A 1,153,433-nucleotide genomic window follows, 5' to 3' on the forward strand; every position below is an offset into this window, starting at 1 on the left:
GCAAGTTTATTCCTTGTGCAAGAAAGCATTTACAGAGCAATGACTGAGTGTTGTTATAGTGAGCAGCTTGGCCTGTGAGTCTCTGCTAGTACTCAGCCTCGACAGCAATATCGCTTGCCAGAACATCAAATAAGAAATTTCACAAAGCTTCAGATTCATGTATCTTATCTGTGATGGTTGAATTGGCTAATAAATTTGCTGAAAATTAGGAATACTGCCGTTGGTAGAAATCTGAAAAAGAATACTGGAAACACTCATCAGACCGGGTGACATTTGTGGAAAGAGAAACAGAATAACTAGGAAAGAGAGTAAACAAGTTACTTTTAAATTGCAGAATGTTGGGTGTGATGGAAGAGACAAAGAGATTATCGCTGATAGGGTGAGACCACATTGTGATAAAATGCTGATTAAATTACCTGGTTGATAGATTTATGAGGATTACTGGGATAAAAATAACACAAACAAAGGAGCATAATAGCCATGAAATGCAAAGCAGAAGGAAATGCCCAGAAGGTTCAGGCCGTGATATTAAAGGGAGAAAACTCGAGCCAACATTAGAAATGGATGACTTACAGCAGAACTGGTGAGTACTGATCCAAACAGGAAAACCAAGAAATTGTTTAGTTTGTCAGTGAATCTGGAAAGCTGCAACATGCCCAGGCAGAAGATGAGGTGCATTCTTCGAGCCTCATCATAACAGTGCAAAAGGCCGCAGCAGACTGGTCAGATTGGGAATAAGGTAGAGGATGAAAGTGAGAGACAATTGGAAGCTAAGTTTGTCCCTGCAAACTTAGTACATGTTACTCTGAATGCTGAGGACCACATCAAGAGGAACAACTTGGGTAAGACTGGAGAGGGAGTCTATACACTTTACCTCTGAAAGAATGTTTACCTACAGCAGAAAGTGAAGCTAACAATATTGAAGAATTTTGCATCCGATGCATCACCTGATTATCAGATAGATTTTTGGACCAAAAACTCACCCACTGACTTCACTGCACAGGATCTTTGAACTGATTTTGCTCATACATTGAAACTTTGGGAGTAGAAAGCTCAGGCTTTCTTCAGTCTGGTTTTTACAGCTCTTTAGAGAAATGGCCTTGGGTTGTGTCCCAAGACCGTGTGATTGCTTCTTAGTTAGTCTTCAGAGAGCCCTGTATCTTAATCATCAGAAACCAACAAAATGTTTTGGTGGACAGTCTAAGATTATTTGTATCATTTGAGCTTTGGTATCATTGTGCAAATATTAATGATTATATAGATGTTAACAGAACATTTCTGTCCTTGTGTTTTTGTAGACCTTCCCCTTGAAAATGTGAGCTTTGCTCTTTTATCTTGTTTGGATTGGTTGCTTTGTAGGCCCTGATCCTGAGTTTGATCTTTGTGCTCAAGTGGAAATGTTTTTAATCTTTGTTGCCAGACAATTTCAGTTAATATGAGTAGTGAATCTGCTGAATCAGTAACTGTCTTGATTAAGGCAATTTTGCAGAGAAATAAATATGTTTACGGAAAACCTAAAGTTGGAATATTGTGCAAGTATTCTGCATTTACCTTTGCATCTACAAAGAAAACAATTAAGTAAGTGAAATATTGACTCTCGCTCATTCAAGAAATTTGAAGAACTCTGATGGCCCTAAACTGTTCTTCTCCTTGTTAAAATTGAGATGCATCAAAAAACACAAGATAGAATCCATGGTCTAATCCAGCATTTTATCACATTTCCTCCATAGACAGATAAGGGGCTGTCCCACTTGGGCGACCTAATCTGCGAGTTTAGAAGAGTGTCTTCGACCTTCAAACTCGCAGCATGGTCGACACGTAGTCCTAGGAGGTCCTATGAGGTCACTGGAATTCTCCTTCATGCCCGTGGGAAGTTCCCGAATACACGTGACCTCAGCTAGGTCGCGGAAAAATGTTCAGCCTGTTGAAATATTTCCGCAAGTCAAATTTGGTCGACATGGTTCTTTTGTAGTGCAGTGGAGAGGGGTCGCTAATTAGTTACAGGCAGTCGAGGGCAGCCGTAGGCAATCTCCTTCGCTGACCGGGCATTTTGATTGGCTCATTGGAGTTTTCAGGACCAAGGAAAACCTACCGGTAGATAAAATGCCCGCTAAACTTTATTATACTTCTTAAAAGTGTCTCCACTCCTTCTCCATGGCAACACAGGTGGACAGAGGAGTGAAGATGGCATTTGGTATGCTTGACTTCATAGGCATTGAGTATACAAATTGGGATGTCATGTTGCAGTTGCATAAAACATTGGTTAGACCACATTTTGTGTATTGTGTACAGTTCTGGTTGTCAAACCAGGTCATAGTAGTGGAGATTCCCATGGATGTTGTCTGGAATAGAGAGATGTTGATATAAAGTGAGACAGGGTTAGGCAGGGTTTATTCTCACTGTTATGTAAAGGACTGAGGGGTGACCTTATAGAGATTTACAAAGCTAAGAATTAGTGATATTGATAGGATAGATAGAATCTCTTTCTCATGGCAGGAGAGTCTAGAAATGGAAGTTTAAGCCAAGAGGGGTGACATTTAAAGGTCATGTTCACAATGAGGGTGATGGTTATCTAGAGTGAACTGTCAGTGGAGGAAGTAGAGGCAGATACAATTGTAACAAAGGCAATACGGCAAGCAGTTACATAAGAAATGGATAGAGGGAAATAGCCTAATGCAGGCAATTGGGATCGGCGTAAATATGTACTGCGGTCAGCATGGAAGGGGTGGGCTGAAAGGGTTTGTTTCTGTGGCATACAATTCTATGATTCTATGTGTGAGTGGGAAATGAGGAGCAGTGGAATCTTCCACTGATGTGTACACATTCAGTACTACCCTCAGTTAAACTAAGGACATTAAGTTGAACTTGGAAGCAGGCGCTCAGTTGACTTTATATCCTCTTTGAGAATTATAATGAAAGCCACAGAACTGCCCCTGGTTGTGGGAGGTGATCTGTCAGCCTGCATAATTTAATGCTTTACTGGTCGTGAAATAGCTGATTAGCTCAGAAAGGGAAGCAAAGGGTTAATTTCTCATCCATTTGATGCTGTTACATTCACCATTTTGCCTGGGCCATCGGCTGCTTTGTTGATTTCACCTCCTTCACTGTCATGTTCAGTTTGCAATTCATCATTGTGTTTTCTGTTATATGATGCTTTCGTTTAATGTCAGGTTAGGGATCTCAATATCTCATTTGTAGAAAAAATAAAATGTTAATGCCCTTCAAATTTCATCGCTCTAGGGTTGAATTCCCATTGCAACTTAGCAACAATCCAAATATCTGCAATATCCTCTTTCTCACACCCCCCACCCCCTAACTGCCAGGCTATTCCAAGCTCCCAGATATGTCTTAAATTAATATTTCACGTATGTAAATGCATTTCCTCTGATCTTTTCTCCCCATTTTATTTATTGTGGTGTTCTGTATTTCATTTTCCACCCTCGTGGGGTTAGCAGGATTTTTCTCAGGCAATGCTGGGTTACCAGCTCACTGCACTGGAACAGTACTGAACAGCAGGCAAATAAGAATTAGTCATAAGAGGATTTAAATAAAAACATTATCATTTCCATTAATCTAACAATTCCAATGCAAGAAAATTATGGAGAGAAATCAGTTTGCTCAGAACACTAGCACAACAATCTACAGCTCTGGTCTCTTAATTTAGGGGCTGTCCTACTGTGGAAACCTAATCTGTGAATTTAGAAGAGTTTGCCCTTGACGCAAACTCACAGCATGGCCGATACGTGGTCTTAGGAGGTCCTATGAGGTCACTGGAACTCTCCTTCATGCTCGAGGGAAGTTCCCGCTTACTTTTCAGGAATATTTTTCAGCATGTTGAAAAATTTTCCGCGAGTAAAAATTGGTCGGCATGGTTCTTTTTAACTCGTAGTGGAGTGGGGTCGCTATGTAGTTACAGGCAGTCGAGGACAGCCGTCGGCAATCTCCTTCGCTGACCAGGCATTTTAATTGGCTCATTGGAGTTTTCAGGACCAATGAAAACCGATCGGTAAAGTAAAATGCCCGCTAAACTTTATTATAAGTTGTCTGGCTTCTTAAAAGTGTCTCCACCCCTTCTCTCTCCCACCCCCCCCCTCCCCCCCCTTCTCCCCACCTTCCCCCCCTTCCCCACCCTTTTCCCCCCTTCTCCTTCCCCCCCTTCTCCTTCCCCCCTTCTTTCCCCCCTCCACTTCTCCGCCTCCTCCCCCCCCCCGCGCTCTTTACAGGACTTACTGTACACTGCGTAGCATTTTATCTTTCTGTTCATCGTAGGTGTGAATTTCAGACAGTGCTCCCCCCGCTTTACCTGGCCCCTGCCTTTGCGATGTGTGTGGTCGGTCGATCCAGCTCGCGGTTTCATTGCAGACGGTCGATCCAGCTCGAGGTTTACCAGGCGAGTGCCCTCGAGCTTGAAGGTCGAAGACAGTCGCTGAAAGGTCATGTCAGTGGGACGGGCCCTTTACATTATATTGCAACATCCTGCTGAACAATTTGAGCTGTAAGATCTATTGTCTATTGTCTAACTGAGAGGATTTCATTGATCCAGCTCAGGAAAAACATTTGTTACCGTGCTTCTCATTAGATAAACTGAATTTTCGACAAGAGTGGTGGTGGTGGTGGCAAGGGAGGTTGTGGGAGGTAATAATCTTGTTTGAGTAAAAGCATATTTATATAATTTGGGGGGGTAAATGTGTTGAGGGAGTGGTTGGAGTGTGTAGACGTACATGAGCTGCTGTTTTGAGGCATGGTGGTTGAAAATGTCCTTTATATGAGAAGGGGAGTGTGGAAAGGATTGAGCATGTGGAGGTTTTAAGGCTCCTGTATAATATAGGGCAGCGTTAGTGTGGGGTGGGGGTAAAGAGATGGAGATAATAGGAAGAACTAAGTGCATGGAGATGGAGAGGTGTGGGTGCATGTTTGGAGATTAGTTAGGGTTGTGTGGTTTGCTGATTGCGATGAATGTCTTGAGATATGACGATTGGGAGTGCACGTTTACAGATAAGGTGTGCAAGTCTACATGGAGATTGGAGTCGTTTGCCTGCGGATTTGGTGCTGCCTTCAAAGGGATCAACCGGTTTGGAATGCATGAGAATTGGGAGAATTTAAGGAGATTTATGTTTTTGAATTGAAGGGGGTCTGTGGAGATTGTGGATTGGGAGCTTGAGAACGGAATAGGGATTGGGAGTTTGTGTGCTGATTGGGGATTGAGAGCCTGTGTGGGTATATGGAACCTCCATGTAGATTGGGGGACTTTATGAAGACTAGACGCCGTGGAGGGATGCACATAAGTCCTCCCTTCACCACCTCCAGTTTAAATTCCATTTTGAATATTTTGGAGGACCAAGAAACCAAGAACCAAGAATTGGGGATTGGAGGTCTTTGTGGCGATTGGGTGCCTGAGTGGAAATAGGAAATCTGTATGAGGATTGGGTATGGGAAACCTGCACAAGGATTGGGGATTGAGAATTGGGAATTTGTGTGGGGAAAGGAGATGGAGAAGAGGGCTGGAGAACCTGTGTGGGGGATGGGGGAGGGAGAACCAGTGTGGGGATTGGGAACCTGTACAGGGAGTGGGAATTGGGAGCGTGCACAGGATTTGGGAATCTGGAAGCTCTGTTGGGATTGCGAGGCTATGTGGGAATTGAGGCAGCTAGCTCGGCAGTGAGGTTGTTCGGAAGCATGTTTGGAGGTGGGGTTTTGACCTGTGTATTTTGAGATGGGGGACTTGTGCTCCTTTGCACTTGGGAGAACTGGGGGATGTTGTGTTTTAAGATAGTGAGATGGTGCACTCTAGTAGATGGCAGTGTTGGGAAACACATGTTTGCAGGCGGGAAGATTAGGCATATGTTTCGCTGTCATGGGTGCATATTTGGAGGTAGATGCATATTTGGGACTGCAATTGGAGGGAGTGTGTTTGGTTGAATGTTGGGAGGTGAGTGCACTTGGATGCACGTTTGGATTTAGTGGCCTGTTGGGGGTTCATTTGGAAACGGTGATGTATTTGAGTGTAAGTTTTGAAGTAGGGGTAGTGTTAGGTGTGCTTTTGAAGGTCAGGGGTGCTGTATTCATTGGTGGGGGTGGGAGTTGGTGTCTTCTATGGGAGCCTGATGGGTACCAGTGGGAATGAGGGAATGGAGGTGCAATAGTAGTTAGGAAGGTATTTCAAAGGATTGACAATGTGTGAGCGTTGGTTGGCTACGTGCGTGCATTTTCTGATTGTAGGCTAGGATGTGATTGTAGACCGGGTTTGATTTGGGTTTGCGGGTGATTTGAGCTGGGTTAGTGACTGGGGGCTGGACGTTATGTGAGATGGTGGGTGTATTTGAGTAGATGTGATTGGAGAGGTAGGTTAATACCACCGCATTGGTGGTCACACAAGTGGCATTTCTGACTCGGTTGACTGGGAACTGATGTACCTCTGCTTGTTATACCGTGCTGAGCTCCCACGCTTTCCACAGGCACTTGTTAATAAGCAATAAGACAGATTCAACCTAATTACACACAGTGCTTGAGCTGAGTGTTGGTGGGATCTCTCCGTGGACTGAGCAGAACAGCTGGCAGACCTGAATGTTGATTAAAAGATTGGGCTGACTACCCACTCACTGCAGCAGGAAGGATGTTCAGTGGCTACACTGCCCAGGGAGATTCAGGGCCAGGGGCAGATGTCTGTATCAGAAGATGTTTGGGATTTATACGCTATGGGTTAGATAAGTGCTAAAGATTTCTGCATCGTAAGCAGCTGCACAAATCATCGTCTGCTGCCCACTCATTTACTCTCTCACCTTTGTCAAACAGCCATTTGCATTTATGTGGTGATTTGACACAGTAAAGAAATCTTACAGCGCTGAGAAACACATTATCAAAACAAAAAATTAACTGAGCTCTTGGATAAGGAGATGATAGAATAATTTGGTCATAAGAAGGGGTTTAACAGAGCTTATTAAAGGAGGGGATTCCTGAACTTGGAGCGAGGCAGTTGAAGGCCTTTTGCAGGGTAAAGGAATTGGGGTGCTTAATGTCAAATATGAAGAGGGAGCTCATTGGCTATAGGACCGCAGATGTTTATAAAGATACGTTCAGCAGTTTCTCCCCAGGTGTTATCAGGCAATTTAACCATCCTATCACCATCCACCTCATTGGAGACACTCAAACTATCTTTAATTGGAATTTCCCCGACTTTATCTTGCACTAAATGTTATCCCCTTTATCCTGTATCTGTAGACTGTGGATGGCTCAATTATAATCATGTATAATCTTTCCGCTGGCTGGATAACACACCACAAAGAGCTTTTCACTGTACCTCGGTATACGTGGCAATAAACTAAACTAAACTCCGATCCTCCCGTCACCCTGCTCTCACATTTATCTCCCAATCTCGAGTTCCCAACTGCCCTTTTATCCTTGCTATTTTCCCTCCACACCCTCCTCCCCACCACCCCTCCCCCCCACCACACCTTCCCCAGGGTCTTTCCACACACATCCATCCCATCAACTTTACATTTCACTGCCTTTCTCTTGGATTTTACACTCTTTCACCTCCAGCCCATATCACTTACTACAACATTTATCAATCCCACTTCACCTGTGTCCACCTAACACTTGCCAGGCTTTGTCCTGCCCCAAATCCTCTTTTACCCCCTCTACTACAGTCAGTCTGAAGAAGAATCCCGACCAGAAATGTTGTCTGTCCATTCCCTCCACAGATGCTGTCTGGCTTGCTGAGTCCTTCCAGCAACTTTGCATTTTGTTCAAGATTCTAACATCTCCAGTCCCTTGTGTTCTCAAGATTAAATGCTTGTTATCTTTGGAGCAAGTGCAGAAGTCTGAGCAGTTCAGTTATATGCTTTTCATTTCTTTATCTTTCACAGTCAGTTTGTCCTGTTTAATTAGAAAATTTCCCTGTGGCTACGTGTCAGTAATTCTTTGTCATTCACTGGAGGTTTACCGAAACTATGCCTCTGTGATGATTATTAATCATTACATTTTACCTTTTCAGTTTTTAAGCAACACCAAGATGAACCTTGAAAGATTTCTCATTGAAGAATAATATCCACCTGCATTTATATAGTTGCTTTACTTCAGTAAAATGACCCAAGGTGTTGCTTCAGAGCTTAGTCTTGCACAATTTGACACCAAGCCATGGATTTCATGATGACTTAAAGGGTTCAGGAAATAGGTCTTTAGGAGCTTTTAGTAAAATAGATGTAACGAGTTATTGGAAAAAATGCCAGAGCAAGAGTTCCTCCGTTGCCAGAGTGAGGTCACATGCAAACTGGAGGAAAAGCACCTTATGTGTAGGAAGGAACTGCAGATGCTGGTTTACACCAAAGATAGACAAAACATTCTGGAGTAACTCAGCGGAATAGGCAGCATCTCTGGAGAGAAGGAATTTGTGACGATTTGCATCGAGAACCTTCTTCAGACTGAGACTCCAGGGAGAGGGAGCCTAGGGATATAGAAGGGAAAGGGATGAAATTGACAGATCAAAGCAGACGATGCTAAGGCAGTGTAGAATGGTTCATTGTTTGCTGAGGGGAAGGTGACAAGGTAGACAATCAGTAAAATTAATCAGATGGACTGTGAAACTAGTCGGAGAACTAGGGTGGGGGAGGGACAGAGTGAGAGGGAAAGCAAGGGTTGTAAGCTGCGCAAGCGAATTATGAGGTGCCATTCCTCCAATTCGCATTGGGCCTCACTGATTCTGGAGGAGGCCCAGAACAGAAAGATCAGTATGGTAATGGGAGGAGGAGTTACAGTGTAAAGCAACCAGGAGATCGCATAGGTCTAGGCAGACTGAACGGAGGTGTACAGCGAAACGATCTCAAGCTTGCTCTTGGTCTCGCTGATATATAGGAGTCCGCAACTGGCACTGTGGATGCAGTAGATGCGTTTGGAGGAGCTGGACCTGAAAGGACTGTTGGGATCCTTGGACGGAGTAGATAGAGGAAGTATAGGGACAGGTGTTGCATATCCTGCAGTTGCAATAGGCTTGATGGGCCGAATGGTCCAATTCTGCTCCTGGAACATCTACTTATGAAAAGAAACCCAGTTCAATCTGGTTTGCTTTCTATCATAATAATCAATTGAATAATCACAACATTGGGTCCCTAGTCTACAAATAAACTAACATGAAGAAAATGACCAGCAAAGATGAATTTTGGAAAGCATATATTCAAAGTCCAATTATTCCCCCAAATCGAATTACACTGCTTTGTCAAACACAATATCAAAATGTTATTTATTGAATTAAATATATCAACTCCAGCGTTGTCCTCTATTTCCCCAAGTTCCATGGATTAGTCACTCACTTAATTTACACACTACATTTAGATTTGCAGCCCACCCCCGTTTCCATCAATCTTCCCTTCCCCACCGCCCGATTTCGCCTTCAAGATCAGGCTACAAGTCCAGGCTATGGATAAAAAGAAATATCTTATCATGTGTAGGTAAGAACTGCAGATGCTGGTTTAATTAAGATAAGGTAGTGGGGGCCTGGAAAACAGAAGTGATTGAAGAGACGATTAAGATGAGGAAGGGACTCGACCCGAAAACGTTACCCATTCCTCCACTCCAGAGATGCTGCCTGTCCCACTGAGTTATTCCAGCATTTTGTGAATATCTTATCATGGGCAGCATCTTCTAGTCCTTTCAGGATCATAAAACCAACAATCGCATCACCTTTCTGTTCGCTTTCAGCGTTTTCTTCCTTTTTCACATTTTGTTTTGCGTTAATTATGACGGTGTGCCTCTGATTTATTAAAAACCTAATTTGAGTGCACTATTGTCTCTTCATGTGAGAATCCTACTCTTCAGATGCAGAAATCTTCATGCTGTTTGGTGTACATGTGAATTTCACCAAATCTTCAATAAATCGTGCAACATTCAGAATAGATTTATTTTTCAAACTTGGCTCTATTTACCTTCTAGTAGATACACACATGTTTAGCGTTTTTATATTGCAAAAATATAAACATTATTTGTGATGTAAAATGGTGTCAGTATCTCTCGCACCATGGTTATCAAGTAGGAAATGTATGTAACAATGAATGTTTAAGAGGGAACTGCAGATGCTGGAAATTCGACGGTAGACAAAAGTGCTGCCTTATGTAACAATGAATATTATTTTGTTTGCCTCATTAGATTTTGAATAGAAGCATTGCAACCTAAAGTCTGAATTCTGTGAACTTACTATTATTATGTGTATGTAATCATGCATCTCCAAGTCAGGTAGTACACTATATCTTCCTCTGTACTTTCCAATCAAACATTACCAGGGCAGGTATGAATGAAACCTTTGCTTTTACTTTGACAGAAGAGCTGCATAACCATAATCTATGAAGTGAAGGTACTTCCAGAGAACTAATTGGTGAGGATGAAATGTTCATGTAGCATTGATGAATGAACAGCCAAAATATTCTAGGATGGTGTTTTGCCTGGAAGGGGAGGGAGAACTGCCAGCAAACCACCCGATAGCAATGTACTATTGTTATTGTCTCAAGAGAGACATCGAGAGGCACAGCGTCCATGCCAACACCTTTGTCAATGCCCACCATGTCCTTGCCAATAATGTTGCAAATAATAATTGACCCACGGGCATATAATTACATGGTTTATCCCCTGCTGCCCTTCTTGAATAGAAGCACCATTTTAATTGTGACCAGAGAAGATTTGAACATTTCTGTCAGAGGCCCCACACTCCTCTCTTGCCTCACAAAGTACCTGGATTATATCTCATCCGGCATAAGGAATACACCACCTTTAAATCCACAATGGTATCTAATACCACTTCCTATCTGCTCCCTTCCAAAGGTAACTTGTTCTATGATTCTATAATCCCCCTCCCTGAATTTTTCAGTTGTAATGTCCTTCCCCATGATGAGAATGGATGATAGTTATTCATATGAGATCTCACCTGTATGCATCAGCTCGTAGTACCTATTGCCATGTTGATCTCTTTTAGGATTTTCTTCAATTTTGTTTGCCATTTCCATTCTATGCCACTCTATGTCTCCCTAATTACTATTCCAGATATCCACCCTTCCTTTCCCTATTGTTTCTATACACCTGTCAGGTTTCACCATTTAATTATTTTTAAACTTGCCATAAGCTACCCTTTCTTTACCCAACCTTCAATGTTGCTCTCAATATATATGGCCAATCAAGCAATGATATGCTTCCAACATCACTGTGAACTTAGCTTCAAGCTATTGGGATTCTTCAATAAATATACAAATCACCCTCAGCTGTAACATTAACCCTAAAAACTTTCCAGTAAAGACTACTTCTAATTCTGGCCTCCATTGCCCTCTCCCTCTGTCATTCTCCATTATATTTGCCTCCCCAACCTGCACCTCTGCTCTTCGTCGCAATCCCATTCTCCTCCTTATTACTCGTACCTGGTGTCAGGCTGGCACTGGTCGTTGTTCTGGGGAAGTGGCACGTGGGATTGTGACAGGCCTTGACAGATGCCCTGGAGATTTTGTTAATGATCATGGTGTAACTCCTCCTGATCTCCCCTCATTCCAATTACTGCTTGAAAAACAGGTTGAAGCAGTTTCCAGGCCACTCGCTGTCTGATGAGCAACTGAAGGCAGGCTGTCTCCTGGCAACCGTTGTGTTCTTTATCAGATTTATGGATTTAATTTGCTTCAATTTACTGACACTCGCAATCCTTGCCTGAATGCGCCTTCTCAAATAATTTAGACGGTATCCGTCTGCTTTGTGCCTCTGAAGCAGGCTGGCCTGTACTTTGCTAATTGTGATGAGTGTTACTGCAGAGGCTTCAGGTGGTGAAGATAATGTGATTATGCTTAAAGCCACTGCAGTGATAGTCAGTGTCAAACTGGAATGGCCATCGGAATTTGATCTCAATGCCTCTTCCGATTGTTGGCCTTTAAATTATAGTTTTTGTTATAATGTAGGTAAAACAGCAGCCAATCTATGCAATGCAATCTCCCACTAATAGCAGTGTTTATACATAGTCCCCCCATTTCAGGGCACCATAATGTTTGGGACACAGCAATGTCATGTAAATGAAAGTAGTCATGCTTAGTATTTTGTTGTATATCCTTTGCATTCAATGACTGCTTGAAGTCTGCGATTCATGGACATCACCACTTGCTAGGTGTCTTCTCTGGTGATGCTCTGCCAGGCCTGTATTGCTGCCATCTTTAGCTTATGCTTGTTTAGCCCTCTTCAGTTTTCTCTTCAACATAGAAAAGGCATGCTCAATTGGGTTCAGATCGAGTGATTGACTTGGCCACTCAAGAATTGGCCATTTTTTAGCTTTGAAAGACTCCTTTGTTGCTTTAGCAGTATGTTTGAGATCATTATCTTGCGGTAGAGTGAACCGCCAGCCAATGAGTTTTGAGGCATTTGCTTGAACCTGGGCAGATAGGATGTGTCTATATACTTCAGAATTCATTATGACTACCATCAGCAGATGTATCATCAAGTGAGCCAGTACCTTCAGCAGCCATACATGCCAAGGCCATAACACCTCCACCACTATGTTTCACAGATGAGATGGTATGCTTTGGATCTTGGGCAGTTCCTTCTCTCCTCTATACTTTGCACAACATCAATCTGATATAAGTTAATTTTTGTCTCATCTGTCCACAAGACCTTTTTCTAGAACTGTAGTTGCTTTTTTAAGTACTTCTTGGCAAACTGTAACATGGCCATCCTATTTTTGCGGCTAACCAGTGATTTGCATCTTGCCGTGGAGCCTCTGTATTTCTGTTCATGAAGTCTTCTGCCGACAGTGACAAATCCACGCCCGACTACTGAAGAGTGTTTCTGCTCTTGTCGGGAAGGTGTTTGGGGATTTTTATTTATTATAGAGAGAATTCTTCTGTTATCAGCTGTGTAGGTCTTCCTTGGCCTGCAGTCCCTTTGCGATTAGTAAGCTCACCAGTGCTCTCTTTCTTTATAATGATATTGATAATAGTTGATTTTGGTAAGCCAAACGTTTGGCTGATGTCTCGAACAGTTTTATTCTTGTTTCTCAGTCTCATAATGGCTTCTTTGACTTTCATTGGCACAAATTTGGTCCTCGTGTTAATAAACAGCAATAAAGGTTTCCAACGGTGATGGAAAGACTCGAGGAAAGACTAGATGCTGAGAGCTCTCTTATACCTGCATGAAGGAGGCATTCAAACACACCTGAGCAATTACAAACACCTGTGAAGCCATCTGTCCCCAACATTATGGTGCCCTGAAATGGGGGTACCATGTAGAAACACAGGTGTAATTTCTACATGGTGAAACCAAAGTGTATAAAAATTGCCTTTATTAAAATCTGACAATGTGCACTTTAACATGTGATTTTTTTCCATTACAAATCTCAAATTGTAGAGTACAGAGGCAAATAAATAAATGATGGGTCTTTGTCCTAAACATTATGGAGGGCACTGTAAGAGCATTCCAGCTAGTTTCATTGTCCTGACAATACATATTAGCCCAGTGTTGTTCTAGGTAGCATATCTTCTTCCAAGACCTTCTTGTGATTTCAGAAGGAAATAGGTGCATGGATAGAAAAGGGTTAGAGGAATATTGGCAGATGGGTCTAGTGTAGATGGGGCATCTTGGTTAGCATGGGCAAGTTGGACCAAAGGGCCTCTGCTGTTACGTGACTCAATTAATTTATTAAGGAAACTCTTCCCAAAATTCTTCCTCTATGGGTATTTTCTCTCTTATAAAGGATAAAATTGTCTGAAATATTCCCATGTTCAGTGATACTGAAGTTGGAAAAGATGTAATTCTTACATTTACATCGCATTCTTCATGACCACAGTTTACCTTCAATCCCTTTAAAACTGAGTGAAGTGAGTCAACAGTTTAAAGTTCTTGGTGTAAACAATAGATATGTAAACTATGGATTTATATGTAGAATAACTGACAATAGTCGTGCATCCAGGTAATTTGGGAGGTGACCACATGAAGTAGATTCCCATAAATATGTTAAAGGCTGGAATGCAAAGAAGGAGTTTGGGGGGTATAAATGTAGAATAACAGAGGATGGTGAATATATGGAACATGCTGCCAAATGTTCCTGTCTTCATGAAGGGACAGTGGAATTCCCCAATCTTCCACTCCCCAATCTTCATGGCGGCACAGTAGTGCATTTGGTAGAGTTACTGCCTCACAGAGCCAGAAACCTGTGTTCGATCCTGACCTCTGGTAATGTCTGTGTGGAGTTTGCATGTTCTCTCTGCGACTGCCTGTGTTTCCTCAGGGTACTCCGGTTTCCCTTTCCCCTGCTGATCCAACTATAACAGGCCATGGATGTGAAATGCAAGGGAAGTGCTGGTAAAATTGATCACAGTGATGCTGCTGCCTGTCTCTTTCTCTTTTTCTTCGGCATCATGGATGGCTTGCTTCCATTCCAGTTTTGTGGGTTTTGAGGTGACTCGGGAGAACAATGTGGGAACTCCACATTCCTCCACAAATGGGGTGAGTGGGTGGCTGGATCGTCTGTGAGGTGGTTCACCCCTTCCATATCCTTTGTCAGCCTTTGTGTGCTCCTCAACATGGTCTGGTGATTGTGAACACCACATGCGTAGCATTTATCTGAGTAATGTATCTGACACTATTAGAAAAAGCAAAGAATCTTCCCCTTACATAAAATGTTATATTTCTTTGAATATTGAAATAACTGCAGTCTCAAGAAGGATAAGTGAACAGATTTTGTTCCTGTGCCAAGTTGTTGCTGACCTAAATGGGGATTTGACATGCATCAGGTTTGTGACTCAATATCACTGTTTTATTCTATCTGCAAAGTTAAAGTGATTCCTCTGTGGTCAGTCAGAATAGATACTTCGCAGCTGACAAGCATTCGCCCAGATAATATTTAAATGAAGAATTGTCAATCCAGGCTTCAGGATGTGTCCTCAGAGGATTAGGTCAGGCGTGAGAGGGTGAAAGTTGTGGAACTGTGACAGCTGCTGTCAAAGTCGATTGTACAAAGAGAGAACAAGGGCCGACAGCAATAAAAATATACTCAGACCATTGAATGTGGGGCAGGCTGAGCTATTGATGACTAACCACAGTAAGAGAACTGAGATGGATGTGATGGGTAAAGGGAGAATGTGTGCAAGGTGATGGATTTGAGGGAAGGGTTAAGGTGCAGAGCGATAGCAGTGAGAGATGAGTGGGGAGCGGTTAATACTGGTCAAGAAGAGTGGGAGTGCAAAGGGAGACACATGAAGGAAGCAAGAGCGGAATTCGCTATCAAAACATGGAGGGGACTCGAGGACACAATTTTTTGGCGGCCACGCGTGCATGCGTACACACACACACACATACACACACACACACACACACACGCACACACACACACGCACGCACACACACACACACACACACACACACACACACACACACACACACACACAGCGCGTGGCTTTGGAGGCTCAATCCAACGCTAAATTCAGCTCAACTCTGCCTGTCTCACCGGGTTAACTACAGCCCTGTCTGGATTGACGGGACACCAGTGCTGCTTCTCCACGCTGGCCATATTTCCTGCAAGTCCAGGAAGGGCTGTAGGTTCACCTGGCGGGACAGGCAGAGTTGAGCTGGGTTTAGCGCTGCTTCTCTGCGCTGGCTGTGGGACTGGGGGCACCTCGCCCATCTGACTCCCGACCTCTCTGGACACCCGTGGGGGGTGGCACTCGGGACAGCGCCGGAGAGCCGGCCGGGATCGATCCTGGCTGCGGATGAGGCGCAGGTCTGTGCCACGTCTCCGTCCTCCAATCATCGCATTCTATCCTCAGTCCCTCCCCCGCCCCCCCCCCCATTCCTCCCTCCTCCAATCATCATGTCCCGCCCCCATTGCCTGGTGACCAACGTCTCTCTCGTCCAATCGGCGCCCTTGATCAGCAGTCCCACCCCCACTGTCTCGCGGAAAACGGAGATTTCCCCCACCTCTCAAAACATGGGGGGGACGTGTCCCCTCTGGCCCCCCTGGGTTTTTCGCCCCTGGAAGGAAGGACCAAGTGTAAGGGTTGTGTTTGAGGGCTTTTTGTAAGAGGAGGAAAGAATAGAGGTTGAAGAATGCTGCCGCTGGTTGAGATGGCAGAGGTCAAAGCACTGATCACACAGGGGTTAGTGAGCTTTAATAAAATAGTCTGAAACACCTCCGTTTTAAAATTCTTGTTATTATAGAATCATAGATTTCACAGTGCACGAGGCCAATCAGCCCATCATGATTATGGGAGGAAATAAAGAGCTATTCAGGCAATTCCCACTTCACAATTCTCAGACTGAAGTTTTGTTGGTTGTACCATTCAGTTGCTTGTTTTTTGGATGTTTTTTTTAATCTGGTGTAAACACCTACACCACTTCAGCAATGAGTTCCAGTCCCCAGGAGAGAAAATATATATCCAATTTCTCTTATAATCATCTTACAGTTACAGTTTACAGTTTAGTTTATTGTCACGTGTACCGAGGGACAGCGAAAAGCTTTTGCTGCGTGCTACCCAGTCAGCAGTGAGACAATACATGATTACAATCGAGCCATTTACAGTGATAAGGGAATAACGTTTAATGCAAGGTAAAGCCAGCAAAGTCCGATCAAGGGTTGCAGGGTGACCTAGATAGGTTGAGTGAGTGGGCAGATGCGTGGCGGATGCAGTATAATATAGATAAATGTGAGGTTAGCCACTTTGGTGGCAAAAACAAGGGGGCGGTTTATTATCTCAATGGGGTTAGGTTAGGTAAGGGGGAGGTACAGAGAGACATAGGTGTCCTTGTACACAAGTCACTGAAGGTTGGCGTGCAGGTACAGCAGGTAGTGAAGAAAGCTAATGGAATGTTGGCCTTCATAACAAGAGGATTTCAGTATAGGAGTAAAGAGGTTCTTCTGCAGTTGTATAGGGCTCTGGTAAGACCACATCTGGAGTATTGTGTACAGTTTTGGTCTCCTAATTTGAGGAAGGATATCCTTGTGATTGAGGTAGGTTCACAAGATTGATCCCTGGGATGGCGGGACTGTCATATGAGGAAAGATTGAAAAGACTAGGCTTGTATTCACTGGAGTTTAGAAGGATGAGGGGGGTCTAATAGAAACATATCAAATTATAAAAGGACTGGACAAGCTAGATGCAGGAAATATGTTCCCATTGGTGGGCAAGTCCAGAACCATGGGCCACAGTCTTAGAATAAAGGGGAGGCCATTTAAGACTGAGGTGAGAAAAAATGTTTTCTCCCGGAATGTTGTGAATTTGTGGAATTCCCTGCCACAGAGGGCAGTGGAAGCCAAATCACTGGATGGATTTAAGAGAGAGTTAGATGGAGCTCTAGGGGCTAGTGGAATCAAGGGATATGGGGAGAAGGTAGGCATGGGTTATTGATTGGGGACGATCAGCCATGATCACAATGAATGGCGGTGCTGGCTCGAAGGGCTGAATGGCCTCCTCCTGCACCTATTTTCTATGTAAGGCTAGTTCGAGGGTCACCAGTGAGGTAGATAGTAGTTCAGGATTACTCTCTGGTTGTAATAGAATTATTCAGTTGCCTGAACAGCTGATAAGAAACTGTTGCTGAATCTAGAGGTGTGTGCACCTACAGTACACCTTTTACCTGATGCGATCTGCAAACTACAAATGTCCTACAGTTAAGTCCAAATACAGCACGAGGCCTTACACTGGGACAGTGGAACAAAATTCAGTTTAACCACCAAGTAACTAAGATTTTACTAACAAATAAATGTTGATTTCTGCCACAAACATAATTCGGGATCTGACCTGTTACTTCCATTGTACCTGTGGGTTTTTACTTTTCTGAACACCACCCAGGTGGAATTTTGTCAAAAGCTTCCCATACTCCATGTAGACGGCATCAAATGGGCTCCTTTCATTGTCCCAACCACCATTCATGCCATTCCTCAAAAATCTAATTAGTGAGATATGAATTCCCTGTAACAAATCAATGCATCTGTCCTTCTAAAAAATGATTTATGGAATCCTTCAGAACATTTTCCACAAATTTGCCTTCTATTGATGTTACGCTGACTGTCCTCAATTAATTGGTGTCCTCTTTTAAACAGCAATCTCACATCCTCAGTCTTCCAGTACTGAGGCATCGTGGCTGCAGCTGAAGAAAATTAAAAAATAATTCATAATTTACTTCCTTGCTTATTTTATGAGCTTGGGATACATTCTAACTGGTCCTGGCAATTATCCCCATTTAAAGAAATTGCATCCCTTAATATTTTCTCTCTTATTATTTTCAATATATCTTATTGTTCTTACTGTTCCTTCTTAATATCATTGTCTATGTACCACCCTTTCTATGATGATGGCACAAAGTATTAAGTACCTTAATATCTTAAGAGAGTTGAATATGCAGATAATAAAATGGGATCATATACTTGGGTGCTTAATGGTTGGCATGGATTGAATGGACAAGGCATCTTTCTATGGCTCTATGTCTAGCAAAATAGCTAATATTTTGATAAAGGATAATATATCTCCAATAAGTGCTACTTTTAGCTATTTAACTATTTATTACCTTTTATATATTTATAAAACATCGAGGATTTATTATATTTTTGTCACACTTTTTGTCACAGATTTTCTTTTTAAATTCATTACTGCAGTGTTCACACTCCTCTAGTCTCCCTGTAAATTGGAACTCTGTCACAATTTTCCCTTATTGTTTCATCCTACTCTGTATGGTCTTCAACATCCAGGCTGGGGGTGGACAGGAGGAGGTAATGGCATGTTTGAGAGTTTCCTCTTATTTCACACTGAGAAGTTATTTGCTTTGAGCCTTTACTACTCTGACAGATTTACCTTAAAGTGACAGTTTCCAGTTCACATTTGATAAATCTCAAGTTTGTCATTTCACAATCTTCTATCTTCATAACATCGTTTAGCCTTACAATCCTCTGAGATCTCAGAGTTCTTGTAATGCTGGTCTCATGGGCATCCTCAAATTTAATTGCTCCATTGTTGACAGCCATGACTTTGGCTGCTTAGACCCTAAAGCTTTGGAATATTCTTACTAAACCTATCTTCAGCATTTGGTCATTTTTCCTGCTATCTTTTCCTGCATCAAGTTTTGTTTGATTTAAATAAAGGTTTAATAGTGCCTTCCAATGTTTTACTCTATTAAATGTGCTGCAAAAATGCAATTCATGGTTTGTCAGGGAGAAGGCATCCAAGCGAGGAACTAAGAGAGAAGATTAGCTGCAGGAATTTAATGAACCCCCTCAGAGTAAAGCAAGTTGTGCATGGCTGCAGTTACCAGTAAGTAACAAGTTTCTGATGGACTCAATGGAATTAATTAAAGATTTCTCACTGAAGGTACAGACAGTCATTTGCCTGCTGTTTTGTTCATTCCAGTTCTGTGCTTTTTCTAACTCTTTGACGTGTTGGTGTTTAATTTCACAGCTGGTTGAGTTCAAATGCTTGTGTTATGCTGTACAGAGCATTAATGTCAATGACTCTTAGCATTGTGATCCAGTGTGTGATCGGAATGCAGAATTACCCCATTTCATCTACTTGGGGTGGGTCTTAAGTGCATTCTGTTGGTTTGAGATGGATATTCTACTGCTCTAGATAGCCTGTTGTCTACTACACCTTGGCGCACACAGTTTCTTCTTGCTGGGTCCCGAGGGTGGACTTCCATTGGGAGGCCTGTTCTCAGCCCATTGAAGCAGGCGCTGTGCTGACAGAATTATGTTGATGGCTGCTGAGGCCCCATCCTCGTTCTGGCTGTCAAAGTTCCCACTGTTGCTAATGCAAAAAATGTGTAAACTTTCTTTAAAATCTTGAAACGTTAGGATGAAAACAGTAACATGTGTGCAAACACCCTACAATCAATTAAAAAAACAATAAAACTAACTTAATTAAAAAAAAATATCCAGGCAGTCAATTGCTCGTATTCATTTAATGAGCCCAATGTAGCAGGTTAAGTTGGCATGGAATCAATGGACAGACTGCCCAGATGAGGGTCTATGATATCTGTAGACATTCTTGTAGTTGTAACTCCACGTTGACATAAGCAGCACAGGTGTCTAAAATGGTACTGATGCAATTTGTAGTTGATGAGTTTTGCATTTGGGAAATGAGTCTTTCACTGCAAAATGCCCAACCTTTGACCTAGTTCTCTGGCCAAAGTAGTTATGGAACTGGTTCAGTTCAATTTTCAGGTTAATAGCGAGGTAATGATGTTGATGGTGATGGATTTTGCCCCAGTAATACTTTTGAATCTTAAACAAGATGGTTATGCCATCTTTAAATCATAAGCCATTTGATCTTTCAGAATCGGTTCAGAAGTTCATGGCCAATCTGATCTTTACCTTCAACTCCGCTTTCCTGCTCAATCCCTATAACTCCTGATTCTCCTGAGGTCTAAAAACCCCTCTCAACCATAAAGAATTGCTATTTATAGAGATGGTCCGTATTTGTAAGACTTCAATATTATTTGGCTTTTGTCACTCCAAACCTGGATGTCTTCAGGCCTTATTGTAAGCAGGAATGGACTACCTCAGTTTCTGCAGAATTGTGAATAAAGCTGAACACTATCCAATCTCAGTGAAGATCTTTACTCCTGACCTGAAGGTGGGGGGCAGGCCATCAATGAAGCAGTTGAAGATTATTTGGCCTTGAATGTTAACCACATAGTCTTATTTAGTCTGAATCCTAGTTGACAAGATTGAAACAAATATTAGTATTGAATGTTAACCCAAGATAAACACTGAAGTCTTGAAGACACCTGGCTCAAATTGGATAATTTAACTTTTGACTCATGTGTTAATATGGAGCACTAAAGATACCATACCTAAGAGAAATATTTAGTTATGAGAATGATTACAAAAGTGATGAAACGAGTGAAATGCACTGAAAATAAAACACGTCTACAGATCAGTAAACCAAACATCTGTGGTAGGAAAGTTACTGGAGATGGTTAATCTGAGGTATAAGATATTCATGCATAGGGAAAGACAAGGGTTGATTTTGGATAGTCAGCATGGTTTTGTGTATAGGTGATCGTATACAACAAATTTGATTGAGCTTTTAGAAGAAGCAACCAAGAAGGTTGATGAGGGCAGGATTTCATGGACTTCAGCAAAGCCTTTGATGAGGTTCCACAGGGGAATTTTCTCTGGAAGGTTGGATCGCATGGGATTCAAGGAGAGCTAGCTAACTGGATGCAGAATTGGCATAATTGTAGAAATCAGAGTATGATGGTGGAAAATTATTTTTTGGACTGGATGCCTGTGACTAGTGGTGTGCCTCAGAGATTGGTGCTGGGCTCAATGATGCTTGTGATTTATATGAACGATTTGGATGAGAATGTGCAAGGTATGATTAATAACTTTGCAGATGATACTATTTTGGTATCATCTGCAAAGTTATTAATCATGCCACACTTTTTCAGAGAAGAAGCTGATGAGAAGATGAGAGTTCATGGTATCAGGAAAGATATAGCAGGTTGGCTAGATGGCAGAAGGCAAAGAGTAGTAATAAAGGGGGCTTTTCCTGGTTGGCTGCCAGTGACTAGCGGTGTTCCGCGGGGGTCGGTGCTAGGGTCATTATCTTCATGTTGTACATCAATGATTTGGATGAGGAAATTGAAGGATTTGTGGCCAAGTTTGCAGATTACATGATAATAGGTGGACTGTCAGGTCGTGTAGAGAAAAGAGGAACTCTGCTGAAGGACTTGGACTGGTTGGGAGAGTTGCCAAAGAAGTGGCAGATGGAATACAGCATAACAAAGTGTGGAGTCATGCATTTTGGTAGGAATAAAGGTGTAGACTACTTCCTAAATGGGGAGAGAATTCAGAAATCAGGGACTTGAAAGCGAATTCAGGGACTTGAAAGTGTTGGTGCAGTATTCCCAAAAAGTTAACTTGCAAGTTGAATCATAGTAAGGAAAACAAATGCAAAGCTAGCATTTGTTTTGAAAGTACTAGAATACAAAAAACAGGGATATAATGCTGAACTTTATAAGGCACTGGTCAGACCACATTTGGAGTATTGTGAGCAGTTTTGGGTCCCATATTTGAGGAATGATGTGCTGGCGTTGGAGAGGGTCCAGAGGAGATTTATGAGAATGATCCCAGGGATGATTGGGTTAACATATGATGAGCATTTGATAGCATTGGGCCTGTACTCACTGGAGTTTAGAAGGATGAAGGAGGACCTCATTGAAACTTACCGATAGTGAGAGGCCTGGATAGAGTGGATGTGGAGAGGATGGTTCCACTAGTGGGAGAGTCTAGGACCAGAGGTCATAGCCTCAGAATAAAAGTACATACCTGTAGAAAGGAGATGAGGAAGAATGTATTTGGTCAGAGGGTGGTGAATGTGTGGAATTCGTGCCATAGAAGGTTGTGGAGGCCAAATCAATTGATATTTTTAAGGTGGAGATTGATAGATTCTTGATTAGTACGGGTGCCAGAGGTTATGGGGTGAAGGCAGGAGAATTGGGTTGGGAGACAATAGACAATAGGTGCAGGAGTAGGCCATTCGGCCCTTCAAGCCAGCATGCCATTCAATGTGATCATGGCTGATCATCCCCAATCAGTACCCCATTCCTGCCTTCTCCCCATATACCCAGACTGTGCTATCTTTAAGAGCCCTATCTAGCTCTCTCTTGATAGTATCCAGAGAACCGGCCTCCACTGCCCTCTGAGGCCATGATTGAATAGCAGAGTAGACTTGATGGGCCAAATGGCGTAATTCTGCTCCTACAACTTATGAACTTATGAAGATGGTTATGAAGAATTACAGCGAGATCTTGATCAGCTTGACAAGTCAGTCGATGAATGCCAAATGGAGTTTAATTCAGGTAAATATGAGGTGTTAAATTTTGGGAAATCAAAGCAGGCCAGGACCTCAGTGAACAGTAGGGCCATGGGAAATGGTGTAGAACAAAGGGATCTCATGAGCACACAATCACAAATGCACTGTCACCCATAGCAACTGATTCCATGCTCCTTTCACATAGAACTATAACATCTTCATCTAACAACAACTTTATTCTGTACATGGGTATGCAACAGAACACACTTTGGCAAGCTGCAACTGGTTTTATGTTCATTGTATGTGCAAAGGGTGAGTGAGATTGACAGGCACTCTGGTGGTCTAACGCCAGTTACAGCATGAATATGACACTTGTTCTAATAATAATAATAATAATATATTTTATTGTCATTGCGCATAAGTGCAATGAGATTTGGATATGCAGCTTCCATCCGATGTCATAACTTAAATAACTAATAAAATTTAGATTTAGATACCCCGAGAACATGGTTTGTAAAAAGAACATTAAAACAGTAAAACAGTCAAAACAGACTAAAGTGCAGATGTGTCTGTGCAACATGACCATCCGAGGGAGACAGTCCATGGGGGTGGGGGGTACTTAGCAGGGCCGGTTCAGAGCCGCTATAGCTCTGGGAATGAAGCTGTACCAGAGTCTGGAGGTGCGGGCGTAGATGGCCTTGTAACGTCTGCCGGAAGGTAGGGGTTCGAACAGTCCATTACAAGGGTGTGAGGAGTCTTTATGGATGCTGACGGCCTTCCTGAGGCACCGTGTGTGGTAGATGCCCTCCAAGGCTGGTAGCTGTTTCCCAATAATCTTCTGCGCTCTGTGGACGACGAGCTGAAGAGCTCTCCTCTCCGCCTCCGTGCAGCTGAGATACCACACAGAGATGCCATATGTTAGTAAGCTCTCTGTCATGCAGCGGTAGAAGGTTGTCAGCAGCTGTTGGGGCAGACCAGTCTTTTTCAATGTTCTCATGAAGAACAGTCGTTGCTGTGCCTTCTTGACCAGCGCAGTGGTGTTGGTGGACCATGTGAGGTCCTCTGAGATGTGAGTGCCCAGAAACGTAAAGCTGGACACTCTCTCCACACTGTCCCCGTTGATGGAGATTGGGGCGTATTCCCCATTATGTGTCCTCTTGAAGTCGATAATCAGCTCCATGGTCTTGGAGGTGTTTAGGGACAAGTTGTTATGTGAACACCAGTCTGCCAGGTTCTGCACCTCCGCTCCACAAACTACAGTTTGTTTCATCACCGTTGGTGAGCCCGATCACCGTTTGTGGCTGTCTGCAAACTTGAAGGGTGTTGAATGCAACACAGTCGGTGTGAAGAGGAGTAGAGCATGGGGCTTAGTGGAGCATGGGGCCCACGAAGTGCTTCGAGAGATGGTCCTCCAGACATCCAAGACTATCTACCACCAGACTTTCGACCCCCACCAATTCGTGTCTTGAAGTCGATAATCAGCTCCATGGTCTTGGAGGTGTTTAGGGACAAGTTGTTATGTGAACACCAGTCTGCCAGGTTCTGCACCTCCGCTCCACAAACTACAGTTTGTTTCATCACCGTTGGTGATCAGCCCGATCACCGTTGTGTCGTCTGCAAACTTGACGTTAGTGTTGAATGCAGGAACACAGTCGTGTGTGAAGAGGGAGTAGAGCATGGGGCTTAGTACACAGCCCTGTGGTGTGCCGGTGCTCAGGGTGATAGTGGAGGACAGGTGCGGGCCCAGTCTCACTGCCTGCGGTCGCTCCGTCAGAAAATTGAGGTCTAGCTGGTGGAGTTTGGTGGTGAGCTTGGTGGGGATGACCGTATTGAAGGCAGAGCTATAGTCTATGAAGAGCATCCTCACGTACGTGCCCTGTCTTTCCAGGTGAGTCAGGACAGTGTGAAGAGCCAGAGAGATGGCATCCTCTGTGGATCTATTTGCCCTGTATGCAAATTGATGAGAGTCCAGTGAGTCCTTCTAACTAGGTTTTCTGGCCTGCAATAACTGTTTGTTATACAGTGTTGGAAACAACTGCTGCAACTCAAGCTACTCCTTGCAAAATCTCAATATCGATTTTCTTTCACTAAAGGAATGTTTTGACACATCACATTCTCTGAATTCTCCAACCCATGGCCCCAGGCCATGCTGAGTATAGTTTCACAGACTACTAGTGGTCCTCCTGAATATTGCAATGATGGTTATTCCTCTGTGTATGTGCAGACAGAAAGACAGGAGGCAGGGTGCCAGGATTGAATGTAATGCAGAAAGCCACGTGTCCCTTGTCAGTTCTTGGTCTGGGAGATTATACCTGGTATGAAAAGATCCTGATCTCCTTGTTACCTGTTGTGATGTCCCCTTGATAGCCTGCATGCTTATCTACTAATCCTGATCTATGGCTCTTGCCCCTTGTGGATAAAGACAAGCATATTGCTTTTCATTGCTAAACAAGTTTTTGTGTTTTAGCTTGAGGGTATGTGCTGAGATAAAACAGAGAATGCTGGGAATACTCAACAGGCCAGGAAGCATATCGTCAGAGAGAAACAGAGTTGATGTTTCAGGTTGATGATCTTTCATTAGAAGGATGTACTGAGACTTCTGTGGCTCCTCTGCAGCTTTGTCAGGTTGTAGATCAGTGTTAATTGCGGAGCTGCTGGATCTCATGTTGATCAGACTCCAATCTAATGTATTTTTCCTGCAATAATAACTTACTCTTTAGAAACACTAAAAGGTGATGATTTGAATCATGCCATGTTTCTGCACTGCTGGTGGTTATATATTTGGAAGAAGAAGAATCTGTCCTCTGGCTCTTGCATTGTCAGAGATATTATCACTGGAAGAAGAAGCCCCCGTTCACCTGTTCCAACGTTGCCAGAGCTGTTGTGGCGAAATTTATAAAAAAGGGTCTGTCTACTTGTTTCTGTGCCGTCCGAGGTGTTGTGCTTGATTACATGAGGCCAGTTAGCCAGATCCTTTACTGCTTTATTTAACAAATGAGACCAACTGTTTCTATTCTGTTTCTACTCTGGAGAAGGCCCTGCCCAATTAGTATAATTATCCTTCGATGAAGAAGGACCTGTGTGATCATGTCTATTTGTTCCTGATTTGTTGATATTCACCACCAATTCATGTGTAGGCAGAATATTTGCACCTTGATGGCTAATGCCTCGTCTTCCTGTTGCTGTACTGTTGAAAAAGTGTAATTACATGGAGGCCCTGCCCACCTGTTCCTACACTCAGAGTTCTTGCACTTTAATGAAGGAGATACTAATCACCTACACTTGCAGCGCCACAGCTGTGTTCATCTATACTTGGATGAACAAGACCCTGACCACATGTTTTTCATTTGTTCCTGCACTGTTACATGTGCTGTGTGCTGAATGCTTTGTCTACCTGTTCCTGTCTTGTTGGATTTGTCATTTCCGGATGAGGAACAAAACAGTACAGCACAGGAACAGGCCCTTTGGCCCACAATGTCTGTGCTGAACATGATGCCAAGACCAAATCTTACCTGCATTTGCATATGGCACTGTATAAATGTGTTTTACATAAATCTTACATTTATGCATATTATACATATCCCTTAATTCCCCATATTTCCATTTGTGTATCCAAAAATCTCATAAATGCGACTCGTATCTTCCTCCACCACCACCACCCCCAGCAGCTTGTTCCAGGCACTCGTCACACTATGTAAAAAACTAGCCCAGTGTATCTCCTTTAAACTTTACCCCTTTCATCTTAAATTGCCTGTCTCACCGCCCAGGGAATTTGGCAGTGCACTGCCAGACGTGTTGCCACTGGGTGAAGGAGACTCTGCCTATCTGTGGCTGCACAACTGAAGTTGTTGAACTTTGAATGAAGGAGGACGTATCCACCTGCTCTTGCTCTGTCGCGATCATTTTACCCGAGTGAAGCAGGCCAATCTTGCTCCTTGCACTGTAGCCAGATAAAGAGGGACCTGTCCGTCAGTTTGTGTGCAGGTGGAACTGTTGTATCTCATGATGTCCTCCACCTGTTCCTGGAATTCTGGTCACGCTATCCCTGGATGTGGGAGGTCCTGTCCACCTGTCGCTGCTCTGTCAGAATGATTGCATCATAATGCAAGAAGCCGTTGGCCTACTCTTGCTCTTTTCGAGTTGCTGTGCTGTGCTGAGCTGAGGAAAGTCCTGTCAAGTTGTTCTTTTGCTGCAATAGTTACTGTGCCAATTTGGAAGAAGCCGCCCAGTGTCAAATGCAGAATTGGTCCATCTGTCAATGTGATCATCTGTCTGCTCTCTAATTGCACAGTTCAGTTCCTGGACTAATAATTCTGCCATAGGAGTTCAGATCCCACTATGACTATTTTAGAAATCAGGTAATTAAGATTTGGTCTCTGTACAAATGACCATGAAGCTGTTGGATTTTCAATGGAAACCTAATTGTGATTGTGCGTTTTTGTGAAGAAAAGCTGTCTTTCACCAATTCTGGCATATATTTAAGTCGATTGTTACAATGTTCAATGTGACTAACCTGGTGAACTAGCAATGCGCTTTTGCCAATGATTCAAAGAAGACTTAAGCAATTCATTGTGTGAGACGCCATGAAATGTTTTTAAAATACATTAGGTTATTTTCCCAGTGCAACAGTGCAACAGTGCCTGGCTTTCACTGATAAATCTTGCCTGGGCTATTTTTAGCTCGGTGTTCCTAGGACCTGGATCTGCAGCCTGCCTTTTAAGAGAGTACTGTGGCTATATTAATCAGCAGGTGATTAGGGATAATTAGGGAAACAGCGAGCCACAGCTTGCCACTGAGCACAACCATGATGATGTCTGAAATAAAAAGTAAATGTGCTGGATACACTCAGCAGCTCAGATGCCATTTGAGGGGATGGATATTGAGTTATTGTTTTTGTACAATGACCTTTCATCAAAATAAATTAAGGCATCATTGACTTGATACATTAACTCCCCCTCTCTCCCCCTATCTTCCCCCCTCTCCCTATCCCCCCCCCCTCCCCCCCCCCCCCCCCCTATCTTCCTGCCTCTCCCCCTCTCTCTCTCCCCTTCCCTAACTGCTCCAAAAGTGAACAGTCAACTATGTTGATAGATGTAGAATCATAATTAAGGCAGACTAGATGGTTAAGGAAGGGAAATAGGTTTTAGTGGAGATAAAAAAAGTAAACCAGAGCATCTTGTTGGGAATAGACCCTTTAGAATGCTGAAAAGAGAACGAAATGTATCTAATGGTCGCATTGAATTGTGTATATAATTGGGATTATGGCTATTTCATATCCTCAGATGGAAATGTAAAGATCAAAGAAGAGAAAGGTCAAAGATGGTGAAGGTGGAAGAAATGTGGAAATTGGCAACTAAATTGTGTGGTGGACACAGCTGGTGCAAATTCCTGCTCTGAAGAAGAGAGCAAGAGTTATGTTGAGTGCACAGTAGGATGGATTGAAGGGGATGAGAAGAAATGGTTGATATTTTCAAGTAAGTTCTTTTGTAGATGAGTGCAGAGGTTATGTAAGTTAGGAGCAGATCAACACACTTAATAGCGCGAGGATCCAAATTGCACAGTCTTTGGAGTTAGGTGGCACCAGTGCTAAGTATAAGCACATTGAGATCATACTGTCTATTAAAATAGAGCTGCATGGGGAGTCACGAGGGGTCCACTGCAATTTTCTGTAATGCATGGCAATGAAATTCTATAGCACACGATGTCTAACACCCTGTACAAAGGTATTTGCCTTCACACATACAACATTAATAGATGAAGTCAATTGGCTTGAACATTGTGGCAGATGGTGGAATTAAGCGGATTGAGGTTTGTTCAATGGAGAGATTTCGAGAAGTGAGAGTTGACGGTTAGTGGGCTTCTAGGAGAAGCAGTGAAAGATTAAGCATCGGGAGAGAGGTGATATTGTGTAGGACCATAGTCAGGCACCTGAGGTCATTGATAGGTAGGGTTGGGAAAGAGACGTCAGAGGGAAAAGTAGATGGAGAGAAAGACTGCAGGAGGAATAAGGAGGAGGTAGCACCTAATATTTAGAAAACGTTGGCACTGGACAAGGTGTAGAGCCGTTTTTTATGGTTCAAAGTGTGCAATTCTTTAGTTAAGCCTTGCTTCCTGTATGTTTGTAGGTCTCTTAGAAACACCTAACATTTAAGTGTGGACAGCAAAATATTTCTCCCACCTTCACCCTCTCCATTCATTTATTCCTTGGCTCTTCCTTTGCCTAGCTTCTCTCCGTCAGACATCCATCCACTTCTATTTGCCCTCTCCCTCGGTCTCTTCTGGACTCTCTCTCCATGCATTCCTCTTTCTTTTATCTCCCGCAATATTTGTTTTCAGGTCCTCGCGTGACTTTCTTCCATTCCTTGATAACTCTTCTTTCACATCTTGATTTCTCAGTCTTGCGCTTCTTCAGCCCTTCTCCCTCTTGCATTTGTTTTCACTTTCCCTTACTCAGACTACCCCTCCTATTACTCTGTCTCATGCTCTGCCTGCTCTTGAACCTCCTATCTGTTATTTATTTCATTACTCCCTCAGCCTCCCTTCATCTCCTTCTCCCTCCCACCCCTCTTCCGCAGCCTCCTCCTCAACATATCATTGGTACTATCTCCCTCCTCAACATATCCTTGGCCCCTCTTAGCTTGTCTCTCTTCCTGGCTTTTTTCTTGCTACATACTGTAACCTCCCTCAACCTTTTTCCCTTCCTGGATCCCTCCCGCAGCCTGTTCCCGGCCCCACCAACCCTTGGATCCCCTTCATGCTCCCTGTGACATGCAAAATGAAACCTCAATTAACCTCAGCCAATAATCTGAGTCTTTATTTGCTGACAATAACCATTCTGCTGGTTTCACCTCTTTTCACTGCCGGATCTCAGCATGTCTATAATTGGCCCTGTGCAGAACTGGTCAATAAACTGTGTCAAAATAAATAAAGGCTGGTCTGAATCGGTCGAACTGCAGTTCTCAAGGGCATGTTGCAATGCCTCACCTAACAGAACAGATTAATCAGAGTCAGTGTAAATATTGCCATCACTGCATTTCCTCTCAGCTAAAGGAGCCATTACTTTATATAACTTTTTTTAACTTGCCTTTGAATTAAAAGATATTGTTATGCTTGAAGCAATTGGTTAGTTCCATTCTGGATCGACTTTGAATCATGCTGGGGTAATTAATTAACTCGTCGTAAAGTTGCTGAATTGCACGATAGTTGAGCACTGACATTCGGTCTTTGCCTGGGTGGTTTCCTGGCATGTGGTCGCTAGCCATCTGCCATGTACTGCTGCAAAAGACCCAAAATAACAGTGTGAAATATAACAACAAACACACTAAAAGATCCACAAAATTCCTCTCAGAGCTGGTGACCTAAATGGTGACATTATCATGACAGGGCATCACCAGCTGAGGGCAGTCCCGGCCAGATGGGCAAAAGGGCAGAGACATTGGAATGAGATGGAGTGGAAAACCATGCTAAAGACTGTTAATGGAGACGCAAGAGAGCAGGATGTTTATACGGTCACATTCACAGAGAATGTCATCTCTGAGCTTGACAAAAGCTATTTCTTTGTTCTGATTGGTGCAGACACCTGATTACAGAGATGTTACATAGATATGAGCATGTGTACAGCCTAGGGATGAGTTCCTTGGTGTATAATATCTAAGTTAAACATGATGCCAAAACTAATCCCTTCTGTCTGCACATGCTCAATATCCATCAATTTCCTGCATATCCAATTGCTACTCAAAAGTCCCACACGTTTCCATCAAAATTTCCTACTCAAACATTAAAGATATGCCCTGTAATATTCATTTCTACCTTGGGAAAAGGCTTCTGACTACCTACCCTATTATGCCTCTCATAATTGTATAAACTTCTATCAGGTCTTTCCTCAGCCTCCGGCACTCCAGAGAAAATAATCCAAGTTTGTACAATATCTCTTTAAGCCAATACTCCCTAATCCAAGCAGCATTTTGGTAAGCTTCTGTACCCTCTCCAAGGCCTCCACATCCTTCCTGTAATAGTGATCAAAACTGCACACAATACTCTAAAAGGGATCTGACCCAAGTTTTATAAAGCTGAAACATAACTTCCTGACTCTCAATGCTCAGACCAATGAAGGCAAGTATATAACACACTGTCTTTAATATTCTATCTACTTGTGTTGCTACTTCAGTGAACAATGGTCTGGACATCAAAATCCATCAGTACATCAATGTGTACTTTCCCTCACTTTTGACCTCTCAAAGCGCAATGCCTCCCATTTACCTTGATTAAACCCCATCTGTCATTCCTCCATCCATATCTGCAACTTATCTATATCCTTGTGTAAACTTTGACAGCCTTATTCAGTGACTGCAACTGCACCAATTTTCCTCCAGCCAAATTGACACCCTCTGTCTTCTCTGGGTAAGCCATCTTTGCATCAAAATTACTAAGTCATCCCTGATTCCGTCCACCTTTATCTTCTGGGTCATTAGCTGTGATGAATGATTTTGTCAAATGCGTTTCTAAAGTTCACGTTGACACCATTTGCTGTCCTGCCATCATCAATCACTTGCATCAACTCCTCAAAAAACTTAATCAAGGTTGTAGGATGTGACTTGTCTGATTCAAAGTAATACTAATTTGTCCATTCTTTCCCAAATACAAGTATATCCTATCCCTAAGAATTATCTTCAATATCCTCCCTACTACTGAAATGAGGTTTACTGACATATAATTTCATGTATTACCCCTATTTCCCTTCTTAAAGGCATAACATTAGCTACTCTCCAGTCCTCCTGGGCTTCCCCTGTGGCTGTGGAAGTCCCTCACCCTCAGCACAGGATCGCCCCAGGGTTGCGTCCTCAGCCCCCTATTGTATTCCCTGAACACACATGACTGTGTGGCTAGGTTCAGCTCCAACTCAATAATCAAGTTTGCTGATGACACTGTAGTGGTGGGCCTGATCTCAGACAACGATGAGAAGGCCTACCGGGAGGAGGTGGCTGATCTAGCACTCTGGTGACAGGATAACAGCCTCCTCTTGAACATCAAAAAAACGAAGGAGCTGATCGTGGACTTTAGAAGGGAACATCATCCGTGGACGTACACTCCATTGAGGATAAATGGGGATCCTGTGGATAGGGTGAGCTGTTTTAAATATCTGGGAGTCCACATCTCTGAGGATATGACATCACACACCGCAGCACTCGTGAGTAAGGCAAGGCAGTGCCTTTACCACCTCAGGCAATTGAGGAAATTCAGAGTGTCTCCGAGGATCCTCCAGTGCTTCTACGCAGCGGCTGTGGAAAGCATCTTGTCCGGAAATATTACCATCTGGTTTGGGAATTGCTCTGCCCAGGACAAGAAGGCTCTGCAGAGAGTAGTAGCCGAACGCACTATGGGAACTACACTCGCCCCCCTGCAGGAACTATACATGAGGAGGTGCAACTCCAGAGCCAATAAAATCATGGGAGACCCCTTCCACCCCTGCAATGGACTGTTCCAGCTGCTACGGTCAGGCAAACGCCTCTGTTGCCATGCTGTGAGAACAGAGAGGTTGAGAAGGAGTTTCTTCCCAGAGGCCATTCGGACTGTAAACTCCTATCTCACCAGGGACTAACTTTACTGAACGTTTTTCCTTTGTTGTTTGTTTGTCTTTTTGCACAAAGTCCACGAGCATTGCCACTTTTCATTTCACTGCACATCTCGTAGGTGTATGTAACGAATAAACTTGACTTGACTTGACTTGACTTGACTTGACTTGACTTGGCTAGAGGGGATCCAAAGATCTTCATTGAGGCCCCTACAATCTCCTATTCTTTTTTTTCTCTCATTTGCTCATTCAATTCCCCTTAAATACTTTTCACTAGTACTATTCACATCAGCTTCTCTCCATGGTAGTGATTACTCAAATCTCGCTAGGTAATGATTTTTTTTTCAAAATCCTCTACAGGCTTTCTTGTGGCTAATCTGATATTCATGGCTGTGGCCAATAAATTCACTTGGGTTATGCAAGGTTTTTTTTTTGGGGCACTAAGCAGGTGAATTTTGATGTTTTTATCTGTAGTATCTGATGTTTGGCGGGCTGGGCTGCATTGACTGACATTATTCTCTGATCCATGCCTACTGAAACATTCATTCTCCTGTCCTCTTTAATTCCACAGAAACAAAGAACTGCAGATGCTGGTTTACCAATAAAGACACCAAGCGCTGGAGGAAATCAGCAGGTCAGACAGCATATCTGAGAGAACATGGATAAGTGACCTTTCGGGCTGGGACCCTTCGAGACACTAAGAAAAGTCCCAAACCAAAACGTCATCTATCCAGTTCTCCAGAGATGCTGCCTGACCTGCTGAGCTAGTCCCCTACTTTGTGTCTTCAATTCTGTGTTTTGGGCAGAGATATTCATTTCTTTCCTGGCTGTTTAGGTTGATTATTGCACGGTGACACCTTCTGACTTTATCTCTCTAATTTTCTTTTGCTGGTTTTTGTGTGGGTAGCCATTTGCTTTCTAAACTTTCCATTTGTCATTCCTAAGCTTTCCCAGGGAGGACATTTTCCTCATCCTCCTCAGGTTTACAAACCACTTTATTTGTTTCCTCTTGACACAAAGTAAAGATTGATTAGATCACTATTGCTTGTTTGATGATTATTTTAAATGCAATCTCTCCTTGTCACTCTCAGCACTCACCACAGGTACTTTATTTCAGTTGTCATGTCTTCTCTTTTGTGCTGTGATGTTGTGGTCTGTGATGTTGTGGTCTGTGATGTTAGGATCTGTGATGTTAGGGTCTGTGATGTTAGGGTCTGACACTGATTCCCTGCAGAACACGAAGGGAAATGTCTTGTATAACTTCCAATGTAGCACTCCTAGGTATTGATCATTACAGAGTCAGCAGCTGAAAGTGGATCATGCTTTTCTACTTTGCTGCACTCACAGGGAACCAAGTTTCTATAGTATTCCTTTCAATAGCGAAATTAATGGGATTTCCTTATTATTGGACAAAGACTACATTAGATCCTCGGGTCTTTGCAAGTTCCCAACAGTGTGTGACTTCTGCCTCCTAATTCCCATGCAGCCCTGCATCTCATTCTTTCTCACAAGCTCAGGATGAATGCCCAACCAATACAGAATTAGGAAAACCCAGGAGACCTGCATTAGGATGAATATCCACCAGGACTGAACTTGAAGACTAGCTAGCAGTACTGTAACAAGAATATACAGCAGAACTGAACGAAATTGGCTTGTACTCGCTAGAATTTAGAAGATTGAGGGGAACTTACAAAATTCTTAAGGGGTTGGACAGGCTAGATGCAGGAAGATTGTTCCCGATGTTGGGGAAGTCCAGATCAAGGGGTCACAGTTTAAGGATAAGGGGGAAATCTTTTAGTGCCGAGATGAGGAAAACATTTTTCACACAGAGAATGGTGAATCTCTGGAATTCTCTGCTACAGAAGGTAGTTGAGGCCTGTTTATTGGCTATATTTAAGAGGGCGTTAGATGTGGCCTTTGTGGCTAAAGGGATCAGGGGGTATGGAGAGAAGGCAGGTACAGTATATTGAGTTGGATGAGCAGTCATGATCATATTGAATGGCGGTGCAGGCTCGAAGGGCCGAATGGCCTACTCCTGCACCTATTTTCTATGTTTCTATGTTGGAAACATATGCTTGAAGTGTAAAAGGGTACCAAAACTATAATACGATGAATAGACTCCAGTGATGGGAAGTGGGATTGTGGAACATGCAAGCGATGAGGGTGAGTTGTGTTGAGGAGTAGAAGGAGGTGGGGAGTAGTTAGCATTGGGGGCAATTGGAAGGAGATGTGAAGTTGGGGTCAAGTTTTATCACAGCTTCCTTTCCTTTTCATATTGATGTTCATCTGAGGCTTAGTGGTGTTTACATGCTTTGCCCTCGTCCCTTCAACACATTGCTGCTCTGAGTATCCAGGTGAGACTTATGGGCCTGTCCCACATAGACTACTTTTTATGCGACTGAAGGAGACTATGCGGTCGCCATATAGTGCCACATGTTAGTGGGTGGTTGCCAGATAGTCGCCTTCATGGTCGTGAGGAGTTCCCACATTCTGGGAACTAGTCGCGGCCTCATTATGGTCACCGCGTATTTTTCAACATGTTGAAATATAGCGGCGACTAGAATGAAGCCGCCATGGAGAGTAGCGAGAATTCTCGTGCCTTAGGTGGGTCGGCAGGAGGAGGTCGAAGGTTCTCGTAGGTTCATGTAGGTTGTAGTCGGTACTGACCGGTGAATTTCATTGGAGAAAAAAAAACGTAAGCAGTAGTTTTCAGAACCAAGGATAACCGACTGGTAATGTTAAATGTCCGCCGAATCTTCACAGCCGAGCTTCAACCCCTTTTTCCCCCCTCCTTCTCCCCCCCTCTCTCCCCCCCTCTCTCCCCCTCCCTCTCCCCCTCTCCCCCCCCCCCTCTCCCCCCCCCCCCCCCCCCCCATCTCACCCCCCACCTCCCCCTCTCCCCCCATCTGAGCGGAGGTGTTAAGTGAAATAATCGCCGAGCCTGCGCTTGGTCTCACTAATGTACAGGAGTTGACACCTGGAACAGCGGATACAGTAGTTCAGGTTGGAGGAGGTGCAAGTGAACCTCTGCCTCACCTGAAAAGACTGTTGGGGTCGTTGGATGGATTCAAGGGGCGAGGTAAACGGATAAGGGAAAGTACCTGGGGAGGGGGTGGTTTTGGTGGGAAACCAGATCCTCAATCACCAGTCGGTACTTTTATATAAAATACAGCATAGGGTAATTTATCCCATTCAGTCCATGCCAGCTCTCAGGGCAGCAATCCCCCTCTCCTTATTTCCCTCACACATGACCTTCAATGGTTCTTTCCGATGTAGGCCTGTACCAATAGTAACTTACCAGAGCCAATTAACCCAGGACACCAGAGGAAACTGGGGTAGGGATGGAAACTACCCATCACAGGGAGATTGTGCAAACTCTATCAGGCAGCACTCAAGTCAGGATTGAAAATGGATCCTTGGAATTGAGACGTAACAATACTAAATGTTGGACCACTATGCCATTGAAATCGGGTAGAATTTCACAAAAAGATTCCATGGGTAAATGTACTCGTCATAAGGGGGATTCAACCATTGTCTGAAGCTCTCCAGCAGGAATAGAGGGAGCAGTGGAACATGGAGTTGGCGCCTATAGGTGGCTTTGATCGGTAGTAGGAAAGGCTAATTCAATGCTAGCATTTATATCAAGAGATCTGGAATACAAAAACAGAGATGTAATGCTGAGGCTCTATAAGGTGCTGATCAGGCCGTAACTGTAGTACTGTGAGCAAATTTAGGCCCCATATCTGAGGATGTGCTGGCTCTGAAGAGGGCCCAGAGGAAATTAACAAAAATGATTCTAGGAATGAGTGGGTTAGCATATGATGTACAGCACTGGGCCTCTACTCGCTGGAGTTTAGAAGATTGAGGGGGGACTTCATTGAAAGTTACAGAATAATGAAAGGCATAGATAAAGTGGATGTGTAAAGGATATTTCCACTATTAAAGGGTGTTTTTTTAGAAAGGTAAGGAGGAACCTCTTTAGTGAGAGGGTAGTTAATCTGTGGAACTCATTGCCACAGAGGGTTGTGGGGGCCGTCAGTGGATATTTTTAAGGCAGAGATAGATAAATTCTTGATTAGAACGGGTGTCAAGGGTTATGGGGAGAAGGCAGGAAAATGGGATTAGGAGGCAGAGATTGAATGGCATGATTGAATGGCAGAGTAGACTCGATGTGCCAAATAGCCTAATTCTAATTTATAACGTGAACTTGGGATAATGGGAACTGATAATGGAAAGCTCTCTCGGAATGTGTTGCCTGGCTTTCCATCACTCTCCAGAGATTATCTAATGAACCAATTTAACTTATTCTATCTTAAGGCAGGGTGGTAATAATTGGGCGAATGATAGTCCTTCTTTGGAGATCTATAGCACACTCCTAAAATGGTGATTGCCTTTTTCTTACTCGTATCCAAGGCAAATCATGTGTGATAAATCTGTTAATGTTTTTTGAGGTGTGACAAGGAGAATAGCTAAGAAATAGAAACTTGATGTGGTACATTTGGAGTCTGAGAAGGCCTGGTGTAATTCTGCAACACAAGGTTATCAATCAAAAACTAGAGTGCGATGGATTGTGGTAATATATTTGTTCAGCTTGAGGATTGGTTAATGGACATAATAAAGATAATAGAAATCAACCAGTCATTTATTTTGCATTGGGAAGTTGTGCCCAGCAGGTTGCTGCAGAGATCTGTGCTGGGACAATAATGTTTACAACCTGTATTAATGTAGGGGTTGAAGTGCAATATACCCCGGTCCGCTGATGATACAAGGTTAGCAGAATTGTGCGCTGAGAGGCTTCAGTGGGGTTATGTAAGCAGGTAGTCAAAAACATCACAGATGGAAAATAACATTGTAAAAGTGGGAATAAGAGATGGTGCTGGAGAGTGAGTTTATACTTCAAAGTCTATTGTTCCATATCATTTATGGTTGTCTCCTACGTATGATATAACATGTTGGAAAGACTTGCCCGCAGCAAGAGAAAGAATTATTATTTTAAGTCAACGAACTGACAATATTTTGAAGGGCCATTGGCCAGAAGTGTTAATTGCTCATGCTGCTGAGTGTTTATATCAGTTCTATTTTACTGCAGATTTCCAACATTTGTAGTTAAAAAAAAAAAAATTCCTTCTATTTATCTCTGGGCAGATGTGCCTAGATTAATAGAGGCTTCATCATCTCCTTTCAACCAGCACCACCATCATTTGTGTCAGCCAGTCTCTCTTGTTCTCCATCCTTTCACAGGCATTCTCTGATGCCACCACCATTTTCTCTCTGTAACTTAAAACTATTTGATATCAAACTCTCCCTATTTATCATGCAAGGTCATCAGCTCAAAACATGAATTGTTTTCTCTCTTGACAGATGTTGCCTCACCTGTTGATCACATCCAGCACTTTCTGCTTTTATTTAAGATTTCTCACACAAGTAGTGTTTACTTTTTAATTACTTAGACAGAGTGAAGCATCTGAAAGTACTGTTTAGAACCTTATATGTTTGTGTCACAGATGTATCCTTAGCTCTAAATGGAGTGACAACTTATGTCGCTGCAACATCCACTAGGAAGATGTTCTCCAACAATTTGGCAATTATTTGGGATTGAAGGGATCCACTTGCTGCCTCCCATTTCCTTCTGTTTTTGTTAAACATGGGACGGCACAGTGGAGCAGTGGCAGAGTTGTTGCCTTACAGCGCCAGAGACCTGGGTTCAATCCTGACTTCGGGTGCTTGTCTGTACGGAATTTGTACGTTCTCCCCATGACCCGCGTGGGTTTTCTCCGGAATATCCGGTTTCCTCCCACACTTCAAAGATGTACAGGTTTGTAGATTGCTTGGTATCATTGTAAATTGTCCCTAGTGCCCCAGTGTGTGTAGGATAGTGTTAATGTACAGTGGTCGCTGGTCGGCGCGGACTCGGTGGACCGGAGGGCCTGTTTCCATGCTGTATCTCTAAATTAAATTTGTTGTGGTAAACTGTGACCTCTCACAATGGTATTCTGCATAACCAAGAGGTACGTTACTTTGCCATTATCACACATGACTGCTACAGTTAATTTGGGGTGATTGTCTATGTACATGAAAGTGTGTTTGTGTTTATGTGTGTGTACATGCCTGTGTGTGTTAAGATGGTGTGTATCTATGTGTGCCAACTTAGTGTATTTGTATGAATACGTTGTGCAAGTGAGTCTATGAAAAGAGTGTGAGTTGGTGTTGAGTGTGTGTGTCTTTCCGTGTGTCTGTCTTAGTATGTGTGTCTGTGTGTGCATGAAGAGAGTATGTGTACAGTGTATGGGTGTGCATATGTGCCTGTTTTGTGTATGTGAAAAGGGTTTTGGTGGCTTTTGGCTCACTTCTTGCTTTTATTTACTTTAATCAATGGCCCAAACAACAAAACCTCCAAACCCCACTCCCCGCACCCCCTCATGCCCCACATCCCTTATGCAGAGCACATTGGTCAACCTGAATCCCACTGAACACTCCTGTTGAACACAATCAGAAAGTGATCGCACTTGTAATTCAGATGTTCACTGGGAATCCTCACTAAGATCAGCACATACCTCGTGGAATGACCCAGAGGGTTCAAAGTGATCATGTACTCTGCAGGTACATGGATCGGAAATCTTTTGAGGGATATTGCCTTAAGCGTGCAAATGGGACAAGCTTTGATGTCTCATTTTCGCGCCTTACACTTCCTTATCTCTGTCTCCCTCTCCGCTAACTCTCAGTCTGAAGAAAGGTCTCGACGTGCAAAAAATCCCATTCCTTCAATCCAGAGATGCTGCCTGTCCCACTGAGTTACTCCAGCATTTTGTGCCCAGCTGGGATGGGATCTTCGTCAGCATGGATGAGTTGGTCTGAAGAACCTGTTTCCATGCTGTATCACTCTATGACTGGTGTGTCGGTGTCCTCCTCAAGAGAGATCCAAGATCTCCGTAACACCAACTTATAAAACCTTAGCCCCTGGATACATTTCTCCTCAGGGAATTGGAGATGGAGGTGTGACTCCTTTTGCATACTTGGACAAGAAGCTCCATGAAGATGAGACCTCTACACTCTTCCTCTATGGTCCCTAGGCACATCTGCCCTTCCTCTGAATCTTGCCTTTTAGATGCAGTTTGGGCAGTTCACCCGGTCAGACCATTACAGAAACACTTATGGCAAAGAGAGAATTACTAGGAAATTGCCTGTTGAGTCTCACCAGAGACTCCCGAGTGATAGTTAGCCTCCAAAGTTCACTGTATCACTCGATACAGTGCTGAGTGCTGCAAGTAGCTGAGGTGTCCTTTAAATAGCTGGAGTGAGTGGAGAGCTATGAGAGCTTGGTTCTCCAAGAGTGCTCAACAGTGTTTCTGAGGCAGAAATACACGAGCCAATTTCAGCTGCAAATTATGCAAATGATTGTTGCACAATAACTGATGGTGTTTCTAACATGTCCCCATTTGCCACACAAGTGTATACCATGTCCGGAAGGGTCTAGGTGTTGTTTACAAACTGCATGATATGCTTATCATGTATCCTTTTCAAAAGTGTATACATAAAACACACTAATACAAAAGCATTACCAGAATATGTTGTACTATGTCTGAATTGAATATGATGCCAAGTTAAACCAATCTCCTCTGCCTGCCCATGTCCGTGATCCATGTCCCTCCATTCCCTGCATATTGAAGTTTCTATCTAACACTCGCTTAAACTGTTTCTGCTTCCACACCACCTCTGACAATGTGATCCAGGCACCCACCACTCTGTGAAAAACACTCTGTGTCCCACACATTCCCTTTAAACAATGTCCCTCTCACCTTAAAGCTATGCCCTTTAGTACTTGATATTTCCATCCTGGGAAAAAGTTCCTGACTATCCTCTCTATGCCTCTCATAATTTTATATACTTTTAGCAGTTCTCCCCTCAGCCTCTGACACACCAGAGAAAACAATCCATGTTTGTTCAACCTCTGCTTATAACTCATACCCTTTGATCCTGGCAGCATCCAGGTAAACCTCTTCTGCACCCTCTCCAACACCTTCACATCCTTTCTGTAATGGGGCAACCAGAATTGCAGATAATACTCTAAATGCGATCTAACCAAAGTATAATGCTGCATCATGACTTCTTATCACTTATGTGTGTTATGATTGTGTTTATAATTTGTTTGGTTGTTTTGTTGTTTGTCTTTTGCACAAAAGTCCGCGAGCATTGCCACTTTCATTTCACTGCACATCTCGTATGTGTATGTGACAAATAAACTTGACTTGACTTGACTTATACTCAATTCACCGATTCATGATGACAAGCATACCATATGCCTCCTTTACTACTATCTACGCGTTACCAATTTGTAGGGGCTATTGACTTATGCCCTAAGATCCCTTTGTACATCAATGTTGTTAACGGGCCTGTCCCACTTGGCGATTTTTTCAATGACTGCCGGCATCATTGACTGACGCATCAGGTCACCGAAAAAGTGGGGGGGGGGGGGGGGGGGGGGGGGGGGGGGGGGGTGATGCGGCGTGATGACGTATTGACGCGCGGTGTCCCAAGTGTCGCAACATTTTTTTTGTCGTGCTGGATTTTGAAATGTTCAAAATCTTTTGACGACCCTGATATGTCTGTCAATAATGCCGACAGTCACAGTAAACATCGCCAAATGGGACAGACCCTGAAGAGTCTTACCATTAACTGTATACTTTCCCCTTTCATTTGTCCTCCCAAATGCAACTCCTCACACTAGCTTAGATTAAACGCCATCTGCCATTTCTTTGCCCATCTCTGTAAATGTTCTATATCCTGCTGTATTCTTTGATTGCCTTCTTCACCATCTGCAACACCACTGATTTTTGTGTCATGTGCAAACTAACTAATAAACCCATTTACATTTTTGTCTAAGCCATTTGTTTGCATATTACAAACAACAGAGTTTCCAGCTCAGGTCTATGCAGAACACTGCTGGTCACAGACCTCCAGCCAGAATCACACCCTTTCACCACTACCCACTATCCTTTATGGGTAAGCCTGTTCTGAATCCAAACTACCAAGTCACTGTGGATACCATGCATCTTAACCTTCTGGATCAGCCTACCATAAGGGTCTTTATTAAATGGCTTACTAAAATTCATGTAGTCATATTTGGATTTATAGGCTCTTATTGAAGTGTAACTACTACAAAGACACAGGACGGGTTAAATACAGAATAAACCATCTTTCCCATCAAAACTTGCCTGAAACAGAACTGCTGCATCACAGCTCCAGTGTCCTTGGTTCAAACTTGATTGGTGGAGTTTGCATGTTCTCCATGTGATTTCATGGGTTTCCCTCGTGTGGTCTGTTTCCTCCCATATCCCAAAGACATGCAGGTAGCAAGGTTAATTGGCTGTTGCAATTTACCTCCGGCATGAGGGCGAATTAATGGGAATGTGGTGGACAGTAGGCTAAATAGGAAAATGGCAAGAAATTCAATTCCTCTGAGAACCGTCATGGACTGATGAAATAAAATGGTCTCCTCAGGCAGAAGTAAATATGGAGCATGGAAATGTGGACTGGCACAGCATTGATTTGATACTGCATAAAGCTTGCTCTATATTCTCCTGGCAAACATTGGGCAGATAAAAGTTGGTTAGAACATTTCTAATCAAATAATCTTAGCCCAGTAAGGCATGATACAGAGAAAAGGCCATTCTGTATTTGCCCATGAAATGTTACATATTGCAATAAAATCAGACTGCTATTTATACAGTATTTTAATGGAAGGAAGCATTCGGAGGTGAAGTACAAACTAGCCCAAATCTTGTGATATAAGCATTGAGTTTGGATTTCAGGTCACATGAAGTGTCATTCAGAGTGAATTAAAACCGGGTGAGAGAGATTGGTTTCAGGAAGCACCTTAAAGTTGGAGAGGCAAGGAGGTTCCATGCTCATAAACATGAAACATCACCTACTGCAAAGGAATTATCTCACAGCCCGAGGATATACACTAGAGTTAAATTAAACAAGGTTTGTCTCGCTGGCATTGCTGTTGTCACTGAAGCTATAATTGGATTCTCATTGTAAATGATTGCAAAATCTAAATCCTGCATTTGGTCTGAAGGACAAACCTGGAAGCTATCAATTATTTACTGCCCTTTCACTGTTTGTGACCTGTGTACAAACATGCCATCTCAACGGACTGGCTCATTTCTGGCTTTTCTATGTCAAATTGTTGTAAGGAGTTTTTGAATGGCTGTGACACAGCAAGTAGAATGTGCAGAGCAATGGGGTAGCATTAAAATCACCTTCTTGATTCCTATATGAAAAGTATATCCCTTTCTTTAATCCTTTAACATGATAGTCTGCAGCCTCTTAAAGACTAGCATTGGGAATCGTGAACACTATGAGCTGTGCCTCACCTCCTCAGCAACTCACATCATTGAGGCTCAGATATGCCCCCTTATGGGGTTGGCCTTCCTTATGATCAAATATACTTCAGACCTCAAATTTTCTGCCCAAGTTTCAAATTTCAGGAAAAAAAAAAATCAGAAGAAATCCAGCAAATAATAACAATCTGACGAGTGAGGTAATGTTCTGAAACCTTCAAGCCTTTGCCGTGTTTATAATTTTTTTAAATTTGGAGGAAATGTAGATAATTATATATATAGATAACTTGGTGACATGTGTGGTTTGTTGAACCTGTGAGATACTCGAGTGCAAAATCCATAAGTAAAAGTGGCATCAAAAAGCAAAACACCAAATATACTGGAGGCTGGAAATCCAAAATAAAAGAGAATTCAAGATATCTCAGCAGCTAAGGTAGCATCTGTGGAAAACTAGCTTTCACAACCATATCTCTTTCCTAAACAAAGATCTCCAGCTAAAACATTCCGTGGATTTCAATTGAAATGCTACCCATCATAATTCGTACCCTGATATGTTTTTTTATGTGTATGTATGTGTGCTTGTATGTATATGTATGTATATATAGAAACATACATACATATACACACAAGCAGAATTTACATCATGCAAGGCTCCATCATCAATATATATATATTCTTCTTCTTTGCTGACGTTAATTTCATGCCCATTTCCTTTGTCCTCATTCCAGACTTTTTCTATCAGAGTTCTTAATACTAGGAGGAAGGATCATAGTGTCTCTTACTCTCTCTTGGTCTATTAATCATTTACTGCCTTTACTCTCTAAACTACCACCTTTGAACTTGCTTCCTAACTTTAATGTAGACATTGTCATCAAACCTGTGACAAGGATCTTGCAAATGTGATTTGGTGAACTGATCTCTCCTCTCAAAGGCTAAACATCAGCTCCCAGACACGTCCTTACACCTCCCTCAAATTATGACACCAATTCATTCTCAGAGATGATGGAAATAGGAACTTGCAAGCGTTGATGGTTAGAATTTGTTAGCAGGTAATGGGAAGTCTGGCAAGTGGGAAGGCTTTAAAAGTGTGATAGGGAAGGGCCAGGTTCAACATGTTACTGTGAAAGTGAATTGTAAGACTGGAAGGACTATTGAAGCTCTGGTCAGGACAAAGAACCTAGCACATGTTAAGAAATGGCAGCTGGAATCGAGCTGGGAATCCAAAGGAGTATAAGGGATGCAGGTGAACTCTGGGGGGAAAAAATCAAGAGCAGTTTTGGGCCCCGTATCTGAGGAAGGATGTGCTGGCATTGGAGAGGGTCCAGTGGAGGGTTACAAGAATGATCCCAGGAATGATTGGGTTAACATATGATGAGTGTTTACAATACTGGGTCTGTACTCGCTGGAGTTTAGAAGGATGAAGGGAAGACCGCATTGAAACATACAAAATAATGAAAGGCCTATATATTTTGGATATGGGGAGGATGTACTTTTAGGAAGGAGATGAGGAGAAATTTGTTTTGTCAGAGGATGGTGAGTCAGTGGAATCCATTGCCACAGAAGACTGTGGAAAGGCAGAGATTAATATATTCTTGAGTAGCCTGGGTCTCAGAGGTTATGGAGAGAAGGCAGGAGAATGGGGTTGAGTGGGAAAGATAGATCAGGCAAGCTTGGTGAAGACTTGATGGGCCGAAAGGCCTAATTCTGCTCCTATCACTTATGAACCTATGAACAATACCATGGGGAGTGCTGTAGAACAGAGAGACCTTGGGGTACAATACATAGTTACCTGAAATTAGCAACTGAGGTAGATGAAGTTGTGAAGAAGGCATGTAGCATGCTTGCCTTCCATGGATGGTGCACTGAGTATAACAGTTGGAACGTAATGTTATAGCTGTATAGGCCATTGGTGAGACTCCTCCTGGGAAATTGTGTGATGTTGTGGTCACCATACTATAGGGTATATCCCTCTGAATCAGTCCGAAGAAGGGTCCTGTCCCAAAACGTCATCTGTCTATTCTCTCCATAAATGCTGCCCGACCCACTGAATTCTTCCAGCACTTCTTCTGCTCAATATTACAGCATTGCTCACTCCCTCCCTCCTTCCCTCCTTCCCTCCCTCCTTCAGCATCTTCAAGACACGTTCTGGCCATTTATCTCCTCGTCGTTTGTACGATCTTGTGTCAGCTGCAATGTTTGCCTTTGGTACAACAACGCCTACACTTAATAAGTTGTAAAACACTCTGGGAAGTTTTAATGTCATGCAAGGTGAACCGACACCCTGTAGTACTTTAAAAATGCAGCTAACTGCCAAAAACTAAAGAAACCAAAAAGCCACTTTGAACCATTACATTCCTGCAATATGAAGTCAAGGGCAAAAATCTATCTCAGCCGGCAACATCTCAACCATGCACCAGTATTGCTTGGGGTGCTGAATGCGTACACAAGGTCAGAGGTGTCAGAAGGTATAATTGAGACAATCCTGAATTCCCAAAGTCTATTACAGACTCAAACATATTGCTTGCAGTTTGCTCTCAAATCTGTACTGCTGGATGCATTTGCATTTAACTTTCATTCTCTTGTGAACAGTGTGTCCTTGTACATTGCCAAAAATGCCTTTGCTTCATTCCATGCTGGGTATGGAATAAAATAAGTAATGCATTCACACTTATTACATATTTAAAGCCCCTGAACACAGTATTTATGTCGCATCTTTAATGTATTATAATACAAAAGTTACCTATCATTGGAACATTATCATTGCTGGATCCACCTATCATTTGTCAACCTATGCCCTACCACTATCTCCCTTTTCCAGCATTCTTCCCCCCATTCCATCAGCCTGAAGAAGGGTCCCAATCCAAAACATCATCTGTCAATTCCCTCCATGGATGCTGCCTGACCCGTTAGGTTACTCCAGCACATTGTTTTTGCTCATGGTTTGACCATCTGCATTCTCTTCTGTCTCCATTGTAATTGTCCAGGTTTTTCAGCAATTGTCATTGCACTCTCACCTCAGAGGCAGATGGATGGTCCTGTCAAGACTAAATGATGGTTCTTAAGTTTTAATTTCAACTAGAAAATCTTTTTCAGAGTGAAGTAAGAGTCAGACGAAGGCCATTTATTGTAATGTTTTGTGCTAGTTATTATTTGCTGCTATTTTATTTATCTAACCTTTAAGTTACTCTCCTAACTTTCAGGGGTTTTATCAATAATTGAAATAATAAAGGACATTCTCTCTGATTACCTGCTGATTTGGGAGTCTGATTCTTGTCACTTTTTTTTTCCTCTTTACAGAATCGAAAGAAAATCTGAAGAAAGAGACATTTTAAAAATTGGTAAAAGTTATTAATATTAATGGAAATATCCTGATGCACTGAGGGAAATGATATATGTTGTTTAACAATTCAAATATGAAGCAGAAAATGGGCAAGAGAGGGAAAAATAAGAAAATAGTAGCACGGAGATAAATGGAAGCAAGGTGTTTAAAATATTTAAATATTTTACCTTAATTGAATATTCTATTAAATGTAATTGTGTGATGTAGTTCATCACCTGGAACTAATTCCCAGCCCGATACTTGGGTAAATACGTTAATGTAACATTAGCATTGGTATCATAAATTGTAAGAAAGAAATTCAAAAAACGTCTAACCAGAGAGAATAGGTTCCAGGAATTACTAAAATTAACATATTCATAAGGAAGAAATTATAATCACATGCATTTTTATTACTTCCATAATATTTCTGCCAATTCATCCAAAATTGTTAAATCTGGCATATGATATTTTTCAGCTTAAATCAGAGGGAATGCATAAATGAAATAAATTTAGTATAGATTTGCTGTTTTCGAGAAATATTTTATTGTATGTCAAAATTCCTTTAAAAACAATTTTTATCTCCACTTAAAGGCTTGGAAGTTTTGTTTGGCATGAGGGTTTGACAGTTAGAGAGTATGGTCAAAGAATATGAAAGATAAAGAATATTGTAGGATTCGGAGTATTAGGGAATAGGATGGATTCAGGATGTAAAAGGTAGAGAATGAGGCGAAGATCAAATGTGTAAGAAATAGAGGACGTAGGATTGAGTGTTAGAGAAAGAGAATCGAACTCAAGTGAAAATGTGAGCACAGAAAGGGATTGAGAGAAGAGTGTGACAATGCCCTTCCCGGATGCATCTCTGATCCCCATCACTGTCTGACTGGCCAGGAGATGCCAATCCCCAGCATCATTGGTAACAACTAGGTCCAATTAGCTGATATCGGTCTCTGCCTCTCTCTCTCTCTCTCTCTCTATCTCTCCCCATTCTCTCTCTGCCCTCACTCTCCACCCCATCTCTACCCCACCCCCCACCCCCCCCCCTCTCTAGACATGCCTGTGAGTTGGGGGCTATGCGTCAGTGGATAGGGTTATGGGGTAAAAGGAGCAATTTAATAATATTAATCTAATATCACCGGGGGTAGTTAGTGGGGGTGATTAGTGTGTGTGTGACGCCACATGCCGCCCCCCCCCCCCCCCCCAAAACACGCATTTGGGGAACAGACCCAACAGGTCTGCACTTGGTCTAGTATACTATAAATGCTAGTATCTCCCCTTTGATACCATGGGCTCTCACCTTCTTTAGTAGCCTCACGTGTGGCACCTTATCAATTGCTTTCTGAAAATCTAGGTAAATGACACTCACTGATTTTCCTTTGTCTGTCCTGCTATTTACTTCCTCAAGTAATTCCAACCGAAGAATTCCGTCAGTACTGAAGTGTCCAGCTAGGTTATTGTGTCCAGCTTTGGAGGAGAATTTCAGACTCAAAATAGAGAGTACCACTAATTGAGTCATGACTATACAGACACCACCCTTACTGGCGTGTATTCACATGCTTATAGTATTTTTGTATTTTCTGATATAATTTACAATATGGGCCATGGACAACTTTATGTGAGATTTAATATCTCTGAAGAATGGATTAGACAGTCTGTTATTAGCAATAGCCTGATTAAAATGAAAGCTTGATGTCCTGCACTATTGTGTTATTGGGCCGTCAGCCCAGTGAGGATGTGTCCAGCAGAGGAACCTATTCTAATCCAGTGAACATTCTTATGTGCTATTTTTCTATGGATAGTTAAAGCTCCAATGAAGTAATGGGATGAACTTCAAACAATTATAGCTGAGTTGCAAACAGAAATAATATTTACTTTTATTAATTATGCTCATTTACGAAAGCCATGAGGAGTGACCATTACTGGGAGAAAATAATTTAAACAACATAAACAGCATTGCAACACAAGTAGATAGAATTATATAGGTGGCATTCGGTATGCTTGCCTTCAGAGTATGGGTCAGAAACTTATGTTGCAGCTTTATAAAACTTTGATTATACTGCATTTGGTGGATTATGTGCAGTTCTGGTCATCCCATTACAGGAAGGATGTGAAAGCTCTGGAGGCAGTGCAGAACTGGTTTCCCAGGATACTGCCTAGCATAGAAGGTATTAGTTATAAAATGAGGTTGGACAAACTTGGATTGTTTTCTCTGAATCATTGAAGACTGCGGGGCAATCTACTCGAAGTATATACAATTATGAAAGGCTTGAATAGGTAAGACAGAACCTTTTTCCCCAAAGTGGAAATGTCAAGGACTAGAGGGCATAACTATTAGGTCAGGCCAAGAAAGTTTAAAGGACATGTGCAGAGCAATTTTTTTCACACAGTGGTAGATGTCTGGAGTGAACTGCCAGGGGCAGTGGTGGAAAAGATAAGATAAATATTTAAGACACTTGGATAGGCACATAAATATGCAGGTAATGGAGGGATATGGTTCATATGCAGGCAGAATGGATTAGTTTAAGTTGGCATCATGTTTGCACAGATATCATGGTCCAAAGACTTGTCCTGGTGCGGTACTGTTCTATATTCTATATAGTTCATAGATTTTTAAAAATGGTTAATTCTCATTACTAAATTATGACTGTACTACCTTGATAACTACCATTATCAGTTTCAAGACGTATCCCTTGGTGCACTGCAGTAAATTTCTCCCGTACTTGCATGTGAATTATTTAATTGATAGAGTTTTCTGCAGCTCGATGTGGTAGAAATCTGATATTTCAGAATGTAAACTTTCTACAATATTGCAATTTAGATAATACCTTATTGATATGTATGCATCGGTATCTGCTCTTCAGGCTGTGAACTATCACCTATTTTCAGTTCTGATTACTGTGCAGTCTGGGTTTGCTGCTTTATACCAATTCATCTGTGAGCTTTTGTCATAGTCTCTTAACACATATTACTAGTGTATATTACTCACATATTGCTTACTCAGCCAGACCACGTTCAAGTTGATAAATGAGCCATCACATACTCTCCAAAATAGCATGTATACACAAAGCCTTAATTTGCATGTACACAGCATCAAAATATATGATCACTAATATATTAAATATATGGTGAATTAACTTGATTTTTGTCCGTCTATACACAAAAATATTATTATACATGTTTTCTTGAAATTGACAGATTTCTCTGCAAATCAGATTATTCAATGTACATACAGATTTACTAAAATATGGACATTCATTCATTTACATGGGATATTTACTAACATATGAACAAAAGTCCACTTAAGTATATATAAATATTCTGTCACATACCTAGTGGTTCATTAATGGACACATGGAGCCTCAGAAATATAATCACTTTAATGCATATCTTATCCTATTTATAACTCTTATGGAAGTGATCCCGGGGAAAGGAACGAGTTTTATTTTTACAGATATTTGTAAGATGATTTTGTCATAAAATTCACTTGATATAGTAACTGTCTCGTGGTATTGTAATGAATGGCATCAAAAGCATATAAGATGGATAAGAACAATTACCAAAAGTGGCAAAAGAGAAAACCAATTCTATCATTCATAAGAAAAAAATGTATGTATGCGTGTCAGACTTTCAAAATTAACAATATTATTAGAGCTGGCATGTATCTAGGGGTGTCCATAGGTGGGTCATTCGTAACCAGAGGCAGGCAGTGCATGGATTCATCTTATACATGTGATAGTTCACCACATCATTGTTTGAGATCCCACCCAATGCAGTGGTGTCATCTGCAAAATTAGAGAAGCACTCATATGCACTGGAACATGCTAATTTAAGCATTTACTTTGAATGGGAAGATCACAAATATCGGTAAGAGACTTGCCAATATAGAGATTTGCTTATCAACATATGGTTAAAGGACTGGTGTGAGAAGTAGTGTTCTTTTTCATGGGAGCAGCAGCCAATCTGGGATTGGAAGAAGCTGTAACAGTGTAATCTGTTCCACCCAAACTTGGAAGGGACCTGTGCCCCAGTAGAAAAGTAAATGGGGAACTGGCAAATGCTTTAAACTGATCGTAATGGAAGAGGGATCTACAAGGAAAACAAAAAACTTATGTAAACAGAGCAGAAAAAAGAGGATAAGAAGGAATAAAATGTGATGGCAAGGGATTAAATTGCATTATTGAACAAGAGTACAAAAAGATGGATAACCATAAAATGAAAGGAAAATCTATTAACAATGAATTGAGGGGGTGGGAGATTGCAACCTTCACGTGGTTCGCTCTGTTGCAACGAATGCAATCAACCTGGCGTGCACAATCAAATAAGATCAAATAGAACAAGTTGTCCTACAACTTTAGGCTGTGCATGACATACGCAAGAAGAAGAAGAATGAATTGAGCTGTCCATACAGCAATGCACAATGCCTGGAGGGATGGAAACAACCATTGATTGGGAGGAAATAGGCTAATTAATAATTACTAATACTTACCAGGAATAATAATGACAGTTGAAACAAATGTGCATTTACAGAGAAGAAGAAAATGGAATTCTCAAAGATAGAGATAAAAATATAATAAACAATTTCCCTAATAAATTTCACCAACAGTGGAAGACAGGTGAAACAACAAATGCAAATTAGAGAAAGGAGTGTCTAGAACTGTGTATTAATCATATGAAATTTCAAGTACCCTAAAAATACTTGTACAGAATAAGCAGTGGATAGGAGAATGAAGGTCTATTAGGAAGGACATGCTATATGAGTTAGCACGGGAGCAATTTCATGTAGAGAAAACAATAAAATGTAGCAGAACCTCCAAACAATCGCTGGACAATCCCTAAGATAATATAATTTAAGGTGATTACAGTGAAGGACAAAAGTATTACAAAAAGGTTGATTTTGACCGGTTGAAAGTAGAACATAGGAAGATAAAATGTGAAACTATTTTGGCAAACAATGATCCATAAAAATAACATGAAACATTTAACAAGATGTTCAATTTGGTGAAAGAAAACATATTATATTAAAAGAAAAAAGAAAACTATACATTGCCGACACTCCATTTGTGCTGTCCTCAAAATACAACTGAGGATATCTTGACAGTCAGCTTAAATACCTCCCTTTATCAAGACTCTGAAGACGCAAACTCTTTTGTCCACAGGTTTATTGAATCGGGAAAGTGTGAAACTACAAGTACAAAAAGGTGTACAAATCAGATATACACTTATTGCAAACATACTACAATAACACTGTAAATAAATATTCTACCTAAAATAACGAATTCCAACCATAAGTAAACATTGAACATTACAACACATACCGATGATACTGTCAAAAGGCATAGGATGATTGCAGATGTTCACAAAATATATCATGACCAAAAAATATGCTGTGAAATGCCTCCATTGTTTTGCATTCCAACCCGCCAAAGGTTACATGACAAGGTCACAAGGTCAACCAGTTACAAATTAGCTGTACTACCCAACATGCCCAATAGGAGGCACTACATCGTCTCTGCATCTATCTATCTATCCATCCAGCTATCATTAAAACTCTCATCTTGTTTGTTTGTTTGTTTGTTAGTTAGTATGTGCGTGAGTTCCAGAAACTCCACCAAAATGTTACACGATAGCGCTATGTGTATTAGCCAAGTTTCGTTCAGATTGATGTTATATTTTACAAGTTATTGAAATTTTAAAATTTACAAAAACCTCTTTTCCACTTTCCCTGCCCGTCAGCTGCGTTCGACATCACAATGACGTCACAATGAGATCCCGAATCTCACTTTTTGTTTTAATCGTGATTTTCATTGACATTGATTTTATTCTAAAAAAAACCCTTTTAATCAAATTCTTCCATTTTCATTAACAGCTAACATTGTGTTTAGGTTATTTTAAAGAAAAAATGCAATTTTCTTTGAGAATTTCATTTTTAAAAGAACATCGTGATTGTCATTGTGGGGAGTGTGATCGGGGAGGGTGAGGAGTGGGGGAGCAGCGGGATAGAGGGAGAGGCGGGGGTGGGGAAAGTGGGAGAGGTGAGGTGGCGGAGTGGTGGATAGAGGGGAGGAGGCCAGTGGGGGAGGTGAGGACAGAAAGTGGGGGGGATGAGATAGGGGGGAGATGAGTAGTGGGGAGCAGGGGGATAGAGGGAGAGGAGGGGGGTAGGGAGGGCAGAGGGGTTATGGAGAGAGGGAGGGAGTAACTGAGGGTAGGGGAAAGGAGAGGGAGGGAGAGGTGAGGGAGGGAGTCGGGGAAGGAATGAGGAGAGGGGAAAGAAAAGGAGGGGGAGGGAGTGTTAGGCGATGAGGGGGAATAGAGGAGGATAGGGGTAGGAAGAGGGATGGCGAGGTAATGGAGGAGGGGACGTGCAAGAGGGAGGAGGGGAGGGAGGGGGTGAGGGGAGGAAGCAGAGGAGGGTTGGTGGAGGGTGGGGAGAAGGAGGATAATGGAGGAGGGGAATAGGGGACTGGAGAGTGAGATGCATTCACATTTATCTTATATTTTACATGTTATTGCCATTTTGAACTTTAAAAACATCAAAGTCACGCTCTCACTAGCCGGCCACGCCTGCACAATTGGGGTAAGGTTGCCGTGACCAACATCACAATGGGGATCTCTGACATCACAACGGGAACCCATCGGCCACGCCTGTGCAGTTGGGGGCTATTGGTCAGTGGTGGAATATTGCGTTGGGGAACGGGGCCCAATGGGTCCACACTTGGTCTAGTTTAATACTGAAACTGTTCCAGAACACCATGAATGAGGACTGAGCAATGGGGGTTAAGGAAATAGGCATGAATTAAATGTCTACATAGAAGATAGCACGATTTAAGAAATCACAAAGGGATTAGGAGGAGAATCAAGTAAGCAATGAGCACGGTATGCAGAAACTGTGGAATTAACTTATCGAAACAAAATATATATTTCACAGAAATATTCAATGAAAATAAATATTGGGATGGGAGTAGATCCATTAAGAAACAGATAGTATTTATGATAGGGAGATAGCAGAAACATTGGATAATTATTTCACTTTGATAAATTATCAGGGAGATAGAACATATGAACATGCCTTCGGATGATGAAATGAATAATGAGATAAATGCAGTTAAAATTTTAAAAAGGATAAATTAAATAAATGAATCAGACTAGTCTGGATGGATAACTTCCATGCAATGTAAAGGCAGTCAGGGAAGAGATCACAGAGATATTACTTCAGATACATAATAATTCTTTAGAAAAAGATATGGTGCCTGAGAATCGATAGGATATATTTAACAGGGGAATAAAAAATATTCGGTGAATTATAGATATCTTAACAATGGTGGTAAGATCAATAATGCAATCCAAACTAAGTGAGAGAACAGAAGAATATCTAGAACCAAAAGTATAATAATGAATTGTCAACATGGATTTCAAATGGAATATCTTGCTTGAACAATCTTATTGAATCCTTTAAAGGTGAATGGGAAGTAGACAACAGAAATGTAATTTAAGTGGATTTTTAAAATACTTTTGATAAGGTATTCCAGATTCGATTATCAAATAAGATCAGAGAGTGTTGTCCCTGGGAACATTGCCTTCTGCCTTGAAGTTAGTTTGCAATCCATTCTGCTGAGTCTGGATATAAACGGGATCTATCATCAGTGAAATAAGATGAATGGTATTGAACCATAACAATCCATGCAGGGACCACTACTGTTCATGTTGCATTAATGAAAGCATAGTTTCTACATTTGTCGATGATTCAAAGTTACAGGGAAATAGTTGTTAATAATGTTAAGGAGGACTGCAACAAATTATGTGGTAATAAATTATAGGGCAAAAAGATGATCAACACAAATACACACAAGGTGATATGTATTGTAGGTAAAATAGGAATATCAATTACTGTACCAAAAGTGCAAGTACATGTAGGTTGGTAGATCAAAGGGGTTCACAAGGTAGCACCATCAGTAAAAGAAAGAAACTATGCAGGAACAGTAGAAGGATAGGATTGAAAAGTAGCTTTGTTGTGGAAAAATAAATACAAATTCAATGTTCATATCATTGGGCTGCAGACTGCCCAGGTAGAATATGTCATGCTAGTTTGTGCTTAGCCTCACCCTGGCAGTGAAGAAGGCTGAGACAGATCAGTCAGTGTGGTAATAGGATGGACAGTTAAAATAGTATGCAACCATAGGCTCAAAGTAGCTACTATGAACAGACTGCAGGTGCTTGGCAAAGCAATCCTACCAATGTGGAAGAGACCCCATCATGAGGATCAAATGCAATAGACAAGGTTTGGGGAGATGCATGTGAATCTCTGCCTTACACGGAAGAGCTGTTTAGGTCCTTAAATGGTAGTGAGGGAGGAGGTGTCGCACCCAGTGGCGTAGCGTGGGGGGGAGCCAGTGGGGCGGTTGCCCCGGGCGCTAAATTTTTAGGTGCGCAAAAAAATTGTTGAATAAATATATTAAATAAAATTAAGAGGCCCGGGGAGCCGTTGGAGCGAGGAGGGGTTACCTGGAGCTGCGAGTATAAAAACAGCGTGGGCCAGGCCGTGGCTGCCGCCGCCCCAGCTCTGAGCTCTGGTCGCCGCTGCCGCTGTCCCAGCCACCGCTGCCTCTGCCTCCCCCCCCCGCCCCCGCCTCTCCGGCAACCAGGAGATCCAACACACGATGCAAACAAACCAGCAAGGGACGGACGAAAGGAAAGTCGAAGCCAGGCAGGAAGTCGAGGAGCCGTTGCAGGGATACACCAAACAGTCCAGGAGAGAGGCAGACAGAAACCAGGAGGTCGGGGACAGAAGGCTGAGGTGATATCCGGGAAGACGACAGGACGGAATGGTCAGGGGCAGGCAGGTTCGAATCCGTGTAGGCAGTCGGGAAATCGCTGGAGAGTCTTGCATGAATGCTGAGAACAATCTGGCACTGTGTGAACGGTGAGGAGAGTCTATATACCGGGTTAATAGGTGATCAGAGGCAACTGAGTGCAACAGGTAAGGAGAGTTGGGTTGATGAGAGGGGAGTGGCAGGCAGGCAGGTGAGGAGAAGGAGGGACCGGTGGAAAAGCACTGGGAGGTGAAGTGGATGAGATTGAGGAGAAGGCAGACTGTGACAGTTTGTTTTTGCTCCAGTTTCCAGCACGCGCAAGCCTCTTGTGTCTCCGCACATACCTTTGGGATGTGGAATGTAAACAGAGAACCAGAACACCCTGGAGGAAACCCACATAGTCACAGAGGGAACATGGAAACCACACACAGACAGCATCAGATATAGGGATTGAACACCAGCTCCTGGCATCGAGAGGCTGCAGCTCTCGTAGATGCAAAGCAATAGTGAACAGAGAAAGAGCTGGGAATGGGGACAGGATTGAAGTTGACGGTGAATGGGATAGGATTGGATAAATGTGAATTTTGGCAAGATTAGGGGATGGGGATTATGGTAAAATATGGGGGGAAAGGTCATTTCCAGGACTAGAGTAATTACATTTTTTAGGATTTAGAGGAATCTATGTTTTTTAGAAACCAAAACGTAATCAAATCTAAAAGTACTTCTGGAGAATAATCTCAGATAACATTTTTAACAGACATCAGTATTTTAACAGAAGATAGACACAAATTGCTGGAGTAACTCGGGGTGAGGCAACATCTGGAGAACTGCCTCTGGCCTGACCTGCTGAGTTACTCCAGCACTTTGTGTCTATTGGTATAAATCAGCATCTGCAGTACCTCCCCACACAGTATTTTAACACATATTGATATCATCAATGGACAATTTTCCATCACCCAAAAATGTAGAAATTTATTTCTACGAGGACTATTTGCCAAACCATCGATGAGAAGATATTGCCTAGCAATTGATTGTGGCATAATCACAATTTGTGCACATAGTCCAGTGAAAATTAATGTTGTGGATCTAATGGGCCCACAAGTTTAACATCAGTACTGGAGACAGAGGTTTTGTGGGTTTCAAGGGAGTACAGGAGGCAGAGTTCCCAGTGATTGTCCCCAATTAACAAGTGGCTTTCACAATTTAATTTATATTGTTCATGAGAATACATTCCAAAAATTAACCCAGCTCTGAAGTTACATAGCCCGTAATAATTCCCTTTATAAGCAATAGTAAATTAACACATGAAACCCTTACCCGTGAGTGAGTGCTTGTGGTCGGTACCTCAGTTACTCAGTAACCCTGGAATCCTTGGCCCAAAGTGTGAGACTATACATGTGGTATTGCTTCCACGTGATAGTGTCTGTGGAACCATATTCCAGTGAGTCAAAGACCTTGGTGTCCGTACACTGGCGAGCGAATAACAGTGGATGACAGACTCCAGTTTAATTCCTTTGATGCCTTGTATCAATTTAAATGGATACAATGTTTTAGGACTGACAAAAAAGTAAAAACTATGATGAATCGGAAGACAATGTCAGACCTCGGGCAATAGTTCTACAATAGTGACCCCAAAACTACCAAACAAGCCTGGTTGCCTGAGGTGGGATGTATTTGGTGATGCATTTTGGGGACACATATCTATGGCTAATGTCACAATCTACAAGAGACAAAGCTTAGAATGGACCAGAAGCATGATAAACAAGCCAGAAGAAAACTCTGCCATGTTGCCCTTTCAGGTTAAGTAATCTCTATGATTAATTTTCATTGTTAATCAAGATGAGACATTTCTCATGATATGTTAAGTATACGATCATGAGTGGAGGAAGTGAGAACATTTCAGTCCAGGCCCTTCAATAAGATTTGCATGGGATGCAAAAATTCCAGTTGATTCATGTGAGTGAGAGAGTAAGTAAGAGAGAGACATACAAACAATAGTCGCAGAATGTGGTTTTGGACTGATTGGCATAGAAATGTTGGAGCTGGAGTAAGATATCCAGCTTTCCAAGCATGCTTTGCATTCAATAAATTAATGGTTAAGCTCCTGCCTTAAGTTCATGTTTCTTTCCTTTTCCCATATTGTTTAATTCCACAACATATTGTCTGGGACATAGTACCACAGACAAGCAGTCTGGAATCACAGTATCTGTCTGGATAGTGTGGGGTCATACCACACATGGAACAAAGCCCTAGGGGCAAGAGTTTATACACTGGGAGGCGTAGATGTATAAAGATTTGCCATAAAAGTTCTGCAAATGCCTTGAACAAAATCTGGACATTCCTTGGTTTGAATTACATTATGGACTTATTGAAACCAAGGACTGCACAGGAGGCTGCTGGGTGGAACCAACAATCACAGCCCCTCTCCCATTCTATTGAAGATGTTTCCAGATTTAGGGTTTAGTATTTTTCCTTTCAGCCAAAGTTTATTTAACCAGGTGTGGGGTAAGGATATTGTCCTTCTGGCTGTGAAGGAAGGTTAGGGGTCTTTCAAGTTGTGCAAGAAGGGATATGGGCATTACAGTTGTGAATCAGACGTTTTATAGTCATGCAGTGTTTAAATATGTACAGAAATGGAAGATCCCTGCCAGCTGTGCATAACAGAAAAGCCTTGTTCCAGATATGCAATGCAGTACGTGTTCTTCCAGGATTCTGAGCGAGGGAATGGTTGCTTTCAACATTCCCTTTCTTGGGGAAGCTCGTGTGACTCAGAGCTTGCTGGTGGCTCTGGGCAAGGAAACCAGAGAATGACAATCTACTTGAACTTGCCTTGCTGAATCCTTAGCACATCAAGCTTCAACTAAAAAAACAGCTGTTTAATTTAGACAGAATCCAGCATGCGCGCCAGCTGGGAAATCTGAATGCCTGGCCGTGTGCTTATTTTGATGTAATATTTTGCAAACATCATTTCCTCCTATCATGAAGACATGGGGGGATTGTTGGTACACTTGGCTATGGCATACTTCTTGTCATATTAGATTTCCCAGTTTGACTATAAGGCAGCAAAGAAATTTGAGTTGAAACTCATTCAGCTAAAAGAGATAATTACCCTCAGCAGAATCTTGCTCTTCCAAGATCTCCAATTTGATTATATTTTTCTCTAATCTAACAAATCTTTGTCAGTCACACTGTTTTGTTGATACCAAATATTGAAAACAGCAGGCAGCAAAACATTCAATGTCCAAACAGCTTGTCTTACACATGTGATACTTTATGTGTTGCTATCAAGGCACACTTAATCTATCCGAAAGCCATGTAATTTCCTGGGAGAGGGGAATCATAGATTAAAATCCAGGCCAGTTGTGGATAAAAAGGAAAATATATTTCTGACCCTCCAAGGCAATTTGTCTCTGCCAGATATGGGCTCAGTTCTTATTTGTAACAATTCTGAAAATGGGCATGTACTACACAACCCTCCAGACTATTCTACAGGTCCAATATTCTCCGGGAAAAGAATTGGCTCCAAAACATCCAACTCTTAGATAATGTGATATTATCATCGCTGTACTTGCCAACCTACTGTTTCAATTTTTTTCAATTAAATACAATTTTGTGTTTGCTTTATTTTAAAACTCTCAATAAAATTAACACCATCTACCTTTCATTGGCACATGGAGTTCTCTATCCTCTCAAGCGATCAGGATATTTTAAAGCAGAATTTAGTTTGTTGGTCCTACTTTCTCAAAGCATTAATCACCACACCAATAGACTAGGACATAGAAACCTAATGCAAAAATAATGTAAAGCAAAAATAAATGAGACCACTATTTAAGGAATTTCCTGTTAGTCACTGTGCTGGTCTCTGGGCACCTCTTATGGCCATAGCTGCCTAATTAGATGTAGACCATTGACAACTGAATTTTGTTTTATTTATTGAGTCAATTCATTATCCAATAGACAACATCCTCCTTTATCTCCTTTATCTCAAAAATAGTCACTTGTTGGGAGTTGAATGGCAATGAAAACCTATCAGACACAGGCTTCAACATTGATTTACAAATGAGGAAGATGCCCAGAATAAGGAGAAACACCATCCTGTAACCACTAAGCTAAACAGAATCGAAAACAGCTCTGAAAACTGGGAAACAGAAATAAAAGAAACCCCAAACATGCAGTTTGCAATCCTGGGTGATACAAGCTTCAGGATACTTCAGGCCAAGAGTGCGGAAACAGGCCCTTCGGCTCACCAAACCACGCTGACCAGTGATCACTCTGTACACGAGCATTATTCTACACTCTCGGGATAATTTACTATTTTTACCGAAGCCAATTAACTTGCAAATCGGTACATCTTTGGAGTGTGGGAGGAAACCGGAGCACTCGGACAAAACCCATGTGTACAAACGCTGCGCAGACAGCACCCGTAGTTAGGATCAAACTCGGGTCTCCGGTGCTGTAAGGCAGCAGTTCTACTGCTGTGCCATTGTGCCGTCCAAGGCTGTGCCAATACGATCACTCACTGACATGCAATGCATGTGTGAGGTTGTTCGTAGGAAATTTGGGCTGTGGAATTGAGTCCATAGTGGGTGTTCATTTGGCATGAGTATTTTTGGCAAACTAAGCATGATATTAGTTTATTCATAACAAATCAACATGTACTGGCTTATTGAGTAGGCCAGTAATGCAGAAGTTATTTACATGTACTGTTTTTGGTGCTAGTCCCTGAGACTAATTTGACACCAATATTGCTTTCAATGTAATCATCCTGACGTTGTTTGTGGAAATCATATATGAAGTGGAGACATTAGTTGTGTGAATCACAGAAATTTATTTTTGCATTTCCATTTGTAAGATTGCCCTGAGGCTGCATTTCCCTTTAATGTGGGTTCTCAACAGATTCGACCTGAAACCACAGCTCTTAAAAGGATCTAGGGCATTGCATGCACCACAATTCCATTTACAGGGAGTGTCACCTACTAACTATGAACGGATGCAGCAATGCGGGAGAATACTGAATGAGGGATCTGAGCAGAATGAAGATGAATAGTACTCTCAGGATACATGTTCTTTGTTCATGGGGAACAGTGAAGACTATTCAGGGCCTCAGCCCAGCAAGAGGTTGCTAGGGAGATATCTGTCAGCCGTCTGAGTTCTTGCACTTAAGGAAAACCTGCAATGACTGTGCTCACTCTGCCTGCTCCTTCAGATAAAGGAAAATAATGTGGTCTGATCTCAAGTAAGCAGCTTGAGTGACAAACTGAAAACATCCTTCAATCAGACCTACAAACCAGTCCACACACATGTAACTATTTGGGGGTTTTCGGAGGTCGGAGATCTCAATGAGGACAAATAATGCAATTTGATTATTGGTCATTGATACAGCATGCATTGTTCGGTAAATACAATGGCTTGCAAAAGTTTTCATACCCCTTGAACATTTCCACATTTTGTCACGTTACAACCACAAACGTAAATGTATTTTATTGGGATTTTATTTGATAGACCAACACAAAGTGGTGCATAATTGTGAAGTGGAAGGAAAATGATACATGGTCTTCAATTTTTTTTACAAATAAAAAAACTGAAAAGTGTGGCGTGCAAAAGTATTCAGCCCCCCTGTGTCAATACTTTGTAGAACCACCTTTCGCTGCAATTACAGCTGCAAGTCTTTTTGGTATGTCTCTACCAGCTTTGCACATCTAGAGACTGAAATTTTTGCCCATTCTTCTTTGCAAAATAGCTCAAGCTCAGTCAGATTGGATGGAGAGCGTCTGTGAACAGCAATTTTCAAGTCTTGCCAGAGATTCTCAATTGGATTTAGGTCTGGACTTTGACCGGGCCATTCTAACACATGAACATGCTTTGATCTAAACCATTCCATTATAGCTCTGGCTGTATGTTTAGGGTCGTTGTCCTGCTGGAAGGTGAACCTCCGCCCCAGTCTCAAGTCTTTTGCAGACTCTAACAGGTTTTCTTCCAAGATTGCCCTGTATTTGGCTCCATCCATCTTCCCATCAACTCTGACCAGCTTCCCTGTCCCTGTTGAAGAAAAGCATCCCCACAGCATGATGCTGCCACCACCATGTTTCACAGTGGGGATGGTGTGTTCAGGGTGATGTGCAGTGTTAATTTTCCGCCACATATAGCGTTTTGCATTTAGGCCAAAAACTTCAATTTTGGTCTCATCTGACCAGAGCACCTTTCTCTACATGTTTGCTGTGTCCCCCACATGGCTTGTGGCAAACTACAAACGGGACCTCTTAAGGCTTTTTTTCAACAATGGCTTTCTTCTTGCCACTCTTCCATAAAGGCCCGATTTGTGGAGTGCACGACTAATAGTTGTCCTGTGGACAGCTTTCCCACCTGAGCTGTGGATCTCTGCAGCTCCTCCAGAGTTACCATGGACCTCTTGGCTGCTTCTCTGATCAATGCTCTCCTTGCCCATCCTGTCAGTTTAGGTGGACGGCCATGTCTTGGTAGGTTTGCAGTTGTGCCATACTCTTTCCATTTCCGGATGATGGATTGAACAGTGCTCCGTGAGATGTTCAAAGCTTGGGACATTTTTTTATAACCTAACCCTGCTTTAAACTTCTCCACAACTTTATCCCTGAGCTGTCTGGTGTGTTCCTTGGGCTTCATGATGCTGTTTGTTCACTAATGTTCTCTAACAAACCTCTGAGTCCTTCACAGAGCAGCTGTATCTATACTGAGATTAGATTACACACAAGTGGACTCTATTTACTAATTAGGTGACTTCTGAAGGCAATTGGTTGCACTGGATTTTATTTAGGGGTATCAGAGTAAAGGGGGCTGAATACTTTTGCACGCCACACTTTTCAGTTTTTTATTTGTAAAAAAATTTGAAAACCATGTATCATTTTCCTTCCACTTCACAATTATGCACCACTTTGTGTTGGTCTATCACATAAAATCCCAATAAAATACATTTACGTTTGTGGTTGTAACGTGACAAAATGTGGAAAGGTTCAAGGGGTATGAATACTTTTGCAAGCCACTGTATATAGAATGTAGAAAAGAGGAACTGCAAATGCTGGTTTAAAAAATACACTGTATTTGTTAAAATGCACACATGTGTTGAGTTAGCGGAGCGGGTCAGACAGCATCTCAGGAGAACATGGATTGGTGATGTTTTGGATCGGGATCCTATTTCAGTTTGATTGTGGTGGGGGAGGGAGGGGGGTCCCGGAAGGGATGAGGGGCAGGACAAATCCTGGTGAGTTATAGGTAGATACAGGTGAAGGGGGTTTTGATAGGCAGGTGATTGGACAAAGGCCAGAAATGAAAAGCCAAAAGGTATGAGATAAGGATAGAAGCCAGAGGAAGGAATACATGAGTGAAGGAGAGAGTGATGGCCTGGTGCTTAGGTTGTACAGCGAACAGAACGGGTTCCCATACCTCACACACACATACACGTGTCCAGTAAAGAGGAAGGCACCCTGGAACACAGCAGAAAGCACGACGGTTACATTGAGACCCAGGGTAAAACCTGAATTTTGATACTTTGATGCCTGGTGTTTAAGTTTTCTTCCAACTGGAAACATTTTGAGCTGCAAGTGAGGCAAAGGATAACTTCACGTGAAGTTAGCCCCAAATTCATTACTTCGGCACCTAGAAAGCTTTCCTGATGTTGACTGTAATCATGGTTACGTATCATCCACATACTGTTGCTGCTGCATGAAGCAGACTGGCGTCACACTGAATCAGGCTGACTCCTTCATCGATGCCGTGCCACCTGGATGCCGAGCGTTAAAGTGAGAACACAAGAAATTGCATATCTCCAAGGGGCAAGATCAGACTTTTCAGAGAATTGGAAGTTGCAATTACCAGAATATGGTGACTCTCAGCACGCTGTCCCAGAAGCAGATATACTGTACTCGTGCATTGTATGATTGGACTGGGTAGGATGAAGAGCACTATCTCTGTACACATGATGATAAATAAATCAAAATAAGATAACAACAATTGACTGCAGACTATACAGCCAAGCAATAGATAAAGTTGAATACAAAGAAATGTGAAACAACAGCCTTTGGCAGAAGGAATGGAGAGAGGCAATGTACATCTAATGCTACAAACCAACCAATGTACAGCAACAGAGGGAGCTGTGGGGTGGGGATCATATGCATAATCGTTTAAGATGGGCAGTGATATTAATAAAGTAGGTAACTAAGGATGAAGGATCTTGGGCTTTGTAATTAGCAGTATTAAGTGCAAAAGCAAAGAGATTATGTTGTACCTTCCTAATGCTCTGGTCCATTCCACAACAAAAGCAGATTGCGCGTTTCCTGTCACAGGGAACAGGTATGGGTAGAGAGGAGATTTTATAGAATGGTACCAAGGATGAGGAATTTTAGCTACAAGGTGGCACAGTGGCAGAGTTGCTGCCTTACAGCGCTTGTAGTGCCGGAGATCCAAGTTCAATCCCGACTACGGGTGCTGTGTGGATGGAGTTCATACGTTCTCCCCGTGACCTCGTTGGTTTTCTCCGAGTTCTTCGGTTTATTCCCACATACTCCAAAGACGTACAGGTTTGTAAGATAATTTGCTTGGTATAAATGTAAATTATCCCGAGTGTAGGATAACGTCAATGTGCATGGATCGCTGATTGGCGCAGGCTCGGTGGGCTGAAGGGCCTTTTTCTGTGCTGTATCTCTAAAAAAAATTTAAATTGGAGACTCACGTTATTTTCAGAGCAAAGAGCATTGCAGAGAGATTGGACAGAAGCAAACAGGATTATGGAGGATTCGGTATACTGGATAAAGAAAAGCTGTTCATATTGGCTGATGGTATAAGGACTAGAGTACACAAATATAAAGTTTTGCAGCATGGAGTTGAGATTTGTGAAGAAGAACTTTATTATGAAGCAAGTGGACATGATCTGGTATTTGCTGCTGACAAAGGTGGTGAAGATGAAAAAATCCATGATTTCAAAAAGTAATTCCTCGGGTACTTGAGGCAAATACCTTTGTAGGGTAATAGATGTGGACCAGAGAGATAAGTCTGAGCAAAATGTTTCACAGAGAGATGACAGTGTCAATGTTCTGAAAGGGCTACTTCTGTGCCATCAGGGCTAGATGAGTGCATGCCACTTGCAGACTGCAATTCTGTGGGAGGATTTGAGGATGGAGGATTTGAGGATGTTACTACTGTTTGTGACCACATGAATTGTTATCTTTAATATAAATGTTAATACTTGCTGTGGACAAGCTTTTAGAAGGTTAACAACATTCATGGATTATGTAATGGTACAGCACACGAGGTGCCTATGTGTAACGAGGTGCCTATGTGTAACATCCTGCTGGTCTTCTCTGCTATCCTGCATTCTATCACTCAGTTGATCATTGCATTGGTGAGGCTGCCTGTTCCGCTGAGTTACTCCAGCTTTTTGTGTCATTACAGCGAGACATGGGTTGGCTGAAGAAGGGCCTCAATCCGGAGCTTCACCTATTCTTTCGCCCCATAGATGCTGCCTCACCCGCTGAGTTTCTCCAGCATTTTTGTCTACATTCGATTTTTCCAGCATCTGCAGTTCTTTCTTAAACATGTTGTCGAACAAAGTGATTTTATTAAGTTAACACAAAACAGCTCTCAGAACCACAATAAGGGGCATTACAGTCACATAAATAGGCTACAGATAAATATGCACCATGTGCCAGCAGATGAGATGAGTTTAAGTTGGCATTATAATTGTCACAAGCATCACTGGCTGAAGGACCTGCTCCTGTGCCATACTCGTCTATGCTCCATGTTCTACGGAAGAACAGAAAGAAAGAAACAAGGAATGAAGAAAGGCAGGAAGAAATCATAAAAGGATTTGCATCTTTCTTTTGCCTCTCACAATCTCTTAAGTGCGGTAAAAGTCACAACTGGAGGGCAAAATGTGACACGAACAAGAATATCCATCCATTTGAACAAAAAGGCAAGAATTGTGACAATCAGAGTATTGGTCAGTGCCAGATTTTATGAGACATGAGAGAGGCAGCATCTGTCTTGTTAACCATGCCACCAGAGACTACTGTATGAAATGCCACTTCTGCAAAATCTTCCATTCATTTCCCAGCGCAGGTGTCCTATTTGCCACTGGATATAAATAACTACAAAGTGCCATCAAATTAAATAGTAAGTCAGTTTAATTACTATTCAAAGGATAATAAATCACAACCTGTCTCTCATTCAGCAGTTGATTAATTGTGATATATTACTTGAAATTCTGGCAGTATGCAAATAATTTTTTCACTTGCGGGGAGGGCAGATCCAAACTCAGAAGCCAGCAATTGGGCCTGAAGGCCTTATTAAAATATTGTTCTGAGTGAATAGTGTTTGTCTCTTGAACCTGTCATGTTCCCTCAGGTGGCTGTTAAAGATTCAATGGTCAACTAATCAAAGGAAGGCTTTAACAGGGGAATTGTCCTACAAGGGAAGAACAGGCAGTGAAGAAAGCGAATGGTATGTTAGCATTCATAGCAAAAGGATTTGAGTATAGGAGCAGGGAGGTTCTACTGCAGTTGTACAGGGTCTTGGTGAGACCACACCTGGAGTATTGCGTACAGTTTTGGTCTCCTAATCTGAGGAAAATCATTCTTGCCGTAGAGGGAGTACAGAGAAGGTTCACCAGACTGATTCCTCGGATGTCAGGACTTTTATATGAAGAAAGACTGGATAGACTCTGCTTGTACTCGCTAGAATTTAGAAGTTTGAGGGGGGATCTTATAGAAACTTACAAAATTCTTAAGGGGTTGGACAGGCTAGATGCAGGAAGATTGTTCCAGATGTTGGGGAAGTCCAGAACAAGGGGTCACAGTTTAAGGATAAGGGGGAAATCTTTTAGGACCGAGATGAGAAAAAAAACATTTTTCACACAGAGAGTGGTGAATCTCTGGAATTCTCTGCCACAGAAGGTAGTTGCGGCCAGTTCATTGGCTAGATTTAAGAGGGAGTTAGATGTGGCCTTTGTGGCTAAATGTATCAGGGGGTATGGAGAGAAGGCAGGCACAGGATACTGATTTGGATGATCAGCCATGATCATATTGAATGGTGGTGCAGGCTCGAAGGGCCGAATGGCCTACTCCTGCACCTATTTTCTATGTTTCTATGTTTCTAAGTGTAGAACAGACCAGTTTGCTCTATTTTCAACAAGCACAAACTCAGTGGGTGAAATGGCCTCCTTCTGTGCAGTAATAGTTCACAGGAATGCAAGGAAGTAGGTGTAAGAGTATACCAAAGATCATAGAGCTGAGCATGATGGTCCACTCCTGCAAAATCCAATGGACTAATATGTAGTATGGAACGGGGTGGGAGGTCCACCATTTTAGCAAACCCAACCCGACTTCTGTGGAATGTGTAATCAGCAAAGATCATAGAGCGGAGTCGGGTCGGGTTGGTTTCTTTATTTGAAAATAGAAATGAGACAAACTATCAAGGGAATGATTTGGTATGGTAATTGAAAGGTTTCCCATGACATTCTGTCTGAAGAAGGGTCTCGACCTGAAACGTCACCCATTCCTTCTCTCCAGAGATGCTGCCTGGCCCGCTGAGTTACTCCAGCATTTTGTGTCTATCTCCGGTTTAAACCAGCATCTGCAGTTCCTTCCTATACACACATCAGTCTGTCCAGTCGAGGGTGCAATTGGTGATCGAAATAGAACAGCAAGTGTTCAAGGGTGATTAATGCACCAGTTTATGTACTTAACTTCATCCCGCGTTGAAACTGATCCAGAGGTGTATTAATCATCAGTAAATACACGCTTCTTTCCCCTCTTTTCATTACTTGTATGACAGTTTCTAATTGGCGCACACAATGCTTTGGGGCCTGTTTGTATGGGTGAAAAATACAGCGATTCCGAATCTCACTGCACTTAGCCCAGTAGAGTTATTTTCTTTACTCGTTTCAATGCGCGTAAAAGCAAATGACAACACAAAATGAAGATTCTTGTCACAAACAACCAAAAAAGCTTGTAATGATTAGAATTTTATTAACATTTCGCCTTTTCATTTTGGATCGAATAAATAAAAGTGATAAACATTTACACGGAATTCGAAATATTATTTTTATTATGGGTAGCATTTTGGAGATTTGTAGATAAATGGAACACGTAATGTTGAGGCACCGTTACTGTAATCTGACTCTTAACATGCCTGTGTTTTAAAATCTAAATATTTCTTTGCTATAAAATAAATAGTTACACATGGTCATAGCTGGTTACCCTATATTCTGCTAATTGGTATTCATATATATATTTTTTTTTTTTAAACGCATAAATGATAAATTGCAGGAACAACGTGTTTTTAAAAGAGTTTACTTCAGTTGTGATTAGTTTTTATTTCAAAATAGACTTTATTCAAATAATAAATATATACAATACGTGAACCGTGCGAAAAAAATTAATCCGACATTTTTCAAAGGTCAAAGGTATTAAAGGTATTTTATTGGTCACATTCACATACACCTAGGTGTAGTGAAGTGAAATGCTTCTTGCCATTTTGCAGCACATAAAGAAGAAATACAGACATAACATTAATAAGAGTTTTAAACATAAAGAACATCCCCCCACAATGGTTCCCATTATGAGGGAAGGCACAAAGTCCAGTCCCCAACCCCAGTTCGCCCAAAGTCGGGCCTATTGAGGCCTCCACAGTTGCCTCTACGGAGGCCCGATGTTCCAGGCCGTTCTTGCCAGGTGATGTTGCTCCGGCATCGGGAGAGTCCTCTCAGCGGCTTGGGAACCCTGGGATCCAAAATGCTTTAAAAAACACTTTTTGTACGGTCCTTCCTTCAAATATGTGTTCAGACAACCTCAGATTACCCTGCTTTTATATCCACTTTAAACCCGTGCCATGTCGTTTGAATTATCCCTCCTCATTGTCTGATCCAGTTTCTGAATTACTTTGAAATTGAACTTCCTTTTACTACTGTGAAACCCAGTAGCAGGAACACCGTGAAGAGTAAATGAATAGAAAGAAAGAGGGAATACATCAAGAAGCAAATTATCATGTAATGTCAAGTTTAGATTTCTAAAATTGGTTGTTTATTTCTGTGGGATCCTCTGTCTTTTATTAGTGTGGGATCTTCTTGACCGGCTGATGTATTGGTCAAGTACCTATGGAATACCTTGGACTCACTGGTCATTCATCTCATTGTTATTTATAGTATTGTCACATGCACAAAATAGCTGCTGTATTTGTTCTTAACGACGATTAAAGCTTTGCAAAGTCATTTATTGAAGCACTTTATGTGCACTGAGGTGTGGCAAGGTGCAATAAAACTGCATCGCTAACCTTTAAATGTTATATTTTTCATTTCTGCTGAATATTTCAGATAAAAGAAAATTGGATTCAGACATTTTCATAGAGTGATTCTTGCCAAATGTTAGGGAGTGATAAGTTTCGAGTAAAGAGAGCTCATTATTCAGAGTCTTTACTTATCACCCACTGTGTTAATCTAAGATTCAGAGACAAGGAGTTGATGTAAGTAGGTTAATGCCAAGTAGTTACATTGGGAATTAATTCTCTGAGAATATGAACAGTGAATTCTCAATTTTTGGATAACTAACCTACAAACAACCCTTTCTTCCCCCACCCCACTCCATTGTGGCCCACCTGGACTAGCATCCATTTCTTCCTTTCCCCCTTCTCTTTCACCAACATTCCTTTTTCTGGCTCCACAATTCGCACCTCTAATATCCTTATCTCACCTTTTATCTTTCCATCTCTGGCCTTTGTCCAACCATCTGCCGATCAATAACCCCCCTCCCTAGCAGTATCCACCGATCACTCACCAGGCTTTGTCCTGTCCATCATGGCTTCCAGCATTATTTCCCCTTCCATCATCTCTGGAGAGAAGGAATGGGTGATGTTTCAGGTCGAGACCCTTCTTCAGACTGAAAGGCATGGGGAACTTTTCAATTACCATACCAAATCATTCCCTTGATAGTTGTTTCTGAATGGGGTCATAGCCCCATTGTGTCGAGCCAAATGGTAGCTCATATCCTACCATCAGTTTACTTTGCAACTGTCTTCAGACTGACCCAAGTACAGATGCCTTTTGTAGAAAGACTTGATGCGTTGTACATTCTTAAAGTGTGCATCGATTTTTTGAATTTCAATTTAGCCTTCGCTAATTACAATTTGTGAGGAAAAAGTAAGAATGGAGTTTTTTGATTATTTGATTACTTTTGGAATCTGTGGCATCTGAGAGGATTTTAACATCTGGTTCTCAATTGTATGATGCTTATTGGATTTATGATCCTGTTCCAAATGCTCTTGACAGGTTTTGATGCCTTTGTATGGCAGGCATGTAGGTTGCTAGAGATCATCTGTCACGGTGAATAGAGCCTTGTTAAAATTTCATTCTCCTACAGTAATTCTCCCCCTCAACCTTCAAACCTTTGCTGCAAGTGAAATGGTAAATATCTCTCTTAATCTTGCACACATACACAATCACACACAAAATCCTCTCATTGGCATCGCATGGAATCTGAGTAATGAGAGAAGACTGGATAGGCCTGGGAAAGATAAGGTCTTCTATGTGCAAAGTGGAAAAAAATAACATAGAATGGCATTTAAACCAAACAGGTTTAGACACAGGTTCAAACTATTCTCAAAATTCTTTTTCGACCATAGTTCAGTTGTCCAGGCCTTTGTCTATTCAAACCTCTCAGATTGCTACCTGTTTCTTAAATATTGGTGACCTTTCAATAATTAAGCCTTGAGGTGGCTGGCAGCCTTTCAACAGCAACTGGCACCATGTAACTTGATCTTTTCCTTTCCATAGTGTACTGAGAGGGCTCCAATATTTTGGGATGGCCTTAAGTACCAATGTTACCTGACATGATTGTGTTGTTGCTTTCCACTAATCCCAGTGCATTACCCTTGGCACTGCTCTTGGCCAAGAACAATATTTTATTGTTTATTATCTGGGTCATTGAATAAATCAGGTAATAATTTTTTTTTTAAACTCCAAGAATGTTTTCCTATTGTTTCCATAACGATTAAAATATTATGTGGTTACAGCATTGAATCATCCCAATTGTTCCACTGTGGCAGTGTTTTCACTCCAAATGTGCTTGCTTCATCTTTACCTGTGGCATTAAATATTTGAGGAGGATATAATCTTGCATTGTTGGTATTATTCTTGCAGTTGATTTTGCATCTCCTCATGTCCATTTTCTCATGTGAAGGTCAGTTGAACGATTGTCTAACCACAGTTCATAGAATCATAAAAATGTACAGCACAGGGACAAGTCATCTTAGCCGACCTCATCCACGCTGACCACGATATCTATCTATACTGATCTAATTTGCCTGATTACCATCACCCGGCAGGGTCACAACATCCGAAGCCTGGATTGCCTCAGCACAGAGGGAGAATAAGGAGGGAAGAGACAAAGACTTTAAGACTTTAAGATTTTTGCCTTCCATCACAGTGAGGAGGTGCCTGGTGAACTCACTGTGGTGGATGTTAATTTGTGTTTATTGTGTGTTTTTGTCATTTTTATTAAATGTATGACAGCAAGGGAACGGAATTTCGTTCGGACCGAAAGGTCTGAATGACAATAAAGGCTACTTTGACTTTGGCTTTGATTAGGCCTATAACCATCTTCTTCTTTCCTGCCAAAGTACCTATTCAAAAGCCTTTTCAATGTTGTAATTGTACCTATCTTACCACCTGCACTGGCAGTTCTGTCCAGATATCCACCACCCAGTGTGTGTAAAATCTCTCCCTCAGGTCTCTTAAATGTCTTTCCTTCCACATTATGTGTGTCTTTGAGTCCGAGACTACCCACTCTAGAAAAATGTGTGATATGGAAATGATTAGGGAGTTGGTTAATTTGAATGATCTGCAAAAGTCAACATGGATACATTGAGCTAAATAAATACTTTCTATCAATTGTTTGATGGAACAAATTTTGGTATCTCTCTCTTACATTAGATGTAGGAATCACATTTGTTGTTGAATCGGTGTCTATTCCTCTTTCTTTTTATATTTTGATATGAATAGAATGTGAATATAGAAATCTCCCTGCTATCTCTTCCCTATTGTAATGTTGATACATGTAATGCACCCAGGCTGGGGATCATTTTATCATTTAGTTCGCCAAATCATCACTTTTTTATTTTTAACTGCCATTTCATCATTTATTTCATGTTCATCACATTAGTTTCCTGGTAGATACCAAGGTAGTGTCATTGTTCAATATTTCTGTCAGTTTGTGATCGTTGACTATGTGTCTATTGTCTATTGTCTATTCCTTTCTGATCCTGATATGCCTGTAGAATACATCAATAATTTATTTTTATATTCAATTTTGCTCTGTTCACTGTTTACCTTTTGTGACTTTCCTTTCATTGATAATAATAGCTTATTAGTTTATGTAATTATGAAATCTGAACAACAAGACTGATGGACACAACGGCAGACAGTCAGTGAAAATGTAGCAAACCAACTATAAAAAAATTTAGATCGTAGTTGGACCAAGGCCATGTTCTCCAGAGATACTGCCAGACCTGCTGTATTATTTCAGCACTCTGTCTTTTCTTCTAAAACAGCATATGGAGTACCTTGTGTCTACACTGTCCTCAAATTTGCTGAGTTGTGTTGTGAGTAAGTTGTGAGGACACAGAGTCTTCAAATAAATGTGGATACATTTCATGAATAGGCAACCATTTGGCAGCTGAAATATAATGTGGGGAAATGTGATGTTATCCACTTTGGTAGTTAGAATTATGTTTAAATGGAGAAAGACTACTGAGTGTTGCTGTACAGAGCAATCCAGTCATCCCTGTATATGAAACTTAAAATTACCATATAGGCAGAGAGGTTAATTGGGAAGATAAATAGATAATGAATTTATTGCAAGAGGGGTGCAGTACAAAAATAGTGAAATCAGTCCAGCCATTGGTTTGTCCTGGAATTACATATTTAGGTTTTGTTTCATTATTGGAAGAAGAATTTATTTGCAATAGAGAAAGCTCAGAGAATGTTTAGTAGATTGAATGCTGTGATAGGAGGTAATATTATGACGTAATCGAGCAGATCGTGCCTATAGAATCAGAGAGCTATATAGTCATAGAGTCATGCAGCATAGAAACGGATCATTTTGCCTACTAGGCTAATGCCAAGCATTAAGCATCTCTCTATACTAATCCTCTTTCCCATCAATCCGTCTGTAGCCTTCTATGCCATGACATTTCGTTCATCTAAAAAGTTAGTAAATATCATGAGAGTATCTGCTTCCACAACACCCTCAGGAAGTTCTAGGTTTCAAACATCCCCTCGGAAGGAAACCATTCTTCTTCAATTCCCCTCTAAACATCCATTCCTTAGATGCTTCCGGTAAGGAGGAACATTACGCATTATCTACCATATAATTACCCCCTTTAATTGTGTATACTTCAATTCAATCACCCCTCATTCTTCCCTTTAGTTTTCAGTTTTAGTTCCGGTTTTTCAGCGTCGAAACAGGCCTTTTGGCCCACCGAGTCCGCGCTGACCAATGATTATCCGTACAGTCCTGCACACGAGGGACAAGTTCCCTTACTTTGCCATCATTATCCCTCCCCCTGACTGGAACATGCTGGTTATGGACTATGATCAACTGGTCTTTAAGTGACTCATATACCTTATTAGTTATCCCACAATTTATCACCTCTCATTTTTCATCTGCCATTTCTTTCTCCATCTTACGAATGGATCAATATTACGTAGTTGAAAACTGTCCACCTCACTACCAACTATAACATCAATCTTTTTTTAGTTGAGGAGATACATGATTGCTGGAATCTGGAGAAAAAACAAATAGCTGGAGGAACTCAGTGGGTCAGAGACAGCATCTGTGTGTGTGTGGGGGGGGGGGGGGGGGGGGGGGGGGGGGGGGGGGGGGGGAATTTTCCATGGTTTGTGTTGTGACCCTGCATCAGGACTAAGAGTGGAGAGGGAAGATAGCTGTTATGAAGAGGAAAGATAAAGAGGTCAGATAGTGATAACTAATCTGTTTGATAAAGGGATGAAAATCAATGGGTGCATGAAGCAAGATGGGTGGGGAGCAGTGAGGTCGCACTAATCTATGACTACATAAAGGAGGAATGAAAAATGTTCTTTTTTTTTCAACTGAAACAATTTGGAGAATTTTATTTGTTCTAAGTCAACAGTGTTTATCAAACATTTTGTCTGACTCCTTTGGAGCCCTGAGAACAGTTCCACCCTCTTTTTTTTTGTATGAGCATGTTGAAAATTTGATTTCATTGTGAAAGCTGATCTTTCCTTTGATTATATTCAATGTTTTTTTTCTAAAAATGTTAGATTTATTTTTCATTTTGTTTGTTCAGTATTGTATTTGGTTAATTAAATATTGGCCCATCTTAAATCAGAATTATTGAGCCCATGTTTCATTGAAACTGGAAACAATTCTTAATTAAGGTCGCAGTGTTATTCCAGATTGTTTATTCCATTCTTTATTTTCAGATATTTGACATTTGAGCAATGGCAAGGATTTTCTTCTTGGATTTGAAGACTCCTTGCAGGTGAATTATATTATGGAGCTGTTCCACACTTAGCGAGTAGTGATGTTGCCAATGCGCATTTTGATAAACAACCAAAGCTTTCTTTAATCCATCAACCTTTCATTCATGGTGTGTAACTTTAACAGTTGGGCTACATTTGATTACAGTATTGCAATTAATAAGATACATTATGGTGGATTCAAGCACTCAAGAAAGGAAAATATATTAAGCTGAAGAGTATTGTTGATAATTACTTTTGGACCACCTGGGTTCACTTGATAATTTTCAATTTGATGGGTGTTTGATTTGGGCTCTATACCTTAGGATTTTTGATTGTTAATCAGAGTTATTTGAAAGTTGAGAGCCACAGAGGTTCTGCTTTATGCTCTACATATTGTGGACATATGGTCTGATTTAGAAATTGATTGGAGATTTTGCAGTAAGTTAGATTAGTATTTGTTTTAACATCCATCAGGGTAATTGTAATTTAGCATCCTGTGTGGAACAATCTAGTTCACGTATTGTTGAAATTACATGGTTCAATTAACCTGTGATTGCAGATGTGTGCTTTGGATTCCTGTGTAAATATAATGAAGCAGTCCAGCCTCTGTCACCCTGTTCATATTGGCAAGTGAATGCCCTCTTCTGATTGTTGCATTCTATCTCCACACAGATAGCAATCCTTTCAAAAAATGAAGACAGTGCAAAGGCCTATGACACAAAGGCCACTTACGCTTGAGCTGAACTCCCCCTATCTCTTTGCAACCATGTACTGTGCAGCATGGACACTTGCCAGTAAATAATACATCTGTCTGCTATACTAGGATCATGATCATTGACAGTCTGAAGATGCAGCATTTATAAAATACCGTAAAAAGCAGCAGTAAACCATGCATCCCATGCCTGTTTTTGCATTCTTTAAAAATAATGGTTGAGTTTTTTTTCCACCTTAGAACCATTTTCCTGCATGAATCCTATATCCATCAATACATTTAATAATTAAAAAATGATTGACCTATTCCTTAAATGAAAATATCTGAACTTTCAAAGCACCCTTGGGTAGAGAATTTCCAAGATTCTGTACTCGCTGGAAGACATTTCTTCTTATAATCTATCCTGATTGGCAGACGCTTCATTTTGAAATTTTAAATATCTCAACTGCAAAAAACATAATTTCTGCACATGCATATGCTGTCATGTCCTGGAACCAAGTTCAGGTCGCCAATAGATACATTCCACTGCAGTCTCTCTTTCTACCACCAGCTGAAAACCTGTCTTACTGGACCTGCTGAAGTACAAACTTGGCAATGCAAATGTTAAGCTTGAGTACCATGATATCACGACATCAGATAAGTTTTGGTTTATCATCGTTTTACACACAGTCCTCTCACAATCAACCACCACTCCAGTCACCCTGCTCCATATGCTCACCTCCCATCCTTGAATCCCACAGTTCCCTTTTATCCCCCCTCTTTTGCCACCTCCCTGTGCACTTCCACCCACATCTTTCCTCTGGCTTGACATTTCACTCCTTTCCATATCTGATTCGCTTTTGTCTCTTTCCACTTGTAGCTTTCGTCACTATCTCCATCCATCTGCCAATCAAACACCCCTCACCAGTGTCTATCACTTGCCGGGCTTTGTCCCACCTCCAACTTTCTTTTTTGTTTTTTTGAATGTTTATGGTAAGGGTACGATAGAACTTTATTTATCCTATGAAGGAAATTGATCTGCCAACAGTCACAAAACAAAAGATACACGAAACATGAAACTAGAGTGACCAGTGGAATAGATAGATAGATAGATAGCCTTTTATTGTGAATGGATTGGTGATGTGCAAAGATTGGGGGGGGGGGGGGGGGGGGGGGGTCAGCCCCCCCCACGACGGAAGGGGGATGAATTGTAAAGTTTGATAGCCACAGGGAGAAAGGGTCTCCTGTTGGGATCTGTGCTGCATCTTGGTGGAGCCAGTCTGTTGCTGAAGGCACGCCTCAGGGCTGATTTGCCCTCGATGTTGCTGGGCGTCTTTAGTGTTGTTGAGGCTGTTCTCCAAGCAAATGGAGAGCAGTCCAAGATACACCTGACTGCAGGTAGGAGAAATACTTTGACGTGTTTGGGATGTCAGGATGCCCGAGTCGAATCCCGACAACCTCAGCCTGGTAAAGTTTGCATTTCATTATTCAGCATCAGACTGATTAGAATACCCACTGAACACATTGTTTCTCTTGCACGCATACATTCTCTCTCTCTCTCTCTCTCTCTCTCGCAGACTAAGATATGGATTTGACCAAAATATCCCCTTGAATGGATATAGTTGAAATCCATAAACCCCGGGACAAACACGTCACCAGTTGGGTGATGAATTTGATCATTCCGTTTCACAGCCAGCCTCCAGGTGACATTGATATGTGACGGCACCGCCATTGGAGGAGGCTGTTGTTAGCTCCGGGACAGTGGCTGGACGTTGTGAGACAGACATTTAGCCCTTGTTGCCGATCTGAACCCCGTGCTCTCGTTCCGGCATGATAACTCGTTGAGACCTCTGCTCCTACTCTCCACCTCTTTCCCCTTGCGGAAAGTGGATGGTCCAGGAAGTTTGCTGGGGTGACAGCGTTGGTGAGCAGTGATGTCCAGCTCTCAGCTGTGGGGACTCATTGTCACAGCGCCCGAGACTGTTTCCAGGACTCCGCCGTGTTGAACAGGCTCAGCCTGGCAAAGTTTGGATCTACCGTCTGACTGACCGAGTGAGGGAGGGGAGCGCTGCTCACCCCAGTCCCGCGGCCGCAGAGTCTCGCTGGGTCTCGGTTGTCCGCAAGGTGGGCTTGGAAAAGAAACATTGGCCAGCACGCAACGGGGGAAACACCGATGCTGTCTGATCCAATCCTTTTCGGGGAGCAGCTGAGGTTTCGCAGGAAGTGTTCCTGAAGATCTTCAGTCAAACAGGACAGTCCGAAAGATGCGTGGAGAAATGGACTGAGGAGAGAGCCGGGTTTGGTAAGTAAGTGTATAGCGGGGGGGAGGGGGTCTGCTGTGAGTGTTCCCGGACAGGAATTTGTCGCTTGCATGTTCTCAATTATTTACTTTCCCGAACACGTCCGGCGAGGGCTGGCTCTAGTGTTCGGAGGTCTTTGGAAACTCTACACCCAGTGGGTTGCCGAAAGCATTCTTGCCTCGGTTAAAACGCATTTCTGGCCCATTCGTTTAAATGTTGTGTCGTCTTACTTTAATGAGTACGGCGCCGATAGTAAACCCAATAAAAAGGGAGCATCTCCCTCGGGGAACTTCTTGAAGAGAGAGCCACCCTCCATCCGGGATCGCATTTAAAGAGGGAGTTCCCGCAAGCGTCACGTTAGAGAAGCCCCACTGTCAAGGACCTGTCTAAAGGGAGTCTCTCATCATCACGATGCACTTAAGTGGGCCGATCATTATCTCAGTTGCAATTTTACCGGGAGGGTTGAATCGATAGCACGAAAAAGAAATCGTCGTTAGTGAGCGAGTTGTCGTTTTAGAGTGAGGTTTTTTTTTAAATGTATTCATTTATGTGTCACTTGGGAAGACATCCATTCAGTTGGGCCACTACCTTGAACTGTGCATTCGCTCTTCAGAAGGAGTTCCGCAGTGCTATTGGGTAGTGAGTTACAGGATTTTAACCGAATTATGAGGAATTGGCAATATGCTGTGGATCTTGGAGGGGAACCCGTGGGTACTAGTGTCCCCACGCGCCTACTGCTCTTTGCTTCGTGGTGGTGGGGGGTCACATGTTTGGCGGTCCATTTTGTACATGGCATAAAGCACACCATTCTTACCAGTGAGGGGAAATCATATTTATGGTGATTCCGTGCCAGTGGAATGTACAATTTTGTCCAGGCAATGTTAAGATTCTCGAAAGTTACTGGCACTGCATTCATCCAGTCATGTAGAGAATATTTCATTAGATCCCCGACTTGCACATTCCAGACTGTGGCGTTGAGATGAAGGAGGCTAGTTAGTTATTGGAGAATGTTCATACTCTGACTGCACAGTATCTATTTGACTAGTTCAGTTGTTTTAGCTAAATGGTGCCTCTATAAGTTATTACAGGTTACACACTCGTAAAGGAAATTGATAAAGTGAATGTTCAGTCTTCTTCTAAGAGTAGATAATTCTAAAATTAGAGGACATGAGCTTAAGATGAGAGGGCAGAGATACAAGGAACCCCAGGGACAACCTTTCACTCAGATAGTGGTCAGTATCTGGAACAAGCTGGCAAAGGATTTGGAAAAATAGTCAAATGCAGGCATATGGGAACACCCCAGAATACCAACTTGGTTAACTTGGTCAAGCTGAGCTGAAGGGCTTGTTTCTGTTTTATATATCTCTATGACTCTAAACGTCAGGAGTAGAGGGTTAGACACAGAAACATAGAAAATTGGTGCAGGAGTAGGCCTTTCGGCCCTTTGAGCCAGCACCGCCATTCAATATGATCATGGCTGATCATCCAAAATCAGTACCCCATTCCCGCTTTTCCCCCATATCCATTGATTCCATTAGCCCAAAGAGCTATATCTAACTCTCTCTTGAAAACATCCAGTGAATTGGCCGCCACTGCCTTCTGTGGCAGAGAATTTCACAGATGCACAACTCTGGGTGAAAAAGATTTTCCTCATCTCAGTCTTAAATGGCCTACCTCCTTTTCTTAAACTGTGACCCCTGGTTCGGGACTCCCCCAACATCGGGAACAGTTTCCCTGCATCTAGCCTGTCTAATCCCTTAAGAATTTTATATGTTTCTATATGATACCCTCTCATCCTTCTAAATTCCAATGAATATAAACCTAGTCGATCCATTCTTTCATCATATGTTAGTCCAGCCATTCCTGGAATTAACCTGGTGATATAGCTCTTGGGGCTAATGGAATCAATGGATATGGGGGGAACTCAGGAATGGGATACTGATTTTGGATGATCAGCCATGATCATATTGAATGGCGGTGCTGGCTCGAAGGGCCGAATTAACCTGGTGAACCTATGTTGCACTCCCTCAATAGCAAGAATGTCCTTCTTCAAATTAGGAGACCAAAACTGAGCACAATACTCCAGGTGTGGTCTCACCAGAACCCTGTACAACTGCAGTAGGACCACCTTGCTCCTATATTCAAATCCTCTTGCTATGGCCAACATGCTATTAGCTTTCTTCACTGCCTACAGTACCTGCATGCTTACTTTCAGTGACGTATATACAAGGACACCCAGTTCTCGTTGCACCTCCCTTTCTCCTAATCTGACACTATAGATAATAATCTGCCTTCTTGTTCTTGACACCAAAATAGATAACCTCACATTTATCTACATTATACTGCATCTGGCATTATAAGTTGCCATGCATCTGCCCACTCACCAAACCTATCTAAGACACCCAGCATCCTATTCGCAAATCACACTGCCACCCAGCTAGCTTTGTGTCATCTGCAAACTTAGAGATGTTATGTTTAATTTCTTCGTCTAAATTGTTAATATATATTGTAAATAACTGTAGTCCCAGCACTGAGCCTTGCGGCACCCCACTAGTCACTGCCTGCCATTCTGAAAAGATTCCTACTCTTTGCTTCCTGTCTGCCAACCAGTCCTCTATCCATGTTAATACCCTAGACAGTCTACTATGGAGATGTTTGTGACCTGACACATTTGTGGTGTAAATGCTACTTGCTATCTATCAACACATGCCTGAATATTGGACAGATCTTGCTGCATTGTAACCATGGCCTGCCTTATTTTACAAGGAATTGCAAGTGGAATTGATCGTTCTGCTGTAAATTTAGATGTTCCTTTACTGTCCACTATGCTCTGAACTTTAGTGTCATCCACAAACTTACTATTTGTGTCTCCTACATTAACATCCAGATTGATGATATAAATAATGCCCAACGCTGAACTCAGCACTGTTCCCCATGGCGCACCATTTGGTACAGACCTCCAATGTGAGAAACAAACCTCAACCATCACCCTCTGTCTCCTGCCTTCAAGCCAATTTTGTATCTAATTGGCTAGTTCACCATGGATACCATGTGTTCAAATCTTCCAGAGCAGCCTGCTATATGATACTTTATTAAAGGTCTTGCTAAAATCCATGTGGACAATATCTGCTGTGGTACCTTCATCAACTTTCTTTGTCACCTCTGTCTCATTTGTCACCACAAATTAGACTGAATCAAATTTGTGAGACACAATATCCCCACACACAAAACCATGCTGACTATTCTTAATCCGTTGGTACACAAAAATGCTGGAGAAACTCAGCGTGTGCAGCAGCATCTATCAGATCAGTCTGAAGAAGGGTTTCGCCCGAAACATTGCCTATTTCCTTCGCTCCATAGATGCTGCTGCACCCGCTGAGTTTATCCAGCATTTCTGTGTACCTTCTGATTTTCCAGCATCTGCAGTTCTTTCTTAAATTCTGAATCGGTTCTTGCCTTTCCAAATGCTGGTAGATCTTTAGCCCCCTCCAGTTTTCTAGCATTTCAAATGTGGCTATGGATGATGCAAATATCTCAGCCAAGTCGCCTGAAATTGGTTCCCTGCCTTCCCACAATGTTCTTAATGTCACACTTAATCAGGTTCCTGAAATGTATATATCCTTATGGGTTTAAAGACCTCTAGCACTCCGCTCCACAACATCACCATTAACCTCCCCTCATTCCCCAACATCCATGGCTTTCTCCACGATAAATACAGACAAAAAAATATTCATTTCACAACTCGCCCATCTCCTGTGGTTCTGCACATAGACAAAGTCACGATGAAGCAACTGTTCTGCATCATAATTGTGAAAGCCTTTATGGTTTTTTTTACCACTCACATGCTGGGCCCTTCCGCTGCAGAAGGTCAATCCTGGGAAAGGAAATATCATTGTAATGAAGAAGTTTGGTACATCGACCCCTGGGTGTGACTATATCAGATTGTTGTCCTAATAACCTAAAGATGAGGATATTCCTAATGACTGCTCCATCTATTATCTATCTAATTGTCCATTACCATTTATAATTGGATGTGGTTGTGGATATTGGACATTGTCGGGGGAATGATGAGTACATTTATATATTACATTAAAATTGATGGTGCTTTGGACAATGAAGAAAGTTGCAGCAGGATATAGATTTTATAGAATGTTATGTGGAGCACTGGCAGATGGAATATACTCCCAACTAGTTCAAGTTATTGCATTTTGGTAAATCAAATAGGGATAAAACATGTATTGTAAATTTTAACGCACCAAGAAATATTGAACAGTGGCATAAATATTGGCAACACAGATAAGTAGGCCAATTGGCATGCTTGCCTTCACAGGTTGGGGCATAGAATATAAAAATTGGTACATTATGTTGCAATTTTACAAAACATGGACTGGATTTGGAATATTGTGTGCAGTTCTGATCGCCACACTGTAGGAAGGATGTAATTGTGCTGGAGAGTGCAGAGGAAATGCACAAGGATGTTTTTATTTAATTGGAGGTCTTTAGTTCTGAGGAGGAATTGGACAGGCTAGGTTTGTTTTTCTTAGTGAAGGAGCCTGAGGGATGACCTCATAAAGAGGTATAAATTATAAGAGGCATACAACAGGCAGAACTTGGTAGGATATCAAAAAATAGAAGCCGGAGGGTTAACATGAGACAAAAGAATTTTAAAGGGGATGTGAATGATTAAAAAAAATATATAGGTTGCTATCTGGATTGTGCTGCCAAAGTACATGGTGGAATCCGATACAATCATGACATTTAACAAGCATTTATATAAGGCATAAAAGGATATAGAGCTATTGTCGGGAAATTGAATTTCTGTAGGCCCATAGCAAGGCTGGCAACGAGGGTGTTCCCAAGTGCCTGTTTCTACGCTGTCCTACTCTGTTGCTATATGGTGCTGGATACTGGGGGCAAGGTTGGATTGTTGCTTCGATAAGGACGTGTACCTGGATATTGGGGCCAAGATGGATGTGAGTCTGGATACTAGATGAACAAGTGGATGTGACCCTGATTACTAGGACCCACTTGGATCAGTGTCTAGATGCTAGGGCCCAGATGGATGTGTGCCTGGGTGCACTGGGTGAGCTGGATCAGTGCCTGGATATTGGGAGCGCCGGAGGATGTATACCTGGATACATGGAGTCCAGGTGGATTTGCACATCTATACTGGGGCCCAGATGGATGTGTACCTAGATGCTGGGGGGCCCTAGGTGGTTTGGTGTCTGTGTACACGGTTAAAGTTGATCAGCACCTTGATTAAGATGGAGGGGCATCAATTGAGAGGGAGAGATGCAATGTGCAAGAGAGAGAGAGTTTGATGTGGAGTTGACATTGCGCCAAGCTCTGCTTAGCCAGGATGTTAGACAAAGTAACAATTCCACGCAAGAGGAGCAATTTGAAAATAACTGCAATGATGTCTGGATTCAAAGTGGCAATGAAACAACAACAGTTTCAGAGAAGCAATGTTTCCAGGGCAGAGGATGGCAAGGAGGGAGCAGGGAAACAATAAATAATTTGACAGGAACAATTTTGACAAAGTAACTTAAGTGACACTTTCCTCTAATAGCTGCAGGTCACTTTCTTAATTACATTTAATGTAAGTGGCAAAAGAAGCAGGGTTGATGAAAGGAGAAACTGTTGTGATTTAGAGTGCACTTTCTGAAATTGTTGGTAGCAGTTTCTATGATAACTTTCGATAGGGAATTGAAAGATCGTAGCAAAGAGCAAAGCGGTCAAACTTGGTGTTTCAATCCTACAAAGAGATTCCCAAGTATCGTGAGGAAAGTGGGCTCCTCCTGTTCACTACCATTTTGGGATTCCAACCAATAATGGAGAGTTTAAAGTTTAGGAGAGCGAACTAGTGAACGGCATGCTTCCACTGTACTGTTGGTGAGAAATGAGAATAATATTTTTTATAAAGATGTTAAAAATATTTAAAATCTATAATTTCAAATGTGGACCTAAATGTTCTTAATGGAAGAAAGTTAACAAGTATGGGCAGTGATCAGAGGAGTAGGATTATATGAGATTAACTAATAAAAGCTGATGGATCTTGAGGTGAAGAGTGGGATTCAGTTGGATGAGATATTAAAGGATAATTGGGAGACTAGGGAATGAGTAGAAAAGTCAGTGTGGGTAGTAGAATATTAAAGGATAATAAGGATTGAGTCAGCAAATTAGATTAGACAGTGGGTATTAAAATGTAATGAAGAGTAAGTAGGAACGTGTGATTAGACTTTGTCGGATGCTGAACTAAAATTGCAGCTGAGTAGGAGAGTGAGATTACATGATGGGTTAGTAAGGGATTACTGGGAGAATGGAAGGTTAGATTAGATATATGAATGGGTAGTAAAGCTGGCGCAAACCTTGATTTTGCTGATGTGGGCCTGAGGGATTGTGACGAGGTAGACTGCATCATGAAGGACTTTAGATTGCACATAGAATGCTGCTCCCTATTTGTTCGTGGTTCTATAGTCAGCACAGTTTCTCTGTTGCTGCTGGCTCTCTTTCATGATTATTGAGATAGATACACAAGCAAATAACTCATTATTCCATAGGGGAAAGCTTCCCAAGGAATATATTAGAGTTGCTATAAATAATGTATAACTTGGACCAGGAACTAATGAGGAAAAGAGATCAATAGTCCTTAATTACAGCCAAACACTGCTCCCATGTGTGTCAAGGAGCTGAATTGTTGAAAATTGGCAACTGGTCAACATGCTGAAAATAGGCACAAGACTGACTAAACAGAAAAAAGCTGGAACACTCATCAGGTCAGGCAGCAACTGTTGAGAAAGAAATCAAAGTATTTTCCAGCCGGTTCACGTTCTGTCAGAGATACTGCCGCTTGAGCTTACTTTTTTATTATTTTGGATTTATAGCTTTGGGCAAAATCTAATTAATCCAACATATTGAACTTTATTAGGATCTAGAGTCCATTGCGGGCCCCAATAATGCCACCAAGTTGTAGATGAGCCATAGTCATATATCACAGAAACAGACCCTTCAGCCCACGGGGTCTCTGCCAACAATGAATCACTCCATCCAAAAACGTACGGAAAAGCGAATGGCAATTATCAAGGAGAGAAAATCATTGCATAAAAATTGGGATGAGGTATGAAGACATTGGTAAACTGGAGAACAGAGTATGGCACGGGAATTGCTGAGATATTGTTCTGCATTTTTACTTTGGTATTAAACCAATCTTGTGAGGTGTTCCTATACTGTTTGTGAAAGTTGCATTGACTGAGAACTTCAATTGCATGGGTACCCTGTGGAGCACGGTGCTGAATAGCCATTATCTGCATCAGTGTGATGTTCCCTCATGATACAATGCTATTTTTTCAAAGTTCTCAGCACAAAGCATGACTGGTGCAATCTCTGTAGGCAGCTTTTAAAAGAGAGTATTTGAGTTGAGTTAATGTCACATGTACTGAGATACAGTGAAAAGCTTTTTCAGTCAGCAGAAAGACAATACATGATTACAACCAACAGTGTACAGACACAGATGTTTGCTGCTGGTTGTTGGAATGATGGGTGGGAGATTTCTCCCAAGGAATCGGAAGGGGCCTGGACAGACTAGAGAAGAATAATGTCTTGGCAGGACAAATCAAAATAGGACGTACATGGTAAATGGTAGGGAATTGAAGAATGCAGTTGAACAGAGGGATCTGGGAATAACTGTGCACAGTTCCCTGAAGGTGAAATCTCATGTAGATAGGGTGGTAAAGAAAGCTTTTGGTGCGCTGGCCTTTATAAATCAGAGCATTGAGTATAGAAGCTGGGATGTAATGTTAAAATTGTACAAGGCATTGGTGAGGCCAATTCTGGAGTATGGTGTACAATTTTGGTCGCCTAATTACAGGAGGGATGTCAACAAAATAGAGAGAGTACAGAGGAGATTTACTAGAATGTTGCCTGGGTTTCAGCAACTAAGTTACAGAGAAAGGTTGAACAAGTTAGGTCTTTATTCTTTGGAGCACAGAAGGTTAAGGGGGGACTTGATAGAGGTCTTTAAAATGATGAGAGGGATAGACAGAGTTGACGTAGATAAGCTTTTCCCACTGAGAGTAGGGAAGATTCAAACATGAGGACATGACTTGAGAATTAAGGGATAGAAGTTTAGGGGTAACATGAGGGGGAACTTCTTTACTCAGAGAGTGGTAGCTGTGTGGAATGAGCTTCCAGTGAAGGTGGTGGAGGCAGGTTCGATTTTATCATTTAACAATAAATTGGATAGTTATATGGACGGGAAAGGAATGGAGGGTTATGGTCTGAGTGCAGGTAGATGGGACTAGGGGAGAATACGTGTTCGGTACGGACTAGAAGGGCCAAGATGGCCTGTTTCCGTGCTGTAATTGTTATATGCTTATATGGTTAATGTCTGCAGGAATCATATTCTTTGTGCATGGGAACCACCGAGTTCCATCATCTATGATGCGTACTGTCTATGAATGGCAATGTTTGGGCAATGCAGGCAAATGCCTAAGATCACGTGATAGCAGCAGCATTAGGCCATTCGACCCATCAAGTCTACTTCGCCATTCAATCATGGCTGATCTGTCTCTGCCTCCTAACCTCATTCTCCTGCCTTCTCCCCATAACCCCCATTGCATATGCTGACTATGCCTGCTCTTGAGGTTTTAGGAAAAGTAGATAACATCTTTTCTTCCCAAGGTTGAGGTTTGGGTGACCTCTCTTCCAGCAGGAGCACAAAGGCTTGTGGTTGGTCTGCAAATTATTTTCCAAACGTGAGGTTAAACACAAATAGAGAATGAAGATCCTTCCAAAATGTGAGGAGAGACATTTTTTGACAGGTATCAAGGGGTCCAAAAATGAGCACAATATTGCTCTACTCTGGGTTAACCCAATCTTCAAATCTATGATAATGGTATGATTAGTTTTTGGAAAGAATGTTGATAGTATTTTCCTGCCCTTCTCTCGGGCCTCCATTGAACATTCCACCTGAATTTCTTTTATTCACCCTCGCAATACAACCACGTTTCACTAAACCTGCTTCCCATATACCATGCTATTTATAGGAGTGGAGACTAAAAGCAATTTTTGTTTGTCATTATTGAGATTTCTGATGTCAAATGCCCTCAAATACATTTCTATCAGTACAGCCAATCATTACTGCACTAGAGTGGTCACCTGGACCTTAATGCCCATATCTCTGGAGTGGGATGGTTTCTAAATTCCATACCACCTATGTCACAGCTGAGGAAACTGGAGCAGAAAATGATAATCCATGAAAAGAAGTGTGGCACAGCGAGAGTCTGGCCAAGGGGAATCTGACGAGAAATAATTTAAAGCATTGAATTGTTATGACTTGGAAAGCACCATCTAAAAAGGCAATAGAAATTGATTTAATAGTTACTTCTGAAGGGGTCTTGAACATGCACCATACAGTAAACCCTCGTAATTATGGACCTCCTTATAATGGATTTTGGTTATAATTGATACCAACACAGACTGCCAACGCCACCCCTGGCCCGTTCTACCTTCCTGGCACTTCCAGTCTGGTAACCAACATCACCACAGGTCCGCACCACCTCCCTGGCTGCTTCCAGTCTAGGCTGCCCTGCCACCACCAACCCTTGCCTGTACTCCCACCACTTGTGGGCCACAACCAATGACTCCGCTGTGGGGGGAGGGGAGTTGTGGGGGAGGGGGGTTATGGGGGTGGGGGTGCGTGTGGGAGTGGGGGGGGGAGGTGGGGTGTCAGGGAGGGGGGGTTGTGGAGGGATGTGGGATGTGGGGGAGGTGGGTGTAGGGGAGGGGGATGTGGGAGAAGGGGGGGTGGGGTGTGGGGGGGGGTGTGTGGTGGTGGGGGAGTGGGGTGTACATCAGTGTCACTCCTGTCATGAGTCATACTTTGCAGCTACGCCCACTAGTTTAACAGAAAGCTTCTCTGCCCTTTCTTCCTCGTTATGTGCTAATATGGTTACCTATGCTGTAACGTTAATAAAGCCCTTGGATCTTAATCACTGTGTGTGACTTAAGTTATTCCAACTGCAGAAGCTCAACATGGTGTCAGAAGTGACGGACACACTCCTTGCTTAACTATATTGCTTTTATGTTAGTTAGTTGGTTTCTCCAGTATATATTACTTAGGCTTCTGCTCTCAGAAAACCAGAGATCCTGGTGTTTGACGAGGACCTTGCAGAACGGTGGCACGTATTTGAAGAGGATTTCCCAATTTACATTGTAGCGGCTCACCCTACAGCTGCTCCCAGTGTTCGAGCATCAATTCTTCTTAATCTAGCAGGCACAGAAGCTGCTCGACATGCCAGAAGATTTCATTATGGACTTGACCCTAGATTTGAACTGGCTGGTGTCCAGATTGCTCCAGCTGAGTCTATCTGAGACCCTGACTACCTACACCGCAAATTCTGACAGTTATGTGAGTTATGTACTAACTTGGTCATGGAGAGGCATTTGTTCTTTTCCGAAAGCCAAAGACAGGGAGAACCTGTGGAGATGTATATCAGTGTGTTGAAGCACATTGCTAATCGATGCGATTTCAGGGATATTGATGATAGCTTAGTCCGTGACTGTTTGGTCAATGGTGTCCGCAATGATAAATTATGCGACGAGTTACTGCGGGATGCTGAGCTTACTCTAGAAATTGCTGAAAACCTCTGTCGGATTGCTGAAATGGCTGACGCTCATACAAACGTTTTAGGGCACTCAGCTGATCGTGAAATTAATGTTTCCGGCATGTCTTATCAAATCTCTTGCCCTTCTCCTCAAGTGCCCAACAACTCTATCGTGAGACTAATAGACAATTGTTTTAATTTTGGAAGTTCAGATGCTGCTGCTCGTGACCATTGCCCTGCGTGTGGAAAATTATGTCAATTTTGTAACAACGGAATCACTTCTTCAGATGCTGTAAGTCGCGTAGCAACAGATTTCAAACAAGGCGATCTGTTAATGCACTTGGCCATGAGAACTTGCGCTCAGAATGCTCTCAACCAGCTCCCAAGGATTTGCAGGCTGCTAGCAAAGGTTTTGACTTTGATGTGCATTCCTTGTCTGATTCAATGCCCAAACAACTAGACCCCAGGTCGCCTTGCTCGTTAATGGCAAGAAGTTTTAACTGAAAATTGACACAGGAGCCAAGTGTAATGTAATCTGTCTCACTGTTGAAAAAGTTACAAAAATCAGAGACTGTCACTCCTACGGCTGCCTCCCTTCTCCCATTTACAGGAGATCCAGTGTACCCTATCGGTCAAGTTGAGCTACGCTGCTGTCGTAATTCACATGTCCACAACCTGAGTTTCTATGTCGTTCGTGAGGATGTACCGTCTCTGCTGGGTGCCGATGCATGTCAAGACATGTGACTTGTCTCTTTCAGCCCTTCTGTTTGTCATCTGACTACAACTTGTGACTTTAGCCAACAAATTCTGACACAATACAAAACTTTGTTTGACAACAAGCTGGGCAGGTTGCCTGTTAAGTATACAATTACCATTAACCCTGAGGTTATTCCAGTTGTCCGTCCAGCTCACAAGATTCCCCATGCTATGTGGGATTGTGTTCAAAGTGAACTCAACAGAATGGTGTCTCTAGGTGTGATTGCTACCGTTGCTGACCCCTCGGATTGGGTTTCCACCATGGTTGTGGCAACGAAGAAAAGTAAGGATGAAATATGGAATTGTATAAATCCTAATACAGCCATTAAATGACCTCACTATACCATGCGCACTGTGGACGAGATTGCAGCGCAGATGGCTGAGGCAACTGTATTCACTGTTTTGGATACCAAGAGTTCATTCTGGCAGATTTTGCTGGAACACAACTCCTCCAAGTTAACCACCTTCAGTACACCGTTCGGGCGTTACAGATTTTTTCGCATGCCTTTTGGCATAAGCTCTGCTAGTGAAGTATTTCGAAAAGCTAAGGAGCAGTTGTTTGCTGGTTACCCGTGCTCCATTGTAGTGGATGACATCCTCGCTGCTGGACGAACTGTAGAAGAACATGATGCTAATCTGACAAAGGTCCTGGATCGCGCCAAGGCCATTAACCTCAAGCTAAACCCTCAAAAATGCAAATTCAGGGTAAGCGAGGTGAAATACATAGGCCATGTGTTCACTAATGACAGTCTAAAAACTGATCTGGCGAAAACCAGTGCCATCAACGAGCTCCCAGCACCCACAGACGTGCTTGGTCTGCAGAGATTCCTTGGCATGGTTAACTACTTGAGCAAATTTATTCCGGATTTCAGTGCAATATCAGCCTCGTTGCGCCAGCTTACATACAAAGACACTGCTTGGACCTGGCACGAGGAACAGCAGAGGACATTCGTTACTATTAAGCAGCAGATGCCTCGAGCTCCTACTCTCGCTTATTTCGATCCTAAACGACCGGTCACACTGACTTGTGACGCTTCACAACACGGGCTGGGTGCAGCATGTCTTCAAAATGACGGTAGCGGCAATAAGCCTGTTGCCTATGCCTCGTGCATTATGACCGGCACAGAACAACGATATGCCCAAATTGAGAAAGAGCTGCGGGCGGTTGTTTTCTCCTGCAAGAAATTTAACGACCTTATCTTCGGACATACGGTAATGATTGAAACTGACCACCAATCTCTGATCAGCATCTTTAACAAACCGATTCATGCCTCTCCAAGGGCCTACAGTGGATGTTGCTGCAACTTCAAAAATATGACATTGTTCTGACCTACAATGGATATGCACCTGGCTGACACTCTCTCTCAAGTGCACCCCGGAAGACCTGTGAGGGTCCGTCCTCACCGGATGATGACTTTATCGTGATGACTGTGTCTTTTATTCCCTTGTCCTGTGTGGAGGTCTTGGTTGCCCACACTGCTGCTGATAGTACTTTACGTTCGCTCGCCACTGTCATTAAGCGCGGCTGGCCGGACAAACATTACAACGTTCCGCTGCCAGTCCGGCCTTTCTTTGCCGTCCGCAATGAGCTAGTGCTGCAGGATGGCATTATTGTAAAAGAACACAAGGTTGTGGTCCCTGCTTCACTGCACAGCAAGTATTTTAACGATGTCCATGCAGGGCACCCAGGCGCTGAAGCCACCATCCTACAAGAAACATATTTTACTGGCCTGGCATGGCATGGCCGAATACATCACCGATGTATGGAGAGGTGAAAAGTGGAAATGTAAAACGTGCTTTCAGATTAGTTTGCTTTCATATACACCAAAATGCAAAGAAACTTCTTGTTCACATGAAGCTAGGAGGTATATAGTTTACAAACAGTTATGATACATATAACTGATAAATACAGCAACAAATGCAATACTGCAGAACAGTGCAAGATTGTAGTATAAAATCAATGTGCAAAAGAATAATGAAGTCAATAGACAATAGACAATAGACAATAGGTGCAGGAGTAGGCCATTCAGCCCTTGGAGCCAGCACCGCCATTCAGTGTGATCATGGCTGATCATCCCCAATCAGTACCCCGTTCCTGCCTTCTCCGCTATTTTTAAGAGCCCTATCTGGCTCTCTCTTGAAAGCATCCAGAGAACCTGCCTCCACCGCCCTCTGAAGCAGAGAATTCCACAGACTCACCACTCTCTGTGAGAAAATGTGTTTCCTCGTCTCCGTTCTAAATGGCTCAGTCCTTATTCTTAAACTGTGGCACCTGGTTCTGGATTCTCCCAACATCGGGAACATGTTTCCTGCTTCTAGTGTGTCCAAGTCCTTAACAATCTTATATGTTTCAATGAGATATCCTCTCGTCCTTCTAAATTCCAGAGTGTACAAGCCCAGCTGCTCCATTCTCTCAGCATATGACAGTCCTGCCATCCCGGGAATTAACCTTGTAAACCTACGCTGCACTCCCTAAATAGCAAGAATGTCCTTCCTCAAATTATGGAACCAAAATTGCACACAATACTCCAGGTGTGGTCTCACTAGGGCTCTGCACAACTGCAGAAGGACCTCTTTGCTCCTATATTTGATTCCTCTTGTTATAAAGGCCAACATGCCATTCGCTTTCTTCACTGCCTGCTGTACCTGCATGCTTACTTTCATAGACTGATGTACAAGTACCCCCAGATCCCGTTGTACTTCCCCTTTTCCCAACTTGACGCCATTTAGATAGTAATCTGCCTTCCCGTTTTTGCTACCAAAGTGGATAACCTCACATTTATCCGCATTAAACTTCATCTGCCATGCATCTGTCCACTCCCCCAACCTGTCCAAGTCACCCTGCATTCTCATAGCATCCACCTCACAGTTCACACTGCCACCCAGCTTTGAGACATCCGCAAATTTGCTAATGTTACTTTTAATCACTTCATCCAAATCATTGATGTATATTGTAAATAGCTGCGGTCCCAGCACCGAGCCTTGCGGTACCCCACTAGTCACTGCTTGCATTCTGAAAGGGACCCCTTAATCCCTACTCTTTGCTTCCTGTCTGCCAACCACTTCTCTATCCATGTCAGCACTCTACCCCCAATACCATGTGCCCTAAATTTGCCCACTAATCTCCTATGTGGGACCTTATCAAATGCTTTCTGAAAGTCCAGCTACACTACATCCACTGGCTCTCCCTTGTCCATTTTCCTAGTTACATCTTCAAAAAATTCCAGTCAAGCATGATTTCCCCTTCGTAAATCCATGCTGACATCCTGTTACTGCTACCCACATGTTCGGCTATCACATCTTTTACAATTGACTCCAGCATCTTGCATTTATAGACAATAGCATTTTGTTGTCTCTGTACTGTACGCTGACAATGACAATTAAAATTGAATCTGAATCTGAATCTGAATCTGAATCTTCCCCACCACTGATGTCAGTCTATAATTCCCTGTTTTCTCTCTCCCGCCTTTCTTAAAAAGTGGGATAACATTAGCTACCCTCCAATCCACAGGAACTGATCCTGAGTCTATAGAATATTGGAAAATTATCACCAATGTATCCACGATTTCTAGAGCCACTTCCTTAAGTACCCTGGGATGCAGACCATCAGGCCCTGGGGATTTATCAGCCTTCAGTCCGATCAGTCTATCCAACACCATTTCCTGCCTAATGTGGATTTCCTTCAGTTCCTCTGTCACCCCAGATCCTCTGGCCACTACTATATCAGGAAGATTGTTTGTGTCCTCCTTAGTGAAGACAGATCCAAAGTACCTGTTCAACTCATCTGCCATTTCCTTGTTCTCCATAATAAATTCACCTTTTTCAGTGTTCAAGGGTCCAACTTTGGCCTTAACTAATTTTTTCCTCTTCACATACCTAAAGAAGCTTTTCCTATCCTGCTTTATATTCTTGGCTAGCTTATCTTCGTACCACATCTTTTCTCCCCATATTGTCTTTTCAGTTATCTTCTGTGTTCTTTAAACATTACCCAATCCTCTTGCTTCCCACTCATCTTTGCTACGTTGTACTTCTTTGCTTTAATTTTTATACTGTCCCTGACGTCCCTTGTCAGCCATGGTCGTCCCTTTCTCCCCTTGTAATCTTTCTTACTACGAGGAATGAACTGATCCTGCACCTTCTGTATTATTCCTAGAAACACCTGCCATTGTTGTTTCACTGTCATCCCTGCTAGTGTATCTTTCCAGTCAACTTTGGCCAGCTCCTCCCTCATGGTCCCGTAGTCCCCTTTATTCAACTGCAACACTGACACCTCCGATCTACCCTTTTCCCTCTCCAATTGTAGATTAAACCTGACCATGTTATGGTCACTGCCTCCTAATGGCTCATTAACCTCGAGATCCTTTATCAAATCCGGTTCATTACATAACACTAAATCCAGAATTGCCTTCTCCCTGGTAGGCTCCAATACAAGCTGCTCTAAGAATCCATCATGAAGGCACTCTACAAAGTTCCTTTCTTGTGGTCCAGTACCAACCTGATTTTCCCAGTTTACCTGCATGTTGAAATCTCCCATAACAACTACAGCATTACCTTTGCTACATGCCAATTTTAACTCCTGATTCAACTTGCGCCCTGTGTCCAGGCTACTGTTTGGGGGCCTGTAGATGAATCCCATTAGGGTCTTTTTACCCTTACAATTCCTTAGTTCTATCCATACTGACTTCACATCTCCTGTTTCAATGTCACCCCTTGCAAGGGACTGAATTTCATTCCTCACCAACAGGCCAACCCCATGCCCTCTGCCCACCCGTCTGTCTTTTCGATAGGAGGTATAACTTTGAACATTCAGTTCCCAGCCCTGGCCCTCTTGCAGTCATGTCTCAGTAATTCCCACAACATCATACTTGCCAGTTTCTAACTGAGCCTCAAGCTCGTCCACTTTATTCCTTATACTTTGCGCATTCATATACAGCACTTTGACCTCCGTATTCACTCCCCCCCTCGCACCGATCTCAATTGGCCCCTGACCTTCCTCTGTTGTCCATTCTTTAGCTTTCCTTCCCTTTAATTCGGGAATCTTTTGAAATTATTCCTGTAGCCACTCCATCTTCAACTCCATCTTTATACTCCCAATTTGTCAATCCCTCCCCCCCCCCACTATTTAGTTTTAACCCAAATGTGTAGACCTAGCAAACCTGCCTGCCAGAATGTCGGTCCCCCTCCAGTTAAGGTATAACCCGTCCCTTTTGTACAGGTCACCCCTACCCCAGAAGAGATCCCAGTGGTCTAGAAATCTAATTCCATGCTCCCTGCTCCCGCCCCTCAGCCACATATTCAGATCCCCTATCTCCCTGTTCCTGTCCTCACTAGCATGAGGTACTGGGAGCAATCCAGAGATAACCACCCTAGAAGTCCAATAATGGAATAACTGAATGAGGCAGTTGATTAGGAGTACATGGCAGCACGTAGGATTTACCCCTATTTGGAAGAGAATGGATTAATTAGGAACAGTCAGTGTGGCTTAAAATATGTCAGGTCATAACTTGATAAAGGATATTGAGAAGATGACGAAGGTGATCAATGAGGGTAGGATGGTGTCTACTTGGACCTGGCAAGGCCTTTGAAATCTCCATGGTAGATTGATCCAGAAGGTTACAATGCACCAGATTAACAGTGTCTTGGTTGTATGGCTTCATAATTGGATGAAGACAGAAGACTGTCGTGGAAGGAAGATATTTAGGCTGGAGGTTTGTGACCAGTGGAGTTCTACAGGGATCTGTTCTGTGATCTCTGTTGTTTGTGATATGTTGGTTTGCTGCAGTCATGGGTTGTGAGGAAGGCTGTCAAAGTATACAGCGGGATGCAGATCAGCTACAGAAATGGGCAGGGAAATGGTAGATGGGGTTTAATCTGAGCAAGTGTGAGTTCCTGTCTTTGAGAGGTTAAACGTAAGGGGAAAATATACAACTAAAGGCAAGATTCCTAATAGCATTAATTTACAGGGAGATCTTGGGGACCAAATCCATAACTCCCTGAAAGTGGCAACACAAGTCGAGAGAGTGGAGTAAAGGATTTGGTATGCTTGCCTTTATTGGTCGGGGCATTGAGTATTAAGAATCACTAGCTTTGGTATTGGTTTTAGTTTTATTTTATTTTATATCATTTTAGTCCATTAGGAACTGACCCCCGGGCCAGAAAATGCATGACTCTGGCTGGTAGCATCCACTGCCGCCACCTTGACTATCAATAACATGAACAATGTCTAGACTTCAGTGTGTTAGCAATCGGAAGGAACGTTATGACCAAGTAATGACATGGACAGATACCGTTGTCTAGTTTTCACAATCAGAGTTGGAATTTTGCCAAGTTAACACTGATAACACCACATTTGGAACTTGTTAAGTATCACTCTATCAAAGAGATACATGGTTGCAATGTAATTCAAAGGTATTGGCAACAATCAAGGAAGAAGGTTGAGGTTATGACTACTGCTCCCACCATAAAAAACTAGCAATACGGCATCCTTTGGCACATTTCTTAGTGCGCTTCAGTGAAATGGATAAAAATCTCAATCTGCTGTTGTCATCTCATTGCAATCCATCGTCAACCCTATTGAGCCTCTGCATTCTAGAAAGAGCCAAGGCCTTGTGGAAGATTACTTTTGCAATAAGGCCTTCTAATTGGTGAGGCTTTAACCAGATATCCATACATCACCTGTGTTCATGGGATAGTAGAAGATATCCGAGTCATGTATCTATCACAGTGGCATATGTTTAAGACCTATGTCCCTGTGCAAATGCCAAAGTATGTGTCATCGGTCATGAGCTTTCATTTTGTTCAACCATGGAGGAATGGAAGAAAATTTATCATCACTATCATTCATAAGTTCGGATATGCACAGAATTAGGCCATTCGGCCCATCAAGTCTACTCCACCATTCAATCTATTTGCTGATCTATCTTTCCCTCTTAACCCCATTCTCCTGCCTTCTTCTCCTCATAACCCCTGACACCCATACCAACCAAGAATCTATCTTTCTCTGCCTTAAAAATATCCATTGACTTGGCCTCCACAGCAATGAATTCCATAGATTCACCACCCTGACTAAATAAATTCCACCTCGTCTCTTTCTTAAAGAACATCCTTTAATTCTATGACTTCTGGTCCTAGACTAACCCACTTGTGGAAACATTCTATCTGCATCCACTCCATCCAGGCTTTATATTCATTTTAACTATAATCACAGCAATGTAATTATTGTCACTGACATGGTGAAACAAAACACTTGATAAAGAAAAAAACATCTCAACTTATGCTATCCTCTTTGTTGTGGTGTTAATTGCTCTGAAAATCGTAGAACAGTTCATTGAAACCATTTGTCAGGTTTTGATTCTCAGCTATAGTTGTAATTTAATTCTTAAATCTCAAAGCCATAGGTCATATTCTCAAATCTCCTATCTTCCTTTCTTTAGTAATTGCTTTCCAAGTTAGTTGCTAGGCCTACCACGACTACATTTCTTCCCTCAGCCAAGCTGGTGCAATGCTGCAATCTTAAAGAGATATGAAAGTCTGCTGTGAGCATTGCTTGGGCTGGTGAACCAGCTGGAAACAGCACCGTATAGCAGGAATGGCTGTTGTCAGGGCTAACTGAATCCGAGGTGAATGCATGGACTGCTAAATTATCAATGCTTCAGCTAATAAACCTGCTGGGAACTTTTGCAATTTTGATTGTAAAAAATATTGAAAGATAGGGCATGGAAATAGATCATTTGGCCCAATATACAACCACACTACTATATTATTCCACTTTCTCATCCACCCCCTACACACTCTGGGCAATTTACAGAGACCACTTCTTTGGGATATGGGAGAGCACCTGGAGGAAGCCCGTGCGCGTGGTGATGGGGAAAATGTGAAAACTCCACATAGACAGCACCTGAGGTCAGGATCAAACCCATGTCTTTGGCGTGAGACAGCAACTCAACCAGCTGCTCCACTGTACTGGCCTTTCGTTGCCATCCTGATATAATACATCAAAAGGATATGGTCATGGTAAAGTAGGGAAGGAGGTGTAGGTACGCGATGCACTCATGTACAGAGACTGAGGCCAAAAATACTGTGCAGTTAGTGGAAATGGGATTTGAAAGGCCAGTTCTGCCGCATGTTAATTATCACCTACAATGAACTTGGACTCTGTGTAGGTTACTGGCTGTGAAACAACAGGTTCACATTTGCTGGCAACAAAGCACCTCCGACTGAGTACATCATTGGGCTCTTCGGTGTGTTATTTTCTTTAGAGATGTTTTTGCAAGGTGAAGAAAGTGACTGTGTTGACAACCATGATGGAGTCTGTGACTGGGTGGTGGACTGGAATGAGGAAACTTCTTTAACCAGATTATTGACATTATTGCAGTGAAATTTGGGGTACCCTCCTTGCTTGGCTGAGGATCCACAGTGACAATGGATTTATGCTTGTGATCGTAGACCTGGTTCTGCTCATAAACCTGGAAGTCAATTAATCCAAGATTTGGTTTTCTGGCTGCACGATGTTCAATGCATTGCATGCAGAGAAGGGGAAATGAAAGTAGAAACATAGAAAATAGGTGCAGGAGTAGCCATTCAGCCCTTCAAGCCAGCACCCCCATTCAATATGTTCATGGCTGATCATCAAAAATCAGTACCCCATTCCTGCCTTTCCCCCATATCCCTTGATTCTGTTAGCCCCAAGAACGATATTGAACTTGCGAAAACATCCAATGAATTGGCCTCCACTGCCATCTGTGGTAGAGAATTTCATAGATTCACAACTCTTGGCTGAAAATGTTTTTCCTCATCTCATTCCTAAATGGCCTACCCCTTATTCTTAAACTGTGACCGCTAGTTCTCGACTCCCCCAACATCAGGAACATTTTTCCTGCATTTAGCCTGTCCAATCCCTTAAAATTTTTATATGTTTCTACAAGATTCCCTCTCATCCTTCTAAATTCCAGTGAATATAAGTACAGTCGATTCATTCTTTCATCATATGTCTGTCCCGCCATCCCACGAATTAGCCTGGTTAACCTACGCTGCACTCCCTCAATAGAAAGAATGTCCTTCCTCAACTTAGGAGGCCAAAACTGCACACAATACTCCAGGTGTGTCTCACTAGGGCCCTTCCCACTGCAGTAGAACCACCTTGCTCTTATACTCAAATCCTCTCGCTATGAACACCAATATGCCATTAGCTTTCTTCACTGCCTTCTGTACCTTCATACTTACTTTCAGTGACTGATGTACAAGGACACCCCGGTCCGATTGCACCTCCCCGTTTCCTAATCTGACATCATTCAGATAAGTACATTAGTCAATGTTCCACGCTGCATCTTTGGTCACTAAAACAGCACTGTGCGTTTGCTGCTTGTGGAAGTCGCAGAAACAGCGAGTAGTTTATTTACAAGGTTCCCTGAACAGGTTTGTCGGGTTTCCCTGTGTAACACCACAGTTGGTTTCAGTGTAGCATTCCCTATTGTGTTGTCTCAGTTACTACAATGTAACACAGCTGGTGCAATCATTACACTGGGCTTTTAAATTGGCTTGCTACAGTACAAGCACGCTCTGCTACTGAAGTGTATGAATGGATGCGACAATAATGGGGGCTGGGGTGGTTGTAGATGATTGAATCTGAGAGATCTCCTTGAATATGAATTGTTAATGACTTCCCTGATGCAACAGTGAGCAGCAGTCTCTAACATATGGCAATAGTAGCCGCTTGCAATTGTCCTGTGGAAAGGAAGCAGAAAGTGACCGTGATCCTGACATTGACGGCCAAGCCACATCAGGTATCTGATGTATATTTGAGGCCATGACAGGTTCTACATTTGGTAAGGAATTACAAATGCCGGAATCTTGATCAAAATGCAGTGCTTGAGTAACCCTTCTTCAGTCTGATTGTAATTGGGATGAAAAAGTTGGGAAAAAGTTGAGGGAAGAAAAAGCCTGGCATGTGATGGCAACAAGGGGGGTTGACAAACAGATCGGTAGAGTAAGCGACAAAGGATGAAGATGAAATGGAGACAAGGGGTGGTCAGATAAGGGGAAGAAGAGGAGTGAAATGTAAAGCCAGAGGGAGGTATATAGGTGGAAAGATACAGTGAGGTTGGGGTTGGAGTTGGGAAGAGGGTCAGGACAAAAAGTGAGGTTGTAAGCTACCCAACTGAAATATGAGGTGCTGTACCTCCAGTTGGCCTCACCCTGGCAATGGAGGAGGCCAAGGCCAAAAGGTTGTTGTGGGGATGGGTAGGGATGTTAAAATGGGAGATCCAACAGGCCTTGGCAGGCAGAATGCAAGTGTTCGGCAAAACAGTCGCCTAGTCTACGCTTGGTCTCAATGCAAAGAAGGCCACGTTGGGAGCACCAAGTGCAATAGATGTGCATGTCAATCCATGATTCACCTGGATGTACTGCTGGGACCCCTGGATGGAGTTGAGCGTGGTGGTGCAGGAACAGGTGTTGCACTTCCTGTGGTTGCAGGGGAACGTGCTTAGGGATGAGGAGATGGCTAGGGTGGGGAGGGATGTGAGAACAAAGGAGTTGTGGGGATCACTGTGGAATGTGCAAAGGAGTGATAATGGGAAGCTGTGACGTGGTGAGATCACGTTGACGGTGGCAGAAATATCAGAGAATGATGTGTTGGGTGCAAGGTTTTGTGGAGTCAAAGGTGGCTATCAGGTGAATTCTGTCCTCTGTCTGGGGGAAGGGAGTAAGAGCAGTACTGGGGGCGCAGAAGAGAGAGGGGTGATGGATCCATGCAGAACAGCAGGAGGTGTACAATGATTATTGAAACTTGAGGACATATCAGATGTCCTGCAATGGAAAGCCTCATCTTGGGAGTAGATGTGGTGGGCGGAAACAAAGGCTCTGGATTTTGGTGAGGACAACGAGTTCAGTTTTCGAATGCATGTCAGTGCACCTGTTATGGAGTGAATGAGATCAGTGAAAGCTGAGAGTTATGTGAGTTTGTTAAACAGAAATGAGTGCATAAACTGCATGTTACACGACTGTTGATGTGTGTTGGGAGAATTATTACGCTGAAAATGACAAGGGTAATCACAAAAATCCTGGTGATTAATGAGACAAGTTACCTAAAAGGCACTCAAGCAACCAGGTGGATTACCACAGGGTTACTGTATGCCCAATTAACAAGATTTTCATTAGCTTTGGAGTTGTGTGAATAGATTTCTATCTCAGCCCATTTTCAACATACACATCTGATTGCACAAGAAGGGCATTAGAAATTCAAGCCACAACTCGACTGCCTGTTCCCCTTCCAGGTCTATGTCCATGCCCGCGTGTCCTTGGCGAGTGAACACATGAGGTCCACGAAGACTCTGGAGACCTTCCATGTATGCTGGTCATTGCCGGTGCTCGAGTTGTTGTTACGTCTGACAATGTTGTAACCTGATGGCCCGTCCTTTCAAACTGCATGAATAGCAGTTTTGATTAATGCAGTATTTTGTAAACTGTGTATGTGTTAAGGAAAAAATAAAATCCAAGGTCCAGCAAAGTAAATGAGCAAAGGTTCCTCACACTATGTACAAAGGTCTATCGTGTCATATATAAGGGAAGGAGCATTTCTTGCCTAATATGTTCTCTTCCATTTTCTTTGAATGGATTTCTCTGATAATGTTTATGAAAACATTTTTTTTCCAAAAGCAGGAAAAAGCTATTTGATTAAACAGACGGTGAAGATGAGAGGTTATGTGACCAAAGCACCACTGATGTGTTTTCAACCAAAGCTAGTAACCATACCCATCAAACACTACTTATTAAAACCAGTAAGCAATCTTGCCCGTTTATTTTGTGGTTTCCATGGCAACACCAGAACACAGAGAGACCAGCCTTTGAGATTTATTTTGCTCTTATTTTGCATTTTATCTTTGTAGATTTTGAACACCCAACTAATAGCATCCCAAATCCTTTAGTGTTCTCACTGATAAAACCACACCCACACAGCTAATTGTGCAGAATGCAAGGCCCAACGAGTCTAATACTAACCGAGAATGTCAGCAACCTTTCAAATAACTGCTTTTTTAATGTGTGCTGGCTACATGCAATTCGCAGAGTATGTTTATTTATGAGGTGTGATCTCGCTGTTAGAAGGATTGGTGTACAGGCCCACTTGTGTGCATTAAAGTGCAGCATGTGATAGTTGGATTTCACAGCATAACCCACATTTCTACATCCAGACCCTTATACCTGCCCCTTTGGGACAGGTTTGAGCCCCGTGCTGGAGCCATGGGCCTGTCCTGGGTTGTGGCGCCATGATTGGAACCATATCCACAACGTGCGTATATACGATGCAACATCAGGGTTTGTGGAGTAAACCTGTAATGCATAGTAAATAGTGAGGAAGATTATAACAGGTTTCAAGAAAGAATATGTATGAGATGTATGAGACACATATGAGATGTAATTTAAATCAGAAATTGTGAAATAATAACTTGAATATTGATGTGCCCCCCAGTAAAGTTACACTTTGAGGTAATTGCACCAGTGATCTGTTTGGATTTGGATCTCACAGAGCACTTCTCTGGCTCTGATCCATTTCCTCTTATGTTGAGCATAAAGCACGATGTTAAGGATGTGGCTGATGCTACATATTGCAGAAAGCAAAATCTTGGATTTCAGCTGTCAGATAACTCGGGCACAAATACTTTTCCAACAGGGGTAAGATGGAGACCTTGTGGATGGGGAGGGAAAATAATATGGGGGGAAATAAGTAATCAGCATATTGGCACAGCTGGGCTGAGCAGCACTAAGAAATATGCCAAGGGACACTGTGTTACGCTTGTATCACAGCTCAACTGACTGGTTCAAATCTGACTTCTGGTGCTGTTTATGTGGAGTTTGTACATTCTCCTTGTGATGACATGGATTTCTTTTGGGTGGACTGTTTTCTTTCCACTTTAGTTTAGAGATAACGCACGGAATTTATTTAATGGTATATGGACACACTGATCTGTTTTGTAGTCAATGCCTACTATGTTCTGTTGTGCTGAAGCAAATCAAGAATTTCATTGTCCTTTGTCCTTTGGGGACACATGACAATAAACTCACTTGAACTTGAACTTGAAACCGACCACTCAGCCCTTGAGTCCGTGCCAACCAGCGATCCCCGAACACTTACACTAACCTACACACGCTCGGGACAATTTACAATTACACCAAGCCATTAACCCACAAATCTGTATGTTTTTGGAGTGTGGGAGAAAACCGGAGATCATGGAGAAAATCCACTCATGTCACAGGGAGAACATACAAACTCCATACAGACAGAACCTGTAGTCAGGATTGATCCTGATCTCTGGCGCTGTAAGGCAGCTACTCTACCACTGCACCAGCTTGCCAAGCACATCCAAATCCCACGCAAGTTAGTACATGTTCCCCGATTTACGATGGTTCGACTTGCGATATTTCGACTTCACGATCGGCAAACTCTCGACAACGGCAGAGAGCCGCACGTCACTTCCGGGCACGTGATTGCAATGTGTTTTCGACTTGGTATTTTCAGTTTACGATGGGTTTTTCGGAACGTAACCCCCATCTAGGTCGAGGAAAGCAGCTGTAGAGTATTTGTCACATGTAATTGCCCCAAGAGTATAAATGAGTGGCAGAATGCGAAGGAGAAAATTATGGGTAAATGGATTAGTGTAAATTGATGCTTGATGGCTGGCACAAACATGATGGGTCGGAGAGCCTTTTTTATGTGTATGGTTTTGACTATGATTTTGCAGTCTCATACGGAGCAGTCAGTTTGCTGCTTTATAATAAGGTATTTGGGGAAAAGTGCTGACCATTTCACTTGCAGCAGATCTAGCGTAAACATGCCACACTCCAGTTGTCATTGTCGATGTGCAGTTCTGATTAAGCTGAGTTTAAATTGGATCTGTTCCAGTGACTGGAATGAGCCTCGCAACAAGCTTTGCATGGCCGTTTTGGCAACATTTCAGATCAGCCTCTCCACGCTTTTTATCATTGGGTAGTCAGCTGGTGTCACTGATAAATATTCATATCATTTCTTTCTGAACTCTGCCTCTTACACAACAAAGAGCAGCTTGTTCTTAGTTGAATTCTTTCCCAGAGATTGCTGTCACCCTCTGTACAGCAGGAGAATTGTCAGATCTGAAGAACAGCTTGTCATCTAGTACCTCAAACAGCCGTTCCTAATGTGCCAATTTTTGCAGAGTGTTTCAGCAGGATATTTAACCATTAACCCTCACAGGGGAGCTGGATCCTTTACAAAATATCCCAAAACATTAGTGAGGAGAATATATGCCCTTGCGGTTTCCACACCACTGGTACATACAACACTGGCTGAATTGAGGTCAGCATGTTTGTACCAGTTAAACAGTTGAATTACTCATTCATCGACCATTTCTTGAAACATAACTTAAATTTTTCAAGCCAGCAGTAAATTCTAAGGACAGATGAAAAAGTGAGTGTGTGGGTAATGAAGAATTAGGGAGTGTGATGGAGCTACATAGAGTTCTACATGAGGCTGAAGAAGGGTTTTGGCCCGAAACGTTGCCTATTTCCTTCGCTCCATAGTGCTACTGCACCCGCTGAGTTTCTCCAGCATTTTTGTCGACCTTCTACATGAGACTAGATGAAAACATGTAAATCTTTGTCTCACCTAAAGGGTTGCTGGGATCCCTGGATGGATGTGAAGGAGGAGGTGTAGGGACAGGTGTTATATTTCTTGCAATTGCAGGGAAAGTACCTGGGTGGGGGATGGTTTGGGTGGGAAGGAATGAGTGAACCAAGACGTTTTGGAGGGATTGCCTTCCAGGTACCCCAGCAGCCTTTCCAGGTGAGACGGAGGCTCATATGCATTTTTTTTTAACCTCATCTACTGCATTCAGTGCACTGGATGTGTCTTCCTTAACATAAGCGAGACCAAGCATAGACTGGGTGACTGTTTCACTGAACACATGCTCGGTCCACCAACGCCTGCTGAATCCTGGCGCTAATCTTTTTCATACCATTTCCCATTCCCATACTGATCTTTCTATTCTCTGCTGCCTTCATTGCCAGAAGCAAGGCCACAAGCAAACTGGACGAACAGCACTTCATATTCAGTTTGGGTAGATTAAACCCAACGGTGCGAACATTGAATTCTGTAATTTTAGGTGACCTACCAACAAACGACCCCTCCACCTGCCCCCCCCCCCCCCCCTGTCTTCCCTATGCTTCACCTGCATGCATACCCATTTCTCCCACAAACCTGCTCCCCTTTCCTCTCCTCCCATCCCTTTCAACTATATTCCTTTCTCTGGCTTCACATTTTGCACCACTTCTCTCCATATTTTCATATCTCACGGCCTTTTCATCTCTAGCCTTTGTCCAACCATCTGTCAATCAAACCTCTTCATCTGTATCCATTTATCACTTGCCTGGCTTTGTTCCATCCACACCCGTCTTCCTGCTGTATGCATTCCATTACAATCAGTGAAGAAGGGTCCCCAACCCGATCGTTGCCTATTCATGTCCTCCAGAGGTGCTAGCCTCACTGCAGACTGCACAATCTTGGATTGCAACTGTCGGGCGACTCTGGCATAAATGCTTTTCCAATGGGGACAAGATGCAGACTCGATGTTTGGGGAGGAAAAATAATATGGGGGGGAAACATAGAAACATAGAAAATAGGTGCAGGAGTAGGCCATTTGGCCCTTCGAGCCTGCACTGCCATTCAATATGATCATGGCTGATCATCCAACTCAGTGTCCTATCCTGTACCTACCTTCTCTCCATACCCCCTGATCCCTTTAGCCACAAGGGCCACATCTAACTCCCTCTTAAATATAGCCAATGAACTGGCTTCAACTACCTTCTGTGGCAGAGAATTCCAGAGATTCACCACTCTCTGTGTGAAAATTGAAAAGATTTCCCCCTTATCCTTAAACTGTGACCCCTTGCAATAGCACAGTGGCACAGGGCAGCCTATCATGGGGAACCTTATCAAATGCCTTGCTGACATTGAGTGTAGAAGTTGTGTTATTGTATTACAGTTGTACATGGCATTGGTTGGGCAATATTTGGAGTATTGTGTTCAGTTTTCGAACCCTTGCTGCAGGAAGGATATTGTAAAGCTGCAAAGAGTGCAGAGAAAAATTTATGAGGAACCTCAGACTTTGCGAAAAGGGAGAGGCTGGGCAGAATAGGCCTTTATTCCTTGGAGAGTAGGAGGCTGAGGGGTGATCATAGAGAGGTGCATAAGATCATGTAGGGAATAGACAGGGTGAATGCATGGAGTCTTTTACACAGAGTAGAGGAATCAAGAATCAGAGAACAGAGCTTTAAGGTGAGTGAATAAAGATTTAAGAGGAACCTGAGGGGCAACCTTTTTCACATAGTCTTACGACGTAGAAATAGGCCCTCCAGCCCCACTTCTACGCCAATCAACATGCCCCATTTACACTATTCCCACCAGCCTGCTTTTGGCTTGTATCTCTCTAAATCTATCCTATCCCTGTACCTATTTAAATGTTTCTTCACGTTGCGCTGTGATTGTGGTAGATATATGGAACAAGGTGCCAGATGAGGTAGTTGATTAACATTTGCAAGCTATTTGGAGAGGTGGATAGGAAAGGTTTAGTCAGATATGAGCCAAATGCAGGCTAGTATTGATGGGGCATCTTGGTCGGCCTGGGCAAGTTGGGATGATGGGCCTGTTTCCGTGCAGTATGACTCTATGATTCTATGACTCTATGACATGTACTATGAAGAAGTAAGAGAGAACAGTCCTCAGAGGAGAATTGAAGGAAGTTACAGAATCGGGCAGGGCAAGGGATTAGTAAGATCTGAATGCAAGAACAAGAATTTTAAACAGAGCAATTGTTGAGAAGGGAGCCCAGTAGAATAAGTGCCTGAGTGCTAGGTGAACTCAACTTCTCTGTCCGAATCCTTACTGGCACTGAGATTCCATTGAGTTGAGAGTAAAGTCTGCCAAGGGCAAATAGGAGGCTGTCATAGTGTAAGATCTGCTCAGGTCTAGACGAGGGTGAGGGTCCCGCTGCTGGCAGTTGTCAATTTGTACCATTGCAATTCATCACCATTCTATCCATACAAAATTTGAACAACCAAGTGGTAGTACGATGACAGAAGTTGTATACTGAAATGCGCAATGCCAGAGAATGTGTGTGTGATGGACCATGTTCTTCACGTTCGTGTGTGCATGTATATGTGTGTGTGCCTGTGCATGTGTGTAGAGGGGTCATCTCATTTATCTAGTTAATTCAGGTTGCTTTGAATGAGGAGAGCAATGAGCTGAAAGGGACAGCATCATATTACATGGAATGCACCGTGGATTTACAGCTTGTGATATTTTACCGTGTCCTATTGTTCCTGCTATTGCAAGTGCTGCTGTGATGATGCAACCACGCAATTGTCATTTTACATGAAAAACATTTTGAATGAAACTGGCTGTGTGCTTCTGATAAAGATGGGCACTCAGTGAGAGAATATAACCGTATCAATGAAGCTCCAGTTTTTGCTCCGTTAGTGTTGATACAGGATTCATTCTTTTTCTCGTATAATCTTTACCTGTCCTATTTACAATTAGAAAGCATTTGTCACTGCCATGCTTGTGCTCCCATTAATGCGATTTCAATTTATATTCGTCCTTGCTCTAAAGAAGAGCAAAAAGTTAAAATTATCTTTTTGTGCAGTAACTAAGTCCTTTAATTACCAGAGAAAGAAATAAGTTCTTAGTTTGGATGTTACAGCTAGCCTCATAGATAGGAAAATTTGACTGGGGCTCAATCAGGAGTAATTTTTGATGGGGCGGCTGGCAGTCAGCTATTGGACAGTAGTCAGCAGGGTAAGGGTTCATGAAACTCACAACAGAACCTTGAAACAGCTAAAATGGAAGAATTTGGAGAAATGTTAAGGACTAAAATGAAGAGCATCTCTGTGAATAGTATTAAAATTCCTGGAACTCCCTTCCTAACAGCATCACAATGTCCACAACAGTTCATTGAAAACATTTCCAAACAGGAGCATGGAAATTTGGAATTCTCATCCAAAGTTTTGTGGATATTTGGTCTTTTTGTTAGTTTTGCCAAGACTGATAAATTTGTCTTGGATAAAGGTATCACGGAATAAGGAGCAAAGGCAGATAAACAGGATAAAGATGAAAATCAGCACTAAAGAGGTCCAATAAAGAGGTCTGGAAAAATGGGTTGCAGTTCAATAGACTCATTCTGCTGTGGAGTTGCATTAAAACCCCTGTCCCACGATGTGAGTTTACCCAAGAGCTCTCCTGAGTTAAACAAAAATCAAACTCGTGGTCCTTCATCACAAGAATTTTTTTGCTCTTGGAAATTTTTCACACGGTTGAAAAAACTTCACGAGTTACCGCGGTTTTTCCCGAGTACCTGGGGTTAGCATTACGAGCCGCTAGGAGACATCCACCAGCTCCGACATACCCACTACGTACATTCTATGTACTTACCACGAGTTTGATTTTATTTTTAAATTCGGGAGAGCTCTTGGGTAAACTCGCATTGTGGGACAGGGCCTTAACTCTGTGACTTCTGAAGCCTAGTTGTTTACTATCTAGTCGTACATCAGTGTTCAGTTTTTAGCGTTGAGCTGTTGGCTCTAGTCCAGGCTTTGTTTGTGTTCATCTGTGAATTAACATGTAACTCGGGGATTGGAAGAAACAGCAAAATGTCCCAGATAATGTCCCACTGGGAATGGCAATGTAGCCTTAATTTTTTGTAACATATAAATTACCTGGCTAAATTTGGTGATAACACAAAGATGGGCAGGAAAGTAAATTGTAAAGAGGCTATAAATGTATATAGATAGGGGAGTGAGCAAAGGTCTGACAAATTACATTACAGGAAAATGGGGAATTATCCATCTTGGTTTGAAAAAATAAAAGGGAACCATTTATCTAAATAGTGAGAGAATGCCAACATCTAGTCAATGATAACAATAGCAATGTTAATTCTGGCCAGGGGAAATTCTATATAAAAGTAGGGAGTTTATGGTTCCATTATATAGGACATTGTTAAGTGCCTTTCCGCAGTGCTGCATATAGTATGGGTTACCCCATTTAACAAGGAATAAAAGGAGCTCCCAGATTTGTTATGGAAATGAGTGGGTTGTTTTGAGGAAATGTTGGACTTTAAACTATCCATTGTAGCTTACGAGAGTGTGAAGGGACTTATAAGGCCTTTGAAGGTTGGATGTGGAGATGATTCTTCTTATGAAAGAATCTCGAACCAGGAGTCACTGTTATCACTAAGAGATAAGGTGATTTCCTTTCTCTCAGTCATTTTTCTTTGGAACTCTGGTGAAGTGATGGTGCAAGCAGTGTCTTCGAATATTTTTAAAGCAGAAGTAGTTGATAAGCAAATGCAAAAGGTTCCCACAGGTAAATGAAAATGGGGGGTCGAGGTTATAATCAAATCAACAAAGATATTATTAAGTGACAGAATGGGCTTGACATGATAAGTGGCCTTACCCTGCTCCTAATTTGGCTCCAAGTAAATTATTCAGCTGTTTTCCAGCTACAAGTTGGTCCGGCAGTGACCTAGTTCATTGCAGTTTACATTTCGGTTTGAGGAGAGTGGGGTGCCTCTAAAAGCTTAATTATTGACCAATGCTGAATTACTGGGAAAACTCTCTTAAAATATCCTTCTCTCATATTAGATCTAACCTCTCTCGTGTTTTGACATTTCCACCCTTGGAAAAGACTCTGACTATCTGTTTTTTATCTGTGCCTCTCATCATTTTATATACTTCCTTCAAGTCACCCTCCCGCCTTTGAGGCTCCAAAGAAAACTATCCAATTTTGTCCAACCTCTCATTATGGCTAGAACTCTCTAATCAAGGCTACAATCTGGCGAAGCTCTTCTGCACCCTCTCCAAAGTGATACCCTTCTTGTAATGTGTCAACCAGAACTGCAAACAATACTGCAAATGTGTCCAATCTAATGTTTTTACATCTGCAACATGACTTTCTACATTCAGTACCTTTGTTGCCATTTTGAGGCAGCTATGGACTTGCACTCCAAGATCCTTCTGTGCCAAAGGGTCCTGCCATTTATTTCATCTCACATTTGCATACCTGACACTTGTACAGGTTAAACTCCTCCCATATCTCAGCCCACATTTCCAACTGGTCTATGTTCCATTGCATCATTTTACAACCTTCCTTACATTCTACAACACAAATAATTTGTGAGTCTGAGACAAATAATTATGTGTTTAAGAAAGAACTGGAGATGCTGGATAATCGAAGGTACACAAAAATGCTGGAGAAACTCAGCGGGTGCAGCAGCATCTATGGAGCGAAGGAAATAGGCAACGTTTCGGGCCGAAACCCTTCTTCAGACAAATAATTATGTGTTGTCTGCAAACTTGCCAATTAACCTATCTATCTGTACATCCTAATCTAAATGTTTTAAATATGTCATTATGTATGTGTGTGTATATACGTACACATACACACACGCACATGCCAAATGGAGTATAGTACAGAAAAATGGGAGATTACCCATCTTGGTTTGGGAAAAAAAGGGGAACACATTATCTAAATAGTGAGAGAATGTCATAATCTCATCAATGGACTGGATAACAATGGTAACAATAGCAACATTCATTTTTAAATTGAATACAAAAGTAGATAGTTTATGATTCTATTATATAGGACATAGGACAGAGAGGAGTGCTCCGATCGCTGGCCTGGTGACTTTGACATCGTGGGGCTCTGGTCTGCAGAGCTTTTAGCCGCGGGGGTGGTGTGGACTTGCCTGGGATCCCTTGCTGGGGATCACCGGAAAAGAGCTCCGACCGCCGGTCTGGGGCCTACAACATCCTGAGGCCGCAGTCCCAAGGAGTGTGTTTGACTGTCCCGATGTCGGAGATTTGATCATCCCGACGAGAGGGCCTGTACATCAGGCCATCCGTAGCAGCGACTACGGAGGGTTTATGCCCCCGACCATGGGTGAACAAAGGAGGAGGACTGACTGAACTTTGTTGCTTTCCACCACAGTGAAGAATGCTCTGGTGGATGTTTGTGTTAAATTCTATTGTGTATTGTGTGTTTCTTTTAAGTGTTTCGCTGCTGGCAAATTCATTTCACTGCACCTTCGGGTGCATGTGACGAATAAGATTGACTTTGACTTTGACATTGCCTGCCTGCAATGCTGCGTATAGTAACCCGTTCAGTCGGAAGAGGGGTTTCGGCCCGAAACGTCGCCTATTTCCTTCGCTCCATAGATGCTGCTGCACCCGCTGAGTTTCTCCAGCAATTTTGCGTACCTGCATATAGTAACCCTATTTAAGGAAGAATAAAAGTAGCTCCCAGATTTGCTATGAGAATGAGTGGGTTCTTTTGAGGAAAGGTTGGACATTAAAAGTATTCACCGTAGCTTAGGAGAGTGTGAAGGGAAGGGAGTGCATAGATCCCTGCCAAGGACCCAACAATCTCCCCTCTTGCCTCTCTTAATAACTTGGGATAGATCCTTTCAAGACCTGGGGACTGATGAACTTTAACATTCATTAAAGGACCCAACACTTCTTCCTCCTGATATATCAACTTGCCGGGCAACATCAGCAAAACCCTCCATGATCCCACAAGCCTTTGTGTTCTTTCCTTTGATGCCCACTGATACAAAGTACTTATTTAAGCCTTCTTCCTCTGGCTTCTGGCATAAATTCCCTTCTTTGTCCATGAATGGACCTAAACCCTCCCGAGTCAACATCTTGCTTTTAAGGTAAGTACAAAGTGCGTTGGGATTCTACTCTTAATCCTAATCACCAAGGACATTTCATGGTGTTAATGCAGGAGTTTGAGAAATGCTGTAGGGGGTATTCCCGCAGTCAGAACAGATCTGCAGTGACTTGGGGATCTTGCAGACTGATTCCACTGTTGGGGTCTGATGATCCTACAATCTGAGCAGTGTTGAAGGCATTCAGCATCTTACATTCTGAACAAGACTCTGAGGTTAAGTATACCACGTCCTGTGCAGAATTTTATTGTCTGTTGAGAATAGCATGGGACAGAAAAGTGCAAGAGTCCAAATGGAGGAAGGAAAATAAAACAAGTTTAAAGAGAGTGTCTGTTCTTTTGCGTCCTGAGATCCTGCTCTTCCTGAGCTGCTTCCTATTGCCACTCTCCATCTGTTTTTTCCTGTCCCAAAAATTCTGTCAGTGTTTGTAGACAAAGAGAGGGTTAATTTCCATCACTGATGTTGTCAACTGCACCCAGTTCACTGGGGATCAGGCCCCTTATGCATGGGAGCCCGTTTCTCCCTGTTTAAGGCAAGGTCCTGATAGATGAGTGAAACCGATGGAGTCAGTACACAATGTGTTGTTATCTCAGAGCCTGCAGCTGGCAGGTATTCTTCCCTGAGACCCTACTGGTTTCCTGACTGTTCACATGTCTCCATCCTGTGATTCTGAGTTTGGGAATTAGTGCACGCCTCGCAAGGTGTTTCCTCCCCCACTGATTGGTTTCATATCCTGATTGTTTTCCCTCCTGATTTGAGCAGTTGTTACAAGCAAGAGACAGAGAGCAGGCACAATCGGAGCTGGAAACCTCTCCTACTCATTTTCTTCGTGTGTGAGTTGTATCCGGAGTTAGCATCAACATTTTATACAGAGAGCAGCAAGGATGTCCTGTTGATCTGAAGCAAGTTTGGTCTCATTGCTGTTGGATGTGATTTTTACAAGGCTGCCAGTGAATTTCGCTGTGAGTTTCTGCGGTCTGATCTGTGAGTTTGGATCTTGTCAACAGTTCCTTTGGTCCCTGCTGATCCCCAGGGGGAGCTCCCCTCTGTGGCCAAGAAGGCACGGTAAGCAAGAACTCCGGGTTACTTCTAGTGCTAAAAAAATTGGCCTGTGATTCTTTAAGCATTCCCTAAAGAGAGCACTATCCACCTGCTGCATCATATTCACTCTATCCCCTTGTTGCTCTTGAATTCTGAAAGATCTTTGTGTAAGAATAAATCAGATGTTTCTCTTTTTCTAGATTTTTTTTCTGCAGGTTTTGTTCTTTTCCCCACAAGGTGCATGTTCAGCATTCTTGCACCTCATAAGAGTGAAATCTGAACCCCTATCCCCAATACATCAAGATACATCTGTTGTAGGCAAATGCTACTGACAGCGTCAACTCTTGTACGTTATCTTAGTGCTGTCTGCAAACTTGCCCATCAGCTAGCTGCCCAGTTAGCCTCAAACAGGTTCCAGCTTCTAATCTTGAGGTGGTTTTCACCTTCCTGGCCCACGGGAGCAATCAGTCAAAATGACTGCTTATCGACCACTAACGAGTATTTAAGTCAGATAGAAAAGCATCAGACATGTGGACCTCAAGATCTATGTATGGCTATACTTTCTTCGGATATGAACTAAAGGCATGAAACTGCTCCATTAGTTCAAGTGTGCATTAAAGACTCCAGGGGACTATTTATAGAAGGTGAAGGGAGTTCTCCCAGTATCATTGTTAACCTTGCATTTTTGGTTTGCATTGATAAATTACCCAATTATTTTCCTGATTTTGGGATAAAGCTGTACATAAAATGGCTGCTGCATTTTTTGTATAACAATGGTGTCCAAGTAGGAAAGTAATTTTGTGTATCTTGAGCACATTGCAATGTTTATGGACATGGCGTAATACTTGGAAGGATTTCTTGAATTGTTTTGTTATGTGGAATAGGGTTCTGGGTGCGGAAAGAATATGGAAGATTGGGAAGAAAAGATCAAAACGTATGGTGTACCTCTATTTGTGCTGACAAAACCAACCTTCTGACACTGATTGTATTGGAGATTTGAGGAAAATATATAACATTTGCCATTAGCTGACAATTGCAAGTAGAAATGTTTCTGTGTGGCTTGGATTAGATGCTGAACTATCACAGCAGGTGGGGCTGGTACTCGTTGGGTTTTGCTGTGAATTAGGATATTTAATGGCACAGAGTGAAAAGAGCTTCTCTCTGTATTGAAACTTCCGTTCCTGCCCTAGAAACATTTGAAAGCTAATGGAGAGATATATTTTGTCTGCTTCTGACCTATGCTGTATGTACATGGTCTAACAAGTGTTGATTGGTTAGTCATAGTTGGACAGCACAGACAAGGATCCTTCAGCCCGCTATGCCCATGCAAATCTTTTTACCATTTACATTCAACCCATTTGCACTCATTTGTGTAAATGTTTTACCTTGCTTATCTAAGTTCCTGTCTAAATGTCTCTTAATTGTTGTCTGGCAGTGAGTTCCAGATATCGACCATATGTAAGATAAAACATTTTCCTCAAATACATAAGGTTATAGAAACATAGAAACATATGTACAGGAGTAGGCCATTCGGCCCTTCGAGCCTGCACCGCCATTCAATATGATCATGGCTGATCATCCAACTCAGTATCCCGTACCTGCCTTCTCTCCATACCCCCTGATCCCCTTAGCCACAAGGGCTACATCTAACTCCCTCTTAAATATAGCCAATGAACTGGCCTCAATTACCCTCTGTGGCAGAGAGTTCCAGATATTTATCACTCTCTGTGTGAAAAATGTTTTTCTCATCTCGGTCCTAAAAGACTTCCCCCTTTTCCTTAAACTGTGACCCCTTGTTCTGGACTTCCCCAACATCGGAAACAATCTTCCTGCATCTAGCCTGTCCAACCCCTTAAGAATTTTGTAAGTTTCTATAAGATCCCCCCTCAATCTTCTAAATTCTAGCAAGTACAAACCTAGTCTTTCCAGTCTTTCTTCATAAGTAATAAGTAATAGGAGCAGAATTAGGCCATTCAGCCTCAAGTCTGCTCCGCCATTCAATCATGATTGATCTATCTCTCGCTCCTAAACCCATTCTCCTTCTCCCCATAACCCTGACACCCCTGACAAATACATTAAAAAAAATACTTTCCTCTCACCCTAGTCCACTGGCCTCTTGTTTTTGATATTCTTCCCATGGGTAAAAGATTCTATCTATGTACTCTATTTATGCTTCTTGCATAGACCAGTAAAACAAAGGAACCGGCCATTCGGTCCACCACATACTGTATGCCCCAACCATGATGCCAACCTAACTAATCCCATCTTGCTGCACATGATCTGTATCACTCTATTTCCTGCTGCTCACGTGTTTATAACTTAATGTATCCCTGTTAGGTTACCCCTCAGCTTCCTTCACTCCAGAATAAACAAGCCGAGACTATCCAAACTTTCCCCATAACTAAATCTCCTCCACACCCTGTCCAGTGCAGTCAGATCCACCCAATTGTGTGGTGACGAGTACTGCAGACAAAATACCCCAGTTGTGGACTGACCAGTACTTTATTAAGTTGCAACATAATGCCCCATCTTTTATATTCTATATCCTGACCTCTGAATGCAAGCATGTCACATGCTTCCTTCATCACCCTGTCTTTTTTAATGTCCAAAATGAATCACCCGGATTTGACTGACAACCAATTGGAGATTGATTTGGAACCAATTTTGCTTTTAAGATAGAGGGAGACCAAACGTTTTGAACTGGACGTTGATCTTTCAACGCGGGTTATGGGTTTAAATGAAGCCCAGAATTGCTAGAAAGAAGAACACATTTTTTGCCAGTCCAAACCTCATGAAATCAAACCAAGGAACTATCCATAAGTTTACCAATGGTTCTACCAGTAATGTCAGATTGGCATTTGTTCACGACAGAAGGCATGGATGGCTGCCACAAAAGACATCTCCAGAAAGCTTGTTTGTAATGCTGTCTTAATAGAGAAAGGATAATTTGGTGATGTCCTTCAGATTGATGTTTAAGCCAAGGCCAAGGAAGCAGAACAGGGAATTGCCCAACCAATTTACCTTTTCTGGTTTATTGTTTGTTGAAAATGACAGCTACATTTTTTGATCAACATAATTTTCATTATCACAGTTTGAAGTAATTGACTTTGCTTTTAAAAGGAAAAACATCAAAACAAAGTAGAAAGCATCTTTGGACAATTGATGCTTCAGCATATTGTGAGGGCAGAATAGAGAGAGTTCCGTGTTTCCAAGGTGGCGCCATGGAAACCGAGAAAAAAAAGAAAGTGGTAGCACGACATCCTGATGCTTCAATTTGCTTTAAAATCTCTCATTGCCATAACTCTGACTGGTGTTCAGCACAACTCCTTAACATTTCCATGGTAACTATGCGATGACTAGTAACAGCAAACATTCCGAAGACGGTTGAGGGTTCCACTGGTATTCATCTCCGAACCCCATACCCAGAGTGTCATTGTGCCTGGCAGCCCACTGTCCAAGACAGGTAAGGAAGGAGTTAAAGTGGAAATTAATGAGTCCAACTTGTTACTGATCATTGTCTGATTAGGGTGGGATGAGAAGGCTTCTCTGATTCTGAAATGGAGCTCAAATGGTAAGCATTTCACATTTAAAGATTTTTGAAATGTTGAAACTGTATGTGTCAAATCGGAGGAGATGAAAGAGACGGGCCAAGGGAGGGTGGGATCAATGGTGGGAAAGATCAGTGAGGGCAATGAATGAATGGGATTCAAGGTCAATTGGGATTGGTCATTTGTGGAGGACATAGTGAAAGGTGGCAGTGAGAGGTTTGAGAGGAAGGAGAGGCCAAGAGCTGAAGTCAGTAACTGCGATGTGTGGAGGTGTGTGAGGTATTAGTATTCTACATGTAGATTTCAATGTATTGTGATGTGATCTGGAACACTGTTATACCTTGCCTTCTCCCCAGTTTGGAGGTCAATTGAAAGTTACTTCATGCTTCAGTTGATCTTGTGAACTTAATTAAGATTTCCATGGGAATGCCGCTTCCAGTGGTCTCCTGTTGAGTAATGGCTTTGTTATGTAAGCTTTTGTGTATCAGCATCCATCTTTCCTCCTGCTTCTGTGGGAGAAAGATGGTCCACATACAAATGAATTAGTATTACGTTCAATTGAAACCGAATGCAGTCGGAGCTGCTGTACAGAGATCCAGTTCACTAATGTCATTTTGTCCAAAGCAGGAAAAGGAAGTGTCTGATGTAAAAGGACTGGGTGTTCACTCGACAGGAATTGGCAGAGTATCCATGTCTGGATCCTGTCATTGAGGGAAAATTGAGCAGGAACTAGAAGACACTCTCAAGCTATGTTTTGGGAAAGAACAGGTTTGGGTTGGAAACAGTCAACAATAGGTTATGGGTTGTTTATTAATTCATTCCATCATGGGACACGGATACCCCAGGCAATGCCAGCTTTTGATGTCCATCCCAAATTATTCCTGCGTTGAGAGGTATTTAAAAGTCTTGGATCAAGAATCACAAAAGGGCCCAGCAAGGTGGCAGATTTCATTCCTTGAAGGAAATTAGTGAAGAAAATGGATTTCCAGTTTACAATCAAGATTGCTATTTTCTAAATATTCTTGATTTAGTAAGTAAGTTTATTGGCCAAGTATTCACATACAAGGAATTTGCCTTGGTGCTCCACCCACAAGTAACAACATGACATACAGTGACAGTTACGAATGACTCAGAAAACACTAAACATTAATAATAATAAAACATTAATGATAAAACACCATTGATCAAGCATGTGAACCAACTAAATACCAGATCGAAGGGAGACTACAGATTTTTGGCTGTTGAGTAGAGCAACTACTCGTGGATAAAAACTGTTTGTTTGTCTGGCTGTGGCAGCTATGACAGTCCGGAGTCGCGTTCCAGAGGGAAGTGATTCAAAGAGTTTGTGGCCAGGGTGAGAGGGGTCAGAGATGATCTTGCCTGCTCGCTTCCTGGCCCTTGTAGTGTACAGTTCATCAATGGAGGGAATGTTGCGGCCAATAATCTTCTCTGCTGATCGGACGATTCGCTGCAGTCTCCAGGTGCCCAACATGGTGAGACTTAACCCACGACTCTGGATCATTGGCCAGATCTCCTGCTGCTAGTTCCCTGAAGGGATCAGGTTCAGGCTTGCAGAGGATGACCAATACATCCTGGCTGAGGTGGAGAGGAGAATAGAATAATATGGAAGAATCGAGCAGAGGTCCCTTGCTCTGGTAATAAGGCCAGAGAAATGCTTACACATACCTTGGTTACGGCTGTTTCAACAGTGTTTATTGGAATTGATTAGTTTGGTCACTGTAAACTAAAAATGTTACGCAGACTTTTTTATAAAGGTCCTGGTTTTTACCAGTTTAGGAAATAATCCTGGGCAACAAATGTGTGTGGCAATTCAGCTGCAGAAGGAAGGATTCCTAATTTGCATTTTATGCCCAGAAAATATCCTGTTGCTATCTCTGGGGATAGAAATAGTTGGGTCAGGTACATAACATTCTTTGTGAGATGGATAAAGATGATTAAATTAACTGCAGCTTTAGCTTACTGTGTTCAATAATTCCCCCTCCCTTGCATTCAAAATGCTCAGGAAACTCTCCAAACTGCCTTCACCAAATGATGTCATCACCATTTAAACGGAAATAGTCAAAATAACAAAGGGCAGCCAAAGAAAGGAAAAAGAACAAATAATTGAAAGAATGATTCTCTTTGATATTTGCGTATTTGTGATGAGGGTTGAGGTGAGCTTGGGTCTGGGGGGTGGGGGTGGATATTGTTCTCAGTGTGCCTTTCAAATGTATTTTAATCACAGCTTTTCTGAGTCAGGGAGAATGAATAGTTAGTCATCCACTCCTGTCGTATCCTGTTGTGTGGGATTTGATGTACATGCTGACGGGCCGGCAGAGACCACACAAAACACATTCTGAAAAGGGGGAGGGGGTGAGAGAGAAGTGTGGGTGGGGTAGAGATTCTTACAAGTAAATGTGGACCATGGCCAGCACCATCAATGCTCTCAATAAACCTTCTGTGAATATATGCAACTTAACTTTCTTTCATTTGATGACTGACCAATTATGTCTGAGCAATATGACTATGATGGTATCTCTGCAGATGGTGTGTGTGTGTGTGTGTGTAGATGGTGTCCAGCAACCCCCATTTCATTATTCCTCTTCTGACCATGTTGACTTGCAGAGGAGTAAACTTCACCAGAATTTGCCAACCCTCAGTGGATCATATGCTCCCTCGGGATGCAGGTCCCCTTAAGTGTCTCGCTCTCACTGGGGGAGAAGCAACTTCCATGGATTTCTGACTTTCATTGGGATTCATACATCATCTTTAGAAGATGATGACTCTTTTCTCCTGAAGGCAGTGATTCTCACTGAAGTGCTGCCCCCTCCTCTTCAGAAGGTATCAATTCTTGGTGGGTAAGATTCACTCCTCTCCTGAAAATATTTATTTTCTGTATGTTATGTGTTTCATAGTAGCTGTCTGATGATTTGATGCATGTTTACACAATGATTCTCAACATATAGTAATCTATGAAATAATTCTACCCTCAACTCTTGGAGACAAGCTTGGGTACAATTAATATGGACCAGGTATCTCACCTGTGACCTGCCTGGTGTTTATTGGTCAGCATCCTGAGTGTGGGTGAATAAATATGCAACATTTGATTAATATAGATTGCTAGGTGAAGTTGGAGAAGCAGATGTCATTGTGCAATTGTTTAGGGCAATGTGCCCATTATCCTTTCTCTTCTGGTACTGGTATGATATTCTTGATAATTTCCTCAAATTGTTACTTTACGCTGGACAGTTTCCTGGTTCTCTGAACCTGCAGGGTATTTTTTTCCCAGTATCTGTCTCCAAGTATTACCAGTTTGAGAAGCAGGATACTGGCTCAAGCTTCTGGCTTAATATGATTGCTCTGAGTATGCCCCAAGGTGCAAAATTACTTCTGGCAGTGGTTGTAGTTCATGATTACTTGCCCTTTAGGAAGTTCAGGCATTGTTAACTTGTTCCTAATACACGGAATTCACAGGCCAAACGTTTCTGCTCATTTTTGTTTGCCAATGCTGCTAATGAAATGGGCAAATAATTGCATGAGAAGCACGCACACATTTGTGAGTGGCACCAGGAAACACAGGCAGGGGTTCCCTCTACATCACCATTTTGTTTCAGGTGTAAACAAATTTCTGGCCCATTAATATTCCTCATGCCCAGATGCTCTTGGGTTGCTTATTGGAAAAGCAGCAGAGCTGTGGGAGGAAATAACTGGCTCAGTTTTTGGGATTGAATCCTGGAGGAGGGGGAGGAATCCATACACGCGCCCGGCTGACTGCCACCAGAATAGCTACACAAGTATCAAGCATATTGTACAGCAGAAGATGCACTCCCCCACAGGCCTGAGTCATTCCCCTCCTGCTTTCATTGTTGTTGCAGTCAGGGAGTCTTTGGTATTTATATTGGGATCAAAATCATTAAGACAGAAATGAAGAAAGTATTTTGCATCTACATTGACCTACGTAGGCCTGTCCAATCTAGGGGTAGTTGCATCCCAGACAAGGGAAGTGTCTTAAACTTGCCACGTGGCATAGAATGCAAATTCCACATCTTGACTTTTAACTCGTTTAACTCTCAACAGATTAAAAACTAGTTGAAGCAGTAATTAATTTATAAATAAGAATACATTTCTTACCCCAGTATACTTTTAAAATTTTCCAGATCATCGTTTGAACCAAATATTTGTTTAAATCATGTCCTGTTTCCCGTCTCTTTTTAAATTCATCAGGCCAGTTTCCCCCACTCCCATTACATTATCTGGGCCTGTTTCCTGTGCCTTTTCGAAATGCCATATTGGCTTTCTTTGGGTGCCATTCTGCACACACCAATGGTTACAATAGGAACTTCATTTTTCGAAGCATGGCAAGGAAGCTGGAGAGTTATGAGGAGATTTGATAGTTTAAAAATAATGAAAAGTTTCAATAAGTTAAGTGAAACTGAAATCTGTGTTCTCTGGTTGCTGTTTACTGCTCCTTGTTCAAGTGGCAAGAAATAGTAACTAACGGATTCCGATTTTATGGTAATTGAGAACTTGTCAAAAAAATAAGTTATTTTTATGTCGTAGGTAACGTTTGAGAGGAGTGGGAAAGAACAGAGAGTTATCTGGGTCAGATTGTCATTCTCTATGCTGTAGAAAATAAATAATTATTTGTAATGCCCAGATCAAGATAGTGCCAGCATTGCCCTAAATATGATTATCCAACATGGAGACATAAGCATTTCAAAACTGCATGATTGAACACCATGGTTGTTATTATCACTTCTCCCATCAGACTGACGGAGAGAAGCATTGACCAGTTATTAGCAGCCCTGTTCCACTGTAAGTGACAGATTCAATAGCAAATTTAATGTCACCAGTGGAATTATTTTCAGATTTTTTTCATTCAACAGGCTTCATAAATTGGCATTGCATAAGAATTTAAAGACTTGGAGAGAGTATTCAATAGCCAGTAAAGCTGACTTTATAGCATTCCCTATTCACCTTCAAGCTCCTGCAATGATAAAGTATTCAATACATTTATAGCTTCTTAATGTAAATGGGTGGCTGTGTTATATACGAATGTGTGATAAAATATAGGCGTGATTTAAAGATTTTGGAATTGGTATTTTATGGAAATATTATGAAGCTTGTGTTCGACTGCACTTTTGGGAAACGTAGCAAATATCATGTCAGTGCGAGTTAAGGATAATATTAACATAGGACTGTACAAGTAGGAAAATAATTTCCAATGCCCCATTGAGCAAATGATTCAAAACTCTTGTTGGAAGAGTGAATTATCTGGATTGTATCTCCAGACAGGAATTGGGACAGAGTGTGAAGCCTGAGATAAAATTAACCAAAAATATAATACATCATAATTCGGCCCACCAAGTCTAGTCCGCTAATCCAATTCTCCCTCCTAACCCCATTCTCCTGCCTTCTCCCCATAACCCCTGACACCCTTTATCGGAAGGTATTCTGAAGGAAGGGCTTATTGCATTTGAAAAGGCAAAGACTGATTAGATGGGTTGGATTATTTCATTGGGAAGTCATGTAGCAAAGTTACAAAATTTTGAGTTTTAAAAAAATCGTCTGCAATTTATCCCATCAAATAAAGTATAAAAAGAAGTTTAATTTGACACCTAATTCACTTTCATATCTTCAGTATTAAAAAAGTTATGGCCATTTTCATACTCGGAAATTAGCATCTTGTTCCCTATTGATTTTCCATTGACTTAACACAAAAGCTGTGATCGAGGACAGTCTAAAGCCCATAACTTTATTAAAAATTAAGAGAACTGAAAGAAATTTTCAGTTATTATAGATTGAAGCATTCTGAAACAAATATTAACCAATCTTACTTGGATGACCTGAAATTAAAGCATATAATTCGTTAGTTACCCAATTGTAGCTAATTCCAAAATTCAATTACTAGATCTAAACATCTATCCATTTCTTAAGGAAAGATCAACATTTTTAAATAGCCTAAGTGTCCAAAGAACATTCAGACAAGAATTCACAATAAAACATGATTTTTAAATCTCATTGACATTAATTTATAGGCCAAATGGAAGGAATTTAGTGTTCAATTGCTGTAAATTAATGGCCATTTAAATCAGCTTGCTAGTGGGATCCTGTGGAACTCTGTGGAACGCGCTGGTTTGGAACTGGTTTGCAGTGAATTTGTACCCCATACGCCCAGTAAAATACTGTGGGATTTAATGGGCCCCCAAGTCAGCTACTCGCAACATAAAATTTTGTATAAATGGATCTTAAGAAGCGCTTGTTAATGTAAAAATAAACAACCTACCTTGTGTTGTCCCCTACATGAGATCCGTCCCATTGGCGGCGGTCGCGGGTTTAGAGGATGATTTTTAACCTACTATAACAATTAAATTAACCAATTTAGATTAAAAATTGCTGCTGCTAACGGACCTCGCAGCAATTTTTCGTCAGCAACTAAGTAGGCTGAACAACCTCGATTTGAATAGCCGAGAGAAAATTGCGTTTTAAACACGCCCCCCTCTCAAGGGCAGCGACAGATCTGCAACGCCGCTGAAGGTAGGTTTTGCAACATACCTAAGTTATATGTCATAAATTTGAGTCGTGTACAGTTAACCAAGAGGATCACAACGATCTGGTCAATCAAATAAAAAATTGGCTCATTGGTTTGATTCGGAGTGTCGTCGTGGAGGATTGCTTTTCATTTGGAAGTCTGTGGCCAGTGGTGTGCTGCAACAACAGTAAGTTTGTACATGGCACCAAAATTGGTGGTGTAATGAACAGTGAACAAAGTTACAATATATTGATCAACTGGGTAAGTGGGGAAAGGAATGGCAAATGAAATTTAAGTCGGACAAGTGACAAGTGGTGAATTTTGGAAAATCAAACCAGGGCAGGTCATACTGGAGGCAGGAACAGTAATAACATTTAAGAAGTATCTAGACGGCTATTTGAACGTACAAGTAATGGAGGAATACAGAATTCATGCAAGCAAGTGGGATTGGTACCGATAGGTATATGGTAAGTATATATGGGTTGGTCTACGCTGTACAACTTTATGACACAATGACATTGATACTATTTGCAAAATGCTCTTCCATTGGTTTATTAAACAATGACCATTACCACCATGACTAGATGGACACTGCTAAAATGTATGCCTTTTTAGTTTAGTTGACAGTCCATTTGTCCCTGAGGCAGAAAGTATTTAGGTTCAACACAGCATTAGGCCCAGTGTGTATTATTTTGGTTAACAAAACAATAGCGAGACATGTTGTCTGAGTGCCATCCATTGATAACCATGGGCAAGTGTACTATGAATATTTAAAATCCAATGACGCAGAAAGCCAGTTCGGTATTCTGAAAAACACAAGGGATTTATCAAAGGTCATGGGATTTATCAAAGGTCATTCACCATAAAGAAAAAGCGAATGAAGCGCTGGCTGAAGAAGCTGTGTATAAATTCTTATCTTTATTCATAATTTATTTTTTTTAAATATGTTTAATCTGAGGAACGGGGGTGCCGTGTGGTCACATTATCGGGAAAGTAATGTATTCCAGACTGGGACACAATGATGATTGTTTCCGAGTTGAATTTCACTATTCTGCTCATTTCGCCCTCATCTATGAATACGAATGAGCAATGAAATTCTTGATTCCAGAGAGACTCCCATAAATGGCCAACACCTCATCCCCCCCAAAGGAACAGGTACCAGGAGAGTAGGGTGTAACAGCGAGAGAGAGGGGGCAGATGCGAGTGGGAGACGGGAGAGCGCTAACACAGACCCGCACCTCATCCGCAGCCAGGAACGAACCCGGGTCCCGTGTGCCGCAAGTGCTGCCGAACCGCCACTGGAACGCCCCCCCCCCCCCCCCCCCCCCCCCCCCGAGTGTCCCTCCCAGCCCACGGGGCGTCCAGAGATGTCCGGGGCGGCCACGGACCCGCCGAGCCACCCCAGCTCCCTTTATGTATCTCCACCGATGACCGGCACCAAGGGGGCCAACTGAGCCAGCGCCTCTTCCCTGCACCAGCTGCAAGCCCAGCCCAACACCTCCGGCCCACCCCCAGACAGGGACGGGACACCCGGGAGGGGATGGGGGTGGCCCAGCAGAAACTCAACAGCGTCCGCAGTGCCAGAGACCCGGGCCTGACCCCGAACACGGACGAGCACGATCTCGCTTACTCACCAAAGCTTAAAGAAATAAAAACGACAAAATAATCTTAGCTTTTAACAAAGGAACAATAAATACAACTCATTCATAGTTTGAAAGCAGTATTTTCTTACCTCGAAGAATCAGAAAAAAAAGGAAGAAATGATGGTCTCATTGTCCACAGCTCCACCGCTTTCAAGCAATGTTTATGCATAGTGACCTTTGACCTGGGCATGCACAGTCGGAATACGGAACTTGCTTATTTGACGAACAGAGTTTTCCTGAAACTGTAGTTGTCATTTGATCTCAAAACCACTGCTGAAAAAAATCTGATTCAATTGTCTGACTTCTGTTTGTGAAACCTTACAGTGTCTAAGTTTCTGTGTCTATGTTTATCTGTACTGTAATTGAATATAAAATCAGTGTGCATGGATTCATTCAGTTACTGAATAAGAGGTAGGTTCAGTACTTAAAATTGATGTTTATCCATTTGTGTACAAATCACATCTGCTTGAGGTCTCAACCCTTGGATAATTTGGTCTGCAAGTATCATGGGCCCATTGGTGGTATGTATATGTCAATAGCATGTGTTGCTAGGGGTTAGCCCATGATTACATACATTTAAACCAATTTTACATGGGTACAGACTTCCAGTAGGGTGTTATTTAACATTTGAACCTTGTATGGGATTGCTGATCAGCATGGACTCGGTGGGCCGAAGGGCCTGTTTCCATGCTGTATCTCTAAACAATAAACAAAACCTCCAGCTCACCAGCATCAAACAATTGAGATGGATGGACCAAACAATAATGTTCCTCAGGTATTTGTGGATGTGCCACACACAGCTCACGATCAAATCCCACATAATTTGATGCAAAGGTTAGGTTGCAAAGATTTAAAATAATTCATTGTAATTCTATTTTAAAAGTTTAGTTCCTTTCATCAAAGGGATATTTTTTAAGTCTGTGGCTCCGCTGGCTTGTCTCAGCACTGCTTTAGGATTCCTGCACTTGAGGGATTGTATTTACTCATCTCTCTCTTGGTCACAAAATGATGGTGTCCCCAGTCTAACAAGACATCCGTATAAAAAGCCCAAACCTGCGACTTGGATTCCTCTGGGGCCTCATCTTATGCTCTGTATTTGTAATTTCCTCCACCCTCACTACTCCTCGTGATCTCTGTGCTGCTTCAATTCTGTGCATCTCTCATCTTCTTGGCTCAGCCATCAGCTGCCAATGTTGGGTTTTGGAACTTCTTCTCAAACCTTCTCCAACAAATTACCTTTTTCTCATCCTTTAAAACTCCCCTTGAACTTATTCAGGCAGATATCTCATAGATAAAGAGTCTCACAGCACGGAACAGGCCCATCGGATCAACGTCCATATTGACCAAGATGCCCCTTCTAAACTAGCCTCACCAGCCTCCGGATTTCCTCTCATCTATTTGTATCCATCAGTATGTCACACTTCATCCATCATTCATTCATCATCGTTGAAAACATTAGCAACGCAGTGGTGCTGGTTTCCGATGGGAACGGTGACGGACGCACCACATATCTCTGTCCTCCAGTTCCTGCGGACTTCCGCCGCTGGAAGTATAGTATTTTGGTGTGTGTGCTTTATCATCTTACAATGCTATATACGACAGTGATCGCAACTTCTACTGAAATTTGGATGGCCGTTGGCTCGCTAGAAGCTCATCCGCCCTTTACCAGGTCTTGTTTTTGGTCCTGCTGGGGTCCACAGCCCCCTCCTCACCTGGCAAACTAAGTGGGGGAGACGGTTTAGTCGCCGACTATTTGCCCATGGAGCAGGTAGCATGGGATTACACGGTACCCGTGGTGGGGGAAACTCCCCCCCGACCTGACCTGGATGTCACACTTGATAACTCATTTTAAAATTGCTTTTCATTGCTCGTCAATCTGAGCCTCAAGATAATAATCTGATTCCAGTTGAAAGTTAACCAACCAAACCAAAACTAACCTCTAATTGACTGGGGACTATATTTACTTCACAACATTAGGGTTGTGAGGCTGAACATAGATATGGCTTCAGATTAACAAAAGAATTCCCTTGCTTCTTTCAGACACACTCCAGTTCTGAAAGTAGATTGAACTTGATATGAGTCATAGATGATCAAATCTTGCTAATTACTGTTTCTGTCCCACTACTAAAGTAGATGTCCATTTATGGATGGCACTGTTTTAAAATGCTTCGATATTGGATGGGTATGAGGATCTTTAAAAGAAAATAGTATGGTAATATTACTCAATGTGTTATGGATGTGTACAGCAATACGCATGGACTGTTTTCTTCTACAAAATCTCCATCGGGATTAATCCTCTCTCTCTAAATTATCTGGTTCAAGATTGTACCTGCCAATATTTTGTTCTTTGAACAAAAGGCGTGATGGATTACAGGAAAAGGATTGATGCAAATCGAAGGATAAGAACAGCAGAAACACATTCTACTCCAGGCAAATACTCTGGATGTGGACTCGCCAATGCTTCACATAACTCTAGAATGGACTCCTTCCTCTTGTATTCATTTCTCCAACAATAAATAATAATCTGTTAATTCTCCAAATTACTTGGTCTTTTGCAACTCATTAGGACACCCATGTACCACTGCACGTCAGAGCTTTGCAGTCTCTCAGCATTTAGATATTGCGCATTCCAGTTTTGCAGCCAAAATTGTTAATATCCTATTTTCACACAATTTATTCAGTTTATCACATCTTGCCCATTCACATAATTCATCTATATCTCTCTTCAGATCAAATTTAAACCTCAGCCCTTTTTTTAGAATTGACGAATAAAACAACAGCAAGTCAAAAAAAGGACATATGAGGGTGAGGCACCTGAACGAACATTGAAATTGTAGATATTGAGCATCTTAAATAAGGGAAAAGGGGTGGAAGGTTTTTGAAATAATTCCAATCATAGGAATAGCTGAAGGCAAGGCTGCTGAAGAGACAGGAATTGGAGGAGTGTAGTGAGATTTCAAAGGGAGGTAGGAAAACATTACTTCTCATTAACAGATAATAAAATAATCCATTTAACTGCACTTTTATTTAATTGAGGTGAAGAGTTAAGATCCAAAATATAGTACACCAAGTAAAAATTATCACGAAAATTGGGGAGAAGCGAAATCAAGCATTGGTTTTGAAATATAACAGATTGTAAAAAGATGCTGGAAATAGTCAGTCATGCTTGATGATCAGCTGACGCTTTGACCTCCTGCACTATGCGAAGGCAGATTGGGATTTTGTGGGGTGTATATTGCGAGCATTTATTATTTTTATATTTCTTGTTACTCAGATACTCAGGAAGGGCTGTAAACTGACGCTTTTGGACATCTTGTGATTCCCAAATCACTTTTTGTATTCAAAGCAATTTGGCAAAATAGTGGCTCGGATATTTCAGAGGGCTGATGAAAGTTAAATGTTTCAGGGCATAAGGAAAGAGCTGGAGATTGGTAATGACTGGATTGCATTAACAGATTCAATAGCTGAATGTGTGTATATATATATATGGATGGCGCAATTCTATTCCAGGCATCAGTTTTTATCGTGCAAGTAGTGTTAAAACAAAGTGAGGGGACAGTAACCAGCTGGTAGAGGTGTTGCCTCACATTTTCAGAGCTCTGGATTAAATCTGACCTTGGGTGTTGTCTATGTGGAGTTTCTGTGTACTCCTCATAATTGAGTGTGTTTTTTCTGACTAATGAATCTGTCCAGGCAGCAGGACAATGAAACTGGCGATGAATGGCAGAAGCATGAAAATGCAGGAACTAAAAACTATCCACACAGAATGAGGTGTTTTGGATGAGAAACAAAGAGAAGCTACCATTTTCTTTTGGCATAAACAAAACATGGAAATTCAGGCTTATCCAAATTCACTGTTGTTGAGTATCGTACTCTAGTTTCCATAAATTAAATATGGTGCATGTCACCTGGCCTTCAGCATTATATATATATAATTGCTGGCTCTTTTATATTGCTATTTGCATAAACAAATTAGTTCTCAACTAAACAATGATGCAGCTGCAGGAAAGCCTTACATTCCAGGGGGTAGTGTTGGCAAAGTTGTCATCTACACATGCATCAAGATATGTCAGTTGAAGAAAAAAAATGGTTATTTCCTTTATTTCCACATATAAACAGTGAGAGGATTTTTTTTCAGCCTCTCAAATATTTGGGTAGCGATTTGACAATTTTGAAAGGGCAAATTTCTGTCAGCCAAACGGTCAGAACATCCATGTCACCTGTATGCAGCATCTGACTTGTCACATGGTGCACTCAGTTCCACCAATTTCACAATGTAGTTCATTATTATTAACAGTATACAATTGTGAATTCTACCAATTAGATATTCAAATGGTCTTTTCATTCACAGAGTTCTTCACTGTGTGCTTTAGTTGATATCGCTGAAAAATCCACTCCAGGCTTGTTTCAGGTTTTCAACTTTTTGTGTACCTTGTATGTTGTGACTGTTGGCCGACCGATTTTCCTCCCAGGATGAATGATGTTTTATCGTACCGTAATTCCAGTGCAACATTTTTTCCACCTAAAATCTCCTTTTTCAACCTGTTCTGTAATTCTTGCTTCAGCATAATTGTCTTCATGACTTTGAGTCGCCTATACTCACCCCTTATGACATAAAACTTAACATTTAATGACCCATTTTTCAAGTGCAATCCTACATTGCATGTATTACATTATGACTGTATCTGGGGCCCAGTCACAATATTTACAAGTTGCTTCTTAAGATTCTCTGCATTCTTGTTCACCTATTATCACGCCATCTCCTTCATCCTTCATCTAACATCTTGGTTGCATCAGACCTTTCCTCTTTCATCTGTCCTGAAAATCAAAGGCTTCTGCTCCATCTCTCACTTTCATATTCTCTTGGAGGCTTTCAATTCTGTCATGGTTGTATGCAGTCTGTCTTATCAAATGCCGGCTGCACGATATTGGGCCCACATTTGGAACCCCATTCTTATAACAACATTAACACATGGGATCTTCAGACCCTCAGAACTGCCTCTACATTACAAAGTAATCCTCTAATAAAACACCCAAATCAGTCACACTTCATTCAAGCCATTAGTTATTTTTATAAACAAGAGGCTTGTGGGACTCTAAGCTCTTCCTTATAACTTGCAATAGAATTGACTGTGGAATGTGCATTAGAATTTCCTTACCATTTGTAGGATCTACTGAATCCCACAACAAAAAAGCAAAGGACAAGCGACGTTTAGCTGAGCCAGACACCTTGTGCTACGTTTACTCCAGAAGCCCCATTTACCTACATTCTCACCAATCATAACCAATGTGCAGATAAGGCCAATTAATGCATCTGACCTTGGAGTTGTTATTGAGCTCTTGGATGGACCTTCTCATGTGGCTGCTGGCAAGTTGCAAGCGGTGACAGGCTGGATGCAAAATCAACGTGGGCATGAAGCTACCACAGCTCCCCCCTCAGCCTCCGAGTCATACAAGGTAGCGACTGCTTGGCTTTGTCCTGCCCCGTACCGGTTTGGCGGGTTGATTTTACGGTCTGATCTTGTTTGGTTCTGCAGTGTGGGAGGTCTTTGACAGGAAGTGTTGGGGTCTTGCGATTTGAGGGAGTGAAATCGAGCTTCCAGTATTGAAAAACCACGCTCTCACATTGGTTGTAAAAAGAGTTGTGACGTCGTACAAAGCCTTTTGTTTAAGGTTTTGTGTCATGGCAAAGCTCTCTTCTGCTATTTCAATAGATTCCAGACGTCCTCTCAACTGTTTTCCATGGGTTTTGAGAACAATTCAGCTTCTAAGATGGCTAAAAAGCAGTCTAAGTGATACCCTTGACTAAGTTTTTTCTTAATGGACTGTCTTTCATTTGCTGCAGACTCGGAAGGTATTTCCCTCTAGACTTGCTCATTTGGGTCTATTTCCCTGTCAGATTGCTACGTTATTTTTCAGGCATATTTCTAAACTGTACTGACCTCTGCAGGAACGCCTCAATTGACACCTCTGCCCTATTGTGATGCGATATCTGTGTCATTTGCAGCAACATATTCCCATCCCTTACTGGCAGATGTCTGAACAATCAGGATTGCAAGTCGATGATGTTCGAATTCTCAAATTTTCACTATTCTTTGTTAATATTACCCATTTTCATTGTAATCCCACTGTTGGGGATGTCACATTGCCACCCACAGCAATGTTGTTGCACATGGCCTTTTATGCACCATTTTCATGGTCCTACCATCAAAAATAATCTTATGCAACTAATTATTGGAGCTGTAACCTGAAGTCTGTCCTGCCATTTTACCTACTAGCTGGAGACCTCTTGTCCTCCCAAGCCCACTTGACCAGTGGTCTGCTCCATGAAGAGCCAAGTGCCCCCAAAACATGAATAATCAAGATCCCTGCCCAATGCTATAATTCTTTCAAAAATACAGTCCCTCAATGAGTATCTCAAATCAGTACAGAATCAAATCGGTCTCAAAACTCCCACTTCCAACCTTATTGCTGTGGACCTCTGAATTACTATGAAGGCACATTGCTCTAAAACTGAACTTTAGTAATGAGGCTCTGCCCAATACTGGGTAAGCATACGTTAATAGTTTTCACTTTTATGAATCAGAGAATCACGATGGCACAGAAAGCCGAAAGACTTATTGATGACTATATCTTCCTGTGATGCCACTTTCAAGGAACTATGTACCTGCACTGCTAGATCCCTCTGCTCCCCAACACTGTGATGGTCCTGCCCAGAGGACTCCATTAACCATTCCTCTGCCCACTTTCCCATATAGGTCAAGATCCTGCCTTAACCTTTAACTATCTGCACAATCTAGAATACCACCCATTTTAGTTTTACCTACAAACTTACTAATCAAGCCTTGTATGTTCTCACCCAAATCGCTGGTGTAAACCACAAAAAGCAAGATGCCCAGCTCCACACTGAGATGATACACTTTGATTCCTGAGGGACTCTATTCTCTCTCTGGTTACCCTTTTTCCCTTAATTCAGATTCAGATTCAAACTTTATTGTCATTGTGCAGTGTACAGTACAGAGACAACGGAAAGCAGTTCCCTTGATTATGCTTAATATTATCTGCCAGAGGTATCTCCTGATTAAAATTGTTTAATCAACTCACTAAATTTGTATTTCTTTACTGCAAAAATTCACTTTGCTTTTGAAATTTCTGATTGATCAAGTTCCAATAACCCTGCAGGCAGCAAGTTCTAAATCAGGACTCCTCTCTGTAGGAATACATGTTTTCTTCACATCCAATATCTTTTGCCATCAATTTAAATCTGTGTCTTCTCTCAACCTTCTGTGCACCAGGATGAACAAACCTAGCTTCACTGACCTTGTAACTGAAATCCCTCATCCTTGAAGCCGTTCGAGTAAATCTTTTCTGCAGCCTCTTGTGCCATAACACACTTCATGAAGTGAGGTGGCCAGAAATGGATCAACATCCCAGTTAACTGGTGTTAGATAGTGTCTTAAAGTTCAACATGGCTTTCCTGGTTTTGCATTATATGCCTCTATTTATGAACCCCTGGAATCCATATGCTACATATACCACTCTCTCTATATTCCATTCATTTTGCCAAAATGCATCAGTTCATGTTTCTTTGAATTATAATTCACTGGTCTGCTCTTTTAGCTAATTTCACTAGTGCTTTTTACTCAGCATTAATTCCACCATTTAATCACCTCCAATATGTGGTAATCCATAACAGCTGTTATTCATATATGTATCACATTAGGGTGGCACAGTGGCGCAGTGGTGGATTTGTCACTTCATAACGGCAGGGACCTGGGTTTGATCCTGACCACGGGTGCTGTACGTATGGAATTTGTACGTGCTCCCTGTGGATGCATGGGTTTTCTATGGGTGTTTTGATTTCCTTTCACACTCCAAAGATGTACAAGTTGTAGGTTAATTGACTTCTGTAATAAAAATCGTAAATTGTTCCTAGTGTGTAGGAGACTGCTAGTGTCGCAGGTCATCACAGTCTCAGTGGGACAAATGACCTGTTTCCGTGCTATATCTCTAAAGAAAAGTAAAGTATTGTCAGCATGAAAACAAACTGGACGAGTGCTTGACATTGGCTGAATGTAACTGTAGTTGAGATCTTAGACTGTTTCAGCTATACGATTTCAGGAAGGGAATAGCACTGTCTAGGTCAGTCTACAACTGCAGACCTTGTACAGGAAAGAAATACATACTTTGAGTGGATTAAACAACAATTTTCTGTGTCTTAGGGTTTAGGTTGTGTGCAAAGTATAATGAAAATGGGTTTACAACCATGTGAACATAAGGCTTTGAGGACAAAAGATAGAATAATTGATTGATACAGAATAGAAACAAGCCCCTCAGCAAAACTCATCCATGCCAACCAAGATGGTGGGGTTAATTTACAGGTCTCATCAGGGCAAGCTAAATTTCCTCATGAACTTTCGTGAACTCTCCAATTCTCTGCCACGGAGGACAGTGGAGGCCAAGTCACTGAATGGATTTAAGAGAGAGTTAGATAGAGCTCTAGGAGCTATTGGAGTCAAGGGATATGGGGAGAAGGCAGGCATGGGTTTCATGGAGGTCTTGGAGGACAGCAAGCGGGAGAGTCTGGCCCAACCACTGACCCTAGAGGCACTGACTGGCTCCATCCGTTCCTTTGACTCGAGTAAAACTCCCGGAAGCGATGGCTTACTGGCCGAGTTATATTCGGCTATATGTGGGCCCGGACCTGCTGGAAGTGTACAACGACAAGATTCTAGCCGGCAGCATGTCAGACTCCATGAGGAAGGGCAGCATCACCCTAATCTCCAAGCAGAAGGGGGAGATGAAGGATATAAGGAATTGGAGACCCATCACATTGCTGCTGCTGCTGCTGCTGCTGCTGCGGCCCGACCGGAGAGTCGGAGGCTCCAACGACAGGTCTGTGGACGGCAGCACCGGGAGCCCGCGGCTCCCTGGAGGGAGACCGCTTTTCAGGGCTCTCGCAACGGCGACTTCCCCCGCCCGAGTTGCGGGGTTGAAGAGCTCCTGGAGCGGGGCCTACATCACTGCCCCGCGCGGCTTGGAATGGCCGCAGGACTCTGCGAGCGCACACCGGGGGCTCTAACACCAAGACCCGGTGTGCGACCTCGCACCACCCGGCATGGCTTTAATGGCCGCGGGACAATTGCCATCGCCAGCCGGGGGCTTTGACTTTGACTCTGACATCGGGGGGGGGGGGGGGGGGGGAGTGCAGTGGAGAAATAAGTTTATTTGGCCTTCCATCACAGCAATGTGATGGATGTTTATGTAAATTATGTTGTGTCTTGGTTCTATGTGTTTGTATGTATGGCTGCAGAAACGGCATTTCGTTTGGACCTCAAGGGGTCCAAATGACAATAAATGTATCTTATCTTATCTTATCTACATTGTTGAATGTTGATTATAAGAGCTTGGGAATGGGAAAGTGAAAATGAAAAAAAGGCAGATAAGCAAATAGAGTTGTGAATAATTGTGTAGGGAGAGACTGTTTGGCTCAAGTGGTGCATTTCCATTTGTAATTTTCTGTTTCTTTTTGTGGCCTGCATTCTACCTACATAAATTTGATAATTAATCTGCATCTGTTTGAACCTGAATGGTCAGATGTAAATGCGTGAGACCTGTTACTGGCATGATTCCAGGATTGCGAATAAACTTGTCATGTCTGGTTTCTGTATGTGTATTGGCCCTTTGTTATATAATTTTAACAAAAGACAACAAAATAGCAGAAATGCACGGCCTCATTTGGAACTGAAACAAAGGAAATAATTGCGTTTATGTAACATCTTCCATTTTGAGCATTTCAAAGTCCCTAACGTCAATGAATTTGTGAAAGAAATAAATGAACTTCCATTCATATAAAACCTTTGGCAATATTACAAGCTGTGTAATATCTTCTGAAGGGCAGCAAATATGCTTATGTAGCCAAAAGGTGACATTAAAAATCTTTATAAATGATGAGTTGTTATGGGGCTGTCCCACTGTACGAGCTAATTCAAGAGTTCTCCCGAGTTTCCCCTAATTCGAACCCGGAGAATTACGGAAATAGCCGCTTATAGGTACTCGGGGCTCTCGTGGACATTTTTCAAAGTTGAAAAATCTGCACGAGTCTTCCCGAGCTTACCGAGTTTCCCAAGTATCTGCCGTTAGCGTTACGAGCCGCTAAGAGACGTCCTGAGATCCGACGTACCCGCTACGTACATTCTACGTGCTTACCACGCGTTTGATTTTTTTTAAACTCGGGAGAGCTCTTGGGTGAACTCGTACAGTGGGACAGGCCCATGAGACTCTTGAATGCCCTCCCAGTGGTAAATGAGGAGACAGATTCAATTAAAGCATTCACCAGGAAACTGGATTACTGTCTGAAATGTAAAGAGTGCAAGAGAGAGGGGGTAATGGGACTAAATAGGTTGCTCTTAAGTACTGCAAGTATGGATGTTTGGGATGAATAGCCTCCTCCCATGGTGTAACCGTCCTGCGGGCTATAATTTGTTGTGTAATGTAGGCAAGAGCAAATATAGTGGGGGAAATGTATTTACAAAGCAGTATACTTGTATCTACATGTGGTATCTAAATAGTTCCTGCAAGCTGTTAGATTGTTTTAAAGGTAGGCATGCCAATTAACTGTGCTCTCCAAAAGGAACATAATATGGGCAATATTTACATACAGAATGCCTAACAATATATAGCAGCATTCACATTCAAATCTTCCAGGAGACAAATGATTTATAATTGTGTTGTTGGGTTAAGGGAGCAGTATTGTTCTGGAACTGGGGAAACTTGCTCATATACTTCCAGTAGTGCAGTTCACTGTAACATGACGGGAGTGTATCAGTGCAGTTTTGTACTGAGTAGAATAGCATTTGTAATCCACAGTCTTCTGAGTCAGAGTTGAGAGCACAACACGCTGAGCCAGATAAGTTGGAGAACACGATTAGACAGTTTAAGGCTTTGACTGCTGAGCCGATGTGAGTTGACGTCTCAGCTGATGGTCAATGGCCATAAACTGTATTTTCCTATTTTTTAACTTAAACAAGTAAAGCTGAACAGACTAATTATCTTTTTCTCGATTTAAGAAACTTGGACCACCCTTTCTACTGGTGATGTTCATATTTGGAATTGTTACAGCCATTTATATTTTACAGGCTAGGATGCAGATCAATGATCTCACTGAATACAAATGGCAGTCAACAACAAGAGTAAAGGGGCTGACCCACTGCGGCAACCTAATCTGCGAGTTTAGACGAGTTTGCCCTCAACACAAACTCGCAGCATGGTCAACACGTGGTCCTAGGAGGTCCTATGAGGTCACTGGAACTCTCCTTCATGCTCGAAGGAAGTTCCCGAATAGTCACGGCCTCAGCTAGGTCACGGAAAACTTTTCAGCATGTTGAAAAATTTTCCGAGAATAAAATTTGGTCGGCATGGTTCTTTTTAACTCGTGGTGCAGTGGAGTGGGGTCGCTATTTAGTTACAGGCAGCCGCAGGCAATCCCTTCACTGACCGGGCATTTTGATTGACTCATTGGAGTTTTCAGGACCGAGGAAAACCGACGGGTAAGTAAAATGCCCGCTAAACTTTATGATACTTCTTAAAAGTGGCCCCACTCCTTCTCTCCCCCCCCGTTCTCTCCCCTTCTCCCCCCCCCCCCCCCCCACCCCCGTGCTCTCTAAAGGACTTACCGTACACTGTGCAGCCGTCTTTAACCTTCCTCTTCATCGCGGGTGTGGATTTCAGACAGCACTCCACCACTTTCCCTGGTCCCCGCCTTAGCGTTGTGTTTGTGTGTGTGTGGTCGCTCGCGGTTTCAACACGGGCGGTCGATCCAGCTCGAGGTTTTACAGGCAAGTGCCATCGAACTAGTGCCCTAGTCAATGTTCTGGTTGAAAGATGCGGCAGGGAATCGAGCCCATACCTACCGAGTCCAGTTTTTTTGGGAACCCATCATCTGCAGTTTATTGTATCCAAGAAAATGTGTTCCTTTAGTTTCCTTCTCTGCTCCCCCTCCCATCTGGTTTTTAGATTGAAAGATACAGCATGGAAATAGACCCTTCGGCCCACTGACTCCATGCCGACCATCGATCACCCGTTCATACATACTACTATCTACCTCTTTGGTGACCCTCTGACTATCCTTGACCAGACTTTGCTGGCTTTACCTTGCACTAAACGTTATTCCGTTATCATGTATCTGTGCACTGTAAACGGCTTGATTGTAATCGTGTATTGTCTTTCCGCTGACTGGTTATAGCACGCAACAAAAGCTTTTCACTGTACCTCGGTACACGTGACAATAAACTGAACTGAAACACTAGTTCTATGTAAATTGCACTGGGAGCGATGTACAGACCAATTAACCTACAAACCCACAAGTCTATGAGATGTGGGGGGGGAAACCGGAGCAGCCGGAGAAAACCCACGCAGTCACAGGGAGAACGTGCAAACTCCACACACGCATGCATACACACACGCATGCACACACGCACGCACACACACCTCCCCCCCCCAAACAAAGGTGGGGCCCAGGGAAAGCAGGGGAGCACTGTCTGAAATTCACACTGTGCAAAGCCAAGGTGATACCTGCGATGAACAGGAAGGTTAAAGACGGCTGGCACAGTGTACGGTAAGTCCTTTAAAAGAGAGGGGGGCAAGAAGGGGGTGGGGAAGAAGGGGGTGGGGAGGGGGGGGGGGGGGAGAAGGAGGGGAGACACTTTTAAGAAGCCAGACAACTTTTAATAAGCCAGAGATACACAGCTGTGAAGTTTAGTGAGCTCTACCTTCAGTTACCATTTAACATTACCAGTTGGTTTTCCTTGGTTCTGAAAACTCGTGTTTACGTTTTTTTTCCCCCAATGAGCCAATTAAAATGCCCGGTCAGCAAAGGAAATTACCTACGTCTACCTCGACTACCTACAACGACATGGCAACCCCACTACCACTGCACTATCAGTTCAAAAGTATTGATTTCCTCCATGCCAACCAATTTTTGCTTCCTGAAAATATTTCAGCTTGTCGCAAAATTTTCCTCGACCAAACTGAGGATGCAAGCAGAAACCACTATGTGGGAACTCCTCTCGACCATGAAGGAGACTTACCAGTGACCACCTACGACCACGTGTCGACCATGCTGAGAGCTTGTGGCGAGCGCAAACTCTCCTAAACTCGCAAATAAGGTTGCCATAGTGGGACAGGCCCTTGACTACAATGCTAACTTTTTCCTTTTACTGCTCTATGCTAGACCGTAGTTTTCTGAACTACGGACCATAGAAACAGATTAAATGGGTGTAGATGGTGTATATGAGCTGTTGAAGGTGATGTAAATGGATGGGACAACCATGTTTGGATAGAATGTGAAGATTTAAATAATTGGGCTCATGTCCTGAATATGAAAAACTAAGCAAGTAACTTCTGTGTTATTTGGATTAGAAAGTTCTCTGGGCTACTTCCCCTCTAATTTTATTGAAAGTATCGTGGAAACCTTGTTTACATGTTACAGTGGGATATACTTTTCAGGCAGTTATGATGATTAAGTGGGAGCAGCATCTGTTTGGTTGCTAATATCTCCACCAAGTTTTTCGAGAAAGCAGAGTTGTACAAAATGAACCAATACCACAAAATAATTTAAAGGATTATATATTGAGTATTTAACCATCCAGATTTTAAGCTGAATCTCTTGCACTGCGTTCTTTCAGTTGGAATGTTTTCCATGTTCAGCCCTTACCAATTACAGTATTCTGTTCAAAGGTGCCGCAGGGATTCAGACAGTTCGACTATTTTTAAATCTTTTTGATGCTTAATTTAAACAAACATGAAACAAATACTGAATAAATGATTTGTTATAGCCACTACATATCCACAGTAACAGAACTGGGTGGCACAACACTGAATAATTTGCATCTTTACACAAAGGTAACCTTTACAGCATAGTTAGCATGATCAGCCCATTTTTTGCCCATTCCTAAGTGCTCTTGAGAAAGCATAAGCTGTGAACTGCTGTTGTCACCCTGGTAAAGGTATTCCCACTATGCAATTGGGGAGGGAGCTCTAGGATGTAGACCTAGCAATGAAGGACCAATTATATATTTCCTATGAGGAATGGTGTGCATCTTGAAGCGGGTGGAGATCCCTTGCACCTGCTTCCCTTATCCAGATGATGGTAGAGAGCATGAGTTTGGCAGCTGCTATCAGTGTAGCTTGGGCGAGTAACTGAAAATTAACAAGACCCCATGACCAGGTGGCAGCCCTGCCGAAATTTCAACGCCTAGCTGAAAGTAACTTAAGTTACAAATTCGTAACCTTATCTCCTATGTCTGGGCGAGGAGTATTTGTGAAGGAACGTTGGATAATCCCTAGGTGACCATCCTCAAGTGAGGAGACTAATAGGTCTGTCCCACTTAGACGACTCTTTAGGCAACTGCCAGGGACTAGTTTTAATGGAATTCACCTACGACACCTGGCGACAACCTACGACAGCAAAAATTGTCGTCACTTTCACCGAAAAATTCTCCACATGTTGAAAATTTTGCGGTAGTCACCTGTAGTCGCCCAAAAAGTTGCCTAAGTGGGACAGGCCCATAATCTGATTGCAGTAATTATTGAGTGGTTTCCTGTTACCCGTCATAAGAAAAGTAATCACTGGTGCCATCCTGAACGAGCGGTGCCAACAAGCTGCTCCCCAAACTACGGTGTGAATTCTAGTCACCTCGCGGCACATTGAAAGCAATCATCACTGCATGCCAACTTCGTGAAAATAAAGGGAGCAGCATTAACATTTATCCACAACCTTATTTGACCTCTAATAAGCTTTCAACAATATAAAACCCACAGAAATCTAACATTGCAGAAGGCCATCTCCATCTTATGTCTGTGTCAGAATAGAATACAATACATGATCGTCATCCATTGGGTACAGAATATACTATATGTATAGTGTAAAGAAAAACTTTGTTAATGCTCTAACACTTTTCTCAATCCTTTTCGAAAAAACTGCTTCTCATAAGGAGCCTTCAAGATCATAGTATCCTGTGCAAAACAAGCTTCCACACTTCAGTCTTCACCATTAATATTGTGCACCAGCAAAAAGGCAGGGACATAGATTTGATGACACAATCAGTCCCTCACATCTGTTGTGCAGATCCATCTGTGCTGATTATAACACATCAATTAATGAACTGCTGATCTAATTACTTAAATGGCTAATTGCAATATGTCAGTATTTTCTGTACACTTTTTCCCCCTGAATAGTTCTACTCTGCAGGTGTAAATAGTGATGAACAAGTTGGTCTGTCATTCAAAATCGATGGTGGTTTTTCAGAATTTTAGCCAATCCAGTCAAAAATAATGCACGGTCAGGTGATAGCACAGCAATTAGGTTATCTGGCAGGTAACCCCGAGTCCCGAAATAATGCTGCAGGTATTTCATCATGGCAGTGAGGAATTTAAATTCAGACTATAATGTGGAAGCTTCGGCAGCTTCGACCACCCCGGGCTGCGGAGTTTGAACCGGCCCGTTCGCGGCGCTTGGATTCAGCCGCAGGACTGACATTACTTACCATCGCCCGGCGGGGTCACAACATCCGAAGCCTGAATCGCCTTGGCGCAGAGGGAGAACAAGGAGGGAAGAGACAAAGACTTAAGACTTTTGCCTTCCATCACAGTGAGAAGGTGCCTGGTGAACTCACTGTGGTGGATGTTACATTTGTGTTTATTGTGTGTTTTTGTCATTTTTATTATATGTATGACTGCAAGACAAATACATTCAATTCAATTCAAATTAAAAAGTGCTACTCTTAGTTATGATTTATCTGTATCAATTGAAGGATGTCATGTGCCTTAGGTGATAATGCAGCTGAGAACATGATTATGAGCAGCAGCAATGTTATTTGAATGTTTCCAGAGTCTTGAGATTTCTTTAACACAATGCAGAATCAAAAATTACATCAATGAAAAAATATTACAATTGACTCTAAAATGTAAAATATTGCTTGTGACTTTCCCATTTCACAGTGTGGCAGATAACCATGTTGCAGTAACCTTGTGTGACATGTTTGACTGCTCTCGTGAACCCAGCATTTCCACAGGGTGGTTTCACTGCACAGTAGGATGCCATTCAGGGGGAGATGGCTGGTCTCAATGGATGCAACATAGTGCTGACCAGATTGCAGTTCTCCAGGATCAAAGGGATGTTGTCTGAGAGCAGCTGGCAGTTTTATAAAAATGGAGTCATCAGAGTGCTGCCCTCCATCAGCAGAGAGATCCCACTCATAAGCAAAACAAGCAGAAGACATCCAGCTGCCCCAGATGGCATACAATGCTTTGTATGGGCTTTAATTGATTCCAACATGGCAGAACCAAAAAGTACCCATGACCCCGAGAGGGAAAGTCATGTGGCAAGTTGCTAAATTACCATCTGATCAGAGACACTTAATGCTTCTCTGTGCTTCTCATTTCTTGCATTTGTTCTTGAAGGCCTGACAATGTGCTAGCCATCTCCATCAAGAAAGGTTCCTGATCATGAAGATGTATGTTTGGTCTTCTCCCCTCTATGGTAAGCTACCACAACAGATTCCCTAACCTCATTCTGGACCGTGCACCTCTAATTTATTTTGCTCATTCCAAATTATGCTTGTCTTTAAGATTATACCAAGGGGTGCAATAATACACTTATATTGTCACTGTAGTCCTCATCATCATCTCTCTCCATTCTCCCCCCCCTGTACCATGATCTCTCCAAGTTGCTTCTGTGCCTTCTACACTGATTTATGCTGCACTGATTTGGAGAAAAGAGAAGATATCTTCTCATATCTTTTGAGGAGACAAAATGGAAGACTCTGAAGCTGCTCCTAAAAAGCATTATAGCAATACAACAGCATACATTGTGATGAAAATATCCACGATTGATCATTTCAAAGAAGATATAACCATCACAATGAACCAATGTTAATAGATATTTGTGACCTATTTCATTTAACCACTCTTCATGATACTTCCTTTGCACCTCTGTGGCCTCCTGCCAAGGAGAAAGCAGATTGCCTCTTCCAGCCTGATGAAATTCTGGGTTCATGAAAGGCTTGTCCCTCATCCTCCCATGTCAGGGGTTTCTTCGTATTCTGCACTGTTTTAGTTTAAATGACGATGAAGGACTAAAATCAATACAGCATACTGATTTTGCAAAGGAATATCAGATCTATAGAAACGGGAATAGTCCCCGAGGATTGGCGTACTGCGCATGTTGTTCCATTGTTTAAAAAGGGTTCTAAGAGTAAACCTAGCAATTATAGACCTGTTAGTTTGACTTCAGTGGTGGGCAAATTAATGGAAAAGATACTTAGAGACAATATATATAAGCATCTAGATAAACACGGTCTGATTAGGAACAGTCAACATGGATTTGTGCCTGGAAGGTCATGTTTGACTAATCTTCTTGAATTTTTTGAAGAGGTTACTAGGGAAATTGACGAGGGTAAAGCAGTGGATGTTGTCTATATGGACTTTAGTAAGGCCTTTGACAAGGTTCCTCATGGAAGGTTGGTTAAGAAGGTTCAACTGTTGGGTATAAATGCAGGAATAGCAAGATGGATTCAACAGTGGCTGAATGGGAGAAGCCAGAGGGTAATGGTGGATGGCTGTTTATCGGGTTGGAGGCAGGTGACTAGTGGGGTGCCTCAGGGATCTGTGTTGGGTCCTTTGTTGTTTGTCATGTACATCAATGATCTGGATGAAGGTGTGGTAAATTGGATTAGTAAGTATGCAGATGATACCAAGATAGGGGGTGTTGTGGATAATGAAGAGGATTTCCAAAGTCTACAGAGTGATTTAGGCCATTTGGAAAAATGGGCTGAAAGATGGCAGATGGAGTTTAATGCTGATAAATGTGAGGTGCTACACCTTGGCAGGACAAATCAAAATAGGACGTACATGGTAAATGGTAGGGAATTGAAGAATACAGTTGAACAGAGGGATCTGGGTATAACCGTGCATAGTTCCTTGAAGGTGGAATCTCATATAGATAGGGTGGTAAAGAAAGCTTTTGGTATGCTAGCCTTTATAAATCAGAGCATTGAGTATAGAAGCTGGGATGTAATGTTAAAATTGTACAAGGCATTGGTGAGACCAAATCTGGAGTATGGTGTACAATTTTGGTCGCCAAATTATAGGAAGGATGTCAACAAAATAGAGAGAGTGCAGAGGAGATTTAGTAGAATGTTGCCTGGGTTTCAACAACTAAGTTACAGAGATAGGTTGAATAAGTTAGGTCTTTATTCTCTGGAGCGCAGAAGGTTAAGGGGGGACCTGATAGAGGTCTTTAAAATGATGAGAGGGATAGACAGAGTTGATGTGGACAAGCTTTTCCCTTTGAGAATAGGGAAGATTCAAACAAGAGGGCATGACTTCAGAATTAAGGGACAGAAGTTTAGGGGTAATATGAGGGGGAACTTCTTTACGCAGAGAGTGGTAGTGGTGTGGAATGAGCTCCCAGTGGAAGTGGTGGAGGCAGGTTCATTGGTATCATTTAAAAATAAATTGGATAGGCATATGGATGAGAAGGGAATGGAGGGTTATGGTACGAGTGCAGGCAGGTGGGACTAAGGGGAAAAAAATTTGTTCGGCATGGACTTGTAGGGCCGAGATGGCCTGTTTCCGTGCTGTAATTGTTATATGGTTATATGGTTATTTGTAGGGTTGATTGGGGATGGTGATGGTGCAGGAGAATGTGGAGTGTGGATGGAGTTAATGTCTGTATGTCAGCTTAAGTATCCATGAGACATCGGTTTTATTGGTCATTTGCAACTCATTGTTGACATTTTTTGCATTGCTCCAATGTCCAGGGAGGTTCAGTCCCAGAGAAGATCATTACAAGACTTCACAAGTCAGGTTCTTCTAAAGTATTAAAAAAAAATAAGTTTATAATCCCATGATATTGATTTGATGCATGATCCCATTTCTAAATTATCTCTTAATTTCTAGGCTAAGGGACAACAGACCAAAAACACCAGTTTAACTTGTCGCTTGCTGCTCTGAGGTAAGAACAAAATAAATGAATTTGTTAGTGTTGTTGAACCTGAGCCCAAAGTTGCTGGTAATGCAAATCAAAGAATGAAATTACCTGGGTGACGGAGTTTGGCCTGCTTCCCACCTGGTCAGTTTGATTACATCTAGGAAATGCTTAGAGGGATATGTTCCTAAGGTGGGCAAGTGGTACATCTTGGTGGTACATCTAGATGGGGCATCTTGGTCAGCATGGGCCAGTTGGGCTGAGGGGCCTGTATCCATGCTGCATGACTCTATGATTCTATCCCAGATGTTGTTTGAAGATACAAGGGCCCCAGAACAATGACAAATCTGCAAAGTGGACAAAAACAGTACTATTAAATAAAGGAGAGGAAATAAATCGATATTAACACTAGCAAATCAGGGCAACAAATGCTTTGATGAGAAAAATTTGAGGATTGTCAGAAAGTGTATTTTTCATCTGTGCCAGTTTATGACTTGGTTGCAGATCAGCTGATGAGTTCCAATTAACCTTTGACTTAGCGGTACTATGCTGAGACCTTTGTTTTGTGAATGTTTAGAAAAGGCAAAATAGGATTTTGTCCTTTATCGTAAGAGTAAGAGCATACAGAGTGCAAGAAGCTTTTCTGCAGAGCCTTGGTCAAAATCCATCTCGGATATGGCTTTCAGTTTGGGTACCACACACCATGAAAAATATATTGTCCTTGGAGAGCATCCAGCATTGATTCACAAGAACAACATTGGAGTTTTAAATGTTAAATTATGAATATGTTATTTAAATTGTGAAGGTAAGGTGCATTAATCTGCTGTGTGTTCCTTTGAATACTTGAGAGTTAAGGGTGAAAATAGTGATATGTTTAAAATGTTAAATTCATTTACGATAAAATTGTGGTCGAATTGAGAGCACAGAAACATAATGCAACAGATGTATTGTTGCTCAAAATAGCTGAGCAGCTGCCCCTGTGCAACACTGGTTGTTTCATGTTGTCTTTAACTGGGTGTCTGGTTGCCAGCAGTTCAGTGTGACCAAGTGCATTCTAGGAACTCTCCCACATGAAGCCCAATGCAATCATAGCACTGCAGTGTAGTTAAAAAATCTATACCTTGAAAGTCAATTTAATAATTAATTAACAAATAGATAAAATGGGTAATAACTAATTACTTTCTCCTGGGAGACAATCTCATTTATTTGAACGTGGCTTATCATGCTCATGGAGTGAATTCCCAGCCCAATAACTGGGAAGGTTGTACATTTGATTCCATAAGGAGTCCATCAGAACATCTCAAGCAGAAGGACAGAAAATCCCACCACTTGGGCTGATCTCACAGTGGGAATCAAGGATATGTCCTAAAGTTAATGCTGGCATCTCAATGGACTAATTTGCTCCATTCATTAAAATTAGGATATGCGTTTTCAGCAGCAACATCAGGTCTTAAAGAACGTAGAAATTCGGGGGAGAAGAAAAAAGACACAATATGCGGGAGTAGTTCAGTGGGTCAGGCAGCATCTCCGGAGAACATGCATACGTAACGTTTCAGATTGGGGCCTTTCTTAGAGGTGGAAGAGGACATGGGGAAGAGGAAAGAGAGAAATGGGCGTGCATCAAGGTGGGGCATGGAGAAAAGAGTGGGGGGTGGGCGGGGGGAGGTATTTGAAGGTTAGTCACGTAAAATTGGAGAATTCCATGTTCATACCATGATGTTGTAAGTCACCCAAGCGGAATATGAGGTACTGTTTTACCAGTTTGTGTGCGGCCTCATTCAGGCACTGGAGGAGGCCTAGGACAGAAACGTCAGTATGGGGATGGGAAGGTTAAAATAAGGAGAAACTGGTAGATCCAGCGGGCTTTGGCAGACCTAATGCATGTGTTCGGCAAAACAGTGTACTAGTTTATACTTGGGATAGACACAAAATGCTGGAGTAACTCAGCGGGCCAGGCAGCATCTCTGGAGAGAAGGAATGGGTGACGTTTTGGGTCGAGACGCTTCTACACTTTGGTCTTGCTGATGTAAAGGATGCCATGTTGGGGACATCAAATGCACTAGATAAGGTTAGAGAAGGTGCACAAGAACCTCTTTCTTATCTGAAAGGTTTGCTGGGGTCCCTGGATTGATGTAAGAGAAGAGATAAGAGGCCAAGTGTTCCATATCCTGTAGTTGTTGGGATCAGTACCTGGGATGGGGTGCATTGGTTGGAAGTGATTGGTGAACCAAGGAGTTGATGAAGGAGGAAAGGGGTGAGGATGGAAAGATGTGACTGAACTGGTGGTGGGATCACGTTGAAGGTGACGGAACTGTGGGAGAAATATGTTTGGTGTGGTGAAAACTAAGGGCCAGAAGAACTTTATTCTTGTTCCGTCTACAGAGGTGGTGGAGTGCATTCAAGAGAGAGTTAGACTTAGCTCTTAGGGCTAAAGGAATTAAGGGATATGGAGGAAAAAGCAGGAACTGGGTACTGATTTTAGATGATCAGCCATGATCATATTGAATGGTGGTGCTGGCTCGAAGGGCCGAATGGCCTACTCCTGCACATATTTTTCTATGTTTCCATAGTCCATTGTTAATGATGAGATTTCCAAGTACTTCGAAGTACGTGATAAAACAGGTCAAAGTCAACATGGTTTTATGAAGGGGAGATCTTGCCCGCCAAATCTGTTGGAACTCTTTGTCGAAGTAAATAGCAGTAAAGACGAAGGAGAGTCAATGGATGTTGTCTACCTGGATTTTCAGAAGGCCTTTGATAATGTGCCGCACCTGAGGCTGTTAAAGAAGATGAAAGCCCTGATATTAGTGGGAAGATACTAACATGGATAGAAGGTTGGCTGAATGGCAGAAGGCAAAGAGTGGAAATAAAGGAGGCTTTTAATAGTTGACTTCCAGTAACTAGCGGTATTCTGCAGAGGTCAGTGTTGGGGTCGCTACTCTTCCATGAATTACTGTATTTTGTCATTACCAGAAGAAACATTCACTTGCATGTGAACTATCTCAAGTGATTATCAGTTGTGAAATATTCACAAGTGGGAGGTAGATTTATTTTGTGCTCTGTTAAAAATTGCTCTGCTGTATTTTCTAACATGATTGTGAGAAGGATATTTTCTCCTACTACCAAGGTTTAAAATACGGTGAGTCTTAACAAAAATACAGTGAATCTTAATCTCATAAAATAACACATCTGGAGAGAATTTTCAATCAAAAGGTTCTGAACTTTCCCAAGCAAGAGGTTTATCTTTTGTCCATCATTACGTGTATTAAAGATTGATATTAGTAATTTTATTTACACAAAACATATTAGGGGACATGGGAATCTCTGTGAAATGTGCGGTACATGATTTGTTTTGAGTTTATTGAAGGGCAGATGACCATGTGACATAGAGCTTAAATGTTATGCATCCTTACATTCATCACTATGATTGTACAGCTTGGTGCCATTGGACTTGCAATTGTCAGTCCACACCACAGAAATATTTGAGAGACAATCAATTAATTTTAAATGGAATAATTACCATGTGTGTAATCACATTTGGCAACTTTTACATTGTAAGTTCCCCAAAACAGGAGAAAAGCCTTTGTATCAAGTCATTTGATGTCTTTACCTTGTTTTTTCCCCCCATTTTTGGCAGTTTGCTACACATCTATATATCATTGGGTAAAACTTCCCATTGATATATTCACTTCCTGTGGAGGCCTTTTTGTGAGATTTATTTACTGCATAGCAAAATGACCATTTTGAGTTACTGTAGGTGGACACAAAATGCTGGATTACTCAGCGGGACATTTTGAGTTACATTTTGAGTTACTGGATATTTGTTTAGTAACTAAAGATGAGTCATTGGAAAAATGGAGTTAGGACCAATCACAATACAAAATGTGCAAGCACAGATAAACGACAAGGAGGTTAAGACTGGCAAATGCTTCAAGCTTTTAGTCTTATTGCAGTTAACCATTGTAATTCTGGGGGTTTCAAGTCGTAGACACCTGGGCGCCTTTTCCTGGGAAAGGTTATAAATATCAACAGAAATGATCAAACAAAGGGCCAAATAATGGGAAGACTAGTTCAAGGATTTCCTTCTCTGGCTTATGAATGCAATAAGGAAAATACAGAGTGGAAGATACTCTTCTTCAGAATTATAAAGGTGAAATGCTGTTGTCTTGCAAAGTCTCCTGGTTGTGCTGGGCATTATTGCCTGTTAATTGAACCAGTCATAGAAGCAGAAGTGTTGCGACACCGATATATCATTCTTCACTGACATATTTCAGTTGCCACATTTCATGACAGGAGCCAGCATCTAAATATCTTTTGGAAAATGCTTTGTCACGTCATTTGGACCCTTATGGCCTTAAAAGGATAGGTGGATATGTACAAATACATTTTTCTGACAGAATTTTGCATCCAAGGTAACAATGTATGCCAGTAAAACAGCAAATCAAATTTATCATGATAAAGACTGTTGGAGATTGGTGGTCACAAGTTCAAGCAGTAGAGGATTTATCCACCATAGACCTTTGTTTCGTAGGATGTCAATTGAAGTAGAATTACTTAAGAACACAAATGACAGCAGGAATTATTTGCACTGTGATTACAACTTTCAAAAAGAGCATTTGGACTCCTTAATATTAAATATTTAATAATCTGCAGAAAAGATAAGAAGCAGCACATCTGGAAGGTGGCATTTCTGTCAGTGCAGCTCACCCTCAGCATTAATTTAAATTGTCAATCTAGATTATTGTTTTCCAGAATGGAACTTGAATCTTCCACCTTCTGATTTAGAGGTCAAATTGAATTGAAAACGTCAGGAGCTAGAATCTGAAACAAAAATAAAAATGTTGTCAGACCTCAGCAAGTCAAACAGCATCTGTGGAAAGATCACCAGTCATTCTTTAAGGTCAATCAGTAAGGATCATTGACCCAAAATTGTTTTCTCTGTCCACAGCATAACTGGCTGAGTTCTTTCACCATTACCATTTAATCAAAGTTGACATTGATTCTGGGATTGAGGATGGGTTTCATTGTGATCAGTCTTATATGATAAATTTGCACAAAACTCAGGTACCCTTGCTTTGGCTGGCACTGTTGTTGTGATGATGTTGAAATCTCAAAGGTTCCCTTTGGAGCATCAATTACCAACAGTTTTTGGCATAACAGCTCACAGCTTCAACAAGTATCGTCATTACCATCAGAACTATTGATACTTAGCTAGCCTATGCCAAGTACTCACTGACTGTAACAGTTCTCAACATAAATCAGGGCTGCCAACATTGGATGAGAGTTGAGAGTGAGAAATTGTGAGTCTTTTAACTTACACTTGAATGCAACATTTATGCTTTAAATTGGATTAGATATGAATAAGGTTAATTACATTCCAAATTACATTCCACAATAGAGCCAGGCTCTGATCAACAGGTTAAGCACATGAATGACCTTAGTATGTTCATGTATGGAAATCAGATTATAATTCATGCTGTTATGCATATATATAGAGAAAAACACAGAGAAACGAGGCAAGAGTCAGACTTCCATCACTGTTCTGCACAAGTAAAACATGATGTTAGGCCGCAGAGCAACCGGAGATACGATCTGGAAACAATCGCATCTCTGGCAATGCAGGAGATTGAAAAATGTTTCCCCCGACTCCCTCCCCCACCCCCCACATGAAGCAAACCAGAGAACACTAACACATACTTTTAAAACACAGTAAAAATAACAAAAAGATGAAAAGACGGTTGGAGCGTTTGCTATCGCTGATGGCGCCTCCCTTCGGGATAATACGGGTAACTACAACCCAGAGAGCCTTGCGTCAGTGATGGGGAATTTTTTAGTTTTTGGAAATATAGCTTGGAAAGAGACGCTTTAGCCCATCAAGTCCATGCCGACCATCAATCACCCGTACATTAGTTCTATGTTATCCGACTTTATTAGATACATGGATACATAGAAGATAGGTGCAGGAGTAGGCCATTCGGCCCTTCGAGTCAGCACAGCCATTCAATGTGATCATGGCTGATCATCCACAATCAGTACCCGTTCCTGCCTTCTCCCCATATCCCTTATTTCCACTAGCCCTAAGAGCTCTATCGAACACTCTTTTGAATGCATCCAGTGAATCGGCCTCCACTGCCTTCTGAGGCAGATACTTCCACAAATTCACAACTTTCTGGGTGAAAAAGTGTTCCTCATCTCTACATTTTGCATCCGACACACTTGAGACAATTAATAGAAGTCAATTAACCTACAAAAACCTGCACATCTTTGGAATGTGGGGGGAAACCGGAAGACCCGGAGAAAACACACATGGTCACAGGCACTTGTAGTCAGGATTGAGCCCTGGACTATGGCACTGTGAAACAACAACTCTACTGCTGCGCCACTATGCCATCCATCTTAATTTTAATTACTGGGGAGAGAGGATTTATGTATATTTGTAAACGCTGGGACAGATCAGAGATAGCTTGGAAGTTAATCTCCACAAGTGCAAAGTGTTGCCTTGTGCAAATGGGGGTATGATATGTACAGGAAAAGATTAGTCACAAATGAATGTTGATGAATAAAGGGACCTTGTTATTCAAGTCTCTAATTCCTTGAATGTGACAACACGGGTAGATAGGGTGGTGAAGAAGGAATATGGCTTGCCTTCATGGGTATAAAAAATGGTAGTTGAGACATTAGCGGGGTGAAGGGGCGGTGTGTGGAGGGGAGAAATACATAGGTCAGATGGGGCACAGGAGAGGGAAGGGGGTGGGGGGGGAGGGGGGAGTTCAAAAATTCCAGGAGCAGAATTAGGCCATTCGGCCAAACACTACTATACCATTCAATCATGGTTGATCTATCATTCCATCTCAACCACATTCTTCTGCCTTCTCCCTATAACCCATGACACCATTGCTAATCAAGAATCTGTCAATCACTGCCTTAAAAATATCACCTGCACCTCCTCCAACCTCATCTACTGCATCCGCTCACTGTTCCAGGTATTAACCTCTCGACATCGTCGAGACAAAGCGCAGGCTCTGCGATCGCTTCGCTGAACTTCTCTGCTTAGTCCATCTTAACCAACCTGACTGCCCGGTGGCTCAGCACTTCAACTCCCCCTCTCATTCCCAATCTGACCTTACTGCAAATTGGAGGAACAGTACCTCGCTTGGGTAATTTACACCCCAGCGGTATGAACATTGACTTCTCTAATTTTAGACAGCCCTTGCTTTCTCCCTCCTTCCCCTCCACCGTCCCAGTTCTCCCTCAAGTCCTACTGTCTCTGCCTACTTCCTTTCTTTTTCCCGCCCCTCCCCGACATCAGTCTGAAGAAAGGTCTCGACCCGAAACATCGCCAATTCCTTCTCTCCATAGATGCTGCCTCACCCGCTGAATTTCTCCAGCATTTTTTGTCTACCTTCGATTTTTCCAGCATCTGCAGTTCTTTCTTAAATATTTTGTCCACAGAAGTGGGAATGAGTTGGGGTATAAAGTATATAAAGGGTATATTGTCCTGATCCTAGCACATGATGAATCTTATAAGTTGTGATCTTCATCCACGAATGCATGAAAACATCTGTTTGTATGAAGAAAGTTCTGCGCTGTTCCTGAGTTTGTATATGCATCGCCTGTTTCTTAAGTGCATGTGCTGTGTATGTGTGTGTGTGTAATCCATTGCCCAATCTCTCTCACTCATTTTACAGTTAATTGAGATTTATAATGCTGCAACTGACATTGCCCCATTCACGTGAAACAAGCAGTAAAGACGGACTGAGCAGTGCTGAAGCTTTAACAAGGCGGCATTTGAAATGAATGCCTAATTAACAAGGGATGGTAATGTCCGCACTCTTTTTAGATGCTAATTGGGCATTATTAAGTCAAATTTCTGATGAAATAAACCCAGGAACCAACTGCTATTAATTGAGTGCTATTAAGTTTGCTATCAGCACCGCTGATCCAACAAGATCAACACACTTCAGCATATGGGAAACAATTTCAGACTGAGTGAATTAGATTGTTAAGGGAACTGCAACTGAGCTATTAGATTAGACTTTGCACAACGGCCAATCTCAAGAAGCAGATTCTTGTCGTCTGTCAAATTTAATTGTTGCCTTCACAATGATCGCCAATGTATCTCAAATGAATGAATGAATACGTTTATTGCTTCCCCAATGGTGGAATTAAGCTCTTTTATCGCACATGGGTAGAAACTATTTTTTAACCTACCGGTACGAGCCTTCAGAGACCTGAATCACCTCCCAGAGGGTAGCAGAGTGAAAAGGTGGTTGGCAGGGTGGGATGTGTCCTGCTTGATATTTGTGGCCTGGCGCAAGCATCGGGCCCTGTATATGTCATCCAAGGAGGGCAGTTGAACGTTTGTAATGCTCTGTGCAGTTTTTATAATTCCCTGCAGCGCCCTCCTCTCAGCCACAGTACAGCTAGCAAACCACACCAGGATTCCATAGGAGAGGATACTTTCCACGGCGCATCGGTAGAAGGACAGCAGCAGCGGCTGTGAGCGGTTTGCTCTCTGCAGAGACTTCAGGAAATACAGCCGCTGATGTGACTTCTTCACGAGAGTGATAGTGTTCATTTGCCATTTGAGGTCCTGGGAGGTGTTTATTCCCAGGAACTTAAAGCCAGTGACTCTCTCCACCATGTCTCCTTTGATGTATAAGGGAGCAGGTTCCTCTCTCCTCTTCCTCCTGAAGTCAACGACCAGTTCTTTTGTCCTTGATGGGTTGAGTACCAGGTTGTTTTTGGTACACCAGACAGTCAGTTTTTGGACTTCATCCCTGTAGGCAGACTCGTCGTTGTTGTTTATCAGTCCCACCACAGTCGTGTCGTCCGCAAACTTGATGATCCTGTTTGTACTGTGTGCTGGTATACAGTCATAAGTGTATATTGTATACAAGATGGGACTCAGCACACAACCTTGTGGTGCTCCTGTGCTGAGCGTCAGGACTGGGGAGTAATTGGACCCCATCCTGACAGTCTGTGGGCGGTCTGTTAAAAAGTCCTTAATCCATCTGCATATGTTTGCATTAACACCCAGATCAGACAGTTTGTCCACCATTCGGCTGGGGATGATGGTATTAAATGCAGAACTAAAATTTACAAATAACATCCTCACATTTGAGCCAGGACGCTCCAAATGTGTCAGTGCAGAATGTAGAGCTATGTTGATGGCATCCTCCATTGACCTATTAGCTCTATATGCAAACTGATGCTGATCCAGGGTGGATGGGAGTGAGGACTTAATGTGGGCCAGGACCAGCCGTTCAAAACACTTCATCACCGTTGAAGTGAGAGCAACAGGTCTATAGTCATTCAAGCTGGTAATGGATGTTTTTTTGGGTACAGGCACGATGGTAGCAGTCTTAAAGCATTTAGGGACAGTGCACGTTGACAGAGAGAGGTTGAAGATGTCGCTAAAAACCTCCGCTAACTGGTCTGCACAGTCCCACAATACTCTCCCTGGGATGCCATCTGGGCCAGCCGCCTTCCTGGGGTTGACCCTGCGGAGTGTTCTTCTGATGTCCTCCGTACTCACAGTGAGTGCCAGGTCGTCAGTGCTGGGTGCGGCTGCAGGTGCAAGCTCCGCCTCATTCAGCTCAAAACGGGCGAAAAAGTGGTTGAGCTCCTCAGCTAGCGAGTTGTTACTGCTGCTGATGATCGGCCCTCCCTTGCCCTTGTAGTTTGTGAGTTGCTGAATGCCCTGTCAGACACGCCGAGGGTCCCTCTCGTTAAAATACCCCTCTAACCTTCTTCCATAGGCTGTCTTTGCCTCGTACTACATTTTTATCATTTGCCTTTGATTTTATCATTGGCCTGTGAAGGCACAAACAATCTGCCAGATGTACTAGCGGCCAGAGGATCTAGGGTGACGGAGGAACTGAAGGAAATTCACATTAGGCAGGAAATGGTGTTGGGCAGACTGATGGGACTGAAAGCTGATAAATCCCTAGGGCCTGATAGTCTGCATCCCAGGGTATTTAAGGAAGTGGCTCTAGAAATCGTGGACGCATTGGTGATCATTTTCCAATGTTCTATAGATTCAGGATCAGTTCCTGTGGATTGGAGGGTAGCAAATGTTATCCCACTTTTTAAGATAGGCGGGAGAGAGAAAATAGGGAATTATAGATTAGGTTAGTATGACATCGGTGGTGGGGAAGATGCTGGAGTCAATTATAAAAGATGAAATAGCGGCACCTTTGGATAGCAGTAGCAGGATCGGTCCGAGTCAGCATGGATTTATGAAGGGGAAATCATGCTTGACTAATCTTCTGGAATTTTTTGAGGATGTAACCAGGATAATGGACAAGGGAGAGCCAGTGGATGTGGAGCACCTGAACTTTCAGAAAGCATTTGATAACGTCCCAGATAGGAGATTAGTGGGCAAAATTAGAGCAGATGGTATTGGGGGTAGGGTGCTGACATGGATAGACAATTGGTTGGCAGACAGGAAAAAATGGTAGGGATTAACTAGTCCCTTTCAGAATGGCAGGCAGTGACTTGTGGGGTACCGCAAGGCTCGGTGCTGGGACCGCAGCTATTTACAATTGACATTAATGATTTAGATGAAGGGATTAAAAGTAACATTAGCAAATTTGCAGATGACACAAAGCTGGGTGGCAGGGTGAACTGTGAGGACGATGCTATGAGGATGCAGGTTGGACATGTTGGTGAGTGGGCAGATGCATGGCAGATACAGTTTAATGTGGATAAATGTGAAGTTATCCACTTTGATGGCAAAAAGACAGGAAGGCAGATTATTCAGTATTTAGTATTTCTTTAATATCATTTTCACTGAGTATTCGCATACACAGAGGAAACGAAAAAACATTGCTCGATCAGTTTCCATTCAGTGTAGTTAATAAAAAAAAAGGATAAACACATAGAACTTTAAAAACAAATTAAAATTACCATGTCTAAAAACAGAAAGTAGGCCTAAAATTTACAATAGAATAAAAACAGACATTCCGACCGGCAGAGGCTTTTCAGTGGCTTTACTTTGACAGGTGCCTAACTGTCAAAGTATGGAGGAGGTTGAATGTGTTGCTGAGCGATATTTGGGGAAGGGACAAAGTCCGTTAATCAGTCTTATTGCCTGTGGGAAGAAGTAGTGGAGCATCCTGCTGTTTTTGCAGCTGATGCTCCTGTACCTCTTCCCAGATGGCAGAATAGAGAAGATGTGGTGTGATGGGTGGTAGGGGTCCTGGATGATGGAGATGGCTCTACTGATGCTCCGCTTCTTGTAGATCTCCAACAGGAAGGGAGTGGGGCACCAATGGTCCTGCTGGCGGTCTTCACTATCCTGTTGAGTTGATATTGTTCGTAAACCTTGCAGCTCCCGAACCAGGAAGTGATGCCGTAGGTCATTATGCTTTTGATTGTGCCCCTGTAGAAGGTTCTTATCTGAATTGTGTCAAGTTGGGAAAAGGGGAACTACAGCAAGATCTGGGGGGTCCTTGTTCATCAGTCACTGAAAGCAAGCATGCAGGTACAGCAGGCAGTGAAGAAAGCAAATGGCACTTTGGCCTTCATAACAAGAGGAGTTGAGTATAGGAACAAAGAGGTCCTTCTGCAGTTGTACAGGGCCCTAGTGAGACCTAGTGAGTATTGTGTGCAGTTTTTGTCCCCTAATTTGAGGAAGGACTTTCTTGCTATTGAGGGAGTGCAGGGTAGGTTCACGTGGTTAATTCCCGGGATGGCGGAACTGTCATATGTTGATAGAATGGAGCGGCTGGGCTTGTATACTCTGGAATTTAGAAGGATGAGAGGGTATCTTATTGAAACATAAGACTATTAGGGGTTTGGACACGTTAGAGGCAGGAAACATGTTCCCGATGTTGGGAGAGTCCAGAACCAGGGTCCACAGTTTTAGAATAAAGGGTAAGCCATTTAGAATGGAGATGAGGAAAAACTTTTTCACACAGAGAGTTGTGAAACTGTGGAATTGTCTGCCTCAGAAGGCAGTGGAGGACTATTCTCTGGAGGCTTTCAAGAGAGAGTTAGGTAGATCTCTTAAAGAGAGAGGAGTGAAGGGTTATGGGGAGAAGGCAGGTACGGGGTACTGATTGTGGATGATCAGCCATGATCATAGTGAGTGGGGTGCTGGCTCGAAGGGCCGAATGGCCTACTCTCCTACACCTATTGTCTATTGTCTAATGTGAGATGCACTGGCTGAGCTTAGCAGTTGTAGCATTGTACTGTCATAATGTCAAAGGCACATATAGCATGGAAACAGGCTCCTTAGTCCACTAAATCTGACCATCAAGTAGTCATTTACACTAATCCCATTTTATTCTCTCCATATCCCACAAACTCTTTCCTCTCCCAGACTCTGCCACTCACTTATGCACGTGCATAATTAACCTACTGCATATTTTTGAGATGTGAGAAGAAACCAAAATACTGAAAGGAAACTCATGGGGAACATGGAAACTCCACTGGAGGTCAGGAATGAACATGCATTGCTGAAGTTGTGAGGCTGTAGCTGTACCAGTAATACCATAGTCAGCTTCAGTGGATTAGGGTGAGTGGGAGGAGATGGTAAACAAATGAGTAATGGTTCTTGATATCTACCCAAGGACTTTTCTGCCAATAATAGATTCAGGAATCGGATTTGGTCTTTTCAGTGCATCCCTTCCAGTAAATAAATCTTCTTTATTAGAGTTAGGGCTTTCAGAAGTGAAATGAGGAAATAGTTTATCACATCAAGGGAAATGGGGGAAGGAATTTGTATTCCCAAAAGGCTATGGGTGCTGAGGGACTTGAGAGGTATGAGATGAGTGGTGGTCCAAAATTGATGTGGAACAAAGTAAGACTCACCTGCCCTTCAGAAAGTAATCAGTTCCTTTCAGAATCTACAAAGCTTCCATCAAGCCAGCCCATGTTCTTTTTCAATAAGACGCCAAATCCAAACTCCATTTTGTTTCCTCATTTACCTGAAGCCGAGTGTTATCTGGATTTCTTTGGAGTACCGGAACAGAAATCAGAAAATGATTCATAGAGTACTGGAATAATTGCAGGGTAGCAAATAACTGGAACAAAATATCCACTGCATCATCGTCCACATCAATGCTAAATCACAGAATATGTTTCTTCTTCGATTTTGCAGGATTATTAACTTAGGAAGATGTGATTAGTACTGGCATTGAAATTGAATGTGAAAGGGGGGGGGGAATTGTTAATTTATAGGCAGAGGGATTGTGGTAGACAGTGGATTGAGAACATAAGAACATTTACATTCAGAGCTGTCATGGAGTCTGGACCCAATGTCCTGCTTTTGTGTCACCGTGAGGAAGTAAGTAAAAAAAACAGACGTATTTAACATATTGTAAGCATGAAATTATTTCTGAAAACATTGGAAAATATTACTTTTAGATTAAATTGATTGGCGAGATGACAAAGATATTAGTGAAGTATTGTGTGCAATTGAAACATTTGTGGGATAAAAATCAGTGAAATTAACACCCAGAATGGTGGGATGCCATGGAGTAGTCTGAGGGTGGAATGCAGTAAATTATAAAAATGTAAAAGTAGGTAACGAAGACCATCTTTGTCTCCCAATATTTACCAAGAAGGACATTAATATGAAAGCAAGGAAATTATATTTATATTTCCCAGAATTTTGGTTCTTGGTAGTTGTAAAACTGCAAGTAGTTCTGAGCAAAACGTTACATTCAGTCCATGATCCTACTTCAAGTTCAAGTGAGTTTATTGTCATGTGTCCCTGATAGGACAATGAAATTATTGCTTTGCTTCAGCACACAGAACATAGTAGGCATTTACTACAAAACAGATCAGTGTGTCCATATACCATAATATAAATATATACACACATGCAAATAACAGATAATGGGTTATTAATAATCAGAGTTTTGTCCGAGCCAGGTTTAATAGCCTGATGGCTATGGGGAAGTAGCTATTCCTGAACCTGGTTGTTGCAGTCTTCAGAGCTCCTGTACCTTCTACCTGAAGGTAGCAGGGAGATGAGGTGTGGCCAGGATGGTGTGGGTCTTTGATGATACTGCCAGCCTTTTTGAGGCAGCGACTGCGATAGATCCCCTCGATGAAAGGGAGGTCAGAGCCGATGATGGACTGGGCTGTGTTTACTACTTTTTGTAGTCTTTTCCTTTCCAGGGCACTCAAGTTGCCGAACCAAGCCACAATGCAACCGGTCAGCATTCCGTAGTCAGGATCAAATCTGGGTCTGTGGTGCTGTAAGGCAGCAACTCTACCGCTGTGCCAACATGCAACCCCAATGAATTATTTTTTGTATAATATATTTATTATGGTGTCACGTCAATAAAGATGAACACATGATTCTGATTTCTGCCCTTAGTTGGACAACAGACATCTCCAGTCATTGTGTTTTATGGCTGGTTTTCAACCTCTTTAGTCTGAAGGTCTTGACCCGAAACATCATCTATTCTTTCTCTCCAGAGATGCTGCCCATCCTGCTGAGTTTTTCTAGTTTTTATTGTATATCTTCAGTTGAAACCACCATCTGCAGTTCCTTCTTACACTGTTAAGTGTAGATCCTATTCTCATAATATTATTCACCTCAACTAAGTATTTTCTTCACCTCCATTGCTGCAGAGAATACAATCCCAGTTATCAAATCTTTCTTCAAAGTGAAAAAAACTTCTAGCCCTGCCAACATCTTCATAAATCGTCCCTGAATCCTCTCCAGAGCAATTGCACCCTTTTTACAACGTGTCATAGTCTTACAGCATGGAAACAGGCCCTTCATCCCAACTTGTCCATGCAGGTCAAGATGCCCCATCTAAACTAGTCCCATTTATCCGCATTTGGTCCATACCCCTTTAAACCCTGTGTGTGTGCCAGTGTGTGTGTGTCAGTGTGTGTGTCAGTGTGTGTGTTAGGTTGTGTGTGAGTGTGTGTGTCAGTGAAGCGGTGACAACACCCAGAGTGAGTGGAAATTCGGAGCACCTGCAGATTTTGGTTTCATGAATGTCAAATGGAATCATTAGTACTGCAGTTACATTGTCATTTAGTGTGCGATGCTTAAAACAATCAAATTGGTCATTCTTTACGGGAAACCCTCCGACGGAAAACTATTTTCATTGGTGAGTGTGGTGGAGATCTGGAAGCCTTGGGGAAATCGAATTGTTCGTGACTTTATGTATGTGCTTATTTATTTATTTTTATTTTTTTTGAGCGTGAGAAATTTGTGATCAGCGTGAGAGCGTGAGAAATTTGTGACAGGCGTGAGGGCATGAGAATTTTGTGAAATGCGTGAGTCTCACGCTCAATGTGTGAGAGTTGGCAGCCTTGCTGGTGGCTTCTTGGTAAAATTGTGTGAATGGATGACAATGTGACCATTGACTTTGTGGAAATGACCAATCACTGGTAGGTGCAGCCCAATATGCTCCCAATTTCTTGAATGTATCCTGTGTGTATTCTGTTAATTTACAACCTCTGAGGAATGTTTATAACTCTCTTTTTTGCATCATTATAGAAATGTTTACTATTTAGTTATAATTCTTGCTTGACAAGTAATGTATTTTCTTCTTCAGTGTTTGGTTAGCAGTTGTTTATTTCAACGGTTCTCTCAAATTGCACTTTGGCTTTGAATCTCTGAAATGTGTCACTTTGTTTATCTTATCTCATACTCTTTAAATCTAATTTTCCAAAACTTTAACACACGAATACTTCATTTATATTTGGTGGGTGTGTATCAGTATTTTTAGTGTCTCTGCTTTTGTGCCAGTATTTCAAAGGTCATAAGGAATATGTTAGCATTTGCAGGGGGCCAGGAATATTTCTAAATTCTCTCTGAAAAAGTGTCATTTTTGTAGCATTTAACTGGGAACGTTAGTATCTCCTTAATGTGCCTATAATGTAGCAGGAGATATCTAGACTGACGTGAGTAATGCAGAGACTTCCTTGGCAATGTCAGTATTTGCAAATTATTCCTGAAACCATGCCACCATTCATAATGGAGGTCCCGGAGTGCACTATTGTCTAAATGTGGCTATCGAGAGCCAAAGCTATAGGGAGATGTTGGGCAGGCTGGGACCTTAATCTTTAGAACATAGGAGGCTAATGGGTGATCTTACAGAGGTGTATAAAATCATGAGTATGAATGCACAGAATCATTTTCCCAGAGTAGGGGAAACTAGGACTAGAGGGCATAGGTTTAAAATGCGAGTGGAAAGATGTAATAGAAACATTAGGTGCAACTTTTTCATATAGAGTATGGTGGGTATATGTAATGAGCTGCCAGAAGAAGTAGTTGATGCAGGTACAATAACAACATTTAAAAGCCACTTGGACAGGTGCATGGATGAGAAAGGTTTAGAGGGATATGGCCAGAAGCAAGCTTATGGGACTAGCGCTTATGGGGTATCTTGGTCAACATTATTGGGTTGGGCCATGTGGCCTGTTTCAGTGCTCTGACTCTATGCTTCTATGACAAATTACATGAGGAGCTATCCTTCTGCGATTGATATATATTTATTCTGATCTTCCTGTGTTTGTGAACAGTGATTGAATGCAATGATGATGCTCATGAAAGCTCTAGGGAATTGAAAATCATATACTTAATCTTGGAGATGGGCATCTTAATTATTTTTCTTTCATTGTTGGGAATCATGGTTGATTTCCAAATCAACCAGCTTGCTTTAGAAAGTAAGAAATTCAATAGCTATCACTCAATAATTTGAGTATAGGAGCAGGGAGGTTCTACTGCAGATGTACAGGGTCTTGGTGAGACCACACCTGGAGTATTGCGTACAGTTTTGGTCTCCTAATCTGAGGAAGGACATTCTTGTCATAGAGGGAGTACAGAAAAGGTTCACCAGACTGATTCCTGGGATGTCAGGACTTTCATATGAAGAAAGACTGGATAGACTCGGCTTGTACTCGCTAGAATTTAGAAGATTGAGGGGGGATCTTATAGAAACGTACAAAATTCTTTAGGGGTTGGACAGGCTAGATGCAGGAAGATTGTTCCCGATGTTGGGAAAGTCCAGAACAAGGGGTCACAGTTTAAGGATAAGGGGGAAATCTTTTAGGACCGAGATGAGGAAAACATTTTTCACACAGAGAGTGGTGAATCTCTGGAATTCTCTGCCACAGAAGGTAGTTGAGGCCAGTTCATTGGCTATATTTAAGAGGGTTAGATGTGGCCCTTTTGGCTAAAGGGATCAGGGGGTATGGAGAGAAGGCAGGTACGGGATACTGAGTTGGATGATCAGCCATGATCATATTGAATGGCGGTGCAGGCACGAAGGGCCGAATGGCCTACTCCTGCACCTATTTTCTATGTTTCTAATAACACTTGTCCCATTGTCCTATATTACTCCAAACTGTTGTTAATGAAAATACCTCAGAATGTCACTTAGAAATCTTTCTTCCAATGCCCTCTATTACAGACTGTTTTTCTCCACTGATAATCTAAAATACTATGTTATATCTCACAAAGCCCAATGTCGAAATTCCTGTGTGCACTGTTCATGTACCAATATTAACCAAATACTTCACAATGGCATTCGGTAAATTTCATCTGAACCCTTTGTTTCCGGCCTTATCTTTCCTGTTGTCAATCCAACTTTTTCACACTGGCAATCAGTAACTCCACTCCCAGCACTGTGGCATAGAAAATGCTCAATGCCACATGTTTTATCAACCGATTAAGTAAATCAGTGTTGTGGTCCACCTTGATGCTCTTTGTGAAAGTCATATAAAATGGTCTTAATACTCCTTGAGCTAAAGAGTTTTCTATTGAATGAACACATGTTGCAAAGGTACTGGTGCTGGAGAGTGCTGCCGCAGCATCAGACGGATCATGATAAGCTGGAGAAGAACAAATACCTGCAGGATACATGTCTTTTTAGCAAGGAGGTCATAGAAACCCTCCCAAGGCTACAAGCAAGGCAAGGTCTCTGTAAGGACATAAGTGCAGTTTAGAAATGCTTGCATTTTGGAGAAGCTTATGGAGCAGCCAAATACTCAAGCCCACTCTGCCTGTCACTGTGATCGAAGTGGCCTTGAGCATTCTGAATATTAAAATGGGCAAGCACCATGGTGCAGCAGTGAACAGCGTACTGTGAGTAGTGGCAGAGATCAACAGCCTGGAATATACCTGGGACTAAGAAACCGAGACTGCGGAGGACCCCGACCATAACAGAAAATGGTGGAACGATTATTTACTCAACATGCAACAAAAGGTGGATCAATTTGTGTGCATTTTGTTTGCATTGTTGGCGCTGATTAGATTATGCTATAAATAATTTAGAAATTGGCTTTGGTGTAAGTCACCTCAGTGCAGCTGATATTTGTCCAGCTTCAGTTGCATAACTCAGGATATCATAAGTTCACACAGTGCATGTTTGCTCAACTGCTGGTAGAAATTATAGGAAAACACTCTTAATTAACTTGCTACAGAATAACAGGAGCACTGCAGGGAAATTTAAAGAAAACAACAGCAATTAAAGCAAGGTCACGTCAAAATAATACATACAGCACCTTCAAGATTAATTTTCAATGGCCAACACCAGTGAGCTGTGTGCAGTGATCACTGATCCTTGATGTACGACTTAGCATGAGAGTCCATTGAGCCAATCCATTACATCGGAGGTACCCAGAACATCAGAGATATCTGTGTTTCCAATTCAATCAATCCACCCCCGGCTGCAGCTGTCATTAGAATTCTTGCAGGCAATGTTTCTTCAGATTATTCAGACTGAAAACTACCAAGTGATTTTATTTTTAACTTTTTCCATTGATTTTGTAAATATATTTATGTGTTAATCAATTAAGTGCCAGCACTAAACTTAGTATCTGTTTAACACACAAATTCTATTCCAATTTCTAATTTGCAAGGCCTGTGTATTTAAAAATCAATTTTACCTGGAGCATATCGCACTAACATCATGTCATGGTGAATTTGCATCAAATTGATCATTCCAGGATAAAAATAATTAATTTGAGATGAGCACGTTTCAGTGCCAAAATTGAGTTATTTCAGCTGAGCCTAGGTATAATTGGCCAGCAGCAAATTTCAGAAGTTTTAAAGATTCCATTGGGTTGTGATGTATTGTAATAGGAAAAGTGAGGGCACCAAAAGGAAATCTCTCGAAAGTGAAAGGCATGGGTGTGGCACTCAATGAGTACCTTACAAGGCAGAAGTTGTTGTTTAAACCTTGGCTGGATTGGGAACCTTGTAACTGAAATTCTGAGTGGGATAAACATTGATTACAAAGAACAATTGGAAAGACTTGCTGCACTTCTAGTGGATGTTACCTGGTACAGATTGGAAGTATCCTTGCTTGTTGAAGGCAATTAGCAAGACAATTTCAGGGGCTGCCATAATCTTCTAAACATCTGCAAATTCAGAAGCAAAGTTTCACACTGGTAAATTGTGAATGGTATATTATTGTTCAAAGAAAGGAACTAGAACAAATTTGGTAAGTAGCGATTAGTCAGTTTTACCTCAGTGATAAGGAGGTTCAACAATGACTATCAGGGATGGAGATGGCCCATCACTTGGGCAAGTGTGGATTCATTAGAGAATAGTAGCAAAGATTGGCAAAAAGTAATTTATGTTGACTTAACTTGATAGTTTCTTTGGTGAAGAATGTCAACCCACCAAGTTCCTCCAGCAGATTGTTTGTTTCCAGAGAAATGCAGTAGATGTGTCATATACAGCCATCCAAAAGGTGGTTCCCAGATGCCACGTAACCCATGGATCAGGATCTCTCTCTCTGAATCATGAGGTTTTGTCCCTCTTGTCACAACCTCTCTCTGTGGCAACCAAACTGTGCGTTATGCTTGTGTGGCTGCTGTGGGGAATGTGATTTTAAGGCAGAACCCTCCTTTTCTAAGCACTGCACAACCAATTATTGGCATTTGTGCTTAATTGAGTGATGTTAAGTGCAAGTTTTTGGATGTAAGCCATTCTATTGCCATTTCAAATGTCTGTTAGACCAATTTTGTGTTAGTGTGAGGGTGATTCTATTTGGTGATAATGTTAAATGCACCAAAGATGGATGGAATGCAATGTATAGGGAAAAGCCCTACTCCTGTACTGTATGATATCTGTATTGATGTTAATCCAAGTATTTTGCAATATCACTCAGTAACCCCTATATTCCAGTGTTCTATGCTTTTGATTATATCTTTACTAGCTTTAATCCAGCATCATCACACCATCACTCAGTAACAATTCTTCCACCAACCTTTGTAATGCCCCTGTCCCTCTTAGGAAACCTGAAAGGAAACCTCTGGAGACTTTGCGCCCCACCCAAGGTTTCCGTGCGGTTCCCGGAGGTTGCAGGTGGTTGCCGGTGGTTGCAGGTAGTGGAAGTAGGTAGGGAGACTGACAAAAACCTCCGGGTTTCCGTTCAGGTTTCCTAAGTGGGACGGGGGCATTACTCCTACCTCTACTGTTCATATCACTCTCTCAAAAATTTCACTGGAATCCCTCTTCCAACATATTATGCTATTGATTGCATTTTTGTTCATGCCAAACTATCTCCCTCACACTCTCACTTGGTAACCCCTCTGCCAGTGTTTCCATTGATGTTAATCCAGTACACACACACACACACACTGTTGAGTACAGACATTCTTTATTCCGTTCAGTTACTTCAGAGTTCCTGATTCATTTTCCGAGCGGCAAAGATCTGCTGACCAAGATAAAGAATGTTAACGAGGGGAATGTAGGTTATTTGATATTTTTGTCAGAGCACACAGCATTGAACTCTCTCCAGCTAAAGGACTTCAAGCTTTTAACAAGCGGGGCGTCAGGGGCAGCATGCTGCTTTTGTTCGCTGCACTTGTGCCCTGATGAGCTTTTAGTAGCCATGGTAACAGAGAACCACACCTTAAAAGGAGTCATGAGGCAAATGCGTTGGTGTTATTACCTCAGGAGCCTGTTTAGAATGTTTAACTCGTCATTAGTCCATGCAGTGTAACCTGTAAATCATAGATCGTATTTGGTACTCTTACTTTGAGGCTGGATGGTATAGCTGTCAAGAAAGAGAGATTTGTCTTACAAAGAATAACAGGCGATTAGGAAGTAGATCAAGATTCAAGATTCAATTTAATTGTCACATGTACCAATTAAGGCACAGTGAAATTTGAGTTACCATACTAAGTAAACAGCAACAAGACGCACAGCCACATGAATTTAACATTCCTCTACATTCTTCACTGTGATGGAACGTAATAAAGTTCAATTATCTTCCTCCTTTGTTCACCCGTGGTCGGGACTTTTGAACCCTCCCCAGTTTGCTGCTGCCGACGGTCCAATGTCTGAAGCCCTCTCGTTGGGATGATGGAAACTCCAGCGTCGGGAGGTAATGGGACACTCTGCATCATGGAGCTCCTGAGTCGGCCTCTTCTTACCGGAGATCACGGTCTTCACGGTGTTAAAGTCCACAGGCCCCGCGGTTTAAGCTCTCCACAATCCTCGGCAAAGGATCGCAGCTCCCGATGTTAAAGTCCGCGCCCGCCTGCAGCTTGAAGCGCCGGACCGGTTTCCCGGAAAGACCGCCAACTCCACGTTGTTAGGCCGCAGTGGAGACAGAGATGCGAGACGGAGAAAAATTGCATCTCCGTCCCCCCCCCCATTGCATTCCCCCACCCCCCACATATAACATACCAAGAAACATTGAAACATACATTTAAGACATACTTAAAATAATAAAAACAGAGAAAGGACGAGACAGACTGTTGGTGAGGCGGGCATAAATACTCAGTAATCCTGCATAGAGGAAGCTCCCTTACAAAGAAATGCACAATTTTTCGTCCCTGTCATCATCAAACACTTAAAAAATCTACATACGGGGTCCTCTGACTTTGCCAATCATTACCTTGGGAATCAAGAACTACAACCTTTGCAAACAGAGCATGGTATGTCTATGAAACAAGATACCAGAGAAAGTTGAGGCAGGTATAATAACAACATTTAAAGGACGTGTGCACGTACATAGATAGGAAAGGCATAGAGGGATATGAGTCAAACTTGGGCAAATGGAACTTGTGTAGATGGGCATGTCTTGTACATTCTCACTCAAACCATTTATATAAATGACTAACAAAAATTGGCCCAGCATGATCCATATGACACACTACAAGTCACAAGCCCCTAGTCCAAAAAATAACCTTTCACCATAGATAGACAGATAGATAGATAGATATAATTTAATTGCCACACAACCAAGGTCGGTGGAATTTGGGTTGTCAGCAGCGGTACAATAATAAAGACCACACAACCACAATAAAAATTTTACACAAACATCCACCACAGCATTCATCACTGTGGTGGAAGGCACAAACTTGGCCAGTCCTCCTCCATTTTCCCCCGTGGTCGGGACCTCCATGTCCCTCTGCTTCCCTCAATCACACTAATTATATACCCAATTAGGCATTCCTGGCTCCCATGTGATCTAACCTTCCAGACTAGCCTGCCATGTTGAATTTTGTCCAAGGTCTTGCTGAAGTCCACACATACAATATCCACTGTGCTGCCAGCATGAAACCTCTTGGTTACTTCTTCAAAAAACACTAACAGATTTGTTGACTACCCTGATTAGTTATTTTCTATCCAAAAACTCTTATACCCTTATACCCTGTTTCTCAGATGCCCCCGTCTTGCTCTTGTACAGTTCTTATACTCATTGAGGGATTTGTTTGATCCTGACTGTCTTAGCATCCTTTTTCCTAATCTGAGATCTTTGAATAATCAGGGTTCTCTAAACTTGCCAGCTTTGCCCGTCACCCTAATAAGATCATCCTGTCTTAATCTATTGTTATTACATGTTTAAAAGCCTCCTACATGCCAAAAGTGCCATTACGTGTATGTAGTCTCACCCAATGGAGCTCTGCAAGATCCCCCCTAATGCCACTGAAATTGGCCTTGACCCAGTTTAGGATCATAAGTTGTGGACCATTCTATCTTTCTTCAAAACTGTTTTAAATAAAATTAGGGTAACTAAACTTGGTTCCAAAGTTTTCCCAACCTGACAATGGAGATACTTGACCTGTGTGTTCTCTCAGAGGAGATCCAGGTTGGTTTGTGTGTACTAGGTTGTGTGTTCACAACACACTGCAATTTCTTAAATTCTTGGGTAGAGCAGATATCAAACCAATCTGTGATGAACCCAGACAGAACACTTCCCACAGTGCATTATTGAAGACATTTGGCAAATCTTTAGCCTTCTGATGATGCAGAGCCATTGACGTGCTTTCTTGGTTGTAGCATCAGTTTGGTTGGAGCAGAACAAATTATTAGTTATATTCACACTTTGTTACTTGAAGCTCTCATCACTGTTAATTCAGACTGAGACATGTACTCTTCGTGAAGTCAATGATCAGGTCCATGATTTGCTGACATTGAAGAAGAGGTTGTCGACTTAACACCATGGTATAAAGCTCCTTATTTCCTCCCTGTTCTCAATTTCATCATTGTTGGAGAGCCAGCACAATATGCGAGGAACATCTGCAAACTTATAAATGGACTTAGTAGAAATTGGCTGCAGAGACATAACTGTATTGGGAGTATAGTAACAGGTCTACCATTGACCTGTTATGGCAACAACCAAATTGCAGTGGATCGTAGCTGTCGTGGAAGCTGGAGTTGATGTACATCATGAACAGTCTCTCAAAGCACTTTAATACTTTATGATGATGGATGTCAGAGCCACAGGGCATTACTCAGGCATTAGACAGTGGTCTTCTCAAAGCAGTCGGTTCAATGACTATTTATTGTCACCTATGCACAGCAGAATGAAATTATTTTACACAGCCTGTAAATGCCTGATAACAGAAGGGAAGAAGCTGTTACTGAGCCTGGTGGTGCTCCTTTTCAAGCTTCTGTAATTTCTGCCGGACCGTAGCAGGGAGTCAAAGGAATGAACGGTTGGGACAAGTCTTTGATTATGTTAGCTGTTTTTCCGAGGCATCTTAAATTGTAGATGAAGTGAATGGTGGGAAGTCAGGTCATTGTGAAGGGCTGGGCTGCATCTATAACTCTCTGCAATTTCTTGCGGTCTTGGGCAAAGCATTGCTTGCATTACTCCCAAACAATGCTGTGAGACAACATGACGGTGTGCTTTCTATAGTGCATCTGTAGAGGTTCGTAAGAGTTATTGGAGACATGCCGAATCTCCCCTGTCTCTTCAGGCTACTAAGCTTACCAAGGGTTCACTCTCACGAAGGCCATTCCAATGTCTGCAACAGTGCTCAGAGAAAAGACGGGGGAAGAGCCATGAGGAGAGTGGGGTATCACGGGGGAAGGGGACAGGAGCCAGCGAGGGGGACCAGAGGGGAAGGGGCTGGAGCTGTGGGGCGTTGCAATGGAGGTTCGTTTGGAACTCACAGCGGGTGGGCATAGAGGAGAGGGTTGTGGGGGGGGGGGGGGGGGGGGGGGGGGGAAAGGGGGGTTTGGGGGAGGGGCTTGCACTCAGCTCACCCGCACCTTCAGCTTTCGGCCTCACACAGTAGATCCCGGTCCCACTCCGGCTTCACTCAGAGGTTTCCGGTTCAACTCGGCAGCTTCTGGCTGGTCGTGCTGACGCCGCAGAAGCAGCCCGCAAGCCGCTGACTACCCACAAGCTGCTCAACACACTGCGGCCCTTCTTATTAAGTTTTTTATTCTCTTCGCTGCGTTATTGACAGCGGGTTCCGGAAGGGGCTGTTTTTACGATTTTTAAACCTTCATAACTTTTGTACTGTTTCACTGATCACAAAACATATTTGACTTGCAGCAGAGGAGAATGGTTAGTAAGGTGGTGAAAAATGGGGGATCGTTTTTGCGCAAATTTATATACAACGCAGTGATCAAGATGAGTGTTTTAGTAATAGGTTAGATGGATAGATGGATAGATACTATACTTATCCAATGTCCTTTTACACTTTTCCAGACAGGATATAAAATGAGTGTTACATGGAATTTTGTCCTTTTTGCAACAAAAATTAAGTTAATATTGCTTCTGATGTGGTTCTCACTTTATGGAGCGTTTACTATAGTTCTGAAGAAGGACTGATAATTAAACTATTTTAATATAGCCTTTGCTACAAATTGGCATTGATTCTTGTAGTGTCAGCGGTTAGTATGCTAGAGCTGCAACACAGCAGATTTGTAGTCTATTTGGCACTGAGCCAGAGAGCACACATGCACACCAAAAGCAATTGTTTCTTAGACCCATTTTAACTGATACATTGATATCCATTAATATAGATTAAATCACCAGGATATAAGAAGAACTTCACTTATTTGGTATTTTGCAGAAAAGGTAGTGGTTATCGGGAAAGCTATCCCAAAGGCAGTGGATATATTGACAATAGTAGTGTTCAGGACTAAGATCAATAGATTTCTGTTAGGTAAATGTGTGAGCCTTTGGGAGCTGAGAAGATACAAATCTTTCATGATGAAAATCCAGTTGGAATAGTTGGGACTGAAATTGTACTGTTTCAAAAGGAAAGGGATTCCGAAAGAGGATAAAAATACTTACATTTAAACAATATTTGAATTCCCTTGCTGCAATTGAACTGCATTGAATTCAGCAGAAAAATCCAAAGATAATTTAATCAGGAAAGGCTATAATCAGGAAAATACAGACTTCTCAAGCTGACTGGAGAGGTTGTGGCTTAATTCTGCTCTAATTTGTATGTTCATATGTTATACTGGACTAAGTGCAGACCCGTTGGGTCTGCTCCCCCAACGCAATATTCCACCACTCACACGTTCCCCCAACGAAACCCGTTCCCCCAACACAATATTCCACCACTCACATATAGCCCCCAACTGCGCAGGCACAGCTCATTTTCCCTAATCCCCAGTACTCTCTGCCCCTCCTCTTCACCCTCCCTCTTCTTTCCCCTCTCCTTCTACCCTCCCCCAATCCCTCCCTCTTCTTTCCCTGCCCTCAGTCATTCCCCCCTGCCCTCAGTCCATAACCCTCCCTCCCTCCCTAACTCCTATCTCTCCTACCCCCCCTCCCACTCATCACCCCCACGATCCCCCCCACTATCCCTCCTCCCTCCCCCACTGCCCCTCCCCCCTCTATTCCCACTCCCCCCTCCTCTTCCTCTATTCCCCCCCTCCCCCCCTCTCCTCTCCCTCCCCCCCCCCCCCCCCTCTCCCTCCCTACCACCTCCTCTCCCTCAATTCCCCCACGCTCCCTCCTCACCTCCCCGGGATCTTTCCCTTTCCTTCCTCGCCTCCTCCAATCCCTCCGTCTCCCTCTCCTTTCCCCTACCCACGTCACGCCCTTCTCTCCCTACATAACTCCTCTCCCCTCCCTACCCCCCTCCTGTCCCTCTATGCCCCACCTCCCCCACTTCTGATCTCCCCCTATCTCCCCCACTATCCCTCCTTGCCTCTCCCACTGCCATCCTCTTTACATTTTTGCTGAAAAATCTATCTATCTATCTATACATAACTAAAACTCTGATCTTGTGCTCTTCCGGTTTGCGTCGTTTTTCTATTTGCGTGAAAACGGTACGGTACAGCTTACTCACCGATCTCCTATGCTGCGAGTGCAACAAGTGTCGTTCCGATCGGTGGTATATTGTAAAAGTTATTAAGGTTTAAAAATCGTAAAAAAACGCGCATGCACAGATTACTGTCAGTCGCTGCCACGCAGATTGGTCTCCTCTCCATTGCAACATCCTCGCTACCTCCTGGGAACTTCTTCACCCACGATCACCATGAAAGAAAAAGGAGCATTTTGTTATGTATTGATAAATTCATGGCTTTGTAGCAGGAATAGAGAAGCCCATGTAAATAATGCAAGGAAATACTGACATATTTACATCTACAGCCATTTCAGAATTCACAAAAACAAAATGTGTAAGCTTGGCATCCTTGCTCCCAAGGGGAAGAAGAATTGTGAAATTCCACTGCGACCCGCTTTACAGAGTGTCTAGATCAGTGGTTCCCAACGTGGGGCATACGCCCCACAGGGGGGCAATTTGATTTTTAAGGGTGGCGCGACTGAGGAGGTCTAGGTCCAATTTTTTGGGTTTTTTTGGATTTTCCATCAGGTAAACATATGTAGTTTATGTTTCAGATGTTATTTTGAGTAAATAATTTTTTGGGGGTAAAAAGGGTCTTTATTTTGTAGTTATTACATAATCACCGTGCCATCGCTCTTCATGCACGTCGCACGAAGCGCACGAGGTCATGGGAGAGCCTTATTTATTGAATTGGATTTAGAAATGCGATTCAAAGAGCTTTTGCTAAGTTACCCTTATAATTTCCTCTGTTTTTTCTCAATGGAAAGCAAAGGGGGGGGGGGCATCAGGATTTTAGAGGTGATTAGGTGGGGCATGGCCAAAAAAAGGTTGGGAACCACTGGTCTAAATGATGAGAAATCAGAGGGAAACATCACCTCCAGAAAACTATGCTAGGCCACTTTCATTTATATTATGTAGATTACTTCCCCTCTATACATTCAGTCTGGATGAAGGACCTTGATGCGAAACATGGACTATTCATTTACCTCCACAGATGCAGCCTTTCTCCAGCAATTTTCCCTTTTTTGGTGTACTCTTGTGTCCTTATTAACGGTGGGGTTAAAAAGTTTCTCAGTTAGATCTGAGGTCAGATATGGCTGCCCTCTCTTTCAAGATTTATTTGATGCTGTGTTGATCCCTAATAGGGAATTATCTGGAAGGACGCATTATCAGGGTGGTAGTTCTCTCAGGCACAAGGGTATTATTTCCTTTCATATGGATGATATTCCCATGTTATGGGAGCAGAATTAAGCCATTCAGCCCATCAAGTCTACTGCACCATTCAGTCATGATTGATCTATCTTTCCTTTCTAACCCCATTCTCCTGCCTTCTCCCCATAACTCTTGACACCAGTACTAATCGAGAATCTATCTATTTCTGCCTTAAAAATATCCATTGACTTGGCTTTCACAGCCTTCTGTTGCAAAGAATTCCATAGATTCACCACCCTTGGAACATCCTTTAATTCTGAGGCTATTGCCTCTGGTCCTATACTCTCCCACTAGTGGAAATGTTCTCTTCACATCCACTCCATCCGAGCCTTTCACTATTCGGTAAGTTTCAATGAGGACCCCCTCATCCTTCTGTACTCCGAGTACAGGCCCAGTGCTGTCAAACACTCATCATATGTTAACCCACTTATTCCAGGGATTATTATTGTAAGTCTGGGATCATTCCTGGGATCATTCTTGTTTACCCTGATTAACAATTTCTGTCCACAGGCTCAAAGACCTAGGTGAATGGTTTGCACTAGTCTCAGAAGCTGGGGTAGAATAGAGCTAGAGTGATACCATCTTTTTTTGAAGGCTGATGACTGTACTCAGTACTCCATTGAGTCTGACTAGTTGAAGTTTCTGGTGATCTGGATTAGAGGGTCCATGTCTGAACATCTGCAATGCAGGAATCATTAAGGTTAAATGAGAAGTTTAGGCAAGTTGGATGCACCATGTTTTAACCAGTGGAACTGACAAAGTGCATTACACTTACTGTATTGCTCCATGTGATCTAAGTCTAATCTGTTTCCCATAACACTGAAGTATCTTCCACTTTAGAGGTCTATGGTAGAAACGAGGGACAGGAAAGCAGCCACACAGAGAGATCATTGAAGACTTGGTGTGACTGCACTGGTTCTGTGAGCTGCATTGGGGCCCCAGTGAATTTCATGAGAGTGAGGGAATTACAACCTCAGTCAGTCTAAAGGATTTGGAGGAGCTAGGACCTATTGAGTTTCAGTAAGGTGTGGGAACCCCCATCAGTGTAGCATGGAAACCAGAGGCCCCATGGAGTTTCAAGGAACTTGGAGCTAAGGCCCCATGGAGTTTAAAGGATTTGTAGGATATGTGGGAACTCACGCCCTGATGAGCTTCAAGAGAGAGCAAGAAAGGTCATCTGTCAGCCAGATGCCAAAATATTGCGATTTCCAAATAGTCACAATTCAAGTGTTGTTTTCAATGAAATTCTCTTGAAATGGAACTATTTATTGGGGACAGAAGTCATACATTGTGGACAGTGATTATCACGCAGATAAGAGGTTGGAAACAGATATCAGTCATTGGGGACAGAACCACTCATAGCAATTGCTGGATGGTTGATGTTTTACCCATTTTCCAGTCATAAATTTACAGTGACTCCTTTATTACCCAGGAAATGCTAGTTTTATTGATGTTCAGATTTTCTACCAGTCAGATGAAGGAGTTGGCTGATAGCCAAAAGAGATTTGAAACTAAGCAGTAGGATTATACAGATCAATTAATGCTTTCATCTGGGCAGGGTTTCCCTGCTGAGTATCCCAGTGGTAAAAGGACTGGTCCCTTTTGATTAGCTTGCATTAGTAAGCCATAAATCAACAATATAAATTTGCATTAATGCAGAACCTTTAACATTACAAAACACTACAAGACAATTCTCAGAAGTTTTATCTTACTATATCTGACACCAAGCGAGGAGTCAGAATTCTTTCAAATCTTCAACATCTTTCCCCTGCTAATGCACCACCACTTTTCCGTTCTGATCTCCACCAATGACGAGAAGACATGATGGTGCTGACAGCAGAATTCTGAAACTCTTTTTGAAGGAATTAACTCAGAGTTAATATTGAGGAGATCTTTAGGTGACATATATCAACAGCACCATGATTCTTTGAGCTGGAAGGTTTCATGGAGAAACCCGTTAATGCTTCTATTGTGGGTTCTTCGTAAATGGTCTACCAATTAAAGACATTTAGAAAAATACTATGAAAAGTTAATTTGGCAGTTTATGTAAATGAGATCCCGTTGTGACGTTATAGCTGCTAACTGCCACTGGAACTTCAAGTGATTTTTTCATACTGGATTTTGTAAAGTTGAAAATGTGAATAACTTGTAAAATATATAATCAATCTGAATGAAACTTGATACAACACACCACATGACAATGGTGAGTAAGGTGGTCCAAAAAAATAGCATTATCTTGTACCATTTTGGCATAATTCAGTGCATTACTCACAGACAGGTAAACAGACACACAGACTCACAAAAAAACAAGATGAGAGTTTTAGTTTCTAGTTTCTACCATATACTGGACCAAGTGGGACCCGTTGGGACCCTGTCACATGGGAGGGCTGGTCCCCAAATGCAATATTCCACCACTCACCCATAGCCCCCAACTGTGCAGGCGTGTCTGATGGATTCCCGTTGTGACGCCAGATATCTCCGTTGTGACGCCAGATATCTCCGTTGTGACGCTAATCACGGTAACCCTCCCCAACTGCGCCTTGCCATCCCTCTTCTTTCCCCTCTCCTCCTCCCCTTCCCCACTCTATCCCTCAGCTCTCCCTCCCTCTCCTTTCCCCTACCCTCAGTCACTCCCTCCCTCCCTCTCTCCATAACCTTTCTCCCATCCTTACCCACTCCTATCCCTCTATTTGTTTAATAACGTTAACAACAATCCTCTCCTCTTCGCCTCCCCCACTGCTAACAACAATGTAACAAATCTCTCGTTGCACTGGGAGTCCTGTCTTTGTTAACATTGTAATGGATTTTTTTTTTAAAGAAAAATCTTTTATGTAAATGAGATTCGGGATCCCATTGAGAAGCCATGCTGAGAACTGTCAGTGCATGCAAGTGATTTGTGTCAAAGTGGGGTTTTGTAAAGTTTAAAATGTGCCCCCAATGCAACCTGTTCCCCCAATGCAACCCATTCCCCTAACGCAATATTCTACCACTCACCCATTCCCCCAACGCAATCCGTTCCCCCAACGTAATATTCCGCCATTCACCCATAGCCCTCAACTGCACAGACATGGCTCATTTCCCCTAATCCCCTAGCACTCCCTCCTCTTCACCCTCCCTCTTCTTTCCCCTCTTCTCCTCCCCTCCCCCACTCCTTCCCTCACCTCTTCCTCCCTCTACTTTCCCCTACGCCCAGTCACACCCTTCCTCCCTCCATAACCCCTCTCCCCTCCCAACCCCCCTTGATGTCATTGTGAGGTGGAAGCTGCCATTTTTTAAAAATGTAAATGAGATCCCATTGTGGTTTGATTGTGGGGTGGAACACTGCTGATGGGCAATTTATGTAAATGCGATCCCAAAGTGTAAAATGTCAATAACTTATATAAAGTAAAAAATCAATCTGAACGAAACTTGATACACCGCACCACAGGACAATTGTGATTAAGGTGAGCCAATAATAGTAGCGCTATCGTGTACCGTTTTTACATAGTTCTGGGAGCACATGGGCATGCACACACGCAGACAGAATCACGAACAAGATGAGAGTTTTAGTAATATACTAGACCAGGTGGGACCCGTTGGGTCCCTGTCACATGGGTCCCCTAACACTACCCATTCCCCCAAAGCAATATTCTGCTACTCACCCGTAGCCCCCACAGGAGGCCTGGTCCCCCTCACCTATAGCCCCTACTTGCTTTAAAATACTTGAAAGCTGGTCATTGGGTTTGGCAATTTGGCTACCTTTAGCCCCATGAGTTACTCTTATACTTTATCCTTTGTGATTGGGATTTTTACAAGTTCCTTCTTGTTATTTGCAATTATCCCACTTTAGGGAAATTAACAGTGGCCTCGATGATGAAGACAGAAAGAAAAATACCCATATCTGCCATTTCTTTCCTTCCTGTTATTAACTTACCAGCCTTGCTCTCTTGAGGCCCCATACCCAGCTTAGCCATCTACCTCCCATTTATATCTCCATATGAACTCTTACTGTTTGTTTTCAAGAGTCAAGAGTCAAGAGTCAAGAGTCAATTTAATTGTCATTTGGACCCCTGGAGGTCCAAACGAAATGCCGTTTCTGCAGCCATACATTACACACAAATAGACCCCAGACACAACATAATTACATTTTTACATAAACATCCATCACATAGCTGTGATGGAAGGCCAAAAAAACTTATCTCTCCACTGCACTCTCCCCCCCCCCGATGTCAGAGTCAAAGTCAAAGCCCCCGGCAGGCGATGGCGATTGTCCCGCGGCCATTGAAGCCACGCCGGGTGGTGCGAGGTCGCACACCGGGTCTTGGTGTTGGAGCCCCCGGTGTGCGCTCGCAAAGTCCCGCGGCCATTCCAGCCGCGCGGGGCAGTGGTGTCAGGCCCCGCTCCAGGAGCTCTTCGACCCCGCAACTCGGGCGGGAGAATTCGCCGTTGCAGGAGCCCCGAAAAGCGGTCTCCCTCCAGGGATCCGCGGGCTCCCGGTGCCGCCGTCCGCAGACCCGCAGTAGCAGCCTCCGCATCGGCAGCAGCAGCAGCAGCAGCAGCAGCAGCAGCGCAGCGGCAACGCTCCTCCACCGCTCCACCCGCTCCGGTCTCGGCCAGCTCCGCGACGGCAACGGTGAGTCGGCACCAGAGTCCCCGGCTTCTTCCCGTTGGAGGCCGCTCCTCGTTGCGGCCTCAACGACACCTGAGACCCGACGAGAAAAGGTCGGGTCTCCAGTGCAGGGAGAGATTCAAAAGTTTCCCCCCCCCCCCCACCCCACCCCCCATCCCCCCACACACACACCCCAACATAAAATAACAAAAACTACATATAAACACAGACAAAAAATAATAAAAACGCGGACAGGCTGCAGAGGCCGCTGCTGGCCAGAGCCGCGCCGCCTACCGGATTTTGATACCACATGCATGTTTTCTCTCAAAATCAACTTTCTCCCATAATATGAGTTTTCTGGATCCCGAAAGCCTGCCAATTCCCATGACCTAATACTAGTCCTTACTCATTTGTACGGTCTACTTTTCCATTTAACATTATTCCTGATTTGCTTTGTTAATCACAGATACCACTTTCAAATTGGGATAAATTTCTATTGAGTGTTATGGACCTGTTATTTGAATATCTGCCACTGTTCATCTACTGTATCTCTTAGCTTAATTCCCAAGTCCACCATAGACAGTTCCTCCTGCACACCATTATAATTGCTCATAATTGAATACATGGATTTTGGTCCTGTAGTGTTTACCTTCAAACTGCACCAGGAATTCTATCACATTGTGGTCACAATTACATCTCTTCCTCATTTCACGACCAAATCTAACGTAACCTGCGTTGGCCAGATTCTATCATGTACTGTTCCACATAGTAATCTTTGATGCAATCCAAGATTTAGAAGGTTTGACAGAATTTGTTTCCACACGCTGAGTGACAGAGTGGGTGACAGAGTTGACCATGTTGCGATTCTGGAGTCACATATAGTCACAAGGATGATGAGTTTTCCTGAAGTATTTTAGTGAACTTGAAGAGTTTTAAAACCAATCAACAACATAGTCACCGTTCTTGGCATTAACTTTGGATTTTAAGATGAATTTGACACTTTTTAAAATTCAAATATAGTTAATTTAATTTAATCTCATCTGAAAAAATGGGATTTAAATAATCTCTCAAGATCACTAAATTTAAATAATCCTTCGCCAGCTCACTAAATTACAGGTGCAATAACACTTCCTTAAATCCACTGTGCCATTTAGTTGATGTTCTTTGTCTTTCAAAATACCAGACCAAATGGCTGAGCTGCTGAACTGCACTATCTCATGTCTCAATGGGGTCTAATAATCATGATGTGTTTATCTTTGAGGAGGAGGTTACATATTTGCCTATGTGTCTTGTTTTTTTACAATGTCCGAGAAGAAGCGATGGTGAGAAAATCCAGTAAGAAATAAGCGAGTATTGGTTTGATGGCCCTGGTTGTTCTAAGAATATTCCTATCCTCAATTAAATATCCACCATGCTGCTTCATAAAGGTCATTTCAGCCACTGATGCTTCTGCCTGCATTCAGATATTTTTGTGCAGACCAATCTTAGAACAGCAGTTAATGTGTAATTTTTACCTCTCTCCATTTTCACCTTTGCCCTTCAAATAAGCAAAACAGTCTCTGATACTTTTACAATGTGAGTACGTGGTAACCATGATTAGTTAATTGGAGCAGGAGATTTAGCATGAAACGCGTTGAGCATTCTGAACAATATCTTCTCATTCTGTGGGAACGAGTCTGGAATTGATAGAATTGTGGAAATTGACAGGCAGTGTTGACAGGCAACTTTTTTTCAAAAGCTTTCGATGTTGATCATCCGATCCTGAGGATTTACCAACTTTGATGGAGTTATACAACAAGGAACAAACACTCAGCTCACGATGGAAACTTCAAAAGCTAGAGGGCATAGGTTTAAGGTGAGAAGGGCAAAGTTTAAAGGAAATGTGTGGGGCAAGTTTTTTTACAGTGATGGGTGCCTGGAATGCACCATGGGCGTTGGTGGTGGAGACATATTAATGGTGTCTAGTGGCATTTAGCAGATTATTGGACAGGCAGGGAATAGAGGGATATGGATCATGTGCAGGCAGAGGAGATTAGTTTAATTTGGCATCATGTCCGGCATAGTATTGTCAGCCAAAAGGCCTGTTCCTGTACTGTTCCATTGTCTATGATCCACGTCAAAAATCAAAAGTAGTGCTCATGATGGGGTCCATACTGTTGAAACAATGCCCTGTATGGAAAATAAGTAGCATGGTTGCCAGAGTGCCATCAATGAGCTGCTTTCTCCTAGATTGTGCTGAGTTTCTTGGGAGCTGCTGGTGCTGCTCTCGGCTGGGCAAGTGGGCAGTACTCCATCGTGCTTCTGATTTGTGCTCTATGTTCTGCTTTGAGGTGTCATAGGGGAGTCACGTTGCAGGGACCTAGCCTCTAATTTGGTCTTGTAGCCAAGTGTCTGGTCCAGTTGAACTACTGGTCAATGGTGGGGTCTTGGCAAAGGTAATGTGATTGAGTGTCACGGGTGGTTAGATAATTTTGAAGATGGTAATTAACTGGTACTTTTGAGGTATAAATATTGTGCGGAATTGGAGATGATGCTGGGTTTGGCAGTGACCACACCAACACTAGCAGTAACGTGAACTCGCGTGCTTTCTTTTATTTATATTGGTAAGAAAGTCCAAGGACATTAAACCGTGCCATCAGGGCGCATGTGCGGGAGTGCTGGCAATCTCAGGGTTGTCCCGGACCCTCAATCCTGGTTTTCGAATGTGGTGATCACGGGCTTCTCCCTGCAGTTCGTTCTAGCCTTAAGAAGAGATGCTGGCGGTGTCAGATTCATCCTGGTGATCTCCTATTTATCATGGCGGCTCAATTTTGGACTTGAGGCGACACTGGCGATCTCTGGATTATCCTGACGGCTCAGTTTTTGCCTTTGTGGATGGGCGCAGTCCCTCATTGTCCGTGGGCAGGAAGGGTCTCTGGCATCTCAGGCTTTCCTTGGCCACTTGGTATTAGCTTTAGAAGAGGTGCTGGCTGGCTTGGGCATCTTCCTGGCAGACCACTCTTGAGCACATGGTGGGGCTGGCTTTGCTTGGGTTTGTCCCAGTGGCTCAGTCTTCGTCAAAAACCTGTGACAGGGGAAGACAACTAGCAGGGAGGCGTCCCACATTGACCTTTGCCCTCTGCCCTCCTCCTGGCGAGAATGCCTAGATTTTATAGAACTGACAAGGTTCAAGTGGCCAATCAATTGGACCAAGCTCTTACCAATAATGCTAGGGATTTCCCTTTCCTGGCCAGTCAGCCAATGATGGGGATCAGAGTGACATCAAAAGGATGGGGCACCGTCACAGTTATTTATATTACTAAAAGTCTGATCTTGACCACTTCCTGTTGTTCTGTATATTGATTATTGACTTACGGCTGTGATTTTTGGCCATCTTACTCAGTGCCCCTCCGCTGCGCAGGACAAGAGGATTTTTTCCCATCGATGAAAAATAAAAGAGTTATTAGTGTTTTAAAAAAATGTTGATATTCTCTCTCCTGAAGGCCACACCCCTTCCGGAGGGACTATAAAACCTGGAAGTTTTGAGTGCCTCAGTCAGTCGCTGCAAGATGGGGGAGCGAGAGGGTCACGTCTCTCAGTCTGAGTAATACTCTGCTGTACAATACTCCACAGAGACTTATCATTCACTGTGTAAGTCCTGCCCATGTTAGACTTTCTAACAGAATGCAACACCTCACATTTCGCTGTATTAAATTCCATCAACCATTCCTCAGGCAGCCCACCTGGCCAATCGATCAAGATCCTGCTGCAATTTTTCACAATCATCTTCACTATCTGCAAAACCGCCTACTTTTGTATCATCAGCAAACTTGATAATCTTGCCATGCATATCCTCATCCAAATCATTAATGTAGATGACAAACAGTATGAATGAATTAATTAATAGGTTTATTGGCAAAGTATGTGCACATACAGGGAATTTGCCTTGGTGCACCGCTCGCAAGTGACAACATGACATACCGTGAAAATTAAGAATTACATAAAACATTAAACATTAATAATAAAACATTATCGATTAAATATGTGAATTAAATAAAATACAAAAGCAAAATGAGGCTACAGGTTTTTAGTTATTGAGTGGAGCTACTACTCATGGGGAAAAAAGCTGTTTTTATGTCTGGCTGTGGCATCTTCGACAGTCCAGAGTCGCCTTCCAGAGGGAAGTGATTCAAAGAGTTTGTGGCCAGGGTGAGACGTGATCTTACCCACTCGCTTCCTGGCCCTTGCAGTGTACAGTTCGTCAATGGAGGGAAGGTTGCAGCCAACAACCTTCTCAGCTGATCGGACGATTCGCTGCAGCCTCCGTGCTTGGTGGCTGAGCCAAACCAGATCATGATGGAGAAGGTGAGGACAGACTCTACGATGGCCGTATAGAATTGGACCATCATTGCCTGTGGCAGATTGTGTTTCCTCAGCTGCCGCAGGAAGTACATCCTCTGTTGTGTCTTTTTGACTGTGGAGTCGATGGTGGCCCCCATTTAAGGTCCTTGGAGATGATGGTTCCCAGGAACTTAAAAGTCTCCACAGATGTGACTCCACAGTGTGCCCTTTGGCACACCACTAGCACATGTCTCCAGTCCAGGCAGAAACCTTCCACCATCACCCTCTGCTTCCTTCCATGAAGCCAATTTTCTATCCATTCAGCTATCTTTCCTTGGATCCTGTGTGATCTAACCTTCCAGAGCATCCTACCATCAGAACCTTTTTCGAATGCCTTACTGAAATCCATGTATACAACATCTACAGCCCTGCCCTCATCGATCTTTTTGATCACGTCCTCAAAAAACTCAATCAGATTTGGGAGACAAGACCGCCCACGTACAAAACCATGCTGACTATCCCTAATCAGCCCTTATCCATCCAAATGCCTGTATATCTTATTCCTCAGAATACCCTCTAGTTACTTTCCAACTACAGATGTTAAGCTAGCTGGCCTATAGTTCCCAACATTTTCCCTGCAGCATTTCTTGAATAGAGGCACAACATTCTCCACCCTCCAGTCTTCTATGAAAATTCACCATTCCCTTAGTATTGTAGATAATCCTGGTAGGGAGTGTTTGAAGTTCTATCAAGGTGTGGTGTGCTTTTGGATGCTAACTGGTCCAAGAGGGGAAAGATTTATTACCTTGAGATAGTTTCCAGAGGTTAACTGGACCAAAGTTCTCCTGGTGCAAGCCGGGCAGAACTTTATAAGAGATATGGATGTTTAATTATTGCCATTTATTGCTACGACGGTTGTGACAATGTGGCATTGATAGATGTTCATCCATTTGAACCACTGCCATGAATATGGTGAACACATTCTCTCAAACTTCACTTTGTGGCAGTTTGACACAACTGCCTGTTTAGATCGGCAATTTCAGGCAGCATCTGAGAGACAATTGTAATGATGTAGACCTGGGGTCATCGGTACAGACTGGGTAAAGATGACGGGTTTCCTGCCCTAAAGGAGAGAAATTGCTAACCCTTTACAATAATACAACAGGTTTTTTGATCATCTTTATTCCTATCAGCTCTTCATTTACAAATTTATTTTAGCAATTTCAAATTTTTGAGCTATTATGGTTGTATTTGTCCATGCATGGGGATTATTATTCCTGTATGATTTATTACACAACCAATAATAATAATAAGGATGTGTATTAAGATTGCCTGTGATAAATTTTTAATGCTGAGTATCGTCCCAGATAATAAAATTCAAAGCATCCGATCTGTGTCTGGTAGTTCCCCATGCAGGTAAAAGCCATTGGATCAATTGTGCACAGTTCAAAGGCAGCATTGTTTACTGTGTGCAAGTGTGTCTGTGTGTATGTGTTATGCCTCCAAATATGAACAGATGTGTGCACATGTATGTGTGTGCATGACTTTGTGTGATATATCAGCACCTCCTTTTCACAGATGGTCTGTGTGTGAACATTCAAATGTTAGTTGAAACCTTTTTACCTTGAATATCAGTTATAATTCCCTGGCTGTCTTCATCAAATGGCCAACTCATCCACATAAATTTGACATCCTAATAATCTTTCACACAGATTTTGTCATTGTACTGAAACACTGATGCAAACAGAAAACTCTCAGAAATTCCCCTCTGGAAACATTGTCTTTTCTGTTGCCACAATTGCCCCCCCCAGTTCAGAACTTAATCTATGGCTGCCATCACCCTTGTTTGCCTCTTTGGTCCCAGTGCGGCAATATACGAACACCAAAAAAATAAGAACAGGAAGAAGACACTCAGCATCTGAAACCTACGCCACCATTCAATGTGACCATGGCTAATCTGTGCTGGCCTCAACTATTCAGTCTGAAGAACGGTCTCGACCCAAAACATCATCCATTCCTTCTCTCCAGAGATGCTGCCTGTCCTGCTGTGTTACTCCAGTATTTTGTATCTACCTTTGATTTAAACCAGCAATCTGCAGTTCTTTCCTACACATGATGTATAGATGGGGTTGGGCAAGGGACTATTATCATTACCTAACATAAATCAGATATTTGGAATAGCAGAGAATTTGAATAAAAATGTAATGACGATTGAGAATCTTGCTGAAGTCTGTTGCCTTTAATAAAGCTTTCTTCCAGCGGGTTTCTTCCCCTCCCCCTTCTCTGCGCAGAATCCACCAGAGACACTTCAAGCAGACTTCACAGACTTAATATACTTCAATAGAAAAAAATGCCTGAGCTTCCCTATCTGCTCATCTGCCTTTTTAATGAGTATGTTGAAAAAACATTTCTCTCCCGCTTTTTCTCTCTTTCTGCATTGATAAAAGCATTCACACTGAATTCTCTGCTTTTAATCTTTTCCAATTGGGTTATTAGAGGCTTTGGAATAGAAATCTGTGCAAAAAAATCAAAGTTTGACAAAGTGCGTTTGTGATAATTACTGAGAATTTTTTTTTCTGCATTGCTCCCAGGGGTACTGCAGTATGTAATGGGAATGAATTCACAAATATATCACAAGCTCTGAGATAGAAACCTCACTGTGCCAGTTTACATGAATTGTGCTATGTAGCAGAGATTTGTTCTATCCTATATCTCATGCATTGCAAATGCTGGTAGCTGTCCAAGGTGCATTCCAGTGGAAAGGTTGGCATGGGGAGAAAAATGGGATTGGAGCACACAGCAGGATACAAATAAAATAGAAACAGGAGTTATCCCCTTTCTCTTACTGCATTATAATGTATTATTTGATTATTTAAATGATCAAAAACCCAACTCTCCTAAATAGGGCATGCCTATTGTCTCCATTCATGTCCAGTTAATTTTACTGGGGTATTCAATAGCTTTCAGACCTCAGGTTAACATGTACAAAGCAAATCCGAAATGGTCTCAGAGAATGCTTCTAAAGCCACGTAAACCAATATGGCAGCATTCATTACACAAGGGTTCCACATGGTGTCAATGTACATTGCTACCTGTTGTTGACAAATGGTGCACCTGATGACTTGGATGAAAGGACTAAGTGCCTTATGACCACATACTAATAATATAATGAAAAGTGAGAAAACAAATGACGAGGAGAGCACAAAGAGATTGCAGATGAAGAAAGAGTGTAAAAATTAGGGACATGGAGTGTAACGTGGGAAAATATGAGGCAAGAAAAGAAAAGCTGAACATTATTTAAATGTAGATTAAGGTGGATGTTGGCAGAGAAAGTGATTACACAACCAGCATTTAAAAGATATTTGGACGTACATGGATAGAAAAGGTTTAGATGGATATTGACCAAATACAGAAAAATAGGACCAGTTTAGATGGGGCATCTTGGTCAGCATGGGCAAGTTGGGCCGAATGGCCTATTTCCCTGTGGTATGACTGACTGAAGTAGTACATTTTAAAAAATATTCTCTCTGAGGGATGTAGATCATTGGAATTCTCTTTTCTCATGGAGCTGTGAACACTGAATCAGTGAATATACTTAATTCCCAAAAAAGACTAAATTGGGGATTTTTGGACTACAGTAGACACAAGGGTTGTAGAGGGCAGTCAGGCAATTGGAGCTAAGGCTAAGGTTAAATGAGGCTTAATCCTATTGAATAGCAGGCCATGTGATGTACTCCTGCTAGCTACTAATCATATGTTCTTATGTAGACAAAATTGCTGGAGAAACTCAGCGGGTGCAGCAGCATCTATGGAGCGAAGGAAATAGGCAACGTTTCGGGCCGAAACCCTTCTTCAGACTGATGGAGGATGGGGGGCGGGTAGAAGAAAGTAAGAGGAGGAGCCATAGGACTGAGGGAGAGCTGAGAAGGGGAGGAGACAGCAAGGACTCCACCCCCTCCCCGGGCACTTTCCCTTGCAACCGCAAGAGATGCTACACGTGTCGCTTTACCTCCCCCCTCGACTCCATTCAAGGACCTAAGCAGTCGTTCCAGGTGCGACAGAGGTTTACCTGCATCTCCTCCAACCTCATCTATTGCATCCGCTGCTCTAGACGATGCGTAGGCTTGGCGATCGTTTTGCCGAACATCTCCGCTCGGTCCGCATTAACCAACCTGATATCCCTGTGGCTCAGCACTTCAACTCCCCCTCCCATTCCGCATCCGACCTCTCTGTCCTGGGCCTCCTCCATTGCCAGAGTGAACACCACCGGAAACTGGAGGAGCAGCACCTCATATTCCGCTGGGGCAGTCTGCATCCTGAACATTGACCTCCAATTTTCGGTGGCCCTTGCTGTCTCCTCCCCTTCTCAGCTTCCCTCAGCCCTCTGGCTCCCCCCCTCCCCCCCCCCCCACCCCCCCCCCCCCCCCCCCCCCCCCCCCCCCCCCCCCCATCCTGCATCAGTCTTAAGAAGGGTTTCAGCCCGAAACGTTGCCTATTTCCTTCGCTCCATAGATGCTGCTGCACCCGCTGAGTTTCTCCAGCAATTTTGTCTACCTTCGATTTTCCAGCATCTGCCGTTGCTTCTTGAACAAATGTTCTTATGTTTCCACCTCATTTCAATAGTGCCATTTAGTGTCAAAACACTATGCCTTCAAGTGGCAAAGTTGTCAATGTAGGGTTTGAGAGAGCAATTGAAAATTTAAAAAAGTTAAAGCAGATAGCCACGTGGAGAAAGATGGACAAAAACAAATGGTGGAGCGGGCTTAAAGGAGTATTTGGCCTACCCCAACGTACACTCAGATGAATACTGAATGCCATTTTATATGATTGTTTGTGTCCAGTTGCCACTGTGCATTCACATGTCTCTGGACACGTATCAGCAATAATACCTAAATTTCACTTGAAAATGGCATTCCAAGCTCAAATGTTTGAGCACTCGTTTTTCACCACAGCATCATGCATTCACAGAGCAGATAAAGCATGCATTAGGCACACTGTAAAGCTCCTTTTTCTTGTGACATCAAAACCTCATTTTCATTCTCTCCAATTACTCATTGTCTATGTGAATTGACAGTTGAATAATGAAAATCTCCAGTACAATAATTTCATTATTTATGCAATCTGACTTTTTTTCTTTTCCATCTTACTAATTAAAGGTGTATAACGAATTGTTAAAACAGTAAAAGAAAAGGTTATTTACATCTTTGAGTTCTACTCTGCTTGTATCTATTTCAGGTTTTTACCAGCTTTGCTACAAATCTTTTCTCTCTATAACTGCTCAACTTCTTTTCTCATCTTTCTTGTCCTACCCAAATATATTATTTGCTTCAATCATGGCTCCTGACTTGCAGAAGTATTCTGTGCTGTAACTAGATTTAGTGACAAATTTTATGAAGTGTAATTCTCAACCAAGCAGATCCTAATGGCTGTGACTAACTTCTCAGCATTGCTTCCACTTTATGTATAGATGTCACGATAAGCATGAGTAACCTGTATCTTGAGATCCTTTCTCAACACATATAGAGACTGATGTGAACCTGCATTCGCCACAATCTGGGATTTTGCACTCACGACTCCCTGTTGTTTGAAATGTCTACCACATCAAATACCATCAGATTCTTGTGCTGTGCAATTAGCAAAGTAAATTGTAAGTTCTAAATTTCTGAACTTGGTGCACATCCTGTTAGCTCATAAGGACATAAGTGATAGTAGTAGAATTGGGCCATTCGGCCCATGAAGTCTACCCCTCCATTCAATCATGGCTGATCTATCTCTCCCTCCTAAGCCTATTTTCCTGCCTTCTCCCCATAACCTCTGATACCTGTGCTAATCAAGAATCTACCTATCTCTGCCTTAAAAATATCCAATCACGGCCTCCACAGCCTTCTGTGGCAAAGAATTCCACAGATTCACCACCCTCTGACTAAAGAAATCTTTCTTCATCTCTTTCCTAAAAGAACGTTCTTTAATTCAGAAGCTATGACCTCTAGTCCTAGACTCTCCCACTAGTGGAAACATCCTCTCCACATCCACTCTATCCAAGCCTTTCATTATTCTGTATATTTCAATGAGGTCCCCCCTCATTCTTGTAAACTCCAGCGAGTACAGGCCAGTGCCGACAAGTGCTCATCATAGGTTAACCCACTCATTCCTGGGATCATGCTTGTAAACCTCCTCTGCACCCTCTCCAGAGCCAGCACATCATTCTTGATCTTGTTGACCCATCATTTCTCTTCTTTTTGACCTTTCATTTTCAAATAATCATCTACATCTTCAAAACGTTCCACAGCCTCATCTTCAGATGACTTGGTACACATGACAAGAATAAACGTATATCTAACATCAGCATTCAGAAGACAAGAGGAATGCCTCTTTGTGCAAAACATAGAAGACCACAAATAGCAATGGGGCCCAGCACTGATCCCTGAAGCACACCACCGGTCACACATTTCCAATCTGAAAAGTGACCTTGCACCACCACTTCCTTCCATGAAGCCAATTCTGTATCCAGACAGCTTGCTCTACCTGGATTGAATTAAACCTTCTCGAGCCTGTCTTGAAGTCCATATACACAACAAGTAAGATAGACACAAAATGTTGGAGTAACTCAGCGAGACAGGCAGCATCTTTGAATAGAAGGAATGGGTGACGTTTTGGGTCGAGACCCTTCTTCAGACTGTCCGGGGAGAGGGCAGCGAGAGATATGGAAGGGTAAAGTGTGAAACCAGGAGATCAATAGGGACGAAGTTCAAGGTAAATGTAGAATAGATCATTGTTAGCTTGGGGAAGGTGACAATGAGGCCAATAAGTTACATTTAATCAAGAGGACAGTCAAACTAGTCAGAGAACTAGGATGGGGGAGGGATGGAGAGAGAGGGAAAGCAAAGGTGACCTGAAGTTCGAGAAATCAATATTCATACCACTGGGTTATGCTGCCCAATGCAGTGCCGGAGACCCGGGTTCGATCCCGATTATGGGTGCTGTCTGTACGGAGTTTTACGTTCTCCCCGTGACCTGCATGGGTTTTCTCCAAGATCTTTGGTTTCCTCCCACATTCCAAAGACATACAGGTTTGTACGTTAATTGGCTTGATAAATGTAAAAATTGTTCCTAGTGGGTGTAGGATAGTGTTAATGTGCGGGGATCGCTTGTCGGTGCAGACCCGATGGGCCGAAGGGCCTGTTTCAGCGCTTTATCTCTAAACTAAACAAATATGAGATGCTGTTCCTCCAATCTGCATTGAGCCTCACTCTGACAGTGGAAGAGACCCAGGATAGAAAGGTCAATATGGAAATGGGAGGGGAAGTTAAAGTGTTTAGCAACCAGGAGATCAGGTAGGTCTAGGCGGACTGAGCGGATGTATTCAGCGAAATGATCACTGAGTGTGTACTTGGTCATGCCGATATATAGGTGTCCATACCTGGAACGGTACAGCAGATGAGATTGGAGGAGGTGCAAGTGAACCTCTACAACACCTGATTGGACAGTTGGGCTCTTTGGACGGAATCAATGGAGAGGTATAGGGACAGGTGTTGCAGGGGAAAGTACCTGTGGAGGAGGTGGTTTGGGTGACAAGGGATGAGTTAACCGGGGAGATGTGGAGGGAACGGTCTCTGGGGCCAGGGGTGGCGATGAGAAGAAATGACCTGTGGTGGGATCCCGTTGGAGGTGGTGAAAATGGTGGAGGATTAGGTGCTGTATGCGACGTCTGATTGGGTGAAAGGTGAGGGCTAGGGAGACCCTTCGCTTTTGCGGCTGGGGGGAGGGAAAGAAAGAGCGGAGTTGCGGGATACCAAGGAGACCCGTGCGAGGGCTACATCTATGACGGAAGGGGGATCCCCATTCCTTAAAGAATGAGGACATCTAGTTGGATGAATTGGGAGTAGGGGATAGAATCTTCCACATGTACGGTTTTGCCCTCATCGTTACTTAAATAAACTCGACCAAATTCATGAAACATACAAAACCATGTTGACTCTCCCTAATCGGCCTTTGTCTATCCAAATGCATTTATTGCTTATTCCTCAGAATTCTCCAGTAACTTATCTAATTTATTTTCTCGCTTCCTATAATAAAAAGTGATCAAATGAAATGAAACAAACACACACTTGTTTGGATGCTTCATTTTTTTTTACAACAATTGGTGTTGATATTGTTTTATTATTGTCACATGCACCAAAATACAGTGAAAATCCTTTTTTTTGTGTGTGTGCTGTCCAGGCAGCTCATACAATACACAGGTGCAATCATCCTGCACGAGCGCAATATGTAGTACAAAAATGAGAAAGGAACTAGAGAGGAAGATATAATGTTCCAGCTACAGAGAAAGTACAGATTAAAAAGCGTCAGGGCCAAAATGTGGTAGACTGGAAGATTGGGAAGATATTCTTGTAGATTGGCTGCTTTCCATCCCATATCACAATGGTGGCTGTATTTTTAAAAGTGTTCACTTACGCATAGTGCTTTTAGAATCCCGAGACTGAAATATCAAATGTAAAGACGTGGCTTTTTGATTTCATTTCTTTGTTGTGTATCAGATATAAGAGTGACTATAAGCTGCAAGCACAGTTTACCTAACAATACTTGACTTCTGTTCTCCATGGAATAATTAGGTTCTGAGGATTAGATCGGTGGCATAACTTGGTTCTTAATATGATACAAAGCATTATTCTGAGAACTGCAACATTCTTTGCAATCCAGTCGAGACTTGCCACCACCTGATAAAAAGCCAACGGAAAAATACCAAAGCCCTATTGAAGTTCAATAACTTGGCAGGGAAGTGCTACATTGTCAAATTCACAACCACACATTGGGAACAGGATAAGGTACTCAGACATTGTCATAATCATGACTATATTCAGGAAAGCAGATAAATCTAATTGCACCATCCACAGAGAGTCTCCCTCCTGTCTGCAATAGGAAAAATCTCTGCATATGTCATCAACTACCTTCTGCCACTGCATAATGAGATGCTTCCTGAATTCCACTCTTGTCGAGGCACAATGGGGCATAACCTTCAACTCATGCTTACTGCAAGAAAATGCAGGGACCAGCAAAAATGATGATATATGGCCTTTGTTTGAACATCCACAAACCTTTGTCTATTTCAAATAAGAAGGATTGTGCAACATCTTTCTCAAATTTGGCTGCCTGCACAAATTGGAAATGAATTATCAACTATATGGGCAACTTTAGCAAATGTTAAAAGAGAGGTAGAATAAAAAGGAACTGCAGATGCTGGTTTATACCAAAGATAGGCATAAAATGCTGTAGTGACTCAGCGGGTCAGGCAGCATCTCTGGAGAAAATGGATAGGTGAGATTTTGCGTTGTGACTCTTCTTTGAACCAGAAAGACCAGGAAGACCTTTGGTCTATCAAAAGAGAGATTGTTAGTTCGACTCACTTTTGCCAACAAAAATATTTGCTGTCACTTATCAACACAAGGTGGAATATTGCCCAGGTCTTGCACAAACAAACTGCGATGTTACCTGTTGAGTTCTAAATGAAACTCAATGTCATGCAAACTTAAGCAAGTATGTTCATTTCTGATTCTATGTCAGACAAGGTCAGGGTTGCAGAATCATGCAGCATGGCCCACTGAAACTGACCATGAAGTATTCATTTACATAAAGTAACATAGAAACATAGAAAATAGGTGCAGGAGTAGGCCATTCAGCCCTTCGAGTCTGCACCGCCATTCAATATGATCATGGCTGATCATCCAACTCAGTTTCCCGTACCTGCCTTCTCTCCACACCCCTTGATCCCTTTAGCCACAAGTTCCACATCTAACATCCAAGATGGCGGACAGCGGGGGTGATGCGCCGTTGTGTATGGCCGCTCCTCCTGCTGTCCGTCCTTTCACCCTTATTTATTTTTATTTTTAGTCCTGTTCATATCAGGTGTTTATTGGAGGTCTTATTTTATGTGGTGGGTGGGGGAGGGGAAGGGGGAAATTATTTTTAACCCCAGTCCTACCTGGTCGGAGATGCGGTTTTTCTCCGAACCGCATCTTCATCCTCTCTGTGCGGCCTAGTCGAACTGGAGCAGCGCTGAGCGGCGTTTCCTGCGGGGACTGCAGCTTCGACGGCGGTGTAGATGCTGGGACATCTACAAGGAGCGGGCGATGCCTTACCGGGTCGCCTTGCGGTAATCTCCGGGGCACTGTGACCGTTGACGGCACCGCGGAGCCTGGGATCCGAGATCCGAGATCGCCAGTGTCGGGGGTTCGGCCGGCGCGGCCTGTGAACTTTGGTCGTTGCAGTCTTCGGGGGGGAAGCGGCCGCTTCAGTCCTGGCCGCTGATGGATGTTCACCGACGCCGATGATCCAGCTTCGCGGCAAGAGGGCCTGAAGACACCGGGCTGGCTGAGGAGGCCAGATATAGGCCCCGACCTCGGGTGGACTATGAGGGGGAGAACTGGATATTTTTGGTGCCTTCCCTCACAGTGAATTCTGCTGTGGGGGGACGTTTCATGTTGATTTCTATAGTGTACTGTTTCTGTGTCTTTTTTCTTTTTCTCTTTTTTCTCTTTTTTTGATTTGTATGGATTTATTGCATTGATCTGTTCAATTAATTTAATCAATCTCTGTAAAGCACTTTGGTTCAAATACTGGTTTTGTTGAAAAGTGCTATATAAATAAATATTATTATTATTATTATAACTCCCTCTTAAATATAGCCAATGAACTGGCATCAACTACCTTCTGTGGCAGAGAGTTCCAGAGATTCACCACTGTCTGTGTGAAAAAAGTTTTTCTCATCTCGGTCCTAAAGGATTTCCCCTCTATCCTTAAGCTGTGACCCCTTGCCCTGGACTTCCCCAACATCGGGAACAATCTTCCTGTATCTAGCCTGTCCAACCCCTTAAAGATTTTGTAAGTTTCTATAAGATCCCCCCTCAATCTCCTAAATTCTAGCGAGTACAAGCCGAAGTAGGGTAGGAAGGAACTGCAGATGCTGGTTTAAACCGAAGATCGACACAAAAAGCTGAAGTAACTCAGAGGTCAGACAACAGCATCTCTGGAGTAATACAGAAATCCTACGATAATTCTCCCCACATTCCCATTAACCTGGGATTTGCTGTAGTTTTAAGGAGAGATCGGATTGGTTGGGTTTGTTTTCAGTGGAATGAAGGAGACGGAGAGGTCCCTCCAGTGCCTTTCCACCATTTCTGGTTGTGTGGACTACACTGAGATGATTCTATTCTTATCTGTCCAGTTATGTCAAATCACACACAACAACTTCTCTTCGAATATAGCAACTTTTACTTCTGGTATTCTAAAGAGATTCATCTTTTGGCACTCCTACTTCTTATCTGTCAATGGCCCTGCAGAAACATCATCCTCGAACATGACAGGTTCTGTGCATATACTGATAACAAGCAATGTACCTTATAACTCCCTTTATTGTCCTCACCATTATGCCAACATTGTCCCGCATCCAGTTATGAATAAGCTGAAAATGTCTGGGAAAACCAAATCCATTGCCGTTCACTTGAAACAATAATTATCTCCCTCTCTGCTGATGCTGCTTGACCCACTGAGCATTCCCAGTAATATCTGCTTTTATTTCGGATTTTAGCATCTACCAGCACATTTTGCCAAGTAGCAGATTGTGTATTACTGCAATTGATCAGTACACTATTGATTGGTTCAGTGTGAGTTTCAGTGTGATGAATTCGATTAGACTGATTTTCACTGTAATTGGCACAAGGTTCACTATAGTTGATGGTCACCATCCCTAAAGTGATTGATCAATGGGTTTTACCATGACTGATGTGGCACAGCTCACCAAAAGTGATAGGCATGCATTTCACCAGGATTTATTGGCACAATTTGTTGCAACTGATGGATATGAATTTCACTGCAATTGGTGGTCATGTTTTCCATCTTAATGGATTGATTGGCATATATATTCTATGTGATTGAGTGTGACTTTGTTACATGCAATTGATCAGAGCAGCATATGTTTCAGCAATTGATCACATGCAATTGATTAGCATGTGTTCACTGTAATTGATCAGAGGAGGATTGTACATTTTGCTGTGACCTGCTGAGATTTGCTGGAGATAGAAATTGCAGCCACCTAAATTGATCAATGAACAGTCCAGATATGCTGTAAGTTATTGATTGAAGTTGAGCTGCTGGATATTATAGACATGCACTGAGATTGATAAACATAACATGAGCAAACAGTGAGGATTACTTTCGACACAGCTGAGATTGTTTGTGATATGGTCAATAATTAGTTTGTTTAGAAAATTTTCAGCAAGGTTTTGTGTTCTAAATATAGTTACAACTTGAGCTAGGTTTTATCATTTTTGTTACATTCTAACAATTAATCACCGGTGTCACATCGATGCCATTACACCATCAATACAATAATACCTTTGGGCTTCTACTTCTACTAGTCCATTAACATAATTTTGGCTTTCTTCTTGTATGTAGTCTTTTTCCACTTGGGACTCTTTCTCATTTCTTATTTTATTCTTCCACGGCATACTGCATGCCTTCTCACTGTTTACTTTGGCACAGATGGCTGACCTTCTTCTGTTAGTCACGAGATTCTGAGCCCCATCGTAGCTATCATTGCAAACATTGCGTGCCGATACTTAAAATTCAGCATTTCTATCTCAACTTGAAATGTCATCTATTCCTTTTCTCCAGCGATGCTGCCTGAGTTGCTGAGTTAAGGCCTGTCCCACTTGGGCGTCATTTGTGCGTCACGCAGATGGCGCGCAAAGATTTTGTACAACCCAAAATTCTGGGGCGCCGCTCGCGTCACTGCTTAGGTCACCACGCACCATGCTCGCGTAATGCGCACCATGCGGGCATCACGTGCGCGTCACAACACGCGCGTCATGCGTCGTGACGCATAAATGATGTCGCGTAAATAATAATAATAATAATAATAATAAATTTTATTTGTTGGGCGCCTTTCAAACATTTCAAGGACACCTTACATAGATTAACAGGAATATAAACATATAATCAGAGTAAAATAAATAATAAAGACATCACAGAGACACAAACTAAAAACAGAATTCAGTCCAAAAACAGAAAATCAAAAACACAATGTGAAGAGAGAGCAGCGGCAGCCAAAGCGCGCCAGCGTCCACTCTCCCTTCACGGCAGCCATCTTGGACAAAGACTAACAGGATTACGTAGAGACAGAAAATCATCCCCCCACAATGGATACCACTGTGGGGGAAGGCACAATGTCAAGTCCCCAGCCCCAAGTTCACCCAAAGTCAGGCCTAGTGAGGCCACCGCAGTTGCCTCTACGGAGGCCCGATGTTCCTGGCCGTTCTCACCGGGTGGTCTTGCCCCGGCGTCGGGAGAGTCCTCTCAGCGGCTGGGCCACCTGGAACGGCCGCTTCCAAGCTGTAGACCGCGGCCGACAAGGCCGCACCGGTTTGGAGCTCCCAGGCTCCCGATGTTGAAATCGGCGCCGCCCGCTCCGCTACGCAGACCCGCAGCCCGGAGGTGTTGCTCTCGGCGGTCCAGCTCACCGGAGCTCCAGCGCGTCGATTCAGCGCGGCGACCCAGGCAAGGCATCGCCCGCTCCGCTCCACGATAGCGCTCCAGCGCTGTGCCGCCACCGAGGCCGAGGTGCTGGGCGGTCCCCGCCAGGAAACGGCACTCCAAGCCCACTGGTAGGCCACGAGGACGGGTCGACGGGCAGCCCGGAGAAAAAGCTGCCTCACCGACCAGGTAGGGACCTAGAAATAAAATGACGCCCAAGTGGGGACAGGCCCTTAACTCCAGCATTTTCTGTCTATCTTCGGTGTAAACCAGCATCTGCAGTTCCTTTTAAATGTTATCATATCTGTCTCAACTGTGTTCTGTACCCCCCACCCCACCCTCTGTGTGAAAATGTTGCCTCTATAATATTCAGGGCAACCGGGAGATCGGGTAGGTTCAGACGGACTGAGTGAAGGTGATGAAGTTATACCGCCCCCCCCACATGTCACTGTCCACAGAACAAAGTCAGTTGAGAATTGTCAATCTATAGGTGATAAGGGGCATGGAATTGGAAAGGGAGATCAACTGTGGTATTCATTAATTTTCTGTGCCCAACTGCATAATAATCAACATTGTGTAAATTTCAGCAGTTTGGATCTAAAGAAATCTTCTAATATCCATCGAGAATCTGAATTACAGTGAATTGTTATCCGTTGGCGAAAACCATATTTGTGTAAATGTCTGTGTACTGCACATCTGGCACAATGTAAGCTTTTCTCTTTCATATAAAAAGTTTAATCTTCACTCATTTGAATTTATTTTCTCATTAAATGTTTGCCTTGAAGATTCCACCTCACTGTTCTGGCAGAACATTGAATTCAAAGTAGATATAGTTGAATGCATTGTGCCTGAAATGGTGCAAATTCCAACAGTGAATGTTCAATTAGACTGAAGAAGGAGAAAAGAACAGAATCAGGCAAAGTCATTTGGCCCAGTGAGTGCTCAGTCACGCTACAGTTCAGAACTGTATACTCCACTCATTTGTTTAATAACATTCCAATGACTATACAGATAGTACACTTGCCCATAGCGAGTATGATGAAAGGTTTACTCTGAATGTAACATGTCCTGTACTTATGTAGTTTTGAACAGTCTTTAAAAGTTATGCTGACTGGACGACAATTCCAACGCCTGAATGATTTTTACACAATGTATAGAAGATCAAGAAATATGCCATTTTGGGCTACAAAAAAGTCACTCCATCCTACATTCCTGAAGTAGGATTAGGAAGCTTGTTGGTCATGCATATGATTTGTTATGGCTGTAATGAAGGTTTGATGGTGGGGTGGTGTTACAACAATTTCAAGCATATGGTTGAACCTGTTTTTCTTTACATTGGTAAATCACAGATTTTTCAATGCCAGCTTCTTCTACACTTGTTTTTTTTTATTTTTGGATTAATAGTTAAAGTATCACTCGAAATGATGTGCGATATAATGTATTAACCAGGTATTGGATAGTGATTGGGAACAATGAGATAAGAATAAGGAACTATTGAATGGTGATCAAGAGTCATTGGCTAACAATTAAGAGATATCAGAAAGTGTACAAGGGTCATTGGATAGTGAGCAGGGACTACTTTATTAATGATAATGTGCTTTTGAATGGTGATTGGCTGTCAAATAGTTTTATAAGCCAATAGATAGTGATCAGGAGCCATTGGATAGTGAACATCAATCATCAGATTGCCAATATCAACCATCAGATTGCGATCAGGATTTATCGAAGAGTATTGAATGAGGTCATATAACACCAGATAGAGAACAAAAACAATCTGATAGTGACAGGGGCCACTGAACAGTGAACTGGTACGATCATACAGCAATCAGTTGTCATCAATAATCAGCTTTGACTTGTAAATTATTTCAAGGATTATTTCATACTGTGCACCTCTGCTGCTGTTCAGTTGTCACTGATACACAGATCATGTTCTGATACCACTGCTGGTCATTATGGACTGTTAATTAGTACCATAGGACTGACATCCACGGTTTTCATCAGTTTCGTGTCTTTAAATAATGAAACATGCCTAAGCATAGAAACACAATGTTGCGGAGCTGCATACTAAAGCAAGTGACAACGCTTGGTCAAAATATTTGGTTGAAAGGCGGAGATTAAATCCCAAATCTTAGGTTTTCAGCAACTAAAGACAGTGGTGAAGCATTTAAACACAGGGATAAGGAACAGGCAAGAATTAGAACCACTCAAAAAACTTGGTTCAAGAATTGTAGGGTTGGAACAGATTACAGAAAAAGCAAGTGACAATTCTTCTATTAATGGATTAGAAAGCAAGGATGATAATTCTAAAATCAATTTTTTTTAATCATCAATCTACACACAATACAAAAGCAAGAACAGGTGTTTCGAAAATCTGCAAAGTAATTAAAATGAAATAACTGAAATATCACATTTACATAACTATTCAGACCCTTTACTCAGTACTTTGTCGAGGCACCTTTGGCAGTGATTAAAGCCTCAAGTCTTCTTGGGTATAATGCTACAAGCTTGGCACACTTGTATTTGGGTAATTTCTCCCATTCTTCTCTGCAGATCCTCTCAAACTCTGTCAGGTTGGACGGGGAGCTTCGATGCACAGCTATTTTCAGGTCCCTCCAGAGATGTTCAATCAGGTTCAAGTCCGGGCTCTGGCTGGGCCACTCAAGGACATTCCCTGTCCTGCTTCTGCCAATCTTGTCTACTGAACTTGCTTTCATCATTTCCATAACAACTGGTCTTCCAGCTCCTCACCTACTTCAGTCCTGCATTGGATCTCGTTCCTCTACCAATTCAGCCTAAACTCCACTAAGTAGCACTAGCAAACCAGCCCGCTGGGATATTGGTTCTCATCTGTTTTGTCCTTGATTCATGAAGAGCAGCAGAGAATTACAGTAATGCAAAAGTAGTTCCAAGTGAGAAAGAATATTGCTAGATCTAGTCTCCTGTCTGTTTCCATAACTTCTCCTTCACAGAGAACACATACATATCAACTCACATAGAAAACTTGTTATCATCTCATGAGTTTCTCCCTTCCCGATATCACACAGACAATTTGCACCTCATCCTAAAATTGAGTCCACGTCATCCTCAAGGATTTCTTGACTCAATTTTATGATGAGGTGCAGATTGTTTGTGTGATATAGGGAAGGGAGAAACTCCCTTCTGGTTTTTTTTGATAGAGTTTTTTTGATAGAATTTATTAAAAGAATGATTCACAATAAAAGGATTTGTGCACAGAAAATAGTCAATTGACTCATTAGTTTGTTTATACAGCAGAGGTAACAGAAACCTTATTAACTTCTCCCAATAATAACAGAGATTCATCAATAGAACTATAGTAAGTGAAAATAGTTTAATATAAATCATGTACATAAAAATGATCACTTAGCACTGTGGACGCCAAGGATAATTGAGGGGAAGAAAAACACAATCATATTCATCCTGTCTCGATACGATGTCACTATATGCAGGTTTTACTGTCTTCCAAATACAAAAGAAGTGATTGTAAGAAACGCTATTAAATAGTGATTAGATAATAAATTTATATTTCAGGTGAATAAACTTTGTCAGAATGGTTCCAATTTACAATGAGGTTTGTTTAATCTTTGAAAAAACTGGTCCAATTAAGCTGATCTCTCCCTTATTCAAACTTTACAACTAAAACCATCAACTTAATGACCAAGGTTTTTCATCAAAATCCATTATTCTTAGAGAATAATCTCCCAATCAAACCTAATCCCTCTTGGAACTCATTTTTCAATTCTTATTCTTCAAGTACGCCAGTCGCTTGACAAGGTCCATTCTTTTGGTAAGGATGTTTTTTTCTTATCATTGCTTTTGTTCTCTGTATTAAAACGAGTCACACCATGCCAGTACCTATTATGCTTATATCAAAGCCACTGCCTGTGGTCTCTCAAACATGCCTAGAATTTTAGGACATCCATTGTCCTATCAAAGCAGTCATTGAACAGGAATTGTAAGTAAATTATATAATAATGCAGAAATTAGTTGATATCAATAATACATATTATGTTCTATCGTTGTGATATAAAAATAGAAATAATGCTCATAACTGCATTCCCATTCACTGAATTTCAAAGTAACGTCATAACGTTATACGGTGCAGAAACAGGCCATTTGGCCCAATGTGTTCCTGCTGACCAAAAAGCCCCAATTATGCCAGTCCCCTTGGCCTACATCCTTCTGAACATTTCCTATCTATGTGCCTAATCAAATGTCTTTTACATGTTGTTATTGTACCTGCCTCAACTACTTCCTCTGTCAGCTTGTTCCATTATCCCATCACACTCTGTATGACAAAGTTTCCCCTCAGGTTCCTATTAAATATTTTCATATTGCCTTAAACATAGGCCTCCTGTGAAAAACACTGAGCATTACTGTGCAAGGATTGAGATCCTAGCCTGCCCAACCTTGCCTGATAGCCCAGGTCCTTGAGTGCTGAAACCATCCATGTAAATCCTCTCAGCTTAATGGCATCTTTCCTATGTTGAGGAAGGAACAGCAGACGCTGGTTTAAACCGAAGATAGACACAAAGTGCTGGAGTAACTCAGCAGGACAGGCAGCATCTCTGGAGAGAAGGATTGGGTGATGTTACGGGTCAAACCCCTTCTTCGTCTGAAGAAGTGGAAGATGGAATACAATGTAGCAAAGTGTGGAGTTGTGTATTTTGCTTGTAAGAATAAAGGCAGAGACTGGGGAGAGAATTCAAAAATCAGAGGTGCAATGGGACTTGTGAGTGGCAATAGATGCAGGAGTAGGCCTTTCGGCCCTTCGAGCCAACACAGCCACTCAATGTGACCATGGCTGATCATCCCCGATCAGTATCCCGTTCCTGCCTTCTCCCCATATCCCCCGACTCTGCTATTTTTAAGAGCCCTATCTAGCTCTCTCTTGAAAGCATCCAGAGAACCTGCCTTCACCACCCTCTGAGGCAGAGAATTCCACAGACTCCCCACTCTCTGTGAGAAAAAGTGTTTCCTTGTTTCTGTTCTAAATTGGCTTACTCCTTATTCTTAAACGGTGGTACCTGGTTCTGGACTCCCAACATCGGGAATTTGTTCCTGCCTCTAGCGTGTCAAGCCCTTAACAATCTTATATGTTTCAATGAGATCACCTCTCATCCTTCTAAACTCCAGAGCGTGCAAGCCCAGCTGCTCCATTCTCTCAGCAGATGACAGTCCCGCCATCCCGGGAATTAACCTTGTAAATCTATGCTGCACTCCCTCAATAGCAAGAATGTCCTTCCTCAAATTAGGGGACCAAAACTGCACACAATACTCAAGGTGTGGTCTCACTAGGGCTCTGTACAACTGCAGAAGGATCTCTTTGCTCCTATAGTCGATTCCTCTTGTTATAAAGGCCAACATGCCATTCACTTTCTTCACTGCCTGCTGTACCTCCATTGATTGCAGCTCCGCCTTTAACACTGTCATCCCCGCTAGCTTGATCACCAAACTCAGCGGACTTGGCATCTCCACCTCCCTCTGCAACTGGACACTGGATTTCCTCACCAAGAGACTACAGTCTGTTAGGGTCAACAACCTCACCTCCTCCACTATAACACTGAACACCGGCGTGCCACAGGGCTGTATGCTCAGCCCTCTCCTCTACTCCCTCTTCACCCATGTCTTAATCTCTAAGTATGGCTCCAACACCATCATTAAATTTTCTGACGACACCACGGTGGTAGGGCTGATCAGTGACAACGACGAGTCAGCCTACAGGGATGAGGTCCAGCACCTGGCAGCCTGGTGTGCCAACAATAACCTCGTCCTCAACTCCAAGAAGACGAAGGAAATTATTGTTGACTTCAGGAAGAACAGAGGGGGCAGACATACCCCCATCCATATAAACGGGACTGAGGTGGAGCGCGTCTCCAACTACAAATTCCTCGGGGTACACATCTCGGAGGATCTGTCCTGGTCCCTCAATACCACCAAACTGATCAAAAAGGCGCAGCAGCGCCTTTACTTCCTGAGGAGGCTCAAGAAAGCTCACCTGTCCCCCCAGATCCAGTCAAACTTCTACCGCTGTACCATCGAAAGCATCCTGACCACCTGCTTCACGGTATGGTACAGCAGTTGCACCGCAGCGGATAGGAAGGCACTACAACGGGTGGTGAAAACCGCTCAGCACATCATCGGTGCCCCGCTCCCTGCCATGGATGCCCTCCACCGAAAACGGTGTCTGAGACGGGCCAGGAAGATCATCAAGGACCCCTCTCACCCTAACCATGGACTGTTTGCCCTCCTCCCACCAGGGAGGCGGTACAGGATCCTCAGGTCTCGAACTAGCAGGATGATGAACAGCTTTTTCAACAACACACTTACATTGCTGAACTCGGAGTCCCGTCGCTAGATATCTTTGGTCTCTCCATCCACATTGTTAACCAGTACTCTTCTTACTCTAATGTATGCATGGTCTGTATTTTGTTTTTAATTCCTATCTTGCACTATGACTATGACCAGACGCTAAACTGCATTTCGTTGTACCTATACTTGTATCTGTGCAAAGACAATAAAGTTGCATTGAATTGAATTGAACCTGCATGCTTACTTTCATAGACTGATGTACAAGGACCCACAGATCCCATTGTACTTCCCCTTGTCCCAATTTGATGCCATTTCGATAGTAATCTGCCTTCCTGTTTTCGCTACCAAAGTGGATAATCTCACAGAGTGCTGGTACAGGATTCCCCAAAAAGTTGATTTACAAGTCAAATTGATAGCAAGGAAGAAAAATGCAATGCTAGCATTTATTTTGAGAGGACTAGAGTATAAAAACAGAGATGTAATGCTGAAGGCACTGGTCAGACCACAGATGGAGTATTGTGAACAGTTTTGGCCCCATACCTGAGGAAGGATGTGCTGGTTTAGTGGAATGATCCTGGGAATGATTGGGTTCATATATAATGAGTGTTTGATGGCAGTGAGTCTGTACTTGCTGGAGTTTAGAAGGATGAGGGGAACCTCATTGAAACTTACCGAATAGTGAAAGGCCTGGATAGAGTGGATGTGGAGAGGATGTTTCCATGAGTGGGAGAGTCTAGCACCAGAGGCCATTGGCTCAGAATAAAAGGATGTACCTTTAGAAAAGAGATGAGAAGGAATTTCTTTAGTCAGGCGGTGGTGAATCTGTTAAATTCAATGCTACAGAAGGCTGTGGGGGCCAAGTCCATGGATATTTCTAAGGCAGAGATTGACAAATTCTTGATTAGTATGATGGTCAGGGGTTATGGGGAGAAGGCAGGAGAATGGGGTTGAGAGGGAAAGATAGATCAGCCATGATTGAATGGTGGAGTAGACGATGGGCAGAATGGCCTAATTCTGATCCTATAACATGAATTTATGACTGTTAAAGGCCAACATGCCAATAACCACCTTCACCCCCCAATCTACCAATGACATCACTTTCAGGGAACTATGTACTTGTTCTCCAAGACCCCTTTGCATTTGCAGTGAAGGTCCTGATGTGGTTTGACTTCCAAAAATATCACACTTATCTGAATTAAACACGTAGCCATTCCTGGGCCCACTTATCAAAGTGATCAAAATCCCGCTGTAATTCTTGATAACTATTTTCATTGCCTATGATACCATTTACATTGTCATCTGCAAACTTATTAATCAATCCTCGCAGATTCTCCTCCAAGTTGTTGACATAGATGACAAACTGCAATGGGCCCAACATTGATCCCTGAGGAACATCATTAGTCACAGGACTCCAGACCAAAAAACAACCTTCCAGCAATTTCAGGAATGGGGTACTGATTAGGGATGATCAGCCATGATCACATTGAATGGCGGTGCTGGCTCGAAGGGCCTAATGACCTACTCCTGTACCTATTGTCTATTGTCAGAGCACAAAACACAATAGAATTTAACATCCACATCCACAGTGGCATCAACATTCTTCACTGAGATGGAAGGCAGTAATGTTCAGTCAATCTTCCTCCTTTGTTCACCATGATCGGGGCCTTGAACCTTCTGTAGTCGCGACTACAGATGGCCCGATGTGCACGCCCTCTCATTGGGAGGGTCGAAACTCTGACGTCGGGACGGATTGGCACACACACTTTCGGACGGATTGGCACACACAATCGGCCCCTTTCTCACCGGAGACCTCGACTTCACAATGTTATAGGCCGCAGGCCGGCGGTCGGAGCACTTATTCTGGGGATCCCTGGCAAGGGATCACTCCACTCTGTGATGCTAAGTCCGCTGCACCTGCTACTGAAGCTCTGGGCTAGTCTCCGAGAAAGGTTGCACCAAACCAGTTGTTAGGCTGGGAGGGGGGCGAAGATGCGACAAAGAGAAATGTTGCATCTCAATCAAGGTAAGTGACTGAGAAACGGTTTCCCCCTATCCCCCCCCCCCCCCCCCCCCACCACCCCACACACTAAAACATACACTTAGACATACTACAAAACAAAAAAGGTCAAAATGACGAACACGTTGCTGGTGATGCTTGCCCGCTCGCGGCGCCACCCGGTGCCGCCGATAAAAGGTTACGCCTGTAAATATATAATTTGGGTATGCATGTATATTTATTTATACATCTATGCATAAGTATCTATGTAGTATATTTGCATAGGTGTATGCATGATTGTGAATATATTTGTGTACTTGGATATTTTTTGCTTCAGTATACCAGTGAAATATGTATATGTCATGCAGGATATGTCTATGTGAGCCTACATAAGGAAAAAGTTAGTTTTAGTATGCATTTGATATGCTTATGGACTTTGAAACAGTGTTTGATGAAATATCCTGTAATAGACTTTAGTAAAATTTATGTGCATAGAATCAAAGAGAACGTGGCAATATAGATTAAAAAGTAAGTATACACATCTGTGTTCCAAGGGTCTGTGTTTGGGCCATTGTTCCTTTTGAGAACAAAACATTGCTTGCATTTGGAACGATACAGCATTATTTTAAAGGTGGTACAAGAAATTGCAGGAGCTGACTTACAAAAAAGACACACAGTGCTGGATTAATTCAGTGGGTCATAGCATCTCTGGAGAACAGGGATAGGTGATGTTTTGGTTTGGGACACATCCTCAGATTTTCATTTTTATGCCAAAACATAAAGTCTAAAGAAGAGTCCTGACCTGAAACATCATCTATCCATGTTCTCCAGATTAGCTACCTGACCCGCTGAGTTACTCAAGCACGTGTGTCTTTTCTAGCAACATTTAAAAGTTTGCAGATAGCTTAAAAAATAGGAAAGTAGTAAACAGAAGAGGTTAACAGCAACATTAATCTTGTTGGTCATATGCTAAAGGAGGTGGGAATAAAGGTAACCCTGATGACATCAGTTGTTTTAATGGGGGAGGTTGGGGGAATCTTTGCTGAAAGGTCGTTTCTTTGGCTAAAGAAGCAAGAACAAGAGGATATAATGAGTTTGACAATTAGGAATGAGGCCAGTAATAATTTTGCACTCATGTATTTTTGGAAATCTGAGCTCCAGATGGATTTGGATATTCAGTCATTGAATATGTTCACGCCGGAATGTTTTTTTTTTGAATCCAGGATAATCAAAAATTTGGTGATAGGATAAGAAAGTGAAGGTGATATCATAGAAGTCACAAAGTCATAGAGTAATACAGTGTGGACACAGGCCCTTCGGCCCAACTCGCCCACACTGGCCAACAATGTCCCAGCTACCCTAGTCCCACTTGTCTGCGCTTGGTCCATAACCCTCCAAACCTGTCCGATCCATGTACCTGTACAACTGTTTCTGAAAAATGGGATTGTCCCAGCCTCAACTACCTCCTCTGACAGCTTGTTCCATACACCCACCACCCTCTGTGTGAAAAAGTTACCCCTCTGTTTCCTATTAAATCTTTTCTCCTTCACCTTGAACCTATGTCCTCTGGTCCTCGATTCCCATACTCTGGCTAAAAGACTGTGCATCTACCCAATCTATTGTCTCATGATTTTGTATATTTCTATAAGATCTCCCATCATCCTCCTATGCTCCATGGAATAGAGACCCAGCCTACTCAACTTCTCCCTATAGCTCACACCATCTAGTCCTGGCAACATCCTCGTAAATCTTTTCTTAACCCTTTCAAGCTTGACAATATCTTTCCTGTAACATGGTGCCCAGAACTGAACACAATATTCTAAATGCGATCTCACCAATGTCTCATACAATTGCAACATGACCTCCCAACTTCTATACTCAATACTCTGACTGATGAAGGCCAAAGTGCCAAAAGTCTTTTTGACCATCTTATCTACCTGCGACAACTTCATGGAACCATGCACCATACTCTGCTCTACAGAGGCCTACCATTTACTGTGTAGATCCTGCCCTTCGACGTCCCAAAATGCAACACCTCACACTTCCCTGTATTAAATTCCATCAACCATTTCTCTGCCCACCTGGCCAATCGATCCAGATCCTGCTCCAATTGGTCACAACCATCTTCACTGTCTGCAAAAGCACTAACTTTTGTATCATCAGCAAACTTGCTAATCTTGCCCTGTATGTTGTCATCCAAATCATTGATGTAGATGACAAACAGTAACGGGCCGCCACACCGAACCCTGTGGCACACCACTAGTCACAGGCCTCCAGTCCAAGAAGCAATCTTCCACCATCACCCTCTGCTTCCTTCCATGGAGCCAATTTGCTATCCATTCAGCTTTCTCTCCTTGGATCCTTGGATCCATGAAATCTAACCTTCCAGAGCAGCTTACCACATCGCGCCTTGTAGAACGCCTTACTAAAGCCCATGCACACAACATCTACAGCTCTGCTTTCATCAACCTTTTAGCTCATGTCTTCAAAAAAATCATCACGGCCTCCCATGTACAAAACCATGCTGACTGTCCCTAATCAGCCCTTGCCCATCCAAATGCCTGTAATTCCTATCCCACAGAATACTCTCCAGCAACTTACCAACTACAGATGTTAAGCTCACCGACCTATAGTCCCTGGCATTTTCCCTGCAACCCTTCTTGAAATGAGGCACAACATTTGCCACCCTCCAATACTCTGGCACCTCTCCATTATTTAACAACGACTCATAAATTTCAACCAGGGCTCCCGCAATTTCCTCTCTAGTTTCCCGCAATGTCCTCGGATATATCTGATCAGGCCCCGGAGATTTGTCTACCTTCAAACACGACAGTATCTTCAGTACTTCCTCGACGGTAACGCTGACTGCTCTCATGACACTTCCAATGATTGCTCCAATTTCCTCCATCCTGCTGTCTTTCTCCTTGGTAAATACAGAGGAGAAATACTCAAGGAGGACCCTGCCCATCTCCTGTGGCTCAATTCTTTGCTTTCATTCCTGAGGGGTCCCACTCTCTCTCTAGTTACCCTTTTCCCCCTATTGTATTTATAAAATCTTTTGGGATTGTCTTTTTTGCTACCCGCCAGAGCTATCTCCTGGACTCTTTTGTCCGTAATGTCACCTCTGAACACAGCTGTGACATCCTCCATAACCAACAATGCAACTCTCCCTCTTTTTTCCTCACCCCTGTCTCTCCTGAAGCTCCTGTACCCTGGAACATTGAGCTGCCAGTACTGCCCCTCCCTTAACCAGGTTTCAGTCATGGCTACAACGTCCCAGTCGCTCGTACCTAACCACGCTCTAAGCTCATCTGCCTTACCCGTCAAGCCCCTTGCATTAAAATACGCGCAGTTTAAACCAACCCTCCTTCCTTGCTCACCGGCTTTTTGCCTATTCTGTCCAATAACATTTCCCACAACACCCTCCATACCAACTAGCCCCTCCTGAGCCTCTGTCCTGCACAAGATGTGCAAAGTAACATTATTTTGTTGAATGTTGGAGACAGCTCAAGGGCCCACATCGACTACTCACTTTTCTAATGTTGGTTAATAATGGGCAGAAACGTAGCAATGTTTTTGCCCAAACATAAAGATATACTTAAGTAGGAGGAATGAAGAGGCAATAAACAATAAAATATCCAAATTGTGAATCATGACCAGAGCAAAAAATGTTGCATTGGAACTTTATAATCACTGATTGACATTTATTTGGTGTACTTTGTCATCTCTTGGCTACTTGTTTGAGGAGGCCTTGAAGATGCTGAGATTATTCACAAAATTGGTATCACGTGGAATGATTGTAGATGTATGGAGAGACTGGAGTAACTGGAGCAGGGAAGATTTGATAGTGCTATTTGCTATCATGGAAATGTTTTGGCATAGTGTGACAATGGATCAATATCTGGAAAACATAATTTATGAGGGTTTTCTAAAAGACCAAAGGCAGCATCAGGGAACGTTTTCATTACTTAATGAGATGTTTAAACGTATAATGTACCACCTGAAGATAGAAGCAGGTTCAAAAAAGGAAAGGAATAAACACTTCAAAGGTAAGACACTTCAGACAAGGAACTAATTGGCTATGTCTTTCAAAGAGCTGGCTTCTGGGGCACAGTCAAATGATTTCCTTTTGTCCTGTAATATACAGTTGTTATATGTTTGTAAATATTGTGTTATGTAAATGTCTTATACACATAGGTATTCAGTGTGTATATGTATATGTGCGCATACAAACAAATCTGTAAATGTGCGTATTATATAATTCTTAATCTTGTTTTCAAATTTCTTCATGTATTCAGTTCTTTCAGTTACTTTAAACTTTCAAACTTTCCGATCTTTAAACATCTTTGCATTTTTGCAATAATCACTGTCCCTTGCACATCTCTTGTTTTAATTACTCAACCATTGGTAGCTTTACCTTGAGCTTCCTGGGCTGGAGACATTAGAATTCTCTTTGTATCTCTGCTTTAGCTTTACTTCCACCTCCACCTCCAGGAGGCTTTGTTAATAGGCATTGCTTCTTTGAATAAGCATTTGGCCACCTACCTGATATGACTTCATAAAGCTTGGAAGCATGGAAAAATCAAGCAAACCCCTCCCCATGATCATCAAAAGAATATATGTACAAGGTTATATGCACGTGCACAAAATATTCGCCCCCATAATTTATGGATATACGTGAAAAGCCCTACAATAACGGGTAAATGTTAAATTACTGGGCAACCACCTATGTACTACCGATTCTTGTTTGATAATCGCTCATATGAAGCCCTTTGGGTAACTACGTTTTAGGAACTACAGTATATAAATGCTAGTTGCTGTCACGATTGTGATTTTGCCTATACTTGCACACAAGCGTGTGTTTGAACTTGTATCATATATATATATATGTATCTATAAATTAATGCGTGTATATTATGTGCACGGGGATGCGTGTGGATGTGTGTGTGCGCGGGTTTCCAAAAGGTTTTAGTTTTTTTCTCTATGTCTCCCCCCAGTGATGTGATGTCGATGGTTAGTGCACGGAGCATGCCTCTCAGTCCGACATCCAGGAAACATGAGGAGGAGCAGCAGCAGAACCCTTGCAACTGCAGCGAGGGTGAAGAGGAGGAGAGTTTCAGCAGAGAGGACACGATCTACCATACCATTAGACCAAGTACAGCAGCTAAAACCGGCCACCAAATGGACAATCCTGCGCCGAGCACTATAATCATTCGCATTGGGGTACCGGACTTGGAGCAAACGGTCAGTATTGTGATTTCGATGTACAAATTCCCCTGAAATTGATGCAGTTACCTTCGCTGAAAGGGTGGGTCTTACATTTCACTTGCTATATAAAGTAGCGTTCAGGTTGCTCGGTGTTCATTGAACTAGAAGCCGGAGTTTAACCCATAGCTTGCTGGATTGCCTTGTAATTGAATTCGGCATGTGTATACGTGTGTGTAATAACCCATGTTGGGCCCAGTGAGGGCAAAGTCCAATAGGGTGTCGTGATGATGGGAGTGGGGAGAAGGAGGATGGCGAAGAAAATGTAATGTATCGATTGGGAAATCATGTTTAATTAATATTTACTGCAGTCAGAGTTTCTGACAGTTAATTGCTGCTATAACCTGGTTTGAGGGGATTGCCTCCTTGCCTTATGAAACTGTCTGCCCGGGCATGGGGACCACTTCAAGTTTGAAATCCCTTGGTTGGATAGCTAGCTCGCACGTGATGTGACATCAGTGGGAGAAGGTTATTACCCCCGATGTCAGCAAGCCCAGTACAATACTCGAATAGGATTGTGAGGAGAATAAATGCTAAATCTGAAATATAAATGCATTATATACCATATTGATGGGGTATTCATGCTGCAGTGCATTGTTTCATGTTATCCCAATTGTTTCAATCATTGATCAGATTATTGTTGGGATTGAATTATAGAGACTAAGATGCCACTCTCCACATGTTATCTGTTTGTAATGTATTTATTCTCTTACTCCATTTTATCAATGGTTCTGGTGGGTGAGAGTGTCAGTGGGGTCTTTCACACACTGCAGTTGTGACCCAGAAAGGCAAGTATTTAAGACTGGCATATTGGATGTTGTTGGTGAGGACTCTTCCAATTCTTTGGATGTAATTTGGTGTAACTTTGGTCTATTTCTTCTATATGTGATTTATTTGCTGCATTTCTGGATAGTCTCCCATCTTCAGAATATAGGCTTAATCCATAGAAACACTTGTTCAATAACAGGCCAAACATAAATTCTTCTTTATTGTATTGTTCACTGGCCTGCATTAGTTCTAATCTGATAAAGCTCCAACTAAAAACAAATCCTTTTCATAAAGGCTTTTTTATGGTATTACCCTCCCTATCTCCGTAACCTTCACTGGCTTTCGAACTTGCTTAATGTTTCTAATTCTGACCTAATTTATACACCCTCTCCTTTTTTCTATACATTGGTAGATGTGGCTTAAGCAGCTATGACCCTTTCTTTTCTATTTTCCCCTCCACATCTCACTTGTCTTCACCGTGCTCTTTAACACTTACCTCTGACCCGATCATATTCCTGTAAAATGCATTGAGATGTTTTACTATGTCAAGGCTGTGTAGATATTGAGTAGCTCCAGCACAATAGAGGCTAATCTTACAGGTGTTTGGATGAAGGATAAAGGAATTGAAAGGATAGAGAAATGGGAAGTCTAATCTGAAGAATTCTTTCTGGTCTGGAAACTACAAACAGTTACCATCCATCCTTCCCACCTATATTATTTCCCATATCTATTAAACAGTAAATTAAAAAATGAAGATGCTGGAATCTAGATAAAAGACAAAATGTTGGAAATACTATGTAGGTCAGTCCACATCTGTGGGAAGAGAAATTGAGTCAACTTTTCAGGGCAGCAACCTACATCATTGGTTTGGTCATTTGCTTTACCTGACCTCCCTGAAAATTCAGATCATTGGTATTTAAAGATCAAGAGATTGATCCCTATCCAATGCAACTTGCATCCTTTCTTCATGGAGAGAGGATGCAAGAGTTTAATGGCAAAATTCTATTCAAAGTTCACAGGAAATGGATGCAGCAGACAGAAAGTATCACAATGAAGCAGGATTACACAGTTGAAGTTGGATTTGAGGTATTTGGCAGGTGGTGCCGAGGAAGCTTCACTATATATATCATCTGCAATGTACTGCTTCTGGGTAATTTTCAAAAAAGGTACGAATCAAGGTCCCTTATTGTGGGACAAAGAGGGGCAAAGAGAACAATGTCGATAAAATATCACTCTCTGCCTAACCTGTAAATATTTGTTACCTCTAGACTTGACTGATGAAATATTTAACCCGACCATTCTTTGAGATCAAGAAGGAAGTGGTGTTGGGGCTCTTGAAGAACATTAAGGTGGATATCTTCCCAGAGATTCATGAGATCTATCCCAGGTTATTTATAGAGGCAAGGAAGGAGATTGCAGGGGCCTTGAGCAAGATCTTTGCATAGAAGTGAGAAAGAAATAATCCAGGAAATTATAGGCAGGTGAGCTTCATATTAGTGGCAGTGAAGCTACTGGAGATGATTTTTCAAGATAGCATTTACTCACATTGGGAAGAGAATGGACCAATTACGGACATACTTAAATATCATGTCCACAGCGGGTCTTACAAACTTGATTGAGGTTTTTTGAGGAGGTGACGATGGTAATCGATGAGGGTAGTGGATATTGCTGATGTCAATTTTATTAAGGTATTTTATAAAGTCTATCATCGCTATTTCAATAGATTAAGATGCTTGGGTTCCACTCTGATTTTGTTATTTGGGATTTTGAGCTGGCTTACCAGAAAAGATAGATGGTTATGGTGGGAGAATGTTATTCTGGCTGGAGGTCTGTGACATTATGAGTTCAGTAGGGATCTGTGCTGGGATCTCGGAATAAAAATGATAAATGACTTGGGTGTAAACGTAGATGGGTCGGTTAGTAAATTTGCAGATTACTCCAAAATTGATGGAATTGCGATTATTAAGGAAGGCTGGATAGAGATCAACTACAGAAATGGGTGGAGAAATGGCAGATGGAGTTTAATCCGTGTTGCACTTTGGGAGGTGAAATGTAAAGGGAAATTATACAGTTAATGGCAAGGTCATTAACAGCATTAATGTACAGGGGGATCTTGGGAACCAAATTCATTGCTCTCTGAAGATGGCAACACAAGTGGATAGTGGTAAAATAAAGTGTATGGTATGTTTGCCTTTATCAGTTGGGATGTTGAGTACAAGAGTCAGGAATTCAGGTTGCTGCTTTGTAGGACTTTCGTTAAGCTGCATTTGGAGAATAGTGTGTAGTTGTTCCATTGCAGGAAGGATGTGGAACCTTTGTAGAGGGTGCAGGTGAATGTTACCAGAATACTGCCAGGATTAGAGGACTTTAGCTTTAAGGCAAGACTAGGCAAACTTGGATTGTTTTCAATGGAGCTTCAGAGGTTGAGGAGAGGTGGTCTAAATATTACAACAGATATAGATAAGGTAGATAGTCCTTTTTTCCAGGTTGGAAATGTCAAAGACTCAAGGGCATAGCTTCATTGTGAGTGGGAAAAAGTTTAAAGGAGATCGCGGGGCAAGTTTTTGCACAGCTGGGTGCCTGGTTATGGGTGCCTGGATATGACCTTTGTTTATAATCACGTTTGTGGAGAGTGAAATATAGAATGTAAAACAATACAGCACAGTAACAGGTCCTTTAGCCTACATTGTCCATGCTAAACATGATACTGATATCTGAAAGCATCTTAAATGCTACTTTTGTATCTGTCTCTTGTATCTGTGGGACCAGCATTCTGGCAGGCAGGTTTGCCACTGCTACACGGGTGGTTTTAAACTGAATAAGGGGGGTGGGATGTCGAATGGGATAGTGGAGGATGGAGTTAAAGGGAAAGGGTTTCTTAACTGTGTGAGCGTAGAGACAGAGGGGTGTAAAATGAGGGTAGAAGCAATAGGTAGCAAGGTGAAAAGTAAAAGTGGCAGGCAGACAAAACCAGGGCAAAAAATCAAAAAGGGCCACTTTTCAACATAATTGTATAAGGGGTAAGAGTGTTGTAAATACAAGCCTGAAGGCTTTGTGTCTCAATGCAAGGAGCATTCATAATAAGGTGGATGAGTTGAATGTGCAGATAGCTATTAATGACTATGATATAGTTGGGATCACGGAGACATGGCTCCAGGGTGACCAAGGCTGGGAGCTGAACATCCAGGGATATTCAATATTCAGGAGGGATAGAGAGAAAGGAAAAGGAGGTGGGGTAGCGTTGCCGATTAGAGAGGAGATTAACGCAATGGAAAGGAAGGACATTAGTTTGGAGGATGTGGAATCGGTATGGGTAGAGCTGCAAAACACTAAGGGGCAGAAAATGCTGGTGGGTGTTGCGTACAGGCCACCTAACAGTAGTAGTGAAGTTGGAGATGGTATCAAACAGGAAATTAGAAATGCGTGCGACAAAGGCAAAACAGTTATAATGGGTGACTTCAATCTACATATAGATTGGGTGAATCAAATTGGCAGGGGTGCTGAGGAAGAGGATTTCTTGGAATGTATGCGGGATAGTTATCTAAATCAACATGTAGAGGAACCAACAAGAGAGCAGGCTATTCAAGACTGGGTATTGAGTAATGAGGACGGGTTAGTTAGCAGTCTTGTTGTACGTGCCCCCTTGGGCAAGAGTGACCATAATATGGTTGAGTTCTTCATTAGGATGGAGAGTGACATTGTTAATTCAGAAACAATGGTTCTGAACTTAAAGAAAGGTAACTTTGAGGGTATGAGACGTGAATTGGCCAAGATTGACTGGCAATTAATTCTAAAAGGGTTGACGGTGGATATGCAATGGAAGACATTTAAAGACTGCATGGATGAACTACAAAAATTGTTCATCCCAGTTTGGAAAAAGAATAAATCAGGGAAGGTAGTACATCCGTGGATAACAAGGGAAATCAGGGATAGTATCAAAGCGAAGGATGATGCGTACAAATTAGCCAGAAAAAGCAGCATACCGGAGGACTGGGAGAAATTCAGAGATCAGCAGAGGAGGACAAAGGGCTTAATTAGGAAAGGAAAAATAGGTTATGAAAGAAAACTGGCAGGGAACATAAAAACTGACTGCAAAAGGTTTTATAGATATGTGAAAAGAAAGAGATTAGTTAAAACAAATGTAGGTCCCTTACAGTCAGAAACAGGCGAGTTGATCATGGGGAACAAGGATATGGCGGACCAATTGAATAACTACTTTGGTTCCGTCTTCACTAAGGAAGACATAAATAATCTGCCGGAAATAGCAGGGGACTGCGGGTCAAAGGAGTTGGAGGAATTGAGTGAAATCCAGGTTAGCCGGGAAGTGGTGTTGGGTAAATTGAATGGATTAAAGGCCGATAAATCCCCAGGGTCAGATAGGCTGCATCCCAGAGTACCTAAGGAAGTATCTCCAGAAATAGTGGATGCATTAGTAATAATCTTTCAAAACTCTTTAGATTCTGGAGTAGTTCCTGAGGATTGGCGGGTAGCAAACGTAACCCCACTTTTTTAAGAAGGGAGGGAGAGAAAAAATGGGGAATTACAGACCAGTTAGTCTAACATCGGTAGTGGGGAAACTGCTAGAGTCAGTTATTAAAGATGGGATAGCAGCACATTTGGAAAGTGGTGAAATCATTGGACAAAGTCAGCATGGATTTACAAAAGGTAAATCATGTCTGACGAATCTTATAGAATTTTTTGAGGATGTAACTAGTAGCGTGGATAGGGCAGAACCAGTGGATGTGGTGTATCTGGACTTCCAGAAGGCTTTCGACAAGGTCCCACATAAGAGATTAGTATACAAACTTAAAGCACACGGCATTGGGGGTTCAGTATTGATGTGGATAGAGAACTGGCTGGCAAACTGGATGCAAAGAGTAGGAGTAAACGGGTCCTTTTCACAATGGCAGGCAGTGACTAGTGGGGTACCGCAAGGCTCAGTGCTGGGACCCCAGCTATTTACAATATATATTAATGATCTGGATGAGGGAATTGAAGGCAATATCTCCAAGTTTGCGGATGACACTAAGCTGGGGGGCAGTGTTAGCTGTGAGGAGGATGCAAGGAGTCTGCAAGGTGACTTGGATAGGCTGGGTGAGTGGGCAAATGTTTGGCAGATGCAGTATAATGTGGATAAATGTGAGGTTATCCATTTTGGTGGCAAAAAACAGGAAAGCAGACTATTATTAATTAAAGCTTTATTTCAGACACATGTCCATATACACATCAAACAGTACAAAGAATTACAAAGATACATTAAGAAATTGCATATTAGCGTAAAATATATATAAACTATTGCACCAATGCCATCTTAGCCTAGAAGTGAATCTATAGCAGCTTTTCAGAGGGCTGACTAAGGCTTCAATTATGTGGTTCTCTGACTTGTCCAGGCGACACATAAAACTAAACATCAGCTGTCTTAAGAGTGCCTCACAGGTTGGCACCCTAGTGGACACAAACAATTGACTGGCACTATGCCACCTAGGGACACGAAGTAGCAACCTCATTGCATCATTGTATGCTACCTTAAGCCTCTGCATACTATTTTTCTTATACTTAGACCACAATTGAGCAGTATATAACGGTGTGATGTAGGTTCTGAACAGGGAACAATTCACATGGTCAGAGTACATATAAAACTTCCTTATAAGCATGTTGGCTTGAAGATAAATTTTACAGCGCTGTCGGTAGAGGTGTTTGTCATCCTTCCAGTCATCAGATATGACATGACCTAAGTATTTAATTTCCTCACACACTGCAAGAGGACTGTCTGACAAATAAAAGGTCGGAAAAGTTGATTCCCTGTCCTCAGCGCTTCTAACCACCATTATGCGGCTTTTCTTAGCGTTATACTTTCTGTCATAATCAAGGCCATACTGAGAGCACACCTTCAGCATCTGCTGCAGCCCAGCACTATATTATCTAAATGGTGGCCGACTAGGAAAAGGGGAGATGCAGCGAGACCTGGGTGTCATGGTACACCAGTCATTGAAAGTAGGCATGCAGGTGCAGCAGGCAGTGAAGAAAGCGAATGGTATGTTAGCTTTCATAGCAAAAGGATTTGAGTATAGGAGCAGGGAGGTTCTACTGCAGTTGTACAGGGTCTTGGTGAGACCACACCTGGAGTATTGTGTACAGTTTTGGTCTCCAAATCTGAGGAAGGACATTATTGCCATAGAGGGAGTGCAGAGAAGGTTCACCAGACTGATTCCTGGGATGTCAGGACTGTCTTATGAACAAAGGCTGGATAGACTTGGTTTATAGTCTCTAGAATTTAGGAGATTGAGAGGGGATCTTATAGAAACTTACAAAATTCTTAAGGGGTTGGACAGGCTAGATGCAGGAAGATTGCTCCCGATGTTGGGGAAGTCCAGGACAAGGGGTCACAGCTTAAGGATAAGGGGGAAATCCTTTAAAACCGAGATGAGAAGAACTTTTTTTCACACAGAGAGCGGTGAATCTCTGGAACTCTCTGCCACAGAGGGTAGTCGAGGCCAGTTCATTGGCTATATTTAAGAGGGAGTTAGATGTGGCCCTTGTGACAAAGGGGATCAGAGGGTATGGAGAGAAGGCAGGTACGGGATACTGAGTTGAATGATCAGCCATGATCATATTGAATGGCGGTGCAGGCTCGAAGGGCCGAATGGCCTACTCCTGCACCTAATTTCTATGTTTCTATGTCTCCTCCACTACCCCCTGATAGGGTGTTTCTGGCACCCAACATTTTCTGTTTGCACATGTATTCATTTCACGAATCCTTTTGTTTCAATTTTCAACGTTGTTGGTAGATACTTACATGGCCCTGCCCTTTTCTATTTCTTTTAGGAACTACAATTTCACAGCTGAGTGCTCCTTTAATCCATGCCTCATGTGGTTCCCACTATATCCTCTGTGCTTTCTCACCCTTACTGCCTCTCAAGCAAACATTACAACACACTTTAAAACCTACCCCTTCAATCAGTCTTCCAGTCATGATTCAAGAGAGTTATTGTCATGTGTCCGAGATAGGATAATGAAATTCTTGCTTTGCTTCAGCACAACAGAATATAGTACAGAATACAGAACGTATCAGTGTGTCCATATACCATTATATAAATATTTACACACATGAATAAATGAACAGAGAAAGTGGAAATAAACAGATAATGGGCTATTAATGTTCAGAGTTTTGTTTGAGTTGAGTTTAATAGCCTGATGGCTGTGGGGAAGTAGCTATTCCTGAACCTGGACATTGCAGTCTTCAGGCTCCTGTACCTTCTACCTGAAGGTAGCGGGGAGATGAGTGTGTGGCCAGGATGGTGTGGGTCCGTGATGATGCTGCCAGCCTTTTTGAGGCAGCAACTGCGATAGACCCCCTTGATGGTAGGGAGATCAGAGCCGATGATGGACTTGGCAGTGTTTACTACCTTTTCTAGTCTTTTCCGCTCCTGGGCGCTCAAGTTGCCGAACCAAGCCACTATGCAACTGGTCAGCATGCTCTCTACTGTGCACCTATAGAGGTTAGAGAGAGTCTTCCTTGACAAACCGACTCTCTGTAATCTTCTCAGGAAGTAGAGGCTTTCTTTATAATTGCATCAGTGTTCTCGGACCAGGAGAGATCTTCAGAGATGTGCTCGCCCAGGAATTTGAAGCTCTTGACCCTTTCCACCATCGACCCGTTGATATAAACGGGACTGTGGGTCGCCATCCTACCTCTTCCAAAGTCCGCAATCAGTTCCTTGGTTTTGCTGGTGTTGAGGGCCAGGTTATTGTGCTGGCACCATTTGATCAGTCGGTCGATCTCTCTTTTTTAAAAAATATTTTTATTAGAAGCAATTGTACAATCGGCATATAATAATAATGCTGTTAATGTACAGCTTCAATTTTAACTTTTGAACTTGAAAATAGGGGAAAAGAAACGAGAAAACAAGAGAGAGAAAGAGTGAGAGGTGCAAAGATAGGACCCCTAGACTGCCAAAGTAGTGGAGCCACAGAGTGGATAAAGATGTAAGAGAGGAGAAGAAGAAAAAAAAAGTTAAAAAATAAATAAAGTGGAGATATACCTGCCTCTCGTCCCCACCCCACCCACCTCACCCACCTCACCCAACCCAACCCATAGTTGGATTTAAATCCAAAGTTGTGTTGCGCCATACTATCCTTGTAAGAATTCGTGAAGGGTGTCCATGTCTTGAAAAATTGATCTGGTTTTTCTGCCAAGACAAGTCTAATATTTTCCAAATGTAGCGTCTTGGACATGTTTGTAATCCACATCTTAACAGTAGGAACTGATGTGTGTTTCCAAAATTTAAGTATTCGTTTTTTCGCCGTTATCAGGCCATAATTAAGGAAACATATTTGAAATGATGTTAGCTCAGAACAGGTTTCTGACGTACCTAGAGTGATCAGTTCAGTGTCGGGGTCCAATTTTATTTTAAGTATTTTGGAAAAAATTTCAAAAATTCCCACCAGAAATTATGTAACTTTATACAAGAGGCAAAATAATGGGTTATAGTTGCTTCAGAGATGTGCGCGCCCAGGAATTTGAAGCTCTTGACCCTTTCTACCATCGACCTGTTGATATAAACGGGACTGTGGGTCCCCATCCTACCTCTTCCAAAATCAGTTCCTTGGTTTTGCTGGTGTTGAGGGCCAGGTTATTGTGCTGGCACCATTTGGTCAGTCAGTCGATCTCTCTTCTATACTCTGACTCATCCCCATCAGTGATACGTCCCACAACAGTGGTGTCAGCGAACTTGATGATGGAGTATGACCGGCTACGCTGTCTTGAGTATAGAGTGAGTACAACAGGGGGCTGAGCACGCAGCCTTGAGGTGTTCCCGTGCTGATTGTTATCGAGTCTGACACATTTCCACCAATTCGAACAGACTGTGGTCTGTGAATGAGGAAGTCGAGGATCCAATTGCAGAAGGATGCGCAGAGACCCAGCTCGGCGAGTTTGGTAACCAGCTTGGAGGGGATGATTGTATTAAATGCCGAGCTGTAATCAATGAATACAGCCTGATATATGAGTTTTTGTTGTCTAAGTGGTCCAGAGCAGAGTGGAGAGCCAGCGAGATTGCATCCGCCATTGATCTGTTGTGACAGTAGACGAAGTGCAGTGGGTCCAGGGTTTTGCCGAGGTAGGAGTTGATTTGCACCATGATCAACCTCTCAAAGCACTTCATCACCGACGTTAGTGCCACCAGTCAATAGTCATTGAGGCATGTCACCTTGCTCTTCTTGGGCACCGGTATAATTGATGCCCTTTTAAAGCAGGTGGGAACCTCAGACCTTACAAGTGAGAGGTTGCAAATGTCCATAAAAAGTCCAGCCAGTTGGTCCACACAGCTTTTGAGAACACGACCGGGTATACCATCAGGTCCAGATGTTTTTCGGGGGTTCACCACTCTGAAGGATTTTCTGACGTCAGCCTCTGTGACTGTGACTGAAATACCATCACAGCGAATGGGGGCTCCCTATCAAAGCGTGCGTAAAATGCATTGAGCTCGTCAGGGAGTGATTCTACACCAACATATGAGCTACCTACTGATTTCACCTTGTAGGAGTTGATTGCATTCAGACCCTGCCACAGCTGCCGAACATCTGTCTCATCCTCCAGCTTGGGGCAGAAGTCCCTTTTGGCCTTTTTGATGGCCTTACCAAGGTCGTATCTGGACTTCTTGTAGACCACTCTATCATCAGACATGAATGCCCGGTGTCTGGTCTTCAGATGAGTGCGGATCTTAGTTCATCCAAGGCTTCCGATTTGGAAACACTAGGAAGGTTTTTGTAGGGAGGCTACAGACTCCAAACAGTCCTGGAGTTTCCCCCCCCCCCCCCCCCCCCCCCCCCCCACCCCCCCCCCTCCCCTGCCCCTGAAGTCCTGCCCGTCGGCCACACAATGGAGGCCTCACCGTAGTTTCCAGGTACTGTACATACTGTACCTGCTGTTTTTGTGAACCTGCGCTGGACCTGGGATTCCCTTGCAGATGGCAGCTTCAGCTCCGTTCCGATTGGGGATTCCCTCACAGACGTCAGCTCCAGCTCCGTTGCTCCCGGGAAGTCCTGCTTGTCGGCTCAGGAGGTGTTTCCAGGTACAGTCTCTTTGATTCCCAGTCAGGTCGGGTCCAGGGAACGCTTGCAGTCGGAGGCTCCCGCAGCTTTCAGATGCACTAGCAGCTTGTCCGTTACGGCGCCAATTTCTGCCGTTTTTCCGATCCAGGTAAGTTGCTTGTTGCTGTAAGTAATCTTCTTCTGTTTGGCTGTTAGCACAAAATTGCCACTGGCAGGCGCTATCTTAGATTCACAGGGTTCTGTCATTGACAGGGTTAAGTCATCTGTCTTAGTGTGTAGCATGGTACCAACCATTTGTTGGAATGCTTCTTTACATTGCCATGTAAATGCATTGCATTATTGCAAATTGTTGTTAACATATCTGAAGTTCAGTTGCTCTGGTAGAAGATAATGGGAAATGTCAAGAGAACTTATTCTTCATCTATGCCAAGTTGTAACTGACCTGGGATGATATGCTTCCTCCAACTCAATGTCTCCTTGCCACGGTCCCATCTTGTGCTGATAACAGGAGCTTTGCCAGGATCTGAATAACCAATAATCAAACTTGATGGCAGTCACTGATTTCCCATATATCTTCATATTGGAAGATTCTTTGTCAGAAATGGAAAGGAGAGAAAAATAATTTGATGTTGTAGAGAAGGCGAAGGTGGGATGGAAATGAAAAAGAGAGTATATTTGATAGGGTGAGACCGATAGAATCATAGGGTGTTACATTGTGGAAACAGAGCAGTCTGCCTAACTTGCCCACACCGGCAACATATCCCTCTACACTAGTCCTACCTGCCTGCATTTGCTCCATATCCCTCCAAACCTGTGCTATCCATGTACCTGTCTGACTGTTTCTTAAATGTTGGGACAATCCCTGCCTCAACTACCTCCTCTGGCAGCTTGTTCCATACACCCGCCACACTTTGTGTGAAAAATTTACCCCTCAGATTCCTGTTGACATATCTGAAGTTCAGTTGCTCTGGAAGAAGATAATGGACAATGTCAAGATAACTTATTCTTCATCTATGCCAAGTTCTAACTTACCTGCAGTGATGTGCTTCATCCAACTCAAGTCTCCTTTTCACAGTCCCATCTTTACAAGCTGGTCCCATTTGCCTGCAATTTGTCTGGCCGATATCTAAACCTTACCTATCCATGTACCTGTTCAAGTGTCTTTTAAATGCTGTTATAGTAACTACTTCATCTACCTCCTCTAGCAGCTAAATCCACACTCACACCACCTTCTGAGGTGAAAATGTTTCCCCACTGGTTCCTATAACATTTTGCCCCTTACCTTAATCCCGTCTCCTGGTGCTTGATTCCCCCATCCTGTGTACAAGGCTCTGTGGATTCACCCTATCTATTTCCCTCATAATTTAATTCATCTCTATCAGATACCCCCTCACCCTTCTGCACTCCAAGGAATAAAGTTGTAGCCATCTTCATTGTCTATGATACCACCTTCTTTAGTATTATCTCCAAATTTACTAATTACACCTTGTATATTCTCATCCAAGTTGAAAAGATAAGTCACAACCAGCACCAAACCCGGAGTTACACCACTAGTCACAGGTCTCCAGTCCAAAAAACAACCTTACACCACCATCCTCTGCTTCCTTCCACAAAGCCAATTCTGAAAAAATAGGAAATTAAGGAAGTTAAGTGAGTGGACAAAAATCAGGAAACTGTGAATTTGATTATTTTGGCAGGAAAAATAAAACAAAATAAGCAGATTTCTAAATGGCTAGAGATAGAAGAACTCTCCCCCCCCCCCCCCCCCCCCCCCCCCCCCCCCCCCCCCCAGTGATTCGAATACCGTGGTCCAAACCCTTTTATTCACACGAGGTCGATTTCGGATCCACTCACTCGAGCCCACAGCAGCCTCACGCAAACAGAACAGAAAGAAAGACGACACACCTCAAGGAACCATCTCCTATTTATACAGATACAGAGAGAGGCAATCACAGAAAGCAGCGGGAAAATACAATCAGAGTCAACCTCTTTGCCCAATCACGGAAACATAACAGTTGTCTATATTGAAACAAAACAGAAACTTCTTCAGGGGTCCAGACTTGGTGGCGACAGGTGGCTCAAATGATTTCCAGTAATTGGGTCTCTGCTCGGTGATGTCACCACCAGTGAAGCCAAGTCTCAACAGATACCTTCCATTCCCAAAGCACCCCAATCCCTGCATATTCGCAGATAGATGAGAATGGTCAAGTTGAGGTTACATTCGGATAAACCATGATGTTATTGAATAGCAATCCTACTTCTTTCTGCTTTGCATGTTTGATTACAATGCCAGAAGATTTGTTTTAGGCTTGAAATTCAACTTTGGCAACTTTGCCACTTACAGAGGTTTTGAGTCGGATCTCCATTGTTGTGCTCCTTAACAGTCCTTTTTCAGCTTTCCTATATTGGCCATGGGAGAAGGTTTTGAAAATCGTGTGTGTAGACCAGGCCACTTCTTCGGTGTTGCTTTGCCAGAGTTTCTGGGCGACTATTGAAAATAAAATCTAGCCTCTAGGTTTGTTCAGGTGAGTGGAAATGGTCCTGTGTCAATTCAACGAGCTAGGGGGCACTCTGAAAAATCAGTTTTCCTTGCTCGGACTACACCAGCTATGATATTACCAGAGTGTGTATTGCAGGCAGAGTGTACAGGAAACAAAGCTATGGATACATCCATAATATTTTAAAGACAACATGTTAGGAGATGCCCATATGTGTTCTATACATCTGAACAGGGTGTGGAGGAGATATAGTTATGATTTATTTTAGAGCCTACTGCAGGGAGGATGTGGAGGGGAGGTGAACATGATTTACCAAGCAAAGTTCATCATGACGGACCATGATTTTCGGTCCAACCACCATTTGGAGCACTATAATAGAAATATAGAAACATAGAAAACAGGTGCAGGAGTAGGGCCATTCGGCCCTTCGAGCCAGCACCGCCATTCAATATTATCATGGCTGATCATCCAAAATCAGTACCCTGTTCTGGCTTATTCCCCATATCCATTGATTCCCTTAGCCCTAAGAGCTAAATCTAACTCTCTCTTGAAAACATCCAGTGAATTGCCCTCCACTGCCTTCTGTGGCAGAGAATTCCACTGTGGCCCCTGGTTCTGGACTCCCCCAACATTGGGAATATTTTGCCTGCATCTACCCTGTCCAATGCTTTAAGAATTTTATATGTTTCTATAATACACTAAACTGCTTCAGGAGTATTAAGAATCAACCAGGAATGTTTGTTCTGATAAAAAGAGAATATTGCTGTGAAGCTAATGTCATGTGAGGACAAACTAGTTCTTTCAATTTCTCCTTACTCATACAGCTGTTGACTTGATGGCTTAAATACAGAAAAAACAGTGGGGATGGGAGGGGGCTGCAGAGTATGATATAAATGTAGATAAAAAAGTGTTGATCTGAAGGCACATTTACAATTTCCATGTCACTCCTGACATGGGACAGATACAAGATCTGACTTGAGCTTTCACATTTCCTCCTATTTGTCAACAATTGTTCTGTGGATTCAAATAGGTCCAGGTTTATCACTGGACAAGCGCTGAAAAAATTAAAATAACCCAAGAATTATTTACTATGAAATTTGATGGATAATATTGGAGTACATTAATATCTAATTGAAGATCTAAGTAATTTATATTTAGAATAATAGATGACATGGAAATGATTTTTAAAATGTATTCATTTTTCAGAATGATAGTTTTGCTGTTATGGCCAACAATGTTGCTCATTCTTAGGTGCTCTAAAATAATTGCCATCTACTTGAATCAATGCAGATTTTCTCCTTGAGATTCTCTAACAATGTTGTCAGGTCGTCAATGCTATGATTTAAACCAAGTAATGTAAAAGGAGTGGTGATATATTCCAAGTCAGTATGTTGTGTGACTTGGAGGGAAACCTGTAGATAGTTGCATACAATACTGTAAAGATCCAATGGTTTATTTGCAGAATAACAGATAGGTAATTGTGGCTAGAATCTGATGGAAGAACTTGGCTAATTTATATAGTCATTGAGTCATAGAGTGATACACAGTGGAAACAGGCCCTTCAGTCCAGCTTGCCCACACCGGCCAATATGTCCCAGCTACATTAGTTCCACCTGCCTGCATTTGGACAATATCCCTCAAAACCTGTCCTATCAATCAATGTACCTGTCTAACTGTTTCTTAAACGTTGGGATAGTCCCAGCCTCAACTACTTCCTCTGGCAGCTTACTCCATATACCCAACACCCTTTGTGTGAAAAAGTTACCCCTCAGGTTCCGAATAAATCTTTTCCCCTTCACCTGAAACCCATGTTCTTTGGTCATCGATTCACCTACTCTGGGCAAGAGACTCTATGCATCTAGCTGATGTATTCCGAGCATGATTTTGTATGTTAAATTCCAGAGTATACAAGCCCAGTCGCTCCATTCTTTCAACATATGACAGTCCCGCCATCCCAGGAATTAACCTCGTGAACCCACGCTGCACTCCCTCAATAGCAAGAATGTCCTTCCTCAAATTTGGAGACCAAAACTGCACACAATACTCCAGGAGTGGTCTCACGAGGGCCCTGTACAACTGCAGAAGGACCTCCTTGCTCCTATACTCAACTCCTCTTGTTATGAAGGCCAATTTGCCATTCGCTTTCTTCACTGCCTGCTGTACCTGCATGCTTACTTTCAGTGACTGATGAACAAGGACCCCCAGATAATAATCTGCTTTCCTGTTTTTGCCACCAAAATGGATAACCTCACATTTATCCACGTTAAACTGCATATGTCATGCATCTGCCCACTCACCCAATCCCATCCTCATAGCATCCTCCTCACAGTTCATCCTACCACCCAGCTTTGTGTCATCTAAAATTTGCTAATGTTACTTTTAATCCCTTCATCTAAATCATGAATGTATATTGTAAATAGCTGCAGTCCCAGCACCAAGCCTTGCGGTACCCCACTAGTCACTGCCTGCCATTCTGAAAGAAACCATTTTATCCCTACTCTTTGTTTCCTGTCTGCCAACCAATTTTCTATCCATGTCTGTACCCTACCCCCAATACCATGTGCTCTAGTTTTGCCCACTGATCTCCTATGTGGGACCTTATCAAATGCTTTCTGAAAGTCCAGGTACACTACATCCACTGGCCCTCCCTTGTCCATTTTCCTAGTTACATCCTCAAAGAATTCCAGAAGGCTAGTCAAGCATGGTTTCCCCTTCGTAAATCATGCTGACTCGGACTGATCCTGCTACTGCTATCCAAATGTGCCACCATTTCGTCTTTTATAATTGACTCCAGCATCTTCCCCACCACTGATGTCAGGCTAACTGGTCTATAATTCCCTGATTGCACTCTCCCGCCTTTCATAAAATGTGGGATAACATTTGCTACACTCCAATCCACAGAAACTGATCCTGAATTTATAGAACGTTGGAAAATGATCATAAATGCATCCACTATTTCTAGAGCCACTTCCTTAAGTACCCTGGGATGCAGATCATAAGGCCCTGGGGATTTATCAGTCTTCAGTCCCATCAGTCTGCCCAACACCATTTCCTGCCTAATGTGAATTTCTTTGTTCCTCTGTCACCCTAGGTCCTCTGGCCACTAGTACGTCAGGGAGATTGTTTGTGTTTTCCTCAGTGAAGGCAGATCCAAAGTACCTGTTCAACTCATCTGCCATTTCCTTGTTCCCCATAATAAATTCACCTTTTTCAGTCTTCAAGGGACCAACTTTGGTCTTAACTATTTTTTTTCTTTTCTCATACCTAAAGTTACTATCTTCTTTTATATTCTTGGCTAGCTTACCTTCGTACCTCATCATTTCTCCCCATATTGACTTTTTAGTTATCTTCTGTTGCTCTTTAAAAGTTACCCAATCCTCTGGCTCCCCGCTCATCTTTGCTATGTTATAGTTTCTCTTTTATTTTTATACGGTCCCTGACTTCCCTTGTCAGCCACGGTCGCCCCTTACTCTCCTTGGAATCTTTCTTCCTCTTTGGAATGAACTGATCCTGCTCCTTCTGTATTATTCCTGGAAATACCTGCCATTGTTGTTCCACTGTCATCCCTGCAAAGGTATATTTCCAGTCAACTTTGGCCAGGTCCTCCCGCATGGCGCCATAGTCCCCTTTGTTGAACTGTAATACTGACACTTCCGATTTCCCCTTCTCCCTGTCAAATTGTAGATTAAAACTTATCATATTATGGTCACTACCTCCTAGTGGCTCCTTTACATCGAGTCCCCTTATCGAATCCAGTTCCTTACACAACACTTAATCCAGAATTGCCTTCTCCCTGGTAGGCTCCAGTACAAGCTGCTCTAAGAATCCATCATGGAGGCACTACTCAAACCTCCTTTCTTGGGGTCCAGTACCAACCTGAATTCCTCAGTCTATCTGCGTGTTGAAATCTCCTATAACATCCGTAGCATTACCTTTACAACATGCCAATTTTTAACTCTTGATTCAACTTGCACCCTATATCCAGGCTACTGTTTGGGGGCCTGTAGATAACCATTAGGGTCTTTGTACCCTTACAATTCCTCCATTCTATCCATACTGACTCCACATCTCCTGATTCTATGTCACCCCTCGCAATGGACTGAATTTCATTCCTCACCAACAGAGCTATTCCACCCCCTCTGCCCACCTGTCGGTCTTTGAATATCCAGTACCGAGCCCTGGTTCTCTTGCAGCCATGTCTCTGTAATTGCCACAACATCATACTTGCCAATTTCAAACTGAGCATCATGCTCATCCACGTTATTTCTTATAATTTGCGCATTCACATACAACATTTTAACTTCGATATTCACCTCCCCTCTCACACCTGTGACTATTGGCCCTGACCTTACTCTCTCATCCCTTCTCGAACTTCCCTTTCCCTTGGAGCGAAAGAGACTGCAGGAGTGATATTCTGGAGGGGTATAAGTCGCGTGGAGCATGGTTAGGATGAATGCACAGTCCAATTTCCAGAGTTGGAGAAATCAAGAATTAGAGGGCCACTGATTTAACGTGGGAGGGGAAAGATTTCACAGGAATCGGAGGAACAATTATTTCATAGAGGCTAGTATATATGGAACAAGCATGCCATAAGAAATAGTTGAGGCAGGGGTACCATGATATTGAAATTACATTTAGACACGTATGTGGATCAGAAATGGAGGGATATGGGAATGAACAACTTGAACTGAAGGGGCTGTTTCCATGCTTCGAGTCTTACAATGTGGAGACTCTAACAGCGTCTTATAATCATGCTATATAACTAATCTCCTTGCTCATTTCTGCATAATCCCACTGTTCTGAAAACTATTTTATCACCTATGTTCACAACAAAACCACAATAAAAGATAACACTTCCACAAGTATTGCTGAAGTCTATTACTAATTATTTGCTCAAAGAAAATCAATGGGAAGGAAGCTTATCTTCCAGATTAACCATATAACCATATAACAATTACAGCACGGAAACAGGCCATCTCATCCCTTCTAGTCCGTGCCGAATACTTATTCTCCCCTAGTCCCATCTACCTGCACTCAGATCATAACCCACCATTCCTTTCCCGTCCATATACCTATCCAATTTATTTTTAAATGATAAAATCGAACCTGCCTCCACCACTTCCACTGGAAGCTCATTCCACAGCTACCACTCTCTGAGTAAAGAAGTTCCCCTCGTGTTACCCCTAAACTTCTGTCCCTTAATTCTCAAATCGTCCTTTTGTTTGAATCTTCCCTACCCTCAATGGAAAAAGCTTATCCACGTCCACGTCTATCCCTTTCATCATTTTTAAGACCTCTATCAAGTCCCCCCTTAACCTTCTGCGCACCAAAGAATAAAGACCTAACTGGTTCAACCTTTCTCTGTAGCTTAGTTGCTGAAACCCAGGCAACATTCTAGTAAATCTCCTATGTACTCTCTCTATTTTGTTGACATCTTTCCTATAATTTGGCGATCAAAATTGTACACCATACTCCAGAATTGGCCTCACAAATGCCTTGTACAATTTTAACATTACATCACATTCATCACATCTTCGTAAATGTAAAAGCTCACGTAAATGTGTTTCAGTAACAAACGTGACTGAATCAGCCATATGAATATTGACCCATCAGAGTAGTTTAGCATTTGAATAAGTCATAACTATTTTTTCAATTTACTGGGAGTTTGGAGAGTGTGCAGAGGTGGTTTGCCATAATGCTGCCTGGATTAGAGGGTTTCAGCTACAGGGGGAGGTTGGATAGAATTGGATTGTTTTTTCCGGAACATCAGATGTTGAGGGGAGACTTGATAGAAAATATATAATTATGTGAGCACAGATAGGGGAGCCAATAAAACATTGTTTTATTGTAATTAGCGTATCACTTTGAATTGGTCAACAATGACCAACTATGTGTGCTTCTAACACATCTTTGTGCACAACTTTTTTGTGCAACATCTTCTGCTTTGGCTTTGTGGGGAATGAACACTGCCTTGTTTTGTCCCTTACTCCAACATGAGGACACTAAGTAAGTGAGACTAATAAAGCATGAGGAATATTAGGGGATGGAGGAGTAGGAAATAAAAGTGAAGAGGGGAGGAAGAGAGTAGTGATGATGAACATTGTTTGACATCCTTGGCATCACCTCAAAGACTGGAGAAGGATAAGCAATGAAGAATAGCAGCATTAACTACCATCATGGGGGAGATGGTTGGCATCAGCAAGATGCAATCTGACATTAAGGGAATCGGGGCTAGGCTGAAAAAATGGCAAACATGTTCGTATTACCATGGAGGATTCTGATCAGGAATGTGATTGACATGATTTTGTGATAAGATGGGTGCAGATACTCAAGATAATGTGCCTGTTGCGAGTCAACCTGGCCATATGCAAATGACACAGAGCCTGTAGGAGTACATCAGCTGAGCTCTCACAGCTGTTTATTGGTATACACTCAGAAGTAACAAACTTACACTGTTCCTGCTATAATACATAGGTGCTGTCTGCTACTATATCTTTAAAAACGACCATTTGCTATTGCTGTGACTGACTTCATCAGCAAGTGCATAGAAAACTGCATGCAGACGATGGCAATCCCAATGTTCCCAACCTGAAACCATGGATGAACCATGAGGTACATTCACAGGTGAAGGCCAGGTCCGCTGCGTACAAGTCAACGATCACGAGCGGTACAAAAAGGCCCACCATGATCTCCGCAAAACTATCAAGGATGCCGAGAGGCAATAGAGACCCAAACTTGAGTGCCGGTATAATCTCTCGGACACACGCAGAGTGGCAAGGTCTGAATACGATAACTGGTTGCAAAGCGAGGTCAGGCGACATTACTGATCATAGTGTGGTCCTACCGGATGAACTGAATGCTTTCTATGCTCGCTTTGAGTAGAAGGCCATCTTGAGCAGAATGACACTTGTCCCTTCTGACTCAAGTGTGCCTCTTCCCAGGGTCACTATTGCAGAGGTTAGATCAGCCTTCCTGAGGGTGAACCCATTGAAAGCAACTGGCCCAGATGGAGTTCCTGGCCACGTCCTTAGTAGCGGCATGGACCGGCTCGCAGGAGTATTCACGGACACCTTTAATCTCTCCTTAGTCTGTTCTGTAGTACCCACCTGTTTCAAGAAGACCACCATCATCCCAGTGCAGAAGAAAAGTAAGATCTCATGCCTTAATGACTACCGTCCAGTGGCTTTGACATCCACTATCACAAAATGCTGCAAGAGGCTAGTTATGGACTACCAACTGGCCAAGACTCACCAATAGATCTATGGATGATGCCATTTCCCTTGCCCTTTACTCATACCTAGAACATCTGGATAAGTGAGACACCTACATCAGACTCCTATTCACAGTCTACAGCTCAGCCTTTAACACTATTATCCCATCCAAGCTCATCACCAAACGGGACTTAGAGTCAGCACTCACCTATGCATCTGGATCCTTGACTTCCTGACCAACAGACCCCAATCAGTGAAGATTGGGGACAAAACATCCTCTACGATCATCCTCAATACTGGTGCTCTGCAAGGTTGGGTTCTCAGTCCCTTTCTTTACTCCTTGTACAATCATGTACCATTAAGCCATAGACACATATAACTTAATTTACAAATTTGCAGATGACACCACCATTGTGGGCCGGATATCAAATAATGATAATACGCCCTACAGGAAGAAGATTGAGAACCCCGTGACCTGGTGTTGAGACAGCAACCTTTCTCTCAATGTCAGCAAGAGAAAGGAGATAGTGATCGACTTCAGGAAGGGAAGCGGTGCACATACCCTGGCTTGCATTGACAGTGCCAAAGTAGAGATGGTTGAAAGCTTCAAATTCCAAGGAGTAACTATCACCAACAACTCCTGGACCACCCATATTGAAGCAATGGCCAAGAAAGTACACCAACATCTCTACTTCCTTCGAAGGCTTAGGAAGTTTAGCATGCCCTCAACAACTCCCACCAACTTCTACAGATGCGTCGTCGAAAGAATTTATTGGGATGCATCTCAGCATTGTTTGGGAGCAGCTCCATTCAAGACCACAAAAAATTCCAAAGAATTGTGGACACAGCCCAGACCATCACACAAATCGACCTCTTTTCCATGGACTCAGTTTAAACCTCACCTTCCCAGCTGTTATCAGGCAACTGGACCATCCTACCAATAACTAGAGAGCAGTCCTGAACTACTATCTACCCCATGGGCGACATTCAAACTATGATTGGACTTTACTGGCTTTATCTTGCACTAAATGGTATTCACATTATTCCCTTTATCACATATCTGTACACTGTGGAATGCATGATTATAGTCATGTATTATCTTTCCACTGACTGGTTAACATGCAACAAAATCTATTCACTGTACCTCAGTTCATGTGACAATAAACTAATCTCATTTGCTTCTACTTCTTTCTCCGGGTGTAGTATGTTATTTTGTAATTTATGAAGGAGGAGATGCAATTTCAACAATGCATGCAGAAAATTATTAATTATTGAAGGAAGAAAAGCTTGGACTTACATACAGCCTTGGCATCCTTATTGACTCACAGCTATTTAAATATATTTGAAGATAATGTGATCATGTAGGAAATGCATTGGTAAACCTTGTACAGCAAATTTCCACAAACATTAATGTAATAATATGGCAATCTGTACGTGTAATGTTGATTGGTGGATAAATATTGGCAGTAAAATAGGATACCTTATCCTTTCTTCTTTGAAGTAATACCACAGGATATTTTACATCCACTTGAGAGGGCAGAGAAAACCCTTAGTTTATATCTTGTCGGAAAGTAAACTCTGATAATGTAGCATGCCTCTGTTACATGTTGAAGTATTAGTCATAGGCTACAAGTAATATTTGAACACCAAACCTTCTGACTCAAAGGTAAAAATGTCCCCAGATGTGCTTTGGCAGGTGCTCAATTAGCCATTTGTAATTAACTAATAATCATTAATTAATGGATATTTCACATGCCAAGCAATTCTACAAAGGTAGATTCTTGAAATTAAGGATTTCATTATTGGCTCTGAACATGGTCTCACTTTTTGCAACCTTGGCTTTAAGATAGTAATCTTTGTTTAAGATTCCGACTCCATATCATTTCTGTCAGAAGCTTGCCAACTACTAACTCCATCTACCTTTAACTTCCTCGACACCAACAACTCTCCAAATTTTAATGCTCCAAATACTGGCCTCTTGTGCATCTCCAAGCTTCATACACAACATTGAAGCTTTACATTGGTGAAACCTTGCGTAGAGTAGGTGAATGTTGCGCAAAAAACTTGTGCTCTGTCCACCAAGGCCTGCTTAAGGCACGATTGCTAACCATTTTAACTCCTCTGTGCGTTCCCATACTGACCTTCCTGTCTTTTACCTCCTTCATTGTCAGAGGCCACACGCAAACTCCACATCATATTCTGCTTTGGTATCTCACAAACCAATGGTATGAATATTGAATTATCCAATTTATGGTCATACCTGCACTCTCTCTCTCTCTCTCTCTCTCCTGCACCACCCCTAGTATACATTTCTTCCACAATTCCCCCAACACCCAATTCCAGAGTCCCATATTTTATTTTTATCCCCCCTTTTCCATTCCTCCATGTCCTCTTCCACCCACATCACTGCTGTCTCACTGAGTTCATTCAGCACTTTGATTTTTTTGCTCCAGATTCCAGCATGTGCAGTTTCTTGTGTCATTTGAATCAATTTGACCAAGCTTTTAGTTATTTGGCCTTTAACCTCTCATGTGGTGCTGATACAATTATCCAATTTTGTTTGATATTGTTCCTATAAAGAGCCTTACAATCTTTTATAATATAAAAACATAACTCTTAATGTTTCTGAAATGTGATTGTGATACAATGCCTTTTTATTGCTTTTAATCCCCGTTTCGATAATGTCAAAAAACTACTATTGTTGCCTTCCTGATTCAGCAGATCAATATATTGTCAAGTATAATAAAGTTTCTAGTTGTCTGTCCTAAATTAGATGATCGGCAGTGCAGTTATCCTCAAGACTCACTTCTCCGAGGGAAGCGAGAGGGTAACAGTAGAAATCTTGCACCCAATTACGACGTGCCAACTTCCATTTTTAGTTGATATCAGTTAATACCAGAATTGGCTGCGATGGTCTCCATGAACAAATAGTGGACTGTAATTCACCATCTGGCCTCAAATATGAAAAACAAGCACACTGAGTGAGGTGATTCAGGTACTTGTATTTTTACGGAATCCTAAATATGTGAGAAAATTTGCTATCAGAAGTCAGGGATAAATGGCAGTTGGCAGCAGTAACGTGCTTGCAGAAAGGAGGGGTGGCATGTTCAGGATTAAGTGGATTTTCCTGACCAGGAAAGACTCTCCCAATGCATTTTCAATGTGTCCTTGAGCCAGTTGCATTTCATTATCCCATGATTAAATTCAAAAAACATGAACTGCCAGTTGTCAGGAAGCAGAGTGAAATTGATTGAAGGCATATTAGAAATAGCAAGGAATCTGAATGAGGCTCGCAACTGTTGCACCATGGCAGCATTTTCTTCGAGTATAAAAATAGCTTCAAAGCCTATATATTTGTCTGATGGATTGCAAAGTGAATGAAATCTGTTGCACTGCCTGAATACTGATGAGAGAATGTAGTGAAAAAAAGTCAATGATCACATATACAGCCAGCTGTTTTCAGGGAATACTTTACTTGGCTATGAAATTATAGGCATCCATTACTCAATACTGTGAGGGTTTCACCTGAATAATGTACCATATTATCTATTAAAGAAATGTGGATTTAGTATAAAGTTTCATCTCTTAGCCTTTATCTTTATCATGGAGCAATGGAAATCTTGTTTAGAGAATACACAGCATTGGGATATTCAAGGGTTTTTGAAGGGATCTGAGCAGATACTTAAGCTTACACATAATTTCTATATGTAATTAATTGATGATTTTGAACCAATTGTACAGTTTTGTCAGGTGATTATGTGACTAAAGGAATGGCATGGGAAGGAGGGGTTTATACTTTTGGATTATTGGTACTTTTCTGGTGGAGTTGGAACAAAGACAATCAGGATGGGTAGCACCAGAATTGGCCCAATATCCTTGCTTGGAGTTTTACTTGTGCTTTTGATGAGGTTTTAAACTAATTTGGCTGGGGCATGAGACATAGAGTGAATGAACAGTTTAGGGTGAGTTTCAAATGGGGATGAAAAACATGGTCAAGCTAGCAATTGGAGCAGAGATGGGCCTGATAAGATATACATGAGGATTGGAAGGTTAAATGTCACCTATTTTTATGCATGGAGTCTGGCTAGTAAGGCAGTTGAACAGAGCATTGATGAGCCTATGAGAATATGATTATGTTTCAATCACCGTGATGGATGAAAAAAGAGCAGGAAAGCTTGATTTGGCATGGGGGGGGGGGGGGGGGGGGGAGGGGGGAGAGGGGGGGGGGGGGGGGGGGGGGAAGAAAGGAGGAGGCATTGCATAATTAATCAAGTCTACCATCACAACAATAAAGAAGATGTCATTAGAGGCTCTTCAAATAAGGTCATATGGGAAGAGCGTCAAATTTCAAAAAAGGTGTTACTACTTTATTGAGATTAAACCACAGGCATGGATTGAACCACAGGCATGGATTGAACCACAGGCATGAGGAGGCAGAACAATAAGCACATCACAGAGAGATGTAAGAGAAATAGGATTATAACAATCAAGAATTTCCAACATCCCCAATATTAATTAGGGTCAGCCTTAAGAAAGGATTTGGCTGGGTGGATTTTTAAAGTATGTTCAGAGATCTTCGAGTCAGAACATAGACAGCTCCACTGGGTATGGGAGTGCTTGACCTAAATTTAACGGTTGAAGTTGGCAAGTAGATGAACTGTCAGTGGGATGAGCACTTTGGGACTAGTAACTATAATTCTGTAAGTTTGAAAGTAGTTTTGGAAAAGGATGAAGATAGTCCAGAAGTGAAGACAGAATCATGGAAACGGGCCCTTTGGTCCAACTCATCCATGCCAACGTAGCTGCCGTGCTGGCCCAGTCCAATTTGCTTACATTTGGTCCATATCCTTTTAAACATTTCTGTTCCATGTACCTGTCTAAATTTATTTCAAACATTGTAATTGTTCCTGCCTCTACCACTAGTAGTTTGCTCAATTTAGCCACAGACCTCTGTGTGGAAAAAATTCCCACTCTTTAACTTGCTCCTGTTTCACCTTAATCCTATGTCCTCTAGTTTTAGACACCGCTAACTGGGGGAAAAAACTGCAACTATCTACCCTGCTTGTGTCCCTCATGATTTCACAAATGTCTAGAAGGTCCCCTCCTCTGTTTCGTATGCTCCAGGAAAATAAAATTCTAGAGCAAGCTAAGAGGAGGTATTAAATGTCTTAGTGGGTGTAATAGTTGATAAATCCCTTGGGCCAACCTAGATATTTCCCAGGCTGCTATGGGATACACAGAAGATGATTACTGGGATCTTGATGGATATATACAATATGTTGCTGTCTGCAGATGTGATGCCAAAGACAGCCAATCTGTACCTTTATTCAAGAAGGACAGCTGTGATAAACAAGATAATTACAGACCTGTGACTCTAATGTCAGTGGTATGAAAGTTATTGGAAAAAGCTCTATATTTGGAAAGGCTTTGGATAGTCAAATATAATTAGCAAAGACGTGGGCTGGCAGATCCTGTCTGACTAGTTTAGTTGAAGATTTTGCAGTGGTAACCAAATATTTCAATGAGGGAAGAGTGGTTGATCTATTTAACATGGAAGTGAGGCCTATCACAATGTTCCACATGGTTCCACGTGGTTTAAAGATTAGAGCTTTTTCAAATTGCTGTCGGACTGTGGGAAAGATACTCCCTACATGGTGCCAGGCAAGGAGTTCCATTATTTAGAAATATCACCAGTGAAGGAACATTGATATATTTCTGTCAGAATTATGTGCAATTTAGATGGGAATATGTAGATTGTACTGTCCCCGTGAGTTTGAGAAGGGTGTTGAAGAACTCATGGTGAGCTCCTGAGTAGAACTGTGGCACAGCGGGAGACCAGGTGTCTTTCAAAACCATGCTAGCTTTCTGCAAGTGTAATTTATGTAGTCCTATGCCTCTGCCCTTTTCACTTCATCTAGCAATTCTTTGTGCACAAGCTGATCCAGTTCTCCTTTAAAAATACAATTGAATCTATGTTAATCTACGCATGAAAAGGTTGTCTCTGGAAACATTTTTAATTATTTTACCATTTATCTTAAATCAGCATCTTTTTTTTTCACCCTTCCACCAAAGGGAAAAGTTTGTTTTTAGCTATTTGATCGAACCTCTCAATACTTTGAACACCTCTAACATTTCCTCACAATCTGGTCTAAAGGAGAAATATTCCAGTTCTCACCTTTTCTTCTACCCCAAAGAGCATGGTCACAAGAATTGGACTCAATCTGTCAGTTATGATGGAACCAGTATTTACACTGGATTCATCATAACTTTCCCATCCTGCCCAATCATATTCAAATATTTAGTCCTGCAGTGCCCTTAATAATAAGCAGTTTATCTACTTTCTGCCTCTGAAAATGTTTCACTTTGCACCCTTCTGCGTTCAATTTTAACCATCAGATGGGACGACAGATGGCACAATGGGCTAAGTGTTCGGCTGGCGACCGGAAGGTAGCCGGTTCGAATCCCGCTTGGAGTGCATACTGTCGTTGTGTCCTTGGGGCAAGACACTTCATCCACCTTTGCCTGTGTGTAAATGTAATGTAATTATGTGAAGCACTTTGGGGTCAATGCAAGTTGACTGAAAATGTGCTATATAAATAAGATTATTATTATTATTATTATCTGATTAAATGGGTTGGTATTGTCCCTGAGAATGCATGGGATTTGTGGAATGTGTGGGTAAAACCCATGAAACAGTATTTACCACGTGGAATATGGGAGGAGAATAAAATGGCTGGAGTATAAGGGAAGTATACTCCAAGCTGGAGTATATGGGAAGTAGAGGAGATTTATGCATGAAGTTTATAATTCTGTTCTTTCCTCCTCATTCTCTGCATTCTCTGCTTCTGGGCTTCTTTTTCTCGTTCTTTATCATTTACTTGACAGTTACTTGAGGCGCCTGAAAAATCTCCAAAGTGGGACAGACCCATAAGCCTTCTATTTGTTGAATCACATCTTCAATGTGAGAGCACCACATTCTCATGCAGTATAGATAGCGGGTACTTTCAGGGTTTCCTTTTCTCTCAGGTGAAAACAATTACAAGGAGGTTTGTTTCGTGTTCCATTTGGACATTGAACTTGCAACATAATGCCCCTGTCCCACTTAGGAAACCTGAACGGAAACCTCTGGAGACATTGCGCCCCACCCAACGTTTCCGTGCGGTTCCCGGAGGTTGCAGGTAGTGGAAGCAGGTAGGGTGACAGACAAAAAGCTCCGGGAACCGCACGGAAACCTTGGGTGGGGCGCAAAGTCTCCAGAGGTTTCTGTTCAGGTTTCCAAAGTGGGACAGGGGCATTAGTAAGCACCTGCTGTCATTTCAAAGGTTGTAGGAACAAGGTTGTAGGAACTTTATCTTAAGGATAAAGGGGAAATCCTTTAAAACCGAGATGAGAAGAACTTTTTTTCACGCAGAGAGTGGTGAATCTCTGGAACTCTCTGCCACAGAGGGTAGTTGAGGCCAGTTCATTGGCTATATTTAAGAGGGAGTTAGATGTGGCCCTTGTGGCTAAGGGGATCAGGGGGTATGGAGAGAAGGCAGGTACGGGATACTGAGTTGGATGATCAGCCATGATCATATTGAATGGCGGTGCAGGCTCGAAGGGCCGAATGGCCTACTCCTGCACCTAATTTCTATGTTTCTAAGCCACCAAAAAACAAATGCCCTAATCAGAGAGTACATGTAAACTTGTGTGAAAAGGAATGAAAGGTTCCTAGTTCTGATCATTAGTCAATCAAAATTGACCAAAATGAAATAAATTAGTCCATACCTTCCACTGAACATACTTTAAATAATTTCAAAAGTACATATGTACTGTACATTGTGGCTTTCCTGATGAGTTTGCTTTTAATAGTAGCCAGCTTTGATCTTAATTGTCCGGCATAAATGAAATGTAAGTACTAAATATGCTTGTATTCCTTCATTTTGTCTATTTTCAATTGAAACCACGGAAGTATGATTCAAAATAGTTGCAGCAAGCTTTCAAGTTGTAACTATTGAAGAAATATTCAAACCCAGCATAAAATATTGTTTGGCAAATTCCATGAAGTGCAGAATATCTCTGCACAATATCATGGGGTAAATATCTGCAGGATACTTGAAGAGATGAGTGAAAATATGCATGAGACTTATGCAACCAAATTTAGCTGTGTGGCATCAGGGAACGACACCAGGTTCGTTAGTGACCACACCAACACCTGCAGTTGAGTGAACTCACGTGATACATTTTATTTAATGGTAAGAACGTCTAGGACCACTTGGGGGCACTGTCCCTCACCAACAGAGCACATGTGCAATTACACTGGTCAGGTGCCGCGAAGCGTTTTTGAAAGTGGGGGGGCTGAGTGATCATTGACCCCCTCCACGGTAGGCACTTTTTGAAATTTGATGTATTAAAATCATGTTTTAGTGCATTGTAGAAGTATGATTTCAATGTTTTTTGTTTTAAGTATTTTTAAGATAATGTAGGGCCTCCATGAGAGATAGGAGCAGGTGATTATTATTTTTGTTATTGCTTGACCTCCAAAAACTGGAGGATAATAATACAGGCTATCCCCACTTCAAAATTGGGGGGGGGGGGGGGGGGGGATTCATCCCCCATCCCCAAAGAAGGAAATATAGATTAGAATGAGTGAAGGACTTACTTGAAGTGTGATAAGGTGCAATTAAGTTTTGATGAAACTACATGTTTTTTCCCGAAGTCTTGTTGGGTGAATACACCAAGGTTCCTCTTCCTACTGTCATTTTTCAAAACAAACTTTAATTTGCTACGGTGACTAAGTCTAACAAAGACGTGCGTTCTTTGTGGACATGAAGAACAGCCAAGTTGTTGAGACAGCCATGTCTTTAACCGTCTCACTGTCGAGAAAGACCTCTCTCCTACAGCATTGGTCGAAGGTTTGACGAGAATTTCACCGCTAGTGGCGCTATTATTTTTGTGGCTGTGTTAACCTCTTGATCCCGTGCACTACGTCCCATCTCTACCTCAAGCTATCTCTCTGTCGGTGTGAATTATGGATTCCAAAATGATAAAAAGTGGAGCTTGGGCAGCCCACGCCAGCAGTGTGGCCATGATTCTGTATGTGCGTACGTGCATGCAGAACGCGATGTATGTGGTACTTGTACACTGCATGCGTTAACTATAGGCTGCGTATTATGAAACACGTCAAGCCAAAAAAGTGGGGGGCTGAAACACCCCAACCCAGCCCCCCTGGTTCCGTGGCCCATGCTTGTGATCTCGGGTGTTCCAGCAGCTCAGTCCTGGTCTTCGAAGGAAACATGGCGATTTCAGTCTTCTTCCTGCATTTCACCCTCGCTTCAAGAGGGAATGCTGACAACAGGTTTCTTTTCTGAAAAAGGATCTGGACCCGAATCGTCACCCATTCCTTCTCTCCAGAGATGCTGCCTGTCCCGCTGAGTTACTCCTGCTTTTTGTGTCTTTTTTTCCTGACAATACAGCTTTGGCCTTGAAGAGGCAATGCAGGCAGTGTCTGGATTATCCTGGCTGCCAGTCTTTGCCCATTTATGTGGGTGGGCATAGTCCTGGTCTGTGGGCAGGAAGAGGTTCTGGCATCTCAGGTTTGCTCCGACCAGTTAATCTTAGCCTCTGAGCCAATGGCTGCCTAAGTTTTCTTTGGTCTGTTTAAAGTAAACCCTCATTATATCGGACCATAGAAAGGGAGCGATGTCTGTTATTGTGGAGGACTGCAGATGAAGGTTAATAGACAAAAGGACACAAAGTGCTGGAGTAATTCAGCGGCTCAGGATCTCTGGAGAACATGGATAGGTATCATCTGGACCCTTCCTCAGACTGATTCGGTTGGCTGAGGTACTCCAGCACTTTGTGTTGTTTCACTTTAAAACTAGGCCTGGTTACCATGAGTGTGACATGGAATATATTGGTGCCGTCGGGGGAGAAGGAAGGTGGTGGAGGGGGAGGGGGGTTTCGAGTGGAAGAGAGCTCCTAGACAAAGCAACGGAGAAGCAGGTGGTGGTGTTCGAGCAGGTAGCGGATAATGCCAGCGCCGACAACAAGAAACAGCAGCAGGTGAGAGAGGCTCGCTGGTGCACCTTGTGAATCAGGGGTGGAGTCAGAAGCCAGGGCTCTAAATGGTCATGGAGATGGTGCGAGCCGGGGATGAGTAGGAAGGTCACTACATTCACATGCAGATTACAATGCCATATGTGGCTACTCAGGAATGTCAACTGAGCGCTCTTTAATTTTTTAATATTAGAAAAGTTCCCAAATGGTCCATGAGAGATCAATTACTGTTCTGTGCGCACTGACCTCTGACAGAAAAAATTGTGCACATGCAGAAGTAACATGTCCTTGAGACGAATAATACAATAATGGGTGATTTTAATGCTGTTGAGTATAGATATAGCAGCAGAATCCGTTTATGGAAGTTATGGTAACTTCCCCACAGAGTTGGTTTTCAGTTATGGAACAGACAATAGTCCGTTAAGTAAACAGCAGTGAATAGGAGAAAATGAGTGACCTGTCCTTTATGGAAGCTTTTAACGGTACCCAGACGTGGCGTTACGGGCGAGAAGCCGAAGCAAAGTGGAAGCCAAATAACCGAATGGAAACAAAGCCGAAACGCCAACTAACCGAAAGAGCGGGACGCCTAAAAGCCAACTAACCAAAAGGCTGCGTCGCCTAAAAGGAAACTCACCGAATAGCCGCTCTCCCCCCTCTCTCACACTTTTAACACTTGTTACTGGAATATAATTAGGTTGACTACAACCTCCAACTATATTGTTCCTTTCCAGTACGAAAGCATCCTGAAGCATTTTATGGGACAAAACACTGACAAAATCCAAGTTCAGTGTGTAAATTCTATATATCTAATTGCAGTGCCTTCATTGTTGGATTGGTTGGAATGAGGATTGCACGAGAGTCTTGATTGGAAAAATATAAGTTATTAATGAGTTTAAAAACATATAAAATAGGTGCAGGAGTAGGCTATTCGGCCCTTCGAGCCTGCACCGCCATTCAATATGATCATGGCTGATCATCCAACTCAGTATCCCGTACCTGCCTTCTCTCCCTACCCCCTGATCCCCTTAGCCACAAGGGCCACATCTAACTCCCTCTTAAATATAGCCAATGAACTGGCCTCAACTACCTTCTGTGCAGAGAATTCCAGAGACTCACCACTCTCTGTGTAGTTCATGGCTCGGAAAGAAAACCGCGACTATGTAGAGCAAAGCTTTTGATCGATTTGAATATACGGATAGTCTCCATTCGGAGTGAGTAAATTAGGTCTGAATTAATCTTCCAAATATAATTACAGAGTTCATGAATTTGTGAGTAATATAGCAGAAATGGTTGGTAGAAAACATTGCTCATTTATTTAAAAATAATGTGTAAGGTTCAAATCAGCGAGTTTGCTGATGGTCTATGTCAATTTTATTCTCAGGATGTGGGCGTTTTGGCAAGGCGAACATGCATTGCTCATCTGTAATTATCCTTGAGACAATGGTAATGGGCTACCTTTTTGAACTGCTGCAGTTTGTGAAAATTCTTCATTGTGCAAATTGCCATTTTTGAATTTCAATCTGGTTGCATTAAAGAAACGGTTGACATGCCAAAGTTAGGACAATATATGACTTTAGGGAAATAAGGAAGTGAAGGTGTTCCCATTGTCTATTTTGGTCCTACTTTCTTGATCTTCCCAGCTGCAATCGTTTAGTAAATGAACAACAGGAAAATTATGAGATGAATGCTGGGTCAGAAATAATGAAGATTAATAAATGTCAAAATGTGGGTTTTCATATGATCAAGTCCAAAGCAAAAGATTGCTAACTAAATGTGTGAAATTGGAGATAATATGTTAGTTGAAGATGAGAAAACAATAGAAACAAAGGTGTTTTACTAATCCAAGCATATCATTCTTGGATTAGTAATATCTCTACATTCAGTTCTGAATTCGTGACTAATAATGCAAGGCCTTGACCAAGGTTAGTTCATGATTTTTAATGGAAAAGGTGTAACCTGATTTCATGAAATCATGTTTCCCACAGCTAGAAAATGTTGTGGATGCAGTGTATATGGTATTTTATAGAAAACCTTTGATAACATGGTGTAGAGATTATTGAAAAAGAATATGAATCTGGAACTAGTTTCAATGTATTAAAAAATTGAAGGGAGAGAAGACAGAATGGCAATAAAATATTGTTTTCTGTAGTTGGCAGTAGGATGCATATCCCAGAGGCTCCTGACTTGGGTGCATCAATTCACAATGAGCAATACTGATTGAGATTTGAAATAAGAATGGCTGGCATCCCAAGTTGAAGAACAATGTTAATATTGATGTGGTAACTAGAACTGATCAAAGGAATCTACAAAGCAATATTACTATGATAGTGGAATAGTAAGAAATTATAGATTTTAGTGCAAATCTGAAGTGTCAAAGTGAATTAGTAGCTAGGATGGTGAATGGGTAGAGGAATTTAGGGATGACAATTTACAGGACATTTGAAGTAACACCTGAAGTAGATTAGGTCATGAAAACAATGCAATTGTGTATTTTATGGTGTGAGAAATAGAACATAAAAGTAAAAGAGAATGTTTAATCTATATAAAATGTCAGTAAGTCTACAATTGCAGTTTTGGGTTACATATTATTACAAGGGCGTTGAAGCAAATGAAGACATGGCATTTATTCATGAGCATTATGTTTATTATAATGAAATACAAATATTTTAATAATAAACTAAACATTTTGAGGTTTTTTTTTAAACACCGATGTAGGTTTTCAAAATTATGATGACAATTGAAATAGGATGATTTCCAATGATTACAAATTTAAGATTAAATGTGGAAATCTAGCAGAGGAGATGGCACATTTCATCCAGAGAAACAGTAATTGAAGAGGTTGTATTTTCTATAAATTAATCCCAGGTAAGAAGTGCAAGATGTACTATGTCACAGCAGTTGTATATTCTTTCTATTTTATTTTTGAAATTCAGTTCTATCAATGTTAACCCAGCACGGTGGGGCAGCAGTAGAGTTGCAGCCTTACAGCGCTTGCAGCGCTGGAGGCCCGGGTTCAATCCCGACTACGGGTGCTGTCTGTACGGAGTTTGTCCACTCTCCCCCGTGACCTGCGTGGGTTTTCTCCAATCTCTTCAGTTTCCTCTCACACTCCAAAGACTTACAGATTTGTAGGTTAATTGGCTTGGGTTTGTATACTTGGTATAAGTGTAAATTGTCCCTACGCTTGTGTAAAGTAAAGTAAAGTATCCTATAAATATACGGGGATTACTGGTCGGTGAAGAATCGGTGGGTCAAAGGGCCTGTTTCCGCACTGTAACTCTAAACTAAACTAAGCTAAAACTAAGAATTCTGAAGGAAAGGAAAACAATAGGATATATGAATAAGCAGGCCACATGAGATGTTGAATACAGCTCCAAAGATGAATAACCTCAACACACAAAAAACGATCTGCGTCTTTACTTTGTGATAGTCAGTTAGCAAGGTAGCATTTAATAGAAATTGTTAACTCAATTTAAATTGAATAAATAATTATTGAGACGAGTAAAAGGAAAGTAAAATTTGTGCACAATAGCCCTGCGCTCTTCAAGAATTATCCAACGTCTATCCTCTTCAAACTGGCATCTACATTCTGTGACAAACCTTTCCTTTGAAAATGCTAATATCCATTAGTAAAAAATGCTAATTTTACAGACCTCTCCAAGAAATGTCTCCAAGAAATTCAGCCTTACTTCAGCACAAATTTGTGTCCTGTAACCTATTCCACTTTTTAATCATGAATAATCGCATGAAAGCAAGGAATTAATTATTTAGGAAAGCCTGCCCTTTTCTAATAATCAATTTGTTCTTCTTATCGAGTCCTCATCACAAGATTAGAAATTTTTAAGCCAGAGCAGAATACACTTTTCGGCATCTGCATTTTTTGTGCGTCATGGCGTCATGCTCTTCTTGTGCTTCTTGTGCGTGGTGGTGGAAAGATCGGTGGAAATAGGGCCACGACGTGAACGCTCTTTCCTTGACCCCATCAATTTGTTGAACAATGATAATTGCCATTTACAACTGTATATAAGAATACTAGATGATCACAAGAAGTTCCTCAAACCATCGGTTTTTGAGATCGAGGTTCACAGCTCAGAGGTTAGGATGATTAGGACCAATTTGAGATGATGGATCATCACATGGAATTATATTGATGTAATCGTAGATAAATATTTGAAGGAAAGAAACGTAGTAAACACTAGGCAGTGTTTACTACTTTTTGTAGTCTTTTCCTCTCCAGGGCGCTCAAGTTGCCGAACCAAGCCACGATGCAATGGGTCATCATGCTCTCTACTGTGCACCTGTAGAAGTTAGAGAGAGTCCTCCTTGACAAACCGACTCTCCGTAATCTTCCCAGGAAGTAGAGGCACTGATGTGCTTTCTTGATAATTGCATCAGTGTTCTCGGACCAGGAAAGATCTTCGGAAATGTGCACGCCCAAGGAAAGATCTTCAGAGATGTGCACATTTGCAGGTGACATGAAAATTGGTGATGTTCTGGATAATGAGACAGATTATCTAAGTTTACAGAAAAATTACCATCAGGGTTTAAAAAAAATAGGTCAAAATTAGTAGGGTGTTTAAAGTAAACAGTAGTGTACTAAGGAATGCTGATGAACATTGTCATTGGGGTTCAAGTCCATAGTCCCATGAAAGTGGCAATGCAGGTAGATCAGATGTGAAGAAGGCATTTGACAGGCTAGGCTTTTTACGTCAGTGAAAATAAATTAAGAGTTGGGAAATTCTGTGGCAATTGAAATAAAACACTGGTTGGACTGCATTTGGAATATCGTGTGTAGGTTTGGTTGTCACATTGCAGGAAGATTGCCTTGAACTGGAGAGAGTACATGGGCGATTTGCCAGGGTGTAGCCTTAATTGGTGGAGTTTGAAGAGAGATTGCGTAGCCTGGGCTTGTTTTTCCTGGAGCAAAGAAGGTTAAAGGAGTGACCTGAGAGAGGTATAGAAAATAACGAGAAGCTAGTCCAAATCGTTTTTTCTCACATTGGAGGTAACAAAAACAAAAAGACAAAGGGTTGAGAGGAAGGATTTTTAAAGGAGATTTGAGGGGAAAGTTTTTTTTTCCACACAGAACACGTTTGCTATCGGGAACCTACTGCCGGATTTAATATCAGAGTTATGACAATAATGGTAGTCACAAAATGCTGGAGTAAATCAGCGGGTGAGGCAGCATCTCTGGAGAGAAGGAATGGGCGACGTTTCGGGTCGAGATACACCAGCATTTCGTGTCTACATTCGATTTAAACCAGCATCTGCAGTTCTTTCTAACACACTATGACAGTAATGTTTTGGCGTGAAGCCCTTTGAATGTTGATATTCAACATCCCGAACATCATATTGCAGTGGAAGTCGCCTTTTCCTGGTTTCTCTTAACAAGGGTAAACCGTTGCACATCAGATCTCAGCAAGTTTTTGAGCAAGGTTTTGTTCGAATGGTAGGAATCTCAATTCGACAGGGTCTATTGCCTGGGCTTTAATGCCCACATGTCAGTCCTATACAGGACAGATACGCGAGTCGTCATCCGTTGTCTTCGTCATTTATGCTAATTTCTACCTAGCTTGTGTGATATTAAAAAAATTTGGATCAGAGGAACTCATCTACTTACGTACTCCACTCCAGCGATAATGCTGGACATCAAATGTCGCGATTGATAAAGTCCGTGCTGGAGAAGCACAGAGGGGGTTCGGACGTTGAAGTAAAATGGTGAGAATGACTGTTCAAAACCCGAGTGAAATGGACTGGGGTGGGGTGGTGATGCAGTCACCCTCACCTCTGAGACCAAAATGCAATAAACCCGACCATTTAGATGATCGATTGGGAATCAGTCCCACACAAATGGCCATAATGCTGAAACCAACGTTAGTGAAACGTGGGTAATGGATAAAGGCGTGCGGGTGCAAGCGGATAGCGATGATAGTCATTACCTATACGTGGGAGCAAGACTTTGCAGGCTGATGCGTGCCAACTTGTGCAAACTCTGTATCCACCTAAGTTTCTTCCAATATCTGTAACGAATGCCTTGATATATTTTCTCTGAGAACTGAAGACGAATGAGAGGGCATTTGAGATGGGTTTCAAAAGAGGTTCTTTAAATAATAATAGAATCATTTTACTTTAATGTTTCTTGAAAGCTAAACATTGTTTCTACGGCCTGTGGTATTTTCAATGATTTCCTTCGGATCGGGGGGAACCCATTTCCTTCGCAGATCCCTGTTAGAGGTGAGGATGCAGAGGCGCTTACCTGAGCCTCGTGCGGACGGCGCTAGGTGAGGGTGTTGGTCGCGAGCTCGCTCTCGCCTCGAGTCGTCAAATCCTTCACTCACCTGCAGCCGCTCGAGGCCGTGGATCACCTGGTGCTCGCCGATTCTATCCAATCAAATCCGAGGCTTTTATCCGCTCACCGGCTCGCTCGCTCGCGCTTTGGCGGTTGGCGGTTGGCGCAGGCGGCGCGTGCCCTTCATTGCAACGGTAACGCTCGATATCAAATGTCGTTATCGTCTGTTTGTGCGACAGCATGACAGAGAAGTAGAGAGAGTGCCCGGCCCAGGTTTACTAAGGTATTAGTAGAGGCAAAATGGGTGAGAATGGAAAAAGTTCAGAAACGCAGTGAAATGGACTGGGGTGGGGGAGGCGTTGCGGTCACTTTCGCCTCTAAGACCAAAATGCAAGAACCACGACCGGTTAGATGACTGGCTGGGAATCAGTGCCACATAAATGGTCACAACGTTAATGAACATCAATGCTGTTAAAGTTCTTGCCATTAACCATATATTTTCCTTTTTTCATTCGATCTCCCAAATTGCAACACCTCATACTAGATAAATGAACTCTATCTGCCATTTATCCACAACTTATGTACCTGTTCCTTAGCCTGCTGTAGCCTTTGAGAGCCTTCCTCATTGTTCAAAATCCATAAACTTTTGTGTCATCTACAAACTTACTGACCACCACATCTACAATTGTTTATCCATTGTATACATCACAAACAAGAGAAGTCCCAGGACAGATCCCTGCAGAACACCATTGGTCATAGACCTCCAGCCAGAATAACACATTTCCACCATTACCGTTTGTCGTCAATGAGTAAGCTATTTCTAATTCAAAACTACCAACACCCATGCATCTTCAATCTTCACGATCAGCCTAACATGAGAGATCTTGTCAAGTACCTTACTAAAGTGACACAGTGGTCAGCTGGTAGAACTCATTCCCCCTTCAGTACCAGAGGCACAGGCTCAATCCCAACCTTGGGTGCTGCTTGTGGGGAGTTTGCACATTTTCCCTGTGATTATGTGGGTTTCCTCTGACAGTAGCAATGTTACAACATTTTGAGATTTTAAAAATCAAGTCTGCAATTTATCCCATCAGATAAAGCATAAAAAGAAGTTTAATTTGACACCTAATTCACTTTCATATCTTCAGTATTGAAAAAGTTATGGCCATTTTCATACTCGGAAATTAGCATCTTGATTTTCCATTGACTTAATACAAAAGCTGTGATCGAGGACAGTCTAAAGCCTCGATCAATTAAAAATTAAGAGAACTGAAATAAATTTTCAGTTATTATAGATGGAAGCATTCTGAAACAAATATTAAACAATCTTACTTGGATGCCCTGAAATTAAAGCATATAATTAGTTAGTTACCCAATTGTAGCTAATTCCAAAATTCAATTTCTAGATCTAAACATTTATCCATTTCTTAAGGAAAGATTAACATTTTTAAATAGCCTAAGTGTCCAAAGAACATTCAGACAAGAATTCACAATAAAACATGATTTTTAAATCACATTGACATTAATTTATAGGCCAAATGGAAGGAATTTAGTGTTCAATTGCTGTAAATTAATGGCCATTTAAATCAGCTTTCGAGTGGGATCCTGCAGAATGCGCTGGTTTGGAACGTTCCCATTGCGTTCCCAATTAGCTACTCGCAACATAAAATTTTGTATAAAGGGATCTTAAGAAGCGCTTTTTAATGTAAAAATAAACAGCCTACCTTCCGTTGTCCCTTACATGAGATCCGTCCCGTTGGCGGCGGTCGCGGGTTTAGAGGATGATTTTTAACCCATTATAACAATTAAATCAACCAATATAGTTAAAAAATACCTGCAGCGAACGAACCTCGCAGTGATTTTTAGGCTGAAGTAGGCTGAACAACCTCGATTTGAATAGCCTAGAGAAAATCGCGTTTTAAACCCGCCCCCCTCTCAAAGGCGCCAAAATCGCTCACACAGGCAGCGACAGATCTGCAGCGCCGCTTAAGGTAGGTTTTGCAACATGCCTACTGACAGCTCCCATTTCCTCCCACATCCCAACGACATGCCAGCTTGTAGGTTAATTGGCCTTTGTAAATAGCCTGCACTGTGTAGGAAGTAAATAAGAAAGTGGGATAACATGGAACTAGTGTGAACTCAGTGGGCTGAAAGACCTGTTTCCATGCTGTATCTTCCAATCAATCAATTTCAATCAAGTCTATGATAACTATATCCACTCCCCTCACATCATCAATCATCTTTGTCATCTACTAAAAAAATAAATTGTTTGTAAGACATGACATGTAAAGTCATGCCAATTGGCCCTTGTGTCATGCGATCAAAGGGAAAAAGGAGCAAACTCCATACAGACAGCACCCATATTCAGGATCAATTCCAGGTCTCTGGCACTTTTAGACAGCAACTTTATGGCCAATGTACTGCCCCACAGTCTTGAACTGGATTAAAACATACAGTATCTGTAAAGGGGGACATTGCGTGACTTAGAGATTTAATACTGAAAATGGATAGTTTCTTTTTTTTTAGTAACTAAAGTTATCAATGTATAATTTTTTGTGTGTTGGAAAACAAAAAATAGTGGCACTGCTGGTGGACTTGCTACCTCACACGCCACAGATTTGTGTTCAATCCTGTCCTCGGGCACTGTCTGTGTTGAATTTGCACATTCTCCCTGCAAGCGTGTGGGGAGAATCCCAAAGACGCGTTGGCTTTGTAGGTTAACTTGTCTGTAAAATTGCTCCTAATTTGTAGGGAGTGGGTGAGGAAAGTGGGATAACAGAATGTGTGAATGGGTAGACAAAAATGCTGGAGAAACTCAGTGGGTGAGGCAGCATCTATGGAACAAAGGAAATAGGCGATGTTTTCACAGTCAAAGTAGTCAAAGTAGCCTTTATTGTCACTCAGGCCTTGCGGTCTGAACGAAATTTTGTTGCCTTGCAGTCCTACATATAGAAAAAATGACAAAAACACACAATAAACACAAATTAACATCCACCACAGTGAGTTCACCAGGCACCTCCTCACTGTGATGGAAGGCAAAAGTCTTAGTCTCATCCCTTCTTATTCTCCCTCTGCGCCGAGGCGATCCAGGCTTCAGATGTTGTGCCCCGCCGGGCGATGGTAAGTAAGGTCAGTCCCGCGGCTGAATCCGAGCACCACGAACGGGCCGGTTCAACTCCGCGGCCCGTGAGTGGTCGAAGCTGCCGAAGCTGCGGCCCTCCAGTCCAGCGGACGCAGCTGTTGTTGCGGGAGCTCCGGAGAACAGGTCGCCAACCTTTGACTGAGCACCCGACGATGTCGTCCACTGGGCCTGCGGACGAGTCGGGTGGCCGCTGCCGCCGGAACACTGCCCCAGCTCCGAGGCCGGGTCGCCGCTGCCTCAGCTCCGAGGACTGGTCGCCGCTGCCACTGCCCCAGCTCCGAGGATTGGTCGCCACTGCCCCAGCTCCGAGGCCGGGTCGCCGCTGCCGCTGCTCCAGCTCCGAGGCCGTGTCGCCGCTGCTGATACCGCTACCCCAGCTCCGAAGCCGGGTCGCCGCTGCTGCCGGAACACCACAACTCCGGAGTCGGACCGCTGCCGCTGGACCGCTGCCTCAGCTACGAGGCCGCCAGCTCCACTATTAGGCCTAGGCGGAGACGGAGACGGGGGATACGATAAGAGAAGTCGCATCACCCCCGAAGGAAGAGACCAAAAACATGTTTCTACCCCCCCCCCCCCCCCCCCCCCCCCCCCCACACACATACACAACCTAATAAACCAAAAATTAACTAAAACAGGACAAAAGAACAACAACCCTTCTTTAGACTGATGTGAGGGTGGGGAGGGGATGGGAAGAAGAAAGGAAGCGGCAGAGACAGTGGGCTGAGGGAGAGCTGGGAAGGGGAGGAGAAAGCAGGGACTACCAGAAATTGGAGAAGTCAATGTTCATACTGCAGGGGTGTAAATTACCCAAGCGAAATATGAGGTGCTGCTCCTCCAATTTACGGTGGGCCGCACTCTGGCCATGGAGGAGGTCCAGGACATAAAGGTTGGATTCGGAATGGGAGGGGGAGTTGGGAGGGGGAGTTGAAGTGCTGAGCCACCGGGAGATCAGGTTGGTTATTGCGAACCGAGCGGAGGTGTTGGGCGAAGCGATCGTCAAACACCTACACTTGGTCTCACCGATGTAGAGCAGCTGACACCTAGAGCAGCGGATGCAATAGATGAGGTTGGAGGAGGTGCAGGTGAACCTCTGCCGCACCTGGAAAGACTGCTTGGGTCCTTGTATGGAGTCAAGGGGGGAGGTTGCAAGGGAAGTGCCAGGAGAGGTGGTGGTTTGGGTGGGAATGGACGAATTGACCAGGGAGTTACGGAGGGAGTGGTCTCTGCGGAAAGCCGACAAGGGAGGAGATGGGACTATGTGGCCAGTGGTGGGATCCCATTGGTAGACAAAAAAGCTGGAGTAAATCAGTGGGTGAGGCAGCATCTATGGAGCGAAGGAATAGGCGATGTTTCGGGTTGAGACCCTTCTTTAGACTGATGTCGGGGGGGGGGGGGGGGGGGGTGAGGAGGGGGTGGGAAAAAAAGAACGGAAGAGGCGGAGGCAGTAGGCTGTGGGAGAGCTGGGAATGGGAGGGGAAGGAGGGAAAAAGCAATTAGAGAAGTCAATGTTCACACCGCTGGGGTGTAAACTACTCAAGCGAAATATGAGGTTCTGTTCCTCCGATTTGCGGTAGGCCTCACTCTGGCCATGGAGGAGGCCCAGGCCAGAAAGGTTGGACTCGGAATGGGAGGGAGAGTTGAAGTGCTGAGCCACCAGGAGATCAGGTTGGTTTTTGCGAACTGAGTGGAGGTGTTGTGCAAAGAGATCGCGCTTGGTCTCGCCGAGGTTAATCATATGCTGAATAATCCAACCACATTTTTGTTTGGAAGTGGAAAGAAATAATATAAATTGCATTAATTGCAACATTGCTTCCAGTTCCTCGTGCTGGCGAGAGCAGGAACAGGGAGATACAGGACCTGAATGTGTGGCTGAGAAACAGGTGCAGGGGGCAGGCTATTTGGATTCTTAGACCACTGGGAACTGTTTTGGAGTAAGGGGGAACTGTACAAAAGGGACGGATTGCACTTTAACAGGTGGGGGCCAGCATTCTGGCAGGCAGGTTTGCCACTGCTACACGGGTGGTTTTAAACTGAATAAGGGGGGGGGCGGGGTGTCAAATGGGATAGTCAAGGACGGAGTTAACGGGAAAGAGAGTAAAGGGATAGTTAATGACCCCAGAATTAACGGGAAAGAAAGCTCACAAAGGGATAGGAGAGTATGACCAAGTGTAATAGGGATCGATGTGAGAGGTGTAAGGAATTAAAAGTATTGTATATGAATGCGCGAAGTATAAGAAGTAAAGTAGATGAGCTTGAGGCTCAGTTAGAGGCTGGTAGATATGACATTGTGGGGATTACTGAGACGTTGCTGCAGGAGGATCGGGCCTGGGAATTTAATATTCAGGGTTATACATCCTATAGAAAGGACAAGCAGGTGGCAGAGGTGGACAGAGGGGGGGGGGGGGGGGGCTGGGGGGGTAGCTCTGCTGGTGAGGGATGGAATTCAGACCCTTGCGAGGGAAGCCTGATTTCAATAGAGTCACTATGGATGGGAGTTCAGGATTTTTAAAGGCAAGAAGAAATAGAGGCGTTATCTACAGACCCCCAAATGGATTCCGGATGTAGGCTTGTAAGTTGCAGCAGACCAGAGAAAACTGGCATGTACAAAGGTGTTGCCACTGTGTTGATTTGATTTCAATATGCAGGTAGACTCGAGAAAAAACAGATTGGTTAGTGGACCCCAAGAAATAGAGTTTGTAGAGTGACTCCGAGATGGATTCTCAAAGCAGCTTGTAATGGAGCCGACCAGAGAAAAGGCAATTCTGGATTTAGTGTTGTCCAATGAACCAGATTTGATAAGAGAACTCGAGATAAAGGAACCGCTTGGAGGTAGTGATCATAATATGATTAGTTTTAATCTGCAATTTGAGAAAGAGAAGATTAAATCGGAAAGAAAGATTCTAAGGGGTGTAGGAGGCAACCGTGGCTGACAAGAGAAGTTAGGGATAGAATAAAACTAAAAGAAAAGATGTATAACACAGCAAAAAGTAGCCGGAAGCCAGAGGATTGCGAAACTTTCATAGGACAACAGAAGGAAACAATATGGTCAATGAAATGATGAAGTACGAGGGGCTGGCCAGGAATATAAAGAAGGACAGTAAAAGCTTCTTTAGATATGTTAAGGGAAAAAGAGTAGCAAAGTCATGTGTGGGTCCCTTGAAGGCAGACACGGGTGAAATTATTATGGGTATCAAGGAAATGGCTTTGGATCTGTCTTCACTAAGGAAGATACAAACAATCTCCCAGATGTACTGGAGGACTGGAACTGTAAGAAATTATCATTACGGGAGAAATAGTATTGGGTAGGCTAATGGGACTGAAGGATGATAAATCCCCTGGGCCTGATGGTTTGCATCCTGGGGTCCTCAGGGAGGTGGCTCTAGAAATAGTGGACGCATTGGTGATCATTTTCCAATGTTCAATAGATTCAGGATAAGTTTCTGGAGGATGGCTAATGTTTTCCCACTTTTCATGAAAGGAGCGCGCGAGAAAACGGGGAATTACAGACCAGTTAGCATGACCTAGGTGGTGGGAAAGATGCTGGAGTCAATTATTAAAGAGGTAATAATGGAGCATTTGGATAGCAGTAAAAGGATTAGTCAAAGTCAACATGGATTTCAACATGGAAAGGGAAATCATGCTTGACTAATCTTCTGGAATTTTTTGAGGATGTGACAAGTAAAATGGATGAGGGGAGCCAGTGGATGTGGTGTATCTAGACTTTCAGAAAGCCTTTGATAAGGTCCCGCACGGGAGACTGGCAACTAAAATTAGAGCACATGGTATTGGGGGTAGGATGTTGACATGGATAGAAAATTGGTTGGCAAACAGGAAGCAAAGAGTAAGAGTGAATGGGTCCTTTTCAGAATGGCAGGCAGTGGCGAGTGGAGTGCCGCAAGGCTTGGTGTTGGGGCCGCAACTGCCTACCATATATAGGAATGATTTGGAAGAGGGAATTAGGAGCAACACTAGCAAGTTTGCAGATGACACAAAGCTGGGTGGCAGTGTGAACTGTGAAAAGGATGTTAGGAGGTTGCAGGGTGACCTGGACAGGTTGAGTGAGTGGGTCGATGCGTGGCAGTTGCAGTATAATATAGATAAATGTGAGGTTATCCACTTTGGCGGCAAAAACAAGGGGGCAGATTATTATCTCAATGGGGTTAGGTTAGGTAAGGGGGAGGTACAACGAGACCTGGGCATCCTTGTACACCAGTCACTGAAAGTTGGCGTGCAGGTGCAGCAGGCAGTGAAGAACGCTAATGGAATGTTAGCCTTCATAACAAGAGGATTTCAGTATAGGAGTAAAGAGGTTCTTCTGCAGTTGTATAGGGCCCTGGTGAGACCACATCTGGAGTATTGTGTACAGTTCTGGTCTCCTAATTTGAGGAAGGACATCCTTGTGATTGAGGCAGTGAAGCGTAGGTTCACGAGATTGATCCCTGGGATGGCGGGACTGTCATATGAGGAAAGATTGAAAAGACTAGGCTTGCATTCACTGGAGTTTAGATTGATGAGCGTGTATCTTATAGAAACATATAAAATTATAAAAGGACTGGACAAGCTAGATGCAGGAAAAATGTTCCCAATGTTGGGCGAGTCCAGAACCAAGTGCCACAGTCTTAGAATAAAGAGGAAGCCATTTAAGACTGAGGTGTGAAAACACTTTTTCACCCAGAGAGTTGTGAATTTGTGGAATTCCCTGCCACAGAAGGCAGTGGAGGCCAAGTCACTGGATTGATTTAAGAGAGAGTTAGATAGAGCTTTGGGGGCTAGTGGAACCAAGGGATATGGGGAGAAGGCAGGCACGGGTTATTGATTGGGGACGATCAGCCATGATCACAATGAATGGCGGTGCTGGCTCAAAGGGCCGAATGACCTCCTGCTATTTTCTATGTTTCTATGTGTAAAAAGAGTTGAGATACTGTATATACTGTATTATAATTTTGCTGCATGTCATTGTGGTATATACCATGTCTTGATTGGTGAATATGTTTAGTTTGTGACTTTATTTGAAGCAAAGATAATTTGTGAATGCTTCATTGAGCATAATTCCGACTGGTAACTACGTACTTCGTCCGAGCACATTTTCGCACGCGTCATGCAAGCCATCTTAAATGACCACTTAAACTGTCATTTGGCACCCTGAAAAGCTGCCCAGGTTGCCCAGCTGGAAACAGAGAAAAAAAGTTAAGTGAGAGCCGTGAATGGTTCTACTTCCTCAGAAGTCAAAGAGTATGTTGCAGTCCTTGCATTATTTTTTAATCTGCACTTTGCCTGTAGATATGACATCAGGGCTTCCAACTCTCACGCTTTGAGCGTGAGAATCACGCATTTGAACAAATTCTCACGCTGATCACAAATTTCTCACGCTCTGTCGTGAGAAATTCTGTGATCAACGAAAATTTCAAAACTCAGATAAACTGCATGGGATGCAGGTGTTGGAGAGTCAGGGCTGAGGGAGGGATGGAAACAGAACCAGCGGCGGACAGATGCGGGGAGCCGAGGCTGGCGAGTGTTTGCGGGGCGGGCGAGTGTTTGCGGAGCTGGCGAGTCGCTCGCTGCAGCTCCAGCCACAGAGCAGCCTCAGTGCAAGAAGTCCCGGGCCGTCGGAAGCGTTGTGCCGTGAGAGTCTCTGTGCCAAATTTGCCCAGGTGACTGGCATGGATCAGGCAGCGGCTCGGTGCATCCTGGAGTACAACCAGTGGCTGCTGGAAGTAAGTACCAAGCACTGGGTAGAAATGGTGGAAGATAGTGGACTTCAAATGGGAGTGATTGGAGAAAGCATCCTGCTTGCCTGCCAGAATTTTACTTACTGTAACTGCAGGAAAAATGTTCCCGATGTTGGGCGATTTCAGAACCAGGGGTCACAGTTTCAGAATAAAGGGTAGGCCAGTTAGGACTGAGATGAGGACAAACTTTCTTCACACAGAGAGTTGTGAATCTGTGGAATTCTCTGCCACAGAAGGCAGTCCAGGCCAATTCACTGGATGTTTTCAAGAGAGAGTTACATTTAGTTCTTGCGGCTAACAAAATCAAGGGATATGGGAAAAATACAGGAAAGAGGTACTGATTTCAGATGAATAGCCATGATCATATTGAATGGTAGTTCTGGCTCGAAGGGCCGATGGCCTATTCCTGCACCTATTTTCTATGTTTCTATGCTTGAGTATATGGCAATAAAACTCGATCACTTGATTTTGAAGCATTTGTGCATGGTCATAGAGTGATACAGTGTGAAAACAGGCCCTTCGGCGTAACTTGCCCACACCTGCCAACATGTCCCAGCTACGCTACCTGCTTTTGGTCCATACCTCCAAACCTGTCCTATCCATGTATCAGTCTAACTGTCTCTTAAATGTTGGGATGGTCCCTGCCTCAACTACCTCCTCTGGCAGCTTGTTCCATACACCCACCACCCTTTGTGTAGAAAAAGTTACCGCTTAAAAAGTTACCTCTTAAAAGTACTTAATACAAAAAACATTGAAATCATACTTCTACAATGCACTAAAACATGATTTGAATACATCAAATTTCAAAAAGTCCCTATCCTTGGAGGGGGGGGGGACACCCTGCTTCCACATCCTCTCCCCACTCGGTTGCTCCACTCCCTCACCGGGTACCCCCAAGGCCAGTGATCAGTGATCGCTCAGCCTCCCCACTTTCAAAAATGCTCTGCGGCCCATGGTTCAGACAGAGAACACTGCCAGATGTGAGCTGGGAACTGAGGCCAGTTGTCCGTGATGTTTGATAGCCTGATTAGTAATTAGTTAACAAAACCTTAATTTATTAATCTGGAATATCCAAGGGGATGGGATAAGTGTAATATTAAAATGACTTGCAAGGTTTCAGGCTGTCTGTCACAACATACATCCCCCGATAACCCATTATTTCCTTCAGTTAAATATTGGGAAGGTAGCACTATTGTCATTTGCCACTCAATTATTATGTTTGTTTACCTCACTGACTATTTCTAACCCCCCCCCAATTCCTTTGACAGTTTGAATAGAAATGTCCACAATCTTGTTGTTTTATTAATTGAACACGTAGATGAACATCCTCACGGAGTGTAATCAGATGGAAACTGATTCAGATGCGATATTTAAGAGCATGTTCAAAGAAGGGGCATATTTTAAAGGAGTGACAGAGATACTTGCAGGGGAATGTGTGAGAAGATTACTATTTGTCTTTAGTTTTAGCTTGAACCAGGACATCTGAAGATTCAAAGTTTAATATAGTAATTGTACTGATGCTGACCCCAACTAACCACGTAATGAATATCATCCATTCCGGAGGTTTTACTTTTATGGTGCCATTTAAACTTCACTTGGATTTCAGTCACTGAATTGTAAAAGTAATTGGGAATGGGGAGCATTGGAACAAAAATTTGTTCTCGGTGCTTATTAACTGTAGTGTAATAATGTATGCATGTTGGTAGGTGCAATCAAAACAAAGATTGTTTTATCATTGTTGTGTTATGAATACCACAGAAAATATTATGTACTCTCAAGTTCATATTTAATAGAATAATATTGTTTAAATATATAGTTATTGGACTTTGCATTTCGGAAAAGTCCCAGCTGAGAGGAAGCAAAATACTGAAAATATTGGGGGTGAAAATGAACTTCAGGACAGTTTGTTCGGAAAATGAAAGAAATGGTAACAGAATACTTATACAGCTGAGTGAGTATAATTTTATGGATGAGAAATTGTGTTCAACCAATTGATGACTTCTTTGACAAAGTAACTAGCATGTTAGATAACAAGGAAGCAAATGAATGTAGCAAATTTTGTTATCCATAGTTTGGTCTGTGAAGTACCCCATAAAGGATTACTGCATTAGATAAGCACCTGTGGACTTGAACGTAATAGGTTAAGTCCAGGGGGTCAGATATGGGGCTTTTTGTGTGGGCCAGATATATTGTCAGCACAAAGGGGCTAGGAGCAAGGCCAAGTGTGCATCCAGAGTCAAGGTCTGGAATAGTACTAGGTTCTTGGTTTCTTGATCCTCCAAAATATTCCAAATGGAATAGGTGCGCAGTCACAGGGGAGTGTTCAGTACTGGGAACCTAAGCAGGTAAGCAGCTATGATCAGGGTAGAATAGGGGGCCAGGTGTAAGGCTGGACTCAGGGACAGGAATGAGAGAAGGTATATAACTGAAGTCAGGGTCAGGAGTAGTACCAGGTGTGCAGTGAGGCCCAGGTTGGTCAACATGGGCCCAGTGTTTGATTATAACCTGATTTCCATTCATGAATACTCTAAGAACAGTCATGTGCTGCATGTATTGATCAGAGCCTGGGCTCTACTGTGGTATGCAATTAGGAATGTAATTTAGCCTAACCTTATTCATAGCTAATCCATTTTAAAGCATATATATTGCATTCAAATGTAAGTTTAAAAACTCGCTACAGTATGCATCATATTGCACAATTTAAAGCTGAAAAATGAAAACGTTCCGTACCAATGGGAGGGGACACACACTCCATCATCCCCTCACCCCCACCCCCCCCCCCCCCCCCCCCCCCCCCCACCCCCGGGTCACTACGCTCCCTCTCGCAATTTCTCACTCCCAACTCTCACCCAATGTTGGCAGCTCTGTAACATTTAATTTTGCACTTTGTTTATTTTTTTCTTTAGCACCACCACATATGGTACTCATGTGGTGTGCTATGCCTTGGTACTGTGCAAAACAAAGTTTTTCACAGCACCTCTGTAGGTGTGACAACAATAAACATATACCATTGCAATACCAAATGTAACTGAAATTGCATTTATCACTTTTCATAATCACCTTATATTTGAATACTTCTTGCTAAATATGGCGCATGTCAAGTCCTAGGATAGCTTAAGATGCCTTATCGTGCTTCTAAGCGAGTTTCTAAGCTATTGATTTAGATTAAAGTATATTCCCTATGAGACATAAGGAACTACCGATGCTGGTTTACAAAACAAAAACACTATGCGCTGGAGTAACTCAGCGGATCAGGCTGCATCTCTAGAAGACATGGAGGAAGTCTGAAGAAATGTCCCAACACAAATTGCCACCTGTCCTCCAGAGATGCTGCCTGACTCACTGAATTACTTCAGCACTTTGTGTTTTATTCCCCCTATAAGAGCTGGATGTTTATGGCACATATCTGAAATGCTCAATGACACAGATTTGAGCCGCTGCAATAGTACTATTAAGTATTCCATTTGCACCAATTCCCTACAATATCATTTGAAGTGATGCACAACAGCAAATTTTACATTGGTTAGAGTGAAGTATCAATATTGTATTCTAAACTTCATATCTGGATCAAAAATCCCCTGTTTTAGTTCAAGAAATTCTTTCTCAGCTCCTGGATATCTGACCCGAGATGATGTCAGTAGCCGTTTTGATCCAATCCATATCAATTGAATGCATATTTGATTTACTGAGTGTGCTCTAGATGGTGGTCAGCAGAATAAAACGTGGATCATTTTGTGCACACGCTAACCTAGAGGCACTAAGATTAATGACAGTATCTCTGTGAAAATTGCTAACTCAGCAAAGACCAAGCAAGGCCCCTGTGATCTTTCTGTTCTAGTTCTCTTTGTACTGTGACAGATTGTGCAAATGTGCTCTCACCTCATAAGTGCAACATGTTTATTATTAATTATTCATACCAGTAATTATTTCATGAATTCCTTGGTTAAACACTTACATTTGGTGCTGCAGTAACAGCTCATTAAGCCTGAACTCCATCAGCCAGATTTAGTATTCTCTTTGGATGGAATTGGGTAAAGAAATTGTGAGTTTCAAGGTATCCTTACATGAAAACAAAGTGGATCAAGTTTCATGCATTCAGAAAACCGAAGAACATTTGTATAAGGAGGGAATTCATTTTATCAGTCAAGTTTCTGTTCAAGTTGAGGACCATTCTATTGTTTAGTTAAGAGATACAACGCAAAAACAGGCCTTTTCGGTCCACCAGTGATTGCCATACGCTAGCACTATCCTACACTCTAGGAACAATTTACATACTTTACCAAAGTCAATTAACCTACAAACCTGTACGTCTTTGGAGTGTGAGAGGTAACTGGAGCACCTGGGGAAAACCCAGTCAGTCATGGGAGAACATACAAACTCTGTACAGACAGCACCCGTAGTCAGGATTCAATCCAGGTCTCTGCACTGTAAGGCATCTTTCACTGCGCCACCATGCTGCCACTGTCGAATTGCTCTTCCTAACAAAAGCATTTGCCTGCACTTCCACTTCAATGTTTAAACAATTTGTAAAATGAGATAGTAACTATGGGAGGAGATGTAAGAGAGGAGAATCCAAGATAAAGTAATATTTATATGGAGTTGCAGTAGGAAACAATAAATATAGAAAGAAGAATATGTCTCTGGTAGGGTAAAGTATACATGTACTACTGCAGGATATGAAATGTATTGGCAAAATATTAAATAGGAAGAGGTACATGGGGCTGGAGGAGAAACATAATTGAGTATACCTTTATTATTTTACTCTCATATAGTTTTGGGAATCATCTACCCCCCATATACTTTTGGGAATCATGTATAAAAATAAACTGATAATTTCACTCACGTAATTTGCTGGATGAAAAAGGAGAAATTGTTGATTGGCTCTGGCGAAATTAATTCTGGCTCAAGTAGAGGAAGTTTTGCTCTGAAGTTAGCATGTTTTGTATACCCTCTGGGATGTTTGATGCGATAAAATGAATGGAATTTATTCCGTGTATAAACCAATTTGAACTTCACTGGGGTCTGCCTGAAGTGTTTTCAGCAGCCAGTTAATCAGTTAGTTGCAAGATGGAGTTTGTTATAAGATAGATAGATAGATAGATAGATAGATAGATAGATAGATAGACAGACAGACAGACAGACAGACAGACAGACAGACAGACAGACAGACAGACAGACAGATAGATAGATAGATAGATAGCCTTTTATTGTCATTCAGACCGAAGTCTGAATGAAATGTGACCTCAATGAATGTTCCTCATTATGATAGTATTTTTTGATTGATCGTAAACCTGAACACAAATAATGTATAATGGAAACATTCATAGCAAAAGGATTTGAGTATAAGAGCAGGGAGGTTCTACTGCAGTTGTTCAGGGTCTTGGTGAGACCACACCTGGAGTATTGCGTACAGTTTTGGTCTCCTAATCTGAGGAAACACATTCTTGCCATAGAGGGAGTACAGAGAAGGTTCACCAGACTGATTCCTGGGATGGCAGGACTTTCATATGAAGAAAGACTGGATAGACTCGGCTTGTACTCGCTGGAATTCAGAAGATTGAGGGGGGATCTTACAGAAACTTACAAAATTCTTAAGGGGTTGGACAGGCTAGATGCAGGAAGATTATTCCCGATGTTGGGGAAGTCCAGAACTAGGGGTCACAGTTTAAGGATAAGAGGGGAAGTCTTTTAGGACCAAGATGAGAAAATCATTTTTTACACAGAGAGTGGTGAATCTGTGGAATTCTCTGCCAGAGAAGGTAGTTGAGGCCAGTTCATTGGCTATATTTAAGGGGGAGTTAGATGTGGCCCTTGTGGCTAAAGGGATCAGGGGGTATGGAGAGAAGGCAGGGATTGGGTAATGAGTTGGATGATCAGCCATGATCATATTGAATGGCGGTGCAGGCTCGAAGGGCCGAATGGCCTACTCCTGCACCTATTTTCTATGTTTCTATGAAACAGGTGCACTATTGTTCTGAGTCAAGATAGACAACCTTCACTATAACCCGTTGCAAACTTGTCTAGTTGATGTAATACATCGTGCTGAATCGATTGGAAACGTTTATTTGGTTGTATAGGTGCAGTAGTGTTCTGAGTCACCAAGCATTCAAAGCCCTGAGAGCTGCTCAGACTGATATAGTCATTGAAAAAGGCATGTTCTTTGATTTTCTCCTCTATCTTCCAAAAGAACGCACCCTTTAAGTTTCCAAATGAGGAATGGAGGGCAGATGATTTAGCGTCTATAGGAACCATACCTAGTGAAAATGCCTTGAGATTGGACTGGCATTAAAAGAAACTGCAAACTACAACTAATTATATTTTTAACTATAATGTTGTGCTGTAACAGCTGTGTGTTGTGACTGTTACAATCAGACGTGGGGAAATGGAACAAGGCTGAGCTAACGCGAACAGTCTTTAACAGAAAATTACTGCTAATGGCAGCCAGCAATTGTGTCCCCAAAGGAATTTTTGCAACTTACCAATTAAAGCTCATGAATATGACTGGTATTATTTCCCTTGGCAATTACAATTAGGAGGCTGACAATTAAAGCTGCAGGTATAGTCTTTATTAAACATTCACGCTCCAAACCACAAACATGTTAACCCTGTGCTTACTCCAACCTTGCTTTCTCCTTAACACAAGCATAACTGTATGGCGGGCGAATAAGCAAGCCACGCGTGGTGAGTCAAAGAGATCTTTATTGTTACACATACGCGAATGGGGGAAGGCTCACCTGGGGCTCAATACTTATACTAGGGCACACCCCCAAACCTCGTGACAACTCCTTCCCGCCATTACCCAGTCACGTGACCCTACCCCCGACTGCCGAGGGTCTGCATAGTAAGTGACCTAACCACCGGGTGGCGCCACAGGACCCCCCTCAGAACCGGAGGCACGAAAACGAAAGGGTAGGCGAACAAGGCGGCCGGTCCTCGTACACACAGCTCCCCCCCACAGGGAACACCCCTGAGGCAGGCGAAGGCAGGAGCGGACAGAAGCGTGGATGCCCCGAAGACGAGGCTGGGCCACCGACACAGGTTGACTCAGGTCGACATGGGCAAGCTTCAAACGAGCCACCCCGACTCCTCGTGTCCAAAACAAAAGTTGTAAGTCCCCACTGCAACACCCGGAAGGGCCCCTCATAAGGCCGCTGTAGCGGCATGCAATGCGTGTCATGGCGCAGGAACACAAAAGAACAGTCCTGGAGAACAACTGGAATGTGGGAAGGCACCACACCATGGCGAGACGTCGGAACAGGAGCAAGCGTGCCCACCTTCTCCCGCAGATGAACCAACACCGAAGAAAGCGGCTCCAGTGACCCACGCGCCACCGGAACAAAATCCCCCAGAACCGTAAGCGTAGCTCCATCCACCAACTCCGCCAATGAGGAAGACAAGTCCTCCTTAGGGGCAGTCCGAATCCCCAGCAAAAACCAAGGTAACTCGTCTATCCACTCTGGTCCGGTGAGCCGTGCCTTGAGGGCGGCCTTCAGATGACGGTGAAACTGCTCCACTAAACCGTTGGACTGATGATGGTAGGCAGTGGTATGGTGGAGCTTAACCCCCAACAGGCGGGCCATAGCCGACCACAACTCAGAGGTGAACTGAGCCCCCAGGTCCAAAGAAATCCCCACAGGTACACCGAAACGAGCAAACCAATGGGCAGCAAGGGCGCGGGCACAGGACAAAGCAGAGGTATCAGTCAGCGGGACAGCTTCCAGCCACCATGTAAAATGATCCACCACCATGATGAGATGCGTGACACCCCAGGACGTAGGCAACGGACCCACGATATCCACAGGCACATGGTCGAATCGCCGATGCAGCATGCCAAACTCTTGAACAGGCGCCCGGATGTAACGTTGGACCTTGGAAGTCTGGCACTGAACACACGCCCGGGCCCAGTTACCGACCTGCTTGCGCAAGCCATACCACATGCAATCGTCGCCCAGATAGACGGGTGCGCCAATCGTCGAACATCTGCCGACGCCAGGCAGCTGGAACGATGGCCAGTGGAAACATCGCAAAGGACAGGGCACCCGCTGGGCCAAACGGCACGTCCTCCAAAACCCATCTAGAAACAGCAGTGCGGTAGGAGGGCATCTCGGCATCCTCCATTTGAGCAGCCGCCAAGGATGTCACTCCAGTTAATCCCTGGAGTGACATCCAGGACCGCATTGATGGCAGGCCAAGATAACGTGTCGGCATCTCGGTTGTTTTTTGCCTTTGATGTGTGGACACTAGTGGTAAACTCAGACCAGGGATCCGACACCTTTGCAAACGCGAAGGTGAGAGGCTTGTGATTTGACAAGGCTGTATACACCCGGTCCTCCAGGAAATATCGAAAGTGCGGCACCGCGAGGTACGACGCAAGGAGCTCCCGTCGAAAGCGCTGTATTTCTGCTCCGCAGACTTGAACTGTCGACTGATAAAGGCCAGAGGCCGCCAGCACCCATCATGGAACTGCTCCAATACACTCCACGGCCTTGGTATTCCACGTTATGTCCCGCTGCTTGCCAGCCAGAAGCTGGAACAACGGCCGCATAATCCGATCCGCCGCGGCACAAACCGGTGGTAAAAGTTGACTATGCTCACGAATTCCTGGAGCCCCCGGACCATGGAAGGTTGCGGGAATCGGCGGATGGCATCCACCTTTTCCGGAAGTGGAATCGCACCATGCTGTGTAACACGATGGCCCAGGAAGTCGATGGAACTGAGGCTGAACCGACATTTATCCAGGTTGCTGGCCGGGCCGTGCTCGCTGAGCCACTGGCACAGCAGACGGAGGTGCGCACAATGTTCCTGGTGAGTGCGACTGGCAACTAGAATGTCGTGCAGGTAAATAAAGAGAAAGTCCAGGCCGTGACTCACGGTGCAAGCCTGCGCGGCATTCTTCAGGCCGAATGGCATCTGCAGGAATTTGGAATGCCTGAAAGGAGTAATAATAGCCATCTTGGGCACGTCTTCAGGCCGCTCTGGGATCTGATGGTAGCCCCGCATCAGGTCGACCTTAGAGAAGAAACGGGTGCTGGCTGGATGGGCAGAAAAGTCCTGAATATGCGATCGTGTCGTTATTGAGGTGGTGATAATCCCCGTAAGGCCGCCATCCACTGGACGCCTTAGGCACCATGTGAACGGGAGACGCCCATGGACTGTCAGAGCGCTTTACAATCTCCCAGGCCTCCTTTTGTCGGAACTCCGCCTTGGTGAACCAGAGCGTATCGGGAGAAAAGGTGGCGCAGCCGTGCATGGAATGGGTCGCCCGAGGTGAGAATGTGATGCCCCACACCGTGCTTGGGGCTGGCCGAATAGAATTGAGGGGTCAGAATGTCTGTGAAATTCGCCCATATTTGAGCGTAAATATTGTCCATAGAACACAATGGGTCGCTGCATGGCATAGCGAATGCTGCGGGGCATAAGGAGATCGGCTCCATCGTGGCAGCATGAACGAGGCGTTGCCTCCGCACATCTACTAACAGGGATTGGGCCCAGAGGACCAATCAGGACCAACGGGACACCGTTGTCTGGGCTGGGCTGGAGTTGCTGATCTGGGATCTCCGTGCTTGCTGTGTAAAAAATGTTTTTCTCATCTCAGTCCTAAAAGATTTCCCCTTTATCCTTAAACTGTGACCCCTTGTTCTGGACTTCCCCAACATTGGGAACAATCTTCCTGCATCTAGCCTGTCCAACCCTTAAGAATTTTCTTTTAGTCCAGAATAATGGACTAACAGATAATGGGCTATTAATGTTCAGAGTTTTGTCCGAGCCAAGTTTAAAAGCCTGATGCCTGTGGGGAAGTAGCTATTCCTGAACCTGGTCGTTGCAGTCTTCAGGCTCCTATACCTTCTACCTGCGATAGATCCCCTCGATGGAAGGGAGGTCAGAGCCGATGATGGACTGGGCAGTGTTTACTACTTTTTGTAGTCTTTTCCTCTCCAGGGCGCTCAAGTTGCCGAACCAAGTCGCGATGTATCCAGTCAGCATGCTCTCTACTGTGCACCTGTAGAAGTTAGAGAGAGTCCTTCTTGACAAACCGACTCTCCATAATCTTCTCAGGAAGTAGAGGCGCTAATGTGCATTCTTAATAATTGCATCAGTGTTCTCGGACCAGGAAAGATCTTCAGATATGTGCACGCCCCAGAATTTGAAGCTCTTGACCCTTTCAACCATCGACCCGTTGATATAAACGGGACTGTGGGTCCCCATCCTACTCCTTCCAAAGTCCACAATCAGTTCCTTGGTTTTGCTGGTGTTGAGGGCCAGGTTATTGTGCTGGCACCATATGGACAGTTGCTCGATCTCTCTTCTATACTCTGACTCATCTCCATCAGTGATACGTCCCACAACAGTGGTGTCGTCAGCGAACATGATGATGGAGTTCGCACTATGAACGGCTACGCAGTCATGAGTATAGAGTGAGTACAGCATGCGGCTGAGCACGCAGCCTTGAGGTGCTCCCCTGCTGATTGTTATCGAGTCTGACACATTTCCACCAATACAAACCGACTGTGGTCTGTGAATGAGGAAGTCGAGGATCCAATTGCAGAGGGATGCGCAGAGACCCAGTTCTGCGAGTTTGGTAACCAGCTTGGAAGGGATGATTGTATTAAATGCCGAGCTGTAATCAATGAATAACAGCCTGACATATGAGTTTTTGTTGTCCAAGTGGTCCAGAGCAAAGTGGAGGGCCAGCGAGATCGCATTCACCGTTGATCTGTTGTGGCGGTAAGCGAACTGCAGTGGATCCAGGTTTTTGTCGAGGCAGGAGTTGATTTGCGCCATGATCAACCTCTCAAAGCACTTGATCACCACAGGCGTTAGTGCCACAGGTCGATAGTCATTGAGGCACGTCACCTTACTCTTCTTGGGCACTGGTATAATTGATGCCCTTTTGAAGCAGGTGGGAACCTCAGACATCAGAAGTGAGAGGTTGAAAATGTCTGTAAAAACTCCAGCCAGTTGGTCCGCACAGGTTTTTAGAACACGACCAGGTATACCATCAGGTCCAGGCGCAACTCCACTGACAATAACCCCCTGTCAGAGTATAATAGTTTTACATTTTATTTACATATGATTGGTTTGCTTCAATAAATTAATAAAAGACAATTACATCACAACAAGCACTTAAAATGTGCTTACGTTGAGTTGAAAAATAAATTCATGAATAAATACAATGGCATTGCATTTCAAAAGTGTTCAATCACCATGGCAATAATTATTTTCCATTTTTGTTTAACTATGACCTGTGGATGCTTTCTTAAATCTAGCAATGGAATGACTTGTGGAACTTGATTAAGGGCAAAGCAGATTTTATTAATTTGTGTCTAATGTTTTTTTTCATTTTACGTGATGCATGATTACAGATACTGCAAGTCAGCTTTTATACAGTGATAGCTTTGGGGTTGATGAATAATGTATTTGTATTTCACTGCTGGAATTTCATCAGAAGAACATAAATTCAAAAAAGATGAAAAGCTCTAAAATATTAAGTTCACCAGTCATGAGTCTAAGCATCTTTATTAGGTATGCCCTTACCTTTATTCTGCTCCTTAGTGGGGTAACATAAATACATGGTTGATACTAGAATGTAACATGTAGTCATATACAATGTAAACATGTACAGTACATTGCTATATATAACACACACACACACACACACACACACACACACACACACACACACACACACACACACACACACACACACACACACACACACAGTAACCGTAGATTACTCCTACAACTTACTCAGGCAGGAGGTTGTGAAGATCTCCTGCAATAGCCGTTTGGTGGTTCCATCTACTGGCTGAGAATAGATTGCAATTTTACACCACCGAATAGCAACTACTTACATCTTTTGAGTGCAAAACAGAGGGCAAAAGCTCTGCTAGCTCTGCCCATTACAATTGCATGTTTTCATTGTCTCTTGCCTGCTTGATTTCACCAACCATTTTCAGTCACCATTATCAATAAACTAATGCCCCTGTCCAACTTAGGAACCCTGAACGGAAACCTCTGGAGACCTTGTGCCCCACCCAAGGTTTCCGTGAGGTTCCCGGAGGTTCCGGTCACTCTCCATGAGTCACCAGAGGTTTTGGTCACTTGTCTGGAAAACCAAAGCGTGAACTGCAGCTACTGATCAAAGATCCTATAGGATCTCTGCTACCGACCGTACACACACACACACATACACACACACACAAACACATCGCAAAGGTGGGGGCCAGGGACAGCGGAGGAGCACTCTCTGCGAGATGAAGAGGAAGGTAAATGGCTGCCACAGAGCACGGTAAGTCCTTTAGAGAGGGGGGAGAGAGGGAGGGAGAGAAGGGGCAAGAAGGACAGAGAAGGGGATAGAAAAGGGGAGGGAGAAGTGGAGGGAACGGGGGGGGGGGGGGGGGGAGAAGGAGTGGAGACAGTTTTAAGAAGTTTAATAAAGTTAGCGGGCATTTTACCTTCCGGCGGATCTTCTAGGTCCTGAAAACCAAAGATCCGATGGGATCTTTGCTGAAAACTCCAATGAGCCAATCAAAATGGCCGGTCAGCGAAGGAGATTGCCTTCGACTGCCTGTAAGTAAATAGTAACCCCACTCCACTGGCTTCGACCAAACGGCAACCTATTTTTAATCAAGGTCGGTTTTGTTTTTTTTGACATAATCACAGGAACATAGAAGAAGCCTCGACTACGCGGAAACCACTTTCCACCATTAAGGAGAGTGACCGGAACCTCTGGGAACCTCACAGAAATCTTGGGTGGGGCGCAAGGTCTTCAGAGGTTTCCGTTCAGGTTTCCTAAGTGGGACAGGGGCATTAGTCATCGAATCACAAAGTCATACAATACAGAAACAGGCCCCTCAGCCCACTCATGCATGGTGACTCAGGTGCCCCATCTAAGCCAGTCCCATTTGTTCGCATTTAGTCCATATCCCTCAACACCTTTCTTATCCATGTACTTGTCAGAAACTGCAAGTAACCTTTCTTTTGCATTCCCTTTTTTTTTTTTAGCTCTGTGAGCATTATCTGCAAATTATTGCTGCTTCACACTTGTCCTTTTACTTATTTTTCTGTGCATGCCCTGCAAACAGACCAGTTCCAGTATCAAAATTAAATTAACTAAACTCACTGATGACATTCATATTTTTTGCCTTCTTTGCTAATTATGACTCTAGGCTCCCTAAACAACTCTCCACCATGTATTATTCTGTCAAGCTTCCGTTCTAACTGCTGTAAATTAATAATTAATATTAACACCAGTAATTTATCCTGCTTTGCCCTCAGCATCAACTCTAGTATTCAAACCCATGGCCTTTGTTCATTATTTTATTACTTTTGATTTACAGATGGTATTCAGAAACAATGTTTAAACTGACCAATTGCTCAGATGAGCCAATACAGATCAGTAGTGGCAAAATGGCATAATTTTCTTCAATTGTACAGGACCCATAAAACTGAATGCTGTGGCCACACCTTTTTTTCTCTCCAACTGGAAGTTGAAATTTGGCAAGTTGAGACTATGCAGGAGACTATGCAGTCGCCACATGGTCGTCACATGTTCGCCGGTGGTTGCTGGGGAGTCAGCTTCATAGTCGTGAGGAATTCCCGCATTCTGGAACGAGTGTCGTCGCCGTGAAATTTTCAACAAGTTGAAAAATTAGCGGCGACTCGAATGATGCCGCAACGGAGAGTAGCGAGAATTCTCAAACGGGTCAGGCAGTATCTCTAGAGAAAAGGGATAGGTGACGTTTTTGGTCGGGACCCTTCTTCAGACTCAAGAGGAATTTGACAGGTACTTGAGCAAGGTGCAAAGGGATATGGAATTAATGCCTACAAGCATAGTAATGTTGATGGGAAAGTGAGGTGGGTTGAAAAACTCCTGTACAACTATGACTGATTTCATATGAAATAAAAATTGGCGTTATGCTGAATGAAAGTTTATCTTGTAAGTAAGAAGAATGATATCTTAGTCTCATGAAAATTATATTTATAGTTGACAATAAAGTCCTAAATATCTTTTGAAGGAATACAATGCATTTGCACAGGAGTCAATAATGAATTCTACAACTTTAAGGTAACTTGATTTCTCTATCTGCCTCATGTGGCCATCTGTGATTCATATTAGTTTTGTTAGTAATTTTTAAAATATACAATAGTTGTACAACAGTTAACACGATTACGTACAAAGATTATCAAGAATTGAGAATGGAGCTGTCAACTATCTTTATGCAGAGTTTATTAAAAACATGAAGAGTAATATTTCATACATTTCAGTCTGTTAGCATTGACTCTTATACAAATTCCCCATTGAATTGCTTCATGTCATTTATCCATGACGGTGGGACCTACAGATTAGTTTTTAGCTTCTTTAAGAGATTAACATCCATAAATTCAAATGTTACACATTACAATGAACTAGAAGCATTAAGTGTCTGATTGTAATTTGTTTTGAATCTGTCCTTTAGCTCGTAATGGGTTATGGCACAAACCCAACATCCTAATTACATAAAGAAGCTTGTTTGCCATACAGCAGCTAGTTCACTGCTTAACAATTCTATCATTGGAGCCTCACCGTTACAGTGCGTAAGCAGGCTGGCATGATGTTCCACCACTGCTGGCAAAGCCACGGAACAATAGGCTATCGGTCTTTTTGCAGGGATATGGAGAAAAAGGCTGAACATAGGCCAATTACTGTAAAGGTGTTGGCTTCTGCCGTTATAGATGACAGAATAATATTGGTATCAGGTACTAAAGGACTATTTTAAATAGCTCTCAGGTCTTAGACAAAAACACCATTCATTATGTCTTTCAACTTTTGGGGTCTATTACACAGACTTTGCATTTCTGAGATAAAGGGATTTCTAATTCGCATCCAACCTCAATCTGAATTTCACATGGCCAGTGCGCAATTCAGATCTCTCTTGAATTCAATTCAAAAGGTAATAAATAGGAAACATAGAAACATAGAAAATAGGTGCAGGAGTAGGCCATTCGGCCTTTCAATATGATCATGGCTGATCATCCAACTCAGTATCCCTTCTCTCCATTACCCCTGATCCCCTTAGCCCCAAGGGCTACATCTAACTCCCTCTTAAATATAGCCAATGAACTGGCCATACCAAATACCGACGAATGCCAGGTTATGCAGTGAAGAAAATGAACTGTCTCTTTGCTGAGCCACATCTGCTATTTAATAAAAGTTGAGAAGACAGAATAAACAGTTAATTTCTACATAGCCAATAAAATTAATTTCCACGTAGATAGCCAATCAAAGAGCAAAGGAAAAGAAAATAACTTTGTCCGGCTCAATGCCCATACAGCTGCAACTTCTTAAAGAGACGCTACCTTTTAAAACACATGAGAGTCTACAAAGATTTATCGCGCAAATGAGCAAGCTCATTCAATAACATCCTATTTCATCTTAATTATATGATTAATTCAACATTCACCCAGAACTGGTTCGACAAACAAGTAACAGTCTTTAAACCCCCTCACACTACACCCTGTTTTCTGTGCCATTCACTCACAAATTTCCACACCTCATGCAATATGCTAAATCTCAGGTATTCACACAAGTTAAAGCAATAAAATTCTCATTCAAGAGTAAAACACAATTATACAAGGAAATCATGTAAAACTCTTAGAACTTTGATACACCCAAAAATGAGACATTTACATTTTGATATTTATGATATTATCAGGCAAAGACACTATGTTTTGTGCTGTCGTGTTGCTAACCTTGACCAAGCTAGCTTTGGAGAATTATAAAATGTCAGCCATATACTTCTTAAATATAATTTAAGAAAAACAATAAGATAGCTGTCCTGCAGACAAGATCCATATATGTCTGAAGAAGGGTTTCGGCCCGAAACATTACCTATTTCCTTTGCTCCATAGATGCTGCTGCACCCGCTGAGTTTCTCCTGCATTTTTGTATAGCTAAGATCCATATATAAGCTGTATCAGAGGAACATTTTATTTGTCAGCCAGCCGTTTTACACCACTGGAGATACAAGATTTTATTTCCTCATGTAATTACAAAATGTATTCAAACGCTAGAAAGTTACTTTGCTAGCCAAGGTCAGTGCTCCACTAACTTTACCGACCAAGACATTTAAACAAATCATTCAACAAAAATGTTCATACTTTGTTCATAAATACAACAGTTACTGAAGAACGGTCTCAACCCAAAACACACTTTGGACTCTCTCTCTCTCTTAGACACAGGTAATTTCATTAAAAGCTTCAAATTGTAAGCTGCTTTCCACATTCTCTTCCCTCCTTATCAGCATGCGGAAGGAAGTGTATATAGTGTAAAAGAAAAAACATCAGGTACAAAGTTAATATGAAAGTTGGAGGAAGGCATAATTATGTAATAACATTTCTCAGCTCCCCCTGCACCCCCCTTTATTATCCCTGCTAAATGCATTTCAATTGTCACAAATGCATTTGTCTTGATTTATATTTTACACAGAAACCAAATTATAGCACATTGTTGCCATTTCTTTACAATTCTCAGCAATCCTCACAACATAATTAACTTTACAGTCCCTTGTCTGAAAGAGCCGTTCTGTCTACTAGAATCTTTGGTTCTGTGGAGACCAATGTGCAGAATTCGTAATCTGCTGTGTGGGCAATAATGGCATTCCCCCGGGAGACTTTGTTGTGGCTACTTGTATGGGCATTGCACTTAATAATGGCCAGTTGGACTGGGAAGGTTAAGGCATGCAGTAGCTGGTGCAATAGCAAGCGCTGTTTTTAATTTGCGAAATCTTTTTCTTGTTGGAGTGAGAGAGAGCTGCTGTGATGCTCTGGCGGAGACACCAGCAATGTATCCACTGCCGATAGAAATTAACCAAGATGTTAACTAATAATATATTATCTACGAAATTCCAATTAACAAGGGGTAATAGACAAGGGTGTTCATTATCACCGCTATTATTCGCTCTGGTAATTGAACCTTTAGCTGAAAAAATTGGAACACATCCTGACATCTATGGGTATAATACAAAATATTCAAATACAGGTGCACAACCTTTTATCCGAAAGCCTTGGGACCAGACACTTTTCGTAATTCAGAATTTTTCGGCTTTCGGAATGGAAGATTTTTAGCGTAGATTTTAACGGCTGGCTCAGTGGTAGAGTGCTCGGCTCATATCCGCAAGGTCGCGAGTTTGCGCCTCGATCCCGGCAGTTACTCGATCGCGAGTTTGAGTCTTCAATGTAGTTTTTTCTTGCAGAATAGGAGAGAATAGGGAGGGTTAGGCTGGGATCATTCTCTGCGAGATAATCTTAGTGCGGGAGACAAGTGTAGGAGAGGTGTACTGACTGTGTGGGCAGAACTTTGGAAGTGATTGCCCACCATTCTCAAAAGCCGCTGTGTCTCCCTGTCCCTCCAACTCCAGAGGAATCCGCTGCCCGATGGGCCGCTACGGCGACAAGTGGCAGTTCGCCCACAGCCCGAGCTGCGCCCCCTCATCCGCAACCCGGGTTCCTCTGGAGTTGGAGCGGGGCTGGGCTAGAGTTGTTGCTGGCTGTGAGTCTCTGGGATCTCCGTGCTTGCAGTGGGCCTGGGGGTCGGTGTCCCGATGAGGGGGCGCAGCTGGGGCTGTGGGCGAACTGCCACTTGTCGCTGTAGCGGCCCATCGGGGAGTGGCTTCTGGTGGTCCTGACGTCTCTCAGCTCCTGTCCAGGGGGATGGCCGGAGACGTCAGGACCAACAGGAACCCGCTCCCCGATGCGCCGCTACAGCGACAAGTGGCAGTTCGCCCACAGCCCGAGCTGCGCCCCCTCATGCGCAACCCGGGTTCCTCTGGAGTTGGAGCGGGGCTGGGCTAGAGTTGCTGCTGGCTGTGAGTCTCTGGGATCTCCGTGCTTGCAGTCGGTGTCCCGTTGGTCCTGACGTCTCCGGCCACCCCTCTGGACTGGAGCTGAGACTGGGAACTGTACCGATCTAGCCACCTCCCTCTGCAACTGCAAACAACCCCACAGTTCCCAGTCTCAGCTCCTGTACAGGGGGGTGGCCGGAGACGTCACAGCCCGAGCTGCGCCCCCTCATCCGCAACCCCAAGACCAAGACGCACCTTGCACACCATCAGCTTCGGTCACTACGGGTAGCGTGTTCCTCTGGAATTGGAACGGGGCTGGGCTGCTGCTGGCTGTGGGTCTCTGGGTTCTCCGTGCTTGCAGTGGGCCTGGGGGTCGGTGTTCCGTTGGTCCTGACGTCTCCGGTGACTGGCACTAGGTCCGACGTGAAGACAGTGCAAAACCCCCGCGCCGGTGCAATGGGCAGGGACCTGGAGAGGGGAGGGAAGGGGTCACACACATGGCCGGGAAGCAGAGGGGTGTAGGTGGGGTGAAACTTAAGGGAGCGACAATTTGCTGCTGCCTGCCCGCTGAGTTAAAAAAGTTCTCATGCAAGACTCACGATACACTGTGTATCGTGAGTCTACCGTGGGAACGTTTTAACTCAGCGGGCAGGCAGCAGCAGATTGTCAATTATTAACCCTCCCGCGCAATATACCCTCACCTTCTCTTTTATGAATAGGGATTTAGTTCCCCTTTCTTCGAGGACCGACCGGAGGTTCCGCTGTCACCTCTGCGGGCCGCCCTCGGTGAACGTTTTCAAGGACCTTTCTTCAAGGACTGAAAAAATGTCGCTATTCGGAGGTTTTCGTTATTTGGAACTTCGGATAAAAGGTTGTGCACCTGTAACAAAATATCCTTATACGCAGACGATGTATTACTATATATCACAAAACCCCAAATCAGTATACCAAACATATTAAACCTAATCGAGGATTTCGGATCTTTCTCAGGATACAGAATAAACTGGAACAAAAGTGAAATTATGTCAATAAAACCGAAAGACTCAACACATCTTTTGAAATTCCCCTTTAAAATAGCTACAGAAAAATTTAAATACTTAGGAATTGAAATCACTAGAAATTATCACGGTATGTTTAATGCTACAGGTGCACAACCTTTTATCCGAAAGCCTTGGGACCGGACACTTTTCGTAATTCAGAATTTTTCGGCTTTCGGAATGGAAGATTTTTAGCGTAGATTTTAACGGCTGGCGCAGTGGCAGAGTGCTCGGCTCATATCCGCAAGGTCGCGAGTTTGCGCCTCGATCCCGGCAGTTACTCGATCGCGAGTTTGAGTTCAATGGAGTTTTTTCTTGCAGAATAGGAGAGAATAGGGAGGGTTAAGCTGGGATCATTCTCTGCGAGATGATCTTAGTGCGGGAGACAAGTGTAGGAGAGGTGTACTGACTGTGTGGGTAGAACTTTGGAAGTGATTGCCCACCATTCTCAAAAGCCGCTGTGTCTCCCTGTCCCTCCAACTCCAGAGGAAGCCGCTCCCCGATGCGCCGCTACGGCGACAAGTGGCAGTTCGCCCACAGCCCGAGCTGCGCCCCCTCATCCGCAACCCGGGTTCCTCCGGAGTTGGAGCGGGGCTGGGCTAGAGTTGTTGCTGGCTGTGAGTCTCTGGGATCTCCATGCTTGCAGTGGGCCTGGGGGTCGGTGTCCCGATGAGGGGGCGCAGCTCGGGCTGTGGGCGAACTGCCACGTCGCCGTAGCGGCGCATCGGGGAGCGGCTTCTGGTGGTCCTGACGTCTCTCAGCTGTCCAGGGGGATGGCCGGAGACGTCAGGACCAACAAGAAGCCGCTCCCCGATGCGCCGCTACAGCGACAAGTCGCAGTTCGCCCACAGCCTGAGCTGCACCCCCTCATCCGCAACCCGGGTTCCTCTGGCGTTGGAACGGGGCTGGGCTAGAGTTGCTGCTGGCTGTGAGTCTCTGGGATCTCCGTGCTTGCAGTCGGTGTCCCGTTGGTCCTGACGTCTCCGGCCACTCCCCTGGACAGGAGCTGAGACTGGGAACTTTACCGCCCTTGCCCCCTCCCTCTGCAACTGCAAACAACCCCACAGTTCCCAGTCTCAGCTCCTGTACAGGGGGGTGGCCGGAGACGTCACAGCCCGAGCTGCGCCCCCTCATCCGCAACCTCAAGACCAAGACGCACCTTGCACACCATCACCTTCTGTCCCTACGGGGAGCATGTTCCTCTGGAATTGGAACGGGGCTGGGCTGCTGCTGGCTGTGGGTCTCTGGGATCTCCGTGCTTGCAGTGGGCCTGGGGGCCGGTGTCCCGTTGGTCCTGACGTCTCCGGTGACTGGCACTGGCTCCGACGTGAAGACAATGCAAAGCCCCCGCGCCGGTGCAATGGGCGGGGAGCTGGAGAGGGGAGGGAAGGGCCGGGAAGCAGAGGGGTGTAGGTGGGGTGAAACTGAAGGGAGTGACAATCTGCTGCTGCCTGCCCGCCGAGTTAAAAAGTTCCCACGCAAGACTCACAATACACTGTGTATCGTGAGTCTACCGTGGGAACTTTTTAACTCAGTGGGCAGGCAGCAGCAGATTGTAAATTATTAACCCTCCCGCGCAATATACCCTCACCTTCTCTTTTATGAATGGGGATTTAGTTCCTCTTTCTTCGAGGACCGACCGGAGGTTCCGCTGTCACCTCTGCGGGCCGCCCTCGGTGAACGTCTTCAAGGACCTTTCTTCAAGGACCGAAAAAATGTCCGCTATTCGGAGCTTTTCGTTATTTGGATCGTCGGATAAAAGGTTGTGGACCTGTAATTATAGCCCCTTACTTAAGAAATTAAACAATCTAATTAAATTCTGGAAAACGCTGCCGATGTCTTTAATAGGTCGAATAAATGCTATAAAAATTATCTTTTTACCACAAATCCTTTATTTATTTCAATCAATTCCAATATATCTTCCAAAAAATTTTTTCAAAAAATTAGACTCAGACATCACAAACTTTACATGGGATTATAAATCCCACAGAATACAAAGAGCACACCTCAGTAAACCAAAAGAGATGGGTGGTCTAGCGCTCCCTAACTTTATGTACTATAATTGGGCGGTAAATATTAAAAATATGATTCACCTGCTGGACAACTCTGCCCAGCAGGTGGACTGGATTATAATGGAGAGAGAGGACTGCGCTCCTGGAGCGACTCTCCTCTCATCAACGAATTTGAATAACAAACATTATAATAAAAATCCAATGATATATAGTACAATTAGAACTTGGAAACAAATAAAACAGAACTTAAAATTAAGAAATCTATCTCTGCTAATGCCAATAGCCAATAACCCTTCGTTTAAACCCTCAGTTATAGATAAATCATTTACACAATGGGAAAGAACGGGAATCAAAACGCTCGGAGACTTGTATGAATTAGGGAAATTATTACCATTTCACCAATTACAACTGGAATATAACTTGAAAAATAATCAATATTTTAAATATCTTCAAATCCGTGATTATCTGAAAAAATATACAAAGGACTATTACAATATGCCCCCAGACTTATTAGATGAAGCCATGAAGATAAAGGCTGAATCAGTAAATCTAATATCATATTTATATAATATTATATTGAATATAGAAATACCTACAACAGATAATATTAGAAGAGACTGGGAACAAGAATTAGCTATAAAAATTTCAAAAGAGAGCTGGGATAAACACTTATTACATGTGCATAAATGCTCGATCAACGTACGACATACTCTAATCCAATATAAAACATTACATAGACTATATTATTCAAAAACTAAAATAAATAAACTTTTCCCCAATGTCTCACCCATTTGTGATAAATGTCAGTTACAAGAAGCTAACATAGCGCACTATTTTGCTTTCTGTATAAAAATCCAAAAATTCTGGAACAAAATATTTGAAATCTTCACAAAATTATTTAAAACAAAACTACTACCCAAAGTGGAATGGATCATTTTTGTAATATCAGAAGGTAACCCAGAATTAAATATGTTTCAAAAGAATTTACTTAATTATGGGCTAATAATCGGAAAAAAAGCTTATACTTAAATTTTGGAAAAATGCTCCAATACCTACAACAAAAATGTGGATTTCAAACATGTTTGAAACATTACACTTGGAAGAGATGAGACTCCTCCTAGCAGGCAAAGCAGATCACTTCCAAAAGACGTGGTCTGCATTTATGGAACTATTACAAGCATAAGGTGCAATAATAAGTTATAACATAAAGGCTACCAAGACCTGGAAACGGGGTATAAAATAAATTTTTAGTAAAAAACACGGTTGGTATATCCTTTTTTGCGGAGTTTTGTGTTACAATAGAGCGATTGATTTTTCTTTCTCCTTTTTTTTTTTTTCCTTTTCTTTCTAGGGTCTTATTTCTTTTCTTTACTTCCTTCTCTAATTCTTTCCCTAAGGGGTTCTCTTTTCCCAACACTTTCCTGCACCTTCACGATTCTTGCTTACTTTCCTTACTTCTTTTATTTCTATCTTTTTTAAAGCTCAAAAAATGAAAGTGGTACAACATAATGTAATAAGATATATGCGATGTATTAATGTGATTTACTGTACTGCTAATAAAAAAAATAAATAAAAAAATAAAAAAGAAATTAACCAAGACCAGAAATGGGATTTGTCCGATTCCCTGTTATTCAGGGTCGTTCCACACCTCACACTTGCCCGATTACTGACAGACTTTCCCCTCTCTCTCCACCAGGGAGATGAGTGTTTTTTGTTTTAAACTGTACCGATTGTTGGCTGTAAAATGTTAAAGTTCTTGGGGCAAAAGTGAGCAGCCTCGATTTTTGCGGGGTAGTTAAGGTACAGTGCCTCGAAAGCCACCAGTGCAACATCCTGCTTTATCTGTTGTTTCTCTTTCTCTGGTGCTCTGTGTTGTTTAACTCTGTCACTGCTGGATTCATTACTACTCTTCCTCTTCTGCCTTAAGCCCTCTCCCTTCTTTTTCCTCAGATTAGATTAGATTAGATTTGTTTATTGTCATTCAGACCTTTCGGTCTGAACAAAATTTTGTTTCCCTGCAGACATACATATAATTAAAAAATGACAAACACACAATCAACACAAATTTAACATCCACCACAGTGAGTTCATCTCAGTCCTAAAAGATTTCCCCATTATCCTTAAACAGTGACCCCTTTTAGGACTGAGATGAGGAAAACATTTTTCACACAGAGAGCAGTGAATCTCTGGAATTCTCTGCCACAGATGGTAGTTGAGGCCAGTTCATTGGCTATATTTAAGAGGGAGTTAGATGTGGCCGTTGTGGCTAAAGGGATCAGGGGGTATGGAGAGAAGGCAGGTACAGGATACTGAGTTGGATGATCAGCCATGATCATATTGAATGGCGGTGCAGGCTCGAAGGGCCGAATGGCCTACTCCTGCACCTATTTCCTATGTTTCTATATGTCTATATTGTCCAACCATATTCTATTTAAAAATATATATTCATTATATAATCTTTACATTTTCCTGGATCCAAATAACACATATGCTAGATCCAAATAACACATATGCTGTACCGAAGCTGCCACATTACTCTTATCCAGAGCCTATCCCATTATTTGGCTCAATATCGGCAATATCCGGAAGTGGCGGCGCTGTGAAACGGCTGCGGCTCGCCTGTCTGTCTGTTTTTACTTTTTTGTGTTTTTTTTGTCTTGTTCAGTTAAACCTTTGGTTATTGGGTGGTATGTGTGGGGGGGTGAACCAGGGCTTTCTGTCTCTCCCTTCGGGGGAATGCGACTTTCTTGTCGTATCCCCCTTCTCTTCCCCCGTCTGAGCTGAGGCCTAATGGCGGAGCTGGCGGCCTACAACCTGCGACCGACCTCGAGGATCCGGAGGTAGAGCCAGCCAGGACTTACCAGCGCGAGGCTGGCCGTCTTTGAGCTGCGGCAGCGTTCGGCCAGCGGCACGACTCGGCGCTCCAGTGAGGGTGGACGGCGCGGGGCTGAGACACTCCTGTGAGGGTGGCCCGGCTCCCGGCTGGAAGGCGCTCCCGTGTGGGCGGCCCAGTGCGGGGCTGGAAGGCGCTCCCGTGTGGGCGGCTCTACTCCCGGCTGGAAGGCGCTCCCGTGGGGGCGGCCCAGTGCGGGACTGAGACGCTCCCGTGGGGGCGGCCCGGTGCAGCGCTGAGACGCTCCCGTGAGGGCGGCCCGGTGCGGGGCGGAGACGGTGCTCCGGTGGCTGAGGCGGAGGCGACCTGAATACGGGGCTCGGCCGCGGGCCAGTGGATGATATTGTCGGGAGCTCGCGGGTCACAGGTTGATGCCTGTTTTCTGGAGCTCCCGTGGCAACAACTGCGTCCGCTGGACTGGAGGGCGGCAGCTTCGACCACCCCCGGGCCGCGGAGCTTGAACCACAGGACTGACTTACCATCGCCCGGTGTGGTATCACCTCAGCGCAGAGGGAGAAGAGGAGGGAAGAGACAGCAACCCTAAGACTTTTGCCTCCATCACAGTGAGGAGGTGCTTGGTGAACTCACTGTGGTGGATGTTAATTTGTGTTTATTGTGTGTTGTTTATTATTACATGTATGGCTGCAGGCAATGACATTTCGTTCAGACCGAAAGGTCTGAATGACAAATAAAGGATTCAATTAAATTCAAGCCGGGCAAAATGGCTCGCCGTTTAGGTTGCCGGCGGCACTTTGGGTGGTCAATGGCACCCGAGCAACCGCTAATTTCGAGCCCTCTATTAGACGCAAGGTACCGGCATGGATAGAAGATTTAACAGTGACCCAATCCATTTCCCTCTATTAACATTCTCCTCCAGCTGCATAGCCATTCACCTTCTCCTTTGACCATATGTGGTTGTTCCAGTTGAGTTTCAGGTCAATGAATAAATGTTGATATTATAACAATGGTAATGCCATTGAATGTTGAGTGGATAGTTAGATTCACTCATTTTAGAGATGGTCAGCTTATTAATATGATCAGCTTAGTTAATGGTCTCTATAATATTGGGAAAGTTAATGTTCCTTCAATATGTTTGTTGTGTGAATGCTTCTGTGCCTGTTTACATGGAGGTCGGCGGGAAGAGGGAGAGCGGAGAGAGCGGACACTGCCCGCCCGGAAACTCCACACCCCACCCGGAGACTCTGCCCGAGCCACTGGACCAATGGCGACATGTTGGCCCACGCCATCATCGCCTCAGGTTTTTTTCTGAAGACATCCGCCCCCATCATCACATGTTTGGTGCCGATAAGCAGGCGTTTCCATGCCAACAGTCAGACCCAGGCACCGGTGCCCCCCCCCCCCTTCATGAGGAAGGTGTGCTTTGGTCACATTCCAGAGGAATTCTTCCACTTCCTTTATCCAAAAACTGGAGTTACAGGCCTGTATATGTTCGGCACTGGGCTGCTGACTTACCTCCTGTCAAAGGAGATTTACGTAATTAACCAGGAGACATTTTCTTCCATCTCCATCTGCATTCTTATCCTCTACATCTACGGTATTAAGAAATTTGGGAAGGATGTGGGAAAATTTGCGGACAAAGTACAAACTGCCCAAGAAGTGAAGAAGCTTTGCTCTAACCGCCTGGTAGACACTATTGAGCAGGAGAACAATGAGCAGTGGAGAATAGACGGTCGCCATCACCTCTTCGATGCCAAGCAGAATAACGATGCGATGATGTTGGAAACCAACTACCACGACGCCTGCACATGGTGCACGATGCAGTGAAGAAGCAGCTGGACTGCCAGGTGAGCCTGCAGCTACTAGAGCATAGGCTTGCACAGGAACACATGGTCAACTGGGTGGAGAAGAATGTGATCCACAGTATCACTCCACAGCAGAAGAAGAAGTGCATTGCCAAGTGCATCGCTGATCTCAAAGTGCTGTCAAAGAGTGCTCCGGCAATCGCCTAAGCCCATTCACAATTATTATCCATGTAGTAAACCTATTACATACCTGTAACCTTGAAAACAATCTAATGTCCCAATGAACCACATTGACTGAAATGTTCTCGTAACCCACAGATGAAATATTAACTGCAGCGCTGATAAATCTGTAAAAATAATATTTTAAAAAAATAATAATTACATGTGTATGTATTTTTGCATATGTGCACATACTTTTGTAATGAGAATGAGATCAAGTTCAACTAACCTATCCAATGTGGACAGACCACATTCACTTTCTGGACTTGTGAGATGTAATGTGTTCGAAATCTTCTGGTTCTCAGGACACAGAAATGGATGGTTAAATCACATGGGGCGCTTTTCATATTTCTGGAGTGGGGAGGGAGTGAGGATAATATTGTGGGGATGATGTCTGGTAGCGAAACTTAACAGGACTAAATTGTTTCATTAATTCTTTATTTTACAGAAATGTATGCGGTTCAATCTTGACGCCCCCGTATGGGTGTCTAAGCAACGGATTCTGTGCACTCTCAACCAGACTCTAAAGGATGTGCTAAATTATGGGCTCTTTCAACCCGCAAACAACGGGAGGGTGGGGAAGTTTCTGGATGAGGAACGTCAACTCCGAGAATACCCAACGTTGCCTGACACCCCGATACCATATCTGGAGGTATTTGGTTTAGTCTGTATCTATGTACTTAGAGACCTTTTTATTTGTTTCCGAGCATTAATTTGGATTTGTTCCATTTACTTATCATCTTTCTTAAGGTTGGGATGTTCCTAAGCAATTCAGAACCAATAAAATGCCTTTGAAATGTTGTCACCATGGTAATATTATAAATGTATGCAATATTCCATAAACACCAATGAGATACGTAAGGAATTAACCCATTTATGTTTTGTTGATATAGAGATAAATGTTGATAAAGACATCAGGATGAGCTCTCCTATTTTTATTTTGTGTGGATCTTTTATGTGCACCTGAAAGAAAATGATTGGGTTTATTTTAAGATAAACACATTGCTAGAGTAACTCAACGGATCAGGCAGCATCTCTGGAAAAAAGGAATAGGAGAGGTTTTGGGTCGAGACCCTTCTTCAGTGAGAGTCAGGAGAGAGGGAAGCGATATATATGAAAAGGTACAGAGATGCAACACCTGTCCCTATAACTATAACTGGGAGTTAGATGTGGCCCTTGTAGCTAAAGGGATAAGGGGGTATGGAGAGAAGGCAGGTACAGGATACTGAGTTGGATGATCAGCCATGATCATATTGAATGGCGGTGCAGGCTTGATGGGCCGAATGGCCTACTCCTGCACCTAATTTCTATGTTTCTATGTTTCTAACTCCTCCCTCGACTCTCTCCAGGGACCATGGCAGTTTTTCAGGCGAAGCAGAGTTTCACTTGCAGTTTCCTCAAACCTCATCTGCTGTATCCGCTGTTCCAGGTGTGGACTCTGTAGATCTGCTCTACCAAATACTAACACACATATGTTATACACATTCAAGGTGGCGGCACTGGCTTAACAGCTGCGGCCCACCTGCAGTCCGTCTGTTTTTTTTTTCTTTCTTTTTGTTCCTTTGTCATGTTTTAGTTAATTTTGTTTTATTAAGTTGTGTATGTGTGTGGGTGGGGTGGGAGAAACATGTTTTGGTCTCTTCTTTCGGGGGATGCCGCTTTGTTTCTGTCATATTCCCCGTCCCCGTCTCCGTCTGCGCCGAAGACTAATGGCGGAGCTGGCGGCCTCGGAGCTGTGGCAGCAGCAGCAGCAGCAGCAGCAGCGGAGACCCGACTCGGCCCCGGAGCTGTGGCGGCGGCAGCAGCAGCAGCGGAGACCCGACTCGGCCCCGGAGCTCTGGCGGCAGCGGCAACGGCAGCGGAGACCCGACTTGGCCTCAGAGCTCTGGCAGCGGCGGCAGCGGCAACGGAGACCTGACTCGGCCCCGGAACCGTAGTGGCGGCAGCGGAGACCCGACTCGGCCTCGGAGCTGTGGCAGCGGCAGCGACCACCCGCGGATTTTGAACCGGCCCGTTCGCGGCGCACGGTTGAGCCACGGGATTTACCATCACACGGTGGGGTCACAACATCTGGAGCCTGGATCGCCTCGGTGCAGAGGGAGAACAAAGAAGGAAGAGACAGAGACTTTAAGAATTTGCCTTCCACCACAGTGAGGAGGTGTTTGGTGAACTCACTGTGGTGGATGTTAAATTTGTGTTGATTGTGTGTTTTTGTCATTTTTTATTATATGTATGACTGTATGGAAACGCGATTTCGTTCAGACCGAAAGGTCTGAATGACAATAAACAAATCTAATCTAACCACTTGGATCTATAAACCAATCTGGGTCTTACCTTACGGTCACCATATATTACTAACGTTTTCACCCACTAGTCCGTTAAGGGACTGTCCCACTTGGCGATTTTTTCGGCGACTGCCGGCATCGTTGACTGACGTATCAGGACACTGAAAAATATGCGGCGTGAAGCGGGGTGATGACGTATGACGCGCAGTGTTTTTTCAATGTGAACCCACCACCAGTCACCAGTCATCTCCACCCCCTTTCACCTTCTGTCAAAACCATTCCCTCTGCAATTCCTTGCTTCACTTACCCCCTTCCCAAGTACATCCCCGTGCAACCGCAGGAGATGTAACACCTGGCTCTATGCCTCTTCCATTTCCACCAATCAGGGACCCCAGCAGTCCTTCCAGGTGAGACAGTGACTGTATCTGCTGTTCCCGATGTCGCCGCCTGTACATTGGTGAGAACATTTACGCTTGGTACGCCAAGGTCTGCATAATCTTCCGGTTACTATCCATTTTACCTCCTCTTTCCAATCCCCTACCGACCTTTGTGTCCTGGGCCTCCTCCTCCACTGACAATTGGAATATTTTGGAGGACCAAGAAACCAAGAACCAAGGCCACAGGCAAACTGGACAAACAACGCATTGTATTCTGTTTGGGTAACTTACAACCCAATGGTATGAACATTGAATTCTCCAATTTTAGGTAACTACTTAACCCTTTCCCCCTACCTTCTTCCGCCATAAAACCCACCATCTCTCCTGCACCCCACCTGGACTTGCTCCTGTTCCTCCCCTCACCCGTCCCTTCCCCCTACATCCCTTCCTGTAGCTTCACAATTTGCAGCTCTTCAATCCCTTTGTCACGCCTTTCCATCTCTGGCCTTTGTCTGACCATCTGCCTACCAAATAACATTCCTCACCTGCGTTGGTCTATTACCTGCCATGAATTGTCTTGCTCGTCCTCTTTTCCAGCTTTCTCCCCATACCCCCTCCCCATAATTAGTCTGAAGAAGGGTCCTTACCCAAAATGTCACCTCCTGAGATGATCTCCTGAGATGCTGCATGACTCAATGAGTTACTCCAGTACACTATGTACAGTATTTGTAAATCATCAAGTCTTGCATCTGCACCTGGAGTTTTTCATTGTCTGAAATAGATCCCCACATGTCAATCCTTTAACATAGAAACATAGAAATTAGGTGCAGGAGTAGGCCATTCGGCCCTTCGAGCCTGCACCGCCAATCAATATGATCATGGCTGATCACCCAACTCAGTATCCTGTACCTGCCTTCTCTCCATACCCCCTGGTCCCTTTAGCCACAAGGGCCACATCTAACTCCCTCTTAAATATAGCCAATGAACTGGCCTCAACTACATTCTGTGGCAGAGAATTCCAGATACTTAGACAATTTGTATACAAGCTTATAAAGCCTTAAGAATCACTTCAAATCTATAAGAAATAAAAATGTGTATTGGAAATAAATTAGCAATAAAACCGAAATTAAATATGAACCAGATGATTGAATGAAATATTCGAAATAATGTTATGTCATTCAGGGTTCATTAACATATCACATATTACGTGATTGTAACATAATTTATGGAGACTGCCCTTCACCTCCTAAGCTTCAGATGCCTCCAATTCTGCCTCTTAAAGGCAGGTTGAGTGAAAGTGTAATTATTGAATACATTTTTGCCCCACTTATGGAACATATCATCATCAATAGATATTATAATGAATAGAGAGGTCACTTATCTGTTTGAAATCTGACAATTGCTAGATCTTTTGGTCTGTACCCACTTTAAGAAGAGAACATACAATTAGACACAAGTAGGCATATCAGTCTAAAAGTTTGGTCATGGGGAGTTTAACCAAAAAATACACGAGCCAATGTGAAAAGAATGAATAGGAAACCTAATCCCTACTAAAATATATTTCTGCAGTTTACTGAAAAAAATATAAGACAATTTGTTTAGGGCTGACAAGCAATTGAAAACATCAGTTTTATCAGTTTTAATCAGTTACTCAGTTACTGGACTAAGTGGGACCCGTTGGGTCCCAGTCACCATGGAGGCCTTGCCTAATTAAAGTTGCTTTGCCTAAATAAAGTTGCCTTGCCTTCTATATATAATTAAAAGTCTAATCTTGACCACTTCCTGTTTGCGCTTTATATTGATTTTTTTTTTAAACGCTACCTCGTACGGCTGTGATTTTATAGCCATCTTACTCAGAGTCCACCTCTGCTCAACAGGTGCCGAGGATTTTTCACATCAATGAAAAATAAAAGAACTATTAGTGTTTAAAAATGTTGATATTCTCTCTCCTGTCAATCACGCCATGAAGGTCACGCCCCTTCAGGTGGGAGGGGGGAGGGACTATAAAACCCAGAAGTTTGGGCATGGCTCAGTCTCTGCATGATGGAGGAGGGAGACTCACTGTCTTTAGTGGCCTTGCACCCTGCTTGAAATGGTATGAAACAGCACTTGAATTTGGTGGCCTTGCACCCTGCTTGAAGTGGTAAGAAATTGCACTTGAATTTGGTAGCCTTGCACCCTGCTTGAAATGGAATTTCAAGGAATAGCCGTGAGTCAACTGCCAGCCCACCAGCCATGAGCGAGTGAGCTGCCAGCACAACAGGCTTGAGTGACTGAGCCGCTAGCCCAATAATCCATTCGGCCCACAAATAAAGTGCAATAGGCTGTTATTTTTCCACAGTGTAGTCCTATTGGCTAAGACAGTTGGATAATGCCAATATCCAAGCTGTCAATTGAACACAAATCTGCTCCAATTTGGTTGCATTGATTCAGTGGGTAGTTTCTATTCAGAACTGTCTCTTTCATACCATTTGCGGGATTGTTAATTCTCATGTGTTCAATCCTTTGCATATAGTGTGCATGAGAATTTGCTTCTGACTCCTCACACCAATCTTCAATCTTTGTTTTCATTCTTAGGAGGATATCTCGAATTATGCGTTTTAGTCAGGGATTTCATGAATGTTGATTTTAATTAACCATGTCATCAGAGTACACATTCAAAATGTTTGTTGAACTGAATATTTCCCCAAGGAGTGCTTAATTTCCAGTTTTGCATCAGGTTGAAAGGTTGAAAGGTCTTGATTTAATTCCCCCACAACTCCCATAATGGTGTAAATTCCTCCATTCTTCTCTTTGCAGTTCCGATATAAGAAGCGAGTGTACACGCAGAGTCACATAGAAGAGAAGCAACTGGCCAAACTCCACACAAAGGTAGGTGCTGTCCATGTCCATGACTGAGGATATTTTGAACATCAAATAGATTGATGGCTGTCACTATATTTGCCAAATCTCCTAAACTGCACTACCAAATCCATAACAAAGTAAGTGGAACTTGAACTTTTTTTTCACTATACATGCAACTATTCTATCTTTGCAGCCAGTTCATTATTATCAATAAAGAATCCCATGTCACATTCTGTGGGTTCTTAGCAAGTCATAGAATCATACAGTGTGGAAACAGGCACTTCAGCCCAGCTTGGTCAATCTCCCTCCAAACCTGACCTTACCATGTACCTGTCTAACTGTCTCTTAAATGTGATGTTTGGTGGACTGTGTGGGGTGGGGGGACCCGCTGCTCCTCCCGTGCAGCAGGTGGCGCTGCACATGACAAAGTCTTGTATATAGTTTATCCTGTCTGTGTGTGTGTGTGAGTGTGCAGTCAGATTCTGTGTCCTGCTGCCAGCATTGAGTAATGTAAAAAAGACTTCACACACTGCTGCACACACAGAATCTGACTGCACACTTACACAAGCCACTGCTGACTATTATCAGTCCGGAGAAAGGTTTGCCTGTCTTGACGTTGCAGCGTCTACAACGTTGGGCCCAGATCATGACGGGATATGATTACCACATCATTTACCGACAGTCTGCCGAGCATGCCAATGCCGATGCACTGTCTCGTCTACCGATTGAACCCGACCTGACATTCAATAAAGCGGAGGCAATTATGGAAATTGAGATGGACGTGAACGTGCTAAACACGCTGATCATCGCCGATTTCCCCATCTGCGCAAGGACGGTCGCCAACTATACGAGCAAAGACTCCATTTTGTCAAAGATACGACATTTTGTCACTCAGGGGTGGCCGAACAGTCCTAAGCTGGACAAGGAATTCAGCTCATTCCGGAATTCGCAAATGGAAATCTTCGTAAAGGATGGCATTCTGCTCTACAATGGTCGAGTGATCATTCTGGCGGAACTGCAATCGCTAATTCTGAAAATGTTGCACGACACACATTGGAATTGTGCGAATCAAGGCGCTCGCCCGCATGCATGTGTGGTGGATGAATATCGAGACCGATATAGCCGACCACTGCAAGGACTGCACACCATGTGCCGAAACAGCGCCCAATCCGCCGGAAGCGACCTCTGCACGGCATGTCCGCAACCAACCATGGAAGCGATTCCACATAGATTTTGCCGGACCGTTCCTGGAGGACATGTGGCTGGTCGTCATGGACGCCCATTCAAAATGGCCACATGTTATCCAAATGAATCGTTTAATCCAACCACTGAAACAACTACTTCTGCGCTCAACGATTTGTTCGCCATTTGGGGATTGCCCTTAACAATCGTAAGCAACAATGGACCCCACTTTGCCTCGCAAAAGTTCAGTGATTGGTGCAAACAACACTCAATCGTGCATCTGACATCAGCACCTTTTCATCCACCCTCAAATGGTGAGGCAGAGCGGCTCGTCGGTGTTTTCAAGCAGGCCATGAAACGTGTTGTAGGAATCGAAAAGAAATCGAAACGATTAGCCTTGCGCGATTTCTTACAGCAATATCGAACTGTTCCAAACTGCACTACCAGTCAAACTCCAGCGGAGATGATGCTCGGACATTAAGTGCGCTCTTCCCTATCAGATTTAAATCCGACCTGTAGCTCATTTATGGCGCGCATTCAGCCAACGAAGTCGAACAAGTCCAAATTCGACATTGCCGACTACGTATATTACCGCAATTATACGGCCAAGGAAATCAAATATTGCGCTGGCAGGATCATGGCTCACATTGGAACCAAAGTGTACACCGTCCAAGGACAAGACGGACAATGCAAATGGCATGATGACCAATAAAGAAGCCGCGTTCCAACTCCAGCCCAAAAAGCGCCAACTCCAGCCCATCCCCACTCCAACTCCCGAGGAACCCACTCCACGACGGGCCGTGGAATACCAGCCGCACCCCCCCGCCCCACCCAGTGGCCGCCGACCAACCCCACTGCTGCCGGCTGCACGTCCAGGGCCACTACCGCTGCAGGCCTGCGCCCCGGCTGCCAGTCAACCCGGCTGGACAGGCAGGGCCGAGCTGGAGCCAGCGCCTCCCACTCCGCACCGGCTGCAAGCCCAGGGGCCACCCCGGACATCCCAGGACAGGGACGGGACACCCGGGAGGGGACGGGGACGACCCAGCAGCAACTCAACGGTGACCGCATCTCCAGAGACCCAGGCCTGACCCCAACCATGCACGAAACGCAGACCTGCACACAGCGCAGCACCACAGCTGCTGAGAATGTTTATAGCGAGTGACCTATGATCTAGGCATGCGCAGTCGGAATACCAAACTCGCTTATTGTGTTCAGCTCCCCCGTAAGAGCTGGAACCCTGATATTAAATATCAGCGGTTCTGTTTCACTTTGATCACTTTGTATAGCTTTGATCAAAGAAGAAATGCTTAATAAATGGTAATCAAGAAAAGTAGGTGCTAGTTGTTTTAAATCGTCAAGTCAAGTCACTTTTATTTCTATATCACATTTAAAAAACAACTCTCGTTGACCAAAGTGCTTTGCATTGATGGAGGTACTAACGTTATACAACATCGGTTCATAGATTAACTACATACATAAATACATACATATAGCCCTCCCTCAGAGGACGTCAAGAAAGGCTTGAGAGTTAAGATGAGATTTTAGTCTCGACTTAAAAGAGTCGATGGAGGGGGCAGTTCCACATGCTGTTCCACAGTCTAGGAGCTGCAACCGCAAAGGCGCGGTCGCCCCTGAACTTATGCCTAGACCATGGGATGTTCAGCAACCCCAAGTCAGCCGATCTCAGGGACCTGGAGATGGTGTGGTGGGCAAGCAGACTTTTGATGTAGGTGGGGGCAAGCCCGTTAAGGGCTTTGTAAATATAAAGAAGGATCTTGAAATTTATTCGGAACTGCACAGGGAGCCACTGGAGAGAGGCCAATATCGGGGTGATGTGGTCCCTTTTTCGGGTGCCCGTCAGGAGACTCACTGCGGCGTTTTGGACCAGTTGCAGGCGGGACAGGGAAGATTGGCTGATGCCAGTGTAAAGGGAGTTGCAGTAGTCGAGAGGAGATAAATGTGTGGATGATCTTTTCGAGGTCATCAATGTTGAGGAATTGTTTTATTTTATCTATCATCCGAAGCTGGAAGAGGCTAGCTTTTACCACGGCATTGACTTGTTTATCAAATTTCAATGCTGAGTCAAATATTACGCCAAGGTTTTTGACGTGAGGTTTGAGTAATGGGGTCAGGCTTCCAAGGCTGCCTGCTATCGTTTTGATTGAGTCCGAGGGGCCGAGAAGGATGACCTCAGACTTACTCTCGTTTAGTTGGAGGAAGTTCTGGGCCATCCAACACTTTATATCCTCGAGGCAGTGGATAAGGTTAATAGATTTGATCGGATTTTGGGCTTCAGGAGGAGATAGAGTTGTGTATCGCCTGCATAGCAATGGAAGGAAATGCCGTGCCTTTGAATGACTTGGCCTAAGGGGAGCATATACAGGGAGAAGAGAATGGGGCCAAGGATGGAACCTCGTGGAACCCCATGGCAGAGATTAGCCGGGGAGGAGAAATAATTGCCTATGTTAGTAGAGAAACTCCTACCTTTGAGGTAGGAGATGAACCAGCTCAGGGCAGTGCCATCAATACCAACCCCGTACCGGAGACGGTCAATTGGGATGACATGGTCGACAGTATCAAATGCTGCGCTGAGAAGGAGTAGGATTGCCAAGTCGCCGGAGTCAACGGCGAGAAGTAGGTCATTACGTACCTTCAACAAGGCAGGCTCTATGGTGTGTTGGCCCTGAAACCTGATTGGAAAGTTTCCAAGATAGTATTTTGGTGAAGGTAAGGCATAAGTTGACTTAAAATTACCTTTTCAAGGGCTTTTGAAAGGAAAGGCAATTTTGAAATAGGTCTGTAGTTGCTTGGCAAGGAGGGGTCGAGGTTAGGTTTTTTCAGGTGGGGCTGAACTACCGCATGCTTAAAGCAGGTAGGAACAGTGCCAGTGGCCAGAGAAGAGTTGAAGATGGCGAGGATGCTGGGACCAGCTATTGTAATGACATCCTTCAGAAGGGCAGAAGGGACAATGTCGAGGGGGCAGGTAGTAGGTTTTATGGTGGTGACCAGTTTTACAAGGGAGGGTAGAGTAACGGGTTGGAAACAGTCTAATTTTGAAGAACAGTTTTAAACCCATTTGCCGTTAAAAAATAGAGCAGACAGGCTGTGGAATTTCATAAAACAACTGGAAGGTTTAAATGAAGATTTCAGTAATTACACTTCAGCAGAAAGGTCAAGAACATTGTTTTGGCAATCCAGTTGTATTAGCAGATTCTAAATCTAATTGAGGAAGCTGAGGAAAATTGGATGAATAGTTTAAATTCTAGCCCACACAAATAAAAAATCAGTATGTGAAGGAAAGAATAGAAATTAGAATCATAAAGCACAATAACTGACCCTTTCTTTCCATCTTGCCATTGCTAACTGCGATGCCTATTTAAACTAATCCCAGTTGCTTGGATTATTCCCATATCCCCGTAAGCCTTTCCTACCTAAACTTTAAAAAGTTAAATAGATAAATAATTAGCGTGAAAAAAAAAAGCCTTTAAAATTTTGTAATTGCCTCTGCCTCTACCATCTCATTTGGCAGCCTGTTCCAGAGAACCACCCGTGTGAAAAACCTACCCCTCCGATCTCCTTTTAATTTCTCGTCTCTCGTCTTAAGCCTGTGCCCTCTAATTCTAGATTCCCCTGGCCTGGGGTAAAGACTCAGGCTTTCTATCTTATCTCTACCTCACATAATTTTATAAACCTGTTTCAGACTATCATTTAGCTTCCTGCATTCCAGTGTGAATAAACCCAGCCTAATATTTCTCTCCTTAAGATTCCAGCCTTTCATTCCAGTCAACATCCTGGTGAATGCTTTCTGCACTCCCTCTTTTACTCCAATGTCATTCTTGTAACCTGAACTGCGCAATACTCCAAATGCAGTCTTACCAATATTGTGTATATCACTGGTTAGTGAAGTCCCAACATTTATACTCAATGCCCTGGCTTATGAAGGTAAACATACCAAAAGTCTTGAGAAACAACTGCAGATGCTGCATTACAATAACAAAAACACAAAGCACTGGAGTAACTCAGCGAACTCATCTCTAGAGAACATGGATAGGTGATGTTTCAGCTTGGGTCTCTTCTTCAGACTCATTATGGTGAGCGAGGGGGGGGGGGGGGGAGAGGGGACTGGAAAGGAGGAGGGCCAGGACAAAGCATGGCAAGTTAGAAGTGGATACAGGTGAGGGGAGTTATTGATAGGCTGATGAACAAAAGCCAGATATAAAAAGACAAAAGGTATGAGATAACAATAGAAAAAGTGTGAATTGTGAAGGTAGGTGAGGGGCATGGAGAGAAATTGATGCATGTCAACATGGGGCACAGGGCAGAAAGGGGGACAGCTTTGTGGTTAGTTACCTAAAATCAAAGAATTCAGTGTTTATACTATTAAGTTGTAAGCTACAAAGTGGAACATGAGGTGCTGTTTCTCCAGTTTACGTGTAGCCTTACTGTGGCAATGTAAGCCCAGGACGGTAAGCTTAGTATGTGAATGGAAAGGGGAGTTAAAAGGGCTGGGGACTAGAAGATCCAGAAGGCCTTGGAGGAGCGAGCGCAAATGTTCGGCAAACACTAACACTAATGGTAACAGTAACATGTGATTATGATTTCCAGCAAGATTGGAATGAAATATGTAGATTTTCTGGAGACTCATGTAGCAGGTCAACAAAGTTTTACAGCTCTCTGCCAGGCAATGATTAGATTGGAATATTAGGTTAACGCACCCAATGCTTGTGTATAATTAATCTGTAATCCCACGTGCTGCAAAAATGCTGCAAAAAATCAATTACTGTTATTCTGATTGATGACTGATTAGTGTGCAGACACACTAATAATTCAAGCTGGAAAACAGACAACCAATATCCAAGAGCATCTGTGAGTAGAATGGTGTTTACCATGTACCACATGAAAGCTTTAGTGTTCTGTTTTGTCCAACAGGAGCAGAGAGAGAAGAAAACAGTTGCATGTTTTTATCTAAGCAGATTTTATGCTGAATAGCTGAGGGGTCACGTTATCTAGCAGGCATCTGATCATATGGATGAAATGTTCTTTGTTCTGTCAGGACAATGCTTCAATTTGTGTATTGACAGTATCTGCACACTGTGCCCTTTGTAGCCAACATCTCTGAACTGCTAATACAAACTCAGTGCTTAGCACTTTCTTTGGGGATGTGGCTGAGACTGAGGGGCGCACAAGTCAAGAAGGTCAGAATTCACAATTCATGTTACTGGTCTCTGAAACTTCATACAGAGCTCCTGCATGTCGAAAATTGCACTGTTCAATTTCAAAATTGTGCTGCTATTCTGACACCAAATATGTATTCCAAGCTGATTTAGTTCACAATATTTGCTCAACGCAACTCCCCTTGTACCCTTTTTCCTTCCTTTTATTACAGCTTTTTTCAGCTCGGGTAGCCAACGGTCCAGTATCTCAAGTGAATTCACTCACATAAATAAAAATCTGTACCTAGAGTTGCCAATATTTTGAGTGTAAATTGTGACTAGCATCAAAGTGTGTTTCATACTGCTGGCTTCGTTGAATCACTTGTTTGACGGAAATATGCAGAACAAGAAGCAGTTTCTTCAGTAGTTGTTCTGCAATTTGCCACCCGTCTCACAGCATTGGGCTTTATGTATGCACCCAACAAACATTGGTAGGTATTTTTGGAAATCTGGTCTGAATTTTCAAAACGGTATTGTGAAGAGGGATCCTGATTTATTTATTTGCACATTTGCTTTGAGTTGGATTCAGTTGGTTTAAAATAGAACTAAGAAAGCTAACAGGTAAATATAATGAATTAAATGTTTGCTGAGCTGAAGGTTTGTGAATATATCAAAAACTGTGTGTAAAGCACTCTGTCACATTGACCTTAGGAAGGAAGCACTTTGTTCAAGGAAAAGTTCATCCTTGATTAGAGAGCAAAAGGCAAAAGCAGGCATACCAGTTTGCCTAGATAATACACTTCCAAGTATTGGTACTGGTATTGCTATATTATTGCCAGGAAAACATGATTTCCATGTTACCCAGTCAAATTATAGTACATGAATACATTCAACTATATACAAGTATACCAGATATAATTGATCCATGATTATGTTGGCTGCTTTTCTGAGGCTGTGTGAAGTGTATGTGGAGTTGATAGGGAGGGGGAGTGGGGGGGGGGGGGGGCACTGGTAAAAGAGAGTTGATTAAAATGAGACAATAAAACAAAGCCCTACTCTGCCAGTCATACAGAAAAGGTCATGCTCTTTATTTTAAGAAAAATGCATTATTTTAAGGACTCTATTTCAAGGGTTTTTCGTTTTTCACAGTGATGTATGGATGTGAATGGATGGATGTGAGATGTCGAACCCACATTAATTAATTACCCACATTAATTAACTTCTCTAATTTCAGGTAGTCCCTACTTTCTCCTCCCCTTCTCAGCTCTCCATCAGCCCACTGTCTCTGCCTCTTCCTTCCTTCTCCCCCCCCCCCCCCCCCCACCCCCACCCTCACATCAGACTGAAGAAGGGTCTCAACCCAAAATCTTGTCTATTTCCTTCACTCCATGAATGCTGCCTTACCCGCTAAGTTTCACCAGCATTTTTGTCTACCTTTAATTATCAGCTCTCATTTTCTTTGATATGTATCGGGCTTTGATTATTCCAGAACTGCTGAACATTTCAACTGCAGTGGACTTCTAACAAATATTCTGGAGGATGGGTACCACATGCTCACATAAACTTGACCATGTATTTTGATTTTTTTTAGGCTTCTAATGCATTTTCTATCTCTCAGGCATCTTATCACACAAGAGTCAATAATCGAGTGTTTAATTGTCATATGCACCGGGAATGAAACAATGAAATTCTTACTTGCTGCAGCTTTACAGACAATTTAACACAACAGTAAAATAAATAAATATACAATAAGCAATAACGGTAAATTATTAGTGATACAAGGTAATCTAACTATAATAGTGCAAACCAAAGTACACCGTGCAACCTATATATCTTCAACAATAGTTTGCTGCTGAGGCAAGGTTGTGGTTAGGTATGTGAGTATTGTTAAAGATCTTGATAGTTGATGGGAAGAAGCTGTTCTTGAAACTGAAGGTAATGGTTCCCAGGAATCTGCACCTTCTTCCTGATGGTAGTAGCGAGGTGAGAGCGTGACCATGGTGGTGTGGGTCTTTCATGATATTAGTTACCTTTTTGGGTCAGCGCTTTCTGTAGACCTCTTTGATGGTGGTGAGGTCAATACCTGTAATGGACTGGGCAATGTCAACCACTTATTGCAGCCTCCTTCGTTCTTGGGTGTTCCAGTTACCGAACCTTACTATGATGCACCCCACCACACACATGAAGAAGTTAGAGAGAGTACTCAATAATATGCTGAATCTCTTCAAACATCTGAGGAAATAGAGGAGGTGATGAACTTTTTGTTTGCATCAGTGCTAGGCTTACTAAAAATCATCAGATATGTACGCCAAGGAACTTGAAGTTGTTGACTCTCTCCACTGCAGGCACAGGAAGTACAGTACCTGGATGCGTTGTGTTTTCTTTGGTTCTAATCTCAAACATTAACTAATGTCTCCCTCCATAGATGCTATTATTAGGAATACATAATATAGGCAAAGAAATATAGTCTGATCTTTAATGCCGATGAATCACCACCACATTAAGTCATTGGATCTCACATTAGATATTCTTTGTTCTACCCACCCCACTCTTTATGCTACTCAGAGCTAAGTTGTTTACTCCCTTCTCTGATTGAATGGTGGAGTAGACTTGATGGGCTGTATGGCCTAATTCTGCTCCTATCACTTATGACCTTATGATCACCCTATTTACCTGTGTTGCCACTTTCAACAAACTATGTTCTGGTACTCCTAGATCTCTCTGCTCCACAGCACACCCCAGAACCCTACCATTCACTGTGTTGGTTCTGCCCATGTTAGTGCTCCCAAAATGCAATGCCTCACTTTTCTCTGTATTAATCAACCATTTCTCAGCCCAACCGATCAAGATCCTGCTGCAATTTTTATCAACCATCTTCACTATCTCCAATACCACCCACTTTTGTGTCATCTGCAAACTTGCTATCCATGCCATATACGTTCTTATCCAACTCATTGATGACAACCAGCAATGACCCAGCACCAAATCCTGAGGCGCACCACTAGTCGCAGGTCTCCAGTCCGAAAAGCAACCTTCCACCATCAACCCTCTGCTTCCTTCCTTGAATGGAGGCACAACATTTGCCTCCCTCCAATCTTCCGGCAGCTCGCTTGTATTTAATGGCCCTGTAAAAATTCCAACCCCCTTACCAATCTAGTTAAAACCTACCCGTGTAACACTAGTGAACCTGCCTGCCAGGATATTGGATCCCTCCGATTAAGGTGTAATACATCCCACTTGTATAGGTCACCTCTACCCCAGAAGAGATCCCAATGGTCTCAAACTCTGAACCTCTGGTCCCTGCACCAGCTTCTCAGCCACACCTTCATTCCCCCTATCTTTCAGTTCTTACCCTCTAGCACATGGCATGGAAAGAAATCCAGAGATCAATACCCTGGAGGTCCTGCTTTTCAGCCTTTTACCTAATTCCGTATACTCATGTTGCTGCCAAGTGTAGACTGGGCGATCACTTCGCTGAACTCCTTCGCTCAGTCTGCCTTGGCCAACGTGAGCTTCCGGTTGTCAAACATTTTAACTCCCCTTCCCATTCCCATACTGACCTTTCTGTCCTGGGCCTCCTCCATTGTCAAAGAAAGGCCAAACACAAGGAACAGCACCTCATATTTCTCTTGAGCAGCGTATAACCCAGCGATATGAATATTGATTTATCTAACTTCAAGTAATTCTTGCATCCCCTTTCTCTCCATCCCTCCCACACCATAGTCGTACTAGTTTCACTGTTGTCCTGGTGAGTTTCATGGCCTGTATACCTCGTTACCACCTAACGCACAGCCAACAATGGACCGTTTCCTTAATCATCTGTATTTTTTTGCATATCCTTTCTTTTTCTCCAGAGATGCTGCCTGTCCCACTGTGTTACTCCAGCTCTTTGTGGAAACTGGGGCTCCTGGAGAAAACTCACGCAGGTCGGAAGGAGAACATATAACTCTGTACTGACAGCACCAGTAGTCAGGATCGGACCTGGGTCTCTAGCACTGTTCGGCTGCAAATCTACTGATGCACCTCCGTGCTGACCATGTGTCCAAGTTTATGTCCAAGCCATGTATACATACTGTATCACAAAGAGCAGTGGTTCCAGCTCAGATCGCTATGGAACTCCACTGATCACAGACCTCCAATCTGATATTGGGAAGGGAAGGGAAGGATGGTGGGACATATCTCCGTTTTTTTTTTTTTTTTCCTTTTCTTTTTTTTTCTTCTCGCACTTCTTTGGCAGTTCAGAGATCTTTTCTTCTCTCTTTTTTGTATCTTTCTTCTTTTTCTTCATTCTTTCCTTTTTACTTTTTTTCATGATTCATGTATCTTTTTATAAAACGTTAAAAATGAAGCTGTACGAAAACTGTATAATTGTTATGCCGATTGCTTTATTCTTGTACAATTGCTTCTGATAAAATAAAATTAAAAAAAACCCCCAAAAAACAATGGATACAGTAGTTATTCAGGATGTGGGCTCTTGTAATCTACTGTTAGGCAGAGGTTCACTTGCACCTCCTACAACCTCATCTACTGCATCCGTTGTTCCAGATGTGGACTCTCATTCATCGGCGAGACTAAACGTAGTGGCCGATTGTTTCGCTGAACACCTTCGCTCACCTGGACCTACCTAATCCCCCGGATGCTAAACTTTTGAATTCTCCTTCCATTTCCCACACTGACCTTTCTGTCCTAGATCATAGTCATAGAATGATACAGTGTGAAAACAGACACTTCGGCCCAACTTGCCCACACCGGCCAACAATGTCCAAGCTTCACTAGTCCTACTTGCCTGTGCTTGGTCCATATCTCTCCAAACCTGTCCCATCCATGTACCTGTCCATAACTGTTTCTTAAATGAAGTGATCGTCCCAGTCTCAACTACCTCCTCTGGCAACTTGCTCCATTCATCCACCACCCTTTGTGTGAAAAAGTTACCGCTCGGATTCCTATTAAATCTTTTCCCCTTCACCTTGAACCTATGTCCTCTGGTCGGCGATTCCTCTACTCTGGGCAATAGAGTCTGTGTATCTACCCAATCTATTCCTCTCATAGATCTCCTCCATTGTCTAAGCGAGGCTAAATGTAAATTGGAGGAACAACATCTCATATATTGCTTGGGCAGCTCACAGCCCAGTTGTGTGAATATTCATTTCTCCAACTTCATGACACCATTCCCTCTCTCTCCATCCATCCCCCCTCCCCCACCCAAGTCACACCAGCTTCTCATTTTCATCCAACAAAGATGAAGAAGTTCTTTGTCAAGGCTCCTGTAATCTCCTCTCTCGCCTCACTCAATAACCTGGGATAGATCCCAGCAGGTCCTGGGGATCTATCCACTTTAATGCTCTTCAAGAGCCCCAACTCCTCCTCCTCCTTCATTTGAACTGTCCTTGCATATTCTCCACACTGATCTCACTGTCCCCCATGTCCTTCTCCTTGGTGAAAACAGATGAACAGTCCTACTTTCTCAATGATTACCCTAATATTTTTAATGTAGGTCTAAAAAGCTTTGGGAATTTCTTTAATCTGACTAACCAAAGCTCCTTTTGGCTTTTTTGATTACCGGTTTCCTGCACCACACTGTAAGTGGAAAAGGCTCCAGGCAGAGGGCAGTGGAGGCAGGTCCTCTGGATGCTTTCAAGAGAGAGCTAGATAGGGCTCTTAAAAATAGTGGAGTCAGGGGATATGGGGAGAAGGCAGGAATGGGGTACTGATTGGGGATGATCAGCCATGATCACATTGAATGGCGGTGCTGGCTCGAAGGGCCGAATGGCCTACTCCTGCACCTATTGTCTATTGTCTATAAATGCAGGCTAGATTGATACTTTAACAGGGCACGTGATGAAGAGAGAACTTGAAGTTCATGGGATGTTGAAGCCTGCGATAAACTCACTTCCCAAAGTCTATGAAACTTTGTTTTAACAGGATCCACTGCCTGGTTGAAGAGTAGGCATGAGAGCCGTCAACAGGAGCAGATCGCACAATAAAACTCAGGGAAATACAGTACAAATGGGAGGAGGAAACACAGGTGTTTTCTTACGTTTTCTTAAAGTGTCAGAAGGAGCAGCAGAAACCAGAAGCTGGAAAGAGAATAATGTAATATCATCTATATCCCAGAATTTTGAAAGAGGTGGCCTAAAGTAATAGTGGAAACTCTGGTTATCTATTGATTATGGAATTGTTCCCATAGAGGGTAGAAAATGTTATTCTATTATTGAGGAAAGTAGGGAAGAAAAGTAGAAGGGATTATAGTTTTGTTTAGATTTGGTTAGTAGGGAAAATATTGGAATGTATAATGAAGATAATACATTGAAAAGGAACGATAATGCTGAGTGTATGATGTATGGATGTATGAAATAATAATTTTGTTAGACTAAATTACTGGAGTTCTTTGAAGATGTGATTAGCAGGAAGATAAGGGTCAGTAAATATGGGGTATTTGGATTTTCAGAAGGCTTTTATTAAGATCTCACACAGATTGGTGCTCCACAATGTTAAAGTTGAGGTCAATACATTGACTTGACAATTGGTTAATGGACAGGAAAGAAGAATGGGAATAAATAGATCTTTCTCAGGCTGTGACAACTGGAACATTTCAGGGATTGTTGTTTGCACCCTAGCTATTCGTGATCTATATTAACAAATTGACTAAGAGAAACAATTTCATTCTTCCAAAGCCATCTTGACCAAGATGGCGACGCGACCGGTGTTTGCAGCGGCCTCTCTCAGTGAAAATTCAGTGCTTTCATGTGTTATTGGAGCGAGTGGTGTGACTGTAGAATGTGTGAAAGGGGAGCGTATGTACGTGCGAAAGTATGAGCGACAGTTTCTGTCGGACACTCACAACCAAGTTTCTTGTTACGACAAACACTTACGGAGCGTACTGGACGAGCTGGGACTTCTGTGCCGTATAGGCCCAAGGAAAGCCGCGGCTGTACCTGGAGCAACACGGGTGAGGAATCATCGTAAGCGGTGTAGCAGGATGCGGAAGCGGGGGAAGCGCGGAGGAGTCTATGCTAGGCTAATCACTAATCCACACAAACCAGCAGTGCCTACATTCATTTTGAAAATGTCTGCTCCCTTGACAACAAGATGGATTACATCAGAGTGTGGAGAGATTCTCAACGTAGCGTGAGGAACTGCTGTGTCTACGCCCTTACGGAGACCAGGCTGAACCAGAACATCACGGACGCTGCGATCCAGCTGGAGGGGCTAATGCTATACAGAGCTGCCAGAGTAGCTTCGCTAGCCGGTAGGGGAGGCGGCCTGGCTGTGTATGTCAACAGATCGTGGTGTCGGGATGTCGTGGTGGTTTCTACTTACTGCTCACCCCACATAGAGCTAATGACTGTGAAATGCCGACCCTTCTACTTACCGAGGGAGCTGACGGCAGTCTTCATAACGGTCGTCTATGTACCACCGAGCGCGGACGTGAAGGACGCTATGACAGAGCTCTGCAACAACATCAGTGAGCAGCAGAGGGAACATCCCGATGCTTTCTTCATGGCAGCTGGGGATTTCAACCAGGCAAGTCTTACATCTGTTCTGCCTAAATTCTACCAGCGTGTGAATATTTCAACCAGGGCAAATAACATGGGTTGCTAGGGCTGTGAACCGACAGCTCTGTGAACTTCAGCACTGTTAACCAGCAAAGAGTATGATTGAATAGTTAGCACTGAGTTGCACAGCTTTTCTGAATTATTCTGGTAAGACAATGATGAATTTACTTTTGTTTTTAAGCTCTCCATCATGGGCAACCGTTGATTTATTGATTAATTTATCGAGGATGTCTTAAGCATTACCCTGTTATAAGAAACACATTGCACCTAAGATTCTGTATGCCAGTAAGATATGATCGGGTAAGAAGGGGAATGATGTTTCCTCGTGATGCTGAGACTATTACCATTCAATGATTTGATAAAAGGTAAAAGTGTGCTGTGATAATAAAGGAAGACACAGGAAAAAAATGCACAATTTCAATAGTGAGGCCACAGCATCCCTTGCACTGTGATTCAAGTTCTCCTCATGGACATCATTTAGCTTATATAGTAGTATTTGTATTCTATATACTATGTTCCAAATTGTGCTCAGACTTATAATTTCCAAATGTGTTTCATGGATATATAGCCATTCAAAACTTTTACACCTCAGTGGTCTCACATGATCTCTCTATATGGCAGTATTACTAAATGCATCCTTTAGAATCTGAGACGGGAGCTTCTCTCTTTTGATTGCTTAGACTCTAATTCAGCAGTACCAAGACTCACAGGGATCTCCATGTGATGCTTGGGTAAACAAGTAAGTTAGTAGAACAAAGCTTGTTTTGATAATTATGGGTGTTTGTTTTAGTTAGAGAATGATTGTGTTGAATTCAAATTGTGAAAAGAAGTAGGGGAGCCTGTCAATGTGATAGGCAAATGTGGTAAAGGCTGTCACTGACTGCAGAGAGAGTAAAGAGAGAGAGCCATGTGACAGAAATCTCACTTAGTCCGGAATATTTTAATCTAAAAGCTGTTCGAATAAAAGCAGCATGTGTATGCCCAGATCTCTGTGAGAGTGGATAAGTCTGCTGAGAGGATGGGATCAGTACTGGGCAGGAAGATAACTCCAGAAGAATTAGAGCAACAAACACTGAAGCACTATATCACCAACATCAATAGTAAGGTATCCTGCATTCTATGCCAGTGAATATCTGATAATTCTAAGTGTATTACAGACTGGCACGGATTCGTAAAGACTGGAATTGGGCCATGTCTAATCTTGCAGGCAGATTATTTATGGGTAATTCAGTAGATATCTTTCTCAGTTTTATTCTATTTATTTGTGATGGGATATCAAACGGTTTATTTCCTGCGCTAGTTGGTCAATGGTACATCGCTTTCCAGTATCAGTGATTTTCTGGAATTTCAGTAAAAGTGGTTGCCAATGAAATTCCTCATTGTAGAGTACGCTCACCAATGACGTACTTCGCTGTACCTATGTAGGAGCAGAATATGAAATAGAAAACAATTCCAATTTTGTTAGGAAACATTTTCCGAAGAATAGCTAAATACTGGCAGGGTTTCCAGACCTATTGAACAGTGGGTTTGTGGAAATGTCAGTCCAAAATGTGTTATTGTGGGACTAAGTAGTTATGCAACTGTGCAATTGATGCTGGAGATTTTTTTAAAGTACAGAATATCTTTGTAATACAGTAGTAGAGGTAACATTTCTAACATAATTTGGGAATAGCCAAACAGCTGGTAGCATATCTTAAATAGATTAAAGAAGGCAAACATTTCCGATTCACAGAGTGGGAGCATTTTCATCAATGTGCAACTTCAACGGAAATTTGGGAAAATTGAGAACATGAGAATTATGAAAGAATCTTTCTAAACTTCATCTTCGGGGCAGCATTTAGAATTTATCTGTTATTTAACTTTACCTTGTTTAATTTACAGACCTAATCAATGGTAAATAATCATTACAAACGACAGGTCACAATAATTAGGTAGTCAGCAGCTACTATTTATTAGAATAAGCTTCAAGTATAATCAGCTGAAACTTTATCTGGAGAAATTAGAAACACTTTCTGTCAGATGGTGGTTGCACCTTGTTCTGAGTGCAACTTCAACAGATTGCAAAGATGGGAATGCAAGTGTGGAATTTGGTGGAATGGTGGTTGAAGTTGATTAATGAGTCAATGGGTAGCATTTTAGAATGAAACTTGGTGGAGAAATTAATTTCTGTCAGATGGTTTGCACCTTGTTCTGAGTGCAACTTCAACAGATTGCAAAGATTGGGAATGCATTAAGTGTGGAAGTTGGTGGAATGGAGGAACCAAGGGCAATGGGTAATTTTTAGAGATGATTATTTAATTCGTTAGAAACCAATGTTAAGATGTGACCTAAGAGAATTTTTGGATTTTGATTATTCAGGTAAATAGAAACATAGAAAAATAGGTGCAGGAGTAGGTCATTTGGCCCTTCGAGCCAGCACCGCCATTCAATATGATCATGGCTGATCATCTAAAATCAGTATCCCGTTCCTGTTTTTCCCCCATCTTCTATACTATTACTAAAACTCTTCGTCTTGTTTGTGGCTGTCTGTGTGTATGCGTGTGTGCCAATTTCTATTTTCCTATTTTCTTCCAATCGCTAGACCACAGCCTTCCCATTTTCACCCATTCTACTAACATTTCCCCCGCCGAGGCAATAAACATCTTCCAGTCACATTCCCACCTATACTTCCGCACTTTTTAACCCTTTAGTTTTTTTAAAAGCCAGAAAACTCGCCCATTTCGGCAAAAAAAAACCTGTGAGGTCACAATCAACTTGCAAGGCAGGACGGGACACTCCGGGAGCTGGGGTACTCCAGCGCACCCGAATGACGTCACAAGACACTCGCAAAGCAGGACGGGACACTCCGGGAGGGAGGGGCACCCCAGTGACGTCACAATGCACTCGCAACACTGGACGGGACATTCCGGAAAGGAGGGCCACTCCAGCGCAGAAAATTCCACAGATTCACAACTCTCTGGGTGAAAAAGTTTTTCCTCGCCTAATTCTTAAACTGTGACCCTCTGGTTCAGGACTCCCCCAACATGGGATAATTTTTCTTGCATCTAGCCTGTCCAATCCTTTGAGAATTTTATATGTTCCATACGATTCACTCTCATCTTTCTTAATTCCAGTGAATACAAGCCCAGTCAACCCATTATTTCATCATATGTCAGTCCGGCCATCCCGGGAATTAACCTGGTGAACTTACGCTACACTCTCTCAATAGCAATAATGTCCTTCCTCAAATTGGGAGACCAAAATTGCACACAATTCTCCATGTGCGGTCTCACCAGGGCCATGTACAACTGTAATAGGACCCCCTTGTTCTTAAACTCAAATCCTCCTGCATGCTTACTTTCAGTGACTGATGTACAAGAACACCCAGGTCTCATTGCACCTCCCCTTTTCCTAATCTGACACCATTCAGATAATAATCTGCCTTCCTGTTCTTGGCACCAAAATGGATGACCTCACCATTATCCACATTATTCTGCATCTGCCTTGCATCTGCCCACTCACCCACCTATCCGTCACCGTGCAGCCTCATAGCATCCTCCTCGCAGCTCACACTGCCACCCAGCTTTGTGTCATCCGCAAACTTGGAGATGTCACACTTAATTCCCTAAATCTAAATCGTTAATATTTATTGTAAATAACTGCGGCACTCAGCTAGTCACTGCTTGCCATTCTGAAAAGGACCCGTTAATTCCTACAGCCAACCAGTTCTCTATCCATGTCAATACCCTACCCCCAATACCATGTGCTAGTATATAGCACACTAATGTCTTGTGTGGGTCCTTGTTAAAGGCTTTTTGAAAGTTCAGATACACCACATCCACTGGCTCTCCCTTATCCATTTTACTTGTTCTCAAAAAATCCCCATAAAATTCCAGAAGATAAGTCAAGCATGATTTCCCTTTCATAAATCCATGCTGACTGACTGATCCTGTCAATGCTTTCCAAATGTGCTGCTATAACATCTTAATAATCAACTCCGGTTTCTTTCCCACTACCGATGTAAGGCTAACTGGTCTATAATTCCCCATTTTCTCGCTCCCTCCTTTCTTAAAAAGAGTTACATCAGTTACCCTCCAGTCTGACGCAGATGCCACGCAATGTGCCAGTCAGCAGGACATTGCCGCCCCATCTGTAGTTCGTGGGAAGGTTCTTCCGGACCAACACCTTTGACCACAAGTCCATCGGGCAGTGGTCAGCATGGAACGTCCTGCAGGCTCTGCAGGGAAAGGACTCCATAGATCCAGTGGCGTGGTTCCCAGAGCAGACTGCCCAGCTTGTCTGGCAAAATTGTCATCACCAGAACTCACCAACAAAAGCACCATGACCTGGCTTGGCTGGCGGAGAGGGGAGCCCACCCAGTCAGATCCTTCCTGCAACGTCGGAACCTCACTACCAGCGCACGCTGCCCTTGGGATGGCTACTATGGAGAGGAGATGGTTGCCCACCTCTTTGCAGAGTGTGGATTCGCAAAGAGAGTCTGGAGAGGTCTGCAAGGGTCCCTGTCACAGTTTATTCCAAACAGCTCCGTTCACAGAGGACTCTGTGATTTACGGACTGTTCCCAGGGACGCATTCAGAGACTGACATCGAGTGCTGCTGGAAGGTCATCAACTCGGTGAAAGACGCTCTTTGGTCTGCCCGAGCGTTGTTCACAACCCATTGGAGCGAGATGTCCATCGGGGAACGTTGCCGACTGGCCCGCTGCAGACTGCATTGGTACGTACTGAGGGACGCACTGAAGCTCAGTGCAGCCAATGCCAAGGCTCAGTGGGGGAGAACCACAGGCTAGGTTCCTTCTGCTGCTGAACATTGGGGGCAGGGTGTGGTGGAAACACCCCTCAAAATAAGGGAAGGGTTTCCACGCCAGTGGGCCACATGAGTGGAAGGGATGGGGGATAAATTTGTGAAATTTGAGCAATGGATGTAGACTGTATTGAATAATTGGTATAGTCTCCGAAAAGGTTGGATTAATTTTTTTTTGCACGGTTCATGTATTGTACAATGTTAATTCCCAGGGTGGCGGGACTGTCATATGCTGAGAGAATGGAGCAGCTGGGCTTGTACACTCTGGAGTTTAGAAGGATGACAGGGGATCTCATTGAAGCATATAAGATTGTTAAGGGCTTGGACACGCTAGAGGCAGGAAACATGTTCCCAATGTTGGGGGAGTCCAGAACCAGGGGCCACAGTTTAAGAATAAGGGGTAAGCTGTGTAGGAATGCGATGGAGAACTAAAGTGTTTAGCAACCAGGAGATCAGGTAGGTTCAGGCGACTGAGTGAAGGTGTTCAGCGAAACGATCGCCCGGTCTATGTTTGGTCTTGCCAATGTATAAGAGTCTACATCTTGAATAAAGGATACTGCAGATAAGGTTGGAGGTGGTGCAAGTAAATCTCTGCCGAACCTAAAAGGATTTGTGTGCTTTCTAAAGTACATTTCACATTCTGTTGCAGTTGTTTGCACAATTGTGGCAAAGAATACAGTGTTAAGGGCCTGTCCCACCAGCATGCGATTGCATGCGTCTAACGCGACCAAACGTGGTTGCTTGAGGCGTACGGCCGCGCGGGGCCGGTCCCACTCGAACTGCGGAGGCATATGGAGTTGTGCGGTGCTGATCCCGACATCGCACGGGGCTCCGAAAATCATGCACTGTGCAAATATTCCGCGCGGCAACAGCCTGTCGGCCCGCAGGCCCATTGAAGGCGTACGCAGCGTCTTGACGTCGTACGTAGCATCTTGACGTCGTACAAAGCATCTTGACGAATGCAGCGTCTTGATGTCGTACGCTGCGTCTTGACGGCGTACGCGTAGCGCATGCCGTTGCGCGATGACGTCACTGCCCGGCATGCCGTTGCGTGATGACGTCCAAATTCAGTAGGCCCACCTCCTGCCAGGCTGATTGGTAAGTATGACGCAAACTTAGCGCAAACTTACCGGGTACTTAGCGTGTACTTACCGCGTACTTACAGGGCTCTCGCTTACCTTTTTTTCCCTGCTGCCAGCTGGGCAACCTTGGCAGCTTTTTAGGTTGCCAAATGACAGTTTAGGAGGTCATTTAAGATGGCTTGCATGACGTGTGCGATAATGTGCTCAGACGAAGTGCGTAGTTACCAGTCAGAATTGTACTCAATGAAGCACGCACATATTATTTCTGCTTCAAATAATGTCACAAACTAAACATATTCACCAATCAAGACATGATATATCCCACAATGACATACAGCAAAATTATAAGACTATCTCAACTCTTTCTACACATTGCAATGAATGCAATTTCTATTAGTTCTTTCCACTTCCAAACTAAAATGTGGTTGCATTATTCAGCGTATGCTCAGCTCAACCTGTGTCAATAAATCCTGGACCATGGTAACATATATGCGTCTGTATAGTTGTGACTGTTGCTCATTAAATAACTACAGTACTGATACTCCATATTAAGAGCATTGATTTGCCGTTAAAATGAATTCTGTAATAATGGGTCAATGGCAGCAGTGACAATCGAACACTGCGGTTTTAATGTTTCACGTGTTCACAATTTAATTAATCAATCTTTATGGATTAAAACAAATAATAACATTGGGAATCAAACACGTTCACGTGTTCACAATTTGTTGAATTAATCAATCTTTAACTTTATTTGGCACCTTAAAAACAATCAAAGCTGACCAAAGTGCTGTACAAAAAAAGAAAACAAGCAAATAATAAACATTGGGAATCAAAACACGAGGCGCATTTGATTGCATTCCAAAATAATATCAAACAGTCAATGTTCGCAAAACTGAAGACATTAATAAACAATCAACACAGGTCACAATTGGGTCAGGAGTGAGGAGAGGGGGCCTGTTTAACGTGCAGAGGCAATTCATTCCACAATCTCGGAGCCGACAAAGGCACGGTCCCCTCTGAGCTTCCGGGGCTCAATCAGGAGCAGCTGAGACCTGGAGAGGGGGGGGGGGGGGGGGGGGGGGGGGCAAGACCACTTAGGGGTTTAAATAAAAGAATTTAGTCGGTGCTATACTGAATGGCATGGAGAGAGGCCAGGTGAGAAACAGTCACGTTCGTGTGCCTGTCAAGAGACGAACAGTGTACCATAAAATGGAGGACCGACTGTGAGGGTGCATTGCAGTAATCCAGCCGTGGTACAAAGGCGTGGATTACCGTCTCAGCGCTGCCTTGACAAAATTGAATTTATTTTTGGGGGGAAAAAAACCAGATTTAACAACAGCCCTTCCTGAGTCAAATCGGGGGGGGTTCAGTACGGATGGATGGGGGTAGACAAAAGTGCTGGAGAAACTCAGCGGGTGAGGCAGCATCTATGGAGCGAAGGAAATAGGCAACGTTTCGGGTCGAGACCCTTCTTCAGACTGTTCCCCCCCATTCTTATTGAATGGGAGGATCAGTACAGGATGGATGGGGGGGGAGCATAGCGCAGGAGGGAGGGGGGGTGTCAGTACAGTGTGAATCGGAGAGTCTGTACAGTGTGGATCGGTGGGTCTGTGCAGGAAGAATGGGGGGAAGGTGCAGGGTAAATGGAGGGTGGGTCAGTACAGGATGAATGCATGGATTAGTACAGGATGGATGGTGGGATCAGTACAGGATGGATGGGGGGGGGGGGGGGGGTGGCAGGAGAATCAATGCGAGGTGGATAGGGTGATCAGCGCAGGATGAATAGATTGGGGGGGGGGGGGGGATGTGGGATGGGGGAGCACAGGGGATGTCAGTGAGGACCGAATAGAGGCAGTAATGGGGATCAGTGCAGGATGGAGAAGAGGGGTCCTTTGATAAGGGGGGGCGGAGGGGGCATACAAGAGAGAGAGAGAGGGAGAAGGGGGGTGAGGTATGGAGGAAGGATGGTCAGCGCTCCTCGGACAACATCGCCCCGCTGCCTTGGCCGTTGGGAACTCCTCGCCACCGCCTCCCTCCTCCGCCAGCCAACAGCAAGGTGTGGGGCCAAGCGGTGCAACTCAAAGATCCCTTAGCTATAGTATCTTTGGTGCAGCTGCTTCAGAAGGGTCGGAGCGAATGACGGGTCCCGCACAGTGGCAGCTGCGGCCGCAACAGCGGCTCCATCAGCAATGGCTCCATCAGGGCTCCATCCGCTAACACCGCTTTCAAAACAAACCCTCCCGCACGCCGAGGCCTCCCCCTCCCTCCCTCCTCCCGGCCTCGGCGTGCGGGAGGGTTTGTTTTGAAAGCACCGTTAACGGGTTTGCAAGCAGCAGCCGCTACCATGGCGGGCAGGGTGCGGGAGGAGGAGGAGATGGAGCCGCTGTTGTGGCCGCTGCTGCCGCTGTTCGGGGCTCGTCATTCGCTCCGACCCTTCCTCACCCCGTACCTAGTATCTTTCCCACGTAATACAGCCGTCACCGCCGAGACAAATCGTTGCGTTCCTTTTCTCCAGAGATGCTGCCTGACCCGCGGAGTTACTCCAGTTTTTTGTGTCTATGTTCGGTACAAACCAGTATCTGGTTGCCAAGCCGGGCAAAATGACTCGGTGTTTAGGTTGCCCGGCGGCGCTTTGAGTGGTCAGTGGCACCCGGGCAATCGCTAATTTCGAGCCCTGACTTAGCGCAAACTCAGCATCCGTTTGGTCGCGCTGGTGGGACAGCGCGACCAAACGCTGCAAATCTGAATAAGCTCAAGTTTTGCCAATTGCAACTGTTCTTGTCCTGAAGGGAATAGATCACACTGAGCAGCATTGGCTAACAGACTATTGGCTTCCCTAGTTTGAATTAATAACTGCTACTCACATAATTAAATGCCTTGGTGGCATTGGTTAAAGCAATATATTATGCTCCTCTTTATTCAGAGCATTTCTCTCACAACTCCTAAGCTGAGAAACCCATTATGAACCTCACGGTTCCAAACCTGCACTGGGATTTTGGCAAACCACGTTCAACTAATGCTTTCTCCAATCCACTCTCAAGTGTAACACAGTCAACTACTATTTCTGCCATATTTAAAAGCGAAATGTCTCAGTATTTGTTACAATCGCCCTTGTTCCTGCTCAATTTTCACCTTTTTGTTTACAGTTTCATTGAAGGGCATTTGTTGTTTTTCTTGTCTCCTTTTTTAGGCGAATCTTAAGAAGTTTATGGAGTACATCCAGTATCATCACGTAGAGAAAGTTGGTAAACTGTTAGAGAAAGGATTGGATCCGAATTTCCATGATCCTGACAGTGGAGGTGAGGCAATTCTATTATTCTTATATTGAGACAAGTGCCAAACATTTCTGCATTTACTTATCAAAAAAGAGCAATTGTAATTCCAGTCTGAACAGTTTGAGTGACATTTCATATCCACGCTCAAACAATAGACTTCCAAGAATTAAAGATTTATACAACATTAAACAAAAGGTTTGTTATTTCCTTTATTTTACTTCAGTCTCCAATCATTTTCTCCTTTCTCCTTTCTCCTCCTGCGTCTCTGTCAATATTCTTTCTTTCAAAATTTTGTTACTTTCTTTCTATTATTTCCTGTCTCTTCTTTTAGAAGCAGCTCACCTGGCTCCTTGGTATTGATTTATTATTGTCTTGTGTAGTGAAATACAACAGAAAGACTTTGGTTAGTGTGCCTTGGAGGCTAATCATGCCCTGCAGCAGTACATCAGGTAGTTCAAAAGAGTAAATTAATACATAATATAGTGTTGTAGTTATAGACAAAGTGCAGGTGAAAATAATGCTTGGTCCACAACGAGGTCAATTGGAAGATTGGGAATTCATCCCAAGCATATGAGAGGTCAGTTCAAGAGTCTGATAACAGCAAGGAAGAAGCTGTTCTTGAATCTGGTGGTATGTGCTTCTAAGATTATTTACCTTCTGACCACAGGGAAAGGGGAGCAGAGTGTATGGCCGGATGCAGTACTTGAATATATTGGTTGCCATCCTGAAGCAATGTGAATTATAGATGGAGTTAATGGGGGAAGTTGGGCAGAGGCAGGCTGATTTGTATGATGGAATGGGCTGTGTTCACAACTCTCTGCAATTTCTTACGGTCTTGGACAGACCAGTTGGCATATCAAGCTGTGATGGGTGCTTTACGTGATGCATCCGTAGAAATTGGTAACAGTCGTTGAAAAAATGTTGAATGTCCGTAGCCTTCTGAGGAAGTAGAGGCAGTGGTGTGTTTTCTTGGCCAGAACATCAATGTGGTTGGACCAGGACACATTGTTGGTGATATTTACATGTAGGAACTTATATATCATACTAGACTAAGTGGGACCTGTTGGATCACAGCATCACACAGGAGGGCTGGTACCCCAACACAATATTCCACCTCTCCACCAATTCCAATATTGGTGGCCAGTGGGGGGGGAACACTAGTATGGGTGTTGTGGGCTAAAGGGACTGGTTTCCAGAAGGCTAGTATGGACATTGTGGGCCGAATGGATTTTTGGGCTGGCGGCTCAGTCACTCAAGCCTGTTGTGCTGGCAGCTCACTCACTCACGGCTGGTGGGCTGGCAGTTGACTCACGGCTATTCCTTGAAATTCCATTTCAACAGGGTGCAAGGCCACCAAATTCAAGTGCAGTTTCTTACCACATCAAGCATGGTGCAAGGCCACCAAATTCAAGTGCAGTTTCATACCATTTCAAGCAGGGTGCAAGGCCACTAAAGACAGTGAGTCGTGACCTCTCCCTCCTCCATCTTGCAGAGACTGAGCCACACCCACATTTCTGGGTATTATAGTTCTTCCCGCCTCCCACCTGAAGGGGAGTGGCCTTCATGGAGTGATTGACAGGAGAGAGAATCTCAACATTTTTTAAACACTAATACCTCTTTTATTTTTCTCCGTTGGGAAAATTCCTTGGCACCTAGTGAGCGGAGGGGGACTCTGAGTAAGATTGCCAAAAATCACAGCCGTATGTGGCAGCATTTTTTCTAAAATCAATATAAAGGGCAAACAGGAAGTGGTCAAGATTAGACTTTTAATTATATAGAAGGCAAGGCAACTTGAATTAGGCAAGGCAACTTTAATTAGGCAACAATGCTTTAGCATTTCCAAACCATAGGTAACACAGATTTAACATTTCCAAAGTATAGTTTCAAACCACATTAAGGGCATTGACAGGTCAGTAAAACCACTCACAGTTTAGTAGACATGTGTTCAGTATTATTCACAGCTCAGGCCGAGAGACGTGATCCTCCCGCTCCCCCATCTTGCAGAGATTGACTGAGGCACTTCAGGGTGTTATAGTCCCTCTGGAAGGGAGCTTTTAGTAATATAGATAACTGCCATTTTGGAGTAGAATCTCAATTATTTTGTAATGGTTATGTTGTAACAAAAGCACATCAGTTTTATATTCCGCATGTGACATATTTAGGATTGTCATGTATGCTTGAAATATTGTGCAAAGCCTCAAAAGAAAAAATGAAACAAAAAAGGCAAACAGGCCATGAATGACCACCATGTACACTGTACCCACCCAACATACTCATTTCATAGCTTTCCATAATCCATGTATACTCTGCACTAAATATATTGTGACCCGTTTAGTTTCTAAAAGTAAACTTGTAGCACAGTACCAAATTATGGAAATTGTGAGCAGTTTTGGACCCCATATCTGGATGTGTAGGCAATGAGAGGGTCCAGAGGAGGTGAAGAGAATGATCCCGGGGATACTTGTGTCAATTTGTAAGGAGTGTTTATTGTCTCTAGACCTGTACTCATTGCAGTTTAGGAGGATGAGTGGGAGATCTCACTGTAACCTAGATAGTTGAAAATGAAAAGCCTAGATGGAGTGGATTTGGAAGATTGTAGCGGAAGAGTCTAGGACCAGAAGATACAGCCTCAGAATAAACGGATGTACCTTTAGAATGGAAAGGAGGAGGAATTTCTCAATTATTCAATGATTATTGTCACATGTAGCTAAATTATGCTCTTGACACGCCACTTCGCTCTTGACGCTCCACCTCGCTCTCGATGGCCCTTCCTCGCCCTCGGCGGTGTGGGAACTACTGTATCGGTCGGTTAGGGGGGGGGGGGGGTGGCAGAGAGGGAGGGGGTGGCAGAGAGGGAGGGGGGGGGGCAGAGAGGGAAGGGGGGCAGAGAAGAGGGGGGGCAGAAAGGGAGGAGCAGGCAGGAGAGGGAGGGAGGGCAGAGAGGCGTGGGTGGCAGAGAGGAAGGGCCCCCTCCACCTCCTCTTCTCCCTCTCCACCCCCCACCTCTGCACCCCCCCTCCCCCCTCCACCCCTCCCTCTCCACCTCCTCCCCCCCTCCCTCCACCCCTTCTCTCTCCCCCCTCCCCTCTCACCCCCCTCCCTCTCTTTCTTTCTCGGCCCGGGGAGGAGGTAGAGAGGGAGGGGGAGAGGGAGGGGTAGAGGCAGCACCAAGTCGTAGAGCAGAATCCGCGTGGTTGTGGTGGGTGGGGGAGACCAGATGTCATAGCCTCAGAATTAAAGGACGTTCTTTTAGGAAAGAGAAGAAGAGACGTTTCTTCAGTGGTGCACCTGTGGACTTCTTTGCCACAGAGGCTGTAGAGCTAAGTCAGTGGATATTTTTAAGGCAGAGATGGATAGATATTTGATTAGTGCATGTGTCAGAGGTTATGGGGAGAAGGCAGGAGAATGAGGTTAGGAGGGAGGGATACAGTGCACTCCATAATGTTTGGGACAAAGACCCATCATATATTTATTTGCCTCTGTACTCCACCATTTGAGATTTGTAATAGAAAAAAAATCACATGTGGTTAAAGTGCACATTGTCAGATTTTATTAAAGGCCATTTTTTTCATTTTGGTTTCACCATGTAGAAACTACAACTCATTTACCCATTTCAGGGCACCATAATGTTCGGGACACAAGTGTTTGTAATTGCTCAGGTGTGTTTAATTGCCCCCTTAATGCAGGTATAAGAGAGCTCTCAGCACCTAGTCTTTCTTCCAGTCTTTCCATCACCTTTGGAAACTTTTATTGCTGTTTATCAACACGAGGACCAAAGTTGTGCCAATGAAAGTCAAAGAAGTCATTATGAGACTGAGAAACAAGAATAAAACTGTTAGAGACATCAGCCAAAGCTTAGTTTTACCAGGCGTGAGTTGAGGTGGAGAGAGGTTGGGGGGGGGGCGTCATTAATCTGTCTGGGGTGACATGGCTCTTGGGTTAGGCTGAGATCATTCTCTGCGGGATGATCTTAGTGCGGGAGACAAGTGTAGGAGAGGTGTGCTGACTGTGTGGGCAGACACTTTGGAAGTGATTGCCCACCAGCCTCAAAAGCCGCTGTGTCTCCCTGTCCCTGGGATAGCAGGAGGCGATCAAACAGCACAATACCCCCCTCCCCCTCCACGTCAACACGAAGGGCAAAGATCCCAAGGCTTTAGCGTCAGAAACAGCGGGCAGGCGACAATCACCTGCCATAACGCGAGAGAGATCATGCACTGTTGCACGTCAGTGTTTCTGTCTTTCTCCACTCATTGTTGGCCCTATCTGTCACCACCCCCACCTACACCCCTCTGCTTCCAGGCCATGTGTGTGACCCCTTCCCTCCCCTCTCCAGCTCCCCGCCCATTGCACCGGCGCGGGGGTTTTGCACTGTCTTCACGTCGGTGATGCCAGCAGGTCAGGGCCAGTCGCCCCGGGGCAGTCGCTCCCTTCAGTTTCCCAGGGTGTCGGGACGGGACTGGAGTTGGGAGGGAAAGGTGGGGGGGGATGGGTGGGTTAGGTGAGCAGGTGAGTGGGGTTGTTTGCAGTTGCAGAGGGTGGCGGCAAGGGCGGTACAGTTCCCAGTCTCAGCTCCTGTCCGGGGGGGGGTGGCCAGAGATGTCAGGACCAACGGGACACCGACCTCCAGGCCCACCAGGCCCACTGCAAGCACAGAGAACCCAGAGACCCACAGCCAGCAGCAACTCCAGCCCAGCCCCGCTCCAACTCCAGAGGAACCCGCTCCCCGATGGGCCGCTATGGCGACAAGTGGCAGTTCGCCCACAGCCCGAGCTGCGCCCCCTCATCCGCCACCCCAAGAACAAGACGGTGTGCCCGTTGACTCCCATCCCCCAGAGTGGCCCCGGACCGTAAAGAGTGGCTGTAAAATCTGACAATGTGCAGTTCATTTCAGGGCACCATAATGTTTGCGACACAGCAATGTCATGTAAATGAAAGTAGTAGTTTTTAGTATTTTGTTGCATATCCTTTGCATGCAATGACTGTTTGAAGTCTGCGATTCATGGACATCACTGGTTGCAGGGTGTGTACTCTGGTGATGCTCTGCCAGGCCTGTGTTACAGCTGTAGCGGCCTGGACGAGGTCAGGAAAAGGCCAGACGTCAGGCAGGTTCAAACAGTAGTCTTTAATCACACAGCGAGAGCACACACAACTGAGGGTCCTCTGGAAGCCCCGTGGCAGACCAACGCCTCTGTCCCTCAATCGACGAGAGGGATGATCCAAGGAGTGGCCTACCCCCCAGGGACCGCCACACAGCCATCATTAGCTTATGCTTATTTTGGGGTTAGTCCCCTTCAGTTTTCTCTTCAGCATATACAAGTCATGCTCAATTGGGTTCAGATCGGGTGAATGACGGCCACTCAAGAATTTACCATTTTTTAAGCTTTGAAAAACTCCTTTGCCGTTTTAGCAGTATGTTTGGGATCATTGTCTTGCTGTAGAATGAACCGCCGGCCAATGAGTTTTGAGATTTGTTTGAACTTGAGCAGATAGGTTATGTCTATACACTTCAGAATTCATTATGCTACTACCATCAGCAGTTGTATCGCAACAATCTAATGTGCACATCCGTCCACATTCAAAGATTTCATCTCCCATCTCCCCGCAGTGTGTAGACATGGCAGTAAATTCAATTAAAACATATCAAACCTGTGTGTTTCAAACAAATCATAAGTATAACTGCTCTGGCACTGGATGGTGTGCATTTTCCCTTTGTAGGTCACATCAGAAGATGCGGCCGCGCTGAATTCTATCTTTAAAACAAAGCCGCAGGATGCAGAGGTCTTCTTTAACACTGTTGCTTATTAAAACATAACACTGTTGCTTATTAAAACAAACCTTCAATCAGGATTGGCTCAAGAGTAACTGGGAGACGAACTTGGAACATCGCAGAAATGACAAGTAAACGGCAAACTTGTCATACCCGTGGGAACTCGGTTAAACTCTTGATCATACACTTGCAATCTTGTACACAACCACGAGTCTTTCACTTGGGGTACTTGTGTCAACTCGCAACGTGAGACTTGGCTTTTACATAAAGGACTTGCATTGTTCTTTGTGATGTTAATTTCTAGAGGGTTAGTAGAGCTGGAGTCATCCAACCTAGTGAAGAATAATCCATCACACTTTTGATATGTGCCTTATAGGTGGTGGAAATGTTTGTGCTGTTAAGAAGGTAGACGCAAAAAGCTGGAATAACTCTGCGGGAATAGGAGACCCTTCATCAGGGAATATCATTCTTTGGAGAAAAGGTTGGCTTCAACCTGGTCTGGTCACCACAACATTTATGTTACCAGTCTAGTTCAGTGTCTGTTAATGTTATTGCCTGGGATGTTAATGCAGATGCCAACTATTTCAGTATCTTGAGATTTACAAATGTAATTTTATTTAGATATCAACAAACAGCCTAATTTCTCAGTTTATTTGTGTGCCACAATGCTGAGAACTATATTCTGCATTCTGCATCAGAGTGCTCTACCTGTTGCATCTGAGTTTGACTTTATTATATTTATGTATAGTAGTATCTGATTTGATTTGACTCCCATGATTTTGTTAGGTGACGTGGTTCCAGGACTCCTACACAATCATGTTGAAACAATGGCAGTTTTTTTCCGAGTCAGGATGGTGTGTGACCTGGAGGAGAATCTGCATGTACATGACCTTCTAATCCTTTTTGGTGGTAAAGGTTATTGGTTTGGGACGTGCTCCATTCAAGAAGGGTTACAGGGAAAATGCTGGGAACTGTAGGCCAATGAGCTTAACATTTGCAGTCGGAAAGTTACTAAAGACTATTCTGAGGGATAAGATATACAGGCTTTTAGATGGACAAGGGCTGATTAGGGATAGTCAGCACGGTTTTGTATGTGGGTGTCTCACAAATCTGAGTTTTTTGAAAACATGACAAAAAACATTGCTGAGGGCAGAGCTGTGGATGTATATATATGGTCTTCAGCAAAGAATTCAACAACGTTCAGCATGGTAGACTCCTCTGGAAGGTTAAATCACATGGGATCCACGGAGAGATAGCTGAATGTATAGAAAATTGGCTTCATAGAAGGAAGCAGCGGGTGATGGTGGAAGGTAGCTTCTCGGACTGGAGGCCTGTGACAAGTGGTGTGCCTCAGGGTTCAGTGCTGGGCCCATTACTGTTTGTCATCTATATCAATGATTTGGATGAGAACATACATGGCAAGATTAGCAAGTTTCCTGATGATACAAAAGTGGATGGTTTTGCAAATAGTAAAGATGGTTGTGAAAAATTGCAGCAAGATTGTTATTGATCGGCCAGGTTGGCTGAGGAATGGTTGACGGAATTTTATACAGAGAAATGTGAGATGTTAATTTTGATGTCAAACATATGCAGGACCTACACAGTGAATGGAACTCTGGGGAGTGTAGTAGAGCAGAGGGATCTAGAAGTGCAGGTGCATGGTCAGAATATTGAATATGGAAGTTGGCAGATCATGTTGCAGTTGTATAAGACGTTGGTAAATACTCGTAAATCTTCATTGTGTCCTTTCCAGCTTGACAACATCACTCCTATAACATGGTGCATTTAGTGTATTGTGTTCGGTTCTGGGCACCATGTTATAGGAGTGATGTTGTCAAGCTGGAAAGGACACAATGAAGATTTACGAGTATGTTGCCAGGACTATAGGGTCTATGCTATAGGGAGAGGTTGAGTCTGCTGGGACCCTATTCCTTGGAGTGCAGGAGGATGAGGGGTGATCTTGTAGAGGTGTATAAAATCATGAGAGGAATTGATGCACAGTCTCTTGCCTAAAGTAGATGAATCGAGGACCATAGGACTTTGGTTTAAGGTGGAGGGAAAAGATTTAATAGGAATCTGAGGGATAACTTTTTCGCACAACGTGTGGTTGGTGTATGTAACAAGCTGCCAGAGGAGGTAGTTGAGGCTGCAAGTATCCCAACATTTAAGAAACAGTTAGACAGGTACATGAATATGTCAGGTTTGGAGGGATATGGACCAAACGCGGGAACGTGGGCCTAGTGTAGCTGAGACATGTTGGCCGGTGTTGGCAAGATGGGCCGAAGGGCTTGTTTCCACTATGACTCTCTGATTCTATGTTATCAGAATGGCCAAGGTAAATAGGTGACATGCCCAACAATTCTTACTTGCTGTGGTTTTGCAGGCCCATTACTACAATAACACAACAAACAAGGGTGGCACAGCTTGTAGTGCTGCTGTCTTACAGAATTAGAGACCCAGGTGTTACCTGACCTTGGGTGCCCCCCTGTGTGGAATTATTGTGACTGGGTTTCCACTGGGTTTTCTGGTTTCTTGCCACATCTCAAAGACGTGTGGATTGATAGGTTGATTGGCCTCGGTAAATTGCGTCTAGTGTGCAGGGAGTAGATGTGAAAATGGAGTAACATTGAACAAGTGAATGCAGAATCGATGATCGGCATGGACTCGATGGGATGAAGGGTTTGCTCCCATGATATTTCAGCCAATCAATCAATAACATATTCTTAGTTGTGAGAGGGACACGACCCGCAGTTCAACGTTCCAGGGTTTAGATGGTTCAATCGTGAAAGAGGAGGGAGGTAAAATAGGCAACGGAAATGTAGACAGCTTACAGAAAGATGCAAAATGAACAGGGTTGTTGTGGTAGACAACGTTAACTTCCCCAATATTGTGCAACAGGCTTTGACAGGGCAGAGTTTGTTAAGAATATTCAAGAAGGCTTCTGAAAACATTATGTGGACAGTCCTATTCAAGGATGGATCATACTAGACGTGGTATTGAGGAATGAGCCAGGCCAAGTGACTGGTGCTTCAGTGAAAGAGGATTTTGGGGATAGTGATTAGAACTCCACAGGTGTTAAGACTATTTCAAATAGAGATAAATCTGGACCTGGGGGGGGGGGGGGGGGGGTACTAAATTGTAGTATGGCAGATTACAATATTATAATGCAGGAGCTAGGGAGAGTAAATTGGGAGCAGTTGTTGCTGGGAAGAATGCATCAGACATGTGGGAGTCGGTGAAAGGGCAATTGACCATAGTTCAGCGCTGGCATGTTCCAGTAAGGAGGAAAGTTAGGGCTGGCATGGTCTGGTGGGTTTATATGTCCAAAGACGTAATAATCTTGGTCAAAAAGTAAGAAAGTGTGTGGCTTAAGAAAATGAAATCATACAGAGCCTTTGAGGAACATTAAAAAAATGAAAGAACCAAAGGCAGGAGATTAGAAGAGCCAAAATAAGTTTTGAAACTATTTGATGTTGGATTAAAGAAAATGCCAAGGCTTATTCTACCTATAATAAAAGCAAGACCGCATCCATTGAGAAGGCAGGATCATTCAAGGATAAAGGGAGGAATTGTATTTGCAATCAAGAACACAAAGAAGGATCTTGATCCAAAATGTTACCAAAACATGTTCTCCAGGGATGCTGCATGACCCAGCACTTAGTGTCCACAGGAAACTGTATTTAGTCAGATTCCTGGTTTCTGTGGATCGGGCATTCCTGGATCTGGGAGCACGCGGTGTAGCAATTGTATTGGATTGCTTAATTCCTTCTGATCTATTATGTACATCCTATCTACCTCCATATCTGCACATTTAAATAATGTACTTCTCATGGACGTGTGCATCCCCACCCTTGCATGGACGTTAGCCATATCTTCCTGCACTCATTGTACACTGCCCTTTTAATCTTCTGGAGAAAAATGCTGGATCATTTATAGCTGTATCAGCAATACATTTATGAGAACTTCTGATCATTGACTTAATATTAAACTCTGCATAAATTACATGAATACATTTATTTTTGGTTTTGATTTAGAGAGAATAATTTACTAATCTAATCCTCATATTACCTGTTACTATCAGAATGTCCATTAACGTTGGCTGCACAATTGGAGAGCACATCTGAAATCATCAAGTTGCTGAAAAGTGGGGGAGCTCATTTGGATTTTAGGACCCGGGATGGATTAACAGCTTTACACAAGGCTGTACGATGTCAGAATCATGCAGCACTAATAGTAAGTAGATCATTCTACACTACACCAATAATGGTTACCTGATTTCATGATATAAGGATTCTTAGATTATGATTCGAGCTGCATTAACTGTGCACACAATTTCACACTTTTTATAGTGTAATACTAAAAAGTGCATGGCAATCGGGAGCAATTAATCACACTTTGAAGTGAATGTAGAAAAATCACATGCTAATGGTAATAATGAGCAAAGAGTCCCGATCTTGCTTTCCATCTCAATCTGAAACGCGTTTGATGCATCAGCATCAGCTTCAGCCTAACCCATTCATGCTGACCAAGTTGCCATTCTGAGCTAATTCCATTTGATGCATTTGACCCATAGCCCTCTAAACCTTTCCTATCCATTTATTTGTTCAAATGTCATACACTTGTCAGATTAAAATTTCAGTTGCCATTCTTTGTTCCACCTTCTGAACTGATCTAAATCTTTTTGTGAACATAGATATCTTTTCTCATTGTCTACTATATCAATTTTGGTGTCATCTCCAAATTTACCAACAATTTGTGCCTTTCATCTGTTCATTCCCCAAATATTTTGCAACCCAGCGAAATTGTTCCTTAATCCTCAAAATTGCATGCAATGGAATCTTAATTTTAGTTGTCTGACTTCCATTGGAGTCCAGCAATCATTGTAGTAAATGTCTGCGTGTATCCTATCCATAATGTGGAGAACTGAAAGCAAACAAGTGGTTACTTTCTCTTCCTGCCCTTGACATTTAATGGACTGAATAATGCTCACTTGAACCAGTTTATCCTTTTAGGTATATGATGTCCAGTAGGTCTCCTGCTGTTCTGCCAGTGAGCTAGCCATTAAACTGTGTTACTCACAAAAGAAAGTCGCTCCTTGGCATAAGCGTTGCTGGAAATGTGAAACTATGCACAGTGTTAGCTAAAACATGCAAGGACTGAAGGAGCTGGATTGATGCACTATACTTCTTGTAGTCGTGACTCAGAAATGATGCATGTGTGAAGGGTGTGTCTGTATGTGGACATGAGGCATTTTGATGAGCCTAAAGGTAACAGATTTGATCACTACTCCAGATCTTGTGCCCATTTTTGAGACTGACTCCTTGGTGCAGTATTGAAGAATGGCTGCACTCTCAGAACTGTCATCATTCAAATTAGATAATAAACAAGCCTTTCAACCTTGAAGCCTTTCCCAAATTTTCTTTTGGATACGAAAAAATATGTGTAATTTTCAAAGCTGAAACTTACTTTTGGCCTAAAAGATAAGAGAGTTCCAGAATACCTCTATCTGTTCGGTGAAAGAATGCTTATTAGTGTTACTCTTAAACAGCATACTTCAAATGTTAAGATTGTGGTCCTTCTTTATAGAATACTTTAATGGAAGAAATTGTTTTTCTGAATCTTCTCTGTTTAATTCCTGGCTGTCATTTTTTTTTACGTTATAATATAATCACCCTGTATTGTTTGCAATTCTCTCACCATTAATGGAATTTTGCCTATTGTAATAACTGCATTATGATTGTACAACCTGAAATAATCATTCTCTATGACTGTATATTGTATGTGGGTACATCTTTTAGCAACCTTCTTTCTGTCTCTTTTATACAGACCCTATTAGATCTGGGTGCTTCTCCAGATTACAAGGACAGCCGGGGGTTAACACCTTTGTACCATAGTTCAATGGTGGGAGGAGACCCTTATTGTTGTGAACTGATTCTGCATGACCGTGCCAATGTGGGTTGTATGGATGAAAATGGCTGGCAGGAAATCCATCAGGTAAAAATATCTTTTGGCAAATGGCTGGCAGTGGACAGAGTGTACTGACTTGAACAAGGTCACTATTACATGAATGAGTGATGTAATAATAGCTGGGAATTATAGAATGTAACCTGTTCATTCCCCTTGATTTCTCATAGCAGGAGCTCATCAATTTTGCTGGGGCTGTGGAACGGGGAGGGAGCTATACGTTTTTACCAAATGCTAATTGTCCTATTTAGGTGGAGCATTCTAGAAGCAACTGAACCACCCTATGCAAATTTCAGCCATTATCAATGTTCTGATATACATCCAACATGCCTTGCACAGAATTGCAATAAAAAATAGTGAGACTTCATTGTTCACTGTCTTCAAGATCTTATGGCAACATAAAGCAGCTGGATGCATCATGCCTTTATGACACACTGAAAAAAGTCGTTAGGAAGTTGGCAACTTATTTTTATGCAATCCAAACTAAGATTCTGGAATTAATCTTGAGAGCTTTATCAGAGTCATCTATCAGAGGTTATCTAAATATTCTGCATAGCTCTATGCCCAACCCAAAACAAAGCTCAGAAATGAAAAGCCATCAAACTGAGTATGGGAGCTGATGGAGAGGATTCTTTGGGATAGATTTACTCCCATTTGGGAATGGACTAATTATTGACAGTCAGCATAGTTTGTTATGCAGCAGGTAAGGTCTAGCTAACTTGATCGAGTTTTTAAAGGATGTGTCAAAGGTGATTGATGAGGATAGGGTGATTGTCTATATGCATTTCAGTAAGGCATTTGATAAAGTCCCACATGATAGGCTGATCCGCAAGATTAAGATACAAGGGATTCATGGTGACTTGTATGGATTCAGAATTGATTAACATAGAAGCCAAACGGTTGTGGTGAAAGAGTTTTATTCTGGCTGGAGGGCTGAGATCAATGGAGTTCCGCAGGGATCTGTGCTGGGTCCTCTGTTATTTGTGATGTGTATAAATGTCTTGGATGTAAATATAGATGTGTTGGTGAGTAAGTTTGGAGACAACACCAAAAAGGCTGGAGTCGCGAAGTGACGAAGGCTGTTCGAAGTATACAGGATATGGATCAACTGCAGAAATAAGCAGCAGGTGGAATTTAATCTGAAGAAGTATGAGTTTTGCACTTTCAAAGGTTATTGTAATGTGGATGTATACGGTTGATGGCAGAACCTGTTGTGCAGAGGGATCTTGGATTCTAGGTCCATAGCTCCTTGCCAGTGGCAACACAAGTAGATAGAGTAATAAAGAAGGTGTATAGTATGCTCGCCTTCATTGGTCGGACATTGATATCATGGCAGGAAGTCATGATGCAGCCTCTAAGACTTTAGTTAGGTTGCCTTTGGAGTATTGCATAATGTTCTGGTTCCCCCATTACAGGAAGGATGTGGACACTTTGGAGAGGTTGCAGAAAAGGTTTACCAGAATGCTGAAGATGGACACAAAGCACAGTAGTAACTCAGCGGGTCAGGCAGCATCACTGGAGAAAAAGGATGGCTGACATTTTGGTCGGAACCCTTCTTCAGACTTTACCAGAATGCTGTCCGAATTAGCTGGTATTAACTACAAGGACAGGCTGGATAAACTTAGAAACATAGAAACATGGAAAATAGGCACAGGAGTAGGCCATTCAGCCCTTCGAGCCAGCACCGTCATTCAATATGATCATGGCTGATCATCCAAAATCAGTACCCCATTCCTGCTTTTTCCTTATACCCCTTGATTCCGTTCGCCCTGAAAGCTATATCTAACTCTCTTGAATTCATCCAGTGAATTGGCCTCCACTGCCTTCTGTGGTAGAGAATTCCACAGATTCACAACTTTGGGTGGAAAAAGATCTTCTTCATCTCAGTCCTAAATGGCCTACACCTAATTCTTAAACTGTGAACCCTGGTTCTGGACTCCCCCAACAGCGGGACCATTTTTCCAGCATCTAACCTGTCCAATCCCTTAAGAATTTTATATGTTTCTATAAGATATCCTCTCATCCCGGGAATTAACTTGGTGATTACTATGCTGCACTCCCTCAATAGCAAAAATTTCCTTCCTCAAATATCGATACCAAAACTGAACACAATACTCCAGGTATGGTCTCATCAGGACCCTGTACAACTGCAGTAGGACCTCTTCTTCTTCTTCTTGCGTATGGTGTGCACAGCCTAAAGTTGTAGGACAACTTGTTCTAATTGATCTTATTTGATTGTGCATGCCAGGTTGATTGCATTGGTTGACACAAGGCGGACCACGTGAAGGTTGCAATCTCCCACCCCCAGTAGGACCTCCTTGCTCCTATACTCAAATTATTTCGCAATGAAGGCCAACATGCCATTAGCTTTCTTCACTGCCTGCTGTACCTGCATGCTTACTTTCAGTGACTGATGTACAAGCACACCCAGGTCTCATTGCACCTCGCTTTTTCCTAATCTGACACCATTCATATAATAATCTGCCTTCCTGTGCATGGCATCAAAATGGATGACCTCACAATGCCAGCACTGAGCATTGCAGCTCCCCACTAGTCTCTGCCTGCCACTTTGGAAAGGACCCATTAATTCCTACTCTTTGCTTCCTGTCTGCCAACCGAGTTCTCTATCCATGTCAATAGCATCCCCTCAATACCTTTTCAAAGTCCAGATACACCACATCCAATAGACAATAGGAGCAGGAGTAGGCCATTCGGCCCTTCGAGCCAGCACCGCCATTCAATGTGATTATGGCTGATCATCCCCAATCAGTACCCCATTCCTGCCTTCTCCCCATATCCCCTGACTCCGTTATCTTTAAGAGCCCTATCTAGCTCTCTCTTGAGAACCAGCCTCCACCACCCTCTGAGGCAGAGAATTCCACAGACTCACAACTCTCCGTGAGAAAAAGTGTCTCCTCGTCCCTGTTCTAAATGGCTCTCCCTTATCCATTCTACTTGTTACATCCTCATAAAATTTTGAAGATTAGTCAAGCATGATTTCCCCATCATAAATCCATGCAGACATTGACCGATCCTGTCACTGCTTTCCAAATGTGCTGCTATTACATCTTTAATAATCAAATCAAGCTTCTTTCCCACTACCAATGTCAGGCTAACTGGGCTATAATTCCTGTTTTCTCTCTACCTCCTTTCATAAAAAGTGGGGTTACTTTGGCTACTCTCCAGTCCACAGGAACTGATCCAGAGTCTATAGAACATTGGAAAATAATCACCAATGCATCCACGATTTCTAGGGCCACGTCCTTGAGTACTCTGAGATGCAGACCATCGGGCCCTGGAGATTTATCTGCCTTCAGTCTCAACAGTTCACCTAACACCATTTCCTGACTAATGGGGATTCCCTTCAGTTCCTCCCTCCCGCTAGATCCTCGATCCCCTAGCATTTCTGAGAGATTGTTTGTGTCTTCCCTAGTGAAGACAGAATCAAAGTACTTGTTTAACTGGTCCACCATTCCCTTATTTCTTATCTTAAATTCACCCGTTTCTGACTGTAAGGGACCTATATTTGCCTTCACTAATCATTTCCTCTTCACATGTCTATAGAAGCTTTGACAGTCAGTTTTTACATTCCCCGCAAGCTTTCTTTCATGCTCTATTCCCCCCCCCCCCCCCCTCTTAATTAACCCCTTTGTTGAATTCTAAATTTCTCCCTGTCCTTCAGTTTGCTGCTTTTTCTGGCCAATTTATATGCCCCTTCCTTGCATTTAATACTATCCATAATTTCCTTCGTTACCTGCTATTGAGCCACTTTCCCTGGTTTATTTTTACGCCAGACAGGAATGAACAACAAGGGTTTTGGCCCGAAACATTGCCTATTTCCTTCGCTCCATAGATGCTGCTGCACCCGCTGAGTTTCTCCAGCATTTTTGTGCACCTTTGTTGTAATTCATCCATGTGTTCTTTAAATCTTTGCCATTGCATATCCACCGTCAACCCTTTAAGTATCATTTGCCAGTCTATCCTAACCAATTCCCATCTCGTACTATCAAAACCACCTTTCTTTAAGTCCAGGAGCTTTGTCTCTGAATTAACTGTATCACACTCCATCTTAATGCAGAATTCTACCATAATATGGTCACTGTTGCCCAAGGGGCTTTGTAGAACAAAATTGCTAACTAATCCTTCCCCATTACACAATACCCAGTGTAGGATGTCCTGCCCTCTATATTGGCTTAGAAAACTATCCTGTATACACTCCAGGAAACCTCCTCAGTGTTGTTACCGACCTTCACAACCTGGAATGACCATCTTTCTGTTTGTCAGATATGACACTATCCAATGGAGACATTCTCCATTTATTTTCATCGACCATTTTTATCAAGCTTCTTGGTTCTCTGTTTGTTCAAATGTTGCCTTCAGAGCAAGGGCAGTCAAATTAACTGCTGGCCTTCAAACACCTAGATTTTAAAAATCACTCCATTGCCAGTTTTCTTCCTGCTTCCTGTACCTTAGCAGAACATAGCAGTCCTACGAGAACTCACTTTCTCTAGCATTGGTCCAACTACCTTACTCACAGTTTAGACAATTTGTTACAGTTTTTTAAACTGACAGTTTTTTTTCACCTAGCTTTAAACTGTAGTGTTCTTTTCCACATACTAACCTATTTCTATACCACAATCTCTTTTGATAAGTTCCTTAAAAACCTTAATTAACTAGACGTTTGGTTATCTTGCTTATTACCACTAGCTTTGCTGGAATATCAGCTTTTATGTGGGAACTTTAACTGTTGAAGATGCTATGAAAATTCAAGTTGAATTTGCACTCTGAAGTCACCGAGCAAAGTATTTGTTGTGTGAGGACATGTAGAGAAGAAAAATAAATGCTATACTTTTCTGTGCTACTCACAGGCTGATGGATTGATTGTACCAGTGATGACCTATCGCAGTTCTAATCATTGATTGTTTTAATTCAGGCTTGCCGGTATGGGCATGTGCAACATCTAGAACACCTACTGTTTTATGGAGCGGACATGAGCACACAGAATGCCTCGGGGAACACTGCTCTGCATATTTGTGCACTCTACAATCAGGTCAGTAGTTGGTGGGAGGTTGCATGGGATAGGGCAGTGAATGGGTAAAGAAGTAAACTGCAGAATGCAGGAATGGTGAGGGCTATAGAAATGCGACTTATTTGTGGTTATGCCAGAATGGGAGAGTGGAGGCAGGAGGATGAGAGTGCTGTGGATTGAATGTTTGGAAGACCATGGGATGATATCATGGAATGTAAGTGGGAATGTTGAGAGGATAGGTGAAGAACAAAATGGGAAAAGGAAAGGTTCAGGTGTCAAAGCAAATACAAAGGTTATGAGGGTTAGGTAAGAATGGAGGTAGGAAAAATGAAGAGTTTAGGGGAAGAATGCAAGTTGAAAGCAGAGTGCAAGTAGGAAGAAAGAGAGATTTGTGATTATGGAAATTTAAAGATGGAATTAATAGAGCCTGTAGTTGAAATTATGGGAATGCGGATGTAGGAAGAGAGATTTAGAGGCGTACGGCCTGAAGTAACTGCTCCTGTGCAGGGAGCATATAACATATATATCTGAGATTGAGGGAGGAGTATGCAAATACATCCATTCAATGTCATGTTGGTTTGAATGAACTTTGGAGAATGTATGGTGCTACATTAAAGAATATGATATTAAGGAGTACAATCTCTGGATTATTTCCCTGTCCTTATGCATATTAAAATAAGGTAAACAAAGGTGAATATTTGGATTAAGAAGTGATGAACAGAAGAGGGTTCAATTGCATTGTCCAGGAAAGAACCATACGCCTGCTTTCTATTTAAAAATGGTCGAGACTAGAGCTCCACTGGTAACCATATGTGGTGTGGTGCCAATGACCTTAAGATATTAAATGGGATTGAGGAAAATTATGGTTCTAAAGAAAAAGAGAATTTGAATAAAAATTGCAACAAGAAAAAAATTTGGGAATATTAAATCAATAGTCAGAAATTATGTTTAAGGTACCACACGGGCTGAGAAATTTAAAAATAATTGAAGTAGAAGAAGGAATTAAGAAATGTTTGAGTTGGCGTTGAAGAAGAACCAATGTGTGTGTGTTTCCCGAATAAACATAATTTACACAAATATATAAAGTATAAGCGTGTAAAGTATAAAGAATAATTTGAATGAATTACAAACACAAATTCAGCTTGCATGATACAATCGTGTTAATCATTATTGCAACGGTTATAAGATGGCAAGGACTTGCAATTAAATATACCTGGTGATCAGGTAAAATACAAAACGTTTTGAAGGGTTGGGAGTGGCAAGTTGGTGTTTAGTAGCCTTAATGAATAAGAATGATATCATTTCATGTTGAGAGATGGTATAACAAGAGATGAGCTGGCATGGAGTTAATTTGTGAAATTAGTTAAGCTGTTGGTTGAGCATTTTCCCACAATGACATCACCTTCCACCTCACAATTACGTCAAGGGGATAGGAAGAGGAGAGGGGTTATGGAGGGAGGGAGGGAGTTACTGAGCGTAGGGGAAAGGAGATGGAGGGAGACGGGGAGGGGAGGAGAAGATTAGGGCATATGGAGGAGGATAGGGGTAGGAAGAGGAATGGCGTGATGCACTTGCCATGACTCTCATCACAACGGGGATCTCTGGCATCACAATGGGAACCCGTCAGCCGCGCCTGTACAGTTGGGGGCTATAGGTGATTGGTGGAATATTGCGTCTGGGGACCAGCGCTCCCATGTGACAGGGACCTAACTGGTCCCACTTGGTCTAGTATATATTACTAAAACTCTCATCTTGTTTGTTATTATGTCTGTGAACTGTCCGAATGTCTGTCTGTGAGTGTGATCCTGAAATTATGCCAAAACGGTACACGATAGCGCTACAATTTTTGGCCCACCTTACTCCTTCGAGCCAGCACCACCATTCAATATGATCATGGCTGATCATCTAAAATCAGTACCCCATTCCTGCTTTTTACCCATATCCCTTGATTCCTTTAGCCCTGAGAGCTAAATCTAACTCTCTCATAATCCCCCTGCTTACCTCACTTGCAGTCACACCCTCCTCACGACCACGGGCCTATTTGGAAGCAATTGCTCTAACTGGCGAGACTGCCTCCAGAAACACTACATCCAGTTAATTCACCCTGTCCCGGATGTGTCGCAGTGTTTGAAGTTCAGGTTGTCAACTTTGAGCTCGAGTTCTTCAATCAGCCAACATTTGCTGCAGATGTGGTCTCCAGGAATCACCAAGGGGGCCACCAGCTCCCACATCGTGCAGCTACAGCACATCATATGATCCAGCCTGCCTCCCTTGTGTGTTCCCAACTGCTTTTTACGCTTCCCGCTTCCCGCTGCTCTGCTATGGGTTTGACAAGTCAGCTCCTCAGTCCTTCTCTCCAAAGCATCTCAAGTCAAAGCTTCAAGTTGCACTTTTCCTTAAAACAGCCGCTCCGCCAGATCTTGTCTTCCTTTTATTCACCCCTCTACCTCTTGCTCAGCCAATCGGACGCCTGCTTCAATCCACGTCCCGCCTCCTCAATTCGCAACACACTAAACTCAGTAAAAAAACAACACTCGTCCTCGTTTTCACGCTGGTTTTTTAAAGTAGATTTTTTTTCTCTAGCAAGATGGCTGCTCTCCCACTCAGGCTTCAGCTTCTCAAGGTAGAATGAAACCTGTGGTTCTATGCATGGATTAAAAAAATAATTAAGTTTCACAGAAGAATGAAGAAATAACTGGAAAAGATATCTTCGCCTTTCTTAAATTCCACACAGATTGACCACTAAAGCGATAGTTCAGGAACTTAATGTGGTAGTTATGTCCAGAATTAAGATCAAGTATCACAAGAAAGAACTGCACTGTGGTTATAAGGCAGGTATTTTCACACCCAATCTGTTTTACTGCAGTGACACTGTGTTCTGCCAACCATTATCTACCATCAATCCAATCATTTTCTTTCTCCAATATAATGATAGACTTTTAAAATCTTTAATTGTGTTGTAAATTTACAATGTATTTAGAAGCATAGAGAAGCTAAAGTTACAAGGGCATCTCCAGTGCATTTGCAGTGCGGTTCTTCCCACAGACATCATATCTTGTGACAACCCTTGTGCCCTGAAATTTATGCCAAGTGTGGGTTGATTTTATGAAAAAAAAATGATTATTTCAGGTTGCTATGGTTTCTTCTTCAGCAATGCTTATGTGAGTATAAACAGTCTGTGTTAGCAATGTAGTGTGACCGTATTTCATTTGGAGAAAGAGACCGACTGATTTAGAAGGCTTAGTGTCAGGTATGACTTTCCTCCATTCTATTCTCCTCTGTGTATGTGCTTTCTATGAGTCGAAGGACAGTGGTACTATTATCTTTTGATATATATCCCAAGTTTCATGGCATTAGTCCATATCATCCCATTAGGAGTAAAATATCATTAAGCATTTAATTCTTATGAAAACTTGACATTTTAAGTAAATTATTGCACCTTAAATTTAAAAAATGATTTAAACCACATTCTGAAGCCTAGGTTATCTGTTGTGAAGCAATGATGTCCATGTCTTAAAATGTAACATAATAAATGGCGACTGTAGTTTTTGGGAAATTGGCAAAGAATTAATGATCTAGTAGGTGAGGAGGAGAAATAAATTCACTGTTATTAAATCATCTCAATGCTCATTTTTCATACAAATCCCTACACTTATCTTAATCCCTACACTTCGAATCCCTTAATCCCAGAAATGTTTATTTTACACTTGCGAAGGATTAATTTTCGGTAGGAAAACAAGTAAAATGAAGATGCCTCACCATTTAAAACAGAGATCGTTTAATGCAAAGTGCCCAGTATAAATTGACTCGTATGATGTCAAGTCTGTTTTCCACTGAAATAAAAGGTATTTAGAATATTAAAATTATAACTGAATCATTAGTAAAAATGAATGCACAGAGTATATATTTGAATCATTGCAAGCTTTACTAAAAGAGTTAGCCAAGTCTGACACCATTGGCATTTTTCAAGGGATAATAGTTGGGTATGTGACTTTGGGGAGAAGCTCAAGAGTTGCCAAATCTATGCTTGAAAAATGTGCAGTTGCTACATTCCAAGAGTTAGGCAGTCGAGAACATGATGGATAGCCAACCCTCCTACTCATTTGGCTGCTTAAATCAGTAAATTGAGATTCTGGTTGTAGGACCTAGGCTTGAGCCTTACATAATTTACATAACTATGGGTGCACACAGCGGGCATGAGTGTGTCAGTAGTGAAATTAGTTAAAATTAAGGATGACAAATGGGGTGCCAGGCAGGTTTATAGACACTCACAGGCTTCTTGGGTCTTGGAGCTGCATTAATCCAGGTAAATGGGAAGTATTACATTTCTGACAAGTGTCATGTAAGGTTTAAAAAGGCTTTTGGGAGATGAGTGACTTACTTCAAGATACAGTGCCCTTCATAATGTTTGGTCCAAAGACGCATCATTTATTTATTTGCCTTCTGTATTCCACAATTTGAGATCTGTAATAGAAAAAAATCACATATGGTTAAAGTGCACATTGTCAGATTTTAATAAGGGTATTTTTATACATTTTGGTTTCACCATATAGAAATTACAGCAATGTTTACACATAGTCCTCCCCATTTCAGGGCACCATAATGTTTGGAACACAGCAATGTCATGTAAATGAAAGTAGTAATGTTTAGTATTTTGTTGCATCTCCTTTGCATGCAATGACTGCTTGAAGTCTGCGATTCATGGACATCACCAGTTGCTGGGTGGCTTCTCTGATGATGCTCTGCCAGGCCTGTATTGCAGCCATCTTTAACCTATGCTTGTTCTGAGGGTTAGTCCCCTTCAGTTTTCTCTTCAGCCTATAAAAGGCATGCTCAATTGAGTTCAGATCGGGTGATTGACTTGGTCACTCAAGAATTGACAATTTTTTAGCTTTGAAAAACTCCTTTGTTGCTTTCGCAGTATGTTTGGGATCATTGTCTTACTGTAGAATGAATTGAATTGAATTTCCTTTATTGTCATTCAGACCTTTCAGTCTGAACGAAATTTCGTGCCTGCAGTCATACATACAATAATACAATAATAGACAACAAAACAGACAGTAAACACAAATTAACATCCACCACAGTGAGTCCACCAAGCACCTCCTCACTGTGATGGAGGCAAAAATCTTAGGGCTGCAGTCTCTTCCCTCCTCTTCTCCCTCTGCGCTGAGGCGATACCCCACCGGGCGATGGTAAATCAGTCCCGCGGCTCACCGAGCTCCGCGAACGGGCCGGTTCAAACACTGCGGCCTGGGGTGGTCAAAGCTCCCGCCCTCCAGTCCAGCTGACGCAGCTGTTGACGACGTCGTCCACTGGCCTGCGGCCGAACCCCGGACTCAGGCCGCCGCCGCCAGAACACCGTCTCAGCCACCGGAGCACCGTTCCAGCCCCAAGCCGGGTCGCCCTCACGTGAGCATCTCAACCCCGCGCCAGGCCGCCCTCACAGGAGCGCCGTTACCCTCGAGCTGGGCCACCCCGACGGGAGCGCCGTTACCCTCGAGCTGGGCCGCCCCCACGGGAGCGCCGTTCCACCCTCGAGCTGGGCTGCCCCCACGGGAGCGCATTTCCCTCGGGCTGGGCCGCCCCGACGGGAGCGCCGTTTCCCTCAGGCTGGGCCCAGCCAATGAGTTTTGAGGCTTTTGTTTGAACTTGAGCAGGTAAGATATGTCTATACACTTCAGAATTCATTATGCTACTACCATCAGCAGTTGTGTCATCAATGAAAATAAGTGAGCCAGTACCTTCAGCAGCCATACATGCTCAGGCCATAACATCCCCATCACTGTGTTTCACAGATGAGGTGGTATGCTTTAGATCTTGGGAATTCTCTCCTCCATACTTTGCTCTTGCCATAACTCTGATATAACTTAATCTTCGTCTCATCTGTCCACAAGACCTTTTTCCAGAACCGTGTTTGCTCTATTAAGTACTTCTTGGCAATCTGTAACCTGGCCATTCTATTTTTACGGCAAACCAGTGGTTTGGATCTTGCAATGTAGTATCTGTATTTCTGTTCATGAAGTCTTCTGCGGACAGTGGTCATTGACAAATCCGCAACTGACTCCTGAAGAGTGTTTCTGATCTGTCGGACAGGTGTTTCGGGGTGTTTGTTTATTACAGAGAGAATTTGTCTGTCATCAGTGGTGGAGGTCTTCCTTGGCTTGCCAGTCCCTTTGCAATTAGTAAGCTCACCAGTGCTCTCTTTGTTCTTAATGATGTTCCAGACAGTTGATTTTGACTGTGGAGGAAAGATGAGGTGCTGAGAGCTCTCAGACCTGCATTAAGGAGGCAATTAAACACACCTGAGCAATTACAAACGCCTGTGAAGCCATGGGTCCCAAACATTATGGTGCCCTGAAATGGGGGGACTATGTATAAACACAGTTGTAATTTCTACATGGTGAAACCAAAATGTATAAAAATACCCTTCAATAAAATCTGACAATGTGCACTTTAACCACATGTGATTTTTTTTTTTTCTATTGCAAATCTCATATTGTGGAATACAGAGGCAAATAAATAAATGTTGGGTATTTGTCCCGAACATTATTGAGGGCACTGTACATTACACTGACCTGTTTTTATAAGCACTGTATTAATATAGTTGATCTTGTTATATCTGTTACCTTTTGTTATACCTATTTGTTCTCGCACATGCAGCTGGTACAGTACTTTGCAATAACAATGTTATTGAATGTCCAGGGGAGATGGTTGCCTGTTGTTTACCTGTTGTTGTGCATGGTCATTGCCTGATACGTGTCACACAGATGCAACCTCTCAGTTGATACCTGAATGTTGCCTGCCACAGTATATGCAGCCACTAGGTACTTCATTTTTTGATGAGTTATGAGTGGCATTGAATCTTCTGCAATTGTCACCCAGCCAACCATTTGACCTTGTCCTGGAGAATAATTCACTGATGAAGCAATGTTTTTTGCAAAGCGGGTTAAGACACTGCCATTAGGAACTTGTGTGGCAAAAAACTAGGCTGAGATTTTATAGCTCTAACAATCATCTTTCTTTATTCTTGAAATGACTTCAGCTAGTAAGAACATGCAACAGTTATTGAAATAGGAAAATTGTATCTTTAAGGATTTAATATATATTAAGCCATTTCTAATGGTTTCTTGTATTGTGCAGTTAATGCTGTATTTTTGATATAGTTCAATCAATTAACATTTATATCATACACGGTGTTGTAACTGTATTAATAAAATTAATAATAACTATTAATAATATAAGGCACTCCTGCACCTATTGTATACTGTCTATCAGTTTGCAATTTATTTCTGTGCTTATAGTATCCCAAATATGTATGCTGTTTCCCAATATGTTTGTCATCCAGGCCAATGCATTAATATGTGTAGTGATGTATGTCTGAATTTACAATATACTCATGTACTGTTTATCTTGATGCATAATGTACTTCCTTCTATGTCTCCTATGGTTATAAAGAACCTAAAGGATAACAAATAGGTAATAAGTATAACATAAGGTAACAAATATAATAAGATCAACTATATTAATACAGTGCATATTATAGAGGCGTTGTTTCTGTACTTATAAACATGGTGCTACATTTCCACAGGATAACCATTTGCAATGTTGCATTCCACTTCTTACAGTCAGCAGGTGGTATTTATAATGGTTTTAGTATATACTTGACCAAATGAGACCCTTTGGGTCCCGTCCCCTCAACCCACGTTTGCGGGGGCGGCCTGCAGCGTCACACACACACACACACACACACACACACACACACACACACACACACACACACACACACACACACACACACACACACACACACACGCACGCACACACACACACACACACACACACACACACACACACACACACACACACACACACACACACACACACACACACACACACACACACACACACACACACACACACACACACACACACACACACACACACACAGGCCCCGACTTCATCTACAGGCTCATTCCTGAGCCCGGCTCATCCTTTGTTCTACCGGCGGCTTCTTTTTTGGCGCCGGTCACGGCCCCATCCCAAGTCCCGGGCTCAGCCTTCACTCTAGCTTCAGGCTCTGCTCCAGCCCAGGCCCAGTCACCGGGCTTGGCCCGCGGCAGCAGCCTCCCCACCAGGCACCCGGCCGGCGAGGACCCCGAGCGAGGTGGCGGGCGAGCGTCGAGCCGAGGACCCAAGTGAGTGCGGTTGGGCGTGGACTTGAGGACCCGAGTGAGGCGGCATTGTGACACCAGAATGAGCATGAAAGAGTGCATCAAGCAGTGAGAATGAAGCAGTTCGACCTTTCGGTAGGTGGTGAAGCGTTTGACGAATGTTCTGGAAATACGGCCCTCCCCCTGACGTCACCCAAAGCTCGGAACCTGAATATTCTGTGTGTGAAATGGGCTTGAGCTGACCTATCGTGCCCCCCCCCCCCCCCCCATCATTGTGATGTCATCAGTGGAAGCGGGTCATTTTAAAAGGGAGTTTTAACTTTTTTTTAAGCTTTAATCAGCAATAAGTTGTGAAATAAAGCATAAAACTTAAGTGAAGCTTATCACTGCTTAGACAGGAAAAATGTGAGTCAGAATATGTAAAAATCTTATTGTTACCGCGTAGTGTTTTTGCGAAAATATAAATACACACACATAAACACACATACAAATGAGAGTTTCAAAGTTATACTAAACCAAGTGCAGACCCCAACGCTCCCCCAACACACACATTCCCTACCCGTAGCCCCCACGGGAGGCATGGTCCTCCAACTCAAGCCGATCGTAAGATTCCAGCACTCCCCTGCCTCCCTCAGCAGTGGGCTTAAAAAAAATCAAATTACACTTCCCCTGCATGTTGCAATAGCAATTCGCCCTCCCCCACCTGTGAGGTGAAAAGTTCAGAGTGTTCATGTGTCGCAACATTGTTTTGAAGCGTGTTGGAAGCTGGCAGGAATGATTTTAATGAAAAATGTGAATCGGAATATTGTCTGCTCCCCCAACTGTGTGGACTCCCAATGCAATATTCCATCACTCAGCTGTTCCCCAAACGCAACTTAGCCCGTTCCCAAACGTAAGATTTCAGCACTCCCCTGCTTCCCTCAGCAGTGGACTTAAAGAAAATTTCTAATTGCATTTACCCTGCCTGCCGCATCAGTTCCAACTGCAATACCAATTGGCCCTTCCCCTCCAATTGAAAAATCCCATTGAAGTGAAAGGTTCAGAGTGTTTCTGTCTTGCAATTTGGTATCAAAGTGTGGTGAAAGCTGGGAGGAAGGATTTTAACAGTAAAAATCTTGTTAAAGTTGGCATTTTTAAAACCTTAATCGCGAATAATGTGAAATATAGGATGAAATCGTCAGTGAAGCTGATCACTGCTGCCGAGCCATTATGACATCATCATTTGAAGCTGGTCATTTTAAATTCAAAGTCTTTTGATTTTTTTAAACTTTCATCAATAATGTCGAGAATAAGTCAAGAAATAAAGCATAAAATGTACAGTGAGGGTGATCTCTGCCTATAGGGGGGAAAATGTGAATCAGAATATGTAAAAATGTAATCGTTACCGTGTGGTGTTTTTGCGAAGATGTAAAGACAACCACATATACAAGATCAGACCTGGTACTGGTTTATTATTACCATGTGCACTGAGACACAATAAAAAAACTTGATTTTGCATGCTATCCAGGCAAATCATAACATACATCAGTACAATCAAACCATACATGAGTATAACAATTTGTGCTAAAAGGAAACAATTATCTACATCCTTCGGGGACGGGACAGGCTATTAAAATGCATGGAGATATGTGCTTTCAAGCTTTTGTATCTTCTGTCTGATAGGAGTGGGGTGGTGTAAATAGTCCTTGATCATATTGGCTATTTAACGAGGAAGCATGTGTTGTAGATGGAGTTAATAGGGCAGGGCGGGTCAGGTTGCGGCTGGTTTGCAGGATGGACTGGGCTGCACTCATAATTCTCTGGAATTAATTATGGTTTGTGGAGAGTGCAACTGTAGAAATTGGTAAGAATTGTTGGAGACATGCCAAATTTATTTTGTATTCTAAATAAGTAAAGGTATTGGTTTGCTTTCTTGGCCATAGCGTCAATGATACAATTTTGGTAGGGATTTAACTTATGATTTCATAAATGCACTCCCCTCTAAATTCGGTCAATTATTTCCCCAGATACCGCTATTGGATCTTTGCTATCTACCCGTCACAGGGGATGATCGTCCGTCTCCCCCCCCCCCCCCCCCCCCCCCCCCCCCCCCCCAGCCGGCTCTGTCACGCTGGCGGAAGCCACGATCGGCTTACCCTTTTGTCTTTCCCCATTCTAGCTCTGCCCTCACTCTCTACCACCCCGCCCTGCCCCTTCCTCTCTGGACGCGCCTGCGAGTTGGGGGCTATGCGTCAGTGGTTATGATGTAAAAGGAGCAAATTAATAATATTAAAATAATATCAAGGGGGGTAGTTAGTGTGTGTGGGGGTGGTTAGTGTGTGTGACGCCGCATGCCTGGTGCTGGTGAGGTCGGGAGCTGGTGTGGCTGAGGCTGGGACCGGGCGCTGGTAGGCCGGGGCTGGGCTTGGGCCCGGGCGCTGTTGGGGTCGGGGCCAGGCGCTGTTGGCGCTGGGTCCAGGTGCTGGTGGGGTCGGGGCAGGGTGTTGGTGGAGCCAGGGCCGGGCACTGGTGCCCCCCCCCCAGCTCCAGATCATTCCCTTCTGATCCCCCTCGCTGGCTCCTGCCCCCCTCCTCCGTGATACTCCGCTATCCCCATGGCTCTACCCCATCCTTCCTCCGAGCTCTCTGCCCCCCACATCCCCTTCCCTTACCCACACTCCCATCCCTCCTTACCCCACACCCCCCCTCCTTCCCCCACACCACCTCCCTCCCCCACACACACCTTCTCCACCTCCCTCCCCCACACCCACTTAGTCTAGTATGACAATAAAACACTCTTGTCTCTAATACTACATTACTCTCTTAAAATATACACTATGTCAAACTGTAACCCATTTTGTTTATTATACACATATAGAGTATACACCAGTATATCTTCAAGAGTTTGTAATATATAAAAGAGTGTATGTAATATATAATTTATGCAGTTATAATCTATATGCTATGATATGACAGAACTTTACCCCCGGAGGGAAATTTTGACATTAAGACATGTTTATTCATGGCTTTAAGATATTTAATTGTTAATTTATTTATTAAATTTATTTACTTTATTTGTTAAATAACAAAAATTTACAGTAATGTTTATGGCTTTAAAACATGTTCTTGAAGTGTGTTAAACTGTCCTGGTCATTCACTTGCAGGAAAGTTGTGCAAGGGTCCTTTTATTTAGAGGAGCAAACAAAGAAGTTAAGAATTACAACAGCCAATCAGCATTCCAGGTAGGGATGTATCAACTGTTCGTATTTATTCCATCCTTCTGTAGTCCAAGAAGTTGATTTTCAGATGCTTTTTTAAGAAGTTTTTTTTCAAACTTTATATAAAACCATAGAATTTTCTGTACAATGCAGTACACGGTGGTAGTTTTTGCAACATGTAATTCTGTGAGCGGATGTTTATGGTTTGTCATTTTTGTTACATCAAAATAAACTGGTACCAAGTATAATATTCCCTACATTTAATATTTTCTGTTTAACAAAGAGTATTAAGAGTAATAATTAGAGCAGCTTTCGGCCGGCACAGTGGTGCTGCGGTAAGGTTGCTGGCTTACAATGCCAGAAACCCAGGTTCGATCCTGACTACTGGTGCTGTGTGTGTGGAGTGTGTGCGTTCTCCCTGCAACCGTGTGGGGTTTTTTTAAGTTTCTAAGTCGAAAGTTGTATTTTATTTCAAAGTGGGAATTTGAAGACAGGACCAGAGATGCTACACAGAGATTTTAAACTCTGGAGAGCTCTTGGGTGAACTCGCACAGTGAGACAGGGCTTGAGGCAGTATCTATGGAGCGAAGGAAATATCCGGGTCTGAAGAAGGGTTTCGGCCCGAAACGTTGCATATTTCCTTCAGTCCACAGATACTGCCTCACCCGCTGAGTTTCTCCAGCATTTTTGTCCACCGCAAAACGTCAATGATTCCGGGAATGCCGAGAGAGACGAGATGGGGAGTGGGAGAGAGAGAGAGCACGCGAGAGAGAGAGAGGGAGGGAGTGAAGAATGACGGAGAGACACTACATGGGTCGGTAGGTAAATTGAATGACTAACCTGCTGCACACCAAGAAGCTCACCAAGAATCATGATGGTGAGTTTTAAGAAATTCTCAATGTATCATCAATGCATTGATCTACATTCCACAGTAAATGTAATTGTGTTTTGAACAAGTATTAATGACGCCGCGTGAATTGTATTCAAAGGAACGTGGCGTCATAAATACTTGTTCAAAACTCAATTACATTTACTGAGGAATATGGATGGATGCATTGATGACCCATTGTGCAACTACTTGTTAACTACTGGCTGTTAACAAGTGCTATAGAGTAGTTAACAAGTCGTTTGTGTCTGATGGTCATGCAGTGGTTGTTATCCATGTTTGTTTTATAAAAAAATCTGTATGGCAAATGTTTTTTTTAAATATTTGTTTAACAAGCGAATTTGTATTTCCTTACGAAATACGGAAAATTAACACGCCGCCCCCCACTGTAATAACCCCCCCCTCTTCATTGCTGTTCACAGCACATACATCTAATCTGAATGTCCGGTAATGTGGCGTTTTGACATCTTTAAACATATTACCAAAATAACATTTGCTGCAGTTATGTCCTTTGGCCATCTCTTGTCAGTTAATGTAATGTCAGATGGGTATAGTCGGGTTTTAACAGCTATTATCATAAAATGCCTTTAGAAATGTCCTTGTAAGCTGTATATTTTGTTATGGATAAATTATGTGAGAAGCGAGAGTGTTTCTGTACCAATAGCAATAACGACCCATGCTATGGCCATGTCATGGTAATTTTCAGTCCTTCACAGAAAACATGCTTGCATCGCATCAATGTGTAGTGTGCATGGTTAAGCATATATGTTACCATGGTCCAGGATTTATTGACACGGGTTGATCATACGCTGAATAATCCAACCACATTTTTGTTTGGAAGTGGAAAGAATTAATAGAAATTGCATTAATTGCAATGTGTAAAAAGAGTTGAGATATTGTATTATAATTTTGCTGCATATCATTGTGGTACATATGTCTTGATTGGTGAATATGTTTAGTTTGTGACATTATTTGAAGCAGAATAATATGTGAATGCTTTATTGAGCATAATTCCGATTAGTAACTACGCACTTCGTCCGAGCAGATTATTGCACGCGTCATGCAAACCATCTTAAATGATCACCTAAACTGTCATTGGGCAACCTAAAATGCTGCCAAGGTTGCCCGGCTGGCAACAGGGAAAAAAAGTTAAGTGAGAGCCCTGATGTGGCGATAGATTAGTCGCCTGTAGTTGCCGAAAAAATCACTTAAGTGGGATAGGGGCTTAAGGTGTGACCTTACAGAGGTATATAAAATCATGAGGGGAACAGACAGGGAGAATGCAGTGTCTTTCAAGTTCCACATGGCAGAAGTGACATCAGATGGGACTCTTTCAAGCATGGAGAGTATTTCATCATACTTCTAATTTTTATATTGTGTATGGTAGAAAGACATTTGAGGTTCACTCATGACAGAATACCTGGTCTCTGATCTGATCTTGAATAAAGGGGAGGTCATTTAAGACTGAGGTGAGAAAAAACTTTTTCACCCAGAGAGTTGTGAATTCCCTGCCACAGAGGGCAGTGGAGTCCAAATCAAGAGAGTTAGATAGAGCTCTAGGGGCTGGTGGAATCAAGGGATATGGTGAGAAGGCAGGCACGGGGTTATTGATTGGGGACGATCAGCCATGATCACAATGAATGGCGATGCTGGCTCGAAGGGCCAAATTTTTAAACGTGCTTGATGCAGCTCCTAACATGCTGGTCTGAACTCTTCATTGAACCATGATTATTTCCCTTAAATTGATAGTAAATTGATAGAGTAAAGAATATGCAAAACCATGATGTTACATGTGTTCGTTGACAAATCATTTGGTTTTGTCTATTATGTGCTCTCAAGTGTGGTCCTATTTTGCAGTTTTGCCAGATTAATACCTCACTTTTGGGTATGTTATGAATTCATACCAAATCTAATATGCATCATCAAATTGGTCAATGGATTGAAATCAAGATACATATTAGTTTCAAAAGGTTAAGTCTATTTCAGGATATAAGATACAGAAAATAAAGATTTAGTCCAATCGTGATCCATCTTGGGGATTTGCCTGATGACAGATGTGGAGATATTGGACAGAGATAACTTGCGTCTGAAAAAGCTTACTCACAACATTTGTGCAATTAAGCTCATTTATGTCATTAATCAATTATTCTAATATCTGTTCAAGTCTTGCATTGTTCAATTTGAAATAAGGCAGTAAAATCAGACCTTATTGTGAATATAGGCATTTTCAAAAGAACAAGGATGAAATGAGCAGCCCAACTTTGTTGTGCCCTGAGGATACTGTACAGACATCCATCTAGTACTTGTCAGATAAGTGGCGGCGCGGCTCTGGCTGCAGCGGCTCATCGGCAGTCCTGTTTGTTTTGTGTTGTTTATTTTGTTTGGTTAGTCTAGTTTTTGTTTTTTTAGTGGTGTTTTGTGGGGGGGTGGAACGGGGTGTGCAGTCTCTCCCTGCGGGGGAATGCGACTTTTCTGTCGTATTCCCCTTCTCTGCCTCCGTCGGCGCTGAGGCCTAAATGGAGCTGGCGACCTCGAGGCTCCGGAGGCAGAGACCGTCAAGAGTCGCCCTGAGTTCGCTCCCGTGAGGGCGGTCCGGCACAGGAGAGGAGCGGCCAGCCCGAGATGGAACGAGGCTCCCGTCGGAGCGGCCGAGCTCGGGGAGGTGCGGCGCTCGCAGCCCGAGGGAGGTTCGGCGCAACGCCCGAGTCGTCGGGGGGCGGCCCGGCCGAAGGGAGGAGCAACGCCCATGTCGGGGCGGCCCGGCCCGGGGGAGGTTCGGCGCCCGTGTCGGGGCGGCCCGATCCGAGGCTGAAGTCGACAGATACTCACGTGAGGGTGGCTGGGACGGTGTTCTGGCGGCGGTGGCCTGACTCCGGGGTTCGGCCACGGGCCAACGGCTGCGTCTGCAGGTCTGTGTGGGCGGCAGATACGACGACCGCGGGCCGCAGTGTTGAGCCGCGGGACTGTTATAACATCGCCCGGGGGGGTATCGCCTCAGCGCAGAGGGAGAAGAGGAGGGAAGAGACTGCAGACCTAAGACTTTTGCCTCCATCACAGTGAGGAGATGTTGGGTGGTCTCACTGTGGTGGATGTTAATATGTGTTTATTGTTGTTTTTTATTGTATGTATGACTGCTTAAATTTCATTCAGACTTCGGTCTGAATGACAAATAAAAGGCTATTCTATTCTATTCTATTCAGGATTTTTTTGTTGGCATCCTTGGCACTGCTGAAAATCTGAAAATAGTCATGGAGCACCCAACATGTGTAAATGAGGGGCTTAATGTGATTTACTGTGATGGAGGTTTCAGAGCACTGGAGCAATGAAACCCATACCACTGAGGATGCAAAAGTTTGAATAGCTAAGTGGCCTGAGGTGGGTTGATCAGGAGTATATCTAAATCGGATAAATGTGCCCCATGACCTGAATTTGCCTCATTTTGTGCCTCTGCAGACTTGAAAATAGGTCTTAACCCTCTTTCTAGGCTAGAATCTGAGGAACACTCATTCTATTCCACTCAGTCTGTCATCTTTTCCTTCTCAAAGCCTGATATATTTTTGTTCTGTTATTGGATGCGAGAAATGAATTGGTGACTATCCCTCGTACAGCCTTCAGATGTCCTATGTCTCACGAGGAGCTGCCAAGTCAGCAGTTGTTTGTCTCAAGATGATGAAACAATGTCATTTGCAACTTTATTGATTCAGCTTGAGGCAATTGTTAATCCTCTCCTTGTTGGTTGTTGCGACTAGTAATCATTTTCATTGTGGTCTATGTGAGAAAAAAAACATATGTTATGCTGACAATGTTTGTTTGGGGTCAGAGGTCAAATATGACTGGTCATGTGTGTGTGACCTCACACGGAAGCATTTTTTTATAACTCCGTTTTATCTTACAAACTCTTGTGAATTTTATAAAGTTAGAATGTTCATATCCTTAGCAGACTTGCATTATAGTTCTGTAGCTAGGAAAATAGCAATGAATAAGATTATTCTCTTACAATAGTTTTTTAAGGTATTACTTTAAGTGACGTATGTGATATTTGGTTCACTTTCCAAAGAATGGCCCAATACATGACTTGTGAAAGTTGGAATAGCATAACAGAACACTTAAGGTTCTGGTTTATTATTGTCATGTGTATCGAGGAACGTGAAAAGCTTTTTCTTGCATGCTATCCAGTCAATGAAAAGGCAATGCATGATTACAATCAAGCCACCCACAGTGGACAGATACAGAATAAAGGGTATAACATTTAGGCAAAATAAAGTTGGATTAAAGATGGTTAAAAGGTCTCCAATGAGGTAGATGGGAGGTCAGGACTGCACTCTTGCTGGTGAGAGGACGGTTAATTTGTCTAGTAACAGCAGAGGATGGTTCAGTTGCCTGAAAACAGCTCTCAGCATCATATCACGCCAGTTTCATAGATAAAGTCCAATGTTTGCAATGGGATAGAGGCGAACCAGACCGTATCCAAGCTTATGGAAGGACCATTCAAAAAACTGATAACAGAATGAAAGTTACTGTCCCTGAGTTTAGTGGAGTGCACTGTCAAGCTTCTCTATCATTTCCTGATGCTCGCATTGCGTACCCTTGTTGTGAGGGCCATTTTGACTTGGAAGCAAAACAGTCTTGAAATTCTTAAATGGGAGCCAAGAGTTAACAAAGCCTGGCCTTGCATTAAGTTACATAGAAACACAGAAAGTAGGTGCAGGAGTAGGCCATTCGGCACTTTGAGCCAGCACCGTCATTTAATATGATCATGACTGATCTTTCAAAATCAGTAGCCCTTTCCTGCTTTTTCTCCATATCCCTTGGATCCTTTAGCCCTAAGAGCTAACTCGCTCTTGAAAATATCCAGTGAACTGGCCTCCATTGCCTTCTGTGACAGAGAATTCCACAGATTCACAACTCTCTGGGTAAAAACAATTTTCCTCATCTCGGCCCTAAATGACCTGTCCCTTATTCTTAAACTGTGATCCCTGGATCTGGACTCCCCCAACATCGGGAACATTTTGCCTGAATCTAGCCTGTCAGATCCCTTAAGAATTTTATATGTTTCAATAAGATCCCCTCTCTTCTAAATTCCAGTGAAGCCCAGTCGACCCATTCTTTCATCATATGTCAGTCCTGCCATTCTGGGAATTAACCTGGTGAACCTACACTGCAATCCCTCAATAGCAAGAATACCCTTCAAATGATGAGACCAAAACTGCACACAATACTCCAGGTGTGGCCCTGTACAACTACAGTAGGACCTCCTTGCTCCTATACTCAAATCCTGTCGCTTTGAAGGCCGACATGCCATTATCTTCACTGCCTGCTGTACCTGCATGCTTACTGTCAGTGATTGATGTACAAGGACACCCAGGTCTCGTTGCACCACCCCCTTTTTCTAATCTGACACCATTCAGATAATAATCTGCCTTGTTTTTGCCACCAAAGTGAATAACCTCACATTTATCCACATAATACTGCTTCTGCCCACTCACCCAACCTATCAAAGTCACCCTGCCGCCTCATAGCATCCTCCTCGCAGCTCACACTGCCATCCAGCCATGTGTCATCCGCAAACTTGGAGATGTTACGTTTAATTCCCTTGTCTAAATCATTAATATATATTGTAAATAACTGGGGTCCCAGCACTGAGGCTTGCGGCACCCCACTAGTCACTTACTATTCTGGTAAGGACCCTTTAATTCCTACTCTTTGCTTCCTGTCTGCCAACCAGTTCTCTATCCATGTCAAAATCCTACCTCCAATACCATGAGCTCTAATTTTGCAAACTAATCTCTTGTGTAGGACTTTGTCAAAGGCTTTTTGAACGTCCAGATACACCACATCTACTGGCTGTCCCTTATCCATTCTACTTGTTACATCCTCAAAAATTTCCAGAAGATTAGTCATGCATGATTTCCCCTTCATAAATACATGCTGACTTTGACCGACCCTGTCACTGCTTTCCAAATGCGCCGCTATTACATCTTTAATAATCGATTCGAGCATCTTCCCCACGACCGATGTAAGGCTAACTGGTCTATATTTCCCTGTTTTCTCTCTCCCTCCTTCCTTAAAAAGATGGGTTACATTATTTACCCTCCGGTCCACAGGAACTGATCCCGAGTCTATAGAACATCCTAAGAGTTCCAGTTAGGATGTCTTTCAGAGAGTGTCCAGGATCATATCAAATCTCCGTCCCTGCCTGGCCTGACATGTGACAAATGAGTGATGTAGCCAATGGTAATGTACATAGCATGAGTTAGCTCACTTGGGATAGTGCATGGAAAAGTAGATTACATTTTTTATTTTGTCAGATTTGAAAATCCTGGTGTGAATATGTTGGAACTGTTTCCAATATATTTTGAAATATAAATATAAATTGAAACCTAGAATAACAAAAGGGCATTTGTGTAAAATATTTGGCATTGTTGGCCATTTATGCTAGATTTATGCTAATATTTGTGCTCCATGCATGTTTCCTCTCTCCCTTCTTCATTAGACTTCATCATCATCATCCAATTTCCCATATTGATCCAGCTTCTTCTTAAATATATATACGTTGATTACTTCACCAGTCTTACTTATCTGACTGTTTTACATACTTCTGGTCGCATAATGCAATGGTCTGCATGTCCAGCCAATGCAACCAACTATGGAATAATCTCTACCTAACTGTAACCAACTGTTTTTAATCACTTAGAAATTAAAAAAACTTTAAAGACCAAAATTAATAATGATGGATTCTTGACTCATTGCCAAGTGAATATATTGAACCAATGCGGCTCAATATATATATTTTTTAAATGGACTGAGGGTCATTGTAAAATGATTGCTGTATTCTTTTTTTGCTTTAGGTTGCCATTATAGCTGGGAACTTTGAATTGGCCGAGATTATTAAGAACCACAAGGAAGCAGATGTTGGTGAGTTTATAACTTGTTTCCATGAACCTAAGTACTTACACTTGACATTGTGCTTTCCACAATCCAAGTGCGATCCAGCTTACATGAGCTTCATCCTTTCCAAACATAGAAGAACAAGAATAGAAATTCTGCTTTGATAGCACAAAATTTGCTGACGAACCAATAGTTACATTTTGTATTATAAGTTTTTTTTTGCCCCATTTATTTTCAGTCATAAGTATTGTTGACGGGATTGCCATGTATTTCCCAGTTCAATGTTGTCAGCAAGACAATCCTATCCCATTGTCCTGCTGACATTGAGGAGGAGGTTGCTGTCATGGCAGCAGGCTATCTGGTTCCTGTACTCCATCTTGTCATTATTTGATATCCGGCCTACTTCTGTGGTGCCATCTGCAAACTAGTAAATTTAGTTGGATTGATATTTGGCTGTATAGTCATGAGTGTATAGAAGTATAGTAGAGAGCTAAGAATGCGCCATTGTGGGGGCACCATTGTTGAGAGTTATCATAGAGGATGATCTGTCACCTATCCTTGCTGATTATGGTCAGGAAGTTGAGAATCCAGTCATAGAGGGAAGTGTTGACTCCAAGTTCCACAAATTTTGGAGATGAGCTCGGTTGAGATAATGATATTGAAAGAAGAGCTATAGTCTATTAATAGGAGTCTGACGTAGTAGTCCTTCCATGTGTTCCAGGGATAAGTGTAGGGCCAAGGAGATCAATCATGGTCCTGTTGTTGTGGTAGGTGGGAGACCAGCCGATTGTGGCTTCCACCAGCGTGACAGAGCTGGGCCGGGGGGGGGGGGGGGGGGGGGGAAGAGGGACAGACGATCGTATATGGGATCTATGGTAGAGAGGGGAGGGAGGAAGGAGAGGGGAGGAGGTGAGAAGAGGAGTGGAGAGGGAAGCTGGGCTGTCAAATGAAGAGAGAGAGAGAAGTGGCTTTTGACTCTGGAAACCCACAGCTGGAATGAGCGCGCAGGGCTTCACGAGCTGCGCCAACAGTGATGAGAAGGTACAGAAACTTTGTTCTGCAGAACTTTCTCGATCTTTCGGCACCTTTAATCCACAGAGGCGGGGCCTGGAGGCAGTTGGACCTGGATTGCTGGGCATGTGGGCATTGTGACGTCAGCAGCTGGCAAGCGGCATTGATATTTAAAAAATTGAGTTTTGTGATCAATTTTATTCAAAATCTGGGGAAATAATTGACCAAGGAGTGGATTTCTGAATTCATAAGTTAAATCCCTACCGAAATTGTAAAAATCTCTGTGTTTTTGAGTCTGGTTTTCGAGGAGATACGATTCACATGCAAAAAACACACACACACACACACACACACACACACACACACACACACACCCACACACCCACACACCCACACACACACACACACACACACACACACACACACACACACACACACACACACACAGTTTTATGAAGATATGATATGATAAAACCCCTCAAACGTCATTGTCTCGGTGAGTTGTTTAATCTGGGGGAAAGTAGTACAATCTGTGGGAGTTTGTGGAAGTGTGGAGAAAATAAAGTCCTTCAAGGTGGAATGAATGTAAAAATGGGTGTCTAATGGCCAGTGACTATTTACATGATGCAGTTCTTTATGACTTTACCAGACCAACCGTGGATCTATTGGGTCCCCCTCCGCCAATGTATTATTCCATCACTCACCGACATACGAGGCAATGTTCAGTCAAAATGGTGATCCCAGCCCAGCAGGTGCAGCTGACGGCCCGCACTGTGCAGGCGCGACTGCCACGTTCAACTGCGCACGTGTGGATAGCGGGCCCGGCAACCCTCCCCCAACTGAGCATATGTGGCTGACAGGGCCAGCAAGTGGGAGCGCAGTTAAGGGAATAAAGAAAATAAAAGTTTATTAAGGGAATAACTTGGGAATTACTTTGTCAAATGGAACAAAACTTGCTACTGCACCCCAGGGAAATGGCGAGTAAGGTACCCCTAAAATTGACGCGCTATCGTGTAAGGTTTTGGCTGTATTTCAGGAACATACAAACAAATATATATACATATAAGATGAGAGTTTTAGTTATTTACTAGACTAAGTAGGACCCATTGGGTCCTGTCCCCTCAATGGTTGTGGTTGCGGGGGGGCTGAGATGGGGAAGCCTGATGGTCATACACACACACTAACCACCCCTTACACACCCTAACCACCCCCCACACCCACACACTGACCACCCCCCCTTGATATTATATTAATATTATTATTTTGCTCCTTTTACCTCATCTCCACCATATCCACTCATGCATAGCCCCCAACTCACAGGCGCGTCTAGAAAGAGGGGGGTGGGAAGAGGGGGGATAAAAAGAGAGGAGGGTAGAATGACGGGGGTTAGAATGACGGGGGTAGAATGATGGGGGATAGAAAGAGGGGAGGAACGGAGGGGAGAGGAGGAGGGGGGTAAGGAGGAAGGGTGTGTGTGCAGTAGGGAGCGGGCAGCAGTGCATGCGTCAACCAAATTACTGCCTGTTCAGCGGCTTCAATCCAGAGCCCGGGGGGAAGCCAGCTGGGCTGCGGGCAAGGCGGGGCGGATGGCCGGCCGAGTGCGAGTCGACTGCAAGTGGGCGGGGCCACAGAAGTGATGAAATGGCTGTGAGTCGGGGGGGAGGGGGTGATGTAACTCTCAGCACATGGAAAACAGTGCACAGCAGGTGGAGCGTGGAAAACAGTGTGGTGCGGGCGGCGCGACAGACCCATTGAGACATCATGTGTACTAGACCAAGTGGGACCTGTTGGGCATCATCCCCCAATGCAATATTCCACCACTCACCCATAGCCCCCATGGGAGGTCTGGTCTCCCATTGCAACCCATCGGCACTCCCTGGAGCCAATCAATCCTTCCCACGTGGGGGCAGTTGCCATTTCCCGGAGGCAGTTAATGGACTCTGGGTCAGCTTTGGCGCTCTCTTGAGCCAATCAATCCTTCCCATGTGGGAGGGGGAGGCAAAAATCTCACTCTTTCCATACTCCCCTTGAAGCTGCTGATCCCATTGTCTCCCTCCCTTTCCTTTCTCCTACCTTCGGTCACACCCTCCCTCATCTCTCCCCTTTTGCACTCCCCCATTAAAGACAATGTTTAAATGGCATTTATTTTCCTCCCATCCCACACTCCGTCAACTCTCATAGCTTCTGTATTGGCAGCAGAGATCACATTGTGATGTCATATTTTTGTTTTCGGAAACTTCATGGCAACTTGTGTAAATGAGATCCCATTGTGATTGGACAACTGAGATGTCGTTGTGACATCATAACTGGAAGCTGCTAGAAAAGTCTCCCATTCACAGGCAGTTATTATTTTCAAAGTTGGCTTTTTAAAATCTTTAAATATCAATAACTTGTGGAATATAACATCAAATGTGAAGAAACTTGATACTAACGACCATGGAAAAAAGCTGTGAGATTCTGTAAATTTTCCCTATTGTGTACCGTTTTGGTGTAGTTCCTTGATCTCACAGACAGCCACACACACTGACTGACAGACAAACAAGACGAGACTTCTAATAGTATATGTAGATATAGAAAGAATGGATGGATGCATTGATAGATGGATATATAGATGACCAAATCTCCTCTTAATCTTCTGTCCTTGATAACCTTCCTAAAACGTGCTTTTCAGAACTACCCGCAATATTCTCTGATTTATCCTCAGCTTTGCACAGGTTCAACATAATTTCCTTTTAATTTTCTCTGCTATTTTTTTAATAAAACAAAAATATCATGTGCTTTCTCTCTTATTTAAAACCTCTTTCAAAAATGAGCTTTTCTAATTTGAATCTGCAAATCATGATTTATTATCATTATATTTTATCTAATTTCTTTGGGTTTTCCCTTTTGTTACACATTAATTGTTTCTGTACTTTCTCTTTATATTATCTACTTTTAAAACTCTAGAAGCTTGCACTAATGCAATTTTGTGGCTGCAAATATTTTCTAATCTTCCTTTATTGACTATCATAATATAATTAGTATTCTGCCTGGAACCCTGCTGCAGTTGAAAACTGCCTTGTTGTTGCAGAACTCTCCATTAGAGGACCTCAGTGAGGACCCAGCTATAAACACAATCTCTTCCCTACCACACCCTCAGCTGCCCTCTGGTGGCAAGGCAGTTGTTCACCCATATTGTATATTGGTAATAAGGAAATCATTTCAGTTTTTGGATCCAGTCGGAAAATTGGTTTAAAATGCATTTAAAATTGAACTCAATTAAACTTCACTTTTCAGCTAAACATAAATTCCCAATCTGAATAGACAAATCTGTTGTGAACTACACAGTCGCATCACATAATAAATGGAACAATTCCATACTGTTTCTATTCTATCAAACTGCATTCATTGATATACTTAACAGCAGAACTCTGGTGCAATTCTATTTGTTCAGCTGAAAATAAGTTTTATAAATTCCCCAATATTTTTCACTAATTTGAATAACTGCAATCAGATATAAGTATGATGATTAATTTTTATAAACATTTATTATCCTTGTCAGAATATTTTGGCTAAGGAGAAAAATTCTTAATCTATTTTTTAGAGAACTAATGTCAAACAATTATCCGTCAAACTATGTGAAATGGACTTTAAATTAGTTAACAGTGTGAAGAAAATGTTCAGTGGCTTTGACTTATTTGGTGATGAATTTGAATAGGTTAATTGGCCAATCTTGTCATGATCAATTAAATACAAATACATTTCACCCTTAATCACCTCCAGACCAAACAAAGCCTTAGTGTAATTCTCAGCAGTCTGCAACACTTTCCCTGTGTAAGTTCTTTGCAATTTGAGAGTGTTGATCTCCTTGTCTATATGCTTTCATTAAAAATATCCCAATTTCCTGTAATTGCAGATCTATCACTCTTGACCAATGTACTACTTTGATTACTGAAATAGTCCCTCGGGTGATATGCTATATTACAGAGAAATGTCATACTATTTTAGATACATTTTAATTATAAACATAGGTCTAGAAATCATATTATGTTAGTAACAGCATACCATTCAACATGTTGGTACTGTGCTATATTATTGCTGGTTAAATGGGGGGTCTAGCATGAAATTGAAGGGGTTGAAGGCATGATTTCAGATTCTGGATCACTTATTGTACAAAGCGCTTTTGCTGTAACATGTGTTTCCATGGTTTGAATGGGATATAGAATTGAGAAATTAGGGAACACATTTTGAATCACATGGGCTCAATGGGTTATAACACAATTTCAGTTAGCAACTAGAGAACCACTTAAGGTGAATTAGAAATTGACAAGCAGAATAAAACTGTCATGGGAAAAAGAAACACTCCAGGAAACAAATCTGTTCTCATACAACTAAACTTTCTGCAGCACTCGGGGACTATTGTCTCAACAACAGTCTGTCAGTTTCACTGTGATCATGGCTGACCGTCCCCAATCAATAACCCGTGCCTGTCTTCTCCCCATATCCCTTGGTTCCACTAGCCCATAGAGCTCTATCTAACTCTCTCTTAAATCCATCCAGTGACTTGGCCTCCACTGCCCTCTGTGGCAGGGAATTCCACAAATTCACAACTCTCTGGGTGAAAATGTTTTTTCTCACCTCAGTCTTAAATAGCTTCTCCTTTATTCTAAGACTGTAGCCCCTGGTTCTGGACTCGCCCAACATTGGGAACATTTTTCCTGCATCTAGCTTGTCCAGTCCTTTTATAATTTTATATGTTTCTATAAGATCCCCCTCATCATTCTAAACTCCAGTGAATACAAGCCTATTTTCAATCTTTCCTCATATGACAGACCCGCCATCCCAGGGATCAATCTCGTGAATTTACGCTGCACTGCCTCAATCACAAGGATGTCCTTCCTCAAATTAGGAGACCAAAACTGTACACAATACTCCAGATGTGATCTTACCAGTGCCCTATACAACTGCAGAAGAACCTCTTTACTCCTATACTGAAATCCTCTTGTTATGAAGGCCAACATTCCATTAGCTTTCTTCACTGCCTGCTGTACCTGCACGCCAACTTTCAGTGACTGGTGTACAGGTACACCCAGGTCTTGCTGCACCTCCCCCTTACTTAACGTAACCTCATTGAGATAATAATCTGCCCTCTTGTTTTCCACCAAAATGGATAACATCAAATATATCTATATTATACTGCATCTGCTACGCATCTGCCCACTCACTGAACCTGTCCTGGTCACCCTGCAAGCTCCTAACATCCTCTTCACAGTTCACACTGCCACCCAGCTTTGTGTCATCCACAAACTTGCTAGTGTTGCTCCTAATTCCCTCTTCCAAATCATTAATATATATGGTAAACAGTTGCGGCCCCAACACCGAGCCTTGCGGCACTCCACTCGCCACCGCCTGCCATTCTGAAAAGGACCTGTTCACTCCTACTCTTTGCTTCCTGTCTGCCAACCAATTTTCTATCCACGTCAACACCCTACCCCCAATATCATGTGCTCTAATTTTAGTCATCAGTCTCTAAAATTAGAGCACGTGGTATTGGGGGAGGGTGTTGACATGGATAGAAAATTGGTTATAGTTGTACAAGACATCAGAGAAGCCATATTTAGAGATTGAGTTCACCTTGTTGCTTTCGTAGAACCAACACTTCTGTCTTGGTAACAGTAATGGCAAGGTTGGTGTCCTGACAGCATGGCACAAAGTTCTTGATCCTTTTCCTGTACTTTATATTATTTTCGTTGTTGATTTCGTTGACAACAGTGGTATCATCTGCAAACCTAAAGATTAATTTGACTTTGTACTTGGCCACAAACCCCTGGGTGTACAGGGAGTAGAGCGCAAGGTACTGAGAACACAACTGTGAGGGACACCATGTGTGGAGGAAATGTTGTGACCAATTTTCACCTGCTAGTCAGAAGCCAATTGCAGATGGAAACCCCGAAGCCAAGGTCCAGAAGTTTGAGGATGAGTTTATTCTGTATTATGCTGTTGAAGCGTGAGCTGTCGTCAATGAATAACATTATAATATGTAAGTTCTTATTGTCAAATTGAATGTAGATGGCTTCCTCCATTGATCTATATTTCCTCCGTAAATTGCAAGGAGTGTAAATTGTATAGAAGACTGGTGCAGATGTCGGGCATTACCAAGCTCCAATTAATTTATTGATACGTGGGGGTGTCTAGGATATACAATGATCAGAGTTGACGTGCTCATAAATGAAGGGTTGGGGACAGGACTGAGATCCTGGTATGCTGAAAAGGTCTGGAGTGGGAGATGAAAGCTAACTATGAACCTCAGTGGAGACCCATTTTACAGGAAGGACATTAAAAGCTCAGCAACATGATGTCAAGCCAACAACCCCTTCCTCCATGTCATCAAGAGAAAAATATGTTTTGTTGACTTTAGAAAGTGATGTGATGTACAAGTGCTGCTTAGCATCAATGGTGCCGAAGTGGAGTTCATTGAGAGCTCCGGGTCTTAGAGGTATATATAACCACCAATTTGTCCTGGATCAGGCACAGCGAAGTTACAGCCAAAAAAGCACACCAATGCTTCTACTTCCTCAGAAGATAAAGAAGAAATTTAGCATATCTCCCAGGAATCTTACCAACTTTGACAGATAGAGTGCAGAAAGCATTCTATCAGGATGATTCATAGCTTAGATTGACAATAGCTCTGCCCAAGACCATGAGAAATTGCACACTTGTGGACATAGCCCAGTCCATCACACAAACCAGCCTACCCCCCCCCCCCCCCCCCATAGACTCCAACCACATTTCATGTTGCCTCGGGAAAGAAGCCAACATATGTAAGGAACATTTTCACCCAGGCATTACCTCTTTTTCCCTCTCCCACAATTCTAAAGCTTGAAAACATCTACTACCAGATTTTGGATCTGCTTCTTCCCCACTGTTATTAGACTACTGAAAGGTCTTGCAATAAACTAAGATGTAGTCCAGATCTTCCAACCTACCTCATTGTGAACCTTGCACTTTTTTTTAATCTGCCTTTTCTCTGCAACTCTAAGATGCTGTAACACCATATTCTGCACTTTGCTATTTTTCTCTTTATACTGTCTGCTGTAAATGTGTGTGGCTTGATTGTACTCGTGTATAGTATGATTTGACTGGATAGCACACAACTAAAGCTTTTCACTGTTTCTCGGTGTATGTGACAATAATAACCCAATACCAGTACAAATCTTTGATAAGCCACTTTGAAGCCTCAAAGAGGCAGCCATCATCAGAGATCCACATCACCTTGGCAACGCTTTCATTTCACTCCTGCCATTGGGAAGAAGGTATGGGATCCAGAAATTCGTACCATCCAGGTACAGGAGCAGCTTCTTCACAACGACCATCACAATATTAATCACAATTATGAGGCTATGACACTACAACCTCCAAATAAACATCAAACTACATAGACCTGAGGAGCATTATTTTTATCTTTGCATTATTATTGTTTGTTTGTTTTATATTTATATATCTATCTATATTTTACGAAAAGTCTCATCTTGTTTGGACGTCTGCGTATCTGTCTGTGTACGAGCGAGCGATCTCAAGGAACTATGCCAAAACGGTACAAAATAGCGCGAGTATGTTTGCAGAACCTTGCTCAGCTTTTTCCCTTCGTCGTTCTTACAAGTTTCCTTCAGATTTGTTGTTTTAAGTATCACAAGTTATTGATATTTGAAGTTTTAAAAAGGCCAACTTTGAAAATAATAGGTGCCGTGGCAGTCTGGCATGCTGATCTCTACTGGCCTGAGGCAAGGCGCCAACTCTCAGACACCACCTCCAACTTATCCTTGGATCACTGGCTTCATCACTTCCAGCTCCCTGCCCTCCCAAGCCTCCAACCTCATCGTTCCCCAGCCCCGCACGACCCAATTTTACCTTCTCCCCAAAATCCACAAATTTGACTGTCCTGGCAGACCCATTGTTTCTGCATGTTCTTATCACACCGAACTTAATTCCACATACTTCGACTCCAACTTATCCCCCCCTGGTCAAATCCCTCCCTATCTATGTCACATGCACTTCGTCTCCTCCATGGCTTCCGTTTTCCAGGCCCCCATTCCCTCATCTTCACCATGGATGTCCAGTCACTCTACACCTCCATCCCCCACCAAGAGGGTCTTAAAGCCCTCCATTTCTTCCTCAACCATAGAACCAACCAATTCCCGTCTACTGATAATCTCCTCCACCTAGCGGAGCTGGTCCTTACCCTCAACAGCTTTTCCCTTCCCTTGCAACCGCAGGAAATGCTACACTTGTCGCTTTACCTCCCCCCTCGACTCCATCCAAGGGCCCAAGCAGTCTTTCCAGGTGAGGCTCAGCACTTTGACTCCCCCTCCCATTCTGTATCCGACCTTTCTGTCCTGGGCCTTCTCCATGGCCAGAGTGAGTCCCACCGCAAATTGGAGGAGCATCACCTCGTATTTCGCTTGGGTAGTTTATACCCTGGCAGTATGAAAATTTTCTCCAATTTCAGGTAGTCCTTGCTTTCTCCCTCCTCCCCCTCCCATTCCCAGCTCCCCCACAGCCACTGTCTACACCTCTTCCTTACTTCTTTCCTTCTTTCCCCCCCATCAGTCTGAAGAACGGTCTCAACCCGAAACACCACCTTTTCCTTTGCTCCATAGATGCTGCTGCACCCGTTGAGTTTCTCCAGCATTTTTGTCTACCTTCTACTGCCTTTGAGAGGGAGACTCTTCCAGCTGCTTTCAGTGATGATATCACAATGGCATCTCAGTCATCCAATCACAATGGGATCTCATTTACACACGCTGCAGTGAACATTCCAAAAACCGAAAATGACATCACAATGTGATTTCTGTTGCCAATACACAAGCTATGAGAGTGCTTTTACATTGTTGTAAGGAGATGGACATAATGGTGGGGGGGGGGGGATTTAAGTTTTAAAGTGACATTTAAAAGTTGGATTTCTTCAAATCTACTCTGGCAGTTAGGCAGTTATGACGTCACAATGCCCTACTGGCTGCAATGTTTCTATCCCAGAACACTGAATCTTTCACAGCAAATGTCCTTCAGGGAAAGAATCTGCCAGCCTAACCGAGCGCAGCAAAGTTTAATGATTAGATTTGGATAACAAAAGATGGTACCTACATCACACCTACATCTTAGTGCAATTGCATTTATTTAAAGTTTAAAGTAACCTGCACAGTTGGGAGCTACGGGTAAGTGGTGGAATTTTGCATTGGGGAAATGGGTTGCGTTGGGGGAACGGGTGAGCGGTGGAATCTTACATTGGGGTAGGGGTTGCGTTGGGGGACCAAGTCTTCCATGGGGGCAATGGGTGAGTTGTGGATTATTGCGTTGGGGGAACAAGTTACGTTGGGGGAACAGGTGAGTAGTGGAAACAGTTTGCGTTGGGGGAACGGGTGAGTGGTGGATTATTGCTTTGGGGGACGGGGTCCAATTGGTCTAGTATATACTGGGGGGGGGCGGTTAGCGTGACTCGACATGTGGGGGACGTGTGGGTTTCTATGTTTCTATGAAGGGTTGCGGGCAGTGTCAGAGGAACGTTCTGGAATTTTTTGGGGTAAAACATCAATCAATCTTTGAGTCAATGAATAGACTCGACTTTTGACTCTTGATGTGCATTTGGTGAGCTAAAGGGCATGTTTCTATGCTGTATCGTTCAATCAAAAAGCAATACCATTGTGGAGAACTAGATTGTCTTGGCCATTCCAATTTAATGGTTGCTCCAGGTATATCAAATCTGATTTCCTCTACAAGGCTTCAGAATGTATTTCCACAGAATGTTGCATAGTTTGATGGGCATCCATCCACAGAAATTGCACCATACGTGAGAAAATCATTATGTGTACTGAGGAACAGTGAAAACTGTTTGTTTGCATACTATCCAGTCAAAGAAAAGAAAATACATCAATACACTCAAGCTGTCCACTGATAAAGGATAAAGGCTGCAACATTTAATGCAAGATATCTCTGTGAAGTCTGATGAAGTCCATTTAGAGATGGTTAAAAGATTTCCAATGGGGTAGATGTGCGATGTGGTAACTGTAGAGCAATTGTCTGAAAGATTTTCCTCTGTATTCTACTATTCACGATGTTAAAGGCACTGATAATTTAACAACAACTACATAATTAGCCACAGTAATTAATGTTATCTTGGAAATATAAATCGGAAGGAAACAGCATGAATTGAAAGAAGACAATGCACAAGCGAAGGACTGGGATAAGGCTGAGTTGCTTGGTGTAGAAGAGTTCACTGGCTTGGTACAGTATATGAACCCTGGTGCAAGCTGTGCACACATGGATGTTGGTGAAGACAGATTCAGGCCTGGGAATGATCTCTACCTTAGTCAAATGACTTGAGCCACTCTATTGCACATAAGAATGTTCACTTGGTCAAGTAAGTTGCGGAATAGTGCTTGAGCACCATTCAATAAACTGTTTGTCAATAGGGTGGGTGAAAGTGGGAGGTGGTGGTCATGACCGATGTAAAAGAAGTCCGTCATAGTGATCAGTTCACAACAACCAAGTTGGCAAGCATTAACATATTTGTAAATTTCAGTGCCTTTCAGAGAAACCCCAAGCTACACTAATAGGCGACGAGGTGGAGGAAGTGCCCTCTCATCCCCACGTACGCTGCTACGATCCACCAGTGACAACAACATCAACAATTTTGCAGGCCGTTCCACCCATTCACCTGTGCCATCTGTCAGAAGCCTGCCACCTCAGTTACTGGCACAGATGCAGGAGGGTACCGAGGGAGGCCAGCAGAGTACAGCAAGCTCACGAAGTTCACACAGCCGATCGCCCTCGTTGCAGTGTGTCCAGGAGGAAAGTGAGGCCAACACCCCCATTTTCAGGAGGCAGACTAAAGCCAGGCTCAGGTAAGATGGTTCCATTGCTTTTATTTCCAAGGGAAAATAAGACACTCCTAAACATTGCCATTTATTTCCAAATTATAAATTTGATCAAAATTCCTATGTAATACTTTCATAATGTCAAATGCTTGGAGGAATGAATTTCAGACAAATTTAAAATCAATGGATACAAATTGCAGTTTCAATTTACTCTGAAGTGGGAATTTAAACAAGGCCATAAAGATTAGTTTATCAGATCATTGCTGTCCCTCGCCTAATATCGGTCAGCAACGAGTTAGTCATCCAAGTACAACATGTGTTAGTCTAATTCCTTCAACAGCTTCCTCCCCATGTTGACCATGTGCCACAGAATTCTCTCCCAGTAATCTTTGCACTGGGCCAAGGCTCAAGCTGATTGTCTTTGGTGCAACCAGCTGTCTGACTAATATTTGACAGCCTTGGGAGGTGTGCAATGAAGGGATAAAGGTAAATTGGCATTATTATTGTAGCAGCTTGTACCTACAAGTATCTCTCATGTCAGAGGAAAGATCAAGGCAGATTGTTTGGGCAGATTAGCTGCTTGAGGCCCTTTCTATTTGTGTTTGCATTGACATGAGATGTCGGATTTTTAAAAAATCTGGTTAGAGATCTCGGGTAACAATATAAAGGTAGGTGCTTGAAAGCCAATCAATCATCTCTTCCATACTGCCAATCCTTACTGGAATCCATAGTTTTTTCTGAATAGTACACAGTACAGTCAAGACAATTATAATGTCAGTACGTGTAAATTACAGCAGAATATTCAACTGTGAACTGTCTCACATCTGCTGTTAAGTGAATAGGTGATAAGTAGGGACACAGAATAACAAACAGCACCAGCAGCAGACTGGGTTGATTTCATTCCTGACTACCCAGAAAAGCCAGGATTATTAGGTATATTAGTGCATTTGCCAAATGCATGTTTCAGAAAATGTTAATTCTATGTGATTACCACGAGTTTGATTTGTTTTAAAACTCGGGATCACTCGTGGGTGGACTCGCACTGTGAGACAGGGGTTTAAGGGTATAGTTATCATTTAATACACTACAGTCACCCTTTTTTGAGTGTGGAAACAAAGACAAAGTGAAAACCAGAAGTAGTTTGTTTCAATAATAGAGTTCTATATCAAAGGACAAGCAATAGTGACAAGTAGTTCACAGCCCTTCTGATGCTAACAAAATGACGTTGAAAAGTCATATTTGGAAATGGTTGAAATATTCTTGAAGATATCTATTTTCAACTGCACAACACTTCTTTCAGCAATATCTACAATAGATATGTCTTTAAGGAGTGAAGCACTCACATCCACGAGTATAGAATTAGGCCCATAAGTGCATGATTTTAGACGATTAGTTAAACAAGTGAGTTTCCAGCCAGGAAGCGAAGCAGAGCAGTGCTACAATGGAACGTTTTGAAAGAACGCTATGAGAACAGCTGAGCTTGTGAGTAACCAGCCCGGAGGCAGCGCAGTGCAGCACAACGGGAAGGTTTTAAATAGCGGCATTTGATTGGCAGAGCAGCTAATAAGAAATAAAATTTTAGCAGGGTAACATGTTTGGAGTGGCCAATTTGGGAGAGGCTATGTGTTGAGGTGAAGTATGGTGTGTGAGGGTAGGTTTTGAGACTTAGACTTGAAATGCTATGGCCAGGAGGTTGAGCAGAACGAAACCGAAAGATAAGGTACAATCTTTTTTTGTAACATCCAGTGTAGGTGCAGTTAGGGCAGTGATTTGCTTTTCCTACTGGATGTGGGGAGTCAGGGAAAATTCCAATTACCTGAGGACTACACCTGTGGGAGGTGCAGCCAGATGACCTCGGGATCATTCCGGAGACAAAGAGCATGACAGGAGTTATAATGAGAAAGGACACAAAGTGCTAGATAACTCAGCGGGTCTGGAAACATCTCTGAAGAATAACAATGGATAACAATGTTTCAGGTCAGGAACCTTCTTCAGACTCTGATAGGTGACCACCAGGAAGGATAAAGGAAGTAATCAGAGGGTGCAGAAATCTCCTGTGGTTATTCCCTTTGATACACGTATAACAATTTGGTTACTGTTGGCGAGATGACCATGCAGTGGAAAGCAGCAGCAGCCAGGTCTGTGTCATCGGGTCTGGCTCAAAGCACATCGGGAGAGGGTGAAGTCAGACAGGGTTACGAAGTAGACAATTAGGAGGACAGACAGGAGATTCTGTAGCCGGAAACGGGACTCTTGAAGAGATATTTGCATCATCTTTAGCAGCAGGTGCGGTTTTGGAAGGGTGGTTACTGTTGTATGATTATTTAAGAAGGACAACAAGGACCAGCTTGGGTCTGTAGACTAGTGAACTGATGTCAGTGGTGGGATGGTTGTTAGAGGGGATTCTAAGGGAGAAAATAGACCAAAGTTTTGGTAGACATGGCCTGATTAGAGGTAGTAAGCATGGTTTTGTGCATAGAAATTGTGCCTCAGAAATCTGAGTTTTTCATGGAGAACACCGAGGATTGATGAAGCCAGGATTTACGGTGAAAGTGAGGAGGAATTTCTCCTCTCAAATGCTGTATTAGTCTTTGGAATTCTGTATGCTGGAGGGACAGGAAGATTGAATAATTAAACACATTGAGAGCAAGGTAGACAGATCATTAGCCCGTAGACAATTCAAAGTTCAGGGGGATAGTGAAGAAAGCGGATCTGCGGTTAAGATCAGGTTAGTCATTATTCTGTGGAAGGGCAAATTAGACTCTAAAGGTGGAGTAACCCAATTCTACTTCTATTTTGCATGTTCTTAATCATTTTCAATCCTGAGACCAGATTATTGGCATTTTACGCTATTCGTCTGATGAAGCCGAATTTTAGTTAAAAATATAAGAAGATATTAAATTGGCTTCCGGGCTAGCTTACAGCTTATATTTAGTCTCAAATTAGGCTTGCCTCGGGTTGCGGTGTGTGAGATAATAAATACTATAACATTGTCTCCCAAGTGACAAACAGAGAAGGAGCTAGAGTCATCTCTTTGAAGTAAGATGTCGTAAACCAAGTGTCCTATGTTTATGAGGGACGAGGTGACAAGAGAGAAGCTAGACTGATCTAAGGGATTGTGACAAAATGCCTTTGATGTGATGCCTTTTCCTGTACCTCTGACCATGACTAATGTCTGTGGAATGTGCTAAGGTGACAAAAAAAAACACTATAATGCAATGTAATTCTGTTGTTCAGGGAAGTGGATGAGGACGGTGAAGTGTCTGTAATTGCTCACTTGACTTAGAGTTCTCCCTCCCTTCCATCGGCCGATAATAAGTAAAGTTTTGAACTGGTCTACCAAACAGTTTGTGTGGTGTCTGTTTATTAAGAAGCGAACCTGTTTAGTTGTTATAAAAGTAACTTTTTTACGTCTAGCAAACTCCCTCCTATGCCACTTCATTTCATCCCTTGGTGACATATTGGACCCCCAGGTCTAGTGGTAAGCATCTCTCTCTGGTTGTTCAACTCTTCCACCAGGAATACACAATTGGCCTTGGATAAAATTGAGTGCTTGCTCAATTCTGAGCTGCCACTGATACTGTTAATGCTCCCCATCAAAACATGCAATCATTTCTAGCAGTGACTGGTTTTAGGGGTCACCTACTCTTTGAGGACCATTTAAATCCTAGTCATTCCCCCTTTCCCTTCTCCTATCAGGCAGAAGATACAAAAGCTTGAAAGCACATACCGCCAGATTCAGGAACAGCTCCTTCCCCACTGTTATTATTCTACTGAATGAACCTGTCATAAACTAGGGTGTAGTTCATGTTCATAAGACATAGAAGCAGGTTTAGGCCATTCGACCCATCAAGTCTGCTCCACCATTCAATCTTGGCTGATCTATCTATCCTTCTCAACCCCATTCTCCTGCCTTCTCCCATAACCTTAGACACCCTTACCAATTAAGAACATATCAATCTCCGCTTTAATAATATGCCCCCACAGCTGTCTTCGACAATGAATTCCACAGATTCACACCCATCTGGCCAAATAAATTCCTCGTCATCTCCTTGCTAAAAGTATGTCCTTTTATTCTGAGGCTGTGCTCTCTGGTCATAGATTCTCCCACTAGCAGAAAACATCCTTTCCACATCCATTCTATCTGGGCATTTCATTATTCGGTAAGTTTCAATGAAATCACCCTAATCCTCCTAAACTCCAGTCAGTACAGACCCAGAGCCGTCAAACTTTCATTGTCATAAATCTCCTCCAATGCCAGCATAATCTTCTTCAAATATAGGGGCAAAAACTGTTCACAATACTCCAACTGCCCAGTGCCCTATAAAACCTCAGAATTCCATCTCTACCTTTATATTCTAGTCCTCTCGAAATGAATGCTAACATTGCATTTGCCTTTCTTACTACCGATACAACCTGCAAATTAACCCACCTCATGCGGCCCTTGCACTTTTATTGATTTACACTTCCTATGAAATTGTAACATTAACAAATAAGACTATATTCTGGTATTTTTCTCTTTGCATTATCTGTTTTACTCATGAATGGATTGTATATAGTGTGTATATATCATATATGCAGTATATAAAGATTTAACCATATCTAGATTTTAATTAATGCAGGTTAGTTTCAACTAGTGCACGAAATTCCTGAAAATACTTAACCTTAATATGCTCATGAGGAGCATTGTGATTAGCATCAACTTTGTGCTCAAACTACACAAAATGTGCCCATGCACTAATATTTTAGTGTATGTTTTCAAGTGCAGTTGAATTTCTAGGATAGGATTTCTGATGGTAAGGCCTTATCTGTGAATAGAGTCTGTAGTGTTAATGCATTGATATGGAATCCCTATTACATAGTTCCAAGTTACACCGATTCACGTATATGGGTCGAACAGTATATAATGTGACTAATATTTCATCATAAATGATACCCTGCTTAATGGGCAGGTGGGCATAAATCTGCTGTCAGAAAATTAGATGTTGAGAGCCGAGTGCGAATTTTTGCACTTCCTATTATTACTTCATGCAATTGTGCTAGGTATAAACCTGGTATAAACCATTTCTTTCTGAGCTGCTGTGAGTATGGGGAGTCAAGTGCTAATCTCTTCCCTCCCTGTGGCTGTGTTTTGGTGAGGGCCTCAGGAGTCAAGAGTGTTTAATTGTCAAATCAGCTACACAATAATGGAGTCTTAACTTGTCTTATAAACGAAAACACGTAGATAATAAATAATAAAAAATATATTTATTCAGTGAATAACGATAAAACCAGTGCAATATAAATCCAAAGTAATTTGTGTAACCAAAAGCAGCCCTTAGAGATTCATAGAAATTCAAGATTGTTTGGAGCCTGTTGCTAAAGTGAGCTTGTGACAGTGGCAAGACTGTTCAGTGCTGCGCTGTGGGGCTGAGGGCAGAACCCTAGCTCCTTTGTGGTATGGATCTCAACAGCCAGCAAACACCATTGTGAATACATATTTTTCTAAAACAAAGGAATTAATAGGCTTGTATTTAAACAATCTTTTATTATGGAATAGGGTTATCCAATCATACCTGGGCCATATTTTCCTATTTATCAATAGATTTAATGCCTTCAGTGCATGCTTTCAACTTACACATTAATTTTCATGAAAGTATTCCCTGCATAATTCAGGATTTCACTATTAAAGCCTCATTTGTAAATAGTTTTCATGATGTTAAGGGATTTATTTTAAAACATCTCCCATTAATGCAACCCCCCATTTGATATTGATATTGCACTGACTTATGTAGATTTCCCTACTCTGAATGCACATGGCCCCTGAGGCTCTCTAGTAAATCCTTTCAATCTTATGGCTACATTTCTGTTCTGTGCAAGAAAGCTCAATTACCCAATTGGGCAGCCCTTCAGCCAAATGGACGCTATTTATAGTTCACTGCATCGATCAGTTAATGCTGATTTACAACCACTATGCAAGTTGTTGGTACCTTCCTGCAGGGATGGAAATCACTGCTTTTGTTTCCCTCAGCTCTATCGACTCTTGGCCAGTTGCTGCAAGTTAGAAGGTGCTTCCAGAATGACTAAGCAGGAACTGGAACAAATGATTAGGATTTCTTTCTCCACCCAATAATACCCCCTCCCCTCCATCCTACCAATTACTTACATTTATCTCATCTTTTGAAAATACTAGGTGATTCTTTAGATTTTGTGCCAAGGGCAGATTCCTGACAGTTTTAAAAATTGTCATTTCTTATATAATGACTCTGACTTTGACCAATTGAGGTAATATGGGAACAGCTGCTCGAGTGGCACAGTTATTTTGTTAGCTATCCTTTATCTCAGCTCCATTTACCATACTGGAACTAAGACAGCACACTATCCTACTTCAATAAGCCAGTTCGGTATTCCAAAAAACGCAAGGAATCATGGGATTTGGCAAAGGTCATTCGAGAATAAAAAAAGCAAACGGTGTGCCTGTTAGTGGGGGAGAGCAGGGTGTAACAGCGAGAGAGAGAGAGGGTAGGTGCGAGTGGGAGACGGGGAGAGATGGTGAGAGGTGGGGGAAGAGAGGTTTCAGTTAGACAGACAACTACTTATAAAGTCATGGCTCATTGCTTTTAGGAGAATCGAGAAAATGTCCTCAATCGAGAGAACTTCAGAACCGCCTCGTCTCAACCGCGCTGGAGATTTCCACGAGCGCAAGAAACAAATGACCTAAAGTTTGCATTGAGTGAACTGAGTGTTTTTACCGTCCTCGTCGTACACCGGCATTTTGTGAGAGTGGTGGATCCCGGGATTGAGAAGTCAGCATACGACAGGTGAGCGGCCCGCGGTGGCTGGTGCCTCTCCGCTCACCGCTGGAAGAACTGACACCTCTACTCCCTGAGTCAGGCGCTGCTTCCTTGAACGGCGGCCAACTAGGATTCCAGAGCATCACCGATGCCTCACATCAGCTCCTGATCCCCCGCCGCCTGTCCGGATAATGTGACCAACGTTGGTTGAATTGAAGCTGGGATCCAACCACTCTCACAAAACGGCGGTGTACGCGAGGACATTAAGAGCACTCAGTTCACTCAACGCAAACTTTAGGTCATTTGTTCCTTGCGCCCGTGGAAATCCCCGCTCCCATCCATCCCAACCGCGGCGCAAAAGTCTAATGTACAGGAAGTCTGAAGGAGGGTCTTCTATCCAGAGGTCCGCGGATGTCCATCGGGATCGGGACTCTTCCTTCGAGAGCAGGAGGATGACGGGTGGATCTTATAGAGGTGTATAAAATCATGAGAGGAATAGATCGGGTAGACGCACAGTCTCTTGCCCAGACTGGGGACGGGGCTGGCCTTAGGAGGTGCAGGGCCCAATTGGGAACAATTTTAATAGAAATATAAATATATAATTATAAATGAGTCATATTCAGGCACGTGCCGTAAGTAATTACTCAGCGTAGGCAGTCAGTCAGCTTAAAAAAAATCTTAAACCGTGCATGGACATAGAAACATCGAAACATAGAAAATAGGTGCAGGAGTAGGCCACTCAGCCCTTCAAGCCTGCACCGCCATTCAATATGATCATGGCTGATCATCCAACTCGGTTTGCGCGGATTGTTCTTTCCGTAAAAATAAAAAGTAAAAATAAAGATAGTAACAATTCAATTTGCCCAAGGATTCCAAATCTTCTTTCTGAATTACTGAATGGGTGGGGGGTGGAGGGTGACGGCAGGTGGAGAGATGGTGGGGAAAAACGCGAGCACACCGGGACAAGTTGAATCAGTTGTGATTTTATTGAATGACAATATTAGTTCAAAGGACCAATTGAAGGGAGAGTTCCTTTCGCAGCATGTGGGGAGTCTAACTAGGGGTAAAGTTGTGGGGAGGGCAATAGCGTTGAGAAGGAGGGGGTCGGGGATCATGTCAGTAACCCACTCGAACCACCGCTGTGGCGGCGCTCCGGGTGCGGAGCCACCGCATTGTGGCCGGGGACAGAAGCAGCTTGCGTGGCTACGAGTGGCCGCCGGGACCTCAGCGCCTTCTGCCGGCCCGCTCACCTCTGGCAGTGCTCTCCATCTGAACAGTGAGGGGGGCAAATGATCTTAGAGCAGAGGGGGTCAGCGGGTGATGGAAAACAGGACAGCGGGCAGTGGAGCTTACTCCTGTGTCAGCATGAACAAGGGACCAATTGAGGTTACTCTCACTGACATATGGAGTAAGCTCCACCGCCCGCTGTCCTATTATCCATCGCCTGCTGACCCGCTCTTGAGCTGGATGCTGGCATGATCCCCGACCCCCTCCTTCTCAATACTCCTGCCCTCCCTGCAACTTTACCCCTGGCCAGACTACTCACACGCTGTGAAAGTAACTCTTCTTCCCCCCCCCCCACAGCGGTGCTGTCCTTTTACAGCCGCTTCCCATCAGCTGCTAGCAATGAGGGATAGACTTGGCTATCCCTCAGTACAGCAACATCATTCTTAATCTATCTTTCTTGGCAACTACATGTTAACTACTGGCTGTTAACAAGTGCTAGATTAGATTAGATTAGATTAGATTCGTTTATTGTCATTCAGACCTTTCGGTCTGAAAGAAATTCTGTTTCCCTGCAGTCATACATATAATTTACAAAAAAATTACAAAACACATAGTCAACACAAATTTAACAACCACCACAGTGAGTTCACCAAACACCTCCTCACTGTGGTGGAAGGCAAAATCTTAAAGTCTCTGGCTCTTCCCTCTTTGTTCTCCCTCTGCGCCGAGGCGACGGTTCAAACTCCGCGGGTGGTCGCTGCCTCGCCACAGCTCAGAGGCCGAGTCAGGTCTCCGCTGACGCCGCCTCTGCCACAGCCTCGGGGCCGAGTCAGGTCTCCGCTGCTGCTGCTGCCGCCGCCACCGCCACAGCCTCGGTGCCGGGTCAGGTCTCCGCTGCTGCTGCCGCTGCCGCCGCCGCCGCCACCGAGCAGGTCGCCGCCGCCGCCGCCACAGCCTCGGTGCCGAGTCCGGTCTCCACTGCCGCTGCCGCCGCTGCAGCTCCAGGGCCGAGTCAGGTCTCCGCCGCTGCTGCCGCCGCTACAGCTCCGTTGCCGCCAGCTCCGCCATTAGGCCTCGGCGCAGACGGAGACGGGGGATACGGCCGAAGAAAAAGTCGCATCCCCCGAAGGAAGAGGCCAAAGCAGCCGAAGGAAGAGGCCAAAGCATCGAAGGAAGAGGCCAAAGCACCGAAGGAAGAGGCCAAAGCAGTGGTAGTTAACAAATCGTTTCTGTCTGATGGCCTAGGCAGCAGTTTTTATCCATGTTCGTTTGTTTTTTTCAATCCCTATCTAACAAGGCAAATGTTTTTTTTTAAATCTGTATTTAACAACGCAAATTCGTATTTCCGTACGAAATACGGAAAATTAGCGCTGGGCCCCCTTAGGCGCGGGGCCCAATTGGGAGCAATCGGTCCAATAGGCTTAAGGCCAGCCCTGACTGGGGAAATCAAGAACCAGAGGATATTGTATTGTATTATATTGTATTTTAATGACCACACAGCCAGGCTGGTGGAATTTTGGGTTGTCAGCAGCGATACAATAATAAAGAACACACAACCACAATTTAAAAAAAAAAAAATTTAATTAAAAAATGTAACACAAACATCCACCTATAGCATATAGGTTTAAGACGAGAGGGGAAAGATTTAATAGGAACCCGAGAGGTTTTTTCACACAGTGGGTGTATGGAACGAGCTATCGGAGGAGGTGGTTGAGGCAGGTAGTATTGCATCTTTTAAGAAACTTTTTGATAGGTACATAGATAGGACAGGTTCAGAGGGATATGGGCCAAATGCAGACAGATGCGACTCATGTAGATGGGACATGTTGGTCAGTGTGAGCAAGTTAGGCTGAAGGGCCTGTTTCCACACTGAACGACTATGACTCTTAACTCTGCAGGACAGGCAGTATCTTTGGAGAAAATGGATGTGACATTTCGGATCAGGACCCTTTCTCAGACTGATTGTAGTAGGGAGATCAGGAAACATACTGGAAGCAAAAAAAAGTCATATCAGGGCTGGCAACAGATAGCCTCAGGTGAGGAGGTTCCCTGATAACCTCCTCCTCCCCTGAGGTCATCTGTTGCCGGCCTTGATTTGTCCTGTTTTCTTTCGCTTCCAGTTTTTCTCCTGCTCTCCCTACTATAATCAGTTTGAAGAAGGGTCCTGATCCGAAACATCATATTCATTTTCTTCAGAGATGCTGCCTGACCCGCTGAATTATCTAGCATTTTGTGTCAAACCCTCTATTCCTTTCTCCCTCGTGTACTTGGGTACCTTCCTTTTTAATATTTCCTTTAATAGTATTTCCGCATTTTAATCATTCTTTGGATAAAAATGTCACCCCTTAGTTCTTTGTCCAATTTATTGGTACCTGTTTTATAATCATAGCACCCAGGTCTGGTCTCTCTAACAAATAGAAATATAATTGTGATTATCCAATCAAGGTGCACTTCAAGGGTTATACTCCACAGTTATTCACAAAAGGAGACACATAAAATTAAATTATCTATTAACTATATGTCTGGAATTTACCCCTGTTTGTTCTGTGACGCTATATATGCAGTAATATGGAATAAATCATAGGCTGAGTACTTGGCATGATGTGGGAAACAAAACCAGAAAGACCCAATTATGCAACTGTGCCTTGACCCCTTCAACGGCTTTAGACATGACTAATAATGATTGCAAGACATATAAAGTTTGCTGCAATTTCGGGAAAATAGTAGAGTCTACTGCTTGGTTGAATTGTGTCAAAAAAGGTCTTGGAGGCTGACTGAAATAAAAGATGAAAAGCAGTGAGAATTCCACATCTGATGCAACCTGTCAATCCTTTTGGTCTCTCTTCTGTTTGCTTGTCCATTACCTCCATTGAAATGACTGACAGTTGAAAGAGCCCTCTTGAGCAGTCATCCTTTTTGGAATCAAAAATATTGGGTCAATCCCCCACTGACACATGTCCTATTCATTCTCATTAATGTGTTTTATCTGGGTCACATTTTGGAAGTAAAATCAGGAGAAATGCTTAATTCCTGAAGGAATTTAATGACAAATTTAAATGATATATTTAAAGTATAAAATGGAGAATTTTGATTAAGTGGCGTTTTTCACATTAATTCTCGCTAAATAAAGGCATTTGAGAACTTTTATCCTGTGTGATTCAAAGGCTTCAACCACACAAAAAGGATTATCAAGGTGTCCATCATATGTGTTAGCATTGTGCATGAAAAACCCGTCTATGTTTTCAAATTGCCGAAATAGATTGAGCAAAATAAGCAAAACTATAGAACAAAATCACTCTTATAGATCACAGTTATGAAATATGTGCAGGTCACATTCCAACATGGAGGGAAATGTAGGGACACAGAAGAATAATAGGGAGCAATAGAACATGGTATGTATGAGGAATACACTGGGTATCAGAGGATTATAAAATTACACATTGACAACTTTGAACGTTGAAGAATACAGAAAATATTAAATGTGCATGCTGCCACACAAATTGGACAAACTGGACATACCAAAGATGCAGATGGATCATGTGGAGAATATTGAGAAGTAGGAAAGACTATGGAACAGTGAGATATTGGGACACACTAGGAAACAGCGAAAGGTAGAAGGGATATAATATGGAACAGTGAGATGGAAAGGAGATACTCATAAACAATATGATACAGAGAAGACACCATGCTGAAGAGTAGGAGGTTAAGGAACTCATGGGAAAAAGTGAGATGTAGAGCAAATATTCTAGGGAATAAATTACTAATCTAGAGGACTAGATTAATAGATCAGAGATGTGAATTCATAAGGCTACCATGGCAGAAAATTAATTTAATTAAATAAACTGGAATTGCAGAAAATAACTAACAACAGCAATTGCTGTGAAAACCAGACTTTCACAAAATATGAAACTTATGAATAATGTAGGAAGGTGTAGAGAACATTGACTTTAGAACAATGGTAAACATTGACATAGAAGGGTTACTCTAGGGAGTAGTGGGACATTGAATATACTTGTTTGTCAGGACAGATTCTTACCAACTAAGATGGTAACTTAGATAGGCGATGAGAAACCTGAATGAATACGGCACAGTCGTTAGAGACTTCATAAAGAAATGTGTAGAAAACTGCATCCCGACAAAAACCTTCTGAGTGTTTCCCAATCAGAAGTCTTGGATGATCCGCACTCTCCTGAAAACCAGACAGCGGGCATTCATGTCTGATGATACAGTGGTCTGCAAGAAGTCCAGATACGACCTTGGTAAGGCCATCAAAAAGGCCAAAAGGGAGTTCTGCACCAAGCTGGAGGATGAGACAGATGTTTGGCAGCTGTGGCGGGGTCTGAATGCAATCACCTCCTACAAGGCGAAATCAGGAGGTAGCTCGTGTGTCGGCATAGCATCATTCCCAGACAAGCTCAATGTGTTTTACGCACGCTTTGATAGGGAGAACATTGATGCGCCTTCTCGAGCTCCCATTCGCTGTGATGGTATTTCAGTCACAGTCACAGAGGCCGGCGATTGGATTGCAATTGGATCCTCGACTTCCTCATTCACAGACCACAGACTGTTCCATTCACAGACCACAGACTGTTCCAATTGGTGGAAAGGTGTCAGCCTCGATAACTATCAGCACGGGAGCACCATCATGACTGTGCTCAGCCCCCTGCTGTACTCACTCTATACTCATGACTGCATAGCTGGTCATAGTGCGAACCCCATCATCAAGTTCGCTGACGACACCACTGTTGTCGGATGTATCACTGATGGGGACGAGTCGGAATATAGAAGAGAGATCGACCGACTGACCAAATAGTGCCAGCACAATAACCTGGCCCTCAACACCAGCAAAACCAAGGAACTGATTGTGGGCTTTGGAAGAGGTAGGATGGGGACCCACAGTCCCATTTATATCAATGGGTCGATAGTGGAAAGGGTCAAGAGCTTCAAATTCCTGGGCTTGCACATCTCTGAAGATCTCTCCTGGTCCGAGAACACTGATGGAATCATAAAGAAAGCACATCAGCGCCTCTACTTCCTGAGAAGATTACGGAGAGTCGGTATGTCAAGGAGGACTCAGACAGTTGCACAGTAGAGAGAATGCTGACCGGTTGCATCGTGGCTTGGTTCAGCAACCTGAGCGCCCAGGAGTGGAAAAGACTACAAAAAGTAGTAAACACTGCCCAGTCCATCATCGGCTCTAACCTCCCTACCATCAAGGGGATCTATCGCAGTCGCTGCCTCAAAAAGGCTGGCAGGATCATCAAGGACCCACACCATCCTGGCCACACACTCATCTCCCCGTTACCTTCAGGTAGAAGGTACAGGAGCCTGAAGACTGCAACGTCCAGGTTGAGAAACAGCTTCTTCCCCACAGCCATTAGGCTATTGAACTGAACTCAAACAAAGCTCTGAACATTATTAGCCCATTATCTGTTTATTTGCACTTTATCTGTTTTATTTATTCATGTGTGTTTATATTTATACAATGGTATATGGACACACTGATCTGTCCCGTATTCATGCCTTCTATAATTCTGTTGTGCTGAAGCAAAGCAAGAATTTCATTGCCCTATCTCGGACACATGACAATAAACTCTCTTGAATCCTTTAAACAAATAACCAAATAACTATTTAGGTTGAATATTATGGTTGTAGCCTCTACAAATACAATCAATGTTTTACCACTACTCTAGATCACAATTACCATTTCGAGATTACCATTATCATTCTCAGATCCTCAACTTAGCTTAAATTATTGTGTACAAATATTTCTCAGATGGATTGGCTTATACTCACTTTCTCGAGTCACTTGACCAGATGCACAACACCTTTGAATTTAGTATGCTTGCCTCTGATTGTATCAGTGATGTTCATACCTCTCATCCCGTATCTTCATTTTTCACTGGCGTGGACACATTAATTAGTCACATGACCTGTTTTGCCACTGAAGCTGTGCTCTCCTTATTGATTGGCCACCTGCACCATGTTTTTTTTAATTGTTTTCTTATCATGTAGGCCTTGGCTACCAGCTTCCAATGTGAACAATTTGTCTTAGATACTCGTGTTTATTCATCTGATGTTTCGTTTCCAAATTGCTCCTCAAGAAGATGTCATCATCTTTTTAAACTGTAATTTTAATTATTTGAGGGTTCGGAGGAGACTGCAAAGTAGAGCAGATGGAGCCGTAGACCTTGCTATTGAATGAGCCACCTTGGGAAATGGGAAAGTGGAGGCATCCCACTTTCAGGATAGAGAGATTAAGTAAGGGGACACGAAGCAACCATGTGATATATAGAAAGGATACTCTTGGGAATATTGAGAAATAGTTCTCAACATATTTCTCAAACCTGACTTGTAACTATATTCTTAAACCTTAGCTTTCCATGTGATTCTTCAAGTCCAGATCACTCAATCACATCTACCTCATACATCATCAATCCCAACAAACCACCTTTTCATCATATATTAATTTTTTTTTATCTGTGTGTATTCCTTGGGCATTCTCTACAGCTCTCTTCAATTACTTTCTTTACTAGGTAACTTATTTCCCAACTTTCGAGTCACTTTCAGATGCCAAAGTTTCCGTTGATTTATCACTTGGTCACTTGTTATTGCTAGAGAATATTTTGACATAGATTAATAGTTTGTCCAGTTCAGTTCAGTTAATTTCTTTCTGAAGGTAGAAATGCTACTCAACATATTGCAGTTTGTTTCCGTATTCAGGTCATTTAATATAGATCAGTAAAACCAGAAGGACCACAGGTTGATCCTTTTACTGCCCACTGAGATATGCCCCTTGGTATCATAATCCACTCATCAATATAAAGAACATTGTGATGTCAGATTTTTAGAATGTATTGACCCCTGCAGGGAATAGTTGATTGGATCCCTGTTGCTTTTAAACCACATCAGGTGCCCTAAATCCCCAAATTAACAGTAAAATTAACAAACTGAGAAAGGAATGAGCTAATACCATAGAGATGGTAAATTGATTATAACACTGGAAAATGGAAAATATTGCCCATAACTTGAGGATCAAAAGCAGACAGTAGGATTCTAATGGGATCGTAGACATTCTAAATGGATGTATAGTTATTATCTGGACATATGGAGGCAATGAAAATAAAATCTATTGAAAATATCTATACCAAAAAAATCCAATTTTTTTTGGTATAGATATTTTCAATAGATTTTATTTTCATTACACATTAACACATTTATTTGGGTGGAAATTATTATAACACTATTTCTTGTTTGTTTATAGTCTGTTTTACAGTTTTGTTGAGGGAGCAAAATTTAGCATACCACAAAAATACAATTTCTGTATAACCATATAACAATTACAGCACGAAAACAGGCCATCTCGGCCCTTCTAGTCCGTGCCGAACACGTATTCTCCCCTAGTCCCATCTACCTGCACTCAGACCATAACCCTCCATTCCTTTCCCGTCCATATAACTATCCAATTTATTTTTAAATGATAAAATCGAACCTGCCTCCACCACCTTCACTGGAAGCTCATTCCACACAGCTACCACTCTCTGAGTAAAGAAGTTCCCCCTCATGTTACACCTAAACTTCTGTCCCTTAATTCTCAAGTCATGTCCTCTTGTTTGAATCTTCCCTGCTCTCAGTGGGAAAAGCTTATCCACGTCAACTCTGTCTATCCCTCTCATCATTTTAAAGACCTCTATCAAGTCCCCCCTTAACCTTCTGCGCTCCAAAGAATAAAGACCTAACTTGTTCAACCTTTCTCTGTAACGTAGTTGCTGAAACCCAAGCAACATTCTAGTAAATCTCCTCTGTACTCTCTCTATTTTGTTGACATCCTTCCTATAATTAGGCGACCAAAATTGTACACCATACTCCAGAATTGGCCTCACCGATGCCTTGTACAATTTTAACATTACATCCCAACTTCTATACTCAATGCTCTTATTTATAAAGGCCAGCACACCAAAAGCTTTCTTTATCACCCTATCTACATGAGATTCCACCTTCAGGGAACTGTGCACAGTTATTCCCAGATCCCTCTGTTCAACTGCATTCTTCAATTCCCTACCATTTACCATGTACGTCCTATTTTGATTTGTCCTGCCAAGATGTAGCACCTCACACTTATCAGCATTAAACTCCATCTGCCATCTTTCAGCCCACTCTTCCGAATGGCATAAATCTCTCTGTAGACTTTGAAAATCTACTTCATTATCCACAACACCACTTATCTTAGTATCATCTGCATACTTACTAATCCAATATACCACACCATCATCCAGATCATTGATGTACATGACAAACACAGTGGACCCAACACAGATCCCTGTGGCACCCCACTAGTCACTGGCTTCCAACCTGACAAACAGCCATCCACCATTACTCTCTGGCATCTCCCATTCAGCCACTGTTGAATCCATCTTGCTACTCCACCATTAATACCCAACAATTGAACCTTCTTAACCAACCTTCCATGAGGAACCTTGTCAAAGGCCTTACTGAAGTCCATATATACAACATCCACTGCTTTACCCTCATCAATTTCCTGAATAACCTCTTCAAAAAATTCAAGAATTCAAAAATATGATAAAATACATCTTTTACTACATTGGCTTCACATTTTTCTTCTGTAAATGGTTTGATGGTTAAACCAAAAAGCAGATAACTACAAGTAGAACCCAATGCAGTTTTTTTCATTGGTGCAATTTCACCCTGGCTACATTGGATACATTTTATCTTTAACCACTCTAGCTATCACATTGTGCTGTTTAGAACTGTAAATGGTCTAGTTAAGTTTTGCTTATTATCACGTGTACCGAAGTATAGTGAAAAGCACTAGTTGCGTGCTAACCGGTCAGCAGAAAGACGAAACATGATTACAACCGAGCCATTTACAGTGTATCGATACATGATAAGGGAATAACGTTTAGTGCAAGGTAAAGCCAGCAAAGTACGATCCACGATAGTCCAAGGGTCACCAATGAGGTAAATAGTAGTTCAGCACTGCTCTCTGGTTGTCGATTCAGTTGCCTGATCACAGCTGGGAAGAAACTGTCCCTGAATTTGGAGGCATGCGTTTTCACGCTTCTATACCTTTGGCCTGTTGGGAGAGGGGTGTGGCCAGGGTGCAACTCGTACTTGATTATGCTGCTGGCCTTGCCGAGGCAGCATAATGACCTCTACCTATGGTCTCCTCTACCTATAGTCTGTCTAGTTTTCTTACGTAGTTTTAGCATGTTCTATTTTCCTACACCTCAGCTAATAAAGGTAAGTGTCCTGCATGCCATTGGCCTATTTGACCTACTCTGACCTTCTGATCCTTCTGTTACTCTAAACATCCTCGTATTCTGCTATCATGTCTTCCTTTCCTTTGTTTACCCCAGAGCTTTGCCTTTCACTTCACGACAAAATTTAATATTCCACTCATGCTGAACTAGCCAATTAATTATTCTCTTTCTGTTGCCTGGAATTTTGATGTTTACGACCAAACACATTGCAAGTTGTGATATTTTTCACAGGTCTGAGGCAGGGTATTCTGATTGCTTAGTGTATTCCTTCATCTACAAGGCATAAGGTAGGAGTGTGATAGGAGAGTGTTGTAGAGCAGAGGAATCTAGGAGTGCAGGTACCTACGTGTAGTTTCTTGAAAGTAGTATCACAGATAGATAATGGTCAAAAAAGCTTTTGGCACATTGGCCTTCATTAGTCAGAGTATTTAGTATAGAAGTTGGGAGGTCATATTGCAGTTATATAAGCTGCTGGTGAGGCCGCATTTAGAGTATTGTGTACAGTTCTCAAAGTCAAAGTCAATTTTATTTGTCACATGCACCCGAAGGTACAGTGAAAGTTCTGGGCAGCATGTTATAAGAAAGATGTTGTTAAGTAGGAAAGGGTGCAGAGCAGATTAACGAAGATTTCGCCAGGACGTGAGGGACTGAGCTATAGGGCCAGGTTGAGCAGACTGGGACTCTATTCCTTGGAGGATGAGGGTGATGTTGTCCAGAGTGGAGGAATTTAGAACCAGCGGACATAGGTTTAATGTGAAGGAGGAAAGATTTAATAGGAATCTGAGAGGTAACTGTTTCACACAAAGGGTAGTGGAACGAGCTGCCAGAGGAGATAGTTGAGGCAGGAACTATCGCAATGTTTAAGAAGTAATTAGACAGGTACATGGATAGGACAGGTTTAGAGGGATTTAGGCAAAATGCAGGCAGGTCGGCCTAGTGTAGATGGGACATGTTGGTCAATGTGGACAAGTTGGGCTAAAGGGCTGGTTTCCACACTGTATGACTCTATAACACTATTTCTTCAGTGAAGTAACTTCATTGTAGGTTTATAACAGTACCAGAAAGCCTTCTCAAGGGCAGGTAGGAATGAACAACAAATGTTAACAATACCCATTTACCATAAAAATGAATATTAAAAAAAATCACGTCCAAGAAGCACCATTTCCTATGAGCAACTGTATCTTGAAACTTCCCTTTATGCACAGCTTGTCCTATCTAAAGTAGATACAAGGAGTCTACATATCCTGCCCCATGAAAATTGCTTTGTATTAATGTTGGAATGCTCAATTTTAAGGTGTCAGTTTCAGATCCTCCAGGCAAGCTCAAATCATGGCAATCAGCAATTAACACTAAAATTGTATGCTATAACCACATTTTAAAACAGATGTATTGTTTCATCACAGCATCCACCTGATGCTTATATTCATCCTTTCATTCAACTACTTACATTATTTCCATGAACATATGAGGACCCCAAATACTTTTTTCCACCCAAAATATACTTTCTTCACAAGACATTAAATAGGAACCTGGCATTATCTTCATTCATTATTCCATGCATATCATTCTATTCATAAATATTGCCAAATTTAGTATAATCCACATTCTTTGAAATTATGCCTAGCCACAATTGTAATGTAAGATATGCAACAATGAATTTGTGTACAGCAAACTCCTATTAACTAATGCCATATCACCAGATAATTTGTTTTAGTGATGTTGATAGAAGAATAATTACTGGCCAGGTCTTCAGAGACAAATGGCATGCACTTCTGCAAAACAATAACTGGAGCTCTGTTGCATTCATCTTTGAGATCTTTAAAATCACTGAATTATATTAAATAGGAAGGTCAGGTTTAATCATTGGTCTGTAGTGATAGCTAAGGAAGCAGGAACTATCAATGTTACCACTAAATATCTAAATCAAGTCACAGTTCCATCCAGACTAATTTATCAATACTAATTAAATTGATCGAATTAGGAGTCGGCAGGTAAATCAATAGGTGCATTTTCATTCAAAGGAGAATCGGGCTGTGGAATAATATCTCCAGCATAGGCATTCAAATGGATAATACATCATCAAGGGGAGAATTAGATGTGTTTTTCTGGACTGAGGGGTATTGAATGATTTTGTCAGAAAATGCATAAAAAGGTTTGAAGAATATCAAAGGAGAATGAAAAGTTGGGGATGAGCAATGAAGAGAAGGTGGATAAATGGAGTTAGAGAATGTGATGAAAGTTGAGCAAATAGAGCTGAGGGAGAAATGGATTTCAGATTATCTATAAACGGTTCACTTCCCCCTTTCAAGGGTGCAAAAAAGTTCAAAAGTATTATCAAGTAATCTGCCAAAAATTGATTTCTCAACCAATCTTATCTTATTCAAAAATATTGCTGCATATACTGTAGAACCTTGCCGGCATAAATTTGCCAGTGCATTTTCTACGTTAGAAGTAAACCACTTTGGGGTTTCCGAAGGTTTTGAGAAGAGTCCTGCATATGAAATTTACCTTTTTATACAAACTGTTGATCAGAGATAAACTATTTCCATGTAAGAGGTATTTTTTTTTAGTGGATAGATCAATTTAATATAGATCCACGAGCTTCCCTGGCTCATTGACCAATTAAATTAAATAGTTTAAATGATCCAGATGTCACCCTTATCCCTTACCCTGGCATCAAGACATTATAAAACTCTTTATCTCTTCCATAGACTACAAAGACCCTTTAATTAACATTTCCTTCTTTCCATCTTCCTGCTCGCATCATTTGTTTCACAGTAATATGTTTTTGCCCATTATTGCTCGTTCTTTAGTGGCAATATCTTCTGAATTTGGGAACAATGACAGGAAAAGATCCAATTGTCCATCCGACCTGTTTCACAAAGTTATGTTGCTTTGACTATCAAAATATTCACACTTGAAGAAAGTCATGTAATTTTCTGGGGGAATGCCTCTGAGAATACAGAATCCATCAGACTGCTCAATGTGATAGAATGTCCTGATCAAAATTTTCAATTAATATATTGGTGTTCTCTGAAGATGTATCTCATTGAGGAAAAGAGGGAAATGCATTGAATAAAGATGTTCAAAACACTTTAACTAATGCCCTGCACAAGAGACTGGTAAACACCTTCAGAGCACATGGAAGTGTGTATCGTATATCAGTATGGAATAAAAGTCAGTTCACCCAGAGAAAACAATGAAAGGAATCAAAGATCTTTTTCAAATTGACAGGCAGGGGCTTACAGGTACTATAATTGGTGTTCAGGGCCTACTATTCTCATTCCATTTTGACTATTTGCAGAGGGGACTAAATGTAACATTTTCAAGTTAACAGATTACATCTACACCCTACACCCTACACTGCTACACCCGCTGAGTTTCTCCAGCTTTTTTGTGTACCTACAACAGATTACATCTACTCTGTGAATGGCCATAAGAATTTTGTAAGTTTCAGTGAGATCCAGAGAATGAGGATGCAAAGGTTTAAATGGGTATAAATGAGTCAAGTGGGCGAGCAACAACATGACAGGTGGAGTGGAATGTGGAAAATGTGAGGTTATCCACTGGTGAAATAAGTTGAAATATGTGATAGTGGATTTTGATGTTCAAAGGGAACATTTGTGTGTCAGACGTAAGTATATGAAAGTTAACATGCAGGTACAGAAGGCAGTTTGAAAGACAAATAATATGTGAGCACTCCTTGAAAGAAAATTAAAACATTTTCACTGCAGAAATATAGAACTATATGTGATGGATCACATATAGAGTACAAATTGTCGCTGAGTAATGCCAGGATTTTCATTTTACGGGCATCTACAAGATAATTTTGTCTGTAAATCAGAAAATACACAAACATCACAATATAATAGCCATATTTCTACATTATTGTAATGATGGCAATAAAAGCATAAACCACTGATAAGAACAATTAAAAAAAGGGGTGAAAGTGGGAGAGGAAAGTAGTTTGTCAGAACAACCATATGTTCATATGTTGGACTTTTGGAATTTAATAGTAAGATTAAACGAGAACTTACCAGTTTGAAGTTTGATCTTTATTTTATGAGGAGTTACGATGAAGGAATACGTGAAGAAGGCTCGTTCAGCCGCACGTGCGTCATTCTTCAAAGCAGCGGTGTGAAATCATAGATAATAATAACAGTGACTGAAGTATGATAGTAAGACGAAAGAAGACTAGAACTATCAGATGAGCTTAACGAGGGCTGGGAGCGGAGGGCACATATTCCCTCATAGTAACGCCTCATAAAATAAAGATCCAACTTAAAACTGGTAAGCTCGTTTAATCTTACTATTTTACTTCGGAGTCACGTGAGTGACTACGTGAAGATTTCAAAGCTCTGTGATTTCATACCGTGAGAAAACAAGTCTACACAACCACAACTGCCTCATTGACAAAATGAGGGAAAACATTCATAATGGATACAGTCATGACATAGATTTAAGCATGCTTATGCTGTTAAATAAACAATAACAATAGTCACATCTCTCATTCGGATGGAACCTATAACAGAACATAAAATAAATTGAGAGTACTTCTGGTCTAGCAACGGTTTATTATAACATGTTTGAAATATTGTTCATTTGACCACACTACAGCCATTATGATGTGGTCCAGCGGAACGTAATTAACCCTTGCTGCTAACCCTTGCCTTGGTGGAGCGAGATCCAGATCAGTATCTACTCCTGTATACCTCAATTCCATTTTAACACCTGACAAGATCTGAGCAGATAGGTTCTTATAACGTCTTTTGTAATTAACAATCATAGTTAGCTCAGAGTCTCAAAGACTCTTGATGACCTTGACGTATTGTTGTACATGTGTATCCCCACATAACGAGAAATCCCTGGGTATGTCTTGAGTTATTTTGAAACCCGACACCCCTACTGCTCTGCTTAAATTAATTATAGCATAAAATACTGTACATATATTTGCAGATGTAATCATCCTCTCCTGTCACAATAATGTAGCGAGTGACCTGTTGCGCTAACCAGCGCCAGGAGGATAACTACCTAATGAGGTCCGATCAAAGCTAAGAATGTAGCTGGAACCCCCTGGTTCAAATAGTGTTACACAATGTCAATCTCCCATACTGCATTGTACTTGTCCTGAGAAACCTGTGTAACAGATATCCTTTACTAACTCGATATCCAAGGTGAACCCAACAACTTGGCCCTCGTTAGCTGCAGTAAGTCTGATGGAAAGCCCCTTGGCACAGCTAATGAGCCTATAATTCAATATTGTCAAAGACCATTTAAATGAACTGCAAAAACTCAGAATCTGTACCATTTTAAATATAACATGAGCGCTTCCCATCTCCTGAAGCCGCAAAGTACAGCTTTTTTTGGTTCCAGCACTGCACTGTGAATACATACAAAAATAGGCATGACAAACCCAAGCCGTAAGCAGTCTATTGAGAATCTGTAGAACATATATTGATTTTATCATGCAACAGCTGATCATAACAATGCCTTCAAACATCTCTGATGATCATTGTACATGGAAAACCCCCTAGGAAATCAATTTGATCACCCTTCTTTCTTAATGAACAGGCCACACCTGCCATCATTTCGAGTCTGCCCTGACAACAACTCTGGCCCGGTTCTGATAATTCTCACATGTCCCAAGACAACTCTTGCCATAATTCTGACCTTGCCTTGAAAGACAATTCCCATATCTGTTTCGAAGGCAACCTGGCTAAAAATACTGGACCTGGCTCAACACTCTTATGGCCAAATTCCAACCTTCTTGGAATACTAGTATTGTCCAGTTACCTGGTTAAAATGCCTCTGAGTAGATGACAATGTCTCAGTTATTTGTGTGTTGCCCAACCAATTGTAAATCTTACCAACTTGTTCGTGGTCACTTAGTTGTAGAGTAACTCTGATCAGCTTAATGCTGCTACCAGCTTCAGTGAACCGTTTCCTGCCGATGAAGCCGTGGGGTGCGTTTTCCCCCTAAACTATGTGCTTTGCCCTTCAGGTTTTGCCTGTGGAATATGTCTCACCTGAATAGAATATTCGGCGGGTGGCTCTAACTCCCCTGCATCTTGGACAATACAGCTCACCCCCTCCATGACACACTGGTCAACCTGAGGAGTACTGATTCCACCAAGATGCAGTACAGATCGCCACAGGATATCCTTCTTCCCTGCGGTTATCAAACTATACAACCCCTCCCCTCCAGTCGTGTGGTAGACTGACTCCCCCCCACCCCCCAATCATTGCACATCCCCTTTTCTTTCCACTCGTCATGTTAATTTCATGTTTCATGTATTTTGTGTTTTATGACAGATCAATTTCCCTCCTAGGATAAATAAAGTTCTATCGTATTACTTTTGGATCCACATGTGTTGACTGCCTCTCCATTCTCATATTCTGTCATGGCCTGTCTTCCTTTATTTCCTCTTCCACTTTCAGTTTGCTATATTCATTCTGGTTTTTACTTGAATTATTCACCGGGCATGCATCATTTTTAATCTCATCATATTATCTATCTCCTTTATCATCCAGGGAGTTCTGGCTTTGGTTTCCCATCCTTACATTATTGTGGTAATTTACATTGTCCATACCTCTTAATGCTCAACCATTGTTCTATTAGTTGCATCCGTCAATGTTTGGTTCATGACCTAAGGCACCTTTATTGCCACTGACTGATTTCCAAATCAGGGATGTATAAGATAATGTCAGTGCTGCCAACTCTCATGCATTGACCGTGAGACTCACACATTTCACACAATTCTCACGCTCTCACGCTGATCACAGAATTTCACACGCTTCCAGATCTCCTCCACACTCACCAATGAGAATAGTTTTCCAACTTCTAAGCTAAGTTAAAAGCAATAAGCCACGCACCACCGCTACAGTACAGTGCAATTAGTGCCATGACGTCACTATGAAGTGACATCTTCAGTTATTACCGATAAGGTCGTAGCTTGTCGTATCTTGTCGCGGGTGGACATAAGTTGACCGGTTGTCGTAAGTTGTCGCCTGTGTGGTCGTAGGTGTGGCCATAGGTGGACGTCCCAATTCGCGAGGAATTGTGTCGTCGGTCGACGTAGATTGTTGTAGTTTGACTTCGACTAGGTGGTAGCTTGTCGTAGATATTATCGTAGGGTGGGTCCAGATTTCTCACTCTCAACTCTCACCCAATGTTGGCAGGTCTGTAATGTAACTGATTCTGCAACCATTAAAACCAGCTAAAGTTGGGTCACATTATCACAGAACTATCCAGCATGGAGAATTTGACAATCAGGACAGGATCATGAACAGGAAGCACAGCTTGCAATCCATTTCATTTCTTCAGTGAATGTCCTTCAGCTGGCAAAGTAACTGAATGTTCAGGCTTTAATATTTCTTTTGCGTTCATTTGAATTTGCTATTTTTCATTTTAATCGGTTCTGTGTGTGTTCCAATATTTGAACGTGACTTATTGCAGTGGCTTATAGAAGGAGGCTATTGGCAGCAGAGATGGGGAATAGGTTTCAATTATCTCCGTGAGTGTGTCTCATTCGTACATAGTGATTTGGCAACTGAAGTAATGGCAGGCAAGTTGTTACAGGATGTGGGAAGTCAGGGACAGTGCTGGTGCATCTGACAACTACACCTGCACAAATTGTGTCCAGGTGCAGCTCCTGAAGGACCGCGATAGGGAACTGGATGATCTCGGGACCATCCGGGAAAACAAGTTTCATGAACAGGACCTACAGTGTGGTTGTCACACTGACGATACAGGAAGAGCGAAGGTGGGTGACGACGAGGAAGAGAAGTAAGCATGAAGTGCATGAGACTGGTGGATGTACCTATTGAAAATAGGTACATCCTGTTGGGAGGTGTCGGGGCGGACGACACGTCAAATTTGAGTGGCAGCAAGGGCTGTGACTCCAACCATGGTACACAAAAATGCTGGAGAAACTCAGTGGGTGCAGCAGCATCTATGGAGCTAAGGAAATAGGCAACGTTTCAGGCCGAAACGTTGCCTATTTCTTTCGCTCCATAGATGCTGCTGCACCCGCTGAGTTTCTCCAGCATTTTTGTGTACATTCAATTTTCTAGCATTTTTATGTACCTTTGATTTTCCAGCATCTGAAGTTCCTTCTTAAACACTACAATCATGGTGCTGAGGCTCAACGGGGAGGAATGACATCAGGCAGAGCCATAGTGGTGGGCGACTCAATAGTCAGAGGTGCGGACAGGAGATTCTGCAGCAACAAGCGAGACTCCAGGATGGTGTGCTTCCTCCCTGGTGGAGGTTTTGGAGCAGCTGCACGGCATCCTCAAGAGGGAGGGAGAGCAGCCGGAGGTTGTTGTGCATGTTGGCACAAACAATATAGGTAGGAAGAGGAAAGAGTTTAGGGTATTAGGTATAAGACTGAAAGCAGGACCTCCAGGGTAGTGATCTCAGGATTGCTTCCAGTACCTCGTGCTAGAGAAGGTAAGAACAGGAAGATTGGGGAAATGGTAGGGGCAGGAAGAAGAAAGGAAGAGGCAGAGGCAGTGGGCTGTGGGAGAGCTGGGAAGGGGAGGGGAATGAGGGAGAAAGCAAGGACTACTTGCTAATCTTGCCCTGTTTTTTCTCATCCAAATCATTGATGTCGATGACAAACTGTAATGGGCCCAGCACCGAACCCTGAGGCGCATGACTAGTCACAGGCCTCCAGTCTGTTCCTTGGCCTGTGGTGGGGTCCCATTGGAGGTGGCGAAAATGTCGGAGGATTATCTGTTGTATGTGATGGCTGGTAGGGTGGAAGGTGAGGACAAGGGGGGGCTCTGCCCTTGTTACGAGTGGGGGGATGGGGAGTGAGAGCAGTATTACGGGGTATAGAAGAAACCCTGGTGAGAGCCTCATCTATAGTCGAAGAGGGGAACCTAATGAATGAGGACATCTCCAATGCCCGGGTTTGGAACACCTCATCCTCGGTGCAGATGTGACGTAGACAGAGGAATTGGGAGTAGGGAATAGAGTCCTTACAGGAAGCAGGGTGGGAAGAAGTGTACCTAATAGGAATTGTGTCGGTTAAGTCACTTTGGTTTCATCTGAAGGATTTTACAAGGAACTACAAAATAACCCAAAAAATGTGGAGTTTAAACCAATGGGAAATTAGCATGAGATACAAGGTTTCTAAAATTATATTTGAAAGGTTAATTTATGTTTCCTTTTCTCAATGATTTTATGTTTGCCACACATTGTTCTTGTTTTGAGGGAGAAGCCAAGTGATGCCTATAACAAACTACACTTGTGTAATAGGGGAAATCCCCATATTCTCTGTAATCCTGATATGATTACATGTTCAACTTAACTACTCAACTTAACTTCTTAAGTACTTACATTTGAGCATATATTTTCTGAGATTGAAGAGCAGATCATGACTATCATATAAAAAGAGGCCGAATTATTCTGTATTCTTTGAATTAATTCTAAGATATTACATGGTTTTCATTGGGGTGTAAATATTTTGAGACTCACGGCAACATTTGGGACATCCTGAGGAATAAATTCCAAATTATTCAGTAACTTCAAATGCATCAATATTCATATATCACAAAAAAAGGTGTCCATATTGTTCTTTTTTTCTTTTAACCCTTACTGTAGTTTAGCCAGGAAAAAACTCCTCCAAAGCAATAATTATCTTCCATAAGACAAGAGGCCACACACACATTGTCCTCTACATAGGATCTAAGTAGAACTGTTGATACACACATACAGAGAAAAAAACATAGAAACATAGAAAATAAATGCTGGAGGAGGCCAATTGCCCCTTCGAGCCACCATCACCATTCATTGTGAACATGGCTGATCATCCACAATCAGTAACCACTGCCTTCTCCACATATCCCTTGATTCCGCTAGCCCCGAGAGCTCTATCCAACTCTTTTTTAAATTCATCCAGTGAATTGGCCTCTGCTGCCTTCTGTGGCAGAGAATTCCACAATTTCACTACTCTCTGGGAGAAAAAGTGCCTCAGTTTTAAATGGCCACCCCTTTATTCTTAGACTGTGGCCACTGGTTCTGGACTCCCCCAACATTGGGAACATTTTTTCTGCATCAAGCTTGTCCAGTCCTTTATAATTTTATACGTTTCTATAAGACACCCTCTCATCCGCCTAAATTCCAGTGAATACAAGCCCAGTGTTTCCAATCTTTCCTCATATGACAATCCACCATCCCAGGGATTAACTCCGTGAACCTACGCTGCACTGCCTCAATAGCAAGGATGTCCTTCCTCAAATTAGGAGACCAAAACTGCACATAATACTCCAAATGTGGTCTCACCAGGGCCCTGTACAACTGCAGAAGGGCCTCTTTACTCCTATACTCAAATCTTCTTGTTATGAAGGCCAACATGCCTTTAGCTTTCTTCACTGCCTACTATATCTGCATGTTTACTTTCAGTGACTGGTGTAAAAGGACACCCAGGTCTCATTGCACTTCCCTTTTCCCTAATCTGGCACCATTGAGATAATAATCTGCCTCCTTGTTCATGCCACCAAAGTGGATAACCTCACATTTATGATTAATGATTTGGACGAGGGATTGAATGCAACGTCTCAAAATTTGCGGATGACACGAAGCTGGGGGGCAGTGTTAGCTGTGAGGAGGATGCTAGGAGGCTGCAAGGTGACTTGGATAGGCTGGGTGAGTGGGCAAATGCATGGCAGATGCAGTACAATGTGGATAAATGTGAGGTTATCCACTTTGGTGGCAAAAACAGGAAAGTAGACTATTATCTGAATGGTGGCCGATTAGGAAAAGGGGAGATGCAACGAGACCTGGGTGTCATGGTACACCAGTCATTAAAAGTAGGCATGCGGGTGCAGCAGGCAGTGAAGAAAGCAAATGGTATGTTAGCCTTCATAGCAAAATCCATCTGCAGTTTAAATTCCATTTGGAATATTTTGGAGGACCAAGAAACCAAGAACCAAGATTTGAGTATAGGAGCAGGGAGGTTCTACTGCAGTTGTACAGGGTCTTGGTGAGACCACACCTGGAGTATTGCGTACAGTTTTGGTCTCCTAATCTGAGGAAGGACATTCTTGCCATAGAGGGAGTACAGAGAAGGTTCACCAGACTGATTCCTGGGATGTCAGGACTCATATGAAGAAAGACTGGATAGACTTGGCTTGTACTCGTTAGAATTTAGAAGATTGAGGGGGGATCTTATAGAAACTTACAAAATTCTTAAGGGGTTGGACAGGCTAGATGCAGGAAGATTGTTCCCGATGTTGGGGAAGTCCAGAACAAGGGGTCACAGTTTAAGGATAAGGGGGAAATCTTTTAGGACTGAGATGAGAAAAACATTTTTCACACAGCAAAATCTCTGGAATTCTTTGGAATTCTCTGCCACAGAAGGTAGTTGAGGCCAGTTCATTGGCTATATTTAAGAGGGAGTTAGATGTGGCCCTTGTGGCTAAAGGGATCAGGGGGTAAGGAGAGAAGGCAGATACGGGATACTGAGTTGGATGATCAGCCATGATCATATTGAATGGCGGTGCAGGCTCGAAGGGCCGAATGGCCTTCTCCTGCACCTATTTTCTATGTTTCTATGCATCTGCCATGCATCTGCCCACTCACTCAACCTGTCCAAGTCACCCTGCAACCTCCTGGCATCCCCTTTGCAGTTCACACTGCCACCCAGCTTTGTGTCATCTGCAAATTTGCTGGTGTTACTTTGAAATCCATCAATAATATCTCTATACTTATAAAACTCTGATCTTGGATGTATTTATTTGTGTGATGTTCGTGTGCGATTCACATCTCCGCAAAAACACGACGCGCTAACGGTGAGATTTTTACATATTCCGAATGAGATTTATGCCTTGATGTCAAAAATCACAATATCTGAAAATTTCATGCATTATTTCTCGAGTTATTTATGAAAATATTCACAAATTTCAAATAACTTGGACAATAAATGAGACGGTCTCGTTGATGACATCACAATGGCTCTGCTCCTCGCGGCCTGCTGCCCTATGTTCCCTCTCTGCCCCCCTTCCTTTCTGCCCTGCTTCCTCTCTGCCCCCCTCCCTCTCTGCCTCCCCCTTCCTCTCTGCTACCTCCCTCTCTGCCCCCCTCCTTTCTGCCCCCCCCCCTCTCTGCCCCCCACCTTCTATGCCCCCCCCCCTCTCTCTGGCCACCCCCCCCCTCTCTGCACCTCCCTCCCTCTCTGTACTCCCTCCCTCTCTGCCCCTCCCATTCTCTCTGTGTCCCCCCACCCCCACCCCCCCTCTCTAGAGAATGGTGAATATTGGGACCTATGGGTGAGTGGGGGAGTTTTGCATTTGGGAACCAGTCATCCCCTGTGACGCCACATGCCCCCCCACCCCTAAATCTCTACCACTCTCCCTCTCCCTCTCTACCCCCCCTCACCCTCTCTACCCCCCCCCCCCCCCCCCCCCCCCCCCTGCACAGTTGGGGATTATGCGTGTGGATAGGGTGGGGGATGGAGTAAAAGGAGCAAATTAATAATATTAATATTATATCGGGGGGGGGGGGGGTTAGTGTGTGGAGATGGTGGTTAGTGTGTGCGTGATGCTGAAGCCCCCCCCTGCAACCACGCGTTGAGGGGATGGGACCCAACGGTTTCCACTTGGTCTACTATATTATAAATAATATTTTATGTAAGAAAAATCATGTTTCACGAATTTGCTCAACCTCTTTGATGATTATTGGGGAAAAGGGGAGTCTGTAGATATAGTCGATTTAGATTTCCAAAAGGCATTTGACAAGGTGTCATAGAGAAGCCTGGTGCATAAATTAAAATAGGTGAGTTCTTTTCAGACTGGAAGGAGGTAATTTGTGGAGTATCACAGGATTAGCTCTTGGCCTACAATTATTTACTGTATTCATGGTGTGGAAAAACAGTAGTCAAGTCTAGTCAAGAGAGTTTATTGTCATGTGTCCCTGATAGGACAATGAAATTCTTGCTTTTCTTGAGCACAACAGAACATAGTAGGCATTGACTACAAAACAGATCAGTGTGTCCATATACCATTATATACGTAAATACACACATGAATAAATAAACTGATAAAATGCAAATAACAGATAATGGGCTATTAATGTTCAGAGTTTTGTCCGAGCCAAGTTTAATAGCCTGATGGCTGTGGGGAAGTAGCTATTCCTGAACCTGGTCATTGCAGTCTTCAGGCCTGAAGGTAGCAGGGAGATGAGTGTGTGGCCAGGATGGTGTGGGCCCTTGATGATACTGCCAGCCATTTTGAGGCAGCGACTGCGATAGATCCCATCGATGGAAGGGAGGTCAGAGCCGATGATGGACTGGGCAGTGTTTACTACTTTTTGTAGTCTTTTCCTCTCCAGGGCGCTCAAGTTGCCGAACCAAGCCATGATGCAAACGGTCAGCATGCTCTCTCCTGTGCACATGTAGATGTTAGAGAGAGTCCTCCTTGACAAACCGACTCTCAGTAATCTTCTCAGGAAGTAGAGGCGCTGATGTGCTTTCTTAATAATTGCATCAGTGTTCTCGGACCAGGAAAGATCTTCAGAGATGTGCACACCCAGGAATTTGAAGCTCTTGACCCTTTCAACCATCAACTCGTTGATATGAACGGGACTGTGGGTCCACATCCTACTCCTTCCAAAGTCCACAATCAGTTCCTTGGTTTAGCTGGTGTTGAGGGCCAGGTTATTGTGCTGGCACCATATGGACAGTCGCTCGATCTCTCAGATTTCAGATTTCCAAGTTTTCTAATGGGACAAAAATATTTGGAAGGGCATGGTGTGATAATGATACCGTGATTGTGCAATGGAATATAGGTAGATTAAGTGAGTTGGCAAAAAACGGACAAATGGAGTTTAATATCGGGAAGCGTACTGAAAAAGCTACTTATCTTCACTACTAAACCAGGTTCGCTTCTTAATAAACAGACACCACACAAACTGTTTGGTAGACCAGTTCAAAACTTTACTTAACATCGGCCGATGGAAGGGAGGGAGAATTCCAGTCAAGTGACCAACACAGACACTTGACTGTGCTCAGCCACCTTCCCTTAACAACAGAATTACATTGCCTTAAATAGGGTCTTTTTTGTCCCCTTTGCACATTCCACAGACATTAGTCATGGTCAGAGGTACAGGAAAAGGTTTCCACAGAATGCATCACATCAAACCTTTTGTTTACATGGTACAAGATATACTAAAAACATTGGCCATTTGCTTTATCTCCAAATAGACCACCCTAGCTCTTTTCGCTGCTTCCTCTGTCATTTGGTCCCTCATAAACATAGGTCATTTGTTTACAAAGATGTGACTGGCTATTTCTCTCTTCCTTTATTGCCTCCTCCCCATAAACATTGGTCATTTGGTTTATGGCATCTTACTTCAAAGATATCTCTAGCTCCTTCTCTCTGCCTGTCACTTGGGAGACAATGTTATAGGATTTATTATCTCACGCACCCCCAACCTAAGGCAAGCCTAATTTGAGACTAAATATAAGCTGTAAGCTAGCCCAGAAGCCAATTTAATATCTTCTTATATTTTTAACTAAAATTCGACTTCATCAGTACTTCGGTAAGAGAAATGAAAAGGCAGATTATTATCTAAATGGGGAGAGGCTGCAAGTGAATGAAGTACAAAGTGATCTGGATGTTCCAGTGTATGAATCACAAAAAGCTAGCTGGCAGGTACAACAAGTAATTGATAATGCAAACAGCTTTTTGCAAATGTGCTAGAGTTTAAAAATAGGGGAATTTTGTCTCAATTGGAAAAGATGTTTGTGAAGCCTAACCTGGATTACTGCTTATAGTTTTGAACACTTAACCAAACAAATGATATAGTCACATTGGAGGCTGTGCAAAGGAGATTCATCAGGCTACTTCTAGGGATGAGAAGGTTGCTCTACCAAGGGACACTAAATAGTTTGGCTTGTATGCCTTAAGAGTTTAGAAGAATGAGCGGTGACCTTATTTAAACATATAAGATTCGAAGGGAACTTGGCAGGGTAGAGGTTCGGATATATTCACTTGTGGAAATGTCTCAAACAAGAGGACATTATTACAAGATAAATGGCCGATCATTTAAATCTGAGGTGTGTAGAAATGTATTCTCGTGGAGGGTGGTAAATCTCTGGAATTCTTGCATTTTTCTGTTCTCTGTGAGCTTCTGTATTTTGGGACCCAACCCAAAATGTCATCTGTTATTCCCTCCATAGATGTTGCCTGACACACTGAGTTCCTCCAGCACTTTATTTTCTTTCTCGAGCTTCTGTATTGGCTTTGTCTGAGATGATATGCTTTGTAAATTTGTGTCGTGTTCCAGTGAAGGAGTAAGTCCAGATGTTGCTTGTTTGCTCATTTGCAAGCAACCAAACAGGCAATGTTGTATAGATCAAATTTTACATTAGTCCATTGTGTTCTTTTGTGTGTGTGTGTATATATATATATTACATTCAGAAGGTATTCCCACCCCTTCATTTGTTCCACATTGTGTTACGTTACAGCCTTATTCTGAAATGCATTAATTTCATATTTTTTTCATCAATCTGCACACAATACCCCATAATAAAAAAGCGAAACTAGGTGTTTAGAAATCTTTGCAAAGTAACTAAAAATAAATAACTGAAGCATTACATTTACACAAGTATTCAGACCCTTTAGTCGGTACTTTGTTGAGGCACCTTTAGTGGCGATTACAGCCTCAAGTCTTCTTGGGTATGACGCTACAAGCTTGGCACACCTGTATTTGGGTAATTTCCTTGAAGGTGAACCTCCACCCCAGTCTGAGACCAAGAAAGTTCTGGTGCAGGTTTTCATCAAGGATCTCACTGTACTTTGCTCCGTTCATCTTTCCCTCGATCCTGACTAGTCTCCCAGTTCCTGCCGCTGAAAAACATCCCCACAGCATGATGCTGCCACCACCATGCAGCACCGTAGGTATTGTACTGGCCAGGTGATGAGCGGTGCCTAGTTTCCTCCAGACGTGGTTCTTCCCTTTACCTCGGCGTGACTACCACACTGTAGGTCATGTCCAGGAAACTCTCATTTTCCCAGATGGCCCTGAGGTCATCCAGCTGCTTCTCCAGTGCCCCAACACGGTCCTTTAGGAGCTGAAGCTGGACGCACTTGTCACAGTTGTAGCAGCCAGAGGCTCCATCTGTGTCCCTGGGCTTCCACATTCTGCAATCCTCACACTGTCTCATCTACCCCGACGTGTTCAACACGCTCCATCCTCTCGAGCTTTATGCATAGCCTCCTCCCCTCAGCCTCCTCGCCGAAGACTCTCGAGCCAAAGAAACGGTTTAGCATTTTTTCCTTCATTCCTCATGGTAAATTACCAATCCTGCCTTTATTTTTGTTTTCATTTCTCGGTCATGGGCAAGCTCTATTTGTTACCAATTGAAAGTTGCTCTTGAGAAAGTTAATTATGCAATTTGTAAGTTTATGATGTGCAAAATCATGAGAGGAAACGATCGGGTAGACACACAGAGTTTCTTGCCCAGAGTAGGGGAATCGATAACCAGAGGACATAGGTTTAAGGTGAGGGTGGAAAGATTTAATAGGAAAAAGGGTAGCTTGGTCACACAAAGGGTGGTCGATGTATGAAATGAGCTGCCAGAGGAGGGAGTTGAGGCAAGTTTATCACATCTATCACAATGTTTCAAAAGCATTTAGACAGGTACATGGAAAGCACAGGTTTGGAGGGATATGGGCCAATTGCAGGCGGTTGGGACTAATGTAGATGGAACATGTTGGCCGGCGTGAGAAAGTTGGGCCGAAGGGCCTGTTTCCATGCTGTAAGACTCTATGACTCTGACTTCGTGGATGTTTTTACTCATTGTGGTGTGCGTGATGTAGGTGCTTCTACTATGGACATTAGGAAGAACTAAGAATCCAACTTCCAAGATTTTCTCTGAACAACAGTGAAGGAACTGTCTGAATCAGAAATGTGTAAAATTTAGAATGTTGCGATGCAGTTGTTCCTTTTGTTCTTTTAAGTATTGGAGACAAGACTTTGGAATGAAGCAATGCAGTCCAAACATAAAGCCATGGTGGATTTACATGCAGAGGGAATGCATGATTAAACTGTATTTTCCTCATTGCTTTTATTGGCCAGAAGCCCTAAGCTGCATCAAGGCTGCTTTTTGATGTTATTGTACTTCCAATTTGGGCATAGCTGACTGTCAAGATTTCCTGTCCATTCCTGAATGAAAAGGCGGTTAGGTTATCCACAGCGGGCCATATTGAGTAAAGATGGTGATTTCATTTCCCCAAGATGATTGGTGAACCATATACAGTAGGTTTTTATAACAAACCAATAGTTTCATGGTTAACCAGCTAGAAATCAAGCTCCCAATGTGGCTTCCTCTACAATATGGTGAACTCTATATGGCCTCCTCTGTATCAATGAGATAAAGTGAATATTGCATTTTCCAGTTTCAAGGTAAACGTCCCCTTGCCGAGATTGCTCCCCCCCCCCCCCCCCCCCCCCCCCCCCCACCCCAACTTCCAGTCCTCATATTTTGTCCCTTTTTTCCATACTCACACTTCTAGATCCGATAATTGTTATTAGTTACCCTTCCCCTCCTGGTTCCATTGATCGACTACCCACATATTTCACCTATCCGTTGCCCTGCCTCACATGCCCCCCCCCCCCCCCCCCCCCCCCCCCCCCCCCCCCCCCCCCCCCCCCCCCATCCCCCCCCCCCCCCCCCAGATGCTGTTTGATCTACTGAGGAATTCAGCAGATTGTTTGTTGTTTCTTGTGCCTCATGGAACATACAGCACAAGAACCGGCCATTCGGCACCTAATGAACATGATGATGATGATGATGATAATTTATTGTTCACGGCGGACCCCACCCCACCCCACGCCGGGTCTCCCTTTGTTCTCAGCAGCCCCCCACAGCGGGTTCTCCCCCCTTTGTTCTCAGCAGCTCCTCCATGTCGCCGGGTCCCCCTTGGTTCTCGGTGCTTCCCACGTTGGGTTTCCCTTTGTTCTCGGCAACACGATCCGCCCACCACGATCCGCCCACCACGGTCCGCCCACCATGGCCCGACCTCGTCCTCGAAACTCTGTTCTCGGCCCGACTACGTTCGAGGCTCCGACTCGACATTGAGGCTCCGACTCATCCTCGGCCTGACCTGATGTCGCCCTCAGCCCGAATCGACCTCGGGGCTCCAACCTGACTGCTGAGACTTTGACTACTCACTCTGCACTGGTTTTTGTGTAGGCCATGGCGCCCTGTGGAGTAAGTTCTCCTCCATTGTCTGACCACGGCCCATGAGTCGGGCCTGCACGCCGGGAGTGCCATGGCGCACTGCTCGCTGGGTGGGTGTGCCCGAGAGCCATCACTTATCTACCTGCAAATAACCCATATCCCTCCATATCCATATGCCTATCCAAAAGTCTTTTAAATGCCACTAACTTATTTGCTTCAACCACCACTCCCAGCAGCGCATTTTGTGGACAAACCACCCTCGGGGGAAAAAAACTTGCCCTGCACATATTCTTTAAACTTTGCCTTTCTCACCTTAAAGCTATACTTTCCAGTATTTGATTTTTTTTTTCATCCTGGGATAAATATTCTGACTGTTTATCTTATCTGTGCCTATCATCATTTTATATGCTTCTATCTGGTCTCCCAAAAACCTCTGACTTTCCAGAGAAAACAAATCCGTCTCTCCAACCTCTTCCTGTATTAATACCCCCTAATCCAGGCATCATTCTGGAGCCATTTTGCACCCTTACCAAAGCCTCCACATCCTTCCTGGAATGGACCGACCAGAACTGCACACAATGTTCCAAATACGGTCAAACAAAGTCTTATAAAGCTGCATTATGAGTTCCTGACTCTTATATTCAACACCCTGACCTATGAAAGCAAGCGTTCCATATGCCCTCTTTACCACTCTATCTACTGGTGTTTCTACTTCGGGGAGTTATGGACCTGAACCCTAAGATCCCTCTTTACACCAATGCTATTAATTGCGAATGGTATGTTAGCATTCATAGCAAAAGGATTTGAGTATAGGAGCAGGGAGGTTCTACTGCAGTTGTACAGGGTCTTGGTGAGACCATACCTGGAGTATTGCGTACAGTTTTGGTCACGTAATCTGAGGAAAGACATTCTTGCCATAGAGGAAGTACAGAGAAGGTTCACCAGACTGATTCCTGGGATGTCAGGACTTTCATATGAAGAAAGACTGGATAGACTCGGCTTGTACTCGCTAGAATTTAGAAGATTGAAGGGGGGACCTTATAGAAACTTACAAAATTCTTAAGAGGATGGACAGGCTAGATGTAGGAAGATTGTTCCCGATGTTAGGGAAGTCCAGAACAAGGGGTCACAGTTTTAAGGGTAAAGGGGAAATCTTTTAGGACCGAGATGAGAAAAAACATTTTTCACACAGAGTGGTGAATCTCTGGAATTTTCTGCCACAGAAGGTAGTTGAGGCCAGTTCATTTGTCTATATTTAAGAGGGAGTTAGATGTGGCCCTTGTGGCTAAAGAAATCAGGGGGTATGGAGAGAAGGCAGGTACAGGTTACTGAGTTGGATGATCAGCCATGATCATATTGGATGGCGGTGCAAGCTCGAAGGGCCAAATGGCCTACCCCTATTTTCTATGTTTCTATGTATTTTCACATTTGACCCGCCCCCCCCTCCCCCCCAAATTGTTTCCCCGTTGGAGATTCGTTCCTAAAATGATTTGCAACATAAATGATTTTCATTGCATCTTTAAAGTTAGAATTGCTTTGTTAGGACCGTTAGTAGGTTTCAACATAAAAGTTGCCCTCCGAGGGGTTTATTGCATCTTTTTAATTTTGTTAACCACTTTATCTCTCGGTCCGAATCTGAATATGATTTGGTTGAAATTGTGGAAGGGAGGCATCGGATGGGAGGGCAGGAGCGTCAGGAGAAGAAAGAGCAAGGAGGAGAAAAGCACATCCCTGAGCAAAATCAGTATATTGATTGGGGAGACCCCGTGAGCCAAATGCCGATTCGGCACGATGAAAGACCTATTGGACGAGATGATGGTTGAATGGAAAGAGATCAAAGTTTTGATGCGCGGTTTCTGTCAGTCAACATGGGATGTGTTAGAGCAAGATTAAGGATTCAAGATTTAGCTGGACAGCCATTGAGAGCAGGCTCAAAATATTTACAGGCTGAATATAAACAACGGGAAATTCTAGACGTCTGCACTGAAAACAGAAAATGCTGAAAATACTCAACATATCAGGCAGTAACTGTCAAAAGAAACAATTAACGTTACTGAGCTATGGCATTAATTCGGTATGAATGGAGGGCGGGCCGTTAGATTTCTGCCAGTCCGTGAAGCCGGAGTTCCCATTAGAAATTAGAAACTAAGCTTCACAATTTAGTAGACGTGACTTGGGAAGGTATCAAAAAAAAAATCGATGGGCTATGTTCGACTTCTTGAGGCAGGACCAATGATTCAGCGGGCGGAGCCAAGTAGCTACTGGGCGTAGCTTTGAAGCGAGTCTTGCATCTCCCAAGGACCGTGGTGTGAATGGAGGGCGGGGCGTCGGATAGCTGTGGGTCCGGTAGTGAGTGGAGAACCGGAGTTCGGACTCAGCACTGGCACGTGAGGAGCTCCAACCGGGACAGGATGGAGCACCCTTGGCCACGGCTGCGGTCAGCAAAATCATAGCACTCTTCAGAATTCAGATTAACGATGAGCGCGGAGCCGGCGCTCGGCTCCCGTTCGGTGTCCGAGCGCCTCGGCCTGGAGCAGCCGAGCTGAGTGAGACGCTTTTCCCCCGGGCAGACCGTGGAGGATGGTGGAAGGGGTTGTCCCCGGTCCCGGTCCCGGCTCTGGGTCCGGAAGAACCATTGTCACCTATGTTTTTGTTTACAGTCCAAGCACCGAACCCAACCCAACTCCATCGGCCGCCCCCGCTCACAGAGGACCCAAGCGCAAACTGTACAGTGCGGTCCCGGGACGGACCTTCATCGTGGTGAAGCCTTACCAGCCCCAGGGGGAGGGCGAGATCCAACTGCACCGAGGGGAACGCGTCAAAGGTAAGTAGATTTCCAACTAATGCTGGTAATTGTTCTAGCTTCTTGGCCTTTCTTCTTCACCCCATCACCAGTGCCAATCTCTCCTAGGTTCAGAGCACCTACGAGGATCTGACCTCCCTCTCATTTTCTCTGTGGGTCATTCTCTGCTTCATTTCTTCCGTCTCTCCGTCATACCCCAGCCTCGACCGTGTTGTTACTCTTGGCTCTCTGTGTTCTCGGCCCTGTCCCAAGTCTTACCCTGCGATCTCGCCTCCTCTTAAAGCCCCCCCCCCCCCGTTCTCAGCTGCTTGCCATGTGTTTCCGCCGCGACCCCACTCTGTGTTCTCGAACACGCCTGCCCTATTTCACCACTCTCCCTGCACTACTATCACCCTCCAGTCATGCCCACATCCACTCTCGCTCATTTCACCCTCATTGCTCTTGCGTGGTATCATACCTTTCCACTTGTGCTGACATCCCTTCTGGCAGACCTGAAATTCCCCCCCATTATAGTCGCGCCCATTCCCACAACTGACTTCCAGTGTCCTTGGGTCATCTTTGTGTTTGACCCACCACCTTTGCCCGATTCACAACTCATTCCTCCTGCCTTTTTGTTTTCTGCCCTACTTTTCCTGCCCCTCCCCAGCTCCCTTCCCTCCTGCATCCCTTCTGCCCCTATCCATTGCATTCTCGCTCTCCCCTCCATCACTCTCTCCCTCATCCCAACCCTCCTCTTTGGTCCCTCATTCTCAACCAACCCACCCACCTCCCTGCATTCCTGCCGCCTGTACTACTGCTCCCATCCTTTTCCTTCTGCCCCCACCCCACCTTCTCTCTCGCCACCATATATATCCTCACTTCTCTCTCTCTCCCCCACCCCACCACCTCCCATCTCAGATTGCCACAACAGCCACTCCTTCGTACTTCATTCTCTCTCAGCAGAACCATCCACCTGTCTGTGTTCTTCTGTGTCTCTTGTTCTTTCTGTTTCTGCACCTTTTTAAATCACTTGATAATTTGGCAACTCCATTCTTTGGCCATATTATATTTATCAGGTTTCCAATTCTACATCCGTCTTGTATTCCATATGTAGATGTTCACTTTTGTTGAAATGGCAAACTTGCTGAAATGTTTCCTGCCCCTTTGACCCTTAGAGTCTTTGAGATTTAATTTCAAGATTCCAGTTGCTCTATTCCTCCCTCTTTCTGCATGCATATTTGACATTAAGAGCAGCGGAGCCCATCCATGTGTGAGCTGTTCTAAGAGCCTGGTTTCCAGCAACAAGAATAATCCTGTTCACAGAAGTGTGTGGCAAGGGTAGCCTTCCCTTGGAGTTCAGGCCCCTCTTTCTGTAATGGCTTTTCAGCAACGTGTAGAGTTGACTATTTGCTCATTCTGAAAGTTGGACTGTTTCTTCATTTTTGTCAGTTAGTGACATGAAGTAAGTGAGTCCTGTGGTTGTTAGTTTTTGGCATCATTAATGTCTGCTTCCAGTTAAAACATAAGAAATAGGTACAAAAGTAGGCCATTGGGCATCTCAAAACTGCTCTTCCATTTAATAAGATCATGACGGACCTATCTTAACATAATCTTCCTATCCCATATATCTTGATGCCTGCACTATCCAGAAATTGGCACCCCTTACAATATTCAGTGGAGAAGAGTGTCCTTGAAGTTCACGTTTAGTCCTTTATGCAAATACCAGTCTGAGAAGATATTAATTAATTTGTATTTCCTAATTGGAATTAATTATGTATACTTCATTCTGTAGATAAATCCATGGCAAGGGTCTTGCTCTATATACATTAAAAGATGGTTGAGGCTGAAGTTCCAGATATATTCACCTCACGTGAATGCAAAGGGCGAACAAGGGATTCTTGAACAAAAATTATATGGGTGAACATATGATATATGATAAAAACATATGAGGAGAAAAGAACAAAGTCCTTTATCTTTTCCTCCACCTCAGTCTTTCCAGAAATGTTAGCCTTGTGTTCAGGGCTAATAGTTATCTCTTGCTCTTTTTTTTTTAATTGATTGTTTGGCATTATCATACTGTAATTTATGGGATGTGGTGAACGTATCAGCTGCTGTTTCTTGCATTATGAAAATGAATATGCCTAAAAATTACTTAATTGGCTGTAAAGTACTATTATCTTTAAATGTGATATGAACGGTGCTTTTGTTTTCCCTTCCCATAATTTGTTCCTTCTCTCAGATCCACATTTCCTTCCACTTTGCCTCGCAAACTATTTCTTGCGCACTGTTTAGACTTTAGAGATACAGCATGGAAACAGGTCCTTCGGCCAACTGAGTCCATGCCGATTACCGATCAGCCCGTATACTAGCACTATCCTATACACTGGGGACAATTTACAGAAGCCAATTAACCTACAAACCTGTATGCCTTTGGAATATGGGAGGAAACCAAAGCACCCTTAGAAAGTCCACGTGGTCACAGGGAAGATGTACAAACTCCGTACAGACAGCACCCGTAGTCATACTGAGTTTCTGGTGCTATAAGGCAGCAACTCTACTGCTGCGCGACAATGCCGCCTGTCCTGTATCTGTCCATTCATCTTCATCTCAGTCTGTGATGTTTAGGTTTATTATTGTCACATGTACTGAGGTACAGTGAAAAGCTTTGTTTTGCATGCTATCTAATTGGATCAGATAATACTACGTACAATTAAAACAAACTCAAGTACAATAGATATTGCAAAATACAAGATGCAGAGTGAAGAATATTGTTCTATATTTACAGGTGGAAAAGAGATATAAAAGGGTAGACTGATTGTATTGGATGATGATAGATCCTTCTCTGGGAAGAGCACGCAAAGATGCCACGATATGGCGCCATCTTTTCATTATCTCTCATTGTATCAGTCTTGCATGTGCATTGTGTCTCTGCCTATAATTCCGTTTTTTCATTTGTCTCTCCCTGTGAGACTGTCATCCCCGCATTCTCCCATCTGGCCTCCGTTTTCACATCACACCCTTTTCTAATTCCCTGGCCAACAATGTTGGGGAAGACAGGTAGGTAGTACCACAACAGGCAAAAAGACATAAGAATGGGGAGTTTGAAGGAGGTTACAGGTTAGAAGAAATTTTCAGAATTATAGAGTAATGAGGCTTTTCAACGATTTAAATATTAGACATGCAAATGAATGGAATTTGGCACAGGAATTTCAAATGCATCTCATTTGTGATTCTGTGGGTTGCTCTTTCCTTGGCCAAATATATTAAACTTTAAAAATATAGTTTTGAGGAGAAGTTTGGGGAAATGTATTTGGGTCAGCATAGATGGAATTGTTGCAGGACTAGCAAGGAGTAGGGTGTTTTAGGTATGCTCATGTGTACTGAAACAGGCTTAATTAATGATTTTCTAGTGAAAGATGCCTGTTACTGGGTGATCATAACATGACAGAATATTGTGAATGAATGAAAACTTTGGTCAGATGTGACAAGTCGCAGTGAAATTCTTTGCTTGCATATCTGCCGTTTACAAAGTTACGAAACCCAGCCCTCCCCTCCCACAGCAGTTCCCCCTTTATTCTTCTCCCCCCCTTCACGGCCGCCCTCCCCCCAAGCCGGGTTTTTCATTGCTCCTCCCCCTCCCTCACAGAGTTCCTCCCACACCGGGTCCCCATTATCCATTGTTCTACCCCCCCACAGGCAGTCGGCGCCATCATCGGCCGCTGCACTGACCTCTCCACAACGTTGCCAGGCCCGGCCCCAGCCAGGGGATCCGTTGACCCACGGCGTGTGGGGTCTGACCTCGGCCACTGGCTCTGATCCCCGCGGATGCTCCAACCTCTGCTACTCCGCGGCCAGCCTGGAGATGTCTGTCACAGCGGCCGGCCGATAGGCGTCACGCCAATTTCATTGATGTAGAGTTAGAGGGTGTGTTTGTTGTAATGAATAAGGAGGATGAATGTGAGAATATTTTGATTTTCAGAAGGCATTTGTATTACCTGCCACATTTTGTTCTGTATCTTCCAAGTTTGTTTTCCACAATCCTCACCACTCTATTCTACAATCAGTCTAAAGAAGGGTCCCAATCTGAAACATTACCTACCCATGTTTTCCAGGGATGCTGCCTGACCAGCTGAGTTACCCCAGCACTTGTGTTTTTTTGTAAACCTTCATCTACAGTTTCTTGTTTCGGTAGGGTTTTTTGATAGTCAGATGGTTGGACAAAGGCTAAAGATGAAAAGGCAAAAGGATTGAAGAGTTGCAAATTGAGAAGCTAGAGGAAGGTATGGAGGGGGATGGGAGAAATATGTTCAAATTCTGGAGGGGAATGGGGGGGGTGGGAGAAGGAGGGGGGTTATATAGTGGAAGAGGGGGGAGATGGAAGGGGCGATAGTAGTTACCTAAATTTTGGAGAATTCAGTTTTCAATCTGTTAGATTGTAAACTGCCCAAGTCGGATATGGGTTGTTCCTCTGGTTTGCATGTGATCTCATTCTGGCAATGGAGGAGGTCCAGGACAGAAATATCAGTACGGGAATTGGACGAGGGGTTAAAATGGTTAGCGACTGAAAGATCCAGCGTGCTGGGACAAGTGTTCAGTAAATCAGACGCAGAGTCTGTGCTTGGTCTCACCGACATACAGGCCACATTAGGAACACCGGATGCAGTAGATGGGGTTGGACTAGGTGTACTATAAACCTCCATCTCACCTCGAAGGATTCTTGAGTCCCTGGACGGAGGTGAGGGTAGTGGAATAGGGACATGTGTTACTCCTTGCGACATCGACATAGGCTCCGAATTTCTTGCAGTGAACAAAATCTTCGCGCGCCAACGGCCAAATTGGGACAGGCCCAAGACCCTGGCACGACGCAATGTCTCACCTTCAACAGCAGCAGAAGCAGGCAAACAATCGCTGAACTCGGCCTGGGGCTCACAGCCGTTGCGGTCTGGATCCGCCCCCACTTTTAGTCCCAGAGTGGGGCCAAGAAAATTGAAGATAGACACAAAATGCTGGAGTAGCTCAGCAGGACCGGCAGCATCTCTGGAGAGAAGCAATGGGTGACGTTTCGGGTCAAGACCCTTCTTTTCAGACTGAAGAATAGTCTCGACACGGAATGTCACACATTCCTTCTCTTCAGAGATGCTGCCAGTCACGCTGAGTTACTCCAGCTATGTGTCCATCTTCAAATGACGTCACGCGCTCCAGACAGCTGTGCGTACGCATGTAATCGCGCTCGACCTTCGCTCGACCGTCTCGGCTCAATGCGACCACGAGGTCAAGTAATTTGCGTGCCAAGGACACGTAAGTGGGACAGGCCCTTTACTTCTATCAGTGCAGTTCTTGCTCAGCCTAAATTTTATGGTTGTGTCTCTTTACACATGAAATGCCATATATGACACTTGGTTATGGTGGATAATTAGCAATAATGGACACCATTTCCACCCTCCATGGTCCGTTATAATGTTTTCCACTTGCTGTATTTCAGTCTGGTTCAGTGTTGGTGAAAGAACGGGAGAATTCGAAAGCTAGTCCTTAGATATGTGGAATTGGTCTATTTCATTGTCAGAGCAACAATGGGTGAATTCAAAGGCCAGTACTTGGAATTGTGTATTCAGTTCATTTCAGCATTGGAGCAGCAGCAGGAAAACGTGAGAGTTAGCAGTCAGATTGATTGAAGGGTCAAAACTGACGAATGGAACAGGCAATGAAAACAAGGCATGATGTAGTGGAGCAGTGGCTGTGTTTGGAGCTGTGTTGTGGAGGGCATTACTGATGATTCGTCCAGTAGGTAATATAGGTGGAGCTGAGAATTTAAAAAGTGATGGAGTGTACTGTAGTCATGGGGAATTAAAAGAATAAATAAGTCAGGTGACTGCAGGCAGCTGCAAGATTAATAGGGTGGTCATGGTAGGGGAGTTTAACTTTCCCGATATAATCTGGGGCGGTCATCGTGTTCAGTTTAGTTTATTGTTATGTGTACCAAGGTACAGTGAAAAGCTTTTGTTGCGTGCTAACCAGTCAGCAGAAAGACAATACGTGATTACAAATGAACCATTTAGAGTGTACAGATACATGATAACATTTAGTGCAAGGTAAGGCCAGCAGAGCCCGATCAAGGATTGGCCAAGAATCACCAACAAGGTAGATAGTTGTTCAGCACTGCTCTGGTTGTGGTAGGATGATTCAGGTGCCTGATAACAGCTGTGAAGAAACTGTCCCTGAAACTTGAGGTGTGAGTTTTCACACTTCTATACTTTTTGCCTGATGGGAGAGGGGAGAAGAGGGAGTGGCCGGGGTACAACTCATCCTTGATTATGCTACTGGCGCTGCCGAGGCAGCATTATGACCTCTACCAACGGTCTCCTCTCCACTACATTCTAACTCTGTCCTGCCCACTCCCCTGACATCAGTCTGAAGAAGGGTCTCGACCAGAAACGTCACCCATTCCTTCTCTCCAGAGATGTTGCCTGCCCAGCTGAGTTACTCCAGCATTTTGTGTCTACCTTAGATTACTGATTGTCAGTCTGGTTTGATTTTCTTTTAAATCCCAAGGCTAAAAGTTCATTATTTCTAATTTGTGAAGTACCAGAGTAAAATTTGTTTTTAAGATTTCTGATAATTTAATGACTACACAGTAATGATTAAATCCCTGGGTGGAAAAAAAATCTTTATTTGCAGTCGGAATCACTGAACTCTTGATTATTTTAAATTTGCTAATACTTTGATTTGTGTTTGTTGCATTCACACTTTAATATGGCAGCTTTTCTTACATAGTTCAGTTATTGTATACACTACTTTCAAACTTCTGAATGGAAACAATTTAAATTTAATTATATGATGAGGAAAATAAATGAATCCTGATGGTAGGAGCAAAATAAGAACATGGCTAGGGTGGTGTAGGTCTTTGATATTGGCTTCCTTTTTGAGTCATCACCTCCAAAGGATCACTTCAATGATGAGAGTTTTCAGATGACTGCAATTGGGGGCTGCATCAGTGATGGGAGGGAAGCTGAATACAGGTGTCGTCAACGACTTTGTGGAGTGGTGTGGACTGAATCACCTGCTGCCCAACACTGACAAGACTAAGGAGTTGGTGGTGGACTTTAGGAGGAGAGGAACACCCCTGTCCCCCGTCTCCATCAATGGTGTGGATGTGCATTTTACCAGGGACAGTAAACTGGAATGGTGCAGGAACACTGAGGCCCTGTACAAGAAGGAACAGAGCTGGCTTTACTTTTGGAGAAGGCTCCGCTCCTTCAATGTCTGCCGTAAGATGTTGCAGATGTTCTACCGATCAATGGTAGCCAGTGCCATATTCTTCACTGCCAGCTGCTGGGGCAGCAGGGCAAATGCTGAGGATGCCAATAGGATTAATAAACTCATCAAGAATCTGGTTCCCTCCAGGTGATGGAGTTGGATTCATTGGAGGGCAGGATGCTCCTCAAACCGCAGAGCAGCCTGGACAATACAGCTCACCCCCTCCATGACACACTGATCAACCTGAGGAGTACCTTCAGCAACAGACTGGTTCCACCAAGATGCAGGACAGAACGCCACAGGAGATCCTTCTTCCCTGTGGCTATCAAACTTTACAACTCCTGCCCCTTCTGCTGTGGGGTAGACTGAGACTGACTCCCCTCCTACTTCACCCCCCCCAATCTTTGCGCATCCCCCAAGCCTTTCCACTCGTCACTTTAATTTCATATTTCATCTTTTTTGTGTTTTTTATGACTGTTGGCAGATCAATTTCCCTCCTGGGATAAATAAAGTTCTACAGTATCGTAGGTACGTCTGATGAGCAGTATGCACCACTCTCAGTAAGCCTCTTTGTTCCTTGCCATTCTAGTTGCCAAACCAAGCTATGATGCAACAAGTCAGAGCTTTCTACCATGCACATGTTGATGTTTAGTGGAATATTGCCAGCATTTTAAATCTCCTCAATCTTCTGAAGGAAGTAGAGGCATTGATGATTTTTGTTTGTGATTGCATCAATGTGCTGAGCCCCAGTTAGATCTTCAGAGATATGCACACCCAGCAACTTGAAGCCGTTGACTTTCACTGCCATCCCATCAATGAAAAAACATTTGTCGATCCTCTGCTTTCCTCTTCTGGTCAACAATCGGCCGCTTGATCTTGATACAGCGTCATTGGTATTGAGAACACCAGGAGACTGAGCATGCAGCCAAGATGTTTAAGAAAGAACTGCAGATGCTAGAAAAATCGAAGGTAGACAAAAATGCTGGAGGAACTCAGCGGGTGAGGCAGCATCTATGGAGCGAAGGAATAGGTGACATTTTGGGACGAGACCCTTCTACAGACTGATGTGGGGGGCGGAAAGAAGAAAGGAAGAGGCTGAGACAGTAGGCTGTGGGAGAGCTGGGAAGGGGAGGGGAAGGAGGGAGAAAGCAAGGACTACCTGAAATTGGAGAAGTTAATCTTCATACCACTGGGGTGTAAACTACCCAAGTAAAATATGAGGTGCTGCTCCAATTTGTGGTTGGACTCACTCTGGCCATGGTGAAGGCCCAAGGACAGAAAGGTCGGATTCGGAATGGGAGGGGGAGTTGAAGTGCTGAGGGAGATCAGGTTGGTTAATGCAAACCGGGAGATCAGGTTGGTTAATGCAAACTGTATGGAGGTGTTGGGCGAAGCTATCGCCAAGCCTACGCTTGGTGTCACCAATGTAGAGCAGTTGACACCTAGAGCAGCGGATGCAATAGATGAGGTTGGAGGAGGTGCAGGTGTACCTCTGCCTCACCTGGAAAGACTGCTTAGGTGTTTGGATGGAATCAAGGGGGGAGGTAAAGTGTAGCATTTCCCAGCATGTAGCATGCAGCCAAGATGTGCTGTTATGTTGATTGCTATAGAGGAAGAAATGTTCCCAATTTTTACTGATTGTCATTTGCTGATGAGGAAGTTGAGGATCCAGTTACATCGGGATGAGCAGAGCACCAGTTCTCTAAGTTTGATTAACATTTAGAGGGAATAATGATGTTGGATGCTGAGCTGTGGTCATTGAACAGCAGCCTAGCATATGCTGTTGGCCAGAGCAGAGTCGAGAGCCAGATACATTGCAGCCTCTGTTGATCTATTGTGGCAATAGGCAAATTGTAGTGGGTCCATGTCCAACCTCTCAAAACTCTTAATTATCACAGACATTACTGCCAACAGTTGGTAGCCATTGAAGTTGTTGTTAACCATCAACACAGCAGCATGTCAAGGCTGTGTGCTCAGTCTCTTGGTCTACAGTATGTTCTCTATACCCATTACAGTGTAGCCAGACATAGTTTAAATGCCCTCTTTAAAGTCTAACAATACCCACCCCCCCCCCCCCCCCCCCCCCCCCCAGACCCCCCCCCCCCCACCACCCCACCACCAGACCCTCCTCTTCTTGGCCTCTGTCCACCCCCACCCCCTCCTCTGTCCCCACCCCCCCCCCCCCGTGTCTTCACCCCCCCCCCCCGACCTCCCCCTTTCCAGAATGGTCCTCAGCAGATGCATCACCTTTGTTCCCCACCACCTCGACAAGTTCCCGTTCTGCTACGACGTAGAGCTTTTCTACTGTCTCCTCCACCTCTCTGCCTTTTTCTATTGGAAACCGTCCTTACCACCTAATGATGACCCCTTTTCCCATCTCCACCAGTCCCCCTCCTCTTGGTCTCCCCAGAACGGGCTTCTACCCTCTCTAGACCTTTTTATTTCTGACTGCTGGCGTGACATCAATCGTCTCAACTTTTTCACTCCCCTTTCCTATTCTAACCTCAACGACTCTGAATGTATAGCCCTCTGCTCACTCTGCAGCAACACTGAACCCGCTGACTCCCACAACTATCTCGACTACACTTCTTCCCACCCTGCTTCCTGCAAAGACTATATCCCTACTCCCAATTCTTCTGTCTAAGCCGCATCAGCACCCAAGATGAGTTCCATACCAGGACATCCAAGATATCCTCATTTGTTTAGGGAATGGCGGTTCCCCTCTCCATCCATAGATGTGGCCTGAAGTGAGAGAACTCAATATTCATACCACTGGGCTGTAAGCTGCCCAAGCAAAAATACTGTAGGAGATGCTGTTCCTCCAATATTGACCTCTAACTTCAGGTAGTCCCGGCATTTCCTCTCTCTCTATTCCTCCCACACCCAAATCGCACTAGCTTCTTGTTTTCACCTAACAAGCAGCTAACAATGGCCTGTTTCCTTTATCATCGTTACTTTTTTGCATATCTTTCATTCATTGTTCTTTATCTCTCTACATCTCTCGTTTTCCTTATCCCTAACCAGTCTCAAGAAGGGTCTCGACTTTGTTCCAGAGATGCCTGCCCCCCTGAGATACGCCAGCTTTTTGTGTTTATCTTCGGTTTAAATCAGCATCTGCAGTTCTTTCATAAATTATGCCACTTATAGGACAAATAACAGTAACTAGACTAAGTGGGACTTATGAGTCCCTGTCACACTGGAGGCTTGGCCCCCCAACAAAATATTCCACCACACCCATAGCCCCCAAATGCACAGGTGCAGCTCATTTCCCCTCATCCCTAGCACTCTCCCTCCATCCTCTTCACTGTCCCTCTTCTTTCCCCTCTTCTCTTCCCCTCCCCAATTCCCCCTAGCCTCTCTCCCTCTCCTTTCTCCTACCCTCAGTCACTCCCTCCCTCCCTGCATAACTCCTCTCCCCTCCCTACCCCCTTCCTATCCCTTTATCCCCCACTGCCCTCCTCTCCCTCTATTCCCCGCTCCCTACCACCCCCACTGCCCTTCTCCTCTACTCCCCTTTCTCTACTTCCCCCTCCTCTCCCTATTCCCACTCTTCCCACACACTTCCTCCCTCCCCACTTTCTCCATCTTCTTTTCCCTCTCTTCCTACCCTCCCCAATCCTTCCCTCACCTCTCCTTTACCCTACCCTCAGTCACTCCCTCCATAACTCCTCTCCACTCCTCTCCCTCTATCCCCTTTCCTCCCTCACACTCCCTCCTAGCCTCTCCAGATTCTCAAGGCTGCTGCTCCTCTCCCTTCATGCGTACCCCGGAGGAGCATCAGCCGTCAGCATACTTAGAGCCAGGCCTCGGATCCTCGGCTAGGCCCGGAAGCATCAGCAGCCTGTGGGCGGGCTGGAGGGAGAGCTCGGAGTCATGGGGGAGAGGGGGGGGGGGGGGGTATCACGGGGGAGGGGGGCAGGAGCCAATGAGGGGGACCAGAGGAGAAGGGGCTGGAGCTGCGAGGGGTTCCGATGGTGGTACGTTTGGTACTCACAACGGGTGCTGGAATCTCTCTGCCGGGATCAGACTTTCCGTTTGGCGACATCTCCGACTCCCTACTGGGCGCTTCCATTTCCTCCGAAAATTGAGTCCGGTTGGAGACCACCACCGGCCACCCACAGCTTCCCTCAGCTCTAGTAAAGACGCGGTGGAGCAGGAAGGGGTGGACCGTCCCGGGGAGTGACAGGAGAAGAGACCAATCTGCGCAGTGCTGACTGGCAGGAGAGGAGATCGATCTGCACATGTGCGTTATTTACGATTTTTACTCCCCATTAACTTTTACGATATACTGCCGATCGGAATGAAACTTGTTGCACTCGCAGTGCAGGAGAATGGCGAGTGAGCAGACAAAAAATCCTAATGCTATCGCGTACCATTTTACGCAAATAGAAAAACCGTGCAAACCAGAAGAGTACAAGATCAGACTTTTAGTTATGTACGAGACCAAGTGGGATCCGTAGGGTCCCGCCCCCTCAACACACAGTTGCGGGGCAGGGGGGACCTGCTGCGTCACACGCGCACACACACACACACACACACACACACACACACACACACACACACACACACACACACACACACACACACACACACACACACACACACACACTAACCAACACCCCACATACACACCCACACCCACACACACTAACCACCCCCCGCGCACACACACACTAACCGCCCCCCTTGATAATATATTTATATTATGAATTCGCTCCTTTTACCCCATCCACTGCCCTATCCACTCGCGCATGGCCCCCAACTCACAGGCGCGGCTAGAGAGGGCAGAGGCAGAGAGAGAGAGAGGGAGAAAGAGAGGGCAGAGGCAGCGAGAGAGAGAGGGCAGAGGCACAGAGAGAGAGGGTAGAGGGCTGAGGCAGGGGCGACCAAATCAAATGTGGTAAATAGTATTGAAGGCAGACCTAATAAAATGTATTCTGACAAGGGAAATCTTGCTTTTCAGATACTGCGTGTAGGGGCAGGGAGATGCGTTGGCCATGGAACTGTTGTGGCATTAGGCCAATTTAAATGGATACCTCGGAGGTTGAAGTTAATGTGTGCCATGACCAGCCTAGCAAAGCGTTTCATGATGTCAGAGGATGCCAGAGCCACTGGGTGTTCGTCATTAAGGCACATTATCTTGCTGTTCTTTGGCACCCATATAATAGTAGTCGTCTTAAAATAGGTGTAATCTCTCATTGGAGTTAGGAGTCTGTGAGTCTGCTAGCTGGACAATTCAAGGACTTTATTTGGACCAGCTGAAAAAATGTCACATCATGACACAGCCTTGTTTGACACTTCCCCTCTAACAATTCTTCATTGAGACTGTCTCTGTTGGAGACCTATTTTAGTATTACGATTTGCATTTCACTATTGAACACTCGTACACCAGCAAAACATTTCTTATGACAACTGAATTTGAGGAGTCGGTGGCAATAGTGAGTTTAAAAAAAAGTTAACATTATTGCTGGTGCTGTTCCTTACACATGTGTATAGCTGGAACAGGTGTGCAAAAAATGTGGCTTGGTGCGTGAAAAATACAAGGAATGTGGATGGGTGTGTAACTGCAATTGGTGGATGAGAATGTGAATCATTTTGTAGCTGGAGCAAGGGACTTGGAACAAGGCCAGATGTGTAACCGATTTGGGAGCTAGAGTATAGAATATGAATGGGAGACTGGATGAGGGGATCACAAATTATGAGGAAGGTTGTGGGCCAGTGTTCCATGGCACAAGAACATTAATCTTTGCGTGTGTGTGTGCACAACTGAGCAAATGTGTGGTACCTATGCCATAGATTCTGTTTTCCCCAGCTGTCTGGGTCTGTCTCACCACTGGATCAAGATCTTACCTCCTTGATAACATTATATGAATATCAGGGCCTGGAATATCAGGATTCTTGAGGACACTATCAACAAAGACGGACCAGATCGCTGCGCTATCAACCTAGCTTTGGAACTCAGCTGCTTTATCTATCTATACATAACTAAACCCTTGATCTTGTTATCTTCCAGTTTGCACGGTCATTCTACTTGCGTTCCGTTCAGTGTTCTAATGTAAAAGTTAGCAGGGTTTAAAAAAAAAATCTTAAAAAACGTGCGTGGGCGCAGATCGATTTCCTCTCCTGCCAGTTGACGCCGCGTGGATTGGTCTTTTCTCCTGTCACTCCGCGGAACAGTCCGCCCCTTCCAGCACCATCGTGTCTTTACTGGAACTGAGGGTGGCCAGCGGAGGTTTCCATCACGTCTTCACTGGAGGTGAGGATGGCCGGCGGAGGTTTCCAACTGGACACTATTTTCGGAGGGACCGGAAGCCCGGCCTGGCGTGCGAGATGTCGCCAAACGGAAAGTGGAGAATCTGATCCCGGCAGAGGAGAACGTCCGGCAACCAGCGCCTGCTGTGATTCTCCATCGCACCGTCAGCTCCAGCCCCTTCCCCTCTGGTCCCCCTCACTGGCCAGTGATTTGCATCTTGCAGTGTACCCTCTGTATTTCTGTTCATGAAGTCTTCTGTGGACAGTGGTCATTGACAAATCCACACCTCACTCCTGAAGAGTGCTTCTGATCTGTCGGACAGGTGTTTGGGATTTTTCTTTATTATTGAAAGAATTCTTCTGTCATCAGCTGTGAAGGTCTTCCGTGGCCTGCCAGTCCCTTTGCGATTAGTAAGCTCACCAGTGCTCTCTTTCTTCATAATAATGATCCGAACAGTTGATTTTAATAAGCCTAAGGTTTGGCCGATGTCTCAACAGTTTTATTCTTGTTTCTCAATCTCATAATGGCTTCTTTGACTTTCATTGGGCCAACTTTGGTCATCCTGTTGATAAACAGCCACAAAAGTTTCCAAAGGTGATGGAAAGACTGGAGGAAAGACTAGGTGCTGAGAGGTCTCTTTTACCTGCATTAAGAAGGCATTTAAACATACCTGAGCTATTACAAACACTCGCGAAGCCATGAGTCCCCAACATTGGCATAGGCTATTAGCTGCAACCTTCCCTCCATTGATGAACTCTCCACTGCAAGGGCCAGGAAGCGAGCGGGCAAGATCATCTCTGACCCCTCTCACCCTGGCCACAAACTCTTTGAATCACTTCCTTCTGGAAGGGAACTCCGGATTGTCAAAGCTGCCACAACCAGACATAAAAACAGTTTTTATCCACGAGTAGTTGCTCTACTCAACAGCCAAAAATCTGTAGCCTCCCTTTGATCTGGAATTTTGTTGGTTCACATGCTTGATCAATGGTGTTTTATCATGAATGTTTTATTATTATTAATGTTTAGTGTTTTCTGAGTCATTCGTAACTGTCACTGTATGTCTTGTTGTCACTTGTGGGTGGAGCAACAAGGCAAATTCCTTGTATGTGAATACCTGGCCAATAAACCTACTTACTTACTTAAAATGTAGCTTAGATCTATTTGGTCTATTAACTCGCAGGCAGTTTTTAAGCGCACATTTTGATTACTTTCCATTCTACCATTCTATGATTCTACAGTCCTTGGCTGGGAACCTGGGCTCACCAAAATTGTTCCCAATTGGACCCCGCACCTCCTAAGGCCGGCCCTGGGGGGCGGGGGGAGACAGAAGCCAATAAACTTACTTACTTACATTATGGTGCCTTGAAATGGGGGGACTATGCATAAACACAGCTGTAATTTCTACATGAAGAAACTAAAATGTATAGGAACACCCTTTAATAAAATCTGACAATGTGCACTTTAACCACATGTGATTTTTTTTCTATTGCAAATCTCAAATTGTGGAGTTCACAGGCAAATAAATAAATAATGGGTCCCAAACATTATGGAGGGCACTGCAACATGCATAATTCAGAAAATCAACTACTGATATTTTATGTTAATTATTTGTCTATGTATGTGTACAAATGGGTGGGTGACAATTTTAAACAGTTCTATGTGTGTCTACGCCTCAGTTATATGGTGCAATCTGCATTTGCAAACCTTGCTGTCTGTGACTGGCAGTCTCACATAATAATTTTATGATCCCACTTTAGACTATCTGGTTCAAGATTTGCCTAATCTTTATCATATTACCTCTCTTTTGCAGTACTGAGCATTGGTGAAGGAGGTTTCTGGGAAGGGACAGTAAAAGGTCGTACTGGGTGGTTTGCAGCAGAATGCGTGGAAGAGGTACAAATGAGACAGTACAACACACGGCAAGGTAAGGATGGCTGTTTCATTTCAGGGCAATTGATGTGATGAAAATAATACATTGATTTGCTATGAAGGAAATTATATTAGCTGCTTGTCGCTGTGTCAAGCACATTTCTTTCATCTTCCCATGGATTTTCTCTGCTGACAGGAGATTTGATTCTTAACCTTGCAACTCTGGCACAGGGCATGAGGGTTCCATAGGACAGGGTAGTTAATTTGCAGGTCCAGTCAAGTTTCCACTAAACGTAATAGAGTCATAAAGAGTGAATACAATTTCTTCAAGCCAACTTTTCCACGCTGACCAACATGCCCCATCTACACGTCCCACCTGCCTGCCTTTGACTTGTATTCTTTTAAACCGTTCCTATCCATGTAGCTTTCCAAATATGTTTTAAATGTGGTGTTGGTACCTTCCTCACTACCTCGCTGGTAACTTGTTCCATATATCTACTACCCTTTGTGTAAATAAAAATATGAAATTGCCCCTTAGGTTCCTATTCAATCTTTCCCCCTTCACCATAAACCAATGTGCTCTGGCTCTTGATTCCCTTACTCTGGGTAAAAGACCGTGCACTTACCCTATTTATTCCTCTCATGATCTTGTATACCTCTAAGATTACCGCTCATTCTCCTGCACTCCAAAAAATAAAGTCCTAGTCTGCTCAACCTCTCACTGTAGCTCAGCTTATCGATTCCTGGTAACATCCCCGTCAATCTCCTCTGCACTCTTTCAGCTTAACATTTTTCCTATACAGGATAACCAAAACTAAACACAATACTCTAAATGTGGCTTCACCAATTTCATGGGCAATCACCAATATCTTCTACAAATGGCTTGTAATGAGAAACTGCAGGAACGGGGCACTGATTGTGGATGATCAGCCATGATCACATTTAATGGCAGTGCTGGCTCGAAGGGCCGAATGGCCTACTCTTGCACCTATTGTCTATATATGATCTATGTATCTAACTCCCTTGGCTGCTGTCGCTACTGCCAATCCCTGCTTGCATTCTGGCCACACGTGGGCTGTGTCCAAGACTCCACCAACCCTCTCCTCTCTCCCAGCCTCCAGCAGGCTGGGGTCGTTAGAGCACCTGGATTCCAGTTTCAGACAGAGAGTCTGAAGAAGGATTTCGACCCAAATTGGCATCTATCCATGTTCTCCAAAGATGCTGCCTGACCTGCTGAGTTACTCCAGCACTTTGTGTACTTTTGTGTGTAAACCTGCATCTGCCATTCTATTACTCACTGAGTTTAGTTTAGAGATACAGCATGGATACGGGACCCACTGAGCACACCAACTAGTGATCCCCGCACACTAACACTATCCTACACACACTATGGATAATTTACAATTATACCAAGCCAATTAACGTACAAACCTGTACTCCTTTGGAGTATGGGAGGGAAAACGCAGATCCCAGAGAAAGCCCACACAGTTCACGGGGTGAATGCAAAATTCCATACAGACAGCACCCGTAGTTTGGATTGAACCCAGGTCCCTGGCAATGTAAGGCAGCAACTCTACCGCTGCGCCACTGTACCACCACACGGTTATAGCAGACAATCGTCAATAACCAAGATAATTTCTTCCCCCCTCCCCATGGTCCATTAAAACAAGGGTCTACTGTACTATGTTATAGAGAAAATAACCAAAATTAGCTATGATTCAAAAGATAAAACCGGATAGTGATCTAGATATTTTACATTATGCAATTATTTTTACTTTTCTCTTGTAAAGAAACCGACTTAATTTCTATCCCAAATATCAAAATAAACCTATGTACATAAACCAGCAGATCATTTCTCAAATGTAAACTCAAACTGTGAATGAACTATTCAACCACCTTCTGTTACACTACTTGTATAATCTTTTAGGATTCTTCTTTATCTTTCTGCCAGGGATATCTCGCATCCCTTTTTCCTGCCTAACATTTTTCTTAAGTGTACAATAATTAAGCCCATTATCAAACTTAATCAATTATTGAAGAAATTATTCTTCAACTCAATTATTAAGGGAGTTACAAAACCAGAGTTAGAGTTTAGAAAACCAGGATTACCTGTATAATGAATTGTCAAATAGTTAAACGGAATCATTTCTTTAAATAAAATAATAATTAAACTGGGTCAGTTACTGAATTAATCTAAAACTGGGTTAATTCTTGAGAGGCCCCATTTAGTGTATTGGTGGAGTGTTTCAACTAGAAATGCATCATTAGTTGAATTACTTTGATTAAATGAGATAAACGAATTGGCAAGTTTAGACATAAAAATAAATATTCATTGAGTCCAATAGTTGAACTGGATAAATAGGACCAATTAATAATTGATTAATTAAATGGAACCTGATAAACAATACCAATTTTTAATCTTGGTAATAATTATTATTAAACAGGATTAAGGTATTAATTTGAGCCGTCATCAAGCTAGGTGAGAATTTTATAATTTAATGTAAATTATTGTAAATTATGTTTGATCATGTAACCAAATAAGATTAAATTGTGTAAATTATGAACGTTTTCAATTAAAGATCACCAATAATGTGAGGCAATCCAATCATTAAACTGAATCCGTTTATTGCACAGTTCAACAGTCAATTAACATTTTCAACCATTACAAATTGAACTGTTGAAGAAATCCAGTTACATATTTTGGCTAATGAATAAGACAAATGTTTAAATTGCATCAATTAATTTCATGCCTAATCATTAAACTTTGATGAATTCACAAGCAAATCAAATGAAATTGGATGAACATTTAGAAGCCCAATTGTCAAGTAGCGTCAGTCAGGTAGCGTCAGCCTCTTAAACACCATTTTCGTATCTGTCGCCACCACCACCCCTTGCAATGCATTCCAGGAGCCCACTACTATCCGTGTAAAAAAAATTGCCCTGCACATCGTCATTAAACTTTCCTCCTCTCACTTTATAGTTATGCCCTCTAGTGTTGGAAATCTCAATTCCGAGAAAAAGATTCTGACTATCTATCTATCTATCTAGCACGTGCCGTGAGTAATTACTCAAGGTAGGCAGTCAGTCGGCTTTTTAAAAAAATTAAACTGCGCATGCACAGATTGTTCACTCCATAAAAATAAAATATAAAAATAAAAACAGTAACAATTCAATTTTCGCAAGGCTTCCTAGTCTCCTTTATTCTTAATTACTGAATGGGTGGGGGGTGAAGGGTGATGGCACGTGGAGAGATGGTGAGTAAAACGGGAGTACAGGGAAAAGTTGAATCAGTTGTCATCTTATTGAATGACAACACTTGTTCAAGGGACCAATTGGGGGGAGACTTTCACAGCATGTGGGGAGTCTGTGCCAGGGGTAAAGTTGCGGGGAGGGCAGGGGCGTTGAGAAGGAGGGATCGGGGATAATGCCAGTAACTCACTCACCGCTGCCGCAGCTCTCCGGGCGTGGAGCCACCGCATTGTAGCCAGGGATAGAAGCAGCTCGGGTAGCTGCGAGCGGGAGCCGACAGCAGAACTGGCCGCCACTTCAGCACCTTCTGTCGGCCCGCTCACCTCTGGCTCTCCATCTGAACACCTCTCACCTGCCACTCGCCGGCTTCGCTCATGTCAGCCGCTTCCCGCAAAACCTTAAATTCCCACAGCCGAGTAACCTCAATCGCGCTGTTGGAATTTAAGGATTTGCGGGCATGAGTGAGGCCAGCGAGCGGCAGGAGAGAGGTTTTTAGGCGGAGAGCTGCCAGAGGTGAGCGAGGGCTGGCAGAAGACGCCGAGGTGGCGGCTGGTTCCGCTGTACGGCCCGGTGACCGCTCGCAGCCACCCGAGCTGCTTCTCTCCCCGGCCTCAATGCGGTGGCTCCGTGCAAGGAGCGTCACAAGTGGCATGATCCCGACCCCCTCCTTCAAAACATTCATGCCCTGCCCGCAACTTTATCCCGGGCCAGACTCCCCAAACGCTGTGAAAGGAGCTCTCCCCCCCCCCACCCCCACACCCCAGGAAATGCGGTATTTTATTTTAAAAAGCACCAAGAAATGTACTTGCCACATCATTGCCACATGAGGTCCATTCTTCTCTCTCTCTTTTCTAAGATACACTTAAAATAATGCCAATCCATATTTGAAAACCCCGCCAAGAAACTAGGGATGCGCATGCGCAATAGGCTGCTGCGCCTGCGCAGTGCTGCAAAGGCAGAATTTCTGCTGCCTTCAGCCCCGCTTGAAATTGTCGGCGTCCAGCACCGCTGACGGCACGTGGGCTGCACAGACCTTCAAGGGTTACAGGTGCTGCGGTTGAAAGACACGGAGAATTATGCCTACCTAAGAGATCGATCTCTTAGATAGGTATAATTCTCCCATGCCTTTAATATTTATATTTAGTTATTATCATTTAATATTTTTAGTCAGGGTAGGCAGTGCCTACCTTGTCTACCCTGACGGCACGTGCCATCTATCCATCTGTCTGTCTGTCTGTCTGTCTTCCTGAAATTACGCCAAAATGGTGCACGATAGCGCTACAATTTCTATATCGCCATTATTAATAAACTTTGACATATTTATATATTTAAGAAATATTATGTCTACTGAACATACGAGTTAGTTTGAGACACTGGTATTGAAACAACCTCAAGAATCTTAAGATCAACTTCGCGTTTATTGTGCAAAAACAACAATTTAATTTAACCATTTAATACAATTGAACATAAGCATCGACTACAGTGGAATCAACATTGCAAAAACAACAATTTAACAATAACCAACACAATTTAACATTAACATCCACTACAGTGAAATCAACATTCCTCACTGTGACGACGGCCCGATATTCAGACCCTCTCGACGGGATGAGCGAAACTCCGGCGTCGGGCCGGATTGCAACACAACAAGAAAAGTTTCGCTCTTTTCCCCGCCTTCTCCCCCACATAAAACATACGAAGAAACACCAGAACGTGCCCTTAACACACACTCAAAACAACAAAAACATAGAAGGGTTACGAGAGGCTGCTTGCGAAATGGCCATTACAGACTCACCCCTCACTGTCTGTCTGTTTGTTTAATAAAATATGACTACGGGACGTTTGCTTCCGGAAAAAAAAATGCCTGTGGGCCTGATGATTTCGAGTTAAGGGCTGCATTCGGCCATGGGCCCAGGGTTGCCGACCCCTGCTCTAGAATGTATACATCACTTCCTTTAAATTTGCTGACTGCATCGTACTGTATTATTTCTCAGACATCAGGCATAATGCCGTTCTCTATTGTATCAGGGAAAGATGGACTTAATCAAATGGATGAAAGGTATTGGCTTTAACAGATATAAATATGTTAGCAAGAACACAAAGAAAACAAAAACAGCATAAGTGTGGTAGAAAGGGAAATGAATTAAATCGTAAGGCAATAGAATTAGATAAATTTGCATGATAAATTCCCAAACAGTTCTGTTGTAATTTTTTTACTGCAAGTGGACAGCCTACATTCGAGAAATGATTTATCTGTCATGCTGAATTTTGGATCTGTTCAATTTATCATGTTCCTGAGTACTTTCTTGACAGAGTAGATACAAAGTTGATGTTACCACTTAGGGTTGCCAACTTTCTCACTCCCAAATAAGGGACAAAAGGTTAAAATAAGAGACAAATTCTTGACGGCAGAAAGTACAGAAGGCCTTCTTTGAATCACTGTTGACGGGCTTACCCCACGTCTTTTTTGTTTCCCATTGCTTGTTATAGCTGCACAGTCTTTTCTTGGGCTCACCATGGGCTGCACTACATCGGAACTGGTGAGGCGGGGCCAGACGTGGCGCTCCGACCTGACAGTCCCCTCGACCCGAGTAGTAGCAGTCAAATACGGGACAAGGGTGATCCCGTATGGGACAAACCAATTTAACCCAATATACGGATGTCCCGGTTAACATGGGACAGTTGGCAACCCTATTTCCACTAGCTGGGCTGTTTAGAACTAAGCATGACACTCTCAAGAGAAGATATATTTATTCACCTAGAGGGGAAAGAATTGTTTGAAACTCAAAATAGATGTGGAAATCTCAAATTTCATACTGAAGATAGAGATCAATAGATATTAAGGAAATCATGAGATGCAGTTATTGCAGACAAGTAACACTGAAATATCTTATTGGATGTTGAAGGAGGCATGAGTGTATGATTGTCTACCACTGCTTAGTTTAGTTCAGAGATACAGCACAAAACAGGTCCTTCAGCGCACCCGAGTCCGTGCCAACCAGCGATCCCCGCATATTAACACTGGGAATAATTTACACATACACCAAGCCAATTAACCGACATACCTGTACGTCTTTAGAGTGTGGGAGGAAACCGAAGATCTCGGAGAAAACCCACGCGGTCACGGAGAGAACGTAAAAACTCCGTACAGGCAGCACCCGCAGTCAGGATGGAACCTGGGTCTCCGGCGCTGCAAGCGCTATAAGGCAGCAACTCTACCGCTGCACCACCGTGCGGACCTCTATTTCTATTCTTCATTGCTTCTATTTCTTTTTTTTATTGAATCAGATTGAGAGAATCAGGTTGAGAGAATACAATGAGGTTGAACTGACTTTGAACTGAATGTTTCTAGCATTCAGCTGATCCCTCATGAATCAGAGCTTTGATAAAAATTAATCTCTTTATGCATACTTACTTCAGGCAGAATATATAGGATTTACTCCATTTACGGAATTTCTACGACAATTTAAGCACGTGCAATATTTACAATTCACTAAAAATACTGACAAAAGATCTCAAATGCATTTGGCCAAATCAGTACACACAATACGCACAGTGAATTTCCTCAGCAAATTTCAGACTACGAAATTCCTGATGAATGTTCCTGATGGTATGAAAGGCTAATATCCTGATTTAGCAAATATCCAGATTCAACAGATATATTCAAAGGAATAATTTGTAATTGGTTAACTCCTTCAAGCAGTCAAATTCTGACAACTTTCTTTCAAAATAGTGCTGTGGGAATTTGAATGATTGAGAAAGAAAATAAATTGTACATTATATTTAATGTTACAAGAATAATTTTTAGATTTATTCCTGTTTATTCAGCCACTACCTGACTTTCCATTCCTTTCTGTCTTTCTGTTCCTATATGACATTGTGCAGTCTCTCTTCAACTACTGTCACTGAATTCTAGTAATTCAACACGGAACATACACTTTTGCCACGCAAACCACCAAGTACTCATCTTTTCTGTTTTCCTATGTTACTGTGTTCTTCAGCTTCATTTTCTGTGTTCGGTTTATTTAGTTTCCCTTTCCCTTTTTTTATATTTTCTTGTCTCTTTTTTTGCATTTTACTGTTTACACTATTTTCATTATGGTTCATGTATTTTCCTCTTTACCTCCAATTTACATGGTCTATTGGCCTTTGGTTTAACCCTCTTTTTAATTGATTTTTTCTGCTGTTTCATTGGTCTATTTTCCTCTTGTTTCACTGTATTGTATTTTCTCATTATTGCTACATGTGTATGTAGATCCTTCACTCTAGGTATTATTGTGGGGTCTGCTTTCTCCCTTTTTCATATGTTAATTAAGCTCGAACTGCAACATTACTAATTCTTTCTGTGTTGATATTCTCAATACATCACTCTACTGTTCCTTTGCTTCCCACTATCCCATTCCCAATTTAAGTCTTCAACATTTTTTCAGAAACTCGTGAAGACCGGACAAAGCGACTCTTCAGGCATTACACAGTTGGATCCTATGATAACTTTTCATCTCACAGGTAGACATTTTCATTGACATTTTAGCCTTGGCAATGTGAAAAAAATGATACTGTGGAGTTTTACCTGGTCAATGATGCATTGTTTGTGCTATAGAAACATCTCTCCTAATCCAGTATTTACATAATTCTGGTGATGCCGAACTAGCTGATTTTCTGGACAATTGGATATTACTCCCATTAATACCCTCACACACTTCATTATTATTTTCACATTTGGCAGTGTAGTATAATAATATTTCAGGAGAACCCAGAAATATTCCCTAAAGGAAACATGGGAAACAGAGACCTCAAGTGTTCAAAACAGGTGTGGGATACAAGGCCCTATTGAGCCAGATGCCGAACCATCAAGAATTCTAAACAATCAGATACTAGATTGTCAGAATGTATTGGATGCAATAATACAACCCATCAACTATAAAATAGGGCTGGTAAATTGCCATAAACAAATACTGGACATGTTAAATTGCCAGTTTTTACAGCACATAGTGTATATCTTCTCATGGTTTGAGATATATTAACATATCATGACGCTGACTTTATCTGTGTTTATCAAGTTTCCATCAAAGCAGTGATGGAAATGGATTTTAGGAACTAGGGGTACTCTAAGGTCTGTGAGGCCGAGGTTGGGAAGAAAGGTGGGTGGGGGGGGGGGATTTTTTTATGTGCGGTCATACCCATGTAAGAGTACAAGAATGCATAACTTGTATATTGTGTATTTATAATATAGTTTATTGTGTATTATATTTCATAGCTGCTTTCTTGCCTCTCTCTCTCTCTCTCTCTCTCTCTCTCTCTCTCTCTCTCTCCCCTCTCTCTCTGTGTTGGCTGCAGCCATCGTCTGCTTCTGTGAGGGAAGCAGGTTGATGATTGATCAAAAGGTCCCTAGGAGACTGTGTCTGATTGACCGCCAAGTGACCAGTGCACTATGTGATTGGACACAATGCCCTTGGAGACGGCAGCTGATTGGACGGGAGGAGACCGATTTGTTGATGGGAAAGGGAATTTAAGGGAATCTGGTCGGTGATTGGATGCAAACCCCTTAGAGACAGAGGTTGATTGACCGCCAAATAATCGGGCACAAAAAATTGAAAATAGGAAAACAATAAAATCGTAATTATGATTTAAATTGGAAGAATATCATGCCTGATCTGCAGCAAAGATACTAGTATCTGCTCTAGTATCTTTGATCTGCAGTTCCTTCATATTGAAGAAGAACCCTTGCCCGAAACAATTCCTAATCCGTTCCCTCCACAGATGCCGCCTAGCCCGCTGAGTTCCTCCAGCACTCTGTATTATTTATTTAACTCTTGAAATTGAAGTTAGAAGTTGAGAGTAGACCCTTCTTCAGACTGAACTGAACTCTCGTCGGTGAGAGTACTTGTGATTGTCTGCAGAAGGGTCTTGACCCAAAACACCACCCACTCCCTAGAGCTGCCGCCCGTCCCGCTGAGCCACCCCAGCCCCCCCGTGTCCACCTTCAACTCCAGAGCCAAACAAAAAACAAAGAGTGCTGGAGGAACTCAGCGGGCCACGCAGCACCCGCAGAGGGAACGGACCAGGAGCCTCCACGGGCCAGAGTGCCCCCCCCACCCCAAACAGGAAGGAACCGCAGATTCAGCCATCCCTGCAAAACGGCAAATGATTCCAGGAATGCCGAGGCGAGAGGGTGAGAGACAGGGATTGAGAGAGATCCAAAGGACGGATTCAGATCCCAACTACGCCTCGTTGAGACATTGACAGAAGTTTCAAACCTACGGCCCCCTCCAGTTCGAGCCACGTGGACCAAGATACCACATTATAAACAACCACATTCACTACTTTGACTGGGAGTTTGCGTTCCGCCACAGTTCCGTCAGCGGTTTACAGCTGTTTGATATCCGCTTCAGGAAGGAGCGGGTGGTCTACGAGTTGAATGTCCAGGAGATGAACTTCGTTTACGGCGGAGAGAAGCCAGGTCTGATGAGGGCCAAGTTCTTAGACAGTCATTATGGAATTGGGAAAAGTTCCAATGAGCTGGTGAAAGACGTGGACTGCCCTTACAGTGCCACTTTCCACCACACTCTCCATCTCATGGAGACTTGAAACCAAAGATCCTATAGCGAAGCAAGATAGTCCACTCGACGAAAATAGTAGGGTCATGGGTAATCTTCAGCACCATTTCCGTAACCGGCTTCCCCCCCCCCCCCCCCCCCCAGGGCCGGCCTTAGGAGGTGCGAGGCTAAATTGGGAACAATTATGGTGAGCCCCAAGTTCCCAGCCAAGGTCTGTGGAATCATAGAAATATAAATACAGTCTATTATAGACTTTATATCTCTATGGTAGAATGGAAAGTAATCAAAATGTGCGCTTAATGAGTGCCTGCCAGTTAATGGACCAAACAGATCTAAGCTACATTTTAATATAAAATTGCATACATGGAAGCCTACAAGTAACAAACAAAATTGTAGATCACCTCTGAAAAGAACATAGTTACAATACCACTTGTTTTAGTGACTGTGAAATGAGAAAAAAAGTAATTTAATTAAATAGATCCCAGAAAACCAATAACCATTGGCGAAAAACCAGTCCAGGCATTACATTTTGGGCTTCAGCCCCATCCTACCCTTTGGGCTTCTACCCCATCATAACTTAGTTGTGTGTGTGTGTGTCTGTGTGTTATGTGTGTGTGTGTTTGTGTGTGTGTTAGTTGTCTCTGCGTTATGTGTGTGTGTGGAGAGAAGGGAGGAAGGAGAGAAGGGAGAGAAGTAGAGAAAGAAGGGAGGGAAGGAGGGAAAGAAGGGAGGGCGGGAAGGAGAGAAGGGAAAAGAGAGAGAGAGAAGGAGGGAGAGGAGGGAGGGAAGAAGGGCAGGGTGGGAGGGAAGGGAAGGAGAGAAGGTAGGGAGGGAAGAAGGGAAGGAAGGGATTGAAGGGAACGAGAGAAGGGAGGGAGAGGGCCGGCGGCGGGAGCGGATGCCAGGGTCCGGCCGGCGGGTGTGAGCTGAGGCCGAGGTTTGTAAACGTTGCTTCAACCCTCCCTGTATTGTTCACCGCATCACCGAGAGAGGGGTGGAGCCAGGGCTGTGTACGCGAAGCACTGCGACTGGAGGGGCGAGAGCGCTGCCCCGAGACCGTGAGGGAATGACCCACCTCCCCCTTCTCCATTCCCCCTCACACCCCCCTCCCTGTCTACCCCTTTCTCCCCCCCCCCCCCCCCCCACCCCTCTACTCTCTCTCCACCCATCTCTCCACCCTCCACCCGAGAGTAGACTACTCTAGCGCGGTTCCCCTTAGGAGCGGGGCCCAATTGGGAGCTTGGTCCAATTGGCTTAAGGCCGGCCCTGCCTAGTGGGTTGCCAGGAGGTCGAAAGCTCTCGGAGGTTCTCGTAGGTTGTAGCCGGTGCTGACCGATGAATTTAATTGGCTCATTGGGGGGAAAAAAACATAAGCAGTAGTTTTCAGAACCATGGATAACCGACCGGTAATGTTAATGTCCGCCGAACTTCACAGCCGTGTATCTCTGGCTTCTTAAAAATTGTCTCCACTCGTTCTCCCCCCTTCTTTTAAAGCACTTACCGTATACTGGGGGGGAAAAACGTAAGCAGTAGTTACTTACCGGTAATGTTAAATGTCCACCCAGCTTCACAGCCGTGTATCTCTGGCTTCTTAAAAGTTGTCTGGCTTCTTAAAAGTTGGCTCCACCCCTTCACCCTCCTTCTCCCTCCTTCTCCCCCTCCCTCCCCTCCTCTTTTAAAGGACTTTCCGTACCTGTGTGGCTGTATCACCTTGGCTTTGCATTTGTGAATTTCACTCAGACAGCCCTCCCCCCGCTTGCCCTGTCCCCTGCCTGCATAACAGGCTGGTGAAGGAAGCGATGTGTGTGTTTGTTCCATTCTGACAGTCGCCGTTCAAGTTGCAGGTTTTTCAGGCGAGTGCCGGCAACTTGACAGTCGCCTGAAAAATTGTCTAAGTGGGACAGGCCCATTAGTCTCCCAATTGAGGAAGGAAGATAGCTGCTGGTGTTTGTCTGCATCTAAGTGTTTGTGCTCCACCTTTGGAGTACTCCACCTCTGCCGAGATACAGTAGCTGCACATTGAGCATCAAATGGCAGCATAATTCTTCTGCCAAGGCCACAGCCTTCAGGATAATTTTAGACCTCCCAATGGCAACCCTGTCTGCTGGAGTTTTCTGTCTTATACCAGGACTTTTGCAGTCTCGGACGAGTGAGCCACTTAGCACTATTGCTCGTGACCAAAGTCTCAGGTCATCTCATTACAATGGGTGTAGAGTGGGCTTATGAGTGTAGGGAAATTAACTAGGTTGACCCCTGCTTGACTACAAGTGCCCATCAGATTTAGACCTTAGCAGGAGCCAGTCCCTGACAACATGCGCCATCTTCTGAAAAGTCGTCCAAGCTGTTCCATGCCACACAAGGACACATCTTTTCAGCTACTCTTGCAACACTCTCCCCTTTTTTACTGTTGTCTTCTGTCCGGATACACTGTGACAATCTGTTTTGCCATCTGTTGGTGAGCGGGGTTCCCAATGGTGTTCTCTGCACAACAGATTTTTAAGCTTGTTTAAAGATTCAATAAATTCCCAGGACGCTGGTCAATTTTGTGGCCTGTAAGAGTCTGTATTTCATGTGTACGTGGACAGTGAGAGGTTGCACCTCTATTTGAGAACTTAAAGGGGCTCTCTTGTTGCACTTCAGACTTGTGTTCCTGATCTTTGGGCACCCGATGCAGAGGTATAGGGTGTGCAAGTCTGTGAGGGGGCTATGCCAAGGTAGCTATTCATAATTCCATGCAGCTGACCTTCAGGGCTCTGCCCAAATCAACTGTCTGCTCCTCTTTGGAGGATACATCCATGTTCTGGCATATGTGAAGAGGGAACATGCTCTGTCCAGGTGCTCCTGGAAGGCCTTCTGACATCAGTGGACATACCAGTGGCTGGAGTGCATCGTGGACAGGGATGACAATATTGTAATTAGTGAATCATGTAAATATTCTGATGGAGTCATAGAGCCATTGAGCCTTACAGCGTGGAAACAGTCCGATCATCCTAACCTGCCCATACCGGCCAACTAGTCCCACCTGTCTGCATTTGGCCCATATCTCTCTAAACCTGTCCTATCCATCTGTCTGTCAAAATGCTTATTTTACATTGCGATAGTATCTGCCTCAACTACCTCTGCCAGCAGCTCGTTCCATACACCCACCACTTTTTGTGTGTAAATAGTTATCCCACAGGTTCCTATTGAATCTTTCCCCCTCACCTTAACACTCATTTTTTCGCCTCCTGCTGGCTAGCCACCATAACGGCTGCTGCCGCCCGGCTCTCCTCCAAAAATGGCGACATTTTTCACATTTCGCCAGCGATTTTCGCTGCTGCCGCCCGGCTCTCCTCCACTCCCCCCCCCACCCCTGGCTCTGTCACGCTGGCAGAAGGCACAGATCGGCTGGCCCCCGCTGCTTTTCGTCATCCCCGCCAGCTTGCACTGTCCGAAAATCCCGCGCTTCAATAGCCTGTCGGCCCGCAGGTGCATTGAGGGCGTACGCAACGGTGCGACGGCCATACGCAGCATATCAACGGGCGTAGGCAGCGTCTTGACGTCGTACGCCTAGCCCGTGGCGTTGCGCGATGACGCCAGGCCGCCCCCCCCCCCCCCCCCCCTTGCAACTGCATGTTGCGGGAACAGACCCAACTGTGTGTGTGTGTGTGTGTGACATTTTGCATGTGAAACGTATCTCCTCAAAAACCAGACGCAAAGACGCGGAGATTTTTGCACTTTCGGTCGTGATTTTACTTATGACTTCAGAAATCCACTCCTTGGTCAATTATTTTCCCAGAGTTTTAATAAAATTGATCACAAAACTCAATTTTTTAAATATAAACGGCGCTCACCAGCTGCTGACATCACAATGCCCACATGCCGACCAATCCAGGCCCACAAATTTTTAAACTTTTGCCTTCTCACCTTAAACCTAATTAGGCAGCATGGTGGCGCAGTGGTAGAGTTGCTACTTTACTGCCAGGGACCTGCATTCAATCCTGACCACTGCCGTTTCTGTATGGAGTTTGTACATTCTCCCCATGACCTGCGTAGGTTTTCTACAGGTGCTCCGGTTTCTTCCCACACTCCAAAGACATACAGGTTTGTTGGGTAATTGGCTTCATAAAACCTTGTATATTATCGCGAATGTGTGTCGGATAGCGTTAGTGTCCGCGGATCACTGATCGGCGAGGACTCGATGGGCTGAAGGGTCTGTTTCTGTGCTGTCTCTAAACCAAACTAGACTAAACTCCCACCCCCCATCAGTCTGAAGAAGGGTTTTGGCCCGAAACGTTGCCTATTTCCTTCGCTCCATAGATGCTGCTGCACCCGCTGAGTTTCTCCAGCATTTCTGTGTACCTTAGATTAAACTCTGCCAGATATTTGACATTTTCATCTGGGAAAAAGACTGAATCTCTACATAAATTTCATAATTTTGTAAACTTCTTCCAGGTCTCCTCGCATGCTACTGATACTCCAGAGAAAACTATCCAAATTTGTCCAATCTGCGTTTGTACACTCTAAAACAGGCAACATCTTTGTGAACATCTCTTGCTCCCTCTCCAAACCATCTACATCTTTCCTGCAATGGGGCAACCAAAATTGCACATAGAAAGTAAAACTTAGAATTGTTCAGCCCACAGAGCCTGTGTTGAACATGATGATGCCAAGTTAAACAAATCTCCATTGCCTACTCGTGATCCATTTCCCTCTATTCTCTTCTTCCTCTTCTTCTTGCGTATGGTGTGCACAGCCTAGTTGTAGGTCAACTTATTCTATTTGATCTATTTGGTTGTGCACGTCGGGTTGATTGCATTAGTCGAAATAAGGTGGACCATGTGAAGGTTGCAATCTCCTACCCCCCTCTATTCCCTGCATTCCATCTAAAAACCTCTTAAAATGCCCCTGCCTCCCCCTAGCAGCACATTCCAGGTGCCAACTACTCTCTCTGAAAATAAACTTGCCCCCACATCTCTCATAAAGCTATGCCTCTAGTCTATGACATGGAAAAATGTTCAGCCTCTCTATATATTCTATTAGGTCTCTCCTCAACCTCTAACATTCCAGAAAGAAATTCCAAGTTTGTTAAACCTAATGCTCTCTAATCCAGAGAGCATTCTGTTAAACCTCTTCTGAACCTTCTCTAAAGCCTTTACATCCATCATGTCATGGGGATTTTAGAACTGCACACAATCTTACAAATGTGACCTAACCAAAGTCCTATAAAGTTGCAACATGACTACCTGACTCTTAAACTAAGTGGCAACCACTGAAAGCAAGCATGCCATTTGCATTATTTACCACTTTTTATTTGCGTTTCATCGACTTTTAGGGAACTCAGGGTTTGGGTTCCAAGTTCCATCTGTACGCCTATGCTGCGAAAGGTCTTGCCATTAACTGTGTACTTTCCCCTTACATTCGACCTCCCAAATTGTAACATCTCATACTTGTTCCGATTAGACTCCTGCTGCTGTTTTTCTGCCCATTTTTGTAGCTGTTCTAATATCATGCTGTATACTTTTAACAGTCACCACCATGTCCTCAACACCACTCATTTTGGTATTGATGCAAACCTATTAATTTATCCATTTACATTTATGTTTTTGTTGATGTATCAGAAACAACAGAAGATCAATTACTGATAATGGCAGATTGAGCTATGGAACCTCAAAATCCCTCTGTACATCGATGCTCCTCATGTATTGTTTATACTTTCCCCATAGGTCTGACCTCCCAACGTGCATTATTTTATGCCTGTCTGTATTAAATGACATCAGCAATTTCTCATCCCATATTCTCAACTTTTCTATATTCTGCCGTGTTTGACAACCTTCCTCACGATCTACAACTCTGTAATTGTTTGTGTCATCTGCAAACTTACTTATCAGTCCCCCTAGATTTTCAAACAAACAAGTGTTATTCCCACAGCAACTGCTCCCGATCTACCTCTCCCAGGACCTATCGTTATTAAAAAGTAATCTTCCGAACTGAAAGGCATTTATCGTGTCTGCATTACTGAATTAAGGTCACTATTTCCAAAGGGTTCCATAACAATCATGTCAATCACTTACCCATGCTTATTCTTTTGGTACTGCCTCCACACTAATATAATCCTCGACATACTGCTTCAGAAAACTTTCCCAAATGCAATTACAAATTATTCTCCATGTAAACCTACTAATCCCAGTAAATATTTGAAAAGTTAAAACCCCTTTCCATTGCATCCAGTGACTAATGGGAGGACTACAGGATAACCTCATCAAAGTGACCACTCCTTCTTATTCATAAATTCTTCCCTTACAACCTCTTTGGCTGATTCCTCTAGGATATTCTCCCTCAGTACAGCTACAATGTTTTTCATAATCAGCCATGCAATACTTCTTCCTATTTTGCACTCCTGAAAGTTCTCTTCCCCAGAACATTGAGTTGCCAGTCTTGTCCTTCCTTCAACAATGTTTCTGTGATTGCAATAATTTCAATAGCCCATGCAATGATCCACACTCTCAGCTCATCAGTTTTACCTGTGAAGCTCCTTGTGTTAAAGTAAATGCAGTTAAGCCGACTGATCTCTCATACCTCCACTCTAGACTCTGCCTTTTCTTTTCACTGGACTTGCCTGTTCTATTGTTTATATATGAATCAGCCTCTATCTGCTGTACTGGGTCCCAGTGCTCTGACATGCTAATTCCAACCCTCTTGAGTGTTACCAGCAAACCACCCTGCAAGAATATTGATTCCCCTTAAGTTCAGGTGCAACCTGTTCTTCTTGCACAGGCCACCCATGCCACAAAAGAGATCCTAATGATATTTAGGATACTTGAAGTCCTCCTTCCTGCTTCACCTCTTTAGCCACTCATTCATCGGTCCTATTTTCCTATTTCTATACTCATTATCACATGGCAGTGGAAATAATCCTGAGATTATAACATTTGAGTTCCAGCTTCTCAACTTTCCACCTAACTCCCAAAATTTTCCTCTCATGAACTCGTCTTTCATTACCTATGTCATTACTACCAATATAGACTGCGACCACTGGTTGCTCACCAATCCCAACCCACGGCCCATCTTCAGAATGCCCCTTACCTACTCCAAGACATTCTTAACCCTGGCACAAGGAAGGCCACAAACCATCCTGGAGTTTCGGTTGTTTACAAAACACCAGCCCGTCCCACTCACTGTTAAGTTACTTACCACATTTGCCTGTCTTGGCTTATCACCTACTGGTAGAAGTCTGATATAGAACTCTTCTACAGTCCCAATGAGAGGCTTGGCAGAACTTGGCAGTTCTTGCATTTTATCTGGTAAACTGGCTAATGCACTAAGCATTTAAAATCTACACTCATAACTCACAAAGTTCACCACACCAATGCAATTTAGCACGCCGTTTAATGCTTAAAATAATTTCTAACCTCAAGAGAAATAATCAAAGAGATTTAAACCTGAAATAAGATGACTCATTTAAATATTGAAAAAAAATTAATGCAATGGAATGTTTTCAATATGCATAGGGTATCTCTCTTACTTATTACAAAAATAAATTAAAAATAGAGGAATAACTGTTGGATTTATCAACAGGAAATGAAGCAGGATACAAAAGAAAATGTAGAAGTAAGCCTAGAGGAATATCTATGCAGTTGTGGTCACAGTGCAATAAACCAAGAACATTATTGAGAACTTTATATAAATTGGGGAAATTTACAAAGTTTGAGAGTGTCAAAATTGAACCAGGATAGTTAACTAGAACAGTTTTACTAGATATTCTCAGATTTGACTAAGAATGCGGTTCTGCCGAAAGAATATGCAAAAGAGCTTGGATTGAAATTAAAATTAATTCTCTCATGAGAAAGAATCTCTGGTCTTTTATCTGAGCCATGTGCAAATTGACAGATAACCAAATCAAAGAGCTGCTTGTGCATGCAAGAGTGGAGAAAAGGGAGAGGGAAGGAAATGTTTCATGGGGTCAGATTCCAGCTAAGTCAGCTAAGCATCAATTTCCCAGTAGAACAGATAACTGGCCTGCAGATGATTTTTTAAAGTAGAGTAAAAAAGAGTGCAAAAGGAAAGTTCAGGTTAAGTGAAAGTTAAAAATAGGAAAATCAAGGGAATACTACAAAATAGCAAGTTGAATAATGATAAGCAGCATGTAACAGGAATTGAGAGTCAATTAAAGATAGTGAAAGACAGAAAAAAAGCCTGCATTTTGAAAGAACCCAAAGCACTTTAAAACTGATGACCTACTTTTCAAGGGGATATAGACAGACCTAGTGAGTGGGCAAGAACATAGTAAATGGAATATATCACATGAATTCACATTGATGCACAAAATTGGAAAGCAGAGTGTTGTTTAATATATTTTGCAATGTTTTTTAATTTATCTTGATGCCCTACTGCAAGTTGCTCAAAACGGTTTGAGTCCAATAATAAAGATATCTTACTGCAATTATATAGACCCTTAGTGAGACCACACCTGAAGTATTGTATAAAGTTTTGTTTTATTTAAAATCATATGTTTGCTTGCCTGCCTGAGGTATCAGTCTCAGAATAACGGGTTAGCCATTTTGGACTAAGATGAAGAGTGTATATTAGAGGTTTTCACAGACCCAGAAATCCATTTTCATCTTCAACCGTTCATTACTAAGGTCCAAGGTTCCCATCTGCTTTAAAAGGGTATCAATAAATACAGGTGCACAAGATGAGTTAGCTGACATGCCTCAATTTCCTGGAACAACATGTGACAGGATCAACAAGGGAATAGATTATTTCAGACCTCATCTTTTGCAATGAGGCAAGGTTAATTAGTAATCTTATAATGAGATCCTTAGGGGGAAAGTGATCCCAATATGATAATATTTTGAGTGCAATTTAAGAGAGGGATATCAGTGAGTAACTAGAGTCTTAAAAACCAGGTCAGTTAAGGTATATGGGTTGAATTAGTGAGCTAGACCAGGGAATAGAATATATAACATTAAACAGTAGAGCACAGGAACATGCCCTTTTGCTGGCCAAATTAAACTAACTCTACCTGCATGTGATCCATATCCCTCCATTCCTTGCATGTTCATGTGACTATCTCAATGCCTCTCCGATAAAAATAGAATGTTCTCTAGTGAATAACTAATAACAAACATTTAAATAAACATTTTAAGAATTCTCATTCCACTGAGAAATTAAATAAAAACCTTTAATAAAAGTAGAGAAAACTGTGCTAAAAACAAACTAGATGAAGACGGTGCATCAGGTAGCATCTCTGGAGCGAACTGTATGGATGATATTTCATGTCAGAACTCTTTTTCAAAGCCAATCCATTGTATGTTGACAAAGAGTTGTATTAAAAAGAGTATTATAACGTTTCCAAAAAGAATAAAATGAAAAAATAAATATTATTTTGGAAGATGACCAAACGAATAAAAAGGTGATATGAAATTTGATGGTAAATTAGCAAGAACAATTAAAGCAAGTTTTAGGAGGTTCTACACTTTATGAAATGGAGGAGGGCAACAAATTCATATGAGTCCAGAAGAGGCACAAAGAAGGTAGATTATAATGGAAAATAAAGAACTTGGAAGATTATGTAACACATTTTTTTTATTTGCTGTCACTTTGAAAAAAGATAATGTAGCACAAATAGTAAAAGCAAAGTAAAGAGTAAGAAATGATTAGCAGTGCACACCAATTTATTGTGAGAAATGTAGTCAGATTGTTAAATTATTATGACATTTCCATAACAAACAGTTAAGCAAAACAGACAAATAAGCCATGGCAACTATGACTTTGCGTGGTAGCCAAAGCTATATAATCTGTGATAGATTTGACATTCCATGTTAGAGCAATCAACTGGTGACATATATTCATTATATCTTTCTTATTTTTTTCTTAATGAATGATGCCATGATTTGGAGGACTGTTGCATTTTGCTTTTCATATCTGAGTGGGGGAGGGGTGTGTGGGGGGGAGGGGGGTGTAGGGGAGAGAGGGTTTTGATGGGGGGGTGGTGTGGGCTCACCGGTTCCCAGCCCCGGCTCTGAATGCACTCCTTGCTCCAGCTCCAGGCTCACTCAGCTGCTCCCATCCCCAGCGCCTGTCGCGCTCGCAGCCCCCACCCGTGAACCTAGCCCGCGGAACACAGCCAACACTCCGCTGCTTCAGCTTTATTCTCGGCGGCTTGTGGACAGGCACCTCCGCGGTTTATTCTCCAACGGGTGCCGGAACGGGTGTTGGAGACTGACAGGCGAGAAGACCAATCTGCTGATCTCACGATTTTATAAACCTTCATAACTTTTGTAATTTTCCACCGCTCGGAACAAAACTTGATGCGCTTGGAGCAGAGGAGAACGGGGAGTAAGGTGGCGAGTAATCCTAGCTGTATAGAGTACCTTTTTTGTTCAAATGTAAAAACAACGCATATGAGAGTTTTAGTAATAGTATAGATAGATGTTGACATTTAAGACAGCAGGAGACTAAGTTATTAAATTATCAATCCTGGACAGAAGCAAGCTCATTCTGTTGCTCAATTGGATTGCATATGGTGGGCAAGAGATTGCAATGAAAAGTAAATAGCTCAAGAAGAATGGGCAGTTACTATTTTTCCATCATCTATGAAAGGAAATATACCAATCAATTTAGCTTTGGTGGTAGGAAGTATAATGGAATCTTTATTCAGGTATATTACAAAGAATTTAAAATTGAAATTATAATAAATGTTTAGTATGGATGTGAAAAGCAATAGGCATGTTTGACTAAACTTATTAAATGAACTTTTTAAAGAAAGAAAAGAATAGTAATAATAACAGATGTAATAAGTTCACAGTTTTCATGCTCCTGTACATTATTTCCAATGGTAGAAACAAGATGAGATGGTGTGGGTCTTTTGAGGTAACACCTCCTACTGATCCCTTAAATGGTGCAGAGGTCAATACTTGTAATGTCTATTATTTTCAGCAGCCTCCTTTGTTCCTGGGCATTCAAACTATCTAACCAGGCTGTGATGTGACCAGTCAGTATGCTCTCTAATGTGCACATACTGAATCATCGCAATTTTCTAAAGAAGTAAAGGCATTTATGAGCTTTGTTTGTAATTGCATCGATTTGCTGTGTCCAAGACAGATCTTCAGATTCCCAAGAACTTGAAACCATTGACACTCTCCACTGCATCCCATCGATATGGACAGCTTTCTGCTTTAATAATCAGTCTTGCTGACATTTTGAGCATGATTGTTGTTCTGCCAGGATTAAATTAGATGATCAATTTCCCTCCTATATTCTGACTCATTGTTACCCATTATTTGTCCATCAACGGTGGTATCGTCTGCAAATCTAAAGATAGTATTGGAATTGTGTCTCGCTGCACTGCCATGTATTTAGAGGGAGCAGAGGCAGAGACTGGGCATACAACCTTGAAGGTGTTCCTGTTTTGTTGGTTATCAAAGAGGAAGTGTCATTGCTAGTTCATACTGATAGTGGCCTACTGATGAGGAAGTGTAGGATCCAGCTTATTTGGGAATGCGGTGTTCTCTGTTTCACAGAGATATGCCTTATCCTCAGATCTCCATACTCAGCTCTTCACCCTGATGGGTGACTTTTCGACTCATCACATGGCCTGGACAGAGGCATCTGCCTCCTGGTGAACTCTTCAAAGTGCTCAGAAGTAGTGGTCCTGTTCAACACCTGCTCCACAGATCTGCAACATCTTGCAATGAAGTGCTACCTATGGGAATTCACCTCCATTGACCTGACTGAGGTCTACATCCTGCTCCAGGGAGACATTCAGCTAACACTAGAAGAGTTGCGATTGGGCTGAAGGGCTGAGTATGGAGATCTGAGGAAAAGGCATGTCTCTGTGAAACACAGAACACTGCATTCCCGAAGATTAGAATAACACAATGGTCAACAAACACTAGGTGGCATAGCCCAATGCCTTCATCATTGCCGGGGACTTCAACAAGGCAGGTTTTAGAAAGTCAATTCCAAACTACCTGCAGCACCAAAGGGTCTTGACCACTGCTACTCTACCATCAAATATTCCTATGGCTCTATCCCTCGCCCTCACTTTGGAAAGTCAGACCACCTGGCTGTGCTCCTTCCTGCGTATAGGCAGCAACTGAAGAACACAGCTCCAGTGGTGCGAATTACACAGAGCTGTGCAGGAGGTAGGGGAGTTACTTTGCAACAGCTTGGATTTGGTAATCTGAGCATCGATTTAGCAAAGAACCTGAACAAATACGCCACAGTCCGAAGAAGGCTCCCGACCTGAAACATTACCCATCTATGTTCTCCAGGCATGCTGCCTGGCACGCTGAGTTACTCCACCACTTTGTGTCCTTCTTTGTAAACCAGCAGCTGCAGGACCTTGTTTCTACCATTATTACCTGCTTCAAAAGGAAATGTGCAGAGAATCATGTCCCCATCAAGACCATCTGAGTGTTCCTCATATAAAGCTTTGGATGAACCAAGATGTCTGGCAATATAGGGCCATAAAAGAAGTCCAGGTACGACCTTGACCTGGCCACCGGGAAAGCGAAGAGGCACTTTTGGTCTAACCTGGAGGAGTAGATGGACATTTGGCAGCTGCACTCCAGTACTTTTTTTAGAAGGTGAAACCAAGTATTTGCTCAAGTGACAGTGATGCATCCCTCACAGATGAGCTCGATGCTTTATCTGCTGGCTTTGAAAAGGAGAACATCGATGAATTATGTATGCCATGACACTTTCAATAATTGTGCACAAATATTCCCGTCATTCTGCTTTTTGACCACTTTGAAAACAGTATCCTTTGAACTACATTGCCTCTCCCTACCAACATTAATTAGCTCATATTTCTCAATTTTAAGCTTCATCTGCTATGTGCTTCTGTCCATTCAAACAGACTATCTACAATCCTGCTGCAATCAGTCTCTATCCCCTTAGCAGTTCAGAATACTAACAAGCTTTGTGTCATCTGTAAATTTAGAACTTGTAGTTTGCCCTTTCCCAGAGTCTAAATCATTGATATAGATTAGAAAAGCCCCTACACTTATCCCTGGTTTACAGCCACTGTTTAGCTTCCTGCAGTCTGAAATATAACCAAACATCATTATGCTCTACTGTCCGTTACTTAGCTCACGATTTAAAAGAGTTAATTTGTCGCATGCACTGGGACTGGAACAATGAAATTCTTACTTGCTGCAGCCTTGCAGTGCATTAAATGCAACAACACGACAAATACATATAAAATAAATTATCACTTATTCTAGGTAAACCAGACCATGATAGTGCAAGCCAAAGTACTTACAGCATCTTTAATTGTGCAAGTCCATAATAGTTTGGTGATGAAATAGGTTTGTGGTTAGGGTTACAAGAGCCTGATAGTTGATGCGAAGAAGCTGTTTTTGAACCTGGAGGTAACGATTCTCAGACTCCTGTATCTTCTTCCTGATGTTAGCAGCAAGAGAGAATATGGTCAGGATTGTGTGGGTTATTGATGATATTATTTGTCTGCTTAATGCAGCACTCACATTTGAGTACCATGCGGAGTTAATTAGAAAGAAAACATCATTAACTTCACCCGAGGACGCCATGCAGTTCAAAGATAATCTTTCTGCTTGAATGACACAGTGAGGTAAGGCGAGGGTGAACAATGTTTCTGTAAAACAGAACACATAGCAGTTCCTGAATTCTCTAAGCTAGGTAAGTCTCACTTTAAATTCATCCAGTCTGTTCTCAATAACTTTTACAGTGCCCTCCATAATGTTTGGGACAAAGCCCCATCATTTATTTATTTGCTTCTATACTCCACAATTTGGGATTTGTAATAGAAAAAAAATCACATGTGGTTAAAGTGCACATGGTCAGATTTTAATAAAAGCCATTTTTATACATTTTGGTTTCACCATCTAGAAATTACAGCCATGTTTATACATAGTCCCCCCTTTTCAGAGCACCAATGTTTGGGACACGTACATGTAAATGAATTGCATGCAATGACTGCTTGGAGTTTGCGATTCATGGACATCACCAGTTGCTGGGTGTCTTCTCTGGTGATGCTCTGCCAGGCCTGTATTGCAGCCGTCTTTAGTTTATGCTTCGTTTGGGGGCTAGTCCCCTTCAGTTTTCTCTGAGTGCAAAGCAAATGTGATACAGACACACGATAAACAGGAAGGTTGGTGCTGTAATTAAGACGGTGAAAGCACACTGTACGGGGTCACATAAGTCCTTTAAAAGGGGGAGGGAGAAGGAGTGGAGACAACTTTTAAGAAGCCAGAGATACACGACTGTGAAGCTCGGCGGACATTAACATTACCGGTCGGTTATCCTCAGTTCTGAAAACTACTGTGTTCGTTTGTTTTTCCCAATGAGCCAATGAAATTCACCGGTTAGCACCGGTGACAACCTACGACCTTCTGGCAAACCACTACCACTGCACCTATGTAACGAGAATTTTCGCTACTCTCCATGGCGTCAAAATTCTGGTCGCCACTAACTTTTCAACATGTCCATAAGACCTTTTTGAACCTGGAGGTAACGATTCTTTTTCCAGAACTGTGGTTGCTCTTTTAAGTACTTCTTGCCAAACTGTAAATTGCAGTGTAACCTCTGTATTTATGTTCATGAAGTTTTCTGCAGACAGTCGGCACCTGACTCCTGAAGAGTGTTTCTGATCTGTCGGCCAGGTGTTTAGGGATTTTTTTTTATTATAAAGGGAATTTTTCTGTCATCAGCTGTGGAGGTCTTCCTTGGCCTGCCAGTTCCTTTGCTCACCAGTGCTCACTTTCTTCTTAATGATGTTCCAAACAGTTGATTTTGGTAAGCCTAAGGTTTGGCTGATGTCTCTATTACAGTTTTATTCTTGTTTCTCAGTCTCATAATGGCTTCTTTGACTTTCATTGGCACAACTTTGGTCCTCATGTTGATAAACAGCAATAAACGTTTCCAAAGGTGATGAACAGACTGGAGAAAAAACTGAGAGCTGAGAGCTCTCTTATAGTTGCATTAAAGAGGCAATTAAACACACCTGAGCAATTACAAACACCTGTGAAGCTGTGTGTCCCAAACATTATGGTGTCCTGAAATGGGGATAGTAGTCAATAGTCAGATTGACTATTAGGGGAACTGTTAGGAAACTGAAGGGCACTACCCCCCAAAACAAGCATAAGTTAAAGATGGCTGCAATACAGGTCTTGCAAAGCATCACCAGAGAAGACACCCAGCAACTGGTGATGTCCATGAATCGCAGAATTCAATCAGTCATTGCACGCAAAGGATATGCAACAAAATACTAAATATGATTACTATCATTTATGTGTCCAAACCATTATGGTGCCCTGAAATGGGGAGACTATGTATAAACACAGCTGTCATTTCTACACGGTGAAACCAAAAAGTATAAAAATGGCCTAAGTAAAATCTTACAATGTGCACTTTAACCACATGTGATGTTTTTTCTAATATAAATCTCAAATTGTGGAGTACAGAGGCAAATAAATAAATGATGGGTCTTTGTCCTTAACACCATGGAGGGCACTGTATATTTACCAACAGTAAGGCTCACTGGCTTAAACTTTTCTGGCTTACGGCCCTTCCAAAACAACATGGTCCTAAGTCCTCTGGGACTTCAAATGTTGCTAGAGAGAATCCAGCGATCTCCGACAAGGCTCCAGCAAACTCTTCTCTCATATCTCAATAGCCTGGGATTGTTCCCAGGAGATGCTGAAAATGTATTTAACTTAATGTTCTTCAATATACCCAATAACTCCTCCTTGATATCAGCATGCCCTACAATCTAATGCCATCTTATGCTGATCTCATTATTCTCCTTCTCCTTGGGGAATACCAATATAAAGTAGAAGGTAGACAAAAATGCTGAAGAAACTCAGCGGGTGAGGCAGCATCTATGGAGCAAAGGAAATAGGCGCCATTTCGGGTCGAGACCCTTATTCAGACTGATGTGGTGGTGGGGGGGGAGAAGAAAGTAAGAGGGGGGGGGGGGGGAAAAAGGAGACAGTGGGTTGTGGGAGAGCTGGGAAGGGGAGGGGAAAGAATGAGAAAGCAGGGACTATGTTCATGCCGCTGGGGTGTAAACTATTCAAGCAAAATATGACGTGCTGCCCCTACAATTTACAGTGGGCCTCACTCTGGCCATGGATAGAAAGGTCGGATTCGGAATGGGTGGGGGAGTTGAAGTGCTGAGCCACCGGGAGATCAGGTTGGTTATTGCGGACCGAGCGGAGGTGTTGGGCGAAGCGATCGCCAAGCCTATGCTTGGTCTCACCGATGTAGAGCAGCGGATGCAATAGATGAGGTTGGATGAGGTGCAGGTGAACTTCTGCCACACCTGGAAAGACTGCTTGGGTCCTTGGATGGAGTCAAGGGGGGAGGTAAAGCAACAAGTTTAGCATTTCCTGTGTTTGCAAGGGAAAGTGCCAGGAGAGGGGGTGGTTCGGGTGGGAAGGGACAAATTGACCAGGAAGTTACGGAGGGAAGCCGAAAGGGGAGGAGATGGGAATATGTGGCTAGTGGTGGGATCACGTTGGAGGTGGCGAAAATGTCGGAGGATTATTTGTTGTAAGTGACAGCTGGTAGGGTGGAAGGTGAGGACAAGGGGGGCTCTGCCCTTGTTACGAGTGGGGGGATGGGGAGTGAGAGCAGAGTTACGGGGTATAGAAGAGACCTTGGTGAGAGCCTCATCTACAGTAGAGGGAAACCCCCGTTCCCTAAAGAATGAGGACATCTCTGATACCCTGGTTAGGAACAGCACATCCTGGGTGCAGATGTGGCATAGACGGAGGAATTGGGAGTAAGGATGGAGTCCTTACAGGAAGCAGGGTGGGCAGAAGTGTAGTCCATATAGCCATGGGAGTCAGTGGGTTTATAGTGGATGTCATTCAGTAGTCTGACATCGGCGATGGAGATAGTGAGGTCTAGAAACGGTAGGGAGATGTCGGAAATGGTCCAGGTTATTTGAGTGCCGGATGGAAGTTAGTGGTGAAATGGATGAAGTCAGTGAGTTCTGTATCGGTACAGGAGGTAGCACCAATGCAGTCGTCGATGTAGCGGAGGTAGAGGTCGGGGATAGGGCCATGGTACACCTCGAACAAGGAATGTTCGACATACCCAACAAAGAGGCAGGCATAGCTTGGGCCCATGTGCGTGCCCATAGCTATGCCTTGGATTTGGAGGAAATGGGAGGAGACAAAGGAAAAGTTGTTAAGGGTAAGGACCAGCTCTGCTAGGCGGAGGAGAGTGTCAGTAGAGGGGGTTTGATTGGTTCTGTGGTCGAGGAAGAAACATAGGGCTTTAAGACACTCCTGGTGGGGGATGGAGGTGTAGAGTGACTGGGCATCCATGGTGAAGATGAGGGAATGGGGGCTTAGAAAACAGAAGTCATGGAGGAGACGAAGAGTGTGTGAGGTGTCATGAGCACAGATAGGGAGGGATTTAACCTGGGGGGACAAGATGGAGTCGAGGTATGTGGAAATAAGTTTGGTGGGGCACGAACAGGCAGAAACAATGGGTCTACCAGGACAGTCAGGTTTGTGGATTTTGGGGAGAAGGTAAAATCGGGCAGTGCGGGGCTGGGAACGATGAGGTTGGAGGCTTGGGAGGGCAGGGTGCCGGAAGTGATGAAGCCAGTGATAGTGTTAGAGATAGTGGCCTGGTGCTCATCTGTGGGGTCATGGTCCAAGGATAAGTTGGAGGTGGTGTCTGAGAGTTGGCGCATGGCCTCAGACTTGTAGAGATCAGCGAGCCAGACTACCACGGCACCTCCCTTGTCGGCAGGTTTGATCACCCAGTCTGGGTTGTTGCAGAGTGAGTGGAGGGCTGTAAGTTCAGGGGAGAGGTTAGAGTGAGAAAGGGGAATGGAGAAGTTGAGGCGGTTGATGTCCCGCCGGCAGTTGAAAATAAAAATGTCTAAAGCCAGTAGATGGCCATGAGGGGGAGTCCAAGAGGAGGGGGTCCATTGGAGATGGGAGAAGTGGTCATCACTGGGGGGGCGAGGACACCTTCCCATGGGAAAACGCTTTGATGTGGAGGCGAAGGAGAGCTCCACATCGTGGCGGACACGGAACTCATTGAGGAGGGGAACAAAGGTGAGGCCTCTGCTATAAAGTAGAACCTCATTTAGAACCTCTGCCACTTTCTCCAGCCTCCAACACAAATTCCATCATTTGTCCTCGAGTAGTCGTGCCCACTCCCTAGCTACACTGTTGATTTTAGTGTTAATCTTCTCAAGTTCAGGATTTGCAGCTTTTTCCAACAACTACAAACCAAAAATGAATGGAAAGAACACCAAGTTTACATCATGGTGTAAAGGTTTGGAACAGCCGTCACCCATCACCCTACCACACTTTCAAATCAATCTCTAGTATCCTACATCTCTGCCATCGACAATCTAATATATCCTGATATACTGTGGCATTCACTACAGGACACTGCCACTTTCATTACTATAAAACATTCATGTATACATAACTAAAACTCTCATCTTGTTATTTTCCGGTTTGCATTGTTTTCACATTTGCGCAAAAATTGGTACGCAATAGCGCTACGATTATTCGCTACCTTACTCACCGTTGTCCTGTGCTACAAATGCACCAAGTTTTGTTCCGATCGGTGGTATATTTTAAAAGTTATTGAGGTTTAAAAACCTCCGCTGTCAGTCACCGGCCGCGACCCACCTCTCTGCGGTGCCAACCTTCCTACCAGCGCGGCCCGCCTGCCTGCCAGCGCTGCTCACCTTCTTGCCAACGCGGCCCGACTGCCTGCCTGCCAGCGCAGCCTGCCTGCCCGCCGACGCGGAGTTCCTACCGGGGATCCCGAGGCCTGTGCGCTGAGCCTGGCTCTGAGGGCGTCGACCGCTGATGCTCCTCCGGGGCACACGAAGGTAGAGGAGTGGCAACCTCGAGATCCTGGGGCGGTGAGTAGGTAGAGTGGGGGAGGAGGGGGTTAGAGGGAGAGGAGGGGGTAGGGAGTGGAGAGGAGTTATGGAGGGCTGGAGGGAGGGTGTGACTGAGGGTGGGGGAAAGGAGAGATGAGGGAGGAATTGGGGGAGGGTAGGTGAGGGGAAAGCAGAGGGAGGAGGGAGAGTGGGGGGGAGGGGGAATAGAGGGGGAGTGGGGGAAGTAGGTAGTGGGGAATAGAGGGAGAGGAGGGCAGTGGGGGAGGTGAGAGATAGTGGCGGGGATAGTGGGTGAGGAGTGGGGGAACTGGGGGATAGAGGGGTAGGAGGGGAGAGGAGTTATGGAGGGAGGGAGTGACTGAGGGTAGGGGAAAGGAGAGGGAGGGGAGGAGGAGAGGGGAAAGAAGAGGGAGGGTGAAGAGGAGAGGGATGAAGTGCTGGGGGATGAGGGGAAATGAGCCGCGCCTGCGCAGTTGGGGACTATGGGTGAGTGGTGGAATATTGTGTTGAGGGAACAGATTGCGTTGGGGGACCAGGCCTCCTGTGTGACAAGGACCCAACGGGTTCCACTTAGTCTAGTATTCTATATAATGTTAATTATCTCTCCCATTATATACCGATACACCACACAACCTCACTAACTCTTTAATATATACTTCACCTTGTGTTTATCCTAGATCACCTTATAATTTATACATTTCAGTCCAACACCGAATACCCAACCACTCATAATAATGTTCTCTGACTTAGCCGTCTCTTGTAATGTGATAGGCACAGATAGACACTTTACTGACACTCTGATATTTAGCATACCACTTAATATAGTCTAACATATCCACACCCCGTTCGTTCATACCCACTGTAATACTGCAATCATCTCACTGTAATAGTAAGATTAAACGAGAACTTACCAGTTTGAAGTTTGAACGTTATTTTATGAGGAGTAACGTTGAGGGAACACGTGAAAAACCCCGCCAGGACGCATGCGTGCCATTCTTCAAAGCAGCGGAGTGAAATCACAGATAACTGTAATGACTAAACATAGTAAGATTAGAGAAGAGATACCAGTTGAGTATATGATCAAGGGTGGGAGCGGAGGGCACGTATTCCCTCAACGTTACTCCTCATAAAATAACGATCAATCTTCAAACTGGTAAGTTCTCGTTTAATCTTACTATTTTACTTCGGAGTCATGTGAGTGACTACGTGAAGATTTTAAAGCTCTGTGATTTCATGCCGTGGAAACGAGTCCATGCATTACATCTGCCTTGATTATGGGGAGAATAGAGTTAACATCATTAGACATCAATACGATGTTGAAACCCAACGATAAATATATTAACACCAATTATTGCCCCTATTTATGGGGTAAATTATATTACAGAACTTAAATTTGTTTCTGCAAATGTTCCAGGTTCAATGACTGGTTTGTTATAAAGTCGTTGGAAAGTTTCCTCCGTTGACCATCCTGCTGTCTTGAGGATTTGGTCCATAGGAACGTCCAACTTCATAGCTGCCGATGTAGCTGCAGCCCTGGTGGAGTGAGATTTAATATGCTAGTGTCTACTCCAGCCTTTATTAGGACCTGTTTTAGCCATCTAGAGATGGTCTGGACTGTCACTGTTTTGAGTGGCTGTTTGTAGCTGATTAAAGTGATATTTCTTTCCCTCTGATGATCTTAGTATACTCCATACATAATAGTAAGTGTGTTACAATACAGAGACGACCATTTGTCGGGTAGGCCCTGAATTCTGTTTTTAGGCCTGCTGACCCCTGTCTGTTCTGTTTGACTATTTCATTGATGTGAAAAGTTAAATTTCCAGATGAAATAATCATGTTGTCCAGCCTTAGTGACTGGACCCTTTGTGCCATGACCAAGGCCATCAGCATGACTGTTTTCATAGTCAGTTTCTGTAGGGACAGAGCTGTAGCTGAAGACCAGTTTCTTAACATGGTCAGTACAATGCTCACATCCCATATTTGGGAGTACCTGGTTCTTGGGCATTAACATTAAAATGCCCATCATGAGTTTGGTTACCAGGGTGTGTCCCAACAGAATGCCGCTCTGTTCCTTGCCACAGGTATGTTGACAGAGCACTTCTGGCGCAGTTGATGGCACTATGACTGAGCCTCTCATCGTAATGGAGGCTTGCCAGGAATTCCAGAACTGACGGGATGTTCATAGATCTGTGGGTGATGTTTATTGTTGTGACAGTACTTCCCATTTCTTGAAGACACCAAGTTTTTTTTGGTGGACTGTCTGTGGGCCGCTGAAATAATATCCACTGTTCGGTCCGTCAGTCCCAGGTGTAGTAGAGGTGCTTTATAAATTAATAGGTTTGTATAATTATGACATGGGTAACTACCCCTTGTTGCGGGAAGAACCAGTAAATTAGGTCTATGATGGATGGTGATGCATGGTTCTAAAACCATGTCGTGTATCACCGGGACTCATGGTTGAGTAGGCCAATCGGGTACTATCAAAATATCAGGCGCGGAGTCTACTGTATATTCCTAAATACCCGACTGATGAGGCAGAAGGAGGGAATGCATAAATAAATAATCCCCCAATGCAGCGAAAATGCATCTGTAGCCACTGCTCCAGGTTCTGGTTCCCATGAACATAATTCGATAACTGGTAAGAGCATGGATGCGAATAGGTTGATATCTGGTGTTCCATACCATGCTGTAATTTCAACAATACATTTTTTATCCAACATCCGTTCAGTGTTTTTCATAGAATTAGCGTGACCTGTTGTCTGCCACTAAATTCAGTTTACCTGGTAAGTAGGTAGCTGATATCCAAATATCTCTCTGGATACACTATTGCCAAATTGTGTTGGCCAGATTGTCACATGATGTCGATATGTTTCCACCCATATGGTTGATATATGCTACCACGGTGGTGTTGTCAATATGTAGTCTAACATGCTGGTGATATAACCCAGAACAATATGACTTAAAGCCATGGAATGCACTCAACACTCCCAGGTAGTTTATGCCCAATGTTTGTAATAATGATGCCTCCTGTGCATTCCATCTCCGCCACAGCTGGAGATGGAATTGGTAGCATCCCATCTAAGTGCACTGGCATCAGTATGTAGTTCCATAGACGGGTAGCTGATAATGTTTGGATCGGTACAATGCCTAATGTTATGTTTCCACCATTTTTAGTTCCATTGTGGTCTCTGTTGGTACAGGTAGCTTCATTGGTCTGTCAGAATGACCCCCATAATTTTTGAGTGCACGAATGTTTGCCCTCTGTAATTTTTGATAATGTAAAGGTCCGATTTGTGTGGCTGGAAACGCAGCCACTATAATGCCAATTATTCTTGCTACCAGTCTGATGGATGGTTTTGTTTTGCTGCAAGCCTCCATTAAGGCTGTAACCTTTTCTTTCGGCAAAGTCACCGACATGTGAACTGGGTTAAGGGTGAACCGCAGATGATCCATTGTGTTAAATAACATCTGTGGTCACCTCTAATGGGTACTGTATAGTAAGCATTTTTTAATACGATGCTTGCCATGTAGTAACCTAGGAATCAATTGTTTAGCAGTAACAAAAGTTCCCATCTAGTAATGAATATAAAGGATGAAAGTATTCAAATTAGTCAAATCTGATGTGGCAACCACCATCTATTTTATGATAAAGATTTTGGACACGAATTCCTGTGATTCGTGTTGGATATCCTCCATTACTCCTTTTTTATATGGGCACTGTAGTTCAGTATGCGCTTTTGATTTTTTCTTTGCCTGTAAGCACGAACATTCGGTTCGGTACATGCTGAACTGGAGGATTATGTTTTGTATAAATTCTATGGTATAACCCTATACTTCTGAAAATATAAGTGTCGGTAGTTAATTTATTCCATGCATCCAGATAAAATTGTAATCTCCCACCAACCTCGTAAGGAACCAGACCCACCTTCCTCCATGGTTACTATTAGTAGGTTTGTTACTTTTTCGGCATCCTCCGTGGACGTTGAGGTGCCGGTGTCTGGATCTGTAGTTGGGTCGGTGTTGAGGGTTAGCGCATTCCCCAGGAAGTAGTTTTTAGACGTTGCTTTAATGAGCCCCAGGGTTTTACCCTCTTTGTCAAGTTCTTTTACCTGTTTTGATAAGTTGCCTCCAAATAGTAATATTGGTGGTTTGGAGGTTCCAGGTTTGCATAGGCCTGCAAATTAGGGTCTAAAGCCGGTTGGATGGCACTTCTTCCTAATGCTGTTTACTCGTATTGGTAGTTGCAAAATAAAGCCAGTGCATCCTGGTGATCTTGTGTCATGTCTTTTTTGTTTATTGTGCGGGCGAAACCCGTAATTCCCGCTGTTAGGACTTTCAGAACTTTCTGTTGTTTCAAGTCCCTGGCCCTGCCATGTTTTCAAATACACTGGTTAATACTGGGAACATTCAGTGTTTTGCAGTTCCCTGATGGTAAGTGTCTTCCAATAGGTTTTCTTGCACCCCATGTGCACTAGGGGTATGTTCTGCACCCCTCTTCAGGTTCAGCCCAGAATTGACCCCCTATACTCCCCTCTGATGAGGGAGAAACACTGTGCAGCCCTACAAGAGGTACTGCTGTAGGACTTACTAGCTGCCCCCTGTGACTAGTCTCCATCTCCCGGAGCCTGCCACTTACCTGCTCCAACAGCCGCTCCAGCTGGCTCCGATGCTCTCGGGCACTGGCCACCTCATGGTCACTGGCCGTCGCAGCTGCTCCTGAAGCCGCTACTCCTGAAGCCGCTCCTGCTCCAGTTCCTGCAGCCGCTCCAACCGGCTCCAATGCTCACAGGCACTGGCCGTCGCGGCTGCTCCTGAAGCCGCTCCTGCTCCAGCTCCTGCAGTCAGCCCAGGATGGACCCTCCGTGCTCCCCTCTGATGAGGGAGAACACTGTGCAGCCCCACAAGAGGTACTGCTGTGGGGCTTACTAACTGCCCACTGTGGCTAGCCTCCATCTCCCGGAGCCTGCCACTTTGGAGTATTTCCTCCAGCAGCCGCTCCAACCGGCTCCAATGCTCACGGGCACTGGCTGTCACGGCTGCTTGAAGCTGTTCCTCCTGCAGCCGCTCCAACCGGCTCTAATGCTCACGGGCACTGGCTGTCGCAGCTGCTTTGTTCCCCGCTCCCAGCCGCTCCAACCGGCTCCAATGCGCACGGGCACTGGCCGCTCGCGGCTGCTCCTAAAGCCGCTCCAACCGGCCCCAATGCGCACGGGCACTGGCCGTTCGCGGCTATTCAGAGTCGGACTCATCAGAGTCAACGACTGTTGGTTTTTTGCTTCGCTCTACCGCCCGGCCGTGGCCGGTGCGGGAGCGAAGTCGGGCACAGCTGTTCCCATTACGGGAGATTGGCATGCCGTTGGCTGCAACTCCGTGGTTCTCCCCCGCTAGCTTTTCCGCAGCCTTCGTGGATCTGGTCCATGTCTCCACCTGTAAGGTAAGTGGAAGGAACACAGAGTCTCCTTACCTGCTGTTCCCGACTTTCAAATTCTGGAACACAGAGTCTCCTTACCTGCTGTTCCCGGCTTCCAATTTTTGCTGCTAAGGGGAACGTCGTTCCCCCTGCTGTGACTCGTTGCAATGCGTGTAGCGATATATGACACGCATGCTCACGTGACTCCGAAGTAAAATACCGCAATCTTCTCGCTTTGACCAGAAGGCCAACAGGACAATGACATCTGACTCGTCAGACTCAAGTGTGCTTTTCCCAGGGTCACTGTCGCACATGCAAGAATGGAGGGATATGCCATCTCGAACCTAAGAAAGCACACCAACACCTCTACTTCCTTGGAAGGATTAGGAAGTTTGGCATGTCCACAATAACTCTCAACAACTTCTACAGATGCACCATGGAATGCATTTTATCAGGATACATCATAGTATGGTTTGGGAACAGATCCATCCAAGACCGCAAGAAATTGCAGAGAGTTGTGGATATAGCCCAAACCATCACGCAAACCAACCTCCCTTCCATTGACACTGCCTCGACAAGGCCACCGTCATAATCAAAAACTAGCCTCACCTGGTCGCTCCCATTTCTCCCCTCTCCCATCAGGCAAGAGGTACAGAGTTTGAAAATGTATATTTCAGATTCAGGGACAGTTTCTTCCCAGCAATTGAACCATCCTCTCTCCAGCTACAGCTGACCTCCCCTCTTCTCAGTTTTAGTTTATTGTCACGTGTACGGCAGTACAGTGAAAAGTTTTTTGTTGCTAACAAGTCAGCAGAAAGACAATACATGATTACAATCAAACCATTCATGGTATACAGATACATGATAGGGGAATAACGTTTAATGCAAGATAAAGCCAGTAAAGTCCAAACAAAGATAGTCCGAGGGTCACCAATGAGGTAGATGGGTCAGGACTGCTCTCTAGTTACGGTAGAATGGTGCAGTTGCCTGATAACAGTTGGGAAGAAACTGTTCTCATCGCAACCTACAAACGATCTTTTATCAGACTTCGGCGTACCCTTTAAGCTTTGTCAATGTGGACGGCATCTTTGACTGGATAGCACACGACAAAAAGCTTTTTCACTGCACCTTGGTATACATGATTGATAAACTAAACTAAACTGTAGCACCTTTCATTGTGGTGGGTATGTTACTGGACTAATATTCAGAGAACTGAGCAATTAATCTGGGAACAATAGTGGAATTTAATTTATGATGGATAAATCAGGATTTGAAAGGTTGTATTGGTAATGCTAACCAGAAACCCATGAGTATTAGATTGGCACAAAGTCCATCTGGTTCACTTATGCCCTACCATGACTGAAATCTACCATTATTGCTACAATAAATGTTGGCTTATGTGATACCTACATAATGCCAATAAATGATTGAAAAATGTACTGATATACTGCACTAATGTAAACTATATATCTCAATACTTCAATTTCTTTCACGTCCCTCATTGGAAACCTCTAATATTAAACATGGTTGCTTATTGTATCGCAAGGATAAACAAATGCATTCATGTAATTGCTTTCTGAATATTTACAAATGTTAAAATCTTTGACCCCTGTTGCATTCCAAATTGTATTTGTATTGGTGTATTTTTGTTATGTGTACCAAGATACAATGAAAACCTTTTTATTTCCATATTGTCCAGAAATATCATACCATACATGAATGCAATTATACCATGCATGCGTGCTACAGAGAAGAGTGCAGATTTTTTAAAAGGGCAAGGGCTACAATGAGATTTATAGGAAGATCATGAATATATCTTGTCTAGTGAAGATTGTAGCATTTAAAGAAGTAAGATCCCACAAAAAACAATGAAATAATGACTGTAATATATTTTAAGTATTGGTTGAGGGATACATATTGACTAGTATGTCAATGTGCACACTTTAGAAATAATGATATTTGATCTTTTACATCAATATGAAATATTAGACAATCCACAGTTAGCTCAAAGTAATTAGCTCCAAGTAAAGATTCTGACGATGCATACTTCCTCAGTACTCAAGAAAGTAAGTCTGAACTTTCAAACAGATAATTTCTTGAAAGTGTTACAAATAGAACCAAGGTGATATTTGTCAATAATTTTTAGGATAAACTTATGCTTATAAAAAGGACAATTATATGTTGCTTAGTAATTTATATGTTAACATTTTTATTTATTTATATTATTGTTTATGAAGGAAGCTATGTGATTTACTCTATGAAGCTATGTTGGAAAAATCTATCCAGATTTCTGCTGCTAACTTGCTAATTGTTCACACTCACTTATGCTTACAGCAGACAAGAACCACATTATATTTTCCCTCCAGCAGCAAGTGTGTATCAGTGTCCCCTAGATCCCATGGAAGTTCCTTTGCGTATAATTAATACCCAGCTGCTGGCTTATGTGAGAAACGTCAACGGGAATGTTAGATCAGCACTAGCTTGATTTCTTCCCAGCAACCCCTGATCTCCCTCCCAATCATGTTTAATGCAAGAGCCGATGTAGATGGGAGAGAAAAGAGGCTAGAGGTGGGGTTTGTGTGGAGGAGGGAGAATAAGATACATGCTGCGTGAGTGACTGAGGGGTGTGTGCGTGTGTATGTGTTTGTGTGTGTGGTGTGCATTTCAGCAGCTAACACCAGTTTTAATTTATCAGCTGGAATATCTGCAGAAAAGGAAAAAAGGCCGCGCCACACACACACACACACACACACACACACACACACACACACACACACACACACACACACACACACACACACACACACACACACACTCTATCTCTGCTGGAGAAAATACACACATACCCACACACACACACACACACACACACACACACACACACACACACACACACACGCACACACACACACACACACACACACACACACACACAGAGTCAAGATTTTGCTGCTGCTGAATGCTGGAAATCACCTTTTGAAGATGGTTGTGAAAAGTAATCCAGCACCCCTCTTCTCTTTCTCTCACAGTGATTATGTCATCGAAGAGAAGACAGCACTGCTTCAGAAAAAAGAGAACGAGGGATATGGCTTTGTCCTCCGAGGAGCTAAAGGTGGGATTTGCTGCATTACTGATTCCTTTTTTTCCCCTTTGTTAAGTACCCAGCCACATACTGAGCTGAAATCTTAATAGTACACATCTGAATGGGAATTTGTTCTTTGTCTTGAGAATTTTCCACACTGCTTCTGTAATCTTTTGCAAATTCATTTCAGTTTAATAGCTAGTGTCAGTGTTGTTAGCTTGGTTTCTGCATCTTCAAGATTGTCATTCTTGCAACATGATCAGGAACCATTGTTATAGCCGTATGTTAAAGAGATGGGCAGGATAAATGCATGCTTTACTATGGACAACGTTCTATTCACCTCATTCTTCATCATTGCAGGCAGCCGTACACTGCAGCTGGGTACAGACAACAGAATATTTTAATGAATCATTGTTAAATATTTGCTATTGTAGTGAAAAAATATGTTTGCCACTTCCCTCTATATTGAAAATATTTCAATGCAAACCTTTGAACTAAATAAATGAAGGTCTATTTGAAAAAGCGTCCCTCACTGGAATAGACTGTACTTCCTATGGACTGGTACTATAACATATCTGAAAAATATACTTACGCCATGTCTATATAATCATGGCAGTCATCACCACTTAACTTTGAAAGTGTGTGTGTGTTTGTGTGTCCCTGCGTGTGTGCTTGTGTGCATCTGACGCTGCAAATGTGCGTGTTTGTGACTGTAAGTGCATACTTATGTATAAATATGTGCATGTATATATACACAATATGTTCAGCTGGCATTTAACAAGAAAACAAAATGTTTCTGTCACAATATCCATAACACTATCCAGGTACAACATGAATCCCTTTATAAAGTACAGTATCTCTGTTCATTATCATATTTCATGTAACCAAATTAACCTGTACTTTAATATTGTATCTGTGCATCCATAGTATGTAAATTATTCACTATCCATCCCTATATCGAACACAAGATTAACAACCACCCTCCTTGTGAAACATTGCCGCTTCAGGTTCCTGTAAAATCGTTCCCCTCTCACCTTAAATCTATGTCTTGACTTTCAATTTTTTGGACAAATAGGAATTTAATACTTGTGCCTCAGTTATATCTTCCTGGACATCCCTTTATATTTTTATATACACACTACCCAGTCCTCTTTGTATACATCAAGTTTAAATGCTATTTATTGTCATCGATGGGAGTTATTGCCCTTTATTTTGATTTTCTTAATGAAATTTATTGTATCTTTCTGTTGTTCAAAACGCAGTTAACCAGTCATCATATTTCTTTTAGACAATGGACAATAGGTGCAGGAGTAGGCCATTCGGCCCTTCGAGCCAGCACCGACAGATTTACAGAATCTGTCCTTTTTCAGATAATTAAATTAATTGTTTGTAACTCTAATGTATGTAATGAGATTCACTGTCCATTGTTAAATCATAGTTTATACCCTCTGACGTGAGTTCCTCCATTGGTCATTCACTATCCGTGCTCTATTGCATATACAGGTGCACAACCTTTTTCCGAAAACCTTGGGACCAGACACTTTTCGTAATTCAGAATTTTTCGGCTTTCGGAATGGAAGATTTTTAGCGTAGATTTTAACGGCTAGCTCAGTGGTAGAGTGCTCGGCTCATATCCGCAAGATCGCGAGTTTGCGCCTAGATCCCGGCAGTTACTCGATCGCGAGTTTGAGTCTTCAATGTAGTTTTTTCTTGCAGAATAGGAGAGAATAGGGAGGGTTAGTCTGGGATCATTCTCTGCGAGATGATCTTAGTGCGGGAGACAAGTGTAGGAGAGGTGTACTGACTGTGTGGGCAGAACTTTGGAAGTGATTGCCCACCATTCTCAAAAGCCGCTGTGTCTCCCTGTCCCTCCAACTCCAGAGGAATCCGCTCCCCGATGGGCCGCTTTGGCGACAAGTGGCAGTTCGCCCACAGCCCGAGCTGCGCCACCCCAAGAACAAGATGTACCTTGCACACCATCAGCTTCTGCGTGTTCCTCTGGAGTTGGAGCGGGGCTGGAGTTGCTGATCTGGGATCTCCGTGCTTGCAGTGGGCCTGGGGGTTGGTGTCCTGATGAGGGGGCGCAGCTCGGGCTGTGGGCGAACTGCCAAGTCGCCATAGCGGCCCATCGGGGAGCGGCTTCTGGTGGTCCTGACGTCTCTCAGCTCCTGTCCAGTGGGGTGGCCGGAGACGTCAGGACCAACAGGAACCCGCTCCCCGATGCACCGCTACAGCGACAAGTGGCAGTTCGCCCACAGCCCGAGCTGCGCCCCCTCATCCGCAACCCGGGTTCCTCTGGAGTTGGAGCGGGGCTGGGCTAGAGTTGCTGCTGGCTGTGAATCTCTGGGATCTCCATGCTTGCAGTCGGTCCCGTTGGTCCTGACGTCTCCGGCCACCCCCCTGGACTGGAGCTGAGACTGGGAACTGTACCACCCTTGCCCCCTCCCTCTGCAACTGCAAACAACCCCACAGTTCCCAGTCTCAGCTCCTGTACAGGGGGGTGGCTGGAGACGTCACAGCCCGAGCTGCGCCGCCTCATCCGCAACCCCAAGACCAAGACGTACCTTGCACACCATCAGCTTCATGTTCCTCTGGAGTTGGAACGGGGCTGGGCTGCTGCTGGCTGTGGGTCTCTGGGATCTCCGTGCTTGCAGTGGGCCTGGGGGTCGGTGTCCCGTTGGTCCTGACGTCTCCGGTGACTGGCACTGGCTCCAACGTGAAGACAGTGCAAAGCCCCCATGCCGGTGCAATGGGCGGGGAGCTGGAGAGGGGAGGGAAGGGGTCACACACATGGCTGGGAAGCAGAGGGGTGTAGGTGGGGTGAAACTGAAGGGAGCGACAATCTGCTGCTGCCTGCCCGCTGAGTTTATAAAAGTTCCCACGCAAGACTCACGATACACTGTGTATAGTGAGTCTACCGTGGGAACTTTTTAACTCAGCGGGCAGGCAGCAGCAGATTGTCAATTATTAACCCTCCCGCGCAATATACCCTCACCCTCTCTTTTATGAATGGGGATTTAGTTCCCCTTCGAGGACCGACCGGAGGTTCCGCTGTCACCTCTGCGGGCCGCCCTCGGTGAACGTCTTCAAGGACCTTTCTTCAAGGACCGAAAAAATGTCCGCTATTCAGAGCTTTTCGTTATTTGGAACTTCGGATCAAAGGTTGTGGACCTGTAGTGGGATTCGCCATCTGTCTACTGTACAAATAGCACTTTTTTCACTTGTCTTCTTAATGTTGTAAACAGGGCTCTCGCTTAACTGTTTTTCCCTGTTGCCAGCCGGGCAACCTTGGCAGCTTTTTAGGTTGCCAAATGACAGTTTAGGTGGTCATTTAAGATGGCTTGCATGACGCGTGCGATAATGTGCTCGGACGAAGTGCGTATTAACAGTCGGAATTATACTCAATGAAGCATTCACATATTATTTCTGCTTCAAATAAAGTCACAAACTAAACATTCACCAATCAAAACATGACATATCCCACAATGACATGCAGCAAAATTATAAGACAGTATCTCAACTCTTTTTACACATTGCAATTAATGCAGTTTCTATTAGTTCTTTCCACTTCCAAACAAAAATCTGGTTGAATTATTCAGCGTATGATCAACCTGTGTCAATAAATCCTGGACTGGATTGTAATGGAGAGAGAGGACTGCTCTCCGTGTAATATAGGAGCGACTCTCCTTTCACCAATGAATCTGAATAACAAAAATTACAATAGAAATCCAATTATACATAGCGCAATTAGAACTTTATGGATTAAAACAAATAATAACATTGGGAATTAAAACACATTTGATTGCATTCCGTTATCAAACATACTCAATGTTCGCTCTGAAGACATGTCCAGGACAATGGGGTCACGGAGAAGAGTGTGTGTGTGAATCAGTGCGGGGTTGATAGATGGCGGGAGAGGGGGAGTGGGGTTAGAAGGCAGTCGGTGCAGAATGGATGGATTGAGGCTGGTGAATTAGTACGTGTTGGTTGGAGTAGGTAAAATTGTGAGGGGAGAGCACGGGGGGTGTCAGTGATGTTGAATGGGGGGGTTCAGTACGGGATGGAAGAGGTAGACAAAATTGCTGGAGAAACTTAGCGGGTGAGGCAGCATCTATGGAGCGAAGGAAATAGGCAACGTTTCGGGTCAAGACCCTTCTTCTGACTGTTCCCCCCATTCTTCTTGGATCAATACAGGATGGATCGGGGGGGAGATCAGCACAGGATGAATGGGGAGGGGGGGGTTCAGTACAGTATGGATCGGAGGGTCTGTGCAGGATGTATGGGTCATCACTACAGGATGAATGAGGGGAAGGTGCAGGGTGATTGGTGGGGTGGGTCAGTACGGGATGAATGCGTGGATTTGTACAGGATGGATGGGGGATTAGTACAGGATGGATGGAGGAGAAGTGCAGGATGGATGGGAAAGGGGTAAGTACAGGATGAATTGGGGGATCAGTGTAGGATGGATGGGGGGGGGTGTGGCAGGAGAATCAATGCGAGGTGAATAGGGTGATCAGCGCAGGATGAATGGATTGGGGGGGGGGAGATGGGGAGGGGAGCACAGGGGATGTCAGTGAGGACTGAATAGCGGCGGGAATGGGGATCAGTGCTGGATGTAGAGGAGGGGTCCCAGGATAAGGGGGGGAGGGGGGAGGGGGCGTACAAGAGAGAGAGAGAGAAGGGGGGCGAGGTGGGGAGGAAGGAAGGTCAGCGCTCCTTGGACAACATCGCCCCGCTGCCTAGGCCGTTAGGAATTCCTCGCCACCGCCTCCCTCCTCTGCCAGCCAACAGGGCCAAGCGTTGCAGCTCAAAGATCCTATAGCTATAGGATCTATGGGGCAGCTGCTTAAGAAGTGTCGGAGCGAATGACGGGTCCCGCTCAACGGCAGCAGCGGATCCATCTCCTCCTCTTCCCTGATAGCGGCCGCTGCTTGCAAACCCGCTAACTGTGCACTTTCAAAACAAACCCTCCCGCACGCCGAGGCCTCCCCCTCCCTCCCTCCTCCTGGCCTCGGCGTGCAGGAGGGTTTTTTTTTAAAGCGCCGTTAGCCGGTTTGCAAGCAGCGGCCACTATCAGGGCGGGCGGGGTGTGGGAGGAGGAGGAGATGGAGCCGCTGCTCGTGGGCCGTCATTTGCTGCGACCCTTCGTCACCCCGCATCTAGTATCTTTCCCACGCAATACAGCCGTCGCCGCAGACACAAAATGTCGCGTTCCTTTTCTCCAGAGATGCTGTCTGACCCGCGGAGTTACTCCAGTTTTTTGTGCCTGTCTTCGGTACAAACCAGTATCTGGTTGCCAAGCCGGGCAAAATGACTCGGTGTTTAGATTGCCCAGCAGCGCTTTGAGTGGTCAATGGCACCCGGGCAACCGTTAAATTCGAGCCCTGTGTAAATGACTGGATTCATTAATGAACTCTCTATTTGAATGACAGTGTACGCCATCCATTCCTTTATTGCACCAATAGAATTCACTGCCAATATCACTGAAGCGTAATGCTCAATGATTACCTCTCTGGTGTATTCATCAAAATTCACTATTCATCCCAAATAATAATAGTGAATTTAATCCATCCATTGTCTTGAATAGGATGGCCAATCTATTCCATATAATATATAAATGGATGTGCTATCTGTTCCTGTTCCTCTATTGCAAACAACAAGACTAGATTTTTATCCATTGATTGAGTTCACAGTTCATCCATCCATTGCATGAGGTACAGTTCATTCTCTGTCCCTCTGTTGCATCCAACTAGGTCAGTAGTTTCTATACTGTACAAAATAGAATTCACATTGAATCTTTCTATTGTATCTAGCACCATTCGCTACTTTTTATCATTTATAACCAACACCCTTTCTTTTCATTATATATAAAATGTAATATCTGTCATAGTAGCATTTACCATAGACTTTCCGCCGATCATCTTGTGCATGACAACGTTAAATGCTTATTCCTCTGACTTATGTTGAATTATTTACAATCCATATCTTTGTTACATATAGTTAGCCTCAATGTGCATCCATTATATATAACAAGATTCATTATCATGTTTTATCATGTTTTATTATTATTAATGTTTAGTGTTTTCTGAGTCATTCATAACTGTCACCGTATGTCATGTTGTTACTTGTGCGCGGAGCACCAAGACAAATTCCTTGTTTGTGAATACTTGGCCAATAACTTACTTGCTTACTTGCTTGCTTACTTACTTACTTACTTACTTACTTACTTACTTACTTACTTACTTACTTACTTACTTACTTACTTACTTACTTACTCACTCACTCACTCACTCACTCACTCACTCACTCACTCACTCACTCACTCACTCACTCACTCACTCACTCACTCACTTACTTACCTCCTTACTTACTTACTTATCCATTCCTCATTTTCAGATAAATGGGGTTTACTGCAAGTCCACTGTTTGGTTAGAACCAGATTCATCATCATTCGCTTTCTCTAGGTATCATCATCCATTCCTTTATGGTAAAAAAATAGATTCAGTGTTTGTTCCTCTATATTATACTAGACGAGAACAGGCCTCCTGTCACACGGGAGGCCTGTTCCCCCAACTCAACCAATTCCCCAACGCAATATTCCACCAGTCAGCCATTCCCCCAACGCAACCCGTTCCCCCAATGCAATATTCCACCACTCACCCATAGCCCCCAACTGCGTAGGCGCGGCTCATTTCCCTTCATCCCCCCGCACTCCCTCGACCACCTCTTCACCTTCCCTCTTCTTTCCCCTCTCCTCCTCCCCTCCCTCAATTCATCCCTCACCTTGCCCTCCCTCTCCTTTCCCCTACCCTGAGTCACTCCCTCCCTCCCTCCATCTCCTCTCCCCATCCCTACCCCCCCTCCTATCTCTCTATCCCCCACCTCGCCACTCATCACCTCCCCAGATCCCCCCCCCACTATCCCTCCTCACCTCCCAAACTGCCCTCCTCTCTCCCTCTATTCCCCATTCCCTACCTCCCCCTCCTCTCCCTCTATTCCCCCTCCTCCCCCACTCTATCTCCTCACCTCCGCCACATTCCCCCCCCCTCTCCCTACCTACCCTCTCCTCTCCCTCAATCCCCCCGCTACTCACCTCCCCAGCATCTTGAGGGTGCCGCTCCTTTCCCTCCTTGCGTGACCGGCGCAGCAGCGCTACCACCCTCAGAACCAGGCTCGGCATCCTGGCCTCGGATCCTCTGCATGGCCTCTCCCCGCCCCCGTAGCCCGTCACATGGGCCCGGAACAGCAGCAGCAGCCGTCAGCCTCAGATCCAGCCTCAGCGCCCAAGCCCCAGATCATCAGCGCAGCCTCTCTCCATCCCCTGAGTCAGCCGCCAACACCCGCAGACGCAGACGTAGTCCCAGCCTCAGCGCCAACCAGAGCAACAGTAAAATGGAAGTAACCTTACCCATGTCGCCGTTGTGAAAAAAAGATGGCAATCTGAATTCTGGAAATGCCCTAACTGTGCAGGCATGGCAGAAGACCCATTGGGTGCCCTTTGTGACTCCAGTAAAGACGCGCACAGGAACCCTCCCCCAACCACGTATGCGCGGGTGGGGGCGCTGTTTTGTTAATTTAAGCTTTAAACATTTAATAACCTTTAAACTATACCATCAATCTAAATAAAACTTGTTTCATTTACACCACAGGACAACAGTGAGTAAGGTGGGTCAAAAATTCTAGCACTATCGTGTACCGTTTTTGCACAAATAAAAGTACAACACAGACCAGCAAGCAAACAAACAAGATGAGAGTTATAGTAATATATAATTATAATAATAATAATATAGATATCATGATTCACTATCTATGCCTCTGTTGCATTAAAGTATCTCACTTTTCTTATCTGTATCATGTGAAGATTCACTTTATATATTTCTATTTTAATCTTTAATCCATCTATTGTATGAAAAATGATTACTCAACCATCACCTCTTTACAGTAGGATTCACCATACTGCTACTCCATATAGAGTCATAGAGTGATACAGTGTGGAAACAAGCCCTACGGCCCAACTCGCCCACACCGGCCAACAATGTCCCAGCTATACTAATCCCACTTGCCCACGCTTGGTCCATATCCCTCCAAACCTGTCCTATCCATAAAAAAATTAAAATAAAATGTCTGTTTCTTAATTATATTTAGTAGCATTGACTATGTATTCCTTCACTGTATATAATAGGATATCTGTCCCTCTGTTGTGCTAACTAGATACACTGTCAGTACCTCAGTTGTGAGTAATGAGAATTATCATCCATCCGACCACATTACATGATCCACATGATGTGATTCATTGGTGATTGCTCTTACCAGGATTCACAGTCCATCATTAGTTTTTAGTTCAGTTTAGCGATACAGCATGAAAACAGGCCCTTCGGCCCACTCTCCGCGCTGACCAATGATCTCCCATACACTAGTTCTATCCTACACACTGGGAACAATTTACAGAGGTTAATCAACCTACAAACCTGCATATCTTTGAAATGTGGGAGGAAACCAGAGCACCCAGAGAAAACTCACGTGGTCACAGGGAGAGTATACAAACTGTACAGACAGCACTCATAATCAGGATCAAATCCGGGTCTCAAATGCTGTAAGTCAGTAACTCTACCATTACACTATTATGCAGCATACTATTACTACAGGGTTAACTAATAATGTATAATAATAAAATTTTCTTTGACTGCACGCAAGCAGAATCTTTTCACTGTACTTCGGTACACATGACAATAATAAACTAAACTAAACTCAGTTATGTATAACAGAATTCACCTTTGGTCATATCAATGTTAATACCTTTCTGTCAATCCCCAATATTGTTTTCTTTCCTTTATTTGATGAGATTCTATCCATATCATATCAATATACTTTTAAAACTCTGTGTGTGTGGATGTGTGTGTGTTATTTTGCATGTGAAATGTATCTCCTCGAAAACCAGACGCAAAAACGCGGATATTTTTACCATTTCGGTAGGGATTTTACTTATGAGTTCAGAAATCCATTATTTCCCCAGATTTTGAATAAAATTGATCACAAAACTCAATTTTAAAAATCTAAACGGCGCTCACCAGCTGCTGACGTCACAATGCTCACATGCTGACCAATCCGGGCCCACCTGCCTGCAGGCGCCGGCCCCCCCCCCCCCCCCCCCGCCCGCCGCTGGATTAAAGCCCTGCGCCCAGCACCAATACGCTCGCGCCACACCTCCCGCAGCTGGACTGCCACGCCCGCCTGCCCACTCCAACCCCCCTCCCCCCCCCCCCCATTCTAAAAATGCTCTGCAGATTGGGAGGTCACTGGAGTTCACAGTCGGTCACCACCGGCTTGAACATGGCGGCGGCAGTTATTGTCACGCGGGGCATTACACCCCCTCCAGTGTGTGTGTGGGGGTGATTAATGTGTGTGACGCAGCATGCTTCTGTCCTTATTATTTATTTTACTCTGACTATACGTTTTTCTCTCTTGTTAATTTCTGTAAGGTGTCCTTGAGACTTTGAAAGGCGCCCACAAATAAAATTTATTATTATTATTATTATTATTCATGTGTGTGTGACGCCACAGGCTCCCTCCCCCCGCAACCGTGGGGGGAGAGGGTGTGGTGAGGGGGGGTGGAAGGGGGGGGGGCGATGGAGAGGGGGGAGGAGAAGGAGGAGAATGGACAGGCAGGGAGAGGGCCCTTCCTCTTTGTCTCCAGACTCTCTGCCTCCCCTCTCTGCCATCCTCCCTCTCTGCCCCCCCCCCCCCTCTGCTGCCCCCACCCTCCCTCCCTGCCTCTATGCCCCCCTCCTTCCCTGCCCCCTCCCTCTCTAGGGAATCCCCCACTTCCCCCCTCCCCCTTCTACCCCCCCCCTCTCTCTCTCCCCCTACCCCCCTCTCTCCCCCCCACCCCTCTGCCCTCCACCTCACCCTTCTCCCCCCCCCTCCCCCCCACCACCTCCCACCCATCTCACCCTCCACCCACTCCCTCCCTCTCCCCCCTCTCTCCCCCGTCTCCCTCCCTTCACCCCCCCCCCCCTTCACCCCCCCTTCCCCTCCTCTCATCCCCCTTCCCCCCTCCCACCCTGTGTGTTTCGGGGGTGGTTAGTGTGTGTGAGACGCCGCAGCCGCCCCCCCCCCCCCCCCCCCCCCCCCCCCCCCGCAACCTTGTGTCTGTTGGACCAGATTCAATGTTGTGATATTTTCTTAGTTGACCAAAGGCTTGGCTGTTGCGCTGAAGGCTTAAATGCCGATCTTAGGCCAATATTCTCAGCATTGTCTTAACTACACTCAGTTGGTTCCAATGGGCTGTTCACATGAATCACTCCAACAATGAATTTCTGAAATGGATATCCTTTTTGGTCGTGCTGTGTTTAGAGAGTTACCAATTGCCAGAGAAAAATATTGATGGTTTTCTCAAAGCCACCTTGAAAATACCCCCAAGAGTACTTGGTCCATGACCACACACAGTGGAGATGGAGCATTCAGAATGGCATTGAGTGTTGCAGAAGATTAGTAGAAGTGCCAGAAGGAGCATACCACCCCATCTTTCCCACTAGGGACTTCCGCCACATCAATGAAGCACCTGTGATTTGCCACTTTGGTGTCATCAGTCATGTCGGAACCCAAACAATAGAGCTGAAGAAAGCTATTCTTGATCGCGAGGGACCAGCTAATAAGAAGAAGATTTCTGAAAAACAAAGTTCACATTAGTTCATCTTTTTTTAGATTTAGCAGTCTTTCGGTTCTGCAACAGACATTGGTTCGGGAATGATTAACTGGGTGAATGGGAAAATTCTCTATCTGCTTACAGTTAAGAAATACAAATGTAAATACGCCACTGAGAATGCTCCATAAATGCAGGCCAGGTTGTCATGTTTATTGTCCAATTTAAATTGTCCATAGTCAAGATGGGAAGCAAAATCTGTGAAAAGTTGATGGGAATGTAGATAGAATAGGTTCCAGGGGAAATTAAAGGGCTGATGGAATTGCACTGTGAGCTGGTTTAGATTCAATGGACTGAATGGCCTCCTGTGTTGAAGAGAAATATGAAATGGGAAGTTCAAAGTAAAGTATTTAATTAGACTTCCAGAAAGTACAGAATTAACTCCCCACAATAGCTTAAATCCACCTTGTTGAACTGAAGCCAAGTTACTGACTTGGCTAGGTAATTGACTGAGAAGTAAGAAGCAGAGAGTGTGGATGTTAAAAAAGAAACAGTGCTGGAGCAACTTAGCGAGTCAGGCAGCATCCCTGAAGAACATGGATAGGTAACGTTTTGGGTTTAGACGCTTCTTCAGACATATCATCTACAGTGTAGATATTCATAAATAGTCAGATATTCATAAATAGTCGAGATGATTAAATACAGATATTCAAAAATAGTCAAGATGATTAAATACAAAACCCAAAGATTAAAGTATTACTGACAAATAGATATTGACAGATTGGGAGAATGGGTATCCCTACCAAACAAGATTTAAATGTTGGCAAATCTAAGATCATCAAATTTGAAGCTAAAAATCGCAGGACATGACTATTTAAATGACATGATAGAAGCAGTGGGGTACCAAAAAAGACCCAATGATGTAATTGTACATGGATCATGAAAATTTAGTGACAATTTCAGAAAATAAAAACCAATTGGAATACAGGCATACCGTAAAAAGACAGAAGATATACTATAACAATATAAACCATTGGTTAGATCACAGAGTTTTATGTGCAGTTCCAGGCACATGTTGTGACTTTGGGGGGGGGGAGTACTATGCACGTTTGCCAATATGATACTTTTTGATAGGAATTATTTGATAGAGGTTTAAAATGTTAAAGAGAGTTGATATGGTACAGGTAGACAAAAATGCTGGAGAAACTCAACTGGTGAGGCAGCATCTATGGAGCGAAGGAATAGGCGACGTTTCGGGTTGAGACCCTTCTTCAGACTGATATGGGGGCAGGGTGGGAAAAAGAAAGGAAGAAGCGAAGACAAGCTGTTGAAGAGCTAGGAAGGGGAGGGTAAGAAGGGAGAAAGCAAGGACTGTCTGAAATTGGAGAACTCAATGTTCATACTGCAGGGGTGTAAACTACCCAAGCAAAATATGAGGTGCTGCTCCTCCAATTAGTGGTGGGACTCACTCTGGCCATGGAGGAGGCCCAGCACAGAAAGGTCGGATTCGGAATAGGAGGGAGAGTTGAAGTGCTGAGCCACCGGGAGATCAGATTGGTTATTGCAAACTGAGTGGAGGTGTTGGGCGAAGCCTCCGCTTGGTCTCACCAATGTAGAGCAGTTGATACCTGGAACAGTGGATGCTATAGTAGAGGTTGGAGGAGGTGCTGCAGGTGAACCTCTGCCTCACCTGCCTCTGCTCCCACCTCAAATTGGAAGAGCAGCACCTCATATTTTGCTTGGGTAGTCGCCCGATGGCTCAGCACTTCAAATCCCCCTCCCATTCCGAATCCGACCTTTCTGTCCTGGGCCTCCTCCATGGCCAGAGTGAGGACCACCACAACTTGGAGGAGAAGCACCTCATATTTTGCTTGGGTAGTTTTAGAAATGTGTATATGGAGTGAGTTATAGATCATCTGTAATCTTACTAATGGTGGAATAGGATTGAAGGGCTGAGGACGGTGCTTCTTTTCCTGAGTTCCATAAAAGGATTCACTCAACATGTCTGAATCAAGTTTACACAGTTAGGTTATTGCCCTCTTTCTACCATGAGATCCAGCTTACATTCCTCAGTGTTTCCCCTTTAGTCCTTAAAGCTAACTTAAATGTAATTCTCTCAAGTATATATAAGAAGAATCAGTAATTATGCACTGTGTATATTAAATGTTAGTCCCTCAGTTCTATATCATGGAATTCAGTGACTTTTCATATTGTATATATTAACACCTCTCCTTATGTTTTATCTCAGTTTCACCTTTTGTGGCTTTCAGTGAAAATTCATCATCCATATCTCAATTGGATCTAATGAAATGTTACTAAATTGATTAACTGTCCATCTCCTCACTGTATATAAAAGGATTTCATGTCTGATCTATTGAATACCACTAAATTCATTATTCAACCCACTTTTTATAATACTGTTCACCACTGTCCTTTCTATTGAATATAATGAAACTTATCTTTATTTGCTCATATATAACTGGATTCAATGCATTATTTTGATGAGTGTAACAATTGTCTGCACAATAACAATTGTCTGCATTATATGAAATAGAATATAATACCCTACCCATCACATATAAATCGATTCAATGTCCATCCATCCTTGCAGGATTTGCGTGTTATACATCATGAAATTTATTATGTTTCTTAGTTTTGTATATTGAGATAAAATGTCACCCCCTCAATTATATAATGATATTTGCCATATAAAACTATCCACTCATTGTAGAAAATAAGGTTTGCCATCTTTCCTCTACAGTACATTAAACTTTATTTTCTCTGCTGTACGTAACAGAATTCACTGTGTTACTCATTTGCATATCACATGAATTCACTATCTGTCTCATGATTTTCACTATTCACTAAACCCTAATAATTTTCACCATTTGCCCCTGTGTCGTACAAAGCTAGGGTCTCTTTCTGGTCCTCTATTACACATAATGGAATTTACCACTCCTACACTATGTAGTGTGAAATTTACTGTCAATCCTTCTAGTGTACATAATGAGATTAACCATTATTGCTAATAAATGGGATTTTCTGTTCAGATCTCTACGGATGTATGATGAGATTACTTATCCCTTCCTCCATTATAAGTAACAGGATTCATTTTCCTCTCTGGTACCGAGAAGAAAAACTGTTAAACCTTTCTATGACATATATCAGAGAGCAATGGGGACCAGGACCCATGTTTGTATGGGGACCAGGACCCATGTTTGTGAGTGGATGGCGGGCCACATCTATCGCCATATATTGGCTGCAGCGCCCAGATCGCCTGCGAGCCCCGGGACTAGCTGCAACCCCAGGTTGTTGCGAGCCCCGAGACTAGCTGCAGTTCCCAAGTTGCCTGCAAGCCCCGCTACTGGCTGGAGTGCCCAGGTCGCCTGTGAGCCCCGGGACTAGCTGCAGCGTCCAGATCGCCTGCGAGCCCCGGGACTAGCTGCAGTCCCAAGTCGCCTGCGAGCCCCGGGACTAGCTGCAGTTCCCAGGTCGCCTGCGAACCCCGGATCTAGCTGCAGTTCCCTGGTGGCCTCCGAGCCCGGAGTACTGGCTGTAGCGCCCAGGTCGTAAAAACGAATTGAAAAAAAATACGCCTGCGGGCCGGATGATTTTGGGTTACGGGCCGGAACCGGCTCATGGGCAGTAGGTTGCCGACCCCTGATATTTATACTAAATTAAACATTGCACTCTCAAAGGAATCTGAAGATATCCGATATCCACTTCCTTTTACTTACATTATGCTAAATGTTCAAGAAAAAACAGATCTATGGATTAAATAAGAGGAATTGATCCATCAACAGACTGGCATGCCCCTTTAAAATAACAAAATAAAGCAGACCTCACGGGACCTATAATCCTGTTGTAGTATGAATTGCACATGGGTGACAAAGTAACCCTCTATGAGTATGAACTATGGAAGTGTTTTACAGGCATGCTTATATATAGGCTTCCCCATGCAGCAGCACATCAGACATATGGAGAAAGTATCTGCAAAAGTCCATACTGTTGTCTGCCTAGATTATGTCAGCAGCATTTCCAAGTAATAGGAATAGGAACCGGCGTGAGAGGGAAGGTGAATACCGAATTATAAGTGTTATATATGAATGTGCGAAATATAAGAAATAAAGTGGATGAGCTTTGGGCTCAGTTAGAGATTGGTAGGTATGATGTGAGAATTACAGAGACATGGCTGCAAGGGGATCAGAGCTGGGAACTAAATATTCAGGGTTTTACATCCTATCGAAAAGACAGAGGGGGCGGGGGTAGCTCTGTTGGGGAATGAAATTTACTCCTTTGCGAGGGGTGACATAGAATCAGAAGATGTAGAGTCAGTGCGGATAGAACTGAGAAATAGTAAGGGCAAAAAGACCTGAATGGGAGTTATCTACAGGCCCCCAAACACTCGCCAGGATATAGGGTGCAAGTTGCATCAAGAGTTAAAATTGGCATGTAACAAAGGTAATGCTACGGTTGTTATGGGAGATTTCAATATGTAGGTAGACTGGGAAAATCAGGTTGGTACTGGACCCCAAGAAAGGGAGTTTGTAGAGTGCCTCCAAGATGGATTCTTAGAGAAGCTTGTACTGGAGCCTACCAGGGAAAAGGCAATTCTGGATTTAGTGTTGTCTAATGAACCAGATTTGATAAGAGAACTCAAGGTAAAGGAATCATTAGGAGGAAGTGACCATAATATGATGTTTTAATCTGCAATTTGAGAGGGAGAAGGCAAAAATAGAAGTGTCAGTGTTGCAGTTGAACAAAGAGGACTATGGAGGCATGAGGGACGAACCAGCCAAAGTTGACTGGAAAGGGACCCTAGCAGGGATGATAATGGAACAGCAATGGCAGGAATTTCTGGGAATAATCCAGAAGATGCAAGGGAATTCAAGGACAGTATAAAACAAAAAGATAAGATGTGTAACATAGCAAAGATGAGCGGGAAACCAGAAGATTTGGAAAACCTTTAAAGAACAACAGAAGGTAACTCAAAAGGCAATACCGGGAGAAAAGATGAAGTACAAAGGTAAGCTGGCCAAGAATATAAAGGAGGATAGTAAAATCTTCTTTGAGTATGTCAAAAGGAAAAGATTAGTTAAGACAAAGGTGGGTCCCTTGAAGACAGAAACAGGTGAATTTATTATGGGGAACAAGGAAATGGCAGACGAGTTCAACAGGTACTTTGGTTCTGTCTTCACTAACACACAAGCAATCTCCCAGATGTACTAGGGGACAGGGGATCCAGGGTGACAGAGGAACTGAAGGAAATTCACATTAGGCAGGAGATGGTGTTGGGTGAATTAATGGGACTGAAGGCTGATAAATCCCCAGGGCCTGATGGTCTGCATCCCAGGGTACTCAAGGAGGTGGCTCTAGAAATTGTGGACGCATTGGTGATCATTTTCCAATGTTCTATATATACAGGATCAGTTCCTGTGGATTGGAGGGTAGCTAATGTTATCCCACTTTTTAAGAAAGGAGGGAGAGAGAAAGCAGGGAATTATAGACCAGTTAGCCTGACATCGGTGGTGGGGAAGATGCTGGAGTCATTTATTGAAGGTGTAATAGCGACACATATGGATAGCAGCAACAGGATCGGTCCAAGTCAGCATGGATTTACGAAGGGGAAATCTTGCTTGACTAATCTTCTGGAATGTAACAAGTAAAATGGATAAGGGATAAGGGAGGTAGTATATCTGGACTTTCAGAAAGCTTTTCATAAGGTCTCACACAGGAGATTAGTGGGCAAAATTAGAGCACATGGTATTGGGGGTAGGGTATTGACATGGATAGAAAATTGGTTGGCAGACTGGAAACAAAGAGTAGGAATTAACTGGTTCCTTTCAGAATGGTAGCTATTTACAATATATATTAGTGATTTACATGAAGGAATTAAAAGTAACATTAGAAAATTTGTAAATTACACAAAGCTGGGTGGCAGTGTGTGCTGTGAAGAGGATGCTATGAGGATGCAGGATGACTTGGATAAGTTGGATGAATGGGCAGATGCATGGCAGATGCAGTATAATGTGGATACATGTGAGGTTATCCACTTTGGTGGCAAGAACAAGAAGGCAGATTATTATCTGAATGGTGTTAGATGAGGAAAAGAGGAAGTGCAACGAGACCTGGTGTCCTTGTGCATCAATCACTAAAGGTAAGTAGGTACAGCAGGCAGTGAAGAAAGCTAATGGCATGTTGGCCTTCATAACAAGAGGATTTGAGATAGCAGCAAAGAGGTCCTTCTGCAGTTGTTCAGGGCCCCAGTGAGACCACACCTGGAGTATTGTGTACAGTTTTGGTCTCCTAATTTGAGGGAGTGCAGCGTAGGTTCACGAGGTTAATTCCCGGGATGGCGGGACTGTCATATGATGAAAGAATGGAATTACTGGGCTTGTATTCACTGGAATTTAGAAGGATGGGTGGGGGATCTTATAGAAACATAAACAAATTATTAAGGGATTGGACACGCTAGATGCAGTAAACATGTTTCCAATGTTGTGGGAGTCCAGAACCAGGGGCCACAGTTTAAGAATAAGGAGTAGGCCATTTAAAACTGAGATGAGGAAAATCTTTTTCACCCAGAGAGTTGTGAATTTGTGGAATTCTCTGCCTCAGAAGGCAATGGACGCCGATTCACTGGATGCATTCAAAAGACAGTTAGATAGAGCTCCTAGGGCTAGTGGAATCAAGGGATATGGGGAGAATGCAGGAATGGGGTACTGATAGTGGATGATCAGCCATGACCACATTGAATGGTGGTGCTGGCTCGAAGGGCCGAATGGCCTACTCCTTCACCTATTTGTTACGTATATATGTAATCTAGATTCTTGTCATTAAGACAGTTCCAGTTTAGGTCTACAACAGTCAACGTTTTCTCATTTGTATCAGGCACACCTGATGCTCATTACAAAGTGAAAGCCTTATCACAAAGAATCCTCCCATCATATTCCTTAAGGAGTCATTGGAAAAATAGGTATTTTTAAATAACTACGGCCAGCCACAAGAACATCCAGCAGCTGATGGTTGCAAAATTCCCTTATATTCTATCAAGCGCATACAGCACCAAATATAAGAAATAGGATATCAAATATATTCACTTAAACAATAAATTACCTGGGGGAAGTATTCCAGCAGTGACTAATCAGTGTACTAATAGTGTGGGATTCAAAAATGAGACAAATAATGTGCAAATGAGGGAAAAGTCAAACGTTTGGGAACATTTTGGAATTCAACAAGGACAACAACAAAATGAATACAAATATGAGTAAATGGATAAGATACTGCTAAGATACATGGACAACGTGTTTGGGCCAGATTGATTGATATATATTGAAACATTTTAATGTAAAAGGAATGATTAGTAAGTTTGCTGATGACACAAAAATTGCTAGTAAGAATAGCAAGGAAGGTTGTTTAGGGCTATAGCAGGCTATAGATCAGATGGACAGTTGGACAGAGCATCGGCAAATACAATGTAACCCTAACAAGTGCATTTTGTGAAGTCAAATCTGGGTAAGACATTACAATAGTGGTAAGATAAAACTGAAGCGGGAGGATCCGGTACAGAAAGGTTTTCAGTGCTAGTCTGTGGAAATGGATGACATCTGAAACGACTGCTTTGAGTCAATGTCCTGGTCTATTCCAGGGAACCAATTAACTTGAATGAGTACGCCATTACTGTGACTGACTTGCTAGTTGAAGCCGGTTGCGATGCTAGTTGAAGGTGGTTGCCGGAGGTTGCAGGTAGTGGACGGTCTTACCTTCCACTACCACTAGCATCGCAACTGGCTTCGACTAAAAAATTACCGATTTTTAAAACGGCAACCTATTTTTAGTCGCGGCTGGTTTTGAATTTTTTGAAATAATCGCCAGAACATAGAAGAAGCGGAAACCACTTTCGACCATTAAGGAGACTGACAAAAACTTCCGGGAACCGCACAAAAATCTTGGGTGGGGCGCAAAGCCTCCAGAGGTTTCCGTTCAGGTTTCCTAAGTGGGGCAGGGGCATTAGGGTGGTCGGGATTCCCGAAACGTTGGAAGGTTCGGACCCTGGTAAATTTATGACTGAGTTTTTTGAAGAAGTGCTGGGGGCTGATTTCTTCCCTAGCCCTCTTATCCTTTCGCATTCCCACCGAATTGGACCTACACCAATGAACGTCCCGAATATCAAGCCATCTAAGCCAAGAGTGTTCTTGGTTCTCTTTCATTACTTCCAGGATAAACATCGAATCATCACCAAACGGAGGCAGGAGCTGTCCTTCTGAGGGCACCGGGTGTTTTTTCATGAGGATTTCTGCGTGGAGCTGGGGAGAAAACGTGCAACTTTTAGGGAAGTAAAATCCCTGCTCTACGAGAAAGGGGTTCGGTTTGGCCTCCTGCCCGGCTCCAGGTCACTCATGAAGGTAAAAAGCACTAATTCGATACACCAGAGACTGCCAAAAAGTTTTACTACTCGCGCAGGGGAGGTGACGGCCGTGAAGAACAATTACCTTTTAGGATATCCGCGCGGCATTGGCACGGCCTCCTGCGGCGGTAAACTGGTAATCTTTATAAGATTTGTTCATTCTTCAGTTTAATTTGTGGAACTCGACCGAGCTGAACTGCAATGCTACAGAATTTGAGGAGTGAGTCGAGGACTTTTAGCCAGCGAAAATGTAAATGTCTATGATTACTCTCTGGGATACAATTCTTTACTTCCTTCTTTCTCGTAATGCTTTGCTTGTCCGTGGTTATCTTTAGCCTATCTATCTATCTATCTATCTATCTATCTATCTATCTATCTATCTATCTATCTATCTATCTATTTATCTATCTATCTATCTATCTATTATATAAAAGTCAAATCCGTCCGTCCGCCTGCAGTACGGATCCCTTCCTGCCTTTCGATTCGTTCCCGCCGTGCGATGTCACAATGCCCGATGCTCGCGGACGTCCAATCGGAATGGATCCATTTGCATGTACGGCTTTCCGGCCGCGTTTCTTCCTTTGATGCTCCGCAACTCCGAAACCGGACGCAGAATCGCCGACGTCTTTTCCATTTCGGTAGAGATTTCGCTTTTCTTTCTAAGTATCCGCTCCTCATTACATTTCGTCGTGTTTAGGTACACTTTTTTAATCAAATCCTTCACCCCCCCCCCCCCCCCCCCACCACCTCAATATTTCAAAAAGAAACTGGATTCTCACCCACACAAGCAGAACCAGCCCATGGTGAATGTTCCATCGTGTGATGTCACAATGCCCAATGTTCACATATGTCCAATCGGAATGAATTCATTTACATATGCCTTTGCAGGAGCCCAGCCCATGGTGAACGTTCCATCGTGTGATGTCACAATGCCCAATGCTCAAATACATTGTTGCCATAGAGAACGCTCAGTGATTATTCAAATTCTTCACTAACTGTCATTCTGGTTTTGCTTGTGAAGTGAAAAGCCCTGAATTGCATTTGTCTGATGCAGGAAGATTGTTCCAGATGTTGGGGAAGTCCAGGACACGCGGGACACAGTTTAAGGATAAAGGGGAAATCCTTTAGTACTGAGATGAGGGAAACATTTTTCACACAGATAGTGGTGAGTCTCTGGAACTCTCTGCCACAGAAGGTAGTGGAGGCCAGTTCATTGGCTATATTTAAGAGGGAGTTAGATGTGGCCCTTGTGGCTAAAGGGATCAGGGGGTATGGAGAGGGGGGGAGCTGTGAGGAGGATGCTAGGAGACTGCAAGGTGACTTGGATAGGCTGGGTGAGTGGGCAAATGTTTGGCAGATGCAGTATAATGTGGATAAATGTGAGGTTATCCATTTTGGTGACAAAAACGGGAAAGCAGACTATTGTCTAAATGGTGGCCGATTGGGAAAGGGGGAGATGCAGCGAGACCTGGGTGTCATGGTACACCAGTCATTGAATCTGAGGAAGGACATTATTGCCATAGAGAGAGTGCAGAGACGGTTCACCAGACTGATTCCTGGGATGTCAGGACTGTCTTATGAAGAAAGACTGGATAGACTTGGTTTATACTCTCTAGAATTTAGAAGATTGAGAGGGGATCTTATAGAAACTTACAAATTCTTAAGGGGTTGGACAGGCTAGATGCAGGAAGATTGTTCCCGATGTTAGGGAAGTCCAGGACAAGGGGTCACAGCTTAAGGATAAAGGGGAAATCCTTAAAAAACCGAGATGAGAAGAACTTTTTTCACACAGAGAGTGGTGAATCTCTGGAACTCTCTGCCACAGAGGGTAGTTGAGGCCACTTCATTGGCTATATTTAAGAGGGAGTTAGATGTGGCCCTTGTGGCTAAGGGGATCAGGGGGTATGGAGAGAAGGCAGGTACGGGATACTGAGTTGGATGATCAGCCATGATCATATTGAATGGCGGTGCAGGCTCGAAGGGCCGAATGGCCTACTCCTGCACCTAATTTCTATGTTTCTATGTTTCTATGAAGGTAGGCATGCAGGTGCAGCAGGCAGTAAAGAAAGCCAATGGTATGTTAGCTTTCATTGCAAAAGGATTTGAGTATAGGAGCAGGGAGGTTCTACTGCAGTTGTACAGGGTCTTGGTGAGACCACACCTGGAGTATTGCGTACAGTTTTGGTCTCCAAATCTGAGGAAGGACATTATTGCCATAGAGGGAGTGCAGAGACGGTTCACCAGACTGATTCCTGGGATGTCAGGACTGTCTTATGAAGAAAGACTGGATAGACTTGGTTTATACTCTCTAGAATTTAAGAGACTGAGAGGGGATCTTATAGAAACTTACAAAATTCTTAAGGGGTTGGACAGGCTAGATGCAGGAAGATTGTTCCCGATGTTAGGGAAGTCCAGGACAAGGGGTCACAGCTTAAGGATAAGGGGGAAATCCTTTAAAACCGAGATGAGAAGAACTTTTTTCAAACAGAGAGTGGTGAATCTCTGGAACTCTCTGCCACAGAGAGTAATTGAGGCCAGTTCATTGGCTATATTTAAGAGTGAGTTAGATGTGGCCCTTGTGGCTAAGGGGATCAGGGGGTATGGAGAGAAGGCAGGTACGGGATACTGAGTTGGATGATCAGCCATGATCATATTGAATGGCGGTGCAGGCTCGAAGGGCCGAATGGCCTACTACTGCACTTAATTTCTATGTTTCCCTCTCCTCACCCCTCTCCCTCTCCTCACCCCTCCCTCTCCCCTCTCCCCTCTCCCTCTCTCTCCTCACCCCCCCCCCCTCTCTACCCCCTTCCCTCTCTCCACCCGCCCCCTTCCGCCTACCCCTCTCCTCCTCCCTCTCACTCCCCACTCTTTCCCGTCTCTCCCTCCACCCCTCCCCCCCTCCTGCCCCTCCCTCCCCATCCCCCCCCTCCCCCGCATCTCTCTCCCCATCCCCCTCTCTCACCCCCTACCCCACTCTCCTTTCCCTCCCAAATCTGTCATGTTTCCTCCTCCTCCTCTCCCCTCCCCTCTTCTCACCCCCCCCCCCCCCCCCCCCCCCCCCTCCCCACCCCCCCCCCCCCTCCCCCACCTGTGAGTTTGGGGGGTGGTTAATTTGAGTGTGATGCCGCAGCCCCTACTCCCCCTCCCCACCCCGCCCCAAACGCTGTTGGGGAAACAGACCCAACGGGTCTGCACTTGGTCTAGTTATTATATAAAACTCTGTGGCTGCCGCCTGCCGTCCATCCGGCTGCCTTTCTGCCTTTTGATTCGTTCCATCGTGTGATGTTACAATGCCCAATGCTCGCAGATGTCCAATTGGAATGGATTCATTTACATATGTCTTTGCACCAGCCCCAGCCCCTGGTGAATGTTCCATCGTGTGATGTCACAATGCTCAATGCCCAAAGACATTCTTGCCATAGAGTGGACAGAGAAGGTTCACCAGACTGATTCCTGGGATGTCAGGACTCGGTTGGTACTCGCTAGAATTTAGAAGATTGAGGGGTGATCTTATAGAATCTTATGTTTCTATGTTTCCCTCTCCTCATCCCTCTCCCACCCCCTTCCCTCTCCCCCCCCCCGCCCCCTTCCCCTACCCCTCTGTCCCTCTTCCACCACTCCCCCTACCCCTCGCCCCCCCTCCACCCCCACAAACGCTGTTGGGGAAACAGACCCAACGGGTCTGCACTTGGTCTAGTTATTATATAAAAGTCTGTGGCTGCTGCCTGCTGTCCGTCCGTCCGGCTGCCGGCTGCCTTTCTTCCTTTTGATTCGCTGCTCCTTCCTATCAGCTTCCAACACACTTCAAAACAAAGTTGCAAGACAGGAACACTCTGAACTTTTCACCTCAATGGGATATCACAGCAAGTGCTTCAACAGGAGGGGGAGGGCCAATTGGTATTGCAATTGGAACTGCTGCAGCAGGCAGGGGAGATGAAATTGGATTTTTTTTTTAAATCCACTGCTGAGGGAGGCAGGGGAGTGCTGGAATCTTACATTTAGGAACGGGTTCGGTTCCGTTGGAGGAGACGGGTGCATGGTGGAATATTGGGTTGGGGGATCACACCATTGGGGGAGCAAACCCAACGGGTCTGCACTTGATCTAGTTATTATATAAAAGTCTGTGGCTGCCGCCTGCCGTCCATCCGTCCGGCTGCCTTTCTGCCTTTTGATTCGCTGCTCCTTCCTATCAGCTTCCAACACACTTCAAAACAAAGTTGCAAGACCGGAACACTCTGAACTTTTCACCTCTATGGGATATGACAGCATGTGCTTCAACAGGAGGGGAGGGCCAATTGGTATTGCAATTGGAACTGCTGCAGCAGGCAGGGTTGGTGAAATTGGAATTTTTTTTAAAATCCACTGCTGAGGGAGGCAGGGGAGTGCTGGAATCTTACATTTAGGAACGGGTTCAGTTCCGTTGGAGGAGACGGGTGCATGGTGGAATATTGGGTTGGGGGATCACACCATTGGGGAGCAGATCCAACGGGTCTGCACTTCGTCTAGTATATCTTAAAAGTAGAACAAACGACTGTACAACTTTCAAAGAAGGGAGCCACCGTCAACTGGATCTAAAATTTTAGTTAGGGAACACTTTGGAATTTTTTTGTTTTGTAATGCCTGCGACCGTCCTCAGTCGGGGAAGAAGATCTAGGTTTTGGGGGGTTAAATGGTTTTTTTTGTTATTGTTAGGGGATGAGGGAAAGGTTTTATCGCAACATCGCAAATGGATGACCTATGGTAAAATGGTCAGTTGTCATGCTGATAGAGAAAGCAAGTTGCCTGAAGGTTTAGCGAATGAGTTCAGACAGGCAAATGTGTGTGTTGATGAAAGGGAACTATTTGAGTCTATTCAAGGAAGAAGCAGATTACTCTAGCATAATCCTGTTGTGTGGTGGAACTGAGAATGATTGGACATCTATGGTAAACATGAGCCAGTCCAGATAAGGAAACTGGCAAATATCAATGTTTACACTACTTTCAGTCTTTCTTTCAATTTTCTGGCACCTGAGGTTTTTGATTTGAGCAACTAGACTAAGTGGGACACATTGAGTCCCTATTACACTGGAGGCCTGGTCCCGCAACGCACCCTGTTCCCCAGCGCTATATTCCACCACTCACCCGTTCCCCAAACGCAACCCGTTCCCCCAACGCAATATTCCACCACTCACCCATAGCCCCCAACTGCGCAGGCGTGGCTCATTTCCCCTCATCCCCCAACACTCCCTCCCCTCCTCTTCATCCTCCCATTTCTTTCCCCTCTCCTCCTCCCCTCCCCTATCCCTCCCCCCCCTCTCGTTTCCGCTACCCTCAGTCACTCCCTTCCTCCCTCCCTCCATGACTCCTCTCTACCCCCCTCCTATCCCTCTATCCCCACCTCCCCCACTCCTCACCTCCCCCTATCCCCCCCACCCACTATCCCTACTGACCTCCCCCACTGCCCTCCTCTCCCTCTATTCCCCAGTTCCTACCACCCCCACTCTCCCCCCCTCTCCCTCCCTACCCCCTCCTCTCCCTCAATCCCCCCACACTCCCTCCTCACCTCCCCAAGATCTTGATGTTGCCACTCCTCTCCCTCTTTGCATGCCCGGAGCTGCAGCAGCCGTTGGCCTCAGAGCCAGGCTCAGCGCCCAGGCCTTGGATCCGCGGCGCAGATTCAGCCCGCTACCGGGGCCGGCCGCTGCCGCCGCCAGCCTCAGTGCCCAGGCCGCGGATCGTCGGCGTGGCCTCTAGCCTCTCGCCACCATGATCTAAATTCTGGAAAGGCCCCAACTGCACAGGCGTGGCTGAGGACCCATTGGGCGCCCTTTGCAACGCCAGTAAAGACGCGCATGGGTGGTTTTTAAGGTTTTTAAACCTTAATAGCTTTTAAAATATGCCATTGATCTGAACAAAACTTGTTGCATTTACAGCATAGGACAATGGTGAGTAAGGTGGGGAATAATTTAGCGCTATTGTGTAACATTTTTGCGCAAATAGAAAAACAACGCAAACCTGCAGATAACAAGATAAGAGTTTATATATATATTAAAACTCTCATCTTGTTATCTGCAGGTTTATATATATATATAGATAGAGTAGACTGGAGTTTGAACAATGCATGATAACATTGAATTCCTTAATGTCATCCATACAATTTCTCACCATATACGTACACCCAACTAACAGCTGCTGCATTGCTTCCGATGTCTCCAGATGACTATAAATTTGCTGAAAGAGCATGCCTGTTTCCATGAGGGGTGTCGTGTGTTCATCTGGACCTTTCTAGTTCAAAAACATGTCTCTTCCTTATTCTATCTGATTAAACACGGAATGTAGCCAAACATGAGAGTTTCAGCCCTGTTTCACCATTCACATTATTGTTCCAATAAGAAGGCCCAGGGTTCAAGGAATTTCAGCACATTTTCTCATCTATTTTTTTGAGCAGTGTTGCACCAAATTGAAAATACCATTTTGGTAATGCAAGCATTTTCTCTTTGTGCCATGGCCAGTATTTATCTTTCATGAACATTATTGAAACTGATGTTCATTTTGCACTCTGAGATTCTTCTGAATACAAATTGGCTTCTATGTTCCGTAAGTTCCATCAGTGACTAAACTTTAAAAATACTTAATTGTTTTGGAACATCACAGGTCATGAAAGACAACCTTATAAGTCCCTTTTCCTGATCATCATAAGAGTTTAGTATTTTTGCCTTGATTATCTAACTACTGAACAATGGGAAGAGCTTGTGTAGTGTTTTGTGACTTCTCTGGGCCACCAGCCACAGATCAGTCACATGAGCTGAATAATTAGTACCAAAAAAGGTAAAAGACTGCAGAACCTCAAGTAGAGGCTGAGCTTAAACACAAAATCCAACCATTAGAATCTGGGATAATCATCTTGATGCTCAGCCAACTTGGATTGGCGCTGACTTAGGTTCACCTAGTTTGAATTCAGCTGAGAAAATTACTCTGGAGAACAAGTACACAGCGTACCAAATACTGCTCATTCAGTTACACAAACTCTCTGAGAAAGCTGGTGAAAGGCAAGAAAATCCTTTATTCTTCCTGAATGGCTGAAATTGGATAGAAGATCATGCAACTGAAGTCTATATTCACAATCTACATTTTGGTGAGAATTGAAGGGATTTTCTGTGGGTTTTTTTACATGGAATAATGGAAGAGAAGAAGGGTCTACATAGTGCACATTCAGACAATCTATAGATACAATCCAAAAGCATGTTGGGGTTCATAACAAAAACAAAAGAGCACAATTGATATCAGTTATTCTGAAGCTACTCATAATGCATTTATTTTTATATAATATCTTATAGGTAGTAAAATAATCAAGACAATTCAGATGAGCTGAGCCATGTAAAGGTATTTTAGGAGCATTTTAAGGATAACAGAGAGGAAGAGAAGCAATTTTTGGATGGAACATTAAGAGCAGTTTTGTCCCAGCAGCCGTGTCACGATGAAGTAATTAAAAACAGGGATGTGCAAAAAAGAAAATTTGGAAGAGTTCAGATTTTGAAGCATTGTAAAATGTAAAGAATCGCAGAAGGAAATGTTTTGTTTTCCCCACCACAAGTATGACTTTCATATGTATTTATTTATTTATTTATTTTTTAAATAATATTTTTATTAGAAGCAAACACATATTATGGTAAAAACATTTCATGTATATCAGTCGTACATTATTAATATTATCAATTGTGGATTGATTCTGCTTCTAGTTTTTTTTTATAGATAGGGAGTAAGAGAGAAAGGGAAAAAACAAAACAAATGTCAAGATAAAAAAAGAATGGATTGATTTACTAATAATACATCATTGGAGATAGGTTCGTAAATTATAAAGTATAACTTTTCATCTAATCCTGAGTTCAAGCTTCAGTTAGGTTCCCGTGCTGAACCAATCTACCCCTTCAAATAGTCAATGAATGGAGACCATATTCTGACAAAAAGTTCTTGTTTGTCCATTAAGACAAATCTGATTCTTTCCAAGTGTAGGGTCTCTGACATTTCCATAATCCACATTTTAATTGTGGGGCTATAGAGCCTTTCCAAAATATTAATATTAATTTTTTCCCCAGTTATTATACTATAGTCGAGAAAGTTTATTTGGCTTGTTGTGACTTTCATATTTAATAATGGGACAATATTTTGTATATTTTTACGTTTCTGAAGCTACAGAGATAAGGAGTTAAGGAAGGCTATGATCTATAACTCAGACTGAATTTTTTTTAAACCGAGGCATTATTATATTAGGCTACAATGTCGGCCTGCAAGTGTAGGATGAAGGTAAATAAGGACTTATTCTGTTAGGATTTGGGCACTGGAGTTTTGGGTGAGGTCAAGTTTATGCTGGATGAAAGGATATCAGCTGGATTGTCAATGGGATTATCAGGTCGTCGTAATCAAGCAACAGAAGCAGAAAGAATGTGAGTGACGTTTCAGAGATATAATAGCTGGTCTTCTTGATTGAGGGGGTATGTGCATAAAACCTATCTCAAAGTCAAATATAAAGTCAAGTTTAAAATATATTGTGAACAAGGCACATCTAACATGTGAAAGGATTAGCTAACGTTCGAGAAGCTTAAACTCACAGCAGCACAATGGTGCAGTGACATTTTTTTCCAGGTCATAGCTCTATAGCGCCATTGATCCAAGCCTTGGATGCAGAGTTTGTTTGCTCTCCCTGACATTACGGGTTTTCTCCAGGTGCGGCAGTCTCTTTGTGTGATTAAGTTACTTCAGGGTGCCATTTTGCATAGTGTTCAAAGGACAACCTTAATTGATGAGTGATATTTAAGAATCTAGTCGAGAAAATAAGGAGGTGTATATCAGATATAGGCAGCTAGAATCAAACAAGTCCCCTGAGGAGGAGAGGAGATGCAGGAGTACAAAAGAAGGACATTAGGTGGGAGGAAAGGGGATATGAGATAAGGAAAGAAGGAAGGAACCTAAACAATTTTATAGATTAAAGCGCAAAAGGCTATTTGGGGCGAATATAAGTCGCCTTGATGTTCAGTGTGTTAATCTTTGTGTGGAGCCAAGAAAAATGGGTGTGGTCTTGAATGAATATGTTGTCTAGGAAAGGACGAGAAGCTAGTGAGTTCAAGAGTTAAGAGTCAAATTAATATTGTTTAATTGTCATATATACTAACAACGGAATAATGAAATTCTTCCTTGCAGCAGCATAACAAGACTGTAAATACATTACTGATAGAAAATATATAATAAGGAAAGATTCAATAAGTTATTATCCCCAATACCGTATTGCAAAAAAAAAACAAAGTCCTTAATGTAACCAACAACTGTCCATAGTCCATAGTTGAAGTTAGTGATGTATAGAATTCAAGAGCCTAATAGTTGTTGAGAAAAAGCTATTCTTGAATCTGGTGGTCATGGTTTTCAGATTCCTGGGCTCTGATGATAGGAGTGAAATGAGTGTGGCTAGGGTGGTGAGGGTCTTTTGAAATTGGCTGCTGTTTGGAGGCTTCAATGATGGGGAGGTCAGTACTTGTGATTGACTGGGTAGTGTTAATCATTCTCTGCAATCTCCATTCCCGGGCGAGTTGCCGAATAAGGACACTATGTAACGAGTCAATATGCTCTCTATCATGGCCGTGTAGAAGTTCAAGAGAATATTCATCAACATACCGAATCTCCTCAATCTTCTAAGGAAGTAGAGGCATTGATGGGTTTTCTTTATGATTGCATCAATGTGCTGGGTACAGGACAGATCTTCACAGATACCCATGCCCAGGAACTTTAAGTTGTTGACTCTCTCCACTGCCAACTCATTGATGAAGACAGGTTTGTGGATCCTCAGCTTTCCACTTCCAAATTCACCAATCAGCTCTTTGGCCTTGCTGATGTTAAGGACAAGATTGTTGATCTGCCACCATTCAACCCGATTTTTAATCTTTCTCCTATACTCCAACTCATCTACTCGTTCTTTGCCAAATAGTAGTGGTATCGTCGGTGAAATTAAAAATGACATTCGAACTGTATTTGGCTATACAGTCATGTGTGTAGAGTGCATAGAGCAGGGGAATGATAACAGAGCCCTAAGGTGCTCCTATACTGATGGTTATCGAGAAGGAAGAGTTGCTACCAATTTCATACAGATTGTCATCTGCCAATAGGTAGATCAAGAATCCAGTTGCACAGCTAACACTGCCCCCCAGCTTCGTGTCATCCGCAAACTTAGAGATGTTGCATACAATTCCCTCGTCCAAATCATTAATATATATTGTAAATAGCTGGGGACCCAGAACCGAGCCTTGCGGTACCCCACTAGTCACTGTCTGCCATTCTGAAAAGGACCCGTTTACTCCTACTCTTTGCTTCCTGTCTGCCAACCAGTTCTCTATCCACATCAACACTGAGCCTCCAATACCGTGTGCTTTAAGTTTGCATACTAATCTCTTATGTGGGACCTTGTCTAAAGCCTTCTGTAAGTCCAGATATAACACATCCACTGGTTCTCCCTTATCCACTCTACTAGTTACATCCTCGAAAAATTCTATAAGATTCGTCAGACATGATTTACCTTTCATAAATCCATGCTGACTTTGTCCAATGATTTCACCACTTTCCAAATGTGCTGCTATCCCATCTTTAATAACTGACTAGTAGTTTCCCCACTACCGATGTTAGACTAACTGGTGTGTAATTCCCCATTTTCTCTCTCCCTCCCTTTTTAAAAAGTGGGGTTACATTAGCTACCCTCCAATCCTCAGGAACTACTCCAGAATCTAAAGAGTTTCAAAAAAATAATCACTAATGCATCCACTATTTCTGGGGCTACTTCCTTAAGTACTCTAGGATGCAACCTATCTGGCCCTGGGGATTTATCGGCCTTTAATCCATTCAATTTACCAAACACCACTTCCCAGCTAACCAAGATTTCACTCAGTTGCTTCATCTCATTTGACCCCCGGTGAAGACAGAACCAACGTAGTTATTCAATTGGTCTGCCACGTCCTTGTTCCCCATGATCAATTCAGCTGTTTCAGACTGCAAGGGACCTACATTTGTTTTAACTAATTTTTTTCTCTTCACATATCTATAATAACTTTTGCAGTCAGTTTTTATGTTCCCTGCCAATTTTCTTTCATAATCTATTTTCCCTTTCCTAATTAAGCCATTTGTCCTCCTCTGTTGGACTCTGAATGTCTCCCAGTCCTCTGGTAGGCTGCTTTTTCTGGCTAATTTATATGCTTCATCTTTTGATTTGATACTATCTCTGATTTCCCTTGTTATCCATGGATGCACTACCTTCCCTGATTTATTATTTTGCCAAACTGGGATGAACAATTGGTGTAGTTCATCCATGTAGTCTTTAAATGCCTTCCATTGCCTATCCACCGTCAACCCTTTAAGAATCAATTGCCAGTCTGTCTTGGCCAATTCACGTCTCATACCTTCAAAGTTACCTTTCTTTAAGTTCTGAACCCTTGTTTCTGAATTAATTATGTCACTCTCCATCCTAATGAAGAACGCAACCATATTATGGTCACTCTTGCCCAAGGGGCCACCCACAACAAGACTGCTAACTAACCCTTCCTCATTACTCAATACCCAGTCTAGAATAGCCTGCTCTCTCGTTGGTTCATCTACATGTTGGTTTAGAAAACTATCCCGCATACATTCCAAGAAATCCTCTTCCTCAGCACCCCTGCCAATTTGATTCACCCAATCTATATGTAGATTGAAGTCACCCATTACAACTGTTTTACCTTTGTTGCACGCATTTCTAATTTCCTGTTTGATGCCATCCCCAACTCCACTACTACTGTTAGATGGCCTGTACACAACTCCTATTAGCGTTTTCTGCCCCTTAGTGTTTCGCAGCTCCACCCATATCGATTCCACATCCTCCAAGCTAATGTCCTTCCTTTCTATTGCATTAATCTCCTCTCTAACCAGCAACGCTACCCCACCTCCTTTTCCTTTCTGTCTATCCCTCCTGAATATTGAATATCCCTGGATGTTCAGCTCCCAGCCTTGGTCACCCTGGAGCCATGTCTCCGTGATCCCAACTATATCATATTCATTAATAACTATCTGCACATTCAACTCATCCACCTTATTACAAATGCTCCTTGCATTGAGACATAAAGCCTTCAGGCTTGTTTTTACAACACTCATCCCTTATACAATTATGTTGAAAAGTGGCCCTTTTTGATTTTTGCCATGGATTTGTCTGCCTGCCACTTTTACTTTTCACCTTGCTACCTATTGCTCCTACCCTCCTTTTACACCCCTCTGTCTCTCTGCTCACGCATTTAAGAAACCCACCACCTCTTATTCGCTGTTTATTATCTTTTTCTTCTTTCTCCCCTACATGTTGGGTCTGAGTGCTTCCCTTCTCTGCCTCCTGCCTCACACACTTTCTACTAGCTTTCTCTATTTGAGTCCCTCCCCCCAACCAATCATCTGCAAACTTACTAATCATGCCTTGTACATTCTTATCCAAATCGTTGAAATAAATAATAAACAGCAATGAGTAGCACTAATCCCTGAGGCACACCACTATGTGTATATTTTAATGTATATGTATTTGTTATGATGTTGCATTAAATGTGCCTGTGAAGCTGCAGCAATTAGGAATGTCAGTGTTCCAGTTGCTATGACTATTAAATGTTTTTAACTTTTGAAATAGGTTTGCACATGTGAAATAGAGTTAGGGATGGCTGATTTGGAATGAGCCAAATGTTTGAAATGGTCATGTATTTGTATTATTGCACTCCTCCTTGGAGAAGAGCATGAAGTATTTAAAGAGCTTGCAGGATAATTAAAAATCTCCAAGGTTATGATGGGATCATAATCATATTTGTTCCACTTCATAGGAGAGTTAGTATGGGGTTTTCCACACTCCGTACAACAGTCAAGGGTCTGTGCGTAGACAGATAGGAGTTTCATTTCCATCATAACTGCTGAGGAATCTATGTTTAATTAATGAATACGCATGATATTAGCCATGTAACTAACCAATGTAATAGTAATTCATTTGCTTCACGAGTGTCCTTCAGAGAAGGAAATCTGACAGTCTAAATTCTGGGTCTACAACAAAGTTCTGCTGCGTGTCCATCCCATCTGTAATATTGACTCAGTTGTTCTCTCTCCATTGGCATGGCCTGTCCTAGCTTTCACATTTCTTGTTCATATTTTTTCTAATCTTCTTTGTTAACGAATCACATAACTTCATCAACAATTGGTCTCACCCTATCACACACATTCCCTTTGGTCTACCCATTCCCCCAATTCCCGCTACGATCTTGGCAACTGAAAACTATATTTTCTCTTTCCAATTTCTGACAAAGAATCTTTCCACTGACACATTAACTGGTTACTTTCCACAGGTGCTGCCTGACCTGCTGAGCATTTCAGCATTTTCTGTTATTATTTAAAAAATGTAACTCATGAGAAGTATGATGATGGCTCTATCTGATGGAGAGGGAGGAGGAAGTGGATTGGGATGGAACGCAAAAATAATCTGATAAGGGTGGCCATGCTGCAAATGAAATGTAGAAAATTACATAATAAGGAGAAAAATCTGGCGCACAAGTTAAGAATTCGATTCGAAGTTAAGCCTCCTTTGCAATTGTTCTGATCTATTTTGTAACACCAACCAGTATATATTATCCTTTCCAAGGTACCCAAAAAGCATTTGTATCCTTGGTGTTAAGTTATCTTATTTTATTATTTCTACCAAAAAATGTCAGATTTCCCTATTTAATTTGATTTGACACATGAAACTTTTCTATTTTCTCTCACAATCTTTGTCATTGTTTTTGCACTGCAAGTTTTGAATCATGCCTAGTAAATACAGGTCCAAGTTATTACTATGTAGTACCAGGAAGATCAATTAAGCCAGTGCTGACCTTTGGGTAGCACCACTGCATACCTGGAGACAGAAGAGACTGCTGATGCTGGAATCTGGGAATCTTGACCCAAAACATTGACCATACCTCTGCCTCCACAGGTATTACCTGACCTGCAGAGTTCCTCCACTATAGATTTTTGCACGCATACCTTCCTCCTGGTAGGCAGCTGTTGACCACAACTATATTTCCTGTCCAAAAGTGAGTTTTGTATCAGTTCTTTAATTTGATGAATGACTTTTGCTGGCAACCTTATAAGCAGCATTTTATCAAATGCCATATCAAAGCCCATATCAGTTCAAATGAGTTACCTTTATCAATAAAGTGTTTCTTTATCAGAAAACCCATTCCATAAACAAATAAATGTTCTCCTTAATTATCCAAATGTTTGCAGCATCTTTTCCTTAACTGACATTAAACCATCTAAGCCAGAGTTTTAAGATGCTTCAAATTTACAGCCACAAGGGATACCTTGCTCATTTGCAGGACTCAGCGAGAATGAGTGTGAGAATGGGGTGAGCGTGAGTGATTCACAGAGACTGTTTTCTTTTTCTGTAGCTGAGACTCCAATTGAAGAGTTCACACCCACGCCAGCATTCCCAGCTTTGCAATACCTGGAATCAGTGGACGTGGAGGGAGTGGCATGGAAAGCTGGGCTCAGGACAGGAGACTTCCTGATTGAGGTAATAATGCATTATTTATTGAACGGGTAATAGTCATTGAAAATAATTCCTAAGCAAAATTATTTATGTCTGGAGAAGAGTAGATACTAAAGTCCTGGAGATTGTAAAGTGAGTTAGAAAGCTGAAGTGGACAGATTATAATCCTCAGCCTGGATTGTAGTTTTAGTCCTCTGTTAGCCTGGATATTGGCCTCCTCAGTTTTCTGGGGTATTCGGAATGGGAGGGGGAGTTGAAGTGCTGACCCACCGGAAGATCAAGTTGGTTAGTGCGAACTGAGCGGAGGTGTTGGGCGAAGCGATCGCCAAGCCTGCCCTTGGTCTCACCGATGCAGAGAAGTTGACAGATGGAACAGCGGATGCAGTAGATGAGGTTGGAGGAGTTGCAGGTGAACCTCTGCCACACCTGGAAAGACTGCTTGCGTCCCTGGATGGAGTCGAGGGGGGAGGTAGAGCGACAAGTGTAGCATTTCCTGCGGATGCAAGGGAAAGTGCCCCGGGAGGGGGTGGTTTGGGTGGGAAGGGACGAATTGACCAAGGAGTTACAGAGGGAACGGTCTCTGCGGAAAGCAGGAAGGGGAGGAGATGGGAAGATGTGGCCAGTGGTGGGAACCCGTTGGAGGTGACATCAGTCTGAAGGGTCTCGAACCGAAACATCGCCTATTCCTTAGATGCTGTCTCACCTGCTGAGTTTCTCCAGCATTTTTGTCTACCTTCGATTTTCCAGCATCTGCAGTTCTTTCTTAAACAAGGTTATTCATATGGTATTTTTCCTCTAACATAAAAGCATAAAATGCTGCAAATACGCTAAAGGTCAGGCCATATCTGCAGGCAGAGAAAGTCATCATTTCAGATGAAAGATCCTTCATCATACATGGGAAGGAGAGAAAACAAAGTTGTAAAGCTGCAAGAAAGTAGCCCCCAACTTTCTTGCAAGTTTACAAGCATCTTTTCTCTCCTTCCCAGTTTGACGAATGGTCTTTGACTTGAAACTTTAACTCAATCTCTTCCCACTGACACAGCCTTGGTGAATATTTCCAGCAATTTCAGTTTTTATTTTTGATTTCCTACATTTCGAGTGTTTTTGTTCTCATGTTTTCTTTTGTATTTTCCACTGAAGTCTTTCAGTTTTGGAGAGCTGATGCTGTCTACTTTCTGTATTGGCGTATACACCTCGAATCGTCTACTCGGAAGTGTGAGGCTGATGTGTTTCTGTGCTGCAACATGAGAATGGTGTCTCTCGGCGGAATAGTACCATTTGGCGCCGCTGTTTTGGGGGCGCCGATTTTTTGCCATTTTAATATATTTACTCCAAAAAGAACAGTATCTTGCACGAAACATGAAGCAAGGTAAACAGGTATTGCTTTTATACACAGCATGTGTGTATAAAAGCGATGGGAAGCTCTCACTCCCATGCTACAAACAAGCCTCCCTGCTCCAGCACTGGGAAAACAGCAGAGACCGACAACATTTACCAAACTGCAGGCTTCCCTCAAAACTCTTCGAAACTGACTGACCTTGCTCACCGCACCAAGCAAATGTCAGAAATGCAACAGTCGCTTCGGCACCGCTGTTTCAGTGATAAGCATTAACTGTGTGCGGCGCCAAAACGGAGGCGCCGGAACGGCAGCGCAGAAAAGTACCCGACCCGTCTCTCGGCATTACATTGTGGGATATGGGTTTGGCGTCTTGCTCTCCTGGGCAGTGTGTTTGGTGCACATCTGTGTGGAGTATGATAACTTGCAGACAACATTCACTGTCCTATCATCAATCATCTTTGTCACTTCTGCTAACAATTCAATCAAATTTGCAAGATAGGAACCCGCACAAAGCCATGCTGACTCTTCTTAAAAAGTCCATCCTTTTCCAAAGCATCTAATTCGACATTTACATCCAAGTCATTTATATATATATCACAAAAAACAGCCGTCCCAGCACAGATCCATGCAGACCTCCAACCTGAATATTGTCCTTCCACCACAACCCTCGGTCTTCTATCATTGTCATATCAGAATCCAAAAGACCACTATTAATCCCATGCATCTCAATCTTCTGAATCAGCCTACCAAGGGGTACTTTATCAAATGCCATACTAAAATCTATGTATACACCATCCACCGCCCTAACCTCATCGATCACCTTTGTCACATTCTCAAAAAATTTGATCGAGTTAACAAGAGACAATCTGCGTTGCAAAAAAACAGGCTGACTGTCCCTAATTAACCAACTCTCTTCCAAATGTGAGTAAATCTTATCCCGAAAAATCCTCTCCAATAGTTTCCCTACCACTGATGTGAGGCTCACTGGCCAAAAATTCCCTGATACTCTCTACTTCCCTTCAGAAATAAAGGCAAAACATTAGCTACTCTCTAGTCTTCCGGGACATCGGCTATGGCTCGAAAGACGCAAGGATCTTGGTCAAGGCTCCCACAATCTCCTCTCTTGTCCCTCTCAATAACCTGAGATAAATCCCATCAGGTCCGAGGGATTTATCCACAATCCACAATGTCCTTCAAGAGCCCAAAAATCACCTTCTTCTTAATCTCAAAATGCCCTTGGATATCAGTACTCTCCACATTAATCTCACTCTCCTCCATGTTCTTTTCTGTGGTGAAAGCAGATGCAAAGTACTCGTTTAGTACCTTGCCTACATCTCCATCACAGGAGACAGACTATTTACATACATCTACTACAGACCTACTGACTCCCACTGTTATCTTGACTACACTTCCTTCCACCCGGCCTCTTACAAAGACGCCATCACCTATTCTCAATTCTTTTGTCTCGGCTGCATCTACTCCCAAAATGAGGCTTTCCATTTGAGGACATCCGAGATGATCTCATTCTTTTGTGAACATGGTTTTCCCCCAGCTGTCACAGATGGATCCCACACTGTTATATGGTCCCAGAGTTCTGATCTCTCTCCCTCTTCCCCCAACGCAACAAGGACAGAGTTCCCTTGGTCACCTTTCATCCCTTCTATGGAGAGAAGGCAGGTATGAGATACTGAGTTGGATGATCAGCCATGATCATATTGAATGGCGCTGCAGGCTCGAAGGGCCGAATTGCCTACTCCTGCACCTATTTTCTATGTTTCTATGTATCTAGAAGGTCATGCAGTCCTAAGCGCTCTTCGCGAAGATCGACACAGGACCTCGTGGTAGCGGACTTTTATGGGTCCCTGACCTCGAGGGGCCGAACCACATGGGGTTGGTCCCTTTACAATCCAATTACAAATATCGATTAACCCCATACATAACAGACATTTCCCTAACACAATAATACAGTGGCTAATACATTGTATTCAAACAGTGTTTCTCAGAGGAAACGAACATCGCAGCATTTGCCCTGATATGCAAGAAAACCAGACAAGGCTCAATACTCAAACCCCTGTCTAACGGTGCGAGTCCACCCACGAGTGATCCCGAATTTAAAACAAATCAAACTCGTGGTAATCACGTAGAATTAACGTAGCGGGAACGTCGGAACTCGTAACGCTAATAGCCCTGTCTCACGGTGCGAGCTGGCCCACGAGGTACCCCGAGTGAAAGACTCATGGTTGTGTACGAGATTCCAAGTATGATCAAGAGTTTAACCGAGTTCCCACGGGTATGACAAGTTTGCCGTTTACTTGTCATTTCTGCGATGTTCCAAGTTCGTCTCCCGAGTTTCTCTTCAGCCAACCCCGAATAAGCAACTCTTTGTGGACAGATGAAATGACAGCAGCATTTAAGAGGCTTTTTAGGTAGGACATGAATATGCAGGGAGTGGAGGGATATGGATGACATGTAGGCAAAGGAGATTAATTTAACAGTCAGTACGCTTGTCTCCGTACTAAATCACCCCAACCCCCCCCCCTCCCTCCTCCATCCCCCTATCAACCAGCATCTGCCCTTTCTCGTGTATGACACTATTTGTATCCGTGGCAGTTGATTGTCGCTCCCTTCAGTTTCCCAGGGGGTCGGGACGGGACTGGAGTTGAGAGGGAAAGGTGGGGGGGGGGGGGGGGGGGGTGGAGTGGGGGGGGGGGGGGTTGGGGTGACTTAGTACAGGAGACAAGTGTAGGAGAGGTGTACTGACTGTGTGGGCAGGCACTTTGGTAGTGATTGCCCATGGGGTTCACTGTCGAGGACTTCATAATGCAGAGAGCATTATAAACAGTGGAGTGATTAACCCTGGAAAGGGGGGAGACTTCTCTCTGAGTTGGACCCAGGAAACTGAAGCAGGCTCACAGACTTAATATTTTCTTGAGGTTATTAACGACAGATAAGTGGATGGGAAGGGTTTAGGGGGCTATGGGCCACATGCAGGCAAATAGGACTACCCCAAGACGCCAACTTGGACGGCACGGCCAAGCTGGGCCGAAGGACCTGTTTCCGTGTTGTACAGCACCATGATTAAGGCCTATCTAGTGGGATTGACATGTTTTGTATTTTTCCTCTCTATAGATGCAGTGTATTTTGGTGACTATTGCACACTGCAGACCAGAAGCGCCTTCAATACCCAGATATACCAGATCCACAAAAAATATATATTTTTTGTGGCAACCTTTCCCTCCCAACTCCAGTCCCGTCCCAACCCCCTGGGAAACTGCAGGGAGCAACAATCAACTGCCACGGATACAAATAATGTCATACACAAGAAAGGGCAGATGCTGGTTGACGAAATGTGATGACACAAAGCTGGGTGGCAGTGTGAACTGTGAAGAGGATGTTATGAGGTTGCAGGGTGACCTGGACAGGTTGTGTGAGTGGGCAGATGCGTGGCAGATGCAGTATAATATAGATAAATGTGAGGTTATCCACTTTGGCGGCAAAAACAAGGGGGCAGATTATTATCTCAATGGGGTTAGGTTAGGTAAGGGGGAGGTACAGCGAGACCTGGGCGTCCTTGTACACCGGTCACTGAAAGTTGGCTTACAGGTACAGCAGGCAGTGAAGAAAGCTAATGGAATGTTGGCCTTCATAACAAGAGGATTTCAGTATTGGAGTAAAGAGGTTCTTCTGCAGTTGTATAGGGCTCTGGTGAGACCACATCTGGAGTATTGTGTACAGTTTTGATTCTGTACATCTACCTGACCTATTTGTCTCATGATATTAAGATCACCCTTCTTCCTCCTGCTCCACAAGGAATAGAGTCCCAGCCTACACAATACTATAAATGCGGCCTCGCCAACGTCTTATGCAACTGCAACATGACCTCCTAACTTCTATTCTCAATACTCTGGCTGATGAAGGCCAATGTGCCAAAAGTCTTTTTGACCACCTTATCTACCTGCGACTCCACCTTCAAGCCATGCACTCCTAGATCCCTCTGCTCTACAACCCTCCCCGGAGCCCTACGATTCACTGTGTAGGTCCTGCCCATGTTAGACTTCCCAAATACATTTCTCTGTATTAAATTCCATCAACCATTCCTCAGCCCGCCTGGCCAATCGATCAAGATCCTACTGCAATTTTTCACAACTATCTTCACTATCTGCAAAACCACTCATCAGCAGCAACCTTGCTAATCTTGCCATGTAAGTTCTCATCCAAATCATTGATGTTGATAACAAACAGTAACAGGCCCAGCAATGAACCCTGATGCACACGACTAGTCACTGGCCTCCAGTCCGAGAAGCAACCTTCCACCATCACCCTCTGCTTCCTTCCATGAAGCCAATTTACTATCCATTCAGCTATCTCTCCTTGGATCCCATGCGATCTCACCTTCTAGAGCAGCCTACCATGCGAAACCTTGTTGAATGTTTCCTTTCCCGTTTTAAACTAAATATACAATATCACATGTCATCTAAGTTCCTGAACCTTGCCCTTCTTATCATTCATCCTCACAGTTACACACTGGTCCTAAACTATAACAAACTTGTCATTAATAGATTTCCACATGTCGAATGTGCACCTTCCCTTTCAACTACTTTCTCCATTTCCTGTTCAATATTGTAGTAATTAAACTTTCCCTCAATCTAGCACTTTCACCTGAGAAACAGTCTTACCGAATCCTTACTTATCTGAACACTCTTAGTTCTGAAATGTACACTGCTGAATATATGCCAATGCCATGAGGTAAGTGCCTTTCTTTCACAGCAAATGACTTTGCTGCTTGTCGGCCTTCAGTATGAAGATGATGCTCCACTGCATAATGATGCTGATGATGTTCTGTCCCATAGTGAAGCTTGTTATCTGTTCCAGAGTGTGAGGTTGGTGCACCTCTCAACTGGACAAGTGCTGGGGAGATTTTCTATCTCAGCACCATTTTCCTGCATGAAATCCATATCCCTTGATTCCCTTAATATCCATAAATGTATTATAACCATATAACCATATAACAATTACAGCACGGAAACAGGCCATCTTGTCAATAAAATAGAGAGAGTACAGAGGAGATTTACTAGAATGTTGCCTGGGTTTCAACAACTAAGTTACAGAGATAGGTTGAATAAGTTAGGTCTTTATTCTCTGGAGCGCAGAAGGTTAAGGGGGGATCTGATAGAGGTCTTTAAAATGATGAGAGGGATAGACAGAGTTGATGTGGACAAGCTTTTCCCTTTGAGAATAGGGAAGATTCAAACAAGAGGACGACTTCAGAATTAAGGGACAGAAGTTTAGGGGTAATATGAGGGGGAACTTCTTTACTCAGAGAGTGGTAGCGGTGTGGAATGAGCTTCCAGTGGAAGTGGTGGAGGCAGGTTCATTGGTATCATTTAAAAATAAATTGGATAGGTATATGGATGAGAAGGGAATGGAGGGTTATGGTTTGAGTGCAGGCAGGTGGGACTAAGGGGAAAAAAAATTTGTTCGGCACGGACTTGTAGGGCCGAGATGGCCTGTTTCCGTGCTGTAATTGTTATATGGTTATATGGCCCTACAAGTCCGTGCCGAACAACTTTTTTCCCTTAGTCCCACCTGCCTGCACTCATACCATAACCCTCCATTCCCTTCTCATCCATATGCCTATCCAATTTATTTTTAAATGATACCAACGAACCTGCCTCCACCACTTCCACTGGAAGCTCATTCCACACTGCTACCATTCTCTGAGTAAAGAAGTTCCCCCTCATGTTACCCCTAAACTTCTGTCCCTCAATTCTGAAGTCATGTTTGAATCTTCCCTATTCTCAAAGGGAAAAGCTGATCCACATCAACTATGTCTATCCCTCTCATCATTTTAAAGACCTCTATCAAGTCCCCCCTTAACCTTCTGCGCTCCAGAGAATAAAGACCTAACATTCAACCTTTCTCTGTAACTTAGTTGTTGAAACCCAAGCAACATTCTAGTAAATCTCCTCTGTATTCTCTCTATTTTTGTTGACATCCTTCCTATAATTGGGCGACCAAAATTGTACACCATACTCCAGATTTGGTCTCACCAATGCCTTGTACAATTTTAACATTACATCCCAGCTTCTATACTCAATGCTCTGATTTATAAAGGCTAGCATACCAAAAGCTTTCTTTACCACCCTATCTATATGAGATTCCACCTTCAAGGAACTATGCACGGTTATTCCCAGATCCCTCTGTTCAACTGTATTCTTCAATTCCCTACCATTTACCATGTACGTCCTATTTTGATTTGTCCTGCCAAGGTGTAGCACCTCACATTTATCAGCATTAAACTCCATCTGCCATCTTTCAGCCCATTCTTCCAAATGGCATAAAGCACTCTGTAGACTTTGGAAATCCTCTTCATGATCCACAACACTTGGTATCTTGGTATCATCTGCATACTTACTAATCCAATTTACCATACCTTCATCCAGATCATTGATGTACATGACAAACAACAAAGGACCCAACACCGATCCCTGACGCACCCCACTTGTCACCTGCCTCCAACCCGACAAACAACCATCCACCATTACCCTCTGGCTTCTCCCATTCAGCCACTGTTGAATCCATCTTGCTACTCCTGCATTTATACCCAACAGTTGAACCTTCTTAACCAACCTTCCATGAGGAACCTTGTCAAAGGCCTTACTAAAGTCCATATAGACAACATCCACTGCTTTACCCTCATCAATTTCCCTAGTAACCTCTTCAAAAAATTCAAGAAGATTAGTCAAACATGACCTTCCAGGCACAAATCCATGCTGACTGTTCCTAATCAGACCCTGTTTATCCAGATGCTTATATATATTATCTCTAAGTATCTTTTCCATTAATTTGCCCACCACTGAAGTCAAACTAACAGGCCTATAATTGCTAGGTTTACTCTTAGAACCCTTTTTAAACAATGGAACAACATGCGCAGTACGCCAATCCTTGGGGACTATTCCCGTTTCTAATGACATTTGAAATATTTCTGTCATAGCCCCGGCTATTTCTACATTAACTTCCCTCAATGTCCTAGGGAATATCCTGTCAGGACCTGGAGACTTATCCACTTTTATATTTTTCAAAAGTGCCAGTACTTCTTTTACTTTGAAACTCATAGTATCCATAGCTACTCTACTAGTTTCCATTACCTCACATAATTCAATATTCTTCTTCTTGATGAATACCGACGAAAATAAATTGTTCAATATCTCCGCCATCTCTTTTGGCTCTGCAGATAGCTGTCCATCTGTCTCTCCAATGGACCAATTTTATCCCTCGTTATCCTTTTGCTATTAATATAGCTGTAGAAACCCTTTGGATTTACTTTCCCCTTACTTGCCAAAGCAACCTGATGTCTTCTTTTTGCTTTTCTAATTTCTTCCTTAAGATTCTTTTTACATTCCTTATACTCCTCAAGCACCACATTTACTTCATGCTGCCTATAATTATTGTAGATCTCCCTCTTTTTCCGAACAAGATGTCCAATTTCCTTTGAAAACCAGGGCTCTTTCCACTTTTTACTGTTTCCTTTCAACCGAACAGGAACATAAAGATTCTGTACTCTTAAAATTTCCCCTTTAAATGTCCTCCATTTCTCTTCTACATCCTTCCCATAAAACAAAATGTCCCAGTTCACTCCTTTTAAATCATTTCGCATCTCATCAAAGTTAGCCTTTCTCCAATCAAAAATCTCAACCCTAGGTCCAGTTCTGACCCTCTCCATAATTATATTGAAACTAATGGTATTGTGATCACTGGACCCGAAGTGCTCCCCAACGCGTATTGATCTCTGTATCGAATGTACTCCAAAGTAATCGAATGTAATTCCAAAGAGGCACTATCACCTCACTGAAGAATTCCGCTTAATTTCAGCAGGGAAAACATGCTCTATATTTCCTCCCTGTCAAGTGCTATAAGAATTTAATGTCCATTCTTATTCTTCTAAACTGTTGAAAACAAAATAGTAAGATTAAACGAGAACTTACCAGTTTGAAGTTTGATCTGTATTTTATGAGAAGTTACGATGAGGGATTACGTGAAGAACCCCGCTTCCAGCGCATGCGTGTCATTCTTCAAAGCAGCGGTGTGAGGTCACAGAAAACTATAATGACCTAAGATAGTAAGATTATCAAAGATATACCAGTTTGTGATATGATCATAAGAGGGTGGGAGCGGAGGGCAAGTAATCCCTCATCGTAACTCCTCATAAAATACAGATCAAACTTCAAACAGGTAAGTTCTCGTTTAATCTTACTATTTTACTTCGGAGTCACGTGAGTGACTTCGTGAAGATTTCAAAGCTCTGTGACCTCATGCCGTGGAACGAGTCCATGCTTCACAACTGCCTTGGGTATTGGGAGAGAGCATCATTAGTAAGTTTAAAACACACTTATACAAAGACTTGTGTGGTAAAAGACAAAATTAAATTTATTAATTGAAATCATAGCCCTGTATTCTTTAGGGCAAATTATATGGTTGAACGTAAAATGGTTTCTGAAAATGATGATGATGGCTCCAAAACTGGTTTATTATAAAACCTTTGGAATGTCCTCTCGGATGACCATCCTGCCAGTCTGAGTATCTGGTCCGTGGGCACCTCCAGCATTTTCGCTGCGGATGTTGCTGCAGCCCTGGTGGAATGAGATTTAAACACATCAGTATCTATCCCTGCCATCTTTAGGACAATTTTGAGCCACCTTGAAATAGTTTGGGTCGTGACCCTTTTGTGCGGTTTCTTGTAGCAATGTTACAAAATTTTGAGATTTAAAAAATCAAGTCTGCAATTTATCCCATCAGATAAAGCATAACAATAAGTTTAATTTGACACCAAATTAACTTTCATATCTCAAGTATTAAAAAAGTTATGACCATTTTCATACTCGGAAATTAGCATCTTGTTCCCTATTGATTTTCAATGGACATTACAAAAAAGCTGTGATCTTGGATAATCAAAAGCCCATTTCTTAAGGAAAGATTAACATTTTTAAATAGCCTAAGTGTCCAAAGATTATTCACAAATAATTCACAATATAACATGATTTTTATATCTAATTTACATTAATTTATAGGCCAAATGGAAGGAATTTAGTGTTCAATTGCTGTAAATAAATGCCCATTTAAATCGGCTTTCTAGTGGGTTCATGTGGAACGCGCTGGTTTAGAACGTTGACATAGCGCTGGATTAGTGCCCTCAAATGCCGAGAAAAATACTGCGGGATATAAAAAGCCCAAAATGAGCTACTCGCTATAGATAACTTGATATATAGGGTTATATATATGCCCCATTTAATGTAAAAATAAGGTACATACCTTTAATTGTTTGCTCTATAAAACCCTGGGGCTGCGAGAGGTTGCGAAATGAAACAGTAATTTTAAAACTATTAGAACTATATTATCGAGGCCTATAAAACTAATAATACCTTTTGCGACCGGGTCTTGCAGCGATTTTTCGTTAATGATTTACTAGGCTGAACATGTGCGATTAGTACAGCCTAGTAAAAATCGCGTTTAAAACCCGCCCCCTCCAAACAGCGCCAAAATCGCCGACATGGCTGAGGGCAGATTCCCAATGACGATTCAGGTAGGTTTTGTAACATACCTATTTCTTGTAACTGATTAACAAGGCCATTTCCTGACCTCGTATACTGTTAGTATTTTTGATGTATAATCGGATGTGCCTTACTATACACAGTTGTTCATCATATGGATATGACATGAATACGATCACTTGACCCGATGAACCTGGTCTGTTTTGTTTGATTAGTTCCTGGATGATAAACACCAGTTTCTCGGGTGAGGTGATCATGGAGTCCAGTCTCAGTTTACTTAATGACTGGACTCTTTGAGCGGTAACGAGTGCCATAAGCATAACCATCTTCATGGTAAGTTTCTGGAGTGACAATGCTGTCATGGGCGACCAGCTCCTCAGCATATTGAGAACGACACCCACATCCCAGATTTCGGAGTACCTGGTTTTAGGAGGATTTGCATTAAATATGCCCCTCATAATTTTTATTACCAGGGGGTGCGTTCCCACCGTGTTCCGCTCCAATCCTTGTGCCAGATAATTGGAAAGTGCACTTCTTGCACTATTGATGGCACTGTAGCCCAAACGGTTATCATGATGGAGGCTCGTTAAGAATTCCAATACAGCCGGAATGTTGTTGGCCCTCTGGTCCAGGTTGTTGTGGAAGCAGAATAAGCCCCATTTCTTTATGTGTCCAAGGTACTGCTTCCTTGTTGACAGTCTTTGAGCCGATGAGATGAGATTCATCGTCCTGTCTGAGAGCCCCATGCCGTGTAGTGGGTCTTTTAGACTCTACAAATCAACAGATACATAGTCTTATGACATGGATGGCTAACCCCAGTTACTGGATGAATTAATAAATTTGGGCTATTTCCAATAAGGGAACATGGTTCTAATACCATCCCGTGTATGACTGAATACCACGGTTGAGTAGGCCAATCGGGTACTATGAGAATCCCAGATGCCGAGTCTTGTTGAATTTTCCTTAGTACCCGATTGATGAGGCAGAACGGGGGAAATGCATAAAAGAGACAATTCCCCCAATGCAAAGAGAAAGCATCTGTAGCTTCTGCCCCAGGGTCTGGTTCCCAAGAAACATACCTTGGTAATTGGTGATTCAACCTAGATGCAAACAAATCAATATCTGGTCTGCCATATTTTGCTGTAATTTCAGCAAATATATCTTTATTTAACATCCATTCCGTGTTCTCGTTAAATTTGCGTGATCTGGTGTCTGCCACTAAATTTAGCTTACCTGGAAGGTAAGTAGCCGATATCCATATATTTCTTTGGATACACCATTGCCAAATTAAATTTGCCAATTGATCACAAGATGTCGAAATGTTTCCACCCATGTGATTGATATATGCCACTGTGGTGGTATTATCAATTTGTAATCGTACATGCTGGTGGTTAATAGCTGAGCAATATGACTTAAGGCCATAAAAAGCCCCTAACATTTCTAGGTAATTAATGCCACGTGAGTTAAGTAATACTGCCTCTTCTTCCTTCCATCTCCCTCCACAACTGGAAACAGAGTTAGTGGCTCCCCAACCAATGGCGCTGGCATCTGTTTGTAATACCATAGACGGGTTGTCAATAATGATGGGGTTGGAGCAATACCTAATATTATGAACCCACCACTGTAGTTCAATGATAGCTTCCGTAGGCAGCTCCATAGGTCTATCAAAATGACCTTTATTAAATTTGAGTGCTCTAATTTTGGCTCTTTGCAAATTTTGATAATGTAATGGCCCAAATTGTGTGGCCGGAAAAGTGGCCACAATTTTCCCAATTATTCGGGCTACCCGTCTAATGGAGGGTCTGACGGTGTTAAGAAGCACGCTGCAATCCTCCTGAAGGGCTGCGGCTTTATCTATTGGTAAAGTTATTAACATATTGACCGTGTTAATGGTGAATCCTAAATAATCCATATTAGTTGCTGGTATCAATTTACATTTAAGTGGATGGATGACAAACCCTAGTTGTTCAAACAATAGTTTTGTGGCGAGCACTGTTTGATATGCCAATTCATAAGTTGTGCCAACAATAAAGATGTCATCTAAATATGCCATCACCCTATGGCTTTGTTTACGTAACAACGCCAAAGCGGGTTTCAGAATTTTAGTAAATAATCTCGGGGCTGATGTTAGCCCATTTGGTAAGGCTCTATATTGCCAAAGTTCCCCCATCCAGTTAAACTTCAAATACCGTCTGTGATCCCTGCTGATGGGTACTGTATAATATGCATCTTTTAAATCAATGCTTGCCATATAGAACCCAGTTGACACTAATTCTTTAGCAGTAATAAAAGTATCCATTTTAAAGTGAACATATTGAACAAATGTGTTCAACGTAGAAAGGTCAATAATAATCCTGCAACCCCCATCTTTTTTATTTCTAATAAAGATGTTAGATACAAATTCTAATTTTTCATGAACAGTATGCTCAATCACACCTTTTGAGGACAATCTTTGTAGCTCCATGTGGGCCTTAGATTGTTCAGCTTTTGCAAGGACAAAAGTCCTTTCTGGTATATGTTGTACTGGGGGTTTTTGGGGATAAGTAAATTCGATCAGATAACCTTGAATACTGCTAAGAATATATGAGTCTGTAGTGATTTTACACCATTCATAGCTATAGTATTGCAACCTCCCCCCCACCATAGTGGGTCCCTTTTTTACAGCAGAACCACACCCACCTACCTCCATGGTTACTGGTGGTTGACTTATTTCTTTGGTTTCCTGAAAAAGGGGGGTTCCGGTTTGATGTCCTTTCGGGTTTGTGTGTGAGGTTGAGGCTTCCGTATCTTCCAGGGTGGCCGGCCCTGGCCATACCCTAAAAAAGGCTGCTGTTGGTAATGTTGAGGTTTGGAAGTGCGACTGGTGTGAGCCACATTCTTAGGTCTTGCGTGTGGCTGATATCTAGCTCCAAAATATGCCTTTGCACTGGCTTTAATGAGCCCTAGTGTTTTTGCTTCATCATCAAGTTTTCTGACTTGTGCGGTCAAGTCCTTCCCAAATAAAAGGGTTGATGTGTTAGTAGTTTTCTATTTGCAGATAGGCGCATATCTGGGGTCTAGCGTTGGCTGAATGGCAGTCTTCCGCATATTGTTCAATTCGTATTGCACATTGCAAAACAGAGCTAGTGCATCCTGGTGATTCTTGGTGAGCTCTGTTTTGTCCAATTTGCGGGTGTAGGCCGTGATACCTGCTGTCAGCCCCTTAAGTATTCTCTGGATTTTGAGGTCTTGATTTCTTATGGTCCTCCCCATATGCTGCCAAATAGATTGGTTCACGGTGGGCACCTGTAAAGCCTCACAGTTTCCCGGTGGCAGATGTCTGGCCAGAGTTTCGGTGAATACGTCCTGTTGTAGCTTGTGGCCAGACATATAGTTGATACTTGCTGCCATCCTGGGATCCAAGTCTCCCCCTGTTTGACTTGGCATGAAATACGTGGCGACCATGTCCAGCAGAGTCCCTGCTGTATTTGGATCATGGGCCTCTGTATTGTCAGGCTCTGGCCCCTCAGGGTCCTGCCCACTCTCCTCTGAGGAGTCTGAGATTGGTGGGGGTCCCTCACGGGGTACCCCTATGGGACTTGCCTGCCCACTCTGGCAAGTCTCCTTCTTGGGACTGCCACTATGAATGAGCTCCTCGAGCAGCTCCTTTAAGCGCTCTCTGTGCTGGGCTGCACTAGGCATTTTAGGCTGCCCCACATCTTGCAGGCTTTCAGCAAATTGCTGTTTCCTGGTATATACCAGCTGCTCCCGTCCCTGGTACTCACGAGTGCTGGCTTGCGGGCTACCTTCATCGGGCCGCTGACCATACCGTTCCTGAGTGTGTTCTCGGTCCGCGGTGTCTTTTGGCTGCTCTGTGTGCACCCACTCATAGCGGGTTAGTTGCGTCCCCCGCTCCTCAGCCGTAGTGTGTTGATATGGGCTGGTCTCCCGTTGCGGTACAAAGTCGGGTTTCTCTAGATGGTGCGTCTTTCTCCAAACCTTTCCACCCGCCCGGCCATAAGTTTTGGTGGTGCCAGAACGGTTTCTGGCACAGCTGGTACCTCTGCCGAGGTGTCCATAGTCGGCGGCTGCTGTTCCTGCCGTTCACCCGTGTTCTCCACGCGTTTGTCGGGCAGCTTCTTTGCAGGCCGCTTCCTTGTAACTCTATCCATTTTCCTATAAATGTAAAATGTAGAGTCCTTACCTGCCATTTGCTGGTCCTTTTGTACTCTCCCGTTACTGGGGACATCCTCCCCCTCCTGTTGACTCGTACAATGCGTGTAGCGATATGACACGCATGCGCTGGAAGCGGGGTTCTTCACGAAGTCACTCACGTGACTCCGAAGTAAAACCCTAGTTTACTCTGACTGTTCTGACAAAGGGCCACAGACCTAAAACATTGACAGTTTCTCTTTTCACAAATGCTGTGTAATGTGCTGCGTTTTTTCCAAATTATTATTTTGTTTGAATTTCTAGCATGCAGGATTACTTTGATTTTACAGGTTCACTCAATCTCCCCAAATATGCAAACATGCCAGCCCATCAATCTCATAATCGCCATTGGACTCCTGCTATGTTCAATACATTTATTTGTGAGGGAGGTGATCAAAACTGTGTGTAATATTCAAAATTGGCTTGTGAACAAGCGGTCCACAAGTATTGTTTGTGATAAATATATAGGTGACATGGATAAAAAGGTGATTAGTATGTTTGTAGGCCACATAAAAATGGTTGTAGTTGTGGATAGTGGGCAAATCATGAAAGTATTCAGCACAACAAATATGCGAAAATAGTACTCAGTAAACACTATAATAAACAACAAAAATGTTCAATAGATTAAAAAAACAAACAAACAAACATTAATAGTGCAAATACACAAACAATAGCCCTCAAGTCTGTAGTTCATAGCTTAGTTGAAAGTTGTAATGTTTAATAGCCTGATGGTTGCAGGGAAGAGCTGCACCTGAACCTGGACTTTTTCAGGCTCCTCGATCTTCTTTCCGATGGCAGGAGTGAAATGAGACAGTGGACAGGTTGGTATGGGTTCCTACTGATGCTGGTTGTCTTTTTTAGGCAGCGCCTCCAGTAATTCCCGTCGATGGTAGGGAGGTCAGCATCTGTGATGGACTGAACAGTGTTCACCACTTTTAGCAATCTTCTTGATTTTGGGGATTCGAGTTGCCAAACCAGGTCATAATGCAATCCGTCTATATGCTCTCTACTGTACACCTATAGTTCCAAAGCGTATTCATCGATATACAAAATGTTCTCTATCTTCTAAAGAAGCAGAGGTGTTGATGGGCTTTCTTTATTATTGCATCAATGCGCTGTGTCCAGGACAAATCTTCAGAGCTATGTACACCCAGGAATTTGATGTTTTTGACTCTCTCCACTACCGTCCAGTCGATGAAGACTGGTTTGTGGATTCTCGGCCTTCCTCTTCCTTGGTCAACAATCAATTCCTGGGTTTTACTGACATTAAGAGCAAGGTGATTGTTCTAGGACCATTAAATCAGCCAATTGATTTCCCCCCTATACTCCGACTCGTCATCATCCGTAATTCATCCAACAACCGTAGTGTCTTCGGCAAATTTGAAGATGGAATTGGAATTGGAACCAGCAACAAATCATAGTCTATCCAGAGTAGAGCAAGGGGCACCCAGCTTTGAGGTACTCCTGAGCTGATGTTTATCGAAAAGTAGTTGTTACTGCCAATTCATACTGTTTATGTCTGCTGATGAAGGAGTTGAGGTACTTGTTGCAGAGAGTTATGCAGAGACCCAGTTCCCTGAGCTTGGTAACCAGTCTGGAGGGGATGATGGTGTTAAATGTTGAATTGCAGTCAAAGAAAAACAGCCTGAAGTATGTGCTTTTATTATCCAAGTTGTCCAGTGCAGAGTGGAGAGCCAGCCAGATCGCATCCTCCATTAACCTGTTGTGGCGGTAGGCAAATTGTAGTGACTCCAGGTTCTTGTTGACGTAGGAGTTGATATGCGCCGTAACCAACCTCTCAAAGCACTTCAACACGGACGTTAGTATCACTGGTCGGTAGTTATTGAGGGATGACACCGTATTCTTCTTGGGTGTCCTTTTAAACCAAACAGAACCTCAGACCTCATTAATGAGAGGATAAAGATGTCCGTAAAACTCCAGCCAGTTGATCCGCACAGATATTGAGACCAGGTGTACCATTAGGTCAAAACATCTTCCGGGAGTTCGCCCTCCTGAAGGTTCTTCTGACGTCACCTTCTGTGACTGAGATTGTTATACCATCGGGGTTTTGGGGGCCTGGAAAGGCACCTTCGTGTTATTCTTATCAGAATGTGTGTAGAATGCATTAAATTTGTTTGGGAGTAGTGCTTCACAGTCGCTTGAGCTGCCCCTTGGCCTGCCTTGTAGGAAGTGATGGTGTGCAAGCCCTGCCACAGCTGCATAATATCCATCTCATCTTCCAGTTTAGAAGATAAAATCCCTTTTAGCCTTTTTGATAGCCTTGTCAAGATAATATCTGGATTTCTTGTATGAATCTGCGTCGCCAGACTTGAATGACGGAGACCTGGTTCTCAGAAAATTGCAGACCTCCCAGTTTATCCAAGGCTTCTGGTTGATGAACATTTGGATGGTATTCTTGGGAACACACTCCTCCACCTATTTCCTTATGAAGTCGATAACAACTGTGGTGTATTCATTAAAGTTCTTTACCGAGTCCTTGAATATTGCCCAGTCTACTCATTCCAAGCAATCCAAGAGTTGTTCCTCTACCTCCTCTGATCATCGCTGTGCAGTCTTCACTGCTAGGGGTGCACTCTTTAGTGGCTGCCTGGATGCAGCAAGACGGACCACAGTCAAGTGGTCTGATTTCCCAAAGTGAGCGCGAATGATGGAATGATTGGTTTCTCTGATGGTGGTATTGCAGTGGTCGAGGGTGTTTAATCCTCTAGTGCTGCAGTACTGCTGGCGATAGGGAATGATTTCTTCACGCTTGTGGATTAGGGACCATGCCTTCTTGCTATTCTTTCACATGTCTGTACTCAACCACCAGGTCTTTTGACGCTCTTTGAAGATACCCTCATTGGCGTAGTTTCCTCTGAGAAGGGATCAGTTTCAAACATGGTGACATAGTCATCGTTGAGGGCAGCTGTCTCCTTAGAGACCCCGGGTATATACTTTACACTGCAGCTTCGGGGAATGTGCCTTTGTGCTGTTTTCATAAAAAGTTTCTTTGTGCTGTTTTCATAACAAATTTTGGTCGGTGGGGGCCCTGCAAGCCGGCAGCCCTGCCAGCAGCGCGTTAGTTTTATCAAATTTTTATTTTTTTTGTGTGTTTTAATGTCTGTTTCTTTGTGTGTCTTGTGTGGGGGTTGGTGTTCGGGGGGGTAAGGGGGAAACCGCTTCAGTCCTGTCCTCCACGGAGAGGTGACTTTTTCCATGTCGCCTCCTCCGTGGCCTAACATCGAGGATTGGGCGGGCTTTCCCGGAGACACGCCCGGGTCTCCAGCGGCGGGCGCAGCGTGGACTCTCGCCGCGGAGCGGGCTAGCCCACGCCGGGGGTCGCCAGAGGGAAGCGCTCTGTTCACTGACCCACGGCAGCCTGAAGTCACGGTCTGCGGAGCTCCTACTGGCGCAGCGTCCGCAGCCTGGGATCCCTTGTTGGGGACCCGGGAGGAGAAGAGCTCTGACCGCCGGCCCGAGGCCTACATCTACCGCGGGCGCGACGGGTACTTACCATCAGGAGCGGGGTCCCTCGCTGGGGACCCCTGGAGAGGAGCTCTGACCGCCGGCCCTGCGGTCTGCGGTGCTTCTGGCTGCTGCACGCCGGGACTTTTAAATCTTCGACCGCCGGCCTGCGGCCTACACCAACCTGAAGCCACGGTCTCCAGTGGGGAAGCAACGATTCGGGACTTACCTAGATTTTATCTGGACTTTACCTTGTCTGTATATCTGGACGCCCGCAGCGGCAGCTGCGGAGGGTTAAGGCCCCGACGACGGGGGAAAATGGAGGAGGACTGGCCAAATTTTGTGCCTTCCACCACAGTGATGAATGCCGTGGTGGATGTTTGTGTTAAATCTTTATTGTGTTTGTGTGTGTTCTTTTTTCATTGTACCGCTGCTGGCAAATTCATTTCATCTAGTGACGAATAAAACTGATCTTGATATTGAAGTTCGCTGAACTTTTCGTAGTATCCTGGTGTTGGTTTGATGTTTTTGATCTTCTGTTCCAGTTCAAGTCTGAACCCATTCTAGTCAGCTTTCTTGAAGTTAAAACGCCTTTTAAAAGGCACAATAGTAGTTATTACTGCTGCATTGACTTGGATACCAATAGGACAATGTTGAGTCTGTGGTACAGGATCCATCACAATCTTCTTACACAGAACTGCAATATCATTGATGACAGCAGCAAAGTCTGGATTGTATCCACGTCTCCAACGGTCACTATGGAATGAAGGAGGTAGTTTGGCCTCACGAATGAGACAAAGTTGGTTGGTGTCCATCCATTCTTCTACCCAAATAGGGTGATATCAGAATTTTATAGTGGTTCTAACTGGGGATGCCCCCCCCCCCCCCCCCCCCCCCCCCCCCCCCCCCCCCCCCCCCCCCCCCCCCCCGTTCTCTACTTCAGGACAGACATGGGGTTTTCATGTTCCGAGGATTCCTTTGAATGGGTTTTCCCGTCGCACTATTACCACAGTTCTATCTTTGGGGATGAGCACTGTCTTCCAGCATGCCCGCCGCAGACTTGATCGCAGCTTGCTGCTATTCAGCATCTCCACAATCGTGTGCCATGTGTGCAAAATTATGTCGCCAGTCATGACCGTGGGTTCACAAATCTTAACGGCCCATGCGGCACAGTCCAAGGCTGTCACACATCGGGATAACACGGCGGCGATGGGTGATTGCTTAGTGGAGTAATAGGCGAATGGCCTCTGCCTGTCTCCGTGAGTTTGAGTAACTACTGTGGCGTAAAATCCTCCTTCGCTTTCACAATGTATGTAGAATGGTTTCCTTAGGTCATGGAGATCTATACCAGGTGCTGAGATTAATGCTTGTTTTAATTTGCCAAAGGCTTCCTCTTGTTCAGGTCCCCAATTAATAGGTAGATTCCCTGGGTTTTCCCCCTTTCACTAATCTCTGGATGGGCTCTGCTATAGCTGCAAAGTTGGTTATAAAACTCCAACTAAAGTTGAATAGTCCCAGGACCTTTCTTACGCCTCGGAGGGATACCGGAAGAGGCATCTCTTGGATTGCCTTTCGTCGGTCAGGGGGCATTGTCCGGGTCCTTGCGATATTTCCTGTCCCAAATAGAATACTGTCTTCTGCCCAATTTGTGCCTTTTTGGGGCTAACCTTTAACCCTCCCTCCTTTAGGGCCTGCGACGTGTCTACCAGAGCTGCAGCGCGTCCTGCCTCATCTTCTGAGACAATCAGAAGGTCGACTACATATTGCTGTATGATACTTCGGTAAGGGCTTAGATCTACCCTTTCTAGCAAGGAGTTCATTGCCCGGACTATTGTGAAATCCCTGTGGAAGTCTGCTCCCAGTATATTGCGTACCACCTCTGGTGAAGACAAACTTATTATGGGACTCAGGATCAAGGGGTAAAGACCAAAATCCTATATCATGAACTGTGAATACCATATGTCCGGGCTTAATGCATTTAGGATCTATTGGGTGGAGCTTAGGGGTTACCTTATTCAGTTCCGTATAATCAATGGTCAGCCTATACGTACGGCCGTACTTGATTACTGACCATATCGGGGAATTTGTCGTACTCTCAGTCTTACTAAACCTTTACTCATGAAGTCAGTTATTATGATATTAACTGCACGTTGTTAATCGGGTACTGGCGGTATGGTTTGTGTTCTAGTCCGGGTATGACTATGGGCTCCATAGAAATTCGCTCGGTATCTTGTTTCGTATTGGCCCTTCTTCGGGCATGAATTGTCAAATAGCTCAGAACGGGCTTGCTTCCTGAGTCCAATCCCTTGTTAGACAACTAGCGTTGGCTCCTTGGGCCATATAAGGGCTTATTTATCTTATTCTGATCTCCATTCATTCAGTCTGAAGAAGGGTTTCGGCCCGAAACGTTGCCTATTTCCTTCGCTCCATAGATGCTGCCGCACCTGCTGAGTTTCTCCAGCAATTTTGTCTACCATGCCTATGTAAGAAATGCATCCATAGTTGCCTTTGTTTCATTTTCTAAAAATGTTCCAATCATAGATGGAACATTAACCAATGATCCTGTGTCAATTGCTGTTTGTGGAAAAGAGTTCCATATTTTTGCCACATACGTGTTTTCCATCTGTACTCAAACTACTGTTTTTAAATTATTCATCCATGCCAGAGATTTAGAAACCATTGAAAGTAATTTTTTTCTATCTAATCGTCTCATTAGCATCTTGAAAACCTTGAACAAATCAAGTATTATCTTAAATACCAGGGAATTCACAATGCGAAATGCAGTAAAACACTCATGATTTGCCATCCAATGAGTCAGAAATCCTAATGGTTCAGCATCTGGCTCATTCATTAGTACATAATGCACAGCTAGAGCCAGGAGTCTGTGGGCTGGAGGTGTGACTGAAAGCAGTTGTGAGATCCAGAACAGTCAGGAACATGGTTATGTTTGCAAAAGGAGCCAGGAACCGGAGTACATGTATATTGTTCCCATTCTTTTTACCAGGTTCAAGAAGAAAATGTATTTTATTACTATGTGACATGTAGAATTAGCAAAATAAAAGTGTGTTTAGGTATCAATAGAAGTAATATTCACAAACACAGGTGCACAACCTTTAATCCGAAAGCCTTGGGACCAGACACTTTTCGTAATTCAGAATTTTTCGGCTTTCGGAATGGAAGATTTTTAGCGTAGATTTTAACGGCTGGCGCAGTGGCAGAGTGCTCGGCTCATATCCGCAAGGTCGCAAGTTTGCGCCTCGATCCCGGCAGTTACTCGATCGCGAGTTTGAGTTCAATGTAGTTTTTTCCTGCAGAACAGGAGAGAATAGGGAGGGTTAGGCTGGGATCATTCTCTGCGAGATGATCTTAGTGCGGGAGACAAGTGTAGGAGAGGTGTACTGACTGTGTGGGCAGAACTTTGGAAGTGATTGCCCACCATTCTCAAAAGCCGCTGTGTCTCCCTGTCCCTCCAACTCCAGAGGAAGCCGCACCCGGATGGGCCGCTACGGCGACAAGTGGCAGTTCGCCCACAGCCCGAGCTGCGGCCCCTCATCCGCAACCCGGGTTGGAGCGGGGCTGGGCTAGAGTTGTTGCTGGCTGTGAGTCTCTGGGATCTCCGTGCTTGCAGTGGGCCTGGGGGTTGGTGTCCCGATGAGGGGGCGCAGCTCGGGCTGTGGGCGAACTGCCACGTCGCCGTAGCGGCCCATCGGGGAGCGGCTTCTGGTGGTCCTGACGTCTCCGGCCACCCCCCTGGACAGGAGCTGACAGGACCAACAAGAACCCGCTCCCCGATGCGCCGCTACAGCGACAAGTGGCAGTTCTCCCACAGCCCGAGCTGCGCCCCCTCATCCGCAACCCGGGTTCCTCTGGAGTTGGAGCGGGGCTGGGCTAGAGTTGCTGCTGGCTGTGAGTCTCTGGGATCTAGGTGCTTGCAGTCGGTGTCCCGTTGGTCCTGACGTCTCCGGCCACCCCCCTGGAATGGAGCTGAGACTGGGAACTGTACCGCCCTTGCCCCCTCCCTCTGCAACTGCAAACAACCCCACAGTTCCCAGTCTCAGCTCCTGTACAGGGGGTGGCCGGAGACGTCACAGCCCGAGCTGCGCCCCCTCATCCGCAACCTCAAGACCAAGACGCACCTTGCACACCATCAGCTTCGGTCCCTACGGGGAGCGTGTTCCTCTGGAATTGGAACGTGGCTGGGCTGCTGCTGGCTGTGGGTCTCTGGGATCTCCGTGCTTGCAGTGGGCCTGGGGGCCGGTGTCCCGTTGGTCCTGATGTCTCCGGTGACTGGCACTGGCTCCGACGTGAAGGCAGTGCAAAGCCCCCGCGCCGGTGCAATGAGCGGGGAGCTGGAGAGGGGAGGGAAGGGGTCACACATATGGCCGGGAAGCAGAGGGGTGTAGGTGGGGTGAAACTGAAGGGAGCGACAATTTGCTGCTGCCTGCCCGCTGAGTTAAAAGGTTCCCACGCAAGACTCACGATACACTGTGTATCATGAGTCTACCGTGGGAACGTTTTAACTCAGCAGGCAGGCAGCAGCAGATTGTAAATTATTAACCCTCCCGCGCAATATACCCTCACCTTCTCTTTTATGAATGGGGATTTAGTTCCCCTTTCTTCGAGGACCGACCGGAGGTTCCGCTGTCACCTCTGCGGGCCGCCCTCGGTGAACGTCTTCAAGGACCTTTCTTCAAGGACCGAAAAAATGTCCACTATTCGGAGCTTTTCGTTATTTGGATCGTCGGATAAAAGGTTGTGCACCTGTAGTAAGATTAAACGAGAACTTACCAGTTTGAAGTTTGATCTGTATTTTATGAGGAGTTACGATGAAGGATTACATGGAGCCCGTTCAGCATGCATGCGCGACATACTTCAAAGCAGCAGTGTGGAATCACAGACAGACACAGTTATTGAAATAAACAAAGTAAAGAAAAACCTTAGTTATCAGTTTGATCCATATTATTGAGGGTGGGAGCGGAGGGCACGTAATCCCTCATCGTATCTCCTCATAAAATACAGATCAAACTTCAAACTGGTAAGTTCTCGTTTAATCTTACTATTCTACTTCGGAGTCACATGAGTGACTACGTGAAGACTTCAAAGCTCTGTGATTTCAAACCGTGTAACAGTTCATACTTCACTCGCTGCTGAAGTCATTCGAGGGAGGAAGTATGTTATCATAATCAACCATTAATCTGTTTGTAAAAACAATAATGGTGTTATTAACAACAACAAGACCAAATGTTCCCCCGGGCTTAAATTATATATTTTTTGCAGATTCTTTTTCTGCAAATGATACAGGTTCTGCCAGTGGTTTGTTATAAAAGTTTGGAACGTATACTCCCTAGACCACCCCGCTGTAGCCAGGATGTGGTCCATTGGCACGTCCATCCTCTTAGTCACTGATGTGGATGCTGCCCTGGTGGAGTAAGATTTATACACGTTAATATGTACTCCAGCAACTCCCAGTACCTGCTTGAGCCACTTGAGATAGTTTGGCTCGTCACCCGACCATAAGGTTTCTTGTGGCTGACACACAAGGCTTTTTCTCTCCCTCGAGGATTACTTATTGTGTCGATGTAGTTCAATAAGTGGGTCATGATACATAACCGTGGTTCAGGTGGGTATGCCCGGAATTCCATGACTAGACCTGATGTTCCTGGTCTGCTCTGTTTGCCCAGTCCTTAATGGTAATGTAACATGGTGTAGTGGACCATATTGTCCAATCGTACTGGATGGAGGAAACTGGACTCTTTGTGCTGAGACAACGCCATCAGCATGTCCCTTCAGGGTGGGCTGTTCCAGGGTGAGGGACCTGGCTGGTGAGCATCCCCTAAGGTACGTCAGGTCCACACTGACATCCCAGATTTGGGTGTACCTGGGTCTGGGGGATTAACCTCTCCTGAATTTGATCACCAGCGGGAGGTACCCTATGGCCTGTGGTCCTGGTGCCCGAGTTAAGTAGGCTGACAGAGCACTTCTGGCTGAATCCTTCATAGTGGTGAAGACCTGCCAGAACTCCAGTACAGGTTTGTTGTAGTTGAATATGTAGTTCCTGTATTTGAATGGTATCTTCCCACTTCTTGATGTTCGCCAAGTATGTTCCCTAGTGGATATGCGATGGGATGCTATCCTCGTGTCGATAGCGCTATTGACAATCCAGGCCCAGCAGAGGTCTTTTCAAATCTGCAACCCAGTAGTTTGATTATCGTGGCATGTGCGCAGTACAGTACCCAACTGATGAGGCCGTAGTACCTGATGAGGTAGAAAAAAATGGGGGAAACATAGATTAGATTCCTCCCCCACGCTCCCTAATTCAGTGGGAATGAATTCATTGTCACTGCCTCAAGTTTGGTTTCTTGCGACATACATCGGTACGTGGAGAATTCAATTGAAATACAGGGAAATCAATATCTGATGTTCCATATTGCTTTGTAATATCAGCAAAATACTTTGGTTTAATATGTCTGTTTACAGTATTTAGCTCACCTAGTAGGTAAGTTTGCTGATGGTCGCATATTTTTGACGACCTACAGTTACCCATTGTTAAATAAATGTCACATGATATCGATTTATTCTGCCCAAGTGGTTTGTGTATGTCACTACTGTGATGTTGTTAATTTATAAACGAACATGCAAAATGGTGCACTGCAGAATAATATGCTTTACCAATAGAGCGTACTCAATATTTCCAACTAGGTTTTACGCCCAGTGTCTATAGTGATGACGACTCCAGATTAGTCCATTTGCCACCATGTTCTGGGTGTGGGTTAGTTTAAACATTAGCACCTTGCCTTAATGGAAAGGTTCAAGTTAAGTAGCTGGAAAAGCTGCTACTAACTCCCAATATTCTTGCCACTGTTGAATGATAGGTAACTACCATTAATCGTTACAGGTTGTGTCATGCTGACTCTCCTATGCCAAGTTAAAGATGAGTGGGTAGAGTATTGTATACCAGATAGTCAACAGTAGAGGATTTATATTTCAAGGTACTGCAATACTGGTTGATGCGTGGAGTGGACGGAGCAAGCCTCTATTCCATCTCCCTGTTCCAAATCAATTAAAATATGGTCCCTTGATAAGGGACGAGTCAAAATAGAACTGATAACAACAGATTATCCACTTGATCTTAACCAAGGCTGAGAGCGATGGTTTCAACGTAGATCTATCTGGATAGCATGACAAGCTCGGCTAAAAGAATAATAGCTAAGGCTGTGATAGCTATACCCATGGATTTGTCGTCGTTAATATCATTGGAACATGCCACGACGATTGTTCCTTAATATTGTCAGGTCTGGTTAGAATATCTGGGAACAGTTTGGCTTTATTGCCATAGTCGATAATACTGCCAAGTTATCTCCAAGTTTTGTTTTTTTTGTTTTTGTTTTTTTGAATGGGTACTGAATAGTATGCATCTTTTAAGCTGATGTCTACCATTAAGTATCCTTGGGATAAAAGGTTAGCAGTTTCAATATTCCAAGCGTGACCTGGCGAGATACTCAAGTGGTAAGTCAATGACGGTGCGACATACACCAGTTAGGGAATTTTGGTGCCAAAGGTTCATACTAGGTTTTTTATGACCCCCTTGTATATCATTGATGGTGAGACATCACCACCTTGGTTTGTTGGACCAAAGGTTCATATAGGCTTCTATATGACCCCTAGTATAATTTTACCCCCAGTTGCTAGACCCTCATGTTCTTTTTAGTGGGAGGGTAAACCCCTTGGGGTGCATGCTGAACTGGTATTGTATGGTCCCTAGGTAAGGGACGTATCAGATATTAACTGATAAAACAGATACTACTAATCTTAGTCAAAAGGCCGAGCAGGATGGGATCTACCGAACCCCCCGGCCCACCATTGCACCCAAAGATGATAGAGCGGAGTTGTATAATATTTGATTGCACCCTTCTTCACGGCGGGCTTGTGATCTTTGCTTGTGATGTCTTGACAATTCGAGGGATATAATGGGTAACAGCCGCCCATTCTCGGACTTGAATCTGAGCTCGAAAAATCTCCTGGTCACTGGACCTAATGTGTCCCGCGGGCCATATTGTGGAGACTAATCCCTTACAAGAACAAAACCAAAAACGTACAGAAGTGTTAAAATTGTCTTTATTATTATGGTAAGTAAAGATCTATTAAAAATAAGTCTAATAACTTTCTAATGTACCGACAAACCTAGTTTCCCAATAGCCGTTGATGGGAGAACAGAAAATAACATTTTCACGACAGAATATCGACTGAAAATAATAAAAATATTTTTTCACCTTTCTTTTTTATTGGGGAACCTAAAGAATGACAGGTCGGGTCGTTTAGATTTACGATTAGAATAATTGATAGCAGAGCAGTGATGTGAAGATTTAGATAAGGTCGCCATGACAGTGTGGGGGAAGCCCAATAAAATGCCTCAAAAAATGGCGTCGACGATCACACACGTGATACTGTGCATTTTTCGAGGAGTGGTCTATCTTGCTCCTCTAGGATCTTTGTGCAGGAGTGCCGGCCAGTTTTTGAATTTCCCTCCATCCGCTGCTGTTGGTCAGACAGCTGTTTAGCGGACTGGGCATCAGCGCAGCACCTGTGTCTGTGAACCGCAGCATGTGCGGTCCCGTTGCCGCCTCTCCCCCCTCCACTGACGGCTCCTTCCCTGGAGTCGGACGGGGGCCGCTTCCCTCTGCTGCTTTGCTCCCCCTGGAGCAACAAACAAAAAGCAAAGTCCCGATTTTAAACTGAAGGTAAGTACTTACCTAATGGTCCTTTCCTGCAGGCTTGTAGCGGGAGCGCCTACTCCCGCTGCGTCGCTGTTGCACTGCGTGAACGCAATGTCGCGCATGCGTGCTGAACGGGTTCTTCACGTAGTCACTCACGTGACTCCGAAGTAAAATCATAGTTATTCATGTTCATCAGTCTATGAAAGTAACCATGCAGGTACAGCAGGCAATGAAGAAAGCGAATGGCATGTTGGCCTTTATAACAAAAGGAGTCAAGTATAGGAGCAAAGAGGCCCTTCTGCAGTTGTACAGCACCATAGTGAGACCACACCTGGAGTATTGTTTGCAGTTTTGGTCCCCTAATTTGAGGAAGGACATTCTTGCTATTGAGGGAGTGCCGCGTAGGTTTACAAGGTTAATTCCCAGGGTGGTGGGACAGTCATATGCTGAGAGAATGGAGCAGCTGGGCTTGTACACTCTGGAGTTTAGAAGGATGAGAGGGATTCTTATTGAACTATATAAGATTGTTAAGGCTTTGGACACGCTAGAGGCAGGAAACATGTTCCCGATGTTGGGGGAGTCCAGAACCAGGGGCCACAGTTTAAGAATAAGAGGTAAGCCATTTAGAACAGAGACAAGGAAACACTTTTTCTCACATAGGGTTGTGAGTCTGTGGAATTCTCTGCTTCAGAGGGCAGTGGAGGCCAGTTCTCTTTCAAGAGAGAGCTAAATAGGGCTCTTAAAGATAGCGGAATCATGGGATATGGGGAGAAGGCAGGAACGGGGTACTGTTTGGGGATGATCAGCCATGATCACATTGAATGGTGGTGCTGGCTCGAAGGGCCGAATGACCTACTCCTGCACCTATTGTCTATTGTCATCATGGAAACAGGCCCTTTGATTCAACTTGTCCATGTCCACCAAGATATCTATCTATCTGAGCTAGTCCCATTTGCATGCGTTTGGCCCATTTTACTCTGAACTTTTATATTCATGTACTTGTCAAAATGTAACTTAAACAATGACATTCTACTCCCTCCACAGCTTCCTTGCAGTTCATTCCATATACCCTCATACATCTGTGTAGGAAAAGGGTTGCCCCTCAAGTCCTTTTTAAATCTTTCCCCTCTCAACTTGAGAAGTCCATTTCCTTTACTTTTAGACTTCCTGATCCTGGGAAAAAATACTATGATCATCCACCTTATCTGTGGCACTCATGATTTTGTATACCTCTATAAGGTCACCCCTCAACTTCTCACACTCCAGGGAAGCCTTGCAGTCCATGTAACATGCTCATAAATATTTTCTGCACACTTTCCACCTTAGACATATTTTCTGTAGCAAGGTAATGATCATTTCACACAATCCTCCGAGTGTGGTGTCACCAATTACTTGTACAGTGTACATGTGACATCTAAATCCTATACTCAGTGAAAAAAAGTGCTGGAATAACTGAGTGGGTCAGGCATCGGCTGCGGAGAACAAGGGTAGGTAATGTTTCAGGCCTGGACCCTTCTTCAGTCCAAATGTGGTGGGTGGGTGGGGATAAGGAAACTGGAAAAGAAGTGGGGCCAGGACAAAGCTTAGCAAGTGATTGGTAGGTACAGATGAGGATGAGAATTGCGCTTAGACAAAGGCCAAAGATGAAATGACAAAAGGCATGAGATAAGGATTGATGAGTTGCGAATTGTGAAGCAAAAGGAAGGAATGGAGGTGGAAGGGGAGAAATAGGTACGAGTTCAGGTTGGGACCAAAGAGACGGGTTTGCTTAGTTATTTAAATATGGAGAATTCAAAGTTCATACAATATGTTGCCCAAGTGGAATATGAAGTGCTGTTACTTCAGTTTGCATGTGGCCTCACTCTGGCAATGGGGAAACCCCAGGACAGAAAGACCATAAAGTCCTGTCCCTCTCTTCATCAGGTTTCTGTAATGGCTACAATGTCCCAGTCAACCATATCTTTCCACGCCCCAAGTTCATCTGCCTCACCCGTTAGGCCTCTCACAATAAAATACAGTAAACTCTCGCTATAATGGACCACATGGAGGTAGACGGTGTCCGCTATTACCCATTGTCCGCTACAACTTAATAAGGGCGTTAATATGTACAGTACTATTGGAAAAATAGCCAAATAACATTCACTACACAATAAACAGTAAAGGACACAAAATACACAATACCTTGGACAACACAGTGGCACCACGGTAGAGTTGCTACCTCAGTGCACCAGACACCCGAGTTCTATCCTGACCTCAGGTGCCCTCTGTGGCAGCGTTCATTTCCTCCGGGTGACAAGGATTCCTCACACCTTGTGGAGACATGCAGGCTTGTGGTTTGGTTAGCTTCTGTATTTCATATCTTCAATATTAAAAATGCTTAGGCCATTTTCATACTCGGAAATTAGCATCTTGTTCCCTATTGCTTTTCCATTGACTTAACACAAAAGCTGTGATCGAGGACAGTCAAAAGCCCATAACTTTCTTAAAAATCAAGAGAACTGAATGAAATTTTCCGTTATTATAGATTGAAGCATTCTGAAACAAATATAAACATCTTACTTGGTAGACCCGAAATTAAAGCATATAATTAGTTAATCACCTAATTGTAGTTAATTACAAAATTGACCGTTATGACGGAAATAGTAATATTTTCCTCAACTTTTCAATTTTTGCATTGTAAACTACAAGTTGTTGCTCTTCAAACCACACATGACATGCCTTTCTGCCCACTACTTTCCCATTAAGAATGTCCTGTAGATTCAATTTCTTAAGAAAAGGATATATTTTTTAAATAACCTAAGTATCCAAACAACAAACTAATCCCATTCACACAAGAATTCACAATATAACATAATTTTTAAATCTCACTGTCATTAATTTATATGCCAGATGGAAGGAATTTAATGTTTAATTCCCATAAATTAATCTAGAAACATCCACTCAATAAAATTAAAATTATTATTTTTTTGCACAATACATGGGACTAAAACTGATATTTAGTATAAAAATATTGACTATGGGTAGGCAATAAAAATATAGACGATTCAGATGCTCTTATGACATGATTGTACGAAAAAAAGAGCACTAACATCATCTTGCGAGTGGGTTTTTCTGAAACGCGATCGATTGGAACGTTGCATTTGCAGTGAATTTGAACCCCATATCGGCAGGAAAACACTGCCTGTTCGTATGGGGCCCAAATCACATTTTCGCAAAGGAAAATTAGCTTAAAGCCATCCAAGAAACAAGTTTATATGTAAAATAAATGACTTGCATTATGTTTTGTCCCCTTCATGCGACCCATCACATCCGTAGGCATTGAGGGCATTAGAAGTCGCTTTTTATTTTAATGTAATTATTAAATTGTCTCCCGATTAAATAAATTTAAAAATCGGGAACAAAAGTCCGATCGATTGTTCTTCAGCAGCTTAGCAGCCCGAGGAAAGCCGCCTCTGATAATCAGGAGAAAACGGGATTTTAACCCCCCCCCCCCCCCCCCTCAAAGGTGCCAAAGTCGAGCACACGGCCAGTGGCAGAACTGCAGCGCTGCTAAAGGTACGTTTTGTAACATCGCTAAATATAGATCTAGTATAATCCATTCCCTTGTTGGACTATCTATGTACTATTTCAAGAAGACCTCTTAATAATAATAATAATATTAATAATAATAATATATTTTATTGTCATTGCACATAAGTGCAACGAGATTTGGGTATGCAGCTTCCATCCGATGTCATAACTTAAATAACTAATAAAATTTAGATTTAGATACCACGAGAACATGGTTTGTAATAAGAACATTAAAACAGTAAACAGTCAAAACTGACTAAAATGCAGATATATACTGTGCGACGTAAGATGTGCCCTAGATGCACATAGCAAATCCTGCCCCATCTAAGGGAGTTTCAGTCAATATTGAGGAAATTAAAATCTTCCACCAGAACAACCCTTTTGTTTTTCCATCTTTACATGATCTGCCTATATGTTTATTTCTCTATCTCTCACTGGTGATTGGGAGGCATAAAATATAATTCAATAACAGCCCTATTCCCCTTGCTGGATGAGCCCTCCAAACACATTCTCTCTAAGTGTATTTGGGATATTCTTCCTGGTTAATAGAGCAATTCCATTTCTCTTTTACATCCCTCTAATTTGCATTGAAAAACTGAAAAGTTGTGCTGCCTGTCCATCCATTGTGTTAACTAAGTGGCTGCACCACTAATCCAGGCTCTATGTTTATGTGCTTTACTCCCGAATACTCCTTGTATTGAAATAAATGTACTTCAGACCGTCAATCCCTCCATGTTCATTAACATTATGCTGCCTGTTCTTCCTAATAGACTTTGATCTAATCATTATTATCTCCAAAGTCCCTCCATTTAATGGCCTACTGGCCTGGTTCCCACTCTTCTGCCATGCAAGTTTAAACTGGTCAGTGTAACTGGATGAACACTCAATTTTCATGATAGATAAAGCATAAAGTAAATATAAACCATGGCAGGTTTAGCATGAATTAGTCTAATTAAACGCATAAGTATTTCGCACGCATTGAAAGTTGCGATTAAAAGTTATCTAAGGGTTGCCGCAGCTGTTTGATTTAAGACCTGTACAAATCCTTTATTGTCTGTTTTGTTACACATAACTAATTTCTGTTGCCATGTCATAGCCTTAAGATATTGTGATCTCATTTTTAAGAGGTTTTGCTGAAGGGTGGAGGAGGAAATTTCGTAAACTGAAAATGTCAAGGCCTTAGAATAGTCATAGAGTAGTCATAGAATAGAATAGTCATACAGCACAGAAACAGGTTCTTTGGTCAAAGATATTCATGGCAACAGGCTACCTTTCAAAGCCAGCCCCATTTCGCCCATATCCTTCAAACCTTTTTGTCCATGAATCTGTTCAAATTCTTTTGAGGAAATATTATATAATAGTACCGCTCAGATAGTGACTTTTATATAAGCTAGGTAATTTGCAAAAGAAAAGCTTAAGGTTTTCAGAAACATAAGTCTCCTAACGAAATAAAGTACAATGAAACATACACACAGGGAAAGATGAATCAAAGCATAGAGGCGCTGATCTGAACCTGCATAGCTTGGTTTATTGCTTTGAAGCAATTATATCGCTGGAGGAAATTGTATTTGATATGATTTTGTGTTGAAGAATGGATAGCTGAATGGGGTCTCTTTTTGGGCCAGAGGTCATCTGCTCTTTCTCTATGGCACATTCTTGAGCTGTGAGGTTTATGCTGAGCTTGAGACAGAATTCAAGGCTGAGAAATAATAGACTCTAATTTAGCTTTGGCTAAGTTAAATTATAACGAGATTGGGATAAGGGATAAGATGTGTGTGAAGGGGAGTAGTTGCTTGGAGAGGAAGAAAATTAGATTGATGGATTTGTTTATAGAAAGTCGAAGAAGCAGATGTAATTCTGATGTAATGGTCTGAGTTGTAAATCTCCCTTGTGTTCCGCCTTGAACTTGAGATTGGAAATCCAGCTTCCAGATCGCAGGAAAGGGGCTACAAATTAGAATGAATTTGTATCCTTGCACCAGGCACTTATTAATTAAGTTGACAGATTTACGACCCATGTATGCTTGGGTTGGGAGGTGTGTGTGGGGTTTGAACTTAGAAACTGTAAATTCGACAAACTTATATAATTAATGTTTTAAATACATATTGTATTGTAAACTGTGTAAAATTATAATGAAACAATTTATGAAATGTATTGTCTTAGTGGGACTGTAAACATTAGACTTTGTTTAGATTTATAGAAATATCCCTCTTCTTGGTATGGAAAGTGTGTATGACTTGTGTGATCATTGTATTACATATGTATCTTATATTTTGAGGAGTGGTCTTTGATAATTGAGCCTACTGGGGTTTTGCTGTGTTGAAATAAAATAATTCTAAGCAAAGTTTTACCACAGGCAAACAAAGGTTGTGAGGCCAGGGAAAGGGGGATCATGTGACTGATGTTGTAAATCACCAGAAGGACTCAGATGATTGGTTACTAGCTTGTCACACCCTGTATCTGAAATGTCTAATACCTATATAAATGCCATGAGTTCTATCAAAGTTACTCTTCTCTGGACCCGCCCCAGAGCATCAGCTCTGTGTTGGAAGGTTCAGAGACTAGTCACAGCTGAATAAAGAATTGATTTCAACAGCTACAAACATATGAGTCAACTTTCCCCCTCTCATCTTATAGCTATCCCTCTAGTGTTGGACAATTCCAGCCTGGGATAAAGTTTCTGTCCGTCTACCTTATCTATGCATCTCATAATTTTATATACTTCAATCTAGTCTCCCCTCAACCTTTGACTTTCCAGAAAAAACAATCCATATTTATCCAACCTCTGCTTGTAGCTGAAACCCTCTGATCTAGGCAGCATTCTGAGAAACATCCTCTACACCCTCTCTAAAGCCACATTTCCTGTAACGAGGCAACCAGAACTACATGAAATACTCCAAATGCGGCCTAATCAAAGTCTTACAGAGCTGCATCTTGTTACTTTGCGGTCTTCCAAATGATATATGATAAATTCCCATATGATTTAATGTTCATGGTTAATTATTGACCTGATTTAAAATACTACCTGAGGTCAAAGACAACATTTAGGGATAATGAATAAGTATTTACAATTAACAGGATATATCTTGTGATATTCAACAAGATTTCTGTTAGATTCTTATATCCTCTGTATTTTCAAGTGATTGCTATGTTGGGAAGCCAGATATCTTTGTTTTCTGGTGATAAGAAGTAATGTTGTATACAATATAGAGAAAGCATGAAATTATAAAAAGTTTAGTAGATTAAGTAAATAGAGTAAAAGCAAATATATTCACTGTGAACAAGGGAAAGGTCAAATACTTTGGACTCATGACGAAGAGCCCAAGGCAGTGGAGCCAAAAAAAAAGATTTACATTTCCCTTCTTTGAAGTAATTTGATCAGATGCAGAACTTGATATTTTGGAACTATACATTTAATACTTATAAATTTGCCTGGTCTCTTTTCAGGTAGCAACAGAAATGGGGTGATATTCCTGTATTTGTTGAGACATTTTCCTTCAAGTTTTTTCTGTTTCCCCCTCTAATATACATTACCCAGCCTTCACAGAATTCTTGAACTGAACCGTATTTGTATTTTGCAGGTCAACAACATCAATGTGGTGAAGGTTGGACACAAGCAAGTGGTCTCCATGATCCGACAGGGAGGAAATAACCTGCTGATGAAGGTGGTGACAGTCAGTCGAAAGCCAGAACTCGAAGATGGGATGAGGAAAAAAGGTCAGGCGCTAGTTAATGGTAATTACAGAACTCTGTTGGAGTTAACCTTCTTATCAATTGAATGTTTTTTTATTACTGTTCACGGAGAATGTGTCAGAATTATTGCTATTTGTATGAGGTGTGCAGCATTTTTTCCTCTTAAAGAGGGTATTGAATTATGTTATCTTGAGATACCAGGGACTCAAGCCAAGTAGGTGGTGCTCAGTTACCACATGAGAAGGAGGGATCCATTATGAGTTTTAGATTGCCAATATTTAGTTGCAGAGATTGTCCGTCTTTCCCACAGTTACTTGGGGACAGACTCTATGAGTTCCTAACCTCAATAATTTAAGGATCTCCCCTCATTTTACGTAGCTATGGTGCAGAGTCTTCACCCGTATGGATAAACAAACTGTTTCAATGTCTCCTCTCCCAAGTAAATTAGAAAAATATTCAATCCCTTTCCACACCGTTAAAGAGCGAACTGAAACATTTGTTTTTCTCAAATTATTTAAAAGACCTCTCAGAAATGCCAACAATTCTAAGTTGGGAAACAGATCAATTTCCACTCTCCTATATAGACTGGGAATTAAGCAATACTCTGAATTGAAGCGATCTCCTCTCTGACATTGATGCTCCCACCGTACTATCACCCTTGATTTTTCACTCAACTTTTAATGTTTTGAAGCAACATCTTTTCATTTGCTTAACAAATAAAATAATCTTTCCCACCTATCCACCATGCAGTGAATTGACTGATGCCAGCTGGGATGCCCCCTCACTCTCATCTGCTGGAGGAGAAAACGCAGGCATAAACAAATGTCCTAACAGGAAGTGTAAATATGTAGACATCAATGAAGACAAAATTAGGCTCACCTATGAAAGGAGTCAATACTTTCAAGCAAGATGGGAAAGGGGTGGAAATTGAGGGGATACACAGAGAGAAAAAGATGCCAGGCAAAATGCAGTTGATTTATCTATGGGATGTCTTGATATTTGTATGGGTGCAACCTGCCGTGGATGCACATTCAAGTGTATTATCATTGCATGTGTTATTAATTTATTTAGCAAAGTGTTTAAGTTGAATTACTGTATGCTGATAAAATAAGGTAATGTACAAGAGTGAAATGATTATCAGTGGTTCTGTTGATGTAATAGACCATTTATAATGAATTTTAGTTTGGATTTGAAGGCTACTTTTTTTTGTTGGGACCTGGTTGACATCTCACTGTCTGATGACATTAAGATTCCTTGTTGGACAACCAGTTGAGCATCATGTCAAGATACAATTATTTTAGGGGATTTGTATGATGTCAATTCTGCTTAGTAGCTTGATGACCAGTTTGCAGTAAAAGTTAGTTAAAAAGTAATTGCTTCTTTCAAGTTGACTGATGGTAGATACAAAAATTGGTTTATGTTGTGGATCTTACAGAAGAACCGTGCATACAGACTGAGGTAGCTGTTCTACTGAGTAGAATAAATTATAAAAATCAAAACATTGACCTTTAAAAATCTGTTAACTGCTGAAAAAAAGGGATGCATTCGTTAATCAAAGGGTTTGGCAGTTTCGAGAAAGATTTAGTTCGATATTAAATATATGTAAAGATCTATCAAGTGTTTAGATGATATGTTGGCTGCAGAGTAAAGGTTCTTTCACTCGTCCCCATCACCATAAATGTTTCTTTATTTACCATTAATTTTATATAAAATCAATCTTTCATTATGCTCATGCCAGTTCAGTGTTAATTTGTGCTATTTCTGTGAACTTACATGCAATGACTGCAGTGCTCTAAACTTAGTTCATATTGGCACCTTATTGCATAATACAGTTGCTGAGGTTGAAATGGAAATCTGCAGGAATATTTCCACAGCATGCAAGACAAACACTGACAATCTGCAAAGAATTCAAAATACTATACTTGAAAGATCGAGGGTAAATTCATTCAGATAAAAGTAAGGTGGGAGAATTACAGCCTGACTACTTGGTTATTTTTTTATCAAGATTACTAAAAGTAGTGACGTAAGTGAATGTTTCATTTTTTTAAACAAAGCAGTGGAGATTGAATGTTAGAACTGAAGAGCAGAGAAGTTATGATAAACTTGCATAAAACGGTTAGGTCACACTTGGAAAATTCTGAATTGTTCAGTATCAACATCATCATAAGGACGTTGAAGCGCGGAAATGATTCAAAACATTTATGAGAATGCAACCAATACTATGTGTTATACCTATGCGCTAGGAACATTTGAATAGTGTGCAGATTTTATTTTTCTCTTGAAAAAAGGGGTGAATGTATAATTCTTTACGATTCTGAATATATTTTAGAGTAAATATAAAAATAAAATATTTCAACAAGGTAAAGACCAAAGTTAAAGTTCAGAAATATCATGTAATGTTAATATTAGACAAATCCAGTTGGGAATTCCGAAGAAGACTGGTAACAGTGTGAACTGTTTCATTGAGTCAAAACAAAATGGGTCAAACAATACAAATGATGCAAGAATAAACGTGCAAGGGAAAATGGATTTGGAGAAAATCTTGATGAAGGTTAGTTGAAAAAGGATGAGAGGAGACTTGGAAGGTAAAAGTACAGCTGGGGACCAGTTGGAAACTCCATGGCCTATCTTTTCCACCACATAGTCTATGTAAATCATCTCATGTTCAGTTTTGGTTGGCAATCATGAAATGAACCATTGAAAGTAATTGGTTTTAGGAGGAAAATAATTATATACTCTTTAATCACCAACTGAGTTTCAGAAGTTTAATTCCTTTCATTAGCTAAAATTAACCGTATTGTATTGATACATGAAGTGCTCAAGGAAATTGATGGGTTTATTTCAATTCATACTTCAGATGTGGGCATCACATTAAAATCCAGAATACTTCCATTGCAAATTGTCTCATTGGTAAATCGCACCTTGAACTGCGATATGTTTTATGTGGTGCAATCCAAGATATAGAAAACATGAAAAATCAATGTACAGATGTGTATGATGTACAGGGGGCTATGAGGGGGAACTGCAGTTCTCTTCTGTCAATTTGGAAGTACTCATTATTTTGGGAGATGCTGCTGAAGAAACTTTGGTGTGCTGATGCAGAACACCATGCAGATTGTATCATTTGATGTTGTAAATGTATCTGTGTGAATGGGAACGGAACTAAGCAACTTGAGTACATGGTGAAGTCAGAGCAAATAGCATATGGAGTCATTAAGCTGATGGAATAATTAGCTGTAGCCTAGTGAGTGTTGAAACAATGAGCAAAGTGTGGATAAATGTATGGTGCAATAGAGCTAAGGAAGGCGATGAATGACATTAGAAAGAAGATGGAATTATTCATATGCAGCAGGTGGGATTGGGATTTTTCAGAAATCAAATATGAGAGATTCTGGAACGTTTGGCTTCAATTTATGGCTTAAAGGAACATCTCATCTATGGTAAATTATTATCATCATTATTTTCAAAAGAGGTAATTTATTATAATGGTTAAAGTTAAAAAACAGCATAAAGCAAAGTATGGTAAAGCACGCGGTTTTGATAAAATGTAACTTTCAAATAATGGTTTACATTGTACATAAGAATGAAGCATGCATTTCCTTGGCACCAAGACTTTGTTAACGACAACAGAGGACCATCAAGAGGCCACTGGGCCATCACTGTCAGGAGAGTTAATAAATTTGTGCAAAAAAAGTGCCCCAAACTGCAAACGGCTGTCGCAAACGAGATAATGAACTAATAAAAAAACAAAAAAAAGGGTTGCGAGAGTAAGCAGCACCACACTAGAAAACGCAAACCAACTGCACAGAACAGCAGGGCACCTAGCGAAATATCTCCCTTGAACCGAGAAACTGCTAGTTCAACAGTTCAACAAGGCACCGATGAGACCACCTCCACGCCAGAGCCTATCACCGAATCTGGTAAGTCATGTGAATAATGTCTGCTGTCTGTTTTAGTTAGAAATAAATAAATACTAACAACATAGCCCTGTCCATTAGCCTTCTCTAATATGCATGCTAGCAATGCTCCCACAGGGACCAGTAGCTCCATAGACATAATGCTCCATAGACATAATGCACCAAGTCCATAATCGTTTGCAGTGCCTGCAGTAAGTTTTATTGAGAAGTGGCACTTGATGCTGTCCTGATGGCTCAGTGGGTGAATACACCTCTCAATGTGGTATCAAACCACACAGACCAGGAAAGCCCCAGGTTCAATCCTTGGTCTGTGCTGTTAGCTGATTTCAGCCAAGTGTAGCAAGTGGGAGTTGGGTGTGATGATGTGGGTGGTAAGGTGGGAGTGAGTTTATTATAATTGGCCTTAGGATCCCTGGTTTAGGGACAGATAAAAAATTAAAAGTCAGCCAGAATTCCCACTCCTGATTGATATCTAGTGACTCCTGCTGAGATGCGTGCCTGTATGTGGAATGTGGAATTTGGGGTGAGGATGAATTGGGCTTGGTTGTGATGTCTCCTCGGTCAAATTACCTTCCAATGCAGGCTGACTGGTCTCATGTGGAAAATAGGCCGGTGGGCATGGTACTAGAGGGATGCCTGTGTTTGTTGGACGGTTACTTGGCAGGAGTCACTGCTTTCAGGAGAGGAGAGGAAAGGGAAAAACAATTGGAGATACTTCAGTGGTACTCTGTCGTCTGCAACAGTCTGATTGTAAACAAAATCTCAAGTTGTTACAAAACCCCAGACCCAACATTAAAGATTACTTCTTGTGTCCCCACAGATGATTCTCTCTCTTCAAACAGCACTGAGTCGCTCGAAGGACTCATCAATATTTTCAAAGATGACGATGTTTCTGAGGAAATTGATGTCAAGTCCGATCGGGAGGATACTGCCACAACCCCACAAGACCTGGGATCTGCGCTCCATGCCTGTGACAGTGCTCTGGATTTGCAGGAGGACCTAGTGCAGGACCTGCTCCCTGCTGCTGGAGCTTCCAAAGAGCCTCCCTTGGATGGTGGCGTAAAAGCCAGAGGGTCCACCATAGAAGACCAAGGGTCACATCAGCCACAGCTGACAGGTGCTGTCCCTGAAGCATCCGCAACCCACACCCAGCAGATGCTGGAGCAGACCATTCACCTCCTTCATGAGGCAGTACAGAACTTCCATGTCACTGTGCAGTCTGGATACACCCAGATGCATAGCGACATGACAAGATCGCATACTATAATGCAGTTTGGTTGGACACAGTTCACTGAGCAGGTTGGATGTCTGGTCAGTCTGCTAAGGACCCTGGTACAAGATCACCAGGCCCCTACCCCACAGCTGCGAGACGTTGCTGTTCAGAGCTCTGTCAAGTCCCCTGAAGGCCAGTCTACTGGGGTGGTGCTGCCAGCAGCCAACTCTCCTGTGGCTGATGTAGTTTCAAATGTACAGTGCAACCCAGTGGAGGCTCACTTGAATGATGAGTCATCCCAAAGCTCAGCCACTTGTCCTTCTGTAAATAGAACACATGTACATAGTTTTAATATATAATCATGTAAATAATTCAACTGCATTGACACAATTTGGGTTTCACCATTGTTAAGTTTGCACATCTTCTACATGAGTCAACAAGACTACCTCAACACTATCAATTGAAAAGAAGTGCTCTGTAATTTTGTTTTACTTTGTATGTTCATCAGTACAGCTACTTTGTGTAGACATCTACACTATTACAATGGAACAAAACATGAATGTTCATTATCTGTACTGTTCATCAAAGCATTTGACTAAACAATTTCTATTTCATCACTTCTTTGTCTGGTGTCTTCTTTCTTCTTTCATTACAGTTTTCGTTTAAAAACATGCTGGCTCTGATTATCCCTGTGTATTTCTTAACTACAGTTTCACATCCATAGAAACATTCTGATAAACTCTATTGTCTGTCCTCAAGGACACAAATGTCTTTACTATGATGTGATGCTCAACATTCGCACAGCTGTATGTATAACTGTTATAAAAGAGACACAAAATGCTGGAGTAACTCAGCAGACCAGGCAACATCTTTAAAGAACATAGGTGATGTTTTGAGTAGGGACCTTTCTTCAACTGATTTGGTGGGGGGAGGAGCAAATTTGGAAGAAACAAGGGGCAGGATAAAGCCTGGTAAGTACTAAGTAGATACAGTCGAGGAGGGGTTTTGATAGGCAGATGGTTGGACAAAGGCCAGAGATGAAAAGACAAGTGTGAACAAAAGGTTTGAAGAGAGGCAAATTGTGAAATGAGTGGAAGGAATATAGGTGGATGGGGAGGGGGAGAAAAGAAACAGGTACGCGTCCAGGTGGGACACAGGGGACAGAGGGGCTGAAAAAGAAAACAGGTGGGAAAAGATGTTGAGGGGGATTTGAAATGACCTAACACTGGAGAATTCAATGCTCATACCGTTGTATCGTTGCAAGCTAAACAGGCGGAATATGAGGTGCTGGTCATCCAGTTTGCATGTGGCCTCACTCTGGCAACGTTGGAGGCAAATGACAGAAATGTCAGTATGGGAATGGGAAGAGGAATTCAAATAGTTAGCAACCAGGAGATCCAGTAGGTCTTGGGGGACCGTGGTCTCGCCGATGTACAGCAGGCCACGTCGGGAACATTAGATGCAGTAGATGAAGTTGGAGGAGGTACATGGGAACCTCTGTCCCAACTGGATGAACTATTGGATGAAAGTGAGGGATGAGGAATAGGTGTTACTTCTCCTGCAGTTGTGTGGGAAAGTATCTCGGGAGGGGTTGTTTGGGTGGGAAGGGATGAGTGAATATGCGAAAAGTAGAAAGGAAAGGGAATGGAAAGATGTGACTGGTGGTGGGATCACGTTGGAGGAGGCCAAAATGTCAGAGAATGACGTATTAGATATGGAGTCTGGTGGGGTCAAAGGTGAAGACTTAGGGAACTCTATCCCTTTTCCATCAGTGGTGGGTGGTGGGGGGGGGGGGGGGGGGGGGGGGGGGGGGGGGGAGCGAGAACAGAACTATGGAACAGAGGAGACACAGGTTTCTAAAGGTACTAACATAGGTATCTGGACTACACTTCTTTCCACCCGACCTCATACAATAACGCTATCCCCTACTCTCAGTATCTCCATCTCTGTCGCACGTGCTCCCAAGATGAGGCTTTTCTTTCTCTAACATCTCTTTCTTTAGTACACATGGCCCCCCCCCCCCCCCCCCCCCCCCCCCCCCCCCTACCAGAGATGGATTCCTCACCCACATTTCCTCTGTGTTCTGTAGTTCTGTTCATTCACCCCTTCCCCAACTTCTTTGTTTACTCATCCCTTCCCACCCAAACCACTCACTCCCCAGATACTTACCCCTGCAACCACAGAAGATGTAACACCTGTTCCTATACCTCCTTCCTTACCTCCATCACGGAACCCCAGCAGACCTTCCCAGTGAGACAGAGTGTCCACCTCTTTCAACCTTATCTACTGCATCCGGTTTTCCCGATGTGGCCTCCAGCATATCTGCAAAACCGAGCATAAAGTCGGAGACCATTTTGCCAAACACTTGCGTCGGTCCAGCAAGGCCGATGGGACCTCCCGATTGCTAACCATTTTAACTCCTCTTCCCATTCCCATACTGACCTCTCTGTCCGTAGACACAGTGAGGTCATGTGCTAACTGAAGAAACAGCATGTCATATTCCGCTTCACTAGTTTACAATCTAATGATATGAACATTGAATTCTCCAATTTTAGGTTACTTCAAAACCCACCGCCTCTCCCTCTTCTTCCCCCACCCCGCACAATCACCTGTGCCCAACTGGACTTGCACCTATTTCTCTCCCCCTCCCCTCCTCTTCCACCGACATTCTTTCCTCGAGCTTCACAATTCACAACTCTTCAATCCTTTTATCACACACCTTCTGTCTTTTTATCTCTGGCTTTTGTCAAATCATCTGCCTATCAAATCGCCCCTCAACTGTATCCACCTGTCATTTGCCAGGCTTGGTCCTGCCGCTCCTCTTTTCCAGATTTCTTTCCCTCACCCCCACACAATCAGCCTGAGAAAGGGCCCTGACCTGAAAGGTCACCCATCTCTGTTCTCCAGAGATGTGGCTTGACCTGCTGAGTTACTCTAGTACGTTGTGTCCCTTTTTTTGTAACGCAACATCTGCGGTTCCTTGTTTCTACTCTATAACTGTAGCTTAGCCATTGATTTGTGCAACTTTATACGTATCTATTTCATTGTTTAATAAGCTATTTATCACTGTAGGCAATATTGCCAATACTGCACTAACTTACCAATCTAGATTGTGTGCTTGGGGCCTGGAATGGTATTGAACCCACATATTTTTATTTGTATTTTTCTTTTCAATTGTATTCCAAGATGTACATACCACAGTTTCTGAAGTAATTTATTTCTATCGATATTTCAGAAAGTGACTTGACATCAAGAATATATAGCTTCTCTTTGTTGTGAAGCAACAAAAACGGTAATATCTACAGCCAGTTCCTATTCGAAATACTGTACAATGACTTACAGTAATTTTGTTTCAGAAATGTTCTATTTATGTTAATGGATGAATATGGGATGCTGGATGGGGAGGAACATTGGCCACACTAACAGAACATTGTTTATGCTCAGTGAGTTCAGTCACAAATCTTTAATTAAAATATCATAAAACCATATTATTTTTTAGCACAAAAGAAAGTAATTTGTCACAATGAGCCTGTTAGCTAGTTGTTAGAGTAATGCTACAGTACATTCAGGAAGTATTCAGACCATGTTTTCCACATTGTGTTAGGTTACATCCTTATTTAACAATAGATTCAATTCATTTGTTTAATCATCAATCTGCACAAATGCCCCAGAATGAAGAAGTGAAAATAGGTGTTTAGTATTTAAAAAGAATTAACTGAAATATCACATTAAGTATTCAGACCATTTACTATGACACTCAAAATTGAGCTTAGGTTCATCCTGTTTCCATTGATTATCCTTGAGATGTTTCTTGATTGGAGTCCACCAGTGGTAAATTAAATTGATTGGACATGATTTGGAAAGGCACACACCTATTTATATAAGGACCCGCAGTTGACAATGCATATCAGAGCAAAAACCAAGCCATGAAGACGAAGAAATTGTCCGTAGACCTCCGAGAAAGGATTGTGTCGAGACGCAGATCTGGGGAAGGGTGTAAAACAATTTCTGTAGCATTGCAGGTCCCAAAGAGCACAGTGACCTCCGTCATTCTTAAATGGAAGAACTTTGGAACAAGCAGGACTCTTCATAGAGCTGGCCGCCCAGCCAAACTGAGCAATCGGGGGAGAAGTAATTCAGGGAGATGACCAAGAACCCGATGGTCACTCTGACAGAGCTCCAGAGTTCCTCTGTGTAGATGGGAGAACCTTCCAGAAGGACATCTATATCTGCAGCACTCCACCAATCAGGTATTTAAGGTAGAGTGACCAGATGGAAGCCACTACTCAGTAAAAGGCACATGACAGCCCGCTTGGAGTTTGCCAGAAGGCATGAGAAACATGATTCTCTGGTCTGATTAAACCAAGATTGAACTGTTTGGCCTGAATCCCAAGCATCATGTCTGGGGGAAACAAGGCACTGCTCATCACCTAGCCAATACCATCCCTACAGTGAAACATGGTGGTGGTAGCATCATGCTGTGGGGATGTTTTTCAGCGGCAGGAACTGGGAGACTAGTCAGAATCTAGGGAAAGATGAATAGAGCAAACTTAAGAGAGATCCTTGATGAAAACCTGCTCCAGAGCATTCTGGACCTCTGACTGGGGCGGAGGTTCACCTTCCAACAGGACAACGACCCTAAGCACACAGCCAAGACAACGTAGGTGTGGCTTTGTGACAAGTATGTGAAAGTCCTTGAATAGCCCAGCCAGAGCCTGGACTTGTACCCGATCGAACATCTTTGGAGGGACCTGAAAATAGCTGTGCTTCGACGCTCCCCATCCAACCTGACAGAGCTTGAGAGGATCTGCAGAGAAGAATGGGAGAAATTACCTAAATACAGGTGTGCCAAGCTTGTAGCATCATATCCAAGAAGACTTAAGGCTGTAATCGCTGCCAAAGATGCCTCAACAAAGTACTGAGTAAAGGGTCTGAATACTTATGTAAATGTGATATTTCAGTTATTTCTTTTTAATTACTTTGCAAAAATTTCTAAACACCTTTTTTCATTTTTTATTATGGGATATTGTGTGCAGATTGATCATACATTAATTAATTTACTCCATTTTAGAATAAGGCTGTAACGTAACAAAATGTGGAAAAAGTGAAGGGGTCTAAATACTTCCCAAATGCACTGTATGCTAACTGTTCTTTTGCCCATTTTCCACTGTCCTGTTTTTGAACAACTTCTAACAATTGGCTATTTTTTGCGTAAAATGTGACTGTCTTCTGTTTCAATTGCTCATTTCCAAGTTCTGCATGAAGATATTTCTTGTCAGTTTAGCCTCGGGCTGATTTATATGATGATACTTTCTCACTGACTACTAAGCAGTGGAAATAAAATTCTGCATACATAGCAGCAAGCCTCTTCATAGCATTAAAATCACTCCATAATTTTGAGACAAAGAGTACACTCTATAGAACAATGATGAAAACAAATATCTTCACAGAGAGAGTAGTAAGCATTTGAAATTCTCTACCCCTGTGGTCTGTGGTGGTCCAATCATTGAATTTCCTCAAAACCAGATCAATAGATTGTTGAATATTAAGGGAATCAAAGGAGCTTGTGATGGTGCTCAAAAATAGTGGTGAGGTTGAAGATCAGTCATGATCTTGATGATTGATGAAGGAGGCTTGAACGGCCATATGGCCTAATGCTGTTATCATTTCTTATATTTTTATGATTTGGACCTGACAAATGTAGATTCGGAGCCATTTTCAAGACCACCTCCTAAACGTCTGTGGATTAGTTTATATACGGGGTGACCTGACCAGCAGTCTAGACAAAGAGCGCCTTGACAAACTCTTACACAGAAAATTATAACTTTCTGTCAAAGTTCTAGAACACCATCCCCAAGTATATTCTATTCCCTGACAGGACAGATCAACCTGAGGAGACTGTACTGTGCAGACAATGGGGAAGAATTAGTTTTGGGAGAAAAAAAACATTCTTCAGGCAAGATCACATGAAATCTCATGTCCTTAAGTCAACACGGCTTAGGAAATGTTCTACTGGTTACCACCTTCCTCAGCTAATGAATCATTCTCCATGCAGACCATTAGACAAAGCACTGACAGCAACACAGATATAGAATTTATTCTGGACGAAGCAATTAAATGTCCTTAAACAAGAATACTTCATTAACAAAGTTGATTGAGTTCTGAATAGCATAGCTATTTGACTGTGTCTGAAGTAGGAGGTGAGCGAACCAAAATAAAGATTTTGTGGTTGTTGGAACGTTGGTGCAGATGATTCTCAAGGAAGCCAACTGCTTTATCGCTGATAGTGCATCCAACTTTCAAAGTTTAGCAAGATCTTTTTGATGAAAGATCAAAATTAATTATGCTTCTCTATCTTGACCTGTTAAGTATTCCCACGATTTTTTGGTTTTATTTCAGATTTCCTGTTTTTTCATTACTGATGTAATTTGGGTGCTGATGATTGCAAAGTATAATTTAAGTACTAGGAAATGGCGAAAGGCAATAACAGCAATTCTAACGCCTTCCTCTTGACATGCAATGGATTAATCTGTGTCAAATCTCCCAAAATCTAAATCCTGGGGTCACCATTGAGGTTAGGGCTAAATTGTAAATCAGATCCAGTAATTAATGTATCACCTCCTGAATTCCCAAATCCTCTGGCATCTACAGGGAAAAGATTGAGCACATGATGGAATGTTTTCCATTTGCTTGGATGAGTATTGAAGAAGCACTAAAGGTAACAAAGACGCAGATTGTACCTGGGTGAGAGATTTCAATGCCCAACACCAATTGGGAATCCGTATGATTATCACTTACCAATTTGACTGAATCCTGAAATCCATAGCTCTCAAACTGGTTCTACAGCTTCTATCATAACCTGTAAGATGTGGTCTGGCATATTCCTCAATTTACCATTACTGTAAAGTTAGGAAATCAAACCTGGTTCAAAGCAGAATACTGACCTGTACCAGATGTATCTAAAATTGCAATTCCAAACTGGAAAAGCTGAAACATTAGACTGCATGTGTGCTAAACAGCATAAAAAAGAAAACCGTGATCCTAGCACTAAGGGATCAGATCAGAGCCACAGCAGTTGTGCCACATGCAATTGTGAATGCTGGTGGACAAATAAGCAGCTATTGAAAAGAAGGAGCTCCAAGTATGTCTCCATCAGAAAAGACAGCAGGGTTTGCCTGCGAGTGCCAAAGACAAAGCTGAAGCACGACAAGTTGCATACCATTCTGACTTGGAAATACATTGTGGTTCCTTCATCATTACTTCGTCCAAGTGTTCACATCCTGAAAAAAAAAAGAATATATGAAAAGAAAACAAACACCTGTGGGGTAAGGCACCATCTATTATAAATCAACTCTCTTTATTGGCACCTCATCAACCATTTGCTCCCTCAGCTACTGGTGCATCACATCCACATTGTATCACTTTGCAAGAAGCATTATAGCTGCCTGCCACAGTTTCTACAATGCAAAATATGAATCTCTAACACTTAGAAGCAATTCAGCTCATATGACCAAGTCCGCCATCGAGCTGCTGATCATTTATCAGTGGCACTTTATCGCACTAGATCTAAATGTCTTAATGCATTATATATCCAAATATCTACTGATATATGGAGAAACTCAGCGGGTGCGGCACCCGCTGAGTTTCTCCAGCACTTTTGTCTACCTTCGATTTTCCAGCATCTGCAGTTCCTTCTTGAACATCTACTGATATCTGTCTTTTAGGCACGCAGCAATTGAGCCTCCACAGCCTTAAATAAATTCTAAAGATTCACCACCTTCTGGTTAAGAAATTTCTTCTCACTTCAATCTTAAATGGCTGACCCTAGAGACTAGTTCCGGATTCTCTATCCATTTTCCCTGCATTTGCTCTGTCAAGCAGCATAATAATTTTGTATGAATTAATAAGATCACCAGTAGGTGATCCAACCCACACAACATAGTAATTTGGAATAATGTTGCTTGTCATGGTTGTTGTATCAAAATGATAGATCACTTTATCAGTTCAGAGCTTTGGAATATCTTGACCAAAAACACTGGCTTTATCTTGCATTAACGTAAGCCCCTTGTTTCAACATAATTGTATAAGGGGTAAGAGCGTTGTAAAAACAAGCCTGAAGGCTTTGTGTCTCAATGCAAGGAGTATTCGTAATAAGGTGGATGAGTTGAACGTGCAGATAGCCATTAATGATTATGATATAGTTGGGATCACGGAGACATGGCTCCAGGGTGACCAAGGCTGGGAGCTGAACATCCCGGGATATTCAATATTCAGGAGGGATAGAGAGAAAGGAAAAGGAGGTGGGGTAGTGTTGCTGGTTAGAGAGGAGATTAACGCAATGGAAAGGAAGGACATTAGTTTGGAGGATGTGGAATCGGTATGGGTAGAGCTGCGAAACAATAAGGGGCAGAAAACGCTGGTGGGTGTTGTGTACAGGCCACCTAACAGTAGTAGTGAAGTTGGGGATGGCATCAAACAGGAAATTAGAAATGCTTGCGACAAAGGCAAAGCAGTTATAATGGGTGACTTCAATCTACATATAGATTGGGTGAATCAAACTGGCAGGGGTGCTGAGGAAGAGGATTTCTTGGAATGTATACGGGATAGTTATCTAAACCAACATGTAGAGGAACCAACGAGAGAGCTGGCTATTTTAGACTGGGTATTGAGTAATGAGGAAGGGTTAGTTAGTAGTCTTGTTGTGCGTGGCCCCTTGGGCAAGAGTGACCATAATATGGTTGAGTTCTTCATTAGGATGGAGAGTGACATTGTTAATTCAGAAACAATGGTTTTGAACTTAAAGAAAGGTAACTTTGAGGGTATGAGACGTGAATTGGCCAAGATTGACTGGCAAGTAATTCTAAAAGGGTTGACGGTGGATATGCAATGGAAGGCATTTAAAGACTGCATGGATGAACTACAAAAATTGTTCATTCCAGTTTGGCAAAAGAATAAATCAGGGAAGGTAGTGCATCCATGGATAACAAGGGAAATCAGGGATAGTATCAAAGCAAAGGATGATGCGTACAAACTAGCCAGAAAAAGCAGCATACCGGAGGACTGGGAGAAATTCAGAGACCAGCAGAGGAGGACGAAGGGCTTAATTAGAAAAGGAAAAATGGATTATGAATGAAAACTGGCAGTGAACATAAAATCTGACTGCAAAAGTTTTTATAGATATGTGAAAAGAAAGAGATTAGTTAAAACAAATGTAGGTCCCTTGCAGTCAGAAACAGGTGAGTTGATCATGGGGAACCAGGATATGGCGGACCAATTGAATAACTACTTTGGTTCCGTCTTCACTAAGGAAGACATAAATGATCTACCGGAAATAGCAGGGGCCCGCGGGTCAAAGGAGGTGGAGGAATTGAGTGAAATCCAGGTTAGTCGGGAAGTGGTGTTGGGTAAATTGAATGGATTAAAGGCCGATAAATCCCCAGGGCCAGATAGGCTGCATCCCAGAGTACTTAAGGAAGTAGCTCCAGAAATAGTGGATGCATTAGTAATAATCTTTCAAAACTCCTTAGATTCTGGAGTAGTTCCAGAGGATTGGCGGGTAGCAAACGTAACCCCACTTTTTAAGAAGGGAGGGAGAGAGAAAACGGGGAATTACAGACCAGTTAGCCTAACATCGGTAGTGGGGAAACTGCTAGAGTCAGTTATTAAAGATGGGATAGCAGCACATTTAGAAAGTGGTGAAATCATTGGACAAAGTCAGCATGGATTTACGAAAGGTAAATCATGTCTGACGAATCTTATATAATTTTTCGAGGATGTAACTAGTAGCGTGGATAGGGGAGAACCAGTGGATGTGGTGTATCTGGACTTCCAGAAGGCTTTCGACAAGGTCCCACATAAGAGATTAGTATACAAACTTAAAGCACATGGCATTGGGGGTTCAGTATTGATGTGGATAGAGAACTGGCTGGCAAACAGGAAGCAAAGAGTAGGAGTAAACGGGTCCTTTTCACAATGGCAGGCAGTGACTAGTGGGGTACCGCAAGGCTCAGTACTGGGACCCCAGCTATTTACAATATATATTAATGATCTGGATGAGGGAATTGAAGGCAATATCTCCAAGTTTGCGGATGACACTAAGCTGGGGGGCAGTGTTAGGTGTGAGGAGGATGCTAGGAGACTGCAAGGTGACTTGGATAGGCTGGGTGAGTGGGCAAATGTTTGGCAGATGCAGTTTAATGTGGATAAATGTGAGGTTATCCATTTTGGTGGCAAAAACGGGAAAGCAGATTATTATCTAAACGGTGGCCGATTGGGAAAGGGGGAGATGCAGCGAGACCTGGGTGTCATGGTACACCAGTCATTGAAGGTAGGCATGCAGGTGCAGCAGGCAGTAAAGAAAGCGAATGGCATGTTGGCTTTCATAGCAAGAGGATTTGAGTATAGGAGCAGGGAGGTTCTACTGCAGTTGTATAGGGTCTTGGTGAGACCACACCTGGAGTATTGCGTGCAGTTTTGGTCTCCAAATCTGAGGAAGGACATTATTGCCATAGAGGGAGTGCAGAGAAGGTTCACCAGACTGATTCCTGGGATGTCAGGACTGTCTTATGAAGAAAGACTGGATAGACTTGGTTTATACTCTCTAGAGTTTAGGAGATTGAGAGGGGATCTTATAGAAACGTACAAAATTCTTAAGGGGTTGGACAGGCTAGATGCAGGAAGATTGTTTCCGATGTTGGGGAAGTCCAGGACAAGGGGTCACAGCTTAAGGATAAGGGGGAAATCCTTTAAAACCGAGATGAGGAGAACTTTTTTCACACAGAGAGTGGTGAATCTCTGGAACTCTCTGCCACAGAGGGTAGTTGAGGCCAGTTCATTGGCTATATTTAAGAGGGAGTTAGATGTGGCCCTTGTGGCCAAGGGGATCAGAGGGTATGGAGAAAAGGCAGGTACGGGATACTGAGTTGGATGATCAGCCATGATCATATTAAATGGCGGTGCAGGCTCGAAGGGCCGAATGGCCTACTCCTGCACCTAATTTCTATGTTTCTATGTCTTGTATATGCACACTGTAATTGGTTCGATTGTATTGTCTTTCGTCGGGCCGGTTATCACTCAACTTCCTTCTAATTGTATCCACTGCAAACACTTCTGATACGTCTCTCTTGCCATATCCAGGAATTGTGGTGGAAATTTTTGTGACATTGACAGATTCACACCATCATATATTTCAGCCAATGTCAGGTTGTGGCTTGATTTACTATTGGAACAGTTCCCTTGGTTTAAATGCCAATTCCAGGCTTCGTAAGGAGCACTCTGCAAGGTCAACTAAGCTGGAATTGACAATGCCATGATCAAATCTGGTACTTGAGTTAAAATATAGTTATTATTTTATCCTTATTGCACTTCAATTTAATGCTTTTGATGTAACCAAGTGACTTTCTTAGCTAATTCATAGGCTAATGGAGGTACACCAAAATAGCTGGGGATATGGAGATGCACATGAGCCAGACAAGGTAAAAAAATCAATTTCTTTCCCTGATGGAAATTGATGGGCCAGATAATGTTTTACAATGTTCAGGTAGCTTTATGGCCACTGCCACTGTGAATACTTTTAATTTTCATGTTTGTAACTCAATTTCAGATTTAAATATGCAATAGTGGGAATTGTACTCAGTTCTTTAGGTTGTTAGTCCAAGTCATTGTAAAATATATGATGTAAGAAGGGTCCAAAGAAGAGTCCCAAGTTACAACCTTTTTCTCCAGTGATGCTGCCTGACCCGCTGAGTTACTCCAGCACTTTGTGTCCGTCTTTTGAAGATGGATGTCGACCCGAAATATCACCTATCCATGTTCCATGCATCTCTGAAATTCTCTGCCACAGATGGTAGTTGAGGCCAGTTCATTGGCTATATTTAAGAGGGAGTTAGATGTGGCCCTTGTGGCTAAAGGGATCAGAGGGTATGGAGAGAAGGCAGGTACAGGATACTGAGTTGGATGATCAGCCATGATCATATTGAATGCCGGTGCAGGCTCGAAGGGCCGAATGGCCTACTCCTGCACCTATTTTCTATGTTTCCCCGAAGGAACTCTAGCACCTTGTGTCTTTTTTGTAAACCAACAACTGCAGTTCCTTGTTTCTACTCTGGATCAGTAATTTATCACTGCTATTCCTTGGCATGAAGTGAAAGATGTGAATTGATGCAACATGCTGTAATTATATAGTTCGGCATAAATGTGATTGAGTTTCCTTCAAATGTCACGTCTTCCCTCTTGTATGTAATCTCAGTGACTCTATTAATGAAAAACCTAATTTTAATGAACCAGTAATGTTCATCCCTGCTGGATGGCTCTATGCTACTATGTTGCAATACTCCCTTAATGCTAGGCATTCGTGCAAAGCTGAACTCCAATAAAATCTATGTGATTGAATAAAATGCTTATGGTATCATGAGTCACTGTCCTCAGCAGTGAAATAGCATAGGAAACAACAAAACACAAATGTAAATCACCAACACGATTCACTCACCACCCATACATAAATTGGCAGACACATCCAAATCCCCACTGTCTGACACATGCATGCACATTTAAAACCCATTAATCAAAGACATGCATAGTTCATCACTTATGCATACCGATTGCTCCGATTCAAAATCCATGCTTTATTATCACATTCATACATTCTGATGTATAGTACACTATCTACCATATTTTCAATCACATTTCTTCAAGAGACAATGTCAGAATATTGTACATCCGTTCTCGCACACACTCCCACATGTTCTGCCACCTTTGCTATAATGCACTCTTGGTGGACTTTCGTATATTTACATTCCTGACAGACTCTCATACTTTTATATACTTCCAAATATGTTGTACATATTCTCTCATTATCATATACATATTCCCGAGCAATCACAAATACTTATTTTCACGAGCATACTCATGTACACTCACAGACATCTATCACACATATCCTTCATTCACACATACTCTGTCTCAATTGTACTCTTTCAATGTAAATTTCCTTGCACAACTCATGTATTCTTCCCTCATACACATGCACACATTGCCTATGAAATAACATCTATCCTATATTATTCTCACACTTTATTTCTCACTCAGTCTTTGCTGCCCACACACTCTCCCCACAATCTTAAAGAAACAAGCTGACCCATATTAACTACGTTTGTTATGTTGATGAGAATCTGGGTGTTCATGCACCCTGTCATCAGTTCCTGTGGACTGAAGGGTAACTAATGTAACCCCACATTTTAAGAAAGGAGGAAGATAGAATACAGGGAATTATAGACCAGTTAGCTTGATATCGGTAGTGGGGAAAATGCTTGAGTCGATTATTAAAGATGTAATAGCTGCACCTTTGAAAGATCGGTCAAAGTCAGCATGGATTTATGAAGGGGAAATAATGCTCGACTAATCCGGAATTTTTTGAAGATGTAACAAGTAGAATGGATGAAGGAGAGCCAGTGGATGTGGTGTATCTGGACTTTCAAAAAACCTTTGACAAGGCCCCCACAAGAGATTTCTGTGCAGAATTAGAGCACATGTGGGTAGGGTATTGAGATGAATAGAGAACTGGTTAGCAGACAGGAAGCAAAGGGTAGGAATTAAGTGGTCCTTTTCAGAATGGCAGGCAGTGACTAGTAGGGTGCCGCAAGGTTCAGTGCTGGGACCCCAGTTATTTACAATATATATTGATTTAGACGAAGGAATTAAATGTAACATCTCCACGTTTGCGGGTGACACAAAGCTGGGTGGCAGAGGACAGAATAGAGAATGCTATGAGGCTGCAGGATGACTTGGATAGGTTGAGTGAGTGGGCAGATGCTTGACAGATGCAGTATAACGTGGATAAATTTGAGGTTATCCACTTTGGTAGCAAGAACAAGAAGGCAGGTTATTGTCTGAATGGTGTCAGATTAAGAAAAGGGGAGGTGCAACGAGACCTGAGTGTCCCTGTACATCAGTCACTGAAAGTAAGCATGTAGGTGGAGCAGGCAGTGAAGAAAGCAAATGGCATGTTGGCCTTCATAATGAGAGGATTTGAGTATATTAGCAAGGAGGTCCTACTGCAGTTATACAGGGCCCAGGTGAGACCGCACCTAGAGTATTGTGTGCAGTTTTGGTCTCCTAATTTGAGGAAGGACATTTATGCTATTGAGGGAGTGCAGCGTAGGTTCACCAGGTTAATTTCCGGGATGGTGGGACTGACAAAAGATGAAAGAATGCATCGACTGGCCTTCTTACATTCATTGGAATTTAGATGGATGAGAGGGGATCTTATAGAAATATAATAAAATTATTAAGGGATTGGACAGGCTAGATGCAGGAAAAATGTTCCCGATGTTGGGGGAGTCCAGAACCATTGGTCATAAAATAAGAATAAGGGGTAGGCCATTTAGGAAGAACTGGATGAGGAAGAACTGTTTCACCCAGAGAGTTGTGAACTCTGTGGAATTGTCTGCCACATAAGGCAGTGGAGGCCTATTTGCTGGATGTATTCTAGAGAGAGTTGGATATAGCTCTTAGGGCTAATGGAATCGAGGGATATGGGGAGAAAGCAGGAACGGGGTACTGATTCTGGATGATCAGCCATGATCATATTGAATGGCAGTTGTTGGAGCCATTAAGCTTAAGTAAGTTTATTATAGTCATGTCTAGTTACATTTAATTATTCTGCCTGTGTTAATGTTGGTGGGATTTAACACGTAGTCTGGTGTGTGTGTTTGGCTAGAGGATTCTGGCGCAGACTCTCAGATGATTAGTTATTAGTTTTCTACCATGACCATGAGCATGATTGGGACATATATATGTTGTCAGACGATGTACTTTTACAAAAAGAAGTTTTTATGATTTATATGACATGAATGGAATGATGATTAAGAATGGAAAGTTATGAGTTATTTCATTGTTTTGTATTACTACAATAAAGAAGCTATTAATCAAGCAACTACTTCTAGTAGATTCATCTTTGCTGTTTCAAATGTGTCGTGGAGTGTGCGAGACTACTTTTCTAATCATCCCCGATAAATTAGTGGCTATCGAAGGTTGAACTTTGCGAAGTTGTAAAAACCGCCACTACATTTAAGTAGAAAATTCATTACTAGGGAAGAGTAATAGCAAAAGACTGATTCAACAATGAATCGAAGCTGCTGGATCTCTGCCAGAGATTACAACCTGAATTCTGGAAGAAGAAAAGACACCTGGGTCATCGGAAGAAAGAAGACTTCATTGACCGAGGGAGGGCTGTAAGAATTGATATATATGTGAGGTATATCAGAAGTTTAAGTCTAAAAACCTGTAAGGGATTCTGCAAAAGTTTGGAAAGTAGCCAAGAAGTTTGTTTATAGTAGCCAGAACAAGTGTTGTGACCTTGAAGAGCTCAGAATTGAGCAAATGTTTTGGAACTGAGATGATGTATTTGAATTCTTTGAAGGTAAGTCAGCTCGCTTAGAGTGAACTGCCTTGGAAATTAATTGGATGTTATAGACTTCTATAGATAAGGCAAGCTCAGCTAGTGATGTTCACAAAACACTGAAGAAAGAACACGTCGGAGTCTTGGAAAATAATTAGATGTTTTCAAGTATTTGCCATTTTATTTCGAGAAGAGCTTCAAAATAATTGGATTGTTTTGGAGCTACGAATAACATGTGCTGGTTGCCAGCTCTGCACTTGGACAATGATCTGGCAGTCAGTCAAGGGGATTAACCCATGAAGCGACAGACAGGTGAATATGAAGAGGAGCCACAAGGGGGAGCTGTGGAGTCAGAAAATATGGAAGAAGAGAGACCAAGCGAAATGAGAAGGGAGAAGCAGCCTACCTGGAAAGATGCCAGATGAATAGAGACAAGTTATGGAAGCAGATGATCAAGAAATTTGAAATCTAGAAAAAACTAATGGAATACAAAGAAAATGGGATGATAGTGCAATCTAATCAGGAGCAATTACTCAGTCTTGGTCTCGAAGTTGGAGAAAAGCAAGACGCATTGCTGAAAGCGCAAATGTCTGAGGAAGAACTCAAAAGACACACGCAGTGGCGCCAAGAAAAAGTGGAATTTTTCGATGGTTTTGTAGAGTAAGTGAGGAAGCGGTTATTTGAGATCAAACAACTTACGCACTCTACAGTCAGAAGTGCGATGCAACAAGGTGTTGAAGTGGGAGAAAAAATTGGACCACAAGATAGTACCTCAAGCGTCTCAACACAAAGATTTGGACGAAAATCTGGTTCTGTAGCCAGTTCAATTACAAGGGTCTCTGCTCAAATGGAAGCCGAAGCTGAATTAGCTGCATTCTCACTAGAAGCTACCGCCTTGGAGAAAAAATCTGAGATTGAGGAACGAAGAAAATAGCTGAAGAGAGAAGCTGAACAGTTGGATAGAGAGGCTGAGGAACAAGGAGAACAGCCGAGGAGAGAAAAGGAATAGCTGGGAATAGTCACGAAGGTGGCAATTGCCAAGACGAAGAAGGAGGTTCTGGAAGGTCAGGGTTCAAGATGCGGCTCAAGAATATCTCAGAAGAAGAGTTCCTTAGTCCAAGAAGGAGAGGCTATGCTGAAAACAACAGCTAAATCAAATCTACAGCCAGAGAATATCATGAACTAGCGCTGCGTAAGTGGATGGGCGACAAAACTTCATTTCAGCAACAAGGAGCTAGACCAAAGCAAATTACTTTTGGGCTGTCCGTTGAGACTCATAATAAGCCGGCGACCCAGCACTTCTCAGAGGCCCGTTTGTGATCCATTTGTGTCCAGTCAGGGACAAACAACTGGTCATGGGACTCGTGACAAAACTTACATAGACCAGTACTCTTCTGAGAAGCCTGTTTACCATTCTTCTGAGTCCAATGAGGGATTTCAAAAAGAAATTTGTGAATTGGTGAGGAATCAAATGAGAATTAGCGAACTGCGCAACATAATATCTCTTCCACTTTACCTCCAATGGAAATTCCTAAGTACGTTGGTGATCCTTTGCAATATGAAACTTTCATAGACCAGTTCGTGGAAAACTACTAATGAAAGAGATCGCTTATGATTTCTGGAGCATTACACAATTGGATATCCAAAGCAGCTTGTTGGAGGTGTTCGGCATTTGCTTGCAGGTGAAGACTATCGAACGGCAAGAGAATTGCTTAGAGATTGCTTTTGGTAACGAACACCAGATTGCTACTGCATACATGAAGAAGGCCTATGCTTGGACAGCTATCAAGGCAGAAGGCGCAAAAGCATTGTGTGAGTTTGCGATATTTCTTAAAAGTTGTTGTAGCTCAATGAAACATCTCAACCACATGCAAGAAATGAATGTTGTTAGCAATATGAAAACTTATCACTCTAAAACTGCCCTATAGACTTAGAAAAAAGTGGAGGGATAGAGCAGGTCTGTTACAGGATGGTGAGGATCGAGAGGCGATGCTTCCTGGTGAATTTCATGGAAAGGGAAGCACGGTTAATGTCAAATTTACGCTATGGGAGTATTCAAGATCCTAAACCAATTGTCAAAGGTTCTTCCTTTACTAAAACAAAAGGAAGATCAGGACCTAAGGAAAGCAGTTTTGCTACCGCTACAATACCTGTAGAAACGAAAGGAGGAATGAAAGGAGACGCATCTACCATAAAGCAAAAAGAGTTCTGTTTGTCATGTGATGAGGTTGGTCACACCATAAGGTGATGTTGAAAATTCAAGAAGAATGAATATAAAGAAAAGATGGACTTCTTAAAAGAGAAGGGAATCTGCTTTGGATGTTTGAAGAAAGGACACATGGTTAAAGACTGCAAGAGTCGTATAACTTGTAATAAGTGCAGAGAAGATCATCCTGAATTACTTCATACTGAACAGAAGAATACGGAAAAGACGCCGGATCAAATAGAATAGAAGGAGAAGCCAGCTACTAGTGATGTTGTTACCTCACCTCAAATAAATGAGCATATTGGGGCCGGGGTAGAAACATGTATTTTCTCCATCTTAAACCCATGTCTCACGGTGTGAGTCGATCCACGAGTGACCCCGAGTTTAAAACAAATTAAACGCGTGGTAATCACGTACAATTAACGTAGCGGGAACGTCGGAACTCGTTGACGCAACTTAGCGACTCATGGTGCTAATGGCAGTTACCCGAGAAACTTGTTAACTCTTGAAAATTTTTAAACATGTTTAAAGATTTCCACGAGTCAAATTCACTCTTGAAGTTAAAATTTGAAACATTTAAACTCGTTGTAAGAACGTAGTAGCCCGTGAGTTTACCGTAGTGATTCATGAGTCTACCGTGGGCACTCTTTAAATCAGCGGGACAGGCAGCATCTCTGGAGTGAAGGAATGGGTGACGGGATGACATTTCGAAATTTCTGCTGCGTCTTTGTGTTACTCCAGCACCGTGTGTTCACTTTTTGTCAACCAGCATCTGCCCTTTCCTGTGTATGACATTATTTGTATCCGTGGCAGTTGATTGTCGCTCCCTTCAGTTTCCCAGGGGGTCGGGACGGGACTGGGGTTGGGAGGGGAGGGGGGGGGTTGGGGGCGTTGGGGTGACTTAGTACGGGAGACTAGTGTACTGACCAAAGATCGTAGAGGGACAAGATAGACCACTCCTCGAAAAACGCGTAGTATGACGTGTGTGACCGTCGACGCCATATTGTTAAGCATTTATTGGGCTGTAATGGCGTCCTCAGCTAAATCTTCATCTCACTGCTCCGCTATCAAGTATTCTAATCGTAAATCTAAACGACCCAACCTGTCATTCTTTAGGTTCCCCAATAAAAAAGAAAGGTGAGAAAATATTTTTATTATTTTCAGTCGATATTCTGTCGTGAAAATGGTATTTTCTGTTCTCCCATCAACGGCCATTGGGAAACATTAGTCGGTACATTAGAAAGTTCTTAGACTTATTTTTAATAGTTCTTTACTCACCACAATAATAAAGACAATTTTAACACTTCTGTACGTTTTTGGTTTTGTTTTGTAAGGGATTAGTCTGCACAATATGGCCCGCGGACACATTAGGTCCAGTGACCAGGAGATTTTTCGAGTCCGAGAATGGGCGGCTGTTACCCATTATATTCCTCGAACACAGGGACATAGCAAACAACACTCACATACATACAAGACATCACAAGCCCGCCGTGAAGAAGGGTGCAATCAAATATTATATAACTCTGCTCTATCATCTTTGGGTGCAGTGGTGGGTCGGGGGGTTCGGTGGCGGCGGCCGCAATCAAAGATACTAGTGGAGCTCTGCTCTATAATCTTTGGTCGGAATGGGACGGCTGCGCGTTATAATGTGCTATCGTTCTACTCTCCCTCTCCCCCTTATCCCTCTCCCCCTTGTCCCTGTCCCCCTTCGCCCTGTCCCCCCCTTTCCCCTTCTCCCTCTCCCCCTTCTCCCTCTCCCCCCCTTCTCCCTCTCTTCTCTCGATCTCTCTCTCTCTCTCTCTCTCTCTCTCTCTCCCCCTCTCTTCGCGATCTCCTTCCCTTCCCTCTCTCCCACCCTTCCATCTCTCCCTCCCTTACCTCTTCGTGAGAGTTGGCAGCTCTGCTATGCCTTGGGTTCAAAAGAGGATAGATAGAAAATACTTAATTGTCTTTGTAAGAAGATTTTAATAAGCTCTTCTACATTTAAGGTAAATTGACATATTAGAGGCAAAACACATTTTCAATATACAGGTCTCTCCACACAACTGAAAACAATTGCATTTAAGTGATATATCATCCATTGTTCAGGCAAGTAGCACTAGGTTACAATAAACTTGCATATTCCAGGAATTCATCTCATAAAAATGGGAGAGGCTTAAATGCATTGTAAAATCATAAATCCATGTTGACTTGGACTAATGCTTTTACTGCTATCCAAATGCCCCCTTATTACATCTTTAATAATTGACTCCAGCATCTTTCACACCACCAACGTCAGGCTAACTGGTCTGTAATTCCCCATTTTCTCTCTCGCTCCTTTCTTGAAAAGTGGGATAGCATTAGCTATCCTCCAATCCACAGGAACTGATTGTAAATCTATTGATCGTTGGAAAATAATAGAAACATAGAAATTAGGTGCAGGAGTAGGCCATTCGTCCCTTCGAGCCTGCACCGCCATTCAATATGATCATGGCTGATCATCCAACTCAGTATCCCGTACCTGCCTTCTCTCCATACCCTCTGATCCCCTTAGCCACAAGGGCCACATCTAACTCCCTCTTAAATATAGCCAATGAACTGGCCTCGACTACCCTCTGCGGCAGAGAGTTCCAGAGATTCACCACTCTCTGTGTGAAAAAGGTTCTTCTCATCTCGGTTTTAAAGGATTTCCCCCTTATCCTTAAGCTGTGACCCCTTGTCCTGGACTTCCCCAACATCGGGAGCAATCTTCCTGCATCTAGTCTGTCCAAACCCTTAAGAATTTTGTAAGTTTCTATAAGATCCCCTCTCAATCTCCTAAATTCTAGAGAGTATAAACCAAGTGTATCCAGTCTTTCTTCATAAGACAGTCCTGACATCCCAGGAATCAGTCTGGTGAACCTTCTCTGCACTCCCTCTATGGCAATAATGTCCTTCCTCAGATTTGGAGACCAAAACTGTACGCAATACTCCAGGTGTGGTCTCACCAAGACCCTGTACAACTGCAGTAGAAACTCCCTGCTCCTATACTCAAATCCTTTCGCTATGAAAGCTAACATACCATTCGCTTTCTTCACTGCCTGCTGCACCTGCATGCCTACTTTCAATGACTGGTGTACCATGACACCCAGGTCTCGCTGCATCTCCCCTTTTCCTAGTCGGCCGCCATTTAGATAATAGTCTGCTTTCCTGTTTTTGCCACCAAAATGGATAACCTCACATTTATCCACATTATACTGCATCTGCCAAACATTTGCCCACTCACCCAGCCTATCCAAGTCACCTTGCAGTCTCCTAGCATCCTCCTCACAGCTAACACTGTCCCCCAGCTTAGTGTCATCCGCAAACTTGGAGATATTGCCTTCAATTCCCTCATCCAGATCATTAATATATATTGTAAATAGGTGGGGTCCCAGCACTGAGCCTTGCGGTACCCCACTAGTCACTGCCTGCCTAATGAAGAACTCAACCATATTATGGTCACTCTTGCCCAAGGGGGCAGTACAACAAGATTGCTAACTAACCCTTCCTCATTACTCAATACCCAGTCTAAAATAGCCTGCTCTCTCGTTGGTTCCTCTACATGTTAATCATATGTATAAATATATATGTATGTGTATATATATGCATGTATATGTATATGTGTGTATATATGTATGTATATATATGTTTATATGTGTGTATGTATGCATATAAATGTATCCATATGTATGTGTGTATTTGTATGTGTGGATATGTATGTGTATATGTATGTATGTATGTGTATATATGTGTGTGTATATATGTATGTGTATATATATGTGTGTGTAAATATATATATGCATATATATATTATTACTATATAATTATATATATAATTGCCTTTATGGTTTATGTATATCATCTTACAAGACAAATAAATTAATAGCGATTATTTAAATCAAAGTAGCTTCTGATACATGAGAATAAACTATTATCTCTAACTTGCCTCTCACACACAGACACACATTCATATAAATATATTAAATATATATACGTTAAATTTAATTTTTTGCAGTGTGTGTTAAAGCAATACAATGCAAGGGAAACTACACAAAGGAGGGGTCTGTTCCCGCTACAAGATACTTGAGGATCTTTGCTTTGGATCAAAGATTATAGCGGAGCTCTATAATCTTTGCTTTGGATCACAGCGGGTGGAATACCGGAAGTCGAGTGTCGCTGTAACAAATGGCGGCCGTGACGTTCCGTTGCGTACTACACGTCAGCCCATTGAATTTCGAAGGAGTGGTCTATCTTGTCCCTCTACGATCTTTGGTACTGACTGTGTGGGCAGGCACTTTTTGTAGTGATTGCCCATGGGGTTCACTGTCGAGGACTTCATAATGCAGAGATCATTATAAACAATGGAGCGATTAACCCTGGAAAGGGGGGGGAGACTTTTCTCTGAGTTGGGCCCAGGAAACTGAAACAGGAATTTTCTTGAGGTTATTAACAACAGATAAATGGATGGGAAGGGTTTAAAGGGCTATGGGCCACATGTAGGCAAATAGGACTACCCCAAGACGCCAATTTGGACGGCACGGCCAAGCTGGGCCGAAGGACCTGTTTCCGTGTTCTACAGCACCATGACTAAGGCCTATCTCATGGGATTGACATGTTTTGTACTTTTCCTTTCTAAAGATGTTGTATATTTTGGTGACTATTGCACACTGCAGACCAGAAGCGCCTTCAATACCCAGAGAGAAGGGATGGGCGGGTTAGGTGAGCAGGAGAGTGGGGTTGTTTGCAGTTGCACAGGGAGGGGGCAAGGGCTGGTACAGTTCCTAGCCTCAGCTCCTGTTCTACCGAGCGTGTGGACGTGGACGGGTGGTTTGGTTGGCGGCGGCACATGGTGTGGCAGAGCCGGCGTGCCCACTGACTCCCGTCCCCCCTCCTTCCCCCCCCCCCCCCGGTCCGGAGCCTCGCTGGGAGAGAGCCCCCGAGCACCTGCCCCGGGGCGACTGGCGCTGACTGATCTGCTGGCATCGCCTACGTGAAGACGGTGCGAAGCACCCGTGCCTGGTGCAATGGGCGGGGAGCTGGAGAGGGGAGGGAAGAGGTCACACACATGGCCGGGAAGCAGAGGGGTGGGGGTGGCGACAGACAGGGCCAACAATGAGATGGAGAAAGACAGAAACACCAATGTGCAAAGGAGACCTACTTAAAAGAGAAGGGAATCTGCATTGGATGTTTGAAGAAAGGACACATGGTTAAAGACTGCAAGAGTCGTATAACTTGTAATAAGTTGATCTCTCTCGCGCTATGGCGGGTGATTGTCGCCTGCCCGCTGTTTCTGACGCTAAAGCCTTGGGATCGTTGCCCTTCGTGTTGGCGTGGAGGGGGAGGGGGGTATTGTGCTGTTTGATCGCCCCCTGCTATCCCAGGGACAGGGAGACACGCCGACTTTTGAGACTGGTGGGCAATCATTACCAAAGTGTCTGCCCACACAGTCAGTACACCTCTCCTACACTTGTCTCCCATACTAAGTCAACCCCCCCCCCCTTGTCCTCAGTCCATTTACCTGCCTTCCTCCAGGCCCAACCCCCATCCCTGCCGGGTGTTCGCCATCCCCCCCTGACCTCCCCCTCTCTGATACCGAACGGTCGGTCCTCAGCAGTTCCACGCCCGCCACGGCTTGGAGCTCTTCTACCATCGCCTTCGCCTCACAGCGATTTTCCATGGGAATGTGTCCCTGCCCCGCACTGTTGATCCCTTGTCCCGTCTCCAACGGATCCCTTCTTCGTGCACGCCCCCTCACAGTCTTCCGGCTTTCGAACTTTTTATTCAAAACTGCCGGCGGGACATCAACCGCCTCAACTTCTCCACTCCCCTGTCTCACTCTAACCTCTCCCCCCCTGAACGCACTGCCATCGACTCACTCCGCAACAACCCAGACAGGGTTATCAAACTCGCCGACAAGGGAGGGGCCGTGGTAGTCTGGCGCGTTGATCTCTACAAAGCTGAGGCCACGCGCCAACTCTCGGATACCTCCTCCTACTTACCCCTGGACCATGACCCCACTGACGAGCACCAGGCCACTATCTCTAGCACCATCATTGACTTCATCAACTCCGGCTCCCTGCCCGCCCAAGCCTCCAACCTCATCGTTCCCCAGCCCTGCATGGCCCGATTTTACCTTCTCCCCAAAATCCATAAACCTGACTGCCCTGATAGACCAATTGTCTCTGCCTGTTCATGCCCTACAGAACTTATTTCCACATATCTCGACTCCATCATATCCCCCCTGGTGAAATCCTTCCCGACCTATGTTCAAGACACCTCAGACACTCTCCGTTGTCTCCAGGCATTCCATTCTCTAGGCCCCCATCTTCGCCATGGAGTCACTCTACACTTCCATCCCCCACCTGGATAGTCTCAAAGCCCTCCGGTTCTTCCTCGACCGGAGAACCAACCAATACCCGTCCACTGATACTCTCCTCCGCCTAGCGAAGTTGGTCCTTATCCTCAATAACTTTTCGGTTGACTCCTCCCGTTTCCTCCAAACACAAGGCATAGCTATGGACACACGCATGGGCCCCAGCTATGCCTGCCTCTTTGTAGGGTATGTCGAACAATCCTTGTTCGTGGCTTACCAGGGCCCCATCCCCGACCTCTACCTCCGCTACATCGACGATTGCATTGGTGCTACCTCCTGCACCCACACGCAACTCACTAACTTCATCACCTTCGCTACTAACTTCCATCCGGCACTGAAATACACCTGGAAAAATTTCCGACACTTCCCTACCATTTCTTGACCTCACTATTTCCATCGCAGATGATAGACTTTTGACTGACATCCACTATAAACCCACTGACTCCCATGGCTATCTAGATTACACTTCTTCCCACTCTGCTTCCTGTAAGGACTCCATCCCCTACTCCCAATTCCTCCGTCTACGCCGCATCTGCTCCCAGGATGAGGTGTTCCACACCATCGGAAATGTCCTAATTCTTCAGGGAACGGGGGTTCCCCTCCCCTACCAAAGATGAGGCTCTCACCAGGGTCTGTTCAATACCCCGCAACACTGCTCTCTCTCCCCATACCCCCACTCGTAACAAGGGCAGAATCCCCCTAGTCCTAACCTTCCACCCCACTAGATTAGATTAGATTAGATTAGATAGCCTTTATTGTCATTCAGACCGAAGTCTGAACGAAATTGCAGCAGTCATACATATAATACAATAAAAAACAACAATAAACACATATTAACGTCTACCACAGTGAGTCCACCACTAGCCGTCACGTACAACAAATAGTCCTCCGTCATTTTCGCCACCTCCAACGTGACCCCACCACTCACCACATCTTCCCATCTCCCCCCCCGTCTGCTTTCCGCAAAGACCGTTCTCTCCGTAACTCCCTGTTCAATTCTTCCCTTCCCACCCGCACCACCCCGTCCCCGGGCAATTTCCCTTGCAACAGCAAGAGATGCTACATGTGTCGCTTTACCTCCCCCCTCGACTCCATTCAAGGACCCAAGCAGTCATTCCAGGTGCGACAGAGGTTTACCTGCACCTTCTCCAACCTCATCTATTGCATCCGCTGCTCTAGATGTCAGCTGATCTAAATCGATGAGACCAAGCGTAGGCTTGGCGATTGTTTCGCCGAACACCTCCACTCGGTCCGCATTAACCAACCTGATCTCCCTGTGGCTCAGCACTTCAACTCCCCCTCCCATTCCGAATCCGACCTTTCTGTCCTGGGCCTCCTCCATTGCCAGAGTGAGCACCACCAGAAACTGGAGGAACAGCACCTCATATTCCGCTTGGTCAGTCTGCATCCCCTTCTCAGCTCTCCCTCAGCCCTCTGGCTCCTCCTCCTCCTTTCTTCTCCCCCCCCCCCCCCCCCCACCCTGCATCAGTCTGAAGAAGGGTTTCAGCCCGAAACGTTGCCTATTTCCTTCGTTCCATAGATGCTACCGCACCAGCTGAGTTTCTCCAGCAATTTTGTCTATCTTCAATTCCTTCTTGAACATTGTTTCATTTACATCACAGGAGGTGTGTAGGGGTTGCAAAAATTGTAGCGCTATCGTGTACAGTTTTTGCGCAAATACAAACCGGTCAAACAAACCAGCAAACAAACAAGATGAGAGTTTTAGTAATGTATGGATACAATGGACTCAAAGGACTAAATGGCCATCAGAATATTGCCGGAACCATCTCTAATATGGTGCATTGACTCGCAGCTGGGCCTTTCAAGGTTGATATCAATAAGGACCTTTTAACAAAAAGGATTGCATAAATCTCAAACTCTCTCCACAAAAGGGTGTGGATAATTGGGGCAAAATGAATGATGTGTTAGATCATTAATTTTAGAGATTTTAACTAATAAAAGATGAATGCAAGAAATCTGAAGATCAACCATAAAAATATAAGAATTTGTAGGAGATTATCACAAAGCACATGAAGCTATCTCTATACTAAGAAGTATGCCCCAGATACATCACAGGGCAGGTATTTGTGATTTTATAACCCAAGATATTTTTAACAACTGCGTTAACATTTTCCCAGTATGCCCTTATCTTTACACAGTTCCAGAAAATATGCAAGTGGTCTGCCTCCATACTCCCGCACAGCCTCCAACAGTGTTGTTGGACAGCAAGTTGCCTGCTTTTTATTTTGGGTGTTATAAAAAAGAGTTAGGTTCTTCCAACAAAATTCCATACTAATGAGCTTGTGGATGTACATTGTGTTTCACACATTTGATACCATACTTCTTCTGTTATTTGTATTTTTAATTCTACTTCCCATTTTGTTTTTATGTAGAGCGTTGATTCTCCCCCGCTGACCTCTTATTCTAAGACATGATTCTTTATTCAATACTCTTCAGCCAGGATAAACAGCTTCCTAGCATCTATCCTGTCAGGCTCGCACACATTCCTCTAAATAGCAATGCATTGACATACATGCATTGACATACCGGTTAATCTGCATTTGGAGTGGTAACCTCATTTCTATCGTTGTGTTCCTGTCACACCGGAGGGCTGGTTCCCGACAGAGATCCCCGTTGTGACGAGAGTCATGGCAACTCTCCCCAAGTGCACCTCGCCATCCCTCTTCCTACACCTATCCTCCTCCATTCCCCGTCATCCCCCAGTACCAACTCCCCCTCCTGTTCACTCTCCCTATTCTTTCCCCTCTCCTCCTCCCCTCCCCCACTCCCTCCCTGATCTCATCCTCCCTCTCCTTTCGCCTATCCTCAGTCACTCCCTTCCTCCCTCCATAACCACTCTCCCCTCCTTACCCCCCTTGACGTCATTGTGAACTGGAAGCAGCTATGTTTTTTAAAGTGGAGGGTTATTTTATGTAAATAAGATCCCATTGTGATGTTATTGTGGGGTGGAAAACTGCTGACGGGCAGTTCTTTTTCAAAATAGTTTTTTAAATTATAAATTAGGTCCTATTGTGATGTCATTGTTGGGAGCGGAACACTGCTGATGGGCAGTTTATATAAATGCGATCCCATTGTGACATCATACGTTGCTAAATGCCAGTGCAGATGGAAGAGATTTTTGTCAAAGTGGGGTTTTGTAAAGTTTAAAATGTGAAAAACTTGTAAAATATACTATCAATCTGAACAAAATAGAACAAACCACAGGACAATGGTGAGTGAGGTGGACCAAAAATTGTAGCGCTATCTTTTATCGTTTTGGCATAATTACAGAACATCACAGACATGCATAAACAGGCAGAAACAAACAAGATTAGTTTTAGTAATATATACTAGACCAAGTGGGACTCTTTGGGCCCCATTCCACCACTCAACCGTTCCCCCAATGCAAGCCGTTTCCACCACTCACCCGATCCCCCAACGCAACCCGTTCCTCCAACGCAATATTTCATTACTCACCATAGCCGCCAACTGCGCTGGTGTGTCTCATACACTCCCTCACCCTCCTCTTCACCGTCCCTCTTCTCTCCCCTCTCCTTCTCCTCTCCTCCACTCCCTCCCTCACTCCCTCCCTCTCTTTTTCCCTTCCCTCAGTCACTCCCTCCCTCACCTTTCCCCTATCGCACTCCCCCACTAAACACAATGTTTAAATAATATTTCTCCTCCTCCCCACCCACTCCCTCCCTCCCCTTACAACAAATGTATCATTGCACTGAGTGGAACACTGTTGATGGGAAGTTTATGTAAATGAGATCCCATTATGATGTCATTGTCAGGTGGAGCACTGTTCAAAGGCAGATTATGTAAATGAGATCCCATTGTGACGTCATAGATGTAACTGCCAGCAAATGCCACTGTTCAAGGCATTCTTTCTCGAACTGGATTTTGCAAGGTTGAAAATGTGAATAATTTGTAACATATAACATCAAGCCGGACGAAACTTGATAAAAAACACACAAGATAATTGTGAGTAAGTTGTTGCAAAAATTATAGCGCTATCGTGTACCGTTTTGGCGTAATATCAGGATCACATACACACACACACATAGAAACAAACAAGATGGGTTTTAGTAATATATACTAGACTAAGTGGAACCCATTGGGTCCCTGTCACACGGGAGGCCTGGTCCCCCAACGCAACCCGTTCCCCCAACGCAACCCGTTCCCGCACCGCAAAATTCCACCACTCATCCGTAGCCCCCAATTGCGCAGGCGCGGCTCATTTCCCCTCATCCCCAGCACTCTACTCCCCTCCTCTTCACCCTCCCTCTTATTTTTCCTCTCCTCCTCCAATCCATCCCTCACCTCTCCCTCCCTCTCCTTTCCACTACCCTCAATCACTCCTCCCTCCCTCCATAACTCCTCTCCCCTCCCTACCTCCCTCCTACCCCTCCATTCCCCACTCCTCACCTCCCCCTATCCCCTCCACACTCTCCATCCTCAACTCCCCCACTTTCCCCCCCTCCCTCCTTACCCTCTCCTTTCCCTCAATCCCCCCACTCTCACTCCTCACTTCCCCACGATATTTCCCCTCTCCTCCACCCCTTCCCCAATCCCTCCCACAACTCTCCCTCCCTCTCCTTTCCCCTACCTTCAGTCACCCCCTCCCTTCCTCCATATCTCCTCTCCCCTCCCTACCCCCTCCTATCCCGCCACCTCCCCCACTCTTCACCTCGCCCTATCCCTCCTCACCTCCCCCACTGCCCTCCTCTCCCTCTATTCCCCGCTCACTACATCCCCCACTCGTCTCCCTTTATTTCCCGTCCTCCCCCACTCTCCCTCCTCACTTCCCCCCTCTCTCCCTACGCCTTCCTCTCCCTCAATCCCCCCAATCTCCCTCCTCACCTCCCCAGGTATTCCCCACTCCCTACCTCCCTGCCCTCCTATCCCTCTATTCCCCCTTCTCCCCCACACTTCCTCCTCACCACCCACACTTTCCCCTTCTCCCTCTCTACCCCCTCCTCTCTCTCAATCCCTCCATTCTCCCCCCACACCTCCGCAGGATCTCGAGGTTGCCGCTCCTTTCCCTCTTTGTGTGCCGGAGCAGCAGCTGCCTCGGGCTTCGGTGGCTGCGGACTTTGGGCCGAGGCGGCTGCGGGTTTCGGGCCATGGCGGCTGCGGGCACGCAGGAGCGCCAGCAGGAAGGTGGGCGCCGGCAGGAAGGTGGGCGTGGCAGGTGACTGACGGCGGGGGCCGGCCAATCAGTGCACCAATGGTGCAGGAAGGGGCGGCGCTGTCCTGGCCGTTACTGACAGGAGAGGAAAGATTTTTAAACCTTAATAACCTTTAAAATATACCACCAATCTGAACAAAACTTGGGCATTTGCAGCACAGGACAACGGTGAGTAAGGTGGCGAAAAATCGTAGCACTATCGCGTACCATTTTTGTGCAAATTTAAAAACAACGCAAACCGGAAGATGAGAGTTTTAGTTATGTGTCAATAGATAGATTCTTGGGCTTCTCATCTTCCTAGACCGTTTTTGGGGATTTAGGATAAATTACTTCTACTTAGGTCTTGTGATTCCTGTGGTGGCTAATGTAGAACTGCAGAAAGAAACCTGTACTATCAGCCACTCTTGGCAAGGGCAAACTGCAGTTAGAAGCCTGAGATTGCAACACCTCCTCTTTTGATGATCAGGACTAAGATGCTGGGATAAGTCCAAGATCAGTAATGTCATCGCACTTGCACTCTGATGATGAGGATCAGTGCTCCCATGTGGTCCTGGACTTTTTCACCACTGTAAATAGAATAAACTATGTGAGTTCATCCTATTGTGTCGGTGTGGTCATTGCCGAACCTGGCGTCATCCTCTGATGCCATACTGGTGAAGAATGCGGGCAAGACCATGCTAGCTAATCGCATGATGGGAGTGGCTATTTGTTGGCCACTTGAACTTTGTCAGCCTACTTTATAAAACCCAGGCATCCAAGCCAGAGATGTGACTGGGAGAAGGGAGACAACAAGAGTAGGTGGAAAAAACAAGTGAGCGAGGAAGGGAGACAAAGAGCGCTGCTTCCCTCCTAGTTGTGTTCCCCTGTTCCAGGTACGAGGAAGAATGAGCCACTGGGATAGCCCCAAGACCACCAGCGCCAACGTGTGGTCAAGGCTGACTGTTGGGAAAAGAAGCCCAAGAAAGCCAGTGACTCGGCCTGAGGCTAAGACTGAGTGGCCGTGGCAAGCCTGAGATGCCAGAACCTCTTCTGCCCCAGACAATGAGGGACTGCTCCCACACACACACATAGAGGCAAATACTAACTGCAATGATAACCCAGAGATTGCCTGCGTCGCTTCTCCAACCCAAAGCTCGGCAGCCAGGAAGAAACCTCTACCGTCAGCCACTCCTTTCAAGGCAAAGGCGAACTGCAGGAAGAAGCCTAAGATCACCACACCTCATTCGAAGACTAAGCTGCTGGGACAAGCCCAGGATCCCCAACATTATCACACATGTGCTGTGATGGCGAGGGACAGTGCCCCCATGTGGACCTGAACTTTCTTACCACTGTATATAGCATATACCATGAGAGTTCACCTGATTGAGAGTGTCGGTGTAGTCACTGCCAAACTGTGGCATCCGTCCGCGACACCACACTCCCTTTGCCAGGAGATAGCACCTGAGAGATGGGTAGCAGTCCACACTTTCCATTGTTTAGCTATTTTCAGGGGATATTGTGGTTCTGTGGGGTAGGTTGGTAGTGACTTTTTGCCTTGCAGATTACAAGAAGAAAATGTTGGAAACACTCAACTAATCAGGCAGCATCTATGGAAAGAAGAGTAGTGATGAATTTTTCACATTTAAGATCTCTTATCAAAAACTGTTGTTTTTTTGCCACTAAATGGGTGGGGGAGAAATGAATGGGTCAAAGGGAATGGAATAGGGCAATGTTTTCCTTGATAATAAACTCTACATTAAGTCATCTAGTTGACAGGTTGATGAGGATAGTTAGAGAGGGGGAGAAAGAGCATGAACAAAAAACATATAGAAACTATTAAATGGGGACATTTAGAACGGGAGATCATGCACAAAGTGACGTAAAAGCTTCATAATGCAGAGTGAGTTGAAGGAAATGCCCAATAGGTCAGGCTAAGCTCCTGGAGAGAGAAAACCTGAGCCAATATTGTAGGTAAATGACATAGCGAATTATATGCCGTTGTAGAATTCAATGTTGAGTCTGACAGACTGCAAACATGACTAGAAGAAAATTGAGCTGGTGATCCTCACATTTACAAATGCTAGATGTTTACAACATTTTTATTTTTAATTCCAAATTTCCAGTATCTGCATAATTTTGAGTTATCGTATAGATAATGTATGTAATGCCCATTCTTGTATATTTCAGTGAAAGTGTCCACCATGGCTTGGAGCTCAGCTCTGAGCGTGTACAAACAGAAACGTCAATTGCATACTGCAGGTTGCACACTGAGTTTTGGGTAACCTTGATTCTGGAATTTAGTTACCGTCGGTTGAACGACTTTTCATTAGTTCTGATGACTGGCTTAATTTCCAGGAGATTAGTAATTGAAGCACAGTAAACTTGAACTTTACCAAGCCATAGCTCCAAATAAAGTTAAGGGAACACCACCAGTCAATATACTTGCCTTTTTCAAACTCACCAATTCTTTTGACTCCATAGTTGGAAGGGACTGTGGAATATTTAAACTGTCAATTTAACAATCAGTCTGCAACCAATTTTAGTGATAAATGGAGTGTTAGATCACTATCGTTCACCTGAACAGATGTTGACTGGTTTAATGGTCTCATGCTGACAGCATCAATTCTTTCATTCCAGACCTGCAGTGTAGTTGATAGACATTCATTCCAAAGTCTTCCAATTGCCAAATGGGGCAAAACAATATATTGTGCTTGTGAATCACCTGTATTATTCTACATATGGAGCTTGGCTTCAAATGTAGTCAGACATGGGAATATGGACCTACGTTTACGGAAGCAATATGGTTCCTAATTTAAAGTCATAAAATCTCTTCATATTGAAAGATCAATTAACGATTGATTGAAATTGCAGTTTAGAAAGAGGCCTTTCAGACCACTGAGTCCATACCGACCACCGATCATCCACTCACGTTATGTTTTCCCACCTTTGCATCCATTCCCTACATACTAGGGGCAATTTACAGAGGCTAATTAACCTACAACATGCACATCTTTGGGATGTGGAAGGAAATTAGAGCACCCAGAAGAATCTCATGTAGTCCCAGTGAGAACATGCAAACTCCAGAGACAGTACCCGAGGTTAGGATTGAACTCAGGTCTCTGGCGTTGTGAGGCAGCAGCTCCTCCAGCTACACAATTGTGTTGTCCAATATTATATAATTACTTTATTTATATAATGAAAGTTGTCTGTATAAATTTGTCATACTGTAATTACTACCTGTCATTTATAATGGTAATACAGCACCTCCATTGGGGTAGTATGAAATCACAATATGTAATCTATATGCCATGGTGTGGTTCTAGCTATAAATAATGTGACAGAAACCTCTAACAGAAACAGTCAATAGGAGTTACATACAGGCATATGGATTTTCATATATTTATAACACTTCATTAGTTTAAAATTTATTCCATTTATTGTGCTGAATTCCATAAAAAATTTCAGAATATAATTCCTTTAAGGATTTCAAGATTTTTACCGTATAAATTAGCAATATTTTTGCTAATGCTCCTACATAATTTATACTTACCACATTTAACATGTTTTTAGTACCGTAATATTGAATAAACTGCTCTTGTAGTGATGACATCAGTCACCAGTTCCATTTCTTTGATCTGAGTAGTGACAGCCATGAAGCAAATAATGGAAAGAGGAGTGTGGAATGAGACAATGCAGTGTTTAACCGCATGGAGGCAATGAAAGTGTTTGGCAACCGAGAGATCAGGTGGGCCCAAGTGGACTGAGCAAAGTTGTTCAGCGAAACGATCGCCCAGTCTACGTTTGGTCTCGCTGATATATAAGAGTCTACACCTTGAACAATGGATACAGTAGATGGGGTTGGAGGAGGTGCAAGTGAACCTCTGCCTCACCTGAAAAGGTTAATACCCATTAATTCCCCTTCCCATTCCCACACTGACCTTCCTGGCCTGGGTCTCCTCCATTGCCTGAGTGAGGCCAAATGCAAATAGATGAACAGCACCTCATATTTTGCTTGGGCAGCTTACAACCTAGCGGTATGAATATTGATTTCTCTAACCTCATGTAACCATTGCTATCCCTCGCTCTCCATTTCCCCCCTCCCCATCCTAGTCGTTGTACTAGTTTCAATGTCGTCCCACTGGGTTACTCCAGCTTTTTGTGTCTATCTTCGGTTTAAACCAGCATCTGCAGTTCCTTCCTTCACATTTTGTGTACTTACAATAGTTTGTTATCTTTACAATCAACTCTAAATTCCCAGTTCTGTAACACCAAGGCGACAACATGTTTGCTCATAGTCAAGTTAATTTTTAGCAAGGTTGAACTTTGTGCCTACTTTCTGCCTCCCACCGGAGCAGTAAGGCTATACTTTAAAAAGCAAAAATAACGTCACCAGTATTGAAGGGTAGATGAAGGTGATCTAGATAATGAAGAGGAAGTAAAGAAAAAGAGAAATAATAGTTTGGAGAAAACGCATGACTGAAGATGGAATAAAAGAACAGCCAGAGAGAGTGAGCAAGGAGGGTAGAAGAACAAGGGAGCAAACATCGAGGCCAGTTGGTGCTGTGTGCAACCTATATTGCTGTCGAGATTAAACCAAATATGTGGTACTACTGGAGCTCTGTCAGCCTGTCTACTTACCCCAGAGAAGGAACATCGACAAGCTGTCTGATGAAGCGGAAAACTGGCCTGTTATCTGTTTAGAAGAAACCAGTTTACCCACCATCTGAAATATTTTTTTCATGTATGCTGATGCCGTTATTCTTCGATCCAGCTCTCAGTGACATTCTGCGTCCCTCTCACCAATAATAACCCGAGTCTGGATGTGAATCTTCTATTCCTGCAATTTTAATCTTTGCTAGCTCATTGGAAGCTTGTTTTGTTTTCATACATAGTAGCTATTTACAAATGGATACATCCGAAAAACGTACATTCACACCGTACTTATCACAGGGCTTCTGAAGCACGACTAAAGTGCGAGGGAGGATGGGAAGAGGAGGAGGAAGAGGAGGAAGGGGGTTGCCTGCTGGCCTTGTTTCCATGGTATTCCCTGTTGAACATTTGAATACCGTATTGTTCATATGCAAGCCATAGCCTGGAAAAATCTCGACACACCTGAGACTGAGAACAGACTGAATTCCTTTACGCTCTTGAGTTGGATGTTTTATGGGGAGAAACATAAAAATATATATATATTTTCTCAATATCTATGTTTTTGTGTGGTGAAAAGTAACTTAAAATAATTTTACTGCTGCAGGCTGACACTGCTACATTCTGGGATGAATAGCACTGTTTAGGAAAGATGCAGGCAACACTCAGCAAAGGATATATGTGGTGCACTTCTCTCCAAACCCACTAGGCCCAAGCTTCTTCCACGAGGGATAGCATGAAGAAGTTTGCTTCCACGCGCAGTTTGAACAAGATCCTTCAGCAATGTGATGACTCCTGTCAGGATTACGACGAGATTCAGGCAGTGGAGAAAAAATGGCATCTGCATATCGGAGGCGCTAGAAAGGTCCTGGGCAGAAAGTCAAATCTCTCATCTCTTTTTATTTCAGCCCCACCACCCCCGAAGAGGGCACCAAGTACTACGTTGACTCTCCGCTCCAAATCCATGACTGCTGAACTCGAGGAGCTAGGTAAGATATTGTTTATTTATTCATTTTCTAATTGAAAAATTAATCAACTGATTAATCATTTCATGAGGCACTGTACAACACGTGTATGTCTTTATTTCAATGGCTATACATGTATAATGCATGCAGGACAAAAGTAAATCATTCGCTTCTGTTTAGTACTGTATAGCCCATGTGTCTCTCAGTGTCAGAAACTATATATATGTGCAGTATACATTGGGTTAAGAAATTAAATAGTTTCTTTCTGGTATTATAAGGTCCAAAACTGCAGTGATAGCTCCTGTATCCATGGTACTCGAGATATAAAATTACTTGATTTAGTACTTTACTAGTCAAATGTAGCTAAGTATTGGGTACATTTGTGCATTTTAAGATGGGATGTGGGTTTTGCTATTCTGAAAAATGGCACTTTGTATCTTTCCTTGAATTGCCACAGCTCTTGTGGCTATAATACCATCATAAAGTGTGTTGAGTGTTTACAGAATTGACTAGTGTGAGCAAGGATTAAATCTCATCCAGTATGTCTGAAGTCTGCTTGAGGCCAGACTGGTTAATAGTGAAAGTGTAAATTGATTGAAAAAGAAAGATTCTTCCCATTGTCAAGACATTGCTTTTTGCACTGTAATTCATTTTCTGCTGATTGCATGTGCCTGACGTATTTCTCTATTAGCTCCAGTACAAAATTATGTGCGACAAGTTATAGAAGAGTATAGGTCAGAGAGCCAACATGGCCTCATTCCTTTAGTACTTTCCCAGGTATCCCAATCCAGAGCCATATCTTATCAAATTATCTTCTAATATCTTAGGAGTTTCTTTAAATAACTTCCCTCTAGTGCTTTAATACTTCCATCAGAGCCCATCCTTCCAGTTACATACTCTCTAAATGAATCCCTTCCTTCCAATAACCTAATACTCCCATGGAAACCCTTTTCAGTAGACCCTAGGTCTTTCATCAGAGCCGTAGAGAAAATAGCATGGAAAACAGCTATTTTGCCCCTTCGGCACTGACCTTCAACCACCCATTTATACCAATCCTACATTAATTCCTTTATTAATCTCACCATCTCCCTCCAGATTCTACTTCTCACCTACACACTTAAGTCAATTTACAGTGGTCAATTAACCAACCAACCTTCACATCTTTGAGATGTGGGAGAAAATGATCATAGGGAAAATATGCAAGCACAGCATGGACAGTATCCATGATTAGGACCAACTCCAGATCTTTGGCTCTTTAGGCTCCAGTGTGCTGTCCATCAAAGTATTTTGAACCTCGTTCAGTTATTAAGTAAAGACGTTCTTCTCCATATTAATTTTATGTTTTTGCTTTATTAATTTACAATTTCTTCTTATAATTATTGGATATAGCCTCTTGATGTCATACATGGCCTTATAGAGGCTATACATAGCAGTAACCTCCTTCACCAAAAAATGCACATTCCAGCCTTCTTTAATTTTATTCTTTCAATAGCCGTGGCTAATTTATTGCCTGTCCCAAATTTTGCTTGTGAAAATATCAGTGAGCTGCTTCCAGTATTCACTGCAGTCTTTACTAAAGTACATTCAAAAAGTTATTGGGTGGTGAGGACCTGGATTTTGAGTTAGCAGTGACGAAAAAATTGCCAATATATTTTCAAGTCAATTGGATGAATGAGATGGAGCGGAATGAGATTGATAGAGTTCAGTTGTGCTGATGGACTTTTACTACCTGGGAAGAGAATTTATAGGTTTGAGAGGATTTGTCAAGGAGCCCAGTTGAGTTCCATGGTACATCATAATCCCATTTAAAAGATGGTGCAAACTGTACACATGCTTCATCTCTGAAATTCAGCTGTGTATTTGGATCAAAACTCAAACGAGTTTTGAAACCTAGGGAGATTATTGATGAGTGTCTTTGACATCGTCGTTCCTATCATTTTCTATCACATTGCTAATGTATAGAATATGAATTGTCCAAACTGTATTTTGCCATCTTTTTAAACCGGATATACATTTCAATATATAATTCTCTAGAAGGTCATAACCATTGTTCTTTGTTCCTGTACTATCCAAATAAAATATCTCCTACATTAGAACTCTGAACTGACATGTAGGAGAGCAAGATGCCCCCTTGAGCAATCTGCCTGCACTTCTATCTGGCATTCATCCATTTCCTCTCACCTAGATTCAATTGGGAAATGGACTGATAAAATCCTGAAATGATGGCAATGTTGGAACAAGGTTATAGGAACAATTAGATTTTGGTCAAGCAATCTGCCTCACAGCTAGGACTTTGTCAGATTTCAGAGCTTTGTGAGCAGTGTATCACATAAACTGAATCAAATTCATTCAAATTATTTTGTTTAGTTCAGATTGAATTTACTACTCGTGTATTAATATTAATTAGAAGGATATTTTATGTATATTTTTCACCTATTAATTGAATTACAATTGAATTATAAATTGGGGCATGTCAGAAGAGTGAGATGTACATCCTGCACCACTTTGGAACCTCTGGATCGTTCCTTTGTTCCAGATAATCACAGTATAGGAAGTGTTGTCAACTGGAGAACCTCAACCTCAACATAGAAAAATAGGTGCAGGAGTAGGTCATTCAGCCCTTCAAGCCAGCAAGCCATTCAATATGATCTTGTGTGATCATCTAAAATCAGTACCCCGTTCCTATTTTTTCCCCATATCCCTTGATTCCTTTAGCCCTAAGAGCTAATCCTAACTCTCTCTTGAAAACATCCAGTGATTTGGTCTCCTCTGCCTTCTGTGGCCAAGAATTCCACAGATTCACAACTCTCTGGGTAAAAAAGTTGTTCCTTGCCATTAATGCCTTGTGCCATTAATATGAAGGTATTCGCAGAGTACACTGTTTAGTGGTCACCCCTATTGTTACAGTCACAGACTGCTGCCTCTTTAATAGAGAGCAGCTAATTGGTGATAGGGCTAATGCTGGGTGGTTCTCTAAGTGTTTCCGCATCTCAGTCCTAAATGGCCTACCCCTTATTCTTAAACTGTGACCCCCCCTTGTTCTGGACTCCCTCAACATGGAGAACATTTATCCCACATCCAGCCTGTCCATTTGTTTAAGATTTTTATATGTTTCTATAAGATTCCCTCTCATCCTTCTAAATTCCAGTGAATATAAATTGAGGCATAGTACCCATGTCAGACATGTGAGATGTACATCCTGCACCACTTTGGAACCTCTGGATCGTTCCTTTGTTGTAGAGAATCACAGTACAGTACAGAATCTAAAGAAAGTAAAGGCAAAAATGAATGGATTACTTCCAGAAAGATTAAAAAAGTACAGGCAGGTAATATAGAGTATATAGTATGGACAACCATCTTATTTGACATACTCAGTTCAGAATATTGATTAGGTAGCACTTTTCCCAGTTGAGGACAGCCAAAGCCAAGACTATATGAGACCAATAAGTTACAAGGGATTCTATTATTAGGGCTGTGGAAAGAAAATGCACACAATTCTAGAATAGTATGTGCCTCCCCATTACTAGGATTTGTGCTTCCCTAGTGCCAGGATTAAAGATACCACTAAACATCCACAGAAAATTCTGGAAGAGGAGGATGGAAATCCATATGGATTTTGATTCATGTGGATCTTGATCCATATCAGTACCAAAGATGCAAGCAGAAAATGAGGACCTACTAGCAAATTTTACGAGTTAGGATAAAGATAAGAAGAGCCTCAAAAGTCATAATCTCCAAATTTAAATCTGTGCTACCTTTCAGAGATTGTAACAATAAGAGGATCACACAGAAAAAGCCTGAAGATTTTGTGCAGCATTGGGAGCTTTAATTTCCTGAGACATCCACACCAGTGCTGAGCGAGATTAATCTGGAAAGGCCAGATGTATTACATCTCAATAGAACTGGCACAAATGTCTTCCTGGGGAGGTTTGCTGTGCTATGGAATGTTCTGAGCAAATTTGAGAGGAATCAGACTAAAGCCAATGTTCAAAAACTCTTTAACCAATCTTTAGGATCAGGAATACATGGCTTCCACTCCCGTATTGTGGATTCTGATGTGACTTACAAAACCAGTTTAGGAAAAATAGAGTCTTGCACACGTGTGAGAGAATGGGCCGATAGAATATATGGGTGGAAGTCTGTAAAATAGTGCAATCCTGCCACCACTCACAGAGTATCTGTGTGCTCCCAGTGCATGGCCATGTGGGTCTCAATACCATACCACATGCCACCTAGTCCAGAACTATTTAGAAGGGCAGGGATCACTGCTAATTTTAGGCCATTTTATGTCACGTCATACTCTTCAATCACCCTTTTTCCAAGTTGACCAAATGTTGAGCTGGCACATTTAAGGTTCTGGTTTGTTCTGAACGTTTGCATACCATCGGTGGCAGCTCTGATTTGCTCTGAACCTGTTTATACCTCTAGTTTCTCTCCCCCTGACTCTCAATCTGAAGAAGGGTCTCAACCCGAAACATCACCTATTCCTTTTCGCCAGAAATGCTGCCTGACCTGCTGAATTGCTGCATCATTTTGTGTCTGTCTTTGGTGTAAACCAACATCTATGCTGTGCCTACACATTGAAGGCCATGTTGATTTTCATCACTGACATCTGCTTCATCAAGAGGTAGCTTCCAAAATATGGGAAGTGGTCCATGTTTCTCAGGCTGTTGTTGTGAACCTTTGTTATCAGAGGACAGTGTGATGCAGCTGGAACAGATTAGTTGAGAACCTTGGTTTTGCAGATGATCGGGCAACTGTTTCTGATGATTGGGAACTCAAGAGGAAGGAACATCCACCCTGTGAAAGTAGAGCCAGGCTGTAAGGAAGTGAAGTTAGGAAATCTTACTACTTGCTGATGGTGCTGAAATATTGGAACAAAGTTCTGCAAAAAGAAATGTTATGCCATTTGCCAAGCTGGAATATGAGAAATGAGTCTTTGATAACGAGTGTTTATAAAAGGTTTGGCTGGAAGAAGTCAAGTCACATATCAACCATAATTGTATTGAAAGGTGGAACAAGAGAGCAGCTAGTAGAGATGCTGCTTTATGGCTCCAACAATCTGGGTTCAATCCTGACTCGTGGTGCTGTCTGTGTGGAGTTTGCATGTTGTTCCTGTGACCTTGTTCTTTCGTCCAGATAGCCAAGAAGTTATAAGATGAATTTTCTAGACTGCTTGACCTTTTAAACAGTTACATACTGAACTGTGAAAAAAATCAGTAAAGATCCACTGATCTGGGTTTGGTGGGATATGGACCAAACATAGGTAAATGGAACTAGCTTAGATAGAACATCTTGGTCGGTATGGATGAGTTGGGCTGAAGGTTCTGTTTCCCTGCTCCATGTTTCTTTGATCTATGGTTGAATGTTGCCTAGGTATTGCTCGGCATTATTTACTGAGGAGATAGAAGTAAGATTAAAAATGTTGCAATCATCAGCAAACATGCCTTTGAACCTACCTCTTTACAGCCCTTGCACTTTTTTAATATATCTGCACTGTATAATGCTACGACACTCTTCTGCACTCAGATAATTTTCACTTAGTTCAAGATTCCACTTATGTTTGTGTACAGCTTGATTGTATTCATTTATGGTGTGATTAGGCTGGATTGCACATAAAGTGTTTCATTGTATCTCAGTACACATGACAATAATAAACCAATACCAATAACAATAATGAAAGGAAGGTTATTAATGAAGCAGTAGAAAGTAGTTGGGCCTCAGACTCTGTCCTGGGGCTGGATTGATTAATCTCCAACAACCACAACAATACCCCTTTGTGTGACGTTTGGCTTCAATCATGAGAATGCTTTCCCCTTGATACTGATTTACTTTAATGAGAGTTCATTGAAGTTTTATAACATTTGATAAAATATTGTTAGGCCACAGTTTAAGTATTGCATCCATTTCTGGTCAGGAAGGATGTGAGGGTCATAGAATAGTTTTGGGGATCAGGCATTTTAGCTGCAAGATATACTGGAGAGGTTTGAGTAGGAGCAAAGAAGGTTGGAGGCAATTTGATAGAGATATACAAGATAATAGACTTTAGATTAGGGTAAATAGCTATTCCCATCAGAGAATTGTTCAAGAATCAGAGATACAGATACAAAGTGAAGGGCTAAAAGCACAAGTGTGGTGTAGCAAACCCTTTCTCACACAGAGAGTGGTTATAATCTGGAAATGTCATTTGTAGAAGTGATGGAAAGAATCAAATAGGTCAAAGTAAAGACAATTGATGATGATGATGATATTTTATTATCACATGTGATATGTCACAGTGAGAGTCTTTGTTTTGCAAGCATAAGTAAAAGTATGCAAAGAATCGCCACAGCACGGTGGCACAGCGGTAAAGTTGCTGCCTTACAGCGCCAGAGTGCCGGGTTAGTTGCTGAAGACGGGTGCTGGCTGTACAGAGTTTATATGCTCTCCCCGTGACCTGCGTGGGTTTCCTCTCACTCTCCAAAGTCACACAGGTTTGTTGGTTAATTGGCTTTGTAAAATTGTAAATTGTGTAGGATAGTGTTAGTGTGTGGTGTGGTGATAGCTGGTCAGTGTGGGCTCGGTGGGCCAAAGGGCTTGTTTCCACATAATATCTCTAAATTAAACTAAACTAAAATGTAGGGCGCTGACAAAGTTACAAAGTATTCCATTTAGTCCCCGATGGCCTCTCTTTGTTCTCAGTGGCCATCCCACACCAAGTCTCCCTTTGGTCTCTCAGCAGCCCCACCACCCATTGTTCTCTTGGAGGCCCCCCACGCCAGGTCCTCCTTTCTACTCCCCTTTCTTCTCTCTTAGGTCCCCCCATGCTGGGTCTCCCTTTGTTCTCAGCGGCGTGCCTAGGCACCCACCTCTGGCACTCGCGCTGGCCCATCCCCGTCCTATCTCCGGCACCTTCCACCGGCCCCAGTCCTCGTCTGCCGGCCCCTGTCCTCGCCCACCAGCTCCTGTCCTCGACCGCTAGCCCCTTCCTTTTTTTAATCAAAACTAATTTATTCATCTATGCATAACTAAAACTCTGATCTTGTGCTCCTCTGGTTTAACGTTATTTTCTATTTACGATAGCGCTGCGATTTTTCGCCACCTTACTCACCATTCTCCTGTGCTACAAGGGCACCAAGTTTTTTTCCGATCGATTGTATATTTTAAAAGTTAGTAAGGTTTAAAAATCTTTAAAAAACACGAAGGCGCAGATTAGTCTCCTCTCCTGTCAGTTGCCGCCACGCAGATTGGTCTCCTCTCCTGTCAGTCGCCGGAACGATGATGCCCCTTCCTGCGCCATTGCCGCACTAATTGGCTGGGCCGCTGTCAGTCACGTGTGGGTGCCCGCCTTGCCTGGCGAGGATAATATAAAGCTGAAGGATTGGAGCGAGAATCACTAACGCTCTGCCGGCTGGAGCTGCATCTGCGGGCGCCTCCGCGGTGCCGAGCGGGCGAGCGGCCGAGTCAACTTCACGGCCTCCGTGGTGCCCAGCCGCGGACGCCGTCGGCCACACCATCTGACCCGGCCGGGGTTCTACGCGACGATCCAGGAGACCTCGGCGGTGAGGCCTTGGGACGATGGGGCCGCGGCGGCAGGGGGCCTCTTGGCAATGGAGCCGCGGCAGCGGTGGGCCCTCGCGGCGGCCATGGTGGCCTTGCCGAATTTCCAAATCTGCGGAGAAATCTATCTCTTCCTCTTTTTTCAGTTTTGTCCTGTCTCATGTCTGGTGGGGGAGGAGGGGGAATAGAAGGAGAGGAGGGGAGAGTGGGGGAGGTAGTGAGTGGGGAATAGAGGGAGAGGAGGGAGAGGAGGGCAGTGAGAAGGGATAGTGGGGGGGAGTGGGGGAGGTGGGGGATAGAGGGATAGGAGGGTGGTAGGGAAGGGAGAGGAGTTATAGAGGGAGGGAGTGACTGAGGGTAGGGGAAAGGAGAGGGAGGGAGGGATTGGGGGAGGAAGAGAGGGGAAAAAACCCTGGGGAGTTGAGGAGGGAGAGTGGGGGATTGAGGGAGTAAGGGAGGGGAAGAGGTAGGGCGGGGGAGGTGAGGAGGGAGAGTGGGAATAGAGGGAGAGGAGGGAGAGTGGGGGAGGTGAGGAGGGATAGTGGAGGGGGCGGGGGAGGGGCGGCGTGGGGAAGAAAGGGATATAAGGGGAATTAGGGAGGGGAGAGGAGTTATGGAGGGAGGGAGTGAGTGAATGAGGGTAGGGGAAATGAGAGGGAGGAAGAGGTGAGGGAGAGATTGGGGAGGGGAGGAGAAGAGCGGAAAGAAGAGGGAGGGTGGAGGAGGGCAGGCACGGAAATTGCTATTAAAATATGGAGGAAACCGGCGGACAGGGAGGACACAATGTTTTGGCGGCCGCGCGCGCATGCGCACACTCACACACACACACACACACACTCACACACACACACACACACACACACACACACACACACTCACACACACACACACTCACTCACACGCGAGGCTTCGGAGGCTCAATCCAGCGTTAAATGCAGCTCAACTCTGCCTGTCTCGCCGGGTTAACCTACAGCCCTGCCTGGACTGACGGGACAGCCTGCGCTGCTTCTCCGCGTTGACCATATTTCCCGCAAGCCCAGGCAGGTTAACCTGGCGGGCCAGGCTGAGTTGAGCTGGGTTTAGCGCTGCTTCTCTGCGCTGGCTGTGGGCCTGGGGGCACCGCTCCCGTCTGACCCCCGACGTCTCTGGCCACCTGTGGGGGGGGGCACTTGGGTGGGGACGGGACAGCGCCGGAGACCCAGCCGGGACTGATCCTAGCTGCGGATGAGGGTGTTGTTTGTGGTCTGTGCCGAGAGTGTTTTGGCACGTCTCCCTCCTCCAATGATCGTGCTGAATCAACATGTCCCGTCCCCATAGCCTGCTGACTGACCTCTCTCTCGTCCAATCGGCGCCCTCGATTAGCACCCCCACTGTCTCGCGGAAAGCGGAGATTTCACCGGGTTTATATCCGGAATGCAAAAAATTGGGGGGGATGTCCCCCACCTCTCAAAACAGAGGGGGGAAGTGTCCCCCCTGCCCCACCCCCCGGGTTTTCCGCACCTGGAGGAGGGGGAGGGAGTGCTGGGGGATGTGGGGAAATGAGTTGCGTCTGTGCAGTTGATGGCTATGCGCGAGAGGTGAAATATTGCGTTGGGGGAACGGGTGAGTGGTGGAATATTGCATTGGGGGAGCAGACCCAACAGGTCTGCACTTGGTCTATTTTATTATAATAATAATATTTACAAACCAAATAGTGATTACACATCCACCACCATAATACAAAATCACCACATTATCTAATCACTTTATTTTCAAATATATATATCACCATCCTTTTAACGATACATTCCACCCACTACCATACTGAGCGGTCCCAGAAATCCCTCAGGGTGTCCATGGACAGCACATATTCTCTCTCAAGTACCACCCGGGTGCGGATGTAATCCCAGATAAAGGGGCAGGCAGCCGGTTTGGGCAGAGCCCTCTTCTGCCTGGCACCGTGACTCACGGATGGCCAGCTTGGCCAGGCCCAGGAGCAACCCAACCAGGATGTCCTCGGTTTACCTACTCCCCTACGCACAGGGTGTCCAAATATGAGGATGGTGGGTGTGAAGTGCAGTCAGAAGGCAAGGAGCAGCCCCTTTAGATATTCGAACAGAGGCTGCAACCTCACACACTCCATATATACATGGCACACAGACTCATCCAGCTCGCAAAAGTAGCAGACAGCTGATGAGTCTGTGAACCAGGAGCGAAAAAGGTAGCATGGGACTCCTCGGTGTAGTACCCTTCACCCCAGGTCGCCGATGTAAAGGGAGAGAATCCCTGCATAGAGGGACCTCCACTGGGGGGCCCTCTCGGGACCAGATGGCAACACTGTCTGCCACTTTGTGTCCAGAAGGTGGACAAGGGCAAGGAAGTGTAGGGTATGGAGGGTGCATCCATACAGGAAATGCTTCCCTGTGCCGGATGGGGATGAAAGGTGTTGAGGGAAGGGGGCTCATGTCGTGTGTGACAGGCTCTCGAGAAGGATTCCAGGGCCTTGGCCCACGAGTACCTCTGGCTGAGCGTGGATTAGCTCAGACGGAACCGGCGCCTCGACCGTTGGCCCATACTTGACCGCCAGCGCCCTCCATGACTGCTGACCCATTGTCGACCGCCAACCAATCCTCGATCGCCGGCCCATCCTCGACTGCTGGCCAATCCTCGACCGCAAGCTCCCTCCTTGACCGCCAGCGCCCTTCTCGACCATTGGCCTCTCCTTGACCACCGGAGCCCTCCATCCGTCCTCAACCGTCCTCACCCGCAGCATTTAAGCGTACAATACAAGGAAAGAGTAAGAGAATAGATCAACGTACACAAACTAGCATAAATTTAATAGACTGAGTTGTTTTCTACTGAACTATAATGATCATGTGACCGATGGCCCTGTTTGTCATTACTCTGTTCAGAGACACAAAGATCATAGTTCTTTGACTGTCTAACTGCACTGACATTGTTGTTTGCTTTCCCTTGAATTAAAGAACTAGGGAATCTGACTAGCATTCCCATTCCTCTTTGAACCCAAAGGACTGTTGTGATGAAAAATGTTGATGTATGGATTCATTTGCAAACCTCTCAATGGTCAAGTATCCATTTGGTTCAATTTGCCATGCAGAACATTAGTTGCCACAGATTGATTCCTTTCCTTGAAGAATCCACTGTTTAATTGAAGAGAACTAAGCAGGAAAGGAAGGATCGTATTCTGGAGGCTCAGCGTCAACTAGAACCCATTTAGTGACTCACCCACTCCATCAAATTCACAGATTCAAATTCTGTTGATTTAAAGATATTATCAAAGTAATTGTGACTCATGAAGGCAGGGATTTTGGCTGGCATTGAAACAAATGATTAAGTTATGCTATTTCAGGATATAGTGTCAGGCATTGAGTCGTGTGAGATATTAGTCAGCACCCTAGTCCTGAATAAATCATGCAAATATTCATTATTGAATAGAAGCATGTTTAAAGGTTTCATACCCCCACATGAAGCACACACTGTTCATGTATAGGATGTTAGATTACCGTGGAGGTGGCACAAGTTATGAATCTGCAGCACAATCGGGTGTTTAATAGGGATTCAATCAGAGCTGGATCTCAAGAGAAGGTACAAGTTTCCTAGTTCCTTACATCCACAACTGATTGGAAACACATAATGCCACAGTCTTTATTACACCTTGTTCTTTGTTGTCTACTCTTGGTGTTAGAAATCGCTTGATTCTTCAAAAAAATTAGATGAAAAGAAACTTTGCCCATCCATCACTTGTGCTGCAATTTGTCTCATCAACTTCCAGCAGTTGTTTGTAACCAGCCTGACTGTGAATGCAGGCAAACTGCACTCCCACGCTTTGTACACATGGCTGTAAGCACTCCCCACATCTCTGCTTCAGGAACAGTCATGCTGAAGATAGGCACTGCTGAAGGAGATTAATTTATTGTTGATAAAGTACATAACATAATGTAATTTGGCGGAGCCAGATTACTTTGTGAAACTGAATACGCCATGACATCAAGGATAGAATATAATGTGAAAAACATGTGAGGTCATCCACATTTGTAAAAATAATAGAAAACAGCATATATTTTAAATGATAAGAGATAGAACAGTATTCAGAAGGGCTTGGATGTCCTTGTACATTGAAGGATAGTAAGCAGGTCCACAAAAAAAAAGAGCAAGGCACATATTGCCAGAGGATTTAAGTCAAAAGTAGAGATGTTGCTCCTAATATAGAGAAAAAAACCCTCCAGATTCTGGGTGTTTTCCTCTCTCCATAACCACAACCTGATCTACATAGATACATAGAAAAATGGTGCAGGAGTAGGCTATTTGGCCCTTCGAGCCAGCACAGCCATTCAATATGATCATGGCTGATCATCCACAATCAGCACCCCGTTCCTGTTTTCTCCCCATATCACTTAACTCCGCTAGCCCTAAGAGCTCTATCTAACTCTCTTGAATGCATCCAGTGAGTCGGCCTCCACTCCCTTCTAAGGCAGGGAATTCCACAAATTCACAACTCTGGGTAAAAAAGTTTTTCCTCATCTCAGTTCTAAATGGCCTATACCTTATTCTTAAACTGTGGACTGGACTCCCCCAACATCTAGCATATCGAATCCCTTAATAATTTTAAGAAGGAACTGCAGATGCTGGAACAATCGACGGTAGACAAAAGTGCTGGAGAAACTCAGCGGGTGAGGCAGCATCTATGGAGTGAAGGAATGGGTGACGTCTCGGGTCGAGACCCTTCTTCAAACTGAGCGAAGGAATGGGTGATGTTTCGGGTCGAGATTCTTCTTCGGACCCTTAATAATTTTATTTGTTTCTATAAGATATCCTCTCATCCTTCTAAATTCCAGTGCATACAAGCCCAGTCGTTCCATTCTTTCATCATATGACAGTCCTGACATCCCGGGAATTAACTTTGTGAACCTCCGCTACACACCCTCAAAGGCAAGATTGTCCTTCCTCAAATTGGAAGACCAAAACTGCAAACAATACTCCAGGTGTGGTCTCACCAGGGACCTGTACAACTGCAGATGGACCTCATAATCATAATCATATTTCATTAGCCAAGTATGTTTTGCAGCATACAAGGAATTTCATTTGCCATACAGTCATACCAATAAAAAGCAACAGACCACATAAAATAAATTTTAACATAAACATCCACCACAGTGACTCCTCAGCATTCTTAACTGGGATGGAAGGCGAAAAAAAGTTCAATCTCTTCCCGTCTTTGTTCTCCCGCGGTCGGGGGCCTCAAGCTTTCCATTGACCGGAAATCTTGGCTCCCGGGGGAGTAGCCGGCGGCTTTTGAGCCCTCACATCGGGGAGATCAAGCTCTTGCATCGGGAGGAATCTCAGCTCCCCCGCACTAACGGATTTGACCCCGGGTCAGGGCTGGTCGAAACCTTGTGCGTCGTTTGGAGCTTCCCAACATCGATCTCTGCGAGCTCCTCGATGGTGAAATCATTCAGGTAATAATCTGCCTTCTTGTTCTTGCCACCAAAGTGGATAATCTCATATTTATCCATGATCTGCTGTACATTACCAGCATTCTTGTGTAGGAAGGAACTGCAGATGCTGGTTTAATCCGAAGATAGACACAAAAAGCTGGAGTAACTCAGCAGGACAGGCAGCATCTCTGGAGAGAAGGAATGGGTGATGTTTCAGGTCGAGATCCTTCTTCAGCCTGGTTAGGGATAAGGGAAATGGGAGATATAGGCGATGATGTGGAGAGATAAAGAACAATAAATAAAATATATCAAAAAAAAGTAATGATGATAAAGGAAACACGCCATTGTTAGCTGTTTGTAGGGTGAAAACAAGAAGTTAGAGCGAGAGTGGTTCTATTCTTTGGAATTAACTACCCGACAGGGCTGTAGACACTCAGTTGCTATCCTTAGAGCTTGACTTCTGATGCTGACCTTCCCTGGAACCTCCTCTACCAACCTTTCACTATATGTTTCAGGAACACTTGGGTGTTCAAATCATCATAGGGATATGCAAATTAGGACAAATTATATAGTCAAGAGGAACTAAAAAATGCTGGAATCTTGAGTAAAACAGGAACCAATGGAGGAAATCATACCGCATCTGTGGAGGGAATGGACAGGTTGGCTTTTGGGTCGGGATCCTTCTTAATTATGTATCTTGTTTTAAATTTAGTGTATAGCCATGGATTTTAATATTTGATTGCTAGCTGGCATCCAGGCACAGTAGCACCTAATACTCCTGGACTTAACTATTGAACTAGGACTTGGGAACAAGGAGACGGGTTGAAGCTGGCCACGAGTCGTTCTTAACTTGAGTTTGAGCTTAGTTTATTGTCACCTGTACCGAAGCACAGTGAAAAGCTTTTGTTGCGTGCCATCCATTCTGAAGTCTTCTGAAGTTCTGAAGTCTACATAGGCTGTGCAGAAGAGATGAGAATGACTAAGGTTTAATGGGCTCACCTAATCGCTTCTTATCCAAGAGACCTATATCCCTCTCAGCCAACCCACACTTGATCCATAGTCTAATGCACAGGTAGTGATCGGGAGAGTCCAGAATACTGTTCTTATTATAAATAGTCGCTGTCATTGGCTGTGTGTTTAGTACTTGTATATATAGTGGGGCCAAGGGAGTCATCTTTTGAGGCAATTAGCCTTTCTGCCATTATGTTCTGCAGCCAGTCCAACTGCAGCTGCCGTAGAGTATGGCCCATGTACTGCCTGAAGGCTTTGTTTGATTTCCTTCTGTTTCTCTCGCCCTACAAGTTTTGACTTTTCAACTGTTATTCTTGAGCTAATGAGGCTGACATTCTGCTACAGCTTCTGTTGTTCCATGCCAATGTATGCAGTTAGAAGAAGATAAGCAATAAGACACATTTGGATACCTCTTCATGACAAATGACAGTCCTTACAAGTGTAATGGAAATAAGCCCCCGGTGTTTGTTCGAAGAAATTGTAGGTCTTTTGTATGGTACAGGGTATGCATGATTTGTGGAGAATAGCAAAAGTTTAGTTTATTAAGAAAATTCTAGCCCTTTGTATGTTATAGGAATAAGAAGACCCGATGTTGACAACATGGATTGCAATTATTGCAAAATAAAGTAATCTTTGTTGGATTAACCCAGAGCTGAGCAATTTTGCATATATTTTTGTGTCCTCAGAAACCAGAAAATTGAGAAATCATTGCCTCATTTTAAGGTGGAATTTTGACTTCCCAGCACTTTTATTCTGCCACACCAGTATGAAAATGACATTTTTACTTCACTCACAGAGAATACGGATTATAATAATTTACATGAGGTAAAAGAAACATGCTGAAAACGCTCTCCAGATTAATGAAACAGTTAACATTTCAGATCCAAATCCTTTTGTCAGAACTGGAAAGGAGAGAAAACAAGTTAATATCAAGCTTCAGGGACAGTGAGGAAGGAATGACTAGGCCAAAGAAATTATGTCTAATAGAATGAGGTCAGAGTTGCCCTGAGTGGTAAGCTCTAAATGGAGGCAGTTAGGGAGGGAAAACATAACCCTTTATTCATAAAAGCTATGAAATGGGGGAAATTAATGAGTGAAAGCTCACACAAAGGAATGACAGAATTGCAAAATGAAAAGATGCAGGATCTACTGAGCAGATCTGGCTGGGCTAATGGACCTTCATTTTGCATGGTAGGTGTCCGTCTTAACCTCTCTCTATTGGGTTTAGTATCAACATTTCAGGTCAGTGATCCTTCGTCAGAGTGGATTGTTCACTGTTTTCAAAGGAGAGCAGGAAACAATGTGAGGTGTAAGACATAAAACAATATGGAGATAAATTAGGACAAATCAGGTGATAAGAAGAATGAGTTGGCTGCTTTTTCTTTCCAGAGATGCTGTTGCCTGAGTTTGTTTAACATTTCTGTTATGATTCAGATTCCAGCATTTGCAGCTTTATTTGTTTTCCAACCTGCCTAGCATGTCAGGCTCTGTAACTGGAGCCCTGCACTTTGCAACCCACATGTTTCCTCTACTCCTCCCATTCCAGAGACTAATCACATGTGTGTAAACAAAACATTTTCATTATGTCAAATTTTGACTCTTACCACAATTATCTGCATGGTATGTAGCTTAGTTTATGATCTGCCCTCCAAAAGAGGAACAATTTCTCTATCTCCTCGATCTGTACCTTTGATGACTTTTAGTATCTTTATCTGATCCCTTCACAACTTCCTTTGTTCCAAGAGGCCAACCCACAGCAGATCCCGAATACATAAGGGAATTGAAATCTCTCTATATGTTGAGAAAATAGCAGTTTCTGAGCATGTTGGAAGGAATGATAATCCCTCTGTATATTATGTATTAATCTCTTTGAATGAATAGCAGTTTCTGAGCATAGTATAGAAAACAACGGCCTCTTTGCACAATATAGATAATAGCAGACCCTTTGTATGTTATAGAAAACAGCTGATCCTAAATATATTTCAGGAAGAGCAACATCTTTTTATATTAAGGTGAACAGCAGTCACATCATTTATAATAAAGCATAACAGAATGTGCAGTTAAACGGAAAATGTTGTCACATTTATACCATGAAACAGGATATGAAAATGGTAGGTAGACACAAAATGCTGGAGTAACTCAATGGGCCAGGCAGCATCTCTGGAGAGAAGGAATGGGTGATGTTTCGGGTTAAGACCCTTCTTCCGATTGATGTCAGGGGTGTGGTTGGTAGAGAGATAAAATGTAGTCGGAGACAGGAAGACTGGTGGGAGAACTGGGAAGGGCGAGGGGATGAAGAGAGAGAGAAAACAAGGGCTACTTGAAGTTAGAGAAATCAATATTCATACCGCTGGGGTGTAAGCTACCCAAGCAAAATATGAGGTGCTGTTCCTCCAATTTGTGCTGGGCTTCACTCTGACAATGGACAGGGTAAGGCCCAGGACAGAAAGGTCAGAATGGGAGGGGGAGTTAAAGTGCTGAGCAACCGGAAGATCAGGTAGATTTCGGCGGACTGAGCGGAGGTGTTCAGCGAAACGATCGCCGAGCCTGCGCTTGGTCTCGCCGATATGCAGGAATCGACACCTGGAACAGCGGATACAGTAGATGAGGTTGGAGGAGGTGCAATTAAACCTCAGCCTCGCCCGAAAGGACTGTCGGGGTCCTTGAACGGAGTCGAGGGGGGAGGTAAAGGGACTGGTGTTGCATCTCCTGCTGTTGCAGGGGAAAGTACCTGGAGAGGTTTGGGTGGGAAGGGTCAAGTTGATCAAGGAGTTGCGGGGGAAACGGTCTCTGCGGAAAGGGGTGGAGATGTTGATTCCTTGTTATGAATAGGGGTAGGGGGAGCAAGAGCGGAGCTGTGGGATATCGAGGAGTTCCTAGTGAGAGCCTCATCTATAATGGAAGAGGGGAACCGCCGTTCTTTAAAGAATGAGGACATCTCCGATGGCCTGGTATGGAAAACCTCATCCTGGACGTAGATGTGGCATAGACGGAGGAATGGCTAGTAGTGGGATCCCTTTGTGGGTGGCTGACTAGTAATGGGATCCTGTTGGAGGTGGTACAGGTGCACAACCTTTTATCCGGTGTTCCAGAAACCGAAAAGCTCCGAAAACCGGCCATTTTTTCCAGATGTCGTCTGCGCACCAAAGCTCGCGTTTGGCGCCAAACCTGACCCAAAACGACCCACGGTCAACCCAGGTCTGTACTACTGTAGCGGCTGCCTCCTCCCTGGAGACCGGGAGACGCTTAAACATCTGTAAATCATTGCTTAAATGTTAGTCAGTTAGTTTGGAGGGCTTTTATGTGAAGGGGGGTGAAGGGGTAAACTTTAATTCTTAGTCCCCTACCTGGTCGGAGAGGCAGGGAGCGGTCAATGCCTTACCGGGTCGCTGTGCAGTAAGCTCCGCAGCGCTGTGGCCGGTGGGGCAGCGGGCGGCGCTGGTTGTAGCTCCGACCCCGGCAACTCTACCCCTGGCTGCGAGCCGCTCCAAATCCAGCGCGGCCCGCGGCCGGACGCCCCAGCTCCGCGAATGTCGGGAGTCGGCAGCGTCGCAGCGCTGGGATACCAGCGGGGAGCGGGCAATGCCTTACCGGGTCGCCGTCCGGCAAGCTCCGGAGCGCTGTGGCCGCCGACTCCCAACATCGCGGAGCGTCGCTGGATTTGGAGCCGCGCAGCCAGGGGTAGAGTTGCCGGGGTCGGAGCTACAACCGGCGCCGCCCGCGGCCGGACGGAGCCCCCAGCTCCGCGAGGTTGGGAGTCGCCGACCAGGTAGGGGACTAAGAATTAAAGTTTCCCCCTTCACCCCTACACCACCACCACCACATAAAATCCCTCCAAACTAACTGACTAACATTTATGCAATGATTCTCCCGGTCTCCGGGGAGGAGGCAGCTGCTCGAGACTTTTCAAGCCGCCCGCGCTACCTACCTAATCTACGCTAAAAATCTTCCATTCTGAAATCCGAAAATGTCCGAAATCCGACAAGTATCTGGTCCCAAGGCTTTCGGATAAAAGGTTGTGCACCTGTAGTAGAATCCCGTTGGCGGTAGTACCTAATAGTGGGATCCCGTTGGAGGTGGAAAATGGTAGCCCCAGTGTATAGTATAGGAATTAGTGAACTGCAGACCTTCAGATATGGTTGCCTTTGAAATGGCCACTCCATTGAAGCATAATTAGGGATAGGCAATAAATCACACCCTTGCCCACTGGTTTTACAACAAATACCTGCCTATTTATAATATTATTATAACAACTGCTTTTATACATATGAAACTTAAGCCAGATTTGAAAGAATGGTAATATTGGAGATGGCTTTTGCCCGTTACAAAGATTAGCAGCCATTTTCATTGGGAATATAAAACAATAGTTCAATAGTGCAATGGTCCTTTACTGTCATGCGTACCATTTAAGGTACAGTGAAATTTGATTTACCATGCAGTCATACCAGAACAAATCAACAAGACACACAACTACATAAAAGTTAACATAAGCACCCACCCATCGCGGCTCCCCCACATTCCTCACTGTGATGGAAGGCAATAAAGTCTTTATCTTCTTTCCTCCTTGTATGGAAATACTTGTATCGTATAAAATAACACTCATGTATGGTGTAGAGAATAGCAGTTCCTGTTATATAATGGGAAATAACAATCCTTAAATATCTCAATTTATATATCATAGAGAACAGTTTCAATGATTATTTGGGCCACATTTAGTCCATTTTAGCCCATTTAGTAATACATCCAAAGATGTGCAAATATATTGAGGTTCAGCACCATGATAAGTAATCCACAAAAATTATTTGATTGAAATGCTGAAACTTGTCCCATTTCCAAATCTCCTTCTTCCAGATAGCTACATGATTAAGATTGAGGTGGGATTGCTGAAGGAAAGATTTAAAGGGAACCTGAGGGGCAACTTTTTGACGCAAAGGTTGGTGGGTGTTCGGAACAAGCTGCCAGAGTAGATAATTGAGGCAGGTACCATCACAACTTTTAAAAGGACATTTGGACAGGTACATGGATAGGTTAGGTTTAGAAGGATATGGGCCAAATGCAGGCAGGTGGGACGAGCATAGATGGGGGCATGTTGGCCGGTGTTGGGCAGGTTGCACTGAAGGGCCTGTTTTCACACTGCATGACTCTATGACTTGGATACCACTACGAAGTTTGCTGGTCAATGACTGCTTTTTGTCAATATAGTTGCAAATTTAAACCTGCAGTAGCTAAAAGATGTTGATTAAAGTAATAAAATCTAACTTACCAACATATATCTTTGTAACAAAAACATTGTAAGGACAAAATATTTCCATTGGCAATTGCTTACAATTGAAAATAACTTGCTTCAGTTCTGAGGCACCCGATGAGACCAATGTGGGGCTTACAAATGTTGTCATAGATGGGACAGGTGTTGCTATATGGGCTAGGCGAGTGGTTGGCAGTGTGTCCTTTCTGCTATTTATTTATGCCGACTTTAGGTTTGGTTATCCTACCTTTGATTGGCTGCAACAGGGTTGGTGTATCTCCCTAGCACTTGAGATCCTACTGTGGGTCTTCCTTGTCTCAAATGCAAACAGGAGAACAGCAACGCTTTTGGTAGACCATGAGCTTTGTGCCAGGTTTGATGTCTTAATCTTTAATTTTCTTTTTCCTCATATTTCCGAAGGTAATGAAGGCGATGATCACTTTCATTACTGATGTCTATCTTTGTTGTCACATGGCTTTCAAGGTGTGGAAAATTATACATGTATAATCTATACATAACTAAAACTCTGATCTAGTGCTCTTCTGGTTTGCGTGGTTTTTCTATTTGCACAAAAATGGTACGCGATAGCGTTATGATTTTTCGCCAGATTACTCACCTGTGCTGCGATTGCAACAAGTTTCATTCATCGGTGCTAAATTGTAAACGTTATCGAGGTATAAAAACCACGCGTGCTCAGTGCCACGCAGATAGGCCTCTTCTGTCAGTCAATGCCACGGCCGGGTGGCAACGCCCCTTCCTGCCCCACCAGCAGCAGCCTGTCCTGCCTCACTCACAAACTCCTCTCTTCCCTCCTCACAGTAACTTGTCTATCGTCACCCCCACTACCGGTGGCAGCCACGGGGTGAGGGGTTCAGTGGAGGCCCTGGTCCCATCTCTCTCTCTCTCCCTCATCATTCACCCCTCTCCCCCGCCCGCCCTCTGTGGCAATAGCGGTCCCGTCTATCCATCCCCCAGGGTCTGTCTCCTCCACCGCCACCGTTGCGGTAAATCACTCTCACGCCTTCTCGAAGGGGATCTCCACCTGCTCATCGAAACTCCTGGTGCCCACCATGATGAACTCCGACTCCATCCCCCCCCCCCCCCCCCCCCCCCCCCGCGGTGACAGCGAGCAGGCAGCAGCAGGCAGGTACGGGGGGAGAGGGGGATAGAAGGGGAGAGGTGTTTTGGAGGGAGGGAGGTAGTGACTGAAGGTAGGGGAAAGAAGATGGAGGGAGAGGTGATGGAAAGATTGGGGAGGGCAGGAGGAGAGGGGAAAGAAGGAGGAGGAGGGAGTGCTGGGGGATGAGGGGAAATGAGCCCTGCCTGCGCAGTTGGGGGGCTATGCGTGAGTGGTGCAATATTGCATTGGGGGGGACGGGTTGCATTGGGGAAACGGGTGAGTGGTGGAATATTGTGTTGGGGAACGGGTTGCGTTGGGGAACCAGTCCTCCCGTGTAACAAGGACCCAACGGGTCCCACTTAGTCTAGTGGACTTTTATTATCAGAGGCTAGTGTTGTACAATGCTGCTAGAGGATGTTTGTTTTGTGAAGAATAAAGGTGATGTACGTTCCCTTATATATTTCCGTGAACAAGTTTCAGTGAACAACAGAGACTTGGAGCATGGCATGTGAATGTACACTTACACAATGTTGTCTGCATACTGCAACACCGTGACTGCAATTGGAATTAATCTGTTTCTGAAATGAGGACGACCTAGTTCCCCATTTGTCCTGTGTATTAGCTCAATTCCAGCAGAAAGCTTGTTAAAGTTGGAGACGTTGATGCAGTCAAAAACATTGAAGAAAATGTTGGGGTGGTGACACAGCATTGTTTAACACTAATCTATAGTAAAAATAGGTCTGCAGTGAACTACCTGTTAGTTAAGATTACTGCTAGTATGCAATCATTTAGCAGACTTATGGCCCTGTCTCACAGTGCGAGTCCACCCACGAGTGATCCCGAGTTTAAAACATATCAAACTCGTGGTAATCACGTAGAATTAACGTAGCGGGAACGTCGGAACTCGTAACGCTAACGGCAGGTACTCGGGAAACTTGTTAACATGATGAAAGATTCCCACGAGTCAATTTTACTCTTGAAGTAAAATTTTTAAACTTTTCAACTCGTTGTAAGAACGTAGTAGCCTGTGAGTTTACCGTAGTGACTCGTGCGTCTACCGTGGACACTCTTTAACTCAGCGGGACAGGCAGCATCTCTGGAAAGAATTAATGGGTGACGGGATGACGCTTCCAAAATTCTGCTGCGTCTTTGTGTTACTCCAGCACTCTGTGTTCATTTTTTGTCAACCAGCATCTGCCCTTTCTTGTGTATGACATTATTTGTATCTGTGGCAGTTGATTGTCGCTCCCTTCAGTTTCCCAGGGGGTCCGGACGGGACTGGAGTTGGGAGGGAAAGGTGGGAGGGAGGGGGGGGGGGGAAGAACATATATATGAAGCACCAAAAACGGACTGCAGAGATGTCTTTGCTATACCACTACAATAATCGGACTATTGGTACACTGCTGGTTCCTTGACTACGGTCATGTGAAACGACTCTTGTACATTTAATATACCGACGATGTCTGGCAGTGAATCTCACACTCAAATCCGTAGAGAGACACGAAAAGCTGGAGTAACTGAGCGGGTCAGACAGCATCTCTGGAAAAATGGACTAGGCAACTGCAGACTGCAGTCTGAAGAAGGGTCTTGACCCAAAATCTCGCCCATTCTTTTTCTCCAGAGGTGCTGCCTGTCCCGCTGAGTTACCCCAGCTTTTTGAGCCTATCTTCAGTTTAAACCAGCATATGCAGTTCCTTCCTGCACCTCTCAAATCTGTGCCATTATTTAGTACTCCAATTTTTGTTTTATTTTACTAATTCGGAATAATATCACCCCGTTCGTTGGTCGTACGCCTCTACCCCACCCCTGGCGCTTTAAGTGCATATGATTTTTCTTTTACCCCCAGGAGGAAAAAAAAATCAAATCCAGGAGTTCATCTGGAGCAGTTCTCGGACATAACAGCGAATGAAGAGAAATTGGCGGGTTATTTAGAAATTAATCCTTAAAGAGAGCATAACTGGTTGGATAAATGAGATCGTCACGAGGCAGCGTCTCCCTAGTCCCCCCCCCCCGTCCCGTCCCGTCCCGTCCCGTCCCGTCCCGACCCCCTGGGAAACTGAAGGGAGCGACAATCAACTGCCTCGGATACAAATAATTTCATACCCAAGAAAGGCCAATGCTAGTTGACAAAAAGTGAACACACAGTGCTGGAGTAACACAAAGACGCAGCAGAATTTTGGAAACGTCATCCCGTCACCCATTCCTTCTCTCATAATTTAAAGAACAGATGGCAGACTGTTCTTTAGATTATGCTGCCTGTCCCGCTGAGTTATAGAGTGCCCACGGTAGACTCACGAGTCACTACGGTAAACTCACGGGCTGCTACGTTCTTACAACAAGTTTAAAAGTTTAAAATTTTTACTTCAAGGGTAAATTTGACTCGTGGAAATCTTTCATCATGTTGAAAGATTTTCACGAGTTGACAAGTTTCCCGAGTACCTTCCCTTAACGTTACGAGTTCCGACGTTCCAGCTACGTTAATTCTACGTGATTACCCCGAGTTTGATTTGACCGTGAGACAGAGGTTTTAAGATGGAGACAGTTTTCTGAAGACACCAAAATTTGAGAAGTGTACAAAGTTCCGCTCGATTGACATAGTCAAGGTACTTTTACCATTCAAAAAAGGCCAAGTATAGTGTTTGTTGATTTATGAAGTGAAGCTTGATGAAAATCACGACCATTGTGCCTTCAGGTAGACGGAATCCATTCCATGATTCTCATCACTGGAGGAGGAGGTTCAGAAGGACCATTATGATGCCGTCAGACATCAAAGAACCCTTTATGGTTACCACAATCAAATTTGTCTTCGACCTTGAAGATGGCTGTGGCATCTCTGAGTTCCCCTTTTAAATCTTTCTCTTCCCAGAACTAGAAGGTGAGGTTGCGAATTTGTAACCAATGTTTCTCTCTGCTGAGTTTTAGAACTCCTGCAGGAATACTGTCTGCTCCTAAGGCCACGTTATTTTCCATTATCAAATGGCCTTTTCAACATTTAGCCAATCCCAGTGTCCCAGTGCATCTGAAATTCATTGTTTGGTATGGGAAGGAACCGCACCATTCATATCGAGCACAGAATTTGTTCAAGTATTCCTACCTCCTTCCTTCGAGGTGCTTTACAGGTGGGCCATGAAGTGTTTGTGTCATATATGGCCTTGATAGCACTGTAGAATCCACAGATATTGTTATCATTTTGTTGCTGGATCTCATGTCTTACATGTGTTCTTTAAATTATGAGTTGTTTGTTGAACTTCAACCTTCAGGCACCTACAATTCATAAATTTACATTTGGCAAAATAAATATATGAATATAACAGATGTCAGCAGTAAGGGTTAACTTCTTAATAAATTAAAATAATTCAGGTAGCACAGTGCACAGCTGGTAGAACGGCCGCCTCAAAGCACCAGAGACCTGGATTTAATCTTGCCTTCGGGTGCTGTCTGGGTGGAGCTTGCATGTTCTCCCTGTGACTGCATGGATTTCTTTCAGGTGCTCTGGTTTCCTTCCACATCACAAATACATGTGAGTTTTCAGGTTAATTGGTCCATGTAAATTTCCCCCAGTATGTTTGGAGCGGATGTGAAAGTGGGATAACATAGAACTAGTGTTTGCTGGTGATCGATGGTCAGTGTGGATTCAGTGGGCCGATGGGCCTGTTTTCCAGGGTCTCCCTTTTTGTCATGAAAGACTGTCAAATGATCCGAACCACTTCACATCACCAAATCATTGGAACCAGTTTAAAATCTACACAAAAAAATGTTTCACACCATCAGAAAAGTTAGGCTTACACAATTTTGAGGCTAGTTAATCTCAGTTATTTGAATTTAATTGGGACATATTGATTAACTAAGCACAAAATACAACACATAAAGTAATCCAAATAACATACGATTGCAAATTAAAGTATACTTAACTTAGGAATTGGGAATTACCAGCTTATCTTTGTGGAAGTCCTAGAGTGCATCACTGGTGCTTCCATTCTGTTGTTGGTGCTGCCAGTCCCATGTTACAGGTCAGAACCTTCACGGTCCTATACTGAAATGAAGGCATCCGGGTTGTGTACCCTGCTTTGTTAACTCATGTGGAAACACAAGAAACTACAGATGCTGGAGTGCTGATGCAGGATCTCAACCTAAAATGTGGACCATCCCTTTACCTCCAAGCATGCTGCTTGACCAACTGAGTTCCTTCAGCAACTTGTTTTTGCCAACTCATGAGCTATTCTTCCAAGGCTATCCAGAGTTGGCAGAACCAGGCTTCTTTTTCCATACATTCATGATTTCCAGGCTCTGGGTAGTGGTAGTGGTAGTGGGTTCACGGCACAGAGCTGAGGTGAGTGGGCTATTGGGAGCTGGGCCAGGTTGACACATCTGTCAAGAAAGCAGCAGGGGAGACAGCTGGTCCCAGAACTGAAGCTCTATTGTTGCAGAGACCCTTAAATCAACCTTAGCAGTCCAACGTTTGGAGAGGCATATGGCTCGTTGGGAGAGAAATCATGGGAGCAATAGAGAGGTCTGACAGGGGCAGTACCTGCACAGTAAGGGAGGGGAGACATCGGTAGTGGGGAAGTTGCTGGAGTCAATAATAAAAGATGAAATAGCGGCACATTTGGATAGTGGCAGGATCGGTCCAAGTCAGCATGGATTTACAAATGGGAAATCATGTTCGACTAGTCTTCTGGAATTTTTTGAGGATGTAACCAGGATAATGGACAAGGGAGAGAGCCAGTGGATGTAGTGCACCTGGATTTTCAGAAAGCATTTGATAAGGACCCACAAAGGAGATTAGTGGGCAAAATTAGAGTACATGGTATTGAGGGTAGGGTACTGACATGGATAGAAAATTGGTAGGCGACAGGAAACTAAGGGTAGGAATTAAGGGGTCCCTTTCAGAATGGCAGGCAGTGACTAGTGGGGTACCGCAAGGCTCGGTGCTGGGACTGCAGCTAGTTACAATATATATTAACGATTTGGATGAATAGATTAAAAGGAACATTGGAAAATTTGCAAATTTGCAGACAAAGCAGGGTGGCAGTATGAACTGTGAGGAGGATGCTGGGTGACTTGGACGGGTTTGGTGAGTGGACAGATGTATGGCAGAGGCAGTTTAATGTGGCAAAAACAGGAAGGCAGATTATTATCTAAATGGTGTGAAGTTGGGAAAAGGGGAAGTACAACAGGATCTGGGTCCTTGTTCTTGAGTCACTGAAAGTAAGCATGCAGGTACAGCAGGCAGTGAAGAAAGCAAATGGCATGTTGGCCTTCATAACAAGAGGAGTTGAGTATAGGAGCAAAGTGGGCCTCCTGCATTTGTACAGGGCCATAGTGAGACCACACCTGGAATATTGTGTGCAGTTTTGGTCTCTAAACTTGAGGAAGGACATTCTTGCTATTGAGGGAGTGCAGCGTAGGTTCACGAGGTTAATTCCCAAGATGGCGGGACTGTCATATGTTGATCGATTGGAGCGTCTGAGTTTGGATACTCTGGAATTTAGAAGGATGAGAGGAGATCTTATTGAAACATATAGGATTATTAAGGGTTTGGACACGCTAGAGTCAGGAAACATGTTCCCAATGGTGGGGGAGTCCAGAACCAGGGGCCATAGTTTAAGAATAAGTGGTAAGCCATTTAGAACAGAGATGAGGAAAAACTATTTCACACAGAGAGTTGTGAGTGTGTGGAATTCTCTGCCTCTGAGGGACGTGGAGGCTGGTTCTCCGGATGCTTTCAAGAGAGAGTTAGATAGAGCTCTTAGGGATACCGGAGTTAAGAGATATGGAGAAAAGGCAGGAATGGGGTACTGATTGTGGATGATCAGCCATGATCACACTGAATGGCGATGCTGTTTCGATTGGCCGAACGGCCTACTCCTGCACCTATTGTCCATTGTCTTTTGTAACTGGTAGGGCTCTCGGGATTGTTGTAGAGCAGAGGGATCTAGAAGTGCAGGTACGCAGTTCCTTGAATGTGGCTTCACAGGTAGATATGGTCGTCTAAAAGGCTTTTGTCACATTGGCCTTCATTAGTCAGTGTATTATAGAAGATACTCAGTGAGTAACTCAGTGGGTCAGGCAGCATCTCTGGAGAAAAAGGATGGGTGACGTTTTGGGTCGGGTCCCTTCTTCAGGCTCTTTGTACACACTTTGTCTAACCAGGATCTGCATTTACTTTCTATACACAATGGAGTAAAGAAGTTGGTTGCTCATATTGCAGTTGTATAAGACATTGGTGAGGCCACATTTAGGGTATTGTTTTCAGTTTTGATCACCATGTTATAGGAAAGATGTCAAGCTGGAAAGAGTGCCAAGAAGATTTACAATGATGTTGTCAGGACTCGAGGATCTGAGCTATCGGGAGAGGTTGAGCAGACTAGGACTATATTCTTTGGAGTGCAGGAGGATGAGGGATGATGGTATAGATGTGTTCCAAATTATGAATTGAATTGAATTGAATTGAATTGAATACTTTCTTCTCACATGTGACAAGTCACAACTAAATTGTTTGCTTGTATACCCAAGGTGAGAGGAATGGATTGGGTAAATGCACAGAGTATTTTTGCCCAGAGTATGGAAACCAAGAACCAGAGGACTTAAGTTTAAAGGTGAGGGGGGGGACCCTTCTTCATTGGTTCACGGATGTTGTTGCGGCTCACCTTGTAGCCCCTGGGGACAGCTCTTTCTTCTTGCCGCTGCCAACAACCAGATGCATTAGGTCATCGTAAAACTTACTCCCCTGTCACCTGCTGCTGCTGCTGCCGAAGGTGGTGTATGTCGGCTACAGGGGGAGAAGGAGGAGGAGATAGGGAGTTGGGGGAATAGGCCCAGTGGACAGTGACAGAAGAAAGAGGAGGCGGCAGTTGTGGGGGGGGGGGGGGGGGGGGGGGGCAGAGTAATGGGAGGAGGAGGCAGCCAGTTGTGTGGGGAGCAGACAAAGTCACCGCCGACAGCTAGCAGCAGCAGCAGATGAGAGGAAGGGAACCTTACGGTGACCGAACAGGTCCTATCGGTTGCAGCCTAAAGAAAACACTATCCCCATGGGCTACAACGTGAGCCACAACAGTAGCTGCATCACCAGTCCGTGGTGGGTGAAGAAGGGCTTGCTGGTGCACCTTGTGAGTTGCGGCTGGGGTCAGTAGCCGGGGTTCTAAACAGCCAGGAGGACGGTGCAAGCCAGGGGTGGCATCGGCAAATCCATCTGCAATATCCAAAATCCTTTAGAAAGGGTTCCATTAAAATTAGGGTTTACTGGATGTATGTTAATATAGAGATAAAGCATAATCCACGCAGCTTTATCTATTTAATAATAAATAATAATAATTTTATTTATAGAGCACTTTAAAAACAAACATAGTTGCAACAAAGTGCTGTACATCACTAATCATTGACAAAAAAGTTAATACACACCAAAAATAACAATCAAAAGAAATAGTAGGAAAAGACAAGTAAAATAAAGAAACATCAAAAACACCAAAAACAGAAGCAAAGTCTCAGGCATGGTCAAAAGCCAGGGACTACAAATGTGTTTTAACACTGGATTTGAAGATGGACAGTGAGGGGGCCTGTCTGATGTGCAATGGCAGGGTGTTCCAGAGTGCCGGAGCGGCAACAGAGAAGGCTGAGCCTCCGACTAGACCTCGGTAATTATTTGGTAATTAATATAGCGCAGGTCAAAAAAATTACCATTTGCAATGGATTTTTTTCTCTTTTTCTAAACCTTCTCTTGCATCTAAAGTGTCGAAGCCAGTGAACTATGAAACTTTTAAGGAACTCATTACAATATTAATATATTATGAAATATCTGATTGTAATGCCTTTGATATTAATTTCACAACATTCAGCACAATCTCATTTTTTTTCAGTCATGAAATGTAACCTTAACATTTTTTTTATTATAGAAATCTTAATAAGTTACTGAAACAATGGCTTTTTGGGGGAGTGGCACATTTAATGGGATGTTTTCTCTCTAACATGCTTCTCCCACTGCCCCCATTAAATTGTGATTCCTCTACTTCTCTTCTGGTTACCGCTAAAATCTGAATAGAGACATGAGTCTAGAGTCCAACAACAGAACAATGAAATTATTACATGCTGCAGCACAACTGTAATGGTGACGCAGTGGTCATTGTGGCGCAGCAGTTGATCTACTGCCTTGCAGCGATGGAGACCCGGGTTCGATCCCGACTACGGGTACTGTCTGTACGGAGTTTGTACGTTTTCCCCTTGACCTGCATGGGTTTTCTCCGAGATCTTTGGTTTTCTCCCACACTCCAAAGACGTACAGGTTTGTAGGTTAATTGGCTTGGAGGGTGGTAAATGTAAAAAATGGTCCTAGCGTGTGGAGATAGTGTTAGTATGCGGGGATCGCTGGTCGGCGTGGACCCATTGGGCCGAATGGCCTGTTTCCGCGCTCTATCTCTAAATTAAAAACACTAAAACTGATATGTAAACGTAATCGAATTTGCTTTGAGCACCTGTATTGTTTGGATTTCTATCACTATTCCAGTTTCTATTAGCTATAAATTCAGAAACTTTTTTTCTGGTCATCCTCTTCAAATTTTTTGACTGCCCTATGTGATGTCAATGACAAGTTTCCCATCAATTTTGAACGCGTTGAACTTTTTATTGTTTCCAAATTTTTTCCCCAAAATATACCTTTTTCTTAAAATAGTTTAATCAACAATGCCAAATAGATCATTATATTTGTTTACAATATTTATATTATGTCAATTTTTCATTCTCAAGTGTTGCATCGGCAATAGCTTTGAGGGGTTATTAGTGATTAGTGGCAGGAGGACCCTCAACTATGGCTTATCCCCATAGAAATGTCCCCATAGTACACCAGGTTTCAGTATGTTCCACAACATGTAGCACTTCTTCTTGGAATGTGCTGGTCTGCAGCATTCAGTTTCATCTTCAACCAAGATGATTCATCTCTTTCTAGGTAAAGACATCGATGGCAGTCTCATCAGCAGCACGGCCATTTTGAGGGGAAAAGTGCAGTGGGATTGAGATTCCGTGCTTTTAGATTTCCCAAAATTTATAAAAAAGCTACTAGAAATATACAGATCTTTGCTTCGTGTTTTTAGTTGGTAGAAACTGGATATACTATAGGGAACAGTAGTCCCTGATTGTAAGCTGCGATAAATTGTACTCTCTCTGTCTTTTATAGAAAACTAGACCAAGTGGGACGTGTTGGGTCCCTGTCACATGGGAGGCCTGGTCCCCCAACACAACCCGTTCCCCAATGTAATATTCCACCACTCACCCAAAGCCCCCATGGGAGGCCTGGTCCCCCAATGCAACCTGTTCCCCAACGCAATATTTCACCACTCACCCATGGCCAACAACTGTGCAGGGGCTGCTCATTTTGCCTTATGCACCCTTCCTCATTTTTAAACTTAAAAATAAAATGCAATTGCACTTACTAGCTAGCAGAACTCAGTGTACTGTGACTTTTAAAAAATGGATTTGCACCTGCTAGCTAGCAGAACTCAGTGTACAGTGACTTAAAAAAAAATGCATTTGCACTTGCTTGGGCTGGCAGAACTCAGTGCACTTGGATAACAATAATGTTGCGAGCAGGGCTACAATCCCATTGTGACGTCACAGCTGTAAGCACAGGGAATTAGCAGTTATATTTTTCCAAGTTTCTTCAGATATTTGAACATTTTGATTAATAACAAGAAATAATGCATTAATTTTTCAAATAAGGCAATTTTTGACATCACGGGATAAAACTCTACAGGAATATGTAAATATTTTACAGTTAGAGCGTCATTTTTTCGAGTAGTATGATTACACTCACACACGATCAGACTTTTAATAGTTACTAGACCAAGTGCAGACCCGTTGGGTCTGTTCCCCCAAAGTGCGGTTGTGGGGGGGGAGGCGGCATGCAACGTCACACACACTAACTATCCTCCCCCCCCGCACTCACGCTAATTACTCCCCTTGATATTATATTAATATTATTAATTTGCTCCTTTTACCCCATAACCACCCTACCTACTGGCGCAAAGCCCCCAACTTGCAGTCACATCTAGAGGGGGGGGGGGGGGTGGCAGGGGTAGAGAGTGAGGGCAGAGAGAGAAGGGGCAGAGACAGAGAGAGACACACACACACAGAGGGGCAAGAGGGATAGGGGTGGAGAGGAGGAGAAGAGGGAGGGTGAGTGAGGGGGGAAAGGTAGGGGAGGAGGGGAGGAGAGAGAGAGGGTGAGAGTGAGGGGGAGAGAGAGGGGGTGCTGAAAGGGGGGTAAGGGGGAGAGGTGGGGAGCAGGGAGGGGGGGAGGGAGGGGGGGGGAAGAGGAGAGGGGGGGGGAAGTGGAGAGAGGGGGGAGAGGAGAAGGGGAGAGGAGGGGAGAGTGAGAGAGAAAGGGAGAGAGACAGCGGGGAGAGAGAGAGAAAGATAGAGGGATAGAGAGAGAGAGAGGTGGGGAGAGAGTGGAGGAGGAGAGGGAGAGAGAGAGAGTGCTTTTTTACTTCAAACTAACCATATATTCATTTTCTAACCACATTAAGGGTACTTACAGTGATGTAGACATTTGTTCAGTGTCATTCAGAGTTCAGAGTGACAGAGACTAATTGACAGAGCTCCATCTTGCAGAGACTAATTGAGGCACACCACTTCCTGGTTTTATAGTCCCTACCCCTCCCTCCAGCAGGGGCAGCAGAGAGAATGGTGAATTTTGTAAAAACATTAATATATCTGTCATTTTTCATCAACGGGAAAAATCCTCGGCACACATGCGGCGGAGGGGGGCTCTGAGCGAGGTGGCCAAAAATGATGGCCGTAGGTGGCGGCGTTCTCTCGGAAATCGCAGCACAGACAGCCAAAAGCGGTTAAGAACAGATTTTTATAATATAGACAAGACCAAGTGCAGACCCGTTGGGTCTGTTCCCCCAATGTGTGGTTGCGGGGGAGGGGGGTGCTGGGAAGGGGTGGCATGCGGCGTCACACACACTAACTACCCCCCCGCACACACACTAACCACCCCCCTTGATATTATATTATTATTAATTTGTTCTTTTTACCCCATACCGCCCTATCCACTGACTCATAGCCCCCAACTCACAGGCGCGTCTAGAGAGGGAGGGGGGTAGAGAGTGAGGGCAGAGAGTGAATGGGGAGAGACAGAGCGAAAGTGGCTGACAGAAGGGCAAGAGACAGAGGGAGAGGGGGGGTGGAGGGGTGGGGGAGGGGGGGGGGGTGGGGGAGGAGGTGTGAGAGAGAGAAGGAGAGAGAGAGAGAGAGAGAGAGAGAGAGAGAGAGAGAGAGAGAGAGAGAGAGAGAGAGAGAGAGAGAGAGAGAGAGAGAGAGGGGGAGAGGGGGGGGGGAAGGAGGGGGGGGGGGGGTGAGAGAGGGGGGGGGGAGGGTGGGGGGGGGAGAGGGGGAGGGGATGGGGAAGGGGGGGGAGGGGAGGGGTGGGGGGAAGGGGGTTTTAGGGGAGGGAGGGGTGGGAAAGGGTAGGGGGGGGTGGGGAGAGAAGATGGGGAGGGAGAGGAGAGGTGGGGGGGGGGGGGGGGTGGGGGTGGAGGGGAGCCGGGCAGTGAGTGGGCTGCCAAATGAGGAGAGAGACAGACGCGTCTTCTGACTCTCTGGAAACCCACAGCTGGAATGAGTGCGCAGGCAGGCGGGAAATGGGAGGGGCGGGGCTTCACGAGCTGTGCTGGCAGTGAGGAGAAGGTTCAGCGCATGAGGTGCCGCTGACCCCGAGATCTACAGAACAAAGATCCTATAGCAGAGCTGTAGAATCTTTGTTCTGCAGAACTTTCTCGATCTTTCTGCGCCTTTTGAAGAACGGGGGGATGGGTGGGCGAACGTACCTCGTGAAAAACTGGGCATGTGCGTTGACAGCAGCTGCATTAATCCACAGCGGCTGGAGATGGAGCCAGGAGGCAGGTGGGCCTGGATTGGTGTGCATGTGGGCATTGTGACGTCAGCAGCTGACAAGCGGCGATTATTTTTGAAAAAGTGAGTTTTGTGAACAACTTTATTCAAAATCTGGGGAAATAGTCGTCCGAATTTAGAGCGGAATGGATTTCTGAAATCATAAGTTAAATTGCTACCGAAATTGTAAAAATCTCTGCGTTTTTGCGTCTGGTTTTCGAGGAGATATGTTTCAAAGGCAAAATGACACACACACACACACACACACACACACACACACACACACACACACACACACACACACACACACACACACACACACACACACAGTTTTAAAAGTATAGAGATATGATAAGATAGCAATGCTTAGTTTTGAAATTCCTTTGTTTATTTATGCATTTCTTTGGTCTTAACTTCACAAGCAAGGACAGCATTTATTATCCTTGTAAAGTTGAGATCTTTTTGAACCACTGCAGTCCTTCTGATGAAGGGACAACCATTGTGCTGTTGAAGGCAAATTTCAAAATTTAGATCCCGTGACAATGGAGGAATGTTTCATGACAGGCTTACTGTGCAACTTGGAGGGGAACATACTTGTGGTTGTGTTCCCCTGTGCTTGCTTCCCTGTCCGATTTGGTAGTAGATGCTCTGGTTTGAGAGGTGCTGACAGAGTAGCTAGGTGAGTATCTCCATTTTGTGGATGGAACACATATTATAGACCACAGTGGGTTAAAAATTTAATCTTTAAATTGGTGGTTAAATTAAGCAAGCTACTTTGTTTTGAATGATATTGAACTTTCTCAGTTTTTGACTAGGCAAGCAGTTACCTGTGCTTCATATATATTGGAATGGATCTGAGATGTCAGAGAGTGAGTTGCATGATATCCATGTTACACACTCTTGAGTTTCTGGTCATTGGTGACCCACTCAGCCGATTATGTGGTAATGAGGGATGGTAATGCCACTGAATATCAATGATAGTTGCTCTGTCTCTCTTTATTGGTGGAGGTGCTCATTTGCCTGACATGAATATGCATTACATCACTAAATTTGATTAAATTGTAGAGGAAACACACTCCAAATAGCTGTTCTGGATCCTCCAAGAGTATGATACGATTTATGCATGCAAGTTACTGATAATCTGCAGTGATTAAGTCAGATCCTGAAAATAATCGTGAGATGAGGTGTCCCATGAAGAAACGTTTCTTCATGGGACACCTACAATGGGTGCAGGAGTAGCCGAAAGGCTTCTGATACTGTATTGTACATTGTATTTTATGATGATCAATTGTGGCCTTACACTCAGAAGGAGATCTCAACCATTGTACTAAACACAGCTTTCTGCAATTCCTCATATGTTACAAAACATACTTGGCTAATAAAGTATGATTATGGTTATTATGATTTGGCATTATTTAAAGGGTGGCTGTCAGGGTGTCAGGGACATTAATTATTTCAAATTTTTTTAATGTTCCTTCATGGGAAACCCCACCTCACGATTATCTTCAGGAACGCTAAACTGCCCTGCCCAAATCTGACTTAATCACCTATTTAACATTTTACCCTTCTTCTTTCGTGTGACGTGCACAGCCTAAAGTTGTTGGACAACTTGTTCTATTTGATCTTCCATTTGTGCACGTCGAGTTGATTGCATTAGTCGAAACAGGGCGGACCACGTGAAGGTTGCAATCTTCCACCCCAACATTTTACCCTGCCCTTGCATCAGACCTGATTGCCTGTTGACCTAATTTGTCCTATCTCTCTCCACCCCAAGAGAGCCCAGTGTCAGTCTGTTGACTGAATAGCCACATCCGATCAACTAATAGCCTTTCCCCTATTCACTGTCAGATTCGCCCCAGACCAGGCCTGTGTCTGAAGCTTTGAAATCAATAGAGGCCACCTCCCAGTTCCTTATACAACCTGGTGCAGGTTATTTGAGTGTTCACTCCAGTGTAAATGTTAAAGAGTCACAGCAGCTTTATATTCTGTTTCTGAACTTCATGCTAGTCTATCATTACAGTGCAGTTGAAGGAAGAACGGAGAGCAATTGTCTACGTTCAAGACATCAGTGTTTAATTTATGTTATGAGAGCTGCATTAGGCCATTCAGCCCATCATCTACTCCGCCATTCAATCATGGCTGATCTAATTTTTCCCTCTCAACCCCATTCTTCTGCCTTCTCTCCATCAGCCCTGACACCTGTACTAATCAAGAATCTGTCAATCTCCACCTTAAAAAATATCCATTGATTTGGCCTCCACGGTCTTCTGTGGCAATTAATTCTACAGATTCATCACCCTCTGACTAAATAAATGTCTCCTCATCTCCTTCCTAAAGGTCCATCCTTTTATTCTGAGGCTATGACCACTGGCCCTTGACTCTCCACCTAGTGGAAACATCCTCCACATCCACTCTATCCAGGCCTTTCACTATTCGGTAAGTTTCAATGAAGTCCCCCCTCATCCCTCTAAACTCCAGCGAATACAGGCCCAGTGTCGTTAAACGCTCATCATATGTTAACCCAAACATTCCTGGGATCATTCTCGTAAACTCCTTTGGACCCTCTCCTATGCCAGCACATCCTTCTCCCATATGGGGCCCAAAACTCCTCACAAAACTCCAAATTGGGTCTAACCACTGAAGCCTTACAAAGCCTCAGGATTACATCCTTGTAATGAATCCACGTGCATAAAAAGCTTGCTACCCCCTTACTGCCAGCAAGTTAAGTGCCATTATCAGAGGAGGAAAGAAAGTGGAGAATGAGGCCACCATGACTACAATGGTAGTCAAAGATAGCATAAAAGCAAAAAAGAAGGCATATAACATGGCAAATATTAGTGGGAAGTGGGAAGGCAACAAAAAAAGGCAATAAAGCGAGAAAAGATGAAATACGAAGTTAGGCCAGCCAATAATATAATCGAGGATGCCAAAAGTATTTCGGATACATAAAAAGTAAAAGAGAGGCAAGAGTGGACTTTGGACTGCTGGAAAATGATGCTGGAGAAGTAGTAATGGGGAAGAAAGAAATGGCAGATAAACTGTACAAGTTTTTTGCATCAATCTTCACAGTGGAAGATACCAGCAATGTGCCAAAAAATCACAAGAGTCAGGGGGCAGAAGTGAGTGCAGTCATTATTAATGAGGAGAAAGTGCTTGGGAAGCTGAAAGGTCCGAAGATGGAAAAGTCACTTGGACCAGATGAACTATACACCAGGGTTCGGAAATAAGTAGCTGAAGAGAAGATGGAGGTATTAGTAACAATAGTTCAAGAATCACTAGAGTCAGGAAAGGTTCTTGAGGACAGGAAAATTCCAAATGTAACCCCACTGTTTAAGAAGGAAGCGAGGCAAGATAAATAAATTATAAACCAGTTAGTCTGATTTCTGTGGTTGGTGAAATTTCAGAGTACATTATTAAAAATTAGATTTTGGGATACTTGTAAGTATCTGATTAAAAAAAATAGGCCGAAGTCAGCATGGTTTTGTTCAGGGGAAATCTTGCCCCACAAATCTATTGGAATTTTTTGCGGATGGGCTGAATGGCCTAATTCTGCTCCTATGTCTTCTGTTGTTATGGACCACAAGAAAGTTGTGGTGAGATGATTGCAAGTTTAACTCAACCAAGTCGAAGCAAATGTTGCAGCAAACTAATTAAGAGAGTTAGATGAAAGAAAGTTTTGCTTTGTTTATATTATTCTCCAATGTATTTGGCCAGCACCTTATGGGTTGAAGTGCAGATATGATTACATGTCTTTTTTTTAAACTAAGATCAAACACATGTATATTATGCAGTCTGTTTGTCACTGACTTTGTCCTAAAGAGGATCATTTTTTTTAAATTTTCATCTCCTGTCATTTCCTATTCCATGAAACATGACACACATCAGATTCAAATTCTGTGAAGTTAATAGTTTTGAACCAGATTTTGTCTCTGAGGTACATCAATAAATTCTTTGGTGTTTTACTTCACCAATATGACATGATGCACCATGAGGCAGTTGGCACCACATTCCAAGATCTCCTGTTGTTTCTAGCCCTATTAACACTGTTTTCTGTCCAGCCTCTGTTTGTCTCTTTAACCCAAAGTTCTGTGTTCTGGAATGGAATACTAACCCTTTCCTCAGAATTCAGACTTGTATTTGTTGTCATTCATTTCTCCATTCCAGCCTAACACGTCAATTCTTTTCTTTCCAAGCCTCTGTACGCAGAAGGAAAACAGGTAAGTCGTTCTCTTAAAACCTGACAATGCCATTTTATTTCTCATGGATTGTTTGTGTCGATACTGTCTTTAAGCCACCATGCTTCAATGAATGGTAAATTTGCAGTTTTAAGAGAACAATAATCACCTCGCCACAACCATATGAATGTGGAGAGGGAAGAAAAAATTACCAGTGAAGTATTTTTAATTAAAATTATAAACATGTTTTACAGTGATGTTCAAGATGTAATCAGCTATTCTTAAGAAGTTTAAATACATGGCTAGAATCCAGGACAGGGTAGAATGTACGTGGGCAGATGGGGGAGAGGGGAGGTGAGTTAGAAGGAGATTAAATTGTTAAGTAGACCCTTAAGTAGACTCATGTGATAACTCCAAAAAAGCAGCACCAGGACACCATGCATCACCATGATCAATGTTACCAAAACCTTTTACTCCATCAATTGAGAAAGTCTGTGGAAACCTCTTCTCAGATTAAATGGCCCACAAAAAATTGTCTCCATCTTATGCTTGCTCCGCATCAGTGTGATATTAACCAATAGGTCTACAACAAAACACTTCTCAAAGAAGAGTGGTGGCACCCAAGGCTGCATCATTTCCCCAACACTTTCGCAAAATTTCATGCTTCAATGTTCCATCTCACCTGCAACAAATTTCCCACAGAAGTTAGGCTAATCTTATTCAGCTAATAGTAACACACTCCTGAACTAAGCTTACCCAAACAATGCCCTGAGGACACTTCTATGTCTGCATGCTCAGAAGCCAAGCTCTAAGCCATTATCTACCCTTTCACTAGGGCACATGAGAGGATAGTTCTTAAACTCATAGTGAGAGGATAGTTCTTGCAACATTTGCAAGATATTGTATAACACTGCCCTCTGATAATAAAGGTTCATGACAAGAACCTGACAAAGGTCAGAAGCCATCTTCTGGTGAAAAGCTGCTGTACATAACAACATTGACTACTAAATTGTTAACATAGATAATAAATAACATGGACCCAGCACTGTCCCATGCGGCACTCCATTGGTCACAGGCCTCCAATCAAAAAAAAAAACAACCCTCCACAACTTTGAAAGAAGGAACTGCAGATGTTAGTTTACACCGAAGATAGACATAGAATGTTGGAGTAACTCAGCGGATCAGGCAGCATCTCTGGAGAAAGGGAATAGATGACGCTTCGGGTCGAGACCCTTCAGCAGAATCAGGTCTGATGAAAGGTCTCAACCCGAAACGTCACTATTCCTTTTCTCCAGAGATGTTGCCTGACCCGCTATGTTACTCCAGCATTTTGTGTCAACCTTCCACAACCACCCTTAAACTTCTTCCTTCAAGCCAATTTTGAATCCATATGGCTGGCTCACCTTGGATTCTATATGATCTAACTTTCCAAAGCAGCCTACCATGCGGGAAATTGACAAAAGCCTTATTAAAATCCATGTAAAAAGCATCCACGGCCGTGCCTTCATCAATCCTCTTGGTGACCTCTTCAAAATACTGTGTCAATTTTGTGAGACATGATTTTTCATGCAGAAACCTATGCTGATTATCCCAAAGCAGTCCTTATCTATCCAAATTAGAGTGGCATGGTGGTGTAGTGGTAGAGCTACTGCCTTAAAACACCAGAGACCCGGGTTCGATCCTGACTATGGAAGCTTGTCTGTATGGAGTTTGTACGTTCTCCCCATGATCTTCTGTTTTCTCACACACTCCAAAGAAGTACAGGTTTGTAGGCTAATTGGCTCAGTATAAATGTAAAATAGTCCCTAGTGCATGTAGGATGGTGTTAATGTTCAGGGATCGCTGGTCGGTTTGGACCCGGTGGGCCGAAGGGCATGTTTCCACGCAGTATCTTTAAACTAAACTAATGCTGATGGATCTGTCCCTCAGAATCATCTTCAACAACTATCCCCCCAGTTACTCGGCTTTTTCTTGCTGCCCTACTTAAATAATGGTAAACAATTCCCCACCCTCCAGTCTTGCCGAGCTTCATCTGTGGCTAAAAATGATGGATATACCTCTATAAGGACCTCTACAATTTCTTCCTTGGCTCACTGGTGCACTTGGGGACTCATCCCTGGGGATGTATCCACCTTAATGCATTTAAAACTACCAATATCGTACCTGGTAATTTATATATGATCTAAGATATCACAACTCAATGACAGACTTCATAACTCACATGTCTGCAGTATGGGAATATGTACGTAGAGGTACAGCCTGTGAACTAGCAAATCCCTTGCCCTAAAATCAAGTCTTCTCTCCATGAATAAGGAGCTTGGGTGACGTCCCAAATATGGAACAGCAAACGACAGACTATTGTAAAGATTAGTGGCAACAGCCTGAGACATGATGGTAACCATAGTCTTCATGGGCAATGCAATCAGGCACGTGTGGGAGCCTGTATTTGGGAGGTAAGTTCAGGCTGTGCAGAAGTTGCTCCCAGAGGCTGCTGGCTATGAACATGTAACTTTGAGTGTCTATGATCTTGTATGATGAACCATTCTCTGCATTCTCTGACATGGTCACCTGTGATGTCTGTTGCCTGTGGTCAATCACCATAATATCCAGTAAGGAGGAGTAAGGTGTATGGGAATCCTTTTTGGAAGTCAGCCTGAAGTCCAAGAAAGTAATTGAAAAGGGGTCAGGAAGGGGTCAGACTTCAGCAATGTGCAGAGTAAGTACTGCAGTGCAATGTTATAGAGCAGCCTAGCTAAGTATACAGGTTGCTTGCTGGTATTAAGAGCATAGTTCAGGGATGACAGGGTTAACAAAACTTGTTCTTGTGTGAATAAGGAATGTCATTTATCAGATTCAATATCATACTGGATACAAATTTTGCACTGAATTTTGAATTTTTCAATATATTACATCGATTGTGCCTGATGAGGCTGATAAAAGCATTTTATTTCAAATAAATATAATACTACTCCATCAAATAACTTTATGCTGCAAGTCTCGACCCTCAAGTACGTACCATCTACATCGTAAACTGCTCCCTGAGAAAATCAGTTAAACTAAACATTATAATCTCCCCCATATTAACCTTTTAATTTATTTAAATTGCCCTAACGAAACTAAACCTGATGATATGTTGTAATGTAGTCTGTCATTTTTTTAGTTTTTCAGTGTTGTCTATTGAAACGCTGTAATTTAACAAGCCATTCAGTTCCACGTTACAATACCAGGGGTAATATGAGGGGGAACTTCTTTACTCAGAGAGTGGTTGCGGTGTGGAATGAGCTTCCAGTGGAAGTGGTGGAGGCAGGTTCGTTGGTATCATTTAAAAATAAATTGGATAGGCATATGGATGAGAAGGGAATGGAGGGTTATGGTATGAATGCAGGCAGATGGGACTAAGGGAAAAAAGTTGTTCGGCACGGACTTGTAGGGCCGAGATGGCCTGTTTCCGTGCTGTAATTGTTATATGGTTAATACTCCCCCCTCTTTCCTCTGGCCCCATCTGTACCCCAGTGCTCACAGATTTTTCTCTCAATCACCCTGATCACTCTGCTCCTTACTCCTTCTCCAAATGCTCATCTTCCATCCCCATATTTACTTGTTATCTCCCCTCTATTGCCTCACCTCTGTCCCCCCCCCCCCCTTTATCTCTCCCGCTGGCTTTACATTACACTAGTCTGCTTTCCTTATCTCACATTGCATAGAAACACAGAACATAGAAATTAGGTGCAGGAGTTGGCCATTCGGCCCTTCGAGCCTGCACCGCCATTCAATATGATCATGGCTGATCATCCAACTCAGTATCCCGTACCTGCCTACTCTCCATACCCTCTGATCCCCTTAGCCACAAGGGCCACATCTAACTCCCTCTTAAATATAGCCAATGAATTGGCCTCGACTACCCTCTGTGGCAGAGAGTTCCAGAGTCTCCTTTTCATCTCTAGCCTTAGTCACTTTCACCATCCATTTGTCCGCTCACTTGTATCCACCTATCACCCACCAGATTCTGCCTTATCCCCACCTCTCTTTTTCAGTTCTCCCTCTCCTACTCTATCAGTTTGATGAAGGATCCCAACCCCAAACATCATCTATCCCTTCTCTTTATAGAACTCCATTGAATTCTTCTAGCATGCAATTTTTGCTCAAGATTCCGGCATCTGTGGTTTCTTGTGCCTCCAATTTATTTTATAATTAGACATTCAGTCACCAAAGGAAATCAGGGATATGTAAAAGGCCAGAATTGAAGCTGGAGATAGCATAGCTAGGGAGGACAAGTCCACAGAGCAATTGGAACAATATGCGTTTTAAATTGAATTTCAAATGTTAACAGCTAAGTAGTTGGTACATTATATTGGAAGATTGCCATTTTATTCAATATGATGAATAACATTTTAAATAACTTACCATTAATTTTTAATTGCACAATTATGGTGTTTTTAATCACTCAGCCTGAACAATATCCTATATTTCATATATAATAATTAAGATATAACATTTTGCCCTTTCGGATGAAATATTTAAATTTTGTTGCAGAAAAATTGGACGAGATCCTCGCAGCAGCTGATCGTTCAGTTAGGCCAGAGAACGTGGCGGCAGACTCTCGAGCTGCAACAGTCAAGCAACGACCCACAAGCAGGCGCATCACATCAGCAGAAATCAGTGTGAGAAAATTATGCATGTTTCAAACTATTTTGAGTTATGAGCACTGCAAAGAATGGCAGTGCATTGTTTAAATTCCTTGTCCCAATGATTGGAGTCATTTACCATCACGCACCTTTGTTGAGCAATCCTACATAGCTATAACTAGAATGAATGAATGAATGAATAAGGTTATTGGCCAAATATTCACATACAAGGAATTTGCCTTGGTGCTCCGCCCACAAGTGACATGACAACCGTGACAGTTAAGAATGGTACATAAAACAGTAAACATTAATAATAAAACATTATTGATTAAACATGTGAATTAAATAAAACACCAGAGCAAAATGAGGCTACAGGTTTTTGGTTATTGAGTAGAGCTACTACTCGTGGAAAAAAGCTGTTTTAAGTCTGGCTATGGTAGCTTTGAATATAGGGAGTCGCCTTCCAGAGGGAAGTGCTTCAAAGAGTTTGTGGCCAGGGTTAGAGGGGTCAGAGATGATCTTGCCCGCTCGCTTCCTGGCCCTTGCAGTGTACAGTTCGTCATTGGAGAGAAAGTTGCAGCCAATAACCTTCTCAGCTGATCGGACGATTCGCTGCAGCCTCTGGGTGTCGTGCTTGGTGGCTGAGCCAAATCAGACCATGATGGAGAAGGTGAGGACAGACTCTACGATGGCCGTATCGAATTGGACCATCATTGCCTGTGGCAGATTGTGCTTCCTCAGCTGCCGCAGGAAGTACATCCTCTGTTGTGCCTTTTCGAATGTGGAGTTGATGGTAGCCCCCCACTTAAGGTCCTTGGAGATGATGGTTCCCAGGAACTTAAAAGACTCCACAGATGTGACTGTGGTGTTGTTGATGGTGAGTGGGGTGAGGGGAGGGGGAGCTCTCCTAAAGTCTACAATCAATTCCACTGTCTTAAGAGCATTGAGCTAAGGTTGTAGCGATGGCACCAGGACGCCAGCTGTGACACTTCCTGTCTGTAGGCAGATTCCTCCCCATCCTGGATCAGTCCACTCAGGGTTGTGTCGTCCGCAAACTTGAGAAGCTTGTCAGAGGAGTCAGTGGAGGTGCAGTCATTGGTGTAGAGAGAGTAGAGGAGAGGGGAGAGTACACAGCCTTGCGGTGCTCCTATGCTGAGGGTTTGCGGGTCCGAGATGTGCTTTCCCAGCCTCACATGCTGCTTCCTGTCTGTCAGGAAGCTGGTGATCCACCGACAGAGGGGTTCAGGCACAGTCAACTCGGAAAGTGTAGTAGCTCTGGCACAATGGTGTTGAATGCAGAGCTAAAATCAACAAAAAAAATCCTCGCATAGGTCCCCTGGCGGCCTAGGTGCTGGAGGATGAAGTGCAGGCCCAGGTTGACTGCGTCATCCACAGATTTATTGGCCCGAAATGCAAACTGCAGAGGGTATAGCAGGGGGTTTGTGATATTTTTCAGCTTGGCTAGCACAAGCCTTTCAAGGGTCTTCATGACTACAGAGGTCAGTGCGACAGGCCTGTAGTCATTAAGACCAGTAATCCTTGCCTTTTTGAGTACAGGGACAATAGTGGAGCAGGCAGGGGCAGTACAGGTTTGCAGGGACTGGTTGAAAATGTCTGTGTAGGCCAGTGCCAGTTTGTCGGCACAGAGCTTGAGAGTAGAGGGGGAAACATTGACCAGTCCTGGAGATTTCCGGCTTTTCTGTCTTCTGAAAAGCCTCTCCACCACCTCTTTTTATTGTTGATGATGGAGAAGTGATGTTGTGCAGCACGGAGTGTGTGGGTAATTCATTCATAAATAGAATAGACACACGAACATACGACCTCAAAAGATCACGGACTTCGATCGTTACCTACCTTGTGAGTTTTTCCTGATTCTCGGCACAAGAAGCGTGTGAAAACTGCTTTTGTTGCATAGCAAGGTAAGTAGCTTTAATCACCGCCATGTCCAAACGGCATTGAAGTCGTAGGAAAAAAAAATCTTTCTTTTTTGATTTGAACTTGGAGATGCGTTCCTGCCATGTGCCATCCGTCCAAACTATATGGCCAGGCATGGCCTTCTGGCAAGGCCATGCTGGGCTAAAGGCTTGGGCCACCATTCCCCTCACGCCACTTCCGTAACGTTACCCCCAATCTCCATCTAGCTCCATCTCCAGCTTATCTTTCTTTTCTTCACTAATGCTAACCCTAATGCTAACGCCAATGCTAGCCCCAACGCTAGCCCCAGCCCCCAGCTCCCGGCTCCCAGTTCCCCAGCCCCGGCTCCCAGATCCCCAGCCCCAGATCCAGATCCCCAGCCCCAGGTCCCCAGCCCCAGATCCAGAACCCCAGCCCCAGATCCAGAACCCCAGCCCCAGATCCAGAACCCAGCCCCAGATCCAGAACCCCAGCCCCAGCCCCAGGTCCCCAGCCCCAGGTCCCCAGCCCCAGGTCCCCAGCCCCAGGTCCCCAGGTTAGCCCCAGATCCCCAGCCCTAGATCCAGAGCCCCAGCCCCAGATCCAGACCCCCAGCCCCAGGTCCCCAGCCCCAGATCCCCAGCCCCAGATCCCAGCCCCAGATCCCCCCCAGCCCCAGATCCAGAACCCCAGCCCCAGATCCAGACCCCCCAGATCCAGACCCCCAGCCCCAGGTCCCCAGCCCCAGGTCCCCAGCCCCAGATCCCCAGCCCCAGATCCAGACCCCCAACCCCAGGTCCCCAGCCCCAGAGCCCCAGGTCCCCAGCCCCAGATCCAGACCCCCAGCCCCAGGTCCCCAGCCCCAGATCCCCAGCCCTAGATCCCCAGAGCCCCAGCCCCAGATCCAGAACCCCAGCCCCAGATCCAGAACCCCAGCCCCAGATCCAGACCCCCCCCCAGACCCCCAGCCCCAGGTCCCCAGCCCCAGGTCCCCAGCCCCAGATCCCCAGCCCCAGATCCAGACCCCCAGACCCCAGGTCCCCAGCCCCAGGTCCCCAGCCCCAGGTCCCCAGCCCCAGATCCCCAGCCCCAGATCCCCCCCAGCCCCAGATCCCCAGCCCCAGATCCCCAGCCCCCCAGAGCCCCAGCCCCAGATCCAGACCCCCAGCCCCAGGTCCCCAGCCCCAGGTCCCCAGCCCCAGATCCCCAGCCCCAGATCCAGACCCCCAGCCCCAGGTCCCCAGCCCTAGATCCAGAGCCCCAGCCCCAGATCCAGAACCCCAACCCCATAGCTGCCTTGTATTGTGACATGAAAAAATGGATACAAATGAATGAAACACCAGTATTAAGGAAACACTAATCCCTGTTCATTATGTTGCTTCCTGTTCTCAACCTTAAGAACTGTTGGAGCCTTAAGATAGTTATAGTCATCTCCATGACGTGTGAGATATGACTCGGTGTGAGGGAGATGACTTGATTGATCATCGCCATCATGCTGCGTCATATCCATCATGTGAGCATTTTATGCTCATAATGTGTAAAATAATACAACTATGACCATAATTATAAATTGTAATTGATAAATGAACATTATGCTTCAGCATATTCATCTGAAGTTAATGTTTCGGCCCGAAACATTGCCTATTTCCTTCACTCCATAGATGCTGCCGCACCCGCTGAGTTCCTCCAGCACTTTTGTCTACCTTATAGTTTTAGTGGAAGTTGGTGAAAAGTTATGTGACGGTTACCATTCTTGCTGAAAATCACCACTTTTTCCAGCAGTAAACTGTTACGAAGGTTTAAAATCAATGCGTTAGATATTTCCGATTTTTTTTGGGTGGTTTATTTGAGGAAGATACTCTATAATTTGAAAGACTGCGACAAAAATTTGATTTTATATTCTTAAATCAGTTATATTTTACAGTGTTGTTCATCATAAAGATGTGACGGATATGAATGAATGCAATGGGCAACCTGGAAAAAGAAAAGGAAAAAAATAATTAAACTCTCTAAAAGATTGCGCCAAACATATTTTTCCCATAGTAGAGATGTTCATCCATGTGAAACAACATTCAAAGTTGTAAAAATCTAAGTTTCATAATCGGGTTTCCAGAAACTTCAAAGTAGACACTTACTGAAGAATCACCCGGTGACGCAAGGAGGCCCGAGCAGGGCTGAGCTCTGTCTGTACCACATCCTGCGCAAAGCTGCCGGCACGGCCACGCACCTTCTGTGTCTGGGCTTCACTGTCGGGATCGGGGTTGTCAATAGGCCGGAGACAAGTGAGTGTGAGTATTTGAGCCACTGCCTTCAGGACTGACCCAAGGCAATGGACTGTAGTTACGCCATGTTCATGATGCCCGTAACTAGGGGCCACATAGGTGGCGTCCTCGAAGGGGCGGGATCAACGTGAACATGTGATTTGATGCCTGCCATCCAGGCGGGATGGGGGTGGGATCTATGTGAACACGTGGTAGATGTGGCCCGCCATCCGCTCACAGACATGCCACCCGGCCCCTGTGCAGAACAATGTTGCCGACCCCTGGCCTACAGTATCTAACTCTCTTTTAAAATGGCCTCTACTGCCTTCTGTGGCTGAGAATTCCACAAATTCGCAACTGTCTGGGTGAAAACGTTTTTTTCTCATTTCAGTTTTAAATGGCCTTCACTTTATTCTTAGACTGTGGCCCCTGGTTCTGGACTCCCCCATCATTGGGAACATTTTTCCTGCATCTAGCTTGTCCAGTCCAATCTTTCCTCATATGTCAGTTCTGCCATCCCAGAAATTAACCTCGTGAACCTAGGCTGCATTGCCTCAATAGCAAGGATGTCCTTCCCCAAATTTGGATGTCCTTCCTCAAATTCGGAAGGAGAGAGAGAGAATGCCGGGGCTACCTAAAGTGAGAGAAATCAATATTCATACCATTGGGCTGTAAGCTGCCCAAGCGAAATATGAGATGCTGTTCCTCCAATTTGCGTTTAGTCTCACTCTGACAATGGAGAAGACTGAGGACAGAAAGGTCTGTGTAGGAATGAGAAGGAGAATTAAAGTGTCCAGTAACCAGGAGATCAGGTTGGTTCACGCGGGCTGAGCGAAGGTGTTCCGTGAAACGATCGTCCAGTCTGCATTTGGTCTCGCCGATGGATAAGAGTCCACAGGCACAAAAAGCTGGAGTAACTCAGCGGGAGAGGCAGCATCTCTGGAGAGAAGGAATGGGTGACACACAAAAAGCTGGAGTAACTCAGCCGTAACAGGCAGCATCTCGGGAGAGAAGGTATAGGTGAAGGGTATTTGATCCTTAGCTGTTGTGCTTCTGGCAAAATGTCACCACAGTATGGCGCTGTTCCTGCCCTGTTCATGTGTTCAATGTTCAATTAATTTCAACACTCATTGCCCATCTGTAAATATTTTTGTATTTTCTTTCAGTCATTATTTGAGCGTCAAGGAATGCCCTCAAAGTCAACCCCACCATCTGTTCCAGAAAAGCCACACCTCCCAATGCCTAGAAGAATGTCACGGACAAAGTCTATAGGTAAAATAACTATTCTTACACAGAATTTGTGGATCTTTTGATCTTTAATCTCCATTGGTTCAATTTTCCATCATGTGTTGGATCGGTGCAGGATAATTAAGTTCTCAAGAATCAATATCCAGAGTATGATGCATTAACTCATCCACACCAGAGGGGTTGTTACAGCAAAGAGAGAGGGAACAGGGATCTTGTTGCTGCCAAGGTAATACGAGGGATCCTTTAGCTACTCAGCTAGATGGAAGGATCCTAATGTAGTCTTACCATGGCAAAGGAGGCAGAACTGCCAATCCATTGCCATCTATCTTTCCTAACAATGTATACATTTCTAACAATGTACACATTGTTAAACCCATTGCCTAGTCTTGTATATGTCAGGAAAAAAGAGAGAAAAGTAAAACTAATATTCTAACCGTTTAAAGCCGTTCTGAATCAAGGTTTAATTTGACCTCTTCTTGTGTTGTTTATTCTGTCCTATTCGCATGTTCATCCTCACATTGATATTTGGAATTTATTTATTTTTAATCAATTTTTTTCATCTTTTTGGTGGAAGAATTTTTTGCAATTCAGATTTTTTGCAATTCTCCAATAAATATAATGCCAGCCTTGATATGAGCATGGACAGCAAAGTCAACCACCTGTTCAGCTATGAAAGTCATCACCTCCTGAACTCAGTCTTGTTCTCATTCAGAGTCCAGACATGGATTTTCAAGGAGCAATCCTTCGTATACAAAAGGATGGGAATAGGCCCTTTGAACCTTGGGTTATTCTGTCCACTGGATATCAATCCATGATTTAAAGACCAGAACCCAGTATCCATGACCATTTACTTGAATTAATTTTTAAGTCATTCATAGCTTGCAAATTACAACGTTTTTTCACTGTGTATTACAGGAGCCTCTGAGGATGATAAACTTTCAGTTACAGCAATGGAAGGAAGGTTTTTACGCAGCACATCGATGCAAGATACTCTCCGGGAAGGACTAGGCATACCCCCACCTCCGCAGATTGCCCCACCACCCCCACCCTCTCCTTACCTTTTAGACACAGGTCCTCCACCTCCTTTCTCACCACCCCCACCCCCTGGAAGAAGTTACGATAATGTGCGTTCCAGCTTTAAACCCAACACAGAAGCGAAAGTTCATGGAGGCCAGCAGGTAACAACAACAGCAGAGGTCTATGAACCAAATCGGTCTCCTGTGCCTCCGGTAGAGAGGCAGAAAAGGGCCAGGTCAATGATAATCCTGCAGGATTCTTCCTACTATCCTGTGGAGGCAACTGACATCTCATGGCCAAGCCCCTCACCAACTCCTCAAGATAAAAGCAAACGAAAGGCAAAGGTAGTTGATAACCCATATGCAAATGTGGGCCAGTTCAACGTGGGACTTTTTGCACCAACAAAACCGCTTCGTAAAAAAAGCCCTCTGGTCAAGCAATTCCAGGTTGAAGATGCTATAGAGAGAGCATCAGCAGTTGGCTCGTCTGGGGCTGGTAAAGAGTTATTAGCCAGAAGGATAGCCCAGCAGTCTGGCAAAGAATATGAGCAGCTGCAGAGAGAAGGAATCAGTAAAGCACAGGACGATGGACAAGATCTGGCCAGTCCCTTTGCTGTTGCTATTGCAGGAGCAGTACGGGACCGAGAAAAAAGGTTGGAAGAAAAGAGGAAATCAACAGTCTTCCTTTCTGTGGGTGCCATTGAAAGCGAAACAGCACCCAACATCCCAGCCCTGCAACAGTCCAGGTCAGTCGATGAGAGACTGCTGAGTAGCAGCGATAGGTCTCTCCGATCACCAATCCCTTCCCCTATTCCTTCCTCAAGGCCACCAGCAAACACGCCTGTGACTTTTATACATCCTCTCACAGGGAAACCGCTGGATCCTAACTCACCACTGGCACTTGCGCTGGCCGCAAGGCAGCGGGCACTAGTCGCTGAAACACAGCATCAGCGAGCAACTGGAAGCAATGAAACTGTAAAAGCCCAAGAAAGAAAAACTCCAGTCTACATGGAGAGTCACATCAAGGAGGCAAAGAAAACAGAAGTTGAAACACTCATATCACCACCTTTCTCACCAGAGGACAAAGCGAGCTATAGTCCCACATCCGGAGTGACTGCAAAGCACCAGTGGGGAACCTCTGCTACACTGAGGAAAGAAGCAGAATCAAGGCAGGGACAAATGGAGAAAGCTGAGAGAGAAGAAAAGAAAGTGGAAGAGAAGAAAAGTATGCTAATCAACATTGTAGATACATCACAACAGAAAACGGCAGGCCTACTGATGGTCCATGCAACAAGTAATGGCCAAGAGTCAGAACTTCAAGATACTTCAACAACTGCCTTGAAGCCATTGTCACCACAGCCTCAACCATTCCTTTCAGAGCCACAAGCTTCCCAGCCACTTTGTGCTGTTTCTGAGCCTCCAGCTACTGAAGCACCTGGGAAACCACAAACTCAAGGAAGCTCTGATGAAGATATGGAATCATTTGCTGTTTCCCTCCCTCCAATTCTCTCCTCAAGTGATGAGGAAACGAGAGAGGAACTTGCAAAGATTGGACTTGTACCACCTCCTGATGAATTTGCAAATGGCATCTTCATCCAAGCCAAGGCTGAGAAAACTGCCATCCATCCCAGTGGACCCCCAACTACAGCACCTTCAGCTCCTGGCGTTTCACCCTCAGGGAAGCCAACAGATGCCCCACCTTCAGAAGCAAGTGTGGATTCGGGTGTAGAAGAAATAGATACAAGAAGCAGTAGTGACCATCACCTGGAAACCACAAGCACGATTTCAACTGTCTCCAGTATGTCAACATTGTCATCTGAGAGCGGGGAGCCCTTGGATACCTACACATCATTTGCTGATGGACAGACCTTCATACTCGAGAAGCCTCCAGTGCCTCCAAAGCCAAAGCTAAAGTCCCAACTCAACAAAGGGCCAGTTACATTCAGGGACCCTCTCTTGAAGCAGACCTCAGACAGTGAGCTTGTTGCCCAACACCAGCCGTCTGCGTTACCCCCCGGCGTCGGACGGTCTCGCTACCTCATACAGAGAAAATCCAAGTTGTGGGGGGATCCAATTGAGCCCAGGCCTATTCAGATGGTGGAGGGCAGCAAACCCACTGTAATAAGTGAGCTGAGCTCCAGGCTGCAACAATTGTCTAAGGATACTCATTCACTCGGGGATGAGCCTACAGCGGCCTCTCTAGAAGTAGGAAAGAGATCTCCTGTTGTCACTGCAAGGTAAGGCTTTATTAGTAACACCTATTTATAGTACTAGTGTTTTCTCACTGACAAAAAACATCATCAGTTTTCTCAGTTTCACCTCCAGAGCATATTTTTAAAAGTGAACTGCTTTCCAGTATGTCTACAGTTAATAAAGAATGTTGTTTTCTGATGTGAAGCCAATTTTTGATGCATTCAGATCATCAACATTTGGTTAATAAAAATAGACAATAATTGCAATCATTTTTCCCTCCATATTATCCCAACTGGCAATTTCAGAAGATTTCAGGCTAATATTTTGAAAATTCATTCATTGCATTTCTCTTACTCGTGTCAAAGAATCTTGCCATAGACAGTGGAAGAAAAGCTAATTGAGATGCTGGATGTGGTAAAATTGCAAAAATGTAGGTTCTTGCTGGGCTTGCTTTCAAAATTGATTTTTTTTCAGATCTGAATGGAATGTATGCTAGGTTACTGGGAGAAGTAAGGGTAAACCATTGTGGCAATACAAACCATGATCTTACGATTCTCCAGAGAAACAGGAACGATGCCAGAAGACTCGAGAATAGCAAATTATACACTCTTGTTCAAATATGGAAGTAAGGATAACCTAGCAACTACAGACTAGTCAATTTAAGTTTGATGGTAGGGAAGCTTTCACAAACAATTATCGAGAGTAAAATTAATCAAATAAAATATGGATGAATCTGTTAATAAAAGCCGAATCATTTTTAAATAATTCAATACTTGATGAATAGTTGGGAAGGTTGATGCAGATGGTGCGGTCGCTGTGCACATAAACTTAGAGTCATAACAGCACAGAATAGGTCTTTTGGCACGTCACGTCCACACCATCCTTTTTGCCCATCTACTTTACTCCCAGTGGCTCAAATTCAGTCCATATATTTTTATATCTGAAACATATGCCAAAACAAGAAACTGCAGATGCTGGTTAATACACAAACGGATGCAGTGCCAGATTAACTCAGCAGGCAGTACCTCTGTAGAAGGTGAATAGGTGATATTTCGGGTTGAGATCCAGCCGTCACCTTCTCGACCCAAAACATCACCTGCCCATGTTCTCCAGAGGTGCTGCTTGACTATTTAGATGCTTGTCCAAATGTCTCTTAAGCATACTGATTATATTTGATTCCACCATCCCCTCTTGGAGTAAATCTGACTCTCTCTTGAAAACATCCAGTGAATTGGCCTCCACTGCCTTCTGTGGCAGAGAATTCCACAGATTCACAACTCCTCATCTCAGTCCTAAATGGCCTACCCCTTATTCTTAAACTGTGACCCCTGGTTCTGGACTTCCCCAACATTGTGAAAATATTTCCTGCATCTACCCTATCCAATCCTTTAAGAATTTTACATGTTTCTTTTAGATCCCATTTCATCCTTCTGAATTCCAATGAATACAAGCCCAGTCAACCCATTCTTTCATCCAGGTGTCAACTTCTCTACATCAGCGAGACCAACAAATCAGTCTTTCCAGGTGAGGAAGAGGTTCACCTGCACCTCCTCCAACCTCATCTGCTGCATCCGCTGTTCCAGGTGTCAACTTCTCTACATCAGCGAGACCAAGCGCAGGCTCGGCAATCGCTTCGCTGAACACTTCCGCTCAGTCTGTCTTAACCAACCTGATCGCCCGGTTGCTCAGCACTTCAACTCCCCTTCCCATTCCCACTCTGACCTTTCTGTCTTGGGCCTCCTCCATTGCCAGAGTGAGGCCCAGCGCAAATTGGAAGAACAGCACCTCATATTTCACTTGGGTAGTTTACACCCCAGCGTGATTGACTTCTTTAATTTTAGATAGCCCTTGCTTTCTCCCTCCTTCCCCTCTCCCTTCCCTGTTTTCGCACAAGTCCTTCTGTTTCTGCCTACTTCCTTTTTTCCGCCCCCCCCCCGCGACATCAGTCTGAAGAAAGGTCTCGACCCGAAACGTCGCCAATTCCTTCTCTCCATAGATGTTGCCTCACCCGCTGAGTTTCTCCAGCATTTTTTGTCTACCTACCATTCTTTCATTATATGTCAGTCCCGCCATCCCGGGAATTAACCTGTTGAACCTACGCTGCACTCACTCAATAACAATAATGTCCTTCCTCAAATTGCGAGACCAAAATTGCACATAATACTCCAGGTGCGATCTCACTAGGGCCCTGCACAACTGCAGTAGGACCTCTATGCTTCTAAACTCAAATCCTCTCGCAATGAAGGCCAACATGCCATTAGCTTTCTTCACTGTCTGCTGTACCTGCATGCTTACTTTCAGTTACATCACGCTCTTTGTAAAATGAGTTGCCCTGCAAATCTCCTTTGATGTTTGTCCCTCTCACCTTAAAACTATATGTAGTATGTTATTTTTCCATCCTAGGAAAAAAGATTCCGACCATCTACCACAACTATGCCACTGATATTTTTATATACATTTTATTAGGTCTCCCCACTACATCCGGTGTTCCAGAGAAAATAATCCAAGTCTATCCCTGTACCTAATATCCCCTAATCAAAGCAGCATTCAGGAAGGCCTCTTCTGCAACCTCTCCAAAGTCTGCAGAATTGCACACAAAATCCAAATACGGCTTGACAGAAGTCCTATGAAGCTGTATCATGACTTCCTAAATCTTATACTCAATGTCCCAACCAATGAAGGAAATAATACTATTGCTTTCTTTACAACTCTATCTACTTGTGTTGCCACTTTCAAGTAGTTACGGACTTGGACATCAAGATTCCTCTGTATATCAATGCTGTTATAGACCATGCCATTAATTGTATATTTTGCCCTTGTATTCAATCTTCAACGTGCAACATCTCACACTTGCTTGGATTAAACTCCATCTGTCATTTCTCCACCCTGTAGATTTCTGTAGATGATCTATATCCCGCTGTATATTTTGACAGCCTTCTTCATGGTCCACGACCCCAGCAATCTTGGTGTCATCTGCAAATGCACATTTCTAAATATAGACAAATACCATCCCGTAAGATTTTCTCTTGGAATTTTCTTACCGCTGACTTAATGCTCATCCGGCTTATCCCTGCTGGTCTTATTAAATAAAGGAACATCGTAAGCTATCCTCCAGTTTTCTGGCATCTCACATGATGATGCAAAAATCTTTATCAGGCCCTTAGTTATCAGCTCCTTTGCTTCCCATAGCAGCCTGAGATAAACCTGCGTCTACCCTAAGAAGCCATCCATTGTTCTTCCAATTATGTAATTTAAGGTAGAGATGATAGGGCAATGAGATCTTCTTTAAAGGTGGTCCATCATTATTGTACTGGAGAGCCAGTTCAGATTGATTGATAGATCTATTTGCCCACCGAGTCTATGCTAACTAGCGATCACCCGTTCACACTAGATCTATACCATCTCACTTTCACATCCACTCCCTACATACTCGGGGCAATTTATAATGGCCAATTAACTAACAACCCCGCATATGCGGCACAGCTGTCTTTGTGGAAGCTGCATGTTATTTGTGGGTTGCTGTGACCACGTGGGTTTCTTCCAGGTACATCGGTTTCTTCCCACATCACAGATTCTGACAGAATTAACACATTCCTAATTGGAAACCTAAAAGCACCAGTGTAAATAAGCTCAGTAGATTTGAAGTCAATTGCATGGTATGTCTACATACAGTCATGAATGTGTGATGTCCAATTGTACATTGCAAGGAAGACAGAATGCTCTGTGAATTTTTGGCTGGCAATTAATCTCTAGATTTACTTTTTCTAGTAATGTGAAGCAAGTTAATCCAACATACTGGCAATCTTCAGGATGTACTTAAAATTTAGATTTCCAATTTTGTATTTTCTTTCAAACTCGTTGATGTTTACTGAGGGATCCTTTCTGTCCATCAGTAAACATACAACATTAAATCATAAAATTGTCACTGCCATTGAATCTATGCCAACTCTTACTAGAGCAATTGTGCAGGCCGATCTTGTTACTGCATAAAAAAATCCAACCATGTCAACCAAATACTGTTTACCTTTAATAAATCTGTGCGGATTTCCTTTTTCAATCCAAACTTCTCTATGTGTCTATTAAATATTTTCTCTGATTATTACTTCTGAACCAAGCTTACTTGTTTACTTAAAGTACATTCAACCTTTCTAGTACATCCTAGATATTATTTTTTACCACACTCGCTTTCTCTACAACCTCTCGTATTGAGATTATAACAGAATCTTTTTCTGTCCATTTCTTAGTTCTTTTTCTTTCTTCTCAACTGAGGAGTGCAAAAGGGCATGTCAGAAGCAGCACCAGGTATAACTAAATATGATGAGAAGCCAAATATGAAATACTTGAGGAACTCAGCTAAAGGAATAGCTTACGATGTTCCTTTATTTAACAGATGATAATTTGGGCCAGGATCTTTCCTCTGTGGAAGAAATGGACAGATGCCATTTCAGGTCAAGACGCATCCTCAGACTGATTGATCTGAAGAACGGTCCCAACCTGAAATGTCTATCCATTCTCTCCAAAAACACTGCCTGACCCACTGAGTTCCTCCAGAACTTTGTGTTTAACTAAGGATCCGGCATCTGCAGTTTCTTTTGTCTCCATAACGAGATGCCGGACTGGTGATGCTGCAAAATAGAACTACGTGCATGCCAAACATCAAAAACGGCACATAATGGGCAGAGCTGTGTGATTTAATAGCCAACCCATCAGATCAAAGCTCTAGCTGTAGTGATGCATTCATCCGGGCAAGTGGAATGTTTTCAATTATGCATCTGACGTGCCTTTTAAATTCTCAAAAGGATTTTTGTGTGTCATGTTCCACTTGCCACTGGAGATCCAACCTCCAACCATATCTGTGCCCATCAGGTACAAGCATAAAATGCAGAAGCAGGAGAAGGTCAATTCACCCTGTATGCCTGCTCTGCCATTCAATAAGATCATGATTACCTCAGCGCTATTTTCCTGCACTTATCCAGTAAATCTCTCTTTCCTTAATATCAAAAAATCTAACAATCTTTGTCTTGACTTTACTAGAAACTGATCCTTGCAGCACCTTAAATAGAGAATTACAAAGTACAGATGTATCTTCTCCTTTCAGCCCTGAATGACAAACCACTTATTTTATTTTGTGACTCCTCGTTCTTAATACCCCAAATAGAGGAGACATCATCTCTGTATCTACCTAATAAGCTCTATTAGAATTTTGTTCGTTCCAATAAGTTATTATATTTCTAAATTTAGAGAGCATTGGCTTGTCTGTATAATTTCTCCTCAAAGGGTAATTTTACCAATTTAGGTACAGGTGCACAACCTTTTATCCGAAAGCCTTGGGACCAGACACTTGTCGGATTTCGGACATTTTCGGATTTCAGAATGGAAGATTTTTAGCGTAGATTAGGTAGGTAGCGCGGGCGGCTTGAAAAGTCTGGAGCAGCTGCCTCCTCCCCGGAGAATCATTGCGTAAATGTTAGTCAGTTAGTTTGGAGGGATTTTATGTGGTGGTGGTGGTGGTGTAGGGGTGAAGGGGGAAACTTTAATTCTTAGTCCCCTACCTGGTCGGCGACTCCCAACCTCGCGGAGCTGGGGGCTCCGTCCGGCCGCGGGCGGCGCCGGTTGTAGCTCCGACCCCGGCAACTCTACCCCTGGCTGCGAGGCGCTCCAAATCCAGCGCGGCCCGCGGCCGGACGCCCCAGCTCCGGGAATGTCGGGAGTCGGCGGCGTCGCAGCGCTGGGATAAGAGCGGGGAGCGAGCAATGCCTTACCGGGTCGCCGTGCGGCAAGCTCCGGAACGCTGTGGCCGCCTTCTTCCAACATTCGCGGAGCGTCGCTGGATTTGGAGCCGCGGAGCTGGGGGCTCCGTCCGGCCGCGGGCGGCGCCGGTTGGAGCTTCGACCCCGGCAACTCTACCCCTGGCTGCGCGGCTCCAAATCCAGCGACGCTCCGCGATGTTGTGTGTCGGCGGCCACAGCGCTCCGGAGCTTGCCGCACGGCGACCCGGTAAGGCATTGCCCGCTCCCCGCTGGTATCCCAGTGCTGCGATGCCGCCGACTCCCGACATTCGCGGAGCTGGGGCGTCCGGCCGCGGGCCGCGCTGGATTTGGAGCGCCTCGCAGCCAGGGGTAGAGTTGCCGGGGTCGGAGCTACAACTGGCGCCGCCCGCGGCCCCACCGGCCACAGCGCTGCAGAGCTTACTGCACAGCGACCCGGTAAGGCATTGACCGCTCCCCGCCTCTCCGACCAGGTAGGGGACTAAGAATTAAAGTTTACCCCTTTACCCCCCTTCACGTAAAAGCCCTCCAAACTAACTGACTAACATTTAAGCAATGATTTACAGATGTTTAAGCGTCTCCCGGTCTCCAGGGAGGAGGCAGCCGCTACAGTAGTACAGACCTGGGTTGACCGTGGGTCGTTTTGGGTCAAGTTTGGCGCCAAACGCGAGCTTTGGTGCGCAGACGACATCTGGAAAAAATGGCCGGTTTCCGGAGCTTTTCGGTTTCTGGAACACCGGATAAAAGGTTGTGCACCTGTACCATCCAGTGAACCTTTATGCCACTCCCACAAGTATCTTTCCATAATAAAAACAGAATATGCAGGAAATACTCAGCTGACTGAAAAATATCTGTGGACAGCAAAACAGATTTAACATTTCAGGTGAAATTCATCTTCAGGATTTTTCATCAGAACCAAGAACCGTCAGAAAACCAAATGTTTTAAGTTGCAGGTAAGGGGGGAATGGAGAGTGTTGGGGAAAACAAAAGGGAATGACTTGGGTAGGATTGAGACCAAGTGAAAATGAATAGTACATATTGGTCTCAGCTGAGAAAAGATGAATAAAGCTCGTTAATAGCAGCTAACCTGTCTAGAGGATTAATTGGTGAATCCAAATGTCTGTAATGTGCATTGACAGCAAATAAAATGGTGCAATTAAGCTTAGGTTGAACTTCATTGAAACAATATAAAAGACCAATGATGAAGAGTGCAGAGTGGGAATGGGATGAAGAATTAAATTAAGAGAAGGGGAAGCCCCCCCACTTACACATTGAATGAGGAATTCTGCAAAGCAGCATTTCATATGTATTTGGTTTCTCCATTGTAGAGGAGAGCACATTGTGAGCACTGCATGCAATACACTTAATTGGAAGATGTACAAGTGAATTGCTGTTTCACATGGAAGAAAAGTTTTTGTCCCTGGATGGTGTGAAGAAAATAGATTATACCACAGAGTCTATAGTTAGTGACAAGACTCTTAACAGCATTGATGTGCAGTGAGATTATGTAGTCCAAGTTCATAGCCTTAATGAAGGTGGCAGCACAGTTAGATAGGGTGGTGAAGAAGGCATAAACTATATTTGCCTTCATTATTAGGGGCATTGAATATTAGAGTCAAGAAGTGATGATGCAATTCTATAGGACTTTGGTTAGGCCACATTTGGAGTATTGTGCACAGTTCTGGTCACCCCATTGTAGAAAGGACATGGAGGCTTTGGAGAGGATGCAGAAGGGGTTTACCAGAATGCTGCCTGAATTAGAGTATTTCAGCTACAGGGAGAGGTTGGATAGACTCGGATTGTTTTCTCTTGAATGTCAGAGGTTGAGGGGAGATTTGCTAGAAGCAGATGGAATTATGGGAGGCATGGATAGGAAAGACAGTCAGAATCTTTTGCCTGGGATGGAAATGTCCAATACTAGAGAGCATAGTTATAAGGTGAGATGGGGAAAGTTTGAGGAGATGTGCAGGGAATGATGGGGGCCTGGAACGCATTGCCAGGGTGGTGATGGAGGCAGATACAATAGTGGCATTTAGGAGGCTTTTAGATAGGCACATTGCAGTGCAGTGAACAGAGTTGTATACATCATATACAGGCAGATGAGATGAATTTAACGTGCCATGGCAGCATGTTTGGCACCAAGGCCTACTCCTATGCTGTACTATTCTATGTTCCATGTACTGGGAACATGCTCTCCACATAAACTCTGTCTCAGCATTTCATTATTCGGTAGGCTTCACTGAGATATCCCCCCCTTATCCTTCTAAATTCGTGAGTACAGGCCCAGAGCCATCAAACGCTTCTTATATGTTAACCCAAACATCTCTGGGATCATTCTCGTAAACCTCCTCTAGACTCTCTCCAATGCCAGCACATCCCTCCTCAGATATGTGGCTCAAAACTGCTCACAATATTCCAAATGTGATCCGACCAGTGCCTTATAAAGCCTCAACATTACAACCTTGCTTTTATATTCTAATCCTTTTGAAATGAATGCTAACATTGCATTTGCCTTTCTTACACCCGACTCAACCTACAAATTAACTTTTTGCGAATCCTGCACCAGCATTCCCAAGTCCCTTTGCATCTCTGATTTTTGAATCCTCACCCAATTAAGAAAATAGTTTATGCTTTTATTCCTTCTACCAAAGTGCATCACCGTACACTTTGCTTTGATGCATTCCATTTGCCTCTTCTGTGCCCATTCTTCACACCTGTCCAAATCCCACTGCAGGAGGTCTGCTTCCACAAAACTACCTGCCCCTCCATCTCTCTTCATATCATCCTAAAAACTGGCCACAATTCCATCAATTCCATCATCCAAATCATTAACTTATAATATGAAAATTAGCAAACCCAACCCTAACCAATGTGAAACACCACTAGTCACTGCCAGCCTACCAGAAAAGGCCCACACATAAACAACATCCACTGACTCTCCTTTGTTTCATGCTCAAAGAATTCCAACAGATTTGCCAGGCAAGTATTCCCCTGAACAAAACCGTGCTGACTTTGGCCTGTTTTATCATGTGCTCCCAAGTACACCAACATCCTTAATAATGGACTCTAAAATCTTACCAACCACTGTAATTTCCTTTCTTTTGCCTCGCCCCCTTCTGAAACAGTGGAGTTACATTTGCAATTTTCCAGTCCTCTGGTAGCATTACTGGTGCAAATGATTCTTGAAAGATTACTACTAATGACTGCATTCTCCACAGCCACCGCTTTCAGAACCCTGGGGTGTAGTCCATTTGGTCCAGGTGACTTATCCAACTTCAGGCCTTTCAGCTTCCCAAGCACTTTCTCCTTAATAATCACAACTGCACTAACTTATGCCCCCTGACCCTCTTGAATTTCTGGCACCTTGCTGGTGTCTTTCACTGTGAAGACTGACGCAAAAAATCGATTCAGTTCATCCGCCATTTTTTTGTTCGCCCTTCACTGTCCAATATATATATCTTTGTATATATTATTATATGTAAAGATAATACAATGCTGAAGTGGAATGGAAAGATAGATGAATGGGTAACAACGTAAGAACTAAGACCAGGTGTAACCCTTTTGGATCTTTATGCACATTCCTCCTTTAAGATCATGACTGATTTTCCATCTCAACACCATTTTCCTGCACCGTCCCCAGTGATTCCTTTGATTGCTGTAATATTCAAATGTTCTCTGTCTTGAATGAACACAGCAAATTATCCTCCACAGACTTATGCCCCTGTACCACTTAGGAAACCGGAACGGAAACCTCTGGAGACTTTGCGCCCCACCCAAGGTTTCCGTGCGGTTCCCGGAGGTTGCAGGCGGTTGCCGGAGGTTGCAGGTAGTGGAAGCAGGTAGGGAGATTGACAAAAACCTCCGGAAACAGCACGGAAACCTTGGGCGGGGCACAAAGTCTCCAGAGGTTTCCGTTCAGGTTTCCTAAGTGGGACAGGGGCATTAGGGGCAAATCATTTCTCTTTATCTTTAGAGGGATGAGGAGGGAACCTCATTGAAACTTACCAAATAGTGAGTGGCCTGGATGGAGTGAATGTGGAGAGGATGTTGCCATTAGTGGTAGATTCTAGGACCAGAGGCCATAGCCTCAAAATATGACGTACCTTCAGAAAAAAGATGAAAAGGAATTTATTTCGTCAATGGGTGGTGAATTTGTGGGATTCATTGCCTCAGACAGCTGTGGAGGCCCAGTCAATTGATATTTTTAAGGCGGAGATTGACAGTTTCTTGATGAGTACAGGTGTCACGGGTTATGGGAAGAAGGCAGGAGAATGGAGTTGAGAGGGAAAGATAGATCAGCCATGATTAAATGGCAGAATAGATTTGATGGGTTGAATAGCTTCATCCTTAATTTATTTTTCTATGACCTCTATGCTTCCAGATGGACATGGACAGGCATTTATGGAAACTGAGAAAGGTATTAAATTAAAAAAATTCATGTGGTTTTGGGTAAAGTATTGGCCTTGATAGGATGACATTAAATTCTCCAATTTTAGGTCACTACAAAACACTCACCCTCTCTCCTCTTCCCTTCTAACCTTGTCTACCTTCTACCGATTGAAAGCCCCCTCATCTATGCAAAACTATTATCTGCCAGGCTTTGTCCTGCCCCTCCATTCTTTCAGCTTTCTTTCCTCCCCCTATGAACAGTCTAAAAGAGTCCTGACCTGAAATGTCGCCGATCCATGTTCTCCAGAGATGCTGCCTGACTGGTTGAGTTACTCCAGACCTTTGTAACATTTTTTTTATAAACCATCATCTGCAGTTCCTTGTATTGGCATTGATATAGGGTACTGGCTAACTGACACAAAACACAGTTATGCTAACTGAATCATTTTCAATTTGACAATCATTAAATGCTACGGAAAGATAATCCTGGGACCTAGATTATTTATGATCTATGTCAATGTCATGGATGAACGGTACTGTTAGCTAATTTTATGATGAAACATAGATTGATAGCTTACCAAGCGCCTGCAAAAAATAAATGGAGTTTGGAGATAGAATTTAATCGGGGAAAAGATGAGGATATCTATTTGCAGAATCATTTAATATATTCAAGGTGGAATTTATCAGATATTTGGAAGCCAAATAGCATGAGTATGAAATGTATGTGGTGTTAAAGCTAAGATTGGATTAGTTATGATTTTATTCAATGGCAGAGCTGGCTTGAAAGGTCAATTGGCCTCTTCCTGCTCCTCTTTCTTATGTTTATGTGATTTCCTCTTATCAGATTCACAATGTAAGAACATTTTTCTGGTTCTTTCTCATTCCCAGCAGCTTAAGAGACCCTTCCATCCTCAATCTCACATCCTGTCATTCTTGCTGCCGTACGCCCTGACCATTTTAAACTGTCTCCATAAAATTTATTTTTTCCAAAGATCCTTTCTCATAAAATGTTATAAATCTTGTCGGTTGGAATTTTGTTATCTCTCTCTCTCTTAATCAATGCTCCATCTCCAGGTGTTTCATTCAATTTCTGTTTCTCTCCACCTCTGTTCCCCATCTCTCCCTATTTCCCACTTTGAATTCAATGTCAAAGTCAAAGTAGCCTTTATTTCTTTCAGACATATTTGCATCTCAATTTATCCATCTCTCTCCCTCATTTGTATTCATCTTTCACATATTTATTGTTCACTCTCTATCTTTCTCCATTTTGCAATTTGCCAATCTCTTTGTTTCCCCCCTCTGTTTCTCTGTCTTCACCTTATATTGCTTCTCTCCATAATTTGTATTGATTTATTGTCATTATACAGTGCATTTCCTCTGTGGACAAAGTAGCATGGATTATTAGTATATTTCCTGATAACTCACATGTTCCTGCATTGGCCTTGCTTCTCAAGCCCAGCTCAGCTGGCTCCACTCAGCTTCCTCCCTTCATTATTCATACGTATGGTCTCCACTACCAATCAAACTACTAATAAACCTGTTTTGTGGTGCTGTTTAATGCTGGGCTTCACAATGAATCTAGAAATTCCATTATATACTCTGAATCTTTGGAGAAGTTATTCCTGTTTCAGCCTGAGAGGATGAACAGAGAGAAAACCGCATCAACCTTCTCAATTCCACTTCACAGTCATTGGCCTCCCCTAACATTGCGATGATTTGGGAATTGGCACGACACTTTCTTACTGTATGATGTTTCTTTTCATAGCTCCGCCAAAGAAAGACTAATCGAACTGGCCTACATTAAATATAATTGAAATTATTTTTAGTAGTCGTGTTAACATTCCTTCTCTGTTAACACTTAAATAGGTATGCCGTCTGTAACAGCGCTCTCTCCCTTAGATATCATTCCGATCCCTATTACTGGCTGACTGACTAGGATAGGCCAATTCCCCCAGCATATGTGGGAACAGCTGGGTCCAATTAGCTGATAACGATTGGCCACTTGAACCTTGTCAGCCGACTCCCTATAAAACCTAGGCTTTTTTCCCCCCCCCTCAGCAGAAGGAGGGAGATGTCTCCGTGTCCAAGGAAGACTGAGTCACTGGGACAAACCTGAGACCACGAGAGCCACTGTGTGGTTAAGATTGGGTTGCCACGAAGAAGCTCTCGACATCGAGTGCCTCTACTAAGACTGAGTGGCTAGGACAATCCTGAGTTGTCAGTCCCTCTTCCTGCCCATGGACAATAAGGGACAGTGCCCACATATAGAGGCAAAAACTAAGCCGTCAGGATAATCCAGAGACAGCCAGCGACTCCTCAGAAAGCCCCAAAGCTGAGCCACCAGGATAACCCCGAGTCTGCCAGTGCCTCCGCTCGAGGCAAGGGTGACTGTAGGCAGTATCCTGAGATTGCCACGCCTCCTCCTTTGAAGACCAGGACTGAGCTTCTTGGACATGCCCAATCACTAGGCAACCACACGTGTGGCCTGATGATGATGATGATGGACAGTGCTCTATGCGTTCCTGGACTTTCTTACCACAGTAAATCAAATATATCGTGTGAGTTCACGCTACTGCGAGTGTCAGTGTGGTCACTGCTGAACCTGTCGTCAACCCCGACACCACAAGACATGCTATTGTAGTCTGCTTATCTTTATTTTCTTTCAGCAAAGTAGCACAATTATGAAAAAAAATTGAACAGAAAAATGCCTTCATCAATGATCAGGCAGGAGCCTATTTCTGCCACTTACTCTGCCTACTAGGGACTAAACAAAATACTACTAGAATCAATTTGGTTAGATTCAGAGTCCACTGTTAACCTTCTCCACAATCTCTCAGTGTCCTAGACTTTCATTTAAAAAAAGTTGTTAGTTTCCTCTTGAATGTGCTGAACCACCTGTCTTCACAGGCACCTGCTCTCCCATAAGTTCCCTCACCATTACATCAAAGAAACCAAATGCATATTGGGTGCCCATGTTGCAAAGTATTCAGTCAGTAGCGGTAATTCAGAGCTCCTGTGCCTGTCAAGAAACTTATAAAAGGACTAAACAAGCTAGATGCAGGACAAATGTTCCCAATGTGGGGCGAGTCCAGAACCAGGGTCCAAAGTCTTATAATAAAGGGGAGGTAATTTAAGACTGAGGTGAGAAAAAACGTTTTCACCCAGTGAGTTGTGAATTTATGGAATTCCCTGCCACAGTGGGCAGTGGAAGCCAAGTCACTGGGTGGATTTAAGAGAGAGTTAGATAGAGCTCTAGGGGCTAGTGGAGTCAAGGGATATGGGGAGAAGGCAGGCACGGGTTATTGATAGGGGACGATCAGCCATGATCACAATGAATGGTGGTGCTGGCTCGAAGGGCCGAATGGCCTCCTCCTGCACCTATTTTCTATGTTTCTATGTTAAGTGCCTGTCACTTTAATTCCTCAACTCAATCATGCACCTGTGGCTTCCTGCACTGTTATCACAACATAAACTGAGAAACAGTACTTTACCTTCCACCTTGACCAAGTTGCAAGCCCCCAGATTCAATACTGAATTCTACAAAGGCAAGTTCTTTGCTTTCTTTGGCTGGTTCGGAACCTTTCATTCTCTGTGACAATAGCTCAGTAGTTCTCAGTAGTCCTCTTGAGCACAGCCTGAACTGTTGGGTGTGTGTGGGACAGACTGCAGTTTGGAGCTTTTGTGTTCCTTTGTTAATGCACCTGGTCTCTAACTGCCTGTTTCATCGCCTTTTTTCTCTCTGTAACTACCACCATTAACCCATTCTCTACAGCATTTTTCTATAGCAACTCTGGCCTCACCCTATCAGAGATCTTTCTTTTGACCTATTTATCATTCCCTCATTTTCGCTGCAACTTAAAACTAACCCGCTGAGTTTTTGCAGCATTTTCTGTTTTTGTTTCAGATTTCCTGAATCTGCAGTATTTCCAGTTTTCATTCCATGTAACCTGATAAACAGCATGGACATGGTGAGCCGAAGCATCTATTTCTGTGTTACTTGCCTCTGTGACTTTATTTTACATTGACACTGCTGGTATATTTAATTAAATCTTTCCCTAAATCGTTCTCTTTTAGGTTTTAAACATTCTCAGTTCCCTCTGACCCTCCTCATTCCTGTGATTTAACAAAAATAGATTGCTGGAGGAACCTCAGTGGCCAGGCAGCATCTGTGGAGGCAAATAGACAGGTGATGGTGGAAGGTTGCTTCTCGGACTGGAGCCCTGTGACTAGTGGTGTTCCTCAGGGTTCGGTGCTTGGCCCGTTACTGTTTGTCATCTATATTAATAGTTTGGATGAGAACATACACGGCAAGATTAGTAAGTTTGCAGTTGATAAAAAAAAGTGGGTGGTTTTGCAAAAGTGAAGATGGTTGTGAAAAGTCGCAGCAGGATCTTGATCGATTAGCCCCGTGGGCTGAGGAATGTGAAGTGTTGCATTTGGGAAGTCTAACATGGGCAGAACCTGCACGCTGAATGATAGGGCTCTGGGGAGTGTTGTAGAGCAGAGGGATCTAGGAGTGCAAGTACATGGTTCTTTGAAGCTGGAGTCGCAGATAAATAGGGTGGTCAAAAAGGTGTTTGGCACATTGGCCTTTATGGGTCAGAGTATTTAGTATAGAAGTTGTGAGATCATTTTGCAGTTGCATAAGATGGTGGTGAGGTCGCATTTAGAATATTGTGTTCAGTTCTGGGCACAATATTGTGTTCAGTTCAGTAATAGGAACGATGACAAGCTGGAAAGGGTACAGAGAAGGATGGTGCCAGGGCTAGAGGGAGAGTTTGGGTAGGCTGGGACTCTATTCCTTGGAACACAGGAGGATGAGGGTGTGATCTTATTGAGGTGTATAAAACCACGAGAGGAATAGATCAGGTAGATGCACAGAGTCCCTTGCCCAGAGTAGGTGAATTGTGGACCATGCGACTTGGGTTTAAGGTGAAGAGAAAAAGATTTAATAGGAACCTGAGGGATAACCTGTTCACACAAAGGGTGGTGGGTGTATGGACCAAGTTGCCAGAGGTGGTAGTTGAGGCAGGGACCACCCCAACATTTAAGAAACAGTTAGACAGGTACATGGATAGGGACAGGTTTGAAGTGATATGTACCACACGCGGGCAGGTGGGACTAGTGTAGCTGGGACATGTTGCCAGTGTGGGCAAGTACGGCCAAAGGCCCTGTTTCCACACTGTTTGATTATATGACATTTTTGGTTAGTACCTTTCCTTTGATTGACCTCTACCAATGCTGAGGCCAGGCATCATCTGTCAGATATTTCCCCCTACCTAAACTTTCAGCAAGATCCCACAATAAATGACAGGCTTCCATCCCCCAAACCTTCACATATTTTTCAGGAATCTCCTCTTCTCAGCCTCCTATATTCCCCATCTCCACGCTGATGGTTTCTATTTCCTACCCAAAATTTTGGGTAGGGAATAGAGCAGCTTGTTTTTTTTTGCCAAGGATTCCAACATCTGCAGTCTCTTGAGTCTTCATTCTTAATACTATATACCACTTTTAATTGCCTTTCTTTGCAAGAGTGGACAACCGTACGTTTAATCCCAAATTTTAAAAGCTTAATTTTAAAATTCTTATCAGTTTGTCTGAATCTTTCCATGGACTCACAGCGCATATATCTGTAACTTCTGGGCATTAGTAACTCTGCACTATCCCCGTTCTTCTGACTTGGGCATGATTTTTTTTTAATGGTATTTTTAGTTATTCAAGAAAATGTTATTAATATTCATAAAATTACATATATTTAGCTATTAAAAGTGAAATTCATAATTAATGGTTAATATCTATAACATACATCAAAATCAGCATCATGATAATAATAATTAGTGCCTGAACGGGTATTATCTCAATTAATCTGAAAAAAAATCATTTTCTTTAATGTAATTCTGAACACCTTTTTTTGTCCCACTTTCAGCAATTGAAAATATTAAATTCCTATGTACCTTCCAAGTCCCTGGATTTTTAAATATTATCTTTTTTTAAATCTTTGCATAGTCTCACCACTTTCCATCCTTACCATCATCTTCCTTCCTTTGTAACTTCCTCTATTCTACTAACCCATCCCTTCCCTGTGATTTTTCGGTACTAGTCATGATAGTACCTTTGGTTGCCTGAACTAAGAAGTACTTGTGATAGCAATTCTTACACGTCTTTCTTTTATTTTAAAAGGGGTCTCAGAACATTTATGCAGACAAGCTTCTGATTATCTCTATTATTAAAAGTCTCATCTTGACCACTTCCTGTTGCTCTGTATATTGATTTTAGAAAAAATGCTGCCTCTTACGGCTCTGATTTTTTGCCATCTTACTCAGAGTCCCCCTCCACTGCGCAGGACAAGAAGATTTTTCCCCGATGAAAAATTATTAGTTTTAAAACCTGTCACTATCCATGTACCTGTTTAATGAAAGAGTTATTAGTGTTTAAAAAATGTTGATATTCTCTCTCCTGAAGGCCACGCCCCTGCCGGAGGGACTATGAAACCGGGAAGTGTGGAGGTGCCTCAGTTCTCTGCAAGATGGAGTGCAAGAGGTCACAATTCTCAGTCTAAGCTGTGTTGCCTTTGGTTTGAAAGTGTTGAAGCTGTGTAGCCTTTGGTTTGAAAGTGTTGAAGCTGTGTAGCCTTTGGTTTGAAAGTGTGAGAGCTGCCTTGCCCAATTAAAGCTGCCTTGCCCAATTAAAGCTGCCTTGCCCAATTAAAGCTGCCTTGCCCAATTAAAGCTGCCTTGCCCAATTAAAGCTGCCTTGCCCAATTAAAGCTGCCTTGCCCAATTAAAGCTGCCTTGCCCAATTAAAGCTGCCTTGCCCAATTGAAGCTGCCTTGCCTAATTTAGGGTGCCTTGCCTAATTGAAGCTGCCTTATCTTCTATATATAATTAAAAGTTTAATCTTGACCACTTCCTGTTAGTGCTTTATATTGATTTTAGAAAAAGCGCTACCATGTACTGCTGTGATTTTTGGTCATCTTACTCAGCCCCCTTCCACTCATTAGGTGCCGAGGATTTTTTCCATCGATGAAAAATAAGAGTTATTAGTGTTTTAAAAATGTTGAGATTCTCTCCCCTGTCAATCACGCCATGAAGGCCATGCCTTTTCTGGTGGGAGGGGGAGGTACTATAAAACCCAGAAGTGTGGGCGTGGCGCAGTCTCTGTAAGATGGGGGAGGGTGTGGTCACAACTTGCTGTCTTTAGTGGCCTTGCACCCTGCTTGAAATGGTGTGAAACTGCACTTGAATTTGGTGGCCTTGCACCCTGCTTCAAGGAATAGCCGTGAGTCAACTGCCAGCACAACAGCACGACTGAGCTGCAAGCCCAAGAATCCATTCGGCCCACAATGTCCATACTAGCCCTCTGGAAACCAGTCCCTTCAGCGCACAACACCCATACTAGTGCCCCAGAAAGCCCCCCCACTGGCCACCAATATTGGAATTGGTGGAGAGGTGGAATATTGCGTTAGGGGATGGCAGATGGCAAGTGTAAGGTGTTGCACTTTGTGAGGTTAAATGTAAAAGCAAAATATACAATTAATGGAAAGATGTTTCAACCTGAAACGTCAAACAGCATTGATGTACAAAGGACATTTCAGGTCCAAGTTATGAATGTATAATAAATGCATTAATGACTGTAAACTGCTTTAGAATATCCCTACACATATATAAGTTTCCTTATTACATGACATCTACCCTCTCATGTTGAGTTACTTTGATTCCCAAACCTTCTCCTTATTTTTATATCTCCATATTTTCTTAGCATATCTTTCAATCTCACTTGTTTAGCATTTCATTTATGTTCATAAGTCATAGGAGTATAATTAGGCCATTCACCCATCAAATCTGCTCTGCTATTCATTCATGGCTGATCTATCTTTCCCTTGCAACCTCACTCTCCTGCTGTTTTACCCATATCCCCTTTACTAATCAAGAACCTGTCAATCTCCGCCTTAAAAACACCCTATGATGGTCTCCACAGCTGTCTGTGGCAGATTTAACTCTTTCTTTTCATTATCTACCATTATTCTATATTTTCTCCTTACCTCTGAATTAAAGATGATTGAAATAGCTGTTAAGACCATCTTCTCATTGTTCCCCTCATATAGTTTTTACATAAATGGGTGGGAAAGCAAGAGGATGAAGGGGGGACTCTATGCTTGGAATCAGTGGATGGAGGCAAAGTATTAAACAAAATCAAACAGAAGGACGTTCATGACAGTGGGAATGGTGTGGGGAATACTAATATGTCTGGGCAGTTTGAGATCAAGAAGGAGGTGGTCACAAAATGCTGGAGTAACTCAGTGGGACAGACAGCACCTCTGATGAGAAGGAATGGGTGACATTTCGGGTCGAGCCCCTTCTTCAGTCTCAACCTGAAACGTCAAAATTCCTTCTCTCCAGAGATGTTGCCTGTCCCGCTGAGTTACTGCATCTGCAGTTCTTTCCAATACAAGGAGGTGGTGTTGGGGCTCATGAGGAGCACTAAGGTGGATACATCCACAGGGCCAGGTGGTATCTATCAGAGTGTAAAGAGAGGAGATAGCAGGGGCATTGACAAAAATCTTTGATTCTTCTCCAGCTGAATGGAGGAATGGAGAGTAATCAATGGTTTTCTTTTGTTTAAGCAGGGATATAGATTGGATTTAAATGTACATGGATTGGTTAGTATGTTTGCAGACAACACCAAAATCGGTGGAGTTGGGGATAAATTCCACAATTTTTTGTGTAATTTGCAAACTAGCTAATCAATCTATCTACATTTTTGTCTAATAATAATAATAATAATAAATATTATTTATGGGCGCATTTCAAGAGTCTCAAGGACACCTTACAAAAATTTAGCAGGTAGAGGAAAAACATGTAAGGGGAATGAAATAAATAGTAGAGACATGACTAGTACACAAAGTAAAGACAGAATTCAATACAAAACGCAATATGAGGCAATTAATGCACAGATGAAAAGTGAAAGGGACGTGGGGCTAAGGATAGACAGAGGTGAAGAGATGGGCCTTGAGGCGGGACTGGAAGATGGTGAGGGACACGGAATTGCAGATCAGTTGGGGGAGGGAGTTCCAGAGCCTGGGAGCTGCCCTGGAGAAGGCTCTGTCCCCAAAACTGCAGAGGTTGGACTTGTGGATGGAGAGGAGGCCGGCTGATGTGGATCTGAGGGACCGTGAGTGTTGGTAGGGGGAGAGGAGGTCAGTGAGATATGGGGGGGCCAGATGGTGGAGGGCTTTGTAGGTGAGGATCAGGATTTTGTAGTTGATCCGGTGGGAGATGGGAAGCCAGTGAAGTTGTTTGAGGACTGGAGTGATGTGATGCCAGGATTTGGTGTGGGTGATGAGTCGGGCAGCTGCGTTCTGGACCAGTTGGAGTCGGTTGATGTAGGTGGAGCTGATGCTAAGGAGAAGTGAGTTGCAGTAGTCCAGTCGGGAGGAGATGAAGGCATGGATGAGTCTTTCAGCAGCGGGAGGTGTGAGAGAGGGTCTGAGTTTGGCGATGTTGCGGAGATGAAAGAAGGAGGTTTTAAAGACATGACGGATGTGAGGCTCAAGGGAGAGGGTGGAATCAAAGATCACGCCAAGGTTGCGGGCCCGGGGAGATGGGGAGACAATGGTGCCGTCGATGGTGAGAGTGGGGTTATTGATTTTGCTGAGTGTGGCTTTGGAGCCTATGTCTGAATCTCATATATATATATATCACAAGCAAAATAATCTCCCATACGGAAAACAACTGATCGCAGAACTCCATTCAGAATAACACCCGTCCACCATTACCATCTGTCTACTTCATCTTTTCATCTCCGTCATTTAATTCTGCATATCAAGGTTACTGGGTTTAGTACCTCATAAAATCATTGAGAGTCACGGTCATACTGCAAGGAAACAAGCCCTCTGGCCCAACCTTTCCATGCCAAGTAAGATGCCCCGTCTAAGCTAGTCCCATTTAACTGCCTATGGCCCATTTCCCTCTAAATCATTCTTATCTGTGTACTGTAAAATGTCTTATACAACTGTTCTTATTGTACTTCCTTCAATGACTTACTCGGGCAGCTCTGTCAATATACCCACCTCTGAAAAAGTTGCCCCTCAATTTCCTTTGAAATCTTTCTCCTCTCACCTTAAACCTATGCCATCTTGTTCTAGAATCCTCTATCCTGCTAAAAATACTGTTCATTCACCCTCACTATTCTCATAATTTTATACAGCACTATGAGATTACCCTTCAGCTTCCTGCACTCCAATGAATTAAATCCTGTCTTAAGTCTTTGTTTCTTCCTTCACAAATGCAGCTGTAAACTGCAGAGCATTTCCTGTTTGCATTGATATAGCATCTTTGTTTGTAGATCAGCCTAAAGCATCTCACAAACTTACAGAAAAAGGACTGTAGCCAGGGAAAATAAGTTTTTAGGAAGTACTAGACTAAGTGGGACCAGCATCACACGGGATGGCTGATCCCCCAACACTGGTGCCCCAACGCAATATTCCACCTCTCCACCAATTCCAATATTGGTGGCCAGTGTGGGGTGGGGTGGGGGGTGGGAGGGACTTTCTGGAGCGCTGGTATGGGTGTTGTGCGCAGAAGGGACTGCTTTTTAGAGGACTAGTATGGACATTGTGGGCCAAATGGATTCTTGGGCTGGCGTCTCAGTCACTCAAGCCTGTTGTGCTGGCAACTCACTCACTCACGGCTGGTGGGCTGGTAGTTGACTCACTGCTATTCCTTGAAATTCCATTCCAAGCAGGGTGCAAGGCCTCCAAATTCAAGTGCAGTTTCTTACCACTTCTAGCAGGGTGCAAGGCTACCAAATTCAAGTGCAGTTTCATACCATTTCAAGCAGGGTGCAAGGCCACTAAAGACAGAGAGTCGTCACCTCTCCCTCCCCCATCTTGCAGAGATTGAGCCATGCCCACACTTCTGGGTTTTATAGTCCCTCCCCCCCTCCCACCAGAAGGGGCATGGCCTTCATGGTGTGATTGACAGGAGAGAATCTCAACATTTTTAAAACACTAATAACTCTTTTATTTTTCATCGATGGGAAAATTCCTCGGCACCTGATGAGCGGAGGGGGACTCTGAGTAAGATGGCCAAAAAGCACAGCCATACGTGGTACCGTTTTTTCTAAAATCAATATAATGCGCAGACAGGAAGTGTTCAAGATTAAGCTTTTAATTATATATAGAAGACAAGGCAGCTTTAATTACGCGATGCAGCTTTAATTTGGCGAGGCAGCTTTAATTAGGCAAGGCAACTTTAATTAGGCAAAGCAGCTTTAAACTTAGGCAAAACAGCTTTAGCACTTTCAAACCAAAGGCAAAACAGCTTTAGCACTTTCAAACCAAAGGCAACACAGCTTTAGCACTTTCAAACCAAAGGCAACACAGCTTTAGCACTTTCAAACTACATTTTCAAACCACATTAAGGGCACTAACAGGTCAGTAAAACCACTCACAGTTTAGTAGACATGTGTTCAGTGTTATTCACAGCTCAGACTGAGAATTGCGACCTCTCGCTTCCCCCATCTTGCAGAGGATTGAGGCACCTCCACACTTCCGGATTTTATAGTCCCTCCGGAAGGGGCGTGGCCTTCAGGAGAGAGAATCTCAACATTTTATAAACACTAATAACTCTTTTATTTTTAATCGATGGGAAAAATCCTCTTGTCCTGCGCAGCAGAGGGGAACTCTGAGTAAGATGGCCAAAAATCACAGCCGTAAGTGGCAGCGTTTTTTCTAAAATCAATATACAGAGCAACAGGAAGTGGTCAAGATGAGACTTTTAGTAATATAGATATCAAATCAGCAGAGGTCCCAACACAGATCCCTATGGAACTCCACTAGTCACAGATCTCCTGTCTGAATATTCTTCTCCCACCACAACCTAATGTTTTCTATCAGCAAGCCAGTTCCGAATCCATATGACCAAAGTATTGTTAATCTCTTGCATCTTAATCTTCTAGACCAGCCTACCATGGGGGACTTTATCAAAGGGCTTACTAAAATCCATGTAGACAATCTCCCTGCCCTTACTGATTACCTTTGTCGCATCTTCAAAAAACTTGATCAAGTTAGTGAGACAGAAACTGCCATGTACAAAGACATGCTGACTGTCCCTAATTAATCCATCCTTTTCCAAATGGGAGTAAATCCAATCCTGAAGAATCCTTTCCAACAGCTTTCGTACCACTGACATGAAAATCACCGGCCTATAATTCCCTGGATTCTCTCTACTTCCCTTCTTAAATAAAGAAACAACATTAACTACTCTCCAGTCCTCCAGCACACCACCTATGTCTAGCGAGGACACAAAGAACTTTGTCCCACATACTCCTCTATTCCTTCTCTCAATAACCTGGGATTGACCCCATCAGGTCCTGTGGATTGATCCACCTTAATGTTTTTCAAGAGGCCTAATACCTCCTCCTCCTAAATCTCAGGGTGCCCTTACATATTACTATTCTCCACACTGATCCTACTGTCCACCATGTCCATCTCCTTGGTGACTAAAGATGCACAGTACTTGTTTATTATTTCACCTACATCCCCACACCCCAAGCAAAAAATCATTTCTTGATCCCAGAGCAGTCCTACCTCCTTCCTTGGTTACCCTTTTGGTTTTACTATAGGTATAAAATACTTTGAGATTTTCTTTAACCTGACCCATCCAAAGCCGTGGCTCCTTTAGGCCCTTTTAATCACCCATTTGTGTTCTTTCCTCCTTTCTATATATTTCTCAACAGCCCTGCCTCTGTGGATTTGCATGTGCTTGCTTTTTCTATTTGAACAAATGAACAACCTCCTTGGTCTTCCAAGGTTCCCTTACTTTCCCATCCTCATCCTTCCTCCTTACTGAACATGCTGGTTCTGAATGTTAATCAATTTGTCTTCAAACAACTCTCACATGTCATACTTCCTTGCAGACAGTCTCACATGTCATATGTGGACTTACCCAATAACAATTGCTGCCACTGTACCTTTCCAAACTCCTGCCTAATAAAGTTGTAGTTTGCCTTACTCCAGGGAGGGAGGTCTTGAAGGTAGAGTTGAGGATAAGAGTGAGAAGATATGTTTGAAAGACCTTGTGAGAAAGTGGAATTTAGAGGCATGATGAGCCCAATGGACTAGAAATTATGTGAGTCACAAATAGGGTGGTGAGTAAGTTTAATTACATTGTGAAAAAAAACTGCAAGGTACATGGTGTAAATGTGGGTTAAAATGTGACAGTGAGAAAATCGGATTGAATCATGGGAAAAAATCCACAGTTTGAGGAAGGCTGAGAGACATTGGGTGTTCTAGTCTGAGGGAGAAGAGGAGTTCCAGTGTGAGAAATGACAAAGTGGCATGAGGAGTTCCATAATTTAAGGAGACTGAAGGAGACTACTCAGCTCATCAAACCTATGCCAGTACCCTGAGGAGCAGTGTCATGAGTCCCATTCCATTCTCTGTATTTCCTTTTAATCTACAACTTACTATTTTATTTCTCCCTTTAACATTGCTGATCAATTTCTCTTTACATTACCAAATATGATAATTTATAATGGCCAATTAACCTCCTGACACAGTTTGGCATGTTGGAGAAAGCTGGAAGAAACCAATACGGTCTCAGAAAGAACACACAAATTCAGTTAGAGCTTTCAGTTTGATTGATAAATAAACCTTTCATTCTCCTGTCTTTAATACAGTAAAGCAGTTCAATGTGCTCAATTGAGCTTTATCCAACAAAATATGACAGATTTAGGCCGTGGAGTTCATAGAGTTCAGTTTTAAGGAATAACTGAAAGGTGTAAAAGAAGAAGAAAAACACCTTCTATCCAAAGACCATAATCATTAATGATATTGTGATTCGAGTTACAGATAAGCAAAGCCAGAAATAGGGGAGTATAGAGATCTTGAAGAATGACAGCTTTGGAGAATTTTACCGAAAGCAGAAGAATAATTTGGGGAATTCTAAACCTGATTTCGTAGAAGACAGAGCAAAATTCATAGTGGGCCAGAGGGCAAGCTGAGTCAATGGAGTCATAGTGGGCAAGCTGAGTCAATGGATTGGGCAAGCTGAGTCAATGGAGTCATAGTGGACAAGCTGAGTCAATGGATCAGTGATATGCTTTTCATTTATTGAGTTCTATTTGTGGTTGGTGTTAGTGTTTTTTGTTTTGAGATTCACTGTCGCTCCCAATCCCATGTTCTCAGCAATCCCAAGAGCCCTGCAATACTACAGCCGGCATTTACAATTTTCCCAGAAGAGGAAAGGACTGATAACCCCATCATTGTTTTCAGGATTCTTAATTTACTGGATCTTCACTTAAACAAAGAACAGCAATGAGTCATGTGATAGTTAAATAATTCACAACTGAGAATGATCTTGAATGGCATTGATCTTTGCACAGTGCCGTCAGTAACCCAGATCAGGCAAGGCCCTGAATGACATTCTCCAAATTCAGTCATGTGCAGCAAAAATCTACCAACTACAAAGGGAGGGGAAGGTGCAACTGATCCCAAGTTGTAAAACAGGTATTAATGATATTGCTGCATATTAAGCCAAAGATACTGAATTCAGTTAATAAATAAATAAATAAATAAATAAATAAATAAAGATACAGATTGAATGATAAGGTCACATATCTCATCACAATCATGGCATCATCTTGATAATGTTTCATCTGAAAGAAATTAAACTTCAACATAAGTGGTGGAAAAGGAACAACTGGTAATATATTTGAGATTTGTTTATTGAGTTGTACATCTTTACATGAATCTTCCATTATAATGTGTAACTATTTGCATCTGTGTGTGAAATGTTTAGCATGACCTCGTTATGGGATGCGCCATTCACTGAGAACATACCATGGCTTTGGCTGCTTAAGAGTTTTGGCTGCTAACATTGTCTCATTTGTCACCACAGAATTTTAGGATCAAATTAGACTTGTTTCAAGATTTCTTCAGATCTCAACTACTTTTTTTTAACATCAACACATTGGATAACAGTACTTGGTATTCAGCTGCTGTAACCAACATACTTGGATTCCCTGTGTTACATGGGCTACATGGTCCAACCTAGTGCCAGGCACAATGCTAAAACAGTTTTGACAGTGTGCCGGATGAATGGATGGAAAATTAATTCCTTAATTTGTAAAGAGTTTTCTTAGTGTTAGTCTTTCTTACAAAGAAAAATAAACTGTTCAATCTTTTCTTCTATAGAGCATTTTACTTGAAAAAAACAAAGACAGACAATATCAATTAAATAGCACAATTCCAAAGGGATTGGGTACATTTTTGAAAGTAGCATGATATATTGAACAAATGTTTAATAAAGCAAATGGGATCAGGATTTCAGAGAAGCTTAGAGTACTTACATCTGATGCTTATATTGAACCTTAATAAAACACTTAATAAGCCATAATGGCAATTCTGCATTTACTTCCAGTCACTATTTTAGGAAAGACATGAACGTTTTTAGACAGCACAGAAAAGTTCCAGCCTGGGGGATTTAAGGTTCAAGATTACACTGGAAATGCTCGATTTGTCCTTGAAACATTGGTTAAGAGAGGATTATGCCGACCTATACAAGAATCATGATCGTTTTGAATAAACCTTTCCAATTAGTAGATTGTTCAAGAGCCAGAGGCATTTGTTTAAAAATAATGGGAAAAGATATGGTGGTTATGATCTGGAACTCACTGCAATAAATTCACTGAGAGCTTTCAAAATAGAATTCAATTGGCAATTGAAGAAACATCTCTAGAAATGGAACTGACAGGCTAAAAAGAGCCTGAACTGATTTAAGAATTTTAGGCCACATTACCTTCTGTGATGTGGAAATTCTGTGAGAATCTCCATTGTTTCAATGACATTATGTTTCCATACTGTTCCCATTCCAAGAACTACTTGCATATTAGTCGATGAAGCGGGATGCCAATTAATGACTTTAATTGCAGTTCCCAATAGTTGCAGCTACACAACATTTAGATTGGCACAGTATTGAAATGCCCTGCTTGTTTGCGAAAGTTTAGGCACTGTTCGACTAGAGACATACAGCATGGAAACAGGCACTTAGGTCCAACTTATCCATGCCAACCAAGATGCTCCATCTTAGCGAGTCCATTTACCTGCATTTAACCCATATCACTCTAAACCTTTCTTATCCATGTACCTGTCCAAATGTATTTTAAATGTTTCTGTTGTACCTGCCTCAACTACATCCTCTGGTAGCACATACCTCTGTATGAAAAAGCCAGCCCTTGGGTTCCTTTAAATCTTTCCCCTCTCACCTTAAGCCTATGTCCTCTGGTTCTTGATTCCACCATCCTGGGTAAAAGACTACACATTCACCCTATCTATTCCCTTCATGATTTTATTAATGTCTATAAAATTGCCACTCCAAGGAATAAAGTCCTAGCCTGCAAAATCTCTCTCCAAAGCTCAGGCCCTTGAGTTCTGGCAACATCCATATAAAACTTATCTGTGCCCTTTCCAGTTGAATGGCATCTTTCCTGTAGCAGGGTGACTAAAACTGAACAAGATACTCTAAGTGCGGACTCGCCAACCTCTTATACAATAATAACATAACTTCTCAACTTTTATACTCAATTCGCTGACAGATGGCCGGCGTGCCAAAAACCTCTTCACCACCCTATCGACCTGAAACACCACTTTCAAAGAACTATGTACTTCTACTTCCTGAACCCTGTGCTTTACAATTCTCCACAGGTGCTACTGTACAATGTGAAGGCCTGCCTAGTTCAACTAACCAAATACATCACCTATACAAAAACCTATGTGAATTAATCACCATTAGCCAGTATTGTCCACTTGACCAGCTGCTCAAGATCCTGCTGTAATTCTCGATAACCATCTTCACCATCCACAGTACCACCTATTTTAGGTATTATACAAAAGCATCTATTTTAGGTACAATAGAGTATGATGTATAAGTACCACAGAATATGAGGTTTCCGCAAATGAAGGAACTAAATATTCTTGGGTGTGACTTATTGTCCCGATTCTTCACTCTGAGCCCAGAAATATGTCCCAGGTAAATTATGTTTTAATTCTTTGCATATATTTCCAAGCTTTCATATGATTAAAAAGTATAAAATAAAATAATTTGGCCATGATATCAAATAAACTCTTCAGTTAATATCAATTCCTTCCTCTTTATTTTTAGCTCTGCAATGTTTTTCCTTTGCAATTATGGAACCAGTTCCCCTTTGAAAAACATCTATGGAAACCTCTTCCAACACTTTTACAAACATTGCATTTCAGATTGTAATAATTTGCTGCTTGGAAAAACTCTCTCTCATCCTCTCTCTGATTCACTCGTGAATTCTCCTAAATCTGCTCCTTCTCATGATCAACTGTACTGCCATGAAAATGTTGCTGAGAGATTCAACTGCATGTTACTTTTTTTCTTGCACTTCAACAGACAGTTCTGATAGCCAGTTACTCTTGTGCCACTGACATAATATTTGCTTTTGAATAAATGGCATAATGTCACTCAGAAGGCATTGATCTTTCAGAGCATTGTAGGGAAGTTTGGCCTATCTCCCCCCCTGAGGATCCATTTCCAGGGACATCCAAAACAAGTAATCAGGTTAGATCTTCCCATAATCATTTCGGCGCTCAGCTTCACACTGCCCAACCTTCATCCTTCTAATATTGGTCAAAATACTACAATCCACCAATATAGTCCAGTTACCCTTTCCCACAATTCTTTGAGGCCCTTAACTGAACTTCTTGCTCTCCAATCCCCTCCTATCTTATTGATTAGTCATTGTCAACAGAATCCTTGTTATGATCCTCTCCTTCCCTCATTTATGCATTCAATTCAGGCACTGGGCTATGAATCTTATCTCTACCTGCCCACAACTCAAGGCACAGGAAAATAGGCCTCCTGTTAGGCTTTGGGTGCAACTTATGCTGGAAACAGGTAGTCAAAAACTAAAATATTCATAATGTAACATTAATTTGTTAAATCAATTAAGTCTCAAAAGTCAACAACACTAATCCAGTCCTTCAATATAATCGGTCACACATCCCTTGTTCTATTGTATAAATATCCTCTGCACCCTCTCGAGGCCTTGACCATATGGTGTCCATAGATGGGCACAAAACACTATCTTGGTGGTTAACTAATGAATTATGAAGGTACAGCATAATATACTGCTTGTGTATTCTGCTTCTATTATAAAGTTCAGAATGCCATCTCTTTTTTTGACATCATTTGTTAATGTGCTGTGCCACTTTCATATGATTCGCTAGGTCTTTGCATTCCGTATCCTCTTTACAATTGATTCGAAGCTGTTCCGTTTGTTTTCAATACAAATGCCCTTCAATCTCTAAAGTCAATTCCAGAACCTGGCAAACTCAGTGATGGAATATACTGTTTTCAAATTCAAAATTTTGAGTGACAACTGGGTGAATACAGTTCAAAACCACTGTAATCAAGTTTCCTTGGCAGGAGAATTCAAAAAGCTGGCACATAAAATGAACACAATGCATACGTCTAGGACGTGGCCTCTGTAGCAATAATGCTGACATGTGACTTACTGAGAAATTACTGCAAATTCTAAAAACCTTGATTTTTTTTTTGGTTGAATAGAATTCAACAGAGAATTCTTCACACAGCAATTAGTTCAATTTTAAAGTCCATCATAATCTTTCAGTCTGTGAACAGAGTATTGCACTGGAAGGTAACACATCAGATTGAGTTAAAGTTCATAAATCCCTGCAGTCGCTCAGTCATTTAAATTGCTCTTACATCACATTCTGAGTTAGGACTAAACCCACCATTATTTCAAGTCTTTGTGGGGCATTGCAATCAAGGGATTGGCAGGAAGGAGTCAAGTCTCAAAATCTGAAGTGATGTGAAGCAAGTCTATTATGGAAAATGTTTACTGTTAGTGGTTGTAGTGGAAATGTCCAGTCATATTCATGGATTGATGCTAACATTTCTCTCTCATTGCCTCTTTTTTTCCGCTCACTGTGCATGCGTTGTGGTGCTCTGTCTAGAATCACCTCGAGCCTCAGGAGGGTGAGCAAATTGTGTAAGTGCTCACAACCATTCACCACATCCAAATTCCCTATTTAGATTTTATTTTGTCTAGATTCATTTAATTTTGCTCTACCGTGAACTGTGAATGCTCCCCTTGGTGAAGTTGAAATATTGAGCGTGTGTAGATGTATGTGTGTATGTGCATGGCGTGTATGTGTATTTTGTGTGTTATTTTTTTCTTTGTAAGCCATGGGCTGCCCTCCACCAAGTCAGTCAGTCTCTGGTTCCACTTCATGGTTGGATCAAGAGAAGGATAGTTAATATATACTTAAGGTGAAACCATTACTTTCATTACCTGGAATCTCCCTTCCATTTCTCTGTTCCTGACATATTTTGCAAAATAGCTTTACTCTGTACCTATTCTTTCTGTACTCACCCTCTGAGTGGTTTATAAGACATTGTAGAGTGGATTTTACTCTCCAAGTATTGCTACATCTGGCCTGGAAAGGTTTAATAATACTTTTGACCACAAGCATGTTAATCATTTTCATAACTTCAACAAGTCAGAAACAAAGCTTACAATGTGAAATCCTCACTTCAGACCTGTTAATGCTGGAAAATAAGACAAATTAAATCAACATCTGTTAAACAGAACTGTACATTAGTTGAGACTTGGAGGAGGTCAAACCCTTGTTTTTTTTTTTTATTTGTATGGTGGAAGCATCACTGGCATTCTGACTCATTAATTCATTCCTTCCATCAGTTCATCTTTTAGTAACCTAGAAGTAATTAGATCACTGGCAAAATCTTTTTCTCCCAGATTCAAACATCCAAGTCGTATTAATATGACTGTCTCTTTTTCTTTGATTTGGGGATCACTTTCTGAATGCAAACTGGCATTGATTTTAAGTCAATAGGGTAAAATTGGAAAAGCAACCCGTTACCATCCACAGAAAGTCAGACAATTTCCCCATATTTGTCAAAGGTTAGCTCTCAATATCTCAAGCATGAAGCAGCATTACTATACGTTAACACTAATGAGCATCTTGTTTTTAACATAAATGTGATTCTAATCAGGGTCTCAACCAAGAGTAAATATTTGAGGAGAGAAATTTTATCTCAAACATTTTGAGGGTTTTATGCAATATTGTCAAATAGTGAAATAAAATAACTAATAATCAGCAAGAAGATATAAATAAGTAGGTGGATAGTTGTGCAGTGCCCCGTATATGAATTTGAAATTTTATATATTTTAGCTGTATTCATGAGTACTGAGTACAAAGCTTGAATTATTGAAAATGTGTGTGTTGAGTGCATTATTCCAGCATGAATTCTAGCCGGATATACTAAGTATTAGTGTTTGGTCTCTTTAAAATAACATGAAGGCATGAAGTGGAAGTGAATGGATAAAATGGACTCAGAATGTTTGGCACAATATCCTGAAGTTTTGATGACAATCTTCCCAATCTTGAAATATGACCATTGGGGAAAGCGAACTGATTTGGACATAATCCTTTTCCAGTCATCAGCCTCACTAAATACTCTCCTGTATTCTTTAAGGAGTTCAGAAGTCAATCATCTCATTTGACTGTTCTCTTGGATGGATATGCAGTGAGGTGAGGATTAAATGGTGTGTGAAAAAGGTGACTATACACTAAATTAAGTTTTAACATGTCAGATGTTTGGATCTTCCTTGATCACATTTTAAATGGTAAGAATCCACACTTATCTTCCACAAACTAATCCACTAAAATTAGGTCTAACATCAGATCCCTTAAACCTAGTATCTATATCTCCCCACTAACACAGTCTTTCACACAAATCAAACTAACACAATCGCTCACAAACCTCATCAACTTTCAAAACCCCGCACTCAAACTTTCCACACTCAAACATTTCCATTGCCGATCTGTCCCCATTTCACTCAACTTACATAACTGGTTTAACCCTTACATGTGACATACCTTGCCCAATTTTCAACTTCTCAGACTGCCTTCACATTCAACAGCCCTACATTTTTACTCAGCATCATCATGGTTAAGATATTGTATTTGTATTTGCAAGTATGAACTATTGAGTTAGGACCATGATTACATACCACAGTGTGGCAATGGGGGAACTTAAATTTAAATAAATATGCTGTAAGTGATCATCTGCCAAACATTGTGACTATTAAATGACTTGATTGATGTTTAAAAACCCATCAGATTCACCCTATCAGGGAAAGATATCTACGTATATATGACTCCAGTCCGTCCCCCACCCCTCCCAATGAGAATAACTCTTGATTGCTTTCTGAAATGGCCTAGCAAATCATCCAGTTCCAAGAGGTGTATAAAGACGGACAATAAATGCTGTCCTTGCCAGTAGTATCAATGTCCTATTAACAAAAACATGGCCATTTCCAAACCCAGTCATTCAACTATTGTCACTTTGTTCCACACTTAGATACTCCCAGCTCAGACATCCTGTACCTTATCCCTTAATACACTTGTACAGCAAAGATCTATTGACATCAACATGTTTTTTGGTGAAAGAAGTTCTGTATTTCCAAGGTAGGACTTCAAATTCAAGCTCTCTTAAGCAGGTGTTTTCTGACAAATGTGAAAATCCTGTGAAAGTTCCTCATACGGGATAGTGAAACAGTGAAGCCAACTTCATGGTGTAGCCTGATGGATGTTCAAACTTGAGCATGTTGCCTTGGGTAAGTCACTAAGGTGAACCCCAGGATACCAACTCCTAATTCTCTATTTTCTCTTTTTGTTTACAGACTATTCAGTAGTTTAGGAGAGCTGAACACGATATCCCAGCGGAGCTTCGGGGCGACATTCACCATCCGTCCTGGCTCCAGGCACCCAGTTACCCGAAGGGCTCCTAGTCCTGGGAAACCTGGCATCGATTCAAGGACAGAAGCCGGCATCAGCTCACCAAGGCCCTCACCTCTCTCCACCCCGACACAGACCCCTCCCACCATCCTGAAATCTTCTAGCCTCAACATTCCTCATGAGCCAAAGGAGGTGCGGTTTGTGGTGCGGAGTTCCAGTGCTCGTAGCCGCTCCCCATCTCCATCTGGTATCCCCATGCATTCTTTACTCCCCCCCAAACCCTTCTGCCAAAAGCCTATGGTGATGTGGAACAAGTATGACGTAGCAGACTGGCTCGACAGTCTTAACCTATCAGAACACAGAGAGAGCTTCTTACATAATGAGATTGAAGGCTCTCATCTACCTGCCTTGACAAAAGAAGACTATGTAGAACTTGGAGTTACAAGAGTGGGACATCGAATGAACATAGAACGTGCTTTAAAACATTTTATTGATAGCTAGCTTGGCCGGTGGGGGAGATGGGAAATTGGGAGGGTAGGGTGGGTCTCAACTGGTCTGGGTCTTCAAGGAGAGGAGATGGGGTTATTTTTTAAAAAAGAAAAACATTACACTGCACTGAATGGTGGAAAAGGGCAGAGCTAAATCTGAGTGGCGTTGCTATGGTTAATGTTGCATGAATATTATGGGATGTTGCTTGGTGTTGTTCCCACTGAAGCTCGACCAAGGTTCAAATGAGAATCACAATTTTTTGTTTTCGTAGATAAAGATAAACGAGAGAAAAAAATCAGCGAATATTTCATTCCGTTGCCTTTGAATAACAGTTGCTTGGAAAGGGGATCTCTGGCTTTCTTCTTTTAGACTGCAATTTTTTTGCATAAACCAGAAGCAAGCAGAAATTCCCTTCGGACTTTGGATGAGTTGTGTTATCTTCAGGAGAATGTTTAAAAGAGTAAATCAAACCCAGTGTTTTCTGAATTGTACAAGTTTATTTGAAAGTCCCCTATATTCTGAGGCAGGAGGAAGGGTTCAATGTTCAATCACAGATAAGAAAACAAATCAGAGAAGCTTCCCCTCCAAGTGCTAGTTTGAGATATAGGGAAACATCCTGGATCTAGTCCAACCACAAAGAATACTCATCTTTTTACCAATTATATATTTGAACAAAAATAATATAAAAATGTTTTTATGTTACAATTTTGCTAGAACTATATACATATACTATTATAAGAAAATGTTACATTGATTCTTCCAAATAATTTGATTATTAAGATTTGTCGCTTTTGCGATATGGTAGAAGCAAGGAAACTTGGACATTTTAGCGCTTTTAACATTATTCATCCATAAACCTATTCAATATGAATTTTTTATTTTTGTTGTCATATAAACAGATTTAAGCAGAAATCTATGGATTAGACTCACATGCCTGACATGTATCCATATGACTGCTTTATACCCACCACCGGCAATCAGGTTTTGAAGTTGCCTTTACCTAACCATACCGTTTGAAAGCAGCGCTACTCAGCTGCGGGTCAGTCCCAAACCATGCTAATGTTGGACATATTTTTTCATTTTATGAACAGTGGTGGGACAAACTAAAAAATCAATACGACCCTTTCACTGTGTATATACCCTTTATTGAAATGTACTGTACCTTTAAGAGTTACTAGAATTTTAAGAAGTTGCTATTCCAACAGTGCTATTCCAAAAGGGCACCAAGAAACCACAGCATATACATGTTCATAGTTAAACACACATGCACACATAATATTTTTCATATGCTTCAGTATACACAAATTTGCTGAGGCATTGTCTCATCATCCTCCCACATTCACATTCTCACTCATGAATACTGCCGCAGACTATCACTCATGAAATAGGTTCAGTATTACTGTTGCACATATACATATTTGTTTTCAGATACCCTGGAACTGTTTGTAACACTGCAATTCATTACATCACAGAACAGTGTTATAAATGAGACATTACTGAAGGAAGTTTATCTATTCTCCAAGGCAGCAGATTAGGAAAGAATTGTGAAAGGAAGATTGCCAATCTTATCGATCAGTAAATATTACAAAGATATGTTAACATCTTCCTTTGTTCAGCCATGGCGGTGTCGGGGATTTTGTTGATTGCGCAAGATCAAATAGGCTCGTCTGAGGATCCAAAGCAAATGGAAAACATTGTTCTCCTTTTTCATCTATTCTTGGGCAACAAACTGAGAAAGAGAAAGCCAGTTATTTCCTGATCCAGAACCAATGATTAGTATTTTTTTTAATTAAAGGAATCTTTATTAAAAAGGAAACTCAAGGAAGAAAATGATTAAAAGGTATGGGCAAGCAAGTAGGGAGAGGCGAAAGCAACATTGTGACAGTCTTAACTTATGGATGATGTTGTGGTTTCTACTTTGAAAAAATCTTTCTAATCCTATTAGTAAAATTAATTTATTTCCGTGGCTGTAATCAGGTACCTGAAATGAAAAATAGAGAATGAAATCAGATTGAGGAAATTGAGACAGGAATTGGGTAGTAAAGCCAGTTTGTGGTAATTGACTCTAATAGATGAATTCACTCAAACAGATCAACAAAACTAATATTTCTTCTTTTGCAGTCATTATCATTATTTTAACCCAGTTAAATTTGGTCATTACAAAATTACACTTAATTCTTTATTACTTAAAACTAAATGAGCAGTTTTATTCTTAACTTCACCTCAACAAAAGGAACAAAAATACCAGAAATACTCAGCAGGCCAGACAGATTCAACTGAAAAACAGAGTTAACATTTCAGGTCAAGATTAGAAAGGGATTTCCTAAATGTTTTTTTTTAAATGTACTCTGCAATACAGAAACTATTCTGAGGTTGAGACCTGAATACATTGTTAGGACAGTGTAAATAAAGTTTACTCTATCCCTAATTTGTAAGAGTGTTTGATGGGATAGTATAATGTTATTTTCCTACTTTTCCTGTGCTTTAACAGGATACTGGATGAGTTACCCAAAATCTTGAGGATCAGAAATGTTATAACAAGAAACCTTTCCAATAGAAAGGAAATGGAATTAAAATGAGATTATGTATAGAATAAAGACTGAAACTCAAACAAGAAAATGAGACAAAAATAAATTACAGTATGTGAATAATGGAAAATGGGAGTAAATTGAAATTGGAAATGAGAGTTGAGACTTTAAGACGAGACAGATATCTGTACAAGAGACGTAGTGACAATTGAAGTGAGACTTTACATATCAGGAAGACTTAACAAAACCAACCATGTGTCCCATTCTTTGTAGAATTGTGGCACTTTATGAATTCCCAATGGCCCACTCCTTATATGTGCCTCTCCTGCTTGGAGATTCAGAGACAAGGAGTGGAAGTTAAAGTTTACAAGCCAGCGTTGCACTCAGGATCCACAGTTTGCTTCTGGATCCATGGGTTAAGAAGCAGGAAAAATATTATCCAGGTTCCTCAGCCTGATCAATATCTGTTTACATCCTTTCCCTGACTTGTTTCGGCCATTTCAGGATGCTGAGGAGGGCAGGATCAGGCTTACCTGAGATGTTGCCTAGAATGGCAAATAGCCTGCCGGCATTCATGCCAATGCTCACACTTGAAACATGGCCACTTGAGTAAAGCTCTCTTAGGGCTACCAGTGACCATTGATGTTGAGCTGAAACCCAAAACAAAGCAATGCTATCATAATGGGATATTAAGAAGTAGGTGAAAAGTTGGAAGCGAGTGAAGGTTCAATACTGAAGTTGGAAACTGAGAATTGACCAAAAATGAAGTGGGAAATGAGTACACTAGGAATGGACATGAGGCATGTCCAGTGAAATCCACACCAGAACCAGTTTTCTGGGACATGAGGAAAGAGCAGGTTTGACACAATGGTAAGAACAGACCTTATCAATATTCAGGGTCTAACCTAAAATTTAAAAAGCTGTTATTTACAAAAATGTCAGTAGACCAAGAGACAGCTTTATACATCACGCTTACCATCTCAGCATATGCATAACTCCCTATCCCCTCCTCAATATGTACCCTATCTTAATTTGACAACCTTCCCTTCTCTGTCATCACTCTAATTCCTCACTCTGTATTACAAACTGACCTATTCACTTCACATATTACTCATCCCAACCCATCCTTCTTGCTATTCCTGTTCACTTTCTCCCCATATTCCTCAAAACCAAACCACACATCTTCACTCATACCACTGAAGCAACCCAGATTCCCCACATTCTTCAATCATCCCATTAATTTTCTCCCCAAATTACTCAATGCCACTTCATCAACCTTTGACCATTATTTGAATGCACTTACCCATTGCTCCCACAATTCAAGAGTTTTTATTTGTCATTTGGACCTCATATTAACCAGAATAATGAGAGCTCTATTTTGATGCACCAACAGAATAAATATACAATGAATTATCAATTATTCCAAGTAAACCAGCACTTAAAAGGACAAAAACAAAATATTTAGAGCACCCATAGTGTAAAGTTTGTATTGGTTTGGTGTTGCACTAGGCTTGTGGTTGTGATTGTGCAGGTGGTTCCAGAATATGATGGGAAGAAGCTGTTCTTGAACCTGAAGATAACAGCTCACATGTTCATGTACCTGTTTGCTGATAGCAACAGCAAAAAGAGAGGATGGCCAGTGTGGTATGGGTTTTTGATGATTTTAGATGCTCTTTTGAGGCAGCGCTTCTTGTGGATTTCTTTGATGATGCAGTGGTCAGAACTTGTTGTGGGTAATGTCCATCAGCCTCTTTTATATGTGAGCATATGAATTTCCAAACCAGCCCAGTATGCTCTCCTCTATACACCTGTAGAAGTTTGATAAGATTATTCGGTGACATGCCGAATCTTCTCAAACCTCTGAGGAAGTTGAGGCATTGGTTAACTTTCTTTGTGAAGACATCATTGTGCTGGCCCAAGGACAAATCATCAGAGATGCATGCACCCAGGCATTTCTCTACTGCCATTCTGATAGGTGAAGATACAGATGAGTGAATGCTCCCTCTGCTTTCCATTCCTGAAGTCAACAAACAGCTTCTTGGTCCTGCTAACATTGAGAGAAAGATTATTAATTTGGCACCAATCAATCTCCCTCCCGTACTCTGACTCATCTTTGCCCATTATGTTGGCGAATTTAAAGTTGGCATTGGAGCTATATCTGACTACATGGTCATGAGTATAGAGGAAGTAGAACAGGGAACTGAGCGCACAGTGCTAGGATTCTCCTGTGCTGACTGTCAGTGAAGAGGAGGTGTTGTACAGATTGTGGTCTGCTGATGAGGAAGTCAAGGATCCAGTTGCATAAAGAGGAACAGAGACCCATTTTCCTGAGTTTGATGAAGGGATGATGGTGCTGAATGGCAAGCTGGAGTCAATAAACAACAGCCTGACGTGCGTTTTCCTGTTGTCCAAGTGGCCCTGAGCATAGTGTAGAGTCAGCAAGGTTGAATCTGCTATCAATCTTTTGTGGTAGTAGGCAAACTGAAGTGGTTCCAGGTATTACTAAGACAGGAGATGGTTTGCGACATAACCATTCTCTCAACGCAACTCATCACAATGGACGTGAGAGCCACTGGCCGGTAGTTGTTGAGGCATGTCAGCTTGCTCTTCTTGGGCACTGGTATTATAGATGTTTTAAAACAGGTGGTAACCTCGGACCAGAATAGTAGGAGGTCAAAGATATCTGAAGAATTCAGCCACTCCGTTCATGCAGATTTTGAGAATTTAGTCAGGTACAGCAAAAGGGCCAAATGCTTTCCACCAATTTTTAACCCACTTTCCACCCATAGCAGTCAACCCCACATATCCACTTTCATTTCATGTTCCTCAATCCCACTTTGTATCTCCCCATATTACTCAACCATACTCACCTTGCCCCCACCTTTCTCCATTCCATGTAGACGTACATATATCCATTTGTTCTGTTCCCGCAGTTTTAATATACACATCAATTTCCCAAGGAAGATATTTTGGCCAATTTTGCAGACAAAATTGTGCCATACTCACCTTTTCCTTCAAAGTTCAAAACCTTCGGCGTCACGAAATTTGCACAATCATTTTTGACAGTTTCCCTCTATAGTCATCTGATTATCAAAACATTACATCCTTCAATACAAGGTGAGAGCTACTAACCATGACGGTCACTTTTGCTCATTCCCTGACTCAATCAGCATTTATGCACTTGATAATATGTTGAAAGACTAACATTTTTTGGAGTGTGGTTATTGCACCAGAAACTAAGCTGTGCGATTTTGAATCAAGATACTGCTGTGTAACCGAAACGTCTGGTACACAGTTTTCCCAGTGCTCTCTCACTGGTACAGTACATTTCTTAAAGGGTATTTAACATTTCTTAGGTACACAAAAATGCTGGAGAAACTCAGCGGGTGCAGCAGCATCTATGGAGCGAAGGAAATATTTCCTTCGCTCCATAGATGCTGCTGCACCCACTGAGTTTCTCCAGCATTTTTGTGTACCTTCGATTTTCCAGCATCTGCAGTTCTTTCTTGAACACTTTAACATTTCTTACATGTTCTACCTTGTACAGATAGACCAAACCATTAACTCCTGTTGGTGATTGTTATGACAGTCACTCGTGGTTCAAAAAGCAAGCAGTGCCACCATCTTTCAGGATGAGCAGATAAGTATGAGAGCTGAATGGAAAGGCACATAACGGAGGTAACTGTAACTTTAAAATCAACAGGAAAATTAACTGTGCTTACAGAATGTTGATTAAATATTTCCTCATTATACCATCAGCCAAAGTTTAAATTTTCCCAAAGTACAATCCCACAACCCGCCAGATTTTTAATACAACTGTACACAATAAATATTTTATGGTTAGAAAAGCAGTTGAGGCATGGTTTCTCCACTCCAACCCTTTACAATCTAACATGAAGGCAGCCTGTAGACTCCTACTTGAAGCTGTTATAACTGTGCCCAATGTAAGTGTTGCATCCTGGTGATTTTGATGAAAGCATGGTGAGTTGGTTTAAAATCAGGGTCTCCTTTGCTTTCTGGGAAACCTTTTTTTCCCCACAGAAAACACATATCCATTTTGGGGATTTTATGTTGTTGGGATCTAAGATTTTTGCACTTCATTTACAAAATAACTATTAATGTCTTCTGTATATTTCTATCAGTGAAATGGAAACCGATCTGAGCTGCTTCATCACGACTGAATTTTGTAGCTTTCCCATGATTCCCAGAATAACTTCATTCTATGATAATATGAATCTGACAATATCTCAGTGGGGATACACATTTAGCAGCAAACAGCACGAGAGCTGCTGTGACTCTGCAGTGAGATAGGGAGACTATTGTAAAGAGAGAGCGGCAGGGACTTTTGCAAGGCACTCTCCCCATTGCTTGTTGTGGCTTTGGTTTAGGAACCAAAGAAAAACATGAACAATTGTTCTGACCGTTCTCTGTCTCTTCCACCAAAACTACAGCAAAAGCGAGTGAAGTGATATCCTCTTTTCAGCACACAACAAAATTAATTCTGGAGGTCTAGTTTAATTTAGAGATACAGCATGGAAACAGGCCCTTCGTCCCACCAAATCACATTGATTACTAATCATCCTTTCACAATTGTATGTTATCCCACTTTCTCATCCACTCCCTACACACCAAGGACAATTTGCAGATACTAATTCATCTACAAAACCATATGTATTTGGAATGTGGGAAGAAACCAGAGGAAATCCATGCAATCACAGGGAGAACGTGCAACTACACACAGACATCACCCAAGGTCAGAATCGAAATCGGGTCTCTGGAGCTGTGAGGCATCAGCTCTTCCAGCTGTGCCACTGTGCTACCCTCATGTCAATTAGATTTTCCAGGATTGAGATGAATGGAGTTTTTAATAATTGATCTTTGGAAAAGGAGCAGAGGTAAAATTTGACCAATATCTGACACAATGGTAAAAACAGGTTTTGGGGCTGAGTGGCCTACTCTTGTTCATATGTTCCGTAGATTAGTCCATGTCTTTCGGTCTCAGTTACTCACCATTTGATTGTTTCCCATGCGATTCATAACATTATATGTTTTCGTTGAGTCAAAAAAATCTAAAGAAATCACTATTGTTATTTAGTATTGGGAGTCCTCCTGATGTGTCGAGATCAGAGAAAAAGAATATGTCTTGGATCTCACTGATAACCAATATTTAACAATAGTCTATTTTATTCTGTTCACCAACACAATTTGAAATCCACACTTTATCAAACATCACACTTTAATTTTCACCAGCCCAAGACAAGTCCCATTCCAAAACAATCAAAAGAATTTGAAACCATGTTCTGTTTTTTACCTCCTCTTTTGAAGGAGGGAACCAAATCCATTAGAATTCAATGTGAATGCCAACACCTGCAGGTACCCTTCCAAATCATACACTATACTGTCTTAGAAATATAGTTTCATTACTTTATTGGACAAAATCCTGCAATTCCCTTCCCATGAACATTGCTTAAGATTCTGGATTATATGGCTATAACAGTTCAAGAATGCAGTTTATCAAGATCATCTTTACAGCAATTAGGGTGAGAAATAAACACTGACCCTTTTCATTTCCTGCATATGAATAAAAAATACAGACAAGGTTTACTCCTATGGCAGGATGAAGGCAGGATAATTTCACTAAGACTCATGGCTGAAACTTCCTCTTGCTAGATCAAATGCTCTAAATACCAGAATGGGAAGTATCAGCAACCTCAGCACAAACCCTGGAATAGACCTGGAACTTCGCTAGTGCCTATGTCAGGGTTACTTGGAGTGCTGCATTGGGCAATCAACAAAAAAAATAAGACATTTCAAAACTCTGATATGTTGAGTAGCTGAAGAATAAACCTGGAAACTGCCTTGACTATTAAACAATGATGAGGACTCATCAGAAACTAATAACAGCAATAATCCTGAAAGTTTGATCTTGGTGAGAGCTGTTAGCGGTTCACATTCAGGCAGTAATTAGTCTAAAAACCAGAAGGCTTTCTCAAAGCAAAATTATAGATCAACAATGCCATTCAGCCTTATAAAAATGCACCCTTCATTTCATCATGTTCCCTGTCGACTTTCTCATCTCTTTGGTACCTTTGAAACTTGTCTAATTAGAACCCCCACTAACGTTTTATATCTTCCATTAGTACATTCACTGAATGTCAATTTAATGGGCTTGCAATCTCCTCAGAAGTAATTGCTTCAGTATCTTCATTTACCATTATAACACATCACTTTAGCATCCTCACTTTTACATCATAATTTGGTGCTTTAGCATGCTTTCCATCCCATTAAAACACATCCCTTTGTTTTGCTCACTGTCCCATTGTAACTTGGCTCTTCAGTATCTAACCAACTGCATCAAAATTGTTCATTTTGTTCTCATGCAATCCCACCTGCCACCTCTTTATTTATCTGCATCAAAGAACATCCCTTTGTCACTCTTGATACCATTGTTGCCTGTCCGTTTTATATGTTTGTTAGCCCATCACAACTATTTATGAACCCTCATTGTCCCATCTTAAGTAATTCTTGGGTGTCTTTTCTGGTTAATTTTTCTCATCCTATCCTGCTCATTGCATCATTGTAACTGCTATTTGATGCTATTATATGATAAGTTACCATTACCTCCTTTCAACTTATTATTTTAGTATCTTCATTGTTTCATTAAAACTTGTGCCTTCGGTATTATTTATCAATCATAACTCCTCTCTTTAGTTTTCTCATGGCGTCTTGATAGGTCTTTAAGAACGTGCTCGTTTGAGTGTTGTCATACTTTTCCCACCATTCTCCCACTGACTAATTCAAACTTTATTCTTTAATACCTTAATTGTTTCATTTTTAACTTCTTCATTAAGTATTCAGAGAAATCCAAATAATAGAAGTGGAAGTAGATCTGGCTGAGGAAGTGGTTAAGAAAGCATATGGGATCCTCGGCTTTTAAGATGACAGGGAATGCAAGTACAAAACAAATGAATTTTTATCAAATTATAGTTTCACCGAATCTGTAGTATTGTGTCCATTTCAAGGTGTTACAGTTTCGGACAGGTATAAAGGCCTCAGAGAGCATGCAGGGTAGATTTACTAAAATGATTCAAGTTAAGTGGATTGATCATTGAAATTGTTCTCCTTAGAATAAGAGAATATTAGTTGATTGGATGATGATCTAGTCTAGTATCTGAATCCTTTCATGCACATGCATGTTATTCCTACTTTCTGGTATCCAGCACCATATTTAGTAGTCAGATCATCCCTATACATTGTGGAGGTCAGTGTCCATTGCAGAATTACACTTCATTTTTCTGTGCATCTGTCCCAGGACTGTATTTGACGTTCTTTCTATTCATGACACCTCCAGTCAAATAACTTTCTGACACATATGGTTAAGGCTAAGATATGAAAGATGGTCATTCAGGGAATTAAAACTGAAGGACATTTCCGGATGTATGTTCCAACAAGGGACGTGTCTAGAAAATACCAACAGGGTGAGAAATTATGAAACCATAAAACAAATGGTCACTCAGCCCACGTAGATTCGGCTAGGTTTGATGAAACCAGGTTGGAGTATTTCGGATTGTGTGAGGTAAGATCAGATGACGCCAAGTCATAGGGATCTGGCCAGATAGGAACTGGCCAAATCCACTGTGCCTTTCTGTACAGTTAATGCTGTATAATCCTCAGAATTAAATTCTACAAAAAAAGAAACATGAGGGTCTTTAACAAGTTCACATTAATAGAAGTTATTCTGAAAATATAATTACGTGAATAAGAAAATTGATTATTCATTCATTAATCACACCAAAACAATTAACAGACAGTTTATATGCAATTCTCTCTGAAACTGAGGAAATTCAGTTTTAATAGCTGTTACAGAGTATAGGACTACTGTGCTACGTTGGGTATTACTGGGATATCTTCAATCTAGTTAGGGGGTTTGCATGATTTATTTATATAGCAATGAGACCTGGCTGTGAGAAATAGTCTGGGATCTAATCCAAGGTTTGGGGGTTTTATACATAGAATTCATACCCAGGAATGTTACAGGCTGGACCTAAGTGAGTGGTTCTAGAGTTTATATATAGAATAATAGATATCTGATAATGAGGTGCACAGAGGAATTTAATTGATGAATTTGTGGCACATTTTGAACCCTAATTTCAGTTACTTCTACAATATTATCCTGTTATTTTATATTCATGTCAACAATATTTTGCTCACTGGTTGCCTCGGGGGCAACACGAACCAATCGTAACCCTTCACCTCAGCCATAAGGTGGTAACTGTCACAATAGAGAGTTATTGGCTATGGTTACATCGGCATTTATTTCCAAAACATGTGATCCTTACGTCCATTTATTTCTACATTCTATGTAACAATATTTTTTGATTGTCAGTAATCATGCTACTCAGAGGTTTCTGGATCGAAATGCCTGGGCTCATTAGTAATGGCAGTGCGTGGATAAAATCACTGAGGAATGTAGAATAGTAGTGGAGGATAGTGTTCCATGAGCGAATCGCCAATACTATCAAATTTATTTGAATCAGTTACACATTGTAAAATCTAGGGAGAAGTGCCCTGACCATTAATACCCAAACTGCTGACACACTATTTCTAAGCAAAGCTATGTTAAAGGTGCCAGTGTGCTGATTATGACCAGCTATTTCAGTAATCATTATTATCTTTAGATGGACATTTTTAAGAGGCTGAACTGATTAAAGCTAAAAAGGCAAGTGAGAGAAGAGACTGAGTAGTGACTTTGTGCCATCAGGAGCCACAACAGGTTGCTTGCCCAGACCACTTCACATCTCTTTGTACTAAGGTGATGCTCCACATTCTTTTCTAAGAATTATCATTTGAGAGATTCACAAAATAGAAGTATAAAGGGTTACTTAAATCTTCTTGTTGTGATACTGCACCACAGAGAATCTATGTTTGTTATATAATGTAATAAATTTCTAAGTAAAAGTTTATCATCTTTTATCAGACTGACTGTTTGTTTGAATTTGAAAAGAAAATGTTTTGTTTGCTCTGAAGATCCAGCTGAAAAGTCATTTCCTAGTTTAGCATCAATCACATCATACCAGGTTTGTTTTCCATTGCGATTTTTCGCCTCAAAGAAAACGATTTTAATCTTCAATCTTAATAACTCAATGAAGGCCTGCATATCATTTTATCCTTGACCTCTACTAATAATTATCCTCAGACAACAACAGGACTACATTTATGTTGGCACTTTTTATGTTTGGCACATTTGTGTAGATGCAGTAGCCATTGGACAACAACTGTGATGTTTGCAGAGAACACACACCAGGCTCACCTTTACAGGTATCAGATGTATGGCTATGATGTATGGTTATACCCAGGTAAATCATACCAAAATGAAATCAGATACGGTCAGTTGATTATGGATTGTGCTTACTTATTAATGGTGTAACCGGTTATAAGCAATATTCTGTCTATTTTACACCAAAACATGCTAACAGAGAAGAAATTCAGTTTATGTATGACCCACCAGGGTTGTAAAATGGACGGGTTTAGATAAGGTGAACCAAAAATGTGAATGTACAGGGGATAAAACAGGCAAACATATGTAAGCCAATTTAATTTGAATAAAGAAAGTAAATAGGTGGGTCAAATCAGACACCAAATTTGCTTTCATCCTAGTTAAATTTCACTACATTTTGGTTGCCGATCTGTAGATTGCCAGTTGCCATGACTACACAGTGATAAACTTGCAGATACGCCTGTTGTATGATCTATTCACCAATTAAAAGTTATGAACTATAATTATGCGTAAGTCATATTGGTGTCCCTATGAACAGTTAACAAGTGCCCCAGACTGGCTAAAATATTGCCCCCCCCCCCCCCCCCCCCCACCATGTACTTCAAGGAGATGGTAGGTGATGGAGATGAGAGGTGCTGGGTTGGACAGAAGTGTTGTGAGGCTGGTGGATGCAGGGTGTGGAGAAATAACAGAATGAAGGATGTGGGTGTTTTTAGTGTACTAGAAGGGATGACTAAGGTTTCATAGGAGAGACGCTGTTACAAGTTGTGTCACAGAACAAATAGTGCTCCGAATTCTTAATGCTTTTCCAAAAAAACCCAACCTCCATTTTTTCTCAAATTTATCTGTTTGGTAAATGTTGGTTTCATAAAGTTCTGCATCTTTAATCTATTTTCCCCATTACCCCCACCCCAGGCATCTTTCCTCACCCATGCTGCTTTATGCTTTATTTTGTTCTGCTCTTTATTTTTTTAGTGCTTCACACTTCCATATTCTCTTTTTCTGCCATATTCCCTCTTCCCAAGTCCCCAATCCCTTCAACATTAACTTCACCATTTCTAGTGCCCTGTTTCTAACCCCTGATTCCTTTCTCTTATCCTGTCAACATCTGGAAATTAGACTAGATTCAGTCAACCTATAATCTGATATGTGAGATAATGTGCTGCAGGTACATGTTTCTGCATCCAATTCATTCTGAAGAGTAAAGTAAAGCTATTTACTTTCCAAAGTAAAGCAAATGTCTGGAATTCTCTATCAGTTTCTGTGTGTATTCAAAACAAGAATTGATAGAATTTGGATATTACACAAATAAAGGGATATGTAGTTAGTGCAGGGTTATTGGTTACAAATCAGCCACAGTCTTATTAAATGACAGAGCTGGCCCAGGAGGTTGAGCGGCTTACTCCTGCATCCATTTCTTATGTTTCATGTGTGCACCAAGGGTGTTGAAATAGGTGTATTGCAGCCAGCTCCCAAAATAAAATATCGCAGCTGCTGGAAATCTAGTTAAAACAACATTTGAAAATAATCAGAAGCAAGAGTTGACATTTTGGATCATTGTAGAACTGGGAAACATTAGAAATTGAACAACCTTTACATATCAGAGAGAGTCAAATGAAACATCAGTGACAGGATGAAGACAAGGAGAGGTGAACGATACAAGTGATAGTGGTGGCAGCTAAAAGAGGGTGGTAAATAGAATGGAGGTAAAATGGTTGTGAGAGTCTAGGATCTTGCAGTGGATATCCGTTACTAACTTATCCCTTGAAATAGAGATATGGATGGTGTGAAAAGGAAGGGAAGAGTCTTTTATTTTTATATAATATTTTTATTAGAAGCAAACACATATGGTAAAAACATTTCATGTATATCAGTCGTACATTATTAATATTATCAATTGTGGAATGATTCTGCTTCTAGTTTTTATTTATAGATAGGGAGTAAGAAAAAAAGGGGAAAAAAAACACAAGTGTCAAGATAAAAAAGAATAGAATGATTTACTAATAATAGATCATTGGAGATTGGTTCGTAAATTATAAAGTATAACTTTTCATCTAATCCTGAGTTCAAGCTTCAGTTAGGTTCCCGTGCTGAACCGAAGGGAAGAGTCTAAGATGAACCAACCGGAAATGATAGCAGGATGGAAAATGGCTATTGGTGCAGGGAAGCGTTTGAATTGTTAATGTACTGGAAAAAAAGATGATGGAGTTGTCCTAATTATCAGGAATGTTCAAGGAATGAAATGGGAATGGTCCAAATATCCCACATAGACAGTTGTGTGAGAATCTTAGCAGAAACCTCATGGGTTTTCACAGTTATGCCTTTTATTTGAAGTGTGGAGTTCAATTGGTGAACAAATTCAGCTCGGTGAAAGATGGTGGTGGTTGAAGGAAACTGAATAGCCTTTATAAAAAAAAACAAGCAAAGAGCCCTGAGGATTTCCTGGCATAACTTAGAGATGTGGAGGTATAGAATACTCCTGGTGAAAATTACCCACTGAGGGCCACGTGACTGAGTGGTAGAGAGTACTAATGGTGGTAGGAAGAGACTGGTCAAGGGGGGAATACATTTGTGGGGCAGAACCAGGCTGAAGTAATGGGTCTCCCAGGACAATCCTGCTTGTGATCCAAAGGGGAGGTAAACTTTGTGGTATACAGTACACCTTTGAGGAAAGATCTCCAGAGGAGATGAGGTTAGTGACTGTCCAGGAAACTATGTACTCTGGAATATGGATTTGAATTTCAAATCCACCTCTGACCACAGATATCATAAAAGTTATTCCCTGCTCCTTTAGTGTTCTCACACCCAATGCAACGTGATGGTCATGCATGCGCATGAGTCCAAAGTTGGTCGACCATTCCATTTCATCCCAAAGGAGTGCACAAAGAAGTGCTTGTGTTCAAAGACCATGATGGTCTATAGAGACCATTTAGAGACCATTTTTATAGTCTATAGAGATCATTTTTCCAATATCATTGCCACCTCAAGCTCAGGTTTAACATGCCAGTGTGACAAGATAAATGAAATTTTGCAGGGACTCTTTAATTACAAATGAGAACCCCTTTCCTGGAAGAGAATTGTCCTCACACAAGGCTTTTCAAGAAAGACCTGTCAAGAGTTTTTAAAAAAGCTCCAGTTAATGACAGCTGACAGAATAATGGGCACCCATTGATTTAGGTCAAAGACTATTCTTTATAATAGTCTCCCCTCACCAGTCCACCAGAATGTCCAGGTTGTTTCGGAATATTGGGAAATGGAACCTCTTTAGACAATGCGCGTCTGATTACTGAGTTCACCACCAGCCATCATTCAAAACTGCAGTGGTCCATTTATTCCAGTGCAAGGAAAAACATATAGCAATGCTCACCAAGTCTCAGGCAATGCATATAACCTCCCTGGAAATGCATTACTAATCTTCACAGTATTTTTCACGATTATATATTTTTTTGCGGTAATCTAGCTGGTTAACATGACTATAGTAAATTGAAATCATAACTAAAGGATTATAACACTTTGCAAAAATCCATTGTAGCTATATTTAGTTAATATAGTCCCAGTGTGTTAGCGTATAGACCAATGGTCAGATTAACCATTTGCTGAATGTACTGCAGATCTATGTTCCTATTATGGTAACATAAACACAAATTAAATCTACACATGCTTTTTCTACAAAAATATAAAAAATAAATAAATTATGAGTAAACTACCACTGGCATCTACTTTAATTTGTATATAATGGTGTGAATGCTAATCGGGTATAATATTATGAGATAATGACCAGCTGCACAGCCACCTACTGCAGGAGGGTAAAAATATGATACGCACATGACCTCTACACTGCGTGGTCTAATTATATTTGGAAAGCACTAAATTCTGTTTCCTGGTTTTCCAAGATGATCTCCAAAGTTGCAAACATTTATTTAAATAAAGCATTAAAATTATAGAGAATGGGATGTGGAGGTGCCATACCCATCTAGTCTGGCTGATATTTTCTTTATTCTGGACAATGCCTTCCTAATCCCACCATATTGGAATAAATGTGTTACAACATAAATGTGCTACAACATACTTTATTGAACCCTTATCACCTGAGTGCCAGTCCCTCATGTTCTCCAGCTCAACTTTGTGGGACGTTTTATTTTTTTAGTGCCCAGTAAACCCACAATTCCTAAGCAACTACAATGCATGATGGGCACAACCCATCATCTGTCCATTTCCCTCCACAGCTGCTGTATGACCTGCTGAGTTCCTCCTGCAGTTTGTTTTTTGTTCAAGACTCCAGTAATTATGTTGGCACAAAAATCAGTTGCTCTTGATGAGTATGTTTCAGACTGTTGCATTTCATAGTCACAGTCATCTGGGGAAGTTGGCTGTGGGGCAATGGTGAACCTTTTGACTGAGAGCCTATGGCAGAAGGAGAAAGGCTGATCTCTTGAGGAGGAACTACAACCTGATGGTCCAAAATGGCAATGGATTCTCAATGCTTTGCAATACCCAGATTGCAGTTTCATTGTTACAATGTTTGTACCTACCCCACACTCTGCTAGTTACATCCCACATCCTAGCTCTCTGGTGCTTGTATTCTTAGAATTCCTAGGAATCAATTATTTGCTCTAACTAGACAACAATCTCTTCTTTCTGCAGACTGCTCATACTCTGGAGGACCATCTGTCAGTTACTGGATAAGTTTACATAGGGTGAGGCCAGAGACACCATAGTAATAAGATATAAATAAAGTAATTTGGTCAAATAGATTAATGGTGTCAAAGCGAGAGAAGATGGACATGAATGCTAATGAAATAAGGGCAGTCATGGAGTGGGAACACAAATGAATGAATGTGAAAGTTATGAAAAACTGGAACAGTTTCACAGCTAGAATGGGCATTTCTGATAGACAGTGAAAGCCATTATCTGAAGCTGGAGAATTAATTATTTAGTAGATAAGGCAGCAGTATACCCTGATGGAAGGTGAGGTGCATTCCTCAAACTTGCATTAGGCCTTGTTATAGAGGTATCAAACAGATAGATTGGAGTGGGAATGGGATGGAGAAGCAAACTGAGGTGGGACTGGAACTCAGAATCGCTCACCCACACAGACTGACCATTAAGGTTTCTGCAAACTGGTCACATTGTTTCTCCATGTGGGGAAGATCACCTTGTGAACACTCAGTACAATACACTGGATTGAACGAAGTGCAAGTGAATCATTGCTTCACATGAAAGAATTGTGAGGGACCTAATATGGTGTGAAGGGAAGAGGTGAAATGAGAGGAGTGGCATTTCCTGCAATTGTATGGAAAAGTGTGGCAAAAAGAGGAGTGGTTAGTGGAGACAGAGAATGATCCAAGGATTCATGAGTACCTTCAAAATGCCAAAAGGGGAAGGAAAGATTGTCTGGTGGTGGAATCTTATTCACCATGCCTTCTCACTTCCCTGAAAACAGGCACTTATTCATTGGTAACAAATAGTTGATCTCTAATAGAGGCCGCTTCTGTCCTGACAGAGGTACTAAAGTTCAAGTATCCAGCAGGTACCTTTGCATGCTAGATGCCACCTGACCCAGCAATTGTTATAAAAATACAATCAGCAGACCATTGCACAGAAATGTGTATCACCTTCAATGGAAATGTGATGCTCTTCTGGCTTCTCCCAGCTACATGTGAGAGAAAGAAGATGAATTGCCTGTGCTCTTTGGTATGCTCCAGTCAAATAGGGATCTCAGTGTGCCAACATATGCATCAGCCCTCCTGATTTGCAATTTTTAGCTTGCTCCTCTGTTCCCAAAACTCCTCCAGGAATACACTTGTTCCCACTGCCTATTCCTGCCCAATGCCTCCCCCTTATGCTTGACCGGAGCCTCGATTTCACTCGTCATCCAAGCTTCCTTACATCTACCTGCTTCGTCCTTCACTCTAATAGGAACATGCATCCTGGACTCTTGTCAGCATACTTTGAAAAAGATCCCACTTTCCGGTCATTCCTTTTCCTTCAAACAACCTGGTCCAATCAATTTGAGCAAGTTCTTGTCTAATACCTTCAAAGTTGGCCTTGTCTCAATTTAGAATGTTAACATGTGGGCCAACCCTGGCTCTTATGCATAACTATTTTAAACGTAATAGCGGTCACTGCTCCCAAAAGTCTCATCCACGAACACTTAATCCACCTGCCCCTCCCAATTTCGTAAGACTAGATCAAGTGTTGCCCTCAACTGTGTTGGGCCTTCTACATATTGCCAGAGAAAACTCTGATCCACTTTGACATAGCCTTTTGACACACGATGTCACAAATCCACACAACTCCCATTAACTGCATTAGGTCTGTAGCCTTCCAAGAGTTTGCAATTGAAATGCTTCTCTAGATGTTTCTTAAATGTCGTGAGAGTGTCTGCCTCCATCACTTTCTCAGGCTACACATTCCAGATTCCAACCATCCTGTGTGAAAAAAATCCCCTTTCACATCCACTACAAACCTCCCGCCTCTCAAATTAAACGTAATCCCTCCAGTCTTAGATATTCCCACCGTGGGAAAAGAGACTTTTACTATATACCTTCAGTACTATATACTGAAACCCTCATAATTTACACACCTCTATCATCTCTCAATCTCCTCCACTCCTTGGAAAAACAACCCAGTTTTTCCATTCTCTCTTTGAAATGGTTCAATCCTGGCAATATCATGGTGAATTTCCTCTGCACAGATTCCAGCACAATCACAACCTTCCTATGGTGCAGTAACCAGAACTGCTCAAAATATTCCTTGTGTGGCCTGGCCAGAGTTTGGTACAGTTGCAATATGACCCCCCCCCCCCCCCCCCCCCCCCCCAGGTCTTAATTTCTATGCCATGGCCAATGGAAGCAAACAACCCACATGCCTTCTTCACCACCTTATCCATCAGTGATGCCACTTTCAGGGATCCGTGTACTTGCATCCAAGGTGCATCGGGACTGGAGGGGGACCAATATCCTTGCAGGGAGGTTCACTAGTGCTACTTATGAGGGTTTAAACTAGAGAGGCAGGGGAGTGGGAACAAGAGTAGTAGATCAGAAATTAGAAGGAGTGATAAGGTAGAGGTTAGGACCAGTAAGTCTCAATGGACGGACAAGCAGTGAGAGGTGAAGGAATATGGAGACGCTGATGGGCTGAAGTGTATTCGTTTTAATGCAAGAAATATTGCAGGGAAAGCAAACAAAGTTAGTGCCTGGATAAGTGCTATAGACTATGGTGTTATGGCCATTGTGGAAATGGGTTTGGCGAAGGACACGACCAACAGCTCAATGTTTTGGAGTTTTGATGTTTCAGACATGATTGAGAGAGGAAAAAGAGGTAGAGGAGTCTTGCTACTAATTAGGAAGACTATCACGGTGGAACTCAGAGAGGACATACTGGAGGGTTTGTCCACTGAGGCGATAAATGGGTAGAGCTAAGAAATAGAAAAGGTGCATGTACTCTAATGGGATTATACTATAGGCCTCCCAATAGTAAGCAGGAGCGAGAGGATCAGATATGTCGACAGATTATCAAAAGATGTCAAAGCAACAGGGCTATCTTAATGGGTGACTTTAACTTCCCCAATATTGAATGGAACTTGCTCAGTGCCAAAGGCTTAGGCGGGCCAGAATTTGTGAGGTGTATCCAAGTGGGTTTCTTGACACATTGTGTGGATAGTCCAACCCAAAAATGGAATATACTGGACCTTGTGTTGGAAAATTAGTCTGGCCAGGTGACTGGTGTTTCAGTGGAACAGCATTTTGGAGATAGAGATCACCTAGGTTATAAGTAGGAAGACTGGACCTTGCATGAAGATATTAAATTGGAGTAAGGCAAACTACAACGTTATTAAGCAGGGCCTCTGGAGGTTACACTGGGATCAATTGTTATTCGGTAAGTCCAAATGTGGATTTTTCTCTCACCCTTTTCTTGACTATCTCTGACACCACTCTCCCATTTCTTGATCCCTCTGTCTCCATCACAGAGGACAGACTATTAATTGACATCTGTTACAATCCTACTAATTCCCACAATTATCTTCACAATTATCTCCAGGACCTGATGCAGTCTATCCCAGCTTATTCAGAGAGGAAAGTGCGTAGATTGCAGAAGCCTAGACACAGTTCTTTGTGTCTTCTCTAGCCACAGGCGAGGTTCTGGAGGACTGGAAAGTAGCTAATAATTGTAGTGTCATGCAGCGTGGAAACAGGCCCTTTGGCCTAACTTGCCCACAATATCTACAACATCTACACTAGTCCCGCCTGCCCGCTCATGGCCCATAAATTTCTAAACCTATCCGATCCATGTACATGTCCAAAGGTCTCTTAAATGTTATGGTAGTACCTGCCTCAACTACCTTCACCAACAGCTGTTTCCATATACCCACCACCGTTTGTGTAAAAATGTTACCGTTCAGGTTCCTATTAAATCTTTCTCCCATAACCTTAAAGCTTAATTCTCTGTTTCTCGACTCCCCTACTCCGAGGTAAACGAGTCTGTGCATTTACCCGATCTATTCCTCTCTGAATTTTGTACACTGTGACTCGAAACCTGCCGCTAAAACGAGACCAGTGAGACCGACGTCAGGCAGAGCCATAGTGGTGGGTGACTCCAATGTCAGAGGTGTGGAGAGGAGATCCTGTGGTGACAGGCGAGACTCGAGGAAGATGTGTTACCTCCCTGGTGCCAGGGTCCAAGATGTCTCAGACCGACTTAAGAACATCCTCGTGAGGGAAGGTGAAGCGCCGGAAGTAGTTGCGCATGTAAACACAAATGACGTGGGTAAGACGAGGAAGGAGGTTCTACAACGTGAGTGTAGAGAATTAGGTAGGAGGCTGAAAAGCAGGACTTCTAGGGTGGTTATCTCAGGATTACTTCCAGTACCTCGTGCTAGTGAGGATAGGAACAGGGAGATAGGGGATCTCAAATGTGTGGCCAAGGAGTTGGTGCAAGGGGCAGGGATATAGATTTCTAGATCACTGGGATCTCTTCTGGGGCAGGGGTGGCCTGCACAAAAGCACCCTAATTGGAGGGGGACCGACAATCTGGCAGGCAGGTTTGCTAGTGCTACACGGGTGGGTTTAACCTAAACAGGGAGGTGGGGCGGGGGGGAGTCAATAGTGGAATATGTTTATAGGCCAAGTATGTACACATACAAGGAATTTGTCTTGGTGCTCCGCTCGCAAGTAACAACACGACATACCGTAACAATTAAGAAAGACACATAAAACATTAAACATTAATAATAAAACACTAGACCAAGTGCATGTGGATGGGGAGGTGTAGGAGCGGGGGAGAGGGGGTGGGGAGGGGGGTGTGTGGGGAGGGGGGGTGTGTGGCGGGGGGGGGGGTGTGTGTGTGGGGGGAGGAGGTGTGTGTGTGGACGGGGAGGAGAAAACACAGGGGAAGAGCCATGGGGGAGAGGGAGGCATCACGGGGGAGGAGCCAGCGAGTGGGACCAGAGGAGTAGTGGCTGGAATTGGCAGTGCGATGGGGAATCACAGTGGGCGCAGGTCGCTGGTCGTTCTCCTCCACCGGGATCAGAGTCTCCGCTTTCCTTTTGGCGACATCTCCGCTTGGGGCGACTCCGGGCTGGTCTGGGTCGGGTCTCCGATGCTGGTCTGCTGCTTGGGGCGGGGCTGCTTGGGGGCGAGGCTGCTGCTTGGGGGTGGGGCTGCTGCTTGGGCGGGTCTGCTTGGGGTCCCTCCAAAAGTCCAGTGGGAAACCTCCGCCGGCCATCCTCAGCTCCAATAAAGACGTGATGGCGCAGGAAGGGGCGGACCGTCCCGGGGAGTGACAGGGGAAGAGATTCATCTGCGCGGCGCTGACTGGCAGGAGAAGAGATCGATCTGCGCACGCACGGTTTTTAAGATTTTTAAACCTTGCTAACTTTTATGACAACCGATTGGAACAAAACTTGATGCATTCGCAGCATAGGAGAATGGTGAGTGAAGTGGTGAAAAATTGTAGCACTATCGAGAATGTTTTTTGCGCAAATAGAAAGACTGCCAAACCAGAAGATAACAAGATCAGATAGATAGGTTATAGTTTAAACATGTGAATGAAATAAAATACCAGAGTAAAAGGAGGCTACAGACTTTTAGTTATTGAGTAGAGCTACAGCTCATGAAAAAAAGCTGTTTTTATGTCTGGCTGTGGCGGCTTTGACAGTCCGGAGTCGCCTTCCAGAGGGAAGTACTTCAAAGAGTTTGTGGCCAGGGTGAGAGGGGTCTGAGATGATCTTACCCGTTCGCTTCCTAGCACCTGCAGTGTACAGTTCGTCAATGGGGGGAAGGTTGCAGCCATCATGCTTCTCAGCTGATCGGACGATTCGCTGCAGCCTCCGGATGTCGTGCTTGGTGGCTGAGCCAAACCATACCATGATGGAGAAGGTGAGGACAGACTCTACGATGGCCGTGTAGAATTGGACTATCATTGCCTGTGGCAGATTGTGTTTCGTCAGCTGCAGCAGGAAGTACATCCTCTGTTGGGGCTTTTTGACTGTGGAGTCGATGGTGGCCCCCCATTTCAGGTCCTTGGAGAAGATGGTTCCAAGGAACTTAAAAGACTTCACAGATGTGACTGTGCTGTTGTTGATGGCGAGTGGGAGGAGGGGAGGTGGACCTCTCCTAAAGTCTTCTATCAATTCCGTTGTCTTAAGAATTAAGGAATATGATATAGTTGGAATTACGGAAACATGGCTCCAGGGTGACCAAGGCTGGGACCTAAACATGCAGGGGTATTTGATATTCAGGAAGGATAGACATAAAGGAAGAGAGGGTGGGGTGGCATTGCTGGTTATAGAGGAGATTAATGCAATAGCCAGGAGAGACATTAGCTTTGATGCTGTAGAATCGGTATGGGTAGAACTGCAAAATAGCCAAGGGCAGAAAATGCTTGTTGGAGTTGTATACAGACCGCCAAACAGCAGTAGGGAGGTTGGGTGTAACATCAAGCAGGAAATTAGGGATCCGTGTAGCAAAGGTCCAGTAGTTATCATGGGTGACTTTAATCTACATATAGGATTTCCTGGAATGTATACGGGATGGTTTTTTAAACGAATACATAGAAGAGCCGACTAGAGGACAGACCATCCTAGACGGGGTATTGTGTAATGAGGAAGGATTAGTTAGCGTTCTTGTTGTGGAAAGCCCCTTGTGCAACAGTGACCATAATCTGGTGGAATTCAGCATTAAGATGGAAAGTGACACGGTTAATTCTGAACCTTCAACCTCAAGTCTAAAACTTAAAGAAAGGAGACGTTGAAGGTATGAGGTGGGCATTGGCTCGGATAGGCTGGCAAATTATACATAAAGGGTTGACGGTGGAGATGCAACGCCAAAGATTTAAAGACCGCATGGATTAACTCTAAAAATTGTTCTTCCCTGTCTGGCGTAAAAATAAAACGGGGAAGGCGGCTCAACCGTAGCTAACGAGGGTAATCAAGGATGGTGTTAAATCCAAGGAAGAGGCATATCAATTGGCCAGAGGATGCAGCAAACTGGAGGACTGGAAGAAATTTAGAACTCAACAGAGGAGGATAAAGGGGTAATTTAAGAGGGGGGGAGGGGGGAGGGCATGAAAGAAAGCTTGCAGGGAATATAAAATCTGACTCTAAAAGCTTCTTTGGAAATGTAAAAAGGAAAAAATTAGTGAAGACAAATGTAGGTCCCTTACAATCAGACAGGTGAATTTATAATGGGAAACGAGGAAATGGCAGAACAGTTAAATGAGTACTTTGGTTTTGGCTTCACTAAGGAAGACACAATCTCCCAGAAATACTCGGGGACTGAGGATCTAGTGGGAGGAAGGAACTGAAGGGAATCTACATTAGTCAGGAAATGGTGTTAGGTAAACTGTTGGGACTGAAGGCAGATAAATCCCCAGGGCCTGATGGTCTGCATCCCAGGGTACTCAAGAAGGTGGCCCAAGAAATCGTAGATACATTGGTGATCATTTCCCAATTTTCTCTCGGCTCTGGATCAGTTCTTGTGGACTGGAGGGTAGCCAGTGTAACCCCACTTTTTAAAAAAGGAGGGAGAGAGAAGTGGGGAAGTCGATTGTTAAGGATGTTATAGCAGTGCATTTGGAAAGCAGTGACAGGACACGCAAAGTTAGCGTGGATTTATGAAGGGGAAATCATGCTTGACTAATCTACTGGAATTTTTTGTGGATGTAACAAGTAGACTGACGGCCGCACAGTTAGAAGACTTCCGAATGCGCCGTGTGGCCAGAAGGCTTCCCGACGGGCCGCAGTTGTGGACTAGGAGTCAACAGCTTCAAGTTCCTACATCTCTGATGACCTTCAGCCCAGCACAAAGGTACATTTGCAAAAATAAGCACACCAACACCTTTACTTCCTCAGAAGATTGAAAAGATTCAATGTGTCACAAATACTTTATTGAGCCGCTACAAGTTTTATAGTGAAGAGCATATTGACTGGTTTCAGAGCCTGGTTTGGAAATTCGAATGTTCAATTCTGAAGGAGACTTCAAAAAGGGATAGACATTGTCCTCCATCATGGGTATTGATTTCCCCACCATCAAAGGTATGTACAGGAAGCACTTCCATAAGAAGGCAGCTAATACTATTAAAGACTGGCACCGGCCCACCCATGCTCTCCTTTTGCTGCTGCCATAGGAAGAAGATGCAGGAAACTGTTACATCCACATTCAAGTTCATATTCCACCCATCAATCATCAGGTTCTTGAACACTACGGACTTTTAACTTCCATGACTGCTCTACTGACATTTGCTTTACACTACCGTGGTGTAGTTTACTTGAAATAAATGATAATTTATGAAATATTTATATTTTTGTTGTAGTTGTGTCTCATGATGCATATGACAAATAAACACTGTTGATTGTTGAGTTACAGTATGAGGGGAGAAAGGAGGTAAGGAGTTTCACTGCTTCAGAAGGACAGAGGGGGTGAAAAGTTTCACACACTAAGTGAAACTGAGGGAAGTAAAGATGCAATATCGAAAGAAAGTGAAACTTTAATGTTTGAGGAAAACTGAGGGAGGTGATCACTTGTAGTTTGAATAGAGTCTGAGCTACATTAAGACTTCTACATGTTCCTTCAACATGTGGAGATTGGGGAGTAGGTGAGGAATTGTTTGATAATACTTTAGAGTGAGCTGTGTTGCTTCACAGGAAGGCAATTGAGGATTCCAAAAACTGAGGGGAGACTGAGGGAAGTGATGTATATCATGGCTCGAAAGAGGCAACATGTTATGCAGTTGAGGTGTGATTGAGGGCGGTAAAGACTTCCAATGCGACAGGAGTGTGAGGTTCCCTATTTTGCTCTGTCAGGCCAACACATTTTCCCCACCCAAAAGTTTACTTGTTTGATTTCTGGTGTTTCTTGATTTGACGAAAGATTGATCCGAAATATTAATTTATTTTTCTCCCACAAATAATGCATGACCTGCTGAATATTTCGAACATTCTCTGCTTCATCTCGGATTTCCAGCTTAATTGTTGGTTGGAAACACGAGAGACTGCAAGAAGCTGGAATTATGAACAAAAATGCAAACTGGTGAAGGACCAGAGTTGAGTTCCTACAGCTGTCTAATTGTCACTTTCCTCAATTGCCAGTAATATTATTCCTTTACTGTTCCACCCTCTGTTGTTGCTAGTTAGTCACGAGTTTTATCCCAGTGACACTCCCCCAGCATTGCTTTCTTCGTTCCTCTGTGTGCTCCTTGTACAGCTCCCCGCACGCCTCTCTCTCTCTCGCTAACTCCAGTGCAATTTCATTTCCGCAGTCTGTTGTTTGCGGTTGGTCCTATGGCGTCGCTCCGCTCGCTGCTGCTGGCTCTGGGCCTCAGCCTGCCCGTCACCAGCAGCCCCGGAGTGGTGCTCGTCCTGGCCGATGACCTTGGATACGGAGATCTGGGTTGCTTCGGCCATCCAAGCTCCCGAACTCCCAATCTAGACCGGCTAGCAGCTTCGGGCAGGAGGTTCAGCGACTTTTACAGCGCGTCCAGCCTCTGCAGCCCATCCCGGTGAGAGAGGGAGAGAGACCCGCGGTCTGACAGTGGGGTTAGGTTGGGACTTGGAAGCGAGTTGGGCCGGGACTTGGAAGCGAGATCGGGCGACACCTGTCGCGGTTTAAATAATTGCAGCACTACCTATTCCAACAGTATAGAATTAGCTTTGCTGCATTGCAATGTGACAGACTATAACTATGAATCAGTGAAACTGCGAACTTTTATAAGTCCATTGATCTGCTCTTAACTTCTGAAACCCAAGGGGATGATTCTATCCAAATGGGAGCTTCCCACTGAACCTCATCGCAGAATTAAGGACCGGAGCTCATTAGGAATGTTAAAAAGGGGGGATTTGAACCTAGTCGCATTCTGAGGTTGTAAAGTTCCCACTGGACTAAAAACTTACTTCAAGAGATGGGAAAACAGAATCATACTCCGCCACTTGCTCAGAAATGCAACTTGGAAGTCTTAACCCAGTCTTTAAATGACGAATGTATGACTTAAGATAGACACAAAATTCTGGAGTAACTCAGCGGAACAGGCAGCATCTCTTGGATCGAAGGAATGGATGACATTTTGGGTCAAGACCCTTCCTCAGACTCCAGTCTTGGGTCGAGACCTTTCTTTAGACTACTGCCTGAAGAAGGGTCTCGATCCGAAACATCACCCTGAGATGCTGCCTGTCCCATTGAGTTTCTCCAGTATCATATCTTCGGTGTAAACGAGCATGTTCAGTTCCTTCCTACACAAGTATATGGATTATGCTTTCCACCATTGTTGATGACTTTGCCATGGATCCAAATAAAGATTTCTCAACATTTTAAATTAAAAATCTTAGTTTTTACACTGTGCTAATTGTCATGTTTTGTTTCTTCCTTTTAGCGCAGCCTTGCTCACGGGCCGTTACCCAACACGGTCTGGAATTTTCCCAGGAGTTTTCTTTCCAGGGTCAAGGGGGGGACTTCCTCTGAATGAAACTACGATTGCGGAATTGTTGAAGCAGCGGGGATATGTCACCGCAATGGTGGGGAAGTGGCATTTGGGCTACGGACTAAATGGGAGCTACCTACCCATCCACCAGGGTTTCGATGAATTCTTGGGCGTTCCATACTCCCATGACCAGGGTCCCTGCCAGAACCTGACATGTTTCCCACCGGATATCAAGTGTTATGGAAAGTGTGACCAAGGTGTGGTCCTCTTGCCCTTGGTCAAGAATGACAAGGTGATCCAGCAGCCAATCAGCTTTACCAAGCTCACTCCAGCGTACAATCGATTTGCAAGAGACTTCATTCTAAGAGCAACAAAACAGAGGAAACCATTCTTCCTTTATTATGCATCACATGTGAGTAGTTTGGCAACATTTCAGCCAGGGCTGACTGTCCACCAACATCTGCAGTTTATAATGCTTACCATTCCTGTTCCTCTCAACCAGCTTTGCAACCTTCTGAGATCTTTGGAATGCACTAGGTCGGTTATCTTATGCATTTCCACATCACTGGTTTCTCTGCTTTCAATTGCTAAGGCCCAAAACTTTGGAATTCTTTCCCACCCACTTCGCCCGACCATCACATTTTTAAAATAATCCTGTAGAATGCTGATTAAACCTACTTTGACCACATGTTTAATTCCTCTCCAATATCTCCCGGCATGATTTGATGTCAACCTGCTGATGATGTTTTTGCAATTTTATATATATATTAAAAATGTGCAATAGAGAATGAATAGTGTTTTGATTTAAATGCAAATGTATACCTGTGGTACACTACTATCCTAATTCATTTGTATGGACAGTGTGGAACAAATATCATGTGGTGAAACCTTCAGTTGATTCACCACTTGATCTGAACAACATCTGTAATGGCAATCCTAATTTTCCACTCCTCTGTTTCAGCACACCCATTATCCACAGTTCGCAAGTGCAGACTTTACAAGACAATCTAAGAGGGGTCCTCTGGGGGATGCACTGATGGAATTTGATGGTTCGGTGGGGCATATAATGAAGACTTTACATGATGCCGGAGTGGCGAATAACACATTAATCTTCATCACCAGTGATAATGGGTATGTAGATTTAGAAATACAGTGTTATGTGTCTGAAATATTCAGGTCAGTGTAGTTCTATGTATTTATTCTAGGGATTGCTGGCAAAATCAGAATTTATTCCCATTGATTAGTTGCGCATGAAGCTGGTATTGAGTTTGTAAAAGCTGTTGCAGTCAAGCAGTTTGATACACTTGACAATCCTGCTACTGGTGTCAAAGTTTGTTTCTTAAAAAGCAGATAGCAACAAAAACTGTTCAAGGTAAACCATGGCAATCTTTAATTGATTCGTCAGACGGGAGTGGCAAAAGATCTACAAAGAGCACAAACGTTGCTCAGTGCTTCTCATTCCACTCACAGAACAAAGGAAAGTTAGCACAATTAGTAAAACACTCCTACCATGTCTGAATATGGCATGACTGAAAGATTTTATAGCCTTTCAGAATATAGGAAAAGTTGGGTCCAAATCAAGCTCATCCAATAACAAGTTTTTACTTATCTCTGGAGCGTCAGCTATTTTTTTTTCAATCTTGGCTTCTTTATGGCCTTGAAAAGAAGCACATGTTATTACGCAGGCTGCCATATAACCATATAACCATATAACAATTACAGCACGGAAACAGGCCATCTCGGCCCTACAAGTCCATGCCGAACAAATTTTGTTCCCCTTAGTCCCACCTGCCTGCACTCGTACCATAACCCTCCATTCCCTTCTCATCCATATGCCTATCCAATTTATTTTTAAATGATACCAACAAACCTGCCTCCACCACTTCCACTGGGAGCTCATTCCACACCGCCACCACTCTCTGCGTAAAGAAGTTCCCCCTCATATTACCCCTAAACTTCTGTCCCTTAATTCTGAAGTCATGCCATCTTATTGTCTTTATTGAAAAGACAACCTGTCCTCCATATTGTGTTCCATATAATTTACAAAGTTATTCAGACTTGGCACTGAGCCATTCTTTTGTTCTACTAGTCCATGCTTTTGTAGAAGAACAACTCCATTTTAGATTTGACTATTAACTCTTTCACTGGGACAGTCAGTGGTTAAGCACATTGTTGTGAGAACAGAATTAATGCTGCCTGACCAATGTCATTGCCTTCTTCCAGGAGAACATCCTCAGCATTGAATTCTTCATAGTCAGTGGTGGGTAGGCCAATCACTCATGTCCCTAACACCAAATGCTGGAAACAGACATTCTGTCCCAAGCTTTGTCACAGGGGAAAAATAGCAAGTGGACAGAGAGAAAGATTTAAGGATGTGGTTAAAGTCTCCTTGAAAGAATGCAAAATTGCCACTAACTACATGGAATCTCTGGCCCATGACCATTCAAAGTGGAGAAGGAGCATTGGGAATGGCACTGAGAATTTCAAGTCTTTGCATTAGGAGCACATGGAAGTTCAATGGACCAGCAACTAATTCCCCATCTGCAGCAGGTCTATGAGTCCCACCTTGGTCCCGTCCAGCACCTACAAATCTGCAAAACGGGAGTGGGACCTCCTTCACCCTCAATCCCAAGAGATTGCCAATAATGTTAAGAGGGTGCAGGAAGACAGGTTGCCTTCTCTAACAGATGATCAAACAGTTTCAATCCATTCACTTGGAAGATACCTGGACTGGAGTGCTTGAGTTATAAGGAGAGGTTAGAAAGGCTAGGGCTTTTTTTCCCTCAACATAGAAGGCTGAGGGGTGACCTAATAGAGATATGTAAAATCATGAGGGGCATAGATATCATGAATGATCATGGCCTTTTCCCAGGATGCAGTAGCTAAAACTAGAAGGCACATGGAACGAGCTGCCAGATAAAGCTGCAGTTAGAAGCAGATTGTAATTAGTAGTAGCAGCAGTATATATATTTAATTTCGAACATGTAAAGAAAAAGTTAAAAACAAAGCAAAATAACAATAAAATGAAATGAACAATAAACCTATACACTTTCAATAACTTCTCATAAACATCGTAAATTAAATCTTACATGTTCGAAAGGAGCAGAAGTATACACTTATTTATTCCTACCCCTTCTCCGCTACTCATCAATTAATTCACAAACTTTATCTCCATAACTTTATCACATACACAAATATATATATTTTTTGCAGTTCTTCTTAAACTGAGTAATGTTTGTGCTTTGCTTGAGTTCCACATCCAAATCATTCCACAATCTCACCCCACAGATTGAAATACACATAGGTACACAAAAATGCTGGAGAAACTCAGCGGGTGCAGCAGCATCTATGGAGCGAAGGAAATAGACCAACGTTTCGGGCTGAAAACCCTGCCCTACACATACTTCATAGTTGTACGAACACAAAGTATCTTTAAATTAAACTTGCCTCGCAAATTATAACATCCCTCCCTGTTAAAAGAACATTTTTTGTGTATTACCTGATAGTAAATAATTTCTTGTTTTAGATACTATTTGTGCTGTATTCTACTAGATCCATAAACTTTAAGGCATTTGACTTTAAAAACAGAGAGTTGGTGTGCTCACAAAATCCTACATTATCAACTATCCCTATGGCCCTTTTTTACAGTATACATAATGGATGTAGGGTGCTTTTGTAAGTGTTACCCCATACCTCCACACAGTAATTTAGATATGGTAGTACAAGTGAACAATATACAATGTACAGCGCTTTGTGATTCAGAATGTGCCTTGCTCTTCCCTGGACTGCAATGCTCCTTGCCAGCTTTGCCCGCACATGTTTTATATGAGGTTTCCAGCAGATTTTGTAGTTTAATATCACACCTAGAAATTTATTTTCACATACTCTCGATATCAACACCATCTATCCTCACTTGTACCTGAGTGTTTATTTTAGAATTGTCAATTGTATAAAAGACATTTGGACAGGCAAATGGATGTGAGCTAAATATAGGCAAATGGAATTAGCTCAGGCCGGCAACTTGGCCAGCATGGACGAGTTGGGCTGAAGGACCTGTTTTCAGGCTGCATAACTATAATTCTCAAGTTTAATTGAGACTTTACAAAAATCCTACAATATCCTAGTTACATGTGCTGATAATAGCCCTTCATTTGCTGGTTTCTTAAACAAACTTCATGTTCTTCAATTGGCTTGATGGAATCTGAACAGGTGTTCTCTGCATTATTGGCTCCATGACAAACCCAGCACTTTTATATCCCAGTACAACCATGGGTTTATTGTGTTTATTGAGAATTATAGGCTGATCTAACCTACATTGAACCTGCCTTGAAAGCGTTGGCAGCTGTGAAAACCATGAAAAGCACCAGTTGCTTCAGGAGAGTTGATATTGTGGGATAAAACTATTTATAACTGACTTGCTCTATTTGCAGCCCTGAGCTGATGCGAAGATCACGTGGTGGAAACGCAGGGCTGCTAAAGTGTGGCAAAGGCACCACATATGAAGGAGGAATGAGGGAACCGGCAATTGCCTACTGGCCTGGCCAGATTACTCCAGGTCTGCAATTCTTGGCATCCAGCTGCTTACATATTGGTTACGTTCCAAGCTTGAGATTGCTCAAGATATGAGATTGCTCAAGAATTCCATTCAATTAGACACAGATCCCTTGGGCACATCATTGACCACAGCACCATCAGTTCAGCGGTTGATCTACACCTTGACTCCACTTCCATAAAATGTAAACATTGATTCAACTTCCGTTGACTTCCAGATGGAAGTGATTTCAAAATTTTAATTAACTGTCAGCATCTAGATTTCACTTGACTTGACTCTAATTCTAAAATTTGATTTTCTTGGATCCCCCACCTAAACATATATATTTTCAGAACTGTAGCTTACTATTTTCTCAATAGATTTTCCCTTCACTTATTTCTTGGAAGCACGTTTTATTTTTTGTATTCCTTAATGAAATGTTCCTCCACTAATTATGAACAGAAATGTCATCATAATTTAACTGGGGAGTTTGGAATTGTATTAAATATTTTGCAGAAATACTTGCTGGTCTTTATTGGTACATCACAGAAATGATATTCCTTTCAGAAAGTGTTGACTTTCTTTGCTCTGCAGGTGTGACCCACGAGGTGGCCAGTACCCTTGACATCCTGCCAACAATTGCCAGCCTCACAGGCGCAAAGCTTCCACAAGTCAAAATAGATGGATACGACATGAGTAATATCCTCTTCAATAATGGGAAGGTACTGGTTGTTGTGTCTCAATCTGTAAACTTATCCCAGCTCTCAATATTTAAACTATAGTTAATTTCTCCCTTTTTTATCTTTGTTGCAAATTGTGTTTACTTTCCTATTTACTGCCATTTGTAAACTCAGAAATACTGCTTGTGGTTTACTCAGCCAAATTGATGATATTGAGTTTGAACAGTTGGTGCCCAGGCACTGACCACCACAGCTCATCAATTGCCACATTATGGTCCACTGAGAAGAACCCATTTACTCCTAGTCATTATTTTCTATCTATTAATCATCTTTAATCCATACTAGCGTATAATAGAAAGATTAAACAAGAACTTACAGTTTGAAGTTTGATCTTTATTTTATGACAAGTTGAATTGAGGGAATACGTGAAGAGCCCGCATGCGCATCAATCTTCAGAGCAACTGTATGAAACCACAGACCAGTTGCAGAACTTAAACTATAGAAAGATTAACGAGCCTAGAGTTACCGGATGATCTTTTATGAGAATCAGGGTTGGGAGTGGAGGGCACGTATTCCCTCACTTCAACTTCTCATAAAATAAAGATCAAACTTCAAACGGTAAGTTCTCGTTTAATCTTTCTATTTTACTTTGAAGTCACGTGAGTGACTACGTGAAGCCTTCAAAGCTATGTGGTTTCATGCAGTAACCTAATCTGTGTGTGAAACACTTAAACAGATAAAACCATAAATGGTAGAAAGACATGGGTTATTAACAACATGATGCTAACTTGCATACATGACCATTGCTCTTAATCCGACCATAGTCCCAATTGGCTTTGAGTTAGACAATAACTCATGCCACACTGTACAGAATTCTTTCTGCAATCATTCAGACATATTCAACCAAAATATTATAACTTCTGAAAGTGCACTATGTGAACTTCCTGCGGTTGCAAGAAGATGGACAAATGGGAATATCAATTCTATTGTAGGGTCCATTCTATTCTATATCCATTCTATTGTAGGGTCTCACTGCATCCAGATCAGCTGCTGTAGTTCCCCAAATCACAATTGCTTCAATAGCTGAAAAAACATTGGATGTCTGGGGTGATGCAAGGTTGCCCGGGAGATGAGCTGCCACTTACAACTGACCACTGGGGCTGGTGCTAACAGGCTCTGCCTTGCAGGCTGCAGTCAAGTTTATTTTAATGCTGTGCCTCACTGCACTCAGACTACAAAAGAGAATCCGTACTGGTGATGGCATTGAAAAGGACCTTCAACAATAGTTCCAGTTAAATTTTTGTTTGTGTCCATTAATGTTTTGCAGAGCAAACGGAACACCATGTTTTACTATCCATTTGCCCCCAGCAAGAAGCTGGGAGTTTTTGCTGTACGCTATAGGAAGTACAAGGCCCATTATTTCACTCAAGGTAAGGCAACTCGAAGAGGGCAAGCACAAAATGGGCATCAGTGATGCAAACTTGGGCAGCTGAATGTTTCATTGCCTTGTGAGTCAAAGGCTGACACTGAGTGTGGGTGACTGACCTGTGAGAAAGAAAGTGGCATTGTGTGAGAAGAGACATTGTGTGTGAGAAGAGAATGCCAGTGTAATTGAAAGTGTCAGCATGTGACATGTAGGAGGCCAAATGGCTGTGAAGAAGGATGGAATATTAGAGGTATGTGCGTGAGAGTGATTGTGAGTGTGAGGGTGTGCAGTGCACTGTGATGGAGCAAAAGTGGTGCTAAAGGTTTGAGTGAATGGGAGAAAGTTGGCCTGTGCAAGCAAGGAGGACTGTGAATAAGTGAGTGAGATTGACCACAAGAGATTAAGACGAAATAATGGCACTTTAGATGAAGCTCCAAGTCACAGGCATTTGTGTTGTGACCAGTTGGACCAGTTTACTTATTTTTGAGGGTATTAAATGAAAACCTTGACAAATATTATTATTCATTCTTCCACTAGGTTCCTCCCACAGTGACAGCACTCCGGACCGTGCCTGTCACTGGGACTCTTTACTCACCCATCATGACCCTCCACTGCTTTTTGACTTGGAAGCTGATCCGTCTGAGAACTATCCACTACACAGCTCTGACATTCCCAATTATAACTGGATCATCGATCAGATACATAAGGAAAAGTTGGTGTTTGAAATGGGAATGGAGTTTGGGGAAAGCCAAATAGATATGGGATTTGACCCAAATCTTGAACCTTGCATTAAACCCGGCTGCAGCCCCAGGCCTGCCTGTTGTGCAATGAATTAATACGGAAGAAGGAAAGGAGACAAAACGCAATCTAACACCACTTTCAAAAAACTAATAACTATTCTCAACAAGGGCTTCTGGGACAGTGCTGACTTGGAGAAGAGAGAAGGGTCGGATTATGTAACATTAGCATTCTCTTGGTAGTTGGAATCCAAGGTCAGAACCTTTTTACCTGGGTGGAAATGTCAAAGATTATATGGCATAGCTTTGAGGTGAGCAGGGCAAAGTTCAAATTAGATGTGCAGGGCACTTTTTTATACAGATGATGGCGTGTGCCTAGAATGCGCTGCCGGGGATGGTGGTAGCCTAATTATCAACCAGATACACAAGGAAAAGTTGTTGTTGAGCTGGGAATGCATTTTCAGGAAAGATAAATTGAGATGGTAGTTGACCCAAATCTTGAACCTTGCACTAAGCCTGGCTGCAGCCCCTAGCCTGCCTGCAGTGTAATGAATTAGAAGGAAAGGAGAGCAGATATGATGGTGAAATTTGAGATGTTTTTAGATGGGCACATGGATTTACTGGGAATGGAGGGATATTATTGAGGAGAAATCAACACACGTGGCTGTGGTAGTGAATCTGGGTTAAAATGTGGCAGCAGAGCCGGTGCACGGGAGAAATCACAGAGGGGACGCAGCGAGAAATGATGTTGCAGAACTGTCAGAGAGAGGAGGAGAACTTCTTCAAAGTGAGCATACCTTGAGCAGAAATCTAATCATATATTTATCCCGTGCAGGCCAGGCACGTGCCGTGAGTAATTACTCAGGGTAGGCAGTCAGTCGGCTTTTTAAAAAAAATTAAACCTCGCGTGCGCAGATTGTTCTCTCCGTAAAAATAAAATCAGTAACAATTCAATTTTCCCAAGGCTTCCTAGTCTCCTTTATTCTGAATTACGGAATGGGTGGGAGGGGTGAAGGGTGATGGCAGGTGGAGAGATGGTGGGAAAAACAGGAGCACAGGGAAAAGTTGATATAATTGTCATCTAATTGAATGACAACACTTGTCCAAGGGACCAATTGGGGGGAGAGTTCCTTTCACAGCGTGTGGAGATTCTGTGCCAGGGGTAAAGTTGCGGGGAGGGCAGGAGTGTTGAGGACGGGGGCGGGGATAATGCTGGGAACTCACTCACCGCTGCCGCAGCTCTCCTGGCACAAAGCCACCGCATTGTAGCTGGGGATAGAAGCAGCTCGGGGAGCTGCGAGCGGTCACCAGGACCCAACAGCAGAACTGGCCGCCACTTCAGCGCCTTCTGCCGGCCCGCGCACCTCCGGCAGTGCTCTCCGTCTGAACACCTCTCACCTACCGCTCGCTCATGTCAGCCGCTTCCTGCAAATCCTTAAATTCCCACAGCCGAGTAACCTCAATCCGCTGTCCGGCCCGGCAGCCGCTCGCTGCCACCCGAGCTACTTCTCCCCCCCCCCCCACCCCCCCCGGCCACAATGCGGTGGCTCCTTGCAAGGAGCGTCGCAAGTGGGTTACTGGTATGATCCAGATCCCCTCCTTCACAATGCTCCTACCCTCCCCACAACTTTACCCCAGGCCAGACTCCCCAAACACTGTGAAAAGAGCTCTCCCCCCACCCCTACCCCTCGGGAAATATGGTATTTAAAAACATCACCAAGAAATGTACTTGCCACATCATTGGTACACGAGCTCCATTCTTCTCTCTCTGTTTCCTAAGATACACTTAAAATAATGACAATCCATATTTGAAAACCCTGCCAAGAAACTAGCGCTGCGCATGCGCAGTGCTGCAGAATTTCAGCTGCCTTCAGCCCCGCTTGAAATTGACGGCTTCCAGCAGCGCTGACGGCACGCGAGTTGCACGGACCTTCGAGGGTTACAAGCGCTGCGGATGAAAGGCACAGAGAATTATGCCCACCTAAGAGATCGATCTCTTCGATGGGTATAAGTCTCCCATGCCTTTACTATTTATATTTAGTAATTACCATGTTATAATTTTAGACAGGGTAGACAGTGCCTACCTTGTCTACCCTGACGGCACGTGCCTGGTGCAGGCAGATTAGTTTTTCTTGGCATCATCTTTGGCACAAACATTATGGGACAACGGGCCTGTTCCAATGTAGAACTATGTACAGTTCTGTGATCTAAAATGCAATCTTAAATATTCCAGAACAATTTTGATGATGAAATCATGTTTTGAAAAATCAACTGGACCCATGGAATTCTGATTAATTACAGTATTCCTTTATCCATTCTGACTATATTTTTGATGTTCATTTTATTTAACCAGTCAGTATTGTGATGGGTCTCACCTTAACTAATATAACGTGTGTGTCTAATTGATCTTGGCCACTTTCAGCTCTGAGCTGTAATGAAACCTCCTCCTCACTCACTATCACCACAGTGGCACCAAAGCACTGCTTATCAATCACCTGCTCTACTCTCTCTATACCCAGGGCTATGCAGCCAGACATACTTCCAATGCCATCTTTAAATTTGCCAGTGATACTACCATCATTGAACAAGTAATTGGTAAGAACAAATCAAAGTACAAGAGGGAGAATAATAATTTGGTTGGTTTGTGCCAGAATAACTATCTTGCTCTCAACATTAGCAAGGAATGATTGTTGACTTCAGGAAGTAAAAGACAAAGACCCATGTTTGTGACTTCATTAGTGGGTACGGTGGAGGAGAGTCAACAGCTTCAAGTTTCTACATCTCTGATGATCTGTCTTCAGCCCAGCACAAAGGTACAATTGCAAAATAAAGTACACCGACACCTTTACTTCCTCAGGAGATTGAGAAGATTCAATGTGTCACAAATACTTTATTGAGCCATTACATGTTTATAATGAAGAGCATATTCACGGGTTGCATCAGAGCCTGGTTTGGTAATTTGAATGTTCAAGTCTGAAGGAGGCTTCAAAAAGGGATAGACATTGTCCTGCCATCATGGGTATTGACTTCCCCACCATCAAAGGTATGCACAGGAAGCACTGCCTTAAGAAGGCAGCTAATACTATTAAAGACTGGCACCACCCCACCCATGCTCTCCTTTTGCTGCTGCCATAGGAAGAAGATACAGGATCCTGGAAACTGTTACTTCCACATTCAAGTTCATATTCCACCCATCAATCATCAGGTTCTGGAACCACCCTGCACAACACTACGGACTTTTAACTTCCATGACTGCTCTACTGACACTATCGTGGTGTAGTTTACTTGAAAGAAATGATAATTTATGAAATATTTATATTTTTTGTTGTAATTGTGTCTCATGATGCATATGACAAATAAACACTGTTGGTTGTTGAGTGACAGTATGAGGGGAGAAAGAAGTCAAGGAGTTTCACTGCTTTCGAAGGACAGAGGGAGGTGAAAAATTTAACACACTAATTGAAACTGAGGGAAGTAAAGAGATGCAATATTGAAAGAAAGTGAAACTTTACTGTTTGAGGCAGACCGAGGGAGGTGATCAGTTGTACAGTTTGTAACGAGTCTTAGCTACATTAAGACTTCTACATGTTGAAGGGGGATTGTGGAGTAGGTGAGGAGTTCCTCGGTTTATGACAGGTGAATAGTTTGATAATACTTTAGAAGGCTGAGGGAGCTGTGTTACTTCACAGGAAGGCAATTGAGGATTCCAACAACTGAGGGCAGACTGAGGGAAGTGATGTATATCATGGCTCGAGGGAGGCAACATGTTATGCAGTTGAGGTGAAGAGATCCAGTGTGGCAGGAGTGAGAGGCTCCCTATTTTGTGGCTGTGGAGAAGTTCCTCTGTGCATCATATATATTAATTGGATGGCACGGTGGCACAGCGGTAGAGTTGCTGCCTTACAGCACCACAGACCTGGGTTCGATCCTGACTACTGGTGCTATTTGCATGGATTTTGTACGTTCTCCCCATGACCTCTGTGGGGTTTGGCCGGGTGCTCCAGTTTCCTCCCACACTCCAAAGACATATAGCTTTGTAGATTAATTGGCTTGGTAAAATTTTAAAAATTGTCCCTAGTGTGTGCAGGATAGTTGTGTGTGGGGTGGATTCGGTGGGAAGAGAATGTTTCTCTGAACTAAACTAAACTAAATTAAACTAATGAGTTGAAAGAGAATGCAGGTGGCATGATTAGTAAATGTGCAGATTACACCAAAATTGGTGCTTAAGTGGACAGTGAAGTCTAAGGTTACAACAGGATATTTATTATCTCAGATAAGTGTGAAGTGAAACATTTTAGGAAGTTAAACCAGTCTGGGCCATACACGGTCAATGGCAAGATCCTGGAGAGTGGTGTAGAACAGAAAGAACTAGTGGTACAAGTACATAGTTCCCTGAAAATTGGAACACAGGTAGAAATAGGTGATGGCCCAATGTTTGCCTTGATGGGTCGTGGCATTGATTACAAAAGTTGGGACGTAATCTTGTACACAATTTTAGTGAGACTGCACTTGAAGTATAATGTATAATTCTGATTGTCACACTATAGGAAAACGTGATTAAGTTAGAGAGGTTGCAGAAAAGATTCACATGGATGTTGCTTGGACAGAGGGGTTTGAGATATAAGGGAAGATTGAATAGGTTGGTAGACAAAAATGCTGGAGTACTTTTCCAGCATCTGCAATTCTTTCTAAAACACGTTGAATAAGTTGGGATTGTTTTCCCTGGAATCCAATAATGTTTCCAGTATTTTCCGTTTTTATTCATTGTGCACCAATACCCAGGATTACGATGAGAACCTCAAGGCTCTGTGTCAGGCCACCACCTCCCCCCACACACACACAAAAGTTTACTTGTTTGATTTCTGGTGTTTCTTGATCTGACGAAAGATCATTGATCTGAACTATTAATTTTTGTTTTTCTCCCACAAATAATGCCTGACCTGCTGAATATTTCGAACATTCTCTGCTTCATCTCAGATGTCCGGCTTAATTGTAGGTTGGAAACACGAGAGACTGCAAGAAGCCGGATTCTTGAACAAAAATGCAAATTGTTAAAGGACCAGAGTTGAGTTCCTACAGCTGTATAAATGTCACGTTCCTCAATTGCCAGTAATATTATTCCTTAACTATTCCACCCTCTATTGTTGCTAGTTAGTCACGAGTTTTATCCCAGTGACACTCCCCCAGCATTGCTTTCTTCGTTCCTCTGTGTGCTCCTTGTACAGCTCCCCGCACGCCTCTCTTGCAAACTCCAGTGCAATTTCATTTCCGCAGTCTGTTGTTTGCGGTTGGTCCTATGGCGTCGTTCCGCTCGCTGCTGCTGGCTCTGGGCCTCAGCCTGCCCGTCACCAGCAGCCCCGGAGTGGTGCTCGTCCTGGCCGATGACCTTGGATACGGAGATCTGGGTTGCTTCGGCCATCCAAGCTCCCGAACTCCCAATCTAGACCGGCTAGCAGCTTCGGGCAGGAGGTTCAGCGACTTTTACAGCGCGTCCAGTGGCTGCAGCCCATCCCGGTGAGAGAGGGAGAGAGACCCGCGGTCTGACAGTGGGGTTAGGTTGGGACTTGGAAGCGAGTTGGGCCGGGACTTGGAAGCGAGATCGGACGACACCTGTCGCGGTTTAAATAATTGCAGCACTACCTATTCCAACAATATAGTATTAGCTTTGCTGCATTGCAATGTGACAGACTATAACTATGAATCAGTGAAACTGCGAACTTTTATAAGTCCATTGATCTGCTCTCAACTTCTGAAACCCAAGGGGATGATTCTATCCAAATGGGAGCTTCCCACTGAACCTCATCGCAGAATTAAGGATCGGAGCTCATTAGGAATGTTAAAAAGGGATTTGAACCTAGTCGCATTCTGAGGTTGTAAAGTTCCCACTGGACTAAAAACTTACTTCAAGAGATGGGAAAACAGAATCATACTCTGCCACTTGCTCAGAAATGCAACATGGAAGTCTTAACCCAGTCTTTAAATGACAAATGGTTGACTGATGGGCCTGTCCCACTTAGGCGACTTTTTAGGCGAGTGCAGGAGATTCTGCGCTCACCACATGGTCACCACATTTTCACTGATGGTTTCCGGTGAGTCTCCTTCATGGTCGCGAGGAGTTCCCACATTCTGGGAACTAGTCGTGGCCTCAGTATGGTCGCCGTAAATGTTTCAATATGTTGAAAATTGGTCGCCATGGAGAAAATCGACAATCCTGCAGTCGTAGTTGCAGTTTTAGTGTGGTCGCCGTGTAGTTATGGGTGGGCGAGGTAATCGTAGGTAGTTTTAGTTAATCGCCTTTGCTGACCGGTCATTTTCTTTGGCTCATCGGGGAAAAAAAGTAAGCAGGACTTTTCAGAACCCAAGGACAACCGACTGTTAAATTTCACAGCTGTGTATCTCTAGCTTATTAAAAGTTGTCTGGCCTCTTCAAAGTTGTCTCCACTCCTTCTATCCCCTTCTTCCCTGTTTTAAAGGACTTACTGTGCTAGCTGTCTTAATTACAGCGCCAACCTGTTCATCGCGGTGTGTGTCTGTATCACCTTGGCTTTGTACCGTGTGAATTTCAGACAGCGCTCCCCCCCCCTTGCCCTGGCTTCCGCCTTTGCAATGTGTTTATGTATGTGTATGTGTGTGTGTGTGTTCCACTCCAACAGTCGCCGTTCCAGTTCCCAGTTTTTCAGGCGACTGTTGGCAACTTGTCAGTCGCCGGCAGTCTGCTGAAAAATCGCCTAAGTGGGACAGGCCCATTAAGCTAGACACAAAATGCTGGAGTAACTCAGAGGAACGGGCAGCATCTCTTGGATAGAAGGAATAGATGACATTTCGGGTCGAGATCCTTCTTCAGACTCCAGTCTCGGGTCGAGACCCTTCTTTAGACTCCTGCTTGAAGAAGGGTCTCGATCTCGCTTTCCACCATTGTTGATGACTTTGCCATGGACCCAAATAAAGGTTTCTCAACATTTTAAATGAAAAATCTTAATTTTTACACTGTGCTAATTGTCATGTTTTGTTTCTTCCTTTTAGCGCAGCCTTGCTCACGGGCCGTTACCCAACACGGTCTGGAATTTTCCCAGGAGTTTTCTTTCCAGGGTCAAGGGGGGGACTTCCTCTGAATGAAACTACGATTGCGGAATTGTTGAAGCAGCGGGGATATGTCACCGCAATGGTGGGGAAGTGGCATTTGGGCTACGGACTAAATGGGAAATACCTACCCATCCACCAGGGTTTCGATGAATTCTTGGGCGTTCCATACTCCCATGACCAGGGTCCCTGCCAGAACCTGACATGTTTCCCACCGGATATCAAGTGTTATGGAAAGTGTGACCAAGGTGTGGTCCTCTTGCCCTTGGTCAAGAATGACAAGGTGATCCAGCAGCCAATCAGCTTTACCAAGCTCACTCCAGCGTACAATCGATTTGCAAGAGACTTCATTCTAAGAGCAACAAAACAGAGGAAACCATTCTTCCTTTATTATGCATCACATGTGAGTAGTTTGGCAACATTGCAGCCAGGGCTGACTGTCCACCATCATCTGCAGTTTATAATGCTTACCATTCCTGTTCCTCTCATCCAGCTTTGCAACCTTCTGAGATCTTTGGAATGCACTAGGTCGGTTATCTTATGCATTTCCACATCACTGGTTTCTCTGCTTTCAATTGCTAAGGCCCAAACATTTGGAATTCTTTCCCACCCACTTCGTCCGACCATCACCCTTTTTTTAATACTCCTGTAGAATGCTGATTAAACCTACTTTGACCACATGTTTAATTCCTCTCCAATATCTCCTGGCATGATTTGGTGGCAATCTGCTGATGAATCTTTTGCAATTATATATATATTAAAATTGTGCAATAGAGAATGAATAGTGTTTTGATTTAAATGCAAATGTATACCTGTGATACACTACTATCCTAATTCATTCGCATGGACAGTGTGGAACAAATATCATGTGGTGAAACCTTCAGTTCTTTATATCAGGCTGTGGGGTAAAGGTGGATCAGCCTACAGGGTTTTTACAAACGGGCATTTTGTAATTAGAAAATAAATTCTAAAATCATGACTGCTCAGCCTTACGTTGATCATTATACATTTCCGATATACCTTTGTGCTTCTCTGGAGGTATTCACCACTTGATCTGAACAGCATCTGTAATGGTAATCCTAATTTTCCACTCCTCTGTTTCAGCACACTCATTACCCACAGTTCGCAAGCGCAGACTTTACAAGACAATCTAAGAGGGGTCCTCTGGGGGATGCACTGATGGAATTTGATGGTTCGGTGGGGCATATAATGAAGACTTTACATGATGCCGGAGTGGAGAATAACACATTAATCTTCATCACCAGTGATAATGGGTATGAAAACTATGAAAAGCACCAGTTGCTTCAGGAGAGTTGATATTGTGGGATAAAACGATTTATAACTGACTTGCTCTATTTGCAGCCCTGAGCTGATGCGAAGATCACGTGGTGGAAACGCAGGGCTGCTAAAGTGTGGCAAAGCCACCACATATGAAGGAGGAATGAGGGAACCGGCAATTGCCTACTGGCCTGGCCAGATTACTCCAGGTCTGCAATTCTTGGCATCCAGCGGCTTAAATATACATAGATGGATGATGACTGAATGTTGGAGCCTTCCCTCACAGTGGGAAACGTTGATCCCGCTGTGTGGGGAAGATGTCTGTGTTGAAAACTATCGTGTCCTGTGCTCTTTATTATTTGTATGGCTGTATGGCGACCACACATTTCTCTGTACCAATTGATACATGTGACAAATAAATGTGTCTTATATTGCTTATGTTCCAAGCTTGAACAGAACCCAGAACCCATATGAGATTGGCTCAGTGAGAATTCCATTCAATCATACACAGATCCCTTGGGCACATCATTGACCACAGCACCATTATCAGTTCAGCGGTTGATCCACACCTTGACTCCGCTTCCAGAAAAAGTAATCATTGATTCAACTTCAGTTGACTTCTGGCATATTCTTCTTCTGGATGGAAGTGATTTCAAAATTTTAATTCACTGTCAGTATCTTAATTTCACTTGACTTGACTCCAATTCTAAAATTTGATTTTCTTGGATCCTCCACCTAAACATTTATTTTTTCAGAACTGTAGCTTACCATTTACTCCTTTTATCAATTTGAAAACCTTGATTCAATTAGCACCCATCCATTTTCTCAATAGATTTGCCCTTCACTTATTTCTTGGAAACGCACATTTTATTTTTTTGTCTTCCTTAATATACATATGAAATGCTCCTCTATAAATTATGAACAGAAATGTCATCATAAATTAACTGGGGAGTTTGGAATTGTATTAAATATTTTGCAGAAATAGTTGCTGGTCTTCATTGGTACATCACAGAAATGATATTCCTTTCAGAAAGTGTTGACTTTCTTTGCTCTGCAGGTGTGACCCACGAGGTGGCCAGTACCCTTGACATCCTGCCAACAATTGCCAGCCTCACAGGCGCAAAGCTTCCACAAGTCAAAATAGATGGATACGACATGAGTGATATCCTCTTCAATAATGGGAAGGTACTGGTTGTTGTGTCTCAATCTGTAAACTTATCCCAGCTCTCAATATTTAAACTATAGTTAATTTCTCCCTTTTTTATCTTTGTTGCAAATTGTGTTTACTTTCCTAAATTCCCCATGTGAGTACTTTAAATTGAGATTCCATCTGCCCTCTTATAGAATAGAATAGTTTCTTTATTGTCATTGTAACATGAACCATGTACAACGAAATTTAAAAATGTCAGCCAGTCAGTGCACCATTCAAACATTTCTAAAAGCTAACGATACATACAAGGTAAAATCAAGGTATATCAACATAAAGGAACCTACTACCCTCTTTTATAGAAGATATGAAGATATCTGTTTTAATATTGTTAGTAGGGTCTCACTGCATCCAGATCAGCTGCTGTAGTTCCCCAAATCACAATTGCTTCATTAGCTGAATAAACATTGGATGTCTGAGGTGATGCAAGGTTGCCTGGGAGATGAGCTGCCATTTACACCTGACCACTGGGGCTGGTGCTAACAGGTTCTGCCTTGCAGGCTGCAGTCAAGTTTATTTTAATGCTGTGCCTCACTGCACTCAGACTACAAAAGAGAATCAGTACTGGTGATGGCATTGAAAAGGACCTTCAACATGAGTTCCAGTTAAATTTTTGTTTGTGTCCATTAATGTTTTGCAGAGCAAACGGGACACCATGTTTTACTATCCACTTGCCCCCAGCAAGAAGCTGGGAGTTTTTGCTGTACGCTATAGGCAGTACAAGGCCAATTATTTCACTCAAGGTAAGGCAACTCGAAGAGGGCAAGCACAAAATGGGCATCAGTGATGCAAACTTAGGCAGCTGAATGTTTCATTGCCTTGTGAGTCAAAGGCTGACACTGAGTGTGGGTGACTGACCTGTGAGAAAGAAAGTGGCATTGTGTGAGAAGAGACATTGTGTGTGAGAAGAGAATGCCAGTGTAATTGAAAGTGTCAGCATGTGACATGTAGGAGGCCAAATGGCTGTGAAGGAGGATGGAATATTAGAGGTATGTGCGTGAGAGTGATTGTGAGTGTGAGGGTGTGCAGTGCACTGTGATAGAGTAAAGGTTTGAGTGAATGGGAGAAAGTTGGCCTGAGCAAGCAAGGAGGACTGTGAATAAGTGAGTGAGATTGACCACAAGAGATAAAGATGAAATAGTGGCACTTTTGATGAAGCTCCAAGTCACAGGCATTTGTGTTGTGACCAGTTGGACCAGTTTACTTATTTTTGAGGGTGATAAATGAAAACCTTGACAAATGTTTCTATTCATTCTTCCACTAGGTTCCTCCCGCAGTGACAGCACTCCGGACCGTGCCTGTCACTGGGACTCTTTACTCACCCATCATGACCCTCCACTGCTTTTTGACTTGGAAGCTGATCCGTCTGAGAACTATCCACTACACAGCTCTGACATTCCCAATTATAACTGGATCATCGATCAGATACATAAAGAAAAGATGATGTTTGAAATGGGAATGGAGTTTGGGGAAAGCCAAATGGAGAAGGGACTTGACCCAAATCTTGAACCTTGCATTAAACCCGGCTGCAGCCCCAGGCCTGCCTGTTGTGCAATGAATTAGAATGGAAGAAGGAGACAAAACACAGTCTGTCACCACATTTAAAAAACTAATAACTATTCTCAACAAGGGTTTCTGGGACAGTGCTGACTTGGAGAAGAGAGAAGGGTCGGATTATGTAACATTAGCATTCTCTTGGTAGTTGGAATCCAAGGTCAGAACCTTTTTACCTGGGTGGAAATGTCAAAGATTATATGGCATAGCTTTGAGGTGAGCAGTTCTACATTGGAATAAGCCCGTCATCTCATAATGTTTGTGCCAAACATGATGCCAAGAAAAACTAATCTGCCTGCACGTGATAAATATATGATTAGATTTCTGGGCAAATTAGATGTGCAGAGCACTTTTTTACACAGATGATGGTAGGTGCCTAGCATGCGCTGTCAGGGATGGTGATAGCCTAATTATCGACCAGATACACAAGGAAAAGTTGTTGTTTGAACTGGGAATGGATTTTCAGGAAGTCCAAATTGAGATGGCCAGAGCCGCGCCGGTAGGCGGCGCGGCTCTGGCCAGCAGCAGCGGCCCTCTGCAGCCTGTCCGCGTTTTTTATTATTTTTGTCTGTGTTTTTTTGTAGTTTTTGTTATTTTTTGTTGGGGGGATGTGTGTGGAGGGGGGGGGGGGGTAGTGGGGGTGGGAGGGGGGGGGGAAACTTTTTAAATCTCTCCCTGCACTGGAGACCCGACCTTTTCAAGTCGGGTCTCAGGTGAAATCGTTGAGGCCGCAACGAACTGGCGGCCTCCAACAGGATGAAGCCGGGGACTCAGGTGCTATACTCACCGTTTTGCCGCGCGGAGCTGGCCCAGGTCTTCGGAGCGGGTGGATGAAGGTGAAGGATTTCTGCTGCTGATGCTGTGTGAAATGCTGCTGCTGCTGAATGTGCTGCTGCTGGTGCTGCTGTTGCTGCTGCTGCTGCTACCGGAGAGTCGGAGGCTGCTGCTGCAGGTCTGTGGACGATGGCGCCGGGAGCCCGCGGCTCCCTGGAGAGAGACCGCTTTTCAGGGCTCCTGCAACGGCGACTTAATTGGCTCCCGCCCGAGTTGCGGGGTCGAAGAGCTCCTGGAGCGGGGCCTGACACCATTGCCCCGCGCAGCTGGAACGGCCGCGGGACTCTGCGAGCACACACCGGGGGCTCCAACACCAAGACCCGGTGTGCGACCTCGCACCACCCGGCGTGGCTTTAATGGCCGGGGGACAATCGCCATCGCCAGCCGGGGGCTTTGACTTTGACTCTGACATCGGGGGGGGGGAGAGTGCAGTGGAGAGATAAGTTTATTTGGCCTTCCATCACAGCTATGTGATGGATGTTTATGTTAAATGTAATTATGTTGTGTCTGGGGTCTATTTGTGTGTAATGTATGGCTGCAGAAACGGCATTTCGTTTGGACCTCCAGGGGTCCAAATGACAATTAAATTGACTCTTGACTCTTGACTCTCTCTCTTGACTCTTGAGATGGTAGTTGATCCAAATCTTGTACCTTGCACTAAGCCTGGCTGCAGCCCCTCGCCTGCCTGCAGTGTAATGAATTAGTATGGAAGAAGGAAAGGAGAGCAGATATGATGGTGGAATTTGAGATGTTTTTAGGTGGGCACGTGGATTTACAGGGAATGGAGGGATATTAATGAGGAGAAATCAACACACGTGGCAGTGGTAGTGAATCTGGGTTGAAATGTGGCAGCAGAGCCGGTGCTGACGGGCTTGATGACGGGCTTCTTCCAATGTAGAACTATGTACAGTTCTGTGGCCTAAGATGCAATCTTAAGTATTCAAGAACAATTTTGACGATGAAATCATGAGGTTTTGAAAAATCAACTGGTCCCCTAGAATTCTGATTAATTACAGCATTCCTTTACCCATCCTGGCTATATTTTTGATTTGTTTTGAAAGCCCCATTTCCATCGCCAGTGTCTTCCAACCATTAATGAAGAGAGTACAGATTTCTACTTACGTTGGTGCGAATGTGAAATTTTGAGTTCCACTCTTGAATGGGCTTCATTCTGGTGCCTTCTCGTGCCATTCTTGTTTTCTTCACCTACTGTTACCTAAACTATTGAATGAAGTAACCACTGTAAATAGTAACCACTGTATGTTCTCCGTGTAACAGTGTGGGTTGTCTCTGGGTGCTCTGGTTTCCTCCTACGTTCCAAAGATGTACGGGTTTGTAAGTTAATTGGCGTCTACACCCTGGTGTGTAGGATGCAAGAGTGGCATTACATAAAACTAGTGTACAGGTGATCGCTAGTCAGCGTGGATTATGTGGGCTGAAGGACCTGTTTCCACACTGTATCTCTAAACTAAACTCAGCTCAACCATTCAAATGCAAAGGGATCCAAATTAGAGGATGTTATTTTTAGCAGGCAGGTTTTTAACATGGACAAATATGAAGGTTATGTATCTGATCGTTATTTTTGCTTCCTCAAAGGAAGCAGCTTGTAAATCTATAATTTAAAGATTACATTGCTGTATTCAGCAAAGCTTTATGAGTGGAAAATTAATGTCACTAATCATTTACTGTATGATTATTTTGTATGTTCAGGGTGTTTATTTTCTCCATTGGAGAAGTGCTTTTTGTAAACACTGATTAAAGGAATCAGAATACACTAATTGGCATGATTACCAATTGTCACTGAGGCTTGTGAAGCAGTATGATTGAGGTATGGTTCAGATGTGCTGGGTTTGTCATTCTCACCTGCTGATGATGCGAGGCTGGTTATTGGTATCTGGGTTATGGACGAGCCCTGATTTTCTGTTGCAATCCACTGCTAGAAAATGTATGTTTGATTTACCATCCCATCAACCTTCAAATATCCTGGAGCTGGCAGTCACCAAAGAAATGGTCTCCCATGTGACGCACCAGCATATCCCAGGATCTGTGGAGCGAGACCCTATGAGTCAATTACAGTAAAAGAGGAAAGTGAATGTTGATATGAGACACAGCCGTCAGGATGGGAGAAACGGAGCCTTTACAGTGCATTCAGAAAGTATTCAGACCCCTTCACTTTTTCCACATTTTTTACATTACAGCCTTATTCTAAAATTGATTAAATTCATTTTTTTATCATCTTCTTCATTCTGGGGTATTGTGTGTAGATTGATGATAAAAAAAATGAATATAATCCATTTTAAAATAAGGCTGCAACGTTACAAAATGTGGAAAAGGTGAAAGGGTATGAATACTTTCTGAATGCACTGTACATGAAATAAAATGAAATATTTCTGTCTTCATGCCTCAGTAGTCCATCGCATTTTGATTTTTCTCCAAATAAAAATGTTGGGAAACTAACTGATGCCTTCATGATAACAGCTCCATCCAGTGACTTCTGTTCATATTCAGCCACTGAAGCTGACGATGTTTTGGGATGTAGACTAACACTTACAACAATCTCCATGTGCAATGTGAAACTGATTGGCAAGTTTGGACCACTGCAGTCTTTATAGAAATGGTACACCAGCAATGATTTGGGGTAAGAAATTGCAAAAGGCAAACCTTTTTAACTCTCAGAATTATTTTAAAGACTATTTAGAATAAACTATTCTTGGGCAAATACCATCTAGAATAAATAATTTCTGGCCTTTATTTACCTAAGTAAATTAATTAACATCCCTTTGTCTTTTATACTTAAGCCCTGATAAGTAATCTGGACTCATGGTTTAATCATAACTCACTTTGGTGAATCTGTGCTGCCCACTAGGACCACTATATCCATCATGAACTGTTCAAGAACTGAACACAGTACTCTACAATCGAACTAGATTCTCCACAGCTATGAAATTACTTAATATTTCAAACCCCTTGAGGTAAATTAAATTTTGCATTTTCCAGAGACTTGTGCCTAGACTATTAGATCAACTATCAGACCAACCACTGAATCTCTTTCACACACACTTCCTAACTTTATTTTGCCATTTTGAACATACTCCAGTATATAGTTTTTGGCCAACATTAATACCCTTACAACCTATTTTATTTCTCCACTCTGATGTGCCTACTTACTTTATCAATGGCCATATATAATTTTGTGGCCATCTGCACTGCTGATACAAGCATGATGAGTAAAATGGTCTCTTGTGCCAACTATGTTTTTGAAGCTTTAGGTACAGTGATTGGAGCTAATGGAGAGTTCCTCAAATAAGTTAACATCCTTTTGTCCTTGGATTATGATTTCTCAGTCTAAGCAAAGACTATTAGACCAACTATTAAACAAATATAATGAACAGCTTCATAGCTTTAAAATTTTATTGACATAGAGACTATCATCAAGGGAATCAAACAGGAAAAATATCAGTGTAAATCTGTGGGTGCAGATCAGATGTGTGTCATTAGATAAAGAGAATCACCAGTCCAACCACTGTGAGAACGCCAAAGGTTTGTGAATGGATTCCATCGTTTATGTTGAGCGGTGATGATGCCATGCGTGCACGCTCGCTTCCTACTTGCATTTCGCTTAACTTTGATGTCTTCCACTGAATCCACTCGATATATTTCCGGACAGAAGTGTAGATGCCGGGGTGAACTCTCTGGCCACAGCCCAAGCCCCAGTTTGTGATACCCAATTGGTAGAATTTTCCTGCACCGAGCACCTTGCAAACCAAAGGGCCTCCGCTATCTGTCTGCAATAGAAGAAAATATTGATAATAATGCCCAATATCCCAGCTTGACATTAGTAAATAGAGGGTAGATACAAAATGCTGGCATCACTCAGCGGGTGAGGCAGCATCTCTGGAGAGAAGGAATGGGTGACGTTTCGGGTCGAGACCCTTCTTCAGACAGTACCAGCATCTGCAGTTCTTTCTTACACATTAGTAAAGAGGATATCCTTTATGCCTGGCCTGGTTTGAACTCAAACCCCAGAGGTATGATGGAGAGCAGGAAAGAGGTTAAGAACATCTTTATCTGGATTGGTTTTGATCCCAAGTCCCATTGGCACAAGGTTGGCATAATTGTACTTCCTCATTCAATTCACCTCAACATTGATGAGTTTTAATTCTAATTACAGTAAGTGTTTACCTGACATCTGTCCGGTCCTGCCCATTTAAATCCAGCACACAAGACTTGATCCGAGAGTGAGCCATTGTACCAGTCGCCTTGGTTACAAATTGCAGTTGGGATGATACTAATCTCTTGTTCCTGTAAAATATCTGTCCGTTTACCTAAATTAAACAAAAAACAAGTTATTAATTAGATAAGAGTCTCTGAATAAGTCACGTGGTGCCCACTTGACCCCCTCAACCTCGCACCATTATGATCACAGCAGTTTCCAATTGTTACATCAGGAATTCTGCATTCCCACTTTGCTTAAGGAGCATCCAGATTCCTTGGGTTACTTGCACAACTAAGGTAAAGATTTTCAAAGTTTCATTACCCTTTAAAAGAAAAATAAATGCCTCATCTCTATTTTAAATGTGCAATCCTATAATTACGAGTTTGCCCATTTCATAATGTCTGGACTGGGGTTTCATCCAGTGTCGTTATTCATCCACTATTGGTCGTGGCTTTGATCAGGTGCACTTTGAGTCCAATAATGTTTTAACGTTTTATGTTTTATTCTTAATGGTTTACAGTATGTCGTGTTGTTGCTTGCGTTTGGAGCAAACTCCTGTATGTGTACATACTTGGCCAATAAACTAGTTCATTCATAATAAAACAGAAGTGTAGCACAAGAACAGACCCTTCGACCCATAATGTTGTGCTAAACATGATGCCAAAACCATCACTTAACCACCAGCCCATAACCCATATTCCTCCATTCCCTGCATATGCCTATCCAACAGCTGTTTCTATGCAACTAACGTATCTGCTTCAACCACCACCCCTGGCAGTGCATTCCAGTTATTCGCCACCATCCATATAAAAAAACTTGCCCACCACATCTCTTTTAAATGTTGCTCCTCTTACTATAAAGCTATATGCTCAAGTATTTGAGGATTTATTCAATTTAAAAAATCCATTTTACAGATTGAAATCAAGTCAATTGTTATTTTTCTGACACCTAGCGCATTGCAAGGGGGTGTTTCCATTTAAAATCCATTCATTGCAATTTCGTGTTCAATGACATAATTGCGTGTTCAATGGCATAACTATTTTCTGACTGTTGAGAAGGGAATTGAAGATTACCGTCTCCTTAAAAATGATCTGTCTCCTTATCAATTAATTAATTATTTGAGAATCTTGAGGAATTAAAAACATTTTCAATAAAAACAATAGCATTAAGGGTTCAGACATGTCGCAAAGGTATATGGGGATCTGAATCTAATCTCGGCCTGGGAATGTTTGATGGGACAAGACAGAGAGAGCTTTATTTCAGTGTTATTCAGTTAAAAAAGCTTGAAAAGACAGTACTAACATCCACTGCCCGCACCAGGATCAAGACAGCTCAATGATAATGTTGACCACAGCAATCAAGTGTCATATTCTATAATTCATAGCAGGCATTGGGCCTAATTCATAATGGAACACTCAATGTTATGCTACTCTATTCTGATATCAGGATTATCTCAACTTGAATTGTAATTTCAAATAGAGTTCTTAATAATTTAATGACACTACCTTGGTTTTTACGAGTTGTTTGATTCCTTGGAAAATTATTTAATACTTACAAGGCCTCTTTGCTTCATTTGGTTGAACAGCTGTTACCTGTGGCTAGGAATGATGTATCCAAGGCTCAGCCTCCAGCTTCCAATGTGCTGGGAATGGCAATCATTTATTTTTTTGGGCACGATATTTTGAGGGGCTGACTAGGACATTCCAGATTAAACAGGAGATTGGAGTGGCTTATAAGGGAGGATGGAGAAGCTCCCATCCTGAGGGATATGGGGAACCAAGTGACTTCAGCCTGGTTGACACTGGCAGGATTGGGTGCCCTTGACCTCTAGTTACCATAACTAATAATGCAACATGTCAATGTGAACCTTTTAGAAACCTGAATGTTATCTTGAACAGTTAGCAAGAAAATGTATGTGGGAGAAATTTACCTTTCCCTTCCACCATGCCCCATCCAGCAGTGACACATGGCTTGAGTTCAGCAATATCAAGTCTCTGGTTTTGAAGACACACTGGTTGCACATAGTCGGTGAACAAAATAGAGTCTGTAACCTTGATGAGAGCAATGTCATTAGATTCTGTATCTGGATTGTAATTTTCGTGTTTGATGACTTCTGCCACTGGTCTGGCGTAGGTGTTTTTACTGAACCTCGAGATCTGTTCTAATCCAAACACCAGCATAATTTTCTCCACGTTGCTTAAGGAGGATGAACATAAGGAGATTGATATACATTAGAAGGACGTTTAGCAGCTGTTTGGCCAAACCACAGATTATTTTATACACCTTGTCACACAACAATATCTGAGATTTAGAAGTTCCATCATTACACCCTCAGTCTCTAATTTAACTAATCCCAATTTGACTCGAGAATTAAAACCAGAACATGCTGGGAACACTCAGCAGGGCAGACAGCATCACTGAAGAGAGAAACAGAGTCAGTGTTTCAGGTCCAAGCACTTCCGCTGATGCTGTGTCACCTGTGTGTTTCTAGCATGCTCTGTTCAGATTTCCAGCATCTGGAGTTTTATTTCACGTTTTGGTTGGAAAATTCTTGAGCCTGCTGGAGCAGGAAGAATTAACTTGGCTTCCTACTCATGACCCGTTCTGTGACCTCTGGGGAAGTTGGGATGCAGAAGATAAACAGATTGATATAGGTAAGAGAGTGCCTAGATGATTGATGACTGAGTCTTTCATGTTTCTGATGTAGTTACGGATGCACAACTACAACAGGACTGCCAAGGTTTTTCAAATTCAAAATTAACACCCTAATCAATCGCATGTGAGGATTAAATATGAACACCCCATTATTTGCACGTCTTAACTTGAAGAAACTAACGAATGGGGTTGTTCTGATGTAGGACCAGTATTTGGACAGCAGTCCTTCCAAACACAAAGTCCAAAATATACATCTTTTTAATCATGACCTTTCCATACAATGACACAAACCATACAAATCATTTCCACGTCACTTAATGCAGCTGCGGTTTTTAGTCAGTTAATTAATTAATTCAGACTCATTTGAATGGAACACAAGGTTCCTGCACACTATAGCTATCTCTCATCAGCACAATTTCCCTAGAGCTCTTCCCAATGTTTTGGGCAATATGAGTAACTTGGTAAATTAAATCACATAAAAGGAGATATTATCCTTCATCTCTTGCCATCTGGTGTGTATGTGAGTCTGCGGTCTGCAAATTAACTTGTGATGAATGTCTAATATTAAAGAGCATTGTTTAAGGTGATTGAGGGAATGTTTAAAGATTTACAAGGCAAGTTTTTACACAGAGAGTGCTCGGTGCCTGGAATATGCTGCCAGGGTAAATAGTGATAGCAGATATGTTGGCAATGTTTAAGAGGCATTGTGATAGACACATTAGCATGCAGGGAATGGGGGAATATAGATAGGCAGATGTACAATGTAAATTGGCATCATGGTTGGCACAGAGCTGTGCTGTTCTATGTTCTCCAGGTTGCAAGAGTGCAGAAAGTTGGAACATCCACTAGGGTGTCCTGGAAATGTGAAAGATGCTGTATTAATTCAAATTGATCCAAATAAATGGAAGAAGATGCACTGTGGTGTGTCAATCTGCTCAAATCATTGTGTGCTTTCACTTCTGATTGAGGACAACATTAATGACGCTGACAAACCCCTAAACGAACCAGCTACTGACACTTGTTGCCTGGGCTCATACGAACTGACCTGCAAGTCACCTAGAGCATAGCTAGGCTTATGGAAGCTTAATTCTGCAACAAAAGGCAGAATGTCATGGAAAGTTGAAAACTGGAAAGAAATAAGGGATGAAAACTTGCTACAGGGATCAGTCTTGGTGCAGCCAAGGATACAGATAACACCTCTAAAGGTATGACCTCTGGGATGATACTGGTACAGCTAGAAATCCCTTGGCTCATGGAGGCTCTAACTAAGTACTAATGTTGCTTTTTCCATTCTGAATTTTCAATCTGATACACAAATTACTGACTTAGTAACAGATGAATCTGGTCATGTCCTTACTTGGCCACCTTGGCTTTGAAGCAGTGAGCTGCAGTCAGCACCCAGTAGTTATCGATGATGGATCCACTACAGGTGTGGCCATAAGTCCCATCCTTCGAAGCTATCTGTACACTGACCAACCAAGGCCATGCACCTGCATCAGCATCGTGATTCCCCAGAATCTCCGAACTCAGGTCTTCCTCTTCCTCATTCACTGCTGGACGGTGGCTACATACTACAAAATAAAATGAAACATTACTTTTGAAGGGACCATTGTATATTTACTGCACTCCCCCACCGTGAGTAGAGACCCTCCAACTAAGACATTCATAGAGTCAGCCATGGTTTTGTGGGTGGTCGCTTCTGCCTTGAGTCAAAGGGCAAAGGGTTCAAGCCCATTCTAGAAACTTCAGACAACACTATTGTGCATTTAATGGACTACAGCTCGACTTCAATACCATTATTCCATCCAAGCTCATTTCCAAACTCATGGAACTTGGAGTCAGGACTCATAGAAACATAGAAAATAGGTGCAGGAGTAGGCCATTCGGCCCTTCGAGCATGCACCGCCATTCAATATGATCATGGCTGATCATCCAACTCAGTATCCTGTACCTGCCTTCTCTCCATACCCCCTGATCCCTTTAGTCACAAAGGCCACATCTAACTCCCTCTTAAATATAGCCAATGAACTGGCCTCAAATACCTTCTGTGGCAGAGAATTCCAGAGATTCACCACTTTCTGTGTAAAAAATGATTTTCTCATCTCGGTCCTAAAAGATTTCCCCCTTATCCTTAAACTATGACCCCTTATTCTGGACTTCCCCAACATCGGGAATAATCTTCCTGCATCTAGCCTGTCCAACCCCTTAAGAATTTTGTACGTTTCTATAAGATCCCCCTTCAATCTTCTAAATTCTAGCGAGTACACGCCGAGTCTATCCAGTCTTTCTTCATCCTGCCATCTCCTCTCTGCAACTAGAACCTTGACTTCATGACCAACAGAACACAATCAGTGAGGATAGATGGCAAAACACCCTCCACAATTATCCTCAACACTGTTGCTTTTCAAGGATGTGTTCTCAACCCTCTTCTTTATTTCTTATACACCCACAACTATGCAGCCAAGTCAAATTCAATTTACAAACACCATCATATTGGGCCGGATATCTAATACAAATACAGGAAGAAATTGAGAAACTCGTTGCCTGGTGTCAAGACAACAACCTCTCTGCATCAACAAGACAAACCAGGTAGTGACCAACTTCAGGAAACAAAGCAGCACACATACCCTGGTATACATAGAAGGCACTGAAGTACAGGTGGTTGAAAGATTCAAATTCCTAGAAGTTAATATCACCAGCAACTTATCCTGGACTAACCATATCGAAGCAATGGCCAAGAAAGCACACCAACGCCTCTACTTCCTTAGAAGGCTTAGGAAGTTCAGCATGTCCCCAACAACTCACACCAACTTGTGCAGATGTGCCGTCGAAAGTATTTTATCAGGATGTTTCACAGCATGGTTTGTGGGCAGCTTCATCCAAGACCACAAGAAATTGCAGAGGATTGTGGACACAGCCCAGACCATCACACAAAAAAACCTCCCTTCCATTGACTCCATCTACACTTCACACTGCCTGCATAATCAGGGATGAGTCTCTCTCCGCACACTCCCTCTTCTGCCCTCAGGCAAGAGGTATAGAAGTGTGAAAATGCATATATCCAGATTCAGGGACAGTTCCTTCCCAGCTGTTATCAGACAACTGAACCATCCTATCACCAACAAGAGATCGGTCCTGAGTTCTTGGAGACCCTCAGACTATCCTTAATCTGTCTTTATTAGACTTTATCTTGCACTAAACCTTATTCCCTTTATCCTGTATCTGTACACTGTGCACGGCTTGATTGCAATCACGTACAATCTTTCTGCGTACTTGCTTGCACGCAACAAAAGCTTTTCATGGTACGTGACAATAAACTAAACTGAATCTGCAGTTTTCAGTGGAGCTCTAAGGAAATGCAGTATTGTCTGAAATGTAGATTTTCAAATAGGATGTTGAAACTGAAAGCCCTGCCTGCTTCCTCTGATGTAATAGTTCAAGAAATGCTGGGAAGAATTGTCATGTGTCGCAGGTGCCATTTAATCTTTATCTGATGTTACCATGTAAGCCTTTTGAGAAAGCTTACTTTGCAAAAAATTGACTGATTTGGCATGTCCGTTACAATAGTGCAGACTTTATGTATATTAATGGCTGCAAAACACTTTGGAAGATCCCAAGGGGTGGAAAGCAATTTATAAATGTATGTATCTTCCTTCACTTGTCAGCTCGAACTTTCAAAACTGGTAACACAATTGAGAACAGCCTAGCTGCCGAGCTTCACTCGGGGACATCTACATTGCTGGGTTTCACAGAGAATCAATGTTCCATTCCGGCTGATGGGATGTTCCTCACCCTTGCCTCCCGTCTTCCTGGCTGTGAAAGTCGGACAGCTGGCCAAAGATACATTACCCAGAGAATCATTGTGAGCAAAGCATGACATTCAAAGGTTTGTCTTTGGCAAACATGGGTGCAAAACATCAGAGCTGAAGATGTTTCCATGCAATAAATTATAAGGCTTTTACTTCTCAGTTACTCTCCCAGGTGTACCTTATGCCCTTCTGAATGCCCATATCAATATAGATACATTTCTCTCGATGTGTGGTATGAAACCTTAAACTCACAAGTGAAATTGCTCAGTCCATTATTAATATACTGTTCTAAATATTTCATCATTCATGTCAATAACAGCCCATTTGAAACCCAATGCATGTCTATCCTTTCGGGTCTTTTGAAGCTATTTGAACCCCACCATTCTGGACCCTAATGCCCCTGTCCCACTTAGGAAACCTGAACGGAAACCTCACCCAAGGTTTCCGTGCGGTTGCTGGAGGTTGCAGCTGGTTGCTGGAGGTTGCAGGTAGGGAGACTGACAAAAACCTTTGGGAACCTCCATTCAGGTTTCCTAAGTGGGACAGAGGCATAACACTCAGTGAAGCCCACCTCTCTGGACCCAAGCAATCAGTGAAGCCCAGCTCTTCAATATCTCTGGACTATGAGGTTCAAGGAAAATTAGTTTCATGGCAGAGAAGTGTTGATGTCGGCTCACTCATTTTGAGAGAACATTTGAGATAAGGGTGAACCAATGATGGATGGATGAAAAATCAGATCCAATTTAGTGCAAGGAAATCTCACAGTGAAGTTCAGAGTGAGTTATGTTCCTTCTCAGATATAGCACGTCCCACAACAGTTACCATTTTTAAATAGTTATTAAAATTTTCAAAATCCTTCCATTAAAGTTAATTCTTAAAGTATAAAATACACCCTATGTCAAGGCTACAATCATATGCCTGCAGCTTTAGAGAAATAAAATGTGATCCAGCTGATATTAGATATTCTTTAGTGCCACTGAGACTCTAATGTGCTTTCTGAATAAAACCCTGGGGAAAATTGATTGGATGTCACTGAACTTCAAACTTGATCATTAGTGAATAAACAATTCTGCCCCTATTAGTCGAAAACAGATACCGCATGTAGATTGGCTATTGCATGTTAGCCAATCAGAATGCTTAGTAATTATAATTCTGCCTAAATGTATGATTAATAATGTAAGAAATTGTCTACTGTTTCCCACTTACCAACGTTTTTATGCTGAGCAGCTTTAGCAGCACAACTCAAGGTCAGAAGGAAAAGATGAAAGAAGGCAGATTTCAATAATTGCATGCTTTCGATCTCTTGCAGAAACTGCAAAGCCCACCCTACAGGGCTTATCGTGTGACTCATAGGCACATATTGTTCACCTGAGGGAAATGGCTTTCGGCCCATGCTTATTATTACACTAAGTGATGTAAGAGCCACCATTGTTACACTGAGTGACATCAAGGTTGTCTGTACTCCTTGACTGATGTCATAGCACAATAATAACCAATTCAGGGATTATTCCATTGCTATAAAGTCTAAGGGTTATTGGCAGCATGGCTTCAACATAAGCCTGAACTAATGAACTGAAGGTCTCCTCACTGGGATTCCATTACCAGATCATCACAGCAGCACCTCTCTCAACTTTACCACCTCCAATATCGTTAAAGATACAGGAATGGGAGTATTGTCACCTCTAAAGTGACATGACACAATGACCTAAAGATTTCTCACCATTTTCCTCTCACTGGATCAAATTCTGAAACTGCTTACCCAATGGGTCAGAGGATTTTCACCAAAAAGACTACAATTTAAGAAGATAAATCATCATCTTCTCATACCAAGTAGTAATGAAGCAATACATTGCAGCATAAGACCATGCCAGCATTCACAGAATCATATTTGTTTGCAAACCCAGATGGAATATGCAAAGCTACAATGAAAGTGCCGAGTGTTTTTCAGTATGAATCTCTCCTTAGTAAGCAGAACATTTCATAAAAGAGTGTTTTACTGGGAAATGAATTGGAGAGGCAGCTTGAGACCATTTAGTAAAATTATTGTCTCTTCCAGGATTCGATTTACTTGGAAATAAGCTTCCCACTGGTTACCAATATCGTGCTATGTGGGTCATCTGGTCTTTGGTCAACCATGGTTCAATTGGTATCACTTTCTCCCCTGATGCAAACGTTTAAACCCACATCAGGAATCGGGGCATAAAATTGCACTAGGAAACTGAGAGATTGCTAAGTGCAATCTTCCAGAGATGTTAAACTGAATGCCTATCCTCCCACATAGATATAAAGGATCCCACTATACTGTTCCAAGAAGAGCAAGTAAGCTTCCCCTGAGATGGAGACTTACAGTATATTCATCCATCAAAGAATCAAACAGGGTCAACTGGTCCAAATGCTAATCTACTTGCTATTTTAAAAGCTTGCTATGGCTCAGTTGAACGTCCATTTTTGTAGAATTATCTCTTACCCGACTCTTTATGACTCTTCTGGTCAGAACCAGGTAAATGGCTATCCAATTCAAAGCCGGAATTTGTCTCTTATACAAGTGCCTGCCATGATAATAACTTGGGATGTTCCTGGTGTGAACTGATCCAATAACATCGGAGAGGAATATGGATAGGGAATAGTAAGACTGAACTATTTACAGATCAGGAATAGTCCAAGTTCCATTCATAGAAACTTTGGGATTCACAGTTGGATGTTCAGTTCTTTCAGATATATTATTATTTGTAACTTTGATTAATTTAATCACTTTGATTCCATGTCGCTGAATATTATGACCAACAATAAACTCATTCTGTTTTAGACTTGAAAGCCTCACTTTCACTCCCATACATTTTGGGAGAGAGAATTTCATGGTTTCCTTCTTAAAATGTGTGAAGAATCCATCTCTGATTTTAAAGCCCCTCCTTCTCAACACATGGAGCCATAGAGTAATAGAACCATGCAGCACGGGATTAACGCATCCATGCGAACTAAGTTGCCTACTGACCTAGGCCTGCTTGCCTGCACCCGGTCCATATCCAAGTCTTTCTTAACAAGTACCTGTATAATTGTACTAACCTCTACACTTCCACTAGCAGCTCATTCCATGTACACACCTCTCAATCTGCAAAAACTGCCCGCACAGCCCTTTTAAATCTTATCCTTCTCACCTTTAACTTATGCCCTTAAGTTTTAGACTCCCCTATCCTGGAGAGATGACCATGGCTTTTCATTTTATTTCAGCTCCTTATGATTTTATATAAATCTAAGGTCACCCCTCAACCTTCTGTGTTCCAAGGAAAAAAGATCCAGTCTATCCAGTCTCTCCTCATAAATGAAACCCCCCAGACTTAGTAATATCCTTGGAAATCTTTCTTGCACCATAGTATCTATTTCACTGAGATCTAGAATGTTAAAATCATCCCTTTATTCACTCCTCAATTCATAAGGATTAGCCTATTTAATGCAAGTTATCCTTTTTATTTAAAGTTTTAATTCCTAGTGAACTTACGTTAATCTCCATCGATGCCGAATACCTAGTTCAAACCTAGGGATAACTGAAGATAATGACTCATATGTACACTACTCCCACTGGTAGAATCAGTAAACTTGGATCAGACTGTATTCAACCCAGAGGTTTATAGCCCAGATGTGTGGGGATCATACTGAGCCATCAGGAAAATCTCACAGGTGCAAGCATGTCATAATATCAACCCCAATACAGCCTCCTTCAATAATAAATCAATTCATTTTTGCACTTGCACCAGGGACAGCTTTCCTTTCACAACACAAGGTTTTAAGCACATCAGTAACATGGAAATAATATTCATCACAACATACGTCTCCTTTAAACATTTCTCCTCTACCTCAACGGCATGGCTATGGCCAATACCAATTTGATTCTTTATTTTCTTAAGTTTTACTGATCCCTCCATCATACAACTTTCAGAACTCAGCCATGTGGCATTGGTAGAATCACGACTCCTCCCTTCTAATCCTCATGCTCCCTTATTATATCTCCCAATGTATCTACATTTCTCATCCTCACTTCACAGTTCACATAGAAATGTTTTGCTGGAGAGCAATAGGCAACAAAGGAACTGTTGATAGCCCAGCATCAGTGGCAGTCGTGAAAATTCTCCATTGAAAATCATAACCATTACTTAATCTACTTCATTGGAGTCACCCCATTACAAGAAGGATGTGGAGGGTATGGGGAGGGGGGCAGGGGGTGCAGAAGAGGTTTACCAGAATGTTATTTGTTATTCTATGTTCAAAACTTCAAAATGACATTACTAACAGCAATTTACTGTTAGGTTGTTGGGTTTATTTTGAGTTATTCATTTACTATTGATTTTATTAGCTATTTATCTTGGGTTTATCCTGAGGTTAAATTCTCCCAAACTTCTTAACTTTCATTCCCTGATGCATTTTTCCACACAACATCTCACCCCTACTATACCATCACATCCTCCTCTCCAACTCCACCCTCTACCCCAACACAATACAAATCCACTCCACTATCATCTAGCTTAAATTTGATTTACAGGTCCTGTTATTTCATATTTAATCTAAACTGTGCCCCCCCCCCCTCCCCCCGAGCCACATCAAGCCTTCCCACTAACACCCCTGCCCATAGTTCACTCCCTGCTGTAATTGTGTATAGAAAATATCTAAACCCATTGATTAACATTGCTTAATTTAAGATTGAAAACTCTGTTTTATTTGTTCTAAAGAAACAGCCGGAAATTATTGCGGCTGTATTGTACTGTTTATTTTATGAATTGTGTTTAATCATAATTAAGTTCTTCGTGGATCATTGATCTGTTATTCAAAATCCTTCTGACTGGCCAGAAGCAGGAAAGGCCAGCACACAGTAATGCGCTGATCAAATTTATAGCCCACATGTTCTCCACCAGAGGGAAGAGTGCCTTGATTATTTTACCAATGGAATTCTCAATCAGCACAAACTCAGTTTCATTGACAGAGTCCTCAGCATCAAGTTCTTCGCTTAATCTTGTACATCCTGTGCTGCTATCCAGGTCGTTTTCTTTTAGCCTTTTGCTTCCAATGTTGAGTCTATCCTTCTGGTTAGTCCCTCCCATCTTTTCACTGAAGTCTTCTTCATACTCATCACCTGCTTTAATATTCCGAGTGTTGTTCTCCAGCTCAATACTTATTTCCATGCTGTCCCCAACACTCACTTCCAGTTCTACATCACTCTTCATTTTTTTCGGTTACTTCATGCTATCTTCTTCATTTCACTTCCTAATTAGTAATGGCCATAGTGGGCATTGAGGCCCAACTCTGGATCTATCTTCAGGTACCAACAATACTATAACTGTCTTCAAGCTGTTGCTGTAAAACTTCAGTGGGTTCCACCTGAAACAAAGAATTTTCAGTTTTGAACTTACAGTTGTAATACCGTCTACCTCCACACCGAACTCGACTTCAGTCAAGTCTAAGGCAGTCTCAACCCAGTTGATATTTTTGCACTGTTACAGTAGGTATGTTGTAAAACTTACCTTCAGCGGCGCTGCAGTTCTGCCGCTGCCCGTGTGTGCGACTTTGGCGCCTTTGAGAGGGGGGCGGGTTTAAAACGCGATTTTCTCTCGACTGTTGAAATCGATGTTGTTCAGCCTACTTAGTTGCTGATGAAAATTCGCTGCGAAATTCGTTTGCTGCAGGTAACGCGATTTTAGATTCTATTTTTACATTAAAAAGGGCTTCTTAAGATCCCTTTATACAAACCTTTATGTTGCGACTGTTTGGGAAATCGATGTTGTTCAGCCTACTTAGTTGCTGATGAAAATTCGCTGCGAAATTCGTTCGCTGCAGGTATTTTTTTAACTAAATTGGGTTATTTAATTGTTAGAGTCGATTAAAAATCATCCTCTAAAGCCGTGAACCCCGACAACGGGACGGATCTCATGTAGGGGACAAGGCAAGGTAGATTGTTTATTTTTACATTAAAAAGGGCTTCATAAGATCCCTTTATACAAAATTTTATGTTGCGAGTAGCTGACTTGGGGGCCCATTCAATCCCGCGGTGTTTTTATTGCCATATGGGCTTCAAATTCACCGCAATGGCAGCGTTCCAAACCAGCGCAATCCACAGAATCCCACTTGCAAGCTGATTTAAATGGCCATTAATTTACAGCAATTGAACACTAAATCCCTCTCCATTTGGCCTATAAATTAATGTCCCCCCCTTGGCCAGCCTCCCTTTTCTCCAAAACACCCTATCAGGGAGCTTTCCTTGAAGCTATGTGGAGGATATGTCTATTTTTTGCTAAAACGCTGAGAAGGGAGATCTGTCATCCCTTATCTGAGCTTACAGTGAAAGGATTAAGGATGATGTACAGCCCTCAATTGTTGTGTTAAACATTAAGTTAATGCAATAAATTCTTACCTGTGACTGTCATTCATAAGAGCTGAGAATAACACTAATCCTTGCACTTAGCAGTGGTTTATTCTTGGCTCTTCATCCAATCTCTGGGTGGAATATAGAAACAGAACACATGAGACCAGTAACCTTTGTGATATCATCAGACCACCAACCATCATAATGAGATTGCATAGGTCATTCATTATCTGTTACTTGATTACAATACTCGTGCATAAATATAACTTTTTTACAGAATGTTACCCTCTGGCACATATTTGTATATAGCATGCATTGTGTTACACAGTGTAACACTCTTAGAGTCATAGAGTGATAGAGTCATAGAGTCACTACAGCACAGGAATGGGCCATCCGGCACACAATGTTAGTACCAAACATGATGCATAACTGAATCAATTATAACATCATAAGATCATAAGTGATAGGGGCATAATTAGGCCATTCAGCCCATCAAATCTACTCCGCCATTCAATCATGGCTGATCTATCTCTCCCTCCTAACCCCATTCTCCTGCCTTCTCCTCTCCCCGCTACCTTCAGGTAGAAGGTACAGGAGCCTGAAGACTGCAACGTCCGGGTTCAGAAACAGCTTCTTCCCCACAGCCATCAGGCTATTGAACTCAACTCAAACAAAACTGAACATTAATAGCCCATTTTCTGTTTATTTGCACCTTATCTGTTTTATTTATTGATGTGTGTATATATTTATACAATGGTATATGGACACACTGATCTGTTCTGTATTATGCCTTCTATATTCTGTTGTGCTGAGTTGTGGAGGGATGGAGAGAGAGGGGATGCAAGGGTTACTTGAAGTTAGAGAAATTGTAAGCTGCCCAATCAAAATATGAGATGCTGTTCCTCCAATTTTGGTGTTCCTCCAAGTTTGGCCTCACTCTGACAGTGGAGGAGGCCTAGGACAGAAAGGTCACTGTGGGAATGGGAAGTGTGGCCAAATGCAAATTGGAGGAACAGCAGCAGGAGTTACTCCAGCTTTTTGTGTCTATCTATGTATCACGTGATGGCATTTGTATTTCCAGGTGAAACTGGCCCATCGGAAAATCAAACACACTTAATGAAGTCACAACTTTTACACACCTAATGAAGTCACAAGTTGCACACAAGTCAGGGGCAAAATCTTCCTTCCCTTGAAACTTTGAGTGCTATGTATGCTTGTTCTTATACAAAAATGATGGAGACTGAGCTTCATGATTTAGGAAGCTTATTTATTTTATTTCAGCCTGTGAAAAGCACGTCTACAAACACAAATCTGGCCGAATCCGCGAAAATGTAATTTGCTAAAGAGCTTGACAGATGCAACCTTGAATGCACAAAGACCCCTGCTGGCTTGGAGCTGCACAACCATCAGACATTCGATGATTACGTATATTTTACTGCGTAAATTATACTCGGGATTACAGTCCTCACTTGCCAATAGCTTTGTTGTACCTGTGCCCCTTGATGCCACACTTGGTCAAATGCTGCCATGACATCAAGGGCACTCACTCACCTCACCTCTGGAATTCAGCTATTCATCCACATTTGGAGGAAGCTGTGATGTGATTTGAAATGTTGCGGTCACAAAGAAACCTAAAATTAGTGTCAGTGATTAACATTCATAATTGGTAAATAGATACTAACTCACCAATGCATTCCGTAATTTTTCTGCTGCTGAATGGTAGGCTAATTAACAACAGTATTAATTTTGTAGATTTGTTTGCAGTATTTGCCAAGCAGCATGTACTGTCCATCACTAACTGCTCTGGAGAAGCTGGGAGTGAATCGTTTTGAATGATGGTTCAAAGTGGCTTGAAGATCAAATACTGAGAAATAAAAGTGTTAGAAGCTGAAGGAATAAAGTTGTATCAGTGCTGCTGAGTGCGTTGCAGTATTATCTCTCATTTTCACATACATCCTTCAATCTGGGCTTCTTAAACTTTTCCTTGATTAACCAATCTGCCTATTGATCTTTTTTTTTTAAATTTTACCTCTCCTATTCTACAAACATTGATTTGCAATTTCTGTCCCAGCAGGGATTCCTTATTTCTTTTCTAACTGTTACTTGGAATTACAAAACATTTACAATGCAGAAAAACTATTTAATCTAGTTGGTATAAGCGGGTGTGTTTGCTCATCTGAGTCAATGCCAACTCTTCTCCTTCTAACCCTATCTTCCATATCTTTCCATTGCTTTCTCCCTAATCTACTCTCCTCCCTCTTCACTGCTCCAGGTGGCGATGTGTTCTCCATTACTCTCTGGATAAATATGTTTCTCCTGAATTCCTTATGAAATTCTATTAGTTGCCATTATATTTATAACTGCTTGTTTTGGTATTCACACAAGGCTAAATATCTCTACATTTCCTGTTTCTAAATCCAACATAACCTTAAAAACCTCTGTAATCAAAAAGTGCCTCCTGTTCATACATTCTAATAATTCATCATAGTATTTATGAAAGTGTCTCATTAAAATAGGTTAAAATAAATTTAAAAATAATTAGTCAAATTTGTCGCTACCTCGTCCACAATGGCCAAGATCAGTTAATTTAGGGCATACTCAGAGTAAACAATCGCTCTCTAGCATTATACAACAATCCTTTGCCTGCTGGAACATATCACACAAAAACAGATAAGACAGGATAAAATCCGTACCATTTATTTCTGGCGAAAAACAAAATTAGGTCCTTTGAATAAGTATTTGTACTCATGATACATTCTTAGTATTCTTGGAAGTAAAAATAAACTTTTCAAGAAGAGAGTTTCTCCTGAAAACATTTCTCATTAAGTAATTTTCTCAAATTTACTAAGAGTTACAGAGCCACAGAAGAACCTTGGTTTTGTTCCATCTATTTCTTATATAAAAATTGTGACCTACAATGATACTACGCAAGGAAATAAGAAGCCACTATTTTGTAAAATCAGACCCATCGCTCAAAGGTGTTGCCATTTTAATAAAAGGTTAAAATAGAGATGATCTCATTACTACCCGTCTTCTTACTCCAACAATTGCTGAACTGAATGTAATTCACAAAATACACCCCATGTTGTGGACTGTGGAACTGAATGGATTCAGCAATCAATGACTCATGTAATACTTAAATTTGACCCCTATCACAGCACAGCAGGACCAGATTCATGTGAGTACGAGAGATCTTTTGTGATACAAGCAACGTTTGCACTAACACTAACAGCAACTTTGACAATTTAGGAACGTTGGCTTCAACATTTTGTCTCTATTGCTAATTGCACATATTAAAAATGGGTGTCATGCCTGTTAAATTAAAGATTGTACATTTCAGAATGTTCAATCCATTCCCTCTCTTACCCTCACCATCCTCCATCTCTCCTTGTCTTAGAAAATGCTTCATTTGTGTTTTGAACTTTCATAGTATTCCTGAAATGCTGAATATGTAAATTAGGTGTTTACTTAAAAATCACACAAGAGACCATTTGACACGGTAGAGTTGCTGCCTTACAGCGCTTCCAGCACCAGAGACCCGGGTTTGATCCCGACTACGGGTGCTGTCTGTACGGAGTTTGTACGTTCTCCCCGTGACCTGCGTCGGTTTTTTCCGAGATCTTCAGTTTCCTCCCATCCTCCAAAGACGTACAGGTGTGTAGGTAAATTGGCTTGGTATAAATGTCCACCTCTACCTGGCGTTGCCCCGTACAGCTTCCGCTCGGCATAGCCTCCGGTCAAGGCAACCTCCAGTCAGAGAATCGGCAACCTCGAGATCCTGGAGAGTTGAGGAGGGAGAGTGGGGGAATTGAGGGAGAGGAGGGGGTGATGTGGAAGAGGGAGCGGAAATTGGGGAGGTGAGGAGGGAGATTGGGAAAAGGGGGATAGAGGGAGAGGACGCGGTAGGGAGGGGAGAGGTGTTATGGAGAGAGGGAGTTACAGAGGGTAGGGGAAAGGAGAGGTGAGGGAGGGATTGGGCAGGGTAGGAGGAGAGAGGAAAGAAGAGCGAGGTGAGGAGGGAGAGTGGGGCAGGGGAGGAAATATAGGGAGAGGAGAGGGAAGTGGGGGAGGTAGGGAATGGGGAATAGAGGGAGAGGAGGGCAGTGGGGGAGGTGAGGAGGTTGGGGAGATTGACGGAGAGAAGGGGGTAGGGAGCGAGAGGGAGGGATAAGTGGGGGAGGGGAGGAAGAGTGGAGTAGAGGGATAGGAGGGGGTTTGAGAGGGGAGAGGAGTTATGGAGGGTGGGAGGGAGTGACTGAGGGAATGGGGAGGGGAGGAAGAGAGGGGAAAGGAGGAGGTGAGGAGGGAGAGTGGGGAAGGATGGGGAATAGAGAGAGAGGAGGGCAGTGAGGGAGGTGAAGAGGGATAGTGGGGGGGATAGGGGAGGTGAGGATTGGGGGATGTGGGGAATAGAGGGATAGGAGGGGGTAGGGAGGCGAGGGGAGTTATGGAGGAAGGGAGGGAGTGACTAAGGGTAGGGGAAAGGAGAGGGAGAGGTGTGGCAGGGATTGGGGGAGGGGAGGAGTAGAGGGGAAAGAAGAGGGAGGGTGAAGATGAGGGGGAGAGAGTGCTGGGGATATGGGGAAATGAGTCGTGCCTGCGCAGTTGGGGGCTCTGGGCTAGTGGTGGAATATTGCATTGGTGAATGGGTTGCGTTGGGGGACCAGGCCTCCTGTGTGGCAGGAATCCAATGGGTCTCACTAGTAGTTGTTTAAGAGTGTAAATGTAGGAACATTTGTTTAGATAATTGGCTAATTTTGTATTATGTTGGTGGGTTTGTTTGGTATTGTATATATTATTACAATAATTGATTACATTTATTTTTGTTCAGGAAAATAAACAAAGTGAAGTCGGGCAAGATTGCTGCAACAACCTGTTTCTCCCTGATGAGCTCAATGTATTCTACGCTCATTTCGAACAGAAGGTTGGTGGAAAAATATCTGTCCCACAGCCTCGGGAGCACCTGTACTCACAGTCACGGTCGCAGATGTCAGAACAGCCTTTATGAGCGTGAGCCCATGGAGTGCCCGGAGTCACGGCAATTTGTCTACTGTTGCAACAGATCTACGACAGATGCCATCTTCCTGGCTCTGGACTCGTCATTGAAATATTTGAATATCAAGGCATCTATGTCAGACTCCCATTTATTGACTATAATTTCAACTTCAGCTCCATAGTACCAAGCAAGCTTATCTCCAAATCTCTGAACCCAGGACTCGGCACACTATCTGCGACTGGATCCTTGACTTCCCAAAGCAGCCACATAATTAAAGACCAGTTATACCCCGGTCATTCCCTCTTCTCCACTATCCCATGGGGCAGAAGCTAAAGCTTGAAAGGATGCATCATCATATGCAGGAACAGCTTCTTCTGTACTCCTAAACGGACTGCTCCTAAATGAAAGGTATAGTTCACATCTCCCGATCTATATATAGCAGCCTCTGCACTTTTTTTTCTCTGTTGCTGTAACACAGTAATCCTGGAACACTATATTCTGAGCTCTGGATATTTTTCTCTTTGCATGATCTGTAGTACTTATGTATGGCTGGATTGTACTCATGTACAGCATGATTTGACCGGATAACACACAAAGGTTTTTACTGTATCTTGGTACACATGACAATAATAAGCCAATATCAATCCAGTCATAGAGCAGCAGAGAATTTATTTAATCGTACACAAAGGCAAGGTTTATTGATTGAACATAATAAATCTAAACATAATCCAAGCAATACTTGTGTGCAGTATGAATATCTGATACAGATGGTGAATAGATACTTTTGTTACAACTTGAGCTATCCTATTCTACAAATAGATATTTATCTTAAACAGAAGTAGGTCAGTCACCCGATGGGATTAACTGATGCGATTAAAGCAATACAGGAACCCAGTCTCATTTATTCAGGAAGGCAAAGATTACTCAGAGTGTAACTTTACAGATTCATCGATTATTCAGGATAATAATTAACTCTGAAGAAGTGAGGCGGTGACATTTGGTTTGACAGATTTAATTAACAGTCAACTTTAGCATAATTTAATAAATTACTACAAAGTAAGAATATAAAATGCATCAATGAAGGCAAATTCTTTCATACATTAATACACAAAAATAACCAGGTGTGTATATATTAAACTTGTTACTGTTGTATCCCTCAACATTACCTCAGTAACAAGAGCAGGAAAATGAACAGAAATCCACGTTTGTCACTGATACTCTCCTTGCAATGCAAGATGAATAAAAAACTGTAGGATTGGTATCAATGGGTGATTCATGGTTGGTGTACATCTGATGAGCCAAAGGGCCTATGTCTGTGCCATATCTCTGGCCCTACAACTCTATTCCAGGTGAAGCAAGGGTTAAATGTAGAATAAACTGCCCTCAAATTCTCCAAGGGCAAGTTTAGGTCGAGTTAAATACAGAGTAAAGTGCCAAGTGAGACGAGTAAGGAATTCCCATGTAATATTCATCCCTTTTCGAACTAACCATTGAATCTGCAATCATGCTTCATCTACTATCTTTATCCCAACAGTCCTTGCACTGCAGTGGTGAGGAGCAGGAGTAGTGTTTTATAGACTTCTGCAACTTACAAGATGTTGGGTGAAATATGGACATCAAGCACATGATATAGTTATAGCCTGAAATCCCAGCCCTCAGAGTTGGAGATACAATCCCAGCCCATGTGAACCACTGGGAAACGGTTTGTACCGTATACATTCTGATCCAGAGGTTCAAATCCTCCCACTATGCCAAAGGGTCACACATCGGAAGCATGACCAGGTGGGTAGTTTAGGGAAATTAAAACAACTCTGCCAATGTCTTTGCTTATCGGCATCCCACTTGAGTATGCCTTCTACTTCGAGAAATTATCTGCCACATTTCAGTAAACCTTTATTTGTAACTGCCAACTTCCCCTCTGCCTCCACCGTGTGCTCTTAAATACCTGCAAAATTCCCATTTTATTTGGCAGCAATGAAGGTTTGTAGGAACCAGGAAACCAGGACATGTTGTTTTCACTTGTTCTTTCCATGTGAGGCTAGCTTCACAACAGTTGTTGTCTTTACCATGCCCCGAGTGAAAAGAAAATGTGAGCGCTTTTCCCTGATGACTGTTTTCAGTTTCTGCGACAATGCAGCAAAATGCTTCACGTTCTCTTCCCCACTCTGCAACAAGAAAGCCAGTTAATGACATTTGCCTCCTTATTTTGTAAGGAGGAAGACCTGTGGCTCACATTGAAGGGCTTTGATAATGGGGCATGACTTATGACACAACAAGCAAAAGGTCAAAGAGTAAAATAAAATACCTCAGGTAAAAGGTCAAAGACCATTGAGAAGGGCAGTAAGTGAAGAGTCAAGGGTCAGATTGAAGAATTCCAGGTGAGTTACAGAGAAAGAGTGGTAAATCAGGTGGTAGTTTGATTTTGCTAGATTTTGATTTTAAAAGACTGCAGATTGAAGGAGTAAGGCAAACATGGAAAATATCAATACTTCCAAGAGCTGTGGGACAATGAATTAGAGGACAAAATGCAATGTCTATCTTGACTCTAGGAGTCAAATGAGGATGCTGTGTTGTCAGAATATTCACCATTGCTAGAGAGAAAGATCAAACAAATGCGAGGGGATATTATACAGGTTGACTATTCAAATTCTTTGGTGGAACAAGTCTCCTTCATTGTAAGAAATAGCTTGATCACTGCTACTTCTGCTCACAGGAAAACATAACAATCAGTTTTTGGACAGCAACAGGACAAATCACTCGATGGTCTGTTTTAGGCAGGTTGGTTGAGGGAAACATGTTCATCCGGACACCAGACAGGATTCTAAGGCTCTTCACCAAAATATAATGTTTAACTATTCATTGGAGATGGTAAGTACCTAAAACACTGCAATATTCCTTCAGAATAATACTGGAGTGGGTCAACTGTGTTTATTGGCTTACGTCACTGAAGCTGCATTTGAAACCATAACTGACAGAGCAATCACGAAGCTAAAGGTTATACCATAAGTGGAATCAAAAGTTCAAGCCTTGACAGTCTTGGGCATCAGAGGAGCAGGCAAGTGCATACATAGCCATGTATATGCACATGGACACATGTAACTCCCCAGTACATGGATGTGAATGAATGTGAAGAAAGATCACAGTTGAAATATCAAGGCTCATCCCACTGGGCTCCTGCTCCACATCAGACCTGTGAAGGCACCTACCTGAGTTAGTGCTTGGATCAACCGGTGAATTATGGCATCTTCCATTAAAGAGGGCAAACCAGTGAGTTTGCTGATGTAGTCCAAGATGCCGTTTATTGTCCCATCCTGGCACTGAGAGACAAAAGAGAATGTGTTGGAAAAACATTGTTTGATTTTTGATGCAGAAATTATTTAAACCCATATTTCCAGAACTAGGTATAAAAACTCAGAGGCCCAAAAATGCATGATAAATTTCTCACAATTCCGATCTGTAACTATTGTTCCCAAATATTTGCACATGGCCTCTATATGGTGCAACCTCAACTCTCCCAGGCCTGCACATGGTGAAATAGTGAGATTGAGGGTGAAGTCTCACACAATTAGACACCACACTCTGGACCAGAATCCTGCCAGGGTCAGCCTAGAAGACAACAAGTTAAAGCGTACCAGCCTGAACCAGGCTAAAGGCATATCTGGAACTAAAGAACAAGTCTTCAGCACTACAGTTGGGACATTGCCTTGCCCCACTACCTTTGTTGTAATTAGTGTATACAGCCTCAATATCCTATTGAGTAAAATTTGCTGAAGACTGTTCCCTATGATGGTGCAGACACCAGGAGGAGGTTGTGATGGATCATTCACTCTGCTGAAGCAGGTTGCAAATGCTTCCATCTCAGCTTCGTCACACATGTGTGCTTCCATCATCAAAGGCCTGAGCATCTTCATGGACAGTCCTGCTCATTACTACACCATCAGGATGTGGCCTAGTTGACGAGGCTTCATCTGATCCGAAGGTTGTAAGATTTCTTTGTTCCACCTACGGTGAACCGCTTCTATAATTTGGTATGCATTGAGTCATGTGTTGTTTCTTCACCGTCGACCTCCAGCTACTTAGAAAATACATTGTGGGGGAAATACAATGGAGTTATAGGGTGATGCAGCATGGAAACAGGCCCTTCAGTCCAATTCTTCCATTTTCCACGTCACCCTAGTTGCCTAAACAAGCTAATCCCACTTGCCTTCACTTGGCCCATATCCCTCCAAAGGTTTCCTATCCATGAACCTGTTGAAGTATCTTTTCAATGCCACTATTGTACCCATCTCTACCACTTCCTCTGGAAGCTCATTCCATACCAGCACCACCCTCTGTGTGGAAAAAGGTTACCCTCAGACAGACAATAGACAATAGGTGCAGGAGTAGATCATTCGGCCCTTCGAGCCAGCACCACCATTCAATGTGATCATGGCTGATCATCCACAATCAGTAACCCTGCCTTCTCCCCATATCCCCTGACTCCACTATCTTTAAAAGCCCAATCTAGCTCTCTCTTGAAAGTATCCAGAGAACCGGTCTCCACCACCCTCTGAGGCAGAGAATTCCACAGACTCACAACTCTCTGTGTGAAAAAGTTTCCACATCTCCGTTCTAAAGGCTTACCCCTTATTCTTAAAATGTGGCCCCTGGTTCTGGACTCCCCCAACATCGGGAACATGTTTCCTGCCTCTAGCGTGTCCAAACCATTAATAATCTTATATATTTCAATAAGATACCCTCTCATCCTTCTAAATTCCAAAGTATACAAGCCCAGTCACTCCATTCTCTCAGCATGACAGTCCCACCATCCCAGGAATTAACCTTGTGAACCTACGCTGCACTCCCTCAATTGCAAGAATGTCCTTCCACAAATTTTGAGACCAAAACAGCACACAATACTACAGGTGTGGTATCACTAGGGCCCTGTACTGCAGGAGGACCTCTTTGCTCCCATCACCTCAAGCATATGCCCTCTAGCTTTAGACTCCCCTAAACTGGAAAAATGACTGCGGTTATCCATGCCCCTCGTGATATTATAAATCCCTGTAAGTTCTCCCTCAGCCTCCTACACTCCAAGGATGCAGTCTACACAGACTCTCTTTTTAATTCAGATGGTGACATCCTCATGTCTTTTTTGCACTCTTTCCAATTTAATAACATCAGGGTAGCATTGTTACAAAATTTTAAAAATCAAGTCTGCAATTTATCCCATCAGATAAAGCATAACAATAAGTTTAATTTGACACCAAATTCACTTTCATATCTCAAGTATTAAAAAAGTTATGGCCATTTTCATACTCGGAAATTAGCATCTTGTTCCCTATGGACATTACAAAAAAGCTGTGATCTTGGATAGTCAAAAGCCCATTTCTTAAGGAAAGATTAACATTTTTAAATAGCCTAAGTGTCCAAAGATTATTCACAAATAATTCACAATATAACATGATTTTTATATCTAATTTACATTAATTTATAGGCCAAATGGAAGGAATTTAGTGTTCAATTGCTGTAAATAAATGCCCATTTAAATCGGCTTTCTAGTGGGTTCCTGTGAACGCGCTGGTTTAGAACGTTCACATCGCGCTGGATTAGTGCCCTCAAATGCCGAGAAAAATACTGCGGGATATAAAAAGCCCAAAATGAACTACTCGCTATAGATAACTTAATATACAGGGTTATAGACATGCCCCATTTAATGTAAAAATAAGGTACATACCTTTAATTGTTTGCTTTATAAAACCCTGGGGCTGCGAGAGGTTGCGGAGTGAGAGAGTAATTTTAAAACTATTATAACTATTATTCGAGGCCTATAAAACTAATAATACCTTTTGCGACCGGGTCTTGCAGCGATTTTTCGTTAATGATTTGGGGGGGGGGGGGGGGAACTGTTTAAAATCTCTTCCCTGTCCGGGAGACCCGACCTTTTCCCTGTCGGGTCTCCGTTGTCGTTGGGGCCTAGCACCGTGGAGCGGCCTCCAACCTGAACGACCCGGGGGCTCGGGAGACTGCGGAGCTGCGGACTACTCACCATCGTGGGGCTGGCCGGCCTCGGAGCGTGGGGAGCGGTGGTGACTCGCTGCTGCGACTCGACTCCTGGGGCTCGGAGGCTCCAGCAACGCAGCCGCAGGTCCGGTGGACTGGGGCACATCGGGAGCTCGCGGGTCCGGGGGGAGAGACCGCTTCCTGGACTTCTCCAGCCCGTGTCGCGGGGTTGGAACGACCCGGAGCGGGGCCGTACATCGCCCGGCGCTGCTTCATGGCCGTGGGACATTACAGCGCCCGCCGGGGGCTCCAACATTGTGACTTTTAGACCGGGAGCGGGGCCGTAAATCGCCCGGCACAGCCTAAAATGGCCGTGGGACTTATCATCGCCCGCCTGGGGCTTGGACATCGGGAGAGAAATGGAGAACAGGGGAGAGAAAAGACTTTGCCTTCCATCACAGTGGGTTCACTGTGATGGATGTTTGTGTGAATTAAATTGTGTGTATGTCTGTAATTGAATAAGGAATTTTGTTTGAGCCTCACTGAGGCTCAAATGACAATAAATATTGTATTGTATTGTATTGTATATGCACAAAGTCAGCATCATGAGGTGCATTAACCCAATTTTAAGAAGTACCCACCTTCTCCAAGCCAACAAGATTATGCTTGTCTGTTGGTTTTGACAACAGTATTACTACATCCTCTGATTTCAACACTGGCTCCTGCAGTGGGAATAAAGAGGATTTAATCACCAGCAAACTCATAGCCTGAACCAAACACATACTTCCCTTTAATCCTCCTTCCCCTTGACCCCAATTTTCTTCCCTCCTGCACACACGGTTGGTTCAAAGCTCTGTACGGGTCCACCAGTCTATGTGTGTGATTAAATCTTCACATAACCAAGCGGAAATTTCAAGAAGTGATGATGCCTGCAAAACAATGTAGCTTCCACCGAGCATAGGCAGCCTGGGCATATGGTACAAGACCAGAAACATGGAGGCCTGCACTAATGACCCAGAAAACAAGAACTCACATTCCACTATTTGTTCTTTGAGAACTTAAGTTCAATTTCAAACATCAGGAAATAAAAAATCTGTAAACATTTGCAGACTGCTGTCAAATCAAAAGGCACATTCATGTTTGCTCAAGAAAGGAAACTGCTGCTATTGCTGGATCTGGACCTTCATGTGACTCCACACCCCACTCCCATAGCTGCCCCTTAACCATATTTGGAGGCAGGCCAAGAACAGCACCACTTCTTAAACCAGGTACAAATGGTCAATAAATGCCAGTTTTGCCAGCAGTGTTCATCAAGGGAAAGATTAAAATTAAATATGGGATTTTGTTCTCGACCATCGAGTGTAAAATATAGGGAAAATGTACACATGTTGCTGCTGCTTGTGGAAGCTACAAGTAAAATCCAGAGCAACATTGACATGGTGTTCTGAGTAATCTTGTACTTAAATCAATGAATGACCTTGAGATGTTCAAGCCAGCACCACATCAGCGCACTAAGAATCCGGGGGTCTTCCTCTGCACCTAGTCGGCCCCAAGCCCCTTCATTCTCATTTAGCTCCACCTTTAAGAGAAAGAGAAAGATCAGACACATTAAATCGCTGACTGGATGGCTGGAGAGAATACAGAGAGAGACAGAAGGAAAGTCTGAAATTGAAATAATGATACAATGAGAGGTGTTCAGACGAGCAGAGAACTAATGGAAAGTGAGACAGAAAGATTGGCAGAATGAGTTTCCCAGTTCTGATGCATAGTTTTTGACCTGAAACATTAATTCCGTTTTTCATTGCAAATATGCTGCTTGACCTGCTGAGTGTTTCCAACACTTTCTATTTTCATTAGCAGAATGTGAGGGACAGAATTCAACACAGAAAGAAAGAATGACTGAGAAATGCCCATCTGGAGGGAGGGAGGGATGGAGAAGGGGCATGGGGGGGGGGACTATGGGGAGAGCAAAATACGAAAGACAGAAAGAGAAAAAAAAGTAGTTTTGAAGTGTAATTAAAACTGTAAAGTGAAAAATAGAGTGGCAAATCTGTGGTCAAAACAACAAAGTAAATGAGCAAACATTGTCTTTTAAGGTGCAGGTTGGGGATGGATATTGGGTGATATTAGGGTTGGGGATCAGGGTAGGGGTGGGGTTAGGATAAACTGTTCTACTCTCTTCAATTACTGACATTGGATCTTTTATACCCATGAGATAGCAAATAGGACAGTTTAATATTGCATATAAAATATGACACTCTCACAACCATTGGATGAGATGAATGTCCTGCAGTTCTGCGTATTAAAGCACAAATGGTGGTGGACAATTAAACAGCCAACAAGTGGGGTAACTTCAAGGTCATCTTCATGGTTAATGATGACCAGCACATGAGTCCTATTGATTAAGATAAAGCAGTCTCCACATTGTCGGTACAAAGCATTTGGTTGATGATTCATCCTGAGATCACTGCCAATACAGAAATCATTCTTCGGATGGTATATCTCACCTCATATGTTATCAAAGAAATGGCTGACAACTCTACCTACAGTAACTGCCACAGGACCGGAAAATATCCCTGCTGCAGTATTAAAGACATGCCCCAGAACCGGCCACACCTCTAACCAAGCTGTTCAACGTACTTACAAAACTGGCACAAGAAGGCTGACAAATCCAATCTCGCTACATGTTGTCCAAACAGTTTACTCTCGATCATCGGCAATATAATGGAAGCTATGCTCAACACCATTAGCAGTCATAATTTACTCACCAACAATCTGTTCACTGATGTTAGTTACAGGTTTCACCAGAACCACAAGTTTCAAATTACATCACAGTCTTGGTCCAAAGAATAACCAAAAAGGTGAATTGAGGTGAGAGTGATTGACCTGCACTTTGAGGAAGCATTTGGGCAAGTGTGGGAACAAGGAGCCCTGAAATTTAATTGATGTGATTGAGCATCAAGGGAGAAATAATTTGGAGCCACACAATGCACAATAGAAGATGTTATGCTCGTCAGAGGCCTTGCCGTTGTGGCCGAGCCATCTTTAACTCCTATTAGGGTTTAGAGAGCAATGGGCCAAATACATGCAACTTGGTTGGCATGGACAAGGTGGGTCAAAGGGCCTGTTCAATCTACTATCTCAACTACTCCCACCATTATTTTCAGGCAATTTAAAATGTCTTTATTGGCTTATTGTGAACATTGGAGTGGCCAGTAGAGGGCACTCTGCCCAAGGAGAGGCCCTAGTTTTGAGGGGAAGAAATAGAAAATGTCCATGATCCTGGCCTGGTCTACAGCCTTAAAAATGTGATCCTTATTTGAAAAAGAAAGATTTATTTGTGTGGTACCTTTCACAAATCTTTCAAGGCATCCAAAATGATTTTACATCCAATAAAGTGCTTTCGAAGTGATGTTATTGTTGAAATGACCTCCATTCTGTCGTCACCAGTTATTCATCAAATGTACTGAGCAATGGGTCAGCATCCACTGCATTCGTCGATGGTCTGCACCAGTTAATATTAATACTGAGCTTCCTGAGGCCCCTTCATCTGTAGCCCTAATCTCCATGAGTACAAATACAACCACGTTTCCTTTCCCGTATGCTTTACATATCTGTTACAATGAACAATACTGGAGTTGTATATTAATCACACCAATCAAGCAATCTTTATCAGTCCAATACAGAGCAGGTGGGAAGGAAAGCTCTGCTGACCAAGAGTCCTGGAGCCAAAGTCACTTAATACTCCTGAGCTGCTAAAGTAAGAAACCTGATGTCTCAAATTACTAATTCACTAGATTCTACAATATTATTTTCTAAAGAAAAATGGTTTTCCTTTAAATGAATGAACAATTCCAGAGCGGAGATCATCCAAACGTTCATTACCTGCCAAAGGCGGACTTTGGACAATAAATCATTGTCTATCTCTGGTCCCTCTGACATTGCCTTGGCAACCATTTCCAGAAGAGACCAATACCCATCTGTTTTTCTGACACGTTCTTTAACCGAGACGTTTCCATAGAATTTACCCTAAAGAATAAAACTAAAAGTTAAAAGACAGGTACTAAATGTTGCATTTTATTTTCAACAAATTTGTAAGCAGTATTTGGGATTCAACATTAGAACTAAAATGGACCAGATAATATTGGATAGTGTTCCCCTTGCCCCTTCCCTTGGGACCTCCCAATCTATCACTCTGCCACCTCTTTATAAGTTATCTGGAGCATAAATTGAAACAGACATGGGCTTGATCTTTAATCAATGGAAATATCCCAAAGGTGTGTTTTCCCCACTCCCCTAGATAAAATCTATCTCGTATCTATCATTCCTAAAACATTTATCTGGTCATTTATTTTACTGTTGTCTGTGAACAAATAGGTGATGGATTTTGCAGTATTATTATTGCAATTATTAAAGAAACACTAACGGGGCACTTGGATAAACATGACTTCATCGGACAGAACCAACATGGTTTTGTGAAGGGGAAGTCCTGTTTAACGAATCTGCTCGAATTCTTTGAGGAAGTAACAACCCGGGTGGATAAAGGGGAACCGGTGGATGTGGTATACTTGGACTTCCAAAAGGCTTTTGACAAGGTGCCACATAAGAGACTATTGCTAAAAATAAAAAATTATGGGATTGTGGGTAATATATTAGCATGGGTAGAGGATTGGCTAACAAATAGGAAGCAGAGAGTGGGGATAAATGGTTCATACTCGGGATGGCAACCGGTAACTAGCGGGGTTCCGCAAGGGTCGGTGCTGGGACCCCAGTTGTTCACAATTTATATAAATGATTTGGAGGAGGGAACCAAGTGTAATATATCAAAATTTGCGGACGATACAAAAATGGGAGGAAAAGTAGGGGATGAGGAGGATAGGAAGAGTCTGCAAAAGGATATAGATAAGCTAGGTGAGTGGGCAACAACTTGGCAGATGAAATTTAATACTAATAAATGTGAAGTCATTCACTTTGGGAAAAAAAATGATAGGGCAAGTTATTTTCTAAATGAGGAGGAGCTGCGTTGTAATGCAACGCAAAGGGATCTAGGGGTATTAGTACATGAATCACTGAAAGTTAGTATGCAGGTGCAGCAAGCAATCAGGAAGGCCAATGGAGTTCTGGCCTTTATTGCTAGGGGGATTGAGTATAAAAACACGGAGGTCTTGCTGCAGCTGTACACAGTATTAGTGAGACCACATTTGGAATACTGTGTACAGTTCTGGGGTCCATATTTAAGAAAGGATGTACTAGCCCTGGAGGCAGTGCAGCGAAGGTTTACAAGATTAATTCCTGCAATGAGGGGATTGACATATGAGGAAAGGTTAAGTAGGCTGGAACTCTACTCTTTGGAGTTTAGAAGAATGAGAGGCGATCTCATTGAAACATATAAGATCGTGAGGGGCCTTGATCGGGTGGATGCACCGAGGATGTTCCCAATGATCGGGGAAACTAGAACTAGGGGACATAGTTGCAGAATAAGGGGGGCTCTTTTAAAACTGAGATGAGGAAGAACTTCTTCACCCAGAGGGTGGTTAATTTATGGAATTCACTGCCCCAGGGAGCAGTGGAAGCAGAAACTTTAAATATATTTAAGACTAAAATAGATGGTTTTTTAGCTGCCAAGGGGATAAGGGGCTACGGGGAGAGGGCAGGGATATGGACCTAGGTATGGTTAGTATAGTAAGACCTGAGTGATCTCCTGGACAAGTGTCGATCGCCTAGATTGGGGTCGGAGAGGAATTTCCCGGATTTTTTTCCCGAATTGGACCTGGGTTTTTATCCGGTTTTTTGCCTCCCCCAGGAGATCACGAGGTTCTTGGGGTGGAGAGGGGTGATAGCGGTATAAAGGGGAGGGTAGTGTCTTGTGTTCTGTGTTTTGTGTCTACTGTTTGTGGGTAAGTGTGTCTGTTTAGTGTTCAGCCATGAGCGAATGGCGGTGCGGGCTCGATGGACCTGGTGGTCTGCTCTCGCACCTACTTTCTATGTTTCTATGTTTCTATGTTTAAGATGTGAGAGATTGGCTGGTTGAGGGGCATTCCACATTTCTATTTAAAGGCAAATACCTATATTATATTTTGATCAAAGATGAATCGGGAATCTACAAAATTTACCAGTGTAGATTAAACATATTCATCCATTGACTGCATAGAATCTAGGATTGATCTCTGGTCTATGCTGTGTTTATTAGAAACATAGAAACATAGAAATTAGGTGCAGGAGTAGGCCATTCGGCCCTTCGAGCCTGCACCGCCATTCAATATGATCATGGCTGATCATCCAACTCAGTATCCCGTACCTGCCTTCTCTCCATACCCCCTGATCCCCTTAGCCACAAGGGCCACATCTAACTCCCTGTTGAATATAAATGGCCAACAAAAGGGATTACAAAGAGGATTGGAATTCCTCATGAGGTGGAGAGACATTGTCCAATGACCACAGCTGCAAAGGATGCAACTTGCGGGACCATCACGCATTTTTTTATGTCTTTTATTACCTCAGGTTGTCCATATATCCATTTCAGCCAATTACATACTTTAGAATGGCAACACCGCACAAACAGCAAAGGACGAATAATTAAAAAAATAATTATATTGGTTTGGGCAAAAAAATATTGAAGTGGACACCACGAAAAACCTATTTGAAACAATTCTATGAGTCTTTTACATCCACCCCAGATGGGTTAACAACTTATCAGATATGCTGCTCGTACTGAGTAACCTCAGCTAGAGATAACTAGCCTCAATGAAGGAGGTATGGAAATTATTGGAAAGTGTTTTGTCTTGTGGAAAGGCATTTGAAGTGGGTGCAGGAGGGGAGTCGCAGGCTGCCATGTTACACGGCATGGGAATTAGTCTGACCACTACACCTTGATTCAGTCCATACCTTCTTGTCAGCTGTGAGCGCCAGGCTACCGGGGTTCAGTAGAGAGTTTGTTCGTCGAGGGAGGATGAACTGTGCTGCCTGGTCAGTCTGTGTCTGGCTCCTGTCCCCTGCAAAGTTGCTCCTCCCTTCACAGCTGATGGAGTATCTCAATGGATTGTTTGGCCCACTGAAGAACTGTTCCGAAGTGTCCATTTGATGTTGACCCACCGATATAGTCCATTGACCATGGAGATCCTTAAAGAAGAATTTATGCCACTTTAGTCATTCATTGTGGTAGGACAGGTGGTGCTGGGAAAATTAATCCATCCACACCGTTCATATCTCTGCACCAATGTTAAACTAAATCACCACAGAAGCTGCACCACAAAATCTGCACACTTCCAGCTATTGGAACTGGCCACTGCTGACCTCAACAAAAATGACTCAGAAAATCTTTGTACGATGCTTGTCACCACACTGGAGAAAAATGGAATGGCTCCAGAGAGTGCAGTGGAGAATTATGGCTACAACAAGAGACTGACAAGATTAGCATCAAGACAACAGCTCTTATCAAAAAGCAGAATGTAAAAGATCCTGGGAACCTTAAATTATCTTTTGAGAGACTTTTCTAGTGCTCTCACAACAGTTCCTGTCTGACCTACTGAGTATTTCCAGCATTTTATGAAAATTCTGGAAATATTCAGGGTTAGGCAGACCGGTTGTGAGAGAAGTAGAAAAGTCTCTCAAACGATCGTTGACCTGAAACGTTAACTGTGTTTCTCTCTCCACATTACCTTGTCTGTTGAGTATTTTCACCATTTTCTGTTGTTGTTTTTCATCATTATCACCGCAACTCCTGTGTACTTTATCCGGAGAGGGACTCTGCCCTCCTATTTATCCCTTTGCAGCCATGTGTACTTAACTCGATCACAGACTCAACCGAAACATTTAATTTTCTTCCACAGCCCCAACCAAAAATATTATGAGCGGCTATCACAATTAAATTTTCTTCCACAGCCTATATTCATCTACATTTTCTCTCCAACACTCATTCAATTAGTCTCCTGCTTTAGCCTATGTACCTTAACATGTCTGAGGAAGGGTCTCGACCCAAAATGTCACCCATTCCTTCGCTCCAGAGTTGCTACCTGTCCCGCTGTGTTACTCCAGCATTTTGTGTCTATGTTCGGTTTAAACCATCATCTGCAGTTCCTTCCTACACTTAACATGTACTTAACTATATTCAGTGTTCCCCTCAGTCAGATCCTAGTCTGCACTTACTCTGAGGTATGACCCACTTTTAACTCTCCATCGATTGTTAGCACATTTTGCTGTCCTACAATTGGCATCTGAACCCATGGATCAGGTCCCAGCTTGTAACTCACTCTTTAACTTAGTCGCAGACCCATTCCTTGTAGCTCAGTACAGAAGGTACACAAAAATGCTGGAGAAACTCAGCGGGTGCAGCAGCATCTATGGAGCGAAGGAAATAGGCAACTTTTCGGGCCAAAACCCAGAGTCTGAAGAAGGGTTTCGGCCCAAAACGTTGCCTATTTCCTTCGCTCCATAAATGCTGCTGCACCCACTGAGTTTCTCCAGCATTTTTGTGTACCTTCGATTTTCCAGCATCTGCAGTTCCTTCTTAAACAGCTCAGTACAGACCCTGCTTCCTCATGCTGACCAAGCTCTGCCATATCTCAGTTTACCTGTGCATGATGCCTCCAAGACGTTGTGGAGAGATTGGAGTCACTGAGGGATCGTGATAATCTGGTAAATTTGCTGGATTGAAACTGGGGATGGAATCCATCTGAGAAAGTGCCCGGTCTAAGTAAATTAGTTGTGCCCACGGGAGGTCTCAGCACATTGTCGGGATCCACATGTTCCTGGTTTGCCAGGTGAGACGCTGGCAAGGAAATGAAGGAAGTGATTGTCTCTCTGATGAATAGAGTCATGATGTGGATATTCGTCTCCTTTTGTTTCTCCACCTGCACCGCTGCATCATCCTGCTTATCAAATGCTATCTGCAGAAGCCTCTTGCAGGCATAGTCCACCATTTTGGGCACATGCTTGAGGCGCCGTGCTTCGTAACCATGCAGGAGGTGCTGCTGGCGGTAAAGATGCTGCTGCAGGGTGATGGGCTGAGCATGCAAGCTCACATTTGTAATGATTGTTCTTTGAGAGTCTAGAAACTGGGCAAAATCAAATACCAAGTCAATCTGTGTGCGGGTCTGGATGGAGAAGGGACGCTTGATCCGGACAAACTGGACAGCTTCACTGGGGCTGACCCTTGTGGCATAGATCAGGTAACAAGCAATCAGGACCCCTGTCGGAAAGCAACGGAACAAACATTGAACTTTGTTTGATTCAGGTGGGAAAATACAAATTAATACTTTTTATTACTTATAATGCTCAGTGCTGCTAGGATTGAAACAAGAAAACAATGCATTTATCTAGTGCCTTTAATCTTACATCGGTGGGTCCAACCCTAGAGATGGGACTCGACCGGAGAGACCAACGTCGATGACAGTCAACGTAAGGTTATGAATGGAGTCACCGAGTGGTCGGTGACTCCATTATGCGAGGAGCAGACAGGAGATTCTGTGGCGGCAGATGAGATGCGAGGATGATCTGTTGCCTCCCTGGTGCCAGGGTTCAGGATGTCACGAGCCGAATTCAGAACATCCTCGAGACAGAGAGAGAGAAGGTGAACAGCCGGCAGTAATTGTGCACGTTGGCACAAACGACATCAGGAAGAAGAAGAAGGAGGTTCACCAACATGAGTTCAGAGAGTTGGGAAGAAGACTGAAAGGCAGGACTTCAACGGTGGTTATCTCCGGACTGCTTCCAGTACCTCGTGCTAGTGAGAACAGGAACAGGGAGATAGGGGATCTGAATGTGTGGCTGAGGGGTTGGTGCAGGGAGCAAGGATTTAGATTTATAGACCACTGGGATCTCTTCTTGGGTAGGGGTGACCTGTACAAAAGGGTCGGGTTACACCGTAACTGGAGGGGGACTGACGGTCTGGCAGGCAGGTTTGCTAGGGCTACACGTGTGGGTTTAAACTAAATAGTGCGGGGGAGGGATTGACAAATTGGGAGTATAAAGATGGAGTTGAAGGGGAAGTGGCTACAGAAAAAATTACAAAAGGTTCTCGAATTAATGGGAAGGAAAGTTTGAGAATGGACAACAGAGTAAGGTCAGGGCCAATTCCGAGCGGTGCGAGGGGGAACGTGAATACGGAGGTCAAAGTGTTGTATATGAATGCGCGAAGTATAAGAAATCAAGTGGACGAGCTTGAGGCTCAGTTAGAAATTGGCAAGTATGATGTTGTGGGAAATACTGAGCCATGGCTGCAAGAGGGTCAGGGCTGGGAACTGAAAAGACCGACAGGTGGGCAGAGGTGGTGGGTAGACCTCTGTTGGTGAGGAATTAAATTCAGTCCCTTGCAAGGGGAGACATTGAAACAGATGTGGAGGCAGTATGGATAGAACTAAAGAATTGTAAGGGTAAAAAGACCCTAATGGGATTAATCTACAGGCCCCCAAACAGTAGCCTGGACATAGGGTGCAAGTTGAATCAGGAGTTAAAATTGGCATGTAGCAAAAGTAATGCTGTAGTTGTTATGGGAGATTTCAACATGCAGGTAGACTGGGAAAATCAGGTTGGTACTGGACCCGAAGAAAGGAATTTTGTAGAGTGCCTTCATGATGGATTCTTAGAGCAGCTTGTATTGGAGCCTACCAGGGAGAAGGCAATTCTGGATTTAGTGTTATGTAATGAGCCAGATTTGATAAAGGAACGAGGTTAATGAGCCATTAGGAGGTAGTGACCATAATATGGTCAGGTTTAATCTACAATTGGAGAGGGAGAAAGGTAGATCGGAGGTGTCAGTGTTGCAGTTGAATAAAGGGGACTATGGGGCTATGAGTGAGGAGCTGGCCAAAGTTGACTGGAAAGATACACTAGCAGGGATGACAGTGGAACAACAATGGCAGGTATTTCTAGGAATAATACAGAAGGTGCAGGATCAGTTCATTCCTAGGAGGAAGAAAGATTCCGAGGGGAGCAAGGGGCAACCATGGCTGACAAGGGACGTCAGGGACAGCATAAAAATTAAAGCAAAGAAGATCAACGTAGCAAAGATGAGCAGGAAACATGAGGATTGGGTAATGTTTAAAGAGCAACAGAAGATAACTAAAAAGATAATACGGGGAGAAAAGATGTGGTACGAAGGTAAGCTAGCCAAGAATATAAAAGAGGATAGTAAAAGTTTCTTTAGGTATTTGAAGAGGAAAAGATTAGTTAAGACCAAAGTTGGACACTTGAAGACCGAAAAAGGTGAATTTATTATGGGGAACAAGGAAATGGCAGATGAGTTGAACAGGTACTTTGGATCCGTTTTCACTAAGGAGGACACAAACAATCTTCATGATATAGTAGTGGCCAGAGGATCTGGGGGTGACGGAGGAACTGAAGGAAATCCACATTAGGCAGGAAATGGTGTTGGGTAGACTGATGGGACTGAAGGCTGATAAATCCCCAGGGCCTGATGGTCTGCATCCCAAGGTACTTAAGGAAGTGGCTCTAGAAATTGTGGATGCATTGGTGATAATTTTCCAATGTTCTATAGACTCAGGATCAGTTTCTGTGGATTGGAGGGTAGCTAATGTTATCCCACTTTTTAAGAAAGGCGGGAGAGAGAAAACAGGGAATTACAGTCCAGTTAACCTGACATCGGTGGTGGGGAAGATGCTGCAGTCAATTATAAAAGATGAAATTGTGGCACATTTGGATAGCAGTAATATGATCGGTCCGAGTCAGCATGGATTTACGAAGGGAAAATCATGCTTGACTAATCTTCTGGAATTTTTTGAGGATGTAACTAGGAAAATGGACAAGGGAGAGCCAGTGGATGTAGTGTACCTGGACTTTTAGAAAGCATTTGATAAGGTCCCACATAGGAGATTAGTGGGCAAAATTAGGGCACATGGTATTGGTGGTAGAGTGCTGACATGGATAGAGAAGTGGTTGGCAGACTGGAAAAAAATAGTAGGGATTAACGGGTCCCTTTCAGAATGGCAGGTGGTGACTAGTGGGGTACCGCAAGGCTGGGTGCTGGGACTGCAGCTATTTACAATATACATCAATGATTTGGATGAAGGGATTCAAAGTAACATTAGCAAATTTGCAGATGACACAAAGCTGGGTGGCAGTGTGAACTGTGAGGAGGTACTATGAGAATGCAGGGTGACTTGAACAGGTTAGGTGAGTGGGCAGATGCATGGCAGATGAAGTTTAATGTGGATAAATGTGAGGTTATCCACTTTGGTATCAAAAACAGGAAGGCAGATTACTATCTAAATGGCTTCAAGTTGGGAAAAGGGGAAGTACAATGGGATCTGGGGGTCCTTATTCATCAGTCTATGAAAGTAAGCATGCAGGTACAGCAGGCAGTGAAGAAAGTGAATGGCATGTTGGCCTTTATAACTTGAGGAGTCGAGTATAGGAGCAAAGAGGTCCTTCTGCAGTTGTACAGTTGCAGAGTATTTTGTACAGTTTTGGTCCCCTAATTTGAGGAAGGCCATTTTTGCTATTGAGGGAGTGCAGCGTAGGTTTACAAGGTTAATTCCTGGGATGGCGGGACTGTCATATGCTGAGAGAATGGAGCGGCTGGGCTTGTACACTCTGGAGTTTAGAAGGATGAGAGGGGATCTTATTGAAACATATAAGATTGTTAAGCATTTTGACACGCTAGAGGCTGGAAACATGTTCCCGATGTTGGGGGAGTCCAGAACCAGGGGCCACAGTTTAAGAATAAGGGGTAAGCCATTTAGAACAGAGACGAGGAAACACTTTTTCAGTGGAATTCTCTGCCTCAGAGGGCAGTGGAGGCCAGTGCTCTGGATACTTTCAAGAGAGAGAGCTAGATAGGGCTCTTAAAAATAGCAGAGTCAGGGGCTATGGGGGAGAAGGCAGGGTCGGGGTACTGATTGGGGATGATCAGCCATGATCACATTGAATGGCGGTGCCGGCTCGAAGGGCCGAATGGCCTACCTGCACCTATTGTCTGTTGTTTATTGTCTTACATGATGAGCTTACCATTGCATGGGAGCTTTATCAAAGAAATATTGACACTAAGCCACGTAAAAGGTGAGACAAAGAAATGATGTGCCTGATAGTTATGGGGAAGGATTTGTCTAAAAGCCATGCCTTTAATTACTGGATCTTGGCAACCTATAGTGGTGTAATGGGAATCAGGAATGAGGAGTGGAACTTCAGAAAATGATTTTCTGGTGAAAGGCCACAAAACATTTCTCTATATTTATTCCATTTACTTTTATCTAGTGCTGAGTTAAATGCTGCCTTTGTGAACAATATTAGTGTCAGTTCTTATTTGGGTGGAAATTGTCCTGAATTTAATCATATAAATTTATCTAATTGCTCACATCCTCAAAAGACAGAGATTTGTTAGATACTAACTTCCATTTTACTGTGCTGAATGTCCTTCTGAGTAATGTTACTTTGAATTGAAATGTCATGTGAATCATATAAAATCTCAGTAACACAACAGTGTTGGAGTCTAGACTATAGGAGGGATGTTGAGGCTCTTGTGCACACAGGAGGAGTAAGAAGAAATTAAAGTTTATGAAAGGATTCGATAGGTTAGATGCAGGACAAATGTTCCCGATGTTGGGGAAGTCCAAAAACAGGGGTTACAGTGGGAGGGACAAAGTGGTAGGCCATTCAGGACTGAGATAAGGAAATACATCTTCACCCAGAGAGTTGTGAATCTGTGGAATTCTCTGCCACAGAAGGCAGTGTAGGCCAATTCACTGGATGTTTTCAAGAGAGTTAGATTTAGCTCTTAGGGCTAAAGGAATCAAGGGATATGGGAGAAAAGGCAGGAACGGAATACAGATTTTAGATGATCAGCAATGATCATATTGAAAGGCACTGCTGTCTCGAAGGGCCGAAGTGCCTTATCCTGCAACTATTTATCTACGTTTCTATATTTCTATGCTTCTAATTGCTCAAAGAATCAGAGATATTTCTGTGGGACTGAGAGGAATTTGAAGTAAAATGATAGACTTGTATAAAATTATAAAACATGCATCAGGGTTATGGTCATTTCCTGTGGTTGAATGCTGTGGAAAAGGAAACTAATGTATGAGATTAAATGCAGAATGCAGAAGATTCTGTATGAAAATCAGGCAAATTATAATTTAATTCCGGACTGAGACTTGTGAGATTGTGAATTCACCAGTGAAGTCAGAGACAGCAGGCCCCAGACAGAGTAATCCAGGTGTTGACTACCTTTGAGCAGGTTTATGGGTGAGATGTGTGGGGGAATCAAGAGTCTGATGCCTCAATAAACAAAAGGGAGGCTCAGGGCAACCCAGGTTGCCTATGTGTACGTATGATGCGTGTATTCAGTCTGACCAAATTGAAAAGATTACGCAGACTCATCATCAGCAATTAACATTTCTCCTGCTCTCTACAGATTTGCTACCAACAATTTTAATCCATGGCATCTGGTTACAAATTTATTAGCTACAGAGAATAGATTTTCTCTATTTACCAACTATTGCACTGAATGGCTTGATTACATATTAATTGTAATGTAATGTATGAACCACAGATTATTTTCCTTCATCTAACATTAGGCTAACAAATCTATAATCATCCAATTCACCCTTATGCCTCAGTGCCTTTCCGTCTAACAACTTGAGGTTGAGGTTGAGGGGAGGCCAGATAGAAGTATATATAAAGTTATGGGGGCATCAATAGGATAGACCAGGGATAGGGAACCTGCACCGCATGCGGCCTTCCAGGCCATTAAGTGCGGCCTTTTGAATGAATCCAATATTTGTAGAACAAATCTTTTTATTTTTATTATAAGTTTTTGTTCGTCTTTTATTATTTTAATTTTTATCTTAAAATGAACGTATTTAAAATACCAAAGAGTAAATGAAGATTCAATTAAATAATCCTCCCCGACTGACGGTCACAATTAAAACATTAGTAAGTCATGAGGGCTATTTTAACAAAATAATGTACATTTTGGAGTATATCTAGTTGAAGTTTCTTGGATGCGGCCTTATTAGATTACAGCTAACTTGATGCGACATTCCAACATGAAAAGGTTCCCCGCCCCTGGGATAGACAGTCAGAACTTTTTCCCAGGGAGGAAATGTCAAAGAAGGCATAGCTTTAAGATAGAGAGACAAAGTTTAAAGGTAATGAACAGGCAAGTTATTTTTACACAAAGGGTGGTGGGTGCTTGGAATGTGCTGCCTGGGGTAGTGGTGGAGGCAGATAAGATAGTGGCATTTAAGAGGCTTTTACACAGGCACATGGATAAACTGACAATGGAAGGATATGTGCAGTCAATTGAGATTAGTTAATTTTAGCAACATGTTCAGCACAGACATTGTGGGCCGAAGGGCCTGTTCTCATGCTGTATTTCTCTACGTTCTAAAGTTTGTTCATGAGCCGAGTCACCAGAGCCCAGTGACTGATTTGCCGTCTTTGCTCGGTGTTTCAGAACACATTAAAGCAGCAGGTAGAAGCAGGGTATTCAGCGTTTGCATCACACGGAGCTGACAGGACCTGCACTGTGAAATTTGATCAACTGTAGAATTAAAATCACCAAATCTGTTGATTCTATTATGCAGAGCAAGTGAACCTGTAACACTTTATTGGTATAAATCAAAGGGTACGGACTGGTCAATGCGATTAGTTGCTAACATTTTTATTTGGCTGTTGTATCCCAAAGGTGCCCTATAGCAAAGGTTCCTTCTGCAGTAAAATTGCCAGTTTGGATACAACAAGGTTGTACAGACAGATGATGGCCATACAAGCCACTTTTATAACGTTAAAGAATAACCAATGACTATGACACTGGGATAATGCATGGACAGATTAATATCTCTTCAATTGCTGGCACTTCCAGCAGTTTAGCACTCCCTGCACACTGTAGCAGTGTAGTCGAGTGTCAGCCCAGATTCTTGTGCTCAGGTGGCTGGGACTTGAATTCACAGATGAGAATGATACCAACTGAGTTAGAATTGATGCAAGGAGAATAGAATAGGTTTTCCATATCTGTGTGCAGACAAACAGAAGCAAACCATTCAGCCCTCGAATCAATTCCTCATCTGCATCGGAGCTGATCTGTATCTCAGCTCTTTCCAACCACCATTGCTGCACATCTCTCCATAGCCTTGCTCAATAAGAGTCCCCAGACACAGTCCTAATCCCGTATCCACAGCCTTTTGTTATGAAAGGTTTCAGGAGCTGATGAATCAGCTGTGTGTCTCCCATGACCTTAGTTCTGCCGACCGACCTGTCCTCCCGAGTCCTGCGTGACAGTGTATAGCCACCCTGCCCTCCTCCACTGCGAACGATATCACTTTCACCACATCCAGCAAACGCACCAGCGAAGAGACTCCAAAATCTGCCATTCCAAAGTTAAAAAAGTAAACTGCAAATGGGAAAAGAGAGGAAAAATTAAAGGCCTGCTAATTGGGAATTGCTAATTCCTTCCACAAACCAGCAGCTGGATGTTTAGGCTCCTAACATAGTGATTATTCTTGCAGCACTCAGTTAATGAAGTGGGGTTTGGCTCCACCATAGTGCCACAATACCCACTTGAACTACAGCAGATCCAGCTCGCTGTCTCTTAGCCGCCATCATATGGGGCCTCACACTCTGATGCTCAGATCCTCACGGTAACTCATCTCATCAGCAGTCAAAATCACTCATGCACCTGTCTAATATACGCCAGCCTAACAATGAACACATTAACAGACACAGTGGGTGGCACGGAGGCGCAGCGGTAGAGTTGCAGTCTTATAGCGCCAGAGACCCGGGTTTGATCCTGACTACGTGTGCCCTCTATAAGGAGTTTGTACGTTCACACCCCCCCCCCCGATTTCATGAGTTTTCTCTGGATACTCTGGGTTCCTCCAACACTCCAAAGATGTAGGACACGTCAGCATGGACTTTGTGGGCTGAAGGGCCTGTTTGCATGCTGTACCTCTAACGTGACAACATATACTTAGTCACAGTTCATTGACATCACATTCAAAAACTCCCAGTCACAAGGGGCGGCACGGTGGCACAACTGTAGAGTTGTTCCTTTACAGAGACCCAGGTTCAATCCTGACATCGGGTGCTGCCTGTACGGAGTTTGTACGTTCTCCCCGTGGCCTGCCTGGTCTTTCTCCGGCTGCTCTCATTTCCTCCCACACTCTAAAGACATACAGGTTTGTAGGTTAATTGGTTTGGCAAAATGGTAAATTGTCCCTGGTGTGTGTCGGGTGGTGATCGGTGGTCGACGTGGACTCGGTGGGCAGAAAGGCCTGTTTCCACACTGTATCTCTAAACTAAACTAAACCACAACCAATATCACCAAAAATAAATGAGCCGATCATGTAGAATTGATGTACGTGATGCATGATGATTGGTACAGATTCAAGGGGCTGAAAGGCCTGTTTCCATGCTGCAACACTTATCTAATTATTGCTCGTGATATTTTGATGCACATTACATGTTTAATTTCTGTACATTAAATACTTTAAGATATCTCTTGCAGATTTGATGAGATTCTGTCTGGGGCCTGTATCATTTTTTCTCTCTCTCTTTCTCTCACCTTTTTTCTCTTTATCTTTTTGCTTCTCTATTTTACTTTCTCCCCTTTTCATTTTTTCCCAGAACTGAACTGAACAGCCCGGAAACCTGATAAGATTCAGATGCTGCGGCAATAAAGCAGCAAATTCAGAGTAATTTCTGGGAGGTCTCTTCCAATAAAACCACTGAATTATCTTGATATTCTATACACAGTGCAAAATTAAAATCATCATTTATAAAACATGAGTTTTACAGTCCTTGTAATTAGTGTCAACCAGAGTCCCCAGGCACCAGCCTGACCTCAGTCCCCAACTCCCATACATGGGGAAAAGTGATAGCTAGCTTTGTGCATTCAATCCCTCAGACGTGGTACCATTCTGCTGAGCCAGGTGTAAATAGAAACGGAGATTCTTAATTACAGGCAGAAATGTCACACGTGATCCTTCACTGCAGATGGCACAACCTGTTTGCTGTGTGAACACAAGTGAAGTAGAGAATTGGAACTTTATTTTAAGATTAGCAAGTTGAACACTTCCCAATCCAACTATCCAGCATCACTAGTAATTACAGCCCAGGTTATATGCAATGGCCTGGAAATTAATCAACACTCCCTGTTTTACTGTGACTCCAGTATGATTTTAATCAGGCAATGCAATGTTGCCCATTTGGTACAGTCATCCAATGGGGTGCCCATGGCCCATTTCTGAAGCAGGTAGTAGGTGCCTGTCATTTGTGAGGAATGGGCTAGCCTGTGGCCTAATCCATCACGAGACAGGAGTTGAAGGGACCCCACCTCATTGGAAATCTCAGGCTTACTTATTTCCTCAAGAAATTTGCTTCACAAGCAATGAATGAATTACTGGTGAACCACAGTCACAGTTGTAATGCAGGCAAATAATCCACCAATTGGTGTGGAAGCATAAGATAAATTGCCAATAAATTTGTTGCAGAGATATCTGCTGAGGGTGAACACGGGCCGACTCTCAGGAATGGTTTGCTTTTCTCCCAAATAACGCCTGGGATCTGCTGCCTTCACCTAAATGTGCAGGTAGGGCTTCGAAAATACACTATTTCCAACATCTCTTGGTACCACACTAATGGTTTGGGCCCAGGTTGAGAATGCTTTCAACATAATCAAGCCTACATTAAAGATGCTTCTGAACCCGAGTTGAAGCCCGAGTTCAAGAAATGGGCTGTGGCTAAATGCATTTCCCATCCAGTACTCAGAGGTGAATTAAAGTGAATCTGACATTAATTCCCTGCATTAAATCCAAACTATAATTAAATGAAGTGAAAGTTTTCTACCAGATTTATTTTTGTTTTGTAGAATCAAGCAGGCAATGCAGGATAAACCCCTTGTTGCTGGGTGGAGCTGCAGTTAGCAAGATCTATCAAGGTTACTGGCTTGGTTACCAAAAACATTCTGGTCTCACCAGAAAGGAGGTTGAGTTGGAGTCTAGGCCCAGGATCTGTGGGTTCTCAGCAAACCAGGTCTGGCTTCAAGATCCATGTAAGCAGTTTCAGGGCTAATATTATAGGTGCTAATCAATGTGCATTTATATTTGTCCCCATCTGAAAGTTAGTAACAATAATTTCCAGATTCAGAGGGCTGAGAGGGTGTGTAGTAAAACTTACTATCATTCTCCATGAAGATTTCAGGTAAATATGAAAATCCACTCTTTAACTCCAAGGGGTCTCCACAATGATTATGTTCTCCAGGTACCTGCAGATTTATCACAGACTTGATATTTAACCTGTGGGATGAAAGGAAACAATTTTGGTTCCTATAGTTTGTAGCTAACTGGAATCACATCTTTGTGACAGGGAGGCCACAATTTACCTTAGGCCCTTAAAATAAGAAAATGTTCCAACGATATTGTCACTAGGCACACGAGACTAGAATTGTCATTCACAGTCCAAAGACTGTGACGCCACATTAGGTCACCGGGAGCAATTAAAGGGAAAGCAATGGGATTTTGGGAAGAGTAACTAGAGGATGGGGCTAGGTTCTCGAGGGGCCAGAAACTGGGTATGAGGTAAATGGCAGAGAGTAAGGAGATGTAACGGACTCTGGTGACAAAATGCACAGCCCTCCACTTGTTAACACCTACCCTTTGAACTGGTTGATGATGCTGAACGTCTTAATGAGTTGTGTGGATGGTCTTGCCATAGCTAGGATCTTATCAGTGACCCTGTGGGGGGAGGGAGAGAGAGAAAGAAAAAGAGGGAGAGAGAGAGAGATTAACATTTTTTATTTTATTATCATCTACTCTTAGGATGTGACTCTCTTCTGACTCTCGGTCTGAGGAAGGGTCTTGACCCGAAATGTCATCCATTCCTTCTATCCAGAGATTATCTGTCCCGCTGAATTACTCCGGCATTTTGTGTCTATCTTAGGATGTGACTGTGAAGTTCACCACTGGATGGGGAGCCACCTACTTGGACCACTGCAGTCGACATGATAAAGGTGCTCCCCACATTTATAAACCACGCTGGGGTTATTGTCCTTCGTGCAGAGAAGGCAAAGTGGGGATTTAATAGATTTGCTTAAAATAATAAATGGTTTTGATAAAGGAGGAGCACCTGTTTCCACAGGGTGCAGGGCCAGTCATGAGGACAGACTTAGTAAACCGCCACAAGAAGCAGAACTGATTTGAGCAAACACAATGTAGCAGTTTGGTGGAATATATACTTTAACAGAAACATATTCAAAGCAACTTTCAAAATAGAATTGGATGTTTGAATGAAACTATTCGTAGGGCTACAGGGAAAGAGCAAATGGATTGCTCTCAAAGAGCTGTCATGGGCATATCTGGCAAATAGCTGCTTTCTCTCATTCCATGAGCATATTGACAAAGGACCCACCCCTTTAATGTTTCTCCTGTTTTACACCCATATTTTGATTATTCCCAGCACATACAAAGCACATTTATGCGACTGTATTTCTTTTGCCAAATAAAACAATCACTCTCAATGAACATTGACACTTAGAACCTTTCTCTGGGAAGCTAATGCCAAACTGGGATCCCTCTGGCCACTTTCTACTTTCAGCTCACTTGCTTTCTGACCAATGCTTGTGGGGATATATACTGTGATTGACCTACCATGCTGAGAACACACCCCGGATTGCTTGTTGTTGCAATGTCCAGTCACCAGGTCCCTCATATCGACATTCCTTCCCTCCACACACCAGAGAGCAGATCAAATGGGGCGGCACTGCCTTGATAAGATTCTCTCGAGCTGGGGAGTAAGTGGGACGTGGGATGGGGATTTGCAGGGTCATGCCAGGATGAAAGTGGAAAGTTCCAAACAGTTCTAAGCTAGAATGAGCAAGCGAAGAAGGATGTTCAGAATTAGAGATGCACAGATGGAAGATAGGACACTGGTGATGCTTAGCAATAGCTTGACATCAGAAGTGTAAATAGATAAGTTTTCAATCAACTATCAGCCAAGGGAACAGAGAAGAGACGAGGAGCCATGAGGACGAGGAGAGTTGAGGAGAGAGGATGGAATTAGGGAAGACAGAGGGAAGCAAAAAAAAAGTTTAAATTCACATGTTACATTATTATATTTGAATTTCTACATAATATCGGCTGGATTAATTTAACGTAACGTAGAAGCTAATCAGCAAAATAGTTGCCCAGTCCATGTTAAATCTCACCAATGTAGATGAGGCCACAATGCAAAAGACAAGTTTAGAGGAGGTTCCAAAACTACAGCATCCTGAAGGTGTGAGAGTTGCCAAAATATAACCAAGTGTCTCTTTGGTGCAACACTGTGACAGACTGAAGAAGGGTCTCGACCCGAAACGTCACCTATTCCTTCGCTCCATAGATGCTGCCTCACCTGCTGAGTTTCTCCAGCATTTTTTGTCTACCTTCGATTTTTTTCTGCATCTGCAGTTCTTTCCTAAATACTGTGACAGTGCAGTGTATTGCTTTAGACTTTCTCAGACACTAGTGTATCTAGTCACAGTGACGAGTAATTCATCACTGAAATACATTGTTTAACTGAAGGAGGGCAAACATCACTTTTGTAAATGTCCTAGAGATTGTTGGGGTGCCTGATGTAAGCCCAAAAAGAGAATCCATAGTCTGCATTCTCTGCCAGCTGCAAGGGATCCAATCAGCATTGGCCCTTGCAGGCAACACACAATGGTGCAGAGTGATTGGATTCCAGGATATCTGATATTCAATTGATTGCATGAGTGTCTTCTTGTATTTGGTCTGTAGTGAGAAAAGAATCCAGACGGATTTCTCGGACAAGCTAAGTAGGGATTTTAGTACAGTCAGGATGCAGATGAACGCTGAGATATTGAACCTTCACATGATACTTTAAACTGCAACTCACCTATTCACCGCCCACCTTGAGTGGTTGCAAGATACACAACTGCATTATTCGAACAAGGCTAGAGGATTTGCTTAGTATTTTGGCCAATATTTAGCCTTCAATGAACGCGATAAAACAACCTAATGGTCATTTATGTTGTTGCAGTTTATGGGACCTCAATGGGCTGCAGTGTTTCCCATATTGCCGCAGGAAGAGCACATCAAAAGCAAGGTTGTGAAAGCTGTAACTTAAACACAACCATTTCTATTTTGCCTTCTTGAGTAAAGGACACTGTAAACACTGATCTATTGATCTGGATAGGCGAAGGGCCTGTGCCGTACTGTTCTATATTTGAGATCCAGCATCGTGGAGCTGTACTCCATCAAGAATCAACACCTCTCAGATGATATGCAGATAGGAACAAGGGTCTACATTTATGCCTGTTAATGAAATGGCAATCTGCGGACTGGAAGCTGGGCAGCTGGAAGACTTCAAGAAGAACATTTCAGCTCCAGGCAGCAGAATAATCCACCCTGCACCTGCTGACCATGTAATGAATTGCACATTTTTTGGTTTGACAGCAAATGGCAGAAGGAACACGAAAGGTATAAGACCCTTCCTCAGCAGAATGATTTTGGTCAAGATGGTAATGTCAATCAAGATGCAATAATTTGGGAATCCTGTTGTAAGAAGTAAGGGATCCAGATGTTCCAACTGGCAAATCAAATGGAAAATCTAATTTCATGAGACAAAATGGATCTGTATCTGTAAATCTGTAAATGAAAGTGAGCATTCGACATTGCCATTAAGATTCTGGTGACATTATTGTGTGGGAACCAGGTAAGATCCTGAACCACTTGTTGCCCCTCTGTAGAATTTCATTTCTCCCTGTTCTAGGTAGTCTTTTGGGAAGTAATTCCCAAGTCCCCCCGAATCCAGAACATTAAATATTTAATCATTCTTAATCCTGGCACAAACTGTGGACATACTCAGTTCTAATCAAGGAATGCATGGGCTTAGCATTATTTGGAGCAAATGGTCAGTGAGTTCAGGATAGGGTACATATTGCTGAGACTCCAGCCAGAGTAGGTGAGTGGGGGTTAATGGGGCTGAGTTTAGTTCAGTATAACTACTTTTGTTTAACTAATTTGTTTAGTTCAGTTTATTGTTTATTGTTATACACACTAAGGTGCAATGAGTTGGACTGCCAATCACGAGCTAGAATAGGTAAATTGAAGTGCCTGGATAGTTGGAAGATGGATCACCAGTTTAGTGCGTATGTGGTTGGAACTCACTGGTCACTGAACATTGTTCAAAGTGTTAATTATTAGCCACCTGAGACAAGTTGCATTTCTGATTAGCGATTTAAAAAGATAGGAATAGGCTGCGATCTCAATACTCTTAATCGCACACAGATATGGGCAATCTATAATCTTTTAAAATGTTTATCAGCAAAATGATTAGATCAAACACTTTTTTTAATCGTGGGTTTTATTTCCTCAGTTACTGCATTTTGATTGATGTTTATTCAGTGAATTTACAGATGGACTGGAAGAAAAGGTTAGCGGCTAATGTGGCCATTGAGCATGGAAAAGTCAGAATACAGAGTAAACACATTCACGTGAAACAAACGGAGAGGTAAGAGTCACCGTTGGACAAAAGAATTGTAAATAAAACAAAAGCAAAATACATATTACATGAACAGCTCATAATACAGTGGTGAATCATGCAGGATAAAGCACAGAAGGGAAGTGAATCTGAAATAAGAGGCAAGGAGAGAGTGATTAGATAAGAAAACTAAATAAAATATAAATGATAATATGGTCTACAAGAAGGAAGGATGTGTGGCTGATGGACCAACGAGAGCCAAATGCCATGGCGAAGCTGAGTGCTTTAGATCTGTCTTAGTTATAGAAGATATTGCCAAAATAGCCACAAAAATGGAGATAATACAATTATTGGATAGAATAAAGAGAAAATGAGCTACCTAGAAGATCAGCAATTTTTAAAGACAACTAATGTGAAAATGAATTGAACAAGTGAATCCAACAAGTAAAGTCAACAGATGTCAAAGATCATTGCTTCCAAAGCTGCATCAGATGCTAATAACTGTAAACTCCAAATGGTTTTGATTAAAGACAATTAGCATGAATCACATACATTTCAAATGTTGGACTCGGAGAATGGCGAGAATCTAGAACATACCGAGAGAGTGGTGAAGACAGGTACTCTTACACCATTTTAGACATATCTGGAAAAGTACACCAATCCCTGAGGCATGGAACATTATGCACCCAGTACTAGTAAATAGGCTTAGTATGAATATATGCTAATTATTCAGCATAGGCAATTGTCTGAAACTCCCATGTCTGTGCTGTGTGACTATGGCTGTATGTTGCTGAAGTAAGTAAGCATGGAAATGTTGGTGGCGCTGGTGAAACTATTTTACTCTCCCCTGAGGAAGGGGAAGATGCCAGAGAATAGGTTAGTTATAAATATCATGGCCATGTTCATAAATGGGAGCGAGTCTTTTGTAACATTTAACCTAATATTGGTGGTACAGACAATAATTGGGGACTAAATTAATGCCAATTTTAAAGAACACAGGCTAATAAATAAAAGCCTACAGAGATTTGTCAAAGGCAAACCTGGCCTGACTTAACTTAAATGGGTCCTTTGATGAAATGAAGAAAGATAGAGGTAATAAAGTTGTATAACACATATGATCTTTCAAAAAGGGCTTGACAAAATATCACATAATAGACTCAGCAACAGGTGTGACTGCCAAATTTGCTGACCACCAAATAATAGATAGGAAATAATGCGAGTCATTTTAAAAGTAAGAGATGAGGTGAATTATTTTAGAAGGTTGAAGGTCTGGGCAACTCTCTTCCTCAAAGTATAATGAAAACAAAGTCTGTGAATAGTTTTAAGGCAGAGGTATATAGATTCCTGGGGAGATGAGATAGAGAATTGCGGTTACAAATAAATCAGCCATGATCTTACTAAATGATGGAACAGGTTCAGGGGACTGATGGCATAATCCTATTCCTAATTCATATGTAAAATTGAAATGCATGGGACTAAAGGGAGAGTAAAATTGCGCATATGACATTAATTAAGAAAACGGAGACTAGTAGAGAATAATTGTTTTTTCAAAATAGAATGTATATAGAACTAGACTAAGTGGGACCCAGTGGGTCCCAGCTTCACACGGGAGGGCTGGTCCCCCAACGCAATATTCCACCTCTCCACCAAATCCAATATTGCTGGCCAATGGGGAGGGGGTTCTGGAGTGCTAGCATGGTGTGGTGTGCCAAAGGGACTGGTTTCCAGAGGGCTAGTATTGACATTGTGGGTCGAATGGATTATTGGGGTGGCAGCTCAATCACTGAGACCACTCACACACACACTCTAACTCTCACACACACACACACACTCTCACACCCACACATTCACAAACACAGATAATCACACTCACACACTTACAAACACATACACACACACTCACTGACTCACATACCATATATATGGCAGTAAACCTTCTTGAATACTCACATGGCTCAGCGCAGCCTCTCCACTTTGGGTCTTCCGTAATCAGCGACACTTCCGAAACCAGCGTGACTTCTGCACTTACTGGAAATTATGCAATCAGCGCAACCTCTGCACTCACCGTAAATTATGCAATCAGCGCGACCTGTCCACTAAGCGGAAGTCACGAAATGAGTGGGAATTTTGAACCAAACACAGTCGGACCTAATAAAGCATTTATTCCTTCCAAACACAGTCGGACCAAATAAAGCATTGCAGTTTCAAGCACAGGCAGGACAGCAGGCCATACAACTCATGACATTGTCATTAAGGGCTAACAAACCATTTATTGCAAGTACATTGCAGACTCATAGTTCAGTTGATTCACAGCTTAGAATGAGAGTCGTGGCCTCTCCCTTGCGATCTTGCAAAGTGACTGAGTCATGTCCAGGCATCCGGGGTTTGACAAGGTTTTTTAGAGTATCTCAAGGTTTTTTAACACTATTTTTCATCGCTAGGAAATATCCTCAGGGCCTGCTCAGGGGAGGAGGACTGTGAGTAAGATGGCCTGAAATCATAGCAATATATGGTAGCGATTTTTCTAAAATCAATATACAGCGTAGACAGGAAGTGGTCAAGATGAGACTTTTAATTATATAGATGGTCTTCCTGGGCCTAGTGTAACGAAGGTATTGTTTTTGATATTTATTAATTATCTGCATTTGAGGACCCAGGTTTTTTTTTTTTAATGTAGATAGTGCATAATTATAAATGTATTAGATATTAGACTTCAGTGAGAATAATCAGATTGATTAAATGGACACATATCAGGTGGAGAGTTTTAAGTTGAGAGTTGTAAGTCAGAGCTGAGGCAGACTCTGGAGCAAGAAAAGAACAGGGGAACCGTGTCAAGAACATGCCTTGTCAAGAATAGAGGAACACATAGTTATGATGCAGGTCTCCACACATCTGAGCTAAATCAGCGGCAAAGTCAGTATACTTGAAAATACTTAAAAGTAAATGTTATGGGGAAATATAAGCGAAGTTGGACTAATTAGATATCTCTCCCAAAGCATTAATACAATGTCTATGGTCTACCATTGTACGACTCCATGAAATGTACCTTATTTTACTGTGCTCAAGATATTTTCTGCGGTATTCATGTGTGTGGCTGGCAGTTAATACCATATTTACCATGTTTAGTCAGTGATTTCTATTCAACAACACAATGTTAGATTTCGCATGGTTAACGTTACTAAAGGAAATAAGTTTGGAGTCACTAATTAGAGTACATGAGGACTGATCCAGGTTTCTTTAGAGGATGGAGAGTCATCAGCTTGAGTCGATGGTAATGACAGTGACTTACATGAGTTGGTGGTATTGGGAGTTACTAGTTACAATCTGTTGTGTTGAGAGTTACTAGCTGAAGCTTGCTTTTGAGGCCACTCATTAAGATTTGGTAGGATGAGCATCTACGGAGTTGGAATTCCTTATAAAAACGTCAGTGCGAGGTGAGGAATTTATTCTTCAGGTCTATAGGACTGTGTGTTACTAGTTATAGATCGTGGGTTAGCGGTTCCGAATTAGACTTGTCAAGTTAGGAATTACTGGTGCATGGAGCTGGGGTTACTAGTTAGAGTACACAGAGGAGGTTGTCCTGATGAGATGATTTGGCAGAGCTGGGAAGGTTTTTTTTAATTTAAAAAATAATAATAATTTCAGGTTAAATCAATTGCAGTTTTCCAATAGTTTGAATAAAATAATATATTTTTAATAAAATCACGTGGATTGGTAAAAATGTTTTTAAGATCCAGTTAAAATCAGACTGCGTTAAATAAAATCCGACAACAAGTACTTGCTTAGGTAGTTCCTGATAGTTGATGGAGAAAGGCAGACTCACCTGATGTAAAAATAATCTCCTTTGGCACAGAGCTCCCAGCTTCCTGATGATTCAAAACATTCCCATCTGTATTACTGAATTTCTGATCTGGTGCATCCATACCATCTTTCTGGTGAAGGTCCAACAATGAGTATGTGCCCTCCACAACTCACACAGGAACTACTCTATCAACACAGTAGCATCAGGTAACTAAGGTGTATTTGCTTTACCAGGTTCAACCGATTCAGTCGGAAGGTTATGGTGTCTGCAGGGTCCTAGTGTACAGCCTGTATAAGATTCTAGAGATGCTGCCTGTACCGCTGAGTGTTGTTACTCCAGCATCTAGCGTCTATCTTTGGTATAAACCAGCATCTGCAGTTGCTTCCTGCACAAGATTCCATTTCATGTTCCATTTCAAGAAGTTTTCTGTTTATGCTTTTAAGGCATGTTGTTATTTTTTTTTTTTTGCAGGGGTGCTTCAAATATCCAGTTTAGCGGGGACCATCTTGAACCCGCTTCTCTCTCTACCCTTCCCAAATCCTGCATAAGATTTTTGAGAGTTCGTATTGTTGAGAGTTTACGTTATGAGATGCAAATAAAAATAAATGGTTAACAGAGTGAGGATCTCAGCAATGAGAATAAGAGCAGAATGGCTGTAAAGATAGAATAAAGGGAATGGAGATAATGAGAGTGAAAATAAAGTGGGAGATGGGGAAATAAGAACACGGGAGGTCATCATTCACGGTGTGTGATAAGAGGAAAGACATAAAAGGAAATTAGGTGAGAATAATCAAATTCAATTTTCAAAGGCTCAGAATTATTCAGCACAGGAGGCTGTTCATCCTATAAATTTTGAGCAGATGATTTCACAAATAGTTCCACCTCTGCTTTATTTTCCCGTGAACCTGTTTTTTTTTAATTTTATAAGGAAATATACAATACACCAATGAAAGCTGCTGCTGAATCTCTTTCCACCAGCTGCCCAGGCAATGTATGACCAGTGATAACTTGCACAGTAAAGCACGTCCCCTCCTCACCAGTTATCTTAAATCTATGACCCCTGGTTACTGATAGGCTTGTTTTGGAAATAATTTTACCTTATTTTACTCCATCAATGCCTTTCCTAATGCCTCTACTAGATTACTAGGGGTTACTAGATAGAGTACATGGAGTTTTCAGCACAAGCTAGTTTATGGCAGTTTTTGGGTGGGAAATTGGCAGGATTTGTTTCATTTTTCTAGTTTAAATTTGGCAGGTTTCCGACATTTGAACGAAAACAAAACATTTAAAAAGCATGTGAATTGAAGAATAATTTGTTTTAAAATGGAAGAATGGAATCAGACTGCACTGGTATAGAAGCAGTTACACACGCAGTCAATCACACAATCCGATAGAGAACCCTTCTTCAGACCCAGTCTGGCCCGAAACGTCACCTATTTCCTTCGCTCCATAGATGCTGCTGCACCCGCTGAGTTTCTCCAGCATTTTTGTGTACCTTCGATCTTCCAGCATCTGCAGTTCCTTCTTGAACACAACAATCCGATAGAGAAAATCAGATTCTAATTGCATAAGACTCTCTTAAAGGGGAAAAACCATGGCAACAATAATTCAGTAGAGTTCTGTAACTTTGATGAGGGTTTACTATTACAGGCTGGAACTGTAACATGTCTCTACATCAATTCCGAATATAATCTGTTGCAACTGGTATGTGGATGTTTTACAATTGAGGCGGAGTTCTAATGTCGATATGACTAAATGTTGGCAACTCACTGTAACTGTAATGGTTCACTGTAACTAGGTGTGGCACCAGAATGCATATGTTATTGGTGAGCAGCTAATGTTCTGGCACACTGACCACATGAGAAAATATTAGGGCAAATGAACAAAGCTACGAATAAATTAATAGGTTCTCAGGAGTATGTAAAAAGGAGAAACAGAGGGGTTCAAAGGTCCAAGACAGAGAACACTGATTTTATGATTTCACTGCCTTAGTAGATTAAGATATTGCATGACCAGGAGCTGGTATGGGTTAACAAGTGGGTGAGCAAGAATTGGCTTTGAATTAGGACATTGGCAGAGAGATCTTTGGTAGTCTCAAGTTTATGGAGGCAGAAGAAAATAGACCATAGATTGCAGATAGAATAAGTTGCAATGGTAAAGACCAGAGCTAGCAAAAGTGTTGATGACAATTTCAGCAGGAGTGGAGAAAATGGTTGTTACAGATCTGGATGTTACTGATGTAGAAATGAGTGGTCTTAATGATGCAGCTCAGAAATATTAGGAGCAGCATGACCTGATGAAGTAAGTCATGGAGAAGTGCACTCAGAAACAGACCCTTTGAATCTGCACTGGCAATCAGCCACCCTTTTACATTAATCCTACATTAATCCCATTTCTTTTATTGCCATCAACACCCTCCAAATTAATGAACCTACCACCTATATATCTTTTGGAATGTGGAGAAATCGGAGTACCCAGGGTAAACCCGCACAGTCACAGGGCGAATGTGCAAACTCCTCAAAGGCAGCACCCAAGATCAGGATTGAACCTGGCGATGTGACGCAGCAGTTCTACCAGCTGCACCACTGTGTTGCCGCCGTCTGGAAACAGTTCACTCTCAGTGTTCACTCTTTTCTTTTTGCCTCTGTGCACAAATCAGGGAAGATGTTGGATTATGTGCAGAAGGTCAGGCCAGTGTCTCTTTGATGGATGTTGGGAGCAACTATCTGCAATAAAGAGGTAATTCTCCAAGGGATTGCCTTTCCTCCTGTCCTTTGTTCCCCATCTCCTTGTACAAAGGAGGGTTCAAGATTTGGCTTGAAGGGGGCTGCATGTCACTGCTTTGTGACATTGCTGACTGTTTTGCAAGAAGAAGAATAAGACCAGTTCATGTTTGGGTGGACGTACTTATAAGACAGAGAAGGGTGAAGATAGGTCAAAGAGTAGTATTGGGGGATCCAAATATCAACGGCTCACGTTACAACTCAAGTAATAAACAAACATTATTGTACACACTTTAGGTTTCAAATGTCATCAGCAAGCTGTTAGGAAAATAAATCCTGGGAAGAAAATGAAGTGGTGGGGCCCCTGCAGGGTTAACTAGAGTTCTCCTTTAAGAAACAATGACCTGACCTAATTTTTAAATAATGTGACAAGGGATTAGCTTCAGCCAAAACACACTGAATCAGCAGAGGCACTGATCCAATAGATTGTGCGTTTGATAGTGGTGGAGCAATTGAACAAGCGACAGCATCATCAAGATTTAAACATGGATAAACAACATCCTGCCCTAAACATGCAGGTTCGAACACAAAGGCTCTTTAAACACAGATACACACAGACATACACACTGGTCATTTACAAGAAGTTTTGGTCATTCTGCCAATATCAAAATTCTTTTTGATAATTATAGCACCATGGAACCTTTTACTACATCAAATGAACTACATATGGTATTAATAATTGCTTAGTCTCATCTTGAAGAGACTATTGAAGAGGAATTGAAGGCAATATCTCCAAGTTTGCGGATGACACTAAGCTGGGGGGCAGTGTTAGCTGTGAGGAGGATGCTAGGAGACTGCAAGGTGACTTGGATAGGCTGGGTGAGTGGGCAAATGTTTGGCAGATGCAGTATAATGTGGATAAATGTGAGGTTATCCATTTTGGTGGCAAAAACGGGAAAGCAGACTATTATCTAAATGGTGGCCGATTGGGAAAGGGGGAGAAGCAGCCAGACATGGGTGTCATGGTACACCAGTCATTGAAGGTAGGCATGCAGATGCAGCAGGCAGTAAAGAAAGCGAATGGTATGTTAGCTTTCATTGCAAAAGGATTTGAGTATAGGAGCAGGGAGGTTCTACTGCAGTTGTACAGGGTCTTGGTGAGACCACACCTGGAGTATTGCGTACAGTTTTGGTCTCCAAATCTGAGGAAGGACATTATTGCCATAGAGGGAGTGCAGAGACGGTTCACCAGACTGATTCCTGGGATGTCAGGACTGTCTTATGAAGAAAGACTGGATAGACTTGGTTTATACTCTCTAGAATTTAGGAGATTGAGAGGGGATCTTATAGAAACTTACAAAATTCTTAAGGGGTTGGACAGGCTAGATGCAGGAAGATTGTTCCCGATGTTAGGGAAGTCCAGGACAAGGGGTCACAGCTTAAGGATAAGGGGGAAATCCTTTAAAACCGAGATGAGAAGAACTTTTTTCACACAGAGAGTGGTGAATCTCTGGAACTCTCTGCCACAGAGAGTAGTTGAGGCCAGTTCATTGGCTATATTTAAGAGGGAGTTAGATGTGGCCCTTGTGGCTAAGGGGATCAGGGGGTATGGAGAGAAGGCAGGTACGGGATACTGAGTTGGATGATCAGCCATGATCATATTGAATGGCGGTGCAGGCTCGAAGGGCCGAATGGCCTACTCCTGCACCTAATTTCTATGTTTCTATGTATGATGGAGTTTAATGTACTCCATTGTCTATGCCTCTCCACATTAACAAGATATAATTGGATTTGTAAGCGGCTTTTGTGAAATCTCAGGAAAAATCAGTAGTCTAATTTAGAGATACAGAGAGGAAACAGGCCCTTCGGCCTACCGAGTCCGCGTCAACCAGCGATCCCCGTACACTATCATTATCCTACACATTAGGGACAATTTACAATCTTTACTAAAGCCAGTTAACCTACAGATCTGGACGTCTTTGGAATGAGAGGAAACCGAAGCATCCAGCCAAAAACTTATAAGCTCCGTACAGACCTAAGCTATAGGGAAAGGTTGGGCAGGTTAGGTCTTTATTCCTTGGAGTGCAGAAGGTTGAGGGGTGATTTTATAGAGGTGTATAAAATCATGTGGGGAATAGATAGGTTGAATGCACAGAATCATTTGTCTCAGAACAATGGCATGTGTTTATGTTGAGAAGGGAAAGTTTTAATAGGAACCTGAGGGACATTTCTTTCCAGAGGGTGGTGAATATATGGAAAGAGCTGGCAAATGTAGTTGATCCAGGTACAATAACAACAACTAAAATACATTTTGGCAGGTACGTGGATAGGAAAAGGTTAGAGGGATCTGGGCCATGCACGAGCAAACTGGCTTAGTTGGGATGGTGAACTTTGGGTGTTGAGTCAAAGGCCTGTTTCCGTGCTATATGACTGAGTAGAAATTAAGTGATAGTACTTGCCACTTGATTGTTTCTTCTCGACCTGCACATTCAACCTCTCCATTAGACGCTAGATATTGTGGGAATGTTAAGATATGTTTAATCATAATGACTTTATTAGCCAAGAATGTTTTGCAACATACGAGGAATTTGATTTTCTGTACAGTCTTACCAATAAAAAGCAACAAAACACCTAAAATACATTTTAACATAAACATCCACCACAGTGACTCCTCCACATTCCTCACTGTGATGGAAGGCGAAAAAAAGTTCAATCTCTTCCCTTCTTTGTTCTCCCGCGGTCAGGGGCCTCGAGCCTTCTGTTGACAGGACGATCTTGACTGTCATAGCTGGCCCTCCGATTCGGGGGTGAATCTCAGCCCCCCCGCGCCGAGCGATCTACCCCGGGTCGGGGCTGGTCGAAACCTTCTGGGACTGGAACTTCCCGACATCAGCCTCTACCCGAGACTGCGAGCTCCTCGATGGTGAAAGCCCAGGCAAGGGATCGCAGGCTCCGATGGTAAGTCTGCTGTTTTACTGCAGGATTACTATGCTATTGTCCACTCAGTTCACCAGGCCTCTGTTGCCTTCTCTATCGAGGTCTAATCTCTGCAGTCCCATCTTCAATCCAATTAAAAAAGAAAATGCTGGAGAAACTGAAAGGGTTAGGCAGCATACTGGGAATTGGATGGTCCATGTTTTGGGTCACGACTATGCATTGGGATCAATATGAGCCCAATATTTACATTGGGGAAATGACCTGTAGTTCTGACACATTAAGCAGGACCTAGTTATCTCCTGATAATTTTACTTTTGTTTGGTTTATTCTCACATGAACCGAGACACAGCGATAAGCTTTTGTTCTGTGCTAACCAGACAGCAGAAAGACAATACATGATCCCAATCAAGGCATCCCCAGTGTAGATACATGATAAATGGAAAAATGTATAGTGCAAGATAGAGTCCAGTAAAGTCCAATTAAAGATAGTCCAAGTGTCTCCAATGAGGTAGATAGCAGTTTAGGACTGTCCTCTAGTTGTTGGTAGGATGGTTCAGTTGCCTGATAACAGCTGGGAAGAAACTGCCCCTGAATTTGGAAGATGTTTGTGTTTCCACACTTCTATACTTCTTGCCTGATGGGAGAGGAGGAGTGGCCAAGTTGAGACTCGTCCTTGAGAATGTTGGTGGCCTTGCTGAGGCAGCGTATGGTGTAAATGGAGTCAATGCAAGGGAGGTTGGTTTGTGTGATGCTCTGGGCTGTGTCCACAATTCAATGCCATTTCTTGCAGTCTTGGAGGGAGCTGACCAAACCATGCTGTGATGCATCCCGATAAAATGCTTTCTACAGCACATCTGTAGAAGTTGGTGAAAGTTGTTGGGGACATGCCAAACTTCCTAAACCTTCTAAGGAAGTTGAGGTGTAGCGGACTTTTTATAGGGGGACTGTCGAGAGCACATTGACCTACGGCATCACTCCCTGGTTCGGGAGCTGCAAGGCGTACGAACGGCACCAACTAGACAGGATTGTGAAGACCGCCAGCAGGATTATTGGTGCTCCACTCCCTTTCCTGCTGGACATATACAGGAAGAGATGTATCAGCAGAGCCATCTCCATCATCAAAGACCCCTACCACCCATCGCATGACATTTTCTCCATCCTGCCATCTGGGAAGAGGTACAGGAGCATTAGCTGCAAAACCAGCAGGATGCTCCTCAGCTTCTTCCCACAGGCTATAAGACTGCTAAATGGACTTTGCCCCCTGCCAAGTATCGCGCACCAACCACCAACCTGGACACACTGCAGCAGAGCCACTGTTGTGCCGCTGCCGATCGGAACGCCTGTTGAATGTTTAGTAGAGTGTTAAATTTGTTCATGATACATGTATTTTCATTTCTATTTATTTTTAATGCACACTGAATGGACACTGATTGAGCAACGTTTTTTTGTTTCCTCTGGGTATGTGAATACTCAGGAAATGACAATAAAGATATACAATACAATAAGGTAGCTGAGATAGTTCACCCAGATTATTATTCCATTTTAACATTGAATATGCAGCTGCAAAAACACAACAGCCCCCTATCGCAGTCATGCAGCTGTCATGATCAAACTGGCTGATTTTGGTCCAAAGATTCCTGGTGGTTTTTAATCCATGCCTAGAGTTAAATGTGTGCCAGCATGAAAGTTATTAAAGGTAGTATCTTCAGAAGTGATGGTCAAAGTATATTTTTCAATAAATACCTCACAAGCAAAGCGGTCATCAATATTTAAATGTCATCTCCACAGAAAAACAACTCTGCATATACTTCAAAGGTCAGGGCCCCCATATCAAACTTATCAGTATTCCATCAAAAACAAGCAGCTTAGTGGTGCAGCTGGTAGAGTTGCTGCCTTGCAACGGCAGAGACCAGTGTTCCATCCTGACCTCTGGTGCTGTCTGCACTTTCTTCCTGTGACCACATGAGTTTCCTCCAGGTGCTGTCACATCCCAAAGATGTACGGGCTTGTAGGTTAATTGGCCTCTGTAAAATGCCCCTAGTGTGTAAGGAGTGGGTGAAGTATTGGGATTACATAGAACTAATGTGAATGTGTGATCGACGGTGAGCATGGGCTCGGTGAGTTTAATGTCCTGTTTCCATGTTGTATCTCCAAACTGCTTTACAAATCAACGCATAACACCTGCTTTGAAAAGGGTCTCAAAGTTGCACCTCTTTGCCAGTGCCCTTTGCAGGACAAGGTATCAACCTGGCCACGTATATAGCTTGTGTCTATCTTCGGTTTATAAACCTCAAAATCTTTACAAGTATTAAATTATGGTGTCTCCTTGACATTCTCAGAATGGGAGGCCTCTTCTATGTTTCACTCTGCCAACAAATTTTAAAAGTCTTATATGTTGCCGAATCTACTCTCAGCAACAGTACAACCTTGTAGACACAAGAAAATACAGATGCTGGTAAACAAAAAAGGGTCCCAACCCAAAACATTGCATTTCCATGTTCATTGGAGATGCTGCCTGAACCAGCTTCTCCAGCACTTTGTCTATTTAATAAAAACAGTATTACCTTCCCTTTTTGTGCACAACTGCATTTCTTGATTCTGTCCTCTCTCTGTGGATCTCAATGATATTGTTCATGTTCAGAAACATCTTCCATTTACAGAACAAATGGCTGAGACTTCAAGGACACAAATCTATCCACCTCTGCTGCCTGCAATCATTATCAATTAATCTAGTGAATTCCCTGTGCTATTGCCTCACACTTGATTAATACCCTGATACTCTCAAGTAGCAATTAATCATGTATTGTCTTTCCGCTGACTGGTTAGCACGCAACAAAAGCTTTTCACTGCACCTTGGTACACATGACAATAAACTAAACTCAAACTTCAATAACAAACTAATCATTTGTGTTGCTCTTCACCGAGGCAAGTAGCAAGGACAGAGCTACCAACAAAGTATATCCTTTATTGAAGGTTGTCAACTACTGGCAGTGGCTGATAACAACATATCAACATTCATATCACATGCACAATATATAACGGTATACTCACATTCATATACACTACAAAAACATTGGAGGAAGATTTAATGCAAGGGTTGATGAAAAGGGGGAAATATTTCCAGTGGCACGAAGCACACCTTCAAGTTACATATTTGGCAAAAAAATAAGGAGATGCTTTTTTAAAAAAAACTGTCAGTTGTTACAACCTGGAATGTACTGACCTAAAGGGTAGTAGAAGCAAATTAAATAACTTGCACCAAATTATTGAAAGGGTATATTTTGGTGAGCTATGGGAAAACATAGGGATTGACTCCAAATGGTTCCTTCTGGGTTGAAGGGCTTCATTCTGGATTAATCTATAATTTAATCTACTTCCCAGTTCTGTTTAGATGCCAACTTGATTTGATGGGGCCAGTTATGCCCGTGGGTTACAAAACATGACTTCAAATCCCATAAGAAACTTGAACTCGCACTTTGGACTGACCTTCCCCATGCAACTTTCTTCCCATTAACCCAAGGATTTTAAGTATGTCACTCCAAACTCTAGATTAGTTGTACGGACTCTACTACTAATATTCTTGATTATCCTATCCTGAATGAATGAAGATATCTGAATAAGGAGTCACTGGGGAAGAGATATAAACACACCTTAAGCATCTTTGTCAGGACAATTCATCATATTTTAGTAATAAAAGGGTGAAAAAATGATAATAGGAATTTACAAAATGCATCTCAGACCCAGAACATCCTAGGTACAGCTCTGTATTGAAAGTACATGTGCGCTTAGCAAGCAACCAGCTCATCTATTTGTTTGGTGATGTTACTTGTATGATAAATACTGGCCAGGATACCAGAAACCCATTTTATTTCAAATGTTGCTAAACCCTACGTCTTGCTGGCAGAACAGGTGGGTACTGCTCATCTGAAACATCACCTGATGGGCACATTTATCTCATCTCCAGACTCCAACGCCTGGTGATAATTATCCAGCACACAAAAATATCCATAATAAATAGCGCATAAAGACTGAGAGACCAGTGGTATCACCGGTGCTTGTGCATAAAGACAGTGGGAGCTTGCCATTTGATTCTTTGGTTCTTCTGATTGCAAAATTTCTTACGATTGCATAATTCATTTGTAGTTTTGTACTGACATTTTAACATTGGACTAAACTCCTTGTCCACTATTCTTGGAATCAGTATCCACATTATTACCTTAAAACTCCAATGGCAACAATTTCAGACATTTAATAAAAAATAATCAGATTTCTATATTGCAATCCTTCCCAATACCCTCACTTCCATTGCATTCTTTTTCAATCCTACAGCCCGCCGACCCATGCACCTCACCTGTTTGGCCTGCAGTGCATCTCTACATGTAACATCTGCATTAGCAGCCTGCCCTTTCGATTGTTTAGGCCCCCAGCTCTAAATGTGCACACTAAATCTTCACCTCTTAAGATTCATCTTTTGGTCAGTCACAACATTTCGTTAACATTCCCTTAATGTTATTTAAATGTCAAATGTCATCTGGTTGCACTCCTTTTAGAGTACCTTTGGTTTATTTTGCTGCATTAGAAGGCATTACCCAAAAGGGAGTAGAGCTTCCCATCTCAAGGGCTATAGGAAAACTACACCAACTGCCCCATGTTAAGGAGGTGACTGGATTAATGTTCTGAGAATTAAGACGTAAGGAGCTCCAAACAATGGCCTTTCCTCTAGCTACAAGCTGTAGGTGACAGGTCAGTGTGGAAGAAAACACCACATTTTGTTCCACTTACACCTGTTATAGGTTAAGCACCTTCTACGTTTGCCCACAGTTTCCCTATTGCAATATACTTGTCCTACACAAGCTGCCTCTGGCTCCTCCAAACAAGACTGGTGATTTAAATGGAATTCAGCTGCAAGACAAAGGTGCTGGATCCAACAGAATCTGGAAACACAAGTACCTCAACATTTCTCTACAGTAACTGCTTATATTTCTTAAATTTCCAGAACTCTGTTTCTATTTATAGTGCTGAATTAGATGTGCAAAGCTGTGAACTAAAATTTCCAGAATATGGGCTCAGCATCCAAAGGGATTTTCAGCATTAAGATTTTTCTAGATTTACTGAAAGGCTAATGACAAGTAAAAATATCTCAAAACCAAAAGCATTTATTCCATTTTGCTCCACCTCAGATTTTGTTTTATACAGGCATTGATTTGCAAAATATTTTTTATGAAGCTTTGTCCAACAGTAAGCATCATGAATGGAGTTCTTCCTCCTAGCCTCAGCCTAGATTGCCGTACCCAGACTTGTGGATAATACACTGAAGCATCCTGACTTTTGGTCTGAGCATTTGTAACTGAGTGGAAGATTGCTAGTTGGTGAATAAAGGATGGGGAAGAGAGAAGTTGAATGAGCAAAAGAAGGCAAGTCACAACGCGTTCATTTATTCTGATGGATTTTCCTACAGTTCAAGTAAACAAAGCTGGGACATGCCCCATGAGGTCCAGTCCGGGGCATCATAGGAAATAGCCACACAAGTGTAGCCGAGCCGAACGATGGCATGCTTTGTGAGGAGTAGAGACCGATCACAACTCCCCTTTTCTGCACTTGGTCTGTGTGATGCGACCTCAAATACTTAATGGAATCCTACTTTGGAAGCTCACCAAGTGTCCAGAAAGCAGAAATAGTTTCCAACTCCCACCCAAGGCCCACAATCCTCTCCTATCCCACCACCCATGTCATGTTCTGCTGTGCAGCAGGGAGGTGGTTAAACATAAATAATTTCTAGCAGTTGCAGTAATGCATTAACCATTGAGTATTAAATGACAAAGAGTGTAAAACACAAAACTGCAGATGCTTGAAACAAAATCAGATGTTCTGGTAGAACTCTGCCATCATGTGCTGCTTGATTAGCTAAGTTCATGCAGCATTGGTGTTTCTGACAAGGTCAAAATATTAACCACACTCTCTGTATCCACCTCTTGACAACACTGGTCATTTGGACGGGACACAAATGTTGTTTTTCGCCATCAAAATTATTATTTTTTAATTAAAGCAGAAATTAACAATTTTGACGACAAAAACAAAATTATAGTCCGATTGTTGAGTGAAACGATGGAAGTGAAATCTTGCTGTAAAAGCTAGGTGCCAGAATTGTATCCAGACCATGGATAAATAACAAGCACATAGGAGCCCATCACGCCAGTAACTTAGTCTTGTTGGTGAGGCAGCTGTTGTGTTGCTCTTTTCCTCTCTGACTATATTCTTCACAGCTTAAGATACAAAAGTCCAAACACAAAAGTAAAAAAAAGTGTGCGTCACAAGCCAGAAGGCGCAAAACAGGGCAGCTGCTTCAGTTCAACAGGCAGAGGAAGATGTTCAAGGGTGCCTTTGCTGTTTGACGGCCAATAGGGATGGAACGTTGGGAGCCATGGTCTGGTGAGTAACACTCCCTTCTTCAGTAAAGCCGCTTCTCGTAACTGAAAGAAAAAAAAGAATGTAATCATGGGATCCCTGGAAAATCAGCACATCACTATTCCAGTCAGGAGGAAAGGCCATTTATCCTCTGACCTTTCATCTATTGACCATTCAGTAGTCTTCAGATGGATATATTTTTATATGTTTATATATATTGGAAGTGGAGGAAGGACGAGAGGACGCGGCAGCATCAACCATCAATTGCAACACTTTGTCAACCAACTAGTTGTTCATTGCACTGCCATCTGCAGGACTTCATTGTATCTGCCTTTACCACAGTGACTGCAATTGATAATGATCTGAAACCTTTGAAGCACAGTGAGATGATCCTTTGAAGCATAGTGAGCATAATTTACATAAGTTCTTTCATTCTTTCTCTTTTGTTCCAGCAGTCAGCACAAGTATGATACTGGGCGGACAAAGTAAAAATGGCAAATTCTAGCACGCTTACATGTATACCAATGTATGAGACTGACTTTGTGGTAAGTGTTACTGTTTGTTTTGGTGAAAAGGTATCCCACTGCAAGCTTTAGTTGCCCTGGAAGTAACTCATGGGCTTTGCAGTTTTGCTAAATGTCTAGAAACGGAGAACAAGGATGAGTTCAGAATAGATGGTGACCATAGACCTAAACAGGTTTGTAGTGTGTTCAGTGGAAGTGATGGAGAGACCTGGGCGAAGCAGGATTATGGCTGAGGTTTAGGGCCCAAGATCACGGTCAAGAATCTTGGCAGAACATTGGGTTAATGGCAGTTGGGGGAAGGACACCAGTGGGTGGAGCTTAAGTGCTCACGGAGTGTCTCAGAGAATTGAACCGTTGGGACAGAATGGAAGTAGAATTGGGGCTTGAACTGTGAGTAAGATAGGAGGGCCTTGGTCAAGGATTGGTGGGGGAGGGCTCTCTGTATCACACTTCAGGAATTGTTAGGCATTGGATGAAATGTGAGATGGGGTGAAAGGGATCACGGCCACCATCAATAGCTTTGACGGATTAGTGAGAAATCAGAAGGTCAGCAATGAAAGAGGGCTGATAGGAGATATGTGATGGAGGAAGACTAGATTGACATCAGAGAGTTGCAGAGGAACAGAAAGACTTACCCGTTTTTATTCCAGCTTTGCAATGGGCAGACCTAATTACCCTGAGAATAACCAACTGCCACTACTGCAAAGGAAGCAGGATTATCCCAAATGTTCAAGAAACAGAAGTCACTTCAAAGACACGAGGATACTCTGTTCTTCAGGGTTATACAAAGGCATAATGTTTGCCAGAACACCACCTTGAAAAGGTGCCACTGAATTTTTCCAGGGGTCACATGGGTACAATTTGAAGATTTCACAAAACACAATGCTGAATTCTCAATGGGTACTCACTGATATACCAGATCTTAAAACCTCTCATTATATGAAAAAACACAGTAGAGGACAGTTTAAAAAAGAGACAACATGCTGAAGTAACCCAGCTAGTCAGGTAGCATCACTGGATAACATGGAGACATTTTCATGTCAAGACTCTTCTTCAGGCTCACATTTCTTCAAACATTTAAAGTAATGGGCCTGTCCCACTTAGGCGACTTTTTAGGCGAGGGCAGGAGCCTGCGCTCACCACATGTTCGCTGGTGGTTTCTGGTGAGTCTCCTTCACGGTTACGAGGAGTTCCCGCATTCTGGGAACTAGCCTCAGCATGGTCGTCGCAAATTTTTCAACACGTGTCAAAATTGGTTGCCACGGAGATAATCGATAATCCTGTAGTCGTAGGTGCAGTTGTAGTGCGGTCGCCAGGTAGTTGTAGGTAGTCGAGGTATTCGTAGGTAGTTTTAGTTAATCGCCTTTGCTGACCGGTCATTTTCATTGACTTATTGGGGGAAAAAAACCATAAGCAGGAGTTTTCAGAACCGACCGGCAACGTTAAATCTCCGCTGAACTTCACAGCTGTGTTATCTCTGGCTTATTAAAGGTTATCTGACTTCTTAAAAGTTGTATCCATTCCTTCTGCCCCCCCCATCTCTTTTAAAGGACTTACCGTACACTGTGCTAATCGTCTTAATTACAGCGCCAACCTTCTTGTTAATCGCGGTGTGTGTCTGCTTCACCTTGGCTTTGCACCGTGTGAATTTCAGACAGCGCTCCCCGCCGTGCGCATGCGCGTGTGTTTTTGTCCACTATGACAGTCGCCGTTCCAGTTCCTGGTTTTTCAGTCTGCTGAAATATTGGCTAAGTGGGACAGGCCCATTAAGCTCCATTGTCTTGTAGGCACTGAGACCATTTGACAAACTCCCCATTGACAAAGCGACCCAGACCAAGGGCTGAGCCCAGAGTGTTGCAAGTCCAAAGGCACAACCCCATATTCCATGCAGCCAAACTTCAAGCTGGGGACTTGTTGCGTCACCAAACATTCAAATACAGGGTAGAAAAATTGTTCAGTAACGTTCTGTGGCAGAAACTATTTAGGATGCTAGTAATCTATTAATCAATGTTTGGTTATGATGGTTTACTTACATGGTAAAAATGTGTATCTGATACGTGATTGCATGAGCAAAAGAGAGAAAGAAAAAGAAAAATGCGTGGATAAAATTGCCATCATGGCAAAATACAGCTCTAGCTTAACATGTAACTGCCAGGTACAGTATATCAGGTGAAAACAGCTCATGCCCCATAGCTCCTTTCGTATTATAATCAAGGCCACTGGTTTGTAAGGTTTCATAGAAGAGAGGAGATTGCAGCACCTGATGCACTCATAGCAAGAATAAATTTACCAATTCACGAAGCTGGAGAATGTAAAACTATTGACACCCTACATAGCAGTGACCCTGATTTACTATGCGTATGAGCAGAAGATGGTTGCCAAGCAATTTACATGCACTTTAGGTGATCCTAGAGATAGCATCATTTGCTGTTAAAGGAAAGGGAGTTTGGTGTGCAGGTGATCCTGAATAATTTCCACTCCTTCCTTGCAGTGCACCTTCCTGGAATCAAAAAGACACTACACCCGTCAAGACAGGTGTCTCCACCATACACCAGGACTGTCCACCTATTCATATAATCCATCCACCTTCCCAAAATTAAGTATACCAAGGGAACAGTCAAATGACCATCATCCGCCGCAGCTGAATGAACCAGCTCCAATACGCAAAGTGTTTCCTTTATAAATACTGATTCAGATAAATAAAGTACCCAGAAGATTGTTCGGAAGTAGCCACTGAATCAGGTCAGAACAATTGTTTGTATAATCATATTTTGTTCATTGCTCTGCTAGATGCATTCTGACAAGAACCAGATTAAGGTTGAAAGCCCATTTCAGAGGGATGCACATTATTTAAGCCTATACATCGGTGCAGAAAAGATGTTATGCTGAGACTCATTCTGCTCTGGTAAATGGATCCAACCAACGCCAAAGAAACTATTCCATGACACTATCTGAAGAGGACCAGGAGCATTCCTTCAAAGTTCTGATCAATATCTTTTTCAGTCAGCATTACAACATTATATTTTGCCAATGACAGTGGTATACACAGGGCTCAAGTGGTATACCCCAAGTGCTCAGACTGACTGCCACATTTGTGGTTATTGCATTGAAAAATATTTTAAAACATGGAAGGTGGGTTGAATGTGGGCATGCACACTTCGAGAGGACACATCGAGAGGACAGTTGTGCCAGGGAGTAAAGGTGAGGTTGGCCTGCCTGGGTGGGCAGCCGGCAGCTACAAGTAGAGAAAAGGAATGCAGGGGTACTAAGAAGGGAAAATGAGAAACAAGTGAAATGACATCACACTGAGGGAGGAGTACTGCTGAAGTTTACTTCGTCTCTATCAATGACAAGGAGAACAAGGTCAAACTGGTGCCTAACAATGAGTTCAATGTTTGTACTGCCCCTCAAGTTAGTCAGAGAACATATTCCTCCCCTCTCTCAATTGTTGCTGGAACAAAGGGATCAATTCGGCAAGTCTGCCATTCTGGCTAAGGTTACATGATCATGAGGATGGGCTGCCACTAATCCACCACTAAAAGCAGAAATGAAAGCAGATAGAAAGAATGGAGACATGTTGGAAGACTTACGAATGCAGACCATGTACACCTCCTTCTACCTGAGCGGAGATGGTTCTCTTCTCAAATTTCAGCTCCCCTGAGTACATCATTGACCTGAAAAACAGGCAATAGGGCAAATAGATTATGAAGAGTTGGTGGGTGATATGAGATCAGGAGGTATTGACGGTGTTTTGTCCAAATTTTCAGAACAGAATCATCTGAAGCAGGAGTGTTGTGAAAACCTCCTTTTCTTCTCCACAGTCCCAGTCAACTGCCCCACTATATTAAACTGAATCACCATTAAATGGAAGATGTCTGTTTGGAAGACCAACTTGCCCATCAAGCCAGCCCACACTCATGCTGGTTTGTAATATCATAAGAAAACCTTTCCATCATCTTCTGCAGTCAAGCAAGCTTGCAAAATATTCAAATTATCAGAGAAAATCTAGGAAAACTGGGGGGCTTTACCTAGGGCCTTAAAATGACTACCTCATTAGTTTTTTTCCCCCAATTTGAATCAATTGTTTCTTTCTATTTTAACGGAGAAACAATAATGAATATGCTAAAGGTAAGGAGAAAACACAGGTAAGGAGAACTCACCGAAGGATGGAGAGGCTCTTGGCTCCAATATCCTGGCATCCATGTTGTATTCCTGCAATCAAGTACGGTGCAAACTTGTGGATTGATCCTTTGTCCTGAATTGATCCCGAAACTCCTTGGGCCACCTTCACCTTATCACCTTCACTACACACAAGAAGACAGAATCAGTATTAAGGACAAGTATGGGATTGAAAGGAGGCAACATTTCTCCAGCCTTCTATGACCAGTCTCTGCTGAATAAGGGCTCTGCAAGGATGTAACACTATTTTCCGCAGTAACTCAGGGGTAAAAAAAACGAACGTGACATCAGATTTAACTTAATGTTTCTTTAACGATCACAAGGCAGGTCATTCTTTCAAAACATCATACACTCTAAGGGTGAGGGGACCTGGCAGATATGGGGTGATCTAACTTACCTAGGTACATATCTGTCAGATGTGAGGGTTTTCTCGCCAAAGATTACGGTGTTTTTTAAATTGAATCACACTTAACAATTAAGTTAAAATAAATCAGTACAGATACAGACTGCAGCTACTTTCAGAGAGGATGGGACTTGGGAATCAACCTGACCTCAGCAGACAAAGATATCACCCTGCCACAGCCTCCTGGTCCATGACAGTTGGTCCCAAACTTACCTGAAGTATCGTTTCTGACTGTTTGTGCTTTTCTCCATTGCGTCCAGTGACCCCATGCCACGATATTTCTTCAACCTCACTCCATCAGAGAAAAAATACTCGCCTGGGGCCTCCGTGGTAGCTGCCAGCAATGAACCCATCATCACTGAGAGGGAAGGGTGAGAGAGAAGGGTTGGAGAATGTGAAAGAAAGGAGGAGTGGAAATAAAGAAAAGTAAAGAAAGAGCTGACATTAACTTATTGAGGCATTGAGCTTTCCCTGGTGAGTTAAGTTCTACCTATATCCCACCTTATCTGCAATGCATGCGAAAAGCAATGATACAGGACGTTAAATACAGAAAATGGGAAAAGAAAAAGCCATTTTACTCCTCGAATCAAATTTACTTAAGACTTATCTCCACATTGCTATCAGTTCTGCACATCCCTTTTACATCTTTGGGTAAAATTATCAAACACAAATTTGACATTACCATTTGACCTATCAACTGCAAATCAGGATTTCAAAATTAAAGATTCAAGCATCCCAGAGCAGAAATGAGTTAGCAAGTGAATCATTTACACAATCGGCCAAATCCGGAAGATAGATCTTGTATGTGATAAATGATGTAAATTTGTATCAACACTGCAGGGTCACCTGGTGTATAAACCACTGACCTTTCACCTCTAGTTTTCTTAGACCTATCCCTGAAGCTCCTTCCTCCCTCTTCAACAGATGGCCAAAATGATTGACACCATCCATTTGTGCACTCTTGGTTCTTATCTCTCTACTTTCAGCCCGTCAAGCTGAGCGTGCCCCAATGCTTCCCCATCGCTGTGGTACTGAACTTGCATCATAACTAGTTTCTTTCAAAGCTCATTGTATCCTAGAGGTGACTCCTCGTCCCTAGATACCATTTCTTAAACAGCGTACCGTCTTCCTAGCTCAAACTTAACTGATACGGTTAACTATTTCCTTTATTCAAATATCATGCCTCCTTTAAATACACCAATTTCTGCCCCTGAAAACTCAGACCATAGCCCTTATTAGCTCATTTCCAAACATATTTTCCTCTTGGAAGGCCTTGGATGCATTCCTACAAATATCTAGGGAATGGTGTTTAGATTTAGAGAATTGAATCACAGGCTAGCCAAACAATTATTTGACAATATCTTTAAGGTATAATCCAGTATAACTATGTGCCAGAAATATCCATCATACTCCCTGTCCGAGCAGCAGAATATATCCACCAGAGGAGATGGCAGATAAAGACGAAGGAGTGACTAGCTCTAAACCCCATGCAGTCTCATGGCATCAGGTCAAACCAGGAAAGGGAAACCTTCCTGATTATCACATCTCTCAGATGATGAGACAGTGCTTCTCCATGTTGAACAATACTTGAAAGAAGGACAGAAAATGGCAATGGCACGGTTGGTACTTTGGGTGGGGACTTCAATGTTCATCACCTAGCATGGGCTATTTGCGCCATTACCTACTGATTAGGTCAAATGCTGCTGACATATCATCCAGACTGGGTCTGTGGCAAGTGGACAGTGAACCAACACAAGGTATAAGTCAACTTAATCGAGGTTTCATCCATCCACCTCTGGCAGATGTTTAGTTTGGATACAAGTACTTGATAAAGTAACCACTGCACAGTCGTTGTGGTCCCATCTTAACGTTAAGAAAACCCTCCATTTTATCGAGTGGTGCACCATTGACCAACTACACATTTGGCTGCTCAAAACTGGGCATCCACGATGAGCAATGCCATCCAGGAAAGGCAATTTGGTTGATGCTTTGCAAATTTTTCCAAAACATAATTTCTACCGTCATTGGTATACACTGTATACCATCTACAAAATGTGCTGAATTGCTCACTTACACAACTCCAACAACACCTACATCACCTAGACAAGGACTTCACGGATTTGAAAACCATCAGTTGCATGCTACCCCCATCGTCTCCATTTGGAAGTACATCACTTTACTACCATTGTTGGATGCAAACCTTGAAACTCCCTCCCAATAATGTGAGAGCCGTTTCAGAGCAACCACTTTTTCAAGGGCATTAAGGGAAAGGCAATAAATAGCAACCTTGTAAGCAACACCTCCTTGGTGAAAATAGTGCAAAGTACTTGTTTAGTACACAAGTACTGGAGTTTCTAACTCGTTTAGTACCTCACCTACACCCCGACTCAAACCAAAAAGCCCTCCTTTATCCTTGAGCAGTACTACCTTCTCCCTGTTTACCCTCGTTTTTAATATAGGCATACAAAGCCTTGTGAAATTTAAACATTGAAAAATGTCCTTTTTTAAAAAAAAATTGCATGCCTTGACAAAGCATGGGCAAATTGAATAATGAGCAGATACCTGTTGAAGCTCCTAAGGCCAGAGCCTTCACCACATGCCCGACTGTCTGGATTCCACCATCTGCAATGACCGGGACACCAAACCGACGAGCATATTCAGCCACTTTGTACACTGCAGTACCCTGAGGTCTTCCACAAGCCATAACTGCAATGGAAACAAATCATGCTTATTAGATCAGACTCTAGCCCTATTGGATCACACATGACCTGAACAGAAACCCGAGCTGAATCATTGCTGGCCTCCTAGATCAACTGCAACTCAAGTAATGCCTAGTGCACTAGGACAAGCGGAGAGGGAAAACTCCTGCCTCTACTGCCTGACCCCACCTAAAAGAATCACCATTTCATCAGCAGGATAATGGAAGAGAGTTAACCAAGCTGAACTGCCACCCAGGGATTGGTGTGGCCCTGGGATTGGTGATATTTTACATAAATGCAAGATGATGTTAAACAATCACAAGCTTGACACTATCTGGAGCAAAGAGCAACAGTCCCTTGTTGTACACTCCTGACATGGGGCTCAATTCCCAACATCATCTCCGGCTACATTGTGTATAATTTATATATGTAACAGAAGCTAAAAATAGAGGAATCGGCCTTTCAAGCCAGTCTCCCAATTCAATCTGATCATGGCTGACCCTATATCACAAAATCTTATCCCTGCCCCTTCCCCATATTTTTTGCCTGGATATTTTTAAGGAGGTTAATAAAGATCTATTATTTATCTCCTTAAATATATGTACTTTGAGATCACTTCAGAAGTTCTCCCTTCTCATGTGATCATTATCTCAAAGAAGGATATAGGCAGGTTGGACTCTTGTAAGGTTGGACTCGTGTAAATAGGACATCTTGGTCGGCATTACTGTGCTTGGTGGAGATCAATAATTCCAGCCATAAGACATCACTGCAGGAGCTCCTTTGGACATGACTAGGCCCAAACAATTGTTTCATCAAAGTTGTTCTTCCATAATAAGATCTATGGGGATGTTCTCAGTTGATTGTGCAGTGGCCAATTCGATTTGAAATCCTTAACAAATGAGGCAGCTAATGCCTGTAGGCAATATTTCAACAATTCCACAAAGAGTCATTTCAACATTCCTACGCAGACGATGCATTATTGTACATCACAAAACCCCAAATTAGTAAACCAAATATATTAAACCTAATAGATGATTTTGGATCTTTCTCAGGCTACAGAATAAATTGGAATAAAAGTGAAATTATGTCAATAAAACCGAAAGACTCAACACACCTCTTAAAATTCCCTTTTAAAATAGCTACAGAAAAATTTAAATATTTGGGAATTGAAATCACTAGAAAATATCAAGCTATGTTTAATGCAAATTATAGTCCCCTGCTTAAGAAATTAAATACTTTAATCAAATTCTGGAAAACGCTTCCGATGTCTTTAATAGGTCGAATAAATGTTATAAAGATGACCTTTTTACCACAAATTCTATACCTATTCCAATCAATTCCTATATACCTACCAAAAAGGTTTTTAAAAAAACTGGACTCAGACATTACAAATTTTATATGGGACTATAAATCCCACAGAATACAAATAACACACTTGAGCAAACCCAAAGTATTGGGCGGTTTAGCGCTCCCTAACTTTAGGTACTATTATTGGGCAGTAAATATCAAAAATATGATTCACCTGCTGGACAATTCTGCCCAACAGGTGGATTGGATTGTATTGGAGAGAGAGGACTGCTCCCCTTGCAATATTGGAGCGATCCTCCCCTCACCAATGAACCTGAATAACACAAAATACAATAAAATTACAATTATACATAGTACAATTAGAACTTGGCAACAAATAAAATATAATCTAAAATTAAGAAATGTATCTCTTTTATCTCCAATAGTTAATAACCCGTTGTTTAAACCCTCTATTATAGACAAATCATTCACACAATGGGAAAGAATAGGAATTAAAATACCCGGAGACTTGTATGAAACTGGAAAATTATTATCATTCCAACATTTACAATTAAAATATAATTTGAGAAATAATCACTATTTTAAATATTTTCAAATATGTGATTATCTGAAAAAATATACACAAGATTATTATAATATGTCACCAGATTTGCTGGACGAAGCAATGAAGACAAAAGCCGAATCAGCAAATTTAATATCATACTTGTATAACATCATTCTAAATATAGAAATTCCATCAACTGACGGTATTAGAAGAGACACGAACTAGCTATAAAAATTTCAAAAGAGAGGTGGGATAAACATTTACTATATGTGCATAAATGCTCGATTAACGTAAAACACATTCTGATTCAATTTAAAATCTCACATAGATTATACTATTCAAAAACCAAAATAAATAAACTTTTTCCTAACGTCTCACCTATTTGTGATAAATGCCGATCTCAAGAAGCTACTATAGCACACTCATTTGTTTTTTGTATAAAAATTCTAGACTGAAATTTTTGAAATCTTCACAAAATTATTTAAAATAAAACTGATACCAAAAGCAGAATGGATTATCTTTGGAACAATGGAAGGTAGCTCTGAACTAAATGTATTTCAAAGGAATTTATATAATTATGGGTTAATAACGGGAAAAAAGCTTATACTTAAATTCTGGATAAAACGCTCCTATTCCAACAATAAATATGTGGATCTCAAATATGTTTGAAACATTACACCTGGAAGATACGAGACTGCTCCTTGCCGGCAAATCAGACCACTTCCAAAAGACGTGGTCTGCATTTATCGACTTACTACAAGTATAAGGTGCAACAATACTTTAAAAAATAAATGGTGTCAGGTTCTGGTAAGGGGGGGTGAAAATATGAAGTTGGTATATCCCTTTTTGCACGGTATTTATAATAGAGCTTGTGTTTCATTTTCTTTTTTTCTTTTCTATGGCCTATTTCTTAACTTTCTTCTAATTCTTTGTTTAATGGGTTTTTCTTTTTGATCACTCTTTTACACTAACACGACTATCTCTCTTTCTTTCTTTACTTTCTTTATTTCTATCTTTCCTTAAAGCTTAAAAAATGAAGGGGTACAATAAATGTAATAAGATATATGTGGCTTGTACTACTGTAACTTACTGTACTTCTAATAAATAAATATATGTAAAAAAATAAAAATAATGGTAATTGTTGCAGAATAGCCACAATTTCACATGATCGTGGAGCAGGCTGAATTTCCACCTCCTCCCCATTAATCAACTATCACCAGTTTTTTCTTCCACATTATGAATTTTAAATGATGCCTGGCTGTTTGCTGTGGTATAAACCAGTGGGAACGGAACCTTCAAGCACAGGACAACCCTTGTATCCAGTACGTGCACATTAATTTATTTAATCCTGGATTGTGTTTGGATTCCTATTTAAGATGAAGGCGGATTCGTTCTGTTATCCCAGCCAATGTACCTGTACAGAACTTCCCCAGACGTACCTTCCTGAGTGATGCAGATTGAACCGCACCCCATGCCCACCCGTAGAGCATCCACACCTGCGTCAATCAGGTTTTTGGCTTGTGCTGCAGTTACCACTGTAAAGACAGAAAGAAGCAATGCGGTCAACAGCAAAGGAAACATCGGTTCTCCCAAAGGCCTGCGATCCTAATCAGTAATCCTTATCAGTGGCATCATAATAGAGGGGAGAGCAGGGAAAAGGAGAGTGAAAATCTGGGGTGGGGAGAAACTAAAAGAGAAAGCATCTTAGATAGCAAAGATTAGTGGGAAGCCAGAGATTTTAAAGAACAGAGGGTAACTAAAAAGACGATACAGGGAGAAAAGATGAAATACGAAGGTAAGCTGGCCAATAATACAAAAGGATAGCAAGAGTTTCTTCAGTTATATAAAGAGCAAGAGAGAGGCAAGAGTGGATGTTGGACCACTAGAGAATAATGCAGGAGAAGTGATAACGGGGGAATAAAAAAAATGGCAGAGGAGTTGAATAACTTTTTTGCATTAGTCTTCACAGTGAAAGACACCAGCAACGTACCTGAAATTCAAGAGAGTCAGGGGGTGGAAGTTAGTGGAGTGGCTATTACCACGAAGGTGCTTGGGAAGCTGAAACGGCTGAAGGTGGATAAGTCACCTGGGCCGGATGGTATGCACCAATAGGGTTCTGAAAGAGGAAGCTTTAGAGATTGTGGAGGTATTGGTAGTGATATTTCAGGAATCACTAGTCAGGAGTTGTCCCAGATAATTGGGAAATTGCCAACATTACCCCGCTGCACAAAAAGTGAGCAAGGCAGAATAGTGGGAACTATAGGCCAATTAGTCTGACTTCAGCGGTTGATAAGATTTTAGTCATAGAAACATAGAAAATAGGTGGAGGAGCAGGCCATTTGGCCCTTCAAATCAGCACCACCATTCATTGTGATAATGGCTGATCATCCACAACCCGTGCCTGCCTTCTCCTCATATCCCTTGATTCCGCTAGCCACTAAAGCTCTATCTAACTCTTTTAAATTCATCCAGTGAATTGGCCTCTGCTGCCTTCCGTGGCAGAGAATTCCACAAATTCACAACTCTCTGGGTGAAAACGCTTTTTCTCATCGCAGTTGGTTTTTCTCATCTCAATGGCCTCCCCTTTATTCTTAGACTGTGGCCCCTGGTTCTGGACTCGCCCAACATTGGAAACATTTTTCCTGCATCTAGCTTGTCCAGTCATTTTATATGTTTCTATAAGATCCCCTCTCATCCATCCAAATTCTAGTGAATACAAGCCCAGTCTTTGCAATCTTTCCTCATCTGACAGTCCCGCCATCCCAGGGATTAACCTTGTGAACCTACGCTGCACTGCCTCAATAGCAAGGATGTCCTTCCTCAAATTAGGAGACCAAAACTGCACACAATACTCCAGATGTGGTCTCACCAGGGCCCTGTACAACTGCAGAAGGACCTATTTATTCCTATACTCAAATCCTGTTGTTATGAAGGCCAACATGTCTTCCATTATAAAGGATGAGGTTAAGTTTGCTAAAATAGGCCAATATCAGCATGGCTTAGTGAAGCGGAGGTTTTGCCTGACAAATTTGCTGGAATTCTTTGAAGAAGTAAATAGCAGGACAGACAAAGGAGATCAGTAGATGTGGTTTACTTAGATTTTCAGAAAGCCTTTGATAAGGTACCACACATTAGGCTGCTTAGGAAGATGTGAGCTCACGGTATCAAAGGGCAGATACTAGCATGGATAGCAGGCTGGCTGGATGGCAGAAGACAAAGAGTGGCAATAAAAGGTTTTTTTTCTGGTTGGCTGCCAGTGACTAGTGGAATTCCACAACGGTCGGTGGTGGGGCCGCTATTTTTCACGTTATATATTAATGATTTGGACGAGGGGATTGAAGGCTTTGTGGCAAATTTTGTGGATGATATAAAAATAGGTGGATGAGCAGCTAGATAAAGCAAGGACTCTACAAAATGACTTGGACAGGGTTGAAAGAGTGGGCAGAGAAGTGGCAGATGGAATATTGTGTAGCACAGTGGAGTCATGCATTTTGGTAGTAGGAATAAAGTTCGTAGACTATTTTCTAAATGGGATGAGAATCCAGAAATTGGTGCAAAGGGACTTGGGAGTGCTGATGCAGTTCATCTGCAAGTTGAATCGGTAGTAAAGAAAGCAAACTCAATGCTAGCATTTATTTTAAGAGGGCTTGTGTACAAAAACAGGGATGTAATGTTGAGGCAGTACGAGGTGCTAGGAAGGCCACATTTGAAATATTGTGAGCAATTTTGGGCACCATTCAGATTCAATTTTAATTGTCATTGTCAGTGTACAGTACCATATCTGTAGAAGGTTGTGTTGGCTCTGGAGAGGGTCCGGAGGAGGTTTACAAGAATGGTGCCAGAAATGAGGTTAACCAATGATGAGCGTTTGTCGGCACTGGGCCTGTACTCGCTGGAGTTTAGAAGAATGAGGGGGGACCTCATTGAAACATACAGAATAGTGAAAGGCTTGGAAAGAGTGGATGTGGAGAGGATGTTTCCACTAGTGGGAGAGTATCAAACTAGAGGTCATAGCCTCAGAATTAAAGGTCGCTCTTTTAGGAAGGGGATGAGGGGAAATTACTTTAGTCAGGGGTTGGTGAATCTGTGGAATTCTTTGCCACAGAAGGTTGTGGAGGCCAAGACAATGGATATTTAAGAGATAGATGGATTCTTGATTTGTACAGAAGTTATGGGGAGGGCAGGAGAATGGGGTTAGGAGGGAGAGATAGATCAGCCATGATTGAATGGCAAAGTAGACTTGAAGGGTCAAATGGCCCAATTCTACTCCTATTACCACCGGGTGGCGCTTCGATGGCAGCCTTGCCTACAGTCTGTCCTTTTCATCTTTTTTGTTATTTTTAGTGTGTTTTAAAAGTTTGTGTTAATGTTCTCTGGTTTGTTTTATGTGGGGGGTTGGGGTAAACGTTTTTTTCAATCTCTTAACTTGCCGAAGTTACGATTGTTTCTGGATCGTATCTCCGGTCGCTCTGCGGACGAACATCATGGAGCTGGAGGCCTTGTTCAGGACCGACTTTGATGCCCATCGCGGGGCGGAGACTTACCATCGAAGCCGATTCCTTGCCTGGGATCGACACTCCAATCACGGCCTGCGGACTTTAACATCAAAGAGCTTGCAGCCTCGGGTAAGAGACAGACGTCGGGAAGCTCCAAAAGATGCACGACGTTTGACCAGCCCTGCAGGGGAGCTGAGATGGGGGAATGCTTGATCGCCCCGACGGCTGGAGAAGGTTGCATTGGCTCTGGAGAGGCCCCGACGGCTATGGGAGTAAGATAGCCCGTCAACGGAGGGTTAGAGGACCCCGACCGCTGGAGGACGAAGATGGGAGAGATTGAAAATTTTTTCGCCTTCCATCACAGTGAGGAATGTGGAGGAGTCACTGTGGTGGCTGTTTATGTTAAAATATATTTTGTATGTTCTGGTGCTTTTTATTGGTATGACTATATGGCAAATCAAATTCCTCATATGTCGCAAAACGTACTTGGCTAATAATGAAGATTATGATTAGTTCAAGTTCAAGTCAATTATGATATGATTCCTTATTAATTTATGAAATTGGAGGAGAGAAGGTATCAACTAATTTTGCTGTTGTGAAACAGAGATGAGCAAAGAAATGATATTTAGTCCAAAGAAACAATCTGGCCATATCCGTGCACAATCCCTGCGACAAAATGTTATTCTGAATAAAGGATTAAATTGGAGTTTGACCCAATGACTTTCAAAGGTCAAAAGGGAGAAAGTGTTGATTTTCACTTACCATTCCCACCAACCACTTGTAACTCTGGATATTTCTGTTTAATGTATCGAATCATGTTTATCTGGAAAACTGAGTTTCCTTGTGAGGAATCCTGAAAGCAATAGCAAATAAAGATTACAAAACTCAGTGTGTTTAACATTGCTTCCTTCAATCTCCTTCAACAAGATAATTTTTTTAGTCACGAGAAAATAAAAAGGGGCTGTGGTTTTAACAGTTCATCTGAAGGAGAACATGTGCAAGAGTGCAGCACTCCGGGTGGAATGACAACAGTGGAGCTTCACCTATGACCTTTGAATTCAGAAGGCAGAGTGCACCTCAAAGAGTCAATGTGTAATTGTCAAGGAGTGGACATGAAAGGAGTTTGCTGACCACTTAGCTGCAGCTGACATCTCTCCACAACAAATCCCTGCTTTGTTCTTACCAACACAACAACATCCACCCCTGCCTGCATCAACAGGTCCAGTCGATATTTGTCATCTTCCCGTGTTCCGATTGCTGCGCCGCAGAGCAGCTGCTTCCTCGAGTCTTTCGACGCCAATGGGTAATCTCGGTTCTTCTTCAAGTCTGTCCGTGCAATGATTGAGATCAGCTCATCCATGTCATTAACAATTGGCAACTTTCCTGAAAGAAAGGAATAAAAACTTTAAGCCACCACAGGGGCTGGTGTTCACAGCCATGGCATCAACAGCAAAAACCACGGCAGGACCCTGTCTCCCACTGCCTTCAAGAACAGGCCAGCAGCACTTCGCCTCTCTCCCTACAGCATTCACCATGGACATGCATCAATCACACTACATCCATGGACTTTCTCCCCTCCCCATGCACATAGAAGATATAAAAGATATGATAGTACAGCACAGCATCAGGCCCTTCCACCTATGTGTGTGCCGATCATGATACAAATTAAACTAATCGCATCTGTCTGTGCTTGTCCATACCCTGTTGTTTATGTTTTATCTAAATGGTTCTTAAATGCTACTATCATATCTGCTTCAACCACCACCCCTGCCAGAATGTTCCAGGTACCCACCACTCTGTGCAGAAAAAAACTTGCACATCTCCTTTAAACTTTATCCACACATCACCCTTAAACATTCCTCCCTCTAAAGCTATGCCCTCTAGAGGGGTGATATTTGCACCCCGGGAAAGATAATCTATCCTATTTATGCTATGTTTCCCTGGAATTTTTCTCTCCCACAAAAGCACCCACCCCACTCCCCAAGCCCAGAGCACTCCCACAGCCCCATCCACACCCAATAAGAAAATCATTACAGCATTGTGACCTTTCTTGCTACGTTGTAGAATTTCATTAGCCTCCTTGAGAGTTACACCAGCTGGAGCAACAACCAGGTCTTCCCGCTTTGTCATCACCTGGATACAGAAAAGGTGGCACGAATGAGCACATAACCCTTATCGCACCTCATGCACATCCCACTCACTTTGTGTGCAATGGCACAGCTTCATGCCAGCATCAAAAAGCCTGCACTTGACTGCTTTCGCATTCACTGCACATCCTATAATACCCTCCAGCTAATTAAGTCCTGTCCAAACAGTTACTCCTGAAATGTGTGAGGAACGGCACCTAATTTGCACACAACAAGCTTCTACAATGAGCAGTATGAAAATAACCAGATAATTGGTTTACATATTTTTAAATGAAGGTAGAATTCATGCAGTCCCGAAATAGACCCGATGGAACCGAGTCCATGGTAACCATCCAGTTTCCGCTTACATTGATCCAATTTTATTCTCTTCACATTCCTATCAACTCCCCACTCAGGTTCCACCACTCACCAAGATACCCAGAATAAGTTACTATGTTAAAAATTAACCAAGTAACCATGTGCCATTGAGACGCAGGAGAAAACAAATATGGTCACAGGGAGATCTCCACATAGACAGCACCAGAGGTCAGGATTGAACTCAGGTTACTGGAGCTGTACGGAAGCAGCTCCACTAGCTGATGAACAAGTATAGACTTCAACCACCAGGGATAATGCATTGCTTGTCTTTTATGTCCAACTGAGTGAGTAATCCGGGTCTTCATTTAACCTTACTGGAGCAGGAGACTATAATTCCGCAGTGGAAATTGAACCCACAACCATCTGACTTAAAAGACAATTGAAGCCCAGTTAATACTTTACTTTCAACATTACTGGATTGCATAATAATCCAAACTTTTCAGTCATTGCACATTTTATACCTCATTCAAAGCTGTGTCATAATCCTTCTCTGAAAGAAAGTCAATATCTCGCGAGGTGACAATTCCCATTAGCTTGCTTCCCATTTTGCCCGTTTCTGTGATTGGAATTCCAGAGAAGCCGTGCCGTGATTTGGCTTCAAAAACATCCCCGACTGTGTGGTGGAGGCTCATGACAACAGGGTCAGTGATGAAGCCCTGCTCAAACTTCTATAAGAGACGAGACAAAGATGTCATCATTTAGAGATATTTTGCCATTATTTTCAAATCTTCTAAATCGCAAGCCAGTCACAATAAAGAGAACCAAACAAACATGCAAGTGGAACCCACCTTAACCTTGCGGACTTCATTAGCTTGAAATTCTGGAGTGCAGTTGTGATGGATGAATCCAATTCCGCCCATTAACTAGAGAGACAGAATATAAAACATAATATCAAATGTATCTTGCATCAAGCAGCCCTACGATGCAGTCTGCAACCCTGTATCTCCACCTGGAAAGGAGTCGTGAACAGATTTATAAAGAAAAAACACTCTACACTTCTCTGTGAAGCACTCCATCAAACACACAAATGACAGAAAGAGCAGATGTTAGATGCACACTAAAACATCCCCCAGAATATCTCAAATATTCCTGATCCCAGCATCATGCCCTGTGCAGCATTTCCATCTCTTCCTGCGCCAGCCGAGCACACGAGCCCAGGGCAGATCACAGCCTACTGGTGTGAAAGAGGAATTATTCAACCATTGGATTTATTCCAAAGCCCAAAGCCAAGAGGTACGTACTTTCTCCCAATTTTCAGAGGAAGAGCTATACAGCACATGAATAGTTCCTTCCGCCCATTGAATTCACTCTGTTCATCATGGTCCCACAATGTTAATGCTACACTAACACTATTTTATGCTCTCCACATTCCCAATAACTACCTTCAGATTTTACCACTCACCTATGTGCCAGGGGAAATTTGCAGTGGTCATTAATTTGCGGTAAATTCCTCTAACACCTAACTTTACAAAACTGGCATTACAAGAAACAATCGTAGAATTAATGTGAACTATCAGTGCAAGGCAGACAATTATTGAAAGGTCTCAAGCATTGGTTAGAATATACTTGGTGTGCTGTGTACAGTTTTGGTCATCATAATATATGAACAACTTCATGGCACTAGAGAGATGTAAGAAAGATACAAGAATGATATTCAAACAGGTTAAAATGTCTTAAGACTGAACAAACTGGGAAACTTTTCTCTGGATTGAGAACGATTTCAATAGACTACACGTTTTCAATTGTGCAAGACACCAAAAGTATGAGTCACGATTGATGCACATTCATAAATCCAAAAGGGAACTCAGGAGAAACATTTCTAGCCAAAGGGTCGTTTAACCAACATGGGAAGCTGGCTGAGCATATAACATAATGTGCGACTGAAATACTAATAAGAATGAGATATAAAAGAGTATAAGGGGCTTGTCCGAAGCTGAAAGACCAGTATGTTCCAGCAGATCTGTTTCTATGCAAATTCTGAGTAATTGACAGATTTGAAAGGTAATAAGGACATTTTCAGTTGGAACAGTCGCAAAGCATTCCTCGTTGTTTCTAGATCTAAAGCAGAACACACCTCTTTGTTGCTAGCTGAAAGTCCAGCAAATTTATATGTTTGAGTCAAAGTGAAGTGACTGGATCCTCAAAGAATTGTTGTCACACAGCATCATAGGATGACCGGGTTTTTTAAAAGATTATTTGGCACATCATACCCAAAATATCTTTGTGGTAGAGCTTCCCAATTAAGATCAGTCCCCTACTGTTTCACTGTAGCGATGGAATTTCTTTCCTTTATCCAATTTTCTTGTGAATGGGATTGACTCTGATTCCACCCGCCATTCAAGAAATGCGTTCCACATCTCAATTTCTTGCATTAAAATGTTGCCTCTGGCTACCTCTGGTTCTAAAGGCTAATGTAACATTCATGTAGAAAGTACTGCAATCTTGCTTTCTCGATACTCACCCCCATAGCAATTGCCATGCTGGATTCCGTCACAGTATCCATGGGAGAGGAGACAAGGGGAGTCTTCAGGGTAATTTTCTTAGTGAGAGCCGAGGTCAGGTCCTATTGGTGGGGAAAATGCTTCTGGTGAGATACAACCCATCTGAGTCAAATTAAATCAGCTTTATTTGTTTTGGAATGCATTCTAAATCCCATACACCATTGAACTAAACACCTGAGATGACCCAGTTATGGGCCAAAATTTAAATTTAGCGATTTAGGTTTTTATGCAGAGGATAACATATATTCAGACGTGAATCTAATCAAGGGGTTGGGAGTCAGGAAATGGCTTATACATAGAAAAATGACCACCCAGGAAACAAGGTACAAGTTATTGCAGAGAATTGTCTTGTGTTATATTTGGAAATGTCAATTTCTCCACGATATAGAAATGACTTTCACCCTACAGGAAAAGGGTGCTCAGCTAAAGACTAAATATATCAAATCTCATACTGCAGAGGTTGAATGTGAAAATCTCCTCAACCGTATTCTCACTGCAAGATCCATGACAAACTAAACAGACTCCCTCAGTTGGTTGAATGCTGTATGTTGTAAGGTGTAAAATTAGTAACTGGATTGCCCAATAAAAGACTTCCAGACATTTTAGGAAACCATCTCCAACCAGGCAGAGATGGGGGGAGTTGTGATGGAAGGCAAATGAGATAGATTAAAAGAACTAAGAGAAGAGGAGACAGGAGGGAGCTAATACAGTGAGTGGGTACAGTGGGCCACAGAGATACCCTTTGATCTGGCACTTTAATGGTGTCCTGCAGATCTGGCGTTGGCTGGCTTAATTTATACCTCAATTCTGCTCTCTGCACCTGATTGAAAACGAAGGATTTTCTTAACTCACCACTTCATCAGCAGCGAAGTCAATGAAACCGGGAAGAATCAGGAAGTCACTGTATAGAGAATTTGGGGGGGAAAAAAACCAAGAATGAATTAAACCAGTCAGAAACCATCAGCAGTGAACATTCCTGAGGGCCTGTGTAAGGAATTTGCCCCAGTATCAACCGCCCAGTACAAACAAAGCAAGGTTTTAGGTTTTAAGAAGAGCCTTAAATGGAGCAGAGAAAAGTAACAGAAAGAGAAGTTGGGAAGAAAATCTAATTAGATAGCATGGCAGCAAATAATGAAGGAGCTGGCGGAGATAATAGCAGTAGGGAGATTGGGAGGGGTGGGGGGAAATAGGCTGTGGGTAGATTTGAAAACAAGTTTGCACATATGAAACCAAGGACCATCCTATTCTAAACCCAAGATAGGTCAGCTTCATGTAACAGAGAAGAGTGCAGAATGTGAAGGAGCACATTCATTCCGCAAAGACACTGCAGTACCCCGTCCTGTATAAAATTATACCAAGCACATGATACAATTGCCTCGAATTCAGACTATAAATTTGATCCTTCCTCTAGAACTGTCTACAATCCAAGCTAATATTGTAGTTTAATAGCACGGAAGCACTGAATTCTTCCAACTGTCATCTGTTCTCTGAAATGGATGCTAAAAATTCCATGATTCTATGCAAAAGAGCAGCAAAATTATGATGGGTTCCACATTTATCCTTCAATCAGATGAATCGGTACCTCATCTAATTGCATCTTCTGGGTTACTGCTGTAGGAAGACCAGATGCACGGTTTGCTTGTACAGTCACTGGCTACAGGTTTTGTGAGGTACAAACCAAAATTACAGATTTGAAGTATATGGTTGCTAGAAATTCTGATGCACTCAAATGGTGTGCCTGCTGGTCATTGCATCAGGTTGCTACAGTTGGTTGGATCATGGGCCAGTCACTGCAACTTTAGCAGTGCCTGAACACCAGATCTTTGAGTGATAACAGAAGAGTGATGCATTCTTTTATAGAATAATATCTATTGTTAGGGATAAATTGATTGGGTGTAGAAGAGGTCTGGAAACACTCCCTCAGATCTGCCATTCAAAGAGTGCATCGCTCGCTCAAGACTGGTGTTGAAACAGTGCAGCATTCCCACAGTTCTGTGTTCAAACAGTGGAATGTCCTCTCAATTCTTCATCGAATTCCAGCTGGATTTGGTGCTGAACTCTGAAGCAGGACAAGATCCTTCTGTGCCTATAACAGGTTGGAATTCACCGTCATATGATTCAGCACACAGCCTAGACACAAACAGCCCAAGGCCAAGTCCAGAGCCTAAATAAAACCTACATTTTGTTTGTAGGGTTTGTGTTTTATAAAGTCTAAAAATAACATGCTGTTCCACTTCCCGATACACTGTGAGAATTTCTTGTGGCCAAAGACAACAATCTCACAGCAGATAACACCCCATTAATAAGATCAAATCATAGCTGCCCGCTTCTGAAAAGGGTTTTCCACAAGCTTCTCAAACATTTGTGAACATTTGTGCTTACTGCTGACTGAAGCCATGCATCAGTATTCTCAACATTCATTACACAATAAATTCCAAATTGAGAGGATGACAGGACAAATAATTGTTAATGTCAAGCCTGACATACTGGCATCTACAGGAGACAGCCCTCTCTTAAGTGACCAAACTGAGCCTTTCAGCCCAAATGGTTAATTGTGGTATTCATGTTTCACACGTGGTTCTCATTATCTCTTTCCACCCAGTCCATGTTGTACCCGCCCTGGGAGTATTTGGAAAGACAGTTAAGAGTGAAAAGATCAAGAAGAATGAGGATGATTATGTTCATTTGTCATTCATGATCCAAGCAAGGGCAGTATATTTTGACGTAGGTAGAAACACAACTGGATGTACTCAAAGAGATTGCTCCTGCTCTATGGAAACTGTAGGAGGAATTGATGTCAGTTAGGATAGGACTCAAAGAAATTGCTTATTTTCTGCCTGATTACAGTTGAGTGCTGAGGGCAAAGGATCATGATGTGTGATACTACTCAGGGTCTGACAACTCAAGGAGAAAAGATGTCGTCATAATTTGTTAGGGTTTTTTTTAAACCTGTTAATTGTAATTAATAAGGAAGGCTCGAGGGAGAAATTTCCAACACTGTCCAGAAAAATGAATCAGCATTGCACTCAAGAGTTCAGTTCAACAGTAAAGAAGCAGAAATAATGTTTTATAAAGTACCATGTTACATTGCTAAAACTTCAAGAAACCTGGGGACAAAAGGCAAAAACTCTTAACTTATAGCATGTGTTTGACACTTCTTGCCATGAAACTAAGGGGAACATTCAATTACTAAAATCAAATTAACTGAAGAATCTTCCCATACTATAAATTTCTGTTCAGAGAGCAGTTGTGGGGAGGCGAGGAGGAATTAGCTTTACTCATGAAGTTCTGATGATATGGAATGATTTGTCTGAAGGATCATGGTAAAAGATTTAAATGCAACTTTCGAGAGTAAAATGGATCTTTAAATAAGACTGGAAGATACAAAGGAAACAACAGAGCAGCTGGATTAATTGGGGAACTCATTCCTGCCTTCATTTATTGCTGCATCATTCAGCTTTTAAAAGCCTAGGCTTAATGTAGCCACATCACTATTTAGGACAGGGTTGGCAAAGTGAGGGGCCTTTCTTACCCTTACTCTTTTGGAGCCCTGTAAATAAAACAGAGATTTGTTTCCACTTAAGCAGTCTTCACTGTGAAGGTTGTGGGACATACATAATTCACAACTGAGACTCATAATAAAATACTTCCAGCAGTAAAGCTCAGCAATAAAATCTTAAAAGGATACCAGATAAATACTTTGTCTCAACACCTTGCTGATGAGGCAATTTAGGTCAGACATACCGTATTTCCCAGCAATGAAGACGCACCCCCCTTTTGTGTTGCTAAATGTTTTTAAAAAGGCTGGCGGGAGAGGATCAAGAGTTGCATCTTCACCTGTCCCATAATGCGCTGTGCGGTTCAGGCCTGAGGGACGGGGACTTCCTGGCTAAGGGAGATCTGAGGTGGCGGCCGGTTCCACTGTCCGGTCCCAGCGGCTGCTCGCAGCCACCCGAGATACTGAGTTGCTGGCATGATCCCTGACCCCCTCCTTCTCAATGCTCCTGTCCTCCCCGCAACTTTACCCCTGGCTGCCCAGCCAGGTTTACTACTTTGTGCAACCCAGGCCGTGCTGACCCGGGCCAGACTCCCCACACTGTGAAAGGAACTCTTCCCTTCCCCCCCCCCCCCCCCCCCCCCAGCTGTACTGAAGCATAGCCAAGTGACGTGGTGGCGGCGGGAAACAGCCTGCCCCCCCACCCCCCCCCCATGTTTCGAGAGGTGGGGGCAATCCCCCTCATGTTTTGTGACCTGGGCGCTACAGCCAGACTTGGTGCAAGTGAGCCGGTCTGGGACTGGCTGTAGCGCCCAGGTCAGCTCGCCTGCCCCACATTCCAAAGACGTGCAGGTTTGTAGGTTAAGTGCTTTGGTAAATTGTAAACTATCCCTAGTGTGTTGGATGGTGCTAGTGTACGGGATGATTGTTGGTCGGCGCGGTCAAGATGGGCCAAAGGACCTGCATTTCCCACATCGCCTGCGTGCCCAGGTGGGATTGCCTGCCCCGGGACTGGCTGTAACACCCAGGTCGGCTGACAGGTCTGGCTGTAGCGCCCAGCTCAGCTCGCTTGCCCCAGGTCTGGCTGCAGTTCCCAGGTCGGCTCACTTGCCTGCCCACGGGACTGGCTGTAGCGTCCAGGTCGGCTCGCTTGCCCCAAGTCTGGCTGTAGTTCCCAGGTCGCCTGCATGCCACGGGACTGGCTGTAGCGTCCAGGTCGGCTCATTTGCCTTAGGTCTGGCAGTTACACCCAGGACGGCTGCGTGCCCCGGGAACGGCTGCAGTTCCCAGGTCGGCTCGCTTGCCCCAGGTCTGGCAGTTGCGCCCAGATCGGCTCGCTTGCCCCTGGTCTGGCTGTTGTGCCCACGTCGCCTGCGTGCCTGGGACTGGCTGCAGTTCCCAGGTTGTGAAAACTAATTGAAATAAAATACGCCTGCGGGCTGGATGAGTTCAGGTTACGGGCCACATCCGGCCCTTGGGCCGTAGGTTGCCGACCCCTGTCCTAGATGATAGGCCTCATTGTGTCCCCCCCATGTTTTAAAAGCAATTTGGTCCAAGTCTATCTTTCTTGGCTAACAATCTAACCTTCGGCCTCCAAGACGCAGGTAAATTTTCGGGCCTTATTTTAGGGTAGAAAATAGCATCTTCATTGCCAGGAAATACGGTAAATAAGTGATAAAACCCATACACGTGGATAGAATCTGCTTTAACATGATGCAATTACTACCACCTAAAAGGATGAGGGGAATAGGTGCACAGTACCACGTTTCACACTATGTTGGACATGCATAGGCTACTTCCTTTAAGTCAAACTTATTTTTCTAACAGCATTGTGTGAGCATCTTCACCTCAATGAATTGCAATTTACAGTCAGAGACATGCAGGACAGCCACACAAAGACACAAAGTGCTGGAGTAACTCAGCGGGTCAGGCAGCATCTCTGGAGAACATGGATAAGTAAACGTTTCGGGATGGGATCCTTCTTCCAACAGATTATGCGTTATACAGAACACCAATAGGCTCTTCGGTCTGCCGACTGCACCAACTATCGAGTACCCAGTTACATTAATCCTACACTAATCTCACTTTGTTCTCTACAATTCCAACAACTCCCTTCAGATTCAACTTCTCAGTATGGGCAATTTACAATAGTCAATTTCTCTACCAACCAACACATCAGAGTCAAACAGTTTGGAACCAAGCCATTCAGCATACTACATTCACACTAACTGATTGGCATTTATATGCATTAATCCCCTCTTCCAGAATATTGTCCACCACCTTCTTTGCCGAGGCAATTTAAATATTCCTCTAGACATTTAAATGCTGTCAGCAACACTGGTTTCACCACTATTCTATGTGTATTCCATGTACTCACTACTGTCTATGTGAAATGAACCCCCTTCTGATTCCCTCATTCAGTGAAAAAGTTGCTCTTCAGAACTTAGTTTAGTTTACAGATTCAGCATGGAAATAGGCCCAGTGGCCCACTGACCATCAACAACCGCTCACATTAGTTCTGTTTTTTACACTTTCTCAACCACTCTCTGAACACCAGGGGTAATTTACAGAGGCCAGCCAGAGCAGAGAGGAAACGCATGCGGTCCAAGGGAGAACATGCAAACTCCACATATACAGCACCCGGGTCTCTGGCGCTGAGACAGCAGCTCTCCCAGCTGTGTCCCAGTGACTTGAAATCCTTGTGGCCAAAAGGAGAACTTGCAAACTGTACTTGCATCAGGTCAGGATTTATCCCCAACCACTAGAGCTGAAAGCAGGAGCATAACTAGCAGCGCTAAGTGTGTCACCAGTCTTTGCACTGGCAATTTATTCTTGGACAGTACACATTGGTGTGGCCACACCATGAGAATTACTGAAGTAATGGGTTGTAGGGGTTTTGGTTCAAATTCTCTCTCCATTCTGTATGACAAATACATCCACTTGTCATCATCACCAAGACTGCTTAACAAATAAAACATGATGGTTTTGCACTGGCAGGGTTTGTGTGTGAAACAACATAGCTCTGAAACAAGACTTAAGGGCTACATGTTGAGATGTACAAGACTTAAGGGCTACATTTTTAATGCACAATGTTCTTGCTTCAATATTTTCATAGACAACAAGGAAGTTTTAATGTCGATGCTGCTGATGGAGCCCCGGCTTACTATAACTTTAATTCCCCATTCAAGGAAGAACAGCACCTCATAATCCACTCGTGTGCCCACAACCCAATGGCATAAACATTGCATTTTCCAATTTCAAGTAACCCCCCCTTCCCATCTACTCCCCATAGTTATTCCTCCTCTCCACATCTTTCTTTTCAGTTCACCCGTCTTCCTGTCACTCAGTTCCCCACTTCTACACGCTCATCTCCAACACCTCCCTACTCCCAGTGCCAATTTTCTTTCTGACTAACCACCCTATTCCTTATCAGATACCATAATTCGCACACTTTTGTCTTCTCCTCTTATCGCCTCCAGCTTTGGTTGCAATCTCCACCCATCTCTCCCCCACCTGACTCATTGTCAGTCATCCTTTCCTAGCGTGAATCCACTTGTCACTTCGTGGCTCGTACCCCAGCAAGTTCCTCCAGCAGTCTAATTTTTACTCCAAATTTCAACATCTGCAGTCTCGTCTCTGTTAACATGTATTATTAACTTCAAAATGCAAAACAGTCGTAATCCAGACATTCATGTGATCCAGAGACCAGCCTGGGAGAGAATGGGATGACAAAGATTGAAGCTCCCAATGGGAAGTAACTTGCTCAAATTTTAATCAAATTCCTTAACACTTTCTAGGTAACAAAGTATTCCAGTATTTGTCTTAAAGACAAAACTTTGTTGGTTAATGTCCCATACAAGGAAGGAATGCAAACATTTGATTCAACAGTGCAGGTTTTAGAAAGCACTACACTGCTGGCAAGCTATCTGGCAGCATAATGTTATTTTTGAATGCTTGCTGTGCTTAAATAGGTTACTAAAATTTCCCCCTTATAACCAAGTTCAAAAGTTTAAAACATTTTAAAGATGTGAAAGATGGCATACTAATGCTGGTCTTTCTTTCACAATGGTTACATTGGAAAGAACAAGATTAGAGAAGGGATGACCAATTAGCAGAGCAGGGGACTCAGGAGACTTATTGGAAGCTCAAGGGAATAATTGAAAGTGCAGTGAAAGAGAGCTCTGGCTTTAACTTGTGGGAGATTGAGAATGTGCTATTTGCAACTATGAATTTCATGAAATGCTCTAACCAGATCACTAAAAGTTCATTCATTTTTTTTCTAAATCTATCTTCAAACCTTTTGTCATGTGAACTGTGCCTTGATAATAAACTAAACTCAAAGTAATGTTTGACATTCTTTCCAACCTCGTCCGTTGGCCACATTTAAGTCATATTAAAGTGCCCTGCCCTTCACCACTCCACCCACTATTTCTGATCAGTAGAATTTCATGCCAGTCTAATTTATCTACTTACAGCTAATACTTAAAGACAATTATTTAATTAATTAAATTGACCATCATTTTAATGAAATGAAAAAGGAACCTTTCAACATTTAACATGTGATGAACATTTCACAATAAAGAATGTTCACAACATACTCAATTAGTAGCACGCGCATCCGAGTCACAATGTTGAAAGTTCAAATCCAATCCCAGAACTTGAATCGTGGATGACACTTCATGTAAGCACAAAGGGAACAAGAAATGTCAGATCTACCACAGTCGCTGCCTCAAAAAGGCTGGCAGCATCGTCAAGGACCCACACCATCCTGGCCACACACTCATCTCTCCGCTGCCTTCAGGTAGAAGATGCAGGAGCCTGAAATCTGCAACATCCAGGTTCAGGAACAGCTTCTTCCCAACAGCCATCAGACTATTAATCTCAACTCAAACAAAAATCTGAATTTATAAAAGCCTGACACACTGATCTGTTCTGTATTTATTTATGCCTACAATATTCTGTTGTGCTGAAGCAAAGCAAGAATTTAATTGTCCTATCTGGGACACATGACAATAAACTTGAACTTTTTAATGGATAAAATAGTTGGGATATGTAGGGCTATAATGGGTCATTTGTGAAAACCAACAACACAAGGTGAAAGAGCCAGAGGAAGGTGTGTGGGAAGAAGAAGTGTCAGATGGAGGAGGGGGGGCTCGAGGCGGCTGGGGAGGGGGGGGGGGTCAAGGCGGCTGGGGGGGGGGGGGGGGAGGCGGCTGGGGGGGGGGGGGGGGCGAGGCGGCTGGGGGGGGGGTCAGGCGGCTGGGGGGGGGGTCAGGCGGCGGCTGGGGGGGTGCAGGGCGGCTGGGGAGGGGGGGGCGGGGCGGCGGGGGGGGGGGGGGGGCGGGGCGGCTGGGGGGGGGGGGCGGCTGGGGGGTGTGAGGGGGGGCGGGGGCGGAGGGGAGGGGAGGGGGGCGATGGAGGGGGGGGGGGCGTGGAGGGGGGGGGGGCGGAGGGTGGAGTTGAGGGGGTTGGGGGGGGCGAGGTGGAGTTGAGGGGGGGGGCGAGGTGGAGTTGATGGGGGGCGAGAGGGGGAGGGGCGAGGTGGAGTTGAGGGGGGGCGGAGTTGAGTTGGGGGGGGCGAGGTGGAGTTGAGGGGGGGCGAGGTGGAGTTGAGGGGGGGGGCGAGGTGGAGTTGAGGGGGGGGCGAGGTGGAGTTGAGGGGGGGGCGAGGTGGAGTTGGGGGGGGTTGAGGGGGGGGCGAGGGGGCGAGTTTGAGGGGGGGCGAGGTGGAGTTGAGGGGGGGGCGAGGTGGAGTTGAGGGGGGGTCGGGAGGTGGAGTTGAGGGGGGGCGAGGTGGAGTTGAGGGGGGGGGGCGAGGTGGAGTTGAGGGGGGGCGAGGTGGAGTTGAGGGGGGGGGCGAGGTGGAGTTGAGGGGGGGGGGAGAGGTGGGGCGAGGTGGAGTGAGGGGGGGGAGGTGGAGGAGGGGGCGAGGTGGCGTTGAGGGGGGGGCGAGGTGGAGTTGAGGGGGAGGGGGGGGGGGGGGGCGAGGTGGGGTTGAGGGGGGGCGAGAGAGTGGAGGGAGGGGGGAGAGGGGAGTTGGGGGGGGGCGAGGTGGAGTTGAGGGGGGGCGAGTTGGGGGGGTTGAGGAGGGGGGGGGAGGTGGAGTTGAGGGGGGGGCGAGGTGGAGTTGAGGGGGGGCGAGGTGGAGTTGAGGGGGGGGAGGTGGAGTTGAGGGGGGGGCGAGGTGGAGTGAGGGGGGGCGAGGTGGAGTTGAGGGGGGGGGAGGTGGAGTTGAGGGGGGGGCGAGGTGGAGTTGGGGGGGGGCGAGGTGGAGTTGAGGGGGGGCGAGGTGGAGTTGAGGGGGGGGCGAGGTGGAGTTGAGGGGGGGCGAGGTGGAGTTGAGGGGGGGGGAGGGGCGGGTGGAGTTGAGGGGGGGGAGGGGAGGTGAGGGGGGGGGCGAGGTGGAGTTGAGGGGGGGCGAGGTGGAGTGGAGTTGAGGGGGGGGGCGAGGTGGAGTTGTTGGGGGGGGGGCGAGGTGGGTTGAGGGGGGGCGGGTGGAGTTGAGGGGGGGGGGAGGGGAGTTGAGGGGGGGGCGAGGTGGAGTTGAGGGGGTGAGGGGGGGCGAGGTGGAGTTGAGGTGGGGCGAGGTGGAGTTGAGGGGGGGCGAGGTGGAGTTGAGGGGGGGGGGGAGGGTGGAGTTGAGGGGGGGGGGGTGGAGTTGAGGGGGGGCGAGGTGGGGGGGGGGGGGGCGAGGTGGAGTTGAGGGGGGGGGGGCGAGGGGGAGTTGAGGGGGGGGAGGCGAGGTGGGTTGGGGGGGGGAGGGTGGAGTTGAGGGGGGGGGGCGAGGTGGAGTTGGGGGGGGGCGAGGTGGAGTTGAGGGGGGGCGAGGTGGAGTTGAGGGGGGGGCGAGGTAGGGTTGAGGGGGGGCGAGGGGGGTTGAGGGGGGGGGGAGGGTGGGGTTGAGGGGGGGGCGAGGGGGTTGAAGGGGGGGGCGGGGTTGGAGTTGAGGGGGGGGCGAGGTGGGAGTTGAGGGGGGGGCGAGGTGGAGTTGGGGGGGGGCGAGGTGGAGTTGAGGGGGGGGGTGAGGGGAGTTGAGGGGGGGGAGGGAGTTGAGTTGAGGGGGGGGGTTGGAGGGAGGGGGGGGCGAGGTGGAGTTGAGGGGGGGGGGCGAGGTGGAGTTGAGGGGGGGGGGAGGGGGAGTTGAGGGGGGGTTGAGTAGAGGAGGGGGGGCGAGGTGGAGTTGAGGGGGGGTGGGTGGAGTTGAGGGGGGGCGAGGGGGAGTTGAGGGGGGGGCGAGGTGGGGGGTGGTGGAGTGGAGTTTGAGGGGGGGGGCGAGGTGGAGTTGGGGGGGGGGGGGGGAGGTGAGGAGGGGGGGGCGAGGTGGAGTTGAGGGGGGGCGATGGGAGGGGGGGGGGGGGGGAGGTGGAGTTGAGGGGGGGGGAGGTGGAGGGAGGGGGGGAGGTGGAGTTGGGGGGGGGTGAGGGGGGGGGGGGGTGAGGGGGGGGGGGGCGAGGTGGAGAGTTGAGGGGGGGGGGCGAGGTGGAGTTGAGGGGGGGCGAGGGAGTGGAGGGGTGGGGGGGGGGAGGGGGGTGAGGGGATGGGGGGGGGGGGTGAGGTGGTGGGGGTTGGGGAGGAGGGGGGGAGGGTGAGGGGGGGGGGTGGGGGGGGGAGGGGGGGAGGGGGGGGGGGGGGGGGGGGGGGGGGGGGGGGGGGGGGGGGGGGGGGGGGGGGGGGGGGGGGGGGGGAGGGAGGGGGGGGGGGGGGAGGTGGGGGGGGGGGGGGGGGGGGAGGGGGGGGGAGGGGGGGGGAGGTGGAGGGAGGGGGGGTGGAGCGGGAGGGGGGGGAGGGGGGGGAGGGGGGTGAGGTGGAGTTGAGGGGGTGAGGTGGAGTTGAGGGGGGGTGAGGGGGAGGGGAGGGGTGGGGTGGAGTTGAGGGGGGTGAGGTGGGGTTGAGGGGGGTGGGGGGGAGGAGTGAGGGGGGGGGGGAGGTTGAGGGGGGCGAGGTGGAGTTGAGGGGGGGAGGTGGAGTTGAGGGGGGGGAGGTGGAGTTGAGGGGGGGTGAGGTGGAGTTGAGGGGGGGGAGGTGGAGTTGAGGGGGGTGAGGGGAGGTGAGGGGGAGTGGGGGGGGAGGTGGAGTTGAGGGGGGGGGAGGTTGAGGGGGGTGAGGTGGAGTTGAGGGGGGCGAGGTGGAGTTGAGGGGGGTGGAGGTGGAGTTGAGGGAGGGGGGGTGGTTGAGGGGAGGGGGGAAGTTGAGGGGGGGGGTGGAGTGAGGGGGGGGGGGAGGTGGAGTTGAGGGGTGTGAGGGAGTGGAGGGTAAGGGAGTGAGGATGAGTTATGGAGGGGTTGAGAGCTGGTTGAAGGAGCTCGGAGGGGATCTGCCCGTCGCCTCAGCCCCTGCTCCCTCCTCTGCCATGTCCCGAGTCAGGGGAAGGTCGGTGTAGCCGGCTGTGCGCCACGGGGCTGGGACTGACGGAGCATCGTGGAGCCAGGCTGAGAGCAACGTGTCTCAGCGGGAGGCGCTCAAGGGCGCCACGACTCTTACTTGTAGGTGAGGCCGTCGGCGGAGGCGAAGAGGATCTGCGCGGTGAGGCCGTCCTCGGGCACGTAGCCGGTGCAGCCGCTGATCAGGTAGTCGGCCATGCTGCGGAAAGAGGAGACGAGCTGTGAGTGGGAGAGAGAGCGAGTGAATGAACACAGCCCAGGGGCCGAGGGCGGGCGGGCGGACGCCGGGCCGCGGGCTCGGGCACGGGCACGCGCATAACAGCCGACCACGCTCGTCCTCGTGCACGCGCCAAACGGCCGGTTTCCGGGCGCGTTCTCGGCGTGCTCGCGCCCCGAACTGCTGGACCAAAGAGCTCTATGATGTTCAAGAAGGATCTGCAGATGCTCGAAAATCGAAGGTAGAAAAAAAAATGCTGGAGAAACTCAGCGGGTGAGGCAGCATCTATGGAGGGAAGGAATTAGGTAGACAAAAATGCTGTAGAAACTCAGCATTTATTCGCTTTACCTCCACCCTTGACAACATTCAAGGACCCAAGCAATCGTTCCAGGTGTGGCAGTGGTTCACCTGCATCTCCTCCAACCTCATCTATTGCATCCGCTGCTCTAGATGTCAGCTGCTCTACATCGGTGAGACCAAGCGTAGGCTTGGCGATCGCTTCGCCCAACACCTCCGCTCGGTTCACAATAACCAACCTGATCTCCCGGTGGCTCAGCACTTCAACTGCCCCTCCCATTCCGAATCCGACCTTTCTGTCCTGGACCTCCTCCATGGCCAGAGTGAGGACCACTGTAAATTGGAGGAGCAGCACCTCATATTTCACATGGGCAGTTTGCACCCCAGCGGTATGAACATTGACTTCTCTAATTTCAGGTAGTCCCTACTTTCTCATCTATGATCTTTGTGCTGGACACGGTGCTAGCGCGGGGCCGCGGTGCCGGCAGTTAGTTCACGTCCCCGCTCGTGGTTATTGAACAAAATCCAGTCGGGTTAGTGTAACCCGGTTTATGACTCTTTTAGTTCATTTAGGCTGTGGGCCGAGCATCAAAAATGTGTCTAGAAATAGGATTTTGTGACCCAAGGCACCAAACTACATGAAATGTTCACATATTGTGTAAAAACATTTATATAAATCACCCCTGAAACTCGATATGAAGAAGACTTGCACATTTTTGCGCAGCCTTGCACAGTTACAGAGAAAGGTTGAACAAGGTAGGGCTTTATTCTTTGGAGCGCAGAAGGTTAAGACTTGATAGAGGTCTTTAAAATGATGAGAGGGATAGACATAGTTGACGTGGATAAGCTTTTCCCACTGAGAGTAGGGAAGATTCAAACAAGGGGACATGACTTGAGAATTAAGGGACAGAAGTTTAGGGGTAACATGAGGGGGAACATGAGGGGGAACAGTATGGTATGGCAACTGCTCGGTTTCCGACCGGAAGGCATTGCAGAGAGTGGTGAAAATTGCCCAACGCATCACCGGTTCCAAGCTCCCCTCCATTGAGTCTGTCCAAAGCAAGCGCTGCCTGCGGAGGGCGCTCAGCATCGCCAAGGACTGCTCTCACCCCAACCATGGACTGTTTACCCTCCTACCATCCGGGAGGCGCTACAGGTCTCTCCGTTGCCGAACCAGCAGGTCGAGGAACAGCTTCTTTCCGGCGGCTGTCACTCTACTAAACAACGTACCCCGGTGACTGGCCTGTTTCCGTGCTGTAATTGTTAAATGGTTATTTTTATTAAATTAGAGAAAAACCGGAAAAAAGTCGGGAATTTTTTAGCCCAATCAAAGCACGTTTAACATTGATTTGTCTGCCAGTTGGCCAATCACGCACTTTGTTTCAGGCTAGCACACAAAATGGCTGAGGGGGCTTCATAGATGCCTGTTTTTTACTGGAGATTCCGATTTGTTGTTCTGTGGAATAAATGTTGTGGAAACTTGCAGCAGGTTAATTGTATTTAGTGGGAAAAGCATTAAAAAGGCTGAAGAAAGTCCCTGCTGATGTGCTGGAACACAAAGAAGGCCCCCATGAATCAACTCTAACTGAAAGGTAAGACTAAAGTCTGAATTTATGAAAATCTATCTGTATGCACTTTAATTAATTTAATTGCACCCTTTTATAATGTGAAAACAGGCATCTGTGAAGTCCCCTCAGCCATTTTGTGTGCTAGCCTGAAACAAAGCGCGTGATTAGCCAACTGGCAGACAACTCAATGTTAAACGTGCTTTGATTGGACTAAAAAATTCCCCACATTTTTCCGTTTTTTCTCTAATTTAATAAAAAATGTGCAAGTCTTCTTCATATCGACTTTCAGGGGTGATTTATATAAATATTTTTACACAATATGTGAAAATTTCATGTAGTTTGGTGACTTGGGTCACGAAACTGCAGAATAAAGCTCCTCGGCCCACAGCCTAATTAAACTAACTAGAGAAGACACAGTGCCAGGGTCTGGCAGCATCGCTGGAGAACACGGTTAGGTGACGTGTAGGTAGGTACACAGATGCTGGTTTAAACCGTAGATAGACACTTAAGTACTGGAGTAAATCAGCGGGGTCAGGCAGCATCTGTGGAGAATCAGGATAGGTGATGTTTCGACTTATTCAGGCTCAAAGTCTAAAGACTTCTTCACAGTCTGAAGAAGTCTAAACCAAAGATCATAGACCGGAGCTCTATGGTCGAAACGTCACTCATCCTTTTCCTCCGCTGATGCTGCCCGACCCACTGAGTTATCCAGCACTTGTGTCTATCTACGGCTAGGTAACAATTTCATGTCAGGCCCTTCTTAAGGTTCATTTTGTGTCTTTTTTTTGTAAACCAGCATCCGCAGTTCTTTGTGTCTTCATCAAAGTACTTGTTAGTGTTTTGAGGCATCGGTCAATGGCTAGAAATTGGGCACTGTCGTCAAATTCGCTGCGCCTGTTCAAATCCAGTCCACCAGGGAAAGCAGACAGAGCCCGGGTTTCTTGAATACGATTCCTCCTCGGAGTACAGCAGCGTATCGTTTTATATGATCTGCTCAAGTGTCTGAGGTGAGACTTGAACTCTTCATATTTTAACTCCAGGAGAAGGAACCACATATGTTTTCAAGAGAGGGTTAGATATTGCTCTTTGGGCTAACGGAATCAAGGGATATGGGGAGAAAGCAGGATCGGGGTACTGATTTTGGATGATCAGCCATGATCATATTGAATGGCGGTGCTGGCTTGAAGGGCCAAATGGCCTACTCCTGCACCTGTTTTTTGTGTTTCTATGTAAGATTGAAAAAAATGTATGGAAGATTTGAATCTTCTTTTTTGAAAAAATGGAATAGGTTTTTGTCAGAGATAGAAGAAATGTGAGAGGGATAGAGCATGGAATGTGGCTACATCTAGCAATTTACATTGGGAAGATGATTCATGGAGAAATGCCGTATGGCCCAGTCCTGCACCTATTTTCTATGTTTCTATATGACACCAGATCAGGTCTCTGTTTTTTATATGACACCAGATCAGAACTCTCATGTATATGCAACTGTTGACCAATCTCATCACAAATTAATCTCAACCAACCCATCAAAATTCTACAAAGCTTTAACAAGAGGATGTTTTTAAAAATAACATGGGTGGTGGGGAAAGAGCGAAATAGTAAGAACCAAAAAAGATCCTTGATGAATCTTCATTGATTTCAAAAGAACAAGTTTTGTTTGAATGTCGTGGCCTTCCTTGACTTCTGTGAACAACTAAAAACAGTAGAAAAAATTATGGATGTCAGACATTTAAACTTCCAAAGGGCCTTCCGTAAAGTGTACCGTAATTGGCTAATGGAAGTCACAATGTAGTCAGGCTGAAAAATAGAAACCAGAAAGTTTAGATAAAGACAGAGTAACAGTCGGTTCGTGGGGCAAATTCTGCAAATTTGTATCCGTGATTTGCACTTTGATTGAAAACTGCAGCTTCTAAATTTACAAATTATGACAAATTGGGAGGGGTAAGATATTGGGGTCTTCAACATATTAAAATAATGCATTGATAAGCTTGCAGTATGACACTTTAATAGGTGATTAAATACCTGCACAAGGATTTCTTGGTTATTATGAAACATGAGCTTTTAACAGGCAGATGGTTGGAAGAAAAGGCCAAAGATACAAACAGAAAGTGGGAGGTTACACAAAAAAGCTGGAGAAACTCAGCGGGTGCAGCAGCATCTATGGAGCGAAGGAAATAGGCAACGTTTCGGGCCAAAACCCTTCTTCAGACTGATCGGGGGCGGGGGTGGGCGGGGACAAGAAAGGGAAAAGGAGGAGGAGCCCGAAGGCTGGGGGATGGGAGGAGACAGCAGGGGGGCTGAGGAAGGGGAGGAGACAGCAAGGACTAACAAAATTGGGAGAATTCGATGTTCATGCCCCCGGGATGCAGACTCCCCAAACGGAATATGAGGTGCTGTTCCTCCAATTTCCGGTGCTGCTCGCTGTGGCCATGGAGGAGACCCAGGACAGAGAGGTCGGAGACGGAGTGGGAGGGGGAGTTGAAGTGCTGAGCCACCGGGAGGTCAGCTTGGTTATTGCGGACCGAGCGGAGGTGTTCGGCGAAACGATCGCCCAACCTCCGCTTGGTCTCACCGATATAGATCTGCTGGCATCTAGAGCAGCGGACGCAATAGATGAGGTTGGAAGAGATGCAGGTAAACCTGCCAGGTGCGACAGAGGTTTACCTGCATCTCTTCCAACCTCATCTATTGCGTCCGCTGCTCTAGATGTCAGCAGATCTATATCGGTGAGACCAAGCGGAGGTTGGGCGATCGTTTCGCCGAACACCTCCGCTCGGTCCGCAATAACCAAGCTGACCTCCTGGTGGCTCAGCACTTCAACTCCCCCTCCCACTCCGTCTCCGACCTCTCTGTCCTGGGTCTCCTCCATGGCCACAGCGAGCAGCACCAGAAATTGGAGGAACAGCACCTCATATTCCGTTTGGGGAGTCTGCATCCCGGGGGCATGAACATCGAATTCTCCCAATTTTGTTAGTCCTTGCTGTCTCCTCCCCTTCCTCAGTCCCCCTGCTGTCTCCTCCCATCCCCCAGCCTTCGGGCTCCTCCTCCTTTTCCCTTTCTTGTCCCCGCCCACCCCCGCCCCCGATCAGTCTGAAGAAGGGTTTTGGCCCGAAACGTTGCCTATTTCCTTCGCTCCATAGATGCTGCTGCACCCGCTGAGTTTCTCCAGCTTTTTTGTGTAACCTTCGATTCTCCAGCATCTGCAGTTCCCTCTTAAACAGAAAGTGGGAGGTTTGAAGTTGTGGATTGTGAAGTCAGAAGGAGGTACGTAGCAGGAAGGGGGAGGGGAAGAAAGGTAGAGGTGGGTTACCTGGACAAGGACAAGATGCAAATTCCACACAAGCTCCACCTGAATTAAGAGTCATAGCTGATCCAGCCTCTGCTTATAACTTAAGATCGCTAGTCTCAATACATCATTGTGCTTATCTATTCACTGTTCACTGTATATATGGTTGTACGATTATTTATACACATAGCAGCTAAACCAGTTCTTGGCAAAGTGACAGATAATTAGGCTGCACCTGAGAAAGCAAGTTAAAGTTACCATTTTAAGCAAGGCCACAAAGCATAGAAGAAACTTGGTGGGTCAGGCAGCATTTTTGGAGGGAATGGGCAGACGATATTTTGGCTTGGGACCCTTCTTCAGACTGATAGGAATAGAGGGGAGAATGCTGGAAACGAGATGGGGATGGGACAAAGCCTGGCGAGTAATAAGTGGATACATGTGAGGGAGGGTTTGATTGGCAGATGGATGGATTAAGTGACAAAGTCTAGAGATGAAAAGGAGACAATAGGGTGTCAGATAAGGAGAGAAGAGGAGTAAAATGTAAAGCCAGAGGAAGGTGAATGAGTGGAAGAGGACAAGGAGAGAGAAAGAGGGAGGGAATAAAAGGTACAAAGGAAGGGGAAGGAACAGGGAACAGCTGAAATGGGAAAGAGAGAAGGGTATTACTTGAAATTGGGGAAGTCAATCTTCATACCGTTGGGTTTTAAGCTACTCAAGCAGAATAAGAGATGTTGTTCCTCTAGTTTGCATGTGGCCTCACTCTGGCAATGGAGGAGGCCAAGGACAGAAAGGTCAGTATGGGTAGTAACTGTGAGATCCTGCAGATCTTGGCGGACAAAGCGCAAGTGTTCGGCAAGACGGCCGCGCAGTCATACCATTAAGTAAATCTATGACTATTGGTATCTTTTAATATCAGAAAGGCTTGTTTTCAGGTGAGAAGTTAATCAGAGGGCCTATCCTCTCGGTCGCCATAAACTATCCCAAAGAAGAGGAGCAAAATTCCTTTTTAATGATTAGCCCTTTGCTCATTGTGGAATTTGGTTGTGCACAAACAGGTTCTATATTTTTTGCAGTGAGGGCTTCATTTCAAAAGTAGTTCATTAGCAGTGAATATGTTAGAGGTTGAGAAATGTGCTTTATATTTTCTGTTTGTGTTGATTACAGGGTTACTGCAAAATAATTTGAAGTGATTACTGCTAAGCATAGCTGGATTGGAAAAGGTCACAAATAGTGACTTACCATCTGTTGCTCAGCAGTTTGGAACTGCTCAAGAGTATGCTGGTAGAAACACAGCATGGTCTGGCTTTAACCACGTTACAGGCATCACCCAAAGCCAGGCTACTCGGTGAGGAAGAACAGTCGCTGCGGCATCAACTCCAAACCAAACCAAAATAATTGGTCATCGTAAAGAAAAATGCTGGCAGCATCAGATAAAGCACGAGAGCGGAAAAGGTAGATTCAAGGAAAGGGAGTGAGTTGGCTGGATAAGAGGGAGAGATGGAGAACAATATCTTATAACTATAACAACACTGAGAAACAGATGGAGAACACAGAAAAGATAAGAGAAAAGAGTAGGAAGAAAGACAAATAGATCAATGTTAAAAGAGAATCTGAGAGCAGTATAAATAGTCAAAAACATTTTGTATGCCTGTGTGTGAGAGCGAGAGAGAGCAGTAGTCAGAGAACTAAAGAAAACCAGATAGAGAAATTGTTGAGCTAAGGGGGAAATAATGAAAGGTAGAGGGAGTGGCTGATGTTCGCAAACAGAAACAGAGATATACCCTAAAGTAATTATAAATACATGTATGCAGAAGTTGACCAGGATTTTTTAAAAAGAGTGAGAATCCTGACAGATGGACAGAGAGGTTGTTGGAACCAAACTAAAACAAACATCTGCACCTCTGTTAGTTGCACTGTAAAATCAAAGATTATATTGCTCTTCTTATGTTAACAGTGTAGTAAGGAGCTGAAAATAAATCTGAGACAATGGAAACTCCCAGACCTTTGGACAGAATATCAATGAGATACCTACCAATCAGTACAAATTAGTACAAATATATTTTTCACAAGGAAAACTTCCAAAGAGCAAGACACAAAATCTATATAATTAAAAGTCTCATCTTGACCACTTCCTGTCTGCACTGTATAATGATTTTAGAAAAAAACGCTAACATATATCGCTATGATTTTTGGCCATCTTACTCACAGTCCAATCCTGAGCAGGCCCCGAGGATTTTTCCCATTGATGAAAAATAAAAAAGTTATGAATGTTTAAAAAAAACTTTGATTCCTCTCGCCTGTCAATCACCGTGATGAAGATAACGCCCTTTCCGGGGGGTGGGGGGGCAAGACTATAAAACCCCGGATGCCTGAAAATGATTCTATCTGCAAGACCGCGAGGGAGAGGCCACGACCCTCATTCTAGGCTGTGAATCAACTGAACTGCGAGTCTGCAATGTACTTGCAATAAATTATTTGTTAGCCCTTAATGAAAATGAAATGTTGTTTGGCCTGCCCTGTGCTTGAAACTACAATGGAAATGAAATGAAAATGCAATGAGCTGTTTGGCTTGGACTGCTCTGTGCTTGAAACTGCAATGGCAATGGAAATGAAATGAAAATGCAATTAGCTGTTTGGCTTGACCTACCCTGCGCTTGATACGGCAATGGAAATGAAATGAAAATGCAATGAGCTGTTTGGCTTGGCCTGCCCTGTGCTTGAAACTGCAATGGAAATAAAATGAAAATGCAATGAGCAGTTTGGCTTGGTCTGCCCTGTGCTTGAAACTGCAATGGCAATGGAAGTGAAATGAAAATGCAATGAGCTGTTCGGCCTGCCCTGTGTTTGAAACTGCAATGGCAATGGAAATGAAATGAAAATGCAATGAGCTGTTTGGCCTGCCCTATGCTTGAAACTGCAATGGCAATGTAAATGAAATGAAAATGCAATGAGCTGTTTGGCTTGCCCTGTGCTTGAAACTGCAATGGAAATGAAATGAAATTAGTTGTTTGGCATGCCTGAAACCACTAATTTTCGCCCACAAGGACCCTATTAGCCGAGAAACCAGTCCCTTTTGCCCCAAATGCCCGTATTAGCCCAGGAGGAGCATTTTGGCCCAAAAGACCTGTGCCAGGCCAGGAAAAGACCAGAAAAAGTACCTTTCAGTGAGATTTCACTCTTTTTTTTTTTAAGCGCCCCTTCGGCCCATCAAGCCTGTACTAGCCCAGGAGAAGTCCCTTTGGCCCATCAGTAAGTATTCCTCCTGCAAGTATTAAACCTCACCCCAGTATTTTTCTCCCTCCCTTCATTGGCTCCCTGTGAGATCTAGGCCAGGATAGACTTTCTGCCTTCATTACTGTGATCTGCAGAAAAAAGATGAAAAATGTCTAAAATTGATTCTCCACCCTCTCCCCCTTCTCTCTCACGCAGTCTCTCACCTGTTTTGGGCAGAATTCCTGGCAGCTTCTGAGCTGCCAGCCCACCAGGCCTGAGTGACTGACCTGCCAGCCCACCACGCCTGAGTGACTGAGCTGCCAGCCCACCAGGCCTGAGTGACTGAGCTGCCAGCCCACCAGGCCTGAGTGACTGAGCTGCCAGCCCAAGAATCCATTTGGCCCACAATGTCCATACTAGCCCTCTGAAAACCAGTCCCTTTGGCCCACAACACCCATACTAGCGCTCCAGAAAGACCCCCCCCCACTGGCCACCAATATTGGAATTGGTGGAGAGGTGGAAATTGCGTTGGGGGAATGTACGTAGCTGGGTACGTCGGAGCTCGGGACATCTCTTAGCGGCTCGTAATGCTAACGAGGAAATGCGGTAAGCTCATGAAGATTGTTCAACATGTTGAAAAATGTCCACGAGAGCCCCTAGTACCTACGAGCGGCTATTACTGTAATTCTCCGAGTTCGAATTGGGAAACTCGGGAGAACTCTTGAATTAGCTCGTACAGTGGGACAGCCCCATTACGCAGACAAGCATGAATGGCTCCTACAACTTGGTTAAAATATTGGAAAACATAGCAATGATGAGAGACACAATGTCTCTAGAACAAGCTTGTTGGTGTGATTTTATAATGGGTCTGCACTTGAGTCCATTATTTTTCTAGGTTTGAGTAAGATTTGGAATCCAAATATTCCTCTGTTAAATTTCGCTTTTAACATTTGACATTGATGGGCTTCAAAAGATTAATGAATCCATCAAACCTTAAAATAGTGGGATTCTTGGAGTGAAACTAGTTTCCTCGTCATCTCCAGCACAGAACGCCCACCCAAAATATTCAATGCCATGTAATTTGTGGGGAGAGGGGAAAAGTGGAGAAAATACAATGGATGAATAAAATCAGATTAGTGTATAAGAATACAGAATGACATCTGGCAGTGTGAAACTGGCACCTGGGAACACAACATATTCAATTGTCAGATGAGTAGTAAATACTTGTTCAGAGCCCACACTGTGGAAGACAAGCATGCATATACAAGATGTACTTTAAAAACTTCCTCACATTAAAAAATGATTTTAATCCCTGCAAAGTTTTGTGACAATCACAGGAGGGATATTGAGTTCTAGTAATGATTCCCCTACGACAATATTTTTTTAATTCTACCATCCCGCCAACATTAAGTTTAAAATCAAACTACCTTCTTGGTCCACAAATTACTTATTTCTCACTTTGGTTTGGTTTAACCTGCATTTTGGCAAGATCTTCTACAAAAAGTAAATAACAACTAAATAAATGTACCATAACTATCACTACCTTTAGACACAGTTGACATAAAATATATCAAAACCAACTTAGCTGGGTGAGACACAGCCGAAGCATCAGTGCTTCGACAACTTAGCTGGGAAAGCCACATCAAAATCAACTCGCCCTGATTCCTCTATGAGAGCCAGCATCATAACTATTAGCTTTGCTAGACTCAGCTCAAATAGCCCAGTATAACAGTATATAGACTCCACTGGGAGAGCTAAACCAGAACGGTTTGTCCTAGACTCAGACCCTCCGGCTGTCTTGTACTCGGATGGAAGGATCACTTCAAAACCATCAGCCCTCTTGGCATCAGCTGTGATAGCCAAACCAATCCTGGGCCTATTTTAGATTCAGTTGGAAGTAGGTAACTTGACAGTCAGCTATGTTCATCCTCACAGTTAATACTGTTAATGATGGAATATTTCTTCCAGATTGTCTCCCTGGAACTGCTGTCGGGGTTGGTTTATCCTCAGTACCTGTAGTACAATTTCCAATTTTTGCCGATCAAGTAGAACTTGATCACATGAGATAGAAACAAGCCATAGTTTCCAAGGCAGAGGCAACTCCACATTTTCTATTTCTGTCCAAGTAGCTGATGTTGTTGTTTGTGTAGGAAGGAACTGCAGATGCTGTTTACACCGAAAATAGACACAAAATGGTGGCGTAACTCAGCGAGTTAGACAGCATCTCTGGAGAAAAAGAATAGGTAAGGTTTTGGGTCTGAAGAAGGGTCTGAACCTGAAATGTCACCTATTCCTTTTCTCTAGAGATGCTGCCTGACCTGCAGAGTTACACCAGCATTTTGTGTCTATATTTAACATTTGTTGTTTGGTGCTTTCCATAAAGTATATCTTAGCAACTTAGCATGGCAACAAGAGTAATTACTATAATCCATAGATCCTCACTGGGGTTACTATTTACTATCAACTAGCCAGCTGTTGCCTGCAATTTTAGCTTGTTGTTCTGAAGGGGAATCCAGTGAGGGGGAACAACACTTGATGGAGGAAGGCAAGTCAATGGCTTTCAACTAATTAGATGGGGGAAAGGTTCCATTTATGAGAAGTTTGACGTGAGGGGAGAATGAAAACCAAACTGTGACATGAAAGAACAGACAGTTTAGTGGAAATAGGAATAACAGGTGAATAACAGAATAATCTTAGGCCCCCAAAGTGTTGAATTTCAATGAGATATTAGTAAAATAGCAAAGACATATAAGAAGAGAACTGCATTTAGCTTTGGCAATAATAATTTGATCCGACTAATTAAACTGGCATGGGTACAGAAGAAGACGAACACATGAATGTATTAGGGATTGTTTGTTAGAGAGGTTTATTACGTAACCTACCTTGGAACAGGCTATCTGTTCATGTGTAATGAAGTAGGTATAATAAGAGAGGGTGGCACAGTGGCACGGCAGAGTAGGTAGAATTGCTGCCATACAGCACCAGAGACTCGGGTTCAATCGTGACCTCGGGTGTTGTCTGTATGGAGTTTGAACGTTCTTCCTGTGACTGCATGGGTTTCCTCCAGTGCTCGTTTCCTCCTACATTTCAAAGACGTGCAGGTTTGTACGTTAATTGGCTTCTGTTAATTGCCCCTAGTGCATAGGATAAAACTAGTGTACAAATGATCATAAGTCAGCGTGGACTCGGTGGGCCAAAGAGCCTGTTGCCACATTGAATCTCTAAACTAAACTAAACTAAACTAAAGATCCTGTGGTTAAGGAACCTTTATGAAGTAGTGACCTCAAAATGATAGATTTTCAGATACAATTTTAAAGCAAACACCAGAGTCCTCAAATTAAATATGGCATTGAAAAGATATGACGATAGGATTGCCTTGAAAGGACATGGTAAATAGAGTAAAAAAATACTGGATGTGCAGTGGAGGGATTTTAAACTAGTTCATAATGCTCAGCGGAAATTTATCCCGTTTAGAAAGAGGGATTTCATGAGAAAGATGAACTCCATGGTTAACAAAGGAGCTTAAAAAAATATTAATTAGTAATCATTTAGAAAAGTTTATTGTAGTCAAATAAAGTCAAAATGGTTTTATGAAAGGTAAACCGGGTTTGACAAATTGTTAGTTTCTCAAAGTTGATAGAGAAGAACCTAGAGACGTAACATATTTGGTTTTCCAGAAGGCACTTGATAAGGTACGGCATAAATGGCAAGTGCACAACGTAAGAGCTCACAGCTCATAAGCACCCAATTCTTTCTCCAATATATTGGTTCGTCCGTACCATAGCATTTCTATCTGTCTCCATACTTGCTACATCCCAGAATAACTGTTCCATGTCTTCTACACCTTTCCACACACACCGGTTCCATCTCGCACACTTGATCTATCTCTGTAACTTGCATGTTCCAACATGACCACACACATGCCCAATTTTCCTCATACAGCTCTTACAATTCTCTTGCAAACCTATTCCATATTTCTAATATACAGTACCGATCCTATCTTTCCCACTCAGCTATTCCCTTTTCACCACAACACTGGCAATTCACCCACTACTGTTTTACCTTTCTCAAACCTGTTCTACCTTTCACATGCCTGACCTATCTCAAATAATTCTCATTCTACACATCTATCCTACATCTCCTGTGGACATGCTCCAACTGTCAACTGCCCTATATGCCTCTTCTATTTACCCTGCAACTCACACAACTCATCTCTCATTAACTCCTTCCATCCTTCCCATATACTGCCATATCTCCATCTCTCGCACATTTGTTACATCTTTAGCAAACACCACCTCCACCAGATGTCCCATCACAACACCAATCCATTCCATCTCACCTCAAACACTGTCCCCTCTCTCCCACAACTGCTCCAGCTCTTATGGGTTAAGTCTATTTTTCCCCAAACACTTGTTCCACCTCATCCCATAGAAACATAGAAATTAGGTGCAGGAGTAGGCCATTCGGCCCTTCGAGCCTGCACCGCCATTCAATATGATCATGGCTGATCATCCAACTCAGTATCCCGTACCTGCCTTCTCTCCATACCCCCTGATCCCTTTAGCCACAAGGGTCACATCTAACTCCCTCTTAAATATAGCCAATGAACTGGCCTCAACTACCCTCTGTGGCAGAGAGTTCCAGAAATTCACCACTCTGTGTGAAAAAAAGTTTTTCTCATCTTGGTTTTAAAGGATTTCCCCCCTTATCCTTAAGCTGTGACCCCTGTCCTGGACTTCCCCAACATCAGGAACAATCTTCCTGCATCTAGCCTGTCCAACCCCTTAAGAATTTTGTAAGTTTCTATAAGATCCCCTCTCAATCTCCTAAATTCTAGAGAGTATAAACCAAGTCTATCCAGTCTTTCTTCATAAGACAGTCCTGACATCCCAGGAATCAGTCTGGTGAACCTTCTCTGCACTCCCTCTATGGCAATAATGTCCTTCCTCAGATTTGGAGACCAAAACTGTACGCAATACTCCAGGTGTGGTCTCACCAAGACCCTGTACAACTGCAGTAGAACCTCCCTGCTCCTATACTCAAATCCTTTTGCAATGAAAGCTAACATACCATTCGCTTTCTTTACTGCCTGCTGCACCTGCATGCCTACCTTCAATGACTGGTGTACCATGACACCCAGGTCTCGCTGCATCTCCCCCTTTCCCAATCGGCCACCATTTAGATAATAGTCTGCTTTCCCGTTTTTGCCACCAAAATGGATAACCTCACATTTATCCACATTATACTGCATCTGCCAAACATTTGCCCACTCACCCAGCCTATCCAAGTCACCTTGCAGTCTCCTAGCATCCTCCTCACAGCTAACACTGCCCCCCAGCTTAGTGTCATCCGCAAACTTGGAGATATTGCCTTCAATTCCCTCATCCAGATCATTAATATATATTGTAAATAGCTGGGGTCCCAGCACTGAGCCTTGCGGTACCCCACTAGTCATTGCCTGCCATTGTGAAAAGGACCCGTTTACTCCTACTCTTTGCTTCCTGTTTGCCAGCCAGTTCTCTATCCACATCAATACTGAACCCCCAATGCCGTGTGCTTTAATGCCTATGCCTATCCCATGCCTATTCCATTTCCTACAGAGCTGTAACAAGCCTCATTGGCATGTACATGTTCTTTCTCAGGTGACAGAAAGTGCAGAAAAGATTTACCAAAATGCTTCCTGGTTTAGAGGGTATTGGCTATAAGGAGAGGTTGGACAAACTTAGATTGTTTTCGCTGAAGCATTGGTGATAGCGGGGAGACCTGATAGATGTATGTAAAAATATAAGAGAAATAAATAGGCAGTCAGGACCTTTTTCCCCAGAGTGGAAATGTCAAAGACCAGAGGGCATAGCTTTAAGATGAGATGAGCAAAGTTTGAAGGAGATATACGGGACATGTTTTTTACACAGAGAGTGGTGGGTGCCCAGAAAAGGTCAGGTTTGGTGGTGGTGGCAGATACAATAGTGGCATTTATGAAGCGTTTTGGTAGGAACATGAATATGCAAGAATGGATCAGGTGCAGCCAGAGGGGATTAATCAACTTGGCATCTTGTTCGGCACAGACAATTTGGGCCAAGGGCCTGTTTCTGTGTTGTACTGTTCTACGCTCCTCACCACATTTGTTCTATCTCAACTGTGCTTCTGTTCCAGGACTCCCCATCTGTTCCAAACCCAGTTGGCAATTCCTCTGCACCACATCAGTTTTATCCCTCCTCTCCATTTGTTACATTTATTCCACCTAGCATTTGAACTTCCTGCATGCTCATTCACACACAGTTGATTCCTTTTCCAATACACCCTTTTTATGTTTTACCTACCTGTTGCTGCTCTCCTCCATAGTTATTCCATCTCTCACACAATTCATTTATCACCAAACACATATGGGATCCCCTCATGCACTTGCTCCTCATCACCTCATCTGATGCAATTTCCACCTCACTTAATGCCCGTTCCATCTCTCCCGCATCTGTTTCTTCTTTCTCCTACACCTTGTCCATCTATTGCACTCCTATTCCAATGTACCTCACATGTATTGCAAAAAAACAAAGTGCTGGAGCAACTGAGCGGGTCAGGCAGCATCTGTGATGCAAATGGATGTTTAAAGAAGGGTCCCGATTTGAAATGGTCCATTTCTGACCAAAGATGCTACCTAACCAATTTAGTTCCTCCAGCATTTTGTTTTTTTTTGCTAATAATTCCAGCATCTGCAGTCACTTGAGTCTCTAGCTCAAACCTATTTCCTTGCATGTTGGAGGACATGGCGTGAGGGGACCGCCGTGAGGGAGGTGGGGGGAGAACAATGGACAATTGGGGAAGGGGGTAAGAACAAAGGACAATGCGGACCCAACATGGGGGAACCGCAGTTGGGAGGGGGGGGGGGGGGGGGGGGGGGGGGGAGAGAAGAAAAGGAGGAGCTGTCATGCTTTATAAATTTGTCAGCACCGTAGGTGGCTGCTATTTGTATACATTGGGTATGCAGCAAAGAATTTCACTACCTCGTCACATATGACAATAAAGGATTCCATTCCATTCTATTCTTCATTAGTCATCTTCACAATGTAAATTTCTGGATGCAGCCACATTCCATGCTCTATCCCTGTCACATTTCTTCTATCTCTGACAAAAACCTGGTTCATTTCTTCTGAAGACATGATTCAAATCTTTTCAATCTTCCTCACTAAGTCGTCCATTTTTTGGATTTTTCCTGCATAACTGTTACATCACTTCAGCATCACTGTTTAAATTCTATACATCCCACCCTTCTAGTATGCTCCAGCTCTATCTTGCCAATATTCCATATGTACTTTCCTATTCCATTCCTCCTTTATGCTTGTTTTCCTTTTCTGTCTTGATCCTGATCCTTATCATTTGTTTGTGATATACTGTATATAAGTGACTTGGGCATAAATGTAGATGGATTGGTTAGTAAGCTTACAGACAACATCAAGATTGCTAGAGTTGTGGACATTGAGACTGTCAAAGTATTCAGTGGCGTATAGATCAGCTGCAGAAATGGGCAGCGAAATGGCAGAGGGCGTTTAATCAGTTTGCAAGAAAGTTAATGGCAAAACCCTTAAAAGCATTAATATACGGAGGGATATTGGAGTCCATGTACATTGCATCTGGCAATGGCAAGAAGTTAATAAGGTAGTAAAGAACACATATCGGATGCTTGTCTTCATTGGTCAGGGCATTGAGTATAAGGGCCAGGAAGTCATGATGTAACTTTATAGCACTTTGGCTAGGTTGCATATAGAGTATTGCATGCAATTCTGGTGGTTCCATTACAGAAAAGATGTGGAGGCTGTGGTGACAAAGTTTACCACAATGCTGCCTGGATTAGAGAGTATTCGCCATAAGGAGAGTTTGGACAGACTTGGATTGTTTTCTCTGGAATACGGAGGTTGAGGGAAGCTTGCAGAAGTATATACAATTATGAGAGGCATAGATAGGGTAGACAGTCCCAGGATGGAAATGACAAGTGCTAGAGAGCATAGCTTTAAGGTGAAAGGGGGAACTTTAAAGGAGATGCATGGGGGCAAGTTTTTTAACACAGAAGATGGTGGGTGCCTGCAACACTCTGCCAGGCAACATGCTGCCAGGGCCAGCAGGGGCGGTGGAGGTAGCTACGATAATGTCATTCAAGAGGTTTTTAGAAAGGCACATGGATATACAGGGAATTGAGCGATACGGATTATGTTCAGCATGTTCAGCATCGACATTGGGGACAGAAGGGATGGTTCTTGTGCTGTACCACTCTATGTTCTACATTCATCCTCTCATCCAATTAGCTCTTCCATACACTTGTTTCAACTCTCCAATATATCCATTGTTTCCATGCACATCTGTTCCATATCCTCACACCTCTGATCCATTCTTCCCACATTTTTATACCATACCCAAAACACAACTTTCATCTTTTTTGTATGTGCTCCACCTCACTTTTGTCAACAACTTGTCTAACCAAGCTAATCCCACTTATCTGCGCCTGGCCCAGATTCCTCCAAACCCGACCAAGTGTCTTTTAAATATCGTAATTCTACCTATCATCGCACCTTACTCTGGCAGCTCATTATATATGCACCCCCTTCTGTGTGAAAAAGTTACTTTTAAATCTTTCCCTTCTCACCTTAAACCTAAAGGAAGAGACTGTGGCTATTCCTTTATCTACAGTATGTCCCTCAGAGTTGTATAAATCACTATAAGGTCACCCTTCAGCCTCCTGTGCTCCAAGGATAAAAGACTCAACCAATCCATTGTTTCCCTATAACTCAAATCCTCTAGACTTGATAACATTTAATGACATCCTTCCTCTAGCAGGGCGACTAGAATCGTATGCAGTATTCCAAAGATGGAATAGCTATAGGATAACATCTCAATTCCTTACTCAATAGTATTCTCTGTTCTACAACACTCCCCAGATACCTATCATTTCTTATTAAAAGGAAGACCTCACATTTATCCAAATAAACTCAACCTGCATCCGTCAGCCCATTGGCCCAGTCGATCACGATGCCATTGTAATTTTGGATAATCTTCTTCACTGACAACTATATCACCAGTGTTAGTGTCATTCACAAACGTATGAATCATGCCACCTACATTCACATCCAAATCATTAATATAAATAATTAACAATTGTGGAGCCATCATTTGTTACATGTCTCCAGTCTGAAAAAAACCCTCTACAACCGTTCTCTGTCAAACCAATTTTGTATCCAATTGGCTAGCCTCTTGTGAATCCCATGTAATTTAACCTTCGAGATTGGCCTACCTTGTGATCCTTCTCAAAGACTTTGATGTCCATGTAGATAATGTCTTCCGCATTCTCCTTATCAGTCTTCTTGGTCACTTCTTCAAAAAACTTAATCAAGGTTGTGAAAATGATTTTCCACATACAAAACCATACTGATAATCTCTAATCAGCCCTTGCCTTTGCAAGCGCTTGTATATCTGGTCATTCTGAACCTCCCTCCAATAACTTACCCACCGATGATGTTAGGCTCACTGGTCTGCAGTTCCCAGATTTTTCCTTGCAGCCATTCTTAAATAAAGATGCAACAATAGCTACCCACCATTTCTCTGGCACAGCCCCCATGGCTATTGATGATAGTAAACCCCCTTTATAACAGACCATAAGGGGAGAATGGTGACCGTTATTGCCGATTGTCTACTATAACCAAATAATCCAAGGGGTGGATTTGAAAGGTGTGTGAAGATCCTCAAAACCCGTGCTCAAGGCAGAAACGAGAGAGAAAGTCATGTTCTTAGATTTAGCTTAGAGATACAGTATGGTAACAGGCCCTTCCGTCCATTGAGTCCATGCCGACCATTAATCACCCATTCACATAGTTCTATGTTATCCCACATCAGCATGCACTCCGACGCACTAGATAACTAGGCTCCCGACACACAGAGGCCAATTAACTTACAAACCCGCGTCTCTTCGGGATGTGCGAGGAAACCACAGCAGTCACAGCAGCACACAGACAGCACCCGAGGTCAGGATCAAACCTATATCTCTGGTGCTGGGAGGCAGCAGCTCTACCCGCTGCACCGCTGTGTCGTCCCACAGATCTCCTGAATCATCAAGCCCCAGACAAAAGAATTAATGCAGAATCAATGCCTTTATTCTGTCACTCCCTGTATCAGAGAAGAGAGGCCACGTGAAACTTTAACATTAAAAGTTGATCAGTCAACATGAGTTCATCAAACTGCAAGCAAGCCTGAAATATTGATTGTTTCCAAACGTTCAGGCTGAGTGATCAGTTGTGAGGAGGGAATCCTTTTAGTCCATCCTCCCCATCCACCCAGCCCATCCCCGAGTACCAACTGGTCCCGACTCTTGGTCCCCATCTCCATTCCTCCTGACTGGATTTCTGATTTTCTGTTGGCACAGGTTACCATCACAGAAAATCTTCATTTCATGTTTCAGGCTATGTTCAATTCTGGAGTCCTCGTAACCTTATAAAATGCCAATGTTTTCAGAAAGAGATTGTAAAAATGGCACAGCCCAAGGCCCAGGGCCAGGCCTGACCTGTCCAATACCAACAGGTACAGAACAGTCTGCTATAACCGAAATCCGTTGTAAAAAGGTCTGTAAAAACAAGGGTTTTCTGTACAAATATCTCTGCCAGGGGCACCTGCGTTTTCTTGAGCTTTCCACAATGTCTAAAGAAGTATTTGATCCTGTCCCAGGGATTTATCTACTTTTATGTATTCTAAGACATCTCCTCTTCCATTGTGTAAATTCTCTTCGAGAAGTACTTGAAACATAGAATCATAAATTATTCCATTATCACAGTGACACTGTAGCATTTAAGACGGAAAACTGGAAGACCTCTGGTGGCCAGTTACTGTTAATGCTTAAACAGAAATTGAATAGTTTTGACCACCCCAGGGGGGAAACAAAGCCACAAAAACAAATTGAAGCAAAATGTCCAAAACAGTGCTCTGTGGCATGTGTACTGCTATACTTAAATGTACAACTTCTCCAGTTACAATGAGTGATAACGAGAGGATTTGAGTATAGGAGTAAAGAGGTCCTTCTGCAGTTGTACAGGGCCCTGGTGAGACCACATCTGGAGTATTGTGTGCAGTTTTGGTCTCCTAATTTGAGGAAGGACATCCTTGCTATTGAGGCAGTGTAGCATAGGTTCACGAGTTTAATCCCCGGGATGGTGGGACTGTCACATGAGGAAAGATTGGAAAGAATGGGCTTCTATTCACTGGAATTTAGAAGAATGAGAGGATATCTTATAGACAAGCTAGATGCAGGAAAAATGGTCCCAATGTTGGGGGAGCAGAACTAGGGGGCCACAGTCTAAGAATAAAGGGGAGGTCATTTAAAACTGAGATGAGAAAAAACGTTTTCATCCAGAGAGTTGTGAATTTGTGGAAATCTCTGCCACAGAAGGCAGTGGAGAATAATTAACTAGATGCATTTAAAAGAGAGTTAGATAGAGCTCTTGGGGCTAGTGGAATCAAGGGATATGGAGAGAAGCCAGGCACAGGTTACTGATTGTGGATGATCACAATGAATGACAGTGCTGGCTCGAAGGGCTTAATGGCCTCCTCCTGCACCTATTTTCTGTGTTTCTATGATTGTCAAAGTGTAGAATTACTGATTCTACAATCACAATATCTTATTTTCTGATATATACTGGGCACCTGCAATGCACATTCTCATAAAAGGTACATTACTATCTAGTAACTGCAAATGGTACTGTTTAATACAACAATATTTATTATTAATGGAAATGATTGTCTCAAAACTGTAATGATACAAGTAGAATTTAATGATAAAGGTGATAAATGTATCTTGAAACTTCTCAGTTAGTATCCAAGTTGATCAAGTGATTGAACAGTAAGAAACTTAGTACAAGACCAGAAATGTCCCAGGTTTGACTGAATTATTAGATCTTGACCAGTGCACAGGAGTGCTCTGACCGACATCAAAAGCCTGGGATTAGAAAGGGAAGAATTGCCAGGGCACCTACTCTTGCAAACCTCCTCCTGACGGTCCTTCAAAGCTAATTCTCTATGGTTCAGCACCTCGTTCTCCAAACTCTTAATCAAATTCTGCTGACTTTGTAAAGCATTTTCAGTCATCTGCTCATATGTGGTCTATTTTCTGCGGTGTGATTACTTCCACTAAAGATGCAAAATCCAATCTTCCTTACCTCTCAGGCTCAAAGCCAGCCTGAATTCTGGTGGCAGTGTAGCGTTGTGCTGCAGTCTCATGTCCATGCCCATGATGATACCCACTCAGCGATCCCATTCCAGGAGGCAACGGATCTCTAGTGGGCCGAGTCAGCTCCATTTCTCCCACAATTGTCCGATAGTCGATCTGGTAAAGGTCTCGCTCCGAACTGTTAAATCCACTGTAATTCTGCCCATCCATTCCCTTTCCGAAAAGCGTCTTCCTAAATTGTCCAAGTGTCTCTTCTCAAGCACAGGTCACCAGGAATGCGTGGGTGGAGATGGGAGGGTTCGTTCTCAGATCGTGTACTGGCTGCCAGGGTGAATACACATCCTAGCAGGGTGAACATGCATAAAAAAAAGCACCAAGAGTTACTAGTCAAACTGTTCAGGGAACAAAACCTTCTTCACGCTGGCCTGAAGTCTGCAGAGGACAGCATCAATCTCTAAACATATATAAGGGATTTAAAAATAAATTCTTAGTAATATTTGTTTTCCAAATGTAACATAAATACAAAATATTTAAAAATAGGTTATGTTCAATTGTAAATCTAAGTCCATATATACTTCTGCTCGTTTCTCCCTCCCTCTCTCTCTCCCCCACTTGCTCTCTCTCTCACTATATCACTGACACTTAGCTGATGTACATTGGAGAATATTTTTGTTCCATAGCCCAGCCGTGCAGCTCCAGATTAGCCTTATTCTGACAATGTCAGACGTCACTTTGTAAAAGAGGATTGGAGACTCTATACTGGTAGTTCCCGCCCCTTGCCAAACACACACTTATGTCAAGTGTTCCCCTCGGTGCTCTAGCTATTTCCCCTAGGTGCAATATAGCAACAAGCGTGAGCATTCAATAAACACCGGCATAACAACTGAACGGGGAAACATTCATTGAATTGTTACAGAGTTGCTTAATGTTATCCCCACATCTTCTCTTCCCACTTACTACCTATGGTCCAGTCCTATATCTAGAATTCCAAACATTCAGCCAATACATTTAATCATTGGGACTTAGTCTATGTTATTTCTCTCATTTCATGTTACTCCTACAATACACATTACAGTAAACCCTTGTTATTATGAACCTCTTCATAATGGATTTGAGTTATGGCAGACAGACCTACCGACCTTCCCTGCCAGGCCGGGCTGCCGACGTCATCGGCATCCCAGCTGATTCCAGGCCAGACCTACTGCTGCCACTGCAGACTCACACAGGTTCCTTGGCCACTTCCAGGGCATGCCAGCCGCCGCCACTGCCGACCCTTGCCTGCACTCCGTTCGCCCAGAGGTCGTGATGAATGATTCTGCCGATCCTCGCCTCTCCCCTGGCCGCCAGCAGGTCGGGGCCATCAACTCGCACAGATTCCAGGCCCTGATTCCACGCCCAGTTCCAGACCGAGAGTCTGAAGAAGGGTCTTGACCCAAAACGTCACCTATCCATGTTCTCCGGAGATGATGCCTGACCCACAGAATTATTCCAGCACTTGTGTCCTTTTGTGTATTAACCAGCATTTGCAGTTTTTGTTTTTACTACTTGCAATACTACTTCTGTTATAACGGACATTCAGCAATAGCAGACAGCATTTCCACCCCGCACCTTTCCCCCCCAACCTCCCATGGTCCATTATAATGAGGGTTTTTCTGTATTGTTCTTTCTCCAGTAGAAGGGAAACTTTAGTTGTTGGAATCTATTATTAAGGACATGATATCTAGACACTTAGAAAAATATTATAGGATGGGGTAAAGTCAACATAGATATATGAAAGAGAAATCATGTTTGACATAATGATGTTTCGTAACCTTTTGAAATATTAAATAGCAATGTAGGTGAACCAGTGGATGTAGTAATTTGGACACATAAGGCTTTCAATAAGGTATCACACAATAGATTATTACCCAGAAAATGACGGCAACATATGCTGGTTGTATATTGGCATGGATTAAAGATTGGTTAACTGGCAAAAAAACAGGGAGGTGGAATTAAAAAGTAATTCTCGGGTTGGGAGGATGCATCCAGTAGGGTGCCTTAGGAATCGGTGCTGGGGCTACAACTGTTCACAATCTACATCAATGAATTAGAAGAGGGCCTCAGGTGTAATATATCCAAGTTTGCTGATGATCAATTCTGGGTGGTATGGCGAGTTGTAAAGAGGATGCGGAGAAGCTTTGGACAATCACAGGCAGGCTAAGTGGATGGGTGAGGGCATACCAGAAGGATTAAGAGGTGGAAAAAAATCTGTCATCATTCACTTTGGTAGAAAAAAAAGGAAGATTCTTATTCACTTGTGTGACCAAAAATATGAAAAATTGTGGAATAGAAACATAGAAAATAGGTGCAGGAGTAGGCCATTCGGCCCTTCGAGCCTGCACCGCCATTCAATATGATCATGGCTGATCATCCAACTCGGTATCCCGTACCTGCCTTCTCTCCATACCCCTGATCCCCTTAGCCACAAGGGCCACATTTAATTCCCTCTTAAATATAGCCAATGAACTGGCCTCAACTACCTTCTGTGGCAGAGAGTTCCAGAGATTCACCACTCTCTGTGTGAAAAAAGTTCTTCTCATCTCGGTTTTAAAGGATTCCCCCCTTATCCTTAAGCTGTGACCCCCTGTCCTGGACTTCCCCAACATCGGGAACAATCTTCCTGCATCTAGCCTGTCCAACCCCTTAAGAATTTTGTAAGTTTCTATAAGATCCCCTCTCAATCTTCTAAATTCTAGAGAGTATAAACCAAGTCTATCCAGTCTTTCTGACAGTCCTGACATACCAGGAATACATTTCTAATTCTGAAAGAATTACAGGTATATTGTTTTGTGCCAAATATATGATTCATTTTTTTCCATTTATCAAAAACATTATAATATGTTTAATGTTATGCTGACAATGTTTGTTTAGAGTCAGAGATCAAATATGACTGGTCATGTGTCTGACCTCACAAGGAAGCATTTCTTTCATGACTCAGTTTTATCTTACAAACTGATTTTTTTTGTTTTTAATTATAGATCTTTAGGTAGGGAAATAGCAATGAATAAGATTAATCTCTTGCAATAATTCTTTAAGGTATTACTTTTTGTGATGATTAAGTAGGTCCTGCAGATGCTGGAAAATCGAAGGTAGACAAAAATGCTGGAGAAACTGAGCGGGTGAGGCAGCATCTATGGAGCAAAGGAAATCGGCAACGTTTCGGTTCGAGACCCTTCTTCAGTCTGGAGTTTCTCCAGCATTTTTGTCTAGTTTATGTGATGATATCTGGTCACGTGTATAACATTTTGATTCGCTTTCCAAAGAATGGCCCTGAAGCATTTTTTAAATGGTGAGTTTGAAAGATGTTATTGTTCAGAAAGACCTAGGCATTGCCGTACATTAATTATTTAAAGTTATTATTCAGGTACAACAAACTATTTGGAAGGTAAATGGTTTGTTGCCCTTTATTGAAAAAGGGGGGCTGTGGACAATCAATAGATTTAAAAAATAGTGAGGGAAATGTAAGAGGACTGGCCAAATGTTGTGCCTTCCACCACAGCGATGAATGCTGTGGTGGATGTTTATGTTAAATTTTTATTGTGTTTTTGTGTGTTCTTTTTCATTGTACCGCTGCTGGCAAATTCATTTCACTTGCACTTTATGTGCAATGTGACGAATAAACCTGATTGATTGATTGATTGATTGGAATCATGGAATGTGAGGTTAGCATGGGAATATGGCACTGAGGTGAAAGATCAGCCATGATCGCATTTCAAATGGCAGAGTTGAACAACTTCTTCCTGCTTGTATTACAAATGCTTTGCGTCACTCAATATTACAATACTTCAGCAACACTAATATCTTCTATAAATTTCACTTTTCATTGCTATAACACAAATTGAAGGTGGGGTACGTGGGATATTTAGATTATAGCAAGTCCTTGTTCCTGAGAACATAAAGCGTAGCTCAGTTTTGCATTTGTTTTCCTGGATTGGTGAATATACCATTTGATACTTTCTGGAGAAACACTGATGCACAGTGGTGCATCAGTCTGCTTCTTCTCAGAAGTAGAAGATGATATAGTGTCAGACCAAATCTGCTGATTAGTTGCAAGTCAAAGCTCAGTGAGATATGTAAACAGCATGACTCTTAAAGGCATTATTAGGCCATAAACGATCAATGTTTACTGAACTTCCAGGCATTTATAGTTCAGAAGGAAGCCATTTGGGTCATCAAGTTCTTCCTCCCTGCTCTCTCCCCATAATCCTGCAAACTCTTTATTTTAAGATAGTTACATAGGTCTATAGGTGCTAGTTGAATCTGCCTCCAGGATTGCACCAGACAGTAAATTCCAGATCCAAATCACGTGTAAATATTTTCCCATGTTATTTATTTTACTAATCGCCTTCCCCATTTCTTGACCTGTCCAGCTGATAGGCAGAAGAGATTCTCTCTCTCCCATCCTAAAATTCTTCATAATTTTAAATCAGATTTTCTCTCAACATTTTCTGTTGCAGGGAAAACAATCCCAGCTTCTCCATCCACATATCTAAAGCCCTTTCGTGCGAAATACCTGTTTCTGTGCTGTACTGGAGTATGTTTTAGTTGCAGCCTACCCATATTTTTCAAAGATTGGCCATGAATCCCTTGCTCATGTTTTGTATTCTGTTTATAAAATCAAGCATGAAATATCCTTTTGTAACCACTTAGTCCCCTGTCACTTTCCCATGTCTGTCTGTTCCCAGATCCCATTAAAAACATGACCTTAGGCTTACATTGCATCTTCTCAGTATGACTATAAAAATGTAAAACTTCACAAAGACCAGAATTAGACTACACCCATTCCATCATGTCTCCTTGAAATCCAACAGTATCTTCCCTGTTCATTTCACCTCTGAGTTTTGTATCCTGTGGAAATTGAGTCGTACTCCCAAGTCAAAGTCATTAATACATATCAAGATATGTTATTGGCCCTGGGGAATACCACTGTGCACATGCCCCCAGCCTGATAAACAACCATTCATTGCCACTGTCTGTTTCCGTTTACTTAGTCAATTTTCAATCCATGTTGCTTTAGGCCCTTTTATTACGTGGGTTTTAATCTGTTATATGGCTTTTTCGTGGTGCATGAAAACCCGTGCACTTCTTTATTTCCCTCCTTGATCCCCTAAGCTCCTTCATCAAAATATTTTCCCAAGTTAGTTAATCATGATTTGCCTTTAACAAATCCATTCTATCTTTATCTAATCAATCCATACCAGTCTGAAGAAGGGTCTCAACCCGATACGTCACCCATTCCTTCTCTCCAGAGATGCTACCTGTCCCACTGAGTTACTCCAGCTTTTCGTGTCTATCTTCGGTTTAAACCAGCATCTGCAGTTCCTTCCTACACCACACCTGTACCACCAGCAGACAGAATGCTAGCCATTAATAAGGGGTAGACCCAGAATAAGGGGTAAGCCATTTAGAATGGAGATGAGGAAAAACATTTTCACACAGAGAGTTGTGAGTCTGTGGAATTCTCTGCCTCAGAAGGCGGTGGAGGCCAGTTCTCTGGATGCTTTCAAAAGAGAGTTAGATAGAGCTCTTAAAGATAGCGGAGTCAGGGGATATGGGGAGAAGGCAAGAACGGGGTACTGATTGTGGATGATCAGCCATGTTCACATTAAATGGTGGTGCTGGCTCGAAGGGCCGAATGGCCTACTCCTACACCTATTGTTTATTGTCTATTATTGCAGTAGCCTCATAGAGTTTGTGTCCAACACCTGTCAGGGGGCATTGAAAGTGACAGTGTGTTTACATCTTATCCTCCCGCTCACTTCCTACATCCAACAACAGTTCTAATTTAGAAACTGCGGGTGATGGAGGTTTGGACTTCACTGTGCCTCTGTTTTCCTCCATTTCTTCTTCAGAACGTTGGGAACTTCCAGCTGGCTAGGCAGCAACAGAATGATTAAGAAGGCACCCTGTCACTCGCTGACATAAACACTTTTCATGCTGTAGATTTCAGCTTCGAGCCAGGATCTGCTGTAGGGCATCGCAAGTTGACAGGACTTACTAGCAAAAGAGTGGAGCATGTACTTATTGTCTTCTCTCAGGATAATGACATCTAATATTACACCACTGTGTTCCTGATGTCTTTGCTGTTACATGCTAATTGCCATGATCAGCTCAGGCTGAAATATTGTAAAAAATCTCTTTTTTTTTTAAATCATTGGCAGGCATGCTGCTTATTCCAAGAGGAAATTGAAATTAGATTCATTTTATTTAAATATCAATGTGATCAATCACTCCCAAATCCCCAACCTGAAAGGGCTCCTGACTTTGCAATCTCTTCCTCCTTGTTTTGTTCCTCTTTGCTTTCCTTCTTCTCACAACTTCTTCCTTCTTGTTGTTGATAAGCGATGAGCTGACAAGATCTGTTTCCTCAAGAAAAATAAAATCATTGCAAGCAGTGGCTCCTTGGCTTCGAGAACTTGGCTCTGCGAGAGTAATTCCACTCAAACATGCTGATTGTCTATAGTGTTGTGTTTCTAGTTGGCAGCATGACAGAATTCACGAAGAAGACAAAGACGGAATAATTCAGAAATTGGCAATCTACTGCATAATATAGTTGACAAAATTCTATGTAAGGTCAGGACCAAGTCTGCTCTGGAACTGCTGGTTCACCCGGATCAACCTGTAGCATACTTGGCCAGGAGACTTTTGACAGCTTTGTGCTCTTCAAGGATACAATCAGTTTCACACAGGCAGATGGATGGTGCTTCTCTAATCAACTTGATGAGTAGACGGTCTTTGGCAGAATATCATCACACATGCACATGCGCACACACATGATTAATTTGCTCTCCATAGTGGGAGAGAAACTGCAATTTTATTACTTCTCTTCAATGAGGCAGTGCTAATTAATTGAAAATTTCCTGATCAAATCTATTGCATGACTGCTCTCTGTCTTGTTCCATGATGTATCAAGTCTTTTGCCTTCAACGATGATCTGGGTATAAATTGGGAGACGTTCCCAGGTGGCAGAGGGGTCCAGTTCAAAGCCTCCATGAACATGGATAATGTTGCTGTTTTCCGCTCACTGTTGAAACACAGATTGATGAGCACTTGCAGCCAGTTTGATTATTTTCTCTCTTCATCATCAGGTCCAATTACCTGAAAGAGCTGGGCGGATGGTTGGAGGGGGAAGGGCAGCCATCCGTAACCAGGTGAAGCACAGCCAAGTTGAAGTGGAAAATGGGTCACTACCACTCAGCAATGTAAATATCCTAGGTATCAAATGCTCTCAGTAATACTGAACATGGTGCACTTACACTGGTGCTGTATTCAGCTGTTTCCCACTTAATCTAAAGATCAAAATCTACAAAGTTCCAATGTAGAGATCCTTCGTGTATTGTTAAAATCTCAACACCATTGTTTGCTTCCTGCTAGCCAGCTGAAGCGGGGGTGAGGTTAGCATCTTTCTCCTTTGGCAATCTGCATTTCCCAAGAGAGTGTGGAAACTAAAGCAATGGTCTCTGTCGTGGTCCATCCTGTTCAGTTGAGACTCTGTGCTCAATGGGCTGTTCCCAGCAACACACACTGACACAAACATCAGTTGTTGCTGTAAGAATATAATTTGGCCTCCCTGAAACTTGTTGAACTTCCAAAGCTGTCCACAAGCAAATGTTGCAGACCTGCATATTCCAAGGTCCAGGACTACACGGGGCAGCTACCCACATGTTCTATGGAGAAAGGCCATGGAGTAAGGTCATCTTTCCATTGCTGCTTGAGGGACTAGAACCTGAAAGCCCTTTGCATTGTTTAGTCATAGATGCCATGGGAATATTAATATGTTGTATTAATTTTGTAAGTGAAATTATTTGTCTTCAGTCAAAATATATAAACTATTCAAATGCTTTCTCTTTAAAGCAAAATGGCAATAGCATCATAGAACCAAATTTCATATTTCTTGTTTTGGATTCTTCCACAAATTTTCATTCTGTCAACGTACTACATTAGATCCCAGCATGTCAGCTGCCAATACATCAGCCCCGCACAAATGCTGGGCTCAAATGTGTAATGTATCAAACTCCCAAAAGTCAATCTTGTCAGTTCATGACACGATAAATATCAAACCCAAAATTCATAAAATCAATTAATTATTTAATGAAAATAACATTTAACCAGTCTACTATAGTTCTTTGAGAATAGAAATGGTGAAATACTGTAAATAACCATGAAGTAGGGGATGTGGTGTATTTGGATTTTCTCAGAGTTCTGTGAAGATTCACCAGACTGATTCTTGGGATGTCAAGCTTGTTATATGAAGAGGGTTTTATTTTCAGATATTTAGAAGAATGAAAGGAGATATCATCGAAATCATTAAGAGGCCTTGACAGGATGGATACAGAAAGGATTTTTTCCTTGGCTGAGGAGTTTAGATTCAAGGGTCGCAATCTCAGTAGCAGTGGTAGATCAGTTAGAAGAATGAGGAGAAATGTCATCATGCAATATGTAGAGAAATTTTGCATTTTTGTAGGGTGGCACGGTGGCGCAGTGGTAAAATTGCTGCCCTACAGCCCTTGCAGCACCGGAAACCCGGGTTCGATCCCGACTACATGTGATGTCTGCACAGAATTTGTATGTTCTCCCCATGACCGCGTGGGTTTTCTCCAAGATCTTCGGTTCCCTCGAACACTCCAAAGACGTACAGGTTTGTAGGTTAATTGGCTTGGTATAAATGTAAATTGTCCCTGGTGTGTGTAGGATGGTGTTAATGTGCGGGGATCGTTGGTTGGTTTGGACTGTCAGGGGACATGGGGAGAATGCAGGAATGGGGTACTGATTGTGGATGATCAGCCATGATCACATTGAATGGTGCTGGCTCGAAGGGCCGAATGGCCTACTCCTGCACCTATTGTCTATTGTCTTTAAATAAATCTCGAACAAAAAGCTAGTATCAGTGGTGAACATCAAACCACTGGATTGTGGTAAAACTGTTTCCAGTTCACTATTGTTCTTTAAGAAAGTAAATCTGCCATCGTTAGTCGATACTCAGTGCAATGCTAGATCCACAACACATTTGACCTTTAACTGCCCCTTCAAAGCAAAGCTCAATAATGACCTCCCCTGTCCATTTCCCTCCACAGATGCTGCTTGACCACTCAGTTCCTCCAGCACTTTATTTTTTGCTCAATATTCCAACATTTGCAGTCTCTTGTGTCGCTTTTTATTCTGAACAGGATGTGATCAGACAATTTTGAAGTCTGCAAATTGCTAGATACTTAATAAAATCAGAAAGAGGGAGACAGATGAGCCTGGGAACATTGCCTAATTGATAGAATTTTCTGAATTAAGTATAAATAAATGATTAAAATCTTCAAATCTTATTATAGTGTGTCTTATTTTGTGTGAGTGATGTTCCACTGACATATGAACAGCTGCTGCACTCCTCCACCTCTCACCTGGTGTTATTCCGTCTCTCTCAACTCCCTAGCTTGTTGTTAGGGGAACACTCTAGCATAACCTGCTGCTAGCTTGTTAAACATCTCCTTGATAGTTTCACCTGCAGCTGACTGACTGCTGCTGGGTGTGGTAGGGGATTAACAATAGCAAACTTCTTAAACATTGCAATGCCCTGTCAAATGACAACGATGGACTTTCTCCAATCTCTCTCCCTCTCTCTCTCTGTGCATGTGTGTGTGAGTTAATTTTTGTGCAGTATGGATGTGATCCTCTCATGTTATTACATTCAATATATGAATTTAAGTGTACAGGGGGTCTGTAAAATACCAACTTACTTTTGGATATGAGAAAATGTATATCTTCAGATGTGTCAATTTAATGTGTTTAATCATGATCAGATCAGTGTGTGCATGTTCAGTTTGGTGTATTTTTATTCATGTTTCGGGATCTTGGGAAGACAAATGTAGGTTCCCTACAATCATGTGGCAGAGCAATTAAACAAATACTTTCAATCTGTCTTCTTGGAAGAAGACATAAATGACTTCCTAGAAATGGGAGCCAACCAAGAGTATATTCAAATGGAAGAATGAAAGAAAATTAGTAGTAGTTAAAACATAGTGCTGAAGGGGTTAATGGGATAGAAAACCGTAGAATCCCATGGGTCTGATAGTGAGCACCTTCAAAAAATAAAATAGTCAGCTATGGATACAGTGGGTGCATTGATGGTCACCTTCTAAAATTCTGTAGATTATGGAATGCTTCCTGCAGATTGGAGGTTGGCAAATAGAATGGCAATGGAGAATAAATGTGTTATCGAAGGGTTGTTTAGCTTGATATCGATTGTAAGAAAATTGCCAGCATATTATAAATAAAGTGATAACAGGATACTTAGAAATTATCAACAAGATTAGACCGAGTCATTGTGGATTTATAAAAGGGAAATTGCATTTGAAAACCAATTGGTTTGCTTTGGGGTGTAACTGGTAGATTAGAAAAGGAAAAATCTGTGAAAATGGCACATTGGATTTTCAGATGGCCTTCAGTGATGTGGTACATAGAAGGCTATAAAATCATGAGAGGAATAGATTGTGTAGATGCACAGAGTATCTTGCCCTGAGTGGAGGAATCGAGAATCAGAGGACATAGGCTTAAGGTAAGGGGGGGGGGGGGGGGGGGGGGGGGGGGATTTAGATTTAATAGGAGGGATAACTTTTTCACACAAAGGGTGGTAGGCCTCAACCAACTACAGAGGAGTTAGTTGAGGCAGCTACTGTCACAACGTTTAAGGAATATTTAGACAGGTACATGGATATGACACGTTTAGAGGGATATGTGCCAAACGCAGGCTGGTGAAACTAGTGTAGATGGGACATGTTGGCTGGTTTGGGCAAGTTGGGCCGAAGGACCGAAGGACTATGGCTGCCATGCAAAGTTAAAAGTTGGTAGGAATGGAGGTAATCTAGATTGAAGATGGATTGATACAGAGTTAACCGTGAGAAGGAATAAATACAGTAGGTCTTTTTTGGGGTAGTTGGCAGTGATTCTGGAGTGCCACAGTATCAGTGTTTGAGGCTTCACCAATTCACAATATTTAGCAATAATTTAGATGAGGGAACCAATTGTAATATTTCTAAATTTGCTGATAACACAAAATTGTGTCGGATTGTGAGTTGTAATCTGACACCATTGAGAGGAACAGCACCTCATATTTCGCTTTGATAGTTTACACCCCAGCGATACGACCGCGGGATAGACAGAGTTGATGTGGACAAGCTTTTCCGTTTGAGAATAGGGAAGATTCAAACAAGAGGACATGACTTCAGAATTAAGGGACAGAAGTTTAGGGGTAACATGAGGGGGAACTTCTTTACTCAGAGAGTGGTAGCGGTGTGGAATGAGCTTCCAGTGGAAGTGGTGGCGGCAGGTTCGTTGGTATCATTTAAAAATAAATTGGATAGGCATATGGATGAGAAGAGAATGGAGGGTTATGGTATGAGTGCAGGCAGGTGGGACTAAGGGAAAAAAGTTGTTCGGCACGGACTTGTAGGGCCGAGATGGCCTGTTTCCGTGCTGTAATTGTTATATGGTTATATGGTATGAACATTGACCTCCAATTTCAGGTAGTTCTTGCTATCTCCCTCTTTCTCCTCCCCTTCCCACCTCTCCCACAGTCCACTGTCTCCGCCTCTTCCTTTCTTCTTCCCGCCCCCACCACCCCCACATCAGTCTGAAGAAGGATCTTGACCCGAAACGCCACCTATTCCTTCGCTCCCTAGATGTTGCCTCACCCACTGAGTTTCTCCAGCATTTTTGTCTACCTTCGATTTTTCCAGAATCTGCAGTTCTTTCTTAAACATTAGGTAAATTGAATCAGTGGGCAAATGCAGTATAATAAAGATAAATGTGAAGTTGTTCACTTTGAAAATAATACACAGAAAAGGGATCTGGGTGTCCTGTATACCAGTTTCTGGGAGCATACATGCAGGTGAATCCCTTGTTGCAAGAGGTTTGGAGTACAACAGCAAGGGTTAGAGTCAATCATAGTCTGTAAAAACATAGACATAGAGTTAACACAAAAACAAGCAGTTTGGCTCAATTTGCTCATGCCGACCAAGATGTCCCAACACTAGTTCCACCTGCCTGTGTTTGCCCCATATCCTTCTAAACCTTTCCGACCCATGTACCTGTCCATATGTATTTTAGATGTTGTTATAGTACCTGCCTCAACTACCTCCCCTGGCAGCTGATTCGGTAGACCCACCACTCCTACCTAAAACTGTGTCATCAAGAAATTTAGCAGCAAACTTTCAGTACCATCATGCAAGTCATGGATACCAATTACTAAACACGGAGGCACTAAGTGTTGGATGCTGCAAAGTGCTGGAGACCAAAACAAGTAAACCACATGCCAATTAGCTTAACATCTTTCACGGAAAAACTTACAAGCTGGGCAAGATAATTAAACACGGTCAACATGATTTCGTGAAAGGAAAATCATGTTCAACCAAATTATTAGAAACATAGACACATAGAAAATAAGTGCAGGAGTAGGCCATTCGGCCCTTCAAGCCAGCACCACCATTCAATATGATCATGGTTGATCATCCAAAATCAGTACCCCGTTCCGGCTTTTTCCCCATATCCCTTGATTTCCTTTGCCCTACGAGCTGAATCTAACTCTATTGGTTCTTTGTAGAAGAAAATATTCAGTGGATAAAGGGGAACCGGTGAGTAAACTGCTCTATTTTGTGATGACACTTCCTGGTACTTAATGCATGTTTATAATGTGAAATGCATGTTTATAATCATGCTTAATTAATGCTTAACACAGATGAATGAATTAGATTTATTTTTTTCAATTTAGAGATCAGTTACTTCGTTACAAGTTAAAGTGTCCTAAATGTTGGGTATACGACAGAAAAATAATTGATGAATATAGCTTAATTTTCAATTGATATGTATACCGACACATTTTTCTCTACAAAATAGCACCAGGTAAATGTATTTTTAAGTTGGAGTACACTGAATGTGCAAGATACAGGGAGCTGAGAATACATGCTGGGCAGGCAAAAGCGCATTAAAAAATACTTAAGTGCTGGAGTAATCAGGCAAATCAGGCAGCATCCCTGGAGAACATGGATAGGCAATATTTCAGGTTGGATTCCCTCTTCAGACTATAGAGCACTTTGTGGCTTTTTTTTAAAGCCAGTATGTGCAGTTCCTTGTTTCTACGGGTGTTACTGCAAAACAAATCAGAACACATACCTTCCCTCCAGCAAAATCATGTTTACCCTCAGGGAATTCTAGTAGGGTACCTAAGGCTGGGAGAGGTATACTGTGCTGGGAACGGTAGTGTACATGAGGCTAGGAGTGTACACTGGGCTTAGGAGGACGTACCGGGCTGGAAGGGCAAAAACGTGGCTGGGGATGTTACATGACATAGTAATGAGAACACAGCTGGGAGGGGTACATTAGACTGGGAGGGATAAACAGGAGTTCGAGGGCTACATATTGGATGGGAATACCTAACTCAGAGGGGTACGTGGGGCTTGGAGGGGTAAATATAGTTGGGGGGGGGGGGGGTACACCAGCAGGGTGAGGAACCTTGCAGGAGGATATACTGGACTTAGATTTGTACACTGAGGGGTGGGGGAGGTGAAATCACAGGCTTTGGGAGGGTGCATGGTGATGAGATAGGCACACAGGCATAGCAGATACACGAGACTGGAAGTGGAACACAATAAACAGGAAAGTAAATAAGTCGTGGCAGGTGATCATGCAAATAAGATGGCAAGGCAAGTCTGGACACACACCTCCCTCCAGTAAAATCATTTGTTTACCCTGAGGGACTGCTGTTGTTTTGATCTGGTTTTTCTTTACAGGATCCGACTCCCATCTCTCCTGATTAGGATGGAACATTAAGAAATAGCAGGTCAGCAAGTCAGAGAAAGGACACTTCTGGCAATGGGAATAGACAGAGATGACAAAGATTTTTTCAGGAATCAGGGACATGTGTTTTGGGAAAACAGATTAGCAGAGTTAGGGAAAAATAATTGGGCATTTGCTTTCATCGATTAATGCAAAGCAACAAGTTAATCCAATGAAGATTTTTTATAAAAGGAAGTGACAAAATTGATTTTAACAATTTTTTTCCCTGTGTGGAATGGACCAAATCCTAAGTAGACGGGAGAAGGTAGGGAAATAGAATTGAGGCCTATCAAATACCCAGATCATCTGAAAATAAGATTTCAGGCAACATCTCACCTGTATAGCACTTATTTTACTTATACATTACTTATTAGTTCCATCCTGTTAATCTAGAATTACCAATATCAGAAATTAACCAAAGCATGCCATCTGCTAGATTTGATTCCAGTGAGTAAGTCACTCCACATGACAGGAATGTGCATGTGGTGAAAGTTGCAAATAATAAATTTTCAGAAACTGTAAGCTTCATCCTCATTGTTCACCCCAACGAGAAAACTGTAGTCTGGATAAACAATTTCAGTGGAGTCGTACACAACTTAGTACACAAAAAGAGGCCCTTTGGCTCAGTGATTCGGCACTCACCATCAACCACCTATTGCTGCTTTCCTTTCTAACTCAAATCAGTAATTCTAATTACCGATTAATTTATAATACAAATACAGCTTTGGGGGCAAATAAATGTGGATGTCAACAATTGCATGAAATAAAATGTGTTGTCCTTCGGAGGGCAAAAAATCCAGTAACTTTTCAGATTTTGGAGGACTCTTGTTTTTGTTGACTTGGGCAGATTTACATGAGTAAATTCTTGAAATTATGTGCAACTGTTAGAGATTAAAAAATTGAAACCTCCTGACTGAAGAACTTAGAAAAATAAGGAAATTAGAACAAAAACTATTGATAAATTTATTTAAGGTGGTTTTGTAATATATTGTCTAGAAGCTTATTTCTACACCCTCATTATGAAACACAAAATGTTTATGTTTTTATTTGATTTTTTTTGTTAATTTGATTATCCCATAATAAAATATTACAGTGAAATGTTTCCCTTTATAAACTGTTTACAGTGCGATTGTACATTTTGCCATCTAGCTTTATTCTTTTCATGATAAAAGCATAAGAATGTGAGTGGCAAAAAGTGTTATATTTAATAATATAAAAATATTAAAAAATGGTAATCCAAAATATAAACAGAGAATGCTGGAAACATGCAGCAGTCCAGACAGCATCTGTGGAAAGACCTACCTGACCCGCTGAAGTCTTTTTGGTTTTTATTTTTATCATTGAGTTTTTGGACTGAATAAAATGAGACTCTTCTTAAGACCAATATTAACCTTGAGTCAGAAATAGCGCGGCTAAAATATGAACAAAAACCCATTTACATTTCCCAAAATAGGCTTTTTATTCAACATTTGAAGTACACGCCTGAGTACAAAATTATTCAAACTAGCTCCACAGATACAGGAAGTATGGTTCAATTTCACTTTGCCTATTCTCTGTCAATATATAAAGGTACCTTTTGTCCCATGAATCACATATACACATACACAAATATGCACCAATACAAATATAGCCCATCCAACTAGTCTTATGGTACCTAGGCTGGTTTTGAGGGCCCTTTCTCCCAAAAGTGAATGACAATATCCGTCTTCTTTGAACCAGCTAAATTCTACCATGAGTCCATTTCTCACTATTGTGTGGGAGGAAACTGAAGATCTTGGAGAAAACCCACGCATGTCACAGGGAGAACACACAAACTCCGTACAGACAGCACCTGTAGTCGGGATCGAACCCAGGTCTCCGCCACTGCATTCGCTATAAGGCAGCAACTCTACCACTGCGCCACTTGGACCACCCTAAATCTAGATCAAACATCTTTGACAAAACTTCATCAAAAGCTATTCTTGTTAGTTAGGAGATGAAGGAAGGTCTGATTGATGTAATTAGAAAAGTACAGCACAGGAACAAGCCCTTTGGCCCACAGTGTCTATGACGAACATTATGACATGATAAACTAATCTCATCACTGCACATAATGGATATTCCTCCATTCTTTGTATATCCAAGTGCACATCTAAAAGCCACAATCACGTCTGCTACCTATACCACCAGTGTAAAAAACTTGCTCCGTGCATCTCGATTAAACTTTGCCCTTCTTTCCTTAAAGCTATGCCCTCAACTCTTTGACATTTCCACCCTGGGGAAAAAGGTTCTGATTGTCTCCCCTATCTAAGATACTTCTGTCAGGTCTCTCTCTACCTCCAGCATTCCAGAGAAACTAATCCACCTTCTCCTTGTAATTAATGGCCCCTAAACTAGGCAGCATCCTGCACTCTTTCCAGAGCTTCAACATCATTCCTGTAACGGCACGAGCAGATCTACATGCACTACTCCAATTAAAATATGAAATACAGATAAACCTTTTCCCCTCAAGGTGAAATAAAGGTGACATCATGTGAAATTAGGGAAAGGGTTCAGGAACAGGAAAGTAGTTTTGCACATAAAGCAGGTTCTCTTTCCTTGTTCCCCCTTGGGGTAGCAGTAAAGAATAAATTATACATTTAATAGAATGGCTTGATGGGCTGAAAGGCCACGTCACATATCTATGCCAAGGACGTATAGTATCTGAGAACAATTCCTTTGGCACCTCACAAAGTCACAGTGTATTTGGAAAATGTCACTCATAATCCTCAAAGGGTTTGTTTCACAGATGTGCCAGTAGCTGGAAGCTTCAGGCTGTGATACATAACACATTGCTTGTGTATGCTCAGCTCTGCTGAGTTCCTATGTGATTATAATTCTAATCATTTCACAGTGATTGTCCCAGTTATTAATGGAACACTGGTTAATATTATCCTCTTAGAACAAGGCTCGTAATCTGTCAGGGCAGATGGCCTCACACGGCAGATTGCTCCAACACTCATTTGCAAAGTGATTATTAGCTGCTTGTTTGTGTTCCTTGAAATTCCCCCTTCATTCACCTGCTTAATATGCTTCAGGTGTAAACACATCCTTGGCACTCTGCTGACCCCAAGTGGTGACAAATATATATGGCAACTGTTTAAATCTGGCGTGGATTCATTTAAGTATCTATGCATGTAAGTGTGTCTATGTGTAAATATAGGTCCATTTGTGAATGCTCTATGTATGTGTGCATATATGTGTTTGTATATGCCTGTTTGCATACTTTAACTGACAGCATTGTTGAACTATTGCATTTTATGTGCCTGTAAAGCTGCAGCAAGTACAAATTTAATTGTCCCAGTCCTGGTTCATATAATGATTAAACACTCTTGTCTCTTGACATCTAATTAAACATGGTACAGTTCTTACAGTTCAGCCCCTTCAGCCTATACCAGCTCTCAGTAAAGCATGTCCATTTCTTCAGTTCTCCTTACTTTCCTGTACTCCTCAACTTACTTTCTCTTGCATGCTCAAACGTTTTTTTATTCTTTTTGCCCACTATAGGGTAATTTACAGTAGACAATTAACCTACCGCATGTCTTTGGATAGTGGGAGGAAATTAGAGCACTGTGGGGAATATTCATATGGTTACAGCAAGAATATTCAACTCCATACAGAACACACTGGAGGTCATGGTTTAACCCAGCTGTGCGGCAGCAGCAGCAAATATTGCAATACTCCACCCCTTGCCACTCCAATGTTAATAGATTTGAAAGGAAAAGGAAAACATTAATTTTTAATTCATTAGTGACTCTGACTTCATTTTTGTTTCTTAATTAGAACTCGAAATTGGAAGCCTTGACTCATAGGATCATTTACCTGTTGTGCAGCATAAACACACAAGAGGTTCAACAGCATCCGGGCCAGAACAGTTCACTCTAAATCACTGTACACACTCCCATCCGCTATACTCTGTGGCTGCTGCATTTACAAACTGCAGAATACAGTGCAGGATCTCAGCAAGGTCATTTCAGCTCCCGTCCAGTCACTTGCACCTATGACAAGCATGGAACTGGCGTCAGTTCCAGGTTTGCTTGAATTCACGTACCATTCTGATTTTGGCATATACTGACATTCCTTTATTGTCACCGCATTGTTGCAATTGTGGGCGCTTCTGAAGCAGATTTGAAATAGAGGCACATCCCCAAACCAAGAGAGTTTGGGCTTGCCAGCTTTGTTCACATCCTATTAGCAAATTAAAAATCCTGTCTTCACAAGTACTGATATATACACATGTAAAGTAAGTCGGCAAACTCACCTCTCCACACTCAGATGCAAGAGTTCAATCTCAGCTGAAATTCTCCAAGTTTCTCTCATTGCTTTTGTAAAAACTCCATGAACCCATAAAAATACAATGATTCTTGGTCCTTCAATAATATCCTTTCAGTGAATCTTTACTCAGTCCAGTGGAAGTTTACATTGCTGTGAGAAACTTTACACTTTACTGTAGGGGCTCTTCCATTTAAGGAGTGGACAATTTAATTTAGATTGTGACCTTACTGTGTGGATCCAGATCCTACCCAATGTACTCAAGGGATAATCCCTCAATCCTCCACTCCACCATGCATACCAATCCCACCTCCCCACACATCCTAAAAGCACCTCCCATGCTAACTAAAGATCTTCCTGCCTTATTCCTCAGCTCACTTCAAACCTCACTTATTTCTCAATCAAGGGTAGGATATTTGAAGCAAGGAATGGACTTGCTCCAAAATAAACACTTCTAACCCTTGTTCTTAAGGGAACTTGAATACAGACAGCATAGTTGCAACCCAAATATAGAAGAAGAGATGAGACAGATGGTTGCAAATAATGAAACACACAGCAGGTTATGCAGATCTGTGGAAAGGAAAGCAGACTTAATGTTTCGGGTCAAAACTGGGAATTTGAGAAAACAAGTTGGTCTTTAGTGGATGAATGCATGGAGGGAATATTTATGATAAGGTAAAGCCAAGGTTGCAGTGGCAAAAAGTGATGGATGTTGCCAACTAGTTGATAGATTAATGAGGGAAATTAAGATAAAATATACAAATAAAAGAATGTTAAAGATCTGTTAAATGCAGATCAAAGCTGTAGGAAATGCCCAGCAGATCAGGCAATGCAAATGGAGAGACAAGTTTGAATTAATATTATAAATGCTTCAAGTTGTAGTCTGAGAACAGTTGCCAATAGAGTATTTGGTTTTGAAGACACAAGAGATTACAGATGGTGGAATCGACAGCAAAAAACAAATCACTGGAGGAACTCACCGGGTCAGGCAGCATCTGTGGAAGGAAATGACAGATGATGTTTCAGGTCGGTATCCTTTTTGAATAATCATTGTTTATTTGGTTTTGATGCCTCTCACTCAATTTAAACTTGGAGCAAGTTTTCCCTTGCTCAAACCTGATTACAATTTATCAAAAAGGTCAATGTGAGCTGGAAACGATGTTGCTGGTTTTGAAACCATCTGGAATGACGTCAAAGATTAACATCCTCCACCACATCAAATCCTCTTATAGCACATCAGCTGAGGTTAAATCAAGTAATGTTGTCAAATCACCTGTGTGATCCCATAACATAACTGGCTCACAAATGAAAATTCATTGTACATATTTTTTCAGTACTAAGGACTTTATTTTAGTCCAAAATCAATTGTAAATTGTGATCTGTTGAAATCACCTTACCTTTATAATAACAGAGGACAGTATGGAATGTGGGGTACGTGGGAGGAGGGTTAAACATAAAGACACTGTGATGTGACTGGTGATCATAAACTGAACATGTCATCACCAGCACCTTGACAATGGTCATCTGCTGACCATCTCCACAGGTACCAGAGCATTTGTGTGTGTGTACACGTGCGCACGCACAAGTGTACACACACAAAGGTTCGTTCAGGCCGAAAGGTCTGAATGACAATAAAGGATACTTTGACTTTTTGACTTTGAAATGTGCATGTGTGAGTGTGCATGTACGTGCATGTACATGTGTGCATACGTGAGTGTGCGTGTATGTGTGCGTGCATGCGCATGCGTGAATGTGCTTGTACATTGTGCGTGTGCATGTGCATGTAGGTGAATCATGGGGTTAGGTATACTGTGGCACTCGATCGGGTTTTTCATGTCCCTTGACATGTCCTCCTCTTCCCAAGAGAAGGAGATGAGATTGTGAATTTGTAACGGAGTTTTGGAACTTCAGCAGGGATGCTGTTTGGCCCAAATGCCTGTTTATTTTTGAATTGTCACCTGGCTTTTTTGACTTCTTAATTGTGGCAGTGAAGTTGAACCATGAAGTTTGCTGTGGAATGGAGGCACGGGTGCTCACACCAATCACCATTGAGGAATTATTCCACATGTTCTTTGGACACTATCTAGTCCTTTGTCCTTGATAACTAGTTTTGTTCTTGCGTCACAATGTGCCCGTCACCTGCTCTTTAGATCAGAGGTTTTCCGGAGTCTGTACAGCTGCATGTTTCACCTGAAGTTGCGGTAATCAGCTCAAGGTTCCCCTGATCACTTTCACTATTTCTCAATCAGCTCCTATGGGCAAGCTACGCCATTTGAATTCTGAAATGTTCTATTTCGAGTTCCATCTACGAAAGAAATTACCAAGTTGGCAGTGAACATGGTTCAAAGATGTTTCCAAAGCTTGCATGACAGATTCCACAACAACTCGGTGAAATCCTGGGCCCATGATCTCTCAAAATGGAACATTAGGAGTGGTACTGTGAAACGTGAGTTCATTTGTTAAGAAGTCCAGTCTAAATGGCAGAAAGATCGCACCACCTCCCAAACCACCCACCTGGCAACCCCATCAATCACGCCTTGTCCCACGTGCCAGAGCCTGTGGGTTTCCTCAACCACCTCAGAGCCCAAAGAACAAGAATGAAAACTTTGTCATCCTCAACAGTTGGTAACTGCTGAATCTGAATCTCTAATGCAGTGCTGAATCTCTTGTAGATGGTCGTTTTGTTCATTGACCTTAATTGTGCAAGTAGATTCATTGATGTTCTTGATGCACCAATACTATATTCCTATGGGCATTTCTTTCCCTTCCCACCTCCTCTTGCTAACAACTTGTGTGGTACTTCAAACTTCAAGCTTTTGTAGGTCTATGTACATACATTCATAATGCAAACAGACAATCATATACATGTGCATCCATAACCTCTCGAGATTATTGGAGGGTTCATAATCCTGTCTCCCCAACCCTACCTCAAGTTCATTTTTCCACATTTTCATACATTCGAGGCGGCCATTTATCTATCCAATTTCCCAGCTTCTACCACTGGCTCCACACCAGGGCAATTTACAGCAGACAATTAATCAGCTAACCAGCACGTCTTTGGAGTGTGGGAGGAAATCAGTGCATCCAAGGGAGTTCAAGATAATTCAGGGAGAACGTGCAGACTCCACACAAACAGCACAGAGTTATACTGGGGCAACAAGCCTATGTTAGAACCAGCCCTTGTTAGAACCCTCCCTTTGAGTTCCCCCTCTTTAACCAGGATGTTTAGCACAATGTCAGTGAAATGGAGCAACCGCTCGAGCTGTGCCCAAACATTAACTGCGCATTGACCTTCAGCAATGTTCTGTTCTTCTTTAAGTGGCGGTGATTAGTTGCAGCTACAGCTGATATTACACAAGCTTAGTGTGTGCAAATTCAGATACCTCTGTGTTACATGCTTACCCAATACCTGCTTCTTTGCACAAGGTGCACATATAAATCTTGTGTGAACAGGTTTGTGAAATTTAGAGCTAGTTTATGTGTACAGTTAAATTTCCACTCCCATTGATTTAAAATGAAATCTTGCTGCAAAATGTAAGGCCAAATATAAATTCAAAGATAAATTGCTGCAAAATGCAAGACCAATGATAAAATCCGAGGTCAAATCTGCTGCAGGTATTTTCACCTGCACAGCTCATATCTGTTCATTGAGCAGAGAAAAAGACATCCTTTGTGTTAGCAACATAACTAAGTCGCATTATTGCTCTGACAATAAGTTTGAAGTGGCCAACATTTTCTCCTCAGACGTTAACAAATAAAAGCTTATGATTCATCGCACTGCAATTTAAAAGAAGTTCAAGCTCCGTTTACTTAAGCAAAATAAGTAATTGGCCTCGAAATCCATTCTCCCCTCAATAAGTTGCAAAAGTAAATCCTTTTCTACTGGCTTAGTTAGACACTATTCCTGAAATCTTATCCCTCATTAAATGCCCTCTAAGCCCTTTCTAGGGTAGAGATTTCTCTTCCAAGCACCAGACACGTGACAATCTTACTGCAGTTGGCCCAAAAAAGCAACTTAATCTTTAAATGCTCAGCAAATGGAATCTGTGAATGAAAAATGTCTTCCTTTTAAACATTCAAAATATTTGCTAATAATTGTTAAGAGCCAGGGTTATTTATCCATATGAATTTCTGGTGAAAAGCAACTCAACAGTGTCTCTCCAGGAGTGATAGTGAGGGGTAAGTGAACATTTGTTTGATTGCAGCAGATTGGATTTTAAAACTGGAACTGATTTAACCCATTGATTATTTCTGATTGTTGTTAATGTGAGAGCTACATGAATTATTCATTTAGCTGGCATTGTGAATTAATTTTGATGAGAACGTATTATAAACATGTAGAAAGGTATTGATGGAATTCTCAGCAGCTAAAAATGGAAATTCTGAACCAGATTCTTCTCAGTCACATTTGTCCCGCAAAACAGTTACGAGCATTGGAGACTTGCACCAGTATTCAACAGGAGGGTGGGGGGGGGGGGGCTGTTGTGCAAGGAAGGTCCCTGGAATGTGCTGGTAATAACAATTTTCCTGGCTTTGTTTCTGTGATCACAAAGAGATCCAGAAATGATTTGGTATTTAAACAGGTTCACAGGAGTGTGTCACATTAGAGGAGGGTCCCAGAATCTGACTATTTATGAAAAGGTCCATTACACTATCATCAGTACAGGGGTTCACATGAATGTATCTATGCATGCAGGGGGTCCCAGAATGGAATTAATATTCACACAGGGTCCTGGGTTGTATCAGTTTATACAGAGGGTCCACAAGTGTGTATCAACATTCACAGGGAGCCCCAGAAGTATATTTGTATTCCCAGAGGGCCCCAAGTGTGTATTCAAATATCTTAATAAGAAGATTCCACATGTGTGTCAGTATTCACCAAGGATCCTGGAAATGTATTAGTATTCATGGATTTTCAAAAAAAAGTATCACTATTCACAAAACGTCCTCGGAGAGAATCAGTATTTGCAGTGTGTTTCAGGTGTAAATCAGTAATCACAGTTTCCAAAGTCAATTTTCACAGGCGATTGTGTGAATTTTTCAGAGAACCCTGAGCATGTATCAACATTCACAGATTGCCCCAAGAGTCTTTCAACATCTACGGAAGGTCTGAGAGGTATTCATGATGGATTCTGGCCTTGTGTGAGTATATTACTACTCACAGAAGGTCATGGAAACATTTCCATATTCTCAGGGAGTCTCAGGTGTACAACAATATTCATAGAAAGTCCCTGGAGTATATAAGTCAATTAGATTTTCAGGTTACCTCTATTTACTCTGAGTCTAAGAAGAATCGTTGGGTGGGTGGCGCGGCTCACGTCGCAGCGGCCTCTGCAGTCCGTCTGTCTTTTTTTTTTTGTCTCATTTGAGTGTAGTGTATAATGTTTTATTTTTAACTGGGTATGTGTGGGGGGGAGGGGGGATATGGGGGGTGATGAAACTTTTAAAATCTTTTCCCTGTACGGAGGACCTGACCTTTTCCCTGTCGAGTCTCCGTTGTCGTTGGGGCCTAGCACCGTGGAGCGGCCTCCAACCGGAACGACCTGGGAGCTCCAGTCGCGGAGCCTGCGGACTTGCCATCGTGGAGCTGGCCGTGTTCGGAGCGTGGAGAGCTGTGGCGGCGCGTGGCTGCGACCCGACCCCGGAGATTCGGAGGCTCCAGCCGCCGGCCCTGTGGACGGTAACACCGGGAGCTCGCGGGTCCCTGGTGGGAGACGGCTTTTCGGGGCTTCCGCAACGGCGACTTCTCCCGCCCGAGTTGCGGGGTTGAGGATGACCCGGAGCGTGGCATAGCATCGCCCGGCACGGTTTTAATGGCCGCGGGACTTACTTACCATCGCCCGCTGGGGGCTTTGACTTTGACAACGGGAGGAGAATGGGGAGTGCAGGGGAGAGATAAGACTTTGCCTTCCATCACAGTGAGGAGGAGATTCTCTGTAATGGATGCTTGTGTAAATTGTGTTGTGTCTTGGTTCTTCTACTTGTTTGTATGACTGCAGAAACTAAATTTCGTTTGAACCTCAATGAGGTTCAAATGACAACAAATAAATTGTATTGTATTGAATGGGGGGGGGGGGGTGCCTCAATATGCTCAAGGTGTCCCAAGTGAATCAGTTCTCAGAGGCTCACAGTATTAGTTGCGGGCTCCAGATGTGAATCGGTATTCTCAGAAGGTGCCATGTGTGTATCCATGTTCAGAGGGGGTCCCTGGGAACATGTTGGTAAGCAGAGGGTTCCGGTAGTACTCACATCAGTACAGGTGATTCACAGGGATTCAGAGCAGTATCAGTTTCCACATCAGGTTCGAGAAGAATCCCAGAACAATATCAGCTTTCACAGAGCATTACTGGAGTCTACCAGCATTCACAGAGGATACTGGGAGCACTTTGATATTCAAAGGGGGTCCTGGAATGAATCAGCATCCACCTTGCGTCCTGGGAGAATAATCAATATTCACAGAGGATTTTGGTATGCAGCAGTTTTCACAGAAGTGTGATCTGTATCAGTATCAGTATTCACACATGGCCCTGGGTAAGTTTGTTTCCCAACGGGACCTTCTTGTATCGACATTCTTAAAGGGTCTCAACAGCGTATCTGTATTCACAGAAGTTCTGGAGTGTATCTGTGTCTGTTATTAATGGTAAATCACTAATCACCACCAAAAACTTCAGATGCAGATTAAAAATTCGCTCTTTCTCGTATGTGGGGAAAAAAATAAGCAATTAAGAGGAACAACAAATGTCAATTTTTGGCAAGAGTCCGTTTTGCAGAAATTTGCAATATGGACGGTTGGATTGGGAAGCAAGCCCTCCGTAAAGCAGGGGTGGTCTGTACTCACAGAGATTGTAACATCGGTTTTGCAGGCATCTTGACCGCGTGTTCAGAGTGCCCAGGCGTGCAGAGGTACCACAGAGGAGGGAGACATGAGAGTATTCCCAGGAGGGTGTCAGTATTCACACGGGTTCCTGGGAGGGTGTTGGTATTCAAAGGGAGTTCTGGGAGTGTGTCAGTATTCGCAGGAGATTGAGGAGGGTGTCAGTATTCATAGTGGGTCCTGGGAGGATGTTAGCAGGAGATGCGGGGTTGCTGGGAAGTAATTCTCATTCACAGGAGTCCAGGTACATTTCAGTACATAGACCATCGTGGATGTATGTCACCATTCAGAAAGAGCCCCAGGGGTATAACAATAGTCATAGAGAGTTCTATCATTTTTACAGAGGATCCTGGGAATTAATCGGTTTTCCCAGGCACCAGGCGATCTCAGTATTCTCAGATGTACACGAGTCTTTCACAAGGTATCCTAGGAGTGTATCTGTATCACGGTAGATCAGTACAGGAGGTTACCGGCATTGACACACGTTTGCAATATTCATAGAGGTCCCGATGTTTCCATCAGTATTCGCGCTGGGTCCCACGGACTGCACCCAGATTCACAGTGTCCTGGCTGCTTATCTGTGCTCGGCAAGAGTCCTGGAAGAATATTGGTATTTACAGAGTTACCCCTCCCACAGTGAGTATTAATACCTGTGAAACCCGGCCAGAGTAGCTGTAAATGCAATATACCTACAAAAATCACCATGAATACTGATGAAGATGTGGGTCACTTTGTGAAAGTAGATACTCTCGGGGAACCACTGTGAATGTGAGGAATGAAGAGAAGTGGTGCTTATTCCATACGATACGATAGAACTTTATCTATCCCAAGAGGGAAATTGACAACAGTTATAAAATCACAAAATACATGTAACATGAAATTAAAGTGTCCAGATCAGTGTTGCATATTCAATTGACAGATGAATGGGATTTCTGCAGAGGACATCCAAGGAAATGTAAAATGCATGAAGATGGATAAATGCAAACTAAGTGTACATATTCTAAATAATGTTGTGAGACAGTTACCCTGTTAATTGTTGATTGGTTGAAATGTTAAGCTCTGTCTGGTCTGTTTGAATCCCAGGGTAAATGTTGCATTATTCAAGTTATGTTAGCTTCTTCTGGAAGCTTCTCCTGCAACAATGTAAGGGGAATTCTGCTATTGGTTTGTGTAACTGTCAATAATGTATTGTTGTAATTTGTTATGTTTGATTGGATTGTAAATAGACCACCCTTCTGTAGTTCGACCCCTCAAGGTTCAGGGACCTATAAAAGAGGTCCTTTGTCGATCTTCTGGATGAGCGCTTGGGACTGCATGACCTTTTGGAGTGTTTCTGCTTGCACAAGGCTGGAGGGCTTGGCCAGATAGATACAAGGATTGTACCTGCAGTGGTTTAGGTATCGTCTAGGGGAATTTGTTGTGCTATCCAAAAGTAAAGATGAGTTGTTCCAGTGCTTGAATCAGTGGTTTATTGACTGAACTAGACAGGGGGAAGCTTAGAAGAGCTTATTTATACCATCACTGTCACCTTCTAAACCCATCCCTCACTGCCTACCCTTACTGCCCATTCTGACTATTCATCATTGTCCACTCTGACTATCCATCACTGTTCGACCTCAGTGCCCTCCCTGACTGGCAGTCTTTACTGTCTGCCCAAATGCCCTCCGAAGCTAGACAGGAAATGTCTAGACAGTGTCATTCGTAGTAGGATTAAGAAGTGAAACCATTGTGCCTAAGAAAATGGAAATACCCTTGCAAAACTGTTCTCTGCTTAGAACACTGGGTGGGGCTGTAAAAACAGCTCACCAAGAGACTCCACAACAAAAATAAACCAAGAAAGTGAGCTGATGCACGTACAGGTGAACTGGAGGACGCTAACACATTTTGCAGTGTCATTGAAGGCCACATAGCAACCAGGAAATCATCTGTGATGCATTTGCATCCGTATAAGTCATGCAATGAATGATGTCATCACACATGTGACATAAACATCCTACCTTCCAAATTGTAGTCATTGTTGTTGGCCTGTAAGAAAATACATACTGTTGTTCTGAAAGTGTCTCCTTGAGATAATTAAGGATAAACCTACCACCTCTGGGCATCCCCAAACATGCTTCACCTTCTTCATCCCACAGAAATATTTAAATAAACTGTTCTTTTTGTTCTCTCTTTCCAGATTGAGGTGTGTGTGGCCAGGTTTGACAGTGATTCTGAGAAGAGAGCAACAAAGGATCTCTATACTCTGCCACATTTCCAACCCCAGCCCATGGATTGGGTCACTATGCTGAAGCTATGGATGTTTATTATGGGCATATTGTTTTCTAGGTTTGCATCGATCCTCATGGAAGGTAAAACAGACTCTCTGCTTCACTTAGAATGTTTTAGAAAAGAACATAAATGAAGAAATCACCTGCATTTATACAAAGACACGAGGAACTGTTGATGCTGGAATCCTGAGCAAAACACAAAGTGCTGGAGGAACTCAACGGGTCAGGAAGCATCTGTGGAGGGAATGGACAGGTGATGTTTTGGGTCGCACCTTTGCAATATGTCATCAGTCCATTCCCTCCATAGATGCTGCCTGATTTAGTACGCTCCTCCAGCACTTGTGTTTTGATCTGCATTAATATAGGGCTTGGCTTGGTTTATACAGATGTGGCTTTTGTAACTCCTGAGCCATTGAATTGTATTTTCTACTGCTGAAAATACAGCAATCAATTTGTGTAGAATAATGTACATGAACAATGAAAGCATGACCACATCTCCTGTTCAATGAAGATGTTTGAAGGATAAACATTATCCAGGATTGTGGGGAAAATCCCCTCCTTTTTTCCCCCAAACCTGCAACAATCTTTTTCACCTGAAGTAGAAGAAAGAGACAACTTTTAATATCTATTTTGAAACATTTGAATTCTGGAGGAATAGTTAATATTACAAATGCAACAAAGATTGAAGTTATGGAGGTGTTTGAGAATAAGGATGAGCATTTGAAGTTGATGCTAGCTCATAAAATGTACGACTTTTATTTGATAACCTACCTTCAAATCTTACCCTGACCAATGGGATGAAACTAAAACCCAGAACTATGAGAAACCCCATTAACCCATTGAATCCATTCCATCACCCATTGAGATTGTGGCCCTTTGTTACATTTCCTTAAATAGATATGTCTTGCTAACAGCTGTCCATTCATATTTGGAAAAGTTAATGTTGCTTAGCAGCCATTGAGTTTCATTCTTCTACCAATCTCTTCATTAAGGAATGTTTCATGACCTCTCTCTTGAATGACCTGGATCTTATTTAAGGGTTATGTCCCCTTATCCAACTCTCCTCCACCAGCAGAAATGTTTATTTCTCTCTACCCTTCAAATTCTTTCAAAATATTGGAATTTCAAATCGACTATCAATGAACTGTCTATCTTCTGGGGTTACCAAGCCTGCTTTATGAAATAATATAAACTTTGCAGTTATGACATTGCATCAATATATTCTTAAGGTGTTGTGCAATGTAGATATGAAATTCTCCCCCCCCCCCCCCCCCCCCCCCCATGCTGCCTGTTTAGATCTTTAATGAAATTACTTTTGACCAGTCTGCATCAGCCAGCAATTTCCCCAGGATCATTGGTCAAATTATGAGTTCACTTATTAGCCATTAATTTCCAGTGTCTGCCCAAATCAGCAAACTATTCATTGATTTCCTGGTAAAGATGGGACACGTTTTTAACTCATCTCCACATTATGTAATTCTCACAAATGTTACAATAGTTTATCAAGGATTGCTAGACTGATGGTAATCTCCTCCAGTTACTGCCCACTATTCATTGCCAATCACTCAAATCATCGACCACAACACATCACCCATCACTGGCCACTAATCTCTCCCAGTGGGTAGGGAACAAATGGCTGAATGCTGTAATGTGAATTGTGAATCTATTGTCCTTTACACCAGGTGATCTGTGCTCTGGTGGGCATGATCTTTCTGTGGATATTCAAGAGAATAGTCCGGATGGAACATTCATCGCAAGACTCGCCGTGAATGGCAACCTATCCGCTGGAGAAATACACTTGAATTTAACTGGAACAGATTTGGAGTGGTTTCAATTGGAAGAGAAAATCATCAAGTTAAATGTGCTGCCAACCAAACCTTTGGATCGAGAGGTACAGGCGGGGGATGGTTGGGGGAACTGGGAATCCCCGCACGGGAGATTGGAAGTTTTAAGAGTAACTAATCCAGTCAAATTATGCAGGCAAATCATTGGTGAAAGTAGAAAATCTGGGAATTATGCAATAGTAACTAATACATGGATCAGTTAAAGAAAGGTGTCATTGTTGGTGTTGTTGTTTTATTTTTTTCCCCTTCGATGTGTCAGGGCGACAGATAGCACAATGGGCTAAGAGTTCGGCTGGCGACCGGAAGGTAGCCGGTTCAAATCCCGCTTGGAGTGCATACTGTCGTTGTGTCCTTGGGCAAGACACTTCACCCACCTTTGCCTGTAATGGAATGTAATTACGGCGGCAGGCGCGGGCACACCGCGACGCCCTGTGTCTCCCTTTCAAGGGAGATGCTAAAAATGCATTTCGTTGTCTCTGTACTGTACACTGACAATGACAATAAATTGAATCATTTCATTTCATTTCATTTCATGTGATCGGATTGAAATCTATGAATTCCTTGACCACAGTAAAGTGTTGAGTGTAGTTCAGACGGATTGCACCAGTTTAAGTAGGCAGACTGCCACCTTCTCAACAATATTTAATAATGGGGAATAAATGGTGGCCTTGCCCGTAGTGCCCACTTCTCATGAATAAATAAACTTAAAAGATATTGTGTGAGCACTGTAACTGAGATTACACGAGGCCTGACCTTCAGTGGCATCATAACTCCTGATAGGGACCACTGGTCGTGATTTTGAGAAAGGGACACAAGCAATTTGTACTCACGGCCTCTGGAACAGTGAATATGTTGGTTTCTGAATGTGAATACTCTCTTACCCTAATATTCAGCATGTTGTGTTCCTTTTAACAGCTACTGACCACACCTCTTCTCTTTGCCACGATAACCTGCACTGATGTTATTTCTTCAGCTCAGGTACATGGATGTCTGCTACCTTATATTAAACTTGTCTATTCTTCTGAATTTATGCCTGTTGCTTTGAATAAAACAATTGGTATGAGATTTGGTGTGATTAAGTTATAAAATACGATTGTCATTTTCTAATTTGACCTAGATGAGAAGAACAATTTATGTCCATTTATTCCAAACCAATGATGTTCTGTATCAATAATACTAGTTAAGACCTGTAACTATTGGCTGCGAAATAGACATTTTTGCAGCTACCACTGCTAAATAGATTGGTTGAAAATAGTGAAGTTCGGGAAACTGGTTACGGATTTCTAAATACATTAACCTAATTGGAACTTAGTGGAAATGTTTAACATGTTCCACATTAATTTGAATTCTGCTACACCTGATGTATGAAACTCAAGTGCTGGGAATCTGCTTGCCCTTCATCAAGTAATCTACATCAACTTTTCTGCTCTGTGTACATCTCTTTTAAGCAACATCTGTTATTTTCCCTTTTCTCTTGTGTCATAAATACACCTATGTTGAGCACTTTATCTACTCCTGACAGTGGTGAGTTTCACTTTTTGACTACACGTCGGATAAAGGATTGTCTGTCTCCTGACTTTCACTTCGATTGATCGTTCATTTCAGTGACCCCAGCATATGGTCTTTTTTTCCTCACTTCTCAGAAGTTGCTTTCCCTTGTGACAGTAATGCACTCCTTTCACTCTGAATTGATAGTAGCTCCTTCAGAACAAATTGATGGCAAGAGTCTCAAGGACACCTTACAAAAATTCAGCAGGTAGAGGAAAAACATGTAAGGGGAATGAAATAAATAGTAGAGACATAACTAGTACACAAAGTAAAGACAGAATTCAATTCAAAACACAATATGAGGTAATTAATGCACAGATGAAAAGGGAGGGGGACGTGGGGCTAAGGATAGGCAGAGGTGAAGAGATGGGTCTTGAGGCGGGACTGGAAGATGGTGAGGGACACGGAATTGCGAATCAGTTGGGGGAGGGAGTTCCAGAGCCTGGGAGCTGCCCTGGAGAAGGCTCTGTCCCCAAAACTGCGGAGGTTGGACTTGTGGATGGAGAGGAGACCGGCTGATGTGGATCTGAGGGACCGTGAGGGTTGGTAGGGGGAAAGGAGGTCAGTGAGATATGGGGGGGACAGATGGTGGAGGGCTTTGTAGATGAGGACCAGGATTTTGTAGGTGATCCGGTGGGAGATGGGAAGCCAGTGAAGTTGTTTGAGGACTGGAGTGATGTGATGCCAGGATTTGGTGTGGGTGATGAGTCGGGCGGCTGCGTTCTGGACCAGTTGGAGTCGGTTGATGTAGGTGGAGCTGATGCCAAGGAGAAGTGAGTTGCAGTAGTCCAGTCGGGAGGAGATGAAGGCATGGATGAGTCTTTCAGCAGCGGGAGGTGTGAGAGAGGGTCTGAGTTTGGCGATGTTGCGGAGATGAAAGAAGGAGGTTTTAATGACATGGCGGATGTGAGGCTCAAGCGAGAGGGTGGAATCAAAGATCACGCCGAGGTTGCAGGCCTGGGGAGATGGGGAGAGTGGTGCCGTCGATGGTGAGAGTGGGGTTATTGATTTTGTTGAGTGTGGCTTTGGAGCCTATGAGGAGGAATTCTGTCTTATCGCTGTTGAGTTTGAGGAAGTTATGTTGCATCCAGGTTTTTATAGCTGACAAACAGGAGTTGATATGGGAGAGGGGGGGTTGTGGGGGATTTGGTGCCGAGGTAGATCAGGGTGTCATCGGTGTAACAGTGGAAGTCCAGGTTGAAGTGGCGGAGTATCTGACCAAGGGGGAGGATGTAGATGTTGAAGAGGAGGGGGCCGAGTACGGAGACTTGGGGAACGCCTTGAGTGACTGTGGCTGTAGCAGAGGTGTGGTTGTGGAGAGAGATGAAGTGGGATCTGTTGGAAAGGTAGGAACGGAGCCAGCTGAGTGCAGAGCCTTCAATGCCGAGGTCTTTGAGTCTGGTGAGCAGGATGTTATGGTTCACTGTATCGAAGGCTGCGCTCAAGTCGAGGAGGATGAGGATGTTGAGGGAACCAGTGCCAGCAGAGGTGAGGAGGTCGTTGAGGACTTTGAGGAGAGCAGTTTCTGTGCTATGGAGGGGGTGAAAGCCAGATTGGAGGGGTTCAAGTAGGTTATACGCAAGGAGGTGGGAATGAAGTTGCGACGCAACGATACGCTCCAGGGTTTTTGAAAGAAAGGGGAGGTTTGAGATTGGGCGGTAGTTAATGAGAGAGGAGGGAGGAGGGAATTACAAACCTCCCTCGCTCCATTAGTCAGTCTTTCTCACATTTTTAATGCCCAAACTTTTAAAACATGAGGTAGATATTAAAAAAAAATTCCTAATCTTCTCTTGTTTTATTTAAATCAACCTTGACTTTTGTGTCTTGGAGTTGTGAAAACCTACAGATCAGAAGTAGGGAATGGTGCCTACATTGGTTCTTAGCCAGGCGATATTGTTTGGTGTCACATGTCTGTATTTTGTCCACCAACCTGCTACTTCTTTCATCATCACCTGTCCAACTTTCTTTTATAATTAATTACATTTGTTTATATTATGGGATTGGAAACATAAGCAGTTTCTACCACCGATAAGTATTAGAAACTACTTATGTTTCCAATCCCATCAACTCCCAACTCGAACAAAGAAAAAGAGGAAGATGGATAGAATAGCAGTGAAAGCAGTAGAAGTGAAGCTGGTATTTTATTTAATGAATCAATAAATGTTTCTATATTTTTGAAGATTCATCACAGGTTAATGGTGCAAGTCCTTAACGAAAATGATAACTCACCGGTTTTCCTGAAAGAAAGTGTTCAACCACTCAACATTAGTGAGGTGAGGAACTGACCTTCTGTCTTATAAAACCTGTTTTATTGTTCGTTAAAAATGAAAGCACTTGCATTTATCGCATGCCTTTACAATTTCATAACATCCCAAAGTGCTTTCTAGCTAATGTGCTACGTATTGAAATGTAGCCATTGCACTGCATAATTTCAACAGACAATTCATGTGTATCAAAATCCAATATGTTTTTTGAAGAAGAACCTTTATTTTAATTTGTCAACCTGCGATGACTGTAGGGCACGGAGAACACAGTTTGATCTAACTCTCCAGTGTAGGATTGAGGGAGTGCTAACTTTCCGGTAAAAGTAAAATCAAAGATTTATTCACCTACTCAGCTGGATATAAAAGATGCTGCAGCAATATTAGAAGTGGGGTGAGAGAGCCAATACTGACCTCTCAATGAAAGTACATGAAATAATCTGGTCATTATCACATTGCACACTATATTTGCAACATTACAAATGAATATGTTTCAAAAAGTATTTTTTGGCTCCAATGCACTTAGAAATCGCTGGGGTTGTGAAAGACAGTACATAAATGCATATTTATCTTTGAAATCACAAGAAAATTACAAACGCTGGAAATCTAAAATAAAACCATAAGTTGCTGGAAATATTCAGCAGGCCAAATATTTGGGAAGAGAAATAGAAATACTTCAAGTCTGCTGAATATTTCTAGTATTTTCTATTTTTATTTATGTTTTTATTTTTCAAGCCTATGGCATCAAGTTTCACTTCAGAATAACTACTCCTTAAAAATTGTCATTTCAATTTCCCAAAGCTTTGAACTCATCTTTAAACTGTTTTTTGCTCCTTCTTCTCCTTCCCCCTCTGACAGCTGACACCTATTGGCGAGATTCTCTTCAGGTTGCAGGCTCATGATGAGGATGGTGATGGCCTCATCTACATGGTTGACAGAGCATCGGTAGGTAAACGTTTACTCCTGTTGAGACTGACGGATGAGACTGACGGATGAGACTGACAGATGAGACTGACACAACTACGCTGCAAAGTAGCAAAATAGGTCCCTATATGGGAATAGTAGTTGGTTAGCATTAATAGGCACAGAATGCTATTTGGCCCATCGCATATGCTGGCTCTTTGAAGTAGTCGCCAATTAGTACCATTCCCCTGGCCTTTCTTGTGTTCCCTTTTAAACTATTTATTTTATTTTAGTTTGGAAGTTCTGGTCTACTTGCTTTGACTATAGTCAGATTTTAACAATTTTCTTTGCTCTTGATCTCTCTGAATGCTTTGGAAATCGGCCCAAATTTGTATCATCTGTTACTAATGAAGGTTTGAAAGCAAGGATGTGAGGTTGGATGAATACAGTTTTGCTTCAGATCACAGGTGCAGGGTATGCAATAGAATAGAAAGAGTTCGATTGTCAGCAGCTTCACTATTGTTTGAAACACTTCAAACAGTTCAAAGCTTGTTTTAGAAACTCAGCGGATGAGGCAGCATCAATGGAGCTGAGACCCTTCCTCACCCAACACAAAACGTCCCTCATTCCATTGCTCCATATTTGCTGTCTCACCCGCTGAGTTTTTCCAGCATTCCTGTCTACCTTCGATTGTTCCAGCATCTGCAGTTCCTTCTTAAAGCTCGTTTTAGAATAAGTGCAGACAATAACAGGTTGGATCTTGTCACTTTGAGACATAATGCAAGTGCAGAAAGGGCTAATTCCAAGGCCCAGCACACAATGTTGAAAGTACTGCTGAAAGATATCTAGCCTACTGTTGGATAAGCCCATTTTACGTGTCCCCGCAAACATTTTACTTAAATTGCAGAGTGTATAGGAGAATCCACATTTCTCCTGTCTATTTGATGGCCTGTTGTTACTGAAAGGATCGTTCCAACAAGATAATAATTTCAATAAATTGCTGTTGAGGAGTAGGAATGCTTCCTTCAATTCTACAGATTCACCAGCATACGATCACCATCCCTTCAGACTGGAAGGGGAAAAAAGGCCACAATAATCTCAAAGCAGAAGAGACTAAGGTTGCAATGGAAAAGTCCAGGTCCAGTTCAGAGGCCAGCAGGTTGGGAATCTAATGGGTAGGTTTTCTCTGTCTCCCTGCATGCAGGCGGACAACTGACGCCTTTCATTTTATCAATGTCAAACTTTGTGTTGTAGAAAGATGCAGAATTCTTCAAGATTGACCTACCAAACAGTGGGAACATCCTTCTAGCCCAACGCCTCGATTATGAGAGCAAGAAAGAGTTGGATCTAATGGTTTATGCTATGGTATGAAAACTCATTTACCCCATGTTATCTTTGTTCCAATGCGATTTTGCCTAGAGTTTGCTAATGTTATCCACAACTAGTGGATTGAGCTCTGTAGTTTCTTCCCGAAAACCTCCTGTAATTCCTAAAAATGTACCTCCTGACTTAGTTGTACTAACTGTCTTAGCACTGAAAATGTTTCTTTACCCTCCTAATATTATCTTTCACACAGGAAATGAATACTGAGGAGAAATACAACACAACAGCAAAAGTGACCATTAGTGTGTTGGATGGGGATGACCAGTATCCAAGATTTCTTCCATGCAAGTTTGTGTTACATGGGAAGACCAGAGTCTGCGTCAATCCAACCTACACAGGAAATGTCACAGAAGCAAAGCTACCGGTAAGAGGGGATTCATGCAAATGGGGAAAGGGTCACAATGAATGTTGAAATTTTGAAATCTCGCCACAGGACTTCCAGTTTAAACAAGCATCATCTTAGCACAGTTTCCTTTATCGTTTAGAGATACAGCGTGAAAATAGATCCTTCAGCCCACCGAGTCCGTGCCGACCAGCAATCCCCAATATATTAGTGCACCACAAACTAGGGACAATTTACAATTTTTACTGAAGCCAAGTAACCTACAAACCTCTATGTCTTTGGAGTGTGGAAGGAATCCGGGGCACCCGGAGAAAACCCACGCGGTCATGGGGGGAAAGTACAAACTCTGTGCATAAAGCACCTGTAATCAGAATCGAACCTGGATCTCTGGTGCAGTAAGGCAGTAACTCTACTGCTGCGTCACCGTGCCAACCCTCAATATTCCTCCTCAACACTCGTGTGAGGTTTACAGAATTTCATGTTCATAATCTCCCAGTTAGTGCTATCAGCAGAACAGTCACAAGAATAAAAATTATGCACTTCTTAACTTTCTTTGAATGCTCATTTATTAACTAACGTCTTTTTGAGTAAATCATTTTCGAATAATAGTCTTTCCAACTCCTGTGAGAAGGCAGGAGAGGGAATGTTTCATGACCACATTTCAAGTGACCAACTGCAGTTCTGCAGTGCAGTGGAGTGGTTCATGGCATGTCTTGTACTGAGATCTCCAGGAATATGTCTTACTGGAGTAAAGACCTCAAGTAGAAATGTCTATATGAAGTTTCTATCACCAATATAGTTGCAGATAGTTGGGTTGCTGTGGTCTGATATAAGGTGGTGCTACAGAAGCCCGTCAACAACAACAAATCTCATTTAAAAAAAAAAACCCCATTAAGAAAGCATCAATTCAAAAAGGTATCTAATTAAGAGAAAGGAAGTATTGTTAGTTGTATTGTATTATTGAAGTATTTCCAGCTATATTTCTATGGTCCATTAAAATCCATTACAACTATAAATAATTTGTAAATGTATACTCCCAGATCCCCATTGCTCCTCAAATTAACTTTTTTTTTACATTTTCCAAATAATATGATCTATTTTTCTGATCTAAACACACAATGTATGATGACTTTCTAAAACATTAATGGATGGGGGCCGGAGGGGGGGGGGGGGGGGGTGTTTGCACAGTTAGCAGTGCCATCTTTCAAAACAAATATTAAACCAAAGTACTGTGTACTCCCTTGGTGAACTCAATAGTTCTATGGCATTATTTCAAAGAGGAGCAGGGGATTTATCACTATTTTGATTAATATATCCCTCTCAATATTGACATGCAACATGTGGGAGGTTACTGCGCAAAACTATGCTATTTTGCGTAATGGAAATTATGACCGTCAAATATTATTTAGTAAGCAGATTTTGGAACATTGAAGTTATAAAAAGAGTTCTGTAAATAAAATCGAATGTTTATTCTTATTTTGCATAAGACATACAATCTCATTCAGAGTCAGGGGCAGGATGGGTATGTGAACTGGGCAATGCACCTCGGATGCAATACAAGCTGCTGTTGCAAGGATGGATTTAAGATAAGGTGTTGGAAGCCAGCAGAGGCAAGTTACCTCTCGCATACATGCTGGAGTTCACCGAACAAAAAGGTCATAAAATGGAAAGTGTCCAATTCCGAATATTGATTGGTTGCATGTTGACTAAAGTCTTATCAGCAAGACAAGTGTTTCCTATCTTTGCTGACTTCAATCTTTTTGTCTGTTCCAGTATCATGCTCTCCAGCTCTCCCCAGGACCCTTATTAGCAGAAGATGGAGACAAGGGACTTCAGACACAAGTTGCATATTCAATTCTCACAGGTCTGAACTCTAAAAGACAGTCAAATCAGTCTAAGTGACTATTCTTTTGCTTGAAATACATCTGAAAATCATGTCATAGTTTGGAAGGCAGGAAGTATAACAGGGAATGCTATAAATGCACGCGTTTGGGTGATGAGGGCACGAGGTACAACAGAAGTGTGCAGGGGTGAAGTCGGGAGGAGAGCTCAAGTGGTTACAGCTGAATGTAAAGCTGTGATAGCATTGGGTCGGTGAAAGAGCTTGGATCTGGGAATGCGGACACTTGGATCTGACATCAGTGGTCCAATCTCAGCGGGTGTGCTCAGGTCTAATCTCAGCGAGCGTTTAATGAGTTCTGGCATTAGGAGAATTTGGGTAAGATCGCAATGAGTCAGCTGGGTCTAGCAAAAAGAGAAAGAGCTGGAGTCTGGCCTCTGTTCAGCAAAGAGAGTTTAGGTCCAGTCTGAAGGGTAACTGAGATTCAACAATGGGAGAAATGGGGTCCAGTCTTGGTGGTTGAAATTGGGACTAGCAATGAGGGAGATAGGAAACTTCAGCAGGAAAGACTGGCCACACACAGTACACCTAGTGGAACAGGACCAGTTAGAGACTGGGCTAGTTCTCACTGTTCCTTCTATTCTTCAGGTGATGATAATGGAAGATTTGAAGTCAACAATGTTACCGGAGCAATGATGATGAGGTGGCCAGTTCGGAGCTTGATGAAGACCCCCTTGTTCTCTTTGACAGTCATGGTAAAGAAAATATAATTAATGATTATTTCTGGCTTTAAACAAAATCAATGTGACAATGAACAATGAGCTTTAATTGCAGTTGTTTGGCTTGAACACTGGCACAACAACAGTTGAACACTGGCACAGTGCTGTAGTAACTCAACAGGTCGGGTAGCATCCCTGGCGAAAATGGATAGTGATTTTTTTTGGGTTGTGACGTTTCTTTAGGTGATGATAATTTTTAGTCGGTTCTTTAGGTGATAATAATTTTTGGTCGGTTGAGGGCGCTGTGAGTCAGCTGCCCTGCCAGCAGCGTGTTCGTTATTTCGACTTTTTTTGTTTTTTTTAGTGTGTTCAAATGTTTTAGTGGTATCTCTTGTGTGGGAGGTGGTGGGGGGGGGATAAAGGGGGAAACCGTTCTTCAGTCACTTCCTCGACAGAGAGGCGATTTTTTCGTGTCGCTTCTCCACCTCCCTCGCGGGCCTAACCGCTTGGATTGGAGTGGCCTTTCCCGGAGTTGGGCCCAGAGCTTCAGCAGCGGGCGCAGCGTGGACTTTTCCATCACGGAGCGGGGAGGGCCCTTGCCGGGGGTCATCAGAAAGGAGTGCTCCAATCGCTGATCTGGTGAGTTTGGCATCACGGGGCTGTGCTCTGCAGAGCTTCTAGCCACGGGCTTGCCATGGACTTACCGTCCGGAGTCTGGGATCCCTTGCCAGAGAAGAGCTCCGACCGACGGCCTGCGGCCTATAACATCCTGAAGCCGAGGTCTCCGGTAGGAAAGTGGCCGTTCCGGGCGCTCCAAGCTGCGGAGTGTGTTCGACCGTCCCGACGTCGGAGTTTTGATCATCCTGATGAGAGGGCCTGTACATCTGGCCGTCCGTAGCGGAGACTATGGAGGGTTTATAGCCCCGACCACGGATGAACGGGGAAGGAGGACTGACTGAACTTTGTTGCCTTCCTCCACAGTGTGGATGTTTGTGTTGAATTCTATTGTGTATTGTGTGTGTGTTTTTTTAAGTGTATCGCTGCCTGGCAAATTCTTTGTGTCTTCGTTGGTGCATGTGATGAATAAATTTGACATTGACTTTGACTTAGTCTGACCCACTGAGTTATTCCAGCGCTTTGTGTAATATTGAGGCACTAAATCGTCACTGACTATTCCAGCACAAAAGAAGACAGTTGTGGTTCTGGAAGCTAATCATCTCAGGTCCAGGACATCTCTGCAGGGCAAGACAGGATCCTGACACAATGGATCTTTAGATGCTTTATCAATGCTCTTCCATCCATCATAAGATTAGAAGTGAGAATGCCTGTTGATTTCTGCATAAATTAAATTCTACATGCAACTCCCCAGATAATGCAGCAGACTATTCCAGCACCTTCCAACTGCATCCTGAGTGGGGCACCATTGACCAGAGTCTTAATCAAACCAAACACACAAATATTGAGGTTTCAATGGCCAGGCATGATCAAGGACAAAGCCATGTTACCCATTCACCACCTTAAACATTCATTCCCTCTACTGACGTAATGTGGCTGAAATCTGTGCAATCCATAAATTGCATTGGAATTTCTTGCCAAAGTTTCTTAAACAGCATCTTTTGTGATCTGTACAACTAAAATAAAGGAAGTGTGCACATAGGAATGCCACAACTAGAAGGTTTCTCCCCAAGCCACACATTATCCTGACTTACAAATATATTGCCCTTCCTTCATCATGACTGGACCAAAATCCTGGAACTCCACAAGCACTGCAGCAGTGCCCACGGGCAATTAGAGATGGGCAATAAATCCTGGCCTCACCAAACATTCCCACATCAAAGAAACACACAAGACAATTCCTTCTGTTGTACCAACAGGAAATCTGAACAGAGGACAATGATTCTCAGGAGTCTAAAGAAACCAATTGTCCTCTTACTTTTTCATGGTGATCTTCCTTAATCCCTGACATCTTCAGCACAACAGTTGCTCTGCTAGGCCACACGTCTCAAGATGGTGCTTGCACACAAAAGCATCTCCAAATGCATTGTGAAATACTGTCCACTATATCCTCTTTGCACATTTTCTTTGTATGATCAATAAATTGATTACTAACCATTGTTCCTTTCTCGTACACCCACAGTTTGGTTTCACATCCAGGAAAACACTTGTTTCAGCAGCTCTCGTTTTAGTTGCAAGTTTAAACAATGATCAGTGGTTGATATCTCACCACAGGAACAATTCATTCAAGAATGACTGTCAGAAAACACCGAGTAGTAATTAATGCAGGAACAATGATTCCTATTTACTTTGCCTAAGATTTCTTGCTTTGAAGAGAGGTTATGTTAAATGTATCCAATGTTGTTAGGCCACACATTGGACATTACTTTGACCATTGATCTTTCTGAAAAAAATTATAAAGAATTTCTGCAGAAAGTGCAAATTAGAATTATATGGATGGTACCAGATATAAAGATTAAAATTAACAGAATGAATAATAAAGCTTATCTATATATGGTGTTCTAACTATAAGATGGCTATTCAAGTCAGGAATTCAGGAGAAACTCCTTTACTTAGTGAATGAGGATATTGCTACCATCCGTAGGTGAGCGGGACAAGATTTATTTAAAGGGAAGTTTGATATGTAAATGAGAAAAAGGGTTGGATTTATAGGCTGATGAGGTGAATTAGGATGGGAGGATATGTAGCATAAACAGAGGCTTGGACAATTTGTTCAAAATGATATATTTCTGAGCTACACATTCTATGTAAAGGTCAACAGACCCAAGGATCAAGTCTGCAAGTTCCCCATTGAGTATTACAGCATGGAAACAGGCCCTTCGGCCCAACTTGAACATGCCAACCAAGATGCCTAATACACACCAGTCCAACCAGCCCATATTTGGCTCATATCCTTGTAAACCTTTTCTATCCATGTAGCTGTCCAAATGTATTTTGAATGTTGTTATAGTAGCTGCCTCAACTACCTCCTTTGGCAACTCATTCCATATACCCAACATCCTCTGCATGAAAAAGCTGCCCCTTGGGTTCCTTTTAAATCTTCCCCCTTTCATGTTAAACCTTTCATGTGGTTCTTGATTCCTCTGTTCTGGGTAAAAGATTCTGTGCGTTCATCCTATGTATTCCCCATGGGATTTGATGTACTATATCCTTTCACTATATACATCCATAATAAAAAGAGAAAATGCTAGATACACTCAGCAGGCCAGGCAGCATCTGTGAGTCTGGCCAAAATGATTGAATGTGAACTAAGAAACATAGGTAATATAGTTAAGAGTAAGTGGGGGCTGTAAGTAACAAGAGAGACAGAACCTCCACAACTTTACATTAATATTTTTTTCCTTTCCAGGCCTCCCAAGTAGATGATCCTACAAAGTACACAGTGACAACCGTGCTAATTCGTGTTTTGGCCCAGAATCACTATCAGCCACGGTTTAATACCACCAAGTATGAGGGATTTGTTCAGGAGCAAACAAACCCATTTGCTGTAGTAGTTACTTACGGCAATAAGCTCTTACTGCTAGAAGCAATAGACCAGGATTTTAAAAATGTGAGTTAAATTATATTTTTGTTGTATATACTTCTTCACTCATGATGAAGTGTCAGTATTTAAACAAAACATTAAATTGAGGTATTTACCTGCTGTCAGGGTGCATGTTTAAGACCGCAAGGCAGTTTTCAAAGACTGTAAGGATAGTCTCCAAGTCTTTTATCCAAGTCTCCAAGTCTTATATGGAGGAGGAGGAGCCATCGTGGGGAATGGCTGCTAACCAGCAGCTGTCCGTTCAATTCACTTTTTTTTATTAGTTTTTAGTGAATTTTGTCCTATGTTTGTTGGGGAATTTGACTTTTTTATGTGGGGGGGAAGGGGGAAACTATTTTCTAGGTCCCTACCTGGTCGGTGAGGCAGCTTTTTCCCCGGGTTGCACTGTCGACCTATCGACCCGTCCTTGCGGCCTACCAGCGGGAGTGGAGCGGCGTTTTCCTGGCGGGGACCGCCCAGCACCTTCAGCTTCGGTGGCGGCACAGCGCTGGAGCGCTATCGCGGAGCGGAGCGGGCGATGCCTTGCCTGGGTCGCCGCGCTGGAGCTCCGGTATGCTGAGACCGCCGTGATCAACACCGTCGAGCTGCGGGACTGTGGAGCGACCAGCCGCGGGCGGCAGCGCCGACTTTAACATCGGGAGCCTCGGAGCACCAACCGACGCGGCCCTGTCGGCTTCGGAATGCCACGGACTCCGGTAGGGAATCGGCCGTTCCAGCCGTCCCAGCTGCTGTGAGGACTCTCCCGACGCCGGAGCAACACCACCCGGCGAGAACGGCCAGGAACATCGGGCCCCCGTAGAGGCAACTGTGGAGGCCTCAATAGGCCTGACTATGGGAGAACTGGGGATGGGGGCTGGACATTGTGCCTTCCCCCACAGTGGTAACCATTGTGGGTGGATATTTTTTTGTGTGTAAATGATTATTTTATGCTGTGTCCAAGATGGTTGCCGGAAGGGAGAGTGTACGCTGGTGCGCTTTAGCTGCCGCTGCTCTCTCTTCATATTGTGTTTTTGATTTTTGTCTTTGGATTGAATTTTGTCTTTAATTTGTGTACTGGTGATGCCGTTACTATTTATTTCATTCCGCTTACATGTTTTTACTCTATTTGCTAAATTTTGTAAGGTGTCCTTGAGACTCTTGAAAGGCGTCCATAAATAAAATGTATTATTATTATTATATCCAATATTCACCTGATGGAGACTGGGATACTAGAGGGGAGGAAGCAATTATTCATTGGCTATAACCTATATCATGTTCAACCTCGCAGGAAGATAGCTAATGTGAACAGATCTTTGAAAAAGTCATCCATTAGGAAATTCACCTGCCTTTCCCAGAACTTTAGAACATTTCTCAAGTACTATGCTCAGTTTTGCATTCCATGGGTAAATTGGGCTGGAGAGCCCATTTCCATGAGTCTAGTGGAGAAATGATTTAAAAATAAATGGATTTAACATGCTGTCACCTCAACACACTGTGTAGACTGTGTGTTAACTACAACTTCACCCTTTCTCACATTCTCATATTGAGATACCTCACTATGAATATTTTATCCTGACCCAATGCCAAGGCACTTCCAAAAATTCAATCATCTCATTACCATCTATTGCAGTAACAAAATAGTTTATTGTCCACCTATCATCTTAACAGATTCCAACACTGAGATACTTCATCAAGGATTTATAATCTTAATTTCTTTGACTCTTTGCAATGCTGAGTTACATGATCATGAACCTTTCACCACTTCAACGGAACTGTTGCAGTGTTGAGATACGTAATCATGGACTTATCACCATGACCGATTTCAATTATAAGATAGTTCTCCAAAACACATTGTCCCATTGAGGTAATGACCAAAGATGTTCACAGCCCAGAATTTACTGTCCCGGGCTCAGTGAGTGGATCATGGAATGGCAGCAGTGGGGAAATTCAACTATTCACTCTATATCAGCGTGAATGCTTATTGTTTGAATTTGTGCCCATGTATTACCCCAGGGGAGAAATCCAAATATTGTCTACACCCTGGCAAATCGCTCCAATCACACACAGCTGTTCCAAGTCACACAGGAAGGACTCTTAATAGCTCGAACTGATCGTCTGTATGCACGTGAGAAATACATGCTGCAGGTAAGGGTACACTCCAGCCTCAGCTCTGAGGTTAAGACATAGAACATCTTTCTCTACCCCTTTTTAATGCCATTCTTTAGTGTCCTCATTTTGTATTCATTTATTACTTGTATGCAATTCAGTGGGGAGAGTGGCAATTTGCTCTCTCTGTGACTCTATTCATAAAGTGGTACAAAGACAATCTTGAACTTTGGTTTAACTTGTTTGTGCAGCTTGTTGGATCTGACAAAGAATCGGGGGACGTGGTCAGCACAAGAGTCAACGTTGAGATTCTTCATTCAAGTCAGCCAGGTAGGCCTGTCAAACAAATTATAAATCAAACCTGCTCTATCAATTATAGATTCAACAGAAATTTGAACCATGTAATTATCCCAAAGCAGACCTGTCTGGGAATTATAGGTGATATTAAACTTAAGGTTCCCAAAGCCCTTCACCATCGGAGGTTTTAAGAACAATGAACAGGAAAACACATTAACAGACCATTCGACCCACAGTGTGCCGAACATGATGCCAAGATAAACTAATCTCATGAGAAGATGAAATGCAAAGTGGGCCAGAAATGTATAGGTGGCAGCAAGATGTGGAGGAGAGTTCTCAGAAATGATTCAATGCACAACACAGTTTCTTTCCTCATCAGTCATTGCGTAACAGGGTGAGTGACCCAGAACTTCCAAGCCAAACTGTACAATCTTATTATCTGCAATAACAGGAGCACAGAGGATTGGGAGCTGGATGTCAAAATATCCCACATCACCCACCAAGGCAACTATGATAAAAACTATAAAATAAATTATGAACAGATAACGGTTGGTTCTTGTGCTTGTATTGGTGCCCAACCCAGCTCTACACTCATACACTTTGGTGAAAACTCAGTGAAAATGGTATGATCCTTTTCACAGCGACTGCTTACACACAACCAACAAATGTGTATACCTCAGAGAAAGGCCATATAGAAACATAGAAAATAGGTGCAGGACGAGGCCATTTGGCCCTTCGAGCCTGCACCGCCATTCATTGTGATCATGGCTGATCATCCACAATCAATGACCCATGCCTGCCTTCTCCCCATATCCCTTCATTCCGCTAGCTCCTAGAGCTCTATCTGACGTTTAAATTAATCCAGTGAATTGGCCTCTAATGCCTTCAGTGGCAGAGAATTCCACAAATTCACAACTCTCTGGGTGAAAAAGTTTTTTCTCATCTCAGTTTTAAATGGCCTCCCCTTTATGCTTAGACTGTGGCCCCTGGTTCTGGACTCGCCCAACATTGGGAACATTTTTCCTGCATCCAGCTTGTCCAGTCCTTTTATAATTTTATATGTTTCTATAAGATCTCCTCTCATCCTTCTAAATTCCAGTGAATACAAGCTCAGATTTACCAATCTTTCCTCATATGACAGTCCCGCCATCCCGGGTATTAACCTCATGGACCTACACTATACTGCCTCAATAGCAAAGATGTCGTTCCTCAAATTAGGAGACCAAAACTGCATACAATACTCTAGATGTGGACTCACCAGGGCCGTGTACAACTGCAGAAGGACATCTTCACTCCTATATTAATTCTCTTGTTATGAAGGCCAACATGCCATTAGGTTTCTTCACTGCCTGCTGTACCTGCATGTTTACTTTCAGTGACTGGTGTACAAGGACACCCAGGTCTCGTTGCACTTCCCTTTTTCCTAATCTGACACCATTGAGAGGAGCAGCACCTCATATTTCGCTTAGGTAGTTTACACACCAGCGGTATGAACATTGACCTCCAATTTCACGTAGTCCTTGCTTTCTCCCTCTTCCCCCTCCCCTTCCCACCTCTCCCACAGCCCACTGTTTCCACCTCTTCCTTTCTTCTTCCCGCCCCCACCACCCCCACATCAGTCTGAAGAGGGTCTCGACCCGAAACGTCACCTATTCCTTCGCTCCATAGATGCTGCCTCACCCGCTGAGTTTCTCCAGCATTTTTATCTACCTTCGATTTTTCCTGCATCTGCAGTTCCTTCTTAACCATGAAGATAATAATCTGCCTCCTTTTTCTTGTCGCGAAACTGGATAACCTCACATCTATCTACTTTATACTGTATCTGCCATGCATCTGCCTACTCACTCAACATGTCCAAGTCACCCTGCAACCTCCTAGCATCCTCTTCGCAGTTCACACTGCCACCCAGCTTTGTGTCATCTGCAAATTTGCTAGTGTTACTTTTAAGGACTATATGATTTATAGTCCTTCCTTAATCTTCTAGATATCCGATTTTCAAATAGGATACAACTGTACTGCAGATGACTCTTCATATGTTACAGAAAATAAAAGCTCCTTTGCATATTTTCAGAAATAGAAATTCCCAATTGTTGCAGGCTAATGAGAGCCACACAGGTTAAAAGATTTATTTTGCAAACATTCCTTTAAAACCTAACTTAGCCTTGTGCTTTCTGTTTGGAACATTGCTCAGTCACAATAGCAAGTTCCATAAGTAGATTACAAATGCTGGGTTTGTGCCAAATTTCCTTCTCTTCTATGTGCTGCTCCAACATACACGAGCAATGTATAACCAATACTGGATGAATAGCCCGAGGATAAAATGGATTTCAGGTGCTTAACGTTAGATTGTTGGCCTCTGTAGTACAGAGGTACTAGAGTAACAACACACCCTGTGGGTACTACATTCTTCACTTCTTGGAATAATAAACTATTTGTTCTTTGAAGGATTTTGGAAGATTGTTTGTGAAAGAAAGCACACAGGTTTTATTCATTAAATACGTTTAACAATTTCAGTGTTGCCCTCACCCGCACTGGGGGCATTAGCAGCAATTTTACACAGACTTCATGGACATTTGACTCCCGATTGCAGCTCCCTATACGCAGACGATACCCAACTCTATCTCCTCCTGAAGCCCAAAAACCAATCAAATCTGTTTAACCTTACCCACTGCCTCGAGGATATAAAGTGTTGGATGGCCCAGAACTTCCTCCAACTAAACGAGAGTAAGTCTGAGGTCATCCTTCTCGACCCCTCGGACTCAATCAAAATGATAGCAAGCAGCCTTGGAAGCCTTACACTACTACTCAAACCTCACGTCAAAAACCTTGGCGTGATATTTGACTCGGCATTGAAATTTGACAAACAAGTCAATGCCGTGGTAAAAGCTAGCTTCTTTCAGCTTCGGACGATAGCTAAAATAAAAAAAATCCTTCAGTTTGATGACCAGGAAAAGATCATCCACACATTCATCTCCTCCCGCCTAGATTACTGCAACTCCCATTACATTGGCATCAGCCAATCTTCCCTGTCCCGCCTGCAACTGGTCCAAAACGCCGCAGCGAGACTCCCGACGGGCACCCGAAAAAGGGACCACATCACCTCGATCCTGGCCTCTCTCCACTGGCTCCCTGTGCGGCTCTGTATAAACTTCAAGATTCTCCTCCATGGCTACAAAGCCCTCAATGGGCTTGCCCCCACCTACATAAAAAGTCTTCTCACCCACCACTCCACCTCCAGGCCCCTCAGATCGGCCGACTTGGGGTTGCTGAATATCCCACGGTCTAGGCATAAGCTCAGGGGCGACCGCGCCTTTGCGGTTGCAACCCCTAGACTGGAACAGCATCCCCGTTCCCATCAAAACTGCCCCCTCCATCGACTCTTTAAAGTCAAGACTAAAGACTTATCTATACTCCCAAGCCTTTCCTGACGTCCTCTGAGTGAGGGCTACATGTATATATGTATGTAGTTTGTTTTGTTGTGCTATTCTTATAACAAATGTAAAGCACTTTGGCCAACGAGAGTTGTTTTTTAGATGTGCTATATAAATAAATGTGACTTGACTTGACTATTTAAAGTTGTTAAATCTATAAACTGCCAGCCTAACCTGTCAATTGCTGCACTCAAATCCATGTGAATCTACAGGATAATACTGGCCATATGTTTCTAGGACCTCATAACTGGGTTGTTAAACTGGCAAATGTTTAAATTGTGCTGGTGTTTAAATCAATTTGAATTAACATTTGTTGGAAATAATTCATTGTATTCAATACCAAGGAGCATAGATAATAAGAACCACTCTGCAGGTGAGAAACGTACAGAAGGAACTTGTTGCATGTCCTTGCACTAAAAAAATTATAGTCAATCTGAGCAGGTTTTTTATGATGGAATAACAGGATAGCATAAAAACTATAGCTACGAGAGAGAGATACCAGAGAGGGTAGAACAGAGGGAAGGCAAGCAAGATGGTTAATACAGGAATACAGAGAGAGATCAAGTGTAGAAATATTTTAAATTGTAATTATGCACTGTACTAAATAAGCACTTAGCATGCCTACTTTGGACAAGCGCGTATGGAATGTCTCCCTCCTCCTCTTACATTGTTTAGACCAATTGTACAACTCACCGTCAATAATAAAAGAGATCATCCCAGAGTATTTCAAATAAGCTGTCCAAGATTTCATGGTATAGGTGGTCACTGAAATATGTCAAGATAAATTCATGACCTTGGCTGATCGACGCAATCAGGACAAAGGAGGTGCTTCAATATTGTGAATGCAAACAATGTAGATTTGAGATTTTTTGGCTAATTCAGATGAAAATAAAAGATTCCAATGTAATACTTGATAAAAAGCAGAATGATTATCTACAGTCATCATTACGCAAAAAATGTTCAACTGCTTCACATGGAATATATTTGCTTGCATAAGGGAATCTTACTTTTGCAGTACCCAAAGCTTTGAAATGTGGTGATTGTTATAAGAAAACCTACAAGACTTTCAAATCTAGTCTCTAACAATCTTAACCAAGAAAACTTAATGGAAAATTTAAATATTGGTGATATTCATCACTTTAAAAAAAATACAATAATAAGTTTGTTTCTAAAGCCATAGCAAGATATTGCTTTGCTTGCAAGTATTAGAAAATGCACAACCTTCACAAAATAAATTCTAGCATTTCTCCCAGAACATTAGGCACATCTTTTATTTTTTATTATGTAATGGATGGTTTTTCCGTTGATATGCAGTTCCATCTGGACTTGCCAAGGAAAGCAGGAAGTACAGTTCGAAGGAAATAGGGCTTATGGGAGGAATCATGTTAGTCGTACTTCTTTTCCTTATTTCTACACTTGCTCTACTCATACATAATGGAAGAGAACGGCACAGGCTTCGCAGACATAGGGGCACAATCGCCATTGAACAAAACACCAATGTGGTAAGATATCTAGATTAAGTGTGTCTGCGAGTATTCTATTAAATGGTGTCGACACATGAATGTCTGAACAATATAGGATGGAGGGACAATTCAGGGAGATCAATAACTCCTCAGTTTAAGCAAAGATTGCACTTGGGTTGGAGATGACATGATGAGCCTTGGTTTCAACACAATGAGGCTGAATGTAATGGACTTTTTGGAGAAATAAGAGAATGTTCAAAAGAGAACTAGCCATTGCAGTATCAAAATTAACAGAGCGTAATTATTTTTAATTTTTTAACAGAACTATTATTTTAATTTTATTTTTAACAGGACTATAACAGCACCCTGAGTTTTAATAAGGTCATAACTGAACTTCCACAGTCATCTCAACTTTTTAATTAATTATTTTTTTGGATATGAGCATCATTATCAAGGTTTTGCTTTGAGTTACTCTAGTAGCGAGGATCCTAAAAAATTGCTACATTCCTTCTGGTGAAGATATTTGTGGACTAGATACCCCATTATTTCCTAATTCACTTAAGCCCCACAAAAACAATCAATCTATAACTTGAATATCGTTTAATGACTGCATTTCTGCAGCATTTAGAATTCCTGTGAATGAGAAAAATATCTTTATCCAAGTGGCTGACTCGTTATCCAGAGAATGCAAGCTGCAGTTCTAGATTCTCCAAATAGGGAAACAACCTCAAAGATATATTCTGTCAAGCTCACTAAAACAAATAATGTGACATAGAGATCCCATTTCATCCTTCTAAACTCCAAAGCATATAGATAGGCCTACATTGCTTTCTGTGAATCACATAGAAAACCTTCAGAATATTATTTAACTTGTTTTTCAACTTTAAACAGTTTTTCCTTAGTTCCTAATAGAGTGGATAATTTCATACTTCTTTACATTAATTGTCTGCCGTTTCAACTGATCTGTGTCCTTTGTGGTCTCATAACATTTCCTTGAAGCTTAACATATTAACTATGTCAGCAATAGTGGAAAATGTACCCTTATTTCTAGTATCATGAAAGGCTGTCAGAATGGCAGATTAAAGACTAAAAGAAAGAGAAAACTTGTCAATCAGATTCCCATCCAATGTTGTGGCTTTTTGCTCTGAAAAAGATTGCGAGGTGATCTGATTAAGGGCTTTAAAATAATGAAATGTTTTGAATATTTCTAAGTGGTGTAACAATGATAATCACTAATGAATTCAGTAAGGGAATTTCTTTGCCTGGATAATGGTCAGAATATTGAATGTGGCACTACAAAAATAGTGAAGGCCAATAGTATGCATGCATTTCAGGGAAACATGCATAAGCTGATAAGTAACAAAGTAAAGAGGAATTGGGAAAATTTAAGTTGAACATAGAGACTCAAACAAAACTGTAGAGCTAAATGATCTGCTTCTGTGCAGTACACTAGATGTTTCCTGAATGATTGCCCTTTGATTTGTGGAATCTGACTCCAATCTAGCCCATATTAATTGGATGCATCATTTCTTTACAACAATTCATTACCTCTAATGACATCAAATCATTTGGATCTAGTTTGCCCTTGGCATCATCTTGTCCACATTATATACAAGATACAAGATACATTTATTTGTCACATGTACCAATTGGTACAGTGAAATGTGTGGTCACCATACACCCATAGTATGCGTGTGGTACACCAGCTGCACAGCGGCTCAGAGGAAAGCGCTCCAGAGGGCCATTGACAATGCCCAGAGGATTGTCGGCTGCCCTCTCCTTACCTTGGAGGACTTACACAGTTCCCGCTGCACCAAAAAAACCCAGAATATCATAAAGGACATTTCCCACCCCGGACACTCCCTGTTTGAACTGTTGCCGTCAGGCAGACGGTACAGATCTACAAGGACAAGGACGAACAGACTAAAAAACAGTTTTTACCCCACTGCTATAAAAGCACTAAATGTAGCCGCCAAGGAACGCAGGGGCGATACAGACTAAGGGACTGTGGTAACTGTGAAATCGACAGAAGGATGGAGGGTTGGGTGTGTATGCGTGCTGTGTTCGTGATATTTATTTAGTTGTTTATCTTTATTATTTTACCGTGTATGTATCGTTAGCTTTTAGAAATGTTTGAATGCTGCACTGACTGGCTGACATTTTAAATTCCGTTGTACATGGTCCATGTTACAATGACAATAAAGAAACTATTTTATTCTATTCTATTCTATAGGAATAAAAAAAGAACACAACACACGATAGACTCGGTCTATCCGTCTACCTTGAGTTTACCCATTCACATAATCTGATTAACTCCACTAAAGCACCTTTGCAACCTTTTCAGTCAACAATGCCACCGCGTTCGTATCATTGCCAAGCATGAATATATCATTCCGTGAACATTACTGTAGTTTTATTTATTTAAAATTCTCACTTGCCAGAGAATGAATCTGTAATTTGTAATTTAGTAGGAAATTAGGTATTAAAAAAGTAACCAGTCCAGGGAGAATGGTCTACAGCCATGGATCTCATTCCACATATATCAAAGAGTAAGCAGATATCAATTATCATATTTCACAAGACATTAATTTCATAGCTACATAGTTGCAATTTGTTAACTAGGAAAAATGGTTACCACTGAGTCCAGAAAATAACTAGAAGTTCTTGAGTATCAATGATTAAGTTAACTAAGGTTTAGGTGAAACAATAATTCAGGATAGTTGAGGTTCTTCAAACCATGGTAGGAAATTGAAATTGTTTTTTATGCAATCATCCCAGACTGGAAAATAGCTAGTTTGTGATTTACGCTACCTCTGTCATTAACTATCAATTGCCAATGTACAGTGTGCTATTTGGAGACGCAACGCTTCGTGAGAACCAAATTCCATATTTGTGCATGATCAAACAATCCTTTGTTCAAGAATTACTTAAAGTGCAACAATTCCTCTGAGTGGAAAGTATGACTAACTTTCTCTCTCTCTCTCTGTTTTGGCTCATTTTCTTTTTTGTTCACAACTCGGTGACCTCAGAGCTTAAAGTGGTTCCAGATGGTGAGTGTGTATTTATTCTCTATTCTTCCAGAGTGGGACAATTATTTGTGACTGATTATTTAGGGGATGTAGTAAATCAGATATCTATGTATAATTCACCAAATCTCGTGGGGGTCTGTGTGGGCTTGGAGGTTGTCCATTATCATGGTTGCTGTCTCGAATGGACTGCAAAGGTTCTAATCCTCAATTAATCAAAGGATTCAACAGAACACATCAGAATCAAATTAATTTATGGTGTATTGGTTTTGAAATTATCATCTGCAACAAAATTGTGAACCAAAGTGAATCAAAAATAGGAGAAGGCCTCCCCCTCATCAATAGAATGAATGCTTTAGGGGAAATAATTGAGGATAAGAATCACCAATGAGATGGAATTGCAGAGGCGCTTGCAGAGAAAAAATATCTGAGCACTATGTATTGTTTATTTTATTAGGTTTGAGCAGCTGCAGCAAAATGCTCTTCTATGGTTAAAAAAATACCAAGTGGGAAATCTCTATTTGATACACCAATCCTGCTCTCTACAGCGTCTTTTGTATATATGTATAACGATTGCTTTTCCCATAAGGATTCTACCATTTTTCAAATATCCAGATGATTAATTTTTCATTCGATTTCTTGATCTATTCCCTCTGTTTGTGAGATTCCATTACTTTATTTCACTTCATGCTTTCATATTCATGGAGCTCTATACAGAAAGCGTTAATCTGCAACTAACTCATTCCATAATGGTTGAATGTTGAGGAAGCATTCATAGAATGCTGAGCCTGTGCTGTGTATGATCAAGGTAATTTTTACATAATGGAACTCAAGGACATTGTGAATCTAACTTGGACATAACAGTGATTCATATACCTGTCAATTTCCAAGATAAGAATATTTAAAAAATTGCAATTAGCAGGAAAAAGAGATAAAATATTCTCACTTAACTTACTTTACCAGCATTTCTCCTTTGTTTTCTTTCTGCAATTCAGAATAACACCAACAAGACAGTATCATCTTACAGTAATCTGGCCTACACAGATGAAATATACAGCATTGGCAAAGAGGAATCAAATAATGAATGCGCCACAAATAATCTGTGGAGAATCCCAAACCCACTACTTGATGCTGCACAAGAACCAGACAGAGTGATCAAATCTGTATTCACTAATGGAAAACTAGTGCAAACTGCTGACTACAAGTCTATGTGTATCAAAAGTAATTTATTGGCAAAAGAAAGTCATACCAATATAAAACATCAATGTTCGGAATGTAAGAATGAACCGCACAGAGTAATCGGGGATTTCTCATTAGGAATTGATCTGCAATCATCCACCAGAGTAGAGAAGGAGTCAGGAAAGGATAACATGGAGAAGGGGACACAACATGAAAATAAAGAAGATGTTTCTGAATTCATAAAGGAAACTGCTTTTGAAGAAGCAAGACATTTGCAGACTATGCTAGGAGAAATTGAATGTTCAATACAAGACGAAGGCTGGTCAGCAAATTCAGCTGGAGAATCAGACCATGCAACCTGTACAGCAGAAGGACAAGAGAACCAAATAACTGCAAAGCAGAAAAAAGTAATGGCCCCACCAGAACAAGAAAACCTAGTGACCACACCAGAAGGACAAGCACACGTAATATGTTCAGAAACAGCAGGTTCAGTGGATCAAAAGGTAGTGGATCTAAAGGTGCAAAATGTAATCACAGGCACAGATTATCCACCATCCATAGCGCAGCCATTAATTGCAAGGCAACCAGCAGTCAATGTGCAACTGGGGAATCCATTGGTGGTTCAGCATCCAATATCAGAGAACCCAGTGGAACATTATGTCGTGTCAGCAGAGCATCCATCAACAATACAGCACCCAGAGGAAGTCATGTCAACAGACTCTCTGCTGGAAACAAATTGTCCAGAGACAGTGGAACGTATAACAATTACAGAGAAGCCACTGCCTGGTGAAATAGCAGTTGGGAATCCTGCAGCCATGGTGATAGAAGGAGTAATATTTCAGTGTCCAACAACAGGAGTGACCATAGAGATCCAAGAGGGTGGAATGGAAGGCACAGTAGTAAGAAAAAAATCCAATGAAACTGCAAATGTTACTACAGAAGATCCAGTAGTCGCAGTCACAAAATGTTCATTACCAGAGGTGGCTACAGATTGCCTGACTGTTGATGTGACCAAAAACAGACTAACAGAAGGACAGGTTATTGAGGGCCAGTCATCAAGACAAGTGATTGCAGAGGATACGGCAGCAGGAGGATTGACCATGCAGGGTGCAGAGGAAAGAGTACCTGTTGAGGATCAAATGAAAGCCAAAGACAGCTCAGCAACAGAAAGAAAAGAGGACATTTCAGTGACGGCTCACAATGACCAGCCTGCAGGAAGAACGGGTGCCGCAATGTCAGTGATAGCCAGCATTCAGCCATCAGCAGAGGAAATGAATGCAAAAGCTCGAGAGCCAGCAGTCAAAGCAGCCAGACGTGGTTCAGTAGTTACAAGTCCAGCAGTCATGGATTACTCAATAGATGCTGCAAGATAGAGCACTTCTGCAACTTCAGCAGAGAATACTCCCGATATGGTTTTCTATTTTAACCAGCCGACAATGAGGAAACAAGAACTCTAAGACCTTGTTCTTCATTAGACAACATTCAGAGTGACGCTGAATCAGCTACTTTATATATATATAGAGAGCATTGTAGAAATGACTTAATGCTGATTAAACAAGAAACAAAAACCTTGATGTATGATAACACTTAGGATTTCCATTTATTTTGCTTTTTTTAATCAATACATTTTGCCTTCAGATTAAAACTAGTTATTGATTCACAAGCTTGTGTTGGGTTTGGTGGGAAAATACAAGAGAATAAAATTGTGCATATTACATAAGGAATATATACTTACAATTCTGAAATAAATGACTAAAGGACATTTTACAACATTTGGGCTGATGTGCATAGGTATAACTAACCCATTTCTAGAGCACATTAAGAATATCTGGGCCCAATTAGGAATCATTTCCCACAAATATTCAAGTCTGAGAGTTGTATTAGGCAATATTTATAAGCAAAATGCTCAATGCATTCTTGTCTTTGATAAAAAAAGGTTGAAATTGTGTTGTCATTCATCTTTTATTTTTAACAGAAGCACAACATGCTATGCTTAAGCAATGGGTTCAACTACATTTGTGTTTGATCAGGGTAAATGTGAATACAGTCCTTTAAGTTCTAACCTGAATTTAGTTTTATAATCTCTTCTAGTTGGTAAAGGATATTACTTTAATCTGTTATTTCCTGCTCTGTTGAGAGAACGTTCCACAACGAGAAGAAGAATTTGATGGGATTATCCTCAGAACTATTCATTTATCACCCCACATTCATTTGTAGTGTTTCTCGAGATATTTCACCTGGCAGCTTTAGTAAAGCACTGTACATGGGAATTCCATTCATTGAGAATAGTTTGTTGCCCAAGTGCTTGCCCGGTGGTCCTTGAAAGGGAGTTTAATGCTCTTCCAATCTCACTTTTGGGAATTCAGTCCCTAATGCTGTATCCACCAATCCTCTACTACTGGAACTACTCACACCATAAATTAACATCCAGTGTTCTATTGTTCCCTGAAGGATAGGCCAATCATTTGAATAACTCTGCAACTGGGACTGCTAACTATTTGAAAGGGAGCCTTAGACTCTATTGTTCCAATAAATGGGAATCTAGTCCCCCACAACTTGTTATTTTGCTCCCAATTCGTGAATAGGAAACCTCTGCCCTTGCTATTAAACTGAACGGGTGTTCAACTCTCTTTGCAGTAATTGTTAAATAAATCCTTTAAAATTTTACAAATTTTACAAATTTTAAATAACTTAGAGACTTACATCATATTACAATCTAGTGACCAAGGAAGCAAGACTAAAATGTTGCTGTGATATAATCATCATTTAAAAGATAACTATTCCTTAAGACAGTAGCAACATCTTCACATTATGTTCTTCAGACTGAAATGTGGAGCAGGATTAGTTTCTGAGGAACATATCCATGCTTGTAGCAAAACAGAACCAAATTTCATTTATTTCACTGTTTACCATTCTGACAGTCACAAAGCAGTGATAAGAAAGTATTGACTGATTATAACTATTGATCAGCATAAATTAGTTTACAATAGACCTAAACATGAAATTAGAAAAATCATAGTGGTGGATGGTTTTGGGAATCATTGGTCCAAAGCAGAGTTTTTTTGTGGACAAAAAGGTAGAAGCACCCATATAACAGTTCATGTGACACTATTGGTTGCTGTACGGCAATCTAATTTTAACTTATTAGAAGTGTTGGTACGTTGTACTGTCACAAAAAAAGCACTGATCCAAAGTCATAATTTTCATCCGACTGTGATAGTAGAATATTGGAAGGAAGATTACCATTATAAAGTCTCTGGAGCAGTACACATTTCAGATTGGATCACATTTGGAAAAGATCTTTATGTAGCCCTCGCGCAAGTCATAGCTGCAATTGTTAAATTCCTAATGCAAAATAAAAATTACTTGCATTTATGACATTCCTCAGAAGTATCTTAAATTTTTAAGGTGTAACCAGCTAAGCCAGGCCTTTATATCTAAGCAAACATTACAGTCTCAGGCACAGTATGAACCCAAAATCAACTAAGCACAACAAATGAACAAAGTCTTTTGGTACTGGTGGTAGTGCTACAAGAAAAGTTAGAAAGCAAGAGCTGGCCAAATGTTACTTGCATAGAAATACTTGGATGATTAAAGAACAGGAAAACTATTAGAATTTACATAGTTCTGTTAAGATTGGAAAATATTCAAGCCACTGGATAGAAGCATTATCTAACAACATTAGACCTCGAGCCACTTAGATTATAGGACAGATGACCAATAGATTGGCCTAAAATGTAGCCTATGAGAAACAACAAAAAGGAGAAACAACTGTAGATAAATGGAAAGGTTCAGAGAACTCTAGGGCCTAGAAAGATGAAGGCATTGCTACCAAATGTAGAATATTAAAATCATTCAAGAGTCCAGAAATGGAGGACTGCATAGATTCAAAGATGTTAATGGATAGAGAAAAGAAACTTCAGGAAAAGTGTAGACACACAAACACACACACACTTCCCTACTGGATGGCAATCAAAAATGAGAACCCATAAACTGTTTGATGAGATAAACTGCCAGCATTCTCGCAGAGAGTAGATAACTCAACACTGATCTCTCATTCTTAATGGTTCAATAAATGTCATGTTGGATTTATCTTAGATTCCACCACAAAGTTGCCTACCTTGATTTCACAGATTAGTACAAGTGGCTACCATATCCTGAGAAATGGGAACCATGTAAGGCAGAATACCGACCAATCCTTGTTTAAAGGAGCAAATGATCACAGATGCAACATAAATGCATCGACATAGTAAGTCTTGGATGACAAAATATGAGAGCAAACATAATAAACCACATGGAAGATAGTGTATGACTAAATTTCCTGTAAAAGAGGTCAGGGGTACACGCAATAAGCAATGTCCAAACAAGAGAATTGAGCACAAACACTATTCAAGCTCCTGATAACAATAGACGTGGGAGAAGGGGTATTCAATTAAAATGTGAAGATCCAATTTATTAGAATATATTACAGGTATTACTGGCTTTGAATAAAAAACGGCTTTAAACTAACTGATCAGTTCGGTAGAAATAATTGCTGGTCACTGAAAAATCCAGCTTAGCAATTCTCGCTTACAACCAAATTTCACCCGCATTTATAAGAATTTTCGTACTCATCCTAGAATAGCAACTTGATTAGTTACACTTCCTGATGGGTGAACGGAGCACGATTAAAAGTCACTTCCACTAGCCGGAAGGCATGCAACAAAGCAGCTATTTGCATAATCAGTCTTCTGATGATGTCAATTAAAGGGTTCAAGAGGTTTCTTATCGCAGTGAAAATATTCAATTGGAATATCATGATGGGTTGCAGCAGGCTGTTGAACAAAGTCGCCAGCAGTGGCTTCAGCACATGGTCTCCAATTGCTGTCAAGAGTCCAGCCACTAGGATTTCGATGAACGATCGGCTTAAGAAATTCACCAATTCAATCAAAAACAAAGTGACCACATTCATCAGGATCCTTACCACCGCAAACAGCTCTCTCCAACAATGCCGAATGACATCATTAGACCTGAAAAAGTTAGACAGCCATCTGTAACTAAATATTTATATCCATCTACAATATATATACATATGTTAAAATGAATGGAGGCAAAAACCTCCATATTACCACTTTCACTGCACTGTGTCAATGGCAATGTTAGATTTGTTTCCCATTTCCTAGGGTTCCACCAGTTATCCATCAGAGAACTCCCATGTATATGATATAAACAGTTACCAACATTCATTAAGTTTCAAACTGCAATAAAAATTGCTTCAATTTGCTCTGTTAAACTAAGAAGAAACTTAGATTTTATTTACTTAATAACTGGTCATAATGGATAAAAAGATTTACTTTAGCAGAATAATACATTGCACATAAAAAATAGTTAACACTGCTGTTAATATAAAACTTATTTCTCATTAGTGTCCCTAACACAAATTAGAAAATCATACATTTAAGCCCAATTCCGAAGAATTTGGTGCAATAAAGGTGGACCAAGCCTCTGTCAAATGTCATCAAAATTGATGTAATAATGATTAGCTAATGCCTAGTCTATCATGTAATTTGCAGATAGAAACTTGATAAATAAGATGACATAACCAGCCTCAATTCCAACTCAAAGTTAGATTTTATTGTTTTGGTAAATGAGTTAAGTCGCATGTGTTATTTAATGATAGAAACTAAATGCAACTTTGAAGTCCTTACGGCACTTTTCATGACGATTAAAAACAAATCTTGGCAGGATTAACTAAACCACAAAGGAGATATATTAGGAAGAATGGTATATAGCTTGGCCAAAGTGGGAAGATAAAGGAATATGATGAATATCCAGCACTGTACAGATTTGCATAAAGACTGCTGAATTATAGATATCCTGAACTTCATTGGGAGGCAGAGATTGCAATTGCAATAATTAGGTGTGGAGATTATATAAAATGAATTAAAGTTTCATAATTAGCATGAGTTAGTACAGGTATATAGTCAATATTTTATATATTCTTTCTGATCTGCCAGAAATACTATGATGAAGGATGTGGGATATGAAGATCAGTTCTGCATTAAGTAGAATGGTGAAATAAAAACAGTTAACCATATTCTGAGAAGGTAGACATAATTAATAGCTACGTACGAAGACAATGTCTTCAATCTTCCTAATTTTGGATCACATTGTCCTTTTGAAGGGTACTACTACATGAAAAACAAGCTAGCTCACCAGTCTGCGAGGTTACTAATGCAAGCTTCATTATATTCCTTCTTCGTCTCATAGAAGTTCTGATGTCCAAAATCAAAATGGTAGATTAAACTGAGGAATGAAAAATGGAAGGATTAAATGGATTGCATCTTCCATGATGTAGGCAACCTGAACACAATAATTTGATCAACTCACTTATTTTCTTTATAACTAGGAGCATCTTTCACGATTCCAACCACTATATTTTCCTCAGAAGCTACCCCTACATTTTCAGGTTCAATGGATTCCTCAGTCAAGCCAACATTTGCCTGTACAAGCTGTGGAAGAGAAACTAATTTACATATTTATAAATCAAAATTTATAAATAGAACAGGACAGGGGATCTTATACAATATACAATTAAATTAACTATATATACAAGCAAAGGTAACAATAGGAAGTTGGGTCATTTACAGCTTATAAATCAATTATATTGAAGAAAGTGGAAACATCAACAGAACAATCCGAAGCATGTAATACCCTACTAAATTAATTAACTTAACCTGTTTTCACCACTGTCAGATATCTGTAACATGCAAAATATAAATTTGTGCAGCGGAGGACTTCTCAGGATGCACTTATCACACATTTCTTTATCCTTGTTTATGATAGCACAACCTCCTCCAAAAGTTGTTAAAACTTGGTAGACACAGCTAAAAGTCAACATTTGGTTTTTATAATACCACACACATGGAACCATATTCCAGGCTGCACAGTGGCACAGCTGATAGAGCTGCTGCCTCACAGTGTCAGAGACGTGGGTTCGATACTGACTTTGGGTGCTGCCTGTGTGGAGTTTACAAATACATGGTCAGAATGAGCACCACTGGAAATTGGAGGAGCAGCACCTCATATTTTGCTTGGGTAGTTTATACCCCAGCCACATGAACATTGACTTCTCCAATTTCCAGTAGCCCTTATTATCTCCTCCCCTTCTCAGCTCTCCCTCAGCCCTCTGGCTCCTCCTCTTCCATTCTTCTTCCCGCCCCCCCCCGCCCTCCCACCCTACATCAATCTGAAGAAGTGTTTCGACCCGAAACGTTGCCTATTTCCTTCGCTCCATAGATGATGCCGCACCCACTGAGTTTCTCAAGCACTTTTGTCTACTTTGTATGTAGCAATGTCTTGCAGGCAGAAGTGAAATAATAATCAGAAAATCTTTCATGCTAATATTAATTGAGAAATTTCCTGCTCTCTTTTGGATCAAAAAATTATAATTTTATATGAAGCATAACCTAAGTATTTCATATAATAAAATCGATGAACACATGAATGAAATTATCAGACTCAGAAAGGATGTACAGCTATTGCGGTAGGAAATTATAAAGACATGTTTCAGATTGTAACATCAATTTACTAATTAGGGTGTCTTGTGTAAAGAATTAGCCCCAATTACAGGATGATTGAAAAAACGAAATGGTGAACATTGCCATTTGGTGTAGTAGAAGGAGGAGTTGGGGTAAAAGATTGTAGTAGAATGGAAGGCGATTTACTTTGAATTCAATCAGGTGACCACCAGATTGGGAATATGGGATTTTAATTATATGAAAAGAGAAAAGTATTTATTTTGGTAATACCAACATCCATTCACTTTCATAATTGGAGGTGCATTACCTCTGTTGAAGACACTCCAGCCTCAGCCTCAGTTTTCTCTTTGGATAAAACTCGAACAAGCTGGTGGTTGGTCCGAGAGTCTTCCATGGAGGGCTTGTTGGTGGATGTTTGGCTTGATTTGTGCTGGTTCCTGAGGTGGTTCATGTTCTTCTTTAAGGTTTCTAAATAGAATATATTTTTTGACACGAGAATCTAAGCTAAGGATCAGTGATCATAAAACTTCCCTATATTCAGTCCCAATATTTTTGGGTTGAGAAATACCCAATTTATTTCAAAGAGACAGAAACATCTTTCAGTGAAAGAGGCAACATAGACCAGGTATCATTTTCCAAAATTCACCCTTCTCTTAATGCTATTTTGAGTACCTTTCCCTGATGTAGTAAACACAAAAAAATTCAAGTGAATTCAAGATGGCTTTCCAATTTATTTGTTTAGTCAAATCAGTGTGCAAAATAATGTTTTTCAAATAAATTTACCTTCATTTTTATTTATATGCATTTCAAGAATTAGCGTTAAAAAATACCATCGGCGTTTTGGAAAGAAAATGCAAGTACCAAATTAAGAATATCAAGAAGTTGCTGAATGTCTCAACTGGGTTCACATGCAGATGGAGTTCAATATGTAGTTATATTTTGCTCCATTAATATGCTATGGTATTTTTATCAAGATTTCATTATTTTTTAGAACTAATTTGTTTTATTAAATCTGCCTCCCAAAAACAATCTCCTGAAAATACTGAATGAGTACAACATTTCTATTAGTGACACATGGTTGCAACCCAAAACAGTGATTATCCCTTTACCTTCACAGATGCTACTTGACCCACTGAGTTCTGTCCGCAGTTTATTTTTGCTCAACATTTCTACCAGTTACCATTTTAATCACATCAATTCACTTTTGTTTGTCATAACAGCTAATTAGAGAATATGGACTCATCCCTTAACAACTACTTTGTCTACAGAAAGCAGAGCAACATTAATAATGGCAGTAAAATACTGTAGCTGTAGGAAGGGTGATTGCTGTCTAATACCACACTGCGTAGAAAGTTGTTCAATTTTAATAAATTGATTAAGATAAACACAAATGACATATGCTGATTTGACATTAGTAAAAGTTGTTTCAGATTTCCATAGGTGGGGGTGGGGGGGGGGGATTGGAAGGAGTTTCTTCTCCTTAACAATTTATTGTATAATATATAATAGTCCAGATTAAGGGTCTTGACACAAAACATCAGCTGTGCATTTCCTTTCACATATGCTACCTGTCCCACTGAGTTCCTGAGGCAATTTGATTTTTGCTCTGGTTTTGTATTCTGATTTAATTGACAAGAGCAATATTGAACTCGCTCGAAGCAGATAAGCTAAACTTTAAGCTCTCATGAAAGTTGTTCCCGGCTTGAACTCCAGGGGCCACTTTGGAGCAAATTCTAGTCCGGCTTTACAATGATGCAGGTACTAAATGAGAAAATATCAAAATGAAAATCTTAACCAAAACTAATTTTAAGATTTTAAATGGTGAATCACTACTGAAGACTCAACTGAGATTTATTACACAACTATTATTTTTCTCACCTTTAATGTTTCCTTTATTCTTGTTCTGTTCTATTACGGCTTGGTCTTTCTTCTTCTGGTTGTCTTGTTCATAAAGAGAGAAGATTGGTTGTGTCTCGCTTGATGAATCACTCCATCCAGGATAGCCTGGCAAAAGAAAGCCACCACTGCTTTTATTATTTTTGATGATCAATCAAAATAGTCTGCAAATGTTGCTAACCCACATGTAGTTTGAAATTACATTCATTTGCCACAGATTTCATATTCATATTTTCTCATGACATACAAGTCCATCGAGTCACTGCTGACTTTCAGAACAATCCCATTAATCATATTGTTCAGGAAGAATTTTTTTTTTCTCCGGAGGGAGGAGGGTCTGAAGAAGGGTTTCGGCTCGAAACGTTGCCTATTTCCTTCGCTGCATTTTCCTTTGCTGCCTCACTCGCTGTGTTTCTCCAGTACTTTTGTCTACCCATTAATCATATTCTGCCAGTTATTTCCTTCTAACCTTGGTTCTTGGTTTCTTGGTCCTCCAAAACATTCCAAATGGAATTTAAACCTATTCTCATGAACTAGTCCATTGATTCCTCCAATTCACCTACTACCCACCGACCATAAGGATAATTTACAGTAGCCAATTAATCTCCCAACCAGCACATCTTTGAGAGGGAAGCTGGTGCACTCATGGAAAACCACAGGACCAAATCTCGTTGACTGGAGCTGTGAGGAAGTAATAAATCAACAAACCTGTAGCCTCAATCTTCTACCTGTCCTGTCACCCAGGCCGCCCATCACACAACTATATTATTCACCGCTTATCTCATTCTGAAGTTGTATAAACTCTTCGGTTCAAATACCAGGGACACATGTTAAGAGATTAGAAAAATTATATAGATGCCATTCCACAAATCATTAAACTTAATTTAAAAACTGTATCAAGGAAAGTATGGAAGAAAATAATAGTAACACAGAGGGAACTTTATGGATCTCCAGAGAGAATGGAATGGGAGAATATTACAAGATGATGGACTTGAGATTAATCAAAAATGTTCAAAATTTGGTTGGGATGGGCATTTTTATTGCTTAATAATCTCATGTTTCAACTTAACAAAAATGTATACCTACAATGCACTTACTTGACTGAATCATTGGATCGCGTTCTGCGGGTCTGTTTTTGGAACCTGAAGATTTATGGGGAATGTCCAAATTTTTATCATATTTTTTTATATTAGATTTCCCAGGAGATTGGAAATGTCTGCCTACAAAATCTGTATCTAGAAGAATAAGAACAAATATCAGGTTACTAAATCTTCACAAGAGATCAACTTTATATCATTAAAAAAATAAATTTATATTGCGCTGTTCATATACTCAGTGACATTTCACAGTAATAATTTACTGCTTGATTTAATCACCAATGCACTAATTGATTACATGCAGCAGCTACTGTGCACACTGCAATGCTTCCAAAAGTCATTGGTGACACATAAAATACTGTTAAAAATCATTGCTGACACCTAAACTATTGATGAATTCAACAAAAAAAAAAAACTTGGAATTTTATATGTTCATCTGGTTGAGAATATGCCTGAAGTTAACTTCTCTTCCAACTTCTCTTAATGCAATTCAGAAGTCTATTTACTGCTTCTTTCACAAGATACGTCTGACAGTGTAGCACTCAACACTTCACAGAGATGCCTGCTTAGATGATAAACAAGTCTCCAGGGAGAAGCCTAACCCAATGTTTTTATGATTCTGGAGAAATGGTTCCACTTAGCATGGCTGACACTTTAAATATGTGGAACTAATGCAGAAACTAGTTACTGCTGGATTTATAAAAAACGTGTACTTATGCTTACATTTAATTATCAACAGGCAATTATAGCTTTAGGATATAAACAAGGATGGCTGACTATTAAAATAATAAAACTAATATAGAAGGTTTCGAGCATGCCAACAACGCTAGGTATTTGTTGGCAAATGTTAAAAGGCTTAGATGGGAAGACTAAACAATAAAGAAATATTAAAAATCTCAAGAAACATATATGATGTCCATTACAATGTTGCCCAAAATATAACAAGGGAGCAGGAGGCAATCATGTATCGGGTGAAACCAAGCATGCTAAAGATTACTGACACATGGCTACAGAAGAAACTGGACCAAAAATTAAACATCAGATTGTATAAAATAATTTAAAAAAGAAAACAGAGGATAAAAAGAGGAACGAGGAAAATGGACCAACAGTAATTATTAGGGGAGACAGAATAAAAGTAGAATAGAAGAAATAAATCAATAATGAAGAGAAAGGTAGAATTCATATGGATACACTATCTAATATGGAAGCAACATGGATGAAGAAATAAGAGAAATGTTTAATAAAAAGTGTGACTACTTTGATATTAAAAGGACATGATGTAGACGGAGGGAGCAAGGGAATTGTGTTTTTGTAATGTATATGGGTCTTTCTAATATGTCAAAACCCCAACAAAAGAGGATTGTTGTTGAATCTAGTAATAGGGAATGAACCACAGCAGATATGTTATTATAAAGAAACATATAGCCAATCATGCATATAACACACTTTAATGTGATAACTGAGAAGGACATCAAGTGTGATAGCACAGATATCTAGGTTTGGGAAATGGCCACAGAAGAGAAGATTAAAATGGGCAACAGTACTGGCTAAAACAACAATGCAGAAGAACACTGGAAAACATTAAAAAGGTGATCAACAGAGTATAAACAAAACCCTCATGTTTTCTGCAATTAGGTTAATAAGTAAAAATAGTAAATTCGAAAATATAAATTCTACATTACTATCTACCTGAAATGACTGATTCACACTTGAATCATCCATTAGTTTTATTTTTGTGACACTTATCCATATACTGAGTATATTCAACGTTTTCTATTTAGTCCATGAATTGTAAATTATAGAAATATACAATAACTCCATTACCTTTCAAAGTCTCTTTAAAATCTTCATACATAGTGTGTGGATGTTTGGTTGATCCCTGTAGCTTTGATCTTGAATGGCCTGATAACTTTTTGAAGCTCAACGTTCTGCGAAGAGAGAAAATTTGTAGCAGGCACAACAACTGCATTCTCTGTACAATATTCAGAAGCAACTTAGAGTTAACAATTTTTCTTGAGTCAGAGAAGGGCAACGGTAACAATGTGATTTGTTAAGTTTCTTTAGAAGTAACAGAATACATAAGTATGCATTATGAAACCAATTTGTTTAGAAAATCACTTGTTCCTTCAATGGTACATTAGAAGTGCTGTACAGTTTACCCATGTTGATACATGCTATGATGTTAAGATTGTGGATTTTGATTGTTTCATAGCCATCTCATTGGGATCAAGGATGACCGTTTCCAATTCAGTACTGTGGGTTCCTGATATTGCCTTTGCCAGACTCAAAGATTGTGCCTTCCCTGTGACAGAGGATGTTTAATTGAGAAGCTGATAGGTAATTTGGGAAGTGATACAATATTTCTGCAATCCATGCTGAAACGTTTTATGCCGGTCACAGTGAATCGAGGTTCTCAATATCATCCTGCATGGTCTTTCTCAAATCTGGGCAGTCATCATCTTAGGATTCCTTTGAGTCAGTGAGAATGTTACAAATTTTCAAAGATACTTTGAGAATATCCACAATTCATCTATTTTCCCAATTGGACAATATCTTCGCTGGATGGAACTATTAACAGAATGTCTGTTTTGGGAGTCTCGTGTTAAGAATGTGAACAAAATGGCTTGCATATCATGCAGAAACAAGGAACTGCAGATGCTGGGTTATACCATAGATAGACACCAAGTGCTGGAGTAACTCAGCTGTGTAGAAAAAGGATATGTGACGTCCAGAAGGTCCTGACCTGACTTTGTACTTTGTATCTATCTTTGGTTTGTCTATTATATTCAATGGAGTGTAATTGGGGGATGTTGGCCCGTGACATGGTGTTAATGTTACTTTGCTTATCTTGTCAGTAGATTTGTAGAATTTTTACAGAGACAACATTTATGCCATTGCTTTAACACTATGAGGTGCATGTTGTTGTTTGCTCATCACTCAGAGGTATACAGGAGAGCAGAGATTATTGCTGCCTGGTGAACCATGAGCTATGTGTTCAGTTTGTCTAGATCTTCAAACACTTGTTCCCCGAGATAGTTGGTTGGTGCACAGAAAGCAAGGGTCAATTTCATTATTAAACAGGACTTTGAAGTATTGAAAGATACTGTATGATAGTTTCCCAGACTCTTGGTGTGGACTCTTGGTGTGTGTGCAGGGCAGTGTTGTATAAACATTGTCTGTAGGAAGAAAGATCTGCTCTCAACCTACACAGAGGTTGTTGACAGAGGGCCTTTGTTTTATGGATGTCTTGTATACTTCACTGAAGATCTAAAAATAATTTCTCGTTCTTTGGCCGTGGGAGTGAGTGGGTAGCTGAGGGGGATTCAGTGAATTTTCAGTAGCAGATAGAGGGAGATCATTCTCCAACTGCATTCACCTTCTTGTTTACCAGTCATGCAGATGGTCATGATTACATCTCTGATATATTCAGGCACACCCTTCTCTTCCCAGATATGGAAGACAAGGTTGGGAACATGCAATATTTTCTTTGACATGTTCTAGACTTTCAACAGGTCAACTATTTACTCTCAAGCAAATGGAGTTTATGACCTTGTTTATGCGGACAGCAAGATCTGCAAGAACAGTCACAATTGAGGAGTTTTCCTTTCAGCATACATTGGCCCCATTCCAGCCTTGATAAATCCACCTCAGTTTTTGGCACATAATGAGTGTTGAATCACAATGACCTCGGCAGTACTGAAGAACCTGTGCATTTTATAGTTTTTGGTGCTATTCTGTCTGGTTCATTTTTATCCATTGCCTGTTTTTTAACTCATGTGTATTCTACTATTTTCAGGTTTAAATCCAAGAACACCTGCAGATAAGAGGGCTAGCGGAATCAAGGGGTATGGGGAGAAGGTAGGAACGGGGTACTGATTATGGATGATTGGCCATGCTGGCTCGAAGGGCCGAATGGCCTCCTCCTGCACCTATTGTCTATGTATCTCCTTTTCAATCTCATCAAATGAGTCTTGGTGCTTTCTGATTAGAAGTCAGTATCTCTTCACCAGTCTAATTAGGGTCTTCAGGATGGTCTAGGTACTGTGGACAGTGTGTGGCTCCTGTTGGTTTTGGGTTGCCAAGTTGCTGTCCAAGAGGAACTATCATTCCAGGGTCCTTCAGACCTTCAACGCTGATTTTCTTACAATGTTTCTATAGTTGCTGTTGTTTTGGGACCAGTCTGAGGGAAATAATAGATGATTAGATGGTAGTCTATCAAACAAATATCAACATCTGTAAAGGCACCTGATGCATCTGATGGGGCTTGAATATTGCACATATACAACAGAGAATGTCATTGAGGCACCAGATCAACTTGTCTTGATAGGAAACCTAATCTCATGATAACATCATTTCATTTCCAGTTTGCCTTTGTTTTTCTGACTATTTCAAACCATTTTCCAGGATTTCCCTTTAAACTAAATTTAAAGATCAATGAGCCTCACATCAGTGGTAGGGATGCTATGGAGAGGATTCTTAGCAACAGGATTTACTCACATTTGGAAGAAAATGGGCGAATTGTGGACAGTCTGTGTGGTTTTGTCCATGGCAGGTCCTTTCCCCTGCAACCGCTGGAGATGTAACACTTGTGCCTGTACCTTCTCTCTCATTTCAGATTTTATCTGTTCTAATTTTTATTATCAGCCCATCTAAATATCACACACATGTTTACCTCTTCTCATCTTCAATCTCCTTATGTTTAGAAAGGCCCTCCTCTTCACTATCCCAAGGACTTGAATCAACAGCGCTTCCCTAAAGCAATCACATATAGGAATTCTATAAATAATCTCCATCACAGGCTTTTTAAATTTTAAAACATGAAATGCATTGAATGAAGGTTTTGAATAAAGAAAATCTTAAGGTGCATATATCATTTAAAAAATAAAAAATCTAATCATTACTGTGAAAAAATTTTTTTAAAACTACAGTTGCTGGAAATGTGAAATTAAAAAAATGGAAATGAGAGAAACATTTTGCAGGTCAGGCAGCATCTGCTAAAAGAAACATTGTTAACATTTCAGGCTACTGGATTTTACTTCGGAGTCACGTGAGTGACTACGTGAAGACCCAGTCCAGCACTCATGCACGACATAGCACAGCGCAGTGCCCAGCGACGGACGGGAGTATGAGCTCTCCCGTAACAATTTGAAAACGGACCTTCAGGTAAGCAAACTTACTCTGAGGACATGGTATTTTCTTGTTCTGTTTTATTTTTAAATAGGAACATGAACAGGGAAAACACCAAGGAAGGTCATTCCCGTCGGACTGCAATGGACCAAGAGGGTTCCAGCAGTGAGGGGCGACCGGCGGCACCTGGATCGCACACGCTGCGGTCGACAGTCACCGACAGCATTCCGAGCCGAGCCCAGTGCCGCTAGCATAGCGCAAACAACCGCAGCGGGCTGGATGTAAGGCACAACGGAAGTCGGACCGGCCGTTTCACTCAGACAAGCCCGGCACGGTAGACTCACCGCCCGAGAGCGGCAAAAGGTGACCGTTTCAAGCCTTATGGAAAGGCTCATTGGAGCAAATGCTCCAGCGAGACTTGCTCCAGGAGATGGGGCAAGCTCGCCAAGGGAGCACAAACACTCCCGCTCCAGTGCACTAACAAGCACTGGCCATCGCATTTCCCCCAACAGAGGGGAGCGTTGGCGACCAGGACTGGGCTGGTCAAGAACAGGGGTCACTGGCTGAAGAAACCGGGAGTATGCTTGAGATACAGGACCAGGAAGAGCTGCTGGGAGTGGTGAATCGCTACGTGGCAACACCACGAGCGGGACGGCCGTTACAGCCTAAAGTGGCGGCCAGCTTAATACCTGTCCTTTACACCTCTCCAAGACATGTAGTCAATGAGGCATTGGACCTTATCACGCCTCCCCAAAATTGCATTTGCTCAATGTGCCTGCCGTTACTGGGGGTACATTGAGCAGGGTATCAAAACCCAAAAACTTAAATTGCAAAAAATGTTGATACCCCTGACGTCGGCTATCACTTCATATGCTCATTCCATGGACAGGGTTGACATGACAAAACACCCTGGCTCTACTGTGCAACACAGTATGTGATTAACAACCTCTGGAAGGAGGTCATAAGACCTGCCCTCAACGCCAAAAATTTGCAGGACTGTGTAGAACGCCGGCCTCAGAACCACAGATCCTGCTATTTGGCAAAGAATTACCAAAACAAGCCAAAACATCTGGACGAAGAATCCAAGGCAGGACCTGGAACGAGCAAACCACGTAAACCCAGACGGCAGTACCTCTACACATCCACCAGTAGGCGTCTACTTCATGGTACTGGTGAAAGCTCGGGACCCGCATACCACCCTCGGAAGTCTTTCGGGACAGGGCCCAGAGCAGGCCCCATGGAAAATGCGCCACCTCCCAACAGCACCACCCCGACAGACAAGGAATCAGAAACCGAAGAAATGAACACACCACCAAACAACAGTGGAGGTAGGTGGGTCTGGTTCCTACCATCACATAAAAGGTGGGGGGATTGTGCACCTGTTTTTGGAAGCATGAAGAACTATCACACTTGGTAGTTATATACCAAAAAGTATTCAAGGATAAAAATTGAATTCATTCAAGAAAACTTGCCACCAGTTTAGCATGCACCCCAAAGTGGTTTTACCCTCTCACCAAAAAGAAAACATGAGGGACAAGTTGAACTGGAGAAGTTACATACAAAGGGATCATAGAGAAATCTAAACATGAACCTTGGGAATTCGTATTAAATTTACTAAAACCAAAAAAGATGGTGAATGTCGCATCATCATTGACTTAACCACATTGAATACTTTCGTCAGGTAAACACACTTTAATGGAAAACATTTGTAACTGCCAAACAATGGATTTCCTAAGGATACTTTATGGCAGGCATCGACTTAAAAGATGCATACTATTCAGTACCCATTCATAAAGATCATCGTAGATACCTAAAAATTTACTTGGATGGGGTAACTATGGCAGTACAAATTATTGATTAATGGCCTAACATGAGCCAAAACTGTTTACCAAGATATTAAAACCAGCCCTGACACTATTAAGGAAACATACTGTCACGGCATATCTCAATGATATTTTAATAATAGACAAAACCATGGAATTAGCTAATTCAGCAGCATTAGCTACTAAAAACATATTTAACCTTGCGCTTTGTCATACATCCAGATAAATCTACGTTGACACCATCCACAACTATGGACTATCTGGTATTCACAATTAACTCAGTCCATATGTCTATAACGTTGCCAAAAGAAAAGTCAGCAGAATTGGCACAACCCTGTAACAAATTAATGATTAACAATCAACCAACCATTCGACAAGTGGCAAGAGTAATTGGGAAACTAGTAGCAGCATTACCAGCTACCTAGCTTGGACCTTTGCATTAGAGCAAAGGTGCTAGCGTTTTAAACAACATGCAGGTCACTTTGACTGAACCATGAAATTGCCTATTTTCAGACTTATAATGATGGAAAGAGAACATTTGGCATAGTTCCAGTCCCATCATTTATCAATAACCCATATCCAGAACAGGTGGTAGATGGACTAATCTAGAATCATCACTACTACAGACACTGGACATAAAAACTATTTGGAATGTTGGGTGCGTTCTATGGGTTAAAAGCATATCGTTCAAAAGTGCACCATTTGCATGTTCGTTTACAAATTGACAATACCACAATGGTGGCCTATATTAACCACATGGGTGGGATAAAATCGATATCATGTGATAATTTGATCAACACAATCTGGTAATGGTGTGTCGACAAACATATTTTGCTATCAGCAACTTACCTACCAGGTAAGCTAAATACAGTGGCAGACATGTTAAACCCCAAAGTATTTGCTGAAATTACAAAGCAATTTGAAACATTATTACATTGAAACCCATGATCAGCCATGATCATATTGAATGGCGGTGCAGGCTCGAAGGGCTGAATGGCCTACTCCTGCACCTAATTTCTATGTTTCTATGTTTCTAATATGGAACACCAGATATCGATTTCTTTGCATCCCGACTGAATCACCACGTACCAATGTATGTCGCTTTGGAACCAGACCTTGAGGCAACGGCGATGGATACATTCTCGCTGAACAGGGGGGAACTAATCTCTATGTTTTTCCCCCCTTTTCTGCCTCATCAGTCAGGTACTACGCAAAATACAGATGAACTTTGCTTCGGGCTTTTTGGTAGTACCCGACTGGCCTACACAGCCATGGTTCCCAGTGGTCCTTGACAGGGTCATTGAAACCCATGACCATTCCCAGCGGACCAGATCTACTGATCCACCCTATATCAGGCGAAAGTCACCCATGCCATGACAGAATAAGCCTACTGGGTTGCGGATTCCAAAAAGACCAAAAAACAGATATATAAACTTTTTTGTTAGAAATACAAGTAAGTACACATGAGCATTCTGTAATTTTACCTGACATTCAAATGAGCAGTCAGCTCTTTTGTCTCCAATAATTTATGGATTGTAATTCTACTGCAAAGACACATAACATATGCTTACCTATCATCTCTCTTCCTCATCCACACCGTTCTCCATCATGGGAGCAGAGACTAGATGAAAGATAAAACCTTCTACTATCATGACTTTAAGCAGCATTCAGTATAGTATGAGATGCTCGCTGCCTTGTCCCATACAGGTTCAGGCTCTCTATCCTGTACATCTGTCAAGACTTCAAAAATCAATACCTAGCACTTTGTAGCAGGGTTCTCTTGGATACCATTCATTCCACAACACACCAAAAAAAAGATTATCTGTTCCATACCTGATGTACGGCGGTTTTTTCATTTTTTGATCCAACATTCCACTTGCTAGAAACTCGACTTTCTGCTGAGCTGGTTTCAATTTCACTGTCCTGGTTTGCAAACAAACAAAAAGTTTCAGAACTCGTCCAGTACAAACATTTGATCTATTATGTAGGTGTGGTGGTGGCACATTTGCCACTGATCCATTCAATCAAACAATCGAAGATAAAAATATTAAATGTGTTGAGGCTAGAAAAGTCTGTAAAATATTACTTTTGCTGTAACTTCAGGCATTAACATTTCTAGGAACTGGAGGATCCTGTGAAAGCACAGCTGTCTATAGAAGGAACTCAATCAACCCATCACGTCCACACTGGCTTTTGCAAAAGTAACAAAATTAATTACATTATCCTGCTCTCTCTTCCATTAGCCTTGTGCCATACTTTAAAAAAAAAAATTTAAACAGAAATTAGATAGATATCTGAAAATAGTCTTGACTTTCCCTATGGCATATGCATCATTAACTGTCTGCTTAAAATAGTTTCTACTAATATTTCTCTTGGTCTTTAGGACATTGCATTCCTGCATTCTCTCTCAAGATATGCATGATGATCCTGGCATTTAGTAGTAGGAAGGATCCCTCTCCCCATCATCCCCCCTGGGCTATTGACATAGATTATCAATGATTTAGGGTTTTGATGACACTGACAAGGAGGAGAATTGCTCTAGAAATGTGCTTGAATTTAATTCTGGGACATTTGGAGTTAACGTGAGCTTTGCAAATTTAGATATAATGTAACATATGCCTGGATAGGTTTGTTAGACGTGATGCAAATACAAAAGACTCCCCACCATTGACTTCATCTACATCACGCTATCTCAGAAAAGCAGCCAACATATCAAAGAGCTGTCCCATACCTTTTTTCACCTGCTCCCATCTGGCAGAAGATACAGTATAGACGTTTGAAACCGCGCACCACCAGAATCTGGAACAGCTTCAACCCGTCTGTTATAAGGCTTCTGAACAGTCCTTCCATAAGCTAGAGTACTATCCAATTCAACTCTGCCTCATTGTGGACATTGGACTTTGTACATGGAACTGGTACATTACAATGCTGAGAATTATAATCAGCACTCTGTATCTTCCCGTTTGCCGTACCTATTGTACTTGAGTTTGATTTGATTGTATTTGTGTATACAATTATCTGATCTGATTGAATAGCATGCAAAATAAAGCTTTTCCCTGTACCTTGGTAGATGTGACAATAATAAACCTAAATCTAAACAAAGTATTGATTTGCCAATGATGTTGCCAGTGATGGAAAACCTTAGCTATGTGGAAACTGGGATTTTTTTTTGTGGAACAGGGGAGAGTTAATTGAGTTGATTAAAGCTGAATCATCGAGATAGAGAAAATAAGGAGGAGTCTTCCCTTATCTGAAGAGGTCAAAAGCCAGTATATATAGATTTTAAGTCATTAGTGCAAGAACTACAGAGGAAATTAAGATAAATCTTTGAACTCAGATGATAGTGGAGGCATGGAACTCATTGCCTGAGAGGCAGAATCTAAAAATATCACCTCAGTTATGAAGTGCTTGCATGTGTAATTAGTCATGATCCACTAGGCTGAAAGGTGAAATTCAGTTTTTTTGACTGGCACAGACATGATTGGGTGAATGGCTTCAGGGTCTGTCATAAATGGACACCATGATGACTTACCTTTGGGAAGAGGGTGAACAAGCTTTGATTACTAGGTTTATCTATCAAAGGAGAAGGAGGTGGAGGAGCGAAAAAAGTCTCTGAACACGTTAGGCACAACTGGTTTTTGAGGAGCACTTCAACTTCTTGATGGGTGAGTAAGACATAAATCAGCAGATAATGGCAACATATAAAACTTGTCTGATGGGAACTCCAGTACACACCAGGAGTGGTGCAGACTAGTGTTTACACAATTGGTTGTTCCACGATCATTTTTTGTAGAGATGTTCAGCTATACTCTGGAGCCTGAATAAGTGTTGCGTTAATGAAGGAGGGTGGAGTCCTTTCCTTCAAACCCATAGCACTGTGTGATGTAGCATCTGAAATATGGCAGGCAATAGAGATTATTAAAAGTATAATAATGCAAATTCATGGTATTGACCATAAATTTCTTCTCTTGGTCTGCCATAACTTGTACTTTAAGGTATGATTGCTCTTATGATTCACAAAGAGCTGAGTTTGGAGCTTTATCGGGATCCTTGAAGTACCGCAAGAACAGACTATCAACATTAATCTCTCAAGACATCAGCAATATTCACAAATCTTGCACCATTGCCGTAGATTATGCAGATGCCTATATGATGAAGTGGAGAACACCATTGACTTCCCAAATGCTACAATGCGCAGTAAACCAATTACTTTAAAAATCCTACCTTCAGAACTCGTTGCCTTCTGAGGCAGGCTTCTGACAAAATCTTTTGGATCAGCCTCTAGCAGTATAAGCATATTATTTCTTGGTTTACCCGGGCATGTTTTCACCTCTAACACTTGTCCTGCAGCTCACGTAATCCATCCAGTCTGACAGCAAACAAACACCCGAGGTAATGACACTATATCAAAATGGTAGTGCATATCACCCAAAGCTAATGTAGGTATAGATTTCAGAATAAGCATCAGATTGTAGTTATTTGTCCAAGTTGTGCAAATGGTCTTTTAAATTGCGCAGTTCATCAAAAGTGCTTAGACAATATTTTTACTTCATTTTTCAGGATGTTGATTGGAGGGAATGGCTAAAGGTCAGCATTAATTGTCCATCTCTAAATGTCTTTAAGAAAGTATTAATGACCTACTTTTTGTAATTGTCACAGATTTTTGTAATTGTCTCTGAATGTTGCAGGGTTTTGATCTAGGCACAACAAAATAATTGCAATATATTTACAAGTCAAGATGCTGTACTAATTGGAGTAGATCCAAAAAATGGTGGTGTTCCCCTGTGACTCTCTTGTTCGCATAGCTCAGGTTTGAAAGCTATTGCCTGAGTAGTCTAGGTAAGTAATTGCATACATTTTGTAAATGACACACTGGATTGCCCGTTTTGATGTGCAGGTGGACATCTCGTCGGGCAGGGATGCGCAGTTCACCTCCGAGTTGTGGCCTGCCATGGGCTGGCTGTTGGGAGCTCAGCTATATGACACATTGGCCCCCCACCCGTCGTCTAACGGTTTGATCGAGTGGTTTCACCGGGATCTTAAGGCCTCCTTGAAGGCGCGGCTCACGGGTCCGGATTGGATGGAAGAGTTGCAGTGGGTTCTGTTGGTTATTCGCACTGCCCCGAAGGCAGAATTGGTATATGATGCCCCGCTTACGGTCCTGGGAGATTTCCTTCCAGCGGCACGTGGGCAGCAGGAGCCGCCCTCGTCCCTGTTGGTGCGGTTACGGGAGAAGGTGGGCACGCTCTCTCCTGTTCCCACGTCTCGTCATGGGATGGTTCCTTCGCACGTCCTGTCGGATCTCAAGGACTGCCTGTTTGTGTTTCTGCATCGGGATGCTCACCGGACGCCGCTACAATGGCCGTACGAGGGTCCTTTTCGGGTGCTGCAGCATGGTGTGCTGGACATTGGGGGCCTGCGAGGGACTGCGTCGGGGGGGGCGGGGCAGGGTCATGTGGCGCCATCTGGTGGTTAGGCCAATTATAGATCGAACCCTCGTTAGTAGAATTTGAACGGGCACGTGACTGCGTTTGGCTGGAAGATGACGTCATGAGTCACAGGTGTGCCCAACTGCAACTGCAAGGACTCAGTTAATGCTCACTCTCAGCGCACGAGTGCCTGTCTCTGTATCTGCCAAAAAAGATCACTTTGTTCTCAAACGTGTGTCTTGCCATACCATTCAAAAAAGGGGTACCAAAATAGTCACCTTGGTATATTGATGCATAGATCATTGAAAGTGGCAGGGCAGGTTGAGAAAGCAGTAAATGAGGAATGCACAATTCTGAACTTTATCAATAGAGCCAATGTGTATATACCAGGGAAGTCATGCTTAACCTGTATTCAGTAAACTTGCAGTCAACTGGAATAACGTGACTAAATTTGATCGCCACATAACCGGAAGAATGTGAGGCTTTAGTGAGGGTCAGAAAAGATTCGCAAGGTTAGTTTCTGGGATGGGGGACTGTAGAATAGTAAACCAGTCCTGCTTGGAAATTAGGCTGAGGGTGTGGCAGCTCCCAAGGGTCTGGCTATTCCTCTATCGAACCCCTCGTCACGGGAATGAACTAATGCGGGGGCGGCCCTTAGCTACAGGGATAAAGGGCAGGGGTTTAGGCGCGATTGTTCTCTTGCAGACCCGACTGGACAAGAGAACAACAGCGAATAAAATACCACCCGAAACACCTGGCTCCTCGCCTTCATTTGGGGCTTATCACCGCGCTACAAGGGAAGATTTGATAAAAAGTAAAATAACAAATATTCTGATCTGACTGTATAGTGAAAGGCTGTTCCCCTTTGCTAGAAGAGGTTGAGATAATATGGGCAATATATAATGGGTATATATGTGGGAAAAGAAAAAGAAGAGGGATAGAAGAAAAAACGTTTTAATGCTTGACTATGTCACTCTTAAATCGCTGTGTGCCTATGTACCACTATTATTTTTATATTATTCAATTTTTTATATTTTTTATAACAAATGTTATCAATTTAAAAAAGAAAATTGACAATTTAATATGATAAAATTAACAGAGATTTGAGTATAAATGCTTTATAAACTTTTAGAATGCAAGTTTTCTAGGTTCAAACTTCTAATGTGAAATAGGAAATTCCATTTCTTATCATCACCGTGCAAAGGCATAAACACTGGAAATTTAAGGCATGAAATTCCTTGGTAAATACTTACTGGGCCATCTGGTTTAGAGAGAACTGAGAAATGCTTGACCACATCACTCCGACCTAAATCTTTGTGTGCCATTTTGTCAGCAAAAGCAGTTTGCATGGACTCAATGCTGAGAAGCCCATCTGGCTATGTCTGTATCTATACAAACAAAGCTGCATATTAATTAAGGGCAATCTTTTACAATAGATTTAATTTACAATTGCTTTCTTCAAAAAGATAAACCAGAATATATCCTGAAGTACTTGTATCCAAATCTCTAACTTAAATTAACACCTTAATATAACCTTAATATTTTCTTTTAAAATATGGTAACATTTATAAAACCTTTTCTTTGAATGAATAAAATTCTAGCTTTTAGAACAAATTTTACCATACTCTAAAATAAAATGTTGTTGTATTAAAGAGTTAATTTAAGTTAGAGATTTGGGTACAAGTACTTCAGGATACAGGTATATGTAACAGGATGAAGTTAGCTGGGTTCAAGTTTGCTATGTGAGATTTAAATTCTTAATTCAGTTTCTTACCGCCATTAGGCAATAGCATAAACTGCATCAAAATAGCAAAGTGGAAAACTCATTCATAGGAGCTGCTATGGGAAATAACATTTCTATAATTCAGAAAACATGTGTTTTATTCTACAACTATTAAGCAAAGTCTGGCTTGGACAAAGTCAAGGCTAACAAAATAAACCTTGGAACATTTGTATGCTTTGGAATCTTACAAAGAACAAGTTAATATAAGACGGTACATTTAGTGGGGTGAGAATGTTTTTATTTGTTCATCACACATTGAGAAGATAGAAAAGGAATCATCTTCTAGTGATTGGATTCATCCAACTGTGACTGTGTACATGCTGAGTCACAGCATTTAAAAAGTATTTAACTTTTATGAAAAAATCATGAATTTCTATGATCTCTGGACACCTTAGAGTGCTTTTCAAACAGCAATGAGATATTTGACAAAATAAACTATTTTTTAAATGGTGAGTGCTCAGGGATAAATATTCGCAGGAACAAGGAGGCAGAATATTATCTCAATGGTGTCAGATTAGGGAAAAAAGTGCAACGAGACCTGGGTGTCCTTGTACAGCAGTCACTGAAAGTAAACATGCAGGTACAGTAGGCAGTGAAGAAAGCTAATGGCATGTTGGCCTTCATAACAAGAGGATTTGAGCATAGGAGTAAAGAGGTCCTTCTGCAGTTGTACAGGGCCCTGGTGAGACCACATCTGGAGTATTGTGTGCAGTTTTGGTCTCCTAATTTGAGGAAGGACATCCTTGCTATTGAGGCAGTGCAGCGTAGGTTCACGAGGTTAATCCTCGGGATGGCAGTGACTGTCATATGAGGAAAGATTGGAAAGACTGGGCTTGTATTCACTGGAATTTAGAAGGATGAGGAAAATGAGCTAGATACAGGAAAAATGTCCCCAATGTTGGGGGAGTCCAGAACCAAGGACAACAGTCTACAAATAAAGGGGAGACCATTTAAAATTGAGATGAGAAAAAACTTTTTCACCCAGAAAGTTGTGAATTTGTGGAATTCTCTTCCACAGAAGGTAGTAAAGGCCAATTCATTGGATGAATTGAAAAGAGAGTTACTGTAGATTGAGCTCTAGGGGTTCTCAGTATTAAGGGATATGGGGAGAAAGCAGGCACAGGTTACTGATTGTGGATGATCATTTTGATCACAATGAATGGCGGTGCTGGCTCGAAGGTCCAAATGTCCTCCTCCTGCACCTATTTTCTATGTTTCTATATCTTGAAGATAATTCTCCCACTCTTATTCAAATAATGTTAATGTGGTCATCGACCTGACATATATATTTTTCACTTTTCAGAGACCCTGCCTGACCAGAGTATCTTCAACATTTTCTGTTTTTATTGCAAATTTCCACCACTTTTTGCTTTTCCAATACCGTATAAATAAATTTTGAAGTCCTCTCACAATTTTATGCAGAGAAAAATAACCTGCAAAGTCAAATTTAAAAAAATGAGAAACGTCATTATAATTAAATACTAAGCGTTATTACATGCAATAATGTTCTTATGTCAGAGAACCTTTCTACTAAATCACTCATTGATAATAGACATGGAATGCATCTCTGTACCTCTATTGGGAACCACAGAAGCAATCAGCGCTTTCCAACACAAGGGTCAATATGAAGGTACCTGATCCAGAAAAGGCAACACGCTGATTGGGGTTACAGTGACCTAGTCTTTGAACCAAGCATTCAATGAACATGCAAAACACTGCCCAATTGATTTGCTTACCCCGAAATGTCCCATTTTTATCCCGAGACCAAGAAGCCAAACCTATATCCACTTTTGAACTGATTAACATCAGTTTCTAAAGAATGGGTATTGGCAAGAACAGATGTAGATAATGGTTGATTCAGAAAAAAATGTTGATGAATTATTTCGTATTATAAATTATCATCTTTGTCTATTTATTTCAATTTTAATAGTTTTTAAATATCTTTGAATGAACAAAATACTGAATATTAATTTGATGGTTTAAAGAATGTAAATGCTGACTGTCAGTGCTGTTTCAGGAGCAAACCCTCCTCTCTGCCCAGCTCATGCCTACTGGTAATATCAGAAATTATTTTTTTGTAATTGTACATGCCCTGGCATTACTTTTTTTACATTATTCTTGTCATAATAAGAGAACATTAAATTTTCTGAAGCAAGATATTCAAAAATGCTAATTAATTTATCTTGAAAATATTTTGGGGGATACATTGCAAGTAAAAATAGTTACATATTTTGCACACATACTCTTCCATTAACATGAAATTTACCACAAACCCATACCAATACATAACGCATCATATTACATTTGATTTTGCTTTTTGTTTTATATTTTCCTTTGTCTCATTTTTTTCCATTTCCTCTCTATTTTACTTTCTGCATCTACGGCACAGTGGCACTGCAAATAGCGCAGCAGGCTGTCAGCCTCAGCAATATTTGTTCAATATCGAGCTCCAGTGCTGTCTCTGTTGAGCCTATACATTCTCCCTGTGACCACATGGTTTTCCCACGGGTATTCTGATTTCCTACCACATATGTGCTAGTTGTTAAGTGAACTGATCTCTGTAAATTGCCCCTAGTGTGATGGAAAAATCAGTGTATGGGGAGCGGTTTTGATGTTTGTAAATAGGTAGTTGAGAGATGAGGTTATTGGAAAATATGTGTGGGAATGTGATTGATGGGATTGCTCTAGGCCATCCTAGACTCCTTTGATTTCATAAGGAAACATGAAATATAATATGGAATACCTTGTTCCTAATTTGTCTTGTTCCATTGTTCACTGTTAGTAAAGGAAATAATTATTAAGCACAATGTTTGTGAGATTCCTGAATGTAACTTGCCTTTTCTTCATTATTATTAATTCATATTTCCAGTAATTACTATGTACATATAGTACAATCAAATGTATTATGCAAAATGTCCACTTCATGCCATTGTTCATGTGATAGACAATGCCAGCAATTTCTGATCAACTGAGAAAACTACAGGTAAAACCTGCAAGTCTTGCAGGTCAGTTAGAGTTAGTTTGGTGTAAGTTGAGACAGTGAGAAAAAGCTGCATTAAATAATCAAACTTGGAAGTGTGAAAGATATGGATAATAACGACAGCAATGAGATTGCGATACAGTCAAATGATATGGAGGATGGGATAGATCTTGGGATAAAACAAAAACTAATCTTATTAACTACGAAAGCAAAATGCTTCAGATGAAAGATCACAGACAAAATGTTAATACTGTTTCTCAAAGAAAAAGGTGCTGACTAGCTGAGTATTACCAGCATTTTTTCTATGTGCATTATTAAATACTTATTTAAAACATTGTTCTATCTTATCAATCAGCTGCCCCTGCTCCACAACATGGGCCAAATCTTGACCTCAAGTGCTATCTATGTGAAGTTTACACCTTCTCCCTATGAACACATGTGTTTCTCTCGGTGTTCCAGTTTCCTTCCACGTCTCAAACTGTGTGGACTGGTAAGTTAATTATCTACTATAAAGTACCCTTTATACAAGACAATAGGAGCAGTAGCAGGCCACCTGGCCACTCAAGCCTGACTTGCCATTCAACATTATCACAGCTGGTCCATGCTAGGTCTCAAACTTCTCTTTGCCAAATCCTCATAGCCCTCGATCTACCAATCTTTCCAAAAAAATGATCTATCTCCACTTTAAAACTTCTAATGAGCTTGCCTCCACACCTGTCTGGGAAGAGAATTCCTGATAAAACCAGTCTCTGCGAGAAGAAATTTGACATACTTCAGTTTTAAATAACTTGAAACCATGTCCCCTCATTTGAGATTCTCCCTCTGTGAAAACAATGTCCCCCTTTAGGACCTTATGTTTCAATAAGGTCATCCCTCATTCTTCTAAACTCTAAAGAATAAAAACCTGACCTGTTTAGCCTCTCTTGATAGGACAATCCCCTCATCCCAGAAATGTGCATTTTTATCCTCCAATGCAACTGTTTGAGGTGATGTGTTAGTAAGGGATGCTCAAGGGAGACTGGGGAATCCTATTCTCATTTCATCCCATTACTTATACTCCTCCCCTTTCCTCCCCCATTCCCAGAAAACAGGGTCTGTGGTCTATTTCCAAGCAGATATGTTTTTTTGCACCTGGACTGGGAGACTGGATATACATAGTGAATGGCAGGACTCTGGTGAGTGTTGTTGAACTGAGAAGTCAAGGGGTACAAATACGTAGTTCCCTGAAAGTGGCAATACATTTGGATAGAGTGGTCAAGGAGGCGTATCTCTACCTCATTGAGTACAAGAGTTAGAATGTTATCTTATAGTTGTACAAAACATAGGTTAGGCTGCACTTGCAGTATTGTGTGCAGTTCTGATCACCACATTACAAGAAAAATGTGGTTAAGCTAGAGATGGTGCAAAAAATATTCACAAGGATGTTGCCTGGATTGGAGGTTTGTATAAGAAGAGGTTAAAATAGCTGGGTCTGTTTTCCCTGGAGCAAAGAGCCTGAATGGCAATGTGATAGAAGTATACAAAATTATGAGAAGCATCGATAAGATAGATTATGAGACTAAAAAGGACACAAATTCTGGAGTCAGGGAGCATCTTTGGAGAACATGGACACACAATGTTCTGGGCCAGGACCCTTCTTCAGAACATTTAAAAATGGTAGATTTTGTGTACCTGGACTGTGAAAGACATTTAATATGTCTCAGGAACATTACTCAATCTAAGAGATTGTAGGAAAGAACTGCAGATGCTGGTTTGAAACGAAGGTAGACACAAGATGCTGGAGTGACTCGGCGGGTCAGGCGGCATCTCTGGAGAGAAGAAATGGGTCACGTTTCGGGTTGAGGCCCTTCTTCAGACTGAGGAGGGGTCTTGACCTGAAAAGTCACCCATTCCTTCTCTCCAGAGATGCTGCCTGACCCACTGAGTTACTCCAGCATTTTGTGTCTACCTAAGAGATTGTAGGATTGAAGGTACTGTAAAATAATAGCACAAGATTGGAAAGACTGGGCTTGTATTCACTGGAATTTAGAAGGATGAGGGGCTATCTTATGCAAACATAAAATTAAAAAAAGACTAGACAAGCTAAATGCAGGAAAAATGTTCCCAATGTTGGGGGAGTCCAGAATCAGGGGCCACAGTCTACGAATAAAGGGAAGGTCATTTAAAACTGAGATGAGAAAAAACGTTTTCACCCAGAGAGTTGTGAATTTGTGGAATTCTCTGCCACAGAGGGCAGTGGAGGCCAATTCACTGGATGAAGTTAAAAGAGTTAGATAGAGCTCTTGTGGCCAGCGGAATCAAAGGGTATGGGGAGAAGGCAGGCAAGGGTTATTGATTGTGGATAATCACAATGTATGGCGGTGCTGGCTCGAAGGGCCGAATGGCCTCCTCCTGCATCTATTTTCTATGTTTCTATGCTATCTTAATTAAAGGGGCCAAAACTGTACAGCACACTGATTCATGCACAAGAACAATTAGGTCCTGCACCTCATTCATTTGCAGGTCTTTCCCATTTAGACAACAGTCTGCCTTTTGATTCCTCTTAGCCAAGTGCTCAACCTCACACTTTCCCACACTAAACTCAATTTGGCAAGTTTTCACCCATACTCAATCTATCTATCTTCCATTGCAGAGACAAATATCACAGTGTGACCTTCCACCAATTTTCATGACAATTGGACAACTTGGATACTTTATGTTCTCCTGAACAAACACTAAATGCTGAAGTAACTCAGGCAGTATCTCTCAAGAGAAGGAATGGGTGACGTTTCAGGTCGAGACCCTTCTTCAGACTGTCACTCCAGCATTTTGTGTCTACCTTCGATTTAAACCAGTATCTGCAGTTCTTTCCCACACACTTTATGTCCCCCTACCACCTCCAGGTCAGAACCAAACCATGGGGTATTCCACTATTTACATACTTCCAACCTGAAAATGGCCTTTTATTCTAACTCTCTGTGTTTCTGTGTGCTAACTAACATGCTAACACACTTCATCCAATTCCATGAACTCTGAACTGGTGCACCAACATTTTATGTCAGACCTGTCAAACGCCATATGAAAGTATCAATACACCACATCTATAGGTTCCCCTATCTACCCGTTTCATCCGCAAAGACCTCAAACAAATTTGTCAAATATGATTTGTCTTTCATTAAATTAGTTTAGAGGTACAGCATGAAAACAGTCCCTTTGGCCCACTAAGTCCATACTGACCACCTATCAGCCATTCACACTGGTTTGATATTATCCCACATATGCTTCCACTCACTACACACAAGGGGCAATTTACAGAGGCCAATTATTCTGCAAACTCACACCTCTTTGGGATGTGGGAGGAAACCTGAGCACCTGGAAGAAACCACACGGTCACAGAGCAAGCGTGCAAACTCCACATGGACAGCACTCGAGGTCAGAGTCTCCTGTGGTGTGAAGCACCAGCTCTACCACCTGCACCACTGTACACTGTGCAATATTAATTTGGTTTGATAAGTTATTTTTTTCTTTGATTATTGATTCAAGCATCTTGCCAGCAATAGGTGTTAAATAGATTGTCCTATCATTTTCTGCCTTTTGTCTTCCTTCTTCTTGAACAAAGTTAGATTTGCTGATTTCCAATCCACTGGTACCATTCTGTGTTCCTGGTTTCAGACCATTTCTTAATCCATCAGACTTCAGCTAGCCCTTGCTTCAATTTAATGTTGCCCTACTTTACAATTTAATATTACTCTTGACCTCCTTTATCAACCATAGATGATTTATTTTTCTCATGAAAACCCTCTTTCTCATTAACCATATAACCATATAACCATATAACAATTACAGCTCATTGGATTACATTTCTGCTGACTGTTATGAATTAGCTTCAATGCTCAATTACTTATCCATTTCTTAGCTTATTTATCCAGTCCACCTTCATTTAAAATGAAGACATTGGTTTTGGACATGGGATGTTCGCCCTCAAACTGTATCTGAAATTCTACCAAACAATATTAGTGAATGCAAGAATCTGGAGAAGAGTGATGTGAGCAGAATGTAGAGAGAATAGGTTATAAGGAAAACTAGTGTGAGAATGGGATTTGACTGTGAAACTCAATCATGAAATGGCCTTCTTCCATGTCAAAGGAAATATCCAAATATAGAAGTTAAGAGTTTGTAACAACCAAAGTCTCTCAAGTTCTAAAGGAGTCTCCTATATCCTAGACAAATTTGCTCATGTTTCTGGTATCTCATCAACTTAGTTCAATTGACTACATTAATACCTTGGAGTCAGAAGATTGATCAGAGCATCATAGTATCAAACAGCCCAGAAACAGGTCCCTCTGCCTCACTCATCCATGCCGACCAAGATAAGATGCCCCATCTAATCCAGCCCATGAATGGCCCATATCCCTCAAAACCTTTCCTATCCATGTACCTGCCCAAATGTCTCTTAGATGTTGTTATTGTACCTTGCTCAACTATTTCCTCAAGCAGCTTTTTCCATATACCCATCACCCACTGTGTGAAAAAAAGTCCCCCTGCCCCCTTGGTGGTCCATTTTCCCTTTGGGACTTGAGAAGGACCTGATTACTTTGCATAAAAACACAAATAGTGGTAGGCTGTTCAGCCTCTTGTGTCTGCTCTCCCATTCAATAAAATGGTGGTTAATCTTGGTTTAATCTCAACATCAGTTTGTTCCATTAATCTTCACAATTCTTAATTCCTTTAATCCATAAAATACATTCTCTCCAGAGAAGTTATTCCAGCATTTTGTGTCTCTCTTCAGTTTAAACCAACATCTGCAGTTCCTTCCTACAGAAATCCCCATTGATCTGTGTCGTGAAAATACTGAATAATTAAGCATCCACTGTCATCTTTATTTATTTTTTCCAAATATTAATTGCTAGCTTGGTGAAGAAACTATTTATCATTTCTCTCATTAGTGGTTGACCTCTTATTCTGAGATTCTGGAATTCATTGTTCCAGACACCTCAGCCAGGGGTAACTTCACCCCCACATCCATTTTCTCAAGTCCAGTAAGAATTTAGTACACTTCAATGTTGAATTGGATATAAAATTGAAGTGGTCATGTGGAGGAAAATAAATATGAAACACAAAGCTCTTGCCCAACACATTTCACCAAAAAATTAATTCATGCTCTGTCTTTTTTATTGTATTGCCTATTTGCTTCAGTAACAAATGATTGGTCCACATATTTAATTAAATTATTACTTTGATATGTTTTTAAGTGTATAAATTCACAACATGGTTCTTTTAAATCTTATTAATGAAATAATAAATACATAATAATACATATTATACACCACTGCATTCTTCATAAAGATTTGGCAATCGGTCCAAACATATCCCCACTCTTGATGCAAAAATCTTTCCATACGTCTAAAGTTATATTTTTAAACCAGTGCAAGAAGCATTAGCGAAGCCCGAGGAGCTACTATAATTTGTAGAACATTCACTTAGCTATACTGTATTCAACATTTTGTAAAGGTCTCCCACGGAGTCAAAAACACTGGGTTTAAAATGGACAGCAAAAGCAAATTAGGTCTTAGGTTTGTTTCCAGTCAGGGACTTAAGAAATAACATTTTAAAAAAAGGTCTAAAATAAGTTAATGGATGAAATCGATCAGATATTGATACATTTGAAAATCAAATGAAACCCCGTAGATTCTGCAAACCCGAAACAACAGTAAATGTTGAAAACACTCAGCAGTCGGGCAGCATCTTTGGACCTTGATCTTTACATGTTGTACCTTGTGTATTCCCCAGTCGAGAAACGTTGGTCGTGGATGAGAGATATTAAACGTTAAAACGCGACGTCTTTCTGTCATAAATCACTAACAGCTAAAACAATATAACAGAATTTGACAACTTTACGTAAATGTGCTTCGCAAAGTACTTCTTGCGCCGCCGCCTTTCGCCCGTTACCCTGGAAACCGCGCACGAGCATCCGAGCGCCGTCAAGCTTGGTGCAACCAATCGCCTCCACCCTCTTGAGCTGATGGGCCGCCAGGGTTACGGCCAAGACGCCATTGAGGTGTTGGATGTCTTGGAGCTGCCAGGCCGCCCCAAGCTTAGCAGCAATAGAATAAATATCATTCAGGTGGGATCCCTCCGGGGGCATTTTGTTAGAAATAATCTTCTCTGCCATAAGGTTTGCTGTGTACTGTCGTAAATAACAGTGTTTTCAAAATTACCTCGTCAAGTAACATCTTTATTCGGAATGGACAGCATCTGTAAGAGGAGAGAAACTCTTTGTTTAACAATCTTGGTCTCAGAGTAGACCTCAAGTAGCGTTTTAAATTAAAATAACGGAGTTTAGACGTCCTCTGAGGTATTCCAGATATTATTGCTGAGACAACTCGGAGCACGACGAATAATGGAATAAATGCAGTGATTAAAACTAAGCGCACAAAGACCAGCATCGGATAAGAAATAAGAACTGGGTACATTATGGAGTTGGGGAAATTTTAGGAGTCACGAAGAAGCAAGGAATTTTAAAACGATGAAAATGTAACGTGTTAATTGAAAATTATTGCGAACCGCAGGCTGTTGAGTTGGGAATGGAGTTGGGACAGGCCCCTAATGGAGTTTTGGATGAGTTCAAGTTTATGTGGGTTGAAAATGAGACTGGCCACGAGACTTGAAAAAGAAAAATCCGGGAGATAACAAGGTTTACTGCAAAATGCACAATTGCACTGTGGAGGAGAAAGTGCACAATTGCAAGAGGTGAAAGTGCTCCCCTCCATTCTGATCTTTAATTTAAGAATGCTATAAAATTCTGTTTGATTTCTGGCAAACGCTATGATATTTTTGTTCAATAACAATTACATTTAGGTGCAAGTTGACTTGCACAATTAATTCCATGGCAAGAAGACAATCAACTTTGATTTCAGCATTATAGAGCCAATCATGAATTGCATTCCCAATGGAACCTTTTGACTATCAAAGTTTGTGTATCTTATCTTTTACTGTGTTATCCAAGAAAATGGTATACTAACTGGTTGTGAGAGACAAAGGTGCATACATTTTGGATTAAGTTTCTCACAGGCACTTTAATAATGCAAGTGGAACAGTTTATTTTAAATTGACTTTTTCTTGCACATTTTCTTTCTGTCCAACTTGCCATCTTCCAATCTATTCCAACTTCTTTCAGCAAAACACAGTGCTGGAAGAACTCAGCTGGTCAAGCAGCTTCTATGGATGGAATTGACAGGTCATGTTTCAGAGCAATCTAAACAAGAGTTCTGACCTGAAATGTGGCTTGACCATTCCCTCCCCAGATGCTTCCTGACTTTGTGTTTTGCTCAAGATTCCAACATCCCCGGTCTCTTGTGTCTCCAACTTCTTTCAGGCTGCCAAAAAAAAACAAAAATGCTAATGTTACTCTATTATGACCTTCCTATAAGAAAGCTTTTCAGCTGGCAAGAGCAGAGGTTATCGGCATAATACAAAAGCAAAATGCATTGGAAACCAGAAAGTTGGAATAAAAAACAGCATGTTTTGAAAGATTAAGGAAATTAAGGTTCTGGACAACATGCACAGCAGTGGAAAGTAGGCCACTTCTCTTGATAATATTAAATGGCAGAGTAGGTTTGATGTGCCAGGTAGCCTATTTTCTTCTGATCTTGTGAATGGGTGAAGCGATGTCTATTAAAGAGAAAATAAGCAAGCATCAAAATTAAATGGCTATTGTTCAAAACTAGCAAAAAAAATAAAACAAAATTTAAGGAGGTAAGAAGGGTAAGTAAAAGGGGAAAGGAAGATGTGTTAGCTGAGGAGTTCATGAACAATCTACCAAATAATCTACAATCTACGTGGTAAAATGCCAACCCACTCTCACAAGTAACATTTTTCTTAATTTTTACATTAATCTAAAACATCAACTTTTTCTCTAGTGTGGGTAACAAGAGAAGGTTAATGAACAGAAAAAGCTGTCCATTAAATAAGCGAGTTCAGTATTCCTAAAAACGCAAGGAATCATGGGATTTGTCAAAGGTCAATAAACATTCTCGGCAGCTGTGCTGCTGCATGTATACAGACCTGCGTTTTATTCATAGTCAGGATCGAACCCGGGTCTCCGGCGCTGCAAGCGCCGTTGAATTGCTACTGTACCGTCCCCGCACCCTCCAAACTGTCCCATCCCTGTCCGGGGTCGGCCGGAGATGTCCGGGGTGACCCTGGACTGACAGGACACCGGCCTGTTGCAGTGTCTGCCCAGGCTTACAGACAGCGCGGAGAAGAAGCATTAACTTCCGCTCAATTCAGCCTGTCCCGCCGGGTTAACCAACAGCCCTGGACTGACGGGACACCGGCCCTTTGTAGTTGCATCCCAGGCTTACAGCCAGCTTGGAGAAATGCAGGTCTGTATTCATGCAGCAGCACAGCTGCCGAGAATGTTTATCGCGAGTGACCTATGATCTGCGCTGCAATGTCATGTCAATGAAAGTAATCATGTTTAGTATTTTGTTGCATATCCTTTGCATGCAATGACTGCTGCGATTCATGGACACCACCAGTTGCTGAGTGTCTTTGGTGATGCTCTGCCAGGCCTGTATTGCAGCCATCTTTAGCTTATGCTTGTTTTGGGGGCTAGTCCCCTTCTGTTTTCTTTTCAGCATATAAAAGGCATGCTCAATTGGGTTCAGATCGTGTGATTGACTTGGCCACTCAAGAATTTACAATTTTTAGCTTTGAAAATCTCCTTTGTTTCTTTACCAGTATGTTTGCGATTATTTTCTTGCTGCAGAATAGACCGCCAGTCAATGAGTTTTGAGGCATTTGTTTGAACGAGCAGAGAGGATGTGTCTATACACTTCAGAAAGTATGCTACTACCATCAGCAGTTATATCATCAATGAAGATAAGTGAGCCCGTACCTACAGCAGCCATACATGCCCAGGCCATAACACCCCACACCGTGTTTCACAGATGACGTGGTATTCTTTGAATCTTGGGCAGTTCTTCTCTCCACCATACTTTGCTCTTGCCATCACTCTGATATAAGTTAATCTTTGTATCATGTGTCCACAAGACCTTTTTCCAGAACTGTGTTTGCTCTTTTAAGTACTTCTTGGCAAACTGTAACCTGGCCATCCTAAGTTTGCGGCTAACCAGTTGATTGCATCTTTCAGTGTTGCCTCTGTATTTCTGTTCATGAAGTCTTCTCATGACAGTGGTCATTAACAAATCCACTCCTGACGCCTGAAGAGTGTTTCTGATCAGTCGGTCAGGTGTTTGGGGATTTTTCTTTATTATGGAGAGAATTCTTCTGTCATCAGCTGTGGAGATCTTCCATGGCCTGCCAGTCCCTTTGCAATTAGTAAGCTCTTTTTCTTCTTGATGTTCCAAACAATTGATTTTGGTAAGCCTAATGTTTTGCTGATGTCTCTAACAGTTTTATTCTTGTTTCTCAGTCTCATAATGGCTTATTTGACTTTTATTGGCACAACTTTGGTTCTCATGTAGATAAACAGCAATAAAAGTTTCCAAACGTGATGGAAAGGCTGGAGGAAAGACTAGGTGCTGAGAGCTCTCTTATACCTGCATTGAGGAGGCATTTAAACACACCTGAGAAATTACAAACACCTGTGAAGCCATGTGTCCCAAACATTATGGTGCCCTGAAATGGGGGGACCATGTATAAACACAGCTGTAATTTCTACATGGTGAAACCAAAATGTATAAAATGCCATTTAATAAAATCTGAAAATGCACTTTAACCACATGTGTTTTTTTTATATTACAAATCTCAAATTGTGGAGTACAGAGGCAAATAAATAAATGATGTGTCTTTGTCCCAAACATTATGGAGGGCACTATACGCTGTCAAAACTTTAGATTGTTCTTCACAACCTCTTAAAGTATAAGAATAAAGACTTCCATCTGTCGTTCTCTAACATGGCTCTCTGGAACTATACAGAAGTGATTAAAGTTATTTGAGGAGCATCTTTCAGTCAACAGATCGTTTCCAAAGTGATAATATATTAAAAATATTTAAGAAAGAACTGCTAGATGCTGGAAAAATCGAAGGTAGACAAAAGTGCTGGGGAAACTCAATAGGTGAGGCAGCATCTATGGAGAGAAGGAATAGGCGACATTTCGAGTCGAGACCCTTCTTCAAACTGTTTATTTATATTGAGGTGGTTTAAAATGAAAAGGTCTAAAGCAGGTAGATGGCCATGAGGGGGAGTCCAAGAGGATGGGGTCCGTTGGAGATGGGAGAAACAGTCATCACTAGGGAGTGAGGACTCCTTCCCATGGAAGAAAGCTTGGATGCGGAGGTGACGGATGAAGAACACAATGCTTTGTTCTTATTGTGCAGTGATATTGCAGAGTATCATTAATAATGACTAACAATTGACTTTTCAGAGATGAGTGCTTAATGTTGAGCAGGACACCAGAAATATGCCCACCCCACCTCAAACCGGCAATATTGTTCTATAAGATCATGACTGATCCTGACCTGATCCTAGTCGCAATATTGTCAAGGACCTTTCTTTTCTTTAATCATTAACTTTCATCTGAACCAAGTTTCTCTGAGATATTTTTGTGGATTTCCTGCAAAGAAAAGATTAATTGACGCATTCCAGGATATGTGTGCAATTAAACTAAGCATGTTCATCTCTCTAGCTATCCTTTCAAAAAATACCCTAAAATGTATATATGTATCCAAGTTTTAAACTCCTGATATGTTCCTATTTGGCTTGGTCATATTTTTTTCATAAATTTGGGAAGAAAGCTAATAAAAAACATAGAAAATAGGTGCAGGAGTAGGCCATTCGGCCCTTCGAGCCTGCACCGCCATTCAATATGATCATGGCTGATCATCCAAATCAGTATCCTGTACCTGCCTTCTCTCCATACCCCCTGATCCCTTTAGCCACAAGGGCCACATCTAACTCCCTCTTAAATATAACCAATGAACTGGCCTCAACTACCTTCGGTGGCAGAGAATTCCACAGATTCACCACTCACTGTGTGAAAAATGTTTTTCTCATCTCGGTCCTAAAAGACTTCCCCCTTATCCTTAAACTGTGATCCCTTGTTCTGGACTTCCCCAACGGGTATGGGGGGGAGGGTGGTGGCGTAACACGTGAAAAACAGTGCGCCTGCGTCTTGACAGCAGCTGCTTTAATCCAGAGCCGAGGGGGGGGGGGGGCCGGGCCACTGGCTGGGTGGGCCACGAGCAAAGGCATTGTTACGTCATCAACTGGCCAGCGATTCGATTTGGAAAAAAAAGTCATATTTGTGAACAATTTTAGTTCACACACACACAGAGTTTTAATAAGTATACTAGACTATGTGGGCCCAGCATCACACAGGAGGGCTGGTCCCCCAATGCAATATTCCACCTCTCCACCAATTCCAATATTGGTGGCCAGTCGGGGGGGGGGGGGGGGGGGGGGCTTTCTGGACCGCTAGTATATGGGTGATGTGGGCTGAAGGGACTGGTTTCCAGACGGCTAGAATGGACATTGTGGGCAGAATGGATTATTGGGCTAGCGGCTCAGTCACTCAAGCCTGTTGTGCTGGCAGCTCACTCACTCACGGCTGGTGGGCTGGCAGTTGACTCACGGCTATTCCTTGAAATTCCATTTCAAGCAGGGTGCAAGGCCACCAAATTCAAGTGCAGTTTCTTACCACTTCAAGCAGGTTGCAAGGCCACCAAATTCAAGTGCAGTTTCATACCATTTCAAGCAGGGTGCAAGGTCAATAAAGACAGAGAGTCGTGACCTCTCCCTCCCTCTTCTTGCAGAGACTGAGCCATGCCCACACTTCCAAGTTTCATAGTCCCTCCCACCAGAAGGGGCACGGCCTTCATGGTGTGATTGACAGGAGAGGGAATCTCAACATTTTTTAAACACTAATAACTCTTTTATTTTTCATCAATGGGAAAATTCCTTGGCACCTGATGAGCGGAGGGGGACTCTGAGTAAGTTGGCCAAAATCACAGCCGTACGTGGTAGCGTTTTTTCTAAAATCAATATAAAGCGCAAACAGGAAGTGGTCAAGATTAGACTTTTAATTATATAGAAGGCAACTTTAATTAGGCAAAGCAACTTTAATTGGGCAAGGCAACTTTAAATAGGCAAGGCAACTTTAATTGGGCAAGGCAACTTTAATTAGGCAACACAGCTTCAGCGTGTCCAAACCAAAGGCAACACAACTTTAGCATTTTCAAAACAAAGGCATAACAGCTTAAGCATTTCCAAACCAAAGGCAACACAGCTTTAGCATTTCCAAACCAAAGGCAACACAGCTTTAGCATTTCCAAACTAGCATTTCCAAACTATATTTTCAAATCACATTACAGGCACTGACAGGTCAGTAAAACCACTTACAGTTTAGTAGACGTGTTCAGTGTTATTCACAGCTCAGACTGAGAGACGTGACCCTCTCGCTCCCCCATCTTGCAGAGACTGACTGAGGCACTCAACACTTCTGGGTTTTATAGTCCCTCCAGAAGGGGCGTGGCCTTCAGGAGAGAGAATCTCAACATTTTTTAAAAACTAATAACTCTTTTATTTTTAATCGATGGGAACAATCCTTTGCACCTGATGAGCAGAGGGGGACTCTGAGTAAGATGGCCAAAAGTCACAGCAGGGAGTGGCAGCGTTTTTTCTAAAATCAATATACATAACAACAGGAAGTGGTCAAGATCAAACTTTTAGTAATATAGATGATATGATGATAAGCATTCCAACAACAGAAACTCCCTGACTTGTGTTCTGTTGGGGTTTTTTTTATTGCTCAATTCACAAAATTGAAAAATAAATATTCCACATACAATTTCTGGAAGAGTCACTAGGCAATGATAAGATGCCCAACTAATTTTTGTTTGTATCCTGCAAACAAACCACTTGGCTATTGAAGGCCAATTGCAATGTCATAAATATTACCTTGCCTTCGATAAATAAATCATTTTTAATTTAGAACCTTTCTCCTCGGATGTTTCAAAGCATTTTACAATTAATATATATTTTTTGTAATATATTTCATGTACTAATGCAGGAAACATAGTAGCCAATAAACGTGCAGTATGTACCCTAAATTAAATAAAATAGCCAGGAAATGACTTTTTGGTTTTCGTTGTAGTGAAAAGATTGGGTCCAGGATGATTCTGAGGATCTTTCTGTGCTTCCATTAAATAGCACCATTGATTTTTTTTTTACATTCAGCTTTAACACTTCACCCAAAAGACAGCATTTCTAGTAATGCAGTAATCTATCAGTGCACGGTGGTGTGCCAGCCTGGGCTTTTTATTCAAAACTATGCCGCTGAATTTATACCCACAATCTTTCAATTTTGTGATACAAATTCCACCACTATCCAATATTTGCATTTAATTCCAGTTAATAAATTTATTTTATCCTGATCTTTATGGCATCTGCTTGTATTGTGCTGAATACGTTTATCTCACAGTCATACATTAAAGTTGTTTCACCTTTAAAAGTTCCAGTCAATTCATTCTTAGCAGTACATGTTAAAACATGTATTAATTAATGGGCGGTTGTCTTTTTAGTCAATTGCACAACCTTCAACAATGTAAACTCAGTATAATGTCAGGGAGTAATGCAGGAAAAAAGCAGGACCTTCAGCCTGCCATGTTCATGCCAAGCTGACCAACAAGTACCCATCTTTTCTAATCCGGTTTAGTAGGCCAGAAGTCTATGATGCCGTGACAATTCAAGTGCTTGTTTTAATAATTTCTAAATCTTTTGACAGTCTCATCCTCCACCACACCTCGAGCAGATTTCAACCTCCTGGGCGAGAAACATCTTCTTAAGATCCCTTTATACATCCTATCCCATATCCTAAACTGGTTTCGGACACCTCTGCTGTGAGAACAAAGCTTAGCCTCCCTTGTGAACTGCAAAGTAGCTAAGACTTCAAAACTCACATACAAGATGAAACAGGAAAGTCATTCGCCTAATTTTACTGAGAAATGTTATGATTTTCAAAGTTTTTTCCCCGTTATATCTGATTCTGAACATTCTAATACTGTTGAAAGGAATCCTCATCCTTCATTGTACAGAGGTAAGTGACGTTGGTTCGACAGCTGCTGGCGTTGCTGTAAACTCTGCAATGCATCAGAACGGTTACCAATAGAATGCTGCCAGCTATGTTGCTGCTAAGACATCAATTGAATAATGTCAGCAGTTAAATGCTGAAAATAACATACCATCAGTTTAAGTATATTATGAACATTAGAAGATAATTCAGTTAATTCTGAAGCTACCCAGTCAGCCCTTTGTGTGTGTGCAGACTGTCCTTTTAATGGACACAAGTGATTTGTATGATAAGTTTTCTACAAAGACCATAAAATGAAGCCATTGCATACAATCTATTTTGGGAAGGCAGGAAATAGCTGAAAGGGTATTGCATATTTTCAAAATTCAAAATATGTTTCCCATGGCTAATGTAATGTCCAAGGTTCAGGTGATCATAAGCTTAAGATTAGATCAGCAAGCAAGGAAGATGATGGGAGAGGGATCTGAAAATGATACAGTGCTCAAGGGAGGTTGTGCAAGAAGAATCAGAGCCAATGGTAGTTTCAAGTAGGAGTGGGTGGTGTGATCCAGGGAGTAATTAGATAAGTAGTCAATGAAAGGATGAGGATGGCAGGAGATTCCTTTGGCAATTGCTGGGTTTAAGCCAAGGCCAATCAAGAAGTTGGTGGGAGAAAAGTTGGTGAAGGTACAGTTGGAGGTGTTGGGCCATGATTAATTTTGAGCATTCCCTGTTACCTTTTGCTTTCCAAATGTTCAGGATCCAGTGAGGAACTGATTCCTGAAATCATTTTCAAGTGTTTGGGATAGAGAGCCAGGAGCAGGTCAATTCCCTTTTCCTCCTCGCCATTATTGGTTGTAATGGGGGAAATTCCAATTAAATTAACGGAAAAGCTGAAAAAGTGAAAAAATAAAAGAATACTTTGAGTTGAGAAGCAAGAACAAAAATGAGTGCTGAAAGTCAGGCAGTAAAAAATTTGAAGAAGCAAATATAAGAAGGGGAACTTACTCAGGAAGGAGCTAAAAAGCAGAACTTTCATACCAAGCACACTAGTGGTTGTTACAAAAGGTTAACAAGTGAAAAAAATAACCAATAATAGTTGGAAATAAAAAGAGGAGAGAAATCAGTTTTACCACCTTTTGTAGACACAAGCAACTGCACAAGACAGCACGGTGGCGCAGTGGTAGAGATGCTGCCTTACAGCGCTTGAGATCCAGGTTCGATCCTGACCATGCGTGCTGTTTGTATGTTCTCCACATGACCTGTGTGCGTTTTCTCTGGGTGCTCCGGTTTTCTCCCACACTCCAAAGACGTACAGGTTTGTAGGTTAATTGTCTTAGGTAAAATTGTAAATTGCCTCTAGTGTGTAGGATAGTGTCAATGTGCAGGGATCGCTGGTTGGCCGAAGGGTCTCTAAACTAAACTAAAACTAAATTGCAGATGCTGTACAATCTGATGGAGGTAAGCGTCTAACCAACTGATGGACAGGTGATGCTTAGGATAGACTGAACAGACTGGTTCTCTTTTATTTAGCAGGCAACTCCCAACCTCTTTTCTAGACGTCTTTACCCAGAGTCATTAGAAAGTGGAACTAATTGGCCGCAAGGAACTGTTGATATATATATATATATAGCATTAAACACTTAAGGGGAAATATGGAAGCCCAGGTGGAGAAAATGATAAATGAATTTCTTGATGTATTTAGAAGAATGGGAGAAGGTTTATGGACACAATTTTTGTGCTGTAAATTATTTATATCACAAATTGTTTACACACCGAAGGAAACCATTTGTCCCGTTGAATCTGCAATGGGCGTATATCCAATCAAGTTAATTCTACTTCCCTTCCTCCTTCTTCACAGCCCTGAATATAATTTCCTTTTAGTTACTTATCCAGCTCTCTCTTGTATATCTCCGTCAGTTCTAGTTGTAAACTTCTTAGTTCCAAGGACAATAATCCTAGCTTCTCCAATATGTATATATCCATACTTAAAATCCATCATACCTAAAATCATTTTGGTATGTCTCTTCTGCATGCTCGCCAAAGCCTTACTAACAGTAGAAACATAGAAAATAGGTGCAGGGGGAGATCATTCGAGACCATTCGTTGTGACCATGGCTGATCGTCCCCTATCAATAACCCGTGCCTGCCTTCTCCCCATATCCCTTGACTCTACTAGCCCCTAGAGCTCAATCTAACTCTCTCTTAAATCCATCCAGTGACTTGGCCTCCACTGCCCTCTGTGGCAGGGAATTCCATAAATTCACAACCCTCTGGGTGAAAACGATTTTTCTCACCTCAGCCTTAAATGACCTCCCCTTTATTCTAAGACTGGGGCCCCTGGTTCTGGACTCGCCCAACATTGGAATCATTTTTCCTGCATCTAGCTTGCCCAGTCCTTTTATAATTTTATATGTTTCTATAAGATTCCCCCTCATTCTTCTAAACTCCAGTGAATACAAGCCTACTTTTTTCAATCTTTCCTCATATGACAGTCCCGCCATCCCAGGGATCAATCTCGTGAACGTACGCTACACTGCCTCAATCGCAAGGATGTCCTTCCTCAAATTAGGAGACCAAAACTGTACACAATACTCCAGATGTGGTCTCACCTGAGCCCTATACAACTGTAGAAGAATCTCTTTACTCCTATACTGAAATCCTCTTGTTATGAAGGCCAACATTCCATAAGCTTTCTTCACTGCCTTCTGTAGTGTAGGGTTTAATTTTCTGATTTGGACTGGCATTCACAGTGCTCACTGGTTAATCAAGAATGGCAAATCGACATTAAAAATGTGGAGAAAGGATTGGAGGAAAATATATAACACTACTTAAAATTTTCACCTCATTCTGATATACCACACTTGCAAGTTTTATTACTTACTAGACCAAGTGCAGACCCGTTGGGTCTGTTCCCCCGAAGTGCGGTTGTGGGGGGGGGGAAGCAGCATGCACCGTCACACACTAACTACCCCCCCCCCCCCCCCCCCCCCCCCCCACTCACACTAATGGGAGGGGGAGAGAGAGAGAGAGAGAGAGAGAGAGAGAGAGAGAGAGAGAGAGAGAGAGAGAGAAATCATAGAAACATAAAAACATAGAAATTAGGTGCAGGAGTAGGCCATTCGGCCCTTCGATCCTGCACCGTCATTCAATATGATCATGGCTGATCATCCAACTCAGTATCCCGTACCTGCCTTCTCTCCATACCCTCTGATCCCCTTAGCCATAAGGGCCACATCTAACTCCCTCTTAAATATAGCCAATGAACTGGCCTCAACTACCCTCTGTGGCAGAGAGTTCCAGAGATTCACCACTCTCTGCGTGAAGAAAGTTCTTCTCATCTCGGTTTTAAAGGATTTCCCCCTTATCCTTAAGCTGTGACCCCTTGTCCTGGACTTCCCTAACATCGGGAACAATCTTCCTGCATCTAGCCTGTCCAACCCTTTAAGAATTTTGTAAGTTTCTATAAGATCCCCTCTCAATCTTCTAAATTCTAGAGAGTATAAAAATAAGTCTATCCAGTCTTTCATTCATAAGACAGTCCTGACATCCCAGGAATCAGTCTGGTGAACCGTCTCTGCACTCCCTCTATGGCAATAATGTCCTTCCTCAGATTTGGAGACCAAAACTGTACGCAATACTCCAGGTGTGGTCTCACCAAGACCCTGTACAACTGCAGTAGAACCTCTCTGCTCCTATACTGAAATCCTTTTGCAATGAAAGCTAACATACCATTCGCTTTCTTTACTGCCTGCTGCACCTGCATGCCTACCTTCAATGACTGGTGTACCATGACACCCAGGTCTCGCTGCATCTCCCCCTTTCCCAATCGGCCACCATTTAGATAATAGTCTGCTTTCCTGTTTTTGCCACCAAAATGGATAACCTCACATTTATCCACATTATACTGCATCTGCCAAACATTTGCCCACTCACCCAGCCTATCCAAGTCACCCTGCAGTCTCCTAGCATCCCCCTCACAGCTAACACTGCCCCCCAGCTTAGTGTCATCCGCAAACTTGGAGATATTGCCTTCAATTCCCTCATCCAGATCATTAATATATATTGTAAATAGCTGGGGTCCCAGTACTGAGCCTTGGGGTACCCCACTAGTCACTGCCTGCATTGTGAAAAGGACCCGTTTACTCCTACTCTTTGCTTCCTGTTTACCAGCCAGTTCTCTATCCACATCAATACTGAACCCCCAATGCCTTGTGCTTTAAGTTTGTATACTAATTTCTTATGTGGGACCTTGTCGAAAGCCTTCTGGAAGTCCAGATACACCACATCCACTGGTTCTCCCCTATCCACGCTACTAGTTACATCCTCGAAAAATTCTATAAGGATCGTCAGACATGATTTACCTTTCGTAAATCCATGCTGACTTTGTCCAATGATTTCACCACTTTCCAAATGTGCTGCTATCCCCATCTTTAATAACAGACTCTAGCAGTTTCCCCACTACCGATGTGGGGGGGGGGAAGCAGCATGCACTGGTCTGTAATTCCCCCCCCCCCCCCCCCGCACTCACGCTAAAAAGGAGGGGGGGGGGAGCAGGGAAGAGGGAGAGGGAGATGTGTGGAGGGGGAGGGGGGTTTAGGGGGGGGGGGAGGGGATGGGAGGAGGGGGGGGAGAAAGAGGGGGGGGGGTGGAGAGGAGAGCGGGGGAAGAGGAGGAGAGAGGGGGGGGGAGGAGGAGAGAGGGGGGGGGGGAGAGGAGGAGAGGGGGGGAGAGGAGGAGAGGGGGGAGAGGAGGAGAGGGGGGGAGAGAGGGGGAGAGGATAGGAGAGGAGGAGAGGGGAGGAGTTGGGAGGAGAGGGGAGGGGGAGGGTAGAGGGGGGGAGACTGGGGGAGGAGGGAGGAGAGGAGAGGGGAGGAGGGGGGGGGGGAGGAGGGGGGGAGAGGAGGAGAGGAGGGGGGGGGGGGGGAGGGGGAGAGGGGGGGAGAGGGGGGGGAGAAGGGGAGGGGGGGGGGGGAGTGGAGTAATATTGGGTAATATTGAGTTAATATTATCAAGCAAAAGGAAGTCACTGGTAGAGAATGGAACAGTGCCAGCATAATTATATGTAGAATAATGCAACCTCTATTCTGTCCCAGAGTATTATTAAGAACATATTCCCATCCAAGTAGTTCTAAGATTACAATAACTGAGATGACAAGTGTACGGTTGTAACACATGTTAAATTATCTGTCTACACTCATGAATTTAAAGGACTGGATAAACAACCTCGTAGAGTTCTTTGGTCAAATTACATGTTTCTGTGTTTAAAGATTCTATGATGGTTCAGGTGGATATTAAAAATTCAGAAGATTGGGCTCATTGTATTGGCCCACATTTCTCACCCAATTAATACCAAAAGAGACAGATGGCCTGTCAATCTCAATGTCATAGAATTGCACAATGCAGAAACAGACTCCTAGGCTCACCATGCCATGCCAACCTTTTTGCCAAATTACTTAAAAATAACTTTGAATGCAGCAATGCAGTGAGTGTATTCTTAAAATATTAAACGCAATATTGTTGTTTATTGTCAGGCTCAATTTGTGCCATTATAGGATGTTTTATCTGTGGCATTGTCAGCAAATAGTTTGAAGATACTTGTTCTGTACGTTAAATTCATTACATTCAGTCTCGTGTTTAAAATTGTAAGTATGAATTTTGGAACATTTGCAATATTTACTTACCATATATCACAGATCAAGAAGATAATTGCTACAATAATGTTAATTTTTTAGTGATTTATAAACTGATAATTTGATATTTATGTTTGTTAGGTTTACCACCCTGAACCAAACAAATTAAAAAAAAATTTGATGACCTAGGTTTTTAAAGTTTTCTGCATTCAAATGGAGGAACAAGCTTTGAAGGAGAGTATTTTTAGTCCACATTGTTCTCCCATTAAAAGCTTTTTAGTACAGTTCAGGCTAATATTATCCCGGGCAAATTACCAAACCCAGCTAGTACTAGTAATAAGACAATGTACATGGAGGGTCATGTAAACTGTATTGATGATTTACCTTTCCATTACGCTACCAGGAAATCATAGCACGCAATGAGCTAGAAATAAATGCAAAATTGTGCATTTGGGGGCATATTTGTGATTTTTCTTAACATCTCGATGCGCAACCCACTAAATTTTCCACATGGTTGTGAAGATCATATCATCTATATTAAAACATATATAAAACTTAGAAACTTATCAAGCTAATTTTTTTCTCATTGCAAAAAATATCCCAGCTGTTCACTTTTTGCCAATTTTGCCAGTGACAACTTCAGACTGCTTTTGGTGCAAACTTTGAAATGGCCATATCTAAGAACTGAGTAATGTTAGACCTAGTTTTCTTTTCAGAACTATTCTCAGGAAAACATATTGAAGTACAGAATATGTTACACTATTTGGAGTTAATATCTTTTGAATTTAAAGGTTTAATGTAACTATGTAACATAATGAAAGTAATTTTCCTTAGGGGTAAGGTTAACATTTGAGTGTGTTATTCTTTAATGAATCATTCCTTACACAAGTACATTAATAATAAACTTTCAAAATACATTGGGCCATATACAAATGAGCTTGGGACCAAAATGTCAATTTTGGACCACATATTTGCCATCGGGCTAAATGTTTGCTTTAAATAATAATAATAATAATACATTTTATTTGCGGGCGCCTTCCAAAGTCCCAAGGACACCTTACAGAAATTAACAACTGTAAAAAAACATATAGTCGGAGTAAAATAAATAATAAAGACATCACTAATACACAAATTAAAGACAGAATTCGATCCAAAGACAAAAATCAAAAACACAATGTGAAGAGAGAGCAGCGGCAGCTAAACCGCGCCAGCGTACACTCTCCCTTCCGACAGCCATCTTGGACACAAACTAAATTATTCACACACACAAAAAAAATCATCCCCCCCACAATGGTTACCACTGTGGGGAAAGGCACAATGTCCAGTCCCCATCCCCAGTTCTCCCAAAGTCAGGCCTATTGAAGCCTCCGCTATTGCCTCTACGGAGGCCCGATGTTTCTGGCCGGGTGCTGTTGCCCCGGCGTCGGGATAGTCCTCTCAGCGGCTGGGCCACCTGGAACGGCCGCTTCCTTACCGGAGACCGCGGCTCCCGAAGCCGACAAGGCCGTGCCGGTTTGGAGCTCCCAGGCTCCCGATGTTGAAGTCGGCGCCACCCGCTCCGCTCCGCAGACCCGCAGCCCGGAGGTGATGAACTCGGCGGTCACAGCTCACCAGAGCTCCAGCGCGTCGATCCAGCGTGGCGACCCAGGCAAGGCATCGCCCGCTCCGCTCTGCGATAGCGCTCCAGCGCTGTGCCGCCACCGAAGCCGAGGCGCTGGGCAGTCCCTGCCAGGAAACGGCGCTCCACGCCCGCTGGTAGGCCACGAGGACTGGTCAACGGGGCAGCCCAGAGAAAAAGCTGCCTCACCGACCAGGTAGGGACCTAGAAATATTGTTACCCCCCTACCCCCACATTAAAAAGACTATCTCTCCCACAAACAAAGCACAGGACTCACTAAAACTACAAAAAAAAACGAATTAAATGGACGGCTGCTGGTTAGCAGCTGTTCCCCAAGATGGCTCCTCTTCCTGATGATCAATCACACCTTGGGGAATACAAAATGACCGTTGCCAGAGCAGAGTCTGGTATCACAAGGCAATGGGTTATTATACAAAATGGGTGATTTTGTTTTCCTAGGCTGTGCAATGATCATCTAAACCTGTTGCCTTGTACGTTTAATATCTAGGCAGGACCTAGATGGGCCCAAGAGTCCATGGTACCTGTAGTGTAACGGCACTATTGTTCTGGCATAACCCATTTTATATCCCTCAACTCTATGACCTGGTACCCACAATTCTAGTTAGCATTTGCCAGCAGGGTCTAGGGTTTTTTTGGAGTCTGGTACCTGTAGTGTAACGGACTATTTGTCTGGCATAACCCATTTTGTACTCTATGACCTCAACTTGTTCATTTGCCATTATTTTTGAGTGGTACCTTGCTCCTCCATATGCTAGCCCATTTTTTAGGCCCTTTGTGGGGGGGTCTGGCAGGCCTTTTGCAGCGGGGAAAAATGTCTGCCGTTTGTGTTGTTGATATAGGAGCGGCAGTAAGCACACCATGGTAATTGATTTAAGTGGTACCTCACTCATCTATTTAGCACCCATTTGTTGGCCCCTTGGGGTTCCCCCAGGTCTACACGCAGTGGATGGTACCCGGCAGACTCCCAATTCCATTCATTTCAGGTGACCCCTTACACACTCCCATAGTCAGACATTGGTACGTAGTTCGTCTAACCTAATGTCTCTGGGCTGAAGGTCTATAATGGATAGTGAGGAAAGTTGTCAAAGGATTCAGCACGATATGGACCTATTGGAAATGTAGGCAGAGAAATGGCAAATGGAGTTTAATCCTGACAGGTGTGAGGTTTAGCACTTTAGAGGGTCAAATATAAGAGGAAGTGATATAGTATATGACAGGACTCTGAGGAGCATTGATGTACAAAGGGATCTTGCAATGCAAGCTCTTAACTCATGGAAAGTGGCTAAACAAGTGGGCGAGGTGGTTAATAAGGCACCAGTAGAGGTGTTGAGTAGGTAATGTTGCCTGGATTAGAGACTATTGGTTATAAAGAGGATTTGGACATACTCTGATGCTGATGGGCAATCTAATAGAAGTATGAGAGGTATAAATAGGAGAGGAAATATTTTTCCACAGATGGAAATGGCAGATAAAAAGGGACATGGCCTCAATGGATGGGGAGGCGTTTAAGAGGGATTTATGAGAAAAGTTTGTTTTCACAGTGGTAGATACCTACTGTGGGGAGAAAACACCAGGGGAGATTTTGATAAATATTATAGCGACGTTGAGGGAATGGAGGGATATTGACCATGTGCAGGCAGACGTGCAGTTTATAGTAGCATCAAAGGTTGAAAGGCCTGTTCCTGCATTATTTTATGTGATCTCGTTCTTAAATTTATTCAATGACTCAGTATCTGAAGGATATACAATTTCAAAGATTTCCAGCCTCTGGTTGTAGAAGTAACAGTACTATCCTGCGCCTTAAAAACTCACGAGACTCCCTGCATCTACTCATTAATGCGTTGCAAAAAAATACTCTTTCAAATTCTTCTAAACTCCAGAACACGAGGTTTGTATAAATTTTACCATGTAGAATGATTGCCACATTTGCTAACATTGTCGGTCATAATATTTCATTAAGTAATGCTAAGTTTAGTCACGTATTTATTTTTAAATATTTTCGGGCGAGGTACACCCGAGGAACATAGCTCCGGCTAAGACGTTGTAACTTTACTGAATGTTCCTCTTTCTCTCACACACAGTGCCCTTTCTTAAAGCGTTATTTCCAAGTTGGGTGATTAGCGACCTGCTGTAAATAAACTGCTTTGGGGAAAACGTAACCTCTTTCCCATGACTGTCTGGCTTCCGAATTCTGCCCCGGTCTCTGTGTTTTCTCCCTCCCAGGTGATTTCTCACCTGTTTTGGCCGAGCCTGGCTCAAGAACCCGGAAGGGTGGGGATTACGCAAGGAACAGCTGTAAGATCGGCGTCATTTTACGGTCAAATTGTTACAGCTCAGTTTGAAACTCGGGAAGTGAGGTTGGATCTCTCACATCCTCTATCTGGGTGCTCAAAAGGGAATAAAACACTTTCGTTCTGACTGTCACAAGTCAGAGTGCAGAGCCCACTTGGCAAATAAACAGCTCGTCTTTCCAATAGCGTTAAAACACGGAGAAAAATCCAGGTGAAAAGGGAAAAGCCTCTGGTCGTGAAGAAAACCTGACACTGGAGCAGGGATCGGAATCGATCGAATCAATGTTCCCATGATCAGTTTGATCAGTTTTCCGACGTCAGTCGGGATTTACGGTAAGAAAAAATAAAACTTAACTTTTTAACTGTGTCGGAAGTTAGACGAAGTGACTTGTTTGTTTTTCTGCTAAAGTCAGCAGCTTCCGTGTTTCAATTTGCTGCGATTCCGAGTGCGTTGAGGTAGTTGCATCATTGTATATCGTGACAGTACCTGTCACGTGTTTAAGGATTTTGCAAAGATTACAATCGGTCTATTTTTGTGGGAGGATGAATGTGATTTGAATTCATTTTGTAAACGTATCATTTCAAAGTTTGCGTGACCTGTCACTTTAATATTCATGGTCTTGACCTTCACACTTTTCCTGAGACAACTAAAAACTGCTGGTACTGGAGATGATGGAAGATTTTATATTTGATGTCTGAGAAATGGATTCCGTTGTGTCCTGTTACTGTAGGGGGGAGTTGTTGCACAGCCGGGGACGGTTGGTACAGGACTTTTTTTGTTTTGCAGAAGTCAAGGGTAAGGCCCATTGTCTCGTGTTTCAGTGAATGAACCAATGGTGATTTGGAACTCTGCACACGAAAGTACTGTTTGCATAGTGTAGCTGCATAACTGCAGATCCACTGTCAGACAATACCATTGGGAGCAGACCGTTGAAGGGAGCAGTTGGTGTTGACTTTGGCAGATAATGGAGACCACTATGGAATACCTACTGCAGTATTGTCTCCTTTTTTGAAGATACTTGCATTTAGAGCGTCTTAGCTGTGGGATATTAGCTTGTAAATTTATGACTAAAATTCCTAGAATTTCTCCAGTATTACCATTGGCCTGAATCTTTTGCTTTTTTTTTGTATTGGCCTTTTTTTAATAATAATAATAATAATAATAATAATAATAATAATAATAATATTTATTGTCATTGTACAAGACAACGAAATTTTGTTCGAGCAGTCCTCCAGCTGCACAGGAATATGAGTATAAAAATACGTTTAAAAAATAACTATTAAAAAATTAGACTATAAACATATAGGAGTATGGGCGGGTGTGTGAGAGAGAGGGGGGGAATCAGTGTGGGAGGGGGATAGAGTTCAGTAGTGTCACTTTTTGACGACTTATTGGCTAGATGTTGCAGTGAAGTTAGATTGGATTGTTTGCTATGGATGGAGTCAAAGACTCCTGTTAAGGACAGGCACTGTTGATGAGGTCTTGAAAGTATTCCTTCTAGTGGGCATTGATTGCCTCTATAGCATTAGTAAATTCACTTCCATTCTTAGTCCCAGTGAGAGTTTGTGCTTAGGATGCTCCTGAGAGAGACATCGATACATGTCATGGTTATCAGCAAGTTTCTGCATTTTCATTCCATGAATGGTCTATGCTTGCACATTACAGGCATTCTCATTAAACTCGTCCTGATTTTTCTCTTGATAGAAAATCCAAACACCTCCTCATTATACAATACACAATACAATTTATTTGTCACTTGAACCTCATAGAGGCTCAAATGAAATGTTGTTTCTGCAGTCATACACACATAAAAAAAGACCCAAGACACAACACAATTTACACAGACATCCATCACAGCGCATCTCCTCCTCGCTGTGATGGAAGGCAAAAACTTATCCCTCCCCTGCACTCCCCATTCCCCTCCCGATGTCAGAGTCAAAGCCCCCGGCAGGCGATGGCAATTGTCCCGCGGCCATTAATGCCGCGCCGGGTGATGCAAGGCCGCGCTCCGGGTCTTGGTGTTGGAGCCCCCGGCGGGCGCTAGCAAAGTCCCGCAGCCGTTGAAGCCGCGCCGGCGGTGATGTAAGGCCCCGCTCCAGGTACTCCTCAACCCGCGACTCGGGCGGGAGAAGTCGCTGTTGTGGAAGCCCCGAAAAGTGGTCTCCCAGCAGGGACCCGCGGGCTCCCGGTGTCACTGTCCACCGGACCTGCGGTAAGCCTCCGAATCCCCAGGGTCGGGTCGCAGCGCGCCGCCACCGCTCCACCAGCTCCGAACTCGGCCAGCTCTACGATGGTGAGTAGGTCCGCAGCTCCGCGACTGGAGCCCTAGGTCATTCCTGCCGGAGGCCGCTCCACGGTGCAGCCCCAATGACAACGGAGACCCGACAGGGAAAAGGTCGGGTTCTCCGTGCAGGGGAAAGATTTTAAAAGTTTCCCCCCCCCCCCCCACACACACGCACACACACACACACACACACACCATCAAAAAAGATGCAAACTACATTAAAACGCCTCCAAAAAATAACAAATTGTTTTGGTACAGAAGCTCTCTACAGAAAAGCGCTTTCGACGCGAGTCACGCCGCCCAAATAAACTGATGAAATGATTTCAAAAGAGATTCACTGGGATGCGACCTAGGTTTGCAGGATTAGATTATGTAAGATTTTCATTGGTACTGTGTATGTTGCTCTCCATCAGGGTCCAGATACACTGGATGCTCCATGCCTCCAGTCCATACAGATTGTTTTGGTAGAAGCTCTCTAAGAAAAGCTATTTCTTAGTGGTTCCTTTCAAGAAAATAAATGATGCTGATGATTTCAAGGTAACACAAATGCGACAATGTATGTTAAATTATGTAAAGTTTTCCGACTGTTGTATGTGAGCTGCCCTCAATCAGTAGTAGCTATCTGGTTTTCTAAGAGATGCAACAATGTAAAATCCTACAGCTAGTTAATAAAAATGTATATAAACAAATGTATATAACTTGCGCAAGGCATCTGTTTTTTTCCCAAAATATTTCAAAGTTAAATAAGGATATTGTAACATAGACCCTCGACAGAGAATTAGATGTAAGTTTTCTATCAACTTTTTTGGTTCGTATGCATAAATCTAATGTTCACCGATCAAACAATCTTTTGCACAGATTAACTTGGAAAGGATGCAAAAGAGATTCACTGGGATGTTACCTAGGTTTGCAGGATTAGGTTATTGAGATAAGTTGAATAAACTGGGGCCTTTGAGGCGTACAGGGTTCTCTGGAGCGTCGGAAGTTGTGGGGAGACTTTTCCCTGGAAGATCAGAGATTGAGAGGAGACGACAGCATATAAAATAATGAGAGGCCGAGATGGGGTTGATAGTCGGAACCTTTTTCCCTGGGTAGAAATGTCCAACACTAGAGGCCATAGCTAAAAAGTAAGATGGGGAAAGTTTAATGGAGATGTGCAGGGCAAGTTTTTTTTACACAATGGTGGGGGCCTGGAATGCATTGTCATGGGTGTTAGTGGAGGCAGATACAATAGTGGAATTTACAAAGATTTTAGATAGGCACATGGAGGTGCCGGGAATAGAGTGTTATGGATCATGTGCAGGCAGATGAGATCAATTTAACTAGGCATCATGTTTGACACAATCGTTTTGGGCCAAAAGTGCTGTACTATTCTATGTTCTAAGATCATGAGGGTCATGAATTAATCACAATCACAATAATACTTTATTAGCCAAGTATGTTTTGCAACATACGAGGAATTTCATTTGCCAAGTCGGTCATACAAATAAAAAGCAATGGAACACCCAAAACACTTTTTAACATAAGCGTTCATCACAGAGACTCCTCCACATTCCTCTCTGTGATGGAAGGCAAAAGAAAAGTTCAATCTCTTCCCTTTGCTCTCCTGAGGTTGGGGGCCTCGAGCCCTCCATTGATGGGATGATCTTGACTCCCGTAGCCGACGGTGGGCCCTCCGCATCGAGGCGATCAGCTCCTGCACCGGGGTATGTCAGCTCACCCCGTGTTGGATGATCGAACCCTCCCCGTCGGGGCTGGACGAAACCTTCCACGACGTTAGACCTCCCGACATCCACGGTCTCTCCTGAGACTGCGAGCTCACGATGTAAAGTCTGCAGGCCGCGGTTGGAGCGATCCCAAGCAAGGGATCGACCGATGTAAGTCCGCGATCCGCGGTGGGGCCCAAGGTCAGTCCGAGGAGGCCTCCAGCTCCATCGATAGTAGGCCCCAGAGCAACCGGAGAATGCGATACGAAAATTAATTGCATCCCCGGCAAGGTAAGAAACTGGGGAAAAAAAAATTCTCAGCCGACCTCTCCCCCCCCCCACATAAAACAAACATTTACACAAACTTTTAACACACTCTAAAAAGAAAAAAAAAGACAAAAAAAACACCAGACTGTTGGCGGGGTTGCCAATCGTGCGACACCCCTGGTGGAGGGCAATAAGGTGAATGTTCTTTTTCCCAGGGTAGAGGATTGAAAAACGAGAGGGGAGAGATTTAAGAGGGACCACAGGCTGTCTTTTCTCTAAGGGTACTCTGTATCTGGAATCTGCTCTCAGAGGAAGCTATAGAAGTTACAATTACAACTTTTAAAAGACATTTGGACAGATATACAGATACTGTAGTAAGGTTGAGGGGTCTACCGACCAAATTAAGGCAAATGGGACTAGCCAAATAGTTCTACTTGATTGGCATGGAGAAGGTGGGGCGAGGGCCCTTTTCCATGCTGTGCAGTTCTATGACTTCATGAATTACATAGAGTCCCCTTATTGGTTCATCCTCGTGTTACTGCTCCATCAGCTGTCCTCTCATTCCACTCAATTTGACCCTTTTCCTTTCAGAATTTTATAGAAATGTATGTTCCTCTGAAGCCTCATAGCTGTTGCTTATCACTACCCAGCTTTGTATCACCAGCATACTGGAATATATTACACATGGTCACTGCAGCAAAATTGTTGAGATAAATTGCGAACAGCTGAGACCTCAACACTGCTCCCTGTGACACCCCACTAGTTGCAGCTTCAATCTAGAGAAATTTGATGGTTTATACTTTTTTATCATTGGGCTATACGCATAGTAATAGACCCTTTGCTCCAACTCGTCTATGCCCACCAAGTTGCCAAACTGAGATCCTACCAGCCTGTGCGACAACCATATCCCTTCCAAAGCTTTCCTATCCATGTACCTGTCTAACTGTCTTTTTAAATGTTGCAATTGTAACCACTTCTACCGTTGTCTCTGGCTGTTCATTCCATATACACACCTCTGTGTGAAAAAAGATGACCCTCGGGGCCACTTTTCAATCTTTCCCTTTCACTTTAAACCTATGCCCTCTAGCTTTAGACTCGCATACCCTGGGGACAAGACAAGCACTTCACATTATCTTTGCTCTGGGAAAAGAAGACTTGGCTTATCTCGTATCTCCCTATGACTCAAACCCTCTGGACTCGGTAATATCCATGTTAATCTTTTTGCACCCTTTCTAGTTTAATAACATCTTACAGCAGCGTGACCAAAACTGTATACAGCGTTCAAAATGTGGACTTACCAGTACTTTGTAATGGTTCAGAGATATACAATATGGAAATTGGCCCGCTGTGACCATGGCATCAACCACCCATTTACACTAATCCAATGCTAATCTAATCCAAGTTTATTCTCTCCATATTGTCATCTACTCCCCTTCGATTCTACCACTCACCTACACACTGAGGCAATTTACAGCAGCCAATTAACCAGAGAATAGGTGACAAGTCCTCCACAAGTGCCCCGCAAGGATGCATTCTCAGTCCTCTACTATACTCCTTATACACTCCTGACTGTACAGCCAAATTTGCGAGGTACATTTTACAAATTTGCAACCCGGCACCACTGTGGTGGCCCCGATCGTGAACAATGATAAGACAGTACAGGAAGGATATAGAAAACTTAGTAACATGGTGTCAGGACAATTACCTCTCCCGCCATGTCAGCAAGACAAAGGAGCCAGTTATTGACTTCAGGTCGTGTGGTAAAATACATGCCTCAATTAGCATCAATTGTGCCGAAGTGAAGATGGCTGAGGGCTTCAAGTTCCTTGGTCCACGAAAGATTGTTGGTGATATTAGTGCCAACCACATGGATGCAACAGCCAAGAGAGCACAACAGTGCCTCTACTTCCTTAGGAGTCCGAGGAGTCTCGAACGACCCATACAAACTTCTACAGATGCACAGCAGAAACCATACCGTCGGATTGCATCACAACTTGATTTGATTACACCTCTGGCCTAGACCGGGGAAATTGCAGAAAGTAGTAGATGTAGCCCAGTCCATCATACAGACCAGATTCTCCACCACTGACTCCATCTACACTTCATGCTGCCTCTGAAATGTAGCCAACCTAATCAAAGACTTTTCCCACCCTTTCATTCCTTCTCCCTGCTCACGTTGGGCAGAAGGTACAGAGGTTTGAAAGCGTGCACCACCATAACTGGGAAAAGCTTCCACCACACACCACCACAACGGGTCCATGTCAGGCATCATCTCATTAGTTGTACATTCAACCGTGGAGCTTTTGAATAACAACGACACGTTTTGTCAGACTTTGATTTGTTGATCATATCGCTGTGTGGAGTTTGCACTTTCTCCCTGTAACTATATGGGATTTCTCCGGGTGCTCCGGTTTTCTCCCACACCCCAAAGCGGGCTAGTAGGTTGATTTGCCTCTGTAAATAGGCCTTAGTGTGTAGGGAGTGGGAAAGTGATATCAGATGGAACAAGTGTGAACGAACAATCAATAGTTGGCGTGGATTCGATGGGTCGAAGGGCCTGTTTCCACACAGGCGCTCTACCAGGCTGCTTTCTCAGCCACTCACTCTACTACCTGAAGCTGCTTCAAGTTCCTAGTTGTCAATGTCACCAGCAATTTGTCCCGATTCATTGATGCTATGGCCAAGAAAGCAGCTCTACCTCAAATGACTAAGTAAGGAAGCTCGGCATGTATCCAATAACTCTTACTAATTTTTATAGATTCCATCTGGATGAGTCGCTGCTTGGTATTGCAACTGCTCTGGCCAAGGCCATCCCACAAGCCAATAAAAAGCTTAAAGGCACATACCACCAGATTCAACAACAGCTTCTACCTAGCTGCTATCTGGCTCTTGAACGGATCTCTCTTAGGCTATTCCTGAGTTAAAATCGACCTCATTGTGGCTTTTTTAAATCTGCACTTTCTTTCTAGCAGCATCACTATATTGTGCACTCAGTTTATTTTCTTTTGCACTATCTGATGTACTCGTATGTGGTCTGATTTGCCTGGGTAGCATGCAGAGTAATATATTTGTTTCTCAATACATGTGACAATAATAAAGCAATAATGAATATTCCTTGAATCTCTTTGGATTCTCATTTACCTCTTTTGCCAAAGGTGCCCTATGTTTCCGTTTTGACTTCCTGATTTTCCCTCTTGTGTAGTTTAGTTCAGAGATGGAGCATGGAAAAGGCTATTTTAGCCCACGGCTCCATGCCAACCATCGATCGCGTGTCTACTAGTTTTGTGTTAGCCCACTTTTGAATCCGACACAGTAGGGGCAATTTACAGAAACCAATTAACCTACAAAACTGCACATCTTTGCAATGTGGGAGAAAACTGTAGCACCCAGAGAAAACCCATACAGTTACAGTCAAACTCCGCACAGACAGCACCTGTAATCAAGATTGAACCCGGGTCTCTGGCGCTGTGAGGTAGCAACTCTACTGCTGCGCCACTGTTCTACCCTGAAGTTGATGGAAATGTAAAGAAGATAAATTAGGTTGGGGTTGGATTAGTGTAAAAATGGGTACTCGATGGTCAGCATGATCTTAGTGGATCAATGGGACTCTTTCCATGCTGTATCACTCAATGACTCTTATGACCAACAACGACAAACAACTGTGGAATCTGGAATGCTGAAAATCTTGTAATCACTCTTCAACTAAGGTGGAATATTGTGAAAAGAAATGCAGTTAACAATTTTGTAGTCTGATTCTTTTCCATGATTGAAAAATGCAAGTCATAAAAGTTTTCAGTAAAGGGCCTGTCCCACCAGGCCCTTTAGTCAAAAATGGGAGGAGGGGGGAAGTAAGGTTAAAATGGAAAGTCGAATAGAAGAGACTGCTAGAGTAATGAAATGAACACCAGACTTATTACCAAGACCTGTTAAGCAAGGATATCAGACATGGAATAAAGGATTAGTCATGACCTATTTGAAAGGTGGAGCACACTCCAAAGCCAGTACTGATGCTACAGGCCCAATGTGCTGCACTCTCGGACTTGAATCTCCAGCTGCATTCTTCTGTTGCCTGAATCCTCAGGTAACCACGTCTCTGATGAACAAGGAATAAATAGAATGCAGGGACTTTCCTTTTTGTTCCACTTCAAGCCCCAAATTGGTTCCAGCAGGAAGTATAAATCATAGGCAGAGTCTCATGCTGTCTGAGAAATGGAATTTCACTGGTATTAGAAAGAGCATCTCTGAGATCACTCTATTAAATGTATGTGATGCATGAGATGGGGAAACTGAGAGAAAAAAACATTTGCATGTTCCACCAGTAGGCCTTCCGCACAGACAACAAACTGTTCAGCCCAAGAATAGAATGCCATTTATTGTCTTCCAAACAAACAAGATTCAAACAAAATTTTGTTCCGCAGTCATTACAGCAAAACGCACAATTCCACACAAACATCCATCACAGTGAATCTCCAAACACCTCACTATGATGGAAGGCAAAAGTCTTATCTCTTCCCTGTTTTCTGTTCTTTATTCTTCTCCCACAGTCAAGCAGTCAAACTGCAGCATCGAGCTGACTGAGGCTCTTGGTGTTAGAGACCCCGGCGGGCGATGGTAAATCCCGCGGCCGTTTAAGCCGCGCCGGGCGATGTAAGGCCCTGCTCTGGGTCGCTTTAAACCCCTCAATTCGGACGGGCGAAGTTTCCGTTGCGGGAGCGCTGAAAAGGATCTCCCACCAGGGACCTGCGAGCTCCCGATGTTACCGTCCACAGGGCCTGCAGCCGAAGCTCCGAAGTCAGGTCGCGCCACCACATAGGAAGAGATTTAAAAGTTTCCTCCCCCCCCCCCCCCCCCCCCCCCCCCCCCCCCCCCCCCCCCCCCCCCCATATACACTAAAAATAAAGTAAAACTAAAACCAAAAACATACACATATAAAGTAAAACTAAAACCAAAAACATACACATAACAGGACAAAAAGAAAGAAAAGACAGACCCACTGCCACAAGGTGCCACACACCAAAAGCCCCAACTGATCAACTGTGATGTTTATGCTCTGCACAAGTCTCCTCCAACTTTTTTTCCAGCTTCATCCACATAGTCTTCTGTTTGTTTCCCCTTTGTATGTTTGCCTGGTTTTACATTAAATGCATCTGTGCGACTTGATCAACCACATTGTATGGAGTAAATTCTACATCCTCTCCAGTCTTTGGGTAAAATAGTTTCTCCCAAAGCCCACACTGGATTTATCGTACCTATTTAAATTCATGCCCTATAGTTTGTGACTCTATTTCATTGTTTTGAAATGGTCTATCATGCCAAAACTCTTCAGAATTTTAAAGACCTGTTGTGTCTTGTCATTCCTTATCCACCTTTTCTAGAGTGAAAACAACATTCCCACCATCTCCACACCCCAACCTGTAATTTCTTTCCTGCATGATTACAATTTCTCCATTCTTCTTCTTTAAAATAGTAAAGATTTTTCAGCTAGAATACCACTAGCTGAAGCAGATTGACATTCTCAATTCCGATGATTTGCTTTGGCTTATTATGTTCTTCTGTAAATGGTGCGAACAGCACAAATAAATCAACATGCTAATCGTGCTACCTCTGCTCCATTCACTAGATTGCTTGCTATCAATTCTGCAGCTGTACCTCTGTTTCAGTTCAGCTGCTGTTGAAAACTTGGTCCATGCTTTTGATGTTTATTCTCCTTGCTCATTTGCAGCTTCTACCCATCATGCTCTTTATCTGAATATCCCTGTACATAATCTATTCTGGACTCTTGCATATTCCACTTTTAATCACTCCCTCAACACTGGCCATATTTTCAGTTGATGAAGCCTGAAGATCTTGAATCTCTTCCCAACCTTTCTTCCAACTCCATGATTTTACTTATGCTAAATACCAAGTTATTTTGACCTTTTGGACACTGGTCTTTTGGCCCACTGTGTCTGCGCTGACCATCAACCATCAATCACTCATTTACACTAACATTTTATTTTCCCTACATTCCCATCAACGTCCCCCATATACTACCAATTACTTACACGTAAATTCTAGTGACTAATGAAACTACTAACCTAAGTCATTTGTGCATTATTTCATTATCTGAGGAACTGTGAATGGGACAGAATATGATATCATTAGCAAACATCTCCACAGGTTATTATGGAGAGAAGAACATTGATGAAGCAGCTCATGGTGCCTAGCTGAAGGATCCTGCTTTAAAGAACTATAGTTCTGGAGCTAAGATATTTAACATACAAAATGCACAACTATTATCCTTTATTCTAGATAAGACTGTAACCAAGGAAATTTTTTTTTTTCCTGGTTCTTTGTTGGTCCCTTGATGTCTCATTTGGTCAAATGCTCATTTGATGTAAAGAAATGCCACTCTTGTCCCACCTTTTGAACTCCACTCTTAATCCATATTTGGGTCAGGCCCATATGGAATTCTAGAATGAGTAATCCTGGAGGATCAGACAAATAAATTATTAATGAGTAGCTCCCACTGATGCTACCACTGTGTAATACTTGGTAATGGACATACAGAATATATAGTACAGAACTTTGGTGAAAAATGGGATGGTATATGATGGTATTGCTGGCACTGACCACTGCATGGTTCTTGTAGAGACTGCGCAGTGTTTGCCTTTGATTGTATTGTGTTGCAACACTATATTGTTAAACAAAATTGATTCCTTATGGCACAATAGCTTAATATTGAGTATCCATGAGGTGCAAAGGGCCATCAGAAGTTGTAAAATAGTATTACATTGTTCGTTAAATCCTCAAGGCCTGTAATAGAGACATAGAAACATAAAATGGGTGCAGAAGTAGACCATTTGGCCTTTGAGCCAGCATATTGATCCATGCAATATTATGATCATGACCGATCATCCAAAATCAGTATCCCATTCCTGCTTTCTCCCCATATCCCTTGATTCCCTTAGCCCGAAGAGCTATATCTAATCTCTCTTGAAAATATCCAGTGAATTGGCTGCCACTGTCTTCTGTGGCAGAGAATTCCACAGATTCACAACTCTCTGGGTGAAAAGGTTTTTCCACATCTCAGTCATAAATGGCTTACTCCTTATTCTTAAACTATGATCCTTGGTTCTGGACTCCCCCAACATCGGGAATATTTTTCCTGCATCTAGACTGTCCAATCTCTTAAGAATGTTATTGTTTCTTTAAGATCCCCTCTCATCCTAAATTTCATTGAATATAATCCCAGTCAACCCATTCTTTCATCATATGTCAGTCCCGCTATCCCGGGGATTAACCTGGTGAACCTACGCTGCACTCCCTCAATAGCAAGAATGTCCTTCCTCATATTAGGAGACCAAAACTGCACACAGTACTCCAGGTGTGGTCTCACCAGAGCCCTATACAACTGCAGTAGGACCTCCTTGCTCCTATACTCAAATCATCTCGCTATGAAGGCCAACATGCCATTTGCTTTCTTCACTGCCTGCTGTACCCGCATGCTTACTTTCAGTGACTGATATACAAGGACACCTGGATCTCGTGGCACCTCCCCTTTTCCTAATCTAACACCATTCAGATCAGTCTGAAGAAGGGTCTTGACCCGAAATGTCACGCATTCCTTCTCTCCAGAGATGCTGCCTGTCCCGCTGAGTTACTCCAGCATTTTGTGTCTACCAATTTAAACCAGCATCTGCAGTTCTTTCCTACCATTCAGATAATAATCTGCCTTCTTGTTCTTGCCACCAAAGTGGATAACCTCACATTTATCCACATTATATTGCATCTGCCAACTCACCGAACCTATCCAGTTACCCTGCATTCTCATAGAATCTCACAGTTCACACTGCCACCCAGCTTTGTGTCATCAGCAAACTTGGAGATGTTACATTTAATTCCTTCGTCTAAATTATTAATATATATTGTAAATAAATAGGGTCCCTGCGCTGAGCCTTGCGGCACCCCACTGGTCACTGCATGCCATTCTGAAAAGGACCCTTTAATTTCTACTCTTTGCTTCCTGTCTGCCAACCAGTTCTCTATCCATGTTAATACCCTACCCCCCAATAACATGTGCTCTAATATGGAACACTAATCTCTCATGTGGGACCTTGTCAAAGGCTTTTTGAAAGTCCAGATACACCACATCCACTGACAGACGCAAAATGCTGGAGTAAGTCAGCGAGATAGCCAGCATCTCTGGAGAGAAGGAATGGGTGACGTTTTGGGTCAAGACCCTTCTTCAGACCTATCTATTGGCTCTCCCTTATACATTCTACTTGTTACATCCTCAAAAAATTCCAGAAGTTTAGTCAAGCATGATTTCCCCTTCATAAATCCATGCTGACTTTGACCGATCTTGTCACTGCTTTCCAAATGTGCTGCTATTACATCTTGATTAATCAACTCCAGCACCTTTCCCACTACTGATGTCAGGCTAACTGGTCTATAAATCCCCTGGTTTCTCTCTCCCTCCTTTCTTAAAAAGTGAGGTTACATTAGCTACTCTCCAGTCCACATGAACTGACCCAGTCTATGGGACATTGGAAAATTATCACCAATGCATCCATGATTTATATGCCTGTTCCTTGGATTTCTTAGTATGCCCTTACTATTAAACATAATAACAATTCTGGTACAATGAGTATAACCAAGCATGCCCTGTGCAGTACCAGGCACACCCAGAAATGAAGAGCTAACCTGGCAAAGCTATAAAAAGGTATTAATAAATAGCAGAAGGAGCATGATATCAATAAATCTGAATAGTCCCACAACCAACAGGTCAGATCAGAGCTGAAAGTGATGAGACCAATGGCAGTGCGGTGAAGAACGCATTTGGCATGCTTACTTTCATTGGGAAGGATATTGAGTACCACTGTTGGAACATCATGATGCAGTTGTACAAGTTGTTTGTGAGACCACATTGGAGTGTGTAGTTCTATGATAGGCTCGTAGGCAAAGATGGAATCAGGTCGGGGGGGGGGGGGGGGGGAATGACAAGCAAGGTGCCAGGTGAGGGAGTGCTGAGGCAGAAGGTGATAGGTGCCACCACATGAGAAAGAGATGATGGCAGATAGAATCAGATGGAGAAGGAGATAGGAAAGATGAACCAGGGAAAATAAAACAAGGTAGGTTGCTATGGGTGTAATAGGCAGATGGAACCAAGTGGTGCAAGGTTATTGTCCAGAATACAAAGGGATGGAAAAAAACAAACAAAGGGAGAGAGAACTTGGGTGGACTGGTGGGAGCGAGAAAGACACACAGAATGCCTAGGTTACCTGAAACTGGAACATTCAATGTTCAATGTTCATGCCATTGGACTGCAGGTTGCCCAAAAAGAATGTGAGCTGTTGATCTTCTAAAACAGGAACCGTGAGTCACAGTGTGTTACAACTCCTGCGGTTGCAGGGGAAAGTACCCGGGGAGGAGGTAGTTTAGGTGTAAAGGTAAGAGTGAACCAAGGAGTTGCGGAGAGAGTGTTCTCTGCAGAATTTGGAGAGGGGTGGAAATGGGAAGATGTGACAAGTGTGGGTGGGATCACATGAAAGTTGGTGGGCTCACATTCACACACTCTTCTGCAAACAATGTTGGTGCTTGGAAAATACCTTGGCTACTTGCTACTTAGTTTTAAAATCTTTGCCTTTGCTTACAATATGGTTCACGGTCATACCTTCATATTTGCTCTTCCAATCCTATAAAACTCTGAAGTTTCTGCACATGTCCAATGATTGTTGTCAAATTCTGTTTGCCTTGAGATCTTTCACTACATTGGTGACTTGTGCTTGGATGAAAGTCCATTATGCTATTAAAGATCTTCAGTGAATTAAGCAGCAACCAAACCTCAGGGCAATCACATCTTCCCACGCTAAATCCTTGTATTTCAGTCTATTATTAGTATCAATGTACTTTGTTACTATCCTTGTTGTATAACCATATAACCATATAACCATATAACAATTACAGCACGGAAACAGGCCATCTCGACCCTTCTAGTCCGTGCCGAACACATAATCTCCCCTAGTCCCATATACCTGCGCTCAGACCATAACCCTCCATTCCCTTCCCATCCATATAACTATCCAATTTATTTTTAAATGATAAAAACAAACCTGCCTCCACCACCTTCACTGGAAGCTCATTCCACACAGCTACCACTCTCTGAGTAAAGAAGTTCCCCCTCATGTTACCCCTAAACTTCAGTCCCTTAATTCTCATGTCATGTCCCCTTGTTTGAATCTTCCCTACTCTCAGTGGGAAAAGCTTTTCCACGTCAACTCTGTCTATCCCTCTCATCATTTTAAAAACCTCTATCAAGTCCCCCCTTAACCTTCTGCGCTCCAAAGAATAAAGCCCTAACTTGTTCAACCTTTCTCTGTAACTTAGTTGCTGAAACCCAGGCAATATTCTAGTAAATCTCCTCTGTACTCTCTCTATTTTGTTGACATCCTTCCTATAATTAGGCGACCAAAATTGTACACCATACTCCAGAATTGGCCTCACCAATGCCTTGTACAATTTTAACATTACATCCCAACTTCTATACTCAATGCTCTGATTTATAAAGGCCAGCACACCAAAAGCTTTCTTTACCACCCTATCTACATGAGATTCCACTTTCAGGGAACTGTGCACAGTTATTCCCAGATCCCTCTGTTCACCTACATTCTTCAATTCCCTACCATTTACCATGTACGTCCTATTTTGATTTGTCCTGCCAAGATGTAGCACCTCACACTTATCAGCATTAAACTCCATCTGCCATCTTTCAGCCCACTCTTCCAACTGGCATAAATCTCTCTGTAGACTTTGAAACTCTACTTCATTACCCGCAACCCCACCTATCTTAGTATCATCTGCATACTTACTAATCCAATTTACCACACCATCATCCAGATCATTGATGTACATGACAAACAACAGTGGACCCAACACAGATCCCTGTGGCACCCCACTCGTCACTGGCCTCCAACCTGACAAACAACCATCCACCATTACTCTTTGGCATCTCCCATTCAGCCACTGTTGAATCCATCTTGCTACTCCACCATTAATACCCAACCATTGAACCTTCTTAACCAACCTTCCATGAGGAACCTTGTCAAAGGCCTTACTGAAGTCCATATACACAACATCCACTGCGTTACCCTCATCAATTTCCCGTGTAACATCTTCAAAAAATTCAAGAAGATTAGTTAAACAAGACCTTCCAGGCACAAATCCATGTTGACTGTTCCTAATCAGACCCTGTTTATCCAGATGCTTATATATATTATCTCTAAGTATTCTTTCCATTAATTTGCCCACCACTGACGTCAAACTAACAGGTCTATAATTGCTAGGTTTACTCTTAGACCCCTTTTTAAACAATGGAACAACATGCGCAGTACGCCAATCCTCCGGCACTATTCCCGTTTCTAATGACATTTGAAATATTTCTGCCATAGCCCCTGCTATTTCTACACTAACTTCCCTCAATGTCCTAGGGAATATCCTGTCCGGACCTGGAGACTTATCCACTTTTATATTTCTCAAAAGTGTCAGTACTTCCTCTTCTTTGATCCTCATAGTTTCCATAGCTACTCTACTTGTTTCCCTTACCTCACATAATTCAATATCCTTCACCTTGGTGAATACCGAAGAAAAGAAACTGTTCAATATCTCCCCCATCTCTTTTGGCTCTGCAGATAGTTGTCCACTCTGACTCTCTAATGGACCAATTTTATCCCTCGTTATCCTTTTGCTATTAATATAGCGGTAGAAACCCTTCGGATTTACTTTTACCTTACTTGCCAAAGCAACCTCATATCTTCTTTTAGCTTTTCTAATTTCTTTCTTAAGATTCTTTTTACATTCTTTATACTCCTCAAGCACCTCATTTACTCCATGCTGCCTATAATTATTGTAGATCTCCCTCTTTTTCCGAACCAAGTGTCCAATTTCCCTTGAAAACCATGGCTCTTTCCAATTTTTACGATTTCCTTTCAACCGAACAGGGACATAAAGATTCTGTACTCTTAAAATTTCACCTTTAAATGTACTCCATTTCTCTTCCACATCTTTCCCATAAAACAAACTGTCCCAATTTACTCCTTTTAAATCCTTTCGCATCTCCTCAAAGTTAGCCTTTCTCCAATCAAAAATCTCAACCCTAGGTCCAGTTTTGTCCCTCTCCATAATTATATTGAAACTAATGGTATTGTGATCACTGGACCCGAACTGTTCCCCAACGCATACCTCTGCCACCTGACCCATCTCATTTCCTAACAGGAGGTCCAGTACCGCCCCTTCTCTAGTAGGTACTTCTATGTATTGTTGCAAAAAACTATCCTGCACACATTTTACAAACTCCAAACCATCCAGCCCATTTACAGAATGTGTTTCCCAGTCTATGTGTGGAAAATTGAAATCTCCCACAATCACTACCTTGTGCTTACTACTAATATCTGCAATCTCCTTACATATTTGTTCTTCCAATTCTCGCTCCCCATTTGGCGGTCTATAATACACCCCTATAAGTGTTGCTACCCCTTTCCCATTTCTCAGTTCCACCCAAATAGCCTCCCTAGACGAGCCCTCTAATCTATCCTGCCAAAGCACTGCTGTAATATCTTCCCTGATAAGCAATGCAACACCTCCACCTCTTGCCCCTCCAATTCTATCACACCTGAAGCAACGAAATCCTGGAATATTTAATTTCCAATCACAGCCCTCCTGCAACCATGTTTCACTGATCGCCACAACATCATACTTCCAGGTGTCAATCCAGGCTCTAAGTTCATCCACTTTTCTTACAATGCTCCTAGCATTAAAATATACACATTTAAGAAACCCACCCTCTCTTATTCTCTGATTATTTTCTTTTTCTTCTCTCTCCCCTACATTTTGGGTCAGAGTGCTACCATTCTCTGCCCCCTGCTTCACACACTGCAGAGAATTAAGAGTTTGCCTTGAGATCTTTCACTACATTGGTGACGTGCTTGGATGAAAGTCCATTATGCTATTAAAGATCTTCAGTGAATTAAGCAGCAACCAAACCTCAGGGCAATCACATCTTCCCACGCTAACTCCTTGTATTTCAGTCTATTATTAGTATCATTGTACTTTGTTACTATCCTTGTTGTATAGATACATTAAACTAAGACTAGCCATATTATTAGTCCTATGAATGTGTTGCTTATTATAGGCATACATTTATCCAGACGCATCATGCTGACAGCCAATCATTAATCCATGAATCATCCACGGATACATTTTGACCAGACTTTTCACTTGACTGATACATCAACACTAGCCAGCGGCTCTATACTTTATGTGCAGCTAATGTTTTTTGGATAAAGCGTTCTATTCATGGCCAGGACTTCAATGCAAACAGCATTGTGCAGTTATTTCTTTCTTTCAAAAAAATGTCTTTGAATTTCAGTGCTGAGCAATTAAACTTTATTGATCAAAAACTGTATGGATTCATGACAGTCACCACAGAGAAAAGGCAGAAGAATGGGGTTGAAAGGGAGAATAGGTCAGCCATGATCAAATAGAGGGGCAGACTCTGGGCCAAATAACCTAACATTTTGAATCCATGTTTTATGGTCATATGAGGAGTCTCGTCAGGGACTGAAAATATATCCGTGTTGTCACATATGTTCACTGATTGTGGTCTGTGGGTCGGGAAGTCGAGGATCCAGTGGCAGAAGGGTGTGCTCATTTTTAGGTCCAGGAATTTGGATGGCATTATTTTGTTGAAGGTGGAGCTGCAGTTAACAAATAGGACTCTGACCTAGGTGTTCCAGGGGTGTGTTTACGGCTAGTGAGATGCCTTCTGCTGTGGACATGTTGCGATGGTAAGCAGTGGATCAAGGCTGGCTGGGAGGCTGGGAGTTAATGTGTGTCATCACCAGTTTCTCAAAGCACTTAATGATGTGAATGTCAGAACCACTGGACAGTAGTCATTACGACATGCTACCTTACTTTCCTTTAGCACTGAGTATTGTGGTCATCTTGAAGCAAAATCAAGTAGTGAGAGGTTAAAGATGTCTGTGAATGCTTCTGCCAGCTGGTCCACACATGTCTTGAGGACACGGCCAGGCACTCCATTCAGGCCAGTTGCTTTCTTTGTATCCTTTGACACTTTGTATCCCATTATAGCATGCAAGCAACGCCATAATCTACAGTTGTCTGTGTCATTGCCTCAGGACTCCAGCTTGGTCCGGAATTCCCTGCGGAGGTCGTGGATAGATTTACTGCACCGCTCAGTATCATTTGACGTGAATGCTGCAGACTTGTACTTCACTTGGAAGTGGACGTCATGGTTCATCCATGGTTTACGGTTGGGGAACACTTGATTTTAAACAGTACAGCCAAGGAAAACATCGATCATGCATCCAAAACGCCAAGGAATTATGTACATTGCAACTTGAATGCAAATATTGAGTTCACATAAACTGCTCTGGCCGAGGCTTATCACCTTCTCCTTTTGAAATTGGTAACACATCTTGTCCCTTCGCCTATTTGTAGCACTTCCTGTTTCTATTTTTACATTCATGGCATTTGGTGTTTGTTTTTCCAGGTGGCTGGTTATAATCTAGGAGTTTTTTTGTTTGATTTTTGAATAAGGCACAAATTCAAATTAGAAACTTCATAAAGTGATGCTTTACATTTTTATATCGTATCTGATCTGAAACACAAACACAGTAACTAATTAAGCACCAAAAGCCCACTAATCGTAAGGTAACACATGAGCAATTTGCTTGTTGATACTGTTTGAGAATAAATGTTATACTGAAAAAACTCTGTGACTCTGCTTTGAATAGTTTGACGTGATCATTTGCATACACTTGTTCAAATAGAGGGGGCCTGAGTTTAATGTTTTAAGGGAAAGATTGGACCTACAATAATGCAATGTTATCTTGATAAATAACTGCCAAGTTAGCTTATGCTCATTCTTCTGGATATTAAGAATGATTTCAACTGCCTGTGACCCAGAGCCCAATAAAATGTTACGCTGCGCTCATGAATTAGAGCCTTTTAGATGCCCATCCAGCTGGCGTGAGCGTTCCATGACTGGAGAGAATTCCATTATTAGCAGTGAGACCATCGGCCTAAATTGGAAATTGATCATTTCAATGAGCAACAAGACTATTCAGTTCAACGTGAGTCATACTCTACGAATGGATGGTTGACCATTCTTATTCTTGCCATCTAAAATTAGATCTGCTATTGGGTTGGTCAGACATCTTTGGAGTCTTCTTTCATGACCTATTAAGCTCACATGAATAATTCATGGTTGGAACTCAGAAGTGAATATTTTACTGGCATTTCTGCTGAGATATTGAATGTAATTTATTCGGGTCAAACTGAGCCTATCGTATTGCATGCTCCCAGATCCAACAGAATGTTTCTCGCACTACTGATAAACAAGTACATTCTGGTGCTAAATCTCAGTCTGGGTCTTCAACCTTGGAGTGCAATTAGCCAATATGTACACATTGATCTTTTTCTGGAACAGTCATTTGTAGGGAGCATAAATTCCAAGGATTTTCCTTCCTCGGCACAAGGCAGTATGGCTTCATTCTTGCTGTTCTTCATGAGATTGCTAACAGGGCACAGGTTGGAAATTCATTCATTTTTGTGATTCTTAATAATCCATCTCTCAGAGCCCTCCCTCCCTACCCCCCTCATAATTTCCCCATAAACTGTTTTACATGTGCTTATTAACCTTCCCCGAATTCTCCACTGATCTATAGTGGCCATCCTACCAACCAGCACGTGAGTGCAAGAAACTCATGATTAGCAATGGATTTATCTTGGAATGCATCAGACGTGCATTCTTCAGTTCAGCCACAATATACGTTTTTTCCCTATATTTGTTCTGTCAAAGCCATTCACGGTCTATTTTAAAGGTAACTATCCAGCTCCTCTAGTATTTCCACATTACTGTGATTTCTCATCTCTTGCAATTCTGGCAAAATTCTTCTGCATCTTGTTACCAATCTGTATCGCTTCACACTGCTGTGTTAGTATTTGTTCTGCATGTATCATCACGTCTCGCCATTCTGTGAAGATGCTCTTGGTATCTATACTGTCTTTTTGTTAATTAAAGCATTTCTTATTATCTCTGGGGAAAAGGTGGTAAAAGCTACATGCGTAATATTTATTCTCGAACAACATCAACAATCAAATTGTTCATGTATTCCTTCAGATTTGTGTTTATAAGTGATAATGTGGCTACTGTATCATTTGTATGATCAGATACTATATAAAAATGCAGTGTTGCTGAGGTTTTTTATTTGAATTTGTGATATCAAACAAAAATACTCCTGAATTTTAACCATTTTTAAAATGTCAAAATAGACTTTATTCGAGAAATAAATATATACAATACATAATCCTTACAAAACTCCATCCAATATTCTCGGAGGCTATACATACATTCAATACTGTTTACACAATTTTACCCCACACCCTTGCAACCCATGTGGCCCACTGCCGTGGAATCCCTTCCCTTATTTTGAGGGGCGTCGCCACCAGACCCTGCCCCCCCCCCCCCCCCCACGTCCAGAAGCAGAAGGACCCCAGACTGTGGTCCTGCCCCACAGAGCCTTGGGATTGGCTGCACCAAGCTTCAGTGCGTCCCTCAGCACGTGCTCCTACAGTCTGCAACGGGCTGTTCAGCAAAATTCCCCGATGGACATCTCGCTCTGCTGGGAGGTTAACAAGCTCAGGCAGACCAAATAGTGTCTTTTACCAAGTTGATGACCTTCCAGCAGCACTCTATTTCAGTCACTGAATGTGTCCCTGGGAACAGTCCGTAAATCTCAGCGTCCTCTGTGACAGAGCTGTTCGGAATAAATCGTGACAGGGACCCTTGCAAACCTCTCCAGACTCTCTTTGCAAATCCACATTCTCGAAGGCTATATACAAACATTCAATACAGTTAACACAAATTAATCCCCCACCCTTGCCACTCATGTGGCCCACTGGCGTGGAATCCCCATATTTTTGAGGGGCATCTCCACCACACCCCCCCCCCCCCCCCCCCCCCCCCCCCCCCCCCCCCCCCCCCCCCCCCCCCCCCCCCCCCCCCCCCCCCCCCACCCCCCAGTGGTTCCACATTTGGGTTCAAGCCACACTCTTGGAGTTGCACTTTAGAGCTGGACTGAACATTTTTTGCAGTGTCTGAGGTGTTGGTTTTTAATTAACATGTTATACTGTGAACATGTTCTCTTGGAGCCTTAACCAATGTTCATTCTTCATCCCAATTTATCATTGCAGTTTGTAATATTTTCTTCTGAGTTGTAAATATTGTATTCACCTGGATACTGATCTGAAGAAGGGTCTCGATCTGAAACGTCACCCATTCCTTCTATCCAGAGATGCTGCCTGTCCCGCTGAGTTACTCCAGCATTTTGTGTCAACTTACTATTTTGAAGAATGGGAGGAAATATAATTACAATCACCTTCGGAAAGAAAGATTGTTCATGACAAAGTTGGAGATGTTCAGTTTCGGGTGGTGCCTTGCAGGCAACCATTTTGGGTGATTAAGAATATTATATTCAAACCAGTTCGATGGGCCTGTCCCACTTATGCAACTTTTTTGACGACTGCCGTCACCCGTCGTAGGTCGTTGCAGGTCGCCGAACATTTTCAATGTTGAAAATCCAATGACGACCAGAACAAGGAACGACTCTTTGGGCGACTACTCACGACCATAAAGGCTTCACCCCGTGACACATCACCGGGGTGTCGCCTGTATGGTCGTGAGTAGTCTCCTCAGTCGCCCAAAGAGTCGTAGTGTCTTTCTAGTCATCTTACAGTGAGATGACTGTAAAATGTTATGATTTTGAATATTAAATGAGAGGAACTGGCATCTAAATTGGCGGCTAATAGCAGAACCGGTATAATAGATCTGAAGAGTAAGGGGTATATAAGGAGGGTCATGGAATTAGTGAAATGTGGCGAGTGGAATTCCGTGATTAAATAGATGCTTGCACATTTTAAATCTATACATAACTAAAACTCTAATCTTGTGCTCTTCCAGTTTGCGCGTTTTTTCTACTTGTGCAAAACCTGTACACGATAGCGCTACAATTTTTCGTCAGTTCACTCACCATTCTCCTGTGCTGCGAGTGCACCAGGTTTTGTTCCAATCGATAATATAATGTAAAAGTTAGCGAGGTTTAAAAATCGTAAAAACCGCACGTGCGCAGACCGATCTCCTCTCCTGCCAGTCAGTGCCGCGTGGATTGGTCTCCTCTCCTGTCACTCCCCAGGACGGTCCGCCCCTTCCTGCGTCATTGCGTCTTTATTGGAGCTGAGGATGGCCGTTGGAGGGACCCGAAGCGGCCCGGCCCAAACTCGGAGATGTCGCTCATATCGCCAAACGGAAAGAGGAGAGTCTGATCCCGGCGGATGAGAGTGTCCAGCGCCCGCTGTGAGTCACAAATGCACTGCCATCGCAACGCCCCAGTCCCTTCCCCTCTGGTCCCCCTCGCTGGCTCCTGACCCCCTCTCCTGTGATACCCCCTCTTGCCCCTGGCTCTTCCCCGTCTTTTCTCTGAGCTCTCTCCCTCCCACCACTCCCTGCCCACACACCCCCACACGCATCTCCCCCCCCCCCCCCCCAACACCCCTCATTTCCCACATCCCTCCCGTCCATAGACACAGCTCCCAACCCACACACACCTCCCCTCCCCCACACCTCCCTCTCCCCCCACCACCCTCCTCTCCCCCCCCCCCCCCCCCCCCTACACCCATGTACCCACACACACACACCCCTCCCTCCTCCCCTCCCACTCCACACCTCCCACTGCCACACACTCCCCTTCCCTCACCCCCCTCCCACACATGAAGAGGAGGGAGAGGGAGTGCTGGTGAATGAGGGGAAATGAGCCACACCTGCGCAGTTAGGGGCTATGGGTGAGTGGTGGAATATTGCATTGGGGAATAGGTTGCCTTGGGGGACAAGGCCTCCTGACCGGGACCCAACGGGTCCCACCTAGTCTGGTTTAAATTAAATTTTGAACCAGGAAGCTTGAATGAAGTGAAAGAGCAAAATAATTTGCAGTTTCTTGTGATGTTTAAAGTAGCTCTTAAAGCAAAGAATGGTGAGTAATTTAAAGCAAAGATTGTACTTACAAACAGGTTGAGGCTTGAATTTGAAGGAAAGAGGAAATGGAATCAGTTTAGTCACTTGCGTTTGTGGTTACTGACTCCATGGGCTGAGATAATTGCTATGTAACTTGTTTTATTTGAAACATTTTTAAGATTATTCTAAGATGTGTTGAACCTAAATAATTTGTGACCGTCTAACTTCGCATCTTCAAACCACAACTCCTTGTTCACCTCCTCCTTGCTTATTGCTAGTGTGCTGTGCTGCGAGCTTTACTCATTTTCCCAATATATCAGTTTCATATTTTCAAAAAATGGGAAGTTCAGTTTATTACTTTTATGAAGTTGAGATGAATGGTTGACACCAGCTGCCTATTAATTTGTCAGTAACAAATGGAAATTCAGCTTTAAAGGGTTAATTATTTTGCCATGAAAAAGTTAACTTCCGGGTAATTAATATTTTCATTTTTAGAGTGGCTGAATCATGTGAGGAAGTTGTTGCTTCCTTTTAAAAAAGAATTCTCAATGTAAATAGAGTTTCAGACAGAAAATCTTTGGGCTCCAACCCTACAACTCTCCAAAGTCTCTACACTCCTTTAATTCTGACTTTCTCCATACCACCAATTTATTTCAGTGGCTGTGCTTTGGATTTCCTCCTTGTATCTTTTTCTCCTAACCAGATGCTCCTCAATGTCTGCTTGTTTGACCAAGTATTTTTTTTATATATCGCTACTAATATTTCCTAATGAGCCTCAGTGTCAAATTTTCTTTAATAATGCCTTTGTGTAATGCTTTATTATATGTGCCACATAAATTGCTGTAGATTTTAATGTGTTGTACATTACAATTGCCTTTGTTCTAATCAGGTTGGACCATAAGGAGCTTAGAGCGATGGCCATGCAACCACGGAGGATTCGGTTGAAACCCTGGCTCCTGGCGCAGGTCGACAGCGGGCAATATCCTGGGCTCCTGTGGCTGGATGAACAACGGAAGCATTTTCAAATCCCCTGGCGACATGCCACCAGGCACGTCCCAACCCAGGATGACGACAACACCATTTTCAGGGTAAAGTGACATTTAGGATTTGCTTTGTGCAATGTGTTTCTGCTGTAAATAGAGCTGTTGAGGGAAGCGATGGAGAGATATGAGGCTGGGTGATTTTTTTTAAACCCAGGTCACCTGTGAAAGGGAAACAAACGAAGGCTAGGAGGAATGTTGAATTTATATGATGTTTGCTGAATATTTCTCCCCACTGACTTCATAGGATGTAAAGTCAGTATGTCAACCAAACACCTCAGCATCCTGTAGAAACAAAGAACTGCAGATGCAAAATAGACACGAAGTGCTGGAGTAACTCAGTGGGTCAGGCAGCATCTCTGGAGAGACAAGGATGGGTGACCCTTTTGGGTGGGCCCTTCTTCTTCACCTACCTATTTGTCCAGAGATGCTGCCTGACCCACTGATTTACTCCAGCACTTTGTGCCTATCGTATTGTATTCTTTGTATTGTATTGTATTCAAATTTATTGTCATTGTCTCAATTAGAGACAACGAAATGAATTTCCCTTTACAGTCAGTATCATAAAAATAAATAAATAATAAATATTAAAACATATTAAAAAAAAAAAAATAGAATTAAAAAAAAAAAAAAGCACACAAACAGAAAGTCCACGACACAACATAACACAGTGGCACCAAGGTGAGGAAGGCACCATTGTCCAGCCAGCCTCCCCTCCGATCTTCCCAGATGTTCATCCGTGGTCGGGGCCTTCCGAGCACCCGCAGTCGCCGCCCCGGGTGGCCCGATGTTCAGGCCCTCACGCCGGGCTATTCTCCGCATCCTGATGGGTGCTTTTGGTTAAAGGCATTCCCTTGTGAACCTGGACTGGGGTTAATGTAGAGGCGGATTCTGTAAACTAGTACAACAATTTATAAAAACTTTCCTTTGTTAGACTTCATACATGGCGACAAGAAATACAATATACAATTAAATCATGAAAATAATCTTGGTTTTTTTTGGTTAGGGGAAACCTCTTATAGCTTATTTGCTTGACCAATCTCCACCTAAACCTTAACCTTTTTGTGAATTGCCAATGAATCTCTGTCCCTCAAGCCTTGCCACTGAAGCAGCGTAATCCGTTATTTGAAAAATATTTTATGCATAAGTAAAGAAGCAATGAAATTGCATTTTACAGTCAGTCCAATACTTTTAAACTAAGGTTGATTCTATAATGTAGCAAACTTGCTAGCCAGTTGACGGAAAACCAGAACACTAAAACAAACTTTCCTGCCATCTTAGAATATTGTCCTTTTTATAAAAGAAACTGGACCAAGTGGGACCCGTTAAGGGTCTGTCCCACTTTCACAACCTAATTCATGACCTCTGCCGAGTTTGCCCTTGACTCGTACTCGCAGCATGGTCGTTAGGAGGTCGTAGGAGGTCGTAGGTAGGTCATAACAGGCCATGACGCTAGCCGTAGGTACTCGTGGCATCAAGTAGGTCGGGGCGTTTTTCTAGCCTGATGAAAAATGTCCACGAGTAGGTCCACCCTTTAGGTCCCTGTCACACGGGAGGCCTGGTCCCACAACACAATATTCCACCACTCATCCATAGCCCCCACGGGAGGCCTGGTCCCCCATCGCAGACACACAGATTCACAAACAAACAAGAGCTTTAGTAATATATACTAGACCAAGTGTGTCCCGTTCCCCCAACGCAATATTCCACCACTCACGCATTCCCCTAACGCAACCCGTTCCCCCAACACAATATTCCACCATTCCCCGATAGCCCCCAACTGTGCAGGCGTGGCTCATTTCCCCTCATCCCCTGCACCCCTCTTCACCCACCCTCTTCTTTCCCCTCCCCCCCACTCCCTCCCCGCACCTCTCCCTCCCTCTCCTTTTCCCTATCCCCAGTCACCCCGCCCTCCCTCCATAACCCCTCTCCCCTCCCTACCCCAAGTGGGACCCGTTGGGCCTCGTTCCCCCAACGCAATATTCCGAGATCCCATTGTGACGTTGTAGCTGTAACTGCCACTGCACTTAAAGTTATTGTTCTCAAAGTGGGGTTTTGTGAAGTTAAAAATGTGAATAACTTGTCAAATATAACATAAATCAGAATAAAACTGTGATACACCACACCACAGGACAAAGGTGAGTAAGGTGGTCTGAAAATTGTACTGCTATCATGTACCGTTTTGGCGTAATTCAGTGTATGAATTACAGACAGGCAGACTCATTCACAAACAAGTTGAGAGTTTTAATAATATACTAGACCAACTGGGACCCGTTGGGTCCCTGTCACACGGGAAGCCTGGTCCCCCAACGCAACCTGTTTCCCTAACGCAATATTTGACCACTCGCCCATAGCCCCCACAGGAGGCCTGATTCCCCAACGCAACCCATTCTTCAACGCAATATTCCGCTGCTCGCCCGTTCCCCCAACACAAGTCGTTCCCCCAATACAATATTCGACCGCTCACCCATAGCCCTCCAGGGAGGCCTGGTCTCCCAACGCATCCTGTTCCCCAATGCAATATTCCACCCCTCATCCATTCCCCCAACGCAACCCGTTCCCCCAACGCAATATTCCACCACTCGCTCATAGCCCCCAACTGCGCAGGCGCTGCTCATTTCGAATTATTCACCCTCCCTCACTTTAAACTTAAAAAATATTCAGTGTACTGTGACTTTAAGAAAAATGCATATTTGCACCTGCTAGAGCTAGCAGGACTCTGTACTTGGATAGCACCAATGTTTGCGAGCAGGGATACAATCCCATTGTGACATCATAGCTGTAAGCACAGGGAATCATTTTTTCTCAAATTGGGGTTTTGTAAATCTAAAAATGTCAATAACGTGAAATATAACATCAATCTGAATGAAACGTGACACAAAACAACCACAGGACAATTGTGACTAAGATGGTGCAAATATTTAAGCGCTATCTTGTACCGTTTTGGCGTAGTTTCGGGAGCACATACGGATAGATAGATAGATAGATAGATAGATAGATAGATAGATAGAATGGGCGGGGGTGGGCGGTGGAGGCGGGTTCTCGGAATGCTTTCACGAGAGAGCTAGATAGGGCTCTTAAAAATAGCGGAGTCGGGGGATATGGGGAGAAGACAGGAACGGAGTACTGATTGGGGATGATCAGCCATAATCACATTGAATGGCAGTGCTGGCTCGAAGGGCCGAATGGCCTACTCGTGCACCTATTGTTTATAGATAGATAGATAGATAGATAGATAGATAGATAGATAGATAGATAGATAGATAGATAGAACCATTCCTGGCCCTCTGACAGATGGTTTTTGAGGGATGTCTGAAAGCTAAGTCAATGATAGTTATTCTTCTGACTGACGATACTGCATTTAAGCCATAGCTGATGGATGTGGTTTTGGTTTTGTTTCTTGGGTGATTTACTTTAGTGATCTTTTATTTCCATACCTAGGCTTGGGCAGTGGAGACGGGCAAATATCACCAGGGGATTGATGGGCCAGATCCAGCCAAATGGAAAGCGAACCTCCGCTGTGCCCTCAACAAGAGCCGTGAATTCAAATTAATTTATGACGGTACCAAGGAAACGCCAATTCAACCGTACAAGATCTACCAAGTGTGTGACATTCAGCAGTCCAACGGAGGCAACAATACTCCAGGTAGTGGCAACAGGAAAAGGATAGATCACTTGGGCCCTCCCCTGGAATTCATTGAAACAGATTATTTACCAGATGAAAAGATGCCTGGACTTCATTCCATCCATGTCTATTGGAGAAAGAAATTGGATGTATTCTACCATTTCCTGGTTCAATCATATCTTCGGGGAGAGAGAGATAAATGTGAAAAGGATGAAGTGATCATTTGAATGATGCATGGAAACACATCAAAGCAAGTCTGTAGTTGTGTCCCCCTTGCTCACTACCTTCCTCTCCCCTCATACATTGCCTCTCTCACCTCCATCTCTGCCTCATTTCCCCTTCAAAACGGCATATAAAAGAAAATATTGCTCTTCTGTTTACAGTCCCATTATAGTAGTTTATTTATGTGGTTCTTAATTATTTCTGCATTTAAATTCAATTGCAGATCAAACATCATGTGTTGATGTCAGTGTACAGGATTGTGCATTAGCCATTCTGAACCTATATACCATCTCTCCAGCTTATTCCATGAAATTAGTTAATATCATCTTTAGTTTTTACATGAGGTTTGGCTAGGTTTCAGTTGTAGTTGCTTGTATTACTGTTGCTTTACAACCTATTTTTCAAACAAAATTTATTATTTTATGATCCTTTCGAAACAAAGCTGGCTTGTACTGAACAAAGAACAAAGCGAAGAGATAAGACTTTTGCCTTCCATCACAGTGAGGAGTTGTTGGAGATTCACTGTGATGGATGTTTGTGTAAATTGTGTTTTTTTTGTAATATCATGTCTGCAGGAATGAAATTTCGTTCAAACCTTGTCTGTTTGAATGACAATAAAAGGCATTCTATTCTATTCTACTGTCCATTGTTGAAAAGTTTATTGCAGAATAATCAAGTGTAATTGCGGAAGATGGCCATTTCCCATAATGCCTGTGCTTGCTCTTTGAGGGAGTTACCTAGTTAGTCCCACTCCCATCGCTCTTTCTCCAAACTCTTGTTAGTGATTTTTATTCTAGTATTTATTCTATTTCCTTTCAAGAAGTACACGAGTGTTTCATAATTGTTAGTGAACTGTACACCAACATCACATCCCAAGCTCAGCCCATGCTACAAGTTGCATAAATGCCTGCTAACTATTCCATTTTCATCTCCCCTGAACCGAACACGATTAACACTGGGCATAGTTCCTTTTTGTTTTAGAAAGATAACTGGAATTGTTGCATGCACATAGCTGAATGAAAATAAGAGATCCAGTAACAATTCTAGTTTCAAACCTCAGGCTGAATTTGGATTGTTTTCAGGAACAAGTTTTGACTGCACCTTTTTTTAAAAATAGTTATTTATGTATATTCTCTTTCCACTCAGAGACCAATGACTATGAATGGGATGATGAGGATGAGGTATGTATAACTGCTAACGTAAGTTTCTGTGAATAATGAGTGACTGATCAAAATTGCCATTCAATAAATTCCTGTGCAAAGAAAGATATTACAGATAATAGAAATCTGAAATAATAACAAGTATGCTAGAAGTTCTTGGAAGGCTTAGACCTATGGAGAGAGAAACAGTTAATGTTTCAGGTCAATCCACTTTGGTTTTCTGTTTTAAATTTCTGAAGTTTGCAGTGTTGATTTTCCAAGAGCAAAATCCCTCTAATCCCATAGCTTGGAAATTACTCTTTCCTGAAACAGATTCAAATTTTGGATTTTAAAACAGATTTATTATTTGCGTATTGATACGGAGAACCCATATTCACTACAGGGAGTGTCTAGGACAAAAGGATGTAATAAAGTTAACAAAAATGTTCGTTGTAATGTCAGAAATTATTACTTCAAACAAAAGATAACCATATATATAACCATATAACAATTACAGCACGGAAACAGGCCATCTCGACCCTTCTAGTCCGTGCCGAACACGTATTCTCCCCTAGTCCCATATACCTGCGCTCAGACCATAACCCTCCATTCCTTTCCCGTCCATATAACTATCCAATTTATTTTAAATGATAAAAACGAACCTGCCTCCACCACCTTCACTGGAAGCTCATTCCACACAGCCACCACTCTGAGTAAAGAAGTTCCCCCTCATGTTACCCCTAAACTTCTGTCCCTTAATTCTCAAGTCATGTCCCCTTGTTTGAATCTTCCCTACTCTCAGTGGGAAAAGCTTATCCACGTCAACTCTGTGCCTATGGATGCTGTAAATTAACTAGAGTATTCAGAATCCAGAATGATAGGTTATCAAAGTGTTAGGCATGTAGAGAAAAAGTAGGTATTAAAATGTTAACTGCCTGTGATCTAATGAAAACTGGAAGGGCAGAATGTTTTCTCGCTGTTCCTAGACCAGGGACATGAAAGCTATATGTTGTGGTGCCACCTGCTTCACACTTGTGATCAGCCACAAACTATGGGAATGGGAAAATGGGACTTTTGTGATAGAACGTAACACAGTGTAGAAACGGGCCCTTCATCGCATAATGTCTGTGCCAAGAATTATGCCAATCTAAATAGCCTGCGCATAGCCTGTATACCTCGATACCCTGCCTTTTCATCTGTCTGTCTAAATGTATATTAAATGTCACTATTGTTTCTGTTTCTACCACCTCCCCTTGGTTTTAGTTAAGATCCACTGTTGACTATATTTGCGATCATTAGAGTTCACTTGGGAACTTTTCCTCAGATTACCTTTCTCAGTATTTTAGTAAGCTTCAGCTATGCAATTAATTTTGCTTTTCCTTACAGCGCCAGCTCCAAGCTATGTTCCCTTCAATGACCTTGGAAGGTGAGCACATCAGCCATTGTTGTTTTTTTCTTGATAGAGGAAAATTAGGGGGAAATTTAGTTTATGAATGAATTTATGGCTCTGGAGTTGCACCTCCTGTTGTATAGTTCCTGCAGGGGGGCGGGTGTACTTCCCATAGTGCGTTCGGCCGAACGCACTACTCTCTGCAGAGCCTTCTTGTCCTGGGCAGAGCAATTCCCAAACCAAATTGTGATGTTTCCGGACAAGATGCTTTCCACAGCCGCTGAGTAGAAGCACTGGAGGATCCTCAGAGACACTCTGAATTTCCACAATTGCCTGAGGTGGTAAAGGCGCTGCCTTGCCTTACTCACCAGTGCGGCAGCGTGTGATGTCCATGTCAGATCCTCTGAGATGTGGACTCCCAGGTATTTAAAGCAGCTCACCCTATCCACAGTATCCCCATTTATCTTCAATGGAGTGTACGTCCTCGGATGTTGTGCCCTCCTAAAGTCCACGATCAGCTTTTGACATTCAAGAGGAGGCTGTTGTCCTGACACCAGAGTGCCAGATCAGCCACCTCCTCCCGGTGGGCCTTCCCTGGAGCTGTGAGGCAGCAGCACTAACTGCTTCACCACCGAGCTCGGGTGCAGCATGAGTTACTTATAGTGTAAACTCACTCGTCATTGTCCCATCAAGATTCCACAGATTAGCTACGACTTGTGTTAGATATATAGTAAAGCTCCCTCTAGAATGACACATGAAACGTCCCCCCAAGGCCACCGTCTGATGTACTGCGCTGCTGTGTCCTGGCTTTAAAGAAGTGTATATTCAAGTGTTATTTTTCTGTCTTTCTCATACCAGATAATGCCAGCCTACCACCATACCCAACTCAGACCTGGCCGAAACAGGAGATCACAGTGCCGGATTCTTGTATGAATGGAGGGCTTGCGGACACGACACTTTCACAACGGGACCTTTCTCATGCAAACCTTGATCACAGTGAACTCTCTCAACCTAATCTTGCTCATGGAGGACTAGTTCAATCAAATGTCCCTCCAATCGTTCAGGGAACTCTTAATCCACTCCCATTGCAGCAAGTGGATCAGTTCCCATCACTGACCACGTCTGAAATGTTTATCAACTCTCTGCCATGTAAGTTACTGTTTCTTCTCATTTGCTTCCTCTCACAATTTGGGGTATATATAACATTTCTTAGAAATGTCCTTCTGCAAGAGTTGAGTGCCTTGCTCTTCTGCATTTAAGAGAAACCATCCCGAAGAAATAATTGAACCTCTCCTCTTCTAAAATGTTTAGTAATGGCAACTGGAATTGACTATTGAGAGGGAGACAGGAATGGAGGAATTTGCTGACTGCTTAGTTTAAATAGAACATTTGGAGCACAAAGATTCAAGCATGTCATTTGCATCAAATTCCATCATTTGCATCTACTTCTGTGCTCTATGGCCTGTGCAATATTTTGATTACCATTGTTAAATTTCCAACCCCTAGCAGTTGTTAAGAAGTGTAGTTGTTTGCATCACAGTTGAGCTTCATTTTGCCCTTGACAAAGGAATTGGTGCAAGTAACTTGCCAGTGGGAACAAACCTTTTTTTTCCCAATCTCTCAGCTCAAAATGCCTTACAACGCGGACACTTTTGAAGTGTAATCAATGTTGGAAAGGTGGCAGCCAATTTATTCTCATGAGGCAAAAAACAAAGTGCGGTGGTGAATCTGAATGAAGGTTCGACCTGAAACATTGCCCATATCCCTCCATAGACAGAGCTTGGCCTGCTGAGTTCCTCCAACACTTTTCTTTTTGTTCAAGATTTCGGCACCTGCAATCTCATGGATCTCCAATGCCCTCAAGAGGATCTGGCAAATGGCAGACCTTTATTGTTGCATTTATAAAAACAAAAAATATTGGAAGCTGTCAGCAGGTCATGCAGCAGGTTTGGATGGAACACTGGAGAGACCTCCCCATTGTTGCAAACAATGTTATGAAACCTTGAGCCCACCCATTCTGAAAAATGGGAATTCCATCAATACAATATTTGGATTATCCACGTTATAATGTGCTTGGGCTTTTCAAGTGTGATTTAAATTAGCTACTTTTGGGCCCAGTAGTTATTGCTTGCAGAGGCAAGGATCAACACCTGCCAGTCCCACAGGGTCATTTGTGATGTTCCTTTTTACATGATGTGTAGAAGACACAAAAAGGCATTCTGCCTTGCTGGGCCATATCAGCATTATTACTGAAATCAAACTTTCTCTCATCTCTCAATGTAATTTGATCCAGCATAACCTTTTCTTCCTTTCTTCCTCTTGTACATCTACCGTACACTCCATAATGTTTGGGACAACGACCCATCATTTATTTATTTACTGCTGTACTCCACAATTTGAGATCTGTAATAGGAAAAAATCACAGGTGGTTAAAGTGCACATTGTCAGATTTTATTAAAGGGTATTTTTATACATTTTGGTTTCATCATGTAGAAATTACAGCTGTGTTTATACATATTTCCCCCTCCCCCCCCCCATTTCAGGGCACCATAATGTTTGGGACACATGGCTTCACAGGTGTTTGTAATTGCTCAGGTGTGTTTAATTGCCTCCTTATTGCAGGTAAAAGAGCTCTCAGCACTTAGTCTTTCCTCCAGTCTTTCTGTCACCTTTGGAAACTTTTATTGCTGTTTATCAACATGAGAACCAAAGTTGTGCCAATAAAAGTCAAAGAAGCCATTATGAGACTGAGAAACAAGTATAAAACTGTTAGTCAACAGACAAACCTTAGACTTACCAAAATCATTCCAAATGATGTTTGTAACATCATTAAGAAGAAAGAGAGCACTGGTGATCTTACTAATCACAAAGGGACTGGCAGGCCACGGAAGATCTCCACGGCTGATGACAGAAGAATTCTCTCTATAATAAAGAAAAACACCCAAACACCTGCCCGACAGATCAGAAACACTCTTCAGGAGTCAATTTTGAATTTGTCAATGACCACTGTCCGCAGAAAACTTCAAGAACAGAAATACAGAGGCTACACTGCAAGATGCAAACCACTGGTTAGCCGCAAAAATAAGATGGCCAGGTTACAGTTTGCCAAGAAGTACTTAAAAGAGCAACCACAGTTCTGGGAAAAAGGTCTTGTGGACAGATGAGACGACGATAAACTTATGTCAGAGTGATGGCAAGAGCAAAGTATGGAGGAGAGAGGGATCTGCCCGAGATCCAAAGCATACCAGCTCATCTGTGAAACACAGTGGTGGGGGTGTTATGGCCTGGGCATGTATGGCTGCTGAAGGTACTGCCTCACTTATCTTCATTGATGATACAACTGCTGGTGGTAGTAGCATAATGAATTCTGAAGTGTACAGACACATCCTATCTGCTCATTCAAACAAATGTCTCAAAACTCATTGGCCGGCGGTTAATTCTACAGCAAGATAATGATCCCAAACATACTGCTAAAGCAACAAAGGAGTCTTCAAAGCTAAAAAATTGACATTTTTTGAGTAGCCGAGTCAATTACCTGATCTGAACCCAACTGGGCATGCCTTTCATATGCTGAAGAGAAAACTGAAGGGGACTAGCTCCCAAAACAAGCATAAGCTAATGATGGCTGCAATACAGGCCTGGCAGAGCATCACCAGAGAAGACACCCAGCAACTGGTGATGTCCATGAATCGCAGACTTCAAGCAGTCATTGCATGTGAAGGATAAGCAAAAAAATACTAAGCATGACTACTTTAATTGACATGACATTGCTGTGTCCCAAACATTATGGTGCCCTGAAATGGGGGGGGACCATGTATAAACACAGCTGTAATTTCTACATGGTGAAACCAAAATGTATAAAAATGGCCTTTTATTAAAATCTGACAAAGGGTCAAAAACTTCAAATTCCTGGGCGTGCATATTACCGAGAATCTTTCCTGGTCCCAGCACATTGATGCAATTATAAGAAATCATATGTATGAATTCATTTGCAGGATAAAAGACTCTAAAAATGTAATTGTCGTGGCTTTGTGAAACATAAGGTTTAGCACTACACGCTACAAATCCCAGTTGTGGAGACACTGGTAATGCTGCCTCGTTATAGGACACTGATCTTTCTTTTTTTTATTCTGGATTATAAATCGTGTATTGTTAGTTTTATATATATAATCTATGATGCTTTTAAAAGTGATATACTAAGATTTTATTGTATTTTATGGTGTTTTTATATGCAATGTATTTTTATGTAATGTTGTCCCTGGTCTGGACCTTGAGTCTGAAATCCAGTTTATTACTATTATTATAAAGAATAATCTTTATTCAGCTCCTCTACTTCCTGAGAAGATTACAGAGAGTCGGTATGTCAAGGAGGATTCTCTCGAATTTCTACAGGTGCACAGTAGAGAGCATGCTGACTGGCTACATCGTGGGCTGGTTCGGCAACTTGAACGTCCAGGAACGGAAAAGACTGCAGAAAGTTATGACCACTCTCCAGTCCATCACTAACTCTGACCTCCCCACCATCGAAGGGATCTTTCGCAGTCGCTGCCTCAAAAAGGCTGCAAACATCATCAAAGACCCACACCATCCTGGTCACACACTCATTTCTCCATTGCCATCGGGGGAAAAAAGTACAAGAACCTGAAATCTGTAACATCCAGGATCAGTAACAGCTTCTTCCCCACAGCCATCAGGCTATTAAACACGGCATTAAATCAACTCAGAACAATAACAGTCTATTATTATTGTGTATATATGGTCTATGGTCCATAGACACACTGAACTTTTATCTTCCGTTTTGTATCATGCTTACATATTCTGTTGTGCTGCAGCAAGTAAGAATTTAATTGTCCTATCTGGGACACATGACAATGAAACTCTCTTGACTTGTCTCTTGACAATGTGCACTTTAACCACATGTGATATTTTTCTAATACAAATCTCACATTGTGGAGTACAGAGGCAAATAAGTAAATGATGGGTCTTTGTCCAAAACATTACGGAGGACACTGTAGTTTCCTTTAAAATGCACCATACAACTTGTCTCAACAGCATTGCTTTTCTTGCACAGCGCCATTGATCAATTTTCATTCCTGATCACGTGCTGCCTGTTCGGTGGTCTAACCAAGGTCTATCTCTTCCTTTGATTCAGTGACTGATCTGGATGTGAAGTTCCAATACAGAGGCAAACAGATGGGATCATTAATCACGGTCAGCAATCCTCACGGCTGTCGCCTGTACTACGGTGACCTCGGCCCTATCCCAGACCAAGTGGAGCTCTTCGGACCCATTACCCTCGAGCAGGTCCGTTTCCCCAGCACAGACCAGGTGCCTCATGAGAAGCAGCGATTTTACACTAACCACTTGTTGGATGTGATGGACCGGGGCCTGATCCTGGAAATCCACGGGCAGGATATCTATGCCATTCGGCTGTGCCAGTGTAAAGTATATTGGTCGGGGCCCTGTGCTAATGGAACATCAGGTCCTAACCCCATTGAGAGAGAGAAGAAGATCAAGCTGTTCAGTTTAGAGAACTTCCTTAGTGGTGAGTTGACTACTTTTAAATGTTAGTTTCTTTTTTGTTTGGGTTTTTCTGTTGTTTGTGGTAAGGGATATTCTGGTTTTGTAGTCAATGCCTCCTATGTTCTGTTGTGCTGAAGCAAAGCAAGAATCCCATTGTCTTATCAGGAACACATGACAATAAACTCACTTGAACTTGAATTCTGCTGTTCCCATTTTTATTATCTATAGCTCTGTGATAGTGGTGTACTATACTTCATCCTAACAACTTTCCTTAGTTCTAGTTTTAGAAGAACATTCCCAAGTACAGCATGTTTCACAATGGGTGACCTGGTGGCAAGCTGTTAGATCTGCCTCAGTTCCAGTGATGCCGCTCTCAATTCTGTTGTCAGTGTGGAGTTTGCACATTCTGTCTATGACTGCTTGGGCTTCTGCCGGACTTGCAAGTTTCCTCTCACAACCAGAAACGCGTGGCCGATAGGTTGGCTACAATAAAATTCCTCTTAATATAGATAAATGACAGGAGGAGCAACTGGATTTGGTGGGCCTGTGAGAGAGAATGAATTACAGAGGTACTGAGAAATATGGAGAGGATCAATGGGACTGATGGGATTTCTCAGCTGAGAGCCACCATGGACCCGATAGGCTGAATGGTTTCCTGCTATGTCAGAATAAATCATTTGTTAATATCAGGTCACTCCAAAAGTCTTTGCAGCTGGTTAAGAAATTGTGGTCGTTCTTGCAATCGACCGAGTCGACAGGAAGCTTGTGGCTCTTCCAGCATGGTTTGAACTGACAGGTGGGGCCAAGGTTTGGAGATGGAAGAGGCTGCAGATGTTGGAATCTGGAGCAACAAATAACCTGCTGAAAGAGTTGGCTGGTTGGGTAGCATTGTGGAGGCTGGAAGAGAGGGATAAGTTGTTTCATTTCAAATCATCCCTCTCTCTTTCCCTTCTCCCACTCCCACCCATATTGCACACCCATTACTGCACCTCTCCCAACCACCCCAGTCACCCTGCTCTTTTCCCTCCCTCCATCCATACACCCCTCTTGTCCAATATTTCTTTTTATCCCTTCATTCCCTTCCCCAATCCCCGTTCTTGCTTCTTATTCAGCGGCATAAAATGTGAAAGGACACAATGAGAATCTCTTCTGATGACAGCACAGCACATGACTGAAGGTTTCACTTCACCAATGTACTGTTTTAACATTCAATGTTTTCTCTACTTCACAGAATTGATAATGTATCAGAAGGGGCAAGTAAGTGTTGTCCCGCTCTACGAGATCCAGCTCTGCTTTGGTGAAGAGTGGCCAGATGGTAAACCCAAAGAAAAGAAGCTAATCATGGTGCAGGTAATGAAATAACTTAGAGCGAGGGAAATAGTTAGATTCTGTAGAGGAACCCTGTGAACAGTGAGGCAGGGCTGGACTGGTTCACTCATGCTGATTCTCTTTGGGCTGTACACAAAAATCTGCGAGTGAAATACCAAGAGGTTGCCATCAACATGGAGAACATTCTTACTGGGACAAATCTGACTCTAGACGTTGTCCTCTGGGTTAACCCAATTGTCTACCGAGGACAAATTCTGATGGTTGCAAATTCTTCTGCAGTTGTATAGGGCTCTGGTGAGACCACATCTGGAGTATTGTGTACAGTTTTGGTCTCCTATTTGAGGAAGGACATCCTTGTGATTGAGGCAGTGCAGCGTAGGTTCATGAGATTGATCCCTGGGATGGCGGGACTGTCATATGAGGAAAGATTGAAAAGACTAGGCTTGTATTCACTGGAGTTTAGAAGGATGAGGGGGAATCTTATAGAAACATATAACATTATAAAAGAACTGGGCCAAGCTAGATGCAGGAAAAATGTTCCCAATGTTGGGCGAATCTAAAACCAGGGGCCACAGTCTTAGAATAAAGGGGAGGTCATTTAAGACTGAGGTGAGAAAAAACTTTTTCACCCAGTTGTGAATTTATGGAATTCCCTGCCTCAGAGGGCAGTGGAGGCCAAGTCACTGGATGGATTTAAGAGAGAGTTAGATAGAGTTTTACGGGCTAGTGGAGTCAAGGGATATGGGGAGAAGGCAGGCACGGGTTATTGATTGGGGCCGATCAGCCATGATCACAATGAATGGCGGTGCTGGCTCGAAGGGCCGAATGGCCTCCTCCTGCACCTATTTTCTATGTTTCTATGTTACCCTTCCTGAAATGATACTCTTCCTGAAACAAACACAATTTCTATATATTAACGTATGACGGGTTCCACTGTGCAGGTGTTTTCCCACAGTCTGCATCCCCCACTGTTAAAGAACCATATTCCTTCCTTTCTGAGAAGTTTTCCTGTTTCAGTGCTTTTCCTCAGGAGGACCCAAAATGTGGAGAGACTTTCCCCATGAAGCATCCTGGCATCTAAACTTTGTGAAACATCACTGTCCCTATTATTCCACCAACTTAAATATCCCTATGTTGTAAGATACTTACTATGCTGTTTGCAGTCATATGATTCTTGAGAATCTTTGTGTAAAGACGTTTTGAATGTAAAATCTGCTGCCAATGTTGTTTATTCATGATTGTGACCTAATGTTCAATCTTTTCCATTCCTCCCTTGTGGCTGGTTCAGGTGATCCCTGTTGTGGCACGGATGATGTTTGAGATGTTTTCTGGAGAGCTATCATTTGATAGTGGGAGCATTCGTCTCCAGATTTCGAACCCAGACCTAAAGGACAATGTGGTATTTCAATTTAAGGAACTCCATCGATTACTTCAGTCCCAGCAGGGCCAGGGGCAGTGGCCAATGCAACCTGCTAACCCACAGTGAGTTATAAAGCTCACAGCACAGGAAACAAACCCTCCAGAATACTGCCTAACCTTTTACACCATCGCTCAAAACCTGCTGCTAACACCTTTCAAGGGGCAAACTTATCATCTTGAATGAAGACACACCAAGGCAACCATCTGAACATTACACATTGTGCTGGAACTGGCTGAGTGTGCAGTTTAAAAGACCACTCTTTCCTATTCATGGATTTGTGCATTTGCCTTTTCATTATTACCTTCCCTTAAAGAAAAAGGACTGCTTCCTGCTTCTATCAGACTGCAATACCACGGAGGGAAGAACATTTGTTCAGAGATGACTACTTTTTTTTATTAAGAGACAAAGTATATATATATCTAGTTTCAAAACTCATAATTGTTCAGATACCAGATCCCACTCTGTACAAATTGTGATGCATAAACTTTGATAGAGAGTGTATTCCACGTCACAAAACACTGAGGGGACACAGTGTGACACTCAATTTGTAACTAGTGTAACTTGTAATAGCTTCTTGGTGATTGCTACCACTAAGATCATTGGCCTGAATCTAGTTGGAAAGCAACGGGAGCTGCTAATATCCATGTATATCTCTCTGGAACACCAACCTGTTACACTCTCTAAATTTTGATTGGAATGCTTCTGCAATACAAGTCATGTGTTTAATTTTTCTATGCTTTTCTTTCTGGATTTGTCGATTAGTGACTTTAGAGCTTCAGGATTTTCTATCTTTTCAAGTTCATTACAGAGCCCTCCATAATATTTGGGACAAAGACCCATCATTTATTTATTTGCCTCTGTACTCCACAATTTGAGATTTGTAATAGAAAAAAATCACCCGTGGTTAAAGTGCACATTGTCAGATTTTATCAAAGGCCATTTTTATACATTTTGGTTTCACCATGTAGAAATTACAGCTGTGTTTATACATAGTCGCCCCATTTCAGGGCACCATAATGTGTGGACACATGGCTTCACGTTGTTTGTAATTGCTCAGGTGTGTTTAATTGCCTCCTTAATGCAGGTATAAAGAGAGCTCTCAGCACCTAGTCTTTCCTCCAGTCTTTCCATCACCTTTGGAAACATTTATTGCTGTTTATCAACATGAGGACCAAAGTTGTGCCAATGAAAGTCAAACAAGTCCTTAATGAGACTGAGAAACAAGAATAAAACTGTTAGAGACATCAGTCAAACTTAGGCTTACCAAAATCAACTGTTTGGAACATCAGTAAGAAGAAAGAGAGCACTGGTGAGCTTACTAATCGCAAAGGGACTGGCAGACCAAGGAAGATCTCCACAGCTGATGACAGAAGAAATCTCTCTATAATAAAGAAAAATCCCCAAACACCTGTCTGACAGATCAGAAACGCTCTTCAGGAGTCAGGTGTGGATTTGTCAATGACCACTGTCCGCAGAAGACTTCATGAATAGAAATACAGAGGCTACACTGCAAGATGCAAAGCACTGGTTAGCCACAAAAATAGGATGGCCAGATAATGTTTGCCAAGAAGTACTTAAAAGAGCAACCACAGTTCTGGAAAAAGGTCTTGTGGACAGATGAGATGAAGATTAACTTATATCAGAGTGATGGCAAGAGCAAAGTATGGAGGAGAGAAGGAACTGCCCAGGATCCAAAGCATACCAGCTCATCTGTGAAACACGGTTGTGGTGATGTTATGGCCTGGGCATGTATGGCTGCTGAAGGTGCTGGCTCACATATTCATTGATGATGGTAGTAGCATAATGAATTCTGAAGTGTATAAACACATCCTATCTGCGCAAGTTCAAACAAATGCCTCAAAACTCATTGGCCGGCGGTTCATTCTACAGCAAGACAGTTATCCCAAACATACTGCTAAAACAACAAAAGAGTTTTTCAAAGCTAAAAATTGGTCAATTCTTGAGTGGCCAAGTGAATCACCTGATTTTAACCCAATTGAACATGCCTTGTATATGCTGAAGAGAAAACTGAAGGGGACTAGCCTCCAAAACAAGCATAAGCTAAAGATGGCTGCAATACAGGGCTGGCAGAGCATCACCAGAGAAGACACCCAGCAACGGTGATGTCCATGAATCGCAGACATCAAGCAGTCATTGCATGCAAAGGATATGCAACAAAATACTAAACATAATTACTTTCATGTACATGATATTGCTGTGTCCCACACATTATGGTGCCCTGAAATGGGGGGACTATGTATAAACACTGCAGTAATTTCTACATGGTTGGACCAAAATGTATAAAAATGCCCTTTGTTAAAATCTGACAATGAGCACTTTAACCACATGTGATTTTTTTTTTGTATTACAAATCACAAATTGTGGAGTACAGAGGCAAATAAATAAATGATGGGTCTTTGTCCCAAACATTATGGAGGGCACTGTATATGAGTATGTATTAATGTCTGACCTCTGACCAGCGATCAGTGTGGTGGAAAATCGGAGAATGGGAGGTTATCAGTGCTATTACAGTGATGCTCTCTTAGAAGTTATTTAGTGGTATAGACTTTCTAAATCAGGGGGGTATCTGGGGAGTGTTATATAATAATGGGGTGTCAGCAGTACTAGTGGGTACAGGACTGGCATTGTATAACACAGGGATATGGTACATGTGGGTAGAATTCTGTCACTACAATACTGGGAGATGGTTCAAGTGGGAGCAGGTCATTATATTACTAGGGCACTATATTGCTGGGTCTGCCCCTGTATATCACCAGAGTACAGTATTGGTGGATACAGGTACAATAATGGCAGCTACAAGCTTATTTTTGTGTACCATCCGAATACAGTGTATTGTGGCATAACACTGTATCACTACCAGAGGGCATAGGTCTGTCACTGCATTTGACCAAACAAAAACAAGATATAAGAGTGCCACAGTGTTCAAGAAGGAACTGCAGATGCTGGAAAATCGAAGCTACACAAAAATGCTGGAGAAACTCAGCGGGTGCAGCAGCATCTATAGAGCGAAGGAAATAGGCAATGTTTCGGGCCGAAACCCTTCTTCAGACTGATTGGGGGGGTGACGGGGAGAAGGAAGGAAAAAGGAGGAGGAGCCCGAGGGATGGGAGGAGATAGCCTGAGGGCTAAGGAAGGGGAGGAGACAGCAAGGGCTAACCAAATTGGGAGAATTCAATGTTCATGCCCGCAGACTGCAGACTCCCCAAGTGGAATATAAGGTGCTGTTCCTCCAATTTCCGGTGTTGCTCGATAAGAGTGTCATACTGTTCTCTGCGCCTGCTCTGAGATTCATTAGGTTTTGATCTAACAATTTCAGCCTCAATTTCAATTTCTCTGCCTTTATATCCATAATCTTTGACTCCCGTGTAGTCTTGTGTAGGACTGAAGTTTGGTGTCAGTCATGGAATCATATTCGATACTTTTGGCTACAGTCCTGCTGCTGCAATATCAGAACAAAGAACAATACAGCCTAGAAAATATGATGCTAATCCCACCTGCCTTCATATGGTTTATATCTCGCCATTCATTTACTGTTCACATGGTGTTGGATGGGTTAACATTTATCACTGCATAACCCTTGTACGGTGCAGATGGTTACAGGCCTCCCACTGTGTAAAACTGAAATATGACACCAGGGTTACAAATTGCTCATCCCTAGCAGTTATGGTAAATCTCTCTTGGATCTGCTCCGAGGCCTTCAAGTTCTTCCTAAAATTTGGAACCCAAATTTCCAGCATAAGCATAATCAGTTTAAATATCTAGCATAATTCTCTTGCTTTTGTCATCTAAATTGACAAAGCCTGGAAATCTATATGGCTCTTTAATAGATTGTTAACCAGTTTAGGCAACTTTTACAGATTAGGCTCACTATGTGTAAGTAAGGCTGCTATGAGTTTAAAATTCAGTGTGGGTGTAAATGATCATCATTACTCGGATCCATGAAGAGAATCCTTGCCTTTGGTACGGTATTAAAACTATCCAAACTGCAGTCATCACAATCTGCCCCATGGCCCATCCTTTTGACAGAGATTTCATGATGGGGAAGTTGTTTGCGATAGAATTCTATGGGGCTCTGTATTGTGTCCCTTATTCTTTCTGTTATCTTTCAATATTATCTATTACATTGATGGTGCGTAGGATACTATATTGAACACGATTTCAGTACAAAAGCAGGAATGCTCTATTTGGTCTATGGAAAGCACAAGTTAGGCCACAGCTTGAGTTATATTGACAGTAGACGGTTAACATTTCACAAAGGATTTCAAACGACTAGAGAAGATTTAAAGATAATTTACAAGTGCCAAAGTTGTTTAGAACAAAAGCATAAGTTCTTTAGAACAAAGGAGGCTGAAAGGATATTTAAATGTGGTCATAAAATTAGGAGATGTGAGCTAGGTCTGCATTATCCACTCTATTCCTCACAGCACTGAGAACATTAACTGGGGATGATAATTGGGTAATTCTGATACTGCCTGAAGTTAGAGTTGAGGCACTGTATTTTAACAATTACCACCATGAGCCCCGATACCTTGAACCAGAAGCTGGAAAGTGGAATTAGACAACATCTCTTCTATTCTCTGTGTGGATTGCAGAGGCTGGATGGCCTCTTGTGCCATGTCAATGGTACAGTAAACCCAGTTTTGATTGCCATTCTGTGCTTTTGCATTCTCTCAGGATGCCGTGTAAATTAGGTTGAGGTAACCACACAGATTCTGCAGCAGCTTGCATGGCAATGTGTCCTTTCCATGTATCTTCACACTGGGTGGGTAGGAACTGATATCCATCTAGTCTGTTCCACATAGTCTGGTTTTACTAACTTATGCAACAACAGGAGGCATTCCCCACATCCAGCCTTCATTCAGATTGTGAATTTGCCCATAAATTATGAAATAGTTAATTGTAAGTTGTTTACTTTCACTAAAAGTACTGCTGAAGGTCGACCTGTCTTTTGTGGCTGTTCTAACACAAATTGGTTCAGTAACACATTGCCTATATTTCTTTGGTTGTAAACAAAATGCTAATTCAGTCACTGGGGGAATTTCTTAACTTCCTCATTTGTCAATGACTTAGTACATCTGGTATTTTTGGCTGCTACTTTTTTGGGGGTTGAACAGAAAAAGTTTTTTGCTGAAAACAAAACCATTTTCACTTTATTCTGGTTGGTGCTGTTCTTCCCTATTTGGGGAATTATAGGATGCTAATGGTAACGGGGTTGGACATTCAGCAGGGAATCTGTTATGAAAAGGGGCTCATTTTGCGCCATATACTTTTGCTCATCAGGGTCCTAAATTGGATGGTCCCCAAAAATAATGGTGACAATCAAACTGCATCTGTAGAGTGGGAAACATGAATGTTTTGCTTCAATGGTTCATATAACCTGGTGTAGAAAGCATGTTATTTACTCATGTACATGAGATTTACTTAAATGTTAATCAATCAGTTGCATTGGTTGTCATTAACGGTAGATGGCCATTTTATTGAATGGCAGAACCAGATTAGCTTGTTCCAGTTAAAGTCTACCTTCGCCTCTAAAAAATTAAGCGCATCCTAGTTGTAGCAAGTTGTGACAGAGGTGACTGTGCTGTCTTCCGACATTACAGTAATGCAGAGCCATCATTGCTGTTCTCAAAAGGGGTCTTGTGTTAAAATACAACATGTATTTTAAAACATCCCACCCCCCAGAATACAATTCTGGCCAAAGATCCATCTTCAACTGGAAATGAGAAAAAACAAGTTAGATTTAAGTTGCAAAGAAGGTGGAGAGGAATTAGTAGGACAAGGGGAATGTCTCTGCTAGAGTGAGGTCCAGGTTTCTCTGGGGATTCAGTTGTGGAGGTAATTTGGTCGATGGGTTAGGGGAGCTGTTACAGAGGAAGTAAATGAACAAATGCTATGAGGGTAGTTAGAGAGGGAGAATACAAACAACATGGTTTGAACTGATGGGTTGTAGGACTGTGTTAATGGAGAAAGGCTGAACCAATATCAGAGATGGTCATTCAGCAGAAACAGCTTGTTCTACACAAACACAGAACGCCAGTTGCCTGAAGTAGAATTTGATATTGAGTCTAGGAGGTGCAATATGCACAGAAGTGTTCTTCCTCATTAATGTTGGGCTTTGGAATAACTGCTGGATTCCACAGGCAGGTCAGAGTGAGGTGGGGTGGAGGATTCAAATGACAGGGAATAGGATACTGCAATGCTCTTGTAGTCTGAATGCAGATCTGTGTTTGGCTTCTCCACGATAAAGAAACCAAATTTGGAACATCACATGCAACACATTGAACTGGAAGAAGTGCGAGTGGACACCTGGAAAGATGATTTGGTTTTCCTGGAAGCTAAGAAGGGAAAATATGAAATTGCATCTCCAGTGGTTCCAAAGAAAAGGGTTGTAAAGAGGGAGCTGTCAGTGGTGAGACAAGACTAGAGAATCGCTTAAAAATGCCGAGAGGAAAGTGTGTCTTCAAGGAGTAGAATCTTGTTGAGATGAATATGAAGAGCAATCTATTGAGCATGGGCACTGGTGTGGTGGAATGCAGAACCTCTGTCCTTGTTCTGTACAGGAGGAATGATGATGAGACCAAAAGAACAGGAAATAGATGAAATGCGATGAAAGGCTTCTTTTGATTATTTAAGAGAAATTACAATTCTGGAAGAAAGAAGCCGTCTCAAAGCCACCTGTGCAGAACAGAGTCTTTATAGGAGACCGAATGGAAGCAAATCAAATCAAAATAGCTGAGGGATTTTATGGGCTTGCAATGGATTTTTGGTGCTAGCCTATGGAGATGAAGAGATACCAATAGGGGGTAAGAGTTAGAGATGGACCATGTGAAAGGGAAATAGAAATTTGCAGCAAAAGTAATGTTTCTTTGCAATGCAATCGTCAATGTCCTAGAAAAAGTTGCGAGGAAGCTTTATTAGGTCTGAAGCACTGTTTCATGTATGCCACAAAATCCAGGCTTACTTTAGGCCTGTGTAAACAATGGCCAACCATTTGATTTGGATAAAGTGAGTGGAATTAATGGAGGTTGTTCAACGTGAAGGTGTTCAGTTAGGTAGGGTGTTGGTGGAGGGGAACCATTTTGATCTCTGTTCAAGGAAGAATGGAGGGCCTTGGATCATCCTAATGTAGGGCATAGAGTGGCACAGCAGGGAAACAGGCCCTGATGCTGAAAGATCGCATACCCCAGGTAAAGATGGGCCATCTAGTACCAGGAGATTGGAAATAGTTAGTGATGGAGATATCAGAGGTGTCACAGATGTAGGTCAGAAGGGATTGGACAAGGACAGAATGGATGGGATCATAAGAAGGAGTACATTCATGCAGTAAAATCAGACTGAAACAATTAGTCAGCCTAGACAATCCAGGTTCTGGAGGTATTGGGCAATTAGTTCAACGGATATACGCTTCATAAGCTTCAGTGAAAAGTAAAACTGCTCAATGCACACTAAGTTTTTATGGGGTGGATGGGATGTCACAAAATATTGCCCAATCAAAAGATTCACAATTGATACTGTTCAAACTTGATAAAATAACTAGCTGGTGAGTAGTACCTCGCGTTTGCCTTGGGCAGTATATTAGAGTCAGTCACAGCTGCGAGCACCTCTTGTATTTCAGGTTTGATCAGTGATTAAAATAAAGTTTTCACTCTGACCTGTCAGGCATGAAATCAGGAATGTAGCAGTTAACTATCAGACGGAAACCTACACCTTATTAAGCAATTCTTGTACAGACTAACCTGCAAAAACATGCATTATTACAACACAATGAGAATTGTAGTTATTCGGGGGCCCGAACTACCTTCTCATTTATCCCAATGCAATAGAAAGTGGGAATTTAGCAGACCAGATTCTGTATAGGCTGTCAATTGCATTTCAAGGTGCCTCAATGTAAGAGGGATATCAGAATTGCAGAAAGGAGACAGTAGAGGTACAAAATTAAAATATAAAAATTAAAAAATAGGATGAAAAAAAAGGGAAACACAAACCTTTAATTCCTACTAACATGAGAAATATAATCAAGCTAAGCCTCTCTTAGGCTAACAATTATCCCACTTTACCATCAAAGGATTCAAACAATCCTAAATTAGTTCCTTGCAGTTGTTCAAAAGATGAAAAGCACTATTGAAATGTGATGATGGCTGGCGGGGGCGGGGGGGGGGGGGGGGGGGGGGGGGGGGGGGGGTTTTGTTTTGTGGGGGGGGGAAGAAGAGAAGGAATAAAAAAATAAATTTTTTTTTAAAAATAATAAAAAAAAAAAAAAAAAAAAAAGTGGGGTGGGGAAAGAGGGCGAACATGATCTGAGTTGTAAAGTAAACATCCGTGACCACACAGCAATGTTCCAGGCGAGTACAAGATGAAGCTTGCCGGTAACTCAAACCCACCCATTTCTCCGGTAAAATCTGTCAAATAGCCAGCCAGAAGTTTAAATTTCAATCTAATAGTTATCCAAAAGGAATGATCATTCAGCCAGTGGCAACATGTATGAGGAAAACTATTAATGAGGAACTTTAGACACAGGTGAGGAGCAGGTCAAAGCATTAGACGGCAGCAATTTGTGAATAACGGGAAAGTGGGTCAGGCCCTTAAGCTTTCTTCACTGCCTGCTGTACCTGCATGCTTACTTTTCCTATTGATGATTCCTTGTTCTGCCTCGAACACTCCTCTTCCACTTGAACTTCCCATTCTGGCCTTTTGGCATTTGATCCTTTCCTCTCCAATTGCCCGTGACACTGACCACCTTGATTTCTCCACAACCCTTCAGCCACTCCAACCCCACCCCCTCCAAAGGTGCAGCACTCCTCCCATTTCAGCCCAATCCTGACCTCATCAATACACTCTCAGACAAGACAGAGGTTTGATGCAGTCCTCTACCTTGCATAAACCAGATAGCAACTCTCAAATATTCCTCAAACATTCAACAGGTCCACAACCCTATGAAACACCGGGCCACTGTCTACCAGACCATTGGAGATATCATATCCCCTCCAGTTTCAAACCTAATGGTTCCCCAACCCACACTGCACACTGCTATCTCCTATCCAAGATCCATAAACAAGACTTCCCTGGTAGACCCATTGTTTCTGCCTGTTCCAGGCCCACTGATCCAATTTCTTCATACCTTGGCCATATACTTTCTATTCTTGCCCACTTCATTTCCACTTATATCCAGGACATCTCTTAAGCCCTACACTATTTAATAACTTCCGATTCCCTGGCCCCAACTGGACTGGACATCCATATCCATTTCACCATCTCTATATGCCCCACCAAGATGGTCTTCAGGTCCTTGCTTCTTTCTACAACAAAGACAAAACAAATTCCCTCCCACCAACATTCCCACTTTCTACAGATCTAAGGAATAGCCGTGTGCTCTAGTTATACATGTTGGCTTAGTGGGTCAGTCTTTGTTCCAAGCTAATCCAGCACACCCCAAAGTATTTTTCTGGTACATTGAAGACTCTACTGGTGCAAAGTCATCAATTTTATTGCCTTTGCCACCAACATCCACCCTGCCCTCAATTCATGTGGATTATTTCTGATACTTCCCTTCCTTCTTGGTCCAGAAACATGCCTTCCCCTTTACTGTAGGTAAAGTAGCCCCACCACTCAATTCCTTCCCATCACATCTGTTCTTCTCCTCCTCCCCAGACAGAAGAGTTCCCTCATCCCCTGCCTTTCATCCCTCCAGTCTCCACATCCAACACATCATCCTCTGCCACTTCCACCAGCTTCTAAACTATCCCACTACCAATCACATCTTCCCCTCATCCTCCTTTTCTGTTTTCTACAAAGGGTCGCTCTCTCCCTGACCCCCATGGTCTGCTCATCCCATCCAGTCCTCCCTATCCCCTGCAACTGTTGGAAGTGCAACACCTGCCCCTTCGTCTCCCCCCTCACCACATTCCAAGGAGCTAAATAAGCCTTCCAGGTAATGCACTGGTTCAGCTATGCCTCATCCAACCTTGTTCACGATGTGGCCTCCTGTAACATCGATGAAACTGTCTACCAAGTGTAGACTAGGTGACCATTTGCAGAACATCCAAGCTCTGTCTGGAACATCCACCCCCAGTTTACAGGTGCCTGTCATTTTAACTCTTCCCATTCCTAAACAGACCAGTCTGTCCTCGGCCTTCTCCATCACGACAAATGTAAATTGCAAGAACACCTCGCATTCTGTTTGGGATGCTTACAGCCTAATGATATGAACATTGAATTTTCCCATTTCAGTTGCTCTCTCCCCCCTCACCCACAGAGCTCTCATCCCACACACATAGCCATCCACCTAGTTTTCTTCTCCCTTTGTTCACTTCTACCTCCTTACCTCTGTCCAGTTCCACCTGTTCATCATTCCCACACCATCTGGCTACACCTATCTATTGCCTACAGTTCTGAAGTAGGGTCTCGACCCAAAACATTGACTTCCACAGATGCTGCTTAAACCAGTTTCAATGTTCTGTATTTTTATCACCAACCTTCCTGTTCTTTCATCTTCTTCCCTTTCCCTGCCTGCTATGCCTGACAATGATTTACATCAGTAACTTTACAATTTGTACAAAATGTCACCAACGCAAGAAACGCCTGCAGGAGGCTATACCGTGCCACAAAATTACTATAATTCTGGATCCTTTTGCAACATTCACCCAACCCTTTGACAATGCTGATGACTGAGAATTCAGACCCCTTCAGGCAGATAATCTAACAGGTCATTGAATAATAACATTTCTCTACCCATCCTAAATATCAACCTTCTCCCTGAAATTACACCACATAGATCTGAACCTTCCAGCCCGGGGAAACAGATTTCAGCATCTACATGTCAATCCATCAATGTTTTTTTCTCAACCTGTGTCAGGCAACTGTAATTAAAATTCTTTGGCTATCTGGCTAAAATTCCCATGGCTATATAGACTACACTTCTCCCCACCCTGCTTCCTGTAAGGACTCCAGCCCCTACTCCCAATTCCTCTGTCTACGCCGCATCTGCACCCAGGATGAGGTGTTCCACACCAGGGCATCGGAAAGATCCGCATTCTTCAGGGAACGGGGTTACCCTCCCCCACAATAGATGAGGCTCTCTTCAATACCACATAACACTGCTCTCTCTCCCCATCCCCCACTCGTAACAATGGCAGAGTCCCCCTAGTCCTCACCTTTCACCCCACTAGCCGTCACATACAAACAAATAGTCCTCCGTCATTTTCACCACCTCCAACATGACCACACCACTTGCCACATCTTCCTATCTCCCCGTCTGCTTTCGGCAAAGAACGCTCCCTCCGTAACTCCCTGGTCAATTCTTCCCTTCCCTCCCACACCACCCCCTCCCCGGGCACTTTCCCTCGCAACCGCAAGAGATGCTACATTTGTCGCTTTACCTCCCCCCTCCCATTCAAGGACCCAAGCAGTAGTTCCAGGTGCAACAGAGGTTCACCTGCATCTCCTCCAACCTCATCTATTGCATCCGCTGTTCTAGATGTCAGCTGATCCACATCGGTGAGACCAAGCATAGGCTTGGCGATCGTTTTGCCGAACACCTCCGCACAGTTCGCATTAACCAACTCCCTGTGGCTCAGCACTTCAAATCCCCCTCCCATTCCGAATCCGACCTTTCTGTCCTGGGCCTCCTCCATGGCCAGAGTGAGCACCACCGGAAATTGGAGGAGCAGCACCTCATATTCCGCTTGGGCAGTTTGCACCCTAGCGGCATAAACATTGACTTGTCCAATTTCCGGTAGCCCTTGCTGTCTCCTCCCCTTCTCAGCTCTCCCTCAGCCCTCGGGCTCCTCCTCTTCCTTTCTCCTCCCGATCCCCGCCCCACATCAGTCCGAAGAAGGATTTTGGCACGAAATGTTGCCTATTTCCTTCGCTCCATAGATGCTGCTGCACCTGCTGAGTTTCTCCAGCACTTTTGTGTCTACCTGTAATTAAAATTCTCCAAGAACAACATCTCTCATCCTAGTGAATCTCTAAGGCAAGACCATCCCATCAACGGGGGCTCCAGGCCCACGACCGAGGAAGAACTAAGGGAAAGGACTTGAACTTTATTTCGCCTTCCATCACAGTGAGGAATGTGTAGGAGTCACTGTGGTGGATGTTCATGTTAAAATGTGTTTTGAGTGATCTGTTGCTTTTAATCGTATGACTGACCTGGCCAGTGAAATTCCTCGTATGTTGCAAAACATACTTGGCGAATAAAATCCGATTCTGATTCTTTGGTAGAGAGCATAAATTGTGAGAACAACCCCTCTACAACTGTAGACTTCATTACTTCAGTAATCAAACCTCCTCCCCTGCAATAACAACCACTTATTTACCTTCCTAATTCACTTGCTTTACCTACATTAACTTTACATATTTTATGAATCAGATTACTCTGTATTCGACATGCGGTTTCTCACCATCAAAAAAAATCAATTGTACTAAATAACCTCACATTTCCTACATTAGGAAACTCCTTCTGCCATTTTTTTTGCCCACTTAACACATCCAAACTGCTGAAAGACTGCATTTTTAATCTTTCTCACCGAGTTCTATATCAGCACCAAATTTGGAGACCTTATACATGGTCCACTTACCTGACAGCAGTCCGTCAACAGATGATAGGTATATAGGTCCAATGTCGATTGATGCATCCCATTAACACCATACTATTAATATGGAAATAACCCGTTTATCCCTCCTGATTTTTCTGTCCATCAATGAGCTTCTATCATTATCCCTGTCAGCCCTTATTTTGTGTAACCACATTTTGTAAGGTAGACAATAATTAGCAACTTATTTCTTACAATTTACAAATAGACCATTAGATTTGTCAACCGCTATTTCTTTCATAAAACCAAAGCTGGCATAGAAAACCATAGACACAAAAAGCTGGAGAAGCCTATTGCATTTCTCCAGAGTCTGAAGAAGGGTCTCGACCCAAAACGTCACCCATTCCTTCTATCCAGAGACACTGTCTGAACAACTGAGTTACTCCAGCTTTTTGTGTCTATAGTGGGTATATGGAACGAGCTGCCAGAGGAGGTAATTGAAACAGGTCTTCTTCTTTCGTGTCCATCTTCCATGTTTCAGATTCAAACATTGCTGTCATCGTCTGTCCTGAAAAGGACACAGGTTTCCGGCGACAATCAGTGGGAGCCATCACTTGTGCAATAGATGATGGTGGTCTAGCAATAATATAGCTTCATTTAAAAGCCATTTGGACAGGTGCATGGATAGGAAAGGTTTAGGAGGGATATGGGCAAAATGCAAGCAAGTGGGACTAGTGTAGATGGGGCATTTTGGTTAAGTTGGGTCAAAGGGGCTGTTTCTGTGCTGTAGAACTCGATTTGTCAAAAGATGCAAGGCGAAAGGACTATTGTTCCCGTCTCTCCTTCCTTTTTTTTGAAAGATTGACAATAAGGACCTGCTTAAAGTAATGGTTTTGCTGAGTGCGAGGAAGTGTCAAGTGATTCACCTCTCGTGTCCAGGTGAGTGACCCATGCATACATTGAGGGTGTGTGCATTGCCCAGAAAATCATCTACTTTTTAAGTGAATGGAGGGAGTGGGCAATCCTCATCCAATAGACCACGAATCAAGATTTGAAAATAATGTTGCAACATACTCAGGAGCTGGATATACCCAATGGGAAGATTAACCTCTTTACCCACAGAATGGCAAGAAAGCTCACCACCATATTGAGTCAAATAGATAGATATAAGACCGAACAACTCAATTACCTAGACGTAAGCAATACAACATATGTTGCTAGGGTTAGATGAAGGGTTAGGTGGCTCAAAGGAAGTGAAAACTCCAGCGTGGACTGAAACAACCCACTGCTTTACTGTCAATTCTGCAGAAACCACTGGTTTTTTTTGAACTTCCAATGTAAAAAACACACGCAGATTTATTATTATTTTTTTTAATTGTTCTCGAGATGGCTACAACACCAGACGGAACAGCACTTGCACACGCTCAAATCTTCACCCACCCCCGGATTACGTCCCACCCAGCCAGCTTGACAGCACAGTCCCAGTATGCTGCCTTAAGACAGTCAGCCCCACTCATCCAAGCACTCACTAGTTTTGTCTTGACCTATTATTCAGTCGTTGTTGCAATCTTCACAAGCTCTGTGGTAAAACTTTTTCCACATCATCTATACCCCACCTCCCACATTTTGCTAAAGGTTGGGCTCAGATACACAACTTCACATCCCAGAGATCCATGGCTCCATTTTAGGAATTTTGGATTTTATGTTTTCTTTTAAAACTAACACTCTTCCTAGATTTTGTTTTAGTGACACAGCCAATGCCGCTCTTTGTCGGTTAATCATGAACCCTAAATATGATTTTCATTTTAAAAGTCATTAAGAAAGTCTCTTGTGCTGTGCACAATAAGCTCCCCTGCCCTCCTCCCACCCCACCAGAAAAAAACAAAACAAACTCCTCCCTGAAGGAACTCTGGCGGATTAAAAGCTGGTTTATTCCAGATCCTCCCTTTTACATACAAGCTCAAGGCAACTGAATTTCCACTGCCAGTCATTTTGGCAGCTGTTCATTCATGCTGTTGTTCCTCTGTTGAAGCCATCTTGAAGCTGGGAAGGGGAAATAAAATCCTGGACTTCCCCCAACCCCTTGCATGCCCTGATGCACAATGCCAGGGAAGCTCCAGCCATATGGCGTTATGCAATAGGGTGTTTGGCACTTCTCGCGCAGGCTACAGACCTCTGCTTGTGATTGTTTGCCCCATTTGCTCTTGCTGGTACCCAGCCGTGGCGATTTGTTTAGTTTATATTTGCATTTCCAGTCTGTTTGTTTGAGATACGGTCCTCTGTGGAAAGAATAAGTTTTGAACAATTTAGGAATATCTTTAAAGCAGCTCAGGACATAAATCTAAGGAAAGCTTGATCATGCTTCTTCATGGATTGACCTTTCAAGTTTAACCCCCACACATTTACAGGCTCTTCTATTGTAGTTATTGTGGCACTAAAAATAAACCCAACCTAGTTCCCACTGCAAAACAGCCGATTGGACAGCATCAGCATTTGCAAATCGCACCTCAGAGCACCAGAATATAGAAGAAAAGGAAATGGAAAGTACCAAATACAGAGAAAATAGAGGATTGGCCTTGAGCGACATGGTTTGGGAGAAGGGATGAGTAGGTTTCAGTCAAAGTGCCAATGTTGAAATGTTTCTCCAGGTTGAAGTCATGGATGGAGGCTAATCTAAGAGGAGGAAGGGCAACAGCAGAACAAGATGGTTTATCATCATACTCAGAACTTGTGGATTAGAAAATGCAAAAGGTGGTGTCCCTCCAAGTATTGAGCAGGCCAGAGTGCATTCCTTGCATTTCACAAACCAAGATTCTCTCTATCTGACAGAGTTGTTGAATTCCTGTATGTACACCATCTTCGTGAGGAGACAATCAGCCATATCCCAGGCTACTTCCACAGAACCCCAATATAAACAGCCTAACAGCCAATGTAAAACCCACCATACATTACCCTTTGCTTACTGCCTTTGAATCAACTTTAGAACCAACATCACTTTCTTTGAATTTCCTGATGATTCTCTCACGCAAATTCTTGTCACAAACATAGGTTCCTTGTTATCTCTTTAAAGATCTCATCTGTCATTTGGGAATATTCACATCTTCATCACAAAGCCGTGTCGCTCAGTTTTCGAAATCACATTTAATAATATTTCAGATTTTTTTTTCTCCTAATTTCCCCAGCAATGGGGTAAACCAACAGATTTCTTTCCTTGTTACAGTGAAAGAAACTAGCATGTTCCACGCTCCATGCCGAACGTGCTGAATACAAAGATCATAACATCCTGCAAATGCACAGCACCAAAACGGAAATTTTTAGCGCTTCTAGGCCATGCAGCTCATGATGCCTATCTAAGTTAATCCTATTTGCCCATATCAGGCTTGTATTCCTCTATGCACTTCCTATTGAAGTACCCTCTCCCAATACCTTTTACATGTTGTAATAGTATCTAACTCAACTTCGTTCCAGATATTCCTCACCCTCAGCACGACAAACCTACCCCTCAGATCTTTTCCTCTCACCTGTTCCCTCTAGTTCTAGACTCTGCTGCCCCAGAAAAGAAGTTCTGATTATCCTCTCTATGCCCCTCATTATTATTTTATAAACATCTCTTGGGTCCACAATCTCTCCTTATAATTACTGCTATCCATTCCAGACAAACATCCTGGTGAATCTCTTCTGCATTTAACGATACCACCTTCTTCCCGCAGTGTGATGACCAGAACTGTACACAATGCCTTAAATGCAATCTAATCAACATTTTGTACATTGGTTACATAATATTTTGTATTCAATACCTAGGCGTATGAAGATAAGAATACCAAATGCATTTTTCACATCCACATGTGTGGCTACATTCAGGTTCCTTTGGGCATGCAACTTAAGGTGCCGCTGCATATCAACTCTCCTAGTGTCACTGCCACTTTAAACCTATATGTTCATTACCTCTCACTTGTCTGGAACAAATTCCATATATCACCGTTCTGCCCAACTATGTTGTGCTGTATCTATAGACGACACAAGAAGCTGGAGTAACTCAGCAGGTCAGGCAGCATCTCTGGATAGAAGGAATTGGTAATGTTTCGGGTCGAGACACTTCTTCAGGCGAAGTCAGTGGTGGATACTGTATCTGCTGTTCCAGGTGTGGACTCCTATATATATCGGCAAGACCAAGCGCAGGCTCTGCAATCGTACTGCTGAACACCTCCGCTCAATCGCCTAAACCTACCCAATCTCCCAGTTGCTAAGCACTTTAACTTCCATTCCCATTACTATACTGACCTTTCTGTCCTGGGCTTCCTCCACTGTCAGTGAGGCCCAATGCAAATTGTTGGAACAGCACCTCATATTTCGCTTGGGCAGCTTATAACCCAGTGGTATGAATATCGACTTCTCCAACTTCATAACCCTTGCTTTCCCTCTCTCCATCCCTCCCCCAGCCTAGTTCTCAGATTGTCTTCCTGATGAAACTTTATCTTTGTATGCTTCGTTGTCACCTTCCCCTAGCTGACAATGGTCTATTATACATTTTCCTTGATCGTTTTCACACCTTACCCTTCCATATCTGTGCCTCCCTCTTCCGACTCTCAGTCTGAAGAAGGGTCTTGACCCGAAACGTCACCCATTCCTTCGATCCAGAGATGCTGCCTGTCCCACTGAGTTACTTCAGCATTTTGTGTCTATCTTCAATGTAAACCAGCATCTGCAATTCCTTCCTATACACATCACCAAGCTAATTTTGGTTCCAGTCTGCCTACACACCTCAGACCCACTTTAATTTTCTGGATCACTTGCCAGGCAGAACCTTGTCAAAAACCGCACTGAAGATGCCAGCCTAAGTACAACTACAAGTCTACCACGATGACAAAGTCTAACGTGAATATTATCCAGTGAATTTCTACAGGAAATGGTGTGCACTTGAATGTTGAACATGAACAGAATGAAATACTTTCAACTGTTCAAAGGGGGCGAATGAATGCAGCAGAATATGTGAGAAAGGCAGAATAGTGAAAAATAACAGAGGAAAGGAATGTTGCATAATCCCATTTGCCCTCTTATGTGTTCCCTCTACCTCCCCATTCCAATATCACCATACCCACCTCCAATTCAGTGTCCACACCATACTCAATAAATTGAATGCATGGACTGGTTTAATTTAGTGTTGAGCCGAGAGCCAAATTGGAAAATTGTAACAAGATGCACCTGAACCAGAAACACATCTTGGTTACGGTTGCTCAATTGGGAGGTTTTACAGGACACATTACTACCTCCTCGAGTTGCTTCCAGATACAGATTTAGCCCTTACCTGGGAGACTGATGCAAGTCATGGATTTGTGAATACAGCTATCGGAAGAGGCGCGTGAAGTCTCTCAAAGCCCAGCAAACCTTTTTACATTCATCAGCACTGCAAGAGGTACAAGAAATGCATTAAAAAGCAACTGAACATTGGGTCAAATCAATGCAAACTTTCCCACCCTGATCAGATCAACATGGATTAAATGAATGCTGTCTTTATCTCACCTCACACAATAAAATAACACACTTCAGAGAGCAAAACATGAACATACACAAAGGAAGTTGTTTGAAAGCATGTCAAAAGTATTTTTCCACCAAGATTAACAGTCAGTAAAGGAAAATAAAACCCCTTTAAAGACTGGCAGAAAGTGTATCAGGTATGTTTTTTTCAGGTGAACAAATGTCAGAGGGTAACTCATAATCAGAATTAACCATAAAAAAATGTTGGACGTGCTCTTTGTAATACCTTTCCCCTAAATCTCCCAATTATTTTTGTGTCTTTTGAATCTTGGTGGAGTACAGGGATTTTACAGATACTTGCAGCCATTCTTCACACATGAGAGATTTTAACCAATAGGACCCGATTATGTGCACACACATCTACTCCTCAGCATGAACTAATATTGATAAAGAACACTGGCTATTTCTGGCCTCCTCGTGTGAAAGACATACTCCAGCAACTAACAGACTGTGTTAACTAAATGGGCAGCATAGTGCCGCTACCACTATGGTAGTTCAGCTGTCTCACAGCTCCAGCGACCTGGGTTCAATCCTGACCTCTGGTGCTGTGTGGAATTGGGAGTATGTTACTGGATAATTACAGGATAAAAGTGAGGGGGAGGAAGATGGGATGACTGTGAACCAGCATCCACTCAATGGGCCAAAATGGACACCTTAACTTTGTAAGAAAATATGTGAAACTCTACAAGTGGGAGATCAAACGTTGGGGTCTGGTTTTCTTGCAGTTCAATGAACAGGGATAATGTATCTCACAAGTCTTTTGGACTTTATTAAAAAATAACCGAATCACAAAACAAAGTAACACAAAACTAAGAAACTCTCAATGTGCCGTACAATAATTCAGCTTCTTGCAAGAGATCCTATAGCACGAAAGGTGAAGCTTTGTTCTGGTGAGTGCATAAGTGTGACAAAGATGCAAATTATGTTTTAACATAAAACCGCACTAGTGAGGTGAAATCAAAGAACAGTTACTATTCAGTAAAACAAATATTGATGGCGAAAAACAAACCTAGAAGAAATAATACACATTTATAATTTCTTACAATATGGTGCCAGTATGCTTTGGGATGAGGCAGCATTGCATCAGAAAATTAACTGCCTCGTTCACAAGCTGTAGTGGTCATTTCATCACCAACTATAACACTAAGGAGGGAAAAATAAAATCAGCCAGGATCCATACTCCTGGTCAGTGTGCCTCACAGCTAAGACATTGGGCCACAATCAATGACACTTCCTCACCTCCACCCCAATCTTTGTGCACCTTGGGCCATGGCAAAATCTGGTCATGGTAAGATACTAGATAACAAAGTGGTTCCAGTAAGGACGATGGTAGATTCATCCACTTTGCTTAAAACTTAGCTCCAGTGAACTTTGACTTTTAAAAAGATTGCCACACTTGAGTTGAGCAACATGGAAGTTGAAATAGACGCAGATTATCCGCCCGTAGGACCTTCAGATTTGGGTCGACTTGGGGGAAAAAAAGTATAGGCACTCAGGTCATGTTGGGCTGCCGATTCTTTCCTCTTATTTATGTGCTTTAATGAGGTTTCCATATGTTTCTAACTGTAATGGTGCAGAAATAAAAATAGAAAATGCTAAAAATACTTAACATGCAGACGACGTGCAAGAATTTGTTTCTCTCTACAGAGAACAGCCTGACCTGCTATATACTTCCAGCATTTTCTGATTTTATCTCTAGATGTGTCATTGTTTAACTTCCAACATTGCCTTAAAACAAAGGCTGTCATTTATTTGCACGGTTTGCTCTGCTATACATTGTCGAGCCAGTGGAGGTGGGTTTGGCACTAAAGGTACCCTGCCACAGTAAGGTGGATCCTTAGGGAGTACTGCTACTACTTATGGCCTTTCTAGTCACTACCCAGTTGAAGGGTACCGGAAACGGGACTCACACACACAATGTGACAAAGAGCCAATGAACTTGTCTGAAGAAGAGAGGGACAAGAAATGCAACTGCAATCAAGTGTATTACATGGAGACTTTTATTGTATTAGTTGATGGCATCAACTTAAGTGGGTGAATGTTATGGATTCACACTAGGACATATCCATAGTTTCAACTCTCAAGTTCACATTTATAGTCACATGCGCCAATTGGTACAGTGAAATTTGGGTTACTATACAGCCATACGAATAGAAACGGAACACAACACACGATAGACTTTAACATAAACATCCCCACACAGCGGAATCAAAGTTTCCCACTGTGGGAAGGCACCAAAGTTCAGTCGTCCTCCTCTTTGTTGTTCACCCGTGGTCGGGGCCTCACGAGCCCTCTGCAGTTGCCGCTACGGGCGGCCCGATGTTCAGGCCCTCTCGCCGGGATGACGGAACTCCGACGTCAGAACGGAAAAACATTCTCAGTGGCTTGGATTTCCGAATCGGCCACTTCTTACCGGAGACTGGCTCCTGAAGTCCACAGGCCAAGCTGGGCGAAGGTTCACACTGGCGGCTCTCGGCAAAGGGATCCCAGGACTTCACGATGTTGATGTCAGCGCCACTCACAGCTGGAAGCTCCGCCATAGCAATGCTCCAGTTGGATTAGATAACAAAAAAAACCTCCAAGAACTGACTGGGGTCAGGTTGGCTTTAGCCATGATCTCGTCATTAAAAAAAGTAACACTCAGGGAATTCAGGTTTCAAGTCAAACCTTTCCTAACTGCATATTGTGAAAGCTAAAGTAGTTGGTAACATGATACAATTTGAGCTATAACTTGCAGATTGGCAATACTTCAGTACCGACCTCCACTCCAAATATTCAGCCCTTCAATAGGTCTGATATTGAAAGATTTCCTTCCTGTAACCAGGTTTTCTTTCTTCTCACCCTCCCCCAAATGTTCCATGAAAACAAGTTAGTCTACTTTACGTTGGTAAGAAAGCTCTGAAAGGGTACATTGTGACCAGCCCATTGCATTTAAAAGGAGTGGTCTATCTTGGCCTATAGGATCTTTGGTCCTGCCAGTGTATCACATGAAAAGCAAATAGATGAGATGCCTGAAGGCCAATGTTGAACTGAATTACTGAGAGGGTTAACATGTTTAGCTAGCACTGGCAGCAGACACTAGATGCCAAAGAGGAATGCAGGAATCAGAGGAACCATTGAGGTTTAATCCATCATCCAAATAAGATCTAATTGGTCCTTGAGCTCTTAATAGTTTTGTTTTAAGCATAAATCAATGTCAGAAATACAAGCGACAAGGCAATTAACTACTGTTTATAGTAGAAAATTAAAATCAAGCAAAATCGTTTGTGAATCACTATCCAGTTTTTCTCTATCTCCCCACAGTTCTCTTACTAACTTGAAAATGCCGATTGAATAAATCTTATAAATTCCATTTTCTGTAACAAAGAGAAAACGTTTCAATTTGCAGCATTGGTGTTTAGAATGTCAAATGATAAATTGTACCCATGCTGTATGACTCTATTACAGTAATGGCCCAACTCCCCAAGTAATCTATTGGCAATAAAATGCAATGGGATGTGCAAGGACATAAAAGGAGTATGTAAATGAAAGTGTCCCGTGACAATATTTTGGGCTTAGCGATCCATTGAGCAGCTATGTTTACACTTCCCTCACCTGGTGACTTGTTTATGGAAGTCTGTCAACTGTTTGTGTGTCACCGTGACAGCACCGCCTGCCGTTTCCTTAGGTAATGACTTGAGTGATATTTCCAACCATCTGCAAAATGTCTGGAAAGAAACAAAAGCAATGACCAAAAGTTTACAGAACCAAACAAAAAGGCAACCAATCTATGGGGTGAATCCGATTTACACAATGTCTACATTTCAAAGACAGGAGTTCATGGTTTTATTACAGATGATTGGGTACACGATTTACAAAGGAACATGCAGCACTTCAATAAATCTAGCCTATATGAGGAAGGGAAATTGTAGATAGACTGTCACATATTACACATACTCAGTACACATTGTCAATGATATAATCACACACACAAGCCCATTCTCACACACAGATACGTGTGTGGGGGGGGGAGGATAGTTTTACGAAACACATTCCATAGAAACATCGTCAGATAATTTCTCTCCACTGATGCTGCCTGACACACTTAGTTCCCCCAGCATTTTGTTCTTTAAGTGACACCATTACCCTGACAAAAAGCAATCCTGCCCCTTGACCCTGTAAACACCTAATACTTGTGAGCTTCATTAGCCCATTGACAGGTAGAAAAGCTAACTGAAATTATATTTGGCAACTTCCCATGCTGTATTTATGTAATGAATTAAGAACCAAATGCACAATGAAACTGAATGTTTTACATTTTATTCCTTGATTCTGCAAGACAATAATGGCTCAAATTTCCAGTCGTTTAGTACAATCTTTTGCAAGCGAGTCCCTTTACTCTTGAGTTGTTTACTTAATGCATGGCAGATAATTTGGCTGATAATGCATAGCAGTGGCACAGCTAGTAGTGGGTTTGATCCTGACCTTGGGTGCTATCAGTGTGGCGTTTGCACATTCTCCGTGTGACCACGTGGGTTTCCTCCGGTGCTCAGTTTCCTCCCACATCCAAAGATCTGCGGGACTGTACATTGCCCCAAGTGTGTAGGGAGTTGGTGTGAAAAAGGGATATACAACTAATACGAGTGGGTTGGGGCGGACTCAGTGGGCTGTATCATTCAATCAATTCAATTTAGAAAGCTCTACAGTTAAATCGCAACAAGGAAGCATTTAATGTTTAAAATTTGACTGTCATTGCATCTCCAGAATCAATATGTCAACACCTTCCTCTCACCTCATTTAATCTCATGATACGGCTGGAGGTCACTCAGCCTACCCTCACTTTTCTTGTAATTCTCCATTTCCCTTCAACCTACAGTATTCTCTTTCACATATACATCAACTCTTCTTCTGCCCACCTATATGGGGGGTAATTTACACTAGCAGTTAGTTAACAACCGGCACAGTGGGAGGGGAGGCCTAGGAGAATGTACAAACTTCACAGGACAGCAACCAAGTCAGGATTGAACGCAGGCTGTTAGATCTGTTTTTCAAAGACCTTAGCTGGGATTGGATTGTAGGTCCTCTTAAAAGTTGAAACGACAAATTTACTCCCCAAACCATTTGTAAAACCAAACCTAGAGGCCAGCAAAGCCATGTCCATTACCAGGTGTGAGAGAAAGGAACATTTTTTAGTAAACCAGACACTCGCCTGAAAAGACGAACTTCACAATTAAAAAAATTGAATTATGCAAAATTGCCCCAATTGAGCAAGCATCTAGTTATGTGAAGAGACCAGAGGAGTTAAACATAGAAAATAGGAGCAGGAGTAGGCCATTCGGCCCTTCGAGCCTACACCGCCATTCAATATGATCATGGCTGATCATCCAACTCAGTATCCTGTACCTGCCTTCTCTCCATACCTCCTGATCCCTTTAGCCACAAGAGCCACATCTAACTCCCTCTTAAATATAGCCAATGAACTGGCCTCAACTACCTTCTGTGGCAGAGAATTCCAGAGATTCACCACTCTCTGTGTGAAAAATGTTTTCCTCATCTCGGTCCTAAAAGATTTTCCCCTTATCCTTAAACTGTGACCCCTTGTTCTGGACTTCCCCAACATCGGGAACAATCTTCCTGCATCTAGCCTGTCCAACCCCTTAAGAATTTTGTAAGTTTCTATAAGATCCCCCCTCAATCTTCTAAATTCTAGCGAGTACAAGCCGAGTCTATCCAGTCTTTCTTCATATGAAAGTCCTGACTTCCCAGGAATCAGTCTGGTGAACCTTCTCTGTCAAGAATGTCAAGATGGCAAGAATGTCTTTCCTCAGATTAGGAGACCAAAACTGTACGCAATACTCCAGGTGTGGTCTCACCAAGACCCTGTACAACTGCAGTAGAACCTCCCTGCTCCTATACTCAAATCCTTTTGCTATGAATGCTAACATACCATTCGCTTTTTTCACTACCTGCTGCACCTGCATGCCTACTTTTAATGACTGGTGTACCATGACACCCAGGTCTCGTTGCATCTCCCCTTTTCCTAATCAGCTACCATTCAGATAATACATTATTTTTTTTCTCTACCCGGCTGCCCAAGACGGATATTAAGATCATCATCTGAAGCGCTGGAGGGAGGAGGAAGATATATGCAGCAAGGAAGATCAGCATCCAGAGAGACAGGTTTAAGGTAATTGGGAGAATGTTTTTTAATGCATTTGACTGTTCTGATCAGAACACACAGCCTGCATAGTTATTGGACACAGATGCAATTGTAACTTGGAAAGGGAAACTGGATATATATCAGGAGAGAAAAGATTTGCCGAAATATAGGGAAGAGCCAAAATTGAGACAAAATGAGTATGGAGTGTCAAATAGCATTGTCCGGTGCTGTACAAACTTCTGCAACAATACAATCTTACTTGAATGAGACACAAAGAACCAAATATGTTAGAATGTTGAGTAAAAAATAAAGTTTTGGAGTACCTCAGCAGGTAAGGCAACATCTGTGGAGGGAATGGATACTGAAGAATGTCCCGGACCCAAAATGTCGCCTATCCATTCACTCCACCAATGCTGCCTGACCCACTGAGTTTCTCCAACTCTATGTTTTATTCAATCTTATTTGACGGTTACCCTCAAGGCTAGTAAGTGAATAGGAAAAAGTTACCCACCATCACCCGTACCTACCCTGCGCAACCCCAATCCTCACCCCCATTCCAATGTCAAGTTAGAAAGTTTATTAGATTCAACGGAAACCTTACCACTCTGTCAATTTGCATTATTTCCCATATAACTTCAGCTAGATCCGGCAAAGTATATGGGGGAAGGCAGAAGCACACAGCTTGGAGCAGCTGGTTGACTAACTGCTGTCCGTGCTGGGTCATCACCTGCTTGATCAGACCCTCTCGCAGTTCAAAGTCATCCTCATGCTGTGGAAACAAGATTTGTTATTTTAGTTTGTTCAGGCCCTCAGTCTGAATTGAGATCATCTTATAGCTATGCACACACCCAAAAGCTCTTTTTAAATTGTGAATTATACTTTTGGGCCTAATTCCCACATTACAACATAGTAAACAAGGCTTGAGAGCAGGTCACTTAATCAGGAATTGGCTCCGAGGACACCAAGCTCGGTTTTATAAAACCTCTTAAGATGAATGGGTGTGTGGAGGTGGGAATGTGGAATGAGCTGCCTAAGGAAGTTTTAGAGGAGGGTACAATTACAATTTAAAAGGCACTTTGAAAAGGTTCATGGATAGGAAAGGTTTGGAGGGATATGGGCCAGGCAAGTGTGACTAGCTCAATAACACAACTTGACAGCATGGACCACCTAGGCCGAAGGGCCTGTTTGCGTGCTGAATGACGATGAATAATGGGAGAGCAGTTTTTTTTTTAAACTTACTTTTCTGCATGAGGGCACTACTGGCAAAGCCTGCATATATTTTTCATCTCTCTTGTCCTTGAGAAGGTAGCAGTCAGACACCTTTTCAACCTCTGAAGTCCTTCAGTGTAGGAATTTCCATGGTGCTGTCGAACCGAGCAATTCAAGATTTGGCCTCAGCGACAACAAAGAAAGCCATATATTGCCGAGTCCAGATAATGTGCAACTTGTAGGAAAGCTGCAGATGGTAGTTAAGATGGGGTTAAGATGTGCCTGCTATTCTGACCCTTCTTGGTGATGGGGAATGAATATTTGTGAGGGCAACAGCCCAGTAGCCTTGAAGAGAAAATGCTGTGCATTTTGCAGATGGTATGGATGGTAGTTCAGTTTAGTGTAGAAATACAGGGCGGAAACAAGCCCTTCGGCCCATCGAGTCCGCGCAGAACAACAATCCCCACATTAACACTATCCTACTCGCACTAGGGGCATTTGTTTTACATTTACGCCAATTAACGTGCAAACCTGGACATCTTCTGAGGAAACGAAGATCCTGGAGAAAATCCACGCAGATCATGGTGAGAACGTACAAACTCCGTACAGACAGCACCCATAGTCAGGATCAAACCCGGGCCTCTGGCGCTGTACGGCAGTAGCTCTACCGCTACACTACTGTGCCGCCCCACAGGTATGGAAGATGTGAATACACCAGGCAATGAGGGGACATTCGTCTGGACACTGGGAAAATTCTCTTTTCCAACAATGTCATGGGGTCTCTCTCCTGAATAGGCAATCAGACATTACTTTGCTCAAGGGAGCGGATTTCTTTTCATGATATAGCCCTGGAGAAAGTCTTGAATCCATAACCTGATGTACACTGCTAAATCCAATGAGCATCCCCATCATGTATCAGTAATCCACAGTTTGAGAAATCAAATCCAACTTACATCTTTAGCAACCCCTGTGTGGATAAGATCCCGCAGGAATTTCATGATACTGCAGTTAGCGTCCCGGTGGTCGAGGATGACAGCTGCGATAGCACAGTTTAAGATATGAATGATGATCTGACTTTGGAGGAGTGTAGTTGGGCTCCGCTGAATAAACCTACATAGGATGAGAAAAAGTGAACTCGAGAGGTATTGGCAGTGAAGTATTTTGGACATCAAAATATAAGGTGGTGTACACACAGTGGAGACGTTACACATAAAAAACCTTTACACGGATGTGGTTATCCTCATCAGAAAATACTGAAGTTGGGGCAGTTTTCATTACCAAACAGATGACCTAATGGGTATGCACAGATTTATTCCTAATGGGAATAAATATCAAAAATAATTTACTAGTGCAGACATGGAGATTGTATTGTTAGTTGTGGGGCAGACTAACACTAGGAGAAACAAATAAGGAAGCCACTAAAAAAAAAATCTAATTTTAAAAAGCCACAGGAGAAATTCTCAGGAGTGGATGTCATTCTCCTGTCATTAGAGTTTGTAGCAGTCAGGATGAACGGCACAGATGCATTTCAGTGGAAAATTGTAAAAGAGATTTGAATTTGGATTTACTTAAACTATTTAAATACTTACAGAACAGCAGTTTTACTCGGCCATAGCAGTCCGTGCTGTTAAAGGAAGGAAGATCGCAATGGACTTGCTGGGGTAAGATACCTTCCTAAAGAAGGTCGGTGAACGTGCAGCAAGCAAATACTGAAACAAGGCCATTGTTCCATGAAAACCAACACATTCACTTTCACGCAAGAAGCTCTCTATGTACCTGGTTGCCAGGCGGAAAAGATCGTCCACTGTGTCTGGATGATCCCGAAGGCCATTTGGTTGTTCAAGCAGCTGGAAGGTTGGCATACACAAAGCCTGCAAAGACAATGAATAGATAAAGCTAATTGCTTGATGCCTGCCCCGAAGGATGGCCTGGCACCAGCATTGTCATCTGCGTTATCTTTTTCAACTTAGAAAAAAACCCAAGGATACCATCTCAGCGTGCCACCCTGTCCATTCACCTTAACCCCACATGCAATACACAAGCATGGACAGGCTACCTGACCGCAGAAGTGGCAATAGAGTCCAATCTGTCCTTTGCTGATGCATCTCCCTGCAAAGAACCCTGGACTGTAATTGCAAGTTGGAATGCTAGACACTATTTTCTTTTCATTTCAAATCAAAAATCATCTTTTCTGATCCCTCCATGAAAGATCAGCTTCCTTGGCACCACCCAGAATTGAACAGTATCCTCTGGACTGTTGTCTCAATACAATTCCTGGCATTGTGCCTTTATGTTAATAATGTTAACTATAAAACCCAGCACCAAGTATTCACCTATTAGAAGGTCATCTTGTGCTTTGTGTGTATATATTTTGTTTAAACATTGAGTGTTTATAATGGATTTCCTTCGTTACATTACCAGGGCTGACTGTAATGTTTAAACAGCACCAATGCTGCATCACCAATAACCTTAAACCACTATCACTATCAAATAACGATTCCATCCATTCTACAATTTGTTGATCCGGGAGAAACTGTATGCTAGGCAAGAAACTAACTGTTCTGCCAGAAGCTTCCCAGTAAGTCGTCAGTCAAATTTTCACAGCTTTGTAATTCTGCAGCCTGGCAGAGGCAGTGCTTAAAGCATGATTATCAGGAACCCACTCCAACAAAATATTAAACACTCACTCCTGTAAGCAACCCTAAGATGACTTACATTGGACATTTCACAATAGTACCAACATCCATAGTGATTTTAACATAGCATAATGGCCCACGGGTGGTGGGGACACTACGAGACAGCTGCCCTTCCAGCAGCGTGTTTGTTATTTCTACTTTTATTGGGGGGTTTTTGGTGTGTCTAGTGTTAGTTTGGGTGTCTCACGGTATGTCTTATGTGGGGGGTGGTGGGGAGGGGTAAGGGGGAATCCACTTTCGGCTGCCTCCTCCACAGAGAGGTGACTTTTTCCATGTCGCCTCCCTCGCAGCCTAACACCATGGATTGGTGCGACCTTTCCTGGAGTCGGGCCAGGAGCATCGGCAGCAGGCGCAGCGTGGACTTTCCATTGCGGAGCGGGCGAACTCTTGTCAGGGGTTACCGGAGAGGAGTGTTCCGATCGCGGGCTTGGTGACTTTGGCACCGTGGGGACTGTGGTCCGCATAGCTTCTAGCTGCGGGCGTGGAGTGGACTTACCATCCAGAGCCTGGTATTCCTTGCTGGGGATCGCCGAGAAGTGCTCCGAAGTGCTCCGACCGACGGCTTGTGGCCTATAACATCCTGAAGCCGCGGACTCCGGTAAGAAACTGCCGATTCGGGACCTCCAAGCCACGGAGTGTGTTCCACCGCCTGTACATCGGGCCATCTGTAGCGGCAACTGCGGAGGGTATATGGTCCCGACCACGGGTGAACAAAGGAGGAGGACTGGCTGAACTTTGTTGCCTTCCATCACAGTAAAGATTGCTGTGGTGGATGTTTGTGTTAAATTTTTATTGTGTATTGTGTGTTCTTTTTAAGTGTATCGCTGCTAGCAAAATCATTTCACTGCATGTGATGTGCATATGACGAATAAAATTGACTTTGACAAAGGGCATCATGACCTATACTACAACCAAAGAAAGGTCAACATTGAATAAAGGAATGAGGTAACTCTGGTTGAAAATGTAAATTTCACATAATGCTGCAGGTGCCAGGGGTGGGGGTGGGGGCAGGAGAGGAGGGGGTGTGCTTGATGGAATTTATAGAGGTTAGCCCCAGTGCAGTTAAAAGCTCAGTGCCAGTGGTGCAATTACCGGAATTCACTATAAGTGCACAGTGCCCAGATCAAGCATGTATCAAAAGCAATTCTAAAATGCACTGCATCCTGATGCTCTCAAACAATTCCTTCAGTACATTGAGTTGAGTCCTATTTTGGCACGAGACTGTTGCTTCTTACCTGCACCATGTCCAGTAGTCCCTGCCGGCATCCGTCTTCCATTCCATACTCATCAACCAGAATACTGCCAAGGTAGAGAAAGCAGGAATGTGGGTGCACGCGATACACATTCACCATCTACACAGAAAGAGATGGGAGAATAAGAGAGATGAGAACAAACACTACTATTCCCACACCATTCGCGTAGCGCCTGTGATAATGAGCAACACTAGATTACTATTTCTTACCCCAAGTGTCACAATCAGTTGTAAATATTTTAATTTAAAAATCACTTTACTAAGAAACTAAAAAACCACAATAGAGCAACGTTCCACCATAATGTATCTGCAAAAGCTCTCTGCTACCTTTCAAAATAGGTAATATTTTTTTTCTTTAAAACAAACAGAAGAGTGAATTGAGTTTAAAAAACCTGAAAATAAAATAAAAATTGTATCAGTACAAGTGGCAATGTAGTTGTAAAGATTGTCATTAGGAGAAGGAATCTGTCATCCTAACTTACTCCAAAGCACAAGACATCAGTGGCAGTGACAGATACCCTAACAAGATGCTCAAACCCACCACACGATTGGCAGCCCCGCCAAGTCAGTGTGTTTTTTCTTCTTTTTAAATTTTTTTTAAGCGTGTGTTAAAAGTCTGTGTAAATCTTCTCCGGTTTATTTTATGTGGGTCGAGGGGTCGGGGGAAACTTTTTTTTCAGTTTCTTACCTTGCCGGAGATGTGATTAATTTTCATATTGCATCTCCGGGCGCTCTGCGGCCTACCATCGATGGAGTTGGAGGCCTCCTCGGACTGACTTTGGGCGTCAATGCGGTGCGTGGACTTACATTAGAGCCGATCCCTTGCCTGGGATCGCTCCAACCGTGGCCTGCGGACTTACCATCAAGAGCTCGCAGTCTCGGGAGAGGCTAGGCGTGAAGCTCCAACGACGCAGAGGGTCGACCAGTCCCAACCCGGGGTCCGATCGCCGGCGCAGGGGAGCTGACACCCCCCCCCCCCCCACCTGCTACGCAAGAGTTGATGCGAAGGGCCAAAACGCCGCTATCTATGGGAGTCAAGATCGCCCGGTCAACGGAGAGCTAACGGAAGAGATATGAACTTTTTTTTCGCCTTCCATCACAGTGAGGAATGCGGAGGAGTCACTATGGTGGATGTTTATGTTAAAATGTATTTTGTGTGTTCCGTTGCTTTTTATTTGTATGACTGACTTGGCAAATTAAATTCCTTGTATGTTGCCAAACATACTTGGCTAATAAAGTTTTATTGTGATTGATTAATTGGGAATTCAGGGCAGCTAGGAAAAGAGATCAAAGGATAACCTTGTTGGCAGTGGCTCCATCTGGAGATTTAATGTAAACAAATTTAGAAATGTGCTGCGATGTGGATAGGAGAGGTTAGGAAGTTGATAGGATAGGTTTAAGATTTTTTTTGTGTGATTTTTCAGTGATCTAATATAGTTCAAACAATAACCTAGATTGTAACTATTGTGTGAGCATTTTCTGAACACATGATTTAATTTGCAATACCTACCATAAATGACTGAGAAAAAGTATTCTTGCAATTTCAAAAAGTGTGGAGTTGAAAACTGCGCTCATTCCTGAATATCACAAAATATAACTCTCCTGCTGTTTTTCGTTTGAGTGACTGCCTTTTCCAGGTTCGACAGTAACGCGCTGTACAAAATTTGCCTGCAGCAGGATTTCCAAACTCACTTGTTTAAAAAAAAATGATAGTTCCTATTTACTATCAGAACAACTAAGTTTGACTAATTCTGCTTTCTATAAAACTTATTTCAAAGGCCACCACTTAGATTGCATTCTTTGCACTTATACAATATGTGACTTAATATACAGTCTTGTACATCAGCTGAAACATTTCCATCACAGTCGAGTCAACTTCACCGTCAACTTTCTAGCTTTGGGATTATTCCAGACTATTTTTTGTCATACCTCAGTTTGCCGAAACCTGCTGGATTATGGAGTCATTCAAACTCTCATTTTATGAACAGAAGATTTTAATCACTTATCGTCTCCCAACAGGAGCACGCAAAGTGGGCACAGACATTTGCCTGCATTGTGAGTTTTCCCCAATGTGCAGGCATTCAGAAACTCCACTCATCTTCAAAGAGATTCGCAGCATCACATGGCAAGAGCATCTGAATGTAGCCCTGAAATAATATGTGGACTTCATGTACAAAGAACATGCCTCTGACATATACTGTTCTTCATTTGGCTGTCCAGATCCCTCACACATCCAAAAATGTCAGTATCATATGGTATTACAGAGAGGACACAGCTATGATGTTCAGTAAATTTCACAATTGAGGTATCAATCCTGATGCTACTTATACAGATAGGATGAGGGCGATGGGCAATGTAGTTCTTGTGATTAAAAGATAGTGATATGACCTTTGGCTTATGGCATCAGAAGTTTCATCAGACAGATCATTTATAGTTTAGAAAGATGGGAGCATAATTTACTAATCTATGCTCAGCTGATTAAGAATATTGGGGGCAGAGAATGTTCTGGGTCTGGTCCTCCCCTATCAGTCAGCAACTCGAATAGACTGATATATTACTTTATTAAAACAAATCATATGCAAATATAAAGTAGTGCATTATTAATTATGGTGCCTGTGTCCTGCCATGCCAGGTTACATTCCATTGTCTGACTGCTGCAGAATGTTGCCTCTCCAACATCTGCAAAATACCACTTAGTGTTTTGAACAGAATTGTTTTATGTTACACTAATACCCTCTGGTGGCAGGCTTAAAATACTGCAAAAGAAGCATATTTCTAGATGTCACAGATTGGTGGATTCTTCAAGAAATTTGTTGAATCTGAATGAAGGACTGGGCATCACCTTGGTTGACCCATCTTGGACAGAAGGCAGAGCTACTTCAGGATCCTGACTGAGGAACGCCAATACTCCACCAGACATCATCTGATACATTTCCTCTAGACACGAGAGTCATGCAGCAGACACAGTATCCATATTTAGGCACAGCTGGAAAGATGGCAAACTGCTGGAATGAAGAATGTAACCCTCCCATTTCAAGGTCAGTCTTATCTTTGTTAACCCTCCCCATTTATTAGCAAGGGATTATCAATTTAAAAAAAAAAATCAAGGAGAATAATATCTCGATAAAACAGATAGCACCCACCAATGATCAAATTGTTAATTTGCTGCATTTAATTTTAATTTAGAGATACAGCGAGGAAACAGGCCCTTCGGCCCACTGAGTCTGAACTGACCAGCGATCCCCGAACATTAACATACTAACCCATACTAAGGACAATTGACCTTATACTAAGTTTACAATTGTGGGCGACAGATAGCACAATGGGCTAAGAGTTCGGCTGGCGACCGGAAGGTAGCCGGTTCAAATCCCGCTTGGAGTGCATACTGTCGTTGTGTCCTTGGGCAAGACACTTCACCCACCTTTGCCTGTAATGGAATGTACGGCGGCAGGCGCGGGCACACCGCGACGCCCTGTGTCTCCCTTTCAAGGGAGATGCTAAAAATGCATTTCGTATGTCTCTGTACTGTACACTGACAATGACAATAAATTGACTCATTTCAATCATTTCATTTCAATCCCAAGCCAATTAACCTACAAACCTGTACATCTTTGGAGTGTGGGATGAAACTGAAGATCTCGGTGAAAACCCACACGGTCACGGGGAGAACGTACAAACTCTGTACAGACAACACCCGTAGTCGGGTTCAAACCCGTAACTTTGACGCAGCAAGCACCGTAAGGCATCAACTCTACCGCTGTGCCATCGTGCCGCCCTTGTTAAGAAGTGTCAGATGAAATTCCTCACCATAGTACGGATAAGTTCCAACAGAAGCAGCTCAATCAGACTCTTCATTTTGAGAGCAGGATCAGAGCACTGTGAGCTAATGTGCGGTTCGTGACACATTTTCCCGATGTGCGTAGGGGTGTCTCATTTATGACCATTTGACAAACACTTTCATTGCATTTCATTGTTATCCTATCTTTGAAAAATGGTCTCCGATATCAATTCTTCATTATTATCGGGCTCAATGTAACATAGAAAATAGGTGCAGGAGTAGGCCATTCGGCCCTTCGAGCCTGCACAGCCATTCAATATGATCATGGATGATCATCCAACTCAGTATCCTGTACCTGCCTTCTCTCCATACTCCCTGATCCCTTTAGCCACAAGGGCCACGCCTAACTCCCTCTTAAATATAGCCAATGAACTGGCCTCAACTACCTTCTGTGGCAGAGAATTCCACAGATTCACCACTGTGTGAAAAATGTTTTTCTCATCATAACACAGATTATAACTCCTTTGTTATATGTGGAGAACAAAACAAAAGGGTTGATTTTTATCATCCGAGCATCTTACTATCTTTCCTTCTATAAACGAGGATTAATACTGCGACTTTTCCATTAATTATATCTCTAAAGGGAATTGAGAAGTTAATCTACAAGGAATCTACAATTCTTCACGAGTCACCAATCAATCCCTGGCGTGGCATTGTAAACGTCAAAAAGGAAAGACAAAAGAGATCTCATGTCCTATTTCATGTTGGTCTGAAATGTTAACGGACTGAGACCAAATTACCCATGACTCGATAACATTGAGAAATTCAAGAAAGATGGGGAGAAAATATAGGAAACATTAATGATAGAAACTTTACCAAAATCAAGCTACTCACTGAAGAGGCAGATCCCCACTTACCCACCTTCTCACACAGTACCAGCATCACCAACAGACCCATCTTTAACAATGTCCCCTCTTCCTCTGCCCACCCACATCACATTAGAAGTGTGACAGCCCGACCTACCTGAGTAACTAGGGGCTGAAGTAATGCTGCAGAGCCTTTCCCCACACAACGCACAGCAAATCGTAAACATCGACAGCAGCGCTCCACGATTCGATTGTCCGCTTGGTGTTTGTTCAATGTTTCAGATAAGACGGGCCAGATCTTTATAAAACAAAAAGGAGGGGTGGGAAATAAACTGTATTTATAGAATAAACAAAAGAAAACCAAGTGCAAGGAGCTTGTTGATCCGCACCAGAGAGCCTCAAACGCATAAATAGAAGAACTAGGCTATACAGTCTGATATGCCATTCTTTAGCATCACAGCCTATAATCTCCTCAGCACCAGTATCCAACACTATTCCATAACCTTGATTCCTTTTAACATTCAAAAATCTACTGAATGTGTTTTGAATAAACACCATGCCTGAGTTTCTACAACTCTATGGGGTTATGGATTCCAGAAGGTTCATCAATATCTGAGTGAAGACTCCTCATCTTTGTCCTAAATGGTTTAGCTCTAACTTTGAAACTGCCTCCTACTTGAATTCCTCAGCCAATGGAAATATTTTTACCTTGCAGCTGGTTTTGAGTACTTTAAGTTTGTGGATTTTAATGACTTCTCCTTACATTTTTCTGAACTCTTGAATACAGTACCAGTCGACTCAATCTCCCCTCATAGGCCATCCTGAAACCAGACTATGAATGTTGTCTATGAAACTGACATTTTATTTTCATGCTAATGGACAATTAAGTCAGACCATGCCATTGACTATCTTACTCCAATAAGCTGGGGTCTAGAGAGACAAATAATTATCATGTGGGTGAATGATGGAGAAAGCTTGGATACAACAAAAAGGTGTGAATGGGTGAGTCGAGAGAAAAGTTGAGAAATGCAGCAAAGTGAAAGCGCAGCTGAAGTGGATTTAATAAAATTGATGCCGTTAACTCACCCCAGTCCGTAGCCAAGGAACACCAAGATCAGGTGCTGTCCCCATCAGCCAGGATTGAGGTGAGAGATGCAGTAACAAATGTCTAACTGACCTGGAACTATCAGTAAGCATTTTTTGCCACCTTCCTATCCTTCATTTCTTGTGAATAAATAGACCTGTCAGGAAGGACCTCAATTGTCTTTCTCAAAGACCACAAAGCCAATGTGAAATCACAAATATTGCACAAAGCCAGTGCACATTCCCTCAAATGTGCTCAGGATTGTTCCTTTCACTCTGCCTTCTTACTGGTCTGATATCCAGATAAATTATCAAAAAACTGCTAGGCTGTTGCAATAATTGGATGACATGTTCATCAGGCATAGAAATACCTTGCAATTGTCCAAACCAAGCATAACAGAAGAGACTTAACCTAAAACGTCACCTTTAGTTTAGAAATACAGCATAGAAACAGGCTCTTCAGTCCACCAACAATCACCCATACATTGGTACTTTGTTATCCCAGTTTTGTATCCTACACATTGGGGGCAATTTAATCTCCACAGATGGTGCCCAACTCACTGAGTTACTATAGAACTGTGTGTCCTTTTTGGTAAATCTGCACCTGCAGTTCCTTGTATTTATAGCATCTTGCCTTTAGTTGGGGCACAGAGTATAAAACCTCAGTAAAGCCACATTTGGAGGATGCATAGGCATTGGAGAAAATGCAGATGATGTTTTATCAGGTTGTTGCTTAAATTGGAGTTAATTCGATACAAGGAGAGATTGGGGTAATTAGATTGTTTCTGCCGGAGCATCAGAGGATGAGCGGTGGCCTGATAAGTATAGAAAATTAAATTATGAAGGGCATAGATAGGTTTGATGGTCAGAGTCTTTTTCACAGTGGAAATATCAAATAAGTAGAGTGCGTTGATTAAGGTGAGTGGGGGAATTGAGAAATGGAGGCCTTTTTCCCCCCAAAACCTAAAGAGGTAGGTACCAGATACAGAGAGGTGGTAGAAGGAACTATGACAGCAATTAATTATTGGCATTCAGACACATAAACAGGCAGGGAATAGAGGGGTATCGACCACATGCAGGTAGATGGGATTAATTTAGATTAGTATTATGGTCAGCGCAAGCATGGTTGGTCCAAGGGTCTGTTCCTGCACTGTTCCACGTTCTAAAACTCTGAGTGAATGCCATACTGCATGTTTAAACAAGAAATATAGAATCTAACATTAAATGTAATCTTGATACCATTACCTATATCCCAAGAATAAAAATCAAATTAAGAGGCTACATTAACTGAGTCCTTCTTGAAAACGACAAGCGAGGCCCTTCTTGACAGCTGATTCACAAAATGCTGAGTCAAATAGGAAGGTTATGAAATATGATCCCTGGACATGCTGAGCTTGCTCAATCCCTAACTGGGAAATCAGGCGAGGCTCATGACTTTAAATGCCATTCTGCCTGCAGATAAGTGCATCAGTAATACCCATCTGGCCATCACCAGAGCTGTCTTCAGGAAAAGTGAATGGGGCAACGCTATCCCATTTTCCTGAATAATGTTCAAGGAATCCAAGTTATGCTAGATGCGGGAAGATTATTCCCGATGTTGGGGAAATCCAGAACAAGGGGTCACAGTTTAAGGATAAGAGGGAAGTCTTTTAGGACCGAGATGAGAAAATCATTTTTTACACCGAGAGTGGTGAATCTTTGGAATTCTCTGCCACAGAAGGTAGTTGAGGCCAGTTCATTGGCTATATTTAAGAGGGAGTTAGATATGGCTAAAGGGATCAGGGGGTATGGAGAGAAGGCAGGTTGGGATACTGAGTTGGATGATCAGCCATGATCATATTGAATGGCGGTGCAGGCTCGAAGGGCCGAATGGCTCAGCACTTCAACTCCCCCTCCCATTCCGAATACGACCTTTCTGTCCTGGGCCTCCTCCATTGCCAGAGTGAGTATCCCACCGCAAATTGGAGGAGCAGCGCCTCATATTTCGCTTGTGTAGTTTACACCCCAGCGGTATGAACATTGATTTCTCCAATTTCAGGTAGTCCTTCCTTTCTCCGTCCTTCCCCTCCCCTTCCCAGCTCTCCCACAGCCAACTGTCTCCACCTCTTCCCGCTCCCCCACCCCCACATCAGTCTGAAGAAGGGTCTTGACCCGAAACATCACCTATTCCTTCGCTCCATAGATGCTGCCTCACCCGCTGAGTTTCTCCAGCATTTTTGTCTACATTTGAATGATTCTATATCTCTCTACCATTCTGGATGATCTTTTACCTCAACATCACGTTCTTAGACTAATCCCCAACACCTATGTTTTTTGTACCTAATATTTGTGGCTAAATGCAGACAACCTTATTGAGAAGAGACATCCAAAGATTTAATTGCTACAGGTGAAGGCAATTCTTACCTTACTTCAAAATGGATGACCCTTTATTTTGAAGAGAGCAATGGTTCTCTACGTCTCAGCCAAATGAAATGTCAACTCCGCATTAACACCATGCCATACGTTTCGATAAGATCATCTCTCATCCAGCTAAATTCAAACGATTGGAGACCTAGTCTCCTTAATCCCAAACTCAACACCCAAGATATCAATTTGGTGAACATGCATTGCAGTCCCTTTATTGCAAGTACAACGTTCCTTCCATCGGGAAACTAGACCTTGCCACAGTATTCCATATACAGTCTTCCAAGGACAATTAGAGCAAGATGCAGCTACTGAAATTATTCTCCGCTTAAGAACATCACAGTCTGGATGAGGACTGCCCCTTCCTGCTTGCCATCAACATTGTGACAGAGGCTTTTCTTCTTGAACTGCTGCAATCCAAGTTATGATATGTTACCAAATAATGTTAGATAGGAAGTGAAATATGATGATAATGATAATAAGTAAAGAATGATGATCGAACAACCAAATGACCAAGTTGGCATAGTTTATCTCAAAGGTGAAGATTTTTCCATGCTGCTTTTTCCATTCTATATGGAGTTGTTGTTGATTTGAGAAGTGGGGTTGAAAAGTTGCTAATGGGCACCTACAGAGACATGGTGCACTGGTAATGGAGAGAATGGATTAAATGAATTAAACTGAAGCCCTTCAACTTTATCTGTCTGTTCTGCTACAGCACCTGCAAGACAGGCTCAAATTAAAGGCACCTGGCTCTGTGATGTTGATACAACCACAATTCAATGAAGGGAGGAAGACAAAAAACAAAACAAAATGAGCGTTGAACAACAGGCTCTCCTGCCAATTGATGAAGTAAATTCAAATGTGAGGTTTGACATGGTGGTGGTGGATGTGTGGGGTTAGAATGAAATGTCAAACAACCCAAAAACATATCCATACCCCAACAAACGACTCACCCATCAGTAGCACTGACTGTGCTGTTCTGACACATGCACTTACTTCATGTATCACCTTCTGACATGGATGCGTCTGTCCGTTTTCAACAATAGGATTTGTGTGTCTGAAATTGCAAACAAGTTAAATAATTATTAACATAACATTTTCATAAAAACATAGGTACGCAAAGTAACTCAAACTTGTTCCACCATTTAATGAGATAACAGCAAATACATGATTGATCAACGAGTAGATGACTATCCCAGCTTCCTCAATATCTTTGGTAAACAACTGATCAATTTTAGATATCAAGTCTACCAAACGACCTACCATCAGCTGCCATTCGAAAATATAGCTCTGAAAATCTACCAGACTATATATAGATGTTTCCCAACTTTGACCTGCCTGTAATTTTTTAAAGCACACACACTGATCTGAGACTCCACAGCTAACAAAAGAGTTTCTCTACTTAATATACTAGCTTCCAAAAGTATCTTAAAATATGTAATTTTACTTTGGAGTCACGTCAGTGACTACGTGAAGAACCCGCCAGGGCGCATGCGTGTCATATCGCTACACGCATTGCGAAACGACAGGCGGGGTGGAACAACGTTCCCCCGCAGCAGCAAGTTTAAAAGCCGGGACCGACAGGTAAGTGGTTACTCTGCGGTCTTTATTTTTCCCATACTGTTTCACAGATGGGGAAACGATGGACAAATCCAAAAAATCAACCAGAGCTGCGACAAAGCTGGCAGGGAAGGTCTGCAGGGTTGCGGGCAACCAGCAGCGGTCGGCGGCACAGGAATCACCCGTAATGGGATCAGCTGTGCCCGACTTAGCCCCGGCACCGGCCAGATCAACACCGCGGCCCAGCGGGAAGGCAAAATGAAAAACAGAGCCGTTGACTCTGAGGAGTCCGACTTTGAGGAGCCGCGAGCGGCCAGCGACCGTGCGCGCTGGAGCCGGATGGAGCGGCTCATGGAGCAAATGCTCCAACGTGACAGACTCCGGGAGATGGAGTCTAGCCACCGTGGGTCATATATAACACCCACAGCAGCACCTTACGTAGGGCTGCACAGTGCATCTCCCTCGTCAGAGGGGAGTACTGGGGGTCAATTCTGGGCTGACCCCGAAGAGGGGTTTGCTGAACAAACTACAAGTGTGCAGGGGGTGCAGGAAGGCGAAAATCTACTGGACATGGTGTCCAACTACATACAGCCGGATCAGACTGGACGGAACCTAGAACAGAATCTAGCTGCCAGCATTGATGTCCTGTCATTCAAGCAACTACAGGAACAGGCTGTGATGGACACCACTGCCAAATATCTGGCACCAGGAAATTGCATATCCCTGAATGTTCCAGTCGTGAATAATTGTATCTGGAAACACGTCGGAGCAGCAGTTAGAAGCATGGATGTCAAGCTCCAGAGAATACTAAAACTACTAATAGCAGGGATCACAGCATTCGCTCGCACAGTGGATGGGAAGGAAATGTCTCAAGAACAGGATGCACTGGCACTATTCTTCAATACGCAGTATGAAATCAATAGTGTCAGAAAGAGTGCCATCCGACCTGCCTTAAATCCAAAATTTGCAGGCCTGTGCAAACCTGGAGACACAAAGCCACCAATATTATTATTTGATGGAAACCTGTCCAAGCAGGTTAAGGAGCTCAATGAGGAGGCAAAAACCCTGGGGCTCATAAAGGCGACAACAGCAAGGCCCTCCCATAGCCACAGACAGCACCCTTACGCACCCACCAGCAGAACAGGAGAAGCTGGTGAAAGCTCAAAGGCCGGGCGTACAAGACAGCGGTCTTTTTTAGGCCATGGCCCAGACCGGCCTTCGTGGAAAATGCGCAAACCCTAAACCCAAACCCGGACACCGGCGCTTCAACCTCCTCGAAGACCACACAGGAAGAGTAAACTTTCCACTGGTAACCATGGAGGTAGGTGGGTCTGGTCCCTTACAAATTATAGGAAGTATGGATAATACACATATCGGTGGGAGATTACACTTCTTTTGGGAGGCATGGAGTGCATTGACAACAGACACTTATATCCTAAACAGTATCCAGGGATATACCATTGAATTTGTGCACAAAAATAGCCCCCCAGTTCAGCATGTACCGAACCGAACGTTCGTACTTTCACAAAAAGAAAAATTAGAAGCACATGCTGAACTGGTGAGACTTCACGCAAAGGGGGTAATTGAAAAAACCCAACACGATTCTCTGGAATTTGTGTCTAATATCTTTACCAAAAACAAAAAAGATGGTGGTTGTCGCATCATCATAGATTTGACCAACTTGAATACATATGTGCAATATATTCATTTCAAAATGGAAACCTTTGTTACTGCCAAACAATTGATTTCCGAAGGCTCCTTCATGGCTAGCATCGACTTAAAAGATGCTCACTATTCAGTGCCTATACGGACTGACCACAGACGTTATTTAAAATTCAACTGGATGGGGCAGCTCTGTCAGTATAGAGCTCTACCAAATGGTTTAACATCAGCTCCCAGGCTGTTTACAAAAATTTTGAAACCAGCCCTAGCGTTTCTTCGGAAACAAAAACATATGATCATGGCCTATCTAGGTGACATATTGATTGTGGGCAAAACTCTGGAATTAGCCAAACTAGCTGTATCAGCCACCAAACAATTGTTTGAGAAACTGGGGTTTATCATCCATCCAGTTAAATCTAAACTAACGCCTTCCACCATAATGGATTATTTGGGGTTCACTATTGACTCAGTTCACATGTCGGTGACTTTACCAAAGGACAAAGCTACAGTCTTAATTGAGGCCTGCAACAACCTCATTGACATCAGTGAACCATCTATCAGATTGGTAGCAAGGGTGATTGGCAAAATAGTGGCTGCTTTTCCAGCCGCACAATTTGGACCTTTGTATTATCAAAATTTACAAAGGGCAAAAATACAAGCACTCAAAATTAATGCTGGTCATTTCGACAGACCAATGAAGCTACCAATCAAAGCAATTATGGAATTAAAATGGTGGAGGGATAACATTCGGCATTGTTCCAGCCCTATTATTATCAGCAACCCCTCAGTGGTGCTACAAACTGATGCCAGTGCGCTTGGTTGGGGTGCAACCAATTCCATCTCCAGTTGTGGAGGTAGATGGAATGCACAGGAGGCATCATTACTACAGACACTTGGCATAAACTACCTGGAAATGTTGGGTGCGTTCTATGGCCTAAAGTCATACTGTTCTGGAATATATCACCAGCATGTTAGACTACAGATTGACAATACCACCGTGGTGGCATATATTAACCATAAGGGTGGAATCAAATCGACATCATGTGACAATCTGGCTAATACAATTTGGCAATGGTGTATACAGAGAAATATTTGGATATCAGCTACTTACCTACCAGGTAACCTAAATTCAGTGGCAGACGCCAGGTCACGCAAATTCAATGAAAACATCGAATGGATTTTGGATATGAAAGTATTTGCTGAAATTGTAGCACGGTATGGAACACCAGATATCGATCTATTTACATCTAGACATTTGCATGTAGAAATTTGCATTTCGTTGTCTCTGTACTGTACACTGACAATGACAATTAAAATTGAATCTGAATCTGAATCTGAATTAGACTCAATCACCAGTTACCAAACTATGTTTCTTGGGAACCAGACCCTGGGGCATCAGCGATAGATGCTTTTTCGCTGCATTGGGGGAAATTGTTTTTCTATGCATTCCCTCCTTTCTGCCTCATCAGTCGGGTATTACGCAAAATACAACAAGACTCGGCGTCTGGTATTTTGGTAGTGCCCGATTGGCCTACTCAACCATGGTTCCCTGTGATACTCTATATGGTCTTAGAACCATGCATCACCATCCTGAAACGACCAGATTTGTTGGTTCATCCCGTAACTGGGGATAGCCATCCATGTCATAAAATGACAAACTTATTAATTTGTAGAGTCTAAAGAAACTTCTACTGGAACTGGGACTGACGGACCGAACATTGAACATTATCTCAGCGGCTCACAGGCAGTCCACCAAAAAACAATATCTGGTATACATCAGGAAATGGGAGATATATTGTCACAGAAACAACATTACTTACAGCTCGATGAACATAACGTCTGTTCTGGAATTCCTGGCAGGCCTCCGTTATGATGAGGGGCTCAGTTACAGTGCCATTAACTGCGCCAGAAGTGCCCTTTCAGCATATCTATGGCGAGGATTAGAGCGTCATTCTGTTGGGACTCGCCCCTGGTAACCAAACTTATGAGGGGAATTTTTAATATCAATCCCCCAAGAACCAGGTACTCTCAAATATGGGATGTGAGTATTGTCCTAACGTTGCTAAGGAACTGGTCTCCAGCAACAGCTCTATCCCTGCAAAACCTGACGCATAAAACAGTCATGCTGATGGCTTTGGTCACAGCACAAAGGGTACAGTCTTTACATAAGTTAAGGCTGGACAATATGACTTCTTCAACAATAAATATAACTTTTCATATTCACGAATTAGTCAAACAGAACAGACCGGGATCATCAGGCCTCAAAATAGAATTCAGGACCTACCCTATAGATGATCGTCTCTGTATAATAAGACATTTATTGTTATATATGGAGAACACCAAAAACATCAGAGGCAATGAGATGGCACTACTAATCAGCCACAAGCAACCCCACAAAAAAGTGTCGGTTCAAACTATTTCCAGATGGCTGAAACAGGTTTTAACAACAGCTGGGGTGGATACTAACATATTCAAATCTCATTCCACCAGGGCTGCAGCTACATCGGCAGCTATGGAGTTGGACGTACCGATGGACCAAATCGTGGAGACAGCAGGATGGTCAAGGGAAAAAACGTTCCAACAATTCTACCATAAACCAGTGGTTAAACCTGGAACTTTTGCAGAATCAATTTTAAGTTCTGTAATATGATTTCACCCCATAAAATAGGGGCTATAATTTGTTGTTAATAAATTTATCATGGATTTTCGACATCAGATTCATGTCTAAACATGTTAACACAATTCCTCCCTTAGTCAATTAAGGCAGATGTGATGCATGGACTCGTTTCCACGGCATGAAATCACTGAGCTTTGAAATCCTCACGTAGTCACTCACATGACTCCGAAGTAAAATAGTAAGATTAAACGAGAACTTACCAGTTCGAAGTTTGATCATTATTATATGAGGAGTAACTTTGAGGGATTACGTGCCCTCCGCTCCCACCCTTGATCATAAAGTTCAACTGGTATCCTCTTCTCTAATCTTACTATGTTCAGTCATTTACTGTTATCTGTGATTTCACACCGCTGCTTTGAAGAATGACACGCATGCGCCCTGGCGGGTTCTTCACGTAATCCCTCAACGTTACTCCTCATAAAATAATGATCAAACTTCGAACTGGTAAGTTCTCGTTTAATCTTACTATTAAATCTTCGATGGCCCTTAAACCTTAACATTCCATGCAATAGGACACACATTTCCGTAGCCATTATTTGGAGTGCAAGTATCATTAAATTTACATTGCACTCCCTCCTGGCATTATATCATAAGGCAGCAAGCAAACTGCTGGAGGAACTCTGGGTCAATCAGCATCTGGGGGTGGGAGGAACTGTCGACATTTTAGTTCAAAACCTTGCATCGTGACTAACAGTGGTGAGGGAAGATAACCCATGTAAAGCAAGAGGAGAGAGGGAGACAGATGTTAGTGGGTGATTGGTGGGCCGAATAGGGGTGAAGCAAGATGGGCAAAAGTAGGGGAAGGAAAGGGGAAGAATTTGGAGACAGAAACCGTGGACAATAAATGAAGGCACACAAAAAGAACGGATGGAACCAGGTTGGGAAAGAGGAGGGTAAAGGTCGAGACAGCTAGGTAGATGATAAGCAGGAATACAAAGGCCAAGCACTGGAACCTGATAAGGAAGGTGATAATGGGAACTATTGGGGGAGAGGTGAAGGGCAGATAGAACCAGAACTGCCAGGTGAAATGTGCGGAATGTGGGTGGATGATGAGTGTTGGTAGGAGAGAACTAGTTGCATAATTGTTGCAGACAGAAGCAGAGAGCTTTAAGACGTTCCTAATTGGGAGAAGGAAGTGTATACCACGGTGAAGATGAGGATGGGAAATGGGATCAAAGTTGGAGAGTATGCAAGGTGCCCCAGATGTAATCGCAAAGGGGCTGGGCAAGGGGGAGCAGGATACAGACAAGGTATGAGGAGATAAGATCAATGGGACAGGAAAAGGCGGTGTCCGACAAGAATTTACTACAGCCGAGCATTTGGATGATTTGCAGCCAAAAATATATTAAAAATTAGCTTTTCTTTAGCCTTTTGTGCACACAGGTCCTTCGGCCCAACTTGCCCACACCCGCTAACATGTCTAAGCCACACTAGTCCCACCTGCCTGCGCTTGGTCCATAGTTCTCCAAACCTGTCCTATCCATGTACCTGTCTATCTGTTTCTTAAACTTTGGGATCGTCCTAGCCTCATCTGGCAGTTTGTTCCATCCACCCACGACCTTTAGTGTGTAAAAGTTACCCCTCAGATTCCTGTGAAATCTTTTCTCTTTAACCTTGAACTGATGTCCTCTGGTCCTCAATTCCCATACTCTGGGCAAGAGACTCTGTGTATCTATCCGATCTATTCCTCTATCCGATGTTGTACACCTCTAAAAGACCACCCCTCATCCTCCTGCGCTCAAAGGAAGAGACCCAGCCTACACAACCTCTCCCTATAGCTCACACCCTCTACATAGAAACATAGAAATTAGGTGCAGGAGTAGGCCATTCGGCCCTTCGAGCCTGCACCGCCATTCAATATGATCATGGCTGATCAAGTCTAGTCCTGGCAACATCCTCATAAATCTTCTCTGAACTCTTTCAAGCTTGACAATATCTTTCCTATAACATGGTGCCCAGAACTGAACACAATATTCTAAATGCGGTCTCACCAACGTCTGAAAAACTGCAACATGACCTCCCAACTTTTATACTCTATACTCTGACTGATGAAGGTCAATGTGCCAAAAGCCTTTTTGACCACTTTATCGACCTGAGACTCGACCTTCAAGGAACCTTCAAGGAACCATGCACCTGCACTCCTAGATCCCTCTGCTCTACAACGCTCCCCAGAGGCCTACCATTCACTGTGTAAGTCTTGCCATTGTTAGATGTCCCAAAATGCAACACCTCACACTTCTCTGTATTAAATTCCATTCCTCAGCCCACCTGGCCAATTGATCCAGATCCTGCTGCAATCTTTCACGACCATCTTCACTTTCTGCAAAACCACCCACATCAGCAAATTTCCTCATCTTGCCCTGTATGTTCTCATCCAAATCATTGATATAGATGACAAACAGTAACGGGCCCAGCACCGAACCCAGAGGCACACGGCTAGTCACAGGCCTCCAGTCCAAGAAGCAATCTTCGACCATCACCCTCTGTTTCCTTCCATAGAGCCAATTTGCTATCCATTCAGCTATCTCTCCATTGATCCCATGAGATCTAACCTTCCAGAGAAGCCAACCATGCGGAACAGTGTCAAATGCCTTACTGAAATCCATGTATACAGCATCTACAGTTCTGCCCTCATCGACCTTTTTGGTCACGTCTTCAAAAATCAATCAGATTTGTGAGACACAACCTCCCACGTACAAAACGATGCTGACTATCCCTAATCAGCCCTTGCCCATCCAAATGCCTGTATAACCTATCCCTCAGAATACTCACTAGTATTAAGCTCACAGGCCTATAGTTCCCAGCATTTTCCCTGCAGCCCATCTTGAAAAGAGGCACAACATTTGCCACCCTCCAGTCTTCCGGCACTTCTCCTATATTTAAGGACTACTCGTAAATTTCAACCAGGGCTCTAGCAATTTCCTCTTTGATTTCCCACAATGTCCTTGGATATATTGATCAGGCCCTGGAGATTTGTCTACCTTCATACACGATAGTACCTTCAGGACGTCTTCGACGATAACACTGACTGCTCTCAAGACGCTTCCATTGACTGCCCCAAGTTCCTCCGTCCTACTGTCTTTCTCCTCAGTAAATACAGAGGAGAAATACTCATTGAGGACCTTGCCCATCTCCTGTGGCTCCACACAGAGTTAACCGCTTTGATTCCTGAGAAGTTTCACTCTCTCGCTCCAGTTACCCTTTTCTCCCTTATGCTGAGCTGCCAAGTTTTGTCAGAGCATTTCAGTATTCTAGTACCTGAAAATCAGTATTTTTATGTGGTGCCATTTTGCTGAAAAAAATGTTTTTTTTTTTTTTAAATGTGCGGTCATACCCATGTAAGAGTACAAGAACGCATAACATTGCTACCAACTTATTCTAAGTTATACATTCATTGCCATCTCTTTGTATACAGCTGTTTGAATGGCTGCTTCCTGCTTTTAGCACCAGATGATGATGTAGAAGCCATATTGGAAGCCTCCCTCTCCCTCCCTCGTTCCCTCTCTCCCTCCCTCCCCATTTCCCTCCCACCCTCCCTCTCTTCCCTTTTTTTCACCCTCCTTCTCTTATTCCCTCCCTCCTCTCCCTCTCTCTCTCCACCCCTCCCTCTCTCTCTCTTGAGCCCACCTACCGTTCTGTAAAATCAAGGCCAATCCCAATCCCAATGTAACTGCAATCCCACTGGTAACCTTTCACCACTAGGCTTATCCAGAATTCTATCACTGCGTGAAAAATAAGCAAAGGCTCTACTTCCACTGAGATAGAGAATTCCAAAGACTCATTGTTATACGAGAATTTTCCCGAGCAGTCTGTGACCCATAGGGCTCCAGCCAGTAGCGCTATATTTAGAAGACCAAGGAGCTCATTGTAGACTTCAGGAAGTCCAGAGGTGGCACGCACACCCCCATCCACATTAACGGGACGGAGGTGGAACGTGTTTCTAGCTTCAGGTTCCTGGGAGTCAACATCTCCGATGACCTCTCTTGGACCCACAATACCTCTACTCTGATCAAGAAGGCTCATCAGCGTCTCTTCTTCCTGAGGAGACTGAAGAAGGTCCATCTGTCTCCTCAGATCCTGGTGAACTTCTACCGCTGCACCATCGAGAGCATCCTTACCAACTGCATCACAGTATGGTATGGCAACTGCTCTGTCTCCGACCGGAAGGCACTGCAGAGGGTGGTGAAAATTGCCCAACGCATCACCGGTTCCACGCTCCCCTCCATTGAGTCTGTCCAAAGCAAGCGCTGTCTGCGGAGGGCGCTCAGCATCGCCAAGGACTGCTCTCACCCCAACCATGGACTGTTTACCCTCCTACCATCCGGGAGGCGCTACAGGTCTCTCCGTTGCCGAACCAGCAGGTCGAGGAACAGCTTCTTTCCGGCGGCTGTCACTCTACTAAACAACGTACCTCGGTGACTGCCAATCACCCCCCCCCCCCGGACACTTATTATTTATTTTTTTTTCAAATCGTTTGCTATGTCGCTCTTCAAGGGAGATGCTAAATGCATTTCGTTGTCTCTGTACTGTACACTGACAATGACAATTAAAATTGAATCTGAATCTGAATCTGAGAACCCATAGTGCTGTAGCCGACAGCTCTTCGTTTAAATTCCCACACATTAAACTGACGGCGCTGTTTAAACCTGGAGCGGGACAGGCAGATCAAAGCTTACAAAAAATAAATCATCCAGATCTTGAAATTTTAAATACTAATAGATTTAGTCTGCTATAAATTTTAGAGGTACAGTATGACTTTATATATCCTTGCATTTTTTAAGCAGCAAGATCCTAAGTCAATTTCACCGGGTTATTACTTTTCCATTGGCGAGTGGTATGTTAATGAAACAGGAAGTCAGGCCGATTTTTTAAAAATTCGTTATTTAACAATGGAAAATCATACATCAGTATTCTTATCGCATTTCCGTACAAAATGCGGAAAGTCCACACTATTTGGCAGCTCTGCTTATGTATTTATAAAATCTTTTGGGATTGCCCTTAATGCTACCCGCCAGAGCTATCTCCTGGCCCCTTTTTGCCCTTCTGATCTCCTTTTTCAGTTTACTCCTTAGTTCCCAAAACTCCTCCAGGGATGCACTTGATCCCAGCTGCCTATACCTATCCCATGCATCCTTCTTGTTTTTGACCAATGCCTTAATTTCCCTCGTAAGCCAAGCTTTCATACGTTTGTCTGCTTTGCCCTGCACTCTAACAGGGACGTACGTATCCTGAGCTTTTGTCAGCACTCTTTTAAAACATCCCACTTGGCGCTGTTCCTTTCCCCTCAAATAACCTGTTCCAGTCAACATGAGCAAGACCTTCTCTCATACCCTCAAAGTTGGCTTTATCCCAGTTGAACACGTGGGCCCTCACTGTCCCTGTCGATAACTATCTTAAACCTAATCGAACTGTGGTCACTAGTCCCAAAAGGCTCCTCCACATACACTTCACTAACTTGCCCTTCCCAATTTCCCAATGTTGCCCTCTCATGTGTGGGGGCATCTACATACTTCTTGAGAAAACTCTCCTGAAAACTTTTGAGGAATTGTACCCCATTTAAGCCCTTCACACAATGATTTTCCCAGTCAATATTGGAAAAGTTAAAATCCCCTACTACAACAACCTTATTTGACCTGCAGCTGTCTGCAATCTCCTGGCATATTTGTTCTTCTAATCCCATCCTCACCACAAATTTCTTTAACTATCATTTCAAAGGTTTCATGATTGAGACAATATTCTATCTCCTACAGATCAAAAATGGATCACATCAGGTTGTGTTGAAATCAATTTGCTTGTGTTCAATTGTTGAAGTCAATTGTTCTTTGCCTCTGCTTTTCCCATTATCTCAATCTGTTGATTTTATTTCCAATTTAATACTTCATTTTATACAACTGGTGAATCTGGATATGGTGGTATTACCCAGGTTATATTTAAATAAGATGAACAAAGTTAACTATATGTGGGGAAAATTACAACTGTAGACATAGAGGAGAAAAAAGGTATCAGGATTAGTACTTGGACAGCCACTTATAGTTATGTGGTTTAGCATAAACATACTGATAGCAATTTGGTAGAATTGTTGCTTGTCCTATGTAAAGTTTAGGTCAGCAGACTTTGATTACTTTATCTTAATCACTATGTCACATCGTCACAAACCTGAAGGTACAAAAATGGAGGGAGAAGTGAGGTAGGGGAAAAGAAAGTAAATATCATGACAACATTTAGAAAAAAATCTTGCGCAAACTTCATTGGGTGGTTTATTTTACTATTGTAATTGCTTCTTGAAAAAAAATCCTTACCAACAGACAGCAATATCAATTAACTCAATCACAGGCTATGCTGGCATAATAAATCTTCATCTGCAATAATGGATGCTCTTGACTTTAAACGCCTGGCCATAAGGGCAAGAGCAAATAGGTTATGTTCAGAGCTGGAGAAACCTGGAGAGTTAAGTTGCAATTCACATGCAAGTCTGTGCTAGGGTAGCAGAGCTCTTGGTGTACTCCTGAACTTACACTGAAGTGTCTGGTGCACCTGCATTAATCTGAATGGGATCAATGACCTTTATTAAAAAGGCACATTAAAGTAAATATCTTGTATATTTTTCTTGATTTACTTTATATTTAATTAAACAAGAGCAGTTTTGCATTTTCAAATATGTCATTATTTAATCAATTTATTACTTTTTTTAATTGTTTTAAAGTTCTTTTAAAATATTTGTTTTTCACTGGTACCAGTGAAAAGGTGAAACGGTCTGACAGCACTTTTCAGAACCACCACTTGCCACCAATGGCACTTCACAGAAAGGCTGCATGACCACGAGACAACTGGCAGGAGCACACGGATAGGAGAGCTAGGTGCAGACACTTGGTTAGCCCAGGCAGCAACTCCAAGGAGCAAGCTGGGTCAAGTCCAACCCATTATGTGCAATTCCAGTTCGTAGGGAATTACAAGAGTAAAGTCAGTGTCAAGTCACAGACTTTTTACAGCATGGTAAGGATTAATCAGGGAAGAGAAAATACAGTTCCATACTTTATGTGGCAGGATGCAGATTAATCACTGTACAGTTCCAGGCTAAATACTAAACACAGGGATGTCCTGTCAGATAAATTGCACAGTAGAGCACGTACTGTGTGAAATCTCTACAGCAAAGCAATTGTTAATTGGGATGCCAGTGCATCTATTTAAAGATTAATCACGCGGTGCCGTTCCGGTTTTGTAAGGGTGCAAATGTGGTACGTTGCCAAACCATGTGCAAATTGTGGGCACAAGCATTAACAGAGATCATTTTCATTGCATAATTTCTGATAGATGTGCTGATAGCAACGGAACCGTCCATGTTAGGAAGGTTCCACTTTGTGCTAACTAAGCTGACTTCAGCAGGGTTGCAGCATCAAACCACACTGTTCCTGACCACTGCTGGGAAACTTGTTTGCGTAAAAGTAAAGTTCAAGTAAAGATATCGCCTTACATTGCTGCACACACATGAAGAACTTGGATATCAAGTTAATCAGCATACATATAATTAAAGCCCTGGCAACACCACAGGAGAGGGCAAGGTGGTCAAATTGAGGAAGATAAAATTAATCACCATCATTTGTTTTACTGCGATAAATACTATAGCCACAATACTGAGGCTCAGGCCTCAACATGTATTCCTTGGTAAAATGCCTGTCTTCTGACAACCCAAAGCCTTTTCAACATTTGAGGTACATGTCAGAAATGTGATGGACTGCTCTCCAATTTCCATCTGAGTGCAGTTCTAATAACATTCAAGCCATTCCTCTTCCAAAGCAAAGCACCTCATACAGCATCTTAGACAGTCTGCACCACCCGTGCAGCATGGCTGTCATCTACAAGATACAATGCAGCATGACTTATTTGACAGCACCATTCAAACTCTCAACCTTACATTTTAGGTCAAGGGCGGTGTGCACATGATAATATCATTTACATTTCCCCTCCAAATCGCACATCATTCAGATTCAAATTTACAAATCCCACAAAATGCAACATATTGCATAATATCTTCAATACATAAATTGGGGAAAAAATAACCATTCAAAAGTGTCCGAAAGCTACAAGAACCCCTTGCTGCAAATAATCTGAAAGGGTGTCACAAACACATAGGGTGTGATCTGGCTCTGCTCTTCAAAACCACAGAGCCTGTCACCTACGGTCCAAAAGGGTCAAATTTGTTTACTCTCAAAATACTTAACTGTTTCATACAGTCTTTTATTTTGCCTAATTCTCCCCGTCATTGGGGAAGATTCTCATTTATTCTATTCAAATCCTTCATAATCATGAAGACTTCTTATTTTTCCCCTTAACATTCTCTGCAAACTCTCCCGTTTCTCTAATCCCTCCACTAAACCGTTCACTTGTCCCAACTACTGGTTTCCAAAGCAAAAGCTGAGAATAGAAGTGCTCAGCAGGTCAATCTGTATGCACTATTTCCCAAAGATTTGACCAAACTATGCAAAGTGCAATGCCCTGAAATGTGTACAATACTTCATGTTTAGATCTGAACAGTGATTTAAGAAATCTAACTAAACTTCATTGTCGGAGAGGCGTGCCATGGAAACAGACCCCATCCATGCCAACCATAGGCTTTATAACCGTGATAGAATAATTTGCTTGTATTTGGCCTGTATCCATCTAAACATTTCTTATCCATGTACTTGTCTAATTGTTTTCTGAATGTCACGATTGTAGCCTACTCTGCAACATGCTCCGGCTGCTTATTCCACATGTACACCGCCTGCAGGTTTCTTTTACATCTTCCCCCTTTCATCTTCATCCTATTCCCTTGAGTTCTAAACTCCACCATGGGGGGAAAAAAAACAGTGGCCTTATCTATACCTCTTAGGATTTTGTATACTTCTATAATGTCACTTCTTAGACTCATAACCTCCCGGAAATTGCTCCAGTCGATCTAATCTCTTCTTATAACTGAAGCCCTTAAAGCCTGGTAACATTTCAGTTAATCTTTCCTGCCCTGTTTTCAGATTAACAATATCCTTCCTGTAGCTTTATTCTTTTGGTTTTATTTAACATTTCTAGATTTTACTCATCTTCCTGAAGCAACAAGTTCCTTAAGCATCAAGTATCAATGAAACACAAATTGTACCATTATAAAAGTACAAAATATATAAATGAACCATTATAATAACATGCAACACAAAGTAACTGCATTAATACAACAGAACTACAAATGTTTCCAGCGAAAATCCACCATACCTAAAAATAACAGCCAGTCGATCCAACCATATGGTGGGGTCTGTAGCCAAGTCATTGCTGAGCTCTTGTGCCAGGAGCTGAAACAAAAATAGTACTTAGAATCTGAAGACAGTTTCACACGCGTTATTAGAAATGGAAAGCCAACTAGAAGTCGGGAGGGCTTAATTCAAGACAAATGCAGCTTACGGTCAGGGAGGTAGGGGTCGGAAGAGGTATTATGCACTACTGCGCTTTCGACTCCTGGTGACGACACCGTGCTCCAACAAGTCAACCCAGCTTACCTTTTTTAATGCCATGACTTGCACAGCACACAGCTCGCTAAGGCATTCAGTGATCTTATCCAGAGGAAGCCGGCAAAGAACAAGTGCTGTACCTATGGTAAAAGAACAAAACAATAATCCAGTCATAGTGCTGGGACTGCAGCTATTCACAATATACATCAATGATTTGGATGAAGGGATTCAAAGTAATATTAGCAAATTTGCAGATGACACAAAGCTGGGTGGCAGTGTGAACTGTGAAGAGGATGCTATGAGAATGCAGGGTGACTTGGACAGATTGGGGGACTGGGCAGATGCATTTTAATGTGGATAAATGTGAGGCTATCCACTTTGGTATCAAAAACAGGAAGGCAGATTACTATCTAAATGGCATCAAGTTGATGAAAAGGGGAAGTACAACGGGATTTGGGGATCCTTGTTCATCAATCTATGAAAGTAAGCATGCAGGTACAGCAGGCAGTGAAGAAAGCGAATGGCATGTTGGCCTCTATAACAAGAGGAGTCGAGTATAGGAGCAAAGAGGTAATTCTTCAGTTGTACAGGGCCCTAGTGGGACCACATCTGGAGTATTGTGTGCAGTTTTGGTTCCCTAATTTGAGGAAGGACATTCTTGCTATTGAGGGAGTGCAGCATAGTTTTACAAGGTTAGGCAAAAACAGGAAAGTAGACTAATATCTGAATGGTGGCCGATTAGGAAAAGGGGAGATGCAACGAGACCTGGGTGTCATGCTACACCAGTCAATGAAAGTAGGCAGGTTACACAAAAAAGCTGGAGAAACTCAGCGGGTGCAGCAGCATCTATGGAGCGAAGGAAATAGGCAACGTTTCGGGCCGAAACCCTTCTTCAGACTCTGAAAGTAGGCATGCAGGTGCAGCAGGCAGTGAAGAAAGCAAATGGTATGTTAGCATTCATAGCAAAAGGATTTGAGTATAGTAGCAGGGAGGTTCTACTGCAGTTGTACAGGGTCTTGGTGAGACCACACCTGGAGTATTGCGTACAGTTTTGGTCTCCTAATCTGAGGAAAGACATTCTTGCCATAGAGGGAGTACAGAGTAGGTTCACCAGACTGATTCCTGGGATGTCAGGACTTTCATATGAAGAAAGACTGGATGGACTCGGCTTGTACTCGCTAGAATTTAGAAGATTGAGGGGGGGGGATCTTATAGAAACATACAAATTAAGGGTTTGGACAGGCTAGATGCAGGAAGATTATTCCCGATGTTGGGGAAGTCCAGAACTAGGAGTCACAGTTTAAGGATAAGAGGGAAGTCTTTTAGGCCCAAAATAAGAAAATCATTTTTTACACAGAGTGTGGTGAATCTGTGGAATTCTCTGCCACAGAAGGTAGTTGAGGCCAGTTCATTGGCTATATTTAAGAGGGAGTTAGATGTGGCCCTTGTGCCTAAAGGGATCAGGGGGTATGGAGAGAAGGCAGGTACAGGATACGGAGTTGGATGATCAGCCATTGAATGGCGGTGCAGGCTCGAAGGGCCGAATGGCCTACTCCTGCACCTATTTTCTATGTTTCTATGTTAATTCCCGGGATGACGGGACTGTCATATGCTGTCATATGCTGAGAGAATGGAGCGGCTGAGCTTGTGCTCTGGAGTTTAGAAGGATGAGAGGATATCTTATTGAAACATGTAAGATTGTTAAGGGTTTGGACACGCTAGAGGCAGGAAACATGATCCCGATGTTCCGGGAGTCCAGAACCAGGGGCCGCAGTTTAAGAATAAGGGGTAAGCCAATTAGGACAGAGAAGAGGAAACACTTTTTCTCACAGAGAGTTGTTAGTCTGTGGAATTCTCTGCCTCAGAGGGCGGTGGAGGCCGGTTCTCTGGATACTTTCAAGAGAGAGCTAGATAGGGCTCTTAAAGATAGCGCAGTCAGGCGATATGGGGAGAAGGCAGGAACGGGGTACTGATTGGGGGTGATCAGCCATGATCACATTGATTGGCGGTGCTGTCGCGAAGGGTCGAATGGCCTACTCCTGCACCTATTGTCTATAGTGTTACATAGTATAGAAATAGGCCCTTCAGTCTACCACATCTATTTCTACTAGTATAATTTACCAGCACTTGATCCATTGCTTACCATATCTTGGTGACTCAATTGCTTATCCAAAAATAAATTTATGTTGAGAATACTTGCCTTCACCTGCTTTTGAGGCAGTGCATTCCAGACTGTAACCACCATCATTGGTTAAAATTTATCTTGCTCAATTCACTGCTAAACTTCTCACTGTAAATCTATGCCCCCTGGTATTAAGTTTTTCTGTTAATATAACACTATGCTCTGCACAGTTTATTTTCTCTTTTGTGCCACTACGTATGGTATATTTTGCCTCAACATGAAAAATATGGAACATAGCACAATACAGCACAGGAAACGTGCCCTTCAGCCCACAATGTTTGTGCCGAGCTGAACATGATCCATAGCCCTCTATTCCATGCACTTGCATGTGCCTATCTAAAAGCCTCTTAAACCACCACTATTGTATCTGCCTCCACCACACACCTGCAAATGTGTTCCAGGCCCCCACCACCCTCCGAGTATAAAAACAGCCCAGCAATCTTCATTAAACTTCCCCCCTCACCTTACAGCTATACCCTCTGCTGTTAGACATTTCCACCCTGGGAAAAAGGTTTTGACTGTCTACCCTATTAATGCCTCTCAGTTTGATATGCTTCTAACAAGTTTCCCCACAACCTTCAACTTTCCAGAAAAAACATTCCAAGTCTATCCAACCTCTCCCTGTAGCCGAAAATCCAGGCAACCTTTTGGTAAACCTCCTCTGCACCCTCTCCAGAGCTTTCCTGTAATGGGGTGACCAAAACTATACACAATTCTCCAAAATGTGGTCTAAACAAAGTCCTATAGAGCTGCATCATGTTGCATCCTTTAAATTCCCTGAATAAATGTTACTTATGGAAGTAATGTAACTTAATTTTTGAGTTCGCTGACATGATGTGGACTTTGATCACAAAGCCAGCATTTAAAAAACATCCCCAATTAGGGATGTAGGCAGCACGGTGGCACAGCGATAGAGTTTTGCCTTAAAGCACTTGCAGCGCCAGAGACCCGGGTTCAATCCCGACTATGGGTGCTGTCTGCACAGAGTTTGTACATTCTCCCGGTGACCACTTGGCTTTTCTCCGAGATCTTCAGCTTCCTCCCAAACTCGAAAGCCATACAGGTTTGTAGGTTAATTGGCTTGGTATGAATGTAAAATTGTTCCTAGTGTGTGTAGGATAATGTTAACGTGCGTGGATCGCTGGTCGGTGCGGACTCGGTGGTTGAAGGGCCTGTTTCCGTGCTGCATCTAAACTAAAATAAATGTCCTGGAAAATATTCTCAGGGTGCCTTTAAAAAGTGTGTTGTATAACTTTGACGCTGTGATGCAAAAGGAACTGTGGTATACTTCCAAGTTTCTAAGTTGGTTGGGAACTTATTCCTCTAGCATGTGTAGATGTTGAACATGGCAGCCACTGCGGTGGAGGGCATTAAATATAGGGGTGTCAATCAAGTGGGCTGTAAAGAGTTAAACTTTAACTGCTGTTGGAGCCACACCTGTCCAGGTAGGTGGCAAATATCCCATTCCCTTGATTTGTGCCTGTAGATGGTGATGAGCTTTGGGGAAATCAGAAAAGTAGTCACCCGACTCAGAATACCAAGCCTCTAACACTCTCTATAAGTGTAGTATATATGCAGCTGGTCAAGTTACATTCCCAATAGGTGGTGACCCCAGGTTGTCAACAGTGATAGATTTCACTATGCATCATTACCTGGTATTCATTTGGCACACAGATTAAATGTTGTTCATCAGTCCAAACAATTGTGTCCAGATCCTGCTTTATGCGGGCATAGACTGTTTTATTGTCTAAGGAATTGCACCCCCATTTCTGACATTCAATGATAAAGATTGTGGAATCCAGTGATTATTCGGAATACCTGCAAGAATTGATATAATCAATTCATCTCCAATAATTTCATCCATCTTCCTGTGTGCAAGAATGACTACAGCCAATGGAGAGCTTTTCCCTTTCCCTCTAAATAGAAGATGACTCGGTCTCTTTGATCCCACTCATTAGTTTAACTTGCCATCGTGTTTGCCACAGACATTGTGGGCTGAAGGGCCCCTATTCAATGTTGATATATTATGCTTGGGCAGACTGGATTTACCCTGTTCTTTACAGACATAACATAAATGGCCAGTTTTTCCAATGTTGGCAGATACATGCCAGCTTTGCAGGCATAAGGCAACGGCTTAACTGGAGAAGCATCTAATTTTGAAGCATCGAATTCCAGCGTGATGGTTACTTGGACCCATAGCATTTGCTGCATTCAGCCTCTTATTGATAGCAGGTGAAATGAGTTGGATTGGCTGACTGCAAATCTTGCCTCTGGACAGCAAAGAGAGGTAGTACACATTACTGGAAATTATCCTCCTTTAACTGTACCCACTTCTCATCTGGCATGCGGAGCTAAATTACTTCCACAATTTAGTTTATAAAAAGAAACCAAATGAAATCAGGTCCAAAAAAAGACACCCCTCAGTGGACAATCGCATTTAGAAACATTATTAGCAGGTCACTCAAACTCAGCTCTCTAAATATCTGATTAATTTCAATTATTACATTGCAGAGAGAATTATTTCTCCTCCCCCCCCCCCTCCCCCGGGTCCTCAGCTTTTAGCTAACTCCAATAAACAGTGATATTATAATCTGCTCTTGGGTTTCAATGGTAGAGACAAATACTGACAATTCCCCTGCTTTCTTTCAATATAACAAGAGGTCTTTTATGTTCATTAGGGAGGGTAGACACAGGATCAGATCAAAGACAATAGCAGAGAACAGTGCAGCATTCCATTTGTATGGCACATCATTCTAGCCTAGATTTCCAGATCTCAAAGGATTTAGATCACACCCTTTTTATTCAGAACATACTGACCCACATCTATACATACATATATAATGCTCAAAAACAAATCATGGGCACTGTGCAAATGCTGACACACTTACCACTAAACTTACTTCATTTATTCTTCACTCTTACCAAATATTCTCAGGTTCAAATCACCTCCTTAGATAGTCCTGACAGTACAAAATCTGTAACCTGTACTACTGGTTATTGTGCTATTAGTACATGATTTCATACGCTGGCTAATATACTAAACCAACATTTTAATTATATTCATGCTTTCAAATTAATCTTTCCACTTCTAAGTGGGGAGTTAATCGGTTAATTGAGGCAAGTCCTCTCCAATTAATAATTACCACCAGTTGCTTTACAGCAACCTTTTTAGTAAGTTTCAGTTAAACTTACTCATCTTACCGAGTTGTTATTTGTCAAGATAAGTGTAGCCATAGAAAGCAAGGACAGAGATCTGGCAGCATCCAAACACTATGATGTATATATTCATTGCATGTACCTCGAAGTATACCAACCATGATCCAGTTTGATGGCCGGTGCACCAATGAGAATCAGTCCAGAATAAAATTAAAGCTACCTTTTAGGAGGCCAATGGCAGCTTCATGGGAGAGGCTGAAGGTGTCAAGGGAACGGACAATCTCCAGGAGGCCCTCAAAGTGGTGGGTCATGTGATCACGGCAGGAGGAGCAGATGTTCTGAATGGCCTTGGCTGCTGCTGAAGCTAGTGTTTTCTCCCGTAGTCCTTTCATCAAATAATTCAACACCGGATCTGGAAGGGGAAGATTATGGTCAGAAAAAACAAGATTATTTTTAGGGTTGCTTATTGTATGCAAAATGTACAGAAACGGCAATTGGGCCAAATGATCCATGATGCTCCACAACAATATCTTCACTGCTCCCTTAAGGCATCCACATCATTTGCCCTGATTACTATATACCAACTCACATTCTCCTACCAAATCAATTTATTATAAGAGAATATTTAATAATTTTTAACGTTAGGTTTGAATTCACTAACTTATATGTTGAAGATCTCTATACCCAAAACATCTATTCCTTTCATGATCTTAACGGATTTCTATTAGTTCAACCGTATCTTTTCTAGCGGAAATGTAATCGTTAGGAGAATTGTGAAAAATATACATCTTCTAGATGCGCTGGGACGCATCCTCAGTGATGTGATCTGGGGCCATTGGATCTCACAACATCAGACATCCTCGCCCAGGCGACCCAGCCAGGGTTGATCAGGTCCCGACTTGCGTCTCCAGCAGCAACCACCCACGGATCAGCCATCTTAATAACTACTCTGCATGGGCTGGGAGACTCTAGTGCATGGAGGGACTGGGCTCTGTGGGGTGAGTTCTGGCCGGGCTCCTCCTACATCTCACCAGGTTCAAGGCCTGTGCGCTGCACCTCTTTCTCCTTCTCCGAGCATTTCATTCTCGCCCAATGGATTTTTAGGCTATTTAGTTATGTCTTTCATGAGCTTAGCCAGCAAGCATCTGACCAGTTAGACTAAATTCAGACTTTGATTCCTCAATTAATGCAGAGCTGGGAGTTCCACTACTAGCTTTAAGGTAGCAATTTAAAGTCTGTAACAAGAGAACAAATGGGACATGTGGAAATGTTTTATGCAATGAGTTATTACCGGAGACATTGCATAAAAAGGTGTTGAATACAAATTAAATAGTAGCTTGTCGAACAGCTCTGCCCTCATCAACCTTTTAGGTGACATCTTCAAAAAAAATCAATCAGATTTGTGAAACACGTACAAAACCATGCTAACTATCCCAAATCAGCCCTTTCCCATCCAAATGTCTATATAACCTACCCCTCAAATACTCTACAGTAACTTACCAACTACAGATGTTAAGCTCACCGGCCTATAGTTCCCAGCAAGTTTTCAGCATCCCTCCTTGAAAAGAGGCACAACATATGCCCCCCTCCAGTCTTACAGCACCTCCTGTATTTAAGGACTACTCGTAAATTTCAACCAGCGCTCCCGCAATTTCCACTCTAGTTTCCCGTAATGTCCACAGATATATCTCATCAGGTCCTGATGATTTGTCTACCTTCAAACACGACAGTACCTTCAGTACTTCTTTGACGGTAACCTTGACTGCGCTCAAGACACTTCCAGTGACTGCTCCAATTTCCTCCGTCCTACTGTCTTTCTCAGAGAAGAATACTCATTTAGTACCTTGCCCATCTCCTGTGGCTCCACACAGAGGCGACCACTTTGATTCCCAAGAGGTCCCATTGAATGGCGGTGCTGGCTCGAAGGGCCAAATGGCCTACTCATGCACCTATTGTCTATTGTCACACTCTCTCCAGTTACCCTTTCCCCCCCCCCCCTTATGTATTTAAACAGAAATGTGGTTAAGGGAAAGAAAAGCAAAGATCATCTGGATAATCTGAACAAGTCTTTATACAAGACTCATGACATCTTTCCACAATGTGGCTTCAAAGACACAGGTTTATGGTGGGAAAAGGAACAGTCTGCACTAAATTACCATGCAAAATACCCCACAAAAAAAATATATAAAACATACTATTTATCAATTCACAATAGTAATTCACAATTAAGCAAAGTGAGTTTACCCTGCAGCCATAGGAGAACCATAGAGAATTTACCCTGCAGCAGTCACCACCATTTTACACTGAGCAATGAAATCAGGGACTATGGGATATTCACAGCCCAGAAATCAGTATTTGTGGTCTGCACGATATTTATTTCACTCAATTTGATTGAAAATTTACAAAACATATTTTAATTATTTTTTCCAGCATATACTTGTCCACCAGCATCATTGCTGATGTTTGTCAATGATATCTGAACTCCCTCCTCTTTAAAGGCGCCTTCCAAACATGCGACTACCCCTCACTGGGCGGAAGGAAAATAGCTTTGCAGCCAGTTTAGAACCAAGACAGGCCCAGAGCCATTAAAAGCATATTACCCATCTTAGTTGTAACAGTATTTGAATTGAATAATGAGTTTACACACCTAAGAATCTGGGATTTCTATCAACAACCTCGTTCAGTTCGCCAACCAGTTCAATGCTAGTGAATCGGACTGCAATGTGCACAGTATCTGGGAGCTGGACCACAGCCTCAAGTACTTCAGCTAAGGTAGGGTTATTGTCACTGCAACAACAAAAAAGGCACAAAAAAAATTCAATCAGGTTAGCGTAATTAGCTATTTTCACTACATTTAGTCTTACATGCAAATGTAATAACAGTTTCTAAGGATGTGCATTAAATGTTTTTGTAGCACACAGCAAAATTCCACAAACAACAATGCAATGAGATTAGTTTGATAAGTAATCATCAAAGTTGAGAAAGGATGATTGATAGAAATCACAATTATTCTTTAATGTTTACCAGAACAGATAGGTGGAAAATAATGACTGAGGGGCAGATTGTTGATAATGTAAAACACCACCAAAAACTGTTGCTGGTGGCAGTTCTTACGCCCTGGGATTTGAACCCATTGATTTTGATCGTGAGAGGAAATGGGTTAAGAATGGTTTGTTTTTTTTAATAAATAAAATTCCCCAAATTTCCAATAGTGACATAGAAACATAGAAATTAGGTGCAGGAGTAGGCCATTCGGCCCTTCGAGCCTGCACCGCCATTCAATATGAGCATGGCTGATCATCCAACTCAATATCCTGTACCTGCCTTCTCCCCATACCCCCTGATCCCTTTAGCCACAAGGGCCACATCTAACTCCCTCTTAAATATAGCCAATGAACTGTGGCCTCAACTACCTTCTGTGGCAGAGAATTCCAGAGATTCACCACTCTCTGTGTGAAAAATGTTTTCCTCATCTCGGTCCTAAAAGATTTCCCCCTTATCCTTAAACTGTGACCCCTTGTTCTGGACTTCCCCAACATCAGGAACAATCTAGCCTGTCCAACCCCTTAAGAATGTTGTAAGTTTCTATAAGATCCCCCCTCAATCTTCTAAATTCTGGCTACTGACAACTCAGTAGCCTGATGAAATTAACTTAAATATATCCCTACATTAAAAAGGGATACTTTTAACATTTGTTCTCTCTGTCTTAAGGACCCATCTTTGAAGAGGAGAATTTTCAAGGCAACAAAATAAAGATGGTGATTGGTCTTGTAATTGCAAGCTGGATCAAAATTCAAATCGCAGGAAGCTAACTGAAAATTAATTTAGGAAATAACAAAAATAGAAAATTTTTACCCGAAGATTCCAAGTCAAGGACTCAAAAATAACTAATTTCCACTGAGCTTCGAAGCTAGTAGGTACAAACTTATCTTTAGTACAACTACTTTGAGGGAAAAGATGTATTCTACCCAAAGAATGGAGACATTTCATCCAATGGAATATATTACAAATGGTTTGAAACATTGAGCATAGATATATATCGTAAAAATAGGGCCTCAACCTACTGACCATGCCAAATATCAATTATATACGTAGTGGTAAAAATGAAGAAGGTAAAAGATATTGAAATAGATGAAGTAAATGCAAACAGTGAAGGGTAGTTGAACAGGGAGCAACTCGATACTCCAAAATAACACCAACTTTTGCAGTTACATTTCCAGTATGCTTTGACTTTATTCATTGCATTCACTTACGGATCCACACTCTTTGCTATGGAAGCCATTATAAAGAGAACAGCTTCTGTGATCTCCCAAGAAGGTCCACTGTCTTTCAATGTAGAATAGAGCTTAGAAGATAAATGAAGCATTGAATTAAACATTACAAATTATTAGTAATATAAAAACAGGAATTATTTCTTTATCCCCTCAAGAGATTTGCATCATTAAATTAGATTAAATCAGATAATTTTAAAATGTTAAAGTGAGGGCTATTTTGGTCACAAATGCACTCTTTCCACGTCCCATTCAAGGCCATAGTGATTTCACCCATCTCACTGCAATTAGCATCGGCTAAAGATGTCTGAGTCGTTCAATTCTCAACTTCTTGAGTACCTGTAGACTCTCATCACCCCACTACTGCCAGCCACGCATACAACCGCAAAGGCTCATAGTTCTGAAATTTATTTTTAAACTCTCATATTTCTTTGATCTATTAACGTTCCTTAAAGCTTACCTCTTTAGCCAGGCTTTTGATCACCTGTTTTAATATCACTCTCTTTGATTAGATATAAATTTTGCTGTAATACCTCTGTGAAATGTCTCCAAATGTTCTACTACACTAATGGTGCTTCAAATGCAGACTTTTTATTCTTGATGTTGAAGGTATTCCTTATATCTCAATGTCACATGCCTCAAGATTTCTTTATTTAGCTTGGTACCAGTTTTTGGCCAATCATTCTTTTAAGGCATCCCAGGATTGTTTTTTGTATTCAATATGCTAGGTAATTACAAGTATCTGTTGCTCTCTCCATACTTGATACTCTTGTCAGGGCATTTATTCATCTCTTAAAGTCCAATATACAACTGCAATGGTTCATGGATTCACTATCCAAAAAAGTTTTCAAAAGGATTTCCTGCACAAACAGGGAAGAATCTTCCTGTTAGCCTGTCCACCCCTGGTGTTTCAGAAAGGCATCCCAGGATTGGGTATTCAATATAGGAGGTGACTCAGTACTCTTGTCAGCCATAGCCAGTCTACAACTGCAATGGAATGACTATCCAATTTTAAATCCTGCAAAACAGGACCCAACAGGGGGTCAATGGAGGTGACTCAGAATAGACCTAGCAATGGAATGACCTGCAAGGCCAACAGGGAATGCAAGTCAATCATGAAATTACATGCAACCCAAATCAGTTGAGGATAGAAAATGTCCTCCCATTAACACATTGGTGCATCAGATGAGTTATGTCAATCTAATAGTTGTGGTCCGTTAGTAATAAATAGCATTTTATGAAAAATCCCATAGCTGCCTTTGAACTGGTGTGGATTGTTAGTTTAGACCTCTGGGTTATTAGTCTATGAACGTAACTGCTGCATCACCATTATATCTTTAGAAGTCAATCATAAAGTACAATTTTTAGGATTCAAATCCCTTTATACCCACAACATTCCCCATAAACCACAACTTAATTTATCTCAGCATGAATTTATGGAATCAGATTTATCACCTGGGTGAAACACTCCATTGACCCAACCAGAAATATCACATCCTTCACAAGATCTGACACCCTGATCCGGAACTCTCCAAAGTCATCAGAGTCTTCTGGAATTCCTTCCTGTAGATGAAAGAAGCAGGGAACATAGAAATAAACAAGCTTAATAATGTAGACAATATTCACAGGATTGGAAGAGACATAAATAAAACCCACAAACTTTAATTGCAGGTATAGAAAAGAAGAAGATTCATTCTTGCAAGATAATGGACCACTAGGATGGATGCAAAGTTTTGGCAGGCAGTGGTAGCGGTTGATAGGGGCTAAAATGCCAGTTTAGAAAAAAACGGTGTGGCATTACATACTTGACATGGTTTACATACACTCCTCTGTCTTGCCACAGAGAATCCCTACCCATTTAATCTGAACTGGTTGTAATAGTCCAGGATGATATCTGCCACTTGGCCCAGCACATGATGGCTGCCCATGACTGTCTGGATCAGCTTGTGTGTGATGGAGCCGTAGGCGTTGCCAGGTCAAGCCAGAGCACTGTCAGGTCACCCTTGTTCTCCCTGGCTTCTCTGACGAGCTGGGTCACCACTCCCGTGTGCTCTAGACACCCCGGCCCTCCAGATAAGCCTCCCTTTTGTACTGAGCTGTCGATATAGCCATTACTGGAGAGGAAGTTGATCAGCCGCCTCGCCACTATGCTGAAGAAGATCTTGCCTTCAACGCTTAGCAAGGAGACGATTCTGAACTGATCGATCTTCTTGGAATCTTCCTCCTTTGGGATCCAGACTCCTTCAACGAATCGCCGCTGCTGCACCAATTTTCCTCTCCTCCAGATGACTTTCAGGATCTTCCACAGCCATTTCAGTAACAAGGGGCAGTTCTTGTAGACCCTGTAGGGGACTCTGCTCGGGCCAGGGGCTGAGCCAGATCTTGCTCTCTTCACAACGTCCTGCACCTCTTTCAGGAGTTGCTCTCTACTATCAAACTCCTTGATGGGTGGAGGTGGTTTTATCAGGATGTTGCACTGGCCCAGCTCCTGCTGCCTGACGGGGTCACTATAGGTCGTCTGCATGTGCCGTCTTTCCGAGCTGTCCACTGTCTCTCCAGTCGTCACCACCCTATTCTTGGTTGTCAACCAGTCTATTCCTGGTCGCCACTGGTTTCACCAGCACAGTAGAAATTACAGCAGTGTTTATACATAGTCTTCCCATTTCAGGGCACCATTATGTTTGAGACACAGCAATGTCATGTAAATGAAAGTAGGCATGTTTAGTATTTTGCTGCATATCCTTTGCATGCAATGACTGCTTGAAGTCTGAGATTCATGAACATCACTAGTTGCTGGGTGTCTTCTCTGGTGATGCATTTCCAGGCAGGTATTGCAGCCATCTTTAGCTTATGCTTGTTTTGGGGGCTAGTCCCCGCTGCAGTTTTCTCTTCAGCATATAAAAGGCATACTCAATTGGGTTCAGATCAGGTGATTGACAGCCACTCAAGAATTGACAATTTTTTAGCTTTGAAAAACTCCTTTGTTGCTTTAGCAGTATGTTCATGATCATTGTCTTGCTGTAGAATGAACCGCCGGCCAATGGGTTTTGAAGAATTTGTTTGAACTTGAGCAGATACGATGTGTCTGTACACTTCAGAATTTATCATGCTACTACCATCAGCAGTTGTATCATCAATGAAGATAAGTGAGGCAGTATCTTCAGCAGCCATACATGCCCAGGCCACCACCGTGTTTCACAAATGAGGTGGTATGCTTTGGATCTTGGGCAGTTCCTTCTCTCCTCCATACTTTGCTCTTGCCATCTAGCCATCCTATTTTGCTGCTAACCATTGGTTTGCGTCTTGCAGTATAGCCTCTGTATTTATGTTCATTAAGTCTTCTGCGGACAGTGGTCATTGACAAATCCACACCTGACTCCTGTGAAATGTTTCTGATGTGTTGGAAAAGTATTTGGGGATTTTTCTTTATTATAGAGTGAATTTTTCTGCCATCAGCTGTGGAGGTCTTCCTTGGCCTGCCAGTCCCTTTGCGATTAGTAAGCTCACCAGTACTCTTCTTAATGATGTTCCAAACAGTTGATTTTGATAAGCTTCAGATTTGGCTGATGTCTCTTAAGAGTTTTATTCGTGTTTCTCATAATGGCTTCTTTGACTTTCATTGGCACAACTTTGGTGCTCATATTGATCAATAGCAAAAAACGTTTCAAAAGATGATGGAAAGACAGGAGGAAAGACTAGGCGCTGAGAGCTCTCTTATATTTGCATTAAGGAGGCAATTAAACACACCTGTGCATTTACAAACACCTGCGAAACCATGTGTCCCAAAGATTATGGTGCGACTATGTATAAACACAGCTGCAATTTCTACATGGTGAAACCAAAATGTATAAAAATTGCCTTTATTAAAATCTAACTATGTGCACTTTAACCACGTGATTTTTTTTCTATTACAAATATCAAATTGTGGAGTACAGAGGCAAATAAATAAGTGCTGGGTCTTCGTCCCAAACAATATGGAGGGTACTGTATCTGACTTAATTGCTAGGTGACAGCACACAATGGTGAGTCTGGAAGGAATATAACAGAATTGAGAATGAAAGGCAGCCATAGATCAGTCAGATAGATAAGGGGACAGCCCAGATGCAAGGCAGATCTTTCAAACAAATGAGCCAATTGGGATTTCACAACTGATCGTAACAATTCAGAGAAGAGATAAAAATAAAGATGTCATGTATTTTAACCTAATGAGACCAGCTGGAAACAGTTGGTTCATGAACAGGGTTTTCATTGCAATTACATCACAAATCAAAAATCTCCCAACCCGAGTTGAACAGGTACTTCGGATCTGTCTTCACTAAGGAAGACACAAACAATCTCCCAGAAGTACTGGAGGACAGAGGATCTAAGGGGGTAGAGGAACTGAAATAAATTTTCATTAGGTGAGAAATAGTATTGGGTAGGCTAATGAGACTGAAGGACGATAAATCCCCTGGGCCTGATGGTATGCATCCCAGGGTCCTCAGGGAGGTGGCTCTAGAAATAGTGGACGCATAGGTGATCATTTACCAATATTCAATAGATTCAGGATCTGTTCCTGTGGACTGGAGGATAGCTAATGTTATCCCACTTTTCAAGAAAGGAGCGAGAGAGAAAACGGGGAATTACAGACCAGTTAGCCTGACTGCGGTGGTGGGAAAGATGCTGGAGTCAATTATTAAAGAGGTAGTAATGGGGCATTTGGATAGCAGTAAAAGGATTAGTCCAAGTCAGCATGGATTTATGAAAGGGAAATCATGCTTGACTAATCTTCTGGAATTTTTTAAGGATGTGACGAGTAAAATGGATGAGGGGAGCCAGTGAATGTAGTGTATCTAGACTTTCAGAAAGCCTTTGATAAGGTCCCGCACAGGAGACTGGCAACTAAAATTAGAGCACATGATATTGGGGGTAGGGTGTTGACGTGGATAGAAAATTGGTTGGCAGACAGGAAGCAAAGAGTAGGAGTGAACGCGTCCTTTTCAGAATGGCAGGCAGTGGCGAGTGGAGTGCCTTAAGGCTCGGTGTTGGGGCCGCAACTGTTTACCATATATATTATTGATTTGTAAGAAGAAATTAGGAGCAACACTAACAAGTTTGCTGATGACACAAAGCTGGGTGGCTGGTGAACTGTAAAGAGGATGTTAGGAGGTTGCAGGGTGACCTGGACAGGTTGAGTGAGTGGGCAGATGCATGGCAGATGCAGTATAATATAGATAAATGTGAGGTTATCCACTTTGGTGGCAAAATCAAGGGGGCAGATTATTATGTCAATGGGGTTAGATTAGGTAAGGGAGAGGTACAGCAGGACCTGGGTGTCCTTGTACCTTGAAAGTTGGCGTGCAGGTACAGCAGGCAGTGAAGAAAGCTAATGGAATGTTGGCCTTCATAACAAGAGGATTTCAGTATAAGAGTAAAGAGGTTCTTCTGCAGTTGTATAGGGCTCTGGTAAGACCACACCTGGAGTAATGTGTACAGTTTTGGTCTCCGAATTTGAGGAAGGACATCCTTGTGATTGAGGCAGTGCAGCGTAGGTTCACGAGATTGGTCCCTGGGACAGCGGGACGGTTATATGAGGAAAGATTGAAAACACTAGGATTGTATTTACTGGAGTTTAGAAGGATGGGGGGGGGGAAATCTTATAGGAACATATAAAATTATAAAAGGACTGGACAAGCTAGATGCATGAAAAATGTTCCCAATATTGGGCGAGTCCAGAACCAGGGGCCACAGTCTTAGAATAAAGGGGAGGTCATTTAAGACCGAGGTGAGAAAAAACAACGTTTTCACCCAGAGAGTTATGAATTTATGGAATTCCCTGCCAGAGGGGGCAGTGGAGGCCAAATCACTGGATGTAATTAAGAGTTAGATAACGCTCTACGGGCTAGTGGAATCAAGGGATATGGGAAGAAGGCAGGCACAGGTTATTGATTGGGGACGATCAGCCATGATCACAATTAAGGGCTGGCTTGAAGGGCCGAATGGCCTCTTCCTGCACCTATTTTCTATGTTTCTAACAACTATTCCCAGATTCACATGGATGAATAGAGCACTTTGTGAAGAAGATAGGACTGCAGATATAACTGGAAACTCCAATGTAGAATTCTTTTTTTTATTTAAATATTCTCCTGATAAGGGAAGAACTCAAATGAATTTTATCCAGATTCCAAAATATTCTCTTCTCAAATCTGGTTACTCAGTTTAAAAAAAATCATGTTAACTCTTTAAAAACTTACGTGATCTGGTTCTAGCTGGCAGTGTCGGGCCAAGGCATGAAGCAGTCGCTGGATGTAAGGACGAAAGACAGCATGGCGTGATGGATCACTCATTTTGTACAGATACTCTCCCAATCTGTACCAGAAGTTAAAGCTGATTTCTGCTACCTGGGTGAAAAGGAAATCAGCAACCAGAGAAACAGGACACTAATCACTTCAAAATAATTTACAATTCATCCAATTTTTAAACAAAGTCAAGGAGTGAACGTTACTGACAAGAATACACTTCGTACCAGGCATTCTAAGATCACTACTTCCAAAATATACAGAGGTCATCAGTGAAATATTTACAGCCTCCTTTAACTCCAATTTATTTTACACAACCTTTGTCAGTATTGTAAAAATCAGAAATGTTTTGGACATGAGACGTAAATTGGAGACTTAGTAGATGAAAATCAAAAACAAGATAAATCTTAAAACAAAAGCAGAAATTGAACAGCTTTATCTGTTTTTGTCACCTGAACTATGGATTTAGATCATTGTTTAGTTCTCTACAAACCATTTATAAGATTCATTAGAAAGTCTGGCGCACATTTCAACCTTATTTGGTAACAAATATTGGGTCAAGACCGACATGGTTGGGAGGAAGCACTGTGCTCTAAACAGTGGTTACAGTATCTGACAGGAATCATTGCACTGTCAAAAAGTTTTAACTGCTCAACAAGTTTGCAATATTCCATGCTCATGAAAGTCACAATATCAGTGTAAACCTTTTTTTCAGCAGTGCAACTCTCTCCAAAAACAACCCTAATGTTGCACAGTTTATTATTGTTACCTGCTTTGAGGTTCACAGTGAAAAACCTTATTTTGCGTGCTATCCAATCAAATCATATAATATAATCAAGCCAAACTAGAGTACAATTTCCATCCTGGGATAAATAAAGTTCTATAAGTAGAGCAAAAGGAAAGATACAGAGCGCAAAATATAGTTCTCAGCATTGTAACACAATAGATCCAGAGACAAAGTTCAATGTCCTCAATGGATAGAGGTGAATTTGAACAGTAGCTTTATGTGGTTCATTCAAAAGCCTGATAACAGAGAGGAAGAAGCAGATTCTGAGGCTGGTGGTACACGCTTCCAAGCTGCCCTTCACCGACTCTTCCCCTCCACCTACCAGCTTAATATGCTCATGTTTCAAAGGATCAGAGCTTTTATTTTTGCATTCAAGGTCAGAGAACTTGGACTGCCAACCTCAGTTAAAGGAAAGTCAGCACAGTCACCATAGAAAGGATTCCACAACAATTCAACACTGCCGAGAAAATTAGAAAAACCCACGAGGTCTCCTACAACATAATCTGCAGCAGGTTGGGCAAAACGTGGCTGTAATTAGGATTGAAACCTCAATACTTCACTATCAGACACATGCATACGATAACGCACCTTGGCTGGGGTAAAATTGAGCAGTTCATCTCATCTCCACACTTTCAGAACAGGATGAATAAAAAGATAAGATCATTGCCCGTCACCATGCTGCAACTCCTACCTCATATTGTGCATGCCCTGCACAAATCAGTAATAGTTCCAGTGTCCGCAGGTCTCCAAGCCCTTGCCCTGGGGTCTGCACGATCACCTCCAAAAACGTCTCAGATAACTCAGTAAAAATCCGACAGTAATTTAAAACTCTGCAATAGAAGGATGGCTAGAAATCAGCAAGAATTATAAAGTAAAATTTCTTCCTTCAAAATACCTCTTAAAAGAAATTAAACCAGGGAATTACAAAATAAAAATATATTATTGCCTGCATAGAAACAGAAAATAGGAGCAGGAGTAGGGCATTTGGCCCTTCGAGCCAGCACCGCCATTCAATATGATCATGGCTGATCATCCTAAATCAGTACCACGTCCCTGCTTTCCCCCCATATCCCTCGATTCTGTTAGCCCCAAGAGCTATATCTAACTCTTTCTTGAAAACATCCAGCGAATTGGCCTCCACTGCCTTCTGTGGCAGAGAATTTCAGATTCACATTCTGGGTCTAAAGAGTACCCACATCCCTCAAATCAGAATTATAAAATTATATTGGCATAAAAGGCAGGAAAGTGTACATTTCAAAATGCTCTTGAGAAGACCAGACTGATTCCTGGGATCTCAGGACTGTCTTATAAAGAAAGACTGGATAGACTTGGTTTATACTCTCTAGAATTTAGAAGATTGAGAGGGGATCTTATAGAAACTTACAAAATTCTTAAGGGTTTGACAGGCTAGATGCAGGAAGATTGTTCCCGATGTTGGGGAAGTCCAGGACAAGGGGTCACAGCTTAAGGATAAAGGGGAAATCCTTTAAAACCGAGATGAGAAGAACTTTTTTCACGCAGAGAGTGGTGAATCTCTGGAACTCTCTGCCACAGAGGGTAGTTGAGGCCAGTTCATTGGCTATATTTAAGAGGGAGTTAGATGTGGCCCTTGTGGCTAAGGGGATCAGGGGGTATGGAGAGAAGGCAGGTACGGGATACTGAGTTGGATGATCAGCCATGATCATATTGAATGGCGGTGCAGGCTCGAAGGGCCGAATGGCCTACTCCTGCACCTAATTTCTATGTTTCTAAGATGATACTGGGCTGTCTTAGTTTAGAGATACAGGCCCTTCAGCCCACTGAGTCCACACCACACCTGCGATCACATTAACACTATCCCACACACACTACGGACAATTTACACAAACCCAAGCCAATTAACCCACAATCCTGTACGTCTTTGGAGTGTGGGGAAAAAACGAACATCTCTGAGAAAACCCACGCGGTCGCGGGTAGAACGTCCAGACAGCACCTGCCGTCGGGATCGAACCCAGGTCTCCAGTGCTGCAAGGCAGCAACTCTACCGCTGATTCACCATGCCGTCCTCTGAGCAATGTGCACGGTTCAGTTTAACAGTCCACCACACGGTCATGGTTCAGTCACATAAAATTAAAGATTGTATCTTTCAGTTTTACCATTAACAAATAAAAAGCACCCCCTAATGAATATAGATGCATTTTAATTTAAAAAAATATGTTCATAAGCGCCATTTTTTAATGTGCAGGTTGTAGTAACAATTTAAATTGCCCCTTCTCTTGCAATTGGATTAGAACTCATGATTTCATATCATCAGTTCACAGATTTGAGTTACCTGCCCAGGTATTCAACAACTATGTCAATGTTGCAACAATGCCCATCGTAAACCTCTCCTAGTTCAAATCAGAACCACCAATGCCCAATGACACGTCAGATTATGTCAAGTTTTAAACATTCTTACTTATCAAGATCCTCACGTGCCACAGCCATATGATATGCAGATTCTAGAGTTAGAACACCCTGAAACAGATGCAGAGCTAACGGTATTGTTGTCTCCACATTCTCAATGGCATACAACGCTGAACAGACACAGTCTGATGCAGCCTCGTGCAGGTTTGTCGATGTTTCATCACGTTGCTGGAAGAAAGGAATTCCTCAGTTAGTATGGGAGAAGCAAGCAGAGATCACACCCCTGGTTAACAAACAATGACCATCACTGAAAATTGTGAAGAACGGATTTAGTTGCTAGAACAAGAATTGAGCTCATGCATGCACAAGTCAATGAGTGAAAAAAAATCTATGTTGACGGGACAGGAACAGGGAGAATTGTGTGTGCCAATCATCTACTTTAAGAACCTGCCACACAGATGGTCATACATTTGTTAAGTGGCTGTAAAGCAATGCTTGTACTACCATTTGTGGCGTCAACCAAGCAATGGCGATATAATTGAGAACGAGCAAAAAAAGTCAACCTGAGGTAAAGTGATGTCATGAATATTTTTTATTTTAACATGGGCATCCCAAAAATAACAGGGATCTTCTGTCAACTATTGACCATCTGAACCTTATTTGGGTTGAAATGTTAAACCATTCCAGCTATGTTAAATAACGGTCATATATTGTTTGTTATAATTCAGCAACTCTCTAATAACGGAAGTGGAATTTCAGTTCAATAAACATGGATCCTTCACACTTGTTCTACATCGGTAAACTGTACAGATTGCAACTAGGCAGTTTGCATTGAAGAACTCACCAAAACCTGAAAAAGGATTAGCAATAGTCGGTTATTTGCCATGAAGTTGCTATCCAAAACACCCAGGTTAAACCAGCTGCCCAAGCATCGGAACACTTTCATCAGAGTCTTCTCCTCGTTGCCACAGCTCTCTGTGCAGGCTGTCTAGGGAATAAGAGGTGGCCATTATGGATTTTCATGGCAATGCAAAATACTTTCCCGATTTGATAAAGATAGGAATGCACGCAGGGGACTGCAAATGGTTGCTTACACTCTGGTTTAAATTCACATACACACTTCACATGGTCCACCTGTTCAAACATTGAGTGGATCAACTAAATCACATCCAAAACTTACACAAACATAAAATATTCAAATGCTATATAAAGACAGGCCTAAATAAGCTATCAGGTCTTGCAGAAGTTTAGGCTCCATGACAGCCTCCTCTATTTCTTCCTCTAACTTTTAATTTAACTCTTCTCGGTTCTTTCGTACTCAATCTGACTTGTAATTCGTAATCTCCACCTATGCATTTATATAATTCACCTCAACAATTCACTGTAGAAGAAAGTTTGCCAAAAGGAGATGGTTATTTATTTCTTCACCCAATGGAAGTTCACCAGATTAATTCTTGAAAGGAGGAACTAATGGTAGGAGATGTTGAGATGGCAGGGCCCATGCTCTAAACAAGATGGGAATGAAAAATTCTCTCTTTGAAACATACAATATTCTCATAATAGAAATGATTCTTTCAGCGAAATTTTCCTGCACAAGCACTTACAATTAATTGGTCAGTATTTCAAATTAAAGGGTCAACCATTCAACACTGAGTTGAGAAGAAATGTTGTCACCTAGAAGTAGTTGTTCTTTAAAACTCCCTACCCAGGAAGATTGAGACAGCAAAGAAAGAAATAACATTTATACAAAGGCATAAAATTAAAAGGTTCTCTTCTTAATTAGACAGAACAAATCTTTATTTAACTCCCCCTCCCATTCCCACACTGACCTTTCTGTCCTGGGACTCCTCCATTGTCAGAGTGAGGCCCAATGCAAATCGGAGGAACAGCACCTCATATTTCGCTTGGGCAGCTTGCAGCCCAGCGGTATGAATATTGACCTCTAAATTCAAGAAACCCTTGCTTTCCCTCTCCCTCCATCCCTCCCTCTTCCCAGTTCTCCGATCAGTCTGATTGCCCCCGATTACACTGTAGCTGTTTGCTTTGTTACCTTCTCCTAGCCAACAATGATCTATTCAACATTTTCCTTGATCATCCCCTTTAGTCATAGAGATTTGAATGATACAGTGTGGAAACAGGCCCTTCGGCCCAACTTGCGCACACCGGCCAACATGTCCCAGCCACACTAGTCCCACATGCCTGCGCTTGGTCCATATCCCTCCAAACCTGTCCTATCCATGTACCTATCTAACTTTGTCCTGTTTTCACACCTTACACTTCCTTATCTAATTATCTCCCTCTCCCCCGACATCAGTCTGAAGAAGGGTCTCGACCCAAATGATCACCTATCCCTCCCCCCCAGAGATGCTGCCTGTCCCACTGAGTTACTCCAGCATTTTGTGTCTATCTTCAGTTTAAACCAGCATCTGCAGTTCCTTCCAACACAATTATTTCTAAACATTCTATATGCTCCAGGTATTAACATTACATACATACCAACATGGATACCACTGTGCTTGAGGAGTATGCCAGGTCCTCGATTATTTCAGTGCGGCGGTTAGCTCCAATTCGAAGCGAGCGACTGTGAACCTCCTCTGGGAGCACAGTTAAGATTTCTAACAAGAAGGATAGGGATGATGGGTCATTGCCATACCTGAAATTAAAGCAACAATGAATCAGTGCCATGTCTTAATTACAAGCACACAGAACCAACCAGTTTGCTTGTATATTGACAATTACATGTCACCACACCCTCCTCAAATTTGCCTGTGGTTTCATCTGTACATTTCAAGACCTAAATAAAAGGATTTAAATGCATATCTTAGAAGCATAATTGGAATGAAAATCGTGGTTTATTTAGGAGAGATCTCTTTGTACAGTGAGGCCTTCCTAGTTATTAGCACACATTCAGAGAATCACAAAGTTTGCTTAACACATGGAAAAGCACATGCAAAGTGAAGTATCTTTTTTTCTCCTCATTCGATGCAATGGATGAACAGGCTGCTGATTACCTACCACCTTCCCCATGTGGGATGATGCTAGGAGAGGGGAAGTAACTGGAGGGAATATTCTTTGTTACTGTTGCCCCACCCTGACCAGGAAGTAGCTCCTTCCGCTTTCCCATGAAATTGCACCAAACAAATAGTCACTTACTTTTCAGTTAGCATTTGCACGCATCCTTTCCATGAAGCCATTTGCAGGGCAAGATCTGCAATCGCCAGAGCCAGCTGAAGAGAGAAAAATTATCAGTACCTGAATTAAAAACATTCATTCTACAAACAAAACTCAGGTACCAAGGTTGAACCAACTTCAAGTTACTACTCTTAATTCAACTGACAATTTCTATTCCACAATTCAAAAAACAGTCATTCTTCAATCGAGTGGACAACAGGCCTCAATTAAGCCTGCAGGGAACAGTTTTATCTGGGCCACATGCGTCCCCAAAAGGATGGGGAGAAGTTGAGGGAATCTGCTAATAATCTTTTGATAACCACGGGAAATCAAGGCTTAATCAATAAGGGTCAACAGTTCTTTAATGTTATATCGCTTCCCATACTGAAGAAGACAGTATTTGCCAAATCTGGGGAAGGAGAACGCAAACCAAGAAAATTGAAACATTTCATATTTGGCAATATGTTTATCAAAATGTTCCCTGTTGTCCGTGATCATCTTACAATATCTGGCTCTATCTATTTCTCCCTAGGTCTGGCTCTTTACTCAGTTTAGGAGAATATAAATGCAATTGTAGCTCAATTGCAGTTTCCCCATGGTGCATTTTAGAGCTTTGTAAAACTGACTCGCTGTGCAAGGAAACAATTGCTTAATAAAGTAAAGTTGAATAACCTTTTTGAATAACTACTTGCCAGCAGCATACAAGGAAAAAACATACTTAATTGAGAAATGTCATCTTGCTACAGGTAGGGACTTCAGACCATTGAGTAAACAGAACAAAATAGCTATTTTTAAATAAATACTGAAAGGAATTAGTTGAGTATCACCCTCAAATAACTTATACAATAACTCAGAGAAGGGATTGTTAGGTAATCCTTCTTATCTAAAACTGACCTGTGTAACAATCACAGGGGACACGTCCTTCAAATTCTGAATATGGGTGAGTAGTGAGTCTCGTAGGGAGGCATGTGTTTCAGGAGGAAGTTCATTAAATGAGGTCTGAATCTTCATCTTCATTGTCTGAGCTGCAAAGTAGCAGAGCTCCACCTCTTGCTGCAACTGAAGCAGCTGATCTGCAATCTCCCAAGCAAACATCTGCAGTGGGAGGGTTGAGGAAAGGGGGGGGGGGGGGAATTTAAAAAAAAGCAGAAATGTCAAGGTATTTAATCCATGCAAGCATTAAGGCACAATTCACTCAAAAATATCTCATAGACTTCTTAATCAACTGAGTTTTGGGGAAATAACAAACTTTGTTTCACCTCAATTGTATGATAAACAATCACAAAAATTGATTGTTTTCCCATATCTAAATATTACAGAAATTATCTCAAGATAAACATGCATTGTACTAATAGGTATCATGGTACCTGTCAAATGTTGCATTGGTATGGATTCAATTTTAAGAGTTTATAATGCCCACAACTGTGCACTGACAGTTAAGATCTTTATGATGCCACAAAGTGATGAAAAGCATTGGATACATTTCAACAAGATCATATTCTAAGAAATTAAAAAAGAACCAGATTTTAAGAGTTGAGGAATAGAACACTTCTATGCAAAGCACGATTAAAGTTTGGAACTCTTTTCTACAACCGTCTATAGGGTGATTTCACCAAAGGTCAAATGAGCGTAGATCCCCCCTCACGTGACCGAAATTTTAACTGGAGGACATATGTCAGATCGGTACATGTAAGTGAATGGGGAAACACGCACTTTCTCACCCGTTAAAAACATGGAAAACGGCGGATTTTTGAGCTGAAATTTTCTGTGCTAGTCGGGGTGACCGTGAAGCACAGCGACCTAAATTTTCAGGCAAAAAAAAAGATAGAAAGTAAGGTAATTACAAGAGGGAACTGAAGGTAGAAAGCAGCGGAAGTGAGCAGCTGACATTTGCCGTGGTGATTTTAAGATCCAAAATATCGGGAATTATCGCGTTTGCTCACTGAATTTCATCAAAAGTAAGTTAATAATGCCTTACTTTTGATGAAATTCAGCGAGCAAACGCGATAATTCCCGATATTTTGGATCTTAAAATCACCACGGCAAATGTCAGCTGTTCACTTCCGCTGCTTTCTACCTTCAGTTCCCTCTTGTAATTACCTTACTTTCTATCTTTTTTTTTGCCTGAAAATTTAGGTCGCTGTGCTTCACGGTCACCCCGACTAGCACAGAAAATTTCAGGTCAAAAATCCGCCGTTTTCCATGTTTTTAACGGGTGGGAAAGTGCGTGTTTCCCCATTCACTTACATGTACCGATCTGACATATGTCCTCCAGTTAAAATTTTCGGTCACGTGAGGGGGGATCTACGCTCATTTGACCTTTGGTGAAATCGCCCTATAGCTGGGAACATAAGAATTTGAAATACTGGGCCATTCATGCCTGCTCTGCAACTTGATAGCATAACAAGTGATCTTTTATCTCGGTGATACTTTCCTGAAGAAGCCCCCTTTGCTAAATATACCCAGTAACCGAGTCTCTCCACTGTCTTCGTGGGGCGAAAAATTCCAAAGATTCTGAAGGATGATCACATTTCTTCTCATTTCGGCCCTGAATAGGAAATTTAGTTCTAATCCAGTTCAACCTGAAAAGTTGTCCCTATTTCTCTTTCTGTAGATGCTGCCTTTGTTTCTCCAGCATCTTCAGCTTTCTGATTTTCCCTTTATTTGAGACTGGGACGTCTGGTTCAAATCGGATATCTTCATCCCCAAATTTACCCCATCAGGGCCCTTAGAAAATCTGCATATTTTAATCAGATCACCTCACATTTTTCCCCAAACTCAAGGCCCTCATATAATAAATGAACCATCCCACAGAAATCACTCTGTTGAACCTTTGTTAAAATGCTCTCAATCATAAATAGTGACCAAAAACAAAAAGATTATCTGAGAACACCAAATAATAGTGTGTTGGCCTCTTAACCAGGATCCTTAGGTAAATTCAGATCCTTAGGTGCCTGGCTATGAAAACAACACTATTTGTAAAGTGACTTTAAGGAAGCAGGAAGATATCAGCTAGTCAAGCAGCATCTGTAGAAAGAGCAACTAGTTAACGTTTTGGCTTCTGCCCTATCCATTCTTTCTCGAGGGAGGATCCTTGAATTGAGCTATTAACTAGTTTCTCTTTCCACAGATACTGCTTGTCTAGCTGCCTTCTTCCAGCATTTAGATTTTGGTTTCAAATCCAGTTTCATTTCATTGCTCAGTATTAAAACTCAACACAGTACTCTTGTACTTGCCTTACCAAAGCCCAGCACGAATGCAGTAAGATTTACTCACTCACTCTCCTGTAATAAAGACCAGCAGCTCATTTGGCTTCTTAATTGTTGTAGTTACACATTAACTTTAGTCTTTTATATACAAGGTCATCTAATTCCCTGAAACATTTAACGGTTCACCAAAAATGGTTATTTTCCTGCAACCAAAATAAGTAACCTTCTATTTTATCATCACTTTCTTTTGGATACACTTATCTTTGTAAACTCTTGCCATCTTCTTTAGAGCATTATTCCCTAATAAATTATCCAAAAAAAATAACGAACAGTCCAAAACAGTTTTCAATTCAATTCATAAAAGGGATGGTTCTGCCAGAAGTAATTTTTCAGAGTGGTGTTTTATCAGCTTTTAAAATGGCTCCAAGTATTTTCTCTATTAATTATGATTTGGCAAAATGGCTTGCATTTTCTCCCTCCCTCCTTCCCTGCTAAATAATAGTTACGTCTATTGACTAACCTATTAGCATCTTTCCGGAATTTGAAGAGTGCAAAAGATCAGTACCAATGCACCCATCATCTCTCAACTATGATCTATATTCCAAGATCATAGGCCATTGGGTCCAAGGAAACTGCCAACACATTTTGCAATATTCTTCTAATTTCCAAATATTGATTATGTTATGATAGACTGTTTTCCTGTAATTCTGGATAACTATTTAAGTCAGCTACTACGTAGAGTAGCAGCTCAAGTTGTCATTTATTTCCTTATTCCCCATTATAATTTATCTTACTTCAGTATCTGAGGGATCCATATTTATTCTCCCTTCTCGGTACCTGCAAAAGTTCTTCCAATCAATTATATTTCATGCTAATCTGCACTGTCTTTACTTTCACCCATTTTCAATTTTTCAGTCATCCCTTTCTGATTTCTAAGATTATACCAATTGTTCTTCAACATTATACGCCTCTCGTACAATTGGGTGGGTTTTTTTTAATTTAAATTCATCCCCAGATTGGACATTGTGACTATGGGAGCTTTATTTATTGGAGTAATATACACATGTTGAGAACAATTAATTATATTTTGTATTCATTCTTATTTATCGATTATTTGTGATAGCATTCTGGCACAGCTCAAATTCAAATCTGACCTCTGGTGTTGTCTATCTGGAGTTTGCGTGTTCTCCCTCCTATCACATGGATTTTTAAGCCATATTTCTCCCCATCCATTTTCCCTTCCTTTTACACATTGTTTATTATTACACCAGACTAACTGATATAGAACTGTGGTTTTGACTTCAAATTTACAATTTTCCCTTCACTGAAACGTCTCTCCTTCTCCCCAGCAACATTTTGTTAAAATTTTACGCACCTTCGATAACAATCCATAGTGTACCTTAGTAAATTCGTAAACCGTTTCAATTTCTCTGGTTTCTACTTATTTAATCATCCCAACATCGTAAGATACTTCAAGTTGATTTTGTGTGCATTTTACAGTGTAGCTGTGAAAATAACTCTTTAAAAAGTTGGATATTTTTGATTTTCTCTCCTCAGAATATCCCAAAGCCAAAAAAATATGAAGACATACAAAACCTAACAAATAATAAGTCTCAGTCTCAGTCTGAAGAAGGGTTTCGGCCCGAAACGTTGCCTATTTCCTTCGCTCCATAGATGCTGCTGCACCCGCTGAGTTTCTCCAGCTTTTCTGTGTAACCTAACAAATAATAATGCTGACTGCAGATGCTGCAATCTGGAGCAACAAAATCTGCTGGAGGAACACTGTGGGTTGAACAGCATCTGTGGGGGAAGAGGAACTGGAGCTACCCAGCAGGTCATACAGCAACTGTGAGATAAGAAACAGCATTAACATTTCAGGTTAATCCATCATCAGAATCTTAAAGGTTAATTCTTCTATCCAACTACCAATGTTGCTTAAAATGATCCCAGCTCATTCTCATATGGTTGAGGATAACTTGTCAAATGTTTGGTTCTTAAAATGGGCTTTCTTTTCCTCAGGCTACACTATTGGTAAACCTTGTCTCCATTTTTATTTGATTATTTTCAGCCTCTTAGACTAACATTCATTAAATGTTCAAACAGACCTTACAGATTTTTTTCGTTCACTAATACTAGCACCATTTTTAAAAATTTAATTTACTCGAGACTTTTAGACTAATTATCAGATGTATAATTATTACCATAAAAGTAGATCACAAGCTTTATCTAATGACCTTCATTCAGTTGGAGCCAAAATTAGAACATTGCCTCTTTAATTTTAACAAATCAGCAATATTAATTTTCAGATGGTGAAATATAAAACTAAACTATTGACATTAAATTCAAACTAATCGCATGCGATTTCCTTTAACGTTTCCTTCTATTTTAAACTATGAAATGAGAGTTTTCAGATGATCTTTCATTTAAGGACTAATGTAATAATAATAATTGTTAAGTTACTAAGATGGAGGAGGAGCCCTCTGGCTTCATCATCACAGTTTGTACCTTCCATTGGTGACACCTTTCAATGGTCTCAACTATTTGACATTAAAATAAAGTTGTTTTGAACACAATAAAGTTTGCTAACTAGCGGTCTCGCTGCTCTAGCGCGACGTTTATTTCCGCCTCTGCCTCCCTGTGTGTGGGAGGCCCGGGCCCGAGTTAAAACCGGGCGGGCCTCCTTCACCGCGCTCACTTCCCTCCTTCCACCACGTCCCCTTACCGATCTCTGGAACTCGCCGAGCCACACGGAAGCGCGCTCCTTGCCGGCAGGGTCGGGGTCGTGGTAAAGCGCTTTGACGGCCTGGTAGACGACAGTGAGCGAGGGCCTGTCCACGGCCATGGCGCCTGGGCCTGGGCCTGCCGCCCCGCTGCGGCTATGGTGCGAAGTAAGTGAGACTCTCGATCCGGAACTGCTCGATCTCCCGCAGCGAGCCTCTTAGTTCGTTCCGGGAGTTGTGGCTATTTTTTAAATTCAGTTCTTTAAATTTAAATCGCCTCACAGCGTCTCCGAGCCGCCATTGAGCCCACACCGGAACTTGGCCTCACACAACAAGCGCTCCGATTGGAACACCGGACCGTCACTTCATGCAGACAGGAAGTGGCTGGGGAGGGAAGAGCATGATGGACCCGGAGTCTCTGCTCCCGGAATCTAAGATCCTATAGCTCCTCTAGTATCATTGCCCGGAATAGCCCGTCCCAGACCACGTTGGCGTGGCAGGGATGGAGGCTAGAAGTGGGCGCTGCCCACACTTGTTATTGGCTTCCCATTTGACGATGATATTCATTTTTGTTCTAATATCTGATGGAAAATAGTGCAATGTCAGATACTAAGCTTGGCAAAGCAACATAATACAATTTAAAAGCAGATAAAACAAAACTGCAAGGTGTAGGAAGGAGCTGCAGATGCTGCATTACACCGAAGATAGACACAAAATGCTGGAGTAACTCAACGGGCCAGGCAGCATCTCTGGAGAAAAGGGATGGGTCCCCATTTAAATGCAAGGCTTGCATTCATGTAGCACATTCATGTAATACGGTATTGTAGGATGTCAAGTCTGGCGTGGCAGGGATGGAGGCTAGAAGTGGGCGCTGCCCACACTTGTTATTGGCTTCCCTTTGACGATGATATTCATTTTGGTACTAACATTAAATGTTTAATATCTGATGGAAAATAGTGCAACGTAAGATACACTATTTTCCATCAGATATTAAACATTTAATGTTAGTACCACATCTGCACTTTAGTCTGTTGAACTGTTTTGACTGTTTACTGTTCTTTTTACAATCCATGTTGTCAGGATATCTAAATCCAAATTTTATTAGTTATTTATGTTATGACATCGGTTGGAAGCTACATACCAAATCTTGTTGCACTTATGTGCAATGACAATAAAATATTATTATTATTATTATTATTACTAAGCTTGGCAAAGCAACATAATAAAATTTAAAAGCAGAGAAAACAAAACTGCAAGGTGTAGGAAAGAGCTGCAGATGCTGCATTACACCGAAGATAGACACAAAATGCTGGAGTAACTCAACGGGCCAGGCAGCACCTCTGGAGAGAATAGATGGGTCCCCATTTAACTGCAAGGCTTGCAATCATGTAGCACATTCATGTAATACAATATTGTAGGATGTCAAGTCACGAGCGTTTTATTGTCATGAAACATTGAAAAATAATAGGCCATTCGACCCTTCGAGCCAACAACGCCATTCAATGTGATCATGGCTGATCATCTAAAATCAGTATCCCGTTCCTGCCTTTTCCCCATATCCCTTGATTCCTTTAACCCTAAGGGCTACATCCAACTATCTCTAGAAAACATCCAGTCAATTGACCTCCACTGCCTTCTGTGGCAGAGAATTCCACAGATTCACAACTCTGGGTGAAAAAGATTTTCCTCATCTCAGTCCTAAATGGCCTACCCCTTATTCTTAAACTGTGATCCCTGGTTCTGGACTCCCCCAACATCAGGAACATTTTTCTTGCATCTAGACTGTCCAATCCTTTAGAATTTTATATGTTTCTATAAGATTCCCTCTCATCCTTCTAAATTGAATACAAGCCCAGTCGACCCATTCTTTCATCATATCTCAATCCCATCATCCCGGGAATTAACCTGGTGAAACTACACTGCACTCCCTCAATAGTAATAATGTCCTTCCTCAAAGTAGGAGGCCAAAATGGCACACAATATTCCAGGTGCGGTCTTATCAGGGCCCTGTACAATTGCAGTAGGACCTTCTTGCTCCTAAACAGAACCTGAAACAGAACAATGAAATTCTTACATAGAACTGATAGGTAAACATAGTACTCTGTAAAACCCATAATGAACAACAAAAACAGTTCAGTATATATAAATGTATATAATAGTATAGAAGTAGAAGAGTAACGTTGGCACAGCAGTAGAGTTGCTGCCTTACAGCGCTTGCAGCACCAGAGACTCGTATTTGATCACGATTACGGGTGCTGTCTGTATGGAGTTTGCATGTTCTCCCGGTAACCTTCATGGGTTTTCTCCCATACTCCAAAGAATTACAGGTTTGTAGGTTAATTGGCTTGGTGTACGTGTAAAATTGTCCCTAGTGTAGGTAGGATAGTGTAAGTGTGCAGGGATCGCTGGTCGGTGCGGACCCGGTGGGCTGAAGGGCCTGTTTCCACACTCTCTGTAAACTAAACTAAAAGTAATAGTATAGTAGTATAGAATACATATGAGTAAAGAAGCTGGAAGGTCATGTTGCAGTTATATAAGACATTAGTGAGGCCACATACAGAATATATTGTTCAGTTCTGGGCACCATGTTATAGGAAAGATATTGTCAAGCTGGAAAAAGATGTAGAAAGAATTATGAGGATGTTGCCATGACTCGAGGCCTGAGCTATAGGGAGAGGTTGAGCAGGCTAGGACTAGTGGGGGTCGGTGTGAGTGGGTGTGGGTTGGTGTCTGTGTGAGTGGGTGGGTGTGTGACGATGAGTGTGTGAGAGGGTGTGTGTGGGTGAGTGAGTGAGTGAGTGGGTGCCAGACGTGACAGTACTGGTCTTTTGAAAATTTACGTTTTAGTAACGTACTGAAATTTCAAAGCACCAATGGAGAATTACATGTGAGAGACTGGTTTGGCTGGAGTCAACAGAAACAAGCATTATATTGCTTTCCATGTCGATTATTTTGTATTCTCACAAATCAGGAGCCCAGAAAAGAAAATACATGAAAGAACGAGTCAAGACTAGACTAGCACTGTCAGCATCCAAATCTGCACTGGTACTCATGCACAGGATTTTGCTGAAGGCTGGGGAAAACAGACTAATGGGAAGTGGCGGCAAACTTGTCCCTACAGGATCCACAAAACAAAAGGAAAAAAAAGGCAATAGTCACAGAGATTAAAAGTAGTCAAGTTTTCCTGGCTTGAAATTTCAAAGAGAACTGGAAGAGGCGCAACTGCTGTCTGGGGCACAGGAGTCGAGACGCCATCTTAGAAGCGTCAATCAAAAAGTGAAGCTGTGAAAAAGGTACGATCTTTTAAAGCGCATCATCGATGTTGTACTCTTCTTGGGAGAACGTGGTCTTGCATTTCTGGTTCATCCCATTGAATTGGTAATTCAAGCAATGGAAACGTTTTATGAGTCATTGAACTGGTCTCCAGGTGGGACCCCATCCTTCAGGAATATGCGCTAAGTGTAGAGGAGTCACAGAAAAAGAGTGAGCAGCTTCAAGTTCATTATATGTCCCCTGACTCACAAAATGAATTTATTGCAGAGTGCTTGAATCTTGTGAAACATCACATTTTGCTTGAGAGGCAATCTGCAAAGTACTTTGCAGTAATAGTAGATGCCACACCAGATTCCTCCCATATTGAACAAACAACATTACTTTTGAGATACGTACTTTTAAAAGAAACACAGTGTGAGATTCAAGAAAGATTTCTCAAGTTTGCAGATTGTAGCAACAAAAGAGGGGAAGAAATTGCTCAGTTGATAACTGATACATTGAAAGAATATGCTATTCCTCTCAGTGATTGTAGAGCTCTAGCCTATGACAATAGGGCAAATATGGCTGGAAAATACAACGGCGCACAAGCAAAAATACAAGAACAATGCTCGATAGCAATTTTTTCGCCTTATGTTGTCACACACTCAACTTATGTGGAAATGATGCTGAATGCATACCTGAAGTAATAACCCTTTTCGGAACAATTCAAATTGTGTACTACCTGTTCAGTTCCAGTCCTAAGCGGTGGAAATTAGTACAAAACCGTATTGGTGGTTCTCTTCATGGTAGGTCTAAAACAAGATGGTCAAGCCTTTTGCAGCTCACTTGATATGATATGATATGATATGTCATTTATTGTCACTATACATGTACAATGAAATTAAAAGCTGCTCGTACTCAGTACATACATATAATTTAGTACAAAAAACAAGAAACAGAAAACAAAAACAAGGGAGAAGGGGTGGGGGGGAGGGATAGGTGCACAATTCTGCGGTGCTATATACATATATACAGATGGAAGTCCGGGTGTTGGGCTGTGAAGTCAGTGCATGTGTGAATTTGAATTAAGAATAGTTATAATTTTCGGAAAACAGCTATTCCTGAGTCTATTTGTCCTGGATTTGATGCACCTATAGCACCTTCCAGTGGGCAGCAGGTCGAACAGTCCAAACGCAGGATGGGAGCTGTCTTTGATGATCTTCTTTGCCCTGCTAAGGCAGCGGGAGGTGTAGATATCCATCACGGAGGGGAGAGGGCAACCAATGATCTTCTGTGCTGTCCTAGTTACCCTCTGAAGCCTCTCCCTGTCTGCCATGGTGCAGCTGCCATACCATGCTGTAATGCAGTATGTCAGCAGGCTCTCGATGGACGAGCGGTAGAAGGTCAGCAGCAGGTTAGAGTCCAGGTTGTGCTTCCTGAGGACCCTCAGGAAGTGCAGCCGCTGCTGAGCCTTCTTGATGACCGCTGTCATTCAATGCCTGGCATTCAATTAGCACTGGAGGACCTAGAACTAAATTTGACGTTCAAAACAAGAAATTACATCCATGGAATTTTATTATATGTGACATCTTTTGCCTGTGTGCTAATGTCAGCTGTGTGGTACAAAATATTAGCTGGCATAGATATTTGCAACAAGGTCATCCAAGCTAGAGATGCCACACTAGATGTTGAAGTAGCAAACATAGAAACACTCCTCACAGAATTGACAAAAGTTCGAAACAACTGGAAATCCATGTGGAATGAACCTAAATCGGTTGCGTCAGGACTAAAAATAGAAATAAAACTCTCCCTTAGATGTGGTGGAGTTAGGCGCAAGAGGGCAAGGCCGCATGATGACAGCACACCAAATGCTAACTTGGAGGAAATGAATGACACAGATGATACGCCGGAAGAGGCCTACTTCAGAAAGTGTGTGTTTTAAGTTTTGGTAGACAATGTTATAGCAGGATTAACTGTCCGCTTCAATGTTGTTAAGCAGTTGGCAGAAATTTTTAATTTCTTGTGGAAATATCTCACCATGTCTGAAAGTGTTGTGGAGAAAAAAGCGTTATCTTTACCAGAGCAATACCCTGCTGACCTTTAATGGTGATGATTTTGGAAAATAATGCAACATTTACCCTCAGTACATAAAGCAAATTTTGTAAATGCACAGTTAAAGTCATTAGATCTGTTGAACTTGTTCAAAGAGCACAGACCTGGTGACCTGTTTCCAAATATTTATGTTAGCTTAAGAATACTATTAACAATTCCAGCAACAGTAGCTTCTGTAGAGAGGTCATTTATCAAACTCAAGCTGATTAAGAATTATTTAAGGTCTACAATGTCTCAGGAACGTCTTGTGGATTTGGCCAGGCTAAGTAGTGAATCAAACATTGCCAGAACAATACATTTTCATGCTGTGATTCAAAATGTTTCACAAAAAAAAGGCCAGGAAAGCTCTTTATTTAAAGTAAATACTAAGCCTATCTACCTTTTATTACTTTTTACTAATAATTATGTTTTCTGATGATCTGGTCTGCATTGAAATATAAAAGGTAGACAAAAATGCTGGAGAAACTCAGCGGGTGCGGCAGCATCTATGGAGCGAAGGAAATAGGCAACGTTTTGGGCCGAAACCCTTCTTCAGACTTCTTCCTGCCCCCCCCACCCTGCATCAGTCTGAAGAAGGGTTTTGGCCCAAAACGTTGCCTATTTCCTTCGTTCCACAGATGCTGCCGCACCCGCTGAGTTTCTCCAAGATTTTTGTCTACCTTCAATTTTCCAGCATCTGCAGTTCCTTCTTGAAATATAAAAGGATGTTTCAATGTGAATTCTTTCTCCTTATCTGTATTGTAGCATAAACAAAGATGCTTAAAACAAATGTGCTTTCTTCTCTCTGATCCTTTTATTTTATTTATTTATCATGGAGGAGCATAAGGCCTCAAATGCAGAAAATCAACAGAGCGCTCCATTCCACCCCTCTCTCATCATCCGTACCATTTTTGGCCTTACAGGCTATAGCTCATGGCATAAAACCGTAGTGGATAAAAACAGAATGACTAATGGAGAAGGGAAGGGGGCCCGAATGAAACGTTATACCCACTGATAAAATTCCTCTCAGAGGCCCTAGCCACAACCAAGGCAGCCGCACAGGTCCTCCAGGTTCATAGAAACATAGAAAATACGTGCAGGAGAAGGCCATTCGGCCCTTTGGCCCTTGTGATCATGGCTGATCGTCCCGTATCAATAACCCGTGCCTGCCTTCTCCCCATATCCTTTGACTCCACTAGCCCCCAGAACTCTATCTAACTCTCTCTTAAATCCATTCAGTGACTTGGCCTCCACTGCCCTCTGTGGCAGGGAATTCCATAAATTCACAACTCTCTGGGTGAAAACGTTTTTTCTCACCTCAGTCTTAAATTACCTCCCCTTTATTCTAAGACGGTGGCCCCTGGTTCTGGACTCGCCCAACATTGGGAACATTTTTCCAGCATCTAGCTTGTCCAGTCCTTTTATAATTTTATATGTTTCTATAAGATATCCCCTCATCCTTCTAAACTCCAGTGAATACAAGCCTAGTCTTTTCAATCTGGGGGGGCAAGTAGCACCTTATCTCCTGCTGGGTTCCTCATGGGGAACCGGGCCCCAAGAGGAGCAGCCGAAACAGCTGAAGCAGCCCCCTTTACTTTGCATAGCTCCTGGAAGGCCCCGATCCCCAAGAACACTGACCCTGCATGGTACCAGGCGCTACACTTTAAACAAAGCACTTAAACAAAATGCCAGACATGCACAGACAATCCAAATGGCACGAGGCCAAGTCCACACACAAAAACAAATATGGAACAATTTGAGGGAGAAGGCGAGTGGTGTTGCCTCGATCGTCGATAATGGCAGCTCCCACGAAAACTGCTGCGTCACCACCTCTACGCCCTTCTATCTCTGCTCTCCTGCGTTCCCTGGCGAGCTGCAGACTTTCGCAGGCAATCCCAGCTGGCCTCCGCAGCTCCTGCAGCAACGAAAGGGATTTGCTTGCAGTTGTTGTGGTTGGAAGCCACCTATCTCCGCCGGTCTTGCCGAGAGAAAGGTGGCTCCTCCAGCTCCAAGTTCCAAGGCCGCAGAAAAAGGTCAAGATGGTGCGGAAAACCTCCCACACCACACGAAAGCCAGACCGGCCCGGCAGCAACGACGAAGCAGTAAGTGGGGTTGTTCCGGGGCAGATGTTGAAGTCCAGAAAGTTGTTCTCCCCCCTTTTGGTGTGCCACAGTTTCCTGGCAGGTTGCCAGCCACAGTAGTGGGAGCTGCGCAGTTTGTTGGTAATACTGCTTGCAGTCCCCAAAACACGTAGAAACTTTTAAAACAATTCTCTGCAGCGTTGCAGCGATACACAGAGATGTTTAATGTACTGCTGTACCTCCTCTGATTTCCAAAAAAAAGATGATTATACTCACTAGTTTGGAATGGAGCTCTGCAGCACCACACTTCCTCGAGTATGATGGTGTAAAAAGCTGAACTTTAGTCTAAGAACAACAGCTTGACATAAGTGTTTTTATTGGCCAAGTGGTCCATTGCAGAGTGGAGAGCCAGTGAGATCACATCCTCTGTTGACCTGTTGTGGTGGTAGGCAAGTTGTATCAAGTCCTGATTCTCATTGAGGAAGGAGTTGATCTGTGCTATGACTAACTCTCAAAGCACTTCATCATCAAATACTTCAGCCTTTCAGTAATCATTGAGGCACATCACCCTATAATTCTTGGACTCCAATATTATTGATGCCCTTGGAAAGCAGGTGGGAACCTCAGATCTCAGCAAAAAGAGTTTTGAAGATGTCCACAAAATCACCAGCCAGTTGTCTGCACAGGTTTTAAGAACTTGACCAGGTATTCTTGAACTACCCCCTGATTTGTAGGAAGTGATAGCTGCCAAACATCTGCCTTATCCTCCAGTTTGGAGCAGAAGCCCCTGTTAACCTTTTTGATGGCCTTCTCAAGGTCATATCTGGACTTCTTGTATAGCTCGGTATCGCCTGACTTGAATGCCCAAGATCTGGTCCTGAGAAGAAGCACCGCTTTTCAAAAGTATAGTGTAGTCTGAAAGTACACAATCCCCACCCTACAATAGAAAAAGCTCATTGAGGATAAGGTAGTCGATCAAAATATATCAAAATTGAAGAGCTGTTTCTCCTCACTTGGTATCAATTTTTTCTTAACGTATCTTATAAAATCTCTATGAGTTCTTCTGCCAGATCTACGTCATGCCCCATTTTTATCCTACTGATTTCCTTCCGAAAACTTAATGACACAAACTTTCAAGGAAAATTATAATTTTTTTCTATTCAGTAAGAGAAAAAAAAAACTGGGCTCAAAGGGATTTGAACCTGGGATCTCTCGCATTTTAAGACTTGATAGATCTAAACCTGGGATCTCTCGCATTTTAAGACTTGATAGATCCCTAAGCGGGAATCATGCCCCTAGACCAATGAGCCCTTCTCCAGATGTTCAGTTACATTTTCTCTCCAAGAATGCACACATTTCTGAGGCTTTTGTACAAACAGCAATTGTAAAGGGGGAAAGCTTAGGTTGCAGAACCACAGTTTCCATGTAGCGTCAGCACACAGAAGTACAAGTCTTGGTGCTCTCCTTATTCGGAACTCAAACGTCAGACAACAATGACCAAGATGCTCTGCTACATTGATGAAGAATGGCTCCACAACTGTACATTTAGAGCAAGACAACTGTGTCTCTCTGTGTATGGATACCATGCAGAGAAGTTATGTACTTCTGAATACTTTTAAAGTGCAGGAAAGCTGAATGTTTTCGTGTACTTATCCAATGCTATATTTTTATGGATTTCAGAGTATTTTTGCAGTGCGTAATACTGTCCAAAACAATTTTATTTTTGTGTTTATCTGGGTCATTAATGTTCCCATGTAGATGACGTGTTCAGAAAGGTTGTGTATTTCAATACATTTATATACTAGCTTGCTGCTTTTTTCTGTGTATATATAAGGTACATTATAGTTGTATTTATACTGTCTGAGATAACTCTGCTCCGATGCTATCAGGCAATATTAGTGAATGATGTTTCTCTCTATTCATCCTGCAGAGAATGGCTTTGTGTTTCTGTTCATTTACATTGCATTACATCTTACACGCAATTGCCCACAGTATCACACCTGACAATCAATATCAAAGCTTTATGTTTCACAACTCTGGAGTGCTCCACTCTTAACAATGATGCCTTCTCACCTGGTCTACACATGAACACTGCTCCCCATGGATAGCTGATGGTGTCAGGAACAAAAATCTTTGTTAATTTACCCAATTGCCTTATATGAATGAGATTAATTTTGGGAACCTAACTTCCAGCTGGTTTTGATCAGCCAATTCATTCCAATTAAAGTTTATTATTTCCTCATTCGCGAGTCTCTGGTATATTTAATCCAGATGAAGAGAAACATATGTTTGCTTCTGGAGGATTGCCAGCGTAATCTAAGCCTCCACCTCTTTTTCCCCATTGCAAAGTCGCAGAGACGTGGCAGTTTGGAGATATTACAAATCCTAATTTTTTTTAATTGAAGTTGACTTATTGGCTTAGGGGTATGATTTTCACTTGGGGGAAAAAAGTAATTCTAATGTTTAGAAGGTCCCGAGTTCAAATCCCTGTTAAGCCATTTGTTTTTGTCTTTTTTAAATAATTTCTTACTAACTTATTATTTATTCCATTTAGATATCAAACCCATTTTATTCCCTTTCTTGTATTTCAGACCTGCAAATATTGTCAAAGTTGTCAGTCTTCATCAGAAAGCTACAATTTCAGTTATTTTATTGTGAAGGGTATCACAACCTATTCCTGATACTGTTTGTTGTGGGCTTCTGTCTACTTCACTTCAGAGATATGCACACAATTTGAATGGACGTTCCCAACAGAGGGCAGATATTCTCCAAACATTTTCATCAATGTGTGGCAGTGTAAGCAGATATAATATTAGATGGTATTCTGGGCACATGGATATGTAGGGAATGGAAGGACGGATCAGGTGTAGGCAGATTAGTTTAACTTAGCATATTTGGCACAGACATTGTGGTGTACTGTACTATGTGCTATACTCCTACATGTTCTTTATGCTTTGGTCTCCTCAAATTGTCAGAGTGACACCACCTGCACACTGAAGGCACAGAACCTTAATATTCTGCTGGGGTAGCTTACAACCCCAAAAGAATGAAGTTTTCCAATTTCAAATAATAGTTCCTCGCTTCCCATGCCACCCCCATCCACCACCGTTTCTCCCATCTCTCTACTAATTTCCTCTCCTTCACACATCTCCCATCCCCGAATCCATTTCCCTTTTAGTTACTATCTATCCCTTCCATCTCCTCCCTCCAGCTTTACATCTTACTCCTCTTTATCTACACCCTTTTGTCTCACCTCTACCTTTCATCACTTACTCCACCCTAGTCAAAACCCCCTCACATGTATCCACCAATCACTTGCAGGCTTTGTCCCATCCCTACCTATTTTCCAGTGTTTCCCTTCCAACTCTTATTTAATTTAAATACAGCACAGAAACAGGCCTTTTGGCCCACCGAGTCCGCACTGCCCAGCAATCCCCGCACATTAACACTATCCCACACACTAGGGACAATTGACACATACACCAAGCTAATTAACCTACAAATCTGTAAGTCTTGAGTGTGGGAGAAAACCAAAGATCTGAGAAAACCCACGTGGTCATGGGGAGAACGTACAAACTCCATACAGACAGCACCCGTAGTCAGGATCGAACTCTGGTCTCTGGCACTCCAAGTGCTGTAAGGCAGCAACTCTACCACTGTGGCCACCCTAGTCTGAAGGGCTCAACCCAAATGTTGTCTGTTCACTCCCTTCACAGATGCTGCCTGACCCTCAAGAGTGTTTTATTGTCATATGTCCCAGGTGGAATATTGAAATTCTTACTTGCAGCATCACAACAGAATATGTAAAATTGTACACTGTAAACAATATAATAAACAAGAAAAAAGTTCAGTGTGTATACAGGCACTGATTATGAGGGGAATAGATAGGGTGAATGCACAGAATTTTTCATCCAGAGTAGAGGAATTATGAACATGAAGACATAGCTTTAAGGTGAGAGGGGAGGATTTAATAGGAACCCGAGAGGCAACTCTTTTCACACAGAGCGTGGTGGGCATATGGAACGAGCTGCCAGAGGTTGTTGAGGCAGGTACTGCATTTAAAAGACATTTGGACAGGTACATGATATGAAAAGTTTAGAGGTATGAGCCAAACACAGGCAAGAGGGACTAGTGTAGATTGGGCATTTTGTTCAGTAGGCCGAAGGAAGATTCCATGCTATGCGACTCGGAGATCTCTTACATTTCCAGAACAATGGAATAACAAAGGGTGAAATTTAAGAATAAAGGCTATTAACCTATGCCTTATTCTTGTCTTTAAATCTCTGCACAGATGAATCCAAGGAAAATTTTAAATGTCTTCACAATCAAAACTGAAAAATTAAACTTTATCACCATACTTGTGAATCTCTGTGTCAAGTAATTTACACTGTGTCAGCTGGAAGCTCTTCAATTGAGAGTTTGCTCATTTGGGGAAGCGATTGACCCCTCTCAAATTGCCTAGCAATCCACTCAGTCACACCATTATCAGTATATTTAAAGAGAAGGAATAAAACTGGACAAAACAGAACCAGACAGAATCAAACAATTTTACTTAAAAAACTTTTATTGAAGATTAGAATTCAACTTGAAGCAAACATTTTACATTAAAAGGTACTAGTGTTGATAGTGTAACTTCAAGCACATTGCAAGTAACAACTCAGATCAAGGGTCACAGGGCATAAAATTTAAGGTGAAAATATACTAGACATGCTGAATATCCCTCTGATGTACTGCATCCATTAAGGTCAGTCTTGTCACATGATCTTACTGGTCTCATTCACAGAAACATAGACCAGTTGCCAGCAGGAACTGATAATTCAAAATGTGTACTCTGAAAACACATATGCTGCAGTATACTTCAAACCAGTTAAGACTAAACAATCTTGTTTTTTCACCTGTTTTTCCCCATTTCTTGCACTGGTTCTTCAGGTTTTTTTTATTTTGAACACCTTGTTCATGTAATCATGGCATCGACTGTGGCACAAGTGTTTGGTCATTATTCAAATGGCATCAAGTCACTTGTGACTTGAATAGTCTCAGTTAATGTTTAAAATGAAAGTCCTTTTTTCAGAATATACAGCGATTAATAATGGAATCTGGTACTATCTAAACTTAAAAGAATTCCTAGTTCAATGATACAAGATTTAGGAACTAGTGGGACAGACCAAATTTACCTCTTTACAATTGCAGAAAATCTCAAGCTGAACTGCTTTACACCTTATTGGGATGCACATATCCTCCGTCTACTGGAATTCTTGGTTTGCTTAAAATTTGCACAAAATTCTCTATATAAATGTATATCTCCTGTTCTAAGATGAAGCCAGCATTTTACAAATCCTCCACAAAACTAAAATGGTTTAATCTTATTCTGTAGTTGTAAACTGCAGGGTTGTGGTCAACGTCTGAAAATCCAAGTACACTTAATATTCCAAGAACCACTTTTTGCAGTTAGTACTGGTTTGATGGGTGACTAGGTAAATAAGAATGTGGCCATGTCTTGACTGCTCTCTTAATACCATGCTGAGCTAATCAGTCAATAGTTTATTTAGGGATGAAAAGGAATTAAGACTTTACCAATGTTGCTCCAATTTTCCAAAAATAATAAATATCATACACTGAACCATTTAAAAGAGCATTAGCTTAAATGTTCTGGTCTTGTAAAACAAATTAGGGATTGCTCACACTGGGAGAGAGGTGCCATGACACTGATCAGATTGAACAGCACTTGCTTTTAAACAAAAGTGTTAGTAGAACCCCTCAATGCACTTCTGAAAATCGGCCAATAAAATACAACAGAATTATCTAAAAATAGGTAATCCTATGCTTCCAATCAAGATTCAGGAACTAGCGGGACAGACCAAATTCACCTCGAGCTGCAAATGAACAAAACGTTGCATTAATGAAGGGATTATGACCAACCTTCCCCATTTTAGAAACAAGAACAAATCTCGATTTGAATTTAAGATTTGAAAATGTTAGTGTCAAAATGAAATGACTCAATTCACCTCCAAAAAAGAAATGACTTTGGGAAAAAAAAAAACCATAATCACTGATATGTTCCATTGCAGGGAGGCAGGGCGAGTGGAATCAGGATTCTAGGGAAGGGGGCCACAAGGGGTTTGTAAAAGCCATCAGTCACTAGGCAAAATGGCACCGTGATAACCATTGCAGTTCCAAATATGCATTGCATGCCTGCAACTCTCTCAAAGCAACATTTTCCATTAGATTCTAGCTTATAACTTCATATTGCACATTTCTAACCGCTGGATTCTTGAAACATTTATATTCCTTCAATTTCTGCAGAGGCAACAACCTTTTAATCTTTACCTCTACAGGTTGGACACCTGCAGGGAGAAGGCAAGGCCAAAAAACAATATAGTCTGGTGTGCTACTGCAAAATGGAAAGTAGATTTAATAAAATACACTAAAATGGTGGTGATAACATTTACATTAAATGGAAAGGACAGTGATGCCCTAAGATTATCACTATTAACAGTGCCAAGTTGCTCTTCTAATTTCACAACAGATTCAGTGCGAATGATAATTGACCAGCGGGACACACCCTTAGTGCTTTGCAAAGAACCCAATGCCATTTTTTGATGTTTGAACTAGGAGCTGGAATGGAGGCTAGGAAACAAAAAGCCAACATCTAGTATGCAGCAAAATATTTACCAACTGCACAACTGTTGCATTTCCTCAATCCACACATCCCAAATTAGCTGAACGGTCACTTGTTGGTATCACCTGGATTACTGCGATTTTGCCACTTTGTTGATTTAAGAACTGGGCTTCAGAGGCCAAATGCTATTACTACTTAATGAAGAAATCTCTACTCAATGCAGGCTGCACTCCTTTTAAACACAAATGCAAGGAATAATACAAATCAAAGCTAGAAATGCAAGCCTACAGCTCAATGAGAACGTTGTGTTCATGTTTAGGCAGGAAGAATATTGAAAAAGATATAACAAATGCTGCTCCTTTAGCTTTAAATACTGATCGGAATACAGGTGGTGGGTTAGAGACAGGAAGAGAAAACCATAATCCAGGATGTTGTTAAATTTGAATTAGACAGAGGAATGAGAAAAGATTTACGTAATTACAGTGCAATCTTTAAACAGCAAGTTTCTTAAAATATTAAGAATGTACTACTGTACCTGAGAATAGCTACACTGCATGATTGGAGCAAGTTAGACTTTCAATACCAAAATAAAACTACAATGAACCAGTCACGTCTTCATATCTCCTTCCCACTTCATTTATGAACTTTGTAATAATTCTCCACGTCAAAACTATAAATTGCAGCAAAACCAGTGTCACTGAACACCAGTGTAGTCAGAGGCAAAGAACACAAATCATATTGTCAAGGATGAGTTAACTATCTGGTCAAACACCATGATTAGGCCATTTGTTCTTTCCAGTTCAATGAATGAATCAAAAATTGATTGTTTCTCAAAGCAGTTATTACTGCCAATCTGCTGGTCCTTGCAGTCTGTTTTTTTTTAAATCCAAGTGTACTGCACAAGACACAGTCCATTTATACACACAATGTATTAATATCCACAAACTACATGCACTTCATTGTATGTACAAACATAATACTGAATTTATTTAGTGGATAGCTGCAAGGATCTTATTGAAGTACATTATTTATATTCTCCAAATATATTTTTGTTTCAAATACAGGATGGTGGTAAATATAACAATGGGTTTGCACATTAACTGTAAGAAAAAAATTTAGATTGCAAGATATGCCTTCAAAGCTTATGATCTGCAGAATAGGTCATTTATTCTTATCCTAGAGATAAATATTTTGCCAGTGGATTAAAAATGTTTTTATTCTAGATTCTTACTGTTAAAATATATGGCATCACAAGGCCACTGAAAAGCCGAGGGATAAATGTAATGATTGCTATTGTGTACTCAGTACTATATACAAAAAGGACACATTGTAGAAAACAGATTATAAGACACTTCAATACCCAAGGAATTTGGAGACAAGTCTGCCAAAATGCTTTTGCCTTTCTCAGGAGGTTACACGACACCTGGGATGTATTAAGTCAGCACATTCATTTAGATTTAGCGAGACAGCTCATTTTCTGCCCATTAATTTCACATAATAAATGGGACAAATTCCACTGTCACCAAGACAGTACTTTATAAGATGAACATTAGAACAAAATCTAAAAGATAGCCAAGATAGTTTACCGAAGGCATCGTGTTCTCCGATGCATACATTGCAACAATGCTGCTGTAAGCAACTCAAATGCCAGTTGTACACTCCTCATCCCTTCTTACTTTTCAGGTATGAAACAGGAAATCTCTTTAAAATACACTTTACAATTGTTCTGAACTGTTAGAAACCAAGTTGAATTTCATGGAAGTTGTACAGATTTTACATGGGATTAACAGATTAAAAATTCTACAATATTTGATCAAAGGAGGGGAAGTACAACATATAAAATGTGGTTTTCACATATATTGCAAGTAAACATCTAATTACGCATTGCTCTCTAGGGACAGGATGGCTGCTTCTTTGGAACCCCCACCCTCTCCGCTTCCAAGTCAAACTCTGTGACAGCCCAAGGATGTAAAGAGTGAAAACAGTATATTGTAAAAAATAAATTATCCTTTCTTTATGGAATGGATTCTTCTCTCTGCAATGGTTATCCGTACACTTAGAACTCATCATGCCTTACTAAGGCCTCCCCGAAGTCTGTGGCCTGGCTTCCCACAAATAAGTCGTATTTTTTTACTATTTCTTCTTTTGAGAGTTTTCCATCCTGCAAAACAGTTTGGGGTGGGTGAGGGGAAAAAAAATGGTTACAAGAGAACCCAGTAACTTAAGAGCACCCAACAACACAATACCAAGTAACCAACGACCCTAAAAAAAATAACATTCATTGTATCCAGTTTTTGAGCTTTTACCCCTGCACACACAATTGTTCTTGAAGTTAAACTGTCCATTTTAAGCCACCCCCATAATTTATTCCACAAGCATTTGGCGCAGTGGCTCAGCAGTACAGTTGCTGCCTTACAGCACCAGAGACCTGGGTTTGACAACCGATGCTGTCTGTTTGAAGCTTGTATGTTCTCCCTGTGACCGTGTGGGGTGTTTCTGGGTGCTCCCACATTCCAAAGATGTGCAGGTTTGTAGGTTACTTGGCTTCTTTAAATTGTCCCTAGTGTGTAGGATAGAACTAGTGTACAGGTGACCAATGGTCAGCATGGACCCAGTGGGCCAAAAGGCCTGTTTCCATGCTGTATCTCTAAACTAAACTAACCATTTCCTCGAGAAAAAGATTAGCAACATATTGCTCATGTTAACACTTGCACGACTTTATAATTTTTAAATTATTCTCTGCTGGCACTGAAGACCTAAATAATCTATCTTTGCTCTTTATTGATTAAATGATTGGTCTTTACTACTGATCCTATCCACATCAGTTCTAAAATTGTACATGACTGCAAATTCAAACATACGAAACCTAGTCATTTGCTGTGCAGTCACATTTGAATGTGTGTGTCAGGGTAATGGTTATCAGGGTTGCAGAAAAGTGTCTTCAGAACTATGGCTCCAACTATGTGTAGTGTAACTAATCCATTTAGTAAACAGTATTTAACTCTGCCAGTAGCTGAGGTTAGCAGATGAGGCAGCATTTGTGGAGAGTAAAAAGAGTTAAAGTTTCAGATCAGTGATCTATCAACAGAACTAAAAGGAATTGAGAAAATAAGTTAAAAAAAAAAAAGTTATTTTGCAAAGAAGGGAGGGGTGGTGAAAACAAATAGGGAAAGTCTGCAATAGTATGGAGATCAAAAATATCCGGCTGACTAAGAGATCATGAACGCTCATCAATCACAGCTAATCTATCTCGACAAATGCAAATAGGGGTCATGAGAATGGATAGAAGTGAAAGAAAAATGACATTGTTGTAATAGTGAGATACAAAACAAATCTGAAAGAAAATAAATATTTTAGCAATATCCAGTTGATCGGGCAGAATTTGTGGACAGAGAAAAACAGAGTTAAGATTACAGGTGGATGACTTTGCTTTGAAACTGACAAGTTCTAATACAATCAAGAACTGCCTGGTTGTCCACTATTGTTGAATTTACCATCAAGTAGTGAAAGTGACAACATGCCTGCACCGTGGATGGCACAATGGCGCAGCGGCAGAGTTGCTGCTTTACAGCGTCGGAACCCCGGGTTCGATCCCGACTACGGGTATTGTTTATGTGGAGTTTGTGCATTCTCCCCGTGACCGCGTGGGTTTTCTCCAGCTCTTCGGATTCCTCCCACACTCCAAAGACGTACGGACATGTAGGTTAATTGGCTTGATGTATGTGTAAATTGTCCCTAGTAGTAGGCTAGTGTTAACGTGCGGGGATCACTGGTCAGTGTTCGGTGGGCCGAAGTGCCTGTTTCCGTGCTGTATCTCTAAACTAAAATAAAAACTAAAAGATGAAGTGTGGTTCAGCTCAAATTATGTTTTGTTGGGACATTGTAACAGACCCAAGATTGAAAAAGTGACAGGCAAGTTGAAGCTTCGTCACTCCTGTGCACTGAAGGAGTTCAAAGACATTATTAAACTTGTATTGTTTCTCCGACACCAACACCATGCTCATTTGATTGATTACTTTGGTTTCAATATCCAATTTTGTCAGAATTCATAAATTCATTTATAAGCTCATTTAAATTTCGATATTTACTGTAGTAAAGTCACACAAGCAGTTTTATGGGATATTTATCAGATAACTATAATGAGCTAATTGCATGCACAGAGAATATGATCATAGCTTTAAAGAGTATCTGAAATGGACTTTTAGATGGTTTGAAATTGATGTATAGATGACCTGCTGAGTGACTCCAGCATTTTGTGTCTGTATAGATGGTTTAGAAAGTACCTCACCCAACACAGCTGAAGAAACAGGTTACTAAAGTAGTAGGGAAGGCAGTGGCACTGTCACTAAAGATCTATTGAATTCATTGAGAAAGGCTGTATAGATTGAATGCACGGCTCACCTTGTTTTCATCAGATTCATAGACGAGATGACGGGCTTCAGCCTCAGCATGGTCATAGTCAGCTGGTAGGATCCAATCTTTGGTTTCTTCTTTGTCCATTTTACCATCTTTGTTGCGGTCTCTGAACTCTGTGAACTGCTCACGCTCAGTTTTCACCCACTCAGGTTCGTGGCCATCACTGTCTGCAGTGTACATATCACCTGAAACCAGTGAAAAAGGGCAGATGATTTAATACCAAAAAGGTACAGCTGTATGTTGCCCGAATTAATCACCATAATACTTCCAGACCCACAGTATCATTCAATTTCACCAGAATCAGTTCCCTCCCAAGCACCAAAGCAGGTTTCAGTAAGATTCCTGCATAATTTAACTCTAACAAAGTGTTGCTACTTCTAGCCGAAGATGTCAAAATCCTTTGCTTCTTCATGATTTCTACTCCAGCCACACATCAGTTCACATCAACCTGGCGTTTGACCCATTATCCCTTCTGGACAAATCTACCTTCTAAATCAGCTACACAAGCAAACCGAAATTAAGAACAACCTTATAATCCAGTTTTAAACAATCTTCTGGAGGAACTCAATGGGCTGAGAAGCAACTGTGGAAGAAAGTGGACAATCAACAATTTAGTCAGGACTCTTGATTTAGTCCAAATGATGGGTCCCAACCCAAATTGTTGATAGCCCATTTCCATCCATAGATGTTGCTTGACCTGTTGAATTCCTCCAGCAGATTGTTGCTCTAGATTCTGGCATCTGCAGCCTCTTGTTTCTATTTCTGCAGTATTTCACTCTTCCAATAAGTTTGGTCTACTTACCGATATACTCGTCCAGATCAATGAAGCCATCTCCATTTTTATCAATATCTTCCATGGTTTCCTGTCAGAGAAGCAGTTTAAAAAAATCTGTTGTATATTTTTGTACGAGAATGCAAAATGATGCTAATAGTGTGCACAATAGTTCTGCTTGCTACATAGAGAACAGTCAAGCAAAAGTTTAACTTAATTTCTCTTCACATTGAGAGTTATGTCCTAGATAAGACGCAAGACTATAGAATCAGAAAAAATATCCTATTGCATATTTTGCACTGAACTCAAAGGGAAAACTAACTAGGTACAGAGGGAAAAAGAATGAAAAATATATTGATAGGTTTACACAATGCCAAGTGGAAGGAAGTATATATGCAGCATGAACTCTGATATGGACTAAATGGGCTTTGACTAATTTTGCTTAAGTTCCATTTAATGGGAAAATTTCTTGATTTTATGGCAGAAAAATAACATAGCAATGCGGAAGTACTGACCAACACAACAATGTCTTTCATGTGGTCATATTCCTCTGGGTGCAGGAAAGCAGTGAATTCTTCTTTTGTAGCAAACAAGTCAGCATTCTGGTCAGCCCTTTTAAATCGACGCTCATCTCTTGCCATCATTTGTTTGTAGTTGTAACTGTCATCAGTATCACCATCCTCTGTGGAGATCAAGCCATATTTGTGTTAAGAAGGATGATGTGTCAAGGTGGTGAAAAAGAGAAGGTAGTGTTAGCCAGTCTAAGGAAAGAGATAATCCACCATTAGTAAAGAGACTGATCAGAAATTAACTAACAGTTCCGGAGTGAATGTTGTGTTTCAATTTAAGTTTATTTTTATTTGTAGTTAATCAAAACAACTTTGATGCATCCATTTAAAAAATACTTCAAAGCCTTTGGTCCTGCCCAACCACTTGAACAGAGCTGATTTTCTCAGGTATATATTGTGAAAGATGAGAAAAACACAAAACCATTCTTTTAAACATATTACACCTATTTCTACAATCTTATATCTGTGTTCTATTATGTCAAAATAATATGATTTGCATTCAAGAGAGATTTCCCCATTCATGAAATTTTCAAAATCTATTCAAACAAGTAGATGCTGGTATTTATCTTAGTTCTCTTTAAATCAGGACTCAAAGTTGGCCTTGGCTATCAAATTAAAAGGGAAATATGCAAGCAGTGATAGGTCTAGTTTCTTATTTCGGATCACACATAAACTATCCTAGAGTATAAACAGGCAAACACAAACATTGCAGGGGACAAATATTAATCCACAATACATTACTAAATTGACCACATTAAATTGTTTAAATATCTCAGTATCCTCAAAAAGGTATTAAAACCAAAGTGAAATGTTAGTCACAGAAATCAAATCCCTTCAAGCGGTATAGAAAAATGCGTGCTCCAAAAAACCTGAACCTCTAATTTTCCTCAACATTAGATGCCGCCATACATCTTTGTACATCGACGAAAGATTGGATTCCAGTAACATTTTACCATTGTGATTGAGTAGTACAGCCCATTAAATTCCATATAGCAGGGAATGTACTGTTAGCAAATAATGCTCAAAATTAATCACATTTTCATGAAACCCTTATTGACAAATTAGTGTGAAGTTGGTGAAATAACATGTTATGTGCACAAAATCTGGAAGCAACTGTTCACTGCCCTTAAATATTGATGTAATACTGAAAAATGTTGCTTTTTAAAATATCACAAAAAAAGATTAAGTGACTCAGCAGGTGAACATATTCATAGCTACATGGTATACAAGATGGTGAAGGCAGCATTTGGCCTGCTTGCTTTCATCAGATCAGGTATTGAGTACAGGGGTCAGGATATCATATTGCAGCTGTACAAAGCATTAGAGACCACACCTTGAATATTATGTGCAGTTCCACTATAGGAAGGATGTGATTAAGCTAGAGAGGTGTAGAGAGATTCACATAGATGTTGCTGGTATGTTAATGAAGCAGGAAGTCGGGCCGATCTCGGTTGTTTCCACCTGCCAGCTGCACCTTGGCCGGTACAGCGGTGACTCGTTGTTACGATTATCTATGAACGGATTTTTAAAAATCCGTATTTAACAACGCAAAATCGTACATCAGCATTTCGCATTTCTGTACAAAATACGGAAAATCCGTACTACTTGGCAGCTCTGCATAACTCATCTAGTTGTCCATCAGCCAAGACATTTTTACAAAAGAAAAATAGACTGATGGACTGAACCAGTCAGGTGCTGAACTTAATTAGTCAAACAATTCACCCACCTTTTCCCAGTCTAAAACACTGTGTTTTAGACTGTATTGTGTTTAGTTCTGGGCACCACGTTATAGGAAAGACGTTGTCAAGCTGGAAAGGGTACAGAGAAGATTTATAAGGATGTTGCCAGGACCAGAGGTTCTGTGCTATAGGCAGAGGTTGAGTGGGCTGGACTCTATTCCTTAGAGTGCAGGAGGATAAAGGGTGATCTTATACATGTGCATAAAATCATGAGAGGAATAGCAGGTGGATGCAGAGTCTCTTGCCCAGAGTAGGTGAATAGAGGACCAGAGGATATAGGTTTAAGGTGAAGGGGAAAAGATTTAAAAGGAATCTGAAGGGTATCGTTTTCCCACACAAAAGGTGGAGGATGTATGGAACAAGCTGCCAGAGTAGGTCGTTGAGGAAGGGACTATCCCAACATTTAAGAAACAGTTGGGCAGGTACATGAATAGGACTGGTTTGGAGGGATATGGACCAAACGCGGGCAGGTGCAACTAGCGTAGCTGGGACATATTGGCCGGTGTGGGAAAGTTGGGTCGAAGGTCCTTTTTCCACACTGTATCACTCTATGACTGTCGTGCTGAGCTATTCGCATATCAAAAATATATCCCAGCCAGGGGTTAATCAACCAATCAAATTCAACTACAAGATAGATGCAATGCTGGAGTAACTTAACGGGTCAGGCAGCATCTCTGGAGAGAAGGAATAGGTGACGCGACCCTTCAGAGCAAGTTAGAGTAGAGGGAAATTAGATATGGAAGGGTACAAAGAACATGCAAGGCGTGAAAAGGACAGATCAAAGCAGATGACAATCAAGGAAATGTACAATGGTTCATTGAGGGGAAGGTGACAACGACATTTCTTTGATCATCGTCTACTTTGATCCGTCCTTTTCACACCTTGCATGTTCTTGTACCCTTCCATATCTCGATTCCATCTCTCCAGACTTTCAGTCTGCAGAAGGGTCTTGACTGGAAACATCACCCATTCTCTCCATCACCTCTCCAGAGATGCTGCCTGTCCCGCTGAGTTACTACAACATTTCGGGTCTATCTTCGGTGTAAACCAGCATCTGCAGTTCCTTCCTACAAATTGTTTATAGCATGCAATTAAAATATTATACCAACATTAACCAAGTAAATATCCCATTGGATTCAAGATTATAAAACGAGTTTAGAAAAAAACTTCCATTACAGGTAAACAGTATCAATGTGAAGTATTGACCAAAATTAAAGCACCTTAAACTTGACACAACCAAAAAAGGCATTACGGACACCGTCTTCACCCACAGCCATTTTGTAATTGTTCAAACATGAGCACCAAGTAAATTTTGAATTACCTCAATATATGTTAATCCCACTTTTTAACCAATCAACTTAGGTGGTGAGACGACAGAATTTTACAGCAACAAAATAAAGAGACTGCCATTCTTGCAAAATAAGTTTCTAAAATTCAAGTACTTACCTGGCAAATGAATTACTTGCAGTGATTGATGCAGAATGCAGAAATGTTGCATGTAAGCAATCCTCAAAAGGTGAAATAGTTGTTTGCACCCACTAGTTACCCCAATCATGTACTCGAGTGACCATACAAATGCAAAATGAAAATAGCATGCTTCTTTAAAAAAAAAAAAAAATTCTAACCCAAATGCTAAACTAATTTAACCAAAATAACCAATGTCCACAAATTACACAAAATTTACAGCACAGAAATATGCTACTGGGCAAGTAATATGTGCCAATGTTTATTTTCCAAAAGTCCCTTCCAATCCTATTAACTGATCAAAAAAACATGGCTGCTCGATTTAGAAACTCCAGCATGCTAAATATTTACTGCAAATACTTCCTTAACCTGCACACCCACTTTAAACAAACTTTGCACATTTAGATGTTCCTGCTTCCGGGAGTCTCTTAAAAGTGCTTGCTACTTCACATTACCTTTTGTCACCCTTCCTACCAAGGTATGACACTTTGAATTTTCACCGTTAAAATATAAGCCTTCATCTATCCACCATTCTCCTTAAAAGTCTATTAATGTCCTCTCCACTCTTAAGTTTAGTGCCCTGCCCCTCAAGTTATACATACAGATTACTACAATCAACAAAAATTAATCTTAAAGTTAATTTAGCCATCTGAGAAGCCATCTGACAGCCCTAAAAGTGACAGGCGAGGCCGTGACTTTCTCACTCTACCACAACATTAAAAAAAAATTCTCCCTCTCTATATGTATAGATAAGATGTAAGATGTGTGTATATATATATATATATATGTGTATATGTATATATATATATATATATATATATATATATGTGTGTGTGTGTGTCTATGTGTGTGTGTGTATGTGTCTCTCTGTATCTGTGTGTGTCTCTCTCTCTCTGTGTCTCTGTATATATATATATATATCTCTCTCTCTCTCTCTCTCTCTCTCTCTCTCTCTATAAAAACTCTGATCTGGGGGGGGGGGGAGTGTGCGTGCGTGTGTCATCGCATCTACTTGAAAATACGACGCACGAACGAGAAATGTTTTACATATTCCTGTAGTTTTATCCCGCGGAGTCCAAAAGTTTTATCTGAAAAAGTCATGCTTTATTTCTCGAGTTATTTTTGAAAATGTTCACAAATCCCCCCCCCCCCTCCATGTTGGTCTAGTAACTATTAAAACTCTGATCTTGGATGTGTGCGTGTAAATAATTATACTGCTCGGAAAAAAAAGACGCTCTAACGGTATCATTTTTACATATTCCGATAGAGATTTATGCCGTGGAGTCAGAAATCGCTTATATGAAAAATTAATGCATTATTTCTCGTTATTTATGAAAATGTTCACAAATGTGCAGAAACTTGGAAAAAAAACTGCTTTTCCCCTGTGCTTACAGCTGTGACGTCGCAATGGAATTGTAGCCCTGCTCGCAACATTGTTGCTATCCAAGTACACCGAGTTTTGCTAGCTAGCAAGTGCAAATGCAGTGAGTGTGAAAAAAACAACGCGCTAACAGTGACATTTTTACATATTCCAATAGAGATTTATCCCATGTAGTCCAAAATTGCCTTATCTGAAAAGTTTATGCATTATTTCTCTAGTAATCAATCAAAATGTTCAAAAAATCTGAAATAACTTAGAAAATAAAACTGGCTGGCTTTAGCTGATAATACGATGACGTCACAATGGGTCTGCACGCTGTGTTCCACGTACTGCGAATGACGTCACACGGCCGTCCACTGCCCTCTCTCCCCCCCTCCCTCTCCAGACTCGCCTGCGAGTTGGGGGCTACGCGCTAGTGGAACTGCGCGTTGAGGGGACGGGGCCCAACGGGTCCCACTTGGTCTAGTATACTATTAAAAGTCTCGACTTGTTTGTGTCTGTGATCTCAGGAGCTACGCCAAAACGGTACATAATAGCGCAACATTTTTTGCAGAATCTTATTCAGCCTTTTCCCGTGGTCATTCGTATCAAATTTCTTCACATTTGATGTTATATTTCAAGGTTTAAAATGCCAACTTTAACACAAATTTTACTGTTAAAATCCTTCCTGCCATCTTCCAACAAATTTCGATACAAAGCTGCAATACAGGAACACTCTGCTTCCACCAACTTTTCACCTGAATGGGGCAGTCCTCCACCCGACATCTGCAACAATGTTGCCATCATACAACACTTACTCCAGCTCCTGGCAGGACAGGAGGGGGAGGGTGAATTCGTATTGCAATTGGGGAAGTGCAGTTAGAATTGTTTTTAAAGTCCAGTGTTGGGGAGGCAGGGGAGTGCTGGAATCTTACGTTCTGCAATGGGTTGAGTTGGGGGTTCACGCCTCCCCTGGGGGCTACGGGTTAGTGGTGCAATATTGCATTGGGGAAACGGGTTGCGTTGGTGGACCAGGCCACTCGTGTGACAGGGACCCAACGGGTCCCAGTTGGTCTAGTATCCTTATAACTATAAAACTCTGACCTTGGATGTGTGTGTGTGTGTATTTATTTCTTTGTGTGCGATCACATCTTCTCGAAAAAATAACGCTCTAACTGTAAAGTTTTTTACATATTCCGGTAGATTTATCCAGTGAAGTCAAAAATCGTCTTATCTGAAAAATTCATGCATTATTTCTCGAGTTATTAATCAAAATGCTAAAAAGTCTGAAGAGACTTGGGAAAAAAAAAGTACACTGAATCTTGTTAACCCTAGCAAGTGCAAATGCATTAAAAAAAAAAGTCACAGTACACCGAGTTCTGCTAGCCCTAGCAAGTGCAAATGCATTTTTTAAAAGTTTAAAAATGAGAGAGACGAAATGAGCAGCCTCTGCGCAGTTGATGGCTATGGGTGGAATATTGGGTTGGGGAACGGGTTGCAATGGGGGGACCAGGCCTCCCGTGGGGGCTATGGGTGAGTGGTGGAATATTGCATTGGGGAACGGGTTGCATTAGGGGAATCAGGCCTCGTGTGACAGGGACCCAACGGGTCCCACTTGGTCTAGTATATTACTAAAACTCTCGTCTTGTTTCTAGCGATGTTTGTTGTCCCATGTGATCCTGGAGCTACGCCAAAACGGTACACAGTAGCGCAATATTTTTTGCACCACCTTACTCAACTTTGTCCCGTGGTCGTTCCTGTCAAGCTTCCTTCAGATTTGATGTTATATTTCAGAAGTTATTCATGATTAAGTTTAAAAAGTCAAGTTTAAAAAGAATTTTACTGTTAAATCGTTGCTGGCCCAGCTTGCAACAATCTTCCATACAAAGTTGCAATCCAGGACCACTCTGTGCTTCCAAGTTTTCACCTGAACAGGAACGATTTCACAGTCTCCCACCCGACATTTGCAACAATGTTACTTACTCCAGCTCCTGGCAGCAAGTGCTTGAACGGGAAGGGGAGGGTTAATTGGTATTGCAATTGGAAGTGCTGCGGCAGGGGAAAGTGCAATCGGATTTTTTTTTTTTTTTTAATATAAAAGTCCAGTGCTGGGGGCAGTAGGGGAGTGGTGGAATCTTATGTTGGGAAATGGGTTGAGTTAGTCTAGTTACCTCTAAAAACAATTTACAATCTCATGTCTGGAAAGGATATTCAACACATGATCCAAAATTTAGTACAGTAATCCCTAGTTATAACAGACCATGGGTGGGGAGAAATGTTGCCAATTATCCACTATAGCCGAATAAGGAATTTGTTGCATAAGTAGTAGAAACAAAATTGATGACGCTGGTTAATACACAAAAGAACACAAAGTGCTGGAGTAACTCAGTAGGTCAGGCAGCATCCCTGGACAACATGGATAGGTGATGTTTCAGGCCGAGACCCTACTTCAGACTCTCGGTTTGAAACTGGGCCTGGAATCCAGGTGAGTTGATGGCCCCGGCCTGGAAGCAGCTGGGGAAGGCGTTGGCAACCCGGCTTGGCTAGTTTATCCATCCATTATAACCATAATCCATTATAAAGAGGTCCATATGAACAAGGGTTTACTGTATACGCAAGGTATGGGTCAGCCTTGATCTAAAGGGATGGTGGAACAGGATCAACAACCTACTTGTACTATGCCCCGAGTCAAGTTGCCAACTGAATCAAAGAACTTTCCTAAATTAAAATAGCTGCTAGATTTAGATAAACAAGGGATCAAAGTTAAAAGGAGAAAAACCCACAGGTAAAGTTGCAGATCTGAAATGCAGTAAAGGTTGCAAGAATGAATATAATTTCTGATTGATGAACTTTTGCATCAAACTACCCACAAGGGTAAATTAGTGAAGCTAAAATCTCCAATATGCCAAGAGCAAAGACATTCTTAGAAAATCATTTGCTTAGCATGGTAGGTCAGCACCAGAATTCCACCATCCGTTTCACGGTCATCAATTCTTGTCCCGCAATAATTTGCATGCTGCCATTGTCCTGCCTGCTGCTCCTTACCCATGTAGTAGCCGTATGTTACATTTCTGTACTCCTCCCAGGAGACAAGCCCATCCTGGTTACTGTCGAAATCTGGCCATTGGCGCCCAACATTCTCGAAGATGTACCTCTTCTGAGCCCGCTTTATCCAAGCCTTCAGCTCTGCCTCCGTCACAAATCCGTCCTTATCATCATCTATTTTATCTACTATCATTCTATAAACAGAGAGACAAAAAATGTGTAGATGGCAGGGTCAGACTCTGGACCTTGAAGGGTTTTCAAAATTAACCTACCCAACAGGAACCCATAGGTCGCATTTTTGTACTCTTCCCATGTCACGAGATCATCGGCGTCTAGATCATGACCCTTGAACTGACGGTCGACATCCTCGTAAATCCAACGCTTTTGAGAAAGTTTAATCCATTTCTCAAGTTCCTCCTCTGTAACAAACCCATCCTTGTCTCCATCGATTTTATCTACAATTTGTCTGTTGGGAGAGTCAGAAAACCCGGGAAAGATTAGGACAGAAGCTTGGAGCAGCTGATCGAGAGGCACTTTTACATAGCATCTAAGGGAATCCCAGAATCATACATGTTTTGTATGACAATTTGCTCAATTTGCCCTGATCTTAGTGACATCAAATGGGCAAATAGCAACAGAAAGCCCAGTTACGAATTTAAAGACCACGTGGTATCAGACATCTTGTGGACCAACAGTTTTACATTTAGAGTGCTACCAACATCAGATTTTATTTTTGCATTTCTGCTCTTTTGAGCATCAGTACAAATGTAAAAGTGCCTTTAATGAAAGCAATTAGTTCATTAGGTAAGTGGATGTCAAGGAAACAAATGGAATCCAAGTGAAAACTATATTTTCTAATGCATAGGTTATTACCATTCCAATGCATTAAGTTTTCAAATCAACCCTAAACATGCTCTCTTCCTACCAACAACCCCCCATTCCATATCCCTAATTTAAGTTCCTATATAGTCATAAGAACTCACTAAAAGGAGTGTTAACAATTTTATTCAAATTTGAACTCTGCAGATAAAGTAAATAGAAGTTATAGATTTTATCCTCAATTTAGCAGAGCTTACCATGGAAAGTCACGAACAATAGAAGGTGGAAGGGGGAGAGGGGAAGGCAGGAGAAATCAACAGATCATTGGTTAAGTGTGCATCGCTGCACATTGTTCAGTGGATAATTTAAGCTTGCTTTCATAGCCGAGGGGAAGAGCATGGTTGGAATACAAGTTTAGTTAATGCAGTAAGATTAGCAAGGTTAACAAACTGAGAATGCAATAGAAGAAAGTACATTTTGAGTGTGTCCAGTAGACAATTGAGATAAAGACCGATGGGGGAAAAAGTGAACTAAATCTTTAAGACAATAAATCATCTTTAAAAAAAATGCAGATACTACACAGAATTAAATAATTTTAGAAAATAATTACATTCCTTTCTCTTACCAAGGCATCACAAATAAAGTACATATGTTAATTCTTAACCTTCAGATTACAGCTTCTTGTTGAGAGAAGGCATGCATCATCCTGCATTAGAAAGTGGTTTGTGTTGATTAACCCACCTCCCTCCAGATTGATCCAGAAACATGAAATGTATTCAACCTAGGAATGTAACTGTTTTATATAGTTCCTTCCACCCACTTTTTGTCAAAGGACCTATAATAAAGTTTCATATTAAAATTGCCAAATCCTCCATTATAGTTCAGCACATTTTTCTTGATGACCAAATTTGCTGTGGAAAATACATATCAGGACAAGAAAACCCAGTTCTAACAGAAGTGGTGACCAGCCCAGAGAGGCATAGCACATTCTACCATTATCCAAATGTGACTTGGGGAGACCAAAACAATTCAGAGAATGGCAGCTTCAACAGTGTGTGTAAAAAACCCCACAAGAAATTAAAAGAACCAGCTGTTAAAAAAACGGAAGTAATTCGGTGGTCAAAATGAGTACTACAACAGTCAAGGTTCAACCCCACCCCCTACTTTTAAAAATGTAAACGTTCAGATAATATGTAACCATCTTGAAGACCCAGACCCAAACCCCTCTGGTGTACTATGTTTAATTTTAATGGGGTTAATAATTTTGCCAGTAAGGGTTTAGTACCTGATGACATTATTTATGGATTTACTGTACCATCAATGTTGTAGCATACATCTTCCATTAAGAGGGGAAAAAAGTCTTACATTGATAATGGTAAAGAATTGAACTTGTAACTTAGATTCCCGATATTCACTCATGCAGATCCTAATTCGAATCAGCATTTATGGGTTGTAATCTTGTACTCTTTCAAGTCATGTAACAAGTTAGCTATGCAGTCATACTGAACACATATTCGAACATAAAAAAAAAACACAATTGCGGAGCGTTTCTTTCATTTATACAGATTCTTACGCACCCAAGTCTCTCCTTGCTCTCCTCAGGAGTGAGCTGATCAAATGTCTTTGCCTGTTCAGCTCCAAGGAAAGCATCATGGTCATAATCAAAGCTCTCTGCGTCATCATGCACCTTATCACTCAGCTCTTTGTCATGGATGGCTCGATCCTTCTTCTCAGTGGGCTTACTTAGAGCATAAATGCCACACATAGTTAGGTACAAAACTAGCTTTGTCAAACCCATCATGTTTTCCTTTTTTCTGCAAGGACAAAGGGAAAAAAAAACAGGTTTTAGGAGGTTAAAATATGAACTGTGTGCACAACTGGTTACAAGTTTAAAATTGTATAGATCACCGAGTTTCAATTATAATTCCAATGCCTACTATCTAAATATTCTTCCATGCTTGGTCATTTGCCAGCAATGCGGTCAGACATGCTGTAATTCGCTTGCTGGTCTTCTAGCTGGCTCTGAGCACAGTCTGGAGCTTCCATAAACACCATCAACTCCCTATTCCCTTGTAGGAACCTACACTGCCTGGAAATCAGTTGCAATGCCTCCTATTGTAACACTCACTGTTCTATTTTCATTCATGAAGACGGTGACAATGAATCCTGCAGACAATGCTAGTTTCCAAAAGAGTCAGAGTTACTCAGCACAGTAACAGCCGCTTCAGCTGAACTCAGCCATATCGTTCAAGGTGGCTCCCTGAACTAGCCCCATTTACCCATCCCTCAAAACCTTTCCTATCCATGTACCCAAATGTCTTAAATGTTGTAAATGTAACCGAAACCACTTCTTCTGGTAGCGCATTCCACGCACCCTGCAGTCTATGTGAGAAAATTGCCCCTCAGGTCCCCTTAAAGTTTCTTCCTCTTAACCAGCGTATCATTTAGGACCTCATCAAAAGCCTTGTTAAAGTCAACAGAGACAACGTCTACCCCCCCATCCTCAACCTTACCAATCCTCCTGGTCGCTTCTTCAAAAGATTAAATTCTAGACACCGTTTTCATTCACATAGCCACACTGAATATCACTTATCCAAATGCAGATAGACACTGTCTGAGTGATAGGAATAAACAACAATCGGTAAGAGAAAGGAAATTTTGTATCAAATGCAGCACCTCTACAGGTGCATTGTTTGATGTACTATCTTCCAGAAGAGACGAGGTAGGGGTCAGTCTACTCTTACTGTTTTTCAAGATCCTGTAATGCTGCAATGAACTTGGGCAAGTTCTTCAATAAATCTGGGGGAAAAGTAGAGTGAAAGGTCTCCAGGATTCAAAAGAATGTCTTGGGATATACAAGTGGCTCTATCCAATTAAATAATTTCATGCCAATCTTGAGGGGTAAATTCTACATTTCCCCATTATGTTGGTTTAAAAATAAAGCTTACCAAGTGATCTTAAAGTAATATTCAGTTTATAGTTACATAAATAAATTAAGTATTAAAGCAATAAGTCCATACAGATTTTATACAGTTGCTCTCGTAATTTATTGCACTTCATCTTTACACTTAAAGTATAGACCAATAGGTTTCTCAGCTCGATGAATACAGGAGACAATATTCAAAATTGTCAAATGCCATAAAGAAACCTTCATTTGTAAAACCGCCGCAAAAGATGTACGTAACCGTAGGTCAGTTGCATGGGATTCAATACAATAATATTCATTGTGCCTGCCAAATACAGGCACGTTAATAGCCATGATCTTCAAATCTTTACAGGCAATTTAATCCCAATTACTACAGGTTACAAGAACAATTACTCATTGTACTCATAAGACTCCTTTGTTCATTGGCAAGCTCTGTTTCCTTTTTAAAAAAATGCACTGCCTCATGCAGATCACCATTTCTACCATAAAAGAACCATTTCCTCTGATTGCAGCATCTAAATTTCCTGGAATACTGCCACATATATACAACTCTTGCACAGGCATTTCATTTTCAGTCTTGTATTTGCATTCCTCATCAGTCTGACGATCTCTTAACATATTTGTTTATTCCACTGCTCTCTCCAAATCAATTTACATGTTTGCCATAACACCTTAAAATATATTTAAAAATAACTGTAACTGAAACATACTACTGACTTTATTGTCTTATGCAAAATTAAAACTGCCAGCAAGTAAGCTGGCCCAAAGACAGTTCCATACATACCTTGGCTCTCCTGAATAAACTTTAAATCAAACGGGCATGATTAACATATCTAGGGTCTCTGCGTAACTTTAATCAGGAAAAGAAAGAAAGAATGCAGTCTTGAGCTACCAACTTTTCCCAAACTTCACTTCATTCTGAAAAGTACTTCAGTATTTGCTTGTTTAGTGAAAAAATCAATTAAAAAAAAAATTAACAACCAGCACCATACTGTGATGAACTTGAAATTTTATTTCCTAATGCAGTTATTTGCCTTTTAATAAATTAATTATATTCTTCATTTAAAGACTATCCTACATATTGATCCTCAACTTATAAAAAGTTATTATTTTCAATCCATTCTCAAACATCTCAATGCTCTCCAAATCCATTTTCAAACTCATAAGTAAGTAAGAAGGAACAGTAGAAGCTGGTTTAAATCGAAGATACATAAATAGGAGCAAGAGTAGGCCATTCGGCCCTTCGAGCCAGCACCGCCATTCAATGTGATCATGGCTGATCATCCACAATCAGTACCCCGTTCCTGCCTTCTCTCCATATCCCTTGATTCCGCTAGCCCGAAGAGCTCTATCTGATGGACACATAAAGCTGGAGTAACTCAGCGCGATAAACAGCATCTCTGGAGAGAAGGAATGGGTGACGTTTCGGGTCGAGACCCTTCTTCATACTGAAGGAATGCAGGTTCTACAACAATACCTTCATGGAAGATAGATATGAATAGATCGGGTTGGTATGGGAATATTTCATAATCCAACAGCAAATTACCATGAATTGAAAGATCATAATAACGTAAATTAAATACCGTTTTTCCCCCAAAAGTCACTCATTATGAAATAACATTTAACCTTAAATTTGCTCGGACCTAAACGCTCTACCACTCTCTTCAGCACAAAATAAATGCTAATCACACTAATTCTGAAACAGACCAATAAGACTAGAACTATTATATTTAAAAAACCATCACTACCCACCTCTATGCACTTCAGGAATCGCCTCTCCTCTCCACTCTCTCTCTCTCAGCAGGGCTACCGGAAGTTGCCCACTCCTGCATCCAGCCGGAAATAGCAGCCAATCACCGGCCGCCTCCAGAATTCCCGCCTTACCTTCGGCGTCACCTTCGCCGCTCCTGATTGGTCGGTTATGGCGCGAGATGTGATTGGTCACAAACCGCCACGTCGCGCGCCCCGTTGTTGTCTCGCGCGCTCGCTCGCTCATTCTCACCGAAGATACTAGAGCCTTCTAAGATGTTCGACTCTCACCGCGCGGGCCGCGGCTCCACGCTGGGCGGCGCCATGTCGGCCCGTCCGACACACGCTGCTGAGCTGGCAGCGGCCGCGCCCCCCGCCACGACTCTGCCCCTGTTCGATGGAGGGGGATCTTTGTTTGCCTCCACCGAACAGGGGCAGTGTCCAGTAAATGAGTTATTCTTGCTTTAAAATTGCATTTTGAACGAGTTGGAATATGAGGAGTACAGAGTCAATCAGTACTTCCACTAGAAACATAGAAATTAGGTGCAGGAGTAGGCCATTCGGCCCTTCGAGCCTGCACCGCCATTCAATATGATCATGGCTGATCATCCAACCCAACTCAGTATCCCGTACCTGCCTTCTCTCCATACCCCCTGATCCCCTTAGCCACAAGGGCCACATCTAACTCCCTCTTAAATATAGCCAATGAAGTGGCCTCAACTACCCTCTGTGGCAGAGAGTTCCAGAGATTCACCACTCTCTGCGTGAAAAAAGTTCTTCTCATCTCGGTTTTAAAGGGTTTCCCCTTTATCCTTAAGCTGTGACCCCTTGTCCTGGATTTCCCTAACATCGGGAACAATCTTCCTGCATCTAGCCTGTCCAACCCCTTAAGAATTTTGTAAGTTTCTATAAGATCCCCTCTCAATCTTCTAAATTCTAGAGAGTATAAACCAAGTCTATCCAGTCTTTCTTCATAAGACAGTCCTGACATCCCAGGAATCAGTCTGGTGAACCGTCTCTGCACTCCCTCTATAGAGATGTGTAAGAAGGAACTGCACACAGCCGAAGATAGGCACAAAAAGCTGGAGTAAGTCAGCGGGACAGGCTTTAGTTTAGGGGGTGCGGGGCCCAATTGGGAACAATTTTGGTGACCCCCCAGGTTCCCAGCCAAGGTCTGTCAGCCCAGGTGACCACTCAGTCGTTTTCCCATGTGGAGGATACGACTAACAGTAGAGGGCTTAATCATAGGCTTAAGTTAAGAGAAAAGAGATTTAAAAGGGGTCCCTAGAGCAACCATTTTACTCAGAGAGGAGTCTGTATCTGGAGTGCAGCTAAAGAAGCGGATACACTGACTTTTAGAAAATACGTGGAAAGATACATGGATAGGAAAAGTTTAGAGGGCTATGGTCCAAACGCAGGCAAATGTGACAAGCACAGCATGGATAAGACGGGCAGCAGTGCCTGTTTCCATAATGTAAACCTCTGAATCAACAACACTATGACCAGAGAATGTTCAATACGATAATATAAAGTAAGATTTAGTCAACATTTTAGCTGTGCCATCTCTAGCTTGGTGAGTTGGATGAGCAAATGAAGATGATTTATTATGTTTCCGTACATGAACTTGTCTTCGACCAGTTTGATACAACTGTAGAAAGAGTGAGTGTTTGGGGAGAACACATGGGATGTGAATATTTCATTTTAGGTTCACCCATGTGGCAGCTTCCGTTTATGGGGCAGGGTGTGTAGTGTCAAGACTTGATTGCATGTTTTACCATGATCACAGGAGCATCCTTCGATGACAATTTGGAGACATCAAAGTTATGGAGGCCAATCAAAATGTCTTGAAGAAATTTGTGCTGCATGTTGAACAATAGCTGTGCTCTGGTCTCAGGAGATTTGATGGACATTTGGAAGCTATTTTTATTCATTTTCTGCCCTGGTAGTATTTAATGGGTTTATATCATAATATTATACAGTGTGGAAACATACCTTCGGCCCAACTTGTCTGCACCAACCAACATGTCCCGTCTACACTGGTCCTACTTGCTTGCATTTGGCCCATATGCCCCTAAACCTGTCCTATCCATGTACCTGTCTAATTGCTTCTTAAACTTTGCGATAGTTCCTGCCTCAATTACCTCCTCCAGCAACGTGTTCCAATCACGACCACCCTTTGTGTGAGAAAGTTACCCCTCGGATTCCCATAAAATCTTTCCCCCTTCAATATAAACGTATGGCCTCTGGTTCTCATTCCCCATCTCTGGGCAAGAGACTGTGTGTCTACCCGATCTGTTCCTCTTCCTAACAATAAGTATATTTTTAATCCTGCTCATAGTATGTCTGTCTCATTGTGTTTGCCTGGATAGAGTGCACACAACTTTATTCTATTTCCCAAGCTCTGTATAGTGATATGTGATTGCTTTATAAACTGGGAAAAATTGTCCAGTATTCAAATTGTTCAAGGAGGTAATTTAAAAGTAATTATGTTATCTAAGTCAAAGATTTTCTTTAATATAAATCAAACAGAATTTGCCTTCCAAAAAAAAAAGTAAATTTAAAGTTATCTCAGTCCAACAGCGATGAGGCTACTCAGTCTGGAGAGTGGCATCAATGTTGGTCTGTCACGTTCCCAGAGTCCAAAGTAAGTGCGGTCTTCATCTTCTGCCTCAAAGGTGTTAGGATCTCCTTCTGCTCCTCCTCCTTCCTCTTCGTCCTCTTCTCCTTCGGTCCCAATTTGCTTCTGTTTACAGGGCAGGGTGTGTAGTGTCAAGACTTGATTGCATGTTTTACAGTGGTCGCAGGAGCATCTTTCAATAATCTCTTCCCACTCGTCTCCTACACACAAAGCGAACTGATGTCATGAAACACGCGAGTGTCAGCTATCAGAGCCCCAGTATTATTGTTTCACCTTATCAATATCTTAATTTTAAAGAGCTGTGTGTTCTTTTCAATCAGCCACTGACTTTAAATGAAAACTAAAACCTTCAGATTATCTTGATCATCCCAACATGCCTCTGGAATTGGGGTGCTAGCCTGATTATGTTCAGTGAATGTAGTATATCATGCTTGAGATGTCCATACTGAATGTCCAAGCACCCTACTAGAGGAGAAGATTAGATGTACTTCCCACAATTCCATTATTATATATTTGATTTTTCTGAATGTCTCACTTTTTCTTTACATTACGAAAAATACTGATGAACTCCTCAATTAAATGAGTTTATCACTACCCATAAAGATGTACTTTTATTATTGAGACCTCTCTGTGAAAGGCTAAGGCCATAGTGCAAGGTGGATAAAATATATTATTAAACAATTTGGGATGGCTATCCTTCCATGCCTATACAATTGTATAATAGTTATCTTAGTTGTGAATAGTTTAACATAAAATGAGGATATAAAATCAAAAGTGCATGGAATTGAGTGTAATGTATTGGCACAAATTGAAAATTGGTTAACAAACAGGAGCCAGTAGGAATAAACGGGTCTTTCATGGAGTGGTTGGCAGTAAGTGGTGGTTACTATTAGGATCATTTTTCAGCTTCAGCTTTTCAAAAAGATTATCAATGATTTACATGAGGGAACCAAATGTAGATTTTTTTTAATTTGCACTGGTCAAGGTTGCATTATGAATTGTGAGGAGGACACAAAGGCTTCGGTCAATTTAGACGGATTGAGCAAAAAGCATGTCAGATGAGATATAATGTGGATAGATATGAAATTATCTGTGAATGTTTCCACTGGACATAAAACTTAGCAATTGGGAATGTTGCTGCACAAAGAGACTATGATGTGCTTCTACAAATATAAAGGCCACAGCTGAGTTAAGAAGGCAAATCGAATGTTAGCCTTCAGGGCCAAGAATGTCCTGCTGCAGTCTCATGAAGGATCTTTAATCTGAAATATTAATTCTGTTTCTATTTCTGCAGATAGTGTCTCTCCTGCTGAGTGTTCCCAGCATTTAAAAAATGTTTATTCCACTCTTAACATCAATATTGTTTGAATTTGATTTTAGTTTATTGTCATGTTTGCCCGAGGTACTGTGAAAAACTTAAACAATGAAACATTTAAACTCATCATTTCAAAAATACTAACTTTTTCCCCCAAAGTGGATGTCCTCACATTTTTGCACATTATATTCCATGATATAAATTGATAAAAAGAAACTTAAGCATAATCTGCCATTGCATATCTCATACTGATCCTATTATAAAGAGCTTCACAATTTATTCAAATATATAAACAATCTTGCATGAATTTAATTTTCTTTTACACAAATGATTGAATTCCTGGAGCCCAACCTGCAGGATTATTTGACTTTTGAAAAAGCAGAGCGGAAGATACCCCTCGGAAATATGAGTTAAAATCAGAAAATAGTTTGAAGTGAAACTTTCCACTTGCATATCCTTATGACTTGCAACTAATACACAGACACCTAATTATCATCCTGTATAATTCCGATAGACCTCACTAACAATCTAATGTGAGTTTAGATGTAAATAATTGGTGTTTTCTGTTACCTGGGCTTCTTTCTTCTTTCACATCTAGCAATTGTTCAGTTCTTGTCCGTATTTTGTGAGGCTCCTGAGTATCGGGGACCCTGGTAGAAATATGCTCTATTATCATTCTGACCTGTTGACTGGACAATACATTATCATTTTCTGGAACGAGGCTTATGCAACTTTAAAACATCTATGCCAATGGTAAATCATTTGCAGCTCCTAACTGTTGCCAAATTGGGCACCATTTTACTGTTCATTGGATGGTAAATTCTTTACCAGAAAATATCAGATTGGCACCATAAGCAATGCATATCAGATTGGCAGCATTTACATGAGTGTTAGGCAGACAGCTACATGCAGTGTTATTTGTTTGTTATAATGGTGACTTAATTGCTATCTGAGTTCCCTTTCTGATGCAAGGATACTCTATTTCTATAAACTAATAAATATGTGTAATTGCTTACACCGTACAGATTCTACCAGATTGGACAATAGTATATTCCCTGTTGTTATCAAAGTCTTGAACAGACCCTTCATATTCTAAGGATGAATTCCTGAACTTCCAATCCACCTTGTTGCGGACCCTGAACTTTTAAAAAACTGCACTTTCTGTTTCGCTGCAACACAACATTCTGCACTCTGTTTATTTTCATAGTATGATTTGCTTTGAAAACACACAAAGTTTCCCACTGTGTCTCGGTACACATGATAATAATAAACCAATACTAATATTGTTGCCGGATGTTCCATGTGAAAGGAGGCATTCAGTCATTAATATATGCCAAATTTTAACAATACTTCACTTTGTGAATGTTGTGTGAGCATTTACTGTATTTAATCAATTTGCACTTATGCAGCCTCTTTGATGTTGAAAAATGTCCTGAGGCGTTCCCAACACATAAAAAAGGAAAAATAAGATATAAGAGAGTTCAGAGGTGTGACTAAATGTAATAGACATGGAAACGTTGTCCCTCACGTTTCCATTAAATCCTTCCTCTCTCACTTTAACCCTATGTCCTCAACCATGATTCGCCTACCCTGGATAAAATTCTGTGCATCCACCCTATCTATGCCCATGATTTCATACACCTCATGTAACCCCCTCAGTCTATTGCATTTCAAGGAATGTAGTCCCGCCCAATTTATTTACTTAAAAACCAGTGCAGCAGTTCAACAGTCCCAACAGTAAAATGCACTGATTATTTAAAGAGTAACAGACACCACTAGACGTGAGAGAATATCTGTACCATACGTGAATATGTAACATTGGCTGAGAACAGCATCCAGCAGTGCCTTAGTCCAATTTTTATTTGAATTTGAAATCAGACCAGAACCTGCTTTAGAATTGGAGGTGGCTCATGTTAAAAACATAAGCAAAAGGCCCAATTCTTCTAATAGACTATACTATTGTAAGAATTCCTTACCAATCTTTCACGGAGACTTTGTCGTTATTCTTTCCGGAAACTGATTGTGATCTGATTGTGCATCTTGAAGATTCGGAACTGGGAACATCAGACCCATCATGTGTTTCCTTTCCAACCAACATCTTGTTTCTTTTCCAAACTCCTATTTTAGTATTTGCTGTAATATTGCTCCTGATGGGAATGTTACGGTCGGGTTTCTGTGCATCATAAGTGAATTTCTCAGAGCTAATGACTGAGGTTGAGGAGCTCCTTGAATCACACAGGGAGGACTTGGGGAGGTTGATATTGGCATCTTTGAATGTTATTGAGAGTCCGGCATAAATTATGTGAATAAGTTCTTCCCAGAGCTTGAAGACGTGGCCAGGGTGCTTGTCCTGTAGCTGGAGGTAAAATGTGCTACGATTGGCCAGGACCAGCTTTAAACAGCGACTGACCTTTGCATGCACACTCAATCTGACCAATTTCATGGGAAGCATCCTTTCATAGGAGACAAAACAAAACATTCAAAAATCTTTTCTCTGATATTTTGGTTTCTTAATCAGTTGATAAAATCAGTATTTTGTGCAGAGCAAAGCTATACCAATTAACAAGCTTGTAAGAACACATAATAAATATGGTAGATAATCAGAACCTTTTCGCCAGGGTGGAAATGTTAAAGACCAGAGAGCATAGTTTCAAGGTAAGAGGGGCAACGTTTATTCACAGTGCGGTGGGTGGCTGGAACGCGCTAGCAAGGATGATATTGGAAGCAAATATGATAATGGCATTTAATAGGCTTTTAGATAGGCACATGGATATGGAGGGACATGGATTATGTGCAGGCAGAGGAGATTAACTTGGCATCATGATCAGCACAGACATTGTGGGCCAAAGGGCATTATCTCGTGCTGTATTGTTCGACGTTCTATAATAAAAACGTTTTATTCTATGGGTTTTTTTCTTACCCCTTAGATGGAGGAAGTCTGAGGGGTAAGTTTTTCCACAAAGGACGATGAATATCTGGAACAAGATGTGCCTGATGAGGTGATAGAGGCAGATACAACTGCAATGTTGGAAAGGAATTTATATAGTAAAGGCATATACAAACTAATGCAAGTAAATCGGATTGGCATACATTGACATCACAGTCAGCATGGAGTAGATGGACTGAGAAGGCCTGTTTGTGCTAGACTATTATATGATTCCCTGGTTAAGCAACTCATTTTAGCATCTTAATTCTCTGGGGTTCAGGACTGGAATCTTGCTAATTCAGAGAAAACTGTTCTGAACATTATAATTGAGTAACCAATCAACAATTTAGAAAACTGTCTCACTATCACCTGGTTATCTTCATATATCCTTCTCCCTCCGTCCCTTTGGATTCAGGATTTCTGCTGGCCACGATCAAGATGTTCGGAAGTGGTAAGAATGGAACAGAAGCAGTTATTCCTAAAGTCAGGAGTGTTGGGATGTTGTGGATGTCCACAAGATTTCCACGTCTAGTCACCTGTATTTGAATCAAATATTAAATGGTCAAAATGTCATCTTTCTGGCAGAGCATCCCCATCCCTGGGCACTACATGTAACATGTTCATTGAGCATTTGAGTGAGATGGGTGAAGAACTGCTGTAAACACTGTTCAACCTCAACATAAATTGTCATTGAAACAGTACACGGAACAATGATGATGCAATAAAGCAATTACACAATTGAATATAGAAGGGTCCCGACATGACCCGAAACGTCACCTATCCATGCTCTCCAGAGATGCTGCCTGCCCTGCTGAGTTACTCCAACGGTTTGTGTCCTTTTGTGTTAACTAGCATCTGCAGTTCCTTGTTTCAACAGAAGTGTAGTTCTGGATTGGAAACATCTCACAAACATAAACAAAACTGGATTAGTGTTCAAGCTTGTGTTCCTAATTGACATGAGCAATATCACTGAAACAGAATAACTGGTAATTTACTACATCTGATATCAGGACACAGATGAGCATGAAATAGATGATTATTTGGCTAAAGTGCCCAAAATCGAAATAATATTTATAACATGCAAGGAGATTTAATTCATCATGTATGTGTTGATCAAAAAAACAGCTAACCAACCTAATCACACCTACCAACACTTCATCCATAACCCTGCAGTGATGAGGATTTCTTCCTCTACTATCCTTTCAGACAGTGGGACTTGACCTTTACATTGCCCTGGGAGGGGGAAAAAAATCATCATCTTCCATCTAAGCATTTTTCAAATTACTTTAAGTCTATCCCTCCTGGGGTTTGCTCCACAGCTAAGAGAAGTAGGTATTTTGTTTCCCCTCCCCCTCCCCAACATTGCCCAATTAAGCTTCCCCTCAGCTTTTGCTGTTCCAAAGATAATAGCCTCATCCAAACCCTATACCTAATGCATCCCATCCAATATTTTCAGCGCTACAATTTTCCAGTCCGAACAACATCCTCATAAATCTATTCTGCGCCTTCTCTTGTGTAATCATAGAACTGCATACAACATTTAGGTTATGGCATGACATACTTTGTTAATACCTCCAGCATAACCTCCCTTCGCTGGTATCTTATACTTTGGCTAATGTAGGAAAGCATCCTGTTTGCCTTTGTAACTCCCTTATTAACCTGTCTTGCTACTTTTAAAGAGGTATGAACATAAATGCAGAGATCTCTCTGTTCTTCTACACCTCAATATCCTTCCATTTATTATTTATTTGCTTGTTGCACATCCTCAAATCTATTACTTCTCTTGCCAGGATTAAATTATGTCACTTTTCTGACCAATTGACCAGTCCAACTACATCTTAGGGCAAAACATTGCCAGTTCCCTGTCAACAGCATGATCAATAGTTTAAGAAGGGTCTTAAAGAAGGAAATATAGGGAGAAACCCACACACCCACTGTGGCGCAGTGGTAGAATTGCTGCCTTACAGCTCCAGAGACCCGGGTTCGATCCCGACTACGCATGCTGTGTCTACGAAGTTCGTACATTCTTCCCGTGACCGCGTGGGTTTTCTCCAAGATCTTCAGTTTCCTCCCACTCTCCAAAGACATACAGGTATGTAGGTTAATTGGCATGGTGTATGTGTAAATTGTCCCTAATGTGTACAGGATAGTGTTAATGTGCGGGGATCGCTGGTCGGTGCGGACTTGGTGGTCCAAAGGGCCTGTTTCGCGCTGTATCTCAAAAAATTATTTTAAAAAAATAAATAAATATAGAAGAAGAAAAAATGTAGAGAGAATTCCTGAGCCCAGGGCCTTGTCAGCTAAAGTTAAAACTTATAGGCAGTGAGTTTCCGCCAGTGGAGGATCAATTCAATTAAGGGATGATCAGGAGGTCAGAATTGAAGAAGTACTGTTTTCTGAAAGGATTGCAGGACTGGAGCAGATTACAGAGACAAGGGCAGAGTAGATCTTGGAATGAGCTGCAAACAAAGTGAGAATTTTAGAAATCATCACACTGTATTTAGGAACCCTGGTTGGCAATAAATGTGCTATCGCTAGAATCATTTGATGTCAGTTTCAACGTATGTAGAATTTTTAATAACAACAAGTTTGTGAATAATAGAATGTAGAAGGCCTACCACAGTCTATTTGAAAAGTCACTGGAGGTAGAATGGCATAGCTGAGACTTTCAGCAACAGGTGAATTGAGATGTGCAGCAGGGCCACACTATGTCACAGAAGTAGAAAATAAGTGACACTGTGGTTAGAAAGATCATTTCTGGGTCAGAACAGACATCTAGTTGCAGATCACCATTGTTCAGTTTAAAACAGATACCAGGCAGAGGGATGACATCAGTAACAAAGTCTGTGACCAAATTTAGCATATGGCTTCAGCCGATCCAATATTCAGTGTGATGAAATATCTGTTCATCCAGTGCTGTTTGTTGGATAAGATGTTTGACACCATAGGGTCAGAGAGGGGCTGACTTGAAATGAAATTCTTGGACTGGCTAAAGGAGTTACTAAAAAAGATTTTGAAATTATCAAATGACATTTGTGCAAAGCAGCAATTGACAAAAGAAGCAACATGTGGAGATATAATCCAAAAGAGAAAAAATACAGTATAGGTTTGGAAGGATGCTGTTATATTAATATCAAAAGTACAATCAAGGAAAGGAACATGGAAAAATGTTACACCAACTCTGAAATTATCCTGATTTCACATGTTTTATATATAACTTTTAAATTTATTTGGATGGCACAGAACTCATACAGGAGCCAAACCAGCGCTCAATGAAAATGGAAATTGAACTTAGCTTAAACTAAATGTTTAAGAAAGAACTGCAGATGCTGGTAAAATCGAAGGTAGACACAAAATGCTGGAGAAACTCAGCGGGTGAGGCAGCATCTATGGAGAGAAGGGTCTCGACCCAAAATTTCGGCAATTCCTTCTCTCCATAGATGCTGCCTCACCCGCTGAGTTTCTCCAGCATTTTGTATCTACCTTAGCTTAAACTAATCCTTAAGTGAGTACAACAAGGAAAAAGGGATTAAAAAGACTTGCTATGGACAAATAACAGCAAATAAACAACAATGAGAGAAAATGCATGAGAATTATATATAGAGAAAAAATTAGAAAATATATTGTTTAAGGGAAATATAAGCAAAATGTAATTAATTTTCCTTCCAGTTATGCAAATTTAGTTTTTTACTTTTTGCCATGAGCAAGACATTGGGAGATGAACTAGTTCTGGATTTTTGAAGAAACCTGAATGTAAATCTAAATCACAGTTTGCATCTCCATACTATAACAATGAATCCTACTTTTGATATCACATCAGTAAGATATTATTAGTATTGTGGACAAGTTTCCCGAGCACCTTGCAGTTTAATCAGTCTGACCCGATTTTCTAGACTGCACCCACATGGCATGAGCTGTGGATGCTTGCCAGAGTTGTAGATTTGTTCATCTTTTCCCATCCTTTTATTTTTTTGTACTAATCTATGTATTGAACATCAAAAAGTCAATGCCATTGTGTGTCACATATACTAACATAAATGTTTACCTGACTTTTCTTGTTTTTTAATCAGGTTCCACCAGGTTAATTCCCCAGATGATGTATGATGAAAGAATGGGTCGACTGGGCTTGTATTCACTGGAATTTAGAAGGATGAGAGATGATCTTATCGAAACATATAAAATTCTTAGGGGATTGGACAGGGTAGATGTAGGAAAAATGTTCCTGATGTTGGGGGAGTCCAGAACCAGGGGTCACAGTTTAAGAATAAGGGGTAGGCCTTTTTGGACTGAGATGAGGAAAAACTTTTTTACCCAGAGAATCTGTGGAATTCTCTGCCACAGAAGGCAGTGGAGGCCAATTCACTGGATGTTTTCAAGAGAGAGTTATATTAGCTCTTAGCTCTTAGGGCTCGGAATAAAGGGATATGGGGAAAAGGCCGGAACGGGGTACTGATTTTGGATGATCAGCCATGATCATATTGAATGGCTCGAGGGGTCGAATGGCCTACTCCTGCACCTATTTTCTATGTTACTCGGAAGTTGAATTTAGTTCAAATGTCCATGGAGTTCTCTGGAATTTACAGCCAAACGTTCAAATATTGACATTTTATTTGCAGCGTGCAGTAGTAAATGAACATTGTTTAACCCCCTATTTTCTCTCTCTCATCTTTCCCCATTCCATTACCTTTGCATGGAGATCTATGATTTGCTGCCAACAACATCTCATCTACTGATTTTTGTCTCAGCTAGTTCGAAATTTGTTATAGTGCAATGCAGTCTGAAGGATTACACGTTCCATTCAGTGAACTATATAAACATAAAAATGATCTTGACTCAATGCTAGTATTTCAGTCACTGAACACTGCTTTGTGATGTCATGAGGGGAGCTGCTTGAAACCAGGACATGTTGTGACATAATAAATATTGACCAGCTGCTGGACAATCCAGTGCTATCCCATAGAGAAGATGTATTTCCGAGAGCTTTATTAAGCGAAGTAAGTTGTAAATTGAAATCTAAGATCAATTACAGTTATTTTGGGTGATATGGGGTAATGTAATAAACATTTGGCCACGTAATGTGTTAATTCCTGATGTGTAATCCACTGCAGGTGTGGTAATGATCTTAACATGTCCCAAGATAAGCCCATTTTTTAAACCATATAATAACAGCCACTTTTCGAGGTTGATATAAACTTTTTCCAGGATTCCCCTCCTAGATTTGCTCTCCTAGTTCCTCTCCCAGTTTTGCTGTCCAATGATGTATTGCTAAAGATCATTCTGAAGACTTTGATTGAGAACAACTGGGATCTCATTGTGATGATCTTAACAGCCAAATATAAAACTCAGTCGCTTTGTAACCGGACCTCTGGTGCAACATATGGGTTATTGTAATACATTTGTGTTTTACACTGTACTTCAACATCAGCAGGGTTGGATTGCACCTGAAAGGTTATCTCACTTTTCACAGAAGCTGATAAACCCACTCTAAACTCATGGCATTTCTTAACTTTATTAAAAACATTAATGTAACATTAACTGACCTGCCTATCAACCTAATTAAACATTTCCTATCTGCTAGCAAAAACATATGTACAGAATAAGGGAAAATGTTAAAAGTAAATTTTCATTTTTTTAAAAAAATTGAACATTTATAGAAACAGAGGTGGGAAAACAGTACCTTTGATTCTCGAAATGTTCTTTTTTTCAAAAAAGAATTGAGAATTGACTTTTAAAATTAACAGAAGATTTCAAACTGCTTTTGAACATTACATTTGATTTATTCATTCCACATGAATAATAATAATTAATATAATAAACATATAACCAATACAGGGAGTGTCATCAAACTTGCCCTGGTGATCTTTTACAAAGGGCTCTTCCATGCTTTACCATACATAGGCAATCACCCTAAGCTCGACTGAAGCAGTTATGAACCCTGAGTTTTTTTCATGATCCTTCAAATTTCAACACGAGTCCTGTCTCTTGGTGCTCCCAACACAATATTGAATCTTAGTCACACTTGTTTGCAGTGTTTGCACATCCACGTGCATCTAATGAGCCTTACTTCAAAATGATAAATTCTCCTGCTCAATTTCTGTTTAGTAATCTTATTTAAGAAATTAACAGTCCTTTTGATGATATTCAGAAATGAAATCAAGAAATCCTCTTGGGAATTTGCAAAGACGTGGGGTGAGGCTTACGCATCAAAGGAAAATGGCAAAATTGAGATTATTCGAATTTTTCTTAGGTGAGATTATTATGGGCTATGAAACCAAAATGGATAACTGGAAGGTATAGAAAAACAGACATCATTTAATTTAACTTTTATTTCTATTGTCCAAATTGTAATAATCTCCAACTCATCTGTGACTTTCAGTGGATGCAGAACAATTTCTCCTTTTTATTGAATTAGTATTTTAAAGGTCCTGACTTAGACTTTACCCCTCTCCCTATGTTTTCAGATCATAATTCTTGCCTGTCATCCACCCATCATATTCAGACTCCATCACTGGTATCCTTTTCACTAAAAGCTTATAAACACAGTATTCAAGAACTTCCCAATTACTCAGAGTCCAAAACACAACCATCTGCTATACTCTATTTGTTGCTGCCATAGAATTTGTAGCATCAGCTCAACTCTCTTAAGAAATGCAGCAACCACAGTGTGGTACTGTACCACATGAACTTGAATTAAACTTTAAAAAAAACGACCTCATCAGTTCTGGGGAATTAAGGAATAGTGAATAAATTCTGGCATTTCTAGCAATGTCCCTTAAACGAATAAGCCACTTTCCTATTTGAGGAGGCCTGGATTATTGATCCAAGAATCCCACAAATGCAGTTTAAGTACTTAAATGCAAATGTTTGAAATTGCTGAAAAAAATAATTAGTATTAGTAATGGTGAATATGGGTGACAAGGAAAATGTTGGGACAGTCATATAAAGCCCTCTGATTCATTGATGTCCTTCCGGGAAGGAATGTCGAACTTTCTTGCCTGATAGGATGATTCCAGACCCTGTAAGGTGATTGAATCTTAATGGGCCTGTCCCACTTAGGCAATTTTTTAGGCAACTACAGGAGACTAGTTTGTCGCAACGTGTTCGCGGGTGGTTGCCGGGAGTAGTCTCCTCAGTCGTGCAAAAAGTCATAGCTGCATTCTGGTCGCCGCTAAATTTTCAACATGTGGAACGTTTTTCGGCGACAGTGGGTTTGACGTCAATGAACATAGCTTGACTTCTCCTGACGTAGGTGCTGATGTAGGTTGTCGCCAGGATGACGTAGGTTGTTGCCGGTTTTTCAACGACCTGCTATGACTATGACAGTCGCCGGCAGTTGCCAAAAAAATCACCAAGTGGGACAGGCCCATAACATCTAGCTATAACGCCTACACAAACCACTTATTCCGAGGGGCAGGTTGGAGAATGGATGTTGACTTTGACAATTATGTCTGTGTGGATACTTTAAATAGGGAACTCCACTAGGTGTAATGTGGACCGTAGACATAAGAGATTACAAATGCTCGATTCTTGAGCAAAAAAGAGTGCCGGAGGAACTCAGCAGGCCAAGCAGCATCTGTGGAGAGAAAGGGACAGACAACATTTTGGATCAGTGTAAAGAAGGGGTCCTGATTCAAAACATCATCTGTCCATTTCCCTCCACAGGTGCTGGCTGGCTTGCTGAGTAACTCCAGCACTTAGTTTTTTTGAATCTGCACTGCGTCATTTACCAAAGTGTTCCGTGGACACCAGGAGACAGCTGTAGACCAGTAATATATATTATGGTATGTGGAAAAGTAACATATTCCAACATGAGAACAATCAAATCTCTCATGACCTCAATTCCAAAAAATCAATAAAGGTAACACTTACTTTGCACTTTCAGCTTAGGTGAAAGCACCTTACGACAGCCAAGCCTGAGGAAGAACCCTCCCTTTAAATATTTGATGGTGAGCTTGACTCACTGAATTTGTAATCGTAAAGTTACCTTCTGACTCACGAGAAAGAAATTCTCAAATATATATTTCAGCCAAGACTCCATCTACATAGATTTCACCTGACCCTACAGACCATATAACCATATAACAATTACAGCACGGAAACAGGCCATCTCGGCCCTACGAGGCAAGGAATGGCTCAATTACCAGGACCAGAGGTATCTAAGGCGTTCTATTCATTAACAGTGGAATTGTCCATCACCTGATTTCAAGTTTATTATTAAAACTTCATGAATTTAATTGTACAGTAATGCCATAGGTTTAAAATATCCAACTTAGGCAAGATTATGCATTAACAGAAACAAACAATAACTTCATAGGCAAACATTCTGTTCAGATGGTTTAGTTGAGTGATGTTTAGTGGTCAGGTCAGGGAAAAAACCTCATCTTTTAGTTTAGAGATACAGCGCGAAACAGACCCTTAGGCCCACCGGATCCGCGCCGACCAGCAATCCCCGCACATTAACACTATCCTGGGAACAATTTTATTTTTACATTTACTAAGCCAATTAACCTATGAACCTGTACGTTTTTGGAGTATGGGAGGAAACCAAAGATTGCGGAGAAAACCCACGCAGGTCACATGGAGAACTTACAAACTCCGTACAGACAGCACCTGTCGAACCCGGGTCTCCGGCGCTGCATTCGCTGTAAGGCGCAGCAACTCTACCGCTGCGCCACTGTGACCGCCCTTTGAAATTTTCTTTGAAATAATGTTGTGGGATTTTTTGTGTATATACTGGATAGAACCACCAGAGTTTGGGTGTGAATCGTTTGTAAAAGACTGATTTACATCTGAGAGAGTGGTTCTTCCTCAGTACTGTTTTGGTATGTTTTAGCCATGAACTCTCCACCGATAATAGATTCTGGTCTGATTCTTTGTACCTGAATAAAATCACTTTCAAAGACGGCAGATTGAGCAAAGAGGTTATACTCCCGAGATCGAAGGAGCTTGTGTAGTGATCCACCTTCCACACCGAGCTGTGCGGGACTGGGTCTTGAAGATCCCGTGCTAGAATTGACGGCCTCTGTTATACCTGTGAAGAAATCACTTCTGTATGAAGTTGACTGATCCATCTTCACTCTGCCCCTCCACTATGCAATTCTCAGGTCAATTCTCTTTCCAAGTTACTGCACTTCTCTTGTGCACCTGTTGAGTTGTTTCTCTGTGAAGAATTCCATTTCATCTCTCCATCACTCCAGTAATTGACAGTTGAAGTTAATACACAAAAGGATTGTAGTTGCTGTTATCAAACTCTTTCCAATTGGATCACGCTATATCCAACTGGCACCATACCAGTGAAAGTCAAGTGTTACTCAGATTGGGTTCATTGAGATGACAGCAGATGGAGGTGTCATAATAGTTGTCAGGGGTGCATCACCTTTCTAGTGAGATCATAGACCTACAGCAGTGTGGGGAAAGCAGAAACATAAAATAGCACTACATGTCAATGATCAGATGTATCTACTTTTTTGACAATTATCCTCCAATTGCATTCTTGGTGCACTCAACTTTCATCCCACTGGCGTAAACATGGCTGATTCTCTTTCTCACTTCCATGCCCAGGCAAGGTGCGTCTTGCTTTGAGCTGTTGATGCATCCAATTTGTCACATTTCCTTGGATCTCATGCACTAATCAATCTGATCAATCTGTCAAGTTAGGACCATGCTAACTACTTTATTAAAATTATATACGAGTTTCAGCCATCGCTACTTTCTCAGCCATGATCTTTTCTCTAAAACTCCAGACTGACCAATCCTTGTTTTTCCTGGTGGTGCTTTATACTACCCTTCAGAAAGCTTTCAAGTAATTTGCCCACCAATTAATTTAAGGCTTAATTACTCAAATTATCCTTTGTTTCCTTATTAGACAACTATATTCAATTGGCATATTTATAATCAATGGGCAGAGCACCTGCTTCTAAAGAAAATTAGAAATAATGTCCGGAATGTCTATTTTAATTCATGGCTAGTTTAGTTTAGAGATACAGTGTGGAAATAGGCCCTTCGGCCCACCGAGTCCACACCGACCAGCCATCCCAGCACATTAACACTATCCTACACACACACGGGACAATTTACACTTAAACCAAGCCAATTAACCTACAAACCTGTGCGTCTTTGGACTGTGGGAGGAAACCGAAGATCTCGGCGAAAACCCACGTGGTCACGGGGAGAACTCCGTACAAACAACACGTAGTCGGGATCAAACCCGGGTGTCTGGCACTGCAAGGCAGCGACTCTACTGCAGCACCACTGTGCCATCCTAAATGTTTTGAATAGAATGATTAGGTGGGCACCTAATGTCTCGTAGCTTCAGTGATCCCGGTTCGATCCTTAACTCTAGTGCTATCTTTTGCATATTCTCCCTCTTTCAGTTTGCTCCCACATACCAAGGATGTGTGAATTGATAGGTTAATTGGCCATTATAAACAGCTCCTAACATGTAGGTGAGTGGTGGAATTCAGTGGGGAGAATAAAATGACATTAGTGTAGGAATGTCATATTATTCTCTAATGATGTTGTAAACGGATGCTTAGTGGCTAACATAACTGTATGGAAGTGCCTGTTTCTCTGATTTTGTAATTTTTCCCTACTTTTTAAGTTGCTATTTGCCCTGCCCTTTTCAATTCCCCAGTTTATCCACTGTGGCCTCTTTCATAGAATTACTTCTCACAGCCATAATTCATTGAATCATAGCAATTTACAGCCTAGAAGTAAGCTATCATGCCTATCTTGTCTAGAATTTTCAGGTGCTCATCAAGATACTTTTAAAATGTTTCTGCTTTCCTCACACCTTCAGCAAGTTTGAGTAAAACAATGTTTTCTCAACTCCATTTTAAACTTACCAATCAACTTAAATCGGCATTCCTTGTTACCGACTTCTCTGTTAATGGAAATAAGTTATTTCTTTTTATAACCTTCTGAAAACTTTAGGCACCTTAATTCAATATCCCAAGTGGCAGTGTGAGTTGTGAGGAAGATGGCAAAAAGATTCAAAGAAAGGTAGATAAGCTAAATGACTGGGTGAGAACAGGGCAGATGCAAATGCAGTTTAGAACAATGTGTGGATTCCACTTTGGTAGGAAGACAAGAAAAGTAGAGGATTTTTTTTAAATGGTGGGAGGTTGAACATTGTTGCTGTTCAGAGGGACCTGGGTAACCTTACACAAGAATCACTGAAAGTTACATACAGGCATCTCAAGCACTTAGGAATGAGCTATTTACCTTGAGAGACGTTCAAATGCCAATGGCATGGATCTAAAGCACATGGTAGAAAGATTAGAGGGGAGATGACACGTTGTGGAGGGAACAGTCCCTGTAGAAACCGGTGTGGACGGGAAGATGTGACAGGTGGCAGAAATGTAAATCAGCTATTTGCATAGTCTGCAAATCCTCCGTCTACAATTCATGGTCGGAGGCTATCAAATAAATTACTTTTGAAACTGACTAGGCAATCTCTTCTATTGACACTTATAATGTACTTTATCAAACAATGTAACATCCATTGATATTTTAAGGTCATCGAAACTATCCGTTGGATATGGGCCATTCTGTTTTGTACTATTGTAACACATCAAAGACAATAAATAATTGTTTATGTCAATCCACTCAATGAAATTGTGTCTGACAACACCCAACCTAGAACTGGGACTCCCTGTATTTAATTGTGCTGTTGCAGGGGAAATCAAGGATAGTTAGAGAAGGGTTTTTTTGTGCATTGAGTACATATCAGCTCCATGCAAAAGTACAATAGTTATCATTTCTTCATAGACTTTAAAATTGTTTCACCTCACATACTTCTCTGACTCAGTTTTGAATGCTTTGATTGAATTCATCTCCACTCAATGCATTTCAGACTAACAGACTTGAAACAGCTATATGTCAGGACCACAATCTGAATTCTTCTGAAGTGTGAAGAAGGGTTCTAACCCAAAACGTCACCTATTCCTTTTCGCCAGAGATGCCGCCTGACCTGTTGAGTTATTCCAGCATTTTGTGTCTATCTTTGGTTTAAACCAGCATCTACAGTTCCTTCCTATACATATGTTGGGCCCATCCAGGTTTAAGAGAAATTGATTGTGAAAAGATTTCACAAAGGTGTGCCCTTTTTCCCACTAAATCGAATTCCTTATGGGCACTTTATCTGCAAATATTGAATATGGGCCTGATCCAACCAGTCTTGGCTGAGTATTCGTCCTGCACTCATGAAACAGAAAGAAGCTGTGAATTGTAGTGGCTCAGTTTAGCGGAGCTGATAGATTAGCAAAAGAAAATCTGCTTTTTGTTACCAAAAGGTCGAATCATGAAGCAGGCCCTGCAGTCCACCATGTGCCGACTGACCATGTGCTGACTTAAGTACACGTCCACACTAATTTTATTTTATTCTTGTCAGATTTTAGTTATTATTGAGAAATCATATTTTGAATATTAAATCAAGTAATTTGAGCTCTTCTAAAAAGTGTGGAAGGAAACGGACTTTTTAATTTCTGAAGCGGACTGTTTGGTTTAACGGGTTGGTTCCCGTCGGAAGAGTTGTTCAGGCGGCACAGTAAAGATGGCAGCGCCCGCAGGGGAGGATCAGGCTGTCGCTCAGAGCCGTTTGAGGACCGTGTTCGTGAGAAACCTGCCGACCTCGGCTAACAACGAGCGGCTAGAGGAGATTTACAGCGAGCTGGGGCCGGTGAAGCATTGTTTCGTAGTGAAGGAGAAAGGTTAGGGAAGAGGAAGCAGTGTGCACACGTTGGGAACAGCAACAGCAGCAGCAGCAACGTGGTGCTGTTGTAGTCGGGGCTGTTGTCCTGCTGCTGCACTTTGGTTTTGGGTTGGTGGTCGGTTCAGTGGAAGGGGTGATATGAGTGAGGGGGTTGCTCCCTTTGATCAGTGGCTCAGGCTGACGGGACCCCACCATCTCGACGTTGTAGAATTATAACTCACCATTATGACCACCATTTCAGTGGGCTTCACCTGTAACGAGCTTTTTTTTCAACATAGCATATATAAATTTAAACACACACCGTGAATCACGGTCAGCAAAGCAAGAGTGATGACAAAAATGCTGGAGAAACTCAGCGGGTGAGGCAGCATGGACAGCAGAGTTAAATCTGCGTTGAAGGTTGGCAAGATACCAGAAAAATCTTTAAGTTTGATCTGAAGTTTCTTGATCTAAGGTTGTCAGCAGTCTTGCTAACGCAGAAGTTGCTGGAATGACAGAATTGCATGAAAATTCATAGAAAAGTGGGAACTAGACGCCCTTCAGATTGTATTAAACGGAAAAAGTAAGGTATCTTAATTATAATGGGGCAGTGGCATGGAACCCCATGAAGCATTTACCTCATGATCTATATTATTAACGGATTAAACTTAATGTATAAGGAAGAAATATGATTGGCAGAAGTTATGAGTTAGCGTTATTAGGTATAGACAAGGATATGTAGAGGAATTGATTCTGATTCTGTTCTGAAGATAGGCACATAATTGAGGAGTGACTCAGCGGGACAGGCAGCATCTCTGGGGAGAAGGAAGGGAAAGTGGATTGGGTGAGAAGAAGTTGAAAGAATAATACATCTCAACATAGCACAACTTCTGGCTGGAGTGAGAATTAATAGATTTGTTTTTTTGGGCCTTCAAGTTTGAGTTCGTTGGAATTATTAATCCTCTCGATAGAATGGCTTTTACAAAGTGGATCTCCACCCCCTTGTGGTTCAGAACAATAGATACTGGCCACTATTTTCAAATCTATGCAGGTGTGGGGCCTGAAGAATGGATTGATATCTTCTGAATAATTTGAGTAAAGTTGACAATTAAATTTAAAATTAAATTTCCAGTGCAGGATTGTCAAGTCATGATTTACATGGAATAACAGTCTATGCTTCCACTTTATATACATGTGATGCTGTGCAATTTGGAATGTTGTAATTTATATAAGCAGATTTTGATGCAGTGCAGTAATTGATTTTTTTTTCTCTCTGTCTAGGTAGCCAGACTTGTCGTGGTTTTGGATATGTCACTTTTTCCCTTCCGGAAGATGCCAAAAAAGCGCTGAAAGAAACAAAGTTCTACGATAGCCAGAAAATATTTGCTTCTCTTGCTAAGAAGAAACTTCTGGGGAAGAAAGAGGGTGAGTGCCGCAGCTTTCAGGACAGATAGGACTGTCTGCCAGGGTAACCAATAACGTAGTAGCTCAAACATTGCATTTTTACATAGTCAGCAAAAAAGTTCATTCTTTCTATTAACTGCAGGTATTAAATATATTTGGACGCTCTCAAAACATTTTATAATTTGCATGGACTCGCAGCATTTTGGACTCTTCTCTACCAGTGAATTCTCTACATTATGTTATGCTGTAGATTCTGGTATATGCAGTTTGTTGTGTCGTCACTGTGATTTTCAAGCCTGCTTCATTGATGAAGTACAATCACAACCATAGGTTCAATGTTATCTCCTGACAGTGAGTTGGAGAGACCTTCAATAAATGCTGTTGTTAATACATTGCATTTCTGAGCTCCAGTGACTTCAGCAAGTTAAGGTTCTGCTGTATACTGGATAAATAGAGTTTGGTTTTTGCATGTATATTTCATCCTGGTGTTAGAATCCGTAGTGACTTGGTTGAGAGCCCTCTCAACTTTTGAGTTAGAATGTTGCAGACCCACTCCAGAAATCAGCATAAATATTTAGGCCTCATTCCAGTGCCAGTACTGAAGCACATTGACACTGTTTGAACCTCATCATTCAAATATGTCAAAACTGCAGAAATAAAAAATTACATACCCTTCATTTGAAGAGGAGCAGTTAAGTTATACCTGAAGAAGGATTTTGACCCAAAAAAATGCCTATTTCCTTTGCTCCATAGATGCTGCCTCACCCGCTGAGTTTCTCCAGCATTTTTGTCCACCTAAGTTATACCTCATGTCGATGCCAATACTAATTCCCCAATCTGTTTTTGCAAAAGAGATTATTTGTATTTTATCATTCAGTACTGAAGGTCTCTTGATCAAAAGAGTTGTATGAAAACTTAAGACCAGTCTCTTGCTAGTCTCTACAAGGTATGAAATAGCAGCACAAAATTACCTTTAAATTGGACAGGTTTCCAGTTATACTTTTAAGTAATCTGAAAATAGGAATAAATATTGGGGGATAGAAATGAAGGTGGGATAAATATGCTCTGTTGTTTTACAGAGGGATCTTTACCCTGTATTTAAACTCAAGGGATTTATACTGTGTACTGACCAGGAATACTGAAAACACAAGATAGACACAAAAAGCTGAAGTAACTCAGCGGGACAGGCAACTTCTCTGGAGAGAAGTAATGGGTGACGTTTCGGGTCAAGACCCTTCGACCTGGAACGTCACCCATTCCTTCTCTCCAGGGTTGCTGCCTGTCCCGCTGAGTTACTCCAGCTTTTATCTATCTTGTCTATTTTGTCTTATCTTCGGTTTAAACCAGCATCTGCAGTTCCTTCTTGCACCTACTGAAAACACACTTGTTTATGAAATCATTTTCATTAATTTAAAATAAATTAATAATTACGTTTTAATTTTACAGCCCCCAAGGAAGCTCCTAAAATAAATGTACAACAGAAAACACAGAAATTGCAGAGAAAAGCAAGGTTGATTGTTCGAAACCTGAGCTTTAAGGTACTAATTAAGAATCAACTTGTGGTCTAACATCAGTTGTAATCGTCATTTAGTTTGACCATGTCTGAAATAGTCTGTTTACCTCTTATTTGTTAAACATGTGATGATCTAAACAAAAACCAAAATTGCAGTAACTGTGGGATGGGAATAGAAACAGGATTACTATTTCAGCTTGTCAGAGTTGGGAAAGAGAAAAGTTTTTTTCTAAATATTTAAAGAAGGCAGGGAAAGGGATGGATAGGACAAAAGAGAATAGCTGAAGACCAGGCCAGTGTTGTAGGTATGATGGGAAGTTAGAAGGTGACAAAGGAGTAGATTATTTTACAAACAACAACCCATGGTGTGCTAATGGAGAGGAAGATAAAAAGTTGAACCAATTAAACACATGGATGACTTACGACAAAAATGGCCAATTCTTACCCGTACAGAGAAAGTGTAATCTCCCCCCATAGCCCAGCAAATGCAATCCTTTTCGATGCTCATTCAGGCTTCCTTTGAACACAACTATCAAATAATCCTCCATTAGTATACTTGACAGTATTTAAAAAAAGTATCCTCATCAAATTTTTGGTGCTTCTGCCTATGTCCCAGGCTCTTGACCCCTGCCTCCAGTGGAATAGTTTATCTCTGTCAATCTGATGACACGCTCCTTGTTTTTAAATAGCTCTATCAGATACCCTCAAAACTTCCTATGTTTCAAGAAGAGCAATTCCAATTTCTTCAATCTGGTCTTCCCTGGAAGCAGTGTTTTTTTTTTTTTGGTTCTCCACCCTCATTAAGTGCTGCGCTCTGGACGGGACATGGTACTCTGCGTCAGTGTTTTATAGGAGTTTGTTGTGACTTCCTGCTCTTGTATTCCATGCCTCTGTTAAACAATGCTCGGTATCCCAGGAGATGGTAGTTAAATTTCCCAAGCTTGTATCCCACAATGGCAACTGTGGGAAATAGATTTGGATAATGTAAAAAAAAAACTAGCCAGAACTACAAAACCTCCATGTCGGTCTGACTGATTTGTGAATCAAACTAAACATTGTAATTGGCTCAACCACGACAGTTCCCATGTACATTTGGACGGCTTGATTGTAATTATGTGTAGTCTTCCTGCTGAGTGGATGGCACGCAACAAAAAAGTTTTCACTGTATCTAGGTAGATGTGACAATAAAATAAACTAACTCCACAACAATTTTATTGACTCTGAAATAGCCTAGAAAGCTAGGGGCAATTAAGAATGGCCAATAAATACTGGTTTTGCCAGCACTACCAATGTTTTAAAAATGAATAAATAAAAGTCTCTCATACTTTTTTTTGGTCATTTTCTTTACCTGTCATGCCACTTTTTATGAATCATGTACATATTACTGACTCCAATCCTGTGTAATCCTTATAGAATTGTGCCCTTTGACTGAAGTGTTTCTTTTTATTCTTCTCACTGGAAAGTAACCACACATTGTGTTGAATTTCTTCTACCTTTTATCTGCTCATTTCACCCACCGTAATTTTTTTTCCCTTGATGTCTCGACTTGAAGTCTGCTGTTTTCTTTAGATTGCGGTTTTTCTGAGTCTAGCACCTCTGGTGAATTTCACTGTACACTTCCCTAAAGTCCAATATCAATTCATGGTTTCCTAGCCAATTTTCTATCCCTGTTACTACACTCCCTTTCATTTTACACCACCAATCTTAATATACTTATTTTGTGGCTCTGTTTACTTATCAACCACCTTGGTCTACATCAATAAACTCCAGCAAGATTTGTTTGGTACCATTTGAACATTTGCATGCTGACTTTCTCTACTGAACGGACATTTGTCCACTTGATTCATAATTTATGTGAATGTGAATTTATGGAATTCTCTGCCACAGAGGGCAGTGGAGGCCAAGTCACTGGATGGATTTAAGAGAGAGTTAGATAGAGCTCTAGGGGCTAGTGGAGTGAAGGGATATGGGGAGAAGGCAGGCACGGGTTATTGATAGGGGACGATCAGCCATGATCACAACGAATGGTGGTGCTGGCTCGAAGGGCCGAATGGCCTCCTCCTGCACCTAGTTTCTATGTTTTTATATGTTTCTATAATTCTGTCCCCAATTATTGTTTCTCATGCCTTTCTCATCATTGAGGTTAAACTGGTCTGAGAGTTAATGACTTGTTCCTACAGCCTATTTTATGACCAATAATCTAGCATTTGCAGTTCTACAGCCTTATGCACTAGACCCTAAATCTATTGTTTGGAAGGTTATGGCTAGGACTTGTGCAGTTTCCTCTCAACTTTCCATCTGGCCTCAGTGGTTTATCCATGTTAAATGTAGCTTGCTTGTCCTTCTAGGAGATCCTCTTTTTACTATTCCCCCCCCCCCCCCCCCCCCTCCTCCTCCCCCCCCCCTCCCCCCCCCCCCCCCCCCCCCCCCCCCAAGATTGAATCCCAACTGAATGTTTATTTGGTGAGACTTCAGCAGTATCATTGTCCTTGGTGAGAACTGATGTAAAGTTACTACTTCAGCTGTGCCCTTAATGCTTCATGAGAAAAATCTTAATTTAAGTATATATTTAATGGTGGAAATTATATTTTTCAAGTATATAGATAAGTATAAAATACATAATTACATTTAAATTCAGCAAATTTTAATTTGTAGGTGGATCTGTGTGGGAATTTGGTTGAAATGATCATTGATTCAGAAAGTGACCCAGGATTTGAGTATGGAAATATTTGGGTTATCTCTGCGCTGTCATCTTTTGAGGGCAGGGTTTCTGATGCATAGTTTGTGAGAAATACTGACACCTTGAAGGGAATTTACATAAATGAGCATTTCATTCACTGGGGCTCAGAACATTAAAGATTGAATTGGCGGAATTTTTCACGATATTTGGACAACATGGTGAGGTTGGAGAAAAATGAATTGGAACCAGAGGATATGGTTTTACATTAGATCCAGGTGTTTCGGAGATGAAGGGCCAGGGTTATAGAGTTTGTGGTTGGCAGAGAAAATGTTGGCTTTGGTATTCTTACTGTTGAGCTGAATAGAATTGTTTTTGGTCCAAGATTGGACACTTGAAACACACAGCCAGTAGAAGGGGAAAGTGAGGAGGAGGGTAGTGATATGGGCAGCTGTGCCAAATACTGCAGGCAAGATGATCCAAGATAATGCTACATGGACACAGTCATAGAGATATCAGTCGACCAGGTCTCTTAAATGATGAACCCGAGAGAGATTTGAATATACATAAGATGGTCATGGGTTTGGGGGATGAAGATAATTATATTGCAGAGGGATTGAGAAATGAATCAGTATTTTGCACAAACTGTAATTCAGAATTAGTTTTCTTTGGGCAAATTTATAGTTATCTTTTTCGCAAGAAGCATTAGAGATGAAGTTGTTGATGTATCAATCATCTCCAATTTCTATCGGCTACATTTTATCCATTTAAATATGACACTGCTTGAGAGAGTGATGATTGACCTCAGAACAGTAATGTTTTGCCCAATGGATGTTTCTTTCCTTTCAGTGTTCAGAAGGTGATTTGAAGACAATTTTCTCACAGTATGGGACTGTGCTGGAGGTCAACATACCTACCAAAGGTTAGTTTTAAAATCGGGAAACCCGGTGCTTTAGATGGTTAGCTAGAACCAGAACAGTACAACACAAGAACGAGCCCTTCGGCACACAATGACTGTGCCTAACATCAACTCTTATATTTCCATTCCCTGTATATCTGTATGCCTATCCAAAGGTCTCTTAAATGCAGCTGTCATATCTGAGTCCGCCACCACCCCTCGTAATGCATTCCAGGCACTCACCACCCTCCCTATTTTTTTTTTTTTTAATTGCCTTGTGCATCTCTTTAAAACTCTCACCTTAAAGCTATGCCCGCTAGTATTTGCTATTTCCATCCTGGGGAAAAAAATGATTTTGACTGTCTACCCTATCTGTGCCTTCCATATTTGTAGATACTTTTATATAAGGCATGAGGAACGTATAGCAGCCAATGCACACCCATTGCCAGACACCCATTCCTGAAAGGTACTTTTACATTCCTTGTAGCCTTTTATGACACAGTCGCCTGACTTCTGTTTGATTACGGAGATCATACTTGCCCTTCTTGGACAGTGTTTTATCATTCTTCTTGAAATCTTGGATTTGCACTTTGGCACAGAGTGAATCTCCATGTTCATCCAAAGTTTCTGGTTAGGATGCACCCTAATTATCTTTGTCGTAGCGCAGCTGTCTATGCATTTCTTGATGAAATCAGTGCTGACCGAGGATGAAGTTGTCTTGAACACATTTCAGTCCTGCGACTCAAGGCAGTTCTGAACTAGGTACTCAAACCATTGCTGTTTGTTTTGTGCCTGGGATATTTGTGTTGGGCTAGGCAACTTCCCACTCATCTGAAAGATGTTTTTGAAAAGTAAGTGACACAAAATAAGTAAATTGTTTTAAATAGAGAGGAAAATACCTGGTACAAATATTTTGCAAGGAAGGGTGATCATATGAAAGAGCAGCAGAGACAGAATAATTGGCCATCACTTTCAAAGAATGGGCGGCGCGGTGGGGCAGTGATAGTGCTGCTGCATTACAGGGCTTGCAGCGCTGGAGACCCGGGTTCGATCACGACTACGGGTGCTGTCGGTACGGAGTTTATACGTTCTCCCCGTGACCGCATGGGTTTTCTCCGAGATCTTCGGTTTCACAGGTTAAAGTAGAATTAGGCCATTCGGCCCATCGAGTCTACTCCGTCATTTAATCATGGCTGATCTCTGCCTTCGAATCCCATTTTCCTGCCTTCTCCCTATTACTCCCGATACCAGTTTTAATCAAGAATTTGCTTATCACTGCCTTCAAAATATCCACTGACTTGGCCTCTACAGCTGTCTGTAGCAATGAGTTCTACGGATTAACTACCCTCTGACTAAAGAAGTTCCTCCTCGCCTCCTTTCTAAAAGAACACTATTTAATTCTGAGGCTATAAACTCTGGTCGTAGGCTCTCCCACCAGTGGAAACATCCTTTCCACATCCATTCTATCTACGCCTTTCATTATTCTGTACGTTTCAATTAGGTCCCCCCTCAACTTTCTAAATTCCAGCGAGTAGAGTTTCCCAGTGCTGTCAAAAGCTTATATATATGCTAACCCACTCATTCCTCGAATCATTCTTGTAAACCTCCTCTGGACCCTTTCCAGAGCCAGCACATCCTTCGTCAGATATGGGGCCCACAATCTACTTGCAGTACTCCAAAGATACAGATTTGTAGGTTAATTGGCTTGGGTTTGTATACTTGGTATAAGTATAAATTGTCCCGTGTATGTCTAGGCTTGTGTTAATGTGCGGGGATTGCTGGTCGGTGCGGACTAGATGGGCTGAAGGGCCTGTTTCACTCGTACCGCTAAACTAAACTAACCTGGTTTTCTGCTGCATCTTTGATTCTGTGCTATATGATGTAGTTTTCTGTTTTCGTGCTGGAACTATGATTATTAAGGCTACAAAATCTAGTTCCTGTGAAATAAACAGTGAGTGAACATATTTGTTGTGCACTCGACAGCAGGTCAAGTCCCACGTTGAGATTACCTTGTGGAAACTATGTCTTTTAAAACCACAACGTCCAGTTCCCATCAAATAAACAGTGAGCATGTGTTAAGGATCAATGATCTTAAATATTAGTTCTGTTTCTCTTTTTACCGATGCTGCATGATTCATTAGCTCCAAGCTTTTTCTGTAACTGGCCCTTGATCTGCTGTTGAGTACACAACAGCCATGTTCGTCTTGACTCCCGCATTGAGATACCTGACTTGGTATTTTTAAAGTGGGATTACTGAGGTTAGATGTTACAGAGGTTCTGTTAATTCCCATAGTGCTTTTGTGATCAACTGTTAGGCAGGATTGGCTGTGGGGATTTGGGTAGCTAGCACATAGGCAGATAAATATTAATATTAGTCCATAGAGGGAGTGCAGAGACGGTTCACCAGACTGATTCCTGGGATTTGTCAGGACTGTCTTATGAAGAAAGACTGGATAGACTTGGTTTATACTCTCTAGAATTTAGAAGATTGAGAGGGGATCTTATAGAAACTTACAAAATTCTTAAGGGGTTGGACAGGCTAGATGCAGGAAGATGCTCCCGATGTTAGGGAAGTCCAGGACAAGGGGTCACAGCTTAAGGATAAAGGGGAAATCCTTTAAAACCGAGATGAGAAGAACTTTTTTCACGCAGAGAGTGGTGAATCTCTGGAACTCTCTGCCACAGAGGGTAGTTGAGGCCAGTTTTTGGCTATATTTAAGAGGGAGTTAGATGCTTCTTGTGGCTAAGGGGATCAGGGGGTATGGAGAGAAGGCAGGTACGGGATACTGAGTTGGATGATCAGCCATGATCATATTGAATGGCGGTGCAGGCTCGAAGGGCCGAATGGCCTACTCCTGCACCTAATTTCTATGTTTCTATAAAGGAAAACCAGGTGGGGTTCTCGGTGAAATCAAAGGATCAGTTTTTTGGTTTTTGCCAGGTACTCTCCCAGTAGGTAGTTTATTGATTAATTGAGCAGTGTTCAACTGCTCAAGGGCCAGTAACAGAAAATGCTTGGAACTAGTAAATCATGCAGCAAAAAGAGAAACGGAGCTAATATTTCTAATCATTTGTAAAAGTTTGCTTCTTAAAACAGACAACAACACAAACGGTTAAAGGTAAACCAAGTCAAGCTTTAATCGATCGTCAGACTGGAGTGGCGGGGACCAGTGCAAATAGTATACAGCTATACTCTTTTGCTCCACGTACTTCCACTCTCCAAGCAAAGAAAGGTTAGTACAGTTGTACTCATCCCTTATCAATAAAACACTCCTACCAAGTCCGAATATGACATGACTGAAAGATACTACAGCTTTTCAGAATACAAGAAAAGCTGGGTCCACATCAGGTTCCTCCAATAACAGGTTATTGCTTATCTGACTGCAAGCTTCCATCTTAATTTCTATAATAAAACAACAACTTTTACTCCATTTTGTGCACTACATAATATCTGCAAAGTCAGCAGTATTATACAAACTTGGCGTAGTCATTCTTTTGTTCTTCACCAGACCTTACGTTCTTACAGTAAGTTTCCATCTTAAATTAGTAAGAAGAACAATTACAATGACTCCATTTTCTGAACTCTGTATTAACTCGTTCACATTGATCCTTAACCCTTGCTCACGGTTTATTTGATAGGAACTGGACTTTGTGGCTTTAAAATACATGGTTTCCACAAGGTAATCAAATGCTACACCTTGGGCCCGAAATGTGCATCATGATTGTTTCCAGCATTATTTGTTTTTATTTTGTGTCAGCTTTAAAAGAAAAAATTCAATAACAGATTAAAGCTGGCTTATATTGATGAGGATAGGACAAGTAGAAAATATGGGATAGAATGCACAGCAGCAAACATTTTAAATCCGCTGTGCAGAAAATAGTCAGTAAAATGATTCCTGAAATGTTTTTTTGCAAATCATGCTCCAGGTTACTGAATGTTTTGGATATTTTCACTCTCTCTCTCAGATGGGAAGATGCGAGGGTTTGCATTTGTTCAGTTCAAGAATGTTCTGGAAGCTGGGAAAGCCTTGAAAGGAATGAACCTGAAGGAAATGAAGGGTAATGAGAGAATTTTGACAAGTACGGTGAAATGGGGAAGCTGGGTTGAGGGATAGCAGGTTGAAGGGCACAATATCACTGATTTGGGACTCCTGTGATTTTTGGGGGTAAAGGTGGATGTGGGATTGGTTGAGGTGGAGGGACAGGACAGAGGCAGAGTGGGTGAGGCGAGACATGATTTACAGAGGGTGGGGAAAGGGGAAGGATATCAGCAGGTGAACGGATGGTGGGTGGCAGTGGAGGAGGGGTTGCTGAGATGAGAAAGAGAAAGTCGGGAGGAAAGACAGGAAGGCTGATTGGGAGGGGTGAAGGAGAAAAGAATGAGAATTGGGAGTTGGCAATGAGATAAGAAGGGTGAGGTGCATACAGGAGGATAAGGTCATTGGTGGAACGACGAGATGACGGAAGTAGTGGGATCTAGTGAGAATGGGCAACTCTGGGGCAGACGGAGAAGTGGTTGGTGGCAGCAATGGCATGTGGAATGGATTGTGTCTGATCTTGTGTTGTTCATCCAGGGCGTCCGATGGCAGTGGACTGGGCAGTGGCAAAGGACAAGTACAGAGCAAAGGTGGATGCTGCTAATGCAGGTAATACAACAACTCCTTACAGCTTATGAATAAATTAAAGTTGTGGGGAGTAAAGAGTTCGGGGACATTTTCCAGTGTTTTCCCACTCAGCAGCTTTTCCTGCAGTTTGTTGCTCATCTTTCTTTACTACAACATTAATTGCATTTATGTAGCATCCTCAACATAATTCCAGTGAATGCTTCGATTCCAATAAGAGTATACATTCCAATAAGTCTTAAAAGGACAGAAAAATTGGTAGGTTTTTTAGAAATTTAATGAATGACAAAGAGGAATATGTCGAGAAGGTTTTCAGATGTGAGGTGATTTAATTTCAATGTCCAAGAGGCCAAAACTGAAGGAAAGGAGTGATCTACAAGGGTTGTAGAATTGATAAGTGATGGAAATTGGAAGGATTAGAGCCTGCAGATATTTGAACTGAGCTGTTTAAAAAAAAAAAGACGAAGTGCCGGTGTAACTCCAGCACCTGCAAACTCCATCCTCCTGTATGCACCGCCCCTTCTCATCCCACTGCCAGACCCAATCAACCCCATTCTCATTTTTGTAAACCAGCATCTGCATCCTTGTATCCACATGAGCTGTTTTAAACTAGGCTTTGCTGAACCGGGTGTGAGTGTTGCTAGTCAGGAAATAATTTTCTCTTGTAGTGCCATTTGGAATTCTCAATGCAATACATGGTTATTATTGACAGGAGCTGGGAACAAGGAAATGCATTTGGATGTAGTTAATGATGAAGGGAATGAAGAAGAGGATGGTGAGAGTTCGATTAAATACAAAAATACTGAACCTACAAAAGACCAGAAACCCAAGGTGCCTTGTAAAACAGCTCCCAAGAAAAGGTAAATGAGCATAAATACTAATTGTCTCAAACACTGTTTTCCTATCCATTGTTCCTGGACCAAACAGCTGCCTTCTCTGTAGAAAAAAACTGTCCCGTGATTGGTGTCACTGGAATGTGAGCTGAAGGGACTGAACAGTTTCATTGTGTTCATAATACACAGTTTACACAACACAGCAAGAAATGGTCAGATGCAAGAACCATGGTTGTTTGGAGCATAGAGACACAAAATGGTAACAGCCCCTTCGGCCCAACTAGTCCATGCTGAACATTGATCATCCGTTCACACTAATTCTACGTGATCCCACTTTCCCCATTTTTATTTCCTCCACAGCCAGATGCAGTGGAAGCTGATTCTTGTATCCATTCTACTGTCCGGTTGGGATCCTGGAATTCTAGAAATTGAATTGATTATACTAGACGTAGGGCTTGTATACAAAAACAGGGATGTAATGTTGAGGCTCTATAAGGCACTGGTAAAGCTGCATTTGGAATATTGGGAGCAATTTTGGGCACCATTACTGATGAAGGGTGTGCTGGCTCTGGAGAGGATCCAGAGGAGGTTTACAAGAATGATCCCAGGAATGAGTATGTTAACTTACGATGCGGATTTGTCGGCACTTGGCCTGTACTCGCTGGAGTTTAGAAGAAGAGGGGGGGGACCTCATTAAAACATACAGAATAGTGAAAGGCTTGGATGGAGTGGATGTGGAGAGGATGTTTCCACCAGTGGGAGAGTCTAGGACTAGAGGTCATAGCTTCGGAATTAAAGGACGTTCTTTAGTCAGAGGGTGGTGAATCTGTCAGAGGGTGGTGGAATTCTTTACCATGGAATGCTGTGGAGGCCAAGTCAGTGGATATTTTTAAGGTAGAGATAGATAGATTCTTGATTAGTATAGGTGTCAGAGGTTATGGGGAGAAGGCAGGAGAATGTTGTTGGAGAGATAGATCAGCCATGATTGAATGGTGGAGTAGACCTAATAGGCCAAATGGCCTCATTCTACTATTCCTTATGACCTTATAGAAAAGAGTGCAGAGAGGATTGATCAGGCTGTTGCATGGGATGGAATATTTGAGCTAAGGGATAGACTGGACAGGCGAGGTTTGATTTCCTTAGTGTGGAGAAAACTGATTAAGCTATTCAAAAGTATGACATTGATCTCAGTCCTACTGAAGAGCTGGCCATCTGATGAATGACCTGTCCTGGCTTCCCAGTGTTCCCAAGGCCCCAAGAAAGCCCCCCCTTCTTGTTTCTAACTGCATACCAATCTGCTTTTTGGTTTTTACCTGTATAGCAGTGGGAGTAATCCAGAGATTACTACTTTTGAAATCCTACTTGTTCAACTCTGACCTAAAAAGATCTCAGTTCCTGTCCTCCTTATATCATTAGTACAGATGTATGTAATTTTTTTTTTTTTTTTTAAATAATATTTTTATTAGAAGTAGACATATTATAAAGTATAGTTCATATTATAGTAAAAAAAACTTTTCATATACATCAGTCATACATTATTAAAAATTTCAATTGACGATTACTGCTACTTCTAGTGATTTTTTTAATATAGAGAAAGAGAGAATAAGGAGTTACAAATATCAAAAAAACAAAAAAGGTGGAATGGATTACTTATAATACGTCATTAGATGTATGTAATTTTTTAGCTAACTCACCTCTTTCATCTACTTGAATTCTGTCGCTTCTTTCAAAACCTTTCTAATTCTGAACAACTTTCGTAAATTCCCATCTCCAATCTCTGTCTTGGGGAAATCTGCCAGCTCCACGAAACGTTGTGATGTTATTGCGCTCAGAATTCCACGTGCAGCTCAACCTTAAAATGACAACTAAACCGAGGTTGATACATCAATCTGATGAAGACTTGGGCTCATCAGATGATCTGCATTATGGATTATATTGCAACTATGTCACAGGAAAAGGTAATTTGGCCCAATTTGTCCATGATCAGAATACAATGCGTTTCAGATCAGTGGTGGAGGAAGAGGAGGAAAACGTCACGGCATCAGATGACGAAATGGGAAGTTCAGAAGCTGAGACTAAAGATGATGACGATAACAATGATGATGATGATGATGATGATGCGTCCATTGATGAAAACTCAGAGGATAGCGACTTGGAGGAGGAAGATGGTACGTTATCTCTTTAAGATATATTTGAAAATTGGTGAAATTTGGGACCTTGGCAGGGGAAGAACTTTGTGTAGAATTTGCACTCTTTAGTTTAGAGATACAGCACCAAAACAGGCCCTTCGGCCCACCGAGTCTGCGTCGACCAGCGATCCCCGCATACTGACACTATCCTCTTAAGAGGTGGGTTGTTTTTATATTTCTGTCTTTTTCCTTCAGATGAAAAGCCTGTGAAGAAAAAGAAGTTGAGCAAGGCCAGTCTTTCAGTGGATGTCCATGAAGGACGGACGATCTTCATCAGGTAGGAATAGAAGCCTATCATGGAAGAGTGGACGAGAAATCCAAAAATAATTTGATGCCTTTGAATTGTAGTCTTCAATGCAGCAAAACTAGTGGTGAAACACTCAACATAGCTCATAGAGAAAATAATCTGGTGACTTTAAAAGAGGATTTGTACATTTACCGTTGCCCTCCAGATCAGTAATATTTGTGCACCCAAACCTCTGGAAAAGTTTGGAGGAATATATATAAAAGCTGAGGCATGGGTGATCAGTCAAAGTCAGGGGCTTTGGACTTCTTTTTCCCTAACTGGTCCAAAAATCATCACTGATAGATCATTTTGTGTCCAGCTATGTTCTTAACATGGATCACCCTCTGGTTTTAATTCATTCTGTGCTGTTTGATGAGTGTAACCCTTTGGTTCCAGCTGGTTTCTCTTGATTTATATCATAGTTTACCACTTTTCTATTTTTCCTGCAGGAATCTGTCTTTTGACACCGAGGAAGATTCACTGGGAGAGCTATTGGAGCAGTTTGGAGATCTGAAATATGTTCGTATTGTCATGCATCATGACACAGAGCACTCCAAGGGTGAGGCAAGAGACATAGAACGCTGCTTGGCAATAAAATCAGTGCTCAATTGCTGATATTAATGACAAATGCACAATCCATTGTACAGGTCCTCCCCAGGTTATGAATGCCTGACATACGTACAGCCCATACATACGAGCATTTAGGAGAGTGGCGGAATGGCTTTGCTTGCTGCAGCGGGTCTGCTGGCATCTTCTGCCGTGTTTGTGGCAATATCTGGTTAAATATCTGAACATAGTGCCTTCAGATGGCTTATGTTTTATTTAAATATATTGCTGGGCGGCTGCATTTACACTCGTGAACTTGTTTGGGGTTATGGACAGTTCTCCGGACTGGTTTCCTGTCATAATCTGGGAGGACTTTATTTAACATAGGTGGAGAGCGGAAAGGTCTAAGAAGTGCTGAGGGTGATGAGTAGTAATTTAGTTAGGTTTAATTTAGAGTTACAGCATGGAACCAAGTCATTCCGCTCACCGAGTTCTTGTTGACTAACAATCACCCGTTCACACAAGATCTATGTTATCCCAGTTTCTCATTTACTACCGACACACTAGGGGCAATTTACAGAGGTCAATTATCCTACAAACCCACATGACTGGAATGTGGGAGGAGACCAGAGCACCCGAGTAAACCCACGCAGTCACAGAGAGTTGAAATGAGAGCATTTTAGACCAGCAAAAAACTGACAAAGAAAAGAATATGGAATATAGAAACAGATGAGAAACCTAAAAACAGAGTGGGAGGGCTCGGGAGTTGGTATTAAGTCGATGGACTGAAGTGGCCACCTCTGTAAAGAAATATGGAAGAGCAAAGTTTATTTAGCTTGTTTTATCTTTTCTTTCTTACAAGCACTTGATTTCCACTTGTTGCAGGTTGTGCATTTGCCCAGTTTGTGGCAAAAGAATCAGCACAGAAGTGTGTGGAGGCAGCAGACAACCAGTGTGAGGTGAGGAACTGGTGTGTTACCTGAACTGGTGTGGCTCTCTCCAAAACGCTTGCCTGGTAACCATCATTATGCCATCTCCAATACTCTTCTTCCTGGGAGCTTGAGGATTGCTATACCTCTCTTATTCTTCCCTTCCTCTATCCTTTAATAGTCTTTAAAATAAGAATCCATAGTCATTTGATTCCACACATTGAATTAATGGGATTTGTTTTCATTCATTGGTGATATGCTGCACTGTAAGCTGCAGTTATGCTTCAGTTTCCATAGGCCAGGAGGAAGAAAGTCCATTGATAACGGAGCAACAAGCACATTTCACTCAAACATGATGATTCTATGCTGAAAGGACAGGGCTGCTGAGTGGGGGATGTACTTGTGGGACATTGTGCACAAGGTTTTTTTACTTAGTTTTTTAGTCAAGAGCGTCATAGGCAAGGTCAACATTCATTGGCTCCCCTTCATTATGCCTGAATAAAGTGGTTATGCCATTTCAAATAATATTATTTTGTATTGTCCATATTGCTGTGTGTCTGGAATCGCATATGGTCCAGTTTGCAAAGATGGCATATTTCCTTCTCTGAAAGACTTTGATGAATTAGATGAATTTTTAAGGTTTTGTGATCATCATGAGTTTTGGTTTTAATTCAGTTTATTAACCTCAATTTCCATAGTGGGATTTGAAGTGGGCACTATGGATTGTTAGCCCAGGCCTCTAGGTTACAATCCCACATCTTAACCATGGCACCAATAAAGTAGTTTAAGGTATATGACTATGGAGTATGACATGTTGATTACCACTTTTTTCCCCAGTATGGAAATAATATACCACTAGTAGCCTGTAACTCATCATCTCCTCAACTCCAAAATACTTCCTGCACCAACTCCATCTCAGTTCGACCTCCTTCAGAGTCATGGTAATCTATTAAAGCACAAGGCATTGGGGGTTCAGTATTGATGTGGATAGAGAACTGGCTGGCAAACAGGAAGCAAAGAGTAGGAGTAAACGTGTCCTTTTCACAATGGCAGACAGTGACTAGTGGGGTACCGCAAGGCTCAGTGCTGGGACCCCAGCTATTTACAATATATATTAATGATCTGGATGAGGGAATTGAAGGCAATATCTCCAAGTTTGCGGATGACACTAAGCTGGGGGGGGCAGTGTTAGCTGTGAGGAGGATGCTAGGAGACTGCAAGGTGACTTGGATAGGCTGGGTGAGTGGGCAAATGTTTGGCAGATGCAGTATAATGTGGATAAATGTGAGGTTATCCATTTTGGTGGCAAAAACGGGAAAGCAGACTATTATCTAAATGGTGGCTGATTGGGAAAGGGGGAGATGCAGCGAGACCTGGGTGTCATGGTACACCAGTCATTGAAGGTAGGCATGCAGGTGCAGCAGGCAGTGAAGAAAGCGAATGATATGTTAGCTTTCATTGCAAAAGGATTTGAGTATAGGAGCAGGGAGGTTCTACTGCAGTTGTACAGGGTCTTGGTGAGACCACACCTGGAGTATTGCGTACAGTTTTGGTCTCCAAATCTGAGGAAGGACATTATTGCCATAGAGGGAGTGCAGAGACGGTTCACCAGACTGATTCCTGGGATGTCAGGACTGTCTTATGAAGAAAGACTGGATAGACTTGGTTTATACTCTCTAGAATTTAGAAGATTGAGAGGGGATCTTATAGAAACTTACAAAATTCTTAAGGGGTTGGACAGGCTAGATGCAGGAAGATTGTTCCCGATGTTAGGGAAGTCCAGGACAAGGGTCACAGCTTAAGAATAAAGGGGAAATCCTTTAAAACCGAGATGAGAAGAACTTTTTTCACACAGAGAGTGGTGAATCTCTGGAACTCTCTGCCACAGAGGGTAGTTGAGGCCAGTTCATTGGCTATATTTAAGAGGGAGTTAGATGTGGCCCTTGTGGCTAAGTGGATCAGGGGGTATGGAGAGAAGGCAGGTACGGGATACTGAGTTGGATGATCAGCCATGATCATATTGAATGGCGGTGCAGGCTCGAAGGGCCGAATGGCCTACTCCTGCACCTAATTTCTATGTTTCTATGTTTCTATTACAGTACTCTTGTTCTACTAATGTTGTACTTCAATGAAACGGGGTCAAAATCATCATCTGTAATTTGATGACCTTGTCTCACACCACCTGATTCACAATTTCAGCTGTTATGTGGCCATCCATTCTTCATTGGTGGAAGAACAACTTTATCCTCCTAATACAGGATTGCTTTGTAGGCTTGTTACCATTCTCCTGTCCCTGCTCAGAACCCTTGCTTTGCTTATTTCTTTAACTAGGTCATGGGATTCTCTGGAATTACGTTGGTTGTTTACTGATGTGTGACCCAGGCCACTTTTACCTTTCTTTGAGTATGTTCATGGGCATCTGACGTAAACTGGATATTTTTGGTTTTCAGACTGGAGGTCTCAAGCTGGATGGGAGGAAGCTCAACGTGACCATTGCAGTCAGTCGTGATGAGGCCAAGAAACTGCGGCAAACAAAGTCGGACAAGCCAACTGGAACACGCAACATGTACCTGGCACGAGAGGGCTGTAAGTATCCTGAGTAGCAGTTGATCAGCAGGGTTTCACTGCATAATCCCTAAAAGATCAACTGTAGCTAAGGTGTGATGGAGTCATAGAGTGATACAGCGTGGAAACAGGCCCTTCTTGTCCACACCGGCCAATATGTCCCAGCTGCACTAGTCCCACCTGCCCGCTTTTAGTCCATATCCCTCCAATTCTGTCCTATCCATGTACCTGTCTCTAACTGTTTCATAAATATTCAGATAGTCCCTGCCTTAACTACCTCCTCTAGCAGCTTGTTCCATACATCCACCAGCCGTTGTTACCCCTCAGATTCCTATGAACTCTTTTCCCCTTCGCTTTAAACCAATGACCTCTGGTCCTCCATTCACCTACTCCGGGCAAGAGACTCTACAATACAATACCGTTTATTAACATTTGAACCTCAAATGAAGTTCTTTGGTTTCTGCAGTCATACAACAAGAAAAGAACCAAGACACACACCAACACAATTTACACAAACATCCACGACAGTGAATCTCCTCCTCACTGTGATGGAAGGCAAAGTCTTGTCTCTCCCCTGCTCTCCACTTCTTCTCCAGATGTCAAAGCCCCCGGCGAGCGATGGTAAATCCCGCGGTCATTAAGGCCGCACCAGGCAATGTAAGGCTCTGCCCAGGTCTTGATGTTGCAGGCGCTAGCAAGTCCCGTGGCCGTTAAGGCCGCGCCGGGCGATGTAAGGCCCCGCTCCGGGTCGCCTTCAACCCCGCAATTCGAGCAGGAGAAGATGCCGTTGCGGGAGCTCCGAAAAGCGGTCTTCCACTAATGGACCGCAAGCTCCCGATGTCACCGTTTACCGGGCTTGCGGCCGGAGCCTCCGAAGCTCCGGAGTCGGGCCGCAGCAGCTCGCCACCACAGCTCTCCACGCAAGCCGGCCAGCTCCACGATGGTGAGTCCGCAGGCTCCGCGACTGGAGCCCGCAGGGCGTTCCGGTTGGAGGCCGCTCCACGGTGCTAAGCCCCAACAACAACGGAGACACGACAGGGAAAAGGTCGGGTCTCCGGTGCAGGGAAGAGATTTAAAAGGTTCCCTTGCCCCCCACACATACACAGTTAAAAACAATAAAAAAAACACTACAGACTATACACTCAACGGGACAAAAACTTAAAAAAAGACAGACGGACTGCAGAGGCCGCTGCATCATCGACCGCGCCACCTGACTATCTGCATCTATCCGCTCTATTCCTCTCATGATTTTATACACCTCAATAAGATCACCCCTCATCCTCCTATGCTCCAAGGAATAGAGTCCCAGCCTACACAGCCTCTCCTTATAGCTCAGACCCTCTAACCCTGGCAACATCATCATAATTCTTATCTGTACCCTTTCCAGCTTGACAACATCTTTCCTATAACACGGTGCCCAGAACCCGAACACAATACTCTAAATGCAGCCTCACCAACATCTTATACAATTGCAACATGACCTCTCAACTTCTATACTCAGATCATCAGATGTCGGCCATATTTCAATGAGCATCATTCTCGCCTCTGAAATGCAAGGTTGTGGAGGCTCAAAACCATCACCGGAGAACTGAGAGCCCCTCTGATCCATACTATGATGGATAAAGAGGTGCAATTGCCCAGACCAATATTTATTTATTAAACGGGTATCATTGGATATCTAGCTTTTGTCATGTTGATGTTTGGGAAACTTTGGTGGGTGCAAATGGACTACTAAATTTCTCAAATAGCAACGGTGACTGTTTAAACGAATCTTAGTTTTTTGTAGAATATATTTTCACGTTGTAATGTTTAAAAGGTGAAAAATAATTTTGTCCATTCAGAGCAAAAATCTCCTGATACTGGTAGGAGAAAAAAAGTCATGTTTTCTTTTTCTTTATCAGTAATTCGAGCTGGAATGAAATCTGCTGAGGGTATGAGTACTTCAGACATGACCAAGAGGATGCGGGTGAGCTATTTGATCATCCCTCGTTACAAATACAATTACTGTACCCTATTCTCATCCACTTGTTTCTGGAGGTTGAGAGAATGCTTTCAAGCAGGATTCTTAGCTGGGAAAGATATTTACAGAATGTCAAGTGTCCCATTATATTGGGGACCATCTTCTCAATGGGTAGAGCATTGCTAGTGGGTATATTTATAAGATACAAATTGAACAACCAAGTCTGTGTTTACTGGTTTCATGCTGAGAATGTGCATAGCAGGCTGGGAGTGCATGAGGGAGGGAAACATCAGCTAATTCAGGTGGGAGCAATGTAAGGTACGTGTTGTAGCTCCAGTACCCCTCAGTCCTGCAGTTCTTTCCTGACCATTCCTCCTTGATGTCCTCCACGAATAACCATCTTTGTCCAGTGAAACAGGTACAAATTTATTGCAAGACTGACCCCACACTTGTTTTGTGTTTAGTTTGAGGAGCTTAAGCGGCACAAGTTGAAGGATGTGAATATTTTTGTCTCGCCAACAAGGCTGTGTGTCCACAATGTTCCAAAGTCAGTGACCGACCAACAGCTTCGGAAACTTTGTTTACAAGCCGCTGGGACAAAGGAAGCTCGGATAAAGGAGGTAAGAGCTAGTGACAATGACATTGTAGTGATATTGGGGGAGGAATGCACAGACACGTTTATGGAAGAGGAAAGAAAACAAAGGGATACCTGACTTTTCTTGATTAGTACAGGTGCCAGAAGTGTATTGGGGAGAAGGCAGGAGAATGGCATTAGGAGGGGGAGATAGATCAGCCACGATTGAATGGTGGAGTAGATTTGATGGGCTGAATGGCCTAATTCTGCTCCTATCACTTATGATCATATGACCTGACTGTAAATCCACCTCCTGTAGTTTGCAGTAGTAATGCTTGAGAGAATGAGCCCAGCTGGGGCAGCAGTCAGGTAGAATATTTGAATCATTTTATTAACAGTGTTGATAAAGTACTTTATCATATGATCATAAGTGATATGTTTTTGAAATATTAAACATTAAACATCCGACCTCTAGTACTGGATTCCTGTACCTTGCGAAGGACACTGACCATTTACCTTATGTATGTCCCTCATGATGTTGAATGCCTGCCTTAATAAGGTAATTCCTCAGCCTTCTACAACCCAGGGAAAAAAACATTCCAGTCTATCCATTTTAACTCGAGTCTTCAAATCTTCATATGGTCCTGGTTAATTTTTGCTGCATCATTTCTAGCTTAATGGCATCTTTCCTATGGCTGGGTGACCAGAACTGCACACAGTAATCCAAATGTCTTGTACGGCTGTAACATGATGTCCCAACTCCTGCACCCAGTGCCTATATTGATGAAGACGAGTGTTGCAAATATCTTCTCACCAGAGTTAATACATATCTCAAATAGTTAAAAATGAGCTGCTGGAGGAATTCAGCAGGTCAGCCAGCATCTGTGGAGGGACTGTCGATATATCGGGTCAAGACTCTTCATCTGGGCTGAAAGGTCCATTTCTCTCCACCGATCCTGCCTGACTTGCTGAGTTCCTTCAGCAGCTCTTTTTTTGCTCCAGATACCAGCATTTGCATCCTCTTGTGTCTCAAATGAAATAGTTAATGTTTCATGCAGTAATTAGGCAGTATCATGGTTTGGGCTGTTTGGTGGCAGATACATTTGTGTTGGGCAGATGTGACACAATGACCATCACCAGCAGGAGGGAGACTCGATTTCTCTACTGGGCACGCAATGGCACTGCTGTCAATACATTATACGGATCACCAATGATGAGAAACGTGGCTGACCTGGGCTTTTGTTCAATGTGGCAGCTAAGTCGAATTACTGGCCACTTCAATACTTTGTGGTTCGTAATCACATTTCAGTTGACAACTAGGAATGGACGCTAGGTGTGGTATTGCCTGTGAGGATGACATCCTGTGTGTGAATAGTAGTAAGAAAATCATGAAAGGAACAATGTCAATTTAGTTTTTGAATCAAATGTTGATTGCTTTATTTGTGAAGTTTAGGGTGACAACTGTAATTTAATATAAGACCGTTAGCATATAATGCCCTTGTTTCACATGTGTTCTCCATTTTCCACTAGTGTCGGATAATGCGGGACCTGCAGACGGCAAAAACAAAAAAGGATGGGCGGTCCCTGGGCTACGGATTTGTAGATTTTACGGAGCACAGCCACTCCCTGGCCACTCTGCGCCACCTGAACAACAACCCAGAACCCTTTGGTCCAGAGAAAGTGAGTGAAGCCAAGTTAGGTGGGACTGTTCCGATTGGGATTGCTGAGATGTTTGGGGTTTGAGGTGGCATTGGCTTTCGTTGGCTCCAGGGTAGACATAAAATGCTGGAGTAATTCAGCGGGACAGGCAGCATCTCTGGAGAGAAGGAATGGGAGACGTTTCGGGACAGACTGAAGTCTGAAGAAGGGTCTCGACCCGATATGTCACCCATTCCTTCTCTCGAGATGCTGCCTGCCCCACTGAGTTACTCCAACATTTTGTGTCTACCTTCAATTTAAATCAGCATCTGCAGTTCTTTCCTATATATTTAGTCCAAGCTCCAGGCTTTGATTTAGGGCTGCAGTTGGGACATAAAACCTGAAGGCTTTCTGCACTTTGGACTAGGCAGAAACCGTCCACCCCCTGGTCATGTGTTTAGATACAACAGAGAAGGGCAGGATGCAAGTCTCTACTAATAGTGAAATAGTTTTGGACAAGATTGTTTTTGGCCAAAATCCCAGTTTCTATCAAGCTTACATTAAATAAATATTGCTTTTTCTCCAATAGTTAGTCCACTACATTCTTCAATATTTCACCTATTCCCCTCAGCAATTAGTGGGGAGACTGGGAATGTTTCCACGCAGTGCCCCCAAATTTACATCAACACTCATCCCCATTATGAGAAATGTTTTCTTAAACGATCAAGTAAGAGAAGCAATTCTTTCCTGGGAAAGTGTTTGGATGTTACTGCTCTTAGATTCAAAATAGTTGACAGGGGACTCATTTGTAAGAGTAGGAGCTAAGAAAGCTGGGGAGAATCTAGATTGAATATAATTTGAAGAGCTGGTGGGGTGATGTACGATGTATTGAATTACCCTTTTTCAGAGCTGTAAGATCATATATGTACCCAATACAGGGGCAGAGGTCCCATCCTTTCACTGTCAGAACTAATCTGAATAAGACGGGAATCGGAGACTAAATCTTACACTTCATACTTTTATACTTAAATTTCATACTTTAGATAGCATTCCTTCTATGCCTGTTCTTTGCTGGTTACATAGAACGTCTTGTGCATTGTGGAAGAGGGATATCTTAAGGGTTAAAGAGGACCCTGCCTCCATTAACTGACATGAGATACTTCATTGATCAGTGTGCGGTGCTTTAATGCTGTGTCTCTTTCGAATCTGTAATATGATTCTCTCTGCTTTCCGTTCTTCCTCTGAAACAGAGACCAATTGTGGAATTTTCACTGGAGGATCGGAGGAAACTGAAGATCAAAGAGATGCGAGCACAAAACAATCTGGTAAGGACTCGATCTAGGACATGATTTAGCTGAGTTATGCGGCACCAGTAGGGTTTACATCTGATGTTCCATTTGAGTTTCAATTGATTATTTTTGATATGTCAAAGTATACAGTGGGATATAGATCAGCTATAGTAATGGGCAGGCAAATGGCAGATGGAATTTAATACAGGCAAGTGTGAGATGTTGTGCTTTGAGTGTTAAAGGAAAATATGCAGTTAATGGCAAGACCCTTAACAGCATTAATGTACAGAAAAATCTTGGGTCCATGGTCATAGCTCCATCAAAGTGGCAATACAATAAATAGAGTGGTAAAGAAGGCATATGGTATGCTTGCCTTCATTGGTCGGGGAATTGAATATTATTGTCAGGAAGTCATGATGCAGCTCTGTAAGACTTTGGGTAGGCTCTATTTGAAGTACTGTGTTACAATGTTACAAAATTTTGAGATTTAAAAAATCAAGTCTGCAATTTATCCCATCAGATAAAGCATAAAAAGAAGTTTAATTTGACACCTAATTCACTTTCATATCTTCAGTATTAAAAAAGGTTTTGGCCATTTCCATACTCGGAAATTAGCATCTTGTTCCCTATTGATTTTCCATTGACTTAACACAAAAGCTGTGATCAAGAACAGTCAAAAGCCCATAACTTTATTAAAAATTAAGAGAACTGAAAGACATTTTCAGTTATTATAGATTGAAGCATTCTGAAACAAATATTAAACAATCTTACTTGGATGACCTGAAATTAAAGCATATAATTAGTTAGTTACCCAATTGTAGCTAATTCCAAAATTCAATTACTAGATCTAAACATCTATCCATTTCTTAAGAAAAGATTAACATTTTTAAATAGCCTAAGTGTCCAAAGAATATTCACACAAGAATTCACAATAAAACATGATTTTTAAATCTCATTGACATTAATTTATAGGCCAAATGGAAGGAATTTAGTGTTCAATTGCTATTTAAATCAGCTTGCGAGTGGGTTTTTCTGGAACGCGATGGTTTGGAACGTTGCCATTGCGGTGGATTTGAAGCCCATATGCGGCATGAAAGATACCGCGGGTTTGAATGGGCCCCCAAGTCACGTACTCGCAACTTAAAAATTTGAATAAAGGGATCTTAAGAAGCATTTTTTAATGTAAAAATAAACAACCTACCTTGCCTTGTCCGCTACATAAGATCCGTCCCGTTGTCGGGGTTCGCGGCTTTAGAGGATGATTTTTAATCTACTATAACAATTAAATAACCCAATTTAGTTTAAAATAGCTGCAGCGAACTAATGTCGCAGCGATTTTTCGTCAGCAACTAGGCAGGCTGAACAACCTCGATTTCAATAGCCTAGAGAAAATCGCGTTTTAAACCCGCTTCCCTCTCAAAGGCACCAAAGTCGTGCACACGGGCAGTGACAGAACTGCAGCGCCGCTGAAGATAAGTTTTGCAACATACCTACTGTGTACAGTTCGGTTTGCCCCATTACAGGAAAGATGTGGAGGCTTTGGAGAGGGGACAGAGAAGGTTTATCAGAATGCTGTCCACACTGTCCGTTGATCACCTGTTCACACTACCTCTATGTTATCCCACTTTATCCACTCCTTGCACACTTAGGGCAATTAACCTACAAACCTGAACGTCTTTCATATGTGGGAGGAAACGGGGCACATGGACGACACCAAAGCGTCACAGGGAAGACGTGTAAACTCCTCACAGACAGCATTGAATCCGGATGTCTGGTGCTGTGAGGCAGCAGCTGCACCACTGTGCCACTCTTATTAGAGTTTTCTCTCCTGTGTTCTTCTGGTGAAGCCTCTTGTCCTCTGTGACAGTGTTTGGAGGTCCCATATTGGCCACCTGATTACCCTGAGAGATGGAGTCACCCTCAAAATGTGACACCATCAAAGCAAACAACTATCTATCTGTAAAACAACTGATTCTGTGGGTTAAGTGATAGGTTGGTCTGTTTTGGGATGTGAAGTGTGTCAAGATATTCTGAGAAATTGATAAAATTATATATAAATACGAGGTATTTGTTGTGTAACCCCGTAGGCGCCTAGCACTGGTTAATTTGACAGGAGTTCCTTTTATAACTGGAGATGCTGCCCTCACCACTTCCAACCACAGGAGTGTGCTGTTACACTGCTGTACGTCAATTGGCCCCTGCGGAGACGGGAACTGTGAAAGGAAGATAAACATAGAGTATAGCTCAAATCCTGATTAATTTTATTGACTGAAATTTGGATCTTTAAAATAAATAATTTAGCGGTTCACGGGATTTTTGTAATTGCTGAATGTGTTTTCTTTTTCCACAGAAGGCACAGCAACTTAAAGCAGGGGTTCCGACAGAATCCAGAAAACCCAGTAAATCTCTATGTGACCAACTGCAGCATAAATCCTCAGACAGCTCACAAAGCAAGAAAGTATGGTCCGGATTTTGCACCAAGCCTGAGGTAGAGGAAGTGGAACTGGCCAATGGCAAGAAGCGGAAGAAGGTGTTGCCTTTGCCATCACACCGAGGCCCCAAAATACGGTATGAGATTATCCTAGGAAATGTACCACAGAATCTCACAGCACAGGAGAAGCTCAGTGAATCTGTGCCTGTAGATTGAAAGTTGTCCAATTGTTTAAATATAATTATTTTATGAAAATTCCTTCAGAATGTTCCTCTGTCATCATCTGAAGTAATGTATTGCAGACCTTAATGTTCCCATGTAGGAAACAAAATGCTTTTCCCTCGTTCCTTTCCAATTATTTAAAACCTGTGACCTATGGCTCCCTATGCAAAGATGTTTTGTAAGTTTCAATGCCTCCCATAGCCTGGGTGTGATGGGAGGTGCTGGCTGGGAAGAAGGGGCTTTTGGTTACTTCATCATGCACGTACAAAGGACAAAAGTGGGGCAGCATGCCCAAACTGGATTTTAAATATTTGTCTGCTTTATGTAGTACACACCTTGCACAATAATACTTATAAATATGTGCAAAAGCTACTCCCCTTTAAAAGAAAAGCTAACTTCCCCAAAGTTAAACACCGAACCCACCATATTTACTCACGTCCCAGGCGCTAAGGTTGTATAGAGGAGGTTCGGGGAGGATGTGGGATAAAGTGCTTTGTTGAACTGAATAACAGGACATCACCAGTGGTATGACCTGGGCGAGGTGGGTAGAAGTATCGAGTAGTTCTCAGCTCAAGTCTCTCTCATAAAACAGGTGGGGCTAAGCTCTAGTGACCTTTGTACCAAGTTAGCTGACTCCTTAGCCAGGGCCAGACCTACACCACCTGTTCCCTGTTTGAGGCCTTCACCCACACTACTTGGGCAAATTGTGGGGGTGGTATTTGTATCTTTGAACGATACTTCACTGCTCTCCACGACCCTCTCAGCATAGGGAAGACTTGGTTCAGTGCAAATGGTCTTTCTTGAGAAGAAGTGAAAGATTGCATTAAACTGTATCATTGACCTTCCCCAATTACACAGAATGCTGGTTGGTATTAACCTGAAGGCTCTGAATATTTTCTCATTCCAGAAAGCGAGATAAAGGAAAGCTGCCACAACCCATGCCCAAGAAGGTGAAAGTGCAGCCGAGTCGGGCGCAAATAGTGAAGCTGGCATCAGTTACCAAACAGGTGAGGATGGCTGTTAGTGGAGGTGATGGGGAGGATGGGAGATTGTGAGGGTATGAGGAGGCCTAGGTAGGGTAATGGACAGATAATATGCAAGGGCAACATGTTAACCAGGTTAAGGTGCCTGATTATTGAGTTTACTCTGCAGTTAGTCCTTTAATATCTTACTGGTAGATAGGTTGTAAAGTCATGGAGCTATCAGCACCGAAACTGGCCTTCACCCCAACTCGTACATGCTGGCTTGGGTTGTTTAAGCTAGCCTGGCCATAGCCCTCTATACATTTCCTATCCATGTATCTGTCCAGGTTTTTGTTTAAATGACATAATTGTACCCACCTCTACCACTTTCCCTGGCAGCATGTTCCATGTATGCATCACTCTTTGTGTGGAAAAAGTTACCCATCAGGTCTGCCATCTCATCTTAAACCTACGCCCTGGTTTATTTTATTCCCCTGCCCTGGGGAAAATGCTGTTATTCACCTCATCTTTTCCTATCATTTTATATACCTCTGTAGGGTCCAGGGAGGGAAAAAAAGTATCTATCCTCTCCTCATAACTCACAATTTCCAAATCCAGTAACATTTGCATTTGTACCCCAGAATATTGAGCTGCCAGTCCCGGTTGTTCCCCCACCTACATTTCTGTATTAGCTATAAGATCCCAGTCCCATATGCCTATCCATGCCCTGCGTTTGAGTGTGAGGTTAAATTGACTTGCTTCCTAAACCCCATCTTCCGCAAATGACTTCTGCTGGGCATGCTTCCTCCTCTTACTTTTGCTGAAGATTGTTCTTTTTCTGCTCATTCTGGCATCTGGCTCAACTCGAGCAGCTCACAAGATGTTCTGCGAGCACTCGCATGTACAGAAGGCCTATTTTGATGATATTATTGAGATTGGAAAGGTCAGATGGTGGGGCTTCCATTTGCTTCATCCTACTCTGACCTGAGTCTAGGACTTCGAGAGGGGAACCAAGGGGTTGCGGTAACACTTGGAAGATTGACATTTTTTACGGGGATGAAGAGAATAATCGCTAAACCAGCAAATTCTGCTCCCTCGTCAGCACTAACTGCTTCCCTGTGCTGGCCCAGGAAGGGTGAAGCCTTTCAAAGGCCTTGGTTGAGAGCCAACCTAGGAATCAGCATGGTTACTTACAAATCGTTTCAGTGTGCTTGTCATTTCGTTAAATTTTCTTTAAAATCTTTTGAAGGTTGGAAAGGCCAAGAAAAATAAACAAGACAAGGAAGAAATGAGATTTAATTCGCTGGTTGAGCAGTACAAGAAGAAGCTCTTGGGGGCATCCCCAGCCTCCTGCTCTGTGAAGAAAAGCAAATGGTTTCAGGACTAGAGTGAAAGACAAGAAGCCACGGATTGAACATGGGATAGATCCAGAGTGAGACTTGAATAAGATACCCTTTAAGTACTTTGATTGTAGGACCCCCTCAGTAACATGACTTCAGCCACATGCAGGCCATCGACATTGTATCGAGACCCTCTGGGTGTTTGTGAGAAATATCAACTGTGGTGAAGAAGCTATTGGTTTCTGCTGAATGTTGCTGAAGACTGAAGTCTATCTGGTGGGAGGATAACAATGTGCTTGAGGCAGCTTGACACATGTGTTATGCATGTATGTTCATCTCTGGAGCTTGCTAATTGTCATAGGTTGCCTGCACCCCTCCAACCTTCATCCATTGGATCGAGGATTGGATCAGGACGGATGTACTGGGAATTGAAACTTGGTCTCTTTAATTTATCATTGTCAACAGTTCTTCGAAGCAGAGAGAAAATAGTAAATCCCAAATGGTAAAGTTAAAATGACTATAAGAGGTTTTGTGGAAGTATGCTTTTGAATGCCTGGATAATTGTATAATGTGCCTTAGTCCCTGCTCCTGACCAGCAGTGTTCTGACACCCTAGCTCCACTGCTTTGTGGTATTTCCATAAACTGCTGGGATACTTTTAATGGAATGTCTGAACTAACGTTTAAATCTGTATAGCACTACAGTGTGTCTGGTTTGAACATAATGTGATTTGATGAGACTTTATTTCCCCCCCCCCCCCAACCACAATACTGAGAAAGGTGCTATAGTTCTCCTTGTTGCCCTTGGATGATCCAGGGAAATTAATATTCTCCTGATTCCTGGTTCACATCTACCGCTCCTGGCTTTTGAATAATGAGAGAGGTGAATGTATTGCCATTTGCTAAACCTGCCAAACTGATGTGTGGTTGAGAAGTATGTGACTTTTGTGAAAGGGTCCATGGAATTGTAGTGGAAGGTAAACGTGTTTGCATCATGTATGTTACCAACAAGTGACACTAGCTAGAGTTCAATCAGACCTTGACTCTGGCTTAGGGTTGCATGGGCTCAATCTGTCTGTTCATTATATAAATATGATTGTCACTCATGGGCCAAAGGGCAACTGCAGATCTTTTAATGTGACTATGGTTTAAATGTACAAATTCATTTTGTGTACGTTATATTTTTACATCTTAGTTGAACTTATTACAGTAATGTTTAGTGCTGATGTTTTTGCTGATGACAATGTGTGGTGAGATAAACAATTTGAGTCTCCCTTTCACGAACAACCTTGGCTTCTTCCACTTATGCCAACTCTGCACTCAATAATTCCAGTACTCTCCCACTCTTCAGCATTTCTTCTCGTCTACCTTGCAGCTTGCCCATCTCTTGTGTTTTCCTCCTGCTGTGTTCTTCTGATTGCTTGCCTGTGATATCTCTGAGAGCACGGTGAGTTTTTAATGTGAAAATTGTACTTTGGTCTGTTTTATTTGTTGACTCCTTGGCTTATATTCAAAAGTACTTTTACCCCCTGTAACAAACAATTTGAAAATTTAAGTCGGGTTACTCAGATGTTTTCTAACCCCAAATGGATTTATTTCAGTGTAAAACTTAAAATTGAAGAGGCTGGCTTTATCTTAAATGTTTGACGTGTGATTGTAGCACCTGATATGAGTATAAATGGATGGCACAGTGGAGCAACTGGTGGAGCTGTTGCCTCACAGCACCAGTGACCCGGGTTCGATCCTGACCTTGGGTAGTGTCTGTGCAGAGCTCACACATTCGCCCTTTGACCACGTGGTTTTCCTCTATGTACTCCAGTTTCCTTCTACATCCAAAAGACACGTGGGTTTGCCGATTAATTAGCCTCTGTATATTTCCCCTAGTGTGTAGGGAGTGGAGAAAGTGGATAATATAGAACTAGTGTGAATGGGTGAGTGATGGTCGGTGCGGACTTGGTGGGCTGAAGGGCCCGTTTCCACAATGTATCTCTAAACTAAACTAAATGCAATACCAGGAATGCTCATAAGAGCAAAAGATAAATGAAAAGAGCCACCCTGTCCAACTCATCCATGCAAAAATAAAGTTTCTTACGGCTCCCAATGCATTATATTCCATTTGCCACTGCACACATTGGTTCAAACTCCTACTGCTTGGATTCTCTCCAAACCCACTTCATCTGAGGTTAACATTACTTAATGATTTCCCAAATTCAGCAAACTCCAGATCACGTGCAGTATCCCGTGTAATTGATCCTTAATACTTTCCATTCAACAGGATAATCCCATAGTCCCAGCAATTTGGGAGCTATCTTGTTGCCTAAAAACACAGTCCAGTTGGATTTTTAATGTCAGGGCACTATTTGAGAAGCAGCATTCATTCCTCCCAAATGATACAGCAATGATGCCAAGCGTTAATGATCTAATCAGAAGGTTCAATCAGCAGTGAAGATGCTGATTAAATCTCTTCGAATTCACTATTGCTAATTTTTTCCGATGTGGATGTACTTGTCCTTGCCATTTTTCAATTAATCTGAAACTTCTAAATGACAGAAACAAAGGATTTTTTTCAGAATATAGATTGACTTTCCAAGCTGCCCTTTCCAAAAATCCTTAGACACACAGCAAAACCATAGTTCACTTCACCCTTTACTGTTATCTTTCCGTCTGTCTCAAACCTTACAAACTTCTCACTGCTCACCTTAATTGTTACGCTTATAACTGATCATCTAAGGTCTTCGTCTCGCTATCGACTCTGCCCAACTGTCCCTTGTACAATGCCCTCCATAATGTTTGGAACAACGACCCATCATTTATTTATTGGCCTCTGTACTCCACAATTTGAGATTTGTAATAACAAAAACCACACGTGGTTAAAGTGCACATTGTCAGATGTTATTAAAGGCAATTTTTATACATTTTGGTTTCACCATGTAGAAATTACAGCTGTGTTTATACATAGTCCCCCCATTTCAGGGCATCATAATGTTTGGGACACAGCAATTTCATGTCAATGAAAGTAGTCATGTTCAGTATTTATTGCATATCCTTTGCATGCAATGACTGCTTGAAGTCTGTGATTCATGGACATCACCAGTTGCTGGGTGTCTTCTCTAGTGATGCTCTGCCGATGCTCTGCCAGGACTGTATTGCAGCCATCTTTAGCTTATGCTTGTTTTGGGGGCAAGTCCCCTTCAATTTTCTCTTCAGCATATAAAAGGCATGCTCAATTGGGCTCAGAGCGGGTGATTGACTTGGCCTTTAGCTTTGATAAACTCCTTTGTTGCTTTAGCAGTATGTTTGGGATCATTGTCTTGCTGTGGAATGAACTGCTGGCCAATGAGTTTTGAGACATTTGTTTGAACTTGAGCAGATAGGATGTGTCTGTACACTTCAGAATTCATTATGCTACTATCATCCACAGTTGTATCATCAATGAAGATTAGTGAGCCAGTACCTTCAACAGTCATACATGCCAAGGCCATAACACCCCCACCACAATGTTTCACAGATGAGGTGGTATGCTTTGGATCTTGGGCAGTTCCTTCTCTCCTCCAACTGGGACCAACCTCGAGGCTCCGGAGGCAGAGCCAGGACTTACCAACGCGAGGCTGGCCTACTTCGGGGCTGAGGCGGCATTCCGGCTTTCGGCGGCGACCCGACTTCAGAGGTTCGGCCGGTGGACGACATCGTCGGGAGCTCGCAGGTCACAGGTTGGTGACCTGTTTTTCCGGAGCTCCAGCAACAACAGCTTCATCCGCTGGACTGGAGGGTGGCAGCTTCAGCAGCTTCGACCACCCCGGGCCGCGGAGTTTGATCCGGCCCGTTCGCGGACACTTGCTTCACCATCACCCGGCGGTGTCACAACATCCGAAGCCTGGATCGCCTCAGCGCAGAAGGAGAGCAAAGAGGGAAGATACAAAGACTTTAAGACTTTTGCCTTCCATCACAGTGAGAAGATGGGGGCTGGTGAACAAAGTCAAACTGCGGTGGATGTTAAATTTGTGTTTATTGTGTGTTTTGTTATTTTTATTATATGTATTACTGCAAGGCAACAAAATTTCGTACAGACCGAAAGGTCTGAATGACAATAAAGGATACTTTGACTTTGACTTAAAATACTTTGCTGTTGCCATCACTCTGATATAAATTTATCTTCGTCTCATCTGTCCACAAGACCTTTTTCCAGAACTGTGTTCGCTCTTTTAAGTACTTCTTGGCAAACTGTAACCCGGCCATCCTATTTTTGCGGCTAACCAGTGGTTTGCATCTTGCAGAGCAGCCTCTGTATTTCTGTTCATCAACTCTTCTGCGGACAGTGGTCATTGACAAATCCACTTCTGAAGAGTGGTGCTGATCCGTGGGACAGGTGTTTGGGGGTTTTCTTTTATTACATTGCGAATTCTTCTGTCATCAGCTGTGGAGGTCTTCCTTGGCCTGCCAGTCCCTTTGCGATTAGTAAGCTCACCAGTGTTCTCTTTCTTCTTAATGATGTTCTAAACAGTTGATTTTTATAAGCCGAAGGTTTGGCTGATGTCTCTAACTGTTTTATTCTTGTTTCTCAGTCTCATAATGGCTTCTCTGACTTTCATTGGCACAACTTTGGTCCTCATGTTGACAAACGGCAATAAAACTTTCCAAAGGTGATGGAAAGACTAGGTGCTGAGAGCTCTCTTATACATGCATTAAGGAGGCAATTAAACACACCTGAGCAATTATAAACGCCTATGAAGCCATGTGTCCCAAACATGATGGTGCTCTGAAATGGAGAGACTATATATAAACACAGCTGTAATTTCTACATGGTGAAACGAAAATGTATAAAAATGGCCTGTAATAACATCTGACAATGTGCACTTTTTAACCACGTGTGGTTTTTGTTATTACAAATCTCAAATTGTGGAGTACAGAGGCAAATAAATAAATGATGGGTCTTTGTCCCAATCATTATAGAGGGCACTGTATAACCTTTTCTGGATAATCTCTTCCTTAAATCTCAACCATACAGATTAACTCTTTAAGCTAAGTGGGAAAAGAACCAGAGGGAGATAAGTTTTTTTTTTCACACAACTGGAAAAGGTAGAGAAGGATTTCAAATAACTAAAAAGGGGAATTTGATAATTGGGAAAACAAATATAGAGCTCCAGGGTAAGTGATATTTCTTTCAATGACCCATGCAGACACAATGGCCTATATGGTGACCTTGTCTTATTTCATTATTTTTAATCATCCAACTCATTTGATCTTGTGACTAGACTAAAATCCCATACTCTTATCTCATTACAAGTTATTCAACTGATATTTAAAAAGGAAGGTGACATAATCTAGTAATTTATGACACTTTCAAAGTACCTGTACTTATTAGCTATAAAGTATATTGGGACATCTGAAAACAATGAAAGATGTTTTATAAATATACATCGATTCTTGGTTTGTGATTGCAAAGATATTAACTTCCCAGGATTGGCCTCTCAGGAAGGCTGGGATGGTAAGGTCCAAAATGGTATGTGGTATGTGGCATGTCGGGATTAACAAGGGCATAAGAAGGGATTAACATTTGCCCGGAACTGACAATCTGTGGGTTAAAAGAGAGCAGCCAGAAAAGTTCTGAAAGATTGCATGCAAGAACAATACCGATAATTAAACTGAGGTTTCTAACGTTGCTTCAACACCCTACAGGGTGGTAAGTTGGAGCCACTCCCGTGGCAGCTGGATCCTGTGATGCACCTTTCTCGCTAACCGCAGGAGGACACACCTTTGCTGCTAATCAAGCATTTCAAAACATATTAATTTCATGATGTGGCTTATTTACTTCCCACCTACACCATTGAGGGCTCCTCACGCAGCCACTAACGAATTAATTCATTGTAGTTGCACCTATATGAGTGATGTGATGGTTATTAAATTACTTAATTGAGACAGCTTCCCTAAAAAGTGAATGCGCCCTTCTTGCGTAAGACATGGACCCAGCCTGTATTTACTTTGGCCTGAATTTTGAAATTGAAATTGTCAGAATCCTGCCCCAGGAACATGCTTTCACTTTTTAACAGTTGCTTGAGCCTGCTAGCAAAGGCACCACAACTGGCCACTATGCTTCGGGGCTGGGAGGGAGACTTAATAGAACAATAGAACAGGATCCCAGGATTCCAATGAAAGTGCAGGCATCTCTGTGGAAAGCACTTTGGGGTGTCTTTCTTCATAAGTGATGACCAACAAGCCTACAAAAAGCTCAGTAAAAGTTGTTCCATCTTTTAGGATATTCTGACAATGATATCATTTGGATGGAATTGGGGTTTAAAGGTGTAGATAGAGATAAATCAACAACATGAACATAATTAAAGCAGCGAATGTGATTTTCAAATGCATCTCAATCTGGTTTATTGCATTGTCAGCATCCATTCCTCCCAATAATGCATCAATGATGTCAAGGTCTGATCGTAATGTTCTTCCTATGAAGATTCTGATTAAATCTCTCTCTGATGAATTTACCATTAATCATTTTCCACTGGTGGATGTGCTTGGGCTTTCCACTTTGTAATTCTAAATTATTAAAACAAAGGATTTTTAGAAAGAAATGATCTTTCCAAGTGTTAAATACTGCTCCTTGCTAAAAAACTTGTAGACAAGATGAGGTCATTGTTCTTCACCCGTTATTCTGTAATCTTTCTCTCACATAATGTTACAACTCGCCTTAATGATTACTACTAACTTTTTACATGAACTCTTTGACCCTTTTTCCTCTTCTACCCGACTGTCACTTTCAAGATAACCTTTTCCTAATAACTTTTTATCTCCCTCAAGTTTCAACCAGGTTTTGTGCTTGAGGTGCTCTTCAGAACTTTGAGTGGATTGTTTCAGTCAACAGTGGAAGTTCAGCTATTGTTGCTCCGCCACATTCAGCTAATCCATTAACTCAAGATCTCATCTTTCCTCTTTGGGTTCCCTCGAATATTTGCAGAAGCGTTGGGGAGCCCCCCTGATGTCCCACCAATATTTGTCTCTCACTACTGGCATACGTGCTGGTGGACCTTATTTGCAAATCATTTTTTTTGGTATTCCAACGTTGCATGCGAGTGCACTTCTTTATTGGTTGTAACATGTTTTGGGATGTCAGGAGGTCATGAAAGTTCGTTGGTAAGTAAGTACAAGTTCTTACTACACCAACTATGTTTCACTCATTCCGCCCTTAGTCTCCCCTGACGTTCCCAGCTCTTCAAAATTTGAACATTCTTCATACATTGCTCTCATGCTTGGGAAAATTCTAAATCCTCTAATTATTAATACTCAAGCTTGGCCTTTCTGAACAATACTTCCTTTATGGTATTTTGACTTGTTTGGGGTAATTTACATGGGATGCTCTTCAGTATGTTTTAGCTGTATATGGGGCGTTGGTTTGCCGTGTGTACTGAGATAAAGGGGAAAGATTTCATTTTGCGTGCTATCCAGGCACATCGCCATATGGGTGAGTACATCAGGTAGTGCAAAAGAGAAAATAAACAGTGCAAAACAGAGCGTTAAAGCTATAGAGCAAATGCTGCATGAAGTAGAGATGGAATCGATGGCAAGAGGCTGGTGTGCTTGATGGACTGGGGTCCGATCACAACCCTGCAGTTGCTTGAAGTGTTCAATGGTTCAATGGGTCTTTATTGTCACGTTGGACAGATCAGAGCAGTTGCCATATCAAGCTGTGAGGTATCCGGATTCGATTATTTCTACGTGATTCTGCCCAACTATGCTTAGCTTGTTATAACATGCAAGCCTTGCCACAATCAATGGATGTCTGTGTGGTTATTCTGGGATCTAGCTTAGTCTAGAATGATCTCTTGGCCATGATGGCTTTGTGAAGGTCATACCTTCATTTTCTGCACAGGTCGGGATCACTAAAAATGAGAGTGCCTCAGACTTGGTCTTCGCTTGGGAATGGATTTCACAGGTTATCAATTATATTTTGTTGTGGAACACACAGATTGAGCTGTTTGGCAGGCAGACCTCCGCACAGGTACTGATGAGCTCTGCGATGCCAGTGGTGTACTGTTCTCGGTTAGATTGTCCGCTGAGCCCTTGAATGTGGAACAGAGCACTGACTCGGACAATGACGTAGGAACTCACCTGTTTCCTCAGTCCAGCACTATGCCATTTTCTGCACCAGATCCTCTCACTTCATTTCCTGAGGATCTGGTGCTGAAAATTACAATGCATATCCCAATTTGGACGCCCATGCATTATGATTTCATCATGAGGCCCCTTACAAACTATTGTGGATGCTTACAACTTGCCATGAGTTTGTAATAAATTGTCAGCTTTGTTTAAGTGAGAGATAGTTTATAGCTTAGAATTTATTGAAAGAGACAAACTGCAATCTCCAAATTATATTTTGAAAGAAAAAAATGTATCTAAGCTATGCTCCGCCTCTATAAGAGACTATTCCTTACCTGCTTCATGAAACAGTATAGGGACCACACCTCACCTTGTAATGTTCCATTAGCAGTTTTGAGGGCATTTTTTACTTGATTTGTACTGTCACTGCCCCGCACGTATTTGTTGGGATTGATTAGACACTACATTGCTCTTCATCTCACCTGCCCAGAGTGTGTCTGATGGAAATATGTAGCAGGACCTTTACTCCGCATATAACTTGTGCTGTGGGAGGGTTTTATGTTGCTGTTGGATGCAGAGAGCAGGAAAATATTTCCATTTACTCAGGGTAACAGCCCTCATCTTGAACGGATTCCAATTCTCATTATTTTGCCGTATCCTTGGATACCGATGTAAGCACATTTCCAACCCCCACCCTCCAGGCTGAGCAACAGCAGAGTTTTTAAAACTCATCAGTCAGTCACTGTGTCGACGTCAAGCTGGGTATTTTAAAGGACCTTTGGTTTGCAAGTGCAAGCATCTAAAACCAGTGACTAAGGTGGACAGAAACAGGTCAAAGAGCTGTGTAACCTGCAATGTGAATGCTCACGGTTTATTGATGATTCATGGACCCAAACCTCTGGTCCGTGATGCAGAAGATCAAACATAAGTGATGTTGTGCCAGTGGTGAAGGATATTCCTCCCGCAGGCAAATATTTTCAGAGTTATGCTCGTCTCTGAGACAAACTCCAATGGCTGGAGGCCAGCAAGCACAGGAAAAATTAAATTGCTGTGAATTTTAACTGGTTGCTCTCCAAAACATTGAGGTCAAAGTCTTGTTTGACTGCATGTCTCCTGAGGAAGCTGTGTTTCTTGTTAAAGAAATCATTCATGTATGCTTGGCTGGTATCCTCCCCCCCCCCCCCCTGTTTCTATAACAACTTCATGCCCCACTATCCAAAGAGTCCTATATAATCTTTATACACCTTTATTTTAATCAGTCCTTCGCTAGTAACTCTGCCGCCAAACCGTCTGGAATTCTCTCAGTAAACACTTGACTCTTTGCACCTCTGTTCTGTCTAGATACTCCCCAAAGCCTTATTCGCAAATGTTTTGGACACTTGTTCCAACATCTCCTTGTGCGATTTACATTGACAATGCTCCTTGGAATATTTTATGGATGTCATATAAGTCCAGGCCAATTTTCAAGAATGCCTACATTGGGTGACAATTAAACACTCTTATCATTTTGTCCCATGACCTGTATAATCAAATGATTATTTGCTTTTGTTTGTTTTACATAAACGTTCCATAAACTGAATAATTCTAACAATATCCACCGGATTATGTTTCTATCGGTCTCTATGTTTCTAGACGCTAAAAGACTTACCCGAGCATCTGGGTACTACTTCTAAAATTGCAAACCAGGTTCAGTCTGAAGAAGGGTTGCGGCCCGAAACGTTGCCTATTTCCTGCGCTCCATAGATGCTGCTGCACCCGCTGAGTTTCTCCAGCATTTTTGTGTACCTTCAGTATGACAGCAGGTCTGAGAAATAGAAAACTATGAATAAGAGCAGATAGTTTAGTCCTTGGAGTCTTTCCTTCCATTTAGGCATTTGACTGCATCTGCTGCTATTTTCAAAAGCAAAGTTTCCTACCCTCACAAAAGAAATGCCCATCTCTGATCTTTTCGGTTGCATCTCTAAGTCCTAAATTCCCAACCAGCAGAAATAGTTTCTCCCTGACTACATTGTTATCCCTAACACTTTCAAAAATATCACTAAATGCCATTCATCTTCCTAAATTCCAGGCAATAAACCTCTAGTTTGGGTCTTTGCACTTAAGAAGTAAGCTGTGAAACGAAATATGGTAAACCCACATGCGTTCTTACCGGGGCCAATGCATGCTAAGTAATGAGGCTGAAATCTCCATGGAATTCCAGATGTGCTCTAACCAGCGGTTGGCATAGATATCAGCTGAAGAAGGGTTTCGGCCCGAAACGTTGCCTATTTCCTTCGCTCATAGTTGCATGAGTTTCTCTCTTTTTTGTGAAGTAATATCCAACCGGGGGCCAATGCATGAAGTAATCCTGAAATCTCTTCTTCCAGATTTTAACCAGGACTTGGCAAAGATATATCATCACTATTACCCTTGTTTTCTCTGGAAGTAATATCCAAGGCTGTGAATCCATATTGCTTCTAGCTTTTCACCTTTGAAAGATTATCTTCTATCCTTTTTATGTCATAGAAACACAGAAAATATGTGCAGGAGTAGGCCATTTGGCCCTTCGAGTTGATCATCTGAAATCAGTACCCCATTCCTGTGTTTTCCCCATAGCCCTGGATTCCTTTAGCTCCAAGAGCTAAATCTAACTCTTGAAAACATCCAGTGAATTGGCCTCCACTGCCTTTTGTGGCAGAGAATTCCACAGATTCACAATTCTAGGTGAAAAAGTTTTTCCTCATCTCAGTCCTAAATAGCCTACCCCTTATTCTTAAACTATGATCCCTGGTTCTTGACTCCCCCAACAACGAGAACACTTTTCCTGCATCTAGACTGTCCAATCCTTTATTAAGAACTTTATATGTTTCTATAAGATCCTCTCTCTTAACACAAGCCCAGTCATCCTATTATTTCATCATATGTCAGTCCTGCCGTCCCGGGAATTAACGTGGTGCACCTACGCTGCACTCCCTCAATAGCAATAATGTCCTTTCTCAAATTAAAAGACCAAAATTGCACACAATACTCCAGGTGCGGTCTCACCAGGGCCGTGTACAACTGCAGTAGGACCTCCTTGCTCCTAAACTCAAATCCTCTCGCGATGAAGGCCAACATGTCATTAGCATTCTTCACTGTGTGGCGGCTCCCAAGGATCGGGCCGTTCCCACTATCATACGCCTGGATGAGTCCGGAGGCGGCCCTTAACTAGAGGGATAAAGGGCAGGGGTTCAGGTGCCATCTTCCTCTAGTAGACTTTTCTGGTAAGGAGAAGGACCGCTATTAAAAATACCTCCCGAAACACCCGGCTCCTCGCCTTCATTTCGGGATTGTCGTCGCACTACAATTGCCTGCTTACCTTCAGTGACTAATGAACAAGCACACCCAGGTCTCGTGGCACCTCCCCTTTTATAATCTGACCCCATTCTGATAATAACCTGCCTTCCTGTTCTTGCCACCAAAGTGGATAACCTCACATGTATCCACATTATACAGCATCTGCCATGCATCTGCCCACTCACCCAACCTATCCAAGTCACCCTGCAGCCTCATAGAATCCTCCTCGCAGCTCATGCTGCCACCCAGCTTTATGTCATCCGTGAACTTAGAGATGTTACATTTAATTCCCTCGTCTAAATCATTAACATATATTGTAAATAACTGGGGCCCCAACACCGAGCCTTGCTGCACCCTACTAGTCACTGCCTTTCATTCTGAAAAGGACCCGTTAATTCCTACTTATTTGCTTCCTGTCTGCCAACCTGTTCTCTATCCATGTCAATACCCTACCCCCCAATACCATGTGCTCTAATTTTGCACACTAATCTATTGTGTGGGACCTTGCCAAAGGCTTTTTGAAAGTTCAGATACACCACATCCACTAATTTGAAAGTAGTTGGGCCTAGGAAACAAGTCAGTGGAACGATGAATGCTCCCCAATGAATGTAACCATTCGCTGTTTGAGGAAGATATGACTCTAGCCAGTGGAGAACCTTTCATACCTAATACGGAAATGTAACTAGGAAGGGAAGTATATGGTCTAACACTCCTGCAAACATCTATCTATCTGTATATATGTGTGTGTGCGCACATACGTACACAAATGTTCAAACTACTGAAATAAATTGACTGAAATGTATTCCTCTTTGTTCTTGCTGTGGAAAAGACTTTTAGTCTTGCCTAACCCAGGGCAGGTTTAGTGGGCAGATTTCCTGGTGCAACAGCTGGGAATATACAGCTGTTGTACTCCATGAAGAGAGCAACATTAGCAGAATTTCACGAGCGACAATTGTGAGCAGACTGGGAATCACGTGAGGGTCCCAAACTACCTCATGGTTACGTAAGTGAATGTTTCCCACAGAGCTGCTTGTATTTGCTTGTATTTCCGTCTCCTGAATGGCTGATCACTAACCAGAGGACATGATTTAAAGTGATTGCAGACAGAATTAGAGTCAGCAGCGTTGGACTCTTTTAAACACGGAGCGTTCATACGATGAGGAAAGCATTGCTTGAATGGGCAATGGAAGAAGGTACAATACCTTGAATGTATTGGATAAATCTGTGAAAGGGAAACAGAGAGGATGATGAAGCAAGAGGAAGCGAATGGCTTAAGTACTTGGTTGTACCAGATATTCTGTATGGTCACAATGGGCTGGATGTTCTGCACTATCTCTTCTCACATGCATGTCGATGCACACTTACCAAAATATAGTTTCTGTTGCATTCCTATATCAGTGCTTTGTAAGAAATTATTCTGAACCACTTTGACTCATCACTCTCTCAGTCCTGATTGTTTTGAATATGTTCCTCATGTTGCAGTTGGGTACATGATGTGGGTTATTGCTTCTGGGCTTATTTCAAATACAGATTCTTTAAGGGTGCTTGAGGTCACTACTTCTGACCTCAACGTTCCGGTCAAGCACAAAGACAGAAAGCTAACTAGCAATTTAACTCGCCAATCAATAACCGTAGACATTGTTCCTGGGGGTTGTGTGAGACAAAGAACGATTGGGTAATGTTGAATCTTAAGCCCACACGATATATGCAGCAAAACCAAATGTCACAATCATGACTCAGACCATCGTGGTCAAGCAGGAGACGCTTAGTTAAACTGGGAACTGTAGCCAAACAGTTTCAATAGACACAACTTGGGAATGTTTTGAGTAAAACAAAATCTACACGCCAATATCGAATGGAAGAAAATGCCTGGCCAGTAGCTCTGTAAATTCAGAGAATCTTTGCAAGATTGTTCGTGTCACACCGCTTTATACAAGCTAGAAGAATGTTCTTCTTTAACATTTCGCATTATGGTAAAAGTTGAGCTAAAGATCTTGTTTATAGCACTCTTTCAATTCGGAGTCACATAGGAAAATTGGGGAAAAACTCCTGATCACCTAACCTAGGGATGGTGAAAAACTGATCCATTTCCTTCATTATGTAACCCAGGGGTGGGGAACCTGCGGCTTCCTCGGCTATTAAGTCCGGCCTCTTGAATGAAATTTTGTAGAACAAATCCTTTTATTTATATTAGTCTTTTGTTATTTTTATTTTAATCTTAAAATAAACGTTTTTAAAATACCAAAGAGTAAAAGAAGATTCAACAAAATAATCCTCCCCGACTGATGGCCACAATTAAAACATTAATAAGTCATGAGGGCTATTTTAACAAAATAATGTACATTTTGAAGTATATCTAATTGAAATTTCTTGGATGCGGCCTTATTAGATTACAGCTAACTTAATGCGGCGCTCCAACATGAAAAGGTACCCCACCCCTGACGTAACCTCTTGGGAGGAGCTCAAGGTTAACAGAAGCCCCTCAAGTTATTTGTGGGCCTTAAGTGATTGTCCAGTTCTATTCTTGGGTCTTGATGAGTGGCCTCCCCCCACGTTTTTCCCAGAGAAGCCTGAAGTTTTCCAAACCACAATGTTTTGTACTTGACCAATACAAGGACATCTGCCAAGGACAACAAGATGATTCCCTAATGTCGATGCAAGGAACTGCAGATGCTAGTTTACAAATAAAGACACAAAGTACTGGAGTAACTGCAGGGGTCAGGCAGCATCTCTGGAGAACATGGACAGGCAATATATTGGGTTGTGAATCTTGTATATTCCAATTCACTCTCAATCTTTTGCCTTGCAAAGTCTGTCTTTTGCCTTTCTCTGGCCTTTGTCCAACCATCTACCTATTACCTGCCACACTTTGTCCTTCCCCTCCTCTCTTCTAGCTTTCTTCCACTCCCGACAATCGGTCTGAAGAAAGCTCCTGACCTAAAATGTCACCTATCCATGTTCTCCAGAGATGCTGCCTGACCAGCTAGCTGAGGGTCTGCAAGGAACTCAAGCCTTGAGGAAAAGGATTGAATGAAAACGTTGGAAAACCAGGACCTGTGCAGATAGAAAATGGGGTGGAAGAGATCAAAGATATGACAAAGGAGTGTAGGCAGGGACGTGGGGATATCTGGTGGCTATTTCACTCCTCAAGTGTGTACTGTGCCAATTAGTTATATCATGCCTGAACAATATCTAAAACTCATTTACCTGCTTTGATTCCATAATGTTCCATATCCATTCATAACTGTCTATTACTTGTAAAGTTTAGAAACTTCTAGTATTTGGCTCTGATATCTTTTTGTGGAGAAAGTATCTGTGTGAAGAAATGCTTTATACTTTTGTTGTGGATGGCCTGGGTCCATTTTAAGATTGTACTCTTTCTTTCTATAGGAAATAATTTATCTTGCTCCACTTTATCAAACCCTGCAATTATCTTAAGTACTACAAATAAATCACCCATTAATCTCCATTCAAAGGAATAATCCATGTCTGACAAATGTTTGGTGGAAAAGTTTGTTTTGTTGAAAAGGCAGTAATGTTACCTGATAAAGGATCATCCGCAAGCTTTTTGTCCCTGGCCCCGTAAATATTTCAACTGTCTTCCACAGGATTAACTCATCTAAGCATGCAACAACATTAAGCAAATGATAGCTCAACTGTGGGAGAGGTTGAGTTCCAAAGTGAAAGGTATTGAGGAGGCTGTCTTGCGTAACATGAATAACAGAATAAGGTGGTGCTATGAAAAATTATATTTCTCATGTAGCCAGAGTGAAAGAAAAGAAAGATGTTGTACTTTGTGTTGAGAGTAGATATTTCAAGCCAGAAATCAGTAACACCTTTGGAGCTTGATACTGTAAGTCTATATGTGTCATGTCAATACTATGATGATTATTGCCCTAGTGCCATTGTTGGTCATAAGGGAGCTGACCAAGACATTGGAACAGTTTAATATTGAGGTGAATAAGTCTAGAATGTGAAACTTGCTGTTTACCTTCTCTCCTGTCACTGCACTATGTTGTTCTATGAGACAGGTCAGTGCAGGTCAGCTAGTGAGTGTGTAATGTTGAAATGAAACTTTTCCATGACTGTGACAGTAGATGTACTTTCGTGCAAAACAGTTGCTAATACTGAGTAAATGGAAATCATTCAACTGCATGCTTGAAATGACATTCACTAATCATTTGATATTTGCCTTGTGGCTTACAATATGCCATCCACCGCCCTTGGTTGAATTTCTGACTGCTTAATCAATTGCAACCGTCTATGTGTAACATTGCCAAACTAAAAATGGGTTTATGTGGCTCTGGAGTCGAGCCATATTTTCTGCTCACAATTGTGTGGCCAAATTCCGCTTTAGCTCCCTTTCCAAATTTGCAGATGACACCACTGTAGTGGGCTGAATCAATGATGAGATGAAATAAAGAAAGTGACAGAGAGCTTAGTAGCAGGGCATTAAGCCAACCCTCTCTCAGTGTCAGCAAAATGACGGAGCCGGCCGTCAACTCAGCAAGCAGGGTGAAGTACACGACCCAGTCGGCATCAGTGGTGCTGAAGTGGAGATGGTGCAGAGTTTCAAACTTCTGGGTGTGAATATCACTCATAATCTATTATGGTCAAACCACATTGATACTGTGGCCAAGAAAGCATACTAACACCTCTAGTTCCTCAGAAGGCTAACAAAATCTGGCCTGTCTCCAAAGCCGGTTGCCAATTTCTACAGGTGCACCATGCAAAGCATCCTACCCGGGAGTGTAAATTGATCGTCCTAAGCTTCCCCCCAGACTACCTTCAGTCAGAAACCATTGAATCAAGCACTGGATCAACTAATCTTTATTTTGACAAAACACAATTACAGTTCCCACCACTGTACCTAACCACCGCGGGTTCGGTCCTCGTATCTGCCTGTTCAAGTCCTCTAGGCCTCGCTCAAATAGAGATACTCCCGTAGGTCACACAGTCCTAAGCGCTCTCCCAGAAGATCGATGCGGGACCTTGTGGCAGCGGACTTTTATAGGTCCCTGGTCATTGAGGGGCCGAACCACATGGGGTGGTCTCTTTACAATCGATTAACCCCATACATAACAGACATTTCCCTAACCCAATAATACAGCAGCTAATACATTGTATTCAATCAGGGCTTCTCAGGGAAGCAAACATAGCAACATTTGCCCTGATCTGCAAGAAAACCAGACAAGGCTCAATACTCATTCAATCATCATTCGGCAAAGTAGAACTCTGCAACATTATTTACAATTATTTACAAGGTGTATGTCTGGTTTGCAGTCATCCAATCCATTCTATGCATTTTGCACCTAATTGATAGGGTCTGCAGATGTTCTTATTCTTTTCCTGTAGCTTGGATCTAGGCTCTAGACAAACTGGCACCACTCTGCAGCTTGTCCCAATTCCACAGAGAGCACTTCCAAATTGAACAAATCTCCCAGCAGCCCTGAAGCTTTTACCCAATGTTAGTCCTAGCCTCTCCAATCTGGCCAGGGTTAACATTCCTTCCTTTTTATCATATATGATAACCCATCATTTATGATAACCAAATAGTCCAATAATCAGCTAACCAGATATACATAAGTGTGTCCATTACATTTCCCATCTATCAGCAACACAAGATGATGATGTTTCTCCCCAGAATCTGGTCAAGCTTCCCGAGTTTTCGTGGGCGTAGCTTCACAATTTACGTCTGTTGAGTCTTCACCTCCTGAGTTTTCGTTCCCTCCATCCGTGTTGTTGCCCATTCTTCCATCCCTTTCCATAGTCGAACCTATAACCTAAAATTTCTGAAAAACTTGGGACAAAGCAAGTTACCATCATGCACCTATGCTTTCCCATACATTCACTATAATTTTATTTCACTCAAACGTATTATATTCTGCACTGTATTCCTATCCATATTCTGTTCCCTAATATACTCTTTATTATCCTAGGATCAACACTAATCAGCCCTCTTCATATTCACATGATGTTATAATATGTATATCTGATGATGGGTTCTCATATAAATTTCAGCTGGGTTCAGTCCAGATTTCCCTACGGGCGTGACTAATTTAAAACAAACCATGATAAATGTTCCAATTTAACCAAATTCAGTCTCAGCCTTCAATTTACTGTTTCAAATTTCAGTGTCCATCTCATCCTTCTCACTCTACAGCATTGTGACCGATAACAATTCCATTCCAATTGCTGTGGAATTCCCAGTGTTCAAATTTAATCAATTTCTATATGTCGTCAATTTCATCATAAATCCAATTAAGAATGCCGAACCCAGGGACAATTTCTTTCCACCTGGATGGATAATTGAAGCCGCTTTACCATCAAGGGTTAAACAATTTAAATGCATCGATTAAATATGCATCGGCTCTGCTATTCCTGCACTTATTCAAATTTCTCCTTCATTTTCACCGTCTCTCCTCCAGTACCTCTTCAGTGGCTCCGTTCTCAGTCTCTTAGGCAAATAAATTAGTGACAATGCTTATACTAGCAACACACCTCTGTCACGCTTCTTTTCATTAAATCCAAGAAAGTTTAGGGTCAACCAGGACTTAATGTCATCAAAACAAGACAGAAGCGATTTTACAGAAAAGGCATCTTCCCCCCTTAACTACTGAGTAATTTCTTAGTCCGATCTCTTAAAGGGAAGTCCTGCTGCTTACAGTTCCTCTTTTGACCATTTCCAATTCCAGCTCCAATTTCAATTATAATTTTAAATTCCAACTATAATTCCAATTTTAATTCCAATTTTAAATTCCAACTCTCATATTCCCTAAATAATTTCCATGTTACCAGATCTTCCCAAGTTCCATCCTTCCTGATGTCCTCTGAATAATCCTTCCCATCTTTGGCTGCCTATCTGGGGATGAGATAATAAGAATATCAATTAATAATCAAACTCCAAATATTCCGAAGCCAAATTCCACGTCTGTTCCAATTCTCAAAATTTAAAGTCCCTCCAATTCATTACCATACAATTTTGAGACCGAATCCAAAATTTCCTAAATTTATTTCTAATAATCATAATTTGGACGCAAATTAGGTATTTTACCCCAAATCACAGAGGAATGTTTTTTTTCAGATTCAGTCCTTTAAAGTGGGGCTTGTCCCAATAGTCGCATAGGTCGTCAGTGTTGTTTCTTTTTGGGAAGATGAGATAGTCCTTTACTCTCCTTTCTTTTCTTTCTTCAATAACTAGGTGATATTAAATTTGGGCATTAGGGTAGGTCTTCTTCTCTTCTGGTGTCAGTTTCAATTTCAAGGGAGTAGGGGTACTGAGAAGCTCTGTCTCGATGGGTTGGCCTGTGGAACACAGAATAGAGTGTGGCGTGGAAAATGTGACTGATGGTGGGGTCATATTGTAGTTGGCTGAAATGTCGATGAATGATGTGCTGGATGCAGTGAATCGTGGTGTGAAAGGTATGAGCTAAGCGATACCAATAAGGAATTAATTGAATGATAGAAAGCAAACTTGTTTGAGAAGTTGCTTGGATTGTGAGATGGAGAAGTGTACACAATGTATCGTGGGGATTGTTGCTGGCTTCCAGACTTCATTTATATTTGAAACATTTGCGTTAATAAGATGGGGAGCAGGTAAACACAAGAAGGCAGTTCAGATTCGTGATTCAGTTTGTTCAATTACAAAAGAAGGTGAAGAGTCGCAGGTAAAGTTTCACAGGGCAATTGCAAAACACGACATGATTAAGAGATGTGGGAAATAGAGGCTGTCAGATAGTGAATGTGAACACAGAGACATCCTGGACTTCAGGAGGAGACCGAAGACCTTCGTCCATCAGCCCATCACCATTAACGGCGAGACAGTGGAGGCTGTGCAGAACATCAGGTACCTCGGGATCAACATCAGCCACGACCTGACCTGGACCGTCAACATCACGGCGACGGCCAAGAAAGGACTTCAAAGGCTTCACTTCCTGAGGTGCTTGAAGAGGGCATGACTCCCACAACAGCTGCTGGTGAGCTTCTACAGGTCAGCCATCGAGTCAGTTCTCACATACTGCATCACAGTATGGTACTCTGGCTGCACCGCAGAGAACAGGAAAGCTCTCCAACGCGTCATTAACACTGCTGAGAGGATCACTGGCACCCAGCTCCCCAGACTGGAGGACATCTACCAGACCCGCTGCATCCGGAGGGTCAAGGGCATCATTAGAGACAGCACACACCCTGGACACTGCCTCTTCACCCCCCTGCCCTCAGGAAGAAGATACAGGACACTGAGCGCCCACACGACAAGACTAAAAAACAGCTTCTACCATAGAGCTGTGACACTACTGAACTCTATCCCCCTCCCACACTGATTCCCCCCTCTCTCACACACACCCGCCCATACTCCTATATGTTTATAGTCTAATTTTTTAATAGTTATTTTTTAAACGTATTTTTATACTCATATTCCTGTGCAGCTGGAGGACTGCTCCAACAAAATTTTGTTGCCTTGTACAATGACAATAAAGATTATTATTATTATTATTATTATTATTATTATTATTATTATTATTATTATTATTATTATTATTATTATTATCTGGAGCACTTCAGCAGATTTACTGGTGAACTGACACATATCAGCTAACAAAGTCAGGATGAACTGGCAGTCTAAAACTCCAAAGGCTAAAGTCTGCATTCTCTTGCATACATATGGTGGAGGAAGTGAATGGTTCAAGCATCTTTCAAGCAGCCACCATTGCCCTCGGTGGTGCCAGGCTTTGTCGATACTACAGGAGATTTATTTCTGATATTTTGCAATATCCTTATGAGTGGTGGTCTCCATCACATTCCTACCATGTTTTGTGTTAGTGGAAGAGTTTTTCAAGTTAGGAAGCAATTCACTTACAGGAGGAAACCAATATTTATTTGTTCTAAATTCCTCATGAATAGTGAGCCCCAACGTGTTGACGACCAGCAATTTAATATCAATGAATGCCACGAGAAAGTAGTTAAATCCTTGTTTTTTTGGAGATTATTAATGCCTGGATGATGTAAAGCAATTACGTGGCTTGTCACTTATGTACTCATGATACCCAGGTCCTACTGCATGTGGAGAGAAACTGATTCCTTAATCGGAGAGTGAAGCATTCTAAGGGATGATCCGAATGAAAACACAAAAATGAATTTCACATGGGAAGGGCCAGTTTGGTGGGAAGACATACAAAATATCTAATGCAGAACTGACATCAGGAAATTTCATTCATACTAAAAGTAAATAACATTCTCGGTGATGTTTTTTTTAATAAAGTGATTTAAATGCTAACCTAGAATCATTGGATGACCTGCATAGAATGAGCCCACATGGGTTCCTTCCTGTCCCTTTCAGTCAGCGAATTCCAGATCATAATTAATAGCACACTTCAAACAATGATTCAACTGTCACCTTGGGTTCTTTTACCAATCACTTTTAAATCCACATTGTTTAGTTGCCACGCTTTTGACATTCTACCTCTCTCTACCTTCTCTGCTCTAATTCTCTCCAAATAATTGAACATCTTCATCTGTGATAACATTCAAGTAAAACTCCTCTCTTGGGGCCTTGCGAATGTGCGATGCCCAGACTTAAACACAAAATTCCACCCAAGTGCTAATCCGTTTTTGATAGAAATTTAGCCCAATATTCTTGCTTTTGGATTTGTGCTTGCACTTATAAAGCCAAGAATTCCATCTGTATTTTTATCTGTGTACACAACATCAGCATGTTTTCATGCTTTGTGTGCATTCTTGCCCAGGTTTCCCGCTCCGGCATCTGGGATGAAAGTAATTAACATTTCTAACCAGAATAGTTTATACTGTCTGTGTACATCACGTTCTTACTCGTACGCAGCATAAACAAGTACCAGCTTAAATTCACCTCTGGTGTGTGCCCTCGTTGTAACTGCACCAATTAGTTCTTGTATCTCTTATTTTTCCTGTAAAAATGATTTTACTTTGTGCTTGACTGTATTAGATGCCATCCATTCAACTAGCCATTCTCCCAAGTCTGTTGTTATACACGTTTCGTCACATCTGCAAATTTAGGAATTTGGCCCTATTTATCCAACCCCTGGCCAGTGATAGTTATCCGAAAGAGCTGCAGTCCTACAACTTACTGGTGGGAATCACACCATATATCTACTTCCCATCTGAAAAACAAGAGTTTATCAGTCTTTCACATCCTAGCCACAAAGGTCCCTTTCAATGCTTTAATTTTAATTTCTGTGACAGTAAGGAATGTCAGAATCGCTGAACAATTACAAATTTCAAATGCCCAAAATGACAATGATGAGCACGTGCCCTCTTTCTGTACAATACCTTTATGAGCACATTACCACTAGCTGGGTTTCAGATGGACTGGGAAGGGACCCACCAGGACATGCACATTTAATCTCTTACAACACACAGGCTGTGAAATAAACCAGAAACATTATCCACGTCAGCAGAAGTTGTGCAGGTATAAACAAAAATTGGAAAAAGCGTTTTTGTAGATGATTGGATTAGGATGAATTTAAATTCCTTCTTCGTCAGTGTATTCACTCTTCCCTGTGAGATACGCTGAGACGGATAAAATGTCTCCAACTAGGAATGCCTTCAGCAAGAAGTTGGAGAAACATAGAAACATTAAAAATAAGTGCAGGAGTAGGCCATTCGGCCCTTTGAACCTGCACCGCCATTCAATATGATCATGGCTGATCATCCAACTCCGTATCCTGTACCTGCCTTCTCTCCATACCCCCTGATCCCTTTAGCCACAAGGGCCACATCTAACTCCCTCTTAAATATAGCCAATGAACTGGCCTCAACTACCTTCTGTGGCAGAGAATTCCAGAGATTCACCACTCTCTGTGTAAAAAATGTTTTTCTCATCTCAGTTCTAAAAGATTTCCCCTTTATCCTTAAACTGTGACCCCTTGTTCTGGACTTCCCCAACATCGGGAACAGTCTTCCTGCATCTAGCCTGTCCAACCCATACAATACAAAGTGCAATCCGGAAATAACCCAGGATCATCTTTTCACTTGTTCTTCCAATGGGATGTTTGGGCTGGGGATCAGTTTGAGATTTCAAACATAGGATTGGTAAAGTTTTGTTGGGTCATCGTATTTAGGGCTGTAGAACTAAGGTAGATGAATGGTATTAAGATACGGATCTGCCGAATCTAATTGTGAGTATAACAACCTATGATGAATGAAGGGTTAAAATTGTAGAATTTCTCCAAATGTCTGTAAAATTGGTAATCAGGGAAGTTCTATTGCTCATGGACTAATTACAGTCATTTTTCCCAATGTCCTAATTCCTGCCTTGCCTTGCCCAAGAAACAAGGTAATATTATTAAAAGGTATTCTCCAAAATGAATTTTCCTTTTGTGATTTATTAAATATTGACATAGATCAACTGCAGCCCATGTGACTCAGTTTCCTCAGTCTTTCCCCAAACTGCATTAGCTCCTCGTTTAGTTTTCCTTCCCTAGTAATGTTGGCAAGAGCGTGGAAAATTGCGCAAACCACGCAGTTGTAGAGCAGACTGACTCTTTCAGTTGCCAAAGACTCACTAGCTGGGTTTCAGACGGACTGGGAAGGGACCCAACAGGACATGCACATTTAATCTCTTACAACACACAGGCTGTGAAATAAACCAGAAACATTATCCACATCACGCAGTATCAATAAAAAGCTTCTGAAACACTTGCCTCTTGTGTGCCGACATGGATCATGCTAACGGTTACTCTGCTAGAAAAGTGGAGTCTTGCTGAAAATCTGCAATAGACCAAGTGTTTTCATAAGGTGAATTCATTATTGAACCTGGATTTTGTATTCATGACTGCTTTTGTGTTGCTTGGGTTGATATCTGAGAAAACATTTATTTGCCATAGTGAGGGTGCAATTGAGGTTCACCAGACTGATTCCTGGATAGTTGGACAGCAGTCAAAATAGAAATAGAAATAGAACCACCTTGGCCTCTATTCACTGGGTGATCTTGTTCATGTTTGTGCTACGGCCCAACTATCCCAGGCAGGGATAAGAGAGGATCTCATTGAAACGTGCAATACTCTGACAAGAAACAGTTTCCCCTGTCTGGGTTCTCTGGAGCCATGATTCACAACTGCAGGAGATGGGGAATGATGCCCAGGACAGAGATAATGAAAAATGTCTTTCCTCTGGATGGTGAATCTGTGGAATTTGTCATCACAGAGAGTTGTGAATTTGTTTGAGAAAGAGACCAATGGGTTTCGAAACACGAGAGAAATCTAGAGGAAGGGGGAGAAAATGAGAATGTGGTATTGAGATTGATGATCATCACAGTTAATAGTGGAGCAGACTTGCAGAGCCGAATGACTAACTTTTGCTGCTCAGTTTCCATGTTTAACGATGAGGAGGGAGATTTTATTTTATTCACTGCTTCTCGATTAGGTCAGTAAGGTTTCTTACAAACTAAAGCTCGCTCCACAAGGTCTCAACATACACTTTCCGAGCAGATCTTTGATCTGGTATTTTGGTTCACATGCTTGAACAATGGTGTTTTATCATTGGTACACAAAATTGCTGGAGAAACTCAGCGGGTGCAGCAGCATCTATGGAGCGAAGGAAATAGGCGGCGTTTCGGGCCGAAACCCTTCTTCAGACTTATCATTTGTTTTATCATTAATGTTTTATTAGTATTAATGTTTAGTGTTTTCTGAGTCATTCGTAACTGTCACTGTATGTCATGTTGTTACTTGTGGGCGGAGCACCAAGGGAAATTCCTTGTATGTGAATACTTGGCCAATAAACTTACTTACCTACTTACTTATTCAAGGAGCTCCATGTTTACGTTACCCCAACTAGCAATCCCAATTTCAAGCAGTTTAATTCTGAATTGAAGAATGATTCTACCTGCCATCATTTAGAATTGAATTAGTGATTACTGATACAACCTGCTTTGGGGGGGCTGTTTGGAAAATAGAAAAAAGGAAACTCTGTTAATATACCAGTTTAGCTGCGGCTTAAACGTACCAATTTGAGAAGAGAACTAGTTGGCTTATCCACCTCATTCACTACAAACTCACTTCATAAATAGGAAGATTAATGACCAACATCTACCACAAGCCCACTGACTCCCATGGCTATCTGGACTACACTCCTTCCCATCCAGCTTCTTGTAAGAACACTACTCCCAATTCCTCCGTCTACGCCACACCTGCACCCAGGATGAGGTTTTCCAAACCAGGGCATCGGAGATGTCCCCATTCTTTAGGGAACGGGGGTTTCCCTCCTCGACAATAGATGAGGCTCTCACCAGGGTCTCCTCTATATCCCGTAGCTCCCCTCTCACTCCCCATCCCCCCCACTCGTAACAAGGACAGAGTCCCCCTTGTCCTCACCTTCCACCCTACCAACCGTCACATACAACAGATAATCCTCCAACATTTTCGCCACCTCCAACGGGATCCCATCACCGGCCACATCTTCTCATCTCCTCCCCTTTCAGCTTTCTGCAGAGACCGCTCCCTCCTTAACTCCCTGGTCAATTCATCCCTTCCCACCCAAACCACCCCCTCCCCTGGTACTTTCCCTTGCAACTGCAGGAAATGCTACACTTGTCGCTTTACCTCTGCCTTGACTCCATCCAAGGACCTACGCAGTCTTTGCAGGTGAGGCAGAGGTTCACCTGCACCTCCCTCCCTCCAACCTCACCTATTGCATCCACTGCTCTAGGTGTCAACTGCTCTACTTCGGTGAGACCAAGCGCCGGCTTGGCGATGGCTTCGCCCAACACCTCCGCACAGTTTGCATTAACTAACCTGATCTCCCGGTGGCTCAGCACTTCAACCCCTCCCATTCCAAATCCGACCTTTAGGTCCTGGGCCTCCTCCATGGCCAGAGTGAGTCCCACCACAAATTAGAGGAGCATCACCTCATATTTTGCGTGGGTAGTTTACACCCCAGCGGTATCAACATCGACTTCTCCAATTTCAGGTGGTCCTTGCTTTCTCCCTCCTTCCCCTCCTCTTCCCAGCTCTCCCACAGCCTACTATCTCCAGCCCACACCCCCACCCCCACATCAGTCTGAAGAAGGGTCTCGACCCGAAACATCACCTATTCCTTCGCTCCATAGATGCTGCCTCACCCGCTGAGTTTTTCCAGCATTTTTGTCTAACTTCGATTTCTGTGGATCTGCAGTTCTTTCTTAATCATAAATAGGAATGATCAAAACCTCCGTGCTTTAATTCCTACCCTAAGGTTATTGTCAGTTGGTAGAGTCTATGACAAGATAGAGTGAACCCAACCCACACAGCTACTCTCTACTCGAGCTAGGACACCACTTACCTATTCAATTTCCTTCCACGGACCATATGCATTATCTCCTTTTGCTCATGCTGCCCTTCCTTTAACTTCCTTCTGCAGCCCACGTACTTCCTATTCTTTTGTAGTCCTTATTCCTCTCATGAACATTTCCAAATCTGTACTAACTAGCCATTCCAATTAGTTTCAACTTGTTAATTTATGTTTTACTAACAATAGACTCTTTGGAAAATGTAACAAACTATGGACTACCAGTTGGTGGTACTGGGAAGATGTAGGTGGTGATGATAGGAGGTTCAATACCATTTCCCTCCAGCAAAGGGCACTGTTGAGCTAAGTAACATGTGGGTAATTTGCCCAATTTTGCAGGATATGTGAGGGTGATGTAATTTATGACACCTGAGGTGTGTTTTGCTGTTTTCATGTGTAGGGACTTTGAATAAATTAGAGCTGCCACATTTAAGCTCCTCATGATATCCTGCACATACTCCAGTAGATTTTGCTGGATATTAAGAGGAGGATGCCTATGCTGGAGGCAAGAATAGCCTGGTGATGGATCACAGCCATGGGAAGTGACCAAGTTAGCAATGATGCCGAGCGGCTGCATGGCTGTGTGTTTAGGTGAGCCAAGGAAGCTCCAGGCCAATCGTGACATGTCTGAGGTGTGGCCATGAGCACGAGAAGCAGCACCCACAGATCTAAACACATGCCCAGCGACTGCTGAAGGGGAATTCAGCACAACATGGAACTTCTGTCCCAAACAACAACAGAAAATGGTGCTAACATTTCAGGCGGGATCTGTGGAAAAAGAAACCGTTGATGGTTCTGGTCAAAGACCTTTGCATCACCGACTGGTTATTGGTTAATTGCTGGTTCTATTGTCACATGTGCAGAGTGGAGATGCACAGTGAAATTCTTTACTAATACACAATCCAGTAGAGTATTGCCATACCTAAGCACATCCCTGATTGGCAAATGTACAGAAATAGCCTACTGTGCCGGCTCTTGCGTTTGGCCGTGGGGGACCAGCTTGGGGGTTTTTGCCTGTAAGCTGCGATGCTGTGGGAGCTGCATCTGCTTCTGCTACATGCACCATCATGTTGATAGTCTTGGGGAAAGCAAGCAGGCTACCCTGTTTGTCAAAATGTAGCTAGACACTTTGGTATCTCATTAACTAAAGTAATAGACAGGCTGCAAAGTTCAGGCACATGAGTTCAAGATTTCCGACAGCCTGCGGTGTCATTGCAATTCATGGATTGCACACTATAAAATAAGTTTGCATGCAGGCTAACTCTGGGAATATCTAGTCCAAGTTGCTAAACATACTGGGTCTAATGTTTGAACAGGCATGCAAGATGGAAAGAATGGGGGAACCAGTCTCTAATGATGCCAAGGTACTAAGTGCAACTGGTATTGAATGTCAGTTCCAACATGGTACTCGGACTATTGATGGGAGCAAAGGTGGGCATCTGAGTCATGTAAACCTGAATGACCAAAAAATGCAAGTGTGGCAGGAAACCCAACCATGTTTGCAAGTGAGCTTGTAGCACAAGTGTATGCGTTCAGAGCCTCAAGGTGGTTTAACTGTGCAAAGCAAAGGCACCTCACCTCAGTATGCTGCACTAAACACCTGGTGGCAGATCACTCCCCCCTCCCCATCACATTTTGCTGCATTTTGATCATAATTTTGATATAAACTGTTCTCAACTGGACAATTTTGACAGGCAGCATGAAATGTTCTGATGATACAACTTGACTTTTAACTTCAATGGAATAAATGCCATTTTCCATTTTTTCTTAAAACGCTATCCTCAGTGGCACACGAGATAGAACTCCTCACAACTTCATCAACCTGGTTCAATTCTGACTCCTGCTGTCTGGACAGAAATGTCCTGTGTTGTTCCTCTGACTGCTCTAATTTCTCCCTCCTCCCAAAAATGGGTGAATTGGTTCTGGTGAGTGGTAGAGTCTGGGGAGAATGGGTTTCAGGGAAAATCAATGCGGGATTGGGACTAAATGGGGTAATTTTGTTTGGCTGTTGACAGTGAAGATGATTTGACTCTAGCTAGACAACCTCTAGCATAAAAGTGCTCACTGATACAGTGGAGGAAAGACACTTGATTAAGATGTCAAAGGGTAGTAATGAACGTGAGACCCCAACAGGAGGCAGCATCTCTGTGAGGGGAGTGAATGAAGCTCAACATGAGTTAGCATCATCCGGATTTAGTTAAAAGAATAATAGATCCTGGAATGTAAGATTGAAAACATTAACTTACTTTAACATATATTAACACTTAAACTATGGCTTCCACCCCAGTCGAGGACGAGAGAAATTGAAGACCATCCTTTTGCAGTTATTAGTTCATTTGTCCACTACCATTCACGACCAGATATGGCTGCTCTGCAGGCTTGCGGGATTCCTTAGGTCTATTTATAGCATTTTCGGTCTGAGGATTGCGTGATTTGGAATAAATGGCAGAGCTACTTGGCTGGGTGATCCTTGGCGATGAATAATAACTACTAATTATTTGCAGCAAGTTGTAACATCCCGGACCGAATAAATGATTGGGAATTTCCTGCTCACACCTGCTCCAATTAGTGGTCAGATCAGACAGTGGCAGTAATCTATAATGGGCTGATGACTAATGCAATTCCCAATTAACATTTTTGTTTTAATTATTTTTTCTTTATGAATCAACGAGATTTAAACTCACAAAGCCAAACTACCACATAATAAAATGTGGTGATTATAATAAACAGACAGATTAAAATGATTATTGGATCTCTCTTGATGCAGCTTGTGGGGACTTTAACACACTGTTGTTTAACCAGCAACCTGATCTGTGGATTTAGATGATAATTCATACAGATCAGAGAGAGGCCATTCAATCCTTCATTTTTATGTTACCTCTTTGATAAAGCCAATGGATCTCAGCTCCCCTATTACTTCCCATTCCTTTGTCTGATGTACTGCACATTATTCCCTCACCAGTAATGTTCAGGAATGGGCCTTTGAATGAACTAGGTCAAGAAAACAACTCAGGCTGCTTATAAGTAAAGGTCAATTAGTATGTCCTGACTTTTAGACGCAGGCAACCGATAACTTCTTTTCTTTCTCTAAAGCATATTTGATGTATTCAACAGAAAATGATGGTGCTATCTCCAAGATTGGCGGGAAGCTGAATGTTTTCAATCTTACATCCCAGGATCTATTATTCAGGTGGTAAAGTGAATCCTCTCTCTTCGAAACATAAAAGTCACCAAAACTGTTATGACTGACTTTTATTATCCTTGGTGTATAATTGAGTGGTAGAACAATAGAAAAATAAATGAGGCTCATTTAAATGGATGCCTGATTGTTGGTGGTGACTTACAAAAGGCCCATTGCCATGCCTTGTCATTCTACAATTCTTCAAGTCTACCAATTGAAGGTCAGAGATCGAATAATTAAATCCTTGCGTGATCAAGAATCAGGAATTGGAGGAGCGAAGAGATTAGAAATATCAAATTGACTGTGGTGAGGAAAAAGTAATTAACAATTTGGTAAGGCAAATACGAATTTTCAAATGATGACATTATATAACTGGGAAGCAACACAGATCAACCAGTACTGGAGTGATTGTTGAACGAAGAGATTTGGATGATTTCAAGTTTATGACAGCTGGCCAGGAAAGCATTGATACATTAAATTTACAAGTAGAGGAGACTCAAGCAGCAAATGAATTGACTGAGGAATCAATTGTTATTACAGAAGGGGAGATGTATGACTGATGATTGAGTCAATATGTGGCCTGAAGATAATCTCGGGGTCAAATATGAGACCAGTTAGGTGCAACCTGATTCATTTCCATACAGATACTAGTGAGGAGATATTGATGGTGGTGAGAGAATGAAATTTGTGACTCAAACTGAGATGATGACTTTAATCTTCTCAATATTTAAAGGATGTTTGTAGTGTTACTTGCACAACATCATGGTGTCATGCAGTTTTCTGATAGCTGGATGTTCAACATAGGTCACCAGCTCTTGGATAACGTTGACTTTGACTAAACATCAACCAAAGAGACCAGAGAAACTAAGATGGAGAAGGATAAGGAGAGGATTAAATAGGAACTCGGAAATTCCTAATTAAAATAATTAAGTGTTTTGAGGAAGCACGGAAAACCTGTTGGCAGCATGACCATAAAGGCCACAGGTTTAACGTAATCACCAAAAACATCGGGGCAAGCGAGGAATCTATTTTTACATCCAACAGAATGGTGTGATCTGCATTGCATCAATTGAAAGGAGGGAAAGACATTTTTTTTTTTACCTTTCAAAATCAGCTCAATTATTTCCATACAAATGCTGTGGTCGTGAATAGGAAAGTTATTAGATAAAGAGCTAATGTGAAGGGTCCATAGGATAGCTCTTTTGAGACCTAGTGCGAGAATGTCCTCAATGGCCTTTTGTACTGTTCTAAAACTCCAGAATAGTTAAGTGCTCAAACCAGACCATTCCCAGACACAACCATCAGACTCGCATAATGCACACATGGGCAGATTTTAAACCATGTGACTTGGAAATTACAGACATTAATGAAAGATACAAAAAGTGGTGATGTTGAAGCCTTGCTTTTTAATAAATTAAAAATATAAGCATTAATCACAAAATCTATATTATTACAAATAAGTTATTTTTTTTATATTCAAGGAATAAAACAATATAGTTCCCTCAACATTGTTTCATCAGTCCCACTTCCTCTTCACTTGGATAATGTTTGCACATCCTAAGGACCATAACACACATTCAGTAACTACCGTGTTACAGTTGTTCGAGACACGTGGGAATCACTGGCGGCTTAAAAGCCCTGTCTTTCAAATAAATACAGCCTTCATCAGAGTGACGGCAAGTGACTGGAAATAAACCAACTAACCAGAAGGTTATATTGCTCAAGGCTTCTGGTGAGGTTTGGGGGAGAGGGGGGGAGAGAGGGGGAAGAGGGGGAGAGAAGGGAAGGGGGGGGCGGGAGAGGGGGGAGGAGAGAGGGGGAGGGGGAGGAGAGAGGGAAAGGAGGATAGAGAGAGAGTGGGAGGGAGGGAGGGAGAGAGAGAGAGAGAAAAAGAAAAAAGAAAAGAAAATGTAGGGAAGCTTTGCACTGCATTAAATCCTTGTACCAAATGGCCCTTTTAAATGTTTAATTAGGTGCAGATAGGAAGCTGGTCCATGCTGGACCAGGTCAGAAAGAGCTCAATACTGTGGCAAACAAAACCCAGTAGGAACATTATTAATTCTTTGTTCTAAATCATTTCAATGCGGGAAAGTCTATTGGTAGTAAATAAATAAATAAAAGTTACCAACCCTGATGTGGTGAACATTACAGAAATCAATGCACTTCCTGTAGCTGCATAACTCTAAAATAAATCCCCTATGTGGGGATTGCTTTGATATTACTTCATTTAACACTGAAGTACCTGCATTCCAAATATTCGGATGAAAGGTCGCAGACTCAAAATGTTGACTGTTTCCCTGGCCACAGATGCTGCTCACCCTGCTGAGTTTTTCCAGCATTTACTGTATTTGTTTCAGATTTTCTGCATCTGCAGGTCATCTGATTTACATTCCAAATGTATTTTATTGACTGGTATTTGGGTGGCCCGGAAGTTTTGACTTTTGACAACATTAATGAAAGTCTTTCTATTACGTTCAGCAATAAAATGATTTGCATTTGTCAAAAGTGATCTTATTTTGGTTCACCAAAAGCCTCAATTGAGAATCCGGGTTTAAGGAGCACCATTAAGGCAAGAGATGATAGGCAATAGACAATAGACAATAGGTGCAGGAGTAGGCCTTTTGTCCCTTCGAGCCAGCACCGCCATTCACTGTGATCATGGCTGATCATCCACAATCAGTGCCCCGTTCCTGCCTTCTCCCCATATTCCTTGACTCCGCTATCTTCAGGAGCCCTATCTAACTCTCTCTAGAAAGCTTCCAGAGAATCGGCCTCCACTGCCTTCTGAGGCAGAGAATTCCACAGATTCACAACTGTCTGGGTGAAAACGTTTTTCCTCATCTCCGTTCTAAATGGTTAACCCCTTATTCTTAAACTGTGGCCCCTGGATTATCTGGAGCAGGGTCACTGAATCCAATTATATTGCTCCTGTAGAAAACTGAAAAATGTGGTTAAAATATTTGCAGCTAAGGAAGTAAAATGTATCTGTAAAGCATACACTTCTGAAGTGGGTATACTTTCCAATGCTCAAAATATATAACGAATAGACATTTCCAGGGGTGCAGCACTGCAGCTCAAAGGGTTTCTGAGTAACCTGATCAGTCTTTGGAGGTACATTTCGAGCCTGTCCAGAACCGTGTATCGAATGGTGACAGCAAAAGCAGTGTACTTCTGTATTAAAACCTTCAGTTGGTCCTTTGTTCCACATAGCGGGCTGGGGCAGTCATGAGTGCTCGCCAAGTTTTTGACAATGCGTTTGAGGCCCCTCATATCAGTCATGATCTGCTCAGAGTTATCAATATGGAGATTGTAGACGCTCACAAGCAAACAATCCAATGCCCTATACACGGTCTCCAGATTCTCCTCGGTAATGTTCAATGGTTTTGGAATCAGGCCAAGCCCTGCTATTTCTATGCTTGGTGCACGGTTGATCTGAAAGAAAAAAAAATACACTGCAAGTTTATAACCACTTCTCAATACCATTAACTTATGGAGGTATTTCTCTGCCAGCATCTATTACCCCACATCTTCAAACGTGCTACCCATCTACTGATGTCATTCATACATCTACTTGCCTGTCGCTGTCTTAAAATAAGGGTATTAATATGGCCAATGTAAATAATGCCATTGACCTAGATTTACATGTTTTTAGTATCTTCTCTGACTTCCAGGGTACTATGATAAAAATAAAATGTAATAATCTGTTCAACTGAAAGGACATTGACCTGAAACGTTACTTCTGCTTTTCTCACAACCAAGATTCTGCCTGACCTGCTGAATTTATCCAGACTTTGTTGCGTTATTGTCAAGAATAATAGCAGCTTCAAAGATGTAGCACTACCTCACTTTTGCATTGAAATGCTAACCTGGAATACATGGTAAAAAGATTTGTGTAAGAGAGAATTGCAGATGCTGAAAAAATCGAAGGAAGACAAAAATGCTGGGGAAACTCAGTGGGTGAGGCAGCATCTATGGAGAGAAGGAATAAGCGACGTTTTGGGTTGAGACCCTTCTTTAGACTACTGGTTAGCACGAAACAAAAGCTTTTCACTGTACACGTGACAATAAACTAAATCCAAACTCTTATTTAAATAAACTCTCTTTAAATAGACTCAACAAATTCAACTGTTTGCGGCTGTGGGGTGTTTAAGTAGTCTGAGTCTGATTGCTGGGAAAATAATATTTGTGGTCAAATTGATTGTTGTGTGTCCTCCCTCCTTGATCCTCTTCTAATGCATAGGCTTACATGCTGATGTACAACATAGGCATCTTTGATGATCATATTACAGGCAATAGACAATAGGTGCAGGATCATCCACAATCAGTACCCCGTTCCTGCCTTCTCCCCATATCCCCTGACTCCGCTATCTTTAAGAGCCCAATCTAGCTCTCTCTTGAAAGTATCCAGAGAACCGGCCTCCACCACCCTCTGAGGCAGAGAATTCCGCAGACTCACAACTCTCTGTGTGAAAAAGTGTTTCCTCATCTCCGTTCTAGATGGCTTACCCCTTATTCTTAAACTGTGGACCCTGGTTCTGGACTCCCCCAACATCTGGAACATGTTTCCTGCCTCTAGCGTGTCCAAACCCTTAATAATCTTATATGTTTCAATAAGATTCCCTCTCATCCTAAATTCCAGAGTATACAAGCCCAGCCGCTCCATTCTCTCAGCATATGATAGTTCCACTATCCCGGGAATTAACCTTGTGAACCTACGCTGCACTCCCTCAATAGCAAGAATGTCCTTCCTCAAATTTGGGGACCAAAACTGCACACAATACTCCAGGTATGGTCTCACTAGGGCCCTATACAACTGCAGAAGGACCTCTTTGCTCCTATACTCAACTTCTCTTGTTATGACGGCCAACTTGCCATTCACTTTATTCACTGCCTGCAGTACCTGCATGCTTACTTTCCTTGACATATGAACAAGGACCCCCAGATCCCGCTGTACTTCCGCTTTTCCCAATTTGACAGCATTAGAAAATAATCTGCCTTCCTGTTTTTGCTACCAAAGTGGATAGCCTCACATTTATCCACATTAAACTGCATCTGCCATGCATCTGCCCACTCACCCAACCTGTCCAAGTCACCCTACATTCTCATAGCATCCTCCTCACAGTTCACACTGCCACCCAGCTTTGTGTCATCTGCAAATTTGCTATAATGTTACTTTAAATCCCTTCATCTAAATCATTGACGTGTATTGTAAATAGCTGTGGTCCCAGCACCAAGGTACCTTTGTACCTCATCTTTTCTCCCCGTATTGCCTTTTTAGTTATCTTCTTTTGCTCTTTAAACATTACCCAATCCTCTTGCCTCCCGCTCATCTTTGCTATGTTGTACTTCTTCTCTTTTATTTTTATACTGTCCCTGACGTCCCTTGTCAGCCATGGTCGCCCCTTCCTCCCCTTGGAATCTTTCTTCCTCTTTGGAATGAACTGATCCTGCACCTTCTGTATTATTCCAAGAAATACCTGTCTGTTGTTCCACTGTCATCCCTGCTAGGGTATCTTTCCAGTCAACTTTGACCAGCTCCTCCCACATGGCTCCATAGTGCCTTTTGTTCAACTGTAACACTGACATCTCCGATCTACTCTTCTCCCTCTCAAATTGTAGATTCAAACTGACCATATTATGGCCACTACCTCCTAATGGCTCCTTAACCTCAAGTTCCCTTATCAAATCCGGTTCATTACACAACACTAAATCCTGAATTGCCTTATCCCAGGTAGGCTCCATTACAAGCTGCTCTCAGGATCCATCACGGAGGCACTCCACAAACTTCCTTTCTTGGGGTCCAGTACCAACCTGATTTTCCCAGTCTACCTGCGCGTTGAAATCTCCTATACCAACCGTAGCATTACCTTTACCACATGCCACTCTTAACTCTTGATTTAACTTGCACCCTATGTCCAGGCTACTGTTTGGGGGCCTGTAGATAAGTCCCATTAGGGTATTTTTATCCTTACAATTCCTTAGTTCTATCCTAACTGACTCCACATTTCCTGTTTCAATGTCACCCCTTGCAAGGGTCTGTATCAAACTACAATCTTCCCTCCTGTTATGTGTTTATAGTTACTTTCTATTCGCTAAGAGGAAAAAAAAAACGATTCCTGGTCATTGCAATCAAAATGAAACAATCAAATCAAGTAACTGATCCCAATGTATCCACCCATACACCAGCGAAAGAAACTAATCCCGAAGTTTAAATTAACTTTTAAATAAACCCCGGCGGGATTTCCATTGTATTAATCGGGATGCCTCGGATCCGGAAACCTCAGTCTAAATTTTTTTAATGAAATGTAGGGGTTTCTTCGGTCCATTTCGCTCGTTATTTATTGAAATAATGTGTTCTTCCTCTTTCAACTTCGTTTAAATTTCCACTTTAATTTTCTACTCTCAGTCGCACGTTCTATGGGGATCGATGAAGATTTCCTAATTGATTAAGAAATAGCATTTCGTGTTACAGCGATCACGCAATTTCTGTTTGGGGTCTATAATATTCGGGATGGCTTGTGTCTGCGAATTTCGTTTTGCCGATCGGACGGTTATATGTTTTACTCTCGAAATAGTCTCACAACCGAGTTGCTTGGAACATAAGTGTCCAGGAAGTGATTGTGTATGAACGGGAATTTTATTTAAAGATCATTCCGGAGGGGAAGAGTCAAATGTATCTGCAATAGTTAGTGGAACACAATTAAACGATCAAACCCAGTTCTATAGGTCGTCACCCAATATGTGCTTCTAGGTTCTATAATTCACCTTCATTTCTGACTACTTTAATCTGCTTGAAATACATTGAGAAATAGTTGAGGTTTTACACCCGAAAACTTTGAACATCTTGGGTTTCTATTTTTGAATTGCATATCTATAGTTTTATTCGTTCTTTTATTTCCAAATGTTTGAACGAATTTTATTTAAAATTGAACAGGGGAATGGAATTTGCAGCTGCTTCGGGCACGAACAACTCGCCCGAAGCTGCTTCATCTCTCTGGCTTCTTCCTTCTGCCTACCCCTGCATCTACTTCGTCTGGATCATCATGTATGAGGGCTGGTCGAGATACAAGTCCACCGCCACTCCTGGCGGCTGCTGAAGGAGTTGCCAATGGGGCGGCTCAGCATTCCCCTCAAACAGCCACCTTCTCGCTCACTCGCTCATCGCCATGGCCACTGAAGGCAAGTGCAGCCTCTGCACAATGGTCGGTGGACCTCAAGTGACCCGGCCCAGGCATAAAGCCCTGCAAGAGCTCAGCGGGTCAGGCAGAATCTGGGGAGGGACTGGACAGACGACAGTCTGAAGAAGGCTCCCCACCCGAAATATCGTCTATAGATCCGTGTTCTCTAGGGATGTTGCCTGACTAGCTGAGTCACTCCAGCACTTTGTGCCCTTTTTGTTTTGTAAACCAGCATCTGCAGTTCCTTGTTTCTACAACCGACAGTTTGGGTCGGGACCTTTCTTCAGACTGGCCCGATTGAAGTAGGGTCCCGACCTGAAACGTCACCAATCCATTCCTTCCAGTCTGTGTAGGAAGGGACTGGAGTGACTCAGCGGCCCAGACAGCATCTGTGGAGAAAAGGAATAGGTGACGCTCGAAGGGTCGTGATTCGACACGTCACTTATTCCTTTTTTCCAGAGATGCTGTCTGACTCGCTGAGCTACTCCAGCGTTTTGTGTCCTTCTCCAGTTTGTGTTTTGCTCAAGATTCCAGCTTCTGTGGCCACTTGTATCTCCAGCAACTGTCCCGGGACACGCGATTGGTACATTGAACGGCCTGAAATCCGTGCTCCTGGCCGTTAGTGACAATGTCCATCGTTCACCAAACAGCTGGATTGCAGACTGCAGTTCTCCCTCTCGCTCCCTGGTTCTGGTTGCCCCCCCTCCCTGTCCCCCCCCCCCCCCCCCCCCCCCCCCCCCCCCCCCCCCCCCCCCCCCCCCCCCCCCCCCCCCAACCCCTTACACTCAGCTGTGTCTTCAGCTCCACTTCTCCCTCCCACTTCCGAAATAGCTGCCACTCCCACATCACATCTGGCGCGGTTGGGAATGGGGACGTCTTGTCTTACCTGGGGTTTTATCAGCTGAACGCGGCCAATGATGACCTGGGCCAACACACGCGTGTCTGCGATGCGCCTCTGGATGGCGGAGGAACGTTTAGCGCACAGAGGAGCCAGGAAGCACAGGGCGGCCAACACCAGCAGGGCGAAGCTTCGCATCTTGCCAATTGGAGACTCGGGTTGTCCAAGATACGGTGGTTGAATCTAACAAAACAGGATGGTGGCACAGTTTTACACCGCTGCCAATGCAGTGTTGAATTGGAGAACATTATTAGAGAGAAACTCCCCTAGGGCAACTTTCTAAAACTCTGAAAACTATTTGCTGGAAGAGCCTGCACTTTCTCTGTTGATCCTGGTCCCTCTCTCACGCAACTTGCTCATCACTCCTCGAGAATTGAGCCCGGGGTATTTCTTGGACAGGGTTGCTTTACACCTCGGCACTCGGGGCTGGCGAACTCTCAATGGGGTCGCGCTGCGAGAGAGAGCAAGCGAAACATTCCTATCAGATTCTCACCTCCCCGGCCAGGGGCAGCTCGGGGGAAGGGGAGTTAAACGCGGCCGCTTGCGGTACGGGGAGGAGAAGGACCCTGATTTCTGCTGCATCGGCGTGACAGTCCCTTCACATCTCTAGACCCGGCATATGCTCGCTCAGTGACAGTGTGAAGTTGGTCGGAATTATTGCCTTGTCACACACAGCAAGGTACGTTTAACAGCAGCATCAGTAATGTGAGTCGATCAATACAGAAAGGTGAGTTCAGTTAGAACTGATGTGTTGAGTTCAGGAAAGCAGTCGGGGAGAGGTCACGGCGACACGGACAGGCTGTAAAGGACGAGAAGGATGGAGGCACAAGCGATGCTAGAATCTTGAACTAAAACAAAATGCTGAGCAACTCGGCGCGCCGGGCAGCATCTGTGGAGGAATATGTACAGGCGACGTGTCGGGTCGGGACCCTTCTTCAGACTGACAAGGCGGTGAAGGGGACATCGAATATAACAAGAAAGGACTAGTAAATAGATAGTTAATAAGGCAACAGGGAAGGAATCATGAAAGAGAAGGCGAGAGAAGGGCAGAGGAAGCAACAAAATGAAAGGTAGATGGGATGACTGAAGAAATAGCGATGGAGCGAGAGAGGGAAGGGGAGAGAGGGGAGGAACCAGTGAGGTGAGGAGCACGTTTTTATCAGGAGGATTGAGTAAAAGAATGAAACAGACAACGCAAAACAAACAAGGAACTACTGACAGGTGGATAGGAGAGAGAAAACAACTTTCGATTAGTTTTTAAAGTTCTCAGGACTGGTGCTGGCGGGAGACAAGATCAGACATCCACCAATGGTACAAGAACACTTTCACATGTTAGGTTAAAGTTCCGGCCCCGAATCAAGTGCTTATTGAATAATGTGTTCAAGAAGGAACTGCAGATGCTGGAAGATCGAAGGTACACAAAAATGCTGGAGAAACTCAGCGGGTGCAGCAGCATCTATGGAGCGAAGGAAATAGGCATGACAGCGACAGCTAAAAATCCGTCTGTGCTGCTCACGCCCCTTCCTGAAAAGGAAAGTGTGGAAAAGCCCGCTGGAAGCAAGAATTTCTTCCCCCTCCCTGTGTGAGAGTCGGCTTACCTGTGTACTGGCTGCTCGCCCGACTCCTTACTCTGCTCACGTTGTGCCGGTCCTTTATATATTCCCAATTCCATTGCACAATGTGCGTGTGATTCATATAGCGATTTGCAAACCCGGCCTGACCCCAGTTATTCCCGACCTGGCCAAATTTCTTCTTTAATTGGATGAGCAATGTTCGGGGTTTGGAGAAAGTTCATATATATTTGCATGACAAGAAAGGGAGAGAGTGAGAGTGAGAGTGAGAGAGAGCTAACCCAGAACTTGTTGATAGTTTCCTTACCAGAGGTTTCAAAGATGAACAAAATCTTGTAAAACACGGAACACAGCATGAAATCAAAAGCATGTTTCATTGTGGCTTATTTTGATTAACCATAGTTTAACGAGCTTTCAACGGGGAATGTATTACACCAAGATGACCAGACCTTTGTGGCGTTTTGTTTATTTGCGATTGTGTTTTAAAGTTCGAATGTAAAGCAATAGAGAGAGTTAGATTTAGCTCTTAGGGTCAAAGGAATCATGGGATACGGGGAAAAGGCAGGAACGGGGTACTGATTTTAGATGGCACACAGAAATGCTGGAGAAACTCAGCGGGTGTAACAGCATTTATGGAGCAGCTCAATAGATGCTGCTGCACCCGCTGAGTTTCTCCAGCATTTTTGTGTACCTTCGATTTTCCAGCATCTGCAGTTCCTTCTTAAATACTGATTTTAGATGATCATCCATGATCATATTGAATGGAAGTGCTGGCTCGAAGGGCCAAATAGCCTACTCTTGCATCTATTTTATATGTTCCTGTGTTTCTATGCATACACTGGCTTACCACAGAAGGCAGCGGAGGCCAATTCGTTGAATGTTTACGAGAGAGTTATGCCCCTGTCCCACTTAGGAAACCTGAACGGAAACCTCTGGAGACTTTGCGCCCCACCCCATGTTTCCGTGTGGTTCCCGGAGGTTGCAGGTGGTTGCAGGAGGTTGCAGGTAGTGGAAGCAGACTGACAAAAACCTCCGGGAACCGCACGGAAACCTTGGATGGGGCGCAAAGTCTCCAGAGGTTTCCGTAGAGATTTAGCTCTTAGGGCTAAAGGAATCAAAGGATATGGGGGAAAAGCCGGAACGGGGTACTGATTTTGGAAGATCAGCCATGATCATGTTGAATGGCGGTACTGGCTGGAAGGGCCGATTGGCCTACTCCTGCATCTATTTTTCTATGTTTGTCAAGTCTGTTTGGTCAGTAGGTGGAATTCACAAGTCATGGGTTCGAGTCCTGTTCCAGACACGAATAAGGAAGGAGCCTTGGCTGAGTTTCCGCTGCAGAGCAAGAGATCGCTAAACTGTCTGGGAGAAGACGGCAAACTACGAGGTAATGGAGGGATCAGGAAAACAAGCGAAATAGATTGTAAGGAAATAAAGTTGCAACAAATAAACTCCCATTAGCCCAGGATACCCAATAGAAACGCTCTACGGTCAATTACGTCCTTTAAAGTTGTAATGTAAGAAATACATCGGCCAATTTTCATACAAGCAGCCAGAGATTTGAATTGCTTTCCTGTGACTTCGCTGGAGGATAAATATTGGGTCAGGGCTCCGCTATCCTTTTGCAAATAGAGCCTCGGGATGTTTCATACAAGAGCAAAATGCTGCAGATGCTGGAAAGCTGACGCATATGTGTGGAGTTCGAAAGAATGAGAAGGGAAGATGCTGGAGTCGATTATTAAAGATGTTATAACAGCGCATTTGGAAAGCAGTGAAGGGATTGGGCAAAGTCAGCATGGGTTTATGAAGGGGAAATATTTTGGACATTTTTGCAGATGTAACAAGTAGAAGGGATAAGGGAGAGCCGGTGTATATGTGTATCTGGACACTCAAAAAGCATTTGACAAGGTCCCACACAAGAGATTAGTGTGCAAAATTAGAGCACATGGTATTTGAGGTAGGGTATTGACATGGATAGGGAACTCGTTTGGTAGACAGGAAGCAAAGAGTAGGAATTAACGAGGCCTTTTCAGAATGGCAGGCAGCGACTAGTGGGGTGCCGGGCTCAGCGCTCGGCACCCCAACACTCACTCTATACTCATGACTGTGTAGCCAGAAAGCAAACTAGAGGAACATAACCCCATATTCCACTTTGGTAGTTTACAATCCAATGGTATGAAACTGGAAATATCCAATTTTAAGTAACTAACCAACAACCCCCCCAATTTCCCCCCTCTCTTTCCTATGCCTCACCTGGATGTGCAGTCATTTCTCCCACAAACTTGCCCCCCCTTTCCCCTTCCCCCTCCCCCTATATCTCTTCCTCTGGTTTCACATTTCATGCCAATTCTCTCATCTCCATATCTTACAATCATTTGTCTTTTCATCTATTGCCTTTGTCCACCCCTGCCACAGGCAGCATCTCTGGAGAGTATCTACCAATTGATATTTTGGGTTGAGACCCCACCTCTCTCCAGCTTTTTCCCCATACTAAAATCTCCGAAGAATGGTAAGACCAAAAATCGTTGAAAGAAAGAGCAATGCCTGTTGAGGCCAGCACGTTATGTTTTTTTTTTTCCAGGTGTGCTTTCAGCCACATCTTGGAAATTAATTACTAGAAACTCACAGACATTTTGAGGTTCTTGGTTCTTGGTTTCTTGGTCCTCCAAAATATTCCAAATGGAATTTAAACTGGAGGTTGTGGAGGGAGGACAGGTGAGTCTTTATTCTGAACCATTCCTGTTTCCTTCATGCTCTGGGGTGTGAGTATGAACTAAATTCAAAATTCAATTAAATACAATATATCTCAACTGAATATATTAGTTAAAATTATGTTCTACAATAGATTTGCTAAAACTACCATTTTATATTATAGTAGTATATTCTGTGTTTGTTTGATAAGGTCCTTCTTTTCGGTAATGACAATTTCCAATAGTGGTGTTAATTCTACTTAAGAAGGGTTTTGGCCCAAAACGTTGTCTATTTTCTTCAGTACAAATAGATGAAATCTCTGGTGAGGGAGCAAGGAACCACAACAAGCAGGCACAAAGAGTCTTGCAGTTATCATGAAGCAAAGCATCTAGAGATTATTATGGTAAAGGGTAATGCTCTGGGTTGAAATGGCAAAAAGGAAAAAAGTCTAGGCTAAGAATGCACAGAATTTCAGACTTCAACTAAATGTTTGCTCTAACCAAACATTATTTTCTGGGTAGGATGGCAAACTGCAGATGCTGGTCCAAATCTTACAGATGAGTGACTGGTGGGATTTGGCTGATACTTTGAGAAAAGAATGGGTACTTTTTGGGTTGAGACAATCGGCTTTACAGCTCCTCATATCTTTTACATCTTTGTCATTGTATTGTGGTGAATCCCAATAATTCTCACTTACTTCACATGTATCTTTGATGTGTGTAGTGACACAAGGTTTACCATGAGTGCACAGCACAAGGTCTTTGCCTTTTACATGATCTTTACTGAAGATGTGTAGGAACTGGTGATCACTCACACACACACACACATCAGTAAAGCCTTACTTCACCTGGGGCTTCTTTTAAGAACACACACAAGCCATACAAAAAAAATATTAGTGTTCCTTTTTCTACAATAGGTTTGCTAAAACTCTACCATTTATATTATAGTAGAGGGGATCTTATGTTTTGAAAAGGTCCAAAATTCTTAAGGGTAATGACAATTTAGATGCAGGATGATTGTTCCCGACTTAGGAAAGTCCAGGACCAAAACGTTGTCAGCTTAAGGATAAGGGGGAAATTCTCCAGCACTTTTGTCTATCTTCGATTTTCCAGCATCTGCAGTTCCTTCTTAAACACAGTAGTGTTAATTCATTCTTTTTGAAATTCTACTGTGTTCTATTTCATTTCTCAACTAAATGTTTGCTAATCTCAAGCACTGGGATGGCAAACTCTCAATGTCCAAATCTTACAGATGAGCTGGTGTATTTGCTGATACATTTGAAGTTGTACTTTTTTCACAGCTTTATAGCTCCTCATATCTAGTTACATCTTTGGCATTGTATTGTGGCGAATCCCATTGGCTATTATTTAACATGGATCTTTGATGTGGCCCTTGTGGCTAAGGGGATCAGGGGATATGGAGAGAAGGCAGGTACGGGATACTGAGTTGGATGATCAGCCATGATCATATTGAATGGCACATCAGTAAAGCATTACTACACCTGGGGCTTCTTTTAAGAACACACACAAGCCATACAAAAAAACAGACTGTTCATTTTTACTCACTGGGTTCTGTACCTACATAAGACCTACACAAGTCATTGTCTAAACGTAGTGTTCCCTTTCATGTTTAAGAAGGAACTGTAGATGCTGGAACAATCGAAGGTAGATACAAATGCTGGGGAAACTCAGCGGGTGAGGCAGCATCTATGGAGCGAAGGAATGGGTGACGCTTCCGGTCCCTTTCATGTGGTGTATTCTAAATTAATTTTATGGGTCATGAACATCGCTGGGAGGGTGGCATTTAATTGGCCACAAGTGATGACCCTGGAGAAGGTGCAGGTGAGCCTGTACGTGTACAAAACTGAAAATGAGCTGTAAAGCTCTCAAACCCGGGCGATTCCGTGTGGTAGAGGGTTGACGCAAGTATGACACACAATGCTGGAGTCACTCAGCGGGACAGGCAGCGTCTCAGAGATGCTACCTGTTCCGCTGAGTTGCTCCAGCATTTTGTGTCTATCTTTGGTGTAAACCAGCATCTGCAGTTCCTTCCTGCACCTTGACGCAAGTATCTTGTACAAGGAACACAGAATGTGACGAGCTTCTGCTGTCGTAACAGGGTATAAATCGGCACTGTTACCCCAGTTAATACTCGTGCAGGTAATGATAACAGTTTTATACAGAAGAGTTTAAAACTTGCATTACTGCAATCCAGCACTATGAGCCCCGCATCGGCGTGTGACATATTAGTGCATTCCCACTGCAGATGGGATTGCTTCCTTTTCAGAATCTCACTGCAGGGAAATGGACAATTGTACTTGTAAATCTTCGCTCTCCAACTTGAAGCATTTCGGGCACCTCTCTTGCAAATGAATTTATTGCACTGGCGTCAATTACTTTGACGTACTTTTCTTGAACGGGTTGCATTAAAGCAAAATAATGGTTTGTTTGAGGAGAATAACACGCAGATGTGACAAATGGCTTTCTCTGGACACAATGCGAATTTGAACTGCTCTTTCTCTATTGTTTGCACGAGTGAAGGGGTGAAGGAGCGGCTTTATAACAAATTCCCATCAGTAGCGTCGATCGATGACGTTCGGTGCTCCCTGGATTCCTCCGGTGTGAAAGGAATGGATATAAATTTGAGGCACAGAAAGAGGTGAGATGAGAGATGAGGGGGGAGGGAGGAGGGGAATCCCTGGCGGCAGGCGGCCATCTCCATGGAGATCCCGGGATAGCATCTGCCTCAGAGGGTGGCGCAGTGCGGGGTCACCAACCAACCACACCGGCCACTCTGCAAACAATATTCTGCAAACAATATTCTGCAAACAAAGTATTGGAGACATTTTTACTTCAGCTGGTTTGCAATGAGCGAAGAGGAAATGCAGACAGCCGGGTCTCTCGTTTCCCTCTCCCCTGACTCGCAGTCGGAAGAAGAACTCTGAAGACTGAGTGTTCGCTCCAGAGATGCTGCCTGTCCCGCTGAGTTACTCCAGCATGTTGTGTCTATCTTCTGTTTAAACCAGCACCTGCTTCCTAAAGTCGCTCATGTTGTTGTTGTCGGGTTCCCGGTAACTTTGTTTGTGGCGTCCCGTTGCTGTGCCGTCCCGGCGCTGCTTGCAAAATAAACTCTCCCGCCCGGCTGCCCCCCTGGTCGCCCTGAGGGAGCGCGGCTGGTGCAGGGGTGTCAGAGTCACGGAGTCAAACATCACGGAAACAGGCCCTTCAGCCCACTTGACCACCCGACCAAGATGCCTGTCCCACTTTGCGATTTTTTTCGGCGACTGCGGAGCCCGTCAAACCGTCAAGTTGCACGACATACACGCTGGCGTATGCTGCCCTGCGGGTGACGCCCGGTTAGGGGTTTGTTCACGGCCTGTCCCACTTGGGCGACATTTTCGGCGACAGCCTGGAAAGAGGTTGTCGCTTCGTGGTCGGGGCGTGACGCGTAGAGACGCACGGTGTCTCTTGGAATGTTCAAAACCCAGCGGCGACATTTGGGTGTCTCATCACGTCGTGCGCCCTGTCACACGCTGACGTATGCTGTCCCGTGGGTGACGCCCGGTTAGGGTTGGGGTTAGAGACCACAGAGGTGCTGTAAAATATTTTTCCTTCAATGCATAGATTTTAAACATTAAATTATATTAAAATTAATGCAATAAAATCAATTGTGCAAATGTAAGGATGTCTGAGTCGTTCAGTTTTATTTATAGACATATTGGTCCGCTTCCCGATCTTATCACCGTCTCTATAACTTTTCACGGGGCTGGATTCAGTGAGTATAGACTGAACTCCCCTCTCCCCTCCACCCCCCTCCCACCCCCATCCCTCCTTCCTTCTCCACTCCCCACTACCCTTCCCCCCTATCCAATCCCCCCTTCTTTCCGTCCCCCCTCTTCCTTCCTTCTCCCTGCTCATGGAGAAGGAGGGATGGGGCGGGAGGGGGTGGAGGGGAGAGGGAAGTTCAGTTTACACTCACTGCATCCTTCCCTGTGAAAAGTTATGGAGACGGTGATTGGATCTGGAAACAGACCAATACGTCTATAAATAAAACTGAACGACTCAGACATCTTTTAATTTGCATAATTGATTTTATTGTATTAATTTTAATATATTAATGTTTAAAATCCATGCATTGAAGGAAGAATATTTTACAGCCCCTCTGTGGTCCCTAACCCCAACCCTAACCCGAACCCTAACCGGCGTCGCCCACATGACAGCATACGTCAGCGTGTATGTCGTGCAACTTGACGGTTTTACAGGTGTCAGTCACTGATGCTCCACAGTCGCCGAAAAAATCAAAAAGTGGGACAGGCCCTTTAACGTTAGGGTTAGGGTTAAGGCTAGGGTTAGGGTTAGGGCTAGGGTTAGGGTTAGGGTTAGGGTTAGGGTTAGGGTTAGGGTTAGGGTTAGGGTTAGGGTTAGGGTTAGGGCTAGGGTTAGGGTTAGGGTTAGGGTTAGGGTTAGGGTTAGGGTTAGGGTTAGGGTTAGGGTTAGGGTTAGGGTTAGGGTTAGGGTTAGGGTTACGGCTAGGGTTAGGGCTAGGGCTAGGGTTTGGGCGCACAGGTTTGTATAAAGTGTCCCTAGCGTGTGTGGGATAGTGTGCGGGAGATCGCTGGTCACAGGCTTGGTCCACGAACGGGGGGCATCGGGGAAAGTGAGGGGGGGGGGGGGGTTGGAGAATGGGAGAAGGGAGGGAGAGGGGGAGAAGGGGATGTGAGGGTAGGGGGGTGTGGAGAAGGGGGTGGAGAGGGGAGAGGGGAGAAGGGAGGAAGAGGGGGGAAGGGAAGAAGGGGGGAGAGGGGCGGGGAGAAGGGTAGGGGGGAGTGGAGAAGGAGGGATGGGGGTGGGAGGGGGGAAGAAGGGGATGGAGGGAAGAGGGGAGTTCAGTTTACACTCACTGAATCCATCCCTGTGAAAGGTTATAGAGATGGTGATTGGATCTGGAAGCAGACCATACATTATCACTGGTTTATAATAGTGCAAACTGAAGTAAGCAGTGCAATCTATGCAAAGTCCATAATAGTTCATTGCTGAGGTAGGGCTGTGGTCATTGTTCTCCAGTCTGTATCAAGAATGTTGTCTAGGTCTTGATGCATACAGGCAGTGGCTCCTAAAATTGCTTAGGAGTTATAAATGGGAATGGGTCATTTTGCAATCATCTGCATCATCTGCATCATGCTGAACATAATGCCAAGACCAACTCTTATCTGCCTGCACATAGTCCATATCCCTCCATTCCTGCATATCCATATGCTTATCCAAAAGTAGCTTAAATGCCATTAAGATACCTGCCTGAACTATTACCCACCTTAGCGTGTTCCAGGAACTCACCACCCTCTGTGTAAAAAAACTGCGCTGCACATCTCCTTTAAACTTTGTCCCTCTCAAGAAAGGACATGAATGGGGATGTAAGAGTAGATCAGGGAGTCGCGAATAACAATCCTTTGAAACGCTGATAGGGGAGGGGAAGATGTATGTTGTGGTGGAATCTTGCTGAAAGTGGGTAAATTGCAAAATAATGTTTGCTAGGAATAGTCTTGGACTTACCTTTTATTTATTTATCCAGTCAGCAGATGTGAACATCACCAACAATGCGAGCATCATGAAATGTCATTGATGGTGGTCTGAAGTCACATGTAGGGCATATTTTGTAAGGATGGCAGCTTTATTTATTTAAGGGCATTAACTAAACAACAAACCAAATGCTTTATTATCAACAATGGTCACTCTTACTGAGACCATCTTTTTCATTGTCTTATATTTCAAATTCCAGATTTTATTTTTTAACTTTTGGTAGTTAAATTCCCCATCTGCCCTGGTGGGATCTCTTCAAAGGCCCTGCATTTTGATTGATGATCCAGTAGCTTTATGTCTTACTACCATTAGTAAGAGTTCAGTTTGATGCCACTATCTTCAGGACAGCTGGGAATAGATGTCCACCTGTGCAGGATGGGTCCACAGTTGCAGCAGCTTGAAGTCTGGATCACAGAGCTGGAGCTGCTTTGAAGTAATGGACATATACATGAAGCCAAGACTGTTGCAGCAGCATGTTGTACACAGGTAGTCTCATAGGAATGTGCAGGCAGAGTGGGAATACACAATCGCCAGGTAGAGTTGGAGGAGCAGGAAGACAGTGCAGGAATCCATGAATCTCATTCGAAGACAGATTTTCCATGTTGGATTCTGCCAAGGATGGTGATTCCTTGAGGAAGAACAGCCAGCGTTGGGAATGTGACATCACAAATGTCAAATCCACCTGGACTATCTCTAACACCTCTTTCCCCTTTCTGGATCTCTGTCTCCATCACAGTGGACTGATGTCTACCACAAACCACCGAATCCCACGATTAGCGTGGCTACACCTCCCACTCTGCCTCTTGCACGCAGTCTCATTTTCTCTGCCTCTGCAGAATCTACTCCCAAGATGAGGTATTCCATTCCCATACATGAGGTATAGTCTGTCCACGATGAACAGGTCCCACCTGGAACTGGGAGCAGATATCGACCAAAATGTTTGTACTGGATTAAGTGAAAGTATAAATGTATTCATTGGAATAAGATGTGACAGAGGCCTTCAGATAATTAGTCATACTCTGTTCATGGTTCAGATCTTATTATTTTCTAAGTGACATACCTGCAGATCCTCTGCTAGTAAAGCTCTCTCTGTTCTGTCAGTGGAAAGCAGCATGGTGACGCAGCTATTAGAGCTGCTGCCTCATTGTCGCAGAAATGTGGGTTCAATCCTCCCTGTGACTGTGTGATCCTATTTCCTCCCACTATCCAAACATTTGCAGGTTGGTTGGTAAATTTGCCAAGGTAAATTGTCTCTAGTGTGTAGGTGAGCGGTAGAATCTGGGAAGAGTTGAGAGGAATATGGAGAGAGTCAAGTTGGATTAGTGAAAAACTGATGGTTGGAGCAAACATAAAGGGCTAATAGAGCTACTTCTGTGTTCTATGACTCCATGACTTCTGTTAAGGTTGCTTCTGTTCCATTGATAGATGCTGTAGGATTTAGATCCAGCGATGATGGAGAATTGAAATCAGGATAATTTCTGACGGAGCAAAACCTCTAACTATATGTTTGGTCACCCGGCTACCTTGTTCTAGTGCTAATGAAAGGCCTGGATACAGAGTGGATGTGGAGAGGATGTTTCCACTAATCTAGGACTAGAGGTCATAGCCTCAGAATTAAAATATGTTCCTTTAGAAAGGAGATGAGGCGGAATTCTTTAGTCAGAGAATGATGAATCGGTGGAATTCTTTGCCACAGAAGGCTCTGGAGCCCAAGTGGATATTTGTTTAAAGCAGAGATAGATATATTCTTGATTAGTACGGTGTCAGGAGTTATGGGGAAAAGGCAGGAGAATGAGGTTAGGAGATAGAGATAGATCAGCCATGATTGAATGGCAGAGTACACTTTATGGCCTGAATGGCCTAATTCTGCTCCTATCTCGTAAGACCTTGTGACTTTAATGCTAATGGCAGGCACAAAGGCATCTGCAGTGATTGAGAATGGGAGTTTGCCACATATAAGATCACATTTCACATGAGGTTTCCACCGTGTATTAGTTGGATGTACGTGGCCCATTATGGTTGACCAAGGAGTGATGAAAACAATGGCTGCACCGGAGTGTCTCATTAACTAAGCTTTTTAAACATCTATTCATATATCTTTAG

General features: G+C 42.7%; 15 protein-coding genes, 2 long non-coding RNA genes and 1 pseudogene across 26 annotated transcripts in view; 9 read left to right on the forward strand and 9 right to left on the reverse strand.

The window, feature by feature from the left end:
- rabl2 (RAB, member of RAS oncogene family-like 2) overlaps positions 1 to 1,519 on the forward strand; it is a 16,024-nt gene extending 14,505 nt beyond the window's left edge. For all 3 annotated transcript variants that reach the window (XM_055653267.1, XM_055653266.1, XM_055653265.1), the window contains one exon: positions 1 to 1,519. This exon is cut by the window's left edge and continues 1,152 nt beyond it. The gene's annotated coding sequence lies outside the window, so the exon portion shown is untranslated.
- A 107,678-nt stretch (positions 1,520 to 109,197) lies between these two features.
- On the forward strand, positions 109,198 to 639,454 carry shank3a (SH3 and multiple ankyrin repeat domains 3a). Its single transcript, XM_055653270.1, has 23 exons — positions 109,198 to 110,473; positions 141,133 to 141,187; positions 204,615 to 204,861; positions 276,805 to 277,008; positions 281,818 to 281,889; positions 304,828 to 304,936; positions 314,761 to 314,912; positions 316,506 to 316,673; positions 321,577 to 321,693; positions 332,990 to 333,067; positions 340,778 to 340,844; positions 352,384 to 352,705; positions 390,811 to 390,974; positions 406,250 to 406,363; positions 413,988 to 414,063; positions 443,407 to 443,489; positions 476,944 to 477,068; positions 511,453 to 511,606; positions 551,396 to 551,476; positions 592,397 to 592,524; positions 597,809 to 597,914; positions 598,806 to 601,143; positions 633,016 to 639,454. The coding sequence occupies exons 3-23, from the start codon at positions 204,622 to 204,624 to the stop codon at positions 633,569 to 633,571; spliced, it is 5,454 nt and encodes a 1,817-aa protein (XP_055509245.1). The 5' UTR covers positions 109,198 to 110,473; positions 141,133 to 141,187; positions 204,615 to 204,621; the 3' UTR covers positions 633,572 to 639,454.
- Positions 275,479 to 276,421, forward strand: LOC129707863 (ATP synthase F(0) complex subunit B1, mitochondrial-like). Its single transcript, XM_055653271.1, is given in 2 exon segments — positions 275,479 to 276,124; positions 276,127 to 276,421. Coding segments are annotated over 2 exon segments (864 nt in total). The 3' UTR covers positions 276,345 to 276,421.
- On the reverse strand, positions 502,558 to 502,737 carry LOC129708063 (U2 spliceosomal RNA; annotated as a pseudogene).
- Positions 639,455 to 657,568: 18,114 nt separating the features above from the next.
- On the forward strand, positions 657,569 to 668,609 carry LOC129708056 (arylsulfatase A-like). Its single transcript, XM_055653600.1, has 8 exons — positions 657,569 to 657,672; positions 659,030 to 659,362; positions 660,230 to 660,689; positions 661,239 to 661,408; positions 664,708 to 664,832; positions 665,403 to 665,530; positions 666,816 to 666,918; positions 667,452 to 668,609. The coding sequence occupies exons 1-8, from the start codon at positions 657,569 to 657,571 to the stop codon at positions 667,748 to 667,750; spliced, it is 1,722 nt and encodes a 573-aa protein (XP_055509575.1). The 3' UTR covers positions 667,751 to 668,609.
- A 4,215-nt stretch (positions 668,610 to 672,824) lies between these two features.
- LOC129707864 (arylsulfatase A-like) lies at positions 672,825 to 679,263 on the forward strand. Its single transcript, XM_055653272.1, has 7 exons — positions 672,825 to 673,165; positions 674,675 to 675,134; positions 675,836 to 676,005; positions 676,094 to 676,218; positions 677,067 to 677,194; positions 677,857 to 677,959; positions 678,481 to 679,263. The coding sequence occupies exons 1-7, from the start codon at positions 672,948 to 672,950 to the stop codon at positions 678,777 to 678,779; spliced, it is 1,503 nt and encodes a 500-aa protein (XP_055509247.1). The 5' UTR covers positions 672,825 to 672,947; the 3' UTR covers positions 678,780 to 679,263.
- Positions 679,264 to 682,487: 3,224 nt separating this feature from the next.
- Positions 682,488 to 691,644, reverse strand: LOC129707865 (acrosin-like). The gene is made up of 5 exons (XM_055653273.1): positions 691,491 to 691,644; positions 687,833 to 688,046; positions 685,751 to 686,016; positions 683,787 to 683,929; positions 682,488 to 683,389 (listed from the first exon to the last, which is right to left on the reverse strand). Exons 1-5 carry the CDS (start codon positions 691,633 to 691,635, stop codon positions 683,099 to 683,101), a joined length of 1,059 nt encoding a protein of 352 aa, XP_055509248.1. The 5' UTR covers positions 691,636 to 691,644; the 3' UTR covers positions 682,488 to 683,098.
- Positions 691,645 to 702,296: 10,652 nt separating this feature from the next.
- zgc:77752 (uncharacterized protein LOC393862 homolog) lies at positions 702,297 to 737,855 on the reverse strand. Its single transcript, XM_055653275.1, has 12 exons — positions 734,865 to 737,855; positions 728,209 to 728,545; positions 727,216 to 727,296; positions 726,740 to 726,858; positions 723,819 to 723,956; positions 716,182 to 716,798; positions 714,497 to 714,730; positions 711,497 to 711,640; positions 709,089 to 709,190; positions 708,253 to 708,333; positions 704,836 to 704,946; positions 702,297 to 703,794 (listed from the first exon to the last, which is right to left on the reverse strand). The coding sequence occupies exons 2-12, from the start codon at positions 728,385 to 728,387 to the stop codon at positions 703,645 to 703,647; spliced, it is 1,956 nt and encodes a 651-aa protein (XP_055509250.1). The 5' UTR covers positions 728,388 to 728,545; positions 734,865 to 737,855; the 3' UTR covers positions 702,297 to 703,644.
- Positions 737,856 to 745,641: 7,786 nt separating this feature from the next.
- Positions 745,642 to 778,245, reverse strand: impdh1b (IMP (inosine 5'-monophosphate) dehydrogenase 1b). 2 transcript variants are annotated; one of them, XM_055653276.1, is made up of 15 exons: positions 778,044 to 778,245; positions 766,919 to 766,967; positions 766,027 to 766,128; positions 764,354 to 764,428; positions 764,027 to 764,233; positions 763,107 to 763,194; positions 762,245 to 762,444; positions 761,824 to 761,914; positions 758,005 to 758,100; positions 756,236 to 756,334; positions 754,577 to 754,720; positions 752,228 to 752,372; positions 751,593 to 751,736; positions 751,023 to 751,106; positions 745,642 to 746,973 (listed from the first exon to the last, which is right to left on the reverse strand). In XM_055653276.1, the coding sequence occupies exons 1-15, from the start codon at positions 778,139 to 778,141 to the stop codon at positions 746,952 to 746,954; spliced, it is 1,644 nt and encodes a 547-aa protein (XP_055509251.1). In that variant the 5' UTR covers positions 778,142 to 778,245; the 3' UTR covers positions 745,642 to 746,951. The 2 variants fall into 2 exon arrangements, with proteins under 2 accessions (XP_055509251.1, XP_055509253.1); XM_055653278.1 differs by lacking the exon at positions 756,236 to 756,334 and having other exon boundaries at positions 778,044 to 778,242.
- A 144-nt stretch (positions 778,246 to 778,389) lies between these two features.
- cdhr5-rs (cadherin-related family member 5, related sequence) lies at positions 778,390 to 853,471 on the forward strand. Its single transcript, XM_055653274.1, has 16 exons — positions 778,390 to 778,874; positions 825,921 to 826,092; positions 827,694 to 827,902; positions 828,771 to 828,833; positions 831,584 to 831,676; positions 832,523 to 832,609; positions 833,822 to 833,932; positions 834,144 to 834,314; positions 836,067 to 836,157; positions 836,782 to 836,888; positions 840,217 to 840,417; positions 842,404 to 842,535; positions 842,748 to 842,826; positions 847,539 to 847,726; positions 850,717 to 850,737; positions 851,709 to 853,471. The coding sequence occupies exons 2-16, from the start codon at positions 826,011 to 826,013 to the stop codon at positions 853,263 to 853,265; spliced, it is 3,192 nt and encodes a 1,063-aa protein (XP_055509249.1). The 5' UTR covers positions 778,390 to 778,874; positions 825,921 to 826,010; the 3' UTR covers positions 853,266 to 853,471.
- Positions 853,472 to 853,608: 137 nt separating this feature from the next.
- LOC129707869 (uncharacterized) lies at positions 853,609 to 885,436 on the reverse strand. Of its 4 annotated transcripts, XM_055653279.1 has the most exons (11): positions 885,301 to 885,436; positions 876,038 to 876,172; positions 871,189 to 871,278; positions 867,078 to 867,157; positions 864,230 to 864,333; positions 862,406 to 862,543; positions 861,291 to 861,416; positions 859,720 to 859,880; positions 858,262 to 858,383; positions 858,088 to 858,177; positions 853,609 to 856,901 (listed from the first exon to the last, which is right to left on the reverse strand). In XM_055653279.1, exons 2-11 carry the CDS (start codon positions 876,131 to 876,133, stop codon positions 856,529 to 856,531), a joined length of 1,380 nt encoding a protein of 459 aa, XP_055509254.1. In that variant the 5' UTR covers positions 876,134 to 876,172; positions 885,301 to 885,436; the 3' UTR covers positions 853,609 to 856,528. The 4 variants fall into 4 exon arrangements, with proteins under 4 accessions (XP_055509254.1, XP_055509256.1, XP_055509255.1 ...); XM_055653281.1 differs by lacking the exon at positions 867,078 to 867,157; XM_055653280.1 differs by lacking the exon at positions 885,301 to 885,436 and having other exon boundaries at positions 876,038 to 876,309.
- A 120-nt stretch (positions 885,437 to 885,556) lies between these two features.
- Positions 885,557 to 889,264, forward strand: LOC129707870 (uncharacterized). The gene is made up of 2 exons (XR_008725247.1): positions 885,557 to 885,650; positions 888,297 to 889,264. It is a non-coding gene; the product is annotated as an uncharacterized LOC129707870 (long non-coding RNA).
- Positions 889,265 to 903,133: 13,869 nt separating this feature from the next.
- Positions 903,134 to 942,865, forward strand: LOC129707871 (interferon regulatory factor 6-like). The gene is made up of 9 exons (XM_055653283.1): positions 903,134 to 903,455; positions 927,336 to 927,534; positions 930,928 to 931,132; positions 932,480 to 932,514; positions 933,859 to 933,898; positions 934,721 to 935,011; positions 939,015 to 939,407; positions 940,617 to 940,735; positions 942,003 to 942,865. Exons 2-9 carry the CDS (start codon positions 927,361 to 927,363, stop codon positions 942,198 to 942,200), a joined length of 1,455 nt encoding a protein of 484 aa, XP_055509258.1. The 5' UTR covers positions 903,134 to 903,455; positions 927,336 to 927,360; the 3' UTR covers positions 942,201 to 942,865.
- Positions 942,866 to 956,595: 13,730 nt separating this feature from the next.
- On the reverse strand, positions 956,596 to 1,023,530 carry tnpo3 (transportin 3). The gene is made up of 23 exons (XM_055653284.1): positions 1,023,180 to 1,023,530; positions 1,018,143 to 1,018,343; positions 1,017,231 to 1,017,304; positions 1,016,574 to 1,016,730; positions 1,014,922 to 1,015,065; positions 1,014,130 to 1,014,305; positions 1,012,384 to 1,012,522; positions 1,010,861 to 1,011,007; positions 1,006,083 to 1,006,190; positions 1,004,610 to 1,004,701; positions 1,003,004 to 1,003,143; positions 1,000,577 to 1,000,768; positions 995,067 to 995,158; positions 994,786 to 994,862; positions 980,643 to 980,703; positions 976,318 to 976,458; positions 971,500 to 971,616; positions 969,345 to 969,439; positions 968,522 to 968,678; positions 966,961 to 967,128; positions 963,815 to 963,927; positions 959,991 to 960,089; positions 956,596 to 956,964 (listed from the first exon to the last, which is right to left on the reverse strand). Exons 1-22 carry the CDS (start codon positions 1,023,297 to 1,023,299, stop codon positions 960,029 to 960,031), a joined length of 2,772 nt encoding a protein of 923 aa, XP_055509259.1. The 5' UTR covers positions 1,023,300 to 1,023,530; the 3' UTR covers positions 956,596 to 956,964; positions 959,991 to 960,028.
- LOC129707873 (uncharacterized) lies at positions 1,021,380 to 1,023,173 on the reverse strand. The gene is made up of 2 exons (XR_008725248.1): positions 1,022,175 to 1,023,173; positions 1,021,380 to 1,022,053 (listed from the first exon to the last, which is right to left on the reverse strand). It is a non-coding gene; the product is annotated as an uncharacterized LOC129707873 (long non-coding RNA).
- An 11,617-nt stretch (positions 1,023,531 to 1,035,147) lies between the features above and the next one.
- On the reverse strand, positions 1,035,148 to 1,056,228 carry LOC129707874 (calumenin-like). 2 transcript variants are annotated; one of them, XM_055653286.1, is made up of 7 exons: positions 1,056,083 to 1,056,228; positions 1,052,982 to 1,053,218; positions 1,050,858 to 1,051,051; positions 1,042,924 to 1,043,090; positions 1,042,439 to 1,042,499; positions 1,041,622 to 1,041,821; positions 1,035,148 to 1,039,381 (listed from the first exon to the last, which is right to left on the reverse strand). In XM_055653286.1, exons 2-7 carry the CDS (start codon positions 1,053,203 to 1,053,205, stop codon positions 1,039,277 to 1,039,279), a joined length of 951 nt encoding a protein of 316 aa, XP_055509261.1. In that variant the 5' UTR covers positions 1,053,206 to 1,053,218; positions 1,056,083 to 1,056,228; the 3' UTR covers positions 1,035,148 to 1,039,276. The 2 variants fall into 2 exon arrangements, with proteins under 2 accessions (XP_055509261.1, XP_055509260.1); XM_055653285.1 differs by lacking the exon at positions 1,050,858 to 1,051,051 and adding an exon at positions 1,050,586 to 1,050,779 and having other exon boundaries at positions 1,056,083 to 1,056,227.
- Positions 1,056,229 to 1,056,714: 486 nt separating this feature from the next.
- On the reverse strand, positions 1,056,715 to 1,075,977 carry LOC129707876 (Golgi-associated RAB2 interactor protein 1A-like). Of its 3 annotated transcripts, none has more exons than XM_055653289.1 (6): positions 1,075,892 to 1,075,977; positions 1,071,838 to 1,072,355; positions 1,063,328 to 1,063,494; positions 1,062,009 to 1,062,485; positions 1,060,603 to 1,060,721; positions 1,056,715 to 1,058,917 (listed from the first exon to the last, which is right to left on the reverse strand). In XM_055653289.1, exons 2-6 carry the CDS (start codon positions 1,072,027 to 1,072,029, stop codon positions 1,058,643 to 1,058,645), a joined length of 1,230 nt encoding a protein of 409 aa, XP_055509264.1. In that variant the 5' UTR covers positions 1,072,030 to 1,072,355; positions 1,075,892 to 1,075,977; the 3' UTR covers positions 1,056,715 to 1,058,642. The 3 variants fall into 3 exon arrangements, with proteins under 3 accessions (XP_055509264.1, XP_055509263.1, XP_055509265.1); XM_055653288.1 differs by lacking the exon at positions 1,075,892 to 1,075,977 and adding an exon at positions 1,075,246 to 1,075,315; XM_055653290.1 differs by lacking the exon at positions 1,075,892 to 1,075,977 and adding an exon at positions 1,075,246 to 1,075,312 and having other exon boundaries at positions 1,060,603 to 1,060,682.
- Positions 1,075,472 to 1,106,626, forward strand: rbm28 (RNA binding motif protein 28). The gene is made up of 19 exons (XM_055653287.1): positions 1,075,472 to 1,075,668; positions 1,076,931 to 1,077,074; positions 1,078,500 to 1,078,591; positions 1,082,093 to 1,082,165; positions 1,086,108 to 1,086,200; positions 1,086,716 to 1,086,787; positions 1,087,476 to 1,087,623; positions 1,089,601 to 1,089,764; positions 1,089,981 to 1,090,062; positions 1,090,521 to 1,090,630; positions 1,091,503 to 1,091,576; positions 1,093,997 to 1,094,132; positions 1,096,013 to 1,096,077; positions 1,096,536 to 1,096,691; positions 1,098,176 to 1,098,325; positions 1,099,534 to 1,099,608; positions 1,101,923 to 1,102,140; positions 1,103,133 to 1,103,232; positions 1,104,437 to 1,106,626. The coding sequence occupies exons 1-19, from the start codon at positions 1,075,512 to 1,075,514 to the stop codon at positions 1,104,572 to 1,104,574; spliced, it is 2,247 nt and encodes a 748-aa protein (XP_055509262.1). The 5' UTR covers positions 1,075,472 to 1,075,511; the 3' UTR covers positions 1,104,575 to 1,106,626.
- Positions 1,106,627 to 1,153,433: the final 46,807 nt, after the last annotated feature.

This window comes from Leucoraja erinacea, chromosome 22 (assembly GCF_028641065.1).
Source record: "Leucoraja erinacea ecotype New England chromosome 22, Leri_hhj_1, whole genome shotgun sequence".
NCBI classification, from domain to species: Eukaryota; Metazoa; Chordata; class Chondrichthyes; order Rajiformes; family Rajidae; genus Leucoraja; species Leucoraja erinaceus.

Coding starts and splice junctions, on each gene's coding strand:
- shank3a (XM_055653270.1), top strand. CDS start 204,622: ATGTCGATGGTTAGTGCACGGAGCATGCCTCTCAGTCCGACATCCAGG. Junction 333,068..340,777: donor ACAGCCAATCAGCATTCCAG/GTAGGGATGTAT, acceptor TTTTTGCTTTAG/GTTGCCATTATAGCTGGGAA. Junction 414,064..443,406: donor GATAACTTTTCATCTCACAG/GTAGACATTTTC, acceptor TTTCTCTCACAG/TGATTATGTCATCGAAGAGA.
- LOC129708056 (XM_055653600.1), top strand. CDS start 657,569: ATGCGCCGTGTGGCCAGAAGGCTTCCCGACGGGCCGCAGTTGTGGACT. Junction 657,673..659,029: donor ACCTTCAGCCCAGCACAAAG/GTACATTTGCAA, acceptor ACACTCCCCCAG/CATTGCTTTCTTCGTTCCTC. Junction 666,919..667,451: donor GGCCCATTATTTCACTCAAG/GTAAGGCAACTC, acceptor TTCTTCCACTAG/GTTCCTCCCACAGTGACAGC.
- LOC129707864 (XM_055653272.1), top strand. CDS start 672,948: ATGGCGTCGTTCCGCTCGCTGCTGCTGGCTCTGGGCCTCAGCCTGCCC. Junction 676,219..677,066: donor GCCTGGCCAGATTACTCCAG/GTCTGCAATTCT, acceptor TTTGCTCTGCAG/GTGTGACCCACGAGGTGGCC. Junction 677,195..677,856: donor TCCTCTTCAATAATGGGAAG/GTACTGGTTGTT, acceptor AATGTTTTGCAG/AGCAAACGGGACACCATGTT.
- LOC129707865 (XM_055653273.1), bottom strand. CDS start 691,635: ATGAGTCACACGATAAGCCCTGTAGGGTGGGCTTTGCAGTTTCTGCAA. Junction 686,017..687,832: donor TTCAAAGCCAAGGTGGCCAA/GTAAGGACATGA, acceptor ATCCTCCTTAAG/CAACGTGGAGAAAATTATGC. Junction 683,930..685,750: donor GGGCATGGTGGAAGGGAAAG/GTAAATTTCTCC, acceptor TGTTTAATTTAG/GTAAACGGACAGATATTTTA.
- zgc:77752 (XM_055653275.1), bottom strand. CDS start 728,387: ATGACCCTGCAAATCCCCATCCCACGTCCCACTTACTCCCCAGCTCGA. Junction 723,957..726,739: donor AATCTTCATGGAGAATGATA/GTAAGTTTTACT, acceptor TCCCATTTGCAG/TTTACTTTTTTAACTTTGGA. Junction 711,641..714,496: donor CGCTCACAGCTGACAAGAAG/GTATGGACTGAA, acceptor TTTATTCTTTAG/GGTAAATTCTATGGAAACGT.
- impdh1b (XM_055653276.1), bottom strand. CDS start 778,141: ATGGCCGACTACCTGATCAGCGGCTGCACCGGCTACGTGCCCGAGGAC. Junction 766,129..766,918: donor ACTTCGCTGCTGATGAAGTG/GTGAGTTAAGAA, acceptor CCCCACCAATAG/GACCTGACCTCGGCTCTCAC. Junction 754,721..756,235: donor TGGGCAGAATTGTCCAGCAG/GTGAATCATATT, acceptor TTTCCATTGCAG/TTATGGCTTGTGGAAGACCT.
- cdhr5-rs (XM_055653274.1), top strand. CDS start 826,011: ATGGATTGGGTCACTATGCTGAAGCTATGGATGTTTATTATGGGCATA. Junction 842,536..842,747: donor GTGAGAAATACATGCTGCAG/GTAAGGGTACAC, acceptor TTGTTTGTGCAG/CTTGTTGGATCTGACAAAGA. Junction 847,727..850,716: donor TTGAACAAAACACCAATGTG/GTAAGATATCTA, acceptor CGGTGACCTCAG/AGCTTAAAGTGGTTCCAGAT.
- LOC129707869 (XM_055653279.1), bottom strand. CDS start 876,133: ATGCAAACTGCTTTTGCTGACAAAATGGCACACAAAGATTTAGGTCGG. Junction 867,158..871,188: donor AAAAAACCGCCGTACATCAG/GTATGGAACAGA, acceptor TGATTGCTTTAG/GGAAGCGCTGTTGATTCAAG. Junction 862,544..864,229: donor TTTTAAAGAGACTTTGAAAG/GTAATGGAGTTA, acceptor TTATTCTTCTAG/ATACAGATTTTGTAGGCAGA.
- LOC129707871 (XM_055653283.1), top strand. CDS start 927,361: ATGGCCATGCAACCACGGAGGATTCGGTTGAAACCCTGGCTCCTGGCG. Junction 932,515..933,858: donor AATGGGATGATGAGGATGAG/GTATGTATAACT, acceptor TTTTCCTTACAG/CGCCAGCTCCAAGCTATGTT. Junction 935,012..939,014: donor GTTTATCAACTCTCTGCCAT/GTAAGTTACTGT, acceptor CCTTTGATTCAG/TGACTGATCTGGATGTGAAG.
- tnpo3 (XM_055653284.1), bottom strand. CDS start 1,023,299: ATGGCCGTGGACAGGCCCTCGCTCACTGTCGTCTACCAGGCCGTCAAA. Junction 1,018,344..1,023,179: donor TCGGCGAGTTCCAGAGATCG/GTAAGGGGACGT, acceptor CTCCCACTGCAG/ATGTTTGCTTGGGAGATTGC. Junction 1,016,731..1,017,230: donor GTGCAAATGCTAACTGAAAA/GTAAGTGACTAT, acceptor CTTTAATTTCAG/GTATGGCAATGACCCATCAT.
- LOC129707874 (XM_055653286.1), bottom strand. CDS start 1,053,205: ATGATGGGTTTGACAAAGCTAGTTTTGTACCTAACTATGTGTGGCATT. Junction 1,042,500..1,042,923: donor TGAAAGACATTGTTGTGTTG/GTCAGTACTTCC, acceptor CTTCTCTGACAG/GAAACCATGGAAGATATTGA. Junction 1,041,822..1,042,438: donor TGATCTGGACGAGTATATCG/GTAAGTAGACCA, acceptor CACTGGTTTCAG/GTGATATGTACACTGCAGAC.
- LOC129707876 (XM_055653289.1), bottom strand. CDS start 1,072,029: ATGGATCAGTCAACTTCATACAGAAGTGATTTCTTCACAGGTATAACA. Junction 1,062,486..1,063,327: donor GGATATATGAAGATAACCAG/GTGATAGTGAGA, acceptor CTCCTATGAAAG/GATGCTTCCCATGAAATTGG. Junction 1,058,918..1,060,602: donor GAAAGAAGAAAGAAGCCCAG/GTAACAGAAAAC, acceptor CTTTGTGTGTAG/GAGACGAGTGGGAAGAGATT.
- rbm28 (XM_055653287.1), top strand. CDS start 1,075,512: ATGGCAGCGCCCGCAGGGGAGGATCAGGCTGTCGCTCAGAGCCGTTTG. Junction 1,078,592..1,082,092: donor TTCGAAACCTGAGCTTTAAG/GTACTAATTAAG, acceptor CTTTCCTTTCAG/TGTTCAGAAGGTGATTTGAA. Junction 1,090,631..1,091,502: donor TGACACAGAGCACTCCAAGG/GTGAGGCAAGAG, acceptor CACTTGTTGCAG/GTTGTGCATTTGCCCAGTTT.